Source organism: Bos indicus x Bos taurus, chromosome 15 (assembly GCF_003369695.1).
Source record: "Bos indicus x Bos taurus breed Angus x Brahman F1 hybrid chromosome 15, Bos_hybrid_MaternalHap_v2.0, whole genome shotgun sequence".
Classification (NCBI taxonomy): domain Eukaryota; kingdom Metazoa; phylum Chordata; class Mammalia; order Artiodactyla; family Bovidae; genus Bos; species Bos indicus x Bos taurus.
In genome coordinates, this window is record NC_040090.1 from 40,999,210 (window position 1) to 42,027,198 (window position 1,027,989).

The 1,027,989-nt window shown below is 40.0% G+C and overlaps 6 protein-coding genes, 1 long non-coding RNA gene, 3 other non-coding genes and 4 pseudogenes across 23 annotated transcripts; 11 read left to right on the top strand and 3 right to left on the bottom strand.

The window, feature by feature from the left end:
* Positions 1-2,104, top strand: part of LOC113905041 — a 4,885-nt pseudogene extending 2,781 nt beyond the window's left edge.
* A 57,366-nt stretch (positions 2,105-59,470) lies between these two features.
* Positions 59,471-104,942, top strand: IPO7 (importin 7). The gene is made up of 25 exons (XM_027563240.1): positions 59,471-59,739; positions 75,101-75,182; positions 77,215-77,368; positions 79,148-79,306; positions 82,605-82,761; positions 83,919-84,008; positions 86,231-86,325; positions 86,460-86,544; positions 88,443-88,577; positions 89,235-89,334; positions 90,112-90,188; positions 90,540-90,656; positions 92,550-92,639; positions 93,014-93,179; positions 93,340-93,500; positions 94,126-94,254; positions 95,235-95,301; positions 95,385-95,510; positions 95,966-96,063; positions 97,709-97,804; positions 98,256-98,476; positions 98,577-98,782; positions 99,821-100,027; positions 101,717-101,833; positions 102,644-104,942. The coding sequence occupies exons 1-25, from the start codon at positions 59,656-59,658 to the stop codon at positions 102,739-102,741; spliced, it is 3,117 nt and encodes a 1,038-aa protein (XP_027419041.1). The 5' UTR covers positions 59,471-59,655; the 3' UTR covers positions 102,742-104,942.
* On the top strand, positions 92,748-92,932 carry LOC113906119. The gene has a single exon (XR_003514805.1). It is a non-coding gene; the product is annotated as a small nucleolar RNA SNORA23 (small nucleolar RNA).
* Positions 104,943-114,837: 9,895 nt separating the features above from the next.
* Positions 114,838-180,984, top strand: ZNF143 (zinc finger protein 143). 6 transcript variants are annotated; one of them, XM_027563243.1, is made up of 16 exons: positions 114,838-114,945; positions 133,410-133,528; positions 133,848-133,940; positions 134,779-134,862; positions 135,387-135,470; positions 136,715-136,911; positions 137,701-137,775; positions 149,431-149,550; positions 150,757-150,832; positions 151,526-151,651; positions 153,034-153,213; positions 160,710-160,937; positions 164,292-164,440; positions 167,337-167,498; positions 178,974-179,120; positions 179,977-180,984. In XM_027563243.1, the coding sequence occupies exons 2-16, from the start codon at positions 133,417-133,419 to the stop codon at positions 180,058-180,060; spliced, it is 1,917 nt and encodes a 638-aa protein (XP_027419044.1). In that variant the 5' UTR covers positions 114,838-114,945; positions 133,410-133,416; the 3' UTR covers positions 180,061-180,984. The 6 variants fall into 6 exon arrangements, with proteins under 6 accessions (XP_027419044.1, XP_027419042.1, XP_027419043.1 ...); XM_027563241.1 differs by having other exon boundaries at positions 114,855-114,945; positions 133,414-133,528; XM_027563242.1 differs by having other exon boundaries at positions 114,855-114,945; positions 133,414-133,528; positions 135,390-135,470.
* Positions 145,712-146,281, top strand: LOC113905663 (annotated as a pseudogene).
* Positions 177,131-178,073, bottom strand: LOC113905662 (annotated as a pseudogene).
* A 6,475-nt stretch (positions 180,985-187,459) lies between the features above and the next one.
* LOC113906090 lies at positions 187,460-187,566 on the top strand. Its single transcript, XR_003514780.1, has one exon. It is a non-coding gene; the product is annotated as a U6 spliceosomal RNA (small nuclear RNA).
* Positions 187,567-201,907: 14,341 nt separating this feature from the next.
* WEE1 (WEE1 G2 checkpoint kinase) lies at positions 201,908-215,973 on the top strand. 2 transcript variants are annotated; one of them, XM_027563248.1, is made up of 11 exons: positions 201,908-202,529; positions 203,971-204,176; positions 204,628-204,691; positions 205,127-205,299; positions 205,914-206,035; positions 209,545-209,691; positions 211,856-211,951; positions 212,039-212,124; positions 213,480-213,650; positions 213,743-213,888; positions 214,629-215,973. In XM_027563248.1, the coding sequence occupies exons 1-11, from the start codon at positions 201,954-201,956 to the stop codon at positions 214,780-214,782; spliced, it is 1,941 nt and encodes a 646-aa protein (XP_027419049.1). In that variant the 5' UTR covers positions 201,908-201,953; the 3' UTR covers positions 214,783-215,973. The 2 variants fall into 2 exon arrangements, with proteins under 2 accessions (XP_027419049.1, XP_027419050.1); XM_027563249.1 differs by lacking the exon at positions 201,908-202,529 and adding an exon at positions 202,743-203,189 and having other exon boundaries at positions 214,629-215,733.
* Positions 215,974-230,674: 14,701 nt separating this feature from the next.
* Positions 230,675-380,815, top strand: SWAP70 (switching B cell complex subunit SWAP70). Of its 2 annotated transcripts, XM_027563251.1 has the most exons (13): positions 230,675-230,832; positions 283,713-283,792; positions 327,330-327,470; positions 345,359-345,532; positions 357,053-357,280; positions 358,817-358,963; positions 360,072-360,180; positions 362,706-362,887; positions 370,136-370,243; positions 371,868-372,034; positions 378,010-378,208; positions 379,170-379,266; positions 379,601-380,815. In XM_027563251.1, exons 2-13 carry the CDS (start codon positions 283,751-283,753, stop codon positions 379,705-379,707), a joined length of 1,701 nt encoding a protein of 566 aa, XP_027419052.1. In that variant the 5' UTR covers positions 230,675-230,832; positions 283,713-283,750; the 3' UTR covers positions 379,708-380,815. The 2 variants fall into 2 exon arrangements, with proteins under 2 accessions (XP_027419052.1, XP_027419051.1); XM_027563250.1 differs by lacking the exons at positions 230,675-230,832; positions 283,713-283,792 and adding an exon at positions 304,044-304,233.
* LOC113905667 lies at positions 250,398-251,213 on the bottom strand (annotated as a pseudogene).
* A 3,140-nt stretch (positions 380,816-383,955) lies between the features above and the next one.
* LOC113905669 lies at positions 383,956-441,778 on the top strand. Of its 2 annotated transcripts, none has more exons than XR_003514701.1 (2): positions 383,956-384,142; positions 441,663-441,778. It is a non-coding gene; the product is annotated as an uncharacterized LOC113905669 (long non-coding RNA). The 2 variants fall into 2 exon arrangements; XR_003514700.1 differs by lacking the exon at positions 383,956-384,142 and adding an exon at positions 391,391-391,798.
* On the bottom strand, positions 408,039-904,711 carry SBF2 (SET binding factor 2). 4 transcript variants are annotated; one of them, XM_027563252.1, is made up of 42 exons: positions 904,505-904,711; positions 811,407-811,492; positions 685,199-685,336; positions 668,599-668,721; positions 667,163-667,273; positions 665,309-665,414; positions 637,097-637,229; positions 635,753-635,861; positions 633,407-633,520; positions 630,459-630,536; positions 629,229-629,342; positions 628,570-628,698; positions 624,096-624,194; positions 613,109-613,313; positions 610,623-610,732; positions 608,407-608,556; positions 541,332-541,400; positions 488,896-489,066; positions 486,127-486,389; positions 484,655-484,827; positions 483,751-483,824; positions 482,102-482,297; positions 477,031-477,158; positions 475,312-475,487; positions 472,216-472,361; positions 469,695-469,893; positions 462,882-463,078; positions 460,477-460,617; positions 459,497-459,592; positions 451,641-451,715; positions 450,164-450,348; positions 445,006-445,182; positions 442,699-442,800; positions 441,808-441,993; positions 420,486-420,612; positions 418,209-418,336; positions 416,826-417,059; positions 415,571-415,675; positions 414,000-414,193; positions 413,274-413,361; positions 410,787-410,918; positions 408,039-409,800 (listed from the first exon to the last, which is right to left on the bottom strand). In XM_027563252.1, the coding sequence occupies exons 1-42, from the start codon at positions 904,557-904,559 to the stop codon at positions 409,702-409,704; spliced, it is 5,721 nt and encodes a 1,906-aa protein (XP_027419053.1). In that variant the 5' UTR covers positions 904,560-904,711; the 3' UTR covers positions 408,039-409,701. The 4 variants fall into 4 exon arrangements, with proteins under 4 accessions (XP_027419053.1, XP_027419055.1, XP_027419054.1 ...); XM_027563254.1 differs by lacking the exon at positions 459,497-459,592; XM_027563253.1 differs by lacking the exon at positions 451,641-451,715.
* On the top strand, positions 677,635-677,706 carry TRNAG-CCC. Its single transcript has one exon. It is a non-coding gene; the product is annotated as a tRNA-Gly (tRNA).
* Positions 904,712-917,632: 12,921 nt separating the features above from the next.
* ADM (adrenomedullin) lies at positions 917,633-919,956 on the top strand. 3 transcript variants are annotated; one of them, XM_027563256.1, is made up of 5 exons: positions 917,635-917,797; positions 917,879-917,981; positions 918,225-918,343; positions 918,494-918,643; positions 918,874-919,956. In XM_027563256.1, exons 3-5 carry the CDS (start codon positions 918,246-918,248, stop codon positions 919,190-919,192), a joined length of 567 nt encoding a protein of 188 aa, XP_027419057.1. In that variant the 5' UTR covers positions 917,635-917,797; positions 917,879-917,981; positions 918,225-918,245; the 3' UTR covers positions 919,193-919,956. The 3 variants fall into 3 exon arrangements, with proteins under 3 accessions (XP_027419059.1, XP_027419057.1, XP_027419058.1); XM_027563258.1 differs by having other exon boundaries at positions 917,633-917,797; positions 917,879-918,343; positions 918,877-919,956; XM_027563257.1 differs by lacking the exon at positions 917,879-917,981.
* The last annotated feature ends 108,033 nt before the right edge of the window (positions 919,957-1,027,989 follow it).

Genomic DNA, 1,027,989 nt, shown 5'->3' on the forward strand with positions numbered 1-1,027,989 from the left:
GTTGTGTTAGTTTCTACCGTACAGCAAAGTGAATCGGCTATACAAATACTTACGTCTCCTCTTTTCGGATTCCCCTCCCATTTAGGTCACCACAGAGCACTGGATAGAGTTCCCTGTACTATACAATAGGTTCTCCTTGTTGTTGTTGAGTTGCTCAGTCGTGTCCGACTCTTTGCAACCCCATGGACTGCAGCGCACCAGGCTTCCCTGTCCTTCACTATCTCCCAGAGCTTGCTCAAACTCATGTCCACTGAGTCAGTGATGCCATCCAACCATCCCATCCTCTCTCAACCCCTTCTCCTCTACCCTCAATCTTTCCCAGCATCAGGGTCTTTTCCTGTGAAGCAGCTCTTCACATCAGGTGGCCAAAGTATTGGAGTTTCAGCTTCAGCATCAGTCCTTCTAATGAATATTCAGGACTGATTTCCTTTAAGATTGACTGATTTGATCTCCTTGCAGTCCAAGGGACTCTCAAGAGTCTTCTCCAGCACCACAGCTCAAAAGCATCAGTTCTCATTAGTTATTTATTTTATACATAGTATCAGTAGTGTATATATATGTCAATCCCAATCTCCCCGTTCATCCCACCCCAAGGAACAATTATTTATTAAGCACTTTCTCCATGACCCAAGCATACAATGAGGAGAAAGGTTTGATTCCCCAGCCTGCTGCACTACGTCTGGCTTCCTTGAATAAGACCTCTTGCCCTGTTAAACTGGCTCAGTGCCTTTCTACCTGAGCATGCTGGCTCCAGGCAGAACTCCCATCCCAAGGGGCTCTCCAAGCCTTTTGGCTGCTGGCAAGATGGAATGAGAGGACTCTTCCACAGGAATAACAGACACAGACACCCATGCTCATGCCCAGCACGTCTGGATGGAAAGTTGCCCAGTTAGGACCTCTGAGAGACAGACATCTGTCAGCATTTCTTTGTGAGGGTGTCTCGGGGGATTTGTCTGAGTGCCAGCTTTTCTATGGAAAAGGCAGTCAGAGCCAGAAAAAGCCAGCCATTCAGTCACACTGAAAATACAATATTGAAGCATTCAGCTGGAATGTGGCGATTTACAGCTGTCATACCACACTCTCTAAGTGAAATCACATTTTGTGCCAGACTTCCAAAGACATAATCACATGAAAACTATTTTTATTGCCTTGATGCATGGTTACAAGTCGTTTACCACAAACGTAAGAAAATCTACTATGGGATTGCTGTTGAAAAACAAATACAGGGAGCAAAGTGGTGTTTTCTATTTCACTTCGGGAAACATTTAGTTATAAATAGAGCGATGCACTAAGCACAGAAGAGTGACTTAGGGTGGATTCCTTGCTGGTCAGTAACTTTATTGAGTCAGTGAAACTAAATTTCCTAGAATTCACCTTAATGATAGAAGATCTTCTTAGTAGGTCTTTTAGGTTCCAATTTAGCTTCATTTTCTTTTTGACTTCTGCTTATTTCCTTACCAGATCTTTCACCTTCTAAAAGTTATGTAAAATATTCCAGCCTTACACTACACTTAGCACTGGATTCTCATGGGAAGGGCAGGGGTGAAAGGCGGGTGTTGGAGAGAGCGCCTGCATTCTTAGTAACCAAAACGTTAAAAGTTGCCACATATGGGACTTCCCCGGCATTCCAGTGGCTAAGACTCTGCTTTCCAATACACTTTCACTTTCCAATGCAGGGGGTACGAGTTCCATCCCTGCTCGGGGAATTAAGGTCCCACATGCCTTGGGGTGAAGCCAAAGGAAAAAAAAGTTGGCACACATTTCCTCAAGCCCCTGAATCAGCTTGTTTTTTGGTTTGAGAGGAGGCTCTTTTCCAAGTCCTTGAGTGGCTGCCTCTTCATCATTTCAGTCAAAGGTCAGTCCCTGCTGACTATCCTATTTAATATTACCCTCCTCCCATGACTCTGTCTCATGATGTTTAATCTTATATTCCTCACACTACAGCATCTGAAATTTTACTTATTGGATTCCTGTCTGTCTCCCTAGGTTAGACCTAAGCATCATGAAAGCAAGTAACTTGTCTGCCTTGGTTACCGTGGTACGCCAGCACGTCTGCTGGTGCTTGGTACAGAGCAGCTTCATGTACATGCTTATTCATAACTGAATAGATGGAGGCTGATAGATGGCAGTGATCAAATATAAAAGCTTCAGAAGAGTGATTTGTTTAAGGATTTAAAAAAAGAATTTTAAATTTCCAGTCAATTACTGTCTTACCAAAAAGAAAAATGAATTGGGACAATTGTCCCAAAAACAATTGTCCATTGTCAACTTCTGATCATGCCCTTAGCACCGGTTTCTGTAGCTGGTATGAGTGTATCACACACACGGTGCTGGTTTTACCACTTGGATCTGAGATCAAAGGAAACCAGAAGACATTAGCAAATCCTAGATAGATTAACCATAACATGTGTTTTCCTTAATAGCTCTTGGGAGAGTCACCCTAAAACACATTGTTGCTCAATGGAATATGTAAATTAGTAATGAAAAAGTTCATTCAATTAAGGTGAAGCGATACATGTGTATAGAGAAGACACATTTTAAAGGGATCGAAGAAGTGCCTATTGAACTTAGCAACAATAAGATCATTCTTTTCTTTAGTTCTCTGTAGTGAAAAAACTGTAAGGATGGCAAAAAAATTGACATTTTATGGCTCTTATACTTGTGAATTGATACAAAGTAAAGGTATATATTTGCATCAGAAAAAAATTAACATTAACAATCAGAGCTATATCCTAAATGTCCAAAATATGACTTTGTTGGAGAAGGAAACGGCAACCCACTCCAGTATTCTTGCCTAGAGAATTCTGTGGACAGAGGAGCCTGGTGGGCTGCTGTCCATGGGGTCGCACAGAGTCGGACACGACTGAAGCGACTTAGCTAGCTAGCTAGCTATGACTTTGTTACTATTACCTCTGAAATCTTAACTAGTTTTTTGCAGGGGGCTGCTATAGAAATTAGGTAAGAAACCAGGCTCTCTTTGCTATGAAGCACAGGAAGCTCAGCTCGGTGCTGTGTGATGACCTAGAGGGGTGGGATGTGGGTAGGGTGGGAGATCCAAAAGGGAGAGGATATATGTATGCATATGGCTGATTCACTTCACTGTACAGCAGAAACTAACACAACATTATAAGGCAATTATTTTCCTTTTTTTTTTTTAAAGAATGGGAAACAAGAGAAAAAAAGAAACAGGGCCCTAAAATAATGGCAATTGATTTAATTCTTCTTACCTTCACTATGCTCATCTGTAAAATGGAGCTAATAATCCTTACCATATAGAATGGATAGTGTGTACTAAGTGCCTGACTTCAGTATATAGCCAATAAATATTATTTTGGGTTGTTGCTCTATTTAAAGTGCTTGAAATCCAGAAGCCCTTTGAACAGCATCTGATCTGTGGTCGCTAACCTGCTTCAGCCATTCTGAGTTCTATTATACATCCTCCCCGGGAGGTTACTCAGCAGGCACTGTGGGAAATAAGAGTTTGTTCTGACTGTAATCTGCCCCTATTTGTCAGAACAATAACAACAATAAAAAAATCAAGCCTCAGTTCCAGTTTCCTCTCTAGCACCAACTGTGCTTCAGTAATCTAACACTGGGCTTCCCTGGTGGCTCAGTGGTAAAGAATCTGTCTGCCAATGCAGGAGACGCAAGAGACATAGGTACCATCCCTGGATGGGGAAGATCCCCTGGAAGAGGAAATAGCAACCCACTCCAGTATTCTTGCCTGAGAAATCCCATGGACAGAGGAGCCTGGCAGGTTACAGTCCATGGGGTTGCAAAGAGTTGGATACAACTGAGCATGCACACTCACACACAAGGTAACACTAAAGAGGTATCTGAGGTCAAACTGAACATATGCCTAAAGAGATTGTGTACCCATTCAGGTGAGACTACCCCTCCACAGAGGCCACAGCAGTAGCAGGACAAAACTGAACCAGAGTAGTAATTTCAGGGCTGCCTCCCCAACAAGAGTAAACTACTACTAAAAGGAGCTCCAAAGGCCGCCTCCCTCTCCCTGACCCCTTCCTGAGAACAGGGAAGGGGACGAGGTGTCCCAGGGTGTGACTCAGCTTCCACCGGTCCTCCAGGGCACTGGAGTGGGAGGAGGATTTAAGAAGTCCATGGATCTCCTCTGCCATAAGTCCAGCATCTCCTCTGCCATTGTACCAGGGGAAGTGGAGAGCTTTGAACCAATCTTGAGATGGACATTTTAAACCAGACCAAACTGAGTTTTAGTTGTCATATTACAGAATCTGTCCAGGAAGACATTGAGGTACAGGTGAGGGGAAATTGCCACATCATCCTTGAAAGTGGTAAGCAAAAATAATAATACCTAACAATTACTGAGAACTTACTATGTGCTAGCCTATTCAAGACCTCTACATATACTGTCTAATCCTCATAATAACCTTGTGAAGTAGATCCATTACTGTCTCCACTGGACATGAGAGGAAACTGATGCTCAGAGGAGTTAATCTGACGAATACAGACTCCAGCAGTCCTGCTCCAGGATCCTGCCCCAGACCATCATACTCCACCTCTTCTTATGCCCTGATAGGGTAAGATTTCTTCATAAGCCTATACTCAGGTATGTGGGCTCCATCATTTATCAAGACCATATAAGCTGTCAGTGCAGAGTTCTCTCTTTTCTTTACTTAAAGAACAAAACCTCTCAAGACATCTTGACTAATGCAACCAGACCTTTTTGTTTTTGTTGTTTGTTTTGACTGCCCCACACAGCTTGCAGGATCTTAGTACCCTGACCAAGGACTGAACCTTGGGCTGCGGCAGTGGAAGTGCTGAATCCTAACCAGTGGACCGCCAGGGAACTCCCCAAGCAGATGTTTTAAAGGCAAGGCTACACATGGCCATTCTATAGCTTCTGAGAATGTACCTCCTCCACTCAAGCAACATGCAAATACTGAAGAAGAATTTCTCAAATTCAATCATAGTTTCTGATGGAACACATATCCTTGAAGCCAACTCTGACTTCATCAGACTTTAGAAGAATGAAACAATAATCTTCTCTTTTTCACCTGGTCTGAATTGAGTTTCTGTTATATGCACTTGAAAGAGTTAAGAATTTCTGATGGTAAAAGTTATGAAGCTCCAGAATGCATTCCAAGAAAGGTTTCATTTCGAAAGAAACTCTCTCCAGTAATTGTCTGCTGCTGCCAAGTCGCTTCAGTCATGTCCAACTCTGTGCGACCCCATAGACGGCAGCCCACCAGGCTCCACCGTCCCTGGGATTCTCCAGGCAAGAACACTGGAGTGGGTTGCCATTTCCTTCTCCAATGCAGGAAAGTGAAAAGTGAAAGGGAAGTCGCTCAGTCGTGTCCGACTCTTCGTGACCCCATGGACTGCAGCCCACCAGGCTCCTCCATCCATGGGATTTTCCAGGCAAGAGTGCTGGAGAATAATTGTCTAGAAAGGACAATTCTTTCTTTCAAAGGGCCTTAAGTCTAGATTTTTCCCTCTAGATTTCAAAAGCAAATAAATAAGAAGAAATAAATCAATTGTCTCATCATCTTCCTGGAGAGGCAGACAGATATTATTATCCCAATTTGATAGGTTCAAATGGGCACAAAAATACTGAATTATTTTTTGGTGTTATCTACCATGTCAAGAGACCTGCTAGGAATGGAAAATACTTTTTAGCCTTAGGACAACACTTCTCCTTTTAAAAAGAAAACATATGGAATCTAAATCTAAAAGAATCTGAAAAAGAGGGGATATGTGTATGCGTATAACCGATTCACTTTAGTGTACACCTGAAACTAACACAACACTGTAAATCAACTATCCTCCAATAATTTTTTTTTTAAAAAGGAAGAAAGAAATCTGCAACAATGAACACTTAACCAAGAAAAAAGGTTAACTTCTAAAGCCCATTTATTCCACCAAAGTAAACTCTAGCCACTCCCTTAGTCAAGTACCAGACATAGTTCAGGTAAATGAATGCGTGAGCAGAAAATACGGGAATTAGATCTTTAGCTTATCACCTTATTGCCCAGTTATTTCTGTATACGTTTTCTGCTTTGAATACTCTTTGATCATTTGCTCTTCAGGGAATCTGATTATTGCGTTGCCTTTTGAGATTTAGTTGTGAGGCATCTGGAGTTCATGGTGAGAACAAGATTTCCAACTGTGAGAAAGGTATTTTCCTAATAACAGCTGTTACCTCTGTGGGGGGTGGGATTGTACAGAACATTTTTCCTAAATTAAATATTTCTGAAATGTTTGAAAACTTTCAATGAGTATGGCTTGTTTCTGTAATCAGAAAAAAGTAAATACATATTTCTTTAAGTGTTCAATGCCAAAAATAAAAAGGCAGCCCCACAAAAAAGAAAGATATTTTACCTATGGAGTTCTCCAAGGGTATAGTATTTCTCTATCAGTTCAGTTCAGTCGCTCAGTCATATCCAACTCTTTGCGACGCCATGGACTGCAGCACGCCAGGCCTCCCTGTCCATCACCAACTCCCGGAGCTTACTCAAACTCATGTCCATTAAGTCAGTGGTGCCATCCAACCATCTCATCTTCTGTCATCCCCTTTTCCTCCCACCTTCAATCTTTCCCAGCATCAGGGTCTTTTCAAATTTCTCTATCAGCTAGTGCATTTTGTCCTTTTTATCTTCTAATGATAAAATCCTATGTTCTTTTTAAAATTTGTGATGTCTTAACAGAATTATAATAACCCCAGGTCTCTGCTTCCAGTCATCCTTTTCAAATCATTCCCCACACTGTTACCAGAGGGATCTTTCTAAAACAGATCTGAAGAAGTTACATTCCTGTTGCAAATTTATCTGAGGCTCCTCCTCCTCGGCAGGGCTCCAGGGGCTCCATGAACCAATCTCTACCTACCTGCTGCTTCTCAGCTTCATTGCCCTTTACTTGTCACCTTGCCCTTGAAGGCTCTCCAATCCCAGACTAAGTTTTAGGGACACCATCTCAAGGCCCAGACTGAACCATCTCTGTCTCTGTCTAAATGAGAATGCACAAAGATCTCTCTAAAAAGCTTGACTTGCTGGGGCTGCACTCAGAGGTGCTCCTGTGAGTAGGATTGAGGTCATAAAGATTGAGACACAAGCGCTGGCACTATAGTGGGTGGAGTGTCTTGCCACAACATGGAATAGAGAGCATTGTGCTTAGAGAAGTAAGTCAGTCAGAGAAAGACAAATACTCTATGTTGTCATTTATTTGTAGAATCTAAAAAAATAAGAAATGAATGTATATACTGAAACAGAATCACAGACATGGAGAACAAACTAGTGGTTACTAGTTTCACTCTTTCATGGAGAGTGAAAGGAAGAGGGGCAAGAGAAAGGAAGGGGTAAGTTAAGAGAGACAAACTACTATGTATAAAATAGATAAGCTACAAGGATACACTCTACAGAATAGGGAAATGTAGCCATTATTTTGTAATAATTTTGAATAGAGTATATTCTATAAAAATATTAAATCACTATGCTGTACAGCTGAAATAATAAAATATTGTAAATCAACTAGACTTCAATTTTTAAAAAGGTGGATGGAGAGCCATCACTTTGCTGATCCTCTGTGACCATCTTATCACTCCTGTTTTAACAACAGAAGAATCACCAGCACATCTCTATATCACTTGATATTGGTTTTCTCTGTGACTTTAGAGGTTTGGCATAACCCTCTGGTGGCTGCTGTGATGTCTGCTAAATGGATCACTTGGTATTTCTAGCCCAGACCCAAACTCACAGTGAGTGCCATGTAGACCAAAGGCTACTTAGCTCTACCGGGCTTCCTGAGTTCCTGTTGTTGCTGAAGCATCAGGAAGGAGACTTAAGAAGGAAGAGAGGCCACACCAGAGTAGTTCAAAGGCCAGTTTGTTCCTCGCCTGCTCTTATTATGCAATAATTGGAAGCACCCCAAGCTTTGACTTCTCTTGATCACGTGTGGGATATGAACTGGGGCTTGTAAGGACACCAAAAGCATGTGCTAGTGACTGCAACTGGAGCAATATGCAGATGGGTGGTCAAGATCTGGAAAGGAATTAGCCAAAGTATAATTAGTAATGTATCAGGTTAGTGGTATTACGGATTACTATTTCTTTTTAAAATTTTAAATAATTAAACTTTAAAAAGATAATTTTTGTTTATTTAACTTTTTGGTTCTCCTGGGTCTTCATTGCTGCGAGGGCTTTTCTCTAGTTGTGGTGAGCAGGGTCTACTCTCGTTGCAAAGCACGGGCTTCTCATTCTGGTGACTTCTCTTGTTATGGAGCACGGGCTCTAGGGTATGTGGTTTTCAGTAGTTGCAGGTCCTGGGATCTGGAGCACAGGCTCAATAATTGTGGCCCACATGCTTAGTTGTATGTGGGATCTTCCCGGACAAGAGATCAAACTTGTGTCTCCTGCATTGGCACGGGCTTCCCAAGTGGTGCCTCTTCACCACTGAGCCATCAGGGAAGCCCTAAATAATTTATTTTTTAAGTACTTGTTAGGAGAAGAGGGAGTAAGGGAAGAAAAGAATGCTGCAGCCTTGAGACCTGAATTTCTAGGGCTTAGTGTAATGGGATATATATATATATATATATATTTAATAATCCATCTCACAAGTCACCATAGAGCTCAGTCAAATCCACCCATAGAATTAGAAAGTCATTGAAGGTAACTTTGGGACACCTTAAAGACAGTCTAGTCCAATTCTTCCTTTTATAGAAGAGAAAACTGAGTTTCAGAGAGATCAAGCAGTTTTCTACACTAGCACAGCTAATCTGTGGTAAAGCTAAAAAGAGAACTCAGGCTTACCTTTCCACCAATGAAAGGAAAATTTTATTCTTCCTTATTACTGCCTTTCAAACACATTCTGTCAATTCTCTCTTCCCAGCCACTTAACCTACAATCTTTGGTCCTCCAGCCAGCTTCTCACATAGCTCTCAGGTGAGAAAAAAACATCAGTTTCTCTCTACCACAAGTCAGGGGACTCTGGTCAGACTGTCCGAAGAACTCTCACCACATTCTGCTCCAGGTCTCGGCTGCCTTGGGGCAGGACTTCCATTCAGCACACATCCACCAGGGTGTCAGTCTCTCCGCTTGATAGGTCCCTATTGTTTCCTTTCCCTTGACCAGAGAGAGAGAAAACCACAGTGCTTTTTAGTTCTCTTCAAAGTAATCCTCATTTTTTTTTCATATTTTAAATGTTAAAGCCATCTTCATTTTTTAAACCTCTTCCCTTGATCTTCTTTCCTTAAACCAAAAGTGGGAGTGACAGGTTACAGATGTCAGAACCAATGTGGGGGCCACCCCTTGAGCAAGCTGAGCATAAACAACCTGAGGAGTCTCCTTATAATATGAGGGTACTCGCCACCTGCTAGCCTAAGCTCTGAAATGAAGAAAAGAAGGAAATCTCATTTAACGTCTTGGGGAGGTGGGTTGAATTGGGAGATTGGGATTGACATCTATACTCTGCTGCTGCTGCTGCTAAGTCGCTTCAGTCGTGTCTGACTCTGTGCGACCCCACAGATGGCAGCCCACCAGGCTCCCCCGTTCCTGGGATTCTCCAGGCAAGAACACTGGAGTGGGTTGCCATTGCCTTCTCCAGTGCATGAAAGTGAAAAGTGAAAAGTGAAAGTGAAGTCGCTCAGTCGTGTCCGACTCTTCGAGACCCCATGGACTGCAGCCTACCAGGCTCCTCCGTCCATGGGATTTTCCAGGCAAGAGTACTGGAGTTGGGTGCCATTGCCTTCTCCAGACATATATACACTACTATATGTAAAATTAGATGACTAATGAGAATTTACTGTACGGCACAGGGAACTCTACTCAATGATCTGTGATGACCTAAATGGGAAAGAAATGTATAGCAGATTCATTTTGTTGAAGCAGGAACTAACACAAAATTGTAAAGTGATGATACTCTAATAAAAAATTTAAAAAAACACAAAACACACACAAAAACAATTGCCTCTATTTCTTTCCTGGTGTCTTTGCTTCAGCTGAATCTTTTTTCAATTTGATTTTTATTACATTAGGCGTTCAAATAAGAGAATGCATGTTTCTGATTTTTTTTAGTTGGTTGGATCCTATTGTGGGACCAACTTCTGTCTCCCTCCTTCCCCTCAGCTGCGACTCTCAATAGCATCTGCAGAACCCTGCACAGAGACGAGAGGAATTTACAGTACATCCATCCCTCACTCTAGGGTTTCCTATCAAGGCTGTCGATCATCTAAACTTAGGTCCCGGTCCTATCTGTTATCTGAACTTCAGTCTTATTCTCGAGACTCAGCCCTCCTGGCTGCCATGGACACTCCAGACCTAGTCCATGGATTTCAGCCTGGTCTAATGCCTTAGCTCCAATCCTGACTCCCTACCCAATCTCGATCCCCCTGCAACTGGCACATGCCTACCCCTTTAAATTTCTTAAGATTAGACTGGCCCTGAACTTTTTAGTCCAGGGGCTAAGGTCCTGCTACCTGCCAACCAGATCTATCTGTTTATCTGAAATCCTGAGTATTTCCTACCTCAGAATTTTCTGTCTCGCATTAAGACGTGTCATGTTCTGTTTGGTCCCGGGAAATAACTGCTTGCCCATGTTACTGCTTGTCATTGGCTTCTGTGTCCTCCCAGTGGTGGAGCTGGCCTGCCTAGGACTATTTCAGTTGACGCTGTGTTCCCTGGTGGTATCAGATCCCAGTCTCTTCTTCTCAGTTGGCTGTAGACTATCACAGGACTCCAGCCAGGCATAAACCATTTCCCGAGAGTAGAATGTTTTGTTATATGACTGCTCTGAAGAACAGCACAACCCTTGGGACTAAACCAGGAAAACACTCTTATGCGGTGAGTCATTTGAAGGCAGACCATGGGCTTCCCAAGTGGTGCTAATGATAAAGAACCTGCTTGCCAATGCAGGAGACATAAGAGACACGGGTTCGATCCCTGGGTTGGAAAGATCCCCGGGTGGAGGGCATGGCGACCCACTCCAGTACTCTTGCCTGGAGAATCCCATGGGCAGAGAAGCCTGGCAGGCTACAGTCTATAGGGTCACAAAGAGTCGGACAAGACTGAAGGGAGTTACCACGCACATATGGAGTCACCTACTGTCTCTACTCAGGCACAGACAACATGGATCACAGACTGTTGAGTCCTAGCTTAGTGAATGTATGTATAATGGACATTTATCTTGCCTGTCCAGCATCCCTTCTAGTCTGGTACCATAATTTTTCTTTTCCCATTCTCAATCCATAGAGTTCTAGTAGGGTTGACCCAAACCTCAGGCTTACCCCTGGCCAATCAGAGCAACCCAACACTCCTCAAACAGAGATTATTTCAGGGATGTGCATGTGACCCAAGCTGGGCCAAGGACAGTCTTACTTGGGAATGTTACAGGACCTATCAGAAAAGAGGTGCTTTCTTCTGGGGTTGTTAAATTGGTAGAATGTAACCTGGAGCTACTGGGAGCCATCTTTGACATCATACAGGGAGATACTGCCCAGTTATGAAATCAATTTACAGGAAAACAAAACAGAAGGCCAAAGGCAAACTTGTTACAACATTGATCCAATCCTAACGCCAGCAACCCACCAATGAACTCCTTGGTTTATAAACCAATAGATTTTCTTCTATTGTGTAAGTCAGTAGGAGTTGGTTTCCTATTTAGTTCAGTTCAGTCACCCAGTCATGTCTGACTCTTTGCAACCCCATGGACTACAGCATACCAGGCTTCCCTGTCCATCATCGCCAAATCCCAGAGCTTGCTCAAACTCATGTTCATCAAGTTGGTGATGCCATCCAATCATCTCATCCTCTGTCATCCCCTTCTCCTCCTTCCTTCAATATTTCCTAGCATCAGGGTCTTTTCCAATGAGTCAGCTCTTCACATCAGATGGCCAAAGTACTGGAGTTTCAGCTTTAGCATCAATCCTTCCAATGAATATTCAGGACTAATTTCCTTTAGGATTGACTGGTTTGATCTCCTTGTTGTCTAAGGGACTCTCAAGAGTCTTCTCCAACACCACAATTCAAAAACATCAATTCTTCAGCACTCAGCTTTCTTTATAGACCAACTCTCATATCCATACATGACTACTGGAAAAACCACAGCTTTGACTAGACGGATCTTCATTGGCAAAGTAATATCTCTGCTTTTTAATATGCTGTCCAGGTTGGTCATAGCTTTTCTTCCAAGGAGCAAGTGTCTTTTAATTTCATGGCTGCAGTTACCATCTGCAGTGGTTTCCCATTACTTGAAGCTAATACAGCTGGTAAGAAAGACTGATTGGTATTTCCTTCTGCTTTACCAGCTCAGTAAACCTCCAGGAAGGAAATATGCCAAAGAAAAGCCAGTTGAAAAAGTGTTCAAAAATGTATTCTTCATTTATTCAACTATTCAGTTTAAGAAAGTAGCATTATATAATGAAAACAAAACAAGCTTCAGAACCTGTCAGAGCCCTACTCAAATCTTACTTTTCTTTTTCTTCCAGTTTTATTGAGATATAATTAGCATACAGCACCGTATAAGTCTAAGGTGTACAGTACAATGATTTAAATTACATACATCATGAAGTGATTATCACAATAAGTTTCCTGAATGTCTATCATCTCATATGGATACAAAATTAAAGAAAGAATAAAAGTCTTTCTCTGTAATGAGAACTCTTAGGATTTACTCTTTTAACAATTTTCATATATAACATACAGCAGTGTTAGTTATATTTATTATGGTGTACTTTAAATCCCTATTACTTATTTATCTTGTAACTAGAAGTTTGTACCTTTCAACTGCTTTCATCCAGGTACTCCTTCCCCAACCCCTCCCCCTCAGGTAACCACAAATCTGATCTCTTTTTCTATGAGTTTGTTCATTTCTGAAGCATAATTAACCTACAACAGGATATTAGTTCCTGTTACACAACATAGTGACTTGGTATTTTTATACATTTCAGAATAATCACCAGGATAAGTTTGGTTATAATCTGTCACCATACAAAGATATTACATAATTATTGACTATATTCTCCACACTGTACATTTTGTACCCATGACTCATTTATTCTGTAGTTGGAAGTTTGTACCTCTTAATCTCCCTCACCTGTATACTAGGCAGGTTAATTAATACCTCTGAGCCTCTATTTCTTCTTTTATAAAATGAGAATAACAGTACCTTCATCCTAGGGTTATTATGAGGAATAGACATGTATATGGTGCCTAAAAAAGGCTTTCAATGCTTGGTAGTTATTTTAATTAGCATACACCTTGACATGCAAAGTGCTTCGGCCTAGTTATTTTAGAGGGATTAACAACAACAACAAAAAAAAACGGAAAAAACTTATACACTACCTCCAGAGATTCAAAATCTAACTAGAGGAAGAGATGTTAGAGAGAAAAAAAGCTGTCATGTGACTGGTAGAAACTTTGATAACTGAGAGGAAGGAGCTAATTTCCTCTGGGATGAATACAAAAGTCTTTGTGGAAGGAAGGGAATTTTGACCCTAGAATGAACAGTATTTTTGATAAGCAGAGATTGGGAGGAAGAGCATCCCAGAAAAACAAAGAGTTGGGGGAGTGGGAAAATGCATGGCTCTGTCTGTGGGATTACACAGCATATCAACATGGCTGGAGTCAGAATCCATACAGGAGAAAATGCTGAAGCTGCAGAAGTTAGCTGCTGTCAGACCTGGGGTGTGGGATATGCTAAGGTATGTGGCTTCTATTGTAGTCTCAGGGACTAGAACCAGGCAATGGGAACCTTTAAACGCTTTAGGTTAGTGTTTGTACACGAGGAAAGTTATGATTGGTCAGAAATCACTTAGATCCTTTTTTAAACTGCACAGTTCAACACAGGCTGTCCTTAGAACGCCTGCCTCAGTGAACCACTATTACTGAGAAGTGCATGTTATAACTTTCATCCCAGAGGCAGAGATGCTATTCCAAAGACTATCATGTATGATCAAAAGGGCACCAGGATCAGTAAAGCTTTAAAAAAATGAAGGGAATGTGGGAAGGATCTGTGTTTATCTCTTGCTTGGGCTCCTACAATCATTTCCTCCTAACTGCTTTCTCTGCCTGTGATACTTCTAACTATTTTCAAACTATTTTATATTTCATGGCCAGATTAATTTTTCTGTCCTTATCCTGTCATTCCAACTCCAAAACCTGTAATAACAAGCCACTATCTACAGAACAGACTGAAGTTCTTGATTTCCCTTGGAAGGCTCCTTTTGAATGAAACTTTTAGACCATACTTCCTGGTTTTTGTCATCAGGTACTTCTGGTCCACCAAGCAACTATTCCAGAATCCCTTGTTTTCCTGTCTCCATGCCTTTTTCATACTGCTCATTCTACCTGGAGTAGCGAATCACTCCACATTCCCTTTCTTATCTATCTTCATTTTTTTCCATCCTTAAAGGCTTAATTCAGGTGCCTTTCCTGAACCCCTCTATGTCCCACTCTACCTTTGATAATGTCTCTCCATTCTGAATTCCCATAGAACTTTACCTATATTTCTCTTTAGCCACGCATAATTTGCTTTTTAAAAGAGACTCTGAAGTTATTTATTTTTCAAAAAATCAAAAATTTAAATACAGTGTAATAAATAAAATAAAATCACACATACACCCACCACCCAGAAGCACCAATTTTTAACCTTCATATTTGTACTCATATTCTTTTTTCTTTTTTTAATTGAGGTATAGTTGATTTACAGTGTTTCAGGTATACAGCAAAGTGATTCAGTTGTATGTATATATATATATACACACATATGCTGCTGCTGCTGCTAAGTCACTTCAGTCGTGTCCGACTCTGTGTGACCCCACAGATGGCAGCCCACCAGGCTCCCCAGTCCCTGGGATTCTCCAGGCAAGAACACTGGAGTGGGTTGCCATTTCCTTCTCCAATGCATGAAAGTGAAAAGTGAAAGTGAAGTCGCGAAGTCGTGTCCGACTCTTAGCAACCCCATGGACTGCAGCCTACCAGGCTCCTCTGTCCATGGGATTTTCTAGGCAAGAGTACTGGAGTGGGGTGCCATTGCCTTCTCCAATATATACATATACATATATACAAATTTGGAAAACTCATCAGTGGCCACAGGACCAGAAAATATCAGTTTTCATTCCAATCCCAAAGAAAGGCAAAGCCAAAGAATGGTAAAACTACTGCACAATTGCATTCCTCTCACATGCTAGCAAAGTAATATTCAAAATTCTCCAAGCCAGGCTTCAACAGTACATGAACTGTGAACTTCCAGATGTTCAAGCTGGATTTAGAAAAGGCAAAGGAACCGGAGATCAACTTACCAACATCCGTTGGATCATCAAAAAAGCAAGAGACTTCCAGGAAAACATCCATTTCTGCTTTATTTATCAAAGCCTTTGTATGGATCACAGCAAACTGTAGAAAATTCTTCAAGAGCTGGGAATACCAGACCACCTTACCTGCCTCCTGAGAAATCTGTATGCAGGTCAAGAAGCAAAAGTTAGAACCAGACATGGAACAACAGACTGGTTCCAAATTGGGAAAGATCATGGCATCCGATCCCATCATTTCATGGCAAATAGATGGGGAAACAGTGGAAACAGTGAGAGACTTTATATTTGGGGGCTCCAAAATCACTGGGCATGGTGACTGCAGCCATGAAAATTAAAAGATGCTTCCTCCTTGGAAGAAAAGCTATGACCAACTTAGACAGCATATTAAAAAGCAGAGACATTACTTTTCCAACAAAGGTCTGTTTAGTCAAAGCTACGGTTTTTCCAGTAGTCGTGTATGGATGTGAGAGTTGGACGGTAAAGAAAGCTGAGCACCAAAGAATTGATGCTTTTGAACTGTGGTGTTGGAGAAGACTCTTGAGAGTCCCTTGGAAATCAGTCCTGAATACTCATTGAAAGGACTGATGCTGAAACTGAAACTCCAATACTTCGGCCATCTGATGTGAAGAACTGACTCATTGGAAAAGACCCTGATGCTGGGAAAGATTGAAGGCAGGAGGAGAAAGGGACGACAGAGGATGAGATGGTTGGATGGCATCACCGACTCGATAGACATGAGTTTGAGCAAGCTGGTGATGGACAAGGAAACCTGACGTGCTGCAGTCCATGGAGTCACAGAGTCGGACACGACTGAGCAACTGAACTGAACTGATAGATATATACATATATATGCATTTCAGTTGCTCAGTCGTGTCTGACTCTTAGTGACTCTACGGACTGTAGCCCACCAGGCTCCACTGTCGGAGGGATTTTTCAGGCAAGAATACTGGAGTGGGTTGCCACTTCCTCCTCTAGGGGATTTTCCCAATCCAGGTATTGAACCTGTGTCTCCTCCAGTGCAAGTGGATTCATTACTATTGAGCCACTGGGAAAGTCCAATATGTATGTTTATATATTCTTTTTCAGATACTTTTCCATTATAGGTTATTACAGCATATGCATTTATATCCCTAAAAGACTGAAACATTATAGATAAAATTATCTCCTTTAACCACAACACTTTCCCACTCAGTCCCATTTCTGCTCTCAATGTCCAGTGGTAACTGCTACCATGAGTTTGGGGTGTATCCATCCATTCCATTCCCTATAATTTTATCTGAGTATGTATATGTATCTATATCCATCACCAATGGACTTCGATGTTGTGTGTTCTTAAATTTATGTTAATGGTATCATGATGCATGTACCAATTTGCATGTTGCTTTTAACACCCAAAATGATTTTTGAGATCAGTTTAGGTTGATATATGAAATATACTGGGTTGGCCGAAAAGTTTGTTTGGGTTTTTCTGTAAGATATTACAAAAAACCTAAATGAAAATTTTGGCCAACCCAATACTACTTTTATTTTATCCATTCCTTTTTGATAAAAATATAAACTATTTCTATCTTTTTGCTATTATAAACAGTGCTCCAGAGGACATCCTCATACTTGTTTTTTTGTGTAGATAGGTGAAAGTTTCTTTGAGATACAAACCCAGAAATGTAATCACTAACTCACAGGGTATATACCTTTTAAAAAATGTTTCATTGTGGTTAAATACACATATAACATAAAATTTACCACCTTAACCATATTTAAGTGTGCAGTTCAGTAGTGTTAAGTATATTCACAATAGTGTGCAGTCAATCTCCAGAACTCTTTTTATCTTGCAAAACTGAAACTCTAAGAGTATGTACATTTTTAACACATTATTAAGTTCCTGACTTAGTTCATCTACTAAAGTGTGAGCTTTATATGATCAATATCTTATTAATTTCTACACCATGTCTACTATCATTGTTCAATAGGTAAATGCATAACAAATGTTTGTTGAGTAAATGAAAGAACCAAGTAATTAAGAGGAGTAATATAATTTTCACAGTTATAGTGAGACAAAATTTCCTCATTACACAGATGAGGTACTGGACTCAGTTCTGAGAACCTCAATTATTTGAAACTTATCCTATAAGCCAAAAAGGGACAATCATGACCTCTGAACAGACAAAATAGCTGACCAAAGAAAAAAAGAATCAATGCTCTAAAGTGTATGTGCTTTAGAGGATCCCTCCTGAACTTATATTTGAGGTCTACTTACTATTTTACAAATTTTATTATATAGCATTTTTGATGCCAAAATTAGATTATAAAAATATACAAAATAGGCATTTTAGAATAATCACCCTTTGTTGCAAATAGAGAGATGTACTAGTCAGATTCCCTCTCGAGAAAGGGCTTTTTGCCCAGCTGCAGGAAAGGTGATGGCCTTCATCTGTTAACTTCTTGATCATCCTTATCTTTCCAGCCTCTGTCACTCTCTTCTTAGACTGACTCAAACCAATGACCATGGAAGGTGGTGGTACAAAGTCCTGGCTCTTACCACAGATCACAGGACACCTCCAGTAAAGCAATCTTTGCTCCAAAGCTCCCTGTTGGCAGCAGAGAATTTGTACCACATCTAACTACTATATCTACCCAATCTGGCTTCCTCCTCTTTCTTTTCAGAGGAGTAACTTCCCAATGACTTTATCCACTTGTAACTTCAACCCAACATTTGCTTCCTAAAGAAACCTAACTCTATCCTAATACTATAATTCCAATTACCAGAGATAAATACTTCCTTCCAGTCTGTTTACCATGAATATATGTACCTTTTTTTTTTTAGGCCACACCAGAGGCCTGCTGGATTTTAGTTCCCCAACTAGGGATTGAACACAGTCCCTGGCAGTGAAAGTGCAAATCCTAACCACTGGACAGCTAGGGAATTCCCTGAAGACACATACTTTTGCCTTTTATTTTCACTCATTTAAAATTAGCATTTTACTATGAAATTAAATCATTCTCAAAACTGTTATTTAATAAAATCATATGATTGCACCATGATTTTTTAAATTATTGTCTTATGTTAGACATTTATATTATTACTAGTTTTTAAATAAATAATCCTGCAATGACTATTGGGAGAAGGCAATGGCACTCCACTCCAGTACTCTTGCCTGGAAAATCCCATGGACGGAGGAGCCTGGTAGGCTGCAGTCCATGGGGTTGCTAAGAGTCGGACATGACTGAGTGTCTTCGCTTTCACTTTTCACTTTTATGCACTGGAGAAGGAAATGGCAACCCACTCCAGTGTTCTTGCCTGGAGAATCCCAGAGATGGGGGAGCCTGGTGGGCTTCTGTCTATGGGGTCGAGCAGAGTCGGACACGACTGAAGCGACTTAGCAGCAGCAGCAGCAATGACTATTGTATATAAATCTCTGCTCATATCTGTATTTATCACCTTAAGATAAACAAATAGAAATTAAATTACTGAGACAAGTTTGTATGCTTTTATTTTTACCACATTATAAATGAATGAAGTTTAAAAATATCTCACTGGAAATATTCCTTGACATATTGAAAAATATTTCAATACTTCAATACCCTAGACAAGATAGAGTGAAAAACACTTATCTTCTGCCTCATTCCTCTTCATAACCCAAAGACAACCAGTTTCCACTTTCCATGTTGCTTCAGGTATATACCATCATATATTAAAAAGAAAAATGTGTTTCTGTTGCTATGTGTTAAACATGCTCTATTGCCTTCCTGTTGTGGTAGATGAGGATGTAGAACTGTGACAAATACACCACACACCCAACTCCACTTCTTCTTCCCTATCTTCCCAGAGTAGTTAAATCATAATTTTAACTTACATTAATAATCAATGCAGATTCTTTACTGTCTGAGCCACAGATGGCAATCAATGTTTATATTATGATCAACATCTATAATTTCCAGAGTTGAAAAGTGAACTCTGACTCCTGTATTGTAAAACTCTGCAGCTGCTGCTGCTAAGTCACTTCAGTCGTGTCCGACTCTGTGCGACCCCATAGACTGCAGCCCACCAGGCTCACCCGTCCCTGGGATTCTCCAGGCAAGAATACTGGAGTGGGTTGCCATTTCCTTCACCAATGCATGAAACTCTATCGAATAAGAAATGGGTACCAATGCAGTGACTTTTTAAAAAGAAATAATGTTTCTCTGGGACTTCCCTGGTTACCCAGGGATTAAGATTTTGCCTGTCCACTGCAGGAGGTTCAGGAACCAAGATTCTGCAAGCCTCCTGCTGCAGTCAAAAAATTTAGTAACTAACTAAATAACTAGATAAATAATTTTTTAAAAAGTAAAACATGTTCATGATGGAAATGTTTAAGAAAGAACCTGAGATCAAATGTAATCAAAGTCCTTGTGTAAAATACTCCTCTTGCTACCTCTCTGATCCCTTGTCTTCTTTCCAAGTACTGAATTGAATCAATGCTACCTGGGCTATCTGCAGAGTGTCATTGAGATGTCCTTGACCCTGAGGTCCCTTGGAGCATCCACTCTGCCAACTTGCAGATCTGTGCTGCCCTTCTCTCTCTGACCAGTTGGAAAAGCCTGTCCCTTTCTCATGCAAAGCTTTTTTTCACAGGGAAATCCCACAGCAGTGTGTGCCAAGTGTGCCTGACAATTCAGTTCTTTCAGGGAGCTACCCAGAAAGGTATGTGGGCTCCTGGTGAATTGGCTGCTTCGTTTTAGTACACAACCTTCTCCTTCCTTGGACTGACTGGAGGCAGGTTCAAATACAGCTTTATAAAATCCTCACAAACACCCTCCCCTAGCATTCAGGCCTGGTGGCTGATTCCACCCTCTATGGAAACTCCTTCCTCAGTTGTGGAAGTTTCCCTTAAGGAATCCATTACTTCCCACAATCTGTGTTTCATCAAATGATATTCATTTTAAAACCCAAATTTTATTTTCCATAGTACTTCTGGATCCAAGAAAATCAAGGGAAGGGGCTGTTTCAGACATCGTGTAACAACAGTCCAGAGCCCAGCATGACTTCCAGGTTCTGCACCAACCATGACACTGATATATAACGATGATCAGAGTGCTGGCAACTCCGCTAAGCCGCCAGTTACCCTCCGTATGTTACTTCCTCTGTGAAATTTTTCCTGTACCCCTCTACTCACTGAGTAGACAAGAGTCCCTGGGCTTCCCTGATAGCTCAGTCAGTAATGAATCTTCCTTCAGTGCAGGAGACCAGGGCCCGGTCCCGGATCAGGAGGATTCCCTGGAGAAGGAAACGGCCACCCACTCCAGTATCCTTGCCTGGAGAATTCCATGGACAGAAGAGCCTGGCAGGCTGCAGTCCATGGGGTCGCAAAGAGTTGGGCAGGACTGAGCGACTTTCACTTCACTTTCACTTGTCCGCACTTCCGAGCAGAGCTCTTACTATGCGTATACACCCCCTCTCAGCCCTGACAGGGCAGGAAACTGTGCCACAATGCAGGACGAAGAGTAAGCATAAATATTTATAGAAGGGATGAGGATTTGGGTAGTCCAGGCTACATTCTAGGGCTTAAACACCAGGAAAGGGACTTTCTATCAAGTCGAAAAACAGCAAGGAGGTGTTATGTTTTCTTGAGGCAGGGCAACTGGCTTGCACAAAGCAGCGTGCCTTAAAAATATGCCAGGTCATTGAGTGAGAGTCGGATGGGAATTCGGGAAAACCATTTAGGAAGTCACGCGCGGTGATCCTGCATTGAAATGTGAAGTGCAAGAAGGTTGCAGTGGCGGGGAAAGGAAGAACTACATCCGAAAGGTATTTCAAAAGAAATAATAACCAAGTTAGATTTGCTGAGTTCCCGCTATTTGTTAGGCTGGGCCAACAGCACCGAAATGGGTGTGGACTCAGCCCTATTTCGCCCAGGTGCAAAGTGAAGTTGACCAGATTGAATGATTCTCTAGGGGTGACCCATCCAAGTGACAATGTTGAGCTTCCAACTTAGGTCGTCGGGCTGCCAAAGCTTCAACTGGCCCAGCCCAGTCACCCAAGCTCTGCACAGCGGGCTGTGGACTGTTCTCAGTTCACTGAGAGGAGCCTCGCCGGGCCCTGGAGTTCAAGGCTGCTTTACAAGCTGCAGAGCCCTGTCGGAAGCTTAGAGCTCGGCGCTTACGAGGGGAAAAAGGCTCGTGGCCGCGGAGGCTGGAGCTGACCGGGGCCCGGCAGAGCGGAAGCGGCTGAGTCACCGCAGGGCCGGAACGCTGCCGGCAGTTTAAGATTAGTGAGCCGTGACGCTCGGCGGCCGCACCTGCGGAACTGCCGGGAACCCCAGCTGAGCCGAAGCGATGAGTCAGCGCAGGTGACGCCCGCGGACTTCGGTGTGGAGGGCGGCCGCGTGGCTCCACGGCCTCCGCGCCTCCGGCTCCCTAAGGCTGCGGATGGCGGATCCCAGGCCCTCCCCTCACCTCCGCTCCGCAGAGATTAGGAGCGGGTTTTCCGTGATCCCGCCTTAAGAATGGAATCTGAGACCGAAATTTGACATCTTCAGGATGCTCCAAACAACAGATGCTGTGTGCAGGTTTCAGTGGAAGCTCCTGACCTTGTGAAGAGTTCCTGACCTGTGTGTCTCATAGACTGAGTGGGTGTTGAAGATCAAAGGGACTTTCCCAGAACCAAAACTGATTTGCTCAGTTCCCAAGTTTAGTAAATAATAATGAAAACAAAACACTCACTTTTTCTTTTCTTTCTTTCTTTCTTTCTTTTTTTTTTTTTTTGATGCAAGAGAAGAACTTACAGAATTCCAAGAGATTTGGTTTCTGAGATGACATCCCAACACGGTGGGAGCATGCCAGAGGGAACTCCAGAGATCCCTGATAAACGTGATCTGAAAGTCTTTCTCCGGTTTCTCCCCACTTGTGCAATGCTGAAGCCAGAACCCATTTTAGTATAATGATGTTTTATTATTCCTTGTTTATTTTTTAGTTAAAAGATGACACCACAGAAATTGCCACGGGGGAGGGGAATGACACCTAATTACAGTCCGTCAACCAGAAACCACAATTACTTCTGCTTCTCTCTTTACATTACTGTTCATAAAGAAGAGATTTTTCACGTAGCTGCAACAGAGCCCTCATTTTCTGTTTTACCGTTTTCAGGTAATGTTATGTAAACATTGGCCCCTGTCGCACAGACCTTCGGGATCATTATTTTAAATTACTGCATTATGCTTACCACATAAACTATGCTCCTGTTGCTATGCGTGTAAGTTGTTTTGTTGACTGTAGGATGTTGACTGCTCTCATTTCTGATTGTCAGTCTTTGTCCTCCATCCGAAAACGTTCTCACTGGGCAAAATGAGGAAACTTATGAGGAAAAGTGGCTGCCAACCATTGCCTTATAGGAAAACTTATTTTCTTTTTAAGAGTTGGCATCATTTCCCCAAATAGTCTTTTGATATTTTATCCCACTTGAATCATCACAGCATTTTTTGAATGTTGTTCGGTATACATTTTAAAAGACAAGGACTTTCCAGGAGTCTGACAGAAGAGGGATTCAGAGTTGTGTTATGAGACATTTTCAGATTTTCATTAAGCAAGTTTGTGTTAAATTGCCACTGTTTGCTGTCTTCTGTATGACTCAGAACGTGTTATTTAACCTCAGTCTCAGTTTTCTCATCAAAAAGATCGGGATAATAATAGTACATAGTTCATTAATTGTTGTGAGAATTAAATTAGATCATATTTGCAACATGAGTGCTTAAAATGCCTGAAAATAATAGTAAGTATTTACTTTAAATAGTATCGTGTTTTTGCTATCAAAGAGAGAGCAATGGCTCTATACTAATGACCGGCAACATCTGCCATGGCTACCAAAGCTGAAATGGTAGAAGTATTTCCTTACAAACTTTCCCCACCCTTTGAAAGTCAACTCCATGTGTTAAGTCTTCTTAATCAGATCAGTAGTTTCATAGAGAAAAATGATAAAGCTGAAAATAGATACATAATGTCATCTGATCTTTTTTTAAGGTTTTTTTCTTAGTTTATTTTTTGGTTGTGCTGGGTCTTTGTTGCTGCATGCAGGCTTTCTATAGTTGTGGACAGCCGGGGCTACTTTTCATTGTGGTGCACAGGCTTCTCTTGCAGAGCACAGGCTCTAGGCACACGGGCTCAGTAGTTTCAACTCATGGGTTCCAGAGCACAGGTTCTTAGTACTTGTGGCACACAAGCTTTGTTGCTCCTCAGTATGTGAAATCTTCCCAGACCAGGGATCGAACCCGTGTTCCCTGCACTGGCAGGCAGGTTTTTATCCACTGTACCACCAGGGAAGTCCAGATCTTTCAAACAGTTTTACCTTTAGAAAGTTGGACCTATCTGGGGTAAAGACTGAAGGTGGGAGAGAAGATGATCAAGAAGCTGTTACGTTCCATTTTAGACTCCTCTGTACTACTTTGTCACCGTGCACACGTATTACTTACTTTTTCATTGTAATTTTGTGTAGCCTGAATGCTTGCTTTGAGTCAGACAGTTTGATGGTTCTTCAAACTGAAAACTAGTAGTAAATCCCAGGTGTGATTCTGGTGTAAAATACAGTAGAATTTTGCTTTTTCATTTTTCTGTCTTTAGGCATTGTTTTCAACTACTGCTATTCATTCATCCATTCAACATATACTCGTTAAGTGGCTATTATGTGTTGGACACTACTCTTGTTGATTAAGACATTCCTCAACAGGCAAATAAAGTTTGAAACACGTGTGCCAGCTACACAGAATGGATTTTTGTTAAAGGCTTCTGTAATTGTTGGTCCTTGCACTTGTTGCTACTGAATCTTGAGATGATCTGACAGAATGTAGCTTTCTTTGCAACAGAGCTGGACCTAAAACATTCTATTTCAGACTCCAGAGTCTTGCACATATGAAACAGAGGTAGGATTGACTTTGGGCCCTGTGGTGAGGGAAATTCTTCCACAACACTACTTTTCTGGAGTTCTGCCCAAAGATAATGTTATATCAAAGGGCCCTGTGGGTGCACTTTGCTGGAGAAATTATTTGCTTCATATCAATTCAATTCAAAATCAAGTATTGAGTGCCTAGTATTAAAGCACTGGGTAGGAATGGGTGTGCATGCTAATTCACTTCAGTTGTGTCCGACTCTTTGTGACCCTGTGGACTGTAGTCCACCAGGCTCCTCTGTCCTTGGGATTTTCCAGGCAGGAATAATGGAGTGGGTTGCCATGCCCTCCTCCAGGGGATCTTCCCAATGAGCCAACTATGGAAACAACCCAGACCTTGAAGCTCATTATCTTTTAAGGCCTTAAATCTTCTTGAAGGGCTTCCCTGGTGATCTAGTGGTTAAGAATCCACCTGCCAGTGCAGGGGACACAAGTTCAATCACTGGTCCAGGAATATCCCACATGCTGCAGGGCAACTAAGCCCATGTGCCACAGCTACTGAGCCCACAAGAGAACCACCACGATGAAAAGCCCATGCCCTGAAACTAAAGAGTAACCTCTTCTTGCCACAATTAGAGAAAGCCTGTGTGCAGCAACAAAGACAAATAAATAAGTAAACAGCCAAAAATAAATAAATTAAAAAAAATTTTTAATGTAATCTTCCTCATTAAAAAAACAAAATCTTCCTGAAAATTGTCTGATCTAGGTACTTCTCTTTTTTAAAAATCTTGAATGGATCTCTTTTGCTTTCAAAAAAATTAGTTTTTCATCTCAAAAAATGCTAAATGAGTACTGGGCACTGTGCTAGGGGTTGATGATACCATTTTTAAAAATGACCATTACTGCTTGCATTATTGTTGATGGCATCTCATCCACCAATACAATGCACTTAAATCAGTCTGAATTGTAGCCAGAACAGGTATAATTTTCTCTTGTATTGCTGCAAGCATCTGACCACTGCTTTATGACTTCTAGTGTAGCTGTTCCATGAGAAACTGCATATTAAAATATACATTATTTTGTTATATCACTTCCCTTTTATTTCTTCCTTGTATTAAAGCACTATATTGATTCTCTAAAAATTAGTGTATTTAGTATTTATAATCCTCATTTAAGAATAGCATAGAAGACATTACAAGATGTCTGATAAAATTGAGAACAACTGGACTAGTCAAATAAATCTAAATGACTCATTTTGGCATTTGTGGCCATCATTGTATTGTCTCAGGTTTATTTTTCTTTGCTATACCTAGGATCAGGCAAAGTTGCTTCACTTGATATTAGCACTTTTGAAGCAGTGCCTTCTGCTCCCACAGCTCTGAGGTCACTTTGTTCTGTGCCACTGGGCTCTGTCAACTTTGACACATCCAATTGATCAGTCTATTCATAGTCTGTCCAACTGCCCAAGAGAGATATTCAATAGGAATGACAATAATTAACCAGATCAATCAAATTTTCTCTTGCAAAGATTGAATTTGAGACCCAGACAGATAATTAGTTAACAGCAGGATGAGAAGATGAAAAACATACAGAAAAAAAGCTGTAACTAGATATTATAACACAGTGGAAGCCAGGAGTAGACAGAAGTTCTTGAATATGCAGAAACAAAATGAGAAGCAGTATTAGCAGGAGCACCAGATACAGAGAGAGTGTCCCTACCTGGTCTGTGGCAGACCCTTAGAAAGGGGCCCAGACAAAGTATGTGTTCCCTTGAGCTGTCTTGGATCTAGTATAACCTTCCAGTTCCCAGACAGAATTTAATCCCCCACAAGGTCTTAGTCCTATGTGACTGAGATTCCTGTCTTCTTTATTCTTCCACGTTGCCTTGGAGAAGTCTATCACTTAAGATAATGTGATTTTTGCAACCAAAGATCCTAACTACCAGCTACTACAAATCATGCTATCCCATTGCTATGCCCCTGCCATAGCCTCTGTTTACAACGTTCTGCTCCCATGGTCTCCGTGTTTCATGATTCAGTGTCATGTACAGAGTCCAGCTCAGACTCCACCTCCTCCATCCTGAATCTTAGCTGCAAGTAATGCTTTTCTCTCTCCTTGGAGCTCCCGTTTCTACTTCTCTTAAGAATATATCTCTCTCCGAACTCTGTTACAGAAAAACATCGCCTTAATCAGGCTTCCCTGGTGGCTCAGACAGTAAAGAATCTGCCTGCAATACAGGAGATCGGAGTTCAGTCCCTGGGTTGGGAAGATTCCCTGGAGAAGGGGCTACCCACTCCAGTATTCTTGCCTGGAGAATTCCATGGACACAGGATCCTGACCGGCTACAGTCCATGGGGTCACGAAGAGTCAGACATGACTGAGCAAATTACACTTTCACTTTCTAAGACTATTTCTCACTCCCAACTCTGTTACAGAAAAACATCACCTCTATCAAATTATGAGTACCTTGAAGTAAATACATTGACTATTTTATCACTGTTACCCTTCACAGCAGAGCTAAACATAAAATCATGCATAGAATAGATGCTTAATTCTTTGCTTCTCCTTCTACTGATACATTGCCTATCTTCTCCCTATTTATTTCTCAGTCTTAGTTTGTTCATGGTGTCAGTTATTTTTAAGAACATGGCTTTGAGGGTGGGAGGGAGGCTCAAGGGGGAAGGAAATTATAGCTAATTCACTCTGTTGTACAACAGAAACCAACACAACATTGTAAAGAAATTATACTCCAATTAAAAAAAAAAAAGAAAAGAACATGGCCATTGGGCCTGAACTGGTTTGTACATAGTTTTACTTGATATATAGGGCAGCATCATGTCCTATGCACTGGGCATCACAAGAATATACCCAGATTTTTAAATGAAATATTTCCAGTAGCCCTGAAATATTTTCAGTTGACAGTTCCTACTACTTCATTACTGATTTCTTCTAATGGCACTACCACTCTCCAAATCACTCAGATTTAAAAACCTTGAGTCACCCAAACAAACAAAACCGAACTACCATAAAACAAAGCCAAGCTGAATTTGACCCATGAGCCATAGTTCTCCAACACCAGATCTAGAACCCTGGAAACGTGGCAACTCTCTTTTTTGAGCTGGCAAGAGACACTTACAGGGGTTTTGCCTGCCATGGATACCTCTGGCATATCATATCTACCGAGTCATATGACCCAAGTGGCAGAATAGCTTGCTCTGTTGCTTGGACTTGCTACAAAGCATACAGTTGCTTGGACCTCAGTCGCAGGTCCCTCTCTTGCTCTTAGTCTCACTCAAAAATAGGAGCTTTCCTAGATACTCAAAAAATGGGTAAAGCACTATTTCCAAAGTGGCTTTTGCTGCTCTCATAATTGAAAGAGGTCCAGCAAGCATGGTTTCTTTTGCTTTCTTTCCTAGTACAAGGTGAAGCAACTTGTCCTTTAAGTTTTAAGGGATGCCACAAACCACTGGATCGCTAAACACTTCACCAACGTGGTAGTTTTAAATTTTCATGAGTTTGCATGGCCTACATATGTATTACTAGGGCTTTGGGGAGTATTTAATACTCCTGCTCACCAGATCCAATTAGTATGATGTTCTGACTACGGTGATGTTCTGTAGAATGTTAAGAGATCAAGGTCACTGCAGACTGTATATACAGTGACAAAGTAGGAGAATTATTATTATTGTTATTTTTTAAAGATGTATTTTTCTGGCTGGTGGGTGAGTCCTCTTCATTGCTGATGCAGGCCTTCTCTAATTGTGGAGGGGCTGCTCTCTAGTTGCAGAATGCAGGCTTCTTATTGCTGTGGCTTCTTTTGTTGTGGAGCACAGGTTCTAGGCTCATGGGCTGAATAGGTGTGGTTCACGGGCTTAGTTGCCCTGCAGCATGTGGGATCTTCCCGGACCAAGGGTTGAACTGGTGTCCCTTGGCATTGCCAGGTGGATTCTTAACCACTGGACCACCAGGGAAGCCCCAAAGTAGGAGAATTAAATAAAACAGCCTTGGTGCAAGACACTGCTGCTGCTGCTGCTGCTAAGTCGCTTCAGTCGTGTCCGACTCTGTGCGACCCCATAGACGGCAGCCCACCAAGCTCCCCCGTCCCTGGGGTTCTCCAGGCAAGAACACTGGAGCGAGTTGCCACTTCCTTCTCCAATGCATGAAAGTGAAAAGTGAAAGTGAAGTCCCTCAGTCGTGCCCGACTCTGTGCAACCCCATGGACTGCAGCCCACCAGGCTCCTCCATCCATGGGATTTTCCAGGCAAGAGTACTGGAGTGGGGTGCCATTGCCTTCTCCCGGGCAAAACACTAAATGGGTACTAATGTTGTTTCCACTAAAGACAAAATGGTTTGGGCCCTTACTTTCTATATAGCCATAACCATTTACTAATTGCTGGAAGCTGTGTTGATGTGTTGACAGTTCTTGTATTCAAGCTTCGAAAGAGCCATCCCCAGCAGGATATTAGGACCAGCTCCTAGTGTGCTCCTGCCAGAGAGCTGAATCTGAGTCTTGGGTGAATGTCTCCATGTCAGTAAATTCTCACCTATTTGGTTTAAAATAGTCCACTCCCTTGCTCTAACTCTCTCAAGATAAGCTCTTTTGGTTTCAGTTGTGACATATTAGCCAAGTCCTGTAGTTCTTTTGCTGTGTAATTTATTTTCTCTTGGAGCAGGAAGAATATTTTTCCTCCTGGGCTATCCTGAGACCTAACCCTGGCTATCAGTATTATGAGCCCAGAGCAATGAGGGGTGACAAGGATGGATCTTAAGAAGGACAAGTCATCTTATGAGGCATCTGCTCAGGTTAAATCTTCTCAGGATCCTCAAGGGAAGGAAGGTTTCTTTCCTTCAGCTAGAGGAAGGAAGGGCTTCTGCTAAGCTGGAGGACTTAAGAGAATCCAGGGGTTCAAAATTCTCATGCTTGTCCATCTAAGTATCTTTATCCTGGTTTTCTTTTTTTATTAATTTTTATTGTAGTACGGTTGCTTTACAATGTTTTGTTAGTTTCTGCTGTACAGCAAAGTGAATCAGCTATATGTATACATATATACCTTCTTTTTTAGATTTCCTTCACATTTAGGTCACCACAGAGCACTGAGTAGAGTTTCCTGTGCTATGAGGACAGTTCTCATTAGTTTTCTCTCTTATACATAGCAGTGTATATATGTCAGTCTCAATCTCCCCATTCATCACACCCCTCTTTCTCCCCTTGGTGTCCTTAAGTTTGTTCGCTACATCTATGTCTCTATCCTGCTTTGCAGATACATTCATCTATACCGTTTTTCTAGATTCCACATATAAATGATATTATACAATATTTTTCTCTTTCTGACTTACTTCACTCTGTATGACAGTTTCTGGGTTTATCCACATTTCTGCAATTGGCAGTATTTTGTTCCTTTTTATGGCTGAGTAATATTCCATTGTATATGTGTTTATATGTACCACATCTTCTTTATCCATCCTTCTGTTGACAGACATTTAGATTGCTTCTGTGTCCTGGCTATTGTAAATAGCACTTCAGTGAACATTGGAGTACCTGTGTCTTTTTGAATAACCACTTTCTCTGAGTATATGCCCAGAAGTGGGATTGCTGGATCATATGGTAATTCTATTTTTAGTTTTTTGAGAAATTTCCATACTGTTTTCCATAGTGGATGTACCAATTTACATTCCCGCCAACAGTGTAGGAGGGTTCCCTTTTCTCCACACCCTCTCCAGCACTTATTATTTGTCGACTTTTGGATGATGACCATTCTGACCCATGTGAGATGATACTATCCCAGATTCAGTCCCCACCTTCTTCCTATCAGGGACTGACTGACTTAAGACATCTGATGCAGCTTTGAAACAGTGCTACCCTTCTGATGAGAACCTAGGCCCAGTTTTCAGCACAGACTGCTCTATTATTTCACAGTGTTTAGAGTCTACTGAAATGGCAGAAAGTGAAGAGGAACTAAAAAGCCTCTTGATGAAAGTGAAAGTGGAGAGTGAAAAAGTTGGCTTAAAGCTCAACATTCCGAAAACGAAGATCATGGCATCCGGCCCCATCACTTCATGGGAAATAGATGGGGAAACAGTGTCAGACTTTATTTTTTGGGGCTCCAAAATCACTGCAGATTGTGACTGCAGCCATGAAATTAAAAGACGCTTACTCCTTGGAAGGAAAGTTATATCCAACCTAGATAGCATATTTAAGAGCAGAGACATTACTTTGCCAACAAAGGTCTGTCTAGTCAAGGCTATGGTTTTTCCAGTGGTCATGTATGGATGTGAGAGTTGGACTGTGAAGAAGGCTGAGTGCTGAAGAATTGATGCTTTTGAACTGTGGTGTTGGAGAAGACTCTTGAGAGTCCCTTGGACTGCAAGGAGATCCAACCAGTCCATTCTGAAGGAGATCAGCCCTGGGATTTCTTTGGAAGGAATGATGCTAAAGCTGAACCTCCAGTACTTTGGCCACCTCATGTGAAGAGTTGACTCATTGGAAAAGACTCTGATGCTGGGAGGGATTGGGGGCAGGAGGAGAAGGGGACGACAGAGGATGAGATGGCTGGATGGCATCACTGACTCAATGGATGTGAGTCTGAGTGAACTCTGGGAGTTGGTGATAGACAGGGAGGCTTGGCGTGCTCCGATTCATGGGGTCACAAAGAGTTGGACACGACTGAGTGACTGAACTGAACTGAAATGTATCACAGAGGTCCTCCTGCATTCAAAGCTTAGTTAAGTTGTCAAGTTGTCCTTTTCATTTTTTCTTCAAGTCTTACAATGCTAATAAAAAATGAAGTCCCTCCACAATTTTCATAATCATCATTGCCTCAAACTCTTCAAGCGTCACAGCCACTGTAGATATAGCAAACACCTCCCCTTCACCTGCACCTCATCCCAATCAACCACAGGTGAGAGTCTTAGTAAATGTGATCCCAGGGAGGTCAGAGGTATCACTAACCCAATTTTCAACAGCATGAAGTCCTCATTAGGTGATGCAATTATTTCCCAAAGTTCTGCTTTCTAAGACTATTTAATGCATCGCTGTTCTTAGGCTGGATTGCCCTGAGAGCAGAGCTTAAAACAAAGGCATACACAATTATTTCAGAGCACAATCCCAGAGGGCAAAAGTAAGGGACAACAAGGGTTAAAACAAGGAAAGAGAAAGAAGCCAATATAAACGGGGCTCTGCAGTTAGCTATTGTTCTGGACGGCTGGGTGCTAGATTCTATGAGGCTGTCTCAGGAGTTATAGGAAAGATATCTCAGGACTATGCACCTGAGGGAAGAACGCGAGAAACATTTTTTTTTTTGATCCATTACTGTTCTCATTGCTTAGGGTGTCCCCACAAGGCTTAAACTTCTCTGGGTACTTTTGGGTTATGATGTGGGAATACCGAGCAGGTGCCCACAGAATCCTAAGGAGTGTAATCAGAGACATCCTCGGACAGGAAGTGAGAGGTAAATTACATGCCTGAAATGAGACTTTGTTAAACTACACCTGCATGAAAGTGGTTGAAACCACACAGAATTGGTCACTACAGCTAAACCTAAGAGGATTTGAAGTGGTGCACAAGAAGTATAGGAAAGACTCAGGAACTTTACTTCCTGAAGTCATCTCTCACCTTGACTACTACAACTCATTTTGTCTGATTTATCTGCTCTTAGTTTCACTCCTTCCAAGTCAACTCAGTATTACAAGAATAATGTTTCTAAAACACAGGCAAGTCTCTGGTTCAAATAATAAAGCATGGTGATATGATGATGAAGATCACACATACACATACGCACAAATAATAACTATCATGTCCTAAATGTGTACTATATGCCAAGTACACATTTGGCGTATAGTACACACTATAGAAAGGTATCCATGCAGAATAGTACACTGTATAGAAACAGTGACAGATTTTATTTTCTTGAACTCCAAAATCACTGCTGATGGTGACTGCTGCCATGAAATTAAAAGACGCTTACTCCTTGGAAGGAAAGTTATGACCAACTTAGACAGCATATTAAAAAGCATAGATATTACTTTGCCAACAAAGGGCTGTCTAGTCAAAGCTATGGATTTTCCAGTAGTCATGTATGGATGTGAGTTGGACCATAAAGAAAGCTGAGTGCTGAAGAATTGATGCTTTTGAATTGTTGTGTTGAAGAAGACTCTTGAGAGTCCCTTGGACGGCAGGGAGATCCAACCAGTCAATCTTAAAGGAAATCAGTCCTGAATACTCATTGGAAGGATTGATGCTGAAGCTGAAGCTCCAATACTTTGGTCACTTGATTCGAAGAACTGATAAATTGGAAAAGACCCTGATGCTGGGAAAGACTGAAGGCAGGAGGAGAAGGGGATAACAAAGGATGAGATGGTTGGATGTCAGCACCAACTCAATGGACATGAGTTTGAGCAAACTCTGGGAGATAGTGAAGGACAGGGAAGCCTGGTGTGCTGCAGTCCATGGGGTCACAAAGAGTCAGACATGACTGAGCGGCTGAAGCCAAGTACTGTGCTCAGAGGTTTATCTGCATTTTCTCATTTCTTACAAGTCACTCATAAATATTATTTATTCTCAATGAGAAACTGAGTCTCATTGAGAGTAAATAACTTGCCCAATGTCATACACCTGCCTTGTGGTATGGTTCAGATTTAAATCCAAGGCTTTTAAATTCAAATCTGAGCTTTTCAACCACTCTAAAGTACCGCCCTAAAAATTACTTTCACCTGTAAAGCACAAATTCTAACATGATACTTTTACATTTTGGCACTAGCTGAGCTTTCTGAATTCATCTCTCATGATCGTCCTCCCCTTTCCACTCTCAAACGCCATGCACTCTCATTATTCTATGTCCCCGTACCTGCTATGCCTTCTTCCTAGAATGCTCTTCATTCTAACTGCATTTAAAGTGGTATCTCTCATCCTCCAAGTTCAGGGATCATGATATGTAGTAATCTGAAAATCCTCCTGGACTCCTTGAAAAGTAATAATTTTGACCTATATAGTCCTTCCTTCCATCTTTCTAGCCTTACTTTTTTCCTTCTTTTCCTCCCAGCTTTTGGATCTCAGATGTGGAGACTTCAGTTAATTATAATCTCAACTCTTTGTACATTTATCATCAACGGTCCTTGTTAGATTCCCTTCTTTTATTCCCCTTCGTCTGGGACTCTCATTAACATCTCTTTCCCTTCCATGGGCAACCATTTTAATATGTTTTATATGTATCCTTAAGTAATTATTATGCTTGTAAAACATAAAATACTATTTTTTGTGAGTGGGCATTTTTAAATGTCAGATAAAATAGACTTTAATGAAAAAAAAATTACTGAGCTAAAGACAATCATTCATAATGGTAAAAGTTTCAGTCCCCCAGTAAATAGCTTAGCCCCAAATATCTAATGCAAGCCAACTGATAGAATTACAAGAGAAAATTTAGAAGTCCACAATCATAGATGATTTTAATTTTTTTAATATTTGAAGAAACAAAGAGGAATTAGGAAAGAAAAAAGAAGGACAGAAGATGTTAAAGGCTAAGCAGTGTCCTCCCAAAATTCATGTGATGAAGCTTTAACTACCATAACATGACTATATCTGGAAATAGGGCCTTAAAAGAGGTGAAGTTAAAGTGAAGCCATTAGGACCTAATCCAACTTGACTGGTGTCCTTATAAGGAGAGATTAGACACACACAAAAAGAGACACCAGGGGCACAGTGTCCACGGAGGAAACACCACGTGAAGACATGAGAAGCTGGCCATCTCCAAGCCAAGGAGAGAAGCCGCAGGAGAAAGCAACCCTCCTGACGCCTTGCTGTTAGAATTTTAGGCTCCAGAACTGTGAGAAAATAAATTTCTGTTGCTTAGAAGGGAAAAAATGTGACAGTATGGGATACTGTTTCATTATTTTTATATTTTTTTAACTTTTAATTTTGAATATTTCTTTATTATTTTTAATTTTAGTTTTAAGACTTTATTTTAAAAAGTACAAAAATTCCGATATACCCTTTACCCTGAGTTCTCAAATGTTAACATTTTACCAGGTTAGCTTTATCATTCCCTTTGCCTATGTTTCTTTTTTGACCATAAAGTGCAGACATGATACCCCTTTATTTTTTAGTTTTTTATAGTTTAGTTTATCATTTATTTATTTTGGCCGTGTGGGGGTCTGTGTGCACAGGCTTTTTCTCTAGTTGCAGTGAGCAGGAGCTGCTTTCTAGTTTCAGTGCACGGGCTTCAGTAGTCGTGGCTCCCAGGCTCTAGATCACAGGTTCCATAGTTGTGGGGCACCGGCTTAGCTGCTCCACAGCATGTGTGATCTTCCCAGATCAGGGACTGAACCCACGTCTTCTGCATCGACAGATGGATTCTTTACCACTGAGCCATCAGGGAACCCCCCTATTTTGTATTTTTTAAGAGAAAGCGAGTTTGTTTAGAAACATACACATTTCATAGGCAGCATGCAATCTGTCTCATAAGGTAAGAACAGCTTACATGACACCCCTTTAATGCTAAACTCTTCTATGTGTATTTTCTAAAAATATATTGGGTTATTTTTGAGGGTTTATTTTCAGATTTTATCAAGTTGAATCTAGCAGAGCTTTTTCTTTAAGATATGGTCCTTATGGCTAAGGCGCAGATGTGTCTAGTGTCTAGTGTCTCAGCTGAAGTCCAGGGATGTTTAACGGGATCTCATTACCCTGTCACGGTTGGAACTCCAGTGACTCCCAGACAACTTGGTCTCTACCATCTCTGGTCCATTCTCTAGCTCCTGGTAGCTTCTCTTTGGCAAGCCTTGGATGCTGTCGCTCCATGTGCATACAGCAAAACCCTCAGCCATGTTCTCATGGGAGACCATCACTACCCAGACTTCTGCAGCTCACCTGTACACAGCTCCCACTTCTGGGAAATCTCACCCCAAAGATTCCAGCAATTTCTCCTGGCCTGAGCTCTAATCCCTGATTTCTTAGATCAGCAGGATCCCTGTGTTCTTCCAGAACCCTCTTCTTTACGCTGTAATTAAGAATTATCTTCAGACAGAATAGACCGGTGGTTGCCAAGGGGGTTGGGGGTTGGATTGGGAGTTTGGGATTAGCAGATGCAAACTGGTATGTATAGAATGGGTAAACAAGGTCCTACTGTATAGCACAGAGAACTATGTCCAACATCCTGTGATAAACCATAATGGAAAAGAATATGAAAAAGAATGTGTGTGTATATATATATATATGCCTGCAATGAAGGAGACTGCCTGCAGTGCAGGAGATGTGGATTCGATCTCTGGGTCTGGAAGATCCCCTAGCGAAGAAATGGCAACCCACGCCAGTATTCTTGCCTGGGAAATCCCACGGACAGAGGAACCTTGCAGGCTACAGTCCATAGGGTCACAAAGAGTCTGACATGGCTTAGCGACAAACCACAAGTATACGTGTAACTGAGTGACTTTGCTGTACAGCAGTAATTACCACAACATTGTAATTCAAGTATACGTCAATAAAAAATTTTTTTAATTAAAAAAAGAACTATCTTCAGACAGATAGGTGGACAACCATAAGGCTCACTTTGTAAGTTCCTTTTCTCTCAGGGATCAGTCTGACAGTGTCTTTTTCTTTTCCTTTACCTGAAGATGAATATCTTATGTATTTTGTCCAATTTTATAGTTTATAGTTGGTTACAGTGAGATGGCTCGTCCCCTAGTTACTCTGTTTTGGTCAGAAGTGGCATATGTATGGGTTTTTAATTTACATCAATGTCATTATGCTGTGAATTTCATTAGGTTGCTTCCTTTTTCATACAACCCTGTTTTCCAGATCTGTTCATATTGCTATAGATACATTGAGATTGTTGCTTTTAACTGCCTCATAGTGTTCCAAAATGTGAATTTATTACTTTTGTCTTTTCCACTGCTCTTCCAGACCTTCCACTGCTCTAATGATAGATACCTGTGTTCCCGTCTACTTTCCTCTAAAAGAAACCTATGAAGATTTTGCTCTGAATTGCAGACCTAGGACTGGGAGCACTGTCTTATAGTATGAAAGCACTATTTGCTTTTGCTAAGTACTAACATTATTTTCCAAAATAGTTAATAAGGTTATGCTTTCATAAGCAGTACACAGGAGCGCCATTCTTCCCATATACTTGTATTGATAAATACTTGGTATTATACTACTTTATATTTTCTTGTTGCTGTCCCAGTGCATTAAAAAGTGGCATTTCATTGTTTTATGTTTCACTAATTACTTGTGACCTTGAGCATTTCTTTATGTCCCATTTAGCAATTCAAGCTTCCCCTTCTATGAATTGCCTCTTAATACTACATTTCCATTTTTCTTTGTGGTCTTAATTATACTGACTGCAGAAATTCTACATACATACTTGATAATTATCCTCTGTGGGTTTTAGATGTGGTAAATTTCTATATAGACTCTGCCATTAACTTTGTCTCTTGTATCTTTAATTGGATAGAAATCCTTGTTTTTATGTAGATACATTTTTGTTTTGGAGTTTTAAAACCATTTCCCTCCTTCTAAGGTAAAAAAAATTCTTTTACACTTTTTCTATTAACTTTACAGTTGTACTTTTCAAAGTTATATCTGGCTACTTCCTTGGTGGTTTAGTGTCTAAGTCTCCCCAGTCCCAATGTAGGGGGCTACAGTTTGATCTCTGGTCAGGGAACTAGATCCCACAGTCTGCAACTAAGACCCAGCACAGCCAAAATCATAAATAAATATTTTTAAATTGCTACAAAATTACATTTGTAACCACATATATAGTAGAATGCATTAATCTTAAGTGAAGACCTAAGATGTATAGAACAGTCTTTTGGACTCTGTGAGGGAGGGAGGGGGGGGATGATTTGGGAGAATGGCATTAAAACATATATAATATCATATAAGAAACAAATCGCCAGTCCAGGTTCGATGCAGGATACAGGAAGCTTGGGCCTGGTGTATTGGGACGACCCAGAGGGATGGTATGGGGAGGGAGGTGGTAGGGGTTTCAGGATGGGAAACACATGTACACCCATGGCGGATGCATGTTGATGTATGGCAAAACCAATACAATATTGTAAAGTAAAAAAAAATAATAATAATAAAAAAATTTTTTTAAGTGAAGACCTAGATAATTTTGTAAAATATTTGTTTATTTTTTTGGCTGCATTGTGTCTTGGCAGTGGTATATGGACTCTCTAGTTGAGGCATGTGGGCTAGTAGCCCAGAGGCATATGGGATCTTAGTTCCCTGACCAGGGATGGAATCCATGTCCTCTGCATTGGAAAGTAGATTCCCAACAACGGGACCACCAGGGAAGTCCTAAGGCCTAGATAATTTTTGCATGTGTATGTAACTGTTGTAACCACTATTTAAACCAATACATAGAACATTTCCATCATCCCAGAAAGTTCCTTGTTTACTCTCTCTGTCAGTATCCTCTCTAGGGGTAACTACTATTCCGACTTCTACAACTACTGATTAATTTTCTATACTTTTGAATTTTAATGTAAGCAGAGTCATACAATTTATACAGCATCTATATGTGTGACTTCTGCCATTCAACATTGTCAGGGAGATTCATCCGTATCATGTATGTATCAGTAATTTGTCCTTCTTTCATTTCAGTGTAGCATTCCAGTGCATGAATTTATTTATCCATTATATTAATAGATATTTGAGTATTTTCGGTTTTGAACGATTGTAAAGAACATTGCCACAAATATTCATGTGCAAGTGTTTTGATAGACATAAACACTAATTTCTTTAGAGTGTATGTCCAGTGTCATCAGTTCAGTTCCGTCACTCAAATGTGTCCAATTCTTTGCATGGACTGCAGCATGCCAGGCTTCCCCGTCCTTCACTATTTCCCGGAGCTTGCCCAAACTCACGTCCATTGAGTTGGTGCTGACATCCAACCATCTCATCCTTTGTTGTCCCCTTCTACTCCTGCCGTCAGTCTTTCCCAGCATCAGGGTCTTTTCCAATTTATCAGTTCTTCGCATCAGGTGGCCAAAGTATTGGAGCTTCAGCTTCAGCATCAATCCTTCCAATGAGTATTCAGGGCTGATTTGCTTTAGGATGGACTGGTTTGATCTCCTTGGAATCCAAGGGACTCTCAAGAGTCTTCTCCAACATCACAGTTCAAAAGCATTAATTCTTTGGCACTCAGCTTTCTTTATGATCCAACTCACATTCATACTTGACTACTGGAAAAACCATAGATTTGACTGTATGGGCTTTTGTCAGTAAAGTAACATCTCTGCTTTTAAATATGCTGTCTAGGTTTGTCATAGCTTTTCTTCCAAGGTAATTCTACCTTCTGGTGGTTTAATTTGCATTTCTTTGATGACTTAATGATGTTGAACACCTTTTTATATGTTTATTTCTCATATTGTTTTTTCTTTTTTTGTCTTTAGTGAGACATCTATGTAAGTCTTTTGTAGGCTTTTTGAGTTTTGTTTTTTTTTTCCCAGTTTGCAGGAATCATCTATATATTCTGGATATAAATCCTTATGTATTTGACTTATGTATCTTATTAACTTGCCACTATTCATTATTTTTTAATAAACCTTTTATTTTAGAAGATTTAGAGCTGGAGAGGAGCTAACTCTTCTCTAAACTTTTGCTAGAATTTGACTGTGAAGCCGTCTGGCCCTGGGCTTTTGTTTTTGGAAGGTTTTTTTTTTTTAAATCACAGTTTTGATTTCAGTGTTGTGATTGGTCTGTTCATAGTTTTTGTTTCTTCCTGGTTCAGTCTTGGAAGGTTGTATTTTTCTAAGAATTTGTCCACTTCTTTCATGTTGTCCATTTTATTGGCTTATAGTTGCTTGTAGTAGTCTCATATGATCTTTTGTATTTCTGCATTGTCTGTTGTAACTTCTCCTTTTTCATTTCTAATTTTATTGATTTGAGTCATCTCCCTTTTTTTCTTAATGTATCTGGCTAATGGTTTATTAATTTTGTTTACCTTCTCAAGGAACCAGCTTTTGGTTTTATTGATCTTTGCTATTGTTTGTTTCATTTCTTTTTTATTTATTTCTGCCCTGATCTTTATGATTTCTTTCCTTCTAGTAACTTTGGGGTTCTTTTATTTGGTTCTTTTTCTAGTTGACTTAGGTGTAAGGTTAGGTTTTTTATTTGACCTCTTTCTTGTTTCTTGAGGTAGGCTTGTATAGCTATAAACTTCCCTCTTGCTGCTGCTGCTGCTGCTGCTGCTAAGTCATTTCAGTTGTGTCCGACTCTGTGTGACCCCATAGACGGCAGCCCACCAGGCTCCCCCGTCCCTGGGATTCTCTAGGCAAGAACACTGGAGTGGGTTGCCATTTCCTTCTCCAATGCAGGAAAGTGAAAAGTGAAAGTGAAGTCGCTCAGTCGTGTCTGATTCTTAGCAACCCCATGGACTGCAGCCCACGAGGCTCCTCCGTCCATGGGATTTTCCAGGCAGGAGTACTGGAGTGGGGTGCCATTGCCTTCTCCGAAACTTCCCTCTTAACACTGCTTTTACTGAATCCCATAGGTTTTGAGTTGTCGTCATAGAATGAGTCTGCGAGTGATCCTCCCTCTGCAATTTTTGGAAGAGTTTAAGCAGGACAGGTGTTAGCACTTCTCTAAACTTTTGGTAGAATTTGAACTTTTTATTTTAGAATAGCTTTAGGTTTGCAGAGTTACTGCAAAGATAGAACAGAGTTTACCCATATTGCACATCTAGTTTCCCTTATTATTAACATCTTACATTAGCATGTTTTGTCACAACTAATGAGCCACTATTGATACATTATTATTAACTGAAGTCCTTAGTTTATTCAGATGTTCTGTTTTTCCTAATGTCCTTTTTCTTTTTTAGAATCCTATCCAGGATGCTACATGGCATTTAACATTTATGTCTACTCAGACTCCTCTTGGTTACAATATTTATTATTTTTAAAAAAATCTTGTTTTTCTTTTTTGTCTGAGTCACGCGGTTTATGGGATCTTAGTTCCTTAACTTGGGATTGAACATAGGCCCACAGCAGGAAAAGCACAGAATCCTAACCACTGGACCACTAGGGAACTCCCCCTAAACTTTTTATTATTATGCAATTATGGATTCACAGGAAGTTGCAAAAATAGTACAGAGAAGTCCTATGTATTCTTTACCCCATTTCCCCACTTCATCTTGGACATTAGCACAATATTAAAACCAGGAAGTTGACATTGGTACAATGTGTGTGTATAGTTCTATGCCATATTGTCAACAGTGTTGATTCATGTAGCAGCCACTGCAATCAAGATTCAGAGCTATTCTGCGGGCTTCCCTGGCAGTCCAGTGATTAAGATTCTGGACTTCCACTGCAGGGGGCATGTGTTCAATTCCTGGTCAGGGAACTAAGACCCCACATGCAGTGCAGCCAGAAAAAGAAGAAAAAAAAAGACATGGAACTATTCCACAATCACATCTCCCTTAGTGTTTTCCCTTTTAAAGTCACATAACTTCTTTTCTTTCTTGTCCACCACCATCTCTAACCCTTTATAACCACAAATTTGTTCTCTACTGATATAATTTCATCATTCTGCCACTATTGATTTTTTAATTGACTTTAGTTTTTAGAGCAGTTGTAGAATAATAGAAAAAGTGAGCAGAAAGTACAGAGAATTCCCACTTAACCCTTCACCTCTCCCCACTGTTTCCCCTGTCCTTAACATCTTGCATTAGTGGGTACATTTGCTATAGCTGATCAGCTGATATTGATATATTATTATCATTTTTTACTACTTGATATTTTTTTAAACTTTTTTATTTTGTATTGGGGTACAGTGTGTGTGTTTGGGTTTCCCAGATGGCTCAGAGGGTAAAGAACCTGCCTGCAGTGCAGGAGACACAGGAGATACGGATTTGATTCCTGGGTCAGGAAGATCCCCTGAAGGAAGTGACTGAGCCTGAGCGTAATGTGTGTTAAGTCATTCAGTTGTGTCTGACTCTGCGACCCTTTGGACTGTAGCCCACCAGGTCCTTTGTACGTAGAATTTTTCAGGCAAGAATACTGGAGTGAGTTGCTATTTCCTTCTCCAGGGAATCTTCCTAACCTAGGGATCGAACACACATCTCCTATGTCACCTGCACTGTAGGCAGATTCTTTACCCAGAGAGCCATCAGGGAAGCTCCTCTGAAATGGGGTATAGACGATTAATAATGATGGACTTCCCTGGTAACTCAGTTGGTAAAAAATCGTCCTGCAATGCAGGAGATCCAGACGCAATTCCTGAGTCGGGAAGATCCCCTGGAGAAGGGATAGGCTCCTCACTTCAGTATTTCTGGGCTTCCCTGGTGACTCAGTCGGTAAAGAATCTGTCTGCGATGCAGGACACCTGGGTTTGATCCCTGGCTTGGGAAGATCCCCTGGAGGAGGGCATGGCAACCCACTCTAGTATTCTTGCCCAGAGAATACCCACGAACAGAGGAGCCTGGTGGGCTGCAGTCCATGGGGTTGCAAAGAGTCGGACACAACTGAGTGACAAAGCACACAGTGCTGTGTTAGTTTCAGGTGAACAGCGAAGGGACTCAGCCATACATATACATGTATCCACTGATACTGATATATTATAATATTTACTGACATCCACAGTTTACATTAAGGTTCACTCTTTGCGTTGTATCATCTATGGGTTTTGAGAAATGTATGGTGACATATGGGATTCCCTGGTGACTCAGACCGTAAAGCGTCTGCCTGTGATGTGGGAGATCGGGGTTCAATCCCTGGGTTGGGAAGACACCCTGGAGAAGGAAATGGCAACCCACTCCAGTACTCTTGCCTAGAAAATTCCATGGATGGAGGACCCTGGTGGGCTATAGTCCATGGGGTCGCAAAGAGTTGGACACGACTGAGTGACTTCACTCACTCATAGTAACATCTACACACTATTACTGTATCAAATAGAATAGTTTCACGGCAAAAAATCCCCTGTGCTCTACCTACTCCTCTCTCTCTCCCTGAGCCTCTGGCAACCACTAATCTATTCACTTTTTTTATAGCTTTGCCTTTTCCAGAATGTCATATCGTTAGAATCATATAGTATGCAGTCTTTTCATACTGGCTTCATTCATTTTCTGATATACACTTACGTTTCCACTATATTTTTGTGGTTTGATAGCTTGTTTCTTTTCAGTTCAGTTCCGTTGCTCAGTCATGTCTAACTCTTTGCGACCCCATGAATCGCAGCACTCCAGGCCTCCCTGTCCATCACCAACTCCCGGAGTTCACCCAAACCCCTGTCCATGGAGTCAGTGATGCCATCCAACCATCTCATCCTCTGTCGTCCCCTTCTCCTCCTGCCCTCAATCTTTCCCAGCATCAGGGTCTTTTCAAATGAGTCAGCTCTTCTGATCAGGTGGCCAAAGTATTGAAGTTTCAGCTTCAACATCAGTCCTTTCAATGAACACCCAGGACTGATCTCCTTTAGGATGGACTGGTTGGCTCTCCCTGCAGTCTAAGGGACTCTCAAGAGTCTTCTCCAACACCGCAGTTCCAAAGCATCAATTCTTTGGTGCTCAGCTTTCTTCACAGTCCAACTCTCACATCCATACATGACCACAGGAAAAACCATAGCCTTGACTAGACGGACCTTTGTTGGCAAAGTAATGTCTCTGCTTTTTAATATACTGTCTAGATTGGTCACAACTTTCCTTCCAAGGAGTAAGTACCTTTTAATTTCATGGCTGCAGTCACCATTTGCAGTGATTTTGGAGCCCCTGAAAATAAAGTTTGACACTGTTTCCACTGTTTCCCCATATATTTCCCATGAAGTGATGGGACCGGATGCCATCATCTTCATTTTCTGAATGTTAAGCTTTAAGCCAACTTTTTCACTCTCCTCTTTCACTTTCATCAAGAGTCTCTTTAGTTCTTCACTTTCTGTCATAAGGGTCGTGTCATCTGCATATCTGAGGTTATTGATATTTCTCCTGGCAGTCTTGATTCCAGCTTGTGCTTCCTCCAGCCCAGCGTTTCTCATGATGTACTCTGCATATAAGTTAAATAAGCAGGGTGACAATATACAGCCTTGACGTACTCCTTTTCCTATTTGGAACCAGTCTGTTGTTCCATGTCCAGTTCTAACTGTTGCTTCCTGACCTGCATATAGGTTTCTCAAGAGGCAGATCAGGTGGTCTGGTATTCCCATCTCTTTCAGAATTTTCCACAGTTTATTGTGATGCACACAGTCAAAGGCTTTGGCATAGTCAATAAAGCAGAAATAGATGTTTTTCTGGAACTCTCTTACTTTTCGATGATCCAGCGGATGTTGGCAATTTGATCTCTGGTTCCTCTGCCTTTTCTAAAACCAGCTTGCACATCTGGAAGTTCGTGGTTCACGTATTGTTGAAGCCTGGCTTGGAGAATTTTTTTTTTTTTTTGGCTTGGAGAATTTTGAGCATCACTTTACTAGCGTGTGAGATGAGTGCAATTGTGTGGTAGTTTGAGCATTCTTTGGCATTGCCTTTCTTTGAGATTGGAATGAAAACTGACCTTTTCCAGTCCTGTGGCCTCTGCTGAGTTTTCCAAATTTGCTGGCATATTGAGTGCAGCACTTTCACAGTGTCATCTTTCAGGATTTGAAATAGCTCAACTGGAATTCCATCACCTTCACTAGCTTTGTTCATAGTGATGCTTCCTAAGGCCCACTTGACTTCACATTCCAGGATGTCTGGCTCTAGGTCAGTGATCACACCATCGTGATTATCTGGGTCGTAAAAATCTCTTTTGTACAGTTCTTCTGTGTATGCTTGCCATCTCTTCTTAATATCTTCTGCTTCTGTTAGGTCCATACCATTTCTGTCCTTTATCGAGCCCATCTTTGCATGAAATGTTCCCTTGGTATCTCTAATTTTCTTGAAGAGATCTCTAGTCGTTCCCATTCTGTTGTTTTCCTCTATTTCTTTGCATTGATCGCTGAAGAAGGCTTTCTTATCTCTCCTTGCTATTCTTTGGAACTCTGCATTCAAATGGGTATATCTTTCTTTTTCTCCTTTGCTTTTCACTTCTCTTCTTTTCACAGCTATTTGTAAGGCCTCCTCAGACAGCCATTTTGCTTTCTTGCATTTCTTTTTCTTGGGGATGGTCTTGATTCCTGTTTCCTGTACAATGTCACGAACCTCCGTCCATAGTTCATCAGTCACTCTGTCTATCAGATCTGGTCCCTTAAATCTATTTTTCACTTCCACTGTATAGTCATAAGGGATTTGATTTAGGTCATACCTGAATGGTCTAGTGGTTTTCTCTACTTTCTTCAATTTCAGTCTTTCAATTTCAATTTCCGAATTTGGCAATAAGGAGTTCATGATCCAAGCCACAGTCAGCTTCCGGTCTTGTTTTTGCTGACTGTATAGAGCTTCTTCTCCATCTTTGGCTGCAAAGAATATAATCAATCTGATTTAGGTGTCGACCATCTGATGATGTCCATGTGTAGAGTCTTCTCTTGTGTTGTTGGAAAAGGGTGTTTGCTATGACCAGTGCGTTCTCTTGGCAGAATTGTATTAGCCTTTGCCCTGCTTCATTCTGTACTCCAAGGCCAAATTTGCCTGTTACTTCAGGTGTTTCTTGACTTCCTACTTTTGTATTCCAGTCTCCTATAATGAAAAGGACATCTTTTTGGGGTGTTATTTCTAGAAGGTCTTGTAGGTCTTCATAGGACTGTTCAGCTTCAGCTTCTTCAGTGTTACTGGTCAGGGCATAGACTTGGATTACCATGATATTGAATGGTTTGCCTTGGAAATGAACAGAGATCATTCTGTCGTTTTTGAGATTGCATCCAAGTACTGCATTTCAGACTCTTTTGTTGACTATGATGGCTACTCCACTTCTTCTAAGGGATTCCTGCCCACAGTAGTAGATATAATGGTCATCTGAGTTAAATTCACACGTTCCAGTCCATCTTAGTTTGCTGATTCCTAGAATGTCGACGTTCACTCTTGCCATCTCCTGTTTGACCACTTCCAATTTGCCTTGATTCATGGACCTAACATTCCAGGTTCCTATGCAATATTGCTCTTTACAGCATCGAACCCTGCTTCCATCACCAGTCCCATTCACAACTGGGTGTTGTTTTTGCTTTGGCTCCATCCCTTCATTCTTTCTGGAGTTATGTCTCCACTGATCTCCAGTAGCATATTGGGCACCTACTGACCTGGGGAGTTCATCTTTCAGTGTCCTGTCTTTTTGCCTTTTCATACTGTTCATGGGGTTCTCAAGGCAAGAATACTGAAGTTGTTTGCCATTCCCGTCTCCAGTGGACCACATTCTGTCAGGAATCTCCACCATGACCCGGTCGTCTTGAGTGGCCCCACATGGCATGGCTTAGTTTCACTGAGTTAGACAAGGCTGTGGTCCATGTGATCAGATTGGCTAGTTGTCTGTGATTGTAGTTTCAGTCTGTATGCCCTCTGATTCCCCTCTCTCAGTGCCTACTGTCTTACTTGGGTTTCTCTTACCTTGGATGTGGGGTCTCTCTTCACGGCTGCTCCAGAAAAGTGCAGCCGCTGCTCTTTTTGTTTCTTTTCATTTGCTGAGCAATATCCCATTGTATGGATTTACTCTGGTTTGTTTATCCATTCACCTATTGAAAAACATCTTGGTTGCTTCCAAGTTTTGGCAATTCTGAATAAAACTACAATAAACATTCATGTACAGATTTTCATTTGTACATAAGTTTTCACCTCATTTGTGTAAATACCAAAGAGTATGATTGCTGGGTCATATAGTAAGTGTATTTTAGTTTTGTTAAGAAACTGCCAAACTGTCTTTCAAAGTGGCTGTACTATTTTGCATTTCCACACAGTGAATATGAGTTTCTGTGGCTTCACATTCTTGTCAGAATTTGGTGTTGTCAGAGTTTTGGATCTTAGTCATGTACAACAATAGCTATACAGTAGCATCTTGTTTTAATTTGCAATTCCCTAATGACATACAGGGGCTTCCCTGGTGGCTCAGTCAGTAAAGGATCTGTCTGTGATGCAGGAGACCTGGGTTTGATCCCTGGGTTGGGAAGATGCCCTGGAGGAGGGCATGGCAACCCACTCCAGTATTCTTGTCTGGGGAATCCCCATGGACAGAGGAGCCTGGCGGGCTACAGTCTGTGGTGTCTCAAAGAGTTGGACACGACTGAGCGACTAAGCACAATGACATATGATGTTGAACATATTTTCATATACTTATCTGCCCTCTGTATATCTTCTTTAGTGAGGAGTCTGTTCAAAGTGTGTGTGTGTGTGCACACTAAGTCACTCAGTAGTGTCCAACTCTTTTTGACCCCATGGACTTGTAACCCACCAGGCTCCTCTGTCCATGGAATTTCCCAGGGAAGAATACTGGAGTGGGTTGTCATTTTCTATGCCAGGGGATCCTCCTGACCCAGGGATTGAATGGCCACTCTTGAGTCTCCTGCATTGGCAGGCAAATTCTTTACCACTAGGGCCACGTGGGAAGCCCCATCTGTTCAAATAACTCTTGGTTAAATTACCTTACATTGTTTACTCTGCGTGCAGTGCTCATACTAGTTGTTTGATATATGTGAACTTATAACAATCTAATGATAAAAGTGCTGTTGTTCCTGTTTAATAGCAAAAAATCCCCTTAGCTCCTCAGTCATGTCAAAACTAGGAAGTTGTAGGGTCAAGATTTAACCCAAGTTTGTCTGTTATGCTAATGTACCTTCTACTAGACTATAATGGTACTGAAGCTCTGTGGCTAACTAGAATAATTTTTGCCGGCTAAAAGCTATGTGTTTCTGGATCAGCTCTTAATGAGACTGCCTTCCTAGAAAATTAAGTCCACCAAATAACCAATCACAGACCTCCTTCCCAGGAAATGAGGTATTCTGACCTCAGGTCAGAGTTTTCTGGTTATTGGGACCAACACTACCTCACATGTATTCTGACTGCTTTCTCCCCTTCAATCCGCTTGTTGGGCTAGATCTGCATATAAAAGTGGAAAGTATGTAGCAAATTTCACCTGCATTATGAGTGAACAGGTAAAAGGAAACTTTTCCATTGTGAATTAAAATAATAATCTTCATATGCGATTTCTCTTTCGGTTCTAATGGTTATCCTGACTACTTTATGTTATAAAGAGAGTACCTCTACCGGTCCGCAGTAGCTAAAAATGACAGTCTTCTGTTTTCGATCTCATTGGAGTAACAGCGAACACCTCCTGCTGTAAATAACTAGAAACTGGACAAAATATACGAAACAGCTGCTTTCAGACTTCAAACAAAGAGAAGCATTGTGATCCTTGAAAGAAAGAAAATAAAAGAGGCAGGCCCTATAGTTTCCCCAGTTTTCTGTCTGGAGGCATAGTCTGAACCATAGGGCAGAAAAGGGATTATCATAAGGAGTATTGTGGTCTTACTGAGTCATAGAGACAGAATTTGAACTTTAGAGAGGTCAAGGTGATTGTGATAGCAGAGTAGGGTTTCTGAAAGGAGAGGACTTTGCGGAAAAAGAACTCAAGAAATCCACATGAAGTCCCCCTAAATCTTTGTTGAATATTACATAATTTGATGTCTTTGAAATATGGTGCTGGAGAAAACTCCTGAGAGTCCCTGGGACAGCAAGGAGATCAAACCAGTCAATCTTAAGGGAAATCAACCCTGAATACTTGTTGGAAGGACTGATGCTGAAGCTGAAGCTCCAGTATTTTGGTCATCTGATGTGAACAGTTGACTCACTGGAAAAGTCCCTGATGCTGGGAAAGACTGAGAGCAGAAGAGGACATCGGAGGGTAAGATAACTGGATGGCATCACCAATGCAATGGACATGAACTTGGGCAAACTTCAGGAGATGGTGAGGGACAGAGAAGCCTGGGATGCTGCTGCAGTCTATTCCTATCAGCCAGACTGCAAAGACATTGTTGATCACCTGGGACATTAATAGAACCCCAGAAGCCACACCTTAGTTTTACCATAAAATAGCCCTATAATCGGAGAAGGCAATAGCACCCCACTCCAGTACTTTTGCCTGGAAAATCCCATGGATGAAGGAGCCTGGAAGGCTGCAGTCCATGGGGTTGCTGAGGGTCAGACACGACTGGGCTACTTCACTTTCACTTTTCACCTTGATGCATTAGAGAAGGAGATGGCAACCCACTCCAGTGTTCTTGCCTGGCGAATCCCAGGGACTGGGGAGCCTGGTGGGCTGCCATCTATGGGATCGCACAGAGTCAGACACGACTGAAGTGACTTAGCAGCAGCCCTATAATAAATGATGACTTAGACTTACCCTTAGAAACCTTGTAAACAAGGCTTGCAGGTGTCAAACTGAACCCCAAATAACTTACTGCATACCAGGACAAAGCATTCATTAAAGAAAGACAAAAAAATTCACTTAGTCAGCAACATAAATTTTACTATATTATCCAATAAAAAAATTACTAGATGTGGGGCTTTCCTGGTGGCTCCTGCCAATGCAGGAGACACAGGTTCAATTCCTGATCTGGGAAGATCCCACATGCTGTGGAGCAACTAAGCCTATGCACCACAGCTACCGAGCCTGTGCTCTAGAGACACAACTGCCAAGCCTACATACCACAGCTACTAAAGCCCGTGCACCCTACAGCCTGTGCTCTACAAGGAAAGCCACTGTGATGAGAAGCCCCCACACCACAATTAGATGGTAGCCCCGGCTCGCCACAGCTAGAGAAAAATCCTGCACGGCAACGAAGACCCAGTACAGCCAAAAGTAAATAGATTAAAAAAAAAACATTTACCAAACCTGGAAAGAAGTAGCAAAATGTAGTACAAATTCCTAGTAACAGGAGTGAAAGAAGGAATGTCACTATATATACCGCAGATATTAAACGAATAACGTGAATATTATAAACTACTTATTCTAATAAATTAGACAACTGAGATGAGAGAGACAAATTTTGATAGACACAAATTGCCAAAACTGGCTTAAGAAAAGTAGAAAATCTTAATAGTCCTATATCTATTAAAACTTAAATTCATAATTCAAAATGCTTCCAAAAAGAAAACTCCAAGGCTCTGATGGTTTCACTGTTGAATTCTACCAAATATTTAAGGAAGAAATAATACCAGTCCTACATAAATTCTTTCATAAAACAAAAGAGGAAGGAATATATTTTATGAGGCTAGCATTATCCTGCGCAATGACAACCCACTCCAGTACTCTTGCCTGGAAAATCCCATGGACAGAGGGGCCTGGTAGGCTACAGTCCATGGGGTCGCGAAGAGTCTGACATGACTGAGAAACTTCACTTTCACTTTTCACTTTCATGCATTGGAGGAGGAAATGGCAACCCATTCTAATATTCTTGCCTGGAAAATCCCAAGGACAGAGGAGCCTGGTGGGCTGCCACCTATGTGGTCGCACAGAGTCGGACACGACTGAAGCAACTTAGCAGCAGCAGCATTATCCTGATACCAAAACCAGGTAAAACCATTTAGGAAAGGAGAACTACTGAACAACAGCCCTCATTAAGGTAGATGTACATATCTTCAAAAAATTTAGCTAATTGAGCACAGCAATATACAAAAATGGCAATACACTATGACCAAGTGTAGTTTATTCCTGGAAAGCAACATATGAAAATCAATTAGTATAATTCACCACATTAACAGAATAAAGAAAAAAATCCACATGGTAATATTAACAGTTCAAGAAAAATATTTGACAGAATTCAACACCATGTTCATGTTAAAAGCTTTAAGGAAATTAGGAACAAATGGGAACTTTTAAAATCTCACAAAATGGGCTTCCTTGGTGGTGTGGTAGATAAGAATCCACCTGCCATGCAGGGGACATGGGTTTGATTTCTGGTCTGAGAAGATTCCACTGCCTTGGAGCAACTAAGTCCATGCGCCCCAGCTACTGAACCCAAGCTCTAGAGCCCTAGGGTTGAAACTGCTGAAGCCTGTGTGCCTAGAGCCCATGCTCTGCAACCAGAGAAGCCACAACAATGAGAAGCCTGTGCACAGCAACGAAGAGCAGCCCCTGTTTGCGGCAACTAAAGAAAGCCTGCAAGCAGTGATGAAGAGCCAGCGTGACCAAAAAAAAAAAAAAAACCAACTCACAAAGAGAATCTGAAAAAGAATAAAAAAGTTGAGAGGATTTATACCACCTAGGGCTAAAGAGTAAGGGGGGGGCCCAGGAAATGTATCTGGAAATGCAAATAACCTAGAATAATCTAAACATTTTGAAAAAGAGCAAAAAAAAGTTGGAGGATGTATACTACCCGACTTTAAGACTTACTAATAACCTACAGTCCATGGGGTCGCAAAGAGTCTTACACGACTAAAGTGACTGAGCATGCACACAGTAACCTATAGTATCAAGACACTGTGATATTGACATTACCTGGAGGAAGGCATGGCAACCCACTCCAGGATTCTTGCCTGGAGAATCCCATGGACAGAGGAGCCTTGCTGGCTACAGCCCAGGGGGTTGAAGAGAGTCTGACATAACTGGAACGACTTAGCACACACACATGTGATATTGGCATAGGAACAGATAAACATATCAGTGGAACAAAATAGACAGTTCAGACATAAAGTGAAAGTGAAAGGTGCTCAGTTCAGTTCAGTCGCTCAGTCGTGTCTGACTCTTTGCTACCCCATGAACTGCAGCATGCCAGGCCTCCCTGTCCATCACCAACTCCCGGAGTTCACCCAAACCCATGTCCATCGAGTCAGTGATGCCATCCAGCCATCTCATCCTCTGTCGTCCCCTTCTCCTCCTGCCCCCAATCTCTCCCAGCATCAGAGTCTTTTCCAATGAGTCAACTCTTTGCATGAGGTGGCCAAAGTATTGGAGTTTCTGCTTTAGCATCAGTCCTTCCAAAGAATACCCAGGACTGATCTCCTTTAGGATGGACTGGTTGGCTCTCCCTGCAGTCCAAGGGACTCTCAAGAGTCTTCTCCAACACCACAGTTCAAAAGCATCAATTCTTCGGTGCTCAGCTTTCTTCACAGTCCAACTTTCACATCCATACATGACCACTGGAAAAACCATAGCCTTGACTAGACGGACCTTTGTTGGCAAAATAATGTCTCTGCTTTTTAATATGCTATCTGGATTGGTCATAACTTTCCTTCCAAGGAGTAAGTGTCTTTTAAATTCATGGCTGCAATCACTATCTGCAGTAATTTTGGAGCCCCCCAAAATAAAGTCTGACACTGTTTCCACTGTTTCCCCATCTATTTCCCATGAAGTGATGGGACTGGATGCCATGATCTTCGTTTTCTGAATGTTGAGCTTTAAGCCAACTTTTTCACTCTCCTCTTTCACTTTCATCAAGAGGCTTTTGAGTTCCTCTTCACTTTCTGCCATGAGGGTGGTGTCATCTGCATATCTGAAGTTATTGATATTTCTCCCGGCAATCTTGATTCCAGCTTGTGCTTCCTCCAGCCCAGCGTTTCCCATGATGTACTCTGCATATAAGTTAAATAAGCAGGGTGACAATATACAGCCTTGATGAACTCCTTTTCCTGTTTGGAACCAGTCTGTTGTTCCATGTTCAGTTCTAACTCTTGCTTCCTGATCTTCATATAGGTTTCTCAAGAAGCAGATCAGATGGTCTGGTATTCCCATCTCTTTCAGAATTTTTCACAGTTTATTGTGATGCACACAGTCAAAGGCTTTGGCATAGTCAATAAAGCAGAAATAGATGTTTTTCTGCAACTCTTGCTTTTTCCATGATCCAGCGGATGTTGGCAATTTGATTTCTGGTTCCTCTGCCTTTTCTAAAACCAGCTTGCACATCTGGAAGTTCACGGTTCATGTATTGCTGAAGCCTGGCTTGGAGAATTTTGAGCATTACTTCTCTAGCATGTAAGATGAGTGCAATTGTGCAGTAGTTTGAGCATTCTTTGGCATTGCCTTTCTTTGGGATTGGAATGAAAACTGACCTTTTCCAGTCCTGTGGCCACTGCTGAGTTTTCCAAATTTGCTGGCATATTGAGTGCAGCACTTTCACAGCATCATCTTCCAGGATTTGAAATAGCTCAACTGCAATTCTATCACCTCCACTAGCTTTGTTCATAGTGATGCTTCCTAAGGCCCACTTGACTTCACATTCCAGGATGTCTGACTCTAGGTGAGTGATCATGCCATCATGATTATCTGGGTCATGAAGATCTTTTTTGTACAGTTCTTCTGTGTATTCTTGCCACCTCTTCTCAATATCTTCTGCTTCTGTTAAAGGTGCTCAGTTGTGTCTAATTCTTTGCGACTCCATGGACTATACAGTCCATGGAATTCTCCAGGCCAGAATACTGGATTGGGTAGCCTTTTCCTTCTTTAGGGGATCTTCCCAATCCAGGGATCAAATCCAGGTCTCCTGCATTGCAGGCGGATTCTTTACCAGCTGAGCCACAAGCAAAGCCCAAGAATACTGGAGTGGGTAGCCTATCTCTTCTCCAGTGGATCTTCTCGACCCAAGAATGAAACTGGGGTCTCCTTCATTGCAGGCAGATTCTTTACCAACTGAGCTATCAGGGAAGCCCTCAGACATAAATATACACACATATATTTGGTCAACTGATTTTAAACAAAGTGGCCAAGTGAGTCAATGATCAAAGAGTAAGCTTTTTAACAAACTGTGCTATACTAACTGGGTATCCATATGCTTACCTCACACCGTACACACAAAAAATTAATTCAAACTGGATCATAAATGAAAACATGAATGCTAAAACTATAAAAATTCTAGGAGAAAGTATAAGAGAAAATATTTACATTCTTGAAGTAAGAAAGATTTCTTACACACAAAAGGCACAATTATAAAAGAAACAGATACATTGGACTCTATCAAAATAGAAAACTACTTTTTGAAAGACCTATTAAGAAAATGAAAAGATGCAAACTGAAAGATTCACAAAACAGCCCAGTGGGTAGGACCATGGCCCAGGTTCAATTCCTGGTGGAGGAACTAAGATCCCAAAAGCCACAAGGTATGACAAAAATAAATAAATAAATAAGTAAGACAGGCAAAACAGATACTTTTATAGATATACAGATACTACAAATAGATGTTATGGCACATGAAAAGATGCTCAACATTAGTTAAGTCATCAGAGAAAACCATCGTGTATTACACATCTACTACAGTAGATACACTTAAAAGACTGAGAATTCAAACTGTTGATGAAGATGTCCATAATTGCTGGTGGGAATGTAAAATTATACAACCAATTTCAGAAATGACTAGGCTCTTATAAAGTTACATATACACACTTTCCATGCAAACCAGTCTTTCCATTCTTAGCTATTTACAGAGAAATGAAAACATACATCCACACAAAGATTCGTACACAAATGTACATATTATCTTTATTATGATAGTGAAAAACTGGAAATGACCTAAAGAGCCATTAACAGATGAAAGGATGATTGTTGTATATCTAGTGAATGGAAAGCCGTTTAGCAATGAGGAAGGAAGACCTATATACTCAACATCATAGAAATCATCTCAGAAACACTACAGTGAGTGGGGAAAAAAGCCAGACATAAAAAGTGCTTACTGAATGCTTCCATTTTTATCAAACTGCTGCTAAGTCGCTTCAGTCATGTCCAACTCTGTGCGACCCCATAGACAGCAGCCCACCAGGCTCTGCCATGCCTAGGATTCTCCAGGCAAGAACACTGGAGTGGGTTGCCATTTCCTTCTCCATTTTATGAAACTAGGAATGGCAAATCTAATTGATAGTAATAGAAAGCACATTAGAGGGTTTATGTATCATGGGGCTGAGCATGTCAAGGTTGCCTAGGAAGGGCTAATGGACAGAATCTATATGTTGATTATGGTGGTGTTACATAGTGTATGATTTTGCAAAAATTTATTGATTTTGTGTAAATTATACCTTGATGAAGTTGAGCATCAGAAAATTGTTATATGGTTTAGGACATAAACTTCGATTTTGTGTAGGTTAGTGTGTTTCTGAAAGCTTGGCCTCTCTGTACAAATACCAGGGCTGAATCAAATCTTGGAGACAGGGTTTTGGATGAAATAGAAAAGGATAGCTTTATTCCATTGCCAGGCAAAGGGAGACACACCGGGCTTCTGTCTCAAAAAGCTATGTATCTCAACCCCAAAGAACTCAATTAGGGTTTTTATAACAGTAAATCAAAGGTGGGGTCTCTGACAAGATTAGGGTGTATGCAGGATCTTCAGGGGTAGGGTCTCCTAATCTTGATGAATTTATCTGGTCCCTTTCATCTTGCCTCAGACAATTTTTGACTGCTCCTTCCTTGATTAGCAATTGTTCTAATCTGCCCTTTGGAACTCAAGGTCATAATGGCTGAGGTCTTGCCTACAAGAAGTGGAGGGCAGAAAGGTCTCTAAGCCTGGAAGCCTCACAGGGCCCTGATTGGTTTCAAATGTACTTAAAAGAAATGCAATAATAAAATTGACAAGGGACCTCCCTAGTGGTCCAGCAGTTTAGAATCTGCCTTCCAATGCCAGAGACACGGGTTTTATCCCTGGTAGGAAATGGCAACCCACTCCAGTATTCTTGCCTGGAGAATCCCAGGGATGGGGGAGCCTGGTGGGCTGCCGTCTCTGGGGTCACACAGGGTCGGACACGACTGAAGTGACTTAACAGCAGCAGCAGCAGCAAGGGAACTAAGATCCCACATGCTGAAAGGTGACTACGTCCGCAAGCCGCAGCTACTGAGCCTGGTGCATTCTAGAGCCTGCACACCACAACGAAGACCCAGCATAGCCAAAAAGAAAAATTAAAAATAAAAATAAAATTGACAAGATTGTCTTTTACCTTTCTTTGTTTTTTTTTTTTTTTTTTTTTTTTTGTCTTTTACCTTTCTTTGCATACACTAAGCTTTATAAAGTCACATATGTACCAAACGGCTGAAACTGCAGACTTACTGCTGGGAAGGATGCTTTGCAGAAAGTCCCCCTTGCTTCACTTTCTTTCAGTTTCTTTCCTTGCCCTCTCCTCAGTCCTTTCCTTAATACCAATAACAATTTATGTTTGTAATGAGCTTTCTAATTACAAAGCACTTTCCAACCTCATTTCATTCTCAGAATAACTTTGAGAGTCTGGGATAGAATTATTTCTTCATTTTATAAATGATGAAACCAAAAATTTAGGGCCAACGAGATAAAAAACATTTTACCAAAGGCAGCACAGTTTGTATGTGCCTCACAACATAATCAATAGCTTTTCTCTTAGCTTCCATGCCTTTTTTTTTTTTTAACCCCTCTACACTTTAAATTGTTTAGAGTAAAAATCTTTCCAAGGTGTGAAAATAAATCCCGCTTAGTGACAAATATACATGATGTCTTTTAAAACAAATATTCATTTATTTGACTGCATTGGCACATTGGATCTTCGATCTTCTTTGCATAAGTAGGATCTAGTTCTCTGATCACAAATCAAACCCTGACCAGGGATCAACCCCTCTTAGCCACTGGACCACCAGGGAAGTCCCATAGGATGTCTTGACAAAATCCAATCACCTCAGACAGATCAGTCTGGGCCTCAATATGCCCTTAGGTGCTAGGTACTTATGATCAAGGGACTTGTCATTGGTGTTCACCCACAAGAGACCCCAAGATCAGATCAGATCAGTCGCTCAGTCGTGTCCGACTCTTTGCGACCCCATGAATCGCAGCACGCCAGGCCTCCCTGTCCATCACCAACTCCCGGAGTTCACTCAGACTCACATCCATCGAGTCGGTGATGCCATCCAGCCATCTCATCCTCTGTCGTCCCCTTCTCCTCCTGCCCCCAATCCCTCCCAGCATCAGAGTCTTTTCCAATGAGTCAACTCTTCACATGAGGTGGCCAAAGTACTGGAGGTTCAGCTTTAGCATCATTCCTTCCAAAGAAATCCCAGGGCTGATCTCCTTCAGAATGGACTGGTTGGATCTCCTTGCAGTCCAAGGGACTCTCAAGAGTCTTCTCCAACACCACAGTTCAAAAGCATCAATTCTTGGGCGTTCAGCCTTCCTCACAGTCCAACTCTCACATCCATACGTGACCACAGGAAAAACCATAGCCTTGACTAGACAGACCTTTGTTGGCAAAGTAATGTCTCTGCTTTTGAATACGCTATCTAGGTTGGTCATAACTTTCCTTCCAAGGAGTTAAGTGTCTTTTAATTTCATGGCTGCAGTCACAATCTGCAGTGATTTTGGAGCCCAGAAAAATAAAGTCTGACACTGTTTCCACTGTTTCCCCATCTATTTCCCATGAAGTGATGGGACTGGATGCCATGATCTTCGTTTTCTGAATGTTGAGCTTTAAGCCAACTTTTTCACTCTCCACTTTCACTTTCATCAAGAGGCTTTTGAGTTCCTCTTCACTTTCTGCCATAAGGGTGGTGTCATCTGCATATCTGAGGTTATTAATATATCTCCCAGCAATCTTGATTCCAGCTTGTGTTTCTTCCAGCCCAGCGTTTCTCATGATGTACTCTGCATATAAGTTAAATAAGCAGGGTGACAATATACAGCCTTGACGTACTCCTTTTCCTATTTGGAACCAGTCTGGTGTTCCATGTCCAGTTCTAACTGTTGCTTCCTGACCTGCATATAGGTTTCTCAAGAAGCAGGTCAGGTGGTCTGGTATTCCCATCTCTTTCAGAATTTTTCACAGTTTATTGTGATCCACATAGTCAAAGGCTTTGGCATAGTCAATAAAGCAGAAATAGATGTTTTTCTGGAACTCTCTTGCTTTTTTCATGATCCAGCAGATGTTGGCAATTTGATCTCTGGTTCCTCTGCCTTTTCTAAAACCAGCTTGCACATCTGGAAGTTCACGGTTCATGTATTGCTGAAGCCTGGCTTGGAGAATTTTGAGCATCACTTTACTAGCGTGTGAGATGAGTGCAATTGTGTGGTAGTTTGAGCATTCTTTGGCATTGCCTTTCTTTGGGATTGGAATGAAAACTGACCTTTTCCAGTCCTGTGGCCACTGCTGAGTTTTCCAAATTTGCTGGCATATTGAGTGCAGCACTTTCACAGCATCATCTTTCAGGATTTGGAATAGCTCAACTGGAATTCTATCACCTCCACTAGCTTTGTTTGTAGTGACGCTTTCTAAGGCCCACTTGACTTCACATTCCAGGATGTCTGGCTCTAGGTCAGTGATCACATCATCGTGATTATCTGGGTCGTGAAGAGACTCCAATGGAGGGCTGAAAACAGAAGATTAACTCTTTCCATTTCCTTATAGCTATTATGGTCAGTCCCTCAAGAGCCCCCCTCCTCCCATTTTCTCCTCTCTCTAACCTGCAGCCAGACAAGTTTTTTCTGTTTGAGCAACAGAACCCTTGTTTATAAGAGCAATTGACCAAACCACCCCTGGATTGTTCCTTTATCTCTTCCTGATTTTTGTTGAATCCCATCCTACTTCAAAACTATTGATAGCTCTGAACTCTAGAACCCCTGTGCTTTGTACTTCTCTAAATTCCTCAGACTAAACTTCCCTCCTGAGGGCAGGAGGAAAAGGGGGTGACTGAGGATGAGATGGTTTGATGGCATCACCGACTCAACGGACGGGAGTTTGAGCAAACTCAGGGAGATAGTGAGGTACACGGATGTCTGGCAAAGTAGTTGCAAAGAGTTAGACACGACTTAGTGACTGAACAACAACAACAACAACAGAATGTATAAATCAATGCTGGAATCTAAAATCGCTTTGCAGGGACTTCCCTGATGGTCCAGTGGTTAAGTATCTGCCTGCCAATGCAGGGGAACATGGGTTTGATCCCTGGTCTGGGAAGATTCCACATGCCTTGGGGCAACTAAGCTCTGTGCACCACAACTACTGAGCCTGAGCTCTAGAGTCTGCCAACAACTAGAGATAGTCCCCACTTGCCCAAATTAGAGAAAACCCTTGCACAGCGATTTAGATCCAGCTCGGGCAAAAATAAAATAATTAATTAATTAAAAAGTAAAATAGCTATGTAGTACTGCAAAGATGATTGGCTTTGAAATCATAAAGACTGAGGTTTCAATTCTGGCTCAGCCCTGACAACTACAAGTATTTATTGAACTCTTAGTAGACATTCAAGCTCTGTGATAGGTGAAGATGCAAAAGTGAATTAAAACATAATCATCATTTTCAAGGCCCTTATATTTGAAGGATGGAACAGGGAGATGAAATTCCTAAACAGATTGTATCTGTACAATAATACATCTAACTAAAGGTTATATTATGAAAATCTTATGATCTTTCACAATTTAAGCCTTGGAGTCTTTATCTGTAAATCAGGAATAATTACATTTCACTTCCAGGCATAATGGCTGGCACATAAGAGGTTAATATTGCAAAACCTGTTATTCCAGGGAAAGCATTTTATGTCCTTGCTTCTCCTTTCTGTAAAGAAAAAACAATAAGTGATCTTTTTACAAACTGCATTTGAAGGCTTTAACGTAAGATTCACTTAAAGTAAATACACTTACATAACTTTATTACAACAATAAGAGGTGTGAAAGGGAATTACTCAAAATCTCACCATGCTAGAAAATCACCTACTTTCCCTTGGTAGTCTTATTTCCCAGTTTTTGTCTGTTACAAAGCTGTATCTATTTTTAAATGTTTTAGTGTTGTTACAAGGTATACAATACTTGTAATTTTTGGTGGCTGTTAAAAATTTAATTGACTGGATTCCTGTTATTTGCTTAATCATTCCTCTATGGTTCCACATTTCTCTTGAGAGACAACGATTCATTGGAGAGAATGAAAACTTTGAAAACAGAAATATCCTAGGTTTGAAGTTCTAAGTGAACCTCTTACTAAGAGATCCTGGGTAAGTTATTTAACCTTTCTGAAACTGACTGTTTAAAGAGGATGGATTTTAATAAAAATTACGCTTTTATTCTGCATTTAGAAGTGATCTGTATAAAGTCTGTGCCAAAATTTGGATTGCATTTAGAGGTGATCCGTATAAAGTCTGTGCCAAAATTTGGATACTCGAAATAAATCATAATTTTAATATTTAATTATCAGTACATAATGCGATAAACACCTTTAACACATAAAGCTCATTTAACCCTTTGTGTTAGTTACTTCCTTAGGATCAAGTTTCACATGGGATTACTTGGGTCAAAGATTATAAACATTTTTACGGTATTTAGAAACATCTCAAATTGCTTTTCAAAAGACTTCCTTCAGTTACACAACTACTAGCAACACACATTACATCAGCCTACTTTATGGTTACCAAAGGTATATCATTGCGTGACATCTTTGTAACTGATAGTTTTAATTTTCTTTCTGAGAAGTTGGAACTTTTTTTTTTTCTTTTTTAATAGCAAGTACTGTCTGTAGGAACGACAGCTCAGGGCCACGTGGGTTGCGGATCGCACAAATGCACTACATCTCCCAAGGTGCTCCGCCGGCGCGCCGACAGGAAGTGGCCGGAGCATCTCCCGCCTCCACGCCGAGGAGAAGAGGTTCTATCCGGGGCCTTGGCGCTTCTCTTTCCTTTCGCGCCGGTTGCCGCTGCGGAGCGCGGCGGGTCCATGTGCGCAGTGAGCGGCACTATTCCTGGCCCAGTAGCACCCGAGCCCCGGGTTTGACCGCGTCCCCGCTGCGATGGACCCCAACACCATTATTGAGGCCCTGCGGGGCACCATGGACCCAGCCCTGCGTGAGGCCGCGGAGCGTCAGCTCAATGAAGTAAGGACGCCGGGGTGGCGGTGGCGGTGGCGGCGGCGGCGGCGGCGGCGGCAGCAGGCGGGCGGACTGTGGCAGGCCAAGCCCTCCCGGCCTGGCCAGAGGCGCGGACGGCGTCGCTGAGGGGCCCAACTGGAGGGGTGGGGCGGGGACCTGACGGCGAGTGCCACGCCGGGGCCCTTTGGCTGCTGCGGTAGTGGTGGCGCCGGCCACGGTTTGCGTCGGATCCTGAGTTGGGCCTCTGGCTGCGGTGGAGGCATGAGGGGCCGGCTGGGGCGAGGCGGGCGTGACGGGCTGGACACATGGCTGGCTCGGGTGGCGGCCGTCCTCTGGCTCATTCCCAGCTTGTTCTCGCGCCCAGGAGGGGGCGAAAGTCACCGGGAGGTTTTCAGACGTTTCCGGGAGGAGTCTTGCTGGCGCCGGATTTGGAGGGGCTCCTGGGAATGCAGTGCTGGTCCACTGGAGACTGCGCCTGCCAGCTTGTCCCTTTGCTGGGCTGATGGGTGACCTGCACAACTTTCTCCTCCCCGGCTGAGTTGCTAGGGACAGCTTTCAGAGGCGAGCCCCCACTTCTTAGGCAGGGTGAAGGTAGTGCGGGACACCCACAGGAGTCTGATTCACTGCTCTTCTACTCTATTATTGCCTCGCTGGGAAGGCAGGGCTATTTAGTGGAAAGTGTCGGGTGAAGCGCAACCTTCTAAGTAGAGCTACACCACTAATTTCTGAACTGACCTTGGGCAAGGCGCTTAACCTTTCGATCCTGACTTTTTCTCATTCATAAAATTAGGCCAGAGGGTTTGCTGAGAGGTCAAGGGAGACGATGTAAGACAGTGCCTTGAAACGTGCCAAGGTCCACATCAACTATCTGAGGGTTGGTTTATTTTTCTCCCCATATTTTTGAAGGAGACCACTCTTTGGAAAGCAGCCTTATTATGTGGGTATTTAATTGTACTCGTTTCCGTTTCATTCTTTGTTTCTAAGTTTCTGCAACTTCTGTTGGAGTATTTTAAAGACTTTCAAAAGGATCCCTGTCACTTCCTGTGTCTCCCTATGAATTTGCCCAGCTTTAGTGAGGTTTATGTCTTTTTATTCTTAAGGTAGAGAGAATTCCTCTTTAAAATAGAATTTCGGTTAGTTTATGTTCCTCTTAGCTGGTAGGTAAATACTTCTAAAACTTTATATTGACTAATAGGAATTGAACATCATCAGTGTACCACGCTGTTTAGAGATCCCTGGCCTCAGTGAACTTAAATTTTAAAAAGCTCATCCACAGAATTTAGACAAATTAAGTGTAAAGTTACTTCAAAATAAAAAGTTAGATCTATTTTATATGGAAGACCACTAGATCTTGCCAAAAATGATGCTCAAATTCTCAGGCTGAAAGTCACCTTGGGAGGAGGACAGATTCCTTTTGGATATAAAATAGTGAGTTGAAAGAAATTCACTCTTTAAACCATTACTAAACTATGGAGAGAGTTATGAATCACTTTTTGCTTTTGTGATAGACACATGTTAAGATGAACATTATTTTGTTTATGATGTGCTAGACACATTGCAAGTTCAGTCATAGTGATGTCTACCATGACTTTGCCCTAAATCACATGAGTTTCCTTTTGGATATAAAATAGTGAGTTGAAAGAAATTCACTCTTTAAACCATTACTTAACTATGGAGAGAGTTATGAATCACTTTTTGATTTTGTGATAGACAGAAGTTAAGATGAACATTATTTTGTTTATGATATGCTAGACACACTACAAGTTCATAGTGATGTCTACCATGACTTTGCCCTAAATCACATTATTTTGAGTAAATATACTTGTGTGTAATTATTAATTTAAGAAGTTATTATTTGAAAGAATTGGTTCCTTTGTAGGAAAATTGAGTAAGTAATACTTCCTGCAAATTTGAAATTTATTTATTCCTCAAGCAGCTCAGTTCAGTTGTATGTGCTAACATCTTGTAATAGAGACTTGGGGTAAGTATTTAACAGGCTAGTTTTTAGAAGATAAACAATCAAAGTAATATTCAAAACATTTATTATTTAACAGTTAAGCTGCTATTAGGGTTTTGAAATTTTCTGAAGTATGAACACTGCTTAGCTTTTCTTTCAAAAAAATTGATATCTGGCCTGTATTTCTGTAATTGTTAGCTACTTATATTTTGCACTTTTCTTTCAGTTATTACAAAATACCTAAGTTTTTTAGTAATTTTCCTAAGGTAACTTTTCTGTTAATTAGCATATTTTAATTTCCAGTCTTGCTTGTGTTTGAATTCTTTTTGCTTTGACTTTCTTGTGGCAGAACCTAGGTTTAGTCACACTATACAGCTCAGTCGTGTCCGACTCTTTGCGACCCTGTGGACTGTAGCTGGCCAGGCTCCTCTGTCCGTGGGATTCTCCGGGCAAGAATACTGGAGTGGGTTGCCATTTCCTTCTCCAGGGGATCTTCCCAACCCAGGGATCGAACCCTGGTCTCCCGCATGGCAGGCAGATGCTTTATCCTCTGAGCCACCAGGGAATTCCTGAACCTAGGTTTAGGAAGAAATAAATCCAACTCTTGAAGAAGCTTGACTGTAGTAAGAATGAGGAAGTAGCATCTTATTTCTGGCAAGCTTTTCTTGCTTTGGATAAAATAGGGTAAACCAGTCATTCCATCATGATGGCTTTTTCAACTGAAGCTACATATTGGTTCATTTAGTTAGAAGAAAAAGATCATTGCCATTGAATGAATCTCTTCAGCTAAGTGAAGTAATCACTAACTTAAAAATTTTTTAATATTATCAAATAGATAATTTAAAAACCAAACCAAAAGTGTCCCTATCTCAGAGATTGCACTTGACTGTTCCATTTGCTTGGAACCCCTTTTATTCATTTGCCTCCCAAACTTGTTATTTCACTTCCCTCTCATTACTGTTCCGCTGTGTCTGTATCCCTAAGGAGTGACTTGACTACCATGCTCCATGTCTCCCTTCACTTGTTTATATCATATGTATTGTACTTACTGTTTCCCCAGTATAATTTTTGAGTTTCATGAGATCAGGAATTCTTATGTCTTGTTACTGTTATTCTTTGGTTGTTAATGGTAGGCTTTACTGACTTCCTGTTACAGTAGATAACAGTATAGGCTTTAGGTTTCTCATATGACCTCCACTTCAGGAATTTTAAGGGTATTTATGTTTTTTATATTACATATAAAGTTCCAAAAGATTGTTAAAGACCACTGTATGGACACTGTTTTTGACAGATATTTTCAAGATAAATCTGATTTAGTATTCCTCACTTAACTCTGTACTATGTTATGAAAGTTTTTTTTGAACCACTGTTATAATTTGGAACCCATTGCCATGTCTCAGTTTGAAATATGTTCATGTAACAAGCTTTGCCTCAAAAACTGGAGAGAACCATTTTGATTTTTTTTTTTTTTAACTACTGGAAGATTTCTCCACTAGCGGGAGGGTATTAATTTAACCTTTTTTAAAGCATCATTTTCCTTACGTTATCGTGGTATGTCATTGTGTGGGTTGAGCAAAATGATAAATGTAAAAATTTTAGAACTACTAAGTTCTCTCGAGAGTATTTGAATTACTGTTTAAGTGCCAATTGATTAACCAATCCAACATGCAATACATTTCATTTCCTACCTAAGTTAGTAGTTGTTCATCTCAGTGGCAGATGATCAAAACTGATGGAGAGAGAACACATAACCTGTTATTTGGGCACTTAGCTCACTAGTGGATAGCATTATTATATTGCAGCATGAAAACTGGTACTCTTATAAGCACACTGCATGGCACATTGTAGGCTCTCAGTAAATATTTGTTGAATGCAAAGAAATAAAAGCTTGAATAATGGAAATGTTAAGAATACTCATCCTTGAGTTGTTAAAGTAGATTTGTGTTACAGGGATCTTTCAATTCTCATTGAAATTCTAAACTATATAGTCTAATATATCTAGAAGTGCAATTAAAAAATTTGTTTAGGTTATCTAAAATGTGTGCATTTGGTATTCATTCAACGTTGTTTCTAATATTCTAGAGACTATTTGTTTTTGAATGCAAAGACTGTTCTTTTCCATCTGTACACACACACACTTAGAAATACTTGTTTTTTCATTTTCATTTGCAAGATAAAATATGTCTGAAGGTTTTTGGCAGATAATTATAACAGAGGACAACATCTCTGCTCTCTTGCTTTAGCTGCCAGTGTTCCTCAGTGGAAACCTTTCTGCATGCAAATTTTTGCTCATGCTGCTCACTCCTCTTGTTAAGCTCTATCACCTACAACTAAAATTTTTCCTAGTCATGGTTTAGTCCCTAAGTTGTGTCCGACTCTTGCGACCCCACGGACTGTACGTAGCCTGTTAGGCTCCTCTGTCTATGGGATTCTCCAGGCAAGAATACTGGAGTGGGTTGCCATTTCAAATCTCTTAAACCCACAGTTCCTAAGCTTAATGTGCTATAAAATAGTTATGTGGGCAGAAATGTTGCTTTTTCACATGCTTTCTGTGAATAAAAAGTAAGAGGACATAGCCTTGGTAAGTTTCTTGATATTTTGTGTTTATCTTTAAAATTCATGAACTACCTAAGTTATATCTGGTATCTTCACAGATGGTTACTATTACAACTGTAAGTGATATATTTATTTATAATTGATTAGTTTTATTTTATTTTATTAAAGGCTTATGAAATGTTTAAGGAAAATCTTAGGTCTGGAAAAGTGCAGAATGACAGCAGTTTGGCATGTCTAAAAATTCAAATATTTTTGAGACTATGGTGTATATTTTTGGAAGATGGAATAGTTTGTAGTCTGAGCAGGTAACATTCCTTAATTAGGAATGTCATGAAGTAGGTACTGTTGTGAGTTTTGTAGAGGGAAAGTCCCTGGATTCTTGGACAGTTAGACAGGAAGTTATTCAGTGACATAGCATGTTAAAGATCTGAAAGAAAAATAACAGTGTATTAGTAATACTTATAAGAAAACAACTTTCTTTTTCAGAATTAGCGATGCATGCATATCTGTCAGTGGCACAGTAATGATGAGTTTGATTTGAAGTTTGGCTTTTCTTTTGTAAATTTTTTTTGTCACTGATAATTTGTAATTAAGTTTTTAGAAACACCTTATTTGGAAAGCATTACCACTGTTTAATGAAAGGCAGGAAGACACAGTGAAGACCCTCAACCTGGTCCTAATTTTACCACTACACTGACTTACCCTCACTATGCCTCATATTTCATATAGGTAAAATAGATACAGTATTTGCCTTTGTCAACTTCTTTAGTAAAGCAGAGAGGGAAGAAATTCCTTGGCTCTTGAAATTATCTGGCTGTATTCATTTTATGTAAACTCTGATATCAGAGTGCCCTTAAGCCCCTCTCTTCCTTGTAAATGATGTCAAGTACGGAGAAGGCAATGGCACCCCACTCCAGTACTCTTGCCTGGAAAATCCCATGGACGGAGGAGCCTGGTAGGCTGTAGTTCATGGGGTCGATAAGAGTCAGACACAACTGAGCGACTTCACTTTCACTTTTCACTTTCATGCATTGGAGAAGGAAATGGCAACCCACTCCAGTGTTCTTGCCTGGAGAAGCCCAGGGACGGGGGAGCCTAGTGGGCTGCTGTCTATGGGATCACACAGAGTCGGACACGACTGAAGTGATTTAGTAGTAGTAGTAGTAGTTGTAGTAGTAGTAGTTGTAGTAGTTGTAGTACAGTAACTGAAGGTTTGTTTGGTTACATTCCAAAATGGCAAGAAATAATAAAAAGTTACCTATTAAAGAGTAAGCTTTAAAAGAGACTGACATTGGGTGGTTACATTGGAAAATGTGGGTCTGGAAGGGAAATTGATATTGAAGAAAGCATGACTAAAAAGTTTTGTCTGATTTGAGGAGCTGTAAACCCCAAGGAGAAAATGTCCAGGAGGCAATTGGGAATGTGGAACTGAAGTTTAGGATAGAAGGCAGTAATAGAATAGTGATTTTTCTTCTGCAAGTGAATTGAGAGGAAGGGAGTATGATCCGGATGTGTGGGGTGGACTGGAGCGCAGCACACACTTAGGCCATGCTCATTTTTTGGGGACTCTGAGAAACATGGAAAAGGAGATGGGAGAATTGTGCAGAAAAGTAGGAGGAAGGCAAGAAAAGGAATTTCAAGTAAGAAGATTGGTTTCCTTTTTCCTTAAATAAATTAAAAAAATTTTCTACCATTGAGTATGAATTCCTTTTGCTTAAAAAGCTATTAGAAAAAACGGTTTTTGACATTTCTAAATGAGAGAAATTAACGGAAAATGAAGACTTTGCTGGGAAGGTCTTTTAACGTATTGATAACCTTGGAGAAAGATAACCTTGGAGAAAACAGTGTCTGATTACAGGATTAGTGAGTGAAATGCTCGTTCAGTTCAGTCGCTCAGCGTGTCCGACTCTGTGACCCCATGGACTGCAGTGTTGCAGGCTTCCCTGTCTATCACCAACTCCTGGAGCATGCTCAAACTCATGTCCATTGAGTCGGTGATGGTGATGCCATCCAACCCTCTCATCCTCTGTTGTCCCCTTCTCCTCCTGCCTTCAATCTTTCCCAGCACCAGAGTCTTTTCCAGTGAGTCAGTTTTTCACATCAGGTGGCCAAAGCATTGGAGCTTCAGCTTCACTAGGAATAAGTTTGTAGGTTAGAAGGGTAGTAGGGTCAGGGGAAGTGTGTTTATGTGATATATATGTCTTTCTTTTTTTTTCCTTTTGTAGTCAGACTTATTTTGGGGAGTAACGGAGCTCCCTGTGGAGTAGAAGATTTCAGACTTTTATAATGATAGTTTTCTATCTGTAATGTTTTATAGTCCTCTATCCTAGAATTACATCCTCATACTGCTTCGTGACCTTATCTTCCTACAGGATAGATCTGATCATGTGAAAACTTTCAAAAATAAGTTCACACTTAATAGATCTTGATATGATCACAACTTACCTATTCATTTTTGTCTTTCACTGTTCTCAGATTACTCCTGGTAATCTCTTTAAAATCATATCAGATCAGTCACTCAGTCGTGTCCGACTCTTTGCTACCCCATGAATCGCGGCACGCCAGGTCTCCCTGTCCATCACCAACTCCCGGAGTTCACTCAGACTCATGTCCATTGAGTCAGTGATGCCATCCAGCCATCTCATCCTCTGTCGTCCCCTTCTCCTCCTGCCCCCAATCCCTCCCAGCATCAGAGTCTTTTCCAATGAGTCAACTCTTCGCATGGGGTGGCCAAAGTACTGGAGTTTCAGCTTTAGCATCAGTCCTTCCAAAGAAATCCCAGGGCTGATCTCCTTCAGAATGGACTGGTTGGATCTCCTTGCAGTCCAAGGGACTCTCAAGAGTTTCTTCTCCAACACCACAGTTCAAAAGCATCAATTCTTCGGCGCTCAGCCTTCTTCACAGTCCAACTCTCACATCCATACATGACCACAGGAAAAACCATAGCCTTGACTAGACGAACCTTTGTTGGCAAAGTAATGTCTCTGCTTTGGAATATGCTATCTAGGTTGGTCATAACTTTCCTTCCAAGGAGTAAGCGTCTTTTAATTTCATGGCTGCAGTCACAATCTGCAGTGATTTTGGAGCCCAGAAAAATAAAGTCTGACGCTGTTTCCACTGTTTCCCCATCTATTTCCCGTGAAGTGATGGGGCCGGATGCATGATCTTGTTTTCTGAATGTTGAGCTTTAAGCCAACTTTTTTCACTCTCCACTTTCACTTTCATCAAGAGGCTTTTGAGTTCCTCTTCACTTTCTGCCATAAGGGTGGTGTCATCTGCATATCTGAGGTTATTGATATTTCTCCCGGCAATCTTGATTCCAGCTTGTGTTTCTTCCAGTTCAGCGTTTCTCATGATGTACTCTGCATATAAGTTAAATAAGCAGGGTGACAATATACAGCCTTGACGTACTCCTTTTCCTATTTGGAACCAGTCTGTTGTTCCATGTCCAGTTCTAGCTGTTGCTTCCTGACTTGCATACAGATTTCTCAAGAGGCAGGTCAGGTGGTCTGGTATTCCCATCTCTTTCAGAATTTTTCACAGTTGATTGTGATCCACACAGTCAAAGGCTTTGGCATAGTCAATAAAGCAGAAATAGATGTTTTTCTGGAACTCTCTTGCTTTTTCGATGATCCAGCAGATGTTGGCAATTTGATCTCTGGTTCCTCTGCCTTTTCTAAAACCAGCTTGCACATCAGGAAGTTCACGGTTGACATATTGCTGAAGCCTGGCTTGGAGAATTTTAAGCATTACTTTACTAGCATGTGAGATGAGTGCAATTGTGTGGTAGTTTGAGCATTCTTTGGCATTGCCTTTCTTTGGGATTGGAATGAAAACTGACCTTTTCCAGTCCTGTGGCCACTGCTGAGTTTTCCAAATTTGCTGGCATATTGAGTGCAGCACTTTCACAGCATAACATAACCCGTACTTTTCCTTTTAAAAATCTTTTCTTCTCATTTCCGTGGGTTTAACTGCTTTAGGGTCTAACTAAAAAACTTACTGTCAGTCTAATTAGAATTAATCCCCTACCCTACCTTGAAGTGGTGATCTTTTATCTCTGTAGTATATGGCATGTTGTAAAGTACTGGTAAGTGGAGTGGAGTTAAAGGAGATGGAGTTGAAGAATTTTGTTGAGGTGGGTTAAGGGTGAATGTTGGTTATCTGTATTGATGACAAATAATGAGAAGGTAAGAAGTTGTCTAGAAAGATAGTTCTGTATTATGGTGAGCAGCTTTTAAACCTGAGTGTTAGCAGTTTTAGCTTTATGATATATAATGACCCATTTGTTGCTTCACTTCTCCTGGTTCTCGGACTGCTAGATGCCAGGAGCTTGAGGCAGGCCCCTAATTAGTGTCAGCATCCAGAAGTTACATTTATACTTAGACTCATATAAAAGATTTATTGTAGCATCTTCTGAAGCCTAATCAGTGTTTGCCAGACTTTGTGATTAAAGTTGATGCTAGTGATATTTTTACTTAAATTTATTTTTTATATTATAAAATATAAAGATGTTTAACATTTATGAATAGTTAACATGTGATAGAAATTCTTCTAAATATGTGATAGTTTGCTATATTCAAGAATCCAGAAAGTTGTTAGAGATTACCCAACGCTTGAGTTTTTTCCTAACTTGTACAGTTAGTGTATATCTTGTTTGTTTTATAACTAACTGTACAGATCTATGCATTTTTCCCCATTTTTAAACTTAATTGAGGTATAATTTATATACTATAAAATTTACCTGTTTTAAGTGATGATCAGTGATTTTTAGTAGATTTGAGTTGTATGGCTTTTAGAACAATCTAGTTTTGGAAACGGAGAAGACAGTGGCACCCCACTCCAGTACTCTTGCCTGGAAAATCCCACAGACGGAAGAGCCTGGTAGGCTGCATTCCATGGGGTCGCTAAGAGTCGGACACGACTGAGCGACTTCACTTTCACTTTTCACTTTCACGCATTGGAGAAGGAAATGACAACCCACTCCAGTGTTCTTGCCTGGAGAATCCCGGGGACGGGGGAGCCTGGTGGGCTGCTGTCTATGGGGTTGCAGAGTCGGACACGACTGAAGCGACTTAGCAGCAGCAGCAGCAGTTTTGGAAACTTACCATTATCCCAATAAAATGCCTCAACTCCAGTTTATAGTTAATCTCCATCCCACCCTCCAGTGATGATGAATCTACTTTTTGTCTCAGTTTTTTTTCTTGAGAACCTGATGTTTGATATTTGGTACTAATTTAATTGAGTCCATTTGTTAACTTCTTTGGGAGAAGATGACAAGGCTTCCTGCACTAGGGATTTCAGATGGACGGCACCAGTAGATGGATGTCCAAGGTTGAGATTGCTTGTGCTATTCCTGCTGATAGAAACACCCCTTCTTTCTTAACCTTAGTCTAGCTCAGTTGTCTGAACATAACAGTTTTTTTTGGTCAGTTGCGCTTTTTGGATTTATGCTGGTGTGTTTCTGAAAGCATTCAAAGTGACAAGATAATAGAGTGATAAATTAGTACTTATTTTCAATGTTTAGTTTCGCTGGTTTTTTAAAATAATAAATTTATTGAATTCAGTCTCTTTAGTATCCAATTCAAGGGTTTTTTAGTATATGCACAGTTATGGATCCGTCACCACGAACTTTAGAGCATTTTTATCACCCCAATAAGAAATCCATACTATTACCAGTCACTCCCTACTTCTTCCTACACACCTCCAGTCCTCGGCTACTTTCTGCCCATAGATTTACCTATTCTGGACATTTGATACAAATGAAATCATACCATCTGTAGCCTTTGGTGACTGGCTTCTTTCACATAGTGTAATATTTTTAAGCTTCATACGTATTGTACTATGTGTCAGTACTTCATTCTTTGTTATTACTGAATAATGTTACACGAATGAATGGATATGCTTACATTTTGCTTACCCATTGAAGGACATCTTGGTTGTTTCCACTTAGTTATGAATAATGCTGTGAATGTTCAAGTATAAGTAATCTTGTTGATTTTTTTTCTCTTTTGAGGGATAATTTATATATAATACAAAGCTCAAAAATATGTACAACTCAGTGAGCTTTTATCTAAGTATCATCCTCCAGATTAAGATGGATAGACAAATAGAGAAAACATTTTCATTGGCCTCGAACTTTCCCTTAAGACTCTTCCTAATCAGTACCTTTCTTTAGGTTACTGTTACTCTGATTTCTGTTAATTGTAGCTTGGATTCACCTGTCCTTAAACTTCATGTTAATAGGATTACATAGTATATCCATACTATATCATAGTCTGGCTTCTTTCTCAACATGTTTTTGATATCTGTATTATTGATTTCATAGGTTGGGTATTTTTTTTTTTTAAGTTATTGTATAGTATTTCATGTATGAATTATATCACATGTTATATAGTCATGTTTATATAGTTTATATAGTCACATGTTAATAGGTATTATTGTGAACATAACCCCTTATTTCTCTTGAATATATAAGAGGGAAATTGCTAGGTTATGAGATAAGTGCATGTCAGATAATGCCAGTTTTCCAATATGGTTGTACCATTTTATATATCTACCAGCACTGAGTTCCTTTTTTTCCTTACCTTGATCAGTGCTTTGGTGTTGCATATATTGTTTTGGGGTAGCTTTGTCTCGTCCACGCGTGTGTGTGGCCATGCCATGTGGCTTGTGGGATCTCAGTTCCTCAACCAAGGGTTGAACCTGGGCCATGGCAGTGAAAGCCTGGAATCCTAACCACTAAGCCACTAGGTAGCTCCTTGTGCTAATTATTTTGTAATTTGCTCGCACATATTTGTTGATTTTTGTTTTGGAGTAGTTAACACTTCCTCAGATGTTGAGGTATTTTCCTTTTGTTCCCCTCAACATTATTTACACCAAGGCAGGGCCGAAGCCTATGAAGCTTTACTTTTATCTATCTGATACCAAAACTATTTCATGTCTTTCACCCTTTAAAGTGTTAGGCTTAGGTTTTCTCCACCAAGATGATAAAAATATTCACCTTGGTTTCCTTCAAGTACTCCTAAGGGGTTTTTTTGTGTTGTTTAAACCTTAAGAAGTTAGAAATTGATAAAGGTCCTTTGTTATTATAACATGTGGTACCTATTGTGTTACAGGAAGATGCACTGAGTCGCACGTGCTCACTTCTAACTCACATGTAGCTGTCTGTGTCCAACCAACAAAAACAGTAGCCGTTGTGTGGTGGTTTTTGTTGTTATAAAGTGACTCCTAAATGTAAACCAACAGCCTCATTTGGAGTTCCAGTCATAGAAAGCAGTCTTTTTCTACTCAGAATGATAAACTGCAGAATTGGGACCTCAGGAGAGCATTATATATAAGTGAAACTGCATGTTGTACTTTATGAGTGATTTAACGTACTGAAAAGTAATTTGGCAAAGTCAATTTATGCCCAGCTGACTTTAGAACATACTTTCTGAGAAAGATGAGGTATGATTTTTGTGTGTTTTTTTGTTGTTTTTATTTTTTGGCCACACTGCACAACTTGCAGGATTCTTAGTTCCCTGATCAGGGATTAATCTCTGGCCATGGCAGTGAAAGCCTGGAATCCTCACCATTAGACCACCAAGGAACTCCCTGTCATGTTTTGATGTTTGCTAAAATACTTTTCGTGTTATTTCCTTATAGCTATCCTGTGAAGTAGATTTTGTTATACTGACTTTGTAATTAAGAGTTAGATTTGCTGCAGACGTCTATATACTACTATATATAAAAGAGATAATAAGAACCTGCTGGTATAGCACAGGGAACTCCATTCAGTACTCTGTAATGGCCTATATGGGAAAAGAATCTTTTTAAAAAAGTGCCATAAATATTTGTTAAATATAATTAATCTTCACAATAAAAAAATTAATTTGCTGAATTAAACTTGCTCAGGAGTTTAAAATGTAGGACATGACATCACTTAGGTTTATAACCAGTACTGTCTTGAATTCTAGCGTTCATTCATAGAGTTCACAATTTTATGCAGGAGATAAGATATATTGCTGTAATATTAATGACTTAAGAAGTATCATAGTAGTGGTCTTTGTGGGCTTACCAGTCTAAAAATACAAATTTGCTTTTTTGCTCCATACAACCTCTATGTGATCACAACTGCCTCTAAGGCACCTTTTTTGTTAATTCATTCAGTTATTCTTTTAATAAATTTGTTGATTATCTTGAATGCCAAATATGAGTAATTGGATATAAAGATAGTAAAGTGTTTATTCCTAGTGTGTCTTGAGTCTAATAGGAGAGGCAGACATAAAGCCAGTCTACAAATATGTAATAATTATTATGAAGTGGGAAAAAAAAACCCTTGGAGCTTATGAGAGTAATTGGGAGCCCTACTTAGCCCTAGTGTGATCAGTAAGGAAATGCTTCTCTAAGGAAACGTTTAAACTTGAGACCTAAAGAATAAGGGTGTGGACCAGTTAACTCTGGTGGAGCATTGGAGAGAAGAGTGATGTAGGCAGAAAGTGACAGCGTGTACAAAGACTGAAATGGGGTAATGTTTATTGTTGCAAAAACCTAAGGTGGGGCAATGAGGGGGATGAGGAAATTTCTTTAAGTGAGGCTGAAGAAATAAGCAGAACAAGATAAGACAGGGCCTTTTAGGCCTTAGGAAATACACTAGAAAATTGTTAAAAGATGTGTTTCAAGGGGATTACTTTACAATTTTAAAGATTATTAAGTACTAAATAAAGCATGGTTGGGGAGGCAAATGGTTATATTAAGAGGGATGATAGTCAGTTGGACTAGGTTGGTGTTAGTGGGAATGGAGAAAGTGGATATATCAATTATACAACCATTTTGGCTATGCAATTGATAGAGTGTGATGTATTGAATTGGGATAAGAAGAGGAAAGTGGACTTCCCTGGTGGTCCAGTGGTTAAGAATCTGCCTGCCAATGCAGGAGACATGGGTTCAATCTCTGCTCTGAGAAGATTCCATGTGCTGAGGGTTGAAAAAGCCTGTGGGCAGCAACTACTGTGCCAGAGTGCCCTAAAGTTTGTGCTCTGCAACAAGAGAAGCCACTGCAGCGAGAAGCCTGTGCAGTGCAAGGAGGAGTAGTCTCTGCTCTAGAGAAAACACATGCACAGCAACAGAGACCCAGCACAGTGAAAAATCAATAAATTAAAAACATTTTTTTTTAATTTTAAAAGAAGAGGAACATATTAAAGATGACAGTCAATTTTCAGATATGAATAACAGATAGTGATGACAGGTTGGGAGGGGTGGTACAAGGAAGGAAGAGTCACGACTTTTAGGGGAAAAAATGATTTCATCATAGTAAGTCTGAAAATCCTGTGTGATAATGGAGGTAGGGATGTTAAATAGGTCTGTTAGTGTGTCCTTGACTGGAAACTACATTTGATTTATAGATGGTAGTTAAAGATAGGAGTTGCATGAAATCAGCTGGGGAGCAGAAAAGCTGGCCTATGACTGAGTTCTTGAACCATGTAGACAGAATGAGAAACAACCAAAGGAGCCTGAAAAGGTACCAGGAAAAGTGATGTATGAATGATTTAGATGGCAGGGTGTTTCATGAAAGATAACGGTTAACTGTTCAGATCTATTTAGAGTACTGAAAAGGGTAAATTCCTCCCCTCTATCTATTTAACTGCTCCTGTCCAGGTCTTAAATTTAAATACTACTTCTGGGTTAGGAGATTCTACTTTTGATTCTTCCGGAGTGTTTTCTGTTTCTTCCATTATATTGATACTTCATTACAGTTACCTGTTTGGCTGTCTTATTTTCCTTCATTGTTCATTTTCCATGAGGTCATGGAGACTTCCTGTCTTGTTCAACCTTGTGTTTTCAGGTCCTGGTATAGTGTTTTGCACCAAGAACAACTAAGTAAATAATTTTTGGAGTGACTAAATGAGCAGAGTATCCCTTTGGGTCTAATGTGGAAGACATTTTTTTATATCTGAAGGGAAATTCTTCTGTTTCTAAGAATGTGTTTGTAGAATGCATGAAAAAGTCTATAAGGAGGAAACTAAAAATTATGAGTGTCCATGTGAACATGCGCAGAAAAATACTAAAACTTGGGCTGGAAGGACAATATAGGAGGTATTTATATTGTGGAAGAGGGAATGAGAATACATATAAGAAGAGATTTCAGGTCTTTTTTAATAAAAGCAAATATGACAGATTTAGGAATTAACTAACTTTTTTGTGTTGTTAATGAAAGTAATCCAGGATCATGGCATAAAATTTGGCTAATAGAAAATCTCTATAATCCTACCGTCCCAGATATAACTCATTAGCATTTTTGGTGCATTTCATTATTTTCTGTATGTGTTGCATTGTATATTCATGTAAATACATTTATTAAGTCATGCAGTTTATATCCTACTATTATTGTATGTTCAAAGCTATTTTTAAATATAGCATGCATACAGAAAATGATCATGAGGATACAGTTGATTAATTTTCACAAACTGGACACACTTATAAAACAGCTGTATTATGATACAAAATGTTATTAGCACCTTGGAAATGACCCCCTCAGGTTATTAATTTTTGCTCATTTCATTTTTGTCTAGCCACTTAATGGAATATCCCTGGAGAAATTATTACTGAATTGGGGAAATAGGTATCACAGAGGAGACTGTTTGTGAGCTGCTGCCATCAATGTGGTTAGAGGTTCAACAGTATGTAGGCAAATGCAAACATATGAAGGTTTTAGGAGTTAGATTACTGCGTTTTGTGTGTGTTTCTTATATGTGAGTGGTAGGAAATACTGGAACCAGCTAGTGGAGGAGAGCCTTTTGTGCCAGCCAAGTAGTGAAATAAGAGTACTAAGAATATTTATTTGCAGAAATTTAAACTATATTTTTTTATTTGTAGGCACACAAGTCTCTGAATTTTGTTTCAACGCTGCTTCAGATTACTATGTCGGAACAACTGGATTTACCTGTGAGACAGGCAGGCAAGTTTCCTGAATTATTTTCTTGGATATATGTAAATAATGTTTGAAAGGTTCATAGTTGAATAGCAGAAGTGTCTTGGGAAGATCCTTCTGTGATTTTCTTCCCAGAAAATTGATTTGGCCCCCTTGTGTTTACTACGAACTGTCGCAAGTACGTTGGTATCTGGTGGCAGAGTTTAAAGGAATGTGATATTTCACCAAATTAAGAAAAAAGCTGGAAAATTGATGAGGTTTATTGCAAGATTCTCCATATTGTGTTTCCTTCCTTGATGGATGATTCTAAGATACAAACCTCCAGTTATTTGCTTTTACTGTTTTATTTTAACCATTTAAAAGATACTATTTCTTAGTCCCAGTTTTAACAAAATATTAATTCCTTCAGTATCAGAGTCTATGAAAATGTGGCATGCTACTTCTGATATTATCTGTTAATCAGCACAGTAATGGAATTCACATCTTTAATGCTTGTTGTTTATTTGCAGATGCATTTCTTATAGGACATATAAACTGCAAATAACTATTGTTTTGGAAAAACCACTTATATTCTGGAGTTATTTTTTGCTGTTCTTTTTCCTTACACCGATTTTGTTTTTTAAAAAAATTTTTCCACTTACTTTTTTAATGCAAGCACATCCCTTTTCTCTACATAGTGTTAATCCTAAAATTTATATTTTAATGACTAAATGGTTTACCTTAATGTTCCATATGCTCTGAAACCTTTCTCAGTTGTTGGAATTTAATATCAGGTCTGTATGGTTAACAGTTGTATTCCGAGTACCTAAAGAATTGCCTGACACAGTGAAGGTACTCGGTAAATGAATGAATGAATGGAAGTTAGGACTTTTAAAAAATTGGCATATAAATAACACAAATGAGACTTTTGTGTCTATAAAATACAGTAATTTCACTGAACCATGGTCAACAGTAAATCTTTAAAAAAATTTTCTAGTTAAATAGGAAAAGGTTGGTTTGACTATTTTAACTGTCATTTCTCTTTTACTTATGAAGTTGACATTTTCCCCTTTGGATATTTTTTTAGATAAGAATCTTTGCCTTTAAATCTCAAAAGTTTTACTAAGATGTTGAAAGCCTTTGGATTTAGGAAGGATCTTAAGCACCTTAGAAACTTGATTATGTGTTTTAGCAAAATTAAATTCTACTAGAAAGTTGTTTTTTTAGTATGTATAAAGCCAGAAGCAACTGAACTGTGGAATTGGTCCTAATTTTTATAGTATCATCATTACTTTAAAATTTACATCCTTGTAATAACTGAATTATATTGTATAGTGCATGGTATATGGTGGTTTCATTTGTTAGACTTTGAAAGGTACATTTACTGTCTTTGTAGTAGAGCTCAAGCATTCTGGATGGAGTAGAGTGAATCATAAGGTTCTTGCAGTACAGTTCCCACTTGTTTATGTATTTTGTTTGACTAAACACCTTTTAAAATACTGAATCAAAATTGTACAAGTAAGTATATACATCCACTTCTTTGGTGCATTAAGATAGAAAGAAATCCTCAGAGGCTGTTTCTCACAGTTCTAGATTCCAAGATTAAGTAGAAACTTTATTGGTACGTGTATTCAGTTTCGTTTTTTAGAAGTTTCATTTAAAAAACAGACTTGGTAAAACAGCTTTCCTACAGAAAACAGGGTGAAAAGTGTTGTGTGTAAATGCATTGTAAAAACGGTTTTGTTTTAGTTTGCAGACTTACTGCAGTTCAGTTCAGTTTAGTTCAGTTGCTCAGTCGTGTCCAACTCTTTGCAACCCCATGAACCGCAGCACGCCAGGCCTCCCTGTCCATCACCGACTCCCGCAGACTGTATATTTAATAATGACTTTGTGGGTGATTACTGTAGCCAACCTTAGATTTGTGTTTTGTCAACTTTTTAAATAATAGAATACAGTATTCTAGTTTTAAAAGGATAGCTTTACTAGCAGTGGTTGGTCTAAAAGAAAGAAACTTGAGGTGTAGATGCGGGGATGGTTACAGTGCTTTCACATTCTTTTGTCAAATTGATCTATATTTTAGGTGTTATCTATTTGAAAAATATGATAACGCAGTATTGGCCTGATCGGGAAACAGCACCAGGGGATATATCCCCTTATACTATTCCTGAAGAAGATCGACATTGTATTCGAGAAAATATTGTAGAAGCCATTATCCACTCTCCTGAGCTCATCAGGTATGTATGTATTTTAAACTTAACCATTATTTTATTGAAGGTAATAATTTTCAGGGTTTGCAGGAAAGGGAATCTTTCAGCACATAAAAATTGGTTGTTTTGGAGACTTCCCTGGTGATCCAGGGGTTAAGAATCCACTTTACAATGGCAGGGGATGCAGGTTCAGTCCCTGTTTGGGGAACTTTGATCCTACATGTTGTGGAGCAACTAAAGCCTATGTGCCACAACTCCAGAGTCAGTGTGCTGTGACTGAAAGATTCAGCAAGATGCAGCCAAGATCCCTAGTGCTGTAACCAAGACCCAGCGGAGATCCCCCCCAAAGTCTATCCTTTCTGAAGCACAAAACTTAAATGCTGTTACAGGAAAATTAGTTTTTTGTTTTACTTTCTCACTGCAGTTTAATTTTACATTTATTAAAATCCAGAACTTTAAACTTCATGTCAAACTTGTGAAACATACTATGTTTAGATGAAAGGGAGCGTAGAAAACTATAGAATTCTGTCATATACTTTATATTGTATTGATGTTCTGAACAAAACCTATCAGTTGATGGGGATGAAAAAAAATACAATTACCTGCATTTGTAACATTTGTTGGGTTTCTTTGAAATCAGTAGTGATAGTTCTTGCTTAGTGACTTGTTTTTTAAAATTTATTTTTGGCTGCACTGAGTCTTTGTAGCTTTGCTCAGGCTTTCTCTAGCAGCAGTCAGGGGCTACTCTTTGTCGCAGTGTGCTGGCTTCTTATTGTGGACCACAGGCTCTAGGTACTCAGGCTTCAGTAGTTGCAGCATGTGGGCTCAGTTGTTGGCAGCTTGCACGCTCTAGGGCGCATGGGCTTCAGTAGTTGGGGTGCACGGGCTTAGTTGCTCTGCGGCTTGTGGAATCTTCCTGGACCAGGGATCAAGCCTGTGTCCTCCACATTGGCAGGGGAATTCTTATCCACTGCACCACTTGGAAAGTGCAATCCAGTTGCTCAGTTGTGTCTGACTCTTTGCGACCCCATGGACTGCTGCATTCCAGGCTTCCCTATCCATCACCAACTCCCGGAGCTTGCTCAAACTCATGTCCATTGAGTCGGTGATGCCATGCAACCATCTCATCCTCTGTCGTCCCCTTCTCCTCCTGCCTTTAGTCTTTCCCAGCATCAGGGTCTTTTCCAGTGAGTCAGGTCTTTGCATCACGTGGCCAACATATTGGAGCTTCAGCTTCAGCATCAGTCCTTCCAGTGAATATTCAGGACTGATTTCCTTCAGGATTGACTGGTTGGATCTCCTTGCAGTCCAAGGGTCTCTCAAGAGTCCTCTCTAACACCACAATTCAAAAACATCAATTCTTCAGTGCTCAGTTTTCGTTATGGTCCAACTCTCACATTCATACATGACCACTGGAAAAACCATAGCTTTGACTAGATGGACCTTTGTCAGCAAAGTAATGTCTCTGCTTTTTAATATGCTGTCTAAGTTGGTCACAGCTTCTCTTCCAAGGAGGAAGCGTCTTTTAATTTCATGGCTGCAATCACCATCTGCAGTGATTTTGGAGCCCAAGAAATAAAGTCTGTCACTGTTTCCATTGTTTCCCCATCTATTTGCCATGAAGTGATGGGACCAGATGCTATGATCTTAGTTTTTTCAATGTTGATTTTAAAGCCATATATATATATTTGGCTGCTTTGCTTCTTCTTTTGGGCATGTGGGATCTTTCCATTGTGGCGAAGGCTTCTCTAATTATGGCATGGGCTTAGTATTTCTTCCTTCTTATTGTTTATTTTTGACTTTCAGGGTACAGCTTACTACATGCATTCATCATATCATCAAACATGATTATCCAAGTCGCTGGACTGCTATTGTGGACAAAATTGGCTTTTATCTTCAGTCTGACAACAGTGCATGTTGGCTAGGAATTCTTCTTTGCCTCTATCAGCTTGTGAAAAATTATGAGTAAGTATCTCTCAATTCCTATAGTTCTGAGAAGTAGAAAAAGCTTGGGAAATTTAAGCTAATCGGTTTGAACGACTTAAAGTTTCATTTGATCTGTATACCAAAGTTAGTGAATTACATGTTGATTTTAATTGTGTCTTCGTTTTGAAATAGCATTCTTGTTTTAATTCTGCAGTCTCTTCTGTTGATTCAGCTGTGAAACTCATTGTGCCCTTTCTTCTTAATCATCTATTTGCCTATTCAAAACCTAAGTTATCTATAACTCTTCTATATAGACTCCTCAATTGTGCTGATAATAGGCCTAAAGATAAGCTTTTTTTAAGATGTGAAAGGGGTCAGAGTACACTGAGCTTTAGAGCTCTTTTCCTGGCTTTCTGTAACTTTTTATCTTAATTTGAGTTCTTGCTAAGTTTCAAGAACCTACCTCTAATTCTTTAAGAAGAATGTGTTGGAAATTCATTTGATCATTTTTTAATCATTGTGTTTGAAGGATTCATAGTCATCTGCTTCAGTGTTGGTGTATTTGAGCAAATTATAGTCTGTGTAAGTACTTAGTATCAGTAAGAAAGATTTAGGGATCATTTTAGACCTGGGTTTAGGGATCAGGAAAAAAAACATCTAACCTTGGAAGTTGAGGTAGCACTAAAAGTAGTGAGGTGTAGCACTAAAAGTAGTAAGCCTAATGTTGTTGAGGTTTCTCTCTTAAGTGTGTGGTGAAAATAATGAAATTGGTAGGCACTTGAAAATTTTGATGTTAGAAAATTAAAGAAGAAGGAACACTACACCATGATGGTGGCTTTATTTCTAGTCCTAACAGCTACACATTGTGAGCCCTCTAACTCTGGGGCTTGAAGTTAGCCTCTGATATCCTTTCTGGGTCCCACTCAAAGTAGCTGATGAACTGCTGCTTTTGTTCTGAGCAGGAAAGAAATATACCATTTACAGCATTGGTACTGGTGTTTTCTTGTGTTCCCACCAGCTACCCATCTTCCTGCTAAGGGATGTTCCAGCTGTTGCTCCAACCTCTGTCGGAGTGCCAGTTGTTGTAGTTCTGGTAAGTGAGTGACTGAGAGAGAATAATAATAACAAGCTGTCATTGTCATTGAGAAGGTTCAAGTCTCTCCTGCCCTGTAATCTTTAGTAGGAGAGAGTATGATAGGGATTTTTTAAATGGAAAACATAGGAGACTGCTGCAGTGGTGGAATTTCAGTTTATTTTCAGCCAGTGTTTGTGGAGCACAAGGTGTTCACAAGGGGCCTGTGTGGACTAAAGCAGTTCTACGAAAATGCATGCAGAAATCGAAAGTTGTGATGGCCTTCAGGAGCATAGATCCTTAGGAAATGCTTGTCAGTTGAAGGAGCATAGAAGGAACATTTGAAGAGAAAGATATGTCACACCACATGGAGTGAGCAAATAAAGACGCCGAGGCAGAAATGAGACACTGTCTTTAGTGGGTAGTGAGGAGACCACTGACTGGTATGGCTAACTTCTGGTGAGAGATTGGGGTTCGTTTTAAATTAGTAAATTGGGACCTTGTTAAAAGACGGTTTTGAATGCCAAGATGGGGAATTTGCATGTGATCTTTTACATGCAAATTGACTTACTTCTTTTTTTAAAGAGGAAAGTGATTGGCTAGTTTTTGAGAATTCCCTGAGTATGGTTCACCAGATTGACACTGATAATAGGCTTTTATTTAAGAGGTGAGCTCCACATCCTATTCCTCCACCATCTTGATCGCTCCGTAGGCTTTTATTGGTATCACATTTTCATGCTTTCAGGAGCTTTCAGGTCTTATGGAATAGTATTTGTATCCTTCCATAAATTATTTTCATACTCAAACCCATTCCATTTTAAGACATTCTTCTCTCCTAACTCCCTCTCTGCACTGAGTGGTGGCCTGGAAGTTGGATGGTACAATATCTAAACTAATGAGTATGAAAATAATAATGTGGGCGATCACTGGATTAGATAATGGAGAGAGGGTTGCATAATATAGTTCTCCTCTTTGTTGTTACAAGATAATATTGTCAGTAATTAATACAGCTTGTCTAATCAAATTGGAGAGTGCAAATGGCTTCCTCTTGTAAATCGTTACTGTTTTTATTGACTCAAAGAAATGTTCAGGTAACCTTTAAATGTATACTAGGTGTAATTTCTCAGCATATCAAATAATATTTAAAACTGTCAGTTAATTGTTTAATCTCAAATCATTATTAGCATGAGCATTGCTCTTATTTTAATCTTGGCAGTTTACTTTGCTTCTCGTTTCACCCAGTGGAAAAAACACTCCTGCCTTTTAGGAATGTCTACCTTTACCTTTAAAAACGTACTAACACACTCAATTCTTAGATACATTTTCTCCCTTTAGAAAAGCTAGTGGTAGATAAAACTGGGGTCTGATAGGGGAAATCAGTTACTTAATTAAAAAAAAAAAAGCCAGTAGACCTTTTAATAGTACTGTTAAAATGCTAAGGATCTCTACGGGGGAATGTCTCAGTTAGTCAGCACTTGTTTACTCATATCTTTGAAGCAAAATGTAAGTCAGAATTCAGGATTTTTCAAAGTTTACAAAGGTTTAACAAGGTTCACATAATATATTTTCTATTGAAATCTATACCAGTATCCAGGAATCAAACATTATTTTTTATACATGCTATAAGTATATGAATATTTAGTCCAAATGGGATAAACAGAGATCATCAATATCCTGTTGAGGTCAGGCTTTGTTGCCAGAAAGGTTACAAATTTATAGTGGTAACATGTCACTACAGTGATTTATAGTGCTTTTAGAAATAGAATATTTTCTGCTTTACAGATGCCATTTCTTCCGTAATGCTTTTGGTGTATAAATCACATCAGCTCCTAATGTTTAAAAACCAAATCATTGTAGCTCCTCAGTTGTATCAGAATTCACAGTTAGTGATAACATAGTGAAATGGTTAAAGGGCAGATCCTGAATCTGCTAAGGTTCATACCTAGATTTATATATTGGGGAAGATATTTAACTACTCTGTGCCTCAGTTTCCTCAGCTATAGAAGTGAGAATATTAATGAGGCCTTGGAGGTTATTTACCTCATAATAAATACTCAGTAAATTTTAGATGTTCTCTTGTTATTTGAGGTTTTTCTCAAGTTGCTTTTTACCTATGGTTAAATTCCATAATAGGTTTTTCTTCTAGGACTATAAAATTGCTTAGAAAATATTTGCTTTTATCTGTATAAACAGGCAAGTAGTTTATATTTATAAATAAAATTGTAAATAAATTCTCACAGAATTAGTTTATATTCCTACCCAAAGGTATAAGAAACCAGAGGAACGGAGTCCATTGGTAGCAGCAATGCAGCATTTCCTGCCAGTTTTAAAGGACCGTTTTATCCAGCTTCTTTCTGATCAGTCTGATCAATCTGTTCTCATTCAGAAACAAATTTTCAAGATCTTCTATGCTCTTGTTCAGGTAATTTTTATAAAGTAGTTTTTAATATATAAAGTCCACTATCATTTGGCACCATTAATGATGGTAAAGAATATCTTTCAGCTTAAGAATTCACAAAACTGAAAATCAGTTCTTAGAGTTTACATCTGACATGTGCTTTGTCATGCCATATATGTGTAGATTGTCCCACTAATTACAAAACCTATTCCTAAGCTTGACACAAAATGATTAATACTGTGGATTTGACTTTATATATTCTAAATCTTCCTGGGATAAAAGACCCAACTAAGGAAATGGTGGTATCTATAGTCTCAGTGGACTGTAATTACTTATGAAACAGAGTTTTCGATTAGGATTAAAATTCTTGCTCTTCTTGTGCCACATGGCCAAGAGAGATTTGTCTCATCTGCCAGAGTCTTTGGTTCAATTCATACCATTACTTATTTTTTATAAATCTCATTTAAATAGACTTTATTTCCACTAAGGTTATTATAACGGACTGCCATTGTTTGGTTGGATTTTTCATGCTATTGCTAGATCTTTAAAGATAATCTAATATCTTTCTAATGACTCCTTATACAATTTTTAAAGAAATGAAAGTTCTTTTCATAAGTTATTCTAGGGCATAGGACCCAATTGATTTTTTGAGACTAGCATATCCTGAAATCAAAATATAGTACTGGCTCATTTGTGAAAATAGAGGTCCTGAAATGCTAAATAGGATATTGATTTTAAGTTCCTATTAAGTGATATGATTTACCCCAGAAACATGAGAATGTCAAGAGTGAAAAACCAGTTTTTGTGATTAAGTTTTATGTTATGCAAAAAGAGACCTGTAAACAATCTTTAAGGATGGTAGATAAAGTATTTGATAAAATAATCATTTCTGCTTTAAAAAAAATTAACAAGTATCCTGGAATAGAAATTTCCTTAACTCAATAAAAGATATCGTACCTTATGGTGAAAATTAGATGTATTCCCAGAAATTTGGGAATCAGGCAAGAATGCTCACTGTCTTTGCCACAGTTGACCATTGTACATAAACTAACCAAATCAGCCAGATGAGAAATTTGCCTATCTACTAAAAGAGGAAATGTGGATTGCATGAAGTACGTTTTAGGTTTTATAAAGAGTAAAAGGTAAAGATTTTAAAATATTGATTCTTGATTTTAATTTAGTATACATTACCACTGGAGCTGATAAACCAACAGAATCTGACAGAATGGATAGAAATTTTAAAGACTGTTGTGAACAGGGATGTACCTAATGTAAGTGTATTTCCTATATCACTGAACTTAAATATTTAGTTACCTTTTGAGAATTTTAATTGATATTTTCTAAAACATTCTTTGTGAATGTATGTATTTTGTGATGCAAGTTTTTCTAAATACATGTTTCATTTGTTTATATATGTGAGTATATTAAGGGAAAAATTATAAAGGTTGTTATGTGTATTATTTAAGGTGCTTATATATAGCTTATTTTTTCCATCCTAATTCTCTGTTCTTCAGTTTTTAACTGAGTTCATAAAATGTATCACCTGACATAGTTAGGAATTTTTTTTCTTATAGTGAGAACTTTTAAATATACTGTCCTAGCAACCTTCAGATAAACAATATTTTTTTGTTATTTATTATTTATCAAATCTATAGATACCGTGTCCCCAGAATTTATTTATCATATACCTGGAAATTTGTACCTTTACACCATCTTCCAAAACTTACTGTAGTAAACATTTTGCAGTTTATACATATATCAAATTATTCTGTTTATACCTTAAAACTAACACAATGTTAGATATCAATTATATCTCAAAAAGAAACAAAGAGCCTGTAGCTGGATTTTAATCTAGTGATTTGTCAGACTTGGATGAACTGAAGAAGAACTTGATTTACAAGTTGGTCAGACTTTGTTGTTAGTTATATTACTTGGTTTTAAAATAACAACCTTATAGAGATCTAACTCAAATACCATAAAATTCACTATTTTAGTGTACAATTCATTGGTTTTTCAGTCCCATAAACAGAATTGTCCATAAAAAAAAATCTTATTTTTTTCACATTTAATAACAATTTTTTAAATAACCACAATTTTTCTTTATAATCTAGTTTTCTAGAGAGGTAGCGAATTTTCAATTCCTGAATCCCTAGTGTGTTTTAAGTACTTTTGCATACCTTGCTTATCTAATGTTCAAAAAAAAAAAAATCCTGAATTTATTTAAACAGAGGCATAGAAGGGTTATGTAATTTACCAACATAATTTTTTTTAGTGGAATAAGTGAGACTAATCTGTTTTGTAATTTAGTTTGCATTTTAGTGCTCAAATTTTTATTTTAAAAATACACTGAAGAAGTAAATAGGACCTTCCTTCCACTCCATAGAAAAGTGATTTGATGAGTTATTTTCTGTACACATTTAATAGGTATAAAATATAACTTTGAGTTTTCATAACTATATTCTGCATCTTTTTTGGTATCATTTGTAATAATAAACATGCACATATAAGTAAACAGTTTGAGTTGTAGCAGTCATATTCACTCAAATAACCAGCACCTAGAATATTTGCTCATGGCTGGATCTAGTCATTCTACCATCACCATTCTAATTTCTAGCACCATATATTAATTTTGCCTGCATAGAATCTAATAAAAAGGTGATTTTTTTTTGTATCTACTTTTACTTAATATACTTATGATGCATTCATGTTGTGTTATGGTAGTTCCTTTTTATTGACAAGTGGTATCCCATTGTAAGGATGTTCTATATTTATTTACAAGTTAATGTGTATCTGGGTGGTTTCAAGATTTTAGTGTTACAAATAAGGCTGCTATGAATGTATATGTTTAATTTTATAAATAACTTCCAAAGTAGTTGTATCATTGCTGTCACTGGCAGTGTATGGAAGTTTTGGTTGTTTCACAGTCTCATTTCTTTGTCTTTAAAAATATGTCATGACTGTCTTAGGTCAGTAATACAATGAGCCAGTTCATTCTTTTAATGGTTGTGTAGTAGTCTGTTATGGATGTTCCGTAATTAAACATCTCCTTATTAATGAGTGTTTAGTTCTTGGCATTTTTCTCTGTTACAAATAGTTTTGTAAATGAATATTTTCATCTGTTTATATATTTAAACTAGTATTTCTGAAAGTAGATTTTTTAAATGGAGCTTTTTGTGCCCTTTTGATTTGTGCCCTTTAACTATACTGGTTTTAGTTAAGCTGCTTGCCCAGGCCTTTATTTGTATTATTTGGATCATGACTAAAATGTTTTTGAGTTTAAACTTTTATACGACTTTGAAAAAGCATGTCCTTTGTAACTAAGTAGTGAAGCAAAACGCCTCTTATAAACAAAGGTTAGTACTTTTCCAAGTATATCGTTTTATAATGAGGCCAATGTTGGAGGAGCATTCATGTTTTTGTGAATCTGTTCTGAACTCACTCTGTATTCCTTTTAGATTATGTTGTCTGTCATTAAATAAATGTCTCTTTAAAGGAAACACTTCAAGTTGAAGAAGATGATAGACCTGAGTTACCATGGTGGAAATGTAAGAAGTGGGCTTTACATATCTTAGCAAGGCTTTTTGAAAGGTAAACACTTCTCACTATGTGATAACTTAAGTTTTTTTTTTTTTTTTTTTCAATCTTCACGATTTGGTACTATTTTAATAAGTGTTGATATAAAACATTATAAAGACATGATGGGCATTTTAATGTTCTTTTAGGTATGGAAGTCCTGGCAATGTTTCCAAAGAGTATAATGAATTTGCTGAAGTATTTCTGAAAGCATTTGCTGTTGGTGTCCAACAAGTAAGTTTAACATAATTTTTCCATGTAAAAACATGGCGCTGTTAATTTATCTTGCTTATTTCTAGTTTCTTTGTCATCCAAAGATTGCATGTAGCAGTCTTTAACATCTTGAACACTGTAGTTAGCAAATGTTTTGGTCTCAGGACTTCCTTACAATCTGGATAATGGATTGTATTATATGTAATGATATTTACTGTTTTAAAAACTGAGATAAAATTTAACAGTATTAATTTATTTAAAAGTAATAGCAAATCTGCCACATATTAATAGAATACATGTTTTTTGTTGTTGTTGTTGAAAATAGCTCTTTTCCAAAATGAAAAATTTTTAGCAGGAGGAAATGGCATCGTTGCACATTTTTACTAATATCTTTAATGTCTGCCTTACTAAAAGGTAGCCATATACCACATCTGCCTCTCTATTCATTGTTTTAATTTTTTCTAATGGAAGTAAATAAAGATTATTTGGTCTCAAAGATAAGTTGGAAAAGAAAAGACTGATTTAATATACTTTACACATAATTGTGGAAATTTTTTATATCATGCCAACATTTGACAGTGGTATTTTCTTAAAGGTTAATTGCAATGTAGAGTTTGAAACTATAGCAATAAACATCTCATATTCTGTTATATTAACATTCATTGGTTTGGTATTGTACTTTGAATGGGTCTTTTATCCATGTATGATTTTGTAATCCTGCCTTGGTCATTGGAAAATATTGACTTAGTGGGTCAGTGGCAATTTTCTGAATGTTAATTGATTTCATTATGTAACTTTAAAAATTTTCATTCATTCATATCACCACTGATCTTATCAGAAGTATCTTTAAATATTTAAAAGCTGTCAAGTGGAACTAAGTGGTGGGTGTAAGATTTTGAGAATTCTAGTTTTGCTTGAAGTCTTGGATTTTAATACCAGTAACATATTCTCACTTCGGTGAGAGGCTCATTTTGTTCATTTTTGAGGAAAAAAAAAATCTGCCATATACACAAGTCTAAATAACCATAATTTTATCAATCAGTTTTTCGTTCAAGCTTATGGTATTTGTTGGAAAAAACTTTTTCATTTCTGACTCTTGTTTCTCTTGGAAATTAATCTTTCGCCTTTTACTGAAGGTTTGCCTAGGGAGGGATAGGCAAGTGTTGCTTCATTTTTTTTGAGGCCTTGTGAGATAAACAACGCCCCCCAAAAAAGCTGTTTCCGCTTTTCTTCCAAGCATTGTACTTTGGTATGTAGCAGAAGTGCTGCATGTATGCATTACTGGTTCGTGAAGGACATTCCTAAGGAAAGTTTGTTCTGTGACTATGTGGCTGTAAAGAATATGGTGGCTGCTAGTACACTTTATCCCGCTCTGTTGACTCATGTTGGGCCCCTGAAGTTTTACCACCACCACTTTTGTATCACTGATGCAAGTGTCAACATAGTAAAAATGGCAAATAATGACTGAGCATTATTACAAAAATAGTTTTGACCTGTCAGACCCTCTGAGGTCATATTTCAACAACTGCTATTCTCAAATATCAAAGATGAATAAGAACTCTTAGCAGACATTAATTGCTTAAATGGTTTGGGTAAGATTTTCCTAAAAGTTGATTTTAACAATATAGTGCTGTCTCAGTGGTGTATTCATAAATAGCATATGATTTTTTCTTCTTGTATTTAATCCTTTATGTACTCATAAAGAAACTCATCTTTTGATGTACAATGTTACCTCAATTTGTTTATTTTACTTTGGGAATAAATATAGTTCTCCAATACATAATTTAAAAAATTCCTTTTTAATAGAATCTGGTGGTTATTTTATGATGATGATCTGGGTAGTGTCAGATGTTTTTGCTAGCTTGTAAATGGTTAAACTCTATTTAAGCTTTGGGTTTTGATCAAATTTTTTTTCAAAGGTTTTATTGAAGGTGTTATATCAGTACAAGGAGAAGCAATATATGGCTCCCCGAGTTTTACAACAGACGTTAAATTATATTAATCAAGGAGTTTCCCATGCTCTCACCTGGAAGAATCTGAAGCCTCATATACAAGTAACAATTTTCTATCTGAACTATTTTTCTAGAAAATATAATGGAAATAACATTAATTATCAAAAAGGTTGAAAAAATCCATTTTTTAATGTGTGTTACTTGGTCTAGTTCTGATAGTTTTATATTAGAAAAATAAAGTAACACCCTGAAAAACTTTATAAAAGATATTTTGTGAATATTCAGTTTATTTGTTTAATCTGAAACTATTATCTAAAAATTTGCCTTCAAGTTCTGACTGTTAGATCATGATTAGTTTAACATGACTAGTTAACATGTAATTTGGAATAGACAAAGGACTATTTCACCAAATTACTTTTGAGGCTAATTGGCTTATGTATTGTTTCCAGTAGTGTATTTGCTTTGTTTTTAACTGTAGGGTTTGATGGACTAAAACTTCACTTTGTATTTTCTAAGAATACTTAATTGCTATCTGTGTATGTATAGGCTTATTTTATGACACGTGCCTTACCCTTGTTGCACAGAGGGTAAGATTATGTACGTTGGTGGTTGATCTGAGAATGCATTTTAATGCATTTATATTTTACTAAAGTTTGATATTAAGCTTTAAAACACATGCTGTAGAGTTATTTTTATTTTAGCACTTATTAGAAATTTGAAAACTGAATTAAGGTTACTTTCTTAACTTTTAAATTGCAGGGCATTATCCAAGATGTTATTTTTCCATTGATGTGCTATACAGATGCTGATGAGGAACTTTGGCAAGAAGACCCTTATGAATATATACGCATGAAGTTTGGTGAGGACATTTTACTTTTTTAGAGACAAAATATGTCAGTAGTTAAGGTTCTATATGATAAACCTTGAATATTAAGGCCTCACCTTTGGAACTGAAAAATCTTCCATTATTTTAATATAATTTATCCATTGTTAAGTCATTTGGGAAGCTTTTCATTAGTTTGGTCATTTGATAATGATAATCCTCATTTTTAGCAGATGTAAATACAATAGTGTTAGTAGGTTATGACTGTTGGATATACCTCTGGCACATGCCAGAACTGTTAGAAATTCAAGGGTACGCCTTAACACTAAGTATCTGAACTGTGCTTTTGGATCCCATGTCAGTCATCATGTGTATGGAAGTTGAGAAGACGCATACGGGAAGCTGGAGTCATACGGAGTCTCTGCATGGAACTAAAGAATTGTAATTTGGCTAATGTTGAGTATTAGTCTTTCTTCCTACCAAAATCTTACGTACTTTCAGTAGTTGGTATTTTTGTGACCCCATTGTGAAAATTCTCACAGTAGTGGGGCTTCATATGATAGAAAATAATCATTGGGAGAAGTTAATGGATTAAGATTTAATTCGTACAGGAAAGACAAGGCATTAGGCTTTTGCAAAATTCTATGGAGATCTGGATTTGTTTTCATGCTTGTCTTTGAAGATTTAGCAAAAATTTAAGGTCCTTTTTTGTTATCACTGAAAATCATTTGTAAACTATATGAAAATGTTTGGTGAAAAATTTGAAATTACTATTTTTCTATATTCTGTGTTAATTTTAAATTTATTCTCCAGATGTATTTGAGGATTTCATCTCTCCTACCACCGCTGCCCAGACACTCTTGTTTACAGCCTGTAGTAAGAGGAAAGAGGTGGGTTATTTAGTATGTGGATAACTTTTGCTTTAATATTTAAAATATGTTCAGATATACACTTAGGATGTTTTTTTGTTTATTTTATTGAAGTATAGTTCATTTACAGTGGTAATTTCTGCTATTCAGCATAGTGATTCAGTTATATATATAGTTTATCACAGGATATTGAATATATTTCATCCTGCTATACCGCAGGACCTTGTTGTTTATCCATTCTGTATATAATAGTTTGCATCTTCTAAACCCAAACTTTTAGTTCTTAATGGTTACTTAAGATCATCTTGTCATCAGTGCTTTAGAAGGATTTTTGGATATCCGGTAAAGCAGTACTTTTCTCTGTTAATCTAGGTACTACAAAAGACTATGGGATTTTGCTACCAGATTCTCACAGAACCAAATGCTGATCCTCGAAAAAAAGATGGAGCCCTGCATATGATTGGTTCTTTAGCTGAAATACTTCTGAAGGTATTTGTGTGTGTGTGTGTGCGCGCGCGTGCGCACACGCACGCACACGTGCATGCAATTAGTTTGTTTAATAGTGGCAATTGAGATAAAACTGAATTGAGGTATAGTTCATATACCAGGGAACGCCCTGTAGCTCAGATGATAAAAATCTGCCTGCAGTGCAGGAGACCCGGGTTTGATCCCTGGGTTGGGAAGATACCCTGGAAAAGGGAATGGCAACCAAATCCAATATTCTTGCCTGGAGAAGTCCATGCACAGACCATGGGGTTGCAAAGAGTCGGACACTACTGAGCAATTTTCGTATACCATATGGTTTGTCCATTTAAACTGTACAGTTCGGTTGTTTTTCTTATAAAGAATTGTGCCACCATCAACTCTAATTCCAAAGAGTTTTCATCATCCCCAAAAGAAACTTTTAGAGGTCACTGCCCATTTTCTCCCAAATCTCCTAGCCCTAGTTGTAATCTCCTTTATGTCTCTGATAATGGATTTTTCTATTCTGGACATTTCATATAAATGGAATACGTACCTGTGACTTGAATTGCTGATGAAATGTTGGGAGACTGCTGGACTGTTTTCCAAAGTGGCTGTACCATTTTTTATGTATTAATTAGCAGTGTGTGACAACGGTTCCAGTGTCTTTGTCTTTATCAACACTTGGCTATTGTCTGTCTTTTAAAGATATAGCCATCCCAGTTGGTATCAAATGGTAATTTCACTGTGGTTTTAATTTACATTTCCCTCACGACTAATGATACTGAGAATCTTTTTTTATGCTTATTGTCCAGTCTTCCTCGGAGAAATTTCTGTTCAAATCTTTTGTCTATTTTAAATGGAGGTATTTATCTTTTTACTGTGATTTGTTAGAGTTCTGATATATATATATACATATATATATATATATATATTTTTTTTTTTAATCTAATTTTTTTGGCCACACTGGGTGGCTTGTGGGATCTTAATTTCCCAGCTAGGGATCAAACCTGGACCCTTGGGTGTAAAAGTGTAGAGTCCTAACCTCTGAACCACCAGGGAATTCCCTGTATATTCTAAATGCTATGCTTTTAAAAAGCTTTCAAATACAGTTGACCTCTGAACAACACAGGTTTGAACTTTTTTCAGGTTCACTTAACATGTGGATTTTTTTAAGTAGTAAATACTACAGTTGGTTGAATCCACAAATGGAGTTGTTTGAATCCACAGATGCAGAATCACAGATATGCAGGGCTAATTGCAAATTAAGTGGCAGATTTTCAACTGCACAGAGGGTTGGTGTGCCAACCGCCTCATTATTCAAAGATTAGCTGTATGTGATTTGCAAGTATTTTCTACCATTCTGTGGATTATCTTTTATCTTTTCACATTCTTGATGGTGTCCTTTAAGGTACAGTTTCTTATGATTTTGAAAGTGTCTTCTATATTTCTTTGTTTTTGCTTGTGCTGAAGGTAATTCTTTTTGCATGAATTATTTTCTTTTCATATTGTATTAAATTGTAGTATTTTTTCTTCTCAGAAAATTGGTTTTGCTGGAAATTTGTAAACCTGAATATATCCCTTCCCATTATTACCTTGAGAGCAGAATATTTCTAAATCTATGCTGTATTGTTCATGTAGAACCTTTCCAGAGAGGTTCTTTCATCATAATAATTTTATAAGAGAAAAATGTTTTGTAAGATAAGGAATAAAATTAACCATTCTTCTATTACTTAAACACCACTGGTGTTAATGTTCAACATAATTGCTTTGTAAACAAACGATGTAAAAAGATTAAAAAATGTATAGTGATTTTGATGTTAATGTTTGAGAATTAAGATGTTTTGACATCATTAGTCATTTTAAGGATTTGTGTATCTGTTTGACATTTGAGATGATTATATTTGTTTATTTTTACAGAAAAAGATCTACAAAGATCAGATGGAATACATGTTGCAGAACCATGTATTCCCTCTCTTCAGCAGTGAACTAGGCTACATGAGAGCCAGGGTATGTTTTAAAGCTGTATTGTTTTGTGTATTTATGTCTTATAATGAATAACCGCTTATGTGGACTTCTATGTGTTATCCTAGACTTTTGTGTTTCTTTAAATGGCTGCTCATAATGTGTGCATAGTTTTCATCTGTGTCTGATAGCAGCATCTGTCTGTGTTTTGCATTCAGATCTTGCTATCCACACAAACATCATGCAGCCAAAGAGTAAGTTGGGATCATAGTACTGGTCTAGTGTTGTCTCTTTTGACTTTATCTACCACTGGCCAGCCTCCAAATTCCCACACAAGAACTTTGGCACTAGAAATATTGTCACATGGTAGAATTTAATGTAAGACACCTATAGTAACTCACTGCATTTTTTTTTTAAAGGCTTGCTGGGTCCTTCACTACTTTTGTGAAGTGAAGTTCAAAAGTGACCAGAACTTGCAAACAGCCCTAGAACTGACCCGAAGATGTCTGATAGATGATAGGGAAATGCCTGTTAAAGTGGAAGCTGCCATTGCACTTCAAGTGCTGATCAGCAATCAAGAGAAAGGTAAAAGATTTGTATATGTAAGACATAGTCCTAAAAACTTGACATATTGTCTTCCTTTTTATTTGAAGGTATTTCTTGTTTACTCTTTGGTATATATTGATTCAGGATTTGAGGAGTTTTAGCTGTTGGCACCAGAAGTTTTTTCCTCTTTCTCTTACAGCTAAAGAATATATCACACCATTCATCAGACCCGTCATGCAGGCTCTTCTTCACATTATAAGAGAAACAGAAAATGATGATCTTACCAATGTAATTCAGAAAATGATCTGCGAGTACAGTGAAGAAGTTACTCCTATTGCAGTAGAAATGACACAGCATTTGGTATGTTATTTGATCAGTAATGTATGCATTACTTAGATTACAGCAGGTGTTTTCACAGAGCTTACTGTATATCAGGCATCATTCTAAGTCCTTGATACATATTTTAACTCATTTAATTCTCATACAGTCCTATGTGAGGAATATTCCTATACCGAAAGAAAATGTGAGTTATGAAAAGGTTAATTAACTTGCCCAAGTTAGAAGGGGTGGGGCTCCTTCTAACTTGGAGTGGATTGTCATTTCCTTCTCCAGGGGATCTTGTCAACCAGGAATCAACCCCTCATCTCTTAGTTCTACATTGGCAGCCGGGTTCTTTACTAGTAGTGCCACATGGGAAGCCCCAAATGTCAGCCAGTAATACTAATGTTCATAATATTAAGCATTTTCTATGCCTTGCCTCATTTAATCCTCACAGTATCTCTATGAATATGTCAGGAAAAAGAGGTCAAGTAGTCTGTTTGAAGTGACCCAGTAAGTGGTAGAGCAGTACCATTGACTATATAATATTAATTGATTTGGAAATGCCAGTTGTGCTGTCTTAGAACATTTTAAAAACTATGTTTTAGACAAAAATATGTTTATACTGCTTTAAGGGCAAAGCTTAATTATATTCTCTTCAATGTAGGCAATGACTTTTAATCAAGTAATCCAGACTGGGCCAGATGAAGAAGGAAGTGATGATAAAGCAGTTACTGCTATGGGAATCCTGAATACCATCGACACGCTTCTTAGTGTAGTTGAAGATCATAAAGAAGTAAGAAAATAATCCAGTGCTATAAAGTTTTAGGGAATTTCAAGCCATTCTTCATCAGTTGTTCTGTGCTTTTGGGGGGCCTCTGACGTATAGTCTTTGGTCATCTTCTCACATACCTTGATTTTTGCTATCTTTTAACTAGTAGTACCCTTTTCATAGTACCTTATAAATATTTTAGAAGGAATAGGAGGGAGGTATTTGTATCTTTGCCTCAAAGCTCTGAGTTTGGGGTTACCTTTCTCAGATCTAAAAGTATAGTGAAAAAAGAAACAAAAAACAAAAAAAAAACAAACAAAAAAATAAAAGTATAGTGATTCCTAGGAAAACTTACTCTCGCTAGTTTTTCTTTTTAATAAAAAAATTTTTTAGTTAGGGTATAATCCGTATAACATATACCACCTTAACCATTTTTAGGTGTACACTGTATGTATTCCAAATGGATGTCCTGCTTCCTGCACTTTTTAACATTATGATGACTGTTAGGAATTTGGGATCCAATTGAGGATCATACTGATAATTAAAGGGGAATTTGTATATTCTATCTATCTTGTATGACTTGGGTGCACTGCTCACTGTTAGATAAATGGAGCTGACTTAAAAATTACTGGGAGTGGTAGGATTAATACCTTCTTTTAAATAATTTTTCAGTAAGCTATTGATTTGTATCTCTGTTAACTTCACTTACATTTGGCTGAATTATAAGATTTTAGTCTCTGCAGAATGATGTGGCTCCATTTTTCTAGGAAATTTTTTTTTCTTATAGTAAACTATACTTGTTATTTCCGGTTTGTCTGATTGTAATGGTATTAAGTTTCATTCCCAGATTGATTCACAATTTTGAAACATTCCATTTTGAAACAAAGGCTTAAAATAATTTGTTGACAATATTGACTTTACATGTAAATGCATTGAATTATTATAGTATTTAATAATTCACTCAGTGTGCTGCAATTCCATATGATTTTTTTCTTCTCTTTTAGATAACCCAGCAGCTTGAAGGAATCTGCTTGCAGGTCATTGGAACTGTTTTACAGCAGCATGTCTTAGGTAGGTACCTCTGATTGTTCTAAGAATATCCTACTATTTCATATGAGCAAGCATTGTCCTAATGACTTGGTACTCTCTTTTAGAATTCTATGAGGAGATCTTCTCTTTAGCACACAGTTTGACATGTCAACAAGTGTCTCCACAGATGTGGCAGTTACTACCTCTGGTATTTGAGGTTTTTCAGCAAGATGGTTTTGATTACTTTACAGGTAGGTGAAATCATCATAGAAATACTTAGGGTTCCCCCTGTTTGTATTCAGTTTTAGTATATCACTTGAACACAAAGTTTTGCATATTCTTAAATGCTTCCTTGTTTGGATAAGTTATCAGTAGTAATTAATGCTCCAAGATGACCCTAGCTTTGATTTCCATTATACATTTTGTTTTAGTTATCACTTGAGATTTTTTTCACTAAAACACATATTCTTAAGTTTCTGTTTCCTTTCAGTCTTCTTTGTATAATCTTTAACATAATCTTTATGTTTACTAAATATGAAGGAATATACTTTAATAATAGGCTCATTTTTACATTTAATTACAAATGAATAATTAAAAGTGAATGTTAGGGATAAAACATTCAGACTTGCTTCTTTTTCTTAGATTTTTCAGAAACACAGCATTTATGTTAGTAAAGATATTTAACTTACATTTTTTATTAATACAGATATGATGCCTCTGCTTCATAATTATGTAACAGTTGATACAGACACACTTCTATCTGATACCAAGTACCTTGAAATGATATACAGTATGTGCAAAAAGGTAGGTCACCCTAATACAAGAACATGTGAGGCTTATATTATAAAAAGTACAAAATTGTAAAGAGACATGATACTACATTATGGTAAATATCATATGAGTTTGACATAATAAGGGTTATTTAAAAGTTACCAACAAAATGGCTTTGATTCCTAGATCTCTCATTGATGACTTTGACAAGTATTTATGTCTACCTTCTGGTATTTAATTAGAGCTACGTTTCTTGATTTTAGTGCCTGGATCTTATCTTAGCTTGTTCCCTGCTAAGTTTTGAATCAAAAGAAGAAAAGGCCAGAAATGATCAACAATGTTTTATAAAGAACATTCTCAGACTCAAAGATACAGAAAAGAAACTAATGGTTACCAAAAGGGGAGGGAGGGTATAAATTAATGAGATTGGGATTAACAGATACGATCTACTGTATATAAAATTAATAAACAACAAGCTTCTGCTGATGTTCAAATAAATAATAAACCATAATGGAAAATAATATGAAAAAGAACATGTATATGTATTAATGACTTCGCTGGTGGCTCAGTTGGTAAAGAATCTGCCTGCAATGCAGGAAACCCAGGTTCAGTCCCTCGGTGGGGAAGATCTCCTGGAGAAGGAAATGGCAACCCACTCCAGTATTCTTGCCTGGAAAATCTCATGGACAGAGGAGCGTAACAGGCTACAGTTCATGGGGTCACGAAGAGTTGGACACAACTTAGCGACTAAACCATACTATGTGTAAGTGAATCAACTTTGCTCTACACCAGAAATGAATACAACATTGTAAATCAACTACTTCAATAAGGAAAAAAAAAGAAAGGAACTCCTTGGAGGCTGTGGGTTTGCAGTAGCTGTACAGTATTAGTAAATAGCAAGATTATAAAATCTGAAGGTTCATTTTTAAAAAGTCAAAAGTACTAGGCCATTTTTGGAAAATCATAAGATACATATACATGGTGAATGTTGCCTTTTTTTTTTTCCTCTTAAGAAGTAGGAGATAAAATGATTGATTGGGGTCCTTTGATATCAGAGTCAGTGTAATTGGTAACATGAGTTTCTTACATTATTTGTTGAGAACTCTCAGTCTGTTATTTAAAACCAGACATTAAAAAATGATTTTCCTCCATGAAGTTTTTAGATGTGTTTGTCATCCTCATTCTTTCTGAACACTTAGTTGCAGAATACTCTAGTTATGTTATTATTTATTGCTAATTGTTTATGTTGATGTTCTAGGAACAGAGATAGCTATGCCATCTATACTCCAATTTTAAAACACTTATCCTTAACCCTTTGATTCCTCTAGTGCTAATGAGCATGTGAATTACATGCTTTTATTTCTTCTCTGGGGACAACTTCTGCCATCAGCAGACTGTCTTTTCATCCTGCTCATCTCACAATCCATTGCCAGTGTTTTTTTTTTTTTTAGACACAGTGGTTGTCAACTTGTTACAGTCCAGAATGGCACAACAGGGGAGGGCCTTTGATTATTTGGACCAATGTTACAAACAACTCCAAATCCTTACAGTTCTTTAGACTGTAGTCTGTGCAATCACTCATATTTATTTATTAGACTCTCTTAAATACTTAAGCAGTTACAGACTGATTTAAAGGTTTTGAGACGCCTCCTTGCAGTTTATATTTTGTGTTGATCAGGTTCTTACAGGAGTTGCAGGAGAAGATGCAGAGTGTCATGCAGCAAAATTGCTAGAGGTCATCATTCTGCAGTGCAAAGGGCGTGGCATTGACCAGGTCAGTGAAGCCATTAATGATTCAGATTGCAGGATTCAGAGAAGGAATCTTTCCTTCCGCTTTTTGTTTTTGGGCATTTGTTATATATATATATTGTATGTTGTTTATTATGACACCAAGATAACATGTTAAAAATGTTTAAAATTTAACCAATATTTAATAGTGATCATATATTTAATATGTATGGAAATAAACAAAATGATTACCACAGTAAGGTTAGTCAGTAGGAATATTTTGAATCCATGATTGCTCTTGTGGTGGGGCTTTCATATCAGTGAAGACTGATTTTTCTCTAAAATTGGATTTCCCACTGAAATGCTTCAGCAATAAAAATTATTGGATCATTTAATGGAAAAGGGTTTAGTTGAGGAAACCAGAAAATTAATATGGTTAGGATAGTTAATGCCTGCTGTTACTGACAGTTTTGAAATGTTTTGTTCTTTCTCTATAGTGTATTCCCTTATTTGTGGAAGCAGCTTTAGAGAGGCTCACGAGAGAGGTGAAGACAAGTGAACTTCGAACAATGTGCCTGCAAGTTGCCATTGCAGCTTTGTATTACAATCCACACCTACTTCTCAATACCTTAGAAAATCTTCGCTTCCCTAATAATGTTGAACCAGTTACAAATCATTTTATTACACAATGGCTTAATGATGTTGATTGTTTCTTGGGGTAAGTGACATGTACTGGGTCTTTGTTTATATAACTTTGTGAGGAACTGTGCAAAATTTTTTTAAGGAAAAGAAGAAAATATTTATTTTATTTTTTTCAGGCTTCACGACAGAAAGATGTGTGTTCTGGGCCTGTGTGCTCTTATTGATATGGAACAAATACCACAAGTTTTAAATCAGGTTTCTGGACAGATTTTGCCAGCTTTTATTCTTTTATTTAATGGATTAAAAAGAGCTTATGCCTGCCATGCAGAACACGAGAATGACAGTGACGATGACGATGAAGCTGAAGATGATGATGAAACGGGTAAGGGATTTGCAGTGTAGGAAGCCAGTCTTATTACCTAGTTAGAAATATCACTGGACTTATTCCTTTAGCCCTTCTTCTAATGAAATGTGGGATCATAGCTAAATATTTACATGTTCATTCATTCATAGACTGTTACTAGATTCCCACTGGAGTGTAAGGTCCATGAGGGCAGAACTTTGAGCTGTATCTCCATTACATAAAGCAGTTCTAGGCAAAAATGGCACCCCACTCCAGTACTCTTGCCTGGAAACTCCCATGGATGGAGGAGCCTGGAAGGCTGCAGTCCATGGGGTCGTTAAGAGTCAGACACGACTGAGCGACTTCACTTTCACTTTTCACTTTCATGCACTGGAGAAGGAAATGGCAACCCACTCCAGTGTTTTTGCCTGGAGAATCCCAGAGACGGGGTAGTCTGGTGGGCTGCCGTCTGTGGGGGTCGAAGAGAGTCAGACATGACTGAAGCGATGCAGCAGCAGCAGGAAAAAATGATTTTTGGTGTGGGGTTTTTAGTGTTTGTGAGCATCTAATACATTTCACCTGTGAGATACTACAGACCACAAGAGTAAAAATAGATGTTGTTTAAGTTATTGTAATGGTTCCAAAATATGATAATTGCCATTTTTGTCTTTTATCATATATTATTTTAGCCAGCCTTTTAAAAAAAATCTCATAAAAGGTATTCCTGTGGAAATAACAAACTGTTGCTTTACTATTGGTATTTATTTGGTTTGGTAAATACCATAAGGTTCAGAGCATGCCAAGTGCTGGCTCTCATTCAGTCCATTTTCCAATTTTAGAATCTATATATAATATTAGAATACTGGAATCTAGATTATTAACAATTGTGGTAGTTTTCTTAGATTTCTGTGAGAATTTTTTTCTATTTATTGCTGAATGTGTATTTAAACACCAATTCCTGGAACTCTCCCTTGAATTATTCAGTTGTGATTTTCCAACAATGATCATTGTCAGTGAGTTAAAATGAGTAACAGAATATTTCAGTGTTAACAAGAGCACCTTTTTATGACTTGGCAGAGGAACTGGGCAGTGATGAAGATGATATTGATGAAGATGGACAAGAATATTTAGAGATTCTGGCTAAGCAGGCGGGTGAAGATGGAGATGAGGAAGATTGGGAAGAAGATGATGCTGAAGAAACTGCCCTGGAAGGCTATTCTACAATCATTGATGATGAAGATAACCCTGTTGATGAGTATCAGATATTTAAAGCTATATTTCAGAGTAAGTTTACTTGTTCTATGTAATTCAGATAGTTCCATATGACCCATTTTCCTGAATCAAACTGTTCTTCTTTATGTCTGCCCCCTAAAGAAGAGATTGGTGTATATCAAACCCAAACTAGAATACGATTTAGGATTGTTAGGCAAAGTAACCAAAGTTACTTCTCCTATTGCCTTAGACATTCAGAGTATTTTCCTCATCCTGTTATTTTACTTTTATTTAGACCATAATTTTGAAATAGGCACATCATAGGAAAATTGTATACTTCATTGTAGCCTCCCAGGTTTCCCCAGAAGTATCTACCCTTATGTTTCTTGTGTTTGTGTATTTTTCCGCCTGGCTAAACCTGTGCTTACCTATCTGAGAATTTGACCATTTTTTTTACATGTATAGTCTTGGGAATCTTTATTCTTTTCTCCTGCTTCACAATGCGTGGCTATAGACTGCTAGGTGCCACTTTTTGTTTTTGATAATCATTTACTTGGATTTCAACAAAATACAACATCAGTATTCTTTAACCTAGCTTAAGAAATTTAAATTGACACTATATTTGAACCTCCTTTCCTTCCAGTTAACTACTTTCCTAGTTTATCATCCCTATACATTATGAATTTTGATGTAGAATAAATTCTCTGATAAGCAAAGCATTAATCTTCCAAGCCCATGACAAAGCAGTTTTGATGCAAGCTTGCGGAAATGCAAGTAATTGTTTTGGTGCTATGTGGCAGGCTGTTAAAATTGATTGAAGTGCCAAGAACTGACTGGCTTTTGTCCTTGACTGTGTATTTTGTATACTTAAACACATGTTAATTCCTAAATGATGGTTTATAATAGAAGGCTCATGCACAGTAAAGGCAATAAAGTAGAATATCATGAGGAAATGAGTTTTCATTCTTGGGAATTACTCTGTAAAAATTTTTTATTTTGTGGAAAGCCTTTATAGAGAACATTTCTCTCACTCACTCACCATCCACACAAACCCCTTTCTGTAGCTAATTGAAACACAGACATATATAGTTAGACTTGTTACCATTATATATCAACTTATCTAGTGCGTGTTTTCATTAAACAGTGAGATTTTTAACACCTGGTCTTGTGATATGCTGGGAAATTTTGTTATTCCTTCTTACGGGTTGTATTTGACCATTATTTAGACTATAATATAAAAATATGTGAGTACTGCAGAGTACCTTTCTATGGAAAGACTACATATATTTAAGAAAGATTTTTGAATAAGAAATGCAGAAAAAAATAATTTACTTTGTACCATTCATCTCTTTTTTAAGGTTTCTGGGTTTTGTTTTTTAATGTAGGAGTTTGAGAATTATATCTAGAATGTGGGAATGTGTCCATTTTTAAGTTGTTTTAACTCTGAATCTTCTAAGGAGTTTGAGTTAACTTTATTTCTAGTTTCCCTACTTTGTTACTTGTTAGATAACAACTGATTTAGGCTCTATTTACTAACGGTGAGGATTTTGAGCATGATTAGATTTTTGAGGCATAATGCTAAACCATAGCTTTTTCCCCTGTATGTTTTTCTCACAAACAATTTAAAATACTGTAGGTAATTATTGGGAAAATATAAACGAGATCAGAATTTCAGTACTGGAGGTAGAGTAGAGGGAATAGAATAGTAGAGAACTACCAGGACTCTTACCGCTCTTTTTTACCTTGTTTTCTTTTTGATAGCTATACAAAATCGTAATCCTGTGTGGTATCAGGCTCTGACTCATGGTCTTAATGAAGAACAAAGAAAACAGTTACAAGATATAGCGACTCTAGCTGATCAAAGAAGAGCAGCCCATGGTATGTTACTTGACCCTCTTTAATGCAATTAATAACTTTGATACAGCTTTAAAATTTAAATTTGGTGATTTAAATTATGTAAAAGCTACAGTTGTTGGAAGTGATAAGAAATTCACTCCAATCTGTAGGAATGAGATGAATTTTGGTTTTGGCCACAATTTCTTAATTTTAAGTGTAGTTGAAGACTATAATAAGGTTGCTAAACCTCATGAGGCTGGTTTGATAGTGGAAAATTCTGAAAACTGCCGTTTCTTAAAAGTATATTAAAGACATACATCATTTCTTTTCATCAGTAAACGTTTCATGCTTAACGATATATAAATGCTTTTCAATACAGGATATTTTAGGTAATACACATTCTAACAGTTTTGTAGGTCTTAATAACTGTGAGTAAGACTAGTTTTATATTCAGCGAGGGTCCTCCTTATAAAAAAGGAAGTATTTATACCTCCTTTCTAAAGTATTTATATTTGAATTTGCTTGCAGTAAATTCATTAGCTGTTACTACCTTTGGATTTGGATCTGTTGATTCACTGTTTGACTCAAAATAGGGTATTTAAAGATTTTTCTTTTTAAACAATGGGAAGTAAAAATTGCCTAAGAAGTCTACAGCATACAGGAGAGTTCATCTTCTCTACATATTACACACTTCTCTTCTTTACATATGGAGGGAGAACAGAGACCAAAGTTTGGAACTTCCTGGCTAATATTGGTGGTTTAGCTGTTGTTAATGTCTGTTGGTTCCTTCTGTTCTCCAAAGTAGTAAGCTGATCGAATGCTCTACCAAACGTTTACTTTTTGTTTTTCTAGAATCCAAAATGATTGAGAAACATGGAGGATACAAATTCAGTGCTCCAGTCGTGCCAAGTTCTTTCAATTTTGGAGGCCCGGCACCAGGGATGAATTGAGTTACCACTTTCCTTCCTGCAGTGTGATTGTAGTGAAGAGCTTGTGTTCCTCCTAGTAGCGGTTCCAGAACTGGTTCATGTTATCTACTCTAAACTAATTGATCAATAGATGGACAAAGAAACCCCAGAAGGTGGGACTTGATCATGCAACTTGGCACTGAAAATGAAACTAGAGGGATTTTGGCCGGGGAGGGAGGTAACTTGGGGGGTAGGGAGTATTTTCTTTATTTTTTGAAGAAAGTAAGGATTTGACTGAAAGTTCAAGTGACACTGTGGAAATCTGCAACAGGAGGGGATGTCATGAAGGCAGCTTTTCTTTTTCTGAGGAAAAAAATAGGCATGGGCTACAGGACTATTTAAAATGTCTCATTTACAGTATAAGCTCAAAGGTAGATGTAATTTTTACACCTATGAGTATTTGTCCAATTTCTGTCTCTCCTTCACCATTGGGTATCTATTCTTTATATGTAAATAAGATAAGGTAATGGATAGCCTTATTCAATCTTCATCATTTTCATTCATCAAAGATTGTTCCTATGTAGATTATTGGACATTTATTGTAGCACTACATAACTGATTAAAAAAAAATCTGTAAATGAATTAGCACTTTCATATTGAAACAAGCCTGCTAGCCTATGTATAAAATAGCAAAATGTTTGCTGTTTATAAAAAGATGGGATGTAATGGGGTGGGGGGCAGGGGTAATTTCAAGTTATTAATTTAAAAATGAATTAGCAATTTTGTACCTGGTGACTTTGTGGTGCACTCACCTCTGATAGTGACTTGAATTCGGTATGTTAAAAGGGGTTAGTGATATTTCATTGCTGCTAAAAATGGCAACTCCCTCTGTGTCCTGTTTTTTTCTTAAAGCTCTCAGTGTACAAGTGGATATTTGGGTACAAGACCTTACTGTAACAAAGAGGAAAGGTGATATTTGAAGCATGTAAATTGGATATAAAGTTCTACTCTTAAAGAGTTGATCAAAGAGTATGACTAAACATCTATATATGCAATCTATTAAAAGAACTTAATTCGGCTCTTATGTCTTGATTTGATTGCAGTTTTTTTCTAATTATAATTTTTTTCCTCATTGATCTATTTTTATCCTATAACTAGAAAGAATAGGAAATGCACACTTTTAAAATTGACATTAACACCTGCCCACCTCCCTTTCCCATCTCCTCTGCCCCTCTTGTTGATGCTGGTATCTGATAGGCTGAAGGCACAGGGTTCCCTCCAAAAACCACTGTTGATACCACTGCAAAAACAAGCCAGCAACAAGACAACATGGAGAGGTTGGCTTGCTTCCCTCTCTTCTAACTGCATGTTCAAAAATAAGCTTTTATTGATCTTGAACATCTGTCAGATGAGTCATACGTTGGGTTATTTTTTTATATACATGTATACACACAATATTTCAAATTGAAAGCAACATCTCAATGGATTCAAAACTATTGAGTGCTGTTGTCTATAACAGACTAGAAAATTTGTAAATGTAAAAATGAAACAAATGCACATATTATTTAAAATGCATAATGAAAACCCATTGGTGTTGTGTTTTTCTTGTATGCCAGTAATTAAGCCACTACTGTTGGCATTGTTTGGTTTTCTATTTTAACACTGAAGGAGTGAAAGTATTTCCTATATTTATGAATTTACTATGAAAATCTTGGCAAAAAAAGAAAAAAATGTTTATCTGAAATGTGTGGGTGAAAATTGTTAATCAAGTGTGTTTCTACTTTTTCGCCCCAAGTTGAACACCATCTGTAAACCCTAGGTTGCTTCAGGGGATTTCATTATTACATAAAAGTCATAAAATTAAAATGGGGTAGTTGTATATATGCAACATTATGTACAGAGGGGAAGTGCTGAATAGTATTAAACATTTTTGTCTTCCTTTACCTTTTATCCCCTACCTAATATCTAGTCTACTTTTTTAAATTTCAAATTTCACTGCTCTTTGAATTGATAATTTCAATTTTCACATTGTTACTGGAAACCATATTAATAAAGGTTTTAGTTATTTCCATGCACAGTATGAAAATTCTCGGTTGCTGAGATTTTGTTTCAAGAAAATGTATTGGCATGTCTTTGAGATCAAGTTTTATTGTCTCCTCTGTCATACAATCCAAACTAATCTACATTTATGAATTTTTGACTGAAATGAAAGACCTTAAAATTAAACTATATTTAATATTAAATATTGTTCAAATGGTAGTTTCTAATGCATCAAATATACCTCGATTATTTTCAGTATTTCCTTAAATATAACATCAAATTAGAGTTTCTTATAGATTATGAATCTTGATAATGTATCAGTGTTTTTAAATAAGGTTATAGGACTTTTAGATAACTTTTTGAGAGTAGTATTTATAAACTTGTAATTAGTTGCATGTGGATTTTATTTATTTCTTTAACATACAGCATTTCCCACAGTTTCACTAATCTATAACTTATTTTTTAATTTATACAAGTTAATTCTGATTTTGTTTGGGTTTCAGTATGTCTTTTTTAATGGCTGACATTAGCATAAAATCTTCACTTTTTTGTAAACCTAAGCCATCCATTTTTATAAAAGCTATTCGTTTATCAGTATTAAATAAAAGATGTTAATCTATTTCTCTGCAGGTAACAGAATGGTGATTACTAATCTACATGCCTTACCAGGATAATGACTGCTATGTTCACCTCTTGAAGAGACCAGAGTGTAGAGCAGGGGTGGCCATACCACAGCGCTGTGGCTATGTTCAGTTCCAGATATAGTCCCTGAAGCAAGCATTTAGAAAAAGTTATTAGGGATTATATTAATATACACCATGTCTTTGGGAGGATTTAGCACAATGGCTTAAGCATAGTAGGCATTCCATAAGTGCTTGTGAAATAAATGACCTAAACTTACATTAAAACATTGGTTATAAAAATGTCAGTTCTGTTCTATGTAATTTTAAGTTTTGGTGAATGTTGATCCCTTCTGAAGTTGAGGTTTTACCGTTGATGAGGTTGGCCACCCTTGCAGTAATAGCATTTTACTTCGGTGCCTGTGGTTTTTACAAACGGAAACTAGATATAATAGAAATCCAGAATTTTGTTACTATGAGAGGAATATCTTTTAAGTAACTTTTTGAGAGGTAATTCCCCCTTTAGTTTTTTTTTAGAGCACGGGTGATAGGTAGAAATTTGTCAGTTATATTTGGTATCTGAATCCTATATTTAAGTGCTTCCTGCTGCTGCTGCTGCTAAGTCGCTTCAGTTGTGTCCGACTCTGTGCTTCCTACCAGAGTCTTTTTTAAAATTTCCTTTTAACATCCTTTTAATAAACTCAAAAAGGAATTTCCTCAATCTGAAAGAAAGGCTCAAACTAATGGACTTAATAATGAGAGTAAAAACCCTTCCCCCTAAGATCAAAAATGCCCCTGTTGCCCCTTCTGTTTAGCGTTGTACATAGGGTTTTGTTTATTGTTGTTCCATTGCTACTGTGTCCGACTCTGGCCCCATGATCTGCAGAACGCTAGGCTCCTCTCTGTCCTCCACTCTCTCCCCGAGTTTGCTCAAATTCATGTCTGTTGAGTCAGTGATGCTATCTAACTATTTCGTCCTCTCCTTTTGCCTTCAATCTTTCAATAAGGGTTTAGCCAGGGCAGTTAGGGAGGAAGAAATAAGACATCCAGTGGGAAAGGAAGAAGTAAAATGTATTCTCAGATGACTGATGTCACAGAAAACCCCGAAGAATCCACACACAAAGAGCTAATGACTTCAAGTTTGCAAGGCATAAGATTAATATACAAATACACAGTTGTATTTCTATACAGCAGCAGTGAAATTAAGAAAATTACATTTACAGTGTTGTTTAGTCACTAAATTATGTTCGGCTCTTGCCACCCCATGGACTGTAACCCGTCAGGCTCCTCAGTCGATAGGATTTCCCAGGCAAGCATACTGCAGTGCAGTGGGCTGTCATTTCCTTCTCCAGGGGATCTTCCCAACACAGGGATTGAAGTCTGCTGCTTGGTTGGCAGGTTCTTTACCACTGAGCCATCACCTAGTAAGAATAGGTAACCTTTTTTTTCTTTTTTTGCTGTAACTTCTGGCTTCTGGGATTTTAGTTCCCCAATCAGGGATTGAACACATGCCCTTGGCAGTTAAAGCACAGAGTCCTAACCACTGACCACCAGGGAATTCCCAAGGATAGATACCTTCTACTGACCAAAGGAATAGAATTGAGAGTCTAGAAATAAACATTTAAGTTTATTGTCAATTGATTTTCAACAGGGGCTTCCTAGGGGCTTCCCTCATAGCTCAGTTGGTAAAGAATCTGTCTGCAATGCAGGAGACCCCAGTTCTATTCTTGGGAATATCTGATGGAGAAGGGATAGGCTACCCACTCCACTATTCTTGGGCTTCCCTTGTGACTTAGCCAGTAAAGAATCCACCTCCAATTTGATCCTTGGGTTGGGAAGATCTGCTGGAGAGGAGAAAGGCTACCCACTCCAGTATTCTGGCCTGGAGAATTTTCATGGGGTCACAAAGAGTCGGATACGACTGAGCAACTTTCATATTCCTAGGTGGCACTAGTGGTAAAGTATCCACCTGCCAATGCAGGAGACATAGGAGACTCAGGTTCTATCTCTGGTTTGAGAAGATCCCCTGGAGGAGGGAGTGGCAACCCACTCCAGTATTCTTGCTGGGGAATACCATGGACAGAGGTGCCTGGTGCGCTATATAATCCATAGGATCACAAACAACTGGACATGACTGAAGTCACTTAGCACATACTTATGCACAATTTTCAACAAGGGTCCCAAAACCAATGTAGGAAAGAATCTTAAAAATGGCTCTGAGACAGCTGGGCATATTCTTAGGAAAAAATACAGGTGTAACTCGTGGTGACTGAACTAGTTAAGTTTCTTGGATATAACACCAAAGACCAAGAAACAAAAACATGATTTAGATTTCATCAAAACGTTGGTTCAAAGGTTACTTTTGAAAAGTGGAAAGACTCCACAGGATGGGAAAAAATATCTGCTAATCTTGAGTATATGCAGAACTTAACAAGAAAACCCCAATGTAAGAATGGTAAAGAATCCAATTAGACCTTTCTCCAAAGAAATAAATGGCCAGTTATCTTAGGAAATGCTTAACATATCTAGTCATTCAGTTCAGTTCACTCAGTTTTGTCCAACTTTTGCGACCCCATGCACAGCAGCACACCAGGTTTCCCTGTCCATCACCAACTCCTGGAGCCTGCTCAAGCTCATGTCCGTTGAGTTGGTTGATGCCTTCCATCTCATCCTCTATCGTCCCCTTCTCCTGCCTTCAATCTTTGCCAGGATCAGGGTCTTTTCCAATGAGTCAGTTCTTTGCATCAGGTGCCCAAAGTATTGGAGTTTCAGCTTCAGCACCAGTCCTTCCAATGAATATTCAGGACTTAGGATGGACTGGTTGGATCTCCATGCAATCCAAGGGACCCTCAAGAGTCTTTTCCAACACCACAGTTGAAAAGCATCAATTCTTCAGCCTCAGCTTTATAGTCCAACTCTCACATCCATACGTGACTACTGGAAAAACCATAGCTTTGACTAGACGAACCTTTGTCAGCAAAGTGATGTCTTTGCTTTTTAATATGCTAGTCATTAGGGAAATGCAGATCAGAATTCATGATGCAGTATTCCTTATCTACTATCCTGTTTAATCAAGAAGGTACACAATCACAAGTATTGGTGAGGAAGAAGAGAAATTGTACCCCTGTACAGTGTTGGTACAATATAAAATACTTATCTGTTGTATAAAAGTTTGACGGTTCCTTAAAAGATTGAAAAGTGTCACCTAAAAATTCCACTCATACACATATATATATGTATACGCACACACATATATATATATATAATTTGAGAGAATTGAAGCCTATCCACACAAGAACTTGGTGCACAGTTGTTCATACTAGCATTATTATAGCCAAGAGCAGGAAACAATCCAAATAGCCACTGGTGAGTGGATAAACAAAATGTGAAATATCCATGCAATCAGATTTTTGACAGTAAAAAGGAATGATGTGCAATTACACACTACAGAGTGGATGAGCCCTGAAAACAATTCAGACACAAGTCCATATATATGAAATGTCAGGAATGAGCAGATCCGTAGATTAGTAGTCACTGGGACAGGGGTGGGGAGGGATGAGGGAATGGAGTGAGTGTGATGGGCGTAGGTTTTCTGTTGGCATGATTAAAGTGTTTCCCATTGGGTACTGGTGATGGTTGAACAGCCTGGTGAATATACTAAAAACTACTGAAGTGCATGTATACTTTAAAATGGTGAGTTTTCTGATATACGAGTATCTCAATTTTCAGTTTTCAGTTTCAAGTTTGTTTAAAGTTCTCTAAAAAGTAATACTCAATGTTTATTCATTAAGTAAGAGCTGCTGCTGCTGCTACTAAGTCACTTCAGTCGTGTCCGACTCTGTGCAACCCCATAGACTGCAGCCCACCAGGCTCCCCCATCCCTGAGATTCTCTAGGCAAGAACACTGGAGTGGGTTGCCATTTCCTTCTCCAATGCGTGAAAGTGAAAAGTGAAAGTGAAGTCGCTCAGTTGTGTCCAACTCTTAGCGACCCCATGGACTGCAGCCTTCCAGGCTCCTCTGTCCATGGGACTTTCCAGGCAAGAGTACTGGAGTGGGTTGCCATTGCCTTCTTCGAAGTAAGAGCTAGCTATCCCCGTACATAGGGAAAACTGTCTTAGAGATTGTATTCTGCCAATATTTAGTTATTTGAGCTAACTGCTCTTTTTTTTTTTTTAATCACATCACCCCATCAAACAGCCCTAGCTGGCACTGAACTTTGGCAGGGTGGATAGCAGGAGGAAGAATTCTTAAAAAAAATTTTTTTCCTGTAAATGCTGCATCTTTGTTATATATTTCAATGTAATACAGCATTAGAAATTTAACACTGAGCCATCTTTTTTTCCGCCTCCTCCCAAAATTACAGCACCTAGTGCTTTTCTATAAAATGGTATCAATCTTACTGTTTATTTGGAGACAAACGCTTCACTTGAAAAAAAAAAAAAAAACCCTCACCTTGACTTGAGTATGTCTTTTCAGAAAAATAAAAATCATTTTAAAAACAATGGTTTCATTTATAGACTATTCTTTACTGCTGAAGTACTACCTACTGACTATGTATATTAGTGAAACTTGATTTTCCTTTTGTCTAGAATGTTATATTTTAGATTTAAGCAAATTAATTAGAAGCCAAAAATGACTGCTAGAATCTTACGGAGGAAACCAATTTCAAAGGAACACCTGGAATCTTCAAGGGCTTTAATTGATAAAATTTTGTAAATAAGAGTTTATTTTCTCTTAGCTTGCCATTAAAATCAAACACATTAACCACAACTAATAACCTTGGAGCTCAGTTATCAGGTGCTATTTTCAAAGATGTAACGAATGAATGCTTCTCTGGTGGCTCAACAGTAATGAATCCGCCAGCCAACACAGGAGGTGCAGGTTCCATCACTGGGTAGGGAAGATCCCCTGGAGAAGGTAATGGCCAACCACTCCAGGAATCTTGCCTGGGAAATCCCACTACAGAGGAGCCTGGCAGAAGAGAGTCCTGAGGTGGCAAGAGTTGGACACGATTTAGCGACTCATTCAACAACGAATGAATGAATGAATTGGGTTAACAAGTGGTCCATGAGTAGAGCTGGTAAAATGGCAAACTGCACATACTGGAGTTACTATCAATAACTTGAAATGATGGGAGTCCTGCAATTAGCCACTAACAAAACATTACCAGTATTATCAGCACTATGCTTAAGTCAGCATACATACTGAGAACTATATCTGAGATTGGAAAGGAACGTTTTAAGTAACATATACTTCTAAAAGTATATTCTAATAAAGCTCTGATTAATGTTTTCAGTGTAGAAGCCGAGTGAGATTAACTGAGTTTATACTGCAGAGCAAGGATTCTGGGTCCATGAGCCCTATGAAACTGTGATGCCTTTAGTATATTTTTCATAGCTTTCATCTGAATCTCAAAGGAGTTTTCAAAGTGCTTAGAAACCACCGGTGTTGAACATTAAAGTGAGACTTAGAGAGGTAACATCAAGCATTTGAAAAGTACCTCTGAAGGGCACTGTGCTACCTTTTTCTACATTCTCATATATCTTCCCAATCAACACTTGTGAAGTTTGTTTTTTATTTATTTGCTCTGGGTCTTAGTTGTAACATGTGGGATCTAGTTCCCTGATCAGAGATCGAACCCAGGCCTCCTGCATTGGGAGCACAGTCTTAACTACTGGACCACCAGGAAAGTCCCTGAAGTAAGTTTTTATTTTACAAATGGGGCAAGAGTTTCTAAGACAAGTGACACATCTAACAGCCACAGCTTCCAATGAAGAGCAAATGACTAGCTTGTTTTTAAAATCTTTAGCATTTTAAGAAAAAAGACAAAATTCTTCAGTGTTTGAAAATGAAAGTCGTTCAGTTGTGTTGGACTCTGCCACCCCATGGTCTATACAGTCCTTGGAATTTTCCAGGCCAGAATACCGGAGAATACCAGAAAACTGGTAGCCATTCCCTTCTCCAGGGGATCTTTCCAACCCAGGGATGAAACCCAGGTCTCCCGCATTGCAAGCAGATTCTCCACCAGCTGAGCCACCAGAGAAGCCCTCAGTGTAAGAATTGTAGATTTTTTTCAGTGTTTTAAAAATTGTACAAATTTAGAGGGAAAATGTATTAATAAACCTATTCCAGAAATAATTTGGTAACTCAAAGTCACCTTCTCCTAGACATAGTTACTTTTAAGAGTTGAATGCATTAATTTTTTTGCCGAACCACCAGACTTGTGGGATCTTTGTTTCCTCACCTAGCCCTCAGCAATGAAAGCACGGAGTCCTAACCACTGGACTGCCAGGGCATTCCTTCCACGTTTCTTCTACACATAGAATACTTTAGTAGTTATATCGGTGTGCAAACATGCCCAAATCAACCAATTCTTCAGAAAATTCTGAGTTAAATGTTTTTAAAAACTAATAGTTTTTGAAGGCGGCTAGAACCAGACCACCTGACTCTTGAGAAACCTATATGCAGGTCAGGAAGCAACAGTTAGAACTGGACATGGAACAACAGACTGGTTCCAAATAGGAAAAGGAGTACGTCAAGGCTGCATATTGTCACCCTGCTTATCTAACTTACATGCAGAGTACATCATGAGAAACGCTGGGCTGGAAGAAGCACAAGCTGGAATCAAGATTGCCGGGAGAAATATCAATAACCTCAGATATGCAGATGATATCACCCTTATGGCAGAAAGTGAAGAACTAAAAAGTCTCGATGAAAGTGAAAGAGGAGAGTGAAAAAGTTGGCTTAAAGCTCAACACTCAGAAAACTAAGATCATGGCATCCGGTCCCATCACTTTCTGGGACATAGATGGGGAAACAGTGAAACAGTGTCAGACTTTTATTTTTGGGGGCTCCAAGGTCACTGCAGATGGTGACTGCAGCCATGAAATTAAAAGACGCTTACTCCTTGGAAGGAAAGTTACGATCAACCTAGATAGCATATTCAAAAGCAGAGACATTACTTTGCCAACAAAGGTTCGTCTACTCAAGGCTATGGTTTTTCCTGTGGTCATGTATGGATGTGAGAGTTGGACTGTGAAGAAAGCTGAGCGCCGAAGGATTGATGCTTTTGAACTGTGGTGTTGGAGAAGACTCTTGAGAGTCCCTTGGACTGCAAGGAGATCCAACCAGTCCATTCTAAAGGAGATTAGTCCTGGGTGTTCATTGGAAGGACTGATGGTAAAGCTGAAACTCCAATACTTTGGCCACCTCATGCAAAGAGTTGACTCATTGGGAAAAGACCCTGATGCTGGGAGGGACTGGGGGCAGAAGGGGACGGCAGAGAATGAGATGGCTGGATGGCATCACTGAATCGATGGACATGAGTTTGGGTAAACTCCAGGAGTTGGTGATGGACAGGGAGGCCTGGCGTGCTGCGATTCATGGGGTCGCAGAGAGTCAGATATGACTAAGAACTGAGAATTAAGTTAGCCTGTTTAGAAAACTGGTGAAAAAGTTCAGCTTTGTGGAAAAGCCTGGACTAACAATGATTGGCAGTTAAATGTTTTCAAGCCATTAATTTGTTAAGATGTAATATGAGGAATAGGAGGTGATTCAGGGAAAATCTGGATTATGGATGGCCCTAAATATTACGACATTCGAACTCCGATCTGTAGTCAGTGGTAAACACTGTAACACAAAGTTCTATTATCTGTGACAATATCATTAGTGTATCTTTGTGAATTAAGGTAGAATTATAGCATCCTATTCACCATTATCATTAAATGTTTACAACCACTTAGTAGGTCCCAAGGATAGAAAGATGTCCTGTAACCAAGATCCACAATTACAGGGTGATTTTTAACTTCCTTTTTGAGATTCTGTATTACAATGTTTTAACAAACACACTAAAGGTTAGTGACTTAGTAATAAATGACTAAATTCCATAAAAATATTTTGATTCTTTTAATAATATTTCTGATGACAAAATATAGATATAGCATCTGGAAGGTACAGAAGTCTAAATTGGAACACTTGTTTGTCATCTGAACCCTCTGCTCTGTGAAAAAAGGAGTCTACCCATCGGGAACAAGACTGGAATGAGCCAATTCCTCCAGTTTCAAGCAACTTAATCCAATCATATGTGTCCCATTTTTTATTCTTATAAGAGAATAAAAGATAGTAACTACTTTAAACTTCTAAAGATCATGTACTCAAAGGACACTCAAAAGTCTCTTCCTTCCAATGGCGTTTGGGCACCAATTAGGCACCTATACCTTCGTTAGGGTCTGTCTGCCCCTCACTCCCTACCAAAAACAAGGTAACGCTAAAGTCTCAAACTAGACTCAAGTGTAAATAAAAACACTGTAATGATCCTGAGGACAGTCCATAATCACCTGAAAGACACTAAATCAAACATTATCCAGCTTTCTCCAATTTTTGTAGCATTACACAAATCTCCAATCTACACTTGGAACGCCAGATTTAAAAAATCTTGAGTCTACACACTTTATCTCATCTTTATTCAGCTTCGTTGCCAAAACACATGAATACATACTGAATACTCCTCAAATGAGACTTGTATTTCCAATAGCTTAAAAAAGTTTGGGTTAAGAGCTACGAGAAACATTACCTAAACTTGACAACTAACTTGCATCCAATCTTAATAGGTACAGGGAGACCCACTCAATCAATGCTTTCCCCACCCTTTTTGACTTTAATTCGCGGCACACACAAGAGGGAAAGTAAAAAAGAAGTTAGCGACACCATTAGAGACGACTTCAAAATTTGAACTTATGCAACACGAAAACGCAAAGCATCCGCAATGTCTCCCAGCAGAGTCCAAGACCACCGCCTCGTTGTCGAGTTTCGCCTGAGCTTCCGCTGAGGCAGGAGGTTCATCCTCCTACCAATGATGACACCCCGGCGACTGGAAAAGCAAAGACAGTCTTGGCAGCCAGTGACAAGGATACGGCAGCTCTCAAAAACCAGAACCTCCATCCAAGATCAAAGGCCTTAGCTGGCACCAAGAGCCCCCAGGGAACTGTGAGCCGTCGCATCCCGTCTCACCCCACCCTACCGACGGGGCAACACTCAGCAATTGCTAGGCAAAGCGCAACCGATCTCCAGAACGCGCTCCAGCAAGCCCACCGGGAGAGCCAAGGCCACCTCCAAGCCCCTGTGGGGAAAATGGCGCCTGTGAACTCTTCTCCCTCCCGGCTAGTCACAAGGACCAGCCTCCCTCCCTCGCTACAAAATGGCGCCTCCTGCTGGGGCCCCAGAATAGGCATAATTCACTTGTCTGAAAGGCGTTGTCGCGCTGGGATGAGCGGTTCTGTCAACCAGTCAGAAGCAGGAACTTTGGTTCCGCACTTTGGGTAAGCCACTCAGTCGCTGGCTGTAAGGCCAGGCGAGGCTGACGTCAGGTAAGGGGGCGTGGATAAGGCCGTCTTCTTTCGCGTCGCCTTAATTTGAGCCAATGGCAGGCAGGAAGCGTCTAGTGAGTGACGTAATGACAGCCCAATGGAGGCTGGGGGCGGGCCTCAGAGCTACTATGCGGGTTGCGGGGCCTGGGGGCCGGGCGGCTGTTTCCTGTCCTGGTGCATGGTGGTCGGACGAAGGAATTGTTGGAAAATTTTCTCGGAGGTTCGTATATAAATGTGTTTTTACCCAGTGTGCATTATTCTCCGCCCGGCCGCCGCCCTCAGCGCGGCGGCGCGGGCCCGCTTGGGCCCGGGCTCTGGCTCCGGCTGCTCAGCCTCCATCTCAGGCCTTGCCGATCCTACGGCCGGTCGCGGTAGTTGCGTCTGGGCAGAAGCGGAGTTTATTAATAACCCGCGGCCGCCACTCTGGGGCGGCGGAGCTTTTCTCTCTGAGGACGTAAACCACCCCCCCCTCCCCCCAGGCTCGTCGGGTAGCGCCCCGCCTGTTCCCCTCAGGGGACCGCCGAGGGGAGGGAGTGAAAGAGGGGAGGGTGGAGCCCTCGGGAGCCTGGCGGCGCTTCTCGGCTTGACCTCCGCGCGGAGCGAGTCCCCAGGCGCCGCCGCGGCGAAGCTCCCCTGGCTGAGACGCTGGGCCCTGGTCTGCACCAGGCCCCGGCTGGGGCGCCGGCGGCAGAACTGGCCGAGGGCCCGATTGGGTTCCCGCCTGCAGATCGCCCCCAGTATTTCCTCCCGCTCCGACCATGCACACATTTCTTGTTTCCCTAACTTGGGGAAAAAAAAAAAATTGGGGTCGTTGAGCCTAATATCGAATATTGGAAATTACTGATTTTATCATTCTGTTTTCTCGATTTTGGTGAAAAGTGAACGAATCCTTCGTTGCTTTGTAACATTTATTGTGGAACGTCCATCAATATTCTCTCCCCTTTTGCTCTTTGTAACATTGTTTACTCATTAAAGAAGTTAAGTAAAAAGTGATAAAATGATTGCCAAACTGATGATAAGTTTAAGATCAGTTTAAGCTTTTGGAAGTGTGTCTGTAGTCAGCTGGTATAATCTAGTGGACATGTGAAAAACTGTAATTTCGAGGTTGTCGCCTTTGTCCTGAATCTTACTAGAAGCTGTAAGCGTCCAGTAGTTTTGCTGTAGTTAACAAAAATCTGTGCAATATTTAATATTTTCCCTTGCTGATGGCATAGTTCCAGTTCGTTACTACGTGTTTAGTAAGAGACTTAGGTAATGAAATCATCCAAAAGTTTCGGTAAGGTAGTAACGAATTTTACCCAAGTGTATTTTGATTACTTTGGAAATTATTTAATGTACAAATACTTTGCCTATTTTTTCCATAGCCACCTTTTAGTTTTTAAAAGTAACAACTTTATTGATAGAATATACAGACCTTTACAATTCACCCCGTTAAAGAATGTAATTAGGTAGGTTTAATGTTTTCACGGAGTTGTGCAACCATTACTAAAATTTTAAAACAGGTTCATCACCCCCCAAGAAACTCGGTACCCACTAAGTTTCTCCCGATTTCCCCATAACACAGCTCCTTCACCAACCACTAATCTACAGGTTTGTCTGTTCCCAGTGTTTCATAAAAATGGAATCACACAGTATGTGGGCTCTAGTGACTGGCTTCTTTGACTTAGCATGTTTGCAAGATTCATTCATGTTAGAGCATGTATGAGTACTTCATTTCTTTTTATTGCCAAATATTTCATTGCATGCACATAATACCTTTTATTTATCCGTTCATCTGTTCATGTGGACTTTCAGGTTGCTTCTATCTTGGCTATTATGCATAATGCTGCTATAAACAATCACATATATTTATTATTTATCTATTCATTTGGCTCCTCTGGGTCTTAGTTGTGGCATGTGGAATCTTTTAGTTACATCATGAATGTGTGGAATTGATTTCTCTGACCAGGGATCTAACTAGGGCCCCCATCATTGTGGGTGTGGAGTCTTAGCCAGTGGACCACCAGGAAGTCCCCTCTACTGTTAGTTTAGTTGTTATTAAATATTTATAATGTAGGTACAGTTTATGATTACACATGAGAACTTTCTGAGTCCTGATGTTCTTATCATTACTTAATTTTGAAGTTCTTATATAGTTCTTGTTTTTATATATGTGTTATTTATTTGGCTGCCCTGGGCCTTCGTTTCAGCATGTGGGATCTAGTTTACCCATCAGGAATCAAACCCAGGGTCCCTGCGTTGGGAACTCAGAGTCAGCCTCTCTACCACTAGGGCAGCCCTTGTTTTTATTTTTAATTTGAGATTTTACCCAGTTCTTAGTCTTTTTGCACTTGGCTTTATTTCAGGACATAGTGATTGTTTAAAGAGTTGAGTTGTTTCATTGCTGATTTCTATGCTTAATTTGCATTTTAAGGATAGCTTTTGTAAGACAGTGTATTGTACTATCAAAATGATTTTGTTTTTAAGATGGATCTATACTGAAAATCTCCCTCCCTCTCAGAGAAATAAAAAGTCTAGTTTCCAATAAATTTAATCCTATTTTAAAACTGTGCCACCATGGGAACTCTGTACTCTGTGGAAATAACTTATCCATTAATGTGTAGACACAGGCCTTTTAACTCCAAACTACATTTTTTTGTACTTAAAATACCACTTTATGGAAATTCCCCGGTGGTCCAGTGATTAGGACTTGGTACGCCAGGGGGCCTGAGTTCAATTCTTGGTTCGGGGAACTAAGATTCCACATGTGGCAGCTCTGCCAAAATAAATAAGTAAATATATATTTTTTAAAGTCAATTATTTTAAATCACCCTTAGAAATTATTTTTTGTCTTCTTTTTGAGGGAAAAAACTTTCATAAGGATAAGGAAATTTTTTTCTCTTTTTAAATTGAAGTATAGTTGATTTACATTTTATTTGTTTAGGGCATATAACAGTGATTCAGCATTTTTATAGATTGAAATTTTTTATTTTTAGCTTTAAAAAATTTTTTTAATGGAGGAACCTTGAAAACATTATTTAAGTGAAAGAAGACAGTCACGAAAGACCATATGCTATGATTCCATTTATGTGAAGTGTCCAGAATAAGCAAATCTGTAGAAATAGAAAGTAGATTGGTGGTTACCTATGGGTTTGGGAAGGGGGAGATAGGCTTTTCTTTTGCTGGTGATAAAAATATTCTGAATTCAGGTTGTGATAATATTTGTACACTCTATACTTAAGGTCATTGACTTGTACACCTTAAATGGATAAATTTTATGGTGTGCGAATTGTATCTTAGTAAAGGTATTTTCAAAAAGTAAAATTATGAACAAGAGGAAAGTTTCTCTTGAATAACACATCTCTGAAACTTTTTCTTGTTTTTTCCTCCTCTGGCAATACCACTTGACGGAAATTCCCTAGCAGTCCAGTAGTTAGGACTCAGTTCTTTCACTGCCTGGGAGCCTGAGTTCAGTTCCTGGTCAGGGAACTAAGATCCTGCATGTAGTAGGTGAAAATAGTGAATAAGACAGACATTCAGCTTCTCGTTTAGCTTTAAACTACTGATAAGCAGCTTAGTCACTCAGTCATGTCCAACTCTTTGGGACCCTCATGGACTGTAACCCGCCAGGCTCCTCTGTCAATGGGGATTCTCCAAGCAAGAATACTGGGGTACTTTGCCATGCCCAGGGATCGAACCCAGGTCTCCCACGTTGCAAGTGGATTCTTTACTCTCTGAGCCACCAGGGAAGCTCATTAATAGCAAACATACATGTAATGCCACGTGCTGTTAAAAGCGATTTTTATTTGCAGTACCTCTGTGAAGTACCTGCCTTTTACAGATAGAGAACTGTGGCACAGTGTGCTTAAGTAACTTGCCCAAGGTCACATAGATAATATGTGGTCAATGAGAGTGTGAAGCAGTCTGGCTCAGGAGTCCTTATTCTTAAGTATAATCCTATATACCATGTCTTGTAAGTATTCCTTCCTGGGTATAACGCATACTTTCTAGTCTATCAATAGGTGAATTCTCCTTAGATACTATTGTATGTTTTAGTAACTGGTTGCTATAAATATGGGCTTCTCTGGTGGCTCAGTGGTAAAGTATCCGCCTGCAGTGCAGAAAACCCAGGTACGGTCTGTGGGTCAGGAAGATCCCCTGGAGGAGAGCATAGATGGCAGCCCACTCCAGTATTCTTGCCTGGAGAATCCCATAGAGAAGCCTGGCAGGCTGCAGTCCATAGGGTCACAAAGAGTCAAATGTGACTGAAGCTATTGAGCACGCGTGCACATGCTCTAAATACACTGCTTCTACTCTGGAGAAAAACAGGTCAAGTATACTGTGGTAAGTGTTATGGTAAGGGTATAGACACAGTGTCTTGGGAAATACAGGTGAAGCATTCAGACCCAGTTTGGGGAGTTGAGATAAAACTTTCCAGTGGAATCTGAAGAATTTAGCCAAGTAAAGAGAGAAGGCAGAGAAGGCAATGGCAACCCACTCCAGTACTCTTGCCTGGAAAATCCCATGGACGGAGGAGCCTGGTAGGCTGCAGTCCATGGTGTTGCTAAGAGTCGGAAACGACTGAGCGACTTCCCTTTCACTTTTCACTTTTATGCATTGGAGAAGGAAATGGCAGTCCACTCCAGTGTTCTTGCCTGGAGAATCCCAGGGACAGGGAAGCCTGGCGGGTTTCTGTGTATGGGGTTGCACGGAGTTGGACACGACTGAAGCGATTTAGCAGCAGCAAAGAGAGAAGAAAGAGTATCCTTGAGAGAATGAATGGCAGTGTTCAGAGCCCAGATGCAAGAGACATCTTGGGCCGGAGTGGCTCATGTAGAGAGTCAAATGGTTAGAAGGTGATTTTACCATTTATGTTGTGAAGTTAAGGACATCATTTAACCTGAGTTTCACTTTCTTCATTTGTAAAACTGTGATTAAATGATACTTAATTCATAGGATTACTAGAAGGATTAAATGAATTAGTAGTAATGCCTGGCACATAGTATTTTGGAAGGATAAGTTGTCATTATTAAATTTTTTAATTATTTACATCTTAATATTACTAAATGATACTGCTGCTGCTGCTAAGTCGCTTCAGTCATGTCCGACTTTGTGCGACCCCATAGACGGCAGCCCACCAGGCTCCCCTGTCTCTGGGATTCTCCAGGCAAGAACACTGGAGTGGGTTGCCATTTCCTTCTCCAATGCAGGGAAGTGAAAAGTGAAACGCTCAGTCGTGTCCGACTCTTAGGGACTCCATGGACTGCAGCCTACCAGGCTCCCCCGTCCATGGTATTTTCCAGGCAAGAGTACTGGAGTGGGGTGCCGTTGCCTTCTCTGATTAAATGATTCTAGTATCGTTAACTACTAGAATTTTAATCAGTGTTGCTGGAATGTAGAATGTGAGATTGTGCTAGAATAAGACTGGAGGATAGAGTGACCAACTTGTCTTGATGTGCTGAAAGTGTTAGTTGTTCAGTCATGCCAGTTTGTGGGTGGTTTTTCTGTGTTTAGAACCATGGAGAAAAATAGTTACCTTAGAAAGGAGCAAAATGAGAACAAAGTAGGATATGCCTGTGTATACACACATAAGCACATTTAAGAGATTGAGTTCACACCAGTACCTCCAATTCCAGCTCATTCCACAGAGCTCTTTCTTTTCTTCCCTTATTCCATATTTGCATTTCCCTTCTTCCTTAACGAGAGCTCTGGCTTCCACTAGCGTTTACACATTTATTCAATGCTCAGTCTTTTATTATGTCTAAAATAGTTTCCAAGTTGTTTTGCCTTTGAAAGTGTTAGTCACTCAGTTGTGTCTGATTCTTGTAACCCCATGGACTGTAGCCCGAAGGCTCCTCTGTCCCTGAAAGTCTCCAGGCAAGAATACTGGAGTGAGTAGCCATTCCCTTCTCCAGGGGATCTTCCCAACCCAAGGATGGAACCTGGGTCTCCTGCATTGCAGGCAGATTCTTTACTGTCTTGAGTTACCAGAGAAGCCCTTGCCCAAAACTATTCCAATTTGTTTTCCCTTTTAATTATTTATTCTTTTATATACATATATATATATATTTTTAATTGAAGTGTAGTTGACTTACAGTGTTTCAGGTGCACAGCAAGGTGATTCAGTTATACAAATATACATATATTATTTTTGAAATTATTTTCCACCATAGGGCATTACATGATATTGACTATGGGTCCCTATGCTATGCAGTAAACCTTTGTTGCGTATCTATTTTTTAATTAGAAATCTAGTATTCTATTCATAAGTCAAACAAATGGAATAAAAATGTCATAATTTTTTTAGTTAGGCAAAAATGCGTACATTTTAAAAAATATAAAGTATACATATATATATATATGTATACAAAAGCTTTTCTACTATACTTGATAAAGACTTGAGAAAGAACATCAAAAAAAGAGATGGAGAACATAAACTAAATGAAATGGAAACACTGAAGATGAAATATAAAAAGTGAAACAAACTAGATAAAAGTAAAAGTCCATCATGTAGTCCAGTTTTTAAATATGACTGCTCATTAGAAACATGGTGCTATGGAGGTAAAAGCAATACCTGAGCATTTGTATTTTTCAAGAAATTTCAAGATAATTCTGATATGTAGCTGGATTTTAAAAAGTGATTACAGATTTTTCTGTTAGATCCTAGTTTTGGTGATATGGTAAGTAGAAGTGCATATATGCACATGTTTTCATCCACCCAGCTAGTCTATGTCTTTTGGCTGGTGCATTTAATCTATTTATATTTAAGGTTATATTATGATCCTGTTAACTGTTTTCTTAATTATTTGGGGTTTATTTTCTGTAGGTCTTTTCCTTCATTTTTGTTTCCTGCCTAGAGAAGTTCCTTTAGCATTTTTTGGATAGCTGGTTTGGTACTGCTGAATTCTCTTAACTTTTGCTTGTCTGGGAACTTTTGATTTCTCTATCAAATGTGAAGGAGAGTCTTTCTGGGTAGAGTATTCTTGGTTGTAGGTTCTTCCCTTTCATCACTTTAAATATATCATGCCATTCCCTTCTGGCTAGTAGAGTTCTGTTGAGAAATCAGCTGATAGCCTGATGGGAATTCCCTTGTATGTTATTTGTTGTTTTTCCTTTGTTGTTTTTAATATTTTATCTCTGTCGTTAATTTTTGTCAGTTTGATTACTGTGTGTCTCTGTGTGTTCCTCCTTGGGTTTATCCTTCCTGGGATACTCTGTGCTTCTGGACTTGGTTGACTATTTCCTTTCCCATGTTCAGAAAGTTTTCAGCTGCTGCTGCTGCTGCTGCTGCTAAGTTGCTTCCGTTGTGTCTGACTCTGTGCGACCCCATAGACAGCAGCCCACCAGGCTTCCCTGTCCCTGGGATTCTCCAGGCAAGAACACTGAAGTGGGTTGCCATGTCCTTTTCCAATGAATGAAAGTGAAAAGTGAAAGTGAAGTTGCCCAGTCGTGTCCGACTCTTAGCGACCCCATGGACTGCAGCCTACCAGGCTCCTCCATCCATGGGATTTTCCAGGCAGGAGTACTGGAGTGGGTTTCCATTCCCTTCTCCAGGAGATCTTCCCAACCCAGGGATTGAACCCTGGTCTCCTGCATTGTAGGCAGACGCTTTACTGTCTGAGCCACCAGGGAAGTCGTCTTCTGGGATCCCTGTAATGCAAATGTTGGTGTGTTTAATGTTGTACCAGAAGTCTCTTAAGCTGTCTTCATTTCTTTTCATTCTTTTTTCTATATTCTGTTCTGTGGCAGTGATTTCCACGGTTCTGTCCTCCAGTTCACTTACCCATTCTTCTGCCTCAGTTATTCTGCTATTGATTCCTTCTAGTGTATTATTCGGGAGAAGGCAGTGGCACCCCACTCCAGTGCCCTTGCCTGGAAAATCCCAAGGATGGAGGAGCCTGGTAGGCTCCAGTCCATGGGGTCGCTAATAGTGGGACAGGACTGAGCGACTTCACTTTCACTTTTCACTTTCATGCATTGGAGAAGGAAATGGCAACCCACTCCAGTGTTCTTGCCTGGAGAATCCCAGGGACGAGGGAGCCTGCTGGGCTGCTGTCCATGGGGTCGCACAGAGTTGGACACGACTGAGGTGACTTAGCAGCAGCAGCAGCAGTGTATTATTCATCTCTGTTTATTCTTTAGTTGTTCTAGATCTTTGGTAAACATTTCTTGCATCTTCTCAATCTTTGCCTCCATTCTTTTCCCAATATCCTGGATCATCTTCACTATCATTAGTCTGAATTCTTTGTCTGGAAGGTGCCTGTCTCCACCTCATTTAGTTATTCTTCTGGGATTTTTTTCTTGTCCCTTCATCTGGGATATAACTTGCTGCTTTTGCATCGTGATTAACTTTCTGTAATAATAGGTTTTGTTATAGCTGCTGTGAGACTGTGCTTCTTCTTCTTCTGTCTGCCCTCTGATGGATGAGGCTAAGAGGTTTATGTCAGCTTCTTGATGAATGGGAAAAACTGGGTCTTGCTCTGGTGGACAGGGCCTTGCTCAGAAAAGCTTTAATCAAATTATCTGCTGATGGGTGGAGTTGCACTCTATCCCTGGTGGTAGTTTGGCTTGAGGCGATCCAGCCCTGGGGTTTGTGGGCTCTATGGTAGACTTAATGGTGAACTCCAAGAGGCTTTATGCCAAGGGGGACCTTCCAGTGCCCCCGTCCCTGTGGCGAGCCCCTGCCGATCCATGCTTCTACAGGAGACCCTCCAACACTAGCAGGTGGTTTTGGTTCAGTCTCCTGTGTGGCCACTGCTCCTCTCCTCTGGGTCTTGGTGCAGGCAAGATTTTGTTTGTGCCTTCCAAGCTTGGAGTCTCTGTTTCTCTCAGTCCTCTGGAAGGCCTATAATCAAATCCTGCTGGCCCTCAAGGCCAGATTCCATGGAGATTTCCAGTCCCTTTGTTGGATCCCCAGGCTGGGAAACCTGATGTGGGGTTCAGAACCTTCACAACAGTGCGAGAACTTCTTTGGTATTACTGGTCTCCAGTCTGTGGATCACCACCTGGTGGGTATGGGATTTGATTTTATCGTGATTGTGCCCCTCCTACCATATCACTGTGGCTTCTTTGTCTTTGGATGTGGAGTATCTTTTTGGTGGGTTCCAGCGTCCTCCTGTTGATGGTTGTTCAACAGCTGGTTGCAGTTTTGGTGCTCTCACAGGAGAGATGAGCACACACCTTCTACTCCACTGTCTTGAACTGGAAACTATCCCAATTTTAAAACAAATTCCCCCCAGAGAAATAAAACAGAAATGAAAGTTCCATGACCTGGGAAGTTTGTCAGTGTTGGGCAAACCAGGATGATTGTATTAGAGAAGTTAGTAGAACCCCAATCATGGTATTTGGACTTTATGGGTAAGTGGGAAAGTTTTGAAGGTTTTTATGACAGAGAAATGCTCTGATTGGATTTGAAAGCACTTGGACTGTGCTGTGGAGATCAGGTTGGAGGAGGGTAAAAGTGGATTTCAGGAGGCTGATGTAATAACCCAAGTGGTGATGGTGTCCTGAATTAAGACCACCTAATAATAGAAGTGAATGCATTTGACAGATATTTAGGAGGTAAAGTGATCATTTTTCGTGATTGGAGATTAAGGGGGATTGGACTACTGGGTAGTGATTGCATTTATCATTGAGGTAGAAAATACAAAAGTAGAATTTTATGGCAAACTGTTTTGAGATGGAGGTGGCTGTGGACCATGAATGTTATCAAGGCCAATAAGCAGCTAGATAAATAAATCAGGAGCCATTAAGGGGAAAGACTTGATAGTTTTAGAAAGCTTGTACATTCTAGAGATCTTTGAAACCATGGGAATGGATATGATATTCCAAAAGGAAAAGTGCATAAAATGAAAAAACAAATGAGGATGCAAACTTGCAGGTACTCAACATTTAGGAATACATCGGAGAAATGGAAAAAGATTGGCTAGGAAGTTGGAGGAAACCAAGAGCATGTAGATGTCGTAGATGCCAAGGCAAGGGAATATTCTAAGAAAGAGATAAAGGTCAGTGGTATCAAAGACAGAAAAGTATCCATCACACTGTTTTTTAATGTTTAAATATCAATATTATAATGTCTGGTCATTTAAAAAAACTTTTTGAAAATTTGGGGTATAATAATCTATGTTCAATTTGATGAGTTTTGGCAGTTGTATACATCCAGATGATCATTACTCAAAAGAAGATAATAGAACATATCCATCACCACAGAAAATTCCCTGTTCCCCTTTCCAATCAGTCCCCTAACCTTGCAATCACATTTTATTCTAACATTGTAGATTAATTTTGGTGTTCTTGGAAGTTATATTAATGGAATAATACAATATGTACTGCTCTGTGTCTATCTTACTTCTCTCAGCATAATAATTTTGAGATTCATCACTGTTACTGTTATACACTGTTATTTATGTGTATATAGTTTGTGATACCAAAGAATGCTCAAACTACCGCACAATTGCACTCATCTCACAATAGTAAAGCAATGCTCAAAATTCTCCAAGCCAGGCTTCAGCAATACGTGAACTGTGAATTTCCAGATGTTCAAGCTGGTTTTAGAAAAGGCAGAGGAACCGGAGATCAAATTGCCAACATCCCCTGGATCATCAAAAAAGCAAGAGAGTTCCAGAAAAACATCTATTTCTGCTTTATTGACTATGCCAAAGCCTTTGACTGTGTGCATCACAATAAACTGTGGAAAATTCTTCAAGAGATGGGAATACCAGATCACCTGACTTGCCTCTTGAGAAACCTATATGCAGGTCAGGAAGCAACAGTTAGAACTGGACATGGAACACCAGACTGGTTCCAAATAGGAAAAGGAGTATGTCAAGGCTGTATATTGTCACCCTGCTTATTTAATTTCTATGCAGAGTACATCATGAGAAACGCTGGGCTGGAAGAAACACAAACTGGAATCAAGACTGCCGAGAGAAATATTAACAACCTCAGATATGCAGATGACACCACCCTCATGGCAGAAAGTGAAGAGGAGCTAAAAAGCCTCTTGATGAAAGTAAAAGAGGAGAGTGAAAGAGTTGGCTTAAAGCTCAACATTCAGAAAACTTAAGATCATGGCATCTGGTCCCATCACTTCATGGGAAATAGATGGGGAAACAGTGGAAACAGTGTCAGACTTTATTTTTGGGGACTCCAAGGTCACTGCAGATGGTGATTGCAGCCATGAAATTAAAAGACACTTACTCCTTGGAAGGAAAGTTATGATCAACCTAGATAGCATATTCAAAAGCAGAGACATTACTTTGCCAACAAAGGTCAGTCTAGTCAAGGCTATGGTTTTTCCAGTGGTCATGTATGGATGTGAGAGTTGGACTGTGAAGAAAGCTGAGTGCAGAAGAATTGATGCTTTTGAACTGTGGTGTTGGAGAAGACTCTTGAGAGTCCCTTGGACTGCAAGGAGATCCAACAAGTCCATCCTAAAGGAGATCAGTCCTGTGTGTACATTGGAAGGACTGATGCTGAAGCTGAAACTCCAGTACTTTGGCCACCCCATGGGAAGAGTTGACTCATTGGAAAAGACTCTGATGCTGGGAGGGATTGGGGGCAGGAGGAGAAGGGGACGACAGAAGATGGGATGGCTGGATGGCATCACTGACTTGATGGACATGAGTCTGAGTGAACTCCGGGAGTTGGTGATGGACAGGGAGGCCTGGCGTGCTGCGATTCATGGGGTCGCAAAGAGTCGGACATGACTGAGGGACTGAACTGAACTGATAGTTTGTTTCTCTTTATTGCTAGGTAATAATCTATTGTATGAATTTATCACAACTTTTTTTTTTTCCCACAACTTTTTTTTTTAATCGTTTCTTTTATTTGAGTTCATTCCAGCTTGGAACTATTATGAATAAAGCTGCTATGGACATTCTTGTATAAGTCTCTTTGTGGATAGATGAATATTTTCATTTCTCATTCATGCCTAGAAATGGCCATTGAACTTCATGTTAAAATGGAGATCAGTGAGCAACCAGAGAGTTTCCATTCTTAGGGACAGAAATCAGATGGATGGCAGTGGGAAATCAGGAAGCATTGTTAGTAACAACTGTTAAGGAAATCTAGCTGTGATAGGAAAGAGATAACAAGTAGCTGAGTCAGAGGTGAGTTTTTTGTTTTGTTTTGTTTTTTTGTTGTGTTTTTAAGTTATTGATGGGAAGAAACGGGGAGAGAGGGAAATTGTTTACAGAAGAGGTCCATGAAATCCCTGTGGAGGAAAGACAAATGAAATGCAGAGTACAGGTTGAAGAATTGGCCTTACCTTATAGGAAAGTAGTATGGTAGGAGAGAAGGAAGAAACATGCAGAAATGCAGTGAAGTGAGGGTTATTGGCAGATAATTCCTTTGATGACTTATTTTCTGTGAAATTGAGAGCTGATTAATTGAAGTCCTGAAGGAGACAGAGTGGGGGGATAGCAGAAGAGGGGGTGAAGTTGAGACAAATGGAAAATATTTAAATAGTTGCTACGAGGAACCAAAGAAATGTAAGTTTTCGGGACAGGTTTGGGGATTCAGAAGAGGCTGGAAGAGCCCAAGAACTTTTATGTCGCTTCAGGACTATTCCATCAAATAAGTTTTTAGATCTGAAAAATGCCTTGTAAATATGAGACCTATGCAAAGTTATTTCTGACTAGAGGTGTGTTTACTATTTATGTTTAGTGTCTTAGTCCGTGTACTTTTTGTACAAAGGATCTATTTTGTTGCAGTTGTATGTCAGGAATGCTCTGTAATTTTCATAATTGTCTCACAATGTTTTGCTTCCCTTACTTATGACAAGATGAGCAATTTGGATAATAAAATATTAACATAAACTGTTTCGGAGAGGGTGGTGGCACCCCACTCCAGTACTCTTGCCTAGAAAATCCCATGGACGGAGGAGCCTGGTAGGCTGCAGTCCATGGGGTCGCAAAGGGTCAGACACGACTGAGCGACTTCACTTTCACTTTTCACTCTCATGCATTGGAAAGGGAGATGGCAACCCACTCCAATGTTCTTGCCTGGAGAATCCCAGGGATGGAGGAGCTTGATGGGCTGACGTCTATGGGGTCGCACAGAGTCAGACACGACTGAAGCGACTTAGCAGCAAACAGTGTTTATCTTGAGGGAAATAAAATACAATGCATGATCACAGTCAGAAGTGGAGTTTGAATATATCAGAACCTCTCTCCTGCTACTTACACTTCCTCAAACTCCCTAGACTCTGTGCAGGCAGGCCAGGGCATGCTTAGTAAACTGAACTATGCAGGAATGCCCTTATCAAGCTCTGCTGTTAGTACCGCATTGTTGAGGTTTGAGAGAGATTTTTTTTTAGGTTCTTTTTCATATCAGTGGTTCAGTTAAGAGCAGACCATCGCCAACATTGACGTTTCTGATGACTAGACCTAGATGTCCATTTCTAAATTCTTGTCTCTGTTCTCACAGCTTTTTCTCACACATATTTTAGTTTTACTTCTCCAGGCCTCATCTCAACTTCCGGCCAGTCTGTTGTAAATCTTTCATTTCTGAATGTTCTTGGAACTTCGTAAAGCCTTCAATTTCAACATTTTACCCACCCACTAGGATATCCTACTTCTTTAAAATTGGTAGTATAAGCTCTGTCCCTCCATTTTACCCTTTAGCATTCTGTACAGCCTATGAAAACTACCTCATTTATTAGCACGTTCTAACTACTCTGTGCTTAACTGAATTACATTGCATCCACGGAACATGCTTACTCCCTGGGTATATTAATATTTAAATAAAACTGAAGAGATTTAAAGACAGTTTTCCACAAAGGTTAATCAAAGCAGTGTAACTGAATCAGCAAACTACAAAGTTACAGAATAGCCTACTATTTTTATGTTGCTATACTAAGAGATTCCTCATTCCAGGGTAGATGTCATAAAATGCAGCACAAATGACCATGCTTAAATGAAGAAGCACTTTGTATATTAGTGAGTTCATAAGGAAAATTTGTAATTGAGACCAGGTAATAGAAAGGCGGGACTTCTCTGGTAAGTGTGTAGGTGGAACCAGCCTGAGGTTAGAACTGGAGTTTGACAATTTCTGAAGGTCTGGTTTTTGTTAGTTAGATCAGTCGCTCAGTCGTGTCTGACTCTTAGTGAACCCATGGACTGCAGCACACCAGGCCTCTCTGGTCCATTGCCAACTCCCAGAGTTTACTCAAATTCATGTCCATTGAGTTGGTGATGCCATCCAACCATCTTATCCTCTGTCATCCCCTTCTCCTCCTGCCTTCAAGCTTTCCCAGCATCAGGGTCTTTTCAAATGAGTCTGGTTTCTGTAGCTTCATGCAAAAAGTCTTTAGGATTTGTTAATCTAGATTTCTTTTTGTATCATTTCTTACTACGATAAAGATTACTTGTAGTTGAAGTCCTTACTCTTATACCTGAACCATTAGATTTATATTTTCATAATAATTCATGATAATAATTGTATCTCACAATTTACACCAAATTTGAGATATCTAAGGGCTTCAAATTTTAAAATATTGGTCTGATGTAGACTGAGACCACTGAGGAAACTCCGATTCTTTTTTTTTTAGGGGATGAAGTCAGCTAGTATTTAATTACTAATTTTCTTTAATGTGGGAAGCATGATTCTCTTTATTTTTTTATTTTTGGTTGTACTGGGTCTTCGTTGTTATGAGGGCTTTTCTCTAGTTGCAGTGAGTGGGGCTGCTCTCTAGTTGCATTGTGTGGCTTCTCATTGCGGTGGCTTCTCTTGTTGTGGAGCGTGGGCTCTAGGGTGCTTGGGCTTCAGCAGCTGTGGTACGTGGCTCAGTAGTTGTGGCTCCCGGGCTTTAGAGCACAGGCTCAGTAGTTGTGGTGCCCAGGCTTAGTTGCTCTACCACATGTGGGATCTTCCCAGACCAGAGATCAAACCCTTGTCCCATGCACTGGCAGACAGATTCTTAACAACTGCACCACCAGAGAAGTTCCTGAGAGTCTGTTTTTAATCCCTTTGGATATATGCCCAGAATTGGGATTGCTTGATCATATGGTAAAATTCTATTTGTAATTTTTTGAGGAATCTCCATACTGTTTTTATTTTGTTTTAATTTGTTTGGCCCTGCCACTCAGCTTGTGGAGTAACAGTCTTTTTTGTTTGTTGTTGTTGTTTTTATCTTATTTCATTATTATTATTATTTTTTTGTGGAGTGGCAATCTCAGTTGCCTGACCAGGGATTGAACCTGTGCCTTTGGCAGTGAAAGCAAAGTGTCCCAACCACTGGACTGCTAGGGAATTTCTTCTATACTGTTTTCAATAGCAGCTGCTAGTAGTAAAGAATCTGCCTGCCATTGCAGGAGATGCCAGAAACTTGGGTTTGATTCCTGGGTCGGGAAGATCCCCTGGAGTAGGAAATGGCAGTCTACCCCAGTATTCTTGCCTGGAGAATCCCATGGACAAAGGAGCCTGGCAGGCTACAGTCTATAGGGTCACAAAGAGTCAGACACAACTGAAGAGACTGAGCACGTGTGCACATACTATATATACACTGCTTCTACTCTGGAGAAAAACAGGTAATTAAAGTACACTGTGATAAGTGTTATGATAAGCACGTGACTGAGCATTCGTCCGTGCACCATTCTACATTCCCACCAAAGTGCTGCTGCTGCTGCTGCTGCTAAGTCACTCAGTCGTGTCCGACTCTGCGACCCCATGGACTGTAGCCCACCAGGCTCCTCCATCCATGGGATTTTCCAGGCAGAAGTACTGGAGTGGGGTGCTATTGCCTTCTCCATACCAACAGTGCATAATGGTTCTAATTTCGTCATGTCCTTGCCAACACTTACCTTGTGTTTTGGTAGTAGACATTCTCACAGTTGTGAGGTGATATCTAATCATGGTTTTGATTTGCCTTTCCTCGATGATTAGTGATATTGAGCATATTTTCATCTTTGTTGGCCATTTATCTTCTTTGAAGAAATTTCTATTAAGTCTTTTGTCCAATATTTATTTGGGTTATTGTTTTTTGATGTTGAGTTGTAGAAATTCTTTATTCTGGATATAACATTTGCTGTACTTCATAAATGTATTTTATTTTCTTTTCTTATGGTAATATTGATCATCATCTTCCAGAAAGGCAGGAACCTATTACTTTACATATGTCTTCCTTTGAGATTCCTGTTGTGCCCCATCACAGCCTCCCTGTGTCTGATTTCGGTCCATGTTTCATTATTAAAGCACAGTAAATTGCCTGCTTTTCACAAGGTGGCTCTTTCTGAAGATATCGTGTGTATCTCACATGCTTGTGTGTGCGTGCTCAGTTGTGCCCAACTCTTTGCAACCCTGCCAGGCTCCTCTGTCCACGGGATTTCCTGGGCAAGAATACTGAAGTGGGTTGCCATTTTATTCCCCAGGGAATCTTCCCAACCTAGGGATCAAGCCTGCGTCTCCTGCATTGGTAAGTGGATTCTTTACCACCGAGCCACCTGGGAAGCCCTTCTCACATGCTTATTTACACACTATCTGAAAATGTTGATGCACAATCATGACATGAATGTGAATATGGTGTGAGTAACTATAGAGTTTTTAACTCTAGCTTATTTCATTTATTCACTATCATATTTTCCCCCACTTGATCATTTTCTAACAAAGGGCAGTAGTTGTATCACGGAGTCTTTTTGAGAATAAGATGGGCTGTGACCTGACATCACTTATTATCTCTGGCAGTTGTAGTGCACATTTGATCTCTTCTGAATCCCTTACCACCAAGTGTATTTGCCAGCAATTTGTGTCCAGGAATCAGCTGACTCTTCATCTTTGAGTTAATGTAGATTTTTTTCAATTAGGATAGAAACTATAGGTGCTGAAGCCTTCCTAAAGAAATGTAACACTTGACCAGCTTTCAGACAAGAAAGAACTTTATCAGTTACCTGTTGATGTAGTAATTTGGAGATTTATAAATAATTGAAAAGGACAAATGCTTGAGTTATGGTCAAATGGACATTTTTTGATATTATGACCCGAATTAACTTGTAATCTGCCTTTTTCAAAATTCACTTTCTAGATGTATACTGTAAAAATCATGCAGTACTTACTACATTTTTATAGGTGCTTTCCCTTCCATTTCCTTGTCTTATTTCTGTTATATAGTGACTGTACTTGTTCTGAAAATGAGCCTGTCCCAGTCTTAAACTCAGGGAGCAGAGTACCATTATTACTTTGAGGCTTCTCTGTTAGTCCTTAGAAGTAGCAAGGAAATAATTGAAGTTTCCATTTGCTTTATAAACAGATATAGATTATAAATACTTCAGGAATCCCTGAGAAGTCAGCCCTTGACTGGCTTTTTGTGAGTCTAAACCATAGTCTTTGGCTTTTATCCAAAGAAGGTGCAGTTTATAGTGTTTATAAAATGAAAATCTTCTAGTCCTAAACATAAATATAATTGTAAAATATTACTAATGTTTGTATATTTCCCTTTTAAATATTGACAGCTGAAATTAGATCTTTAGACCTGAAAAGTTCCTCGTGAGATGCTCTGGTCCAGTTCCCTGGCTTAAGGCAGCTAAATTATCCCAACTTCTGTTAGAGACAACTCAAGGCCCACAGAAGTTATGAGACCTGGAGGTGGGAAAAGGGAGACGGGGTTACGGTGAAGATTGGTTAAAGGGCCATTCGTGCATCCATTTATTCAGCACCTATTGTGTGCTATGTGCCAGGGACTTTGTAGGCACTTTAGTCAGCAGAGAGCAGATAACAGTCCCTGTCCATTCTAGTAGAGGGAGAAATAGATAAGAAACAAAATAAGTAAATCATGTAGTGTCCATTTATTAGTACTGTGCGGAAGTATAAAGGAAGGGAGAAGGATAGAGTGTATCATCATTGAGGGTTGGTGATACAGTTTGCAGTGAGGTAAATAAGGAAGCTCTCGTTGAGGTGCCGTTGAACAAAGACTGGAAGAAGACGAGAGTAATAATGAAGATACCAGGAAGACTGTTTGAAGCAGAAGGAACATCACATGTAAAGGTCCTGAGGCAGCAGAGCATCCACTATGTTAGAGGGAAAGCAAGGGCACCAGCGTGGCTGAAATGGAGTGAGTGAGATGTAGAGCAGTAGAAAAGAGGGGCGAGACCATTGGCCTCAGAGGCGAGCATAAGGACTTTTGGCTTTACTTTGATGAGAAACCATCAGAGAGTTTTGAGAAGAGAGACAAGATCTAACTTTTCCCTTCAAAAAGGGCAGTCTGATTGCCGTGTTGATAGGAGACTGTGAAGGAGGTCACAGTAGAAGCAGGGAGACCAATTACTATGCTGTTGCAGTAACATCTCAGGGTAAGAGATGGTAGTGGCTTGGATCAGGGAGGTAATGGTGAAGCTTGTGAGAAGTGGCCAGATTCAGGATAGATTTCGGAAGATTGTCAACAGAATGGACTCAGTACATTCATGGATTCTAAGGGGGAATATTCAACATGTTAAACCCAAAGAATGTTGGGTTTTACAGGAATTTTAGACATGGTACAGAACTGATGGGCAAGACTTGTCAGTGTGTTCAGTAATTTTCTGATGAAGTATTAAAAGCATGCTCTGGACTTTCGGCTAATACTCTTACCCTGCATATTAAGTGAAATTTCAGCTTATTTCAAAACACTCTTTAACTTCCTTAGCAGTTTTTTATAGTTCATAAATATTCTCTGTAGATTTTATTTCGTAAATACATTGTTTTTTGTTCTTAATACCTGCATTTTTCTTCAAGGTAGAAAATGTTGTTAGCCCAGATAAATCGAGATTCTCAGGGAATGACAGAGTTTCCTGGAGGAGGAATGGAGGCTCAACATGTTACCCTGTGTCTGACAGAGGCAGTAACTGTGGCAGGTGAGCAGTTTTATTTGAAGGGATCATGTGGGTTTGGAAATATTTATCTTAAGGGAAAATGGAAACTCACAACTGTGATTACTTTGTTCCTCCTCCCTTAGCTAAAGGCAACACAAAGCTAAGCCTTTTTATGAGCATTTTTACCTTGGTGTGGATGGTGGGTACAGTAGGGTTAGAAATATTTTTTTGTAAATGCTTTAAGAAAGTCCACTTGAGTCTAAGTTAAGCAATCTGCCTTTTGATTAATTTTTACTTAAAAACTTAAACAGCATGCACATATGATAGTTATTTAAAGAAAATAACTTTCGTTTTGTGATAGATGGTGACAATTTAGAAAACATGGAAGGTGTAAGCCTACAAGCAGTCACACTTGCAGATGGTTCTACTGCTTATATACAGCACAATTCTAAAGGTATGTGCTTCATATACAGCCCCTTGGTTATTACCAGCAATTCATAACCTCAGAGTTGGAATACCTAGCAGTTATACTTTTTCCTAACCCCTCCTAAAGACACTTATATTGCATGTGGTAATTTTAAGTCATTTCAATTTAACTTAAATTTTGTTTTGATAATTTGAGGAAACCTTTTGAGATATTTGGAACATACTCTATCAGAAGCAGTGAGGAAAGGGAGAGGGTTAGTGTCATTGACCTATTATCAGTAAGACCTTTATCACTTTAAATTACTATTTAATGTTTTTACAAAATATGCATAAAAATAGACATTTGGTTTTGCTTTTATAACCTTGTTTCTAAATCAGTGTTTACTTTGTGCCAAGAAATAGCCTAGTTCTCAAATTTCTTGTTTTTATGGAAACCTGCTGAGCATATATGTATGCATAGTCGAGGGACTTGTAGCCCCCAAAGATAAGAATGACAACTAGCCTTGCATGCACTGATATATCTCTCTGTCTTCCCAGTTTCAGCTTTGCTGTGGTCAGGGTCCCTATTCCTAAGTGGCTCTGAAAGGTATATGGAGGTTTGACTCATGTCGCTTGCTATGATGAGCCACTCTTCCTCTTGAACTAATTGAAAGTTGGAGGGAAGGAAGGATGGCTGAGGGAGGCTTTTCTGCTTTCTGTAGGATCACTGGATGTGTTATTGAATTGCCTCAGAACATTGAGGGAAGAAGCAAGATGAACATGATCTTAAGTAGTGTATGTTTTTATAGTTGATATCATTTTGAAATTGTATGAAGTTGAAATTTTTTGCTTGTGCTAATTTATTGGCTTAAATCTTTTGTTTCTAGATGGAAAACTCATAGATGGTCAGGTCATTCAGTTGGAGGATGGTTCTGCTGCCTATGTTCAACATGTACCCATACCTAAAACTAGTAAGTATTTGATACTCTCCTTCCTGATTCTCATACTTCAGTATTTTCTGCCTCCAGCTGCCTCTTACTACTTTAACTTGGTCCTGATCTCTAGTCTTCCTTCTGAAAGGAGAGATGGGTAGATGTCAAAGAGAGGATCTAAAGACTATTTTAACTTGAGACTTTCTCTCAGACATAATAGAAAAGAAGTTACTAGACTGTACTCTGGAGATAAATGGGCAACAGTTTTAAGTGAATATTTCTATTAGTTGAGCTAAATCCTACATGTCTTCTTATTTTCTTCTTTTTTATCCCTTCTTTCAATTCTCCTTTTCCCCTGGTATATATTTCTCAGGTATTGTAAATATCTTTTTACCTTTAAACACTTATTCAGAGCAGCTTTGCTGAAATTATTTATATTCAAGTATCCTTAAAGCAAGCATAGGTTTGTATGATGTATTTAACGGTTTATTGACTCTGTTGCTGCTGAACTATCAGCATATACTTGGATAACGTGGGATCTAAATGTAAGCATTGTTTTTGAGCAGGGGACAGTTTGCGTTTAGAGGATGGGCAAGCAGTGCAGTTAGAAGATGGAACGACAGCATTTATTCACCATACCTCCAAAGGTAAATTAGCTCTGAACATTTGAATAAAACAAGGGAGAAGTGGGGTGTGGGAAAAATAAGACCTTTATTTAGTTGCTGAAATGGTGTTATGTAAGAGAAGAATTCTTCTCTCAAATATAAGATGGCAGATTTTGGCACAATCTAATATAACTCTCATAATGGTCCAGTAGCAGTTTGGATTAGCAAAAACACTGATTCCTAGAAAGACTTCAAATAGAGGCTGCTTTTAAAATATGAAATTAAAACACTTGAAAGCTAAATTGTGGATTTTTTTTCCTTTTAAATGTACTGTCTTTAGCAAGGTCCTTTGCCCCTTGGGTTGGTCCTTAAAACTAAATAAAAATTTTAAAATTATCTAAAGTAAATATGGCAAAATGTTCCTGAGTATTAACTTTCTGTAGGGGAGACCAGAGGATTGAGGTGAAATGCGTAGGAGCAATGAGCACAGCTCTGCAGCCAGACTATCTGGGTTCCAGTCTGGATCTGCTGTCTTTTAGCTGTGTGCCCTTGAGCAAATTATTTACCCTTCTTGTACTTCAGTTTCATCATCTGAAATGAAAATTATAATATATACCCCCATCATAGGGTAGTTGTAAGGACAAAATATACAAACATCTAAAGCACTTGGAACAATATTTGTCACCAAGTAAGTGCTCAATAAATATTAGTTATTGTCATTATTTTATAAAATATTTTATTATAGAATGATTGTAAATGTTTTAAAAACTGTTTAGTTGTGAAATCAACGAAAGAAACTTTTAAAAATTTAGAATATTTTAATTTGTAAGTAAATTTATTAAAGTTGAGGAAAAGTAAACTCTGACTTTTTTTTTCTTTAGCAGTGGAAGTTGATCACAGATAATTGGTTAGATTTATTATTTAACAATGCTGTGTGCATCTTGGAATGGTTATTTAGAGGGAAAAAAACATGGAGTCATACTGACAAGTTCAGATCCTAGTTTCTCTGCATAATGCTTTTAACTGTTAATTGTTATTTTTTTATTTCCTGGGTCTTAAGAAAGTATCTTTACTTCCTCAAGCCTCAGTTTGCCATTTGTACAATAGGGTGATAAGTATACCCACCTTAGAGAATAATTGTGAAGATTGAGTGAAATACACACATAAAGCACATGGACTCTGCTCATAGTAGCTGCTCAATAAAACTTCATTCCCTGCTTCCTTTAAACATGTAATTGTTTATCACACTACCTTTAATTTAATGCCATTCTCTTCCACTCCCTCAGATAGTTATGACCAGAGTGCATTACAGGCAGTTCAGTTGGAAGATGGCACCACAGCTTACATCCACCATGCAGTGCAAGTCCCACAGTCTGACACCATCTTGGCAATTCAAGCTGATGGGACAGTAGCAGGTCTGCACACTGGGGATGCCGCCATTGACCCCGACACCATCAGTGCTTTGGAACAGTACGCAGCAAAGGTATAGCATTTTACGATGTCAAGAACATCCCAGGTAGAGCTTCTTTTGTTGTTGTTCAGTCACTAAGTCATGTCCAACTCTGCAACCCCATGGACAGCAGCACATCAGGCTTCGCTGTCCTTCACCATCTGGAGTTTGCTCAAATTCACGTCCATTGAGTCGGTGATGCCATCCAACCATTTCATCCTCTGTTGCCCCCTTCTCCTCCTGCCCTCAATTTTTCCCAGCATCGGGATCTTTTCCAGTCAGTCGACTCTTCATATCAGTTGGTCAAAGTACTGGAGCTTCAGCTTCTTTATCTTTCTTTAAAAGAAAAAAAATAAGAAACTAGAAATCTCAAAGTCAAAATGAGACAGCATCAAAGAGAAGGTCAGCATTTATCCTAAAAGAAATGAAGGGTAGAAAGAAATATTTGAATAAAAATAAAGGAATGAAGTAAGAGCTTATAGAAGGGAAGTGGGTAGCAGGTAATTCATACACAAAAAAATCCAAGGATGAGTGCCATAAAAGAAACAATGAGGTATATAGATGGAATTGCTTATGAATTATGAAGTAGACATTAGAGATTGGAAAAGGTGAAGAAACATCTTAAGTTTTACATCAGAAGGGCTGTGATTTCTCCCTGCATTGAAATTATATCATTTATATAGTTTAAAAGTCCCCCCTAATTTTTATCATGAAAATTTTCAAACATACGCAAAAATAAATAAGAATCCCCATGTACTTATCTCCCAGCCTAAACAGTTATCAGTATGTAAAAATTTTTTTAACTTTATTTTATTCTTATAGGTGTCCATTGATGGAAGTGAAGGTGTAACAGGTTCAGGAATAATTGGAGAAAATGAGCAAGAGAAAAAAATGCAGGTGTGTAAGGCTACTTTTTTATATTTGAATCTCTTTCTCTCAGCATGTCTGGACCCTTCTAGGGATGAAAGCAAGAATTGGGAACTTACTACCTCCTTAGGGAAATTTTTACCAGTGAAGAAAAACAGTGTGCCTTCGGCAACAGCTTTCTCCAGCTACCTCAGGTCTCAGAATTCATGATCTGGTTGAAAGTGGCACTAAAGAAGTAGGAATATCACAGAAATCCAGATGAAGCCTGTGTTCTGGAGTCCAAGGCAGTTTTGGAGACCAGGTGGTCTTCTGTCTGCCCCACCCATGGCAGTCTGTGAATCCTTTTTCTGGGCTTTCACCCTTACTGTGATTAAACTTTGCTACTTTGGTTGTTATGTCTTTTTGTTTCTTTTGCTTATAATTGATTCCTTCAGTACTTCCCTTTTCAACTTCTAAAGAGAGGGTCCAGCCTAGCTAATTATCATTGTTCCTTCTGGTCAAAGCTGTTTCTACCTCTTCTACCATACACCTTCCTGGGCTGCAGATGGCCATGGGTCGGCTTGATTCAGATGCTCACCTTGGGTCCAGTCATTGGCTGTCCCTTACCAAGCTAATAGCCTAGAGCAGCAGTCAGTGCCTCCACAAGTACTGTAGTTAAGTACAGAGTAGTCACAGAAGCATTTTGGAAGCCCTACTGAACTGAACAAATCAAAATTCAAGATTATGTTTTGAATTTATGTGAAAACATAAATGTATTTGTTTGAGGGTAGGTGTGTGAGTGGGCGTTCTTGGAGTTTATATAATCATTGTAGTGTATTCTTGCTTTAATGCTGCTCCTTTTTGTGTTTAGCGATTAGTTCTAATGTTCTGTTGACTGTTTCCTCATAGCAGATTTTTTTTTTCATTCTTCTAAGAGTTTTTATCGTATTTAATTCCTAAAGTTATTGCTTTGGGACCACACTTGTTAAAAATTTACTTATTTATTTTTGGTTGCTCTGGGTCTTCATTGCTGCACGTGGGCTCTCACAAGTTGCAATGAGCGGGGCCTACTCTGTCGCGGTGCACAGGCTTCTCATTGTGGTGGCTCCTTCTGTTGCAGAACACAGGCTCAAGGTGATTGGGCTTCGGGAGTTGCAGCATGTGGGCTTCAGTAGTCACGTCCCAGGCTCAGTAGTTGTGAGGGCCACACTTTTTAACTTGAGCATGTTGTTGCTACTGACCACGGGAAATGTAGCTAGTCACAACTGGCATGTGCTGTGAGTCTAAAATAATGCCAGATTTCAAAGACTTCTAATGAAAAAAGAATGTAAAATATCTCTTAATAATGTCTCCTATTGACAACATGTTGAAATGATAGTATTTTGGATATATTAGATACAATAATTACTAAAATTAATTTCACCTATTTCCTTTCACTTTTAAATGTAGTTACTAGAACATTTTAAATTGTATATTTGGTTTGTAGTTGTGACTCATATGTCTGTTAAGAGCTGGACAAGAAGTTTCTGAATCTTCCATCCTCTAAAATAATTGTGTCCCATAGTTAAGGTTGAGGGCCAAGTACATGGTATTAAAAGGTCAAAATGTCCTATAGCCATTCTGCCAGAGTTGCTTAAGAGGTTGTAACTCTGTGCCTGGCTGAACTTTAAAGAGGTCTGTACCTAACACAATAAATTTTTTTTTATAGTCTTGTTTTAAAGCTTTAGTTTTTTTTTTTTAATTGTGATGTTTATAATGTAGAGCTTTTTCTTTCACCTATAACATAAGCATACTTGTTGTGCTGCTGAGCTGACCTCTTACTTGAAATCAGATTTCATAGGACAGCAAAGACCTACAGTATTAAAAGCATCTACCCTCAAGGGAAAGTGGTTTTGCCCCTAGGGGACGTTTGGTTGTTACAGGTGTCGGGCATCTGCTGGGTAGATGTCCTGCAAGGCATAGGAAAGCCCACCTCAATAAAGAATTGTTCTGTTCACAATGTCAGTAGAACTCAATGTGAAAACACTCATCTATTTAAAGATGTCCACGTGTTCAGTTGTAAGAACTGTAAGGATGATGGGATGTACGTGTTTTGAGGAGGCTGTAACTGTTGTGATTACCCTCATGATGCACCACCCTTAGTTAAGCAGAAAACAGTATGGTATTAAAGTAGCATGTGATTTGTAAAAAAAAAAAAAAAAAAAAAGTCTGAGTCAAGCTTCCATCCTGCTGTGTAGTAGCTGTGTGACTGTGAGCAAATGACTTAATTTTTTTGTATCTGAGATTTCTTATTAGCTAAATGAGAATAATAGCCTTTGTTTTACTCATCTCATAGGGTTGCTGCTGCTAAGTCACCTCAGTCGTGTCCGACTCTGTGTGACCCAATAGACGGCAGCCCACCAGGCTCCGCCGTCCTTGGGATTCTCCAGGCAAGAACACTGGAGTGGGTTGCCATTTCCTTCTCCAATGCATGAAAGTGAAAAATGAAAGTGAAGTTGCTCAGTCGTGTCCGACTCCTAGTGACCCCATGGACTGCAGCCTACCAGGCTCCTCTGTCCATGGGATTTTCCAGGCAAGAGTACTGGAGTGGGGTGCCATTGCCTTCTCCGAGTTTCATTTGATTAGTATTTTAGGTAATACATAAGAACATAATTTGTATATGTGTAAGCATTATACAACATTGTTGATGCCTTTACATGTTCTATAAGAACCCAAGGCCCTTGTTCATGGTTTCCATCAGTTTTGACTTCATTAAAAACCAGTTTTATTTATATTGGAGATCAAAGTCCTTTGGCTTGACAACTTTTTGTTTGTTTTAAGCCACACCATGGAATTTGTGGAATCTTAGTTCCCTACCAGGGTTTGAACCCAGGGCCCCTGCAGTGAGAGAGCCAAGTCCTAACCACTGGACTGCCAGGAAATTCCCTGACTTGGCGGTTTTAATCAATCAAAGCTCTAATAACTAGTTAACACAAAAGGCCCATCAATCTAGCTCTTGAAAAAAAGAGATACGTTGTCAGAAGAATGTATCTTATAAGAAACTAAGAATTGGAACTGCTGAACAGCTATACTTCACAGGAATCAGAGTTGCAAAGGAATCAGGACTGGTTTGATTATGTCTGATTATTTGCTGATGTCAGTCCTCCTTTTTCCTTCTTCTGCCCTCTTCCATGGCATCTCTGCTCCTTTCTTTTCTCTGCAGACAGGCTTCCTCTGCATCTTCATTGAGTGTGCATTTGGTTTCACCATAGCCATGCTTTCTCAGGTTTACTGCCCACAAGCAAGTCAAGATTTCCCTGGAGAATTTGTGGACTCAGCTTGACTTTTTAAGCCAGGCCATGTAAGTTATACCTCATTGGTCAGTCTTAGGTATGCCATCTTCCGTGATTATTAAGGTCTATGGCTAGGGTGGCAGACTCTCCCAGAACATGGGTTGGATAATTATCGCAAAACTCATTTAGTATAGACAGTTTGAATGTGGGTCACATTTCATATATATTTTCTGGGGAGTTCCCTGGTGGTCCAGTGGTTAAGACTCCGCACTTTCAGGGGAAGGGCACAGAAGTGATTCCTGGTTGGGAAACTAAGATCCCATATGCTGTGCAGGGCAGCCAAAAAAAAAAAAAGTATGTTCAGTACTTTTGTCTAGCTATGTGATCTTGAGCAAGTGAACCTTGCTTTTCTTAGGCTCTTTTTTTCATTCCTAAAGGAATGTATTAGATCACTGGTTATTAATCAAAGGCCAGCATGAGTTTGAGCTGTGGGACTTTTGCAAAATAACCCAAGACCAACTTCCAGAGATTCTACTGGTAGGTCTGGGATGGAACCCAGGATTTTAAAATATATATATTATTTTTAGTGGGTTTTTTTTTTTAAATCAGAGACATATAAAGAAAAAAAAACCCAAAAGACCATATCTTACTCTACAGATAGCTACTGTATACTTTTTTTTTAAGTAATCATGGTTTCATGTTTATATTTAGATATCTAAAAATAAAGAGACATAAAAATAAAAAGTGAAGGACCTGGATAAACAAGGTCCTGCTTTAGCATGGGGAACTATGTTCATTATCCTGTGATAAATCATAATCGAAAAAAATATATATATAGATATAGGGTTGGCCAGAAAGTTCGTTCAGGTTTTTAGATACAGTGTTTGGAAAAAACTGAACAAGCTTTTTGGCCAACCCAAAGGTATAACTGAATCCTTTTGCTGTACAGCAGAAATTAATGCAGCATTGTAAATCAACTGTCCTTCAATAAATTTTTTTAAAAACTGAAGGACCACTACCTTGTAGTATTCATTGTGTAAAACCAGTGAAGATTTTTTTTGTTTTTTTAAAGTCTTCCTGTCAATGCTGACATGTCCCACGGTTCCCTAAAGGTCCCTCTGTTGCCATACTTCTAGTATTCCTTTCTTGAAAGAGAACATACTTTAAAAAATATTTCCGGTTGCTTTCATTTTGTTCTCCCAAGGAATATATTTACATCCTAATATGCAAGTTTGTATACAGCAAAAAATAAAAACTGTATCTGCCGTGTGCATCAGGGCATTATTGTAAATTGGATTTTACTGAACGAGGCAGCAAAAGGTACCAGTTGTCCTCTGTCCTATGTCTATCACTCTACAACTACATAAACTCTGCTGGCCCCAGCCAGAATGTGTTTATCTGATTTACACTGTGTAAATGAATGCTGTGTGAGATTTCATCTGACAAAGGAGTTTGACTCCTTAAAAAAATGTTTAAGAAAGGAAAAATACCACTGGTTTCACATAATATGTTCCTTTTAAAAACTTATTTATTACTTTACAGTGTTATATTGGTTTCTTCCATACATCAACATGAATCAGCCATAACGTGTTCTTTACACAGATAAGCAAATAGGCCCTACATAACTTGCACAAGGTCACATAGTGAATTTATGATAGAGCTGAGGTTCTCTCTTAATTCTCAGAACATACATTAAGCATAAAATAGTAATGAAGTCATTTTCTGTAAATGGTTTTAGAAGCTAATTAGTATTCACTGATAATAGCTTCTAAATGGCCCTTGACTCATTTCCCTTGTGATAACACATCAGGTGGTTTTTCTTTTTACAAGGACCACTTAAATACCTAAGCCTAGTTTATTAATTTAGCTTTTGAATTTTGAATTCTGTCCATTTTTGTCCTTGAAATATCCGCAGAATCATTAGTCAGTTGTCCCGGGTTGGTTTTCGTCACTCCATGGTTCCGATTATACAAACTGCGTTGGTTTTCGTCACTCCATGGTTCCGATTATACAAACTGCGTTGGTCTCCTCGCCTCTTTTGTCTTTCACTGCATTGTGCACCATTGCCAGTTTTCTCCTTTGAAACGCAGAGCTGATCTTGGTCAATCCCATGCTTTAAACTTTTTAGTATCTTTTACTTTGATTATCTAGGTTTGCACTTCAGAATGACACCTAAAACTCTTCCCAAATGTGGGCCTAAACTTCCCTTTCTTTTTTATGGTATTAATTCTATTATATAGATATAATGTTCTTATATTAAGTTTCCATTTCTTCCAGACACACTTTCATACTTTTGGTGATACTATTCCTACTGCCTGGACTGCTCTGCCCACCCCTCTTTTTCAACCTCCAGATTTTTTCTGTAGACAGCTTTCCCTAACCTATAGTTCTCCCAACTTTTAAATTTTGTCCCTCTAGAACTTTACGTGGACTGCCGTGATAGCAATTATTATATTCTATTATTGTCCTTCATTTATAGGACAGTTTAACTAGCTAGACTGAGAGCCCTACCAAGGCAGGGGCCATATCATTTATTGTTGTTGAAGTAGGTACTTAACCAGTCATTTGTCAAACATTTATTATTTCAGAACTTCTGCCATGGTGGAGTCAGAGGTGGGTGGAAAGGGAAATTAGTATGGAAATAGGATAAAAGAGAGTGGTAGACATAAAGCAAGTTCCAAAAAGAATAAAATAGTTTGAGAACTGAAAAGATAAATGTTGATTGGGATTGAGAGATAAAGGGTTTTATAAGGAAACATTTCCAGTAAAAAAAGGAGAGGCTTCCCATTCCATTCAAACATTCTATACATGGAGATAAAAAAGGTTTTTTGACTGTGTGTCCCTTGGCTATTTGGAGATTTTTCCAGGTGTTGTTGTTGAGTCTCTGAGTTATGTCTAACTCTTTGCAACCCCATGGAATATAGCCAACCAGTCTTCTCTGTCTATGGAATTCTCCAGGCGAAAATACTGGAGTGAGTTGCCATTCTCCAGGAGATCTTCCTGACCCCGGGATTGAACCCGAGTTTCCTGCTTGGCAGGCAGATTCTTTACCACTGAGCCACCTAGGAAGTCCATTGTATGTTATATTGCATTGCTATTTCAGTGGTTTTCTTTTAAGAGGTTCCTTTTGCTAGTTGGTGTTGCTGTGGGTACTCATCCTACTGTATTTTGCAAGAATGCCTTTATGCTGGGTCTGTTTTGGATAATTAGAGCTACTAGTGGAAATAGTTCTGTTGCAAATAGTGCTTACTAATAATTCTCATAATATGTTAATGTTAGTGACTTCAGTTGGTTTAGAAATAAGAAATTCTGTTACCAGCCTCACTTCTGCCATGCTGACAGAGACTTGGAGTTCTCAGTAGTTCTTCCAAAACTGGAGCTTCTGCCCCTTATGTCACCACCCCTGAGCTGTGGACGTTAGGATAAGAGCAGAAACAAGTACATTTTTGGAAAACATTTTGAATCCTCCTAACAGGTTTTAAGTTCAGTCTTAACTTCATTGTTTTGGCTTAATTAAATTAAATGCCAAACCTCTGATAATCTGTTTCATGCCAGAATTAAAACTTGTCCTAGGAGAGAATAACAGAACAGATTCAGGTGTGGGCCTTTCCTGAATAAAGTGCTGCCACCACCTGGTCTGAAGGTGTGGGCTGTTGGGCTTAATCTTTCAGACCTGGGAGATGATAAACTTGGTACTTTTAGAAAGGAAGAGAAGGAAACAGCAAGAACTCTCTTCTCATGATTTGGAGTCCCATGTACAATTAATTTCTGCCTTTAGAATTTGTGTAAAGCTTAATTCCAGTTCTGCTAAAATAAAACTTACACACTAATATATATATAACATATATATATTTTAAAAATGCTAAATAGAAACAAACCAAGATATTAACAGTTATTTTTTGCATGCTGGAATTACAGCTCACTTGAACTTTTCTCTTTACTCTTTGCTGTGGTAACCAAATTCGCCCAATGTATGTGTTACTGTTATAATCAGAAAAAATAATAGTGAAATTTTAAAAATAATAGTTACTTTTTAAGGGATTCATAGAGACTCTTCTGGTTCTTGCAAATAAGAGAAATTTTCTTATTCAAATTACCATTTATTTCCTTTTAATTTTACTAATATATATTTCACGTACTATACAGTTCACCAGTTTAACATGTGCAACTCAGTGGTTTTAGTAGATTCACAGAGATGAACAGTGATCACCACAGTTTTAATTCTAGAACTTTTTTAACACCTCCCAAAAGATTTTTAGTTCCTTTGAATTATGCTCATATAGTTAGTGGTATAAACCCTTTACCTAGCACTGTGAGTAATGACCGGAGAAGGCACTGGCACCCCACTCCAGTACTCTTGCCTGGAAAATCCCATGGATGGAGGAGCCTGGTGGGCTGCAGTCCATGGGGTCGCAAAGAGTCGGACACGACTGAGAGACTTCACTTTCACTTTTCACTTTCATGCATTGGAGAAGGAGATGGCAACCCACCTCAGTGTTCTTGCCTGGGGAATCCCAGGGATGGCGGAGCCTGGTGGGCTGCCGTCTATGGGGTCGCAAAGAGTCGGACATGACTGAAGCGGGACATGACTGAAACGACTTAGCAGCAGCAGCAGCAGTGAGGTATGATGGCATATATGATATAGATTTTGACATTGAGGAACTGCTAGGCTAATAGGGAAGAAAAGGAAATACAAATTCTTTAAAATAAGACAGTAGCGACTCGCGGCGGCCACAGCGCAGATTCGACTTGACTCGCTCGCAGTTCGCTCCGCGCCCTCTGCAACCATGTCTGACAAACCTGATATGGCTGAGATTGAGAAGTTCGATAAGTCGAAATTGAAGAAAACGGAAACGCAAGAGAAAAATCCACTGCCTTCGAAAGAAACGATTGAACAGAAGCAAGCAGGCGAGTCGTAATGAAGCGTGCGCCGCCAGTATGCACTGTACATTCTACAAGCATTGCCTTCTTATTTTACTTCTTTTAGCTGTTTAACTTTGTAAGATGCAAAGAGGTTGGATCGAGTTTAAATGACTGTGCTACCCCTTTTCACATCAAAGAATGGAGAACTACTGACAACGTAGGCTGCGCCTGCCTCTCCCATCTGCCTGTGTGGCTGGCAGGGAAGGAAAAGAACTTGCATGTTGGTGAAGGAGGAAGCTGGGTGGGACGACAGTGAAATCTAGAGTAAAAAGCTGGTCCAAGGTGTTCTGCGGGCTGTAAAATGCAGTTTAATCAGAGTGCCATTTTTTTTTGTTGTTCAAATGATTTTAATTATTGGAATGCACAATTTTTTATTATGCAAATAAAAAGTTTTAAAACCTGAAAAAAACCAAACAAACAAAAAAGACAGTAGCATCAAGTGCCAAGTCCATGATACAAACTAAATATTACAGAGATGCTGAGGATTTGAAGAATCTGCTCTGTTTGGAATGATGAGAACAGGCATCATGAATTTAGAAGGATGGAATTTCCTAGGCAGAGAAGATGTGGAATTATATCTTTTATTTTTGTAAAGATACTTTCAATCTTCACCCATTTGGAAGTGTGTCCATATTTTATCTAGATGTTTTAACATAAGCCTGTCTTTACTTAGAAAACTGCCCTGCAACATTTATTAATATACCACAATACATGAACATAGATAATTACTAGCTTGTAATTCAGCAATGACACTGAGATCTACTGCTTGTTTTTCCTTTTTTTCCCCCTGATTTTTTATTTATTTATTTATTTTTTATTGAAGGATAATTACTTTACAGAACTTTGCTGTTTTCTGTCAAACCTCAACATGAATCAGCCATAGGTATCCATGTATCCCCTCCCTTTTGAGCCTCCCTCGCATCTCCCTCCCCATCCCACCCAGAGCTCTAGGTTGATACAGAGCCCCTGTTTGAGTTTCCTGAGCCATATAGCAGCAAATTCCCATTGGCTATCTATTTTACACATGGTAATGTAAGTTTCCATGTTACTCTTCCCATACATCTCACCCTCTCCTTCCCTCTCCCACTGCTTGTTTTTTAATTGATTTAACAGTTACAAGGAAAAGCCTAAGACAGACTCTGTATAGCCATCCATGTCCGTTTTGTAAAGACCGTACCACACCTTCTGTACTGTTATCCTCTAATGCGGGGCTCTCTCTGTCCCCCCAACCCTTGTAGCTCCTCCACACTCCCACCCCCCAACCCTCACCTCCCACCCGCCACCATTTAAGTGTGTATTGCTGTAGTGGATCATTGCTCAGAATGAAGAAGACCTGCCATTCCCACTTAGAATGATGAGGACCTGACCATTCCCAAAGTTTAGACAGCTCCATTCCAAAACAGCAGAATGATTTTTAAAAGTTGTTTTGTCCCTTACAGTATGGTAAATAAAATTTTTAAATTATCTACCCTAGAAAACTTTATTTGATGTAAATATATCCTGTGAATAAATGAAATATATTAAATCAGAGTGTTGTGCAGATTTTTAAAAATATCTAGGTGAAACCTGAAGATGGAGGGAACACTCATTATTTAGAAGCTTAAATATTTAGCAATATAAATAAAATTAATTTTTATCAGTTCTGATACCAGAATCAGATTCCATGAAGCATATTCATTTCCTTCGACACAGGGTTTATAAATATTAAAAAAAGAAAAAAGAATAGGAATAAAAAGCACCAGGCAATTGAAAATATGGAATTTTTATTTACCAAAAACTCCATGTTGATGTGCAAGTGATAGGGGGTGTGACAGAACCTCTTTTGGAACCGAGAGTTCTCTTTAATAGAAACAAAGAGATTCTAACAGCTCTTTGAAAAAAGGCCAGTAGAGTCATCTGTTTCACTTTGTTGTGTCTTTTATTTTCAGATTTCTCTGTCAGCTTTTAGCATCTGTTGTATCTCATCAGTCATGATGATATTTGCTCCATTATTTTGAAATCTTTACAATATAAAACAGCTTTTGGCAGAGTTATTTTTGAGCCAAGTACGACAATCTGCACAGATAGGATGTGGCAGCACCGTCACTACATGCCCACAAAGTAGAAAGTCATGTCTTCAGGTTTCATGGTAACTTAATTTCTAAAATAGGTCATCATCTTTAAAAAACCTCTGTGGCAATTTAGTTGCAAAGTTGTATCTGACTCTTAACAACCCCGTGGACTGTAGCCCACCAAGCTCCTCTGTCCATGGGATTTCCCAGGCAAGAATACTGGAGTGGGTTGCCATTTCCTTCTCCAAAGAAACCTCTAACATCAGTGCAATTATTTAAAGTCTTATGGTGTTCAGTTCCAGACAAAGTGAAAGGGAAGTCGCTCTGTCATGTCCGACTCTGCAACCCCATGGACACCAGGCTCCTCCGTCCATGGGATTTTCTAGGGAAGAGTACTGGAGTGGGTTGCCATTTCCTTCTCCAGGGAACTTCCTGACCCAGGAATCGAGCCCAGGTCTCCCACATTGTAGACAGACGCTTTACCGTCTTGAACCACCAGGGAAATTCCAGAGAAGTGATCTTCTAAAGTGATAGTGTGAAAGTGTTAGTTGCTTAGTCGTGTCCAACTCTTTGCAACCCCATGGACTGTAGCCTGCCAGTCTCCTCTGTCCATGGAATTCTCTAGGCAAGAATACTGGAGTGGGTAGCCATTCTCTTCTCCAGGGGATCTTCCTGACCCAGAGATCGAACCCGGGTCTCTCTCCTGCTTTGCAGGCAGATTCTTTACCATCTGAGCCATTTTTTCCCCCACAGACTAGCATCATATGGATTCTGATGTCTCCCACAGGTGACTCAGATGATCTAACCCCTGCTTTTTCATTGGTTTTGAAATTGAAAATGACTTTTACATTGTTTTTAGAACATATGTACTCTTATATATAAATATTTTTTTAAAAAGCATTATTTTACATATATACTATATTTTAACGGAGAAGGAAATGACACTCCGTTCCAGTATTCTTACCTCAGGAATCCCATAGACAGAGGAGCCTGGTGGGCTACAGTCCATGGAGTTGCAAAGAGTAGGACATGACTGAAGTGACTTAGCACATTATATTTCCAAAAATATTATTATTATATATATATATTATGTCATTTTTAAAATTTCAGAATTTTAAAATATTTTTAAAAATACACACACACACTTACTGGAATATGTCAAGGAACAGCTGCATACAGTGGACCAATGTATACTGCCTGGCTTAAGTTTTCAGTTTCCAATCTCTGAGTGCTGATTATGCCCCCTTGTGGATCTCCTGTTGACTTCTTCCAGAGCTGCTGACTTCAGCCACATAACAGAATTAACCTGACCGGCTCAGGATGATAGAATCTTCGTCTGAGTCTGGAACCTGAGTCTGGAAACCCACATTTTATCTTTTTTTTTTTTTTTCTGAAAATTTTAACTTCATCTACTTTATTTCTGTGTAAATACTTTAAATTGTACTTTTGGTCTCATCTAGATTGTCTTACAAGGACATGCAACAAGAGTAACTGCTAAATCTCAGCAGAGTGGAGAGAAGGCCTTTCGATGTGGCTATGACGGATGTGGAAAATTGTATACAACAGCTCACCATCTGAAGGTATGTACGAAGGAAGGCTGTGTCTAGATATGAGGATACCTAGGACGTTAAACGCCAACTTGATGTACTTGTAGCATTCAGACACCATTGTTCTCCCCCACCTATCAAGATACAAATGCTCACACTCATATACACACAAAAACCTATGCAGATTTTAGAAATAAACTCTTTGAGGACCAGGACTATGCTTTCTTCATCTTTGTCTCCCTCGTGTCCAGCATATGTCATAGCATATGATAGGTACTCTACATATTTGAATAAATTTTTCTCATGTGAAATTTATGTAATTATATGGGAGATGTGGATATAATCACTCCGTTAACAGTGATTTGCTGCAATCCAGCAAAAGTTGGTGTTGATTGTCCTGTCACATACATAGGCCAAGTATTTTGATCGAAGCTAAATACAATATACCATCACTCAAAAAAATAATAGCTAACTTTTATTGAATAACTTACAGTGCGTCAGGAAGTGTGCATTTAGCATATTTGGAATAGCAGCCCCAGAGCCCATCTCTGCTGCCTATCAGTATGTAACCTTGACATGTTACTTGACCTCTTAGTACCTCATCTTCCTTATCTGTAATATTAGACCATAAAGATTATAAACCTCCCTCAATGAGTAGCTGTGAGAATTAAGTAAGTTAATTCTGTGCCTGTAAAGTACTGAAGAGAATGGCCTGGCAAGTGGTAAAGGTTCAGTAAATATCGGGCATTGTCATGAGTATTCATTTGTCACAGCAGCCCTCTATGGTAGGTACTATTATGCCCCCATTTTACAGAGAGAACTTTGAGGCTGAGAGAAGGCAGATGCCACAGTCACACCACTAGTCAGTGGTGAAGCCTTGCTTCAGATCAAGGCCCCTGTAGCAGCAGCCTCCACACTCTTAACTTTATGTTGTGTAGTGTCTCCTTGTACTCGCTCTCAATAGGTATATGTTCCATACAGACACCTTTGAGCAGTTTAGAAAAGCTCACACCTCCAATATTCCTGTTCCTTACTTAAAATGAGTACGTCTTAACATATAGCATTCGGTCTATATTGAGAATTAGTAGTTTTTGAGAAAAGTTATCTTCTGTCTTTCAAAAATAATATACAAGCAACAAAATAATTCAGCAGTTGGGGGCAAGGAGGAAGTCTTTGTGGAGACCATCTACCTGCAGAATGCCTCGAGGAAACAGACTCATGCTTTTGCTTTAATGACAGGTCCATGAGCGGTCACACACAGGAGACCGGCCTTACCAGTGTGAGCATGCAGGCTGTGGGAAAGCATTTGCAACAGGTAAAACTTTGAGTTATGTTTATTGGTTCCACTCGGGAGCAGAGACAGGTTAGAGGAAGGAACTGACCGCCTGCCTTGGTCTGAATTAGTGGGCGTGCAGTGACTAGTTTTCTAGTCTCTCCCTTTCTTCCTTTTGTCCCACTTGGTCTGTTCTCTTTGTGTTCTCATTTTTCTCCTCAGACCTGTTTCTGCCTACTGTGTTCATATTTCACTCCACACACTACTTTCTTTTAGCAAGAAACACAAAAGCTGAGCATTAACACTGACTCAGAGTTTAACATTAGGACAGACTCTGGGGGGAACCATGATCTAGGGCTTAGCAGTGGGATGGGTCCTGCCCTGGGACACATGCAGCAGGGCCAGGACTGGTGCTCGGACTCCTGACTTCTGCCCTGTTCTTCACTCCATGCCTCCATTCTGCTTCAAGATTTTGGAGTATGAGTAATGCACATATAATAAGATGGGGACACTTTAAAAAAAGAAACACACAGTCTCTTCTAGTCAGAGATGAAACTGTTGAATTTTCAGCTGGACAGTCCTGATCTGTCATGCTGTAGTACCTGTTTAATAGTTATTCTATTGTGTTTGCCTATTATATCCTTGGTGTTTACTGTACTTTTCAATAGCTTAATCTCAGTGGGCATGCTTACAGGAATCTTGTATAATTAAATTTCTTTTAAATTTTTCTTGAAGGTTACGGATTAAAAAGTCATGTCAGAACTCATACAGGAGAAAAGCCATATCGGTGTTCAGAAGACAATTGTACCAAATCTTTCAAAACTTCAGGAGATCTACAAAAACATATCAGAACTCATACAGGTACTGGTGTGAAGAAATACTCTATCTAGGCCAGGAGTTCTTCATCTGCAGGGAGGGTCTTGGGGAAGTGGTTTCTGGAAGCGCTTCAGGGAGTCAGTATCAAGGGCTTCGCTTAAACTCATGAAACTCCATGTAGTCTGCCATTCGTGCAGGTCTGTTTCCAGGATGAGGGCCTGTAACATTGTTAGACTCTCAGTGGGTTCCGTGTTCCAAAAGATTAGCAGTGGCCCTAGACCGCCAACCCTCTGTTTTCAGGAATTATCTGAGCACCAGGCTTACGTACCTAGGATTATATGTCTGCTTAGTAGCCCAACTGAGACCAGAACCTAAGGCACCCAATTTCTTTAGCATGGCTTCTCCTGCTTTAAGCTGCTCCTATAAAAAGAAAAGAATCTGACGTCCTTACAGCCCCACAGAAAGAAAGGCTTGTTCCTTTCTTGTGATCATTTTTCCTACCCTTTAAATTCCTTCTCTCCTTTTCCTACGGGGTACTTTGTTCAAATCTTCCTTCCCCTCCCCTCCTCTCCTTATATTTGATTATTTGCTGATTGGTGTTATAAAGGTAATTATTTGCTTTGGATTAGAGTTGGAAGACTTTCAGAAACTGTTGATAAGAGATGCTGGTATAAGCTGTTGACTAAGTAATATATTGATAGCATAAGGTCATTTAGTTTGAGATTTTACTGCAGATGTTTTAAACATAATCTTATCACTTTGTCCCCAGATATTTCTAAGTATTCTGAGATAGTTTAGCAAATTTTCATGGAGGATTCTTCCCGTTATCAGTGTTTAACTTTTAGTTCAAATATGATTCCAGATCGGCTTTACAGTGTTCAGAAACAAAGCTGTAGGTCCCTGGTTCTATTTCATTCATGCTCTTATTGTTATATGAAAGGCAGGTGTTTCTAAGCTCCCGAGAATAATAATATATTCAGTGAGTATTTTTAATGCATATTATGTGTGAGACACTAGATTTTAAAAAGACCAAAAATTTTTTTCTTTTCTTAGGGGATTCCAAGGCTATTGTAACTTAATCCTTATGCTTGACTCTGTTTTTCTTTTGTATTTCTTTGTGATATGTAGTTCTTTGTCGCTTATCTCAGTTCATTTTTTAGTATGCCTTTCTGGATGACTCCTGTCTTGGAAAGTCATGTAATCAGTGATGAGTTTTGAATACTATTCAGGTTTTCCTATGTAAATTAACATTTGGAGTAGACAATGCTGTTTGCAGAAAAAAATAAAACAAGAAAAACAAAGGGAAGCTCAATACAAAAAGGCTATAGAGTCTGAGCATGAATGATCCTAAGCAGAATTGAAGTATAAGACATTTTAATATCTGTGTATTTTTGCACCATTTAATGTATTTCCCTTTGTGTTTTCAGGAGAAAGGCCCTTTAAATGTCACTTTGAAGGCTGTGGTCGGTCTTTTACAACATCAAACATTAGAAAAGTGCATATTAGGACACATACAGGAGAAAGACCTTATTACTGCACAGAACCAGGATGTGGGAGGGCATTTGCCAGTGCAACCAATTATAAAAACCACGTGAGAATACACACAGGTAACGGTCTCTAGTTCTTGGTCTTCTGTCTTTCAAGGCTCAGTTTTAACTCCTGCCTCTCCCATAAACCATTTGCAGGAATCTCTTCCCTCCTTCCTGCCACAGCAGTGGATTACATAAATTGAACAAACTTCGCTTTAGCATTTATACATTTATTTATGCAATAGTTACTGCATGTCTGCTGTGTGTTCCCCTGCTAGGCATCAGAAATGCAGAGATAGACAAAACATGTCAAGGGCAGTTGATTTAGGGAGGGGTCATAGACATAATTGTTGCAGAGTATCTATGTATATATTTTTTTACCAGCTTTATTGAGATATAATTCATACACTATACAATTCATCCATTAAACTATATGATTCATTGTTTTTTTAGTATATTCACAAGGTTATACAACCATCACCACAATCCAATTTTTATAGATATTTTCTGCTGTTTTTTTTTTTTTAACTTTTTTGATGGTGCCATTTACAGCACAAAAGCTTTTAATTTGATGCTCTGCTTTGTGGTTGTATTTTTTTATAGTTGACATATAATTGATTTACAATTCTGTATTAGTTTCAGGTGGTTGTATTTTTGATGGGAATGGAGAGGAGAATGAGAGGATACATTAGTTTTATAAGAAAATTTTAATGTATTATTTTTATTACTCATATTAAGAGTAAACTTGTGATAATTCAAAATTAAAAGACATTTAGAATGGAATGTTAGTTGTGTAAGGTAGTATTTCTCAGGCTACATTCTACAGACGCTGGATATCTCTGGAAATATTTTCAGGCATCTATAGCAATCCCTTTACTTTGAGAAAGGTACATTAATAAGTTTTGGATACTGTTTGGGAATGGTACATTAATAAATTTGGATACTGCTATGGACCTAAGAGAAGCAGAAGATATTAAGAAGAGGTGGCAAGAATACACAGAAGAACTGTACAAAAAAGATCTTCACGACCCAGATAATCACGATGGTGTGATCACTGACCTAGAGCCAGACATCCTGGAATTTGAAGTCAAGTGGGCCTTAGAAAGCATCACTACGAGCAAAGCTAGTGGAGGTGATGGAATTCCAGTTGAGCTGTTTCAAATCCGGAAAGATGATGCTGTCAAAGTGCTGCGCTCAATATGTCAGCAAATTTGGAAAACTCAGCAGTGGCCGCAGGACTGGAAAAGGTCAGTTTTCATTCCAATCCCAAAGAAAGGCAATGCCAAAGAATGCTCAAACTACTGCACAATTGGCACTCATCTCACATGCTAGTAAAGTAATGCTCAAAATTCTCCAAGCCAGGCTTCAGCAATACGTGAACTGTGAACTTCCTGAGGTTCAAGCTGGTTTAGAAAAGGCAGAAGAACCAGAGATCAAACTGCCAACATCTGCTGGATGATGGAAAAAGCAAGAGAGTTCCAGAAAAACATCTATTTCTGCTTTATTGACTATGCCAAAGCCTTTGACTGTGTGCATCACAATAAACTGTGGAAAATTCTGAAAGAGATGGGAATACCAGACTACCTGACCTGCCTTCTTGAGAAATCTGTATGCAGGTCAGGAAGCAACAGTTAGAACTGGACATGGAACACCAGACTGGTTCCAAATAGGAAAAGGAGTATGTCAAGGCTGTATATTGTCACCTTGTTGATTTAACTTCTATGCAGAATACATCATGAGAAACGCTGGACTGGAAGAAACACAAGCTGGAATCAAGATTGCCGGGAGAAATATCAATAACCTCAGATATGCAGATGACACCACCCTTATGGCAGAAAGTGAAGAGGAACTCAAAAGCCTCTTGCTGAAAGTGAAAGTGGAGAGTGAAAAAGTTGGCTTAAAACTCAACATTCAGAAAACGAAGATCATGGCATCCGGTCCCATCACTTCATGGGAAATAGATGGGGAAACAGTGGAAACAGTGTCAGACTTTATTTTTTGGGCTCCAAAATCACTGCAGATGGTGACTGCAGCCATGAAGTTAAAAGATGCTTACTCCTTGGAAGGAAAGTTATGACCAACCTAGATAGCATATTCAAAAGCAGAGACATTACTTTGCCAACAAAGGTCCGTCTAGTCAAGGCTATGGTTTTTCTTGTGGTCATGTATGGATGTGAGAGTTGGACTGTGAAGAAGGCTGAGTGCTGAAGAATTGATGCTTTTGAACTGTGGTGTTGGAGAAGACTCTTGAGAGTCCCTTGGACTGCAAGGAGATCCAACCAGTCCATTCTGAAGGAGATCAGCCCTGGGATTTCTTTGGAAGGAATGATGCTAAAGCTGAAACTCCAGTACTTTGGCCACCTCATGTGAAGAGTTGACTCATTGGAAAAGACTCTGACACTGGGAGGGATTGGGGGCAGGAGGAGAAGGGGACGACAGAGGATGAGATGGCTGGATGGCATCACTGACTCGATGGACGTGAGTCTGAGTGAACTCCGGGAGTTGGTGATGGACAGAGAGGCCTGGCGTGCTGCGATTCATGGAATGACAAAGAGTCGGACACGACTGAGCAACTGAACTGAACTAAACTTATGGATAGAGAGGAAGGAAGATTTAAAGAAAATTTACTTTTTTTAGAAAAAAATTACTCTGTCAATACTATAGAAAGAAGTTAAAGGGAGATGAGGCCATAAGCAAGGAGACTGATTAAGGGCCATTAGAATATTTTAAGTGAGTGAGATGGAGAAGGATAAAAATGAAAGACATTGAAGAGGTATCAGCAAAGGACCTGATGACCAACTTAGTCATGAGGAATGAGAAGAACTTGTCTTCTAGCTTGTGTAATAGGTTCAGTGATAATGCTAAGATGAGGATGACCAGGTTGGGAAGGGAAGATAATAGTGTGGGTTTGCAATATATAGTTCTCTGGGTTTCCCTCACCACCTGAACTCTCACCATCTGTATATTTGCTGTAATGGTTTGTAAAATTTTTACTCATAATTTGATTCAAATTGAAACCCCACCATAATGAATCCACTTGATACATGCATTTTTCTATAAAAGGAAAAGATTTTAAGTTGCATATGAATCTAAATGAGAGAACATAGAATACACTGTGGTAATATTTCTGATGCAGTCATATCTTATACTCACATTGTATATTATACATTACTTTTTTTATTATACATTATTGCCATCATCTTGCCCACATTATTTGTGTTTCCTAAGAAAGTAGAATATCCTGTGAAAACCTCAGAGGCCTGGAAAAGATGGCTGTGGATTAGAAAAAAAAATTGTCTTTTGCTAATATAATCTGAATTCCTGTCTGTCTTTAAGATTTGTTGTTCAGTTGCTAAGTTGTGTCTGACTCTTTGCAATCCCTTGGACTGCAGCACACCAGGCTCCCCTGTCCTCCACTATCTCCCAGAGTTTGCTCAAATTCATGTCCATTGAGTCAGTGATACTATTGAACCATTTCATCTTCTGCACCCCCCTTCTCCTTTTGCCTTCAGTCTTTCCCAGCATCAGAGTCTTTTCCGATGAGTTGGCTCTTTGCATCACATGGCCAAATATTTTTAAGATACTTCATTTTAAACTTATAGTACGTGTTTGTGGTGTAGAAAGAAAACAAAATTCCTATTTGATACTCTGCTATTATTGTGTATTATACACAAACTTATACATGCTACTGAGTTCAGAGTGTTAATAATTAGATAAATGGTGTTTTAAGTGCTTCATTTTATGCAGACATTCTTGGTGGGTTAAGAGCCTTTTTGTAATATTTGGGGAAAATGGTTGGGGTTTTTAGATGGATTGGGAAAACTATTTTTCCCATCTAAAGTAATGGAATATAGAAAGTTAGCCATTCAACATGTTTTATGGGCAAATTAGATTACAGTCAGAGGGATGCCTGCTTCCCAAGTGGCTCATTGGGAAAGAATCTGCCTGCAATGCAGGAGATGCTGGTTCAATCCCTGATTGGGAAGATCCCCTAGAGAAGGACATGGCAACCCATTCCAATATTCTTGCCTGGGAAATCCCATGGACAGTGGACCCTGGCAGGCTACAGTCCATGGGGTTGCAAGAGAGTCAGACACTACATAGCAACTAAACAACCACCACAAAGAGGAATGCCTACATTAAGTTTGGTCATTATGATCTTTGGAATATGCAGGTAGCGTAGTGCTTTCAAATGTGGCTGTACATCAGATTCACCTTTTTAAAATAGACTGATTCCACAGATCCTGTCTGCAAAGATTTTGACAGTTTTACTGAGGTGAGGCCCAGGTATCAGTATATATTAAAAATCCTCCAGGTCTTTTAAATGCATACATGGTTAAAAGTCACTAAAGTAAGGATATCCAGTGGCGGTTTAGTTGCTAAGTTGTATTCGACTCTTGCCACCCCATAGACTGTAGCCCGCAAGGCTCCTCTGTCCATAGGATTTTCCAGGCAAGAATGTTGGAGTAGGTTGCCATTCCCTTCTCCAGGGAATCTTTAAAACCCAGGGATCAAACCCGGGTCTTCAGCACTGCAGGCAGATTCTTTATCTATTGAGCTCTCAGGGAAACCCCCTCAAGGATATCCAGTAGGTAGTTGTAAATGTTGGCCTGACCCAGGAAGTAGGTCTGGGTTGGAAGAAAAGATTGGCTGATGATCATCAAGTAGATAATACAATTAAAGCCCACATTATGTATAAGTGGAGCATAAGACTCAGCTTGTAAAATGCGGTCCATTTTAGAAGAATGATGAGATGACCGACCCAGTTGAGAGTGCAGCTAGCCATTGCTGCTGCTGCCGCTGCTAAGTCACTTCAGTTGTGTCCGACTTTGTGCAACCCCATAGATGGCAGCCCACCAGGCTCCGCCGTCCTTGGGATTCTCCAGGCAAGAACACTGGAGTGGGTTGCCATCTCCTTCTCCAATGCATGAAAGTGAAAAGTGAAAGTGAAGTCGTTCAGTTGTTTCTGACTCTTCGTGACCCCGTGGACTGCAGACTACCACGCTCCTCCATCCATGGGATTTTCCAGGCAAGAGTACTAGAGTGGGGTGCCATTGCCTTCTCCACAGCTAGCCATTAGGGAGCTCTAAAGTGCAACTCAGATCCATTTATGTCTCCATGAGAAGATGCTCAACATTGCTATCACCCAGGAAATGGTAAACAAAACCACAATGAGATATCACCTCACACCTGTCAGAATGGCTATTATCAAAAAGATAGTAACAAGTGTTGATAAGGATGTGAAGGAAAAAAAATCCTCTTGCACTGTTGGTAGGAATGTAAATTGGTACAGCCACTACAGAAAACAGTTTGGAGTTTCCTCAAAAATGAAACAGAACTACCATACAATCCAGCAATTCCACTTCTGGGTATTTGAATGAAGAAAATAAGACACTAATTTAAAAAGATATATAGACCCCTGTGTTTATTACAGCATTATTTGCAATATCCAGGATATGGAAGCAACCTAAGTGTCCATTGATAGGTGAATGGATAAGTGTGATACATTTACATACAAACATACAGTGGAGTATTAACCATAAAACAGAATGAAGTCTTGCCATTTGTGACAACATGGTTGGACCTAGAGGGTATTATGCTAAGTGAAATGTCAGACAGAGGAAGACAAATACTGTATGATTTCACCCGTATGTGGAACTTTAACAAACCAAATGAATAAACAAACATAAAGACAGACTCATAGATAAAGAAAACAAAACTGGTAGTTGCCAGAGGGCAGGGGATTGGTGGATGAATAAAACAGGTAAGGGAGATTAAGAGGTATAAACTTCCAGTTATAAAATAAATGAGTTATACAATGTGCAGCATAGAGAATATAGTCAATAATATTGGAGTAACTTGGTATGTTGACAGACTTATCATGGTGATGATTTTGTAATACATAATATTATTGAGTCACTATGTTATACACCTGAAACTAATATAATAAGTCAGTTATATCTCAATTGTAAAAACTATAGTTTCAAGACAAAACTAGAAAAAAACAACGCCCCCCCCCCCCAGCCCCCGGCCCCATGTATTTATATCTTGACTGTGGTTTGGTGCCACATAGTGGCAGTCACTGCTCAAGCCTGAATATGAGTAGGGCTGGTTCTCTGAATTGGAGTTGCCTGACATTTTCCTGCCTGGTCTTGCCCTCATCATGTCTCCTCCACAACTATTCCCCAAGATAAAAACTTCAACATATAGTACTAGAATAAACAAGCCCACCAAGAAGAGTTAAATCTTTGTAATTTTTCCCTATTCCAGGTAGTCCAAGACTGAGACTATTAAATACTGTATATATGAGTTACTTTAGCTTCTCCTCCCCAACCCTGGCCCCCATACCTCTTCTAAGTGGTTAAAAGTGTTCATTTAAACTACAATTAGGCTAATTGGTTCCAGTTTGGTTTCCCTCACTGTGTTAGATTCCCTGCGCGGCACCCTCCCACAACATACAAACAGTGTCTAGATATTGTGATATTAAATAATTATTGGTAATTTTGTTCTTTATAAAAAGCATCCATCTTTTATACAGTCAGAAATACTCATGGATGAGATGGAATGTACATGGAGTTGTTTCAGAGGGGGCAAACGTGTGGCGAATAATTGATAGTTGAAGCTAAATGATTGATTTATTGCACTGTTTCTCTATACTTGTGTGTATGTTTGAAATTTTATATAATGAAAAGTTCTAAAAATATGTGCACTGCCTGTATTATTCTCAGACTGTTTCATGGAAAAAGAATTGCTTTGCATTGAATTGTTTTTAGTGAATATTTAATAGCTTTTGATTGGTTGCAAGAAGTCAAGTGAAGTTAATATGAAATATGTGTCCAGACTATATCTCATACACTTTTTAGAAAATGTTTGTTTTTTATCCTTATAAAACCCTTAGGGTAAGCTACATACATTATACTAATAATTGCATTTATTATTTTTATTATTATTTTGGGCTGTACCAAGTGGCTTGTGGGATTGACCCCAGGTTCTCTGCAGTGAAAGTGTGGAGTCCTAACTACTAGACTGCCAGGGAATTCCCTACATTTATTATTTCCATTATTAATATAGTATCACTAATGATATGTAGATTATCTAGTTATAAGTAACAAGAACAGTTTCATCAATGCTTTTTTTGTGTGTGGCTCTCTGTGTGGCATGTGAGATCGTAGTTCTCCAACCAAGGATCGAACCCATGCCCCCTGCAGTATAAGTGCCTAGTCATAACCACTGGATTGCCTGGAAAGTCCTCATCAAAGCTTGTAGCTGGGCAGTAAATATCTCCATCCTTATTTTTCACATTTCTTGAAATTAAACAAAAAGTGGTATTCAAGTGTGGGGTATGACTCAGGTTGCAGACCACCTTTTGAGCCAAGTTGAAACCATAGTCAGAGAGTCTTTTCTTATGCTGTGCCTTACAGCAGGATAGAAAGGGATTTAACAACTGTTTACTTTTGCTACTAGTGGTTTCCTTCATACCCTTCATTCCCTGTCCACCTCCTAGAAGGTATGGAATGATTATGCCTTCATAACTGAAAATTGATTTTTTTTTCCCGGTGCCATTCTTTTCTTAGGGGAAAAGCCATATGTTTGTACAGTCCCTGGGTGTGACAAAAGGTTTACAGAATATTCCAGTTTGTACAAACATCATGTTGTTCACACTCACTCCAAACCATACAACTGTAATCACTGTGGGAAGACATACAAGCAGATCTCCACACTGGCCATGCACAAACGAACAGCGCACAACGACACTGAGCCCATCGAGGAGGAGCAGGAAGCCTTCTTTGAGCCTCCCCCAGGTAAGGGTTTTTCCCAGTATTTTATTTTTATGTCCAGTATTTTATTGTTTGAAAATCAATAGTTACGAGCATAATGTATGATTGAAAGCATTATCTCTAACCATAAAGTTTCATTCAAATAGTCGCACAAAAATACCGTTTACAACTGCAATAATTGCTATCAAAGTAAGGTACTTAATGCTCTGAGATGTATAAGAGGGGAAATTAATCTAGTCTCAAAGGTCAGAGACAACTCCCCTGAAGAAGTGATTTTTGGAGAGATCATGGGTTCACTTGGTGTACGGGCAGGGATGTACAAGGGTTGGGGGGTAGGGTGGTAAACAGGGAGCAGAGGCAGGAGAATGTTCCAAATGGAGGGACTGGCACATGCAAAAAGCCCTGAGGTTGGAGAGAGCCAAGTAAATTGGAGAGACTGAATGAAGCCTGGCCAGCATGGCATTTCTGCCTGGGAGGGTGATATGACATGAGGCTGCACAGCAGGGTAGGGGTAGCTAGACTATTTGGGTGTATTAGAATGTTGGTCTTAATCAAGAGTGGTGAAGCATTCCTAAATAACTCTTAGTTGATTCATGTCTATTCAGTAGTGTTGTGGGAGACAAAAACATTCATTTCAGTAAGGATAAACTCTTGAGAAAAACAGAATTAGATTCCATGATTTCAGTTAAATAACACAGCATAGTTAAATAGATTAAAATGAAATAGGTTTTTCTGAAACAGAACAAAACATATATATTGTCCTGTTTCATTGAGTAGTTCCTAAATGAAGTAAGTTTGAAAATTAAAACATTCTTACCCAATCTTACAACTAATATTAAAGGATTGAAAAACATACAGGTAGGGAAAAAAATGGAGAATAAGGAAAAGAACAGATCATTCACTATCTACTCAAATAATTCCGTGTAATTCTAATTTATCTTTTCAGATATTAGTCGTGTGATAGTAAGAAAATACAGAGAAGGAAATGGCAATCGATTCCAGTATTCTTGCCTAGAGGATCCCGTGGACAGAGGAGCCTGGTGGGCTGCTGTCCATAGGGTCACACAGAGTCAGACACGACTGAAGTGACTTAGCATGCATGCATGCATGCATTGGAGAAGGAAATGGCGACCCACTCCCATATTCTTGCCTGGAGAATCCCAGGGACAGAGAAGCCTGGTGGGCTGCTGTCTATGGGGTTGCACAGAGTTGGACATGACTGAAGCGACTTAGCAGCAGCAGCAGCAGTAAAAAAATAACATTTCCTTCACTCTTTTTAGAATATTTCATCCATATCACAAGGTTTGCAGGATCTTAGTTCCCTGACCAGGGATTGAACCCAGGCTCCATCAGTGAAAGCACCAAGTGCTAGCCACTGGACTACCAGGAACTTCCCAACAATTCCTTTCCTCTCAAATGCTATGCTGTTTTCTAGCCATAGCACTGTAAGTGTGCTTGGTTAGATGTTAACAATTGCTGCTAAATCCTTGCAATTATAAAGTAGACTTTAATGATGTCAAACTTGGGTTTAAGACTGTTCCCTTTTTAATCTTCCTCAATCTCTTCCTTAAATGTTAACATTTCAGATTGTCAGAATTTCTTGTGTTCTAGAAGATAACCTATGATATACATGTTATTAAAAAAAGTTAAACTAAGATTGTTTTTCCGAGAATAAGAATGGGTTTGTGTTCCTTTTCTCCCATGTGATGCCCTACGTTTTGAACCCCGTTGGAGTAATGGTATAATAATAATAAATGGCCGTGCGTGCATGCTAAGTCATATCAGTTGTATCTAACTCTTTGTGACCCTATGGACTGTAGCCTGCAGGAATCCTCTGTCCATGGGATTCTTCAGGCAGAAATACTGGAGTGGGTTGCCATGCCCTTCTCTGGGGGATTCTCCTGACCCAGGGATTGAACCTGCATCTCTTATGTCTTCTGCACTGGCAGGCGGGTTCTTTACCACTAGCGCCACCTCAGAAGCTCATCTGCCTGTGTCTTGTGTGTGTGCTCAGTCGTGTCCAACTCTTTGTGACCCTTTGGACTGTAGACCACTAGGCTCCTCTGTCCGTGGGATTTTGCAGGCAAGAATACTGGAGTGAGTTCCCATTTCCTCCTCCAGGCAATCTTCCTGACCCAGGGATCAAATCCACATCTCCTGCACTGGCAGGTGGATTCTTTACCACTGAACCACCTTGGAAGCCATGGAACAGAACAAAAAGAAATGAAATGATGAGTGTCATAGGGATTACACCATGATGACCATAGCTGTATGAGTGCAGGCATCAACCATAACTTTGAGAAGTACTCTTAAATTAGCATATAAAATCCTTTGAATTAAAAAAAGAAAATTACCCTTTTTCTGGCCTCATGAGATGTGGAAAGCAGTAGAAGAGAGGGATAAGGCATCTTACTGGTTGCCAAGTATGGAAGTAATGGACAGTGGAAATTTCTGTTTACTTGCTGATTTTTTGTGAAATAAAAAAGTGGGTGGGAGTTCCTGTTCAGTCACTTATGAAATTATTAACCTTTCCCCAGATAATACTGTCTTTACACAGTGATATCATTGTGTACTGATGACTTGCAATAAGTCACTCTTGTTAAAGAGTAAGTAACTTAGTGTTAGTACATTGTGTTTACACACCATTCTGGTTTTGGGGTTAATATTTATGAAGATTGTCTTATCATTTTTAACAGCTTCTTAAGTGACTGCAAGAACTTAGCACATATTTGCCATGTTAGAAGGGTTACTTGCTAGTTAGTCTCCCTGTGCAGTTCCCCCACTCCTCACCGCAACACACATGCACAGTGTTATATAATTATGCCAACTAAGGGAGTAAGCAAGGTCTCTCAAAATTAGAACAGTTACTCTTTATGTGGAAAAGTTTAGTTCAGTCTGCTTGGATTTGGTTTGGCTTTGCAAAAGAGCAGGTGGAGAGATCGGCAGGAGGTGTTAGAAATCATTTTCATGGTTTAGAATTCAGTACAGTCTTTTGGACTCTGTGGGAGAGGGAGCTGGGGGATGATTTGGGAGAATGGCATTAAAACATGTATAATATCATATAAGAAACGAATTGCCAGTCCAGGTTCAATGCAGGATACAGGAAGCTTGGGGCTGGTGCACTGGGATGACCCAGAGGGATGGTATGGGGAGGGAGGTGGGAGGGGGGTTCAGGATGGGGAGCACGTGTACACCCATGGCGGATGCATGTTGATGTAGGGCAAAACCAATACAATATTGTAAAGTAAAAAAAAAAAAAAAAGAATTCAGTACATATGCCCTTTCATTTTTGTCAGTTTCTCCATAATATTTAAAATATTCTGTTTTCTAAAGAGCTTGGTAGGTTGATCAAATAAATGATTCATTTGTTTTAAACAGGTCAAGGTGAAGATGTCCTTAAAGGGTCCCAGATCACATATGTTACAGGTGTAGAAGGGGATGACGTTGTATCTACCCAAGTAGCCACAGTAACCCAGTCTGGGTTGAGTCAACAGGTTACACTCATATCCCAGGATGGGACTCAGCATGTAAGTACCCACCAAAAGCCAGACACATTAAATAAATATTTCTCTGAGCCTGGGCTCGAAAGGCAGGTTGGGTCCCAGTTGAAGAAAGCCTTGAATTGGAGCACAAAGTTTGGAGTTCAGCTTGTGAGCAGTGCTAGATCTCCTGAAGGAAGAAACTCTTTCTTGCTGAAAGAGACTACATGCAAGGAGGTCCATAAAGAGAGAAGGTTTGTCACTCTGTAGAATTCACGTGGTGGAATGGGTATCTTTCAAAGGTAAGGTGATGAAGGTCAGGAACACAGTGAAAAGTAATGGGTCTGTGTGAAACTTGGAAGAGATAGATTGGGTGGCTAATTAGGTCCAGGAGATAAGATTGAGAAATCAGCAGAAGTTTGGCAGAGGTGATGAGGACATCATTAAAAGATCTGGGCAAGTCAGTGATGGGGAAACCTGTAAAATTTCCAGGGTGTGACTTTCTCCCTACTTGGAATCATGCGAGTTCATTTAACTAGCTTCAAAATTAATAGGAAGCTGTCTTGATTTCCCCAGGAAAAGCAATATAAGAGTTGTTGTTTGACAGTCAAACTTGTCATTGTTTTCTAGATGCCACTGTCCTAAAATAATTCAGACTTGATTTCATTTTTAAGCCCTTGCTAAGGTTGTCTTAATACCCGCGGAAATAGATGCATGGGTTTCTTTATCCCCCAATACTGCTTCTTCCATGGAGAACTGTCTTTTTACCCATCTCTTTTAGAACTTTACCTCCCATGATTAATCTGCCCTTTGAATAAATAACTCTTAATGTGCTGCACTCAATATGCCAGCAAATTTGGGAAATTCAGCAGTGGCCACAGGACTGGAAAAGGTCAGTTTTCATTCCAATCCCTAAGAAAGGCAATGCCAAAGAATGCTCAAACTACTGCACAATTGCACTCATCTCACATGCTTGTAAAGTAATGCTCAAAATTCTCCAAGCCAGGCTTCAGTAATACGTGAACCGTGAACTTCCTGAGGTTCAAGCTGGTTTAGAAAAGGCAGAGGAACCAGAGATCAAATTGCCAACATACGCTCGATCATGGAAAAAGCAAGAGAGTTCCAGAAAAACATCTATTTCTGCTTTATTGACTATGCCAAAGCCTTTGACTGTGTGCATCACAATAAACTGTGGAAAATTCTTCAAGAGATGGGAATACCAGACCACCTGACCTGCCTTCTTGAGAAATCTGTATGCAGGTCAGGAAGCAACAGTTAGAACTGGACATGGAACACCAGACTGGTTCCAAATAGGAAAAGGAGTACGTCAAGGCTGTATATTGTCACCCTGTTGATTTAACTTATATGCAGAGTACATCATGAGAAACGCTGGACTGGAAGAAACACAAGCTGGAATCAAGATTGCCGGGAGAAATATCAATAACCTCAGATATGCAGATGATACCACCCTTATGGCAGAAAGTGAAGAGGAACTCAAAAGCCTCTTGCTGAAAGTGAAAGTGGAGAGTGAAAAAGTTGGCTTAAAGCTCAACATTCAGAAAACGAAGATCATGGCATCTGGTCCCATCACTTCATGGGAAATAGATGGGGAAACAGTGGAAACAGTGTCAGACTTTATTTTTTGGGCTCCAAAATCACTGCAGATGGTGACTGCAGCCATGAAATTAAAAGACGCTTACTCCTTGGAAGGAAAGTTATGACCAACCAACCTAGATAGCGTATTCAAAAGCAGAGACATTACTTTGCCAACAAAGGTCCGTTTAGTCAAGGCTATGGTTTTTCCTGTGGTCATGTATGGATGTGAGAGTTGGACTGTGAAGAAGGCTGAGTGCCGAAGAATTGATGCTTTTGAACTGTGGTGTTGGAGAAGACTCTTGAGAGTCCCTTGGACTGCAAGGAGATCAGCCCTGGGATTTCTTTGGAAGGAATGATGCTAAAGCAGAAACTCCAGTACTTTGGCCACCTCATGCTAAGAGTTGACTCATTGGAGAAGACTCTGATGCTGGGAGGGATTGGGGGCAGGAGGAGAAGGGGACGACAGAGGATGAGATGGCTGGATAGCATCACTGACTCGATGGACGTGAGTCTGAGTGAACTCCAGGAGTTGGTGATGGACAGGGAGGCCTGGCGGACACGACTGAGCGACTGAACTGAACTGAACTGAACTGAATGTGCCAGTGTTAGCTAGAAGCAGAATATATTCAGGATAGAAACATACAGAGCACTTGGACCATCCCATTTATCCCTCTCCTCCTCACTTCTGTCATCACTAATTCCACATAGTACTCTTTGTCCACTGAGTGGCATATAAGATTAAACAAATTTACTAACAGTTTTATTCTGGACAGATAGGGCGTCACTGGGGATTTGAGCAGGGAGCATAATGAAATTTGTTTTTTACCAAGGTGACAAGGTGCAAGATGATTAGGGAGGGGTTAAATATCTAGAAAGAAGTTGTATTATTGGCAAAAATTAGATGAAAGAAAAATAGAAATCTAAATTGTCAGTAGAGATGGAGAGGAGGAAAACGTATTTAAGAAACACTCAGTTTTTCTGATGATCTCTTTCTAAAAAGAGTTTATTCCATTATAAAATGGTTATTTGCTCCCAGAGTAGACTTAAACAAGACTTGTATGTATACATGCTCAGTTGTGTCTGATTCTTTGCAACCCCATGGACTGCAGCCTGCCAGGCTCCTCTGTCCATGGAATTTTCCAGGCAAGAATACTGGAGTGGGTTGCCATTTCCTTCTCCAGAGGTTCTTCCTGACCCAGGGATCAAACCTGCATCTCCTGCACTGGCAGGCGGATTCTTAACCACCGAGCCACCTGGGAAGCCATAGGAGGCTTAGGCTCAGTCCTTAATAAAATTGACCAGATAAAGCAAGAAACATTGCCTGATTGTAAAATGCATTGTGTTGCAGGTCAACATATCTCAAGCCGACATGCAGGCCATTGGCAACACCATTACAATGGTAACACAGGACGGAACGCCCATCACAGTACCTGCTCATGATGCAGTCATTTCTTCAGCAGGAGCACATTCTGTTGCTATGGTTACTGCCGAGGGTACAGAAGGGCAGCAGGTAATTGCTTTTTTCTTGTATACCAATTGGTACAAATATCAGTATCAAAATTGTTAGTCATAGATGTATGGTGTGGTATCGTGCATTCTAAATCACTTCAGTTGTGTGTGCCTCTTTGTGACGCTGTTGACTGTCACCCGCCAAGCTCCTCTGTCCATGGGATTCTCCAGGCAAGAATACTGCAGTGGGTTGCCATGCCCTCCTCCAGGGCTCAAACCCATGTCTCTTACGTGTTCCACATTGGCAGATGGTTCTTTACCACTCGCGCTCCCTGGGAAGTCCAGTGGTTAAGCACATAAACTTCAGATTGAATCTCAGTTTTAAAGCTTCTTAGCTACACAGCCCTCTGAGTCTCAGTTTTTTTTTCATATGTAAAATAGGATTGATTTTTGCATATACCCCATAACAGCCCCTGGGATCACAAGAGTTAGATACAACTGAGCGACTGAGCACACACACACACAAATAGTCATCTCCCCCCGCCCTTTATACGGTAGTAAGCACAGTAGTGTTTCTCATCTCCTTGTTTTTTTTAATCTTAATAGTACATCTAGAACATCTTTCTGTGTCTTTATATAGAGAGTTTTCCTGTTCTTTTTTTTTTTTTTGATAATCTGGTGGCGCCGCACGGTTTGCAGGATCTTAGTTCCCAGCCGGGCACTGAACCTGGGCGCTGGAAGTGAAAGTGAAGAGTCCTAACCCCTGGATTGCCAGGGAATTCTCTCTCATTCTTGTTCTAAGCTATATCATATTCCACTGTATGGACATGCCATAATTTATTTAAAGTCTTTTGCTGTTTCAGACAACACATAATCTTGTGCACATGGGATTTTTTATGTGTGTGAATATATCTGCTACTAGATAAATCCCTAGAGTGAAACTGCTGGCTGAAAAGACATACACATTTGTAACTGTGATAAGCATTGCCAAACTTCGTTTCTAGGGTTGTACACATCTACATTCTTATCTGTAGCCTTTGAGAGTGCCTCCTCCCCTTTTGATGGTCAGCACAGTGGTACCAAATCTTATGTATCTCTTTGTACTTTTATTTTTCATTCATCTTAAATGATTTTGGTTAATACATTTAAAAACTGTTCTTATAGGGTCTTCCCTGGTGTTCCAGTGGCTAGTACTCTGTGCTGCCAATGCAGAGGGCACCTGGCTGGGGAACTAGATCCCACATGCTGAAACTTAAAGATTCTGACTGCCATAACTGGAAAACAAAAAAAAAGATCCTGCATGCTGCAACTAAGACCCAGCACAGCCAAATAAATCAATAAATAAAATTGAAGACATTACAACAACACACGCACACAAAAATTGTTGCTGTGCTATGCTGAAGACAATGCTAAGTTTCACTTCAGCTACTGTACCCTGTTCAATGCAAGGGTCTGTCAAAATTCATAGCTATTATTCTTCCTAAATTCATTTGTAGATTGAGTACTATCACAATCAAAATTTCAGAAGGCATTTTTTAAGATACACATAACCCAATTCCAATATTTATATGAAAATACAAAGGACCTAAAAAGAACATGCAAAGTCCTGAAAAAAAGAACAAAGTTAAAAGTCTTCTGGACCTTGAAATACAGGAATCAGAATCAAAAAGCTTCTAAAAGTAAATGTTTTTGTAACCTTAGGATAAAAATTTCATAGACAGGATACAAAATGCACTAACAATAAAAATTTTTTCTTTTTGGATAAATTGGACTTTTTCAAAACTACTTCTGCTTACCAAAGACAGTGATAAACAGGGTGCCTGATGAACTGTGGACGGAGGTTCGTGACATTGTACAGGGGACAGGAATCAAGACCATTCCCAAGAAAAAGAAATGCAAAAAAGCAAAATGGTGGTCTGAGGAGGCCTTACAAATAACTGTGAAAAGAAGAGAAGTGAAAAGCAAAGGAGAAAAGGAAAGATATACCCATTTGAATGCAGAGTTCCAAAGAATAGCAAGGAGAGATAAGAAAGCCTTCCTCAGCGATCAATGCACAGAAATAGAGGAAAACAACAGAATGGGAAAGACTACTGAGCTCTTCAAGAAAATTAGAGATACCAAGGGAACATGAAATTTCATGCAAACATGGGCTCAGTAAAGGACAGAAATGGTATGGACCTAACAGAAGCAGAAGATAGTAAGAAGAGGTGGCAAGGATACACAGAACTGTATAAAAAAGATCTTCACGACCCAGATAATCACGATGGTGTGATCACTCACACTCACCTAGAGCCAGACATCCTGGAATGTGAAGTCAAGTGGGCCTTAGGAAGCATCACTACGAACAAAGCTAGTGGAGACGATAGAATTCCAGTTGAGCTGTTTCAAATCCTAAAAGATGATGCTATGAAAGTGCTGCACTCAATATGCCAGCAAATTTGGAAAACTCAGCAGTGGCCACAGGACTGGAAAAGGTCAGTTTTCATTCCAGTCCCAAAGGCAATGCCAAAAAATGCTCAAACTACCGCACAATTGGACTCATCTCACAAGCTAGTAAAGTAATGCTCAAAATTCTCCAAGCCAGGCTTCAGCAATACATGAACCATGAACTTCCAGATGTTCAAGCTGGTTTTAGAAAAGGCAGAGGAACCAGAGATCAAATTGTCAACATACGCTGGATCATCGAAAAAGCAAGAGAGTTTCCAAAAAACATCTATTTCTGCTTTGTTGACTATGCCAAAGCCTTTGACTGTGGATCACAATAAACTGTGGAAAATTCTGAAAGAGATGGGAATACCAGACCACTTGACGTGCATCTTGATAAACCTGTATGCAGGTCAGGAAGCAACAGTTAGAACTGGAAATGGAACAACAGACTGGTTCCAAATAGGAAAAGGAGTACATCAAGGCTATATTGTCACCCTGCTTATTTAACTTCTATGCAGAGTACATCATGAGAAATGCTGGACTGGAAGAAGCACAAACTGGAATCAAGATTGCCGGGAGAAATATCAATAACCTCAGATATGCAGATGACACCACCCTTATGGCAGAAAGTGAAGAGGAACTAAAAAGCCTCTTGATGAGTGAAAGAGGAGAGTGAAAAAGTTGGCTTAAAGCTCAACATTCAGAAAACGAAGATCATGGCATCTGGTCCCATCACTTCATGGGAAATAGATGGGGAAACAGTGGAAACAGTGTCAGACTTTATTTTTGGGGGCTCCAAAATTACTGCAGATAGTGATTGCAGCCATGAATTTAAAAGATGCTTACTCCTTGGAAGGAAAGTTATGACCAACCTAGATAGCATATTCAAAAGCAGAGATATTACTTTGCCAACAAAGGTCTGTCTAGTCAAGGCTATGGTTTTTCCAGTGGTCATGTATGGATGTGAGAGTTGGACTGTGAAGAAAGCTGAGCACTGAAGAATTGATGCTTTTGAACTATGGTGTTGGAGAAGACTCTTGAGAGTCCCTTGGACTGCAGGGAGAGCCAACCAGTCCATCCTAAAGGAGATCAGTCCTGGGTATTCTTTGGAAGGACTGATGCTAAAGCAGAAACTCCAATACTTTGGCCACCTCATGCGAAGAGTTGACTCATTGGAAAAGACGCTGATGCTGGGAGGGATTGGGGGCAGGAGGAGAAGGGGACGACAGAGGATGAGATGGCTGGATGGCATCACTGACTCGATGGACATGGGTTTGCGTGAACTCCGGGAGTTGTTGATGGACAGGGAGGCCTGGCGTGCTGCGAGTCATGGGGTCGCAAAGAGTCAGACAAGACTGAGCGACTGAACTGAACTGAACTGATGAACTATTTTAACCTTCTTCTAAAAAGAATATTGCTAAATTCCTTTCTGGAGAGTTTTAATAATTATGCCATGGATCTAAAAGTATTCTTATTTCACTGTACTCTTGATAGCACTGAGGATTTTGTTTTTCACATTTGCATTATTCACAAGCAAAAGATAAGTTATATTTTCACTTTAACTTGTCTATTAGTGAGGTTGAACATGTTTTTCATATTAGCCTGCAATTGTTTCTTCTTCATTGAGGTAAAATTTATATACAGTGAAATGCATAGATTTTTTTTTTCCCCCACATCATGTGGTTTGCAGGATCTTAGTTCCCCAACCAGGGATCACACCTGGGCTCCTGGCAGTAGAAGCACAGAATCCTAATCACTGGACCACTACCTGTACAGAAAGTTTACAGTTTAGTGAGTTGTTAAACATACACACCCATCCCATCCCAAACAAGATCTAGAACATTTCTGTCACACCAGAAAGTTCTCTTGGGACCCCATCCAGTCAGTGTCCATCTAGTTGTTCTGACTGTATTATCTTGTCTTTCCTTGAATTTTGCATAGTGATACCAGAGTATGAACTCTCTTGTTTTGTGTTTTTTTGTTTAACATAACATTTTGGAGATTTATCCATGTTATTGTTTATAACATGAGTTCCTTCATTTTTATTGCTAAGCAGTATTCTGTGGTTAGGAGTGTATCACAATTTATTGATAGATTCTCCCCTTGATGAACAAATATTTGAGATGCTTCCAGTTTTTTTTTTTTCTATTATGAATTAAGACGGTGGTAAAAATTCTAGTACAAGTATATTTGTAGACACATATTCTCATTCTCAGATTAATAACCTGTTAGTGGAATTGTTGAGTCATAGGGTAGAGGTATATTTAACTTTATATGAAAGTGTCAAGCAGTTCTTCAAAGTGGTTTGACCCCACTCACACTCCCACTCACAATAGTTCTGTTTGTTTCATATCATCAACATTTTGAGTTGTTGCTATTTAAAAGTTTAGCCATTCTTGTAGATGTGTAATGGTATATCATTGTGGTTTTAATTTGCATGTAGGTTTAATTTCTTGAAAGAGAAAATGTTAGTTGCTTAGTCGTGTTTGACTCTGTGACTCTAGACTGTAGCCTGCCCGGCTCCTCTGTCCATGGATTCTCCAGGCAAGGATACTGGAGTGGGTAGCCATTTCCTTCTCCAGGGGGGATCTTCCTGACCCAGGGATCGAACCTGGGTCTTCCACATTGTGGGCAGATTCTTTACCATCTGAGCCACCAGGGAAGCCCTGATAATTTCTTAATATCTGGTACTTTTCTCAATACCTGTTTTTCTTGATTTTTAATTTAAGTCTGTTTTGGTCAGAGAACCATATGGTAAGATATTATTATTTTGAAATTTGAGACTTGTTTTCCCTTTGTCTTTCATTGATTTACTATTGTATTTCATATGTATTTGAAAAGAATGTGTGTTCTGCACTTGTGTATAGCATGTTACACTTTAAGTTAAGGTGGTTGATAGTGTTGTTCAAATATTCTATAACCTTACTAATCTTTTATATATTTGTTCTATCAGTTACTAAGAAAAAGTAATTGATATCTTCAACTATGATTGTGGATTTGTCTCCCTTTTAGTTGTTTCTTTTTTTACTTCTTGGTTTTTGAAACGCTGTTATTAGGTGTGTACATATTTCATTTTAATTCCTCAAATGACTACATAATTATACCCTTCTCTGTTACCTTTTTGAGGTTGCCCCGGGGATTAAAATGTGCATCCTTAAAGTTATTGCGGTCTCCTTAGACTTAAGATTGTTACTAGTTTACATAAAACCTTGAAGCAGTATATTTTCATTTATGTCCCTACTCTTTGTGCTGCTGTGATTTATTTTATATTTACAGATATTAAAACCCCCGCAGTGCAGTATTATTTTTTAGCATAAGCAGTTAATCTTTTAAGTAAGTTACAAGATGATGGGAAACATAATATTTTATACTTATCTGCTGGTTTACAATTTCCAGTGCCTCTTATGCCTTTCTGTAGACTAAGTGTCTAAATGACATCCATTTGGCCTGAAGGATATATTTTGTTTTTTAAATTAGTTAACTCATTTTGGCTGTGTCAGGTCTTAGCTGTGGCACACAGGATCTCTCCGTGCAGTGCGTGGTTGCTGTGCAGGCTCCAGAGTGAGCAGGCTTCGGTAGTTGTACCTGTGGGCTCAGTAACTGCGGCACTTGGGCTTAGTTGCTCTGCAACATGTGGGGTCTTAGTTCCCCAGCCAGGGACCAGACCTGTGTCCCCTGCTTGCAAGGCAGATTCTTTATCATTGGGCCACCAGGAAAGTCCCTTGAAGGATATACTTTAGCATTGTTTGTAGTGCAGATCTACAGTGACAAATTCTCTGGTTTTGCTTATTTGAAAACATGTTATGTCGCCTTTCTGTTTGAAACATATTTTTGTCTTGAAGGATATTTTTGCTAGATATAGAATTGGCTGGGTTTCTTTTTTTTTTTTCTTTCAGCACTTTAAATTGTCTCTGTCCTTCATTGTTTCTGGTGAGAAATCAGCCATCTTCATATCATTGTTCCCCTGTATATGATACACCAGTTTTTCCTCTGGCTATTTTCTAGACTCTTTATATTTGCTTTTTAGCAATGTAATTATGGTGTGGTCTTCTTTGTATTTATCTCCTAGGTTTCTTATATGTAATTATAAGACAACATATATAATATTCAGATCAGATCAGTCGCTCAGTCGTGTCCGACTCTTTGTGACCCCATGAATCTCAGCACGCCAGGCCTCCCTGTCCATCACCAACTCCTGGAGTTCACGGAGACTCACGTCCATCGAGTCAGTGATGCCATCCAGCCATCTCATCCTCTGTCATCCCCTTCTCCTCCTGCCCTCAATCCCTCCCAGCATCAGAGTCTTTTCCAATGAGTCAACTCTTCTCATGAGGTGTCCAAAGTACTGGAGTTTCAGCTTTAGCATCAGTCCTTCCAAAGAAATCCCAGGGCTGATCTCCTTCAGAATGGACTGGTTGGATCTCCTTGTAGTCCAAGGGACTCTCAAGAGTCTTCTCCAATACCACAGTTCAAAAGCATCAATTCTTCGGTGCTCAGCCTTCCTCACAGTCCAACTCTCACATCCATACATGACCACAGGAAAAACCATAGCCTTGACTAGACGGACCTTTGTTGGCAAAGTAATGTCTCTGCTTTTGAATATGCTGTCTAGGTTGGTCATAACTTTCCTTCCAAGGAGTAAGCGTCTTTTAATTTCATGGCTGCAGTCACCATCTGCAGTGATTTTGGAGCCCAAAAAAATAAAGTCTGACACTGTTTCCACTGTTTCCCCATCTATTTCCCATGAAGTGATGGGACCGGATGCCATGATCTTCGTTTTCTGAATGTTGAGCTTTAAGCCAACTTTTTCACTCTCCACTTTCACTTTCATCAAGAGGCTTTTGAGTTCCTCTTCACTTTCTGCCATAAGGGTGGTGTCATCTGCATATCTGAGGTTATTGATATTTCTCCCGGCAATCTTGATTCCAGCTTGTGTTTCTTCCAGTCCAGCGTTTCTCATGATGTACTCTGCATATAAGTTAAATCAACAGGTTGACAATATACAGCCTTGACGTACTCCTTTTCCTATTTGGAACCAGTCTGGTGTTCCATGTCCAGTTCTAACTGTTGCTTCCTGACCTGCATATAGGTTTCTCAAGAGGCAGGTCAGGTGGTCTGGTATTTCCGTCTCTTTCAGAATTTTCCACAGTTTATTGTGATCCATGAAACATTATATGGTAATGTTTTTTGTAGGGAAGGGTGTTTGTGTTTTTATCAAATTTAGGAAAAGTTATGCCATTATTTCATCAAAAGTTTTTATTCTGCTTCATTGTTTCTCTTTTACTTCTGGGTCTCTAAAGTATATGTATATTAACTTGGTGTTTTCCCACAAGTTTCTGGGGGGTGCATTTTTTTTTTCTTAGTTCTTCAGATAGATAATTCTTATTGCTCTGTCTTTGAGTTCACTGATCTTTTCTTTTGACATCACCTATTTTACCCATCTTTTATTAGGCCCATTTAGATAATTTTAGATATTGTCATTTTTGACTGTAGAATTTACTTTTTTATAGTTTTCATTTATTTACTGAGATTTCCCCTTGTGTGAATTCCATAAGCCTTTTAACATATAATAATTGTCTTAAAGTCCTAGTTTGCTAATCACAACATATTGGTCATCTCAAGGTCTGTTTCTGTTGACTTCATATTCTCTTGACTCTGGATTACATTTTCCTCTTCTCATGTGTTGTAATTTCTTATTGTATTCTGGATATTGTAGATGATACAGTATGGGGATTTTTAATTTATCTTCCTCTGAAGAATATTAATTTTATCAAGTAGTTAAGTTACTTATGGAGGCTGGGTTTTGCACTTTATTAAGGTAGGTTTGTTTTGGTTTTGGCATTTGGTCTCAGAGTGAGTCTTTAGTCCTGGGACATAGTCTTTATTCCTAAAATGTAGTCAGTGGAAAGCTTGAGGTATTTTCCAAGCCCTTCTAAACTTGGTGGGGTTGAAATTCTAAATTCTGTCTGCCCTGTGGTGAGTATCACTGAATCCTCTTTTCAGCTTTTTAGCCTTCTAGCTGCTGCTTTATTCCAGATTTATTGACACCTCCCCAACACATTTGCAGTTCTGAGGTCTTAAAGAATTGAGAGGAACTTATATACAGGTTTGGGGGGTCCCCCTCCCTCTGGTTTTCTCCTTTCTAGGATATCCCTTTCAATATATAGCCATTCTGGCAGCCCTGGACTTCAATATCTTATACCATAAGTTGCCTTATGCTGCAGATTGGTGACTGCCCTCAAGTGGAAAAGCTGTTGAAACCAATGTGACCCAAGTGTGGTTCCCTTCTATTGAGAATCCCCTCCATTTCCTGCCTGCTTTTCACCATTCACCAGTGCCTTCAGATGGTTGCTTTTTCATATTTTTTTGACACTTTATGATTGTTACCTGAAGGAAAGTAAGTCTAATATAAGCTTCTCCCCTGTTGGACTAAAATCTGTTGCTGGACTATGGACCAATACTGGGATTGATCCAAGCTAAATATCTATTAGCACTAAAATCTAGCATTCTTACTGGATTAATGGCCAAGTAAAATAGTAATTTCAGTTTTTAACCTATTCTTTCTCTAAGTTTGGCTGAACAGAATACTGAAATATCATATGACATGTAGTTGATGCTATTTTCTATGTTATTATCTACACAGAAAAAGCTGCATTCGTAGTTTAAGAGCCACAAAAGCACTTTTAACCACTCTGACGAGGTGCTTCAGGAACAGGTTGGAAAGATTCCGTGGGATCTAAAAGAGGAAGTGACTGTGACAATGTGTTGCTGGGAATTAATTCCCTGGTAATCCAGTGGTTAGGATTCCATGCTTCCACTACAGGGGTCATGGGTTCAGTCCTTGGTTGGAAAACTAAGATCCCTCATGCCATGTAGTAATGTTCCTGGTACTTTGTTTTCCCAGTTAATGGAAATCTTTTTATTTCTTTTTTTTGGCCATGCTGTGCAGCTTGCTGGGATCTTAGTTCAATTCCCTGACCAGGGCTGGAACCCAGACTCACGGCAGTGAAAGGGCTGAGTCCTAACCACTGGATCACCAGGGAATTCCCTGTGGAAATCTAATTTTATTTTTAATTTTAAAATATTTTTATTTAAAATTATTTTATTTATTTATTTTCTTTTTGGTTGGCATAAATTTCCTTTAATAATTTCTACATTTCCAGTAGGATTTAATTTTGAGGTTTAACATATCAAGCCAGTATTATGTTTTGCAATTTTAGTAATTCTGGATTCCAGGTCATTTAAGATGAAAATGGAAATGCAAAATTTACTTAAGTAATTTAATTTTCTTCTTCTGTAACATCTAAGTCTTCATCCTCTTCATCATCATCTTCTGTTTGGTGATCCTTTCTTAGTCGACAGGTCAATACCTGTCCTGTTCCAGATACACACTTAGCAGACAATGATCTTTGAAGAGGTGACTTCGAATTTGCTCTTACAATATCTAAACAGGATGAATAATCTTGCGGATACAGAGAATGTCGGAAAACCTCTAAATCTTCTTCTTCATCAATCTTTTGTATATTTTGGTAGGCAGCAGTGTAGACCTCTAAAGCTTTGCCGTGAAATAACATTTCAATAGTGATGAATTCTGAAAATATAGTCTTTATATCCTTTATTTTCTGCTTTTCAAAATTGTCAATAGTTTCCTCCAGATGACGAGTTGTTCGGGTAGCATCCATTGTAGCTCTTTGTAATTCAGTTTCTGCCTGTGAAATAACATGTCGATCAGATGGGTTTCTCTGACGTGTTCTTTCTAACTGAGTTAACTGTTTAGCTTCTCGATTCCTTGCTGTTAATGTTGCTTTGAGATCATCTCGCTTCATTTTTACAATGGTTCCATAAGCTTTCAAAGGTTCAACTACTTTGGCTTCAAGTCTTTCAACCTATTGAGAATTATTATAAAATATAACTCGGCTTGTCGATAATCTTGAAGTTTGGCAAACTCGTCAGCAAAGTTTTTCAGGCCCTGCTTTAAGTGCGGAGTCTCGGTAGAAGCATATACGTTGATTTCGTTCACCAGGAGGTCCACTTTGTCTCGCAGTCGGGCAGTTTTCCACACGTAAGCAGCAAAGATCTGGCACAGCTCTCCGAAATGTTTCTCCACATTGGTGACAGCATCTTGCAGTTGTCTGGTCTGAGCGTCCCGGTTTTCCAAGCTGCGCCTCAACATGCTGCCTCACTCATGGCCGGAGACCCTGGGCTGAGACCCAACGACAGGGTCTTGGCGCCCGGACGTGCGCCGGGGCGCGACAGCCCGCCCCGTGCACCCAAATTATTTTATTTTTAATTTTTTGTTTAATTTTAAGCATTTAATGGAAATGTAATTTTTTAAAACCTTTTATTTTGTATTGGGGAATGGCTAATTAACAAACAATGTTGTGATAGTTTCAGGTGAACAGCGAAGGGACTCAGCCATACCTGTACATGCATCCATTCTCCCCCAGATTCCCTCCCATCCAGGCCGCCACATAACACTGAGCAGAATTCCCTGTGTTACATAGTAGGTCCTTTTTGGTTAATGGAAATCTAATTTGTAGTGCAACAGATAAACAGGAGAAAATAGTGTATCTACCACGGATCCAAACTCAGGAATAAATAGACATATGAGATATAAATGAATTCATGAGTGTAACTTCCCAGGCAGCTGCTTAGGGATATTAGAATCTAGGCACAGTCACATCTCTTCTGTTTAATGAAATCTGACATAGCGAATCCACTTTCTCAGTGTCCTCTATCCTGTTTTGCTATCGGCTTGCTTCATAACTTTAGATAAGTCCCTTCTTTCTGAGTGTCAACTTCCTCAAGAAAGAGGAGTCCATGGGAATTCCATGGCAGTACAGTAGTTAGGACTCTGCTCTCACTGTTGAGGTCCCGGGTTCACTCCCTCGTAGGGGAACTAAAATCCCTGGGAGGTGCAGTCAAAACAAAAAAGGAAAAAAAGAGGAGTTCAGAATAGACAATATGTAAGGTCTTTTCCAGCTTTCAGCTTCTACAAGTCTATGGTCAGAAGGGAGGATTTCCTTTTGAATTTGAAGACAGTCCCTTGCATTAAATGGATTTTAACCTATTTAAATCATAGTTTTAATTCTTCTGTGTATTTTTTAAGGTTGCAATTGTGGCTCAGGACTTGGCAGCATTCCACACTGCATCATCAGAAATGGGGCACCAACAGCATAGCCATCACTTAGTAACCACAGAAACCAGACCTTTGACCTTAGTGGCAACATCCAACGGCACCCAGATTGCGGTTCAGGTGAGTACGATGGCAGCTGTCCTCTGTCGGCAGCAGTGCTGTTCAGCCCTCAGCCTTGTCACTGTGCTCTGATGCATGGCATTCACAGAAGCAGGCCACAGAATAGTACGCAGTACTTAGCTCCTTTAAGGAAATTGCCATGTTTGAAATAAACTCAAAGAGACTAAAACTTTGTTTGCTACTATCTTTGCGTGTTATAAGGGAATTTATAACAAGAAGTATAAAGCTCCTGGTATATACATCCCTGTGTGTACCTGACCAGCCATCTTTACTGTCAGAATAAAAGTTTTAATTAGGCAGGATTCCATAAAGCATTTAAGAATTATTCCTTGGAAATGAACCACCTGTAAACATAGACTCCCAAGTTAGTCCTCAAAAATGTCTCTGCACAACAGCTGTATGTTATGATGGGGAATGTCAGAAGACTATGAAGAATACAGTCTCTGGGAAGTCACTGCATTCAGAGAATCTAGAATATGAGGTGTAGATTACCTTTCCTTGGGAAGTTTGTTTTGTTTTAACATATTTACTTGGAAAGGGTTAGAATGCACTCAGGAAAATGCCAACTGTTGGTTTTAAATTAGTTTATGGGCATGAAGCTAAAGGCTCATGAAGCTCTCTATCTCCAACAGAAAAGATAAGCATCTTTTTGTTCCTTGCATGTGTGAAGATTTATCAAAATCCTGTATAAAGAAACTGCAGCATTCTCCCCAGCAGGAATGTTTGTGTTTTGTGGATGAGCATTAGTACTTTAACAAGCCCAGGTGTTAGAATTATAGAGAGAAATTTTACTTCTGGGATATTATATTTCTTTGGCATTATCTTGACTGTGGCTTTGTGTATGTTCCTGTTTCAGCTTGGAGAACAGCCATCTCTGGAAGAAGCCATCAGAATAGCATCCAGGATCCAGCAAGGAGAAACGCCAGGGTTGGATGATTAATCCTCAGAACAATGGAGCAATAAAGCCAGAGAAGCCTTTCATCTTCAGGCAGCAGAGATCCATGAAGCCCGGGCCCAGGAAAATTAGAAATTTTCCATTCCCGAAACACTGTACACATTTTTATGCAAGAGTGGAGAACATTTTATTCTTGACACTTTTGTGTATATAACCCTTGGAATAGATTTCCTGAACTGATGTATTGTGTACAAGGAAGTATGAAATTAGGGCAATACAGTAATTTTTTATGTTACTCTTTTATCAGATTGCAAACTCCTAGAGTCTACGTGCAAGACCAGTGAAGTCTTACGGAGTCTTATGATGGATTTTTAACTTACTATGAAAAAAGTAAATAAAGGCTGTATTGAAAATGTCAAAGGTTCTATACGTCAAACAATCATAATTCCAAAAGCCATCATGGATAATAAAGGATGTAAAGCCTTCAGATATTTCCCTCAGCTAGTAGAGTGTCTGCAGTTTTTGTTCTACTGTATACTTGTCCATTTTTATTTGTATTAAATATCTCACGGTTTGAAGACTATTCATTACAGTTTTCCACCCCTGTTAAATTCCAGCTCTGCAAGCTGAAGTGCTAATTATATTAGCATTACATTGGATTATGTATAAAATTACAAAGTTTGGTTATTTAAAATTAAAAAGTTAAATCCAGTACTTCGGTTTTGTTAAAGATGATTTCCTGAGTGTTCAGTTTTTTTGTTACTGTTTCTTAAAAATAACGAACTATCAAAGCTTGACCACAGGCTGGAGCCCGGGATAATAGTGCTGTAATTGGAAATGGCTTTACTCTGAAAATTAGGTTAGTGGGTTGGTGTAAATTATTTATTTTTGCTTATGTACCTTTGTTTTAAAGCTTATTTACCCTAAAGTTTATTATTAATTTTGAATACAGCAATTTTTAAAATGTTACCTTTATATTTGTTTCATTAAATTGGTATGGGGTGGGGGGAAGAGTTGTAGAAAACACCACTAATGTAATTGGTTAAAATACAATATATATATATTGAGAGTATATTATGTATCAAGCACAGTAAGTACTTTTCCATACATATTTATCTGCTCATAACAGGAGTTTGTGAGATATATGAGATTTAATACCTCTGTACATGAGAAAGCTGAAGGTTCAAAGAAGTTGTGTCTGCCCAGAACTTGGTGAGGCAAGGCAAGGACTTGAGAAGCCAGACGACTGACTCCCATGTCCAGGGTGTTTTTTTTCACCACACCACAACTGCCTCCAGATTATGTATATGAGCTTTGGTGATTTCTTTTTTTAAAATTTCTGGTGGCATGCCGAATCTCAGTTCCCTAAACAGGGATTGAACCCATGCCCGCTGCAGTAGAAGGGCAGAGTCTTAACCACTGGACCTTCAGGGAAGTCCCAAGCTTTGGTGGGGATTTATGATTGCCCAGTGACCTGATAAGCATCTGAAAAACCATCTCTAATGTTAGAAATTCAGTGTAGGGGCCACCAAGTTCCAAAAAAGGTGGGGGGAGAGTGTGTGAGGGTTGTCCTGTAAGAATCACTTCTTTGCTGTTTTCACCATGCTTTGTTTGCCAGAGAGCTGAAACAGGGCTGTTTTTCATTTCAAGCTTTACAGTAAAAAGGAAAAAATGTTGTGCTGTTTTATTTAATATAAATGTTATCTTTGATCAGGTTCTTTGAAGTCTTTGCTAAGAAGGGTCATGACTTAGTCATTTGAAATGGGAAACCCGGCAGGGTTGGGCAGGGCGGATTGGCTGCTTCCCTTCAAAGCTCTTCAAAGATATATAACATTAGAAAAGTCTTAGTCACCCACAGTCTCAGTCTGCATTCTTGACAGAGACATTTAAATACACACAACTCCCAGCTGAGGCTCAGAAAGGGGTCAGCATGGGGCAGGGGCTGAGGTAGGGGTGGGATAGAGGAAGAACAGGATCTTGAACTGTGCTCCCGCCTTCCACTCTTCCTCTGGGGACTGGCTGCCAACCCAGAGCTGCTCTGCTGAACCCAGCTGGCTCTGCTGTGAACCAATACCCAAACCTCCCTAGGCTTTGCCTTTCACCTGCCTTTGTTTAGAATCGGTGTTCATCCCTCACCCCAGCTCCTCTGCCTGGTTTGGACAGAGCTGAGCTGGATGCTGCTGTTGGGCCTGATTGTCCCTCAGCTCAAAAGAAAACGCCTTCCTAATAGCACCAGAGAAGAGGGCAGGGGGTGTTGCTGGTTTGTCCCCTGACTTCCTGGGAAGGGAACTCAGGAGCATAGACAGTGTATTCCCCCAAGGGAAAACTCCAGCTGATGCACTGAGAGTTATGAGTAAAGCTGGTGTGGGGTTTCTTCTTAGCCCGCGAAAGTTGAAGAGTCCCCCCAAGACACTTGATGAAACTAGAGTACATCTTTTTTTTTCTTCCCCAGCTGCTCCACGAGTCTTGCAGAATCTTAGTTCTCCGACCGGGTATTGAACCCAGAGCCATGGCGTTGAAAGCACCAAGTACTACGCACTGGACCGCCAGGGAACTACCCCAGGGTACATCTTAGCAGATGTAGCTAGTTGGAGCATAACTCTGCAATATGATCCAGACGATGCTCAAGGCAAGCCTTTCAAGTCCAAGAAACCCTGCCCCCACCTCCCACTCTATCCCAGACACAATTTGAAGCCACTACAAAGAGAAAGTACGTTGGGTACAGTCTGCACTCCAATTTAGGAAATAGAAGGATTTGGCTTCCTTAATCCTGTACAGGTGGCAGCTACCCAGAGGGCCACACTTCTCCCTGTGCCCGCGCACTGCACCCCCAGGTCATTAGGGGCAAACTAACAGCCAGTCTCACATCCTGCCCTCCTGTATGGCAGCCCTGGGACTAGGGAACTTGGGAAACCATGCACTCAGGGCTGACATGGTCTGGATTCCATGTCTCATCCTGAGGAATTTACATCCCAGTGTTTCCTGGCTCAGACAAGTTGTAGACCGGTGGAGCAACAGTGGGTGGGGAGTGGGAGGGTGAAAGGAAAGGGGCGGAGCTGGAGTCTGTTGTCAGAAAGAAAGGAAAGGGAACAGGAGGGACAGGAGGCAAGGCTGCCTCAGCCCCTCCACTGTAAGCACTTCTACACTTAACTAGGTTTAAGTGTAAACTTCCTTCAGGGATGAGGGGGTCTTTCGAAGAATACTCCAGCCAAACACACTCTTTTCTTTGGCCTGAGGAACAGGGTGTGTGACTAGTACCGTTGAGGGCCCCGCGCTTGGGGCTGAATGCACTGTGGTTGCAGTCTTAAAATTCATAATCATTTTATCTCTGATTTTGTGTCAAGGGAAGTCTCATGGAACCAACAATGGAGCAGGCAGGCACAGCGGTGGAGGGAGCGGGGGTCCCTGGAGCCTGACCTTACACAGTCACATTCCCTACGGCCGCCATGGATGGGTTCTCACTATCCCTCCCCTGCCTGGCAGGGGTCTGGTGCCAGTGCAGGATGGTGGGTGTTGGGGGCATGGTGGTGGCCATTCCCACCTACTGAGCTCATCCCAGCTCTGAGTTCTAATGATGCTTGGCAGTAGCCTATGTGCTGTGGGCTGGGGTGGCAGGCCTGTGGGAAGGGGAAGCTGGCAGCTTTTAGACCAAAGAGACCACCCCCTCAGGCACCCATGAGGTCCTATGCCCTGGAGGGCTCTTTCTCCAGGTTCTGTGCCAGGAGGATCCTCACCTCCTCCTTCCACTTTTCCAGACCTTAGCTCTTGTTTTTCTCTTCTAGCCACCTCAAGGTAACCTCCTGGAATTACACAAAATTCAAGTTGTATAATTTCAGTGATTCCAAATACAAGCTAAATACTTCATTTAAAATTGGTATTGCATAAAATGAAGAGTAAAATTGATACTAAAAATTTAAGTCTTTAATTTTTCTTTACTTAGGATGACATTAAGTAGCAAATAAAAACACCATAACAAGTCATAAGAGAGTCTGTGAAAGAAGGAAAAAGTTTATGTATTATGCATCTGTGTATAAGAGGTGGAGGCTGAAATATACATAACAGAAAATTTACCAGTTTAAACATTTTTGAGTGTGCAGTTCATTAAGTACATTCACTCTGTTGTGTAAACATGACTACCATCTGCAAAACCTTTTTATCTTCCAAAACTGAAATTGTACCCATTAAAAACTCCCCCTCCCCACTCCCTCCAGCCCCTGGCAACCACCATTCTTTCTCTTTCTATGACTCTAGCTGAACTTGGTACTTCACAGAAATGCAATCACATGCTATTCGTCCTTCTGTGTCTGGCTTTATGTATACCTTCGATAGCCCTTTTCCTCCTGCTTTTTGACGAAGAGTCCCCATTATTTTCTTTTTCTTTTTACACTAAGCCCTGCAGATTATGTAGCCTGCCCTGCCTAGGAAAGCTCTTCAGTTCTCTTTTTGCTGTCACACAGGAGGTGTGACTCGTGTTTGGGGAATATATCATATGCTTCTGCTTTTTAGGTTATGGGCTCCCATAGGGTAACTGGGAATTTCTACTTCCACAGAATTCTAGGCATCCTGCAAAGCAGGTCACCTCTAGCTTCTAAACTCACCTGCCTTGAGAGACACAAAGAGTCCTCAATCCTTCATGCAGAAATTTCATATTGTGTATAGAACTCGGCTAAAATTGAAAGACAGAAGGCAAGTCTTGTGAGCATAAAGCATGCTCAAAAATCAGGATAATTGCATGAATAGTTAAGATGAAAATTAGCTGGCAAAAGTTTTTTCTTCTCACTTTTCTGCTTTTGAATGACAGAGAATAGCATTCTTGCTCTAATGTCAATCCTAAATTTCTCCTAGATTGCTTCCTTTCTGCAGTTTCCCTGGACACACAGGAGGCATCCAAAAACAAGACAGAGCACCTTCACTAATCTGTCCGGAAGGCCATCTGCATAAGGAAGGATGTGGAAACACAGTTCTAATCTGAGTTTCAGACTCAGTCCCAGAGCCCTCTAGATAAATTCTGCAATTTCTAAGAAAAAAGGTAAAATCTCTGCTGCCACAAGGGAGTTGTCTTATCTTTTTAAATAGGGAACTTTTGCTCCAAGCAAGTGATGGCACTTTTGTGCCGATGAGGACGCTGGGAGGGCAGTAGGTCCAGATGGGAGCAGCTGTTATACTCACCAGACCTTTTACCCAGACAGAACTCATCAGCTAAGCGGTTTCCCCACTGCCTTAGAGCTTCTCTAACTAGTAAAGTAATGCTCAAAATTCCAAGCCAGGCTTCAGCAATATGTGAACCACGAACTTCCAGATGTTCAAGCTGGTTTTAGAAAAGGCAGAGGAACCAGAGATCAAATTGCCAACATCCACTGGATCATGGAAAAAGCAAGGGAGTTCCAGAAAAACATCTATTTCTGCTTTATTGACTATGCCAAAGCCTTTGACTGTGTGGATCACAATAAACTGTGGAAAATTCTGAAAGAGATGGAAATACCAGACCACCTGACGTGCCTCTTGAGAAACCTGTACGCAGATCAGGAAGCAACAGTTAGAACTGGACATGGAACAACAGACTGGTTCCAAATAGGAAAAGGAGTATGTCAAGGCTGTATATTGTCACCCTGCTTATTTAACTTATATGCAGAGTACAACATGAGAAACGCCGGACTGGAAGAAGCACAAGCTGGAATCAAGATTGCCAGGAGAAATATCACTAACCTCAGATATGGAGATGACACCACCCTTATGGCAGAAAAGTGAAGAGGAACTAAAAAGCCTCTTGATGAAAGTGAAAGAGGAGAGTGAAAGAGTTGGCTTAAAGCTCAACATTCAGAAAATGAAGATCATGGCATCTGGTTCCATCACTTCATGGGAAATAGATGGGGAAACAGTGGAAACAGGTCAGACTTTATGTTTTGGGGCTCCAAAATCACTGCAGATGGTGACTGCAGTCATGAAATTAAAAGACGCTTACTCCTTGGAAGGAAAATTGTGACAAACCTAGATAGCATATTCAAAAGCAGAGACATTACTTTACCAACAAAGGTCCATCCAGTCTAGGCTATGGTTTTTCCAGTGGTCATGTATGGATGTGAGAGTTGGACTGTGAAGAAAGCTGAGCACCGAAGAATTGATGCTTTTGAACTGTGGTGTTGGAGAAGACTCTTGAGAGTCCCTTGGACTGCAAGGAGATCCAACCAATCCAATCTAAAGGAGATCAGTCCTGGGTCATTGGAAGGGCTGATGCTAAAGCTGAAACTCCAGTACTTTGGCCACCTCATGAGAAGAGTTGACTCATTGGAAAAGACTCTGATGCTGGGAGGGATTGGGGGCATGAGGAGAAGGGGACGACAGAGGATGAGATGGTTGGATGGCATCACTAACTCGATGGACATGAGTTTGAGTAAACTCTGGGAGTTGGTGATGGACAGGGAGGTCTGGTGTGCTGCAATTCATGGGGTTGCAAAGAGTCGGACACAACTGAGCGACTGAACTGAACATTCTGAAATTACAGAATATTCTTTGAATCAGAAAATCAGGAACAACAGAAAAGTGGACAATTTTTGGTGTGCAAAGGTGAAGTTGGTGAAACCTTGTGGGTGTATTAAAGTCAAAAAGAAAGCAATTAGCTAAGAGATGAAAAGCTCTGGTGAGCCTTGGGGTCAGCCACCAGCAGGAGGCACTAAGTAGGTTCAGGGAGCAGTTGACAGCTACACACGGCTTCACCACTTCCTTCTGGAAGGAATCAACTGGCTGTGGCTGGATGAGGTCAGTCTTTAATCTCAAAGGAATTCATTTCATGCTAGGAGAAAACAGGGTTAGTGATAGGAAGAGAAGAACCCTGACTGCCTCCTCAGGTCATGGCGTTTGACATTAGGACAGGGGTCCCCAACTTCTGGGCTATGGACCGCTATGTCCTTTCAGATCAGTGGTGGCATTAGATTAGAAATAAAGTGCACAGTAAATGTAATTCTCCTGAATCATCTAGAAACCACCCGTACCCCACCCAGGTCTGTGGAAAAATTGTCTTCTGTGAAACTGGTCCCTGGTGCCAAAAATGTTGGGGACCACTGAATTAGAAGGAAATGCCCACACCAGACTTAGGAGACTAGCTTTGTCTCTTGGCTCAGTCTCACAACCACTTCTGGCTTTGTAACCAGTGTTGACCAAGGAAATACTTCTGAGCACATCTGAGATTTAGTCCTGATGCCAGTTGCAATTCTTGTGACTAGAAGGTGCTGAGGACTAAATATTGTTTTCAAGCCTGCACTTACAGGGCAAATCTCTGCCAGGCCTACTGGGTCCCAAGTACTAGTCACTTACTCTACCAATGTTCAACACTCCTCAGCCCAGTCCTAATTAATGTACGGGCAGGTTGTTGGCAGTATTTATTAGTGGCATCCTGCATCCCTGCATGGGCTTCCCTGGTGGCTCAGCAGTAAAGAATCTGCTTGCAGTGCTTGCTTCGGCAGCACATATACTAAAATTGGAATGATACAGAGAAAATTAGCATGGCCCCTGTGCAAGGATGACAAGAAAATTTGTGAAGAATTCCATATTTTTTCAGGATGTGGAACACATGTACACCCATGGCTGATTCATGTCAATGTATGGCAAAAACCACTACAATATTGTAATTAGCCTCCAATTAAATAAGCAAATTTAAAAAAAAAAAGAGAGAGAGAATCTGCATGCAATACAGGAGGCCACTTGTAATGCAAGAGACCAGATCCGATCTCTAGGTTGTGAAGATCCCCTAAAGAAGGAAATGGCTGCCCACTCCAGTATTCTTGCCTGGAGAATCCCATGGACAGAGAAGCCTGGCAGGCTACAGTTCATGGGGTTGCAAAGCGTCAGACACGACAGAAACTAAACCACCACCACCACTATCACTCTGCAGTCTCGGGGTAAGGTCTACAGGGCCACTTTCCTCCATCTTCACAGAAAAAGCCACTTGCTCACTCAAAGGCAGACCCCAGTTCAGGGCCCCAGAGTCAACCATGACTGGATGCAATAGGGTGCTGAAGCTCTTACCCAACGTCCTTAGCAACCATTGGGATGAATGCCCTTTCCTGCCCTACCCTTGGATTTGAGTCTAACAAGTAGGCTCTGACTGGGGGCTTCCCTGATGGTCCAGTGGCTAAGACTTTGCAGGGGGCCTGGGTTCGATCCCTGATTAGGGAACTAGATCCCACATGCCATAACTAAGAGTTCAAATGCTGCAACTAAGAGTTCAAGTGCATACCACCACTAAAAATATCCCACACTCTGCATAGACAAATAAAATAAACATGGAGGCTCTAACCTTGTTGCCAGGGTTTGCAGATGCTACTACTCTGGAGATATTTTAAAAAGTGTTTTTAAAAAAAACAAAACCTATTGCCTTTAACTACCTTCTTTGGCTATCTTTCTTCCTTTTTCTTCCTTACTGGGTATCAGAAGACAAGGAGGAGCTTACTCATACTGTATATGCAGTGACTAAGATTTACTCTTTCAGAGGAAGAAGAGCCTGTTTCTAGCTCCACCTCTGAAACTAGGAAGTTAGAACTTAGCACTCAATCCCTAGGAAAATTTTTCAAGCTTTCCTAAATGACCCTTCAATCAGTGACAAACCAAGACTAAATTATAAACTAGTTTTAAGCATATAGCTGTGTGAATGTATGGTCTTCAACTGGATGTGAAAGTATGAATGATCCTCATAAATCTAAAGTTGAGCAAAAGAAGCTGGATGCAAGAGTATAGACCAAACTATTCTCTTTATTTGAAGTCAGGACACTGACTACCTCTGCTAGGGAGTGGGGCTGAGGATGAAAAGAGAGCCAAGAGGGGAGTCGAAGAGCCAGCTTCAGGGGCATGTGTATAGGGCCCTGTGCTTTGAAAGACCCCACAGTTGACTTCAAGCTCTGCAGTCACCATCTTAAAGTTCTTAATAAAACTGGAACATTGCATCTTCATTTCTCTTTGGGCCCTGTAAATTATATAACTGCTTCTGGGTATTGGTGATGTTTTCTTTATTTTTTTATAATTTTATGTGTTTATTTTATTTTAGCTATTTTTGGCTGCACTGTGTCTTCATCGCTGCGTGAGTTTTCTCTAGGTGCGGCAAGCAGGGGCTACTCTCTGTTGTGGTGCACGGGCTTCTCACTGCAGTGGCTTCTCTCGTTGCGGAGCGTAGGCTCTAGAGCCCAGCCTCAGTAGTTGTGGTGCACGAGCTTATTTGCTCCGTGTCATGTGGGATCTTCTTGGACCAAGGATTGAACCCTTGTTCCCTGCATTGCAAGGTGGATTCATGACCTTACACACTTTTATTGCTAAATAAGAAAAAATAAAATTTCATTAACAAAGCAGATGACATAGGAAATTAGAAGAGGAAAAAAGTCACAGCAAAGCAAAATTTAAAGAAAGCAAAAGGAAGAAATTAATAAAGATAAAAGCAAAATGAATTATTTCAATAGCAGAAAAGCAATTGATTGATAAATCTAAAATCTAGTTCTTTGAGGTTGCTGCTGCTGCTGCTAAGTCACTTTAGTCGTGTCCGACTCTGTACGACTCCATAGACGTCAGCCCACCAGGCTCCCCTGCCCTTGGGATTCTCCAGGCAAGAACACTGGAGTGGGCCGCCATTTCCTTCTCCAACGCAGGAAAGTGAAAAGTGAAAGTGAAAGTGAAGTCGTGTCTCTTAGCGACCCCATGGACTGCAGCCCACCAGGTTCCCACCAGGAACCCACCAGGCTCCTCCTCCTTGCATGGGATTCTCCAGGCAAGAGTACTGGAGTGGGGTGCCATTGCCTTCTCCGAGGTTGGAGGAAAGCAAACAATAAAACTGATAAACCACTAGCTAACATGATGAAAAAAGACTAAATAGGGAATTCCCTGGTGGTCCAGTGGTTAGGACTCTGTGCTTTCACTGTCAAGGGCTCAGGTTCAATTCCTGGTTGGGGAGCTAAGATTCCACAAGCCTTGTGGCGCAGCAGAAAAAAAACACAACAAAACATAAATATACAAATAAGGAATGAGAAAGGGCTTATAAGCATGGGTAAGAGGAAATAATGAGAAATACAAGTGAAAACTTGGCCCTATTACAATTTAAAATCTGAAAGAAATGGATAATACTCAAGGAAATATAAATTACCAACAGGGACTCAGAGACGGTAGAAAATCTAAATACACAAATAACCATGGACAGAAGCTGTCAAAAGCTATACCTCAAAGAAAAGTGCTGAACCCAGACTCATTAATGAGCAACTTCTTTCAAATTTTCACAGAATCAACCATTCTTATACTATTAAAGCTGTTGGAAAGCAGAGAAAGAAGCAAACATTCCACTATTTTGTGAAGCCAAAATCTTATAGAGATTGTACGACAGAAAAACTATGGCTCAGTTCCATTTATAAAAATAGATGCAAAATGCCTAAATGAACATAATTTTGCAGTATACTTTGAAAGCAGCTTGACTATAGTTTATTTCAGGAAGGATAGAGTGGCATAATAGAAGGAAATCCATTAATTTAATTCACCACATACATAATTAAAAACAGAAAAAAAGACTAATTAAGAGAAATGCTAAAAAGGGGGTATAATGGAATATTCACTCCTCAAATATTCTGATGAAAGAATATTTCTCTAATATGGTAGATATAAATCAAGTCCACATGTACATATATACACATCTTATCACCCAATATTATTCAGTTCAGTTCAGTCACTCAGTCATGTCTGATTCTTTGTGATCCCATAGACTGCAGCACACCAGGCCTCCCTGTCCATCACCAACTCCCAGAGTCCACCCAAACCCATGTCCATTGAGCCACTGAGGCCATCCACCCATCTCATCCTCTGTTGTCCCTTTCTCCTTCTGCCCTCAATCTTTCCCAGCATCAGGGTCTTTTCAAATGAGTCAGTTCTTCGCATCAGGTAGCCAAAGTATTCAAGTTTCAGCTTCAATATCAGTCCTTCCAATGAACACCCAGGACTGATCTGCTTTAGGATGGACTGGTTGGATCTCCTTGCAGTCCAAGGGACTCTCAAGAGTCTTCTCCAACACCACAGTTCAAAAGCATCAATTCTTCGGCACTCAGCCTTCTTCACAGTCCAACTCTCACATCCATACATGACCACAGGAAAAACCATAGCCTTGATTAGACGGACCTTTGTGGACAAAGTAATGTATCTGCTTTTTAATATGCTGTCTAGGTTGGTCATAACTTTCCTTTCAAGGAGTAAGTGTCTTTTAATTTCATGGCTGCAGTTACCATCTGCAGTGATTTTGGAGCCCCAAAAAATAAACTCAGCCACTGTTTCCACTGTTTCCCCATCTATTTGGCATGAAGTGATGGGACGAGATGCCATGATCTTAGTTTTCTGAATGTTGAGTTTTTTTTTTAAATTTTATTTTTTAACTTTACAATATTGTATTGGTTTTGCCATATATCAACATGAATCCACCATCCTGAACCCTCCTCCCTCCTCCCTCCCCATACCATCCCTCTGGGTTGTCCCAGTGCACCAGCCCCAAGCATCCAGTATCCGCATTGAACCTGGACTGGCGACTTGTTTCATATATGATATTATACATGTTTCAATGCCATTCTCCCAAATAATCCCACCCTCTCCCTCTCCCACAGAGTCCAAAAGGCTGTTCTATACATCAGTGTCTCTTTTGCTGTCTCGTATACAGGGTTATTGTTACCATCTTTCTAAATTCCATATATATGCGTTAGTATACTGTATTGGTGTTTTTCTTTCTGGCTTACTTCACTCTGTATAATAGGCTCCAGTTTCATCCACCTCATTAGAACTGATTCAAATGTATTCTGAATGTTGAGCTTTAAGCCAACTTTTTCACTCTCCTCTTTCACTTTCATCAAGAGGCTCTTTAGTTCTTCTTCACTTGCTGCCATAAGGGTGGTCTCATCCGCATATCTGAGGTTATTAATATTTCTCCCGGCAATCTTGATTCCAGCTTGTGCTTCCTCCAGCCCAGTGTTTCTCATGATGTACTCTGCATAGAAGTTAAATAAGCAGGGTGACAATATACAGCCTTGACGTACTCCTTTTCCTATTTGGAACCAGTCTGTTATTCCATGTCCAGTTCCAACTGTTGCTTCTTGATCTGCATACAGGTTTCTCAAGAGGCAGGTCAGGTGGTCTGGTATTCCCATCTCTTTCAGGGAAAGAGAAAGCCTTCCTCAGCGATCAATGCAAAGAAATAGAGGAAAACAATAGAATGGGAAAGACTACAGAGCTCTTCAAGAAAATCAGAAATACCAAGGGAATATTTCATGCAAAGATGGGCTCAATCAAGGACAGAAATGGTATGGACCAAACAGAAGCAGAAGATATTAAGAAGAGGTGGCAAGAATACACAGAACTGTACAAAAAAAATCTTCATGACCCAGATAATCACAATGGTGTGATCACTCACCTAGAGCCAGACATCCTGGAATGTGAAGTCAAGTGGGCCTTAGGAAGCATCACTATGAACAAAGCTAGTGGAGATGATGGAATTCCAGTTGAGCTATTTCAAATCCTGAAAGATGATGCTGTGAAAGTGTTGCACTCAATATGCCAGCAAATTTGGAAAACTCAGCAATGGCCACAGGACTGGAAAAGCATAGAACATAGTTTGTGTATTTATTTCATCCTTGCCATATTTCTGTGCTCTTGTTGTTTCTAACTACTGGTTGATAAACATACAGACAGACACACAGAGCCCTGGAAAGTCAGCACAGCTTAGTCATGGTGGGTGGGAGTGGGGACAGGCATCAAACACAAGACTTGGCTGCTTCAGAAATCTTTGACGGCAAACCTGCTTTGTCCGCAAAACGGGTGATACAGTCAGAAGTGACCGGAGCATGTGTGAGCTATCCTATGCTCCAAACTGAGTTTCTGGATCAGTTAAATTCTGAAGCTGGTTACTAGGGACAAAGTCTTTTATTCTGCACTTAGAAGTGAGCCTGCAATAAATCAAGAGTGATCCTGGAAGCCCCTTCCTTATCAGCACTCACCATGGACGACAGGCAGAACACAGAGCTGCTTGTCTGAGACCGGCCGGAAGACCAGTCCAAATGAAATAACCAGGCTGAGAGAACCGGAGCACACGCTCCTATCCCAAGAGCAAAGCCAGAGAAGGGAGAAAGGGACATGAGAAAATGGAAGGAGGGCTGGGGCGTCAGTGACCAGAAAGAGTGGAGAGCTACAGGATGTCAGAAAAAGCAGGGTATGGTTCTCCAGGACCTCTGCCATATTCCACTTGCCCCATCCTGTTTTAGAGCAATGTTACAGCTTCTCTCTTGTCTCTCTCGTTAGTTGGTACCCAGGCATTTTGGAAGTGAGATTTTTGATAAATTTGTATATTTCTCTGTATGGTTAATATATTTACTGTAGGCTAATTTTTTTTTTAGGCTAATTTTTTAAATAGAATCATTATATAGTTTTGCAACCTTTTTAAAAATTATATCTTAGATATCTTTTCATTTTGTATGTATAGCTCTATCTCATCATTTGGCAAACTGTGGTTACTTAATATTTAATAGACATTCAGGTGGCTTCCAATTTTTGGTATTATATGCCATACCTAGAACACAATTCTCCAGATCTCCATTTGGCTTATTCCCTCACTTAATTCAGACTCCTGCTCAAATGTCACTTCCTCGAAAGGCCTTCCTAGATCACCCTATTAAAATAGCACCTCCCCCCAACCCTCTGGGGCTTCCCTGGTGACTCAGAGGGTAAAGAATCTACCTGCAATGCTGGAGACCCGGGTTCGGAGCCTGGCGGGCTACAGTCCATGGGGTCGCAAAAGAGTTGGACACAACTTAGCGACTAAACAACAAACATTCTTTTACATATTTTTGCAGGCCTGTACCCATGGACAGAGGAGGCTGGTGGGCTGCCGTCTATGGGGTCGCACAGAGTCAGACACGACTGAAGCGACCTAGCAGCAGCAGCAGCAGCAGTAGCAGCAGAAAGGTTTAGTAGCATTGCTGAGTCAAAGATGATCAATATTTAAATTGCAGAAGAAACAGTCAAAATGATCTTTTAAAATGGTACCAATTTATACCCACCCCCATAGTGGACAGGAATGCGTTTCTCCAAACCCTTAGCAACACACCATAGTATTAATCTTCGCAATTTTTCCTCTTGAATTTAGAATTTAAAATACATGTGGGTTTTATGGTATAACAAAAAGGCAGAGGTGCCAAGTATGACTGTCTTTGACACCCATGGCCCCCACCGCGTCCTGCTACCCTAACCCTAGCAGCGCACTGTCCATGGTGGGGTCCTGTGACCCCGTCTTCAGCAAGTCTCCCAGGTAGTTCTCACCCTCACCTGACCCAATCCAGCTTGTGTGAAGGTTCTAGCGAAGGAGTGCAGCTATTCCAATACCCTTTCCGACGAGCTTGATCTTGCAGCTTGAGGAGGGACACACGTGAAGGGGTGATGCAGGAAGGGGACACTGGTCTAGCCAGCCAGATTAGCTGAGTCAACCCTGGTGATTAATGGGGTGATAGATGTCACAGCCAGATCGCCCTCACACGCGAAAGAGCGAGTCTTGAAGTCAGTAGTGACACAGTCTCAGTTATACCAGCTGTATGACTATGTGATATAGGCATTTAATCTAGTTGGGTTTCATTTTCTTTCATTTTTTTCATTTTCTTCATTTGTAAAAACATGAATTAAAATACCTCGGAGCATTCCTATAAAGATTAGATAAATATGGAAAGCATCTGGCTTAGTGCCTGCCATATACAGCCAGCACTATAGCCTTCCCAGCTCCCTCCAAAGCACCCCAGCTTTTTTGTGGCCCTTAGGATATTTCTCATACCCTGACTCGTATAAAGGTAAGGGGCAGTAGGCAGGATATGGATCATGCTTGAACAAGGCACACACCCAATAGAAGATGCCAGGTAGAGTTGATTTCTGCATTCAGGAACTAATTCACCCTCATGGGTATTTTTTTTCCATGTACATATTTATGCCCACCAATCAGCTGATCGTACCTAATACTACTGGGTACTCTCCACCCAGTTAGCTCCTGGATGAGCTCATCTCTCAATCCAGTCTGAGCTGGATTTTTACAGAACTTTAAAACTGACTCACCACTGAATCATTAAAACATAGCAATACCCAAACACACCCCTGTTGCCACACAAAAGACCAGCAAGGGGTGTCTGCCTCATCTCCTTTCCCTCTCCTACTGAGACAGGGCCCCTTGTTTCACTGGAGAGGTGTCATCACATCTTTTGTGTTGCAGTAATCTGAACAAAGCTGGTTCAGCCAATCACAGTGTGGCCGCAGAGACTGGCAGTCCTGTAGTCCTCCAGATCATTTCCTGTGTGTGTCACTAACCCAGGAGGAGAGGCAATCAATCAATTACCGACTGTGTATTTAGCACTGCTGTTCTGTTGCTCACTCGCTCATGACTCCTCCTGTTTATAAATAGATTCCTGTGACGTGACCTTTTCAGTTACTGAAACTCATTAAGAATTTAGAGAAAAGCAGCTCTTTGCAAGTATTAACAATACTGGAGAAAATGGGACTACTTAGTTCCATTCCTCTAAAAAGGAATTTTGAAATAGCAAATAGGAAGCATGATGTTTTGGCTGCCTCACAGAGCTATAATTTTAAATGTTGGTTGAGAACTCCTCTCTTATCTAGGAATGCTATGTCCAGTGGCCAGTACTGTCTCGGGAAAAGTCTTAAAGTTAGCATTATTGCCACAGGCCTTACTGAGTGCAGTGGACTATCAAGCCTTTGAAGGCCAGAGGGGCCATGTAAAGGCTTAGATGACTTCGAGTAGGCCTGAAGGCTTCTCTAACTAACACAACTGGTTATAGCAGAGGTTTTGTGTATGTACACACACAGTGGTTTTTTTCCCTTTTTGTTTTGGCCGTGCTGCAAGGCATGTGGGATTTTAGTTCCCTGGTCAAGGATTGTGCCTCCTGTAGTGGAAGCTTGGAGTCTTAACCACTGGACCACCAGGGAATTCCCCAGATACAACTTTTAAGTACCCTAGCACGGTCTTTCAGTGTTGAAATCCCCAAAGATAAACTGAATGAGAATTTTAGATCCTCAAACTTTTTGTACATAATCTATATAATTGATACAATTGTATGTAATGGAATCTGCTGTTGATCTTACATAAATGTTAGAAGGATAAATGGAAAGAGTATGTTGGTAATCCTTAAAGATTAATTAGGCATGAAAATAAAGTACATTCATTCCATTAAAATACAAGCTTTCAACTGGTCACTCTTTCCTAGCTATACTTTTCAAGTTCTTATCAATACTATCTCTGTTCTGATTTGATCATCCTCACTGGCTATACACAGACTTAACTGTTTATTCACATTGCGTGTTTAGTCGCTCAGTCATGTCTGACTCTTTCTGACTCCATGGACTGTAGCCTGGCAGGTTTCTCTGTCCATGGGCATTGGGTTGCGCCAGGGGACCTTCCCAACCCAGGGATCGAACCCAGGTCGCCCACATTGCACGTGGATTCGTTACCCTCTGAGCCACCAGGGAAGTCCTAAGTTTCACGTTAGGCAAACTTGTTTTGAGGACACCAGGAATCACAGGCTGCATTTACTGATTAAAGCCATTAACAAGTATGATTATTCTCAAATAACACTGCTGTAATTAAGGACTTTCCTGGCAGCCCAGTAGTTAAGACCTTGCCTTCCAAGGCAGGGGTCACAGATTCAGTCCCCAGCTGGGGAGCTAAGATCCCACATACCTCATGGCCAAAACGTCAAACATAAAAACAGAAGCAATATTGTAACAAAGCCAATAAAGAGAATAAAAAATGGTCCACATAAAAAAAAAAAATCTCTAAAAAAAAATTGCTATACTTAAAAGTACACACAAGATTTATTGAACACTATTTGTAAGGCACAATGCTAGTCTCCCATTTAATCTATTGAACAACTAAGGGGGAACTGGATTTGATTATTCTGTATCAGAGTGAGCTGATGAACACGCGGTGAAGTGGTCAAACAGTGTCATCCATCAGAGGGTATTACGGCAAGCGACAAAGTACAGAAATCTAAACTACACCTGAGAAGTAAAATGCAAGCAGTGGTAGGGTTACCACATTCCAGCCTGAGAACTGGATTCTGGAGCCAAATGGCAGTTGGTAACAGTTAAGAGCTGGGCTGAAGTGAGGTGAGCTTTGCTGAGAGAACCAGTGGAAGAGGATCGGTAAAGACACCAGGAAGATGAAGAAAAACAGTTGAATTTTTCAAGCATATTATTTGGTTTTTAAGTGAAAAACAGATTTGACCAACATGACTTAAAAAAAAATTAGATATCTATTAGAGTAGGCTTATCTTTAGAAAAAGTTATTTCTCCAGAATAAAAAGCATAAGCTAGAAAGGATTCAGCTGTGGGTAAAAGCAGGCTAGTCTTGAGAAACATTCCTAGAAGCCTTACATCACTGTGAAAAATTAGTTCCTAGTTCTCAAGGACCTTTCATTCAAAAGTTCATGGCTTATGTTTACGAGAATACGCACATATATTTATGTGCTGTATAAAAAGTATTTGAGAAGGTGATTTAGGACTCTCAATTATAAATTTTCAGGGCAGAAGACTTATTTTGCTGCTAGGACAGGTGAATGGGCCAACAGCGGATGAAAGCCTTTACTTGGTAAATCATCATTGTTAAAGGAGAGAAACAGGTTAAGTTTGTTCTCCCAGAGCATGATTTTTACTCAGTTATTACAACATTACCACAAAAGCTGCCTAGTAACATTAGTTAAAAACAACACAGGGTAGGGAAAGAGCAGGAAATTTGAATTAGATATGCCCCGGGGCAGGTGGGCGTAACCCCTTCTCTCAGTACAGTGAGTGCTGTATTCTGAAGAGCGTGAAATTTAAAAAATCGGAACAATCGTTTAGAATTTCAGTTAGGATATTGCTGCAGTTAAACCCATAACGCTGTGCCATGTTCTCAGCCGCAGGAGGCAGGGCCTGGATTTCTTACTCATTTGGGCACTTTTGTTGTTTAAAGAACACTACATTTTAATTATTCCGGAAACATTTATTAAGCACCTTCTTTGGAGCCAAGGCACACTGCTGTTTTCTGCAGCTCTAAAGATAAATAAAACTTGATCTCAGCCCTGGTTGGGAGAGAAGCCAGACAAGTAAACAAAGGGTGTTACATAGTCCACGCAGGGTGTGGTGAAAAGTCTGGAGCAGGGAACATCTATTTTACATGGAAGTGGAGAAAGTCAAAGGATTCTTGCCCTGAGTATCACTTTTAATGATACTTAAAAAAATTTGTTTTCGTCTTTCCCCCAGTCATTCTATACATCTGGTGGGAATTTACCTCTCCTATTCTGTGTGAGGACCTGGGTGTGAACCAAGAAATCTTCCCTTCCCATTGGGAATCCACACCCTTTTTGCCCCCGCTGATTTTAAGAATATCCCAGTTTAGGGAAGCAGAGAGGTGGCAAGGTTAAGAGTTGACAAACAAGGAGTATTAGAAGAGTTTTCACCTCCAGGAAGGGGGCTTCGGCAGAGGGTTGCGAGGTTAAGTGGGAGACTTCTGTATCATTTGAACTAATAATATTGAGAGATAAAATAAACCAATAAATATGTAAGTAAGGGTCCTATTATCACTCAGAAGATACTGAGCACCTAAGCCGTATCATTTACTTTGCTGACAAACGTCCACATAGTCAAAGCTATTGTTTTTCCAGTAGTCATGTATGGATGTGAGAGTTGGACCGTAAAGAAAGCTGAGCACCAAAGAATCGATGTTTTTGAACTATGTCATTGGAGGAGACTTTTGAGTCCCTTGGGCTGTAAGGAGATCCAACCATCCATCCTAAAGGAAATCAGTCATGAATATTCATTGGAAAGACTGATGCTGAAGCTGAAGCTCCAATTTGGCTACCTGACGGGAAGAACTGACTCATTGGAAAAGACCCTGATGCTGGGAAAAATTGAAGACAGGAGGAGATGGGGATGACAGAGGAGGAGACGGGGATGACAGAGGATGAGATGATCAGATGGCATCACCAACTCGACGGACGTTGAGTTTGAGCAAGCTCTGGGAGTTGGTGATGGACAGGGAAGCCTGGCATGCTGCAGTCCATGGGGTCGCAAAGAGTTGGACACGACTGAGTGACTGAACTGAACTGAAGCCATATCAGAATACTGCAATAAACAAAAGGAAAGGTCCTTATACTCAAGGACCTCATTTTCTAGAACGGAATAGTAGTTAACAATCAACACACTCTGAGATAGATAAAAGCCTGTCAAGGAAATGAAGCAGGATGTTGTGAAAGAGTGAAGGGGGTGGGAGGCAGCATGATTTTGCATACATAGAAACAGCAGATATAGAATTCTTTATATAGGAGAAGCTTGGGGCAAAAAATTAGGGGGCAGGGGTGTTTAGGAAGCACACTGCTTTCCATACAACTCATGTTACAGATCAACAAAGAGTAGAAGTTTTACAGAGTTATTTTTATTTATACTTCACATGAAATTTAGAAAATGTCAACTATCCATATCAAAGAATTTATATTTCTCACTAGGAGGGAAGAGGTGTTGGAGTGCTGAATCACTTCAGGCATGTCCAACTCTTTGCGACCCCATGGACTGTAGCCCACCAGGCTCCTTTGTCCGTGGAATTCTCCAGGCAAGAATACTGGAGTGGGTTGCCATTGGGGAGGGTGCTAAAAACCACTCCTTGGCTTTTCAGAGAATGGCACTCCTTGAAACATACAAAATAGTAGAGTTCCTGTCTTCTGAGCTTAAAATTAAGTTTGGATTAACACACACAAAAAAGAAATATCAGTTAGCAAATATTTGGAGAAAATGACTGTTTACTCTGCACTGCATCTTCAGTTATGTAATCTCAGGGAATTTCCCATGTGATAAATACTAAGATGTGTTTCCATTACTAAAAATCCAGCTTAAATTTTAACTTTTGAAAAGTGTTAGAACAGCATATATGGTCAAGTGTTAATATTCATGAAGTGCCACAAGCCCATGAAAACTGTCCAGTGATATGAATCAAAACAACAAAATTAGATCAACAAACATTAAGTACCCAGAGAGTCCCTTGGACTGAAAGGAGATCCAACCAGTCCATTCTGAAGATCAGCCCTGGGATTTCTTTGTAAGGAATGATGCTAAAGCTGAAACTCCAGTACTTTGGCCACCTCATGCGAAGAGCTGACTCATTGGAAAAGACTCTGATGCTGGGAGGGATTGGGGGCAGGAGGAGAAGGGGACGACAGAGGATGAGATGGCTGGATGGCATCACTGACTCGATGGACGTGAGTCTGAGCGAACACCGGGAGTTGGTGATGGACAGGGAGGCCTGGCGTGCTGCGATTCACGGGGTCGCAAAGAGTCGGACACGACTGAGCGACTGATCTGATCCGATCTGATCTGATCTGATGTCCAGAATTCTCAGAGTGTACTGTAATCCACTGCCAGTGAGAACATAATTTTTTTTTTCTGGAGAGCAGTTGGGCAGTTTATATACTTTGACACAGTAATTCCTACTTCTTTCAATGTATCCTAAAGAATAAAAAACAAAACGGAGAAAACAACACGAGAAGGAAGAAGATTCATTAGGGTGTTAGAACTGAAAAAATTGTCAGAACCTTCTGTTTTCGACAATAACAGAGGGATAAATCACAATTTGACAGGAGTACTAGGGAAATTTTTTCTCAAGTTGCTTTGAAGTTTGCAGCAAGCTAAGCCGATCTGTTTTGCCAACACTTGCCCACGTGCTGGCAAACAAATATAAACACCGTGGCCGCGTGGTGGGCACTTGGTTTTGTGCTTAGGGCCGAGTGTGGAGCTGCATTATTTACGGTGAACGAGTTGGGGGGTGGGGTGGGGGGGAACGGAGATGGCAAAGACCACGATCTGGGGGCGTTCTGCATACACCCCGGCCCATAACAGCCTTTCTGGAGGGAAACAGAGGCTCAGAGACAGCCCTTCAGCCAGGGACCTCGCCTGAGAACTCGAGTCTCCTCCTTCTGACTTTCAGTCAGTTCAGTCGCTCAGTCGTGTCCATCTCCTCCGACTTTGGTGTCAGCCTAACCCATTTGCACACACTTCGGTCCAGAGGCCGGAGTTACCATTCCCGGCTCAGACCACGACTCGGGAACCTAACTCCCCTCAGCCACGCCCATGCGCCCCAGGGGCCGGAACCAAAGGGATGCGGGACGTTAAGGTCAGTCTCCCTCGGGAGCAACCAAGGGCCACATCGGCCTCCTGCTCGCCCGACCCGCAGGGACTCGGAGGCGCTCTCCAGCCGCCAGTCCAGCTCCACCTCCGAGAAGTCGGAAGGGCCCCGAGGCTGTAGTGTGCGGGTTGGCGCTCGGCTCGGCTGAGTTCAGCCCTCAACCATCGCCCCTCCCAGAGGGCCGCCTAGGGTCTCCTGCCCGGCCCAGTCCGGGAGGCGCCAGACCCAGCTCCCAGGCATCCCGCTCGCTCATAGGCCCGAGGCGCCGCGCCCGCCCTGGCCAGGCCCGGCGCCGAGAGGGAGGGGCGGAGCCAGCGAGTTCGCGCCAAAATCGCGTAGCCGATCCCTCCCCAGCGGACTACGTCGCGCCCTCCATTTTTTTCAAACCCTAGGCTGGGTGGAGATTGGCGGACTGGGCACTCACGTGGTTAACGGTCGCGGGAAGCCGCGGAACCCGAACCTGCGGCTGGACCTGCGGAGACCCCAGACTCGGCGCCCGGGCCGCCCCGCCACTGCCGGACAGCCCGCGCTGCCGCCTGCCCCGCCGGCCGCCGCCCAGAGCGTTCCGGAGCCGGCGTTCGCCGCCGCCGCCGCCGCCGCCGCCGCCGCGCGGGCCCGCCGCCGCCGCGGCCCCCGGGCGCGCCTAGTCGCACGTGGCGGACCCGCCCCCTGGGCCGGCCGAGCCCTGGACTCCGCGGGCTCTGGTTCTCCGGTCCTCCGCCCCGGCCCCAGGGGCGCGATGAGCTTCCTGAGCCGGCAGCAGCCGCCGCCGCCCCGCCGCGCCGCGGCCTCCTGCACCTTGCGGCAGAAGCTGATCTTCTCGCCCTGCAGCGACTGTGAGGAGGAGGAGGAAGAAGAGGAGGAAGAAGGCAGCGGCCACAGCACCGGGGAGGACTCGGCCTTTCAGGAGCCCGACTCGCCTCTGCCTCCCGCGAGGAGCCCCACAGAGCCCGGGCCCGAGCGCCGTCGCTCTCCGGACACAATCCCCGGTAGCCCGGGGGAGCTAGAGGAGGACATGCTGCTGCGGGGCGCCTGCCCCGGCGCGGACGCGGCGGGCGGCGGGGCAGAGGGAGACTCGTGGGAGGAGGAGGGCTTCGGCTCCTCGTCTCCGGTCAAGTCGCCGGCCGCGCCCTACTTTCTGGGCAGCTCGTTCTCTCCAGTGCGCTGCGGAGGCCCGGGGGATGCGTCGCTGCGGGGCTGCGGGGCGCGCGGGGTCGGCGAGGGCGCCTGCTCGCCGCTGCCAGACTACCCGGGTACCCCGCCCCACAAGACCTTCCGCAAGCTGCGGCTCTTCGACACGCCGCACACCCCCAAGGTGAGAGGACGCGGCCGCCGGGGCGCCCAGAGCCCGCGCCGGCCCAGCCTTTTTAAAAGGCCGCGGCGCCGGGAGCGGAGCGCGGCGCTGCCCGGGTTCGGTTACATAACCGCCCGGCCTCACCCCAGCTCGCTCTCCGGCGCGGTAACAAAAAAGTTGGCAGTCTTTTTTTTGGGCCCTGCCCAGCAGTTGTCCGTTAAGATTATGTAACTGAACAATGGGCCTCGTCTGGAACTTCTTCATCTTTCAAAGGGGCTGATCGGCGCCGTCCAGGTGGCTGATGATTTAACGCCCGCCGAGTCGGGGCGGCCCCGAGCGTGGCAGGCGGGAGTGTGGCACCGATAACGCGGTTTGGAAGGATGCTCCAGTGGTGCTGGCCCGGCCACCTGACACTCCTCAGCGCCGCAGCCATCTGGTGCCTTTTAAACGCAGTGATCACTCCTGTAATTTGGGCGGCGCACTCAGGAGTTCGGTTAAAAAAAAAAATGCACTTATCGTTTCGTATCAGGTGGCCTTTTGGGGGAAAGTTTGAGATACGGAGGGAGACTGCGCTTCGACTTGGGAGAAAAGGCTGGCCTTCAAGTATTTACAGCCTTAAAAAGGCTCGTAAATAACTCGGGGTAGCGTTTAAACCTCTTTCCGGAAAGAATATTTTATTTGGTAAGCGTTTGTTTACACTCGGGTTTGCAGTTCCCAAGTTTGATCAGCCGAAGTGTCTGGATTAGGAACGTCCAGCTGTTAAAAACCAGCGTGGATTTTGTCGCCTGGACCCTCAGGCTTTCATACCATTGATAATGTCTCTTAAAGAAGTAGGTATTCAGCACCTGTGTGTTGAGTGGCAAGTGAGTATGCAGATTACCACTTGTAGAACTTTACAAGTAACAGCAGATTTTAAAGCAGACACTTACCGAAATTCAGACAGTATCGAACTTAAAAGATTAATGTGGAAAATGTACCTTTTAAAGTGAGTTTCAGTCCGCTTACTAGTCATAAACCTTAGGAGATGTGTGCTTTTTGTGCCTTACTGTTTATTGGCCGACTTGCCCAAGGCAAGTCTGGAAGTGAGGGGAGGAGCTCTATGGTGGTGGCTTTCAAAGCCCTACTTGGATGGGGGAGGGGAGCTTTTATGTGACTCCCAGAATGCTTTCTATTTTTAGATGGATTGAAAGGTTTCTTAACTTTTAGCTCCTAGAGTGAACTTAATTTTAGTTTTCATTCATATTCTTTTTAGGGCTAGAGACCTGTTGACTTTTTCAGGAAAGGTAGTTGGTATCCAGCTTCAGGCTCCTAAGTAAACCACTGTCTATTTTGCTTGAAAGATTAACAAGGGTTGGTGGTTGCTTTGACCTACACATTCAGCCAGGAGAAAGACTTGTTGAAAATTAGGTTGAGAAGGCTATCTATAGCACTTGGATCCTAAGCGTTTCTTTTCCTCTCCTAGAGTTTGCTCTCCAAAGCTCGAGGAATCGATTCCAGTTCTGTTAAACTCCGAGGTGGCTCTCTATTCATGGATACAGAAAAATCAGGAAAAAGGGAATTTGATGTTCGACAGACTCCTCAAGTGAATATTAATCCTTTTACTCCAGATTCTCTGTTACTGCATTCCTCAGGACAGTGTCGGAGAAGAAAGAGAGCATATTGGAATGAGTAAGTTATTTATTTTTCAACAGTTTGGTTCCTCAACCACCCAAGACTGGTTTGGCATAATTAAAATTTAATTTCAGCCAAATGATTTGGAAGTTTATGGGCTGAGAATTTTCTCCATTACTAGCAATTTTCAGTAATCAGCTATGGCATGGGAAAGGAAGAAAGAAAAGGTCTAGATAAATTATAGTAAATCTGCTTGTGTCAAAATGAGGCAAGCAGAGAAAGTTGATTTAGAAAGGCTTTAATTTTGATATGTGTGGTGGTGTTGGTATATCTAAACAGGAACAACATTTTCATCACTTGGTCTGTATCTTGTCATTACAAAAGTAAATGCTTTCTTTTCGGTTTTCATTCATTAAATTTTCATTTTGCTATATATCTGTCAGATAGTTTTGGATCTCTAGTTGATGGATCTGTCAAATACACTGATAGAAAAAATAATATTTTTCAGTTCCTGTGGTGAAGACATGGAAGCCAGTGATTATGAGTTTGAAGATGAAACAAGACCTGCTAAAGTCAGTAGCTTTTGATTTCCTTTTTATTGGTTTTTAAAAAAATTTTCTTTTTATTGATTTTTATATTTGTTTCTACTTAACAAGCTATCATATATACATGTTGAAATTGAAAGCCACTCAGTCATGTCTGACTCTTTTCGACCTCATGGACTATAGCTGGCCCGGCTCTTCCATCCGTGGAATTCTCCAGGAAAGAGTACTGCAGTGGGTTGCCATTTCCTTCTCTGGAGAATCTTCCTGCCCCAGGGATTGAACCCAGGTCTCCTGCATTGCAGGCAGATTCTCTACCAACTGAGCCACAAGGAAAGCCCATATATACATGTTAAATAAGCATTAAAACATAAGATAAAATTTTTAAATTTCATAGTGTTATCACCTTAGTGAAAAAATCACTTTCGTACCTTTATAAATATATGGATACACTTTTTATTACAGAGAATTACAATTACTGAAAGCAATATGAAGTCTCGATATACAACAGAATTTCATGAGCTAGAGAAGATTGGTTCTGGAGAATTTGGTTCTGTGTTTAAATGTGTGAAGAGGCTGGATGGATGCGTTTATGCCATAAAGCGATCAAAAAAGCCATTGGCTGGCTCTGTTGATGAGTATGTATTAAAGATTTTGTCTTTTGCTCTTTTGTTCATCAGTATGGTGTTAGAAATGTTAAGGTTTTAGGTGGTCAGTCACTGAATTTAATCTCTAATGTTTGAGAAGTTATAATGACTTAAATCAGATCCATTTCATTTTGTGCCATTTGTTTTTATTGGATTTGGTAGAGTAATATGAGGAGTCTGATCTTGGAGCCTAATTTAAATTTTGTATTTCTAGTAGCATCCATGAATTCACAGTAGAGTAGAATTTCATCTTTCCTGAATTGTAGGGCCAGCAAGATTCCTTCTTTCTAACATTCTTAAATGGCATGATGTGTGCTTAGTCGTGTCTTATTCTTTGCAACTCCATGGACCGTAGCCCACCAGGCTCCTCTGTGGAATTTGCCAGGCAAGAATACTGGAGTAGGTTGCCATTTCCTACTCCAGATTCTTTAATGGAAACCTTTGGGAAAATCTCATACAGAGTTTTAATCCTCTTTTAAGCAAGTTCTTCAGCATAATGAATGATAGATCCAGAAGTCAAGATTCTTTTATGAACTTTCAGATAAATTAACTCAGTTTATCTTAAATAAAAATGATTTATGATTCTCTTAATCTCAAACTTCTAGGCAGAATGCTTTGAGAGAAGTATATGCTCACGCAGTGCTTGGGCAACATTCTCATGTAGTTCGATACTTCTCTGCCTGGGCAGAAGATGATCATATGCTTATACAGAATGAATATTGTAACGGTGAGTAATGGTTCCCCTGTAAATGTGTAAGCTCAAGAAAATGAACACCAAGGAAATAATTTATTTTTTATCTAAAGTCTTGCTCTAATTCTATATATCTTTTACCTGTTATAAATTCAAAGATCAAAAGCCCTGACATGAAGTGCAAGTTATTCTTACCTGGAACATAAGATTGAAAACCTTGTTTTTTCTACCTAGATAGTAGAACCATGCATATTATTTGTATGTCTGTTACTCAAATTAAACTGATTTTCTTGAGAGGATAGCAGCCTTGCCATGTATTTTGGTATTCCTAGCACTTAGCATGGTGTGGGGGAGGGATATAATAGTTAATAAGCCAAGCTCCCTGTATCTAGCCTTCCCTTTGCCTTTCATTTTATGTGCTGCTGAAACTGATAATGGTTACTTGTAAAATGACAGTGACTCTCCATTGATATAAATTCAGCCATTTTTGAATCTTGCTCCCCCTACCATCTATCCACCCTTTGTTTACCACTAGAATCCACTGAAATGTTTCTGTAAAGAGAGAATTATTCTCATTAGTTCCCTAGCTGTGCTTGCCTCCTTTCTTCCTCCCTGCCTCCGCCCAAAAAGCATTTATAGAGGTTTAACTTTGGACCTTTATATGGTTTTGAATTTCAGCAGGTCCTTCAACAGTCATCCTGGGTCCTTCCTTTTTCACTAAATCTTTACCAAAGTCCTGGCCTCACTTCTGATTCTTACAGATCTGTTATTAAACACCTAAAATTTTGTATATGATGGATTTTTATTTCTGTACATCTTCAGTGAAATATTAGAGAACTTAGAATTTATTGAATACTTGAGTAGTGAAGATTATTTTTGTTGATTCTCATTTTTTCCCCTAAGACTAGCCATTTCATAGCTTGTGAATAAATAAGTGGTATAAGTAGTAGATCAAGTTTTCTGTTTTGGAAAATAATGAACAAAACAGATGTAGAAGATCCATTTCTCATACCTGACTTCTCACTGAGTTGTCATTTTATTCTACACCCTTGAAAAAATATAATTGTTCAGTATGCAGCATTGCTGCTGCTTTCACAAATCTCTTGAAATGTTTCTATTCATATCATCAAAATATTTATGTAGCTGTCACCTGTGGCTTTGTGGACTATTCTGTTGCTTAACCTCCATTTTTTAGTTACTGCACTTACTAATAGTATAACTTGATCATAATACCTCCTTTCCTCCATATTTGCTAGACACCATCTCCTTCTAGTTTCTTTCTACCTCTCACCTTGTTGATGTGACTTGCTGTCAGCCACAGTCCAGAAATCACAAATTTGTAGCAACCTACCAAATACGTGGTTGTGTTATTTAGTTGATTCTGAGATAACTGGCTTGGGCCTGGGATTTGAGTGAGGGGGATGAGCCGTTTTGCTACCCTCTCAGATTACAAAGACCCTGTCCTGTAATAAAGTTAGATTATAAAATAATCTTTTGAAATAATTTATTATTTTGGAGCAGTCTTAAGCACTTTAGGAATATGGATCTTTAAAAAAATAAATAAACTTGTGTAAAATAGAACAGCCTCTTTGTATGATGTTTTGCTTAGATGAAAGAAAATGAGGCTGTCTAGATATATTTGTGAGCTCTTCTGTTTGCGTTTTCCACCATTTTCTCCACATAAACCCTAAATGTCCTAATAGACCTAGCTAGATCCTTTTCTGTAGTTTCACAGGGATGGATTCTGTTATCATTCATTTGTAGTGTTGATTAACTGATATCCTTTATCTTAACTGACTTTTTATCGAAAACAGTTGTTTGCATTTTGAGCCTGTTTTCTTGATTTGGTGATAGATGGAATTTCTACTCTTGATAAGCAGGTGTAGAAAAATGTTAATTGATAGCGCAGGAGAACCTGAAATATCAGATGAATGGTTTGCTCTTCTCACCTTTCTTACCCTTTCAGCAGCAAGATAGAAGAAACTGGCCCAGCTGTAGTAGCTAGACCCATTAAAAAGCAGCCATATTATTTCTTGGTGAACTTGATCTAGGACTTCAAATTCACATATCCCAAAAAGCTTATTGACCTGCTCCCTTCTAGAGCTCTCTTTTTCCCACAGTTCAAGATTTGTACAAATTAAGTTTGGAGAACATACTTAATCCTAAACTATACAGGTGTGTGATTTACTTTTATTTTTACCGCACATTTGATGTTTTTGCTATTTAGACTTGTTCAAATTATAGGACCTCCTTTTCTGAGTAGTATATCATCGACCTAGATTTTTATTACCTTGCTTCTGGTTTTATTATTCCCAACTAAGCTTTAAGCAGAAGTGGTTTGTTTATTTTTTAAACATAACTCATTTCCTCTGAGACAGAGTATAAACAAAGTTTTTAATAAAACTTATGAAGTATAAACTTAAAGTTTTTTAAAGTATAAACAAATTAGCTGATAGGTTTGATTCTATAAAAGCAGGTTTGTTCTTATTCATAGTAAGAGTGGTATAAATTAAAACTATACTAAGATACTGGATTTTACTTATAAAATTTGTAGACTCTGTTGTTATGTGTGTGGGAAAATAGGTATTCTCGTACATTAAGCATGGAAGTGTGATTTGGTACAGCCTTCTCTAAAGGGGACTGTGTGTGTGTGTAATCGTCCAGATTTGTCTTCCAAATCCCCAGATTTACATAACCTTATGCTAGCAGATTTTAAGTATTAGCCTTTTGAAATCAGGAATTGAGTGTGTTTTATGTGAGCTTTCAGAGGCAATCAAGTCTTGGCATTGATACTGTGAAAACCAACCCAAAACTGTTTTGTAGGGTAAATGGAAATGGCGCTCTCAGCTATAGGAATTTATCCTATATGTAATAAAATAGTGTCTCATACACCCAATGAATGTGTATAGTACACTATATATACCATTTGACCCAGCAGTTTGTTTGTAGGAGATAACAAAATATGTGTGAATTCCTGAGACTATAATTTGTAGTATTGAAAAGTGAAAGTGAAGTCGCTCAGTCATGTCCGACTCTTTGCGACCTCATGTACTGTAGCCTACCAGGCTCCTCCCTCCCTGGGATTCTCCAGGCAAGAGTATTAAAGGCTTGGAAATCATTTTTAAATGTCCATCAATTAGGGGATTGGTTAGTGCATTACCATTCAATTATGCAATGGAATTTTGTATACCTAAGAAAGGAGTGGTCTTTGTATATTATAAAGAATGATCTTCAAGATAATGAAAATGTGTTATTGCTTGTATAAAAAGGAGTTGAAAAGAATTCATAACATTACTCTGGGAAAGAGAACTAGGTGGGTTGCTAGAGTATGTATTGATAAGACAGAGACTTTATATTATAGTTTGTACACATGTGAGTGTTTTAGCTAGTGAAAGAATAAATACAATTTTGATTTCACAAGCAGGTTGAAGAGAATAGGTCCTGTAAAATGTCATTTTCTTGGTTGCGTCTAGTCATACAGTAAAGATGAAAGAAAAATGGTATTTCAGAAAGAAGAAAATTCTGACGTTTCTTGTGTTTGTTAGGTGGCAGTTTAGCCGATGCCATAAGTGAAAACTACAGAAGTATGAGTTACTTTACAGAAGCAGAGTTGAAGGATCTCCTCTTACAAGTTGGCCGGGGCTTGAGGTATATTCATTCAATGTCTTTAGTTCACATGGATATAAAGCCTAGTAAGTATTACAGATCATCTGACCTATATATGTTCTTTAGGGTTTTATAGAATAAATGATTTCATTAAAACAATATGGCAACATAAAACATTTTACTATATTTTTTCATTGTTTTTTTTAACTTTTTATTTTATACTGGAGCATAGCTGATTAACAATTTGTAATAGTTTCAGGTGGACAGCAAAGGGACTCAGCCATACAAATACATGTATCCATTCTTGCCCCAACTCCCCTCCCATCTAGGCTGCCACGTAACACTGAGCAGAATTCCCTGTACTGTACGGTAGGACCTTGTTGGCTATCCATTTTAAATTCAGCAGTGTGTACATTTCATTTTAGCTTTAAAAGATTTTTGACCCACTTAGTAGTAGTGTTTCATTTCCCATCACCTCTTCCCTTGTTACACCAAAAGATCTGAAATAATACTCTCATTTTTACTAAAAGCTGAAAAAAAATGTTCTGCATCTTATGGGAACCACAGTCTTAGAGTGGGACTGATGGGGAGACTAAAAGAACTCATGTTTAAAGCCTGTCTCTTGTACTAGGCTATATAGATCTGTACTTTTAAATTAATGCTGGTGCGGCTAAGAGGGTTATTGTTATTACTGTTTTGTTCAGAAAAGAAAATGGTACATGCATTTTTATTTTGCGTTTAAAAAAGGATGCAAGTGAATCCTACACTAACATTTTAGTGCAGATCCCTCTCGTCAAAAGTCACGTCGTAATGTACATACTGTTTTAGAACTTTTTTAAAAAGACACTGTCTCTACCTTTCCATTTCAATAATTATCTACTTGCCAGGTCATATTAAAATTTTTCCTAGTTGACCAAAGTCCTTAGCAGTTGCTTCATCCAAACTAGCGTCCATTTCAGAACCATGCATTACATCAGGGTAAATCCATTTTCTTTTTTTAGGTTTTACTCTTCCCCTACTTATATAATAATAATACAGACCTTGTTTTGCCAGATTTCCTTTCTTCTGGGTTCGACTGGTTGCTTTGTTGCATCATTTAGCTAATTCCTTTTTCTATCCTTTAATTTAGAAGTTATAACTAAAAAGTTAAGGATTTTAGGGATTTAAGGGATTTAAGTTAAACATTTTAGGCTAGGTGTTTTTAGGCATTGTCAGGTGGATTCTTTACCGTTTGAGCCACCAGGGAAACCCAACTGAAAGGTTGATGGATTTAAGTAAACATTTTAGGCTGAGTGTTTTTAAATTGAATTACTGAGGTTCTTTTCTTTTTTTAATCTATGCTAAGTCGTGTCCTACTCTATGCAACCCCATGGACTGTGATTTAAATCATTTTTCGCAACTTAATTATATGAATTATATGAAGAATTTTTGTATGTCAACTTATTAAAACATTTATTTTCAAAAAGAAAAAATTAAGTTTGAACTGGTTGCAATTAATGTAGATCATTGAGGTTTCCCCATACTCATAGCTTGTATTTAATGTTATACAAACATAGGGGACCATTACATTACAGGTACAAAAGTTGAAAATATTAAGGCATGTGAAGTTTTAAATTTACAAATATCCCCATAAAATAAGTTGTCCTGTAAATAAAATTGAAAAGATGCTAGTGAATGAAACATTGATAAAACTACTAAAATAAAGTTTGCTGCTGAAACTTATATTTATATAACCTTACCTGCATTAGATGAAGAAGAAGTTTGTGTACAGTAGAAATAGTGAACCACAAAACCTCTTTGGGTTGTAGATGCTGTATGGTCAGCCAAACTCAATAACTGCATGACTTGTTTTCACACCAGCCTTGTAGCATTAGATTAAAATTTGTGCCTCAGTAGCATCACAGAGTCGGACACGACTGAAGTGACTTAGCAGCAGCAGCATCATGAATTAGTATGTTAATTGCCCTTTGTATTATTTCTAAGTAATTAGAACTGCTGAAGATCAATGTGTAGCTGACAAGAGTCTAATGCAGTGGTTTTCAAGTGTTAAAGGACCAGTGCTAGACCAGAAAGTACATTTCTGTATTTTCTGTATCTAGAAAATACAGTCCCCTTTCCTTCTTACTGGGTTTGGGTAGAACACATAGTCTATATATTTAAGCGCTTTCTGAATGATTCGTTGTATGACTTGTTTGTGAACTTTGATTCTATTAATTGTTAGTATGGCTTACCTAAATAACTGTTTGACAGGTAATATTTTCATATCTCGAACTTCAATCCCAAATGCTGCCTCTGAAGAAGGAGATGAAGATGACTGGGCATCCAACAAAGTTATGTTTAAAATAGGTAAGAAAGAAAAGTAACCAAATTATTTCCTTAAAATAGAGGCTGTTTTGTTTTAATTCTTGACTGTATTTTTTTCAATACTTCTAGGTGACCTTGGACATGTAACAAGGATCTCTAGTCCACAAGTTGAAGAGGGTGATAGCCGTTTTCTTGCAAATGAAGTTTTACAGGAGGTAGTTTTTCTTCTTTAAGCCATTTGCTTTGTAACACTTATTATCAGATGCTAGAAAACTATAAATGCAGATGTACTGAAATTTTAAGCTAATAACCAGTAGAAAGATAATACAGAATAGAAAGTGTAAACTGTTAGCTTGTTGGGGTATTTAATCTAGCAAAAGTCAATAAAGGCAAAGATTTATCATATTCAACAGTGGTGGGGTTGCAGTAAAAAAAAAGTTTCCACGCATTACTGGTGAAACTTTAAAATGACAATGTCTTTTCGGAGATCAAAGTGTTAACATCTGTCAACATTTTAAAGTCACATTCCCTTTTACCCAGAATTTCTATTTCTAGGAGTCTCTCTTAAAGAAATATTCATATACAAATAAATTGAGAATGTTAATATTTAGCAATAAAGGAATGATTAAATAAAGTATGGATACAGTTAATAATGTGAAAGTATGTGTTAGTCACTTAGTTGTGTCCAACTCTTTGCGACCCCATAGACCATAGCCCGCCAGGCTCCTCTGTCCGTAGAATTCTCCAGGCAAGAATACTGGAGTGGGTTGCCATTTCTTTCTCCAGGGGACAACTTCCTGACCCAGGGATTGAACCCAAGTCTCCTGGATTGCAGGCAGATTCTTTGCCATCTGGGAAGCCCCATAGTTAATAATACTATTTCAAAAACAGTGTTGTAAAATATTTCTTGATAAGCGTTTTTGAATGGAAATAGAATAACTAGAACAAATGAATTGTATGACACTATTCTCTTTATGTATATTTGTGTTGTATATGTATATGCATATTTCTAACTTGTTGATGTTTGTAGTTTCATATGAATGCCCCGAGAGCTAAAGTTTCTTCTGAGAGTTGAGTGAGGCTGGTGATAAAGGGGAGGCCTTTTAGAAATAACCTGAATACTTTTAGAAATGTATTTACCATCCCACCCCAAAGTGTATTGTTGTTTAGTCGCTAAGTCGTGTCCTACTCTTTGCAACCCAATGGACTGTAGCTCGCCAGACTCCTCTGTCCGTGGAATTTCCCAGGCAGGAGTACCGCAGTGGGTTACCATTCCTTCTCTGGGGGATCATCCCAGCCCTGGGGTTAAACCTGTGTCTCCTGCATTGTCAGGCGGATTCTGTCCCACTGAGTTACCAGGAAAGCCCCAGAGTGTATATAACTTTGTCATTAAAAAAAGTATAATCTCCCCAAATTTAGCTTGTTCTCTGAGTATGTCCTAAATTTAAATGTATCACTGGACATTTTAATTTCATCTTATTTCTCACCCAAATCATCATTGAGGTGTAATCTTACTTTATTTTGACAATCTTTATATTCCCTTAACTTTTTTTTCCCTTTAATTTTACAGAACTATACTCACCTTCCAAAAGCAGATATTTTTGCCCTTGCCCTCACAGTGGTATGTGCTGCTGGTGCTGAGCCTCTTCCCAGAAATGGAGACCAATGGCATGAAATTAGACAGGGTAGATTACCTCGGATTCCACAAGTGCTTTCGCAAGAATTTACAGAGTTGCTAAAAGTGAGCATTTTATATGTGAAGCACTTTATTGACACAGTTCAATATTTTATTAAATTGCATATCTTTGTGTTAATTTTACTTCTCTTTTTAAGGTTATGATTCATCCAGATCCAGAGAGAAGACCTTCAGCAATGGCACTGGTAAAGCATTCAGTATTACTATCTGCTTCAAGGAAGAGTGCAGAACAATTACGAATAGAATTGAACGCTGAAAAGTTCAAAAATTCACTTCTGCAGAAGTAAGTGATGGGGTTTTTGTTTTTTTAGTTTCTCATTTTTATTCTCAGATTTTAATTAGAAATGATTTATACTTTCCATCAGTGAAGAATAAAGTGGCTTGGCATGTTATATGGTTAAAGTTTGGGGACTTCTGTCTTGATATTTGACCTATAAATTGGCATTGTTTCTAAACTTTGAAATTATGGACTTAAAAGGTTTTTAAACCTGCATGTATTCAAAAGTGGTGATATCCTTATGCCCAAATTGTCCCAAAAGCTAAAATGAGCAGGTATCAGTTTTTTCTCTCCAAACTCTTGTCATAAATGACATTCTCCTCAAAATGTTCTGTTTACTTTTATGAAAGGATGAAATTAATGTCAATTGGGTTAGATGATTTTCACATTTGATCTGAATGACCTTTGACATTTTTGGAAAACTGGTTGGAGTGTTTATCTAATTCATTTGCTTTATTGCTACCATTTTTATACTAACCTAATAAAACTGACTTGAAATACTTAAAGGTTATTTTGCCATTAGTTTGATAGCCAGCATAGTTCATATAAAGAGGAAATAGAATTCTCCTTTTGTCTCTTATGTAAATAGATTTTCACTTTTTTTTCTCTTTAATTTTATCTTGGAGTAATGATGGCACACAAAAATCTCCCAACTGATAATGTAGTTTGTATTTGGCCTCTTAGGATCCCTTTCTGGGTTTAATACAGTAGGTGAAAAGTCTTGTTTCCTATTTTTATGTTGTTAGAGAACTCAAGAAAGCCCAGATGGCAAAAGCTGCAGCTGAGGAAAGAGCACTCTTCACTGATCGGATGGCTACCAGGTCCACCACCCAGAGTAATAGAACATCTCGACTTATTGGAAAGAAAATGAACCGCTCTGTCAGCCTTACCATATACTGAACTACTCATTACCCACCTCCCCCCAAAAAAACTGTGACAAGAGGAAGCTAGGTTGAAATCACTGCTACAATCCAGTTAGCAATTCCTTTTTCAATCGGTGTCAGTAATTTTACTGAAGTACCTTTTAGGACTTATTTGTGAATTACAGTTGAAAGCTGTATTTTTACCAGTGCTTTATCAGGCTTTTGTCTGGTCTTACCAGTCTGTCTTCTGTAGGATGTCGGTCACTGTTGGATGTTACACCAGCCTGTCCAGGGTTAACCACTGTGGTGGTGTGCTGCTTATGGTTTGCTGTTGCATTGTAATAAAAGGTATCTTTTCCTGTAGTGACCTGTACAAGGACCCAAGGGCTTTATTACATACCTGTTCTCCCTTTGAAGGGAATGCTAAGAGACTCAGTACTCCTCAGCTTTCAATGTACCTGTGTGTCAATCGTATATTTCTTTTTTTTTTTTTTTTTTCTAAATTGTGAATTATACTTGTATACCCAACTGGGAGCACTTTGTAGGCATTGCATGAACCATGGAGTGATAATTCTGTGGAAGTACTGCCTTGTGAATTTGCTGCTATTTTAGTTTTGTCTTTGCTGTAAAATTGTAGCATTAAACAATCATTGTTGTTAATAGGCTTTCTTTTTAAAACAATTATGTGAAATATATAGCTGCTCTTGATGAAAGTAGCTATTTGCCTTTTTTTTTCTTTGAACTTTGAAGCTAGTGCATTGGAGAAATGCACCTCCCTCCCCTCCTTTGGAATGCTATATTAATGTAGTATAATTATTACTGGTTTTGTACTTTTTTCCTGATAATACCCTTCTCTGACTCTTTAAAAAATGTTTTCTCCTTCCACCCAAGTTTTGTACCTGATTGTATTGTTAGTCTGTTTTTAAATGTTTTGCCCGGTTTCTCTTCAATATTTGTGTATATAAACTAATCTTGGTGATACTGTACATAGCTGTTTGAAATGGCAGAATGATTTCTGACTATCCCAAGCTTTTCACAAAATATATTTTATCTGTGATTAGCCATTTGACTAATAATACTGGCTAACAGATACTGCAAAAAAAAAAAAAAAAAATAGAATTTGTCTGTTGTTTTTCTATTAATTTTCTTTTAAAACATGTTTGCACTTGTCTGTTTGACTTGTGTTTTATTAACATTGATTGGCATATTAAAAGTCACTCTGAGCTTACCTTCATTGTGTGAATCTTTGTGGTGCCTGTTTTCTACTATTTTATCTCCATTATCACTACATTTTTTTTTAACACATTTTAAAATGTTGAATATAATGTATTTAAAGTACTAAAGACAGAGGACACATTTTTGATAGAGTATGAAACATGATTTAATGATGAGCTTTAGTTCACATTGGGCTTCCCTTGTAGCTCAGTTGGTAAAGACTCCACCTGCAATGCAGGAAACCCTGGTTCAATTCCTCGGTCAGAAAGATCCCTGGGGAGAAAGGGATAGGCTACCCATTCCAGTATTCTTGGGCTCCCCTCGTGTCAGCTGGTAAAGAATCTGCCTCCAGTGCAGGAGACGGGTTCTATCCTTCGGTTGGGAACATCCTTTGGAGAAGGGAACAGCTAGCTACCCACTCCAGTATTCTGGCCTGGAGAAGTCCATGGACTGTATAGTCCATGGGATCACAAAGAGTTGGACACAACTGAGTGACTTTCATTTTATTCCACATTAGTTAAACTTTGAGATTTAAGAAAAATTTACCCATCAACCTTGAATGTTTTTTGTCATTATAAATAACATCTTTATATCACATTGGATATTATGCATTTGATCTGCTAGAAATGTATAATGTGGTTTGAAATAGCTCTAAGTTAATATAATGGATAGGACTTATAACTTTAATTTGAACTGAGTGCCAGAAGAGAGTTTTGAAGTGGGGAGGGTTTTAACTCACTAAACTGGACTAGATTTTAGAATTGATAGTGTAAATTTAAGTTATTAACAGTGCTAATTCTACACATCTTTTTCTGACAAATTAGTAGTGAAGGCCGTTTAGCAGGTAAAAATGTCACAAGATCCTTGTGCTTTTTCATCATGGGTACATACATCATTTCTTCATTAGGGTCCATTTATTTCTGCTCTTAGCGTTTCTAAAAACCTTGATTATTTTAGCTTTTAAGCGCGATTTAGAGGTGTGAGAGGAGTTGATAGAGACATAAAAAGTAGATATATTAAAGTTGATAGGTGTGGGAAACAGGAAAAAGTTACATAGGCTAGAGCAGGTAATACGTTTTAGCCACTGAGGACAAAGCTATAAAGAAGTATAATAATTGGTGTTTATTAGCATCACTAAGTGATTAAGGTGCATTTTTCTAGTGCACTAGCTTCAAAGAAAAAACTAGATGTTTTTCATCAAGATTTGTAGTAAATTTTTCTCATTGTTTAAGAGTATTTGATTGAGTAGGAAAAAAGTCTGGTTTTCAAAGAGAGTTCTTAGGCTATCTGAAAGCTGATAAAAGAGTTGGGCTCATATTCAGTGTAAGATACTTAACATTAAGTGCCTTTTTTGTGATAACTGGTAGACCAAAGAAATGGTCTTTGTCCACTAGATACTCAAGATAAAATATAGAAGACTCATGTAAACACAAAATGACAATAAAATTTGTTTAGTGCTGTGTTGGAGGGATGGTTCAAAGGACAACTGCAAGATATGCAGTTGTTGGGAAAATGCTGGTGGCAGATTAGAGAATGGACCATGGCAATTATGTTTGGCTTGGTTTCAAAGCCATTGTACTAAATCAGGGTAAGATTAAGGAGGGCCTGAACTAAGAGGCCTATGGATGGAAACAAGGGGATGGGATTTCATTAGGAACACTATGTTGAACACTTTATAATAGAATGAGAATTTGTTAGCATAGCATCAGGATTGGGGAAAACTGCAAGTGCTAATATGGAAGCATTGAAGAAACTTCCCAGAAAAATCACTTAAATTGCAGAGGTCTGTTATTGTTTGAGACAGATATTTAACAATGATAAAGTTACTTTTTTGGGAAGCTAACTTTAGTGAGGAAGAAAATATTTAAAATATTTTAAAAATTTAAATATTAAAATAATTTTATGTTTAATTTAATTATATTTAAATTATACTTATATAATATATAATTAATTTAATTATAAATATTAAATATTAAAAAATTTTTAAATTAAATATTTAAAATATTGACTATGCAGTTGGGTAGGAGGAATCATATTGCAGTTGGCTACAAGTTGACACCGTTGCCTTACCTTTATCTTGCCAAGAATCGAAGGCAATCCCCTTAAATTAATGCCTTTTGAAGAGCCAGTTCTCAAACTTCGGTTTTTACTCTGTTCCAGAGGGAAAAAAATGGTACTTAATTGATAACAGCTGGGTTTGGATAATGCTTTGACAGTCTCCCAATTCTTAAGCAGCAGCATCCTGCCTGATAGTTTTTCTTCCTCTCATTCATATCCACAAAGCGTCTCACTGACTTTAGCCAACAGATCAGAGTTGTTGCATCCTTAAGATATTTATATTTGTGAAATTATTAAAGGTCAATTAAAGCAATTAGCAAAGAAGATGAATCAAAAGGAATTGTGGAAGTGTTTTAGATATTGGTTTTTTAAATTTATTATTTATTTGTTTTGGACACTGAAAATCATAATTGAAGCCCTGGAACTAGGAATTTGGAGGAAACTGCCTCAGTGTTTTGAAGGCGTTTGTATAACTGTAAAAAAAATCACCGAAACCGGTCAGCATTGCAGAGTGAGCAGATCTAGACATTTGTCCCGCAAACCTGGTTGTATTGTTAGGTGTTTCTCAGAGGCTCAGCAAAGTAGATTTTTATGAGATGCAGGTTTGATTTCTGGGTCAGGGAGATCTCCTGGAGGAGGAAATGGCAACCCACTCCAGTATTCTTGCCTGGGTAATCCCATGGACAGAGGAGCCTAGTGGGCTACAGTCCATGAGGTTGCAGAGTCAGACATGACTGAGCACGCACGCACATAAGACATCATTGAAACTGCCCCTCTTCCAGCATTTAGTTTTCAGAAACTTTGAGAGGCCTCTTTTTTTCTTTGTGGCAGATGACCCTAATTTTCAATGTAGTTCAGAAGTCTCCTAGAATAAGGAAAAATATCTGTGTATGCCCTAGGAAGAGTTACCAGCAAGAGAGCACATGTTCTGTCCAAACTTCATTAAACTAAGAGTCTAAGAAACCTCGGCCAGTCCATCCTATGAAGAAAAATGCCTCAAAGGAACATTTATATCATAGTTCATATTGTTTAGTTTTATACGGTTAATAAATATTTTGAAGAGCACATTTTTTGTTTTGAGTTTTGACATTCTTAAGGTAGGAAATGAGTTTCTAAGTCTGGAATTCCAGGTTAAGCCTACTGATTCATTACACCCATGGGAAATGTAGGCTTAGTGTACAATGACTCCATTTGGACTGATTATCCAGGAGAGAAGTTACCTTTCCACAGACTAGAGTATGGCGGCTCAGGTAGTTAAGTAACAGGAACTCAGTTTGGTAAGTAGGAGAGCCAGAATTCCAACTCAGACCTCATAGCAAAGAATTGTGCTTTTTTTCCAGATACATGAAAGTTGAGGGCAACACTAATTAAAGGGCAGAGTGAGGCAGCAAATGAGAGTAGAAAGGATCAGTATGAGAATTAGGAAAATTGGGAAGACTAGTGTCATGGTGGAGAAGGCAATGGCACCCCACTCCAGTACTCTTGCCTGGAAAATCCCATGGATGGAGGAGCCTGGTGGGCTGCAGTCCATGGGGTCGCTGAGAGTTGGACACGACTAAAGTGACTTAGCAGCAGCAGCAGCAGCAGCAGCTAGTTTCATGGAGACCAAGAGAGAACTTTGAAGGAGAAATTGGTTGACTGTGCCTATATGCAGAAAAGATTAAGAAACAACTTGAAGCTCTATGAATGCATCTGAAATTTATTCAATCTTTAGCAAGCAGTGTCAGTAGAGGGGGAGCAGAAGCGATTACAGTGAGGTATAAATGGGAGATGGACAAGTAGAAACAGCAAGCATAAATTCCTTTTAAGAAACATGGCTGAAAATGCATGGCAAGGGAGGAGGGGGCCGAATAGTTGGAGAGGAATCTTTGGATCTTGTTGTGCTATCATGTACTGATCACCTGGTATATGCTAAATGTTTTCCATACATAATGTCATTGATCCTCATAAGAATTCTACACAAAATCCTCACTTTACACATGATATTTAGAGAGGTAAAACAAATTTCCCAGATGACATAGCCTCAAAGCTTCAGTGTTCAAGCCTAAAGTGTTTGGCTGAACTACTAGCCTAATTCATAGCAATTCCTTTGAGCAGAGGAAAAATGTGGATGAGATAAGTTTGGAAGTGATGGGGGGGATGCAGGAAATGGGAAAGGAGAATTCCAGTTTGAAGTCTCAATAGTAGAGTCCCATGAACTGAAAATGCCTGTGGACAAATAAACATACGTGGGAGGAGTACTAACCCACTCCACTGCATTCTTTCTAAATGAGGGAAATATATAAAGAGTATACTATAAGGCTACCGTCAATGGGGTCTCCAGAGTCGGGAACAACTTAGTGACTAAACCACCACCACATATGGCCATTTAAAGCAAAGTTTCAAGGAATTTTTATGACTGAGGGAAATGTATGAGTTATAATGTTAAAGTGGAAAAAAAAAAGGAAGCAAAATTGTGTGTAAGGGATTTTTTTTTTAAGCACTAAAAGAATGAGGCCTAACAATGGCTGTCATTTGAGTGGTGAGATTATGCATATTTCCCACTTCTTAACCTTCTATATTTTAAACAATGAGCCTTTATTTTGTAATCAGAAAAAGTAAAGTGTAAAAATGTTTGATGTTTTTAACATCTGTAGTCAGTACAAATGGGGCTTAGTCAGCTGAATTGCAGACTTACCCATTGATCATATCTGTGGGCCCTAAAATTTCTGATAATAAACCCACTCCTTTGAGTGTATGCTAAAGATCCTAGGGTTCCGAATAAATCCCTTCGTTAAGGCTCCTGTTGTGTCAAGACTCCTGTCTGACAGCAGCAGACTCCACAGCAACCTCTCCTGGCCTGCCGTGTTTTTTCTGGTTATGTGTGGGTGTAGCATCAATTTTCTAGTGGTTATTTTGTGCTAAGCACCATGCACAACAGTTCCAGAAAGAATTCTGCTGAATGTGATTAGACACCACATAGTTTTATTAACAGCTCAAGAGATTTAGCCTGGTAAATCTTTAGACAATAATTGGACTGTGCAGTTTGTTTTCCTGTCTGCCATACTCTATTGCTGTGATGTCACAAATGCTTTTTTGTTTGTTTGTTTGTTTCTACTGCGATGTGCAGCATGCAGGATCTTAGTTTCCCGACCAAGGATCAAACTAGTGCTTCCTGCACTGGGAACACACAGTCTCAACCACTGGACTGCCAGAGAAGTTCCAAATATGCTATTTTTGAATGAAGACATTGGAGATAGAAACCAGGGGAGTGGGCTTCCCTGGTGGCTCAGTGGTAAAGAATCCGCCTGCCAATGTTTTCCTTTTCTGGTTTTCAGTTCCCTGACAAACTGCTAAGAAATATGGATTTCTGTTTATTCTGTGCCGAAGAGTTGAAAATGATGATAAGTGAACAAATGAAAGAAAAATAAATAATAGGTCCTAGGTCTTGGCTGTCAAGGAATATGAGCCACAACAACTGTGGGAGGAAAAGAAGAGAAGAGCTTCGATCACTGTTGCAACCTCAGCGTCTTCCGAGCTCCATCCTCTGGCAAGGACCTGGAGGGTCTGCTTCTGCTGTGACAATGGTCCTGCTGTCCGCTCCAGGAGCAGGCCAGCTGTAGGCACCTTTTCTCCTGTCCTCTGTATCATCCTCCTGCCTCCAGTGCTCCTGGTGCTGCCTCCTCTGTGCCCAGACCATGTGCTTGAGCTCAGGCATTGCCACCCACATGCCCCTTCCTAGCTCCTGGTCCCTGAATACTGAGCCATTCCAGCAGAGACAAGACTTGGAGCAGGTGGTGGAGGGCAGGCCTGTACTCTGGAAATAAGCATCTCCTCCCCTTTGGCAAGGGCGGCTGCTTCTCTTCCTTTCTTACTCATTGGTGTCCAGAGAGGGCCAGGAAGGACCTAGCAGCCTCCTCCTCTATGAAGTTGGATGCATTTCTGCAGCTGAGCCCGCGTGATACTGCTGTTATGATCTTGACTAGAGTGCTTGCCAAGCGGGCTGGCAGGGAGGGATCTATGGAAAGGCTAAAATGAAAGGCTGAAATGAAATCCTAACCAACGAGGCTAGAAGGTGAATAAGAGCTAAATCTAGAGAACTACAGGGGCCAGCGTAGAAAACCAAATTCAGCTGCAAGCCAGAGGCAGAAGGCTTGGATCCTGGCTTGGATCAGTCTGGCACACTCCCTTTGGCTGCTTCACTGATTGTCAGCTGTGTAGGTGTTAGTGTGTTACACTGGTTCTGCGAGCTCACACGCACACTGGTTCATGCAATTTGGAGGCCAAAGAATCCCTTCCATCCAGGAAGAGACCCAGGCCCAGATGGGGAGCCTGTGATGGGACGGCTTCTCCCCCTGTCCTCTGCACTGGAAAGGAAATTCTCTCAACCACCAAGGCTCCTTCTGAAAAACTGCAGCGGGTGCAGGTTTACATCTGTTTGCATTAAGAATGCGGAGAGGGCAATGACACCCCACTCCAGTACCCTTGCCTGGAAAATCCCATGGACAGAGGAGCCTGGTAGGCTGTGGTCCATGGGGTCGCTAAGAGTCGGACACAACTGAGAGACTTCACTTTCACTTTTCACTTTCATGCATTGGAGAAGGAAATGGCAACCCGCTCCAGTGTTCCTGCCTGGGGAATCCCAGAGACGGGGGAGCCTGGTGGGCTGCCGTCTATGGAGTCGCACAGAGTTGGACACAACTGAAGTGACTTAGCAGCAGCAGCATTAAGAATGGAGGCAACGTCGAGGCTCCCCCTTTGGGCATAATAAAAAAGAGAGCAACTCAGAGATAAGATGGTGCCAGGGAAGGAAATACGGAGGGTGGCTTGTGAAAAGACATGGGCAGCTTGGGAGAGATGAGAGGGGCTGAGAGGCCTTAGAAGTGCAGCAGAGGGAGGGCAGTTGACTGGCCTGAGAGGGATGACAGAGCAAGGAGAGAGGCTCAGCCGTGTCCCCACATGCTTTAACCCTTGAACTCCGCACGGGCAGTTTGACTGTGCTTTGGGTAAGGATTGAAAAATACTTACTTAGCAATGACATAGTAATGCTTCTTAGAGGTGGCTACCTGTATTTTAACTACAGCATTTGGTTTTTGTTTTTTTTACAGCACTGCGCAGCCTGTGTGATCTTAGTTTTCCCACTAGGGATCAAATCCATGCCCCCTGCAGCGGAAGCTTGGATTCTTAACCACCGGATCACCAGAGACGTCCCTAATTATAGTATTGTAATTGTAATGTTCTAATACATCTTCTGCTCTGGGAAGTGTCCTTATTACATGGGGCAGGTACCCAGTGAGTGGGTCTGTACTTTGGGACTCATTTCCTCAGCACAGCTGGTTGATCCTGTGAAAGACACTTTGACTCAAGAGGGCTCTCACATCTCTTCATAGCCCAGTCATTGGTGATATTTTTATGGGACCAAACTTGGATCTGCTTGCCTTCCATGCAGCAGTCCACGGACGCTGGGTCTTGGTGAAGGAAAGGACGCCGTTTATTGCAGGTGTCATGCAAGGAGAAAGGGACCACTCCTGCTCCAAAGTCCTCGGCTCCTGGAAGACTTTGGGGGAAGGGTTTTCAAAGACAGAATGCAGGAGGGGATCTCAGGGTGAGGGATCAGCCTGTGTGCATGCTTCTGATTGGTTGGTGGTGAGGTAACAGGGTAGTAGTATACTTAGGAGTGAACATCAACAGCTTTCTGGGTCCAGCTGGCCTGGGGGCTATGTGCTGGTTGTCAACAGGCAGTCAGCTTCCTCCATCTGGTATTTGTTTTTTTTTTTAATTAATTAATTAATTGATTTTTGGCTGCCTTGGGTCTTTGTTGCTGCGAGTGGGCTTTCTCTAGTTGTGGCAAGCAGGGGCTACTCTCTAGCTGCAGTGTGTGGGCTTCTCGTTGTGGTGGTTTCTCTTACTGAGAAGCATGAAATCTATGGTGTGCAGGCTTCAGTAGTCATGGTGCGCAGGCCTAGTTACCCCATGGCATGTGGGATCTTCCCGGACCAGAGAGTGAACCAGTGTTCCCTGCACTGGCAGGTGGATTCTTAACCACTGGACCACCGGGAAGTCCCTAGTGGGGGTTTTTAGTATCTGCAAATTAACTTAACAATGTGCATCAGACTTACCTTTACTTTTTCTACAGTGAAGGGAGGGGTTGGGGGGTGGGTCCCTGTGACTGATTTATTGTTTAACTTAACGACTACTCTCCTGCCTGACTGTGCGAAGATCTTTGTTTCTACATTCGTTACTTCCCCAAACATTAACTGCTGGGACCTGTTGTTTGTTCCACAGGGAGGGCCTAGGAGGTCACAGTGTACTTCTATAGCCTCTTTTCCCAAGAGGCCATCAGTGGAAACACAGAAGGGTCTGTCACTGGGAAGGCCGCTAACGGACTTGCTCAGTTTCAGTATGGAAGTCAGTCCACAGCCCAAGCCAGGACAGGATCTCCTCTCAGAACAGAGAGAGACTAAGCCAGTCCCTCTCTGCAAGGGGCCAGGTGGGATGTAAGAGGCCAGGGAGCTTTTGGCACTTAGCCTCCCTGAGGAGCCCAGTCTCCTTAGTGGGGAAAGTTACAGTCAGCATGCAGAGAGAACCAGACATTGAATCCTTGCTTCTAGTTATATCTGCAAGTGAAAGCGTTAGTCTCTCAGTCGCGCCTGACTCTTTGAGATCCCATGGATTGTAGCCCACCAAGCTCCTCTGTCCATGGAATTCTAAGCAAGAATACTGAAGTGGGATGCCATTTCCTTCTTCAGGGGATCTTCCCAACCCAGGGATCGAACCCTGGTCTCCTGCGTTGCAGGTAGATTCTTTACCAGCTGAGGTACCAGGGACTGAGGCTCAAACTCAGAGTTTCCCTCCCATTCCTCTAGTTTAGTTGCTGTTGAAACAATTATCCTTCCAACAAGCCCCACAATCCTGTTTTTCTTTCTCAAAGTAGTTTTTGGTTTCTTGTATCACACTCCAAGAGGTCTTTCTTACATGGGTGACCGACTGAGTAGACTAAACTCATCTTATCCAAAGCTTTCTTCATTCTCAGACCTCAGATCACTCTGCACCCCCTTTAGAAGCTCCATGACCACAGCTTGTATCTGCCCTTCTAGGAAACTCTCAATCCTAGAAAGACCTGGGAACTGCCTTTGAGAACCCACAATTCAGGAGAGAATAGGAGACCCAGATGCTCAGGGACTTTCCTGGAGTTTCCTCAGAGGATGTCTGCTTTTAGCTTTACATTTGACCCAGCCTCTTCCCATAGGAAGCTGAACATCTGCAATACAGCAAAACTCATTTTTAACTATGCAGACAAATGCACTGTATCTGAAATCGTTTGGTGTCATTTCATGGGCTCTAGTACTATAGTCCTTTATGTCTTCATGCAGAAAGAATTCAGCGAGAGGGAGAGTGACAGATAAGAAGTGATTTATTAGAATAAACCCCATGGACTGTAGCCTGCCAGGCTTCTCTGTCCGTGGAAGTCTCCAGGCAAGAATACTGGAGTGGGCTGCCATTCCCTTCTCCAGGGCATCTTCCTGACTCAGGGATTGAACCCAGATCTCCTGCATCGCAGGCAGATTCTTTACCATCTGAGTCACCAGGGAAGCCCAGAATAGAGTGCTTGTGAGTCTTAAGAGTGGGTGGGCACGAGAATGTCACACCCTGAGAACTTATTGGGCTACAATTTTATAATCAAAGGAAAAGTGGGGAGGGGGAGAAGACCTTCTTTGTTTTTCTTGAGTAGACGTCATGGTTCCATCATCAGCTCCTCCTCAGGTTGAGCAGGGGAGTTTTCTTGTCCCTACATGGTCAAGCTAGGTCCACAAATTATTGTTTTTTTTGTGTGTGCAGAGAGCATGTCCTAGGGATCATTAACTTAGTGAGCTCACTGGGCAGGATGTGGGGCTCATGCCACCATTGTTTTATTGTTTTGGGCATGTCTTCTGCTTCTGTTGCAAGGTTTTGTTGCTAGACAGCCTGCTTGGTTTTCTGGTTAAGCAAACCTACTTCTTGAGTGATCATTAACTTACAGGGATCCCCCATATTTTTTCCTATGGGCTTCCCAGGTGGTGCTAGTGCTAAAGAAACGGTCTGTCAATGCAGAAGACAAAAGAGACACAGGTTCGACCCCTGGGTTGGGAAGATCCCCTGGAGAAGGGCATGGCAACCCACTCTAGTATTCTTGCCTAGAGAATCCCATGGACAGAGGAGCCTGGCAGGCTAGAGTCCACAGGGTCGCAATGAGTTGGACACGACTGAAGCAAATTAGTGTGCACAACCCCCAAGTGGGATTAACTATTTAATCATCTCTTTTGTCCCTTTTTACTCTGTCCCTATCATATCTACTCACCTAGACCCTGCTCTGTACTGCATGACTCATAGGTCTTCCCCACCTCACCCTCTGAAAAAGCACACTTACACAACAAAATGTGCCAGGAATCTGACCATACAGACAAAGCAGCAGGTGAGATTCCTCGTTGGAAAGAATGACTCTCAATGGAACATAAATAGATCCCCTCAAAGCATATATATCTCACATGAGTGTGAGACTACATATGTAATATATGAAAAGGAATTTGGTCTCTCCCAAATTATTTCTGGTTACTTAGAAATAATAATCAACATCTCACTTGAGGAAGTGGGAGTGCTACAGTCATGTCATAGATCAAGGTCCACTTGCTCCTGCACACGCTTCCCGTCTGTACACTATATTCCCTTGCTGAGTGGGAGCATCTGCTGATCTTAATTTTGACTCTGCCATTTCACACAGAGTATGATGCTTTAGTGAAGAGAAAGAGGAGTTCAAATTACAGAACAGAAAGTTCAATTTTGGCCATGTTAAGTTTGAAGTCCCTGGGGGGCACGCTGGTGGCAATATCCAATGGGTGATCACCTATCTGTTCATGTCAAAATTTTAGATTTGGGCATCATTGGCATTTCCATGGTCATTGAAATCTTGGGCCTCAAGAGAGAGAGAATCTGAGAAGAATTTATAAAATGAGAGAAGTAAGCCCAAGGAACAATATTTATGGAATTGAGGGAGGAAAAGGCATTAGGGAGAGCATCCCAGGAGACAGAAGAAAATGAGGGGTGACAGGTGTATCAGTAGCCCCAGGAGAAGAGAATTTCAAGAATAAGGAATGTAGAGAAGGGGACTAATTAGATAAGGACTAGAGTGTCCCTCTGGTTTAGCAATACAAAAGTCTCGTGACACTGGAAAGAGCAGCTTCAGACATGAGGAAGAGAATCCAGACGTCATGGGCCTGAAACTGGAGACCCTGGCCCCTGTCCACAGGGGAATGGAATTTTCCCTGCCCCTGCTTAGCAGTCGGTGTTGACAAGAAGATAGAAGGATAAGGAGACAAAGGAGGTGGAGAGATAAGAGGAGAGTTACAAGTATGGCTGTGTTTGGAGAATGGGGCTTTATCATAGAGTGTAGCCCTTCTAAGTAACAACAAGACTTAGAGTATGACCAAGGGGATGAGTGGCTCAAGCAGTAGGAAGAACAAAGGTTACTGGAGACAAAGGAGTCAGAGACTTTAAGATTAAGATGGAGAATGTATTATCCACAGAGATACTAAGTTATTTATGATGATGACAGTATTACCCAGTGAATGCTGGGAGATGGGGAAGATGATGTTGCCAATGAGGGGAGACTCAAAGCAGAGTGACAGTCCAAAAGAGGTGGTGGGAGGTAGAAAGATGCTGACCACCCTCCTCCTTGTCCTGTCATAGGTGGACAACGGGATTGAGCCAGCATCTCTCAAGAGATCGGCAAGGGAGGCCTTGTCCCCAGCCAGATTTCAGTTAAGGTAGAAGGTGGAGGGAGCTCCTTTCTGTAGGTGAACAAAGATTGCAGGTGATACAGGCTCAGGAGACTGAGAGTAGTGGCAGGAAGGTCAGAGGGCAGCATTAACCAAGACTATGGGAAGAGGCAGGTAGCTAGATTGACATGTATTTTGGGTGTATTAACTCAAAAATTAGCCACAACCTGAAAGTAGAGAGTGTTATATGGTGGGAATGTTTAGGACTCCAAACCCAGGAGACAGCATCTCAGTAGCCCTAAGAGACTGCTCCAAGGAGGTGGGAAAGGGCATCAGACTATATGTTTGCAACAAAGGGGGCCGGCAGTCTGAACATCAAAGATTATTGTTAAATAAGATAAACCAGATATCAAGTTAAAACTTTTAGCATTCTTCTGTGCAAGATGCAAGAGTCTGGGATTATTGAAGTCATTCCTTTCATACGCATCTCAAGTATCTGGGGCCAGCGCTCTGCATTTTTACAGAGAAGAATAAAGAGATATTCTTCTCTTCTTGAATTCCCTTAGGTCACACCAGAGGGTTGTAATCACTGATGATTGTGACATCCTTAAGTTTCTCCTATGTGGAGTGGTGCAGCTTGTCGGCATGGCTCAGAAATTCGCATTTGGAGGGCTGGAATTGCAGATGGCTATGACACTTCTTGCCCACCATATGGCAGGGAACATTTCGTTTCATGGGAGTTAGCCCGGGATGACAAGAAGGGAGCGAGGTACAGTGAGACTGATTGACCAGGACCAAAGGAGACCATGATTGAAATGGTCTCCATGATGTACAGACCAAGACCCAAGGCAACTTGATGTACAGTTTAGGGCTTTGCACCAGGTTCCCAACAAAAATATGTGGGTGTTGTTTGGGAGTCTCTGCAAGACCTGGCCTTGGTGAAGGGATGGGTAACTAGACTGCATCAGAATAGAAACAGGCAGTTATCTCCCACACCCCAGCCCTTAGTGGATATTCCTTTGTCATGGATCCTGTGACAGGTCCCCATGCCCCATTCATGCCACTCTCTTTTCTAAAGGGAAGCCATGCTCTTTAGTCCGGATTGACTTCACTTCCAGCCCCAGCAGTGTGTTGTCAACCAGCTAGAGAAAGCCCATCTTCCAGCCCAGTGCCTGATTCAGGGAAAGGGCCTAAGGCAGCTCCCGCAACTCCCTAGCTGCAGAGGTTGCTGTGGGACTTCCCTGGTGGCTCAGCAGTAAAGAAACCGCCTGCAGTTCAGGAGACCCAGGTTGGATCCCTGTGTCAGGAAGATCCCCTGAAGGCATGGCAGCCCATTCTAGTATTCTTGCACTGAGCTGAGCTTCCTGTGTTATACAGCGGCTTCCCTCTAGCTATCTGTTTCACACATGGTTGTATATATATGTCAATGCTACTCCCTCAATTTGTTCCACCTCTTTCCACCCTGTTTCTGCAAGTCCATTCTTTATATCTACAGACACATGTTTATATTTTGTAGAACCTTTTGTGGGCTTCCCTTGTGGCTCAGATGGTAAAGAATCTACCTGCAATGCAGGAGACCTGGGTTGGATCCCTGAGTTGGGAAGATCCACACTTCAGTATTCTTGCCTGGAGAATCCCCATGGACAGAGGAGCCTGGTGGGCTACATCACCTGTGATCGCAAAGAGTCGGACACGACTGAGTGACTAAGCACACATACACGCAGACCCTTTTGCACTATTACATCTGTTTTCTTAATAATCCCCCTAAGCTAGTTTTCTGGGTTTTTTTTGGTTTGTTTTTAGTGTTCTGTTAATGAGAATGTTGCCTCCCATCTCTGATCTTTACCACATTGTACAGTACTGCCTGCTTTCCCTTCCCTCTCTCATTTATGTAGGGAACATTTATCCAGTGTCCATTATGTGGCAGGCACTGTGCATACACAGTGAACAAAACAATCATCTCTGCCTTCAGAGGTTTGTGTTCTAAAGAAATATAGATAATAAACAAAATACACAAGTGAAAGACACATACACAAACAAAATACACAGGTGAATTACACACACGCATGTATATGTGTATATGTATATATACACATATATACTTTATTTTTAGCCACCCAATGAGGCTTATGGGATTTTAGTCCCCCCGACCAGGGACTGAATTGGGGCTGTTGGCAGTGAGAGCACAGAATCCTAACTAGGGAATTCCCTACATACCTTTAGATAGTGATAAAGTAGAAAAATCCAAAGCAGGAAGGTTTGTTTTTTGTTTTTGTTTTTGTTTGCCTCACTGAGAAAGTTGTTTTTGCTTCTGAGTAAAGATCTGAAGGACGTGGGGCATGTACCATGTGAGACTATGGAGGGGAAAACCTTCCTGGCTGAGGAAATAGGTCCGTCATGTGGGCATGTGCCTGGTGTGCTTGAGGAACAGCAAGGAGGCCAGTCTAACCAAAAGGAGTCATGGGAAGGGAAAGGAGGAAGAGAAAAGGCCAGAGATGTGGGGGAGGGCTTTAGGGGACAGCGAGCACCTCAGCTTTTACAGGTGATGATAGATGGAGAGATTTGGGTAAGTTTTAAATACAGAATTGGCATGATCTGGCCCAGACTTAAAGGAAAGAGAAGGACTCAAGGATGACTCCAAGTCTGGGGCCTGAGCAAATCAAAGAACTGACTTGCTATTAACCGAGATAAAGACTGTTAGAAAAACAGTCGTGCGTGGTGTATGCGTGTATCTGGAGAAGGAGAGATGGAGAACAAGCGGTCAGATTTGGACATTTATGTTTGATATCCATTTGAAGAGGTCAGAGGACAGACAAATATTTGAGTCTGAAGTTCAGGGGAGAGGTTGGGGTTAGGGATCTGTTTTGAGAATCATTAACACAGTGATGGCATTTAAAACCACAGAAGTGAATAAACTAAGTCAAGATCTTTTTTTGCTTTTACTTTGAAGATCTTTTCCCTAAACTGTGGCAGTACTTTAATTCATATCTTTAGATACTTTATTTTGCAACAGACTGAGTGTACTGAAAATGAAGAAGTGGCATTTTACGTCTGGCTAACTCCAACTCTGGGAAAAGGATGAGGTGAAGCAATCTTTTTGCAGTCACTTTCCATTGAAGTTAAGGGTTTTGTTAATTGGGTGAAGATAAAATAACATATATTTGACTATATTACTTCAGTTTAATGAATTTATCATTGTCTTAAGATGTATATAAGATAAATCAATTTTTAAAATATTCAAAGTATTATTGTGAGCATTATTTTATTGCTTTGCTAACATCATGCATTACAATTTTACGGCATTTCTTCAACTTTAGTAGATGTATGGTGCTATGTCAAAGTTTTTTTTTTAATAAAAGTATAATTGATTTACAATATTATGTTAGTTTCAGGTGTACAATACAGTGATGAAATATTTTTCAAAGTTGTTTGAAGTTTAAAATGTTTGATTATCTGTAACAATGAAAATTTCCTCCTATACTTGTGTACTAATTTTATTTCTCCTCTTGAATTACATACTTCTTTGTAAATTGAGTTAGTGGAATCTTTGTTTTTTTTAGATATATAAACAAAATTTTATACGTTTGAGGGATTTTCTGTTTGTTGTTTTGTGTAAACATTTTTCTTTAAAAAATCCTGTGGAGTTTTTGAATGTTAGTCTTCCTTTGCAGTTGCTTGTTTCAAAGCTTTGGGAATGCTGACATTTACCCATAAATCTGTTTTATCCTATTTAATATAGTGTTTCTATGATGTTCTTTAAAATATTTAGAATTTTAATCCACATGGAGTTTATTTTGATGTATAATGTAGAACTTCCTTTTTTTCCCTCCAAATGTTCATTCATGTATGCGAGCATTCCTCACTAAGTAATCCCGTTTTACACCCGTGTTTGGGAATATTAATTTACTATGTGTCACATCAGGGTTTTAGACATACACACATGTTTGTTCAGTCTCATTCCTTTCAGTTGATCTCAGCTTCTATTTTTGGCTCTGGTTTCAGTCCCAGCCTAGCAGTAGAAACGAACATTTTGCCCCCTGCAGGCTGCCTTGGTCCCACCGGACCTGAGAAGCCTGGGGCCGGGCCTAGAATCTGCCTTCCAAGCCCGCAGCCCGGGTGTGTGTGTTGGGGGTGTGTTGGGGGTGTGTTGCGGGGGTGGGGGTGGGGTGGCGGGCGCTATGTGTACCTCTGTCTCTGCAGGAAGATTTGGGGCCCTTTTGACCGGCCTCCTTCTGTTCAGGTCTCCTGGAGTCTCAGGTTTCCCCAGTCCCACGTCTCTAGTGCCTCTAAGAGCTGGGCCTGTACCCGGCTATCAGGTAGTAACTATCCCCTTCGGGCTCTCCCTTTAGCATCTTTCTTTCCAGTTCCGTGATGAGGTCACGTGGTTCTCGCCCTCTGCGCGGAATTCCGCGGCACCAGGCGCTGCGCCCGGATATGTTCTAGGAGCTGACTTTCCAGTCAGCAGCTTCCTGCGTTTTTTACCCCACTTCCTTGGCCGCCCCCCATCCTTCTCAGCACATCACGGACTGTACCCACTCCGAACAAGGAGCTCACTGTTGAAATGTTGAAGCAGACACCGTTCAAACATGAAAAATAAAATATTTTATTTATTCAGCAGACGCATACATACAGAACGTGTGCAAGATGCTATTGTCAGATGAGTCCCGGACTGAGTCGGGCCGGGTATTCTCGAACCAGCCAAGTTTGGTTGCCAAAGTGGAAATCAGGTTTGGGGGCATCTCAGGGAATGAGAAGACAGCCGGGAGAGGGGTCGGCCTGGAGTCGTCAGCGATGAGGAACAGGCTGGCGCGTGCGCCCCTTTGCTTACGGTCTCCCTTCAGTCAGCGAGCCGCCGTGGAGGAGGGTGTTCGGGAACCGCACCGTCTCGGGCCTGGCGCCGCTCAGCCCGACGCCGAGGCCTGTCGGGAGCCGGCGCCCTACGGCGCCCCCACCGCCGCCACGCCCGGCGCGCCCCTCCGCGCGGGAACGCCGCGCGCTCCCTGGTCTCGGCCGGGCTTCCCGGCGCGCCCAGGCGGGGGAGCTCGCGGGCAGGACATTCCGCGGTTGGCCGCGGCCCAGCCGGCCGCCTACGCCCGGGCGCGTCAGGGCTCCTCCCCAGGGCGCTCACCCGGAGCGCCCTCGAGGGCTGCGCCACGCGCTCAGGACCGTGCTGGTTATTTTTGTAGACACTGGCTGACAGTCTACGTCCAGAAAACCCAGTGATAATTGGGGAGTAAAACTTAAAATACAGGTGAGCCAAGCAGCGGTTGCAGCATTTCCGTGAAAAAAAAAAAAAAAACAAAAAAAAAACCCCGAAAAGCACAGGCGCCTTCCAATGCCTGGGCCCCGGGACCCGCCAGGGCAGGACCCACTGTCTTAGAAGGGACATTGGGGGTTCAGCCTTGCAGCAGGGATAGGAGACCCCTGGGATGGAAGACCCCCTTTAACGTGTTCCTGGACCTGTAGGGGCGTTTACTGTCTCTGGAGAACATAGAACAACAACAAAGTCCCTGAATTCAGTATTTCTTTTAAATTAATCTGTACTTATTTATTTGTATTTATTAATCACAAACCTATCAACAGATGAAAAAGAATGTTCACGTCATACACTATGTATGTAGCAGATGCAGCAGGAGTTTTTAATCTAGGGGTACAGGGCCAAGTAAGCTTGTCTAGGATTTAAAGAGTCCGTGACAACCCTGAAATTGTTTCCAATTTGGGGGGTGATGTGCCTTTTTCTAGTAAGAAATTCGGTAGCTTTTATGATGACCAATGTACATAACCTTAATTTGGTTATGAACAGCTTAACATTCAGTGGGTTTCTAGATTCAGATCTCTCGGCACTAACATGGAGGTTCCCCTGAGGAGCGACCCGAGGCCCACGAATCTGGACCCCAGTGGAAGTGTTTGGTTCTCCAGTGAGGGTCATTACAGCCTGGACTTGACTTTCTCTCCTTACAGAAGCCCCTTCCACCACCCCCCAAAACGCCTCAGGGGCACAGTTGGTTTCGTTTTAAAGACAAATTAGGTTCACGTAGATCTACTTCTGCATTTCTCTGTGCTTAAATAGAAATAAGTCTCTGGTGGGTTTTTTTTTCCTGGATTAGTCATGCAAACGCTCTATGCCTCACTTACCACTGGGTTTCAACCTCTGGGGCAGCCCTCTGTGCAGGCGAGGCCCAGGACCCCTCCTCCATGCAGGGGAGTCTCTGGGGAAACTTGGGTGCTGACTTCACTGGGCTGGGATTTTCCTCAGCCAGTGTGCCCAGGGAGTTAAAACGTGCTCCTTTTAAGGAAGAAAGAATACAAGATTTTTTTTTTTTAATTGTAAAGGGAAAAAAGAAAGATTACAAAACCACCCACAATGCCACTAATAGGCCTAACACAGTAATTTATTTTGTTTTAAACATCAGCTCTCCTGTGTGCACACATTTGCATTGCTGTAATTATAGCAGCACAGTAATTACATATTGAGAACTGTTCTATTTCACAGTCTGCTACTTTTAACACACTATAGACATTTTACTGTCTTCATAATTAGTGTTTTTAATGGCTGTATACTTTTCCACCCCGCAAACATATGTCACATCTCCCTTTGTTGTACATTTTCATGGGTTTTAAGTTATTGAGGGTCTGTGTGTGGTGGGGTGGGGCGAGGGGCGGTGGTTATGCCATGAACTTGTGTTCAAGAGTTTGTGCTGAGGTCTTTTTTCTCCAGCCAATTTCTGGTGTCATGATGAACTCTTGAGCTCCAAAGAAGCCAGCCTTCCTTTCTTCCTTCCCTCTTTCCTTCCTCTCGCAAATATTTAGTGAATGTCTACTACCTGCCAGGCACTGGTCCAGGCACTGAGGATAGAGAAGTGAATAAAGTCTGTGCTACTGTGAAGCTTCTAGTTAGGGAGACATACAATAAACATATATATTAAATATTATGTATTATGTATTATATTGTCTGATAATCATAAGTGCAACAGAGGGAAATGAAGCCAGGTGAGGGAGATTAGGTGTACTGTTTTTATGTAGAGTAGTTGGGGAAGATTTTTTTCTGATGTAACATTTGAGCAGAGATACGAAGGAGGTGAAAGAGCAGCCGTTTTGCAAATCTGGAGAGGGGGCTTTCATGGCAGAAGAAACACCAGAGCAAAGACTTTGAGGCAGGGGCATGTGCTTGGCATGTGGGAAAAAGCCTGTGTGACGGAAGTGGAGTAAGTGGGAAATGAAGGGGACGCAAGCAGAGTGGTGGATTGTATCACATACTGTGATAGTGGAGCCATTGGAGGGTTTTGAGGAGAGGAATGAGATGCTCTGATTTAGCTTTTAAAAGAATCAATTTGATTGTCAAACTGTCAGAGTTTGGAGGTTGTTAATAATTCAGGCAAGAGATAATACGGTGCTTCGAACCAGGGTGCAGTGGTAAAGGTGGTACAGATAGCCTGGGCATGGATCCAGCAGCATTTGTTGATGGTTTGAATGTGAAGTTTGAAAGGAAGAGTCAGTGATGGCTTAAAGTTTTAGAAAGAATGGAACTGCCATATTTAAAAAATTTTATTGTTTGTTCTTCTGTTTGTGTTTTATAGAGGGAGTCAGAGAATTAGGAACTTAGTTTTGGACATGTTAAATCTGAGATGCCTCTTAGAAAGCTAAATGAATACATCAAGTAGGCAATGGAATTTAAGAAATTGCAGCTTAAGGGACAAGTCAGCTGATTTTGGAGATGTCAGTGAACTCCATATTTAAAGCGTGGGAAGCCATGAGAGAGCCAGCCCAGATCTCTCTCCTTAGTCATTTATCCAGTTGTCTACTTGACATCTCCACTTAAAAGTTTAAAAGACAACCCAAGGTCAGTGTGTCCACACACAAACATCTAATCTTACCCCCTGTACTGCTCTACACACAGCCTCCCCTGCCTCAGTTGATGAGGGTGGTCTTCTTCCATTGCTCAGACTAAATAAAGCCTGAGAGTCATCTTTTCTTTTTCTCTCACCTCCTGCCTCCAACCAGGAAATCCCTACGGCTCTGTCTTCAGAATATACCCAGAGTCAAATCCGTACGCTGCTCACGACCTGCACTGCTCCCATCCTGGTCAGAGGCACTCTTAGTTATTTCTTGCCTGGGTTACTGCAGTAGCTCCTACAATTTGCTCTGCTTCTAAATCCACCCCCACCTCCAGGAGTCTGTTCTCCATTCAGAAGCCAGAGGAATTCTTTTCAAATATGTCATAGCAAGTCCCTCTGCTCAAGACCCTCTGACAAAGTCTTGTGTGATCTGACCTAGAGGACTGCACCTCTGGCTCCTACTGTTCTCGTCATCATTCACTTTGCTCCAGCAACAGGGTCTTCTTGTCGTTCCTCAGTCATGTCAGACACACCCTGCCTCAGTTCTCTCTACTTAGAACATCCTTCTCTCAGCTATTCTCCTTGTCTTCTTTCCCCACTTTCTTAAGATTTTGCTCAGTTCACTTAGCTCACTTTCTCAGTGGGACAGCTCCTGGCAGCATCTTTCACCCTGCGCTCTTATGCTGGTTTCCTTGCTTTTTTTCCTTTATCTAACTTTTTATAGTATAACATATGATATAACATATTTATTCAAATGTTATATTTATTCATATTTATTCAAAAATGAGCCCTTGCAGAACACTGATATTTGTTTTGTCTTTTTTAATTTATTGATGTGTCCCAAGGAGCCAGAGCAATACCTGGAACATAGTGGATGCTCAATACATATTTAAAATTTTATTTATTTGTTTATTTGGCTGCACTGGGTCTTAGTTGTGGCTTGCAAACTTTTAGTTGTGGTATGTGGGCTCTAATTCCTTGATCAGGGATTGAATCTGGGCCCCCTGCATCGGGAGCATGAAGTTTTAGCCAGTGGACCACCAGGGAAGTCCCTCAATACATGTTTGTTGAATGAATCAATGGTTGAATTTAGAACATAATGAAATGAGTCAGATGGTTTCCAAGGCAGACTGTGATGGTAAAGCTGAAGTGGAGTGATGGAAGATGCCAAGAACAGGTATAGGGATAATGCTGAGACTCTTTCTGGGCTGGGTGCAGGGTACAGGTAAGAGATTGTGAGGACCTGAATCAAGACAGGGAATGGAAGCATATTTTTAAAGTGACAGACTTAAAAAACTGAAATTTACAGAAACCAGGTAGTTATTTGTTCATTCATTCATTCGCTCAGTCTTTCATAAAATGCTTTCTCCTGCAACATGGAAAATGTGGAGAAAAGCAATGCTGTGTCCTGCCAGAGCTTTCCTGAGTTAAAAGGTGAAGTGTCCAAATAAATGAAAGAGCTAGTGTATTCCTTGAGGAGGGCATTTGTCTCAGTCTCATGGGTTATCAACACTTACATGAGCTGCCAAACACCTCATAGGTGGGAAAAATGAAAGCAGAATGAACTGAACTGGCTGGTTCTCCTCTGGCAAATCTGCTTGCTTTTTTTGCTGCCGGGGACGTCTGGGCCTGCCTTAAGTCAAGGAGGCACAAATACAGGATCAGAACTCCAAAGTTTCCCAAACATCTGTTCAGGTAAGCTGTGTAGGCTGAGACCCTGCTTACTGCTCCCCACCCTGCCCCCTGGGAACTGTCTGCAGCAGGTCAACTCCTGGGGCAGGACATGTTGACCAGTGGAAGCAGTGCTGAGACCAATTTTGAGACTGAGCAGGATTTTCAAACGTCCAAGTCCCTGAAAGGACTGATATGGATGGGGACTAGGCTTTGGCCTGCAGGGGCTACACTCAGACAGATACCCCGGGGCCCTGGAGTCAGAGCCAGCTGGAAACATAAACCATGTCACAGTTTCATATTTTACAGTCCTGAGTGTGTCCATGTGTGCATAACTTGCCACGTTGATTTAGACCTTCAAGGCAAGCAAAGATTTGGATCCAGGACAGCATGACACAGGAGTCTGGCCCACTCATCTTTGATCTGGTCTGCATCCTCCTCCACTTGGGATCTGGCATCATAGAAATCATCCCATTTTGTAGCAGCTGTCTTTTTACAGAAAGGAGATTGAATTAGACTAAGAGGCTCAGTTCAGTTCAGTTCAGTTCATTTCAGTCGCTCAGTCATGTCTGACTCTTTGCAACCCCATGAATTGCAGCACGTCAGGCCTCCCTGTCCATCACCAACTCCTGGAGCCTACCCAAACTCATGTCCATTGAGTCGGTGATGCCATCTAACCATCTCATCCTCTGTTGTCCCCTTCTCCTCCTGCCCTCAGTCTTTCCCAGCATCAGGGTCTTTTCAAATGAGTAAGCTCTTCGCATCAGGTGACCAAAGTATTGGAGTTTCAGCTTCAACATCAGTCCTTCCAATGAACACCCAGGACTGATATCCTTTAGGATGGACTGGTTGGATCTCCTTGCAGTCCAAGGGACTTTCAAGAGTCTTTTCCAACACCACAGTTCAAAAGCATCAATTCTTCGACGCTTAGCTTTCTTTATAGTCCAACTCTCATATCCACACACGACTACTGGAAAAACCATAGCCTTGACCAGACGGACTTTTGTTGGCAAAGTAATGTCTCTGCTTTTTAATATGCTGTCTAACTGTTCACTTTTACATTTGACTTTACTTGAATTCTTAAAATGAGCAGGAATTATTTTTGTTATTTAAAGCTTTGGTTTTATCAAACCACCTGACTTGCCTCTTGAGAAATCTGTGTGCAGATCATGAAGCAACAGTTAGAACTGGACATGGAACACCAGACTGGTTCCAAATAGGAAAAGGAGTACATCAAGACTGTATATTGTCACCGTGCTTATTTAACTTATATGCAGAGTACATCATGAAAAATTCTGGGCTGGATGAAGCACAAGCTGGAATCAAGATTGCTGGGAGAAATATCAGTAACCTCAGATATGCGGATGAGACCACCCTTATGGAAGAAAGTGAAGAACTAAAGAGCCTCTTGATGAAAGTGAAAGATGAGAGTGAAAAAGTTGGCTTAAAGCTCAACATTCAGAAACTAAGATCATGGCATCCGGTCCCATCACTTCATGGCTAATAGGTGGGAAAACAATGGAAATAGTGTCAGACTTTATTTTTTTGGGCTCCAAAATCACTGTAGATGGTGATTGCAGCCATGAAATTAAAAGACTCTTGCTCTTTGGAAGAAAAGTTATGACCAATCTAAACAGCATATTAAAAAGCAGAGACATTACTTTGCCAACAAAGGTCCGTCTGGTCAAGGCTATGGTTTTTCCAGTAGTCACGTATGGATGTGAGAGTTGGACTGTGAAGAAAGCTGAGTGCCGAAGAATCGATGCTTTTGAACTGTAGTGTTGGAGAAGACTCTTGAGAGTCCCTTGGACTGCAAGGAGATCCAACCAGTCCATCCTAAAGGAAATCAGTCCTGGGTGTTCATTGGAAGGACTGATATTGAAGCTGAAACTCCAATACTTTGGCCACCTGATGTGAAGAGATGACTCATTTGAAAAGACCCTGATGTTGGAAAGATTGAAGGCGGGAAGAGAAGGAGACGATGGAGGATGAAATGGTTGGATGGCACTACCAACTCAATCGGCATGAGTTTGAGTAAACTCCAGGAGTTGGTGATGGACAGGGAGTCCTGACGTACTGCAATTCATGGGGTTGTAAAGAGTGGGACACGAATGAGTGACTGAACTGAACTGATAGTTGATTTACAATGTTGTGTTAATTTCTACCATACAGCAGAGTGACTCAGTTATACATATATATGTATATTCTTTTCCATTATGGTTTATCACAGCATATTGAACGTAGTTTTCTGTGCTGTACAGTAGAATCTTGTTGTTTATCCATTCTATATGTAACAGTTTACATCTACTAATTCCAAACTCCCAGTCCAACCCTCCCTCCCTCCCCGCCTACCCTCTCCTTTGGCAACCACAAGTCTGTCTTCTATATCTGTGAGCCTATTTCTGTTTTGTAGATAGGTTCATATTTTAGATTCCACATAGAAGTGGTATCATATGGTATTTGTCTTTCTCTTTCTGACCTAATTTCATGTAGAATGATAATATCTAGACACACACAGGTGAGGTTGAAGGGATTGAGGAACAGGCCAAGACCAGAACCCGGGTCTCCTAAGATGAGAGGAGTCTAGGCTCCAGGGTGAGGCGATTTGAAGAGCAAGTGGGCCTTCCCCCGGCTCAGCCCCTGCCTCCACCCGCAGCTGCCCTCCTGATGGAGGAGCTGAATCCCTATTCCAAGATCAGCCCAGCACTGGGTTCAGGGTGGCACTGGGTGGGTGCTGTCACAGGCATTGTCCTCCTGTTGCTCCTCATTGTGGTACTGCTGCGCCTGTTTGCCTGGCGCTGGTGGAGACAAAAAGACAGGGGCAACAAAAAAGAGAAGAAATGCCCAAAATGGCATTATTTCATTTTTTTTTCCAGTGGATGAGTAGTATCCCATTGTGTATATATACCAAGTCTTCTTTATCCATCAATGGACATTTAAGTTGTTTCCATGTCTTGGCTATTGTAAGTGCTACTATGAACATAAGGGTGCATGTATCTTTTTGAATTATAGTTTTCTCCAGATATGTGTCCAGAAGTGGGATTTCTGGATCATATGGCAACTCAATTTTTAGTTTTCTGAATAACTTCCATACTGTTCTCCATAGTGGCTGCACCAATTTACATTCCCACCAGTAGTGTGGGAGGGATCCCTTTTTTCTACATCCTCTCCAGCATTTATTATTTGGAGACATTAATGGTGGCTCCTGTGCCTGGTGAAGGTGGTATCTTGTAGTTTTCATTTGCATTTCTCTAATGATTAGCAGTGTTGAGCATTTTTTCATGTGCCTACTGTCCATTTATATATATATATTTTTTGAGAAATAGCTACTTAGGTCTTCTACCCATTTTTTGGTTGGGTTGTTTGCTTTTTGTTATTGAGTTGTATGAGCTGTTTGTATATTTTGGAGATTAAGTCTTTGTTGGTTGCATCATTTATAAATATTTTCTCCTAGTCCATAGATTGTCCTTTCATTTTTTTTTAATGGTTTCCTATCAAAAAAGCAAGAGAGTTCTAGAAAAACATCTATTTCTGCTTTATTGACTATGCCAACGCCTTTGACTGTGTGGATCACAATAAACTGTGGAAAATTCTGAAAGATATGGAAATACCAGACCACCTGACCTGCCTCTTGAGAAACCTATATGCAGGTCAGGAAGCAACAGTTAGAACTGGACATGGAACAACAGACTGGTTCCAAATAAGAAAAGGAGTACATCAAGACTGTATATTGTCACCCTGCTTATTTAAATTCTATGCAGATTACATCATGAGAAACGCTGGGCTGGAAGAAGCACAAGCTGGAATCAAGATTGCCAGGAGAAATATCAATAACCTCAGATATGCAGATGACACCACCCTTATGGCAGAAAGTGAAGAGGAACTCAAAAGCCTCTTGATGAAAGTGAGAGAGGAGAGTGAAAAAGTTGGCTTAAAGCTCAACATTCAGAAAACTAAGATCATGGCATCTGGTCCCATCACTTCATGCGTGGGAAATAGATGGGGAAACAATGGAAACAGTGTCAGACTTTATTTTTTGGGGCTCCAAAATCACTGCAGATGGTGATTGCAGCTATGAAATTAAAAGACGCTTACTCCTTGGAAGGAAAGTTATGACCAACCTAGATAGTATATTGAAAAGCAGAGATACTACTTTGCCAATAAAGGTCCGTCTAGTCAAGGCTATGGTTTTTACTGTGGTCATGTATGGATGTGAGAGTTGGACTGTGAAGAAAGCTGAGCGCTGAAGAATTGATGCTTTTGAACTGTGGTGTTGGAGAAGACTCTTGAGAGTCCCTTGGACTGCAAGAAGATCCAACCAGTCCATCCTAAAGGAGATCAGTCCTGAGTGTTCATTGGAAGGACTGATATTGAAGCTGAAACTCCAATACTTTGGCCACCTCATGCAGAGAGTTGATGTATTGGAAAAGACCCTGATGCTGGGAGGATTATGGGCAGGAGGAAAAGGGGATGACAGAGAATGAGATGGCTGGATGGCATCACCAACTCGATGGACATGAATTTGAGTGAACTCTGGGAGTTGGTGATGGACAGGGAGGCCTGGTGTGCTGTGATTCATGGGGTCATAGAGAGTCGGACACGACTGAGCGACTGAACTGAACTGAACTTGCTATGCAAAGGAGCTTCCTTCATACCTCAGTTGGTAAAGAATCCTCCTGCAATGCGGGAGACCCCGATTTGAATCCTGGGTCAGGAAGATCCCCTGGAGAAGGGATAGGCTACCCACTGCAGTATTCTTGGTCTTCCCTTGTGGCTCAACTGGTAAGGAATCTGCCTGCAATGTGGGAGACCTTGGTTTGATCCCTGGGTAGGGAAGATCCCCTGTAGAAGGGAAAGGCTACCCTCTCCAGTATTCTGGCCTGGAGAATTCCATGGGCTGTAGTTGGACATGACTGAGCAACTTTCACTTGCTATACAAAAGCTTGTGATTTTTGACTAGGTCTCATTTTTTAATTTTTTACTTTTATTTCTATTACGTTAGGAGACTGACCTAAAAAAACACTGGTATGATTTATGTCAGAATGTTTCACCCGTGTTCTCTTTTAAGAGTTTTATGGTATCACGTCTTATGTTTAAGTTGTTAAGCCATTTTGAGTTTATTTTGTGTATGGTGTAAGGGTGTGTTCTAAATTCACTGATTGACGTGCAGCTGTCCAGCTTTCCCAACATCACTTGCTGAAGAGACTATCTTTTTGCCATTGTATATTCTTACCTCCTTTGTCAATGATTGACTGTTGGTATGTGGGGGGAAATGAGTTTTGATATTGTAGACTTTCTCAATTATTTGAGCTCCTTCTGAATTAAATGCCAAAAATCACATAGTAATTTCCTATCAAAATTATTTTTAACAATCTGTCAGCTGACACCTCAGTTTTCAGTTTTGTTGAAAGCAAAAGAGTTGGAAAGCACCTAACTTTCAAAGGAACCATTACCCACTTAGCTTCACTCACTTAATTCCTGGGAAACATACCAAGAAAGGCTTTATCAATACTTAACAAATTAATAATAATATTACTTATATATTTTATTCTTCAGACAGAGGCATTTTATTTGACCCCAAATCCTCAGAAAAAATTGGGAACATAAAAAATTAATTATAATATACCTTGCAATACAGCTCCCCCTTGAACAACATGAGTTTGAACTGTGTGGGTCCAGTTAGAGGCAGAATTTTTAAATAAATATATTGGAAATTTTTTGATATTTGTGATAATTTGAGAAAACTCTCAGACAAAACACATAGCCTAAAAATAGTGAAACATTTTTAAAAAGCTTGGTATGTCATGAATGCATAAAATATATCTAGTTACTAGTCTGTTTTACCATTTATTACCATAACATTTACACGGATCTATTATAAAAAGTTAAAATTTATCAAAACTTAGGTACACAAACAGAGACCATCCATGGCGCCATTGGAAGGCCAGAGAGATGTAAATGAACATGAAGATGTGGTATTAAATCATAGCTGCATAAATTAGCTGTGGTACATACTGTACTGCTGTAATAATTTCATAGCCACATCCTGTTGCTATTGCAGTGAGCTCAAGTGTTGTCTGCTTAAAAGGCTTTATGAGGCTAATCATCGCCACATGAGCAGTTACTTAACTGCTTTTTCCAGTAAATAGCATATTACAGTAAGAAATGATCTGTCGTGGTTCTTACGTATTTTTCATTGAGTTTAAAGCAGTACCGTAAACCTTAAGTAACACTGTAGGACCCATACAAAGTGTTGCTAGTGATGTTGGAAGTGCTCCCAAGAAGCAGAGAAAAGTTACGACATTATAAGAAAAAGTTGAATTGCTCGATATGTACTGTAAATTGAAATCTGTAGCTGTGGTTGCCCACCATTTCAAGACAGAGTCCAGCGTAAGGACCATTGCAAAAAGAAAGAAGAGGCAAAGTAATGTCTCTGCTTTTTAATATGCTGTTTGGTTTGGTCATAGCTTTTCTTCCAAGGAGCAAGCATCTTTTCATTTCATGGCTGTAGTCACCATCTGCAGTGATTTTGGAGCCCCCCGAAAAAAGTCTCTCACTGTTTCCATTATTTCCCTAACTATTTGCCATGAAGTAAAGGGACCAGATGCCATGACCTTCGTTTTTTGAATGTTGAGTTTTAAGCCAGCTTTTTCACTCTCCTCTTTCACTTCCATCAAGAGGCTTTTTAGTTCTTTTTCGCTTTCTGCCCATAAGGGTGGTGTCATCTGCACATCTGAGGTTATTGATATTTCTCCTGGCAATCTTGATTCCAGCTTGTGCTTCTTCCAGCCCAGCGTTTCTCATGATGTACTCTGCATATAAGTTAAATAAGCAGGGTGACAACATACAGCCTTGACGTACTCCTTTCCTAATTTGGGACCAGTCCGTTGTTCCATGTCCGGTTCTAACTGTTGCTTCTTGACCTGCATACAGATTTCTCAGGAGGCAGGTAAGGTGGTCTGGTATTCCCATCTCTTTAAAAATTTTCCCCAGTTTGTTGTGATCTACACAATCAAAGCCTTGGGAGTATAATAAAGCAGAAATAGATGTTTTTCTGGTATTCTCTTGCTTTTTCAATGATCCAGCGGATGTTGGCAATTTGATCTATGGTTCCTCTGCCTTTTCTAAATCCAGCTTGAGCATCTGGAAGTTCACGGTTTACATACTGTTGAAGCCTAGCTTGGAGAATTTTGAGCATTACTTTACTAATGTGTGAGATGAGTGCAATTGTGTGGTAGTTTGAACATTCTTTGGCATTGCCTTTCTTTGGGACTGGAATGAAAACTGACCTTTTCCAGTCCTGTGGCCACTGCTGAGTTTTCCAAATTTGCTGGCATATTGAGTGCCACAGTTTCACAGCATCATCTTTTAGGATTTGAAATAGCTCAACTGGAATTCTATCACCTCCACTAGCTTTGTTCATAGTGATGCTTCTTAAGGCCCACTTGACTTCACATTCCAGGATGTCTGGCTCTAGGTGAGTGATCACACCATTATGATTATCTGGGTCATGAAGATCTTTTTTGTACAGTTCTGCTGTGTATTCTTGCCACCTCTTCTTAATATCTTCTGCTTCTGTTATGTCCATACCATTTCTGTCCTTTATTTAGCCCATCTTTGCATGAAATGTTCCCTTGATATCTCTAATTTTCTTGAGAAATCTCTAGTCTTTCCCATTCTGTTGTTTTCCTCTATGTCTTTGCACTGATCACTGAGGAAGGCTTTCTTATCCCTCATTGCTATTCTTTTGAATTCTGCATTCAGATGGGTATATTTTTCCTCTTCTCCTTTGCCTTTAACTTCTCTTCTTTTCTCAGCTATTTGTAAGGCCTCCTCAGACAACCATTTTGCCTTTTTGCATTTCTTTTTCTTGGGAATGGTCTTGATCACTGTCTCCTGTGCAGTGTTACAAACCTCCATCCCTAGTTCTTCAGGCACTCTGTCTATCAGATCTAATTCCTTGAATCTATTTGTCACTTCCACAGTATACTTGTAAGGGATTTGATTTATGTTATACCTGAATGGTCTAGTGGTTTTCCATACTTTGTTCAATTTAAGTCTGAATTTGGCAATCAGGAGTTCATGATCTGAGCCACAGTCAGCTCCTGGTCTTGTTTTTGCTGACTGTATAGAGCTTCTCTACCTTTGGCTGCAAAGAATATAATCAGTCTGATTTCAGTGTTGACCATCTGGTGATATCCATGTGTAGAGTCTTCTCTTGTGTTGTTGGAAGAGGGTGCTTTCTATGATTCGTGCGTTCTCTTGGCAAAACTCTGTTATGCTTTGCCCTGCTTCATTTTGTACTCCCAAGGCCACATTGCCTGTTACTCCAGGTGTTTCTTGACTTCCTACTTTTGCATTCTAGTCCCCTATGATGAAAAGAACATCTTTTTTGGGTGTTAGTTCTAGAAGATCTTGTAGGTCTTCATAGAACTGTTCGACTTCAAGCTTCTTCAGCGTTACTGGTTGGGGCACTTGGATTACTGTGATATTGAATAGCTTGTCTTGGAAACAAGCAGAGATGTTCTGTCATTTTTGAGATTTCACTGAAGTACTGCATTTCAGACTCTTTTGTTGACTATGAGGGCTATTCCATTTCTTCTAAGGGATTCTTGCCCACAGTAGTGGATATAATGGTCATCTGAATTAAATTTGCCCATTCCAGTCCATATTAATTCACTGATTCAGACAGAATGAAAATCCACAATCACAGAAAACTAATCAAACTGATCATATGAACCACAGCCTTGTCTAACCCAATGAAACTATGAGCCCTGCCATGTAGGGCTGCCAAAGATGGAGAGGTCATGGTGGAGCGTTCTGACAAAACGTGGTCCACTGGAGAAGGGAATGGCAAATCACTTCAGTATTCTTGCCTTGAGAACCCCATGAACAGTATGAAAAGGCAAAAAGATATGACACTGAAAGATGAACTGCCCCGGTTGGTAGGTGCCCAATATGCTACTATAGATCAGTGGAGAAATAACTCCAGAAAGAATGAAGAGATGGAGCCAAAGCAAAAACAATGCCCTGGTGTGTATGTGACTGGTGATGGAAGTAAAGCCTGATGCTGTAAAGAACAATATTACATAGGAACCTGGAATGTTAGGTCTATGAATCAAGGTAAATTAGAAGTGGTGAAGCAGGAGATGGCAAGAGTGAAGCCTACTCTGGGTGACCTCTTTAAAGAGATGACTTTTTTAGGTATCTAAGCTCTTTAAAGAGATGACTTTTTTAGGTGTCTGACTCTCTTAGGATGCGTGGGTGATGCACTTTTTTTTTTTTCTTCATAAAGAGAAGAACAGTTGTGAAAGCTGTAGTGGGGATAGACAATAGGCATGATAGTGTACATGGAAGGTGCATCCTTACATCAATTTGAGGCAACAATGCATATGGAAGCCAAGATCAGATCAGATCAGTCGCTCAGTCGTGTCCAACTCTTTGCAACCCCATGAATCGCAGCACGCCAGGCCTCCCTGTCCATCACCAACTCCCAGAGTTCACTCAGACTCACGTCCATCCAGTCAGTGATGCCATCCAGCCATCTCATCCTCTGTCGTCCCCTTCTCCTCCTGCCCCCAATCCCTCCCAGCATCAGAGTCTTTTCCAATGAGTCAACTCTTCACATGAGGTGGCCAAAGTACTGGAGTTTCAGCTTTAGCATCATTCCTTCCAAAGAAATCCCAGGGCTGATCTCCTTCAGAATGGACTGGTTGGATCTCCTCGCAGTCCAAGGGACTCTCAAGAGTCTTCTCCAACACCACAGTTCAAAAGACATCAATTCTTCGGCGCTCAGCCTTCTTCACAGTCCAACTCTCACATCCATACATGACCACAGGAAAAACCATAGCCTTGACTAGCCCAACCTTTTTTGGCAAAGTAATGTCTCTGCTTTTGAATATGCTATCTAGGGTGGTCATAACTTTCCTTCCAAGGAGTAAGTGTCTGTTAATTTCATGGCTGCAGTCACCATCTGTAGTGATTTTGGAGCCCAGAAAAATAAAGTCTGACACTGTTTCCACTGTTTCCCCATCTATTTCCCATGAAGTGGTGGGACCAGATGCCATGATCTTCGTTTTCTGAATGTTGAGCTTTAAGCCAGCTTTTTCACACTCCACTTTCACTTTCATCAAGAGGCTTTTGAGTTCCTCTTCACTTTCTGCCATAAGGGTGGTGTCATCATTCCAGCTTGTGTTTCTTCCAGTCCAGCATTTCTCATGATGTACTCTGCATAGAAGTTAAATAAACAGGGTGACAATATACAGCCTTGACGAACTCCTTTTCCTATTTGGAACCAGTCTGGTGTTCCATGTCCAGTTCTAACTGTTGCTTCCTGACCTGCATACAGATTTCTCAAGAGGCAGGTCAGGTGTTCTGGTATTCCCATCTCTTTCAGAATTTTCCACAGTTTATTATGATCCACACAGACAAAAGCTTTGGCATAGTCAATAAAGCAGAAATAGATGTTTTTCTGGAACTCTCTTGCTTTTTCGATGATCCAGCGGATGTTGGCAATTTAATCTGTGGTTCCTCTGCCTTTTCTAAAACCAGCTTGAACATCAGGAAGTTCACGGTTCACATATTGCTGAAGCCTGGCTTGGATAATTTTGAGCATTACTTTACTAGTGTGTGAGATGAGTGCAGTAGTGCAGTAGTTTGAGCATTCTTTGGCATTGCCTTTCTTTGGGATTGGAATGAAAACTGACCTTTTCTGGTCCTGTGGCCACTGCTGAGTTTTCCAAATTTGCTGGCATATTGAGTGCAGCACTTTCACAGCATCATCTTTCAGGATTTGGAATAGCTCAACTGGAATTCCATCATCTCCACTAGCTTTGTTCGTAGTGATGGAAGCCAAAGATCCCTTTAAACTGATGTCCTTAAACTGTCCATTCTTGCATAGCTGTTGAGAGCCTTGTTTAAAGACCATTATCTGAAATTCAGTTCGGATCCTCGGCTTCCCAACTAAAATTTTGAATGGCTTCTTATTGCCTGTGGTGGTAGCTCCTAATCTAATTATCATCAGAAGCATGGGTCCTACCCGCCAAAGATTATGATACAGAATTGCTAGAGTATAACTCCAGAACATTCATGTTTACAGTGTTCCTTAAGTAGTTCTAATGGCTTCAATGATGCTAAAGCCTTCTAATGGGAACATGAGTTCTGGGCTTACAGCATTTGCCTCCATCCCTCCTGCATAATTACTCTCAGTGACTCCAGCATCCAACACCCAGGCCTCGATTCTGTGTATTTGTTTGGCTGAGTCAGGTCTTAGTTGTGGCACACAGGGATCTTCGATCTTTGTTGCGGGACATGGGATCTTTATTTTTATTTTGTAAATTTATTTATTTTTAATTGAAGGATAATTGCTTTACAGAATTTTGTTGTTTTCTGTCAAACCTCAACATGAATTAGCCATAGGTATACGTATGTCCCCTCCCTCTTGAACCTCCCTCCCATCTCCTTCGCATCCCACCCCTCTAGGTTGATATAGAGCTCCTGTTTGAGTTCTCTGAGACATACAGCAAATTCCCATTGGCTGTCTATTTTACATATGGTAATATAAGTTTCCATGTTACTCTCTCCATACATCTCACCCTTTCCTCCCCCTTCCTGTGTCCTTAAGTCTGCTCTTTATGTCTGTTTCTCCATTGCTGCCCTACAAATGAATTCTTTGGTACCATCTTTCTAGATTCCATATACATGCTTTAGTATACGATACTTTTCTTTCTTTCTGACTTACTTCCCTCTGTATAATAGGCTCTAGGTTCATTCACCTCATTAGAACTGGCTCAAATGTGTCCCTTTGTATGGCTGAGTAATATTTCATTGTGTGTATGTACCACAACTTCTTTATCCATTCATCTGTTGATAGACATCTAGGTTGCTTCCATGTTCTAGCTATTGTGAACAGTGCTGCAATGAACATTGGGGTACATATGTCTTTTTCAATTTTCGTTTCCTCAGGGTATATGCCTAGGGGTGGGATTGCTGGGTCATATCATGGTTTTATTCCTAGTTTTTTAAGGAATCTTCATACCATCTTCCATAGTGGCTGTGTCAATTTACATTCCCACCAACAGTGCAAGAAGGTTCCCTTTTCTCCACACCCTCTCCAGCATTTATTGTTTGTAGACTTTTTTAAAAAAAGATAATATATTTTTATTTGCTCAGAATGCTTGTTTTTAAAGATCACTGAAATTAAAAATGTTTACTTTCCAATGAAGTTGTTCACATCCAGAACTTTATTAAGTTTACAACAATTAAGAATTTACAACAAATAGGGACCTATATAGTCTTAGCTGATATCTGAATAGTAAGGTATACACTCTATGGTGGCGCATATTCTTTTTATCAGAGCATAGTCTCCTGAACAGACACAGAAATGCAGAAGTAAGTAACAGTGTTATTTTCACTTTTATTATGCTTGAGTATAATAAGATTTTAGTTCCTAGAATTCAAAACTCAAAATTGTGCACCCAGATTTAGTTTTTTTTCCTTCTTGTTCAAGTCTGGAGAGCTCCTCTATAAAATTTTACATTTTATAACTTTTCCTTTGAAATATGAGAAAAATGTGGAATCTCCTAAGTTACATGCAACTTATATTTAAACATTATTTTAAAAAAAATCACAAATTAACCACCATATATATCCATAATAAGCATCCTTACTATTCACATAGTTCTTTAAACAATATTCAAGTATATTTGTGCTTGTATGTTTACATTACTTTAGAGCCTATTTTTAACTTTCCATAATACTGTATCTATAAAAATTACTCAAATATTTAATAAATAAAGCAAACCAGTCATTATGAAAATATAAATTGTGTTTACAGCCTTTTCATCTTTCATGTTTTTATGCATTTCCTGTCAACCATATAATTTCCTTTTCCTGAGGGAAGTTGCAGAGAAGGCAATGGCACCCTACTCCAGTACTCTTGCCTGGAAAATCCCATGGATGGAGGAGCCTGGTTGGCTTCAGTCCATGGGGTCACTAAGAGTCGGACACCACTGAGCGACTTCACTTTCACTTTTCACTTTCCTGCATTGGAGAAGGAAATGGCAACCCACTCCAGTGTTCTTGCCTGGAGAATCCCAGGGACAGGGGAGCCTGGTGGGCTGCCGTCTATGGGGTCGCACAGAGTCGGACACAACTGAAGCCACTTAGCAGCAGCAGCAGCAGGGAAGTTGATAAATTATTGTCTTTGTAATCTCAACACTGCTGCTTTCTCAACTGGCCATTCAGATTTTCTGAACACATGGTATTCTCTTTCTGTATCAGTTGTATCCGTGGAATCTGATAATGTTGCTATTCATCATTTCCAGTTATTTCAACTGCAGGACCACCTTGTTAGCTGCTTCCCAGGAATTTATTAGATTTTCAGCTCTTCTTTACTCATTTCAACAGACTATGGCTTGACTTCACCATTTTCTTTTACATCTAGATGAATGTTTAAAAGTGGCATTTGTAATATAGCAATCTTGTCACTAGGAAGTGCAAGCTTTAACTGCCAATCAAAATTCTGTAGCTGTGCAGAGGAAATATCAACTGTTTCTTCCAACAGAGTCTGCTTGATTTCATCTTTCCTACTTTTTAAGCATTTCATGATAGCTTCTTGATGAGATGAATTCAGCTGATTCAACTGCTGAGATATCTCTTCGTCAGATAAATTTTTACCAACTACAGCTCTGAAAAAGGTGGTAATGTCTTCTAGAACATGCATCCATTCTGCTGAATCCCAAATCCTGTGATAATCCTGGTAGAGAGGATAAGTTCGGCCACAAATGCCATCAATTATTTTGTGAAGAAGCTGCAGGCCCTGCTCTGTGGGAAGCTTCTGCAGCCGCCACAAGGGTGTCCCTTCTTCCGGGTCCATCCCTGTGAGAAGCTAGGGGCTCTGTTTGTAGACTTTTTGATGTTGTCCATTTGATGGGTGTTTTGATTCACATTTCTCTAATAACGAGCGATGCTGAGCATCTTTTCATGTGTTTGTTAGCCATCTGTGTTTTCTTTGGAAAAATGTCTGTCAACCCACTTTTTGATTGGGTTGTTTGTTTTTCTGTATTGAGTTGTATGAGCTGCTTGTATATTTTGCAAATTAATCCTTTGCCAGTTGTTTCATTTGCTATTATTTTCTCCCATTCTGAGGGTTGTCTTTTCACCTTGCTTATAGTTTCCTTTGCTGTGCAAAAGCTTTTAAGTTTAATCAGGTCTCATTTGTTTACTTTTGGTTTTATTTCCATTATTCTGGGAGGTGGGTCATAGAGGATATTGCTTTGATTTATGTCATCGAGTGTTCTGCCTATGTTTTCCTCTAAGAGTTTTATAGTTTCTGGTCTCACATAGGTCTTTAATCCATTTTGAGTTTATCTTTGTGTATGGTGTTAGGAAGTGTTCTAATTTCATTCTTTTATATGTAGCTGCCAAGTTTTCCCAGCACCACTTATTGAAGAGGCTGCTTTTGCCCCATTGTATATTCTTGCTTCCTTTGTAAAAAAATAAGGTACCCATAGGTGCATGGGTTTATTTCTGGGCTTTCTATCTTGTTCCATTCATCTGTATTTATGTTTTTGTGCCAGTACCATACTGTCTTGATGACGGTAACTTTGTAGTATAATCTGAAGTCAGGATTGTTGATTCTTCCAGCTCCATTCTTCTTTCTCAAGAGTGCTTTGGCTATTCAGGGTCTTTTGTGTTTCCATATTAATTGTGAAATGTTTTGTTCTATCTCTGTGAAAAATGCAGTTGGTAATTTGATAGGGATCACATTAAATCGGTATATTGCATTTGGTAGTATAGTTATTTTCACAGTATTGAGTCTTCCTACCCAGAAACATGGAATATCTCTCCATCTGTTTATGTCATCTTTGATTTCTTTCATCAGTGTCCTAAAATTTTCTGTATACAGTTCTTTTGTCTCCTTAGGTAGGTTTATTCCTAGATATTTTATTCTTTTTGTTGCAGTGGTGAATGGGGTTGATTCCTTAATTTCTCTTTCTGATTTTTCATTGTTAGTATATAGGAATGCAAGTGATTTCTGTGTACTGATTTTGTATCCTGTGACTTTGCTAAATTCACTTGTTAGCTCTAGTAATTTTTTGATAGTATCTTTAGGTTTTCTATGTATAGTATCATGTCATCTGCAAACAGTGAGAGCTTTACTTCTTTTCTGATCTGGATTCCTTTTATTTCTTTTTCTTCTCTGATTGCTGTAGCTAGGACTTCCAAAACTATGTTGAATAATAGTGGTAAGAGTGGACACCCTTGTCTTATTCCTGAACTTAGGGGAAATGCTTTCAGTTTTTCACCATTGGGAATAATGTTTGCTGTGGGCTTATCATATATGACCTTTACTATGTTGAGTTAGGTTCCTTCTGTGCCCATTTTTGGAAGAGTTTTAATCATAAGTGGGTGCTGAATTTTGTCCAAGGCTTTTTCTGCATCTTTTGAGAGTATCCTATGGTTTTTATCTTTCAAATCTTTAATATGGTATATCACATTGATTGACTTGTGTATACTGAAGAATCCTTGCATCCCTGGAATAAACCCAACTTGATCATGGTGTATGAACTTTTTAATGTGTTGTTGAATTCTGTTTGCTAGAATTTTATTGAGGATTTTTGCATCTATGTTCATCAGTGATACTGGACTGTAGTTTTCTTTTTTTGTGTTGTCTTTGGTTTTGGTATCAGGCCTCATAGAATGAGTTTGGAAGTGTTCCTTCCTCTGCAATTTTTTGAAAGAGTTTTAGAAGGATAGGCATTAGCTCTTCTTTAAATGTTTGATAGAATTCACCTGTGAAGCCATCTAGTCCTGGGCTTTTGTTTTTTGGGAGATTTTTGATCACAGATTTCAGTGCTTGTAATTGAATTGTTCATAATTTCTATTTCTTCCTGGTTCAGTCTTGGAAGATTGAACTTTTCTATTTAATCTGTCCATTTCTTCCAGGTTATCCATTTTATTGCCATATAGTTGTTCATAATAGTCTCTTATTATCCTTTGAATCTCTGCATTGTCTATTGTACCCTCTCCTATTTCATTTCTAATTTTGTTGATTTGATTCTTCTTTTTTTCTTGGTAAGTCTGGCTAAAGATCTGTCAATTTTGTTTATCTTCTCAAAGCACCATCTTTTAGTTTTATTAAGCTTTACTATTGTTACTTTCATTTATTTTTAATTTATTTCTGCTCTGATCTTTATGATTTCTTTCCTTCTGCTAATTTTGGGGATTTTTTGTTGTTGTTGTTGTTTTTCTTTTTTTCTAGTTGTTTTAGATGTAACATTAGGTTGTCTGTTCGATGGTTTTCTTGTTTCTTGAGGTAGGATTGTATTGCTATAAACTTTGCTCTTAGAACTGCTTTTGCTGCATCCCATAGGTTTTGAGTTGTCATGTTTTTGTTGTCATTTGTTTCTAGGAATATTTTGATTTCCCTTTTGATTTCTTTAGTAACCTGTTCGTTATTTAGAAACATATTGTTTAATCTCCATGTGTTTGTGTTTTTTACAGTTGTTTTTTTTTTTTTGTAATTGATGTCTAGTCTCATAGCATTGTGGTCAGAAAAGATGCTTGGTATGATTTCAGTTTTCTTGAATTTACTGAGGTTTGATTTGTGACCCAAGATGTGGAGACGTGGGACCTTTAGTTAGGGCATGCAGGATTTTTTTACTTGTGGCATGTGGGATATAGCTTCCCAACCATTTGAACTTGGGTGACCCGCTACATTGAGAGCCCAGAGTCTTAGCAACTGGAACATTAGGGAAGTCCCTCAATTCTGTGACTTTCTTGTCGTCAATGACATTTCTTCTATTCCTTACTACTCTTGTGGATTCACTTGAGATCTTACCACCAAAATCTTCACCACCTGCAAAATCTCCCCCTTCCAGTTCTCCAGCTCACTGTTCTGCTTACTCCATGCTGTTGTGGGCAGGATAGAGGTCCCCCAGAAATGTTCACATTCTAATCCCGGAACCTGTGAATATTCTACTTTACAGGGCAAAATGGACTTTGCAGGTGTAGAAAAGGTATGATGTTTAAGATAGGTAGGTTATCCTGGATTGTCTAGGTGGGCCCAGCCTAATCACGTGAGGCCCTAAAAGCAGAAAACTTTCTGTGGAGTCAGAGAGTTATAACCAAAAGTGTAAAGCAGAAGAGATGTGGCCAAAGGGGCAGTCAGAAATATTTGAGATTTAAGGAGGACTCCATGTTCTATTGCTGGTTGGAGGATGGAAGAGACAACATAACAAAAGGAATGCAGGAGTTTTAAGAAGTTATAGAGGTTCCTGCCTGACAGCTAGTAAGGAATGGGGACCTGAGTCCTTCAACCATATGAAACTGAGTTGTTTGTTGTTGTTGTTGTTGTTTTGTTTTTTTTGGCTGCAGTCTGTGGCATGCAGAACTTTCCTGACCCGGGATTGAGTCTGTGGCCCCTGCAGTGGAAGCGTGGAATCTTAACTGGACCACCAGAAGTCCCTGAGGTGTTTGTTTGTTTTTTAACATTGAAGTGTAAATGACTTACAATATTATATCGGCTTCAGGTGTAGAGCATAGTGATGTGATATTTTTATACAAGATGATCACTACGATAAATCCAATTACCGTGTCACTCTACATAGTTATTAAAATATTGATGATATTCACACTGAATATTACATCCCTATGACCTGTTTATCTTATAACTGAAAGTTTGTGCCTCTTTATCTTCCTCACCTATTTCATGCTACCCCTACCCCACCTGGCCACTGGCAACCACCAGTGTGTTCTCCTGTCGATGAGTCTGTTTCTGTTTTATGTTTACTCCTTTGTTTTGTTGTTTAGATTCTACATATAAGTGAACTCATATGGTATTTGTCTTTCTCTGTCTGCGATTTTACTTGGCATAATACCCTCTAGAACCATCCATGCTGTCACAGAGGGAAAGTTTCATTCTTTTTTATAGTTGAGTGTATATATATATATATATGTATTAATATATGTGATATATATAATATATATAACACATCTTATTTATCCACTTATCATTCAGTGAACACTTAAGTTGCTTACATTATGTTGATTATTGTTAATAAGGCTGCAGTGAACCTAAGGGCACACATATTGTTTCAAATTAGTGTTTTTGTTTTCTTTGAAAAAAATACCCAGAGATGGAATTGCTGTCTTGTATGGTAGTTCTGGGCTTTCCAGGTGGTGCTCGTGGGAAAGAACCGCCTGCCAGTGCAGGAGATGTAAGAGACGTGAGATTGATCCCTGGGTCAGGAAGAATCTGTGGGAGAGGGCATGGTAACCCACTCCAGTATTCTTGCCTGGAGAATCCCATGGACAGAAGAGCAAAGAGTTGGACATGATTGAAGTGACTTAGCACACATGCATAGTAGTTCAATTTTTAATTTTTTTTTTCTTTAATTAGTATACATGTGTTCCCCATCCTGAACCCTCCTCCCTCCTCCCTCCCCACACCATCCCTCTGGGTCGTCCCAGTGCACCAGCCCCAAGCATCCAGCATCGTGCATTGAACCTGGACTGGCATCTCGTTTCATACATGACATTTCACATGTTTCAATGCCATTCTCCCAAATCTTCCCACCCTCTCCCTCTCCCACAGAGTCCATAAGACTGTTCTATACATCAGTGTCTCTTTTGCTGTCTCGTATACAGGGTTATCATTACCATCTTTCTAAATTCCATATATATTCGTTAGTATACTGTATTGGTGTTTTTCCTTCTGGCTTACTTCACTCTGTATAATAGGCTCCAGTTTCATCCACCTCATTAGAACTGGTTCAAATGTATTCTTTTTAATGGCTGAGTAATACTCCATTGTATATATGTACCACAGCTTTCTTATCCATTCATCTGCTGATGGACATCTAGGTTGCTTCCATGTCCTGGCTATTATAAACAGTGCTGCGATGAACATTGGGGTACACGTGTCTCTTTCCCTTCTGGTTTCCTCAGTGTGTATGCCCAGCAGTGGGATTGCTGGATCATAAGGCAGTTCTATTTCTAGTTTTTTAAGGAATCTCCACACTGTTCTCCATAGTGGCTGTACTAGTTTGCATTCCCACCAACAGTGTAAGAGGGTTCCCTTTTCTCCACACCCTCTCCAGCATTTATTATTTGTAGACTTTTGGATTGCAGCCATTCTGACTGGTGTGAAATGGTACCTCATAGTGGTTTTGATTTGCATTTCTCTGATAATGAGTGATGTTGAGCATCTTTTCATGTGTTTGTTAGCCATCTGTATGTCTTCTTTGGAGAAATGTCTATTTAGATCTTTGGCCCATTTTTTGATTGGGTCATTTATTTTTCTGGAGTTGAGCTGTAGGAGTTGCTTGTATATTTTTGAGATTAGTTGTTTGTCAGTTGCTTCATTTGCTATTATTTTCTCCCATTCTGAAGGCTGTCTTTTCACCTTGCTAATAGTTTCCTTTGATGTGCAGAAGCTTTTAAGTTTAATTAGGTCCCATTTGTTTATTTTTACTTTTATTTCCAATATTCTGGGAGGTGGATCATAGAGGATCCTGCTGTGATGTATGTCAGAGAGTGTTTTGCCTATGTTCTCCTCTAGGAGTTTTATAGTTTCTGGTCTTACGTTGAGATCTTTAATCCATTTTGAGTTTATTTTTGTATATGGTGTTAGAAAGTGTTCTAGTTTCATTCTTTTACAAGTGGTTGACCAGATTTCCCAGCACCACTTGTTAAAGAGATTGTCTTTAATCCATTGTATATTCTTGCCTCCTTTGTCAAAGATAAGGTGTCCATATGTGGGTGGATTTATCTCTGGGCTTTCTATTTTGTTCCATTGATCTATATTTCTGTCTTTGTGCCAGTACCATACTGTCTTGATAACTGTGGCTTTGTAGTAGAGCCTGAAGTCAGGTAGGTTGATTCCTCCAGTTCCATTCTTCTTTCTCAAGATCGCTTTGGCTATTCGAGGTTTTTTGTATTTCCATACAAATTGTGAAATTATTTGTTCTAGCTCTGTGAAGAATACTGTTGGTAGCTTGATAGGGATTACATTGAATCTATAAATTGCTTTGGGTAGTATACTCATTTTCACTATATTGATTCTTCCAATCCATGAACATGGTATATTTCTCCATCTATTAGTGTCCTCTTTGATTTCTTTCACCAGTGTTTTATAGTTTTCTATATATAGGTCTTTAGTTTCTTTAGGTAGATATATTCCTAAGTATTTTATTCTTTTCGTTGCAATGGTGAATGGAATTGTTTCCTTAATTTCTCTTTCTGTTTTCTCATTATTAGTGTATAGGAATGCAAGGGATTTCTGTGTGTTGATTTTATATCCTGCAACTTTACTATAATCATTGATTAGTTCTAGTAATTTTCTGGTGGAGTCTTTAGGGTTTTCTATGTAGAGGATCATGTCATCTGCAAACAGTGAGAGTTTTACTTCTTCTTTTCCAATTTGGATTCCTTTTATTTCTTTTTCTGCTCTGATTGCTGTGGCCAAAACTTCCAAAACTATGTTGAATAGTAATGGTGAAAGTGGGCACCCTTGTCTTGTTCCTGACTTTAGAGGAAATGCTTTCAATTTTTCACCATTGAGGATAATGTTTGCTGTGGGTTTGTCATATATAGCTTTTATTATGTTGAGGTATGTTCCTTCTATTCCTGCTTTCTGGAGAGTTTTTATCATAAATGGGTGTTGAATTTTGTCAAAGGCTTTCTCTGCATCTATTGAGATAATCATATGGTTTTTGTTTTTCAATTTGTTAATGTGGTGTATTACATTGATTGATTTGCGGATATTGAAGAATCCTTGCATCCCTGGGATAAAGCCCACTTGGTCATGGTGTATGATCTTTTTAATGTGTTGTTGGATTCTGATTGCTAGAATTTTGTTTAGGATTTTTGCATCTATGTTCATCAGTGATATTGGCCTGTAGTTTTCTTTTTTTGTGGGATCTTTGTCAGGTTTTGGTATTAGGGTGATGGTGGCCTCATAGAATGAGTTTGGAAGTTTACCTTCCTCTGCAATTTTCTGGAAGAGTTTGAGCAGGATAGGTGTTAGCTCTTCTCTAAATTTTTGGTAGAATTCAGCTGTGAAGCCGTCTGGACCTGGGCTTTTGTTTGCTGGAAGATTTTTGGTTACAGTTTCAATTTCCGTGCTTGTGATGGGTCTGTTAAGGTTTTCTATTTCTTCCTGGTCGAGTTTTGGAAAGTTGTACTTTTCTAAGAATTTGTCCATTTCTTCCTCGTTGTCCATTTTATTGGCATATAATTGTTGATAATAGTCTCTTATGATCCTTTGTATTTCTGTGTTGTCTGTTGTGATCTCTCCATTTTCGTTTCTAATTTTATTGATTTGATTTTTCTCCCTTTGTTTCTTGATGAGTCTGGCTAATGGTTTGTCAATTTTATTTATCCTTTCAAAGAACCAGCTTTTGGCTTTGTTGATTTTTGCTATGGTCTCTTTTGTTTCTTTTGCATTTATTTCTGCTCTAATTTTTGAGATTTCTTTCCTCCTACTAACCCTGGGGTTCTTCATTTCTTCCTTTTCTAGTTGCTTTAGGTGTAGAGTTAGGTTATTTATTTGACTTTTTTCTTGTTTCTTGAGGTGTGCCTGTATTGCTATGAACTTTCCCCTTAGGACTGCTTTTACCGTGTCCCACAGGTTTTGGGTTGTTGTGTTTTCATTTTCATTCGTTTCTATGCAAATTTTGATTTCTTTTTTGATTTCTTCTGTGATTTGTTGGTTATTCAGCAGCGTGTTGTTCAGCCTCCATATGTTGGAATTTTTAATAGTTTTTCTCCTGTAATTGAGATCTAATCTTACTGCATTGTGGTCAGAAAAGATGCTTGGAATGATTTCTATTTTTTTGAATTTACCACGGCTAGCTTTATGGCCCAGGATGTGATCTATCCTGGAGAAGGTTCCATGTGCGCTTGAGAAAAAGGTGAAATTCATTGTTTTGGGATGAAATGTCCTATAGATATCAATTAGGTCTAACTGGTCTATTGTATCGTTTAAAGTTTGTGTTTCCTTGTTAATTTTCTGTTTAGTTGATCTATCCATAGGTGTGAGTGGGGTATTAAAGTCTCCCACTATTATTGTGTTATTGTTAATTTCTCCTTTCATACTTGTTAGCATTTGTCTTACATATTGCGGTGCTCCCGTGTTGGGTGCATATATATTTATAATTGTTATATCTTCTTCTTGGATTGATCCTTTGATCATTATGTAGTGACCTTCTTTGTCTCTTTTCACAGCCTTTGTTTTAAAGTCTATTTTATCTGATATGAGTATTACTACTCCTGCTTTCTTTTGGTCCCTATTTGCATGGAAAATCTTTTTCCAGCCCTTCACTTTCAGTCTGTATGTGTCCCCTGTTTTGAGGTGGGTCTCCTGTAGACAGCATATGTAGGGGTCTTGTTTTTGTATCCATTCAGCCAGTCTTTGTCTTTTGGTTGGGGCATTCAACCCATTTACGTTTAAGGTAATTACTGATAAGTATGATCCCGTTGCCATTTACTTTATTGTTTGGGGTTCGAATTTATACACCATTTTTGTGTTTCCTGTCTAGAGAATATCCTTTAGTATTTGTTGGAGAGCTGGTTTGGTGGTGCAGAATTCTCTCAGCTTTTGCTTGTCTGAGAAGCTTTTGATTTCTCCTTCATACTTGAATGAAATCCTTGCTGGGTACAATAATCTGGGCTGTAGGTTATTTTCTTTCATCATTTTAAGTATGTCTTGCCATTCCCTCGTGGCTTGAAGAGTTTCTATTGAAAGATCAGCTGTTATCCTTATGGGAATTCCCTTGTGTGTTATTTGTTGTTTTTCCCTTGCTGCTTTTAATATTTGTTCTTTGTGTTTGATCTTTGTTAATTTGATTAATATGTGTCTTGGGGTGTTTCGCCTTGGGTTTATCCTGTTTGGGATTCTCTGGGTTTCTTGGACTTGGGTGATTATTTCCTTCCCCAGTTTAGGGAAGTTTTCAACTATTATCTCCTCAAGTATTTTCTCATGGTCTTTCTTTTTGTCTTCTTCTTCTGGAACCCCTATGATTCGAATGTTGTAGCGTTTAATATTGTCCTGGAGGTCTCTGAGATTGTCCTCATTTCTTTTAATTCATTTTTCTTTTATTTTCTCTGATTCACTTATTTCTACCATTCTATCTTCTAATTCACTAATCCTATCTTCTGCCTCTGTTATTCTACTATTTGTTGCCTCCAGAGTGTTTTTAATTTCATTTATTGCATTATTCATTATATATTGACTCTTTTTTATTTCTTCTAGGTCCTTGTTAAACCTTTCTTGCATCTTCTCAATCCTTGTCTCCAAGCTATTTATCTGTGATTCCATTTTAATTTCAAGATTTTGGATCAATTTCACTATCATTATTCGGAATTCTTTATCAGGTAGATTCCCTATCTCTTCCTCTTTTGTTTGGTTTGGTGGGCATTTATCCTGTTCCTTTATCTGCTGGCTATTCCTCTGTCTCTTCATCTTGTTTAAATTGCTGAGTTTGGGGTGTCCTTTCTGTATTCTGGCAGTTTGTGGAGTTCTCTTTATTGTGGCTTTTCCTCGCTGTGTGTGGGTTTGTACAGGTGGCTTGTCAAGGTTTCCTGGTTAGGGAAGCTTGTGTTGGTGTTCTGATGGGTGGAGCTGTATTTCTTCTCTTTGTTCAGTCGCGCTGTGGGGAGGGAGGGAGGGATGCTGCAAACAAATAACACTGGCGTGTGCTCGCAGTGCCTCAGCCACGCTGGGTCTGCCCCCGCTCACGGCGCGTGTAGCCTCCCTGCCCACACTGCTCGGGCTCTAGGTTGTTCCGCTGGGAACAATCCGAGGCTGGCCCTGGGTTGCTTGTACCACCCAGGTCCAAGCCGCTCAGGTTCAGGCACTCGGGTAGTCCTCAGAGGCGCAGACTCAGTTGGGCCTGAGTTTTGTGCTCTTCCCAGGTCCGAGCAGCTCAAGTGATGAGGTGTTTGGCAAGGGCCAATGCTGCGACTTATCGCCTCCCCGCCACTCGGTTATCTGGGTGTAAAACCGGCGCACCTTCTCAGGCAGATGTTAACCGTCCAGACCCCCAAGAAGTTTTAGTTAGCTAAGAAGCCTGCTTACAGTTTTATAGGTAATGTCTCTCTGGGGCTGCGATTGCCCCCTTCCGGCTCTGGCTGCCTGTCACCGGAGGGGGAAGGTCTGCAGCCGGCTATCTCTGTTCAGTCCTTTGTTCCGTGCGTGGGCCTGGCGGTCTTAGGTTAGGGCTGGCTTTTCGCGTGGTAGATATCCCACAGTCTGGTTTGCTAGCCCAAATTATTTCGCTCAGATAGTGCTCAGGGTATTCAGGCCAGATTCTTACTCTAAGCGATGCAGCCTGCGCTGCACCTCCCTGCCCAGCCCCCGCTTGCTAATGGCGGATGCAGGCGTCTGCGCTGCTTCTCCGCTGGGGGAGTTACCGTAGGACTCGCAATCTTCGAGTTTTAATTGTTTATTTATTTTTTCTTCCTGTTATGTTGCCCTCTGTGCTTCCAAAGCTCGGCACAGATTCGGCAGTGAGAAGGTTTCCTGGTGTTTGGAAACTTCTCTCTTTTTAAGACTCCCTTCCCGGGACGGAACTCCATCCCTCCCTCTTTTGTCTCTTTTTTTGTCTTTTATATTTTTTCCTACCTCCTTTTGAAGAGTTGGATTGCTTTTCTGGGTGCCTGATGTCCTCTGCCGGCATTCAGAAGTTGTTTTGTGGAATTTACTCGACGTTTAAATGCTCTTTTGATGAATTTGTGGGGGAGAAAGTGTTCTCCCCGTCCTACTCCTCCGCCATCTTGGCTCCTCCTACCCATCTCACTCCTATTTTTAATTTTTTAAGGAAACGTCATATTGTTTTCCATAGGACTGCACCAGTTTATATTCCTACCAGCAGTCCGCCTTTTCTCAGCATCCTCACCAACGCTTGTTATCTTTTTGACAGTAGCCATTCTGAAAGGTGTGAAGTGATACTTCATAGCTTTTATTTGCATTTCCCTGATGATTAGAGCATCTTCACATGTGTCTGTCACCCATCTGTACGTCTTCTTTGGAGAAATGTTCAGGTCCTCTGCTTGTTTTTTTTTTTTCTTCTTCTGGCTGTGCTGATTTTTTGTTGCTGTGAGGGCTTTTCTCTAGTTGCAGAGATGGGGGCCACTTTCTAGTTGTGGCGCCTGGGCTTCTCAGTGCAGTGGCTTTTCTTGTGGAGCACGGGCTGTAGGGCACGTGGACTCAGTGGTTGCGACTTGCTGGCTCCAGAGCACAGGCTCAATAGTTGTGTTGCATGGGCTTAGTTGCGCCAAGGCATGTGGGATCTTCCCAGAACAGGGCTCAAACCTGTATCTCCTGCACTGGCAAGTGGATTCTTCACTACTGAGCCACCAGGGAAGCCCCTGTCCGTTTTTTAATTGGGTTGTTTGGTTTTATTTATATGGAATTGCAGGAGTTCTTTACTTTGAATATGAATCCACTATAGGATATATCATTTGCACGTATATTTTCCCATTCAAGAGACTGTCTTTTCATTTTTTATTTCTGGCTGTGCCATGTGGCTTACAGAATCTTAGTTTCCTGACCAGGAATTGAACCCAGGGCCATGGCAGTGAAAGCGCAGAATCCTAACCTTTGGACTACCAGGGAATTCCCTCTGTCTTTTAATTTTGTTGATTATTTCCTTCTCAGTGTACAAGCTTTTTAGTTTGAAGTAATCTCATTTATCTTTACTTTTGTTTCTCTTATTGGAGGCGAGATATCTGAAAAATTATTGCTACTATTTATGTCAAAGAATATATTGGTTGTATTTTCTTCTCTGAGTTTTAGAAAAGTTTCAGTTGTTATATTTAAATGTTTGATTCATTTTGAATTTATTTTTGTGCATGGTATAAGAGAGTAATCCAGTTTGATACTTTTGCATGTAGCTGTCCAGTTTTCCCAGCAACATTTATTGAAGAAACTGTCTCTCCCCTGTTGTATATTCTTGCCTCCTTTGTTGTATATTGTGCTGTGCTAAGTTGCTTCAATTGTGTCCAACTCCTTGTGACCCCACAGACTGTAGCCTGCCAGTCTCCTCTGTCCTTGGAATTTTCCAGGCAAAAATGCTGGAATGGGTTGCCGTTTCCTTCTACAGAGGATCTTTCCAACCTCTGGACCAAACCCGCATCTCTTAGGTTTCCTACATTGGTATTCAAATTCTTTACCACTGGCGCCACCTGGGATTGTTGTAGATTAACTGCCCGTGTAAGTGTGAGTTTATATTTGGGCTCTCTATTTTGTTCCGTTGATCTATATGTCTGTTTTTATGTCAGAATCACACTGTTTTGATGACTGTAGTTTTGTAGTATAGTTTGAAAGCAGGGAGCATGATACCACCAGCTTTGTTCCTCTTTCTCAAGATTGTTTTGGCTCTTTGGGGCCTTTTGTGTTTCCATACAGATTTTGTAATTATTTGTTCTAGTTCTGTGAAAAATGCCATTGGTATTTTGATAGGAATTACATTAAATCTATATATTGCCTTAGAGAGTATGGTCTAAGTATAGTCATTTTAATAATAATAATTTTTCCAATCCATGGACATAGTATATTTTTCCATTTGTTTATGTCATCCTTGATTTTTTTCATCAGTGTCTTACAGTCTTCCAAATATAGATCTTTTACTTCCTTGATTAGATTTATTCTTAGGTATTTTATTCTTTCTGATGCAATTGTAAATGGGATTGTTTTATTAATTTGTCTTTCTTAGATCTTGTTATTGTACAGAAATGTAACTTATTTCTGTATGTTAATTTTGTATCCTGCTATCTTACTGAATTAATTTATTAGTTCTAAAGTTTTTTGGTGGCATCTAGAATTTTCTATATATAGTATTATATCATCTGCAAACAGTGACAGTTTCCTTAATAATTTTCTTTGTGGATAATCTATTGATGTAAGTGGGATGTTAAAGTCTCCTATTATTACTGTGTTACTGTCAAAATTTCCCTTTATTCTTATTGATATTTGCTGTATATATTTGGTGCACCTATGTTGGGCACATATGTATTTACAATGGTTGTGTCTTCTTTTTGGATCTATCCCTTTATCATAAGGTAATGTGCTTCTTTGTCTCTTGTTACAGTCTTTGTTTTAAAATTTATTTTAAGTATTGCTATTGTAGATTTTTTGTTTTGTTTCTATTTGCATGGAATATCTTTACCCAATCATCTCACTTTCTTTCTGTGTGTGTTTTTAGATCTGAAGTGAGTCTTTTGTAGGCAATATGTATATGGTCTTGTGTTTTATCTATCTAGTCACACTATGTCTTTTGACTGGAGTATATAGTTCATTTACACTTAAAGTAATTATAGGTATGATGTGGTTGTTGTTCAGTCACTATCTTATGTCCAACTCTGTGGCCCCATGGACTGTAGCATGCCAGGCTCCTCTGTCCTCTACTATCTTCTAGAGTTTGCTCAAATTCATGTCCATTGAGTTGGTGGTGCTATCTAACCATCTCATCCTCTGCTGTCCCCTTTTTGCCTTCAATCTTTCCCAGCATCAGGGTCTTTTCCAATGAATTGGCTCTTCTCATCAGGTGGTCAAAGTATGGGAACCTCAGCTTTAGCAACTGTTCTTCCAATGAATATTCAGGGTTGATTTCCTAGGATTCACTGGTTTGATCTCCTTTCAGTCCAAGGGACTCTCAAGAATCTTCTCTAGCAGTGCAAATAGAAAGCATCATTTCTTTGGCACTCAGCCTTCTTTATGGTCCAACTCTCACATCTGTACATGACTACTAGAAAAACCATAGCTTTGATTAGATAGATCTTTGTTGGCAAAGTGATGTCTCTGCTTTTTAATACACTGCCTAGGTTTATCATAGCTTTCCTTCTGAGGAGCAAGCATCTTTAAATTTCATGGATGCAGTCACTGTCCAGTGATTTTGGAGCCCAAGAAAATAAAATCTGTCACTGCTTCTACATTTTCCCCTTCTGTTTGCCATGAAGTTATGGGACTGGATGCCATGATCTTAGTTTTTGAATGTTGAGTTTTAAGCCAACTTTTTCACTCTATTCTTTCACCTTCATCAAGAGGCTCTTTAGTTCTTCTTCACTTTCTGCCATTAGGGTGGTGTTGTCTGCATATAACCTCACCTGAGGTTATTGATATTTCTCCCAGCAATCTTGATTTTAGCTTGTGATTCATCCAGCCCAGCATTTCACATGATGTGCTCTGCATATAAATTAAATAAGGAGGGTGACAGTATTCAGTCTTGCTGTACTCCTTTCCCAATTTTGAACCAGTCCTTTGTTCCATGTGCAATTTTAACTGTTGCTTCTTGACCTGCATACAGATTTCTCAGGAGACAGGTAAGGTGGTCTGGTATTCCCACCTGTTTAAGAATTTTTCAAAGTCTGTTGTGATCCATATAGTTAAGGGTTATGTACTTACTGACATTTTGTTAATTGTTTTCTGATTGTTTTCATAGTTCTTTTTTGTTCCTTCTTTTGCTCTCCTCCCTTCTGATTTGATGACCATCTTTAGCGTTATGTTTGGATTCCATTCTCTTTTGTGTATGTGTATCTGTTATAAGTTTTTGTTTTACGGTTACCATGAGGTTCATACTAATATATAACCACCTTTAAATACACATGATTATTTTAAGTTGGTAATCTAAGTTTCAGCACATTCTAACAACCCTGCATTTTATACCCCCCTGTTTTGACATCATATTTTATGTATTTTTGTTTTGCATATCCTTTCCTCTAATTGCTTATTGTGGATATAGGTGATTTTACTACTTTTATCTTTTAACCTTCCTAGTAGCTTTGTAAGTTTTGATCTACTACCTTTACTGTATAATTACCTTTTTCAATGAGATTTTTCCTTTTGTAATTTTCATAATTCTGTATGTGATCTTTTCTGCTTAGAGAAGTCCTTTTTATATTTCTTGTAAAGCCAGTTAAGTGCTGCTGAACTCTTGTAGCTTTTGCTTGTCTGTAAAATTCTTTTATCTCTCCTGCAAATCTGAATGATAGCTTTGCTGGCTAGAGTATTCTTGTTGTAGTTTTTATCTTTCATCACTTTGAATATGTCAGGCAGCTCCCTTCTGGCCTGCAAAGTTTCTGTTGAAAAGTCAGCTGATAGTTTTATGATAGTTCTTATGTAACTAGCTGCTTTTTCTCTTGCTGCTTTAAAAATTCTTTCTTTATCTTTAATTTTTGCCATTTTAGTTATAATGTGACTTGGTGACCCTTTTTGGGTTCATCTTGTTTGGGACTTCCTGGACCTGTTTTCTTCCCTAGGTTAAGAAAATTTCCAGGTATTATTTCTTCAAATAAATTCTCTGCCCCCTTTCTCTCTCCTTCTGGGAATCCTGAAACCAAATGTTCATACACTTGATGTTGTCTCAGAGGTCTCTTAAACTAGCCTCATTAAAAAAAAATTTTTTTTTAATTTTTGGCGTGGGTAATTTCTACTCCTCTTCTAGTTTGTTGATCTATCTCACTGTGTCATCTAATCTACTATTGATTTTTTCTAGTGTATTTTTTATTCAGTTTTGTTTGTTCCTTTATATTTTCTGAGTCTTTGTTATACTTCTCATCATGTTCACTGAGCATCTTTATGATCATTATCTTGAATTCTTTATCTACCCAGATTGCTTATCTCCATTTCACGTAGTTCTTCTAGAATTTTATTTTATTCCTTAGTTTGAAACTTATTCCTCTGTTTCTCATTTTGCCTGATTCTCTGTTTATTTCTATGTATTGGGTAGGTTGGTAACATTTTCCATTCTTGGTGAACTGTCCTTATGTAGACGTCCTAGGGTGCCCAGCAGCACACTCCCCTCTGGTCACCAGAACTGAATGCTCTAGGGGTACCCCCTGTGTGGGCTGTATAATCTCAGTGTTAGGAGGGATGAGTCCTGTGTGACTGGCTGAATGGCCTGGGGTGGCCTGGGGCTGATGCCAGCCTTCTGACAGTGGGGGTAGGACCTGGTGGGGCAGGCTATGTGGTCTCGGGGGCGGGGGGGCAGCCCCTAGGACTGGTGCTGGCCAGCTGGTGGGTGGGTAATTTCACAGGGCTAATAAACTAGAGAGAGTACACCAAAAAAATCACTTGCCAGACTAGTGTCTGCATGATAGAACAATCTCCCAGAATTGGTGGTGGTCAGAATCTGTGTCCCCAGGGGGAGTTCCAGTTGCCTCCTGCCTCTCCAGGAGGCTCTCCGAGGTTAGCGAGTGGATCTGACTCAAGATCCTTTAAAATTATTGCCTCAGCCTGGGAGCTTGAAGCTTGTGAGAATTTGCACGTGCCCTTTGAGAACAGAGTTTCTGGTGCCCACAGTTCTCTGGTTCTTTGTACACAAGCCTTGCATCTTTCTGGTGCAGGACCTCTGGAGCCTGATATGTGGCTTGGACCTTTCACTCCCTGGGGAGAACCTCTGCAATTGTGATGATCCTTTCCTTTGTGGGTCACTTCCCTGGGGGTGTGGGTCTTGACTATACTGTGCCTCCACCCTTCCTACCTATCTCATCATAGGTCCTTCTTTATATCTTGGAAAGAAAGTGAAAGTGTTAGCTGCTCAGTCGTGTCCAACTCTTTCCATGGACTCCATGGACTACAGTCTGCCAGGCTCCTCTGTCCATGGGATTCTCCAGGCAAGAATACTGGGGTGGGTTGCCATTTCCTTCTCCAAGGGATCTTCCTGACCCAGGGATTGAACCCAGGTCTCCTGCATTGCAGGCAGATTCTTTACCATCTGAGCCACCAGGGAAGCCCACCACTTTGTATCTTTAGTGGTGAAGAATCTTTTCTTCTGATTGTCAGCATGTTCTCATAGATAGTTGCTCTGTAAATAGTTGTGTGCCTGCAGGAGGAGGTGACTTCAAAAGTTTTCCTATTTTGCCTTGCATACCTCCTACCTCAAGGAACTAAATTTAGTCAGCAACCTATATAATCTCAGCAGATTTTTTCCTTAGAATCTCCTGTGAGGAATGCAGTCCAACCAACATTGACTTCAGCCTTTTTGATACTTTGAGCAGAGGACCCAGCTGAGCTGTGTTGTCCTGGTACTTCTGACCCACAGAACTATGAGATAATCAGTGGGTGCTATTTCAAGCCACTTTATTGTTGTTTAGTTGCTAAGTAGTGTCTGACTTTTTGTGACCCCCTGGATTATAGCCTGCCAGGCTCCTCTGCATAGGAGCCTGGATTTCCCAGGCAGGAATACTGGAGTGGGTTGCCATTTCCTTCTCCAGGATCTTCCTGACCCAGAGATCCAACATGTGCCTCATTATTGGCAGGCGGGTTCTTTACCACAGAGCCTCCAAGGAAACCTTCCAAGCCACTTAGTTTGTGGTATTGTGTAATGGCAGCAATAGAAAATGAATATACCATACTCTGGTTGTTTACGTTATATTCTAAGCCATTGATCCCCATTACTTTATCATTATTGGTCAGTCCCTCATGCCTTGACTTCCTTTCTTTTCCAGTTTAGACTCTCTAGTCTGCCATTTAATTATTCCCTTATAAACACCCTCAGGTCTCTTTGTTCTTTCCCTTTTTAAAAAAAAATTTATTGGCTGCGCCAGGTCTTAGTTGGGGCATGCAGCATCTTAATTGTGGCGTGTGAATCTTTCACTGGCGGCATGCTAACTCTTAGTTGCAGCATGTGGGATCTAGTTCCCTGACCAAGGATCAAACCTGGATTGGGAGTACAGAGTCTTAGCCGCTGGACCACCAGAGAAGTCACTTGTTCTTTTATTTCAGTGCTGCGCAAACTTGACTGGGTGTAGCATCAGGGTCACCTGAAGGGCTTGTTAAAACACAAACTGCTGGGCCTACCTTCTGAGTTTCTGATTTAGGACATCTGGAATGAAGACTGAGACTTTACATTTCTTACCAGTTTTCAATAATTCTGATGCTCCTGGTCTGAAGACCACACAATCATAACCCCTGCCTTACTATGATCACTCTGATTGAACTCAACAGATTGAGGACAGGAGGAAAAGGGGACGACAGAGGATGAGATGGTTGGATGGCATCACTGACTTAATGGACATGACTTTGGGACTCTTGAGAGTCCCTTGGACAGCAAGGAGATCAAACTAGTCAATCCTAAAGGAAACCAGTCCTGAATATTCATTGGAAAGACTGATGCTGAAGCTGAAGCTCCAATACTTTGGCTACCTGGTGCAAATAGCCAACTCATTCGAAGGGATCCTGATGCTGGGAAAGATTGAGGGCAGGAGAAGGGGTCAACAGAGGATGAGATGGTTGGATGGCATCACTGATTTAATGGACATGAACTTGGGCAAGCTCCAGGAGATAGTGAAGGACAGGGAAGCCTGGCGTGCTGGAGTCCATGGGGTCGCAAAGAGTCGGACCAGCTTAGTGATTGAACAACAACATTGTCTTTTCTGTACCTGCAACCAACTAGCTGGATATTGCTTAAGAGAAATCACCAATTGGACTGACTGCTTTTGTTTAAATATGTGATTACAGACTCCAGCTGGTCCCTCAACAACTGCCTGGCTGTCCGTTTACATTTCTCTAGTAAGGTCTCTAACTTTTCTCTCTTCTCAAACTTCCAGTATCCTGCTCACCCCTTAGTTTCAGCTGATAGCCTCACCTCCCACACTTCATTCACGAAGGTGAAGCCAGGAGATGTGAACTCCCTCGTCTCCCCATCCACAAGGCTTTAGCTCTGCTGCAGTCTGCTCCTTCTTCTGTTCTGTTCTACAAAAGATAGATCTTGCCCATAATCAGTCAACCTCTTCTCCACGCTCTACATCTTGTTGCCCTCATCTCACCAAGAACTCTACTTCTTTAATCCCCTCCTTTCTCCTATGCTGCAGTCCATGGGGTTGCAAAGGGTCTGACATGACTGTGCGACTGAACTGAACTGAACTTTCTACTGTACTACTGATTGTGTTAATCTGATTATGCCTCATATCCCCATTTTTAACCCTCCCTAGATCATATTTAACTTCATGGCTGCAGTCACCATCTGCAGTGATTTTGGAGCCCAAAAAAATAAAGTCTGACACTGTTTCCACTGTTTCCCCATCTATTTCCCATGAAGTGGTGGGACCAGATGCCATGATCTTTGTTTTCTGAATGTTGAGCTTTAAGCCAACTTTTTCACTCTCCTCTTTCACTTTCATCAAGAGGCTTTTTAGTTCCTCTTCACTTTCTGCCATAAGTGGTGTCATCTGCATATCTGAGGTTATTGATATTTCTCCTGGCAATCTTGATTCCAGCTTGTACTTCTTCCAGCCCAGCGTTTCTCATAATGTACTCTGCATAGAAGTTAAATAAGCAGGGTGACAATATACAGCCTTGACGTACTCCTTTTCCTATTTGGAATCAGTCTGTTGTTCCATGTCCAGTTCTAACTGTTGCATCCTGACCTGCATACAGGTTTCTCAAGAGCCAGGTCAGGTGGTCTGGTATTTCCATCTCTTTCAGAATTTTCCACAGTTTATTGTGATCCACACAGTCAAAGGCGTTGGCATAGTCAATAAAGCAGAAATAGTTGTTTTTCTGGAGCTCTCTTGCTTTTTCAATGATCCAGCAGATACTGGCAATTTGATCTCTGGTTCCTCTGCCTTTTCTAAAACCAGCTTGCACATCTGGAAGTTCACGGTTCACGTATTGCTGAAGCCTGGCTTGGATAATTTTGAGCATTACTTTACTAGCGTGTGAGATAAGTGCAATTGTGTGGTAGTTTGAGCATTCTTTGGCATTGCCTTTCTTAGGGATTAGAATGAAAACTGACCTTTTCCAGTCCTATGGCCACTGCTGAGTTTTCCAAATTTGCTGGCATATTGAGTGTAGCACTTTCATAGCATCATCTTTCAGGATTTGAAATAGCTCTACTGGAATTCCATCACGCTTACTCCTTGGAAGAAAAGTTATGACCAACCTAGACAGCATATTGAAAAGCAGAGACATTACTTTGCCAACAAAGGTCTGTCTAGTCAAGGCTATGGTTTTTCCAAAGCATCCACAAGAGTTGAACTGTGAAGAAAGCTGAGCGCTGAAGAATTGATGCTTTTGAACTGTGGTTTTGGAGAAGACTCTTGAGAAGACTCTTGCATCTCCCTTGGACTGCAAGGAGATCCAACCAGTCCATTCTAAAGGAGATCAGCCCTGGGTATTCTTTGGAAGGACTGATGCTAAAGCTGAAACTCCAGTACTTTGGCTACCTCATGGGAAGAGTAGACTCATTGGAAAAGACTCTGATGCTGGGAGGGATTGGGGGCAGGAGGAAAAAGGGACGACAGAGGATGAGATGACTGGATGGCATCACCGACTTGATGGACGTGAGTTTGAGTGAACTCCAGGAGATGGTGATGGAGAGGGAGGCCTGGCGGGCTGCGATTCATGGGGTTGCAAAGAGTTGGACATGACTGAGTGACTGAACTGAACTGAACTGAACTAAACTGAGATCATATTTACTCTCTCAGTCATCCCATTTCTCCATTTCTATTCACAGCAAAAATTCTTGAGAAGATTGTCAACTTACTGTGTTTCTACCTCCTCAATCCCCATTCCTTCTTTTAAAAGGTGCATGGGTGGTATATTTATTGATTAAAATATTACATTGGATAGTTGATATCTGTTAAGTTTTGTTCTGCAGTTCCCACTGTCATGAGTTGGTGGGTAAACCCCTAAATATGGCATTTAGAGCAAGTGCTACACAGAAAACAGAAGACAGTGGTGGTTTTTGTGACTCATAAGGGCATTCATGAAATTTATATTGAGTACCGACAATGCACCAGAGAATGTATCAGTGAAAAGCAGAGGTTTCTGTCCATGTGCTGTTTACTCTTCTGGAGAATATAAGAAATAAGCAATGACAACAAAAAGATAAAAGTATATGTTGGTGATATGTGATATAAGGGAAAATAAAGCTGAGAGAGTTAGGGCGTGTATGCAGGGGGATTGTAACTTTAAATATCATGGTCAGAAAGGGACCCTCTGAGAAGGTCATTTGAGTAAAGACCTGAGGAAGGTAGAAGAGTTAGCTGGGGAAGAAAAGGATGGAAGGAGAGAGCAGGCGCAAAGGCCTCAGGGTGTGAGCATGCCTGGCTGTGGAGTAACTGCAAGAAACTACAGACTTATCAAGGAGTTGGCCTGGAGCTAGATGAGCAAAGGGAGTGACCAAGAGTCATCAAGGAGCCGGACTGTGACAGGCAGGGCTTGGCAGACTTTCCTGTAAAGAGCCAGATAGTAAATATGTGAAGCTTTGCAGGACACATGTGGTTTCTATCACATATTTATCCCTTAAAAATGTTAAGCAACCTTTAAAAAGTGTTGAGGTCTTTTTTTTCTGTAGTACAAGGGTTTGGCCCACTGGCCCTAGTTTGCCACTCTCTGAGACCTTGTAGACTGTTTTAAAGGTTTTGTTTTTACTCTGAGTGAGATGAGAGGCACTGGAGGATTCTGAGCAGAGGAGTGACAGGGCCTCGTTTAGATTTTGGATGGATCTCTCCTGCTGTTGTGTGGAGAACAGCCGAAGGGGCGGGGAGGGGTGCCTTGTGAAGGAGGAAGCAGGGATGCTAGACTTTAGGTTGTACATGGGGCAAAATAAACCACCCATCACTTACAGACTGAAGCAACAAACTTTTACTGTCACTCATGGTTCTGTGGGTCAGGAATTTGGCCAAAGCGCAGCAGGACTACCAATCTCTGCTGGGCCTGAAAGGTCCCATGTGGCTCCTTCACGCACATGTGTTCACAAACAGTCAGGGTCCTGGCTGCAACACACTTGGGGCCACAGGTCTGGGCAGCTTGGCTCCTGCTGTTGGCTGGATTCCTTGGTTCACCTCCAGATGGTCTGGTAGCCTCTCCCTCTTTTCCTGTGGCCTCTCTAACAGGGTGGCCAGACTTCTTACGTGGCGGTGCAGGGCTTCCAGAAGCGTAGGAGTAAAAGCTGGCAGGCCTTCTAAAGACTTTGGCTCAGCATCAGTTTTGCCACATTCTCTTTATTTAAAGCAGGTACCGGGCCAACTTTGATTTGAAGGGAGGAACCATTCAAGGACATGAATATAGGAGCTGAAGTTCCCTGAGGGCACCAAAGTGAAAGTCCAACACCACTGAATTGAAAGCTATTTCAGTAATTGAGGCAAGATGACATGGTGGTTTGGGCCTAGGTGTTAGCAATGGAGACGGGAGGAATTCATTGGTTTCTGGATGTGTTCTGAAAGTAGAGTTGAGAGGATTTGCTGGTGGCGTTGTAGGCAGGTGTGAGACAGACAGTTCAGGGTGACTCAGGTTTTCAAATTGAGCACCTGGAAGAATGTTATTTACTGAGAAGCAGAAGACTAGGGGAGGGGCAGGGTTAATAGAACTGTTAGTTATTCCAATTTGGAATTTTAAGCTTGAGATTTCTGTTGGACATACAAGTGAGATATCAAGGAACAGCTGAATATTCAGGTTTGGAGAGGTCTGTTGTGGATATATAATTTTCAAGTTGTTTCAGGGTATAGATGGTATTTTAAGACCATGAGACAGGATGTCACCAAGGCAGCTTGAAAGCAAGAAAGGGAAATTTCCAGGAGGCAGAAATCAAAATGCAGCCCAAAGCTAGTAACCTGAGCAGAATTCAGAGCTGGGACAGGATGGGTCTCAGGCACTAAGGATGGGATTTCATGTCATTATGGCAACAGGAGATTAGGCTTTGGACTCGCTAAGACTTGGACCTGGGATGAAGGTCCCATCATAACATATGAAAGAGTCCACTGAAAGTCTAGCAGAGTGAATCAGAATCAGTACTCCATGGAGAAATTTCAGAACAGTGTGGACAAGGAGGTGTTCCTAAAACCTTTCAGGGAGAAAGAACCATTTTCTACAAAGCCTTAAAGATAAGACATCAGAATTCTCACCTTTCTCATGGAAAGCTAGGAAGCAATGGAAAAATGCCTCCAAATACTGGGAAAAAAAAAATTTTTTTAATGTAGAATTCTAACCCTACCAAGCTATCAAGTGATGGTAGAAAAAATTCTTCAGACATGCAAAGTCTAAAAAAATGTTGCTTCCAATGCACTCTTGGGACATAACAGGAGAATTTGCTCCAGGAAAACAAGGGGATAAACCAAAAGGGAGGAAGAATGGGAACTAGGGGACCAGGTCTTTATCACGAAAGAGAGGGAAAGGAAGTCCCCAAAACAATGGTGAATGAAAAAGCCAAGATGATGATGATGCTGCAGGCTTAGAGGACAACCAGCTCACGCTGGAACCAGTCAGAAGGCTCCAGGGAAGATTTCAAGGAGATGGGATAGACAGCATGCCTAAAGGGAAGAAGTATGCTTGAAAGGAGATTCACACAGCTGATGGAATGTTTGAAGATACATTAGGATAAGGACATAGAAGACTAAAGGAAATAAAAATCTAGGATTTTTTAAAATGGGGAAACAAAACTAAAAGTTGCCAGTTGATTGTAATATGCATCGTGACTTCAGAGATGTTAAAATGTGAACAAATGTGCATGTTAGAATCAAAATCCAGTAGTTCATTAGGAAGGGCCTATGAGGGGTAAGAATTTGTTAGTTTTTATATGCTGAGATTCAGCTCCCCTAACACTCCTGACTAATAATTTGGTTGAGTCTAAATTTCTTTCAGGGACTTCACTGGTGGTCCAGTGGCTAAGACTTGGCGCTGTCGATGCAGAGGGCCTGGGTTTGATCCCTGGTCAGGGGACTAGATCGCACATGCTGCATCGAAGGGTTCACATGCTACAACTAAGCATCCTGCTAGCTTTGACTAAAGATACATAAATAAATTTCTTTCATTCCTAAGACTTTTTCTTCAATTCTGGAAAAAAATACTCAGTGCTTTTCAAATATTGCTCTTTCTGCTATTTCTTTCAATTCTCTTTCTCTGGAACTCTTATTATATGAATATTTCAACCCTTGAATCTGTTCTCCATGTTTTAACTACGGTTACTTTCCATTCACCTCATATTATACTGTAAGTGAGCTCCTGAATTGTCTTTTGCAATTCTGTAATTCACTCTCTGAATGTGTTCAATCTCGAGTTTCTCCTGTTACGGCCTTTTTAAGCTTTTTATCTTTGGCTGCACTGAGTGGCTTGCAGGATCAGATCTTAATCAGGGATTGAACCCGGGCTTTCCGCAGTGAAAGTACAGTGTCCTAAAGACTGGGAATTGCCCCATTGGTGACTTTTAGATTTCAATGAGGGTATTTTTCATTTCAAGGATTTCTGATTGGTTATTGTTCATATTGTTCATTTCAGTCTGTTTTTGCCTAATAATTTCCTCTTGAAATCAAAGGTGTGCATTCATCTCTGAACATTTTCAACATCCTATTTTAAAGTCTCTTTACACTCTTTCACAAATTTTCAGTGGAAATTTGAGAAAATTTCTGATCTGATGGTTAATTTCAAAGGCCATCTCCCTCTCACCAAGTAGGTTCTTTCATATGTTTTGGAATTATAGTTTGAGTAAGAGAATGTTTGTTTTTGTTTGATTTCTCTCTTTTTCTGACTTTCCTCTCATTCCCTTCTCAAGATTCCACCGTCTGGCCCTCTGGCCCTCAACCTAGATAGAGCCAGGAGAATTATGATCCTCCATCCCCAGAGGTTAGGAATGTCACATCTGGTCAAGGGCCAGGAGATGACTTGATGATCAAGCAAGGTGCCCTCACCTCCCCAGACACTAATAAAACCAGAGTCCCACTGTTTTATTCAGGTTCTTTTCACAAGCAGTGGAGCAGACATAAGCCTCTGGTATCAAGCCATGAGTTTCAGTCCCCTCATTAAAGGGAGCACTCGATCCCCATAGTCACTGAACGTCTACCCAACTGCCAATGTCCAGCTTCCAGACTTGGAGCCCATAAGCCTGAGACATGGGCCCCACTGACCTTACTGTGTTTCTGTTTCATTTCTGGCTCATGGACATATGTGAGGGTACAGCTATATCTTTTTTACTTTTAATTTATTTGGCTGCATTGGGTCTTAGTTACAGCATGCAAGATCTTAGGTTGTGGCACGTGGGCTTTAGTTGTGGTATGTGGGGTCTAGTTCCCTGACCAGGGATGGAATCTGAGCCCCCTGCCTTGGGAGTATGCAGTCTTAACCACTGGACCACCAGGAAAGTCCCCAGCTATATCTTTTTTAAAAAAAATCATTTTTATATTTTTAAATGTCATGGCTGGCTATATGTTTGAAGTAAGGGGGTTTTGGGAGATAAAAACTCACTTCCTTGTGTTGAATTTGGTCTCCTCACACCTGCTTTCTGTCCCCCATCCCGCTACTTTTCCCACTAAGTCAAAGCCACTGATGATGATGTCCAGGTTGCCAAATGCAGTGTATGTTTCTCTGTCCCGATCGTACCTGACTATTTGGCAGCTTTGATGTAACTACTTGCTCTGTTCTCAAAACATCCTTCTCTGCTTGGCTACCCAACATTCTCCTGTTCTCATTCTCATTGCCTTTTAGCATCTCAATAGATCAGCGGTTTTAAGATATTCCTTTGTCTTCTGCCATTTATCGTTGTTGATGATGGCCTGCTAAAGCCTATTCAACTTCTGTAGGTATTCTGTCTTTTTCCATAGATTGTTTTTAAATTTTGTCTCTTACTTTTGATGTTCTTCAATTTTACCATGATGTCTAGGGTTGAATTTATTTGTATTTTGCTTAATATTTGTCACCTGAACCTGATGGATAATGTGAATTTGGGTCCCACACTGGTGCAGAACAGGCAGGCTTGGGGTCCCAAATTATCCCTGGTGATTCCTTTTCTGCCTGTGACCCAGGCCAGTGGTGAATGTTCTTGCTCCTTCCCCAGGGTAGTAAGCAGAGTTTTTCTATCCTTCTGTGGGGAGTAGATAGGACTTTTATTCCAATTTCAGGTCTTGTCAGGGCTCAAGGCCTCATCTTCTGCTGCCATAGCAACATTAAAATCTCACCCCTAATGCCTAAGACCTGTCCTGTCTCAGCTTTGCGTTCTGCTTACTGTGATGGCTTTGGGTTCCTATTGATTTCTGGCCCCTGAGAATTTCCCTTTTTCGCTTTCAATGTCAGATACATCTTAAGAAAAAATTATCCAGCATTTTTCTTTGTGTGAGCAGTGAGTTCTGCTTCAGTTCCATCAGCTTGCCTTGGTTTCCAGACACTGTTTTGCAATACAAAGCCAAGTATTTAACTCTTTCTCCTCACTGGGCTCTTTTGGGTCTTATTTCCTGTGTCGGTAGAGCTCATCTTTAAGATCTAGTACAACTAAGCTGGTGAAAATTGAGTTTTGGTCAATTAAAGCCAATGTTTAATACAGTGGGGTTTGGGAATTTCTGACCTTCAGGATAGAGGTCAAGTTCCCCAAACATTTTTAAAAAATATTAATGATTTACAATATTAATTAGTTTCAGGTGTACAGCATAGTGATTCAGTATTTTTATAGATTGTTCCCCAAATATTCTGATCCTAAGTATGTTCCTAACTCTACTTCTTATTATCTTCTCTTACACACCCAATCTTTTGATACACCCAAGTACCTGCTATTTTCCAAGTACCCCTGAAGTTTCTCACATCCATGACTTTCATATTACTCCTCACCCAAAATACTTAAACACATTGTTTTTTTAAATTGGAGAATAATTGCTTTACAGTGTTGTGTTGGTTTCTGCTGTACAGCAGTGTGAATCAGCCATTAGTATATATATATATCCCCTCCCTCATGAACCTCCCTCCCACTACTCAGAATACTGCGCCATCACTTCAGGCCAAATCCAAGCTGCGTTTCAAAGTCCGGCTCAGCTGGTGCTCCTTAAGTTACCTGTGTTTCCTCTGAGTTTCTGTCACTGAGGGAAGCAGCTATGGTATGAAGGACTGAATCTGTGACTTGATATCGGGACCTAGTTTTTCTACTCTTTAGCGATCTGAGCCTCAATTCTTCTTTCTTTCTTTTTTTTTTTTTTAAATATTTGTTTACTTAGGCTGTGCCGGGTCATAGCTGTGGCATGCTGGACCTTTAATTATAGCATACAAACTCTTAGTTGTGGCATGTAGGATCTAGTTCCCTGACCAGGGATTGAACCTGGGCCCCTTGCCTTGGGAATGCAGAGTCTTAGCCACTGGCCCACTAGGGAAATTCTTCAATTTTTCTTATATAAAACGGAGGTACAAATATCTACCCCATGGAGTTAAAGTTTCTTTTGTGACTCTTTTGCTTTTGAGTGACAGAAAAACCCAACCCAAATTGGCTTCTGATGAAACAATATTTATTGGTTTGTACAGGTGAAAAGTTGAGGGGCAGAGATGGCTTCAGGCAGGGGTGAAGTCCAGGCTCAAATGATATAATCAAGAGTTGGTATCTCTCCTTCTTTCAGTTCTGCTTTTTGCTCTGTCACCTTCAGGCTTAGGTTCAAAGAGTGGCAGCAGTCCCAGAACACACAGTCTTTGTGCTCTAAATCTAGCAGACTCATTTGGAATCTCTTTCTCAGAAGTCCTAACTAGGAGTTTCCCTGGATGACTAGTGGGTGAGGACCCTGTGCTTTCACTGCTGAGGCCTGGGTTGGATCCCTGGTCAAGGGACTAAGATCCCACAAAGCTTGCAGTGTGACCAAAACCAAAGAAATCCTAATTGAATTTTCATTGCCCTCAGTGAGTGATGTGCCCGTCCCTGAGGTGGTCACTAATGGCTAGGAGAACTCCATGCTTGGATTGGCTGGGGCCCAGGAAACTTGTTCTACCTCAGACCCTGGGTGCAGGCCTGGGAGTAGGACACAGGATCAGAGCGGGTGGGTGGAGTTTCTTCCCTGAGAGGTTAGGGTACACTTAACCCAGAGGGGGAAACGATGCTGAATGAGAATTATGGCAGATGCCCACCACAAGTTGTGTCAAGGAGCAAGTGAGATAATATAAGGAAACTGACTTCAGAAAGCCCCATTCAAATATAAATGATGATTATTCTTTGGTTATCTCTCTCGTGGCATGTATCACTTTCTTCCTTCAATTACAGCCATCAAATTCATGCTTTATCTCCTTTACTGCACCCTGAGCAGCTAAAGAACAGGATCTGTGTCCTGGTCAGATCCTTGGTGGGTATTTCACTATTTCTGACTCAGCACAAAGAAAATAGAAAGTACTCAAAAATTGATTATGGGTTAACTGAATGAGCCTAAAATCCCCAACATTTCCCAGAATTGTGCTAGGCCAAACTCTTGAAGGACTGGGGAACTTTACGCTTTCAGTGCAGTCATAGGCCAGTCAGCTCTGACTTTTTTCACAGTGACTGGAGGGGTAGGTGTGTACATGCTCATTTGCTTCATTGGTGTCTGACTCTTTGCAGGAGAGGAGCCTGTAACCTTAAGGGATTCTCCAGGCAAGAGTATTGGACTGGATTGCCATGCTCTTCTCCAGGGGATCGTCCCAATCCAGGGATGGAACACATGTCTCTTGCATTGCAGGCAGATTCTTTACCCACTGAATCACCTGGGAAACCCCTGGGAGGGTAGGGTGAGAAATAATTTCAGGAAGATGTGTCCTTGTATTGATTTGTTGATCTGGCCAACCTAAAGCCATTCAAAGAAAAGTAAAGTCCTTCTGGTTTGTTTACTTATTTGATTTCTGGATTATTTTTCTCTTCCTGCCCTCACAATTGGGGAATGGGCTTCAGGAAAGTACAGACTGAATGAAAGAATTTTCCAAAGGCACTGATCAGCAGGACATGTTTGGGGCTCCCTCCTTCTTCTTGAGACCTGTGCGTCCAGGAATTTTTGAGTTTAATTAAAGGAACTGGATATCAGATCTACTTGAGCAGCTGGACAGCCAGCCCAGTGAATCTCTTCTGTGTCTCTGAGATTGTATTCATTGTAATCCTTGGATTTCCTATCTGAACATAGAGACTGGAGCTACTGGGGCCATACTGGAGTTTAGGAAATGAACTCTCAAGAGAGGGGATGAAGGATCCAAAACACATCTTCTAAAATTTCTTTTATGTTTCTTTATTTGGCTGCATTGGATCTTAGTTGTAGTGGGATCTTCATTGCGTCATGCACAATCTTTCGTTGCAGGGCACAGACTAGTTATAGCACATGGGCTGCAGAGTGCACAAGCTAAGTAGTTGTGGCTGGCGGACTTGGCTGCTCCATGGCATGTAGGATCTTAGTTCCCCGACCAAGGATTGAACCCACGTCCCCTGCATTGCAGGGCGGATTCTTTAACCAATGAGCCATCAGGGAAATCCCTCAAATCACATATTTTTGTGTGTGTTTTTTGGTAATTTTATTTATTTATTTGACTGTGCTGGGTCTTAGTTGCAGCACGCAGGAACTTTTAGTTGTGCTATGCGAACTCTTAGTTGTGACATGTGGGGTCTAGTTCCTTGATCAAGGATCGGAACCCAGGCCTTCTACATTGGGAACATGGAACCTTAAGCCACTGGACCACCAAGGAAGTCCCCCACATCACCTCTTAAAATAGTTTACAGGGGACCCCTACTCCAAAGTTTGCCTGGACCTTGTTTTTTGACTGATTTTGCAATAAAAATACCAATTCTTCAGTCACAATTGTTAAGCAGGAAAGGTGATATGGATTATTGTTGTTCAGTCACTCAGTTGTGTCCGACTCTTTGTGACCCCATGGACTGCAGCACACCAGGCTTTCCTGTCCTTCACCATCTCCCAGAGCTGGCTCAAACCCATGTCCATTGAGTGGGTGATGCCGTCCAACCATCTCATCCTCTGTTGTCCACTTCTCCTCGTGCTTTTAATCTTTCCCAGCATCACGGTCTTTTTTAATGAGTTGGCAGTTTGCGTCAGGTCGCCAAAGTATTGGAACTTCAGCTTCAGCATCAGTCCTTCCAATGAATATTCAGGATTGATTTCCTTTAGGACTGATTAGTTGGATCTCCTTGCAGTCCAAGGGACTCTTAAGAGTCTTCTCCAACACCACAGTTCAAAAGTATCAATTCTTTGGCGCTCAGCCTTCTTTATGGTCCAACTCTCACATCCATATGTGACTGCTGGAAAAACCATAGCTTTGACTAGACAGACCTTTGTTGGCAAAGTAATGTATCTGTTTTTTAATACCCTGTCTATATTTGTCATAGTTTTTCTTCCAAGAAGCAAGTGTCTTTTATTTTCATGGCTGCAGTCACCATCTGCAGTGATTTTGGAGCCCAGGAAAAATAAAGTCTGTCACTGTTTCCATTGTTTCCCCATCTATTTGTCATGAAGTGATGGGACTAGATGCCATGATCTTAGTTTTTGAATGTTGAGTTTTAAGACAGCTCTTTCACTCTGCTCTTTCACCTTCATCAAGAAGCTCTTTAGTTCCTCTTTGCTTTCTGCCATTAGGGTGGTGTCATCTGCATATCTAAGGTTATTGATATTTCTCCCGGCAATCTTGATTCCAGCTTGTTCTTTATCCAGGCTGCCATTTCTCATGATGTACTCTGCATATAAGTTAAATAAGCAGGGTGACAATATACAGCCTTGACATACTCTTTTCCCAGTTTGGAACCAGTCCACTGTTCCATGTCCAGTTCTAACTGTTGCTTCTTAACCTGTATACAGATTTCTCAGGAGGCAGTCAGGTGGTCTGGTATTCCCATCTCTTTGAGAATTTTCCACAGTTTGTTGTGATCTACATAGTCAAAGGCTTTAGCATGGTCAATGAAGCAGAAGTAGATGTTTTTCTGGAATTCTCTTGCTTTTTCTATGATCCAATAGATGTTGGCAATTTGATTTCTTGTTCCCCTGCCTTTTCTAAATCCAGCTTGAACATCTGGGAGTTCTCGATTCATGTACTGTTGAAGCCTACTTTGTAGAATTTTGAGTATTACTTTGTTAGCATGTGGAATGAGTGCAATTGGGTGGTAGTTTGAACATTCTTTGGAGAAGGCAATGGCACCCCACTCCAGTACTCCTGCCTGGAAAATCCCATGGACGGAGGAGCCTGGTAGGCCTCAGTTCATGGGATTGCTGAGGGTCGGACACGACTGAGCGACTTCACTTTCACTTTTCACTTTGATGCATTGGAGAAGGAAATGGCAACCCACTCCAGTGTTCTTGCCTGGAGAATCCCAGGGACGGGGGAGCCTGGTGGGCTGCCGTCTATGGGGTCACACAGAGTCAGACACGACTGAAGTGACTTAGCAGCAGCAGTTGAACATTCTTTGGCCTTGCCTTTCTTTGGGACTGGAATGAAAACTGACCTTTTCCAGTCCTGTGGCCACTGCTGAGTTTTCCAAATCTGCTGGCGTATTGAGTGCCACAGTTTCACAGCATCATCTTTTAGGATTTGAAATAGCTCAGCTGGGATTCCATCACCTCCACTAGCTTTGTTCATAGTGATGCTTCCTAAGGCCCACTTGACTTTGCACTCCAAGATGTCTGGCTCTAGATGAGTGATCACACCATTGTGGTTATCTGGGTCATGAAGATATTTTTTGTACAGTTCTTCTGTGTATTCTTGCCACCTCTTCTGGATATCTTTTGCTTCTGCTAGGTTCATACTGTTTCTGTCCTTTATTGTGCCCATTTTGCATGAAATATTCCCTTGGTATCTCTAGTTTTATTGAAGAGATCTCTAGTCTTTCCTATTCTATTGTTTTTCTCTGTTTCTTTTCATTATTCACTTAGGACGGCTTTCTTATCTCTCCTTGCTATTCTTTGAAACACTGCATGGCAGATGGGCATGTCTACTTTTCTCCTTTGCCTTTTGCTTCTCTTCTTTTCTCAGCTATTTGTAAGCCTCCTCAGACAATCGTTTTGCCTTTTTGCATTTCTTTTTCTTGGGGATGGTTTTTGTCACTGACTCCTGTACAGTGTTACGAACCTCCATCCATAGTTCTGCAGGCCCTCTGTCTATCAGATCTAATCCCTTGAATTTTTTGATGTGGCTTAACATATGGAGGCTGTGGGGACCTACTGATTTTCAAGCTGGCCTCTCTTCTATTGTAGCAATAATGCTAATCCAAGAACTTGGGCCCTATCAGGGCAGAAACAACAGGGACAGTTTTTTAGAGAAGGAAATTTACATGATTACATGTATATTGAATATGGACATAAGCACTTGACTAAATTGTAGAATCATTGTTGGAAATAGTGTTGTAGCTCCTCTATATCAAAGAAAGTTACTGGTTGGTAGGGGAGTGGGAATGAAAATTGTCCGTGGGCACTGTTAGTAAGTTAGGAGTCACCAAAGGAAAATCTAAGCTGGTGAGTCAGTAGCTCCCAGTCTGTTGCTTGGCAAGCTTGAGCTCACAGGCCAGGTGTTGCTTGAAAGGAACTCCTTCTTCACTGTGTTTACTTCCTGGACTCTCCAAGTCACTACAGATTCATTTCTGGAAGGATATCCCTTGACCTTACCACCCTTTCATGTCTCTGTCACTTCCTCAGTTGGCATTTTCTCTCTTTTCCTGACACTGGCTTCCTCTTTGGCCTCAGCAGAGCCTCAGCGGTGTTCTCATAACTATTTTGCATAATGCTGTCCTTGCTTGAACCTGCTGATTGGTCTCTCCTTCCCACAGGTAGCCACAGGTGTTCTGCCCAAGGGACCTGTATCAGCATGGCCAGAGAGAAATGGCCTAAACCTGGAAGCTACACAGAGGTGGGTTCTAATCCTGGTTCTGCCATTTATTTAACAGGATGAACTTGAGCAAGATATTTCATTTCTCTGAAGTCTTAATTTCCTCATCTGTGAAATGGGGATAATTTATCTTACTGGGTTTCTATGAGGATTTGATAAGTTAAAGACCTAGGATAGTGAGCAGGTTGACCCTTGGTTGACCCTTGGCAGCTCTTACTAAAAGGGAAGAGCAGACTGGCAGGGACACACTGCACAGCATCACCTGCATCTCACCAGTGATAGCATCTGACCAACAGAATCAGGCGTTTACACTGGGGAAACTTCCTGCATAGATGGAGCCTCTACTTCCTCATTTGTAACCTGCTCTAATATTGCACCGTCTGTCGGTCCGGAAATTGTTCTTAATATCTAGCCTAAGTTCCTCCTAACTGCCATGTGTCATATCACAGTTTTTAACAAATGACACACAAATAGACTCATGAAAATGAGCAGAGTTTTCTATGAGTCAGAGGCATTCACAGGCCTTGGATTTACTCTTAAAGAAACCAGTGAATGCTTGTTGTGTGACCCCTGTAGACCAGGGACTGTGCTGGCCTATGCTGGAAGCTCCAGAGAGGTGTGACAAGACTCTCTTGAGACTCATGTGCCGTTTGGGCCAGTGGTCAAAGTCTTTCACTCTCTCTTTTAATTTTTCGGTTGCAAGTGAATGACTGATCCTGATTTATAAAATCTGGGAACACAATAAAGGACTTTAGCAGGACTGATCATGTTGGTAACGAATCATAAATACCCAATTTGGCTCTGGCAAGGATTGAAATGAAAATTTTGTCTTCGTGTTTGATATTTAAGCAGATGACACTGACCAGCCACACACAACAGATTATTTTGTTCAACTGTGCATGTGCGTTTTGCAGCTCATCCTTGCTGGGCTATTATTACGAATTACATCTTTTCAGCTATGTGGCCCCAAATCTCAGTATATGAGCAGCTCCTGTGAGAAGGAAATGTTTGCACATTCCACATATATCCATCCTATGGACGTGTTCTAAACCTACCAGCTGAGGTTGCAAACTGATACTCTATGCACCACAGATAGCTTGTAGATGTATTCTATTTGGCCCCGCAGTGTTTTGTTTTTAAAACTGAATTGGTTGGAGATTTCCCTGGTGGCCCCATGATAAAGAATCCACCCTGCAATGCAGGGGATATGGGTTCCATTCCTGGTTGGGGAACTAAGATCCCACATGCTGCATGCCACAACTACGAAGCCTGAGAAGCACAACTAGATTCCAAATGATGCAATGAAGATCCTGCGTGCCACAAGTAAGACTCAACACAGACAAATAAATATTTAAAAAATTGAATTGGTTGCCCTAATCTAAAACTTCATATGATTCATATGATCCAGTTTTTTGGCTTTTCTTGAAAAAGGGAAGATTTGGCAACAATAAAGCTGCATTTCCTCACCATAGCATCACCTGGGTTTGAGTAGCAATGCTGCCTGTAGATGGGAGCACCATTCCCTACTGCTTCATTTCCACTCATTTTCCTTCATGTATGGACCCTGCCTGGGCCCTGAAGGCATTTGAACTGGGGACTCCTGGTCTGTGAAGTCCCCTTTGGTTGTTGATAAAAGAGCATAGCTACTAGTGATCTGTTCCTTTGGGCTCTCAAACTTCTTGCCCTACACCAGAAACCAGTGTTTATGATTCCTACAGATACCAGCAGAAATCAGTTGTTTGGGATTCCTTCCCTGAGTTTATAATAAACATCACAGGTACGTGTCATGTTACCAGTAGGTCCTCATATGAGGATCAAGGGCATGAAGCTGTCATTGCAATTTGCCTTGCCACATTATTTCTAGGTTCTTCAGAGTCCAGGAGATTTCTTTCTGTGCAGAGAAGCATTTTCTACAACTTCCAGTCTAATTGATGCTCAGTTTATCAAATTTATATGCCTAATCAACTGACAAAACTAATAAATTTTTAAAGTTTCTCAAAATACAATTTTACATTTAAATCCTATTGTAAAATGTTTGTTTTGGCTGGAAATAACAGAAAGCCCTGAAGTGGGGTGGGCTGTGGGCACGGTGCACCTGGGCTGCAGCTCCACTTCGTCATGATCCTCTTGGTTCTGCCCTTCTCCGTGTGCGGGCACCACCCGCAGGCTTGTAGCATTGTGGCTGCTGCAGTGACATTGTCATATCCAGACACAAGTCAGAGAAAGCAAGACTCTTACTTCCCTTTGTTTGTAACTGTGGAAAACTCCCAGAAGCTCTCTGTGGACTTTAACTCCCATCTCTTTGGCCAGAGTTGTGTCACATGCCTGTTCCTAAACCAGTCACTGCTGAGGAGAATGGGATGGCCAGTTGGCTTTTACTAATTATCCCAGAGTGGAAGGACTGTTGAGAAATCCATCCTAATGATCACCACATCACTTACTGAAATTCCCTTAAACAATCCAAATAGTAAACACAAATCCAGTAAGACTAATTCCTCAAACATTTGAAACGTCCCAACACACCAAATAGCAGACAGAAACATTAAAACAAAGTACTCACAAAGGCTATAACCACGTTTAAGTCTGAATTGTTAAAACTATGGATTTAATTTCTTTTTCATTACTTCTATACTTATTCATGGAAATAATATTTATTTAGATACCTTTTCGGTTACAGTGATTTTACTAGACCTCCAATTAAAATAATACTATTTCATACTGGCCAGGGTTGTAGGTTATTTATGTAGGTTGGGGTTATTTAAAATTTAAAAAGTTCATTTATTTGGCAGTGCCAGGTCTTAGTGTGGCACATGGGATCTTTGATCTTCATTGCAACGTGCAGGACCTTTAGTTGAGGCATGTGGGATCCAGTTCCCTGACCAGGGATCAAATCTGGGCCCCCTGCATTGGAAATGCAGTGTGGAATCTTAACCACTGGACTAGCAGGGAACTCTTGGGGTTACATATAATTGATTCTTGGCTGGAGCAGAGGATTTGGTGACATCTTCTAAACTTGAGCTAGTGTGCATGAGTCTGCCCTCCTCTCTTTTATTGTAACAGCTTTACTGAGATAAGATTTACGTACCATATCATTCACCTTTTGAAATATACAATTCGATAGCTTTTAGTATATTCACAGAGTTGTGCTACCATCACGCAATCAATTTTAGAGCATTTCCATCATGGCAATGGGAAATTCATTAGGACTCACTCCCCATTTCCCTCCTCTTCCAAGCCCCAGGCAACCAGCAGAGATGGCATTTTCTGTCTCTATGGATTTGCCTATTTTGGCCACTTCGTTCACATGGAACCATAGACTATGTGGAGGCTGGGACCCTTTTAATCATTAAACACTTTACGTGCTCCATCAGTGGCATTTGTCATGTCTGTTTCATGTGCTTCCCAGGTGGCACTAGTGGTAAAGAATCCGCCTGCCAATCCTCCTGTGAGATGTAAGGGATGTGGATTTGATTCCTGGGTTGTGAAGATCCCCTAGAGGAGGGCATGGCAACATAGACAGAGGAGCCTGGTGGGCTATAGTGCATAGGGTTACAAAGAGCCAGACACAACTGGAGTGACTTAGCACACATACAGCCCTTTCATAGGGGGATTTCCTGAAATTATGTAGCTTTGCTTAGTTAGTGCAGGTATGCCTCATTTTATTGTGCTTTACTTATTGCACTTCACAGATACTGTGCTATTTATAAACTGAAGGTTTGTGGTGACCTTACACTGAACAAGTCTATCAATTCACAATATTTTAGACTTTTTCACTATTATTATATTTTTATGGTGATATGTGAACACTGATTTTTTATATTATTTACTGTTTACCATTGCATGAAGATTATGACTCACAGAAGTCTCAGGTGACAGCAGTTTTTAGCAATAAAGTATTTTGTAATTAAAGTAGGTACAGTGGGTTTTTTTTGGCAATGCTGTTGCACAAATAGACTACAGTATAGTGTGAACATAACTTTTCTATACACTAGGAAAACCAAAAAATTCATGTGATTTGCTTTATTGCATAGTCACTCATAGACTCATAGACTCTCCTTTATTGCATATTTGCTTTATTGCAGTATATGATTTATTGTGATAGCTGGAAGTGAATTTAACCCTCAGTATCTCTGAGGTATGCTTGTATTATACAATTAGTTGTGCTGCCTTTGTTATATATTTACACAGTTGTTTGGAATGACTGGAAATATAAGCATTCTCTCCCTTCTTTTCTTCCTTCATGCCTTCCTTTCATGAATAAGCATTGAGCATCTTCCCTGTGTCAGGTATTATGGCAGTCACTTGAAATACAGCACAGAACATGTGGGTAAGCCATTCCCCTCATGGACTTAGAGTTGGGTAGATGTCCTGTCCTTTCTGCTGATGACTTGAAAAGGCCACGACATGTGGATGCTGCTGAGTACCACTCAAGAACTGTTTAGGGTCCTCAGAATAGCTTCCTGATCTCTCTCATACGTCCAATCTTCCCTTAGCTCTCCTACCGTCTAACCTTTGACATACAATCTTCAAGTGTATACTTACCAACATTTATGCAAACTTTTCCATACATGGTTAATTATCTTATTATCACAATAACAACTCATGAAATATGTATCAGATTTGCTTTGTTACCACATTTTATTTGATCACAACACTAAGCTGTTCATTTGTTTCATATTTATACCTACATTATTCCCCAAAAAGGATCAAAATTGAAGCAGAACACATGTCATTTCTAAATAACCAAGGTATAGATGTTAACAGCTAAGAAAATCTTTCTTACAGTTGAGCCCTAAATTTATTTTGGATCAAAAAAAGAATGCAAACAAATTTGCATCCATGAAGAGACTTCTGAGTGGTGACAGATGATTCAAACAAAGATTATAAAAGCGAAGAAATTATAATCATAGATTTGGTGAGGGGTTAAAAATTAAGGAAGTAGAACGTATATTAAATTATTATATTCATATATTAGAATAAGTAGGAGTTGGGTAAAAGTGGAAAGATTTAATGCAAATTGATGGGGACTCAGGAAGAAAAATACTTTTCAAGTTTGTCACCTGTAAACAACTTTACTTACTACCAAATTGATTTGCACACCCAATATCCAGATTTTGGATTCTACTATGCTCCTTTAAAAAAGCCTAGACTTTAAAAAATATACATATATATTTATTTAGTTGGTGCTCCAGGTCTTAGCTGTGGCATGTGAGATCGGGTTCCTTGACCAGGGTTTTTAACTTGGGCTGCTTGCATTGGGAACATGGAGTCTTAGCCTCTGAACCACCAGGGAAGTTCCCAAGACTTTTGAAAGTTTAGTTAATTCCATGTCTTGGAACAGGGAAAAACCAGGGAGGGCTCATAGTATCTGAGAAAATGATGCTTCCAAAAACACTTGAAATAGTACTGACTGGACATTGAAGCCAATATAACAGGGCTCTCAATGGCCATGTTGTCTCTTTGAGCATCAAAAAAGAATAATAATTATAGTTAATTAAAACATTTCTAAAGTCCATGATTCAAAGTGAAAGTTTTAAAGAAGCATATAAAAAGGTAATTATAATGCCAAAGGAGGTTAAATATAATACAATACATTTAAATTCTTATTAGTTTTCAAAGTAGGTGTTAATATTTTTGGCTGCTTTGTTTCTTCTGGTAGGTACATTTTCTGTAGTTCTGGGGCTTAGGGCAGGCCACCCCAAAATGTGTCTCATAGCATATAGGTTATTTTGAATAAAGTTCCTTAAGAAATGGCCAACCTAAGAGGTATACTTTGACCTCCCCTCATTCTCCCTGAAAGCAAGAAATAGATCTCTCATGTGAAAGGTGCCCTCCCTGCATCTGGAGGCAGAAGGAGACCCTATCCCTAGAGATAAGGAATTCAGGCCAAGATTCCTGAACAAACAAATCCTAAACAAACCTTGTTACTTCTTTAATTTACTACCCCAAGCCCAAACTCTGTTTAGATTCTTCACTAACTGAGCATCCAAAACCAAAAATTCTTTGTCGTCACTTCTTCACAAATTTATTGTTTTGTTTTTATCTAAAAAGTATAAAAGTTGCCTGCGTTGGCCAATTCTTAGGTCCCATTTCTATGGCATCTCCATGTGCATGAATTAAAATTTGTTTCATTTTGCCTGTTAATCTATTTTATGTCAATTTTATTATTAGTCCTACAGGAATTCAAGAGGGATAAGGTAGAAATGTCAGTTTCCAGGAGAAATATCAATAACCTCAGATATGCAGATGACACCACTGTTATGGCAGAAAGCAAAGAAGAACTGAGGAGCCTTTTGATGAAAGTGAAAGAGGAGAGTGAAAAAGCTGACTTAAAACTTCAACATTCAAAAAACTAAAATCATGGCATCTGCTTCCATCACTTCATGGCAAATAGATGGGGAAACAGTGACAGACTTTATTTTTTGGGGTTCCAAAATCACTGCAGATGGTGACTGCAGCCATGAAATTAAAAGATGCTTGCTCCTTGGAAGAAAAGTTATGACCAACTTAGACAGCATAGTAAAAAGCAGAGATGTTACTGTGCCAACAAAGGTCCATCTATACAAAGCTATGGTTTTTCTAGTAGTCATGTATGGGTGTGAGAGTTGGACTATAAAGAAGGCTGAGTGCCGAAGAATTGATACTTTTGAACTGTGGTGTTGGAAAAGACTCTTGAGTCCCTTGGATTGCAGGGACATCCAACCAGTCCATCCTAAAGGAGATCAGTCCTGAATATTCATTGGAAGGACTGATATTGAAGCTGAAACTCCAATACTTTGGCCACCTAATGGGAAGAATGGACTCATTAGAAAAGACCCTGATGCTGGGAAAGATTGAAGGCGTGAGGAGAAGGGGAAGACAGAGGATGAGATGGTTGGATGGCATCACCGACTCAATGGACATGAGTTTGAGTAAGCTCCGGGAGTTGGTGATGGACAGGGAGGCCTGGCGTGCTGCAGTCCATGGGGTCACAAAGAGTTGGACATGACTGAGTGACTGAACTGAACTGATGAGAAGAACTGACTCACTGGAAAAGACCCTGATGCTGGGAAAGATTGAAGGTGGGAAGAGAAGGGGATGACAGAGGATGAGATGGTTGGATGGCATCACTGACTCGATGGACACGAGTTTGAGCAGGCTCTGGGAGTTGATGGTGGATAGGGAAGCCTGCTGTGCTGCAGTCCATGGATGGGGTCACAAAGAGTCAGACACAACTGAGTAACTGAACTGAACTGAAGGTGGAAATTTCCACTTCCCCAACAGTATAAAGTATAAGTATTTATTTCTCTCAGTGTAATGAGGGAAGAATGTATATAGTGAACAAAAGTAAGCCAAAGAATTATGTAAAAGGCAGAAGCTGTACTAAGAACAGGAAAATACACTTAACCTGATGGTCACATAATAACCAGCTTAAAAGGGAGTCTGATAATATGTTAAAAGATGGTGTGTCAATCAAATATCATAAAGAAAGCTGACTCTACTGTCTCGGTCCTTTGTTTCCGGAAAGTAAAGTCTTCAGATGATTCTACCAAGGTATCAAAGGTTAGATGATGGAAGAGATGGGGAAAGATTGAAAATATGAGAAGGAGCAGGAAGCTATCCTGAGGACCCAGTGAACAATCCTAGAGTGGTGCTCAGCAGCACGCACGTGGCATGGCCTCCTGAAGTCATCAGCAGAAAGGACAGGACATCCACCCAACTCTAAGTCCATGAGGGGAAGGGCCCACCACCTGCATGTTCTGTGTAGATTCCCAGTGCCTGGCACAGTACCTGATACAGAGAAGATGCTCAATGCTTATTTGTGAAAGGAAGGAAGGAAGACATGGAGGAAGAAAGGAAGAGAATGAAGAATGTTAAGACTTTTTTTTACATTGCTGATTTTCCCTTCATCTTTATTGAGGTATAATTGATAAGTAAAAATAGTATATATTTAGGGACTTCCCTGGTGGTCCTGTGGCTAAGTAAGACTCATTGCTTCCAATGGAGGGGGCTGGGTTCTATCTCTGGTCAGGGAACTAGATCCCACATGCCACAGTGAAGAGTTCACATGCCAAAACTAAAGATCTTGAGAGTCACAACTAAAGATCTGGTGTGCCACAATGAAGACCCAGCACAGACAAATAAATATTAAAAAAGTAGTATATGTTTAAGGTGTATGACTTGATGTTTTGATGTATGTATACATTGTGAATCTTAATGGCTATAGTCAAACTAACTGACATATCCATCACTTCACATAATTACCAGTTACCATTTTTTGTGGTGGTAAGAACAATAAAGATCTACTCTCTTAGCAAATTTTAAGTATATACTGCAGTATTGTTAACTCTATTCCCATTGCTGTACATCAGATCTCCAGAACTTATTCATCTTGCAAAACTGAAACTTTGTGCTTTTGACCAACATTTCCCTCCTTCTCCCTCCCTGCAACCCCTGGCAACTATCATTCTACTCCTATCGTCTATAAATTTGACTGTATTAGATACACATACAAATGAGATCATGCAGTATTTGGCTTTCTGTGTCTCCCTTATTTCAGTTATCATGATGTCCTCCAGATTCTCCTGTATTGTTGCAAATGTCAAGATTTCCTTCTTTGTAAAGGTTGAATAATATTTCATTGTATGTGTGTGTGTGTGTGTGTGTGTGTGTGTGTATGTGCTGTATTCTTTACCCACTACCCATCAATGGACATTTAGGTTGTTTCCATATCTTGGCTGCTGTGAATAATTCTGCCATGAACATGAGATGTATATATCTCTTCAAGATGCTGATTTCAGTTTTGATGTGTGAACGTTTTCCCTGCACCAAGCAATCCTCCAACACTAGCTGATGTCAATTCCGACACTCTCTACCTGGAGACAGCTAACCTGGAGACAGGTTAAAGGCTCAGTCCCACGACTCTTCACTTCAGATGCCAATTCCAAGTACAAGTTGTTACCTGTGCTTCTGACCCACTGGCTCTAACTCAGAGGTTCCCACGACTCCTTGGGGATTTGACTGCTTTGCTAGAATGACTCACAGAAGTCAGGAAACCAGTTTACTTATTAGATTACCAGTTTATCGCAAACGGTATTAAAGGTTATGAATGAACAGTCAAATGAAGAGATACATACGGTGAGTTTTCTGAAAACAGGAGTTTCTGTTTCTGTGGAGTTTGGGAACTGGAATATGGATGCATTCTGGTTTACCAACCAAGAAACTCTCCAAATCCTGTGTCCTTTGAATTTTTATGGAAGTTCCATTACATAGGAACAATTGATTAAACTATTGGCCATTGGTGATTGAGCTCAATCTCTAACCCCATTCCTGTCCCCAGAGGTCAAAAGGGGTGGGACTCCAAGTTCCAACTCTCCAATTAAATGGTTGGTTCCTCTGGCAGGGAGCCCATATCCTTAGGTTCTTTATAAAAGTTACCTCATTAACATAACAAAAGACACTGTTATGGCTGTCAATGCTTAGGAATTTCTAAGGGTTTTAGGAGCTTGTGCTAGAATGCTGCTGCTGCTGCTAAGTCGCTTCAGTCGTGTCCGACTCTGTGCGACCCCTTGGACTGCAGCCCACCAGGTTCCCCCATCCCTGGGATTCTCCAGGCAAGAACACTGGAGTGGGTTGCCATTTCCCTCTCCAATGCATGAAAGTGAAAAGTGAAAGTGATGTTGCTCAGTCGTGTCCAACTCTTAGCGACCCCATGGATTGCAGCCTACCAGGCTCCTCCATCCATGGGATTTTCCAGGCAAGAGTACTGGAGTAGGGTGCCATTGCCTTCTCCGTCTCCAATGCACACATACATGCTAAGTCACTTCAGTTGTGTCTGACTCTCTGCGACCCCATGGACAGCAGCCCTCCAGGCTCCGCTGTCCGCGGGATTCTCCAGGCAAGAATACTGGAGTGGGTTGCCATTTCCTTCTCCATGTGCCAGAATGGGACAAGATTAAATGTATATTTGTTATAAATCATGATATCATATAGCCAAAGCACCATCCTTCTTCTCTTTTTTTTTTTTTGCTTTTCTATTTTTGCACATGCAGCTCTTTCTGGAAGGCCCTACCTCCTCTTCTCTAGCTATCTATGAACTTTCACTAATTCTCAAGACTCAGTCTCCACATCTGACAAGGGCTTCATCTCCAAAATACACAAACAGCTCATACAACTCAACAACAGAAAACCAAACAACCCATGGAAAAATGGACAGAAGACCTTAATAGACATTTCTCCAAAGAAGACATACAGATGGCCAGTAGACACATGAAAAGCTGCTCAACATCACTAATTATTAGAGAAAAGAAAATCAGAACTATAATGAGGTACCACTTCACACCAGTCAGAATGGCCATCATTAAAAAAAAAAAAAAGTAAATAACAAATGCTGGAGAGGGTGTGGAGAAGAAGGAACCCTCCTGCTCTGTTGGTGGGAATGTACGTTGGGGCAACCACCATGGAAGACATATGGAAGTTCCTCAGAAAACTAAAAATAGAGTTCCCTATGATCTGGTGATCCCACTCCTGGGAATATACCCAGACAAAACTATAATTTAAGGAGTGCACCCCTATGTTCATAGCAGCACTATTCACAGGAGCCAAAACATGGAGACAACCTACATGTCCACTGACAGATGACTGGATGAAGATGTGGTACATATACACAATAGAATACTACCCAGCCCTAAAAAAGAATGAAATAATGCCATTTACAGCAACATAGTATGATGTGAGTATCATACTAAGTGGGGTAAGTCAGAAAGACAAATACCATATGATATCACTTATATATGGAATCTAAATGTTTGGCACATATGAACCTATCTACAAAACAGAGACGTATAGAGAACAGCCCTGTGCTTCCCAAAGGGGAGAGGGGATACAGGTAAGAAGAGGGGTGTACAGGGAGTTCAGGGTTGGCAGATGCAAGCTACTACATTTAGAATGGATAAACAATAAGGTTCCACTGTCTAGCACAGGGAACTATGTTCAATATCCTGTGATAAACCATAATGGAAAACACTGTAAAAGAAGAATTGTATATAACTGAGTCACTTTGCTGTATAGCAGAGATTGGCACCGGAGAAGGCGATGGCACCCCACTCCAGTACTCTTGCCTGGAAAATCCCATGGACAGAGGAGCCTGGTAGGCTGCAGTCCATGGGGTCGCTGAGAGTCGGACACAACTGAGCAACGTCACTTTCACTTTTCACTTTCATGCATTGGAGAAGGAAATGGCAACCCACTCCAGTGTTCTTGCCTGGAGAATCCCGGGGATGGGGGAGCCTGGTGGGCTGCCGTCTATGGGGTCGCACAGCGTCGGACACGACTGAAGTGACTTAGCAGCAGCAGCAGCAGCAGAGATTGGCACAATACTGTAAATCAACTGTAGGTCAATTAAAAAAAAAAAAAAAGACCCAATCTCCATGTCTGTGAAGCTTCTCTCAACTCTACCCTCATCCCTATTCTTAATGGGTCAGGCTGACATGGAATTTTCATACATGGATCTATTCCATGGGGCAGTAGATCTGGTCTTGGTCTCAGTGAAAGATGATTAAATAAGGATTTTCTGTGGAACACGGGATTCACCCTAAGCTTCAGCTAGTGATGTCAGAGAAGGCTTTTAGTTCTTACAGTTAAAAGATCAGATTTTGCTGCTTCTGCACCTTGAGCAAGTCACCCAACCCTAAGGCCTCAGAGGATTTTGTTCTTGCTGGCATCAGAACTCCATTGTTCTCCTTCCTGTTTATCACCATTGTCGGTCCCATTTGGACAGGCTTTAGTGACTATGCCTCACTTTCACGGCTGTTAATTTTATTTGATCCTCACAATAACCCCCGAGAGCTGATTTTACCAGCTAAAGAGACTGTAATTTGTCCTGGTTCTGAGAATGTAAATCCTGGCATTGGTTTATGAAACTTCTCATGGAACCAGAAGCTTCCTCTCAGGAAGCTGTGGGGTGACAGCAGTCACAAAGATGCTATCAGCGGCCTTGTGGCTGAGGGCTGGACACCACTCCCATATCTGCCAACGTCAGGCACAGTTGCTCAGCATTTCTGCTTTTTGCTTCTAGGTTGTGCCCACTGATTACGGGGCATTTCAGGTGATGAAATAAAATTCATATTTTATGGCAAGGTAAGGAAAATTTAAACATAAAAGTTCTCTCCATCTGTTTGGGCCTTTTCCTTCTCCTTGCATCTGCATTACCCAGAGCTCCTTAGGAGAATGTTTTCCATCTTCATCTTATAAGGGGTCATAATGACTCACTTTGTATATGCAGATCTGATTGTGGCCACTGTCAGTATATCTTCTGATATAAAACCCTTTGTTTCAAAAACTTATATAGCTGTGCTTTGACCTCTAACAGGCAGAACAGTCCTCAGAGCTTTCTGAAAGACTGTTTCCCGCATTATAATCTTCAGGTAGGCTTGAATAAAATCTTACATCTCTTTCTTTCATTTTTGGGCTGTGCCATTCCCTGACCAGGGATCAAACCTGTGCCTCCTGCATGAGGCACTCATGAAAGCATGGAGTCTTTTTATTTTTATTTATTTATTTTTTGAGAGATGATACCATTTAAAAAATATTTTTAAATTGGAGAATAATTGCTTTACAATGGTGTGTTGGTTTCTGCTATACAACAAGGTGGATCAGCCATAAGTACACATGTGTCCCCTCCCTCTTGAACCTCCCTCCCATATCCTACCCCATGCCACCCCTCTAGGCTGTCACCGAGAATCTGATTGAGCTCCCTGTGTTATACAGCAAATTCCTGTTAGCTCTCTGTTTTGCATATGGAAATGTATATGTTTCAGTGCTACTCTCTCAATTCGTCCTACCCTTCCTTCCCCTGCTGTGTCCACAAATCTGTTCTCTATGTCTGCGTCTTTATTCCTGCCCTGCAAATAGGTATATCAGTACCATTTTTCTAGATTCCATATGTATGCATTAACATATGATATTTGTTTTTCTCTTTCTGACTTCACTCTGTTTAACAGGCTCTAGGTTCATCTACCTCATTAGAACTGAGTCAAATTTGTTCCTTTTTATGGCTGAGTACTATTCCACTGTATATATGTACCACAACTTCTTTACACATTCATCTATCAATGAATATATATGTTGGGAAGAACTGAGTCTTAACCACTGGAATGCCAGGGAAGTCACTTCCATTTCTTTCTTAGATTGACTGTCGATTGATTTTTTTCAACACAGGTCTCGGCCAAGATAAGCGCTTGACAGAGCTCACAGGCAGGGCTGTTTCTCTTGGCTTATTATTTTTCCAATGTTGCCTCTCTAATTTCTCCTCTCAGCTCAGCACTGTCTCCCTGTTCTGCACACTCAGGCCACACTGGTCTTCACTTGGGTTTCATTACTGAACTATGCTCCATCTACACTCTTCATTCTGTCTGGAAATTTCTTCTCCCGTTTTTTGCCTAGCTCACTGCAACTTATCCTTCAGGACTCAAACTGATTGTCACTCTTCACTTGACACTCCCTGTTTCCAGCAGAGCAGTGTGTTCTCTACACTCTCATACCATCCTGTGTTTCTCCTTTGTCGCAGTTAGCAGAAAAAGACAGGATGTCCTGGGACACAGTCCAAAGAGAGGGAATGCCATCTATTTGTAACACTTAGAAAGGTAAGTGTTAACCATAACTGTGGTATTCCTGAATGAAAGAACACAGTCCACCCAGCCAAAGCTAATTTTGAAAGTTTTCACGTCCTTTATCTGTACCTTTCAAATGGGGCTATGTAGTCTTTCCTGAGATCTCTTAGAATCACCCCTTCTCCCACCCACTGCCTTTACATAAAACTGCTTTTTTTTTCTTCTCAACCATTACCCCTTCTCCCAAATTCTGCATTGTGGTCTCTTTTCCCTCTTCCTTTCTTCCTAATTTGCCATTATAAGAAAGAGCTCAGGAGCTGGTCTGGGAAAGTGGGACTCTCCTTGAAAGGCAGTAGAAAATGGAAACCCACTCCAGTATTCTTGCCTGAGAAAATTCCATGGACAGAGGAGCCTGGCGGGGTACAGTTCACAGGGTCGTAAAAAGTCAGACATGACTGAGTGACTGAGCACACATACGTCAAACAAGTCACTAAGTCCAGCCCATATCCAAGCAGAGAGGAATTAGACTTTTTTTCTGCACCTCTTTTCTTTTTAGTGTTTATTTGGCTACATGGGGTGTTGGTTGGGCACATGGGATCTTCACTGTGGCATGTGGGATGTTTAGTTGCAGTATGCGAACTCTTAGTTGTGGCATGTGGGATCTAGTTCCCTGGCCAGGGACTGAACCTGAGTTCCCTGCATTGGCAGTATGGAGTCTTAACCACTGGACCACCCAGGAAGTCCCAGACTTCACCTCTTGATATGAGGAGCAGTATGTCTCTATAGGGAGGGACAGAGTTACCAGCAGCCGTCTTGGAGACCATCCACGACAACCCTCACCTCATCCCAGTTACCACAATTCATGTGCCTTTGATGGAATTGGCTTGAAGTCTAGGATCTCATAAAAATCCTGGTAATTGCAACTCCTCTTCATTTGAAGAATTGTGAATGAAACAGACAAGTTACCTGTCCCATTACTTCCTATGTTGGGCATCCCCAAGACCACCCCCAGTGAATTTCAGTAATTCATTAAGAGGACTTACGGGACTCAGCATATAGTCATACTCAGGGCTAAGGTTTATTACAACAAAAGAATTCAGAGCAAAATCAACAAAAGGGAAAGGCAGATGGGGCAATGCCCAGAGAAAATTAGGGGCAACTTCCAGAGGCCTCTCCCAATGGAGTCACACAAGATGTGCTTAATTTCCCTAGAAATGCATTGTGAAGAGACATGTGAAATGTCACCAACAAAGGAAATTCATTAGAGACCCAATGCCCAGGGTTTTTTATTGAGAGTTAATCAAGTAGGTAGACTCTGCCTGACCTGTACCTGAATCATAGACACCCAGATAGAAGACGAGTATTCAACATGAACCATATTGTTTGTCCAAACAGTTTAGTAGGCATAGAGAGCCACTCTAATCAAGTAATGGTGGGAACCTTCTAGAAATCTAGGTTCCCAGTTGCCTGCCAAAGGCCAACCTTTTTTCTCCCAAAGGTCAATTTTATATGCAGACTTTCTAAGGTTAAGCAGTCAGGTCTGCTATGTTAGCTCTTTTTTGTACACTGGCCAGTATGCAATGGTAATATAGGGACAGAATAACTATAACAACTGCTGCTGCTAAGTCTCTTCAGTTGTGTCCGACTCTGTGTGACTATAACACCTACTTCCATTCAAAAAAGTGGAGGGGAGAGGGATGAAAGGCAGGTAGCAGTCACTGGTTCATAGCAGTTCTGAAGTCCATCCAAGCATATGTTTTAATTCCTTGACTAAGGCCTGGTCCTGCTTAGAAGTGTTTCTCTGAAATTCTTGGCTTTTCCCTCTGGATTCTTGGCTCTGTAGTCAGTCATTATTCCTTTTGCATAAGAAATAGCCTATGTTTGCAAATGGGTTGCTCTCTCTGTCATCTTCCTGTTCGTATAGTGTTGCTGTCCCTCCCCCAGGCCACTTTTCATTCTGAACTATCTATGTTTTTTCTGTCCAAGTTGATGGTGCTTCTACCAATATCATTTTCTTAACAACATTGTGGGTTTTCTATTAAATGCATTGAAGTCTCTTAAATATAATCCCCTCTGTTCCTTGATCTTCCCATTCCAGTACTCTTGCCTGGAAAATCCCATGGACGGAGGAGCCTGGAAAGCTTCGGTCCATAGGGTTGCTAAGAGTCGGACACGACTGAGCGACTTCACTTTCACTTTTCAGTTTTATGCATTGGAGAAGGAAATGGCAACCCACTCCAGTGTTCTTGCCTGGAGAATCCCAGGGACGGGGGAGCCTGGTGGGCTGCCGTCTATGGGGTCTCACAGAGTTGGACATGACTGAAGTGACTTAGCAGCAGCTTCCTTGATCTTAGAGTCAAGATGCTCTGAGATAATGCTCTTTAAAGTCTTAAAGCTTTTTTTTTTGGTCTAACTGGGAGTATCTGTGAAGCATACCTTTCAACCTTGCGTTGGATCCTTGAGCTGAAAAAAATCCTGAGATGATTTTTACCTCTCCTTTTCTTCAAGTGTGCTGGATTTAATCTTTGCTCTTAGGCTATGTCCTGCTTTGAAGGTCTTCTACCAGGAGAAACTGGGAATTAGAAACAGTTTTATCTTTGAACCCAGCATATCTTGCTTTGTTACAGTCCCTCTGAATGCAGCTTCCAAATTGAATAATTCCATCTTTAGTTCAGCTCCCTTCATGTACTTTATCTTAGACAAATAGAAGAATCCAGTTGGCAATTTCAGCATTATGACTGAAAATCTCCTTAGCCAGATCCATAAGATCATTAAATATCCTTACTGTTTTTCACTAGATACTCTATGTTTTACATTGTGTCAGGTAACAGCGTTGCCAAACTTTTTGCTAGCTATAATCTTTTGTCCAACACTATTTGCTAGTGGTGCCATGGTAAAGTACTACAAACTGGTGGCTTAAATAACAGAAATTTATTACCACGTGGTTCTGGAAACACAAGATCAAGCTAACAGCGGGGTTGGTCCTTTCAAAAAGTTATGAGGGGGAGTTTCTTGGTGGTCCAGTGGTTAAGACTCCATGCTTATCAGAGGATCCTCTGTGAAGACCAGAGGAAACTAACCAGGGATCACAAAAGAAAGCTGGTAAAGAAGTCTATGGAAGGCTGTAGCCTCTGCAACCAGAAATGGGCCTGAAACTGATAGTCATCACAGCTAACAGGAAGACAACTTGGATTGAACTCAGAAAGAGTGAGGGCAAACTAGAATTCATAAGGACAAACCGGAACCGGTGAAGTCAGAATAGAACCCACAGCTATCTCTCACATTGCTGATGCAGGCGGCCTTCCCCGAGAAGTTAATGCCTTTACCACAGAACTACATGTATGCCTTGCCCCAGAGGCTTGTTGTTGTTCAGTTGCTCAGTCGTGTCCTACTCTTTGCGACCTCATGGACTGTAGAATGCCAGACTTCCCTGTCCTTCACTATCTCCCAGAGTCTGCTCAAACTCATCTCCATTGAGTTGACGATGCTGTCCAACCATCTCATCCTCTGTTGCCCCTTTCTCCTCATGCCCTCAGTCTTTCCCAGCATCAGGGTCTTTTCCAATGAATTGGCTCTTTACATTGGGTGACCGCAGAGGCTAGGAGAAGCTGAAATTGGAGATGTGGTGGGAGGTGGAGGAGCTGGGGACCAGTTGCTGCTCTGCACCAACAGTGTGCCAGCAGGTCAGTAAAAAGTTTACAATCAGCAGCTGGTACTTGGCATCAGCCATGGAGCACAATCACTGCTGCTTCACTTGCTCCTTTCAAATCCTACACAGATTTCTCTTGTGACCAGTCCTATCCTGGAACCAGAATGGGAAGGGAAGTTTGGGGAACTGAATTTGAGTTCAGTTAAATTGACAGAGCAGAAAACCACCACAAGAGCCAAATATCAACAGTTGTCAGGTACCAGGGTACTGTGTCTCATATATACTGATGTCTCATTTAAGCCTTATAGCAGCTTTGCAAGATAAAGATTAGCCTTCCCATTTTACATGAAGAAATGAAGCTTCATATTTGCTCACAGGTGAGCAAATGGTGGAGTTTGGATTCTACCCTACATCTGTGTGGTCACCAACTTCCAACATGGACCCCAGTGATTCTTGGCTTTTGATTGTTGTTTAGTTACTAAGCCATGTCCAACTCTTTTGCCACCCCCATGGACTGTAGCCCACCACAGTCCTCTGTCCGTGGGATTTCTCAGGCAAGAATACTGGAGTGGGTTGCCATTTCCTTCTCTAGAGGATCTTCCAGACTCGGGGATTGTACCCACATCTCCTGCAATGGCAGATGGATTCTTTACCACTGAGCCACCTGGGAAGCCCTGCCTTCTGATATTCAGGCTCTTTTGGAGTTCCCCTCCCACCTTAAATAGGTCTGACCTGAGTAATCAGTAGAATATTACAGTGATGATACGTGACTTTTGAGGCAGGATCATAAAAGACATTGAAACATGTATAATATCATGTATGAAACGAGTTGCCAGTCCAGGTTTGATGCACGATACTGGATGCTTGGGGCTGGTGCACTGGGACAACCCAGGGGGATGGTATGGGGAGGGAGGAGGGAGGAGGGTTCAGGATGGGGAACGCGTGTATACCTGTGGCAGATTCATGTTGATATACAGCAAAACCAATACAATATTGTAAAGTTAAAAAAAAAAAAAGACATTACAGCTTCCACCTTTTTCTTGGATCACCTGCTCTGGGAAAAGCCAGCTGACATGTTGTGAGGACATCCAAGTAGCTGTAGGCAAACCCATATAGGGAGGAACTGAGGCCTTTTGTGAACATGTCCATGTGGGTGAAACAAGATGCAAGTAATTTCTACAGCACCGGCCTCCCCTTCAGATGACTACAGTCCCATATTCTGACTGAAACCTCTCAAAAATCCTCAAGTCAGAACTATAGGACTAAATGGCTTCTAAATTCTAGAAATTGATGAAAATATGAGATGATTATTGCTTTAAGCTGCCTAATTTTGGGTTAACTGGTGATGCAGCAGTAGATAATATAATTTGCTAGGTTCCAAAGCACAGTTCCTATGACATTATTTTGCTTTAAAATTTGTTCAGATTATGAGACTGCGGATTGTGGAAGAAGTCGAAATTTGAAAGTTCAGAATGTGCTGGTCATGTGACACCTCGCACCCCAGCAAAAGCTTTGAAACATCTTTCTGGTGCTTCCAGATACAGAGAGAAAGAGGAGTGTCATCTAGTGGTTAATCTGAACCTTGAGAATTAGGAGGGTTTCTTTTTTGTCACTACCCAGGAAAAGCTGAGTTGTGTGAAGAAATTAGAGGTTAAATCATGTGTTTTTGTTGACTGGAAGACTTGACCTAGAGTAGGGAAGATCACTGATGGAGACTGGATTCTAGCAGAGAAAGCAAAGTCCTGACAAATGGAGAAGCAGGGGCTCAAGTGCCCTCCAGTGAGAGACTGACAGTAACCTCTGCTTCTGCCCCTTCCCTTCAACTGGGTTATCCCTTCCTCTGCCCCACCAAGTTCCCTCTGGCCTCAAGCTCACTGAAGTAGCTCTTTCCTTTTCTGCTCTCTCCAAATCCCCCTTGCTTATGATACCCTTTTCCTTTTACCAAAGTGCATGTACATGCATTTAGGAACATAAAAGAGGAAAACAAAACCATCTGAGAACCATTTCCCTTTGAAAATTCTTAGTAATTGTTTTTCTCTCCTTTTTGTCCAGATTTGGTCTTGGATTGGAGATGTAAGGCACTGTGCCTGGTGACTTAATCAGACTGGAGTCAACCAGCAGAAGTTACTGCCTTAGGATGTTAGCACTAGCAGAGCCCTTCCAGAAAATTTGGAGCAACCATGCTCATTTAACATGTGGAAAATTTGAAACCCAAAGAGCTCAAGTGATCACTGTTAACAGATATGAAATGAACATCTACAATGAGGAGGACATTCTTCTGGGCATGGATAGGTTCTTTTAAATGGTCCACCCATTCTGATTAGTAAGATGGGTGGAGTGATTTGCTGGGATCCTTCCAGATCTCATATTACACAAGCACAGAAATATCAGTAAACAGCATGTCAAACCCTCTGTAAGTTGTGAACTGACCCTAAACAGCTGAGAGTTAGAATGTTGCCTGACTCTCTGACTTCTAAACCCACCTTAAACCTCGTCTCTGAGACCCCCGAGTCCACTACACAGTAGACATCAAGAAACGGTTTGCAAAATCAACGCACCAATTTCCCTCGAGGCCCTTCCCTGCTTCCCGCCCCCCCCCCACCCCCACCCCCGGCTCCATATCCTGTCCCACTAGGAACTGTGCCAGAATTTGAGCCCCTGCCCGGGAATTTTTGGAATCTTGTCTGGCCTCCTCAGACTGTGACCCCCTTATAGGGTCAGGACCAGGGCTCCCTTTTTCGCTGCTGGACGCGTACTGAAGCCGAGGAGGCTGCTCTCCTCTACCCTCATGTTTTTCTTCGGGATAGGGGCTTTTGTTTGGAAGGCGTGCAAGTACCGAAAAGTGGCCCGAGCTGGTTTTGGAAGCACTAGGGGAGTGCGTGGTGTCGCCTGTCTTCCTGGCCGGGCGTCCCTACCCGCAGGGATAGGCAGACCACGCGACTCCGTGCTCCCTCGGCGGAGCGCAGTTCCCCCGCGGGCGCCGAGTGGGCGGGGCCTGGTGAGGGCCGGGCCTGGTGAGGTCATGTGACCGCTCAGCAGGCGGGGGAGGCAGAGGCAGAGGGGCTTCGGACGCACAGAGTGGCTGGCGGGGCAGTCGCGGCAGCCGGAGGAGCAGCGCCGCAGGCATGGGGAGCTTGAAGGATGAGCTGCTCAAGGGGATCTGGCATGCGTTCACCGCGCTCGACCTGGACCACAGCGGCAAGGTCTCCAAATCCCAACTCAAGGTGGGCACACCTTCTCCCGGACCCCTATTCGCCCCTCCCCGGCGCGCGCTCTACTATCCCCGGGTGGAAGCGGGCAGGCGGACGGTGACCACAGGGAGTGGCAGGCCAGAATGTGGCCGAGCAGCCTGCTTGGGGTGGAGGGGGCAGAGACCGGCATTTACATTTTTTGGACTCCCTCTTGTATTGCGTTAGTTTCCCCAGGGCTCACCTTGAGCAAGGGACCCCTGGGGTGGGGACCCTGAGCGGCGAGCTCGGCTCCCTGTTGGCGCAGGAGGCGGGGAAAGTTTCAGACTCCGAGAGGGCGGTGGGAAGCTCCCTAGGAAACTAACCCAAAGTTTCCTCCTTACTCTGGGAGAGGAAGGGTCTTGCCCAAGGTGCCTGGGCAGAGCCCTGCAAGGCGCACGCTCCGCACCGGGGCAGTGCTCAAAACGGCCGGCTGCACCGCAGGCAACCGGGCAGTTCCGAGAAGAGAGGGAGAAGTGCCCCAGGGCCCGGCCCTCGGCGGCCTCCGCTTTTGGGGCGCTGTGGCAATGGGGGACGCTTTCCGATTAGTGACGACGACCTGGCGTCCTCAAGTCTGGATCGAGTCCAGGGTGTGCCCTGTCCCGCAGGAACGTAGTTTCCGGGTGAGGAGCTCTATCGGCACCCTGCAAAGGTCTTTATTGTGACTGCCAAAGACCCCATCATTAAGTGAGAGTAAGGTATGAATAAAGGAATGTTTGTAAATTGAGTAACCCCAAGCAGGGCAAGTGGCAGTTGGCCGGGAGAAATTGGCAGCTTGAAAGTTTAAAATATGGAAACAGACAAGAAGAACCATTCATAGGCATTTTGAAATATACACATTTTGGATATGAATGTCTTGTTTTCTTAGCCTACTCTGGGAGTGAATTTCTGAAGATTGAGTTTGCTTTGTATATTTTGTGCCGTCATCAAGAGGTTCTTATGACTAGTGGCTTTTATGCCAGTAGGACTCAGCATTCTGCCTGTTTTCCTTTCACCCTACTCTTTTTTCTTATACACAAAATCATAGTCTGGAACAATTCATGGAGATCATCCACTTAATCTTTATTTGAATAAATTTTTAAAATTAACAGTAAAATTAACTTTTTTGGTGGATGGTTCTGAGTTTTAACATACATAGATTTGTATGACTACTACCAAAATTGGGTTTCTGTCAGTTACATCATTCCCAAAATTTCCTTCATCCTGCTCCCTCTTCCTTAACTGCTGGCAATCAATGATCTGTTAATTACTGTAGTTTTGTCTTTTCCACAATGTCGTAAAAATAGAGTCATAGAGTATGTAACCTTTTGACATTGGCTTCTTTTATTTAGCATATATGCCTTTGAGATTCACTGATGTTGTATCAATAATTCTTTTTGTTTTTAAGCAGTATTCCACTGTATGGATATACCATGGTTAATCCATTCACTCTTGAAGCATATTTGTGTTATTTCCAGTTTTTGGTAATTATTTTACTCTTCACTGTTTTTGCTTTTAATTTACCTATACCACCATGTTTAAAGTGAGTTTCTTTAGATGGCATGTAGTTGGTTTTTTAATCCATTTTGATAATCTGTAATTAAATATGTGTGTACAGACCAATTACATTTAATTCTTGATGTGGTTCGATTTAGGGCTAGTATTTTACTATTTGGTTTCTGTTTGTTTCCACTATTGTTTTCATTTTTTTTGTCTTCCAGTTGATGACATTAATGAAATGTTTCCTATTTTGTTCTATACCTTTAAGCATGGTCTTTGTGGCTACTTATGGAAAAGGTGTCTGGAGGATTCTTGACTGCAGGCTTGGTGTGTGTGCATGCTAAGTCACTTCCATCATGTTGACTCTTGACCTCATGGACTGTAGCCCACTAGGCTACAGCCCCTCTCTCCTGGATTCTCCAGGCAAGAATACTGGAGTAGGTTGCCATGCCCTCCTCCAGGGAATCTTCCCAACCCAGGGATGGAACCACCTTTCTTACATCTACTGCATTGGCAGGTGAGGTTCTTAACCCCTGGTGCCACCTGGGAAGCCTAGGCAGGAAGTAAATCCCAGTTCATAACTTGTACCCACAAGATGTTGATAATGCAAATGTGCATTTGTATTTTGTCTCTTTCTCAGCTTAACTGAGAGATTTGGGGATTGATTCAGTTCTGTTCATCTTGCCAATGTGTCTGGAATTGGAAATATTAGAAAATTGCTATTTAGTTCTCTCCTTTTTGGAATTTTGACTCTGTAGTTTGGTAGACTACAGTCCATGGGGTCACAAAAGAATCAGTAATCCGTTGGCTAGGAAGAATTTGTGCCTTAATTTGCTCATTCATTTGTTCTTAAATGACATTTGTGTGTACTCTGTGTAAGGTATCATGGTAATTTCATTAAAAAATTAGTATTTTTAGGCTCTTTAAGAGTTAATATCTTGGAGGAAATATAGAATTGATTAAATAGAAAAAAAATTACACACCCAAAATGAGGTTAAAGTTTATCACTTTGGAAAACTATATGGGCATTCTGAAATAAGTTTGACACTTATCTTTTTGAACTACTTTCAGTTTTTGACGTGCGTGGTGACACTTGATGTGTTATTAGATACTGTGCCTAATTCTAAGGGTAATATGGATAGCACAGGTGGAGGAGAAAGAAACATCAGTTTTTGCTTTTAAAGAGTTTAAATTTTGGTAGGCAAACTAAAAACTTAGGCAGCCATTAGGGAAATCTCTCTCTCTCTCTGTCTTTCCAGGTATATATGTAGATTATATTACTCAGAGAGTTACCCTATCCTTAAAAAATGTAAGATCTGGTGACAGAGATAAGAAGTACAGAAATACTATTAGAGGAAGATGCTGAATGTGATAGAAGATAAGAGGCCATGAGATTTCAGAGGAAGAGACCAGTAGTTTTTACTGGTGAAATTACTTCATGAAAAAAAGCATTGAAGTGACCTCTGAAGAAAGCTAGGGTGTGATTATGTGGAATGGGGGAGAATTAAGCCCATTCTATTAATTCATTTAGCAAGTAGCCAGGTGACTCAGTGGTAAAGAATCCACTTGCCAATGCAGGGACAGGGGAAGGAAATGGCAATCTACTCCAGTATTCTTGCCTGGGAAATCCCATGGACAGGGGAGTCTGGTGGGCTACAGTCCCAAAGTTGCAAAAGAATCAGGCATGACTTTGCAGCCAAACAACGAGAACAACAGCATTCATTCATTCATTCTTTCAATGGATATTTATTGACTGGTTTTAGCTCTAAGGGATCCATGTAAACTACTGCAGGCCACAGAAATTCATCAGGCACTTATATATAGAGACTTCTGTGTGACTTATTTTGATTGGAGCGTAGGATATGAGTGTGTTTGTGTGTAGGAAGAAGAAAGAGTTGTTGAGGTCCTCGACGGATGGAGGTTTAGCTGGAGATGATGTTCTTGGAGAAGTGCGGGGCTGTTGGTACAGATCTAGTAGTTGAAGCGTGGAAAGAGGAGAGAAATTCAGCAATGGCCTTGGAGAATGGCTAGAGTAGAGGGAAGAAAAGAAGCCTGGGGACCAGAAGTGAGATGCAAGAACCACTCTGGGACAGCATTGGTGCTGAGGGAGAAGGGATTTTCCAAAGAAGACCTGATTTGTTATCTTTGAGAACTTATTATTAATTATGTATATATATTTGGAGATTATAAAATAATGACTGATTTTTCCCAGCTGTAGATCATAAACTACATATTTCTTCTTTTCTGAAGGGAAGTTGTGAAATTTTCTTTCTTTTCTCTTTTTTTAAAAAATAATTTTATTAACTTATTTTTGACTGTTCTGGGTCTTCGTTCCTATGCGGGCTTTCCTCTAGTTGCGGTGAGTGGGGGCTTCTCCTCATTACGGTGTGCAGGCTTCTCACTGCAGTGGTGTTTCCCTGGTTGCGGAGCACAGGCTCCAGCGCGTGTGGACTTCAGTAGTAGTGGCTCCTGGGCTTTAGGGTCCAGGCTCAGTAGTTGTGGCCCTGCGACGTAGTTGCTGTGCGGCATGTGGGATCTTCCTGAATCAGGGATCGAACCCGAGTCTCCTGCATTGGCAGGTGGATTCTTTACCACTGAGCCACCAGGGAAGCCTGAAGTTGTGAAAAGTTTGGAATATTGGCATTGTCTTGGGAATAAAGTTATCTTTTACTTTTAAGGAGATTACTTTGTAGTATAGTTCTCATTTAGATAAATGTTTGGGTCTCTGCTATAATTAATATTTATTTTCCTTGAGGGACCCAGTTTAGTACAAAAAGCTTATTTTTTAAATTTATTTTTTAGTGAAGGATAATTGCTTTATAGAATTTTGCTGTTTTCTGTCAAACCTCGACATGAGTCAGCCACAGGTACACATATATCCCCTCCCTTTTGAACCTCCCTCGCATCCCCTCCCTATCCCACCCCTCTAGATTGATACAGAGCCCTTATTTGAGTTTCCTGAGCCATACAGCAAATTCCCATTGGCTATCTATTTTACATATGGTGATGTAAGTTCCCATGTTACTCTTTCCATGCATCTCACCCTCTCCTCCCCTCTCCCCATGTCCACAAGTCTATTCTCAATGTCTGTTTCTCCATTGCTGACCTGCAAGTAAATTCTTCAGTACCATTCTTCTGGATTCCATATATATGCATTAGAACACGATATTTATCTTTCTTTCTGACTTACTTCATTCTGCATGATAGGTTCTAGGTTCATCACCCTCATCAGAAATGACTCAAATGTGTTCTTTTTATGGCTGAGTAATATTCCAATGTGTATATGTACCATTCTTTATCCATTCATCTGTCAATGGACATCTAGGTTGCTTCCATGTTCTAGCTATTGTAAATAGTGCTGCAGTGAACAATGGGATACATGTGTCTTTTTCCATTTTGGTTTCCTCAGGGTATATGACTAGGAGTGGGATTGCTGGGTCATATGGTGGTTTTATTCCTAGTTTTTAAAGAAATCTCCATACCATCTTCCATAGTGGCTGTATCAATTTACATTCCCACCAACAGTGCAAGAACATTCCCTTTTCTCCACACCCTCTCCAGCATTTTTTGTTTGTAGACTTTTTGATGATGGCCATTCTGACTGATGTGAGGTGATATCTCATTGTAGTTTTGATTTGCATTTCTCTGATGATGAACGATGCTGAGCATCTTTTCATGTGTTTGCTAGCCATCTGTATGTCTTCTTTGGAGAAATGTCTGTTTAAGTCTTTTTCCCTCTTTTTGATTGGGTTTGTTTTTCTGGCATTGAGTTGGATGAGCTGCTTGTATATTTTGGAAATTAATCCTTTGTCAGTTGTTTCATTTATTATTATTTTCTCAAAAGCTAATTTTTTTTAAAAAAATTTAAGTTTAAAAAAATTTACTTTATTGAAGTATAGTTGACTTAGAATATTTTAATTTCTGCTGTACACCAAAGTAATTCAGTTATACATATACATATATATACACACACCTTCTTTTTCATATTCTTTTCTATTATGGTTTATCACAGGATATTGAATATAGTTCTCTGGCCAGTAGGACCTTACTGTTTTTCTGTCCTATATATAATAGTCTGTGTCTGCTAATCACAAACTCCCAATCTATCCCTCTCCACCTTGACAGCCTCAAGTCAAAAGGCTTATTTTTGACACCTAAATTTTATTATTAAATAATAGTCTGTTTTTGAGTAAAACAAAAATTACTATCTGTAGAAATTTTGAAACTTAAACTCCAAAAAAAATTAACTTAAGAAAGATATTTGTTGAGGCAAACATAGTTTCATTAAAGTTATCAATAAGATAAAAATATAGAAAGAATTTAAAAACTACTTGTGACTTTCGTAAGCTACTATAGAAGCAGATGTTGAGTAGTCCTCTAGTCACAGTGATGTTTCTTGTTAAACCCCACCCCCAATCCCCCACCCCACCCCCTCCATGCCTTCTCTCCCTCCCACAAATAGGGAACCAACTCTGCCTCATTCCTCCCCTCTAGCTTCTTGGTGGCAATCTGTGCACCCTCTCCAGGTGACTCTTTGGCTCCAGTTGTGGCATTTCTGGCTCCCCACCTGTATAGGTGAACTTGTAGCTGTGTAGGTGAAGTTGTAGCTTCACCTCCATAGTCAGCCTGTGTACCCCTGTAGAAGTCATCAGCTATGTTAGCTTAATTTGTAATTGCAGCGTTGCAAGGCAACTCATTTTTTAAATTGTCATTGGTTTGCTCTCTTTTTCAGGCTGGAATACAGAGGGATACTAAACTAAGTTACTGTTTTAAGTTAAGCTTGTTCTGATTGTGTAGAGGTCTACTTTTCACCTGTGAAAGTAGATAGTAGACTAATGGTGGGAAAGAAATCTCAGAAACACATTCTTTACTTGCTTTTATACTTGTATTCATGAACAGTCCTTCCTTAGAACAAACTGTAGTTTATTGTATGCAATTTTAGTATAGTCTATGATAACTGAAGAAAGGTTAAAAACTGAGAGAGATTTTGATGGAAATTTTTCTGTATAGGAAGATCCATACATATAGGTGGCTGAGTAAACATTATTGAGCTTAATGTTTTAGAAATTTTTTTCACCAGTTTTTCCCTTGGTTTTGATGTTTGTGCCCTTCTTTTGTCTGTTGTTGTTTTTTAAGGAGGGACATTTGTGTGTAGATCCTGTATTTTAGGAAACTTTATTAATGTGCCATCTGAAGCAGACATTGATACTTTTAGGTTATGTAAATTTCTAAAATTCCTAAGGGAAAAAGATATTGCGCATATTATTTGAAGGAGAAGCAGCAATTCTTCTCCACTGGTGTTTAATTTTATGTATGTATTTATGGCTGTGCTGGGTTTGTGATGCTGTGCATGGGTTTTCTCTAGTTGCAGCGAGCAGGGGCTACCCTCTTCTTGCGGTGCACAGGCTTCTCATTGCAGTGGCTTTTCTTCTTGCAGAACATGGGTTCTGGGGGTACCCAGGCTTTCGTAGTTGCAGCTGTTGGGCTATAGAGTGCAGACTCAGTATTTGTGGCGAACAGGCTTAGTTGCTGTGCAGTGTGTGGGATCTTCCCAGATCAGGGATGGAACCAGTATCCCCTGCATTGCAGGGCCGACTCTTAACCACTGGACCGCCAGGGAAGCACTGCACTGATATTTTAAAAATATCTTCAGATGATTTAGAATTTCGATGGTCTTGCAGAAAGATACTAAATCTCCAGTGTTAGTTAGTGGGGATTCTTGGAATTCTAATACATGCAATTCTAAGAAGATGAAAAGATGAAGCCTATCATTTAAAAAATATAAACCAAAAAAAACCTTTTTGAATACCTCCTATATATACATGATATAAAATTCATAATTTTCAAAAGAGCATTTAGGAGAGTGAAAAGTAAGTATCATCTATACCCTGGCCCACACTAGTTATCTACCCTCAAGGTAACCATTTTTACTAATTTTTTAAATATTCCTTCTAGAAATCTAAATGTACCTTAAAATTGAACTCTGCTACACTGGTGGTGGGAATGTAAATTGGTGCAGCCACTTTGCGGAACAGTATAGAGGTTCCTTAAAAAACTAAAAATAGAATTGCCATATCCAACAATCTCACACCTGGGCATATATCTGGAGAAAGCTATAATTAAAAGAGATACATGCATCTCTTCACTGCAGCACTATTTACAGTGAATGGATAAAGAAGATATATATATATATATATATCACAATGGAATATTACCTGGCCATAAAGAAGAATGAAATAATATCTATAGGAAATAAATTTCCACATTGGAAACAAATTTATGGTTGCCAAAGGGGAAGGGGGGAGGAAAGGATAAATTAGGAGTTTGGAATGAACATCTATATACTACTATATTGAAGACAGATGACTAACAAGGACCTTCTGTGCAGCACAGGGAACTATACTCAGTATTTTGTAGTAATCTAAAAGGGAAAAAAATCTGAAAAAGAATATATTAGACCCCCCTCCACATGTATATGTACCTGGATTACTGGGCTGTACACCTGAAACTAGCAGAATGTTATAAATCAACTTCAATAAAAAAGTTCCTGAAAATTATTCCTTTTATTGTTATTAGTAAATGTTTTCTTAATTATAGTAAAATCTAGTGATATTTTTGCAACCTCTATTATGATTTTACTTTATAATTATGGTTGCAGTGTGAATTACATGTCAGTGCTGGAAATATCTTGAAATAAGCTTACTGTCTCTGCACTTTTATCCTTTTGTTTTTAGAAACACAGGATTTTGTTTTGTTTTAAATTGTGCCCTTCTGAGGTAAAAGAGCTCACAACTAGTGAGAATCTAAACGAAAACAATTTGAGGAGCAACATGAATACTTTGAATCTTTATTCATTTCTCAATGATAGATTTTCAACTAAGTGTTTTTAAATTTTGGCCATGCACTTGTTTGAATATCTTGTGAATAATGTCATGTGTTTTGTTCCCATGTAGGCATTTAGCCTCAAAAATTTTTAATCTTGCTAGTTTCAGAAGTAATTGAGCCAGGCCAGCAATCTGTTGAAAATATAAAGGAAGCAAGCTGCAGTAAAGAGCTGTCTTTGTGTGAAACACAATGTAAAAGATTTGGTTAATTCTTGTGAATTTGGCCTGTGTAAGTATTCCCTTTCTAATCTTTAGTGTTATGTTTCTGTTAACCCCTGTGGTTAAAGCTGTTTCTAAAAATCTAATTAAAAAAAAATCCCCATTTAGAGGACCAGAGCATGACTCACAAGTGAGTCTGTGAAAGTCTTTGTAAATATTTTTTTGTATCTCACCAAAATGAAACAATAAAGGCAGCTTTCCAAATAAAGAGCTTATAAGGGACATGTAAAAATCTTAAAATGGTAATAATGGATTCTAGATTATTTCCTTTTTCCATTTGCTAGAAACTTTTCAGTAAGACACATTGGAAGTTTTTATTTTATTGAAATACACGTAAGCTTTTGCTTTATTGAGGATAGTATGCAATCTGTGAGGTGTTTTTTTATGTGTGACCTTCCATCTTAATAGCCAGTGCTTTTCTAATCTTATGACTCAATGACTCTTAACCTTCCTGGTCCCCATTTTGTATTTCCTCTGGGGTCTTACTGCAGTCCCAGAGGTACATAGTAACTGGAAGCTAGAGACGGAAGAGGCTTTGAATGACCTTTTCTCACTTAACACAGTTTGCCCTCCCATTTTCCCCAACAGGAGGGTTACTGTAATCCCCTCAGTGACTGTTAGCACACTGAAATCCAGATACTCCCAGCTTTTCTCCTCAGTTCCTCTTGCGTGTGTCCCAGTTCCCTTCTTGAGCCTTTGGCTCAGTTTCCTTTATGTTCCCCAAGGCTTCATTTCACGAATCTGTTTTTCTGCTCTGCTGTCTGCTTTATTTACTTCTTCTCATTCTACCTTTAGATTCCTTCTTTTTTTTTAACCCCAATGTGTGTCTCCTTGAAACTGCTGTTTGCTGTTGTTTAGTTGCTAAGTTGTATCTGACTCTTTGCAACCCCATGGACTGCTGTTTTCAGAGATTAGGGTTTTAATTGTGGAAAAGTATTTGAGAGTAAGTCTGCATGTAGTCAAATTTTATGTAAGGAGATCTTACAGTTAGGAAGAGATTTCTGCACTATTGGAAAGACTAATTTTTTCATCTCAAGGTTCTTCTCTGTCTTCTCTACCTTTTGCTTCTTTAGGAATTATTAGCTTTACAACTACCAGGAGAGTGTTGTTATGTGGGCCTGGTGCACCAACCAGAAGTGCAGCAGTTAGAATGAAAGCTGTTTGGTCTGGTGGACAATGTTGAAGGTATTTTATTTCACTGGGTAGGCAGCTCTGGGAGGATGGAGCACTGTCTGCTTTACCAGGCTGCACATCTCCATCAGTTCTTTTAGTTCATAGGATATTTGATGTCTCAGCCAGATGCTGTTACCTTGGAGTGAGAGCAGGAGCTGGTGGGCAGCTGACTTAACTCTCGTGACTCCCTTCAGGGATGATTTGAGAAGACACTATTAGATAATGGGACATCGGCTTCCCAGGTGGCACGGTGGTAAAGAATCTGCCTGCCAGTGCAGAAGACACAGGAGATTTGGGTTCCATCTTTGGGTCAGGAATATCCCCTGGAGTAGGAAATGGCAATCCACTCCAGTATTCTTGCTGGGAAAATTGCATGGACAGAGGACCCTGGTGAGCTACAGCCCATGGCTTTGCAAAGAGTCAGACATGACTGAGCACACATGAGTGCGTGCGTGCGTGGACCACCAGGGTGTTAGCAGATCAAACTAGGTTGGAATTCTGAAGTTCTACATTGGGATTATTTGGGGAATTTGCTTTACTCATTGTATTTTAAGTGTGTGCGTGCTCAGTCCTGCCCGACTCTTTGCGACCCTTTGTACTGTAGCCTGCCAGGCTCCTCTGTTCATGCAATTTTCCTGGCAAGAATACTGGAGTGGGTTGCCATTTCCTACTCCAAGGGATCTTCCTGACCCAGAGATCGACCCCGAATCTCCTGCGTCTCCTGCGTTGGCAGATGGATTCTTTACCGTTGTGCCACCTGGGATCCGTTAAATGGGAATAAGAAGACATTTAAACAACATACTTGCTTGAATAGATGAAGCTCACAGCCTGTATGTGTGACAACAGAACATTTACTAGCTAACTGTTTCTTACCACACACTGAGGTTGAAGAAAACTAATCTACAAAGCAGCATATAAATTTGAAGGTTCTAATCTATACCTTTTGCTCAGACTCTGGGGAAGTGAAAATTGTACAACATTGCCCCTTACATTGAGAAGCATGTGGTTTAGTAAAGAAGACAATACATGAAATGACTACAGCAAGTTAATATATAAGCCAGTTCTACAAGTGGAAAATAACTCTGGAATATGATGTCCAGTACATTAGCCATTAACCGAATTTGGCTATTGAGCATTGAAAAAGCAGCTAGTCCAAATTGAGAAGTGCTGTAAATATAAAATATACACTTGATTTCAGAGACTTAGTACAGGAATGTAAAACATCTCTTTAAAAGATTTAAAAACATTGATTACATGTTGTAGTTGTAATATTTTGGATATATTAGTAAATTTAATGTTAGCTTTTTTTTTTTACCTTTTGCATCTTTGTACATTTTTAAAATGTAGCTATTAAAACTTTTAAATTCCATTTGTAGTTTGCATTCTGTTTCTGTCAGATGATCTGCTGTAGAAGTTTAAAGGAAATAGAGAAAAAAATGCACACGGTTGTAGACAAAAAACGTTTCATGGAAGAGATAGACTGTCAGCTGCTTCTGGAGGGAGTGGGGCTGATCTTGTCCGGTATAGTCAAAGAAAGATGGCAGTTATGGCGGTGGCCCTGTGCATGAGAGCAAGAGCTGAAACTTGCAGTATTGTGAGCGATAAGGAAATACTTTGACTAGAGTGTTTGTTTTGAGACATGGTGGAAAATCAGGATTTAAAGGGAGATGGGATTACATTTTAGATGATTTTGTTCTTGTACAGAATAAATGAGTAATGTGTATTTGTTGACTATGTTATAATGAGTAGTTTGGAACTGATCCTGTAAAGAGGGGAAGTTATTAAACTTTGGAGGGTAGATAACATGACAGAGAGAGTTCTGAGATTCTTCTAATGATGTGGGTGTGATGATACGAGGTGAGAGGCTGGAGTTGGGGGACCAAGGGAGGGACTGCTGTAAAGACTGATGTGTGCTAGACTGGGGTGGCGGCCCTGGGAATCAAAACCAACAAGCTTCCTACTCTCATGGAGCTTGAAGTCTTGTGAGTGAAATGTATCAGCAAACTGACAGGGCAAAGATAATGAGATAAAGAAAGTACCCAGTGCTGGGAAACACAGAGGAAGGGAACTGCTTAGCTGTGGTGAGGATTGGAGGCATTGGGTCAGAGAATGCTTCTACAGCAATAGTCAGTTGTCATTGACCCTAAGGAATGTGTGCGGCTTCTCAGTAAGCACATTTGCGGTGAAAGATTTGGAAAGTAAATCCCTTGGAGACAGAGGAAAAAGTGTCAGGAGAAAGAGAGCACTGGTTAGGGAGTCAGGAGACTTGTCTCTCCTTTTGCTTGTGTGTGACCCTGGGAGGTTTCTTCTTCCTGAGCTTCATCTTGCTCATTTGTGAAATGTGGAATAGCAGACAAGATCTTCAAGTCTTAGCCTTCTAATTGAACGTCGTCAGCTTGATGTGTTTACCATGTCGTATCCTCATGAGTGGCCTCTGTTAGGGCCTCAGAAGGGAGAATGGGACCTGCTGCTGAGAGCAGGAAGCCTTTGCTTCCCCAGCCTCACCTTCTCTGGTTAGTCTTTCACCAGCAGAGGGGCATGATCAGTCGGTGAGGAGAGGGATTGACCCTGGGGGAGGGGATTGAATTGGATCCAGAAATAGGACAAACTATATAAAAAAGTACAAGAGGAGAGTCCATAGTTTTGTTGTTAAGGGAATGGTGGTACCACAGTCAGAATCAGAGTGGGAAACCTGTTTTAGGGAGAAAGATAATGAACTCTCCTTTGGATTTTTTGGATTGAGACAAATTTAGCCTGGAAATCTTTAATATTAGTGATATAAACCAGAGCTCAGTTGAGAGGTCAAGACTAGAAAGGGATCTGGGAGTCATTAAGGTGACTTGTTGTTGTCAGAATTAAAGCACTCTTTAAGAACTAGGGGCTCAAAATTGGGCTTTGAAAAATGTCCAGAATGGGAGAATAAAGGGTGAGGGAAGTGAACCCATAAAGATAGAGCAAGGTAGAGCTAGTATGTCGTGGGACCAAGAAAGTCTTAAGTGGAGAGGATGATCCAGACTGCCAGAAACTTGGGAGAGTGAATTGTTTAGAAGATGTCTGTCCCAGGTTGGGTTCTCCAGGAAGCAGATGTTGAGACAGAGCTGAAAGTGCAGAAGGGTTACTGGGGAGAAACATGTATGGGGGAGAAAAAGAGAGAGGAAGCAGGATTGGGAAAAGGAGCTGTCAGTCTAGGACATGGACTTGACAAAACCAGGAGCTCTGGAGCCGAGATGGCCTCTTGGAGGACACCCACACTGGGGAGAAATGACGTCACTACCTTGCTCAGTCATTGGCTGAGGTGGACCCTGGAGGTACTAATAGCTGGAGGCTCTGCTAACCTCAGCTCCTCCTTGTAGCCGGGCCTCAGTTCCTTTCTTGAGTGCTGCAGCTGTGTGTCTGCCACAGAGTCTTTTTGAGAAAGCAGTTTCATGACTCTGATAGGGATAGAAAGAAGCCGTATTATAGTGACTAGAGGGGCAGTCACTATAATACGGGGCCTGAGTGGTCAGAGGATGGGGCAGCAGAGGTGAGCCCTCAGATCTGTGATCTTTGTCATCACTGAGTGGTCAGAGGATGGGGCAGCAGAGGTGAGCCCTCAGATCTGTGATCTTTGTCATCACTGAGTGGTCAGAGGATGGGGCAGCAGAGGTAAGCCCTCAGATCTGTGATCTTTGTCATCACCTTTGGTGTGTACTGTGGCCTCAGATCTCTTGGAGAAGAGTATACTAAAGTAAACTGCCTGGTTTCTCTGTCTTCTACTGTACAGTTCTCTCTCATACACTTGTTAATTTCTCTCGAGTCCTTTCCTCAAAAATCCAAACTGGACTGCTGTACTAGGTCTCAGGTCAGATGAGTAATGCCTGCTAATTCTGGGAGTGTTAGTGACTAATAGAGGTATTGTATAGAGTTTTTTTTTTAAACTTCAAAAATTATTTGAATTAGAGATTCCAATTAAACAAAAATTCTTTCTGGAAAGAATATGCTGGTAGTTTAGTGAAATACATTAAAAAAAAAACCCACATCTAGATTAAGGTGACGGAGAAGCAAACTAAATGAAACTAAACCAAAAAAAAGAAAGAAAGAAAATTCTTAAATGGGACTCATTTAGCAAACATTTGTAGGCATCAGACACTGTCTTCTCGGCATTTCATTAGGTTTTAGTACTACAGGATAGATACACTAGTCTATAGTCTATCCTCTCTCTAAGGAGCTTACAGAGTTGTGGGAGAAATAGATAGAGGCTTACTTCCTGTACATGAATTATCTTCTTAAAGACATTTGTTTATGCTCTGATCCCGTGGGAGGCTGGAATCTAAGGCGGCTGCTCAGGTAGGGAGACTTTATTGCCCACATTGTGGCTTCAAGAGGCATGGCAAAGCACAGTTCTTTATGGATGACTAAAGTGAGTTAATTTCATCAACTTTATAGTCCTACAGTGATCTCTTCATATAATTTTATTGGTGCTTTCTAGCTGGGATTTTTAAAAATTCCTTTAACATTAATAATTTTACATAAATATATTTAAATTTTACATAAATATAAAAGCTTCGCCTTTTCTTATTTTAAAGATAGTACATAGAATATTCAAACAATACCTTAAAGTATAGAGACAAAGATAAAAGCACCTGGACTTCTGCCACTAAAGGCAGATGCAGTTAATTTTGCAGTGATTATCCTTTTAGCATTTCTTTGTCCCTCCCTATCCTTCCTCCATCTCCCTTACTGCTTACAAACATATACATGCGTGCACACATGTGCATATACATATATATTCTTTTATGTAAATAGGATCCTATTTCATATGCTTTTGTAACCTGTTTTCTTAATCATGGGTCATGTTTCTTAGGGTCATGTTTCCATGTCAATGCACATAGACACAGACACCATCATTCTTTATAATGACTATGAGCTATTTTACTGTGTTGATGAGTCATGCTTTATTTAACTGCTTTATTGCTCACAGATATTTGAAATGTTTTGGTGGTTTCAGCCAGGGATGCTGTGAAACTTCCTACAATGCATAGGACACTTCTCCCTGCTCCCCAACAAAGAGTTATCTGGTCTAAAATGTCAGTAGTGGTGGAGAAAACTTGCTCTATACCTTCTCTCGTATTGGATGTTGGCAATTTTTACTCTCCTATGTCTGGTCAAATGCAAGGAGTTGCTTTTCAGGTGAAAAAGGAGTTGCTTTTTTAATGTGCATTGTGTTGATTACTAGTGAAGTAAAGTAGCTTTTCCTGTATTTATTAGTCATTAGCTGCTTTTGTGAATTTCCTATTCCTGTCTGTTGTCCCTTTTTAAAATTAGGTGTTCATTTCTTACTTAATAATTTCTAGGAGTTATTTGAGTATTGGAGCTATTAGCCTTTTTTGTTTATGGTATCTCTTTTTAAAAGGAAATTTAAGAACTTTTATGTAGTCAGATCTCCCAGTATTTTCTTTCTGATTTCTGAAGAGGGCCAAGTTAGTGAACTATCCAAAATAACTTTTTAAAGATGGTCTATTTAAAATGTAATCCCGTGGCGTATGCTCTACTTTGTTGTTGTTGTTTAGTTGCCGAATCGAGTCTGACTCTTTTGCAGCCCTGGGGACTGTAGCCTACTGGACTTCTCTGTCTATAGGATTTCCCAGGCAAAAATACTGGAGTGGATTGCCATTTCCTTCTCCAGGGGATCTTCCTGACCCAGGGATTGAACCTGTGTCTCCTGCACTGGCAGGGGGATTCTTCACCACTGAGCCACCTGGGAAGCCCATGCTGTAGTTTAATGGCGTGTATTCTGTGGACAGCATTGCAACGGGTAATTTTGAGTTAGCTATCCTGCCTTAATGTGTCTGTGAGTGTTATATTCCTATTGAGTCCTCCCTTAACCCTCTGCTAGTCACTGAAGGATGTGGAAGAACAGTTTAAGGCAGGGTTTCCTCCCTCTCTGAGCCACAGTTAGGTATTTGAGCTATTGCTAGTGTATGAAGCAGAATTCACATAAGTGCTAAATAGGAGTTCAGTGGACAGAGGGGGCAGTGAAGGGTTCCTCGAGTTTATGAAGAGTGACCAAGTCTTGAATGATGCGACTAGGTAACAGATAACATTTCCAGCACAGGGTTTGATTGTGGGACAGGCAGTTAGGAAGGAGAGTTGGGTTCTTGCTTCCGATTTGTTGCTCATCAGTTCAGTTCAGTTCAGTCACTCAGTCATGTCTGACTCTTTGCGACCCCATGGACTGCAGCACACCAGGCCTCCTGTCCATCACCAACTCCCAGAGTTTACTCAAACTCATGCCCATTGAGTCAGTGATGCTATCCAACCATCTCATTCTCTGTCATCCCCTTCTCCTGCCTTCAATCTTTCCCAGCATCAGGGTCTTTTCTAAGGAGTCAGCTGTTCACATCAGGTGGCCAAAGTGTTGGAGTTTCAGCTTCAGCATCAGTCCTTCCAATGAATGTTCAGGACTGACTTCCTTTAGGATGTACTGGTTGGATCTTTTTGCAGTTCAAGGGACTCTCAAGAGTCTTTTCCAACACCACAGTTCAAAAGCATCAATTCTTCGGCGCTCAGCTTTCTTTATAGTTCACCTCTCACATCCATACATGACTACTAGAAAAACCATAGCTTTGACTAGATGGACCTTTGTTGCCAAAGTAATGTCTCTGCTTGTTAATATGCCGTCTAGGTTGGTCGTAACTTTTCTTCCAAGGAGCCAGCATCTTTTAATTTCATGGCTGCAGTCACCATCTGCAGTGACTTTGGAGCCCCGAAAAATAAAGTCTGTCACTGTTTCCACTGTTTCCCCATCTATTTGCCATGAAGTGATGGGACCAGGTGCCATGATCTTAGTTTTCTGAATGCTGAGTATTAAGCCAACTTATTAACTCTCCTCTTTCACTTTTGTCAAGAGGCTCTTTAGTTCTTCTTCACTTTCTGCCATAAGGGTGGTATCATCTGCATATCTGATATTTCTCCTGGCAGTTTTGATTCCAGCTTGTGCTTCATCCAGCCCAGCGTTTCTCATGATGTACTCTGCATAGAAGTTAAATAAGCAGGGTGACAATATACAGCCTTGATGTATTTGTTTCCCTCTTTGGAACCAGTCTGTTGTTCTGTGTCCAGTTCTAACTGTTGCTTCCTGACCTGCAACAGTGTGTGTGGCTTAGACAAATCTCAGGCTTCAGTCTTTTTATCAATGAAATAAAGAGATAGGATATTTCCTAAGATTGTTGTCACTGTTAAACTTACTGTGGTTTTACTGTCAAAGGAGAATTTTTAGAAGGAATTTGTTCAGCATTTATTGAAAGCCTTCTGCATTCTGAGTAGCATGCTAGGTATTGTGGGAATGCAAGGATGTAAGACATGGACCTTTCAGAAATTTAGTCTTATGGGAGAGAGTAAATCATGTGCGGGAGTGTAAAATAAGAAACACAGAGTGCTTGGGAAATGCAGAATGGGGAAGACCGTCTTGATTTTGGGTGGTGGAGGCTTTAGAAAGGAATGGCATTTATGTTAGGTAGAAATGGAGGTGTAGGGGTGGTTGAGCAGAGGCCTGGAGGGGGACAGGGAAGTGATACGGGGTTTGCTTGAAGTGCTGTACTCAGTCACTTCAGTTGTGTCCGACTCTTGTGACCCTGTGGACTATAACCTGCCAGGCTCCTCTGTCCATGGAATTTTCCCAGCAAGAATACTGGAGTGGGTTTCCATGCCCTCCTCCAAGGGATCTTCCTGATGCAGCAGGTGAACCTGAGTGTCTCCTGAGTCTCCTGCACTGCAGGCGGGTTCTTTACTGCTGAGCCGCTGGGGAAGCCCCTAAGGTGTTCTGCGTAAACTTGTTTGCCTAGTTTTGTACAGTTGGTGCAGAAGGGTGGGAAAAGATAAGGCTGAAAGGTAAAGTGGGACTGGCTTGCCAGGGGGCATACACCACCTTGGTTTTTCCCTCCGTAGGCTTTTTATGGCTTTCAGACAAGGTGGGAGCGTGAGGTGAGCAGCCCTTGAAGATGAATGTGGTAGAAGTGGCTAAGATGGTGATTGATTGCATTCAGGGACTTGAGTCAGAGATGACGTTGAGATTTCTGAGGCTGAGTATAATACAGATAGTTTAAGAGAAAGCTAGCAGGCCTTAAGCAGTGACAAGCAGGACGAAAAGATATTGTCAGGAAAGGGAAAATGAGTCCTTGTGGTAAGGGGCGGGATTTCTATTAAGACAATGCTCTTAAGGCAGGGCATAGCATGGGTAGGAAATTGGTCATTCTGTTAGGAAGCGTTTTCTGGTAATTCACCATCAGCTTGAAATTTTATTAATCAGACAGGAATTTTCACGCTTTAAAAAAAGATTACCCATTATGAATTTTAGTTCTGTAATTGTGTCCCTTGAGATAAGCTCGCTGGGATCTCCACCCCTCTTTTTTTCAGTGTTGAATTTTGCCCATTACGCACATCCTGTAAAGGGAAGCAGCATGTGACTGGGGTTCGGCCGGGAGGGAGGTTCTTTTCAGAGAACCTTTGTAATCTCTGCATCTTTGGGAGGGAGGAGGGTAAACATTAGGCATTAGGCACTCATGTGTGTTAAAACACTGTGTAGTCGTTCATCATCCTTGAGTTCTTTCCATGATAGTTGGAGTAAAATACTTAAAAAGGGTAAACGGCAAACCACTGAACAGGAACCAACCACACGAGCAGTTAGTCATTTCTTGTCGGCAGAGGCCCTGCAGAGGCCCTGGCAGACAGCTATGAAGGAACTGGAATGATGAGGGTCTGGCATGGATATGGATCTTTTATTGTAGTAACAATAGTTTATTCTTCAGATCAAGGAATGAGAGCAAAGTTGCTTAGCAATTATGTGGGCGTTGAAAGAATGGCCTTTGGAGGAGCAGGCATTTGAAGTAGGATAAATTCAACTTTCTCAAGAAACTTACACTGATTAGCGTGATTCAGGGGCAGTCCTTTTACAAATCAAGAATGTGTAGTCCTGTTTCCTCCTGATGGCTTTGGTCCTCATCTGTTTTCCAGTTTTCTCATCTGGAGAGGAGGATGGTAACTCTTGGAACAGTTTTCCCCAAAGGCAGGTGCTGGGAGATGAGGGCTCCCAGAAAGAGAGTGGTCCCAGACTTCTAGGCAGATGTGGTTCTTTACCGTTGGATCTCACTTCGCTCCACTAAATAGCTGTGGCCGTCTTGCTGGGTGCTGGAGACCTGACCTGGTGGGCACTGGTCCATCACTTCACCTTAGCAATAATAGACATGCATGGCCACAGCACGCAGGTCACTTTTGTATGGTCAGGGCTCTCTGTTTGTCCAGGGGGAAAGGGAAAGTGGTAGGGCGTGGAAAGGGCACCAGAGTATAAGGTTTGGGTTCTAGTCCTAGTTTCACTGCACCAAAAACTATGTGATTTGGGAGACATCTCCTCATCTCTGAATTAGCGTCATCTGTACAGAAGCAGTATTATCTACTCTCCAGGGGTGAGACTAAAAGCAACTAATGGATAATGTGAGTCTACTCTAAAAAAGCATCAACTGCTGTGTAAGTTTGTGGAGATTTTACTTCTTGTTACTAGTTTATATGCTGGCCTTCAGGAATCCTCTTTTTTTTTTAAAATACCTTTTACTTAAAAACTTTGAGATACTGTTGTTACTTTGTTTAAAGAGGACTTCCCTGTTCTAGACCTTACTAACAATGAAAAAAGCTGAATTTCTGATCTAAACTATAGTTCTTTCTGTTGAATTCATGAAATGAGTTTTGGTTGATAGTTAAGGATTGGACTTTTGAAAACATTAGTTTTAGAAACAAGTCACCAAGTCTTCATTTTGCAGTGAGGGTACTGAGACTAAGCAAGTAAGCAGCAAAATATTCTAATATTTTAAAAGGGTAAATGGTAAACCACTGACCAGGAACAGACCACATGAATACAGTGGGTACTCAAGTCTCCTCCTCCAGGGTCCTTTAATATAATCTGATGCCTCTCGCACAGTTTGCTTAACTAAAATAGATTGTTAAGAAAGTTATCCTTGAATTCAGTTATCCCTGTATTTTTTAAAAGTGCTGTTTAATTATCCATGGCTGGAGTCTAGGGTTTAAATCTAAATTTTCAGTGAGATCACTGGATTGAACTAAAGCATCTACACAAAGATGTTGATTTTAGAAAACTGAAAACATAATGTTCCTTATTACTGGAGAGTGTTGGACCAGGGTTTACAAAACCTGACTTAGTCTCAGTTCTCCCAAGTCACCTTAGTCAAGAAAAACAAATTTAATCTCTTGGAGCCAGTACGCACCATGTGTAAGATGGGAAGGATCTAAGGCCTCTACCAGTACTTTGGTTGGAGGGTCTGTGAAACCCAAAGGCAGAAAAAGGGATGGGTGTGGGAGAGATGGTGTCTCCTTTTTTTTGTACCCTGAGAAGTTTGCATTAATCAGTTACTTTTCTCATATTTTATCCCTCTATCTGGAAGACCTTGCAGTTGCCCTTTTCCTACCCAAAGTGACAGTGAAAGTGGTAGCCACGATCAGTTGTGTCCGATTCTTTGTGACCCCATGAACTGTAGCCTGCCAGGTTCCTCTGTCCATGGAATTCTCCAGGCAAGAATACTGGAGTGGGTTGGCATTTCCTTCTCAAGGGGATCTTCCTCACCCAGGGATCGAACTCCGGTCTTCTGCATTCCAGGCAGATTCTTTACTGTCTTGAGCTACCAGGGAAGCCCTTTCCTACCCAAAAGCTCTCCTTATTTTGGGGCCTAGGTTACATTTCATTTAATATATGATGTCATTGTAGCACACACTATTCTTTCTGAACTCATTTGTTGCCCTTATACTTCATCCATTAGTCATGGTACGTTGCTGTGGGATATGTCTCTCTTTTGTACCTAATTTTTAGGGGGTAAGTTAATGTAGAAGATAAAGTGTAGAGTTCAAAGATAAGTTGATTTAGCTGTGTGGGACTTCCCTGGTGGTCCAGTGGCTGACTCCATGCTCCCAATGCCGGGAGCCCAGGTTCCATCCCTGGTCAGGGAACTAGATCCTGCATGCCAAAGCTAAAGATCCTGCCTGGTGCAATAAAGATTGACGATCTTGAGTGCTACAACTAAGACTCAGTGTGGCCTAATAATTTTTTTTTAATTAAAAAAAAAATATTAAAATATTTAATGTGAGCTTAAGCTGGCCATTAAGAAAAATGTGTGTATGTATATATGCTTAATTTTTAAAATAGCTATTACATTTTTTGAATAGGTAAAATTTTTTCCAGAACTTAATAACGAGGGAGATACAGTGAAAAATCTTTTGGTCTTGGTCTGCAATCAAACTAGTTTTCCCCCCACTGTTACTTGTTTCTTATATATCCTTGTAGAGTTCATAAATTTTTTTCTTCCTTTTTCTTTTACACAGAAGCACACTGTATGTAGTCTTAGATACATTGTTTTGTTTTGTTTTTTTTTTTCACTTAAGTTACCTGGGAGATCTTTTCATATCACTACACAGTAAGTTCCTCATTGTTCTTAATGTTTTATGGATATACCATAGGTTAACCTGTGATTGGGAGTTTTTACTTGGGTAAAGTCCCAAATAATTTTAAAATCTGAAAGACTATTGGGCCTTATAAGAGGACTGTATTCTTTATTTTTCTATATTTCTACAGTGTGTTGCAGTTTTTAAGCACTTTATATTCTTGAAGTAGATCCTCACAAAAACTCTATAGGTGTTACAAGGTAAATAAAGAAAGGAAATGTCTATTTAGGATTTTTTGACTGTGGTGCAAGATTCAATAAAAGCTCCACCGTGCCCTTTTCATGTGCTGTACTACTGGCAAATAGAGAGTTTACTTGAGAAACACAGCCTGCTTTGTAGGGCTGATAAAAGTCTTCATTACTTCATTTATAACCATTTGTGTACTTCCTTCACTTTACTTACTTCCTTAAAACCAGCAGAGCATGTAGAAAAGGATCTCCACATAAATGAAGCTTTGAGAAACAAAACAAATGTAGACAGAAGATATGCAAATGTTATTTTTATAGATTAATTTTTTAAATTGTAAAAAATCCTAACTGAAATATATGTATGCAGAAAAAAGTGACTTGCTTAATGGAATTGGAAGTATTCATTGAGGTGAATGTGGCTCCTTAAAGCAATTGAATGGGTAGGGCTGAGAAAAACAGGGAAGATTTTAACCTGGGATTTAACATCTAATAAGATTCTCTTTAGAGGAAGTACCGCTTTAGCTGTAGAATTTGACCTGTTTAGAATGCACAAATGAAATGGAAGGAATTTAAGTTTTATTTTTAAATTTTCATTTAATATGAAACACAATTAGTACTCAAATAGCCCAAACTGCTAACTCAACTACCTGAATGTTAAAGTGTGCATTTAGATTATGGCAAGACCAGAACGCAAGTTCTCTGCAAAATATTTTCAGCCATTTTGGTGACTCTTGAGATATTTTTGCTATTGATTTTTTTATATATTTTTAAACCAGGCAATTGATTTCTTTCTCTTTTATACTTTTATACTCATTTTATACCCTCATTTTATACTCTTTTATACTCATTTTATACCCTTTTATACTCATCCTGAAAACTTAACCTAGCATCATGGAGTTATAGAGATGGTTGGACGACTAGAGATTACTAATCAATATTTGATATATTCGTACATTAACCTGGCCCTTTCTGTTGAACAAAAGAGAGAAGTGAAGCGGAGCGAGGTTGTGGCCAGCCTGGCTTGGCCACCTTATCCAGAGCCCCCAGCCGCAGCTCTTCAGTACCTTGCGGTTTCTTTCACAGCTTTGATTGACAGACACTGTTCCTGCCTGGAGAATCCCAGGGATGGGGGAGCCAGGTGGCTGCCGTCTGGGGTCACACAGAGTCGGACACGACTGAAGTGACTTAGCAGCAGCAGCAGCTCTGCTTGGGGAGATGTTCAATTCTGAACACATTCTCTTGCTCTTTCCCCCCTTTTTCTTTCTAATGTGGGCCAATTTATAAAAGCCTACAAGGAGTATGTGCAGAAGGGAATGGCAGTCCACTCCAATATCCTTGCCTGGAGAATTCCATGGACAGAGAAGTCTGGCAGGCTGTAGTTCGTGGGGTCGCAGAGCCAGACACAAGTCTAACTAACACACACACAAGGAGTACTACAGATCTTTCATGGGGCCTGGCTCATTGTAGGCAAGTAGAAGAGACTTGTTTGAAGTGAACCAAAACTGGAGAGGGAATGAGACCCTGTCGATAACAAGTGGGGAACCTGGCAGCTGGCAGTTTATTTTTCATCTTTCTCTCCCCAGGGTAGGGGCAGCCGTTTGTGTTCCAAACGTGAAGGTGCCACGTGCTGCTTAGTGGATGCCTCTAAACTGCTCTTTCTCCCTTATAGGTCCTCTCCCATAACCTGTGCACGGTGCTGAAGGTTCCACATGACCCCGTTGCCCTTGAAGAGCACTTCAGGGATGATGACGAGGGACCTGTCTCCAATCAGGGCTACATGCCTTATTTAAACAAGTTCATTTTGGAAAAGGTATGATTCTAACCTCTTCCTGCTTATAGCGGGTGTTCAAGTTACACATTACAAGTGGGCCCCACACATCTTTGTTGGTGAGTTCCCTAAGGAGTTTAGTTGTGAAGCATCTCGAGATAAATCAGAATGAAAGAAGAGACTGACAGTGCTTCCTCTTTCTCTCTCTTCTCCAGTGTCTTCTAAACCTTGGTTTGATACTTTTACAACTGGCTCTTTTTTTGAAATTAAGAACTGTATTTTGTGTTAATCTGCACCTGTCTTCTCTTTGGGAGCTTTTCTTTTTCCTTTGTAGATTCTGGTTCCACATGTACCAGAATTGTTAAAGCATGGATTTGATATATGATTTTTTGTTTTGAATTCTGGTTCCACATGTACCAGAATTATTAAAGCATGGATATGATGTGGTAAAATATCTATACTTTATAGATACTATACAGCAAAGTTTTCATCCTGGACTTTTCTGGGTACCACGTGGATGTTTCCTCTATTATGTTTTAACTAAGGATGCTATAAACTATTAGGTGTTTGGAAGCCAAATATAACCTACTGGTATTTTCTGCCTCATTTGAGGTCTCCTTTGGTTTGGATAATTAAAAATGACACATTAAATTGTTAGATATAATGTTCATTTTTTTTTGAAGAAAATCATCTAAATTAATGGCACATTTAATTAAAAACATTTGTGATTTAAAAGTTATGAAAGATAGGAATTCCCTGGCAGTCCAGTGGTTAGGACTCTATGGTTTCACTTGCTGTGGCCTGTGTTCAATCCCTAGTTGGGGAACTAATATACTGCAAGATGCAGCCAAAAAAACTAATTAAGTAAAGTCTTAAAAAATTACATAAATTGGCTTATTGTTAAATAGGCACTTAGTAAAAATATATGAGATAAAAAGTGAACTCCCTTTTTAGTCTGAGTCTTTAGGAGTAACCACTTTTAATTATTTGCTGACCCTTTTATATGCATGCAAACACACACCTATACAGTACATAGTGTTTTATTTCTGTCCCAATAGGATCGTGCTACATAAAGTTCAGTTTGTTTTTTTAACTAAGCAATATATTACTGTCATCTTTCCATATTATGTACATTTAGTTTAGATATGAAAAGTAATCATATATGCACATTAAGGGTTGGGAGCTCCTACTTTTGCTTATTTATAATATATAGCATGAATTTTGGGGGTATATGTTAAAAATGTCTTTCAAAAAGTGACGGTGATAATACCTTTAAATTAAAAATAAAATACATTATAAAGCCTACTTTCCAATCACCTAAATACCATAACTACTGACATATTTTTTCCTATGATTTAAAAAATTTTTATAGCTATTTATATGTATAAATTCTTTTTATAATTTAGTATCTTTTTATAATACCAAAGTACAATAACTAAAATGTATAATAATAATTTAAGTTATTGGTTTGGAAAATGCCAAAATGTTGGTCAGCATTTTTTTTTAAATCACATTTTATTTTTTTAGAAATTTTGCAGCAAAGACTGTCAAAACTATAGTCTGTTCATTTAGGTAGTGTTCTTTGTACCTATATCTATTATATAAGCCTCAACAATACAATTTATGCTCTTTATTTGTATGTGTGCGTATGTTTATATAAATATAAAACATTGCCTTGGTCATGCTTTTCTTAGAAAAGAAACTGCAGAGGGAAAAACCACACCAAAATGAAATGTAAGACTTAAACTTGCAAAAACCGCCTATTGTATGATCCAGTTTATATGAAATGTCCAAAATAGGCAAACACATGAAGATACAAAATAGATTAGTGGTTGCCAGAGGTGGAGGGAAGCGGGAATGCTGAGTGACTGCTGATGGGTTTGAAGTTTCTTCTTGGGGTGATAAAAATGTTCTCGAGTTAGATAGTGATGATGATTGTAAAACCTGTGAATATACTGACTACTACTAAAATGTACACTTCAAGAGTGAATTTTTTGGTATGTGAATTATATCATGATAAAATTTTAAACAAATTATATATAAACTGTATAATTGTTTCTATATATTTCAGTATTGTTAGTTATTGACACAATGCTGTGCAGTAGATCCCAGATCTTTTTCACCTTATGGCTGGAAGTTTGTACACTTTGATCAGCATCTCCCCGTTCCCACTCCCTCTCTCCAGCCCCTGACCACTGCCATCCTATTCTCTTATTTCCTTAAGTTCATTGTTTTAAATATTCTACATAAAACTGAGAACATATAGTATTTGTCTTTCTCTTAAATTGTCTTAGCCATGGTTAGTTAAAACAACTTCAGAATCCTGAGTTTACCATTTGATATTTCTGCGTTAATTTAAATAAAAGTCAAGAGGTTTTGAATACAACTGCAGTGGTGAGAACGTTTATATTCCATTAACAGCCCCTAAGACAAGAGAGCCTGTTGATGAGGGTGAAAGAGGAGAATGAAAAAGCTAGATTAAAACTCAACATTCAAAAAACTAAGATCAGGGCATCCGGTCCCATCACTTCCTGGCAAATAGATGAGGAAAAAGTGGAAGCAGTGACAGATTCTAGATTCTTGGGCTCTAAAATCACTGTTGATGGTGACTGTAGCCCTGAAATTAAAAGAAGCTTGCTCCTTGAAAGAACAGCTGTGACAAATCTAGATAGCATATTAAAAAGCAAAGACATCACTTTTCATACAAAGGTCCGTCTAGTCAAAGCTATGGTTTTTCCAGTAGTCATGTATGGATGTGAGAGTTGGACCATAAAGAAGGCCAAGCGCCAAAGAATTGATGCTTTGGAATTGCGGTGTTGAAGGAGACTCTTGAGAATCCCTTGGACATCACGGAGGTCAAACCAGTCCTTAGTGAAATCAACCCTGAATATTCACTGGAAAGGCTGATGTTCCAATACTTTGGCTGCCTGGTGTGAAGAGCCAACTCATGGGAAGGGACCCTGATGTTGGGGAAGATTGAAGGCGAAAGGAGAAGAGGGTGGCAGAGGATGAGATGGTTAGATAGTATCACCGACTCAGTGGACATGAATTTGCGCAAACTCCAGGAGATGGTGAAGGACAGGGAAACCTGGCGTGCTGCAGTCCCTGGGGTTGCAGAGAGTTGGACATGACTCAGCACCTGAACAGCAACAACAACAGGATAAGTGGTTAGCAAATGAAGCCTGCCCAGATCCCACATAAGGGGTCAGATTAGGCGTATTCCCCTCCTTTTCGATCAGTACCTATTTTAATCACGTGTAGGCTCCAGTACTCTTGCCTGGAGAATCCCACGGACGGAGGAGCCTGGTGGGCTGCAGTCCATGGGGTCTCGAAGAGTCCGACACGACTGAGCAACTTCACTTTCACTTTTCACTTTCATGCATTGGAGAAGGAAATGGCAACCCACTCCATTGTTCTTACCTGGAGAATCCCAAGGACGGCGGAGCCTGGTGGGGTCACAGTCGGACACGACTGAAGCGACTTAGCAGCAGCAGCAGCAGGCTGTATGAACTAGAAGCAAGACAGTCTGCAGTGGACCGTCAAACCCAAAGGACCCCCTTTCTCTGTGCCTCTAGGACAAACAATGCCTAGATCCCTAATTTTTTCACCTAAAGTATATATGTTAGCACTCTGGCATTGTGGACTTTAAAGAAATAGACAAAAACTTGTTGTCTTCCCTCTTTTTATAAACATGTGTTTAAAACATACTACAACCTCATTGTATTTTTACTTTTTAAAAAATTTCAGTTTATTTAAACCAAAATCAAAACCAGAAACAGAGAGGTACCATTTCACGCCAGTCAGAATGGCTGCGATCCAAAAGTCTACAAGCAGTAAATGCTGGAGAGGGTGTGGAGAAAAGGGAATCCTCTTACACTGTTGGTGGGAATGCAAACTAGTATAGCCACTATGGAGAACAATGTGGAGATTCCTTAAACAACTGGGAATGGAACTGCCTTATGATCCAGCAGTCCCACTGCTGGGCATACACACTGAGGAAAGCAGAATTGAAAGAGACACGTGTACTCCAATGTTCATCGCAGCACTGTTTATAATAGCCAGGACATGGAAGCAACCTAGATGTCCATCAGCAGATGAATGGATAAGAAAGCTGTGGTACATATACACAATGGAGTATTACTCAGCCATTAAAAAGAATACATTTGAATCAGTTCTAGTGAGGTGGATGAAACTGGAGCCTATTATACAGAGTGAAGTAAGCTAAAAAGAAGAACACCAATACAGTATACTAACACATATATATGGAATTTAGAAAGATGGTAACAGTAACCCTGTGTACGAGACAGCAAAAGAGACACTGATGTATAGAACAGCCTTTTGGACTCTGTGGGAGAGGGAGAGGGTGGGATGATTTGGGAAAATGGCATTGAAACATGTAAAATATCATATATGAAAGGAGTCGCCAGTCCAGGTTCGATGCACAATACTGGACGCTTGGGGCTGGTGCACTGGGACGACCCAGAGGGATGGTATGGGGAGGGAAGAGGGAGGAGGGTTCAGGATGGGGAACACATGTATACCTGTGGCGGATTCATTTTGATATATGGCAAAACCAATACAATATTGTAAAGTTAAAAAATAAAATAAAATAAAAAATTAAAAAAAAAACCCAGAAACAGTTCACACAGTAAATATGTCTTATATTCGGCAAATGTTTGATGACCTGCTGTGTGCATGTGTTTGAGCTTAAAAATTAAAAAAAAAAAAGCAGAATTATGTCTGTTATTAAAATATATGGAACATACCGGGAAAGTCTCAGAAACCTGGAAATTGCGGTTTTTAAGTGCTAGAATTTGTGTGGGCTGGAAGACTGGGTAGAGAGACATGGTTGAATATCTTGAGGTGCTGTACCCTGATACCACATTTTGTTCTCCTTGATGTAACTTTCTTTAAACATCCTGAGCTTTAAAGTTTTAAAATGTTCTTTGTTTTAGTATTCAGGTATTTAAAAGTTTTGTAACTGGGGGAGAAACTATATGACAGACCTCAGTTCAGTTCAGTTCAGTCGCTCAGTTGTGTCCGACTCTTCGCGACCCCGTGAATCGCAGCACGCCAGGCCTCCCTGTCCATCACCAACTCCTGGTGTTCACCCAGACTCACGTCCATCGAGTCAGTGATGCTATCCAGCCATCTCATCCTCTGTCGTCCCCTTCTCCTCCTGCCCCCAATCCCTCCCAGCATCAGAGTCTTTTCCAGTGAGTCAACTCTTCGCATGAGGTGGCCAAAGCACTGGAGTTTCAGCTCTAGCATCACCCCCTCCAAAGAAATCCCAGGGCTGATCTCCTTTAGAATGGACTGGTTGGATCTCCTTGAAGTCCAAGGGACTCTCAAGAGTCTTCTCCAACACCACAGTTCAAAAGCATCAATTCTTCGGCACTCAGCCTTCTTCACAGTCCAACTCACATCCATACATGACCACAGGAAAAACCATAGCCTTGACTAGCCCAACCTTTTTTGGCAAAGTAATGTCTCTGCTTTTGAATATGCTATCTAGGTTGGTCATAACTTTCCTTCCAAGGAGTAAGCATCTTTTAATTTCATGGCTGCAGTCACCATCTGCAGTGATGTTGGAGCCCAGAAAAATAAAGTCTGACACTCTTTCCACTGTTTCCCCATCTATTTCCCATGAAGTGATGGGACTGGATGCCATGATCTTCGTTTTCTGAATGTTGAGCTTTAAGCCAACTTTTTCATTCTCCACTTTCACCTTCATCAAGAGGCTTTTGAGTTCCTCTTCACTTTCTGCCATAAGGATGGTGTCATCTGCATATCTGAGGTTATTGATATTTCTCCCGGCAATCTTGATTCCAGCTTGTGTTTCTTCCAGTCCAGCGTTTCTCATGATGTACTCTGCATATCAGTTAAATAAGCAGGGTGATAATATACAGCCTTGATGTACTCCTTTTCCTATTTGGAACCAGTCTGGTGTTCCATGTCCAGTTCTAACTGTTGCTTCCTGACTTGCATACAGATTTCTCAAGAGGCAGGTCAGGTGGTCTGGTATTCCCATCTCTTTCAGAATTTTCCACAGTTTATTGTGATGCACACAGTCAAAGGCTTTGGCATAGTCAATAAAGCAGAAATAGATGTTTTTCTGGAACTCTCTTTTTTTGATGATCCAGCAGATGTTGGCAATTTGATCTCTGGTTCCTCTGCCTTTTCTAAAACCAGCTTGAACATCAGAAAGTTCACGGTTCACGTATTGCTGAAGCCTGGCTTGGAGAATTTTAAGCATTACTTTACTAGCATGTGAGATGAGTGCAATTGTGCAGTAGTTTGAGCATTCTTTGGCATTGCCTTTCTTTGGGATAACATATTAAAAAGCAGAGACATTCTTTTATTACTGACAAAGGTCTGTATCGTCAAAGTTGTGGTTTTTCCCGTAGTCATGTATGGATGTGAGAGTTGGACCATAAAGAAAGCTGTGTGGAACAATTGATGCTTTTGAACTGTTGGAGAAGACTCTTGGGAGTCCCTTGGACAGCATGGAGATCAAACCAGTTTATCATAAAGGAAATCAGTCCTGAATACTCATTGGAAGGACAGATGCTGAAGCTGAAACTTCAGTACTTTGGCCACCTGATGCAAAGAGCTGACTCATTGGAAGGGACCCTGATTCTGGGAAAGACTGAAGGGAGGAGAATGGGACGACGGAGGATGAGATGATTGGATGGCATCACCAACTCAATGGGCATGAGTTTGAGCAGGCTTTGGGAGTTGGTGATAGATAAGGAGGCTTGGTGTGTTATAGTCCATGGGGTTGCAAAGAGTCAGACACAACTGAGAGACTGAACTGAACTGAACTGAGCGACTATAGCACTATTTAAGAAGTCCAAAATTAGCCACTACATTTGGGGAAAATCTTATTCACAGAGCAAGTGAGGATGTGATGAAACAGTGAGCCCTTGTTTATTATTGCTTAGCCACCTGGAGTGGAATTTTGCCAGGCTTTCAGTCCAAATAAAGCAGCCGAGGTTTCCATGGTGTGGGTTTAAATTGAGCGGATTGGTGCCTTGTTTTGAAACTTGGTTGAAAAAAAACGCCAGTAGTGACTGAAGAGTGTTAACAGAAAACTTAAAGATTGTCATCAGTTATGTAATGAATATATGAAATGATGATTAAACATTTGCAATATGTGCTTTTATACATACACACACACACACACACGGTCTGATTTGATCTTCATGCTAATCCTATGATGCATAACTGGAATTCTTATCCCCATTTAACTCAGGAGGAAATAGAGAACATAGCTAATAAGGGGTAGATAGGTTTTGAACTTAAGCTATTTCACTTCTAGACCAGAGTACTTTTACCTGTACTATTGAGGGATTAATTACTACTTTGCAGAATTAATACTTTTCTAGTTACTGGGTGTATAGTAGGGGCTAGGGGAAAGTGGTTTAAAAACTGTTCTCATCATCTCAAACTCTTTCATCCAGCGTCAGAACCCTTAGGTTCTTTCTCAACTGTTTTAATGTAATTTTTCTTCTTCTTCAGTATCTGGTGTTCCTTAGTGTTCAGTTTGGTCATTTCTCCCCTGCCCACCCCCCACCCCAATTATTTGAGAGGTTTTTCTGCCTTCGCCTAAGAGAGTTACTCAGAAGGGGTTGAGACCAAGAGATAAATTATAATGAAACTTGCTTTGCAAAAAATAATTTTTCCTTTTGGTTTCTGTATTTGCTTCTTCAGAGGGAATAATTCATGTTGTTTTTCACATTGATAGAATTTATTTTCAGCTTTCCTGAGACTTCAGATGATGATTTTGTGTGTCCATGTATTGAATATTTTGCTTCTGCTGATTGTTAACTTTTTTCTTGTTTGTTGAATTCCTTTTTTTTTTTTTTATAAGTAAAGAATAGGATTCTGTAAACATCCAGGAAGAATTTTTGAATGTTTGTGAGCTCCTCCCCACCTTTTTGGGACAAAAAAACACTGTGCCTGGATTTTCTGACAATGAATAATTGAAGAAAGTGGTATATTGTTACTTTTAAAATTTTGAGCCCCAGTAGACTACACTGGAAACTAGTTCTGAGACTTCGCTGGTAGTACAGTGGATAAGAATCTGCCTGCCAGTGCAGGGGACATGGGTTCAATTTGTGGTCTGGGAAGATCCCACATACTGAGGGGCAGCTAAGCCTGTGTACCGCAACTGGTGAAGCCCACTCACCACTGGGCCTGTGCTCTGCAGTGAGAAGCCCATGCTCCACCATGAAGAGTAGCTCCCACTGGCTGCAACTGGAGAAAGCCTGTGTGCAGCAACAAAATCCAGCACAACGTAATTAATTAAAAAAAAAAACAAACTAGTTCTGCCTCAGCGTGTTATGAGGCAATCTAAACCTTTCATGAGCTTTAATAGCCTAGTTGGCTTCTTCGTCCAAATCATTGTCAGTTCTTTTCCCTGATTCTACACGTTAAAGGTTGGTCTGGGCTATTTGACTAAAAACCAGTAATCCTTTGTCAATAAGCCAAGTCCTAATTGGGGAATTTATTGCTTTCTAATGTAGTCCTTTTTTTGTTGTTGTTTTTGTTTTAATTTTGTTTTGGGAACACACACACATGCAAAAGAAAAATACACAAAGAGAGCCATTTTTGTTCAGTATAATGTTTCTTCTCTCTAGCAGTCTGCATTCTGTTTTCTTAGGCTGGACGTTATACTTTCTTCCCAAATGCTTACTGTCCCTTAGTTATAGTTCTACCATAAAATGAGTTTTCAAATTTCTCTTACCTTCAGCACTCAAAATGTTGTCCAATGTATACCTAACAAGTATCATGTAATAGGAAAGGGTGCGTGCGTGTGTGCTGAGCTGCTTCAGTTGTGTCCGACTCTTTGCAACCCTATGGACCGATTCCGCCAGGCTCCCCTGTCAGTGGGGTTCTCCAGGCAAACATACTGGAGTGGATTGCCATGCCCTCCTCCAGGGGATCTTCCTGACCCAGGGACAGAACCTGCCTCTCTTACGTCTCCTGCGTTGGCAGGTGGGTTCTTTGCCATTAGTGTCACTGGGAAGCCTGATAGGAAGGGTGCTGCTCTTAAATTCCCCAAACCAGGCTTTTATATGATTCTTTCTTCTTATCCTTTAGCCTGTGTTGTTTTTTCTTTCACTGTTGCTTGAAAGTTACATAGTATTAATTTAGAACAATGGCCAAGTTGGACTCTTTCATCATGTTTGCAAAGTAATACAGGACTAAAAACTTCTGAGTGATTGAAGAGGTTCCATGCTGAGAAGTATGAATGACTTTATGTCATTGAACACCATGGCCAACAATATAAAACTGATGTAGTCTACAGAAATCTTATGTTTTTTAAAGTGTCAGTTCTTTTCTACAGTAATCAAGAGGGAGAGTCACCTTGCTTATTTATGCCTGCAGTGTGGGGCATGTGGGATCTTAGTTCCTCAACCAGGGATCAGACCTGTGCCACCTGCAGAAGCACAGAGTCCTGACCACTGGAGTGCCAGGGTATTCCCAGAAGTACTCCTTTTTAAGATAGCAACTTTAGTGAGATATAATTCACATACCATACAGGTATATTTAAAGTGTACAATTTGGTGGTAGAAACTGTATCCGTTAGCACTTACTGTCCTCCCCCTCAGCTGTAGGCATCCGCTAGTCTGCTTCTCACCTGTATGGATTTACTCTTACCTCTGTGGATTTACCTCTGTCTGGACTCATGCGTGTGACTGGGATCATATGACCTTTGCGACTGTCTTCTTTCATTTAGCGTCAGGGTTTCACAGCTCATCCATGTGGTAGCACATAACTACTTCATTTCATGTCCGAAACATATTCCACTATGGATATACCATATTTTGTTGGCACATTCATTGGATGACGGATGTTTTGTTTTCTTCCCACTTTCGGTTATGAATTTACTGCTGTGAGCATGCATGTTCAATTTTTGTGCGGAGGTGTGTTTTCAGTTCTTGGTCGTATACCTAGGAATGAAATTTGGGTTATGTGGCAGCTCTGTGTTTAACCTTTTGAGGAACTGTCAAGTTGTTTTCCAGTGCAGCTATGCATTTCACTTTCTGCCAGCAGCGGCTGAGGGGTCCAGTGTCTTCATATCCTCATCAGCATTTTGTTTTTATTATAGCCATTCCAGTGGATATGAAGTACATAGCTTACTGTGTTTTGATTTGCATCTCACTGATAATTAATATAAAATTCTGTTTTTAAAATTTGTTTTTTATTGTAATGGTAATAAAAGGGTATTATTGAAATTAAGAAAAAAACTTATTAAGAAAATATGTATCATCCATAGTTTAACATACAGAGGCAGTCACTGTTAGCATTCTGATATGTTTGTTTTGAGTTTTTATTTTTATTTTATTTTTGTGGCCACACTGTCTGGCTTGTGGGATCACAGTTCTCCAACCAGAGATTGCACACGCATGCTCAGCAGTTAAAGTGTGGACTGCCAAGGAATTCCCAAGTCTTTATTTATTTATTTATTTTTCCAAGTCTTTATTTTTTAAAGTGTTTTTATATATTGTTTTTCAAGGGATCGTATTGAACACTTAGCATTAATATTGCCTGTCCCATGTCATTGAATTTTTTAAAAAAACCTTGAGTATAAAGATGCTACTATTTATTTAGAGTCTATTGTGTTTCAGATACTAAATGTTTTAAACAGGTGTTCTAATAAAGTCTTTATGTCAACTCTGTAGGTTAAGTACCATCATTACCACCGTTTTAAAGATGAGGAGATGGGCCTTGGGTTAAATGCTTGCTCAAGGTCACCCAAGTACTAAGTGGTATTCAGTGATTGTGTAATAGTTTTGTACTTTACAACCATGCCTTTTTTTGGTGGACTTTTTATTTTTTTCCCCACTCTTTTAAATAATAGTGACTATCCTAGGTGAATCTTTATCTGATTTTGGATCTCTTGTTAGGATAATCAACAAGTATTGATTGAACAAGTATTGATTGAACAACAAGTAATTAAATAGAATTATTGATCAAAGAGTATGAATGCTTTCTGAGAAAAATTTCTGCTGTTTCTAAAGCACTAAATTGACCAATTTCCCTGTCTTTTGAGAACTGTTTCTGTTCCACAAGAACTTTAGTCTTGAGCTGGGTTTGTATGAAGTTTCTAGTTTAGAGAACATGTGAGTTTAGTTTTGTAAATACTTTTAATACTTTGAATCAGAATTGAGGTGGTATCTTATTCTTCATATGTATGAATCTTGATGTAAAGTAAAAATTTTATGTAAAAATAAGAACCACTCTACATATTTCTTTCTTGGAAATTATCTTCGGTTTGGACACCTTGAAACCACTAGCAGCAATTATTATTAAATGTGAGACTATTGATTTAATATATGTGATACAAACTAGAATTTTGGAGCCAGTTTGTTCTTGTAGATGAGATAGAGTATGGAATCATAGATTTTTAGACCTTTTATAGTTTGAATGGGCCTAGAGACCATTTCAATTTATGGATTTATTTCAATTGAGGTAACATTGGATATTGAGTGCATACCCTTCAGTGGCTTGTGTTGTTTTTCGGTAAGTCCGGCATCTTTATCATGACACACAGGGCCATGTTCAGTTTGGCTTCTGCAGCCTCTCTAGCCTTCTCTCCCCTCCTTCTTGCTCACTTCAGGGCAGCCACCTTGGCCTTCCTCAGATTGCTAAGCCCCTTCTTGCCACAGAGCCTTCAGAGGCTGCTTCCTCTGCTGTGAGGTTTCCTCCACCATCATGTGGAGGTCTCGGCTTGATTGTCACTTCCTCAGGGAGGTTTCTCCAGGTAGCACCCCACCCATTCTAGACCTAACCAGCTTTCCTGTAATATACACTTGTGACATTCTGTGCTTTTCTTTTTTGCCACTCTTTTCACCATATAGGTGGTTGTGTTATTGCTGTATAGTTTGATATCTTATTACTCCCCTGGAGTGTAAGTTCTAGGATGGCAAGAACTGTTTCACCCATGTTGATGGGTTGTGTTTTTTTCTTTTTGTTATGTGCAGGAGCTTTTAAGTTTGATGTTATTTTGTCTAATCTTGCTTTTGTTGCCTGTGCTTTTTTAGCATCATGTCTAAGAAATCACTGCTCATTCCAGTATCATGAAGTTTTTCCTCTATATTTTCTTCTAGGAGTTTTATACTTTCTGGTCTTACATTTAGATCTTTACTCCATTTTGAACTTAATTTATGAATATGGTATAAGGGTCCATCTTCATTGTGTTGCATGTGGACATTGAGATTTTCCAACACCTTTTGTTGAAGAGACTGGCCTTTAAGTATAAATGAGGGTTTATTTCTGGGCTTTCTATTCTGTTTTATTAGTCTGTGTGTCTGTCATTATGCCAGTACCATACTGTTTCTTTTTTCTTTCTTCTTCTTGTTTTTTTGGTCATGCTGAATGACTTGCAGGACCTTAGTTCCCCAACCAGGAATCAAACCCATGCCCCCTGCAGTGGAAGCATGGAGTCCTAGTCACTGGACTGCCAAGGAATTCCCTAGTACGTACTGTTTTGATTACTGTATCTTTGTAGTAGGTTTTGAAATCAAGAAGTATAAGGCTTCCACCTTTGTTTTTCTCAAGATTGTTTGAACTATCATGGACCTTTGAGATTCCTTGTGAATTTTAGGGTAATGTTTTTTGTTTCTGCAGGAAAAAAAAAAGCCATTGAAATTTTGACAGAGATTGCATTGAATCTGTGGTAAATGCTTTGGATAGTGTGGGCATTTTAATCGTGTTAAGTCTTTCAGGCCACAAGCATAGGATGTCTTTCCACTTATTTATGTCATCTTTAATTTCTTTGAGTACTGTTTTCTAATTTTCTGTATACAAGTCTTTTTATCTCTTTGGTTCAGTTTACTCCCGAGTATTTTTGATGCTATTACAAATCAGATTGTTTTTTTAATTTTCTTTTCAGATTGTCATTGCTTCTTTCTTTTCAATTTGGATGCCTTTTATTTGCATTTCTTGCCTAATCTCTGTGCCTGGGATTTTCAGAACTATGTTGAACAGAAGTGGTGAGAGTGGGCATCCTTATCTTGTTCTTGATCTTAGAGGAAAAGCATGCAGTTTTTCACCTTGAAGTATGATGTTAGTTGTGGACTTTTCCTGTATGATCTGATTTTGTGCCTTTTTTTTTAAAGGTGTAAATGCCATCATTTAATACACTTTTACCTTTGAGTGTTCTTAAACTAAAGAATAGTATTGACAGATTAGAATATAGAGAAGTAATAAGCCAAACAAGCAACTTATTTAAAATTAAGTAAGACAGTGAGCACTTGCACTTGCATCAAAAAGCCACTATTTATTTCCTGGGAAAGCTAATTTATGGAGAATTTGCTTGGTTTCTGATCCTATTGCAGTCTGACTTTATACACAGACTTCTTGGCTGTCTTGAAAGTAACTAACTAGTGACCAGTCAGTTGCAAAACCAGCAACTGTCTTTTCTTAAATAACTCTTTCTTAAGTTCTCTGTAGCGTTTGGCACTGCAGTAGCCCCTCCTTGTCTGTAGTTTCTCTTTCCGTGGTTTCGGTTGCCTGTTGTCAACTGTGGTCTGAAAATATTAAATAGAAAACTCCAGAAATAAAGAATTCATAAATCATTGTGTGTTCTTCTGAGTAGTGCGATGAAATCGCACCTTTTTGCTCCATCCTTCCCAGGGCGTGAATCGTCCCTTGTCCTGTATGTGCCACCTGTTAGTTAATATCCATCTGGGTTATCAAATTGACTGTCATGGTATTACAGTGAACACATGAGAATGTGTTCAAGTAACCCCCCCCCCCTGTTTTTTTTTTTTTTTTTGGCCATGTCACATAACTTGCAGGATTTTAGTTCCATGACCAGGAATTGAACCACAGCCACAGCAGTGAAAGCTCCAAGTCCTAACCAGTGAACAACCAGAGAATTACCAAGTAACTCTTATTTACTTAAAAATGGACCCCAAGCACAAGAGTGGTGATGCTGGCAAGTCAGATAGGCCAAAGAGAAGCTTTAAAGTGCTTCCTTTAAGAGAAAAGGTGAAACTTCTCTACTTAATAAGGAAAGAAAACCTGCTGACATTGCTAATATGTTTGGTAAGAATGAATCTTTTATCCGTGAAATTGTGAAGAAGGAAAAAGAAATACTGCTAGTTTTCCTGTTGCATCTCAAAACTGCAAAAGTCATGGCCAAGTACACGATAAGTGCTTAAAGATGGAAAAGGCATTAACATTTGTACAGGGAGATATTTTGAGAAAGAGAGAGACCACATTCATATAACATTTATTACAATATGTTGTTTATGATTTTTCTTTTTATTATTATTGTTGTTAATCTTCTATTATGCCTAATTTGTAAATTAAACTGTATCATAGACTTGTATGTATAGGAAAAAAACACATGCGGTTTCAGATGTCCACTGGAGGTCTTGGAACTTACCCCTCATGGATAACAGGGGAGACTGCTGGGTTGGTCAGACCGTCTTCTTGTTTGCTCACTCAGTTTTTGTCTTTGTGGTTCTCCTGTCACTTTGATTGTTCTTCCAGTCATCATAATTCCTTATCCTTCTCTCTCTTTGTAAATGTGCAGATCCTCTGAGGTTCTGTTTTGATTCCCTCTCTTTTCTCACTTTGAGTTTCCTCTCAGTGATCTCATTGAGCGTTGTGGCTTCAGTCCTCGTCGGCATGCAGTTGATTCACAAATCTGCCTTTCCTCTTAGGTTACAGTTCCTCCTTTGATTGTCTTCAGACGACACAAATATCTCACCAGAACTGCAGGTTGAAGATGCACATGCTTGAACACTTTCTCTCTGCCCTGTTTGTGTCCCCTTCATCCTGTGGCTGTTCCGCAGACGTGGTTGGTGTGCGCTCCTGCTGAGCCCTTGCTCATGCAGTCTCCTTTCCTGTCCTTTGCAATACTGTTCCTTGTACTGTTTCACCGTGCTTTGAGGTCTGCCCCAAATACCGTCTTTTCTGCCAAGTACTGATCTGGCCTGTAGGTGACCTGGCTGTTCTTTGCTCTAAAACGGGGTGTTTCCTAAGGCTATTTATTTATTGAAATTATAAAGCTCTTTGTGATTTCTGTCTGTGTTTGCTTTTCTAGCCATAAATCTGGCCACTCCCTCTCAGGAAGTCTTAATTCACCACATGATCCACATAGAATCACTTCTTGTTCCTCGGAGCAGAGCTTTTTGCTTCCATGCATATGTCATTTCCCCCGGTGGCGTGTCTTCCACTTAGTGCTTTTTAGGGCTGTGGGTGTTTAGAGTTGATAAACTGGCCTTTGAGACTAGTCCTGTAGAGAACTCTTCCATCATACAAATAGAGTCCTTCGTCTGCTGAGTTCTACAAGCCGTTGGGCATAGAAAAAAGGGATAGAATGTAAGCTTTGAACTCCAGTCTTGATATTTACTAGTCATGTAAACTTGGTACCCAATTTTCCTGAACATGTTTCCTGATCTGTAAAATGAGGATATTTAACCTTTATGGGGCCAACACAAAGTTTAAATGAGAAACTGCATATAAAATGCCAAGTATATGCTAAGTCCTCAATAAATGGTGTTAAAGAAAAAAAAAAATGAAAAGGAAAGAAAAAAGAGAAGCAGAAACTGTTACTTTCCCTTCGTGGGGTCATTTGTGTATACTGGGGGCATGGGAAACTGTGTCAGACCAAGACTGGGTGCCGAAGGCAGAGCACAAAGGATATCTTCTTACTCTTGGGAAACTGGTTTGCCAACCACAAAGAGAAACTTCTTCCTGCAGCTAACTAGCAACTTCTTCCTTATGTTATACACACTTTGTTCATCTCTCTCTCTAAACAGAATTGCTTTGCTCGTGTTGTCCTGTTACCCACTCTGCCTCCTCCCATTCTCCATACTGTCCCTGGCCTTAAAATGCAGGCTGTGTATGTTGCTCCCTCCCACTCCTCCAAGTCAGATAAATCCTAATTCTTTACCCTGAACTATATATTCGGCTCTTCGTGATCTGGTCTTCACTCTCTCTAGCCTAGTCTTTCACCATGCCGCATACAGTGGGCATTTGTTTGTGTTTTTTTTTTCCTGACTGTCCAGTATCTGAATTCCTTTCTTGTGTATGGAAGGAGGACAGGACCTGTCTCATACCTCACATATTGAGAAGTTTAGATACTCATCTTCCCTCTTTCCTGGCAGCTCGGGCATAGAAATGTGACCCAGTGTGACTCTGAAGCTGCAGTGAGTGACATGGAGGCTCGAGGACTGGATCAGTGGCAACAGCGATGGCCTCACGTCATACTGACCGTGGTGTCTCCCCCTGCTGGTACCACGAGCAGTTTCAACTGCAGTTCTGACTGCCTAGCCTGGATTGTTACTGGCTTAGTTTCAAGAGTCTAGATTTTTTAGCCTTTGTGTTAGATCTTTGAGGTTACCCATTGCTTTTCCAGTACATTTTCTTATCTGTTTAAAGGAACTCAAGATAGTTTCTGTGGTTTGCACTTATGAGCAGCCTGACTTATACCACCCGCAGTACCAAGTAGCCCATTCACATTCATCTTCTGCAGTTCTTCCACACTGACCATGGTTGTTTCCACCTCTGGGCTTTTTCACGTTCTGTTCTACTGGTAACAGTCTTTACCCTGTTTTCAAACTGTTTGACTCTTGATGGTTCTTTGGGCCTCAGCTCTATCACTTTTCTGGAAACCTTTCCCCAGTTCTTAAGATTGGGTTGTTAGCCCCTCAGTGTTCCCACAGAAGCCTCTGTTTACATCTGTGTAATACTTACCACATTATATTGTAACTGTCTTGGCATTCCTTGGAGACAAGGGCTAGCAGTATTGAGTTGGCCAAAAAGTTCGTTAGGGTTTTTCTTCAAGCTCTTATGGGAAAACTCGAACAAACTTTTTGTCCAACCCAGTATATTCAGTATCTCTGTGATGGCCCTGGCAGATAATGACTACTGTCTACATTTTATCGGTTGAATGAGTAAAAACTATTGAATCATACACTGTGTTATGTTAAGATTTGTCTGTTTGCATGTCTGTTTTTCATAATAAACTGTGACTGTTCTAAGAGCAGGGACCAAGTTATTCTTCATCTTTATATCATTCATTTTTAAAAAACTGTTTGTTTGTTTCTTTATTTGGCCGTGCTGGATCTTTAGTTGTGACATGTGGGATGTAATTCCCTGACCAGGGATCAAACCCAGGCCCCCTGCATTGGGAGCACGGAGTCTTCGCCACTTGACCACTAGAATAGTTCCTTTATATCCTTATGTAGCTTAGTAGTTGGCTTATTTGTGCATGTGTGCCGAGACATCTCAGTCATGTCCGATTCTTTTCGATCCCATGGACTGTAGCCCACCAGGTTCCTCTGTCCATGGAATTCTCCAGGCAAGAGTACTGGAGTGGGTTACCATTCCCTTTTCCAGGGGAGCTTCCTGACCTGGAAATCGAACCCAGGTCTCCTTCATTGCAGGCAGATTCCTTACCATCTGAGCTACCAGGGAAGCGAACCAGTAGACCCTGAGGGAATGTTGAACGCATGATTGAATGACCGAGTGGCAGAGCTGTCTTTTTAGAATTTCAGTTAAATAGTTTTTCCCAAGAGAAAGTATCTTCTTTGACCATATAGGTAAAAATGATATCCGCATGTGGCTCATATTGAATAACTGACATTCTCAACTCCTATACCAAGATTGGTAGTCTGTTTAGAAGATAATATCTATACATGAAAAAATTACTTGACAAGCTAGTATTTCATGTGGCACGTGAGTCATATGAGCAGGTGTTACTTCAGCGTCAGGCTCAATAGAACATTCTTAATTGAACCTTTGAAAGTGTGGTATCTAAGCAGCTCCTTAGGAAATGGCTGTTGGTTAGCTGGATTGATTAAAATGGACGCCTGTAGTAGGCTTTGTCTTTCTGTTTTACTTGGTGTACATGCTACTTATTTTGGACTGATTCACTGGAATTTTTCCTCCTTTCTTTTTAGGTCCAAGACAACTTTGACAAGATTGAGTTCAATAGGATGTGTTGGACCCTCTGTGTCAAAAAAAATCTCACAAAGAATCCCCTGTTCATTACGGAAGAAGATGCATTTAAAATATGGGTTATTTTCAACTTTTTATCTGAGGACAAGTACCCACTAATTATTGTGCCAGAAGAGGTAAGGTGTGGCTCTGGGACGTTTTATGTGACTATCTTAGCATCTAATAGATCTAACTTGGAAGTATCTGTGTTAGTTCAGTGTAGATATGGAAGGAGGTCCTGTGCTAGTTTTTTGGATCAGAGGCAAAAAAGCGTGGATCCAAAAAAGTCCCAGACTTAGTAATTTGAGGTCATGCAGTAACTCTGGATATTTACAGGTAGGGTGGGGCTTTTCCTCTTTAAGCTGTTCTAATTATAGACAAATCCATTCTCACATTAAAGGAGTCTTTTTTCAGTATAAGTCACAACATAATTTTCTGCCTACGTAGATGTTGGCAAACCATAAGAACTAGCTGAAGGATACTATATGGGAAACACACAGGATCCAGAATGGTATTCCCAAGGCTCATTTATGTGAGGAAATACTACTCCTGTGTCAAAGTCAAGGATGGAGACTATTTTTAAACCATACTTTACAAAAGAAATTAAAAAGGACATTTGCTTGTTTTGTTGTGGATTCTTTTCCCTGAGCTTCCAAAGGTGGGGAGAGGAGCAGGGAATGCAAGAGTAAGGCTCTGTGCTGTCTTATTGCCCTAAAAATGATACATATAATATATGCTTATTACAGTTGTAAATTTAGAAAAGACTAATAATATCAGATTAATCAACTGTAGTCTTCCCCTTAAAAAAAGTCATCTGTAATCCTCTAACATTGGACAGTGTTATTTAACCTCTTGAATTTTAATTTCCTCATCTATAAATCGGAGAAGGCAATGACAACCCATTCCAGTACTCTTGGCTGGAAAATCCCATGGACAGAGGAACCTGGTAGGCTGCAGTCAATGGGGTCGCAGAGAATCAAACACAACTGAGTGACTTCATTGTCACTTTCATGCAATGGAGAAGGAAATGGCAACCCACTCCAGTGTTCTTGCCTGGAGAATCCCAGGGATGGTGGAGTCTGGTGGGCTGCCATCTATGGGGTCGCACAGAGTTGGACAAGACTGAAGCGACTTAGCAGCAGCAGCAGCAGCAGCATCTATAAAATAGAGCTCTTAAAAATGTTTATTCTAAGAGTTGTGAGGCTTCATATTTAAAGAACTTAGTTCAGTAAGTGAAACAAGTCAGAGAAAGATGGATACATATGATTTCATGCATATGTGAAATATAAACAAAATAATTAACCAAACCAAACAAAAACATGTAGATGCAGGGAACAGAGTAGTGGTTATCAGAGGGGTAGTGGGGGTAGGGCTGGTAAAATGAATAAAGAGGGTCAACTGTATTGTGATGGATGGAAACTAAATTTTTGGTGGCGAGAACACTGTAGTGCATTTAGACGTAGAAATACAATGTTGTATATAAGAAACTTATGTAATGTTATAAACCAGTGTTACCTCAATTAAAAAATCTAAAATTAAAAAAATAATAATTGTGACTAGGGGAAAAAATAAAGGAGTTAGCTCAGTGCCTAGCATGTGATACGTATTCAGTAAATATGTTAGGTCCTGTGACTAATATTATTGCATACATTTTTGCACACTAGTCTGCTTCTTTCTTTCCACAGTGTCAGCAGTGGAATTCTAAGTCCTAAAAAATGCATACTTTTAGGGTATTAGATAAACGAAGCAGAACTGCCCCTTCAGAAAGGCTATACCAATTTGTATACCCACCACTAGTGATCAAGCATGCCCATTATTATCCAGTCTGTCAGCATGGAGTTTGGTCTGCGATTTATTTCTGTGATTCATGTTCATGTTAGGAAAATCTGTTTAAAAGTCTATACCGCAATATTTTTTCAAATCAGCAAGTATTTATTGACTGGCAACAATAAATGAGGCAATAAGAGGAATCTGAAGTGAAAAAGATGACTTCCTGCCTTCAAGAAATGTGCAGTCTGCTCAAGGAAAAGAAAGTCAAGTGTAATTCAAAGCAAAATAGACAACCTGTTATAAGAGAGAACAAATACCATGTAACTACAGAGAAGGGAAAGATTTATTCCAGTTTGGGAGAAGTCAGGGATCAGGGAAGTCTTTTTAAGAGAGGCAATAGAATGTAGTGGTTAAAAGCAGCATCTTAAACTTTTTCAGTGAAGGCCAGACAGAAAATATTTGAGACTTTGTGGGCTTTCTGGCTGTATTGTCTGTGTTGTAGCTACTCAGCTCTGCTGTTAATAGCATGAAAGCAGCCACAAGACAGTATGTTGCTTCAATAAAACTTTTATTTATAGATGTTGAAATTTGAATTTCATATAATTTTCATGGACCATGAAGTATTATTATACTTTCGATTCCCACCCCTCCCCCGCCCCAACCACTTAAAAATGTGAAAACTGTTCTTAGAGCAAGGGTGTATAAAAACAGGTTGAGAGTCAGATTTGGCTGGTAGGGTAGATTTGACTCATGGGCTGTAATTTGGTGTTCCCTGGTTAAGAGCAGAGATCTGGAGTCAGATGTCTTGGATTTGAATTCTAGCTTTATCACTGCTTACTAGCTGTGTGACCTTGGGCAATTTATTTAATTTTTGCTACAGTTTCCACCACTGTAAACTAAGACTAATGCTACTATCTACCTCCTGCTATTTTTGTGATGATGAAATGAGAAGAACGCCTGGCTCTTAGGAAGTGCTCATTAAGTGTTAGCTGTTATATTTAGGGGGAAATAGCACTTATGCTGGATCTTAAAAGATGGGAGAGTTTTGACTAATGGAAAAAGCCAAGGAGAATACTCCTGGATGGAAGGGACAGAGGGCGAGGTCATGTAAGGCAGGAAAGCAAAGGAAGAGCATGTCTGAAATGAGTGAGGTATCTCACTTGGCGAATTGCCAGTCTTCAAAGCAGCTGGACTTACTGATTTAAGCCAGAAAGGTAATTTTAAAAATGTTGGGTAGCTTATAGAATGGCTATTATGGCTGAAAACCAGATGTGGAGGCTGTGTAGTGAGGAACCACAGGGAAACTGTGTTGTACTGTGGAATATCTCTGGCCCTGCATGCTGCTGCCCAGGAACTCAGATCTTCTTGCAGCTGTTCTTGCTACCACAGAGAGCTTTCTATGCCTACTTCCTAATCACAGGGCATGATGCATCTGATTGTTATGATCTAGGTCAGGTGCCATGAACTAGTTGCAGAGAAGGCTTGAAAAGGGTCCATTTGTGTTTAGCTTCCACATTGGGAATTCCTCAGACATAAGGGGGTTAGCATTGATTTCATCAATGTGCTTGCTAGCTTCTCCCACTCTGGACTGGTCTGTTTACCTGGTCATTCTTTTGGTCATGGTCAAGATTAGACTCTGGGGTCAGTCACTTCAGTGCGCAGCCTACTGGTTTTTTCCAAAGAGTGAGAGTTGAGATATGGAATTTCAGTATGCCCTAGACAACCTCCATTTGTGACCCTAGAGAACAGAAGTACCTGAAACATGTCATTTTGAAGACTACTCATTTAGGGTTTTACTTTGAACTTTCCTCACTAATAAGGTTAATAATGAAATGATACTCCCAACAATAACTATTGCTACTAAGCCCCTGTAGAGATAAAAGTAGATCAGTGATAAGAGCTTTTGTGCACTATTTTTAGTTCATAGAATGAATGAATGACTGATTCATGCCCAGAGCTTAATTATGTGAGGGTTTGGTGGCTGTCACTCTGATCTTTTGTGTGTCTTCACTGGTTTTCATGGTCAGAAAGAGGCAGACCTGCTATATGTAAGCCAAGTTTTACTGGCTTCTGTCAGGGAGCTGGTAGAGAGAGTTATTTTAAAAAATTAATAGCATCCTTTCCCTATAAAACCAGACCACCTTACTTGCCTCCTAAGAAATCTGTATGCAGGTCAAGAAGCAGCTTAGAACTGGACATGGAACAAAAAGATTGGTTCAAAATTGGGAAAGGAGTACGTTAAGGCTGTATGTTGTCACGCTGCTCATTTAACTTATATGTACAGTACGTCATGCAAAATGATGGGCTGAATGAATCACAAGTTAGAATCAAGATTGCAGGGAGAAATATCAATAACCTCAGATATGCAGACACCACCTCCCTTATGGCAGAAAGCAAAGAGGAACTAAAGAGCCTGTTGATGAAAGTGAAAGAGGAGAGTGAAAGAGCTGGCTTAAAGCTCAACACTCAGAAAACTAAGATCATGGCATCCAGTCCTATCACTTCATGGCAAATCGATAAGGAAACAATGGAAACAGTGACAGACTTTATTTTCTTAGGCTCCAAAATACTGCAGGTGGTGACTGCAGCCATGAAATTAAAAGATGCTTGCTCCTTGTAAGAAAAGCTATGACCAACCTAGACAGCATATTAAACAGCAGAGACATTACTTTGCCAACAAAGGTCCATCTAGTCAAAGCTATGGTTTTTCCAATAGTCACGTAAGGATGTGAGAGTTGGACCATAAAGCTGAGTGCCAAAGAACTGATGCTTCTGAACTGTGGTGTTAGAGAAGACTCTTGAGAGTCCCTTGGACAACAGGGAAATAAAACCAGTCAATCCTAAAGGAAATCAGTCCTGAATATTCATTGGAAAGACTGATGCTGAAGCTGAAGCTCCAATACTTTGGCCAGCTGATGTGAAGAACTGACTCATTGGATTAAGACCCTGGTGCTGGGAAAGATTGAAGGCTGGAGAAGGGGACAACAGAGGATAAAATGGTTGGATGGTATCACCAATTCAATGGACATGAGTTTGATCAAGCTCAGGGAGTTGGTGATGGACAGGAAAGCCTGGCGTGCTGTACTCCATGGGGTCACAAAGAGTCGGATACGACTGAGTGACTGAACTGAACTTTCCCTATAAATAGCATCTTTCCCCTGGTAGCTCAGACAGTAAAGAATCTGCCTGCAATGCAGGAGACCTGGGTTTGATCCCTGGGTTGGGAAGATCCCCTGGAGAAATGAATGGCAACCCACTCCAGTATTCTTGCCTGGAGAATTCCATGGATAAAGAAACCTGGTGGGCTATGGTCTATGGGCTCACAGAGAGTTGGACATGACTAAATGACTAACACTTTCACTTTCCCTATAAAATATCTGTTAATTACAGAAATGTTAGATTCTTATTCTACTTATTTCTACAAATAAGTATAAAGAACTTTCTTTCTATAGTTCTGTAGTTCTGCCACTGAAAGAAAACCAAGGTTAGCATTTGGAGATACTTTTTATATTTTTTCTATTCATGACTTAAAAAAAAATACAGTGTAATTGTACAATATATAAAATTTTCCCTGCTCTTTTTTTTCAGTTAACATTATGCTGTAAACATGTCATTGAAAATTAATGTAATTTAATAACTAAAAAAGGGAGGGATTAGGTGCTGGGCAATAAAAATGAATGACACATGTCCTTTTTAACTGGAGCATGATGGATGTGCAGGGACAGAGACAACTTTCAGGTCTGGGCAACTGGGAGGAAATACAGTGTAGTTGTTTAAAGCCTTATCTTTCAGATCAGACTGCCTGATTTAAATCCCTGCTTGACCACCTTTTGGCTCTGTGACTGTGAACAGATTACTTAGTCTCCCTGTTTGGGTTTCCCCATCTGGAAAATGGGGATCATTGCTTCCTTCACTGGACACTTGTGAGGACTAAAATAGTTGATGTATGTGAAGCATTGATGATGAGCTATTTGGGGTGTGATGTATGGTGACGGTTTGGTACAGTTGGCATTGTGAGGGGATCATCCTTGTGGAACTGCCTTGTTTCAACTGGAAGAGTACGTTCAGAGCCGTGAGAGGCCAGGGCTGGAGACAGAGACAGGGAAGCCGTGGGAGTCGGTTAGGTCAGGAAGAAAGAGACGGTGGTGGGAGAAGCGAGGGCCGAGGACAGAACCACGGGTATGTTTCTGTAGCCGGGGGAGGAAGTAGATTTGGTAAAGGAAGTTTAATAGTCTGTCAGGTAGGAGAACTGGGAGAGTGTTGAGTCATGGGTGCCAAAGGAAAAAAAAGTTCTAAGAAGCAGAAAAGTAGTTCCTAGCATTAGGTGCTATAGAAAAATTAGAGGGTGATGAATGAGAAGTTGTCCTTGGATTTAACAATTAGGTTGTCATTGATAAGCAAGGAGAAAGCAAAGTTCACTATAGTGGTGGGAACAGTTTTTCAGTGTTTAATAATAATAATGTAATTGTGCACATATGTTAAAGGGGAAATTAAAACATGTTATGGAATTTTTGTCCATGAAAATTATCTTAATACAGAAACATATGGAAGGGAATAGAATGTTGATAGATGTAGATATGCCAGTGGTATTTTTAAACCTAGCTGCTGCTTGGAAAAATTATGATAATAAAATCTCCATTATTGTCGTTTAAGACATTTTGTAGTTTCATTCTGGATTTTCTTTGGAACTGGAGATGTAGTGGGTCTCTTACCCATGATCTTTTGGTTCTTTCCATCACCAAAATATACATGGTGGACTTGAAAGTGACCTTAGAATTAGAAATTACTTTGTAGGGAGATTTACCGTATTCCTTGAAGCAGCTCTGACTTGATGTGGGAGGACTTGTCATTGGCTTTAAGTCGTCACTGAGTCACAGGCTGTGGAGGGAGCCGTCAGCACCAGCTTCCTGACTGCCCTGCCTAAGACACTCAAAAGATTTCTGCTTTGGGTGGCCTGAAAAACTGGGACTCACAGAAGACTTGAGGTGGGCCATGAGTTTTATTTTTCTGCACCCAGAGCCCAGCCAAGACTCCACAGCTTGCTTGTTTTCCTCTTTGCAGGCTGACAAGAGTGTCTTGCTCCTCTCCTAAACAAGTTAGTCTCATTTGAGAAGGGAACCCCAGGCAGCATACCTTCTCCTGTCAGTTTGGACTTACTCTGTTGTTTTGATGTCCTTAGCTCCCTCACCGTTCTTCTGATTAGAAGTAGAATTAGAGTGAGTTCTACAGATTACTCCTCTGTGGCCAGGAGTACTTGTGTGGGGAAGGAAAGGATCATTAAAACAGATTTGTGTGAAATAGCTTTGTCTGAATGCTGAACCAGCCTCCTAAGGTTTAAAATATGGTCTTGTGTTTATTTAGCTCTTAGCACATCTCCTGGCCTTTGCTCAAGCAATGCAAATTCAAGGTTGCGCATTTTGTGAAAAACAGTGGAGTTATTGCTTAAGGTTCCATTCTCTGTTAGATTTTGCTTCCTTCCTAAGTATTTATTAAAATACTTTTATGGTACTAAGTATTTAAAAAAACTGTATTTGGAACTAGTTTTAGGCTTACAGATTTTAATTAAGTGTGAAAACATACACATTTAAAGTAAAATTGAAGTATAATGTCTTAATTTGTCACGTATGAATTTGATTTGTAATATTACCAGTTGATTTTATGCTTTATAAATTTAAAGTAATCTTTATGTTTCCAATAAGTCATTTATCATAATGATCATTTGCATTTTAAGTCCAAAATGTTTTTAAGTGAGATTTTATTCTCCGCCTTTGATTAATACTGTATTAGACATAAGTAACAGTAGTAGTTATATGAATAACATAAATGGTATAGATAAATTTGCTTTTGATTCAGATTCCCATCACCCAGAAAGTAGTATCAAGAACATTGAATAAACAAGTGACTTACTTCACTAAAGTCCAGAACTAGCGTGTCCCCATTTGAGATGGTTCCGAAATTTTTGTCAAATGGTTTTCCTGGAAATGTGGGTGTGTGAAGTATAGTTTTTATGTTAGTATTCATTTCCCACTGAGCCGAGAAGAAAACAGGATGTGTCTGTTGCTTATTTGGAAGAATTGCCTTCATGCAGTTAAATCTCAAACCTGAAAGAGTTTTAAGAGATCCTCAGTGAAGTAAAATCTGAATTAAGTCAGTAAAGACCCTCGTTAATGATTACAAGGAAAGAACTTTTAACAAAGAAGTTTCAGAGCCAGAGGCCTCAAAAATCACATGCAGCTTGAAAGTTTATTCTTTGTTATTTTTGGTGCAACTTGCCTTGGAAGGAGGAAGTAAGCTGCTTCCTGAAACTGAATGAGCTCTTAGAATTGGTGCAGGCCACTCAGACTAACACAGCAACACGTGATTTATTATTTAGTATGATCGAATAGTTGAGAATGGGAATGTTTGTCTCTCCTTGGCCCAATATAACAAACTAAGAGGTTCTTAAGTTACTTGGTTGTGAGAAGTATGTGATTGTGTTCAAAGTCAACAGGAAATGAATCTAGATTAGTTACCTGGCGCAGTCACTGGGAATGCAGAGCACAAACTGGGCCCTGATGACAAACTCTGAAGGGCTGGGGAGGGCATGTTCAGAAAGGTTCACGAGGAACCTGGAGAGCTGCCTGTAGAAGAGCTCAGTTTGCTGCAGACAGGAAACACTGTAAAAGACATTCCAATAAACTAGAGGAATTGAAGCTCCAATATACAAGAGGAACTGAGGGGCACAGGGTCATTCCCTGCTGTTTCCTGACTTGCACTAATGGTCAGTCAGATGCACTGTCTTGTCACACCCACTTTTTGTCATCCTGTCCATACATGTGGCCACACCCACAGCCTCACTACTGAAACTTCTAGGAGTGCCTATACAGCTTTTATCCCAAGTTGTGATCAGGCAGCATGGGCCCTCTTTCTGCTGCCTTAGGGAGATTGAATTTCTGTGCATGAGAACGCCTCTGAGTTACTTTACTTTGGTCAATTGTTTATATAATTAAGTTTTTCTTTCTTGTGCCTTATTGCTTTACATTTTTTTTCCCCTTCTCTTTTCTATCCTGTTCTCTCTGTCCCTCTTCCCTTTTTTCTTCTTGATTTCCTTTTTTCTCTTTTTCCACTTCCTGTCCCTGTTACTTCTTTTTAAAGGCCAAGAACTTACCTGGTGGTCAGGTGGTTAAGAACTCTCTTGCCAGTGCAGGGGATATGGGTTCAATCCCTAGCCTGGGAAGGTCCCACATACTGAGGGGACCTAAGCCCACGTGTCACAACCTGCATGGCACAACTACTGAAGGCCATGTGCCCTAGAGCCTGTGCTCTGTAGCGAGAAGCCACCACAGTGAGAAGCCCTCACACTGCAGCTGGAGAGTAGCTCCTGCTTGCTGCAAGTAGAGAAAGCCCATGTGTGGCAACAAAGACTCAGCACAGGCAAAAATAATTTTTTTAAAAAACCAAGAAAATAATATCTGTTAAACTTAACAGCAGATGCACAAGCTTAACAGGTACATCTCCAACAAGAGAAAGGAAAGACCTGAGTGTGTTTTTCTCCAGCGAGTAAACATTTGTTGAACACCCCACTGTATGCTAGATTTAGGGTATTAGATAATCTGCATACTGGAGGAGCTTATAATATCTCATCAAATTACATCAGTAGAGCTCTTCATATTTTTTGACCTTGTGATGTTTTGTGAGTGTGTATTTCTTTGCAAACATGTTTTTCCTATTGTTCACATTCTTTTCCTATTAAAGTATGTTATTTCACAAACAACATTATAACCAAATTGGAATTGCAAAGAAGAGAAAGAAATTAATTCATAATCCTATCTGTAACAAAATTGACTGTAATATTTTTCTCTAGTATTTGTCAGAATATTGACATAATCTTTATGCAGTGGAAATCATAGGTAAATTTAATTTTGCATTCTTCCTCATTCTGTGTTATTTCATGAATGCTTTCTTAAATGTCATTTGAAAGGGTGCAGTACAGAAGGAAGTAGCATTGATTGAGTACCTGTTATGCCAGACATTGTGCACAATGTTCTATTTTTGTCCCATTTTATCCCCATGGGAGTCCTATATGATAAGTTTTATTATACCCATTTCTTTGATGAGAAAATTGAGGTTTAGCTTGGTTTATTTCCGTTTCATTAACTGAGCTCTACTACATCTGTGTACGATGCTGAGTTCTGGAGATTCAAAGATGAGTGGGACATTGTCCCTCCTATAAGGAGTTCAAAAAATCAGCAAGGGGCAGCATTTGAATATAGAGATACTTTCTGTACAGTATACCGAGTTCAGAAGAGGAACACCTGACCTGGGTCAGAGCACTTTAACCAGAGCAGTGCTTCTCAGACTTTAATATGCATAGGGAAGTACCTGGGGTTCTTGTTAAAATGCAGATCCTGATTTGCAGGTCTTTGGTGGGATATAACTGAGTAGAGAAATGGGGAAAGGTAATCTCAACAGGACAGCATGGGGCAAGGCATAGAAGCATGAAAAAGTGTGTTACATGGGTAAACTACTTATAATTTTCCACAGGTGTTGGCTGACTACAGTTTACTGGCTGAATTCAGTGCACAGCCTGGTTTTATGTAGCCCCTGTGCTAAGATAGTTTTTACATTTTTAAAGGGTTGTTAAAAAGGAAAACCCAAAACAAAGAAAAACATATAGCAGAGATGTATAAAGTCTTAAATATTAACTAGCAGCTAGCTCTAGCCCTTTATAGAGCTTGTGTGGGATCAGTGTTGATGGTGGTGTTGGTGGGGTGTAAAATCTGCAGTGAGGCATCGTGGAGAAAATGTTAGAGACAGTACTCGGGGGGTGAGTGACCACAGGGGACACAGAGGAGCTTGCCTTTATCTTTGAGGTGATAGGGAGCCAGGCAGAGTTTAAAGAGGGGAAATGAAAACAGTAGGATTTTGTCACTGATCTTGATGTAAAGGAGTGGGGCATGGTTTGTCGTCCTGGCATGGGTGAATGGTGTTGTTCACAACTGAAATCCATAATTGGAGGAGAAGCCATTTGAAAGGTAGAGATGATTCATTCATATTTGGATATGTTGAGTTTGAGAGAGCACTGTGGGATACCCAGGCTTTCCAGAAGATAAGAGACATCAATTGTAATTCAGTATTACTGCCTCACAGTGGGTTTTTTTTGAACTGTTACTATTTCATTTACATTTTTAAAGTACTTTTCATGTCATGTGCACATCCATTCATTGTGCGCTCATTCATCAGAAAAAAATGGCTATTGGACAGCAGGAGTCTTGTGATCCCTTTCATGCCAACGTTGTGTGTGTGTAGAGCTTTTTGGAGGGATGAGTGCAGTATTTTCTACTATTTTTGTATACAAAGCTATGTGTTTCAGAATTCAATAAACTTTTCTGGCCCAGTCTAGGAGTTCACCATTGTTTGCAACACTGTTAGAATTCTAATGAGAAGCGGCAGCATTAATTTCAAATAATTGGCTTATGTGGAAAATTTATAAATTGGTGACTAACTTGTACATACTTTGAGATGATTATTTAGTGCTTGCATATTGGTTCAGCAAAATGAGTATTCTCATATGTTGAAATCCAACAGAGTAAACGGATCACATCAGTTAGTTAGTGTATGATCATGTCTGTGTGCAGTTTGCTTTTGTTCTTTATACAAATACACTGTTAAGGGTTCCAGATTTTGATTACTTTATTCTAAGTTAGCATAGACTCAGGGGCATTTTATCCATACCCTTCTCCTTGAGGGTGTCAAGATTCTTTAAAGATACACTTGGAACTATAAAAGAATATTTCCTAAATTGACCTTTTAATTTAGTTATTTAGTGTAATAACATAGATACATACTTAAGTTTAAAAGTTTTTTTTTTTTGTTATGCAATAATACTTATTAAATTCTTTTTCTAGATTGAATACCTGCTTAAGAAACTTACAGAAGCTATGGGAGTAAGTTGGCAACAAGAACAATTTGAAAATTATAAAATCAACTTTGATGACAGTAAAGATGGCCTTTCTGCGTGGGAACTGATTGAGCTTGTTGGAAATGGACAGTTCAGCAAAGGCATGGATCGGCAGACTGTGTCCATGGCAATTAACGAGGTTTTCAATGAGCTAATATTAGATGTGCTGAAACAGGTAAGCATCCTGTAACAGTGTTTCTCCTCACCTTTAGAATTTGACATGTTTGAAATAAAAGATTTTTATCACAAAGATGAGCCTAAGTCACTTATATTTTCACACTAATTTAGAACAGGAATAACATTTCTTATTTTCTCAGTCTTGTGTTGGGCTTACATTATAAATAATTACAGTTAAACACTGGGAAGTTACTATTTTGAAAGAACTGTTTATATGATCACATTTCTGAACGTAGTACTTTCGTGTTATGCCTTCATCTATACTTATTCATCTGAAAGATCCCATGGCACGCTCTTCAGTGAAGAAAACAGGTTGTGGAACAGCAGGTGTCTTGTAATCCCTTTCATGCAATGTGATATGTGTGTGTAGAGCTGTCTGGAGGGATGGTGCCAAAATGTTAGGAGTGATCACTGCTGGGTTGTGGGATTTCTATGAATTTTATTTTATTCTTTTTCTTTTCTTATTATTCAACTTACTACTATAATGTTTATATGTGTTAACCTCTCTATAGGATATGTGTAATTTTTATGAAATCAGAAAAATGCCCTTCCTTTTGGGGAAAAGTGCCTTTATGTAATAAAGTTGTGTTTATCATATTAGGTTACAAAGTTTGTATTCTCAGTGCCTGCATAGCATCTGATAATATTTATGGTATACATATGCTGACATACATAGTCTGTTTAATAAACATAATGCAAATAGAATTTATATATTTTGAGTGGATCTTTCAGATGTCTTACATTATTATATTGAATAATAACTCTTACTGGTTGGTCCTTGTTTTGCCCTCTTAGGTAATGATGTTGTTTTTGCTCTTTTCTTCAGATGTAGCCTATCAATAAACTTTAATTGAGGCTTAATTTGTGTAGGTTTTTGGTGCTGTAAGAAGTTAGGAAACATGGTCTCTGAAGAGGATTTCCAGGCCCATTAGGGTGGCAGAATATAGAACTGCAGATGAACAGCCGTATGAGATGGCCTTGGTTTAAATGTCAGGAGCGAGCAAACTGAGCGAGTCATGTGATTAGAACTTAATATAATGATCACGTGATACAGCCAAAATATTATTATATATTTGATGCTGTCAGCACCTATAGATTTACTGTGTGAAATGTTAGCTATTCTTGAACAATCCTGAAGTGTTTTGGCCTGTAGTAATGTGTAGTCTTGCTGAAATAAAATTTTGGATCACACATCTTTGAGGCTGACATATGGGAAGAAAATACAAGCCTAGTAAGTGTGAGCCTAAAAGCTATACTTAGAAGCTAGGATCCTAACAACTGGTCATTTTCTGCTCCTGATTTCATCCTCCAGAATCCTGAGAGAGCAGGTAGAGAGGTGCGCTGGTGCCAGAGGGTGATTGTCTGAGAAGGCATGCTTGGCCAGGTTTACTGACACCGTTTAGCATTTTCAATAATGGAGGTCTAGATTTACTGAGAATCACAGTTAGGGTGTGTGTGTGTGTGTTAAAAGGAAGAGATACCAGCTCTTATAAGGAAAAGCACCAGCATTTATATCAGATTTAATCTTATCTAGGGTTACATGATAAAAAAAGGCCATAGACGGAAAAACTGGACTGAACGCTGGTTTGTATTAAAACCCAACATAATTTCTTATTATGTGAGCGAGGATCTGAAAGATAAGAAAGGAGACATTCTCTTGGATGAGAACTGCTGTGTGGAGGTAAGAGTCAATGGTTACCTCTTTCCAGTGCTGCCGCCTGCTGTTCAAGTAGTTTATCTTCCTTCTTCTAGACTCTAGAGCCTTAAAAATAATCTTAAAATTCACATTTCTAAAATAATATAGGCATACAGTAACTATAGTTTCTGAACCAAAAAATTACAGATACCTGACAACATTTTTTTCTAATGTGAATTTATTTTCTGTCTTGTATTCGAGAATAAAGTATAGGGATTAAATCTCATTTATTTGTATATTTAAGGAATCATTTCTTGAGTAAAATGGAGTCATAAATAAGAAAGCCAAAAAAAAATCAGTAAGACAGCGTTTGAAATCACGAGTGTATCTGAGCACCTGGGCCTTTTTTGAGTGTAATAAATAAACCAAAAGAACATGTCTTTGAATAACTGGTATGACTTTCAGAACACTTTATCACTGCTAATTCTGTAAATAGGTGAAGTCCTCAAGAACATAATGTTTTGAATTTTTAATTTATATCTGAATTATTACCACATCTGTATTTGTTGAAGAACATTTAAAATACCTAAGATCTCATTCATAAATGATAATGTGTCTTGATGGATGAAATGGTATGTATTAATAGTAAGGGTGTGCCGTGCCCAGTAAGGGGTTTTCTTAGAGTCAGCTAAACATGGAGACTCACAGGATTATGATGGACGGTGCCAGTCTGCTTATAAGGATATAGGACAAGAACCACAGCTTGCTGGCAACAACACCCCTGGTGCCAGGAAGGGAGAGACACACATGCAGGGTGTGGGAGTCACCCTGGGTGTCTATACCTGTTGGAACAGTTCCATGGGCATATTTTCCAGGATTCCTGAGAGAGACGTGTTCAGGTAGAAGGTACAGTGTACAAGGGTTGCTGTGCTCAGGAAAGGCCATCGCGTGGCCCATCAAGTGGTGTTGGTTCTCCCAGTCTAGATGTCGTATATGAATCTGGGGTGGTTTTTACCTTAAGTATTGTTGCCTAGAGGGCAGCATAAATAAACCAGTAATATTCATTTATAGGTACTTCTTGTATAAGTAATTAAGTTTGAATTTAAATACTTGAAAGTAAAATTTGAAAGACTAATTTTGCTTTCTGTCCTAGTCCTTGCCTGACAAAGATGGAAAGAAATGCCTTTTTCTCATAAAATGTTTCGATAAGACCTTTGAAATCAGTGCTTCAGATAAGAAGAAGAAACAAGAGTGGATTCAGGGTAAGATAATTTTTATTACTTGTCATGGTATAACTTAAGAGCACTTTCTGTTTTTCATTAACAGTCCCTTGGACGGCAAGGAGATCAAACCAGTCAATCCTAAAGGAAATTAACCTTGAGTATTCATTGGAAGGACTGGTGCTGAAGCTGAAGCTCCAGTACTTTCATGACTGATGCAAACAGCCAACTCATTGGAAAAGACCTTGATGCTGGGAAAGATTGAGGGCAGGAGGAGAAGGGGGCAACAGAGGATGAGATGGTTGGATGGCATCACTGACTCAATGGACATGAGTTTGAGCAAACTCTGGGTGATGGTGAAGGACAGGGATACCTGGCATACTGCAGTCCATGGGATCTCAAAGACTTGGACACGACTGAGTGACTGAACAACAACAGAGATGCTCGGCATTGTTCTCCATTGCCTATAGTTATTTCTGTGTGAAGCCCAGTAGCTAAAAGAAAAACAAGCTGAGAGGAGTTCCCAAAATTTTCATCAGGTTCATTTGCCTGGTGAACTTGTGGGAAAAGTACAAACTGGACCTTCTCCGTTTTATTTATTTACTCTTACTATTTCGAGAATATGAAATTTCCCCCTTTAAGGACCATGAAGAATTTTAAAGTGGCCATTTTGAGTATTTAGAAATATGTAAAACAAAAGAGGGGTTGTGCAATAGGTTTTGAATACTTCAAGTAATTTTCAAGATTTGTTACTTTCACAGGAAATCACTAGTTTCAGATATCTTGAGAATGAAAACTCATGATTTAATAACTTTTAAACTAAAATATCACTCCAGCATTAGTAAAGGTTAAAGTGAGATTTTCTCTTTAATCATGAAAGGGGATTCTCAGTGTTATATTCTTGAATCTAGGTAAAATTGTTTATTGAGAATTGTGGTCATTTTGATGTAGCTTGAGAGTTTGAGGCAAGTGTACATGGGTCTGGATCCTCTCTCCTGGGTCACTAGGAATTCTGGAGCAGCTTTCTTCTCTGGAATGGGGCTAATGATAGTACCTACCGCTCAGAGTTGTGAGGGTTAATAATGAGATAGTGAAGATACAGTTGCACATTTTTAAAATGACACGTCGTTGCAGGATTGTTTGTGATAGATTTATAAACACATGTCCACTGATCGGGGCGTGGTTGAGTAGATGATGGCAGCCGCACACTGGAGGACTGATCAGTACTGTGCAGTGTGTGCTGATACGAAAGCTCTCCAGGGGAAGTAAGAGGACAGACTCAAGCTCTGAGGACAGTGTTACGCCGCCACCATGTCCGTGGAAGGTGGAAGGTGTATATATATGTTTATTTGTATTTGCTTTTAAAGTATCTCAAGAAAGATGCACAGAAACAGTTGGTGTTAGTTGGTAGTGGAGTGAAGAGCTCAGTGCTTGGGAATAGGAGTAGGACGGAGATTTCATCTCTGTCCTTTCAGGCTTTTGAATTTGAACAGTGTGAAAGTACTGGCTGTTTATTTATTTTTGATTTTATTTTTAATTGGAGGATAATTGCTTTATAATGTTGCATTGGTTTCTTCTGTACAACGATGTGAATCAGCTGTAAGTACACATTTATCCCCTCCTTCTGGAGCCTCCCTTCCACCACCCCCACCCTGTACTACCTATTTAGATAATGGAAACAATCAGGAAAGAAGTCAGATTTCATACAAAACTTAGATAATGTGTGTAAAGAGTGTATGTATATATATATATATACACATATATTTATATATAGCAAATATTCAATATATGGTATTGGCTGTTACCACCTTGGGAAGGGAGTATATAGGGAGATGGTTTCATAAGGCATAGATGAGGGGCAGACTACCTACAGTTCAGTCGCTCAGTCGTATCTGACTCTTTGCAACTCCATGGACTGCAGCACGCCAGGCCTCCATGTCCATCACCAACTCCCAGAGCTTGCTCAAACTCATGTCCATTAAGTTGGTGACGCCATCCAACCATCTCATCTTCTGTCATCCCCTTCTCCTCCTGCCTTCAATCTTTTCCAGCATCAGGGTCTTTTCCAGTGAGTCAGTTCTTCGCATCAGGTGGTCAAAGTGTATTGGAGCTTCCGTTTCAGTGTCAGTCCTTCCAATGAATATTCAGGACTGATTTCCTTTAGGACGGACTACTTACAGCAGGTAGCAAATCAGATACCAGGAATTTTGAATCTCAGCCCTTGTGATGTCTTATTCTTATTTGGCCTTTTGGGAAGTTAAGTAAGGAAGTTGCAAGTGTTGGGAGTTCCTCAAGTGCATGTTATGTTCCCAAATCAAGTCTATTTAAGCACAGATAGGCAGTTATGGGACTTTGGAGCTGGAAGGGACTCAAGAGATCATCTCTCTCTGGTTAGAGGTGAGAAACCCATGTGTAAGTGGTTCTGTGACTGGCTCACGGTCACAACACTGCTCAGTGGCAGGATCAGCATTACCCTGGGTTTCCGATTTTCTTCCCACTATGCCATTCAGGTTAGGCTCACGGAGAATAAAAGGTATTTCCCATCTTTTCTCTCATGCCTTTCACAGCCATCCATTCTACCATCCATCTCCTGAAGCTGGGCAGCCCCCCACCACACAAAGAAGCCCGCCAGCGTCGGAAAGAGCTGCGGAAGAAGCTGCTGGCCGAGCAGGAGGAGCTGGAGCGACAGATGAAGGAGCTGCAGATAGCAAACGAAAACAAACAGCAGGAGCTGGAGGCCGTGAGGAAGGTGAGAGTGGGCGCTGGGCTGGGGGCGGGCTCCCGTTTCTCTGTAGGAACCTCTGTGATCTTGCTTATGAGCTTCAGTTCTACCGGGACTAGGTTAACAGTGACTGTAGGGAGATGATTTGGTGAACTGAGCTTCCAGGAAGTGTATCTAGACCATTGAGTGAGACACTGTTTTCCCAGCCCTTGAAGAGTATGAGGGTCTCAGGACAACAGGGATATTTCATTGACCAGAAAAGAACATTTGTAAGAACAGTAAGCACAGTTGAATTCGTTCAGTGAAAGATGAGAAGTTTCTCCTGAGGATGTCAGGGTCACTTTTGGTGAATGGATAGGATCCATTGCCTTTTTAGGTTTTCCCTTTAGCTCCCATCTTCACTCATGAGGATCTTGGAAGACGCTTAGTATTAGAATTGTGGATTTTACTTATTGTTTGGAGTCAAAGATACAGTCTGGACACCACCACCAGCCCCTCTTCCGCCCCCAACTCCCTCTTCAGATGCCAGTCCTGAGTCCAGGTTATTACCTGTGCTTCTGAGCAACTGGCCGTAAGTCAGAGGTTCCCACAGCCCCTTCTCTTGTGCTGTGCTGTGCTTAGTCACTCAGTCACGTCTGACTCTTTGTGACCCTGTGCTCTGTAGCCTGCCAGTCTCCACTGTCTGTGGGGATTCTCCAGGTAAGAATACCTGAGTGGGTTTCCATGCTTGCTTCCAGGGGATCTTCCCAACCCAGGGATCAAACCCAGGTCTCCTTCTTTGCAGGTGGATTCTTTACCAGCTGAGCTACCAGGGAAGTGCCCCCGCCCCCGCCAACTTAGGTTTGATTAATTTGCTAGAACAGCTTACGTAACTTGGAGAAATGTTTTCCATACTAGTCACTGGTTTCTTACAAAAGACTGTAACTCAGGAATAGACACATGCATAGGGCAGCATGTGGGGAAAGGGCACGGAGCTTCCATGCCCTCTCCAGGCGTATCACTCTCCCCAAGTCTTCCTATGTTTACTAACCTGGAATCTTTTTGAACCCTGTGCTTTTGGGTTGTTATGGAAGATTCATTACACAGGCATGATTGATTACATCATTGGACATTGGTGATTGACTCAACCCCCAGCCCCTCTCCTTTCCTCAGAGGTCAGACTGAAAGTTCCAACCCTCTAATCACATGGTAGGTTTCATTGGCAACCGGCCCCTATCCATTGTTTTCTTAAAGTCACTTTATTATCACTCTCAACACTTAGGAAATTCCAAGACTTTGGGGAGATCCGTGCCAGAAACTGGAACGAAGACCAAGTATTATGTATTTCTTACTGTAAATCGCAATATCATGGTATAGGTTTATGAGTTTTTACAGGTGCCTAGATTCTTGAAACCATCACAGACAGAATTTAGAACAATGCCAGTGCCCCACAGAATTCCCTCATGCTGCCTCTTGTATTCAGACTCTCCCCTTACCCCTGGCCCCTGGAAACCACTGATCTGTTTTCTGTTCCTGTATTCTTTCCAAATTATCATATAAACAGAATCATAGAGTATGTACGTTTTCAGTATGTGGGTTCTTTCATTTAGCATCCTGCATTTGAGATTCATCCATCTGGGACCCTTTTAAACTCGTCGACTTTTAACTCAACCTCCAGGAGCATGTAGCTCCCTGTTCTGTGCTACGTGAATGCGTACCCAGAGTTGGTCAGACCTCAGCTGACCTCGACCACCTTGCCACATCCTAGTTCTACCGAATCATTAAAGCAGCTGATTTGAGGTTTGATGGGTAAATATTGGAAAGCAGTTATTATGGATCCTTTAATAATTATTAAATTTCTTTTCTTGTCAAAAAAAAATTCTCCAGTTTTTCACTGAAGCATTTTTATAAAAATACTACTTAGATGAATATTTGAATCACCTGGAATGAGATTACATTTTGTGAGACTTGATACAAGGCCTCATTTAATTCAGAAGGAGGAATAAGAAACTATGGTAGGCTGTTTTTTTGTGTGTTTTCTTTTTGGCTGCACTGTGCAGCTTGTAGGATTTTAGTTCCTTGACCAAGGATTGAACCTGGGCCCTTGGCACTGAGAGTGTGGGGTCCTAACCACTGGACTGCCAGGAAATTCCCTGGTATTTTTCTTTAACAAATTAACAGATTTCTTTTTTTCCTCCCAGATTTCTTTAAAGTGTTACTCAAGTAATTTTATTAAAAGACTTAATTTTTTTTAGAGATGTTTTAGGTTCACAGTAAAACTAAGAGGAAGGTGCACAGGTTTCGTACATACCTCCAGTGTCAATATATACATGTCCTCACCCAGAATCAACGTCCCCAACCAGAGTGGCACATTTATTTCAGTTGATGAGTCTACACTGACACCCCTAGTCACCTAAAGTCCATAGTTTATCTTAGGGTCCACTCTTGGTGTATGTTCTGTGGGTTCAGACAAATGTATAACAACATGTATCTACATTATAAATACCATTCAGAGTATTTTTTTCACTTATATTGCCTTAAAAATCCTTTGTGTTCCACCTACTTATCCCCCCAACCCCAGCACATATATAATCATTTGTATGAGTAATAAAATCATATGGTTCAAAAATTTTAAAAGATAAAAAGGGATTCAGTGAAAAAATTTCCTTCTACTGTCTCTTCCCTCTGCTTGGTTCCTATGCCTTGCCTAAGACAACTATTATTTTCATTTCTTATGTATCTTTCTAGATTCATATAATGTATATTCTAGAGAATATGAATATACATTCTTATTTAACCATTTTTAAACACAAAAAGTACATATTTATGATTCTGTGTCTAGTTTATATATATATATATTTTTTTCTGTATCAGTGTAGTATAAAGAGCTTTCTCATTCTTTCTGATAGCTATAAAATATTCTATTATTTGACTATATTATTATTTAACTAGTTCCTCCTGTTGATGAACTTGTGGGTGGTTTTAGTCTTTTGTTTTAATAAGCAGTGCTGCAGGGAATTATTTTGTACTATGTCATTTTATAAATGTCCATACATGTCTAAAGGGCTTCCCTGGTGGCTCAGACAGTAAAAAACCCGCTTGCTATGCAGGAGACCTGGCTTCAGTCTTTGGGTCAGAAAGATCTGGAGAAAGGACTAGCTACCCACTCCAGTATTGCCTGGAGAATTCCGTGGACGGAGGAGCCTGGCGAGCTATAGTCCATGGGGTTGCAAAGAGTCAGACACGACTGAGTGACTAACACTTACTTATACATGTCTGATGTATCTGTAGAATGAATTCTTAGAGGTGGGATTGCTGGATCAGAGTGTATATACATCTATAATTATGACATACAGGCGGATGGAACAGCCACCATGTCAAATACTGCTGTTCACTGTGTCAGACAAACAAGTGTTCTAGAATTTCCCAGTTAACTACTCCAGCCCAGAAATATCACACTTCGCTCTATTTATTTACGGTATTCTGGTCAGAACTAGTCACATGTTTCTGAAGTTGGTTGTCAGTCTTACCGGTGTTCCCTTGTGTAAGATGAGTCATTTTTCTCTTGTCACTTTCGGCATTTTCTGTCTTTGGTTTTCCACAGTTTTACTATGGTAAATATGTGTGCATGATATGATGTATGTGTTACACTCTTAGTGTTTATCTTACTGTCTTGGATGGGTGTATTAATGTTTTCCATCAAACTGGGAAAGTTTTCAGTCATTATTTCTCCCAATATTTTTCTACTCCTTCTCTTTTTTCCTCTCCTTCAGATATTCCCATTTTGTGAATGTTGGTGTGTTCAGTGGTGTCTCACATTTAATGAGTGTCTCACATTTCTCTGAGGCTATTTTCTGTTCTGTTCTTCAGATTGGATGATTTCTATCAGTCTGTCTTTGATAGATTCTTCTTGTATTGGTGAGACCCTCTAGTGAATTTTTTAGTTCAGTTATTGTAGTTTTCAAGTGCAGAATTTCTGTTTGCTTCTTTTTATAATTTCTGTCTCTTTATTGACGTTGTCTATTTGAGGGGATATCATCATATCATCTATAATTTCCGTAAATAAGGTTTCCTTAGTTCTTTGAACATATAATAACTTCTTTGAAGTCTTTGCTAAATCCAGAGCCTGGGCTCCTTCAAAGGTAGTTGCTATTACTTGCTTTTTTCCAGTGTATCAGTCACACTCTTTCTCGACATATCTCATAATTTTTGTTGAAAACTGGGTGTTTTAGATGATATTTGTAAGCCCTCTCGATGTGGCTTCCGCCCTTCTCCCAAGGACTTCCTGTTGTTTGCTCATTTATTTGCATGGTGACTTGGCCGGACTATTAGAGTGAAGTCCATCTTCCTCATGATATGCAGCCTCTGACTGTCCGTCCTCTGTCAAGGCACAGCCTTGGGTATGGGTACAGTGTCCTGGAGTAACCAGGGTGTCAACAGAGCTTTTTTTTTTTTTTTCTGTATTATTTAAAAAAAAATAATTTGTAAAGGTTACGCTGCATTTATCGTTGTTACAGAATACTGGCTCTCTTCCCCACGCTGTATGACGCATCCTGGAGCCTGTCTTACCCAGCGGTCTGTGTCTCGCACTCCTCCCTCCTGTACCCGGCCCCTCCCCTTCTCTCCTCACTGGTAACCACTGGTTTATTCTCTGTATCTGTGAGTCTGCTGCTTTTTTGTTATATTCACTAGTTCGTTGTATGTTTCCGATTCCACCCATAAGTGATATCATACAGTATATCTTTCTCTGTCTGACCCACTTCACTTGGCATAACACCCTCCAAGTCCGTACACGTTGCTGCAGATGGCAACGTTTTGCTATTTTTTATGGCTTAGTAGTAGTCCGTTGTATATTTGTAACACCGCAGCTTCTTTATTCATTCATCTGTTGATAAGACACTTAGATTGCTCCCATATCTTGACAATAATAAATAATGATGCTATGAACATTGGGATGCATATATCTTCAAATTAGCGTTTTTGTCTTGAAACTTCCTACCTCGTCACCCAGGGGCGGAATTGCTGGGTCATGTGGTAGTTTAGTTTTTAGTCTTTTTGAGACCACTCCATAATGTTTTCAACAGTGGCTGCACCAATTTACATTCCCACCAACAGTGTGCAGGGTTTAGCTTTTTTTTTCCCCTAAATCTTTTATTTATTTACTTGTTATTTCCGGCTGCACTGGGTCTTTGTTGCCGTGTAAGGGCTTTTCTCTAGTTGTGACGTGTGGGCTTCTCATCGTGGCGGCCTCTCTTGTTGCGGAACACGGGCTCTAGCACAAGGGCTCGGTGGTCATGACACGCGGGCTTGGTTGCCCTGCGGCATGTGGGATCTTCCCAGGCCAGGGATTGAACCTATATCCTCTGCATTGGCAGGTGAATTCCTAACCACTGGGCCACCAGGGAAGGCCTGTTTGGTTTTTTTTAATGTTAAGTTGTATGAGCTGTTTATATATGTTGGATATTAGTCCCCTTATTGGTCATATTATTTGCAAATATTTTCTCCCATTCAGTAGGTTGTCTTTTCATTTTCTTGATGGTTTCCTTTGCTGTGCATAAGCTTTAAAGTCTAATTAGGTCCCATTTGTTTTTGCTTGTATTGCTTTTCCTTTAGAAGACAGATTGAAAAAATACTGCTGTAATTTATGTCAAAGAGTGTTCTGCCTGTGTTTTCCTGCAGGAGTTTGGTAGTATCTGGTCTCACATTTAGGTCTTTAATCCGTTTTGAGTTTACTTTTATATGTGGCAGCAGGGTTCCGTCTCCACCTCTGATCTCTCTGTTAAGTTGGCTGCCTCAGTTGGCGTCACATTCTCAGGTGTTCATCTCACAGGTTTATCTGTTGTTTTCAACAATGCCCTGGGGCCTAACTTGCCCCATAGTCTGATATTTAAATTCTGGCCCACGTTTGATCTTTGAGGCCTGACTTTGAAACTTGTTCCTAATACATGGGAGCTCTTTGCTGTCTTCCCCTGTTTCCCCTGTGAGACTTTTAGCTGGCCTGTGATTTAGTTTGTTGATCTTGTTGACTGAAAAAAACACACAACCTACAAGTTGAGAGTTATGTTTTATCTGGTGCCTTTTACTGAGGACTCTTGCCTGGGAGAAAGCTTCTCAGCTATGAGGAGCTATTTCAAAGAGATAGGCGGAGAGCCAGGATTTATAGGAGTTTTTGTTGGAAAACAAACAAAACCGTGTGGTTAGTGCTTATCACAAGAAAACAGATATTTCAAGTTAATGATTTTAGTGCTTTTCTATATATAGGAAGATACAGATTTTAGCTCATTAAAATGATTTTGTAGGTATGCATTTTAACTCTCGAGGGCCAGCGTCCTGTTTCTCTCCACCCTGAATTTCCCTCATGGGTCATTGTTGGGATGGCTGCAGTGGCTGATGGCTTGATAGCAGACTTCATCCTTTGTTTATTGGAATAGCAGACAACTTTTTTTTTGTCTGCATCCTCCTGTGGGATACCATATCCTTAGACTGGAAACTGAGAGGGAGCCTTGTGGGCTTGGTTCCATGGCCACGGGTAGAGCCTCCTTCTACTGCCAACGCAAGGGTAGGGTGGAGAGGAGGCCGTGATGCGGTTCAGATGCCATAGACTTTCACAGTTCTTGCTGAGATTCAGTTGATTTTCTTGGATAAATGTTCTCTGTTTGCTGTATGCTCTCAGGATAATTCCCAGAGACTTTAAATGATTGCTTTCGGTTTTTCCCTTCTTTCACTAGAGAACCACCCTTTGGGAAGTTGGGCTTCCCTGGTGATTCAGACAGTAAAGAGTCTGCCTGCAATGCAGGAGACCCAGGTTCCATCCTGGATTGGGAAGATCCTCTGGAGAAGGGAATGTCTACCCACTCCAGTATGCTTGCTTGGAGAGTTCCATGAACAGAGGAGCCTACAGTTCATGGGGCTGCAAAGAGCCGGACATGACTGAGCGGCTAACATAACAACAGCAAAGTTTTTAAGGAACAGTGTTAAGATGACAGAACTGCAGTGAGCGCAAGAAATAGATTGGAACTTCACAGATGCATTTGCAAATGAATTTAATGACGACACTAAAATTTTCTTTGCAAAATGTTACAGCTTACTAGGAGTCATTCGTTTATCCAATTTGTTTTGTATGTTGACTGGGAAAATTGTTGGACTGGAATTGCAGTGGATCTACAGGGTTTATTCTGTCTTTATTGAACATTGAGAATGACTGGCTTCCCCTATAATGTTTAAATGTGACCCTTTCTCTCCAAATGCACTTCCACTGTAACGGTCCCTGCTTTTCTATGAATGGTTTTCGGGTAGAAACTGGAAGAAGCAGCATCTCGGGCAGCAGAAGAAGAAAAGAAGCGCCTTCAGACTCAAGTGGAGCTCCAGGCCAGGTTCAGCACGGAGCTGGAGCGGGAGAAGCTTGTAAGTACCGCACTCCCTGGGGTGCTGCTGCTTTAACTTGAAAAGCCCACCCCGATCCCGTCCTGGTCAGCAGAAGGACAGAGGCCAACCTGTGTGGATGGAGGGGCAGGAGCCCGCCTGGCTTGGTGAAGGGGGAAGACCTGGGAGGCTAGAGTGAGATCATCTTGCCAGCTGTCTCTGCTGCTGACTCACGGTGGGCTGGCTGTTGGGGAGGTTTTGTGTTTGTTATTAACTCATTATTAGTTTATTGAGCACTCTGTGTGTGCCAGGTATCATGCCAAGGATGTAAAGGTAAATCTTGCTCTCAAGACCTCCAATACAAATTTATGGAATGGGTTGATAAGTGCTGTGGGGAGGGGGACTCCACGTCCTGGTTTGCCTGGGACAGTCCCCACCATCCTGGTATAATTATTGCTAGCATCCCTTTCATCCTTCAGAGTTTTGGCTTGGAAAAAAGTAAGCACAGGTTCCATGATATTTCCCCTCTGTCGTGAGCAAGAGTGGGGGTTCTGAAGTCATGAGAATACGTGAATGCTGGTCTACAGGTTCCATGATATTTCCCCTCTATCGTGAGCAGGAGTGGGGGTTCTGAAGTCATGAGAATATGTGAATGCTGGTCTGTGACTCTTGGCAGCTCTGACTCATCTTAGGGGTTCTCATCCCCACGGTCCAGTTGCTTCAGGCAGTGAGCTGGTTAACTGGAACACAGGTCTCCTCACATTGGGTTACAGTGTGTGGGAGACGGCTGGGCCCATGGCCCTGCTAAATACGTGCTGTGACATTTCCTTCAGCAACTTTCTGTTGCTTAGACTTGAAGTGGATGTGTGTGTGTTGTGAAAGGAAGGCACCCGAGATCTGAGGGGGTGCTGCACCACAGCCAGATCTGGGTTCGTGTCCTCTGCTCTTGCTTATGAGTATTAGTTTCTCTTCTTCAAATTAGGGGGATGTCACATGATCTCTCATGACCCCTGTGAGGATGAAGTAAGCTAATGCAAGTGAAAATACAAACTGCAGAGACATGTGCTAATATGTTTGATATTACATTTATGATGTCCTTGTCTTAACTTTTAAGGCAGAGATTCAAGGCTCTTTAATCCAGAATGGAGAAACCATAAATGTGTTAGAATGCTAATTAGATGCTTGAGGGTCCCCCAGGTTTGGAGGTGCCCTAGGGAGGGAGAAAGTAGAGGGTGCTAGGCAGCCAGGTAAGTGCAGGAGACCATCTTTCCTTTCCCCCTTATTTTAACCTTTTGGGTGTTCTGAGTGGGAAAGGTTCATTCCTTTTAGATGGATGTGGCTTTAAGACAGAAATGAATTTAAAGAGAAATTATACGGGGAAGTATTTTTTTCTTGAGTTTGAAATGCAGGGTGGAAGGGATGAGAAATACACCAGGGCAGGAGAACAGCCTTTGGGTGTAGTCTGTGTGCCTGGACTCTTAAACTGTGGTCTTGCGGATGGGTGTGGTACTCTTGCTTCCTCCATCATCAAGGAGTGAAGGACAGGGCCCTGCCCAACCTGAAGTGCTGTGGCTGTGGCTGTGGCCTCGCTCAGGGTGGTGTTGGAGCAAGAGGCTTTCCCGAGGGCGAAGTCGGCCTGGTTTAAACATGATTTTTATACCCTCAGATCAGGCAGCAGATGGAAGAACAGGTTGCCCAGAAATCCTCTGAACTGGAGCAGTATTTGCAGCGGGTCCGGGAGCTGGAAGACATGTACCTAAAGCTGCAGGAGGCTCTCGAGGATGAGAGACAGGCTCGGCAAGATGAAGAGACTGTGCGGAAGCTACAGGCCAGGTGCGGATCAACTCATCCTCTGCTCTTTGTGTGCCCTGCCTGGGCTCATACACTTTCTAGGAAGCACTGACTCTGCTGGAGAGGGAAGAGTCTCTGCCAGATGGGAGGGACCCTGGAGGCTTATCTGGCTGGGCTCTTTATTCCCCATCTCCCCCGGGAAACCCTTGCTTCTGTGGCTAATGACAGGCCGTGTATCTATTTCAGAGTAGTCAGATGGATGTGTTTGGTGCGGTTCCCTTAGTCAGATTCTAGAATGTCCGTGGAGCCAGCATCAGCCCTGATGAGAATCTGGTTTCTTCCACATGTTCCAGACCTGAGAAGGCCCTCGTGTGGAGGCAGGGGCCTGTTAGGCCAGAGCTGCAGCCACTTTGGGGGACAGTGAGGAACTGAGCAGTTTCCATTTGGTCTTTCAGGATTGGTGACATTCCTTACATAATTCTTAGTTTCAGAAATTCTTGAAACAGATTTTTTTTTCCCCCTTAGACCTTTTAAAGTCAGGTTTACTATGTATGATGGTCGTGATCTTGGATGAGAACTCTCACTTTTGACTCAGTAGGAGGGACGAAATTGAATGAAGACCCCAAAGAGCAAATGTCAGCTGCCATCTCCCAGTTTCTAACTTGCTTCCCCATTAGCTGTCCTTGAGATGTCGCGTCAGGGGTTGCAGCACTAACCACCGTTGCCCCGTAGCCGCAGCTGATTAGTGCAGGCACACCTCACGCCATTGTAGGAGCGGGTGTGGGATGAGCTGGGATAGATTTTCCATGGCTGCATCCACACGTGGAGCTGCAAGAGGTGTTTGTTTAATCTTCAGGTAGGAAGAGAGAAAGAAAGGCTTGTTACGCACGTTGCCAAAAATGACTTCAAAAACAAATTAGGTGTTGAAATGTTTGATTCTGTTAAGGAAAAATTATCTTCTAATAGAAGATCGAATGCTTTACACATCGCTTGGAACATACGGGTCCCACAAGTGCGTGTTCATCGTGGTGTTAGCCAGGGTCTAGGGACCTTCACCCGCTTGCCGTTGGGCAGTGGCAGTGGCACTGTACAGTTGTGATCTTAGCACACCGTCCGCTGCATGGGAAGGTTTGGTCCCGTGCGACTTCCGAAGAGAGACGTTCTAGGGACGTTAGGTATTTTTGACCCGCGTCATTTGTGATGTGTTGAGTTTATAGGTTGCCCTTGTGTAGAGAATTCACAGATGAGATGCAATATGTATTTACTTCTCTGAAGCTGTGAGGGAGATTAATTATGACATGGCAGAGATCAGATCATAAAGGGAACCAGGTAACTCTAGAAATTTATTAAAGTATTAGTTACTTCATGTTTATAGAATGATGTTTTGAATAAGACAGTTTTGGATAATGGCAGTAATTTTTAATCAATAGTAAATATCAGAATCATTTACATAAAGCTTTGAAAAATGCACGTGTAAGGACTGTTCCAGATTTACGGTATCAAAATATCTGTGGATAGGAGCCCAGGCATGAGTATTTTATTTAAAAAGTTCTGGCTAGGGAATTCCCTGGGCTTCCATGATGGCGCAGTGGTAAAGAATCCGCCTGCCAAAGCAAGAGATTCAGATTTGATCCCTGGTCCAGGAAGATGCACCTGGAGAAAGAAATGGCAATGCACTCCCCAATTCTTGCCTGGAAAACCCCATGGACAAAGGAGCCCCGGGGGCTCTAGTGCCTGGGGTCACAAAGAGTCAGACACGACTTAGTGACTGAACAACAAGGGAATTTCCTGGTGATCCAGTGGTTAGGACTCTGCGCTTCCACTGCAGGGGGCACAAGTTTGATCCTTGGTCAGGGAAGTAAGATCTTGCATGTCTCATGGCATGGCCAAAAAAAGAAAAAGCTCTGACTAATTATTTTGTACACTCTAATCTCAGTAAATGGAAAAATGGTTTCAACTTGGTAAATGGAAATATAACTACTACATACAGCTCTGTACCAATAAGCTAAAATTACTACACAAAAACTAACTACTTTTTCTTGGTGTTTAAAGGCCATTTTAGGCATTTTACTATTCTGTTTTTAACTTCGATTTTGGAACTTGAAAGGGACAGACCTACGCCCTCTAGTGGTCTTTTTTTTTTTTTTTTTTTTTTTAGTGGTCATTTTTTAAAGTGTGGTGAGTCCATATCTTTTCCAAAGTCACTAGAGGCTGGGCCTGATTCAGAGGGACATTTTGTCAGACTGACCAAGAGGGCTTTCTCCTTGCTCCCACTCTTCAGGGTACCCTTTGTGGGTAAAAGGTCAAAGGAAATCATCATGGAGTTGGGATAGAAACGTTTAAGTCTAGCACTAATGAACTGAAAAGCTGAAAAAACTTCAATTTTAATGGAAAAACAAAAAACCCTAAACAAGAAGACCCAGGTGGCTCAAGTCAAAGTTCCTGTATTTAAACGACTCGCGATTAAAAAGTACCTCTGGGGAAACTTAAGACACTGACAGAGGAGGGCCCGTCCACTGGAAGAACAGCGAGGTGCCAAATGTTCCGAGAGTGCCTTGCTGTTGCTCAGAGCTGGGACAGAGGTCAACTGAAAAGCCCTCTGTATACACCCTGCAGCTAAGCTTATGTTTCATGACTGAGCACACACGCACCTCAGTGAGCTGTAACGTAATCTTCGCTGGGGGTGTGTATCCAGGGCTTTGTAGTTGACCTCTGTCCTAGCTCTGAGCAACAGCAAGGCACTCTCGGAACATTTGGCATCTCGCTGTTCTTCCAGTGGACGGGCCCTCCTCTGTCAGTGTCTTAAGTTTCCCCAGAGGTACTTTTAATCGCGAATCGTTTAAATACAAGGACTTTGACTTGAACCATCTGGGTCTTCTCGTTTTGGGTTTTTCCATTAAAATTGAAGTGGTGTTGCTGTTTTTTAATGTGTAATCCTTAAGGTTATCTAGCCTCTTCTGAGTGGAACTCAGAAGGAAACTGTTCATTTACCATTTGGACAGCTCAATTATTGGAAACTTCTTGAGACTGAGCCATAGGCTGCCCCATTATAACTTCCACCCACTGAATTTTTATGTTTGTAAGGCCTGGGAGCACACTTTGGTCAGGTCTGTATCCCCAGCAACAGGTGCATTGTCTGGCACATGGTAAGTACCCACGGAATCTTTTTTGAATGGGTGGATCCAAGTTCTACTCTTGGGGCCATATGGAACAGCAGTCCACACAGTAATAGATGGCCCCGGACTGAGGATCTGGGTTTGATTCCCAGCCATTGTACTGTCTAGTCGTGTAATTTTTAGACAAGTTACTTCACGACTTTCAGCCTTCAGTTCCTTATCTGTAATAAGCTCATAGGGTTGTTGTGAAGGCTGAAGAGGGTGGTGCTTGCAGAGTTTAATGTCTGGATTTGATAGTCATCGGAATTTGTTGGTTTCTGTTCCTTTATATCTCATTTGCAGATGGAGAAGAAATGTAATGTATAGAATATCAAAATAAGCATTCAAAAAAGATGTTGACAGGCTGGAATGCTGGTTTTAGAGCAAGAAGATAATTTAAAGTATCAACAGAGCAAGTACAGGATCCAGGAGACTTGGCTTAAAAGCAATTCATTTGAAAAGGTTCAGGGTTTTACTTCTCTGATGTAATTGATTGCCAAAAACCTCATATACTCATATACTCTCAGGCAGTCTTCATGAGCATTCAGAGCAAATGAGCTAATAGTCCCATCATAACAATATGAGCTGACATTTATTCAATACTAACAATGCGGTAGGCATGGTTCTAAGAACCACCTACATTATCACATCTAGTGGATCAGCAAACCTTTGATGGTGGGAGTAGTTCCTAGTGGGGCTACCCAGGTGGCGCTGGTGGTATAGAATCTGCCTGCTATTGTAAGAGATGCAAGAGATTTGGGTTCATTTCCTGGGTTGGGAAGATCCCCTGGAGTAGGAAATGGCAACCTACTCCAGTATTCTTCCCTGGAAAAACCCATGTCCAGGGGAGCCTGGCGGGCTGCAGTCTATGGGGTTGCAAAGAGTCAGACATGACTGAACATACACAAACACACACACGCACGTAGTTCCTATTCCTTTTTCATAAATGAAGAAATTGAGGTACAGAGAGGTTCGTCTTTAGTCAGGAGTCCTATTTGCAAACCAAAAAAACCCAACTTGGGTTAGCTAAAGCAATCAAAGTGTTTTTTTGGAAGGTTCTTGAGAAATTCACCAATTCCTCAGAAAGGCAGGTGGCCAGGCCCTGAACACAGGCAGGAACCAAGGGAGGCTGAGCAGACCAAACAAGGCCATGGGACAAGCCCAGGGAGGATGTCACTGATGCAGATGTTGGCACCATGGGTTTGTCAGTCAGTTGTCCCCATTGCTTCTGCCATCACTCAACACTGCATGTTGCTACCACCAGCAAGATAAACTCTCCACTGTCTCTGCTCTCGTGAGTCAGTGGTTTCACGAAGTTCTAGGAGTGACAGCTGCTTAGCCAAGCCCAGCTTCCACTGCACCCCAGCTTGCCGGGGCAGAAGGGCAGGGGCTGTGACTTCTGTGTTGGGAGACGGACCCCGTTTTTCATCAAGACATTCCTGGACACGTGAAGGGGATTCAGTGCTGGGCAGCCTCACCTTCTGCAATATCCCTTGCCCTCCAGACTTTGACCACCAGGATGAAGAAACAGATCTTCCAGTCTCGTTCACTGGTGTATCTCCCATGTCTAGGAAAGCACATGGATGGTGTATAGCATACACACTCTGGTTAGCCCCTGGTGGCAGGGTAGTGTTCACTGCGATGTCACATCCAAGAGACGACTCAGAGGGAGCACACTGGCCCTTTGTGGAACCCGAGGGAGGAGATAGGAGATAGTTGAGAAAGAACTTTTAAGGATCAAGGCTGCCCAGAAATAAACTGACCCAGGTTGTGAAGCAGTGGCCCATCACACACGGTCGGAGGCCACCCTGTAGGATGTCGCTGAGGGAATTCTTACAGTGGTGCAGGATTGGGGTGTCAGATAGTGGCTGTAGAGGCTGTCACTTTATTTCTGCTGCTGTTGGCTTTAGACGTGCAAATGCTCTTAGGCAGCAGTAACTGGCCTGCTGTGGGGTTTGTTACATAATTCTGACGATTGAGCCAGTAGACGTGCGTCCTGTCCTGGGCTGGCATCTAACCACATTGTCTACACTTGGGGTACAAGTTAGTTTATTTATTAAATACCTGCTTAACCTGGGATATCCTCCGATAGGTAGCCTGTTATTAAAAGATAACATTTTGAAGTCACGTGGGCCTGGGTTGAAATCCATTGCTTACCTGTGCGTCATACTTTGAAACCCTTTGACTTCATCTGCAGGGACAATAACACGGTGTTATTGTGATGACAATAACACGGTGTTATTGTGATGACAATAACACCGTGTTATTGTGATAACAATAATACGGAATTCTGGGGGAATCACAGGAACAAAGGTAGAGCCTGACCTGTAGTGCTCGGTCAGTAGCTGGCGTCTGCTTCCTCTGGCTTTTGTCAGCTCCTCCTCCTCTGCCTTTGTTGGTGTGCCAGCTTTTCCCTTGGTGATAGGTTTCTGCTAGATAAAAAAGTGTTTTAATGTTGTAGCAACCAGCAGATTTCAACACTCAGCCTGCCACCTGCCTGTCAGGTGGATGACCTGGTCCAGGTCACCTACCCTTGGTGCCTCACTTTCTTCATCTCTGAACTGAATAATAATAGTACGTAAGCCTATTGTGAAGATCAGTTGAAAAAATGCACTTCTTTCTTGGCCCATTAAGCCTTCAGTACATGTTATTTTTAATTTTTTTTTTTTTCATAAAAGGGTGAAACAGAGCTTGGAGCAGACCCGTGGGTCACCTTACCCACAAATCTGGGCCTCTCTGGCTCCTGGGTTCCTTTTTGTGAGAAGAGAGGTGGTTGGATGACCTCCCGGCTCCTCTGAGGCTCCGCTGTGCTTTGTCATCTTCTGGGTCGGGTGCGGTCACCCTGAGCTCTCTGTATTGCAGGCTGCTGGAGGAAGAGTCGTCCAAGAGGGCGGAGCTGGAGAAGTGGCATCTGGAGCAGCAGCAGGCCATTCAGACCACGGAAGCGGAGAAGCAGGAGCTGGAGAACCAGCGTGTCATCAAAGAGCAGGCCCTCCAGGAAGCCTTGGAGCAGCTGCAGCAGCTCGAGCTCGAGCGGAAACAGGCACTTGAGCAGTACGAGGTCATTACGCCCATCCCTGCAAATATGTGCATTTAAATTCTTAAACATTTAAAAACAAGAGAATATTTATTTGCTCTGCCATAAAAAGCTGTGTGAGGATGTTGCTTAGCTGTAAGTGAGGGTTTTTCACAGGCGATGAGGTATAACAGTTGGAATTCAATCGGGAGACTGAAACCACACAGTACTTTGAACAAGGAAGGTTTAATATAATCAGCTATTAACTACAACAGAGGATTACCTACTGAGCAGCCAAAAAACTCTTAAGAATACAGGAAGAGCAGACACAGGAAGCAGCCACTGCCCCCACCCCCACCCCGGCTGGGACAGAGCACGCAGGCAAGGAACACACACTCTGCTCTATAAGCCCAGTGCTAGGATCCAGTCCTCCTTGGGGAGGGCATGGCCTTGGCCCCTGGACGGCAGGAAAGCCCAACGAAGCACTGTGACGGGGAAGCTACCCTCTGGGGCACTGGTGGCAGCTGCCCACAGGGGAGGTGCCGCTGAAACCCACTAGATGGACACTGTGGGTGTCCCACGTGCCACAGGAGCTGCTGAGATGAGCACAGTGGAACCTGGAGGCAAAGCCCCCGCCTCTTCCAGTGTCCTGCCAGCTCCTCCACTGACGAAGCTTACGTGGGGCCTGCTGGCGAGGGTCACAGGCAGGACAGCGAAGGGTGGATTTGGAGTCGAGAGGCAGTAAGGCGTCACTGGCACAGGAGTATCTTATACATCATCTGTAATTAGTGTGAATTAGGTCCTCGGGGGACCTCGGGCAGGTTATTTAACTGCTCTGAATCCTAGTCTCCACCTGTGTACCATGAGGGTAATAATAGCCCATGTTTCTGTGGCTGGAATGACTTAATGAGATAATCCACAGGCATGGAGCAAGTGCCCAATCAGTGTTATTTGGCTCTTAAACTACCTGTGTGTTTGCAGAGTCTCAAGTCTGCTCTTGTTCCAGGGAGTTAAAAAGAAGCTAGAGATGGCAGCTAAGATGACCAAGAGCTGGAAGGACAAAGTGGCCCATCATGAAGGATTAATTCGATTGATAGAACCAGGTAACACACTCTCTGAAGTAATCAGATATTTAGTCAGTTTTTCTCTTTTATTTGTGTACTTGAATTGTGCTAAAAAAAGACTTTCTTAGCCCAAATATACAGGAACCCAGCTCTTTGCAATAAACTTTTCTTGAATTTCTTTTGCTTTCTGATAGATGAGAAGGCCTGTTTAATTCCCTTTGTGTACATCTTCTGATGGTTTTGCCTCCTATGACCTTTATGGATATTCCTCAGAAAAGAAAATAAAGTAGAAAAATGTCTTGTCTATAGAAAAATGATAATGTTAATTGAAGAATATAAGACCTTGTATGTTTGATGCGTGTTTGTCTCTTAGGTTCAAAAAATGCTCACTTGATCACTAACTGGGGCCCGGCAGCTTTCACCCAGGCAGAACTTGAGGAACGACAGAAGAGCTGGAAAGAAAAGAAGACCACAGAGTGAGCTGTCATTACGTCAGCTGTGTGGGTTGCAAGCATAGCTGCAGAACTTTATGCTAAAGACAGAAGGCCCTGGCTTTTCTGCTTCTAATCCAGTGCCTCCTGTGGGGTCAGTATACTAAAGAAGCCTTCTTATTTATCTGCCAATAAGGAAGGGCTTACCTGAAAAGAAAAAAAAAAAAAAAAAGTCAACATTGTCAGGCTCTTTATTTACTCTTTCTTTGAAAACCTCAGCTTCTGAAAATTCCCTTCAGCTCCCTCAGATTCTTTTCGGAGGCGGCGGTGCACAGACAGCCCAGTGGCGTGTGCCCAGGAGCCGGGAGGCGCTCAGGTCACTGGGTATCGGAACCTCTGTGGGCTGGGGCTGTTGTTTTTCCAGCAGCGTATTTCCTCCTCCGCGTGCTTGTTTCTAAACTAAGTCGGCCACCCTGCTTACCGTGGTCCGCGGTGGACGCGGACGCCTCTGACCACGGCTGCTCAGCTGGAAAAGGCCCTTCTCCTGGACGTGGGCCTCGCTCGGACTGAGGGCTTGCCATTCTTGCCTTCGGTTGTGCAGGTTTAATGCCGCGTGAGCGATTGGCATCTAGCTCCAGAGACACCGTCTCAAGGGAGCAGAAGTCTTTAATAATGCTTTGGCTGAGATAGATACTTCAGAATCAAAGATAACACAGAGAGGAGCTAAGTGAATCCCATTCAGAATGATGTTTTGATACTAACTGAATTCTTCCTAATATTTAAAATGGTTTCAACCATCCACGTGCTGGCAGACCCCTCGGTTTTACGTTTGTAGTTACTGTACAGAACATCTCTGGTGTGTGTGAATGCTTGTCCTAATCAGACCTTTGCCTTAATAAACAGCAATATGATCATTCCTAGAAATTACACATGAAAAAAGTTTTTAAAATGTATTTTTGTGATGTGCTATGTTGAGAGGGAACAAAATATTTATAATTTTCAAACATTCTTACCTAAATATTGTACAATGTAATATGCTGAACCTTCTTAATTTTTTGGCTAATTTTCTAAGATATGTTAAAACTGTTTTGTATGGTTCTTGTTTGTTTTAGTCAAATGGAGTCGATAAGAAAATAAAAAAATATGGGAAGACCATACATTTTAAGCTGTCTGATTTAACGGAACAGGAGGGTAAGGTTGTGTGTATGTGTGCATGTTTCCATATAATGAGGTGAACTTGGATTTAGGGACACTTCCTGAAATACTGGATTTGCAGTTTGTAGCCCCCAAACCGACACTGTCACGAAGTTAGCTATGGCCTCGAGTTTGCCGCTTGAGTCACTGATGTGGGAAACCATGGTGGATGCGTCAGCTTACAAGCGGGAACTCACACGGATAATTTCTCCCTCGTCCTCGCTATTCCTCCAAATCCTCTTGCCTCTGCTTTCCCGAATTTTCTTTTCTGCCTCTCCTGTTTTTCTTTCAGTTTTTACCAGAGTAAACAGTGTGGGTTTTTTTGTTTTTGTTTTACACGGTTGCCAAGATTAAAAAATGCCTTTTGTGGATTAAGCAGGCCCACTCAGTGCAGCCTGATCATGTCTTGGAAAGCTGAAATGTGGAGGGGCAGTGTCTGGAGACATTTTTGGTGGTCACTACTGGGAGTGTTCCTGGCATCTAGAGGGTAGAAGCCAGAGATGTTGCTATATACCCTGCAATTCATGGGACGGTCCTTGTAACAAAGAATTACCTGGCCTGATAAACATTCTCTGCAGAAAGGCACGTTCTGGTCCAGAACAGAATAGGCTCTTGGCGTCAGGGTTTCCCTAGGAGGGGTGTCAGGAGTTGACCTCGTTGGTGTAAGTAGAATGCATGTTCGAGGACAGCGGCCGGGTGCTCGGTGAGCGGGCAGAGGGCGGGAGCCGAGGCCGCCCCGTGTGGGGCGTTGTGCTTCAGAGGCTCTGTAAAGGCCCTTTCCGCTTACGTGCCCGGGGAGTTGCTTTGTATATGCTTTAAAGTCTTCCTAGGATCCAGGCTGCTGAGGCGGGAAATGTAAAGCTGCCATGACCTTGAGTGTGGGGAGGGGCTGTCGGAACCATTTCAGCAGCTGGGGAGGAATGAGTGTGCAGATTTATGGCCCGGCTGGTAATGTCCCTCGCAGAGCACCGGTGCCTGTTCCACTTGGCACAGCCTCCATCGTGCCTCCACAGCCGTGCCAGCAAGTCACAGCTGTCCTGGCAGAGCAGAGATGGGTTGACGTCAGGCCACGGGGAGTGGGAAAGAGGTGCGGCCCAGCTTTTACCAGATCAGAGTAGGGCCTCAGCATTGACTGCAAGAATCAGTATTAGGAGTACTTTAAGGTCCATCTATTTCTTTCCTCTTGCTCTTCCCTCTACTTCCTTCTGTATTTTTATATTCACTTTGAGACCCATAAAAGTCACCCCTCAACTTAGGAAGCAAAATGGTGATATCTCCTCATGCTAGAGACAACACCGGCCCGCAGGCCAGTGGTCCCCCCAAGGGCAATGAGGCAGGTGTCCACAAGGAGACCCTGCAGGGGGTTCACTGCAGCTTCGTTCAGGATGACCCAAAGCAGCAGCAACCGCAGTGCCCATCAGCTGAAACAGATCTGTGGATGTGGTGTGTTCAGACAGGAATCCTACTGAGAGATGAATTTCACAGCAACGTGGATGAATTTCACAGACATTTTGTTGAACGAAGAAGCCAAACACAGAAAATACTGTTTGACCCCATTTATATTAATTTCTAGAACCGGCAGAGCTAATTTGCGGTTTTTGAAGTCAGAATTGTGGTTACCTGGGGGTGGAAAGGAAAGTTATTGACTGGAAAACAAGTGAACTTCTGGGATGCTGGAAATGGGTAGTGGTTACATAAGTAAAATATATCAGCGTTATACTCAAGATTTGTAGTTTGCTCTTTTGTACCTAGTGCCTCTAGAATGCTGGGCTGGCTAGTCCCTGGGGTCAGCTGGTCCAAAGCCCTCCCTTTGCAGAGAAGGACCTGGAAGGGGACCAACCACATCTACCCAGGAACAGCTGACCGTCTTCTAGGATGTGGTTCATGACGCCACCTGCCTCCTCTGGGTTCTTTAAATACATTTGATGTCACACGGTTTTATCGTGGTGTGTTTCTGTCTCCCACCACACAGCTGGTTCCGTGTCCCTGCATCACCCCTCTGGAGGAGTGGGCCCTGACCCCTTCTTGTCCTGTGCCCAGCTTCCACTGACCTTTCTGAGGTTGCTGAGTCTTTGCTCTTGGGGAGTGGGTAGGTCTGTGGCGGACACAATTCCATCCAGGGCTAGCCTCAGATTCCTCTTCCATGTCTACTACGTAGATGCAGCATACTGATTCTCGGGGTCGTTCACCCACAGGAATGAAGGCCTTTCTCCCTGTTTGTGTCCACCTCCTCAACAGCTGTCCTCAGGGCCCGGATGAGGGCCGGAGGACGTGATGAGTGGGAGACGGAAGCTTTGTCTAGCAGCCCCCACTCCAGTCAGCCCTGAGCCCCGCATCCTGCCCTTCTTCCCCATCTAAATCTCTCATTTCCTGTCCCAGGTCCCCCAGCCTCTTGCCCGCAGTCAACACTCTGCAGTCCATGATGGGTCTCTTGATTACAGGGTGTCTTAGGTGTTCCTCTTTGAGTTCATCCTGTGTGGGCTTCTCTGCACTTCCTGGACTTGGGTGACTCCTTTCCCAGGTTCGGGAAGTTTTCCGCTATTATCTCTTCAAGTATTTTCTCAGGCCCTTTCTCCTCCTGGGGCCACTCTGAGTACTGGTGCCCCCTGATGTCCCAGAGGTCGCTTAACTCTGCCTGTCTCCCCCTCACTTAGTTGTTCTTCTGGGGCTTTGTCTTGTTCCTTCTTTTCTAGGAGGCCCAGGCTAGTGCTGACTCACTGAAGGACAGAGTCAGGGTCCCAAAGGCTCTGGGGCTGCTGCCCACCCACTGGCAGGTGAAGCCAGGGCTTGGCGTTACTGGCAGGCAGAGCTGGTCCCTGGAGTCTGGCTGGAGGGCCAGGGATACTGGAGTTCATTTTAGATCATTTGCGGGGGGTGGAAGCAGTTCCTGACTCACTTGGGTAAGGGGCCTGGCGTGTCCTGAAGGTTGCGGTGGTCTGCTAGTAGACAGGGCCAGCCAGGGCCCAGTTGGGGCATTGCAGCTTTCTGCTTCTGGTGTCTGCCCCGATGGTGGGCAGGGCCGAGTCTGGAGGCAGCTGTGGGCTCTTTGGTCTTTAAGCAGCCCATTTGCTGGGCCATGTCTCCGCCCAGTTAGGTGCTTGGCTTGAGGCACCTGCAGGTTGTTAGGCTAATGAGCTGGAGGGAGATTTTCAAAATGCGGTCCCCTAGCCTCAGCCTCAGCCAGCGCCAGCGTCCACACAGTTCCTAAGAAGGGCTGCTGCCAGTGTCTGTCCTCAAGGTGCGCGGCAGCTGTGCCCCCGCCTTTCCAGGAGACTCTCCAAGACCAGCAGGTAGGTCTGGCCCAGGTGTCTATCACATTACTGCTTTTGCCCAGGTTCGCATGCGACTTTGTGAGCCCTCTGAGAGTGGAGTCTGTCTCCCTGGTCCCAAGAGGCTCCTGCAGTTAAGCCCCGCTGGTTCTTCAAAAGCCAAATATTTGGGGGGCTCCTGTTCCCAGTGCTGGACCCCTGGGGCTGTGGGGCCTGATTTGGGGCTCAGAACTCTTGCTCCTGTGGGAGAATCTTTGCAATGTAATTATTCTCCAGTTTGTGGGTCGCCCCCACCCCGGGTTGATGGGGTTTGATTATATCGTGAGTTTGTTGCTCCTACTTGTTTTGGTTGAATTAAGTTCTGTGGACCCTACTCGGGCCTAGCCTGGCTGAGGCTCTCGACTTTGGCAGGGTAGGGTTCTTTTTCTGTCGGGATTCAAGCAGCCAGCAATGAAACCAAAGTTGAAATTGACACAGCATAAGCTTTACTCAGTGGCCAAAAAAATGAAGAAGCAGGAATTAAGTTCACAAATCAACTTCTCACTCACCTGGCAAGAGGGATTAAATTATAGAGTAACAACAGAGGGAGGAGGAGTGGGACTGACTCTGGGGAGGCCTGTGCTTTAGTCTGTGGGGAAGGGGCAGGGGGCCGTGGGGGTGCCATCCCCTGACCGTCCCTTTTTGGTCCTTGGTGTCTGGTTTTGGCCACTGGTAGGTGTGTTATTTAATATGCTAATGTAGTAAATTCAACATATAATGAGACTCAGGGTCTGCTGGAGGTCAGACTCGGCACCATCTTTGGTGCTAGCTGGTTCCATCTAGGTTTTTCTTTTTTTTTTTTAAACGTTAAAAATTTGCTTTTCTTATTCAGTAATACAGAGTTTCACCAGAAGGCTGATTAAAAAAACAATCTTTGAAATGTCACCTGCCAGGGTCCAGCCCCAGCAGGATCCAGGGGTACCCTCAGGATGATGGCTTAGGTAATAAGGATAGCCAAGCGGAGAGCAGGGCTTGATCTTCCTTGATAAACACAGAAAGCCAATGAAGCTCCTGTGTTCCAACGAGTCATTCTGAAAGAAGAACAGAGAGAGAGAAGGAGGGAAAAGGAAAAAAGAACGACACGGGGAGACCAAGCTTCGGTGAGCGAGGCCCATAACTTTATTTTCAGAAGGAACTTTTATACCTTGACTTGTACATAGAGGGAAATGAAAGATGCAAAGTCATACAGAGTCAGCCCAAACATTACATCTGTTTATCAAAACCAGGATTTTTTCTGCACACCTTTCCCATAAACAATGTTGTGTACATTATCTTCTGGCCTTGGAGGCCTGTGGACATTTTATGACCCTTTTTTGATAAACGCTGCTCAACCAGAAAACTTATTTTCCCTTAAAGTGTTTCTTCTTTATTTTTCCCAGCCTCAGAAAGTACTAAACAGAGTTACATTCTCACGGAGCAAAGGTGCAGTGAGTTACGACAAAGAAAGAACCAATTAGCTCAAAGGTCTGATGTGGTTAATTCCAAGGCTGCTGCTTGTTTTTCTTACATTCCAGCTATGTTAACCAATGCACTTCCAGGTGCACAGTGGATAAGGGATATGGGAACTTGGCAGCAAGCATTGGCCCAATAATGAAGCCCTTTACCAATACTATCTATTCTAATAATTTTTCATCCCTTAAAGGACTCTGTGCTCATTAGGACTTTTAGAATGTTTAGGTTTCCCGTGCCTTTCAAGGTTGGGGAGTTGTGAATAATCATGTGTGTTAATTGCGAGAGTATGGATAAACCTGTCAGGCAAGCTAGAATGCTAACAGAGGGGTTTGAATTGAAATACTCCTATCATGCCCATTAACTAAAGCCCTAAGTTGATTTTTTCCAGAGAAAGGTGGTCGGGGATAGCCCCCTGTTAATGACAGAAGAGTTGGTGAAAGGCATAATATAATAAACAGTAGACAGATTTCGGTTTTGGGGTAGATGCTCGAGCAGATTCAGGGGGTCCCTGGAGGCCTGATCCGCCTTTGCCTGTCAGGTCTCTTCCGCATGACCTTTGGCATGGGTTGGGATCTCCTGTGGTGGCTCCCGGCAGTCACCGAAATAAAATCTTGATATACAACCCAAGTTGGTATATCACTAAAATATATTCTTAACAGAATAAAAGCCTATCGTCAGAACACTGGTTGAAAACATAGAAGCTCTATGGAGGCAGTAAATTGGGAGCTAGTCATGTTTGAAATTTGCCGTCAGTGTTTCATTGTTGAAACCCAGAAGTTAGAGTAAATTGAACTGATGGTATAAGCTAGTACCGTGGTTTTCTACCAGATTCTGGAAGAGTAGGATTATCGGAGGAGAGCTTTTAGCTTGTAAACTTAAATATCCATTTTTGTGGGGTTTTCTTTTTGGGTGTGTGTCGTTTCATTTCTTATCTCTGGACCCTTTCACTTAGATTCATGTCCCCTCCTGCTAACGGTGGGGGAGGTGGCAGTTGTGAGCAAGGACACTCCTGCTAAAGGGTGGTGATTCACGCATGGGTTTTGAGCAAAGACTTGGAGCAGCTCCAGCAACTCTCCTTTGTGTCTTTGGCTGTAGAAGGTCTTTCCTGGCAGGTTCTGGTCTTTTCCATTGACGGTTGTCCTGTGGATCGTTGTGATTTCGGTGTACCCGGGAGAGGTGAGCTCAGGGCTTTTCTTTTCCACCGTCTTGGCCAGTCTCGCCCACAGTGGGTCTCTGAGAGCAGTCTTCTTGGAGCCCCAGTTTCTGTTTCCTCCTCTGTTCTCAAGGTCGCTACCCTTCCTGTGTCAACCAGGCCCACCCTGGACTGAAGCCCACAGTCTATCTTCAGGGCTGCCAGGACTGCTGCCAGCCCCATGCTCACCTGTTCGCCCACCTGCTCTGGAGCCCAGGCCCACCCCCTCCTCCTAGCAGCTGCACAGTGCTGCCAACCTTGGCTGTCTGCTCCCCCATGGAGGGCATATGCATCTGAAATATTTCTTCTCAGGGAGCATGCCCGGAACCCAGAAAAGGTGTAGAAGATTTCATCCCCGAGCCCCAAGGCCCTGTTCTCACAGCACTATTAGCTGTAAGATAAAGGGTCTGCATGAATGGCTTCTTTCTACAGTGGCTGCCCTCACAGCCTGAGGTTCTAACTGGTCAATGCTTGGCTTTCACAAGTGCCAAGCGGGACCTGCTGTATAGCACAGGGAACTCTGTTCAAAGTTATGGGGCAGCCTGGATGGAAGGGGAGTTTGGGGGAGAATGGATACATTTATATGTATGACTGAATCCCTTTGCTGTCCACCTGAAATTATTACAACATTGTTAATTGACTGTACTCCAACATAAAACACAGACACACAAATCTATGCCCTATATAATCATCATTTAATTACCCCTGTGAATATTTGTAGGGACTGGAATCTAATGGGAATTGTTTAATGTGTTCTGTAATAATAAGCTGATGTACATGCTCATGAACATGCAGTAGATAATTAATTCATGATTATACATGTTACATATGAAAAAGCATGTGTACTTATATACGTGGAAGGTCACATAATCCACAATGTACATAGGAATATTAGTTTTTAAGATACTGTTTTTTAATACTAAAAGTACTTAAAGATACTGTTATTGTCTCATAAACAAGTTGTTTAGGGATTCATTTAAGTAGAATTTCAGTTTTGGGTGCTGATGGTAGAGCTGGAGCTTCTTACTTGCATCACAGGGAGATATGTTATTTTCTTTCCCTGATTTAGAAGAATAAAATAACAGATATACTACAAAGACTCTTCATTTTAGGAGGTTATTTTTAATAATGCTAGTTACTGGTATAAGAACTATAGTTCTCAGACAGTAGGTCTGTCTTAGACAGTAGATGCCCTTTGTCCAATGATACCACATGGGTGATCAGTGATTTGTCTTTCTATTCATGTTACTTTTTTTTCCCCCAAGACTTTCCTACATGAGTTTTAAAGCACAAATAAGTATTTATCTTTACGTAATGGCAAATGGTTCAAATAAGAATCATTGACTAATACAGGGCTTTAAATATGAAACACAAGTGTTTTTAAAGAAACAAAGGTTGTAATACAAAGAAACTAAAGGGACCTGGAGTCTACAAGCAGATTCCAAAAATGAAATCAGTAGAAAATCTGTGGTGAAACCAGAACACCGCACCCGTGCCTTGGAGAAGGGCTACTAGACAGCATTCAGTCAGCTGAAGATGGACTGACTGGTAGTGGTGTGTCCACACAGAAATCTCAAGTCGTTTCCGCTTGCGTAGAATCATCCAGATCTTCCCCAGACTGAAGGGACCACTCTGCGGCTTGCTTCTTTCCCATATTCCCAACAAGGCTACATAGAGTTCAACGCTTGATGAGCTGCATACAACAGCGGTTCCTTAGGAGCCAACATGCCGGGTGGGTGAGATTTCCCTATGAGAAGCAAACCTGGACGCTTACAGCAAAGTATCTAAATGGGCAGGTCCTTTGCTCTTCCTTCTGCTTATGTACAATATCTCCTTTCAAGACTGCTATCCCCATCATACTTGTTCCTTCACAAGTCGAAACCTTGAGGTGATATGAAGGAGATCAACATCAAGAAAAGAAAATTCAATTCAGAAATGAAGAAAACTGGAAGGTATGCAATACACCCCCAGAGCATCTTGATGACCCCTGCTGCAGTGCAGTCCAGTGTACTGCTTTGGTCCGTAGATAAGTCATGGCAGCTTGAATGAGCTCATGTTCCCCATCTCAGGTACTACCCAGGTAGGAAATACTGGGCAAGAGGAGTTTGCTAGAAGAATTAGAAATTGGAAAATTAACCAATTTTTATCCCTGTGATAATTCAACACTAGTAAGGAGGCAAGTACTGAAGATTAGAAGCTAAGATTACAAGAGAACCGAGGTATTTTTAATTGTCTAGTGTAGCTGAAGTGGCATTTTGTCCATATAGGATGAGATCCCTGTTGGACTATTAGAGCCTGTTTTATGTACAGTAATGGGTGAAGAACTGTTAAAGCGGCAATAATGAATGGGAGGATAAAGTGGAAGGTGATGAATAGGGTGAGTGGCTTTTGTCAACTGAGAATCCTCCCAAGATTCATTTGGCTTGGTTAATGCCAATGTAAGGAATTGCTGAAAAGGAGATTGGTAATGACTGTTGCCCCTCAAAAGGATTTGTAACCTCATGGTAAGATACAACCTATATATGCTGTGGCTATTACCTTAAATAGTAGGATAATTCTGACATTTCATATTTCTAGGAATGTGTAAGATCCATAATACAGGCCCCTTCTTAGATGGATAAATAAGCAAAGAAAGACTAGGAAAGGTTCATTTGCATATAAATATCAAATGATTCATCCATAGTTTGGTAGATATTAAATACAATGTATTGCCAGGAATAACCCTATTAAGATTTGTAAAATTAAATACTGGAGGCTCAAGAGGGAGGAGAATACATGTATACTTATGGCTGATTCATGTTGTACACCAGATACTAACACAACATTGTAAAGCAATGAAAATAAATTTAAATTGAAAATATTTGAAATTGAAAATAAATTTACAAAATGGAAGGAAAATTGCATCATGATGAGATTTGATGAGGATGGTAGATCAATAAGTACAATGTTAACGATTTTGATGAATGGGCAGGATTTTTCAATATTTAAAAAAAAAAAAAAAAGTACTGAGTTGGAAAGGACCTGAATTTCAGAATGATACAGACTTGGGTCCTAATCACAGTTCCCTGCGGAGTCACCTCGGGTGAGCTGGGCTGGGGGTCTGTGTTCTCACAGGGAGTGTGTCCTGAGGGTGTCACACCTGGATGCACACAACGCCCCCCCTCTCATTGGTGAGGCGATGGAGTCACCTCAGGTGAGCTGGGCCGGGGGTCTGTGTTCTCACAGGGGGTGTGTCCTGAGGGTGTCACACCTGGGTGCACACAACGCCCCTCCTCTCACTGGTGAGGCGACGCACAGCCCTCTCGGGTTTCTCAGCTTCACAGACATGCTCTGACTGGCATTTTGTCTCTGCATCTAGTTACAAAGTCTTGTGGTGAGGGGCTTTCCATCTTGGCCAGAGCTGGTCTCCCTAGTGGGGATTTTGTTGACAGAGTGGCAAGCTCTGGGAAAATCCTGCAGGTGACTGAGGTGGGTCAGTCCTGCATGGCTCCCCCTCCACAGGCCAGTGTCACTTCTGAGTGAACGAGTGAGGGCCTCCAGTGAAGGTGCCTCCCACGTCCCACCACACCAACCACTCGGATGGCCCCAGCAGCTGTGAGGTGGATCTCAAGGGCCTGGGGTAGAGACCAAGGACCCCCAGGCTCTGCTCTTCCTTCAGGGCTTATGTGGCTTCCTTGATGGTCATTACAGCTTTTTTCTGTGGTGGCCACAGCTGTTCTCCATGTCCTTCTGGGGACTCACCCAGGGCTGCAGCCCCATCACCACTGGATGTTCTTCCTGGTTCCCCTTCAACAGCAGTGGGGTACGGCTCCCTCCGGCATTTCAGCCCTGAACACTCCCAAAGTCCAGTCCAGTGCTGGGGAAGGGCGGGTGTCCTCCTCATAAAAGCTGGCTTGTAAATAGCCTTTTTCTGAAAGAAATCCTTGTTCTCAAATGCCTCACCAATATAGTCCCCCTGGGCTCCATCTGGCAACCCACTCCAGTACTCTTGCCTGGAAAATCCCATGGACGGAGAAGCCTGGTAGGCTACAGTCCATGGGGGTTGCAAAGAGTCAGACACGCCTGAGCGACTTCACTTGGGCTCCATCAGAGCTGATTGACCACAATTCTCCTCTCATTGGTGGCTTTCACCTAACCCTATCCTGAGGTTGGGCTTCCTTGGTGGCTTGAAGTGAAGTGAAGTCGTTCAGTCGTGTCCGACTCTTGGCGACCCCATAGACTGTAGCCTACCAGGCTCCTCCGTCCGTGGGATTTTCCAGGCAAGAGTACTAGAGTGGGTTGCCATTTCCTTCTCCAGAGGATCTTTCCAACCCAGGGATCAAACCCGGGTCTCCTGCTTAGCGGGAAAGAATCCACCTGCCACTGCAGGAGACTCGGGTTCAATCCCTGGGTCAGGAAGATCCCCTGGAGAAGGAAATGGCAACCCACTCCAGCATTCTTGCCTGGAGAATCCCACAGACAGAGGAGCCTGGTGGGCTACAGTCCATGAGGTTGCAAAGAATCGGCTACGACTGAGCGACTAAACAACAATCCTGAGGTTAGGGACTCGTTTCCCTTTCTTTCTTCTTAAAGTTAACACCAGCATACATGGAATCTGGACCATCCACTCCCGTGCTGCCAATCCCAGTCTTCTCTTCCAACGAACCCTGGGAAACTTCATGTGAACGGAGACGCTAGAAAACCCCCAACTTCAGAATTCCCTGCCTGCGCTCTAACCTGCCCCGGAAAATCCCACACCCAGAGCCCGCGGGCCGGGAAAATGCCCTAGTGCCGGCCGCGAGGATCCGCATGGCCGCCAGGGGGCAGGCGTGCGCCGCGGACCGTCCCGGCCGGACCAGGCGCGCTGCTCCCCGGCTCCCGCGGGCGGGGCGAGGGCCCGGGTTGGAGGAAGCCCCCAGTCCCGCGGCCCAAGGGAGCAAGCCCCGCCGCAAGCTCATTTTATCTTCAACACTCCGGGAACTCAGCGCTGCTCTCCTAGTTTACCGATGAAGGAGGTGAGGCTCAGAGTTAAGCAGTTGCCCAAGGGGACACAAAACCCAGGTGCCCAGGCTCCAGGGCCACTCCGTCATTCCTGGCACGTGCGTGTGCGGGCAAGTGCTGGCCAGCCGGGGGGCCTCGTGAGGGAAGGGTGAGAGCACCCCCGCTTCTGGCTCAGCCCCTGGGGATTTCCTCCTGGGGGGGTGGCCCTAAGGAGGGCCCTGTTGGCGCCTGGAGGCACGTTAGTCATGCATGCTCCCCCATTCCCCCCGCCTCCCTCCCTGGGGCAAACAGCCCTGGGCCCTGTTGCTGTAGGCATCTCAGAAAGGGGCAGCCCTCTGCCCTCTGTGGACACGCTTGGCTGGAGTCTGCCGGCCGTCTGGCTTGGGTGAGAGTGGGTGAGGAGGGAGGAGGAGCAGCCAACAAGCAAGGGCCTGTTTCCTGCCTGGCCTGACCCCAGCTGTCCCCAGGGAGGCCCCAGCAAGCCGAGTAAGGTCATCCAGGGCGAAATTCCAGCCTGAGCCCTGAGCAGTCACTTCACTTTTCTGATAAGGCTCAAGAAAGGACCCGGAGTGTCCTCCGCACACCCCCTCGCTGTCAGCACCTCTGTTGTTGGGGAGCCTCCGCTGCAGACAGCCTGCCTGGAGAAGAGACAAAGATAGACCCGGGACAGATAAGCAGAGACAGCCAGGCAGAGAGAGGGCAAGGGACGCAGATGAGGAGATGCGGTGGGGGCAGGGCAGTGGCCCAGGCGGTGGGTCTGGAGCCCCAGAGGTCAGAAGAGGTTCCCAGTTTCTCTTGCTGAGCTCTGCCTGGGCTCGGGTGTTGGAGAAAGATGCCATCATGGTGGAAACAGAAGAGCTTTTGTGTGGTAGGAAGACGATTAAGCTGGCAGTCCTGCCTCTCTGGGCCTGGTGGATGAGGGTGCTGGCAGAGTCCATGTGGGGCGTGGCCACCGAGCCTCCTGGAGGCCAGGCCAGAGGGGTTGAGATGGGGGGCCCTGTACCTCAGTGGAGGGGCAGGTGGGGCACCCCTGGGACAGATGGGGCTGTACCCAGACAGCTAAGTGTCTCCTGCTCAGGGCCTCTTCTTCTCCCTATAGAATATTTGCACCTAACACGGGTGATTTGACTTGACAAGTGAGCAAGGGCATAAAGTCACAGTTGGCCTGCGGGCACCCCAGTCACCATATGCAGCTGAGTCAGTCACAACCATTTCCCCCATCCCCTGGGGGCCAGAGCCTCTGCCCCACCTGCACACGTAGACACATCCACGCAGGTACGCGCAGGTACACACAGACGTGATGCGACTGAGTCATAGATGCCTCCTCAGAGAGCACGTGCCTGCATGCACGCGCACACAGGTGCCTGCAGACACCACGTGCCTCTGATTCTGAGTCACCAGGCCATTGAACCCTGAGGGAGGGTGCCCAGAGTGTGTGCTGCCTTCCCTGTTTAGACCCATATATACGCATATATATGGTGCCCATATATACGCATGCACGTGTACGTGCCCACCCTCTATCCTGCTACAATCTGCTGGGGGGGTGGTCAATAAATATCTGTGGAATGGATAAACGAATGAATGAATGAATGAACAAACAAGTGAAAACGTGAGCAACACCCACACTGCTTGGAAACTTGGTACCATCGGTTGGGGCTGCGCTGCAGGGTGGGTCCCAAGTGTGTCTGCTGGGAGTTGTCCTGCTCCAAATATAGCCTCCGTGGGAGGGCTGGGAGCCAGGGCTGCCTCCCAGACTGTGACTTCACTGGGCCTGAGGCCCAGCCTCTGAGGAGTTGGAGAAAATTAACAGAGAAGAGGCCCAAGCTTTCCACAGCCAGGGCTGAAGTGTGAGACTAGAGCTGGTGGGTGACTGCGTACTCAAAGTGTCAGTGGCTTGAGCTGGAGGGTTGAGGACTGTGTGGTGGGCCCAGAAAGGACAACTTCTGAGGCAGGCCCCTGGGAACCACCTATCTGGGATGTCTTGGGCCAGATGTGCAGAAGGCACAGCCCCACTTGAGGATGGGGAAGCACCGTGCTTAGGTCCATTGGTGGGTGTCAAGCCAAGGCCTCTTAGATGGCCCCCCATCTGGACAGGCCTGCTTGCAGGGCGGTTCCCATCTGCAGCTTGACTCTTCCTTCCCTAGAGGCTGTGCCTCTGCCCTATTTCATCATCTAGGATATTGCAATATTACCCTAACTGATCTTTCTGCCTTGACTACCCCCTCAAGTCCATCTTGTTCATAGCTGCCAGCTTTCTTTGTCTGAAATATAGATGTGATTCTGTAACTCCTCTGCTCAGAAGCCTTCCATAGCTTCCTGCTGTTTAGCAATAAAGGTGGCTTGCCTTAGTCTGGTGCTCAAGACCCTTTCATAACCTGCTCCTGCTTTGCCATGTGTGTTTCGAAAGGCTGACGTAGGACGAGGGCATTGGTTACGTGCTAAAGGGCGGGTTCATGGATGCTAGGCTGATGGATGCTTATAGGAATGGAGGGGCCCAGGGACTGTTTGATTTGTAGACAAATGATTAGAGCTTGGGATGCTCATGGGGCTAGCAGTAGGCGTGGAGACGTGGATGGGTGGGGGGTTGGAAGTCAAGGCGGTATTGGTTGTAAAGGACAACCCCAACCCCGCCACGTGTCATCAGGAAGGGGGTGAGGGTGAGTGCGAGGCCCCTTGGACACACTTCGCTGGGGGCCGGGCCTCGGGAAGGTGGCTCCTCCCTGTCCCAGGCAGCTCTCAGGTCTGGCCGCGCCTGCCCTGCGGCCCCTCCCTCTGCCTTCTCCTGCCTGGCCTGGTTTTCTGCCTCATGGCCCAGCAGTTGTCCTCAGCCGTCCTTGAGCCTTCCTTCCTTCCACAAGATGTTTGCTCTTTTTTTTATGTGACCTATTTTTAAAGTCTTTATTGAATATGGTACAATATTGCTTCTGTTTCGTGTTTTGGTTTTTGGGCCTTGAGGCATGTGGGCTCTTACCAGGGATCGAACCTGCACCCCCTGCATTGGAAGGCTAAGTCTTAACCACTGGGCTGTGAGGGAAGTCCCCACAGGTGTTTTTATCAAGTGACTGGTTATGTGCCTGTTTGTACTCAGCAAAGCTTCTATGTGCTGAAAAATAGACTGGGAACAAAAAGTTACTGCCCTCTGGAAGTGTGCTTTCTGAAGGGAGAGACAGACGTGAAGCAGTTACGTGCCAGGTGGTTAATGCTGTGGGACGACCGTGAGGGCTAGGGGGTTGGGGTGCCTGCCCAGGGGGCTCAGGAAGTCTCCCATCAGGGAGTATTTGAGCAGAGATGTGAATAGAGTGAGGGTGAGCCCTGAAGATCGCTGGGGCAAGAGTGTTTCTAGGAAGAGGGAATGGCGAGCGTGGTGGCCCGGAGGCAGGACTTCTCTGCACGTTTGAGCAGCATCAGTGAGTCCAGTGTGGCCGATGCAGAGTGGACAGGGGTACGGAGGTAGGAGATGGGGTCAGAGGGACAGAGCAACAGGGTTTTGGAAGCCGTGATTAGGACTTGAGCTTTTACTCCAAGAGGAGAAGGCTGGAGGGTGTTCGACAGAGAAGCAACGCTCTTCTGTGGTTTCAAAGGCCGCTCTGGCTTCCGTGTTGGGAACAGACTAACAGGGTCCAAGGTGGAAGCAGGGAGCCCAGTTAGGAGGCTCCTGCAGAAACCCAGGGGGAGCTCACCCAGCGCGGCAGTGGCAAAGGTGGTGACGGGTTGTCCAGTTGAGGATGTATTTTGATGGCAGAGTAATCAAGATTTGCTGATGGATGGGCTGTAGGTGAGAGAGAGAAGAAAATTCTTTCAAGGACGAACCTAGACTTTTTGGCCAGGGTGACTGAAGATGGAGTTGCTTCTTCTGAAGTAGGAAGTTGTCTTTTGCGGCCGCCGTCACCCTTCCCTAGACCACAGCAGCCTCCAGAGTGGCTCTCCACATCCTCTCTTACCAGCCTCCAGCCTGTTTTCCCTGTTACAGCTACTCCGTGTATGGGTTCTGCCTTTTTTTTTTTTTTTTGATGGTTTGCTGCTGCTAAGTCGCTTCAGTCGTGTCCAACGCTGTGCGACCCCATAGACGGCAGCCCACCAGGCTCCCCCGTCCCTGGGATTCTCCAGGCAAGAACACTGGAGTGGGTTGCCATTTCCTCCTCCAACGCATGAAAGTGAAAAGTGAAAGTGAAGTCGCTCAGTCGTGTCTGACTCTTAGCGAACCCCATGGGACTGCAGCCTACCAGGCTCCTCCGTCCATGGGATTTTCCAGGCAAGAGTACTGGAGTGGGGTGCCATTGCCTTCTCAGGTGTGTTTTATTGGTTTCCTTTCCGAATCCTTCTACAAAAGAGCAAAACGAAAGCTCCTAGCAAGAGGGTGAGGTGTGTGTGTGTGTGTCACTCAATCATGTCTGACTCTTTGCAACCCCATGGACTGTAGCCGGCCAGGTTCCTCTGTTCATGAAATTCTCCAGGCAAGAAAACTGGAGTGGGTTGCCATTCCCTTCTCCAGGGGATCTTCCCAATCCAGGGATTGAACCCAGGTCTCCTGCATTGCAGACGAATTCTTTACCGCTCTGCCTCTGGGGAAGAGGGTGAGGACCCTTCCCCATCACCATGTTCCCCACCTGTGTCCCTGCTGGGTTCGCAGAGGCAGGGGACCGGCTGCTCGGGAGGAGAGTCAGAGAAGCCCCCCCCACCCCCACCACGCAGAGAGGGTAGAGGCCTCTCCTGGGGAGGGTGGGGCTGGCTTGGGGTCACAGCAGGGGCTGGAGTCCAGGCGGCCCTGTCCCTGGGCAGGAAGGCAGACCCGAGTGTAGGCTGGAGGCCTGTTAGACCCAGAGCTCCGCCAGGAGAAGAGGCTGTGAAATTTGCAGTATCAGGTTTCGGAAAACACAGGGTCAGGGTCAGCGGAGCAGCTGGTAGTGGGGAAGGCCAGGCCCAGCTAATTTCCTGTCAGAGTGGCCCAGAGGCCCCAGCCTCTCTCCGAGCTGGCCGCAGGGGAGGAGATGCCGGGAATGGCTCACATTCCTCTGGCGGGGGCCCACGCCGAACCTCGGGGGGCCCGCGGGGAGTGAGGAGGTGGACGTGCTGAGGCCAGAGGCGGGGGCCCTCTGCAGGGACCAGGCCTCTGCCGTCCGAGCCTTAGACTGGGATGGGGCCAGAGGCGGGAGAGCAGCGGCGGGAGACCATCGCAGCTGCTAGAGCTCCAGGGTAAAGGAGCCCAACCTCATATTTCAGACGAGGAAACAGAGGCTCAGACAGGACCAGATCTCAGCAGGATCGCAGGAGCATCCTGATTCTAAGCCCTGGAGCTGTTTTTTCTGGCCAGGCCCACCAGTTTCCTGGAAGGCCCTGCATTGCTAAGTTGTGTGACGGAGAAGGGTGGGCAGGCAAGCAGGCTCGGTCTGTGCTCCTCCTGGAGGGAGGTGGGAACCCTTGCTTCCACATGGGGGGCTTGCTTCCCGTATAGTCTTGCTGGGGGTTGGGTGGCCCGTGTGGAGCAGGCCGGGGGGCCTGCGTCAGCTGAGGGCCCACCTCTCCTTCCCGTGGAGGACCCCAGCCCATCCCCACCACGGATGGGACTCTACGCCCTGGCCCAGCCCCAGGAGGATGAGGCCATGTTCCTGGCCTTGAGTGGCCTGACCAGGCCCAGTGGGAGGCAGAGGTCACAGGTCCTGGCCCAGCTGAAGTATGATGTCCAGGTAGGATTGGCCCCGGACACAGTCACACGAGCCCGGGTGCAAACCTGGCCCGTCGGATGCCACTGTGTGACCTCAGGCAGGTCAGGTAACCTTTCTAAACTGCAAAACAGAGAGGGACCACTGCCGTTCTCTCTTTCCATCAGCTCGTATGGAGGGTCTGTGCCTTGGACAGAGGGTCTCCTGCCGGATGCTGTGAGACACACCCCCTCCCAAGGCTCGGAAGTGTTGCCTGTGCCCTCTATCCACATCGCCCACCACCCCCAGGGAGTATCTGGGGAGGCTAGGCCAAGGCCTCCGCTGTCCGCCTAGCCATCCTTTCCCCGCTCTCAGCACTTGACTGTGAGACTGGGACCTTGTAAGGTGTCCCAGGCATCCACTTGACCAGACTGTCCCTCCATCCCCTCTGTCCACCAGTCAGGCCCCAAGTTCTACAAATGCCACCTCAGGCCTGTCTCCGAGGCTTCTGTATCTACGCAGCCGCGCTGCCTTCTCAAGTCTGAACAGCCACGGTGGCCTCCAGCCGCCCTCCCTCCTCACTCTCCCCCATGCACTCTTCACCAGAGAGATCTTTCTAAATACGCATCCCAGCCTGGCCTAACTGCCTTCCCTGCCCTCCTCCGCGCACCTCCGCGCATCCCTGGACTCAGCATAAATGTCACTTATTCAGGGAAGTCTTCTCGGATCCCCAGGGCTGGACTGGGCTCCCCTCCCATCTGTCTCTGGGCTTCTAGCTGTCCCCATCCCATCACAACTCTGATCACACTAGACATCAAATCTTTCAGGTCTGGGGAATGGATTATTTTACTTGGAGTCTAGAGTAATCAGAACAGCAAACATCCATGAATGCTTTTGGAATGCCTGAAAGGTGGGCACACAGTGCTTTGGGGTGATGGGTCTACTCGTAGTCGGTTCCATCCTACGTCTGGAGATATGGGGGAGTGTGCCCCTTATCAGGACTGACTCTGGTACCTCACATACTGAGGCCCTGGGCAGAGACATGACTTCTGTCTGGTGAGGCTCAAGCAATGTGGTCATGCAAGGAACCCTCAGCCTCACCTGCTAAACTCAGCTGCCACCAGGAAATTCAGATGTTGACAGAGGCAATGGGTGGGCCCATGTCAGACAGCATCTGCATGTAAAAGTGGGTGTGTGCTCGTGCAAGTGTACAGGTATGAACATGCAGCCGCCGCCTGTTGTCTGTGTGTGCGTGGCTGCGTTTGTGTGTAAGTGCTCCCCTTACAGCGACTCCTTTCCCAGCCTAGCCTGTGCTGGGTGCTGGTGCCTTGCACACACCTATCATGACTTGTATCATGGTACTTTATCTGTAGGATGCTATATTAATTTTCTGTTGCTGTTGTAACAAATCACTACAAACTTAGTGGCTTAAAACAGCAGACTTATTATCTTACACTTCTGGAGGTCAGAGTCCAGAGTGGGTCTCACTGGGCTAAAATGAAGGCGTCAGCAGGGCTGTATCCCTTTTGGAGGTACTCCCGGCTTTTGGGGGCTGCCCACGTTCCGTGGCTCATGGCCCCTTCTGTCTTCGAAGCCAGCGATGGCTGAGTGAGTCTTTCTTAGATCACGTCACTCTGACGTTCGCTTCTGCCTCCCTCTTCTGCATGTAAGGACTCTTGTGATGATATGGGGCCCATCTGGGCTGGTCTCTGGAGGTCAGTTGATGGGTAGCCTTAATTCCATCTGCAACTGTAATTCTCCTTTGCCACGCTGCATAGCTTGTTGGCAAGTCCTGGGGATGAGGGCGGGGATGACATTGTTCTGTGTCAGATATGCTCTGCCCCTTCTGTCACTTGTGACCTCTTTGGGCCTGTGCTGGGTCTGATTGATCTGCATGCCCCTCTGGAGCAGGACACTGGCCAGCTGGCCCTAGGTGCTTATTACATATTTGTTGAATAAATCTGATTCAGCCAACAGCTTATGGAGAATCCGTTTTGTGTTGGGTATTTTGACATCACAGTTTTTCCTCCCATTTGATAGGTGAGGAAGATAAAGCTCAGAGAAGTTAGGACCCACCCAAGGCCAAAGAGCTAGTTAGTGGCAGAGCAGAAGCTCAGTGTACCCTGACCTCGGGTCAGCAAGGCTGACACCTTAGTTCCTTCGAGTCTGGGATGCTGAGAGAGACCAGTCCTGGACCTTTGGTGGTGGCCATGAAAATGCATCTCTTGAGTTTCAGGCTGGCCTCTGCCACTGTGCTCACACCCACCGCTGTTTGCTCCCAGGCCTGCGGGCTGCCCTTGACAGGCAGTCCTGGCATGAGGATTCCCCACTGGACTTGTTGCTGTCTTAGGCCTAAACTGCCACCTTAGACTCTTCTACTCTCCCTCTGTGCTCCTGTCTCTCCCTGGTAGGGTTCAGACCTCCATCAGTTTGGTGTCTCTCCCAGCTCCCCTGACTCCCTACCTACTTCTCACTGGAAATGTCTCACACAGAGGAGATGGGGAGGAGGATGCCATCCTGGTTGGTGGGGACCCCACATGGTCCCTGGAGCTGGTAGTAGCTCAAATGCTAGAAATTTCACTGGTGAGAACCCAGGGAAGTTTCCTAGAGATGAACTCTGTGGCAGGTGTGATAATTCAGGAATTTGAAAAATATGGGGGGAAGAGTGCCTTCAAAAGATGGGCCGCTTGCTTCTCACTTGTCCTGATGGCCCGCAAAGGGAGGAAGAGGGACTGTGAGCCCCCAACAAGCAGCTCGTGGGTGAGGGGGACAGCACGCAGCCTAGGTGGGGGGGCTACAAAGAGGCCCTTGCCTCTAGCAGTGGGGGACAGCTGTGGTGGAGTGGCAGGTAAGGACAAAGAGAGTTGCAGAGCTCCGGATGAGACTGAGCACTCGGCCAAGGTAGTTGTATGGGGGTCAGGCTGTACTGGGTAAATGTGGCACCCTGAGGTCACTGAAGCTGCAGCCTCCCTGACCCTCTGGGCTGGCAGGTGTGGCCCACACTTCCTTGGGAAAACTCCCACCTCCCCTGCACTGAAAGATGCCACTGAGGCCTCGCTTCCACAGGGCAGCCGGTCCCCTCCCAGGAGCAGCACCTGCTTCCTCTCCTGTCTGCTAAGGACAATGATGAGGGTGGAATTCCAGAAGAATCTGGCTGGGGACATGCTGGGCCTGATAAGGGGGAAGGAAACTACCCTAGGAAAGAATAAGAACCAGGGTGGGTACTGGCAGAAGGCAGGGGGATTTCCTGGGATTGGATTTGCGAGTGTTTGAGGCAGCTGGAATGGAAGACTGGATCAGCCAGAATCCATTGACGTGAGGGCACGTTCTTCAGACATAGAATTTCATACCCTAGCTAGGATGCCAGGGGGTGGAGCAGACGCTCCTAGAAGCCTTTTGGAAAAAGTCACAGCCAGCACTCAACAGAGTGGAAATACCCAAGTTTCCCTGGCAGACAGTAGAGAAGAAATTCATGACAGCTGAAGAAAGTGGCCACTTGGAGTGATGTATTATGTAAGGCCAGTATGGACAGGCAAGGACAGAGGGCCAGGCAAGTGGACAAGTGTATCGAGCATGGTATCCCCAGGGGCCAAATGGATGGGCAGCCAATAGGTTCTGCTTAACGTTATCAGCCGGGGAAGCAGACAGGAATGGAGGAGCAGGAGCGGGGCAGCAGAAAGTCAGGGTCCCTACTCAGTTCCCAGACCCGAGCCTGTTTTCAGACATGGAAGCCGTCTCCTGAAGAGGCGGCCAGGGCTCTAGGAAGAAGGACCCTGCAAAACAGCCATCAGTATGTATCATCATGATTCCTTCAGTTTTCCCCAAAGGTTTATAGCCATTTATTTGAGTGACTGTTCACTAGAGAAAGGGGGCCACCAGGCAGGTTTTGAGTCATATTAACACTTGGAGGCTCCAGGCATCTCGCAGGCTATTTGTCAGAGTGGGGCCCATGGAGGTCAGGGAACAAGTGGAATCCTGGCTACAACTGGGCTTGCACTGGGTCCACGACCCATGCAGTGTTTAATTAGAATTCACGTGCTCTGGACCCCACTCTGGGTACCTGGCCTAGTGGGCAGGAGCTGTCACAGCAGAGAAAGCTAAGTGGAAACTTCTGAAATTGCCTTCTCCTTGTTCCCTCATCCTGCTCAAGGTAATAGATAAAAAAACAACACCTCATCCCAGGGGTGATGGCAGAAACAAATGCCACCGTTAACAACTTAAAGGACGAATGGGTGGCGGTCCTACCATCTCTCCATTTAATTCACCAGTCTGACCTTTGCAGAAGTTGACCAGATCCTGGAAGAAGACTGCAGGCTTCACCAAGTGATAGCTCTGTTTGCAGCTGCTGTGCCTGTGGAACCATTCCTAGAGCAGATTCATAAGGCTTTAGGTATGCACTTTGCGGTCATTTGGCAAATGCCTTCTTTTCCATTCCAATTTGAAAAGAGGATCAGAAACAGTTCACGTTCACATGAGATGAACAACAATATTCATTTACAGTTTCACCTCGGGGCTACATTAACTGTCTTGCCCTTTGTCATAATATAATCCCCAGAGATGAGAGCCATGTGAGTATCACAGTGATCCATTACATCAGTGACACCGTGGTGGTGAGACAGGATGAGCAAGAGGCGCCTCTGTGCTGGAGGCCGTGGCGAGGTCACACGCTGTGTAGAGCAAGGCATAGAAACCTGCGAAGACTCAGGGGCCTGACACTCCAGTGGTTTGTAAGGGGCTCAGCAGCCAGGGGTATGCAAGGATATCCCCTCCCAAGTAAAAGAAACAGGTGTATCTTGTATCTTTTACAGTGAAGACAGCACAGGGCCTGGCTACCCTTGGTGGAAGGTTGCTCTTGGTTAGAGACAGCACCTTACTCTGGGAGAGATGGAAGGCTGCCGGCCGCTGGTGGGTCCCCTAACAGGACCAGGCACTCAGAAGGTCCAGGCTGCAGTGCAGTCCTGCGTTGGGTCATACCATTTGGCAGACTCTCTGGTGCTGGAAGCGTCAGTAGTGGGAAAGGGAAAAGATGTGGTATGGGGCTTATGGAGAGTCCCGGGGATGCTGCAGCAGGCTGCACTATCAGGGACAGAGGATTACACACCTTTGAAAAATAAATTTTAGAAGCTTTATTATGTTTTGGCCGCACTGGGTCTCTGTTGCTGCAGGTGAGCTTTCTCTGCTTGTGCTGAGTGGCGGCTGCTCTTTGCGATGGTGCCCCGGCTTCTCACTGCGGTGGTTTCTCTTGTAGAGCACGGTCTCAATAGTCATGATGCACGTGCCTGGTTGCTCTGTGGCATGTGAGATCTTCCTAGACCAGGGATCAAACCAGTGTCACTTGCATTGCAAACAGGATTCTTAACCCCTGGGCCACCAGGGAAGTCCCCGATTATAAACCTTTTGAGAAACAGTTTCTGGCCTGTTACTAGGCTCTGGTAGAGACAGAACGTCAGATCACAGGAGGCATCTCAAACCGCCCAGTCTGAGTTGGGGTGTGTTGGATGTGTCAGTTCATTGAGTCGGATGGGCCTGGCAGTAGACCAGCGTAAGAGGAAAACGCTCCCTCTGCAGCCGAGCCTGAGTGGGGCCGGAGCGCACCAGGAGACCGCATGAGGACGCAGCCGGGCCCGGCCCCTGACTTGCACCTACGGCCACATGGAGGTCCTGCATAACCAGCTGGAAGAGGAGGGACAAGCCTGAGCTTGGTTTATGGATGGGTTGGTTTGGTACATGCCTACGAGCTGCGGGTGGGCAGTAGCTGTATGACAGAGACCTAAAGGGAAACGGAAAATATTCCTGCTGGGTAGGGCTGTGAGCGGAGTACCTGGTCATGTACTTTGTAGACAAAGAGTGGCCCAAGGTAGTGAGCAGATACATACCCTCCTGGGCAATGGCCAACTGCCTGTTTGGTCAGGGGCCTGGAAGGAGAAGAACGGGAAGATTAGGGACGAGGAGATGTAGGGTAGAGACAAGTGGATGGACACATGGGGGAAACACGAAGATTTTATTTTTAAATTTATTTTGGCTATGTAGGCTCTTTGTTGTGGCGCGCAGGTATCTCTCGTTGCCCTGCACAGGCTTAGTTGCCCCTCGGCATGTGGGATCTTAGTTCCCTGACCAGGTATCGAACCTACACCCCCTGCACTGGAAGGCAGATTCCTAATCACTGGACCACCAGGGAAGTCATCATGCAAGATTTCAGTGCCACATGTTAATGCCCATTAGAAAGCACCTGGCACATTGGAGGCAGTGAACAATAAGTAAACAAAATGACCTGGATGGTTGACACTAGCTGGTCCTTGTCATTGCTATGTGGGACCAGCAGGATGAGCCCGAGTGGGGTGACCACAGTGGCAAAGGCAGAGCCAGGCAAGGGCTGACTTGGCCCACCGGCACAGACTTCCACATCCCAAGGCTGCTCCAGGTACTGCTCCCTCTCCGTGCCCAGCCTGCCAGCAGCAGAGACCTATGCTGAGCCCGCATGTGGCCCTCCTCCTGCCTGGGGCAGGTCAGCTACTTCAGGCACTTTCCATCCTGGAAGGGCCAGTGGTTCATCTTCACAGGGATGGAAATCTCCTTTGAGTTTACCCTTCCTGACCAGAGAGCCTCAGTCAGCACCACTGCCCGGGAACTTACAGAAGGCCTGATCCAAAGGCATAGATTCCACACAGCTGAGCATTTGACCAGGGACACAGGAAGGGTCCTGCTGAACCACGGCTCATGGCTGTCACCAAGGCGACGACTCGTGTGTCCAGGAACCAGCAGGGGTCCTTGACCCTGATCAGCAGAAGACAGGGCTGCTTCTACACGATGGGGGCAGGAAGGAGGGGACTTTCTAGCCACTCAAGTAATCCCCACTGTAACCCAAGGAGACCTGTGCAGCAGTCCTGACCTGAGACAGGTTTGATTACCCTGATCCTCCCTCAGTGTTGGGAAGATCTGGAGAGAGAAACGGCAACCCACTCCAGTATTCTTGCCTGGGAAATCCCATGGACAGAGGAGCCTATGGGGCTACAGTTCATAGGGTCACAGAGTCGGAAACGACTTAGCAACTAAACAACAACAACCTCCTTCAATGAAGGCTTGGATCACATCTCCAGGAGAGTCCTCAGCATACCCTGAGGTGGCTGAGGGTGAGGGGAACTCAGAATGGAGAGTGGGAAGAGGGAGGGTATGAGATGAACTGCATCAAGGGCGCTGTATTAGTCCTTGGACTCGCCTCTGAGTTTGGCTAGAAGAGAGGCCCAGGGGAAACTGGGAGGAACTTCTCTGGAAGCTGGCTGTGAGAGGTGCTCTGTGACCACGGTGAGAAGACCCCCTGGGTCTCTGAGTGCACAGCCTGTGTGTGACTGTGGGCCCCAGCTGCTGCTGCATTTTGGAATCCACTGCTGTTTGTTTCCCTGGCTGCAGCATGCTGATGGCTGAACGGGGTGGGTGTCCCAGGCTGTCCTGGGGAGGTGTGGGGTTGCTCTGATGATTCGTGATGTCCTGAGGACTTCTCATCTGCCTTGCCGAACTTCCTTAGAGTTACTCCACAGTCTGAGTCTCCCACCCAGCTTTTCCTCCTCCCTCCCTTCCCTGGGTCTTTGACAAGGTCATGCCTGCACGCTGGTCTCCTGACTCTCCCAACCTCCCCTACTTTGCTGCGCATTTGGCGCCTGCTTCTCAGAGGACTGGGACGAACACGTCTGTTAGCACCACTCAAAGCAGGATCCTTGGACCAGCAGCCTCAGTGTCACCTGCGAGCATATTAGGAATATGGAATGTCAAGTCCCCTCTCAATCCTACTGAGTCAGGATCTTCATTTTAGCAAGATGATTCATACACACGCTACAATTTGTGAAGCGCTGATTTAGATGCTTTGGTCTCTTTCAGCAAATCCTTTCCATCACAGTTTGGAGCCTCAGTTGCTGCAAAGGTGAATCCTTGGAATCACAAGTTCACAGATCAGGGTCCTTCATTTTATAGGTCAAAGCCTTAAAGTTAAGATGTAGTTCAAGGTCTTATCACGAATTAGATGCAGCACGGAGGTCCCTCACCTCCCACTTTGGCTCTGCTTTGAGCAGGTTGCTTGCTCTAAATCTGCCTTGCCTAGCATAGTAGCCCAGGAATGTGGCTAGTTGTGGTATAATTTTTAAAAGTTTTTTTTTTGGATCTTTGTCCTGGGTTTGTGACATGGAGTTGCTAAAACCTTTAGAACTTCCTGAGTGAAAGGCGTGCCTTTGTTATTCATAATGAGTCCCTCTGCCCACACCTGTGTTTATGTGAATGCAGTGACTCAGGCTGGGCCCCTAGATAGCTTCAGGGTGGTTACCAGAAAGAACTACATGCGAACGGGGTGTGGGAAATTACACCTCCAGGGGGACTGGAGAGTGGGTTATGAAAAAATCCTGACGGGATGTAGAGAGCTTCCCAGCTGGCGACCACAAAGAGGGGCTGGGAGGGCACAGGCCACCCTCTCTCCGATCCTTGCCCCACGCATCCCTTCCTTGTGGCTGTTGCTTCCTTAGGACACACTGATAAGCACAGACCACGCACTTCCTGAGCTGTGCATGTTATTCTGCACAATCACTGAACCCGAGGAGGGGGTTGTGCATTGGTCGAAAGTCTGGTGGCCCCTGGGACTTGCAAGTGGCATCTGAAGGGGGGACACTCATGTGGGACCAAGCCCTCAACTATGGGGTCTGGGCTGACTCTGAGGAGGAAGCGTCTGAACTGGATGAACTGCGGGACACCCAGCTGTATGGGGGAACTGGAGAAGGGAGTGAGGAACGACAGGAATTTTGTATGAGAAATGGTGTTGGAAAAAAGATAACATACTGGTCCAAACTGAGATAGACCGTAGGTGCAAAATACTCACTGGGTTTTGAGGAGTCAGTATGAACTAGTTCATGAGAAATTTTTTGTACTGATTATTTCAACATGTCAATTTTGATAGATTACAGTAAATAAATTATTGAAAAGATAAAATGTTATAAAACTTTATCAATTTCTTTTTACTTTTTAAAAAAGATTCACAGTGGCTTGATTATATTTCTATTTGGCAGTACTGCTCCAAGTCTTATCTCTTCATCCATACTGTTGCAGGAAAGGGGGTCCCTTCCAGGGCCCAAAACTGGGCTCTTGTCTAGCACTCGGAAATGAATTGTCTGAGGAGACACATGTGCTGACAAAGCAAGAGATTTTATTGGGAAAGGGCACCCGGGCGGAGAGCAGGAGGGTAAGGGAACCCAGGAGAACTGCTGTCACGTGGCTTGCAGTCTTGGGTTTTATGGTGATGGGATTAGTTTCCGGGTTGTCCTTAGCCAGTCATTCTGACTCAGAGCCTTTCCTGGTGGTGCTCACCTTGTTCAGCCAAGATGGATGCCAGAGAGGAGGATTCTGGGAGGTGGTCAGACAGGTGCTATCTCCCTTGACCTTTCCCGAACTCTTCTGGTTGGTGGAGGCTTATTTGGTTCCCTGTTCCTTACCAGGACTGCCTGTCATAGAACAACTCACGCAAATGGTTACTATGGTGCCTGGCCAGGGTGGGCGGTTTCAATCAGTGTGCTTCCCCTGACAATACTGTTTTATTCTTGGCTTAATTCATAGCTCTGATTGCTGAAATGCTGAGGGCATTTCCTGGTTATCAGCCTGAGATCTTGAGATTATTCAGAAGTTCTTTGAGATAATGGAGTTACTTAACAAGTCTTAAAACAACTCCGAATGAAATATCTATAAAAGTCAATTTTCATTGAGAAACAAATTAGCCGTACTATTAACAGTTAACACTCCAGCTCTGGAGTGAGGTCATCGGGTAGAGGGGCTAGGGAGGTAAGATGAAGAACCTGGGCTGAAGGTTTTGGGCGGGGGGGCCTGTGCTCCCCTGGGGCTGCAAGAACCCAGGCATAGAAAGGCCTTGTCAGGGGAGCCGCAGGGCCAGGGCTCCAGGCCCTAGTCTTTCTTCCTTGGAACCCAGTACCCTTCTCCCCACACAGCTAAGGTTGAGGAACGAAGGGCGGCCTGACACTCTTGGGCTCGACTCCCAGCTGTTTCCCTTGTTAGTCATGTCAGGGTCACAGCATGCAGAATGGCAGGTCCCAGGAGTCCTGGAGACTCAGGAAATTGGAAGGCTCAGGAGGGCGACGATGGGGCCCTTCCTTCTCCCTGGATCTCCAGACTTGGGGGTTCAGCCCTGAGAACCTGCATTCTGTTGGCTCCCCATCCAGATGTAATCGGGGTCCCCAAGGTAAACTCCAAGAGCTTAATGAGAGGAAGTATGGTCCAGACTGTGCTGTTTAATAACTTCCTGAAGCAGAAAAATCTGCTTCTGAACTAGCGTTTGATTTCTCCTGCCTAAAATTCTTGCCAGTTGCCATATGCCACAGGTGGCGAAACTGCAACCTGGAAGAGGTAAAGGATTTAACCAACTTCACACAGCTCATCAGAGGCACAGGGCGGGCCTCTTCCCTAAACTCTGCAGCAGTGTGTTCAGAACCAGGGCAGTGACGACATTAATAAACCAAGACAAGAGATGGGTTATGCTGTGCTTTACCCTTGAACTTTTAGTCCCGTGTATGAATCATGAGTGTGGCCTCCTAAGTGTCCCGCAACGCACAATGAGCTCTATTTCAGTAAGTGAGGGATGCTTTTTCTTAAGAAATGTTTAATTCAAGGTGGTTAGTGAATACAAGGCATGTAGTGCCTTCATGAAAGTTAAAAGAATCCAGTTACAAAAGAAGCACTGTGTAAAGTCTCAAATAGCTGAAGGTACAGTGGGCTCCATATTTTACAGAGTACAAAAAATTATTTCATATACAAAGAAAAATACAAATAATGTGCAAAAACATTTTCACAGGTGGCAATTTATAAAATGAAAATGATAGAAAAATCCTTCATTCTTATTTTCCCCGAATTTCTTATATATTAACACAGTTCTGTTTCCTAGTGTGTAGATAATTTTAAATTTGAAAATCTGATTTATTTTTCATCTACAAAGTGGCTTTTTAAAAAGGGAACCATTTTAAAATTACTGAAATCTTATGAATGAATCAGTTAATTTTATATTAAATTATAAGCAGACTACCTGAAAAACAAGGGTATAGAAATCATATATACATATTTTTGAAACATTAGTTTGGTATTTAACATATTAACATTTCAAAACAAATGTGATGATCTAGCTACCTACGACTCCAGCTGACCAGTGGCTGTTGCAGAAAAGCTGTCTCTGTTCACTGTGAGCAAACAGCATTCCTGTATCTCAAGCTGGACAAACACAGGTTATCAAAAGTACAGAAAATCTAACCGACTAAACAAGTCCTTAAGTTCACGTGCAGAGGTGCTGTTTGGGTATCCAGTCACGCCACGGTGCGACCGTGGCTATACAGCCCTTGTCACAGGGGTGGTGTGCTCATAAACAGCTGGCTTCTGCCTCTCCAACATCTTCACTTTATTAGAGTTCAGTGCAAGTGGCTGTTTTGTGAATTAGTGCATTCAGCTTTCTGCATGTTATTTTGTGTAAGAAGCTGTCAGGGAGCAGAAGAATACATGGGACCATGAAGTCCTGGATCCTCAGGGCACCTTTGGCCTAGGAAAACTCAGTGTTTTGGAAGCGGTGTTTTCCTGCATTGGCCTGGTGATTACTGCACCATTCCCTGGCCAATCTTTCCCATCAGGCTATTCTGTGTGCCCCTTGGCCTGCCTGAGCACTGGTGGTCTTGCTGTGAACCCCAGCACTGAGCAGGGATCCTGGAAGCACCTTCGGCAGCACCAGAGAACCAAGTATCTCTAAGGTTGGGCAATAAGAGCAGGAGCCTCCAATGGGAAACCTAGGCAGAATGGAAGATAGTCTTGGAGGATTTTGAGTTTTGCTTGTCAGGAAGTTCTCCAAGGAAGTTATGACCTTGGAGAACAGAAAGGATCCTGCTTTCATGAAGAAGGACCCAGGTGGGTGGTAGCCGCTTGGCTAGGGGATGGGTGACAGATGGCTCAGGAAGCATTCTTCTGATCCCTAACCACAAGGGATTGTCCTAACCACTAGGTTAGAACAACCTAGTGCACGATGCAGGGAGGGCCTGGGGCTCTTGACCAGACTTGTGTGACACATCTACTCCGGCTAAGAAGATGTAGCAACTGCCGAGAGAGGGGAATGGCTAAGTCTGGGCAGGAGAACCTCAGGCCCTAGGATGACTCATCAGAACTGAGCAGGAAGCTGTCAGCTCTTCAAGGATTCATGCACTTTTTTCCTATCTGGCAGCACAAGCCCTTCCTCCCTCTTCTGTGTGGGTTGACCATGGGTATCAGGCATCAGAGATACAGCTCTGGATCCTGTCCATCCACTGCTGGGCACTCTGTCCATCCTGGGCACAGAAGTTATACACACGTTTGCTGGTCTTGAGCTGCAAAAACAAAGGAAGAGAAGCAGAGATGAGGGCAGGGCTAGTCTACAGGTTTGGTCATGTGAGCTAATCAATCCCTGAGACCTTCCCTTTTCATGCTACCCTGGAACCTCCGTTATTTCTCTGCCCTCCACTGTACTGCCATTGTGTATGGAAGTGATTTTACTTTCCTGGTCCCCAGAGTCACAGGGGATCTTAACAGAAGGGTCTGCAGAGAAGACAGATATTCCAGAAAAGCCTGACTTTGTACCTTATTGACTAAGGAAGAGGGTGTGGAATAGCTGGAGCTTCTTGCCTCACCCATGTACTGCAGCCATGCAGCAAAGGAGCCAAGAAGACTGAGCTTCATCCACATCATGCTGGGGTTGGCTTTCACATTCCCTTCCCATCTCTTTCTCTAAGTCTTCAGCTGGGGCCTCACTGGGAGTTCAGAGTCAGGGAAATGGCCTCACAGCCCTGAGCAGGGCACTAGAATAAGACCTGTGTTTGGTATGAAGTCTTGCTTGGCTCTGGGGACTACATAAGTCCCCTATCATGTGGCCCATAAAATGTCCCAAGGCCTGCTGAAGATGTCAGGGAAGACAGGCATCATGTGTGACTAATGATGTTTTTTTTGGATGATCAAGCTTGAAGACAACAAGATATAAAAGGGAAGTAACATCTGTTCTTGACAGAAGGTGGTGAGTGAATAACAATATTTAACAAGGAGTTCCTCTGCTTCCAAGTGTAGTTGGATACCTTTTGAAGAAGTCTTTTGTGCAAAGCAACACGCAGCCTTTATGAGCCACAGGGACAGCGGGGAGAGGTCAGGTTTGGGGATTAAGAGTGCTGGCTTCAGGTTCTGCAGCAGTTCCCACAGCCAGGGTGGGGCTGTGGCCCATCGGTAGTCACCATCAGCTGCTCTGAGGCCCTGTCATTCTTGGAGTGGATGGACTGACTGTAAGGGATTACGTGCAGAGAGCCAGGAAAAGACAAGGTCAACTTACATCAAAGAAAGACTTGTCACTCGTGTGCTTCGGGGCGCCCATGCTGGGGCCGGCAGGGATGACCATTTCTACTTCAGCCAGGTCGATGTGGCCCTTACAGCTGGTGTCCTCACCCGAGTCATAGTATCGCAGCTGGAACCAAAGGACACGTGGGGTATGAGACTCAGGAAGGGGGACAGCAGGGCTTTGCAAAAGGTATCTGAATACTTTCCCATATCTTGTTCAACTATGTCTGGGAGAACAGACAAGAAATTAAAAACACTGCTTCTAGGAAGAAGAATTAGGTAGCTGGGAGAGAGGGTAAAAAGACACATTTTTTGAAATTTGAATAAATGTATTATAAAAGAATAAAAACATCAACAACTGTAAAAATATATGGAACATATGAATAGGGGGTTAATGTTTAGAATATATACAAAATTCCTAGAGATTGAGAAGAAAAAGATAAACAACCTAATAGAAAACTGATCGAAGGATTTCAACTGGCAACTCACAGAAAAAATTTGAGCGACATATAAACATCTGAAAAGGTGAAGAGCCTCAACAGTCAAAGGTAAATGAAATCAATGAGATTTCACTTTTCACATAGATTAAGAAATATTTCAAATGGCTGACAATATTCAGGTTGAATGGAAGGCATGAGGTATTCGTAAGCACCGTTTGTGGGGTTATAATTAGTCAGAAACCTATTAGAGGACAATCTGGCAATATGAACTAAAACTTAAAATGCTTATCCCTATTGCTACACCTTTCCCTTTTTATCTTACAGAAAGACTCCCACAAGCATGCAAAGGCACACAAATAAAGAGGCTTCCTTCAGCACTCCCTCTACCAGCTAAGGACTGAACAGATGTATCTGCCTGTCAGTAGGGTGTTGGTTAATTAAATGATGTACATCAATAGTATGGGATGCTATACAACATTTAAGAAATAAGATCTGTGTGAACTGGGAGGAAAATATGTTCAAGCTATACTGTATTTGAAAAGCTGATTTCCAAATAGCATGTAGATATGAAGTGATTTTTGAAAAACAATGAAGAGCTCAACATTTGACTGATGGTTACTATGTGTAAGGACTGGATTTCACTTGAACTCTATCAGTCTGGATTTCAGAAAGTTACATGGCAGGAATGTGTCTGGTGCCTCCATCACTGTGATTCTGGCCTCAGACTTCTCTCTGCCTCTCTCTGCAGGCATGGTAGGAGCAGGACAAATAGAAAACCGTACACCTTTTGTATTAAATCTAAAAGACTGTCAAGAATGCAAGTATAATTTGACGTTACTGTAAATTATAGAAACATCATGACATTCTCCTATGTTTTATTTAGTGGTTTAATGGGACTTTTCTACACAATGTAGGCTCTAATTTCAGAGACAGTGCTGTTTAAAGTCCGGTTGCCTAAAACGGGCTTCCACTGCATATCTGTAAAAAAAAAAAATTCTCTGTATCTGTAATCCAGCAGGATCCTGTGTAACCTTTATGAAACTCCTTGAGCAGAGTGAAAGGTGGTTGATCCCCACATAAAGTGTTCATCTGGCAGGAGTCATCTAGATGCAGCTCCAACCAGAGCACCGTACTGGGGTACAGCCCGTATCTTTCTCAGGAGACTCCATGTTACACATAAATGCACTGAGAATCTGCTCAAGGCTGACCGGTCAGTTCTAAGGCAGAGTGACGTCTCCGGTCAGACCATGGGAGGACATGTGACTCTCCAGTGAATGATACAAAGAGGCTGGAAGTTTGCCTAGTGTCCCCCTACCCTCCAAGATCACCGGAGCAAAGATTCTGACTCTAGGGACTGTGGGGAGAGCAGGGGGGCTAGAGCCATAGCAGAGAACCTAACAGTGGGGAAAAGACTTCCAGCATGGTCTGGGAGGTCCAGGCTAGTGTCCGCCCACTGTGGATTTCAGGTTTGCATGGGCACATCCCTTTCTGCCTATTTTAAAGCTCCCGCCCTCCTCTGTTGCTGTCCCCTTTGAGGGATAATGATGCCTTCTTTAGTACAGGGATGGGCACAGAGAAGGTGTTCAAGAAATGTTTGTTGAATAAATTAACGCCCTCGACTCTGAATGGATGCTTTGTGCTGTCGAGACGAAGTGATCTGTACTCTGGAGAGTGTGCACAGGCGTGGGCTCTGTATGTGCGTGTGGTATGCAACACGCTGAAACCCTGAGGTCCTCTCCTGGCCTGGTTGTGGACAGCAGGCAGCAGGAGATGCATGAGCATTAAAAAGCAGAGTTTTGTTGCTCTTAATGCTCTGGGCGCCAGGTCACTGCCTCCGTCGCACACACCCGCACTTTCTCAGAGGGCTGCTGCGTGCTCTCTCACTGGGTCCATGGAGGAGCCCCCAGGTAGCTGGTGGGAGGCCTCAGGGAAGCATTCTGTACATGGGGGCTGTGTGTGTCTGCTGAGAGTCACACAACAGCCAGGGACGGAGGCTCGCCTGGGCAGAAGTGATTGCTATAGGTTGTGATGGGGTTTATTACCTGATGCTTTGTTACATCCAAAACAAACCAACGGGGCTTCCAGCCTTTCAGCAAAGCCCCTCTTTTGTACAGCGTTCCCTCAAAGGACCTAGAAGTAATGATGACGTGGCGGTTAATATGATTTTACTACGTACTGTAAAGGCGATATCTGTTGTTTTTGTTGGTCAAGTTTCTGTTTCCCCTAGATGATCCAAAAAAGATCAGTCGGAGCTCCCCCCAGAATTTCTCTACTAGGCTCTCAGGGAAAGACTGCCTCATTCTGCTGGGATTACCAAACTTGTGAGGTTTGGAGCTCTCAGCAGCCATCCTTTGTACCACGCTGGGGTTCACGCAGCCTGTACAGGAAGCAGAGCTGGTGAATGACAGAAGCCTGAAGGTAGCCTTCTCACTTCATGTGAGTAAATTCCTTTCTGCCTGGGCGAGCATGTGCTGGATCTCAGAAGTCTGCCACTGGAGAAGCGCTCACTAACACACATTCCCTCAAAAGACCAGGCAGATAGGAGATAGTAGGACCTGCCACAAAAAACTACAACCTCCTGGCCTTATTTTAGTTGTAATTTTGACTTTTCCTCTTCCAAGAACCATCTAACACATTTAAAACAGAAACAAAGAATTAAAGAGGATCCATTTTAAGTTGATAGAACGTGGCATGGCCTAGGCCTGGCTGATTCGAGGGGGGCTGGGAGAGCCTCTGTCGCACCCCCGGGCAGGGCTCCCAACGTCCACCTGTTCTCGTCGTTCTTGGGCGTGTACTGGCTATACAGCGTGGCTGCTCTGCGGTCCACCCCGTTGGATGGGGAGACACCAGTGTTCTGCTCCTCTGCCAGGTTGCTGTCTGGAAGGTGCAGCTGAGGCCTCTTCTGATAAAAAGGGAGGTTGGTGGACACAGTTCCTGGGGAGCCTGAAGGGTATCTCTGGGGCTGAAAAAGACAGAACAGGAGATAGGAAGGCTTTACAAAGACTTTAAGCGACTGACCCGGTAATTTTACTTCTAAAAATTTACCTCAATAAAGAAACTGGACCATATATATGTCTATATAAAACATGTATAAAAAGATGCTTACCTTGGAGTCTTTTTTTATAATAGCAAAAAACTAGAAACTACCTAAATGTCTATCATTATGGGGCTAGTTAAAAAAAATATGTCTGAACAATGGGATTCTAGACATCTGTTACAAAGGGTGCTGATTTATATACGACAAATGGAAAAGACACGCATGCCATATATTAAGGAAAAAAGAAAGCAGGTTTTAAAACTATGTCTATAGTAAATCCCTTTTATATATGTGTTTAAAAGTCTGAAGGCATAGCGGTTTATTTCTACGTTATAAATTTTGGGTGACTTCTATTTTATAACTTCCTGTGTTATAAAGGAATACATATATCGTATTCATAATCAGAAAAAAAATTAACAAACTATTTTATTCTTCTGAGGAAAAAAGCAGTACATCCTCATCCACCCACGGCCTGTCTGATAACAGCCCCTGAGTTGCCACCTGAAGGCCAGAGATGGCGCCCCAAGAACCCCTTCTTACAGGGTCAGAGGACATCTTCTCCTGTACTCCATTCTCCTTGACCGCTCTGTGACATCTGACCCTGCTTACCTCTCCTTTCCTGAAGTGCTCTCATCTGTCCTAACCTCCCTCTGTTGCACTTGGAGCCGACCTGCTGTGGGTTTGGCCGGTGGCCGCCCTGTGTGTCAGCCGTGTTATCTGGGCCTGAGCCTGCACGCATGAGCCAGACGCCGCTGCCTCGCTGCGGGTTAATAGGACGCTAAGGTGTGGATGCTCAGGGGCTCAGCACAGCCCATTCCACATTTTACAGCTTAAGGGGTGGTGAGAAGCCGAAAATGGAGTATTTGGTATTAAAATATTTTTAGAGTAAATGTTTCTTAATTTAGAAACAAAAAGGGGGTGTGAACAACAGAGAGTGGCATATTTTATTGTTTTAAAATATTTGATTTTCCCTATTTCTCTGGCGCCAGCAAGATCTTGGCATTTCCTTCTTCCCTCCTCTCCTGTGGTAGAAGATCAGCTGAAACCACAGAGGTGCTGAGATAGAAAAGACCCAGTAATTTCCCCTGGATTTGGGGCACTGAACATAAGTATTATATCACTGTGGTAGAGTCAGACACTCAGGAAGTACTCGGTCGTTTGGAACTTTCTGCCCTGGACCCTCAAGGCACGACCCCTCTCTTTGGCCATACACCTCCTGGGTTACCGGTGGCAGAGGCCCCACCTGATCCAGTGCCCTCAAGAAGCTCAGCAGCAGCTCTTCAAAGGGCTTTGCCAACTCACATGGTCTGCTCTGGGCTCTTCTTTAAGGTCCACGTTTACCCGCTCCCACAGCTGCTGCCACTTCTCAGGGGTTTGGTTCAATTTATGCTCCAGTCTTTCAATTTCCTACAGAGAAATCAAAAGGGTTGTTTTTTTTTTTTTTTTTGACAGTTAAGTATTGGGTTGGTTAAGAAGTTCGTTTGGGCTTTTCCATAACAGCGGACAAACTCAGACGAACTTCTTTCACAGAAATCATGGTGCTCCCCAGAGCCACAGCTCCTCGGAGCCAGAGGAGGAGCACGACCAGAGCAGTGAAAGGCTGCAGCGAGCCCGGGCCAGAGGCCTCCCAAGCCAGGAACAGTGGTGGCGGGAGTGCTAGCTGGTGTGATACACTGTGGCAAAGATGATTTATTAGGATCTGTAACCGGGCCTCTTTGTACAGATGGCTTAAATAGAGAGATGAAATCTGTATCCCAAACACCTTCACCCTTGGCCAGCCCATAGGAAATCTCATGGCCACAGCAAAAGGTCAAGCACTAGGCCTATGTCCAGTCCCTAATAGCTGAGGTAGATGAGAAGTCTGTCCTGGACAGAGGAACCCCTTGACTCTGATGATTCAAACCAGATGTAGGGAGAATGAACCAAGAAATGCCCAAGGCCTGGCGTTTCCCTCGGCCAGGGAGACTGAGAGCAGAGCAGCGGCCTCTGTGACGGCGCGCTCACACACCCTTCTCCTGGTGGGAAGACTGAATGGAGAGGACTCTTCAGGAACTGTCTGGCCTGTGTCAGGGCTCAAACCCTTTCCTCAGGGCCACTGCTCTCATCATGGGGTTACTGCCAGAATGGCTTCACTCCAGAATATTCCTTGTAGAAGACGGCTGGCAGTACTCCCATCAGACCATCAGCTCCCCACACTTCTGACTGGAGGAGTAAGGCACCCACAGAAGTCATAACCCAGGCCTGACTCCGGCTCTTGGCCAGATGAAACAGCCGGGAAGCTGCAAACTGCTCTACTTGCTTGAATGCTTCCTCGTAATGATGAAAAACTCACTTCTACTAAGACTGTTTTCCAGTCCCTGCGCCTGGATCTCCAGGGATGCTGGGGAGCAGGTCTGGCTTCCGCATGTTCTATGGTGCTGGCAAGAATGCTAGCCCAGTGTGAGGAGAGCCATGGCCAGGAGCTGGTGAACCAGGCTTCACTCAGCCAGGTTCCCGAGGCCTCTTGTGCCTTCAGGAGCCCAGAGCCTTGGGAGTCTGGCTTCACGTGGTGACTTACACTGAAAAGGCTGGTGAGAGCGTCGGGCTGAGCGCAGCTGACATCATCGTAGCACGGCCACACGGTTCTCCTCTGGCTCTGGGGCCTGGCTCCTCCGGCCAGCTCAGAGTCTTCGGAGGGCAGCTGCTTGGGGGTCAGCATCATCCAGTCATACGAGGGCCCCGTGGAAAGCGTCTCCTCTATGTAGTAATCCCACTTCTTGAGGCTGGAAACGTTTACATTGGGCTTCAGGGCCTGTTTAAAGAAAATTCTGAAATGTAGTTTCATCCTGACCTCAAAGTAGCCCAAGCTTACTGGCAGGCCAGCCCCTAACACTGCAGGGTCCAGGGAAGAGGATGAACAGAGGTTCTGATGACATATGTCTATATATTTAAACATTACACATCAATATAACTATTAGATAAAGTATGTTCTATCTTCCTACTCTGACAAATATAACTTCCAAACGACCTAGAAGGCCAGGTTTCAGTTGAGAATTCTCAGACCCCTCCGCACTGGGGGAGGCTGGTCCCAGTTCCCAGTTGTTGGCCTAAACCCCTGCTCCTCCAGGCTCAGCTCTGTCCTACACTCTGAAGGTCTCTTACGAACATGCACATATACCCCAGCCCTGCAGCTGAACTCTGTCTGCTCCCTGACAAATGCTACTCCTTAGCTGCCCTTTGGCTTAGGAGTACACTTACTGGCTTAGGGAAGTGGTCTGGTAAGTAATTTGAATTTGGGCAAGGAATTGTGAAGTACCAGAGTGTGGTCTAGATGAAGGAGGAGCATCTAAGCGTGTACCCTTGGTTTCTCACACACCTCATGAGAAGGGTGCATCTGGAGAAAGGCCGGGGTGGGGTCCTATTGTTCTGGGGCTCACAGCCCAGCCTTTTTGCCCATGAGTGGTGGTGGAGAGCTCCACTCCACTGCAGAGCCTATTTCATGCAGACGGGCATGGCAGAGCGTGGCCGTCCCTGAGAAGTCAACCTTCGTGGGCTGGGCTCCAACCTTCCTGCTTCTCATAGGGTTTCTTCCATGGCTCTGGTATGAATGGATTTAGGGAAGTCTTATCTGAAGTATTTTAGGTTTTTCAGCTTAGACAGCATGCTGAGGTTTCAAGTTTTGTTTTCCCTTCCCAGGGCAAGTTGATTTGCTCTGAGTTTCTTGAAGTTATCCTTTCTATGTCTAGGGGGCCAGCTCCTAATTTTTCTGGTCAAGAATTTGGTAACAGACTTCATTGCATCATAATCTAAACCCAAAGTGTATCAACTTTTAAATAGCTTCTGGTATGAAACCTAGTCAAATGTTTATAAAAAGCTTAAACAGCTTATATACGCTCAAAGTAAGGAAAACTTCAACACAAAAATATCCCAAAAATGCAACATAAATGCTTTCTTTCTTTACCTCTATTTCCACTGGTGAATATAAATAATTAAAGAAAATGGGACTCCTCTTGTGCATTCTATCAATACACTCCCAAATACAAATTCCTTTTTTAGCATGCTTGTCTCCTTTATCATCAAATAAAGTTCCTGGAAAAAAAAAAATCAGCAAAACAAAAGTCAAATAAATCAACAGTCTGCTTAAAAATGTGATGCATGTAGCAGATGAAAAATGGAGCATTTCGTATGGCTCTCGAAACATCATTGCATGTGCAAAAACCTTAGAAAATAAAAAGATAGGAAAGGACTGTAGCAAAGCTAAAGATAGGAATGGACTTCACAGCTATATGGAAACAAATCCAAATGGAAGGAAAACATGTGCTGAAGTTTTCCCAAGTATTTAGCAATACATCATGACTCCCCCCCGGGCCACATCCCACATCTATATCTAGATTCACAGAGGTCCATGCCAGCAGACATTCTACACATTTTTCCAAAAAGCTGGAAGGAAACTGATTTGATGAGACTCAGTTAAAAACATAATTTTATGTTTCTTTATAAAGTTGCTGGCTGTTTATTATGAAGCCATTTAAAGTGTTTTCTTTGGTAGTTCACATACACCACACATCGTGGTCAGGAGACTGTAGATGTCAGATGGGTGTGGTCTGTATCCTTGGGTGAGTTCAAAGCTGAGTTGGGGAGGGTGGCATTTCAGGCACTATATTTACACCTTTTAGTCTGTCACTCACATGAGCCCACTTTGTTTTAATAGAGAGGAAGGTGTGTTAGCATGAGGCGGGAGGTATTTCTTGAAAAGGCCAGGAAGAGTGCCTCTCGTGGCAGTGCTGTCTTTTCTTGCTTTAAATGAAAAGACTCAGTCAAAAGTTAATAAGCATTTTATTGACCATAAAATAATGTCTCATGCCCAAGACTGCACAAAATCTTATGAGGGGCCCCCAAGACGTGGAGTTTTAGGAGTTGGACATTACTTAGAGACTAAACTAGCACCAACACTAATTAATGTTTCTTCTCTACCTGTTAAGTGTAGAGTGCAGAACAGTAGTTCTCAACCCTGGCCACTCATTTAAAAAAGACAACAACAAAAAAAACAGGGGCTTCAAAAAGTCCCAGTACTCAGGTCTCACCTCAGACCAGTTACAGAGTATGAGAATGGGCCCCAGATAAAAGTCATTTTAAAAAGTTCTCTAAGTGACTCTAATGTCCACTGTAACCAGCTCTACTTAATGTCTTCCCAACACAAGGGTGACTAAAAAATTAAGGTTTCTGATTGTGATGTATGGAATGACAATTTTATGAGTCAACAAAGGTCTGGAAGTTCAAATAGGAAAGGAAATGGTATCACCAGTAATGTCTCCCTTACCAAAAGTATGAAATATTGTACTAGACAAGTTTAATAGCATGCATTGAAAAACAGTATTTCTTGCTTTCATATGTTAAACTCAGAACATTAGTGAATATTTTCAGCCATTAAGAAAATCCTCTTTATGAATATTCAGTATGTATAATATACTGAAAATACACAGTAAACATAACATACTGCTTTTCTTTATTTCTTTTTACCCCTCCCTATAACAATAGCAGAGTAAGAACGTAAAATCCCCTTGGGCAATGTTTACACAGGGGCTGACCAGCTTTCAAGAATCTATTCTTTAGAACTGTTACTGCCATTAAAAATTATAATAACGGTGCTATCTAAAATTTATTGAGTTCTTACTATGTGGTAGCAACTGTGCTAAGAAATTTACAAATATTAATGTGGTCATCCTGGTCCAAAAAGCGGTGTGTGCTATTATTCTCCTCATTTTAAAGATGTGGAAACTGAGGAAACTCAGAGAGGAACCTAACCTGTCCTAAGTATCGATGCTTGGCTGGTAACTGGCAGTGTTGAAATTTAACTGTATTCTGTTTGCTCCAGAGCCCGTGGCCATAACTGCTATGCAAACTGCTTCCAGGGGAGCAGTAACCTACCAGAGTGTACCAGGGATGGGATGACTAGGAGTCAGGGGTTTCTCCATAAACAGCGCTACTGCTTGGAGATAAGAAGACAGTAATAAGCAGATTTACGTTTTCAAAGGTGCTACAGGATGACCACTAGCAGTCCCTAAGATCTGGCACAGCACAAAATCTCACTCGTTCATGTCCATTATACTTTCATAGTTCAGAATAAAACACTAAAATGGCCTTGCCACACTTGGGGGTGATTATTTAATTAGAGGTTTTAATTAAAAATACATAAAACTAACAAAAAAAGATTGAACAAGGGCATGCAAACACGTACCGTGCTCTAATCTTTCATAGTCTGAATCCAGGAGAAATGTTTTAAAGCGATTAGACACATAGTGGAAAGCCAAGAACTTTAAGTAATAGAGATTGAATTCAAACTCAGTTGGATACTGGTTGTGAACCTGAAACACACAAGGCAAAGAAAAGAATAAGAATTAAATGGAACAAAAAGTGGATGCCATGCCACTGAACACTGACTGAAATGCATGGGAGACCATTTGGTGACTCAGTCAACTGAATCCCTAACAGGAGTGGAGGTGGGAAGTGAACCAGGCCTTTGCCAGATACCATGCTAGGGGGTTTTACAAGCATAATCTCATATAATCTCCATAACAACACTACAAGATACGCATTATTTTTTGCTGGATTTATTGAGCAAAAATCGACATATAACATTGTGTAAGTTTAAAGTGTACAACATAGTAATTTAATACTCAAATCTATTATAAAATGATTACCATGTTAGTGGTAGTTAACACCTCCATAACCTCATATGATTACCTTTTTTTTTTTTTTGGTGGTGAGAACATCTAAGATCTACTTTCTTAGCAACTTTCAAGGATATAATACAGTAATACTAACTATAGTTGCCATGGTGTACAGTGGACCCCCAGAACTTACTCCTAAGTCTGGGAGACAAACATCTCCCATCTGCCACCTCCCCACAACCCCCAGCCTCTGGTAACCACCATTCTACTCTGTTTTTGTGAGTAAGGCTTTTTAAGGTTTTACCTATAAGTGAGATCATACAGTATTTATCTTTCTCTGACTTATTTCACTTAGCATAATTCTCTCAGGGTTTATCCACACTGTTGCAATGGCAGGATTTACTTTTTTCTCACGACTGAGTGATATTCTAATGTTTATGTATATAATGTTTATATTTATAACATATGTTATATATATGTTATCCTTTCACCTGTAGATGGATACTTAGGTCATTTCTTGACCATTGTGAATAACGCTACAGTGAAGTATCTCTGAGGTAACGATTTCATTCCCTCCAATGTATCCAGAAACGGGACTGCTGGGTCACACGGTAGCTCTATTTTAATATTCTGAGGAGCCTCCGTGTTGTTTTCCGTAGTGACTGAATCAATTTACATCCCTACCAGCAGCGCACAAGAGCTCCCTTTTCTCTGCATCCTCTCCTGCACTGTTACCGTTTGTCTTTTTGATACTAGCCATTCGAACAAGTGTGAAGTGACGTCTTGTGATTTCAATTTGCACTTTCCTGATGATTACTGGGGCTTCCCTGGTGGCTCAGAGGTTAAAGCGTCTGTCTGCAATGCGGGAGACCTGGGTTTGATCCCTGGGTGAGTAAACACTTTTTCATATACCTTTGGCCATTTGTATGTCTTTGGAAAAATGTCCGTTCAGATCCTTTGAAGAGAGGTATTCTCACCCATCCCCAACCCTGTACGGATGAGGAAGCTGAAGATGAGCAGGATTAAGTAATTTGCCCAAGGTCACTTACAGTAATGAGAGAGCCCAGATTTGAATCCTGGCTTGTTAGGCTCCTCAGTCACTGTCTCATTTACTTCATACTGTGCTAGATACTTGACAAATACAAATTATTGTATGCCGTGGTCCTTGCTTTCCAGGCATCTGTGGTGTAACAGTGTGTAATACAACAAGAAAAATTATACTTACAGAAGTTTGGCAGTGAAAGGAATGAGAAGAGAAGGTGGTGGTTTGTGGGGGGACAGCAAGAGTCGTTTTCCTGATAAAAGAAAGGTGTGCCTGTCTGAGGGCAAGGCAGAAGGAGCCAACAGAGAATAAACTGTGGAGAAAGAGCTGATAACTAAGAGAGTAAGGCCCTGGGAAAGCAAGAATGAACGAGGCCAAGGGTCCAGAAGCAGGCAAAAGCCTTAAAAATGAGGCGGAATAGAAGAGTAGACAAGAAGAAAAGTATGTTCAAGTGCCAAGGGTGGGAGGGAAGAGCTTATGCCTTTTAACCTTAATTTTCCATCAGTAACTTAGTGAGGTCACTGGAGAGAGGAATAAGGATGAGGGAATGGCATGGGAGGGTGGCAGCAAGGCAGAGCCTGGAACGGTCACTGAGCTGTGGTGTGCTTTAGGCAGGCTCTCTGGAGCCGTCTTATGTTGGCAGAAGATAGGCTGATGGCCTTGGGACACTCTGGTCCACCCAGCAATCTCACCTCTGGACTGCTCACTCTCTCATGACCAATGAGAGAATTTTGCTTGGTTGAGATAAGTTCCAATCATAATTGTATTTGCTTAAAAGCTGTTTCAAATGAACACTGCAGGCAGGCTGTCTAAAAGCCAGCTTTCCTCTCCATGTTTAATTTGGCAATGTAGACTCACACTTGGTCAGCCAAGAGAGCGGCATATGTGCAATATGTTGATTGCTCAATAGATCAATGGGAGTTTAAAGTCATGATCTGGATACCATCAATTTATCAACCTTTATCACTTGATTAGAAACCTAGATTTCTGTGATGATTAAAGATTTTTTTTTCCCTATTTTTTTTTGGCTTTTACACTGAACTAAAATTTTAGTTCATACATAATGCAAAATAAAATGGAGGCTAAGAAGAATGTATTAAAACAGTCTGACTCTTCTGCATCAGGCTTGCAAACTGTGGGTGGACCTGCTTTCTTGACCTGAGCTACCGTCCTTCCTGTTGCGTCTGGCCTCCCCAGGACAGGGGAACTTTCTGTAGGACAACTGGGGTGTGGCTCTGAATAGTGAGGTAGTGCACCATATTCCAGGTTTTAGAACTTAAACTCTTTAGCCTGAGTTCCTGAATCCATACCACCACCTCAAGGGGCCAGAGTGCACATGATGGAGAGGGGGTGACTGGGACTGTGGCTGTTGGGATAGAAGAAGAAGACTGGTCCAGGATGGAGCTTGGTTCTCTACCATCTGAGAGTCTCAGAGAGAAATCTGCAATTTGTTTGGGTGTGAGCTCCAAGAACAACTTTGCCCCAATAGCCCTTGGAATAAAACTCCGTAATCACAGGCCAGACCCTTGGCTCACTGTATCCAGGGGAAGAGTTCAGGGCAATTTCCACTGACCTAGTCCATGACAATTCTAAAAACTTAAAAAAAAAAAAAAAAAATATTAAACAAAGCCCCAGAATAACAAAACATTTCTCTCAGTGATTCTTCTCCATAAAAACCACTTGCTGCATATATAACTGTTATCTTTTCTTGATTATTCTGATATTTAATATGCCTAGGAATATGATCTTAATGACCCACTTCTGAGGTAAAGTAGAATGGAAATGATAATGAATATGACCTTAAGTTGAACTTACAGGCACTCAGGGAGATCAGCCGCTAGGACTAGAAGGAAAACTCCTCTACAAGTGGAAAAATGCTCTCACAGACCACTGTGCTGAGTGACTGACCTCACCACAAACCCTGCACTCTACAATTAACGACAGTAAGACTAGACACTTCTTCAAGGCTGCTGGCGCTCGCCCTGCTTGAACTGGAACTGCTGCTTAGAAAACACCCAGGTGTGAGCGCTTGGGGGCACCATGGTGTCTGTGTCCGTGTGGCCATGAAGGCACCTGCAGTTGCTAACTGCTTGGAGTGAAAAACAGTCTGTCCCCATACTGGGGTTAATTATCAGGTCTGTTGGAAGTGGAAGAGAAGATGCTGAACAACTTGGTTCTTTTACTTGGTAGCAACAGTTTTAAGCAACAAGCATGTAAAAATTTCTTCGATGGAAAAAAAATAAATAAAAGTGACCTGAATGCCGGTTGATTAATGCCTAGCTACGTTTGGAATCTGATATTAAGAAACTCAAGGAATTTTCTGAAATGTCTTTTGACTATAATGAAAAATTAAGACCTGATTGTGAATACAAGACAAAAATCTCGTGCTTAGACTTCTAGTAAATACTCTCTCCATTTAGTCCTACATCCCAGAAACTGAGTTTGTCCAGTTAATCGGCTCCCCTCCCCTTGTCAACAGGACACCCGGACTCTCCTCCCGTACCCCACCACAGTGCTCTCCACAAGGCACAGGACACACACAGGCTTTCTCCTCCTCCTGTTAAGTATCACTGTGATAGAGGAAATGGGATCAAGGGCAGAGACGTCCTCTAAGGACATACTACAGGGAACGAGTGAGAGTTTAGAGGTTTGTTGGCCACTTTTTTTTAAATTTTAATGAGGTATAATTGACATACGATAAGCTGCATATACTTAAAAGTGTAGAATATGCTACATTGTAACATCTCCATACACCTGTGAAGCCATTGCCACCATCAATACAGTGAACCTACCAACCATAACTCCCCAAAGTTTCCTGCACCCTCCTCTGCAAGCAATGATTGATTTGCTTTTTGTCACTATGGGTTAATTTGTACCTACTTATTAAACTTTATTATAGGGCTTCCCTGGTGGCTCTGTGGTAAAGAATCCGCCTGTCAATGAAGGAGATGTGGGTTCACTCCCTACGCTGGGAACATTCCCTGGAGAAGGAAATGGCAACCCACTCCAGTATTCTTGCCTGGATAATCCCATGGACTGAGGAGCCTGGCGGGCTACAGTCCATGCGGTCGCAGAAGAGTAGGACACAACTTAGCAAATGAACAATAAGAACTTTATATAAACGGAATCAGAAATGTGTACCCTTTTTGTGTGTGTGCCTTCCTTCACTAAGCATAATTATTTAAGACGCATCTATGTTGTTGGGTTTTCAGTAGTAAATTCCTTTCTATAGCTAGATAGTATTCCACTACATGGATATCCCACAGTTTGTTTATTCATTCACCTGTGGATGGACAGGTGGATGGTTGCTTCTAGATTTGAGGTTATTACATATAATGTTGCTGTGAACAGTTATGTATGAGTCTTTTTGTGGGCATAAAGCCTTCGTTTCTCTTGTGTAACTGCCTAGGGATGGAAAGATGAGTCATATACTAGATAGGTATGTTGAACTTTTAAAGAAATGGTCAAACTGTTTTCTCAATGGTATAATTTTATATTCCCGCCAGCAGTGTTAAAAAATTCCAGTTCCTCTACATCCTTGTCAACACTCCAGGCAGTCAGTTTTTAAATTTTAGTCATTAAAATAGGAATATAGTAGTTAAATAGCTACGTAGTAATGATTTTAATTTGCATTTCCTAATGACAAATGATAAAAGTATCTTTTCATTTGCTAATTTTCCATCTGTATATTTTTGAAGTCAGTATAAATGTTATGCTATTTTAAAAAATAGGTTGGTTGTTTCTTAAATACTGAGTTTTGAGAATCCTTTATATATACTAGATATAAGTCCTCTAGCAGATACATGATTTGCAAATGTTTTCTCCCACTCTGTGATTTGTCTTTTCATTTTTTTAACAGTGATTTTGAAAAACAAAAGTTTTTAACTTTGACAAAGTCTAATTTATCTAAGGGAGGCCTGGTGTGCTGCGATTCATGGGGTTGCAAAGAGTCAGACACAACTGAGTGACTGAACTGAATTGGCTGAATTTATCTAATTTATTTTTTCCTTTTATGGATGATGCTTTTGGTGTTGAATCTAAGATATCCTTGTCTCATAACCCAAGATCACAAGGATTTCTTCCCATGTTTTCTTCTAGAAGTAGAGTATTATGACCCCTTTGGAATTAACTTTTATTTGGATGCAAGGTATGGGTCAAAAGAAATGACCCATTTTCCATTTTGCATCTGGATCCAATTGTCCAATTGTCCAAAATCCAATTGTCTGATACCATTTGTTGAAAAGACTCTTTTCTACCTATTGTTTAGACATTGTTTTATTGAAAAATTTTTGTTGAAGTGTAGCTGATTTACCATGTTGCATTAGTTTCTGGCGCGTGGCAAAGTGATTATTTATCTATATAGACACACACACATATATGTATGTGTGTACATATATATGTATGGGCTTTCCTGGTGGCTCAGCTGGTAAAGAATCTGCCTGCAATGAGGGAAGCCAGGGTTCAATCCCTGGGTTGGGAAGATCCCCTGGAGAAGGGAAAGGCTACCCACTCCAGTATTCTGGCCTAGAAAATTCCAAAGACTGTATAGTTCATGGGGTCACAAAGAGTTGGACACGACTGAGCACCTTTCACATACACATACATCATATATATATTTATACACACACACACATATATTCTTTCATATTCTTTTCCATTATGGTTTATTACAAGACATTGAATATAGTTCCCTGTGCTATACAGTGGGGCCTTGTGGCTTAACTATTTTATATATAGTAGTTTGCTAATCCCAGACTCCTAACTTATCCCTACCCCACCCCCTTTCCCCTCTGGAAATCATAATTTTTTTTTCTGTGTCTGTGAATCGGTTTCTGTTTTGTGAGTATGTTATTGTTATCATATTTTCGATTCCACAAATAAGTGATATATTTACCTATTAGTTTTGCATCTTTGTAAAAAATCAGTTGTCCATATATCATATATATATATGGAACTATTTCTGGACTGTCTATTCTGTTACGTTGATCTATTTGTCTGTCTTTATACCAATTATCCTGTTTTGATTACTACAGCATTATAATAAAATCAGATAATGTTAGTCCCCCAATTTTGTTCTTTTTCAAAGTTGTTTTGGCTATTCTAGATCCTTTGCCTTTCCATATGGATTTAATTGAATTAAGTTTGCCAGTTTCTACAAAGTAGCATCCTAGGAGTTTTATTATGATTACATTGAATCTTTAATTTGGGGAAACTGATATTTTAACATCAAGTTTTCTGGTCCATGAACAACAGGTATTTCTTGATTTATTTAGTAAATATTTTCTTTTTGTTTTCTCTTAGTAATATTTTATAGTTTGTGTCTAGGTCTTTAATGTATTTTGCTAGATTTCTTTCATTTTTTTGATACTGTGGTAAATAGCAGTATTTTTAAATTTCAATTTTCCTATGGTTTATTGCTAACATTGATTTTTGTATATTGAGCATGTATTCTGCAGCTTTGCTAAACTCATTTATTTTAGTATCATTTTTCTTTTTTTGGAGGTAGAGTCCATAGATAATCACGTTGTTTGCGAATAAAGCTAGTTTTACTTCTTCCTTTCTAACGTGGGTGTCTTTATTATTATTTTCTCGCCTTACTGCATGGCTATTAAGTTTAGTACAATGTTGAATAGAAGTGGTGAAGCAGGCATTCACATCTTGTTCCTCATCTTAGGAGGAAAGCATTCAATCTTTCACTATTAAGTATGATATTAGCTGTGGGTTTTTTTGTTTTTTATACTGTTTATAGTTTAAGAGAATTTCTGAGAATTTTCATAAGGAAGGGATTTTATATTTTGTCAGCTTTTTCTCTGCATCTATGGAAATGATTGTATGGGTTTTTTTTTTTTTTTTTTTTAGTCCCTTAATATGTTTTTTAGCTGCACTGGGTCTTCGTTGCTGTGCACAGGCTTTCTCTGGTTACGGTGAGTGGGGGCTACTCTTGTTGAAGTATGCAGGCTTCTCATCGTGGTGGCTTCTCTTGTAGAGCATGGGGTCTAGGCTTGCAGGCTTTAGTAGCTGTGGCACTCAGACTCTGCAACATGGGCTCAGGAGTTGTGGTGCACTGGCTTAGTTGCCCTTTGGCATGTGGGATCTCCCCAGACCAGAGATCGAACTTGTGTGCCCTGCACTAGCAGGCAGATTCTCAATCACTGGACCACTAGGGAAGTCCTAGTTCCTTAATATGGTGAGTTACACTAATTGATTTCAAGTGTGAAACTGACTGCATTCCTAGAATAAACCCCATTTGACCATGGTATCAGAGAAGGCAATGGCACTCCACTCCAGTACTCTTGCCTGGAAAATCCATGGATGGAGGAGCCTGGTGGGCTGCAGTCCATGGGGTCACGAAGAGTCGGACACGACTGAGCGACTTTCCTTTCACTTTTCACTTTCCTGCACTGGAGAAGGAAATGGCAACCCACTCCAGTGTTCTTGCCTGGAGAATCTCAGGGACAGGGAAGCCTGGTGGGCTGCAGTCTATGGGGTCGCACAGAGTCGGACACGACTGAAGCGACTTAGCAGTAGCAGCAGCAGACCATGGTATGTCACTTTTAAAATATATTGTTGAATTTGATTTGCTGAAATTCTGTTTAGAAAATTTGAATCTATGACCATCAGAGATACTGATCTATAGTTTCCATTTTTCTTTGTCAGACCAAGGTAATGCTGGCCTCATACACTGAGTGGCTTTTTGCTTAAATTTTCTGGAAGAGTTTTTGTAGAATTGCTATTATTTCTTCCCTGGCTTCTCTGTTAGCTCAGTTGGTAAGGAATCTGCCTGCAATGCAGGAGACCCTGGTTCAATTCCCAGTTGGAAAGATCCACTGGAGAAAGAATAGGTTACCCATTCCAGAATTCTTGGCTTCCCTTGTGGCTCAGCTGGTAAAGGATCTGCCTGCAATCCAGGAGGACCTGGGTTCGACCCCTGGGTTGGGAAGATCCCTGGAGAAGGGAAAGGCTACCTACTCCAGTATTCTGGACTGGAGAGTTCCATGGACTATATAGTCCATGGGGTCACAAAGAGTAGGGCATGATGGAACGAATTTTACTTCCTTAAATACTTGGTAGAATTTGCCAGTTAAGTCACTGAGGCCTGAAGCCATCTTTCTACGTGGAAAGCTTTTGACTACAATTTCAATTTCTTTACTAGACACAGGCCTATTCAGGTTATATATCTGTTCTCGAGTGAGTGGGATAGTTTGTGTCTTTCAAAGAATCTGTCCATTTGAACTAAATTTTTAATTTTCTGATGCAAAATTGTTCACAATATTCCCTTATGCTGCCTTTACTATCTATAGAATCTGTAGGGATGTCATCTTCTTCATTGCTAATACTGGTAATTTGTGTTTTTTTTTCCTTTCAGTCTGGCTAGAGGTTTATTAATTTTACTGATCTTTTCAAAGAAAAGCTTTTGGTTTCATTAGTTTTCTTTATTGTTGGCTATGACTTGCCTAAAGGCAAGTCTGCTTCAAATAAATTTAGCTGTACTGTATTATGCAGAACTGGGAATGATAGGCATCTCAGGCTATAAATTAATTCTATGTGAGCATTTCCCCAAATATGCTGATGAACAGAGTTTTAGGCCTCTTTCAATCATCATTTGGATTCTGTTGTTCAAAACAATTTTGTATTTATCTTGATAAAGAGAAAAAATATATACAGATTTAAAATATTAGGACTAAGCTGTTTGAGGTATTTTTGGTTTTATTTTTCATTAAGTACTAAAACCTGCCAATTTCACTTATTTATAAGAAGAGAATATGAAATGGAATCTGGAGAAATATGAATTTATAGGGTTTTACTTTTTGCCCATATGCCATTAAGTACTTTGTAAAATTTAAAGACTCATAAAAATAAGCTATGACTCAAATCCCAGGAAAAGTCAACATTTTGGGAATAAAATGTAATATGTTAAAATTGGATTTTATTTCAGGAATTACAAATATTAAGCTACAAGAGAACCTGTATTTAATGGTATCAACATTTTAAAAATTATGAGTATACTAGACACACCCTAGAAAAAACAGGTAGCTAATACTAGTTTTTGTTATTTCACAGATTAAGATTTAACAAACATTAACTGTATACCTTCTGTGCCAATCATTTCACATAAGATTTTTAATCCTTCTGAGATATATATATATATATATATATATAAACATATATAAAGAAACTGAAGTACAAAGAGGTTAAATAATTTGTTAAAGATCAAAAATTAGTAAATGAGACTAATATGCAAACTCAAACGTACTTTATGGGCTCAAACATTAAAAGCTTTTAACGTGCAATTGCTTTGTTATAAAACAACTTAGAGTATGCCAGTTTTGCCAGTTTTGAGTTGACTGGGAAGCAGGCAGACACTAAAACTCTTGAATATACCATGAATCCATTAAATGCAGTTATTTTGCCAATACTCATGGATACATTTTAGAGTAACTGACCTATGTGAGGGGGCAGCTTAGCTGCTCAAATATGTACTCAAGGGAAAGCTCACATCTCTGAAAGGCAAATAGCTTTTCTCTTTGGAATAGGACCTAGCATAGTGCTGGCATAGTGCTGGCATGTGATAACTGTGAGGAGAATCCTATCATAAAGTCAGACAGAGTGAGTCAATTTACAAACTGAATAAACTTCAAAGGCAAAGTTATAACTGTTACTTGTTTTTCTCCAAGTAGGAAATAATGAGAAAGTCCTAAGATGCACTCGAAGATTTAATCTAATGCTGGAATAAAGGAGATGCTTTCCGACATGTCATGTTTTCAAATTCATACTTTATGTATTTTTCCCCCTTACTTTTAGAAAGAAATTTTAGGTAATTAAAACAAATTTTTTGGATGTGTTTTCCTTCTAAGTTTGGTTCAACTATTTTAAGAAAAGGAAGCATCCTGTAATGATATCATCAGAGCTAAGCCAATTTCTTTTAGAAGCAACAAAAAAATCTGCCAGATGTTGCTATTATGAAACAGTGATCCAGCATTTATAATTCATCTGACACCTGGATATACTGGCGTAAACAATGGCTTTTTATATGATGAGGCAGTTCTAATTTAAGATCAGTGCTTCATCTGTTTTCTTTGTAACTCTATTAGCACTAATGGGCAAGTCTAAGCATACGTCCTTTTGGCATCCAGTGTGTTACAAACGGTTAATAAGCAGTGGACACATTCCACCTGGGAAAGTTTCGCTTGCTGCTGCATAATTTTGCACTTATTTTTTAAAATGTTCTTGGGCCTGGCTCTGTTTTGTGCTCCTGAGAGACTGAGGATAGCACTAATTCGAACTGTCTGGCAAAGGAGAGTCATGTAGAGCGTTAGTGTTCACTTGAAAGGTATTCCAAGAAGGCATTTTCTAATGCCTAAAACCAGTATGTAAGAGATGAGGAAACACTACCATATAATTAAGTCAGCAAGAATCAAAAGCACTATCTGTTAACTACAGTCCCCTGTTTTTGAATGAATATATAATCCCTTTCAGCACAAAATAATCTACTTCACCAAAACTATCACAGCCAAACATTCTTTAAATACTGCAATTAATGTCATATACTCACTTTGCCATGACTTGCCTGCACTCAGGTAATTATGTTAGGGTACTAAGTTGAGGGTTCAGACAAATTTTTAAAAATTTATATTTTAATTGTTTTTTTTTTTAAACATGGTACAACCAGATTTGAAATCATACTAAAGGGTCTTTGGATCCTGTGAAGCACTCACCTGCAAGTAATTGAGCTTTCATTAAGTCAACTTTTGTTTTCAATTTCAGAACTGACTGGTTTATACAGAATATTTGCATTTTAACTCTTGTGTAAAATAAGAAAGTTCCAAAAATTAAACATATGCCCCATGTTACTTTATCTAACTTAACAATACACAGTTTGAGCATCTGCTGTAATGAATTCTAAAGGTAACAGATGTAATTCATACTTCATTTTCGTTTATGTTGAGTTGGTTTGGTTACCCCACGAAAGAGGTACTTGTAGAACACAGGTTACTTTCCAACATGCTTCCGTTCAACTCATCCCACCCCAACAATAAAATACAAGCATTACATTTCAAGTAATTATTATTATACTTGGGACACAATGATATTCCCATCTGTGAGGACAGTGTGTCTTATATGAGAATACTCTATGACTCTGCTTGTGAGTGGATTCTTTTGCTGACGCGAATATTTAGGTATGCAGAGCTCTGCAAGGTGAATGTGGGTGTTTAACACCTTTAATAGTGTGTTTAACTGAAGCCAAGTTCAGACACACAGACACATCCCCTAGCAACTCTCCCTCAAGTAAAGAAAAGGGATTTTTAAAAGGTACAAAGTCGAAAAGGAGGTGGGGAGAAAGGGAGCAGGAGACGGGAGAAGATCAAGAAAATTCTGAAAGATGGAAAATTTAAGAATAGCAGAAAATGACAGAAGATAAGAAGCTATACTAGAATGCCTGTAGGATGAAAATGATTTGAAAAGTGAGAGTTTGCTCTGTAAACCCAAAAAGTCTCAGAAGCCCAAGTGCTATAAAGGGGTAAGTGTTACCCCCTTTATGGGGTTGCTCAGTCGTGTTGGACTCTTTGCTACCCCATGGATTGTAGCTCACGAGGCTCCTTTTTCCACGGAATTCTCCAGGCAAGAATACTGGAGAGAGTTGTCATTCCCTTCTCCAGGAGATCTTCCTGATCCAGGGACTGAACCCGGGTCTCCTGCATTGCAGGCAGATTCTTACTGTCTGAGCCACCAGGAAAGCCCATAAAGGGGTGAAATCGGGGCAAAAAATAAGAACAGTTGTAAGTCTAGAGAGGCAGTGCCAAGACTTCCAGGGTCCTTTCCTACCCCATGAAGTCATGTGACTACCTTCTTGCAGGCAAGAGACTAGAGGTTTGTTGTCTTGAAAAACCAAACTTGGTAAGTTCTGGACTTGGGGACACCTGTGCACAAGTATATTAATGATGAGACTGACAATGTATGGAAAAAGTAAAAACCTGCATACTTCACTGGGATTTCCCTGGGCCTATTTCCTGCCGAACTTCCAGAAAGCAGGCAGCCAGGTTTATAAGATTGCTCTGGGTATCACATTGGCAAGTTTTTCTTTAGAGAAACTAGAGAGCAGTTGTTGTCTTTTTTTAGAACTCCAGTTTACTGACAGGTTGGAGTTACTATTTAAAATATTTTTTTTTCAGGTTCATTGAAGTACACTTTAAATATAGTTAAAATTTTCCTATTTTAAGCATACAGGTTGACTCGTTTTGGTCACACGTTTGTGTAATTGTGGTGGTGTAACCGCCACCACGATGAGGATGCAGAATAGTTCCCTCACCCTCCGAAGCTTGCTCATGCCCTTTGGGAGCTGACTCCCTGCCCTGACCGCCGGTTCCAGGCGACCACCGATCTATTTTTCAACCACTATTTTGCCTTTTGTAGGATATCCTCTAAGCATAAGAGTGTGTAGTCCGTAGTCTTTTTAACCTATTTTTCTCCCTGGTTTTAATGAGAAATAGTTGGTACACATCACTGTAAAGGTTTAAGGCACAGAGCGTGGTTGTCTGACTTACATACATCATGAAATGATCACCACAATGTATTTAGCTCACATCTACCATCTCATACAGAGAAAATAAGAAGAAAACCAAATTCTCCTTGTGATGAGATTTCTCTTTTTTCATGGACCATGCTTTTGACACGTCCATGTTGTATTATTTCATTCCCTTTGCTTGCTGATTAATATTCCACTGTAAGCATATACCAGACTCAGTTCATCTGTTCACCAGCTGATGGATAATGGTTTTTCATGATACCCTTTTATAGTCATACCTATTCTCTTCTCCCCACTATCTCCACACCCTCACAATCAATAATTAATCTCTATAATTTTGTCATTTTTGAAAATGTTATGCTAATGGAATCATAGTGTGTGACCATTTGAGACTGCTTACTCAACATCATGCTCTTGAGATCCATTCATATTGTTGCCTGTTATCAGCAGCTCACCCCTTTTTATTGCTGAGCAGTATTCTGTGGTGTGGATGTACCACAGTCTGTTTAGCCACTTACCTATTTTAAGACATTTCGTCCCCTCTCCCCTGCAATTTCTGGCTATTATAAATAAAACTTCTATAACGATACTTTCATATTTGAGCTGAGTTTCCTATAAAAAGCATGTGTTAGGTCATGTTATGTTTAGACTGTCTCCATTTAATGCAATTATTGATGTGTTAAGGCTGAAGTCTGTCACTTTACGTTTTGTCTTCAGTTCTATATTTTTTTTTCCTTTGTTTATTTTCCTGCCTTATATGGATTACTTGAACATTTTTTAGAATTCCATTTTGACTTATCTATAGTGTTTTTGAGAGTATATCCTTATATAGCTTTTGTAGTGGTTGTTCTAGATATTACACTACATATATTGTTATGGTCAACCGGTGTTGGTATTTTACCAGCTTCAGTGAAGTGTAGAAACCTTACTTGCCTTCACATCCCTTTGTGCTCCTCCATTTCCAGTTGTCTTAACTATTTCCTCTACCTATATTGGGAACATCAAATAGTGTTATAATTTTTGCTTCAAGAATAACTTAGGGAACTCAAGAGAAAAGTATACTGTGTTTCAGTTCAGTTCAGTCACTCAGTCGTGTCCGACTCTTTGCGACCCCATGAATTGCAGCACGCCAGGCCTCCCTGTCCATCACCAACCCCCAGAGTTCACTCAGACTCACATCCATTGAGTCAGTGATGCCATCCAGCCATCTCATTCTTTGTCGTCCCCTTCTCCTCCTGCCCCCAATCCCTCCCAGCATCAGAGTCTTTTCCAGTGAGTCAACTCTTCGCATGAGGTGGCCAAAGCACTGGAGTTTCAGCTTCAGCATCATCCCCTCCAAAGAAATCCCAGGGCTGATCTTCAAAATGGACTGGTTGGATCTCCTTGCAGTCCAAGGGATTCTCAAGAGTCTTCTCCAACACCACAGTTCAAAAGCATCAATTCTTTACCCACATTTTACTTTCTGTTGTTCTTTTTTTCCTTCCTGATATCCCAAGATTCCTTCTTTTATCATTTATTTTCTACTTGAAAAATTTCCTTTAGCAATTTAGGTCAATGATCCATTTCAGGCAAATTTCTGTGAATGATGTAAGAATTCGGGGTTCATAGTTTTCTATACAGATATCCAGTTATTCCATTACCATTTGTTGAAATGTTTCCTTTCCCCATGTCTAAGTTTACAATTATGCTTTGGTGGTGGGGGTAGGGGAGAGCTGTCTTTAGAGTCTTAATCCCTTATTGTGGAAGCAGAAGTTAAATTTACTTATTTTATTTTTAAATATTTATTTGGCTGCATTGGGTCTTAGTTGTGGCCTGTGGGATCTAGTTCCCCAACCAGGGATAGAACCCAGGCCCCCTGCATTGTGAATGCAGAGTTTTAGCCACTGGGCCACCAGGGAAGTCCCTAAACTTACTTATTTTAAACTTTATTTCATGCTGTGAAATCTGAGGATGTAACTTCAACATGTTGGAAAAAAGGAACCATTACAAACTTTCATTTTAGCTGAAAAAAATTAATTTTAGGATAAAAATGTGAAAACAAAAATATGGATATTTTCAAATGCCTATGGATAATATCTTAAAGAAGCTTATAAACAAACGGCCTATTCTCAGTGTAATTCTTATGTAAGAAAAGCTTGATGGGGGAATGCCCTGGTGGCTCAGTGGTTAGTACTCTGCACTGTCAGTGCTGAGGGCCTGGGTTCACCCCTGGTCAGGGGACTAAGATTCCTGCAAGCTGTGTAGTGTGGCCAAAAAAAAAAAAAAAACAACCCCCCAAAACTTGACATGGGTTCAGTTTAATTCTTATTTAAAAAAGTCTGCATGAGTGACTTTACCTGCCACTCCTCTCATTGAAGTATATTTTTAAAAAATATCCTTTTCCATTACGTTTTATCCTGGGAGACTGAATATAGTTTTCTGTGCTATATACGATAGGACTTTGTCATTTATTCATTCTAAATGTCATAGTTTGCACTGACCAATTCCGAACTCTCAATCTACCCTTCTTCCTCCCCACACCTTTCTTGCAACCGCAAGTTTTATTTCTATGACTGAGTCTATTTCTGTCTTGTAGATAAGCTCATTTGTGCCGTATTTCAGATTTCACACATAAGTGACACCACATGGTACCTGTCTTTCTCTTGCTGACATGCTTAGTATAATAATCTCTAGTTGCATCCATGTTGCTGTAAATGGCATTATTTCATTCTTTTTTATGGCTAAGTAGTATTTCATTGTATGTTATGTACCACATCTTTCAGATCAGATCAGTCGCTCAGTCGTGTCCGACTCTTTGCGACCCCATGAATCGCAGCACGCCAGGCCTCCCTGTCCATCACCAACTCCTATCCATTCACATTTAGGTTGTTTCCATGTCCTGGCTATTGTGGATTGTGCTGCTATGAATTTAGGGGTGCATGTATCTTCTTGAATTATAGTTTTGCCCAGGTATATGCCCAGGAGTGGGATTACTGATCATATGCTAATTCTGGTTTTAGGTTTCTGATGAACTTCCACATTGTTTCCACAGTGGCTGCACCAACTTGCACTTCCACCAACAGTGCAGGAAAGTCCCCTTTTCTCCACACCCTCGCCACCATTTGTCATTTGGGGACTTTAATGGTGGCTGGTGTGACGGGTGAAGGTGGTTATCTCATTTCAGTTTTGATTTGCATTTCTCTAATGATTAGCAATGTTGAGCATCTTTTCATGTGCCTACTGGCCATCTGTATATCTTCTTTGAAGAAATATGTCTATTAAGGTCTTCTGCCCATTTTTCCATTGGGCTGTTTATTTTTGTTGTTGAGTCATATGAGCTGTTTGTATATTGTGGAGATTAAACCCTGTTGTTCACATCATTTGCAAATATTTTCTCCCATTCAGTAGGTTGCCCTCCCCCCTGCCTTTTTTTTTTTTATGGTTTCCTTTGCTGTGCAAAAGCTTGTAAGTTTGATTAGGTCGCATTTGTTTATTTTTATTTCTATTGACTTGAGAGACTGACCTAAGAAAACAACAGTACAGTTTATGTCAGAGAATGTTTTATCAATGCTCTCTTCTAGGATTTTTATGGTGTTATGGTTAAATCTTTAAGCCATTTTGAGTTTATTTTTGTGTATGGTATAAGGGTGTGTTCTAACTCCACTGATTTACATGCAGCGTGCTTCCTTTGTCAAAGATTAACTGACGGTAGGTAGGTGTGTGGATTTATTCCTGGGCTCTCTATTCTATTCCATTGATCTATATGTCTGTTTTTGTACCAATATCACAATTTTGATTAATGTAGCTTTGTAGTATTATCTGAAATCTGGGACAGTTAGGCTTCCTACTTTGTCTTTTTCCCCTCAGAATTACTTTGGCAATTCTAGATCTTTTATGATTCCACACAAATTTTAGGATTACTTATTCTAGTTCTGTGAAAAATGTCATGGGTAATTTGATAGGGATTGTATTACTTTTGTAGATTGCTTTGAGTAGTACTGCCATTTAAACAATATTAATTCTTCCAATTCAAGAGCACAGGATATCTTTCTATTTCTGTGAAGCCTCTTTAAATTTCCTTTATTAATATTTTACAGTTCTCAGTGTATAAGTCTTTCATCTCCTTTGTCTGGTTAATTCCTAGTAATTTTTTTTTTAAGGGGGTGCAGTTTAAAAAATTATTTTTTACACTACCTTTCTGATATTTATTGTTAGTGTAAAGAAATACAACCAATTTCTGAATGTTAGTCTTGTATCCTGCTACTTTGCTGAATTTATTAGATCTAGTAGTTTTTGTATGGTGTCTGTAGTGTTTTCTATACATAGTACCACATCATCTGCATATAGTGACAATTTTACCTCTTCCTTTCAATTTGGATACCTTTTATTTTTCTTGTATGATTGCTGTGGCTAGGACTTCCAATACTATGTTGAATAAGAGTGTGAGTGGGCATCCTTGTTCCAGATTTTAGCTTTTCACTGTTGAGTATTATATTGGCTATGGGTTTGTCATAAATAGCTTTTATTATGTTGCGATATGTCCACTGTAACTCACTTCAGTAAAAGTTTTTATCATGAATGGATGTTGAATTTTGCCAAATGGTTTCTCTGCATCTACTGAGATGATCATGTGGTTTTTGATTGTCTTTGTAATGTGATGCGTCACACTGATTTGCATATGTTGAACCATTTTTGTAAGCTTGGGATGAATCTCAAATGAAGAAGGTGTATCATCTTTTTTTCTCTGTGTTGTTGGATCTAGTTTGCTAACATTTGTTGAGAATTTCTACATCTATATTCACCAAAGATATTGGCCTGTAATTTTCTTTTTTAGTGGTATCAGGGTAACTAATGGTGGCTTCATATAATGTCTTTGGGACTGTTCCCTCCTCTTCAAACTTTTGTAAGAGTTTCAGAAGAAATCAGTATAAGTTTTTTGTATATTTGGTAGAATTCACCTGTGAAGCCATCTTGTCCTAGACTTTTGTATGTAGGGAGTTTTTTTTTTTTTAATTACAGGTTCTTTCACTTCTAGTGACCATTCTGTTCAAATTATCTATTTCTTCTTGATTCAATTTTGGTGAGTTTTATGCTTCTAGAGGGCTTCCCTGGTGGGTCTATGGTAAAGAATACAGGAGACACAGGTTTGATCCCTAGGTCAAAAAGATCTCCTGGAGAAGGAAGTGGCAACCCACTTCAGTATTCTTGCCTGGGAAACCCCATGGACAGGGGAGCCTGGTGGGCTACAGTCCATGGGGTTGCAAAATGAGTCAGACAAGACTTAGTGACAAAAAACAACAACAATGTTTCTAGAAGTTGTTCATTTTCTTCTTAGCTTGTCAAATTTGTTGGCATATAATCATTCATAGTATTTGCTTACGGTCTTTGTATTTCTGTGGTATCAGCTGAGATTTCTCCTTCTTCATTTCTTATTTTGTTTTTTTTGAGGGGTTTTCTCTCTTTTTGGTGAGCCAGGCCAGAAGTTTGTCGATTTTGTTTACCCTTTCAAAGAACCAGCACTTGGTTTTATTGATTTTTTTTTCTATTGTGCTTTTTTAATCCCTACATGTTCTTTAAGTGTGAACACCACATTATGAAGACTGTGACTTTAATTGTTAAAGATACACATTTTTATATGCCAAAGACATTAAAAGACAGTCAGTTGCTTCATCTAGTATTCAAGTGAATAAACAGTGATATTATTTCAATGCAGGGGTAAAACTGATTGAGAGTACTTACTGAGACAACACAGACATCCAGTAAGGAGCCTTAAAAACCTTTCAAGTGATTTTTGACAGTATTATATTCAAGTTGGTTGTGAGTAATTCTTTATGACACAGAGCCAATGAAAGTTTCTGTCTGCTTTAAAGATTTTTGTAAAAGAGGATAACAGTATCATATCTGAGCATTCAGAAGATTTTACTAGCAATTGTACTTAGGATATCTGAGATGGTCCTGATGAAGGGTAACGAGGGCCTGAATAAGGCTGAACCAGGTGGTCATTCCAATTTTCATGTATTCATTCGTTGTACTTATGTACTGAGGGTGTACTACACTCCAGAGACTGAAATTATAATTAGATATTAGGGATATGAAGACTAATATGATACAGACCCTGCTCCCAAGAATTCTCAGTAGAAGGCCATATGCATTTATTAATAGATGGATGCTAGTGTATAGATGCTATCAAGGAAGTCTGTAGATGGTTTGTTAGAATACAAAAGAAGAGGCCTCGAAAAGGTTCAAGGATTACCTAGAAAGAATCATGAAATGTAGTGCTGAGAACAGTGCCTGGCATAATAGTAAGTGGTCAAGAAGTATTAGCAATGACTGCAAGGGGGTGGGAGGCAGACAGGGAGGCAGGAAACAGCCTGGTGCACTCGGTTAGCATAGTAAGTGTGAGTTAAGTGTTTCATGAAGAACGTGTATGCCTTCACCTGTCCAGAAGTGAGAAGAGATGCCTGCACATCTCTTGGTCTCAGTTAGGTTTTCTGTTTCACAGACAATGGGCTTCATACTTCTCCTTCATCTATTTGCTGAAAGGAATCCAAATCAAAAGGCTAATATTCCAACAGGAAGCAAATAGATCATTTGCTACAAAGAGTTTAAAAGCATAAGCTCAACCTTGCGGCCAGCTTCTCCAGATGCTGCTCAAATCAATTAAAATTATTCAGTAGGTCTTTAAAAAGCTGTGGAGCAATCAAAAACACAACCTCCAGTGTGTGTGTATGCTGGGAATGGCATCCAGGTGGAGGTGGTGTACAAGTCACTGCTAATGTGTATGGAGTTTGTTTATCGGGTGATAAAACAATCTGAAATTGCTTGTGGTAGTTGTACAAGTCTATGAACATACTAAAAACTACTGAATTATACACTTTAAATAAATTTTTAAAAATATAAAGTGAATTGATAAAGCTGGTGAAGTGATTAATAGAATACAAATCAAAACACAACCATACATAAGATGACCTAGTTCCAAAACTGGTTCCTAAAAATATTTTTACTTTTCCTTTCAATACATACTTGAGGCCAAGGTATTTCAATTTCAAAGAGGTTCACCATTTTGACAAATATGTGTGACATGTCAGAACCCATTCACTGTTGATGAAACACAGATGAAAGCACGAACCTTGTTCTTCCCAGGCCAATTTAGCCACTGGCGCCAACACCTTCAACCTGCAAACTCAGTGCCATCCAGTTCTCAAGCCCAATCCTGAGACGAAGGTAGGAGGGAGCCGAACATGCACATCTCCCTGTTCCACTGGATTTGACTGCATTACATACCTTTGTTTCTGTCTGGGTCTTTGATTAGTGATGATTATGTCACCCAGTGGAACTCAGCCATTGTTTTCAACCCCAGAGGCTTGCCTGGTCAGGCCCGAATTCTTTCTCAAGGGTTAGGCTCTACCTCTCCTAAATTCTCAGGCACGAGGTAGGGTTTTCCCCAGCTGGGAAGATCACGTGTAGGATTTCAAGCCCCACCATCATCTAGAGATTTTTGCTATTCTACACTAGACCAGATCTTCTTAGAGAATAAGCCCAAGTTTGTTCCTCTTCTTGGTAGGTGATAATTTAGAGTGCTGATCCCTTCACTTGGGGCTTCCCTGGTGGCTCAGTGGTAAAGAACCCACCTGCCATGCAGGAGATGTGGGTTTGATCCCCAGGTTGGGAAATCCCTGGAGAAGAAATTGGCAACCCACTCCAGTATTCTTGCCTGGGAAATCCCATGGACGGAGGAGCCTGGAAGGCTATCGTCCATGGGGTTGCAAAAGAGTAGGACATGACTTAGTGACTAAACAAGAATAACCCCTTCACTTGGGATCAAGCTCAACAACCAGCTCAGCTGTCTTAATTTCAGAAACCAACTAGTTTGAACTTCCCTGGCAGTTCAGTGATTAAGAATTCGCCTGCCAATGAATGGGACGTGGGTTTGATCCCTGGTCTGGGAAGATTCCACATGCTTCAGGGTAATGAAGCCTGTGTGCTGCAGCTACTGAGGCCCTAGCACTCTACAACACAGGCTTGCAACACGAGAAGCCACTGCAATGAGAAGGCTGCTCGCCGTAACTAGAGAATAACCCCTGCTTGTTGCAACCAGAGACAGCCTGTGCAGCAATGAAAACCCAGCACAGCCGTAAATAAATAAACAAAAACTAAAAAAGAAGAAACCAACCAGTTCTTTTTCTCTTCCATTTCCAGAAATCTACCGCTGAGATTTCATCAGGTCTATGGCTGAGTCCATGAGTTGTGACATAAAGATGCCTGGCACAGCAATGCAATACTCAATAAATGCTACTTCTGGTCTTTCTTTCGTATCTAGTTGATTTAAACTTGCTCTACTTACCTGGTGTACACAATCTAAGAACTGTAGGAAGACCGGAGTGAAACCACTGCCCTGACAGCTGAGGGTCAAGCTGCTCCGCTGACTGAATTTATGACCAAAAGAGAGCCACTCTTTTTCGACCAGCATCCGGAAGCCTTCAAGCGTCCTATAAAAGGGATCACTGAGTAACTGAACCAGGGAGGTCACCTAGGGCACAAGCAGGTTGGATACTTCATTACTTTCAGTCCTGAAAAGTTCCTGTTGCTAAGACAAAGCACTTCATTTTGATGACCGCTTACTCTACAAGCAAAGTATCTGGATGGCAAATTTGTTCACTAACCTGTCCAGGACAACTAACTGTATTAATTCTGCAAGCTTTCCATTAAAAAGTAAGACTCAAATTCATTTTGGTTACATTTTTCTACAGAGAATTAAGAATTTAATCCTTGTCTGGCCAGTTTGCTGACTGGCTTTTTCCTAGGTTAATCAACAAGGTCAGAGGCTCAATTCAAACCTACACCTTCTGGGAGATGTAGACTAACGTTTTCCTGTGGATCATACTCATACTCATACTTTGGCGTGAGTAAAGAAGGGGCTAACAGAACCAGAGAAAGAACTGAAAAAATGCAAGAAAGATGGTCTGTGAACTACACGGCTGGTCACGCTTGCATGGTACATCTGTGGTGATGCTCTGTGGAGCCTGATGACTTGAGTCAGCGCGCTCAGGCTATGGAGGGCCTAGGAACTCCTGGCACAGAGCTTTTTGATGAATACCAGGTGGTGTTTAACAGAGTACCTTCTCTGCCCATAAACACATTAGTCATTATACAAAAGATTCACCTGCAGAATTTTAAAATAATTCAATTGAAATACAAATATACAACCATCAGAAAATATGGTTTAATAATTTACTTGTGCAGTGATGTCCCAGCCTTCTTCCAAACACACCAAAACTGAGGAACCATTCTCAAGTACTTCTGAAACAACCACAGCCAGCTGCAGTATCCTATGAAGCTAAGAAAAAGGAACAGAGGCCACATTTAGACCAAGTGCTTTCTGAGCACCAAGGACAGACACACCTGCCATCAACCTTAGATAATCAAACAAGTTAGGGATAAAATACTTGATTAGATAATCAAACAAGTTAGGGATAAAATACTTGAAAGAACCATATAAATTTTAAACAATTAAAACTCTTCATCAAAATTAAGATTAAACAATGACACAATTTAAAACAATGTGTTCAAGTGATACATAATGAAATAAATTGAGCTCCTAAGATTCCCCTCAAAGCCGAAGAGCTATTATAATTCTATGGAGTGGCAAAGACAGGTTTTAAGTGGCCCTTGCAATACAGTTATTGGATTTAAAATTTCTTATTATATGATGTAGTATGTTTTATCTCAGAGGGCTGCACAACTTTGTAAATATACTAAAAAGTATTTTTCACTTTTTTCATTTTAACTGAACTGTACACTTGAAAAATTTTAAAAACCTCACACTAGAGAAAATATCCATACCAAAAATCTTAGGAGAAAGAAAAATATTACAGAATATATATAAAATGCATCTCCCTAGAGAAATTATAAAAGATTTTGCTTCTATCAAATGTGAATCGTACACTTAAGTATTTGTACTGTGTATTAAATGAGAAGAAAACTTGCATTTGTGCTCAGCTTTTTGAGGCAAGCCAACTGACTCAAAGTCCCTAATGAACAATTAGGTTGTGAGCAGAGCATATAGATCTCAAAACTAAATGTGTAACATTCTGATTTAAAAAAAATTTTTTTAAGCCTCATGACATAATTTGGAGAATGAATCCAACTTGGAATTTAAACACCCCCACCAACATATTTTAAAGAGCTAGGCTATTTTGGAAACAGGAACAAGGCACGTATCCCCTCCAGGAACAGGAAGCTCCTCACCCAAAAGTTCCTATAACACAACTATTAGCAGGCCTGAATTCTCCTGGGCTTAGTTAGCATTTGCTCTAAGTTAACTTTTAAATTGCCAATATCCCAAGTGGGACAATGTTTTCCATTGTTTTTAGTCACTAATTTCTGATATGGATCCACCATGAAGTAAGGAGCAGAATGCAGAATAGCAGAAACAGATGGATAGGTTCAGTGGTGGGAACATTTTGGGGCTGGGGCTCATAGCTTAGGAACAGAAGGGAGTACTGATTGCTCAGCTTCCATGGCTACTTCAAAGTATCCTGAATTGCCTTAACAGTAATTAACACAGTCTCATACAGATTTATAGCTAAGTATATATGTGGCTGTTTTCCTGGAGTTTAAGTACCTTGAGAATAGTCACTGCCCTGGGTACTTACATCATTTTCTGGCTTTTTTTTTTTCCCCTTTTTAGTCCCATGTACTTTTGGAAACAATCCATTTTCCTCAAGCGAGGAAGGGGGGAAAAAAGAGGTCGGAGACTTGGAGGTTGATGTAGACAAGGGAGAGAGGGGATGTGCACTCCTGTGGGGGGAGAAGGAGTAATGGACAAGCACGAGGGCCCAAAGACAAGGCTGTACTGCAGAGAGGCTCTTGGCCAAATGTCTGCATCAGTGTCTGAAACATGCATGTCATAAATACCGTTCTTTCTGTGGTTTGGAAGACATGTGGGTTATGTGCTGGCATACCTATTTCCTTAATTTCTCGATAGGAGTTCAATTGAAAACATCACAAGACTGACTTAGCTGAGGGAAGGATAAGTGGTTTTTCCTAAACCTTAAGAAGGCTTCAGGGCATCCAGTGTGCCTTTGATGGGCTGTTTGGGGGATGAATCCAAAATCCAGAGAGATGGAACAGGTAGAGACAAAAAGAAAGTGAGAAAGGAAAAGGCCCTTGGAGCCACATAGAAGTCACGTTCTGTCCTGGATTATCACCATTGACAATGACAGACCAGAAGCCTTATAAATACATGTTGATTATATTTGTTACGTATCAAAAAGTTTCCACCTAAAAATAATCTTTCTTAGCATCCTATGGAGACCAAATTTCAGTAACAGAGAAAAACCCAGGATGAAGAATTCCAGCCCTGCACCTCCTGCATCACGTGGTGCCCTGGCACTGAAAGGCCTTTACAGATGACACACGAGAAGGGGAGAGAGTGTCAGGGAGTGGGGAATACAATATCCTTTTCCTCAAATATCAATTTTGTATATCCCCTTGGGACTCTCTTTCCTTGAGTTAGAAAACAAGCTGCTCCAAATATTACCTGTGGGAACCACTCAGAGTCTCCCAGGGCTCTTAGGAAGGTCACTTCTGAGTCAGTAGGGATGGCACTTGGAACACAAGCCCTCATCAGCTTTTTGAAACTGGCTTTCACTTGTCGGATGTCATGATACTCAACAGGAACAAACTCACAATTTAAAGCAAATTCTAACTTGAAGTTCTGTGGATGAAGATGCAGAGAATTAAGCAGATGAAGTGTAACAGGTAAAAGAACAATGTTCTCAACAGGGAAATACTTAATAATATATAGTCAGTTGAGGCCAAGGAGCTGCAGGGGCTGCAATGGGTCAAGAAGGTCAATCTTATGTGGCTAATGCGTCAGTATTGCTGGAAAGAGATATTCAGTAAGATGTAGTGGTTTGACTTGACTTCTCACTCTGAAACTTGAAGAGGCTACTTGTAGACTGGAATTTATTTGCTGGAGCTTATAGCACCAAATAGAAGTCACTTAAAAAACCATGAGGACTTCCCTGGTGGCTCAGACGGTAAAGTGTCTGCCTACAATGTGGGAGACCCGGGTTTGATCCCTGGGTCAGGAAGATCCTCTGGAGAAGGAAATGGCAACCCACTCCAGTACTCTTGCCTGGAAAATCCCATGGACAGGGAGGGGTGACAAGCTACAGTCCACGGGGTCGCAAAGAGTCGAACACAACTGAGTGACTTTCACTTTCTTATAAGGCCATGAACCTGGAAGTCTAAAGAGGAACCAATGATGCATGACTAATCCCAAACTGTAAACTAAATCTCCCTAAGATGTGCATTACAATTAAAAGGTAATATGCTATTGAGGCTCCAAAGCTCTACAACTTAAAGTTTATAGACATACACATTTGTTTCTTATTATGCAAGTACAACACAGCCACTGTGAAAACGAAAAAACAGAGATAAACATGGAGAAGGAAATAGAACTCACTGTCTCACTGTCCTAAGACTACTAATATTGTAGTTATTCTTTTAAAGCCAATAATAAAAAAAATGATATACAGTAAAACGAGAGGCTTTGTTGATTTCTAACTTTTGGACAATTTTTCCCACTCAATATGACATATATTTCAATCTATATTTATTTGAGTACTTTTACTCAAACAAAAATTCATATGGAATTTTTGTACTTTTAATCCACATGGAGTTTTTCCAGGTGAGTTTTCAATATTAACTAAAGAACGCTAAATTGATGGCTCACTGTAATAGTTTATTCTGATAATCTAGTTGCCTACTTCTGAAGATTTAAAAGTTCTCCAGCTTCTTATGGCAAAGAATGAATGAATTTTCTCATGTTCTTTTCACTTTCTTCATATCCTGCCCAAATTACTCGAAACTGGATCATCTGTTTTCTGAAGACTGACTATACAATAACGTGAATGTGATTAGCACCACTAAAGTGTGTATGTATGTTAAGACAGTAAGTTTTATGTTATTTGTACTTTATCACAACTAAGCAAAATTGCTGCCAAAGATTACATATAGGGTCCATTTCATGTTTTATACTGGTTAGAGTGTTTTTAAAAGGCCTATAAAAGTTTCCAAATAAAAAGCAAAAATTCCCAAGTTTTTTTTTTTTCCTTTAAAGAGCATTTCCAACATATATTAAGAAAAAAAGTTTCTTTGTCTTAGTAATTCCATGTTTAGGGAGCTACCCTAAAGAAATAATCTAAAATGTAGGAAAAATCCTCTAGTGGATTGTATTGTATCTCAATAAAAAAAAAAATAAAAAAGCTGTATGCTACTGTGATTTTACATATAGATGATAAAGAAAAACAGAAAGGAACTCTTGTTCTCATACTGCTAGATTCTTTATCTCAAGTCATAACATGTTTCGATGTTGTATAATATAATAGACTTCATAATTATTTCAATCATTGGATAATTTTCCAAATTGTTGGATATTTTGGATTTATCATCTATGTGTAAAAATTTCAGTCACATTGTCAAGTTTTTTTAACCTTTTTGCTTTACTTTAAAAGTTATATACAATTCAAAACATTTATTATAATCCAGATATATTTACCAAGATATTTGAACATTTATATTCCTGAGTAAGTTCCCTGTGCTGTATGGCAGGTCTTTTTTTGTTATCTATTTTTTAAACTTTTTATTGAAGTATACTAAATTGATTTACAATGGTGTGTTATATAAAGTACAAAAAAACAACTTCTAATACATAAAAAATAGTTTATTTTTCAGGACAACTAGATTCTTTTCTATTTCCCATCTACACTTGAGGCAGGTATACTTACCTTAAGAGGCTTCCCTGGTGGCTCAGACCAGGGAAGATTAAATAATTAAATAATCTGCCTGCGATGCAGGAGACCCAGGTTTGATCCTTGGAGAAGGAAGGGAATGGCAACCCACTCCAGTATTCTTACTTGAAGAATTCCAAAGAGAGAGGAGCCTGGCGGGCTATAGTCCATGGGGTCACAAAGAGTTGGACATGACTGACAGAATAACACTTTCATACTTACCTTATAAAGCAGGAGTTATCAACCATAGTGTTGAGACACACTGTTAGATTATAAGGAATTTGTCACCAAGATATTAAAAGTATATGAATTAAAAATGGTAAATAAAGCCAATTCCAGATTATTTAGAGTAAGTCACTCTCACTTATTGGTTTCCTGTGTTTGCTTTTGCTGGGAGAAGAAGGTGTGGAGCTGTAACCAGGCAGCACTGTGCTGCCTAGACTGAGGCACACATCAAACGCATGCACCCAGTCTACAGACGGAGTTCAATAAAAACACGTGAATGGAACACACGAAAATGCTCATAACTAATGTGCCATAAATTATGTTTGGGATTATGGAATTATGCTTTTTAAATATAATATTGTATTGATGAAAGAGAGAAGGGAGGGAAGAAAGGAAGGGTCTATTTGGCCAGTCTTTCTTACTTGTATATGCCTGATCACACAGCTTATCTGAAGACTGATGTGCAAAGGGAATGGTAGAGATGTGCATTCAGGAGACAAACTTTGGGGAGTGACTCAGATCATAAATAAATAAGCGGTGTGCTTAAGTGTGAGAAGTCTGTGCTCTGGGAAAGACACTGGTGCCAAAGAGGCTGTGCAGGCCTCCCTGGGCTACTGTTGAAAAGTGTCCCAGTTATTTTCTGGACATAAGATTACCTGCTGTATCAGAAGACACATGTGCATATTTAAAAACTGAGCGTTACCCAGCAGTTTCATTCTACCCTAAAGCCTGGAGACTAAGTGACTACGGCAGTCCAGGCAGCGGGAGAAGTGCCAGCCAGATTGCCACAGAGGAGCTGACTCAGGCTCTGGCGTCCTTTGGACCAAGCCTGAGGGATCCTACTCGCAGCCTCCATTCTTCAGTTCAACTGAAGGTCTGCCTAGATTGTCCAGTGCTCACTGCAGCCCTGGACTAAACTTGAGAGGATTTCTTAATTAACAAGCACTTTTTTATTTCCCACACACCTGTCAGTAATGATGAAATTTATTTTGTAATGTGTGAATTGCAAAACATTAAATCCAGAAGAATTAATGTTGCTTTTGGAGATGGAGACTGTCTTTACAATTTAGAGGACTTGAGCACAGTGAAGCTCTTTAGCATAATAACTGAAAAGTAAGAATAAAGTTGATTAGCAGCTAATTAATATTTTACATTTTCTGACATGTCTTAGAGGACATGTGTCTCTGTATATAGCCTTGAGGAATCTTAAAAAATGTAACCTAAGAAGTACAACCTTGGCCTTCCCTTGCTTCCATATGCAGTGCCATACTCCTCTTTCCACTCTTCTTCCTTCCTATGCTTTATCAATAGGTTTACGAAGAATAGAAACATCTGTTTTGCCATGGGCACAGATTCTGGAAGCTGAACTGACAGAGTGGAAAACCACAGCCTGAATAGACTTCTTTCTTCTTTTTTTAAATGTATACTCCCTAATAGTCTTGATGTTTACGCTGATTTTCAAAATGATTATGTACTACAAGTTCTTTACCCATTAACAATAAAGAATATAATAATAATTAATAAATAAAGAATAATTAACAATAAAGAATATTACTCAGCCACTAAAAGGAACAAAATTGGGTCATTTGTAGTGATGTGGATGAACCCAGCCTCTGTCATACAGTGCGAAGTAAGTCAGAAAGAGTAAAATATTGTATATTAATGCATATATATCCATCTAGAAAATGTTTCTGAAGAACCTGTTTGCAGGACAGGAATAGAGACACAGACATAGAGAATGGGCTTGTGGACACAGAGGGGAAGGAGAAGGAGGATGAATTGAGAGAGGAGGATCGACATATATATACTACCACGTGAAAAACAGCTAGCTAGCGGGAAGCTGTGTGTAATGGGGACATCAGCGTGGTGCTCTATGGTGACCTAGAGGGGCGGAGGGAGGCTCAAGAGGGAAAGAATATGTATATGCTTATATCTGATTCATGGTGTTGTACAGCAGAAACTAACTCAACATTGTAAAGCAATTATCCTCCAATTAAAAATATCCTATGATAAACCATAATGGAAAAGAATATTAAAAAAAGAATATATATATGTATGTGCTGAGCTTAGTGGCTCAGTCATGTTTGACTCTTTATGACCCTGTGGACTGTAGCCTGCCAGGCTCCACTGTCCATAGGGCTTCTCCAGGCAAGAATACTGCAGTGGGTTGCCATGCCCTCCAGGGGATCCTCCCAACCTAGGGATTGAACCTGGGTCTCCTGCATTGCAGGTGGATTCTATATCATCTGAGTCACCAGGGAAGCCCCAAGCAATTATCCTCCAATTTAAAAAAGTATCTTATGATAAACCATAATGGAAAAGAATATTAAAAAAAGAATGTATACATTATGTGTAACCAGATTACTTTGCTGTAAAATAGGAGTTAACAACATTGTAATCAACTATACTTCAATAAAAGAAAAAAAAAATGATTATAAACACTTTTTTCACGGGTAAAATATGCATGTGTGTATATGCATATGTATCTCCTACTTAAGTACAGGCAGACATACATATGTAAACATATTCATGAGCTAATTTTTTTGAGATTATTAACTCTAGGTTAAGAATCCAAGCTGGAAAAAAAAAATTCTAGGAAAATTGGTTTATGAAATGAGTTTTAGAAGCTGCCTTCCTGTATCCATGAAGTTTCTAAGTGAGAAAAAGAAATCTTACCCTTAGCTGTGACTTCTCACCAAATATGTAAAGGGTTGCTTGACGTTTCAAGAGCTGGTTTTGCAGGTAAGTGCTGTTACTGAAGGAGGTCGAGTGATCCTTGCCTGCCAGCCGGGCGCCAACATCAATGAAGGATGTTGGAGAGCTGATCAGGCGAGTGCTAGAGCGAAGACTTGCCCAAACACCTTCACAAAAGTCAAAACAGTTGAGTGAGATAATCTGATGTGAGAATGCCATTGGATAGGGAAAAAGATGCATGCTCTGCGGGTACGGTTTTAGAGGTAATAGCAAATTAATTCATCTAAGTAATCACATTTCATATTGGTCATCTGCATCATATAAGCATTATTCAACACAGCATTTCAAAAATCATTTGGCTCAGAGGAATCTAAGAAATCACCCAAGTCAATTCTATTTTTGCATACTGATGTAAATTCAGTATTTACATACTGAGATCATAAATAGAGTACACTGACTCTAGGAAAAAAAAATGTGGGCAGGAGGCAATAATGATGCCTAGGGAAGAGAATATGGAAGTAAATTCCTCATGGCTTCAAGAAAGAAGTAAGAAACATTCTTCTGCTTTAGTCAGTTCAGTAAGAATTCCACATTAAGAAATAAATCAGAGCTTTACTAAACCCACTAAAATTTGAGGCTGGATTTAGAATTAATATTTGCACATCATGCCAAAATGATGTAATTTTAAGTCAGTAAAGATTATATTTTTATCTTTTTTTTCCCCAGTATCCAGGAAAAACAGTGAAAAGTTATAAATTTAGTAATGTGCATTTCACTCTTAGGAGGCTTTATTTAAGAGGGACAGTTTTAAATAAAGGGGCAGATGTCTTCAAGGGAAAGATGAAGCTAAGCTATAGGAAGAATCTCGTAAGTTGACCTTAATTAATTAGAAAAATCAAGCATTTTATATGCAAGTTAGACTATCAAATATTAAATATTTAAACACAAAGGGATATAATATAGCTCGAATTTTACAGAGGTCCTTAGAAATGCCCATAGACTGTGGTGTCAGGCTGGTGATGGAGTCACAGGGGTACACAGCACTGCTACTGCTTCCCTAAAGAGCTTTCTTTAGATTTGGAAAGGCTCTTTGAGAAGCTTTAATCTTTGACAAATATTAAATCAAGCCATGTTTCTAGGTGACCAGAAGTCACCATGATAATGTCACATCTGTTTCTCTCTTTATAAGCATCTATAGGGTCAGAAAGACCAGTTCTCAAGAAAAGGTTTCATAATTTCTGCTTAATATGGATGAACCTATTACAACCTATAAGGTTTCTTAGATACTATGGCAAGTGTTAATTTTTTTGTAAATGAAGTCACAGAGGAAATTCAGAATGTGAATGAGAATAAAGAATACAATTTGACAAACGAATGTGAAAAAAGTCACTTGTAACACATATGCCTTCATATGAAGATGGTTAAAAACAGTGAAACATCATGACAAATAATACAGTACCTTGATTATGGACTCTTCCCTTAGCTGAAGATTTGGGATTGGACTGAGTAAAACATTTATCTCTGTACCCATGCACTGGTAGGTAAGATTAAAGAAGGAAGGAGGAATGAAATGTACATAGCAGCAAACATCAGAGCAAATTGCATAAGAGAAGAACAGGTTAATTTTAAAAATTAAATTAACAATAGGGAAAATGTAAATATAATAAAAGCAGAAGATTTGATTAACAAATAAAAAGCTTATTTGATTAACAAATAAACAGTCACACAAAAAGATGAACTGAGTGTCTGTTAAATGAAATTTCAGCACTTGTTTATAAATATTATAAGCACAATGAAATGGACAGCACAGCAAAGAGTGCCACTAAAAAATTATACCAAATGGAATAAGCTTTGAGAGGTTGTCCCTTGGTGAGAAACAAATTTTTATAATAAAATTAAGGAATTTGGGGAGGGGGTGAATGTTAGGAATACATTGGTCCTGGTACTTAATGAGGCTGACTGATTTGCAAATAAGATTTGCTATATAACACGTTTATTCTTTGAGCAAGGGCATCATATGAGGAATGAAGCTCTACCAACCATTTGGAATAACAAAGGGCATGTTTTCGCAGTAGAGCAGTAAGCATTGCCACACTATCTTCTTTTTTCTCTTTTCACTTGGAAATTCCATTTATTTTCCATAAGCCGATAGTTATGCACAGCAAAAACTTATGATCCTGTGACAATACCCAATGCCACAAAAAATATAGCTTGTGATGGCTGACGTAATGGCTTCTCCTAAAATCCCTACTTGCACCAAAATGACAGGTAGTATCAAAGATAATACTTTTGTAATTTGAGTAATTTTTTTTTCTGACAGAAAGTGCTTTGTGACTGTGGCAAACTTAACCTGGTAATAACAAACACGGTGAGAAGTCAGTCACAGTTACATTCTTTCCTGAGCAAAAGAACTGCTCAAGTCACTTAAGGAAAAGGATTCTGTTCTTATTAAGGATTGAAAACATCAATGGCAGGATAATTAAGCTATCTATTTCAAAACTGCATAAAATATGACATAATTTGATAAAAGTCATCAGACATGATCTTTCATTTCTGCCTCACTCCTTTGGAAACAGGAAACAAAGGGCACTGATGCTTTCAGTAGCCAGAAGAAGTCAGAAAGCTCAGGCTGCAGAGGTGCTGGCTGATGGTACACAGAAAATGCTACTACAAGACAGAACAAAGAGCTGAAAAAGGCACAGGGCTCCCAGAAAGGAGCCTGCCAGTCTCCTTTCTGTCAAGGCTCTGAGCTTTCGTACTGAAATACAGATCAGTAAATGCTTGCTTACAGTGACGCCTGAGTGCTTGGGTCCCTGATTTTGAGATATTGTTCTCTAAATATATCATTTTCTTACGCTAGTCCCTCAGCCTAGAATGACCTCTCCCATTTCTTTGCCTGACAAACTCCTTATTCCTTAAGATCCAGGAACAATGTAAACTCTGAAAACCATTCCTGACTGTCCCTAGAGTCGTAGAGAGTTCTATTTGAACTCTGATCCCATAGCACACTGTGATTATTTGCACATCTTATTTTACTGATTGTGTGTTACAAAGGGCAGAGACCTAATCACATTTAGTCTTTGCTGTTGCTGGCTGTGCCATGCGTCTTGCGGGATCTTAGTTCCCCAATCAGGGATTGAACCTGGGCTCTCAGCAGTGGAAGCACAGAGTCCCAGCCACTGGACTGTCAGGGAATTCCCCACAAATAGTCTTATCTCCATGCCGAGAGCCCGAAATGTAGGTACTGCAAACATTTGCTGATTACTTTCTTTTTGAAAATTGATACATGTGAGCTGTTGTGGTTTTCTACTATATCCTGAACTCAGTTATTTGCCCTGAAAGAATAAAAGGGGTATTAAATTGTAAAATAATGAAGTATTTTCTCAAACAGAGCCTCATTAATGAAAAACTGCCATGTATTTATCGCTGAGCAGACAGTCAGCAATGAGAAAACAGCCTGCACTGCCATGGGGCCAGCGCGGGGCTTAGACAACTGCAGTCCACGTGGCGGTCGTGTCACCCCAAGGTGTGACGCTGCTTCACTGCTGGTGAGGCCCACTTATCGTCCTAAGGGATTTTCAGGTGTCAAATACGTGTCCTGAGCATGTTAACACCAACCTGGAGGTGTGTGTTTCCAAACTGCAGAGTCCTCCTTAGTGGTTTTTGAAATGATTTTAGAAGGTCAAACTGTATTTTTAAAGAAGTGAAACAGATTAGAACAGAAAAAAGGTATGTGCGCTGCTTGTGGTATATAGATGAATATTGTTTTGTGAAACTTTCATTATAGTCTATATACATCTTGCATACATATACAAAGGTATATGTATACATACGGTAAGAAATACATTTTATATCCGTAAGTCGTGATCAAAAAAATTTCAAAGTTATTGGTCTAGGCTGAAGGCACATTTCCTTTATCTGCTTGCCTTTTGCCAGTGAGGAGCAACCAGACTTAAGGCAATTTACATTCAAATATAGACTTCCCTCCCATTTCAGTGGAGTATGAAGCAACGATAATGACAATAACTTCAATAATAATAATGGAACTGACATTCACTGAGCTCCTATTAATAATGAGCCAGTTACTAAGTTAAGCGCTTTACATATATTTCATTCTTTCCTTATAACCACTTGAAAGCGAAAATATTAATTATTATCTCCATTTTACAGATGAGGACACTGAAAATGAAGAGGTTTCCTAAGTTGCTTACTATCATACATTAAGTCTTAGGACCGCAGTTTGAGTCTGAATGTAACTGAACTGAACTCTTAGTGTCTTGTTACCTAAGCAACCATGTGGCCCTGGATCTGTCCAGAAGAGTCTGGATAAAGAGATTGCTTCAGGGAAGAAGTCATCTAGTTCATCCCACCCATGGGAATGAAGTGTTGTTCAGAGTGTGAGTTTCTTGAGCAATGGTATTATTCTCTCTACTCTGTTCAGAACAAAGCAAGGAAAGAAGGAAAAGAGATGCTAGGGTTGGATGTAGGGACAGTGTACTATATTTATCAAAGTAACCTTATGCCTAGCAAAATGCATGATGTATAAGTTACATTCAGGGAATGCTGCACTGAAATGGACTGAACTAATCTTAGTCCCAGTTCTGCTCTTATTTGCTAAGTGATCTTGGCTAGGTCATGTCATCTCTCAAAGTCTCTTGAAACATCTGTCCTGAAGGTTATTTTAAGGATAAAATAACCTTGCTGAGGAACTTAAAGGGCTGTGGAAATGTAAAGGAGGAAAAACTTAAAAATTTTCCTCCATGTGGCTACTTCTCAAATACACCCAGCTATTTGATTTTTATATTTAAGAGGCGGATTTTCTCATGGCATTTTTCTACACAAGATAATTTATCCAAGTTGCAAATATCTGCATTTTGCTCACAGGGCACAAAACCTACTGTCATTTTAAATGAAAAGCAATGTTATCTATTCACATCTTCATCGTTTCTTAACTGGTTTCTGCAGTTAAGAAGCAAAAAGGTTGCTTCTCCCGTCTTAGGAACTCTTCAACATGCATGCTCAATGCTAAGTGACCACCCTGACTGCAAAAGGGTGAAGGAGAAGGTGGAGGTCAGTCTAAACCCTCATTCATCAGGGTAGGTCAGAGGCACAGTGGAGAGAGCGTAAGAAGGAAAGCAGGAACTAAGATTCTATGACAATGAAAAGGAATGGAAAAACAGAGAAAATAGAATAGAAAAAAGGAGAAGGTTGGTAGGGAGATTCCAAGATAGGAGGTTCTTTCCACACAGGGTAAATGAGGAACTGCTGGTGAAGTGGTACCTAGCTCTCTGGAAAAATGAAGACTCTATACTTGAGGATGGGAACAAGGAAATGAACTAACGGCAAGGCATGCAAGTGTCTACATGTAGTCATGCCCTGGCCAATCTGAGTGTGAGTCCACCTGCCATGTTCATGTTAACAGGGAATCTTCTGAGATTTCCCAAGCTTGCCCCAGTCCATTCTTGCTGCTCTGTATGAGGAGGGATGATGCTATCAGAAGAGGCAAAGGAAAGCAGCTCGAGGGACACAGAAGTTTAAGGTGTCAGGAAGTGGCCACATTTCATCTTCCAGTTAATCACTGGGACCTTGCGAGATGTGGAGGCTTTGGGAAAGAATTAAGAGATGGACCTGCTTAGGAGCAAAAAATCTTGTCATAAGGAAACACACCAAGTTTACAGTAATTTTTAGGAGAAAATATTTGGGAAGGGGATCATGAATAATAATTATGGCCTCATTATGCATAGAGTCCCAAACAAATTAAATAGAGTTTAACCCTAAGATGTAAATACAGCTTTCCAGGTACATTTGAGAATAGAAAAGAAAGGACACAAGATTAGAATGTAACCACTAGTGGGGATTCCCTTGCATAAAAAAAGCCATGAGTCTGAGGCCAATATAAAAAAAGAAAAGATACTGTAGTTGAAACATATTGGTGAACATCCTTGAGCCTCAGGTACCAACACAGAAACTGAGACAGTTTCATACCTAAATTTATAATATAGGTCACCTGGCCAAGTGGAGGAACAGATAATGTGTTTGTTGTTGATGAAGTTTCAGATCAGATCAGATCAGAGCAGTTGCTCAGTCGTGTCCGACTCTTTGCGACCCCATGAATCCCAGCACGCCAGGCCTCCCTGTCCATCACCAACTCCCAGAGTTCACTCAGACTCACGTCCATCGAATCAGTGATGCCATCCAGCCATCTCATCCCGTCGTCCCCTTCTCCTCTTGCCCCCAATCCCTCCCAGCATCAGAGTCTTTTCCAGGGAGTCAACTCTCCGCATGAGGTGGCCAAAGTACTGGAGTTTCAGCTTTAGCATCATTCCTTCCAAAGAAATCCCAGGGCTGATCTCCTTCAGAATGGACTGGTTGGATCTCCTTGCAGTCCAAGGGACTCTCAAGAGTCTTCTCCAACACCACAGTTCAAAAGCATCAATTCTTCGGCGCTCAGCCTTCTTCACAGTCCAACTCTCACATCCATACATGACCACAGGAAAAACCATAGCCTTGACTAGACGAACCTTTGTTGGCAAAGTAATGTCTCTGCTTTTGAATATGCTATCTAGGTTGGTCATAACTTTCCTTCCAAGGAGTAAGCGTCTTTTAATTTCATGGCTGCAGTCACCATCTGTAGTGATTTTGGAGCCCAGAAAAATGAAGACAAAAATCAAGAGTAGGATGGGGATGGGAGGGTTTCAACTAGATAAACCAAGAAGTTGCATTCTACTAAAAGTTAAGGGAAAAGGTGCTGACATGCCTGCTAATATAAGGTTTCAGATGGCAAATGAAGAAATAACAAGAACTGCAACTTCTAACCAAATCCTGACACCAGTTCCTGGCAACAGAAATACCAGAAACCTTAGGAGAAATACACTGTACTATCTTTTAGTTAAAACTCACCAAGAAAGAAATGAGGAGAAGACTGAAGATTGTATCTTAGACTTTAAAACAACAAGTATTTAAAAGTTCAGGAAAAAGCTACATATAACTGTTATGGGTCAAACTGTGTGCCTCCCACCCCATCAAAATTCTTCTGTTGTCATCCTAACCCCTCAGTTCAGTCGCTCAGTCGTGTCTGACTATTTGTGACCCCATGAATCTCAGCATGCCAGGCCTCCCTGTCCATCACCAACTCCCGGAGTTCACCCAAACTCATGTGCATCGAGTTGGTGATGCCATCCAGCTATCTCATCCTCTGTTGTCCCCTTCTCCTCCTGCCCACAATCCCTCCCAGCTTCAGCGTCTTTTCCAATGAGTCAACTCTTCGCATGAGGTGGCCAAAGTATTGGAGTTTCAGCCTCAGCATCAGTCCTTCCAATGAACACCCAGGACTGATATCCTTTAGGATGGACTGGTTAGATCTCCTTGCAGTCCAAGGGAGACTCTCAAGAGTCTTCTCCAACACCACAGTTCAAAAGCATTGATTCTTCGGTGCTCAGCTTTCTTCACAGTCCAACTCTCACATCCATACATGACCACTGGAAAAACCATAGCCTTGACTAGATGGACCTTTGTTGGCAAAGTAATATCTCTGCTTTTCAATATGCTATCTAGGTTGGTCATAACTTTCCTTCCAAGGAGTAAGTGTCCTTTAATTTCATGGCTGCACTCACCATCTGCAGTGATTTTGGAGCCCCCAAAATAGTCTGACACTGTTTTCACTGTTTCCCCATCTATTTCCCATGAAGTGATGGGACTGGATGCCATGATCTTAGTTTTCTGAATGTTGAGCTTTAAGCCAACTTTTTCACTCTCCTCTTTCACTTTCATCAAGAGGCTTTTTAGTACCTCTTCACTTTCTGCCATAAGGGTAGTGTCATCTGCATATCTGAGGTTATTGATACTTCTCCCAGCAATCTTGATTCCAGCTTGTGCTTCTTCCAGCCCCGTGTTTCTCATGATGTACTCTGCATAGAAGTTAAATATGCAGGGTGACAATATACAGCCTTGACGTACTCCTTTTCCTATTTGGAACCAGTCTGTTGTACCATGTCCAATTCTAACTGTTGCTTCCTGACCTGCCTACAGGTTTCTCAAGAGGCAGGTCAGGTGGTCTGGTATTCCCATCTCTTTCAGAATTTTCCACAGTTTATTGTGATCCACACAGTCAAAGGCTTTGGCTTGTCAATAAAGCAGAAATAGATATTTTTCTGGAACTCTCTTGCTTTTTCCATGATCCAGCGGATGTTGGCAATTTGATCTCTGGTTCCTCTGCCTTTTCTAAAACCAGCTTGAACACCTGGAAGTTCACGGTTCACGTATTGCTGAAGCCGTCCTAACCCCTAGCACCTCAGAAAATGTGACCCCATTTATAAATAGGGTCACTGCAGACGTAATTAGTTAAGATGAGGTCACACTTCAGTGGGGTGGGCCCCTAATTCAGTGTGATTGGTGTCTTTATAAAAGGGGAAATTTGGAGACAGGTGCACAGGGATGTCACGTAAAGATGAAGGCAGAGATCTGGCTGATGCTTCTACAAGCCAAGGGATGCCAAAAATTGCCAGCAAACCATCAGAAGCTAGGGGAAAGGCACAGAACAGACTACTCCTCATGGCCCTCGGAAGAAGCCAAACCTGATAACATCTTAACTCTGAACGCCTGGCTTCCGTACAATGGCTTTTGAAGCCACACAGTGGCATTTTGTCACAGTAGCCCAAGAAACTAATACAATGATGTTAAGGCCTGATTAGGAAGAATACCGAAGAAGGGTGAAAGCTCTTAGGAAACTCTGCAATCACAGAAAGTTTTGATGAAGAAGGAAAAAAAAGTATCTATCTAAAGAATCAGTATGATTGCCAGGAGATGTGCACAGTAATCTTGGTTTTCAAAAGGGAAACAAGTGAATTTTGTAAAATAGTCTTTATGTCGATCCTGAACTATTGTCTCTTATTCCTCAACCTAGCACTTCCGAGAACAAGAGTAAAAATAACAGGCATTGGAGGCACAGCCTTCGAGTCTGGGCTCACAATGCCCTAGCTGTTTATGCTTCTGTGCTCAGCTTTTCTACCCTGCATACTTGAAGCATCGTGGACTGCTGCCAGGGCCGAGTCACCATTTCAACATGCTCCACGTTCCCCTCCCCATCCAGTGCTCCCAAACTCATCAGTATGTAAGATTTCAGCAATTATTATACCTCTTGTTCCATGAGGCTAAACTCATCTGTCACCACGCTAGTAATACATTTGATCATTCATTTAGAAAGAGTGATTAAAAACAAATTTAATCATTAGTTGATTTAAAGTATCACTATCTAGAAAAAAATTTTCTGCTTTTAAAGTTGTATCAGGGCTCAGTTATAAAATCAGTCTTACTAACCTCCTCGAGCAAAGCTATTGGATGGGTTTACATCCAAATGTCCTGGCACTACCTGCTTAAGCACAGTGGACATTCTTGAAGTCCTCCTTTCAGTCCCTAAAGTCAGCCAAAAAGAAGAACAAAAACCATGTCGTTGGGGTTAACATTACTCAAATGACAAAAAGTTATCTTCATGTGTAGCATGTCTAATTGCTGCCAAACATTGTACTTTTTAAGTACCCAAAGCTTAATAGAGATAACAAGGCACTGTTACTATTTCCTCAGAGATACACACATCTGCAAGATTATAGAGAGTTAGGTTTGGCAAGTGCAATCAGAGAACTGAATGATAAATGAAGCAAGGCATGCATGGTGTTACTTTACAAGAAAAGCCACTTTCTGCTTATGTTGAGCTAATTCAAATAGCTGATTAAGCCAAGGAGACCAGCTTCTCAAGTCACATGCTCCTGTGTCTAACACATTAGGGTTACCTCTACATGAACCCTTTGGGGTTCCATCACATGATAACTGAAACAGAATATTAGTACAAGTCTTAATGGCTTCATCCAAATCTAGTGAAAACAAACTGTACTGCAAGTCATAAAAGGCCACAGAAACTTCAGGAATTTCAAACTTATACATGATGATTTTAATAAACATTCAATAAACATGTTCAACTTACACAGTCAACTCTAATACTGATATTTTAAACTGTGTAAAACAGATTTCAGGAAAAAAAAAACAAAACTCACATGACTTTGTCTTTCCTACCACCTCTCTTACTACTCTTTTTAAAAGGAAATAACCGAATCTCTAAATTTGGTTACTATTTACTAGAAATTTATAGTGGTACCCTGATAAAAGCTAAAGTTACAGACCATAAGGTAAAACATTAAGGGGTCGTGTTGACGGAACAATGCAAATAACTAAAGAGGCTAATCCTAGGAATGAATATGACCTTTCATAGCTGTCAAAAAGAAATGCATTATATCAAATCTTACCTGGAGACAGAGCAAGTGCTGGCCTGACAGTAAGAGGGTTATTGCCACTGAGTTTCTGATGGACAGAAACTGCACTCAGTAATGCTTGCAAGTACTTTTCTTGTTCTATGCTACTGGAAGATTCTAAAGAGGAGGTAGGAGCTATAAAAGGAAAAGATATTAAGTAAAACCATCTCTATATTAATAAAACAGGTTCACTCTATATACATATGCTTATTCCTTCTATATATGGTCTTCAAGTTACCACACTCAAATATAGAAACCAGCCCCACTTAAAACTCCAAACTTAAATAGCTAATCCTCCGATGATAATGGTTTCACCACATATACTTCCAGGCTGCCTCCTCATCCTCCTGAAAGAGCCCAGGCCTGGAAAGCCAGCACACAGCTGTCCTCCCAAGTGGAGGTATAGTTTTTCACTATCCAACCAACTCAAAGATTTACAAAAGACAACATTTCCATGATGACCCATGCCTCTGTTCGGGAGCAGAGGATGGAGTGGGTTCCCTCAGCATCCCAGAATGAGCAGAAGTGAGACTTCCCAATACCAGTAACTGTATTCCAATTCTGTCACACTGGCCTAACAGGGGACGTGAACTTGTAGAGGGTTGTTCTGGGAAGAGTGGAGGAAGATGAGGACATAGGAGCAGCTACTGCTCAATCCCCTGGTCCTTCTAAAACAGGATCAAAAAGTATGCACAGATGGAAACAACAGTGAGAGCAATTCTGGCTGGAGGGAGTCTGAGCCTGGCTTGCATGGAATAAAACAGAATCACTGAAAATGGCCCAGGTACTCTAAAGTGGTATTGGGAGGGGACTGACTAGAAGAACAACAGATAATAACAAGTTTTCTTACAACATGACTAGGAAATAAATAATTAGCATTACTATCTTATATTTTATCAACTTTAAAGTGCCATCATTTTATAAACTCTAAAATGCCATTAATTATAAGATGCACTACTATTTTATTTAATGAGAATTTAAAAACTGCCATTTAAGCCAAGACACAATTCTTTCTGATCACATGAACTGTAGGTCACATTCCCATTTCAAAGATATTAAAATGTGAGTAAATGTGTGAGTTCAAAAAGTGTGAAAAACAATAAATTTATATTATACTGAAAAATCAGAAATGAGTGGAATAAGACAATTTCAAGTTTTCCAACTAAAAGCTCAGTGATATGCTCATAATAATGCTCCTGAGATGATTCACTCACTTTATGTAATCTACATATGTTATGTTCTATCATCCCCTTATGTAGCTTGAGAAGATTCCTTAGGACAGAAAAAGTTAAAAGCCGACTGCCTTCAATATATATATGTTGAGATTCCATGCCAAGCGGAATAACAACAACAATATAGCCCACCAGGCTCCTCTGTCCTTGGGATTCTCTAGGCAAGAAATATTGGAGTGGGTTGCCATTCCCTTCTCCAGGGGATCTTCATGACTCAGGGATCAAACCTTGGTCTCTTGCATTGCAGGCTGATTTTTCACTGTCTGAGTCATGAGGGAAGCCAATAATATAGCATTGTGTGTATAATGTCCTCAAGTCAACTGAATGATCAAAGACATGCTGGCCAACTTTGAACTTTCAGGAAGGAATGGATGAGAATAAAGAAGACATATCAAAAAGCACATGGTTCTACCTACTGAACCACTGAACTTGAGTTTGCTCATTTCCAAAGAGGGAAGTCATTCCTAAGTTGAATCTGGTGTCTTAGTGGTCCTTGGTTAAATTTTTTGAGCATCTGTTTTAAGCTAGAGGTTATGAGAAAGGTTAGCAAAATGTAGCTTCTGACTAACTTCAGACCTCAAACCCAGTGCTCAGAAGTGTCCTCAGAAAAAGGGGGCCGCGCTTAGTGTGCGTTTTTTCTTACACTGACCAGCCTCTAGCTTCCTAAAAACCTTTCCGTTTGAGTGCTCCAAAACCAGGATTTTGGTCTTTAGGTTGCTGACTTGTATGTGTGTGTGTGCGTGACATGTAGGAATGAGACAGGATATCCTATATCACATAGGACAGAATACCTATTTACTTCTGAAGCTAGTAAATATATCTGAATACTTCCCCCCCAAAAGAAAACAATTATTATATCTGTTTCCATTTGTGGATACTCTGGTTTGCTGAAATGAAAACAGCTAGAACCAAAGACTTTACTATGTTAATTTCTATTAAAATTCAAATATAGACAGACATATTAAGCAAGATGTCAAATTCAAGGCGGAGCCCCACAGCGTCAACTCTAGTTCTTAACTGAACAGACTATACACAGCGCACTGGAAAAGTTCACATGTGAGAGGCTTGATGAAAAGGGCACAACTAGCATTCCTGGACTTTACTTCCTGAATTTTTGGAATACCCAGAAGTGGAAGGATCAGAATAGTGCTGTGGAGAGTTGCTTACCTGCCTGAGGGGAGTTCTGAGACTTAAAAAGGCCAACCACTCCCTTTCCATGGAATCCTCCAGATCGGAGGAGCAGGGTACTGCTTCTTGAGTTTCTCCAACATACAACAGGCAGGCGATTGTGTCGATAGCAGCGGGCTACTCTTGGTAAACTACTGTCCTGTACAGCTTGAGGTACAACTAAAAGGCCAGGATAGCTTCAGGGGTATGGAAAGGAGAAACAGGATGATTTGGGTGGGTGAGGCAGGGTCGGGGGAGGAGAAGAAAAAAGAAACGGGGAGAGAAAGAATACAAGCATGTGAATTTCATAAGTTCACAGCAAATTTCTAAGACTCAGAAACACTGGTGGAGAGATAAGACATATATTTCAAACATGAAACAATTCAGTTCTTTGGGGGTTGAGAAGAAAAGGCCTAGATAGTGAAAACAACTAGCTCATCTACTAATCTTTTCTTTTTTTTTTTAAATAAGCCTTCTTCAGTGATAATGCAAGCTTTTGCTGAGTAACGTTAAGTGTAAAAATTAAAAACGGCATACGTAACTATTAAAAAGGCCTCCAATAAACAAGATTTCCCTTGCCTTATATACAACTTGAATAAAGATTGCAAGATTAATGTATTAATGTCAACTTTATGAGAATGACAAATCAAACTGTCAACTCCTTGGATTACTGAAATGACAACAGAGGATAAAGTACACTAACATTCAGAATTCCAGAGATGGTGAAAGGATTAAAAATCAAAACCAAATGATTTTTGGTATGAAAACAATATGTTCAAATGTCAAGTAAGTGTAAATATTTTATTAACACTACATGTTGATAATTAAAAAAAAAAGATTAGCTCATAAATTTACAGGATATGATGCTGGGAAAATTAAAAACAGACAAGATAGATAAAAACTTATTTATCTTGTTTTTATAGATAAGTACAAGAAGACAGGCAGCTTTCAAAGCAGTTCTTTAGTTTATTTAGAAATATTAAAGAGATTCCATGTTAATAACCTCCTAACCTCTAATCCCATGTCTTTTGTGTGTGTGTGTGATTTTTTTTAGAATTGTGGTAAACTGTACCTAACATGAAACTTAACATGTTAACTATCTTCAGTCCACAAATCAGTGACATTGTCACAATACTGTGCAATTGATCACTTCCCGAACTTTTAATCCCTTATCTTGTTATAAGTCAGTGCTGAGAGCAGGGAGAGAAAACCCAGTATGTGGTCATATAACCTTCAATGGCTTTAGTAAATGCCAATTTTATTTCTCTTATTTACCCAGAGATTCCCTGGAAGCATTCTGAAAGCCTAGCACTTTCGTGCTTCAGGTTTACAGGCTGTCTTTTTCTAATACCACAAACTGATAGAGAGTCATAGTTGTAGACATAATCATTCATAAAGACTTGAAAAGCAGTTCCATTATTAGGGTCCTATGCTTCTTTTCTTTTTTAAATCGCAGTACAGTTGTTTTACAATGTTGTGTTAGTTTCAGATGTACAGCAAGGGCTTTCTCTTTCTAACTCCAGTTTAGTATTTGTTTATTGCTCCTTTTGGTTCTAGATACTATAGTGATTTTGTGTATTAGATAAGAGAGTAATGCTTAATAGCTTTGGGTACTGTTTCAGTAATTGGGAAAGAACCAACACACTCCTCTACCCCATTCCCCCGTCCCTTCCTTCCATGGCATTAGCACCACAGACCATGCTCTGCTACACACAGGATCTAAGACTTTCCTGGTCCCAGGCATGGGCCTGAGTGACGGCTGGATAGCTACTGGTGCCAGGGTAAAAAGCATACAGCCTGAAGGCCAGCAGAGGCTATTCTCAGGACCAGTGTCATTTAGCATGAAAGATATATCCATTTATCCTGCCACCCCCTCTATTCTACCACCACTACTTAGAGCTACCAGCCATGGGTACCAGAGGAAGCCTTGAGGTAGACTGAGCTTTAGGAGCTGCTGTGGAAACTTTTAGGGCTTCCCTCATAGCTCAGTTGGTAAAAGAATCCACCTTCAATGCAGGAGACCCTGGTTTGATTCCTGGGTCAGGAAGATCTGCTGGAGAAGGGATAGGCTACCCACTCCAGTATTCTTGGGTTTCTCTTGTGGCTTAGCTGGTAAAGAATCTGCCCACAATGCGGGAGACCTGGGTTTGATCCCTGGGTTGGGAAGATCCTCTGGAGAAGGAATACTCCAGTATTCTGGCCTGGAGAATTCGATGGACTGTAGTTGATGGGGTCACAAAGAGTCGGACACAACTGAGCGACATTCACGCACTCTGGAAAGTGGAAACTTCCGATCAAAGAATAACACATATACAAATAGCTTGAAACATACATGAATTAACACAAAAAGAAATCCATTTCATTAGCACCTAGGTCAAGAAATGGACCATTCATTACCAGCATCCAAAAAATCCCCTTGTGTCACCTCCCAATCAGTGTTTCTCCCTTTTCTTCCTCCAAAGATTATCATTAAACATCCTTGACTGCTAACAACATGGATGAGTTTTGCCTGTTTTTTGAATTTTACAAAAAAGGAACAAATAGAATTTATTTTTTTGTGTCTGGCTTCTTTTTCTCAACAGTATGTTTATGAGACCCATCCATGCTATTGCATGCAACTATAGTCTGTTCATTTTCATTGATGTAGAGCTGGGGTCCCCAACCTCTGGGCCATAGATCAGTGCCTGCTCTCAGATCAGAGGTGGCATAAGATTAGACATGAAGCACATAATAAATGCAATGTGCTTGGACCATCCTAAACCCCCACACCCACCTCCCCCTGCAGATCCATGAAACTGGTCCCTGTTGCCAAAAGGTAGGGGACTGTTGCTGTCTATTATCCCACTATGTGACTATATTACTTATCTAATCCTTTTATTGTTGATTTTGAGTAGTGTCTAGCTTTTGACTATATAAGAAACATGTTGCCATGAACATTCTTGTAGTTGTTTTTTGGGAGTACGTACGCTTTCCCAGATGGAGTAGGCTTTCCAAGAAATACATAACAAATTGTGCACATGTTCAGTACAGGTCTAGAAGTTTAGTAGATGCTGCCAGGGAGCTTTCTAAAGTTATTTAACCAATTTACAGTTACACCAGCAACAAAGAGTTCTACTTGCTCAACATTTTTTACTAGCACTGTGTATTGTTGGTCTTTTAAATTTTAGCCATTTTTGCAGGTATAAAGTTGTCTCATTGGGACTTTAATTTGTATTTATCTGAAGACTAATAAAACGAGCACTGTTGGAAGATGGAGGGAACTAAAAGTGCCTACCAAATTGAGAAGGCATCTTGAGATTAAAGCATAGGCAGGCAGCTCCACAAGTAAATACTATATATTTATATATATATATAAATATAATAATAAAATGGACCATTTCATTAGAGGGTAACTTACTCACAGGGTGGGATCTATCAGTGGATAATGATCAGGAAACATTTGCTACTATACTCTGAGCCCAGGACAATTTTATAGTCAACCTAGGGTATGGAGGTAGGTGCTTAGAAACAGGATGTGCATTCCCAAGTTAAGAATAATAGGTCACTAGTCTCAAGGGCCCTGGGAATACTTCAGGGAAGGTTTTCATCATTGTTTGGGAACTAACAGAGCATACAGACTACCTGGTCCTAATAAGCATTAAACAATATCTATTAACTACAAAGCTCTTGATGACAGAGAAGTGATTCACTGCATAGTAGTGTTGGGCAGGGTCAGCGAAAAGACAGGAGAAACTGTTAAGGCCCAAGATGGCATCAGTTATGCCAAGAGTCACATAAGCATCTTTTTAGATATTTATTGCCCACTAGGATATCCTCACAAAAGAGGACATCCTCTGCCTTTGGTTATTGCCTTTTTATCCCCCTAATAATGTTTTCTGATATATAAAACTTCTTAACTTAGCAATCTTTTACTTTATGGATAGCTTTTTTCCTGTCTTAAGAAATATCTTCTAGAAGCTTTATTTAAAATTTTAACCTTTTTCATGTAGATCATGTAGCTCTACAGATCAGTGGGAATTGATTTTTGCCTATGTAGTGTAAGGTAGAGGTCAACATTAATTTTTTCCTTGTATGGATATCCAGCACCATATATTGAAAAATATCTTTTATCTACTATTTTTAAATGCTATCTTTATCTTAAGCCAAGTGTTCTCATATGTTGAGATTTTTCTATATTCCCTATTTTGCTCTAGTGATCTGTTTATTCCTGTGAACATTCGATACTGCCTTAATTACTGTTACTTTATATAAAGTCTTGATATCCTATAATATTATTCTGTAAGACGATCCTGCTACTTCTGGCCTTTTGCATTTTAATGTAACTCTTAGAATCATCTTTTCAATTTCTGTGAACATTTTGCTGGGATTTTGATTGCGATTGTATTGACTCTATAGGTCAATGTCTGGAGAAATCACAGTTTTAGAGTACTGAATATTCTAGTCCAAGAACATTAAATATCTATTTATTTGTCATCCTTAATACTGTTTTGACTGTACCATGTAGAGATTTTATACATCTTGTATTAGATTTAGTCCCAAGTGTTTAATAATGTTTTTTAGTGCTACTTTAAATAGTACTAATAGTATCAAAATAACATCATTTAAAATTTCATCTTTTAATTGTTTTTGGTGTGTATATACATGACTAATTTTTTATAATAACCTTGCAAATTTGCTTATTAATATAACAAGTTTATCAGTTGAGTCCCTCAGATTTTCTGTTTAATCAGATCATCTGTGAAAAGCAGTTTTATTTCTTTCCTTTCAATCTTTCTTTTATTATTAATTTTTCTAATTTTTGTGTACTTCCTAAGACCTCTAACACAACACTGACTAGAAGTGGTGATAGTGGGCACTTTTGTCCGGATCTCAGAGTACAAGGTGTCAATACTTTACCTTAAGTAATTTTTGCTGCAGGATATATTTTTTAGAAACTTAGGAAATTAAGAAGCTCTCCCTGTATTTCCAATCTGCTTAAAGTTTTTTGTAAAAACTCATATATTATACTTTATAAATGCTTTTCTGTATACAATGAACTTACAATAGTCTGTAATTCTTTTAATGTGGTGAACTGTGCTGATTAATTTTCAATTGTTAAGCAAGTTTAGCATTCTTGTAATAAACTACACTTGGTCATAATGAATTCTGAATGAAATGAACCTTTTGTCATTATGAGCCATCTTTTTTTTATTGCTAGTAAAATTTTACTTTAAAATATATTTTACAATTTATATATTGACGATAGCTTTATTTTAAAAAGGTGGTTTTGCATGCTGTATTCTTTCTGTTCACTTTCAACCTTTTGGTAATTTTGTATATTAGATATAGCCCTTAAAAGCAGCATAAAGCTTAAAAAATTCGGATTATCTTTTTCTTTTAACTGGAACATTTATCAATATTATAAGTAATATAATTACTGATATATCTGAATTTATTCTATCTTACTATTTGCTTTCTATTTGTCCCATCTGCTGCATGATTCCTTTTCTCTCTTTCTTGCCTTCTTTTGGATTATTTACTATTATATTTCCTTCTAATAGCTTATGGGTTTATGCTATTTAATATCACCATAATCTCCTTATAATAATCATTAGAATAAATGGTATATTCAGACTTTATTTTGTTTCTGACAGAGTGAAATGATAAATAACATCTGTTTTCTCACTGTCAGATAAGATTTTGATAACAAGCTTCTCAAATAGCAGGACGTCACACCTTATGCCTTTGCTTACACTTAACTACAAAGAAAATTTGGTTAGAAGGACAGAGTATTAGGAAAATTACTGCATACTCAACAAAGTCACAGCCTGTCAGTACTTAATGTGAAATTTTTATTTATCCCAAATGTCAATCTACATTCCCAATATGTTTCTCAAGTTTCACATTTGTATTTGTACACTTAAACTGTCATTTAAAATGAGATAGCTACAGTTCTTCAAGAACAGCAGGGCTTAAACTAATAGTAACATTAAGACAACTTTCTAAAATATGTACAAGACTTACAAGTTACAAAGTACTTTCACAGTGTTATTGTATTTAATCAAACCAGAAATTTATACATGCAAAGAAAAGAACTTACCTGAAAATGATCAAACTGGTGGAGGGTAAAAATGTAGTTTTAAAAGACATAAAGCAGGAAATAGGGCTTAACAGATATATATAAAATAGCAGTAGACACAGTAGAAAAAAGAACATGTGTTCATATTATTCTTTAAGTAATATCTCTTGAAAAAATTCTATTTAGACAGCATAAGGAAACCTGACCTACACTTGGATTAGCAAATTACGGCCTGGGCCCAAACTGGCCTTGCCCATTTCTTTATGTACTGGCTATGGCTGCTTCAGTGGCAGAGTTCAATAGCTGCAATAAGAGAACATATGCTGAGTAAAGTTGAAAATATGTACTATCTGGTCCTTTAAGGAAAAAGTTTGCAGTCCCTTGACCTACAGTATATTTTCATCTCTCCTCTGCCTGGGCAAATTCTATTCCTACTTCACGCTATCTCAGGCATGCTAGAAGAGGGGCAAACAGGAAGAGAAAGACAAATATGGGAAATTCATAAAATGGACAGAAACTATTACCATCCACTTTCTGATCTAACATAGGCACTGTTCAGTGATACAGCTATACTTGTGAGAATGTCAGTGAGACGCTTGCACATGCTGCACAAAAAATGTCCCTTAAACACACATACCCCTGGACAGCCTGCTCCTGTTTTCCAGCATCTCTCTCTTGGCTATGGATGCAAATAGCCCATTCAAGACTCAAATGGAAGAAAGGAAGGTCTCTTTTGGAGAGACTAACAGACTTACCTCCGGCAGAGTGAGTACATCCTGTTGGAGGCAGTGATTCGAAAGTACTCTGGTTTAGAGCGAGAGGAGCTGCCACTTATGGTTCCCAAACCCAAACGCTGATAGTCTCTGAAACAAGCTTTTTCTACTAGCTGTTCCATTGTAGATTTCTCTGAGGCCTTTAGAGTGGTACTCGTGGGGAGTTCACTATCATCTGAAACTTGATGGCAGAAACAGGTTTTGAAGAAATGAGATAGCTCAAAGTACAGGATTAAAAACTTCCTTCTAAAGAGGATCTTTAACCAAGAGAGGTTTATATTAAGGCTAGAGGTGCTATGTATGCCAAAAATTGAATCATGGAACTTCTATGAGGCATCATTATGCTCAAACATAAACTGTAATAGTCAGGAAATAAAATATTAGGAGCTCAACTAACTCAAAATGTCAGGGAAAGTAACTTAAAATTTCTAAAAACAATATAATTTTGAATATATTACCCATATTTTTCTTTGTTAGTCAGGCTTGATTTTTACTGTCCACCTGGAGTGATTTCTATTTAGGACTCTGTAAACACTCATACTTTGTGAGAGACTAACCTATTAGTAAAACTCACCTCTAACATAATCATTACACAAACTCATCAGGTTTCAGTTAACTTTAAAGAGCATACACTTTCATTAGAAATTCTTAATTAAGCAGAAGTTCACTACTGGGAAAGGATCTTTCTTAGATATGAAGAAGTTATATTTGGTGGAAGTTTTATTTTGTCAGAGGATGTGGTGTACATGGGAAACTCCCTCAATTTTGCAATCACAGGTTACAGAAGCCTTTAAAATTTTAGATGTTGGAAGAGTTTACCCAATAACCAAGTATTTTAGGGAGGATTAAAAACAACAACATTCCTAATTGGTACTGCATGTTCTAACTAAAAAAAAAAAAAAAAAAAAAAAAAAAAATTCCATGTTAAAAACTGTCCTAATTTACTTTCCTACTTATTTTTACAATGAGAGAATTAAAATTAACCTTTCAAAGTTTTTGGAAATGTACTCAAAGTTCTAACGTCAAAGGGAAAGATATAGCTCTCTTCAATTAAAAGAAAAAAAAAAACCTAGCTTATTTCTATAAATATAAGCCTTTGTGCTTTAGTTTGTGAACTTCACAATGCAAATGCATCATTAAGTATCAGTTTTATTTGTTTTGGCCTCTTATCTTTAGAAGAGCAAAGAGTATTACATAATTTGGTCTTTTGGAGGAATAATTAGCATAGAACAAGTTTTTGTTCTGTGAAATCATAAAAGCTTTAAATTAGAAGAGTCAATAGTGATGGGTAGCAGTAATTTTTGTATGACTTTCCATGTGACTGTGAGAAGCCCGGGTTCCAATAAATGATCTTTTCACTGCCCCCAGAGGCAAGCCTGTAGCTACACATACTGAAATGGAGACCTTTAGCCAAAGATCTCTCTAAAGATGATAGTTCTTTCTTTAAAATGTTCTTCTGTTGTTATTAGTGGCAGTAAAAGTAGTAGTTGTATAATCACTGGTGATCCAGTCTAAGAGTCTGAGAAGAAAAAGGATGCAATGGCATCCTCTCTCTTAGATCAGATTCTCTCTAGTGTTAATTCCATAAGCATACTTGACATTGGGTTAAGGAATAGAAAAATTTTGCTACTAGTTTCCTGACTGAGTTATCTCAGCTTCCCAGGTTCTGCTCTTTTAGATATTTAGCAGGCATTTTTTTCTTATCACCTAAGAATGCCTTCATCTTAGATTCCCCATATAGATTAGGAGTACCCACAATGTTCTCACCAAAACCCCAAATATTCAACTTTGAATAATTTATGCCCTTATTTTCTTATTATTCCATAACAATAAAGTACAGGGGACTACTTTATACCTAAATTTCCTGTGCAGTGGGATTTCTTTCTTTCTCTTTTTAATGAGACCCACATGCTGCTGCTGCTAAGTCGCTTCAGTCGTGTCCAACTCTGTGTGACCCCATAGACGGCAGCCCACCAGGCCCCGCCGTCCCTGGGATTCTCCAGGCAGGAACACCCACCTAACAGTGGCCAACTGGCTCTATGGATTTAGTGGAGGAGTGTGTGTGCTATGTCGCTTCGGTCGTGTCTGACTCCCTGCGACCCCATGGACTGTAGTCTGCCAGGCCCCTCTGTCCATGGGGATTCTCCAGGCAAGAATAGGAGAGGGTTGCCAGGCCCTCCTCCAGGGGATTTTCCCAACTCAGGGGATGACCCCGCATCTCTTACATCTCCTGCATTGGCAGGCAGGTTCTTTACCATTAGCGCTACCTGGGAAGCCCAAAGGAGGAATACAACTTAACAGAATCTTATCTGAACAATGGAATTCTAGGAAAACCAAAAAAATTTTTTTTCCAGTTCTGAGAAGGTGGTAAGTACCTCCCATCTTATGAGGTAGGTTTTTAAGAGTCAGGTTTAAGTGCAACTATGTCTTTCTCTCTTGTTCTTACTCATATAAGAAGAAAGAACAAAGTTCATTCACGAAGGAAAAATGAGTTCTCACATACCAGATACGTCATCGTCTTCATTCCATCCAGGACGGCTCACTCTCTCTTCCACAATCGTCCCTGTCCTCCTCTTCAGTAAATACTGCCGCCCAATCGTCATTTTGCCTGCCCTTTTAGCACCTTTCACAATGGTTTTCGAGAAAGTGCTGCGAGTTATAAAACCAAAGAGAATGTTAATTTACTATGAAAATGCCACTTACATTTTTTGATACCCATGTTGCTCAACTTGTTTTTTCTCTACCGCCACACCCATTAGTATTATCCAGACCTTCATTAAGGCTCTCTTTCTTCAGGTCACTTTTTATATGGCAGAAGGCTAATTTACTATATAACGTTATCATCAGGACACTGTGTTAGGCAAAAAGTGCAAGAACCTAGAGTGGGACACAGACTATTTCTCATCCCCAATCTAAACTCCTCAGTTTGGCTTTTTGTCAAGCATGCCCCCAACTCACTCTGTTTATCCATGCCACTGCCTCCACCAGAGACCATGCTTGCAGAAGTCCTCCTGCATGGAAAGCCAGCCTACCTCCTTCTCTACTGATTCAGAATCTCTACTAACTCATAGGTTTTCTTTAAGATCACCACAAATGTAGCTGGTAGCACCTCCACTTATTTCTTAAATGCTTTAAATGTGTAAGTGTAGTGTCCTGCCTTCTGACACTAGAAACCTTCTGAGATATGGAAAAGAATAATTAACATAATTCCCTTTTCTGAGAGGAGAAAAGACAAGAAATCAGAAATCTGAGTACCCTTTTGAGAATCAGCTTTAATTACAGAGAAACTAGGATTTAAGATATTTGGATCTAAAAGTACCTTATTTAAATAGTTTAGTTTTTATTGCTGATAGAAATTCTGGGTGTAGATATTTATAATCCAAAGAATTAAACAAAGGTCCCATTTCCTGAATAATCATATTGAGGTGAAGGTTTCAAGTAAGAATGTTTTTGATTTATTTGTCCACATACAACAACAGAACTTTTCCTGTGTTTTCTTGTTGTTCAATGAAAAGTGATAAGGATTCTTTTATAGACAAATAGTTTTATCAGACCTCATCTTTAGTGATCTGAAATGTAAATTTGAGGGTTATGGACCTCAAATTAAAATGCTGTTTTATGTAATTTTTAGAATTCACGCAATATAGATATTTCCTAAATTAAGCCTTTTGTGAATCACTTCAGATGTAACTTAAACTCAAGGGGATTTTTGAATGTTTTCCCAGCTAGAGCTGTATCTTTTGTTTTATATATGCAAGATAATACTAAGAGATTTTAAGGTTTAAAATTGATATGTCTCTGTTGTAGCTTGATAGAATAAGCTTGATTTTACAGATATATAACCACCCTCACCCCAACAGTTTCTAAACATAAAACACCATACAAAGCTTTGTTTCTTCCATAGAGAGTTAAAACAATGAATATCATAGGCTCCTCTGTGACCACACAGTGCTAAGATGCAACGCCTGGCTCACCATTTCAATGTTTAAAATGCTGTTCATGCTTCTTCAGCATCTCACACCTGCATATGCGTGGTCTCCTTTGCTTACCAGGTAACAACGGTACAAGTGGCTAGCCATGCAGTTTAGAAACGACATACTGCCTGCAGCCTCAAATGGCCTATCATCTCCACCCGGCCCCACTTTCAGGCAAAAGGAAGGCCTTTTCTCCAAAGTCCGCAGAGTAACCCTAATATGTAATTTGTACTAGCAGATGCCCAAACTCCAGGTGATTAATGGTGAATGGACTGCAATATTAACCCTTATATTTTACCATTAATTGAAGAACATTTTAAAGCAATTATTATTTTGTAACCATTCAAATGTAAATGTTTCAACATAAATTCATAAACATTTTCATTAAAAAATAAGGGTTCCTACTAAAGAAATGTGACAAAAGGAAATGCAATGACTGATCCTGGATTGGATCCTCTACCAGACAGAAAAAAAAGGAGCTGCAAAGGCTCATAAGCAAAATTTAAATATGAAATCTGGTCAGGTGAAAGTTTTATATCAATTAAATTTCCTGGTTGGATTACTGTACTGTGGTTACATAAAATAATGTCTTTGTTCTTAGAAATATATATTGACATATTAAAGAAAAAAGGAGCATTATGTATGTAACTCAAATGTTTAAGAAAATATATATGAGAGATAAAATGATAAAGAGAATGGAATAAAGCATAAGCAACTGGTGAATCTAGGTAAAGGGTATACAGGACTCCTTTGCACTGTGTTGTAACCTTTGTATAAATTTGACATTAAATAAAAAGCCCATCAGCAGACGAATGGATAAGAAAGCTGTGGTACATATACACAATGGAATATTACTTAGCCATTAAAAAGAATACATTTGAATCAGTTCTAATGAGGTGGATGAAACTGGAGCCTATTATACAGAGTGAAGTAAGCCAGAAGGAAAAGCACCAATACAGTATACTAATGCATATATATGGAATTTAGAAAAATAGTAGTGATAACCCTATATGCAAGACAGCAAAAGAGACACAGATGTGTAGAACAGTCTTTTGGACTCTGTGGGAGAAGGCGAGGGTGGGATGATTTGAGAGAATAGCGTTGAAACACATATATTATCATATGTGAAACAGATCGCCAGTCCAGGTTCAATGCATGAGACAGGGTGCTCAGGGCTGGTGCACTGGGGTGACCCAGAGGAATGGGATGGGGAGGAAGGTGGGAGGGGGATTCAGGATGGGGAACATGTGTACACCCATGGCTGACTCATGTTATAACCTCCAATTAAAAAAAAAAAAGAATGGGGAAAAAAAAAATGTTCTCACCTCTCAATCAGAACAAAACTGTTTACTTGACCTGGGTATTGATGGAAACTAAAGGGATTGCTCAAAGGTAGAAACTGAGCAACAGAGGAAAAAGGGAAAATAGAACTTCACATTCTAAAACTGCATCATTAGCAATGAACATGATTGTTCCATATGTCATTGCTGCTCTCCATAACTCCTGAGCTTCGTTCAGTGGGTGTGACAGAATGGCAAACACATACTGACTTAGGAGATGGGTCACATTCCCTGACAGTGACTTTCAACTTTGGGACAGCTGAAATGAAGAAACTGTCTCCTCACCGAAAGGAAGTGTTCTTCTCCTTCTGCTTGGGTGAAATGATCTGTGGGGCAGTTTGTCCAGCAGCAAAGGCAAAGGTGGTAAAAGCAGACTGAGGGTAACGGAGCTTCATCAGCTGCTTCCTGAAGACCTCTACGACTTCTGGGCTCACTTCTTCATCAAATGCCACTTTAACCAACTGGAGACAGAAGAAATTAAACATATCAGAAACATTAAGGATTTCTAGGTAGCTTCCCCGCCAATTACAGAAATAACAAAAAAATAACAATACTAAATGACAAGAGGTTAGAGGTTGAAGGGACTTTGGATATCATGCAATACAATTTAAAATTTTTAAAAATAAAAAAGGGCTCAATAAATTGTGGGCTCAGAAAGGTTTACTTGTGATAGATGGTTGGTTGGTAAGGAAAATAATGTATGCTGAAGTTGGGTTTCTTTAAGACTATCTTTTCTCAATTTCTTTTCCTTTTTGGCTGCACTGTGTGGCTTGTGGGATGTTAGTTCCTTGACCAGAGTTGAACCCGGGCCCTCAGCAATGAAAGTGTGGAGTCCTAACCACTGGACTGCCAGGGAATTCAGGACTGTCTTTTTTAGATGCGATAGGGAAGTTAACTTATAGTGGCTGGAGTAGGAATTGTGTCCTTGTTTAACAACCACTGGTGGTCCTAGATAGGGGATTTTGCCTAAGGAAGTGTCTTCCTATCCAGAGATACTTATAAATCTAGGGAGAAAAAATTCAGTTTGACTAGAATCCTAATTGGTAGACCCATGTGTTTGATAGAGCCTTTAGACAGTGTCTCTTGGCATCTGTTTCTGGAGGAAATGCCTGTGGCTCTTCTACGGAAGAGGCAGAGCTCTGAGACCACAGCATTCTAGTTTAGAGTCCTTTGGCAGTTGGAATAATGAAGAAATCCCTAAGAGATCAGTACTCTCATGTGGCCAGAGCAGGTCTGGACCTACAGATTAGAAGGCTTACATTTCACACAACCAGAATATGGAAGTATTAGGGAGAGCTTCTTGACTAGAAGGAACAGGGCAAGAACTGGAATCCCTGGAAATCTGAGAAGTCAGAACAAGGCACAAGAGTGGGAAGAGCAAAATGTGCTCTTGAGAATTATTATTTTTTTTTTTTTAAAAAAGCAAAACTAAGAAAAGATCACTCTTCTGAGTGTCTGGTTAGCATCAGTAATTCCCACAAGTTCTGAAATGTTCAGCGCTCCCTGGAAAAACCTTGGCTTCACCAAGGTTTACTTATAATCAACAGTACTTTAGCCCTTGCTGTAATTCTCAGAGATCTGCCTCTTCCATAGAAGAGCCACATGCATTTCCTCCAGAAACAGATGCCAAGAGATGCTATCTAAAGGCTCTATCAAGCACAAATTGAAGTATTACATGGCAGAGAATAAGAGTCAACAGTGTGAGTCTGAATTTGTGAGATCACTCAATATCAACAGATTATCCATTGTTACTCTGAGCTGACTGAAGGGCTCAGGGAACAGAGGATTAAATAAATCCAATGCTGTTCATGAGCTGACTCAGTTGAAGATTACCCTCACAGAACCTCCTCCTCCTCCTCCTCCTCTAACTCCTGACCATATATGATCAAAAGAAAGTGGCTACCATTTGTAGATGACGTCATTTGTAGACATGACAAATGTCTACAAATGACAACATCTGCAGAGAAATGTTGACAGCACAGTGGCGGCTCCCTTTCTTGATACCTGAAAAGACGCCGATGTGACCTGCAGTCCTTCTTGCATGTTCTGTTGTAGCTGGTTCTGCATTGTGATCTTCTTCTCCTTGGTGATGGAGGCAATGGGGAAACTTCGTACAACTGTCTGCTCACCAACTAAAGGAAAACAGGGCACAGACTAAGCAACAGCACTTTACAGCTCATCTCTAGTCTCTGCTGCTCATTTTACCAGCCTCTGCTGGAGAAATGTGTCTGGAGAGGACAATGTCCAGGAAAGAAGCAAGATAAACTGCCATGATTCTAGAATTGCATTCATTAATTGTGTTGCATGGCAATTCATTCCTGACACACATTTCTTTCCTGGAGTGCAGGCATGGTCCCAAACTTCCAACCTTCATTCTAGTTCCCCAACCTATTGTGTGTCACACATCATCATCTGGTTTAAGGCATCTTACAGGAAGGGTAGGTATTAAACAGAAGAAAAGAAGTATCTTCAAATATTGAAAAGACATTTATTATATTTAATATAAGAATAAAGCAAAAGAGAAAAGACTGTTAAGGTAGTTAAAATTTGTCTTTAAAATTTTGTCTTTTGAAATCATTTGAAAGATGATGCTGTGAAAGTGCTACACTCAATATGCCAGCAAATTTGGAAAACTCAGCAGTGGCCACAGGACTGGAAAAGGTCAGTTTTCATTCCAATCCTTAAGAAAGGCAATGCCAAAGAATGCTCAAACTACCGCACAATTGCACTCATCTCACACGCTAGTAAAGTAATGCTCAAAATCTTCCAAGCCAGGCTTTAGCAATAAGTGAACTGTGAACTTCCAGATGTTCAAGCTGGTTTTAGAAAAGGCAGAGGAACCAGAGATCAAATTGCCAACATCCGCTGGATCATGGAAAAAGCAAGAGAGTTCCAGAAAAACATCTATTTCTGCTTTATTGACAAGCCAAAGCCTTTGACTGTGTGGATCACCACACACTGGAAAATCCTTCAAGAGATGGGAATACCAGACCACCTGACCTGCTTCTTGAGAAACCTGTATGCAGGTCAGGAAGCAACAGTTAGAACTGGACATGGAACAACAGACTGGTTCCAAATAGGAAAAGGAGTACGTCAAGGCTGTATATTGTCACCCTGCTTATTTAACTTCTATGCAGAGTACATCATGAGAAACGCTGGGCTGGAAGAAGCACAAGCTGGAATCAAGATTACCAGGAGAAATATCAATAACCTCAGATATGCAGATGATACCACCCTTATGGCAGAAAGTGAAGAGGAACTAAAGAGCCTCTTGATGAAAGTGAAAGAGGAGAGTGAAAAAGTTGGCTTAAAGCTCAACCTTCAGAAAACTAAGATCATGGCATCTGGTCCCATCACTTCATGGCAAATAGATGGGGAAACAGTGGAAACAGCAGCTGACTTTATTTTTCTGGGCTTCAAAATCACTGCAGATGGTGACTGCAGCCATGAAATTAAAAGGTGCTTACTCCTTGGAAGGAAGGCTATGACCAACCTAGATAGCATATTGAAAAGCAGAGGTATTACTTTGTCAACAAAGGTCTGTCTAGTCAAGCCTATGATTTTTCCAGTAGTCATGTATGGATGTGAGAGTTGGACTATAAAGAAAGCTGAGTGCCGAAGAATTGATGCTTTTGAACTGTGGTTGTTGGAGAAGACTCTTGAGAGTCCCTTGGACTGCAAGGAGATCCAACCAGTCCATCCTAAAGGAGATCAGTCCTGGGTGTTCATTGGAAGAATTGATGTTGAAGTTGAAACTCTAATACCTTGGCCACCTGATATGAAGAGCTGACTCATTGGAAAAGACCCTGATGCTGGGAAAGACTGAGGGCTGGAGGAGAAGTGGATGACAGAGGATGAGATGGTTGGATAGTATCACCGACTCAATGGACATGAGTTTGGTGGACTCTGGGAGTTGGTGATGGACAGGGAGGCCTGGCATGCTGCAGTTCATGAGGTTGCAAAGAGTTGGACACGACTGAGAGACTGAACTGAACTATACATAATCCATGGAATTCTCCAGGCCAGAATACTGGAGTGAGTAGCCATTCCCTTCTCCAGGGGATCTTCCCAACCCAGGCATCAAACCTAGGTCTCCCGCATTGTAGGCAGATTTTTTTACCCACTGAACCACCAGAAAAGCCCCAAGATTCTTGAGAGTTTAAATACTAAAGGAAGAAATGAAAAATATAAATATTTATCAGCTACCTGAGGATATGAAGATAAGCATCTAGAAAAGAAGCAGCACACATGAGGTCTCCCCTGGAAAGCTAGCAGTTCCTCATGGGAGAGGACAGCCACATGTAGAATACAACAGCATGCAATTAGCTCCCAGGTTTGAGGGAACATGGCTTTAAAGACTTCAGAGCGAGAAGTCTGCATGCTAGATGGCTAGAGAATTAATTCCCGGAAGAAGTGACAGGGCAGGTGAACTTTGAGAAGAATGGAGGTTTGCATCTGCAGAAGGGAAAAGGGTGGGCATTTTAGGTAGCAGTACAAGTAACAGAACAGGACAGTGATGAGCAAGGACCCTCAGCTCTTAAGCCAGAGAGGGTAAGACGTGAACTAGGTATATCTGACTTAAGAGCCCCTTTATTAACTAATATACTTATGATTATCAGAATTCCTCATTCCTTGAACTTCTAAATTCCTAACCTGGAAAATTCTGATTATTCTCTTATGTTAAACTCATACCCAGAGATTAAATAAAATCAAGACGTACATTAGGATTTTAGTTCTAAAATGTATTAAACAACTTATGTTTATATCACTCATGTAAAATGATCAGATTCCTATGTGTCATTAAAGGAGAAATTTTAAATTTTACCTTAAAAGAGAAATAAAAGAGGCAAATAAAAAGATTTTCTCTGATGAAAATAATTTTCCTAAACTGTGAAATTAACCCCAAAATTATCAGGAAACAAGAAGAGACCAATACAAACTTTCACACTAAATATGGCTTTGATTTCTTTAAAAGACGTAATTTAGAGCAGTTTAAATGACCAACTATCTCATATATTTATAAGCCCAAAGTGTTATGTGTATGTCCGTTGAGCTCACAAAGGTTTCAGTACAAAAAATGTAAGTACCAGATATCTAGTTTTAAAAATATACTGGCTTACAAATACAAATGTAATTTATTTACAGTAATATGACAGAAGGTTGAGAAATTCTGCTGTTTTTTACTTTTCTTCAAAATGAACACAGCTATTCCTGTTGATTCGTTGTTTATTGAATTTTATAGGCTTTTTGCTTTTCATGTGGTAAACAATCTTTATGACCAAGATAATAAACCACATGATTCTAGGTAAGCACGGGATTATACAACTGTGAGAGTTTGAAGATAATACAGTTCATATATCTGAATCCCACTGTCTGACAAAGTGCACAGCATATAGTACATACTCATCAAATGACAACTGAATAATTTCAGATGAGGAAGGAATTCTAGTGACCATGTATCCCCATGTTTCTCAATCCTCAGTTCAGTCGCTCAGTTGTGTCTGACTCTTTGCAACCCCATGAATCACAGCAAGCCAGGCCTCCCTGTCCATCACCAACTCCCGGAGTTCACTCAGACTCATGTCCGTTGAGTCAGTGATGCCATCCAGCCATCTCATCCTCTGTCGTCCCCTTTTCCTCCTGCCCCCAATCCCTCCCAGCATCAGAGTCTTTTCCAATGAGTCAACTCTTTGCATGAGGTGGCCAAAGTACTGGAGTTTCAGCTTGAGCATCATTCCTTCCAAAGAACACCCAGGGCTGATCTCCTTTAGAATGGACTGGTTGGATCTCCTTGCAGTCCAAGGGACTCTCAAGAGTCTTCTCCAACACCACAGTTCAAAAGTATCAATTCTTTGGCGCACATCCATACATGACCACAGGAAAAACCATAGCCTTGACTAGATGGACCTTTGTGGACAAAGTAATGTCTCTGCTTTTGAATATGCTATCTAGGTTGCTCATAACTTTCCTTCTAAGGAGTAAGTGTCTTTTAGTTTCATGGCTGCAGTCACCATCTGCAGTGATTTTGGAGCCCCCAAAAATAAAGTCTGACACTGTTTCCCCATCTATTTGCCATGAAGTGATGGGACTGGATGCCATGATCTTCATTTTCTGAATGTTGAGCTTTAAGCCATCTCAATCCTCAGTATGTATCAAAACTATATAGATATCTGGGTCTCCCCCTTTCTAGCAGCCTATTACAAATTCCAATTTAGTTGTTTGAGAGTTAGACCCAGAATTTTTTTTTTAAAGCTTCCCAGATAATTCAAATACGCAGTCAAGGCTGAGAACCACTGGATTATCACCAAACGAATCCGATCCCCTCATTTTATAAAAGGGGAAATTGAAACTTGGATCAGGGGACTTACTTAAGATATCCAGATTGGTCAACAGTGACTGAAACCTGGGCTTTTTGATCTAGAGTCCAATAATTTCACCCAAAACCTTATATGCTTGTCAACTAGAATAGTTTACACAGAGACTACAGTGATTTAAAAAAGATAATTCAGATTTGATAGTGTCTGCGATTCTTTCTAACGCAGAAGACTGTGGACAGTTGTGGAAAACAGAAGTTGATAGAGTTTAGTGAGCAGAAGAGCGTTCCGCTAAGAGAGGAAAGGATTAGTTGAAACGGAATCAGAGAAGTGGCTGGGGTTAGTTAAGTTAGTGCCGTACAGCCCTGTAATACTTAGCACACCTCCGTCTCACAAAGGGGATCCTGAATCTGGAAAACCTCAGCCTTAACAGTTTACTGCAGCATTCAGAAGGTGGGGAGATCAGCAGGGGATGCCACTAGCATCTGGTACTCTGAATACCCTGAAATCACAAAATGCTACTTCATGAAATTATTATAGTTTCTATGGATGAACCATAGTTTGCTGTTTAGAAGATATCCTTGGTTCTTTAAATAAGAATCCAAATTATCATTAGGTTTGACAGACAGTATTCTAAAAAAAAATACGTGTGTGGCAAAAGGCTTACTTTGATTTTGAACTGACCTGCAAATCACTGCACACAGATGGAAGCAAAGCCTCACACAGATATCCCTGTTCTGATGACATAATATGAGCCTTACCTAGTTGATCATGGGGAGTCCCTCTGAACAGAATTCTGTATGTGGTAAGGAACAAGGCTCCTTCTGCTGGCAGAAGCTGAGGGCCTCCAAGAAGGCCTCCAGTGGCTTCTTCTCTTCCATCAGGATCCAGTAGGACTCGAAGGCCTTCACAAACAATTTCTTCTCCTGGCAGTAAAGCAGGTCTAAGAATCTTGGGCTAACAACAGACAAAGTTATTTTAGACACAATTCTAGAGAGATTCCCAACCCTTACAGTAAGGTTCCCTTGTCAGTTACAGATCTAAAAATGTGAATCAGACTTCTCATGTAGCCAAAATGAGTAAACAGATTTGAGAAGAGTCAGAAATGATGTTTCTGCATCCAAATGTAAAAAGACTCTCTGCAGCATTACTTATTCACAGTAAAATTGCTGGAAATTACTAAACCAGTTGAGATACCTATTCAACGGAACATTTTGCAACCGTCAAAAAGAATGGCATGGATCTAGATACATAAACACAGAAAGATGCCAGAATACATTGTTAAGTAGAAAGAGTTACCAACCAGTATGTACATTATGATTTCCTTTTAGTATATGAACCAAACTGTTAAAGCTGGTACTGTCATAGATAAGGGTAGAGGTCAGGGTGAGGAGAATCATGGGAGACTTTCATTTTGTACAATGTGTGCTCCTTTAATGCTTCAGTTTTATACAAAAGCGTCGTTAGTTTGCAAACTGAAAAAACATATTTTAAAAAATGGACACGACTTATTAGCCTTTAATAAATATTAAGACAAAAAAAACCGGCCAAGTTATGACCATTTACCTATCTTGGGAAATAAGGAAGCACATGATACACTCCCTTCAAGAGTTTAGTGCTAGAAAAAAAAAGTCCATCTCTCCTGAAGCTCTAATACACTTATTTTCTTTTACTGAGCAATAAAAACTATACAAATCCGGACAATTCTCTTTGTTGGCTTGAGGAAGCTCAGAGCTAAAATGTAAAGCCAAAGTATAATGATCACTGTGTCTCAGATTTCTGATAGACTCATCTTTCCTTTCCATCTGGCTTTTGATTTCTCCTTTGAATTTATTTTTAATAGTTCTGTTACATAGGTAAGAGGGTCCTAAACCCTAGTTCCACAGACTGGTGCCAGACTAACTGCAAAATAATCACCTGGGATACTTATTAAAGTACAGATTCCCAGGCCAAGTCCCAGGGTACTCCAATTCAGGAGGCTGGGCTGAGATTCAGGCCTCTCAATTTTTAATAGACTTCCCAGATGTTTGTGATGTATGCTTGTAATGCATACAGATTGAGGAACCTGGTGATTTTATAGTAATTGCCTTAAGTCATTTTTTGGGGGAAGGGGGCAGAACATAAAACCTTGGCTTGGGCTTAGAAGTTAGAATGTTCACAATTTATGCCCTGCCTATAAAAGTAGACTCAACAAGAGATTATTATTGCTCCTTTGTTGATCTCCTATTCTGCTTCACCATCCTTTTTATGAGGATCTACATGTAAACTCCTCTCAAAGTTTAATGTATCATTAAAACTAGAGCTGGTCTGTAGAATGTTAGAAGGTACTTTCTGTGGCACAACAATCTACTGTTGCTGTTTTTAGGAGGTTTTACTTACTCCCTCAAAGCATGCAGTCCGGAATAATTACCTTCTGTATAGGTGGAAGTCTTCTACTCTCTCGATGCACTGCTTCTAGGGTTTCAATGTGCATAGCTACAATTCCTGGGATGAGTCAGAGAATTCAAAATAAAAGAGTACCAAACAAGCAGAATTAAAACAAATTCTGGATATTTTGGAATTGAAAACTAATCAGAGTTTGGTGGTTCTTCAAAAAGCTAAACACAGAATTATCATATGACCCAGCAATTCCACTCCTAGGTATATACCCCCAAAGACTGAAAATAAAACTCAGACACTTGTGTATGAATATTCATAGCAGTACTATTTACAAGAGCCAGAAAGTCACAACAATTCAAGTGTCCATCAACAGATGAATGGATAAAGAAAATATGGTATATCCATATAATAGAGTATTATTCAGTCATAAAAGGAATGAAGTCACAATACCTGCTACAACGTGGAAAAACCTTGAAAACACTATGCTAAAGGAAGTAAGTCAGACACAAAAAGACAAGTATTATATGATTTTATTTATATGCATTATCTATAATAGGCAAATTCATAGAGATAAAAGGAATTAAGAGGCAACCAAGGGCCAGAGCGGAGAACGGAGAGCTACTGCTTAACGGGTACAGACTGTCTGTACGGGGTGATGGAAAAGCTTTGGTAATAGACAATTGGTAGTAGTTGTACAGCATTGTGAATATAATTTATGCCACTGAATTTTACATTTAAGAAAGTTTAAAATGGCAAATTTTATGAAGTATATTTTATACAATTTAAAGCTATTTAAAAAACAAATCGAAACAAAAATAAACAGCATGACTAAGCTACTTGGAAGCCAAGTGCTATGCTGGAAAATGACCCATAAGAATAATCCTTATTCAGTTATTTCTAATATTCCAGTTCTCTGATGTCTGCAAAGTGATTACCTGGTATCATGCAGTGCAGGCTCTTGATATGATCCTGAGTAACTCCACTCTCCGTACAAACTTTGTCAATAAATCGGGTAATGAAACGCACAACAGAATTGGCAATGTCATTATTCTCTGAATCTTCAAACCCACTTTCTGTATCATAGCTCTCAGCTACACTTCCTGCAATACTAAGAAAGTCAAGGGAAGAAATCATGCTCAGTACTCAAATTTAACAAATGACTAGTATATCACAGTGACTTTCCACAGCAGTTTAAACTTGCTCAAAGGGATGTGTACTCAAGCAGAAACCCCACTGAACTCCACGGCTCCTCTATAAGTGACAGTGGCGAAACACGATGTTTCGCCTACACTTGGAAGCTACCGTCAGGCATTGTCCTTTGGACCCAACTTAGGTGCCTTAGTCACTCACTATGTAAATCAGATTGTAGAAAATGTCATGAAAGAAACAAAGGCATGTATGCCTGTGGCGGATTCATTTCGATATATGGCAGAACCAATACAATATTGTAAAGTTTAAAAATAAAATAAAATCAAAGTACCTTAAAAAAAAAAAGAAAATGATGGATGTGCTATTTAAGACAGGAAGTCAGCAAGGTCTCTCTGGGTAGGTGACATCAGAGCAGAACACTAAATGAAGGGATTCTTGTGACTATTTCGGAGAGTATCCCAGATTGTGGGTATAACAAGTACAGAGGCCCTGAGGCAGTATCATGCTTTGAATGTTAAACAGGGAGACCAGTTTGGTTGATAGAAGAGTGTAAGAAATAAAGTCTGAGCAGCAGCCAGGGGCCAGATCCTGTTAGGCCTTATGGTCTATGGGTTTTATTTTCAGTGGTACAGGAAGTATTTAGGGTTGAGATAGTGTTAGTCGCTCAGTCGTGTCCGACTCTGTGACCCCATGAACTGAAGCCTGCCAAACTCCTCTGTCCGTGGGATTTCCCACGCTAGGATACTGGAGTGGGAAGCCATTCCCTTCTCCAGGGGATCTTTGTGACCCAGGGATCAAACCTGGGTCTCCTGCACTGTAGGCAGTTTCTTTACCATCTGAGCCACTAGGGAAAGTGTTAGAACAAGGAATGGTTGGGGACACGATTACAGGCAAATGCAAGGGGTAAGATGAGGAAAAGGCGGGCCAAGAAACAAATAATCACTTTAATCAGAGTCCATTAGTACTTTCCCACAGTGCTTTCTGCAAGTTGCTGTGGCAGAAAGTAACTGAAAGGGCTAGATCAGTAATGCGCGAGACATTTAAAAAGTCAGAGGTCATAAAAGAGAAGAGGGTATGGGAGGTATTTAAGAATAGTTGGATGTAGTCAACGTCTTTAATAGAGAAAAGCTGAGCAAGTCTGAAGGTGAGGACAATGGTTAATTTTTGAAATGTGTATAGCACCATTTACCCCAAATACTTCGTATGTTTTGCTAAACCAAGAAGGACAGGGTGTCTGTGTGTGCCCACATTTCGGTACCTGTTTGTGACGATGCTGTTGCTCCCACTCTCCCAATCTCCTGGGGCTGACGCTCTTAGGAGCTTGTTTTTACTTGAATCCAGTGGAACCAGCAGATTGACCATGAGGTTTGCAAAGTGAATGGCCTGACTAAAGACAGTGCTTTCCTCACGCTGCACCAGCTCCTGCTGAGTCGATTTGCTCAGAGTGGGCCAAAGGCGTAGCTGCTCAGCTGCCAGGTCCATCGCTGTCTTCTCCTGATATTGGTCATCAGGAAGTTTATCCTAAAAACCAAACCAAACCAAAACAAAATCAAAATCTGTCACTTCACACAAGCTTCAAAAAACATGGAAGATGTTTTAATAGTTCATCTATTAAATACCTATGTCAGTAAAAGTGGAAATACATTTAAAAAATATAACAAGAACACGAAACTTAGTCTTTCTTTTTTCTGAGCTCCAACAGGCCTTGAATGGAGCCATGTAACAAATCCAAGGAGACAGCAGCAAAGCACTGAGATACACACTTCTCACTGCTAACATTTCACTGCATTTATTGATACTTATCTCTGGCTCTATCACCTTCAAGTCGCCAGTTACAACAAATTATTGACCTGAAATACCTGTAAATGCTCTGGTCAAACATGCCAGTAGCATTTTCTAATACTCCGCTATGTTTCTTTTCTTCTGCTCTCTGGTTGAAAAAGACAGAATGACCCAAGTCACAAAAAAGTAGAGCTAGATTTCCTTGTAAATGTGGGAGTCAAACATTATCATTAAATGGGTATACAGGTGTCCCTGGGATTTTTAAGAGGGGTTTCCCATAGGCTGAAGAGTTAAACAATAGCAGTAACCCACACCTGCATAGTACTTTACAGCTTATGAAGAGCTGGTATATCTATAGTCTTACTCATATCTAACCTGGGGCTCCAAGACACACTTTTACAGAATAGAGGACATAGAAGCAATGACATGTATTTGCCTTATGAATGTTTTGGAGATACACCAATGTTGTGCCAAGTTACCAGTCACGTCAGACACTTTGCAACCCCGTGAACTGTAGCCCAGCAGGCTCCCCTGTCCATGGGATTTCCCAGGCAAGAATACTGGAGTGGGTTGCCATTTCCTTCTCCAGGGGATCTTCCTGACCCAGGGATTGAACCTGTGTCTCTCACATCCCCTGCACTGGCAGGCAGGTTCTTTATCGCTAGCACCGCCTGGGTCCCCTCATACCCATGTCAGCACTGTATTTTCTTTAAAAATTATCAAAAGCACCTTACGAGGCCAATCATCTCTACAACATGACCTCAAGCTAATACTCTTTGGATGTGGCCCAAGTTACTCCTTTACCCAAGTGCATCTGGTGTTTTTGAGTTTTAATTTAAGAAAATAATTAAAACTAATTGTATAGTAATAATTTGGAATATCTGATAGATGTCAGATAGTACCATTTGTTATTAAAAGCTTCTGTTCTTATCATATTCATGAGTAGACCAATAATATAGTTAAAATTATTTGAGGCATAGAAATGTATGAATATCAGGCAGTTTCAGTTAGCTATCTAGGTTCATTTATCTCACACAGTATAAGGAAAATTTAAAATGCAGGAAAGGATCAGCAGTGATGTATTAGCCCAGCATGTGGAAAAATTACTCAATAAAAAAGGTAAAAAAGCCCCAACAAATTACTCCAAAAAATTACTCTTAAAGTGAATCAACACTGGTAATCAGCCCTTCATGCTGCTCTAAGTTCAGTTAATAAGGACAGTAATTTCTAACTTTTATGATTTAGTATGTGCCAGGAACTCTTCAATGCCCTACACTTGTATTAGACATTAAAAGCTTACAATAATCATGTCTGCTCATTTTACTAATGAAGAAATAAGACACAGAAAACTAAAGTGAACTGCCTAAGATCAGACAGCTAGTGTATGACATTTCAAAATTTCAATTAACTTTAATTTGGGCTTCCTAGGCAGCACTAGTGGCAAAGAACCCGTCTGCCACTACAGGAAACATAAGAGATGCAGGTTTGACCCCTGGGTTGGGAAGATCCCCTGGAGGAGGGCATGGCAACCCACTCCAGTATTCTTGCCTGGAGAATCCCCTGGACAGAGGAGGCTGGTGGGCTATAGTCCACAGAGTTGCAAAGAGTCGGACGCGACTGAAGTGACATAGCACGCAACTTTAATTGGACATTTCTTCAAGAAGTTAATTGCACAGAGACATCTGCCTAGGTATTTTAGGTTGACTTGTTTCAACTTCCTATAAATGTTTCCAGGGAATTCTTATTAAAATATAATAAAACAATTCAAGTGCTACAGAACTGTAGTAAGAAGTTATTATGGGAAAAAAAAAACATCAGGAATCAATAGAAGAAAGATGCTCACCAGGGGGCTTCCTAAAGTAAACCCCAAATACACTGCTGCTGCTGCTAAGTCGCTTCAGTCGTGTCCGACCCTGTGCGACCCCACAGATGGCAGCCCACCAGGCTCCCCCGTCCCTGGGATTCTCCAGGCAAGAACACTGGAGTGGGTTGCCATTTCCTTCTCCAATGCATGAAAGTGAAAAGTAAAAGTGAAGTCGCTCAGTCGTGTCCGACTCTTAGCGACCTCATGGACTGCATCCTACCAGGCTTCTCTGTCCATAGGATTTTCCAGCCAAGAGTACTGGAGTGGGTTGCCATTGCCTTCTCCAAAAATACACTGGTAGGAAGTGGCTAGATAATACCTGACTGAACTTCCCTCGAAGCCAGGACCCTAGCCCCACACAAATACATTTCTTTATCTTACCTTTTGCTTCAGATGCAGGGCATGATTGTCCTCCTTGGCCGAGAGATACAGGGAGCGAACCTGTTCCTGCACCGCATTATAAAAGGTTGTCTCCCAAAACTGCTGATTCGTCCAAATGGGGTGGTCCTGTACACAGGTGTAAGCAAACTGGCTGACTCCAGGGGCCAGTTTCTGTGAGAACACATAGTATATATCACCATGGAGCTGACGGGGTCAGGACAGTTCAGAAGGTTACAGAGGCCACAGATAATCGTGAATGTGATCAAAGGATTTATCTAAACACATCTTATGGCAATACAAGCTTAGCAATCAGCAACGTACACATTTTTAACTGGCAACTATGGGCTTGCTATCAAATCCTTTAAAGGTCTCTGTCATTTTATCTCTTAAAAGGGACATTTTAAAATCAAAAGTATTATACGAATTAGAGAATATATGAAACGTACCTAAACACTGTACTGTGCATATAGCAGGAAATGTAGAGTTGGGTAGTTATTACAATTAGGACATATAATAAAATCCATCACAACCTAAATCTAAAATTCCAGATAGTTCAGAATTTTTTCTACTTGGTATTAGAGTACATTTTGGTGGGGTTAGGAGGGCACTAACTGAAATGCGAGTGAGCCTACAGCTTGGCCTTACACACAGAATGAGGGCGTATCATGAATTTCCCACCTGCTCATTCTAAGCCTTTCCCTCCTTACGAAGGCTGCTGCCTGGCTCACACACTCGCCAGCAGGGCTGCCACGGTATTTTCTGGTAACCAAGTCTGGGTGTGGGAAGGTCCTCTAAAACCAAACCTTCCTTCCCAGGACTCCCTGCTGGGCTTCTAAGTAAGAGTAAACCTTACTCTATGATTAACAACAGCGGGAAAGAAAACTAACTCTGCAGTCACTTGAAGCACTTCATAAATATACATCTCATTTAATACTGAAAATCTTGTAAGATGCATGTTGTTATTGCCAAATTAAAGAAGAGGACACAGAAGTTCAAACAGGTTTAACTGAGTGATTGCCCAAGGCCATATAGCAATTACGTAAGTGGTAGAACTAGGTTTCAAGCCCAAAGTTTGTTTCCAAATCCCCTGCCCTTTTTATTGTAACAAATTATCTTGAAAAGAAACTGAAAGCAAAAAAAAAAAAAAAAGAAAAGAAACTGAAAGCAAATCATATATAAATTGAATAACGGTTAGTACAATTCTTGGTTATTTTAATCTTTTATTTTAGGTTTCATTTCCCAGAGTAATATTCTGCCTTTTTTTTTTAATTAATTTATTTTTTAAATTTTATTTTATTTTTAAACTTTACATAATTGTATTAGTTGAAACCTCTGATATGACCTGACTCACCTTTCCACAGCTGTTGCTTTCATTTCTCAAAGTTAAAAATGTCTCAAAAAAATTTAAATCTATTATTTCTCAGCAAATACTTGATAATGGTCTCATTAGACAACTTTTCAGTCCATTTTATTCTTTAGAATTGAATTAATTTTTTCTCTATCAGTAAAACTAAAGTTTCTGATAATGTAAGTTTTCTTTTGAAGCAATTAATAAGTGAATTCTTTTCTGCTGAAATATTGAACACTGAAGATCACTGTTAAAGTTACATACATAACAGTTATGTAGCAGAGTTCTTTCTTTTCTTAGGGACACATAACAAATGTATAAGGTACCTGGTCAAAAATTATATGCTCAATACATACAAACTTCCTTCTTGGTCTAGAGCAGAGTAAATCTTCAACTGGAATAAATCATGCATACCATGAAATGTACTGCTGCTGCTGCTGCTAAGTCACTTCAGTCGTGTCCGACTCTGTGCGACCCCATAGACGGCCGCCCACCAGGATCCCCCGTCCCTGGGATTCTCCAGGCAAGAACACTGGAGTGGGTTGCCATTTCCTTCTCCAATGCATGAAAGTGAAAAGTGAAAGTGAAGTTGCCCAGTTGTGTCTGACTCAGCGACCCCATGGACTGCAGCCCACCAGGCTCCTCCGTCCATGGGATTTTCCAGGCAAGAGTACTGGAGTGGGGTGCCATCGCCTTCTCCGATGAAATGTACTGTAGTACTTAAATAATTGGAAGTGGGGTGGCTGTGATTTTTGCCTATTAGAGTCTGTGTACTTCTGAATCTCATGTGTAAGTCCCTTTCAAGGTAGGCCTATGTACTGTTGTTGGGGTGATCATCTATTAACTCTTACAGGCAGCCATAAGCTAGAACTGACCATGAAGCAAAGGTCAGGAAATCCTTAAGGGGAAGTTGCATGAGGATTGCTCATTCAAAACACAGCTACTCTCTACCTGTACAAAAAAGATCTTCATGACCCAGATAATCAGGATGGTGTGATCACTCACCTAGAGCCAGACATGCTGGAATGTGAAGTCAAGTGGGTCTTAGAAAGCATCACTACGAACAAAGCTAGTGGAGGTGATGGAATTCCAGTTGAGCTATTTCAAATCCTGAAAGATGATGCTGTGAAAGTGCTACACTCAATATGCCAGCAAATTTGGAAAACTCAGCAGTGGCCACAGGACTGGAAAAGGTCAGTTTTCATCCCAATCCGAAAGAAAGGCAATGCCAAAGAATGCTCAAACTACCTCACAATTGCACTCATCTCACACGCTAGTAAAGTAATGCTCAAAATTCTCCAAGCCAGGTTTCAGCAATACATGAACTGTGAACTTCCAGATGTTCAAGCTTGTTTTAGAAAAGGCAGAGGAACCAGAGATCAAATTGTTAACATCCACTGGATCACTGAAAAAGCAAGAGAGTTCCAGAAAAACATCTATTTCTGCTTTATTGACTATGCCAAAGCCTTTGACTGTGTGGATCACAATAAACTATGGAAAATTCTGAAAGAGATGGGAATACCAGACCACTTGACCTGCCTCTTGAGAAACCTATATGCAGGTCAGGAAGCAACAGTTAGAACTGGACATGGAACACCAGACTGGTTCCAAATAGGAAAAGGAGTACGTCAAGGCTGTATATTGTCACCCTGCTTATTTAACGTCTATGCAGAGTACATCATGAGAAACACGGGGCTGGAAGAAGCACAAGCTGGAATCAATATTGTTGGGAGAAATATCAATAACCTCAGATATGCAGATGACACCACCCTTATGGCAGAAAGTGAAGAGGAACTAAAAAGCCTCTTGATGAAAGTGAGAGAGGAGAGTGAAAAAGTTGGCTTAAAGCTCAACATTCAAAAAATGAAGATCATGGCATCTGGTCCCATCACTTCATGGGAAATAGATGGGGAAACAGTGGAAACAGTGTCAGACTTTATATTTGGGGGCTCCAAAATCACTGCAGATGGTGACTGCAGCCATGAAATAAAAAGACGCTTACTCCTTGGAAGGAAAGTTATGACCAAGCTAGATAGCGTATTAAAAAGCAGAGACATTACTTTGTCCACAAAGGTCCATCTAGCCAAGGCTATGGTTTTTCCAGTGGTCATGTATGGGCGTGAGAGTTGGACTGTGAAGAAAGCTGAGCACAGAAGAATTGATGCTTTGGAACTGCGGTGTTGGAGAAGACTCTTGAGAGTCCCTTGGACTGCAAGGAGATCCAACCGGTCCATCCTAAAGGAGATCAGTCCTGGGTGTTCATTGGAAGGACTAATGCTGAAGCTAAAACTCCAATACTTTGGCCACCTCATGCAAAGAGTTGACTCACTGGAAAAGACCTTGATGCAGGGAGGAATTGGGGGCAGGAGAAGTGGACGACAGAGGATGAGATGGCTGGATGGCATCACTGACTTGATGCACATGAGTTTGGGTAAACTCCGGGAGTTGGTGATGGACAGGGAGGCCTGGCATGCTGCGATTCATGGGGTTGCAAAGAGTCAGACACAACTGAGCGACTGAACTGAACTGAACTCTCTACCTATGGGAAATCAGGGATAAAATGTGTGTGGTTCTGTGAATATGCAAACAGAAGTGTCAGACTCTGAGTCACATACTCCTTCTACACTCTGCTTAAGGATACTTGGGATGTAGGTTGCACTTCAATTTTTTTTTTTTGCCCCAACCACTCTAAGGATTAACAGTGACCTCAGTGGCAATACACATACCTATTATGAAAGAGATTTTAAAGGCATAAAATTTAAACAAGGTACAAGCGTGACTTTCCCATGAGTATAGTCAGGCAGCACCATTTCTTATGAACACAATATAACAACAGATTCTAACATTTTGGAGTTTTGAAATTATATTAACATAGATGAGCTCAGAAAAACCGAGCTCTTAATAAATCCTTATCAGTTTCTTACATAAAGTTCTTTACGATCATCAATACAGTAAAAAATTTATTATAATAAATCTCTTACTACAACTTGACAGAGCTCTATAGGAATTGGAGAGTATAATGAAGCCCTGCCTTCTTGTAGCATTTTTCTCACTGTTGATGCATATTCACTTTACTTGGCACATTATCAGTTATTATCTTCCTATTTATTCAAAAACTAAAAGTGACTACATAAAAACTTCTCATAAGTGTTTTCAATAAAAGTGGACTGCATATGTTCCAAGGAAGAAAAATGGTGTGAAACAGTAGCCCAAAGTGTCAGAACCCACTGCTAGTTTACTGGATGAGAATGACAGGAAGGTGAAGGGATTATAGGATACGTGCTTTTTGGTAGCAAGTCAGTCACAAATGGTGCTGGCATCTGATAAATGTATAAGAAATTATTAATTCCCAAGTACTTAAAACGTAATTTTTCTAAACATGAAATTTGCTTCTTTTCTTTGTGGTTTCCTGCTATGTCTTCTCAAGCGAAAGAAAGGAGCACTGAGACCTTTGATGTTTGAATGGGCAAGATCATTGCACTGATGGGCAGGTATGTTCTGAGGACCAGCAGAGGGCAGTAGCACCTTATTCTGTCTAAATTCCATGCTGCTGCTGCTGCTGCTGCTAAGTCGCTTCAGTCGTGTCCTACTCTGTGGACCCCATAGATGGAAGCCCACCAGGCTCCCCGTCCCTGGGATTCTCCAGGCAAGAACACTGGAGTGAGTTGCCATTTCCTTCTCCAATGCAAGAAAGTGAAGAGTGAACGTGAAGTTGCTCAGTCGTGTCCAACTCTTAGCAACCCCATGGACTGCAGTCTACCAGGCTCCTCTCCATGGGATTTTCCAGGCAAAAGTACTGGAGTGGGTTGCCATTGCCTTCTCCGTGAGGGATTTTTAAATAGGAATTGAAAAAAATGGAGCTCTACAGCCTGACTGGGCTAGAAAGTTGGGTGGAAGAAGAATACTGCACGTCCTCACTGTACATTTGAGAGATCTCATAAAGCAAGTGGATTTTCCCAAGGTCACATAGCAAGATATGTGGAAGAGAAGGGAATAGAGACAAGGTTTTCCATTATTTTATGTCATTTCTGTACAATACAAAAATTAAGATACTCCACCAAACAAAACTATAATTATCTAGAGAAAGATACAATAATACTGCTCAGGGATTCAGATTCACTATATCCTGTGATAGCAGTTTTAGTAAACAAGAAAATAAGCACCTGTGGAGAAAACTATCTCATGATTCTAATCACTTCTTTGTTTGAAAAAAAGGCTTTCCTAAGACAATTTCTCAAATTGGCCCAGATGCCAGCTTCATGACCTTTTATTTTACATACAGATGAGACTCAATCCATACTGAAGGTCTGAGGGTAATGGTGGTGGTAAGGAATACTGTTGTCAAATACTGATATCTTTCTTCCTCTTCAAATCTGGCAACAATATTTACTTTACATTTCATAATTCTTATGATTTTATCCTAAAGAAACAGTTGATATTTTGCTATGTAATTTCATGAGATGTTTAAAAATGTGTTGACTTCCTTATCTAGGAAAAAAAAACAGCTCTGAAGGTACCAGATTAAGCAATGCCATTCATGTTTTCACAGAGCATTCAAAGGAAACCCAGCATGGGACAGGATATGGAGAATAAACTTCATGGGGCTTACCAACCAGCAGGCTAGATTCAAATCCAAATAGATGGATACAAATCCTCTCAGACGAATTGGTCAAGGGAAGGTTAAGATATCAGTATGAGAGGCCAGTCTAAGGCCTGTCTGGCTAGATATGTTTGCTCTCCAGGCCCAAGCTCAGAGGGAAACCAGATTCCAGGAGAAAAAGTGCCTAGGAAGATTGAGTCCATAAATATTAATAGTCTTTAATAATTAGAATACAAAGAGTCACTGTTTAAATTGTTGGGTATTTCTTATCCAGTTCTGGACACTGGAATACAAGAGTACCTCACTGCGCAATTCAGGGCTGGTGCCAGTCAGTTCTTTTATGATTCTACACTGGCTTAATGAAGCCCACATATTAAGTCACTTCTGAATGTATTCTGATGAACTTTGGAAATGCCTAGTCTTGACAGACTTTAAAAGGAAGACAGAAATGGGAAAAATGTGTATCTAAAACCTGTATTTATCAACTCTTAGCCACATCTTAACACATTTGCTTTTGTGCATTATTTTTTTAACAAGAGACATACAACATTATAGATTTGATTGAAACCCTTCACCCCATTTCTCTATCTGAAAGGCAACAATGATCCTGAATTATTTTTCATTCCCATTTATGTTTTTATACCTGTTTGTATCCATAAAGAATATACAGGATTACATTGCAGGTTTCATCTTATTCCTTACTAATCTTTTTCAAAATATACAGTTTATATTTCATTGATTTATATAATATTAAACTATATAATTAATTGGGACAAAATATCTGGCTCTTTATATACATACAACTCAGAAGGGACAGACAGCGGCCTACAAGAGATAAGTATTTGGAATATCGTGTTCATTTGTCAGTGGGGTTTACAGAAAGGTGAGTAATCAAATAATTAAAAGGATGTAATGTGAGAATCTACTATACTTTTTCCTTGATACTGAGCAGTGCAAGTAACTTTAAATGCATAACCATCTAAACCTCTCCTGGACTCCTTAGGAGATCCAAACACACAATTTCTACACAAGAAATATATTCATTCACAGCACTGCCCAGTATTCATTTGATGTGCCATTGTCAGTAGCTGGAATGACAGGGTTGAAGTCCTTAAACCATGTATCTTTTTAATGATTCTCTGTATTAAGATGCTTAGCAAATACTGACATACTGAGAGAGAAGATGAATCAATTTCTTTCCTTTGTTGTCCAAAATTTAGTAGAAATCAAATATGGTGTTGTCAAGTCCTTTGTCTGGGTTTAGTATTCCTAAAAACACAAAAAAGGATGCAAATCCCTGCTTCTTTTTGGTAGGTTTTGAAACTTAATATAGGCAGTATCATATTGTGTCTTATTTTGCCACTTGGCTTTTTACATATTATGTTGCTAGACTTATTAAGGTAATAAATAATAATTATTATAACTAACTTGTTCTGGTGGTTTCTCACTATATATATTTATGAAATGACTTAGTCCTTAGAGTAATTTTATAATCTACTGTGTGTGTGTTCTATCTTTCCCACCCAGGGATCGAACCTGCATCTCCTGTGTCTCCTGCATTGCAGGCGGATTCTTCACTGCTTCACCGGGGAAGCCCCACAATCCCCTGAGATAAATACTATTATTACCCCTGTTTTAAAAGGGAAGAAACTGAGGCACAGAGAAGTTAAGTAATTTGTCCAAGAGAATATTGCCAGGAAATACTGGGACCAGAGCTGGGATTCAAACTCAGGTAGTTTAGCTAGAGAATTTAATTTCTTATTCATTGCACAACTTACTGTATGGAATTCCACTGTATGAATATATAGCATTTCCTTGTTCCTGTTAATGGATATTTGTATTGTTTCTACCTTTTAGCTATTAGAAACAGTGGTTCATATCAACTTTTAGCTTTGATGAATAATTTCAGTACTATTTATTTATTTATTTAATTTTATTTTATTTTTAAACTTTACATAATTGTATTAAATTTAATAGTGCCTGGAACTGAGAGAATTCTCAGATATATTCCCATTGTTATTTGTACCAATAAACATTTTTGGGTTACTGCACACTGGTTATTTTTCTAATGAGGAATTACTTCACAAAGACTTTCTACAAACCTACTGTTTGAAAACTCAATAATTCTTTAATATAAAATATCTAGTCAGTGTTTAAAATAACTTTTAAATGTTAAAAAAGTTTTCCTTTGATTTTTCCTTGTTTTTTATTTTTACTTTTTTTTTTTTTAGAATCAGTTTGTCTGACTCAGGAAGGACTCAAACAAGGTCTACATACATACATTCTACATACATTCATTTTTCATTCATTCATATATATATGAGGTAGGTTTTAACCTTTAGATCTCTCTACCACCTGTCTGTCCACCTCTCCCCCCACCCATCTGCAATCTATTTTTTGAAGAAACTGGATCATTTGTCCAACAGAGTTTCCATCTGTCTAGTGGTTGTTGACTGCATCCCAATGATCTCATGTGAAATATTCTTTTGTCCTCTACATTTCCTACAAATTGGTAGCTGGATCTAGAAGCATGATCCGAGTAAGGCTTCACTGTTTGGCAGCAATATTTCACAGATACCAGTATAAGAGGCCCATCTGGTTGTTTCTCTTTTTGCAGTCTTAAAGGCCACTGACAGTCAACGCCTGGATTCATTAATCATTAGGAGCAATAAAATACTGATATTCTCATTCTACCATTACTTTCTCACTTATTGTTGTTATTGTTCAGTTGCTAAGTTGTGTCTGACTCTTTGTGACCCCGTGAACTGCTGCATCCCAGGCTCCTCAGTCCTTCATTATCTCCTGGAGTTTGCTCAAATTCATGTCTATAGAGTAGGTAAAGCTATCTAACCCTCTCATCTTCTTGTTGCCCCCTTCTCCTTTTTGCCTCCAATTTTCCCCAGCTTCAGGGTCTTTTCCAAGGAGTCAGCCTTTCACCTTAGGTGGCCAAGGGATAGGAGCTTCAGCTTCAGCATCAGTCCTTCCAATGAATATTGGAGTTGATTTCCTTTAGGATTGAGTGGTTTGATTTCCTTGCTGTCCAAGGGACTCTCAAAAGTCTACTCCAGTACAACAGTTCAAAAGCATCAGTTCTTTAGCACTCAGTGTTCTTTCTGGTCCAAGTGCCACATCTGAACATGACTACTGGAAAAACCATAGCTTTGACTGCATGGTCTTTTGTCAATGTCTCTGCTTTTTAATACGTATGTAGGTTTATTATAGCTTTCCTTCCAAGCAGCAAGTCTTCTAATTTCAAGGCTCCAGTCATCATCTGCAGTGATTTTGGAGCCTAAGAAAACAAAAAAAATTTCCCACTGCTTCAACTTTTTCCCCTTCTGTTTGACATGAAGTGATGGGACCAGACGCCATGATCTTAATTTTTTCATGGTGAGTTTCAAGCCAGCTTTTTCACTCTCTTGTTTCACCCTCATCTAGAGGCTGTTTAGTTCCTCTTTGCTTTCTGCCGTTAGAGTGGTATCATCTGCATATCTGAAGTTGCTGATATTTTTCCTGGCAATCTTGATTCCAGCTTGTGATTCATCCAGCCTGGCATTCTGCATGATGTACTCTGCATATAAGTTAAATAAGCAGGGTGACAATATACAGCCTTCTCATACTCCCTTCCCAATTTTGAACCAGTCAGTTGTTCCATGTCTGGTTCTAACTGTTGCCTTTTGACCTGCATACAGGTTTCTCAGAAGACAGGTAAGATGGGTTGGTATTCCTCTCTCTTTGAGAATTTGCCACAGATCGTTGTTATCCACACAAAGGCTTTAGCTTAGTCAATGAACAGAAGTAGTTGTTTTTCTGGAATTCTCTTGCTTTTTTCTATGATCCAATGGATGTTGGCAATTTATCTCTGGTTTCTCTGCCTTTTCTAAACCCAGCTTGTACATCTGGAAGTTCTCGGTTCATGTACTGCTGAAGCCTAGCTTGAAGGACTTTGAGCATAGTTTTACTAGCGTGTGAAATGAGCACAACTGTACGGTAGTTTGAACATTTGTTGGCACTTCCCTCTAGCTTCTCTTTAGATCATATAAATCTTCCTCACTTATTAGCTAGGATATTTATATAAAGAAAAACTTCCCCTCATCAACTGTTTGGAGACTCAAACATATAGTCTATATTAGAAAGTAGGATAAATATATGATTTTATCTCTTCATTTTTCAGTTTTAAAAACAATGACTTGTTTCTTTAGAAGCTATTATAGATGAACAGTTTAATTTTTCTTTTCCTATTGAAATTTTTTGAAACTGCAGATTTTAAAACATATTTATAACTATGCTTAGACCTGTGGATCTTGTGGACTGATGCATCTAATAATGTGGTTTGTAACAGCACTGTAACCCAGGAGGATAAAGGGCCTAACTGGGAGAATATAATCAGCAAAAAGACTAGCAGATCTGTATCCAGGTATCTCCTCTGGGGTCTATGTGCCAAAGGAGCGAGAGAAGAAAGGTGTGAGTGAGTACTGGCACAGGAAATGGAGGAATTTGGTGAGTCACAGTTCTCACGAGGTGTACTTGCAAATGGCCCAAAACGCAACAAAAATGTTTATTTTAGCATTATCCTTAATAGCTATACCCGCCCCCCCTTCCAAAGTTCACAATTTTAATGTTTAACTATAGAGAAGAAAGGTCAGGCAAATGATGCTACCTTATTAACACAAAAAATATTATGCTACAATTGAAGTGGTTAATACGATGATGTGCTTATGAGTGAAGTGCTTATATTTAAAAAAAACAAGCCAATTATGCTATGATTACATCTGCAAGTACATAAAAACTAGGAGGAAAAGGCAAAATGAAAATGAAGTAAAGATAATAGAATTTTGAATAATTTCTTTTCTTTCTTCAAAAAGAATTTTTAAGAGATTTTTAAATTAAATGGCAGATTGAATATTCTTTTGTTCCCTGAACTCCATTGAAATAGCAAAGAAAAAAAAACTGTTAAAAATATACAAGAACAAAGAGAATGAGAGAGGAGACAATACCAGATAAACGATGTTAATAAGATTTTAGAAGTCATAAAATGGATTTAATAACAAATAACAAATTTGGAGAAGGACATGGCAACCTACTCCAGTGTTCTTGCCTGGAGAATCCCAGGGACGGCAGAGCCTGGTGGGCTGCCGTCTATGGGGTTGCACAGAGTCAGACACGATTGAAGCGACTTAGCAGTAGCAGCAGCAACAAATCTGAAGATCAGATAAAGTTGAAACCCCTTACTACATAGAGAAGGAAAGCCCTTTTCACACTTTAAAAGAACAAATTTTTATAGTACATGAATTATATCTCAATTTACAAATGAAACAACCCCAGTGTATATCAAATGATGAATAAAATGTGGTATATGTGTACAATGTAATACATAGCAATTAAAAAAATATGAGGTACTGATAATGTTATACCATGGATGAAACTTGAAAATGTTATGCTAAGTGAAAGAAGCCAGTTATGAAAGATTACATATTTCATGGCTTCATTCATATGAAAATCCAGAACAGGCACATCCACAGAGATGGAAAGTAGGTTTGCTGTGGCCTAGGGCCCAGGGGATAGGGGGAAATGGGCAGTGGCAGCTAATGGGTACGGTGTTTCTTTTCATAGTAATATAAATGTTTTACAATGGATTGTGGTGAAAGAGAATTTACTAAGCCACCGAAATGTATACTCTGAATGAGTGAACTGTTGTGGCATGTGAATTATATCTCAATAAAACATTTTTAAAAGGCTGCTAAGAGAAACCGGGCAAGGACACATGGAAACTCCATCTCACCAGCGTTTGGTAAACGTCAAAACACTCTAAAAGCTGACCGTACAAAATGGGCGAAAGAAGACGTGGCACACTGACACGCGTCCAAAGGACGCTGGAGTGGCTCTGTTAATACACGCTGATTTCAAAGCAGAGAACACCACCGCAGAGAAAGAAGGTCATTTCACGATGGTAAAGGGCCAATTAATCAAGAAGACATAAAACCTCAAAGTGTTTATGTACAAGTAAGATAGCTTCAAAATATAAGAATGAAATCTGATAGAAATGCAAGGAGAAATAAATACACAATTATAGTTGGAGATTTCAATATCTCTAAGTAATTAACAAGTGTAAGCAGAAAATCAGCAAGGATATAATAGACTTGAATAACATTAACAACTAACTTGACTGACAGCATGACAGCAAAATAACCACACGTGTCAAGTGAATACAGAACATTTATCAAGAAAATCTCTCTGGCAATAAGTTATAACATACTTAAGGGATTCAGATTATACAAACTATATTCTCTGACCAAAATGGAATTAAATTAGAAACCAATAATAGAAAAGTATCTAGAAAACTAAATGACTCACCGATCAAAGAGGAAATAAAAGGGGAAATTAGAAAATACTTTGCACGAAATGAAAACACAACATATCAGAATTTGTGATATGCCACTAAAGCAATAATAGTTTGGGAGGGATTTTATAGCAATAAATGTCTGTATTGGAAAAGAATGGTCTCAAATCAATGACCTTAGCTTACACTTAGATTATACGAGAAGCAAATTAAGATCGAAACAAATAGAAGAAGGGAATTAATAAAGATTAAAGCAGTAATCAATGAAACATAAAACAGAAAACCAATAAAGAAAACCAATCAAACCAAAAGCTGATTCTCTGGTAAGATTAATAACATTGACAAATCTCTAGTCAGACTGATTAGGAAAAAAAAAGATAAAATTACTACTATCAAGAATGAGTAGCACTGCCTGGATGGGAGGGGAGTTTGGGGTAGAATGGATACATGTATCTGTATGGCTGAACCCCTTCACTGTTCACCTGAAACTATCACATTGTTTGTCAATCAACTATATCGCAATATAAAACAAAAAGTTAAAGAATAAGTAGCATCATTAGAAATTCTACAGAAATTAAAAGGATAATAAAGAAACACTATGAAGAACTTTATGTTATTGACAACTTAGACAAAATGAACAGATTCCTTGAAAAATACAAAGTACCAAACCTCAATCAAGAGGAAACAGGTAGGAGACTTCCCTGCTGGTCCAGTGGATAAGGCTCTGTGCTCCCAGGGCAGAGAACCTGGGTTGGATCCCTGGTCAGGGAACTAGATCCCACATGTTGCAACTAAGACCTGGTCAAACTAAGTAAATAAGCATATACTTTTTTTAAAAAAGAGGAAGCAGATAACCTGAATAGGCCCATATCCATCACAGAAATCGAAACTTCAGTAAAAGAATTTTCCAATGAAGAAAACATTCAACACACAGCTCTATCAGGAATTCTACCAAACATTTAAGAAAGAACTAATAACTCTTTTACCACAAACTCTTCCAAATAACCAAAGAGGAGGGAAAAATTTCCAACTCATTCTATGAGGCCAGTGTTATACCGATACACAGATGTAAAAATTCTAAACAAAATTCTAACAAACCAAATCTAGCATGTATTAAAAGAATAATACATAACCCTTGAACAACACAAGTTTGAACTGCACTTACAAGTGGAATTTTTTTTTTACTCAATATGTACTACAGCACTACATGATCTATATGGACTGAATCCAAGGATGCGGAACCTTGAACATAGAGGGTCAATCAAGCAGAGAAAGGGTAATCTTGCAACAAATGTTGTTACAGCAATTGGATCTTTGCTCATATCTAGTACCATATAGAAATATTAACTCAAAAGGAATCACAGACTTATACGTAAAACCTAATATTATTAGATTTCTAAGAATATTTGCAAATCATATATTTGCTAAGGACTTATATCAAGAATATGTAAAAAATCCTCAAAACTCAAGAATAAGAAAACAAACAATCCAGTTCTAAAAGATGGGCAAAATACCTGAACAGATACTTTACCAAAGATGATATACAGAAAGCAAATAAGCACATGAAAAGACCCTCAACATTATTAGTCGTTAGGAAAATGTAAATAAAAATCATGATGAGATATCATGAGATATATATTAGAACGACTAAAGTTAAAAGCAATGACATTAGTATGGGAGGAACTGGAATTCTCAGTCACTACTGAGAGGTCTATAGAATGGTAGCACTCTGGGAAAAAGTTTGATCATTTCTTAAAAAGTTAAACATATACCTATCATATGATCCAGCCACTCTATTCTTAGGTATTTATCCAAGATAAAATGAAATGTAGGTCTATACAAAGATTTGTATACAACTATTTATAGTAGCTTTATTTGTAATAGCTCATATTTAGAAACAACTCAAATGTTCAGCAACAGGTTAAATGTAGGGTGTTGTTTTGTTTTTTGTTTTTATGGAACACTACTCAGCAATAAAAAAGAATACATTGCAACAACACAGATGAATCGCACAATAATTTGAGATTCATCTATGCTGAAGGCAGACAAAAATATCATATACTGTATAACTACATTTATATATAACTACAGAACACGCTAACTTCATGAAAAGTCTGTAGTGATAGAAAGTTGATCAGCAGTTTCCTGGGGGTGGGGATGAATGTCAGATGAGAAGAGATCACAATGAAACATGAGGAAACCTTTGGGGCAGTGAATATGTTCACTGTATTGACTGTGGTGATGGTTCCATGGCAGGTATATATATCTGTTAAAACTTATCAAATCAAATTGTATAGTTTAACTATGTATAGTTTATTATGTGTCAGTTATACCTTAATAAAATCAATTAAAAACCCTAGTACATGTATAAATAAGTTTTAAATATTTCATTGTATGTAAATTTTACCTCAAAAGAAGAAAATACAAACTATAATTACAATTCTCACTACAAAATGCTATGCATCTTAAAGTACTGTAATTATATGTTGCCTATTTGCTTTGAAATACATAAAAAATAAGGTAGATTGATGGACGGACAGACATCAGAAAGGACAGAAAAATGTTAGTATTAGACTCTAGGTGGTAGTTTTATGGGTGTCTACTGTAAATTAAAAATGTTTTCTCTATGTTTGAAAAATTTCATAAAAAATATTGAGAAAAAATAGAGTATTAGTCTAGGCATTAGTATCCAACCAGTAGGTTGGTTCTAGAAAGAAAAACAGGAAAAACTGCAATGATTAAATAAGAAAACCAAAGGACATGGATTTTCAAATTGAAAGCACCATCTCATATCTGGCAAACTGAATGAAAAAAGAACCACATTAAGGTATATAATTATGAACACTTAATCCTTAAAGGAGAATTCTATAAAGGAGCATAAGGAAAAAATTGGGCCACACACAAAGGATTAGAAATCATTATAGCATCAGACTTGGTATGGTGGTGAAATGAAGACATCTAAATTTTCATATTCCAAGTCAACTGATATAATGTCTAATATTGTAAAATTAAGGAATAGAAATAAAAGCATGTTATAAATTCTAAGCCAAATACCAAAAAGAAACATCTGAACAAATAAACATGGTAGATCTTGAAGGTAAGGCAAGGGACCTTTGTTTTGTTAGAAACCATGTAACCTTTGTATTTCTGACTTATATACATGTATTACTTCGAAAGGCTTTACATTAGAAAACACTTTAAAATGTGATTGGCTTCCCAGGTGATGCTAAGTGGTAAAGAACCCAACTGTCAGTGTAGGAGACATAAGAGACACGGGTTTGACCCCTGGGTTGGAAGTAGTGCAAAGATTTTCAACTTTGTGGTTGGAAATGAAATACTTAAGATTTTTTTTTTGCCACATCACTTGGTTTGTGGGATCTTAGTTCCCTGACCAGGGATTAAACCTGGGGCCCTTGGCAGTGAAAGTGCAGAGTCCTAACCACTGAACTGCTAGGGAATTCCTCAAAATGCTTAAGGTTTTAATCCTTGGTTAATTAGAAAAAAAATAATCATGTTATTGTAAAGTTTTGCTGGGTATTAAAACTGTTGGTGTGGCCTCAATCTATTATGCAATTTGTGTCATTAGAATATATTTCTATAAAGATACACATTAGCTGAAATCTAATTTATAAGGGACCATTCCCTTGACTTACACTGCTCAGAGTAGATGATCTATTACTGTTTTTTCTCTTTCTTCACTAGTATGTTCAAAATATCTCCTGGAGCACAAGCAAGGTCTCCAAGGCCATGTCCTAAGCAAACTGATCTAGAGTGAAAGAGGTGACATTCATAACAGTGCAATGGTATAACAAGAGGATGGAAGAGGCACTGACAATCACTGGTTCCAATGCCCAAGCCCCATTGGCTTGGCAGATTTCAGAGATGGAGTGAAAAATACACTGTACTTTTACCCCAAACAGCACATTCTAAAGTAATTCATTCTTCCGCTAGTAGAACTGAATATTGTTTCTAACAAAAATAATAGCTTTGGTGATACTAATGATTCTTGGATTCCACTTTATCAGAGATGAAAGGAAAACTCTTTCTAGGGCTTGGGGAGTCTTCTCAGTGACTTAAAGCAATCACTAAATAGCAAGTTTTATAGTGTGCTACATAGGTCTAAAGAGATTTGTATTAGTGTAGTATAAAAATATTATGACATTGGATTTGATACTGATTTCTTAGATATGACATTAAAGGCACATGTATCAAAAGAAAAAAGACAAGTTGGACTTTATGAAATTAAAAACTTTGTGCATCAAAAGACACTATCCACAGAGCAAAAAGGCACCCCACACAATGAGAGAAAATGTCTGTAAATTATACATCTGATACAGGACTAACATCCAGAACATATACAGAACTTCTGAAACCCAAAAACAACAGAACAACTCAAATAAAAATGAGCAAAGCACTAGAATAGATGTTTCTCCAAAGAAGATACATAAATGGCCAATATGTGCATGTAAAGATGTGTGCTAATTATTAAGGAAATGCAAATCAAAAGAGTCAGTCCAACTCTTTGCAACCTCATGGACTGCCAGGCTCCTCTGTCCATGGAATTCTCCAGGCAAGAATACTGGAGTGGATAGCCATTCCATCCTCTAGGGGATCTTCCCGACCCCGGGATCAAACCCGAGTTTCCTGCATTGCAGGCAGATTCTTTACCATCTGAACCACCAGGGAAGCTGAGAACAGATGTTTCTCCAAAGAAGATATATAAACGGCCAATTGCACATGTAAAGATGTGTGCTAATTATTAGGGAAATGCAAATCAAAACCGCCATGAGCTACCACCTAACACCCACTAGGATGGCTACTCTCAAAAAAAATCAGAAAGTAACAAGTGCTGGTGAGGATGTAGAGAAAGGGGAAGCCTTATACACTGTTGGTGGGAATGTAAAATGTTATAACTGCTGTGGAGAACAGTATGGTTAATTCTTCAAAAAATTAAAAATAAAATTATCATATTATCCAGCAATTCTAGTTCAAAAAGCTAAAAGCAGTCTTAAAAACATATCTGTGTAGGTATATTCATAGCAGCAGTATTCACAATAGTAAAAAATGTTAAAGTAACCTAAGTGTCCTTTGACTGATGAACAGATAAGCAAAACCTGGTATATACACACAGTGGAGTATTATTCAGCCTTAAAAAGGAAATTCTACAATATACTATAACATGGATGAAGCTTGAGGACATCATGATAAGTGAAAATAAGCCAGTCACAGAGACAAGTACTGTATGATCCCACTTATATGAGGGATGCTGGGAGGGATTTGGGGCAGGAGGAGAAGGGGACGACAGAGGATGAGATGGCTGGATGGCATCACCGACTCAATGGACATGAGTTTGAGTGAACTCTGGGAGTTGGTGATGGACAGGGAGGCCTGGCGTGCTGTGATTCATGGGGTCGCAAAGAGTCGGACACGACTGAGCGACTGAACTGAACTAGTCAAAATCATAAAGACTGAAAATGTAATGGTAGTTACAAGAAGATGGGGGAGAAGTCAATGGGAAATTATTATTTAATAGGTATAGAGTTTCAGTTTTACAAGATAAAAAGAGTTATGGGGATAGCTGAGCAGACAGTTACACAGCAATGTGAATGTGTTTTATACCAATGAACTGTACATCTGAATGCAGTAAAGACGGCAAATTTCACGGTATGTGTGTTTTACCACAATAAAAAAAGAAAAAAATTAGCTCACAATCATGAAAGGTAGTTGTCATTCACCACAGCTTTAGTAATCCAGAAGGTATACTATGTAACCAAAACTAAAATTATGGTATACCATCTGTGCTAATTTCATTTCAATTTGTCCCCAAGGAGGTAGGAAGATTCAGTATATTAAACACTTAGCATAGTACGTGGCACTTAATATGTATTAGAAAATAGAAGCAGCAGCTAGGGCTCAAGGATTTAGCGAAGCAGTTGCACAGTTGCACAAGGTGATAGCGCTACTGCCAAGAGCCTGTGTGGCAAGTCATGGCATCTCTGGAAATACAAGCGCCTGCCTGGGCAGAGGACAGTAAGCAGTTTTAGGGGCCTGCGAGGCAGCGGGACAGGCCACATGGCTAGAAAGCCGGCAGCGGTCATCTGGCTCTAGATGTCCTGCATGTAACAGTTCACTATTACATCAGGACAAAAAAGACAAAGATCTATTTCCTGGAAAAGCATGTTCCTTTCCTTATGTGATTAAACTTTACAGTTGAAATGCTCTGATTCAATTTGGGTAATGTTATCGTTATCTTAAGAGACGGTTCCAATGACAAAGAATCTAGAGGGAAAACAATTAGCAATTAGCATTAGCAAGGCTTGATTTCAAGTGATTTTTAACTTGAATTTTATCACTTTAAAAAAATCTTAAGAAAAATGAACTTCTTCCTTATACTGTTTTCTACTTTTTAAAAGATGAAAGCGGGAATCACAGTACTATCAGATTACAATTTTGAGGCACATCTTTTCCTTCCTTAGTTTCCATCTATTCAACTTTTCCAGACACATACTGACACACACAATTAAATTATTTTGTTAGAAATATGAAAAGCAAAGTAAGTCTTGAAAGCATCCTTACAAACAACAAAACCAATATCTGGGGGCCTAAATTTCAGAATTTTATTGAAATTTTGACTCAAAAACTTAAGACTCTTGTCAATGACCAAATAAAGATTCAAATTGTAGGTTGCATCCATGGTCTAGTCAATTGTGGGTGAAGTAACTGCAACGGTTTTCTAAGGGTTTTATTTTGAAACTGTGGTCTTCAGAGAATGAGTGATGGACAGCCACTATGATTCACTAAGTTGGTGCCCACGCAAATTGGAGGCCACAGAGCAGAAAATGCTAGGGCTGAGCCTTGAAGTGTTTCTGACTGATACAATATTCTCAGATGAGTCACCTAAGCTCCCAGTTTAAGTTCATTACAAAGATAACACCTTCTTGATTGGATGTGTTTCTGCCTATTTTTGAAAAGAAAAACATTATTATTAGATGACTCTATATAGTGGGGAAAAACATTTCTTGAAGAGAAAAATATGTCATTATTTTTTTAGGAGAACAGATCTTCTTCAACTTTAGTCCTATTGACTTTTATTTATGAAAGATTTATTAAAACTGGGCCTCTAAAATGATGAATAAACTGTTGGATCTACTTAGCCATTTCCCAGGAAGAAGAATTATCTACTGACTCATATAGGTCAGGTCAAAGTTATCAAAATGTTTGTACTAGTTAGTCCATAACTATACCCAGAATTCTAAAATACAAGTGAATAGCAGTAATTATCTGCCTAAAAATAGCTAAGACCAGTCCAGGACTTAGAATAAACAGCTGTAAAGTCATACTAAACTGTTCAAGGACTGGAGACAGTTTTCAAGCTTCAAGGTCATTTCCCAGTTTTGATACTTTTAGGAACACCACAAATCCACCTCTGTACCAATTCCCAGCTTCTATGTCCGTTATTAATGCCTAGAATTTTACTATTCATGTATCATTCTTACAGTTGAAGGGCTAGTTCCTTCTAAAAGGCAAATATTCCTGCAGGTTTGGGGATACTTTTACCCAGCTGCCTACCAGTGAATATGAATAAGGCTTTGAGATTAAGTTTCCTTAGCAGGGTAGAAAAAGCAGTCATGAGGGAACTTGAAATTTGAAGCAAGAGAAAATAGGAGGGCCAATGAAGTTGGAAAAAGGCATGGAACAAGACTGGGGAAACCAATTATCTCTCTAATTTGCCTGGTAAATTCTCTCTGGGAGGTCCATCTGGGTTCCTGGAATATGCAGAGAAAGGTTTCTAATTCATGGGGAGGTAGGAGGAGTTCAAGTTCAACATATAAGTGGCAGTAGATTTTTATGCCTATCATCAAACACTTGCAGAAGTGGGCACATCTGCTGGTGCGAGAGCACAAATGTGAAAGTACACAGGCACATACAAACACACAATATGTGTTAAATTGCTTATTTTTTTTTTTTGAAGTATAGACTCCTTAAGTTGAAAGAAACCTCAGAGATAGTTTAATTTTTTCATTGACATATGGGGATGCTAACAGATACAGAAGTAAAGAGACGTGATCAAGGCCACATAGCTATTTAGAGCAGCACTAAAACCAGAGAAGGAAGTTTCGTAAGATACTAAATAATTTGGCCACATCCTCTCTTTCTGGACTTCCTGAATACCATTCACTTTTGTAGATGTCATCCTACAAGTGAAGGAGCTGAATGCTCTGTGTGCTGAACATATTCTTTGCTTTCTCACTGCTATGACATTGGTTAAGTTATTTGAATCTTCCACCTGGAATCTGTTCTTCCAATCTCTAATGATTAAAATTCTCTTCATTCTACAAAGGCCTATAAAGCCTCTTTCAAAAAGACTTTCCTGGTTACTATCTCTCAATTTTCCATCTGTTAGGACTAATTGTGCCCACCTAAAATTTATATGTTAAAGCCCTAATTCCCCAGTGTGACTGTATTTGAAGGAAGTAAACAAGGTTAGGGCTTCCCTTGTGGCTCAGCTGGTAAAGAATCCACCGGCAATGCGGGAGACCTGGGTACAATCCCTGGGTTGGGAAGATCCCCTGGAGAAGGGAAAGGCTACCCACTCCTGCCGGGAGAAGTATCAATAACCTCAGATTGAGGGTGGAGATGACACCACCCTCATGGCAGAAAGCAAAGAGGAACTAAAGAGCCTCTTGATGAAAGTGAAAGAGGAGTATGAAAACCTGGCTTAAAACTCAACATTCAAAAAACAAAGATCATGGCATCTGGTCCCATCACTTCATGGGAAATAGATGGGGAAACAGTGGAAACAGTGGTTGACTTTATTTTCCTGGGCTCCAAAATCACTGCAGATGGTGACTGCAGCCATGAAATTAAAAGACACTTACTCCTTGGAAGGAAAGTTATGACCAACCTAGATAGCATATTCAAAAGCAGAGACATTACTTTGTCAACAAAGGTCCGTCTAGTCAAGGCTATGGTTTTTCTAGTAGTCATGTATGGATGTGAGAGTTGGACTATAAGGAAAGCTGAGTGCCGGAGAATTGATGCTTTTGAACTGTGGTGTTGGAGAAGACTCTTGAGAGTCCCTTGGACTGCAAGGAGATCCAACCAGTCCATCCTAAAGGAGATTAGTCCTGAATATTCACTGGAAGGACTGATGCTGAAGCTGAAGTTCCAATACTCTGGCCACCTGATGCAAAGGACTGACTCATCAGAAAAGACCCGGATTATGGGAAAGATTGAAGGCAGGAGGAGAAGGGGACGACAGAGGATGACATGGTTGGATGGCATCACTGACTCAACGGACATGAGTTTTAGCAAGCTCCAGGAGTTGGTGATGGACAGGGAACCCAGAATCTATAATCCTGGAATTATGGGGTCACAAAGAGTCAGACACAACTGAGCGACTGAACTGAATCAAAGTTAAATGAGTTATAAGTTATGGTGGGGCCCTAATGTGATAGAATTAGTGCCCTTATAAGAAGAGATACCAGAGAGTTCTTGTTCTTTCCCTCCCCTTGACTCCCCATGAAGTAAGGCCCTGAGGACAGAGCAAGAGGTGGCTTCAAGACAGAAAGAGAGTCCTTAACCAGAAACCAAATTAGCTAGAACCCTGATCTTGGATTGCCAGCTTCCAAAATTGTGAGAAAATAAAATTCTGTTGTTTAAACCACCCATTCTATGGTATTTTATTATGGCAGTCTGAGCAGACTAAGACACTATCTTACATAGAATCTGTTTATACTTCTCTTACAGTTGTTTCATTCTATTTTTTATATCTAGGACTACTTTTGTTCAAGAATGTGTTAAAATGCCACGTTAAAACTCCTCTCAAAAAAAAAAAAAACCTCCTGTCAGAATTATATTAGAACAAATACTGACAGATTTTAGTTGCCAATGTGGTAAAATGTAATAGCAATAAAGAGTCCTAGTATTTGTATTATGATCATTTTTTTTTAAAGAGACTTTTAGTAACACCACAAAAGCCACCTCTGCACCCCTAATTCCCAGCCTCTATGTCTGCTTATTAATACCAAGAATTTTTCTATTCACACAGACGGTTTTTTTTAAAACAGTAATGCCTTACTGTTTATAAGACATTGTATTATGTGAAATGAGTTCCTATATTGTTCCTATCTTCACATAATCATTAAGAGATGATAACAGATATTAATTAAAAGGTCAACTTTTTTTTAGGTTTTGAAAACTAAGTATTAAACTATTAATTAAACAAATAAACTTTTTTTTTTTTGTACATACAGTCTCTCTCTTAAAGCCTTTGATGGCAGACACCATCTCTAGCACACAATTGGAATCAACTCAAATACCTAGTTAAAGTATCTTAAATATGGGTATTGGGGATATACAGAATGTTTGCTGAATTCTAAAAAAGTTAATTACATGTTTTCAAGAGGTTTGCTTCTAACATTACCATTTTCATTCTAAGTTTATTAGCTGAAATGTCACCCAAGAGTATAACAAAACTAATTTCTCATTCTAGCTGGTTCTCCGACTTCTTCCTGGTAATCCCCTGCCATAAGTACTGAAGCACTCCCATGACTGAGGGTTCCCCCTGCTTTCATTTCCCCAGTACTTAATCTCCCTCTGAAAGTGGTCTCTGTCTTTATGCCTCTCTCATCACTGAAAAATCTATCAGTGACAAACAGGGACAACTGCAGAGCTGCAGAAATTAAAAACAGACCTCATGAGTTGGGTACAAAATGTTTCCCTTTGGACTTAAAGGGAATTTGCTGAGTCACTGAGTTAAGTATTTATAGCACCACATAATTACTTTTCTGCTGTAATAACTTCTGTAACTCAGCAGCTCCTGCACAAGTCTCTATCAAATCTATGATTACTCAAAAATGCTAACAATGCTGACTAATAAGAAGGAAACAGTGCTACCTAAGCAAAATTAAACTAGAAAAATAATCTATGTATAAAGTGCTCTTTAGGGACAAGTTGCTAATAAAATCTTTGCTTTCATTATCCACAAAGAGAGTCATAAGTTTTGTATACATTCTTTTCTGAAGCCAAAAGTTTTCTAATTCCTATCCTTAGGCCTTTTCTTTATTGCACTCAAGAATTCACAACCAGAAGAAGCTAAAGCTACAGATTGTAAAGCCAGCCTCCTATTAGCTGCATCTGGCTGCGGATGTTTTACTTTCCTTTTTTTGGCTGTCAAGGACTTTGAAAAAATTAAGCCAACACTTAAAAATGAAAGGATTCTACAGAAAAGCTAAACTTCTAACTTCTCTTGAAAAATTGAAAGTCACAGTAAAGATACTCCTGCATTCCTGCGTGGTGACAACTCTGAAGCTGACTGAGGAGGGGCTGCCCTCAGCAGAGAGTTCTCTTCTTTTGGCGGGCTTAACTCATTTGCCTCATTTTTGTTTGTTTGGCCTCCAGAGGCATTTGGTTTGTCACCTTTGCTAAAAGCAAACCATGTTATAGATAAATTTCTATCCACTTAATGGATCTCTCCCTAAGTGCTCTCATTGACACTTGTCTATTATATTGGCCTCTTAAGTGACTTTTGTTCCTCAACCTCTCAGTTCTTCTCAACATCTCCTACACCGCTGTTAGGTTTCTGAAGCACAAGCAGGTAACTCCCCTGTTCAAAAGCATGCTATTGCGTGTTCTTAGTGACTAAAGAATAACATTAATCTAAACTTCTTAACATGAAATCTGAGGCGATTCTCTGATTAGATTCCAAATTACCTTTCCCATCATATTTTCTAAGTAGATTGACACTATCCAAAAAGGAAATGTCAAGTGGCCTGCTAGGAAGTTCTGCTGTTTTCAACACTTTTATCAATGGCTTAAGTAACAAGACCCTGGAGAAGGAAATGGCAATCCACTCCAGTATTCTTGCCTGGAAAATTCCATGGACAGAGGAGCCTGGCAGGCTACAGTCCATGGGGTCGCAAGGAGTCAGCCACGACTAAGCGACTGAGCACATAAATAACATGAGTATGATTTTCAGATTTAAGGAGAAGGAGGAATAGGAAATACTGATAATTTATTTACATCTCTCCTGTGAGATGTATGCCTTTATCTTTTTACTGCCTTTGACAAGTGCTCACCCGCAGAAAACAAAACCATCTGGGGTCGATGGTATTCTAAGATACACAAATGTCAATCATAAACATAAAGATATAGAGCTCCTTTGCCTTTTTCAGCACAGTGAGCATTCCTATGGACATAGAATCTCATTTTTTTCAAGACCAAGAAGAAAAGCAGGATGGCAAATAAAATATACAAATAAATTGAGGCAGTGGTTACACAAAATAAGATTTGCATTTGGATAGAAGGCTCTCTGCACAGTTTTGGTACCTAAGAATATATTATACTATAACCACAAACATTTTTCAGAGTACCAAAGATAATGTTTAGCACTCTGCAGGGGGCTTGGTTGGTAATTCTAAAATGTACTGTCACACAAGGTTTTAAAACACTGGGATGAAGCCCTATGAAACAGCCTCGAGTCATGCATATAATTCTTTGCAATTATATGCATCTCCCTGGAGGAGGAAATGGCTACCCACTCTAGTATTCCTGCCTGGGAAATCCCATGGACAGAGGAGCCTGGCAGGCTACAGTCCGTGGGGCCGCAAAGAGTCAGACATGACTGAGCAGAGTCATGTTAGGAAGAACACGTAACTGCCAACTGTGACACAGCATCCCACTAGAGAAAGAATTATGCTGTAAAAATTTTAATTTTGTTCATTCCAAAAAAGGTGATACAGTCCAGATAACGTTTTCTTTTTTTACTCAGCCTTCTAGATTCAAATTCCACTCCTGGTGGACCAATTTCTCACGATAACACTTTGGCATGGGGCATGCCCAGATGTCAGCTGCAATGCACTTCCCAGAAGTCATGTCAGCTTCAGTTAACTGTCTTGAACGGAAAAGATCACAGATTTCAGTTTTGGCCAAGTACAGTCTGCAGCTCCAACCCTCAACCCGCAATTAAACAAATGAATTTGTTTTGTAAGAAAAACAATAAAGCAAAATGTGTTTTTTACCCAGAGCTTTTCTTATAACACTGCAGGTCTTTATAACATAATAGTTAAGTCATCAAACATGCAATCGGGAAATGAATTACTTAGTAAATAGACAAAAATTCTGGCTCAATACAAACGTTTCCTTAACTTGAGAGGTACTAAAAATGCAAACGGAGGCCAGAGAACATTTCAGAAAAAGCATTCTAAGGCTTGCTTGAGGGAAGAAAAACCCCTCTTCATTACTTGTTAGCTTCTGAGAATTATGAATTAGTACCTTCATTGTTATTCTATGGAAACTTTCCTACAAGATTCATAGGTAGCAGGATGAAGCCAGTACAATTTTGATTGTAACCACAAGGAAGAAAAAAATTATTAATGGTGACACTTTATCCTGAATCACAGAAGGTACACAATTGCACAATTTTAGCAGACATTTGTATTATGTGAAGTAATTTAGCATGGGACCATTGAAAAGCACTTCCAAATATGGTATTTTATTTTTATGAAACTTCTAATACAGTTCTTGCAAATACCTTCTCTTGTACTAATCAGTATTTCTTTTAAGCCATATTCCACTGCAAAATTAATAAAAACTATAATTCATATTGGTCCCCTCACCCAAACACCTATGATAGCTCCTTACTGATCATATCTGGATGTCAAAACTTGATACTAAAAAGCTACATAATGATGATGATCGTGATAATAATAGCTAACACTCACATAGCACCTACTATGTACAAGTAATTTTGTTATCTATTTTCTGTGTAAAAATAACAGCCCCAAAGATAGTGGCTTAAAAACAACTATTTCATTATCTCTCAGTACTTTATAGATTGACTCATGTTTAGAAGAATGGGTTCTGGACTCAAAATTGTTGTTGTTCAGTTGCTCAGTTGTGTCCAACTCTTTGTGACCCCATGGTCTGCAGCGTGCCAGGCCTCCCTGTCCTTTACCATCTCCTGGAGTTCGCTCAAGCTCATGTCCAGTGAGTCGGTGATGCCATTCAACCATCTCATCCTCTGTTATCTCCTTCTCCTCCTGCCTTCAATGTTTCCCAGCATCAGCGTCTTTTCAAATGAGTCAGCTCTTTGCATCAGGTGGCCAAAATATTGGAGCTTCAGCATCAGTCCTTCCACTGAATATTCAGGGTTGATTGACTGGTTTGATTTCCTTGCAGCCCAAGGGACTCTCGAGTCTTCTCCAACACCACATTTCAAAGGCATCAATTCTTCGGTGCTCAGCCTTTTTTACTGTCCAGCTCTCACATCTGTACATGACAACTGGAAAACACATAGCTTTGACTATACGGACCTTTGTAGGCAAAGTAATGTCTCTGCTTTTTAATACACTGTGTAGGTTTGTCACTGCTTTTCTTCCAAGGAGCAAGCATCTTTTAATTTCATGGCTGCAGTCACCATCTGCAGTGATTTTGGAGCCCAAGAAAATAAAAGTCTGTCACTGTTTCCATTGTTTCCCTGTCTATTTGCCATGAAGTGATGGGACCAGATGTCATGATTTTAGTTTCTGAATGTTGAGTTTTAAGCCAGCTTTTTCACTCTCCTCTTTCACCTGCATCAAAAGGCTCTTTAATTCCTCTTTGCTATCTACATAAGAGTGGTGTCATCTGCATATCTGAGGTTATGGATATTTCTCCCCGCTAACTCAGACTATCTGAGTTTAAATAATTTTGAGTAAATTACTTATTTTTTCTGTGCTTTATTTTCCTCATCTGATAAATCAACAAGTAAGTAGGGTTTTAAATCTCATAGTCTTTCAAGGTTAGGATGTTGAGAATTGAAATAAATGGCATGGTATATGGAAGATGCTTAAAGCAGTATTTGGTACCCAGGAAGTATTCAAACAATATTAGATATTACTACTGCATAAGCTCTTTTTTTCCCCCAGCTCAATAATAATATATCACAAGCTCCCCAAAGACAGAGGGCAGATCTTCTATGTTGAGGCTCCTCACTTAGCCTATCAAAGGATTCTGAACACAAAGAAAGAGCTGAATAAATACTTTGTGATTTGATTCAGTAGGTGCAATGAATTAAAATAGGTGTTCTTCATTTTTCATTAACTTTTTTCTTAGAATTTTAAACATACAGATCTGAAAAAAGGCTTTGAAGCTATTTTTTGGACACTAAAATCTCAGATTTTTTCCCCTTGGCATGGAGGAATAATGTCTTTACAACCACTGCCTACTTGTAAAGTATGTTATTAAGTTATATTAGACATCACCAGTATTTTCACTGAGTTAATGACAGATTCTCAGGGTTTTAGGACCTTTAAAGACCTCTCAGTTCAACTGTGGAACTGTTAAGACACCTGTGTCCAGGTTTCAGCTCCAGAGACTTTGGTTTCAACTTTGATAGGAGTTTTGTTTATTGTCTTTAAAAGCACTCCCGGTGATTCTAATGTGCAGCAGGGTTGACAGTCGTAGATCCAGGAAAAGGATTAGAGCTCATTTAGAGAAATAAATGCTTGGGAATCAGGGGACTTGGGCTCTTATACTAAATGCTGATTAATCAATTCAACAACATTTTGGTGAAATGTTCTGGACCATTTAAAGATAGGGATGGGTTTCAAAGCCTTTTAAAAGATGTACTTTTAGCTTTCCTTCAAAGGAAATCTTAAATGTAATTCAATGCACACAAAAGAAACAAAAGGGAAGTGGGCAGGGGTTAGGTATTTCTGCTATATTGCCTTAGCCTTCTCGCTGCTCTTCTAAGTAGAAAGCCAACGCTCCAATCCTATTAGCATTTTCATCTTATAGCTTTTGTGGCACACTTGTTCCTTATCCCAAGATTGTAGATCTCACTTTTCCTGGAGTAGAACTGAAATGAGGACAAGTGTTTGTTGCAGAGCTTTGGGTTTGTGAAATACACATGCTCTTAAGAATCCTGGCCTAGAGAGTCCCAAGGCCTATGCCGCCTGTGTTCAGTTCCTGACTTTCCTCTCAGGCTCTCCCATGTGTCCTTTTGAGGTAAATTAATTAACCACTGTGCTCCAATTATTTTTGGTAATAGTAAAAGAAAACCTAACAAAATAAGTAATGTATTCAATCATGTAAACATATTCCAAACATTTCATGGAAATACCCTGAGGTGGTCAATATATAAACCAGGGCTTTTGAGACCTAGATATTGAAATATTGTAATTACTTCCTGTTGCTATACAAGCTTCAGCAATACGTGAACCGTGAACTTCCAGATGTTCAAGCTGGTTTTAGAAAAGGCAGAGGAACCAGAGATCAAATTGCCAACATCCGCTGGATCATCGAAAAAGCAAGAGAGTTCCAGAAAAACATCTATTTCTGCTTTATTGACAAGCCAAAGCCTTTGACTGTGTGGATCACCACACACTGGAAAATTCTTCAAGAGATAGAAATACCAGACCACCTGACCTGCCTCTTGAGAAACCTATATGCAGGTCAGGAAGCAACAGTTAGAATTGGACATGGAACAACAGACTGGTTCCAAATAGGAAAAGGAGTACGTCAAGGCTGTATATTGTCACCCTGCTTATTTAACGTCTATGCAGAGTACATCATGAGAAACGCTGGGCTGGAAGAAGCACAAGCTAGAATCAAGACTGCCGGGAGAAATACCAATAACCTCAGATATGCAGATGACACCACCCTTATGGCAGAAAGTGAAGAGGAACTAAAAAGTCTCTCGATGAAAGTGAAAGTGGAGAGTGAAAGAGTTGGCTTAAACCTCCATATTCAGAAAACTAAGATCATGGCATCTGATCCCATCGCTTCATGGGAAATAGACAGGGAAACAGTGGATACAGTATCAGACTTTATTTTTCTGGGCTCCAAAATCACTGCAGATGGTGACTGCAGCCATGAAATTAAAAGATGCTTACTCCTTGGAAGGAAAGTTATGACCAACCTAGATAGCATATTCAAAAGCAGAGACATTACTTTGCCAACAAAAGTCCGTCTAGTCAAGGCTATGGTTTTTCCAGTAGTCACATATGGATGTGAGAGTTGGACTGTGAAGAAAGCTGAGCACCGAAGAATTGATGCTTTTGAACTGTGGTTGTTGGAGAAGACTCTTGAGAGTCCCTTGGACTGCAAGATCCAACCAGTCCAGTCTGAAGGAGATCAGCCCTGGGATTTCTTTGGAAGGAATGATGCTAAAGCTGAAACTCCAGTACTTTGGCTATCTCATGTGAAGAGTTGACTCATTGGAAAAGACTCTGATGCTGGGAGGGATTGGGGGCAGGAGAAGGGGATGACAGAGGATGAGATGGCTGGATGGCATCACTGACTTGATGGACAGGAGTCTGACTGAACTCCGGGAGTTGGTGATGAACAGAGAGGCCTGGAGTGCTGCAATTCATGGGGTCGCAAAGAGTCGGACACGACTGAGCGACTGAACTGAACTGAACTATATATGATGTCAACACTCCAAAGTAGTTCATGCACTTTTAATTGCATTATTTTAAAAAGTGAAATATTCTTTAAATGATATAAAATCTATATAATGTTTTCTTCCAGTCCTCATGCTGCCCATGAATATCCTGTCTAGTTCAGCCCTATATTAATTCACAATTATGTCTTTACACTCACTTCCCATTCCCAGCTCCTCCCCACCAAGTTCATTGAGCCTGGATAGCACACTTCTCAATTTGGGGGATATAAACTTTTTTTTAATGTAATAATTTATTTATTTTGGCTGTGCTGGGTCTTTATTGCTGCACAGGCTTTCTCTAGTTGCGCCAAGCGGGGGCTACTCTCTAGCTGTTTCTCATTGCAGTGGCTTCTCTTGCTGCGGAGCACAGGCTCTAGGGTACCTAGGTTTCAACAGTTGTGGCACATGGGCTCAGCAGGCTTCAGTAGTTGTGGCACATGGGCTTAGCTGGCCTGAGGCATGTGGGATATTGCTGGATCAGGGATTGTTCGATCCATGTCTCTCGCATTGGCAGGCAGAATCTTTACCACTGAACCACCATGGAAGCCTATATACATTTTATACTGTATTCTATACATGGTAATAACAGAGTAAGAAGAGATATAATTTTGGGAGAAGTCCATCTTCTCTAGGGGATGAAAACTTTCAAACAAATTTTTAGGTTTTGATTACGTTAAAACTTCTACTTTTAAATCTGTATGTCAGGAATTATTTGCCTGCCTTTGAATCCTGCAACAGGAGCTAGGGTATCAGGTATACTAAGGCTCAGGCAGAACCAGACTTAGATTCTGCTGCCCTGTTGCATCTTCCAGTATGACCTTCAGCAGATGGGACACCTCCTCCCTTCAAATGTACTTGGAGGGGCCAACAGAATATATCAAATTCCATGCTACAGAGTAGAATAAGTTGAGTGTAGCTTCAGTTCAGTTCAGTCGTGTTCAACTCTTTGCGACCTCATGAATCGCAGCACGCCAGGCCTCCCTGTCCATCACCAACTCCTGGAGTTCACTCAGACTCATGTCCATCGAGTTGGTGATGCCATCCAGCCATCTCATCCTCTGTTGTCCCCTTCTCTTGCCCCCAATCCCTCCCAGCATTAGGGTCTTTTCCAATGAGTCAACTCTTCGCATGAGGTGGCCAAAGTACTGGAATTTCAGCTTTAGCATCATTCCTTCCAAAGAAATCCCAGGGCTGATCTCCTTTAGAATGGACTGGTTGGCTCTCCTTGAAGTCCAAAGGACTCTCAAGAGTCTTCTCCAACACCACAGTTCAAAAGCATCAATTCTTCGGTGCTCAGCTCTTCACAGTCCAACTCTCACATCCATACATGACCACTGGAAAAACCATAGCCTTGATGAGAAGGACCTTTGTTGGCAAAGTAATGTCTCTGCTTTTGAATATGCTATCTAGGTTGGTCATAACTTTCTTTCCAAGGAGTAAGCGTCTTTTAATTTCATGGCTGCAGTCACCATCTGCAGTAATTTTGGAGCCCCCAGAAAATAAAGTCTGACACTGTTTCCGCATCTATTTCCCATGAAGTGATGGGACCAGATGCCATGATCTTAGTTTTTTGAATGTTGAGCTTTAAGCCAACTCTTTCACTCTCCTCTTTCACCTTCATCAAGAGGCTTTTTAGTTCCTCTTTACTTTTTGCCATAAGGGTGGTGTCATCTGCATTTCTGAGGTTATTGATATTTCTCCTGGCAATCCTGATTCCAGCTTGTGCTTCTTCCAGCCCAGCGTTTCGCATGTATTCTGCATATAAGTTAAATAAGCAGGGTGACAATATGCAGCCTTGACGTACTCCTTTTCCTATTTGGAACCAGTCTGTTGTCCCATGTCCAATTCTAACTCTTGCTTCCTGACCTGCACACAGGTTTCTCAAGAGGCAGGTCAGGTGGTCTGGTATTTCCATCTCTTGAAGAATTTTCCACAGTTTATTGTGATCCACACAGTCAAAGGCTTTGGCATAGTCAATAAAGCAGAAATAGATGTTTTTCTGGAACTCTCTTGCTTTTTCGATGATCCAGCGGATGTTGGCAATTTGATCTCTGGTTCCTCTGCCTTTTCTAAAACCAGCTTGAACATCTGGAAGTTCACAGTTCACGTATTGCTGAAGCCTGGCTTGGAGAATTTTGAGCATTACTTTACTAGCGTGTGAGATGAGTGCAATTGTGAGGTAGTTGGAGCATTCTTTGGCATTGCCTTTCTTTGGGATTGGAATGAAAACTGACCTTTTCCAGTCCTGTGGCCACTGCTGAGTTTTCCAAATTTGCTGGCATATTGAGTGCAGCACTTTCACAGCATCATCTTTCAGGACTTGAAATAGCTCCACTGGAATTCCATAACCTCCACTAACTTTGTTCATAGTGATGCTTCCTAAGGTCCACTTGACTTCATATTTCAGGATGTCTGGCTCTAGGTAATGATCACACCATCGTGATTAACTGGGTCGTGAAGCTCTTTTTCGTACAGTTTCCCTGTGTAATCTTGCCACCTCTTCTTAATATCTTCTGCTTCTGTTAGGTCCATACCATTTCTGTCCTTTATCGAGCCTATCTTTGCATGAAATGTTCCCTTGGTATCTCTAATTTTCTTGAAGAGTTCTCTAGTCTTTCCCATTCTGTTGTTTTCCTCTAATTCTTTGCATCGATCGCTGAGGAAGGCTTTCTTATCTCTCCTTGCTATTCTTTGGAATTCTGCAGTCAGATGCTTATATTTTTCCTTTTCTCCTTTGGTTTTCACTTCTCTTCTTTTCATAGCTATTTGTAAGGCCTCCCCAGACAGCCATTTCGCTTTTTTGCATTTCTTTTCCATGGGGATGGTCTTGATCCCTGTCTCCTGTACAATGTCACAAACCTCTGTCATAGTTCATCAGGCACTCTGTCTATCAGCTCTAGTCCCTTAAATCTATTTCTCACTTCCACTGTATAATCATAAGGGATTTGATTTAGGTCATATCTGAATGGTCTAGCAGTTTTCCCTACTTTCTTCAATTTAAGTCTGAATTTTGCAATAAGGAGTTCATGATCTGAACCACAGTCAGCTCCTGATCTTGTTTTTGCTGACTGTATAGAGCTTCTCCATCTTTGGCTGCAAAGAATACAATCAATCTGACTTCGCTGTTGACCATCTGGTGATGTCCATGTGTAGAGTCTTCTCTTGTGTTGTTGGAAGAGGGTGTTTGCTATGACCAGTGTGTTCTCTTGACAGGACTCGATTAGCTTTTGCCCTACTTCATTCCGTACACCAAGGCCAAATTTGCATGTTATTCCAGGTGCTTCTTGACTTCCTACTTTTGCATTCCAGTCCCCTATAATGAAAAGGACATCTTTTTTGGGTGTTAGTTCTAAAAGGTCTTGTAGGTCTTCATAGAACCTTTGAGCTTGTTCAGCGTTACTGGTTGGGGCATAGGCTTGGATTACTGTGGTATTGAATGGTTTGCCTTGGAAACGAACAGAGATCATTCTGTTGTTTTTGAGATTGCATCCAAGTACTGCATTTTGGACTCTTTTGTTGACCATGATGGCTACTCCATTTCTTCTCAGGGAGTCCTGCCCACAGTAGTAGATATAATGGTCATCTGAGTTAAATTCACCCATTCCAGTCCATTTCAGTTCGCTGATTCCTAGAATGTCGACGTTCACTCTTGCCATCTCCTGTTTGACCACTTCCAATTTGCCTTGATTCATGGACCTAACATTCCAGGTTCCTATGCAATATTGCTCTTTACAGCATCGGACTTTGCTTCTATCACCAGTCACATCCACAACTGGGTATTGTTTTTGGCTCCATCACTTCATTCTTTCTGGAGTTATTAGATTAGCTTCAGTTTAGCTTCAGCTCACAATTACATTTCTACTTTCACAGGTTTTGTTTTTAAATAATGATTAGTTGATTTTTAAAGGCACTGAAAGACTGGTCAAATTAGCAACTTCCTTTCTTCCTTTAACTTCTATTCAAAAGCAGGAATTTTGCAAGTTCTCTTGATCTCCTATATATGACTCTCTTGTTCTGCTTCATTCTTTGGTTTTTCTTCCTTTCTCATTCCATAGAAACTTCCCTCAGGTTTCTGACTTGTATTATTTTCTCTTTCCTCCCAATAGCATTTAGTAATCATCTCTCTTTAGAAGCCTCTCAAATTTATACCTTCAGTCAAACCTTTCTTTCAGGTTAAAATTTGCATTTCTCATTGTTATCTACCAGATCCACATAGAGGTTCTCTAGTAAAGGCTACAATCTAGCATCTTGCAGTTACTTTATTTTGGATTTTATTATTAATAATTAGGAAATTTTTTTTTAATTTGCAGCAAATGGACAGATCTAAAGATTATCATACTAAGTGGAAGTGAGTCAGAAAGACAAAAACCATATAATATCACTTATATATGGAATTTAAAATAGACACAAATGAGCATATCTACAAGACAGACTCACACAGAGAACAGACTTCAGGTTGGTAAGGGGAAGGTGGGGTGGCGGAGGGGAAGAGTGAGTGAGTGGGATTAGCAGACGCAAGCTCAGACGGATGAACAAGGCCCTACTATATAGAGCTTATTGTTCAGTTGCTAAGTCGTGTCTGACTCTTTGCCACCCATGGACTGTAGCCTGCCATGCTCCTCTGTCCGTGGGATTTCCCAGGCAAGAATACTGAGTGCTGCTGCTGCTAAACTGCTTCAGTTGTGTCCAATTCTTAGTGACCCCATGGACTGCAGCCTACCAGGCTCCTCCATCCATGGGATTTCCCAGGTAAGAGTACTGGAGTGGGTTGCCATTTCCTTCTCCAGTGGATCTTCCTGACATAAGCACTTGAACCTTTGTCTCCTGCATTAGCAAAGTATATCCTTTACCACTGAGCCACCAGGGAAGCCTGAATGTATAGTACAGGGAACTATATACAATATGCTATGATAACCTGTAATGGAAAAGAGTATGAAAAAGAATATATATATATGTGTGTATGTATATAAAACTGAGTCACTTTGCTGTATAGCAGAATTAACACAACGCTGTAAATCAACTATATGTCAATAAAATTAAAACAACCAAACCAACCTCCCCAATGCCCCCCAACCTTGATTTCTGTCTTACTTTGAAAAGTGCAAGACCCAGCAACACTGTGCCCATATTTCTACCTGACAACAAGACTGGAACTAAACAGAAGATGTTGTCTTAACATGGAAGAAGCATTCTGCAGTTCTGCACATTTCCGTTTCAATCATTTACATTACCAGTCTGATTTCTTTAAACATTTGAGTTTGCAATCTTGCCAGAAAGGACAGGAAGAATAGATAGCAGGCCTGACTAAAACTTTTAGATTCCTTCCACTCCAATGTGTCAATGTTTAGTGACAGTCTACCCCTAAATCCATATATTTGCCATGATATCATTGGAGAGTTGGTCAGATATTTTGTATGTTTTCAGTTCAAGTAATCAGCACGTGACCTTTCAGTAGGGAGTGTACAGCCTGATAAGTAGAGTGGTGTGTATACTGTATGTGTGTACTGGGGGGAGAGTTGTTTTTATAGGGCCCCTGGAGGGTTATCACCAAGTTCTCTTAATCCAAGAGCAATACACAGACCACGTCTTCTATTCTTCTACAATTCCCCTCTTCCTCATATCATTTGTCTATTAATGCTTTCAAAACTCAGCACAACTTTGGCACAGAGCTTTCTATGCTAAGAAAATGCAATAAATATATCTGTAGTATTCTGAAAATAAAACCAACCAACCAACAAACCAACACTCAGCAAAAAGCCAGTAAGAATTATTGGACAGTTAGTTTGAGTGCTGATTCTTATGTTAGACAATCAATGTATCTACCTATAGGACTTCTGACTGGCTTTCACAGCATTTGTTACTCTCATTTGGCAGAACTGAGCTAAGCTTGACACAAAGAAAAGGAGGAGGAAAAAGGCATAATAAAAAATCAGCAGTAGTCATTAACACTTACTGAAGGCCTATCACATGCTGGGCAGTAAAACACTTTATATAGCCTACTGCAGCCAGGAAATTAAAAGACGCTTACTCCTTGGAAGTAAAGTTATGACCAACCTAGATTGCATATTGAAAAGCAGAGACATTACTTTGCCAACAAATGTCCGTCTAGTCAAGGCTATGGTTTTTCCTGTGGTCATGTATGGATGTGAGAGTTGGACTGTGAAGAAAGCTGAGCGCCGAAGAATTGATGCTTTGAACTGTGGTGTTGGAGAAGACTCTTGAGAGTCCCTTGGATTGCAAGGAGATCCAACCAGTCCATTCTAAAGGAGATCAGCCCTGGGTGTTCTTTGGAAGGAATGATGCTAAAGCTGAAACTCCAGTACTTTGGCCACCTCACGCGAAGAGTTGACTCATTGGAAAACACTCTGATGCGGGGAGGGATTGGGTGCAGGAGGAAAAGGGGACAACAGAGGATGAGATGGCTGGATGGCATCACCAACTTGATGGACGTGAGTTTGAGTGAACTCCAGGAGATGGTGATGGACAGGGAGGCCTGGCGTGCTGCGATTCATGGGGTCCCAGAGAATTGGACACGACTGAGCAACTGAACTGAACTGACAGCATTTAATGCTCATGATAACCCTATAAGGTAGATATTATTATCATCCTTATTATGGTTAACAACCATAGAGAGAAGTAAAATAACCTGCCTAAGCTCACACAGGTCTTAAGTCCCAGTCAATCTGACTCCCGAGAAGGCAATGGCAACCTACTCCAGTACTGTTGCCTGGGAAATCCCATGGGCAGAGAAGCCTGGTGGGCTGCAGTCCATGAGGTCACTAAGAGTCGGACATGATTGAGCGACTTCACTTTCACTTTTCACTTTCATGCATTGGAGAAGGAAATGGCAACCCACTCTGGTGTTGGGTTGAATCCCAGGGACGGGGGAGCCCGATGGGCTGCCATCTATGGGGTCACACAGAGTCGGCCATGACTGAAGCGACTTAGCAGCAGCAGCAGCAATCTGACTCCAGGGTCCACTCACTAGATAGTGGTAAGCTTTGTGAAGGTGAAAGGAAGTTGTATTTTGGAAGATGTGTCCTATGTGATGGTTAAAGGGACAGATTCTGGAGTTAGATAAAACTAGAGTATTAAGTCTAGTTACTACTCATTTTAGAAAACAACTCTGGGATTTGTTGATCCCCTGTACTGTATTTTTGTTTTTCCTTTTCATTAATTTCCTTTTTTATTAAGGACTGATTGTGTACCAGGCACAATTTAGGAGATGGGGACAGACCAGTGAAGCAGTGAAAATTTCTGCTTTCCTGGAGCCTAGTAGAAAGACTGAGAAAATAAATAATAAAAATACGTGATGTGCACATACCCACTAAAGAACAGACAAGAGGAAGCAAGAGTGCTAGAGAGGGATAGGTAAAATTTTAAATAGGGTTATCAGGATAGGCCTCACTGAGAAGATGACATTTAAGTAAAAACAGGGAACTGAGGGACAAAACCACAGAGTTAATTTAAGACAGTGCCTCTGAGTATGATAAGCAGCAGTTGGGGAAGGGGGTTATTAGCAGAGGGATGACACACTTGCTGTGCATTTTAAAATGGTAATGTTGGCAGCTGTGTTGACAACAGAATGTAGGGGGCAAAGGTGAAAGCAGGGAAACCAAAAAGAGGTAATATCCAGGCAAGAGACTGCCATGGCTTCTCAGAGAATCTGTACGTCTATAGATTTCAGTCTCCCCACCCAATGCCAAAGGTTCTAGGTTCAGGGTATAACTAGATGCTTTCAGGTTAGTTGCAGCTTTACCCAGCAACAGTATATCACCTTAGATTCCTGCTTCCTTTTCATTTTCACCCTTGAAGATTCTCCTTACTTTCCTGTGCTGAGTTATGCATTAAATAAGATATTTTATATTATCCTACATGTTAAGTGTTTTAATGCTGGTGGTGGGAGTGTTGGCCTGGGATGTTTCAGAACATTCAGTATGCTACATTGTCAAAGTGGAAGTCCCTAGATTTGAATACCACCTTTTCCCACTTACTAGTTGTACGGCCTTGACAAGTTATTTATCTAGACTCAGTTTCCTCAAATGTAAAATGGAGAAAATAACATCTAGACTGTGGGGAGGTTGTAAAGATTATGATCTTCTAATGTACATAAAGTACATAAAGTGCTTAGCCACAGTGCTTGGCACATAGGAAATGCTTAATACACTTTATTGCTGCTATCATCATCATCATCATCATCATCACGCCTGCAGCACTGTATACATAGTAGGTATTCAATAAACAACTGCTAAAGTGATCTACTGAAAATGAATTAAAATTGCAGTGTGCTCAGTGGAAAAGACATGCAGCTGGATTGTCTCTAAGTATATAATACAAGGGCCAAATACAGAAAAATGTTAGAACTCTTGCCACCCATTCCCTTTAGAAAAGTAAATAGGGGCTGCACTCCTCTAGCTGTAATTCCTTAAATGTCTTCAGATAAACACCCGTGCTGTATTTATTGCCACCTTCCATTTCCCCAGGAGCAGAAGTGAAGGTGGAAGTAACTAGCCCAAGGTCCAATTCTACAATCTCACGCCTTCAAAAACAGTCAGTGAAACAAAAAGAGGGAAACAAAATAGAATTTCTCCTCTGTAGCTTGCCAGGACTGAGATGCTAGCTCTTTGTTTCTTCCAGGCAGGGTTTCCTTGCAACTGACATAGTGGCAGTGGGTGATCTGCTCACCGGGTTCCTTAGAGGAGGCATAGGGCTTCCTCTTTCTATAAGACTATCATACTCATTAGCTGTTTAAACAAGATACTATCAGATAAAGGTTTAATTGATCTCTATTTTAAAGTGAGCATAATAAAAAATTTCCCATAAAACGTATCAAGTATAAATCAATGTGTTTTTAATTATAAATCTCAGTCTCGGCTGGTCAATGCAAGTAGTTTTACAAAAGCAGGTGAATATTTGATCTCACGAAGAATGTTTAGCTTTCCACAAGGAAAATTTTATTATATAACCTGAACTAATCATGAAGGGAATCTGGAATATAACAATGGATGGGTCAGGGTGAATGCAATTCCTCTCCTGAAATCAGCTCTACAGTCTTTGTAATATTTGTGTGGCTGCACATCATCCATTATCTCATCATTCCCTACAAAAGATAGCCCAGGACATGTTAATAATATAACACATTATCATATGATCCAGTAATCCCACTCCTGGGTATATATCCAGAAAGGAAGAAAACTCTAATTCGCTCTAACGTTTATAACAGCACTATTTGTAACAGCCAATACATGGAAGCAACTAAGTGTCCATCAAGAGATGAACAGATAAAGACGTGGTACGTATATACAATGGGGTATGAGTTATAAAAAAGAAGGAAACACTGCCATTTGCAGCAACGTGGATGGACCTAGAGATTATCACATTAAATGAAGTAAGTCAAGAAGAGAAAGATAAATATTATATATTATTGTCATGTGAAATTTAAAAAACAATACAAATAAACTTACTTAGAAAATATAAACAGGCCCACAGACAAAACAAATTTACGGTTACCAAAGGGGAATGGGAGAGGGATAAATTAAAGAGTATGAGATTCACAGATACACATTACTATAAATAAAATGGATAAACAACAAGGATTTACTGTAAAGCTATATAGCACAGGGAACTATATTCAACATCTTATAATAACCTATAATGGAAAAGAATCTGAAAAAGAATATATATTTTATATATGTATAAAAACCAAATCACTTTGCTGTGTACCTGAAACACACTATTGCAAATCAATTATACTTCAATAAAAATACAACATATCACATTTGTGTGTGTGTGTTCAGTTACTCAGTTGTATCTGACTCCAAGATCCTTTGGATCCACCCTGCCAGGCTCCTCTGCCCATGGGATTTTTCAGGCAGGAATACTGGAGTGGGTTGCCATTTCCTCCTTGAGGGGATCTTCTTGACCCAGGGATTGAATTCTTGTCTCCTGCATTGTAGATGGATTCTTCACTGCTGAGTCACTGGGGAAGCCCTTACATATTACATGATACATATAATACATAGTAGTAATAAATTATTGAAATAATAAAAATCTTTTCTGAGATTTAACAAGTTAAATGGCTTTGAATATAGATTACTTTTTTGACTCTGAAAATATCTTTGTGGGTAAATTAAAAATAATTTGGGGGGCTTTGCTCTGCAGCATGTGGAATCTTAGTCCCCTGACCAGGGATCGAACTTGTGACCACTATAATGGAAGTGTGGAGTCCTAACCAATGGACTGCCAGGGAGGTCCCTTTGTGGGTAAATTTTAAAAATTTCAGAGTGAATTCTGTAAATAAATAAAAACTATCAAGTATTAGAAAACCCATGAAAGAAAAAAATTATTTCATAAGCTTTCACCTTGTTTTCTAAAATCTAGATACCTGAGTTTCAGACAAGCTCAAAGTTTAGATGACAAGAAGTCTGACCATGTGTTGTTAAGAAAGAATTTTTTAAAATAGCATAATAATATTCAAAAAATGGGAATAATAATAGTTACTATGATCCTATACATATAGAAAACATTTAGTTTAGTTCCTGGTAGGTCAGAAGTACTCAATAAAAGTAATTATGATTTTTATTATTCTTTTACTTATTCTCTTTCAATAACCAATGAGTAAAAACAAGTAATTATACACTACCATTATATAGAATCTTTTAAGAATATTTAAATAAATAGTGTCTAATCCATTCTACATACATATTTTAAATCTGCATTTGTAACTCTCCTTTTAAAGTTAGGCTATTCCCTCAAAGCACTTAAGCAAAATTTCTGGCATTTAGCTGAGGATTTTATGTAACCAAGATTCTGATCTTTTCTTAGTACACTGAATACCCTTTACAATAATTGTACTCATATCATGTTCTCCTAACCTCTTACTACAACAGATACTCATTCAAGGGATCAAATTCCAGAACAATACATATACATATGCATAAACAAAGAGAGTAAAGTCAGACCATCTTTCTGTTCCAAAGCATCTGGTTGGACCTCCACTTTGAATGGTAGTTTGTATTTCAAACTCGACTCTGTTATACAATAATAATGGAAGAAACAGCAGGTCCCTCCTCCAAGGTGGATACTTCTTAGTGAATGATTAGAGTGAACAGTTTTGACTGAATATTGGTAATAAATCTTGAGGTTGAAGGCTAATTACTGGTAACAAATTATCCTTTGTGAGTAACTTTCTCTACAACATTAATGAAAGTGTCTTGATTTGTGTAGCTTTCACATATATTAATGTCGAAGGATGCTCTAAGGCTGAATGAAGCAGAAGAAATAACAGAAAGAGGTTCTGAAAAGAAGGAAATTAGGAGAGAAGGACAATTATGCCCTGGAAAGCATGGAAAACTGATTAGAAAGCCTAAGGGAGAAGGTCCCCATGTGAGGGAGGGGACAAAACTCACACATAGCAAAACCTGAACCCAGAGGGAAAGGGAGGAAGAGAAAACAGATTCCCACAAATCATGGTGTCATTATGTAAGGGAGATTATAGAGGATTTTAAAAAATAAATAATAGGTTAGTCTCCTTAATCCTTGGTACACTCCTACTCAGTCTAACAGTTCACTTTGTTTCTTTCTAGTCTACTTTGTGCTAGTCAATTTCATGCCTATCTATCCTACTAGATAATCAGTGGATAGCAGAAAGCAAGTCTTATGCATTTTTGCAACTCACACAATTTGTAGGACAGAGGTTTACATAAAATAGACAGAGATTTTGTTGAAATAAAATTTTCTACCAAAGTGGTTAAAGTAACTTTATATTTACAAGTAACTATGCTCCTTCAAATCTTGTTTTTGCTATTAGTTTGTTTAAACCTTTAAAAGAATTATGAGCATAGAAGTAAAAAAAATCTATTATTTATACATTATTCAAATTACTTAACATGGCACACAAAGCCCTTCACAGAATAGCCACCAACTACCTTGCCTTTGTGCCTCCACCTCTATAGCCATAATTCCCAATAAGCAATTCATGGTATCTTCTCTGCCTGTAATATTTGTCTTCCCAGCCCACCCACTTCTCACGTCATCACCACGTGTGAGACAAATGCCTATTTGTCTTTCAAGGCACAAATGTCAATAATTCATTTGTAGTGTTCCTTGCTGCACCAGGAATTAATGTAGTACTTATACCTGTTTTAGAACAGTTACACTGTAATTTATTTTACTAATCTGTCTTTTCTGTAAGTGTGTGCTCTTTAAGGGTAGAAACCATGACTATTCACCATGTTTTACTAACATTTGGGACACGGTAGTAAGTATTCAATGTCTGTTAAACTCAATTGTATTAGTAGGCTGTCTTATTTCCTGAAGAATGAACAAAAGGGCCCCCAACCTCTGAACATAATATAAAAAAGTTGAACAGTCAAGAAAAAGGCTCCATAAGTATTTATTAATTCTTCACTAGAAAACACAATAATAATTAATATCCACTCTCAAACTTTTAAGTAATTATTCTATAATTGCCTTGCATCATTAAACTGTGAATATTAAACTAGTATTAATAAAAAAAACGGGGCTTCCCTGGTGGCTCAGTGGTAAAAAATCTGCCTGCCAATGCAGGAGACCAAGGTTTGATCCCTGGGTCAGGAAGATCCTCTGGAGAAGGAATGGCAACCCACAATAGTATTCTTGCCTGGAAAATCCCACAGACAGAGGAGCTTGGCAGACTACAGTCCATGGGGTTGAAAAAGAGTCAGACACGACTTAAAGTGACTAAACAATAACAACAATAAAAAACAGTAATTCCAAACTGGCTATAAAATTATAGAGGCTTTTCAGGAGGACCAGGAGAAAGGAGCAGCTGTGTAAAACTGGAAAGAAGGAGTAAGAAAAGCAAGAAGAGATTGTGTTGAGACGCAGGAGGAGGAAGGAATGCTATACTGTCCTAAAGAAAAGAAGAAGGTAGAGGAAGTAAAAGCAAGATACTATTTTTCTGGCCATTCTAAAATTCTGCTGTACTGGAAGCATCCGCTATAATAAACATATTCATATCTTTTCCAGGCCAAATTTGGATTCAGCCCAGTATTGATGCCTGTCTTCACTCTGAATTGTTTTTCTGCTGACTTATTTTTAAGATTAGTATGTGATTTTACAGCAGAAAAAAAAGGTGGAAAAAGACCCTTTATCATCTCTCTCCTTTTTTGGGCCAAAAATGTAATCCTTTGAGATCTGTTATAGGAAATGCAATGTATCCAGATTATGAAGTCTAAGAAAACAAAATTCTTTTCGTATTTTGTAGATTTTTAAGAAACTCTCTTGTCATGTACCAAAGGCAGAAAAATGAAGACTGATGAAATATCTATTTTTTATGACGAAAAGATTTTTCTTCCAGCAGCAATCTTCCATCCGTTAGAAGCTGCTGTATCTACTGTGGGAAAAGTAGAGTCCATATTAATTACTAAGAAGCAAAGTCAGTTAGTTATTCAAATAAATTCTAAAGTAAAAGAAATACAAAAGTGCATCTGGTGTGATCCTGTGTACTTAGCATGCTTTATATTAGAAATATGTGGAAGTTAGAGATTTATAAATAATGTCATGGGACAGTTATTTCTTAAATTAACCATAACAAACAAACAATCAGCATTTCCTAACTTTTGCATCCTCCAAGCCAAAGCTTAATGAAATATCTTTGCTGGATATATGGATGAAAATGGCTGATGGAATGAGGAGGTAGGAGTGATGCCAGTTCAACACCTCTAAGTAAAGAGTCAAAAAAGCTCCAAGAGTATGCTGCATAACCGGACTCACGTGGGGAATCCTATCACAGTTAAAGACACGAGGCTTTGGAGTCAAGTAGAACTGCGTTTGAGTTTCAGCTCTGCCACATACTGGCTCAGTGGTACAGATTCTCTCTAAGACATAGCTTTTTTTGTCTTAAAATGGAAATAATAATACTCACTGACTTGGATTAGGTATAGTAAACCAAATGTAGCATCTTGTGCATAGCAAAAATTCAATAAATGTTATTATTCCTATCACGTTCCTTTGGACTTCTGTTCTTTACTGTTCTCTGTTAGGTGCACAGGCTTACATAAGAGATATCAAGCTTTGATATGAAACATACTGATTATAGATTTTAGTTCACTTATTTTGGGGGGCAGGCGTTGGGGGGCAGAATTATTGCTAGAGTCTGGGGGCAGGAAGATCATTGCTCAGGAGATGAAACAGAAAATTCTGACATTTTTCATGCTTTAATGTTAACTTTCTGCTTCTCTGACTGATTAGGTAACCTGCTGCTGCTAAGTCACTTCAGTCGTGTCTGACTCTGTGCGACCCCATAGACGGCAGCCCACCAGGCCCCGCCATCCCTGGGATTCTTCAGGCAAGAACACTGGACTGGGTTGCCATTTCCTCCTCCAATGCATGAAAGTGAAAAGTGAAAGTGAAGTCGCTCAGTCATGTCCGATTCTTCGCGACCCCATGGACTGCAGCCTACCAGGCTCCTCCGTCCATGGGATTTTCCAGGCAAGAGTACTGGAGTGGGGTGCCATTGCCTTCTCCAGATTAGGTAACCTAGGCTTATACAAATGACATTTTTCAGATTTTCCTATCACATCATGCTGAATATACTTGCTTTGGGCTTTTATATTTTGAAATAGAAATGATATCTAGGTCTCAAATTTTATTTAGTGAGATAAGCTAGTAGATGTTCATTTAGAATGTATCAGAAAAAGTTAAAATTTAGCAATGGAAATATAAAAAAACCCCATAAAATGTAGACAGAAATGTGAAATATATTTCTTCAAATTGAGAAATTATGCTTTACATCTCATATGTTTTCCTAATGTATTTACTGAAAGATAATTAATTATATATTTCATTAGAATTAGGTATAATTTGAAATAAGGTGAAAATTACAGAAGGTGACATAAGCACTCAGGGTATGAGAATTTTTTCATTAATAATTAACAGCCCTAAAGAAATCTTCAAAAAACCATAGGTGAATTTCAAGTACATTATGCTTAGTGAAATAAGTCAGACACAAAAGAATATATATATGATTCCATTTATATAAAATATGCAGAAAAGGCAAATTTACAGAGACAGAAAGTATGTTAGTGGTTGCCAGAGAATGGAGAGTGGCTAAATGGGCATGAGATTTCTTTTGGGGGTGATGGAAATGTTCTAAAATAACATGGTGGTGATACTTACACAATGCTGTGAGTATACTAAAAGTCACTGAAATGAAATTTAAAAGGAGTGGATATTCATGGTATTTAAATTATACCTCAATAAATCTAGTAATAAAATAAATCTTCCATGTGACTAGATTTCAGAAAAGACATTTTTATGTACTATATGAAATGAGAATTTTGAAGAAAAAATCTACCACTGAGAATGAGAGCCTGAGTAATGCTTTTAGGCTGAATGAGACCTAGCTCAATCAATAAAACATTCTCAGAGTGGCATCCACAGTGGGAAATCTTTGGAATTTGGGAAGGCAACACTTTATGATGCTTGAATTTAACGTAAATAGGGTGCTGCTTTTTTCTCCTCGGGTAAACATAAACCATGACTGGTGCCAAAGGAGAAAGTGTCATCTCTCCTGTGAGTCATTCTGAGTATCATTAATGAACAGATGTGCCTCACAGAGGTAACGAGAGGGACTGGTCATACTTTGATAGGACTCTCTCCAGATTACGTGGGTTATTAAGAACTGCAACAGCATAACTCTGAGGTGGGGCTTCCCTGGTCACTCAGATGGTAAAGAATCCACCTGCAATGCAGGAGACCCAGGTTACATCCTTGAGTCAGGAAGAGCCCTCTGGAGAAGGGAATGGCATCCCACTCCAATATTCTTGCTTAGAGAATTCCATGGACAGAGAAGCCCAGCAGGCTACAGTCCAGGGGGTCTCAAAGAGAGTGACTAACACTTTCACTTTCAAGTCTAAGCTACATAGGTCACTGAGGAGAAGGTATTAAATGGTGGTTCATAGACTTTATTGTTGCTCACTGCTACCATGTTACATGGTTCTTCAGTTAACATGATCTTTCCCTGGTGGCTCAGACGGTAAAGCGTCTGTCTAGAATGCAGGAGACCCGAGTTTGATCCCTGGGTTGGGAAAATCCCCTGGAGAAGGAAATGGCAATCCACTCCAGTACTATTGCCTGGAAAATCCCATGGACAGAGGAGCCTGGTAGGCTACAGTCCATGAGGTCGCAGAGTCGGACACGACTGAGTGACTTCACGTCATAAGTAAACAAAGAGTAGCCCAATGTTATTTAATAACTGAAAGAGTTCCTCTGTCAGTAGTTAATTAAAAGATATAACATTAGACAGTATGTTTCTTGAGGGTAAGGACCATGTTATTCACCTGTAACTCAGCAACAAACATAAGCACAGTGTTTGGCATGCATAAAAAACATCTTCTGAACTGAGAATGAAAGCACCATATAAACAATAAATGTAAAAATTATTATTTTTCACCATAAAAGTAACCCTGATCATTTAAACCTAGCTGTTAAGGTACTACCTTCAAGAAAGGCTTCATGAGTTAAAGACACATTAAATACAAGTTTCTTAAAGTAGAAAAAGGTGTGAAAGAACTGTAGAGGAAAAAAAACCTCTATATTTATGGTGGCCGTGGTGTAACAAATTCCCAAAGATCTCATATAGATAATGTCAAAAATGGTACATCTTTTAGTCTAAGCAAAGCTCTAAAAGAGAGACACGTGTTTAATCTGGGCCAATAAAACACTCTACTTTTATGAGAAGGGTAAGTATATGCATAATTATTTTTTAAATTAAAAAGAAACTATACATCCTGAAAACTAGAAACCACTGATAAAGGAAACTGAAAATGATTCAAAGAAATGGGAAAATATTCCATGCTCTTGGATCAAAAGAATTAATATTGTTAAAATGGCCATAATACCTGAAGCAATCCACAGATTTAATGAACCTTTATCAAAATACATTATGACATTTTTCACAGAACTAGAACAAAGATTTCTAAAATTTATATGGCATCATAAAAGACCCAGAATTACCAAGTAATCCTGAGGAAGAACAACAAAGCTGGAGGAATAACCCATCCACACTTCAGACCATACTACAAAGCTATAATAATCAAAACAGTGTGGTACTGGCACAAAAATAGACATATAGATCAATGCAACAGAACAGAGAGCCCAGAAATAAGCCTGTACATCTGCAGTCCATTAATCTATGATAAAAGGGGCAAGAATATACAATGGATAAAAGACAATCTCTTCAATAAATGGTGCTGGGAAATTTGGGACAGCTATGTGTAAATCAATGAAATTAGAACACTCCCTTACACCATATAGAAAAATAAATAAATTCATAATGGGTTAAAGACATAAATATAAGACACGACACCCTAAAATTCCTAGAAGAGAATATAGGCAAAATATTATCTGACATAAATTGTAGCAATATTTTCTTATATCAGTCTCACAACGCAAAAGAAATAAAAGCAAAAATAAACAAATGGAACCTAATCAAACTTGAAAGCTTTTGCACAGCAAACTAAACCATCAACAAAATGAAAAGACAGTCTATGAAATGGGAGAAAATATTTGCAAATGATGTGACTGACAAGGGATTAATATTGAAAATATATAAACAGTTTATATTACTCATTATTGAAAAAACAAATTCAATTTAAAAAAATGGGCAGAAGCCCTACATAGACATTTTTCCAAAGAAGACATAAGACGGTGAAGAGACACTCGAAAAGATGTTTGACACTGCTAATTACTAGAGAAATGGAAATCAAAGCCACAGTGAAGTACCATCTCATATTGGGTAGAATAACTATCATCGAAGTCTATGAATAATAAATGCTGGAGAGGGTGTGGAGAAAAGGGAAGAAATCCTTGTACTCTATTGGTGGGAATGTAAATTTGTGCAGCTACTATGGAAGACAGTAAGGAAGTTTCTTAAAAAACTAAAATTAGAGCTACCATATGATCCTGTAATCCCACTCCTGGGTATATACCTGAAGAAAATGAAAACTGTAATTCAAAGGATGAATGCACCCCAATGTTCACAGCAGTACTATTTACAAAAGCCAAGACATGGGAACAACTCCTATGCCCATCAACATACAATTGGCTTAAGAAGAAATGGTGTGTATATATACACCCAGTGGAATAGTATGCAGCCATAAAAGAAAGAAATACTACCATCTGTAGTAAAACAGATGGATGTAGTGAATATTATACTTCATGAAATAAGTCAGATGGAGAAAGACAAATACTATATGGTATCACATATATGTGGAATCTAATAATAATACAAATGAATCTATATATAAAACAGAAACAGAACCACAGATATAGAAAACAAACTAATGGTTACCAAAGGGGAGGAAGGAAGGATACAAATTACTATACATAAAGTAGGTAAGCAACAAACATTTACAGTATAGCACAGGGGATTATATTAAATATCTTGTAATCCCATGGACAGAAGAGCTTGGTGGGCTACAGTCCCTGGGGTTGCCAAAGAGTTGGATACAACTTAGTGACTAAACAGAAACAACAATAACTCAATGGGTATAACCTGAAAAAAAATCACTCTGCTATACATCTGAAACTAACAGTAATTCACTAATATTGTGAATCAACTATACTTCAATTTTTAAAAAATAGCTGATATATTAAAAAAAAAAAACCAACAACATAGGCACCTGATCCATCATCTCTCCCACCACCTTACTCAGAGCAGGCTTTGAGTTCCACTATTAAAAAGACATATATATGGATACATATATGCAGTCATTAAAAATAATTAGGTATATATGCTATAAATTAATTAGGTATACAGAAGGATCTCCAAGATATACTACTAAGTGAAAAAAGCAAGGTGATCACTTTAGTTAAAAAATAATTTTATCTGTATATTCTAGCAAAAATACACAACTTTTTTTTTTCCCCTAGGAGGAAACCAATTGTCAGAAGAAATGGAGTAGAGGTGGGAAAGTGAGCGTTTATTTTGCATTTTCTATCTCTCTGTACCATCTGAATTTTCTAACCATGCATATATACTACTTTAAGAAAATGTCTACCTGATTGATGAAAACTGTGGACCAGCTTGTTTATTATTTATTACATTATAAAGACTAATGTAAGTTCCTAGTGGCCCCATCAATATTTTGTTCATCTTGTTACCCAAGATATTGTCTGGTATAGTAACCTTTTTTGTTGAGATGCTCAATAAACTCCTGGTGCATTGAAAAAAAAAAGACTAATAAATGTTATTAAAAAATATTTTCAAAGCAAGTTTAAGCAAGACAAGTAGCTGAGTCCATTTTCTGAAGCAATGCTGAGCAAGACTCAGGAATTTACACCCTTTGAACAGTATGAGGATGGCTCATGTGCAATCAGAGGCCAGGATAATGCAATTGACATCTACAGAATTTTCCTGAATTAACAAATCCACTATGCATCAGCAATAATTTCCTGTAAGACAGAAACTCAGAAAGTATCTAAGAATCAATATGATCTACTCCTTAACCCTGTCTGCTGGGTATCAGTGCAGAGCCTCTCTCCTCCGGATCCACCTGCCTTTCCTCGCTTTTTGGTAATGCAGCTGGACCTGTCACAGTTTTTCTTTGCCAGCTGGGACACTACAGTATGAACTGGTCTCTTTTCCTGGTTCTGGTGTGCTCTTCCTTCTCGTTCCTGCTAGTTGTGTGTGGGACACCCAGACGCGCTCCCCACTTCGCAAGTTTCAGTGGTGCCCCAGAGACGGCGGCTTCCTAGCAAGCCTTGTGAGAACTCCAGCGGGCATTTCCTGCTTGCCAGTCCAAGTCTGCAGCCCCTCAGTGAACTTCGCTTCAGTGCCGGTCATAGCAATGCCTCTCCAACAAGGTCTGAATCTCAGTCTTGCTGGAGAGTGGCCCTCTCCAAATTTGCTCCTTTTGTGGGTATTCTGCCTGAACCTTCGACAAGCTGCTCCCTTTATCTGCTATTTCTGTATTCTTTAAAATCTTCTGTACTTCTTAGTAGTTAATCCCCTATTAACTTAACAATTCCTTACATTAAATTTTTCCTGCTCATATTACTGTTATGGTTTCTGGCTCCTGACTGGACCTTGAGTAATTCATGCCCAAATTAAACCAAAACAAACCAAGTAAAATCAAGCCAAGCCAACAGTAAAGAATTAAATCTATAAACTCATCATAAAATGTAAGTCTGTATTATTAAGTTTGATAACACAGAGAAAAGCATGGCACGCATCCCTGCTTATTAAATAACTGCATGCATTAAACACATGCATGGAACAAACAAAAAACACAGTGTAATGCTTTTGCACTGTGTAAACTAAGCTAAGCTGGAACTATATTTCCCAGAACTCTCTTTGCCGCATGAGTCCAGGTTAAGGTTAATGACAGAGAAATGTGTCTAAGATTTGGAAGGCAAAAATGAAGCAGTGGCCGCTACACTCTGAAGGTCAGTACAGCCACGTGCTGCTGTATTTCATACACTTTTATAACTAATCTGCTGGATCATCTTAATGTGTGGGAAGAACCAGGCTCACATTTCTTCCAGTTCCTATTGGATCTCTTCCATTAGCTACTCCTACTCAGAGCTAGGCACATGTGTAGCTCAATGGCCAACAACGTGGCTTCTTTTTCAGGCCACCTCCTTCCCTGAAGTTGGAGGACATGAGAGACATACACAGATTCTACTTTGCCCTTGTTCTTCCCTCTGTCATGCCCAGCTTTTCTTCTTGACTGCTGCCCTGATGACCTACAGTGACATCAGGCCAACAGGTAGACCCTAATTTGAAGCTTTCCATAAACTTCTTCTCCAGCTTCTATAACAATATAAAAGCTGGTCCCTACAATAGGGTCCTTACTTCCTATCACTCATGGTGCTTTCGCTTGATGACCAAACCCTCACTAATACACTGTAAAACAGGTTAATAATCCAGCTTAAACAAAGTCTTCAGTAGTTTGGATTTCTTGAGCAATTGAGTTTCTACTGTCGGTTCTTATTTTCCCTACATTTCTTCTTGTTTTTTAAATGTAGATATATTATATAGAAATAAATATCTTAGATGTTAAAGTAGGAAAATTTTAAAATGCTATTTTCTTTAACAAATGCCCATGTGAGGGCCCATATGAAGGCTAGTTAGAAGAAAGTTTTCTGGTTACTCTGGGATATGGAGACAAATTTCCTTGATGGTTTAAGACACAGGAGGGCCTGACCTATTTTTGTAACATTGTTCTTCATGTTAGGAGAGGAATAAGATGAAGAACCACTAAGCAGTTAAGAAAAACTGGAGTGGGCCTGGAGATTGGTTAAGGGAAAACCGAAAGATAATGCCCAAGCTCCAGCTGGTTGTCTTTAGTTTCTAAAGCCAAATTCATTTGATTAAAATTTTTGAGATTTGTCCTTATTTCCTGAGGATGCTCAGTATGACCTGCCAGATCTCAGAAGTGTGAGTCTCATAAATTTCATTTTCTGTTTTTGAAGAGGATGGGAAGGTAAGGAGGAAGAAAAAGGAATACGCAGTGACTTAGCAGCAGAGAAAGGGCTCCTGATTATGGAGAATGTTTGGGTTAAGACTTTTAACTCAGAGACTGTGGACAAACTGTTTGAAGTAAAGTTTTTTAAAAATTGGTCTTATCAAGAAATATTTATTGAACACATGCTAAGTGCAGGAAGAGGACTAGACCTCATCAGTCAGAAATGGTGGATGAAACAAAAAGGATAGGCAGAACAAAAAGCATCTAAGGGCATGGATCATTTTTATGAATCAGCTAAAGCACTTAGATATATCTGATGCCTAGTTAGTTCTCCACTAAATTAGATCTGGGAATATCTGATAATCTCTCTTGACTTAGAGTCCATGAAACAGGGAGTAGCTAAGCTAGAAGTCCTTCCATAACGCCTATCTGAAGTCCTGAGCTTCCTGAGGCTAACTGCACATAGCTGGGCCTGAGGCAGCCTGGCTGCCACAGGTTTCTTGTTTCCTATTGTGTATTTCAGACAGACGTAATCAACGTGCTCTTCAGAGCGTGGCTCCGTAACTCCCTACAAGTCTTTACAGGAAAAGAGAGAATAAGAATTTGCTGGATTGTTTGCCATAAGAATCAATCTCTTTGAAAGGCATGGACAGGAGAACTACAGTATGTGATAGAATTAAGAAAAGCACTGAGCACTCCAGAAAATTTTAAGAAGGTTCACAGAAGTTGCCAGTGATGTTAATCTCTAATTTCTGCCTGACATTTATTCATCTAGTGTGTTCATTCATTCATTCATTCAGTAGAAACTTATTAACATTGGGATATAGCAATGAATAAGACAGATAATATATAATATTAATATTAAATTTATTAAATATAATAAATTTATTATAATTAATGATTAATATTAATTAATATATAATATAAGTATATAAGTATAATTATAATATATATAATAATATCCCACCAAATTTGTTTTCTTTGGTGGCAGAGAGCAGTCAAATATAAACTAAACAATACATAATTTCAGGTTATTAAGTTGCTCTAAAGAACAATGAAATGGGGATAGAGTGGTGGGGTTATATCTTAGGAGATAATTTAACATGTATTTCATTTTTTGCACATAGTATGCAACAAATGTTATAATAGATATAGCCACAGATGTGTCTTAGATATTGTCAGGAGATGGGACTGATGTAGTTCCATGATAAATCAAGCTGAATACATTTATATAAATCAAAATGACTTACATATAGATCACTAAAACTTACCCTATAGAAAGCACTAGTCAGAGGGAGTAATGCTGCAGCAATGTTATATTCTTCTAAACTGGAACAATCCTTAAAGAAAACAAAGAGAAATGAGCATTATTAGGACATTTATCAGAAATCACAAATATATGGAAACAAAAATCTATGATACATTATTTACTGTTCTAAGGGGTTTTTACTTTTATTCTAAATTGTCATTAAGACTTACCTAGATAATTGTGAAAAAAGAGCTGGAAAAAAATACTGTCCTGAAGCACAGTCTTTTGTTGTAAAAATACATTTGAGAAAGATATTTTCATACACTATTGGTGAGTAGCTACTTTTACTTTCCCGTTTATGTTCATAGCTGTGCAATTTGTCCAAAAAATTTTGGAGGGGGTTTAAATATATTTAATTACTGCATTTCACTGAACCAAAGATACACCTTTTCCCTCCACATTTTAACTTCTCTAAGACTGGGATGTATGTTATAATTGAAATAGTATATTTTTTCTCAGTGTTACCTATGAAGAGTTTGCATGTAAAATTTTGTTATGGATCAGGCAAGAAATATCAGTGATGCCAAAACCCTTTGGGTGAAATGTTGGGGAATAGGAAAGTCAGGAAATCTCAGTGGGAATGTAAAATGGTGCAGCTGCTAGGAAAATGGAGAGAGAGGAATGAAGAGAAGCCGCTAAAGACAGAAACCTGGGGAAGATAGATGCTTATATAGAAGGAATAAAGGAAAATCAAGATGGGAAAGAAATTAGAAGAAAGCAATACTAAAGATGTCAGGATTCCCAGGTGGTACTAGTGGTAAAGAATCTACCTGCTAATGCAGGAGACGCAAGAGACACAGGTTCGATCCCTGGGTCAGGAAGATCCCCTGGAGTAGGAAATGGCACCCCTCTCCAGTATTCTTGCCTGGAAAATTCCATGGGCATAGGAGTCAGGCGGGCTAGAGTGATGGGGCCACAAACGGTCAGATGCGACTGAGCACAATACTATAGACGTCAGGAGAAGAAATGACCAATGGTGTTGAAAGCTTCATGAAATTCAGTAAAATGAAGATTGAGAAAAAGCCAAGAAACTTGTGAATCAAAGAGGTTACTGGTGACATGATGAGGGTGTAAGTGAGTAGAGTAAAACAAAGGCCCCCAGTGTAAATGCTCATAGCTGTAAAGGGGAGGAAGCTGTGGAAGAGTCATGACATCCAAATGGGTGGCTGAATAAATCTTGGTAGTACTGAGCCAGATGAATACTAACATTCTATGTAATCCTTTGATTCTGTAAGAATTAGAAGGGACCCGTGCACACCAAGGAGGAAAATCCAAGGGAGAGAGAGTTGAAAAAGAAAGGTCACTGGTAGAACAAGGTTTCTGAGATATGGCTGCTACGCAACGTGGCTCCCATTTCTAAGGGGGAAACATCTCATTTACATAAAAAGCAAACAAACAGAATTTATATTAACCATCAGGATCCATGAATACATCAGCAAAGGTAACATATTAGGAGAGAGAAGCTTGGTTTTACAAGGAAGACTCAGGCTTATCTAAGAAGTTTCTATGAGGGCAGTGGGCAGTGTCCTTACTGTTGTGCAAACACTAGTTGTTTTTTTTTTTTAATTGGAAGATAATTACTTTACTATATGGTGAGGTTTCTGTCATGCATCAACATGAGCCACAGGCAAGAACTTGTTCCCTTCCTCTTAAACCTCCCTCCCAATCCCACCCCTCTAGGTTGTCACAGCTTTGGGTTTCAGGCATCATACAGCAGATTCCCACTGGCTCTCTATTTCACATGTGGTAATGTGTATGTTTCAATACTACTCTCTCAGGTCATCCTACTATCTCCCTCACCTACAGTGAATGAAAGTCTATTCTTTATGTCTGTGTCTCCTTTGCTGCCCTGCAAATAAGAAGGCAGTCATTACTTTGGAACCACATTTATGTTTTTATTTTAAAATAAAGGCAGGCTGGGAAAACTGGATATCCAAATGAAAAATGAAACTAGACTTCTATCTTATATCATACACAAAAATCAACTCAAACTGGATTAAAGACATGAATATAAGACCTGAAGCAATAAAACTCCTAGGAGAAAACACAGGTGGTAAGTTCCTGGACATTATTCTTGGCAATCATGTTTTAGATGTGACACTTAAAAGTACAAAGGCAACAAAAGCAAATATAAACAAATGGGACTACATCAAACTAGAAAGTTTCTGCACATCACAGAAAACCATCAACAAAATGAAAAGGCAACCTATGCAACAGGAGAAAATATTTGCAAATCATAAATCCAATAAAGGGTTCCTAGCCAAAATATTCAGGGACCTCATACAACTCAAGAGCAAAAAAGACCAAATAACTCAATTAAAAAACGGGCAAAGTAACTGAACATTTTTTTCAAAGACATACATATGGCCAACAGGTACATTAAAAGGTACTCCACATTGTTAATAATCAGAGAAATGCAAATCAAAACCACAGTGAGCTGTAACTTCATTATTAGAATGGCTATTATGCAGAGTACATCATGAGAAATGCTGGGCTGGAGGAAGCACAAGCTGGAACCAAGATTGCCAGGAGAAATATCAATAACCTCAGATATGCAGATGACACCACCCTTATGGCAGAAAGTGAAGAGGAACTAAAAAGCCTCTTGATGAAAGTGAAAGTGGAGAGTGAAAAAGTTGGCTTGAAGCTCAACATTCAGAAAACGAAGATCATGGCATCTGGTCCCATCACTTCCTGGCAAATAGATGGGGAAACAGTGGAAACAGCGGCTGACTTTATTTTTCTGGGCTCTAAAATCACTGCAGATGGTGACTGCAGCCATGAAATTAAAAGATGCTTACTCCTTGGAAGGAAAATTACGACCAACCTGGACAGCATATTCAAAAGCAGAGACATTACTTTGTCAACAAAGGTCTGCTAGTCAAGGCTATGGTTTTTCCAGTGGTCATGTATGGATGTGAGAGTTGGACTATAAAGAAAGCTGAGTGCCAAATAATTGATGTTTTTGAAATGTGGTGCTGGAGAAGACTCTTGAGAGTCCCTTGGACTGCAAGGAGATCCAACCAGTCCATCCTAAAGGAGATCAGTCCTGGTGTTCTTTGGTAGGACTGATTTTGAAGCTGAAACTCCAATACTTTGGCCACCTGATGCGAAGAGCTGACTCATTTGAAAAGACCCTGATGCTGGGAAAGATTGAGGGCAGGAGGAGAAGCAGATGACAGAGGATGAGATGGTTGGATGGCATCACTGACTCAATGGACATGGGCTTGTGTGGACTTTGGGAGTTGATGACGGACAGGAAGGCCTGACGTGCTGTGGTTCATGGGGTCGCAAAGAGTCAGACACCACTGAACGACTGAACTGAATTACCAAAAAGACAAGAAAAAATTGCTGAGGAGGATGCAGAGAAAAGGGAATCCTTGCACACTGTTGGAAGGAAAGTAAACTAGTACAGTCACTATGGAAAACAACTGGAGGTTCCTTAAGTAACTAAAAATAGAACTATCATATGATCCAAGAATCCCACTTCTGGGTATATACACAATGCAAAGAAAATCATTATCTTACAGAGAAATCTGTACTCCCATGTTCATTGCAGAATTATTCAGAACACCCAAGGTGTGGAAGCAACCTAAGTATCCATCAAAGAATGAATGGATAAAGAAAATGTAGTTTATATATGCAATATTATTCAGCCTTATAAAGGAAAAAAGTCCTGCCACTTGGAACAACATGGATGAATGTAGAGGGTATTATGGTTAAGTGAAATAAACCAGGCAAAGAAAGACAAATACTGCATGGTATCACTTATAGGTATAGTCTTAAAAAAAAAGTTGAACTAAGAAAGAGTAGAATGGTGGTTGCCAGGGGCTGGGGTATGGGAGAAATGGGAAGATGCTGGTAAAAGAGTACATATAAGATGAACAAGGTTTGAGAATCTAATGTATAACATAGTGACTACAGTTGATAATACTGTTATTATATAATGAAAATCTGCTAAGAAAGTAGAATTTAAGTATTCTCACCCTCCCCAGAAAGGTAAATCTGCAAGGTGATGGATGTGTTAATTAATTCGATTGTGGGAATCCTTTCACAATGTATGGTATTTTAACGCATATATATGGAATTTAGAAAGATGGTAACAATAACCTTGTGTACGAGACAGCAAAAGAGACACTGATGTATAGATCAGTCTTATGGACTCTGTGGGAGAGGAAGAGGGTGGGATGATTTGGGAGAATGGCATTGAAACATGTATAGTATCATGTATGAAACGAGTCACCAGTCCAGGTTCGATGCACAATAGTGGATGCTTGGGGCTGGTGCACTGGGAGGACCCAGAGGGAGGGTATGGGGAGGGAGGAGGGAGGAGGGTTCAGGATGGGGAACACAGGTATACCTGTGGCGGATTCATTTCGATATTTGGCAAAACTAATACAATATTGTAAAGTTTAAAAATAAAATTTAAAAAAAAATCTTCATGGTGTACACTTTAAATACATTACAAATTTATTTGCTGATTATACTTCAGTAAAACTGGAAAAAGTACAGAGGCCATGTAGGAAAACACCACATCCTGTTCCTGTTCTGTCATCTCCATGGATTTTATAATCCCAGAATATGGCAAAAAGTGTGAATCATCTTTTTTCTTCCTAACTTATTCCTCATTCTCTTGCTTAGGACACTGTTATGTGCAAGAATGTCATCCCCTGTGTCCTAGCACATCTGAGTTTCTTTAACAGAAATGCCTTGCATGTTTCTGAAGACTGTCATGAGGCCCAAGGCAATAAAGTTCAACAGACTTGAGCTGTAATCTTCTCCTAAGGAAATGATTGGGATGCCAAGATGCCTTTTGACTTTGATTTCACAGCAGGGCTTCATTTGTAATGATGCTGTCCAAACTTTAAATGACAACAGCTGTGATATGAAGTCCCACACACTCATTTATACAAATTTCCCACATATTAAAAAAAATTAAACAATGGGGAATTTCAATCCATGACCAATTAGCAGGGAACAGGCAATCATAAAACATTTAGAAGCTATTTATTATCTTACAAAATGTTTACACATTGTAGTGCATGTCTCAAACCTGAGCGCCAGTCAAATGCTGATTGCAAAATATAAATATAAAATTCTTTGTAAATCACGTTAGAGACATTCTAAGTTAATTAGATTGAAAAATGGAAAAATTCTGAAACAAGAAGTACAATCACTGACATAGCAATAGCATTTCGGCATAGTGCAGTTATCTGTTGGGGAATCAGTTCGTAAATACACATCCTGAAGTCCCCTGTGTTTTGGCCACATAATAGCAAAGTAGTTATAGGCATACCAGGCAATTTATAAGCCTCCAAGGACTTGAATACCTATACATGTTTTATTTTGAACTTTGCTACGTGGTTTACCTTTAATTTTCCTCCTACAATTGAAGAGTGAACCTTGCAATCTTAATTTCTCATTACCCTAAATTATTTCATATTTGGATTTGCATACCTTTGGAACTGTTATAACCAGCATTCCTGTTTTCATAAAACTTTGGAATCTCTCAAAAATGATATATGTAAACATTAAAAGAAAAAAATAAGGCCAAAAGGCATGATGTCTTACAAAGCTTTTTTTGAGTTTGGATTAGACATAGCTCAGAAAAAAAATTTTTTTTGAGTTGTCCAAAACACTGAGAACATTTGTATCTTCTACACAGAGACAAAAATTAAAACTACCAAAGCCAAAAATACCTCTGTATATCATATTACTCTCTTGCTCAAAAATGTCAGCTATGTTCTGACCAATACAGGATAATGAGCAAAGTCTTCTGCTAACCTTGTAAGACCTCTGTGGTGTGGACCAATCTCCACAGTTAACCGACCATATGGCCCTCCAGTTATAAGCCACAGCTCTAGTCAGTCTGCTTTTTTTTGGTCATCTTCTATTCCACATCACCAACTCAACAGACATGAATTTGAGCAAACTCTGGGAGATTGTGGAGAGCAGAGGAGTCCATAGGGTAATAATGAGTTGGACATGTCTTAACAACTGAACAACAACAAACGATTCCACATTATAACTACTCCTATCACATCTAATACCTCTAGCATGCCACCCATGCCTTGCCTCACCATTCACACTCCTCCCCTTTGGCACCCCTACATGAATGCCCTCCGGCTCGTCCACCCTTTCCAGGTACAGCATGTGCTTGCATGCTAAGTTGCTTCAGTTGTGTCTGACTCTTTGGACCCTATGGACTGTAGCCCACCAGGCTGTCCGTGGGGTTCTCCAGGCAAGAATACTCAAGTGGGTTGCCATGCCCTCCTCCAGGGGATCTTCCCAACCCAGGAATTGAACCTGGGTCTCCTGCGTCTCCTGCATTGGCACACAGGTTCTTTACCACTAGCACCACCTAGGAAGCCCTCCAAGTACACTGCTAAGTACAAAATAAGCAGTGAGACTCTTGTTGTTTCAGCCTCAGGTTATATTTTAATGCTCAATCAGCTAATAAAACCACTGAGAATGTACCACAATTTTGAACACTATGGTTATTTAATATGTACCACCAGTCCCACTGAGACAGAAGATGAATGCTAGACTTGACAAATAACATCCAGTCTTAAGTTTTTGAGTGAATGGTGCAAGTCTGCTTCAGCGTTGTATGTCTGGAAACTAGGACAGTGCACCTGACATATGGTAATAATAGCTAACATTTATTAAGTGCTTACTAAGTATTAATAGCAAACATTTTCAGTTTGGATACACAGAAATTATTTCATTTAATTTTTACAACATCTCTAGGAGGTAGACACTAGAATTGGGTCCATTTTGTTTAGGAAGGAACTAGTTTCTAGAGGTTAAATAATTGCCTGAGATTAAATGGGTACAAACAACAGAGGAAGAATTCAAACCCAGCAGTCTCACTCCAATGTTTATGCTTTAAAGCTCTAAGTCCTGTTGCCTCTCAAATGCAATAGAGTATCAGATCAGATCAGATCAGTCACTCAGTCATGTCTGACTCTTTGTGACCCCATGAATCACAGCACGTCAGGCCTCCCTGTCCATCACCAACTCCTGGAGTTCACTCAGACTCACGTCCATCGAGTCAATGATGCCATCCAGCCATCTCATTCTTTGTCGTCCCCTTCTCCTCCTGCCCCCAATCCCTCCCAGCATCTGAGTCTTTCCAATGAGTCAACTCTTCGCATGAGGTAGCCAAAGTACTGGAGTTTCAGCTTTAGCATCATTCCTTCCAAAGAAATCCCAGGGCTGATCTCCTTCAGAATGGACTGGTTGGATCTCCTTGCAGTCCAAGGGACTCTCAAGAGTCTTCTCCAACACCACACTTCAAAAGCATCAATTCTTCGGTGCTCAGCCTTCTTCACAGTCCAACTCTCACATCCGTACATGACCACAGGAAAAACCATAGCCTTGACTAGACGAACCTTTATTGGCAAAGTAATCTCTCTGCTTTTGAATATGCTATCCAGGTTGGTCATAACTTTGCTTCCAAGGAGTAAGCGTCTTTTAATTTCATGGCTGCAGCCACCATCTGCAGTAATTTTGGAGCCCCCCAAAATAAAGTCTGACACTGTTTCCACTGTTTCCCCATCTATTTCCCATGAAGTGGTGGGACCGGATGCCATGATCTTCGTTTTCTGAATGTTGAGCTTTAAGCCCACTTTTTCACTCTCCACTTTCACTTTCATCAAGAGGCTTTTTAGTTCCTCTTCACTTTCTGCCATAAGGGTGGTGTCATCTGCATATCTGAGGTTATTGATATTTCTCCCAGCAATCTTGATTCTGGCTTGTGTTTCTTCCAGTCCAGGGTTTCTCATGATGTACTCTGCATATAAGTTAAATAAACAGGGTGACAATATACAGCCTTGACGTACTCCTTTTCCTATTTGGAACCAGTCTGTTGTTCCATGTCCAGTTCTAACTGTTGCTTCCTGACCTGCATACAGATTTCTCAAGAAGCAGGTCAGGTGGTCTGGTATTCTCATTTTTCAGAATTTTCCACAGTTTATTGTGATCCACATAGTCAAAGGCTTTGGCATAGTCAATAAAGCAGAAATAGATGTTTTTCTGGAATTCTCTTGCTTTTTCGATGATCCAGTGGATGTTGGCGATTGGATCTCTGGTTCCTCTGCCTTTTCTCAATCCAGCTTGAACATCAGGAAGTTCAATAAAGTATAGAACTGAATATAAAAATGGCATCTGAGAAACACATAATTCAGGCAAAAGAAGAAAATTTCCACTAATTATAAATAATCTACTCAAAAGAGGTTGAAACTATATTACAACTGTGAAAACCAATTGAAAATTTAAAATGTGATTGCTAAAATTAAAATGCAAAGGAAGTGCTGGAAGTTAATTTTTACCCCCATAGTATTCATTTATTTCATCTCTGTCTTGATAATTTCTTTAAAAATTAAGAAATACAGAGAATCAAGTCAAAGCTTCTAAAATATGCATAATAGGAGTGCTGGAAATAGAGGAGAAAGCAGGAAAAAGTAAAAGAAATAATAAAAGAATTTAGTCTTCATATGCTAAGAGTTCAGGAAGCATCAAACAGGAAAAATGAAAAAAGGTATTTGGTAGAATGAAAAAAATGTGGTATACTGATACAAAAGAATACTACATAAAAGTGAAAATAAATTATAGTTATATCCAACATCATGGATTAATCTCCCAGACAAAATTTTGATCCAAAGAATCAAGGCAAAAGGAATAATCACCACCATTTCATCATCATCATCAAATTAGTCACTACTGAAAAACACATCCAATTTAACGCTGCTGTAGTTTTTTTTTTTTTTAACTTTTTATTTTGTATTCAGGTATAACCAAACGACAGGGAAGCCTGGTGTGCTACAGTCCGTGGGGTCGAAGAGTCCAGACACAATTTAGCAATTGAAAAACAATAGCTAATTAAGAAACAATGGTGTGATAGTTTCAGGTGAATAGCAAAGGGACTGAGCCTTTCAAATACCTGTATCCATCTTCTGAAATACACTTTCATATTAACACTGGCCTCTACCTCTATTCACCCCATCAAACACAGAAATGTAAACATGTAAACAATATAGGATTTCATAAAGTCTACCAAGTCAAAGAACTGCTTCTATCACATCACACTGACAAAGCAAAATCAAACAAAGTTAGATCAAGTGAAAAAAAGATCACTGGTTAGGATGATTTTATGCTAAGTGTTTTAAAAGAATATGATTTGCTGTCAGAGGATTAAGAGAGTCCATTAAGAACAATTATGAAGGCTTTAAATATTTTTTCAAAAAGGATCATCTTTGGAACAGTGCTGTAAAAGCCAAACATAAAGTAAATCATGATGCAATTTTGTTGGAAAATAATTTTAAATACTTTTACCTCCCCCAAGGAAAGTGAGATTCATACTTTGGTTCTAAAAGTATCAGCACATGGTAAAAATAATCTAAGTATTTGTTAAAATAAAATTTTAGATATCTTCTTTTAAATATAATGTATCAAATGCTTTCCCCACTATTTGGTATGAAATTTTGGTTCCTATTTTAAATGGATTTACTGGTGGTAACAGTGAAAATTAGTTCCACTCTTAATGATTTAAAGGGTGCAGGAGTGATGGTCTCTGTCATAGCTCTATTTAATTCTCCAGTCCTGTGTCTGTAGAAACCAGACAGATACAAAAGTATAAAAGTAGACTACAACAAATTCAACCATGAGGAAGCTCCCACGGCAGTTATATAATAAAGTCACATTGCTACCGCAGATTACGGTTGCAGGAATGTTGCATGTAGTCAATGATTTGGTGAATAAATTCTATCTCTATCACAGAGGAGGATCTGAAACAGTCTGTATTTACATGAAATGGACAATGGTAATTACGTATTTACAATTTTGCCTCAGGGATATGTTAATTAAATCCCCCTCCCATTCAAATTTACTTGGAAGAAACGTGGACATTAAATGTCACCTAGAACATTATACCCGACGGAGGAGGCAATGGCACCCCACTCCAGTACTCTTGCCTGGAAAATCCCATGGATGGAGGAGCCTGGTGGGCCGCAGTCCATGGGGTCGCTAAGAGTCGGACAAGACTCAGCAACTTCACTTTCACTTTTCACTTTCCTGCTTTGGAGAAGGCAGTGGCAACCCACTCCAGTGTTCTTGCCTAGAGAATCCCGGGGACGGGGGAGCCTTGTGGGCTGCCGTCTATGGGGCTGCACAGAGTCGGACACGACTGAAGCGACTTAGCAGCAGTAGCAGCAGCAGAACATTATACTGATCTGCTACATTGATGACACCTTGCTAATCAGGCTGGATGAGCTAGCAGTGACCACCATGTTGGAAATCTTGGTGAGACATGCACTGCAGAAGATGGGAGATAAACATTATAAAGGTCCTGGCCTGCTGGGACATCTCATTCAAAGAAAAAGGACAATTTGTTGCATCTTGTATCTCTCATCATAAGGAAATGAGTAAGGAAGCACAAATTCTCATAGGCCTCTTACGGCTATGATGAAAGCATATTTCACATCTGGGACTCCTTTACAGGCTTATACCAGGTGACACAGAAAGCTGCCAGCTCTGAATAGAACTCTGAACTAGGACCCAGAACAAGAAAGGGCTCTGTAGCAGATCCAAGAATTAAGAAGCCCTGCTTACTACCACAATCAGTGACCCACTTAGAGAATTTGCACTTTCCATTGCTATAACTTCGAGCTGTACAAGGTTACAGATTCTATTCCCCAAAGGAGGAACACATTTTACTAGGGGACAAAACAAGAATCTCATTAATCTGTAAACTACAGCTGTTGCCAAGGAACTGGCAGACAAGAGGAGCCATCATCTTGACAAGAAAAACCCCAAAAACCAACCTGAATGCCAGGGAGGTAGGGCTAATGTCATACAGTGAGTGCAAGGAGGAATGCCTGGCACCCAGGTTAAGTTCTTGGGTACCTCTTGGTACTTCCTTGCTAAATTCTGATGGAAAATGAACCAGTGCAACAATGCTGGGCTGAGAAACACAGGTGACCAGAGGCTAAGACCCCTCCAGGATGACGGTTTGAGTCATAAGAAGAGAGGTTAGCATCATTTGCATTCCTACCATCAGCTACATCTGCAGGGGCTAACGTTTTCCCCACTTACCCTCTTCTCAGTTTCCCCCAGCAAGAAAGGCACACTAGAATTCTGGAGGAGCTGCTTCTGAATACCGTTGTAGAAGGGGAGGTGAGCAGCACAAGGAATGAACATGACAATGCCTTATCCAAATAACCCTTCAAGGAAGGACTTGTTGCTGCCATGACTTGGCAATGCTGTCAACAGCCCCTCCTGAAGCAGTAAATATTCAATGACTGATCAAGGTGTGGGTCCATACCCAGCTATTCTCACATAATGTGGACAACTCTAGCCCCAGAGCTCTGTGTGGGTTAGACTGAGACTAACCTTGAGCCCACAATGTTGCCTGACTTCTCCTTTTGCCCAATTCTATTTTTTTCCCTTCCCTCCTACAGGTGTTAATCTAAAGATCACTCCCTGACAAATATCCTTTGAACTAAACTCTGCCTCAGAATCTGTTTCCAACCTGAAACAATTTCCTAATAAAGTGGTAGTATACACATTGTTTTCTGGGGAACCCAGGCTAAGAGAGATATGTAGCCTGAAAAGATCCACTGGCTGGCTATAGGATAATGCTGCTGAAGTGCCAATACTTTGGCCACCTGATGCGAAGAGCTGACTCATTAGAAAATACCCTGATGCTGGGAAAGATTGAAGGCAGGAGGAGGAGACAACAGAGGACCAGATGGTTGGACGGCATCACTGACTAAACGGACATGAGTTTGAGCAGGCTCTGGGAGATGGTGAAGGGAAGGGAGGCCTGGCGTGCTGCAGTCCATGTTGTCACAAAGAGTTGGACACGACTGAGCGACTGAGCGAGTGAACGACGACAACCAGCTAAGAGAGATCTGTAGTTTGAAAAAAATCACTACTGGCTATAGGATGATGAATGCGTTTAGGCCAGAACAAAAGTGGATGGGGGAAGAATGTTTAGACGAGTATTACAGTCTAGGAGGGATGATGGTAGCTTTGACAGGGATATCATAGGTGGAGGGAGAGGGAAGAGGATTGTGTCAAAAGGTTCCTATGGGGTGAAAATCAATATGACTTGGTGTTGGAGATGAAGAAGATGGCATCAAGGAAGGCTCTTAGGTTTTAGTTTGCATAACTGGATCAGTTGTGGTGCCATTTGCCAAGATTGGGAATGGTGAAAGGGAATCAGGTTTGAGAGTTGAGGGGTAAAGGAAATTCATTATCATGAGCTTAGTTTCTAAAGCTGACCGTCTTTGACACCATGAAAATGAGATATCAGGCACCCAGCTGGATATAAAGGTGTAGAGCTCAGAGCAAAGGTCTGGAGTAGAAAATAAACTTCCAAGAGTCATCAACATATAGGTAGTAGTTTAAGTTGTACACGTGAAAAAGATCATCCTTGAAGTAAGTATAGAATGAGACAAAAAAACAAAATAAAAGAATATGAAGCTTTAAAAATTAAAGGCCAAGTGGAGAAGGATGAGCTTTAAAAGATGGAAAAAGAATGGCCAGAAAGGTACAAGGATATGTAGAAAATGTTTCATCATGGAGCCAAGGAAAGAGCGCTTCAAAAAGAAATTCTAGTTGATAAACTGCTTCCTCTATCTTCAAAGCAAGGAAAAGCTAGTGGATGTAGCCATGAAGAGATAACATTAATAATTTATATACTTTACAGTTTCAAGGTAGCTACTATAACATATTTTTTGTTTGTTTTCCTATACTCCCACCCCTCTGAAGACCATACTTTAAATTCCTGTGACAAAAAGAGGAAATGAATTATAAATCTGTCTGATTTAGAACTAAGAAATAAGTAAAACCTATAGAAAAGCCTTTTAGATTAGAAAAGCCTTCATGTATTGATTATATAAGTGAGGTTATAAAGGAAAACAAACAGCTCTTTTTAGCTTTTATTTTCTTGGCCGTGTCGTGCAGCTTGTGGGATCTCAGTTGCCTGACCAGAGGTCAAACACCTTGCATTGCAAGTACGGAGTCTTAACCACTGGACCGCCATGGAAGTCACTGTTTTTAGCATTTTAACCCATAGGTTATCATTATGTTGCCTTTATAACATTAGCAAAAGATAAAATAATCAATACTTATATAGCCAATTACTGCAAATAGTAATAATTGGAGACAATTTTCCTCATGATTTATATTATAAAAATAATGATAACATATGGTCAGAAAAAACTTAAATAGCTCTTAGTTTCAGTAAGAATATTTTGGAATATCTTTGTAAAGAGTTAAAAATGGATACTGGGAAAAACTTTTAAGATTCATTAGCAGCACTATTTATTAAAATCTTCTTGAAAGTCAAAATCAGATTCCATACAATGAATGAAATGTGTAAAAAGTCAGACTCAACCACATCTAACCAGCCTTAAAAATAAATAGGCAAGGAATTATCAACCCTATAGTTACATGGCTATTTTTCCCGAGGCACTGATAAGGAAACACTCAGTGAAATGTAAAGTGTTACATAAGGTCAGGATAGTAGCATGAAAGCATTTCTGGGAATCCTAAGAAAACAATGTTTGCAAATTCTGAATTTATTCCTTAATGACAACAGAAAACTCGGCACTGGCCAGAAGATCAACCCTCTCTAGACTGGCTTTGGCCTTTTGAACTTCCTACCCCCACTTGCACTGGCAAAGGTCACCACTTTCACCTCTTACACCAACCAAATGGATGATGTTTAGACATTTAATTTAACCTCTATACCATTTGTTAAGATTAAACACATATTTTATCTTTTTTAAAAAACTACTTTCCTTTAAAAAACCCCCCACACTTCCATTATAAAAGATCTAGGAAATGCAGGTTAAGCAGGGAAAAAAAACCCCCAAAATATCTTGTGATAAATCCCATGACCGTTATACAACCAATGTAAAATTTTGGTGTCTATATTTTCCAAATCACAAATTGTATATTTATTCATATAAATGAACTTTACTTCTATATAGTCATTTCAAACAATCATTTAGTGAACAATATCATTTAGTGAACATCTGTCATCTCATACAGTTGTCAAATTAAAGAAACAAACATATTTTTGTGACAAGAATTCAGGATTTACTCTCTTAACAACTTTCAAATACAACAAACAGCTGTGTCAATTATACTCATCATATTGTACATTACATTCCTAGTACTTATAACTGGGATTTTGTATTTTTTGACTGCCTTCATTCAATTTCCCCTCCTCTGATCTTCCACCGCTGGTAAACACAAATCTGTTTGTTCTTGAAATATAATTGGCCTATAACACTGTTAGTTCCTGTTACACAACAGCAATTTGATATTTCTATACATTTCCAACTGAACACCAGGATAAGTTACACTATAAAACCAAAGATTTTATTACATAGCTATTGACTATATTTCCAACACTGTACATTTCATACTGTGACTTTTTTGTACCTGGAAGTTTGTACCTCTTAATCTCCCTCATCTGTTTCTCACCCTGTTGTTCAGTCGCTAAGTCCTGTTGAACTCTTTTGCAGTCTGCCAGGCTCCTCTGTCCATGGGATTTCCCAGGCAAGAATACTGGAGTAGATTGCCATTTCCTTCTCCAGGGGATCTTTCCAACCCTGGGATCAAAACTGCAGCTCCTTCCACATCTCCGGCATAATAGGCAAATTCTTTACTGCTGAGCCACTAGGGAAGCCCACTTCTTGCCGTACCCTTCCCCCATAAATACACTGTAACTACCCTGCATTTTTCTCACCCCCCACTCCCTGCATTTGGGAATCTCCTGTAGCTCAGAGGGTAAAGAATCTGCCTGAATTGCAGGAGATCCGGGTTCGATCCCTGGTTCAGGAAGATCCCCTGGAGAAGGGAATGGCAGGCAACCCACTCCAGTATTCTTGCAGGGAGAATTCCATGGACAGACCATGGGGTTGCAAAGAGTCAGACACAGTTCAGCAACTTTCATTGCCCCTGCATTTACTGTTTTTGATAACATGTTTTATAATTTTTTGTTCTGTGTATCCCTTAAATACCTATCGTGGATAGATGATTTTACTATTTTTGCTTTTAAACTTCCTACTATCTTTAAACATGGCTTTGCTTTACTACTTTTACTGTATATTTGCCTTTACCAATTAGATTTTTTTTTTTTTTTTTTGGTAATTTTCATGTTACTAATTGTGACCTTTTCTTTTTTGCTTAGAAGTCGTCCCTTTAACACTTCTTGTAAAGCTAGTTTGGTGGTTTTGAACTCTTTTTGAGCTTTTGTTTGTACAACTTTTGATTTCTCCATCAAACCTGGAAAGCCTTGCTGGGTAGAATATTCTTGGTTGCAGATTTTCCCCTTTCATCACTTTATATCATGCTATTCCTTTTTGGCCTCAGAAGCTGGATCCTGGGGCAGCTGCCTGAGGGATCCGAGGTGTCTAAGAGCTGGTGTTGGCCTGCTGATGGGTAGGGCCAAGGCCCAGGGGCTCCAGGGGCTGGTGCCTGCTCATTGGTAGGTGGAGGTGGGTCCCAGGGTCTGTAACTGCAGGGCCCTGGGGGATCCCAGGGCTAGTGATGGTAAACTGGTATGTGGGGCCAGGTCCAGGGCTCCCTGGTAGACAGGGTCACATTCCAGGGTGGCTGTGGGCTGGGTCCTGGTGCTAGTAAGCTACAGAGAAGAAGATTCCAAAATGGCACTTGCCAGCACTAGTCTCCACGTGGTAGAACAAGCTCTCAAAATGGTTGCGGTGTCTATGTCTTCAAGGTGAGCTCAACTTGCTTCCTGCCTCTCTGGGAGGCTCTCCAAGATCAGCAGGTGGGTCCACCCCAGGCTCCTTTCAAATTACTGCTTCGGCCTTGGGTACTGGAGGATGTGAGATTTCATGTGCGCCCTTGAAGTCTATTTCCCACAGCCCTCTAGCTCTCCAGAAAGTAAGCCCTGCTGGCTTTAATTAAAGCCAAACATTCTGGGGGCTCATCTTCCCAGTGTAGGAGTCCAGGGGTGGAGGGCTTGGACCACTCACTCCTTGGGGAGAACTCTGGTAATTGTAATTATCCTCCCATTTGTGGGCTGCCCACCTGGTGGTATGGGTCATGACTGTATTGAGTCTCTCCCTACTACCTGACTTGCTGTGGATCCGTCTTTATGACTTCAGTTATAGAAAATCTTTTCTGTTAGCCTTCCAATCTTTCTCATCAATAGTTACTCTGTAAATAGCTGTAATTTTGGTGTGCCCACGGGAAGAGATAAATTCAGAGTCTTCCTACTCTACCACTGTGGCCTGCATTCTTTCTAGTCACTTTATTCTTAATTTCCTACTTTGGCCTCCATGACCCCATTTTTCTCCTCTTATGCCTTTTCTTATGGATCTTTCATCTCAATGTTTTAGTTTTTATTATTCTGCCCACTCCTTAAATGTCAGTATTTCTAATTCATTTATTTATTTTTTCATCCTTAGATCTCCTCTCTTTTACTGCCAATTTTCCTTAGGCTGGCTCAACCATTTCTGTGAGATACAGTGCCACTGTATTTCTAGCACAGACAACTCTCCTCAGCTCCAGCAGACTTGGGCTCTTTCAATCTGTTGTAAAGACCTCAAATTTATCTTAAACTGAATTATCTCCACCTCTAATACCCACCTTCAAGCCTGATACTCTTCCGTATTAGCTTGGTAAAAAGGACAAGCATCTATTCCATCAACTAGCCAGGAACCTTTGTATCACATCATACCCTCAAATTCACTCAGATATCAAGATGATGCTTCCAATGTGATCCTGCTTCCATCTATCCATTCAACAAATATCTTTAGTAGAACTAGGTACATTGTGCTGCGGGCTCTGCATTAAACAGTTATACAATCATTGTCCTCTTGAACTTGAATCAGTTAATGTTAGTTCTGTCTTCATCACATTTTTATCATTTGTTTCCTCTTCTTCGTATTTACTATCCTTGTTTGGGCTTTCACCACAGATATAATTTCTTTACTCCAACCAACTTCTGAGCCTTTGGAGAGTTCTGTAGTATAAATCAGACTGCTTCTCTGCTTTCCTCTGTCTTCCTAATTTTACCTTTCTCATGCCCATTAAATCATTTAACTCTTGCTTTCTGTCTTTTAAAATTTTTGGGCTAACATTTCTTTACCTGTTTTCTCTGTCCTTGTTGATCTGTGTTTATCTTTAAAAATTTTCTATACTATCACTTCTAGTTGAGTTTCAGAAGGGAAATGGAAGTAAACATGTGGAGGTAAGTGATCAGGAGCCCCAAATTAGGTCATTCTAGAGTTTACAATTTCTGGAAGTTTCTTTATGCTACCATTGCTAGAATATTTTAATATATTTTCCTTTACATTTCCTAGCTATGTGATTTTTCAGCAAGAGAATTCAAAACAGCCTCTTCTTCATTAAAAAAAAATTATTATTATCTTACACAGTCATCTAGTCACTGAAGAAATAGGAAATAAAATTTAGGAACTAGGCCAGTGTATTAGGAGATAGCAACCATGTATAAATCATTAGGCAACACTGTGCAAATATTAGTGACACATACCTTGGGCCTTAAATCTCAAGTAGAAATTAAGTCTAGTTTTTTATTTTGGAATGCTAAAGTCTACCTGTCAAATAACTGGCATGATGGACTATTAGAAAATTCTCTTTCAGGTCTTAATTAAACATTTCAAAGAACTATGTATCTTTCTTCTACAAAACTTTTGGAATAGACACACACCCACACACAGAGCCATAGTATTTTTGAAAGGATGTGAGAGTTAGCCTTGAAATTGAACAATCAATCAAATAATTCCTACTGCTTTCTTGGGGAAAACAAATCACACCAATGGCCAGAATTCTCTGGAAAAAAAAAATCAGAATTTTTTGTTTCTGAGTGTATCTTTTCTAAATAACACACAAACATACAATATAGGATTCACTAGCTGAGAAAATGCAGTAAGGGCTGTAGAAACTGTAAAGGTGCTGGACATGAGAAAAGAAGTAGCAAGGTTACTGGAAAAAAGAGAGGAATCCTTGTTGGAGAAGACTCATCAGGAATATATATTAAAGACAAGACAGGCAGAATTGGGATGTAGAAAGAATATATTCTAAGTTGGGAAACTAAGCTTTGGACAGGAGTAGAGGGAGAAAGGTACAAGGGGGAAAGGCAAAGGCAGGAAAAGCTCCTGATACAGAGAAAAGCTATCAGTTTTGTGTCTTTTATGAGACCCACTACAGACATCTGGGCACTAATATAAGCGCATATGTTCCTTCATAGGTACCTAGTCTGTCTTTCAGAGCATGCACATAAGGGAATTTTGTGATCAGGCGACAGATTAGACTCTTTTCCATTAGATAAGGTTTTCATATCTTTATATGTGAAAAAAAGACATCATCTAAGATTTCCTTATGATTTTGCCTTTTGCTCCGTGAGATTTTAGTGTTGTGTAGGAAAGCTGTCCCTCAAGCACTGCTGTCAAAAGGTTGGCTGGAGAAGGAGGCTGATTTTCTGAAATACTACTGACTGGCTGGTAAAGAGTGAGTTTGGCTGTGGTGCCCAGTTCCTCTATTTCCGAATGACTAGGTGTCAGATCAGTGGTACCCCAGTTAGGGAAGCAAGAAGTGGAGACAGGCCTTATTTTTTAAAGTTTTGGTGTTTTGTCAGGTCTCCACATTGCTCCTTTCCTTAATCTTCCCACTCATTGTGCACACTGCCATGCTTCTTTCCTTCTCTTCTTCAACTTGCCTCTCCTCTCTTCTTAGTCTATTTGGCTACAATAGCATTTCAGAAAATGAGTTTCCTGGACCAGCAGTAGTAGTATGACCTGGGACCCTGTTAAACACACAAATACACAGGCTCTACTTCCAGCCCACTTGAATTAGCAATCTAGGTGTGGGGATCAGCATTCTGTGTATTAACAACCTCTTCAGTTATTCTAATACATGTTAAACTTTGAGAACACTGGCTTACAATGTACCAGTACTGTCTCTTCTGATTCAACTTTGTACCATTCTAGAAAAATAGGGCTATATCTGACTTTAGATTTAGGTGAAAGTGTGAAGTATTTTGTGTTATTCGATTTACTCTACATTTGCTTAAAGTACCTGCCACCAAATTTTTTAGACTAAAATCTACATGTTGAGAAGAATTAAGTTTGTGTTATTTGGTTTGTACTTACATGTTTTCATTTTTTCAACCAATACATATGAACCCTATGTGACACTGTTTAGAAGGTAGTGGAACCAGCAGACAGGCCTAACAAGAGCTAATGAAAATCAGTGTGTTCAACATGCCACAGGAGAAGCAAGAAAAGCTGTTAGGGAAGCACTGAGGAGGGAGTGATTCCACCACAGCAATCAGAGAAGGCTTTATGAATAAGAGGCATCTGAGCTGAACTGAAAGACGAATAAGCTCTTTGGATTAATTTCTCTTCTTTCACATCTCTAATTTTTTTCCTTTTATATGCCAGTTAATGGCTATTTTGCATATGGTTTTAGATGTATTGTTTTAAATATATATAAAAGATAAACATGATTTTATATATATATATATATATTCTGCATTGGAAATGAGGCCTAGTGATTTTAATTTTAAGAAAAGCATTATGTTTTGCCTCAAGAGAAGTTTTCCAATATTGAGCTACTTTATTTAAGTGAATTTTAAAATTTCCTTTAAATAAATCTAAAGAAATGTCTTTATGGTCACAGACCAAAAACTTGCTATTGTTTAAAGACTATGTGTAAAATCACAGAACTGAACAACATTAAGACCATATGTTTATTCTCAGTATGTCACTATTTGGTCCTGTGATCTTGAGGAAATTACTTCACCTCTCTGGACCTTCATTTCTTCATCTAAAAAAACTGGTACTCAATAATCTCTAAGGACCTTTTTTTTTTGTTTCTTCTTTTTCAAAACCCTTTGAATCCCATTTATAATTTCAATAGGTTCAATTATTAAAATATTAACCAACAAGGAGAATGTCTCTTTTTCTGGCTATCTAGGCAAATATCCTCCACAAATACTTTGGCTACAAGGGTAGATTCTAGAAATTAGTTGCATGAAGTTTACAGAACACAATGTTAGGCTCAAAACGTGTTCATAACAGACTGCATTAGGAAAGAGTGTCCTTAAAATTACATTACTTCATCTCTAACGAGAAATGTCTCAAGAGCCCATGGCAGTGGTCAAAACCTTGGCTGAATGACTTTCTGATACATTATTGACAGAAAAGTCATTCCTCAAACTGTAAAACCTGCTTACCCTAATTAAACAACAACATAGATAAGGCCAGAACTGAATATCACAGACAGCCTAAGAGATTTAAATCAAGTGTAAGATTATTTTGCTATGGTGAGACTCTGAAAACATAGAATATATCAGTCCAAATAAATTTGTAGTGCACAGAAAAATAATGGCAACTGTTTACTACGGTTGTGAAATTTTTGAACCTGTCAAAAACCTTAAAGAATGAAAAGTTATATAAAAAGGAGCATGTCTTCTTGACTCTAAAAAAGTTTGCAGGCCATTTTCTAGCCTGGTTCCTTTTGACGCATGGCTGTCATGCTGTGAACTGCAGGAAGAGGGATTGAGCAGTGACCTTTGGAATGAACCACCTTACGGGCCAAGTGTCTGTACCTAATTGATTTTCCTTACCCCTTTAAAAGTGTATCTCTTACTCCTGGCCTCAATGCCTGCTTAAAGTTCAGCCAATTATTGCAGCGAGATTCAAGCTAAGTGAATTTCACTGAAGCATGCAGTGTGAGGCAGACACAGAATTCATCATCTTGATTGTGGTGATGGTTTCAAAGGTCCATACACATGTTAAAAAGTTATCAAGTTGTACTCCTGAAATAGTCCAGTTTACCGCATGTTAAAAGTTCAGTTCAAAATGTTACAAAAAAACTCATTAGTGCTTATGGTGTGTGTGTGCGGGCACACGTGCACGTGTGCTAAGTCACCTCAGTCATGTCCGACTCTTTGCAACCTTATGGACTGTAGCCCACCAAGCTCCTCTGTCCCTGGGATTCTCCAGGCAAGGTAAGAGTAGTATATAAGTGCTGAGTTGGTCCAGTTGTGCCTGACTCTTTTGCGACTCCATGGACTGTAGCCCAGCAGGCTCTCTGTCCATGGGATTTTCCCCACAAGAATACTTGAGTGGGTTGCCATGCCCTCCTCTGGGAGATCTTATCAACCCAGCAATTGAATCCATGACTCCTGCATTGCAGGTAGATTCTTTACTGCTGAGCCACCAGGGAAACCCATATATAATTACATGGGGAAGAGTATAAAAGAGATGGCCATTTTTACCTGAGAAAGACACGAAAGGTAAAAGTTGAACTGAGGCTTGAATGATATGTTCACCAGATATGGGGGAAATTGAAGGGCAATGGGCATTATAGTACAAAGCAGCTGAACAAGGCACAAAGGCAAAACACAGTTTGGTCACTGTACTATAAAGAAGGTGGTTGAGTGAAATTTAAACTAGTAAGATGACATGTTGTGGTAAATATAAGCCTAGAAAGGAAGGCATGGCTTTGATGCCATTCTAATACATTTTGACTATACTGTGTGGGTGACTAAAGTTGAAAATTTTATACACATTTGAATTTGCTTAATTCCAAAATACACATCTAAATTTGCTTCCTCTTAAAACTTCACTTAAATTACAATGAAGATATTATTTTCTCAATGCACTCTCTATTAAAATTCCAATGGCACTTTTCACAGATCAAAACAAAAAGTCTTAAAATTTCTATGGAACCACAAAAGACCCTTAATAGCCAAAGCAATCTCAAGAAAGAAGAACAAAGCTGGAAGTATCATGCTCTCTGGTTTTCAGGACACCAGAATCAGTTGGAGGTAGGTGTACCATACTGAAAATGAGAGAAACTGAGCTTCCAGAACTCTGGCAGCCAGGTTTTTACATTTCAGGGAGCTGATCAGATTATTTTCTGAAAAGTATGACCAGCTCCCTGCAAAAAAAGGGGGAAAAAAAGAAAATTAAAGCTACTGATATTGAGGGTAGCCCTATAAGCAGACAATAAAATATTACCAGACATCTGAACAAAGTTTCTAATATAAAAGACAAAGACCAGAATAAAGAAATAGCCAAAAACTATGGAGAAAGAGAAACCATGCAGCTCTCTCTGCCCTGCTCCTCTCCCATAATATGGGCCAGTTCTTTCTCTATTTTTGTCTGTCAATACCCTCAGATAGATAAGTGAAAAAGTTATTACATTCATGAGACAAAACCAGAATACCAAAAAAGTGAATATTCCGAGAATAAAACTATATTTGGGTGTAAAAACATAATACCTGAAATGTAAAATTCAACAGAGGGTTGGAAGATAATCTTGAGGTAATCTGCCAAAGGGTAAAGCAAAAGGCAGAGATAGAAAATAGTAGAGAAAATAAAATTAGAGCATTGCTCCAGAAAAGACATCTAAATAGTATAAAACCCAGAAGAATAAATTGAGAAAATGAAGGAAAGGACATCAAAGAAAATAACTGAAGAAAATTGCCCAGAATTTAAGAACAGGAACGTCCAGACTGAAGGGACCTATCAAGTATCTAGCACAACACACTTAAATAGCCCAAAGACATCAGGGGGCATCAGGGCACTTCACTGTGAACTTTTAGAAGACTGGGGTCAAAGAGGTAAAATCCTACAACTTCCACAGAGGAAAAAACACAAGTTTCATGGGAAGGATAAAGTAATGGTAGCATGGTCCAATGCATGATATTTACCTGCTTAATCCATTTTATAGCAAGGAGAGAAATATTTCAATGCAAAGAAATAGAGGAAAACAATAGATTAGCAAAGACTAGAGATGTCTTCAAGAAAATTAGAGATACCAAGGGAACATTTCATGCAAAGATGGGCTTGATAAAGGACAGAAATGGTATGGACCTAACAGAAGAAGAATATTAAGAAGAAGTGGCAAGAATGCACAGAAGAACTATACAAAAAAGATCTTCACGATCCAGATAATCATGATGATGTGATCACTCACCTAGAGCCAAACATCCTGGAATGTGAAGTCAAGTGGGCCTTAGGAAGTATCACTATGAACAAAGCTAGTGGAGGTGATGGAACTCCAGTTGAGCTATTTCAAATCCTGAAAGATGATGCTGTGAAAGTGCTGCACTCAATATGCCAGCAAATTTGGAAAACTCGGCAGTGGCCACAGGACTGGAAAAGGTCAGTTTTCATTCCAATCCCAAAGAAAGGCAATGTCAAAGATGCTTAAACTACCACACAATTGCACTCATCTCATATGCTAGTAAAGTAATGCTCAAAATTTTCCAAGCCAGGCTTCAGCAATACGTAAACCGTGAACTTTCTGATGTTCAAGCTGGATTGAGAAAAGGCAGAGGAACCAGAGATCAAATTGCCAACATCCGCTGGATCATCAAAAAAGCAAGAGTGTTCCAGAAAAACATCTGTTTCTGCTTTATTGACTATGCCAAAGCTTTTGACTGTGTGGAACACAATAAACTGTGGAAAATTCTGAAAGAGATGGGAATACCAGACCACCTGACCTGCCTCTTGAGAAACCTATATGTAGGTCAGGAAGCAATAGTTAGAACTGGACATGGAACAACAGACTGGTTCCAAATAGGAAAAGGAGTATGTCAAGGTTGTATATTGTCACCCTGCTTAAATTTAAATTCTATGCAGAGTACATCATGAGAAACGCTGGGCTGGAGGAAGCACAAGCTGGAATCAAGACTGCTGGGAGAAATATCAATAACCTCAGATATGCAGATGATACCACCTTTATAGCAGAAAGTGAAGAAGAACTAAAGAGCCTCTTGATGAAAGTGAAAGAGGAGACGGAAAAAGTTGACTTAAAGCTCAACGTTCAGAAAACTAAGATCATGGCATCCGGTCCCATCACTCCATGGCAATTAGATGGGGAAACAGTGGAAACAATGGCTGACTTTATTTTTCGGGGCTCCAAAATCACTGCAGGATGGTGACTGCAGCCATGAAATTAAAAGACGCTTACTCCTTGGAAGGAAAGTTATGACCAACCTAGATAGTATATTAAAAAGCAGAGACATTACTTTGCCAACAAAGGTCTGTCTAGTCAAGGCTATGGTTTTTCCAGTGGTCATGTATGGATGTGAGAGTTGGACTATAAAGGAAGCTGAGTGCCAAAGACTATGCTTTTGAACTGTGGTGTTGGAGAAGCCTCTTGACAGTCCCTTGGACTGCAAGGAGATCCAACCAGTCCATCCTAAGGGAAATCAATCCTGGGTGTTCATTGGTAGGACTGATGTTGAAGCTGAAACTCCAATACTTAGGCCACCTCATGCGAAGAGCTGACTCATTTGAAAAGACCCTGATGTTGGGAAGAGCTGAGGGCAGGAGGAGAAGGGGATGACAGAGGATGAGATGGTTAGATGGCATCACTGACTCAATGGACATGAGTTTGGGTAAACTCCGGGAGTTGGTGATGGACAGGGAGGCCTGGCATGCTGTGGTTCATAGTGACGCAAAGAGTCAGACATGGTTGAGTGACTGAACTGAAATGAACTGAATCCATTTTATCAACACATTAAGGGTGAAAAAAACATATTACTACAATAGGTGCTTTAAAGCCATAAAAATATTTATCAACATATTATATATATGTGTAAATATATATATATATATATAAAATAGCTAAGTAAAACAGAAATAGAAGAAAGCTAGTTAAATATAATAAGGAATATCTATTAAAGCCAAATAATAAATATTACCCTAAGTGACAAAACACTAACCATTTCAATCAGGAATAAGACATGGATGACTTTCATGAAATTTTTATTAAACACTGTCTTGGAGGTTCTGGGAAATAGAATAAGACATGAAAATGAAATAAATAAATGGAGCAAACACTGGCAAAGAGGAAATAAAACTACCATTTTGGGGGACTGATACTATTATATGTTTAAAAAACACAAACACTGTAATAGAAAGCTGAAAATAATCAGAGAACTTGGTAAAATGGATAGAAATAAAATATACAAAATCAATAGCTTTACTTTTTAGAAAAAGTAAATGCAAATGGGAAAAGCACTCCATTCACAATAGCAATATAAACTATCAAATACTAGGGAATAAAACACTTAACAAAGAAAAGAACTTATAAGCAGTAAACTTTAAAAGTTAATTAAACAGCATAAAACAAAAATTAAAAAATGAAGCATCTATTGGTTGGGAAGATTTGATGGCAAAAAGTTAGTCACCCCGTTGTGTCAAGACTCTGTGATTCCATAGACTGTAGCCCGCCAGGCTTCTCCATGGAATTCTCCAGGTAAGAATACTAGAGTGGGTTGCCATTTCCTTCTCCAGGGGATCTTCCTGATCCAGGGATTGAACCCGGGTTTCCAGCACTGCAGGCAGCTTCTTTACTGACTGAGCCACCAGGGAAGCTCACTGGAAGACTTAATATCATAAAATATTAACTTTCCCAAAATTGACATAAAAATTAAATGCAATTTCAGTTAGCTTGCATTCTCAATTCTAATGGAATTTTTTGGAATTGAATATTATTACCTTAATGTTTATATGAAAGAATCAGGGGTTAGGAATGGCTAAAAAAATACAAAAAAGAATATCACTGTAGGATAATTTGCTTTATCGGGTATCAGTATATAATAAAGTTCCTTAAATCAATATAATATGGTTTGAAGAAGTGAAGTGAAGTGAAGTTGCTCAGTCATGTCTGACTCTTTGTGACCCCATGGACTGTAGCCTACTGTGCTCCTCTGTCCATGGGATTTTCCAGGCAAGAGTACTGGACTGGGTTGCCATTTGGATATATATAAATATCCATGGATTGGAATAACATATCTAGAAATAAGTTACAGTATATTATGAGAATTCAATATATGACAAATGTGATAATTCAATTCAGCAGTAAAGCTATGAATTATTTAATAAGTTGTGCTGACATTAACTGGCTATCCTTTTGGAAGAAAATAAAATTGGATACTTATGATATACTAGGTAATTATAAAAACAGATTCCAGATGGACTAAGAATCCTGCAAGAACATTTAGGCAACATTTATACATTGGGAATGAAAAAAAGACTCAATTATATAGACAGAAAATACAAAGCCTATATATATAAAAAAATAGAACAGCCAAAACCTGAGCAAAAAATTTAGTTTCTCTATAGCAGAAGATAAAATACAAAGCCAACAGATAAATAAATGTATTTGGGAAAAAGTCTGCAAAGGCAATATGTATATTAAACAAGGTGCTCTTGCAAAATGGCTAGCAAAAGTCAAATAACCAAAAAGGAAAATAAGCAAGAGGTATATGCATAAGCTGGAGAAGGCAATGGCACCCCACTCTAGTACTCTTGCCTGGAAAATCCCACGGATGGAGGAGCCTGGTGGGCTGCAGTCCATGGGGTCGCTAAGAGTCGGACAGGACTGAGTGACTTCACTTTCACTTTTTTACTTTCATGCATTGGAAAAGGAAATGGTAACCCACTCCAGTGTTCTTGCCTGGAGAATCCCAGGGAAGGGGGAGCCTGGTGGGCTGCCATCTATGGGGTCGCATAGAGCTGGACACGACTGAAGCGACTTAGCAGCAGCAGCAGCAGCATATGCATAAGCAAATCACAGAAAAACAATTCCAGAAAGGTCAAGCATCTAAATTGATGTTAAAATTTAGTACAAGTTGAATAACTTCAAATTGAAAGAACAATGAGATTGTTGATTGCTTGGTTGGCTGATTCGTTTATTCCTAATTCACACACTGAAATTTCTGAAAATTTTAATGAGTCAGGCACCACTCTAGCAGATCAGAAGTAAACTAAACAAAATCCTTTTTACATAATTTTTGCCATACCGTTTTGCCCATATGTCAAAGGGCAAACACTGAAAAGAGCAATTGAACCTATCATAGACAATGATGTAGGAAAGAATATATCATCAATTAATGTTGGCAGAAACATGAAACATATAACAGCCTTTTTGAAAAGCAATCTGGTATATCTATTCAAACTATATATGTGTGTGCATGCGTGCTCAGGTGCTCAGTCATGTCCACCCTTTGCAGCTCTGTGGACTATAGCCTACCAGGCTCCTCCGTCCATGGAATTTCCCATCAGGATTTCCCAGGTGGCTGTCAATGCAGGAGATGTAGGTTCAATCTCTGGGTCAGAAAGATCCCCTGGAGAAGGAAATGGCAAGCCACTCCAGTATTTTTGCCTGGGAAATCCTGGGGACAGAGGAGCCTGGAGGGGTACAGTCCATAGGATTTCAAAGAGTAGGATATGACTTAACAACTGAAGAACATACACATATGAGCACACACACACACACATACAGGCAGATTCTGTACCACTGAGCCACCTGGGAAGCTCATATATACACCGTGCACACACACACACACACACACACACACACACTCTGAAGCAACTCCATTCCTAGGAATCTAACCCACAGAAATATAAAACAGTAAACAAAGACATATGCTAGTTACTGAAGCTTTGTTTAAGATGGGAAAAAAACTGGACAGAGTGTCATTTCCCATCAATAGGGAAATACTTGAAGGAAAAAAAAAAAAAAAAAAAAAACCTGGGTTGCAGCCACACCATGAAATACTATGCAGTAATTAAAAAGAATGTTTAGAACCATGGTTGGTTCCTAAACTGTGAGATGAGTCATCCTGAGGTACTACATTAAAATCACAGGAGTGACATGCTATAATTTTAATGGTCAGAGAAAACACAACATCTTTCAACATCTCTTGACACTACATGAACTAGCTTGAGGTAATTCATATTTTTAACGTTAGATTATGCTACATTACTATCAACAACATACCTTCGGGAGGCTAGGTATTCAGCCGTTGCTGTGATTTAAACGCAAGAACTAAGCTAACGGCAAGATGGAATAGGATACGTACGTAGCACAAATACTGGTTTGAGCAGCTGTGCAGTACTTAACAAGAGCACACATTCCATTAGTAAACGACTGTAGTTATTTAAAAATGAAATAAAAGTATTAATTTTTTCAATGCATGTGTATTTTTGCCAAATGGCTATTCAGTTTCAAGAACATCAACACATATTAAGCTGGCCTTAACCACTCAAGAAGTGGCACAAGGGGCACCAAGAAAAAACTGCTGGGATATAAGGACTCTGTGAACTCAGGACGTTTGGAAACTTCTTAATCCTGTACTTTAAGAGGTTACAAATAACAGAATAAAATTAAAACAAAAGGGAATAATAAAAGTAGAGCAGAAATTAAATGCAAAACAAAGATATAAAGGCAAAGGGAGTACAGAGTAATAAAACTGGCAAAACCAAGTTTTAAAAAGAAAACTTCTTAAAAAAGAAGAGTGAAGTCAACAATAGACAAACTCCTAGGAAAAATTACCAAACTCAAGAAAAATGAAAAATTTCAATAGTCTATAGGTAGTTAACCAACTACCTTTAGGAACCAACCATGGTTGGTTAAGATATTCCTACTGGGCTTCCCTGGTGGCTCAGTTGGTAAAGATTCACCTTCAGTGTGGGAGACCTGGGTTCAATCCCTGGGTTGGGAAGATCCCCCGGAGAAGAGAATGGCAACCCACTCTAAAATATTCTTGCCTGGAGAATTCCAAGGACAGAGGAGCCTGGTCGGCTGCAGTCTATGGGGTCGCAAAGAGTAGGACACGACTGAGCGACTAAGCACACAGTACAAAGAAAACACTGTGTTCTGATGGTCTTACTAATGAGCTCAAACAGACCTTCAGGGAACTTGCTATTTCAATCTAATATGCACTATATCAGAGAGAGATACAGAGGAACACTCCCTACTTCATTTTCTGAAACCAAATATAAACTCATTCTGATACCAATCAAGGACAATATGAAAAGGTACAGGCTAATTTCACTCATGAAAACAACCATGGGGAAAACTCCTAACATATCAAGTCCAACAATTCATAAAAATAACTGAGAGTTGCTGAAAAAGCATTTCATAAACTTCAATACCTATTAATGACAATAAATCTTAGTAACAGAGAAATAAAAGAATACTTTCTAATCTGATATAGGAGGACATCTATTTCACAAATTTCCTCATGGTTTTTTCTAAAATAAATTACTGTCTTTTAATTTGCGTTGTTGATCAGTGGCTATGTCCAACTCTGTGTGACCCCATGGACTGCAGCATGCCAGGCTTCCCTGTCCTTTACCATTTCCCAGTGCTTGCTCAAACTCAAGTCCATTGAGTTGGTGATGCCAACGAACCATGTCGTCCTCTCATCCCCTTATCTTCCTGCCTTTTATTTTTCCCAGCATCAGGGTTCTTTTCCAATGAGTTGGCTCTTCGCATCAGGTGGCCAAGGTATTGGAGCTTCAGCTTCAGCATTAGTCCTTCCAGTGAATATTCAGGACTGATTTCCTTTAGGATTGACTGGTTTGATCTCCCAGCAGTCCAAGGGACTCTCAAGAGTTTTCTCCAACACCACAGTTCAAAAACATCAATTCTTCAGCACTCAGCCTTCTTTGTGGTTCAACTTTCACATCCATACATGACTACTGGAAAAAATCATGGCTTTGACTAGATGGACAGATGTCTCTGCTTTTTAATACATTGTCTAGGTTTGTCGTAGCTTTTCTTCCAAGGAGCAAGTGTCTTTTAATTTCATGACTGCCGTCAGCATCTGCAGTGGATTTGTTGCCCAAGAAGATAAAGTCTGTCACTGTTTCCCCATCTATTTGCCATGAAGTGATGGGACCGGATGCCATGATCTTTGTTTTCTGAATGGTGAGTTTTAAGCCAGTTTTTTTTTTTGGTCCATGTTGCCTTACTTTTGTCTACCCCTGCACCCCTATGACACTGACATGAATTTTCATGTTTTGGTGCTTTAGTGCTGCCCAAGGCTATCTTTTGCTTCTTTTTTAGCCAGGCTACCTTCCAGTCTTCCTCAAAGTAGGATTCCTGTATAGCTCTCAGTCTGAGTTACATGCTTCCTTTTAAGTGCTCATGAATTTTTTTAAAATTTATTTTTCTATTGAAGGATAATTGCTTTACAGAATTTTGTTTTCTGTCAAACCTCAACATGAATCAGCCATAGGTATCCATATATCCCCTCCCTTTTGAACCTTCCTCCCATCTCCCCATCCCACCCCTCTAGGTTGATACAGAGCCCGTTTGATTTTCCTGAGCCATACAGCAAATTCCCATTGGCTATCTATTTTACATATGGTGATGTAAGTTTCCATGTTACTCTTTCCATGCATCTCACCCTCTCCTCCCCTCTCCCCATGTCCACCAGTCTACTCTCTATGTCTGCTTCTCAATTGCTGCCCTGGTGGCTCAGACGGTTAAGCGTCTGTCTGCAATGCGGGAGACCCGGGTTCGATCCCTGGGTAGGGAAGATCCCCTGGAGAAGGAACTGGCAATCCACTCCAGTACTATTGCCTGGAAAATCCCATGGACAGAGGAACCTGGTAGGCTACAGTCCATGGGGTCGCAGAGTCGGACACGACTGAACGACTTCACTTTCAAGTAAATTCTTCAGTACCATTTTTCTAGATTCCATATATATGCATTAGAATACGATCTTTCTCTTTCTGAATCACTTCACTCTGTATAATCTAGAATCATTCCCCTCATCAGAACTGACTCAAATGTGTTCCTTTATATGGCTGAGTAATAGTCTATTGTGTATATGTACCACAACTTCTTTATCCATTCATCTGTAATGGACATCTAGGTTGCTTCCATGTTCTAGCTATTGTAAATAGTGCTGCAGTGAACAATGGGATACATGTGTCTTTTTGAATTTTGGTTTCCTCAGGATATATGCCTAGGAGTGGGATTGCTGGGTCATATGGTGGTTTTATTCCTACTTTTTTTTAAGGAATCTCCATACTATCTGCCATAGTGGCTGTATCAATTTACATTCCCACCAACAGTGCAAGAGCATTCCCTTTTCTCCACACCCTGTCCAGCATTTATTGTTTGTAGACTTTTAGATGATGGCCATTCTGACAAGTCTGAGGTGATATGTCATTGTAGTTTTGATTTGCATTTCTCTAATAATGAGCAATGTTGAGCATCTTTTCATGTGTTTGTTAGCCATCTGTATGTCTTCTTTGGAGAAATGTCTGTTTAGGTCTTTTTCCCACTTCTTGATTGGGTTGTTTTTTTTCTGGCATTGAGTTGGATGAGCTACTTGTGCATTTTGGAAATTAGTCTGTTGTCAATCGTTTCATTTGCTATTATTTTCTCCCATTCTGAGGGTTGTCTTTTCACCTTGCTTATAGTTTCCTTTGGAGAAGGAAATGGCAACCCACTCCAGTGTTCTTGCCTGGAGAATCCCAGGGTCGGGGGAGCCTGGTGGGCTGCCGTCTGTGGGGTCACACAGAGTTGGACACGACTGAAGTGACTTAGCAGCATAGTTTCCTTGGCTGTGCAAAAGCTTTTAATTTAATCAGGTCCCACTTGTTTACTTTTGTTTTTATTTCCATTACTCCAGGAGGTGGGTCATAGAGGATCTTGCTTTGATTTATGTCATCGAGTCTTCTGCCTATGTTTTCCTCTAAGAGTTTTACAGTTTCTGGTCTTACATTTAGGTCTTTAATCCATTTTGAGTTTATCTTTGTGTATGGTATTAGGAAGTGTTCTAATTTCATTCTTTTACATATACGGTTGTCCAGTTTTCCCAGCACCATTTATTGAAGAGGCTGTCTTTGCCCCATTGTATATCCTTGCCTCCTTCATCAAAAATAAGGTACCCATAGGAGAAGGCAATGGCACCCCACTCCAGTACTGTTGCCTGTAAATTCCCATGGATGGAAGAGCCTGGTAGACTGCAGTCCATGGGGTCGCTAAGAGTCGGACACGACTGAGCGACTTTACTTTCACTTCCCACTTTCATGCATTGGAGGAAATGGCAACCCACTCCAGTGTTCTCGCCTGGAGAATCCCTTGGACGGAGAAGCCTGGTAGGCTGCAGTCCATGGGGTCACACAGAGTCAGACATGACTTAGCAATTAGCATAGATGCATGGATTTATTTCTGGGCTTTCTTGTTCCATTGGTCTATATTTCTGTTTTTGTGCCAGTACCATACTATCTTGATGACTGTAGCTTTGTAGTATAATCTGAAGTCAGGAAGGTTGATTCCTCAAGCTCCCTTTTTTTTTTTCCCCACTCTCTTCTTCCCCCCTTGTCAATAGGCTCTTTAGTTTCTTTTCGCTTTCTGTCATGAGGCTGGTGTCATCTGCATATCTGAGGTTATTGATATTTCTCCAGGCAATCCTGACTCCAGCTTTTGCTTCACCAAGCCCAGCTTTTTGCATGATGTATCTTGCATATGTGTTAAATAAGCAGGGTGACAATATACAGCCTTGACTTACTCCTTTCCCGATTCTGAACCAGTCCACTGTTCCATGATTGGTTCTAGTGGTTGCTTCTTGACATGCATACAGGTTTCTCAGGAGACATTTAAGGGGTCTGGTGTCCCATCTGTTTAAGAAGTTTCCTCAGTTGTGATCCATATAGTCAAAGGCTTGAGCCTAGTTAATGAAGCAGAAGTAGATGTTTTTCTGAAATTCTCTTGCTTTTTCTATGGTCCAGTTAATGTTGGCAATTTGATCTCTGGTTCCTCTGCTGTCTCTAAATCCAGCTTGTATATCTGCAAGTCCTCGGTTCATGTACTGTTGAAGCCTAGCTTGGAAGATTTTGAGCATGATCTTGCCAGTGTGTGAAATGAGTGCAACTGTGTGGTAGTTTGAACAGTCTTTGGCATTGCCTTTTTTTGGGACTGGAATGAAAACTGACCTTTTCCAGTCCTGTGGTCACTGCTGAGATTTCCAAATTTGCTGGCATATTGAATGCAACACTTTTATAGCATCATCTTTTAGGATTTGAAACAGCTCAGCTGGAATTCCATCACTTCCACTAGCTTTGTTTGTAGTGATGCTTCCTAAGGTCCACTTGATTTTACACTCCAGCATGTCTGGCTCTAGGTGAGTGACCACATCATTATGGTTATCCGGGTCATGAAGACCTTTTTTGTATAGTTTTTCTGTGTATTCTTGCCACCTCTTCTTGGTATCTTTTGCTTCTTTTAGGTCTATACTGTTTCTGTCCTTTATTGTGCCCATCTTTGCGTGAAATATTCCCTTGGTATCACTAATTTTCTTGAAGAGATCTCTAGTCTTTCCCTGTTTCTTTGCATTGTTCACTTAGGCTTTATCTCTCCTTGCTATTCTTTGGAACTCTGCATTCAAATGGGTATATCTTTTTCACTTTTTCCCCCCTTCAGTTATTTGGAAGACCTCCTGAGACAACCATTAGGCCTTTTTGAATTTCTTTTTCTCAGGGATGGTTTTGATCACCACCTCCTGTACAATGTTATGAACCTGCATCCATAATTCTTCAGGCACTCTATCAGATCTAATCCCTTGAATCTATTTATCACTTCCACTGTAAAATGGTATCTGATTTGCTTTACGTTATACCTGAATGGTCTAGTGGTTTTCCCTACTTTCTCCGATTTAAGTCTGAATTTTGGAAAAGGAGTTTATGATCTGAGCCACAGACAGCTCTTGGTCTTGTTTCTGCTGACTGCATAGAGCTTCTCCATCTTTGGCTGCAAAGAATAGAATCAATCTGATTTTGGTATTGACCATTTGGTGTTGTCCATGTGTGGAGTCATCTGTTGTTTTGTTGAAAGAGGGTGTTTGCTATGCCCAGTGCGTTCTCTTGGCAAACCTCTGTTAGCTTTTGCTTTATTTTGTACTCCAAGGCCAAACTTGCCTGTTACTCCAGGTGTTTTTTGACTTCCTACTTTTGCATTCCAGTCCCCTATAATGAAAATGACATCTTTTTTTGGTGTTAAGTTCTAGATGATCTTGTAGGTCTTGACAGAACCATTTAACTTCAGCTTCTTTAGCATTAGTGGTTGGGGCATAGACTTGCATTATTGTCATGCTGAATGGCTTGCCTTGGAAACGAACCAAGATCATCTGTCATTTTTGAGACTGCACCCAAGTACTGCATTTAAAACTCTTGTTGACTATGAGGGCTACTCCATTTCTTCTAAGCATTCTTGCCCACCGTAATAGGTATAATGGTCATCTGAATTAAATTTGCCCATTTCGGTCCATTTTAGTTCACTGACTCCTAAAATGTCAATGTTCACTCTTGCCATCTCCTGTTTGACCACTTCCAATTTGCTTTGATTCATGGATCTAACATTCCAGGTTCCTATTATTAATAGCATCAGACTTCACTTTCACCACCAGACACATCCATAACTGGGTGTTGTTTTCTCTTTGCTTAGCCTTTTCATTCCTTCTGGAGCAATTTCTCCGCTCTTCTCCAGCAGCATATTGGGCACCTACTGACCTGTGGAATTCATCTTTCAGTGTCCTATCTTTTTGCGTTTTCATACTGTTCATGGGGTTCTCAAAGCAAGAATACTGGTTTGCCATTCCCTTCTCCAGTGGACCACGTTTTGTCAGAACTCTCCACTATGAGTTGTCTGTCCGTCTTGGGTGGCCCTACACAGCATGACTCACAGCTTCATTGAGTAGACAAGGCTGTGATCCATGCCATCAGTTTGGCTAGTTTTCTGTGATTGTGGTTTTAATTCTGTCTGCTCTCTGATGGATGAGGATCATAGGCTTGTGGAAGCTTCCTCATGGAAGGGACTGTCTGTGGGGAAAACTGGGTTTTGCTCTGGTGGGCAAGGCCATGCTCAGGAAATCTTTAATCCAATTTTCTGCTGTTGGGTGGGGCTGTGTTTGATCTCAGGAACTACCCCTACTATGGTAGAGGTAATGGCAACCTCTTTCAAAAGGACTTATGTTGGCATGCGATGCCTCCCAGGACTGCTTCAGTCAGTGTCCCTGACCCTGTGATAGGCCACTGTCAACCCACACCTCCACCAGAGACTCTAGAACACTCACAGGTAAGTATGGCTAAGTCTCTTGCGGGGTCACTGCTCCTTTCTCTTGAGCCCTGTGTATACAAGGTTTTGTTTTTGCCCTTCAAGAGTCTCTGTTTCCCCAGTCATGTGGAAATTTTGTAATCAAATCTCACTGGTCATCAAAGTCAATCTCCCTGGGGGTTCTCAGTCTTTTTGCTCAATATCCAGGTTGGGAAATCTGCTGTGGGCCCCAGAACTTTTGCAACAGTGCAAGAACTTTTTTGGTATAATTGTTCTCCAGTTTGTGAGTCGCCTGCTCGGTGGCTCTAAAGTGGGGCTTAATGGCTACCTCCTCCAAGAGGATTTATGCCACACACCACGCCTCCCAGGACTGCTGCTGCTGGAGTCCCTGTCCCTGCAGCAGGCCACTCTGACCCATGCCTCCTCAGGAGACACTAAAACACTCAAAGGCAGGTCTGGCTCGGTCTCCTTAAGGTCCTGGTGTGCACAAGGTTTTGTTTGTGCCCTCTAAGTGTTTTTGACGGGTATGAGGTTTGATTTTAAATGCAGTCACTTCCTACCGACTGTCTTCTTGCAGCTTCTCCTCTGCCCTTGGACGTGGGGTATCTTTTTTGGTGGGATCCAACATTCTGCAGCCAATGGTTGTTCAGCAGCTAGTTGCGATTTTGTTCTCACAGTAGAAGATGAGCACACGTCCTTCTACTCCACCATCTTGGAGTGATTTAATTTTTATTTATTTATTTTTTGGCCACTCCATGTGCCATGTAGGATCTTAGTTCCCTGACCAGGGATTGAAAGGTGACACCTTGCATTGGGAATGTGGACTCTCAACCACTGGACCTTCAGGGAAGTCCTTAATCTGATATAGACATTTATCAAATACCTTTTAGCAAATAAAAAGTGCAACAATGAAACTTTAAAAGAAAAGTGCTATCACTTTTATTTAGCATCATACTATAAATTCTTCCCAGATAATAATAAAAGAAAAAGAAATAAAATGTATTCAACTCCAAAAATAAGACAAAAAACATTACTATTACTAGATTATATGCTTGCCAACACAAAGTACCAAAAAGAATATGTAGACAAATTATAAGAATTAAGCAAGTTTGCATTATTAGTGAATAAATTTATTGTATTTCTAAATATCGAAAAAAGAAATTAGAATATGTAATTTTAAAATATACCACTTATAAAAACAATAGTAAGAACAGTCTTGAGTATTCATTGGAAGGACTAAGACTGAAGCTGAAACTCTGATACTTTGGCCACCCGATGTGAAGGACTGACTCATTTGAAGAGACCCTGGTGCTGGGAAAGATTGAAGACAGGAGAAAGGGATGCCAGAGGATGAGATGGTTGGATGGCATCACCGACTCGATGGACATGAGTTTGAGCAAGCTTCAGGAGTTGGTGATGGATAGGGAAGCCCGGCACGCTGCAGTCCATGGGGTTGCAAACAGTCAGACACAACTGAGCGACTGCACTGAACTGAAAACAGACAAACTAACAAAAGGCAAACAAGAATAGATCTAACAGAAGATGTATAAAGTTTTCATGGAAAAAAATCACAAAATGCTACTGAAAGACATTAAAGGCTCATACACATTAGGGAATATACCATGTTTACAAATAGGAAGACTTGGAAAAACATCAATTCTTCCTTAGTCTATGAATTCAATGTAATTTTAATCAAAGTCTCAGTGGAGTTTCTCATGGAATCCAACAAAGTGATTCTAAAATTATATAGAAAAACAAAGGGTGAAGAACAGGCAAGATATTTCTTAGGAAAACACAGCATGGGGTTGCCTCACAGATTTTAAATTTATTATTAACTTTAACTAAGACTTTGAGATGCTTTTTTGAAAACAGGCTAAGAGACCAACAGAGCAGAAATCCTGAATAGGCTCACATATTTATAGAAATATGGTATGTGAAGAGGAGGCCATAGTAAACCACTAGAGAAAAGGTATTTATAGAAATAAATCATTCTGTGGGCTACTGATTATACATTTAGAAAAAGATAAAATAGATTTCTACCTCACACAATTCACAAAAAATTGATTTTAGACAAAGGACTTAAATATGAAAGGCAAAATTATTAAACTTTTAAAGTGGATATGAGAAGATCTTTATGACTTCACTGAATGATTGCTTACATAAGACACAAAAAATACAGACCATAAAAGAAATGATTAGTGAAGCTAACTACTTTAAAATTACAAACCTATATTCATCAAAGGTACCAGAAAGACAAGGAAAAGACAACCACAATCTAGGAAGAGGTACCTGCAACATGAAAGGATTAGCATTCAGAACATATTAAGACCTCCTACAAATCAATGAGAAAAAGCTAAACAATTCAAAAGAGAAAAGGGCTGAAGAAGCACATAGGCATTTCCTTACACAGAAAACATGCAAAGGTGATGAATATGAAAAATTATTCCACTTTATCAGTTACTGGGAAAATGCAAATTCTAACTACAATGACATACCATTATATAATGACCAGACTGGCAGAATTTAAAATATAGAGTTTTTTTAAATACCAAAGTTGGTAAGGATGTGAATAGAAATGCTCATACATTGTTGCCAGTATGTACATTTATAAAGATATTTTAGAAAATAATTTGTCATAATCTAGTAAAATTGATGTTGTATATACTCTTGACTCAGCAATTCCATTCTTATGTGTTAATTAAAGAGAAATTCTTACACAAGCCCATCAGTGTACAAGAATGGTCATTACAACACTTTTCAGTTACAACACTTCTTTCATTTCTGTTGCAATGGGAACAGTACAAATATCCTCCAACAGTGGAATGGATTTATCTAGCAGTGAATAAACCATAACTACGTGCATCAACAGGGATGATCATTATGAGCAGCTGCTCAAAAAATAATTGTATCAATGAAAAAACAGGATGATTCCAATTATAAGGTCAAAACAGTCAAAACTAAATGGAATTATAGTTCAAGAGTACACATACAGGGTAAAACCATGAGGAAAAGCAAAGGAATGAATAATATCAAATTCAGGACAGTAGCTCTAAGTGAGAGGAAGAGTGAGAGCAGTTGAGTGGAACTCCCAAGGATTTTAATGTGAATGTTCTATTTCTTAAACAAGATGTTAGGTATATATGAGTGCGTCTTATTTTTATTCTTTTAAAAATATGTATGTGGAACTTCCCTGGTGGACCAGTGGTAAAGAATATGCCTTGAAGTGCAGGGGACACAGGTTTGATCCCTGGTCCAGGAAGGTGCCACATGCCATGGGGCAACTAAGCCCGTGCGTCACAATTACTGAGTCCATACGCCTACAGTCCGTGCTATGCAACAAGAGAAGCCACCTCAGTGAGAGCCCACACACCTCAACTAGAGAGTAGTTTCCATTTGCTGCAACGAGAGAAGAGCCCATGCTACAGTGAAGACCCAGTGCAGCCAAAAACAACAAATAAATAAATAAAATTTAATAAATACATGTCATAATTTATTTCGCAAAAAGAATTTCATGAGTCACAATGACTACTTGAAAACAAGGTCAAGTTGAGCTGCACAATGGGTAATGATTCTGAAGGCTTACACACTACCTAAGTGTTTCACTAGTACACACTAGCACTACATGTACAGCTCATATTTCTGCCTCAGCAAAAAATATAAATTACTATGGGTTATAAATTGTTCTCAAATAGTCAAAATATAGAATGCCAAACCTACGATTGTCAGCAGTCTGTTAAATTTCCATCAAGTGTCCCTTAGATATGTACACACATAATAAAATCTCATATAACTAGATAACAGATATATCCCATTTGTAAAAGGAGTTTATTATCCAGAATTTTTAATAATTATTGTTGGTCTTTCTACACATTTAGACAGATGTAACTGAGATAAGTAAAATAAAACAAACGTTCAGAAAATGAAGATTGCTACTTAAGGATTTTTCTGACCTGTACTGGGATTTTTTTTTTCAGGAAAAAACCAACCTAAGGATGGAAATCTGGACTTGGTTCTTTGATCTGATTAGATTCAATGCCTTAATAACTGGTGGGGGGTACAAAAGGGCAGAAGATTCTTAGGGTAGTGAAAATACTCTGCATAACATTAATACCATTATGATGGGTACATCTCATTATACATTCATCCAAACCCAATGAATGTAAAGCGCTAAGAATCATGCAAACTGCGGACTTTACATGATTATGATATGTCAATGTAGGTTCATTAATTGTAACAAATGTATCATTCTTCCGAGAAATGCTGATAATGGGGGAGGCTAAGTGAAGAGGAACTAAAAAGCCTCTTGATGAAAGTGGAAGTGGAGAGTGAAAAAGTTGGCTTAAAGCTCAACATTCAGAAAACGAAGATCATGGCATCTGGTCCCATCACTTCATGGGAAATAGATGGGGAAACAGTGGAAATAGATGGGGAAACGGTGGAAACAGTGTCAGACTTTATTTTTCTGGGCTCCAAAATCACTGCAGATGGTGAGTGCAGCCATGAAATGAAAAGACGCTTACTCCTTGGAAGGAAAGTTATGACCAACCTAGATAGCATATTCAAAAGCAGAGACATTACTTTGCCAACAAAGGGCCGTCTAGTCAAGGCTATGGTTTTTCCAGTGGTCATGTATGGATGTGAGAGTTGGACTGTGAAGAAGGCTGAGCGCCGAAGAATTGATGCTTTTGAACTGTGGTGTTGGAGAAGACTCTTGAGAGTCCCTTGGACTGCAAGGAGATCCAACCAGTCCATTCTGAAGGAGATCAGCCCTGGGATTTCTTTGGAAGGAATGATGCTAAAGCTGAAACTCCAGTACTTTGGCCACCTCATGCGAAGAGTTGACTTACTGGAAAAGACCCTGATGCTGGGAGGGATTGGGGGCAAGAGGAGAAGGGGACGACAGAGGATGAGATGGCTGGATGGCATCACTGACTCGATGGACGTGAGTCTCAGTGAACTCCGGGAGTTGGTGATGGACAGGGAGGCCTGGCGTGCTGTGATTCATGGGGTCGCAAAGAGTCAGACACGACTGAGTGACTGATCTGATCTGATCTGATGCATGTGTAGGTACAAGAGATAGGTATCTCTATACCTTTCTCTCAATTTTGCTGTGAACCTGAATACATGGAAAATCTCTATACCTTTCTCTCAATTTAGCTGTGAACCTGAAACTGTTCTTAAAAAATAAAATCTTACTAAAAATAATAATTATTAATTAACAAAAAGCATCAATAAATCTTTTGCCAGTGGTTAATGAGAAACTCGGAGAAGGCAATGGCACCCCACTCCAGTGCCTGGAGTGCCTGGAAAATCCCATGGATGGAGGAGCCTGGTAGGCTGCAGTCCATGGGGTTGCTAAGAGTCAGACACAACTGAGCGACTTCCCTTTCACGCATTGGAGAAGGAAATGGCAACCCACTCCAGTGTTCTTGCCTGGAGAATCCCAGGGATGGGGAAGCCTGGTGGGCTGCTGTCTCTGGGGTCGCACAGAGTCGGACACGACTGAAGTGACTTAGCACAGCATAGCATAGCAATGAGAAGCTGGTAGTCCCTGGCACTCAGAAGCAAAAGAGTTACTTAAATTTACCCCTAGAGACAACTGTTATCAACTGCCTATATAACCAAGTAATTGTTGTCATAAACATTTTAATTCAGATAAGGGGAAAGATAAGACTAGTCCACTGTATCAAAGTTCACTAGAGAATCTGAGTAAGTCAGATAGAGGAGAAATATCATATGACATCCCTTATATGCGGAATCTAAAAAGAAATGATACAGATGGGGTGGGGGAAGAAGAGGAGGGATAGTTAGGGAGTCTGAGATAGACATGTACACATCACTTTGCAACCAACAAGGACCTAATGTATAGCACAGGGATCTCTGCTAATGTTATGTGGCAGCCTGGATAGGAGGGAAGTTTGGGGGAGAATGGATACATGTATATGTATGGCTGAGTCTCTTCACTGCTCACCTGAAATTATCACAGCATTGTTAACCTGCTATATCCCAACACAAAATCAAAAGTTGTTTTTTAAAAAAATAGGTAACTAGAGAATTTGAAGGAGGATCACAATTTCAAGATGCTAAATGTCTATCACAAGGTTCCTGCTGGATTTCCTCTTTCAGCATCTTTGAATTCTGAGCTAGTGTTTGTGCAGCTCTGTGGTGACAAGAACTAACTTTTTATACAAATGAACAGCATGATCAAAGTTGAAGGCTTAAAGGCAGTGAGAGATACAGAAGATTCCAATGTGTAGTTGCTCTCTCCTTCTTCAAAAACAGGAAAATGTATGGATGGATTAAATAATCTACAAACAGAAACTGATTACAGGTGTATGTAAACCCCATATTTCAATTCATGGACTGAAAGTGAAAGTCACTCAGTTGTGTCTGACTCTTTGCCACCCCATAGACTATACAGTGGAGAAGGAAATGGCAACCCACTCCAGTGTTCTTGCCTGGAGAATCCCAGGGTCGGGGGAGCCTGGTGGGCCGCCGTCTATGGGGTTGCACAGAGCTGGACACGACTGAAGCGACTTAGCAGCGGCAGCAGACTATACAGTCCATGGAATTCTCTAGGCCAGAATACTGGAGTGGGTAGCCTTTCCCTTCTCCAGGGATCGAACCCAGGTCTCCCACATTGCAGGCAGATTCTTTACCAGCTGAGCCACAAGGGAAGCCTAAGAATACTGGAGTGGGTAGCCTATCCCTTCTCCAGCAGATCTTCCTGATCCAGGAATTGAACCAGGGTCTCCTGCATTGCAGGCGGATTCTTTACCAACTGAGCCATCCAGGGAAGGCAAGTGTAAATGTGAACACTGTACTTATTACATAGATTGCCTTTAACATACATGTTGCTGTGTATATCTTTAGCACATTAAAAAAAAAGCCCGCTGATTAATACTTCATGGTGTACATGCACCAAATTTCATCTAGCTACTATCACTGTCTCCCATATATATAAGCTTCAGTCGTGTCCAACTCTTTGCGATCCTATGAACTGTAGCCCACCAGGCTCCTCTGTCCATGGGATTCTCCAGGCAAGAATACCAGAGTGGGTTGCCATATTCTTCTCCAGGGGATCTTCCTAACCCAGGGATTGAACTTGGGTCTGCCACATTGCAGGCAGACTCTTCACTGTCTAAGGCTAATAGTGAATAAAGGAGTAACCAGGTACAAGTCCTTTTATGGGCTTGTACAAGACCTCTCTCTTGTCCAGAACTGCTGGGTCATACAGTATGTATACTTTTCTGTTGACTAATTACCATCTGATTACTTTCCAAAATGACTGTATCTGTCTTTGCTCTTACCAGTAATGTATAAAGATTCCCATATTGCCACTTCCTACCAACACTTTGCATTGTTCTACTTTGTAATTTTTCCCAGTCTGAGTAATAGTATGAACAGTTACTGTTTTAATTTGCATATCCTTATAGCTTCCTGAGTTCTTTCTTTTATAAAAAGTCTGTTCATATCTTTTTTATTTTTATTTTTTCATTTTTTTTCCCACTGGGGTTGTTGTTTATTCTTGGTGATTTTGAGAAATTTTTTTTTTGGTGTGTGTATACACACTCCTACAACCCCTCATATATTCACAAACATACACATACATTTCCACGTATTTATTTCAATATATATGTTGAAAACCATGAGTTGACATTGTTAGCTCTAATTTATTCAAAATCATAGGATTCATGCTTTCTCTTTTTTCCATACTTATAATTTATTCTTTTATCAGTGAAAAACCTGGCTACAATTATTCTCAGTACATTTGCTTATTTGCCCAGTCTTTTCACTGTAAACAGTACTCTTATTCCACTGGGCCACCAATACCAATTCATCTTGACCCTGTTTTGCAAGTATGGGACCAGCCTCTGCCCTGCCTCAGCTTGCCCAATGGTGCCTGGATACTGGAGAAAGGAAAAAAGGGAGGGAGGGATAGAGGGAGGGAGGAAAGGCAGAGAAAAGGAAAATTAAAATTTTTTTTTACTTGTTAGGTTTTGCTGGTAAAAAGAAAAACTACTGATTTTTGTAAATTGGTATTATATTCAGTAACCTAACTGAATCATCTGATTAAAGTTAAAATAATTGTCAACGTGGCACTTTTTCTAGGCAGAGGATCATATCATCTGAAACCAATGACAGCTTTTTCTTTCTCTTCTAATCCTTAGAACTCACCTTTACCTTCTAACATTTTTAATTGGGAAATAATTTACATGTAACATGATATTCGTTTTAGGTATACAACATAATGATTTTACACACTGTTAACAGTGGTGATAAAAGTAAGCATTTTTATCTTGTTACAATCTTCAAGGGAACACATACAATTTCTTCATTAACTATAAGGCTTGCTTTGCTATGTAGGTTTTATCAAGTATGGAAGCTTTTCTCTAATAAATTTGCTAAGAACTTTTACACAAATACACTTTGAACTTTATTAAATGCTTTTCTGTACTGATTAAGATGATGACAATTTTTTTCCTTTTATCTATTAATGTGATGAATTATATTCAAAGGATCCAGAGATCTATTCCACTATATCATGATTTTTTTTATGCACTACTAAAATCAATTAGCCAATATTTTATTTAGGAATTTTGCACTTACATTGATATGAAAAATGAGACTAGTTTTTCTTTCCTTCTGTTGTATTATTTGGTTTTGGAATCAGATTTACATTAGCCTCATAAGATGATATTAAAAACATAATGCTGATTAAAAAAGAAACATTTGTGCTTTATCACTCAGTAGTGTCTAATTCTTTGCGACCCCACTGACTGTAGCCAGCAAGGCTCCTCTGTTCATGGGGATTCTCCAGGCAAGAATACTAGAGTGGGTTGCCATGCCCTCCTCCAGGAGATCTTCCCAACCCAGGGATCAAACCCAGGTCTTTCACACTATGGGTGGATTCGTCACCATCTGAGACACAGGGAAACCCAACAAACCATTTACATACCAACACACCATTGACATTCTTTTATTTTTATTACCATTATGCACTCAATTTCCCTCAGTCATTTTAATGTGTTTAATATATTGCTTTCAATGCAGATGTTCTTTAAAAATACATATTATTTAGTGCATATCTATTTTATGTACATATGAACCACACGATTTACATAAAAAGATATACACTAAATTAATATGTATTAATATGACTGAGGGAAATTGAGTGCATAATGGTAATAAAAATAAATGAATTGAACAAGAACGGGACCTTGCATGAACCAAAAATGATAATGTGTTATGAACTGGAGAGGGCCACTATTGCTCCTACTAGTCAAGGATGAAAAAAAGGATCCTGAGATAATATAATTTAGAAGTAAGAGGAACCCTGGGTATCTAGTCCAACACATTGACAATGCAGAAATCCTTTTTCAGCTGTCCTGGAAATGACTGGAGTGATAGACTGCATATCTGTAAAGCGTCCTTTTTGGTGTTAAAAAGTTTTAAATGTTGGCTCTAATCTCGCATTTCCCAGACTTACCAAATCAGAATCTCTGATGATGGGGTCCAGAAATGCATTTAAAAATGTTAAGAAAAGTTAAAAAAAAAAAAAAAAAGTGACTACAGCAGATATCAGAACACTCATTTTTTTCAAATCTTAATTAAATGTTAAATTTACCTGCAGAATTTAAGGAGAGTATTGGCTGGCCAAAAAGTTCATTTGGGTTTGTCTGTAACATCCTAATAAAAACCCAAATGAACTTTCTGGCGAACTCAAGATTTGCTGGCTATACATGAACTTTAAATTTTGCTTTCAAGCACAGTTGTGAATTATCAATTATCCATCTAGGTTTTCTCACCTAGATATTCTTGTGCACAGAGACACAAAGTGTGCAGAGGCCAGTTCTGGTTGGGGACTGGATTACAGCCAAGAAAGGATGAAAGCTACTGACTGGTGTAAGGATGGAAGATGTCAAGAACTGAAACTCTAACCAGATACGGTAAGCAGCTACTTATACTACACTCACTTATTCATTTACTCATTCATCCAAATTGGACTGAGCAGGTTGTATTTCATGCCAGACATACTGGGAAATATAGGTAAGCAAACAGCAATTTCATTATATGTGACAAGCATTATTGTAGGGTCCCAGTGGATAGGATGGGGGCAGTAGAAGATAAAGTAGAAGTACATAGAAGCAGTTCCCAACTCACAACTGATGGGCCTAAGAAGGCTTCCAGGAGGAAGTAACATCTAAACTGAGAGTAAAGGATGGCTAGGAGTTAGCTAGGTGAAAGGGACAACTGAGGGAGTAGGGAGTCGAAAGAAACAGTGTTCCAAACTAAGGAAGTAAGATGTGCAAAGGCCAGAGGATTCACAGAAGTGAAAAATGAGACCACAGATGTAGGAAGGAGCCAAGATACGATTAGAATTTACTCCGAGGGCAAAGGTTAAGAATTTTAAATTGGGAAGTGACAAGATCCAACTTGAACTGTACAACTATCACTTTTGTAAAGCAAGGAAATAGACAAGTAAGGGGGTGGGTCAGGAGGGAGGTGAGGAGACCTGTTAAGAGGTTGGTGCAATGAAAGAGGTAAGGAATGTTGGTAACTTTAATGAGGATATTGGAATTAAGGGATAGATTATAGTGGATCTAATTTGAGACATTAGGAGAGAGATATAGGAAAGCAGAATCTACAGGACTCAGTTGCTGATCATACATGAGGATAAGGCTAAGAGAAAGAGACTAATTTCATGTTTTTGACCTATTTGGTATCATTTATTAAATTAGAAAATAGGAAGAAGAGGCTGTGGAAGGTGGCTAAAAACAGGGATAAAAGGTGACTATTTCAGTTTGGAATACAGCATCTAAATAGCTTTGGGACATTTAAGTAAAGATGGAGAATAATCAGCAAGATACTCAGTTCTGGAGGTAGATTTGGAAGGATTAGGTAAAAGACAGTAATGGGGATGAATAAGATTGCCTAGGTAGAATCTTAGACTATCTAAAGATACAAATAAACATCATCATCTGTATGACGGGGGGAAAGAAGGCCTACCAAAAAAAGACTGAAAAAGAGATTTAAAAGAAGTAGAATATCAGGAGAAATGGTATCATCAAAGACCAGGGAAGTGGGTTTTGCACAGAAGTGGCCAGAGGTTATCATCAAATCTACCATGTGCCAAAAAAGATAAGAACAGAAGAATTTCTACTAGATTATCAATGAGTTCTCATTGGTGAGTAGTGGTATCCAAAGATTTAGCCTAAACCTTAGAGCTGTTAGAATACTTAACTTCTTAATTTTTTCCTATATCTGAAACTCAAAGTGTTGACAACCAAGTTGTTTCCTTAATAAGCATCTTAAAAGATTAAAGACTTATTTCAGTAATTACTATTTACATGAAATTATGTGCCAGGTACTGTGCTGGATGTTGGGTATACATTGATGAACAATAAAGACAAAGTCTGTTTTCATCCAGTTAAGGATGGAATTTTTCAATAGCAATTTAGAAAAAATAAAGATCCGTGTTTCCAGAATGTAAGTTCCTGATCGAATTTTAAATTCAGTTATACAGCACCTACTACCACAGTTTTTGGAGAGCACAGTGTATCAGTGAGTTACAGGCACAGAATAAAAAAAAAGATTTAGAACTCATTTTTCAACTTAAGGAGCTGTGGTTTGAAAAAATTAATTTCTTTGAGCCTACTTCAAGAGGGCAGTAGTGATTGTGGACAACTGTTTCAAAGCCTGAAGAAAGCTGAGGTTGTCTGAGGCAGTCAGGGATAAAAGTACCCAAGGAGGAAAAGAACAGAATAATTATCGATGTTGACTAAATGGTTCTCTTACAAGAGAGTGGAGAATGAAAGAAGAGTTGAGGAACAAAGGTGGGGGTAGGAACTGACTGTTTATTGACCCCTTCTGCTTAGGTCATCTTCCATAAGAGGTAAACCGAAGATTGACAAAAAAAAAAAAAAGAATGTATACATGATGGAACTTGTTGACTGCAAGCTTTGTTACAGCATGACCTGGTTGAGCTGTTCTGTTAAGAACCTCCTATCTCAGTGTTTTCAGTAAAATCTTTTTCTCTTTGGCTGGTCAGATTTCTCAGAGAACTGTCTTCCAATGTCTGCTTGAGGGAAGCCTCCCAGAGTTCTAGGAACTGAAGGGGGAAAGTTGTTGACTGGTATTCTTAACATTTGACACTCATTTTACTCTCTAGTTTGTAGCAAAACAGAATTTCCCTCAGCCAGACATAGTGTCTCCCTTGCCTGTTCATGCTTTGTCTCTCAAAAATAAATACACAAACAAGCAAACCTCTGATAGTCTGCTAGGATAAAGGAGAGGCAACTGGCTGTTAACACAGAATTGGAAAAGATCTGAGACAGGACTCTTATTGCATGGTAAGACTTTCAACTAATCCTCTTTTTAATGTTTAGCTCCATCTTAAGCTCTTGCTTTCAGAGATAACCTGATATCTCTAATTCTTGAGCCCTTTGCAGTTCTGGCAACTGGGATGCTTCAAGGCATTTACAACTGTTAGTTAGGTAAAGGCTTTCTTGGGGCTGTTAAGTCACTCATCCATCAGCTTTCTAGTTTCCAAAATATTGTTGCTGTTGTCTCCTATCCTATCTCCTATCCTGTCTCCTATCTCCTGATTTGCCTGTGGGTTTATGCGTTAAAGGGCTTCCCTTGTGGCTCAGCTGTTAAGAATCCGTCTGCAATGCAGGAGACCTGGGTTCGATCCCTGGGTTGGGAAAATGATCTGGAGAAGGGAAAGGCTGCTGCTGCTGCTGCTGCTGCTAAGTTGCTTCAGTCGTGTCCAACTCTGTGCGACCCCATAGACAGCAGCCCACCAGGCTCCCTTGTCCCTAGGATTCTCCAGGTAAGAACACTGGAGTGGGCTGCCATTTCCTTCTCCAGTGCATGAAAGTGAAAAATAAAAGTGAAGTCACTCAGTCGTGTCCAACTCAGCGACCCCATGGACTGCAGCCTACCAGGCTCCTCTGTCCATGGAATTTTCCAGGCAAGAGTACTGGAGTGGGTCGCCATTGCCTTCTCCAAGGGAAAGGCTACCACTCTAGTATTCTGGCCTGGAGAATTCCATGGACTGTATAGTCCACGGAGTCACAAAGAGTCGGACATGACTGAGCGACTTTCACTTACGCATTTTAAAAATCCTCTATACTGTTGTTTTAGTGGTTTTGGTGGGTAGCAGCTGAGGTTAAATGTATATATTCAATTTACACTATAACCAGAAGTTACTCTATCTACTTATCTACCACCACCTTTCTTTACTACACTTGGCAATATGGAACAGCTTTCAATTTTCAAAAACACAGGTCCTTTCCCTATTTCTTTTTGCTACTAGCAACTTCCTCTATCTGGAATACTTCACCTCCCCACCAATCCTTGTCTGACCCTCTGTGACCATCTCTTTCCCACTCTAAATCCAATAACCCAGAACAGCATTCATTGTACTTTTTAACACACCCCTATCAGGGCAAAGATGATGCTGTGAAAGTGCTGCACTCATTATGCCAGCACATTTGGAAAACTCAGCAGTGGCCACAGGACTGGAAAAGGTCAGTTTTCATTCCAATCCCAAAGAAAGGCAATGCCAAAGAAGGCTCAAACTACCGCACAATTGCACTCATCTCACATGCTAGTAAAGTAATGCTCAAAATTTTCCAAGCCAGGCTTCAGCAATATGTGAACCGTGAACTTCCTGATGTTCAAGCTGGATTGAGAAAAGGCAGAGGAACCAGAGATCAAATTGCCAACATCCGCTGGATCATGGAAAAAGCAAGAGAGTTCCAGAAAAACATCTATTTCTGCTTTATTGACTATGCCAAAGCCTTTGGCTATGTGGATCACAATAAACTGTGGAAAATTTTGAAAGAGATGGGAATACCAGACTACCTGATCTGCCTCTTGAGAAATTTGTATGCAGGTCAGGAAGCACAGTTAGAACTGGATATGGGAACAACAGACTGGTTCCAAATAGGAAAAGGAGTACGTCAAGGCTGTATATTGTCACCCTGCTTATTTAACTTATATGCAGAGTACATCATGAGAAACGCTGGACTGGAAGAAACACAAGCTGGAATCAAGACTGCCGGGAGAAATATCAATAACCTCAGATAAGCAGATGACACCACCCTTAGGGCAGAAAGTGAAGAGGAACTAAAAGCCTCTTGATGAAAGTGAAAGTGGAGAGTGAAAAAGTTGGCTTAAAGCTCAACATTCAGAAAATGAAGATCATGGCATCTGGTCCCATCACTTCATGGGAAATAGATGGGGAAACAGTGGAAACAGTGGCAGACTTTATTTTGGGGGGCTCCAAAATCACTGCAGATGGTGACTGCAGCCATGAAATTAAAAGACGCTTACTCCTTGGAAGGAAAGTTATGACCAACCTAGATAGCATATTCAAAAGCAGAGACATTACTTTGCCAACAAACGTTCGTCTAGTCAAGGCTATGGTTTTTCCAGTGGTCATGTATGGATGTGAGAGTTGGACTGTGAAGAAGGCTGAGTGCCGAAGAATTGATGCTTTTGAACTGTGGTGTTGGAGAAGACTCTTGAGAGTCCTTTAGACTGCAAGGAGATCCAACCAGTCCATTCTGAAGGAGATCAACCCTGGGATTTCTTTGGAAGGAATGATGCTAAAGCTGAAACCTCAGGCAACGAGTTGACTCATTGGAAAGACTCTGATGCTGGGAGGGATTGGGGGCAGGAGGAGAAGGGGATGACAGAGGATGAGATGGCTGGATGGCATCACTGACTCGATGGACGTGAGTCTCAGTGAACTTCGGGAGTTGGTGATGGACAGGGAGGCCTGGCGTGCTGCGATTCATGGGGTCACAAAGAGTCGGACACGACTGAGGGACTGATCTGATCTGATCTGATCAGGGCAAATGGAGAAGGAAATGGCAACCCACTCCAGTACTCTTGCCTGGAAAATCCCATGGACGGAGGAGCCTGGTAGGCTATGGTCTATGGGGTCACAAAGAGTCGGACACGACTGAGTGACTTCACTCACTCATCAGGGCAAATCTCTATATCATAAATACTAGTTTACCTATGAGTTTTTGCTTCTAGCCTCTGAACTCCTTAACAACTAAAATTATAGTTTAATCACATCAGTGTGTCCAGTACTTATTGCAGAGGCTAGCCCTTGACCCGCAGGAGAGCTGCTCCCTGCACCCAGGCTCTTGGTCACCTCTCCCCAGAGGGCCTGTTACGGGAACTGGCTCAGCTGCCTGGTTGCTGGGGGAAGGTAGAAATCAGTAAACGTTTGGAGGAAGACAAAGGAGTAAAATACATAGTCTGCTTAAGGAAAAGATGCATTCTATTGATTAATATACTCTTTTTCTTAAAATTGAAGTACAGTTAAAATATTGTGTTAGTTTCAAGTGTACAGCAAAGTAACTAGGTTTAATATGTATATAATTTTTTCCATGATAGGTTATTATAAGATATCAAATCTGTAAATGCTTGTTGTTTGCATATTTTATATATATATATATCTGCAATCCCAAACTCCTTATTTATCCCTCCCCTCTTCCCTTCTGGTAAGTTTGTTTTCGATGTCTATGAGTCTGTTTCTGTTTTGTAAGTAAGTGTATTTGTATTATTTTTTAGATTCCACATATAAGTAATATTAAATGTATTTGTCTCTGTCTGACTTACTTCACTTAGTATGATAATCTCTATGTCCGTCATGTTGTTGTAAATGGCAGTATTTCATTCTTAATTTATGAAATATACAAACAGCTCACACAGTTCAACATCAAAAAAGCAAACAACCCAATCAAAAAATGAGCAGAAGAACTGAACAGATGTTTCTCCAAAGAAGTCAGACAGATGGCCAACACTCACATAAAAAGATGCTCAACATCGCTAATTTTTAGAGAAATGTAAATTGAAACTACAATGAAGTACAGCATGACCCTCATCAAAAAGTCAACAAGCAGCAAATGCTAGAGAGTGTGGAGAAAAGGGAACTCTCCTACACTGTTGGTGGGAATGTAAATTGGTGTAGCCACTACGGAGATTCCTTGAAAAACTAAACTAGAACTACCAGCAATCCCACTCCTGGGAATATATGCAGAAGAGATGAAAACTCCAATTCAAAAAGACACGTGCACCCCAATGTTCACAGTAGCGCTATTTATAATAGCCAACACATGGAAGCAACCTAAGAGTCCATTAACAAATAAATGGATACAGATACACACACACACACACACAAATGGAATACTAATCAGCCATACAAAGAATGAAATACTGATTAATATCTTCTCATTAGACTGTTCTGCACTGCCATAACAAAACATCATAGACTGGGTGGTTCATAAACAACAGAAATGTATTTTTCACAATTTGGGAGGTTGGAAATCCAAGGTCAGAGTGGTAGTGAGGGTCTAGTTAGGGCCCTCCTCAAAGCTGCAGACTTTGTATTATATCTTTACATGGTGGAGCGGATTAGGGAGCTCTGCTGGCTCTCTTTTACAAGGGCACTGATCTCCTTGGTAATGTCTTTGCCTTCCTGACCTAATCCCCTCCCAAAAGCCCCATCTCCTAATATCATCACCATTTTTTAAAAATAGTTGCTCAGAGGTGTCTGAGTCTTTGTGACCCTATGAACTGTAACCCACCAGGCCCCTCTGTCCGTGGAATTCTCCAGGCAAAAATACTGGAGTGGGTAGCCAGCTCCCTTCTTCAAGGGAGCCTCCTGATCTAGGGATCAAATCTGGGTCTCCTACATTGCAGGCAGATTCTTTCCTAACTAAGCCACCAGGGAAGCCCTTAGGCAATAGGTTGCCAACATATAAAACTGGGAGGACACATTCAGAACACAGCAATTAACAAAATTCTCAAACTGGTACCGCTTACATAGGAACGGGTCATGAACAGTGCTTGAGGACCTTTGAAAACTTCTAGGCTGGGCTTCCCTGGTGGCCCAAGTACTGAATCCATGTGCCTAGAGCCAGTGTTCCAGAACGAAAGAAGCCAGTGCAATGAGGCTATACAACAAAGAGTAGACTCCACTTGCTACAACTAGAGAAAGCCAGCACACAGCAACAAAGACCCACTGCAGCCATAAACTAATAAATAAGCTTCTAGATTGTGGAAGGCTTGGGGTTCCAGAAGATAATCCATTTTCCTCATACTTTTAAACCTCTATGTGGTTTCCTAAGTTATTCAGAGCCCTTAGCATAACAAGCTCAATGTAAGAATTTATACAGACACCACCAGACACCACCCTAATGGCAGAAAGTGACAAGGAAATAAAGAGCCTCTTGATGACAGTGAAAGGAGAGAGTGAAAAAGCTGGCTTAAAACTCAACATTCAAAAACTAAGATCATGGCATCCAGTCCCATCACTTTATGGCAAACAGATGGGGAAGAAAATGAAACAGTGACAGACTTTATCTTCTTGGGCTTCAAAATCACTGCAGATGGTGACTGCAGTCATGAAATGAAAAGACGCTTGCTCCTTGGAAGAAAAGCTGTGACAGACCTAAAAAGTGTATTAAAAAGTAGAGCTATCACTTTGCTGACAAAAGGTCCATCTAGTCAAAGCTATGGTTTTTCCAGTAGTCATGTATGGATGAGAGTTGGACCATAGAGAAAGCTGAGCGCTGAAGAATTGATGCTTTTGAACTGTGGTGTTGGAAAAGACTCTTGAGCGTCCTCTGGACTGCAAGGAAATCAAACCAGTCAATCCTAAAGGAAGTCAACCCTGAATATTCATTGGAAGGACTGATGCTGAAGCTGAAGCTCCAATACTTTGGCCACTTGATGTGAAGCGCCAACTCATTGGAAAAGACCTGATGCTGGGAAATATTGAGGGCATGAGAAGGGAGAGACAGAGGATGAGATGGTTGGATGCCATCACTGACTCTATGGACATGAGTTTGAGTAAACTCTGGGGGATAGTGAAGGACAGGGAAGCCTGGCACGTGGCAGTCCATGGGGTTGCAAAGAATCAGACAAGACTGAGTGAACAACAACACTGGATTTTTATAAAAAAACATTTTGTTGATAACTAGATTTTTCACCCTTCACAAAACCTGAGGCTTGATTAGGACACTTGGTTCCTTTTGGAGATACTGACCAGTTCTGGCTGATGTCATACTAAGTCCACTGCTGAACAGCTTATTTATTTATTTTTAATAACAAGACTTTCTCAGTGAAAAGAAAGTCAGTGATTCACATACTGGCAGAACTTTCTTATCTTGTCACAGACTAGTACTTTGAATACTACTGTGTTAGTATTTGTATCATCCTTGTATTTTTTTTTAATTCTCTTCCATATTTTCCATGTTCTTGTCTCTCTCTGCTCCACTAGGGGTAATTGCTTCAGATCTGTATTCCAGTTCACTGTAATTCTCTCACTGTATTTAGTCTGATGTTTAATGTATCCAATGTGTTTTTTCTAATTATGCATCTATTTCTTTGTTTACTTATTTTATCCCAAATAATTTCAAACATATATCAAAGTTGAAAGAATTTTACACTGAACTTAGGTGGTATGCTAACCACTTAAGACTGTATCATTAACATTTTACTATGCTTGCTTTATCATTTAGTTGTCCATCTATCTATCTATCAATTATCCCTTCTTCTTGTTAGTATATTTCAAAGTAAATCATAGATAGACATCAGTTATACTCCCTCCTAAGTACTTTAGCTCCCCTGGAAAAGGAAATGGCAACCTACTCCAGTATTCTTGCCTGGAGACTTCCATGGACAGAGGAGACTGGTGGGATACGGTGCAAACAGTTGGCACGCAAAGAGTTGGCACGACTGGCAAACTAACACTCACACTCAAGTACTTTAGCATGCATATCATTAGAGTTCAATATTTTATAGTTGTTCTTCCACTGTACAATTTATATACAATAAAGCACAAGCTGGAATCAATATTGCCAGGAGAAATATCAATAACTTCAGATATGCAGATGATACCACCCTTATGGCAGAAAGTGAAGAGAACTAAAAAGCCTCTTAATGAAAGTGAAAGAGGAGAGTGAAAAAGTTGGCTTAAAGCTCAACATTCAGAAAACTAAGATCATGGCATCCAGTCCCATCACTTCATGGCAAACAGATGGGGAAATAGTGGCTGACTTTTTTTTTTCTGGGCTCCAAAATCACTGCAGATGGTGAGTTCAGCCATGAAATTAAAAGACATTTACTCCTTGGAAGGAAAGGTATGACCAACCTAGACAGCATATTAAAAAGCAGAGACATTACTTTGTCAACAAAGGTCTGTCTAGTCAAGGTTATGGTTTTTCCAGTGGTCATGTATGGATGTGAGAGTTGGACTATAAAGAAAGCTGAGCGCTGAAGAATTGATGCTTTTGAACTGTGGTGTTGGAGAAGACTCTTGAGAGTCCCTTGGACTGCAAGGAGATTCAACCAGTCCATCCTAAAGGAGATCAGTTCTGGGTGTTCACTGGAAGGACTGATATTGAAATGGAAACTCCAATACTTCAGCCACCTGATGCGAAGAGCTGACTCATCTGAAAAGACCCTGATGCTGGGAGAGATTGAGGGCAGGAGGAGAAGGGGACGACAGAGGATGAGATGGTTGGATGGCATCACCAACTCAATGGACATGGGTTTGGGTGGGCTCCGGGAGTTGGTGATGGACAGGAAGTCCTGGCAAGCTGTGGTTGATGGTGTCGCCGAGTCAGACATGACTGAGCAACTGTATGGAACTGAAAATACAAAAACCTTATGTGTACACTCATTGAGTTTCTACAAATATGCCATAATGTTTTTGAGATTTATCCATGAGGTTACATGTAACCTTATGGATATATTAACTTTTTTTTAAAATACTGATTAGTATTACTTTGTATGGTATATGGTAATTAAAAAAAAATAACACCTATTCTCTGATTGATGGGCACCTGCACTGATTTCGGCTTTAGACTGTTATGAATAAAGCGCCTATGAATATTTTTGTTACGTCTTTTTGTAGTGATATGCTTTCATTTTTTTAAGGTAAGATCCAGGTGTGAAACTCCTGGATCATAGGGTAGGTATATGCTTACTTTGATAAGAATCTCCTAGACTTTTTTCTAAAGTGACTGTACCAGTTTACACTCTCAACAATAAAACATGAGAATTCTGAGTATCTTAAAACCCTGCCAACACTGGGGGGAGGTCCTAAAATGGGGAAGAATAAGACGGGGAGACCACTTTCTCCCCACAAATTCATTGAAAGATCATTTGAACACTGAGAAAATACCACAAAACAACTTCTGAAAGCTGGCGGAGGACACAAGGCACCCAGAAAGGCAGCCCATTGTCCTCGAAAGGAGATGTTTTATCATCAGTGCTGTATGGATGGAGAAGTCTTGAGGCTACTGTAAAAATAAGACTGAAAGCCAGAGGCAGGAGGCTTAAGTCCAAAACTTGAGAAACTAGAAAACTCCTGACTCCAGGGAACATTAATCAGCAAGAGCTCATCCAAAAGCCTCCATACCTACACTGAAAGCAAGCTCCATCCAGGAGCCAACAAGTTTCAGAGCAAGACATACCAAGCTAATTCTTCAACAATGCAGGAACATAGCCCTGAGCACAAAAAAACAGGAGGCCAAAAGTCACACCAAACCCACAGACACCTCAAAACTCACTACTGGACACTTCTTTGCAATCCAAAGAGAAGAGATCCAGCTCCACCTACCAGAATACGGACGCAAGCTTCCCTAACCAGGAAACCTTGAGAAGCCACTCGTCCAACTCCACCCACAGGGAGGAACCTCCACAATAAGAGGAACTGCAAACTTCCAGGCTACAGAAAGACCACCCCAAACACAGCAACCTAAATAAGATGAAAAGGCAGAGAAATATTCAGCAGGTAAAGGAACATGATAAATGCCCACCAAACCAAACCAAAGAGGAGATAAAGAGTCTACCTGAAAAAGAATTCAGAATAATGATAGTAAAAATGATCCAAAATCTTGAAAACAAAATGGAGTTACAGATAAATAGTCTGGAGACAAGGATTGAGAAGAGGCAAGAAATATTTAACAAGGACCTAGAAGAAATAAAAAAGTCAATCAGTGCAATAACTGAGATCAAAAGCACTCTGGAGGGAACCAACAGTAGAATAACTGAGGTAGAAGATAGGATAAGTGAGGTGGAAGATAGAATGGTGGAAATAAATGAAGCAGAGAGGAAAAAAGAAAAAAGAATTAAAAGAAATGAGGACAACTTCAGAGACCTCTGGGACAATGTTAAACGCCCCAACATTTGAATCATAGGAGTCCCAGAAGAAGAAGACAAAGAGAAAGGCCATGAGAAAATACTTGAGGAGATAATAGTTAAAAACTTCCCTAAAATGGGGAAGGAAATAGCCACCTAGGTCCAAGAAACCCAGAGAGTCCCAAACAGGATAAACCCAATGCAAAACACCCCAAGACACATATTAATCAAATTAATGAAGATCAAACACAAAGAATAAATATTAAAAGCAGCAAGGGAAGAACAACAAATAACACACAAGGGAATTCCCATAAGGATAACAGATGATCTTTCAATAGAAACTCTTCAAGCCAGAAGGGAATGGCAGGACATAGTTAAAGTGATGAAAGAGAAAAACCTACAACCCAATTATTGTACTCAACAAGGATCTCATTCAAATATGAAGGAGAAATCAAAAGCTTTACAGACAAGAAAAGCTCAGAGAATTCAGCACCACCAAACCAGCTCTTCAACAAATGCTAAAGGATCTTCTCTAGACAGGAAACATAGAAAAAGTTTATAAACTCAAACCCAAAACAACAAAGTAAATGGCAACGGGATCATACTTATCAATAATTACCTTAAATGTAAATGGGTTGAATGCCCCAACCAAAAGACAAAGACTGGCTGAATGGATACAAAAATAAGATCCCTATATATGCTGTCTACAAGAGACCCACGTCAAACCTAGGGACACCTACAGACTGAAAGTGAAGGGCTGGAAAAAGATATATCATGCAAATGGAGACCAAAAGAAAGCAAGAGTAGCAATACTCATATCAGGTAAAATAGACTTTGAAATAAAGGCAGTGAAAAGAGACAAAGAAGGACACTACATAATGATCAAAGGATCATTCCAAGAAGAAGATATAACAATTTTAAATATATATGCACACAACATAGGAGCACCACAATATGCAAAACAAATGCTAACAAGTATGAAAGGGGAAATTAACTAACACAATAATACTTGGAGACTTTAATACCCCACATACACCTATGGATAGATCAAATAAACAGAAAATCAGCAAGGAAACACAAACTTTAAGTGATACAATGAACCATTTAGACCTAATTGACATTTATAGGACATTTCACCCTAAAACAATGAATTTCACCTTTTTCTCAAGTGCACACGGAACCTTCTCTAGGATATATCACATCCTGGGCCATAAATCTAGCCTTCGTTATTTCAAAAAAACTGAAATCATCTCAAGCATCTTTTCTGATCACAATGCAGTAAGATTAGATGTCAACTACAGGAAAAAAACTATTAAAAATACAAACATATGGAGGCTAAACAACACACTTCTGAATAACCAAAAATCACAGAAGAAATCAAAATATGCATAGAAACGAATGAAAATGAATACACAACAACCCAAAACCTATGGGATTCAGTAAAAGCAGTGCTAAGGGGAAGGTTCAAAGCAATACAAGCCTACCTCAAGAAACAGAAGAGAAATCAAATAAAAAACCTAACTCTACACCTAAAGCAACTAGAAAAAGAAAAAATAAAGCACTCCAGGGTTAGTAGAAGGAAAGAAATCATAAAAATCAGGGCAGAAATAAACGTAAAAGAAACAAAGAGGACCATAGCCAAAATCAACAAAGCTAAAAGCTGGTTCTTTGAGAAGATAAATATAATAGACAAACCATTAGCCAGACTCATCAAGAAATACAGGGAGAAGAATCAAATCAACAAAATTAGAAATGAAAATGAAGAAATCACAACAGACAACACAGAAATACAAAGGATCATAAGAGACGACTATCAGCAACTATACGCCAATAAAATGGAAAACTTGGAAGAAATGGACAAATTCTTATAAAAGTACAACTTTCCAAAACTGAACCAGGAAGAAATAGAAAATCTTAACAGACCCATCACAAGCACAGAATCGAAACTGTAATCAGAAATTTTCCAACAAACAAAAGCCCACAACCAGATGGCTTCACAGCTGAATTCTACCAAAAATTTAGAGAAGAGCTAACACCTATCCAGACTACATCATTAGAAATGCTGGGCTGGAAGAAGAACAAGCTGGAATCAAGATTGCTGGGAGAAATATCAATAACCTCAGATATGCAGATGACACCATCCTTATGGCAGAAAGTGAAGAGGAACTAAAAGGCCTCTTGATGAAAGTGAAAGTGGACAGTGAAAAAGTTGGCTTGAAGCTCAACATTCAGAAAACTAAGATCACGGCATCTGGTCCCATCACTTCATGGGAAACAGATGGGGAAACAGTGGAAACAGTGTCAGACTTTATTTTTCTGGGCTCCAAAATCACTGTGGATGGTGATTGCAGCCATGAAATTAAAAGACGCTTACTCCTTGGAAGCAAAGTTAAGACCAACCTAGATAGTATATTAAAAAGCAGAGACATTACTTTGCCAACAAAGGTCCATCTAGTCAAGGCTATGGTTTTTCCAGCAGTCATGTATGGATGTGAGAGTTGGACTGTGGAGAAAGCTGAGCACCGAAGAATTGATGGTTTTGAACTGTGGTGTTGGAGAAGACTCTTGAGAGTCCCTTGGACTGCAAGGAGATCTAATCAGTCCACTCTAAAGGAGACCAGTCCTGGGTGTTCTTCGGAAGGAATGATGCTAAAGTTGAAACTCCAGTACTTTAGCCACCTCATGAGGAGTGTTGACTCATTGGAAAAGACTCTGATGCTGGGAGGGATTGAGGGCAGGAGGAGAAGGGGACGACAGAGGATGAGATGGCTGGATGCCGTCACTGACTTGATGGACGTGGGTTTGGGTGAACTGCAGGAGTTGATGATGGACAGGGAGGTCTGGCATGCTGTGGTTCATGGGGTCGCAAAGAGTCGGACATGACTGAGTGACTGAACTGAACTGAACACCTATCCTACTCAAACTCTTCCAAAAAACTGCAGAGGAAGGTAAACTTCCAAACTCATTCTATAAGGCCACCATCACCCTAATACCAAAACCAGACAAAGATGCCACAAAAAAAGAAAACTACAGACCCATATCACTGATGAACACAGATGCAAAAATCCTTAACAAAATTCTAGAAAAAAGAATCCAACAACATATTAAAAAGATCATACATCATGACCAAGTGGGCTTTATCCCAGGGATGCAAGGATTCTTCAGTATTTACAAATCAATCAATGTGATACACCTCATTAACAAATTGAAAAATAAAAGCCATATGATTATCTCAAAAGATGCAGAGAAAGCCTTTGACAATATTCAACATCCATTTATGATAAAAACCCTCCAGAAAGCAGGCATAGAAGGAACATACCTCAACATAATAAAAACCATATATGATAAACCCACAGCAAACATTATCCTCAATGGTGAAAAATTGAAAGCATTTCCCCTAAAGTCAGGAATAAGACAAGGATGCCCACTCTCACTACTAGTATTCAACATAGTTTTGGAAGTTTGAGCCACAGCAATCAGAGAAAAAAAGGAACAAAAGGACTCCAGATTGGAAAAGAGGAAGTAAAACTCTCACTATTTGCAGATGACATGATCCTAGACATAGAAAACCCTAAAGACTCCACCATAAAATTATTAGAGCTTATCAATGAATATAGTAAAGTTGCAGGATATAAAATTAACACACAGAAATCCCTTGCATTCCTATACATTAACAATGAGAAAACACAAAGAGAAAGTAAGGAAACAATTCCATTCACCATTGCAATGAAAAGAATAAAATACTTAGGAATATATCTACCTAAAGAAACAAAAGACCTATATATAGAAAACTACAAAAACACTGATGAAAGAAATCAAAGATGACACAAATAGATGGAGAAATATACCATGTTTATGGATTGGAAGAATCAATATAGTGAAAATAAGTATACTACCCAAAGCAATTTATAGATTCAATGCAATCCCTATCAAGCTACCAATGGTATTTTTCAGAGAACTAGAACAAATAATTTCACAATTTCTATGGAAATACAAAAAACCTCAAATAGCCAAAGCAATCTTGAGAAAGAAGAATGGAACTGGAGTAATCAACCTGCCGAACTTCAGGCTATACTACAAAGCTAAAGTCATCAAGACAGTATGGTACTGGCATAAAGACAGAAAGATAGATCAATGGAACAAAATAGAAGGCCCAGAAATAAATCCATGCACCTACGGACACCTTTTCTTTGACAAAGGAGGCAAGAATATACAATGAAGAAAAGACAATCTCTTTAACAAGTGGTGCTGGGAAAACTGGTCAACCACTTGTAAAAGAATGAAACTAGAACACTTTCTACATTCATACACAAAAATGAACTCAAAATGATTTAAAGATCTAAATGTAAGACCAGAAACTATAAAACTCCTAGAGGAGAACATAGGCAAAACACTCTCTGACTTAAATCACAGAAGGATTCTCTATGGCCCACCTCCCAGAGTAATGGAAATAAAAGCAAAAATAAACAAATGGGACTAATTAAACTTAAATGTTTTTGCACAACGAAGGAAACTATAAGCAACGTGAAAAGACAGCTTTCAGAATGGGAAAAAATAATAGCAAATGAAGCAACTGACAAAGAATTAATCTCAAAAATATACAAGCAACTCCTGCAGCTCAATTCCAGAAAAATAAGCGACCCAATCAAAAAATGGGCCAAAGAACTAAACAGACATTTCTCCAAAGAAGACATACAGATGGCTGACAAACCATGAAAAGATGCTCAATATCACTCATTATCAGAGAAATGCAAATCAAAACCACAATGAGGTACCATCTCATGCCAGTCAGAATGGCTGCTATCAAAAAGTCTAGAAACAATAAATGCTGGAGACGGTGTGGAGAAAAAGGAACCCTCTTACACTGTTGGTAGGAATGCAGACTAGTACAGCCACTATGGAGAACAGTGTGGAGATTCCTTAAAAAACTGGAAATAGAACTGCCATACGACCCAGCTATCCCACTGCTAGGCATACACACCAAGGAAACCAGAATTGAAAGAGACATGTGTACTCCAATATTCATTGCAGCACTGTTTACAATAGTCAGGACATGGAAGTAACCTAGATGTCCATCAGCAGACGAATGGATAAGAAAGCTGTGGTACATATACACGATGGAATATTACTCAGCTATTAAAAAGAATGCATTTAAATCAGTTCTAATGAGGTGGATGAAACTGGAGCCTATTACACAGAACGAAGTAAGTCAGAAAGAAAAACACCAATACAGTATATTAACACATAGATATGGAATTTAGAAAGATGGTAATGATGACCCTATATGCAAGACAGCGAAACAGACACAGATGTAAAGAAAAGACTTTTGGACTCTGTGGGAGAAGGTGAGGGTGGGATGATTTGGGAGAATAGCATTGAAACATGTATATTATCATATGTGAAACAGATTGCCAGTCCAGGTTCCATGCATGAGACAGGGTGCTCAGGGCTGGTGCACTGGGATGACCCTGAGGGATGGGATAGGGAGGGAGAGGGGAGGGGGGTTCAGGATGGGGAACACATGTACACCCGTGGAGGATTCATGTCAATGTATGACAAAACCACCACAGTATTGTAAAGTAATTAGCCTACAATTAAAAAAAAAAACCCTGCCAACATTTCGTATTGCCAATCTTTCTAATTTTAGCCATACTGGTGGTTATATAGTATTATCTCATAATGGTTTCAATTTGTATTTCTTAGATGACTGACACTGACTAGTTCATATTTTTATTGACCATTTCCATATCTTACTTTGTGAAGTGTCTGTTTAAGCTGTCCATTTTCAAAAAATGGCTTGGCTTCTTCTTCTTAAGTTGTAGTTCTTGATATAACCATGACATCAGTTCTTTGTCACATATATATTTTGGAATAATTTTTCCTAGTCTTCAATATTCATTTTCTTAATTCTGTCTTTTGATAAGCTTATGTTTTAATTTCTATGAAGTATAATTATGTTTTTTTTCTTTTTTTGGTTATCACTTTTTGTGACCTAAGAAACTTTTGCCAGTTATAGAAATTATAAGTGGCAAAAGATTCAATTAATAATTTTTTAAAAAAGGAAACTGTTGCTCATTCCCAAGTCATGAAACTATTCCATGCTTTCCCCTAAAACCTTTGTGGTTTTCTATTTTATGTTTATGTCTATGCTCTACCTCAATTAATCCTTGTGTCTGATATGAGGTAGAAATTGAGGTTCACTTTCTTCCATATGGATAGTCAGTTTTCCAGCACTATTTGTGGAAAAAATTTTCCTCCCCTGATTGGATTATTTTGGTGCCTTTAACAAATTTCCCATAAATTCAAGTCTAATTTCTGGGTGCCCTTTTCCACTGATCTATTTGACATGTCAGTATTACACTATCTTGATTACTGTGGGTTGATATTAAGTCTTGAAACCAGGTAGGGTGAAGTCCTCCAACTTGTTCTTATTCAAGATTAATTTGGCCACTCTAAGTCTTCAGCATTTCCACATACATTTTGGAATCATCCAGTCAATTTCTAAGAAAAAGTTTGCTGCAATTCTTATTGGAATTGCATTCAGGCTACAGGTTGATTTGTAGAGAACTGACATATTAATGATACTGGGTTTTCCATATCCTTTGATGTTTTACTTTACTGATTACATAATCTAAACTTATCTAGCCCTTTTGTTAGTTTCTTATTATCTGCTTACTTTGTATTCAATCCTTTTATTTAAATATTTTAATTATTATATATTCAAATTAGATAATTCTAAAATATAATGCCTATGAGGTTTTCAATCTGTTTTTGTATGTTTCTGTTAACACTTTCACACTGGCTCATTTCTTTGGTATTTGGTCATTTTAAAATTGTGACTTCACATCTCACTAAAGTTTATCCGTGGGAACCTTGACTGCCTAAATTGGGGCTGATAAATATTTAATAAATTATACAAAAGATTTATATTGTTTCTTCTGGAAGCAACGGTGAGGGGTATACCACTAAAGAGGGATTATTTCATTTTTCTTCCCATGTCCTACCCTGGGGTAAATAAAGCTCTCAGGTTCAACCAGCTCTCTTACAGAAGTCAAGACTTAACTGATTGAGCTCATGTATCTGGTTTCCCCAACTGCTAAGTGCTCAGAATTTGGTTTTCCCTACTTATCTTTTTCTTGAGAATAGAGGAGAGGTCTTTTAGAGATTTCCTTTTCTTCTTAGGAAAAACGATATATAAAAATAATGAGTTTTTGCTGTTGCAATTTTCTAAGATCTATTTCTACATTAGTGAGAGGGTCCCTCATACCCTGCAGTTTATTATAAGGCTGGAAATGGAGTACTCCACTGGGTTTTTAAGTTATAATTTACCATTAAAAGATCTTAGCTAAGATCTTACACATAAAAATTATGTATCTGCTAAAATGAAAATAGTTAAATCCATGATATTTTTGAAGAGACATATAATAATCTCAGTTATAAAAAAAAACTAAAATAAGATCAGTTATTTGAGATGAGAAAATACATAGGAATAATCTATAATCTCCATAAACCAGTCCTTTAAAAAATCATCTTGGCACTGAAAGAACATGATAAACAAAATAACCCCTTGGCAGTACTCATGTTCCATTTAATTTTCCCTTGAGGACAGAAACTACAGGATAACTTCATGACAAACAAAAATAACTAAAGTTTTTGAATCACTACCTAAAACTTAGTTCATTTAATGTTTCTATTTTAAAACACCAACACAGATGTTTGGCCTCTCTGCCTTGAAACTCTATGCTTTTGTAAAAAAATGTTCAGAATGTTATGTTAAATCCCCACAAGTATTGTAACAAGAATATAAATATTAATAAATCCCAAGTTGGTAAATAAGTAATTCATTAAAATAAAAGTATCACATATGAACTCATTTATAACCAAAAGAGCCTCTCTATAATAGAACAAAGACAAGATCTAATTTTATGAAATACTGAATTACAAAACATTAAGAGCTCATTAGTGCAGGTGCATTTGGAAGCAGCAGCAACAACAAACCCAAGCTTCCCCCGACAGAATATGATTATTCCAATGAAAAGGAGTATTTTTCTAGCCCAAGGGTACCTGGCTATTCTGTAATCAATTACTAATTGGTTTATGCTAAAATTAAGTTTAGATAAAGCCTTCTAATTTAGTTCTTCAGTTAATTCAGTTCAGTCGCTCAGTCATGTCCAACTCTTTGCAACCCCATGAACCCAGTTAATTACAGCACATAAAATACAAATGGAAAAAAGCCTCCCAAAATAGTTTTTTCAGTTTTATCACCAGGTATAGGGAACCAGGATATTATCTAAGTTTAGGACTTCTTGTAACCTTGATCTCTTAATCAAATTCTTTTGTTCTCTGCAATGACAGTACCAAAGGAACTGAAACAAAGGAACAGAAGTAGCAAAAGACTTGTGATTTTTATGGCAAATGAATTATGTCTTACTCTTCTCATAAAGTTTCAATAATTCCTTCCTACAAAAATGAGAATACTCTTCTGTTATAAAAAACCCTTGTTATATGTTTTAGATAATTTAATTATGCTTATGTGTATGCGTGTGTTTCAAGCAGAGAAAAGTTTAAATGGAAGTCAAAACTCTTCTAATCTATATATGTCAGAGATAACCATTACTAAGGATTTAGTGTAAATATCCTTCTAGATTTTCATTATAATATACACACCTACATACATATAATTTTAGGTCAAAATAGAATTATATCTACCTTATGTACCCCTGGTGGCTCAGATGGTAAAGAATCTGCCTGCAGTGAGAGAGACCTGGGTTCAATCCCTGGGTTGGGAAGATCTCCTGGAGGAGGGCATGGCAACCCACTCCAGTATTCTTGCCTAAGGAATCCCCATGGACAGAGGAGCCTGGTGGGCTACAGTCCATGTAGTCACAAAGAATCAGACATGACTGAGTGACTAAGCACTACCTTATGTATCTTTCTGTGTGCCCACCTGGCAATATGTAACAGAAGTTTTTTCCTATAGGTATATATTATAGTGCTACCTCTTTTATTTTAGTAGCAGAACAGTATTCCAAAGAAGTGTTCTACCATACTTACATTAATTTATATCCAAATGGTAAACATTTAGGATGCTTTCAATTTTTGATATTATAAACTATTATAGCTAGTCTCTTATGCTCTAAAATAAGAATTTTTTTCCAGTAGAGGTGAATTATCTCCTATTTTGTTAATTTGCTTTAATAAACCACAAAGTGCTTGTTACCAGATTACATTTTTCATTCTAGCTTTTAAATTAGAATTTCTGAGAAAGATATTATCTGAAATGCATTTGAAAAGATAAATACACCCTGCAAAAAAATATAACAGTAGTACCCTAAGACATTAATGTGTATAAATTATAAGGAAGACCTTAGCAGACATTTCTCTAAAGAAGACATAGAGATGGCCAAGAGGTACATGAAAAGATGCTCAACATCACTAATTATTAGAGAAATGCAGATCAAAAACTACTACCTCACAGAATGGCCATCATCAAAAAGTCCACAAATAATAAACGCTGGAGAGGATATAAAGAAAAGAGAACCCTCGTGCACTATTGGTAGGAATGTAAATTGATACAGCCACTATAGAGAACAGTACAGGGGTTCCTTAAAAAACTAAAAATTGAACTACCATATAATCCACCTGCAATGCAGGAGACCCCAGTTTGATTCCTGGGTCAGCAAGTTACCCGGGAGAAGGGACAGGCTACCCACTCTAGTATTCATGGGCTTCCCTGGTGGCTCAGACGGTGAAGAATCTGACCCGGGAGACCTAGGTTCGATCCCTGGGTTGAAGACTCCCTGGAGGAGGGTGTGGCAACTCACTCTTGCCTGGAGAAACCCTGTGGAAAGAGGAGCCAGGCGGGCTACAGTCCATGGGGTCACAAAGAGTCAGACACAAATGAGCGACTAAGCACAGCACACAGCACCATATAATCCAGCAATCCAAACATTTGCTGCAGCACTATTTACAATAGGGAGGATATGGAAGCAACCTAAATATCCATCAACAGATGAATAGATAAACAAGATGTGGTGCATATAAACAATGGAATATCACTCAGCTATAAAAGGAACAAAATTGGGTCATTTGTACAGGCAGGATGGACCCAGAGTCAGAGTGAAGTTAAGTCAGAATGAGAAACAAATATTGTATATTAACACATATATGTGGAATCTAGAAAAATGGTACAGATGAAACTATCTGCAGAGATGAAGATGTGGAGAATGGAAGTGTGGGCATGGAGTTGGGGGTTGGGCCATGGATGAATTGGGAGAGGGGGACTGATGTATGTGCACCGCCATGTGTAAAACAGATAGCTAGTGGGAATTTGTTGTTCCTGTTGTATAATGTAGGGAGCTGAGCTGGGATGATTTAGAGGGGTGGGATGGAGGAGGTGGGAAGGGGGGTCAAGAGGGAGGGGATATATATATATATATATATATATATATATATATATATGAAAACAGATAGCTGATTCACTTTGTAGTACAACACTGTAAAGCAACTGTAACCCAAGGAAAAAAAAATGATACAATTAATACCCATATACATAGGTTAAGAAATAGATTATGAACCGAATAATTCATTCATCATTTGGATTACCCACCATTCATTGCCCTCTATTTTAACCGTACAACTGAAAACTGGCTGAAAAGGGATGACAAAAATATAGACATTAAGTAATATACACTGAATGTTTCAAAGATGACTTCACTTCAGAAAGCTTACTTACAGAACTAGCAAAATAACCTAGTATTTTTCAAGGAAAAAAAAGAATAAAAACACTCCTAATATTTATGCTGAGCAATACATAAGTGTTTCTAACAGAAATGCTACAAATATCAGCTCTTCATATTATCAGATGTGGAAGGCTTAAGAACCTGATATACTAGTAATTATTGAACTGCCTGGGGAAAAAAAGTATTATTCTCAAATAAGAAGAGAAATCTGAAAGAACTAAAAGTTACCTGTAGAGTACAGTTCATCATCCTTATTATGTAGTCAAACTGCTGATGATCTAATATTGCCCGGTTCTGCTGAACATGTAAACCCAGCTCATCAGTGAGACACTGTCTTGCTGCCTTTCCTTTAAGGGCTCTCAATGCAGCAGGAAGGGTCTGAGGACATAAGAGGCAGACATGAACAAGAGGTTTCACTGGAAAAAAAATAACTTTAAATCATGCTAACTCATGCATATCCTGTAAACCATTTAACAGAGCTATTAGAATTAGAAAAGAGTTGATTTGCTGTTAAGGACAACATGGATTTATAGTGATTTTTTAAATTTGTAAGGCAGCATGAAAATAAACAGGACTAGTTTAAGTGATACATTTAAAAAACATTAAACTTCATTAGAAAAAAAAAAACTTATCAAAACTGTGGCCACCAAAATAACTGCTGCTTCAGATTCTGAGTCAAAACCATGGATACTTGACATGTTCTTTGAATAACTGGCCACATCTCCACGGCAAGAATAGAAGGAAAAATTAAAATGACAAGAAGCATGAGTGATTTTATTCTTTTATAGTGATTAGCAACTTAATCACTACTCAGTTTTAATTTATGACTGGGAAATTCTGCAATCCCTTCTATTTCAAAAGTATAATTAAAAAGGAAAAAACTCAGAGCAACAAATAGAAATCTTTAGGTTTACATACTAAAACTCTTCCACTTCCTCACCCACAAGAATGCCTCTTCCAGTTCACCTTTAGAGCCTGAGTTACTTTACATAACCTAGTATTAACAATAGGCTTATTTAACTTTGGAAACGTAAAATGAGAACAAAGGAGCAAATAAGAAGGAAGGAAAAAGACTGAGAGTAGGAGGTCCTAATATTGTTCCAAAGGCACAAGAAACAGTGTGAAAGCTGAAAGCAAGAGAAGCAGAAGAAAGTCCCTTTAACACTTCAATCATAAGAAAAAATGGATTCCAAAAAACTCAAAACACAGACTTGAGGGTCATTAAGTGGATAAAAACTTTGTTTCACAAGCTTTACTAGCCCCATGTAATAAATGCTCAGAACTATGACAAGTCACTAAGAAAAGGTGACATTAATGTTTAATATGTTTTATTAAAGAAGGCAAGAAAATGTGCTATTAAAGCACACATTAAAGGCATATTTAAATGAAGATCACAATTTTTATAATTCATTACTTGTTTTAAGTAGATTTTTTGTAATAAATAAAATTATATTGTAAATGTTTTTAAGCCTCTTGATGAAAGTGAAAGGAGGGTGAAAAAGTTGGCTTAACGGTCAACATTCAGAAAACTAAGATCATGGCATCACTTCATGGCAATTAGATGGGGAAACAGTGTAAACAGTGGCTGACTTTATATTTTTGGGCTCCAAAAAATCACTGCAGATGGTGACTGCAGCCATGAAATTAAAAGACGCTTACTCCTTGGAAGGAAAGTTATGACCAACCTAGACAGCATATTCAAAAGCAGAGACATTACTTTGCCAACAAAGGTCCGTCTCGTCAAGGCTATGGTGTTTCAGTAGTCATGTATGGATGTGAGAGTTGGACTATAAAGAAAGCTGAGCACTGAAGAATTGATGCTTTTGAACTGTGGTGTTGGAGAAGACTCTTGAGAGTCCCTTGGACTGCAAGGAGATCCAACCAGTCCATCCTGAAGGAAATCAGTCCTGAGTGTTCATTGAAAGGACTGATGTTGAAGCTGAAACTCCAATACTTTGGCTACCTGATGCAAAGAACTGACTCACTGGAAAAGACCCTGATGCTGGGAAAGACAAGGCAGGAGGAGAAGGAGACAACAGAGGATGAGATGGTTGAATGGCATCACCGACTCAATGGAGATGAGTCTGAGTAAACTCCAGGAGTTGGTGATGGATACGGTGGCCTGCAGCGCTGCTGTCCATGGTGTCGTGAAGAGTTGGACACAACTGAGCGACTGAACTGAACTGACTGAAGTTTCTAAATAATATGCCAAAATAGAATTTAATGAACAATGTTTAAAAGTTTCAGGGGGGGAAATGACTATCAATATTTCGGGCTTGGCCAAGATTTTAAATATTAGACACTATTCATTTAAAATGATAAAAACAATGAAAGAATACTTTATAAAGAAAAGGGATGGAAATAGAGGAGAGGTCAGTTGGCAAGCTAAACACAGAAATCTGAAAGGGACATGATGAATATTGGGAATGATGGCGTTTTATTACCTTTTCAGTCTCCAATGTTTTATTTTCAAATATGAATGAAATGCAGTTTCTAACGACTTCCAATCTCTGTGCACTGTTGAAAACTGTTGTCACTTTATCCATTATTGAAACTATTAAAGGAATATAACACAAATTAAATTCCTTTGGCAATAATAAAAGCAAGGGGAATATTACTATTTACAGTTTATATGACTCTGTTTACATGACAAACACTTAAGCCTTTATTTCCCCCTTGTTACATGACACTGAAGGTACTTCATCACTTTGATTACATTTCTACGTTGTGAAGTGACAGGCTAATCAATAGCTTATTGAGGATAATTTCACAGGATAGATGCTAATACTGTACTTAACTCTTACACAAATTAATTCATGTTGCACAGTAAAATTTTATTAAGCAAAGATAAGCATCTCTTTTTTTAACCGTTAGTTGTAAACAGACAAGAAATGTGTCAGGTACAAGATCATGACCAACACAGGTAACGCTCATATATAGAGGACTGACTACTAACAGGAAAAGAAGCTGATATTTCTAACATATTACCAAAGAAAAACCACATACCACTAAAAATTAGGTTCTAAAAATCTGAGAATAGGTGACCTGAAGAAGCACTGCACACAAACAAAAGTGATTATGGCCGAACAACTGCTTTATAAATCTGGGAGAGTCACTTTTCGGTTCTGTGAACTTAGTACCTATCAACTTCACAAGATTGGATAATTCTAGTGTACTACATAAGCTAAAATTACTTAAAACAAATGTAACTTATTAAAAGAATACTAGAAGATAGAAATTAAATCAGTATTCATTAAATAAATATCATTTGTACAAATCAGGTAGTAGCTATAATTCTTAAGCCTTATATTTTATGATTGCTCTTACCTAACAAGAAAAACCATAATACCATACTCTTGGCCTTCCTTTCATTTCATCAATATGAACTTTTACATTCTTAAAACAAGTTTTTAAACTTAAAAATTTTGAAATAATCATGAGCTTACACAGAGTTACAAATTAGTACAGAGAAGATCCATGTACTTCACACCCAACTTCCCCAAATGGTGGTATCTTACCTAACTATAGTGCTTTATCAGAATCAGGAAATCAATCTTACTTGGTTTTTACTAGTTCTCTTGAAATCATTTAAAATTATGTAACAGTAATGACCATGATGGTAAAACAGATTATTTCATATGACTTTCTCTGTCTGAAATGTGCATTCTTTATTTTGTACTCTGGAGCTTCCCACATGTGGAGGTCTGTGGCATAGATAGAAACTGAAATTGATCTGTATTTAGAGTAGAAAATGTCTTAGTCTCCAAGTAAGACCACATACTTTAGAGAGCAACAATAAATTTTTAGTTCTAAAATTTCTTTCATAGCATTTTAAATTTTCTTTAGGGATGAACCATTAAAAATCCCACCTTTTAAAATAATGAATCTGTTTACCATCTGGAAATTATTACTTTCCTTTGGAGACTATGACTTAGTTCATTCCCAGTACAAAGTTCTTCACTTAGAGTTTGATATATCAGGGATTGGCCAAATCCTCAGCTGCAGCATTCTAATACTAGCTTTCTAACAGTTGACAACAACTCTGGTTTATGGGTATTCGACTTTTCAGGTCTTCCTTTTAAGGTTTTGGCTTTCAAATGCTATTTTTAGCAGTTCATCATCATTCTGGCACCTCTGAAGAATAGCTGGAAAGTAATTACCTTCTCAAAATGTGAATGGTTCTTAAAGTGACATAGCAATTGTACACTCATATTAAGTGGGTATCATGTAAGATGAAACACTCATACTTTTAAAACTTTAATGCAATGAAAATCCTGATTCTGATCAATTTAAACAAATTAGAAATTGGACAGAGGTCCCTGCATTCATCTTTCACTCATTCATTCATCATTCTTTCATCTGTTTGTTTATTCATTCATTTTGGTTTTATAGGCAGTCCATGCAGGGACAAATACTGAGTCATATGTATTTCTCTCACTGACTACAATGAGAGATCCCATATGTATATAAAAAATTTGATGTTGACTGAAAATGAAGAAAGTAAAGAGATTATACAAAAATAATACTGAGACAAGGCTACAATTCAAGCAGATAAAATTTTAAACCAACTTCATGTGTGTACTTAAAGAAAGCATTCAACTAAGTTATGAACATTAAACTTACAAGATGAAACCCTTCAAAAAGTAACTACCCTAACACATTGGCTTCTCTATTTTCTTCTCCATGTGAAAGTATGATCAACACTTAAGTATAAGCTGGTATTATGTAGGGAAATTACAGCAAATTAGTATTATTAAGTAAATAATAAGTAATATTCACATTACTATATAATATCCCTGACCAGGGATCAAAGCTGGGCCCCCTGCATTGGGAGCATGGAGTCTTAGCCACTGGATCACCAGGGAAGTCCCTGTGTCTTATATATTGATTAAAAGTTTACCTTAAAACAAACAAATAGATAAATACATACCAACAGGTGGACCTGCAGGCACAACACATTTCTTTTCCACTCTTGAAGCAGGAGGTGCATTCTGATTCTTAGCAAGATTTTCCTGTATTAATTCCTGTACCCGAGTTTCATTAATTTTGGGGAAAGGAAGAATATGAACTCGCAAGTGGGATCCTTCTGTTGGGCGTGGAACTTTCTGAAATGCCATATGAGGGTTTGGATTCTCCTGCAATATTAAACATAGGTAAGATTATTCAAAAGTTAAAATAACAATGGCAGATTGTTGGCCAGAGGGACAGAAACTGAAATCAGACAGGTGAGAGATTGTACATATATTCAGATATATACCATAAAATACAGAGTCCTGGAATACATGAGCTACCAGCAGCATCTGATACAGCTGATCAATCACTCTTTTCCTCTTCAACACACACTTTCTTCACTTGGTTTGTAAATTTCTTGCTACATCTTTGTCTATTTTTTATCTCCTTATCTCCTTTATCTCCTTAACTATGTGACTACCTCAGGGCTCAGACCACAGGCCTCTTTTCCATTTACATTTACTTCCTTGGTGATAACTTATAGTCTCGTATTTTTAACTACAAGAACACCAATGATTCACAAATTTTGGTCTCCAAATAAGTGTCCTCCTGAACTCCATATCCATATATTCAACAATCCGCAAATACTGTTTCCACTTGGATTTAAAATAACATCTCGAATATATGTTCAAAACGAGCACTTAGTATTCACCTCCTCCAAAACTGCAATCTACAGTCTTCCTCACTTCAGTACATGGCATATTTATTTCTTCTGATCACTTCAGTGAAAAACTTAAGAGTAATCATTAATGCCTTTCTCTAGTACCCCATTATCCATTCCTGGGCAAACCTTTAACTTGTGTCTTTAAACTATGTCTATAACCTGACCACTTTTCAATACATCTTGGTTTAAGTCAGCATCTCTTTCATATTGCTAAGAACAGTGTCCTAATCTGTCTCCCTGCTCCACCCTTGCTCCCACTTTCACTCTATTTTTAATACTGCAGACAGAGTGATCTAGTTAAAGCATGTCAAATTATTATCTACTTGTTCATAATAAGTGGGACACGATGTTGAACACATATCAGGACTATATTAGTTAAATTAATTGTGTCAGCTAATATTTTCATAGACCCTAGGAGTTGGCATGGAGTTTTATCCAGCCACTACTTATGTAGAATTATATTTCAAATACTACAGGCAGAGTGGAATCCATACTTTTTACAAAGTTCCATCTGAAAGGCTGCTGTACAATCATTCTTAGGCCAACTCTTGCATTTACCATTCAGTGAAACCAGAAAGTTTCTTTTTCCTTCTGAACCTGCATTATTTATGTTGTACATTAAGCTCAATATTGCCCTACATATTCTCTGGACAGTTAAAATGGCCAACCAGCATCATCTACCAGAGCTGCTCCCCACAATTCTTTCTGATTATTTGGCCCAGACCCAGATAAAGGAAAGGCAGGAGCAGAGTAGAAGATAAAGGGAGCATGTCAGTAACAGAGTGGAAATAACACTCCTTTAAGTGTCCGAAAACCTGGGTTCTAGTTTTTGCTCTACTCATTATGTGATACTGGATAAACAACTTTGCTAAGTCTATAAAGGCATGCCTTGTTTTCTTGCACTTCACTTTACTGAGCTTCATCAGTTCAGTTCAGTCGCTTAGTCATGTCTGACTCTTTGCGACCCCATGGACTGCAGCACGCCAGGCTTCCCTGTCCATCATCAACTCCCGAAGTTTACTCAAATTCATGTCCATTGAGCCATCCAACCATCTCATCCTCTTCGTCCCCTTCTCCTCCCGCCTTCAATCTTTCCCAGCATCAGGGTCTTTTCAAAAGAGTCAGTTCTTTGCATCAGGTGGCCAAAGTATTGGAGTTTCAGCTTCAGCATCTGAGCTTCATAGTTACTATCTTTTTCACAAATTGAAGGTTTGTGACAACCCTATATCGAACAAGTCTATTAGCACCATTTTTTTCCAACAGCATTTGTTCACTTTGTGTTTCTGTCATGTTTTGGTAATTCTCATAATATTTCAAATTTGTTCATTATTATATTTGTTAAGGTGATCTGTGGTCAGGGACCTTTGATGTTATTATTGCAAAAAGATTATGACTTACTGAAGGCTCACATGATGGTTAGCATTTATTTTTTTAACAAAAATAGTATTTTTAAATTAAGGCACATACATTGTTTCTTTTAGACACAAATACTATTGCACACAACAGACTACAGTATAGTGTAAACACAACTTTTATATACACTGGGAAACAAAAAAATTCACAAGACTCACTTTATTGTGATACTTGCTTTTCTTCAACTCACAATATTTCCAAGTGCCTATACTTACACTTCTTTTAAAAGATTCCTGAGCTGGTGAAATCAGATCAAAAACTTGTTCCTGCCAAAGTAGCCCTCGTATACACTTTGTATTCCCCCTAATATACAAAGATACATTAGCAAAGACAGAGAAAAATAAGTAAATTCCTAAGCCAAGTCTTCACAATCACCACTATCTAAACTATATGCTGAAAAAACTGTTCTAAAATTACACCAGATTAACACCAATATCACTGGTCTGGAGTTTCTGAAACTGCCCTTTCCAAAAGCAGTATGTTTGTTCTCTGTTCTTTAAACACAATACCTAAGATACTTTATCTTCTCAAAAATTATAAATATACATTTTCTAAAACTCATTGGACAGATAATTCTTTCAGGCTGGGGAGGTAATTCATGTGAATTTTGAGTTTTGAGTCATTTAAAGTATATTTGTCACTATTTCTGTTTCTATATACACTATTTTCTTTATAATGAAGTTAAAACTAAATATATTTCCTATGATGTAAATAATATTTATTACAGTGAATTTTAAAACATGGAAAAATAAAAGTAGAAAAGAAATCTTCTTAGTGATGATAGTATCTTTTCTAACATATTTTATCTCTCTCTCTCTCACTACATATTCTTCTTATTCCAAAAGTAACTTAAAGTGGTTTACAAAAATAAAGATACACATATTGATTGCTTCTAGTCAAAAATTCGGTAATGTTACAGGTTCATTCTAAACTGCATAAGCAAGACTGAAGATCTAAAAATAGTCAAGGGAATTCTGAAGAACAGTAAATGGAGAAGTCAAACTCTCCAGATTATAAAACTTATATAAAACTTTAATAATTAATACAGTATGGTAACTAGTATCACTGAGGGTTAAAGGGCTAATGAAATCAAGAAGCCCAGAAACAGGACTATAAGTGAAAATGTGATAGAGATGGGAGGCACTGTAATTCAGAAGGAAAAGTTAAAACAGTTCAATGAAAGAGAGTAATACAACCAAGTATTTTTAGCTCATGGTCTCTGATGTCAGACTGCCTGGATCAAATCCTAGCTTAGCCACTCACTAGTAGTGTGACCTAGTGTAGTATCAATTCTCTTACTACCTGTGTTTTAGTTCCCTCATCTGTAAGGAAGATAATAATACAATACCTACTTCATAAGGTTCTTGTGAGAGTGGAACAAATTATTATAGGAAAGCTTTATAACATACACACACATATTTCCCCTGAACAAATCTAAAGCTCTTTTCCAAAAGTCTAGAGTATATTCATCTGAAAAATGTTCAGTCATTGCATATTCTATGGCATGACACCAAGCTTCTAAAACTAAAACCCCACTTCTTTTTCCATCGTATCATCCATCTATTCCCATATATTCCCATCATATCGCCAGCTACTTATATTTTTAACAACAATAGTATTCAATAAGGGTTTAAATAAAAATCACTTATTAGAGAAAATATATAGCTATTCGTCACTAACAGTGTTTTTCTTCTCATAACCAAATCCATACACAATTTAGAACAATAAGCATCTAAAACAAAAATAACTTTAAAACAAAGTTCATATTCTTCAGTTGTACAGATAGTCTTCATAAAATTCAAATTATGGGTTAAAGTTACTGAATAATAATATATTTAACTGTTTTTAGAAAATTCAAGAAAGGCTCATGCCCCAAGATCTAGTATTGAACACTATTTGGTTTTCCGGCTGCCGTATCTGTACACTGCTGCCCTCTAACGGGCAGTATGGTAATTATAAAGGACTACATTCACCACCTCGCACCCAACTTGGTTGTATAATGACTTCTGAGAAGACAGCAGAAATGAGAGACATTTTAAGGCTGGTTGAACTCCGCATGTTCTTGGAAACATGTGATCTTATTTATAACTCCAAATGAATTTAGAACAATCCCTTGAAGACTACTGAGCTCATTAAAAACCGCAGACCAATTTCATTGTTTAATCACCATGTTGAAATAAGAAAATGCATTATTTTCCAATAGAACAAAAGAAGCAGCCAAATGGTCAACTCCGATTTTCGAGAAGTGCAAATATTAAGTAATAACTAAGGATTTAGACAACCACATACTTAAGGTGAACATAATTCTGTCCAAAGCAACGCGTTGGCAAAATGTACTATTGTTTAGAGGAAATTTTAAAGTTGGATAATGATTTTCAAGAAATGAGCTCTGTAATCCTGCTTTTAGAGAATACTCTATCAATGGGAAGCACAATGATTTTCTCAGACTTGAGAAACTGACACATAAACCATCTGGTCTGGAAACATGGATTTTTCTTTTGGCAAACTAAATGAGAATATGCCTAGGGCTTACAGAAAACAAGGCTGAGAAAGCATTTCAAATAAAAGCAAAACAACAAAAAAAAGGCCCAAACTGTACTGGAAATTCAAAGGAGGCACATTGGGGAAAAAAACTTCTTCCACACTGGTCTCAATAATGAATGATAAATCAATGTGTCTCTATCAGAGGCTACCAAGTTTCCCATATTAGTTTAGGTATTTAATAATTATTTAATGTGCACCAATCATATCTACAGCTGTTATACAAATTCTTAAAAATCCATTCAAATACAGCCAAAACAAAACTATCATTGGACTGAATTGCTAAACACTGACAAAATGGACTTTTTGGACTTGCCTCACTGTGAACACATTTGCTAGAATGAAACATCCTCAATTTTCCATCTCACAGAATTAATTAACAGAATTAATATCTCATCCTGAATACAAAGAAATCTGGTGTATGACTTTAATATTTGAAGTGCTGGCTGCCCTAATTCAAGGTTTATTGACCTTGACACTATTGACATTTTGAGCTAGAAAATTCTTGTTTGGCAGTGAGGGGTGGGGAAAAGTGGGTGTCTTGTATATTGTAAAATGTTCAGAAGCATCGTTGGCCTCTAACTAACTATATGCCAGTAGTATACTCTCTGGTTTTGACTACCGAAAAATGTCTCCAGACACTGCCAAATTTCTAGGGGAACAGTTTGCCCTTGTTAGAACAACTGCTCTATTCATGACTCTAGAATGGAGGCTGCGTGTTCTAAGACATGTATCCTTTTTACAAATACCAAAAGAGCACAAGTGACTAGCTCAGAGACTTAATACTCTCACACAGCTGCTGGCATGCAAATTAAAGCCATAAAAGATAAAACTACAAACCTATTAAAATGGCTAAAATTAAAACAACTGAGTACACCAAGTGTTGGTGAAGATGCAAAGCAAACAGAACTCTCATATATTACTGGTGGGAATGCAAAATTGTATAGACTCTTAAGAAAACAGCCTGGAAGTTTTTTATAGAGTTATCATCTTGTTACCACTGTTCTAGCAGTCTATTCCTAATTACTCACTCAAGAGAAATAAATATGTTCACATAAAACCTGTCAGATTGATTATATTCTTTGCAGCCAAAGATGGAGAAACTCTATACTGTCAGCAAAAACAAGACCTGAGACTAACTGTGTCTCAGATCATGAGACATCCTTACTGAAAAATTCAGACTTAAAGAAAGTAGGGAAAACACTAGACCATTCAGGTATGACCCAAATCAAATCCCTTATGATCTTACAGTGGAGGTGACAAATCGATTCAAGGGATTATATCTTGTAGACAGACTGCCTGAAGAACTATGGACAGAAGTCCGTAACACTGTATAGGAGGCAGTGACCAAAACCACCCCAAAGAAAAAGAAATCCAAGAACACAAAATGGTTGTCTGAGAAAACTTTACAAATAGCTAAGAAAAGAAGAGATGTGAAAAGTAAAGGAGAAAGGGAAAGATATAAGCAACCGAATGCAGAGTTTCAAAGAATAACAATGAGAGGTAAGAGAGCCTTCTTAAATGAACAATGCAAAGAAATAGAGGAAAATGATAGAATGGGAAAGACTAGAGATCTCCTCAAGAAAACTGGAGATACCAAGGGAACATTTCATGCAAAAGATGGGCACAATAAAGGACAGAAATGGCAAGCACCTAACAGAAGTAGAAAAGATTAAGGAGAGGTGGCAAGAATATACAGAAGAACTGTACAAAAAAGGTCTTAAACTGCCCAGGAGAAACACAATGATGTGGTCACTCTCATCTAGAGTGGGGTGTGAAGTCAAGTCGGCCTTATGAAGCATTACTAAGAACAAAGTTGGTGAAGGTGATGGAATTCCTGCTGAGCTATTTCAAATCCTAAAAGATGCTGCTGTAAAAGTGCTGCACTCAATATGCCAGCAAATTTGGAAAACTCAACAGTGGCCACAGGACAGGAAAAGGTCAATTTTCAATCCAATCCCAAAGTAAGGCAATGCCAAAGAATGTTCAAACTACCACAGGATTGTATTCATTTCACATGCTAGCAAGGTCATGCTCAAAATCTTTCAAGCTAGGCTTCAACAGTATGTGAACTGAGAACTTCCAGATGTACAAGCTGGATTTAGAAAAGGCAGAGGAACCAGAGATCAAATTACCAACATCAGCTGGATCATAGAAAAAGCAAGAGAATTCCAGAAAAATATCTACTTCTGCTTCATTGACTATGCTAAAGCCTTTGAGTCTGTAGATCACAACAAACTGTGGAAAATTCTTAAAGAGGTGGGAATACCAGACCACCTTACCTGCTTCCTGAGAAAGCAGGTATGCAGGTCATACCTGTATGCAGATCAAAAAGCAACAGTTAGAACAGGATATGGAACAATGGAGTGGTTCAAAAATGAGAGAGAAGTACGTCAAGACTGTGTATTATCACCCTGCTTATTTAACTTATATATAGAGTACATCATGCAAAAAGCCAGGCGTGATGACTCACAAGCTGGAATCAAAATTGCCAGGAGAAATATCAACAATTTCAGATATGCAGAGGATACCACCCTAATGGCAGAAAGCAAAGAGGAACTAAAGAGCATATTGATGAGGCTGAAAGAGAAGAGTGAAAAAGCTGGCTTAAAACTCAACATTCAAAAACTAAGATCATGGCATCCGGTCCCATCACTTCATGGCAACTAGATGGGGAAAAGTAGAAACAGTGGCAGATTTTATTTGCTTGGGCTCCAGAATCACTGCAGATGGTGACTCCAGCCATGAAATTAAAATACGCCTGCTCCTTGGATGAAAAGCTATGACAAGCTAGACAGCATATTAAAAAGCAAAGACATCACTTTGCTAACAATAGTCTGAGAGTCAAGGGCAAGATTTTTCCAGTAGTCACGTATAGATGTGAAAGTTGTACCATAAAGAAGGATAAACAAAGAACTGATGCTTTTCAATTATGGTTCTGGAGAAGACTCTTGAGAGTTCCTTGGACAGCAAGGAGATCAAACCAGTCAATCCTAAAGGAAATCAACTCTGAATATTCATTGGAAGGACTGATGCTGAAGCTCCAATAATTTGGAGTCCAATACTTTGGCCACCTGATGCGAAGAGCTGACTGACTGATAAAGACCCTGATGCTGGGAAAGATTGAGGGTAGGAGGAGAAGGGGGTGACAGAAGATGAGATGGTTGGATGGCCATCACCGACTCAACAGACATGAGTCTGAGCAAACTCTGGGAGATACTGAAGGACAGGAAAGCCTGGCATGCTACAGTCCATGGGGTTGCAAATAGCTGGACATGGCTTAGTGATTGAACAACAAAAATCTTTGAACATGTTTAGTGTGGTTTTACTCACAACTGCCAAAATTTTCCTTCATTTGCTTAACAGATAAATAAAACTCTGATTAGCCATAAAATGGAGTAGTGCTCAACAATAAAAGGGACTGATTCATGCAGTGACAGGAATGAGTGTGAAATGCCTTATGCAAAGAGAAACCAAACTCAAAAATCTACATAATGATACTATGAAAAAGGCAAAAACTAACTACAAAGACAGAAAACAGATCAGCTGTCAAGAGTCTGAAGTGAGAGAAGGATGTGACTGTATCGGAGTAGTAACAAAATCTGGGGGAAGATAGAAATGTTGGATGCCCTTAGTGTTGTGGTGATTGCATAACTAGATTCATTTGTCACAATCTACTTAATTGTACATTAAAAATGGTAAATTTTACTATAGGTAAATTATATCATAGTAGATCTGACTTAAAAATGAACAAACAAATAGGATGGAAGAAGGAATTTGATTTTTATGCTTTGGGTTGAGGGCCTCATTTTATCATAACAATCTAAGTGTTTATGTTTTAACTTTGATGATTGCAATATTTTACTTCTTTCCTATAAAAACAACAATAAGAAATCCCTTTATTCACAGTTGCCAAAGAGTACAAATATCATCAGTTTAGATCAAATGTGCCTAGTAGTAAAATTAACTTTCTGCAGAAATGTAAAGGAAACAGACCTAATCGATTTAGAATGGCTATTCCTGCATTTGGGCTTTCTTTTCTCATTAGAATTTTCAAACCTATCTGTTTCAATGCTGGGCAATGAAATACCTATTAAACACAAATAGAAATCTCATATTTTAAGAAAGTCCAAGTCCTCTCATTTTTCCTTTAATTTTTAAGAAAACAGACAAATGACACAATCTAGCAAATGATTATGTACTACCACAGGTGCAAAACAAATAGAAAAACTGCACTGTGTAAAACAGCAAAACACATGTCCAAATGATTGCTTGATGCCTCGGAATGGATGCTGATAAAGTGCTTGTTCTGGATTATTTTAATACTCTCATTTTGCATTCAGCTAGTTGATTATTATAAATGTATACTAAGACTCATAGAGAAAGAGCAGTGCAGGAGTTAAATATGCTGTCATCAAAGATGACAAATATGCAGACATCAAAGATTCTGAAAACCAAAATAGGCAGTCACAGTATCATCAACTGGGCATGGAAAGAAAAACTCTACCAATATATGGCCAATGAAAATGTTCATGGTATAACTTTGCCAACACTTACACATTTGTCTCTAATGGATTTATTTGTTTTCCTTCTTCATTCCACCTCCCCTTTCCCCTCCCAAACTCACCAGAAACTTTTATTTAAGAAGCTCCAGAAAGTTAAAAGAGCAGCTACACCCAGCAATTCATCCTTCTCACATCTACTCACATTCCTGCTCTCTGAATAGCACAATAAAGGAGTGGTGATAAGAAAGTGAACAATTAAGGTTCGTATCTGAGGTACTTCAAAGGGAAGTAAAACAGAGAGGCTAGATACACACACCAGACTTCAGTGCAATCAAGTATTTACAAACAACGGAGTGGAATAACCAGGTTTCAATTCTAACCCAATACTAAGGAAACAGTCAAATTATATGGTTGGCTTTTGCTTACCAAAAGGGAATTTTAGAAGTGTGATGATTAAAAAAAAAAATGACTAGTTAAAAATAGAACCATCTGGATTATTTTCCTTGCATTTAGACCATCCTTCCTCCCTCCCCTCAGCTTCCTGTACAACCCAAGAAAGTAACTTTAGCATCCTGACTGCTTTTTAACTTTAAGTATTTATTTTAGGAATGTTAGGACCATCAAGAACTTTAGAATCACAGAACTAAAAGGAATCTCATAAAGTCTGCTGACAGTCCACTGGGATATTCTCAAATACTCATTCATCATATACGTGTATCCTCTTCTCAAGGATATTAGTGGAATCTTGTACCTAGAAAATGCCTGGAACTAGTACGTGCCTAATATACATACTGAATGAGTAGATTTGATTAAATTAAATGGAACAGAATTAGACTGTGGAGGGGGAAAAGCTCAATAAGTTCTCAAGAAATGAGAGAACATCTGAAGAGCGATATCCATATCTTACCTAATAATACAATCCCTCATGATGATCGCCTTACTAGTGTCCGATAAGATGCAAGCTCTTTGTGTTTTACATCCACTCTCAAGAATGTGTAATTGCTAGATACTTATTTCACTTCAGTTTTCAGTTTTGTGTTGGTTTAGTTTAAGTTGGACTTCCCTGGTGGCTCAGACGGTAAAGCATCTGTCTACAATGTGAGAGATCTGGGTTCGATCCCTGGGTTGGGAAGATTCCCTGGAGAAGGAAGTGGTAACCCACTCCAGTACTCTTGCCTTGAAAATCCCATGGATGGAGGAACTTGGTGCAGGCTACTATCCATGGGGTTGCAAAGAGTCAGGCACGACTGAGCGACTTCACTTTCACTTTAGTGTAATTAGGTATCATTAAGTTATAGATTAAATTTACATTATCATTATATATTTAAGTGACTTTGTTTTTGCATTATAATGGCTTGGCACATGCCCTTGCATACAACGCATACTCAGTCCTGTGATAGAGACAAACCTGTGTCGGAAAATATCATGTAAGAAACGAGTTGCCAGTCCAGGTTCGATCCACGATACTGGATGCTTGGGGCTAGTGCACTGGGACGACCCAGAGGGATGGTATGGGGAGGGAGGAGGGAGGAGGGTTCAGGATGGGGAACACATGTATACCTGGGGTGGATTCATTTTGATATTTGTCAAAACTAATACAATTATGTAAAGTTTAAAAATAAAATAAAATTTAAAAAATAAAAAAATAAAAAATAAAAGGAAGATCAGTGGGAAAAAAAAAAAAAGATCATCACTAGGAATATGAAGCTTTTGAATTTTTCAAAGAAAATACTTTATTAATACTTTTAAAATTAATGACTATCTAAATAAATATACTTACGTACATTTTTAAATAGTTGCTCAGCAAGTTCTCTGACATGCTTTATCATCTTCATTGGGTTATTTTCTTCAACTTTAATTCGCTCTACTTCAAAAGCTACCACCTTGGAAAAAGAATCAAATGATAAAGTATCAACTGTAAAATATGCTGAATTAGCAAACCATGTGATAATTTCACACAATTTGCAAACTAAAAAGCATACAATATGTATATTATTATTAAAACAAAGTATTTTATATTTTTACTGGGTTTCACTTCTATTCTAGAGTTAATCAAGTCCTTGAATGTTCTGGTGGTCTCTCTCTCTGATGATTCAGGTCTTGTTTTTTCTTGGGAAAGTCATTATTTTTGGAACTCAATGAGATTCTCTCATTCTGCAGGCCTCACTCAAAGAATTCTCTCACTCAGAGAATTTCAGACAGTCAGAAAGTCTCCAAACATTTCCCTAACTCACAAAATATGAAGTAAATGTTCAAGTTGGGTCACTCTACTCCTAGTTCTGCTAACAGCGTGATTTGAAACAAGTCACTGAGACTCCTGAAATGCAGTTTTTTCATCTCTAAAATAAGATTAAGAACAAGATGACCTTAAGGCTCCTTCTAGTTCTCAAATTATAGAACATCTGATCCATTTCCTTACCAACTGATTTACTGGAAGAACCATGTTAGTGTGTACACTTGTAGTGGAGCAAAGAGTATTGACAGGAAAAAATGAGGTAGGAGGAAGAAGTAAATAGATGGATTTTTTTAAAGGGTATAATATAGGGATTTTCATTCTAGCAACTAATAGATTCACGGGAGCAGACAGACATATAAAACTATGACTCCAGCTATTGTAGGCCAGCATTCAGAAGGATATCCAAAGAAAGTCAAATGCTTCTTTCCTTCTAACAGGTCTATTTGATGGCTGTCTGTGGATAAGACAACAGACAGTGCTCAAAACTGCTCAAAGCTCCATAAGCCTTGTGTGTGGCAGGCTGCCCTCAGCCAAATGAAAACAAGGCAAGAGCAAATGCAATTTTCCTAAAAGCACATTCCCCTGCAAGCCAATTAAGTGGCCGAAGAGAATAGAAGAAGAAATTACTTACGTCTGAGGTCTCATTTCTTTTAGGCCCTTGACAGAAGTATATATAGGAGTAACTGGCTTTCAAGTAATAACATTAATAAGACATTAAAAATCATCACTGTAGACTGAACAAAGAAGTAGATGAACACTAAGGGGAGACTAACAGGAATTAGTCTACTAGGAATCTTGGACAGGTCCTTGCAGTATTATTGTTTTCAATGTGAAGAATATATATATACGTGTCTGTTGTGTATATGGACTTCCCTGGTAGCTCAGACGGTAAAGCGTCTGCCTGCAATGCGGGAGACCTGGGTTCGATCCCTGGGTCAGGAAGATCCCCTGGAGAAGGAAACGGCAACCCACTCCAGTATTCATGCCTGGAAAATCCCATGGACCGAGGAGCCTGGTGGGCTACAATCCATGGGTCGCAAAGAGTCAGACATGACTGAGCGACTTGTGTGTGTGTGTTGTGTATATAAATGTACATAATAAAAGATAAGTTGTCATATAAAGTTAGAGACATAAAATACAGCTTAATGCTGACTGGTGGCTTTCAGAGTCATCTACTTGGGGAAAGTCTGTAGGAGGTGGTGAGATATGAGCAGAGTATGAAAAATGGACAGAAAAGGAGAAAGAGAGCACTTTCTCTCTTTATAAGGGCAAGGGAAGCACTTATAAAAATAGAGTCTGTGGCAAGCTGGCAAGCAAGTTTTCTGGAAGTAATCGATCTGACTTATTAGTTGTAATGAAGCTGAGAGAAAGGATCACTAAAAGAATTTGTATAGAAAGAAAAAGGGTACATAAACCCAAGTTACTATTTCAAATGCTTGAGACTAATAAAATGTAGGTGCTAGAAAGGACCTTGGGGAGCACCTAATTCATCCACATAAATCATTATATATCAGTTACTTAGTTCAAGATCTAAAGGGTGATATATGTTAGTATTAGGTAATCAATGATCAATCATATTAGAGAATCAGAGATCAACAAGTGATCAGAAAAAACTGTCCACCTCAGGGCACTCTCTCCGAGATCTTCACATGTTTTGTATTATTATTAAGTAAAGCATTTGGTATAGATCTCCATACTCAGAACTAAAACATGTACCTTTTCTTTTATTCTGACTTTACTTAACTATCTTTACAGAGAATAAAAGACCTTCTCTAAACAAAGGTTATGAAATAAAACCTGTATGAAATAAAACCACCAGTAGCAACAAAAGTCCATATAGTCAAAGCTACGGTTTTTCCAGAAGTCACATATAGATGCGAGAGTTGGAACATAGAGAAGGCTAAAGTGAAAGTGAAGTCACTCAGTCGTGTCCGACTCTTTGAGACCCCGACTATAGCCTACCAGGCTCCTTAGTCCGTGGAATTTTCCAGGCAAGAATACTGGAGTGGGCTGTCATTTCCTTCTCCAGAGGATCTTCCCAACCCAGGGATTGAACCCAGGTCTCCCGCATTGCAGGCAGACGCTTTACCGTCTGAGTAAAGAAGGCTAAGCACCGGAGAACTGATGCTTTTTAACTATGGTGTTGGAGAACTCGTGAGAGTTCCTTGGACTGCAAGGAGATCAAACCAGTCAATTCCAAATGAAATCAACCCTGAATATGCATTGGAAGGACTGTTGCTGAGGCTGAAGCTCCAATACTTTGGCCACATCACTTGAAGAGCCAACTCACTGGAAAAGACCCTGATGCTGGGAGAGATTGAAGGCAAAAGAAGAACGGGGCAGCAGAGGATGAGATGGTTAGATAGCATCACCAACTCAATGGATATGAACTTGAGCAAACTCTGGGAGATAGTGGAGGAAAAAGGTGCCTGGTGTGCTGTAGTCCATGGGGTTTCAAAGAGTCGGACACAGTGACTGAACGACAACAACAACCAGCAGTGTAATAGGGTCACTGTTACTATTCTCCATTACTCTAGGTACTAGGAGTGGTCTTCTTTTACAGACTTCTGAGAACTTCTACATTTCTTGGTTCTAACATAATGCTCTTCCAGAAGTTTAAATGGGAGTAAGAGTCATTGTTCTATCTATCAGAATGGGCTTCTATGAACATAGTTAATGATAAATGGAAAGATGCATCACAATAAGAAAAATCAAAAGTAACACAAAATAGCATCCTTATTTTGAGTTGCATCTGCTCAAACTTTTCCTTTATATGGCCAATTCCTGGAACAAAAGACTAATTCCTTGAACATAGAGACTAAATCTGCCTTTCATATATTTAATATCTCCTAAAGGAAATACGAGCTCTGGGTTGGGAAGATCCCTTGGAGAAGGGAAAGTGAAAGTGAAGTCGCTCAGGACTCTTTGTGACCCTGTGGACTGTAGCCCACCAGGCTCCTCAGTCCATGGGATTCTCCAGGCAAGAATACTGGAGTGGGTTGCCATTTCCTTCTCCAGGGGATCTTCCCAACCCAGGGATTGAACCTAGGTCTCCCACATTGCAGGCAGATGCTTTAACCTCTGAGCCACCAGGGAAGCCCAAGTGAATGTGAAGTCGCTCAATCATGTCCGACTCCTTGCGACCCCATGGACTATAGCCTACCAGGCTCCTCCCTCCATGGGATTCTTGAAGGGAAGGGCTCCAGTATTCTGGTCTGGAGAATTCCATGGACTGTATAATTGATGGGGTCACAAAGAGTTGGACACCACTTAGCGACTTTCACTTTCAAAGAAGCTACACAAATGCCAGAAAAAAATCAGCATTAGTTAAGAATGGCTTAGCTAAATGCAAAGAAGGTGCTAATTCTTACTTGAAATTTGCTATATTTTCCAAGGATTAGTACTTAAGAAAACACCCTGATTTGTGGTTCTTTTATAGAGAAACTGAAATTGTGGCCTCCTTACTTTATTTTCCAAGCTTTGATTAAAATAAAGATAACCAAAAAATAAATAAATAAATAAAAAAGAATGGCTTAGTTAAACTATGGCTCTAGGACACAGATTTAATGTAATAACAGTTTGAAATAACATATTTATACATTAAACTTAATTATACATTAAACTTTCGCTCTATAAAACTGGTAAGTTCTACTTATACAATCACTGTCAATTTTTCAAAAAGATTTTAATCAACTATTTAAAATTCAATTATTCAAGGAAATTTCCTGGTGGTCCAATAGTTAGGCCTCTGAGCTTCCAACACAGGGGGTACAGGTTTGATCCCTGGTTGGGGAACTAAGATCCCACAAGCCAAAAAAGTATTCAGTTGTTCAAAATTTCTATGCATTTTACTTCTGAGACATCCTATAATTATATTTTTTCTAATCCACATTATAAACACCAAGATCTGATACGTACAATACATATTTTTTTATCTTAATTAAATGTTTAAAACACTGCTTCTCTACTTTTAGCTACTAATTTTGTCTGTAAATAATGAATTCATTTGATAATAAGTATACCTCATCAAAGAGATCACAGGATCTATAGGGAGGACCTCTTTCTGAAACAAAACCTGCAAATGCCATTCCATTGAGAACTTTAGTGAGGAAATCATTCTCAACTAGACCACGCTGTCCCAAGAAAGCTGTCTGTAAAGAAAAACAAGGTGAAATGAATAACTTATCACTTAGCAATGGATGAATGAATGGTCAAAACAGAAACATACTTGAAAGATCAAAGCCTGAATAAACGTCTTCATGCATAAGTATGCTGTCATAAAATAAATTTCTCTCTAGAAGGGCTTTGATACCTGAAATACTACATGTATTGAATAAAAATGAACCTGTCTGTAAAGCAGGAGTGGAAATCAGAAATAACCTCAATTTAAAAAAAAATCAATTTAAAGTTAACATATTCTAAAGGAAAATATATCAGTTCCACAGTATTATTAAAAATTATCAGACACCTGACACCAACACAACACTGTAAATCAACTACATTCCAAGAAAAATAATTAAAAAAGAAAAAAATTATCAACTAGCCACACAAAGCAGAGATATTAAATAAACAAATGTGATAGATTAAACTCAAAATACATGGCTAGAAAAAGACTGCCAAGTTCTTTTAATTAAATTAGAGTTTACATTTTGGACAGATACAGTATGGTATTAGATCTTACCTTGTGAAAATGTATTACTGGTTCTGCGTGAATTCTTATAAGCTGTAAGCATGATCTATATCCTTGGAAAAGTTGTGCAAATAATCTAAGAAAAACTGCACGCACTTCCTTATCCTGAAAATATAAGAAGAAACATGTTAGATAACTGAATTTCTTAAAAAAGAAAAGAAAAATCACAAATTAGAAAGTTGTAAAGAACCTAAGAGATTATTTAATAAATCTGTGCTTCCTATGCAGAAGTCTCATTTGTAGCAGAACTAAGTAGTGGGCATCTAGTCTGTGCCACGGTTGGACAGTGTAGGCCGTTAAATAGTTCCTTTAAAAACTGAACCTAGTAAAACTTTCCTCCAGTACATCCAATTTTCCTCTCAGAAAAAAACATAAATCAGAGAGGCTCTGCTTTCACCATGTTAGAGAAGGGCATATTTCCCAAGACATTTGATTTTTATCTCCATCAAAAGAATTACTGTTACAATACAAAAGAAAAAACTCAAGACTATTTTAAAAGCTTATGATATTATTCCAAAGTTTATACTAGTTCTAAAAATCTATTCTTACATTAATATAAAATATAACTTAAAAGTCTGTTTTGATAATTCAGATTTTAAAAAAATCATAGTTTTAGAACTCTAAGGAAACTCTCAGATTTAGTCAATCCCTTATTTAATAGATGAAGAAATAGTTGAAAATGCTTCATAACTCATCAAAGGTATGCAGTTCTATAACTTTCCATACTGGCCGCAAAGTTCATCACTAAGAAATGCACTGATCAAAATAAAAAAGGGGTCTCTGCTGTATAGTCACTCTTTTATGACTTTCAATTGGAGCTACATTTATCCACTCACTCAAACTTGATTTTCTCCTGTGACCAACGACCTCTGTTTCCATTTTTTATAAGCTTCTCTTATTTATCCTTGCCTGACCCTTTCGATTTGATGCTTGGCACAACTTTTCAGGCTCTAATCTAAGTTCTGATTTTTTTTCCCCATACTTAGTCATGCCTCCTCAGAGAAACAGTCTTAGCCTACTCCTCTCCCAATCAATGTACTGCCTGTGGCTTCCCCTTCAGGAGGTCACAAGGTCAATCAGTGGCAATTCTCCTAATTTCTAATTTGGCACACATTTACTAGGCTGTCCATCTAACTCTCACTATACTCAGCTTCTTTGAAAAATATACAAAGAAAAGAAACTCTTTTTAAAAACATCAATCTTAAATATTAAACTTCTTACCAGCATTTTTGAGTGGGATAAAGCTGTTCGTGGAGGGGGAAAAGCATGATCTGCTACTTCCAAATCTGGGTGTAGAATCTAAAGCAAAGAAGCTCTGTTACGTAAAATACCAATAAAACCTATTATTTGATCTACTGGTGGCATTAAGATGAAACAGTCTCAGTATGTGAATTACAATATATTCATTCCCTCCATGAAATACATTAGCTGAGGCAGCTCTGCATGTACTATGCGAAAAGATATTCAAGAAAAAAATATTCAATTAAAATACCCGTTACAGGGAAACACACATAGTTTGGTTTCATTTATTTGAATATAGCCGATCTCTTCTCCAGGGGATCTTCCCAACCCAGGGATTGAACCCAGGTCTCCCACATTGCAGGTGGATTCTTTACCAGCTGAGCCACCAAGGGAAGCCTAAGAATACTGGAGTGGGTAGCCTATCCCTCCTCCAGGGGATCTTCCTGACCTGAGAATCAAACTGGGGTCTCCTGCATTGCAGGCAGATTCTTCACCAGCTGAGCTGACAGGGAAGCTGAATACCGAGCTACCAGTATTACCAGCCAAATACCAAGCTACTACTATATATAGTAGTATATATCATATACATATATTTCATTTATATGATAAACATATAAATGAAAATGTAAAGTTCTGAAATACACACTAAAATATAAAATAGTAGTCACCTCTGAGAGAGAATGGTCTAGGGCAGAGCTATTTATCTATACAGTTGAAAATCTAAAGCATTTATTTTTATGTTTTTTAAATATAATTAAAAATTAATTAATTAAAATACTGAGAAGAAACAGAATAAGTTTGTGAACCTCCCAGTCCAGAGGGGTGACAGTATAACACAATGTGACAAGTATTATAAATACATAAAATAATAATATGTGAATATAAAGTATAATTAATTCAACCTAGAGAAAGTCAAAAAAAGAAGGCAACATTTGTGTTAGGCTTTAAAGGAAGGCAGGCTGAGGGGGCACGTGGGAAAGACACATCCATGCAGGGCTTACACAGGGAAAATAATTCTGCATCAGTAAGCAGCAAATTTTTGTCTTTGCAGAATCACTTTCAAATACTGAAGATTTGGTATTATAGACCAAAAAGCTCAAAACAATACTTATGAAAGACACCAAAATATCAATAATATTTATAATCTAGTCATCAAATCATTATCACAGTATAATAACATCTTCATGTCTATAAAAATGTCCCTGATTATTACACTGTGTAACCATCAGATTATAATGACCAAATGAAGCTGACATACTTGTATGTCAAATCTCCCACACAGTCCATCAAATATGATATCTTTTTAGTCTTATACACTTATGTACACTGTAGTATATGATCCAACAAAGTGTTTGAAAACTGCATAAATAGACATACTCAGTTCCATCAACTCTGAATTGTACTCATTGTCAAGTTTGGTGGCACAAGTGTTGAAGGTTAAGGTTTAACAGGGTGCAGCAAAACCTCTACCAAAAGCCACTGACAAGAACTAAAATCTTAACCTTTGTTAATTTTGGTACTTAATCCCTGAGTAAGTAAAACTATCATTAAGTAAATGAACATTAATATTTTTAAACTTATTTAATATTTCTAGAAACATAAAACTTTTTCAGTCACTCAAATACTACAGTCTTAGCTTTTGCTATATCCATATACCGCCTGTGCAATTGTTTAGCTAATATTTTTCTTTGAAATGTCTTTAAATCAACTCATCTCTTTAAATCTAGTAAATTTTCTTAGATGATATCATCTGTGAAATCACAGGTTTTGTATGCTATTTTTAATAAAATAAACATTATAACAAATACATAATTATTAAAATTTAAAAGTTGCCACATACCACCCCAAATCATCTCCATTCTTCACTCTGGGAAAGAGGTATTTGTCATCCTTTGTATAAAACATTCATCCTACTAATAAAGACTAGGAAACAGAGGATGGAATGTGATTTGCTCAAAAATACCCAGTGGCAGGATGCTGACTAGAATTTAGGTCTCCTAAGTTCTAACCTAGTATGCTTTTTACTCTATCACACCTGGTATTCCAGATTACAAATTATAGTGGGAACAAGTCAGTCTTCTCTAAGAGTTCCCATCCTACATACCACTATAACAACACAAGGACCAACACAAATTTGGAAATTTCTGAAAATAAAACCCCTCTTGGTAATCCTAGACTTCTGAGTTCCTATCTAAGTTCCTATTTAAGGGGGAAAAAGATTTTAAACAGCTCAGACTGGAATACCATTCAAGAAGAATATGAAAGCCTTAATTTAAGTAATAGCTTGAAAGGGAATGAAGAATTTCTAAGTTTCAAATTTCTGATGATGGGTAAGTGGGCAACTAAAATGTCGGTAAAATACAATACTGTGCCTTGTGCTTTTAAAAATAAACAAAGGTTGACAAAAAATAAATTTGCTTCAATGAGAAAAACTCAGATCACAAGATTTCTTACAGCTTCAATGCACAGAATACTAGACATTTATCAATAAGTTACATCTTTTCGTAGTAAGCTGGAAACACTGGCCAGTCCTTATCGCACTGCTTTGCAAGAAGCACATCTACCAAAGAGAAGTGAGATGTCATTAAGAAAGGTGAAGGAAAGGGGACAGGTGCTAGCTTATAATGAGGGAAGTTAGGAGAATCAAGGATTTTGAGGCATAGTCTGGTCTTATTTTCAGAGGTGTGTTTCTAATACCTAGAACAAATATTCACTTAGGATTCAAAGTATACTCTTTAGATAATATTTTGTAAATTATCCTATTCCAACACTATATGAGAATACATCTATATATTTTAAGAACATATAACTCTCGTTTTTAAGTAATTACACTGTCAATGAATGATGTCCAATTACCTTAGTTTAGATTTAAATCAAGAGAAAAATACTTCAAGAAATTAAGTAAATTAAGAAAGAATATATCATACCAAAGAAAGAGCTGCTTGAGTCTGTTGTAGAAGTGGTTCCGGAAGGGAAGAGAGGTGAATACATTCAGGAATTTTAATAGTGCCTCCATCCAAGTCAGCTATGATTACATCTAACTGAAGAAGATAAAAAGAATATATAATTAATAAAATGTCTTTTTAGATTGATTTTCAGCTACTGTATATTTCCCAGTTTCCTCTGAAATTAGATGTGGCATATGACCAAGTTTCTGCTAATGGAGCGAGAAAAGTGATGTGCACATTTTCAGGCATTCAAAACAGAGGTCCAGTCAGGCCCTCCTATGCTTTCTTTCCTCTTACCATCGCTGAAACTGAACTAACAACACAATCTTGACAATGCCTAAGTGGATTCTAGCGGAGAAACAAGAAGCAAACAAGCATGGTCCTTTCTTGAATGAGTTCATGGAACAAACTGGTCTGACATAATGGAACACTTCTACAAACTGCTGCATGAGTGTTAAATAATATTCCATTTTGTTTAAGCCATTGCATTTTGTATGCTTTATTATAGCAGTTCAGCCATATCCTAAATAACATAGTAATCATAAGAGTTAACAAGCAAAGCAACTAGTATACATCAAAACAGTACTGTTTAGGTAGCTAAATCACTAATTTTTAGCATTTTACAAAATCTATTTTAAAATAACATGAAAAATGTAATAGAGAAACCAGTCAAAATGATTGAAGGTATTATGTTGCTAACAGGATTAAAATTAATTCTAATTTATTCAATGAAAAGTTAAGAAATTCACTTCTGTCAATATTTGGTTTGTCTAACTTCCACAGACTGTTTTTATTTACTGGGAAAAAAACTGTCTACAAACCTGATGAGTGTGTTTTTAATTAGTACTAATGAGGTTTCACTTAATGTTTATGCATTTATAGGTATTTTTGTATGTTGATATCAAAGTTAAAAAGGAACCAGATATCCATATATAAAGTCAGAAAAAAGAATGAGGGTCCTGTTTATAACTGCAATGTGCGACAGTCTTCTGTCAGTTTAAATGACAATTATGATTTGATTACAATTGTAATTATACAAAAGTACCTACAGAGCTTACCTCTTCACTGGCATTTATAACTAAAATAAAATTAGAATAACAAACTCTTTAGGATTTGTGAATCACAGATGTCATATAACCCAACCTTTCCATGAAGAATTTTTCTTAAACTCCCTGAAAACTGTAATGCAATCTGTCTTTGCACTCTACTTAGAGTACTCTTCACATAAGGAGACACATTCATTATACCGGGCAGCTCTATTTACTTGAAAACTCTTAGACTGAGCAGAAAATTGTTTCTATATCCCACTATACCCACTGATTCTATTTCAGCGTCTACCCCTTCTTTCTAAGACAGCTACTTAAATATTTACCTTTAGCTATCAAATAACATTAGGTTATTACCTGTGAAAATTTTCTCAGGCCCTCAAAGAATATGGTTTCTAAACTCTTGACATCCTAAATGTCCTTCTATGAAGTTCAATTTTGTTACAGTCCTTCTTAAAGCACACTACAGAGAAGTAAACTTATTTTTAATAAGTTTACTTATTAAACTGGTTGAATAAGAGCTGGTTGAATACAGAGTATTACTTTCTCTCCTTTAGTATTTCCATTTAGTATTAAGAACAGAATAATCTGGGGGCAGAAGTTGGGGGGAGCTCACAATAAACTTGTATTCCTCCAAAACCCTTCATTCCTTTGCAAATGCTTTTTGCTTTTTGCAAGTGAAAAAGTGAAAGTAGCTCAGTTGTGTCTGACTCTGTGTACCCATGGACCATACGGTCCATGGAATTCTCCGGGCCAGAATACTGGAGTGGGTAGCATTATCACAGACCTCATTTCAAAAGATGAATAAATTAAAGCACTCATAATAAAAGCATAAATAGACTGCTAAAAATGGATAATTTTATCTTCCTTTCTCATATGCGAAATGAAGAATATAGAAAGATAAGACTTAATATGCCAAAAGAGGGAAATTTTAAAAGATTAGTGAATTCATTTTATAAATCTCCTTTACTTGCTGTAAGGAAATATTAATGTATTTAGGTTTTTTAATGATGCTGTGCTTCCAGCCAATCTTTTCTATTGGGAATGGAACAGATTTGAAAATAGTAATTAGTTGAAGTGCTATAGGACTGAGGTCACGGCAACTCACTCCAGGATTCTTGCCTGGAGAATCCCACAAACAGAGGAACCCAGCAAGCTACAGTTCATGGGGTCGCACAGAGTTGGACACGACTGAAGCGACTTAGCAGGCAGGCAGGACTCAAAGAAATGTAAGAAACCTCTGACCTCAATAACTAGCCATTTAAAGATGAATACTTACAAGTTCATGAACATCAGTTTTAAAGACAGAATGTACTCCAATAATGAAAGGCGTCGGGGAACTCAGAACTTCCAGGAGCTGAGCCGGGAGAATAGGAATATAAGGGTAACTAGAAATAATAGAAATACATATGAGAAATATTTGTTCTTCCATAATACAACATACCTTTCTTTCATTTTTATACTTTGTGAATTTCAGATTATCTGTGTTTAGAAATTATCAATAATATTCTCAGAGTTGTTAATATTAAATTCTTGGGAGAAAAAAGATTTCAAAAATTCTTCATGTGAAATGTATGATCTGATATAAGAAGATATGAAGTAAGCAGGGCAGCTTTCTTATCCCTTACCCCTCTAGGCAAGCAATCTCTTTAAGTTTTTCAAACTTGCTTGAAAGAATTTTTCCTTAACATAGAGATCTGACATCAGTTGGTAACACTGACTTCCTGATGGAATACCCTCACCACCCACATACTGGTGATAATACATTTCTCTATATAAAACAATCATTTGAGTTCCATTTTCTCTATTTGATTTTTATATTTGGTAAGGATGGCAAGGTACAAAATTAAAGTTTAGAATGCTCTCTTATCTGGAGGTTTAAAAAAAGCACACAGGTTAAAAAATATTTTTAATAAAATCTGTAGACTATATTTTTTCTAGGTCACTGTGACTAACAAATTGATAAAAAAAAATCAGAATAAAATATTGTACTTACAGCACTCTCAGTCATCACTGTTTTCCTTTATACTTTGTATTACAAAAAAAAAATAACATCCCTCTCTGCCCCCAAAAGAGAGGGGAAAAAAGAAAGATAAAGCCTCACGTATTTAATCAGCTTTGACAATCACCAATGCATGGTCACATATATATTTCTACCCATTTTTGTTCTTTTTCCTACCACATTATTTGGAGCAAATCCCAGATACCATATCAGGTATACATAAATACTTCAGTATATATCTAAAAAAGGTAAGGGCTCTTTTAAAAGTAAAACTATAATACCACTATAACTGTGTGAATTAACAATTTCTTAATATTAAATAATCAGTACTATCTTAAGACTTTTATCTCCAACTATATTCAAAGGGAATTAAATGTTGCTGACAATACTATTCAAATTGATTACTTTTTCACGAAAGGAATCAACACTCAATAATAGGCAACTTGGAAAAGTTCCAAATTCCAGGCTAGATTTCTATCAGAATCATGACCCTTATAACAGCATAACTTTGTAAAATATGCTCTTGTTGTTCAAAACTGTTGTGAAATGATGTTTTGATTGATCACTGATAAGTAATGCATAATCTGGGAATAAATAAAAACACCAAATAAAAACCCTCACCTATATTTAAGAGGAAACATTAATGACTCCAGGGCTCTACAAGCATCACTAAGTCTCTGGAAACTTGCAGAGTGGAAGAGAACCTTATTTTCTGTAAGGACCGCACAAAAGAGGCTGAGGACATTCTGAATTCCTGAAAACACAAAGAGCAAATGCTTACCAAATGCATTAAATTTTATTATGTGCTGCCAAGAAACATAGCCTTAGAATTACATGGAATGAAAAAGCCAATACTTAAAAAAATCTCTGAAGAAAAATATTTAGTTAAACTATGAATTCCAAAGAGCCTATGGGTATTTGTTTTCCCAAACTTTCAGTTTTGTTTGTCTTATTCTTCAAATCAGCGTACACTCATTGACTATATTAGTTAATTGGAAATATACTATTACCTTCTTTTCAACTTCATCTCCAAGGTCTGTACATAAATTTCTATCTTAGATGCTTGGCCTTGTTCTAACAACTTTTTTCCCTTTTAAAGTTAATTTGTCTGATTTTAACATAACCAAACCAGTTTTGTTGTTGAAATTTTCCTAGTATATCTTTTTTCCAACTTTTTACATCACCCTTTCTCTAATTCATGGAAATAGCATATAGTTGATAATTTAAAAAAAAATCTCCTCTACAAGCAAGGAAAAAGCAACATAGGAGAATAATATGAATTTATAATTTACATAAGAGGAAATCAAAATGGCTGATTAATATGAAAAGAAGCTGCAACACTTTTAATAATCAGAAAAATTCAAACTCAAAAATTGAGGAGGTATGATTTTAAACCTACTACAATAGCCAAAATTAGAGTTTGACAATTCCAAGTTTTTATGAAGATGGTAGGGAAAGGGATTATCATATACACTGCTGTGATGAATATAAATAAAGTTAAGATGCACATGCACATACCCTGGTATCTAGTAAATGCAGTAATTCTAATAATTCCATTTTGAGTTATTTATTATAGAAACTTTCATGTGTTTCTATATGTGTACCCAAGAAGATAAGGTACAAAAAGGAACATTGCAGAAGTATTTAAACAATGAAAAAAGGGGATACATCCCAAATATAAGAATGAATAATAAATTATAGTAAAATTTTAGTTTAATTTACTAAAAGTTAATACATGAACTGTGAACTTCCAGTTGTTCAAGCTGGTTTTAGAAAAGGCAGAGGAACCAGAGACCAAATTGCCAACATCCGCTGGATCATGGAAAAAGCAAGAGAGTTCCAGAAAAACATCTATTTCTGCTTTATTGACTATGCCAAAGCCTTTGACTGTGTGGATCACAATAAACTATGGAAAATTCTGAAAGAGATGGGAATACCAGACCACCTGACCTGCCTCTTGAGAAATCTGTATGCAGGTCAGGAAGCAACAGTTAGAACTGGACATGGAACAACAGACTGGTTCCAAATAGGAAAAGGAGTATATTGTCACCCTGCTTATTTAACTTATATGCAGAGTACATCATGAGAAATGCTGGGCTGGAAGAAGCACAAGCTGGAATCAAGATTGCTGGGAGAAATATGAATAACCTCAGATATGCAGATGACACCACCCTTATGGCAGAAAGTGAAGAGGAACTAAAAAGCCTCTTGATGAAGGTGAAAGAGGAGAGTAAAAAAGTTGGCTTAAAACTCAACATTCAGAAAACTGAGATCATGGCATCTGGTCCCATCACTTCATGGGAAATAGATGGGGAAACAGTGGAAACAGTGGCAGACTTTATTTTTGGGGGCTCCAAAATCACTGCAGATGGTGACTGCAGCCATGAAATTAAAAGACGCTTACTCCTTGGAAGCAAAGTTATGACCAACCTAGATAGCATATTCAAAAGCAGAGACATTACTTTGCCAACAAAGGTCCATCTAGTCAAGGCTATGGTTTTTCCAGTGGTCATATATGGATGTGAGAGTTGGACTGTGAAGAAAGCTGAGCGCCAAAGAATTGATTCTTTTGAAGTGTGGTGTTGGAGAAGACTCTTGAGAGTCCCTTGGACTGCAAGGAGATCCAACCAGTCCATTCTGAAGGAGATCAGCCCTGGGATTTCTTTGGAAGGAATGATGCTGAAACTCCAGTACTTTGGCTGCCTCATGTGACGAGTTGACTCACTGGAAAAGACTCTGATGCTGGGAGAGTTTGGGGGCAGGAGGAGAAGGGGACGACAGAGGATGAGATGGCTGGATGGCATCACTGACTCGATGGACGTGAATCTGAGTGAACTCTGGGAGCTGGTGATGGACAAGGAGGCCTGGTGTGCTGCGATTCATGGGGTCGCAAAGAGTCGGACACGACTGAGCGACTGATCTGAACTGAAACTTCTGACTGAAGATGGCAAATGTTGACTAAAACAAAAAACTAAAACTAAAATTTTATTATTCAAAATTTATAAAATGAAATATTAAAGAAATTTAAATATTTTCAAGCGATATGGCTTTTGTAGAGGGTAGGTCTATAACAGTTATACCTGTGACTTTAAGATTAAAACATCACTAAGACTTTGGGGATACCTTTACAACCTGAAAATAAGAGAGCTAGTGCTAATATATCAACATAAACAACTCTCCCAAATATAATGTTGAGTGAGGAAAGTATGGTACAAAGTGATTCTATAGAATGATAGCATTTATATATTGCTTAAAACCATACAAAATGCTACTATATACCGTTCAGGTATATATCAATACAAACATAGACTGTCTAAAGATATATCCGGGAATAAAAAGAACCAAATAAAGGATGGTATTATCTCTGGGATGAGGTGGCATATGCAAGAAGTTTGAACTATATTTATGATGCCACACTTATTAAACTGAATAACATGTGTGTGTTCAGTTGTTCAGTCGTTTTGGACTCTTTGTGACCCTGTGGACTGTAGCCCTCCAGGCTCCTCTGTCCATGGAATTTCCCAAACAAGAATACTGGAGAAGGTTGCCATTTCCTTCTGCAGGGGATCTTTGCAACCCAGGGATTGAACAGGTGTCTCTTGTGTCTCCTGCACTGGTATGCAGATTCTTTACCACTGAGCCACCTAATAGATAACATTAAATATTTTTCTTTGGAAATAATTAAAGCTTAAAAAAAAGCTGCAAGAACAGTACACAGAGCACCCAAATATCCCTCACAATGATTCACCTAATGTTGAATTTTGCTCCATTTGCTTTAACATTTGTACTTTATGTGTAAGCATGCCCTGCCTCTTTCTAAAACCACACACACATTTTCTGACCCGTGTGTCAGAAAATTCTGACCCATGAATGTCATGACATTCATGATGTGTACAGTAAATATGTCAGCATGTTCTTCCTAAGAATAAAGATGAAATCTTCCTTAACCACAGTATAGTTATCCTCCTCAGCAAATTTAACATGTTGCAATATTTTAAGTCTAATCCAAAATCACTGCAGATGGGTAACTGCAGCCATGAAATTAAAAGATGCTTGCTACTTGGAAGAAAAGCTATGACCAACTTAGACAGCATATTAAAAAGCAGAGACAGTACTTTGCCAACAAAGGTCTGTCTAGTCAAAGCTATGGTTTTCCAGTAGTCATGCACGGATGTGAGAGTTGGACTATAAAGAAAGCTGAGCACAGAAGAATTGATGCTTTTGAACTGTGGTGTTGGAGGAGACTCTTGAGAGTCCCTTGGACTGCAAGGAGATCTTACCAGTCCATGCTAAAGGAAATCAGTCCATGCTGTAGTCTATGGGGTCACAGAGTCGGACACGACTGAGTGACTAACTGAATATTTTAAATCTAATCTTACATATGTATTCTCATTTTGTTTCATTCTGACACAAAATTATTCTTTGGAACTTTTCCCCTACCATCAGGATTCATTCTAAGCTTAATGATTTCATTTAGGTGTCCTGTTTCTTTGCTGTGCTGTGCTTTGTCGCTTAGGATGGAGCATTTCCACAGCATTAAATTATTTTCATTGAGATGAAATTCACATACCATAAAATTAACCATTTCAAAGAGAACAATTTATTAATGTGCTTACTGAATCATCCCAAGGACTATATCCTACTCAATCACGTTCTATGATCCTTTACCATATTGTAGAATTTGGTTATCAAAATCTTTTTTTATTTATTATTTTTTTAAAATTTTATTTTAATTTTTTTAATACCAAAAACATTTTTATTTTATTTTTTTCTAATTTTATTTTATTTTTAAACTTTACATAATTGTATTAGTTTTGCCAAATATCGAAATGAATCCGCCACAGGTATACATGTGTTCCCCATCCTGAACCCTCCTCCCTCCTCCCTCCCCATACCATCCCTCTGGGTCGTCCCAGTGCACTAGCCCCAAGCATCCAGTATCGTGCATCGAACCTGGACTGGCAACTCGTTTCTTACATGATATTTTACATGTTTCAATGCCATTCTCCCAAATCTTCCCACCCTCTCCCTCTCCCACAGAGTCCATAAGACTGTTCTATACATCAGTGTCTCTTTTGCTGTCTCGTACACCGGGTTATTGTTACCACCTTTCTAAATTCCATATATATGCGTTAGTATACTGTATTTATGTTTTTCCTTCTGGCTTACTTCACTCTGTATAATAGGCTCCAGTTTCATCCACCTCATTAGAACTGATTCAAATGTATTCTTTTTAATGGCTGAGTAATACTCCATTGTGTATATGTACCACTGCTTTCTTATCCATTCATCTGCTGATGGGCATCTAGGTTGCTTCCATGTCCTGGCTATTATAAACAGTGCTGCAATGAACACTGGGGTACACGTGTCTCTTTCCCTTCTGGTTTCCTCAGTGTGTATGCCCAGCAGTGGGATTGCTGGATCATAAGGCAGTTCTATTTCCAGTTTTTTAAGGAATCTCCACACTGTTCTCCATAGTGGCTGTACTAGTTTGCATTCCCACCAAGAATCAATATAGTGAAAATGAGTATACTACCCAAAGCAATTTATAGATTCAACGCAATCCCTATCAAGCTACCAACAGTATTCTTCACAGAGCTAGAACAAATAATTTCACAATTTGTATGGAAATACAAAAAACCTCGAATAGCCAAAGCGATCTTGAGAAAGAAGAATGGAACTGGAGGAATCAACCTACCTGACTTCAGGCTCTACTACAAAGCCACAGTTATCAAGACAGTATGGTACTGGCACAAAGACAGAAATATAGATCAATGGAATAAAATAGAAAGCCCAGAGATAAATCCACGCACATATGGACACCTTATCTTTGACAAAGGAGGCAAGAATATACAATGGATTAAAGACAATCTCTTTAACAAGTGGTGTTGGGAAATCTGGTCAACCACTTGTAAAAGAATGAAACTAGACCACTTTCTAACACCATACACAAAAATAAACTCAAAATGGATTAAAAGATCTAAACATAAGACCAGAAACTATAAAACTCCTAGAGGAGAACATAGGCATATTGTAGAATTTGGATTGCCAATATTTTGTTGAAGATTTTTGCATCTAAATTCAAAACGCTAAACCTGTAGCTTCCTTTTCTCATAGTGTCCAAGTCTGACTTTGGTATTAGGGTAATGCTGGCCTTGTAAAATGAGTTTGGAAGAGCTCCCACTTCCTCGGTTTTTCAGAAGAATCTCTAATATACAGCTATTAATTCTTCAAATTTTTCATTGGATTCATCCAGTGAAGCTGTGTGGTCCTGGACTTTTCTTTTAGGGATGTTTTTGATTACTGATTCAATCTCCTTGTTAATAACTGTCCTGTTCAGACTTCCTATTTCTTTGTTATTCTGTTTTGGTAGGAAGTTATTTATTCTTCCAGGTTATCTAATTATTGGTGTCATCACAGTAGTTGCTTATTCCCCCATTACCTGCTTATTTATATATCCATCATCAGTATAGACTCATGGATTTCTATTTTTTTATTCCAACATTCTATAAGTTATTACTGATCTTAACTATGTTTGTGCCCATTAAGTCCTAAACTTAGAACGGTCACCCCTTTAACCTAGTTCCTGTGTCCCTATGATATGAACCCTTTCTTTTTTAAGTTCTTTCTTACTTTCTAGCTTGACAAAATAACCCAGGCTCATATTTTACCTACTCTGTCCCTGCTCTGAAGTTAGTCACCTCTCCAAGGAGGCTTGGTTCCTTCCATTAGAAATGGCTTTTAAAAATCAAGAATTGAGAGTATTAGGGTAAATGTTAGATTATTTCTGCCAAGGTATCTTTGTTTTGGGGTTACTTTTACAGATAAGAGTAGATACATGCACATATATGAACACATATACATGCATATAGACAGACACACACATACATATAGATCCATATACATGTATTTGAGAAATCCAAGTCCATATCATTACTTTCAGTTCCAATCTATTCTCACAGAGTCTCCCAACTAACTCCAATACATATTTCTATGTTCCTTTTTCCAGTGAAAACCCTGGATCCTAATGACATAAACACATTTTTTCATTTGCTAAATCTTATATTGGGGGCTTTCCTGATGGCTCAAATGGTAAAGAATCTGCCTACAATGCAGGAGAAAAGAATGGCTATCCACTTCAGTATTCTTGCCTGGAGAATTCCACGGACAGAAAAGCCTGGTGGGCTACAATCCATGGGGTCGCAGAGAGTTGGACACGCAGATGACACCAACCTTACTGCAAAAAGCAAAGAGGAATTAAAAAGCCTTTTGATGAAGGCAAAAGAGGAGAGTGAAAAAGCTGGCTTAAAACTAAATATTAAAAAAACAAAGATCATGGTATCTGGTCCTATCACTTCATGGCAAATAGATGGGGAAACAGTGAAAACAGTGACAGACTTTATGTTCTTGGGCTCCAAAGTCAATGTGGACGGTGACCACAGCCATGAAATTAACAGACACTTAGTACTTGGAAGAAAAGCTATGACCAACCTAGACAGTGTATTAAAAAGCAGAGACATTTCTTTGCCTACAAAGGTCCGTCTAGTCAAGGCTATGGTTTTTCCAGTAGTTACGTATGGATGTGAGACTGAGTGCCAAAGAATTGATGTTTTTGAACTGTGGTGTTGGAGAATTCTTGAGAGTCCCTTGGACTGAAAGGAGATCCAACCAGTCCATTCTAAAGGAAATCAGTCCTGAATCTTCACTGGAAGGACTGATGTTGAAGCTGAAGCTCCAATACTTTGGCCATCTGATGCGAAGAGCTGACTCATTTGAAAAGACCCTGATGCTTTAAAAGACTGAAGGCAGGAGGAGAAGGGGACAACAGAGGATAAGATGTTTGGATGGCATCACTGACTCAATGGATATGAGTTTGAGCAAGCTCCAAGAGATGGTGAAGGACAGGGAAGCCTGGCAGTCTGCAGTTCATGGGGCTGCAAATAATCAGACATGACTGAGCGACTGAACAACAGCAGCAGCCTCGCTCTGTAATCTAGGTTTCCTGGTTCAACGGATAGAGCCCGGCTTGGGGGAGCCAAGCCTTGGATTCCTGTTTTGGTTGTCCCTAACTTTCTAGGTGACTTTATTATTCATTTATTCAACAAACATTTACTGTGTGCCTACCATATATCTGACACTGTCTGAGCCCTGGGGCATGCATTAGCCCATAAAATGGTCACAGTTCCTGTCTTACTAGAGCTAATGGCTGAGTGAGAAGACAGACTACAGGAAATTAACAAGCAACCTGTCCTCCAAACCTTCATTTCCCAAACCTTCAGTTCAATTCAGTTCAGTTCAGTTGCTCAGTTGTGTCTGACTCTGTGACCCCATGAATCGCAGCACACCAGGCCTCCCTGTCCATCACCAACTCCCAGAGTTCACTCAGATTCACGTCCATGGAGTCAGTGATGCCATCCAGCCATCTCATCCTCTGTAGTCCCCTTCTCCTCCTGCCCCCAATCCCTCCCAGCATCAGAGATGCTGACAGAGTCTGCATCTGACAGACAGAGTCTTTTCCAATGAGTCAACTCTTCGCATGAGGTGGCCAAAGTACTGGAGTTTCAGTTTTAGCATCATTCCTTCCAAAGAAATCCCAGGGTTGATGTCCTTCAGAATGGACTGGTTGGATCTCCTTGCAGTTCAAGGGACTCTCAAGAGTCTTCTCCAACACCACAGTTCAAAAGCATCAGTTCTTTGGCACTCAGCTTTCTTCACAGTCCAACTCTCACATCCATACATGACCACTGGAAAAACCATAGCCTTGACTAGACAGACCTTTGTTGGCAAAGTAATGTCTCTGCTTTGCTGCTAAGTTGCTTCAGTCGTGTCCAACTCTGTGCAACCCCATAGACGGCAGCCCACCAGGCTCCCCCACCTGGTGGAGTGGGTTGCCATTTCCTTCTCCAATGCATGAAAGTGAAAAGTGAAAGTGAAGTCACTCAGTCGTGTCTGACTCTTCACGCCCCCATGGACTGCAGCCTACCAGGCTCCTCCGCCCACGGGATTTTCCAGGCAAGAGTACTGGAGTGGGGTGCCATTGCCTTCTCCCAATGTCTCTGCTTTACAACCCCATATATATGTGGAATCCAGGAAAATGGTACAAATGAACCTATTTGCAAAGCAGAAACAGACACACAGATGCACAGAACAAAGGTATGGACACCATTGGGGAAAAGGGGGTTTGGGATGAACTGGGAGATTGGGACTGACATATACATACTACTAAGATAACTGAGGAGAATCCACTGTGTAGCACAGGGAACTCTACTCAGTGCTCTGTGCTGACCTAAATGGGATACAAATCCAAAAAAGAGAGAATGTATGAATACATATAGGTGATTCACTTTGCTGTACAGTAGAAACTAATACAATATTGTAAAGCAAGTACATTTTGATAAAAGTTTAAAAAAAGACAGTGGAGTTTATTTGCTTCTGTATGTCTTCAGTTTTAATATATTTTGCCTCTTTTGATCATGATTGGTCTAATACTATTTTCTGAGGATGTGAGATCGAAGTAAGTTTGGAGAAGTCAGAACTTGAGAATTTGCTGTACCATTTTAGCAACTTCTTGTGAGTCCAGGTATTTAAAAATTAAAATTTATATTTAAAAAAGTCTGTAGTGTAGTAATTTCCAATGGCTATTGTAGCAAATTTCCACAAACTTAATGGCTTAAAACTCAGAAGCCCTACTCCTGGGTTTCCCAGCTTCTAGCAATTGCCTGCATTCTTGAGCTCATGGCCCCCTTCCATCATCGAAGCTGGTAAGGTTGGTTGAGTCTTTCCCTCTTGTGTGAATCAGAGTGCACCACTCTCACACTGTATCTCCCTCTTCCATCTTTTAAGGACCTTTATGGTTACACTGGGCCCACCTAAAGGAATTGACACTCGAGTTGCAGTTTTTAAGGATAAGCAGCAGTTAGAGTTAGGGAAGGGAGATCAGTAAGACTTTCAAAGTTGACAGACGACCACATGCAAAGAAACAAAGGACTGAGGGAGGGAAAGGCATTCAGAAGACCTACGAGGAGATTTGCCGAGGCCAGGTTCATGAAGAGTCTGTATACCACTAGCAAGGAATCCAAACTTTTCCCCTGAAGACTCTGGAGAAGAACTTTCCCTCTCTACTCCCCTCTGAACCCACTGTAATACCCACAAAGAAATAAACCCATTTTGATAATCCATCAGAAAATACAAGTCATGGCAAGCATCATGTAGTATTAGATAAAAAGTGAAGAAGGAAGGCATACAGCTCTCCTTAGAAAGCTTACATTAGTAGAATCAATTTGTGACAGCAAGGAGTGAAATATTACACTATATTTACTACTAAAGGATAACATCTCATGTATTAGAAATGAGTTAGGGGTAACAGTCTAATACTTAAAGGGTAAGTTTCTCATTATCCAGAAAATTATTTCAGTTCAGTTGCTCAGTTGTGTCCGACTCTTTGTGACCCCATGGACTGCAGAATGCCAGGCTTCCCCGTCCATCACCAACTCCTGGAGCTTGCTCAAACTCATGTCCATCAAGTCGGTAATGCCATCCAACCACCTCATCCATAATATAAAATAAAATTTACCTGTGACTAACTACTGGACAGCTTAAATTTTGCATTTTTAAACATCACATGCTTTAAGTTTTAGATAATTAACAATCTCAAACATTTTAAGAAATTAAATTACATTGATGTTTTTATTCCTAACTAGCAACACTTGTTGCTGGCTTCATTATCCTTGAACTGCTAGTCATAATCAGTTTTCTAAATAACCTTGAATGTTTCCTAGTCTTCAGTAGCCAATGTCTATCCAAAGCTACACAATAACAGGAGAGAAAAACAGTATGAAAAGCAAACATTCCAGTGATAATTTCTACTGATTTGACTACAATGATACATACACATCCTGTTGACTGTCCAAATAGTAAAACATTCTGAAAAATTACTTCCTGATCTTAACTTTTCTTTGGGGGTTAAAGATCTAAAATTCATAATATCAAACATTAATGAAGGTATTTGTTTCTTGCTTTGAAAAAACAACACCACAAACTTCTCTCCAGAAACCTCCCCTTCTCTGAATAATAAAGATATGTTATACAAATAGAACACTATGTCTCAGCTTTCAAATGGGCAATTTGAGGAATTGAAGGTCCTGGTTTTCTTGGCAGGTTATATTTCCAAAAGCCTTAAAGAATTTACTATAATTCTGTCAATCCACAATGGAGAAAATGTTATAATGGTCATGGCTTAACAAAAGTCATGAAAAAGGATATTTCCCATTCATTTGATCACTATTTGTTGAAAGCCTACAAGAAAAAGAAATGCAACAAGGCAAAATGGTTGTCTGAGGAGGCCTTACAAAAAGCTGAGAAAAAGAAGAGAAGAGAAAAGCAAAGGAGAAAAGGAAAAACTTGAATGTAGAGTTTGAAAGAATAGCAAGGACAGATAAAAAAGCCTTCTTAAGTGAACAATGAAAAGAAATAGAGGATAACAAAGAATGGGAAATACTACAGATCAAAGAATATTCAAACTACCACACAACTTCACTCAATTCACGTGAGTAATCCTGGTAATGCTCAAAATCCTTCAAGATAGGCTTCACCAGTATGTGAACCAAGAACTTCCAGATGTACAAGCTGGATTTAGTAAAGGGAGAGGAATCGGAGATCAAATGGCCAACATCTGTGGAATCACAGAAAAAGCATTCCAGAAAAACATCCAGGAATTCCAGGAAAACATTTACTTTTGCTTTATTGACTACAGTGTTGTGACCATATGGATCACAACAAACTGTGGAAAATTCTTAAAAAGGTAGGAATTCCAGACCACCATACCTGCCTCCTGAGAAACCTGTATGCAGGTCAAGAAGCAACAGGTAGAACTGGACGTGGAACAATGGACTTGTTCCAAATCGGGAAAGGAGTACATCAAGGCTGTATATTGTCATTCTGCTTATTTAACTTATATGCAGGGTACATCATGCAAAATGCTGGGCTGGATGAAGCACAAGCTGGAATCATAATTCCCAGGAGAAATATCAACAACCTCAAAAACGCAGATAACACTACCCAAATGGCAAAAAGCAAAGAGGAATTAAAGAACTTCTTGATGAAAGTGAAAGAGAGTGAAAAAGCTGGCTTAAAATTCAACATTCAAAGAATTAAGATCATTGCATCTGGTCCCATCACTTCATGGCATATAGATGGGGAAGCAATGGAATCAGTGACAGACTTCATGTTCTTGGGCTCCAAAATCACTACAGATGGTAACTGCAACCATGAAATTAAAACACGCTTGCTCCGTGGAATAAAAACTATGACAAACCTAGACAGCATATTAAAAAGCAGAGATATCACTTTGCCAACAAAGGTCCATCTAGTCAAAGCTATGGTTTTTCCAGTAGTCATGTATGGATGTGAGAGTTGGACCATAAAGAAGGCTGAGCACTGAAGAACTGATGCTTTGGAACTGTGGTGCTGGAGAAGACTCTTTAGAGTCCCTTGGACTGGAAGGAGATCAAACCGTTAATCCTAAAGGAAAGCAACTCTGAATATTCACTGCAAGAGCTGATGTTGAAGCTGAAGCTCCAATACTTTGGTCACCTGATGTGAAGAAGGGACTCACTGGAAGACTCTGATGCTGGGAAAGATTGAAGGCAGGAGGAGAAGTTGACAGCAGAGGATGAGATGGCTGGATGGCATTACCACTTCAACGGACAAGAGTTTGAACAAGCTCCAGGAGTTGGTGATGAACAGGGAAGCCTGGCATGTTCATGGGGACACAGAGTTGGACATGACTGAGCAACTGAACAATAACCACCACCACTATGCTCCAGATACTAGGAATACAATAACGAAGAAAAATAAAATCCCTACCCTCTCAGATTATCTAATACTTTATACAGTTAAGTTCTGTAACTACCGTTGAGAGGCAATGTTTCATATTTGTTACAAATTCAGTATATTATTTCCAAATATGTTATAAATGGAAATCTTCTAAGTAAAAAAATGTAAAGAAATGTAACTCAATTGGGCAACTATACATGGGTGTACTTTAGTGGTTATGAACATTTTTATTCCCTTGAATGTGACATGAATTAAATACACTTTGCATGCATGCCAAGTCTCTTCATTTGTTCCTGACTCTTTGTGACCCTGTGGACTGTAGCCTACCAGGCTCCTCTGTCCATGGGATTTCCCAGGCAGGAATACTGGAAAGGGTACCATTTCCTTCTCCAGGGGATCTTCCCGACTGAGGGGTTGAACTCAGTCTCCTGCACCTGCAGGCAGAGTCTTTACTGCTGAGCCACCAGGGAAGCCCATTTAGTGGTAGCATTTAACCATTTAGTGTTAGTATTTAAACCCAATAAAATGAAAATGGAAAATCCTTTGAATCAGGATTCTTCTGAACTGTCCTCAAATGATATCATGTAGCAAGCAGATATTAAATACTTTATTTATGTATGATTCTAGCAAGCAGAGTACATTAATCAACAACCAATTGGTCACGACTGTTAGTATTTGGTATTTTGAAGAGTTTCCTTTATAAACCTAGCATAAATATTAAATGTTTAATTTTTAAAAGAAAGCAATCAGTTTCCTGATAACATTGTGACCACTTCTGAATGCTCAAGCTTCATCAAATATCTTATTATTTCATGAATGCCTATCATGGCTCTATATCATTGCTTATGTCTTTCTCTCTGCCTGGAATGTCCTTCCACTTTTCTAGCTAGTAAAAGTTAACTCTTAGTATCTCTATTATTGCATTAATTACAGTGTACCATAATTTTTAAAACATATAAAAGTATTATCTGGGAGAAGAGGATGAGACTGTTTTATCTTTACATCCCTAGTGACTAGCATAGGACTTTACATATGGTAATGGTTCTCTAAGTATTTGACAAAAAAATTATACTCCTGTAGATAGGCATTACAGAAATTTTGTTTGGACTCTGGAATAAAGTAGACATGGTAAGAAGTATCTTCAGAAAAGTGCTGCAGACAGACTAGTGAGAAGATTTAATTTGTTTCAAAACCTCAAGACAAAAAGCTGACAATCCAACTATCTCAAAATGATTAATAATACATACAGTTACAGTAAAACACTAAATTTCCTATTTCTTCCTTTTCTACCTAGAGCACAATATTCCATTACAGTAATGATCTAAACTTTTGTGCCCACAAATTCTCCAACTACATGTTAAATTACATATAATAAAAATGAAAATGGCTACTTCATCTTTTCAATTGTAATTGAGAAAAAGACTAAATCAAGTACTAATGTTACATGAATGATCTACGAAAACTAAACGAAAACAGTACTGTGATCCAAGACTCTAGATTTTGATCATTTAAGGAAAAAGGACAAAAATCATTCTACAACTGATGCATTAATCATGTGGTTCATAAATTTACCAGTCAACATATTCTTAAAGGTGTTACCTTTAAAGAGAAGAATCTTCCACAACTTTAGCCTTCATTCTTTCCTCTAATAATATTTCTTCTTTCTTTTCAGGAACATAAATTAGTTTTGATATGCTTATAAAAGTTAATATCATTTTAAGAATAATTATATAGCATTACAACCAGAAGCTTTTCCAGAGGAAGACAAAAGAGAGAATGCCAGAAGTTTTCCATTAAAACATTTAAGAACAGAAATAACTTTCTGAATAGCAGGTATGGTTACAATCAACATTTTAAGGATGTTTATATAAAAAGGAAAAATAATGTTTGTAAGATAAACTGCAAGGAGATCCAACCAGTCCATTCTGAAGGAGATCAGCCCTGGGTGTTCTTTGGAGGGAATGATGCTAAAGCTGAAGCTCCAGTACTTTGGCCACCTCATGCAAAGAGTTGACTCATTGGAAAAGACTCTGATGCTGGGAGGGATTGGGGGCAGGAGGAAAAGGGAACAACAGAGGATGAGATGGATGGATGGCATCACCAACTCGATGGACATGAGTCTGAGTGAACTCCAGGAGTTGGTGATGGACAGGGAGGCCTGGCATGCTGCAATTCATGGGGTCGCAAAGAGTTGGACACGACTGAGCCACTGAACTGAACTGAACTGACTGAAGATAAACTGAAGAAAAAACACTAGCAATTTTAATAATTTTTTAAAAAAATCTCTACTTAGTATTAGAGATAATACACAGAAATATTGACTCAATAATAGTCCATGAAAAACTGGCTACATATGGGTAAGCAAAAAGAAGTATGCATATAAAAAAGTTTACACTAGGATGAGATCATGATGAAATAGAAATTTTGATCAGACCAATAATGAGTAAGGAGATTCAAACTATAACCAAAACCTTCCAACAGAGAAAAGTCCTGGACCAGATGGTTTCACTGGTGAATTCCACCAAACATTTAAAGAAGAATGAATATCAATTCTTCTCAAACTCCTTCAAAAAACTGAAAAGGAAGGAACAATCCCTAAGGCCAGAATTACCAGAATAACAAAGCCAGGTAAGGACTCAATAGGAAAGAAAACTGTAGGCCAATCTTACTGATTAACATAATATATGAAAATTCTCAACAGAATAGCAGGAAAATGAATTTAATACCATATTAAAAGGACTATACACAATGATCAAGTGGAATATAATTGCAGGATGCAAGGATATTTCAACATATACAAATTAACCAATGTGATATACATTAATAGAATTAAATATTAAAAAATCCTATGATTATCTCAATACATGCAGAAAAACATCTGATTCAAAATTCTTTCATGATAAAAACTCTCAAAAAATTAAGTATGGAAAAAAACATACCCCAACATAAAAAATGCTGATATGAGAAGTCCACAGCTAACATCTTATTTAACAGTGAAAGCATTGAAAGCTTTCCTGCTAAGATCAGGAGTAAGACAAGGGTGCCCATTCCTTTTCAACACAGTACTGGAAATCCTACCCAGGGCAATTAGGAAAGAAAATGAAACAGAAAGCATCAAATCAGAATGGAAGAAGTAATAGTTTGTTTGCAGATTATATGATCTTAAATATATACAGAAAATCCTAAAGACTCCAACAGAGAACTGTTAGAACTAATAAATAAATTCAGCAAAGTTGTAGGATACAAAATCAACATAGAAAAATCAGATGCATTTCTACACACTAACAACAAACAATTTGAAAAAGAAATAAAATAATCTCATTTATAGTAGCAACAAAATGAATAAAATACTTAGGAATAAATTTAACCAAGGAGGCAAAGATCTGTATGTTGAAAATGATGAGAGTTTGATGAAAGAAACTGAGGAAGATATAAATGAATGGAAATATATCCCATATTCATAATTCAGAAGAATTAACACTTAAAATATCCATACTACATCAAACCACCTATAAATTCAATTTAATCAAAATTATTGAAAAGATCCTGATACTAGAAAAGATTGAAGGCAGGAGAAGAAGGGGACGATGGAGAATGAGATGGTTGGACGGCATCACCAACTCAATGGACATGAGTTTGGATACGCACCAGGAGTTAGTGATGAACAGGGAGGCCTGGCATGCTGTGGTCCATGGGGTCACAAAAAGTCAGACACTACTGAGTGACTGAACTGATAATTATATTTGAATAGGCATAGAAAAAAATCAATCCTAAAATTCTTATGAACCATAAAAGTTCCTAAATAGCCAAAGGAATTCTGAGAAAGGACACAGTTGGAGGTTTCACAATTCCTGATTTTAAACTATATTCTAAGGCTGCTGCTGCTGCTGCTAAGTCGCTTCAGTCATGTCCGACTCTGTGCGACCCCATAGACGGAAGCCCACCAGACTCCCCCGCCCCTGGGATTCTCCAGGCAAGAACACTGGAGGGGGTTGCCATTTCCTTCTCCAATGCATGAGAGTGAAAAGTGAAAAGGAAGTCGCTCAGTTGTGTCTGACTCTTAGCGACCCCATGGACTACAGCCTACCAGGCTCCTCCATCCATGGGATTTTCCAGGCAAGAGTACTGGAGTGGGGTGCCATTGCCTTCTCTGTATTCTAAGGCTACAATAATATTTTTTTTAAAGTATAGTATCAGCATAAAAACAGACACATAGATCAATGAAATAGAATTCAGAGTGTAAAAAGAAACTCACACATATACAGTGAACTAACACGTGACAAAAACCCAAAAATATTCAGTGGGGAAAGGAATAGTCTCTTTAACTAAAACTGAATATTCATGTGCAAAATAATAAAATTGACCCCTATCTCACACCACTCACAAAAAATAATATGAAACAGATTAATATATAAATAAAAGAAACAAACTATAAAACTACTAAAGGAAACAGAGGAAAAGCTCCCTGATGCTGGTCTTGGCAATGATTTTTTAGATGTGACACCCAAAACTCAAGCAGCAAATACAAAAATAAACAACTGGGATTATACCCAACTAAAAAGTTTCTGAACAGCAGGAGAAACAATCAGCAAAATGAAGAGGCAATCTATAAACTGGAGAAATTACATGCAAATCATCTATTTGCTAAGATATTAATATCTAAAATATAACAGGAACTCATATAACTCTGCAACATTCCCTGGTAGCTCAGAGGTTAAAGCGTCTGCCTGCAATGCGGGAGACCTGGGTTCGATCCCTGGGTTGGCAAGATCCCTTGGAGAAAGAAATGGCAATCCACTCCAGTATTCTTGCCTGGAGAATCCCATGGATGGATGAGCTTGGTGGGCTACAGTCCATGGGGTCGCAAAGAGTCGGACACGACTGAGAGACTTCACTTCCACTTTCATATAACTCAATAGCAAAAAGGAAAAAAGAAAGACTACAAAATGGGTAAAGGACTTAAAAAAAACAGACATTTTTCCAAAGAAGACATATAAATGCTGACATGCACATGAAAAGATGCTCAACTTCATTAATCATCAAGGAAATGCCAATCATCTCACAACAGTTAGAATGACTACTATCAAAAGACAAAAGAGATCTCTCTTATACACTGTTGGCGGGAATGTAAATTGGTCCAACTACTATGGAAAACCATATGAAGGCTCTCAAAAAAAAAATAGAACTACCATTTGATACAGTGATTCCACTTCTGGGTACATATTCAAAGGAAATAAACTCACTATCTCTAAGAGCTACTCATGTGTTCACTGCAGTATTATTTACAATAGCCATGACATGGAAACAACCTAAGTGTCCATCAACAGATGAATGGAAAAGAATACACATATAATACATTGGAGAAAGGAAGGAAACACTGTCTTTCATGACATCATGGATAGATCCCGAAGGCACTATGCTAAATGAAATGTCAGCGAAAGACTAATACTTTATATTCTCATTTTTATAGATTCTGAAAAAGCTGAAATCAGAAACAGACAGAATGGTGGCTGCCAGGGGCTAGGTGGTGTGGGAGGGCTTTCACAGGTGCCTCAGTGGTAAAGAGTCCGCCTGCTAAAGCAAGCAGATGCAGGAGATGTGGGTTTAATCCCTGGTTTGGGAAGATACCCTGGAGTAAGAAATGGCAACTCACTTCAGTATTCTTGCAAGGAAAATCCCATGGACAGAGGAGCCTAGCAGAATACGGTCCATAAAGGTAGCAAAGAGTCAGACACAACTGAGTAACTGAGCACACGTGTACGCAAAGCGTTGGGGAAGTGGGAAGATACTAGTCAAAAAATACAAATTCCAAGTATAAGATGAATAAATTCTGAGCATGTAATGTATAGCATGGTACTATAATTAGCAATATTGTATTACAGATTTAAAAACTGTGTAAAGAGTAGATATTAAATGTTATCAGCACACAAATGATAGTTATGTGAGGGGATGAAGGTGGTAACTAATCTTATTACAGTAATCATTTTGCAATACATATAAGCATCACAGCATCACACTGTAAACCTCAAACTTATGCAAGTTATAGCTCAAGAATATCTCAATAAACACAGATGTTACATGACGAATGCTGTTAACAATGGAAACAGAGTGACAGTAACTTAAGGCCCAAACTAGCTTTAGCCTGTGACTTTAAGAAGGTCTAATAAATAGTATACTATAAAATTGGGAACAATTATTCTATAATGAGTGTGTTTATAGTTAGAAACCAAATTATAGGTGAAAATATATCTCAAAAGATGTCAAGAGAATTTCACAAAATTATCTGGGTCAAGGAGGGATACCTGAGCTATGGATTAAAAAAATCAGAGGGACTATAAAAACCAGTTCCTGTGAATACAATCTTAATTAACATGAAAAATTACAATTTTCTACACAAAACACAAATCTTAGGTAAATAAAAAGCAATTCACATAGACTACAAAAAGATACAAATAAATAAAACAGATGTTAAGTTGGAGATGAAGCTGGTTAACAGAAAATTTTAAGGAATGAAGTGGGTAATGGCGTAAGTCCACATAACAACTTCAGGCAAACATAGCTCTGAAACTGTGAAAAACAAACTCATTATCATAACAACCCTTGGAAAGAAGAACCAAGGAAATGCTATCATTACATTTAGGACTTTCACAGGAAAACTAGTCAAGGCTACAAAAGTATCTTAGAATTTTATCTGCTTCCTGTCTGTGCTTTGTAAAATCTACCACCACTACCGCATCCCCAACATAGGTAGTGAACTGTGATAATGGTCTAATGTTGGCCTTCAACGACAGTCTAACCAAAATGACCGGTGATAAAAACATGATTTCAGACAGAACTATCAGTACCACATACTTTGGCAACTACAACTGCATACAGTGCTGTTTGAGAGGCATCCTTCTTTCTCCTTTCCTTTCTTATCTTTTCCTTATGAAGAATAAGCTGAAAGAAAAATGCTGAAAAAGTAAATTTTTAATATGTAAGCAAAAGATAATTAACCTCAAAATACTAGAAAGCTGATAGTCAAATGGCTGATCATCATCTGTTCTGTGCACTTCATCCATATACAGAACTCTCCTAGGAGATATGACTGCCGTCTTCTTCATGGCTGGTGCAGTCATTTATTCAGTAAATACTGATGCCTTCTGTGTCCAAGGCACTATGCCAGATATAGAGGATGCACAGGATAATAAGACAAGGCAGTTCTTGAAGCTCCCCAGTCAAGAAAGTGAACATGCCCTATTAATAAATAAGGGAAAAACATGTCTTCCTGAAGACATCTGGGAATTAACATATCAGTCCTGTACTGTCTTTTTGTTACTGGAGGATAAAATCTTTTACTTTGTTCAAGCACTGAACTTTTATAAACAAAAAAAAAAAAGGTGCACATATGAAGAGTTAAATAGTTGCACAAGTTTTCTAAATATTTCTAACATAAAGCACAAATACAGAAAAGGATACAAATTAAATGTATAGTTCAATGAACTATCTTACAAACACTACCAAGGTCAAGGGAGGACTTTGCCAGCAGCCCTAGAAGCCCCTTGCATATGCCTCTAATCATGATAACCTCTCCATTGCCATAAGTTTTCCTGGTTTTTCCTACAGACATTTTTTTTCACCAAAAGGTGCATCCCTAGACACTACAGTATAATCTCACTCTGTTAAAAATGGAATCTGTTTCAAATCTCTTACTTATTTTTTGTCCATGTCATGTGGCATGCTGGATCTTGGTTCCATGACCAGGGATAGAACCTGCATTCTCTGCAGTGGAAGCATGCAGTCTTAACCACTGGACCGCCAGGGAAGACCCTCAAAACACTTTAAATCTTGAGGTTCCTCCTCCATATAATTTATTTGTTAAGAATTTGTGACATTGACCAACAGTTTCTGAGAGCCTGGATTTTGACAACTGCAGTCTCTGGAAGCAATGTGTTCCCTACCTTCTGTTTTCCAGGATCAGAATCAGACTTAATCTCTTGGGAAAATACAGGTAGTGTTTGGCAAGGTTAGTTCAGTTCAGTTCAGTTCCGTCGCACAGTTGTGTCTGACTCTTTGCGACCCCATGGACTGCAGCACGCCAGGCTTACCTGTCCATCACCAACTCCAGGAGCTTGTTCAAACTCATGCCCATCGAGTCAGTGATGCCATCCAACCATTTCATCCTGTCATCCCCTTCTCCTCCCGCCTTCAATCTTTCCCAGAATCAGGGTCTTTTCCAATGAGTCAGCTCTTCGCATTAGGTGGCCAAAGAACCGGAGTTTCAGCTTCAGCATCAGTCCTTCCAATGAATATTCAGGACTGATTTCCTTTAGGATGGACTGGTTGGATCTCCTTGCAGTCCAAGGGACTTTCAAGAGTCTTCTCCAATATCACAGTTCAAAAGTATCAATTCTTCAGCGCTCAGCTTTCTTTATAGTCCAACTCTCACATCCATACATAGCTACTGGAAAAACTATAGCTTTGACTAGACGGACCTTTGTTGCCAAAGTAATGTCTCTGCTTTTTAATATGCCATCTGGGTTGGTCATAGCATTTTTTCAAAGGAGCAAGTGTATTTTAATTTCATGGCTGCAGTCACCATCTACAGTGATTTTGGAGCGCAAAAAAACAAAGTCTGTCACTCTTTCCACTGTTTCCCCATCTAATTGCCATGAAGTGATGGGACCGGATACCATGATCTTTTTTTTCTGAATGTTGAGCTTTAAGCAAACTTTTTCACCCTCCTCTTTCACTTTCACCAAGAGGCTCTTTAGTTCTTCACTTTCTGCCATAAAGGGGGTGTCATCTGCATATCTGAGGTTATTGATATTTTTCCTGGGCAATCTTGATTCCAGCTTGTGCTTCATCCAGCCCAGCATTTCTCATGATGTACTCTGCATAGAAGTTAAATAAGCACAAGCACGGTGACAATATACAGCCTTGACGTACTCCTTTCCCTATCTGGAACCAGTCTGTTGTTCCATGTCCAGTTCTAACTGTTGCTTCCTGACCTACATATAGGTTTCTCAAGAGGCAGGTCAGGTGGTCTGGTATTCTCATCTCTTGAAGAATTCTCCACAGTTTATTGTGATCCACACTGTCAAAGGCTTTGGCATAGTCCATAAAGCAGAAGTAGATGTTTTTCTGGAATTCTCTTGCCTTTTAGATGATCCAGCAGATGTTGGCAATTTGATCTCTGGTTCCTCTGCCTTTTCTCAATCCAGCTTGAATATCTGGAAGTTCATGGTAAACATACTGTTGAATCCTGGCTTGGAGAATTTTGAGCATTACTTTATTAGCGTGTGAGATGAGTGCAGTAGTTTGAACATTCTTTGGCATTGCCTTTCTTAGGGATTGGAATGAAAACTGACCTTTTCCAGTCCTGTGGCCACTGCTGAGTTTTCCAAATTTGCTGGCATATTGAGTGCAGCACTTTCACAGCATCATCTTTCAGGATTTGAAATAGCTCAACTGGAATTCCATCACCTCCACTAGCTTTGTTCGTAGTGATACTTCCTAAGGCCCACCGGACTTCACATTCCAGGATGTCTGGCTCTAGGTGAGTGATCACACCATCGTGATTATCTGGGTCGTGAAGATCTTTTTGTACAGTTCTTCTGTGTATTCTTGCCACCTCTTCTTAATCTCTTCTGCTTCTGTTAGGTCCATACCATTTCTGTCCTTTATTGACCCCATCTTTGCATGAAATGCTCCCTTGGTATCTCTAATTTTCTTGAAGAGATCTCTAGTCTTTCCCATTCTATTGTTTTCCTCTATTTCTTTGCATTGATTGCTGAGGAAGGCTTTCTTATTTCTCCTTGCTATTCTTTGGAACTCTGCATTCAAATGGGTATATCTTTCCTTTTCTCCTTTGTTTTTGCTCCTCTTCTTTTACAGCTATTTGTAAGGCATCCTCAAACAGCCATTTCACTTTCTTGCATTTCTTTTCCATGGAGATGGTCTTGATCCCTGTCTCCTGTACAATGACACAAACCTCTGTCCATAGTTCATCAGGCACTCTGTCTATCAGATGTAGTCTCTTAAATCTATTACTTCCACTGTATAATTGTGAGGGATTTGATTTAGGTCATACCTGAATGGTCTAGTGGTTTTCCCTACTTTCTTCAATTTATGTCTGAATTTGGCAATAAGGAGTTCATGATCTCAGCCATGGTCAACTCTTGGTCTTGTTTTTTCTGACTGTAGAGCTTCTCCATGTTTGGCTGCAAAGAATATAATCAATCTGATTTCGGTGTTGACCATCTGGTGATGTCCATGTGTAGAGTCTTCTCTTGCATTGTTGGAAGAGGGTGTTTGCTATGACCAGTGCATTCTCTTGGCAAAACTCTATTACCCTTTGCCCTGCTTCATTCTGTACTCCAAAGCCAAATTTGCCTGTTACTCCACATGCTTCTTGACTTCCTACTTTTGCATTCCAGTCCCCTATAATGAAAAGGACATTTTTGGGGGGTGTTAGTTCTAAAAGGTCTTGTAGGTCTTCATAGAAACATTTAACTTCACCTTTACTGGTCGGGGCATAGACTTAGATTACTATGATATTGAATGGTTTGCCTTTGAAATGAACATTATTCTGTCATTTTTGAGATTGCATCCAAGTACTGCATTCCGGACTCTTCTGTTGACTATGAGGGCTACTCCATTTCTTCTAAGGGATTCCTGCCCACAGTAGTAGATATAATGGTCATCTGAGTTAAATTCATCCTTTCCAGTCCATTTTAGTTTGCTGATTCCTAAAATGTCAATGTTCACTCTTGCCTTCTCCTGTTTGACCACTTCCAATTTGCCTTGATTCATGGACCTGACATTCCAGGTTCCTATGCAATATTGCTCTTTATAGCATTGGACCTTGCTTCCATCACCAGTCACATCCACAGCTGGGCGCTGTTTTTGCCTTGGCTCCGTCTATTCATTCTTCCTGCAGTTGTTTCTCCACTGATCTCCAGTAGCATATTGGGCACCTCCCAACCTGGGGAGTTCATCTTTCAGTGTCCTATCTTTTTGCCTTTTCATACTGTTCATGGGGTTCTCAAGGCAAGAATACTGAAGTTGCTTGCCATTCCCTTCTCCAGTGGACCACATGTTGTCAGAACTCTCCACCATGACCCATCTGTATTGGGTGGCCCTACATGGCATGGCTCATAGTTTCACTGGGTTAGACGAGACTGTGGAACCCTTGCAGATATCCCATTCTTTCTCTCTGCAACTCCCTGCTCTCTGGGTTCTGTCCTAAGAACTCTAGCTGCCTTGCTCTCCAGAGGTCTCCACTCTATTTCCTTGTCTAGGGAGTCCTCTAAGCCCCACCTCTGTTCCCCCTCCCTGCACCATGGCCTGTAAACTCTCTCAAGGCAGAAAGTGGTGCCAATAGTGAAAGTGAAAGTCACTCAGTTATGTCCAGCTCTTTGTGACTCCATGGACTATACAGTCCATGGAATTCACCAGGCCAGAATACTGGAATGGGTAGTCCTTCCCTCCTCTGGGGGATCTTCCCAACCCAGGGATCGAACCCAGGTCTCCCACATTACAGGCAGATTCTTTGCCAGCTGAGCCACAAGAGAAGCCCAAGAGTACTGGAGTAGGTAGTCTATCCCTTCTCCAGCGGCTCTTCCTGACCCAGGAATCGAACTGGGGTCTCCTGCATTGCAGATGGATTCTTTACCGAATGACCTGCTGTTTCCTGCTTTTCAGGGATCTTTGTCCTTCAGTTGCCCACTATTTCATATTATTTTTTTCCAGCTTTTTAAGGTGTATCAAGCTGCAGGGTAAATCCTGGCCCAAAATATGAATCAGTTTTTATTAAAGTTTTATTATCTTGTTGTTCATAGTCGTTTTTTAGTTGATCCTATTCACTTTTCCAGTGAATGATATAACAGTTATATCACTGGGAAATAGTGATACTTTTATCTTCCAATTTTTGTATTGTTAGTTTCTTTCTCTTGGGTAATTACTTCTGCTAATATGTCCAGTAAACAATATCAGCAATTCTGGAACTCATTTTTAATTTAAGAATGAGTGTTACGTTGAATTATGTCCTATTTTTAAAATTAAGGAGTTAATTTTATTACTTTTATAATTTATTAATGTAATTAATTAATGTTAATAGATTTCTGTTGGTATTTTGATTTTTTTGATCCATTGTAAAATATTTAGCCTTTCTCTTTTTATTTTTTTCTCTTTAGGATTTTCTTTTTTCATTTGTTGAACTTTCACGATGATGTGCTAAAATTAATGGCTTTTAAAAAACATTAATTCAGTGTGCTAGACATATTGACGGAGAAGGCAATGGCACCCCACTCCAGTACTCTTGCCTGGAAAATCCCATGGACAGAGGAGCCTGGTAGGCTGCAGTCCATCGGGTCTGAGCGACTTCACTTTCACTTTTCACTTTCATGCATTGGAGAAGGAAATGGCAACCCACTCCAGTGTTCTTGCCTGGAGAATCCCAGGGATGGCGGAGCCTGGTGGGCTGCCATCTATGGGGTTGCACAGAGTCGGACTGAAGTGATTTAGCAGCAGCAGCAGCAGTGGTCCATGTGATTAGATTGGTTAGTTTTCTGTGATTGTGGTTTTCTGGTTGTCTGCTCTCTGATGGAGAAGGTTAAGAGGCTTATGGAAGCTTCCTGATGGGATAAACTGACTGAGGGGAAAATGGGTCTTGTTCTGATGGGCGGGGCTGTGCTCAGTACATCTTTAATCCAATTATCTGTTGATGGGTGGAGCTGTGTTCCCACCCTGCTGTTTACCTGGGGCCAAACTGGAGGTAATGAAGATAATGGTGACCTCCCTCCAAAGATCCCATATATGTACTGCTACACTCAGTGCCCCCAACCCTGCAGCAGGCCACCACCAACCCACGCCTCCACTCATGGACACCCACATGCAAGTCCGGGACAGTCTCTTGTGGGGTCACTGCTCCTTTCTCCTAGGTCCTGGTGCACAAGGTTCTGCTGTGCCCTGCAATAGTCTATTTCCCAGTCCAGTTAAGTTCTGGCAGCTCTATGGTAGGGTTAATGGCGACCTCCTTCAAGAGTGCTTATGTGATACCCATGTCTGCTGCACCCAGAGCCCCTGTCCTTGAGGCACACCACTGCCGACCCATGTACAGCCATACAAGCCGTCCTAAATGAAAAAGATCATGTGAATAGTGCTTCAGTTCAGTTCAGTTCAGTCACTCAGTCGTGTCTGACTCTGCAACCCCATGAATCACAGCATGCCAGGCCTCCCTGTCCATCACCCACTCCCGGAGTTCACTCAGACTCACATCCATCGAGTCAGTGATGCCATCCAGCCATCTCATCTTCTGTCGTCCCCTTCTCCTCCTGCCCCTAATCCCTCCCAGCATCAGAGTCTTTTCCAGTGAGTCAACTCTTTGCATGAGGTGGCCAAAGTATTGGAGTTTCAGCTTTAGCGTCATTCCTTCCAAAGAAATCCCAGGGCTGATCTCCTTCAGAGTGGACTGGTTGGATCTCCTTGCAGTCCAAGGGACTTTCAAGAGTCTTCTCCAATATCACAGTTCAAAAGCATCAATTCTTCAGCGCTCAGCTTTCTTCATGGTCCAACTCTCGCATCCATACACGACCACTGGAAAAACCATAGCCTTGACTAGATGGACCTTTGTTGGCAAAGTAATGTCTCTGCTTTTCAATATGCTATCTAGGTTGGTCATAACTTTTCTAGCTAAAATCAATTAAGTTAGTGATTAGTTAGGGACCATGCACAGGCTCTGTAGGTAGTTCATGAACCCCTAAAATTACATCCAAAACTTTGTGGAGGAAGGTTTTAATCAATAAGATATTCTTTACAGAAATAAGTGCCACCAAGGAGTCAGTGCCTATTTCACACATTAAACAAAATAGCTTTAATTAAATTAATTTGAACTTGGTTGAGATGATTCAACGAGCAGAAACTTTCAGGGAGGAAGAAAAGGAATACATGATTTTTAACAGTTTAAACTCCTATGGGGAGGCAGATATAATAGGGAACTACTACTTTGGGACTGATGCCATCATTCATCTTTATTAGGCTACTAGAAACTCTATGTGTGGTGATTTGATCACTGAGTCATGCTCAACTCTGGAGACCTCATGGACTGTAGCCAGCAAGGCTTCTCTGTCCATGGGATTTTACAGTCAAGAATACTGGGGTGGGTTGCCATTTGCCTCTCCAGAGGATCTTCCTGACCCAGGAATTGAACCAAAGTGTCCAACATTGCAGGCTGATTCCTTACCAACTGAGCTACAAGGGAAGCCCATTAAACTCTTCTGAGGCTCTCTAAATTTCACTGATGGAAGTCACAAAGAAGAATAAGGATGGGGCCATTAGAGGAAAAGGAGTGATGTGTTTCAGAGTTGAGCAGGGAGTAAAATTCAACGTGAGATGGGAGGAAATAAAAAGGTAGAATTTTTGTGTAAGGAATTAAAAATTCCATGGAGAAGTAGAGATAGGCCTTCAGGAAAGGGACGGTTTCAACTCAACTATAAAAAGACACAGATGGGGAAAAAGTGAAAAACATAATCTAAGGGAGTGAGAAACTCTTATGTAGGTACACATATAAGACAAGTAAGAGATAACTGGACATGGAACAACAGACTGGTTCCAAATAGGAAAAGGAGTACATCAAGGCTGTATATTGTCACCCTGCTTATTTAACTTCTATGCAGAGTACATCATGAGAAATGCCAGCCTGGATGAAGAACAAGCTGGAATCAAGATTGCCGGGAGAAATATCAATAACCTTAGATATGCAGATGACACCACCCTAATGGCAGAAAGCAAAGAGGAACTAAAGAGCTTCTTGATGAAGGTAAAAGAGGAGAGTGAAAAAGTTTGCTTAAAGCTCAACATTCAGAAAACTAAGATCTTGGCATCTGGTCCCATCACTTCATGGGAAATAGATGGGGAACAGTGGAAACAGTGGCTGACTTTATTTTTCGGGGCTCCAAAATCACTGCAGATGATGATTGCAGCCATATAATTAAAAGACACTTACTCCTTGGAAGGAAAGTTATGACCAACCTAGATAGCATGTTAAAAAGCAGAGACATTAGTTTGTCAACAAAGGTCCGTCTAGTCAAGGCTATGGTTTTTCCTGTGGTCATGTATGGATATGAGAGTTGGACTATAAAGAAAGCTGAGGGCCGAAGAACTGATGCTTTTGAACTGTGGTGCTGGAGAAGACTCTTGAGAGTCCCTTGGACTGCAAGGAGATCCAACCAGTCCATCCTAAAGGAGATCAGTCCTGGGTGTTCATTGGAAGGACTGATGTTGAAGCTGAAACTCCAATACTCTGGCCACCTGATGTGAAGAACTGACTCACTGGAAAAGACCCTGATGCTGGGAAAGATTTTGGCAGGAGGGGACAGAGTATGAGATGTTTGGATGGCATCATTGACTCGATGGACATGGGTTTGGGTGGATTCTGGGAGTTAGTGATGGACAGGGAGGCCTGGCATGCTTCGGTTCATGGGGTCGCAAAGAGTCAGACACGACTGAGTGACTGAACTGACTGAAGAGATAAAGTAAGTGACAATCTCTGGCAGCACTGATCTGAAATATACTCTAAGTTACATTACTCCTTTAATGAAGTATGAGCTGTCCAATGTACAGAGGGCACTTTCTCGTGTCCTCCCTCTAATTCTTCACCCGAGCCATTGCTAGAAAATTAGAGATGAAGTCCTGTTACAGGTGGCGAAATGAAAAGGAAGGGATTCTTTTAGTTTTACCTTCTAAGGAAAAACAAAACATACTACCTATTCGTGTTTTACAGCACAGAGAAAATATGTTTTCCTTCTAAAAGCCTAAGTGACTACAGAGCAAAAGGAGCCGAGGTTAAAAACAATGAGTACTAGTTGGGATTAGAACCCATATAATTATGTATTTTATATATGTTATTTAATGGTTTACTTTTTTATTGTCCTGGTTCATGTCGGGTGATGGCTTAAAACTTAATCTTGTTTTCAGAAGCTTTTAGAAAAACACTGAAAAATGGAGAACAAGACATACCTAACTGCTGGAACAGGAGAGCCACACTAGTTCCTGTGACAGGAAGACTGTCATGCAAGGGAGTCTGGATCAGCTGTCTGTCTCCTGCACCCAAGGAAAACAGCTTCTGCAGATTGGGCGGAAAAGATATACACACAACAAATGATTTCTTTTCACACATTTTCTCAAGATAAAAAAAATCTCTTTGAAGTTCAAATTGAGAGCAGATGATGGTCTTATAAGACCCAACTAACAGATGCGAAGGGCAACAAGGCAGCTCAAAACACTAAAGCTACTTTGTGCCCAAATGAATATGATACAAGAAAATTCAGTAGTTGGAAGGTGAAAATTTAGTAATAATGAAACACACAAATCAGTGACAGTAACATGTAACTTAAAAATAATAAAATATTAAAGCTAACATTTATATGCAAGTTACATGTGAATAAAACTGGAAAAATAAAATGTAATATGAAACACATAATTTAAAAACTTCTAATAGTCACAATAATAATCCTTTTTAAATTTAAAAATACATAAAATCGTGTCAACAAAAATTTCATCATAATAAAGTCTCATAAAGTAACTCATCTGCTTTACAGTGTAGGTTCAGTTGTGACTAAACTCACATTTCATATTCTGCCCTTGGAGTACAAACAGGAGAGTGAGGGAGGGGAGTACAGAAGGAAAATAAGCTTAAGAGTAACCAAAAGGCATTAGGAAAGATAGTAGATAGTTAAAAAGGCAAAGGGCAAGGGAAAAAGTTGTCAATTTTACCATAAGTAACATCTCTATCAGACTTTTTTTTAATCGATCAGAGTTTAAAAAATGTAATTTTTAGAGGGCTGTTCTTTCCCTTGATATTGATATTTCATAAGAATAAGCATAGTAAGTGGTCAACTAATCAATTTTAGGACTTAAGTAGTTTTTTTAAGTTACCTAGGAACATTTAGTCTTAGAAGCTGAGGTTCTCATTTTTCTACTTCAGAGAAGAAGATAAAAATTTCAAGACACAGAGAAGATGAAAGACATGTCACTTTGGGAAAGCTTTATTTCAGTGTAAGAGTTTAATGTCCTCATGTGCTCAATCTACGTATGATGAAATTCTTTAAGGTATAGATTATACTTTCCAAAGAAGATCTGTGATTTTGGACAATGGTCAATATCATCATTATTATTATTAAAGGCAGACAACTGAGATGAGAAAAATAAGCCCTCTTCTCCTGAAGCTTAAGTGCAAGCTATTCTACTAAACATTACACACAACACACAAAATGGTTTTCAGGACCACATGTAAGTGATTTTATCCAAGGAGATGAAGAAATGAATTAACCTATCCAGCGGTAGTTACAATGCTACAAAAAATTATACTGACAGTTTTCTTAATGTTATCTCTGAATTTGTGTCACTGAAAAAAATTTTAATGAGGTGTAATCATATAGAGGAATAAGCATGGTATAAAGAACACATCTGAAATTCAATTTTAAAAAGTGCATTCCCAAGAAAATGTAAGCTAGATTTCAAGTTACACAGAATATAACTTCTAACTATGCAATGTGAAAGGTGAACCCTGCGTTAAAATTAACCCCATGACCTAAGAAAAGAATGGAATCTTGTGTTTCTAGAAGGAAGACCACAGGGACAATGCTTAACTAAACTAAGACCTTTTTTTTTTTCCCAGGGATTGAACTCTCGCCCCCTGCATTGGAAGGGCGGAGTCTTAACCACTGGACTGCCAGGGAAGTCCCCTAAGACCCACTTTAAAAAGAAAATATTTAAAGAATTTGTTTTTTTCCTTTTCTTCATAAATTAAATTAACTGGAGGAGAGGAGAAGAGAAGCAGGCCCTCTTCATCTTCTTTTTTATTCTGTTTACCTGAGACCCTCCAGCCGCTGGGACAAGACACGCACACAAGTTTGCAATGAGACTTTCCAAGGAGACATTCAGACTGTCCACATATACAGTGTAGATCAAACCCAGGCAAGCCTGAAAACAAAAGATGCATGTAGTTATTTAATGGAAAAAGCAAGCACTAAAAATAAATTGTGACATCTGCTCCCAGGAAAGTTTCTCTTTGAATGTAGTATATTCTACAGTGACCATGGAATAAATTTTAAGCAGCAAATGTTATTAAGTTTATTAAATTTTCCTCCAGAACCAGAAGCTCTAAATGAGCTTCTAAGATGAGTTTATAAAAAACAGAAGTACATAATTTGTAAAACAGGTGTTTGTGTTCAGATAACCACTCTAGCAAATTTGTAAGGCTTAAAACTCTTTTTGTCTCAACTTATTTTGCAAAACTCCAATTTTCAAGAAAAAAATTTAGAAATTTTACCTTATTTTGTGATTATCAATAATTCAGAACATTTATTTTACAGAAAAATTTAACTTATGTGAATTATTATAAAGAACAGCAAAATAGAGAATATATGATTAACACTTTAAGCTCAGAAGAAGGTAGGTGGTAAAATGGAGGACAAAATGGAATCATATGAATCTTCCAGTTTATTAAAATTTATAATTAAAAAACTAATATCTGTTAGGACTTACCAATTGTCATTGAAATCTTGACACTAGGAATATATATAATCTCAACTATACAGAAAAGTTTTCCAGAAATTATGCATTAATTTCTCAAGTCCTTGAGAGATTTTAAGGTGTAATTTATACTTTCTAAAGAAAATCTGTGATTTCTAGACAATGGTCAACATAACTAATATTAAAGATAACAATTGAAGTAAGAAAAATAAGCCCTCTTCCCTTTCAAATGTATTTATAACTACAGTAATTTTTTTTCTATATTTGAAAATTCTAACTATCTAAAAAGTAAAATATCTGGAAGTAAACAATATTTTAAAGCTATGTTGGTAGCAGTATGATCACAACTATTTGAAATCACAAATACTCATCCTATTTCCTTTCACCTGGACTCCTAAAAAGATCAGTAAAAACACACTAAGTTGTTATATTACTAATGCATTTTAAGCTTGATACAAGTAATCAAATGATTTCTTTAGGATTCATAAATTTTGGAGTCAGTAAAGATGAGACCTATTTTAAAACAAATTAAACATCCTTAAATATAAGGATATTTTAAACATCCTTAGAAGTTTAAATAGTTATACTAACTTATTCAGGTATTTATTTCATCCAACATGAAATTCATTTCTTCTGTTCACAGTAATTTTATTTTATTGATGAATTCCCAATCAATTTAAAGATATTTTAGGTACAAAAAAACTTGTTACCATGGTTCACTCAGAATAGATTTATACAATGATACAAATCAATAACAACTATGAGTTCTTTACCCTAAAAATTTCTGGATAATCTAATCTGGATACCAACACCAGGCTTTTGGGAGCAAACACTTCCGCAGGCTGAATCAAACCAGACACTTCCACTTCACCTTCAGTCTCTTCCTTCTTTGTTCCCTAAAAAGAGAGACACTGTAATCAACAGACAGACAATTTCTTAGGTTTATAACTGACAAAATGTAGCCATATCACACACTTCCATGTAATTTATGAAATCCAAAATTAATTCCAAAATATAATTTACAAAACTCAAACTAAAAACAAAGAACATACTTTGAGAGGAATCTAAGAAGCAAGTAGGCAAAGAAATTATGAAGCAGGGCATACTCATTACATTTCTGAGAATCCTTAAGCTCCAGATATATGGCACAATTTTATTTGAACATTTGGTTTCTATGTGAGGTACCAGTAATAAAAGGTAAATAAAACACAATTCATCACTGACTAGACAAATACAAATGACACTTAATGGAAATTCAGTTTCTAAGACAAGAAAAAGAAATCTGTTTTAGAAGTAAGGCACTATTTTTTAGTTTTGTTTTTTGGACTTCTCCCAGTCTTTCAAGCAAAAGAGATAATCATTTAGGATTATCTTGCAGAATGCTCTTAGAAATAAAGCCCAAACAGCTCTAAATTCTTTTTTCTCAGGAGCAACAATGTTGATTTTTTTAAAAACAGAGGACATTTTTATATACATAACTAAGTTTCAGAATGTACCTAGTTGTCACTGAGCTGTAAAGTTAAAAATAGTTGAAGTGTAAAGCTTATGTCACGCCTATTTTATTAGCACAATAAAAATATCTAGAATTTTTTTTAAACCCTAAATATTGAGTGATTAAATACTGGTTAATGTAATAAACTTGGAAAGTATTATTCTGGGGCTTCCCTAATGTTCCAGTGGTTAAGAATCCACCTTGCAATGCAGGGGACACGGGTTCCATCCCTGGTTCAGGAAGATCTCATAATGCTGCGGAGCAACTAAGGCCATGCCCACTGACTACTGAGTCTGCACTCTGGAGCCCATGAGCTGCAACTACTGAGCCCTGCATGCTCTAGAGCCCATGCTCCACAAGAGAAGTGACTCAATAAGAAGGGTTGATGCCTGTGCACCGCAACTAGAGAGTAGCTCCCACTCTCTGCAACTGGAGAAAGCCTGTGCACAGCAACAAAGACCCAGGGCAACCAAAATTAAACTAAATATATCGAAAGAAAAATAGTCTTCTCACTCATAAGCAACTTATTCAAATTCATAAGCGCTCCATAACACTATATGATGCACTATAAAACTTTGAAAAGAAAAAACCAAGATAGAAAAATATTCAAATTTATTTCCAAATGATAATGCTAGGGCATTTTCCCTGACTAGAATCCTTTTCTCTTTCCTTTCCACTAATCAAAGGTCCAGGAGCTTAGACTTTATCTTGCTTCTCAAAGGCTTTCTTTCACTGATTTTTTTCTCCAACTGTTAATTCTTAGCATTTATCAACATTGCACATACCTGTTCATACTTATTTCTCCTGCTACGCCTCTCCCCTAAATGCCACAAAATGCTGATTCAACTGCCTGCTTGACCTCTCCACTTAGATGACAAATAGGTATCTCAAATAAGACAAAAATATAGCTCCAATCTTTTTTCCCAAACTCCACTCCTCCTTCAGTAATCTCTTATCTCAGTTAAAGGAAATTCTATCCTCCCATTTAGCAAATCAAAAATGCTGATTCCTCTCTCTTTCATAACCTTGGTAGCAATCCCGATTTCTCACCACCTCCACTGCTACCACAGGGCTGTGAGCCACGATCGTCTCTTTTCTGGGTTATTTTATTAGCTCCCTTTTGTCTCCTCCATTCCTCTTTAGCCCTACTTTGCTTCCTTGCTGCTCCTCAAATGTGCTGGACATGTTCCCAGGTAAAGGTCTCAAACACTTTATTATTCCTTTACCTGGAATAGAAACAATAAATAATTCCCTCATCTCCCTCATCCTCCCATTCAAGCAAACTTCTGCTCTATTAAGGCTTTGCTGGTATCCTACTTGAAACTGCAATATCCTAACCCCACTTATGTCCCCTTTGCTTATTTTATTTTTCTCCATGGCACTTGTTACCATCCAACATTCCACTTATATTGTTTTCTGGTTTTTGCCTCAACTAGAATGTGCTTTATGAAGACCAGGATTTCTGTTTTGTTCACTGTTGATTTCCCAGTTTCTAAAACAAGAGGTGGGCACACAGTTGATATTTATATAATATTTATTCACTGCATTCATGCAGGAATGAATTTTCTTACATAAAATTTAAAATTTTCTTATTTTACCAAGGAAAGTTTTTCACCTCTACTCAAGGAGGCCAAGAACTGTATTAATATTTTCTATCTTCTTTGGAGCCCATATAGCTTCTATACAGTGACATATGACCAAGTATTAGATGTCTATGGAATGTACATATCCAAAGGGAAATATCTGTTTACTTTTTATTATGTATGATAAGATCCATATGCTCTTGAAAGATTTTCATTTGTTACAAAGCAAAAGCTAAAATTAGGTTGGGTGGTTCTGGAATTCTTAGAAATAATAAAAATGTGATGAAAATGAATTTACCAAAGATTTCCACACTTAATGAATCATCTTTTTTATGGATTACTAACAAAATTTGTCCTTGCATGACAAAAAAATGACTGAAATTCCTGAAAGAGATAAAGTTATCCACATTTTTATGAGATTGTGATACATGCCCCAGAGTACCATTAGAAATCAGCTTGAGTAAGCACATAACCGTTTCATATAAATGACCATTAACCTATGTTAAACTAAACATAAAATAGAATGCATTGGTCATTTCCTTTAATTAAATATTCACTAAGTGGAATAATTATTAACAAGAAAGAAAAAAGGTCTGACATAATATGAATCAATACTAAATAAAAACAAGTCCATTTTCTTTACATCACTATTATAGATTTTGACCTTTACTTTGTAAATGTGCTATGAATCATAAGATGCTGCTATTCTTCATTCCAATAGCTCTTCTATAAGAATACAATGTCCCAAGTTTAGAGAAAATTCGTATTCCTTTTTTCAAAGCAAAGCACTGCTGTGATTTTTTTAAAATTGTTGTTTATAACAAGTCTGATTCCAGTAAACAGTAGTGTTGTGATTTTGGTTAACTTTTTCTATAAGTAATTTATCATGTAAAAGAATAGTGCCGTTTTTTATAGCTGTTAGAATATATTTTGTGTAATAATTATGTAGTGATACTAACTCTGTTATGTGTTTTACAATGACAAATTTTCACATATTGAAAAGATGTGAGAAACGTAATAAGCAGGAAATTAAAAACACAGGAATACAAATGTAATAGACATTATAATAATGGTTAGAAATTTAACATTTTATAGTATAAAGCATTTTCACATACTGAATCTCATTTGAACAAAACTTACAAGACTTCTTCCAAGCTAAGATTATTCCTTGGTTTTAGTAGGTCCCAAAGTACTCTTGCCTGGAAAATCCCATGGACGGAGGAGCCTGGTAGGCTGCAGTCCATGGGGTTGCTGAGGGTCGGACACGACTTTCACTTTCATGCACTGGAGAAGGATATGGCAACCCACTCCAGTGTTCTTGCCTGGAGAATCCCAGGGACAGGGGAGCCTGGTGGACCACCGTCTATGAGTCGGACACGACTGAAGTGACTTAGCAGCAGCAGCAATAAAGATACATGGAGAAGGAAATGGCAACCCACTCCAGTATTCTTGCCTGGAAAATTCCATGGACAGAGGACCATGGCGGGCTACAGTCGATGGGGTCACAAAGAGTCTGTCACGACTGAGCACATCAGCAATAGATACAAATTTACCTTAAATTCTGTTTACTGAACTGCCTCACATTGACATATAAAGTGATTTTATCTTATATTTAGTGTAAGCATGTGCCACAACTTGCCCACTGACTGGTATTTTTTCCTACCTATTATTACTGTGGACCACATCTACTAGCGGCATTCCCAGCTTCCATGTAGTTCCCATTCTATGTAGCTCTCAAACTCTTCATGCCTCAATAGTATGGGATAAATTAGTACCCATCATAGCAATCTGCCTTAAAAGAACTACTGCCTTTCAAACATATCCTCAGGGAAAAATGCTAAAAATTATTAGAATACTGATTTTATGGAATGACTGCATATAGCAGATAGGCACAATCTGTAAGAAGCTTATCCTATCACCCAGGTAGAATACTTCATTCTCATCTCTGCTCTACTCCTGATGCTTGACTCCTGTCTCTTCTATTCTGAAAAGACTAACTGCATCCAATATCATCTGTGCTAAGCTCATTTTCAGCAACACTGTTTCATACTGTGTGTGTGTGTTAGTCACTCAGTCCGCTCAGTCGTGTCCAACTCTTTATGACCCCATGGACTGAAGCTTGCCAAGCTCCTTTGTCCATGAAATTCTCCAGGCAAGAATACTAGAATGGGTTGTCTTTCCTTTCTCCAGGAGATCTTCCCAACCCAGGGACTGAACCCAGGTCTCCGGCATTGCAGGCAGATTCTTTACTGTCTGAGTCACCAGGGAGTTCCTACTAATTCACCCTACAAAATTTCTTTAAACACTCAATTTTAAAAGGAGGATGAAGGACACAGCGGGATAAATTGTGAGAGTAACACTGAAACATACACATTAATATATGAAGTGGGAAGTTGCTATATAACACAGGGAGCTCAACCCAGTGCTCTGTAACAACCTAGAGGAGTAGGATGGAGTAGGGGGGTAGGGGATGGGAGGGAGTTCAAAAGAGAGGGACATATATATACTTACGGTTCATTCACATTGTTGTATGGCAGAAAAGCAAACATATTTTTAAAGCAGTTATTTGCCAATTAAACATTTTTTAATTGTGAAAGGAATTATGCAAGTAAAAATTTTCCAGTTTCACATTTCCTTTTTGAAAAGCAATTTATTACAGTACACCATTATATAGATTTGCCACAGCTAAGCAATTTGAGGACTTCAAGATCTTCCAAAATTGGAAATAAGGGAGTAGGAGTAGTTGCAAAATTCTGTAAGGTCTACAATTCCACCCTGAAAACTTCATTTCTTGCCTAACAGTCCCTTAATTATCTTGACACGTCTATATGACAAAACCTAATTTATTCTTGCATTGGTCTGAAAAATAATGACTACATGAGACAAACACATCTTAGGATTTCAAAGCTTCAGACAACTGGGCCACTAGTCTTCAGTTCAGAATGCAGTTTACCTCTAGCAAACAAAATACCGATATTTTCCCCTTCAACAGCTCCTGGACCCGCCACTATTCCAAAAGTAGGGCAAATTCATTTGCAGGTCTCTATATATTCATCCAGAAAGCTCCCTATTTTTAAGAAGCACACAATCCATAAGTTTTTTAAACATATATACTTATAAGGCAGCATTTTCCAAAGTGTTTTCGGCTGGAAGCTAACAGATATTGCTTAGGTAAAAAGGTATCCTAATCAAAAATTTTGGAAACAATAAATTAAAGCCAAGTTAAAAAGGTTTCCTCACTGAAGGAATTTTCAGACTGATAGGCAAATCTCGCTTGTGCAATGTCAAGCAAAGATGATATGAATTATTTCTCCAACTTACTGGATGCTTTATTAAAAGCATCTAGGGGACCTAGTGCCCTATGAAACATATGCTGAGAAAGGCTGTCACAAGCTGTTCTAGAATAGAAAATGTATGAAAGTGAAATACGTATATATTCCTATGTTCTATATACTAAAAAGACTAAGTTAATACCATGCTTATTTCATAAATATATTATTATATTTTATACCTGTTTCATTCATTCTCACATTTCATAAACTAAAGTGAGATTTGAAAATATTAGAACGTAGATAATGCTGCTGGAAGCTAGGGCACTTTAGTTCAGTTAAGTTCAGTTCAGTCGCTCAGTCGTGTCCGACTCTTTGCAACCCCATGAATCGCTGCACGCCAGGCCTCGCTGTCCATCACCAACACCTGGAGTTCACCCAAATTCATGTGCATCGACTCGGTGATGCCATCCAGCCATCTCATCCTCTGTCGTCCCCTTCTCCTCCTGCCCCCAATCCCTCCCAGCATCAGGGTCTTTTGCAATAAGTCAACTCTTTGCATGAGGTGGCCAAAGTACTGGAGTTTCAGCTTTAGCATCAGTCCTTCCAATGAATACCCAGGATTGATCTCCTTCAGGATGGACTGGTTGAATCTCCCTGCAGTCCAAGGGACTCTCAAGAGTCTTCTCCAACACCACAGTTCAAAAGCATCAATTCTTCGGCACTCAGCCTTCTTCACGGTCCAACTCTCACATCCATACATGACCACAGGAACAACCATAGCCTTGACTGGACGGACCTTTGTTGGCAAAGTAATGTCTCTGCTTTTGAATATGCTATCTAGGTTAGTCATAACTTTCATTCTAAGGAGTAAGCGTCTTTTAATTTCATAGCTGCAATCACCATCTGCAGTGATTTTGGAGCCAAAAAAAATAAAGTCTGACACTGTTTCCACTGTTTCCCCGTCTATTTCCCATGAAGTGATGGGACCGGATGCCATGATCTTCGTTTTCTGAATGTTGAGCTTTAAGCCAACTTTTTCACTCTCCACTTTCACTTTCATCAAGAGGCTTTTAAGTTCCTCTTCACTTTCTGCCATAAGGGAGGTGTCATCTGCATATATGAGGTTATTGTTATTTCTCCTGGCAATCTTGATTCCAGCTTGTGTTTCTTCCAGCCCAGCGTTTCTCATGATGTACTCTGCACAGAAGTTAAATAAACAGGGTGACAATATACAGCCTTGATGTACTCCTTTTCCTATTTGGAACCAGTCTGTTGTTCCATGTCCAGTTCTAACTGTTGCTTCCTGACCTGCATATAGGTTTCTCAAGAGGCAGGTCAGGTGGTCTGGTATTCCCATCTCTTTCAGAATTTTCCACAGTTTATTGTGATCCACACAGTCAAAGGCTTTGGCATAATCTATAAAGCAGAAATAGATGTTTTTCTGGAACTCTCTTGCTTTTTCCATGATCCAGAGGATGTTGGCAATTTGATCTCTGGTTCCTCTGCCTTTTCTAAAACCAGCATGAACATCTGGAAGTTACAGTTCACGGAAGCCTGGCTTGGAGAATTTTGAGCATTACTTTACTAGCATGTGAGATGAGTGCAACTGTGTGGTAGTTTGAGCATTCTTTGGCATTGCCTTTCTTTGGGATTGGAATGAAAACTGACCTTTTCCAGTCCTGTGGCCACTGCTGAGTTTTCCAAATTTGCTGGCATATTGAGTGCAGCACTTTCACAGCATCATCTTCCAGGATTTTAAAAAGCTCAACTGGAATTCTATCACCTCCACTAGCTTTGTTCATAGTGATGCTTTCTAAGGCCCACTTGACTTCATATTCCAGGATGTCTGGCTCTAGGTGAGTGATCACACCATGGTGATTATCTGGGTTGTGAAGCTCTTTTTTGTACAGTTCCCCTGTGTAATCTTGCCACCTCTTCTTAATATCTTCTGCTTTTGTTAGGTCCATACCATTTCTGTCCTTATCGAGCCCATCGTTGCATGAAACGTTTCCTTGGTATCTCTGATTTTGTTGAAGAGATCTCTAGTCTTACCCATTCTGTTGTTTTCCTCTATTTCTTTGCATTGATCGCTGATGAAGGCTTTCTTATTTCTCTTTGCTATTCTTTGGAACTCTGTATTCAGATGCTTATATCCTTCCTTTTCTCCTTTGCTTTTTGCCTCTCTTCTTTTCACAGCTATTTGTAAGGCCTCCTCAGACAGCCATTTTGCTTGTTTGCATTTCTTTTCCAAGGGGATGGTCTTGCTCCCTGTCTCCTGTACAATGTCACAAACCTCCGTCCATAGTTCATCAGGCACTCTGTCTATCAGATCTAGTCCCTTAAATCTATTTCTCACTTCCACTGTATAATCATAAGGGATTTGATTTAGGTCATACCTGAATGGTCTAGTGGTTTTCCCTACTTTCTTCAATTTAAGGCTCTTTACAGCTGCCCTAAGAAAATATTCAGTTTGCCTGTGGCCCATTCTCACCATGAGTTAGGAACTTCTTCTCTAGACCAGTGGTTCTGTAACTTTAGTGCACAACAGGATCACTGCTGCTGCTGCTGCTGCTGCTAAGTCGCTTCAGTCGTGTCTGACTCTGTGCGACCCCACAGACGGCAGCCCACCAGGCTCCCCTGTCCCTGGGATTCTCCAGGCAAGAACACTGGAGTGGGTTGCCATTTCCTTCTCCAATCCATAAAAGTGAAAAGTGAAAGTGAAGTCGCTCAGTTGTGTCCGACTCTCAGCAACCCCATGGACTGCAGCCTACCAGGCTCCATGGGATTTGAGGGCTTGCTAAAACCGATTTTTGAGTCCCACCCCTAAAATTTCTGATTCAGTAGGTCTGAGGTAGAATCCAAGGATTTTCATTTCTAACAAGTTACCTAGTGATACTGATATTGCTTGTGCAGGGATCAGTTATGTCCAACTCTTCGCAACCCTATGGATTGTAGACTTCTCTGTCCATGGGATTCTCTAGTCACGAGTACTGGAATGGGTTGCCAGTTCCTCCTCCAGGGGATCTTTACTACCCAGGGATTGAACCTGCATCTCTTAGGTGTCCTGCATTGGCAAATGGGTTCTTTACCTCTAGCGCAAACTGGAAAGCCCAGAGATCATGCAGTTTTAAATTAATCAATATGAGAATATAAAAGAAAATAATAACTGTAACATATATTCTATATGCCAGACACTGTTCTAAGCATCATAAGAGTGTAAATAATTCATTTATACAATCAAGAACTTATTAAATACTATTTTCCAGTAAGGAAACCAGAACTCCCTGGAGAAATGACATTCTAATTTTGAATCACAAAAAAGTACAAAATTAGCCTATTCATCTTAGTAAAAAAGTAAATAATCTGTCAAAGACTAACAGAATCAAAATAAATAAAAATCACAATTGACTGATTTAAACATACAAAAATCCATAAGTTTATAATTTTTAATTGGTCACTGCTTCCCTGGTGGCTCAGAGGTTAAAGTGTCTGCCTCCCATGCAGGAGACCCAGGTTCAATCCCTGGGTTGGGAAGATCCCCTGGAGAAGGAAATGGTAACCCACTCCAGTATTCTTGTCTGGAGAATCCCATGGATGGAGAAGCCTGGTAGGCTATAGTCCATGGGGTCGCAAAGAGTCGGACACGACTGAGCGACTTCACTTCTTCTTCTCACTTCTCAAAGATGGCTAAAGGGGTTCCCTGATAGCTCAGGTGGTAAAGAATCGGCCTGCAATGCAGGAGACCTTGGTTTGATTCCTGGGTTGGGAAGATCCACTGGAGAAGAGATATGCTACCCACTCCAGTATTCTTGGGCTTCCCTTCTGGCTCAGCTGGTAAAGAATCCGCCTGCCTTGCAGGAGACCTGGGTTTGATCCCTGGGTTGGGAGGATCCCCTGGAGAAGGGAAAGGCTACCTGCTCCAGTATTACCAATCTAACTGTAGTCAATGAAAGTTCTATTTAATAACTGAAATTCAGTTAATAAATCCAGAAAGAATAATAGAAGGAAGAATTTACCTTCTGCAATTCTTGCTTAAATAATGTATTTAGGCAAAGATCATCAGTAGACCCAAACTAAGTGAAGGCTGGCACCACCCCAAAGCCACAAATCAATCTTAACAATACTAAAAGTAGAACAACCAGAAGTTAAGTTTATCTTGATGAGATGCAATAGGAAGTACAGTACAATCTTTGAAGTGGTCTTGATTTAAAAATTGAATGTGAATCCAATCAAGCCTCTAGATCTAAATATTACTTTAAGTAAACTATGGAGAATAGAGATATAATGGAGAACAGAGGTAAAAATAATATGGAGAATTAATCAGCCCAATCCAGAATACAGAACTTTGTATAGAACAAATGACCCAATTTCTCTACTGCCCCCAAAAGACGGCCTGTTACAGAAAAAAACTGAAGAAATATCAACCAAATATAATGTGCAGAATTTGCCTGAATAAGTCAAGACAAATTTTTAAATTTAGAAATATGTAAGTTAGATATTAGATAATATTAAGGGATTATTCGTTGTAATTAATTTTTAAGTATTATAATGGCAGATTGGTAATGTAAAAAAAAATCTTTATCAGTTAGAGATATATACTAAAATATTTGGGGCTTCCCTGGTGGTTCAGGCGGTAAAGAATCCACCTGCTAATGCAGGAGACCCAGGTTTGATCGCTGGGTTGGGAAGATCCCCTGGAGAAGAGAAGGGCTACCTATTCCAGTATTCTTGCCTGGAAAACCCATGGACAAAGGAGCATGGCAAGTTACAGTCCGTGGGGTCACAAAGAGTCAGACATAACTGAGGGACTAAGCATGCGTGCAGCATGCACACACTAAAATATTTGCAATAATTTATGGTGTCTGGGGTTTGCTTTAAAATGTCTCCATTTTAAAAAAAAAGGATTTAAACTTTAAAAGACCAACAAAATTCTGATAATTTTTAAAGCTGGGTCAAGTGTAATGGGATTTATATACTACTCACTTAAATTTTGTTTTAAAAAAAATTCCCATCTAAAAAACAAAGAAAATAAAACCTTCATTATCCATCTCCTATGTGTCAACGTTATTCTAAAGTACATTTATTCATTTTGCTCCTTTGATCACACTTGGTTGCTGACATACCAAAATGTCTTTAGTTTGAACTGTATTATTATTGGTTCATAAACACACTTACAGACTCATTAAAAGATTCTAAAATGATACACATCCTAAGTTGCTTCAGTCTTGTCCAACTCTATGCGACCCCACGGACTGCAGCCCACCAGACTCCTCTGTCCATGGGACTCTCCAGGCAAGAATACTGGAATGGGTTGCCATTTCCATCTTCAAGGGATCTTCCCGACCCAGGGATGGAACCCATGTCTCTTAAATCTCTTGCATTGGCAGGCGGGTTCTTTACTAGTGCCACCTGGGAAGTTCAAAAAATTTAGACAAGTCCATCTTTTTATAGGGTAAGTCATATAATAAAGCACCTCACATCTATCATATTTTACTGATTACTTAAAAAATGTTATAATCACATTGCCTAACTGAATAATTCTGGGAATATGTTATCAAAAATTTAATGCCAAGCTTTTGCTTGTGTTTTTTGACAGTGTTACTGTAACTTAGAAAGATAAGAGCCAACATTTTTAAAGTTGCACAATTATATTTTGGATGGTTTGTGTCCCTAAGTTCCTCTTCTTTAGACTTCCAAATAATGTGTCATAGTATATTTGGTATGAAATAATTCACACCAAATGAGAATTAAAAGATCTATTTTTGAATTGATGATATGATCCAAAAATAAAAGAAAAACACATTTTTTAAAAAGGACATAGTTCACTGTTCACATTGAAAATGGGAACAACATTAATGATGACCCAAGAAAGGAACATCATCTGGACTTTAATATTATCTTTTTCAAATATTACCTCATTGTTTTTACCATTTTTTTGGACCAATTCCAAAAGATATTATCTCTCGATTCTTCACAAAGAAAAGCTGTTATATAATTCTGGCTAGCGTCTACTACCTAGGTGAACTTATACAGGAGCTAGAAATCTTATAACTTAAACTCGAAGCAGACTCTAACTTTCTGTAAGGTAACTGTGAATACTAAATAAATTACAATGCTTTGGTCCAGTTAAAGTGGCAAATAGGAAAATATTTGAGCTAAAAAGAAAAATAATTTTCAAGTGTTAATTCTAAATATATGAGAACATTGGAGAAGGCAATGGCACCCCACTCCAGTACTCTTGCCTGGAAAATCCCATGGGCCGAGGAGCCTGGTAGGCTGCAGTCCATAGGGTTGCTAAGAGTCAGACATGACTGAGCGACTTCACTTTCACTTTTCACTTTCATGCATTGGAGAAGGAAATGGCAACCCACTCCAGTGTTCTTGCCTGGAGAATCCCAGGGACGGGGGAGCCTGGTGGGCTGCCATCTATGGGGTCACACAGAGTCGGACACGACTGAAGTGACTTAACAGCATGAGAACATTGATCTTGGTTTTTAATATTATTTATTAGTCAAATGAGCCAGGGATCCTTGAAGTATTGGCTGATTTAAAGACTGGAGCAGGGAAGGAAAAAGGTGATCCTGGAACACCTTGTTATGACAGAAATTTTTAAAATGCTTTAAAAAAAAAAACTATTGTGGGGTTTTGACAAGACAACACAGGAACCATTCTGATGGGGTAATCACTGGTCAAATCTTAGACAATCTGTGCATCACAACAGGGAAAACCATTAATTATATACTACTGAAGAAAAAAGAAACTAGAATACATGAGATCATATCTCACATAGATAGACAAGACAGAAAAGGTAAAATGTCAACTGCTGACTGGTAAAGGTACAGATAGAGGGTGTGCACAGTTGGAAAACAGTCATTTTGCAACCATCATACTAAGCACTGGCATAGGCAAGAATCATCACTAAATGCTAAATCTGGTGGGAGTGTAGAGGGACAATTAATTAGTTACAGAATATTTAGTCTTAAAGTATCTTACCACACACAGCTTATTAGTTCCAAGAAAGAAAAAAAAAACAAGCAAGTATACAATGGAGATATCTGACAATCACCAGACCAGGTACACAAAAAGAACATCAGTAGGGCAGGCTGGTAGCAGACAGACATTGTGTACTTCCACATATGTGCCCATAGAAGGACATACACTTGGTATTCCAAATGCTGGTAGTATTCCAGCTACTGGTGGATAACCTGAATCTAAAGCGAGAGATATCAGAAAAACAAAAAATGTTAAGAGTTCTATTTAAAAGAGGCGTTCGGACCTGCATTATTTGAAAATGTCAAAGGCTGAGCAACTATTTCAGATGAAAACAGACATAAGAGAAATGATAAATGCAACACATGATTTTTTTAAACTACATCCTATACTGGAGGACCAAAAAAAGGCAGTGGGAAGGGCATAAAGAACATTAGGTCAAATGACAAAACTGAATATGGATGGTAGAGGAGATAAAGGTGTATTACCGATGTCGTTTTCTAATACTGATAACCATACTATGCTTATGTTAGAAAAAAAAAAAACTAACTCATGAAATACACACTGAATACTTTAGGGCAAAGAGAAATGAAACACACTAATTTGTCTCAAATAGTTCAGAACAATGTGTGTCTATCTGTCTATCTAAGGAGAAAGATGGAGTGGAGTAGGGGAAGGAGAGTGGGGTCTATTAAAGATAATTAATATTTACGATAATAAACATCTTAATCCATTTAACTGTTGATGGTCTCTTAGCTTGTTGCTGTATCTTGGCTATTGTGAATAATGCTGCAATGAACATGGGAAGCAGATATCTCTTCTATACCCTATTTTCATTTCCTTTGGATATATACTCAGAAGTAGTATTGCTGGATTTATAAGGCAGTTCTATTTTTAATTTTTTGAGGAATTTCCATTTTCATTATCCATAGTATTTCCCACCAATTCACATTTCCACCCACCGTTCACAAGGGTTCCCTCTTATCTACAGTCTTGTATACACTTGTTGTCTCTCATCTGTTTGATAACTGCCATTCTAACAGTTGGCAGTGTTAGGTGATATTTCATTATGTATGAGGTGATATTTCATTATGTTATTGATTTCCATTTCCCTGATTATTACTTACTTCTGCTAAGCAACAACAAAAAAATCCAAGTCACTGGCAAGACCTTTGTTAAGGAGTTTATCCCCAAGTGTTTACTTTTTTTAAGAGCTTACTGTTTCATTTATTTCCACTCTGATCTTTGTTATTTCCTTCATTCTATTAATTTTTGGCTTAGTTTTGGCATCTTCTAGCTCCTTACAGTATAAACTTAATTTGCTTATTTGAGGTTTTGCTCTTTTCTTAATTTAGGTGTTAATTACTATAATCACTGTAAATTTCCCCCCTTTTGGTTCAGTCAATAAATTTTGGTATGTTGTATCTTCATTTTCATTTGTCTCAAGGTTTTTTAAATTCTTCTTTACTGTATTCTTTGACCCACTCAGTAGTGTATTATTTAACCTCCACATAGCTGTAAATTTTCCAGTCCTCTTCTTGTAATTGACTTCTAATTCTATACTTCTGTGGTTGGAAAAGAAGCTTAATATAATTTTAATCTTAAATGAATTGACTTCATTTGTGGTCTACCATATTATCTATCCTAGGGAATGTTCCATGTATGCTTGAGAAGTATGTGTATTCAGCTGCTATCATAGGGAAGGTTCTCCATATGTTGTATAGAGGCACCTTCAGGAATATGGAAATAAAAGAAATTATTGCATTCTCAGAACTAACTTATATTCAAAAGATCAACAGGGAAATGAAAGGTCCCTTCAAAGAGACAGTGAGGCTCTCAAATAGAGAACATTCTTTCTCATCAGAATGAACTGATCAAAATGGGAACTGAATTAACTAACTGTGTTGGCAACACCCACTTGAATGCTATCTAGGACAGAAATGATTAGAATCATAGACATTTAAGTTTTCTGTCTGCACTGACAGCATGTTATTGTTGTTTAGTTGCTCAGTCGTGTCTGACTCTTTGTGACCCTATGGGCTGCAATATGCCAGGGTTCCGTTTCCTTCACTATCTCCTGGAGTTTGCTAGACCTTATGTCCATTGAGTCAATGATGCCATCCAACAATCTCATCCTCTGTTGACCCCTTTTCTGCCTGCCTTCAATCTTTCCCAGCATCGGGGTCTTTTCCAATGAGTCAGCTCTTCGCATCAGGTGGCCAAAGTACTGGAGCTTCAGCTTCAGCATCAATATTCTAATGAATATTCAGGGTTGATTTCCTTCAGGATTGACTGGTTTGATCTTCTTGCTGTCCAAGGGACTCTCAAGAGTCTTTTCCAACACTGCAGTTCAAAAGCACTCAGCCTTCTTTATGGTCCAATTCTCACATCTGTACATGACTACTGGAAAAACTATAGCCTTGACTATACAGATAATTATTAATTTAAAAAATAGTTGGCCCTGAACAATGCAGGATTCAGAGATGCCGATTTCTCTGTGCAGTTGAAAATCCACACGTTACCTTCACAGTTGGTGTTCTGTATCCACATATTCAACCAACCATGGATCAAGTGTTTACTGAAAAAAAACCCATGTATAAGTGGACCTGTGCAGTTTAAGCCCATGTTGTTTAAGGGTCAATTACACAAATAATTGGCTGTGTTAATCTGGCAGGTATTACATCCCTGACATGAAAAATTCCTTTGTTTGATTCCACAATCAAAATGAATCTGATTTTGACATGGCTTCCCACAAAGATCTGACAATACGGAGAAAGTGTGCTGATAATATAGATAACATATATTTTGTTCTATATAAACTTTTAACTTATCACTATAAATTAAAAACCAGCATACTAGTTTTAATACATTGCTCTAATGAACTTAGATAATGTGAGTCAGTACCATGAAAGTTGGTTTGTTTACTCTTGTAAAGGGAAATTTTTGCATCAAGAACATTCAGACCATGGCATTTAATTAAAATAGCAAAAATAACAAATGCTCCTTTGTGAGGCCACTTCAGAAAGCACAGCAAATAATGCAAACTGACTCCCTCAACATCCTGCAAACTGTTTTATAGTTTCCTTCTCATACTATAGAGACTTAATTTGTGCACAACAAATTAACAAATAACAACAAAAAAGTTTTTCTGATTCCTTTGTGGGCGGCTGGAGGGGGGAATCTGTAAGCAATCTGACTTACACAAGGAAACAACCCATATGGCACTTAAAGCAGGAGTCACCAAAACGTGGCAGTGGCTGCATGTGGCAGAAAGGGTTTTTTTTTTTAAGTGCAATTATTATGAAGGTTATAGTGGTGGTTCAGACAGTAATGAATCTGCTCATGATGCTGGAGACCTGGGTTCAATCCCTGAGTCAGGAAGACCCCCTGGAGAAGGAAATGGCAACTTACTCCAGTATTCTTGCCTGGAAAATGCTCCCCAAAGGAGCAATACTTTCTCATAATATCTTTTCTGAATAAATTAGAGGCAGTATTTAGTTATCTGAAACAGAGAGAACCCCAACTAATACTCTGAAAGACCAGTACTTTTAATTACTTTTAATTTCTATAGTTCTAGCCTAATAATTTCAGTACCATCATTGTGATAATACCACCACCAATAATAATGAGTTAACAGTTACTTCCGTGCTTAAAAAATAATATCAAGCATTGTGATAAGTGATTTATAAATATTCTGATTAAATGCTCTATATTCTGTGAAAGCTACCTCAGGAGAAGGACTAAAAGGGACAAACCACAGCTTCACCATGAGCAGATACAAATCTTCTTACCAACCAATTTGCAGATGTGCTATTCTTAGAAATATGTAGACTATAAATAATATTTTAAAGAAGAACAATTAATCTTGGACAATTACTTTGCCTTTTTGCTCTCTTCAATAATACAGTACCTCAGCCTTTTTAAAGTAAATCACATAACTCAAACTTGCAGTTCTAACAAAAACAAATATAGCATAATAAACAGATTCCTAAAAAGGTGCCCTTTGGCTATAATTTGGCTAGAAAAGTTATTGCACCTGAAGATTGATCTCTGCTTCATAAAAGGTTAGACACGAGCAGTAATGTCGATCTGAGTCAATATCTGTCAGGACCACCACAAAAAACGTTGGTTGCTTCCTCTCTCTGGACAGCTGCCATCCGCCAGGCTGACAAAACTAAAATCAGATAGAAAAATATAAAACTGTTACGTCTGAAAAGTATAAAGGTAAATTTATTATTTATATATCTTTTAAGAATGTTCAATGTTTTCTCATTTACAAAAATTTTTCAGATATGTCACTTCAGCCATTATTTTTAAAATCAATCACAAATTGATAATATTAGCATACTTCCACTAATGTGCATATGCGTTTTAAGAAGACAGCCTAGATTTTTCCAGAGATGCCACACATTCTGAGACCTAAGTTGGCATCCATAGGAACAGAGCACTGAGATGAAAGTTTTGTGTCATTAGAACAAATCATGAGGTAAGCTGAAGATAAAAGTACTCACTTCCTACCATGGATGGAAAATAGAATTATTTTAAAATATCATCATTAATCTAAGACTTCAATTCAGAAAAATAGGCTTTGTTCATCGAGACAGACCACATTCTGGGCTATAAAATACATCTTAATTTATTTAAAAGGATAGAGTTCATATAAAGCATGCTCTCAGACCACAGTAAAATTAAACTAAAAGTCAGTTACAGAAAAATGGCTGGAAAATCCCAAAATACTTGGAGATTAAATAATAAGACACTTCTAAGAATCTCAAAAGAAATTTTCAAATATATTTAACTAAATGAAAATATAACAACATTTGTGGGATTCAGCAAAAGCACTGCTTGGAGGGAATTTTATAGCAGTGAATTCATATATTAGAAAAGATGAAAATCTAAAATAAATAATCTAACTTTTAGGAAACTAGGACAAGAAGAGCAAATTAAATTCAAAGCAAGCAGAAGAAAAGAAATAATAAAATTAGATCAGAAGTCAATGAAATCTATAAAAGGAAATCAATAGAGAAAGGCAACAAAATCTAAAGCTAGTTCTTCAAAAAGAACATTAAAGTCAACAAGCCTCTAGCCAGACAAACTAAAAATAAAAGATACACATTATTAACATCAAAAATGAAAGATGACACATTACTACAGACATTAAAAAGATAATAAAGGAATACTATGCATAAGTCTACGTCCACAAATTTGATAATCTACATAAAATCAGTTTCTTGAAAGACATAATCTGATAAAATTCACCAAGAAATAGACAATGTGAATAGACCTAGATCTATTAAAGAATTTGAATCAACAATTAATAATCTTCCAAAATACAAAGCATCAGGTCCCAAAAGGTTCATTGGTAAATCTTAACAAATATTGAAGACGAAACTAAAACATCCTCTATAATCTCTTCCGTAAGACTGAAGCACAAGAAATACTTCCTGACTCATTCCATAAAGCCAGCATTACCCTAATACTAAAATCAGAAAAAAACAATTTACAATAAAACTACATATCACTGAGCTTCCCTTGTAGCTCAGTTGGTAAGAATCTGCATGCAATGCAGGAAACCAGGGTTCAATCCCTGGGTTGGGAAGATCCCCTGGAGAAGGAAATGACAACCCACTCCACTATTCTTGCCTAGAGAATCCCATGGATAGAGGAGCCTGGCAGGCTATAGTCAATGGGGTAGCAAGAGTCAGACACGACTTAGTGACTAAACCACCACCACACATCTCTCATGAACACAGTTGCAAAAAGCTTCAACAAAATATCTGCAAATTGAAAATACCAACATATGAAAAGAATTACACACCAAGACAAAATAAGATTTATTTTGGGTATGCAGAGCTGGTTCAACATTTGAAAACCAATTTATCACATGAAGAAGCTAAACAAGAAAAAGTGCATGATCGTATCAGTAAATGCAAAAAAGGAATTTGAGAAAATCAAATACCAATTCACGATAGAAACTCTCAGCAAAGTAAGGATAGAGGGGAAGTTCCTTAACTTGTTAGAAAAAAAAAAAAAATCTACAGCTAACAATATACGTAATGTTAAGAAACTAGATGCTTTCTAGCTAAGATTAGGAACAAAGATGTCACTTCTTACCACTACTTTTCTAAATTATACTGAAAGTCCTAGCTAATACAATGAGTCAAAAAAAAAGGAAATAAAAGGTTTACAAATTAAGAAGGAATAAGTATAACTGTCTTTTTACTCCCAAATGACATGACTGTCTCTGTAGAAAACCTGAAAGTAATAAGCAATTACAGCAATGTTCCAGGATACAAGGTCAATAAACAAAAGTCAAGTCTCCTATATATACCAACAATGATCAAGTGTCATTTGATATTAAAAACACAATACTATCTTCATATATTAGCACCCTCAAAATGAAATACTTAGGTATAAACCTAATAAGCTATGTATAATATATATTATATATATAAATTACAAGACATTGACAAAGGAAATCAAAGAAATAGAGTGATTCCAATGTTCATCAATAGGAAGACATGATACTGTCAAGTTTCAATTCTTCCCAGCTTGATTTATAGATTCAATGCAATCCCCCCAAAATCCAGCAAGTTATTTATGGATATTGACAAACTAATGTTAAAGTTGATGTGGAGAGGCAAAAGACCCAGAAGAGCCAACTTAAATGCAAGAGCAAAGCTGGAAGAGTGACACCATCTGACTTCAACACTTACTATATAGCTACAGTCATCAGGACAGTGTGGTGCTGGTGAATGAAGATACAAATAGATCAATTAAGAACAGTGAGCCCAGGAACAGACCACGTGAATACAATCAACTGAAGTTTGACAAAAGAGCAAAAGCAACACAGTGGAGAAAAGACAGTGTTTTCACAAATGGTGCTGGACCAACAAAATATTCATATACAAGAAAGTAAATCTAGACACAGACTTTGCACCCTTCACAAAAATAAACTCAGAGTGGACCATACATCTAAATGTAAAATACAAAACTATAAAATATCTAAGGATAACATAGGAGAAAACAAAGACAATATTTGTTTGGGCAATGACTTTTTTGATACAACCCCAAAATTATAAACCAGGAAAGAAAGAGTCAATAAGTCAGACTTCATTAAAATTCAAAACTTCTGCTCTGTGAAAGACACTGTCAAGAAAATAAGAAGATAAACTAAGGACTGGGAGAAAATATTTGCAAAACACATATCTGATAATGTATTATCATCCAAAATATACAAAAGAGATTTTAAAACTAAATAATAAGAAAGTGAACAACTCAATTTAAAAGACAGCAAAAGATCTGAATAAGATTATTGTTGCTCAGTTGCTAAGCCATGTCCAACTCTTTGCGAACCCATGGATTGCAGCATGCCAGGCTCCTCTATCTTCCACTATCTCCTGGAGTTTGCTCAAATTCATGTCTACTGAGTCAATGATGCCATCTAATCAATCTAATCCTCTGCTGCCCTCTTCTCCTATAGCCATCAGTCTTTCCTAGCATTGGGGCCTTTTCCAAAGAGTCAGCTCTTTGTAGCATGTGCCCAAAATATTGGAGCTTCAGCAATAGTCCTTCCAATGAATATTCATGGTTGATTTCCTTTAAGATTCACTGGTTTGATCTCCTTGAAGTACAAGGGACTCTCAAGTCTTCAACACCACCACAGTTCAAAAGCATCAATTCTTCAATACTCAGCTTTCTTTATGATCCAACTGTCACATCTGCATGTGACAGGTGGAAAAACCATAGCTTTGACTATGTAGATCTTTGTCAGCACAGTCATGTATCTGCTTTTTAATATTCTGCCTAGGTTTCTCATAGATTTCCTTCCAAAGAGAAAGCATCTTTCAATTTCATGGCTGCAGTCATGGTCTGCAGTGATTCTGGAGTCCAAGAAAATAAAATCTGTCACTGCTTCCAATTTTTCCCCCTTCTATTTGCCATCAACTGATGGGACCAAGTGCCATGACCTTAGTTTTTAGAATGCTGAGTTTCAAGCCAACTTTTTCACTCTCCTCTTTCACCTTCATCAAGCAACTCTTCTTGGTTTCCCTGGTAGCTCAGCAGGTAAAGATTCTACCTGCAATGCAGGAGACCTGGTTTGATCTCTGGGTTAGGAAGATCCCCTGGAGGAGGGCATGGCAACCCACTACGTATTCTTGCCTGGAGAATCCCCATGGGAAGAGGAGCCTGCCAGGCTACAGTTCATGGGGTCGCAAGGAGTCGGGCATGATTGAGCGACTAAGTACAGTGCAAGATAGTAAGAAACTCTTCAGTTCTTCTTCAGTTTCCTTCTGAATAAATCTCTCTCCAAAAAAGATACACAGAAGGCAAATAAGCATATGAAAAGATGTTTAATATCATACTTCATAGTTCAGTTCAGTTGCTCAGTCATGTCCGACTCTTTGTGACCCCATGAACTGCAGCACGCCAGGCTTCCCTGTCCATCACAAACACCCGGAGTTCACCCAAACCCATGTCCATTGAGTCAGTGATGCCATCCAACCATCTCAACCTCTGTCATCCCCTTCCCCTCCTGCCCTCAATCTTTCCCAGCATCAGGGTCTTATCAAATGAGTCAGCTCTTCACATCAGGTGGCCAAAGTATTGGAATCTCAGCTTCAACATCAGCCCTTCCAATGAACATCCAGGACTGATCTCTTTTAGCATGGACTGGTTGAATCTCCTTGCAGTCCAAGGGACTCTCAAGAGTCTTCTCCAACACCACAGTTCCAAAGCATCAATTCTTCGGCGCTCAGCCTTCTTCACAGTCCAACTCTCACATCCATACATGACCACTGGAAAAACCATAGCCTTGACTAGACGGACCTTTGTTGGCAAAGTAATGTCTCTGCTTTTGAATATGCTATCTAGGTTGGTCATAACTTTCCTTCCAAGGAGTAAGCATCTTTTAATTTCATGGCTGCAATCACCATCTACAGTGATTTTGGAGCCCCGAAAAATAAAGTCAGCCACTGTTTCCCCATCTATTTGCCATGAACTGATGGGACCATAAGGGACTGCAAATTAAAAGAATGAGACACTGCCATATACTTATTAAAATGGCCAAAATACAAAATAATGACAATGCCAGATGCTGACAAAAATACAGGACAACAGGAACTCTCACTTATTGCTAGTGAGAATGTAAAATGGTACTACTACATTGTAAGAGAGTGTGGCAGTTTCTTACAAAACTAAACATACTCTTACCTAAAAGCCAAATACTTACCCAAAGGAGTTGAAAACATATATTCACACAAAACCTGCACGTGGATGTTTATAGCAGCTTTATTCAAAACTGTCAAAATGTGGAAATAGCCAAGATATCCTTCAGTAAGTGAAGGCACATCCAAGTGAAGGGATATTTTATTGCACTAAAAAGAAATGAGCTATCAGGCTTCCCCGGTGGCTCAGTGGTAGAGAATCTGCCTGCCAATGCAGGAGACATGGGTTCAATCCCTGGTCCATCAGGATCCCACATGCTGTGGAGCAACTAAACCCGTGTGCCACAACTACTGAGCCTGTGCACTAGAGCCCAGGTGCTGCAACCACTGAAGCCTGCACACGATAGGGCCCATGCGCCACAAGAGAAGCCCCATGCTGCAACTGGAGAGCAGTCCCCATCTCGCCACAACGAGGAAAAAAGCTTGGGCAGCAACCAAAACCCAGCACAGCCAAAAGTAAATAAAATAAAGAAATGAGCTATCAAGCCATGAGAAAACATGGAGGAACATAAATACACATTACTAAGTGAAAAACAGTAGTCTGAAATGGCTGCATATGGTAAAATTCCAAATTTATAATATTCTGGAAAATATACAGCCATAGAGAGCAAAAAGATTAATAGTTACCTATGGCAGGGAAGACATAACAGGCAGAATTTCAAGGATTTTTAGAGCAGGGAAGCTATTCTGTGTAAGACTATAACTGTATATAAATATTATTATGTATTCATCAAAATCTTTAGATGTACACCAAGAGTGAAATCTAAGGTAAATTACAGCTTTCGGTTCCTGATGACATGATCAATGTGAGTTTATTCATCAACTGTGATAAATATATCACTGTGGTGGGGGATACTGATACTGTGGAAAGCTGCATGTTTGGAACTGAGAACACATGTGAATTCTCTGTAGTTTTTGCTCAATCATGCTATGAATCTAAAAGTACTCTAAAAAGTAAAGCTACTTCTAAAAAGATGAAAAAGAGAATATCTTGTTAACAGTATTGGAGAAATGGAACAGAAATAGAAACAAGCTCAACAGTACAGAAGCTCTCTGTACCAGGTTACCTTCTTTATCCTGCTTAGTAACTGTGCAGTTTCAGCATTTCATTCACCCTTTAAGAACCTTAGTTTCCTCATCCATAAAAGGCAGAATATTAGTACCCATCTACTAGTACTACAGATTTATACTTTACGTATACAGATTTATACAGTTATACTTTAGAACTGGACATGGAACAACAGACTGGTTCCAAATAGGAAAAGGAGTACGTCAAGGCTGTATATTGTCACCCTGCTTATTTAACTTATATACAGAGTACATCATGAGAAACGCTGGGGTGGAAGAAGCACAAGCTGGAATCAAGATTGCTGGGAGAAATATCAATAACCTCAGATATGCAGATGACACCACCCTATGGCAGAAAGTGAAAAGGAACTACAAAGCCTCTTCATGAAAGTGAAAGAGGAGAGTAAAAAAGTTAGCTCAAAGCTCAACGTTCAGAAAACTAAGATAATGGCCAGCTAGTCTCATCACTTCATGGGAAACAGATGCAGAAACAGTAGAAAACAGTATCAGACTTTATTTTTTGGGGCTCCAAAATCACTGCAGATGGTGATTGCAGCCATGAAATTAAAAGACGCTTACTCCTTGGAAGGAAAGTTATGACCAACCTAGATAGCATATTCAAAAGCAGAGACATTACTTTGACAACAAAGGTCCGTCTAGTCAAGGCTATGGTTTTTCCAGTGGTCACGTATGGATGTGAGAGTTGGACTGTGAAGAAAGCTGAGCGCCGAAGAATTGATGCTTTGAACTGTGGTGGTGGAGAAGACTCTGGAGAGTCCTTTGCACTGCAAGGAGATCCAACCAGGCCATTCTGAAGGAGATCAGTCCTGGGTGTTCTTTGCAAGGAATGATGCTAAAGCTGAAACTCCAGTACTTTGGCCACCTCATGCGAAGAGTTGACTCATTGGAAAAGACTCTGATGCTGGGAGAGATTGGGGGCAGGAGGAGAAGGGGACAACAGAAGATGAGATGGCTGGATGGCATCACCGACTTGATGGACATGAGTTTGAGTGAACTCCGGGAGTTGGTGATGGCCAGGGAGGCCTGGCATGCTGTGATTCATGGCGTCGCAAAGAGTCGGACACGACTGAGTGACTGAACTGAACTGAACTGAACTAGTACTCTAAAGATATGACACTGAAAGATGAACTCCCCAGGTAGGTAGGTGCCCAATAAACTACTGGAGAAGAGTGGAGAAATAGCTCCAGAAAGAATGAAGAGGCTGAGCCAAAGGGAAAACAATGCCCAGTTGTAGATGTGACTGGTGATGGAAGTAAAGTCTGATGCTGTAAAGAACAATATTGCACAGGCACCTGGAATTAACAGTCCATGGTAAATTGGAAGTGGTCAAACAGGAGATGGCAAGAGTGAACTTCAATACTTTAGGAATCTGTGAACTAAAATGGACCAGAATGGGCGAATTTAGTTCAGATGACCATTATATCTACTACTGTGGGCAAGAATCCCTTAGAAGAAATGGAGTAGTCCTCATAGTCAACAAAAGAGGCCAGAATGTTTGTACTTGGGGGCAATCTCAAAAATGACAGAATGATCTCTGTTTGTTTCCAAGGCAAACCATTTAATATCACTGTAATCCAAGTCTATACCCAAACCACTATTGCCAAAAAAGCTGAAGTTGAATGGTTCTATGAAGACGTTCAAGACATTCTAGAACTAACACCAAAAAAAAAAAAAAGTCCATTTCATCATAGGGGACTGGAATGCAAAAGTAGGAAGTCAAAATACCTGGACTACAGGCAAGTTTGGCCTTGGAGTACAAAATGAAGCAGGGCAAAGGCTAACAGAGTTTTGCCAAGAGAATGCACTGGTCATAGCAAACACCCTTTTCCAACAACTCAAGAGAAGACTCTACATATGAACATCACCAGATGGTCAAATGCAAAATCAGATTGATTATATTCTTTGCAGTCAAAGATGGAGAAGCTCTACATAGCCAGCAAAAACAAGACCAGGAGCTGACTGTGGCTCAGATGGTGAACTCCTTATTGTAAAATTCAGACTTAAATTGAAGAAAGCAGGGAAAACCACTAGACCATTGAGGTATAACCTAAATCAAATCCAATTATACAGTGCAAGTGACAAGTAGATTCAAGACATTACATCTGACAGATAAGACTGCCTAAAGAACTATGGACAGAGGTTTGTAACACTGTACAGGAGGCGGTGATCAAAACCATCCCCACAAGGAAGAAATGCAAAAAGGCAAAATGGTTGTCTGAGGAAGCCTTACAAATAGCTGAGAAAAGAAGAGAAGCAAAAGGCAAAGAAGAAAAGGAAAGATATACCCATTTAAATGCAGAGTTCCAAAGAAGAGCAAGGAGAGATAAGAAAGCCTTCCTCAGTGATCAGTGCAAAGAAATAGAGGAAAACAATAGAATGGCAAAGACTAGAGATCTCTTCAAGAAAATTAGAGACACCAAGGGAATATTTCATTGCAAAGATGGGCACAATAAAGGACAGAAACGGTATGGACCTAACAGAAGCAGAAGATATTAAGAAGAGGTGGCAAGAATACACAGAACAAAATTACAAAAAAGATCTTCGTTACCCAGATAACAATGATAATGTGATCACGCACCCAGAGCCAGATATTCTGGAATTTGAATTCAAGTGGCCCTTAGGAAGTATCACTACAAACAAAGTTAGTGAGGTAATGGAATTTCAGCTGAGCTATTTCAAATTCTGAAAGATGATGCTGTGAAAGTGCTGCACTCAACATGCCAGAAAATTTGGAAAACTCAGCAGTGGCCACAGGACTGAAAAAGGTCAGTTTTCATCCCAATCCCAAAGAAAGGCAATGACAAAGAATGTTCAGACTACCATAATTGTACTCATCTCACACACTAGTAAAGTAAAGCTCAAAACTCTCCAAGCCAGGCTTCAACAGTACATGAACCAAGAACGTCCAGATGTTCAGGCTGGATTTAGAAAAGGCAGAGGAACCAGAGATCAAATTATCAACATCTATTCAATCATAGAAAAAGCAAGAGAATTCCAGAAAAACATCTACATGTCAAAGCCTTTGATTATGTGGGTTACAACAAACTGTGAAAAATTCTCAAAGGGATGGGAATACCAGACCACCTTACCTGCCTCCTGAGAAATCTGTATGCAGGTCAAGAAGCAACAGTTAGAACTGGACATAGAACAATGGACTGGTTCCATATTGGGAAAGGAGTACATCAAGGCTGTATATTGTCACCCTGCTTATTTAACTTATATGCAGAGTATATCATGAGAAATGTCAGGCTAGATGAAGCACAAGCTGGAATCAAGATTGCCAGGAGAAATATCAATAACCTCAGATATGCAGATGGCATTACCTTAATGGCCAAAGATGAAGAGGAAGAGCCTCTTGATGAAGGGGAAAGAGGGAAGTGAAAAAGCTGGCTTAAAACTCAACATTCAAAAAACTAAGATCATGGCAACTGGTCCCATCACTTCATGGCAAATAGAAGAGGAAACAATAAAACCAGTGACGGACTTTATTTTCTTGGGCTCCAAAATCACTGCAGATGGTGATTGCAGCCATGAAAATGAAAAACGACTGCTCCTTGGAAGAAAAGCTATGACAAACCTAGACAGCATATCAAAAAGCATAGACATTACTTTGCCAACAAAGGTCCATCTAGTGAAGGCTATGGTTTTTCCAGTGGTCATGTATGGATGTGAGAGTTGGACTGTGAAGAAGGCTGAGCGCCGAAGAATTGATGCTTTTGAACTGTGGTGTTGGAGAAGACTCTTGAGAGTCCCTTGGACTGCAAGGAGATCCAACCAGCCCATCCTAAAGGAGATCAGTCCTGAATATTCATTGGAAGGACTGATGCTGAAACTAAAGCTCCAATACTTTGGCCATATGATGCGAAGAACTGACTTATTAGAAAAGACCCTGATTCTGGGAAGGATTGAAGGCAGTAGGAGAAGGGGACGACAGAGGATGAGGTGGCTGGATGGCAGCACCGACTCAATGGCCATGAGTTTGAGCAAGCCCCGGGAGTTGATGATGGACAGGGAAGCCATGGTCCATTGGGTCAGAAAGAGTCAGACTGAGTGACTGAACTGAACTGAACAAATACTCTTGGGAAGCTCACAAAAGGTAACAAGAGAAAAGTACTCAGAATAGACTCTGCCATATAATTCTGAGAAGTAAATTTTACTTATTATGATTATTAACCCCCTTGATCTGCAGAGTTTCTAGTATCATATCTATAACACTTTCTTTCCCCTTCTTTGTCAGTTTTTCCCTGCTTCTTCTTTCATTGCCTCATTGACTCCCTGATTCATTCTAAAGAAACATCGAAAAAGTAATATTTGGATGAATTCCTACATTTAGAGAGACACATTAATCACTGTCAAAGCTTCTCTACCAAATGAAAAATTCTACCAGACACATTTCTTTCAGCACACATCATAGGGAATACACAAACAGCAGAAAAACTTTAAAAATACATGAATTAGTAAGTAAAATATCTTTCTCTACCACATTTTTGTTTTGAAATAGTAATTTAGTGAACAAATATTTATTTACCTCGTTAGTATCACTTACTCTGTGAAGCTTCTTCTGAAGCTCCCCAGTTTCTCTAAACCCCCTCCAAACCAAAGAATCAAGCAGTTCCACCATGTGCTCCAAACCATTTTATAAATTCTTATTATAATAAGTAATTATAATAATCACAGTAACCTTTTATTCCTCTCTATATACACACATGTATATATATCACTAGAAGTTATATATTTTACTAATCCAGTACAGAAAAGTTAACTTGTCATTTTGTGTATATTTCTCCCTCAACAATTATTTATCCAAGTTACATGACTTCACATCTCAGATTTTTCTGTGGCCACTATAAGCCTATTTTATTCTAGAATAGCAGCCCTCAAAGTATCGTATACAGAATTACAGGAGTCCCAGTGGTTAAAACAGTTATCATAATACTACTAAGAACTGGTTGTTTCTTTCACTTTGTTGGCATTTACTTTAATGGTATTCAAGCTGGTTTTAGAAAAGGCAGGGGAACCAGAGATCAAATTGCCAACATCTGCTGGATCATGGAAAAAGCAAGAGTTCCAGAAAAGCATCTATTTCTGCTTTATTGACTATGCCAAGGCCTTTGACTGTGTGGATCACAATAAACTGTGGAAAATTCTGAAAGAGATGGGAATACCAGACCACCTGATCTGCCTCTTGAGAAACCTATATGCAGGTCAGGAAGCAACAGTTAGAACTGGACATGGAACAACAGACTGGCTCCAAATAGGAAAAGGAGTACGTCAAGGCTGTATATTATCACCCTGCTTATTTAACTTATATGCAGAGTGCATCATGAGAAACACTGGGCTGGAAGAAGCACAAGCTGGAATCAAGATTGCCAGGAGAAATATCAATAACCTCAGATATGCAGATGACACCACCCTTATGGCAGAAAGTAAAGAGGAACTACAAAGCCTCTTGATGAAAGTGAAAGAGGAGAGTGAAAAAGTGGGCTTAAAGCTCAACATTCAGAAAACAAAGATCATGGCATCCGGTCCCATCACTTCATGGGAAATAGATGGGGAAACAGTGTCAGACTTTATTTTTCTGGGCTCCAAAATCACTGCAGATGGTGACTGCAGCCATGAAATTAAAAGATGCTTACTCCTTGGAAGGAAAGTTATGACCAACCTAGACAGCATATTCAAAAGCAGACACATTACTTTGCCAACAAAGGTCCATCTAGTCAAGGCTATTGCTTTTCCTGTGGTCATGTATGGACGTGAGAGTTGGACTGTGAAGAAGGCTGAGCACCGAAGAATTGATGCTTTGGAACTGTGGTGTTGGAGAAGACTCTTGAGAGTCCCTTGGACTGCAAGGAGATCCAACCAGTCCATTCTGAAGGAGATCAGCCCTGGAATTTCTTTGGAGGGAATGATGCTGAAGCTGAAACTCCAGTGCTTTGGCCACCTCATGCGAAGAGTTGACTCATTGGAAAAGACTCTGATACTAGGAGGGATTGGGGGCAGGAGGAAAAGGGGACGAAAGAGGATGAGATGGCTGGATGGCATCACTGACTCGATGGACATGAGTCTGAGTGAACTCCGGGAGTTGGTGATGGACAGGGAGGCCTGGCATGCTGCGATTCATGGGGTCACGAAGAGTCGGACACGACTGAGCGACTGAACTGAACTGAACTTTAATGATGGAAAAGGAATTGTGGGCAAAGTTGCTGGTATCTTAACAGTAATCAATGCAGCAGCACTAAACTATACTTATAGACATTGTATTCTTCAAAGCTACACCCTCGCAGTTTTATAAAAAGTTTCATTAATAGTTTCTTTGCTGATACAATAAACATTTTAATTTCATTATAACATCATCCCTGAATTAAAATATTCTGTTTCAAAGAATAAGTACACATAAAGCGCTTTTACAGCATATAGGAGTACAATAGCTGTGTAAGAAAAACTACTTGTGTAGTTGTTTAAATTGTAAGCTGAACCATTCTACCCACCCCCACGCCAAGAAAACCATTCTTTTACTTGAAAGAATAACTGACAAATAGGCTTATAAAGACTTATGTATTTGGTAGTCATTTTCTCAAAATGAATGAAGTGGCCTGTCACTTCAAGATAAAGATCTGAGGCTATTTGTTATCAATGATAAAATGAACTTTCAAGCACAATCATGAACCTGACAGCTTTGTATTCCTAATTAATAGGACAGTATTATTAGCTAACATTTTAAACACTGTATATGTTAATATTAGGAAGATCTGTATAACTCTCAATCCCTATTTGCCAAATTACTAAAGCATGATGCTATAAAATCTTGCATGGATAAAAGATCTTTCAAAGTGCAAAGCCAACAATAGATTTTATCACAGAGAATAAAAAATGTTCATTGATGTGATTACATAACTCACATTACAATTAGCCTTTAGGAAATTTCCATTTATTGAGTACTGATGTAGTATTCAGACAAGAGTTTCCACAATATCTGAAAAGGCTACAAAAATATACCTCCTTTTTTCAATTACATATTTGTTAGACCTGATTTTCTTCATACACTTCTCGGTTAACCAAAACTACATACGGTATAAGCATGAATGTAGACGGAGGAATGAGAATCCAGTTGTCTTTTATTAAGTCAATATCAATAATATTTCCAAAAACATAATACCACTCTTTTTCTTACGTTTTTATTATGGAAAACAGTTACTTTTTCAAAAAATATGCTATTTAATATGCAATGGTTCATTGACCTTTTAAAAATAGTTAAAATTTTCTAGTTGTCATTTCTAACATAAAAATTAATAGCTAAAACTACATTAACAAAACTTTTTGCAGATTCTCAATAATTTCTGAGAGTATATATAAAGTGTGAGACCCAAAAGTATGAGACTTGCTATTCTAGTAAGAATGGGTGTTAATCTGTAACTCGCCTTGGCTTAAGCTAGCAGAAAGGTATAATCTTTGGTAGAACTCGGGAGTTTTAAACAGGTTTTAACAAAACCTAGAAGTGTTTTTCAAAATCCTCATGTCTGAGCTGAGATTATGAAATAATATAAGAGAGAGCTTGTATCATCAGGTCCCCTCATTCCAACAAACAAGTCTTCTGATACAAAGACAATCAGTTCTGTGAATTAATAACAAATAAACACATTCTCTTAGATGTCTGTCATTCATCACCATAGCTGCTCATTAGGCTTGGCAAATGGTACTGAAAGTTATACGTCATAGAATGACAACTATATATTTTCACATAATTAAAATGAAACTATAAGTTTTCAGTAAGGAATCAACTAAATCTTTTTTGTGTTAGTTCCAATTCTACCAACTTCATTGATTTCTCAAATCAAAGGTACCTATCATAGAGGAAGAGTTCACAAATAACAAAGTAACTTTTGTAAGCCAATAGATACATTACTTAAATAAGCAATCATATATTTTGCTGCTAAAACTAGAAAAAGCAAGTTGTGCTTACTTTTATATCAAGTGCTTTACACATACAGAGAATATGACAAAATATTACAGAATAATTAAAGATTCCCATAACATTATTGTGACTAATTTGAATGATCTCTTAAAGGTGTAAAGTTGTAGAAGGTTCTTGAGATAATAATCACTCAGTATTTTCCAAGACCTTCATGTACATCTATAAATTTAAAGTTCACTAAACCACATTTCATTGTTCAACCTTTAATTAAAAAATTTAAAAAAAAAAAAAGAAAGAAAATTCCTCTCATAGAAGATAAGAAACACATAACATCCAGAAGAATATGAGAGTTTAGGTAGTAAGACCTCCTTACTCATTTCCCAAAGTTTACATTATAACAGGAATTCTGTTAAATTATGACTTCAAAAGTATTAACAGTGGGAATACTGGGAAATTACAAGGATCATTCTTTTCAGATTCAGTAAGTACTTATTCAAAATTAAGCTTAATGTGACCACAACTAGGACAGTAATAGTAATTCATGATAGGCCTGGTCAGATATTTTTTACTAAATGTTTCACAAAGAAGGTGTCAAGATAGCTGGTTATACATGACACCTTTTATTTCACACATCCAAGTACAGCTATATAAAGGAATTATTTTATTCTATGCTATAATTATAATTATACTATAATTAATATTATTAGAATCATACTCCAAGAAATTTTGATATTGTATTCCCAAATGAAATATATTAATTTATAAATATTCAATAAATAAACAATAGTTCATATAAGCAAATATACAGCAACTTTTTTCCAATGGATGAAAAGAAACAGTCCTAATCTCCAGATAAACGTCTACCTTTCACATTAAATGTGTTATAAGATTAAGTAATAACAGAACTTGGTATATCAGGAGATGATCCTACCACTAATGAGAAGTATTCCTCATAGGATCTGGATTTGAAATACAATAATGCTAGCTGGTTTAATCGTTTCAAACTTTAACTAAAAGTGTGCTGAGGAAGTAATAAACATGAAAGGGGAATTCGCTGGCAGTCCAGTGGTTAGGACTCTGTGCTCTCACTGCCAAGGGCTTGGGTTCGATCTCTAGTCAGGGAACTAAGATCCCACAAACTGCTCAGTGTGGCGAACATACACACAGCAGAGGAAGGGACCCTGTAATTCTTGAACCTGAGCTCAAGTTGTATTTCTGACAGGAATGTGAGAGAATGTTTAGACAGCTGGAAAAAGAATAGTCACTAAAAGACAGTAACAGAATGATAAGCATTAAACAAACAAGATAAAAATCAGGATTCTGCTCTCCCCAGTGTCTTTATTGGCAAGCAGGAGGAAAAATGCTATCACAGGTGCAAACCTAAACTGTTTACAACTGAGTGTCATGACTGACTGGCCTGCAGTTTGCTCTTTTTTCGAGTGACTGCGGAAACATCTATTTGGAATGACACTATCAATGTACATACCACATAAGCTGACAAATACTGTTTTCATAAATACATGAGTGTATATACAGCAACTTATGTTTTTCACTATTCCTTTCCACCTGACTCTCATCATTTCCCACAGACCAGACTCATTAAAATTTTACAACTTATTAGTGACAGTCAAGATGGGGATAGTTTTTCAGGATGCTACATGTCTTTGTTCAGTTTCAGTTTTCTTTAAGACATATCCTGGAATCACATGATACTTCAAAAGCGCAAGGTTAGAACTGACAGACATTTTTAAGCTCCACACTTAATGCATTATAAATATCAACTTTGCTTACTTGGGGATTCCCAGGGGGCTCAGCGGTAAAGAATCCGCCTGCCAAAGCAAGAGACACAGGTTCGATCCCTCGGTGGGGAAGATCCCCTGGAGGAGGAAATGGCAACCCACTCACTCAACACTTTATATATAACTGAATCCCACAAGGTTCATTCTACAAATGATGAAACCAAGGCTAAGAAACATTAAGGTGATATAGGTAGTATGTGACAAAGGCAGCACTAGAATTTAAGCTTCTGTATCTCTAGGAACTGTGTCATCTCACTGCTGAATTATCTTTATAAATCACCTTATGGATATTATTTTATGTTAATATAAATTTAAAGTTGAAAAGTTAGAAAAGAAATAATGAAAATGAACAGTTATTTAATTTAAAACTTTGCTTTGCAACCATTTATATCTGGATGTATCTTTTTACATAAAAGGGGACATATACATACAGTTTTGAGCCCTTTTTTCTCCACCTTCTATAACAAGTGCATTTTCCCATGTAGTTACATATTTTTAAGAAAGTTATTTTTAATGACTGACTATTACACCAGCATATAGGTAAGTACCACAATGTAACCAATTCCCTATTGTGGGTTGTTTAAGTTGTTCACAATTTTTTAAATAATTAATTCTGGGATAAGCATTTGCATGCATGTTAAGTCGCTTCAGTCGTGTCCAACTCTTTGCAACCCTATGGGCTGTAGACTGAATTAAGTATGGTATTATATAAATCTTCCCTGGCATGTCTCATTGTGTTTTTTGAGAAGAACTGGTTTTGTAGATAGAGCACAACCAAAATGAGCACAAAAAAATGTTTAATTGACCTTGAATTCCTTTTTAAAAGTTAAGCAACCCCAAAATTATTTTGTTTTGCTGATAGAGTTCTTTTCTAAAGAGGACAAAAAAGAAGTGATAACAAAGAACTGTTATTATGAACTATATTCTGACCAAAGAAGAAATGACTTGTGAAATAAAGTAACAGAAGTCTTAAGAAACTGAATTCCATTGCCAAGTCAGGCCATGGCAATGTCAGGTGTGTGTTCTATATTTTAAACAGGTATTTTTCAAAAGTTCAGAGAAAACACAGTGGTTATAAGACTTTGGGAGAGAAGCAATTTAAGAGTTGGGAAATTTCAAATATTTTGTTATCCATACAATAATGAGTATCACAAACACGTGCCTAGTTTTAGTAGACAGCTTTTGATGAAACGTATTGATATAGTATAAAAGAGTATCCAAAATAACTTAAATGGGTTTATGTGTAAGATAATATGATTGTCAGCCTTCAGAATCCAAGCAAACTGATTAAATATTGTTTGAGTAAATAAGAGTTTAGTTATGTAGCCTCATATAAGAACATATAAAAATCAACAGCTCTCTTTGAGACCAGCAACAAGTAATTTTTAAAAATATCTTATTTATAACCTTAATATGGTCTCAAAGTCACAGGATGAGCTAACCTAATCTCTTAATTTTTTAGTATTCTAGCACATCAGTCTCATGAAGATCCCTACATGTAAAGCTTTAAATATAAAAATTTCAAGAAGTAAACTCCAAAAAAGAAAAATGAACATTAGAGTATGTTCTAACGTCCAACTTCTGAAAGAAATACAGCAGTACATGATTTACAAACTTAAAATAGTTCTAAGATGAAGAGTGCAAAAAAAAGTTATTAAATGACTTCCAGTTAAGCATTACAGATGAAACAAATGCATTTACCTCCAAAACCTCCTCAAATGCTCTGAAATTGCAGTTAAAACACACATGCACACACACACACACACACACACACACACACACACACACACACAAACAGCAAAGTAATGTGAAGGAAGATAACAGGTTTAAAGTGGGAAGTGACTTTCGGAAGCCAGAAAACTGGTTTACACTACCAATTCTTAGAAAAGATAATGAAAGAGAGGCCCCAGGTGTGTATGCATGCCACAAATATGAAGGGAAGACCAAAATGAACAAAGGAAGAGGAACTCAGTGACCATAAGACAATACAAAGAGAAGCAGAAGACTTTCAATACATGAGAATGAAAAGATCAAAATCATTAAGAAGAGTCTGTATATCAGAACATCTACAGAACAAGAGAAATAATAAAAATTAAAACTGAAGCAACTGTAAGACTGTTCCAGTAGGCCCCCAAAAGGGACATACAAATGGAAAATGGGAAAGAAATAAGTAAGAAACTTAGATCGTGGGAGTTCTAATTCTTAGGTAACAGGAAATTCAAAAGGAATACACATAAAGAAAATATATAAAAGAAATAATAACACAGCCCTCCCACGCCCACTCCCCAGAAAGACTCAGGACCTTAGGACAGAATTAAACTTCAATATGTCTAGCACACTGAGTTAATGTTTTTTAAAAGCCATTAATTTTAGCACATCATCGTGAAAGTTCAACAAATGAAAAAAAAAAAAAAAAAGATCCTAAAGAGAAAAAAATACATAAAAAGAGAAGGCTAAATATTTTACAATGGATCAAAAAAAATCAAAATACCAACAGAAATCTATTAACATTAATTAATTACATTAATAAACTATAAAAGTAATAAAATTAACTCCTTAATTTTAAAAATAGGACATAATTCAACATAACACTCATTCTTAAATTAAAAATGAGTTCCATTATTGCTGATATTGTTTACTGGACATATTAGCAGACGCAATTATCCAAGAGAAAGAAACTAACAATACAAAAATTGGAAGATAAAAGTATCGCTATTTCCCAATGATATAACTGTTATATCATTCACTGGAAAAGTGAAAAGGATCAACTAGAAAACTACTATGAACAACAAGGTAATAAAACTTTAATAAAAACTGATTCATATTTTGGGCCAAGATTTACCCTGCAGTTTGAAACACCTTAAAAAGCTGGAAAAAAATAATATGAAATAGTGGGCAACTGAAGGACAAAGATCCCTGAAAAGCAGGAAACAGCAGGTCATTCGGTAAAGAATCCATCTGCAATGCAGGAGACCCCAGTTCGATTCCTGGGTCAGGAAGAGCCGCTGGAGAAGGGATAGACTACCTACTCCAGTACTCTTGGGCTTCTCTTGTGGCTCAGCTGGCAAAGAATCTGCCTGTAATGTGGGAGACCTGGGTTCGATCCCTGGGTTGGGAAGATCCCCCAGAGGAGGGAAGGACTACCCATTCCAGTATTCTGGCCTGGTGAATTCCATGGACTGTATAGTCCATGGAGTCACAAAGAGCTGGACATAACTGAGTGACTTTCACTTTCACTATTGGCACCACTTTCTGCCTTGAGAGAGTTTACAGGCCATGGTGCAGGGAGGGGGAACAGAGGTGGGGCTTAGAGGACTCCCTAGACAAGGAAATAGAGTGGAGACCTCTGGAGAGCAAGGCAGCTAGAGTTCTTAGGACAGAACCCAGAGAGGAGGGAGTTGCAGAAAGAAAGAATGGGATATCTGCAAGGGTTCCTCTGAGAATTCAGGAGGGCTCTGGTCAGTGCATGTATATGAGGAAACCACCCAGGCTGGTAAAAGAGTCATCTAAAAAGATTAGAAAAAAGAGCACTCATCATTTAAGCATAGCTGGGCAAAGTGTCTGTTCCTTCCATCCAGAATGGAAAAATTCATAATTCATGGGACACTGGACAGAATCCATAGAAAGGTCTTGTCTCAGTAGTAGGAATAATTAGACCTAGATTGAATCTGCTCTAAAATTACATAACAAATCATACAAGCAAGACCCAAAAAGGTCAAATTGTTTAAAGTAACTTAACTGCATCTTAGAAGCTCAGGAAGATTTATAGGAATACAAAATGTCCATCATCCAACAAAATAAAATTCAGGATGTCAGGCACCTTATTAAAGATCAACAGACATACAAAGAGAGAGGGAAACAGAACCCATAATGAGGAGGAGAATCAATCAAAACTGACTTAGAACTGACAGAGATATCAGAATGAGCAAAAAAATACACACAGCTACTATTACTGATTCCTACACGTTGAAAAAGTTAAATAGAGACGTGGAAAATATAAAAGACTCAAATCAACTTCTAAAGAGAAAAACTACAATGTATGAGATTTTAAAAATGGATAGGATACACAACATATTAAATGTCACAGAAAAAAAGATTCAGTTCAGTTCAGTTGCTCAGTCGTGTCCGACTCTTTGCGACCCCATGAATTGCAGCATGCCAGGCCTCCCTGTTTTGAATTCACACCAATAAAATTATCTAAATAAAATACAGAAAAAAGAAAGAACCCTCTGAAATGAAATGAAATGAGCATCAGTGAGCTCTAAGACTTCAAGCATCCTAACATAAGAGTAGTAAGAATCAAGGAAGTGAGGAGAAGAAAGAGAAAAAAATGTTTGAATAAATAATGGCCAAACAACAGCAGATGAAAACTGGATCTACACAAAACAGTACAGAGCACCAAAAGTGTAACCATGTGCATAAATAAATAAGATTTTCCTTATTTAAATTTCTTTTAAAGATGATTGACTATATAAACAAAAATAACATTGTGGCATGGGATTTATACTCTCTCTCTCTCTCTCTATATATATATATATAGAGTATAAATCCCATGCCACAATGTTATTTTTGTTTATATATATATATTTATTTATATATATATATCAGTAAATGTAAAGTATATGTCAACAATTGTACAAAAGTCAGGAGAGGCAAATGGCAGAGTACAGGAATACTATACAGTTCATAATACTGTAGGAAAGGTTGTATAGTATCACTTAAATATAGAGTGTTAAGTTAAATAGACTGTAAGTTAAAGATGTATAAGACTGAAAAATGACAAATAGTTAAAAATAACAAGACAACAAAAGAAATAAAATAGAATAATCAAGAAAAATAATCTAAAACAAAGCAGAAAAGGTCAATGAGATGAACAAAAAACAAGCAGTAAAATAAACTTAAACCTAACTATATTAATAATCACATTAAATGGCTGAGATAATGGAATTTGGATAAAAAGCAAGACCCAAACGTGTGCTGCCTACAAGAAACTTAAAAATACAACGAGGCAAAGAAGTTAAAAAGGATGGAAAACAGATATCATATGCTAACATTAATCAAAAGAAAGCTGGATTAAGATTCATATTACTGTAGATTTCAGACCAAAGAATGCTAACAGGAATTAAAAAGAAATTTTATAATGATTTATGAGCCAGCTCCTCAAGGAAGCATAAATTTCTAAGTATTTATGCCCCTTATAAAGAGCTTCAAAATACATGAAATAAATCGGACAGAGCTATGAGTAAAAAGACACAAATTTCCTCTATTTTAGTCAAAGACTTCAGAATCTCTTAATAACTGATAAAACAAGTTTACAAAAAAAAATACTAAGAATGTAAAAGATCTGAACAATACTATCAACCAAATTTAAAAGACGCTTACTCCTTGGAAGGAAAGTTATGACCAATCTAAAGAGCATATTCAAAAGCAGAGACATTACTTTGCCAACAAAGGTTTGTCTAGTAAAGGCTATGGTTGTTCCTGCGGTCATGTATGGATGTGAGAGTTGGACTGTGAAGAAGGCTGAGCGCCGAAGAATTGATGCTTTTGAACTGTGATGTTGGAGAAGACTCTTGAGAGTCCCTTGCACTGCAAGGAGATCCAACCAGTCCATTCTGAAGGAGATCAGCCCTGGGATTTCTTTGGAAGGAATGATGCTAAAGCTGAAACTCCAGTACTTTGGCCACCTCATGCGAAGAATTGACTCATTGGAAAAGACTCTGATATTGGGAGGGATTGGGGGCAGGAGGAGAAGGGGACGACAGAGGATGAGATGGCTGGATGGCATCGCTGACTCGATGGACGTGAGTCTCAGTGAACTTCGGGAGTTGGTGATGGACAGGGAGGCCTGGTGTGCTGCGATTCATGGGGTCGCAAAGAGTCGGACACGACTGAGCGACTGATCTGATCTGATCTGATCAACCAAACTAGACCTAACTAATTTTTATAAAACACTCCACACAAATAGCAGCAGAACACACATTCTTTTCAAGCATACTTCAAAAAAGGCAAGACAGAGTATATTCTGGGTCATAAAATATATTGCAATGAATTTAAAATGACTTGAATCATAAAAAGCATATTTTCACACCACAAGGGAATTAAATCAGAAATTAAAAACAGATCTCTAGAAAATCCACAGTCTTGGAAGCTAAATAATAAATTTCTAAATAACTCATGGGTCAAAGAGGAAATCAAAAGGGAAATTACAAAGTATTTTGAGCTAAATGAAGTGAAAAGATTACCTATCAGAATCTGTGGGATGCCACTAAAGCAGCAATTAAGGGGGCAGTTATAGCACTTAAAATAGAAAAGAAGAAAGGTTTTGGTCAATGAACTCAGCTTCTACCTTAACTAGATAAAGAAGAGAAAACTCAAAGTAAACAGAATAAAAGAAAATAATAGGGATCAAAACAGAAATCAATGAAATAGAGAACATATGCAATAGAAAAAGAAATAATGAAAGCAGTAGCTGGTTCTTTTAAAATATCAAAAAAGTTGACAAACTTCTAGCCAGACTGAAAATGAGAAAAGAGAAGACACAAACTGCCAAAATCAGAAATGAGACAGATGGTATCACTATAGAGCGCTGACAGTAGAAGATTAATAAAGGAATATTATGGATAAGCTTATGCAAATAAACTCGACAATCAGAAAAAATAAACAAAATTATCTAAAAAACACAAACTACCCAAGCTCACTCATGAAGAAACCGATAACCTAAAGAACCCTATATTTACTAAAGAAATTAAAACTGTACTTAAACATCTACCCATAATGAAAACTACAGTTTTACTGGTGGAGTCTACTGAACATTTAAGGAATCCATAACAATGTTCTACACAAACTCTAAAAATGTGAAAAGGACAGGATAATCCCCAACTCATCCCATGAAGCCAATATTACCCTGATACCAAAATCTGACGAAAACATTATAAGAAAACTAGCAGTAGCCCTCAGGAACACAGTCACAGAAATTCTTTTAAAAATACTTTTTAGCAAACTGAATCTAAGAATACAGTAAATGGCATCATGACCAAGAAGGATTTGTCCCAAGAATAAAGGGTTGGTTCACATTTGAAAAACAATATAATTCATTATTTTAACATGGTTACACAAGGAACTGTAACAAACTAAAAAAGAAAAAGGAATATGATCATTTTGACAGAAGCAAAAAGTATTTGAAATTCAGTATCACTTCTAATAAAAAATTCTGAGCACATTAGGAGTAACAGCAAAATTTCCTTAACAGATAAAGGACATCTACGCAAAACCTACAGTGAACGTCACACACTGAATATTTAAAACCTGAATGCTTTCCTGCTAAGACCAGAAATAAGACCGGCATGTCCACTATGACCACATCTACTCTACTTTGTGCTACAGGTTCGAGCTGGAGCAATTAGGGGAAGGGAGGGAGGGAGGGAGGAATGGAAGGTATATATTTTGGAAAAACAGAAATAAAACTCCTTACTCACAGATGGCATTCAACTGACAATGTAGAAAATCTACAAACAATGTCTAGAACTAATAATACATGATGCCGAGTAAGATTATAGAATCAATACACAAAAATCAGTTGTATTCTACACATTAAGAGTGAACAATCATAAATGAAAATATCATGTACAATAGCATCAAAAATATGAAATAGGGATAAAATGTCAAAAAATATGAAAGACCTGTAGACTGAACTGCAAAACATTCCTAAAAAGCTAAAGAAGATCTAAATAAATAGGAAGATATACTTTGTTCAAGGGATAATACTTTGTTCAATATTATTAAACTATCAACTTTCCAAATTAACCTAAAATTGAATAAATCTATAGATTCAATGTAAAGTAAAAGTAAGTAAAAAGTCACTCAGTCGTGTCCGACTCTTTGCGACCCCATGGACTATAGCCTATCAGGCTCCCCCGTCCCTGGGATTCTCCAGGCAAGAACACTGGAGTGGGTTGTCATTTCCTTCTCCAATGCATGAAAGTGAAAAGTGAAAGTGAAGTCGCTCAGTCGTGTCTGACTCTTAGTGACCCCATGGACTGCAGCCTACCAGGCTCCTCCATCCATGGGATTTTCCAGGCAAGAGTACTGGAGTGGGGTGCCATTGCCTTCTCCAAGATTCAATGTAATTCCAATCCAAATGCTAGAAGGGTTTTGTTTTTGTCTTTGGTAAAAATTATAAAACTGAATTTAAAATTCCAACTGAAATGTAAAGGATACAGAATAGCTCAACCAACTTTGAAAAAGACAAAAGTAAAAGAACTAACACTACTTGATTTCAAGAACTGTGATAAAGCCAGAGTAATAAACAGCAGTGTGGTATTAGAGTAAACAGGCAAACAGAGCAAAGGAACAAAACAGAGAATCCAGAAATAAACCTCAAATACAAAGACAGCTCATCTCCTCCCACCAATGGGAAACTTTGACACTTGTTCAAGAAAAGATTAACTGCTGTTGTTATGTGTTCTAAATGTAAAGGATGATGAAATGAAGCAACACGTTAATGGAGAAAGTTCCTAAGCAGAAAAAAATAATCTTTGCACATTGGGTTCCCTAATCTCTTGGTGCTTGCAAGTCACCCCAGCACAATATCCACACAGGTAATTTTGACTTTGTGTATATTTATACATATAGGATTAAGTGCTTCCTTAAGTGGCTTAATGGAGAAATCATAGGTGTTTCCTTCCACATATTGTTGTACCACTTACATACACATGTGCGTATATAAATATTAAGTCTTACTTCAAATAGTACAATGAAAGCCATCTTCCTTTATTTAAATTCACTGTCACCATTTCACCACATACAAATATTTAGTTTTACACATAGGCATTTCATATATTTTATTTAGCCATTCAGGTAGAACTCATTAAGATTATAGTTACTAAAGTTAAAATTTTATAAACAACTCTAAGAAAAAACGAATCATATCATCAAGACTTTATATATTTTATAGGAAAATTAAGATTCCATTCAGTACAGAGAGCTGACATTTCAAAATCTTTCAGGCTCAACTACTCACTTCCTGAAGCTCACTGCACTTTAAAAGTCAAAAATACATATTTCAAAGACAGTTATCAGTTAGTTCAGTCACTCAGTCGGGTCCAACTCTTTTAATTGAAAACTGAAACTTAACCAATAGTCATAATAATTCCTTGGATTTTTTTAGAATGAATTCAAAATTTAGTGCTTATGAATAGGAGAAATAAGGTGAGTTCCATTACAATTCCTCTTTCTTTTCAGTTTATGAACATTGTTTATATAAACATTGGAATTTTACTAATTTCCTGGATGACAAATGGAAGGAATGTTTTCATCCGGGGCTTTCCCACTTATAGTCCCATTACCATGATCTCTAAAAACAAAGAACCCAGTGAAAACTTGATGTCAACTGACTCCTTCAAAAAGCCCATGTATAATGTGGCTCATACTACATGAAAATGAAACTTCAGAAATTATATCATGTGTGAAACATTCATTTGCATTCTTGTCCTTTAAAGTGCTCTATAAGAGCCCAAGAAAGAAGGTAAACTTGAGAACTAATGGTCTTTCACTTAAAGAAACTAAAAGCCAAGGGAGGGTCTACCATCCCCTAATACAACGTCATCCAAAAAGCAAAACATGAATGTGATACGCTAGAGATATTATTTTTAAGGGAAACATTTACAAAACAAAACAAAACAAACATGGAAAAAAAGACTTATTAGCAGATCTGAAGAGGGAAAAATTGCCCCAAATGAAACCTTTTATAAAATAAATTATGTACTATATATTAAGCTCAGTATAGTAAAAAGACTGGTGACTGGCTTCAAAATAATGTACACGCAAAATGTCTCAAAAAAAAAAATTAGGCAGTCGAATTCTGCGGTATATAAAAGGAAAAGGAAATACAAACAAGTGGGATTTATTCAAGCAACTTAAGGTTAACTCAGCGTTCAAAAACAAGTCAATTTAACCCATCATATCAATCTAAAAAAGAAAAACCACATCATAATATCATTTAACAACACATTGACACCATCAGGATAAAAATTATCATCAACCCAGGAATAGAAGGGAACTTTTCAACCATAAAAAGGACACGTGCAATTGATCTACAGCGAACATCACAGTAAATGATGCAAGGTGACATATTTTCCACCTAAGAACAGGAAAAATGCAAGGATATCTACATTCACCATTCTGGCAAAAAAAAAGACATACAGACTAGAATGAAGGAATAAAACTGCCTCAATATGTAGATGACAAGAATGTCTGTAGAAAAACCTAGGGATTAAAAAAGAAAATCTTCCTAGAACTAATACAAACAAAACTGCAGCAAGATACAAAGTCAAAACACAAAAATCACGTTTCTATACATGAGCAATAAACAACATGAAGCTCAAAAAAAAGCAGCAACATTTATAAAAGCTTCCTTCCACCCTGGCCCCACTGGCTCATGGAACTTTATTCAGAATGGAATAATAAGATCCTGTTGGTTCTTGCTGCAGTTGAAAGGTTAGGCCCAGCTAGGCATATTCCCTTAGAACCCAGTGCTGAAGACCAATGATTGCATTCCTACTTCTTTCAAAACTCCTGGGACCAGAGTTGGGGCCTACATCCTTTCAGAACCCAAAGGAACACTGCCTGACAACAGGGAAAAGTCTCACACCCATCACAGTCCCTCTGCCACACATACACAGATGTATAGACACACTGCTATTGAAAACTTTTAGATATAAATGTAACAAATCATGCCACTTAAGAAAGACAGCAAGGATGTTATTAAAAACTGGCAGACAGTATCAGAAGACTCACCATATTAAAGATATAAATTTCCACCAAAATGATCTATATTAAAATAAAAATGCAAGCAGGGCATTTTTTGTACTTACAGATAAAGTTCATTTTTAAACATTAAATGGTACAACAAAAGAACAACAATAACTAAAAAAATGCTGTAAAAAGAAATTAAGTTGGAAAAACCACAGTACTGAATTTTATGACAATTATAAAGCAACAGTAATCAAGAGATTGTTTGGAATTCTGTGGCAGTCCAGTGGTTGGGACTCCATGCTTCCACTGCTAGGATCCTGAGTTTGATCCCTGGTCAAGGGTTCCACAAGTCACCAGTGTGGCCAAAACACGGGCAGGGCGGGGAGGGGCAGGACTAACGTAGGTCAGTGGAATAGAAGTCCATAAACAGACCCGTAAGTATGACCATTTGATCTCTGACAAAGAGCGCTTGTAATTCAAACTGGAAAAAAAAATAGTCTTTTTCCAACAAGTGGTGTTGGGACAACAGGTTGTTTAAATGCAAACAAAAATAAAACCTAATCTCAATCTAAACTTGTCTTATATAGAGACTGACTCCAAATGGACCATCAGATCAGATCAGATAAGTCGCTCAGTCGTGTCCGACTCCTTGCGACCCCATGAATCGCAGCACGCCAGGCCTCCCTGTCCATCACCAACTCCCGGAGTTCACTGAGACTCACGTCCATCGAGCCAGTGATGCCATCCAGCAATCTTATCCTCTGTCGTCCCCTTCTCCTCTTGCCCCCAATCCCTCCCAGCATCAGAGTCTTTTCCAATGAGTCAACCCTTCGCATGAGGTGGCCAAAGTACTGGAGTTTCAGCTTTAGCATCATTCCTTCCAAAGAAAACTAAACAAAAAACAAAGTCATAAAACTTTTAGAAGAAAACACAAGAGAAAATCTTTGTGACCTGGGGTTTAAATGAAGAATTCTTAGAAATAACACAAAAGCAGGATGTGTTAAGAAAAATTAGTAACTCAAACTTGACAAAAGTTAAAAATTTGGCCTGTAAAAAAGACACTTAAGAAAATTAAAAGCCAAGTCTCCAGAATATATAAAGAACTCTCAAAACTCAACAGTAAAAATAACAGTCAATCCCATCAGAAAATAGGCAAATACTTGAATAAATATTTATTCAAAGAAGATCATGCAAATAGCCAAAAACACACGAAAAGATGCTTAACAACATGAGTCATTAGGGGAATGCAATGAGATAGTACTTCAGTCCGATTAGGATGAGTATAGTCAAAGAGGCTGGTTAAAGTATTGGCAAGAATGTACAGAACTGCTGGTAGAAATTTCAAACAGTACAAACTCTTTTGAAAAACAGTCCAGCAGTTCAGCAAAAGGTCAAACATACAGCTAACACATGAATCAGTAGTTCTACATCTAGGTATATACCCAAGAGAAATGAAAACTAATGGGTCTACACAAAAACTTGTGCATGAGCGTTCACAGTACATTATTCATAACAGCCAAAAACTGAAAGTAACTCAAATGCCTTTCAATAGGTGAGTGGATAAACAAAAATACGGTACACCCACATAATGGAATATGGAATAATATAATGAAAAGGAACAAACTACTGATATGTGCAACAACTTAGTCTCAAATACATTACGTTAATTGAAAGAAACCAGGACCTAAAGTTTACACACTGTATGATTTCATTTATACAGCACTGTCAAAAAGATAACAGTAATGGTAAACATATCACTGGTTGCCAGGGGTTACAGTGGTAGGAGGTGTGACAATAAAGGGATAGTATGAGGGAATCTATTTCAGCGATTGAACCATCTTGTATTCCAATGGCAGTGGTGGTAATACATGTGTTAAAATATATATATAGGCTGTATCCTAAACAAATAAAAAGGTCAATTTTACTGCATAATAATTTAAACAAAAATATTTAAGAATAATGGAAAAAATTCTATTGATCCCAACAGCTGCCTATGAGAATTAAAGAAAACAAACATGGTCAAATTGAGTGTTTAAGGCCAAATATACAGGATTTACTTCCTACATGTCTGATTACATGGGGGTACACAAAGGAGGGGTTAAGAATGTGTGCCAATATTTAAGTTATGGTTTCCCCAGAAGCAAACCCTGAAGTGAGGATTTTAGTGCAAGCAGTTTCTTCAGGAAATAATTCCAGGAAACTGTAGTCAGGAAGAAGGGAAAAGAAGGCAGCCATGGTGATCATTAATGAGTAGTCTACATCTGCGGGCAACTGGAGTTCAACTGTCTCACTGAGAGTCAGTGTGGGTCTGGCATTAGAGTTTATCCCATTCAAGGGGCGAGGGAACTAGAGATTTTCCCCTCAGTTTCTGTCGGTCATCAGTTGGAGGCTACTCCTCTGGAGCATGAATTCCCTAGAACTTTTGGCCTGTCACTGTGCAGGTACAGAGTAAGCTTCAGGAGACCAAGAAAGCCCTTAAGCTAACAATCAGATGTACTGGCAATCAGATGTCAGGACAACTTGCATGGAAATGGAAGGTGCTGATCACAGGCAGGGCACTGAGGAAAGAAGGACAGGGCCACAACAGCATTTGCTCCAGATGGGTATACATGTATCAGCTCAGTTCAGTTGCTCAGTTCTGTCCAACTCTTTGTGAGTTGGACTGCAGCACACCCCATGGACTGCAGCACACAAGGCTTCACTGTCCATCACCAAGTCCCGGAGCTTGCTCAAACTCATGTCCATCAAGTCGGTGATGCCATCCAACCATCTCATCCTGTCATCCCCTTCTTTTCCTGCCTTCAATCTTTCCCAGCATCAGGGTCTTTTCCAAAGAGTCAGTTCTTTGCATCAGGTGGCCAAAGTACTGGAGCTTCAGCTTCAGCATCAGTCCTTCTAATGAATATTCAGAATGGATTTCCTTTAGGATGGACTGGTTTCATCTCCTTGCAGTCCAAGGGACACTCAAGAGTTCTCCAACACCACAGTTCAAAGGGTCAATTCTTTTATTGATAGCATAGTTAATAAAGCATAAGTAGATTTTTTTCTGGAATTTTCTTGCTTTTTCTATGATCCAATGGAAGTTGACAATTTGATCTCTGGTTCCTCTGCCCTTTCCAAATCCAGCTTGAACCATCTAGAAGTTCTCAGTTCATATACTGTTGAAGCCTAGCTTGGAGAATTTTGAGCATTACTTTGCTAGTGTGTGAAATGAGTACAATTGTGCAGTACTCTGAACATTCTTTGGCATTGCCTTTCTTTGGGACTGGAATGAAAATTGACCTTTTCCAGTCCTGTGGCCACTGCTGAGTTTTCCAAATTTGCTGGCATATGAGTGCAGCACTTTAACAGCAACATCTTTTAGGATTTGAAATTAATAGAATTACTTCTGAAATAAAACCCAAGAAACTGTCTCTGGAGTGTCAGAATAGAGAGGATATTTTCCTTTTAAACCTTTTAAAAAAATTTCACCATGAACATAAATATTAACTTTTCAAGGCTACTGTGCTTATCCAGTAGAGAAATAATGGCAGCGAGGACTGTGCTCATTGTGTTGGGAATGGAGGGAAAGTAATAGATTTTTCTGAAGATGTAATTAGTGGAATGGATGTGGCATGTGAGGAAGAGAGGAGTACCCAGAATGTGATTTATGCTTTTGGGATCTGAGCAACTGAAAGTATTGTAAATCTGGATCAATAATAGTGCCATTTTTTAATAGGGTTGTTTTGAGTATGGAAGTGCTTACAACAGTGCCTAGCCAGGTAGGAAATACTCAGTAAAGGTTACTTTAAGGTGTGGCAAATTTTCGTTCTTTTTATGGCTGAGTAATATTCCATTGTGTGTAAGTGTGTGTATATGTATACACACCACATACATATACATATACATATATACAGATACAGATACACATACCACATCTTTATCCATTCATCTGTTGATGGACACTTATGTTGCATCCATATCCTGCCTATTACAAATAATACTGCTAGGAACACTGGGAGTACAAGTATCTTTTCAAATTAGTGTTTTCATTTCCTTTGGATACATACCCATGAGTGGAATTGCTGGATCATATAATAGTTCTATTTTTAGTTTTCTGAAGAACTTCCATATTGTTCTTCATAATTTCTGCAACAATTTACATTTCTACCAACAGCTATCTCCTCAAGAATTAGAACCCCTTATTGGACATATTAAACCAGAAGCTAGATGGCAATTTATCAGATATACCGAAAACAAGTTTGTAAAGAAGGCTGAACTTGATAATCTCAAGGCTTCTGACATCAGACAGAAAAGAAGTGAGTCTTGATTCTGGCCTTAAGTGCAGTTATGTTATTCTGGCCTTAGTGAAGTTTCCTAATTTCTCTGAACCTCAGTTTTTCTTGAACATAAAATATCTCATATTTTGTGGGTAAGATTAAATGATATAATGCATGTAAGTTGTTTAGCACAATACCTGAGACAGTGGATGATTAATAAACACTATGGTAGAACCTTTAGCCTGTCACACAGCTGGTACTCAGATACACTGGCAGTCCATATCACCTTCATTACTGCTACTATTATATAAGGGTTCTAGTCAGTAACTGATGAATGGAACAGAGGAAACATCTCATCTGAGACATACAGTGTGGGATGGTAGAGGGACCAAACAGGTGACATTACTGAAGGGTAGAATCCACGTGTCCATATTTTTATAAGCAATGATGTCCAGTGTCTGGGTGTCCAGTGATGGACACCCAGAAATGGATGGTAATTAATTAATTCAATTAATTTATTGAGCAACTACTCTGTGCCAAGCACTAAAACAGGATAAGAAAAATAAAGTCCTTGCCCTGTGGGAGTTTATGTTTTAGTGTTTCTGGTGATTTTAATGATGCATAGTTGTTACCTGAATGTAATATAGTGCAAGAAAATATCTGAACCTGAAATATGTGTGTGTGTGTGTGTGTGTGTGTGTGTAAGTGTTAGTCCTTCAGTCGTGTCCAACTCTTTCAGACCCTATGGACTGTAGCCCACCAGGCTCCCCTGTCCATAGAATTCTCCAGGCAAGAATACTGGAGTGGGTTGCCATTTCCTTCTCCAGGGGATTGTCCCAACCCGGGTCAAACCCAGGTCTCCTGCACTGCAAGCAGATTCTTTACTGTCTGAATCACCAGGGAAACCTATATATATATATGTGTGTGTGTGTGTGTGTGTAATGTATATAGTAGCTGTATTTTCTGTGGGCCCAGGCAAGAGTACTAGAAATGGCTAAGTCCCTCAGACTAGTATTATATGTTTGCAGAGGAATGACACTCCAAATCACAGTGATACATGATATAGATACCACAAAATATTAAGTACAGAAACTTCACAAAACCCCTGTAATCAATTCCAAGTACTAATTCAATCCATGGCTAAGATATCAATGTCAAAAACAACCCAAGTTTTACTGTAAATGGTAGCTGACTGCAACACTGCACAAAAACTATCATTTTTCAAAACACAGGATACAGTATAACTTGTGATTTGGAAATAAATCAAAATATACATCTAAGTAAACTAATGAAATGATTCAACCAGTTCAAAATTTGTTAGTTTTAGCTCTCATGGGCTTTACAAAAATATGTTTGGTATGAAATGCTAACACTGTTTTTGATAAGAACTGTCTAAACAAGATGGGTATTATTTACCAAAACAGAAAAACAATGTATTAGTTTGATATGGACAGTTGGTTAGTTTTAAATTCTATCATCTGTCAGTCACCCAGAATACTTACTACTTGTTTACTTAATGCAGCCTTTCTGAGAAAGGCACTTGCAGAATATTCACTGGCTGCTAAATATTATTGTTAGAAACAGCAACCAGAGATGGTTATCTGTTTAAGCTGTTTATCTTTGTCCCTTGAAAAAAAATTACAGCAAGCAGAACAAAATGTTCTACTGCAAAAAAAGCTCAGTCTAAATGTATCTGGATAATAACAAAATGAGTGTCTCCTTGGAACTTCAGAGGTAATAATCTCTGAAAAGCAGCCTGGAGAAGAAAATCTTCCTTTTGATCACTACTTTATCAAAGAATAAAATATATATAGAGAAAAATTTTCCCTTGAAAAATAACAACTAAATCATTCATTCACAGAAGAGAGAAAGCCTGAGTGCCACACCACCACAGTGTACCTAGACCCAAGCATCAGGACCAAAAATAATGAAGACTGAATAACAAGGTCAGACCTACAAAGCAAACAACAAAGGTAAAGAGAAAATGGCTAAGAGGTCTCCAATCAGATTAGCTCACGGGAAAATGCTTAAATAAAAATGCTTAAATAAACATAAAATAAAATAATAGCACATCTTCTGTTTACATAGCACCTTGGCATTTTCAAAGCACTAGGGCTTGAGATCAAACAATCAGCAGCTCAGTGACGGGTTTGCTTATTTCAAGTTTAAACTGCTCCTTTTGGGGGGGCTCTCAATCCTTGAATATCTATATTTGAACATTTATCCAACTACCTTGTATTACAACTGATTACAAAACAAGCTGTATGTCTCACTATATTATTACTAACCATAAAGCTGTGTTTTATTCAATTATTTCCCTAGAACTTATTACCACTATCTCTCTCAAAGATAGGTGCTATTTAAAACTTTGTTGAATTTGACTCTTTATCTTCCACAATGATCATAACTGTCCCATGAAATAGTGAAAGCAGACAGTGTACCTGTTTTACAAAGGAGGAAACTGAAATACAGAAAGGCTAAATAATGTGCCCAGATTCACCCAAGTAGGCTCCACTTCAACTTCTAGGATAACAGTGTCCCTTTGTACGACAGTGTTTAGAAGACTTAGATACAGAAATTGATGGGGAAATAATTCACAGAATTTAGAATGAAAACTAAGCACTCCCAATTTAGCATTATTCTATAAAGAAACGATTTATCTATTATCTACTGCAGAGCGTCAGTAAAAGAATAACACGATTTGTAATTCTGAATTTTCTTTTTGCTTTTCCTGGTCCACTGAGAATCAAGGGAAGTTAAACCCTATATACTTATTTTTGAAAGTTACTACCCTAGGAATATGACTTAAATCAGGATGGCATAATATTGAACCTTCACTGACTAACTGTACACCAAAAACATAGTTGGGACATGTACAACACATGAAAAATAAATTTAACAAAAAAGACACACCCAATTTCAAAAACAAGATAAATTCCAATGGCCTGTAATGAAACAAAAATGGTTAAAAAAAGAAAAAAGTAAATTTGGTTAAAATCTCCTGATTTTAATAATGAAACTGAATTTTGGAGTTAGCATCAAGGGGAATTTTTTTTAGATTGTTTCTTAATCTGTGATTTTCCTATATATTTCTGTCCTTCTCATCATCCTACAAACCTGACCCATTCTTGTGAAAACTAAGGCTAAATACATGGACCGGTTGGGTCACATTATATCTGGTGGTGGTTAAGGCAGCAGTTCCAGTAATCCAGCTGTTAAGGGCATGAGAGAAGTACAGAAATTCTACTGCCACGCTCCACACAGCATTCATTTGACAAGCAGGGGAAATGCAGTCAGGTGATGGCTTTACTCTTGTGTTTTACCTTCCTCTTCCATTCAGTTCAAGTAAACTCCAGAAATAAGTCAAATTCACAGTAAGCACTGACTGAAAACAAGGCCCTATACTACATACTATAAGGGGTACGAAAGCTATCTTCCCTTCAAGAGTTTACTATTTAGATAAGAAAACAGTTGACAAGTAAATGATGGGCCAAGATGGAGTAATGAAGAGCTAGATTTAAGCTCCTGTCAAAACAAATTTTTTAAAGGAGTAAAGAACTGAACAAAATATATAAATAACAAGTTTTCAAGACAATGAACATCATGTAATATAGGACAATAATCATGAAAAATGAGGTGACCCTTAGGACTTCCTCTGCTTCCCACACTGAGTTTACAGAACAGAGAGGGATGAAGTCCAACAGATTCCCTGGGAGGAGAAGACAGAACAGATATCCAGAAAGACCAAGAGAGCTAGAATCTGCAAAAGACGAAAATGCTAAGAGAGAAAATGCCAGAGATTTGTAGAAGGTTCCCCTCAAGTATTCAAGAGCATATAGATCAGAAGCAAAAACAATAATAATAAAGATCAGAGGGGTAAAAAAAAAAAATAGAAAACAGGAAAACACTTAGGTAAAAACTAATGAAATCAAAGCTAGTTCTCTGAAATGCTGAATGTAATTTATAAACCTCTAGCCAGATAGTTCAGCTGGTAAAGAATCTGCCTGCAGTGCAGGAGGCCCCAGTTTGATTCCTGGGTCAGGAAGATCCGCTAGAGAAGGGATAGGCTACCCTCTCCAGTATTCTTGGGCTTCTCTTGTGGCTCAGCTGGTAAAGAATTCACCTGCAATGTGGGAAACCAGAGTTCAATCCCTGGGTTGGGAAGATACCCTGGAGAAGGGAAAGGCTACCCACTCCAGTTTCTGGCCTAGAGAATTCCATGGACTGTGTAGTCCATGGGGTCGCAAAAAGTCGGACATGACTGAGCGACTTTCACTTTCAGCCAGATGGACAAAGAAAAAGAAGAAGACACAAATTATCAGTATCATGAATTTAAAGTATACAGATCTCAAAAACATTAATACTATAATAAGGAACTATTTAAAATAACTTCATACCCATAACTCAACAGCTCAGATGAAGTGAATAAATTTTTTTAAAGACACTCAAGAAGAAACAGATATTCTGAATAGTCCTGTATATCAGAATATCTAGTTTAAAACCTTACTACAAAAAAAATTCTTAGGCCTTATAGTTTAATAAGCAAATTCAATTAATCAAGATAAAATATTAAAACTCTACATAAAGCTTTCTTGAAAACAGAAAAGTAATATTTCCAAATCTATTTTTTGAGTTGAGTATAATCCTGAGACCAAAACCAGACAAAGATATAATAAGAAAACTACAGATCAATGTCTTTCATGAATATAGGTAAAAAATCCCCAGCAAAGTATTAGCAGACTGTTCCCAGTAATATGTAAAAAGAATAATACACCCCATTAAGTAGCGTTTATGCTCAGAATTAAAGGCTAATTCAATACTTGAAAATCATTCAGTGTAATTCCTCAAATCAAGAGACTGAACCAACTCCTGGGCATTTATCTGGAGCAAACTCAAATTCAAATAGATACATGTACCCTAATGTTCATAGCAGCCTGAAGATAATATGCTAAGTGAAACAAGCCAGATGCAAAAGGACAAACATTGTATGATTCCACTTCTATGAAATACCTAGAAGAGTCAAATTCACAAAGCCAGAAAGAATGTGATTACCAGGGGCAGGGAGAGGAGGGAGGAATGGGAAGTTATTGTTCAACAGATACAGAATTTCTGTTAAGAGATGATGAAAAAGTTCTAAAGACAGACAGTAGTGATGGTTGCACATGTGAATATATTTAATGCCACTTAACTGTACATTCGGAGAAGGCAATGGCACCCCACTCCAGTACTCTTGCCTGGCAAATCCCATGGATGGAGGAGCCTGGTAGGCTGCAGTCCATGGAGTCGCGAAGAGTTGGACACGACTGAGCAACTTCACTTCCACTTTTCACTTTCATGCATTGGAGAAGGAAATGGCAACCCACTCCAGTGTTCTTGCCTGGAGAATCCCAGGGACGGGGGAGGCTGGTGGGCTGCCGTCTATGGGGTCGCACAGTCGGACACAACTGAAGCAACTTAGCAGCAACTGTACATTAAAAATGGTTAAAATGCTAAGTTGTATTTTATGTATATTTTACCATGATTAGATAAATAAACTTAGTGAAAAAAGAACTGACAGGTCTCAAATAAACACTGACCCAAGCAGAAAGGACAGTGTCCACCTCGTAGATATAAAGAACCTGGTATAATTAAAGAATCTGAAGATAATTTCCCACTACCTAAATCCCAAGAATTAGGTACGCTAAATCAAACACACACCCTTTTCCTCTGCTTCTGAAAATTTCCAGCTCTGGTAGTGAGGGGGGAAAGAAGCTTCTACTAAGAAGAAGTAAATTAAAAGTTGAATTCAATTTATTTGTATTGTAAAACTAATTTATAAAAAATTCAAATTTAAAAATTTCAAAGTTACCAAATACAGTAAAACTCTACTATAAAGGAAAAATAAGTCAAATATAATCTGAAGAAAATATTAAAAAATATTAATTTGGAGGGACTTCCCTAGTGGCCCAGTGGTTAAGAATCTGCTGCGCAATGCATGGGACGTATGTTCAATCTCTGGTTAGGGAATTAGGATCCCACACGTCATGGGGCAACTGAGCCCAAGCACCACAACTAGAGAGACTGTGTGCCCCAACGAAAGATCTCACATGCCGCAACTAAGACCCAACAAAGCCAAAAAAATAAATAAATACTTTTTAAAAAATAATGCAAAACACAAAAGGAGAGTAAAAGCAAAGTCAGTAAATTAAAGGAACAGAAAGGAAAATACTAAATCCCAAGAGAAGAGAAAAGGTCTAGAGAAACCAAAATTATAAGTAATACCCTACTTTCTTTTTTTTCTTAGAGTTAATATATATAAGTGGTTTTATTTCTTCCTAGAAAGTAGATAATTTTATGGCTACATTTAGTTTTAAAACAACTTATTCTAAAAAGTACAGATCTGTGAGTATAGGATCTAAACTGACATTTTTGCAATCTATGTACAGTTGTGATTAGCTGAAGCAAGAAGTTATATGTGAAAATTTTGGCCTGCTCTAAAATAGGACTTAACTTTCTCATACAAACATGAGAAAGAAGCGTTTAACTCACTGCCAGTGCTACTACGTTATCATACAACTCATATTATTTATCATAGCTCTGTTTTCTAGACACAAGTCTAACATTCTAGAACCAGAAAACTAATTCTGTTATTTAAATCAACCTGCTATCTTTACAGAAGCCAAAAGTTCTCTGATAGGAATGAAAGAGGATATGAATCAGAAGCAAAGAATAACCATTAAAGGTTAGAACAAGGGGATAGCACAAAAACACATGCATTGAAATTCAAAAATTATAAACTAAATGACTCTAGCCAACACCAAAGAGTATGTATAGGGGTGGGGTGTGTGTGTGTGAGAGAGAGAGAGAGAGAGATACGGAGATAGTGGTAGAAAACACACCATGAATATAGTGTGGGCAATTCTTAATAATCCACTCAGTGGGATTATACCCTAAAATAAGCATAAGATGAGAAACAAAGAGCTCTTTTTCACATAGCTGACCTCAATTCAGGAAAGTCCTTTAGGGGAAAAAAAAAAATCTTTGTACTGTGCATTATTCAAATATCTAAGCCATAAGTTATAATTTTCAATTAACATGAACCCAAAATATATTAACAACTTCATCCAATGCTTTAGCTGGAAAAAAAATAATCAACTTCTTCTAACAATGAAAGAACCAGCTGCTTCAGACACATGATTTAGTTTGTTGGGCTTTTCTTAGGAAGAAATTTTAATTAAACTGAAGGAGTATCACAATGGGAAGAACATTCCAAAGATTTACATCAGTACAGTACAGATTTACTAAATTTCGTAAGACTACCTTCAGTTCGGTTCAGTTCAGTTGCTCAGTCATGTCCGACTCTTTGCAACCCCGTGAAGTGCAGCATGCCAGGCCTCCCTGTCCATCACCAACTCCCGGAGTTCACTCAAACTCACGTCCATCGAGTCGGTGATGCCATCCAGCCATCTCATCCTCTGCCGTCCCCTTTTCCTCCTGCCCCCAATCCCTCCCAGTATCAGAGTCTTTTCCAATGAGTCAACTCTTTGCATGAGGTGGCCAAATTACTGGAGTTTCAGCTTTAGCAAGATTACCTTAGCAATACAAGATTTTTGCTTTTTGTATAACTTTAGAATCTGTTTATCACATACTTCTACATATAATAAACATAAGCTAAATACGATTCTGTTGTTATTTTTAAAGCCAATACATAATGAACATGAAACTTCTATTCTTATTAAACTATAACTGTTTAATTATTTCAAAAAATAATATCTTTATTTTTTTCTAAACAGAAAAAAACTATTCCAAATCTTGTGAGTACTACTAAATGCTAATCTGTAGTATTTTATAACAGAGCTATAGACAGTCTGAGAGAAGAAAAAAACATACTTGCTAGGATGAGAAGCACACATCTGAACAAACGAATGTTATCCTAACTCCAATTTACCACCCCTTAAGCTACGTAAGACGGTGCAAAAGGCTTTACCATTTCTCTCGAGAGTTCTTCTTGGACCCATGTGTTACTCTGATGTGCACTGTTTCATTCCCAAGTATTCTGGGATTTTCCAATTACCTATTACTGATTTCTAGGATAATTCCATTGTGGTCTGAGAATAGACACTGTATGCTTTTCAGTCGTTTAAATTTGTTAAGGTGTTGTTTTATGGTCCCGTATTTTGCCACTGGAACTGACCACTTCTGATACAGGGGGTGTTGAAGTCTCCAACTGAAATAGTGGTTTCATCAATTTCTCCTTATAGTTACATTATTAAAGATTTTCCCTCATATTTCAATACTCTTTCCTTAGGTACATATATATTAAGAATCCTTTTCACCCCCAAATTGCAATTTAAAACAACAAACACTTATTATCTCATTTTATTTGAGTCAGAATTTAGTTTAGTTGCTGGGTGGCTCTGATTCAGTCTCTCTTGAGGTTGCAGTGAATCTGCCAAGTCTGGGTTGCAGATCTGCTTCCACGCTCACTCCCATGGCTGTAGGCAGGCCTCAGTCCCTTCCATATAGGCTTCTCATCAGGCTGACGGAAGGTCCTCAAGATGCAGCAGCTGGCTTCCCCCAAAGCCAGTTATTCAAGAGAGAGAGAAGGTGAGAGATCACATCCAAAACTGGAAACTTCAGTCCTTTCAAAACCTAATCTCACAAGTAACATTATAATAGAGTTGTAGATTACTGTTTAGACATTTAATACACACATCCTTTGTCAGATAAATGTTTTTAAGTATTCTGGCCTAACGTGTCACCTGCCTTTTCATTTTCTGTATAGCAGATGATGAAGAAAACCCTTCAACCTTGAAGAAGTCTGGTCTATCAGTTTGCTCTTTTATGATTCCTGTTTGCTTCCTTTGTACTGAGTATCTGCCTATCTCAAGGTGGCAAAGATACTCTCCTAAACATCTTATTAAAAGCTTTATAATTCTAACTTTTAATTGAGATCTTTAATCTATCTAGAACTGATTGTTGCTTCTAGCATTCTAACATCACTCAGTTCAATTCAGCTCATTCACTTAGTCTCGTGTCCAACTCTTTGTGACCCCATGGACTGAAGCACACCAAGCTTCCCTGTCCATCGCCAACTCCCAGAACTTGCTCAAACTCACATCCATTGAGTCGGTGATGCCATCCAACCATCTCATCCTCTGTCATTCCGGTCTCCTCCTGCCTTCAATGTTTCCCAGCATCAGGGTCTTTTCAAATGAGTCAGTTCCTTGTATCAGGTGGCCAAAGTATTGGAGGTTCAGCTGCACTATCAGTCCTTCCAATGAATATTCAGGACTGATTTCCTTAAGGATTGACTAGTTTGATCTCCCTACAGTCCAAGGGACTCTCAAGAGTCTTCTCCAACACCACAGTTCAAAAGCATCAATCCTTTGCCGCTCAGCTTTCTTTATGGTCCAACTCTCACATCCATACATGACTACTGGAAAAAGCATAGCTTTGACTAGATGGACCTTTGTCAGCAAAGTGATGTCTATGCTTTTTAATATGCTGTCTAGGTTGGTCATAGCTTTTCTTCCAAGGAGCAAGTGTCTTTTAATTTCATGGTTGCAGACACCAACTGCAGTGATTTTGGAGCCCCCCAAAATTAGGTCTGTCACTGTTTCCATTGTTTCCCCATCTATTTGCCATGAAGTGATGGGAGCAGATGCCATGATCTTAGTTTTCTGAATGCTGAGTTTTAAGCCAGCTTTTTCACTCTCCTCTTTCACTTTCATCAAGAGGCTCTTTAGTTCCTCTTCACGTTCTGCCATAAGGGTGGTGTCTTCTGCGTATCTGAGGTTATTGATATTTCTCCCAGCAATCTTTGTTCCAGCTTTTGCTTCATCCAGCCTGGCATTTCACATGATGTACTCTGCATATAAGTTAAATAAGCAGAGTGACAATATACTGCCTTGATGTACTCCTTTCCCAACTAGGAACCAGTCTGTTGTTCCATGTTTGGTTTTAACTGTTGCTTCTTGATCTGCATACAGATTTCTCAAGAGGCAGGTCAGGTGGTCTGGTAATTCCCATCTCTTGAAGAATTTTTCACAGTTTGCTGTGATCTACACAGTCAAAGGCTTTACAAAGTATTATTTTTGCTATCTGAATTGCTTTGTTATCTTGAGCAAAAATCAACTGAACTTTCAAGTTTGGGTCTTTTCCTAGATTCTCTATTCTGTTTAATTGACTTACAGTATTTATATATTTTATGCTAATACAATGCTGACTTGGGTTCTAAAACTTTATAAATCTTGAAATTGCATAATATAATCTTTCAGCTTTTTTCTCCTTCAAACATTTTTGACTGTTCTAGGTCCTTTGAATTTCTATATAAATTTTAGAAACATCCCCTTAACTTTTACTAAAAACTTCCACAGGGAATATTATGTTTGAGGCTATACTAAACAAATTAAAACAACAAGAATGTTGACAATTCTATAAAATATAATCCAATCTACTGCTTTATCTTCTTAAATTTATCTCAACAATGTTTCAGGGTTTCCAATTAGGAGTCTTATATGTGTTTTCTTAAATTAATCCCAAGTATTTCATGTGTTTAGAAACTGTTGAAATTGGAATTTACTTAATACCTTTTCCACTTAAGGTCACTAAACTACTAGAAAGAAAATTTATATTTATCATTCTGGCTTTGTATCCTGAGGCCTTGCTAAATCTATTTAGCTAGTTCTAGCAATGGTTTTGTAGACTGTTGTTGTTGTTTAGTTGCTAAGTCATGTCTGACTCTTTTGCGACCTCATGGACTACAGCCCACCATGCTCCTCTGTCCACGGGATTTCCCAGGCAAGAATACTGGATTGGCTGGGTTGCCATTTCTTCCTCCAGAGGAACTTCCCAACCCAGGGATCAAACTCACATCTCTGCATTGGCAGTAAAATTCTTTACTACTGAGCCTTCTAGGAAGCCACCAGTTGGCCTTTTCTTTATATCATCTTATTGAACAACGAGCAATGTTGAATATAAATGGTGAGAGTGAACATCTTTGTTAAGTCCACAATTTTAGTGGGAAATTGTCTCAATATTATTCCAATAAGTTTTCTGAAGATGATCTTTATCAAATTAGGGAAGTTTACTTATAGTCCTTATATGGGGGGGGGGGGGTGTGGGAGGGAATAGGGGAGGACAGAATGTTTCATTATGAATAGGTACTCAATTCTTTTAATGTTTTTCCTGCTTCTATTGAAACAATCATATATATGGTAAGCTTTGTCTTCTATTGTGCTTGTATGATGAATTACACTGATTGGTTTTCAAATATTAAATAAACCTTCCATTCATGGGTAAATCTCCACTTGATTATGATGAATCATGATATGTAATACTTTCTAAATACTGCTAGAGATTTGACATGCAAATATTTAGGAAAGGATCTGCATACTTTCATGAGGGATAACATCCACAATTTTCTTTAAATATCTTTAGTTTAGATGTGAAGCCTTATGCTGACTTCAAAGGAATAAGTTCAGAATTATTCTCTCTTCTGTCTCTTCTATTTTCTGAGTTTGTATAAAATTAGTATTATTTCTTCCTATGTTTATGAAATAATTCATCACTGAAGCCATCTGGACCTGAAGATTTCCTGACGGAAAGGGTTTTGACAATGAATTCAACTTCTATACTAGATATGAAGCTAATCAGATTTCTCCTTCACTTTATGTTCTAGTTAGCTATGCTTTTTCAAGAAATTTGTCCATAACATCTAATTTGTCAAATTTATGGGCATAAAGTTGTCTACAATATTCCTTTATTTTCTTTTGAATATCAGCAGAATATACAGAAATATAAGCTCTTTCACTGCTAATATCAATAATGTTTGTTTATGCAAGTGTGTGTTTATTATAAGTGTGTGTTTATTATTATTATGCAGGTGTGTATTTATGCAAGTGTGTGTTTATTAGACTTGACAACAACAACTTCAATTTTTTAAATTTTTTCCAAAAAAAATTTGGATGGCTATTTCTTTGTTTTCTATTTTATTGATTTCTACTTCTATTTTTATCATTTACTTTCTTCTATATACCTTGGATTTAACGTGATCATCATTTTATATCTTAAGATAGAAATGCAAATCAATAATTTTAAATCTTTCATCTTAGTACATATTCATTTAAAGGTAAAGTTTCCTCTAAGCACTGCTTTAGCTGCATCCTAACTGTTTAAAAAAATCAGTTTTAATGATATATATTTTCCATAAATAAAATGTACTCCTTTGAAATATACATGATGCATTTTGAAAACTACCTAGATCTATGAAATGATCACAATTAAAATCCAGAACATTCCCATCACTTCAAAAAATTCCCTCCTGCCTTGATGAAGTCAATTCCCTCAACCCAACCCAGATTCCTGACAACAACTGGTCTGCATAGTGTCCCTATAGTTTTTGCTTTATAAAGAATTTTATAAAGGACTAACTACAGATCCCTTTAAAAGTAGCTTTATTAAGGGATTAATCTCAAAAATACATAGAACTCTAACAACTCAATATAAAAAAACTATTAACCCCAATTTTAAAATGACAGACAGCTACCTCTCTAAAGAAAAACATAAGTGCTAACAAGTACATGAAAAGGTGCTCAGTATCACTAATCATCAGAGCAATGTGAATCAAAACCACATGAAATAGCTCCTTACATCTGTTAGGCTGTATATTTTAAGAAAGTGTTGCCAAGGACATGAAGAAACTGAAATCCTTGTATACTGTTATTGTGAATACAAAATGGTACAGCTTCTACGGAAAACAGAAGAGAGGTTGACGAAAAAAATAAAGTATTACCATATGACTCATCAATCCCACCTTTGGCTATTTAACAAAAGAACTAAAATTAGGATATTCAAGAGATATCAAATGCCCCCACAAAAAAATAAAAATAAATAATAACCTTAGGTATAATTTACAAACATATAATGCACACTCATTTCAGGCATATAGTCAGAGGAATATTGGTAACTGAGAGTCTTGTAACCATCACTCTAAACAGTTTCCTTTTACCCCTTTGCAATGGACCATCTCTCTTATCTCAAGCTCCAAGTAACCACTGAAAAGATCTCTCTCTATATGACTGTGCCTTTTAAAGAATTCCATATAGACAGAATCATATAGTCTTTGGCATTTGCCTGACGTCTTTCACTTCACATAGGGTTTTCAAGATTCATCAGTATCCTAACATGTATCAGTATTTCATGTTATTGCTGAGTAGAACTCTGTTGAATAAATGCACCATATTTTTTTTACCCATTAACCTGTTGATAAAAGTACATGTTTAAGAAACTAGCTGTTATCCAAAATGATTGTACCATTTCACATTATCATCAGGATGTTCCAGTTATTCCACATCCCCCGTAACATTTGATATTATGGGTATTTTCCATTTTAGACATTTTATTGGGTGTATAGGTTTTAGTATGTAATCCCTAATGACCAAGGACACTAAACACACTGGCCATTTGTATATCTTATTTTTTAAAGTGTTGGTATAAATCATTTGCCCATTTTCTAGTCAGGTTGATACTTCTGAATTTTAAGAATTCTTTACATTCTGGACAAAGGTTCTTTATCATGTATGTATTTCAAAAATAAGTTTCTGCTAAACTGTACCTTATATTTTCATGTTATTTATAGTCTTTTGAAGAACAGAAGTATTTGATTGTAATGAAGTTAATTTATCAATGTTCTTTCCTATGGTTTCTGCTTTTTGTACACTAAGACATTTTTGCCTAAAGCAAGGTCTGAAAGAATTTATCTTAAGCCTTGCTCTACAAATTTTATGTCTTTAGCTCTAACATTTAAATATGTAATCCCTTTCAACTCAATTTTGGCACCTGGAATGAAGTACTGTTTGTGATTCTTTTCTGTCCTATGGCTTTCTAGCTGTACAAGCACAGTTTGTGAGAAAGATTATCTTCTCCCTCATAGCATTGCCTAGATATGGAATAGCTCTATAAAAACTCAATGAACCATATCTCTGAAGATCTATTGCTTTTCTTTTTTTCTAGTCCATGATAAATATATATATGGATATTTGTGCCAGTATCACATTTCTTTATTACTGTATCTTTTTATTAAGACCAGAAACCAAGTAAATTAGGTTCTCTCACTTTTTCTTATTTTTTCCAAATGGATTTGGTTGATCTAGGCTCTACTGCATTTTTGAATGAATTTTATAATTAGCTTTTAGCTTGTAAGTTTCTTTTAAAAAAATAAAAACTCTCAGAATTTATATATTTAAATGAGACTGGTTTTAATCTTGAGATCCATTCAGGAAGAAAGTTCATTTTAAAAAATATCAAGTCTTCCATGAAAACAACCTAAGTGTCCATCAACAGCTGAATGGACAAAGAAGATTAAGTATATACATATATAATGGAATATCACTCAGCCAAAAAAAGGTAAGATATTGTCATTTGCTGCAACATGGACAGACCTAGAGATTATCATACTGAGTGAAGTAAGTCAGAGAAAGACAAATATTATATGGTATCACTTATATGTGAAATCTGAAAAAGAATATAAATGCATTCATTTAAAAAACAGAAACACGCACAGACATAGAAAACAAACTTATGATTACCAAAGGGGGATGGATGTGGGGGATAAATTACAAGTATGGGATTAAGAGATACTACTATGAATATACGTAAAATAGATAAACAACAAGGATTTACTGTATAGTTAGGGAACTATATTCAATATCTTATAATAACCTATAATGGATATAAAACAATCACTTTGCTGTATATCTGAAACTAACAACCCTGTAAAATTTTCAAGTGCATGAACATAATATATAACCTTCATTTATTTAAGACCTTCAAAATTCCTCTCAGTAATATTTTATAATTTCCCTAACAAATCTCTTAATAATGCTTTCTACTTTATGAGATATGGTTATCTTCTTTTACTTCATAAGGCATGATTTCCTTCAGTTCTTTGAACATATTTATATGTTCAAAGTAGCTGCTTGGAAATTTTTATCAGCTAAGTGTCATCTAAGCACCTTCAAAGGCAGTTTCTATTACCTGCTTTTTTATATGTATATGGGCTATATTTTCCTATTTCTTTGCATGTCTCAGAACTTTTGGTGTAAAATCACACATTTTAGATAATGTATCTATTAACTCTGGATACTGATCTTCTACCTATCCAGAGAGTATTGTTGTGGTTTGCTGGTTTATTTCTTCAGTGACTTGGCTAAACTATTTTAGTGACATCTATCTTCCCCACAGTGCACAGCCTCTGATGCTGCTCCTCAGAGGATACAGCCTGGGGCATGCAGAAAGATATTCAGTGGTAACAGTTTGGGGGAACTCTCCTTGTCTCTTTCCTTGATTTACCTGTTGTCAGCTTCTGTGGGTATCACACCTGGCTGTTGACCTCCTCTAGCTGCCTCTTTACTGCTTAACTGTTTTCAAAAGTATGCTGGGCATAAACTGTTCCACAGTCTTATCCAATTAAATCCTGTCCTCTTTACAGAGGATGGTCTTTAAAGCCAGAGTATTTGAAGTTCATTCCAACCCCAAGTGGACTATTCTTAGCTATCTCTTTCCCTAGTTTTATCCGGTAAACTTCCAGCTGCTCTACAATTTATCTTGCTGTGCACATGGAGCTATCAGCCTTCTCTGAATAGCCTATACCAAAATCACCATTGTTTGTGAGCACACCTTGGGCTTGAACTTTCCCAAACTCTGTTCCAAATAAAGTCAGTTCCCGCAGGGAGAACTTCAGAACTCTTGGTTTTTATGGCCTGCCTCTTCTCCAAGAAAAAGCTGGTACCACTTCTCTGGAACTGGAAACTGCGGCCATCTATCTCTCAGAGTGATACCTCTGCTTTATGAATAGGGTACTTCACAGCTGGGTGCAGTCGCTTATAGTCTTCTCATCTTGCTCCTCCCAGTGTGGAACCTCCATCCTAGTAGTGTGCTGGGCTGATGGTGATTGAGGCCACAGTATTCTCAGCCTGCTGCCCAGAGGAAGGGGGCTGGATGGAAGAGGAATCCCAGACCTCTTTATTTATTCTTGCCTAGAAGAGAACTTCTGTAACATAGAGCTGGGGGAAAACAAGAAACGCTGTAAGCCTGCCCCTTCAGGGGAAAACCACAGTCCTAGACTGGAAGCTGAGAGGGTGGGATGGCAGAAGGAGCCCTGCATACCAGTTTGAACCTGCTCAGAGTAAGGTTTCCTTTGTTGACCTGCTGGGGAAGAAAAATGGCTCAAATGACAGACTCTCACTGTTAGAAGATTTAGTAGATTTTCTTGAATAAAGGTTTCTTCATTTGCTATATGCCCTTATAACCATTTGCAGAGATTTTAAATGGTTGGGCGTTATCTGTTTGCTTTTTTTGTTTTAAACTTCATCAGTTATAATGGTTTTACAAGGAAGAGAGTCTGCTGAAGCATCTCATGCCATCATTTCAGAAGTCATGTCTGATTATATATTTTTTCTTCTACTGAGTGTTACACAATCATCGTATTCCTGGAATAGAGCCCACAAGGTTATATATAATACATGATATTGTCTATGTTACTAGATTCAAACTGTTAATATTTTGTTAACATAGCTTTATCTATCTTCACTAGAGACATTAGCCTGTTGTTTTCTGTAATGTCTTAGTCTGTTTTTAAGATCAGCTGCTCTCATAGGAAGCTGGTAAGTATTTTCTTCTTCTTTACTGACTGAAAGACTCTTTGATTAGAAATAAGTAAATGCTGTAGATGTTCAAAAGAAAACATTGTGTCCCAGAATTGATTTGGGAGTATAATTTGAGTTTGGCCTAGGAAAAATAGTCTTAGGTGAGACAAGTGATGAAATGGCATAATTAAAGGCACAAATATATTTCAAAACAACATTAGGAAATAAGTAGCCCACTTTACTAGAATTCAGCAACTTTTGGCATTGTGTTACTTTCTTGCTTGCTTGCTTGCTAAGTCACTTCAGTCATGTTTCTTTGTCACCCTATGGACTGTAGCCTGCCAGGCTACTCTGTTCATGGGATTCTCCAGGCAAGAAAACTGAAGTGGGCTGCCATGCCCTCCTCCAGGGGATCTTACATCTCTTAAGTCTCCTGCATTGGCAGGCAAGTTCTTTACAGAAGCACCACCTGGGAAGCCCATCCTGTTACTGAGCCATTGAAACATAATGATGGTGGGATGTCGTTGCTAAGTCATGTCCGACTCTTGTGATTCCATGGACAGCAGCCTGCCAGGCTCCTCTGTCCATGGGATTCTCCAGGCAAGAATACTGGAGTAGGTTGCCATTTCCTTCTCCAGGGGATCATCCCAACCCAGGAATCAAACCTGGGTCTCCTGCACTGCAGGCAGATTCTTTACCAACTGAACTACAATGGAAGCCCAAACATAATAATAGAAACATTTTATACAAGGAATTTATATCTCCAACTTTCACTTCCTTTGTGAAGAATCATCACACATAAATTTTTATACAGAAATGCAAAGGAGTTAAGAACAGCCAAAACAACCCTGTAAAAATGGGGGCAAAGTCCAGATTTCAGGAATCATTCATAAAGTATTCAAAATAGTAGTACTGTCATCAAGACACAAATAAATCATGAAACAGTATAGAGAGTGCAGACACAGATGCACATATAAACAACTGATTTTCAACAAAAGAGCAAAGGCAAATTCATAGGAGCAAGGATAGTCTTTCAACAAGCCATCTGGAATAAGTGAATTTTCATAGCAAAAAAGTGAATCCACACCTTGCAGGGTATGCAAAGATCAACTGAAAATGAGCCATGGACCTGATAAAATATCTAAAAATTAAAATTCTTAGATGAATACATAAGAGAAAAATATTAGTAACTACTTTGGACTAGGCAATGATTTCTTAGATACAACACAATTATCATCCATCCATACATGTACAGATGATGATATATCCATATATCATTAAAAAAATACATGAAATGGACTTGTAAAATTTAAAGCTCATTTTGCTGTACAGCAGAAACTGAAAACTGTAAATCAACTATACTCCAACAAAAAAAATTCATTTAAAAAATGTAAAGCTTCTACTCTTTAAAAAAAATCTAGTGTTATGAAAATGAAGATAACAGCCACAGCTTTGATTAAAAAAAGTTGCAAAGCATGTATCTGATAAATAACTCGTATTCACAATATAAAAGAAAACTCTAAAAGAGGAAAACACCCTAAAATAGACACTTTACCAAAGAAAATACCCAGGTGGCAAGTAACAACCTGAAAACATGTTCAACATCATTAACACTAAGGAAATTCATATTCAAATCATAAGCTAGTATGACATATCTATTAAGATGACTAAAATTTAAAAGATCAACCATACTAGGTGTTGATGAGGATGTGATAAGAGTTCACATACACTGATGGTAAAAATTGAAAAGGTATAACCACTTTGGAAAAAAGGTTTACACATTTCTTTTGATCTAGTTTTAAGCAATCTATTTGGATACAAGTCCTTCACCAGATAAATGATTTGTAAACATTTTTCTCTCAATTTGTGTCATGTCTTTTCATCCCTGGATTGAATTCCACTACTGGATTTTTACCCAAAAGAAAAGAAAGCATATGTCCAAATAATACATAAATGTTCGTAGCGGCTTATTTGTAATAGCCCAAAACTGGAAACAACCCAAACAGGTAAATGGATAAACAAACTATAATATTGTTGAAAAGAAAAATAAAAAGGAATTGACCACTGATACATAATAAAAGATAAACAAATCTAAAAATGTTTAGGCTGACTGAAAAACATTTACTCCAGACATAGGAGAGAACACAGGTATATAATTTCAATCTATATAAAACTCTGGGAACTGCAATTTAATCCATAGTGACATAAAGCAGATAAATGAATGTCTGGTAGAGGGAGGTGGATAAAGAGTGGGAAGGAGGGATTATAAAGGGGCAGTAGGAAACTACTATGGGTGATGAATACATTCATTATCCTCACTGTGGTGGTTTTATGGTATAATATATGTCAAAAACTTTTCAAATATGTGTAGTTTGTAATATGTATAGTTTATTACATGTAAATTATACTTTAATAAACCCACTGAAACAAACAGTTAAGGAAAGCACAGAAAGACCACCATCTCTGATATATAACACACATGGCTGATTAAAAACCTCATAAATATAGGACCTCATTAAAATTACAGACTTCTGCTCTTTGAAAGATACTTATAAAGGAATGAAAAGACATGACAGATTGAGAGAAAAATATTTATAAATCATGTACCTGGTGAAGAAGTTGTATGCAGATAGATTGTTTAAAACAAATAAATCTCTAAGCTCAATAATAAGAAAACAAAAACTCCAATTTTAAAAATGGGCAAGAGATAGGTTATTTATTTGACTTTTTTCTTGTTTCTTGAGGTATGCCTGTATTGCTATGAACATTCCCCTTAGCACTGCTTTTATAGTGTCCCACAGGTTTTGGGTTGTTGTGTTTTCATTTTCATTCATTTCTATGCATATTTTGATTTCTTTTTTGATTTCTTCTGTGATTTGTTGGTTATTCAGCAGCGTGTTGTTCAGCCTCCATATGTTGGAATTTTTAATAGTTTTTCTCCTGTAATTGAGATCTAATCTTACTGCATTTGTGGTCAGAAAAGATGCTTGGAATGATTTCAATTTTTTTGAGTTTACCAAGGCTAGATTTATGGCCCAGGATGTGATCTATCCTGGAGAAGGTTCTACGTGTGCTAGAAACTAGAAAAGGAAGAAATGAAGAACCCCAGGGTTAGTAGAAGGAAAGAAATCTTAAAAATTAGGGCAGAAATAAATGCAAAAGAAACAAAAGAAACCATAGCAAAATTCAACAAAGCCAAAAGCTGGTTCTTTGAAAGGATAAATAAAATTGACCAACCATTAGCCAGACTCATCAAGAAACAAAGGGAGAAAAATCAAATCAATAAAATTAGAAATGAAAATGGAGAGATCACAACAGACAACACAGAAATACAAATGATCATAAGAGACTGCTGCTAAGTCACTTCATTCGTGTCCGACTCTGTGCAACCCCTTAGACAGCAGCCCACCAGGCTCCCCTGTCCCTGGGATTCTCCAGGCAAGAACACTGGAGTGGGTTGCCATTTCCTTCTCCAATGCATGAAAGTGAAAAGTGAAAGTGAAGTCGCTCAGTTGTGTCCGACTCTTTGCAACCCCATGCACTGCAGCCCACCAGGCTCTTCCATCCATGGGATTTTCCAGGCAAGAGTACTGGAGTGGGGTGCCATCGCCTTCTCCATCATAAGAGACTACTATCAGCAATTATATGCCAATAAAATGGACAACTTGGAAGAAATGGACAAATTCTTAGAAAAGTATAACTTTCCAAAACTGAACCAGGAATAAATAGAAAATCTTAACAGACCCATCATAAGCACGGAAATTGAAACTGTAATCAGAAATCTTCCAGCAAACAAAAGCCCAAGTCCAGACAGCTTCACAGCTGAATTCTACCAAAAATTTAGAGAAGAGCTAACACCCATCCTACTCAAACTCTTCCAGAAAATTGCAGAGGAAGGTAAACTTCCAAACTCATCTATGAGGCCACCATCACCATAATACCAAAACCTGACAAAGATGCCACAAAAAAAGAAAACTACAGGCCAATATCACTGATGAACATAGATGCAAAAATCCTTAACAAAACTCTAGCAATCAGAATCCAACAACACATTAAAAAGATCATACATCATGACCAAGTGGGCTTTATCCCAGGGATGCAAGGATTCTTCAATATATCCACAAATCAATCAATGTAATACACCACATTAACAAATTGAAAAATAAAAGCCATATGATTATCTCAATAGATGCAGAGAAAGCCTTTGACAAAATTCAACATCCATTTATGATAAAAGCCCTCCAGAAAGCAGGAATAGAAGGAACATACCTAACATAATAATAGGTATATATGACAAACCCACAGCAAACATTATCCTCAATGGTGAAAAATTGAAAGCATTTCCTCTAAAGTCAGGAACAAGACAAGGGTGTCCACTTTCACCACTACTATTCAACACAGTTTTGGAAGTTTTGGCCACAGCAATCAGAGCAGAAAAAGAAATAAAAGGAATCCAAATTAGAAAAGAAGAAGTAAAACTCTCACTGTTTGCAGATGACATGATCCTCTACATAGAAAACCCTAAAGACTCCACCAGAAAATTACTAGAACTAATCAATGAATATAGTAAAGTGGCAAGATATAAAATTAACACACAGAAATCCCTTGCATTCCTATACACTAATAATGAGAAAACACAAATAGAAATTAAGGAAACAATTCCATTCACCATTGCAATGAAAAGAGTAAAATACTTAGGAATATATCTACCTAAAGAAACCAAAGACCTATATATAGAAAACTATAAAACACTGGTGAAAGAAATCAAAGAGGACACTAATAGATGGAGAAATATACCGTGTTCATGGATTGGAAGAATCAATATAGTGAAAATGAGTATACTACCCAAAGCAATCTATAGATTCAATGCAATCCCTAGAAAGCTACCAATGGTATTTTTCACAGAGCTAGAACAAATAATTTCACAATTTGTATGGAAATACAAAAAACCTCAAATAGCCAGCCAAAGCAATCTTGAGAAAGAAGAATGGAACTGGAGGAATCAATTTGTCTGACTTCAGGCTCTACTACAAAGCCACAGTCATCAAGACAGTATGGTACTGGCACAAAGACAGAAATATAGAGCAATGGAACAAAGTAGAAAGCCCAGAGATAAATCCATGCACCTATGGACACCTTATCTTTGACAAAGGAGGCAAGAATATACAATGGAGAAAAGACAATCTCTTTAACAAGTGGTGCTGGGAAAACTGGTCAACCACTTGTAAAAGAATGAAACTAGAACACTTTCTAACACCATATACAAAAATAAACTCAAAATGGATTAAAGATCTAAACTTAAGATCAGAAACTATAAAACTCCCGTTGCTGCTGCTGCTAAGTCGCTTCAGTCATGTCTGACTCTTTGCGACCCCATAGATGGCAGCCCACTAGGCTCCTCTGTCCCTGGGATTCTCCAGGCAAGAATACTGGAGTGGGTTACCATTTCCTTCTCCACGGTGTGAAAGTGAAAAGTGAAAGTGAAATCGCTCAGTCATGCCCAACTCTTAGCGACCCCATGGACTGCAGCCTACCAGGCTCCTCCGTCCATGGGATTTTCCAGGCAAGAGTACTGGAGTGGGTTGTCATTGCCTTCTCCAATAAAACTCCTAGAGGAGAACATAGGTAAAACACTCTCTGACATAAATCAAAGCAGGCTCCTCTATGACCCACCTCCCAGAATATTGGAAATAAAAGCAAAAATAAACAAATGGGACCTAATTAAAATTAAAAGCTTCTGCACAGCAAAGGAAACTATTAGCAAGGTGAAAAGACAGCCTTCAGAATATGAGAAAATAATAGCAAATGAAGCAACTGACAAAGAATTAATCTCAAAAATATACAAGCAACTCCTGCAGCTCAATTCCAGAAAAATAAATGACCCAATCAAAAAATAGGCCAAAGAACTAAACAGACATTTCTCCAAAGAAGACATACAGATGGCTAACAAACACATGAAAAGATGCTCAACATCACTCATTATCAGAGAAATGCAAATCAAAACCACAATGAGGTACCATTTCACACCAGTCAGAATGGCTGCAATCTAAAAGTCTACAAGCAATAAATGCTAGAGAGGGTGTGGAGAAAACGGAAGCCTCTTACACTGTGGGAATGCAGACTAGTACAGCCACTATGGAAAACAGTGTGGAGATTCCTTAAAAAACTGGAAATAGAACTGCCATATAACCCAGCAATCCCACTGCTGGGCATACACACTGAGGAAACCAGAAGGGAAAGAGACACGTGTACCCCAATGTTCATCACAGCACTGTTTATAATAGCCAGGACATGGAAGCAACCTAGATGCCCATCAGCAGACGAATGGATAAGAAAGCTGTGGTACATCTACACAATGGAGTATTACTCAGCCATTAAAAAGAATACATTTGAATCAGTTCTAATGAGGTGGACGAAACTGGAGCCTATTATACAGAGTGAAGTAAGCCAGAAAGAAAAACACCAATACAGTACACTAATGCATATATGTGAAATTTAGAAAGATGGTAACGATAACCCTGTATGTGAGACAGCAAAAGAGACACAGATGTATAGAACAGTCTTTTGGACTCTGTGGGAGAGAGTGAGGGTGGGATGATTTTGGAAGAGTGGCACTGAAACATGTATAATATCATATATGAAACGAATCACCAGTCCAGGTTCAATGCATGATACAGGATGCTCGGGGCTGGTGCACTGGGATGACCCAGAGGGATGGTATGGGGAGAGAGGTGGGAGGGGGGTTCAGGATGGGAAACATGTGTACACCCATGGTGGATTCATGTTGATGTATGGCAAAACCAATACAATATTGTAAAGTAATTAGCCTCTAATTAAAATAAATTTATATTTTTTTAAAAACTGGGCAAGAGATTTGAACACATATTTCACCAAGTAAGATATAAAGATGGAAAAGGAACAAGTGAAAAATTGCTCAATAGTATGAGTCATCAGGGAAGTAAAAATTAAAACCATAATGATATGTCACTACACACAGTACAATGGTTAAAGTTTAAAAGACTGACCCTACCAAGAACTAGTCAAGATGAGGCAGCACTTGAATTCTCATATACTACTTGAGGGAATATAAATGGCACAGTATTTTCAAAAAAACACTTTTGCAGTTTTATTAAAAAGCGAAATGTGTACATGCTGCTGCTAAGTTGCTTAAGTCGTGTCCGACTCTGTGTGACCCCATAAATGGCAGCCCACGAGGCTCCTCCATCCCTGGGATTCTCCAGGCAACACTGGAGTGGGTTGCCATTTCCTTCTCCAATGCATGAAAGTGAAAAGTGAAAGTGAAGTCGCTCAGTCATGTTCGACTCTCAGCGACCCCATGGACTGCAGCCTACCAGGGTCCTCCGGCCATGGGATTTTCCAGGCAAGAATACTGGAGTGGGTTGCCATTGCCTTCTCCAAATGTGTACATATATAAAGTCAAATATACCGAAGCACTCAAAATCTAGAAATTTATCCAAGAAGAATAAAATCATCTGTCTACACAAAGATGACACAAATGTTCATAGCAACTTTATAGTAGAAAAATTTGGAAATAACCAAATGTTCATAAACAAGTGAATAAATTCAACAAACTGTAGTCAATATATACATATGTGTACACATATATAGACTACATATGTGTATATACTTAGCAATAAAATGAATTATTAACACATGCAAAGGGCATCTAAAAATAAGTATGCTGAAAGAATCTAGATAAAAAAGAATACACACTGAATGATTCCATTTACATAAAATTCTAAAAAATGAAAACTAATTTTGTATCCACTTCATTGGGATACTGTGACAAATTATCACAAATTTGGTGGCTTAAAACAAAATAAATTTAGTCTGTCACAGTACTGAAGGAGAAATCCAAAATCAACATGTTGGTAGGGTTAGTTCCTTCTGTACACTTCAAGGAAGAATCTGTTCTGTTCCTCTTGACCAGCTTCTGATGACTGCCAGTAATACTTGATAGTCCTTGGCTTGTAGATGAATCACTACAATATCTAACTCCATTACATCACCTTCTCCTCTCTATGTCCTTTCTTTCTCTTATAAGGACAATTATCATTGGATCTAGGGCCAAATCTAAGCTAGGTTGAGCTCATTTCCAGATCCTTAACTTAATTACATCTTCCAAATAAGGTCACATTCATAGGTTCCATGTGGACATAACTTTTGGGAGCCCACCATTCAAGCCATCAATGTACAGTGACAGAAAGCAAATCAGTGGTTGTCTGGGGGTGGGAGGCAATGAGAAAAAAGTATCACAAAGAGGCATGAGAAAAACTTCTGAGGTAATAGATATGTCCATTATCTTGCTTGTGATGATAGCTTCATGGATATAAGCATATGTTAAAATCTATTAAAGTGTGCCTGATGAGATAGTTAGATAGCATCATCGACTCAATGGACGTGAACTTGAGCAAACTCCAAGAGATAGTGGAGAACAGAGGAGCCTGGCGTGCTACAGTCCATGGGCTTGTGAAGAGTTGGACACAACTTGGCAAATAAAAACAGCAACAATTTGCAATAAGAACACCTTCATTACTGACATTTGACTTTCAAAAATACAGCCATTATATGGTACTGAACAAAGTAAGTGACCACAAATTCGAAGTAAGATAAAGGGAAAGAGGTTAGGAATGGATACATAATTGAAGAATACCAGAACAAATTGAGCTATAAATTATGAATGACAGAGGTTAAAGAAGGAGTTCTACTACCTGGAAGGGAAGAAAGGTTAATCAGACAGCTTAAAATCAGTACTCTGAACACTGCCTGCCAGGCAGACCCTTGAGAAATACTTGTAAAGGTTAAATATATACATACATACATATATGAAAAAGAGGAGGGCTTCCCTGGTGGCTCAGTGGTAAAGAATCTGCCTGCAATACAGGAGACTGAGGTTCAATCCCTGGGTCGGGAAGATCCCCTGCAGGAGGGCATGGCAACCCACTCCAGCACCCTTGCCTGGAGAATCTCATGGACAGAGGAGCCTGGCAGGCTACAGTCCATAGGGTTGCACACAGTCGGTCGGACACGACTGAAGCAACTAAACAGCAGCAGCAGGAAAAGTCAACATACCGGTGAATTAGTAATACATGAAAAGAGTCAAATGTATCAATGAAGCATTCGTTCAGAGCTCCCGTGGTAACCATAAGGTGGTATTCATACAAGGAACAAAAAGTGGGAAGCACAAAACAACAAGAAGGGTGCAAAAGAAAATGAGAACAGATAACTTTTTAAGGTAGCTATTCTTAAAAAGTACAGGAAACCACAGTTTCTAACAGTAACACTAATATAAATATGACCCCCAAAATTAATATTTCCATTTTCATTCTCATTTGCCAAGAACAAAATTTCATATGGCAATGACTTAAGTGGGAAGAAGGGTTAAAATAGGGAGTAAAAGAGTAAAGAAAGAATTCTCAATGACTGGCCCCTTTCTAGACTCTTATAATACCTACAGTTTGGTGATGCACTGGAAAATCTGCTGAAACATAAGAATTCTTGCCATATTGTTCAGAAACCACTAAATTAGACACATATGCAAAATGCATTCTCTATCTCATGGAAAATTCAAAGCTAAAAAACATATAAAAACAATAGCTACAGATTTATGTACAAATAAACTTTATTATGTTATGTGAAAAATATATCACATTAAAGGGTGTAAATGTAATCCTTGAAAAAAAGAACCCAAACATCCTCTTTAATGAGCAACACCCATTTGTTCTAGTATATCACGCTTAATTCACATGACTAGCAGTTTGGTTTGGCAATCTCAATGCATAAGAAAAATAATTCATAAAAGTTTGACAATATTATTTTTAGTTCACATACTTCTTGGATTGAACCCATAAATGCTTCTACTTTATGCTACTCTAGGGACTCCATTCAGACACAAATACATTTTTTAGCCATTGTGAGGCTGAGGAAGGAACTGAGTATATATACTATTATATTCTAAGCATATATAGCCCATTTTGGCAGAATTTAAAATACAACAATTTTTAAAAAGGACTCTAAATGGAGCCGATGAAGTATGATGGTATAGTTAAGACTAAGACTATACACCATTACGTGCAAGAAGTACATTTCTGTTAGGTAAGGCTCACCAATGATCATGCTCTGTCAATTTAAATTTTAATTGCTCCCTTTCATAAAACTCATAATGTTTGAGAATGGTGACACAAATATCTTCTCAAATATAATCTGTGTTATAACGACCTTGATTATATTATGAAGCACAAAACATATTCATTTTTAATGAGGGAGAAAAAGATCTAAAATTAGAACACAAACATCTGAATCAATTGTTTCCCCAACTACTTCCAAACAAAATATTTCAAATTCCGTACAAGATTCTGCAAACCCATGAGTACAAACTCTAATCTTGACACTGAATTTGGATCATCTCCATGGAGGAAATCCATGAACCAGATGTGAATTTATTCTTCCAGATGTATTTTATATGTTTGAAAAATAAAACATTTCTTCACTGGCTTTCTTTGAGGCCACTTAAAATTACACTAAAATTAGAGCCAACAGAAGGGAAATCCTACAGATCTTTTGAATCTTCTACTACTCTTAAAGTAGTCATTAATTGAATTATTCCTAAAGTAACCAAACTACACATACAGTTGCTACATTATCAATGAACATTAAAGTAACTGGTAACTCAGAATCAATTTAACATTTATAATCCACCATTTTTCTCAATGTTCAGAAGCCATACTAATTATAACAAACTGTTTTAAAACAACTTTCTTTTGATATTATCAAACAACGCATATTATTGGAAAATAAAAAAATACACCTATAATGTTATTAAAATGCCATGACTTCACCAGCTGAGAAAAAATTCTACACAGAAATAAACTAATCACAGCAAAATTTAATAAAATTAGTCATACACCTGAATCTAATTGCATGGTTTCAAAGTTTTAAATCACTTTATAATACTAATGACACAAATCAAAAATCAAGAAATTTAATATCACAAAAACCAACCACCATTATATTAAGATCTCAACTAACTAAAAACACACAAAAATGGTTTCTCTGGCACATACATTTTCTTTCTCCTCCAGAGATCCTTTAAATACTTAACAGTTCCTATTTAAACTTTAAAAGAAGATTTAAAAAAAAGAAAGAATTTAATCAGGAAAGTGGGTGATCTTGTTGAACTGTTTAATTTTATCCAGGAAAAGGCCCATGCTAATTAGTTATAACAGCTGTAAGTGGGTATGACTTAAATAACTATTTCATATGAAAACTGCTTAGTGCACTAAGAAATAGCAGATAATCAAGCATCAGTGCACATCACAAAAATCTAAACACACACACAAACACATGAAACTGACAATTTTGGTCCTTCTCATGTTTTCAGTGGTTTAATAAAAAGTTAGAATTATGATATCCTACATAAAATGAATATTTTAAATTTAGCAACCCATCTTAATTTTACTAATAATATAATTTTACATGATTTCATAGAAATAGTCTATGAATATTCCAAAAATTTAAATTCTAAATTAAAGGAAGAAACTTTTCCAGGTAGGAGATATTATATAATTTCTTTTTAACCTAAAGGATGGGGTTGATTTTCTACATACATCAAAAGTAAGTGTGAAGTGCTAAACAAGAACACATGTTATGAGCATCAGTAATATTGTGAAGTAACTCAAATCAGAGAAAATTTCTAATTCTCTAAAGTACCAGGAACAGAGTATTTTACACCCACACATATTTATTTAATACACAATTTTGATGTAGTGCCAATAACTCTTAGATTCACCAAGAATTCCTCTCTGGAAGTAAGTAATTGTGGTTGGATTTTAAATATAAATAAATTAAAAACAAAAATTTAACTTAAGTGCACTTAAGAAAACAGATGTTTTCTTTTCACTATTTAAAAATCCTACCAAGCACAAAAACTCCTTTTGGTTTAAGAAGAAACCAGTTGTTTCATTTAAATTTCACACTTGAATCTGAACAACATAAAAGTTACTCTGAATTGCAGAAAGATGATCTCTGATTTCAAGGAATAAGATATGAATGACAGTAGTCATGAACTACAATGTCACATTCCATACATGGTAAGATTGAACCCTTGACTTCTTAAATATATCTGACTTTTCTTTTAAACTCATGAAAGGAAAACAAAAAAAAACCCGATAGTAAATTTAACACTTATAATCAGATAAAGATAATTGCAATCTTTGGTAAGTCAATTAGCAAACATATCTTCAGAGAAAGTAAAATTCGTAGGATGCTAGAAGCAGAACACACAGGCAAAAAGAATAAACAGAAGAGGTTAGGATGAGGGAAAGCAAAATCATTTAAATCTGACATAGGTCTTTAAATAGTAAAGTACAAGAAAGAAAAAGAATATAAGAGAATATTCCTATTAAGGTAAACACTTACTAAGTATATTGAAAACAAGATGAAGTATAAATAGGAGAAATGCATTAAAACTGTATATTTATGGGGCTTCCCTGATGGTCCAATGGTTAAGAATCTGCCTTGCAATGCAGGGGACATGGGTTTGATCCCTGGTCTGGGAAGATTTCACCATGTGCCACAACCACTGAGCCCGCCTCCTACAGCCCCGGAACCACAAGAGAAGTCACTGCAGTGAGAAGGCTGTGCCCTGCAGCTAGAGAGCAGCCCCCGCTCTGCACAACTAGAGAAAGCCCATGCACAGCAACAAGGAACCAGTACAGCCAAAAATAAAAAAAGACAAATATTTAAAAAAAACTAAATACTTAAGATGAAGAGGATTTTTTTAACCTTTTCTTCCGCCAAATTATCTTTTTAAAGCATCCAAGAACTATCATATCTGACACAAATAATTCTCTAATAATAATATACATGCTTATAATAATAACCTATATTGGTGGTATCTCCCCCCCAGCTTTACTTAGGTATAATTAACAAACAGAATTATAAGATATTTAAAAAGCATACAACACAATGATTTCATACACATATACATCATGAAAGGATTCCTCCACACACTGAGTTAAGAAAGACATCCAAAATGGCATGCTTTTAAAATCTCACATATTTTATTAAAACTGATTAAAAGAATATTTGCACAGAATACATCATAGTAAATCAAAATATAGACCAACTTGTTTCATCTAATATTTCTCTATAAGAATTATGATAGGTGAAAAAAGAATGACTATTAAATATTTCTAAATATATTTAAGACTTTAATTAAAATATTGCTATATTTTTCAGTCAAATATTTACTGACAGCATACCACATGCCAAGTATCCCACTAAATGCTAAAGATGCAGCTGGCAAGTAAATAAGGCAAGATCATTGCTCTCATAACGATTATTTTCCAGTGGGGCAGAAAGACACAAATTAGAGGCAGGATAAGTGTTAATTCGTAAATCACTCCATTCGTCACTTTCTGGAACATTTCGTGTAAGACAGACATAACTTACTAATAGAAATTTTGGTAAAATTCATAAGTAAAATAACTGAGACTAATGCTTCTTATACACATTTTTAAAAATGTATTTATTTCTTTAATGGTTAGAGTTCTGTTAGATTTTCTATTTCCTTCAGTCAACTTTGGTCATTTATATTTTTCTAGAAAACTAGAAATTCTAAATTAACCAGAAATTCTATTTAATTCAAATTTTTGAATTCATATTTTTGGACTAAACCTGTTTAAAGTTGCTATTATAATTTTTAAAAATCTCAACATAAACCCTTTACATTTCTAACACTATTAGTGTGTTCTGCTTCTACCATTTCTTGACCAGTTTTATCAGGGGAATTTGCAAAAGTTAAAATACTGGCTCCATCATTTATAAGTTGTGTGGACTTAAGGTTTTAACTTCTCTGAGTTTTCCTGAATTTTTAAGTAGGAATAAGAATATACTTTTCCTGAAGATTATTGAAGGAATTAAATGATATAATACATGTAAAGAACTTGGGGAATAATAAGTGCTCAACAAATGGTACATATTAAGTATGGACTTATTTTTATGCCCCTTGTTGGGAACACAGTATGTTCTTCAATCTAAAATCTCATGATATTCCTTAATCTTCAAAAACTTAACAGCCTTTATCCTCCCTTCAGATATTGTCTTTGATTCATTCTCTCTCTCCTCTAGCTCTAAAATTTCTAGAAGTTGGACCCTCTAATTCTGTGGGTCATGTTAACATTTTATAAATATTTTTTTCTTTATGTATCTGTGCTATTTTCTGGGTGGTATCCATAAATCCCTCTTCCAATTAACTAATTCCCTCTTCAAATAATTATACTATCCTACAGTAAGAAATACCTTGTAGCACATAGAAAGAATGCAAAAGTTTGCTGAGTAAAAATCACTGATATTTTAATTTCATTTACTGTATTTTTTCATTGCTAAGCATTTGGTCTCTGTCAAATCTCCCTGTTCCTCTTTCCTATTACACAAGTTGTCCATACTGGAAATGATCAATCACTAATAATTTTAAATGAACTTGGTTTAAAAAACATTTTTTTAGTTGTAATATAGCTGATTTACAATATTAGTTTCAGTTGTATAGCACAGTGATTCTACATTTTTATAGATTATACTCCATTATAAGTTATTACAAGATAATGGCTATAACTCCCTATGCTACACAGTATATTCTTGTTGCTTCTCTATTTGATACATAGTAGCTTGTGTCTCTCAATCCCATATGCTCTATTTGCCCCTCCCCTCTTTCCACTCCACTTTGGTAACCACTAATTTGTCTTCTGTATCTGTGAGTCTCAGACTTGTTTTACTGTTTCTTCAAGGTTTTTCTATTATCTCTCGCTCTTGTTGTATTTGTTCTCTTGCCTATTGTGTCTACTCATTCTCTGCATGAGGTTTGTTTCCTATAGTCTACAATGTCTATAACCTTCAGCAGAGGTTGCTTTGTTTTATTGGATCTTTGAATGCCCTAAGCTATGAAAGCATACTTAAAGGATAGAAACACGCTCATTTGCTTTTGCCAGGCCCCAAGGAACTTACTTCACTGTTCCCTGACCAGGGACATGAGAAAGAAGTTCATCTATATAGAGTTTGTGTGAACCATTGTGTTTATTTCACATTATTATTTTAATTATGACATGGATAACTTCACCATCATTACAGGAATTCCTGGCTGCAGTGAGCAAATATATCTAATATTCTTTTAGATGTTTTTCTCTTAAATAAAAAAACATTCAATTAATTCCTGAAATGTACATTCCTATCCCAAGTACTGGCGATTCTAATCTACTCTATAAATCATCTTTTTAATAAAGAGCTACAATATATGATGTGTATTTTCAGAAGTAATAATAATGATAATAAATATATTTGGGCAGTATGTTACGAGTTTATGTAGTCCTTTAAGTAAACTTAAAATACAGTGTCTTTCCTTTGTTTCTCACATCCTGGGAAGATGACAGAGTCAGAACTATAACCCTTGTTTTATACATAAAGATCTGAGGCCCAAAGCTGTTGCCTTATGTGCACATACAGAAATACACTACATACTCATTTATTATTCATTAGTAGTATGTATACCAACATTTTTCTGTTTCTTCTTCTGTTTTTTTTTTTCTTTCCTGCTAATTCTGGATATTAAATCCTATGATAGTCCCCACTTTATTTTATTGCTTCAATGATTAGTAAAAAAATACTAAGACTACAAATCTACAAGGCACATAATACTGCTACAACCGTTATGAAAACATCATGTAATCTCTATTCTAAAACATATCTATCACACTCAATGTTTCTATTGTCAGGATGGATCTCCCAAATAACATCAAAAGAAACCTACTGGTGATCATGCAGAAAAGTAAGTTATGAAATCACTACAAACACAATTGTGCAAATAAAATATCTGTTCATCTGAGTATTACCTTTAGTTGAAGTATCTGTATTTATAGCACCAAATGTGACTAAATTTTAATTCAAATTTAATCTCTGGGTGTCTGTTAAATTTTCTAAAAAAGATTACACTATGATGTTGCTCTGAAACAGAAAGTAAGAGTACAAAAATAAAATTGACTGTCACATACCAGGTAAGATGATTATACACAGTGGGAAAACGTGAACCCTTTATGAATTGCTGATTTCCAACGCCAGGACAGAATTTATGCATCAGGGAAAACTCAGATACATTCTTGTCCAAGCATTCCAATGAAGCACCACTGATAGATTAATTTTCTGAAATATGTCTTTGGTCATGTTATTCTCCTGTTCAAGAATCTGTAATGGTTTCTTATTTCTTAATTCAAATACACATTTTATACAACTTTCAAGGCCATCCACTATCTGGCTTCATAAATTTATGCAATTTTAATTTCCATTCTTCTCCACTTCTACCCCCTTGAATCTCTGCTTCAGTCAGGTCACTCTCGTAAAAGAAGTCCCCATCTGACCTACAACCCTGTCTGGATCTGTTCACTTCCCCCGCCCCATCCTCTTCTTGCTAACAAGTAAAATCCTACCCTACCCTTCAAAGCAATTCAAGTCTTAATCTACTTCATTTTCAGCTCCTGCTGTAGCTAGAGACACTATTATATAAATTATCAACAATACTAAGCTATTTATTTCTTAAATATTGCTTTTTCTTAACTTAGATCTTAAGAGACTTGGAATACCATCCAGCCTTTCTCTTATACACTAGAAGACAGAAATCCTGTTAGGGGGAAAAAAAAAAAAAGGAGGACTTATGAGATAGAAAACTAAATCTCTGTGAAATTAAATGAAATGTCCAGATTAGAAACCTATATATAAATAGTTCAACCTAGACAAAAGGCCATCTAAGTGATCTTCACCTCCAATTCAGTATTGACACATGAGGTACAGCGCAAAACAAAAGGTATGTAGCAAACCCTGATCGACTTTGCTTTTTAACTTATATAAAAAATAAAATCACAAAAGGGGCATTATATACTTCTGTGACTTGCGTGTTAACCCACTGACATTCCTCTTTCCCAATTAGACTAAAAGTTTGTGAACTCTGAATTAAAGTTCCAATACAAATTACGGGCGGCTTACTGAGAGGAGAGGAGAGAGAGAATTAGTTATGGACTTGCTTAGAGTCACAAAGTTGTATTTAACCTTGGTAAAGCAGCCTTAAGAGTTTCTCTTGGGTGCTATTTACACATTTTTTTTCTGACTACAATCATGCAATATGATTCCATTTGGGATTTTGAGTAAAGTTGGAATGCTGTATTCCCTAAGGAACGAATACTGTTTAGCTTTAAAAAAAAAAAAAAAAAAAAGAATGTGATACTTCTGGTCAAAAGTTCTCTTTCTGGCATTTGTGATAAATGAAAAGAATTTTGGCTGTTCCTCTGTCGTTATGTATATCACAAGCAACGTGCGATTTCTCATGTCACTACAACCTGGTTATTCACTGAAACAACTGATCTTATTACAAAACAAGTTAAAGAAACAAACAAAGCCTCCTTCAGTTCCTGCCTTGATTCATTATTAGAATTCACCTTTCCTTTCACCTCAGCCACAATACCAGATATTAAATGCCAAATGTTGGTCTCACTGAAAGACAGGACATTAGACAATTTAAACATCAGCGAAATTGAATTCAGCTATCCTTAGTCACTGACTGATGACTCTATTCCTATTTGCACATTTTTAAAGTACTACTATGTCCTTCCCGGAAGTTCTTTTTGCATTCCAGATTACAACAGAGACTGAAGCACAACAAAGGAAAAATGCAAAAAGGCAAGTGTCAGGACAAGAGTTGGAAGCAGATACACATATGTAGGTAAGCCTGGGCCAAATTCCTATTCAATGAAATATTAATCTTTAATAGAAATTTAAATAAAATTTTGAATACTTTATTTAGCCTATAAAGCAACTTAATTCTGCCTTAGTACCAAATTCAAAATGTGATCAGAAAGTGTACACTATAACATATATAAGAAGAAAGTATTTACAAAGCATTTCAAAGATTCTGTAATAAATAATATTTGATTGTAACATACATCCTATTTGTCTAATGTCATGTGAAAATAGGATATAGGAAATGTTACCATCAATTTTTCATCTCCCATTTTATAACAGTAACTAAATATATTTCCTCTCTCCCCCCTACCAAAAATCAGAGGGGATATGATTAAAGTACTCAAAAATTTATTTCTAAAATTTACCTAGAGGAGCTTCAAAAACCGAACAATTTTATACAAATACCAGAAATTACATTTAAACAGCTGTACACATTCTGTATCTAAAATGAACAGAGTTGATTTCACAAATGACAGTTGTCTTTACTTCTACTGCTGATTACCCGCTGGGAGCACACACACACACAAAACCTAACTCTGTCAAAGTCACATCTGCAGGAAAAAGGTTACTAAAAAAAGAACAGTCTGCTATTTCAAGTTTATATACTGCCAGTAGATATTTTGCAGTGCTAAGGACAAAAACTGATTTCAAAGAAATAGCTTTATATTTGCATATATTTAAGGCAGAAATTAAACATATTTAAAAGTATCTGAATGCAGAGTTCCAAAGAATAGCAAGAAGAGATAAGAAAGCCTTCCTCAGCGATCAGTGCAAAGAAATAGAGGAAAACAATAGAATGGGAAAGACTAGAGATCTCTTCAAGAAAATTAGAGACACCAAGGGAACATTTCATGCAAAGATGGGCTCGATAAAGGACAGAAATGGTATGGACCTAACAGAAGCAGAAGATATTAAGAAGAGGTGGCAAGAATACACAGAAGAACTGTACAAAAAAGATCTTCACGACCAAGATAATCACGATGGTGTGATCACTGACCTAGAGCCAGACATCCTGGGATGTGAAATCCAGTGTGCCTTAGAAAGCATCACTACGAACAAAGCTAGTGGAGGTGATGGAATTCCAGTTGAGCTATTCCAAATCCTGTAAGATGATTCTGTGAAAATGCTGCACTCAATATGCCAGCACATTTGGAAAACTCAGCAGTGGCCACAGGACTGGAAAAGGTCAGTTTTCATTCCAATTCCAAAGAAAGGCAATGCCAAAGAATGCTCAAACTACCACACAATTGCACTCATCTCACACGCTAGTAAAGTAATGCTCAAAATTCTCCAAGCCAGGCTTCAGCAATACGTGAACCATGAACTTCCTGATGTTCAAGCTGGTTTTAGAAAAAGCAGAGGAACCAGAGATGAAATTGCCAACATCCACTGGATCATGGAAAAAGCAAGAGAGTTCCAGAAAAACACCTATTTCGGCTTTACTGACTATGCCAAAGCCTTTGACTGTGTGGATCACAATAAACTGTGGAAAATTCTGAAAGAGATGGGAATACCAGACCACCTGATCTGCCTCCTGAGAAATCTGTATGCAGGTCAGGAAGCAACAGTTAGAACTGGACATGGAACAACAGACTGGTTCCAAATAGGAAAAGGAGTACATCAAGGCTGTATATTGTCACCCTGCTTATTTAACTTATATGCAGAGTACATCATGAGAAACGCTGGGCTGGAAGAAGCACAAGCTGGAATCAAGATTGCCAGGAGAAAAATCAATGACCTCAGATATGCAGATGACACCACCCTATGGCAGAGAGTGAAGAGGAACTAAAAAGCCTCTTGATTAAAGTGGAGAGTGAAAAAGTTGGCTTAAAGCTCAACATTCAGAAAATGAAGATCATGGCATCCGGTCCCATCACTTCATGGGAAATAGATGGGGAAACAGTGGAAACAGTGTCAGACTTTATTTTTTGGGGCTCCAAAATCACTGCAGATGGTGACTGCAGCCATGAAATTAAAAGATGCTTACTCCTTGGAAGGAAAGTTATGACCAACCTAGATAGCATATTCAAAAGCAGAGACATTACTTTGCCAACAAAGGTCCGTCCAGTCAAGGCTATGGTTGTTCCTGTGGTCATGTATGGATGTGAGAGTTGGACCGTGAAGAAGGCTGAGTGCTGAAGAATTGATGCTTTTGAACTGTGGTGTTGGAGAAGACTCTTGAGAGTCCCTTGCACTGCAAGGAGATCCAACCAGTCCATTCTGAAGGAGATCAGCCCTGGGATTTCTTAGGAGGGAATGATGCTGAAGCTGAAACTCCAGTACTTTGGCCACCTCATGTGAAGAGTTGACTCATTGGAAAAGACTCTGATGCTGGGAGGGATTGGGGGCAGGAGGAGAAGGGGACGACAGAGGATGAGATGGCTGGATGGCATCACTGATTCGATGGACGTGAGTCTGAGTGAACTCCGGGAGTTGGTGATGGACAGGGAGGCCTGGCGTGCTGCGATTCATGGGGTCACAAAGAGTCGGACACGACTGAGCGACTGAACTGAACTGAAGGCAGAAATTCCATACTCAGAAAATTTAAATGATAACTGTACTATTAATAAATTTCACTGAAGAAGTCTGTCACCTTTATCTGAGACTCTGATTTGCACCATACTTCCTAAAACCTTGTAATGACAAAAATTGTCTTGGTCCTCCCCTTACCATTTGCATCAAATATATTCACCATTTATAATTCTCATGTGTAAATACTAGTATCAACAACAAACTAGAGACAAATTTTATTTTGAAAATCTAGAAAGTGACAATATGGATATATGTAATAAAAACTGTTGAAAGTATAAAAGAACAATACAATTCTAGTTGAATAGCATTTACTCTTTCAAATAAGCCAAAGTTTAGGTTAAATAAATGTTAATTATATATAGGCTACTTAATTATATATATATATATATATATGTAAAAGTAGATTTAAAAATTCTTATAATGTAGGCATTGATGAAAATCATCCACCAGACAGCTTGATTCTTTTGTTTTCACAAATTTCTTCAATTTACTATTAAAAGGGTTCTCTGATTTCAACTCTTATGGCTGAATTAATAAATGATTATTTAGTAAGTTAGAATTTAACAGTAGGTGAACCAAACAATACTTAATTTCCAGGAAAGAAATTATTTACAAGATCATATGACATCATCTTCTTTGCAGCTTGTCTTATAATTTCTTTTTCTAAAAAAGTTTTTATGCGTTTTTTTTGTTTGTTTGTCTGTTTATTTCAGTGGTTTCCAAACCTGCTGTAGAATCACCTGGGAGGCTTTAAAAATTTTTCAACGCCAGGACCCCAACCCAAATCATAAAAATCATTATTATCTTGGCAAGCAGGCCAATTTATAAACTATTTCGATTTTTTTAACTGTAGTACAAGTATATAACAATTTGCCATCTTAACTATTTTTCTTTAAATTTTGTGTAGCAAAATCTGTGTCAGTCATGCTGTCTCCAATATACTTTTAAAATCAGTTATTTTAATTGGAGGCTAATTATTTTACAATATTGTGGTGGTTTTTGCCATACATCGACATGAATTAGTCACAGGTGTACATGTGTCCCTCCATCCCAAACCCCACCCCTCTACCTCCCTCCCCATCCCATCCCTCTGGGTTGTCCCAGTGCACTGGCTTTGAGAGTCCTGTTTCACCCATCAAACTTGGACTGGTCATCTATTTCACAAATGGTAATATACATGTTTCAATGTTATTCTTTCAAATCATCCCGCCCTTGCCTTCTCCCACAGAGTCCAAAGGTCTGTTTTTTATATCTGTGTCTCTTTTGCTGTCTTTGCACATAGAGTCGTTGTTACGATCTTTCTAGATTCCATATATATGTGTTAATAAACTGTACTGGTGTTTCTTTCTGACTTACTTCACTCTGTATAATAGGCTACAGTTTCATCCACCTCATTAGAACTGACTCAAATGTGTTCAATAGCTGAGTAATATTCCATAGTGTATATGTACCACAACTATCTTATCCATTCATCGGCCAATGAACATCTAGGTTGCTTCCATGTACTAGCTGTTGTAAACTGTGCTGCAAAGAACATTGGGGTATGCATGTCTCTTTCAATTCTGATTTCCTCAGTGTGTATGCACAGCAGTGGGATTGCTGGGTCATATGGCAGTTCTGTTCATTTTTAAAGGAATCTCCACACTGTTCTCCTTAGTGGCTGTACTAGTCTGTATTCCCACCTACAGTGTAAGAGGGTTCCCTTCTCTCCATACCCTCTCCAGCATTTATTGTTTGTAGACTTTTTGATAGCAGCCATTCTGAACAGCATGAGATGGTACCTCATTGTGGTTTTGATTTGCATTTCTCTGATGATGAGTAATGTTGAGCATGTTTTCATGTGTTCATGAGTCATCTGTATGTCTTCTTAGGAGAAATGTCTGTTTAGTTCTTTGGCCCATTTTTTGATTGGGTCACTTATTTTTCTAGTATTGAGCTACATGAGCTGCTTGTATGTTTTTGAGATTAATTCAATTTAACTATTTTTATACTTATATTTATACAGTGGAAGTGGCAAATAGGTTCAAGGGGTTAGATCTGATAGACAGAGTGCCTGAAGAACTATGGACGGAGGTTTGTGACATCGTACAGGAGGCAGGAATCAAGACCATCCCCAAGAAAAACAAAGGCAAAAAGGCAAAATGGTTATCTGAGGAGGCCTTACAAATACCTATGAAAAAAAAAAGAGAAATGAAGTGAAGTGAAGTCGCTGAGTCGTGTCCGACTCTTTGCAACCCCATAGACTGTAGCCCACCAGGCTCCTCCATCCATGGAATTTTCTAGGCAAGAGTACTGGAGTGGGTTGCCATTTCCTTCTCCAGGGGATCTTCCCGACCTGGGCAATGAACCCAGGTCTCCCGCATGGCAGGCAGACGCTTTACCGTCTGAGCCACCAGGGAATCCCGAAAAGAAGAGAAGTGAAAGCCAAATGAGAAAAGGAAAGATATACCCATTTGAATGCAGAGTTCCAAAAAATAGCAAGGAGAGATAAGAAAGCCTTCCTCAGCAATCAAAGCAAAGAAATAGAGGAAAACAATAGAATGGGAAAGTCTACAGATCTCTTCAAGAAAATTAGAGGTATCAAGGGAACATTTCATCCAAAGATATACACAATAAAAGGACAGAAATTGTACGGACCTAACAGAAGCAGAAGATATTAAGGAGAGGTGGCAAGAATACAGAGAAGAACTATACAAAAAAGATTTTCATGACCCATATAATCACGACGGTGTGATCACCAACCTAGAGCCAGACATCCCAGAATGTGAAGTCAAGTGGGCCTTAGAAAGCATCACTACGAATAAAGCTAGGGCAGGTGATGAAATTCCAGTTGAGCTATTTCAAATCCTAAAAGATGATGCTGTGAAAGTGCTGCACTCAATATGCCAGCAAATTTGGAACTCATCAGTGGCCACAGGACTGGAAAAGGTCAGTTTTCATTCCAATCCCAAAGAAAGGCAATGCCAAAGAATGCTCAAACTACCACACAATTGCACTCATCTTACATGTTAGCAAAGTAATGCTTTGCTAACAATTCTCCAAGCCAGGCTTCAACAGCATGTGAACTGTGAACTTCTAGATGTTAAAGCTGGATTTAGAAAAGGCAGAGGAACCAGAGATCAATTTACCAAGATCCCTTGGATCATCAAAAAAGCAAGAGAGTTCCAGAAAAATATTTACTTCTGCTTTATTGACTATGCCAAAGTCTTTGACTATGTGGACCACAACAAACTGTGGAAAATTCTTCAAGGGATGGGAATACCAGACCACCTGACTTGCCTCTTGAGAAATCTGTATGCAGGTCAAGAAGCAACAGTTAGAACTGGACATGGAACAACAGACTGGTTCCAAATAGGAAAAGGAGTACATCAAGGCTGTATATTGTCACCCTGCTTATTTTTATATGCAGATTACATCATGAGAAATGCTGGGCTGGATGAAGCACAAGCTGGAATCAAGATTGCCTGGAGAAATATCAATAACCTCAGATATGCAGATGACACGACACTTATGGCAGAAAGTGAAGAACTAAAAAGCCTCTTGATGAAGGTGAAAGAGGAGAGTGAAAAAGTTGGTTTAAAACTCATGTTCATTCATGTGACAAGATTTCCTTTTTTTTAAATTTCCTTCTTTTTTAAGGCCAGTGTTTCACTTATGTATATACCACATTTTCTTTCTCCATTCATTAATCAATGGACACTTGGGTAGCTTACCCTTTTTAGCTATTGTGGATAATGCTGCTCTAAACATGGGTGTAGAAATATCTCCTTGAGACTCTGCTTTCAATTATTTTGGGTATTTATCCAGAAGTGGAACTGCTAGATCATATGGTAATGTTATTGTTTAATTTTTTGAGAAACCGCCATATTGTTTTCCACTGTATCTGGACCATTTTACACTTCCACCGACAGTGCTCAAGAGTTCCAAATTCTCCACACGCTTGCTAACACTTGCTATCTCCTGGTTTTGGGAAAGTAATCATCCTAATGGGGGTGATGTGTCTTGCTGTGGGTTTGATCTGTATTTCCCTGTTAGTGATGGTTGGCAACATTCAAAGAATTATCTCTTTTCAAAGATATGGAATTGACTGACATTCAGAAGAAAAAATAATCAAGCACCAAAAGGCAATGGTTGAAATATACTTAGAGAATAGTCAGAACCTTCAGCTAAGACTGGTCTGCTTCTTCCATCCTACTCAGCCTTCTTCCTTCCTTGCACCTTTCCAGTCTCTCCATTTTCTATAGTTTTTTCTCCATCATTTTAATTCTCTGCTTAAGAAAGGATTAAATATGAACCTAGAAATGTTTATTATTTTTCCCTGGGTCATTTACATATAAAGTCTTAACATCCTTTTAGGAAAGACTTTTTATTTTCACTTGGTAAGAAGCTTTAAGCCACAACTCTGAAGCAGAGGTGCTCAAGGACTGATGCCCTCACAAGCCAGTTTGAAAGATGACTGACTCACAGTTGGTCACTTATTTCACTTAGGGCTGACCATTTTAGAAACAAGACAACCAACACTGACATAAGAATATTCTTTGGTACCCACCAAGCATTTACTTAGAGACCTGTAGAATAAACTATATCTCTTATGTATTTTAGAGTTTAGAGCTAGAACTAAAGCAGGTCCTGAAAATTTGAATTATGAGAATTTTCCAACATCATCACTGGTTCATTACCCTCAATTATGCAGAATACAGCCAAGACCCTAAAAATAGGCCAAACAAGCAAAAACGAAGAGCAAGTTACATTAAAAAAAAAAAAAAAAGAACAACTTTGTTAAAATGCATCTAATTTCCTCATAGGAGAACCCTTTGAGGCTTACTGAGTTACTGGAAAGTATCAGTTTACAAACAATTTTAGCAAATATAATGAAATGATTTTCTAATCATTTACGTTTTATAGACATAAATACATTGAAGATGGAGACATGTAACTACGAACAAGCACAATCATCTAGGTTGGCCCTTTTACATACACACTGCATATTACAAACATCACTTATTACACCATGCTATTAGAACTGGTATTCATATTGAATAGTTTTACTCATTAAAGACTGAATTACATTAGTATGCAATTATAGAAACTGCACGGCTTGCAACCTGTGCAGCGGTAGTGCACGCACAGACACACACACACCTTATCTACACCTCTCTCCTGCTTCCTGCCAGCAGCTACTCAATTTTGACTCTCTCATGAGTCACCACATAAGCAGCTCTTTACTGTGGGTTTACCCTTCCCTGCCTAGTTTCACCATTCCAACCACCTGACTCAACTGAAGGGAACCTTCCCTCCATTCTCCCTACTGAAAGGAAAGAATGCTTCAGGACTAGAGAATCTACAAAACTGAATCTAAGAACATTCAACTTTGAAAGAGAAAGGCAGAAAGGAAGATGACCGAGGAAAAGAAATGGGAGTAAGAAGTGAGACACAAGGCCTAGCTCATAAAAACAATGGGCCGAGTAGAAATATTTATTCTTCCTCTCTTAATAGCTTATTTATGACAGATACATGGGGGGATAACATACTATTAATATCTGTTCTGCTTTCCACCTCTTTAAAATCAGTAGAAAAAAACTGAAAGTTATCCCTATTATCTGGGTAGTTTTATAAAACCCTACAATCCAATGCTTTGTGTAGGTTTTTTAATATATTATTTGTCCTTCTTTGCTATCTTCGTTAGGTTTTCTGTATTACTTACTGCTCAAAGTGACGCTGCTTTCATATAATTCACTGTGATGCTTTCAGTTCTGTACTTTCAATATTTTAGAATTGTTACAACAATTTAAGAATTATCTGTTGCTTGTTAATGAGCTACACTAGAAAGGGCAGTAGGCCAATAAAACTATACGGGCATGCTGCCCCTTTTTATGACAAATCTTTAACAATTCTTTTCTTAACTATTTAAACAAATTTTTACCTTAGAAAAATTTTAGACTTACAAAAAAAAAGTTGCTTATTTAACTTGTATGCAGAGTACATCATGAGAAACACTGGGCTGGAAGAACCACAGCTGGAGTCAGGACTGCTGGGAGACATATCAATAACCTCAGATATGCAGATGACACCACCATTATGGCAGAAAGTGAAGAAGAACTAAAGAGCCTCTTGATGAAAGTGAAAGAGGAGCGTGAAAAAGTCGGCTTAAACATTTTCAACATTCAGAAAACTAAGATCATGGCATCCGGTCCCATCACTTCATGGCAAATGGATGGGGAAACAATGGCAGACTTAATTTTCTGGGCTCCAAAATCACTGCAGATGGTGACTGCAGCCATGAAATTAAAAGACGCTTCTTCCTTGGAAGAAAAGTTATGACCAACATAGATAGCATATTCAAAAGCAGAGACATTACTTTGCCAGCAAAGATCCGTCTAGTCAAGGCTATGGTTTTTCCAATAGTCATGTACAGATGCGAGAGTTGAACTATAAAGAAAGCTGGGCGCTGAAGAATTGATGCTTTTGAACTGTGGTGTTGGAGAAGACTCTTGAGAGTCCCTGGACTGCAAGGAGATCCAACCAGTCCATCCTAAAGGAGATCAGTCCTGGGTGTTCCTTGGAACACTGAAAGGACTGATGTTGAAGCTGAAACTCCAATCCTTTGGCCACCTGATGCGAAGAGCTGACTCATTAGAAAAGACCCTGACGCAGGGAAAGATTGAGGGCAGGAGGAGAAGGGGACGACAGAGGATGAGACGGTTGGATGGGCATCACTAACTCAATGGACATGGGTTTTGGTAGGTTCTGGGAGTTGGTGATGGACAGGGAGGCCTGGCGTGCTGCAGTTCATGGGGTCACAAAGAGTCAGACACGACTGAGTGACTGAACTGAACTGAACTGATATTCTTTACTGGTTTCCTCTAAACATGTTATATAGCCATGGTACATTTGTCCCAATTAAGAAACTGCCATCAGTAAAATATTAAGCTACAGATTCTATCCAGATTCTTATTTGTCCACCTATGTGCTTTTTTCTATTTCAGGATGTTGGCTTAAAGCTCAACATTCAGAAAACAAAGATCATGGCATCTGGTCCCATCACTTCATGGGAAATAGATGGGGAAACGGTGGAAACGGTGTCAGACTTTATTTTTCTGGGCTCCAAAATCACTGCAGATGGTGACTGCAGCCATGAAATTAAAAGACGCTTACTCCTTGGAAGGAAAGTTATGACCAACCTAGATAGCATATTCAAAAGCAGACACATTACTTTGCCAACAAAGGTTCATCTAGTCAAGGCTATGGTTGTTCCTGTGGTCATGTATGGATGTGAGAGTTGGACCATGAAGAAGGCTGAGTGCCGAAGAATTGATGCTTTTGAACTGTGGTGTTGGAGAAGACTCTTGAGAGTCCCTTGCACTGCAAGGAGATCCAGCCAGTCCATTCTAAAGGAGATCAGCCCTGGGATTTCTTAGGAGGGAATGATGCTGAAGCTGAAACTCCAGTACTTTGGCCACCTCATGTGAAGAGTTGACTCACTGGAAAAGACTCTGATGCTGGGAGGGATTGGGGGCAAGAGGAGAAGGGGATGACAGAGGATGAGATGGCTGGATGGCATCACTGACTTGATGGACATGAGTCTGGGTGAACTCCGGGAGTTTGTGATGGACAGGGAGGCCTGGTGTGCTGCGATTCACGGGGTAGCAAAGAGTCGGACACGACTGAGAGACTGAACTGAACTGATGTGCTTTTTTCTATTTCAGGATACCAAAATGCATTTGGTGTCATGACTCCTCAGTTTCCTATGATCCATGAATGTTACTCTTTGCTTTTCTTTTTTTCCCCTAACTTGATAGTTTTTAAAAGTATTGGTTCGAAATGTGGTAGAATGTCCTCCAACTTGGGTTTGTCTGATGTGTTCTCACATCTCTACTGCTGTTATGGGTCTCAGGAAAAATGTCACAGAAATAGAGGCCTTTCTCACTACATCATTATCAACAGGTAAACTCTACTAACATGACTTATTACTGGTGATGTAAATAAACATTGATGACTTGGATAGTATTTTTTTTTTCAATTCATCTGTTATCAATCTTTTCAGGTTTTCTACAGCTTAATTTCATTCTGACAATTTGTTTTGTTTAACAAATAATCTGCCTCATTGAGATTTTTCAAAGTGTACATGTTTACACTGCATAAAATATTTTACTCTCTATTGTTAATATCCTCTAAACCTGCAGATATATTACCTATCTCAATCCTGAAGCAGTATATTAATGTTTTCTTTCTTCTTTTCTTATAAATATATATTTTAGATTGGCCTATTTCGCACACCTTTTTTTTTTTTTTTTGAGTTTTAATATCAATCAATTATATTTTTGGCTTTCTAATTTACTATCATGATGGTGTGGTCACTCACCTAAAGCCAGACATCCTGGAGTACGAAGTCAAGAGCGTCTTAGGAAGCATTACTAAAATAAAGCAAGTGAAAGTGACCAAATTCCAGCTAAGCTATTTAAAATCTTAAAAGATGACACTGTTAAAGTGTTACACTCAATATGTCAGCAAATTTGGAAAACTCAGCAGTGGCCACAGGACTGGAAAAGGTCAGTTTTCATTCCAATCCAAAGAAGGGCAATGCCAAAGAATGTTCAATCTACTATACAGTTGGGCTCATCTAACATGCTACCAAGGTTATGCTCAAAATTCTTCAAGCTAGGCTTCAACAGTACATGAACTAAGACCTCCCAGGTGTACAAGCTGGGCTTTGAAGAGGCAGAAGAACCAGAGATCAAATTGCCAACATTTGCTGGATCATGGACAAAGCACGGGAGTTTCAGAAAAACATCTACTTCTGCTTCATTGACTACACTAAAGCTTTTGTGTGAATCACAACAAACTGTGGGAAACTGTCAAGAAGCTACAGTTAGAACCAGACATAGAACAAGGGACTGGTTCAAAATTGGGAAAGGAATATATCAAAGCTGTATATTTTCACCCTGCTTATTTAACTTATATGCAGAATACATCATGTAAAATGCTGGGCTGTATGAATCACAAGTTGGAATCAAGATTGCCAGAAGAAATATCAACAACCAAAGGCATGCAGATAATACCACTCCTATGGCAGAAAGTGAAGAGGAACTAAAGAGCCTCTTGATGAAAGTGAAGGAGGAGAGTGAGTAAACTGGCTTGAAACTCAACATTCTAAAAACTAAGATCATGGCATCCAGTCCCATCACTCCACAGCAAATAGAAGGAGAAAAAGTGGAAGCAATGACAGATCTTTTCTTGGGCTCCAAAATCACTAAAGACAGTGACTGCAGCCATGAAATTAAAAGACACCTACTCCTTAGAAGGAAAGCTATGACAAATCTAGACAGCATTTAAAAAGCAGAGACATCACTTTGCCAACAAAGGTCTGTCTAGTCAAAGCTATGGTTTTTCCAGTAGTCATGTATGGATGTAAGAGTTGGATCATAAAGAACGCTGAGTGCCAAAGAACTGACGCTTTCAAATTGCAGTACTGGAGAAGACTGAAGAGTCCCTTGGACTGCAAGGAGGTCAAACCAGTCAATCCTAAAGGAAATCAACCCTGAATATTAATTGGAAGGACTGTTACTGAAGCTCTGGCACTTTGGTCACCTGATGAGAAGAACAGACTCATTGGAAAAGACTCTGACACTGGGCAAGACTGAAGGCAAAAGGAAAAGGGGGTGGCAGAGGATGAAATGGTTAAGACAGCGTCATTGACTCAATAGACATGCTGCTGCTGTTGCTGCTAAGTCACTTCAGTCACTTCCGACTCTGTGCAACCCCACAGACGGCAGCCCACAAGGCTCCCCTGTCCCTGGGATTCTCCAGACAAGAACACTGGACTGGGTTGCCATTTCCTTCTCCAATGCATGAAAGTGAAAAGTGAAAGTGAAGTCACTCAGTCGTGTCCGACTCTCAGCGACCCCATGGACCGCAGCCTACCAGGCTCCTCTGTCCATGGGATTGTCCAGGCAAGAGTACTGGAGTGGGGTGCCAGTGCCTTCTCCCAATGGACATGAATCTGAGCAAATTGAGGGAGATAGTGGAGGACACAAGAGCCTGGTATGCAACAGTCCCTGAGGTCACAAAGAGTCATACACGATTTAGCAACTGAACAACAACAATAACAGTTTACTATCATCTTTTAACTCCATTATTTATCAGAGAAGTAGTATTTAGATCTTGACAGATGGCCAGGGTATTGACAGATCAGAAAGTGATGGGACTTACATGTGGATGTAAAATATGACATGAATGAACTTATTCACGAAACAGAGACATATTAAACATAGAGAAGACTTGTGTTTACCAAGGGTGGTTGGGGGGAGTGGCAGAGGAACCAACTGGGAGTCTATAGGGTTACTAGGTGAAAACTATTATATATACAATCGATAAACAATAAAGTCCTACTCGGTAGCACAGGGCACTATATTCAATACCCTGTAATAACCATAACAGAAAAGAATATGAAAAATATATGTATATATAACTTAATTACTTTGCTGAACAGCAGAAACTAACATTGTAAATCCACTATACTTCAATAGAAAATAAATTTTTAAAAAAGTGATTGGAAGACAAACTAACAAAGCAGACAACCAAAGCCATAGAGGATTAGGAAAAAAATGGAATATGTAATCTGACCTAGCTATCATACATAAAACACGTAGGATGAGAAAGTAAGAATAGATATAAGCAATACAATAAAATATATTCCAAAAATAGTCCTCTTCAAAAAATTAAACATAAAATGCCCATATGATTTGCCCAAAATGATCCAGCAATGTCATCTTTTGGATATATTTCCAAAAGAATCAAAAGCAAGAACTTAAGAGATATTTGCACACACATGCTCACTGCAGCATTATTCACAATAGTCAAAAAGTGAAAATAATCCAGGTGTTCACTGACGGGTGAATAGCTCAACAAAATGTAGTATATACATAAAATGGGGTATTATTTACCCTTAAAAGAGAAACTAAATTCTGATACTTGCTATACTGTGGATAAATCTTGGTGACTATGCTAAATAAAATAAATAAAACATAAAACAACAAGCATTATATGATTCCACAGATATAAAGGACCTAAAACAGGCAAATTCATAGAGACAAAGGAGAACAGAGGTTACCAGAGACTGAGAGGAAAGGAGAATTGAAAGTTGTTATTAATGAGTACAGAGTTCAAGTAGGGGATGAATAAAACAGTTCTGGAAATGAACAGTGGTGACTGCTTCACCACAGGGTGTTTATACATAATACCACTCAACAGTATATTTAAACATGGTTAAGAGCTGACTCATTGGGAAAGACCCTGATGCTGGGAGGGACTAGGGACAGGAGGAGAAGGGGACGACAGAGGGTGAGATGGCTGGATGGCATCACCGACTTGATGGACGTGAGTCTGGGTGAACTCCGGGAGTTGGTGATGGACAGGGAGGCCTGGCGTGCTGTGATTCACGGGGTCGCAAAGAGCCGGACACGACTGAGCGACTGAACTGAACTGAACTGAAGATACTACATTTTATATTATGTATTTTTTCCTATTTTTTTAATGGTGATAGATTTTAAAATATGAAATTTAACATCTTAACCAATTTAAAAGTATCATTCAGTGGTATGAAATATTTTTATTTTCCAGTTTGTTGAGACAAGATTGACATATAACATTATATAAGTTTAAGGTGTACAGCATAACAATTTGACTTACATCTATCATGAAATGATTACAAGAAAAAGTTTAGTGAACATCTTTCATCTCATATAGATACAAAATAAAAAGGAAGTTTTCTTTGTGATAAGAATTCATAGGATTCACTCACTTAGCAACATGTATATATACGCATATATGTATATATAAACATACAGCAGTGCTTGTTATTCACATTGTGCATTATATCCTATCACTTACTAGAAGTCTTTATCTTTTGACCATTTTCATTCAATTCCTCCTCCTCCACCTTTGGTAACCACAAATCTGATCTCTTTTATGTTTTTTGAAGTATAAGTGACCTACAACACTATGTTATTAATACTTTCTAGTGTGCAGCATAGTTGTTCAAAATGATCCCCATAATCAGTTACCATCTGCCACTATACAAAGATAGTATACACTTACAATAATCTCCATGCTGCACATTTCATTCATATGACTCATTTATTTTGTAACTGGAACTACGTACCTCTTAACCTCCCTCACCTATTTTATTTATCCCTTTACCACCCTCCCTGTTGGCAACCACCTGCTGGTCCTCTGTATCCATGGTACTATTTATGTTTTATGTCTGCTCATTTGTTTCGTTTTTTATATTCTACATATAAGTGAAATCATACAGTATTTGTCTTTGTATGATTTATTTCACTTAGCAACACTCTCGAGGTCCATCCATGTTGTCACAAATGGCAATATTTCATTTTTCTTACAGATGAGTGATATATACTAATCACATCTTCTTTAACCATTCATCTATCAATGAATGCTTCCATATCTTGACTACGGTAAATAATACTGCAATGAACACAGGGGTGCAGGGTTGGTTTTTTTTCCCCCCTCCCACCTGCCTCCCCATACCATCCCTCTGGGTCATCCCCATATATTGTTTTAAATTAGTGTTTGTTTTCTTTGGAAAAATACCCAGAAATGAGACTGCTGGATCAAACAGTAGTAGTCCTATTTTTTTTTTTTTTTTTAAAAGGAACCTTCATACTGTTTTCCATAGTGGCTGAACCAATTTATATCTCCAGCAACAGTGCACAAAAGTTCCATTTTTCTCCACATCCTTAGCAGTAATTTGTTATTTATTATCTTTTTGACAACAGCCATTCTGAGGAGATAACTCATAGTGCCTTTGATTTACATTACCTGATCATTACTGATGTCGAGCATCTTTTCATGTCGCTGTTCACCATCTGAATTTTGGGGAAAATGTTTATTTGGACTCTCTGCCCATTTTTTAGCAAGATTGTTTTTTTGATATTGAGCTGTATGAGTTCTTTACATATTTTGGACATTAATCCCTTTTCAGATATATCATTTGCAAACATCTTCTCCCACTCACTAGGCAGCATTTTCATTTTGTTGATAGTTTCCTTCACTGTGCAAATGCTTTTCAGCTTCACATAGTTCCATCTGTTTATTTTGCTTTGCTTACCTTGCCTTAGAAGACAGACCCGAAACATAAACAAAATCAAAGAGCATAATGCATATATTTTCTTCTAGCATTTTTAAAGTTTCAGGTCTTACCTTCAAGTCCTTAATCCATTTTGAGTTTATTTTTGTATATGGAATGGTTTGTAATCTAGTTTGATTCTTTTGCATGCAGCTGTCTGGTTATCCCAGCATCATTTATTAAAGAGTAGTAGTTTCCTCATTGTATATTCCTGACTCCTCCATCACAGGGTTCATTTCTAGGTGCTCTATTCTGTTCCACTGATTTATGTGTCTGGTTTTTGCCAGTAGTATACTGTTCTGGTTACTGTAGCTTTGTAGTATAGCTTGAAATCACGATACCTCCCAGTACCATTCTTCTTTGCCAAGATTCTTTTGCCTACTCAGGGCCTTTTGTATTTCCAAACAATCTTTAGATTATTTGTTCTAGTTCTTGGAAGATCCCACTGGTATTCTGATAGAGATTCTGGTATTCTGATGTGAGAGTTGGACCACAAAGAAGGCTGAGTACTGAAGAATTGATGCTTTTGAACTGTGGTACTGGAGAAAACTCTCGAGAGTTCCTTGGACAGCAAAGAGATGAAACCAGTCAATCTTAAAGGAAATCAACCCTGAACATTCATTGGAAGGACTCATACTATTGCTGAAGCTCCAATACTTTTGGCCATCTGATGCAAAGAGCTGACTCACTGGAAAAGACTCTGATGCTGGGAAAGACTGAAAGACTGAGAAGGGGACAACAGGATGAGATGGGTGGAGGGCATCACCAACTCACTGGGCATGAGTTTGAGCGAACTCTAGGAGATGGTGATGGACAGGGAGGCCTGGCATGCTTCAGTTCATGGGGTAGCAAAGGGTCAAACATGACTGAAGTGACTGAACAATAACAACAAACCCTAACAAGCTTGCATTTTACTCCATCGCACACATTTAAAGTTTTTAACATCATATTATTATATATACTTTTTCCAGTAGTCATGTATGGATGTGAGAATTGGACTATAAAGAAAGCTGAGCACCGAAGAATTGATGCTTTGGAACTGTGGTGTTGGAGAAGACTCTTGAGAGTCCCTTGGACTGCAAGGAGATCCAACCAGTCCATCCTAAAGGAGATCAGTCCTGGGTGTTCATTGGAAGGACTGATGCTGAAGCTGAAACTCCCAATACTTTGGCCACCTGATGTGAAGAAATACTTATTTGAAAAGACCTTGATTCTGGGAAAGATTGAAGGTGGGCAGAGAAGGGGACAACAGAGGATGAGATGGCTGGATGGCATCACCAACTCAATGGACATGAGTTTAAGTAAACTCTGGGAGTTGGTGATGGACAGGGAGGCCTGGTGTGCTGCAGTCCATGGGGTCACAAAGAGATAAACTTTTTATTTTTGTATCCCTTAGCTACTTCTTGTAGATATAGATGATTTCCTTACTTTTGTCTTTTAACCTTCCTACTAGCTTTATAAGTGGTTGATCTACTACCCTTACTGTATATTTGCCTTTACCAATGAGATTTTTTTCCTTTCATTATTTTCCCATTTCTAGTTGTTGTCTTTTCTTTTTCACTTACAAAAGTCATTCTCGGAAACACATCCTGGAAAACTGGTTTTGTGGTGTTGAACTCTATTAGCCTTTGCTTGTCTGTAAAACTTGCTCTTAAAGATCAGGAAATGTAACCAACCTATGTAATATGAACAAGAAAGCACAGAGAATTCAGCAAAATGAGGAAAGCTTTACAGGAAGCCTAACAGGATATTGGTTGTAGGTTTTCCCCGTTCTTTACTTTAAATATAAATATATGATGCCACTCCCTTCTGGCTTGCAAAGCTTTTGCTGAAAAGTCAGCTGACAGTCTTACAGAAGCTTCCCTTATATGCACCGAGTTGTTTCTGCCTTGCTGCTTTTATCTTCCATTTTTGCCATTTTAATTTCAATGTTTCGTGGTGTGGCCCTCTCTGGGTTGATTTTGTTTGAGATTTTCTGTGCTTCCTGGACCTTGATGTGTGTTTCCTTTCCCAGTTTAGGCAAGTTTTCAGTTACTATGCCTTCAGATAAATTATCTGCCCTTACTCTTTCTTCTCCTTTTGGAACCCATATGTTAATAATGCTTCAGGTTGTCCAAGAGGTCTCTTACACTCATTTTTTAAAATTCTTTTTTCTTTTCTCAGTTCAGCTTGGTGATTTCCAGTACTCTGTCTTCCTGTTCACTAATCCATTCCTCTGTATCATCCAATCTACCATTGATTCCTTCCAGTGTATTTTTAATTTCAGTTATTGTATTCTTCAGATTTGTCTTTATATTTTTTAACTTTTTGTTAAACTTCTCACTGGGTTCATCCATTCTGCTGAGTTTGTTGAGCATCTTTATGATCATTACCTAGAACTCTTTATTGAGTAGACTGCATAGCTCTACTCGGTCTAGTTAAAACCCACTCAAGGGTTTTAACTTGTTCCTTCATTAGTCACACCCTATTTTGCCTAATTCTCTGTGCTTATTTGTACATATGAGGTGGGTTGGTTATATTTCCTGATCTTCAAAAAGCAGTCTTATGCAGGAAACATCCTTTGGGGCTCAGCAGCACACTCCCCTCGGGTCACAGGAGGTATGACCTGGGGTGCCCCAAAGGCTGAGTGGGCCCTTCTGTTGTGGTGGGGTCAACTACTGTGGGTGTGCCAGTAGGTGGGGCTGGTTCCTGAGCAGTTGGCTGCAGACCCTGCCTCACATGGAGGCTGCCAGCTGCTGGTGAGTAGGGCTAGGTCCTGACATAGCTGGCTGTAGGGCCTGGGGCTGGTGCCAATCGGCTGGTGGGGAGGGCCAGATCCCGGGGCAGCAGGCTGCAGGTAGCAGAAGTTTAGAGGATAGTCATGACTTGTGGTTGAGTGGGGTCACTGCCTGGGGGGTCCTGGGGTTGATATCACCCCACTGGTGGGTAGGGTCAGGTCCTGGACCACCTGGTGGGTGTGTCTGTACCCATATATATTAATAGCTGGCTGTTTGGCCTAGGGAGGGCAGGGTCCCAGGAATGGTGCCAACTGGCTGGTGGGCAGGTAAGCTCCTGGTATTAATAGGCTAGGGGGAAGATTCCAAAATGGTGTTGCTAGCACCAGAGTTCTCATGGTAGTCCGAGTTCCCCAAAATAACTGCCACTGGCATCCACAGCCCCCAAAGGGAGTCCCAGTTGCCTCCTATCTCTCTGGAAGACTCTCTAGATCAGCAAGTAGGTCTGACCCAGGCACATTTATGTGCTGGGTCTTGAAGCATGTGATATTTTGTATCTCTGCTTTGAGAGTGAAGTGAAGTCCCTTTCCTACAAGCCCCACTGGTCTTCAAAATACAATGTGCTAGGGGGTCATCTTCCCAGTGCAGTATCCCTGGACTAGGGACCCCAACATGGGGATTGAACCCCTTACTCTTTGGAAAGAACCTCTGCAATTTTGTTTATCCTCCCGTTTATAGGTCTCCTACCTGGGAGTGCAGGTCTTGATTATATTGCGTCTCTGCCCCTCCTAACGTGGTTCCTTCTTTTATACCTTTGCACAGATTTCCATTAAAATAAGTGCTAACTAAATTAATGAAATAACAAATATTTCATGAAGTCCAAAAGGTTTACACAGATACATCATTAACAATAAGACATCTTTCCTTCAAAAATATTGATTCTGCCTTCCTGAAAACTAAAAGCAAAGGTTATCTTTTTGCAAGAGCCACCTGATGGCTCAGTGGTAAAGAAATCACCTGTGGCTCAGAGATAAAGAATCTGCCTGCCAATACAGGATATGCAGGTTCAATCCCTGCATAAGGAAGATCCCCTGGAGAAGGAAATGTCAACCCACTCCAGTATTCTTGCCTGGGAAATCCCATGGACAAAGGAGCCTGGTGAGCTATAGTCCATAGGGTAGCAAAAGAGTCAGACACAACTTAGCAACTAAACATCATCTTTTTGCAAGGATCACCAGAGAATATCAATCTATCTTGCTGCTGCTACTGCTAAGTCGCTTCAGTCGTGTCTGACTCTGTGCAACCCCATAGACGGCAGCCCACAAGGCTCCCCCATCCCTAGGATTCTCCAGGCAAGAACACTGGAGTGGGTTGCCATTTCCTTCTCCAGTGAATGAAAGTGAAAAGTGAAAGTGAAGTCGCTCAGTTGTGTCCGACTCTTCACAACCCCATGGACTGCAGCCTACCAGGTTCCTCCATCCATGGGATTTTCCAGGTAAGAGTACTGGAGTGGGGTGCCATTGCCTTCTCCAATCTATCTTAGCCCCCCCCCCTTTTTGCAACATGTTCTAATACCAAGAACATATGCCAGTTAAAGAATCTATAGTGGGATATCACAGACTGAAGACTTTGATGACTGAAATTAGATGAAAGGACAGTACTAAACTTCAAAGTCCTAAAAAGAAGAAAAAGAAAAAAAAAACCCTATTTTTTGAGCTGAAAGTGAGAAATAATATATTTTGTCAGTTTTATTAATTTATAAACTCAATTTCTGGGGGACAATGCTCAACAAAATAAAAGGTAGTGAATTTACAGAGTTGTGAGCCTTTCATCACTTTAAAACAAGTAGGGGAAATAGCTGTGTTTTCTTTTGAACTATACTTTCTAATCATTTTTATATGAATAAATGTTTATTTTTCTACTTGTTTTCTTATCTAGTGTAATTCAGTCTCAAAACAGGAATTTCTCTCCACCTGGACCAACAAAAGATAATATCCAAACAATTAACTTTGGTTCAAATAATTATGTCTACCAAAGAATACTATTTCTTGCTCCTTTGTGATTATTTCCTAGGTGCTAAGAAGCTTTAAGAAAATTGTTGTTACTTGTATCCAGTTTTTTTTTCTCCTCTCCCCAAAATAATCAATAGTATCTATTAAACATATAGCCATGCACTTAGGAACCCAATAAATCAAATTATGATCCTTCTGTAATTTTTTTAAAATTTAGTCTATTTTTATTCTCCTTGATACTTACTTTACCCTCACTTACCTAAAAACCTTCAACAATCATGGGTCTGATCTATAAAATATATTGCACATCCAACCACTTCTCTGCACATCCATTTCCACTGCTTGGTTCAAACCACTGTACTCTTTTTAATAGAGCTGCTTTAATAACTAAATAACTGACTACTAAATGAGTAGTCGTTTTCACTCTAGTTTAGTAACAGACTAGTATGTGAGCTTTCTAAACTCTATATTGGCATTTCAATATTTTTTTAATTAAGTTTAAAAACTGCTTTATGAAAATGTTCAAATATTTAAAAAATAATTAACATGCTTATTTCTACTACTTAGACTTTAAAATTATGATTTGGTCACAATTGCTTTTTTTTACTGAGATATAGCTGACACCTGACATTAGTCTCAATTGTACAACACAGTGATTCAGGATTTGTATATATTGTGAAATGATCAGGTTCTCCTTTATTTTTATTGAAAGCACTTAATTGAAAATCATCTAACTTCCAAAAGGATTTGTAGCCAGGTTTGAGGATGATTTATTAGTTTCTCATTTTTTGAGAAGTATACAAAATGACTTTCAAAAACTTATCTTATGAATATTAATTACAAGTGTTATCCTTTCACTTAGAAACAGGTTCTTTAATCAAATATACTAAAATGTGATGGGACATTTCAAAAATATTCTTAAATTTCAATATACCTCTTATAAAACAATATCTTAACTTTTTATTTTGAAATTAGAGAATATAGGCAACTTAAGAGAGTATATAGAGGCTTCGATACTTTTCCCCCAATGGTTACTACTTATACAAATGTAGTACAATATCAAAACCAGAACACTGACATTGGTGTCATTTTATCACTCATATAATATTGTGCAGTCACCATCCAAAATGAGAAATAAAATTATTTCAGCACCATAATGATGCTACTCCTGCTACAGCCTTATAGTTACACCCAACTCCCTTCCCCACCTCAATTCCCTGGCAACCACCAACTTGTTCCTAATTTGACCTCTGTAATTTTGTTATTTTGAGAATGGTATATAAATGGAATGGCATACAATGTATCTGTGAGACAGATTTTTTTCACTCAGCATAATGCCCTTAAGATCCATCCATGCCATCAAGTGTATCTACAGTTTATTTCTTTTTATTGCTATGTCATGGTACATATGTACCTGAGTTTCTTTAATCATTCATTTACTATAGGACATTTTGTTAGATATGTGGCTTGACTTCCACTTTGATTCCATCATGGTCAGAGGACACACTCTGTATGATTTCAATTCTTTTAAAATTTTTTCAGATTATAAAATGTTTAACCTAAACAGAATATAAGTGTTCTATAAATGCTGACTATATCCTGTTGGCTGATAATATACCCTTGCTGATTTTCTACTTGTTCTATCAACTGATGAGAGGTGGGTGCTGAATTCTATTAATTATAATTGGAAATTTGTTTTCTCCTTCAGTTATATCAGTTTTGCTTCACATTTTTGAAACTGTGCTGTTTGATGCATATGCATTTAAAATTGCTATTATTTACTGATGGACTGATGGCATTTATCATTTTGCAAGTTTGTCTCTATTCTGGCAAGGACTTTTGTTCTCTCTGAAGTTTGTTTTATCTGGTATTAACATAGCCCACCCTAGTCTTGATTAATGTGCGCATCACGTATTTTTCCATTCTTTTTCCTTCAACTATCTTTTTGAAACTACCTACGTTATATTTGAAGTGATTTCTTATAGATAGCATATAATGGTCATCCCTTTTTATAAACTTTTAATTGATATATCAATTTACATTTAATATTATTTATATAACAGGGCTTACATCTGTCATTTTATTTTTGTTTCCTGTTGGTCCTCTATTCTACATTTCTTTATTTTATTTTTCCTGCCTTTGTGTACATTAGTCAAATATCTTTTAGAATTCCATTTTCATTTATTGATAGTGTTTGCGTATATTTTTTATATAGATTTTGCAGCAGTTGCTCTAAGGATTACATATGTACCTAACATCGCAGTCAACTAGTATCAGTATTTATCTAATTTGAGAGAAGTGTAAAAACTCTGCCTTCCTTTATGCTGGGTTATTGTTGTTCAGTCGCTCAGCTGTGTCCGACTCATTGCAACTCCATGGACTGCAGCATCCCAGGCTTCCTTGTCCTTCACCATCTCCTGGAACTTGCTCAAACTCATGTCCGTTGACTCAGTGATGCCATCCAACCATCTCATCCTCTGTCGTCCTCTTCCTTTATACTGGGAGGGTGGCATAATTAAGAAAACTCAAGAAGAAAAGTCACTCTATGGCTCCTAATGCTGCTGATGAGAAATCTGCTGTTATTAAAAAAAAGCAATCCCCTATTGCTTAGGTGTCATTTCTCTCTTGCTGCTTTCAAGACTGTCTTTAGTTTTCAGAAATTTGACCGTAGATGTACCTTGGCACAGATTTCTTTGGCTTTATCCTTTTTGGAATCCACTTAGCTTCCTGAATCTGTAAGTTTGCATAAACTTTTGCCAAATTTGGGATTTCTTCCCTGCTATTATTTATTGAATAGTTTTACAGTCCTACCCTCTTTTTCCAGCATTCTGATGACATGCATGCTGGATCATTTATATATTCCCACAGGTACCTGAAGCTCTATTCATGTGTTTGTCTTGTTTGTTTTGGACTATTCTCTCAGATGCTGAGGCTACATAATTTCTTTTGCTCGATCATCATGTTCATGGATTCTTTTCTCTGTCCTTTCTAGGCCTCTGTTGAGTCAGTCTATTGAGGCTTCTTTCCCTTTTTTTTAATTTTCAGTTTTTTTAAAATTCTAATTTCCTTTTTCATTTAAGTATGTTTGAAACTGTTCATTAGGCATTTTTATGACAGCTGCTTTGATTGTCAGATAATTTTAACACCTATGTCATTTTGGTGTTGGCATCTGTTAACTGTCCTTTCCCATTCAAGTTAAGATTTTCTTGGTATTATGATTAATTTTCCATTGAAGCCTAGAAATACAAAATACTATGTATAAAATTCCAGATCGTTATCAAATCTTCTATTTTAGCCTATCTCCTCTGATAGTGCTCTATCAGGGGAAGGAGATACTGCCAAATTATTACATGATGCAGATGGAAGGCCAGTTTCCCTACTTAGTTTCTGTGAATGCTATAACAGAAAGGGATCTTTTAATTTCATGGCTGCAGTCACCATCTGCAGTGATTTTGGAGCCCCAAAAATAGTCTGACACTGTTTCCACTGTTTCCCCATCTATTTCCCATGAAGTGATGGGACCGGATGCCATGATCTTCATTTTCTGAATGTTGAGCTTTAAGCCAACTTTTTCACTCTCCTCTTTCACTTTCATCAAGAGGCTTTTTAGTTCCTCTTCACTTTCTGCCATAACGGTGGTGTCATCTGCATATTTGAGGTTATTGGTATTTCTCCCGGCAATCTTTATTCCAGCTTGTGCTTCTTCCAGTCCAGTGTTTCTCATGATGTACTCTGCATATAAGTTAAATAAGCAGGGTGACAATATACAGCCTTGACGTACTCCTTTTCCCATTTGGAACCAGTCTGTTGTTTCATGTCCAGTTCTAACTGTTGCTTCCTGACCTGCATATAGGTTTCTCAAGAGGCAGGTCAGGTGGTCTGGTATTTCATGGAACATTTAAACTCCATAAAGTACTTAAGCCTAGGGCTTCCCTGGTGGCTCAGACAGTAAAGAATCTGTTTGCATTGCAGCAGCTCTGGGTTCAATCCCTGGATCAGGAAGATGCCCTGGAGAAGAAATGGCTTACCACTTCAGTATTCTTGCCTGGAGAATCCCATGGACTGAAGAGCCTGGCAGGCTATATAGTCCAGGGGGTCCCAAAGAGTTGGACACAACAGCTACTAACACAACACCAAAGGCTAGAGGTACGCAAATCTGACTTTTTTCAGATTTGCTGTAACCTTCAGGTAAGAACAAAAGTAAAAATTATCCATCCTCTTTAAGCTCTTAAGTCTTGTCAACTCTGTACCTTTCCTTAAGAAACATCATTCCTCCAAGATTTCATCTTAGATTTAATTCATTGCTAATTCTGAGAAAGAAGCACATACTAAAGTCATCATTAGCAGGTAAGTAACCTGTATGATAGGCATGAACTGTACCATTTCTGAATATTTTAAACATTTTTTTTTTTTAGTAATAAACTTGGATAAGGATATTCTGTGACCTGAAATATTGCACAAAAGCTTCTGATTTCTTATCATGTATCCTCCATTTAGATGTAAATTAATTTCCTTATCTGCTAGAGATTTGGGAATGTAGTTTGGCTTTATATTTTTCAATATTCAAGGAGACTGTGCTATCAGGTGTCCTATAATGTGAAAGCAGTACAAAGTATGACTCTCATTACTATTTTGAAAATTAGGATTATTGGAGAAAGCTTCAACATCAAACAAAGCCATAATTTCTAAGAAAAACAACCTTATTTTTCAAGAAAAGTTTATACTGTATCAAAATACTTTTCCTTTTATCTATTCAAATTCCAAAGGTCACATTATGCTGTTTAGAAAACAGCTTCTGGTATGAAGTCACCACTTACCACAAAAATGACTTCTATATGAGGATGTCATAAATGTCAAACTATAATGCCATAAAGCCATTATTGACTTCTTAGTGCTTCCACTACCAAGAACAATAAACTTTAAACTTGATTTTAAGCAACCAATACAACTATTCGACTAGCCAGAAGTTTGAGGACATTTTTGTAATCAGAATTTATACTGACTATTTTAAAACTATTTACAAGTTGAGATATCTCCAAACAGAATTAATAATAATCCTCTAAAGAAAGGTACCACTTGGCAACTCAATGATAGGTAATTGACACAAACACTTGGAGGGGATCATTCTGTAAAACTTAGATTGAACTCAGAAGGGTGGGTACTATAAGAAGACATCAAGTATGTATCCAGACATGAAATGTTTTGTCTGCTGCAAAGCCAACAGTCTCATGAGAGTATTTGCATCATGAATTTTTACTAATTTCACTCAATCCTTGGTTACCCTATAAAATATTGATGTATTGGGTCCCCATTCATAGGCCCCCATTAATTAGGCACTTTAGGTAGTTACACAAATTTCTGTCTCTAAAGAGAGATCAAAGAAAGGAAAGGCAGGAAGAAATCTGTTAGCCCCCCCCAGTGACAGAATCCCATGTGAAACAATATGCAATGAAAGAAAGTTATACTGGTTATTACCCCTATTCTGAAGTAATCTATAAAAGCACTAAAACAATTAACAGTCAGATTTATAAAATGATACAGCAAATACACTGTTTTTCAAATTACAATTTTTTTTGTGTAGTCATAACCACCTTTATTGTTCCATTAAAAAATACTTTCAGATGGCAAATATTTAAGATATTAAAATAGCACTGCTTTTTAAGGAAACCCTGACAAAGGATTTTGAAACCCAATTCTGACAGAAGATGGTAATAAAAAAATATAAGATACAGTAAAACAAAGGCTTAGACAAAACATATTTTTTTAGTTTCTAAAATGTTTTTTTTTTAAGGTCATATTCACTAAGATAACAGCAGAGTCACAAGTGTGCTATTATGATTTGAAAGTCAAAAATATTTTTTAAATAGGAATAATCAAAAGTAAAAGCTCACAAAGAAAATGAACATAAACTCATAGAACTAATAAGTAATTTTAGCAAGGTTTCAGGATAACTACAAATCACTGATGAAGGCAATTATAGAAGATCTAAATAAATGAAAGGAAATCTGGGTTCATAGTTTTGTAGATCAATATTGTTAAATAAGTCAATTCTCCTCGTAATGATCTACAGGTTCAATGTAATCTCCATTAAATTCCCATAAGATTTTTTCATAGATATCAATAAATGAGTTTTCAAAAGTCCTTCAAAATGTGTATCTCCGCCCAATAATGTTTTCTGATCTTGATTTAACCTTCAAATTTGTTTTTGCCATATTTGTGTCCTGTATGTTCAATATGACTACTTAATGTATGAACAAACTCTGGTAATTTTTATGTGTTCTATTGAGAAATATAAATAACACTGGCTACAGTCCATGGGGTCACTAAAGAGTTAGACATGACTGAGCTACTGAGAAGGCAATGGCAACCCACTCCAGTACTCTTGCCTGGAAAATCCCACAGACGGAGGAGCCTGGTAGGCTGCAATCCATGGGGTCGCTAAGAGTCGGATACGCCTGAGCATCTTCACTTTCACTTTTCACTTTCATGCATTGGAGAAGGAAATGGCAACCCACTCCAGTGTTCTTGTCTGGAGAATCCCAGGGACGGGGGAGCCTGGTGGGCTGCCATCTATGGGGTCGCACAGAGTCGGACACGACTGAAGCGAATTAGCAGTAGCAGCAGAGCTACTGACACATAGCTAGCTTTATCATTAGACCCTTGTTGTGACTGTATACTATTTCATGAAAACAAAAACAAAAATATAAGCCTTCACACTGTACAAGAACTATGCTCCTGTCAGAAAGAATATGTACGACAAACTTTTATTTACAAAAAATTTAAACCCATTAATGAAGTATTAATTTCATTAATACTTTGGAATGAAGTATTAATAGCCCCTACCATCTTTGCAGCCTTCTCTGTTATGACCTAATATCCCTCCAAATCCAAAATACATAAAATGGCACCCCACTCCAGTACTCTTGCCTGGAAAATCCCATGGGCAGAGGAGCCTGGTAGGCTGTAGTCCATGGGGTCGCAAAGAGTCGGACATGACTGAGCAACTTGACTTTCACTTTTCACTTTCATGCATTGGAGAAGGAAATGGCAACCCACTCCAGTGTTCTTGCCTGGAGAATCCCAGGGACGGGGAAGCATGGTTGGCTGCTGTCTATGTGGTCGCACAGAGCGACTGAAGCGACTTAGCAGCAGCAAGCTTCAGACAACTTTAACATCCCATCTCAGGACTTTTGCTAAAGCAGTACAAATGTCTTTTCTCTTTAGCATATTCAAATTCCACTTATCTTCCAATTACTCTTAGTGCATAAGTCATCTCAAGATACAGTAGCTCAAATTAAGCACTATTTTATTATGCTCATTGAGTATGTGGATGAGGAATTTGATAGTGCAGAAGACTATTCTCATTCAACTGAACAAAAGTCAACAGAGAAGTTTCAGATCAATAGATTTAAGATTAGCTATTTCTGGAGAACAGGGGATATTTAAATGTAAATTTAGCAATTTAACATTTTAAATGTATAAGTTGACTGACAGGGTTTAAAAATTTTTTTAATTAATTTAACTATATTGATATGTTGTGTTTAAATAAACATATTTTATTGACAAACTATCTAGACTACAAAAGTTATTTTTTAAGCAGTTCAACTGGAAATGCTTCACCTTGAAAATAAATGATGATCTTCTATGATTCTACTTTAAAACAAATGTCCCATATTTTGCACCTGGATGAAACAGCTCAGACTTAACAGACACTTCAAAGAAAAATAATCATAAATATGGCAGGTAGGAGATGGAGGCATTGATGGTGTGGTGTGGTGTGGTGGATTCCCCCCAACTAAGTCCATATAAAAAGGTCAAGTGCTAAGAAAAAACAAGAGCAGGCATGAAATGGGAGGATAAATAACCAAATAAGGATAGAGGCAGAATTGGAGCAATTACCTAATGTATTAAATTCACAATCACGCATGACTAAAACCTTTTGGAATTGGGCTGAAATCATTATAGAAACACTAGTCAGCACTTCTCATTAAGACTCTTGACAACTAAAGGGCTCCTCCCAACTTTCTAGGCTAAAGGTTGGAATGCATCTCCCTTAGAAGACAGCACATTAATGTGTAATCATCAAACCTAATATTCTGATGTACATGATCTCTAACCTTCAAGGATTCAATATTTGAAAACATCTATATTCAGCTATGCATATACATACCATACTTACTTAATACCTATAAAAATGTCCATTGTATAGTTCAAGTTCTAAAAAGCTTCTATATTAGAAAATCCCTTAGCATGCCTTTGCTCACCTAGACCTCTCTCCTCTGCTTCCTTCTTCTACAGATTGGGCAGATAGACCATATACCCCTGACATGAATTCCATATACCCCTGACAACTTTCACTAGTATTCCTTTCCTCCTAAGAAACAGCACATCTAAAAGGGGTGTGAAAACAATAAAGTGCTACCCAAACATTATTACTGCACAGAGCTCATTTTCTAGCTACAAGAACAATTCCCATTCAAACAATCCTTTATGGATCACAAAGTATGTCACAGGAAATTAACCGGTTTGTCAAACAAGTTATTTAAAGCAGAAAATCATAAAAACAAACACCTCTGATATTTTTAACTTAAAACACGTTAAGTACATCATTTTATAATAATGAGAAAACTTTAGGTTGTTTAGAAGAAATATTATTTGCAAGATATTCTTTCTATTGCTTCATCATAAGTTACACTAAACTTTGCACATATAATAAAATAAGGATTGGGCAGCTCTGGCTACTAAAGAAGTAATTTCTAGCTTTGGAGGTAATTTCAACTCCTTTTCTTCATATTCGGATCCATCTATTTATGTCACTATGTGTAAGATATCTGCTGCTGCCAAGTTGCTTCAATCGTGTCCAACTTTGTGTGACCCGATAAACAGCAGCCCACCAGGCTCCCCCATTCCTGGGATTCTCCAAGCAAGAACACCGGAGTGGGTTGCCATTTCCTTCTCCAGTGCATGAAAGTGAAAAGTGAAAGTGAAGTTGCTCAGTTGTGTTCGACTCTCAGCAACCCCATGGACTGCAGCCCACCAGGCTCCTCTGTCCATGGGATTTTCCAAGCAAGAGTACTGGAGTGGGTTGCCACTGCCTTCTCCATAAGATATCTACATCACCCATAATTTCATTTTCTAACTAATCATCAATGGTAATCAATTACTACATATCACCTTCACTAAACTATAGGAATATATGAATTTATAGACATCAATTAATAAGCTATTTTCAGTTTCTGTTTGCAATTCATTATTTTCTGTGATATTATTAAACTCCTTGGTTTTATCTAAGATTCAGTGAAAACTGAGTTGGAAATTTTGTTCCATTTGTAAATAGTCTTTAATGTTGATGACTTATAAAAGGTGCAAAAAACTTAGAATCGAGAGTTCAACATACTTCAAAACATAACTTTGAATTTTTCGCCATTCCTGAATCTTTTGATTCATGTGTCTGAATTTAAAATACTGTCAATATCCTCACTATTGAGATCTGAAGGAACACTGAGTGCCTACATAAATGGGGCAGCCAAAATCAAAGCATACCATAAGACAGATATTAAGAATGAACTAAGATCACAGTAGACACCAGCAGAGGAAAGCAAAGAAAGTTCCACAGGTGCAACAGAATTGGCATGCGTATTAGATGAAAAGCAAGAAGGGAAGAGAAAGGGAATTCCAGGAGAAAGGATCAGTTTGATCAAAGATATATAGGAAATGAATGCCTAATGCAATTTTGGAAAAGAAAACCAGTTTAACATGGTTGGAATATAAAACGTGCAGACAGAGATAGCAAAGGATGATAAAACTGGACAAGGATTTCTTAGGAGGATAACTTGTAGCCAGGTAATGAACCTTGTCTCCCATGACAAAGAGAATGAATTTCATTCTGCAGATAGACAGTGGGATTAACAGCAGATTTTTGGAGAAAGTCAACACTGACCAAATCAGATTGATATTCAGGAATAATAACTCAGGCCATAGTGAAATGTAGGCAGTGATAAAGTAACAAAGACTGGATGGGAAATTATAATTACCAAGAATAAAAATTACAACAGCTACAAACAAAAGTAGCAGAGACTGAGAGACCATATTCCAGGTCATGTAAAAGGCATTCACTAGTGGCTTCCCTGGTGGTCCAGTGGCTAAGACTCTGAGTTCCCAATGCAGGGGCCCAGGTTCAATCCCTGGTGAGGGAACTAGATACCACATACTGCAACTAAGAGTTCATCCGCCACAACTAAAGATTTCACATGCCTCAACGAAGATGCAAGATCCCCTGTGCTGCACCTATGACCCAGCACAGACAAATAAATAATTAAAATAAATATTTTAAAAGCTATTCAGTAAATTGAAAATGATCTGAATCACACAAAACTATATTCACTGACTACAGTGGAATTTAAAACATTAAAAAAAAAGAAAGATTATCTACAAAAATCTTAAAATATTAAGAAACACAATTCTAAATAACCCATGGGTCAAAGAATAATTTTAAAGGGAAAGTAAAAATTGGTTTTGGGCTTTCCTGATAGCTCAGTTGGTAAAGAATCCGCCTGCAATGCAGGAGACCCCAGTTCGATTACAGGGTCAGGAAGATCCCCTGGAGAAGGGATAGGCTACACACTCTAGTATTCTTGGGCTTCCCTTATGGCTCAGCTGGTAAAGAATCCGCCTGCACTGAGGAAGATCTGGGTTTGATCCCTGGGTTGGGTAGATTCCCTGGAGAAAGGAAAGGCTACCCACTCCAGTATTCTGGCCTAGAGAATTCCATGGGTCCATGGGGTCACAAAGAGTTGTACACGACTGAGCAACTTTCACTTTCACTTAAAAAATAGTTTGAACTGAATTAACATGAAAATATAATTTACTCAAGTTTATGAAAGGCAATTAAAGCAATACTTGCGGACTATTAATTTATAGCACTAAACATCTTTTATGAGAAAAGAATAAAGGTCTCAAATCAACGACTTCAGCTTCCACCATGTGCTTAGACACTCAATCGTATCCGACTCTGTGACCCCATGGACTCCAGTCTGCCAGGCTCCTCTGTCCATGGGGATTCTCCAGCCAAGAATACTGGAGTGGGTTGCCATGCCCTCCTCCAGGGCATCTTCCCTGGATCCCTGGAAGCCAGGTCTCCTGCACTGCAGGAGGATTCTTTACCTTCTTACCCACCAGAAGCAGGCAAAAAAGAAGAGCAATTAAACCCAAAGTAAGCAGAAGAAGGAAAATAACAGAGAATGGCAATCAATGAAATTGATAACAGAAAAGCAATAAAGAAAATCAATGAAAGCAAAAGCTGGTTCACTGAAAATATTAATAAAACTAATAAAACTAGTACTGATAAGAAAAAAGAAGTTCTATAGTTTCAGACTTTAAATTTAGATCTATGTAGGCTTTCCTGGTGGCTCAGCCTGACAGTGCAGGAGACACAGGTTCAATCCCTGGCCTAGGAAGATCCCACATGCCGTGGAGCAGCTAAGTTTGTGCACCACAACTACTGAGCCTGTGCTCCAGAGCCCAGGAACCACAACTACTGAGCCCTCGTGCTGCAACTAATGAAGCCGCGAACCCTAGAGCCTTGTGCAGAACAAGAGAAGCCACCACAGAGAGAAGCCTGCGCACCGCTGCTCACCACAACTAGAGAAGAAGTCCTTGCGGCAATGAAGACCCCGCACAGCCAAAAATAAAATAAATAAAATTATAAAAAATATATAGATCTATGATCTACTTGGAATTCTTGAAATATGAATGGAAGTTCATCTACTAAATAATATGGCTATCAAATGTTCTAGCACAATCTGTTGAAAAGGTTATTCTTTCTCCAGAATTACCTTTGTATGTCTGTAAAAAAGATCAGAGTGTGTGTGTGTGTGTGGGTATGGGGTAAGGGCTCTATGTCTGGATTACTCCTTCTACTGATAGAATTAGTACTATCCCATTACCCATCCTGACTCTAGTATTAAACTATTTGAACACCATAACTTAACAATATGCCTTCAAGTCAATTAGTATAAGCCCTCCAACTTTGTTCCTCTTTGTCAAGGCTGTTTTTATATTCTAGGTATTTTGCATTTCCATCTGAATTTGAATTCTACTAGTTCACTGTTAGCAATATTCAAAACTTAGTTTAGTTTTTGTATATTGATCTTATATCTTGCAACTTCCCTGAACTCATTTATATTAGTTCTAGTAGTATTTGGAGATTCTTTAGGATATTTGACACTCTGGTTCTCTTTAATCTACTCGTTTCTGTATTTTTTACCCTTTAACCCTCACCATGGAAAAGTTGGAATATTTTCTTTTCATCTATCTTTCAGTTTACTAACTCTCTTCAGCAATGCCTAACATGCTGCTAAGTTAATCTTCTCAGTTACTAATTTCAGTTACTGTATTTTATCAGTTCCTGAATTGCATTTGGTTCTTTTATTAGTTTCCAATACTCTGCCAAAATACTAAATCTTTTATGTTTCCTAGACATATTAAGGCACAGCCTAGTCTGACAGTGCCATTATCTAAATCCTTTGTGAATCTTTTTCTATTATTTGTCTTAGCTTTCTGCCACATTATCTTATCTATAAATTGATTACTTTTCAATTGTAAACTGAACTTGTTTTTTTTTTAAAAGATGGAGATAAATTGAGACTCCCGATGATGTTATCTTCCTCCAAAGTGAATCTATGTTTTCTTTTGGCAGGTAGCTAGTTGAAGTGAAGTCGCTCAGTCGTGACCGACTCTTTGGGACCCAATGGACCATAACCTACCAGGCTCCCCTGTCCATGGGATTTTCCAGGCAAGAGTACTGGAGTGGGTTGCCATTTCCTTCTCCAGGGGATCTTCTTCCCGACCCAGCGATTGAAACTGGGTCTCTCACATTGCAGGCAGACGCTTTACAGTCTGAGCCACCAGGGAAGCTAGTCTAAGGACATCATAAATAATAGATAACCTTAATCCAATCAGGAGTTAAATTTAAGAATTCGTTTCACTCCCTGTGAGGGCTGATCTATTTCTAATTCACCTATATATCTACAATGAAGCCTATTATAACACTTAGAAGTACTTCCAGAAATGATTTAGGATAAAAGATGGAAGTTTTCCAGCTTCTAACTCCATCAAAATTACAAAATTCTGACTACCTATTTTATCATTGAAAGCTTTCCTAAGAATTGAATACTCTTTCTCTATACAGTCAGCTTTGGTGTTAAATTCTAAATAATCTTTATTTTTTTTATTTTTAAACTTTACATAATTGTATTAGTTTTGCCAAATATCAAAATGAATCCACCACAGGTATACATGTGTTCCCCATCCTGAACTTGTAATGAACAAGTAGATCATTTTCAGTGAGCTACAATGTCAGTCATGTAGAAATCAAGTGTTAGGGATCTGTCAGTAATTGCTTCACTATCACTAAGAAGAGAGTAATCTTATACACTGGTCACACTTAATCCACAATTTATTTTCCCTCAAAATACAATATTCAAATGGTAGAAAATGTGAAAGTATATCTAGAGACACTAAATTTTGTAACACCACTGCTATATTCTACTGTCATACATGTTAAAAGAAGTTAAAATAAATAAACAAGAGAAACTGAAAGCATTAGAAGCATTCTTGGTTCAAGAAAGGCTGAGACATCATAATAGAAGATATACTGTCTCCTTATATTTGAATTTTTTAGAGGGAGATATATAATGAAACTTTAAGATAATGCTCCCCTAAATTTATATATATCTTTATAGTCTAGAAACTCTTTATGTTCTTTTGTTAAAATTTCATGTCTATTTCAGAGGGAATGGTCATATGTATATACATTTTAAAGGTTATATATATATATATATATGATTAAATAACCAAAATAACTTTCTGAACATTTTCAACTTGCTCTAAAATAGAGTAACTTTTTAATGTATTCATAATTTTATTTTATTTTTCCACACCTATTGGTATTCTCACATTACAGGAACAGTTACAAGCGAAGAAAACTGCCAAGCACTTTAAATTGTATCTTTAAAAAGATTTAACTTGTCAAGCTATCAGATCACGTGTTTAACTGAAAACAACTGAATATCTCAGTTAGCTAAATAAAACCCATTTTTGTAGAGCGTTCACTCTTCCAATCATCAAAGCAAAAGTAATAATAATCATGGTAAATAAAAATGAATGCAAAGTAGGCTTTTCTAGTGTTAAAAATTTATTCTCACAAAAACACTTTTTTCTCATATTCATCCAAATATTTACATTATATATAACATGTTTAAATTTTACCACATACAAATGCAGGCTCATTATGGTTGCTGATGGGAGGGGTGAGGGAAGAGGAATAGTTAGGGAGTTTGGGATGGACATGTACACTCTGCTATATGGATAACCTATAAGGATCCATGGAATAGCACATGAACTCTGCTCAATGTTATGTGGCAGTCTGGATGGGAGGGCACTTTGGGGGAGAGTGGATACACGTATATATATGACTGAGTCCCTTCACTATTCACCTGAAATTATTACAACATTGTTAATCAGCTATACCCCAATTCAAAACAAAAAGTTAAAAAAAAATGCAGGTTCATGTAGTGTAACTGCAAACCACCAACCATCCACAATCATACCCCTATACTTCTCTTTTATGGGTAAAAAATACTTAAAAAAAAAAAAAAAAAAAGCAAACGCAAATTATTTGATCTGACCAGGTGCTACTCACAAGTAAAACTGATTTAAATGATTCAACTCTCCATCCTCAAAATTATGCCTCTTTCTATAATATTTATTTCAGAAAATGAGTCCAAAACAAAAACCTTGCCTCTTTCCACACCTTAACCTCTTTTTTCATTTGAATCCTTCGACAAAATCTGACCAGAGAATAGGAAGAGAGAGAGGAGGAAAGAAAGGAGAAAGGGGGAGAAGGAGGAAAGAGAGAAGGAAGAGAAACTGAGGAATTATGGCAGTTATGAGGAAGTGTACCAAAATGTTAAAGACAGTTATCTCTGGCTGAAGATATTACAAGTAATCACATTCTTTTTTATACACCTTTCTGTATTTCTGAGATCTTCAAAAAGAGAAAAATGTGTTTCCCTTTTCAGCAGAAGGGGAAAAATGTTTTGAAAATGTCTTTAATGATATTAAAGTGATATCCAATGATATTGGATAAAAGTCTAAGTCTTTTACTAGTCGGTTCCTATGCCTTTTGCCACTCCCCACACCCCTTGACACGACTGAGCAACTTCACTTTCACTTTTCACTTTCATGCACTGGAGAAGGAAATGGCAACCCACTCCAGTATTCTTGCCTGGAGAATCCCAGGGATGGCGGAGCCTGGTGGGCTGCCGTCTATGGGGTCTCAAAGAGTCAGACACGACTGAAGCGACTTAGCAGCAGCAGCAGCAGCAGCACACCCCTTGCATCCTAATATCTGTACCTCTGCACAAGCTGGACACAATCCCCACTCACCTTTACCTGGCTGATTCTCACCCACATGGGTTGCCTCCCCTCTGGCAAGCCTTCTTGGACTGCAGCTCTGCTCACTTCAAACCCGCTGCTCCAAATACCCCTTTTACATGCACCTTTAGAACCTAGTGCACACAGTAGGTTCAGTATTTACAGTGTTTGCAGATTTGCCTCCCTCTTTCCTTGAAATAAGGAACACACTTATTTGTTATCGAATTCCAGCATCTAACACAGTACCTGATACATGGCAAGGGGTCAAAAAAAAGTTTGTTGTGCAAATAATTTCAAAGTCAAATTATTTCTATTCTATTATGTTGTCTCTCTAGAGCTATATAAAGGTTGAAAAGGTGAATTCCTAAAATAGCAGATTCTCAATCTGGGAGTGAAACAGAATGCTACCATTCTTGTTCCTTCAATCAGTTATTCACCAAATATTTATTTAGTACCTCATATATGCCTAGCATTAGGGATAGAAGGATGAGCAAAAACAAAGGGTTTCTTCTCTCATGATTCTCAAGATGGGATGACAAGAGAGTAAATATTGACTAAATACTTAGGGTTATTTAAAAAAAAAACACAGTAGTGAACTGGCCTTGCAGTTAAAAAACACAATTCTGATAGATTATATATGGAAAGACATCACCATGTTTGGAAAGATCAAAGATTCTGAATTAGGAATGAGGTAAGGTTACTGGAAGATGGCAATTGCTAATCTTCTTTTCTGGCTGCCACATACATACATTTCCACAGTTATGCATTCTTTCCACAACAAGCTAAATAACTTTACTCCAAATAAAAGAGCATAAAACCTCATAGTGCTTGCCAATACCTAGCTCAAAACACCGAATCACCTAACTCGAGACTTTTCTATGTTACAGGAAAAAAAAAACACACCCACCTCATTAAGTCACTATTATTTGGGTTTATTTGTATGCAGTTGAATCTAAGCCCAACAAATGCTGTTGACAACTAATGGAACTAAATGAAACCTCTGCCCTTTGGGGCAATAGAAGAATATAATTCAAAATGACATGCATAGCCAAGAGTGAAGTAAGACACACCTTAACAGTGAACACCCAAAGCAGAGTTGTTTGAAGAACTCAGGGTTTAAAGCTATCTCTTCCTTGTAACTAGACAGCACATTAACTGAAATGACATAGTGTTCTCTTCCAGTTATGAAAGGATACTAGAGTTTAGCTGAGAACAATATTATTTTAGGTATAGCCTTAAATATACTATTTTCAAAATAAATAAAACAGCCACAAATTTTGGTAGTTATGGGTACCAAACTGCTAGGCCTCCTCCAAATTCTAACTGGCATGCAGTTAAATACATAGGCTCACTGATTATGTACAAAGACTAAACAGAAACAGGTATGCATAGCTTATTTAAATATTGATGGGTATAGGGAGATGAGAGAAGGAAATCTAAGACTATATGATTTCTACAGATCCAAAAATAACTAGAGACAGTCCTCTTTATGTGTGGGGCTTCCTTCAGTCTGATAGCTTTCCTCAGACTGCCCCTGTCATCTGTAATTTCTGAAATACAGTTTTTTTCAGATGAGTCTTTAGGCTAGTTTCAGCTTTTCTGAGAAAGCAAATTGCTTCCTATAGGTTCCAAGAGAACACTCCGTAGTGTATGAAGGTCAAGGTAAGCAAAACCTACCTGTATAGGAAAGTCCGAAGGACCAGATTAATATGTGGAAGAACAAAGCTAATGTCATGGAGTGAGGGGAGCAGAAAAATGAAATCTAACATCAGAACTTTGACTTTAATTGAGATAAGACACACTGTCCAGATGAAAATAACAAAAGTAGGAAATAAACATTTTCAATATGGCATTTTAAACAAAAAAGAACTGTAAGTACAGTAATAAAACACTTTAGAAGACCCTTTCCTCTCCCACTTCCCTAAAATATGTAATAAGATTAACATGATTTAGTAATTACAACTGCACAACACATTTTCCACGCCTTGATTCTTACTCATTTGAGACGGTATTGAAAGCAGGAAAGGAAAGGGAATGAAGTCTCCTGGGACTGCTCCAAATAAAAGAAATCCTTTTTATATCAATAAGTTTTATACCAAAATTACAAAATTATTTTGGAAAACATACCTTAATAATGTTAACAACAGTACCAACAACTAACATATAATGATTACTATGTACCAGCACTATTCTGAGAATTTTATGTGTAGTAATTCATTTGATCTTTATAATGATCCTGTAAGTCAAATACTATTTTTAAGCTCATTAGATTGGTGAAAAGAGGCACAGGGTCTTTAAGTAAGACTTAGATCTCTGAGTTACTAAGTGGAGAAACCAGAATTAAATTCAAGCAGTCAAGATTTTAGAGTACTTGCTCTTAATCACTTTACCAAATTGTCTTTTTAGGTTATTACACCTTAAATTCATTTGCAGAGTAAAACTGGACAGATTATTTCTAGTTTCTCCCTATCTTGTCAAGGTACTGCTACTGCCCTGGTCACCGAACTTTGAATCTGCAAGGTAACTTTTCATCCTTCAGTGCATTCTTATTCAATTAGTCATCCAACCAAACCCTGTTGATTAAATATATACTCTGTTTCCACACCTATTATCATCCTGGTGATTCTGTAGCCAAAAACTGAATCAGCTTTTCAAGAAGCAAATACCTCATGCTCACCTTATTAATAAAACATCTTTTTCACATGAACTGCAGGCCTCTTTTATCAGTTTTATGGGACACAATTGAAATAAAATATTTTATGTTTCCCTATAAAAGTCCTCCTTATTAATTTCAGCCCATCATTTTAGCCTACATATTACTACTCCTTTCCAGATATATAGCAAACACTGGGTAAGCAAAATTTTAAATGAAAAATGTACCAATCACACTCCCTATTCAAAAGAAACACAGAGCCTTTGAGGTGTTAGCACCAGAAATAAAATCTACAGGAGACAAAGGTAGCTGGATCAAGCTGGACCCCTAAATTATACTTAGGGGTAGGGTGCTCTCACTTCAATTACTAGTCATGACTTACATGACCCTCAAGGAAACAGAGGGTCATGTAAGTTATAACCCTCCTTTAATCCATTTTGATTCCAATGAGTATTAGTGACTATTTAGAGACTTTGAAAAGGACTTTACCAAACAGAGAGAGAATCAAAATAGAGACCAAGAAAGCTTAAAAGCAGTCCACAGCATTGGATAAATCACAATGCTCTCCAAACTTTTTCACTTCCTACAACACAGAAGACGCTATTTACACAGCACACACGCCAAATCAGACTGCTCATATCAGTGGTCTCAATACCTCAACAAACTGACAGCCCAGTTAAGTGGCACAAACCATTGCTAGACAAGTTCCACACTCACCTACTGCACTTTATTTGCTCTCAGCTGTCATAAATTCTAGGACTTCCCTGGTGACTCAGACGGTAGAATCTGCCTGCAATGCAGGAGACAGGTTCAATCCCTGGGTCAGGAAGATCCCCCAGAGAAGGAAATGGCTACCCACTCCAGTATTCCTCCCTGGAGAATTCTTTGGACAGAGAAGCCTGGCGGGCTACAGTCCATGGGGTTGCAAAGAGTAGGACAGGACGGGGTGACTAAAACTTTCACTTTTTATTCACTTTCATAAATTCTAATTTATTGCAAGCCAGAGATTCATCTGAAGCCCTAGGACATCTCTGAAGGTCCTTCACATGGGTTCTTCATTTTCTAGCTCCCTTTTGGCCAGGATGTGGGGAGTGCTATCATCTGCTCTTCCTCTTAGAGACAGAAAGAAATAGCTAATTCTGACCTATACCCTGGACCCTATTTTATTTCTGTTTTAAATCTGAGAAAAGCCTCATCAAGCTGCCTGGTAACTGACCACTGAAAGACTATTCAATTACCTCCACATCATGAACTCCTTATTGCCAAATTCAGACTTAAATTGAAGAAAGTAGGGAAAACCACTACACCATTCAGGTATGACCTAAATCAAATCCCTTATGATTATACAGTGCAAGTGACAAAGAGAGTCAAGGGATTAGATCTGATAGAGTGCCTGAAGAATTATGGATGGAGGTTCGTGACATTGTACAGGAGGCGGTGATCAAGACCATCCCCAACAAAAAGAAATGCAAAAAGACAAAATGGTTGTCTGAGGGGGGTTACAAATAGCTGAGAAAAGAAGAGAAGCAAAAGGCAAAGGAGAATAGGAAAGATATACCCATTTAAATGCAGAGTTCCAAAGAATAGCAAGGAGAGATCAGAAGGCCTTCCTCAATGATCAATGCAAAGAAATAGAGGAAAACAATAGAATGGGAAAGACTAGAGAGCTCTTCAAGAAAATCAGAGATACTAAGGGAACATTTCATGCAAAGATGGACTCAATAAAGGACAGAAATGGTATGGACCTAACAGAAGCAGAAGATAGTAAGAAGAGGTGGCAAGAATATACAGAAGAACTATACAAAAAAGATCTTCATGACCCAGATAACCACGATGGTGTGATCACTGACCTACAGCCAGACATCCTGGAATGCAAAGTCAAGTGGACCTTAGGAAGCATCATTACAAACAAAACTAGTGGAGGTGATGAACTTCCAGTTGAACTATTTCAAATCCTAAAAGATGATGCTCGGAAAGTGCTACACTCAATATGCCAGCAAATTTGGAAAACTTAGCAGTGGCCAGAGGACTGGAAAAGGTCAATTTTCATTCCAATCCCAAAGAAAGGCAATGCCAAAGAATGTTCAAACTACTGCACAATTGCACTCATCTCACACGCTAGCAAAGTAATGCTCAAAATTCTCCAAGCCAGGCTTCAACAGTACATGACTGTGAACTTCCAGATGTTCAAGCTGGACTGAGAAAAGGCAGAGGAACCAGAGATCAAATTGCCAATATCCGCTGGGTCATCAAAAAAGCAAGAGAGTTCCAGAAAAACATCTACTTCTGCTTTATTGCTATGCCAAAGCCTTTGACTGTGTGGATCACAACAAATTGTGGAAAACTCTTAAAGAGATGGGAATACCAGACCACCTGACCTGCCTCCTGAGAAATCTGTATGCAGGACAAAAAGCAACAGTTAGAACTGGACATGGAACAACAGACAGGTTCCAAATAGGAAAAGGAGTATGTCAAGGCTATATATTGTCACCCTGTTTATTTAATTTATATGCAGAGTACATCATGAGAAACGCTGTGCTAGATGAAGCACAAGCTGGAATCAAGATTGTCAGGAGAGATATCAATAACCTCAGATAGGCAGATGACACCACCCTTATGGCAGAAAAGTGAAGAACCAAAGAGCCTCTTGATGAAAGTGAAAGAGGAGAGTCAAAAAGTTGGCTTAAAGCTCACCATTCAGAAAACTAAGATCATGGGATCGGGTCCCATCACTTCATGGGAAATAGATGGGGAAACAATGGAAACAGTGACAGGCTTTATTTTGGGGGCCTCCAAAATCACTGCAGATGATGACTGCAGCCATGAAATTAAAAGACGCTTGTTCCTTGGAAGAAAAGTTACGATCAACCTAGACAGCATATTAAAAAGCAGAGACATTACTTTGCCAACAAAGGGCCGTCTAGTCAAGGCTATGGTTTTTCCAGTAGTCACGTATGGATGTGAGAGTTGGACTATAAAGAAAGCTGAGCGCTGAAGAATTGATGCTTTTGAACTGTGGTGTTGGAGAAGACTCTTGAGAGTCCCTTGGGCTGCAAGGAGATCCAACCAGTCCATCCTAAAGAAGATCAGTCCTAAATATTCACTGGAAGAAGCGATGTTGAAGCTGAAACTCCAATCCTTTGGCCACCTGATGCGAAGAGCTGACTGATTTGAAAAGACACTGGTGTTAGGAAAGATTGAAGGCAGGAGGAGAAGGGAACGACAGAGGACGAGATGGTTGGATGGCATCATCAACTCAATGGATGTGGGTTTGAGTAGACTCTGGGAGTTGGTGATGGACAGGGAGGCCTAGTGTGCTGCAGTCCGTGGGGTCACAAAGAGTCAGACATGACTGAGTGACTGAACTGAACTGAAGGTGATAGGAGATTATAAAATGTATCAATATTGGTATTTGAAACTTGCCGCAGATATTAACATGGTGTGATATAGAGTAGATTAACTTCTCACTAGCGGTGTTCTTGTAATGTTTTCATACCCTTGCAGTACTGCAGCTAACATCTCTAAAAATGAGTTCTGGGCAATTAACAAGAGCTCATGACTCCACTGGCTCAGCTGGTGAAGAATCCGCTTGCAATGTGGGAGACCTGGGTTCGATCCCTGGGTTGGGAAGATTCCCTGGAGAAGAGAAAGGTTATCCACTCCAGTATTTTCATGGCCCTGGAGTATAGTCCATGGGGTCGCACTGAGTCGGACACGACTGAGTGACTTTCACTTTCATGACTCCACTAGCAATAGCTGGCACTGGTCTATAGTATCTAATAAAATCTGTTGCAAATCTAGTGAAAAATAATGTCCAAAGATTTGCCTGAGCTGAAATTTCTTTTTGAAAATCAGGTTACTGAATTAAGATCCTAAGTGTACATGTATAAAGTAGAACACCCAGCATTAAATGGACCAGATCCCCATCTTAATCACTTTCAACTAGATTATGTAAATGTCTGAAATCACTCTTAAAGTAGTTAAATAGGTAGATACTAAGAGTCAACATTCTGCCCTGCATATATTCTAGAAAGTCCAATTTATTACATTAAGAGTCTTATATTTGTAATTTAATAGCACACCTAAACATTTTTAAAAACTCAACTTTTGAAAAATATATATAAGCATGTATTTTTTTTATATAAAGTTAGAAACAGGCTTTTGATAAGGAAAAAAAGAAAAAAAAAAACAAAGTACTTCCAAGTACAGTAACAATGAGTAGAATATTTACCTGACTAGGTTAGGTTAATGTTCACACAAATCTGTAAAGTAGAAAAAGACCCTTAAAGATGATTTGTAAATATACACACACAAGCAAGTTTATCATCACTTTAAAAATGCTACTAGACTGAATATGAGGGCATGGCCACATCTGTCATATTTATTGCTGAATTCCCAGCACCCAACACATTGTCCAGCACCTAACAGGCACTAAGAAAATACTTAAGGATGAATCACTGGAAGCTACATGACCATTTGGCAAGAATACTATATACAAAGTAATTTAATCATCACAAGGGAGGTTGGAATTTGACCAGGAAACCTTTAAGGTCCTTTCCAAACCCTAAGATTATAAGACATTTTTATCATTATCCCAGTCATGATTTTAAATGATGGTCACATTCTATTATAGCAAAAGCCTTTAGAGAGATGCTTACCAATAACTAGAGGATGATTCATAACCCACCAGTCAGTCAGACTATAAAAATCTTTGTCAAGCAGGAAAAAAGAAAGAAAAAAGGGTAAGGGAGAATCACTAAACATTACTGATCCTAAAGGACAAATTAAACATATATATTGCTACATTTAAAACAGACAAGCAACAAGGATCTACTGCAAATTCAAACAAAAAAAGTACACAGAATCATGTTTTCCTTAGAAGCCTCAAATTGGAAAGTCCTATATCAATTAAGCAATTGCTCAGTTACAGAACTGATTTAGAAATACATTAGATTTTTTTTACTTGTACTTGACTCGCTTTAATGACAAATTGCACATGTGTGATACATCTCTGAACTCTTTGCCCTTGTATGAAATACAAATATTTTAAAAATACTGTATCATATACAAATGGATTACACACTAAATGTATAGCCTCTTTGATTACAGGAAGTTATAACCACAGTAATGTAGAACTCACCTATCTGGATAATTTTTGGCTACTGTAAGACAAGAAACTAACATTCATCACTGCTTCATAATATAAGAAATATTTTCCTTAATAATCTGATACAGTTGAAGTATGTATTTATAATTTGCTTTGTAATATCAAAAATATGCCAAATTCTAAAAGCTATTTAACCTAGCTTATTTGCTTTGCTTAGACTATCTGGCAAGCAGCAACAGGTAACTGGTTGCCTTGGTTATTTATAAACAAATGGACCACATTGTTTCTGTCAATGCTTTAGTACTTATCACTTCTCATGTACTACACAATTTACTTACTCACTATAGTTAGTGCTGGCCCATTCTCTACTATAAATTAAAGTTTTAAGAAGATAAGGACTTTATTTGGTTCACTGCTATATCATCAACACCCACCGCCATGACTGACACAAAGTAAGTGCTCTATAAATATGTTAAATGAATGAACCAGCATTAAATTGTAGCCAAAGTTTCAAATTGGCTATAAATTTTAAAGCAAAATTCTGGACAAATGAGCAAACTATAAAAAAAGAAGCTGTATAAGTACTAACAAGCTAGCACTTTAATAATCTTTATTTTTAAAATCACCAGATAAGATCCAGTAATTCCACTCCCAGGTATATACCCAAAGAAAACCAAAGCATTAATTCAAAAAGATATATGCACTTCTACGTTCACAAAAGCATCATTTTAAATTGCCAAGACACAGAAACAACCAAAGTGTCCATCAAAAGATGAAGGGATAAAGAAGATGTGGAAATACATACATTGCATAGTATGTATCATGGGATACTAATCAGCCATTAAAAAGAATGAAATTTTGCCTTTGCAACAACATGGATGGACTTGGAGGGCGTTATACTTAATGAAATAAGTCAGAGAAAGACAAATATTGTAAGGTATCACTTACATGTGAAGTCTAAAAAATAAAACAACCCGGCAAATATTATAAAATATACAACAACAACAAAAAACAGACCAGTGGTTACCAGTGGGGAGAGAAGGAGGGGCAATATTAGGGTATGAAATTAAGAGGTACAAAGGTACCTAGATTAAGAAGTACATAATGTATAAAATAAATTAGCTACAAGGATATATTGTTCAGCACAGAGAATAGGGCCAATATTTTATAATAACTATAAATGGAGTATAATCTTTAAAAACTGCAAATCATTATGCTGTATACCTGAAATTTATAGTCAATTATAACAGTTTAAAAAAGTAAAAATCACCAGAGATCAAAGACCCCGCCCTTAAAGTGTCTGGGAAGCAATTCTTCACTTTCAGTAAGAGCAGCACCACACCATTCTACTTAAGGTTATCACTGTCACCCAGCACTGATAAATCTATCTGCAGGGCAGCAGTGAAGATGCAGACATAGAGAAGAGACATATGGACACAGGGGCAGGGGGCATGGGGAGAGAGGAAGGAAAAGCTGGGCCAAGTGGAGAGAGTAACATGGAAACATATACACTACCATGTGTAAAATAGATAGCCAATGGGAGTTTGCTATATGACTCAGGGAACTCAAACCAGGCCTCTGTAACAACCTAGAGGCGGGTGGGAAGGGGCGGGAGGTGGGAGGGAGGTTCAAGAGAGAGGGGACATATATGTACCTATAACCAATTCATGATGATGTATGGCAGAAACCAACACAATATTGTAAAGCAATTATCCTTTGATTAAAAATAAAATTTTTTTAAAAAGTCACTGTCGCCAAGAGGCAACAGACTGTTCTGTGAGATTAAATTACAGTGTTACCTAGGTAGAACAATATTAAGATAAGTAAATATTTATGTGGAATTGGAATACATCTAGAAATTTTAAAGAGGTCACATTCAGTTTAAAAGAATTTCTAGTTGATGGAATAAGTAGAAAAAGAATTTATAAGCAGGGAGCTCTCCTGTGGCTCTTTTAGACTCAGAAAACATCTCTTCCACTTCTCTGACCTATCAGAGTAACACTTAACCCAAACGGAAAGTTCCACCCCATCTTGTGTATTAGCACTCAGAAGTCTCAAAGTAACACTTAACCAGAATGGAAGATTCCACCCCACCTTGCGTATTAGCACTCAGAAGACTCAAGAAAAGCAGTCTCAAGAAAACCCAGTCAACAATGGAAACCACAATCAACCCACAAATTGATAGCACATCTCATTTAAGTTTTATAGGAATTTATTCCTATTTCCAAAGTAAGTACACAGTACTGAATTGGAGAAATATACTGATGATCTTACTACCCTTACTGAGATCTTTCAGTCAGTTATAAACCCAACAGTAGAATCTAACGTTTTCAGTAGAACATTAAAGCTGTCATATTTGAAGGTTATTCTGAGTTCACCTATACTATGTGTGTTTCCGGTAAATATGGTCCATCTTTGGAAGAAATAAAAGCTGCCAACTCCTTAATTACCAAAGATTTGTATCATTAGACCCTTCTGATTTTAATGTTTTAACATTAACACTTTTTTATTCACTTCTTCCCAATGCCAGCTAAACCTTCCTAATTAGAATAAGACTTATTTGTTAATTTTTTTTGAGAAAAAAGAGAAAAAAAATTTTTTTTTTAATCAGCTTACCACATCTAACCCAAGAATATTTTATATTAGTTTTAGAAAAGCTTTAGCGGAGAATCAAAAGGCCAAGGGCTTCATTATCATCTCAGCCTACATATAGCCTAAGTAGCTATATGACCTAGATTTCAATATCTAATTTTTAGCATGAATAGAGATGAATTTCAGCACTTAAAATAAATCTAACTTACCTAAACCTGTCACTTTTCTCTTTAGCTTTCCAAATCTTGAATTTATACAAATTTTTCCAAATTGTCTAAATTTCAGAAATTTATACAATTTCCACATATATTTCAGATGCTGGATACTTCTTAGTCTAACTTAAAGTATCATAAACTAGCCAGAAGTAGCTATTTAGAAATAACTAAGGATTGATTATCTTTATGATTAACTTATAAAATATTGACCCTATTTTTAGCTTTTATTATATTTAAGGATATGTCAGAAATCATTCTACCATCCTTTATGCACACATTTCAGCAAAATGCAATAGTAAACTACTGCTGACATAGTACAAAATAGAAACACTATCAAGTAAGATATGTATGTAACATATAATTTAAAGGCATTTCTTGAAAGTAGGGAAAGCCTATTTCCTTCTTGAAAGTAAGGAAAGATAAAATTTGCAATAACAGACCCAGCCGTACATACATCATTGACAGATTTATAGTGGATCAATAAATTTTTAGTTCTCAAAGATTAAAAACTCTTCTTCAATAAATATACACATTTGTGTTTGTCAACTTAGTAACTCTCTCCACCTAAAATTTTGTATATTGGGGATATTACTGACTTTTTGTAGACACATAAGTACCACTAGAGGCCACCAGAAGCATTTTTAAATGCTTTTTAAAACTGACATGTTTGTTTTTCCAAGGGTTTTCAAGTACTCTAGAAAAACTTATAAGGAAAATGACTATATTCATAGTAGGGAAAATTCCACATGAATACTCAAAGTACAATACAAACTCAAGAAAAAAGATGTGACTGTAACAGGATGTCTGGACCACGGAAGAACTTGATTAGAAAAAGAACTGATGTGTGAGGGGATGGATAATATGAAAATATAATTCCTTATTATACCATTGAAAATAGATTATATAACTTAGAAAGTTGGTGTTCTCTCTCTAAATAGCTGTTGCTTTTTATAATCAAATTATATATAGGTATATATACTGATACAGACAGATAAATAAAATCCCGGAGTTCAGTATTCTTTCTTCGATATTACAAAATCTTGTACATATAATAATGTTTTTATATCTCAAGTTGGCTATCATCTATAGCAATTAAATTTTGATAAAGAAGTTCTATTTGCAAAAGCAACCCCACAGATTTGAATATATCCAAAATTCTGGCTTGACAAGAAAACCTGGCTCAGCAGAATAGATAACATTTGAGAAACCTTTGCTCTGAGATCCTAGGTAAATTGTTTCTAGAATCTCCCTCTTTTCTCCCAGTCTCCTCCTCCTCACTAAAGGGAAACAGCAAAAAATAGAAGGCCCAAGTGGCATCCAGAGATTCTGTAGATCCAACTGAAATCTATGAAACAAAACAGGACTTATTATATGACTACCCACCTTTGCTGCATAATAAAGCAGAGAAACTTTATTAAAGTCTCTCCTAAAAAAAAAAATAAAGTCTCTCCTTAGCTAAAGGTTTGCAAAGATGCTGTCCTAAGTTTTCTTTTAAAAATCTTCACAGTTTTAGCTTTTACATTCAGCCAATGATCTGTTTCAAATTAATTTTTCTATATGGTGTGAGGCAGGGTCAAAGCTATTTTTTTCCAAATGGACATTCAATTGTTTCACTACCATTTGTCAGAAATCCCATCTTTCCACAACTAAGTTACCTTAGCCACTCTACTGAATATCTGTTTAGCATAACATGGGGATTTGCTTCTAGACTGTAGCATGGATCTACATGTCTATCTTTAAGCCAATACCACACTGTCTTGAATATTGAGTTCTACAGTATGTCCTGAAATCAGGTAATGCAAGTCCTCCAATTTTGATCTTTCTTCTCTAAATTGTTTTGGCTATTTGCCATACAATGTGTCAGAGATTAATTCATGTCACTGAATAAAGCTCTATCTCATATTTTTTTTTAAAGTTTTTAATAGTAGTACACAAATAAAGGCAATGGCAAAGAATGCTCAAACTACCGCACAATTGCACTCATCTCACACGCTAGTAAAGTAATGCTCAAAATTCTCCAAGCCAGGTTTCAGCAATACGAGAACTGTGAACTTCCAGACGTTCAAGCTGGTTTTAGAAAAGGCAGAGGAACCAGAGATTAAATTGCCAACATCTGCTGGATCATCGAAAAAGCAAGAGAGTTCCAGAAAAACATCTATTTCTGCTTTATTGACTAACTATGCCAAAGCCTTTGACTGTGTGGATCACAATAAACTGTGGAAAATTCTGAAAGAGATGGGAATACAAGACCACCTGACCTGCCTCCTGAGAAACCTACATGCAGATCAGGAAGCAACAGTTAGAACTGGACATGGAACAACAGACTGGTTCAAATAGGAAAAGGAGTATGTCAAGGCTGTATATTGTCACCCTGCTTATTTAACTTCTATGCAGAGTACATCATGAGAAACACTGGGCTGGAAGAAGCCCAAGCTGGAATCAAGATTGCCAGGAGAAATATCAATAACCTCAGATATGCAGATGACACCACCCTTATGGCAGAAAGTAAAGAGAAACTAAAAAGCCTCTTGAAGAAAGTGAAAGAGTAGAGTGAAAAAGTTGGCTTAAAGCTCAACATTCAGAAAACGAAGATCATGGCATCCGGTCCCATCACTTCATGGGAAATAGATGGGGAAACAGTGGGAACAGTGTCAGACTTTATTTTGGGGGGCTCCAAAATTACTGCAGATGGTGACTGCAGCCATGAAATTAAAAGACGCTTGCTCCTTGGAAGGAAAGTTATGACCAACCTAGATAGCATATTCAAAAGCAGAGACATACTTTGCCAACAAAGGTCCGTCTAGTCAAGGCTATGGTTTTTCCAGCGGTCATGTATGGATGTGAGAGTTGGACTGTGAAGAAGGCTGAGTGCCGAAGAATTGTTGCTTTTGAACTGTGGTGCTGGAGAAGACTCTTGAGAGTCCCTTGGACTGCAAGGAGATCCAGCCAGTCCATTCTAAAGGAGATCAGCCCTGGGATTTCTTTGGAAGGAATGATGCTAAAGCTGAAACTCCAGTACTTTGGCCACCTCATGTGAAGAGCTGACTCATTGGAAAAGACTCTGATGCTGGGAAGGATTGGGGGCAGGAGGAGAAGGGGACGACAGAGGATGAGATGGCTGGATGGCATTACCGACTCGATGGACATGAGTTTGAGTGAACTCCAGGAGTTGGTGATGGACAGGGAGACCTGGCGTGCTGTGATTCATGGGGTCGCAGAGTCGGACACGACTGAGTGACTGAACTGAACTGAAAGTATACATAACATTTATCATCTTAACCATTTTTAAATGTGCAGTTCATTAGTGTTAAGTACACTCATACTGTCCTGCAATCAATCTTCAGAACACTTTTCATCTTGCAAAACTGAAAATCTATACCCATTAAACATTTCCCCATTCTTGCCTCCCCACCCATGGTAATCACCATTCTACCTTTTTCATGAAGTTGGCTACTCTAGGTACTTTACTTTGTGACTGGCCTATTTCACCTTGGCTAATGTCCTCAAGATGCATTCAAGTTGTAGCACATGTCAAAATTTCCTTTATTTTTAAGGCTGAATAGTATTTCATTGTATGTATATAACACATTTTGTTTATCCATTTATCTGTCAGTGGATATCTGGGTTGCTTTTGGCTATGGTGAACAATGCCACTATGAACATGTGTGTACAAAAATCTATTTGAGTCCCTGCTTTCAGTTCTTTGGGGTATATAACCAGAAGTGAAACTGCTAGACCACATAGTAAGCCTGTTCTGAATTTTTTGAGGAACTGCCATATCATTTTCCACAGCAGCTATACCATTCTACATATCCACCAACAGTACACAGGGCTGTAATTCTCCACAGCTTTGCCAACTCTTGTTATTTTCTATTATACTTTTTTATATTAGTCATCGCTTAATAGGTGTGAAGTAGTATCTATCTCATTTTCATTTTGATTTGAATTTCCCTAATGATTAGTGACCTTAGCATCTATTCAGGTGCTTGTTAGCCATTTGCACATCTTCTATCTCATACTTTTAACAGTTGCATTTTATTCCGATGAATGATTGTAGCACTAATTCAGTCAGTCACCTACTGACAGACATTTAGGTAGTTTCCATTTTTTGCCATGCATAACTTTATACATGTATATGCATATGTATAAGCAACCAAAAAATCAATTTGTTCAGGATAGATTCAGTTTATGCAAGTTTTCCAACTCACTACTTTCACTCTCAAAGTATTCTTGTTTGAATAATACATATGACTTATCAAGTGTCAGTTCCACCATAGCACAAACTGCTACAAGTGAAATTAGGCAAGAACTATCTCGACGGACATGAGTCTGAGTGAACTCCGGGAGTTGGTGATGGACAGGGAGGCTTGGCGTGCTGCGACTCATGGGGTCGCAAAGAGTCAGATACGACTGAGCGATTGAACTGAACTGATCTTTTATTAAACCTTCCAGGCAATTTGTTACCAGAACTCACACAACATTAGAAGCCCAGGATTAGAAAGAGATACCAAACATGGCTTAGCTCTATCTGAGACATACAGGCAACACACTTAGATTATAGGAATTGCACAAAACAACAATCAAAGGCGTGACCAGAATTCAAGTTTAACAGACTGATGCCATCACTTCCAAGAGAAACAAGATATCAAAAAAATGAAAACTGAATCTTACAGTCTGTAGTAAGGAAGCCACAAAAACAAAATAAAACAAAAATAAGGAAAGGCTATGGTTTTTCCTGTGGTCATGTATGGATGTGAGAGTTGGACTGTGAAGAAGGCTGAGTGCCGAAGAATTGATGCTTTTGAACCGTGGTGTTGGAGAAGACTCTTGAGAGTCCCTTGGACTGCAAGGAGATCCAACCAGTCCATTCTGAAGGAGATCAGCCCTGGGTGTTCTTTGGAAGGAATGATGCTAAAGCTGAAACTGCAGTACTTTGGCCACCTCATGCAAAGAGCTGACTCATTGGAAAAGACTCTGATGCTGGGAGGGATTGGGGACAGGAGGAGAAGGGGACGACAGAGGATGAGATGGCTGGATGGCATCACTGATTCGATGGACGTGAGTCTGAGTGAACTCTGGGAGTTGGTGATGGACAGGGAGGCCTGGCGTGCTGCGATTCATGGGGTCACAGAGTCGGACATGACTGAGCGACTGAACTGAAGAGAAAATTAGCACGATGGAGATGGCTGTATTTTTCCTGATGCCAAATATGTGTGTTTTCCCCAACACCAACTGGGTGGCAAACAATTCAGTTATGACACTAACTTCCCAGAGTGAGTACAGATCCCACAGTCAAGGGGTCAGGCCTCAGCCAACAAGACTGTCCTCAACTTCAGATGCCAGCTGCAAAAGGATGTCCAAATTATCCACATTTCTGCCTGTAGACTACAAATTCAGGGGTTCATATGACTGTCCCCCTAGGTTCAATAACTCATTAGAATAGCTCACTGAACTCAGGAAAACACTTTATCTACATTTACCAATTTACTGTAAAGGTATGGAGGGAGGGCGAAATACAAAACCTCCATGCCTTCTCCAAGCTCACTACCTTCCCAGCACATCCATGTGTTTACTGACTCAGAAGATCTGTATATACTTTCGTTTAGGGGTTTCTATGGAAGTTTCATTAGGTAGGCATGGCTGAATGTTTCATTAGGTAGCTCATTGGCCATTGATGACTGAACTCAATCTCCAGCCCCTCTTCCTCCCCAGCGGGCCTGAAATTTCCAATGCTCTAACCACATGGTTGGAGAAGGCAATGGCACCCCACTCTAGTACTCTTGCCTGGAAAATCCCATGGACGGAGAACCCTGGTGGGTTGCGGTCCATGGGGTCGCTAAGAGTCGGACATGACTGAGTGACTTCATTTTCACTTTTCACTTTCATGCAATAGAGAAGGAAATGGCAACCCACTCCAGTGTTCTTGCCTGGAGAATCCCAAGGACAGTGGAGCCTGGTGGGCTGCCGTCTATGAGGTCGCACAGAGTCGGACACGACTGAAGCGACTTAGCAGCAGCAGCACCCACATGGTTGGTTACTCTGGCACACCAGCCCTCTTCCTGAAGCTATCTGGGGTTCCTGAAACCCATAAGCCATCTTATTAGCACACAAAAGAGTAAATTCCAAAGATTTCAGGCACCTTATGTCAGGAACTGAGCCAAAGTATTTTTTATTCTACCACAAAGACTGAATTAGTGATATCAAAAAATAAAGTCATCAAAGAGAATTAGAATAAGGGAAAGATCTTTGAATCTCAACAAGAACACTGTGGCAGAGGAAAGGCAGCTGTTCACTAAATCTGTTTCCCTTTTCGCCTAGGCACACATCTAGGTTTTATTTGCCAAACTCCCCTTACAGTTAACTGTGATTAAAAGACTGATTTCCGATGAATGGAAGAGAAGTGATGTATACAGCCTTCGGGGCTTCCCCAGTGGCTCAGTGGTAAAAAATCCTCCTGAATGTGAGAGATGCATGTTTGATCCCTGGGTCAGGAAGATCCCCTGAAGGAGGGCACAGTAACTCACTCCAGTCTTCTTGCCTGTAGAATCCCATGGACAGAGGAGCCCGGCAGGCTACAGTCCACAGGGTCACAGAAAGTTGAACACAACTGAAGCGACTGAGCACACACACATACAGCCTCCCAGACCTTCCCCATAAAATCCACCTTTACTATCCTCCATGTTTTCTCTTATTACTCTGCCAAGTGAATGGTAATGCTCAAGATGAAACTTTGAAGATACCAAACCACACTCTTGTCTACCCTAGTGCCAATCAAGTCTGTGATCATGCAAGTAAGAAGAAAAAAAGATCATCTCATTTTAGCCCCTAAGGCTTCAAGGTTTACCTATTATAACATCAAGCATTACCTTAATGAATTCAGAAAATACTAACAAACTACAACTTTGCAATTTTAGAATGGAGAGGGCATAACTATACTTTAGAATACACCCCTGAGATGTGGGTGAGATGGGTATAAGAGATGAGAGTGGATAGCAAGAAATCAGAACATTAACAGTCTTATAGGAAAAGTAATATGATCACAAAGGTAAATTAACTTTGTTTAAGGTTTTTAAGTTTAGATGCCATATTCCTTCCATAGTACCACACTAGGTTCTTACAGAAATGGAGACGGCAAATGAAGAAGAATCATTTGAAACATTTCATAATAAAGAAAAAATATGATAATAGCTAAAGAGATAGGGTCAGGAAAAGGCTTTTTTAAGTTAATACTTGGGATCAATGAAAAATGAAGACCAGAATGAGGAACTAAAGTTAAAAAGTACATAACAAGCCATAGTGGTGATATGACAGACAATTACATAAGAGATGAACAGCAGTATTCTGTGTGGTAATGGAGCCAGGCTGTTTGCAAACAACATAAATCTGTAATAGGTTAGGCTTGTGTACTGTAGTTCTACAGCTTCCCCAGAAAGTTCTCTATGGCATCAAAGCTTTAGGTATAACAGAGCCCCAGCATGGCAATAAAACCTTTCCTGAGGTGGTTCTGAGAGCAGACCAAGGAGAGTGGGTAGATTAAAGATTCTCTAGCACAACAGAGACTACTAATCCTCAGTGTTAGTCACTAAGTCATGTCCAACTCTTTGCAACCCCATGGACTATAGACCACCAGGCTCCTCTGTCCATGGGATTTCCCGGACAAGCATACTGCACCAGCTTGCCATTTCCTTTTCCACTGGATCTTCCTGGACCCAAGGATCAAATTTATGCCTCCTGCATTGCAGGCAGATTCTTTACCGAATAAGCTACCATAGGTATCTTCTATAATTAGATATTTTAATTTTTAGCTGTCTTTTTGTATTTGTCAAATCTCTGGGAAAGTATTCTGCTTTCTTTACTCTAAATAATCACTTATATATCTAAATTTTTTATACTCATGTAGGACCTACATTTTCACCTATTCAATTTAATCCTCTTATATGAAGGACCTGTAATTCCAACCTTTTAAAATATTTGTGAAACCTGATTCTGTCATCCAATATGTTCATTACCTTTCTCATTCTCCTTTCACACATATTCCTCTACAAAGAGGGGAAAAATTCTCTTTCATCCTTTCTACACTCAGTCCCCTGACCAAACAGTACTTATATCTAGGTCAGATGGACAGCCACAAGCCCATTTGCAGTATTCAGTGCATTCTAAACAGCTTAAAGAATTAAAATATTACATGACGCTTATACTTACTTCTCTGCCTTCAAATAGCATCCCATACTAAGACTACTTCTCCTAAGTTACAACTACAGAATGTTGAATACAAAGTATTTTTCATCTCTTCTCCCCAATCTATACTTAAAACTACAGAAAACTGGATTCATGCTGGTAGTCAAATCACTAGTTTATAACTTAAACAAATGGACTAATATCTTAAGAATCTCAAGTTTAGAAATTCTAATGAAACATTTAATCCTCTTTTACCCAAGCCACAACATTTTGTAATCACAGTACTTTAGTCTTCTAAAAAACAAATTAGAAAGATTTACAAATGCCTCAGTTTAGGCATTCCCTAGTGAAGACTGTGACACATTTTTTGAATGTGAATATAAAAAAAATTCACTTCTGAGACAGGGCATCTTTAAAAAGAGCTGGTGCCTAAAACAATACTATTTGTTGATGCCCAAAATGAAGCCAATATAAACATTGCTTCCCATAATCAGAAATAGATTGTTAGCCATAGAATGCCTCTGCAAAACAATTCTTAAATTTTCTTTGAAATAGTCACTAAAATTGACTGAAACTTTATTTATATGACTGTCTGTGGTTTCCATGTATGCCTAAAAGGTACGAGTAAAAGATAAAAATATCCTAGAATTGGAAAAGCAGTCATTATGTTTGGTTTAGCTTATTTTCATATTTTTATTTTTAAAAAACCATCCAAATTAAAGTTCAGCACATCTCAATAGAAGAAAAGAAAGAGAAGGCAAGTTTTTTACACAAAAGCTTTAGAAAGACTAAATTCAACATCCTCTGAATTAAATTTGGGATCTGACTTATTAGTGAATGAATGTCTAAAATCCTTTCCCACAGTCATAAAGTTTAGTCTTCAGGCTGAACACAATTGCCTTTCAATTAGAATTTGAATACATGAAATACCTGCTGTGTGGGCAGGAAAGATGACAACAGAAAATAATTTCGATATAATACTATGTTCTGAACCCAGGCTTATCCTCTAATAAAATAAATAAATGAAACTGGCTTCTAATAACACAGCATTGTTTTAGCACAGCATTCTTTTAAGATTTCTGAACCTCAGGTCTACCAAATTATAGAATCCTGTTTTCAGATCCTGCATTTAAATGTTAACCATAGCTTAAAGTATCACTCTCAGAATATTCTCAGATTTTGACTGAGACTGAGAGTTAAAAGACCTGGGTTTGAATCCTAGTTCTGCTGCATCTCAGCTGTTAGACCTTAGCAAAACTGTTTAAACTTCCTAATCCTCAATATACCTACCTTTAGATATATTAATACTATCTCTAATCATCTAATTTGTCAATTCATCATATTCTATCAATTGTATACAACTGTTAGATATTAACATTAACATTACATGCTAAAAAGTTGCTCCATTACCACCACCTTGGAGGAGCTAAGATTTTTTTTTTTTTTTTTTTAAGTAAATCATCAGAAAAGGGTCACTACAACCCTGGAATCAACAAACCACTTAAGAGACTGAACCAGACCATCTTTAATTACACTAAAATTTTATTAGGTCTATTTCTGGTCTTAAAGCTGCAGGACTTGCTCTAGATTACACAGTTTATCACAGTTTTCAAGTTATTGCTGTTAATATGCAGAATAGCTTCACATTTCTAACATATAAGGTATAGTGTGTGTGTGTGCTCAGTCACTAAGTTGTGTCCAACTTTTTGTGACACCCATGGACAGCTGTAAATAGTAAGACAACAAAAATGTAACAGTTAACGATTTTGTATGTTTTTAAATGGATTTGATACATAATATAAACAAATTTATTCTGTACCTGACAAAGCACAACAGACATTAGGAAATAGGAATTGCTATCAATTATGAAAAAATTTAAAGGAAAGAGAAAGTTCCCAATGTAATCCAGCAAGATAAATAATCTTTAAATATTAATCTAGCCCCAAACATTCTGAAATGCTTCACAAAAAATCACCCAACATATTCATCTAGGAAAATCTTAGGTGAGGAAAAGTTATGCTACTTCTGAACACCTCAGTTTCACCAATCCAGTAAAACTCTACTTGTTACTGGAGAGACCCTGACAGCACCCAAACACAGGACTGTCTTTCCACAAAGAAAAAATATCCATTTAGTTAGTAGTAAAGTCAACACCGGAGAAGGCAATGGCACCCCACTCCAGTACTCTTGCCTGGAAAATCCCATGGACGGAGGAGCCTGGAAGGCTGCAGTCCATGGGGTCGCTGAGGGTTGGACACGACTGAGCGACTTCACTTTCACTTTTCACTTTCATGCACTGGAGAAGGAAATGGCAACCCACTCCGGTATTCTTGCCTGGAGAATCCCAGGGATGGGGGAGCCTGATGGGCTGCCATCTACGGGGTCACACAGAGTCGGACATGACTGAAGTGACTTAGCAGCAGCAAAGTCAACACATTAGGTCTGATAGACAGAGTGCCTGAAGAACTATGGATGGAAGTTCGTGACATTATAGAGGAGGTTGGGATCAAGATCATCCCCAAGAAAAAGAAACGCAAAAACGCAAAATGGTTGGCACAAATAGCTGTGAAAAGAAGAGACGCCAAAGGCAAAGGAGAAAAGGAAAGGTATACCCATTTAAATGCAGGAGTTCCGAAGAATAGCAAGGAGAGATAAGAAAGCCTTCCTCGGTAATCAGTGCAAAGAAATAGAGGAAAACAAAAGAATGGGAAAGACTAGAGATCTCTTCAAGAAAATTAGAGATACCAAGGGAACATTTCATGCAAAGATGGGCACAATAAAAGACAGAAATGGTATGGACCAAGCTTGCTACTTGGAAGAAAAGTTATGACCAAACTAGACAGCATATTAAAAAGCAGAGACATTACTTTGCCAACAAAGATCCGTCTAGTCAAAGCTATGGTTTTACCAGTGGTCATGTATGGATGTGAGAGCTGGACTATAAAGAAAGCTGAGTGCTGAAGAACTGATGCTTCTGAACTGTGGTGTTGGAGAAGACTCTTGAGTGTCCCTTGGACTGCAAGGAGATCCAACCAGTCCATCCTAAAGGAAATCAGTCCTGAATATTCATTAGAAGGACTGATGCTAAAGCTGAAACTCCAATACTTTGACCACTTGATGCAAAGAACTGACACATTTGAAAAGACCCTGATGCTGGGAAAGATTGAAGGCAGGAGAAGAAGGGGATAACAGAGGATGAGATGTTTGGATGGCATCACTGACTCAATGGACTTGAGTTTGGGTAGACTCCGGGAGTTGGTGATGGACAGGGAGACCTGGCCTGCTGCAGCCCATGGGGTAGCAAAGAGTCAGACACGACTGAGTGATTGAACTCAACTGAACTGAAAATCAACACATGTCTCTCCATTACTACTAGTGAGACATGAGAGGCATCACAGTATCTATGCCTTAACTTTTGAAATACAGAAAGTATTCCTTCTCAGTCATAGCTAAATAAACTACAGTCAAATCATGATCTCTCTCTAACCCAATAACGTCTGTTGTCCTTAAAATTTATGAAGGTGGTTCACTGTTCATACTGTCAAACTGATGTAATTGATATCCATCCGCACATTTATGTGAGGGGAGGTAGGAACACACAAAAGTTCTAAAAGACCTCGAGTACCAAAATGCTCCCCTTTCAATCATTACTAAAAAGGACAGTGAAACAGTTCTAAAGCTTTAATAGTACAAATGCCAGTTATCCACACTGTAAGACCAATTACTAGTATTTGCCAAGATATGGAAGAGAAGAAAAAGGAATATAAGGAGGGTCCTTAAAAACCTACTTTTCTCCTCATGTGGTAACGTTTACCTTACCCAGAATACTTCATCTCTGACACTCCTAGTCACCCAATGTGTGGGATTTTTTCCTCAAAACAAGCAATTATGCACAACATCTGCTGGGTGTCCTACAATTTAACTGACTGATTAAGGTTAAGGGCTCAGTCCCATGAGACCAACACACCTCCTCCACCTGAGATGCCAACTGCAAACAGGTCCCCAGGTTACCTACAACTTCTGTATGACTGACTTGGCTACAAATCGGAGGTTCCCATGACTTCAACCTCTTTGGATTCAATTAATTTGCTCAAGTGGCTCACTTAAAAAACATTTTACTTACAATCAGTTTATTAAAGGATATGATAAGGAATACAGATGAACAGCAGATGAAGAGATATACAGAGGAAGCCTGGGAAGGTCCCAAGCACAGGAGCTTCTCTCTCTGTGCAGCTGGGGTGCATCACCCTCCCAGTAGGTGGATGTTTGAACAACCTGGAAGTTCTCCGAATCCCATACTTTGGGGATTTTTATGGTGGCTTCTTCATGTAGGCATGATCAATCATTAACTAAACTGTTAGCCCTTCTCCCTTTTCAAGAGAATAGCAGATAAATGCTGAAAGTTCCAAGCTTCTAATCATGGCTTGGTCCTTCTCCTCATCCAGGAACCATCCAGGAGTCCCCCAAGAGTCACCTCATCAGAACAAAACACTCCTACCACCCAGGAAGTTACAAAGGTTTCAGGAGCCCTGTGGCAGGAACCAGGATCAAAGATCAAATATTAGAACAAAAGATGTCTCTAGTATATTTTGACTTAGGAATTACAAGGGTTTCAGAAGCTCTGTGCCAGGAACTAGCGGCAGAGACCACTTTGTTGTTCAGTTGCTCAGTCATGTCCAATTCTTTGCAACCTCATGGACAGCAGTACACCAGGCTTCCTTGTCCTTCACTATCTCTTGGAGTTTGCTCAAACTCACATCCATTGAGTCAGTGATGCCATCCAACCATCTCATCCGCTGTCGTCCCCTTTTCCTCATGCACTCAATCTTTCCCAGCATCAGGGTCTTTTCCAATGTATTGCCTCACAGATTCTCATACTCTTCCCCCCTTTTTAATGCCTAAACTCAAGTTTTACCCTCTCTGTGGATCTACAGAACTCACAGCCTTCTTTACACAATTGGGTTTAACAATCAAAATTAAGCATTTAACAATGTATTTTTTATCCTCAGGGAGGCAGAAATGGACAGTCATTTGCTAAGATAAGAAAAATCATAGTTTTCAACATCAGTTTTATTACTAATAAATATTTATGATATAGGCTAACAAAAGACTGAACAGTTCTTCCTCTGAGGTAGGAGCTGCAGTATGTCAAACACAGAGCACCAATGACAACAATAATAACAAGCTACCTTATTTACTGAGAACTTTATGGAAGACACGGTTCTAAGCATTTTAATTGTATTTTTCTTATTTTATTTTTACATAACCCTAGGAGATTAGTATTATCAGTGTCCTCATTTTATAGATGAAGACTCTTGTCGCTCAAGAAATTAAGTAACTTGCCAGATATCACACCATTCAGCTGGGATTTTCAACCCAAGCACTCTTCTCATTGTCATATTATACCAAATGTTCACTCAAAACAATTGCTTTGATGAATACTGCTCGTGTGTGTGTGTAAATATACATACAATATAGATGAACACACACACATATATACAAACACATATACACACACTCTCTAAACTTTATAGTCATATTGCAAAAATACTTTAGTGATCATCTTTGCAGTCTCTGATTTTATCACCACAGATCCACCACCAGAGAGAATGTGTTAGTCATATAAATTATGCTCAACCATAAATTGCTTTAAAATGGTTGACAAAAATAAGGCAGTTAATTGCACTATTACAAAACAAAATACAAATCCTGTAACTAGAAAGAAAGAATTCAGATTTTTATTTCAAGACCAAATTCAAACCATGATTGATCACTATTAAACCAACCTTTGGTTTTGTTTATCTACGTTTTTATTTAGTTTTCACTAAAACAACGACCTTGAAATTTTCAGGAAAAAAAAAATACAATAAATATTTGATTAGTGACACACACTATCACTGAAGATACTAGACTAAGAGTTTGATTATAAGAATCAGAGGAATTTTTCAGCTTCCAGGTACATAAAGATTATCTATTTCATCTTTAATATTAAAGAGAAATTTAAATGGGAAGAACAGGTATTCCAGAACCAATGTAAGTCAAAGGTTTCTGTGTTGGGAAGATTATTTTTAATAATGTGTTACAATTAAATCACCAAATAATTTAAAAGTAACTGCAACATAAATATAACCATAAATAAAACAAGAAAAGTATCATTTTAAAAGTACAGTAATACAACATCAGCTTACCAATTCAATTCCCTGTGGAAAAGGTGTATCATCCCAGTCCTTCTGTGGAAATCTCTGGATTATTTTCCCCAGACCTGCTCCTGACCCTATTAATAAAATCAAAGTGCATTAAGTTACAGGTACTTAAAAATCTGAATACTCACTTTATTAATACTTATTTCTAAATGAATACTTGTTGAATAAATTTATATACTGATTAAACATGTTCATGTTTTAAAGGGTATAAAACTATCTTCTAAACACAATACTGAAATGATAGGTAATTCCCATCCTACAGACTCTCAGAAGAATGACACAGAAATACTAGGAAAAACAGGCATGTGAAATCAAGTCTCCACATCATGGGAGTAACTACCCTTTATTTCCAATAAGGAAAGCCATCTTCTGCTCAGTATCTCAAGTTGAACTTTAAAACCTTTACCATGAAGACAAAGTAATCTTAAATGACAAATGAAATGGCACTATTAGCACTAAGCTTCAGTTATGGGCTATAAGCACTCTGCAAGGTTAAAGAAAGATTTTTCAGAGTGGCCTGGAAATTAGACAATCACCTAAACAGGGTTTCTCCACATCAGCACCACTGACATTCTGGGCCAGATAATACCTTGTTGGGTTTGAAGGCAGTGGGAGGGGAGCTATCCTGTGCATTATAGTACACTATAGTATGTTTAGTAACATCCTTAGCTTTAACCCACTAACAGTTAATAACACCGCATCTATACCACTAAGTTGTTACAACCAAAAATGTCTCCAAATCACTGCCAAATATGCTCGGGGTTGGGGACGGGGGAAAAATGCCCCTGGTTGAAAACCACTCATCTATATCATTCAGTTCAGTTCAGTTGCTCAGTCGTGTCCGACTCTTTGCAACCTTAGGACACTAGAACGCTAGGCTTCCCTGTCCATCACCAACTCCTGGAGCTTGCTCAAACTCATGTCCATCGAGTCAGTGATGCCATCCAACCATCTCATCCTCTGTCGTCCCCTTCTCCCACCTTCAATCTTTCCCAGCATCAGGGTCTTTACAAATGAGTCAGTTCTTTGCATCAGGTGGCCAAAGGATTGGAGTTTCAGCTTCAGCATTGGTCCTTCTAATGAATATTCAGGACTGATTTCCTTTAGAATGGACTGGTTGGATCTCCTTGTAGTCCAAGGGACACTCAAGAGTCTTCTCCAACACCATAGTTCAAAAGCATCAATTCTTCGACGCTCAGCTTTCTTCATCATCCAACTCTCACATCCATACATGACCACTGGAAAAACCATAGCCTTGACTAAACAGAACTTTGTTGGCAAAGTAATGTCTCTGTTTTTTAATATGCTGTCTAGGTTAATCATAACTTTTCTTCCAAGGAGTAAGCATCTTTTAATTTCATGGCTGCAATCACCATCTGCAGTGATTTTGAAGCCCAGAAAAATAAAGTCTGTCACTGTTTCCACTGTTTCCCCATCTATTTGCCATGAAGTGATGGGACCAGATGCCATGATCTTAGTTTTCTGAATGTTGAGCTTTAAGCCATCTTTTTCACTCTCCTCTTTCACTTTCATCAAGAGGCTCTTTAGTTCTTCATTTTCTGCCATAAGGATGGTATCTTCTGTGTATCTGAGGTTATTAATATAACTTCAGGTTAATGCTGAGGTTATTCTCCCAGCAATCTTGATTCCAACTTGTTCTTCATCCAGCCCAGCATTTTGCATACTATACTCTGCATGTACGTTAAATAAACAGGGTGAAAATATACAACCTCGACGTATTCCTTTCCCTATTTGGAACCAGTCTGTTTTTCCATGTCCAGTTCTAACTGTTGCTTCCTGACCTACATACAGATTTCTCAGGAGGCAGGTCAGGTGCTCTGGTATTCCCATCTCTTGAAGAATTTTCCACAGTTTGTTGTGATCTGCACAGTCAAAGGCTTTGGTGTAGTCAATAAAGCAGAAGTAGATGTTTTTCTGGAACTCTCTTGCTTTTTCAATGATCCAACGGATGTTGGCAATTTGATCTCTGGTTTCTCCACCTTTTCTCAATCCAGCTTGAACATCTGGAAGTTCACAGTTCACGTACTGTTGAAGCCTGGCTTGGAGAATTTTGAGCAGTACTTTGCTAGCATGTGAGATGGGTGCAATTGTGTGGTAGTTTGCACATTCTTCGGCACTGTCTTTCTTTGAGATTGGAATGAAAACTGGCCTTTTCTAGTCCTATGGCCACTGCTGAGTTCTCAAATTTGCTGCCATAATGAGTGTAGCACTTTCACAGCATCATCTTTTGGGATTTGAAATAGCTCAACTGGAATTCCATCACCTCCACTAGCTTTGTTTGTAGTGATGCTTCCTAAGGTCCACTTGACTTTGCATTCCAGGATGTCTGGCTCTAGGTGAGTGATCACACCATCGTGGTTATCTGGCTCATGATGATCTTTTTTGTATAGTTCTTCTGTGTATTCTCACCATCTCTTCTTAATATCTTCTGCTTCTGTTAGGTCCATACCATTTCTGTCTTTTATTGTGCCCATCTTTGCATGAAATGTTCCTTTGGTATTACTAATTTTCTTGAAGAGATCTCTAGTCTTTCCCTTCTGTTTTTTTCCCTCTATTTCTTTGCACTGATCACTGAGGAAGGCTTTCTAATCTCTCCTTGCTATTCTTTGGAACTCTGTATTCAAATGGGTATACCTTTCCTTTTCTCCTTTGCCTCTGGCTTCTCTTATTTTCCTAGTTATTTGTAAGGCCTCCTCAGACAGCCATTTTGCCTTTTTGCATTTCTTTTTCTTGGGGATGGTTTTGATCCCTGCTTCCTGTACAATGTCATGATCCTCTGTCCATAGTTCTTCAGGCACTCTGTCATATCTAATCCCTTGATAGACAGAGTCTATATCATTTCTCTATCATTACTATTACAAAATTACCCTGTGACACTAAAGACCAGATCAACTCAAAATTGATCTTTGGGGATATAATCTGTGAGCAATTTGGGCTAGAGAGTACATGCTAGATCTAAATTGCTTTTTGCTGTACTTTTTAAAGAGCTTCCTGCACTTACATATTCTACATGTTGTTCCCACTCACTCTGAAGTAAGAGCAACTGCATTCTGATTATCTGTGCATCTAACTTAAGGAAACCTTAACACCTGATTCAATTTTTTAAAAAGAAATCATCCACTATCATCTCTCATCTTCATCCCTGTGAACTGAACTTCCCTTTGGCTCTCACTTAGACTTCAATCACTTTATGACCAAATTCTTACCTTTAAAAGATAACTGGAAAGTTAAATTCATCTTATTGACCAACTGAGAATTGTTCTAAAATTGAGGTCACGTTTGAAAAAGGCAAAATAAAAACATTCTCAAAAATGAACAACTGCTGCAGTATAGTAACTCTTCATATACCAACCATTATAGGGAAATAAAGGATTTCAGTAAGAGTAAACTAAAAGTGATTTATTATAGACACCCAGCTTCCAAAATCCACCTCAAGTATCACCAGTTCTTACATTCATAGCAAACTTAATTCAACAAATTACTAGATACTGGAGATATACAATGAAAAAGACATGGCCCCTATCTCAAGGAATTAAGAGAACAGAAAACAGTAAAAATGAACTGATAATTTCAGTACATCACAGTAAGTACAACGACAGAAGTAGCAGAGAAATCATGGAAATTTTTACAGAAATGACAGACAGCTTCTGTTCTTTCAGAACCATCTTTATATGCCCAAGTACCTAGCATAATGAATGCCTGGCACTTAGTTCATATTGAGCTAAATGTTTATTTCAATAGATTTGTTAATACTGATGGAAACTGTTTTAAACTTATATCTCCTCTCACTTTTTAAAAAGTGATATGAATATTATATATCTCATCATATTTAATCAGGTGTTCCTATATTGCTTTCAATTCTGAAAGTCATAACTCATGTACTTCAGGCTCAGGAAATATTTTATCACATTAATTTTCACTAATCATAAAAATAATAAATGTCAGCTGCAGAAAAAACTTTAATATATAAAAATATAAAGGAGAAATCATCTATTATCCCACACCCGAAGACAATTACTGCTAATGTTTGGATTTTACCCTAGGCTTTTCTCATATGTGTATTTTTTCCATCATAATCAAGATAATACTAAACTTAAGTTTATATATTGATTTATTATTAATGTTTTCTAACATGCCTTTGACAAATATATATATTTCCTATTTTCTCTATTATAAATAATGCTATGAAAGCACCTTTCTATACAAATCTTTATCCTCATCTCACTTTTGCCCAGAAAAAATCTTAGGTATACAACTAATGGATCAAAGAATATGAAAATTTTAAAAACTCACACAAAGTCAAAGGGCCCATCAGTAAGATATAATTTTTTACACCCTGTATATAAGAATGAGACTGTTACTTTCACTTGTTTAGTTAATGCCAATTTGAAAAGTAAAAAGCTCCTTGTAAGCAGGAACGTAACTTTCTAAAGGTCTCTAGGAGCCATATACTTAATTTATTGATTTCATAATGATATGCAGTCTTTCAATAAGAAGAAAGCTTAGTGTGAAATGCTGATGTAACATTTGTAAGCACACAGAGAAATATGATTCATGAGTGATATAACTTCCTTATATGATGCTATTTGTAAATGGAAATTAGGTTATAAAAAGGCAAAAATAAAAATGGTAACATGGTATTTCACAAAATGTGGAAGGAGCTACAGTAACTTGGTTTTGAATATCAAATATGCAAATTGGTACAGCTAACTTTTGAGAAACTTAGGAGAATACCCTATGGAAGTAAACGAACATTGTCTGATGCTTCTTTTTGGATTTTAAGACTTTAAACTGAATGTTTACATTTATTTTCCAAGTTTATAAAATTTACCTAAAACCATTCTTACAGGAAGCGCTGGTTGTATTTAAGAATGCTGACAAGATGAAATTTTATGTTAAGGAGCAAGCCATATTGCGGAAAGACTGTTTTAGACTCAAATGTCCACCTGTGGGCTGATTCTTGTGTCCAGAGGTGAAGTCAATCAGAATGGCTGTGGAAACAGCTCCGATTTGCACTATGTATTAAATGGGCATGGGTAACTGGGTAGGGAGAGAGACACTTCTCAAAAGAAAGGGGATCACTTCTTAGAAAAGACAGGTGCTAGGCTGACAAATTGTGATTGTTCAGTGCATTGCATACAGCTAAATTGAAAAAAAAAAAAAGAGGGGGCAGTTATTAGTCAAGGCCTTCCTGATTTTCTTTCCAGCCCCTACTCTACCACTGCATCATAAAATCAGGAAATACAATGACCAAATGTGGAGCTCATACATAAAAAGAGGGACTCTTAGCAGGATACCAACACATTTGGAAATAGCTTTCTTTAAAAAAAGAGCAAATGCTAGACAAACCGCCCCACACAAATTTAGGAAGGGTGAGGAAATACTGGCGTGATCAGGCACACTTTTCCCTCCTTTATGTGTGGTAACCCATCCACCTTCCCCTGGGTCCTGATAGGGTAATCCACTTACCCGGCCCACCACAAGGATTATCAAGTGACCTAGGATGATCCAACCATTCACCCTGCCAAAGTGACTGTTCAAGCCTTACCAAATGACTGCAGGAAAGTCAAACAGTATTTTTAGGGAGTGCTAAGTAGCATGCTGTATGTGTGGAACAGCTAATAGTATGAGGAAGATGTTCATTTGCAGAAGAAATGAAGTCAGTAGGGGTTAATTAACTGAAGAAATGCAATACTTTGCTCTATATGAAACAAGATGCTTGATATTTGTTGATCGTATCAACTGACAGAAATCAATCATTTTAGTATCATGTATATGTTTAAAGTATACACATATAAAATATATACTACTTGGCTTAACAGAGGCTCTGAATTTTGAGAAATGCTACTCTAATGCATACTTTTTAAAATCTTCTCTATGTTTGTCTACACAACTAGATCGGTGGTTATCTATATTAGAGTTGCTTTCTGAAGTCCATCTGCCCATATCACATTCTATCAAAAATGGCACCAGTTCAATGAAGGGCAGCAGTCATGTTCAGAAGCACACAATCCTCTCTCTCTTACCAACCAGAGAGAAATTATGAAATCATTAATCTGACTAGTACATTTACTTCTACTTATATATTTCACCTCACTAGAATGGAAACAGTGATTTTGACCTGCTATGTTTACTGATGTATCCCAGGCATTTAGAACAATAACTAGTATATATTAGATATTTAATAAAATACTTGTTGAGTCAATGAATGGGACTATTAGGTGGGCAAGGGCAAGCAACTGGCAAGCAACTTATGACCAGAGTGACCTATAAAAGGTACCTTAGACAAACCTGGCTCCTCTGCTGGGAAATTCCGAATAGAAGAAATGAGAGACTAAAGCAGCTAAAAAGATGTATCAAGACTTGTGAGTCAGGCAACCCAGGGGGTCATGTGTAAAGCCAGTTACAGAAGAGCAGAAACCCAGGCCAAGACTTGCCAGTACAGTTGCCAGTACAGGACAGGTTGGCAGTACAGACACAGGAGGCAGCAGAAATGATGCGAGAGAAAGGCTGGGTAGCTGTCTAAGTTCTACCTCCAGTAAACCAGTAGCACTGGAGCATCTGCCATCAAACTTCAGAAGTAACAATATTCCTCCCTCTGAGACTAGACTAGATCTATGATTCCTTGTCACAAAACAGGCCAAACAATAATACACTGTAAAAGGCATCTGTGATAGATCAAGCCCTTTCAAACTGGTAAAGGGTCTGGAAAATTTTACATAAAAGAAGATTTAGTCAGAAAAGTGTTTTTAAAAGTGCTTAAAAAGAAGCACATATGAGAACTTTCTCCAAATGTGTAAAGAGCTATTATATGGAAGAAGATAGAGTGGAACAAACTAGAGCCAAAAGCTATAATTCAGAGGAGATATGATTGAATCAATATAAATGAAGAACCTTGTGAGAATGAGAACTATCAAAAATGACAGCGTGAACTGCCACAGAAACTACAAGGACTTTCTTGGTGGCTCAGTGGTAAAGAACCCGCCTGTCAATGCAGAAGATGCAGGCTCAATCAGGAAGATCCCCTAGAGAAGGTAATCCCTACCCACTTCAGTAACATTCCCTGGGAAATCCCATGGAGAGAGGAGCCTGGTGGGCTACAGTCCATGGAGTCACAAAATAGTCAGACATGACTGAGCAACTAAGTAACAACAACAAACGGTGTATCCCCCTCAAAAAATCTTAAAAGCAGACATTCTTTCATGGTTTAAAAAGCAATGTATTAAGTCTGTTCTCTATACCTGTGAGTTTGTTTCTATTTCACTCATGAGGCAGGATGGGAATAGGGGGTTGAAAGGTAAGAACTATGATGTATAAAATGGACAGACCACAGGATGCGCTATACAGCACAGGAAAATAGTCACTGCTTTGTAGTGATTTTAAATGGAGAGTAACCTATAAAAAATGCTGAATCAGGGACAGTGCTCTGTATCTGAAATTAAAATGATGCAAATCAACTATACTTCAATTTCTAAAATGCAATTCGAGTTTTCTAAAAGTGCATGCTGCATATACATAGTAACCTCTTTTCACAATGACTTTGTTTTTCATATGATTTTTATACTCAGCAAACTTTATACTCAGTCTACATTTAATACTGCAGACATTCATGAATAATTATGGAAATTAAAGTATGGACTTTCTCACTAACACGTTTCAAATATATAAATCAAATAACGGACTAAATTTATTAATATGTGCATGCAAAAGCAGAAGTCTCTCACTCTATTAATACAGAAGGGTATTTGTCCTTCTCTGTCTGGCATATTTCAGCTAGAGTAATGTTGCAGGGAAACAGGGAGATGTTAGTAAGAGTACAAACTTTCGACTATAAGATGAATAAGTTCTGAGGATCTAATGTAAAACATGGTGACAACACTATAATTGACAACACTGTATTGCAAAATTGAAATTTGCTAACAGTAGAACTTGTACTCACCTAAAAAAAAAGACAAATATGTGAGATGATGGATGAATTAATTAACTAGGTGGGGGAATCCTTTCACAATGCATATGTATATCAAATCACCATGATGTATTCTTTAAATATCTTAAATTTTGCTTGTTAATTTTACCTCAATAAATAGTTGGGGAAAATTAGTGAAAAGCCAAAAAGAAAATTAAATGAATGGTACTAACAGAAACCTTTAAATAGTAATTTTATACAAATGAAACAGTAGCCTTTATCATTGACCTTTGAAATAATTTTACAAGTAAATGAGTGGATAATGCAGAACAATACATCAGCTAAAATGTCTTCTTACTTTCATCACAGATTGCCCACCCCTCGGTTCCTAACTGATCCTCATCTCTCCCAAGGAGGACAAGAACAGTTTGCACATAGATTTGTCTTTAGACACAAAGAAGACAAATTCTGATAAAGGAAGATGGCAGACACAGTGTATCTAACCTCTGATTAGTACAGTGGAAAAACCTGGGCTTGGAGGCTAGTCAGACTTAAGTTCAAATTCAGGCTCCACTATTTCACTTACTCTCTAGAAATCTGTTTCCTCAACCTCAAAATATGGTTAATATAATCCCCATCATAAAAAGCTGCCATTAAGAATGAGATCACACACGTAGCAGCAAAGAATCTGCCACAAAAGACAGGCTTGAGACAAGAAAAGTTAGATCAAGTTAAGACTCACTCTTTTACTTAAAGAATATACTTTAAAGGAGTTCCCACTGTTCATATTATCTCAGGGCTTCCCAGATGGCCCAAGGCGTAAAGAATACGCCTGCCAATGCAGGAGACACAGGCAGGAGACAAGGGTTCAATTCCTGGGTTGGCAAGTTGCCCTCAGGAGGAAATGGCAACCCACTCCAGTATTCTTGACTTGAAAATCCTATGAACAGAGAGCCTGGCAGGCTACAGTCCATGGCGTCATAAGAGCCGGACACAACTTAGCGACTGAGCCACAAACACATCCAAAGAGTATTGAGAAATCAGTGGCAACCTAAAGGCAGCCTTTAGCTGACATTTGTTTTACTCTGTCCCAATCAACACTTACATTAATTACATAGTTGAAAACATAAGACATCCTCTTCAAATCTGTAAAAAGAAAAAAATCTGAAGAAGATGGAGGTAGCAGAAACCTAGCTCACCAGTTTTGCTGAATTCCCATATAAAAGCATCAAAACAGCACAATTGAACTGGCATAAAAACCAATGTAACAGGGACTTCCCCGGTGGTCCAGTGCTTAAGAATCTGCTTTCCAATGCAGGGCACACAGGTTTGATCCCTGGTCGGGGATCTGAAATCAAACATGCTACAGTGCAGCTAAGCCCACACACCTCAACTACGGAGCCTATGAGCTCTAAAGCCCGTGCTCCACAACAAAAGAAGGACACACCCCACTACTAGAAAAGCCCCTGTAAGCAGCAATGATCACACCAAAATGAAGACCCTGGGCAGCAAAAAAATAAATAAATAAAAGACCTATGTAACAGGATAGAGAATCCAGAAATAAACCCTCATGTATATGGTCAAATGATCTTTAAGAAAAGTGCCAAGGTTACACAACGGGGAAGGACAGTTTCTTCAACAAAATGTGCTGGGAAAACTATTTATCTGCATGTGAAAGAATACGAATGGATCCATGCCTTACACCACATACAAAAATTAACTCAAAATGCATTAAAGGCCTAAACCATACCTGAACTACAAAATTCCTAGAAGAAAACAAAAGGGAAAAGGTTGATGTTATTGGATTTGGTAATATTTCTTACATATAACATAAAAATACAGGCAACAAAAAGTAAAAACAGCAAAATGGGACTACATCAAACAAAGATTCATGCACAGCAAAGGAAATTAAAACACAGTAAAATGCAACCTACAAAACGGGAGAAAGTATTTGCAAGCCAGATATCTGATAAGGAGTTAATATCTACAATATATAAAGAGCTCCAACAACTCAACAACAATGTCCAATTTAAATATAGGCAAAGAACTTACATAGACATTTCTGCAAAGAAGACATATAAACAGCCAACAAGCATATGATAAGATGATCAATATCACTAAGCATTAGGGAAACTCAATTAAAACCACACAGATTAGGATGGCAACTATCATAACCCAGAAAACAACACACGTTAGAGAGGACACAGAGAAACCGGGACTATTGCGGACTGTTGTCTACAATGTAAAATGGTACAGCCCCTATAGAAAACAGTATGGAGGTTCCTCAAAAAACTAAAAAAGGAACTATCATATAATCCAAAAATCCCATTTCTGGGTATATATTAAAAAAACCTGAAAACAGAATCTCAAAGAGACATTTGCACATTCGTGTCCACTGAAGCATTATTCACAACAGCCAAAAGGTGAAAGCAACTAAAACATCTATTAACAGAGATGTCTCTGGTGGTCAGCGGCTAAGACTCTGTGATTCCAACGCATGGGGTACAGGTTCTATCCCTAGTCAGGAACAAGATCCCACATGCCACAACAAAAGATCTCACATGCCACAACTGAGACCTGGCACAGCCAAATAAATATTTTTTAAAAATCTACTAAAAGATGAATGGATAAAGAAAATGGGGTACATACATACATGGAATAATATTTAGCCATAAAAAAGGAAATCCTGTCAAATGCTACAATACAAACAAACATAGAAGCAACCTAGATGTCCACTGACAAATGAATGGACAAAGAAGTTGCAGTACATATACACAATGGAATATTATTCAGTCATAAAAAGGAACACATTTGAGTCAGTTCTAATGACATGGGTGAACCTAGAGCCTATTATACGGAGTGAAATAAGTCAGAAAGAGAAAGATAAATATCATATTCTAATGCATATATATGGAATCTAGAAAAATGGTACTGAAGAATGTATTTGCAGGGCAGCAATGGGGAAACATAGAGAATAGACATGGACATGGGGGGAGGGGAGGAGAGGGTGAGATATATGGAGAAAGTAACATGGAAACTTACATTACCATATATAAAATAGATAGCCAAAAGAAATTCGCTGTATGTCTCAGGAAATTCAAACAGGGTCTCTGTATCAACCTAGAGGGGTAGGATGAGGAGGGAGATGGAAAGGAGGTTCAAAAGGAATGGGGTATATGGATACCTATGGTTGATTCATGTTGAGGTTTAACAGAACACAACAAAATTCTGTAAAACAATTATCCTTCAGTTAAAAAATAAATTAATTCAGTTCAGTTCAGTTGCTCAGTCGTGTCTGACTCTTTGTGACCCCATGGACTGCAGCAGATCAGGCTTCCCTGTCTATCACCAACTCCCGGAGTTTACTGAAACTCATGTCCATTGAGTCGGTGATGCCATCCAACCATCTCATCCTCTGTCATCCCCTTCTCCTCCTGCCCTCAATCTTTCCCAGCATCCGAGTCTTTTCAAACCAGTCAGCTCTTCGCATCAGGTGGCCAAAGTATTGGACTTTCAGCTTCAGCATCAATCCTTCCAATGAACACCCAGGACTGATCTCCTTTAGGATGGACTGGTTGGATCTCCTTGCAGTCCAAGGGACTCTCAAGAGTCTTCTCCAACACCATGGTTCAAAAGCATCAATTCTTCGGTGCTCAGCTTTTTTTATACTCCAACTCTCATATCCATACATGACTACTGGAAAAACCATAGCCTTGACTAGATGGCCCTTTGTTGGCAAAGTAATGTCTCTGCTTTTTAATATGCTGTCTAGGTTGGTCATAACTCTCCTGCCAAGGAGTAAGCGTCTTTTAATTTCATGGCTGCAATCACCATCTGCAGTGATTTTGGAGCCCCAAAAAATAAAGCCTGTTTCCACTGTTTCCCCATCTACTTGCCACGAAATGATGGGACCAGATGCCATGTCTGAATGTTGAGCTTTAAGCCAACTTTTTGACTCCTCTTTCACTTTCATCAAGAGGCTCTTTAGTTCTTCTTCATTTTCTGCCATAAGGGTGGTGTCATCTGCATACCTGAGGTTATTGATATTTCTCCTGACAATCTTGATTCTAACTTGTGCTTCATCCAGCCTAGCATTTCTCATGATGTAATCTGCATATAAGTTAAATAAGCAGGGTGACAATATACAGCCTTGATGTACTCCTTTTCCTATTTGGAACCAGTTTATTGTTCCATGTCCAGTTCTAACTGTTGCTTCCTGACCTGCATACAGATTTCTCAGGAGGCAGATCAGGTGGTCTGGTATTCCCATCTATTGAAGAATTTTCCACAGTTTATTGTGATCCACACAAAGTCTTTGGCATAGTCGATAAAGCAGAAATAGATGCTTTTCTGGAACTCTCTTTTTTGATGATCCAATGGATGTTGGCAATTTGATCTCTGGTTCCTTTGCCTTTTCTAAATCCAGCTTGAACATCTGGAAGTTCAAGGTTCATGTATTGTTGAAGCCTGGCTTGGAGAATTTTGAGCATTACTTTACTAGCGTGTGAGATGAGTGCAATTGTGCAGTAGTTTGAGCTTTCTTTGACATTGCCTTTCTGTGGGATTGGAATGAAAACTGACCTTTTCCAGTCCTGTGGCCACTGCTGAGTTTTCCAAATTTGCTGGCATATTGAGTGCAGCACTTTCACAGCATTATCTTTTAGGATTTGAAATAGCTCAACTGGAATTCCAACACCTCCACTAGCTTTGTTCGTAGTGATGCTTCCTAAGGTCCACTTGACTTCACATTCCACGATGTCTGGCTCTAAGTGAATCATCACACCATCGCGACTACCTGGGTCGTGAAGATCTTTTTTGTATAGTTCTTCTGTGTATTCTTGCCATCTCTTCTTAATATCTTCTGCTTCTGTTATGCTCATACCATTTCTGTCCTTTATTGAGCCCACCTTTGCATGAAGTGTTCCCTAGGTATCTCTAATTTTCTTGAAGAGACTTCTAGTCTTTTCTATTCTATTGTCTTCCTCTATTTCTTTGCGCTGATCACTGAGGAAGGCTTTCCTATCTCTCCTTGCTATTCTTTGGAACTCTGCATTCAAATGGGTATATCTTTCCTTTCTCCTTTGCTTTTCACTTCTCTTCTTTTCACAGCTATTTGTAAGGCCTCCTCAGACACCCATTTTGCTTTTTTGCATTTCTTTTTCTTGGGGATGGTCTTGATCCCTGTCTCCTGTACAATTAATAAATTAATTAAACACCCCCCAAAAAAAATCTTAAGAAAGCTCATATCAAGCAGAACATCTTAGCCAACTATATTACCAAATATCGATCACTATTACTTTGACTTAGGTGTTTTTCGTCAACACATTTTACCAGTTTATTCGACATGAGTACTCGTGAGTATATAGCACAGAAAACATATAGAAAGATGCTCATCAAAGCATTAACATAGGATTTTCATTCAATTGTACTGCCTGATCCATATATTCTAAATTTTCTAATATGTACACACATTTCTTTGTAATGAATGAAAAGTTTTAAAGCATATTAACCACTTTTGTACCTTCAATGGTGGAAAAAATTATATAGGTGCTATTAAATTTATAGATATAAAAAATCTATTAGATGAATGGATAAAATGGGGTATATACAAACATGGAATATTATTTAGCCTTAAAAAAGGAAATCTTGTCAAATGCTACAACAAGAATAAACTTTAAGGACACTATGCTAAGTGAAACAAGCCAAATAATGCATGATTCCTCTTCTATGATGAGGACCCCAAAACAGCTAACAAGTATTCACTAGAAAGTAGAATGGCCAATTTGAGAGTGGCAGCACATTTCTGTAGCATGGACTAAGATTACTAGAGCAGTTTAAGACCCCAGACTGGAAAAACTGCAAGGAGTAGAATCAAAACTGAGCAGAAAAGGACTTTCTACCACCTGACTGTGTATTGTCACCCTGCTTATTTAACTTATATGCAGAGTGCATCATGCGAAATGTTGGGGTGGATGAATCACAAGCTGCAAACAAGACTGTCAGGAGAAATATCAACAACCTTGGACACGCAGATGATATCATTCTAACAGCAGAAAGGGAAGAGGACCTAAAGAGCCTCTTGATGAAAGTTAAAGAGGAGAGTGAAAATGTTGGCTTAAAACTCAACATTCAAAAAACAAAGATCATGGCATGCAGTCCCATCATTTCATGGCAAACAGGAGGAGGAAAAGACAAAGCAGTTACAGATTTTATTTTCTTGGGCTCCAAAATCACTGTGAATGGTGACTGCAGCCATAAAATTAAAAGATGCTTGGAAGGAAAGCTATGATAAGCCTAGACAGCATATCAAATAGCTATTAATTAGCAAAGACATCATGTTGCCAAGAAAGGTCCATATAGTCAAAGCTATGGTTTTTGCAGTAGTCATGTACAGATGTGAGAGTTGGATCATAAAGAAGCCTGAGTGCCAAAGAACTGATGCTTTCGAACTGCAGTGCTGGAGAAGACTCTTGAGCGTCCCTTGGACAACAAGGAGATCAAACTAGTCAATCCTTCCGGAAATCAACCCTGACTATACATTGGAAGGACTACTGCTGAAGCACTAATATTTTGGCCACCTGATGAGAAGAGCCGATTCAATGGAAAAGACCCTAATGCTGGGAAAGGTTAAAAGTAAAAGGAGAAGAGGGTGGCAAAGGATGAGATGGTTAAATAGCACGGACATGGATTTGCGCAAACTCCAGGAGATAGTGAAGGGCAGGGAAGCCTGGCGTGCTGTAGTCCATGGAGCACAAACAGCCAGACACGACTGAGCAACTGAACAACAGCAGCAATTTATCTGCTGGTCACAGTGCTCCTTCCTGGAACTACATAGGATAAATTCAGTCCCATTTCTACAAGACAGTTCTTCAAATATTTGAATATAACTAACAAAAATCTTGCCCCCTGTCTCTCCTCTGTACCTCCCCTGATCTTTTCTTTTTCAAATTAGTTTCAATTTCCTCCTCAGATTCCAATGTGATTTTTAAAATTTTTTTACAGTGTTAGGAATATGGAGTAGGGATCTAGATTACCTGCATGTGCTCAGCTGCTCAGTCATGTCCCACTCTTTGTGATCCCATGGGTAGGCTGCTCTACCCATGGAATTTTCCAGGCAAGAACATTGAAGTGGGTTGCCATTTCCTAGTTCACTTCCACCATTTACTTGCTATGTGACTCTATGAAAATAGTATTATCTCTTTGTGCTTCATTTTTCCCCCCATACATAAAAGGTACTATTACCTACATTTTAAGAGCTCTTGTCAGGAAAAATATGAGTTAATATACATGTGAAGAGTTTCAACAAGCATCTGGTGCATGGTAAATACTATATATGTGTTGATGATGATGATAACAATGATGACCATGATTATAACAAAGTAAGTGTGTGCCAGTTCGCCTGAGTAGTACTCCAGAATGGGACACAGTACTTGAGATTACTGAGTTGGTCTAAGTGATACACTGTAGACAACTATTGCTCTAAATTACATTAGGTCCTTTGGTGACCACAAGACTTTGGAAGAAACATGTAAACCCCGTTTTAAACATGTTTTGATGCTACCCTGTACCTGCAAAAAACTGTTTCAGACTCAAGTTATACCTGTTAAATTTTTTTAGTTAGCCTAGCACAAGCATGTTTTAGATCTTATGTCTGTTACTCACTGTACATACATTATTCAATTTTTTAAGTGGGGGCATACATTTCATAGAATGTGACCATTTTAACAGCTTGATAGCTGTTGACAGAATCTTAAAAACTATTTCGGTAAAATAAAAACTAAAATGGAAAAAGTGGAAATTACTTAATTGTAACATGCTAAAAAATTGTTCAAGGAGTTTCTCCAGAAAATATTTTCCAAAAACATTTCATCAAATTGGCATAAGTCTGATTAATATTTTTTATTTTCCCAACTCCCCTTCAAAGATCACTGCCTTGTCATAGTGAAGGGGCTTGCATAACTCAATGAAGCTATAAGCCATTCCATGCGGGGCCACTCAAGACGGACTGGTCATAGCAGAGAGTTCTGACAAAACATGATCCACTGGAGGAGGGAAAGGCAAATCATCCCAGTATACTGGCTGTGAGAACCTCACGAACAGTATAAAAGGCCAAAAAGATATGACACCAAAAGATGAGTCCCCCAGGTGTGAAGGTGTCCAATATGCTACAGGCAAGAGTGGAGGAGAATTACCAATAGCCCCAGGATGAAATGGCTGGGCCAAAGCAGATACAACTGTCAGTGGTGATGAAAGTAAAATCGGATGCTGCAAAGAACAGCACTGTATAGGAACCTGGAATGTTACGTCCATGAATCAAGGAAAATTGGATGTGGTCAAGCAGGAGATGGTAAGAATAAACATCAACATCTTAGGAATCAGTGAACTAAAATGGATAGGAATGGGCAACTTCTATTCAGATGACCGTTATATCTACTACTGTAGATATAATGTGGGCAAGAATCCCAAAGAAGAAACAGAGTAGACCTCATATTCAGTGAAAGAGTCCAAAATACAGTACTTGGGTACAGCCTCAAAAATGACAGAATGATCTCTGTTTCCAAGGAAAGTCATTTAACATCACAGTAATCGGAGTCTATGCCCCTACCGCCAATGCCAAAGAAACTGAAGTTGATCAGTTCTATGAAGATCGAGAAGACCTCCTAGAACTAACACCTAAAAAAGATGGTCTATTCATCATTGGGGATTGGAATGCAAAAGTAGGAAGTCAAGAGATACCTGGAGTAACAGGCAAGTTTGGCATTGGAGAACAAAATGAAACAGGGCAAAGACTAACTGAATTCTGCCAAAAGAACTCGCTAGTTATAGCAAATACACTTTTTCAACAACACAAGAGACGACTTTACACATGGGCATCACCATCACCAAATGGTCAATACCAAATCAAACTGATTACATTCTTTGTAGCCGAAGAAGAAGAAGCAGTACAGAGTCAGCAAAAACAAGACCTCAAGTTCACTGTGGCTCAGATCATCAGCTTCTCATAGCAAAATTCAGACTTAACTAAAGAAAACCAGGAAAAACAGTAGGCCAGCCAGGTATGACTTAAATCAAATCCCGTATGAATTCACAGTAGAGGTAACAAGTAGATTCAAGGGACTAGATTTAGTTAATAGTCAAGTGAAGTGAAAGTCGCTCAGTTGTGTCCAACTCTTTGCAACACCATGGACTGTAGCCCACCAGGCTCTTCTGTCCATGTTATTTTCCAGGCAAGAATACTGAAGTGGGTTGCCATTCCCTTCTCCAGGGGATCTTCCCAACCCAAGGATCGAACCCAGGTCTCCTGCATTGCAGGCAAATTCTTTACCGTCTGTGAGGTCTGTAATATTGTACAGAAGGCAGTGAACAAAACCATCCCAAAGATAAAAAAAAAAAGCAAGAAGGCAAAGTGGTTATCTGAGGAGGCTTTACGAAGAGCAAAAGAATGAAAAGAAGCAAAAAGCAAGGGAGAGAGGGAAAGATATACTCAATTAAACTCAGAGTTCCAAAGAATAACTAGAAGATACAAGGCAGCCTTCTTCAACGAACAGTGCTTAATAATAGAAGAAGACAACAAAAGGGGAAAGACTAGAGATCTCCTCAGGAAAACTGCAAACATCAAGGGAGCATTCCACCCAAAGATAGGCACAATAAAGGATAAAAATGGTAGATATATAGTAGATGCTGAAGAGATTAAGAAGAGATGAAAAGAAGACATGGAAGAACTGTATAAAAGGATCTTAATGAACCAGATTACTACAATGCTGTGGTTAGTCACCCAGAGCCAGACATTCTGTAGTGCAAAGTTAAGTGGGCCTTACGAAGCATAGCTGTTAATAAAGCTAGTGGATGTGATGAAATTCCAGCAGAACTGTTCAAATCTCTAAAGGATGATGCCATCAAGATTTTGCATTCATTATGCCAGCAAATCTGGAAGACCCAGCCAGTGCCACAGGACTGGAAAATGTCAATCCTCATCCCAATTACCAAGAAGGGCAATACCAAAGAATGTGCTAACCATCAGACAATCGCACTCATTTCCTATGCTGGTAAGGTCATGCTTAAAATCTTGCATATGTTAGGCTTCAGCATTATGCAAACCAAGAACTTTCAGATGTCCAAGCTGGGTTTAGAAAAGGAATAGGAACTAGAAATGAAATTGCCAACACTTGCTGGATTACAGAAAAAGCAAGGGAATTTCAGAAAAACACCTCTGTTTCATCGACTATGATAAAGCCTTGACTGTATGGATCATTAAACTGTGGAACGCTCAGAGAGATGGGAATACCAGACCAATTTACCTGTCTCCTGAGAAACCTGTATATGGGTCCAAGAAGGAATAGTTAGAACCCTGTATGAAACAACTGACTGGTTCAAGATCGAGAAAGGAGTACAACAGGGCTGTCTGCTGTCACCCTGTTTGTTTAATCTATACATTGAGCACTTCATGAAAAATGCTGGGCTGGATGAGTTACAAGCTGGAATCAAGATATGCAGGCAAATATCAATAACCTCAGATGTGTGGATGATACCACTCTAATGGCAGAAAGCGAAGAGAACTAAAGAGCCTCTTGATGAGGGTGAAGGAGGAGAGTGAAAGAACCAGCTTAAGACAAAATATTAAAACAACTAAGATCATAGCATCCATCCGCATTACTGCACAGCAAATAGAAGGGGGAAAGGTGGAAGTAGTGACGAATTCCCTCTTTTGGGCTCCAAAATCACTGCAGATGGTGACTGCAGCCATGAAATCAGAAAACAACTGCTTCTTGGCAGGGAAGTGAGGACAAACTTAGTGTGTTGAAAAGCAGAGACATTAACCCTGTCGACAAAGGTCTGTATAGTCAAGGCTATCACAAAGCCTTGAAGACAGTCAAGGCTATCTTCCCAGTGGTCACGACGGTTGTGAGAGCTGGACCGTAAAGAAGGCAGAATTGATGCCTTCAAACTGTGGTGCTGGAGAAGACTCCTAAAAGTCACCCAGACAGCAAGGAGATCAAACAGTCAATCTTAAGGGAGATCAACGCTGAATATTCACTAGAAGGACTGAAGCTGAAGCTTCAGTACTTTGGTCATCTGATGTGCACAGACGATTGATTGGAAAAGTTCCTGATGCGAGAAAGACTGAGGGCAGAAGGAGAAGAGAGCGTCAGAGGATGAGATGGCTGGACAGCATCACCAATGCAATGAACATGAACTTGGGCAAACTACAGGAGATGGTGAGGGACAGGGAGGCATGCTGCAGTCTATGGGGTCGAAAAGAATTGGACACGATGGGGTGACTAAACAACAACAATTCTCCCAGTTGGAGTTAAAATTCCCCACAGGGAAAAAGTTTTGGTCAAAACATGCTATATACATATCACTGGCATTGGCACCAGTCCTTCTATTCTATTCTATCCCAAACAATCTCCAGCTTCAGCACTGTGCCTAGCACCTGTTCTTTTCTTCACTGAGAATATTACCCTTAGGGGAAACAAGTGAAGCAAAAGCACGACACTAGAAAAATCAGACTTATGATCTTTCAGAAACATATAGCTGACTTATACATCTTAACAGGGTAAAAAAGCTGATCAGCAGAAATTTAATTTACTTGTTCATAAGTAAAATTAAGATGAGGGTCTTATAGATCCCAAGCTCCCCATGCTTAATTGAAAAATCTGCTTTTTACCAAATTATCATTTTAAAAAATGTTTTCTTATTCATCAAAGCCTTGTGCTATAATGCCAAAATAATCAGAAGATCAAAACTCTGCAACACAAGATCTAATTGTGCCAGTAAAGACCAACTTTCAAAGGATAAGGAAAAGAAAAACTGTTCATTCACTGCAAAGAAAGCATGCAGGAAATCATTCCACAATAGGCTTTCATATTTGATCCATTTAGTATTTAATCAAAGAAGTCTGTTTTTTTTCCAACTGAAACAAGCCTTTTTGTGGTTATTCAAAAATTTAGGTAGGAATGCAATATGATTTTCCGAATTTCCAGTATAATCTCCTATTATTCAAAAGGCTTATTAAGAACACACAAACTATTTTTTTCCAGAGTTAAATTTAGCAAAAAGCCAAAGGGCTTTCACAGAAGGGAAAAAGAATGCATTTCAAAATTTAACAGAATACACACAATACAATGCATACCATTAAAAATAATAAGTCAACAATAACTATATAACCTTGTGTTTTTCTTTTTCATTTTTAATTGGGGAGAAATTGCTTTATACTGTTGTGCTGGTTTCTGCTGTACAACAATGCAAATTAGCCATAATTATACATATAATCCCTCTCCCCATCCCACTCCTCTAGGCCATCACAGAGCACCAGGCTGGGTTCCCTGTGTTATACAGCAACTTCTCACCAGCTATCTATTTTACACATGATAGTGTATATTATGTCAATGATACTTGCCCCATTCATCCCACTCTTTCCTTCCCGAACTGTGTCCACAAGTCCTTGCTCTACATCTGGATCTCCATTCCTTCCTTTCAAATAGATTAATCAATACCATTTTTTAGATTCCACATATATGTGTTAATATATGATATTTGTTTTTCTTCTTCTGATTTACTTCACTCTGGGTAACAGGCTTTAGATTCATCCACCTCACCAGAACTGATTCAAATTTGTTCTCCTTTATGGCTGAGTAATATTCCATTGTATATATGTACTGCTGCTGCTACTGCTAAGTCGCTTCAGTCATGTCCGACTCTGTGCGACCCCAGAGACGGCAGCCCACCAGGCTCCCCCGTCCCTGGGATTCTCCAGGCAAGAACACTGGAGTCCGTTGCCATTTCCTTCTCCAATGCATGAAAGTGAAAAGTTAAAGTGAAATCGCTCAGTTGTATCCGACTCTTAGTGACCCCATGGACTGCAGCCTACCAGAGTCCTCCATCAATGGGATTTTCCAGGCAAGAGTACTGGAGTGGGGTGCCATGTACTACATCTTCTTTATCCATTCATCTGTAGACAGACATCTAGGTTGCTTCCATGTTGTTGTGCTCATGCTCAGCTGCTAAGACAGGACCAAGTCTTTGCAACTCCATGGGCTGTAGCCCACCAGACTCCTCTGTCCATGGGATTTCCCAGGCAAGAGTACTGGAGTGGGTTGCCATTTCCTTCTCCAGGGTTATCTTCCCAACACAGGGACTGAACCCACGACCCCTGCATTGGCAGGTGGATTCTTTACCACTGAGTCACAAGGAAAGCCCATGTCTTAGCTATTGTAAATCGTGCTGCATTGAACATTGGGGTACATGAGTCTTTCAGAATTGTGGCTTTCTCAGGGTATATGCCCAGAAGTATACTTGAAACAAAGGTTTTTCATACACTGACATCAGGCACTAGTTGACAGTAAATCTAGAGAGAAAATAAACAAATTAAGTGAGTCCTACAATTGCCCCAGCTTACTGCCTAGTGAGAGCTTCCAGCCTGCAGAACAGGAATAGGGAATCTGAAGTGAAGTTCAGCAGCTTCCCTAAGTTGAAGCAATAGAGTGAAGGGTCCAGGAAAGCTAAACAGGTTAGAGTTCACAGGGCAGAATACCAAAGAGAAGAGAGATTCATAGTAAAAGAGAAGTCCAGAGATCTGCAGAGGGTCTACCTGAGTCTTCAGCTATCTAACTACTTGAATGTGAGAAAAACCACCTGAGGCCAGAGAATAAACCACATTAAAGGAACAGAGAGAATGAGTCTCAGAGCTCACATAAGGCCTGGAATAGTATGTGTTCCCAATAGCCAAAGTGTGCGGGGGAGGGGAGGGGCACAGGGGGGACAGAAACAAACAAAAATCCTGCCATAATTCCCAGAGCTTCAAGCAGAGAATCCAGAAGAGTACTGCCTTAACAGTGTGGAAAAATCAGCCCCAGACTAAATGCTGCTGTGGGCCCACCTAACAAAACTGAAAAACAAGGGTCAAAATGATCAAGCTATTTCCAAGTGATTTAATTACATCCCAGAACAAAATTCAAGAATATTTATAGATATGTAAAAATATTCTTCACTCAACAGAGTAAAATGCACGATGTCTAATATCTAAGTCAAAAACCACCAGGCATGAAAAGAAGCAAAAAAGTATGGGTCATAATGATTAGAAAATCAACCAACTGAAACAGAGTCTAAATCGACAAAGGCGATGAAATCAGTAGATAAGGACATTCAAAGTTATTATAAGTTTGTTGCATATTTTCAGGTATGTGAACATGAAAATACACTGGATACAATGAATGAATTAGACACTACAGGAAAAAAAAGATGAAAGTCTCCAAAACGAAAGGGAGACAAACGGAAAGAAAATGAACAGAGCATCACTGAGCCGTGTAACTTCTATTGACCTAATATGCATGTAACAGGAGCTGGGGAGGAGAGAGACAAAAATATATCTAAAGTAACAAATGGCCAAATTTGATGAAATTTTATTTTTCCAAATTTGACAGAAACTGTAAACTTAATGATCAAGAAGTTCAACAAACCCCAAACACACACACAAATGTGGCAAACTATACCAAGGCACATCATAATCAAATTACTGTAAAATGATATAAAGAGAAAAATCTTAAAAAGAGCCAGAAAAAAAAGAGACATGCTATTAAAAGTAACAAAAGTAAGAGGAACGACAGCAGACTTCTCATTATAAACAATGCAAGTCAGAAGACAATGGAGTCACATCTTTAAAATACTTGGGGTGGGGGGGTGGATGTCAACTCAACATTTTAGGCCTTGCAGGCTCTGAGATTCCCCTCCCACATCAAGAGGCAGCAGACAGTCCAGCTTGGGAAATACCTTCTGCCACTTTAGACAGCACTAGTCTGGACCTGTGGGAGAACCAGATAAACCAAGATCAAAATAACATTGCAAAGACCTGAAAATTAGACTGCCACTGGAACAACAGCTCACAGAATTAGATAATGGTCTATGCACTAAACACAAGCAGAACAACTAACTGAGCAACCAAAATATCCACAATGTAATTTAAAAAATATCCACTGTACCATGAACCAGGAAAATCAAACCTGAATAAGAAAAGACAATCAACTGATGCCAACATAGACAAAGATATGACTCAGTTGATATGACAAGGATTTTAGAGTATCTGTCACAAAAATGCATCAATAATTAATTCCAAATTCCTGTGAAACATAGGAAAAACAGAAAATATCAACAGAGAAAGAGAAGTTATAAAATGAATGAAAATTATAATAAAAAAATAAAATAACCAAAATAAAAATCTCAGCGGAAAGATTCAGTGGTAGAATAGAGATGGCATAGAACAGAATTACTAAACTTTGAGACAGTTAATAGAATTTATCCAATTCTGAAAAAGAGAAAATAAAATATAAACAGAGCCCTGGAGATCCATGTTATCCTAACAAAACTGCTAATGTTCATGTAACTGGAATACTAGGGAAAGAGGAGGGAGTGTACCTAAAAGAGTATTCAGAGATAATAATGGCTGAAAGATTCTCAAATTTGGCAAAGCAGAGAAATTTAAGAAGCTGAGTGAATCTCAAATGGGATAAAGTCAAAGAAATTGATACCAAGACACATTATTATTGATGTTCTGGAAAAAAAATTTTTTTAAATCTTGAAAGAAGCAACAGAGAAACAATATATTGCCACAGGATAACACCAATTCAAACGACAGCTAACTTCTCATCAGAAACCACAGAGACCAAAAGGAAGGGCACAACATTTTTCAAACGCTGAAAGAAAGAAATATCAACTATGAATTCTATTTCCAGCAAAACTATCCTTCAGGAACAAAGGGGAAATCCAGACATTCTCAGATGCAGAAAAACTAAAAGAAACTATCACTAGAAAACCTGTTCTTAGAGATTAATTAAAGGAAATTGTTCAAACAGAAAAGAAATAATAAAAGAACTAGAGCATCAAGAAAGAAGAACAAGGGACAGAGCAAATATATGAGTACATACAATAAACTATAATTATCTTCAAGAGTTTTATAAACTGTATCTGATGATTAAACAAAGAAGTATAGCAATTCAATTCAATGTTTAAATACCTTCTACAATATCCCCAAACAGTTGTTCATCCTCTGTCTTAACATCTCAAAGTAAAAAATGAAATCACTACTTTCAAATTATTAGAAAGTTCTTTTACATGTTGAAATATTTGTTCAGAATCCAAGTCTCCCCAGGACTAAGGTTTTCTTTTTATTCAGGTCAGACACCTTCAGATCAGATCCAACAAATATTTACTGTGCAGTTATTGTACATGAGGCAGTTAATCCTAACAACAAGCTATGCAATAAAAATATTAATCTCCATTTTACACATAAAGAAATAAATTTACACACCAGGTAATGTTTCCGAAGTCACACTGTATAAATAAGCAGCAGCCCACAATTGTGAATCCAATTCACAATTGGATTCTAAATCCAGTACTCAAATGTTGCTCAACCTAATGGCTGGTGTCCTGATGTCACCTGATGGCTCTAAACCTCTTTCTGGGGCAACAGTCTACACCCTTTATTCTTAGTCCAACAACGTTTGGATCATTGAAAACTTCTCTAACCTTGATTTTACTGCTTACTTGACTTGCAACCTTTAGTTGTTGTACCGTAACAGGGCAGGTGGTTAGGAACAGCCAGAATTAATCCTTCTTTCAACACAAAATTTAATACAGGTATGACTCTATAGGTAAGTCTAGTTCTAGGGCCTTGACTCTCTCTTATACTTTCCATTCAACTGAAAGAAACTAGACCTCCCTGGGGAAAGCCCAGAGATTTAATAACTAATATTTGCTATACTCACCCTAACAACCTAAAAATAAGCTCACCCCTCTCCTACAGGTAACCATTTAAATACTTAAAAGCAATTACTGTGTCTTCTCAAAGGTAAATATAATTTCCCTTTCTATTTTGGTCAGTGTTCCAAAGGTCTTTCTATTTCTCAAAAGACTACTACATTAAAGACATCAACAGAAATTATGAATACACAGAAATAACTCTAAATGTAAATATCTTCACACAGTATCTTCTAACTAACCTAAGACAAAACTCACATACATAAACCACTGAGTCTTGTTTTAATAAATACTACATTGGTAATCAGGAGATCTCAGGCTTGTCTTAGCTCTATCTCTAATGGTAACCATAAGCAAATCCTCTAACTTATCTAAAGCTCAGTCTCTCATCTATAACGTGATCTTAGGTCCCTTATGACTCTAAAATTGTATGCGTGATAGACACCAGAAAATGTGAAATACATACATCTACCACTAGAGGGAACAAAATGATGGCTGCCAACCAAAAGAGCAGACAAAAATCTCCAGACAGATTACCTGAGAAGATGTCCTGAAGAAGAGAATGGAAAACCACTCCAGTATTCCTGCCTAGAGAATTCTGGAGTCTGGTGGGCTTACAGTCCATGCGGTTGCAAAGAGTCGGACATGACTGAGATACTAACACTTTCACTTTTTAAGCAAATCCTCTAATTTCTCTGAATCTCACTCTCTTACCTATAAAGTGACCTTAGGTCCCCTCCAGCTCTAAAATTCTACCCATAAGAAAAAGATACCAGAAAATGTAAAATACATGTATCTGCCACAAGAGGGAACAAAACTATGGCTGCCAACCTAAAGAGTAGACAAAAATCTCCAGAGAGATTACCTTGCTAGGAAAACTATATTCATTTAAACTAAGCCTCAATAATTCATCTGCTGACAAAGAACTTGGGCTACTGCCTAAACACTGTTACTATGTATGATGCAGAATAACAGATCTCTTTCTAGACAGGTTAAGGTTATCTTAAACCATTCTAAAGGAGATCAGCCCTGGGTGTTCTTTGGAAGGAATGATGCTAAAGCTTAAACTCTAGTACTTTGGTCACCTTATACGAAGAGCTGACTCATTGGAAAAGACTCTGATGCTGGGAGGGATTGGGGGCAGGAGGAGAAGGGGACGACAGAGGATGAGATGGCTGGATGGCATCACCGACTCGATGGACATGAGTTTGAGTGAACTCCGGGAATTGGTGATGGACAGGGAGGCCTGGCGTGCTGCGATTCATGGGGTCGCAAAGAGTCGGACATGACTGAGCAACTGAAGTGAACTGAAACCAAAGTGAATATCAAAACAAAAACAGGCTTATTGTGTAACACTAAGGAATCAGCTCCCTTACCAAAAAAGAAGAGTAGAAATAGTTGGACAGGAAGAACAAAGATGGAGGGAAAGAAGAAGGGAGGAAGAAGAAAAGGGGTTTTCTGGAATTTCTGCTGTATAATAGTATACCTATACCTTTCAAAGTACTATAGAAACATACTACCATGATACTGCGGAACATTTAGCCCCTGTTGATAATACAGCAGAAAAAACAATCCCACACAAAAATTACAGATAACTTTCTTTGAAACAGTTTAAAAACACTTAATATTTTGGTAGTATCCATAATACATCAATCTTTTTATAATTAAAAAAATTACACTTTTAAAATACAATTCTTCTTGGGACTTCCCTGGTGGTCCAGTGGCTAAGACTCTGCACTCCCAATGATGGGGGCAGGGTTCAGTCCCTGGTCAGAAAACATCCCACATGCCACAACTAAGACCTGTTGCAGCCAAATAAATCAATTTTTTAAAAGAATTTTTTTTTAAGAATATTTTTTAAAAGAACAAAAAAATACAATTCTTCTCTACTATGACTTGCTGTATCAATTTCACTATGTTGTTTAAGTTTCCCCCCAACTGAAGATAGGATTACTACAAGACAGGTATTTAGTTTTAGCATAAGAATTTTAGAATAGAACATTGTTAAACTAGGAAGAAAAGTTATTGATTGAACAACAGAAAAGGTCATCATGTTCATCTTCCTTAAACAAGAGATTCCTGTTTGTTGCACAACTCAACCAGGCACGATCACACCTAAATTTCTCATTAAAACTCATTCAACATGTCCCTATCAATGGACTGTCTAAGTCTTAATAAAGGACAGAAAGCAAGAAATCTCTGAGTTTGAAAGAATCTCTAGCAACCTGTGCCTTGCAAATCAACCAGGTCTTTAAAAGAATATATATACTAAATTTGTTCTTCCCAAATACAGTTTAAACATGTCCTCTACCTACAGTACTCTCCCCTTCTCTTTCGCGTCTCTAACTTCTATCTCCAACTCAAAGAGCACAACTGCCAACACAGATAATCCAAGCCTTATGTTTTCTGCTTAATCCTGCTCAAAAATCAAACTTCCTGTTCCACAAAGAAGAAGTGAACGAGTCATGAGGCTGGTTGTTTTCCCTGAGGTTTCACTCACTTTAAAACATTTTCTTTTTCTACCAGATAAAACAGAACTTTTCTCAAGCTCCCAATGCCATCAACATCCCTTACTGAACATTTCCACAGACACAGTAAATTAAACACAACCAAAATGGGCTTTTCCCATTGTTTCTACAAAACCTGTATCTTCTCCTCCTCCTCCATTCCGTGTCGCAGAGGGAGGCCTTATCCATCCAGGTATTCACTGTCTCTGATAGGGGTAGGCTCAGCAGCATATGACACAAAACCCTAAATATCACCAGCTTAAACAAGGGAGAAGTTTATTTCACTTCATATAAAGGAAGCCTAGAGGTGAGAGCCCAGGACTAAAGACGAATCTTTGCTCTAGGAAACCAGCTTCTTCAGCTTCACTGCTCCATTATCTACATGATTTGGCCCTGATTTTCATGGTTAAGATCTGCTAGAGCTCCAAATGACACATCCACATTTCAAGTAGAAATTGAGAAGGACACAGGTTACTTAGTGAGAATTCCTGAAAGAACAAATTCACTTACATATCACTGGTCAAAGTCTAGTCACATAGCCATGCCCAACTGAAAGGTAATGTTAGTTAAGTGACAACTGTTCCACTAAAAAACCTGAGCTTTGTTTCTAAAGGAGGAGGTAGGGAAAACAGATATTAGGAAGGCAACTAGCAGTTTCTACCAGACTGTCCATTAGTCTGACAAGTGTCAACACACTGTTTATGAGGGACACAGGGAACTCTTCAGGAATGAAGCCAGGATGGTCAGGGAGAGAGAGCCATACAGAAACAGCTTTGCATGTGCAACACACATGCACTTCAGTACCTGCACTGTGCCCAGTCCCGGACACACCTCTTCTATCTGGCGCTGGAATGCTATTTGCTTGTCATCCCGTGCATTGACAGTTCCTGTCCTGGTATCCAGTATTTAGGCACTTTTCTCTAACAGATATAACAGCAAGACAGAAACCCTTTTCAAAAGTAGAATATTTGCTTGCCAAAGAGGATACAGATTGCCACTGTGATTTTCCTGCTGGGGCCTGTAAGAAGCTCCATACAGCAATCTAAGGGCAGCTTAACAGATTACTCAATAAAGAGGATGGGACAGTACACTTAAATGAAGGGTAATCCTGACCCCAAACCCCAAGAGATCCACCAGTTACTGTATTTCCTTTTGGTAGCAGAGGATGTAAGATGCAGTAGTTATCTTCTACTTCAGAAGGAATATCTCAACTTACGTCTAAACACTGCCACCTCAGAAATTTCACTAAGGCATCGTATCCTCAAAACTCGTATGGGATTCATGTACTACCATCATCTGGGTCTTTACAAAGGCTCTAGAGTGCTTGCTAGCTCTCTAACCCAAAGTCCTGTCATTCAGCATTATATCCTCATTGCAGGGGACAAGAGAGAGGTACTTCGAGATGGTGAGATGAACAAAATCCCTATAGACTATAAATTACAGCACAGAGCTAAAAAACTGGCCTAATCATGGAGGCAATATGGTGACAATATGGCAGCACTACACTGCTGGCCATTTCTGATGATCTTTGCATATATGTGTGTGTATGTACTTGTATATATACTTTTTTTTTGGTATGGCATTTTGATCAATCAGTAGTTAATCACTAGTTAAACACAGTGTCTTTTTCTAGTGAAGAGACCACTTGTGGAACACCAGGTAGAACTAGAGTGGTGGAAGAACATAAGGTAAATAATATATCATCATTTTCCAAAATCTATTATCTTCCATACAGACAAGAGAGTTCCATGCAGCCAGAATGTTTCCACCCCTGAACCTTTCATGTCTTTAATGGGGCATTAATCTCTATAATTCTGGATGTGAGATGGCTTTTGGTTCATTATTTTGGTAGGAAGAGAGCTCCAGGGGGCTACACCTGGCTCTTCCTGACATAATGACTCTTAATCCATGGACATGGAAGCCAATTTGGGAATTCTCCCACTGTCAAACATGTTTATTCCAAATATGCACTAAGAAACAAGATATAACCACAGGATAATTCACAGACTTACCAGCCCTACTGTGAAATAATTTCAAGCCAAAGATCTGTTCACATCTGATTTCCATAAGCTCTCATTCTGCCTGGTGAAACACAGTGGTATCTTGAGTCACTGGGGATTAGCATTAGCTCAGGTTCCAACTGTGGGTAAAAGAATTTACCTGCAATGCAGGAGAGGCAGGACACATGGGTTCGAACCCTGGGTTGGGAAGATCCCCTGGAGGAGGGCAAGGCAACCCACTACAATATGCCTGGAGAGTTCCATGGACAGAGGAACCTGGTGGGCTACAGTTCATGTGGTCACAAAGAGTCAGACAAAACTGAGCAACTAACACTCACTTTTTTCTGATTCCAATATTCCCTGAAAGGTTTGAGTCTTTTCCCTTCCCTGATACACAGTTACACTTATATATGACCAAAGGTCCTTTTCTTTAGAGAAGGCTGCAAAAAAAATTAGCTGCTTCAAAAGAAGATACCCATAAATTTAAAAAAGAAAGGAAGGAAGGAAGGTACCTTGCCTTCTCTTTATCCAGGGAGTTTTAGATTGTGAAGTAACAAAGGTATGGGGATTAGGTGATTTCAGTAGGGTGACCTAAAATCAAACCTACATTTATTAGACCTAAGATGCTTTGTTTGGCTTGTTTGTTTGCTTTAATTCGAGTCTCCAGATCAAGTACGACCTTGGTGAACTGCTGCTCCATGTCAATCTGCTATGATAACCATTGTCCACCTTGTCTCTGATGGTTAATTTGTTACTTGTCTCTGCCATTCCAGGACCCCAGTCACTTAAGGGGGCCCATTTTATAGCAGTATCTCTCATACTCACACCACACCAGAGAAAACTGCCACTACAGCAGCTTTTAAGGACGCCAGCATTCCCCTCACCACTGTTATTTTCTTAAAGGTAGCAGAAAGCATCCATCTTGGGAGAACATAATCAGAGAGTTAAGAAAGCCTGCTGCACATAATTCACCTCCCCAACATTCCTGATTTCTCAATTCTGGCATCTCAACTTCATTAAATGTAGATCACTACTGATCTGAAGTGTCAGTCAACAAAACAAGCAGACAAAATTAGAATCAGTTTTTGCTGCTTGAGTAATCACCAAATCTGAAATCTCTTGTGGGTGACCCTACATTAATAAATTCAGCCCAAAATAAAATTAGATCCCCTCTTTCCTAATCTAGAAACCTCAAAGTCCAGTCTTGCATCTATTTCTTTTGCATCTATTGCATCTATTTCTCTTGCATCTATTTCTTGCATCAATTCTTTTGATGCATAAAAACATGTCTCTGATTTTGAAACTGGCCCTTTGGACTTGCTAGGATCTGACTCTAGCTATAGGTCTGGAGGCCACGAGGTGGTAGGGTTGGGAATGAATACAGCCATGACTCTACTCATGAGGCCATTATAGCAACTTTATGCAAGGCAGGACCACTCTCATCGAAGAAAGAGGGGTGGGTTCTGCTGGCAAGGGAGGTTCAGTAAAAACTATACTTCAAAATATGTGGGGAATTCTAGGGTAGTCCAGTGGTTAGGACTCTAAACTTTTATTGCCAAGGGCGCAGGTTCAATCACTGTTAGGGGAACTGAAATCCTATAAGCCATGTGGCATGGCCAAAATAAATAAATAAATAAATAAATAACAAATTAAAAAAAGAATATCTGGAGTCATCCAAACAGTGTTACCATTCCAATTCTTGAATTTCACTCTTTCCCAATCAATGTCCCAACTTACACTGAAGAGATATGACTAAGCTGTGGATTCAACCTACACTGTAGTTCAACTTACTGGATTAGGCTCTGCTCCAATTTTGGTTCAGACAGCCCTGGAGTTGTAAGATACAAAAGACTGTTTTAAACCAATCACAAAACTGCTTAGTTCTCTAGCCATAACTTCAGATGTGACCTTGCCATGTTCTTTAAATCAATTTACCAAACTCAGCACTACCAACATTCTGGGCCGGTAACTCATTGTTTTCATGGTAAGGAGGAAGCAAGCCTCTATAGCAGCATACTTGGTCTCTGCCCATTGAGTGCCAGAAGTACCCTCCTCCTCTAGTTGTGGCAACCAAAACTGGCTCCATACATTGCCAAATAGCCCCTGGAGGGCAAAATGGCCCCAGCTTGAGAACACTGCTTTAAACTCTGCAGTGGAGTTAAGAACAGCCAATCCTCCCATTTGTTCAGTCTCTCAGTCATGTCCGACTCTCTGTGACCCCAAGGACTGCAGCACACCAGGCTTCCCTGTCCTTCATCATCTCCCGCAGCTTGCTCAAACTCATGTCCATTGAGTCGGTGATGCCATCAAACCATTTCATCCTCTGTCATCCCATTCTCCTCCTGCCTTCAATCTTTCAGCATCAGGGTCTTTTCTCATAAGTAGGCTCTTCGCATCTGGTAGTCAAAGTATTGGCGCTTCAGCCTTAGCATCAGTCTTTCCAATGAATATTCAGGGTTGATTTCCTTGAGGATTGACTGGTTTGATCTCCTTGCAGTCCCGGGGACTCTCAAGAGTCTTCTCCAACACCACAATTCAAAAGCATCAGTTCTTCAGTGCTCAGCCTTCTTTATGGTCCAACTCTCACATCCATACATGACTACAGGAAAAAGCACAGCTTTGACTAGACGGACCTTTGTCGGCAAAGTAATGTCTCTGCTTTTTAATACATTGTCTAGGTTTGTTATAGATTTTCTTCCAAGAAGCAAGCGACTTTTAATTTCACAGCTGGAGTCCCCATCAGCAGTGATTTTGGAGCCCCCAAAAAATAAAGTCTGCCACTGGTTCCACTGTTTCCCTATCTATTTGTCATGAAGTGATGTGACTGGATGTCATGATCTTCATTTTTTGAATGTTGTGTTTTAAGCCAGCTTTTTCACTCTCCTCTTTCACCTTCATCAAGAGGCTCTTTAGTTTTTCTTCACTTTCAGCCATAAAGGTAGTGTCATGTGCGTATGAGGTTATTGATATTTCTCCCAGCAATCTTGATTCCAGCTTGTGCTTCATCCAGCCTGGCACTTCGCATGATGTATTCTGCATATAAGTTAAATAATCAGCGTGACAATATATAGCCTTGATGTACTCCTTTCCCAATTTTGAACCAGTTCATTATTCCATATCTGATTCTAACTGTTGCTTCTTGACCTGCGTACAGGTTTCACAAAAGGCAGGTCAGGTGGTCTGGTATTCCCATATCTTTAAGAATTTTCCACAGTTTGTTGTGATCCACACAGTCAAAGGCCTTTTCCAGTCCTGCAGCCACTGCTGAGTTTTCCAAATTTGTTGGCAATATTGAGTACAGCACTTTAACAGCATCATTTTTTAGGATCTGAAGTAGCTCAGATGAAATTCCATCACCTCCACTTGCTCTGCTCATAATGATGCTTCCTAAGGTCCACTTGACTTTACACTCCAAGATGTCTGGCTCTGGGTGAGTGATCACACCATTGTGGTTATCTGGTCATTAATATCTTTTTTGTATTCTTGCCATTTCTTCTTAATATCTTCTGCTTCTGTTACGTCCATACCATTTCTGTCTTTTATTGTACCATCTTTGCATGAAATGTTCCCTTGGTACCTCTAATTTTCTTGAAGATTTCCTTATTGCAAATTCAGACTTAAATTGAAGAAAGTAGGGAAAACCACTAGACTACTCAGATATGACCTAAATCAGATCCCCTACAATTATACAGTGGAAGTGACAAATAGATTTAAGGGATTAGATCTGACAGAGTGCCTGAAGAACTATGGACAGAGGTTTACAACACTGTATAGGAGGCGGTGTTCAAAACCATCCCCAAGAAAAAGAAATACAAAAAGGCAAAATTGGTTGTCTGAGGAGGCCTTACAAATAGCTGAGAAAAGAAGAGATACAAAAGGCAAAGGACAAAAGGAAAAATATATCCATCTGAATGCAGAGTTCCAAAGAATAACAAGGAGAGATATGAAAGCCTTCCTAAGTGAACAATGCAAAGAAACTGAGGGAAAAAAATCTTCCCTTAGTCTTTGTATTACATTATTTTGTCTCCCCAAATGCATCACCATTCAACCCACTACAGCTTTGCCTTCAACAGGTCCTTCATTTCAGGTGACCACAAACAAGTAACTTTCACCATTAGTTGCCATGGGCTGATATCCAATGACCCTTCCATATTTCTCAAGGATCTGTTTCCTCGAACATTTTTGGTACCAACTGCTTATACTGGTTCAGGATCAGAATCCACTCTAAGCAGTTTAAACAAAAACAGGTTTAATGTAAGAATCAGATGTTCACAAAATCACTAGAATAATGGATAGGCAGGCTACAGAGTGACTATGACTCCAGAAACTAACCCACATAACACTCTGCCTTAGCCACAATCAGGAAAGCTGTCACCATGAGTACAGGAAGCTAGGAGCAAGCAAACAAGGAAGCTGCTGCAGAAGCTGCAAAAATAGAAAGATACCCACTAAATTAGGAAACTGCCCCCACAAACAGCTAACTCAGAGCCATTCTACCTCTCTCACAATCTTTGCCAGCAAAATTCAAAGCCATCCCCTACTTCTCTCCCACGTGGTTCAGTTCCAAATCAGAGTGTATAGGAAGGATGGGATCTAAATCATGACCAAAAACAAAGCAGCCTGTTGGGGAAGAATGTACTGGTCAGAAGGATTATTAAGTACTCTCATTCTGAAAGTTATATTTCTATCTAACTATATTCAGTGTCTTATAATAACCCATAATGGAAAAGAGCATGAAAAAGAATAGACATATGTATAACTGAATCATGTTGCTATATGCCTGAGGCTAACACAATATTGTAAATTAATTATATTTCAATAAAGATGGTTATTTAAAAAAAAAATTAAATAAATAAAAAGGGGCTGAGAGATTATATTATCCTACTGCAAATGTCTATATTATCTTAAAACATTTTTTTATACTGAATCAAAATCTTCTCCAAGGATTCTCACTAACTGATGTCACCAGATTCCAAGAATATATCCATTCCTTCTTTAACATGATAGCCTTTTAGCTGTTTAGAGACCATAAGCATGATTCTCCCATCGTTCTCTCATAATTCTTATAATGTAACTGAGTAATTTTCCTATTATACATTACTCTAACCGCTATTACACAGCGTTCAAATAAAGCTAAACAATTTTAAGTTTCCCTTCATAGTAAGTAGTCAACAGACACTGTACATCTGATCATTCAACAAACATAAGTATAATAATAGTATTTAAAGTAATAACATCTCCTCTAGACTAGCAATATTAACATAATAAATATGAGGAAGTAGAAGGATAAACTCTCAAGTTTATTAAATTTTCCATCTTTCATATTTGAGAATCAACAGATGCTATACAAAGTTGCTCAATATATTCATTCCTCCAGGCATTCACCAACAAAAGTAACACAAACTGAAAAGAGGTATTACTTCAAAGGAAACAGGAATGAGTGAGGGTGGGTGAGGTAAGAGAGACATCTTACTTTATAGTCTTCTGTTTATTTAACTGCTTCATTTGAAAAACAAAACAAAAACCAACTAAAAAGAAAACATTTACTAGTGCATACAATATGGTGGAAAAAACTAGTAAAATCTGTGGACTATATACTCAAGGAAATAAAAAGCAAATAAAATGACCACTGACAACTTTCAATAGTTTCTTCTATTAATTACTCCAAAAGTATCATCACTATGTAATCACAAAACACTCACTGCTACAAGTCAGAGACAGCGATGCCTCTACAAAAGGCCAAATTATGCCATTGCTTCCTGATAATATTTATGAGCAAAATACTCTCCGAGTCCTAGAGAGATATTACTCTATTTTGTAAAAATAACTTTCCATCATTACAGAACTCTCCTTGTTCTTTAACACAACAAATGTGCAACCAAGACCCACTGCTTCTACTCCTAAGTTCTCACTTTAATTCATTTCCTCCTCACTACCACCATTCCCTTGCTGCTGCTGCTGCTGCTAAGTCGCTTCAGTCGTGTCTGACTCTGTGCGACCCCATAGATGGCAGCCCACCAGGCTCCGTCGTCCTTGGGATTCTCCAGGCAAGAACACTAGAGTGGGTTGCCATTTCCTTCTCCAATGCATGAAAGTGAAAAGTGAAAATGAAGTTGCTCAGTCGTGTCCGACTCTTAGCAACCCCATGGACTGCAGCCTACCAGGCTCCTCCATCCATGGGAATTTTCCAGGCAAGAGTACTGGAGTGGGGTGCCATTGCCTTCTCCGCCACCACTCCCTTAGGCCTTCAAATTTTCTTGCTTTAATTGGTATCCATCTCTCCCTTTTTTCCCCATTCTGTACACTGATACAAAGCAATCATTCTAGCATGCAAACTTGACTGCAGGCAGATTCTTTACCAACTGAGCTACCAGGGAAACCTGATTATATCACACTCACATTTAAAGTTTCAATGGCTTCCCACTATCTATAAAGTCCAAAGTCCTTGGCATGCCGTTCAAGGCCTCTAATGACCTGGTCTAGCCCAATCTTTCTGGCCTCATATTTTCACACATCCCCTTATACACCCTGTAACTCTGGCCACACCAAAACTACTTGTAATTCTTCTAAAGGATCATTCATTCTTAGGCCCCCACAAGTTTCTATTCTTTTCTCTTCTTTCTTAGAAGTCTTATTCTCTTTCTTTCTCATAGATAACAATACAGCAATCACATCCTCCAGAAAGTCTTCTTGCATCTCCTCTCTCCCCTGTCAGGTGGATATAGCTTTCATTCTCTGTGCTCTGCATGGGATTCTATTCATCCCTGCATCATGTCTCCTTTTCACTGATATTACTATCTTCTCTTTACCTGATTGTCTTTCCCACTAGATGTTCTCTCTTGAGATCAGGAACTGTGACTTCTCTCTTTCAATTAGGCAATTTATAAAGATAATATTCAAAATAATTTCTTACCTAATTAGAATATGATGCTTTTAAAAGTTGGTATCTACAATAGGAAATACAATCATAAAGGGAATTTCCCCACACAAAAAGAACAAGGGCAAATTCTGCTTCTGGTATCACTGAGTAAGTGCCAACCAGATCAACACACTCTCAGATAACAACTATAAATTGTGAATAAAATATAAAAATAACTACCAAAAGACACTGAAGATTGACCAAAAGAAGGCACATTAAATGATACTTGGAACACAAGAGTACAAGTGAACTTCTCATTTTAACTTTTTTCCTAAGGCAGGTCCAGTCAGTACCACAGGGGTTCCTAAAACTCCAATATAAACCTCACAGTCTTCCTACCTTGAAGAACCAGAGGACAGAGTTCAGGGACATTAAACATGAGCACTGAAAAGTAAGAGGAATCTCATATGAAGACAGTCAGAAAGGGAGAGATACAAAATCTAATACAAATCCAATCCAACCTCTGGATGGATACAAATCCAATCCAACCTTACAAATCCAATCCAACCTTGCAAATCCAACATTTGCAAGGAGCAAACCATAAGAGGCCCAGCTAAGGATAAAAGAACTGAATTAAGACTACCATCTAAGAGAGTTTGAGTCCAGTCATGCTAACTGTCCATTAAACAAAAGCATCAACAATCTTTAAAGGAATATAACAGAATTCAGTCTCCACAACTTTAAGTGTACAATGTCCAGCATACAATCCAAAGTTCTTTGAAAAACAAAACAATCAAGAAAAGACCCATTTTCAAGAGAAAAGATAACCAACTAAGTACAAGACTGCTCAGATGTTACAATTAGGTGACAAAATTGTCAAATAAGTATTACAACTAACTTCAAAGATAGAGAAAATTTTGATCATAACAAATGAAAAGAAACATTAAGAGGCCAAAAGAAAATTTAAAAATAACCAACAAAGGAGAAGGAAATGGCAGCCCACTCCGGTATCCTTGCTTGGGAAGCCTCATCAACGGAGGAGCCAGGTGGGCTACAGTTGGTGGAGTCACAAAGAGTCAGACACAACTGAGCATGCATGCATACACAGGGACTATGACCACCAGAAAAACAAAACAGAAACACTGCTTCAAAGGTTAAGATACACTAGGGCAGGGAATGCCCCTTATTGACCACCAGGTGGCACTGTAGACCAAACACAGCTTGGTTGTTAGGCTATAATCTGCAGTGTGAATGCTGGGTATCAAACCTGGTAGGGCGGCGGCGGCGGCGGCTGCTGCTGCTGTTGCTGCTGCTGCTGCTGCTGCTAAATCACTTCAGTCGTGTCCGACTCTGTGTGACCCCATAGACGGCAGCCCACCAGGCTCCCCCGTCCCTGGGATTCTCCAGGCAAGAACACTGGAGTGGGTTGCCATTTCCTTCTCCAATGCATGAAAGTGAGAAGTCAAAGTGAAGTCACTCAGTTGTGTCCAACTCTTTGCGACCCCATGGACTGCAGCCTACCAGGCTCCTCCGCCCATGGGATTTTCCAGGCAAGAGTACTGGCGTGGGGTGCCATTGCCTTCTCCGGTAGGGCTAGATACATACAATGGAAAATTATTCAATCTTGTAAGGGAAGAAAAGGGACTTTCTTGGTGGTCCACTGGCTATGACTCCAAGCTCCCAATGCAGGGGACCCAGGTTCGTTCCCTGGTCAGGGAACTAGATCCCTTATGCTGCAACTAAGACCTGATGCAAATAAATAAGTATTTTTAAAAATAATAATAAAAAAGGGGAGAAAATTCTGACACATGTGACAGTATCAGTGAACCATAAAGACATTATTCTAAGTGAAATAAGCCAGACAGAAAAGGACAAATATTACAGGATTCCACTTAAATGTACTTAGAATAGTCACATTTATAGAGATTAGAAAGAATAGTGACTTCCAGGGGAATAAGAAGTTACTGTGGAGTGGTACAGAATTCTGTTTGAGATGTCAGGTTTTTCTGAAGATGGATAGTGGTGATGGTTACACAGCAAAGTGAATGTACTTAACACCACGAAACTGTGGCTAGGTTCACAAAAATGACTGAGATGGTAAATTTTATGTTATAAATATCTTACCACAATTAAAAAAATTCAGGAAAAAAAAAACCAACAGGTATCCTACAACTGAAAAATATACTATCTAAAATTTAAAAATTTACTGGACAGGACTTCCCTGGTGGCACAGTGGATGAGAGCCTGCCTGCCAACACAGGGGGCACAGGTTTGATTCCTGCTCTGGGAGGATTCCACATGCTGCAGAGCAACTGAGCCCATGAGCCACAACTACTGAGCCCAAGCGCCTAGAGCCCATGCTCTGCAACGAGAGAAGCCATCGTGAGAAGCCTGAGCAACACAACCAAATCTAGAGAAAGCTTGCCATACAACAATTAAGACCCAGCGAAGCCAAAAATAAAATTAAATTAAAAAAAAAATTCACTGGACAAACAGCAAAATGAAAATAACAGAAAAAAACACTGCATTTGAAAATCGACCAACAAAATCATGGAATTTGAAAAATGGAGAGGAAAAAAGATTTAGGGAAAAGAGAAAGTCTCAGAGCTTAGTATACAAAATGCTAAAAGAATTTCTTTAGGCTGAAGGAAAATGATACTAGGGAAACTCAGATCTCCAGAAAGTATAAATACTGGAAATGTCTTGAAATGCATCCATTAATTCAACAATATTTAACATGTACCCAGGATAGATAATGTCCTTTAGGCAATAAACATTTCATTAACCTTGTATATAAATCATTTTTATTATTAGTTTACGCTATATTTTCAGGGATGCTTCAGCAGTAGTCCTGTATATGCCAGTTATGAAGTGTCTCTTTTTTGGCGGGGGGCGGGGGGGGCCACACCACATGCAGGATCTTAGTTCTCCAACTGGGGATTGAACCCTGACCACAGCAGTGAAAGCGCTAAGTCCTAACCACTGGACCACCAGGGAATTCCCATGAAGTCTCTTTACCTCCTGCTTTAGACTCAACGTTTGTGTCCCCCCAAATTCATACCTTGAAATCCTAGTTCCCTATGTGATGGTATTACAAGGTGAGCCTTTGAGATGTGATTAGGGCCTGGAGGTGAAAGCCTCATGAACAGGATTAGTGCCATTATAAAAGAGACCCCCCAGAGTGCCCCTCCCTTCTGCTATGCAGGAAGATGGCTGTCTATGATCCAGGAAGCAGGCCCTCACCAGACAATCTGCCAGCACTAGGATCTTGGACTTCCCAGCCTCCACAAGGATGAGAAATAAATTACTGTTGTTTATAACCCCCCCGACAGAGGATGATGGTTGGATGCAATCAATGACTCAATGGACATGAGTTTGGGTAAACTCTGGGAGTTGGTGACGGAGAGGGAGGCCTGGCGTGCTATAGTCCATGGGGTCGCAAAGAGTTGGACTCGACTGAGCAACTGAACTGAACTGATAAGCCCTCCCGTCTTCAGTATTTTTGTTAAAGCATCCCAAACAGACTAAGACACCTTTCCCAAACTGTATATTTGAAAGTTTTATTCATTTTATAAACTAGGAATGTAAATGAAAAGTAACACAATAGGCATACACTGAATACTTTTATTAACTCACTGACTATAAAATCTACCAAGTTACGGACATCAGTTATGTCTCCTCCCTGCCCCATGTTCAACTTGTAGGTCGTTATTTCTATTCCATTCCATCTACTTATCTCAACCTTTATTGCATAACTCATGCCATCATCATTTCTTACATAGATTAATTACTATTTTCCCCCTTGCCCTCTATGCTCACAACAGCCACAAATCATGGATCATGTTCACTCTTCTTCACTGATCCCCAGTGCATTTAGAATGAAGACTTAAACTCCTTGGGATTCCCAGATGGTGCTAGTGGTAAAGAACCCACCTGCCAATGCAAGAGACATAAGAGACGTGGCAAACCACTCAAGTATTCTGGCCTGGGAAATCTCATGGACAGAGGAGTCTGGCAGGCTACAGTCCACGGGGTCACAAAAGAATTGGACATGACTTAGTGACTAAATGGGCTTTTCTGATAGCTCAGTTGGTAAAGAATTTGCCTGCAATGCAGGAGATCCCAGTTGGATGCCTGGGTCGAGAAGATCCTCTGGAGAAAAGATAGGCTACCCACTCCAGTGTTCTTGGGCTTCCCTTTAGGCTCAGCTGGTAAAGAATCCAGTTGCAGTGCAGGAGACCTGGGTTCAATCCCTGGTTGGGAAGATCCCCTGGAGAAAGGCTACCCACTTCGAGTATTGTGGCCTGGAGAATTCCATGGACTATATATAGTCCAAGGGGTCCCATGAAATGAAGTGAAGTCGCTCAGTCGTGTCCAACTCTTTGTGACCCTGTGGACTGTAGCCCACCAGGCTCCTCCATCAATGGGATTCTCCAGGCAAGAATACTGAATGACCCCTTATAGTCGCGGCTGAATGACTTTCACTTTCGCTTTAGCGACTAAGCAAGAACAGAGAGGACCCCAGGAAGCTCTCTCACCCTTGTTCCACCATGTGAGAGTACAATGAGAAGATAGCCTGCAACACAGAAGGCCTTCACACCAGAACCCAACAATGCTGGCATCTTGATCTTGGACTTCCTGCCTCCAGAACTGAGAAATAAATTTCTGTTGTTTATATGCCAACCAGCCTATGGTACTTTGTTATAGCAGCCAGAACTAAGATATGCAGCTATTCATATGGCTAGCTCCTTCTAATCTTTTACACGTTAGTTTGCATGTCACCTCTTTGAAGTGCTTATCCTGACCACCTTGTCAAAAATAGGTCTCTGCATTATTCTCTACGGCTGCACTATTTTTTTCCCTTCATTAACACTTGTCACAAATCATATGGTGTTTTTGTTTTGCTTTACTTTGCTTTTTATTACCAGGGACCCCCATACACAACTATAGCTCCATGAAAACACGGAACACATCTGCATGGTTTGCCAGGCTGCCTGACAGTTAATACAGCAGGAATACTGAGGGTGCTTTTTTTTAATTAACTGAAAACCAAAAACAGGCTCAAGTATTCACACATCTCAAATATTGTTTCATTTTAAGTAGTTTATTTGATATCTCAGTTTACCATATTGGGGGCAGGGAAGTATGAGGAAACAGACTTGACAAATGTTCATGTAAAATGTTTATTAAAAATGGAGAAAGTATAAAATACATCCTTTATTGCCCCCAGAGAATCTGTGTTACTTGAACCAGGATGAAAAAAATATAATTTTTTTTAATCGCTGGTAATATTCCAAACTAATCCATATCAGAAACATATCTTTAAAACTTACCATTGAGAATATAACTGAAAATATGTAGCAATTTAACAAAAATAAAAATTTTTCCTCTATTAAAAAAATATATATAAGTGGACTATTAAATTATGCCCCCAAAACAAGAAAGATATTTTAGGTAGATGTAGCATTTTGAAAACCCAATTTCCTATCAAAAAAGCAAGAATGTTCTTAAGAAAATAGTAAACATCTAAATCCTAGACAAGAAGTACTCTCTGTCCCTAAAAACTAGTCATAGCGGTTGTATTTGTGCTACTATAAATAGAAATCTATCTCTTAGTTATTGTTGTGTATATATTTCCTTTATTATCTCCACAGGAGAAACAGATGACAACGACTACATCAGTTTTTTTAAAAAAGGCAAAAGCTGCTTTTTGCTTTCATGTCTTTAATTCTATTAAAAGTCATCTTCAATTCACCCTGCCATCAGATCAGATCAGTCGCTCAGTCGTGTCTGACTCTTTGCGACCCCATGAATCGCAGCACGCCAGGCCTCCCTGTCCATCACCAACTCCCGGAGTTCACTCAGACACACGTCCATCGAGTCAGTGATGCCATCCAGCCATCTCATCCTCTGTCGTCCCCTTCTCCTCCTGCCCCCAATCCCTCCCAGCATCAGAGTCTTTTCCAATCAGTCAACTCTTCGCATGAGGTGGCCAAAGTACTGGAGTTTCAGCTTTAGCATCATTCCTTCCAAAGAAATCCCAGGGCTGATCTCCTTGCAGTCCAAGGGACTCTCAAGAGTCTTCTCCAACACCACAGTTCAAAAGCATCAATTCTTTGGTGCTCAGCCTTCTTCACAGTCCAACTCTCACATCCATACATGACCACAGGAAAAACCATAGCCTTGACTAGACGGACCTTTGTTGGCAAAGTAATGTCTCTGCTTTTGAATATGCTATCTAGGTTGGTCATAACTTTCCTTCCAAGGAGTAAGCGTCTTTTAATTTCATGGCTGCAGTCACCATCTGTAGTGATTTTGGAGCCCAGAAAAATAAAGTCTGACACTGTTTCCACTGTTTCCCCGTCTATTTCCCATGAAGTGATGGGACCAGATGCCATGATCTTAGTTTTCTGAATGTTGAGCTTTAAGCCAACTTTTTCACTCTCCACTTTCACTTTCATCAAGCCATAGAAGTTCTTAAAATAACAATCGGTGCAGTTAACTTCTAATTATCCCAAGGGAAGCTATTCCTACTACTTCCCAGGAACATTTCATCATTCTAGACTCAAACACTTGCAGCATTTGTAGTAAATTAACATATGACAGCATTCATTATTCATAAGATTGGCTAAAGTTAAACTGACAAGGCCCAGAGCTGATGAAAGGATTTAAAGTGGGAAAAGAGCATTCATATACCTTGCTACCAGAAGTATAAATTGGCAAAATTATAAATGATATATGTTTCAGAAGTTTTTAAAATGTTTCAGGCCTTTTAAACCAGGATTTTCATTTTGAAAACTTCATCCAAAAGAAATAAGCAGTCAGGAGACATATATAAGCCTGTCTGCTGCAACACTGTTGGTAATATTGAAAAAATGTAAATTACCTACATACGATTTGGTTATCTGGCACTGGAAAACTGGTTAAATGAATTATAGTATATTCATATATGTCAGGATCCAGTCATAATAGGCATAATTCATGTTGAAAAGACAGAGCATTCAACTATTAAGATGTCTTTATTTATTATCATAGATGTCCAAACATCTGTGGGCTCCCCAGGTGGTGCTAGTGGTGAAGAACCCGCCTGCCAAGGCAGGAGACATAAGAGACGTGGATTTGATCCCTGGGTTGGGAAGCCCTCCTGGAGAAGGAAATGACAACCCACTCCAGTATTCTTGCCTAGAGAATCCCAAGGACAGAGAAGCCTGGCGGGCTACAGTCCACAGGGTCGCAGAGAGGCAGACACAACTGAGCGACTAAGCACAGCACAGCACACATGTCTAAAATACAGAAACAGTTTAATCTTCTCTGTTGAGTATAATGTTAGCTGTGGATTTGTCAAATACGGTCTTTATTACGTTGAGGTATTTTCCTTCTACATTCAATCTGTTTGGAGCAGTGGTCCCCAACACTCTTGGCACCAGAGACAGATTTCGTGGAAGATAACAGCCCCGGGGTGGGGAGCATGGTCTCGGGATGATCCAAGCGCATTACTTTTATTGTGCACTTTGTTTCTCTTACTATTACCTCAGACGCACCTAAGATCATCAGGCACTAGATCCCAGAGGCTGGGCACCCGTGGTTTAGGCCATCTATTCTGAAAGGATATTACATGCTGTCAAATGCTTTTTCTATATATTTTGAGATGATCAAATGACTTTTATCTTTTTTTATATTTTACTAATGCAATGTATCACATTGATTTATTTGCATATGTTGAACCTAAACCAGTATTCTCAATCAAAGAATCTAACTTACCACATACTAAAACTCTTTTTAATTGGAGGATAGTTGATTTACAATGTTGTGTTTCAGGTGTACAGCAAAGTGAATCAGCTACACATACTCATACAGCCACTCTTTTCTTAGATTCTTTTCCCATATATTAATAGGCCATCACAGAGAACTGGGTAGGATTCCCTGTGCTATAGCAATAGGTCCGCACTAGTTATCTATTTTATATACAGTAGTATGTATATGTCAATCCCAATTTCCTAATTTACCCCTCCCCCACCTACCGCCTGGTAACTATAAGCCTGTTTTTTATATCTGTAACTCTATTTCTATTTTGTAGATATTTTCTGTTAACCATGCCTTCTCTTCAAAAGTTTCATGTTGATACACAAATTGAGTTCTCTAATTTTCCCTTTTAAAGGAAAAGTATCATTATCAATTCTCTCCATTTTTATCATATTTTAACAAGACTTCTTTCACACATGTGATAAGCATTATGTCCTAATCTTCATTAGAACTGTATAGGAAGAGTTATTTTGTCTTTATCTTAAAGCATAAGAAATATGTAGCAAAAAAAAAAACCTTTCTACTGACAGATCATCGGTCAGGTGCTCTTATTCTAAGTAATCCATATTTTATCATCTTACCTATACCACTAATTTTTAAGAGTTTCTAAACTAAAAAGTATGCATTTACTTTTCCTTAGCCTCTTAAGGAGTAAAAGTAAAAGTAAACACTTCTAAGGAGGTGTTAAGAGGCTACGGGAAAAAATAAATTTTTCCCTGACCAAAAAAAAAATTTTTTACCTCAAAAACTCTGTATTATTTTGAACAACCTATGCTAATTCTTTTTTAAAAAATGATTATTAGCATGGCAGCCAAGGAGATGAGCTGCTCAGATCTCCTTTCAAGAAAGAACATAAAATACACCTGCATGGAGGGTAAATAGCAATTAGAATCTTCAGGTTCTGCCACAACTCTCTAGCCAAAACCACAATTTTCCCAGGCATAACCCAACCAATGACTGTGCATGGTTGGGTTACTAGGACCTGGCCACTTCCACCTAACACAGGATTCCTCTAAGAGGCAATCTTTGCTCTAGAGCTCCCCACTGAGTTGGCTGAGACTTTGTACCGAGTTAATCACTGTACAGAATATTAATTAAGCTAGGACACTGGCTTAGAAATTGGCTCAGAAAAAAAACACATCCTTGGTGTCAGAGTAAAACATTTGCAGGGGTAAAAACAACTACCTTAACCAACTTTCCAAATAAAATGGCAAAAGTCTTCAGTATATTTGTTCTTAATATTTTATACCATTTTTTTCCTCCCTAAAGATTCATTCATTATTTTGACACAAAAAGTAAACCCTTTAACCTGGAAAGAATTTCAATTGTTTTCATAATGTTGTAGAGCAGTATCTTCTAAATCTCATCCTATAAGTACCTGTAGAAGAGTCCAAGGGAGTATACAAATTAGAGAAATAAATGTTTGTTTGAGGTGCTAAAATTACAGTTTTATGTTTGGATCTTTGATGAGTAATAATGCTACATCGGTATTAAATAATTGTGTCTGCTGGGTCCTTTGGGAAGAAAATGCTAAGACAAACATAGGAGTACAAGAAATGTTTTAGAGAACAATGCCTGTGAAAGGTTAAAGGAAGCAGGACTGGGCCAGGAAAATCTCACCATGATGTAGCAAGGACAAAATCTCAATCATGTCATCAACTAACATTTTTTTAAAGCCAACTGAGAAACTTGACCTATACTAACACCATACCTATAGTTATATGAACTTCTTTCCTTTTGTGAAAATGGAGAAAATACTTTGACATCAACTATCTTTCTATCATTTCTCTAATTCTTCACAATTCCTCAGTGACCATCATTAGCCACTTTCTAGGACCATCACTGATGATGCCCTGGAATTTTATTAATCCCCCACAGAAAACTTACTGTGCTAAGCCGATTCAGTCGTGTCCGACTCTGTGGGACTCTACGGACTGTAGCCTGCCAGGCTCCCTCCATCCATGGGTCAAGGCAAGAACACTGGTTGCCATTCCCTCTCTAGGGGATCTTCCCAACCCAGGGATCAAACCAGTGTCTCTTACATCTCCTGCACTGGCAGGAGAGTTCTTTACCACTAGCCCCACCTGGAAAGCTCTGAATCACTACTGTACCTAGCAATTTAACACAAATATCATCATCCAATATGAGTGTCAATTTGCTTTCAAAAAATTATCACCAAAAATGGCATAAAAGAAGAAATTTAAAATAATCTGATTATAGACTAAATTACAGTAAGCAAGACAGAAAAAAAGAATTACAGGACACAGATCCAGGAGAAGAAAACCTAGAGGTAAAAATCAACATTTTGGGCCACTTTTTCCCTAGCACAACTCTCCAAATCCAGCTGAAGATTTAGAAAATAAGCAGAGCTTCTGACAGGCAGGGAGGGATAGAGGACAAATACTGGAGTCCAGGGTCCACCAAGAAAAGAAGTAGAGTTAAATATTCTGTATCTGGTGTCCAGACCCTGAAGGGCTACTCCCTAGGAAGCCTGAAATAACTGACTATCTTTGGGATTACAGCCCAGCCTCAAATCATCTCAGTACTTAAAACTGGATTAAGGTGAGATAGTATCACTAGTTCCCTTAGCCACCTGCTAGAAGCAAAAATAAATCTTCATCCTAAATCTTCAGTTATTTCTATAACTTTTCTAATATCTAACACTCAATCAAATATGACTAGGCATAGAAGGGAAATGTTTTTTTTCTAAGCTACAATAAAACCCCAACAGGAATCCAGAAAATAGCGTTATCAGAAACAGACTATAAAATACCCAAGTCTCATGCCCCATGCATAACTTCTATAAGAATATTCCTAGCAGCTTTATTTGTAATAACCAAATACTGAAAACTTCCCAGGTTTTTCCCAGGTGACGCTAGTGGTAAAGAAGCTGCCTACCAATGCAGGAGACATAAATGAGGCGGGTTCAATCCCTGATTGAGGAGGAAATGGCAACCATTTTCAGCCTTGCCTGGAGAATTCCCATGGACAAAGGAGCCTGGCAGGCTATAATCCACTGGGTCGCAAAGAGTGGGACACAACTGAGCACAACACACAAACTGGAAACAGCCTAAATGTCTTTGGATGGACCAATGAATCAACAAACCTCAACGCTGTCGATCTGTCAAACAGCCACAAAATGGGATCTTGTTGTTGTTTAGTCGCTAAGTTGTATCTGACTCTTTTACAATCCCATTACTCAACAATGAAAAGAAACTATTTGATCAACACAATCAGGATATCAAGATAATCATACTGAATGAAAGAAGCCCCCAAATACATACAGGTTATACATTTATATCAGAGAAGGCAATGGCACCCCACTCCAGTACTCTTGCCTGGAAAATCCCATGGACAGAGGAGCCTGATAGGCTGCAGTCCATGGGGTCGCTAGGAGTCGGACACGACTGAACGACTTCACTTTCACTTTTCACTTTCATACATTGGAGAAGGAAATGGCAATCCACTCCAGTGTTCTTGCCTGGAGAATCCCAGGGACAGGGGAGCCTGGTGGGCTGCCGTCTATGGGGTCGCACAGAGTTGGACACGACTAAAGTAACTTAGCATACATTTATATAAATTGCCAAAAATACAAATAATCTACAGTGCCAGAAAGCAGATCAGTGGTTACTTAGGGATGGGAGTGGTAAGGGGAGTAATGGATATGTTTATTATTATGCTGGTCATGGTGATGGTTTTACCAGTATAAACATATCAAAACTTATAACATTGTAAATATGTGCAGTTTATTTTACAATAAATCAATTATATCTCAATAAACCTAAAAACCTTAATATGTTCAAATAAATAATAATAAATCAAAGAGAACTTTTTTTTAACAAAAGAACCAGGTAAATAATCTAAAATTGAAGCATACTATTAACCAAAATTAAGAATTCAATGTGTAGGTTTAAAAGGAGCTCAAAATGTAGGTCAGAAGAAAACATGCAGAATACAAAGAGATAAAAGGATGGACTATATAAAAAATTAAAAGTTGAGGAGCAAAACACAGGAGAGATACAATGGGAAAATCAACATACATGTATTTGGAATTCCAAAAGGAGAAAGAAAATGAGACAGAAGAACATTCAAAGTGATAATGGCTTAAAATTTTTGAAAACTGATTTCAAAACATCATGATTGAGCCTAAAGAAGCCCAGTGAAATGCAAACATATAAATAGAAAGAAAATCATGGTGAATTCAAAGACAAAGGTGGGGGGTGGGGGGGGCGGGTAGAGGGGGTTGGGGGGTGATGCTTAAAGCAATGTGTGAAAATGCTAGCTTCACTTCCTGGTGGAAGTCTGAAGAGCCAGTATGATTCACCATGAAGGAGCACTCCATCAGCGCCCACCCATATTCCTTGGATCTTTTGGGGCCAACTTTGACCTGCAGGGTCAGCATCTCGGTGCCTGAGCGCTTTCTCTATACCTGGAAAGACAACCTGCCTGCCTTCTCAACAGGTCAGAGTGCCTAGGATATTACACACCAGGGGAAGGAAATGCAGCCCACTCTAGTATTCTTGCCTGGAGAATCCCATGTAAGGAGGAGCCTGGTAGGTTACAGTCCATGGGGTTGCAAAGAGTCGGGACACAACTGAGGGACTTCACTTTCACGGAAAAAAAAAAAAAAAATAGACTTTAGGCTAACTTCAACAGAGACAATAGAAGCCAGAACACAATAGAAACAAATCCTTAAACTGTTGAATGATAACTGCCAACTTAGAATTCTATTTCTTGAAAAAATATTTTTCAAGCATGAATGTGAAATAAACACATTTCCAAATGTAAAAGAGAATTCTCACAATTACACACAGAAAACTCAGCATAATTATTTTGAGACTCATTCATACGGTTGTATATCAGTAGCTTGTTCCTTTTTATTGCTAAGGAGTATTCAACTGTATAGATATATCTCAATTTACTTGTATATTCATCTATTAATGGACATTTGGGTTGTTTCCAATTTGGGGCTATTACAAACATAGTATGCTTCAAGAAGAAGAAATACTTTGCCAGGCAGAAGCCTTAGAGATGCAGGAAGGGAAAAAAATGTAACCTTAAATATGTGAGCCAGGACAAATCTCAATAACCTCAGATATGCAGATGACACCACCCTTATGGCAGAAAGTGAAGAAGAACTAAAGAGCCTCTTGATGAAGGTAGAAGAGAAGAGTGAAAAAGTTGGCTTAAAGCTCAACAGTCAGAAAACGAAGATCATGGCATCCGGTCCCATCACGTCATGGCAAATAGATGGGGAAACAGTGGAAACAGTGTCAGACTTTATTTTTCTGGGCTCCAAAATCACTGCAGATGGTGACTGCAGCCATGAAATTAAAAGATGCTTACTCCTTGGAAGGAAAGTTATGACCAACCTAGAAGCATATTCAAAAGCAGAGACATTACTTTGCCAACAAAGCTTCGTCTAGTTAAGGCTATGGTTTTTCCTGTGGTCATGTATGGATGTGAGAGTTGGACTGTGAAGAAGGCTGAGCGCTGAAGAATTGATGCTTTTGAACTGTGGTGTTGGAGAAGACTCTTGAGAGTCCCTTGGACTGCAAGGAGATCCAACCAGTCCATTCTGAAGGAGATCCGCCCTGGCATTTCTTTGGAAGGAATGATGCTAAAGCTGAAACTCCAGTACTTTGGCCACCTCATGCAAAGAGCTGACTCATTGAAAAAGACTCTGATGCTGGGAGGGATTGGGGGCAGGAGGAGAAGGGGACGACAGAGGATGAGATGGCTGGATGGCATCACTGACTCGATGGACGTGAGTCTGAGTGAACTCCGGGAGTTGGTGATGGACAGGGAGGCCTGGCGTGCTGCGATTCATGGGGTCGCAAAGAGTCAGACACGACTGAGCAACTGATCTGATCTGATCTGATGGGGCACTGACAATGGTCCAGTTTTGAAGTGAGTGGTAGTTAAAACTGTGTGTTCATTTTGGGGAGTATTTACTGAGCTGTGTAGTTTGTGTACTTTTGTATATGCATGCTACAATTTCATTAAAAGTTTTTTAAAAGACGGTGTAGTTTATATAAACTGATATGGAAAACTTCAGAGCATACTCCTGGGAAAATTAAGTTCTGAGAAAAAGAAGAAACTACTGAATAACAGTTTTATCTCTTTTTATAAAAATATATTGCCTATATACATTTTGCAGAAAAGAATTCTGAGAGGGTATCAACAAAATATCAGCAGGAGTTATATCTGAGTGGCATAAATGGGGGGGGCTCATTTTCTCCCCATATTGGTCTGTTTTTTAAATTTATACAACAAATATGGAAATCCTACATGATAGATATACATGAAAGCTAATTATAAAAGAAAAAGTCTTTTTATCCTCCTTAATCTAAAGATAATTCATCTTAAAAGAGGAGATAAAAGCCAAATGGGAATAGAAAAGCTCTGCTTTCTCTGACAATCTACTAATACAACACCTCAGTTCCAAATAGCAGGACTATCCTTTCTTTGTTGTTACTGCTACCAAAACAATCTTAAAAGCTTTTTATGGACTTAAGCATTTGTCACAGCTTCATTACAAGCTTTGGCCTTCTCCACACTATTTGTATACTCTAGTGTCTTTTATATTCATCTTTGCTTATATCTGTCTTTGCCCTTTTATTTTTTACATCCTTTCAATAACTGCATTGATCAGTACTCCCATCTTATTTTACCTACTGTTCTTCTCAAAAGTAATATCCCAAGATTTTTTTAGAATGTCTTGTCTTCAAAGAGCAGAACACTGGAAAATTAAAATTTCACCAACTCCACACAATTCAAACATGTGTTAATACTTATCACTGAAAGTACATAACTCTTTTATAGCTAACTGTAAAATATTACAAACCCTTTCAATGCAGTTACCCAATAGTCAACACTTTTTTTTCTTTTTGGCCATGCTGCTCGCATGTGGACTCTCAGTTCCCCAAACAAGCATCAAACCCATGCCCCCCGCACTGGAAGCTTGGAAGTGCAGAGTCTTAACCAACTGGACTGCCAGCGGAGTCCCCCAGTATTCAACACTTTATGTGCTTCATTTTGGGGTTTTCCTAACACCACTTTGATCAAACCTTTAAACAGTAAATGAAATGCAGAAATATTTACAACAACAATTTATAAATACTCAATTTTACTTATATAAAATTTATGCAATGAGAAAAAATAACATCATTTGATCACTCTAACACAACTTACTTTGAGGTACGTCCTCCTTTCATTTCTCTCCATTTGGGTTTGTTTTAGACCCATAATTACTTTGCATGTATGACCTCAGATTTTCACTTTTTTCCCCAACTATACCATAAGAATTTTCCATGTTTCTATACCCTCCAACATTTTTAACTATAATCATTCCATTTGTGCTGAAGATTACTGGCTCCAGTGTTTAGCTACTATAAATAATGCTGCAAAAAACATCTTTAAAGTAAAAGTGAAAGTCAGTAATGTCTGACTCTTTGCGACCCCATGGACTATACAGTCCATGGAATTCTCCAGGCCAGAATACTGGAGTGTGTAGCCTATCCCTTCTCCAGAGGATCTTCCCAACCCAAGTATCAAGCCCAGGTCTCCCACACTGCAGGCAGATTCTTTACCAGCTGAGCCACAAGGGAAGCAGAATAAATAATGCTGCAATAAACATCTTTATATAGTCATTTTTCCATATTTTTTATTTTATTCTTAGGTTAGATGCATTATGGAAAAAGCAGTTCTTGAATTAAAGAAGAGAGCGTTTCAGGAATTCCCTGGCAGTCCAGTGGTTGGGACTCCACACTTTCACTGCTGAAGGCAATGGTTCAATCCTGGCCAAGGAACTAAGAACCCAGAGGCCAAGAGGCAAGACCAAAATAAATAATAAAGCAGAGAGAATTTTCAATAGACAAGAGGACAAGCAAGGCCCTGGATCTGAGCTCTTTGGGGAATACAGAGTGATTCCATTTGGCTGATACATTATATACGTATAAAGGAAAACAATAAGAAATAAAAATTGGAAAGAGGGGTTGAGCAAGATAAAGGAGGAATTTTATTAAGTGGACAATGGAGGGTAACTCAAGTTTTTAAATAACACAGGTTAATGTAACTGATACATATTTCTCAAAGTAAGTAAAAACCTTAAGTGGCTCTGAACATGTAAGTGGGGCTTCTAAAATTTTTATCTAAAGACCTACCTTAAATCATAAAACTATAAACCATCTCCTATATCAGAACTTTTGTTAAGCTTCAATCTTTTTCAGGTTCCCCTTCTAAAAAGTGAGTTGATTCAAGGGAATGAGAAGACAAGCCACAGACTGGGAAAAAAATATTTGCAAAGAAGACTTAAGTAGACATTTTTCCAAAGAAGACATACAGATGGCCAACAGGCACACGAATAGATACCCAACATTGTGAATTATTAGAAAAATGCAAATCAAAACCACAGTGTGGTATGCCTCATACCAGAATGGCCATCATTAAAAAGTCTACAAATAACAAATGCTGGAGAGAGGGTGGAGAAAAGGAACCTCCTACAACACGTCGGTGGGAAGCTATGTTGTTGGTATAGCCACTATGGGAAATACTATGGAGATTCCTCAGAAAACTAAAAATAGAATTATCATATGATCTAGCAATCCCATTTATCGGCACATATCCAGACAAAACTATAATTCAAAAAGACGTCTATGTTCACAGCAGCACTATTCAAAAGAGCCAAGATATGGAAGCAATCTAAATGTCCATCAACAAAAGAACAGATAAAGAAGATGTGGTACATATATACAAAGGAATACTACTCAGCCATTAAAAAAAAATAATGCCATTTGCAGAAACACGAATGCAACCAGAGATTATCATAATAAGTAAAGTAAGTCAGAAAAAGACAAATAACAAATGATATTACTTATTTGTGGAATCTCAAGTATGACACAAAGGAACTAACCTACAAAACAGAAACAGACTTGTGGTTGCCACGGGGGAGGGAGCTGGGGAAGGAATGGAGTGGGAGGTTGGGGTTAGCAGATGTACGCCATTATATATAGAATGGATAAACAACAAGGTCCTACCGTATGGGCAGGGAACTATATATCCTGTGATAAACCATAATAGAAAGGAATAGTTTCAAAAGTGTATGTATAAATGAAACAGTTTGCTGTACAGCAGAAATTAACACATTATAAATCAGTATTTGCAAAAAACATAAAGGGCTGTTATCCAAAATATTTTTTAAAAACTCTTAAAACTCAACAGTAAGAAAATAAATAATCGAATACATTAAAAATGGGTAAATGATTTAAACAGGCATCTTTCCAAGGAAGATATACAGAGGCATATTAGCATATGAAAAGACATTCAATACCATATTTTATTTGGGAACTGCAAACAGAAATAATGAAATACTATCACACACATATTAGAACGGCCAAAATTCAAAACACTAACAACATTAAATGCCGTCAAGAATGTGGAAAAACAAGAAATCTCATTCACTTCTGGTAAGACTGAAAAATGGTACAGCCTCTTTGGAAGACAGTGTGGCAGTTTCTTACAAAACTAAACATACTGTTACCATACAATGCAGCAACTGTGCTCCATGTTATTTACTGAAAGAAGCTGGAAACATACATCCACATCAAAACCTGCGCATGGATGTAGTTTTTCTCCATAATTGTTAAAACTTGGAAGCAACCAGTATGTCTTTCAGTGGGTGAATGGATTAATAAACTCTGGCACATCCAAACAATTAAATAATATTCAGCACTAAAAAGGCATGAGCTATCAAGCCAGAAAGAGACATGGAGGTATCTTACACGCATATGACTAAGTGAAAGACACCAATCTGAACAAGCTACATATGATATGCTTTTAACCAAAGACATTCTGGAAAAGGCAAAACTATGGAGACATCCGTTGCATCACAGAAAAAGCAAGAGAATTCCAGAAAAACATCTTCTGTTTCACTGACTCTGCTAAATCCTTTGTATGAATCACAACAAACAGAGGAAAATTCTTAGAGATGGGAATACCAGAGCACCTAACCTGCCTCCTAAGAAACCTGTATTCAGGTCAAGAAGCAACAGTTAGAACCAGACATGGAACAACAGACTGGTTCAAAATCAGGAAAGGAGTATGTCAAGGCTGTATACTGTCACCCTGCTTATTTAACTTATAAGAAGAATACATCAGGTGAAATGCCAGGCTGAATGAAGCACAAGCTGGAATCAAGATTGCTGGGAGAAATATCAATAACCTCAGATATGCAGATGATGCCACCCTTATGGCAGAAAGCAAAGAAGAACTAAAGAGCCTCTTGATGAAGGTGAAAGAGGAGACTGAAAAACCTGGCTTAAAATTTAACATTCAAAAAAACTAAGATCAGGACATCACTTCCTCATAAACAGATGGGGGAAAAATGGAGAGAGTGACAGACTTTAGTTTCTTGGGCTCCAAAAATCACTGTAGATGGTGACTGCAGCCATGAAACCAAAGACACTTGCTCCTTGCAAGAAAAGCTATGACAAACATAGACAGCGTTTAAAAAGCAGAGACATCACTTTGCCGACAAAGGTCCATATGACCAAAGCTACGATTTTTCCAGGAGTCATGTATGGATGTAAGAATTGGACTGCAAAGAAAGCTGAGTGCCAAAGAACTGATGCTTTCAAACTGTGGTACTGAAGAAGACTCTTGAGAGTCCCTTGGACAGCAAGGAGATCAAACCAATCAATCCTAAAGGAAATAAACCCTGAATATTCACTAGAAGGACTGATGCTGAAGCTGAAGCTCCAATACTTTGGCCACCTGATGTGAAGAGCTTACTCACTGGAAAAGACCCTGATGCTGGGAAAGACTGAGGGCAAGAGGAGAAGGGGATGACAGGAGATGAGATGGTTGAAGGCACCATCGATTCAATGGACATGAGTTTGAGCAAACTCCAGAAGACAATGAAGGACAGGGAAGCCTGGCGTGCTACAGCCCACGGGGTCACAAAGAGTCAGGCACAACGGAGAGACTGAACAACAACAAATGGAGACAGTAAAAAGATTAGTAGTTGCCTAGAGTCAGGAGAGAGGTCATGATGAATAGGTGGAACACAAAGGATTTTTAGGACAGTGAAACTATTCTGTATGATACTGTAATGACAGACACAAATCACTATGTATTTGTCAAAACAGATAGAATGTACGATACCAAGAGAGAACCCTAATGTAAACTACAGATTTAGGGTGATAATAATGTGTCAATGTAGGTTCATCAACTAACAAATGTCCCGCTCTGATGCAGGTTGTTGATAGTCAGGAAGGCTATACATACCGGGGTAGAGGGTATACACCAACTCTGTACTTTCCCCTCAATTTGCTGTGAATCTAAAACTGCTCTAAAAATTGATCTTTTGTTGTTGTTTTTGGTTTTTTCTTCTGGTTTTATTGAGATACAATTGTAAAGTTTTTTTTGATTGGAGTCCAGTTGCTTTACAATGTTGTATTAGTTACTACTGTACAGCAAAGTGATCAGCTGTTAAGTATACATATTCTCCTTTTTTGGATTTCCTTCCCATTTAGGTCACTATGAGCACAGAGTAGAGTTCCTTGTGCTATACAGTAGGTTCTGTCTCATTAGTTAACTATTTTATACAAGGGCTTCCCAGGTGGCTCTGTGGATGTGACTGGTGATAGAAGCAAGGTCCGATGCTGTAAAGACCAATATTGCATAGGAACCTGGAATGTCAGGTCCATGAATCAAGGCAAATTGGAAGTGGTCAAACAAGAGATGGCAAGAGTGAATGTCGACATTCTAGGAATCAGCGAACTGAAATGGACTGGAATGGGTGAATTTAACTCATGACCATTATATCTACTACTGCAGGCAGGAACCCCTCAGAAGAAATGGAGTAGCCATCATGGTCAACAGAAGAGTCCGAAATGCAGTACTTGGATGCAATCTCAAAAATGACAGAATGATCTCTGTTCCTTTCCAAGACAAACCATTCAATATCACAGTAATCCAAGTCTATGCCCCAACCAGTAACGCTGAAGAAGCTGAAGTTCAAAGGTTCTATGAAGACCTACAAGACCTTTTAGAACTAACACACAAAAAAGATGTCCTTTTCATTATAGGGGACTGGAATGCAAAAGTAGGAAGTCAAGAAACACCTGGAGTAACAAGCAAATTTGGCCTTGGAACACGGGATGAAGCAGGGCAAAGACTAATAGAGTTTTGTCAAGAAAATGCACTGGTCATAGCAAACACCCTCTTCCAACAACACAAGAGAAGACTCTACACATGGACATGACCAGATGGTCAACACCGAAATCAGATTGATTATATTCTTTGCAGCCGAAGATGGAGAAGCTCTATACAGTCAGCCAAAAAAAAAACAAGACCAGGAGCTGACTATAGCTCAGATCATGAACTTCTTACTGCCAAATTCAGACTGAAATTGAATAAAGCAAGGAAAACCACTAGACCATTCAGGTGTGACCTAAATCAAATCCCTTATGATTATACAGTGGAAGTGAGAAACAGATTTAAGGGCACTCTATCTGATAGAGTGCCTGATGAACTATGGAATGAGGTTCGTGACATTGTCCAGGAGACAGGGATCAAGACCATCCCCATGGAAAAGAAATGCAAAAAAGCAAAATGGCTGTCTGGGGAGGCCTTACAAATAACTGTGAAAAGAGGAGAAGAGAAAAGCAAAGGAGAAAAGGAAAGATATAAACATCTGAATGCAGAGTTCCAAAGAATAGCAAGAAGAGATAAGAAAGCCTTCCTCAGCGATCAATGCAAAGAAATAGAGGAAAACAACAGAATGGGAAAGACTAGAGATCTCTTCAAGAAAATTAGAGATACCAAGGGAACATTTCATGCAAAGATGGGCTTGATAAAGGACAGAAATGGTATGGACCTAACAGAAGCAGAAGATATTAAGAAGAGGTGGAAAGAATACACAGAAGAACTGTACAAAAAAGATCTTCACAACCCAAATAATCACAATGGTGTGATCACTGACTTAGAGCCAGACATCCTGGAATGTGAAGTCAAGTGGGCCTTAGAAAGCATCACTACGAACAAAGCTAGTGGAGGTGATGGAATTCCAGTTGAGCTATTCCAAATCCTGAAAGATGATGCTGTGAAAGTCCTGCACTCAATATGCCAGCAAATTTGGAAAACTCAGCAGTGGCCACAGGACTGGAAAAGGTCAGTTTTCATTCCAATCCCAAAGAAAGGCAATGCCAAAAAATGCTCTAACTACCGCACAATTGTACTCATCTCACACTCTAGTAAAGTAATGCTCAAAATTCTCCAAGCCAGGCTTCAGCAATACGTGAACCGTGAACTTCCTGATGTTCAAGCTGGTTTTAGAAAAGGCAGAGGAATCAGAGATCAAATTGCCAACATCCGCTGGATCGTGGAAAAAGCAAGAGAGTTCCAGAAAAACATCTATTTCTGCTTTATTGACAAGCCAAAGCCTTTGACTGTGTGGATCACAATAAACTGTGGAAAATTCTGAAAGAGATGGGAATACCAGACCACCTGACCTGCCTCTTGAGAAATCTGTATGCAGGTCAGGAAGCAATAGTTAGAACTGGACATGGAACAACAGACTAGTTCCAAACAGGAAAAGGAGTATGTCAAGGTTGTATATTGTCACCCTGCTTATTTAACTTCTATGCAGAATACATCATGAGAAACACTGGACTGGAAGAAACACAAGCTGGAATCAAGATTGCCGGAAGAAATATCAATAACCTCAGATATGCAGATGACACCACCCTTATGGCAGAAAGTAAAGAGGAACTAAAAGGCCTCTTGATGAAAGTGAAAGTGGAGAGTGAAAAAGTTGGCTTAAAGCTCAACATTCAGAAAACGAAGATCATGGCATCCGGTCCCATCACTTCATGGCAAATAGATGGGGAAACAGTGGAAACAGTGTCAGACTTTATTTTTCTGGGCTCCAAAATCACTGCAGATGGTGACTGCAGCCATGAAATTAAAAGACGCTTGCTCCTTGGAAGGAAAGTTATGACCAACCTACATAGCACATTCAAAAGCAGAGACATTACTTTGCCAACAAAGGTCCGTCTAGTCAAGGCTATGGTTTTTCCTGTGGTCATGTATGGATGTGAGAATTGGACTGTGAAGAAGGCTGAGCGCCGAAGAATTGATGCTTTTGAACTGTGGTGTTGGAGAAGACTCTTCAGAGTCCCTTGGACTGCAAGGAGATCCAACCAGTCCATTCTGAAGGAGATCAGCCCTGGGATTTCTTTGGAAGGAATGATGCTGAAACTGAAACTCCAGTACTTTGGCCACCTCATGCAAAGAGCTGACTCATTGGAAAAGACTCTGATGCTGGCAGGGATTGGGGGCTGGAGAGAAGGGGACAACAGAGGATGAGATGGCTGGATGGCATCACTGACTCGATGGACATGAGTCTGAGTGAACTCCAGGAGTTGGTGATGGACAGGGAGGCTTGGCATGCTGCGATTCATGGGGTTGCAAAGAGTTGGACACGACTGAGCAACTGAACTGAACTGAACTCCCAGGTGGCTCAATGGTAAAGAATCTGCCTGCCAGTACAAGAGGTGCAAGAAATGTGAGTTCAATTCCTGGATTGGGAAGATCCACTGGAGTAGGGAATGACAACCCACTCCAGCATTCTTGCCTGGAAAATTCCATGAACAGAGGAGCCTGGCAGATTACAGTCCATAGAGTCGCAAAAAGTCAGACATGATGGGTACACATACAAAGTGTATATATGTCAATCCCAATCTCCAATCCATTCCGCTACCCCTTCCCCCCTTGGTAACCATACATTTGTTCTCTATGTCTGTGCTTCTATTTCTGCTTTGCAAATAAGTTTATCGATACCATTTTTTTAGATTCCACATTCATGCACTAATACATATTTATTTTTCTCTGACTTACTTTACTCTGTAGGATGATATCTAGGTCCTTTCATGTCTCTGCAAGTGGCACAATTTCATTCCATTTTATGGCTGAGTAATATTCCACTGTATATATGTACCACATCTTCTCCATCCATTCCTTTCTTAATGGCCACTAATGAGGTATCACCTCCCACTGGTCAGAATGGCCATCATTAAAAAAATCTATGAACAATAAATGCTGGAGAGGGAGTGAAGAAAAGGGAACCCTTTACACTGTTGGTGGAAATGTAAATCGATACAGCCACAATGGAGAACAGTATGGATGCTCTTTAGAAAGCTAAAAGCAGTGCCATCATATATTCTAGCAATGCCACTCCTGGGAATATACCCAGAGAAAACCATAATTCAAAAAGATACATGCACCCAATGTCCACTTCAGCTGACCACCTAAATGTCCATCAACAGTATCAAGTCTTCTATAAAAAAATAAGTTAACATCTCAAAAAAATTTTTAAAAAGTCAACATCTCAAAAAAATTTTTTTAAAAGTTAACATCTCAAAAGCACCTAAGAGTCTCATATGCAGTAGAACAGCAGTTCATTAATGCTTCATTAAATCCTAGCTTGATCATAGAATTACAAACATCAAAATAAGCATGTTAGATGCCTGTCCAAGTTAAACATCAAGGTCTTGATTGGGATTTACATTGCAAGGGTGTATTTGTCTGTTAAAACTTAACTTGTACACTTAGGCTCTTGTGATTTTATTCTATATAAATTAACATCCAGAAAATTCTGAAATTTTAAAGTGATTCTGAAGAAACTTGACTGGGTATTACAGCCCATAAGCAAATAAAATTTCTGCAGTTGAAGTTGATTTTTTTTTTTCTGTTTTAAAGTTTTAAAGGAGAGGTGCTACCAAAGATACAATAATTAGCAATGCAACCACAGAGAGAAAGGAAAAAAACTGGAGAGGATAAAGTACAAGTTTCAAAGTTGAAAAGCAGTTGGATAAATTTAGCTGTATTAGCTCACCTCAGAACACTAAATCCTAAACCATGGGGAAAATGACTAGAAGCTACCAGATTTACACTTCAGAATGCTCAACAAGCTCTGACAGTCCCAAGCAAGACTGGCAGTACCAAACAATTGTAGAAGTGAAGGATCGGTGGGACTGTAGGAAAGCCTAGGTAAAAAGCAGTTAAATCCCCAGATACCCTCCCTTCTCTACACACCTAAGTGACTATCCTTGCTCTACCATAGCAGAAGAGTAGAAGCTTAATTAGGATCAGGAAAAAATAAAAGAGAGGGTAACTCATCTGTGGGAATACTTAGCGATTGAGAGTAATGATTTCAAACTACACAGAGAAGAAATGATTTAAAAGTTTACATAGGGAGTGCTGCAACCCCAAATAATCTTCCTCTTCCTGGCTCCCAAATTTCTGGCAAAGAAACCTATCCCTCCCAGGCAAGAGCTATGGGAGGACCCTTCTCTGGGAAATCTGACAAACCCAAAAGACCAAAGGAGGATGGAAGGATGTAAATCTGTAAGTTACCAATTTGGAAGAGTCTACTGTATAGCCATAATAATGAAGACAAAAACAGCCACTTGAAGACATGAAATTTCAGAAACCAGGAATAAATGAAAAATCCAAAACTCTGAAGGAGGGGAAACAGCACCACATACAGGATTAGGAATGAGAGTAGCTCTGGATTCTCAACAATCTCAAAATCTAAAAGCCAATGGATAGGGACTTCCCTGGTGGTCTAGTAGTTCAGACTTTTACTTCCAATCGCAGAGGTTGAAGGTTCCATCCCTGGTTGGGAAGCTAAGATTCCACATGCTTTGCAGCCAAAAAACCAATTAACATAAAACAGAAGCAATATTGTAACAAATTCAACAAAGACTTTAAAAATGATAGACATTTAAAAAATCTTTAAAAAATAAAAAGACAATCGATCAATAACTTCGAATTTCTGAGGGGAAATATTTCTAGCCAATTCAAAGTATCAATAAAGAATAAAAACATTTCAGACATGCAAGGCCTCAGGAATGTTACTTCCTTTTTAATCTTTTCGCAAGATGCTACTGGAAGATAGCGCTAACAAAATTAAGAAGGAAAAAAAAAGAAGAGGTGAGATTTGGGAATAAAGAGATCCTACACAAAGAAGGGAGAAAAGGAGAATCTTCAGAATGATGGGGAAGAAAAGTTTCAGTATATCAGTGGTGCATCATATAGAACAATTAATATAAAAAGCACCCAAGAAGACAGAGCTGACAGAGATTTAAATGACTGACCGAGTTAGTTGTATTTGAACTAAGGATAAGCAATGGAAAACTAAGTAAACAACGAAAAAGATAATTATTAAGTTCATTTACATCATCAAAATGAAAGCACTGAACACTGACTTGGACAAAATTACAACATAACATTTGGGAAGATGTCAGGTGAGTGGGAAGTGCTTCTGTGCAGGCAAGTGAAATAGGTTAGGGGAAAGTCAATCCCCATTTTCACAAAAGTCCAAGAAATACAGCCTAATATTTTTAATCAAAAACAGCAATATAAGGTTTATTTAGAGATATGGAGTCATATCAGATAGGGTTAGGCAGGGCTGCAAGTGAAAGGAAATCTTAATAGTAGTTTAAACAAAACAAATTTCTCTTTCACACAAATGAAAGAATCTAAGGTTGGTATGGAGGATCCATAATTATCTTTTCACTCTACAATCTTCAATATATCGTTTTTAATTCTTGCTCATGATGGCTGCTCAAGTTCTAACCATAACATCTACTGTCTAATCAGCAGGAAAGAAAAGTAATAATGAAGGGTGTGCTCCTTCCTCTTAAAAACATCTCCCAAAAGCTGAAAATGACTTACTGTTTAGTATTTAATCATATTACTGCAACTAGCCACAAGAAAGATTATTAACATTTTTGCCCTGTTGTGGGGAAAAAAATCACTTCATTAAGATCAAGGATACTTTCAGAGTATCAGATGTTATTAATTCTGCAAAATGCACAAAGGATGAGAAATTCCCTAGAGTTAAGACATTGTAGTTAGTATACTAATAAATTATACATATATATATTTTACCAGATTTTTACATCCAGAAATGACTTTTTTTCTCTCTTAGTTATGGTCTAAGGACAATATTTTTATGTTGAGTAAGAGAAAAGAAGTACATGCAAAGTAATTAATAATAGCTAACATTTATTCAGTGTTTTCTATATGTACAAAGCCCTTTACAAACATCTCCTTCAATCCCTACAGTCTGGTAGATACTCTCATTATGTCCATTTTACAGATAAGAATGGAGGATATAGGTAACTTGTCCAAAGTTTTGCATCTGACAGTACAGGACCTGGGATTCAGTCTCAAGCATTCAATCAAAACTCCACAATCTACAGCCTTTTTTAACACCTGCGTTGTCCTGCTTTATTTCAGTGAAAATTCTCAGTTTCCTTATTTGAACTGAAATAAGATTGCTTGCAGGAAAAGAGAGCTACTCGAGCAAGTTCAATTGAAAGTGAGGATATTACGAAGGCACAACAAAGATCTCACGGAAGTCCAAGGGCTTGACTCCCAGAAGCCAGGCCAAGCCCAGAACGCAGGAATATGGCCTGGGTTCGCTTACCTCTGCACGCCTTCTCTGTTCTGCCCGTTTTTTCTGTTGGTCAGTTCCTTTGCTCCCGAGCAGTTTCCTACTCCTTTGTGATTTTCACTAGCTATCCTACTGCTGCTGTGTGGCTCTTTCGGCCCCTCTGCGGTATGGTTTTCCATGTGGGGCTCTAAATTATATGGACCCATCTTCCCTTTCAGCGGCAAACCACATAAGTGAATGGGTTGTCCTTTGAGTTCCTATCCTGTCATTTCTGAAGACAGTAAAGTTACATGATCCAGAACACGGCCACTGACCCTTAACATGGCCATAACACTTCACCTGAAGTCGGACACGGATCAGTGGGATGGTTAAGATTTACTGATAACTAACTGACCTAGTTTAGGTGAAACTATCAAAGAAAAAGACGGTCATGTGAAATTTTTGCTAGATAAATATTTTCCAAGATGCCTTTCACAAAGCAGTTCTAGTCAATGCCCTGTGAAGAGTGTTAACTTTGACTAAGTATATATGGGAAACTCTGCCTGTATTTAGTTCCTGGACATTCAGTGTGGAATGGTATATTTAAATTTTCTGGGAAAAAAAAGCTGGGAATCCCTGCAATATGAAATTTTGATGAGCCCTTTAATATAACATTTCCCATATTTACTTTGTCATAGAACTCTTAGTGTGTAATGATACCTCATTGAGCAGTATTTTGGGAAGCATTGCATTAGAGCAAGGTAGTTTTCTTTTCTTGGAGAAGGCAATGGCGACCCACTCCAGTACTCTTGCCTGGAAAATCCCATGGACGGAGGAGCCTGGTAGGCTGCAGTCTGTGGGGTCACTGAGTCGGACACAACTGAGCGACTTCACTTTCACGCACTGGAGAAGGAAATGGCAACCCACTCCAGTGTTCCTGCCTGAAGAATCCCAGGGACGGGGGAGCCTGGTGGGCTGCCATCTATGGGGTCGCACAGAGTCGGACACGACTGAAGCAACTTAGCAGCAAAGGCAGCAGCAGTTTTCTTTCCTTAGTGGGGTAGGAGTAGTTATTTATAAAATAGCTTTACCATCTGAGCTACCAGGGAATCCATTTATAAAATACTATTGTTAATTCTACTTAGCAGTCATTGACAGTAAGAGATGGTTGTTAAAAACACAGGCTGTGGCATTACAGAGATAGGATTTGAATTTTAGCTCTGCAATGTATTAGATGTGATTTTGGATAAGAGTTTAACTGTTCTGGGCCTCAGTTTACTAATCAGTGATATATCCCAGCAGATGCATAGCCCAATGCCTGACACAGTGAATACTTAATAGGTGATATGTAAAACTAACTGTGTTTCTACTAGAAAATGTTTAGGCACACAGTTAGGGCAATTATTCTTCTGTAAGAAGTTATCTTATATGGGAAGAGTTTTATCTAGCATAACATAATTTCAAAGAAGAACCTCAATTCACAGAAAAGATATCAGTAGGAGAAAGGCTATTAAATTTATGGAGTAAAATGTATGGGGGGCGTGGTGTGAGATGAGGTTACTGTCTGAGACTGCTGGATAGGAGTCTGTGTGTAGGGAGTGACAATATGGTTAAGAGTATATGCTCTTGAGAGGGCAGACCAGATTTTAAAATCTGAATTCACTTAATGATGCTTTGATTTTTAAACCAAAAGTGTACAGACAAATATAAAGCTCTGGGTGTAAGCAACAGCCACAGTTCATTTCTGGAAAAAGCAGTCTCAAGGCTTGCATCACATGTTATGATTTCTATCATGAGTTCCTTCCACTTTGCCACAATTAACTAGACCAGGGATGTGTATGTAGGCCAGTGGCTTTTACATTAGCATGACCTGAGAACTGTTCAGTAGTTCTGTCTCACAAAATGATGAATTAACTCAGTCTGATTTTCTTCTTCAGGGGATCTGAATATGAGATGGCAAAGAAGGCAGTAAGCAGAAGCTGCAGTACAGCAGAAACCATGATGTAGAGAAAGCAGTCGTGGAAAAGAAGAAAACGAATCTACAGTCAGAGTGGAGGCAGAATCAAGAAACTGAATGATGATGATGATCAATTAAGACTTCCTGTTGGGATACCAATTTTATTTCATTCATCCAGTTCTCAACGAGGCCTGATGGTGGAGACTTTTTCTTGTCCTTCCACACTACACCACTTATTCTTAACTAAATTTCTAATATGAAGTAATTTAATTGAATCTACATATAGTTCTGGCCATCAGAAAGAGTCCATCTTGCTTAATATTAATACTACCACCCACTTCCTTTAAGTAAAGTACAATAGTTCACTTAGTTGGTATCAATGAAGCCAACTGATGAGCTGGGTGGGAAGAACAGGGCCTCTGTGCCATTACTAACCAGGGACTCTAACAGCAGGTGGGCCCCTTTCTGTTTGGACATAGTTGCTTCAGTACTGGGGGACAGAGACTTGGGTTTAGGACTCTGCCATCCATTAGCTATGTATGATCTTAGATAATTCTCTTCATTTGGGGGTCAGAGTTTTCTTTCTATAAATTTGAAATTAGTCAAGCCGGGGTTTCGTGGCCGAGACAAGAGATTTTCAGCACAACTGGTCACTGTTCACAGCTTTTAGAAATGGTTAGAGATGGCAATAAAGCTGAAAAATGAGAGGAAGTAAGTGTAGTCAATCTAAGTAAACATTAAAATATTGACACAGCTTAACCAGGAAAGTCTAATAGTTTTCAGTGTTTCTCTACTCTTTTGTTTAGGAAAAAAGGGAATGTCTGGGGGATGATATGTCTTCACAGATGGGACACTAACTTTAATACCATATGTTTCTGGTTTTTCTTTATTTATATTTCAAATATTTACAGCCATTTCCTCTAAAGAACTTGACAAAACAGGTAGATCTGTTTTTCAATCAGTACTTCCCTAGGCTTTGAGTCAACCTGGCTGCTAGTTGTTCCCCAGTATCTGTTTTTCCCTCTTATTCAGTAATGGAACCTTTGGTTTTTAGCTGAGTACATGGCTATCTGGAAGACAATTATGTCCCATTTTTCTCTCACTCAACATAAAAATCGTGTCCTTAGACCGTAACTAAGAAAGAAAAAAAAAAAAAAAACACCTTATTTCTAGATGTAAAATGCAGAAAACCTTGTTTTTAGATCTTACTTCTACATGTAAAAAGTTTGGTAATTTTTTTTTAATTTACTAGTACACTAACCACAATATCTTAACTCTAGAGAATCTCTCACCCTTTCTACATTTTGCAGAATTAATAATATTCTGAAAATATCTTTGATCTTAATGAAATTACTTTTTTCCCACAAAGGTTAATCAGAGAAAACAACAACATTAATCAGAGAAACCGAACAATGAAATACTACTATATACACATATCAGAATGGCCAAATATTTAAAAGACTGAAGACACCAAATATTGATAAGATTGTAGAATAACTGCAACTCTTATACACTGTTGGTAGGGATGTAAAATGGTACAAGCACTTTGGGAAAATATGTTGCAGTTTCTTATAAAATTAAGAATATACCCACAATGACCCAGAAATTTAACTAAGTACTGACTGAAGTGAAAAAATATTGTCACAAAAAGACTCATAGGAATATACATGCAGTTTTATTCATTATAGCAAAAAATTGGAAATAGCCTAGGTATCCACCAATAGAATGGATTGACTGTCTTATATTCACACAATAGACTACTACACAGCCAAAAAAAAAAAAAAGAAACTTCTGACAGACCTAACAGTATGGGTCAAAAACATTATGCTAAGTGAAAGATGCCTTATATAAAGGCGTATGTGCTATATAATTCCATTCACAAGAAGTTCTAAAATGGGGAAAATTAATCTAGGGTGAAAAAAAATCAGAACGGTGACAGTGATTACTTCTAGGAGGATTGGGGGCAAGAACTGACTGGGAACAAGCATAAAGGAACATTCTCGGATAACAGTGCTATACTACATCACGATAGGGGACTGGGTTATACATATGTGTTAAATTTCCAAGAATGTAAACTTAAGATTTGTGTATCTCATTATATATAAATTTTACATTGAAAGAAAAAAGGTCCAAAAAATATCACACTCTAGTTCATGATATGCATGCCAAACTAATTAGGAAAAAGTACACTGAAATCAACAATTTATTTTGAAATGCATCCCCCAAAAAGATGGATAAATGGGTGATAAAGAAGTGAACAACAACAACAAAAAGAACAAAAAAGAAAAAACAACAAAAAAAGAAGTGAACAGAAGCATTAATATGGGATAAACTAAGTACAATAAAATGTTAATTGTACAGTGTAGGTAGTAGACATATGGTGCTCACTATAAACTTCATTCAGCTTTGAAAAAAGACTTTTCTTCTGATCGCACTACATGGCTTGAGGGACGTTGTTCCCTGATCAGGGATCAAACCCAGGTCCCAGCAATGAGCACACCAAATCCTAACCACTGGATCACAGGGGATTCTCTAAAGTTCTTCATAAGGGGTGGGGGGGGGGGGGGAGGGGGGAATTTACCCAATCACTCAAAATTTAACTCAAAATCAATTACTTATGAGCCTTTTCCCATTACCCTTAGCACTGGAACACTAGTCTTACTGTCAGTAGCATTAATTTGGCAATTTTATGTTAGTTATCTTTTCACATACTGTCTTACATTTACAAAATAAAGTGTAAGCCTTTTGGGGGGGACTGATTCTTGAGAGTGGGAATAAAAAAGACTGCAGTGATCAGTTGACTATTTTTTCTTTGTAAGTTTAAATTCTTTAATGAGCCATAATTCCCAAAAAACAACCTATCAGTCAACTTAAACACCAGTATATATGCACACACAACACACATACACACATCTGAAAACTAACAACCATTATAACCTTTAACCAAGTGCTTGTGCTTTGTTTTTGAGTCCTTGCCTATTAATGAAATATACTATGCTTACTGAATTCAACTATTCAAGCCATGTGCGCAAAAAGAATCGGTCAGCTTTTTCTCAAAACACTCTGAAGTGCCACGGCACCAGAGGTCTCAGATCTTTGAGGATAAAGGTGTCTTCAGGAAGTTAAATGTGGGCTATAATTCTATGATCACAGAAAATGAAAAAACATTCACATAAAAACTGATGCCATTCTTTAAAATTGATTGACATCTTCCCATGTTCAATACATTTAATTAACCTTAAAAAGTTTTATTATCTTCATGTTTAAAAATTATACACAATATTTACATTTAGGATCTTAAAATTTCCTTCACTTTACAAATACCTTTTCTCTATATCTGTTAAAGGATAATAATAAAACATTTAAGAATCTCCTGTTATCCTCCTTTAAGGAATATAAATATCAGGATAAGAAATCAATATTTAGATATGAGCAAAAGGAAAGAAGCATATAAATCATACATACATACTTTAATTTTAATAATTCTACATTTTTGTCCCCAAAAGAAAAAATATGAAGCAGAAAGTATCAGATATAGCAAATACTTAAACAAGTTTTTCTTGATTCATCTGAATTGTCATGACATAACGCTGGAAGAAACTACAATTTACTTTCAGTTTAGAGGGGATTCTCTCACTGCCATGTATGAATAACCAAGAGAATGATTACTGTAGCCTTAAAACATTACTGATAACTATGACTGATTCAACGGAGAAGGCAATGGCACCGCACTCCAGTACTCTTGCCTGGAAAATCCCATGGATGGAGGAGCTTGGTGGGCTGCAGTCCATGGGGTCACTAAGAGTCGGACACGACTGAAGCGACTTAGCAGCAGCAGCAAAAGTACAGAGCAGGAAACGACACTATTTGGAAAACCTTTCAGCAAGGACAGAGCACTGAGGCTGTAGAAGACTAGGGAACACCACTCATTATGGTGAAGAGGAAACATCCCTGTCATGCAGGACAGTGTGACTGCATGATTCAGGTAATGCAGATTTCCTCTGCCACTGACTTAGATACCTTGAGGCACCCTGGGTATGAATTTGAAGCGAGTGGCAAACTATTGAAAAATTAAACACGGAGTGATATAAACATTTTACTGAAAAAAACTACTTTGCTGTATGAAACTAGCTGGAGAAGAATTTAACTGAAAGGAGGGCCTGAACAATGGCATTAACTGTGGGAACATATAAGAAAAGTGAGAAAAATTTTTAAAGAAAAATAAAACACTTTGAGGTGAAAGAAAGTAAAGGAAAAGTGTGGCAAGTTTCTAACATGGGTGAATCACCAAGAGGAAAAGGTCTGGAAGAGGAGCACATTTACTTGAAAATGTTGAATTTCCAGTTCCTAGGTGATCCTAGGAATTTCCAGTTCCTAGGAAATCCTAGGTGGATTTCCACCCCCCGCCCCTCCCAACTGCAGGCAGTTCCACCTCCTAATCCTTACCCACATACCCACGCTGGTATCCTCTTGATGCCTTAGAGCTGTCCAAAACCACCTGATCGTTACATCTCATACTGGTATAGATGTGAGCCTTTTAAAAGAAGAATTTTCTATTTCTCTGCTAATGAGGTTGATCAAGCTTAGCAAATTAAATAAATCCCTTGAGAACAAAGCCAATATCCCCAAACCCGCTCTCTAATCATTCAATAGACACTTGACTGAATGGCTAAAAGGAAGCCATTTGGCACTTCTTATAAAAGGCTTACTAATTTTCTTTAAAAGAGGAGAGTCAAGTTCAGTTTTTCCCTAAGTGCTCTAGCTTGTAATTTCAAAAATCTCCAGTTATTTATTATCCTAAATGAATTCTTGTTGTCCCTCTCATTTCTTTCCTCCTTAAAAAAAAAAAAAAAAGTTTTATTAATCTAATCTTGTGTGGATTTTAGTTTACTAAGGCTAGTATTATTTGGTAAAATATCTGTCTCAAAAGAAAAACAAGTAACATTCTTTTCAAATTCCATACAACCGCGTGGGACAATTATATGAAGCATTTGTAAAATTCACTCCAGTCCCAACTACTATTTTCCATTGCAAATTAATTTTCATACTATTATTTTCCAAGTTTGTTTTGACACTTGATTTCTCTTTCTCTAAATGTAACTAGATCAGCTTAAGCTGAGGAAAGAAAGACATATTTTTACCTACAAGTAGATGTCATTAACTATAAACAGATTACTTTAAAACTTGTCCCCAAACTAGTTATTTTCTTTAAATAAGAATCTTTAATTCCAAGGTTTCAAATCTTATGTTTAAATTAAGATTAAAGTATATAACAAATACTTGATGGAAAAAATAACCTGAGATGTCAAATCTCCTAAAGAGTTAGTTGTTTTCTTCAAATGATGGCACTCACTGATCTTGTAAATTAATGAAGTACGCACAAAGAGCTACAACCACTCAAGGCTAAAGAAGTCATCTACAGAATGATCTCATCCATGGAAATGGGCCTTTCCAAGGAAGATACAAATTTCTTTGTATTCTTTCTCCTAACTCAATCTATTAGGGAAATCATTGAAAAAGAAAACCCTAAAATCTGTCTACTCAGTAAACGTTCAGCAAATAAGTGTTCCATTCCCATTAGATAAAGTAGTCCACCAAAGCAGTAAGAGTATGTCTGCTGAAAGGGCTTTCTCCTAGTTTCAAAGACTTCTCTACTCAGACTTCCCTGGTGGTCCAATGGTTAGAAATCCACCTGCAAATGCAGGGAACACGGGTTTGATCCCTGGTCCAGGAAGATTTCGAGTGCTGCAGAGCACCTAAACTGGTGCACCACAACTACTGAAGTCCAGGCGCCTAGAGCCTGTGCTCTACAGAAAGAGAAGCCACTGCAGTGAGGAGCCCGCGCATTGCAATGAAGAGTCATCCCCACTCGACGCAAGTAGAGAAAGCCCTCAAGCAGCAACTAAAACACAGTGCAGCTAATGTAAATAATATTTTTTAAAAATTTTAAACCAAAGACAAGTAATATGTTGTAATGTTTCAGAGACATAATTTAAATTAGGTATAAGATCTGATCTCCCTGATTTTGTCCCTTACCATTTACACCTTCATAAAACTATGCAGTTTCCTCTGTTATTGCTTAAGCAATAAATTTTATTAAGTAATTTTTTTTTCTAATTAAACTTCTCCTGAAGGAAGGAATTCTTTGGCGGTCCAGTGGTTAGAACTCCAAGCTTTCACTGTCCTGCTGGAACCCAGGTTCCACCCCTGGTCAGGGAACTAAGATCTCACAAGCCAATAAACAAATTAATATACATTTTTTTAAATTAAAAAAAAGATTCCCCTGAAGGAAATGGGAGTATATACTGATATAATCTTTCTGGAATACAATTCAGCAATATACCTCAAAACTACTTTCAAAATTGTTCTTTTGGCTTTCAGGAATGGCTGGACCCAGAAATCTTAAATGATGTTTCCAAAGCTCTGTCTCCTCATTTTTCAGCTATCTTTGCCTCTCTCCAATATTCAGACAGACTCTCTATACATGGTGGGGAAAACACTGACAGCCCCAACTCAGTCACATTATCCTACCTTAGTTACCCTAGTAGAAAAAAAGATTTTCTAGTTCCCTCCAAAAGAAAAGACCTGTAAATGACTCTAAATGGCCCAGCTTAAGGTATAGGGTGGGAGCAATGAGGACACTTTCCCTGGAACCACAGGGAATAGAACATGCTTCCCAAAGGAAGAGACGCTAGGCAGAAAATTAATGTATGTCTACATAAATGTACATGCCCTTGATCCAGCAATCCTACTTCAAGGAATTAAAATTGACACAGTTATTCAGGAAAGGAGTACGTCAAGGCTGTACATAGTCACCCTGTTTATTTAACTTCATATGCAGAGTACATGATGGGAAGCGCTGGGCTGGATGAATCACAAGCTGGAATCAAGATTGACGGGAGAAATAGCAATAACCTCAGATATGCAGATGACATTAACCTAATGGCAGAAAGTGAAGAGGAACTAAAGAGCTTCTTGATGAAGGTGAAATAAGACAGTGAAAAAGCTGGCTTAAAACACAACATTCAAAAAACTAAGATCATGGCATCCGGTCCCATCACTTCATGGCAAATAGAAGGGGAAACAATGGAAACAGTGACATATTTTATCTTCTTGGGCTCCAAAATCACTGCAGATGGTGACTGCAGACATGAAATTAAAAGACACTTGCTCCTTGGAAGAAAAGCTATGACAAACCTAGAGAGAATATTAAAAAACAGAGACATCACTTTGCCAATAGAGGTCTGTCAAATCAAAGCTATGGCTTTTCCAGGAATTATATATGGATGAGAGTTGGTCCATAAAGAAGGCTTACTAAAGAATTAATGCTTGCTTTCGAACTGTGGAGCTGGAGAAGACTTCTGAGAGTCCCTTGGACAGCAAGGATATCAAACCAGTTAATCCTAAAGGAAATCAACCCTGAATATTTACTGGAAAGAATGATGCTGAAGTTGAAATTCCCAATACTTTGGCCGCCTGATGCAAAGAGCTGACTCACTGGAAAAGACCCTGATGCTGGGAAAGATTAAGGGCATGAGGAGAAGAAAATGACAGAAGATAAGATGGTTGGATGGCATCGATATTTACTCAACTCAATTTATGGGAGACAGTGAGGGACAGGGAAACCAGACATGCTGCAGTCCATGGGGTCACTAAGAGTCAGACACGACTGAGCAACTTCACTTTCACACATTGGAGAAGGAAATGGCAACCCACTCCAGTATTCTTGCCTGGAGAATCCCAGGGATGGGGGAGCCTGGTGGGCTGCCGTTTATGGGGTCGCAGAGAGTTGGACACGACTGAAGCGACTTAGCAGCAGCAGCATTTTATAGATACAGAAATTCAGACAGAAAAATTAAGTAATTTATCTAAAGTCAGAACTTCTTAGAGCCAAAAGTGAAAGTGTTACTCGCTCAGTCATGTCTCTTTGAGACCTCATGGGCTGTAACCCACCAGGCTCCTCTGTCCATTGGATTCTCCAGGCAAGAACAATGGAGTGAGTAGCCATTCCCTTCTCCAGGAGATCTTCCCCACCCAGGCGAACCCCGGTCCCCTGCATTGCCAGCAGATTCTTTACCGTCTGAGCCACCAGGGAAGCCCCTCTTAGAGCCAAAACCAGGAATCAAACCCAGATCATGTGACTCCATCCCATGCTTTTAACTACTTAACTTCACTGCCTCTCGCTTTAACTACTTATCCCAAGCAATTAAAGATGAATGCAAAGATGTAGCAGAATTCATCACAGTTATTATTACATGTACATTAAATTATGTTATTTAATAACAATGTTATTTAGTTAATAAAAATTAACCCTACCATATATACATATACATATATGTATACACACACATATATTTTTTAGAATATGGAAAGTTGCCACTAATATACAGTTAAGTTTTAAAAAACACATACTGAATAAATTAAACAGGCACTATGAACTTGTTTTATAAGAATTAAAATAAGACTATACATATGGATGCACACAAAAATCTCTGGAAATATATCTTAAATTAAAATGTCAGCAATATACCACTTTACACCCACTAGGATAGCTATCATTGAAAAGATAGGTAACAGATAACAATGAAAGACTAGCAACTCCAAAGTCGAGAACAATCTTGATCCCTTAGGAGAATGGCAAGTAGTTCACTACAGCTAAGGCTTCTTTATTTGCCATTTATCAGCTACTCACATTATTTCCCTAAGTCTTTCAACAAATTCTTCAATAGCTTCAAACCTCATGACCCACAAGTACAAATAACTCTTGGCAAACATGGTGACCTCACCACAGTATATTATCCATTACAAATAAACAATCCCTTGACGTCTCTGTGTCATATGTACACAGAAGAAAAGACCACTTATACTATTTTGCTTGTTTTTTCTTATTTATATGTTTGGTAACTAATTATTCTGTTTAATCAATAGTAGAAGAAAACAGTTCCATTTTAATAGAAAAGAAAAAGAAAGTGATAGGGACAGTTTTCAGAAACCATTACTTCAGTTTAATTGTATAAATTAAATCAGTCCAGAATCCAGATGTTTTTGAACTTAAGGTATTGTTTTTAAAAAACTGCTTCAACTAACACTCATGCTTACTGAATAATAAAAATGGTATCATTATTTGTTCAGATTAAAAATCAAACAGGAAAGACTACAAAGCATCAATTAAAAATAAATATGAACACATAGTACTACAAAATTTATTTTTCTTTTAAAAGTAACAGAAAATATGATGCTTGTTTAGCTGTGCTTTGATTTGTACATGAATGTTATGACTATATTTCTAGGTAACAAAGTTTTGTCGGTGCTGGGACTGTGGGTAAAAACAGGTACAAACACAAAGATGTCCTATTCCCACACTTTTGTTTCCGGATATCCCCTTTCCCTGTGCTGAATTCTAATACAGCAGACCAGTTAGTGCTATAGGCCGATGGGTAAGAAATGGATTATCTCCTGAAGCACAGTCCTGAGACAGATCCTTGGGACAGAAAACTAGAACCAGGAAAGTGGACCCTGGATAAACCTGACAGGAATGGATTATCTAGCCCCCACCCAGGGCCCAGACTTAAGGAGACACATTAAAAGGAAAGATAACCTCTAGCACAAGAAGGTACCAGAAACTAGATAGGACAGAATTCCTTTAGGAGACCACAGACTAAAAAGGAGTACACACTTTGCAAACCAAATGACTGACTGACTCTCTGGCTTTGTTCCTCTTCTGTTTTATTTTCAACCTTTAGAAAAGTCTTTTTTCCAATAATCCAGCCTTGTTTCAGCTGTGTCTGAGCAAATAAAGGGGAAATGACTGGGTGAAGAGGGAGTTATTTGAGCCAGAATGTGAAGAAACAAGTGGTGCTGCACGAGAACAGTAGAGAAATGGAAGACCTGGGGCTCTGAGGCCAAGCCAATTCTTCCCATGTAGCGGCTTTCCTTCCACTGCCAACCTTGGAAGACTATACCATTTTCATTTTATTAAGAGAACTAGGAATTTTCTATACGAATACGGAGAAACAAATTCACTGTCACAAGGTCTGAAGAGATGGGTACTAGAGTCAAGAATAAGCAACTTTCTGTACTGTTTGAAATTTTTATAACAAGTATGTTACTACAACAAGTAAAATATAACACACACTAGCAACAGACAGGTCAGTCAAACCAGGAAAAAACTGATACACCAAAACCATGACAGTATGAGTCAAAACTGGGTAGAAAAATAGATGAATAGAGTTCCGGATGCCCTGGACAGAAGACTAAGTCAAGAGCCAAGCAGAAATAATAGTCAGAAAGTAGGTCTAAACTAAGTAAAGTCAAGATGTGAATAAAACAGTATGCACAGACTACAGAGAAAGGAAACCAGACCAGTTTGAAGTCAAAGGCAATTAACCTGCTTTCTATAAAAGCAAGCACTGTGTCACCCTATTTGTGCTTATAGTTGTGAAAGCACAACACTGCTTTAAAAGAATTGAGTGGCACTACCCTAGGTTCCAAGACCAGAAAAAAATATTTTACTCCTCAGGAGCCTAATTCTCTGTTGGAACAACTTGGTAGGTATGACACTCATCTCCCTCTGATATACTATTTACACGATGTAAAACTAAAATATTTTAAGTTATTTGTTGGATGTTTAAAATATTGTTTTAATTTCATGTTCTTAATTTCCAAGGAAAAATATCTACCTTACACTCTAAAATTCCTTTCATTTATGTAACTTTTCATTAACTTTCACTCTTTGGCTTAACAGTCTTTCATAAAAAACAGGTTTTCAATCCTGCTCAGTTCCAAGGCTGCTATAGAATCTTAAACAAAATACCAATACCTAGAAGGGATAAATTAAAAATTGCTTCTTGGGGAACATATTTTAACACCTGGGTAACGCTTAAACAATTCACTATTCCAAAGCAATATTTTAACATAAAATTCTATAGGCTCTTTAATTATATATATATATGTGAAGATCCACTAAGTGGCTTCTTAAAGAAGCACACTCTTCCTCGTAAGAGTATAGAAAACAGTATGGTATTTCACTGTTGTCTCTGAACTTCTGTGGTATTCATAATACTTACTATAGATTACATCATGAAACTTGAAAATCCTCTTTAACTTTTGGTCACAGTTCTAAGCAAATAAAGCATTAAATTTAAGAAGCTCGAAAAGAAGCAATTTTCTTCTGAGATTATAGCTAATGACCTTTCACAGTGATCACTTTGCACAGTTTGACACTTAACTTTCCACAAAAGACATTGCTGATAAGGAGCAGACAGTTCTCAGCATAATTAGGAGTCCAGACTCACCTGTCAAACCAAAAAAGAGCAACCACAAACTGCAACAGAAAAATATTTTCCCAAGCAAGTTTATCTTCCTGACTGCCAAAGTTCAATATTTCTACAGAAATATTTTTAAACCTTCTTGTGCAACAAGGTTTTAAATTTTGTTTTCCAAAGTATCAAGAATTTCAGCTCCAGAGATTAGGTGCAGAAGGACAAGGAAACAAAGCAATGAAAAGTGACAAACCTCAAAAACAGCCCAGGAAACACAAAAATAACTGTCTTAGTTACTGTAATATAATCGTCATTTATTGCCTATCCAGCGCTCCTTTTCTGGTTATGAAACTGTTACTTAGCAGTTCTCCTCTTCTGGTCCCAATATTTCAGCCAAATCAAAGTTCCTCATGGTTGTTCACTCCAGTGCTTTTGCCACTACCACTATCCCCTCACCTAAAAACCCCTTCCCTATTCCTCTCCCTCACTCTTCTTCACTCCCTGCCAGTCGCTACAATGTATTTATAAATAAGAGTTTTTAAAGTGAGAAAATCGAATTCTATTTAATCCCATTTAATTCCATTTATGATCCGTGTGAAAGTGGGCTAATTACTCAACTTTGATGGACCCCCACAGCATAACCCACTGTGTTGCCATGAAGAGTTACTGAGATAATGTATGTGGAAACTAATTTTTTTTAACATATAAAATGAAGATAAATCTCTGCATATGAAGCAAATTCCTAAAGAAAGAAATGTAAGCTGTGTGGCACATCCAGAGAAAGCATCTGTAGACATTACTGACACAATATGGAGAGAAGAAATGGCACTAGTAAAAGTGGGGCTTCCCTGGTGGCTCAGCGGTAAAGAAACCACCTGCCAATGCAGGAGATGTGGGTTCTACTCCTGGGTCGGGAAGATCCCCTGGAGAAGCAAACAGCAACCCACTCCAGTATTCTTACCTGGGAAATCCCATGGACAAGAGGAGCCTGGAGGGGTACAGTTTATGGAGTCTCAAAAGAGTCAGAGACAACTTAGGGACTGAACAACAAACAGCTAGCATTACAAAAACTGCATGAACCACTGTGTCTGTAGTTGGCAGAATTGTATCCTACAAAATTCATATCCACAGAATGTGGCCTTATTTGGAAATAGGGTCTCTGCAGTATTAATTAGTTAAGGATCTCAAGATGAAATCATTCTGGATTTAAGGTGGGCACTAAATTCAATGATTACTTCTGTATAAAAGAAAAGAGATTGGGACACAGAGATACAGAAAAGAAGGCCATGTGAACATGAGGCAGAGATGAGAGTTCAGTCAGCCAGTCAGTTCAGTCGCTCAGTTGTGTCCAACTCTTTGCAACTCCATGGACTGCAGCACACCAGGCCTCCCTGTCTATCACCAACTCCCGGAGTTTACTCAAATTCATGTCCATTGAGTCAGAGATGCCATCCAACCATCTCATCCTCTGGTGTCCCCTGTTGAATACCAGGTTCTTGTGTCCTCCATTATCTCCCTGAATTTGCTCAGATTCATGTCCATTGAGTCAGTGATGCTGCCTAACCATTTCATCCTCTGACACCCCTTTCTCCTTCTGCCTTCAGTCTTTCTCAGTATCAGAGTCTTTTCCAACAAGTCCATTCTTTGCATCACATGGCCAAAGTACCAGAGCTTCAGCTTCAGCAACAGTCCTTCCAATGAATATTCAGGGTTGATTTCCTTTAGGATGGACTGTTTGGATCTCCTTGCAGTTCAAGGGACTCTCAAGAGTCTTCTCAACACCACAGTTCAGAAGCATCAATTCTTCAGCACTCAGCTTTCTTTATAGACCAACTCTCACATCCACACATGACTACTGGAAAAACCATAGCTTTGACTAGACAGACCTTTGTTGGCAAACTAATGTCTCTGCTTTTTAATATGCTGTCTAGGTTGGTCATAACTTTTCTTCCAAGGAGTAAGCATCTTCATGGCCACAGTCACCATCTGCAGTGCTTTTGGAGCCCCCAAAAATAAAGTCTGTCACTATTATGATGAGAGTTACGCTGCCACAAATAAAATAAGCCTAGGACCACCAGAAGCCAGAATAAGGAAGGATTATTTTTTTTATATATATAACCAAAATTTCTTTTATGCATAAAACATAAGAAAAATTTTAAGGCAGTTATAAACTTGAAAAATATTTCAAAAACATGACTAAGTATTACTAAACTTAATATATGAATAATTCTATAAAAATTTTTTTTAAATTTTACTCAGTTAAAAAGGGTAAGTCCAAAAATGAAGAAATAAATTTATAAAGAATGTTCAGTTCAGTTCAGTTGCATAGTTATGTCAGACTCTTTGAGATCCCATGGACTGCAGAACTCCAGGCCTCCCTGTCCATCACCAACTCCCAGAGTTTACTCAAACTCATGTCCATTGAGTCGGTGATGCCATCCAACTATCTCATCCTCTGTCATCCCCTTCTCCTCCTGCCTTCAATCTTTCCCAGAATCAGGGTCTTTTCAAATGAGTCAGTTCTTTGCATCAGGTGGCCAAGTATTGGAGTTTCAGCTTCAACATCAGTCCTTCCAATGAATATTCATGACTTATTTCCTTTAGGATGGACTGGTTGGATCTCCTTGCAGTCCAAGGGACTCTCAAGAGTTTTCTCCAACACTACAGTTCAAAAGCATCAGTTCTTTGGCACTCAGCTTTCTTTATAGTCCAACACTCACATCCATAAATGACTACTGGAAAAACCATAGCCTTGACTAGATGGACCTTTGTTGGCAAAGTAACATCTTTGCTTTTTAATATGCTGTCTAGGTTGGTCGTAGCTTTTCTTCCAAGGAGCAAATGTCTTTTAATTTCATGGCTGCAGTCACCATCTGCAGTGATTTTGGAGCCCCCCAAAAATAAAGTCCACCACTGTTTCCACTGTTTCCCCATCTATTTGCCATGAAGTAATGGGACTGGATGCCATGATCTTAGTTTTCTGAATGTTAACTTTTATTTTGTTTTAAGACACCAACTTTGTGATAATTTGTTATGGCAGCCCTAAGAAATTAACAGTGCTGGAGAGCTAGCCTGTAGCGATTACACAATAAATCGTACTGTCCTTAAGACATTTTAGAGAGTAAGGATTATTTCTCTGGTGTGTGCTCAGTTGTTTAGTCGTGTCTGACTCTTTGTGACCCACGGAAAGGGGTCATAAAGGCTCCTCAGTCCATGGAATTTTCCAGGCAAAAATACTGAAGTGGGTTGCCATTTCCTACTCCAGGGGATCTTTCCAACCCAGGAATCAAACCCTAATCTCCTGCGTCTCCTACATTAGCAGGCAGATTCTTTATCACTGAGCCACCTGGGAAACCCATTTCTCTGGTGCTGCCATATAATGTTCCCTTAAAATACAAGCTTTTTTATTTTCTTAATCTTTTTGTTCTATACTCGAGAATAATCGGTAACTATAGAACTATACAATTTGAAAAATCTAGTCTATTTAAATCCATTTATACTTAAGTAGCAGTCATATGAAATATTTCCACAGGTAAAATATTTCTTCATTTCTTTTGTTCAGTAAACAATGGAAAACTTACAAGTTTAACTAAAATTTTTTATGAAAAATTCAATAATGATGATACTGATATATATAAGGAAAACTAAAATTATGAAATCATAAAAGATATTTTCCTTCACAATGTGGCTTACAAAAATGAGAACTTCAAATGAACAGCATTTACTTTATAAACAACTGCATAACCCAAATTATTAATCAAATTCAGCAGTAATTTAAAAAGCACCATAAATCTTGTGATATTTAACGATCTCATTTTTCACAACAGCAAACTTTCTAAAGTAATAAATACTAGTCAATGGCTTCACTGTTGTAATACGATTTAGTCAATGGCTTCACTGTTGAAATAGTTTTTAATGAATATCATCATCATATTGGGCACAACAACCTACAACATATGTTAACCTAAGCTGGGAAATGCAGAGTACAATATGAGAAATGCTGGACTGGAAGAAACACAAGCTGGAATCAAGATTGCTGGGAGAAATATCAATAACCTCAGATATGCACATGACACCACCCTTATGGCAGAAAGTGAAGAGGAACTCAAAAGCCTCTTGAAAGTGAAAGTGGAGAGTGAAAAAGTTGGCTTAAAGCTCAACATTCAGAAAACGAAGATCATGGCATCCACCCCATCACTTCCATGGGAAATAGATGGGGAAACAGTGGAAACAGTGTCAGGCTTTATTTTTCTGGGCTCCAAAATCACTGCAGATGGTGACTGCAGCCATGAAATGAAAAGATGCTTACTCCTTGGAAGGAAAGTTATGACCAACCTACATAGCACATTCAAAAGCAGAGACATTACTTTGCCAACAAAGGTTCGTCTAGTCAAGGCTATGGTTTTTCCTGTGGTCATGTATGGATGTGAGAGTTGGACTGTGAAGAAGGCTGAGCACCAAAGAATTGATGCTTTTGAACTGTGGTGTTGGAGAAGACTCTTGAGAGTCCCTTGGACTGCAAGGAGATCCAACCAGTCCATTCTGAAGGAGATCAGCCCTGGGTGTTCTTTGGAAGGAATGATGCTAAAGCTGAAAGTCCAGTACTTTGGCCACCTCATGCAAAGAGTTGACTCATTGGAAAAGACTGATGCTGGGAGGGATTGGGGGCAAGAGGAGAAGGGGATGCCAGAGGATGAGATGGCTGGATGGCATCACTGACTCGATGGACGTGGGTCTCAGTGAACTCCAGGAGTTGGTGATGGACAGGGAGGCCTGGCGTGCTGCGATTCATGGGGTCACAAAGAGTCAGATACGACTGAGCAACTGATCTGATCTGAAGCTGGGAGATAAAATTGCTTCTCAAAAATTTATTTTGAGAGGTTAGACTTCTTCTTTTTCTTTTTTTTAAACTTTACAAAATTGTATTAGTTTTGCCAAATATCAACATGAATCTGCCACAGGTATACATGTGTTCCCCATTCTGAACCCTCCTCCCTCCTCCCTCCCCATACCATCCCTCTGGGTCATCCCAGTGCACTAGCCCCAAGCATAGACTTCTTAGGAACTCATTTTTTAGATACTTGCATCCAAATTTAAAGCTTACCCTGAAACCACTCTCTTAGCACACTTCACCACTGTCTTTTTCCAACAGTACCCTGTCCATTAGTGCTCATTTTACCTGTAGATTTCTGGTTCTATAATACGCCTATGTGACTTCTCATCATCCAGAAAATCCCCACAGCTCATCAGTGAAATGTTTTGATGGACCTCACTATAGAAAGTCTCCAAGACTAATGATATGGCAATATTATTTTCCAAAGTGCATACTCTTTTTAGGGGGGGATATTCAGAGCCCACTGATATATTTGTATCCTGTATACATGTGTTCCAGACTTCAAGTCCTGAGGAACTTCCTTCCCATACCTATCTCCACTCTCTCCAGGATCAAGTGCTCTCATTCTATTGATTCCCATTCTTCTTTCTGCCTTTGTGTATGCTCAGATCTGTCCTATACACTTTCAAACTCTCAGTGGACCACACTACTTCTTGCAATTCAATTTAAACATGTCTTATTAAGCACTAATCAGCCACACAACTCCGGGATACAAAAAAAAAAAAAATAGTCTTTTTATCCTGAAGACAAAGCATTCCATGTTTTCGAACCAGATATTCTTACCTCTCAAAATTCAGATGACTCAAACAAATGGTCTTAATCTGCTGCATTCACTTCCAATTCTTTCTCCTGTTTAAAGTTTTACTATTTGTTTTATAATACAACATTCTGGCTGAAACAATTTTGGAGTAAAGACTATCCTTGATATAAATTCTCAAAGGATAGCATGGTGTATTAGAATACAGGCATCAGGAAACTTGCAGTCCAGGATAAAAGCTGTGTGACCATTCACAGGTAACAACATGTAGTAGAGAAGGGTTGTGGGAACATGGGCACATTGGTTCCTCATCCATAAAATACGTTGAGTCAAACGACGTATAGTTAACTTTCAACTCTAAAATTTTATGAAACACAAAGATCTTCACTAACTCCACATCTCACAGACCTCTATCTGCCACCCTTGACGCTGAGAAATAGTCCCCCCACTTTCTATGACTCTGGATACCAATCTCCTCCACCTCTGTGTACCTGGATTAAGATTAGCTTCATGCAACAGAAAACTCTAATTTCTAGCAGTTTAAACACAAAGTAAACAAACAAACAAACACATACAAAGTTATAGTCTTAAAAAAAAAAATTCCAGAGGCAGCTATAATAACCCCACTATAAGTCATTAGGGACCGAGGTTCTTTCCAGCTTTTTGCTCTAATTTCCCCAGGATGTGGGCCCTTATCTACATGGTTTAAGATGACTCCAGTTTTTATACCAGTATGCCAGTCTCAGGATCCACTTGCCTGAGAGAATCCCAGAGATGGAGGAGCCTGGTGGGCTTCCGTCTATGGGGTCGCACACAGTCGGACACGACTGAAGCAACTTAGCAACAGCAGCAGCAGCCAGTCTCAGGAAAGAAAAAAGTAAGAGAAAAATACCCTCATCCTTTTAAGAATACTTCTGGGGATACTGCATGTATTATTTCCAATTACATCCAACTGGCCAGAACTCATTCATGTGTTTCTATCTGTTAGTAACTTGAAACAGTCTCTCCTGCATGGCTACAAAACTAGCCAAAAATCAGGGGTTTTATCACCATTGAGAAGAACTACTACTATTGGGGAAATTAAATCTCTCTCTCAACTCCCCAACTCCTTCTTCTGTGGTTCCTATTATTCTCCATCTTAGTAACAGTGTTCCCCAAAGATCAGTTCTTGGTCCTCTATTCTTCTGTCTCTACAGAGACTTTCCTTGGGTACTCACAGTGACGCAGATCTATCTACTAATGACTCTCAAGTCTTTGTGGTCAGCCTCTGTCTGTCCATCTTCTGAAGACTCCATCTAGATAACTGTCAAGTAAAACCCATAATCTTCCAAGCCAAAAACACAAATAAGTAATTTAATAGAAAAACATTTACAAATTTCTTAAGTCCTGGTATCAAAAAACATCCCAGACCTCCAAGTTTGGAATTTTAGTCACTTCTGCCTCTTTCCATAAGCCACGGTTTGTAGGTTATACAGACTGTCTAAAAAGAAATGAAATAAATTGGACTATATAAAGTTTATACAGCATATGACCTGGGATGTGCATTTAGCAAACTGGCTTTGGCCCCTTCAACTCTCTAATGTTCTAAAGTCACCATCCTAATTATCAAGTCTATGAGTCTGTCATACAATGTGAACACCCCTCCCAAAAAAAAAAAAAAAGAAAATGCATGTATGTTGAAACCTAAATCTCCCAATGTGCTAGCATTTGGGCCAAAGTGATGGTACTTGGAGGTGACTAGGGCATGAGGGCAAAGTTCTCATTACAGGGATTAATGCCCATATCAAAAAGACCCCAAAGAGCTCCCTTGCCCCTTTCAATGTAAGGACATCATGAGAAGACAGCCATCAATGAGCCAGGAAGCGAACCCTCAAGAGACCCTTCCTTAGAGTTTTATGTATTTTCCATATGTTCAGTTCAGTCACTCAGTCATGTCCAACTCTTTAGGACCCCATGAACCACAGCACGCCAGGCCTTGTTGTCCATCACCAACTCCCGGAGCTTACTCAAACTCACATCCTTTGAATCAGTGATGCCATCCAACCATCTCATCCTCTGAAATTCCCTTCTCTTCCCACCTTCAATCTTTCCCAGCATCAGAGTCTTTTCAAATGAGTCAGTTCTTCACATCAGGTGACCAAAGTATTAGAGTTACAGCTTTAGCATCAGTCCTTCCAATGAATATTCAGGACTGATTTCCTTTAGGATGAACTAGCTGGATTTCCTTGCAGTCCAAGGGACTCTCAAGAGTCTTCAACACCACAGTTCAAAGCATCAATTCTTCAGCATTCAGCTTTCTTTACAGTCCAACTCTCACATCCATACATGACTATTGGAAAAATCATAGCCTTGACTAGATGGATCTTTGTTGGCAAAGTAATGTCTCTGCTTTTTAACATGCTGTCTAGGTTGGTCATAACTTTCCGGCCAAGGAGTAAGCATCTTTTAGTTTCATGGCTGCAGTCACCATGTGCACTGATTTTGGAGCCCAAAAATATAAAATCTGCCACTGTTACCACTGTTTCTCCATCTACTTGCTATGATGTGATAGGACCAGATGCCATGATCTTAGTTTTCTGAATGTTGAGTTTTAAGCCAACTTTTTCACTCTCCTCTTTCACTTTCATCAAGAGGCTTTTTAGTTCCTCTTCACTTTCTGCCATAAGGGTGGTGTCATCTGCATATCTGAGGTTACTGATATTTCTCCTGGCAATCTTAATTCCAGCTTATGCTTCATCCAGCCCAGCATTTCACATGATGTACTCTGCATATAAATTAAATAAGCAGGGTGACAATATACAGCCTTGACATACTCCTTTTCCTATTTGGAAACAGTCTGGTGTTCCATGCCCAGTTCTAACTGTTGCTTCCTGACCTGCATACAGATTTCTCAAGAGGCAGGTCAGGTGGTCTGGTATTCCCATCTCTTGAAGAATTTTTCAGTTTGTTGTGGTCCACACAGTCAAAGGCTTTGGCATAGCCAATAAATCAAAAGTAGATGTTTTTCTGGAACTCTCTTGCTTTTTCGATGATCCAACGGATGTTGGCAATTTGATCTCTGGTTCCTCTGCCTTTTCTAAAATCAGCTTGAACATCTGGAATGTCATGGTTCACGTACTGTTGAAGCCTGGTTTGGAGAATTTTCAGCATTACTTTACTAGCATGTGAGAGGAGTGCAATTGTGGGGGTAGTTTGAGCATTCTTTGGGATTGGAAGAAAACCGACCTTTTCCAGCCCTGTGGCCACCACTGAGTTTTCCAAATTTGCTACCATAATGAGTGCAGCACTTTCACAGCATTATTTTTCAGGATTTGAAATAGCTCAACTGGGATTCTACCACCTCCACTGCTTTGTTCGTGGTGACGCTTCCTAAGGCCCACTTGACTTTGCATTCCAGGATGTCTGGCTCTGGGTGAGTGATCATACTATCATGATTATCTGAGTCATGAAGATCTTTTTGTACAGTTCTTCTGTGTATTCTTGCCACCTCTTCTTAATATCTTCTGCTTCTGTTAGGTCCATGCCATATCTGTCCTTTACTGTGCCCAGCTCTGCATGAAATCTTCCTTTGGTATCGCTAATTTTCTTGAAGAGATCTCTAGTCTTTCCCATTCTACTGTTTTCCTCTATTTCTTTGCACTGATCACTAAGGAGGGCTTTCTTATCTCTCCTTGCTGTTCTTTGGAACTCTGTATTCAGATGGGTGTATCTTTCCTTTTCTCCTTTGCTTTTCATTTCTCTTCTTTTCTCAGCTATTTCTAAGTCCTTCTCAGACAGCCATTTTGCTTTTTTGCATTTCTTTTTTCTTGGGGATGGTCTTGATCCCTGTCTCCTGTACAATGTCACGAACTTCATTCCATAGTTCTTCAGGCACTCTATCAGATCTAATTCCTTAAATCTATTTCTCACTTCCACTGTATAATCATAAGGAATTTGATTTAGGTCAAACCTGAATGGTCTAGTGGTTTTCCCTAGTTTCTTCAATTTAAGTCTGAATTTGGCAATAAGGAGTTCATGATCTGAGCCACAGTCCATTTGTACAGCAATGGTATACTCACTCAATACATCTTTATTAAACATCTACTATGTGTCAAGCACTCTTCTTTGCATATAATTCAAATAGCATATAACAACTATTTTTTCCAGTTTGTAAAAGTAATTTTTCAAAAAACAAGGTTTTCTTTCAATTCAAATTTAAAACAGAAAAATGAAAAAAAATCAACTAAAAATATTATTAATTACATTTTATGAACAAACACAGTTTAGTATATTGAACAGATAATTCCAGGAACATTCTGGAATTAAACACAGCATATTTCAGAATTATAATATCATAATGCTAGCTTTCAGAGCGATGTAGGTAATAAAATCATACTAACTCAAGAAAGCTTTATAACAAAGGTTTGTAGACTCAATTAGGTTTATTCTTCATTCACAATTCAAACAATTATATAGATTTGGTGAATTTTGTCCCAGTAGGTTTTTATAGAGAGTTTCAGTAAAAATGACTACTGAAAGGATACAAAACTATTTAAATACCTAAAAAAGCTATGGTACTGGAGAAGACTCAAGCGTCCCTTGGACTGCAAGGAGATCAAACCTAAAGGAAACCAACCCTGAATATTCACTGGAAGGACTGATGCTGTAGTTGAAGCTCTTAGTACTTTGGCCACCTGATGTGAAAAGCCTACTCTTTAGAAAAACCCTGATGCTGGGAAAGACTGAAGGCAGGAGGTGAAGGGGATGACACAGAATGATATGGTTGGATGGCATCACCAACTCAATGGATAAGAGTTTGAGCAAATTCCAGAAAATAGTGAAGGACAGGGAAGACTGATATGCTGCAGTCCATGGGGTCCCAAAGGGTCAGCCACAACTGAGCAACTGAACAACAACAAAAAGTCATTCCAATTAAAACATTTGCTCTTCAAAAGCTATCACTAAGAAAATGAAAGGGCAAGCCACAGACTGGAAAAATATATTTGGAAAACATCTGATAAAGACTTGTATCTAGAATTTTATTTTATTTTATTTTATTTTTTTAACACCGACCGCGGTCGAGCCCTTCTTCACGGCCTCCTGCGCGTACTCCACTTGGAAAAGGTGGCCGTCGGGCGAGAAAACGGTGATGGCGCGGTCGTAGCTCATGCCTCTAGAATTTTAAAACTCAATAAAAAGAAGCCAAACAAATGAAAACTATTACATAAAGAATGGATAAATAAGAAGGTCCTACTGTATAGCACAGGGAACTATATTCAACATCCTGTGATAAACCAAAATGGAAAAGAATATAAAAATGAAAAAATATATATATGTATAACTGAATCACTTTGCTGTACAGCAGAAATTAACACACACTGTAAATCAACTATACGTCAACTAAAAAAAAAGAAGCCAAACAATCCAATTAAAAAAAGAGCAAAAACTTGCTCAGACTCTTTACAAAAATATTCCAGTGCAATAGGTGCAAGAAAAGGTGCTCAACATCATCAGCCACTAGGAAAATTCAAAATGAAACCACAATAAGATACCACTACATGTCCACTAAAATGGTTAAATTTTTAAAAGTAATATAAATAAAATTTAAAAAAATAACTGGAAATCTCATACACTGCTGGCAAGTACGTAAAATGGCACAGCCAGTTTGGAAAAAGAGTTTGGTGGTTTCACATAAAGTTAAACAGACACTGATCAAACATGTGGTGCCCTGGGACAAAAGAACAAGACGAGCGAGAAGGATCTTGGAATGCAGGAACAAAAACCACCGGACTCTTATCGCCCTTCCCGCCATGTTGTAACCATCGTAGAATCTCTGAGTCCTCCTGAGTAGTATGGCCTGTTCCCACTCCCATCCCGTATAAGGAAAAGGTATTTGGCTTACTCTTCTCCTGCCCTGTATGTTGTTCTTCTATGTTTAGTAGCTAAGTCATGCCCGTTTCTTTGAGACCCCATGGACTGTAGCCCACCAGGCTTCATCCGTCTATGCAATTTCCCAGGCAAGAATACTGGTGTGGGACTTCCCTGATGGCAGTGACGCAGTGGATAAGAATCTGCCTGCCAATGCAGGGAACAAGAGCTCAATCCCTGGTCTGGGACGATTCCACAAGCCACAGAGCAACTAAGCCCATGGGCCACACCTACTGAGCCTGCGTGCCACAACTACCGAAACCCTCACCTAGAGCCTGTGGTCAGCAGCAAGAGGCTACGACAGTGAGAAGCCTGTGCGCCACAATGAAGGGTAAACCCACCCCTACCCTGCAACTAGGGAAAGCCCTCGCAAAGCAATGAAGACCCAAAAAGGCCAAAAATAAATAAATAAACAATATGTTGATTAAAAAAAAAAAAGAATACTGGCATGGGTTGCCATTTCCTTCTCCAGGGGATATTCCTAACCCAAGGATTAAACCCATGTCTCCTGCATTGGCAGGTAGATTCTTTACCACTGAGCCACCAGGGAAGCCCTGGTAGAGGGATGTATATATGTAGTTCATCCAATCAGCAAATGACTCGAAAGACCCCTGCCTTACTTCTTGTCCTCCAGCTATACAGACCAAAAAGCCCTGTTTGGGGTCTGCTCTCCCTGACTAGCAGGAAGTGGGCCTACTGTACAGGCAGCGATCCCTCCCCTGCTCTAATAAACTTTAACCGTCCTTTCACTCTGCCTCCTCTCTGAAAATTTCCAACCCGCACACATACCATGACATATGACCCAGCAATTTTCCTCCTAAGTATCCACCCAAGAGAAATGAAATCAAATGAACAAAGATCTTTTTGCAAATATTCAGTGTAACTTTGTTCATAATAGCCCAAAACCAGAAACTCAAATGTCCACCAATGGCTGTATGGATAACAAATCATGTTATATTTAGCGATAAAAAGGAATTGACAGTACATACAAGATGGGTAAGTCTCAAACATATTTTTCTAAGTGAAAAAAGCCAGACATAAAAAACTGTATAATTTAATTTATAAGACATTCTAAGAAAGATAAAAAAGTAAGGACAGAAGAAGATCAGTGATTGCCAGAGGCTAGGGAAAGAATTAACTGTACAAAGGGACACAGAGGAGCTTTCTGGAGGGAAGTGTTCTATCTATATCTTGCCTGGCTACACTTACACATACATCTGTCTAAACTCACTGAACTGTTCAGTTAAAAGGTGGATTTTACTGCATGTAAATTTTACATCAATAAGTATGACTAAAGAAAAATTGGGGCTTCCCTGGTGGCTCAAACGGTTGCCTGCAATGCAGAAGATGCATGAGATGCGAGTTCGATCCCTGGATTGGAAAGATCCCCTGGAGAAGGGAATGGCAACCCACTCCAGTATTCTTGCCTGGAAAATTCCATGGACAGAGGAGCCTGGCAGGCTACAGTCCATGGGGTCGCAAAATTATCCCAAGTTAAAAGAAAGATACACTTTGCTATCGAGATTCTGTGATTTTAAAAAGCTTCTGGATTTTGTTCCTTAAAAAAAATAATCTTCCCTTTCTCTGCTGTGGGATACGGAGCAGTCATTATAGCCTGGCGGGAGCGGTAGTATCAGAGCCCAAGTGAACCAAGAAGGTACTCCATGTGGGAAGGAAAGGCCAAAGGAGATGAGTTCAGTCAGAGTCCAAGCACTGCAAGGAGGGTGCCAAAACAGAGGGGCAACCTGGAATAGGGCACTGGGGAGTATGGAATGAGGATGTCTTCCTTCAAATGGAAGAAGCCCAGTGTCGTGTGTCAGACCTAAGTAGGGTAAGAAGTATATCCACAGACACTGGGTAAGATAACATGGGGAGCTAGAGCCAGAGCTGGTTGAATAGGGTGTCCCTGTACTGAGACATCCTGGTAAGGGCTATTACGTCCTGACAGGGGCAGGATGTTGGGAGAGACAGAATGAAGAATCTGAGCCCGACAGAGAGAGGAAGGCATCCAGGAGGGAGAGAGTGGTAGCAAAGATGAAAGCCTGGTGTAATACATGGAGATTGAACAAAGAAGTAAATATAATAAGGATAATGGGAGCCAGATTTCTATCAGAGAAGAATATTACAAATATGAAAAAGGGAAAAACTTGAGTGGACCCAGAAGTGTTGGACTGAAATCGGTGATATTGGTAGGAACTCAGAATTTTTTAATATATATAAATAAATATAGACATAAACGTGTGTGCATGCATGCATGCTCCATTGCTCAGTCATGTCCAACTCTTTGCAACCCATGGACCGTAGCCCACCAGGCTCCTCTCTCCGTGGGATTTCTCCAGGCAAAAATAAACTGGAGTGGGTTGCCATTTTCCTCCTCCATGGGATCTTCCCAACTCAGGGATTGAACCTTTGCTTCCTGTGTCTCCTTGTATTGGCAGGCAGATTCTTTACCACTGAGCCACCTGTGTGTACCCATACATGTATTCCCCAGCTCCATCCATTAAGAAAGCCTAAAAGCAGTAGCAACACAGCAGCAGTAAACACACAAGTACTGAGATCTTAGCTTCTTAATGTCATCCAGCATTAAAACAATCCAGGTCTCCCTAGAGAAATGGCTGATTCCAGCACTGAGGCAGGGACAGTACAAGATAAGACCAAAACATCTTCTTATGCCAAAAAGTAAAAAAAAAAAAAAAAACACTCAAAGTAAAACGCTCACAGTGGGGACATGTCATAAAGACACAGAAGCCAGACTGAATGGGCTCTAGTTGGCCGAATGAGGAAAATTTGAAGAACTAAATAAATAGTAACAATATAACCCAGCCAAAAAAAAAAAGAAAACCATGAATCCATACAGATATAAATGCATAAAGGAATACATTACCTGTTTGATGAGGACCAAGACACATAGTTTCAAAGCAATCCTCACGAAAAACATTAGCTATTTTTTCTTTTTCTTAATTTTTTAACTGGAGGAAAAACACGATTAAATATTAACTTTGGGGAATTCTCTGGTGGTCCAGTGGATAGAATTCCATACAACCACTACAGGGGACACAGGGTGAGGAACTAAGATTCCACAAGCTGCACAAGGGACTCCCCACAAGGTGGGAAGAGGTAAAGAATCCACCAGTCAATGCAGGAGACCCAAGAGACACGGGTTCAATCCCTGGGCTGGGATGATCCTCTGGAGCAGGAAATGGCAACCCACTCCAGTAATCTTGACTGAGAAATCCCATGGACAGAGGAGCCTGGCAGGCTATTGTACATGGAATAGTAAAGTGTTGGACACAACTGAACATGCATGCACACAATCTTCATTAGGGTCAGGATTATGAAAATCAAGAGAAGATGAGGGAATCATTTCAGATTGAAGAAGTCATGAAGCATATGGCCAAGAATGTACTGAAAGTAAATGAGAACTTAATGAAATTCATCACCATCAAGTATGCAAGCAATAAACTCCTGAAGATCAGTGTGATTCCTCAGCTGAGCTCCAAAGCTATCCAAGAGCTTGCCTCACCTCTGATGAGATGACCCTATGGCAAATAAATGCAATATATGATTCTGAATCAGATTCTTTTGCCAGTAAAGACACGGCATAATCAACAAAACTTGAACCAGTACTGAAACAGGAGGGGAGGGGGCAGAGCTTAAACTTTAAAAGAATGACACAGCCTGAGGATGCGACAATTAGATTAGAACCAAATAGGTCCAAGATGGCCAACAAGCTGACTTCCACTACACCTTGAGCTTCAGTATAAGGCTCACTGTAACACATCAGCAAGCTAAGTGACACACCCTCCGGCGCCATGACAGGTTCGAAGCCAGCCACCAAAGACCAAAAAGTGAGCAATGGCCCGATTCCTGGAAACGTCTACCCCTTACCCAAAACAATAATCCTCCTACTCATTAGCGTATGAAATTATCCAGCCCATAAAAACTAACCAAGCCATAATTCAAGGCTGTTCTCTTTGGAGATGGTCCACACTCTGCTTGTGGAGTATGTTGTTCACTCGCTAAGTCGGGTTCGATTCTTTGTAACCCAATGGACTGCAGCATGCTAGGCTGTCCTCCACTATCTCCCAGAGTTTGTTCAAGTTCATGTCCATTGAGTCCGTGATGCCATCTAACCATCTCATCCTCTGCCATCACACTCTCCTTTTGCCTTCAATCTTTCCCAGCATCAGGGTCTCATCCAATGAACTGCCTCTTCTATCAAGTGACTAAAGTATTGGAGCTTCAGCATCAGTCCTTACAATGAATATTCAGGGTTGGTTGTGGAGTGTGTTTCTCTCTAAATAAATCCACTTATCTATCAATTTGTCTCTCACTGAACTCTTTCTGTGATGACACATCAAGAACCTGAGTGTCCTAAGTTCTGAAACCAGGTGTGTGTGATCACAGTTAACAGATGGTGGGTTTTCAGCTGGGTTCCAGTCTCGCAGGTGGGCTCAAGTCCCAATCTGAGATACACTGTTTCAGTCTGAGAACTACATGAAGTACTATGTCAGTGTAAATTTCCTGATGTTTGATGACTGCACTGTGATCATGCAGGGGAATATCCTTGTTCGTAGAAAATACACAACCTGGGGTGATAAGGGAAGGCATCAGGTCAGCACTTCCTAAAGGTTCAGGGAGAAAAAGGTTCTTTGTACCATACTTGCAAGTTTTCTGCAAGTTTTTCATTGTTTCCATTTTTTCTAAGTGAGAAAAAACTCAAAGTCGCTAAAAATGAAACAATGTTAAATACAAACTCTGCTTCTCCATATTGTCAATCTTGGTAAGAAAGAGATAGCAGACTATGCAAAATTACTAGGAAATAAATAACACTTTGTGTAGTCAGAAAATATTTAAAATATAGCCCAACCCTTCTCTTGCTAATCTCAATCAGGTCAAGAATAATTAAAGACTAAAAACTTTAAAAAGTCTCCACTAAAGGAAATTATTAGGAGAGGAACAGTGAAAGGGGCACTCCACCAAGAGTGGGAAGAACAATGGTATTCTGAAGCTACAAATGACTGTAACCATCAGCAAAACACAATCTCAGCATCTCCTCTGAAAAAGGAAGGGCTGTCTAGCTGAGACCTTAAATTTCTTGTAAATTACCCTGAAGTTACCCTGAAATAGATGTGCTTCCCCAATTCATTACATTATGCTTAGCTACGCAGTAATACAAAAGGAATACAAAAATAAACGTGCATAAACGTTGAATTCTCTTAAATTGTGGAAATCCCTCCATTAAAATACATCTGCCAGATTGTTACCTAAGAGGATAATTCTGCGACGAATGAAAAGGCTAATTAAAACACTCATTAAAGTGAAACAAGATCACCTGCAGCGATGTGCTGACGGTCCTTACTTAAAAGATCGTATTCAGACTCCTTTTGAAATGACCGTCAGATTTGTCCTGAAAGAACAAGGAGCATTTCCTAGAAATGTTCATAAGTTCAAGGATCATTTGCCCTCTCTCGGTACCATGCGTCCACGGGCGCGGTGACTAGACGGGCCCCCACCAGCTCAGGGGTGAGGTAGCACTGGACTCTCAGCACTTCCTTTAGGAGAGGACAGCCCCCTGCGTCATTCGTTACTCACTCAGGATGCTAGGCAGAAGTTTATCCCCGAGGAACTTAGCACAGTTGGCTCCCGCCCTCCCAACCCTGAAGCCCTGACCCAAGCCCGCCGGCACCGGGGCGATGCCCGTGGTACCCGGCCAGTTTCAGAGCGAGCGCCACGGTACCCAGACTCGCATCAGCTGGGCCGCCCGGGGCCCGTAAGACGAGGCCGCCTCCTCCTCCTCCTCCTCCCCCCTCGCCCCTCGTGCTGGCCCCTCACGCCCACCGCGAGGCTCAGCCGGGCCATCAAGGCCCGACGCCGAGTGCCAGGTCCACCGGGGCCGAGACCGGCCCTCCCCGCCTCCCGGCCGCGATGCCCAGCCCAGAGGAGCCCACTGGACGGCAGCCGGGGGGCGGGGGCAGAGAGGCCCGGGGGCGGCGCCCGCCCCACACCCTTACCTGGCTTCTCGTGGTCGTAGCCGACTACGATGAAGTAGTCGGCCAACCTGGCCATGGCCTCCGCCGCCGCGCCCGAGAAGCAGGTGCCCGTCGCCGCCCTCGCCGCCGCCGCCCACCGGGCCCGGGAGGGCTCAGCATTTTCCCTGCAGCAGCAGTAGCGGCAGCGGCGGCCCTTCAGCCATGTTTGACAACCGAGGCGCGCTCTGCGCCTGCGCCGCTCTTAGCGCCCGCTGCTTCCCCGCCCCCACCCGCGCTGGCTCATTGACCCAAGCCTCGGCGGAGAGCCCACCCCCACCCTCCCCGGGCCGCTCGGACAGCCGATCTTGGGAGTAGGCAGCCTAGTGTATTCCTACCGCGCGTTGTCAAAGCAGCCTCTCGGGGTGCTTCACTTTGAGGCCTAGCTGCCCCTCCGCGGCCCACCTCCCGCTCCCGTGTTTCTCCTAAACAGGGTGTCCTTCCTTCCGTCCTCTCCACTCTTTCTTTCTGGGTCTGGGAAGAAGAGACAGGGATAGATGAGGGGGTCTCCTGGAAAGTTTGCTGCTTCCCCTCCCCACCCCCACCTTCAACGGCCCCTCCACCCGGTCACCCGCCTTCCCAAGACAAGATTCTCCCGCCCTCGACTGGAAGCCTGGAATTTGCACCGCCAGGGCTTTTGCTGCACGTTTCCTGTTTATGTTGTGCAGATGGGAATTTTAGGAACTTGCCACCGAGCAGGCGCAGGAGGGAGAGGCTTTTGCGCAATCCTCAGAGGCGCCTCATGCTTTAGTGCTGGGTGGGCTGGGGGCGGTTGGCCTGGGCTTCCCCCAGAGCGCCTGGGGAAGCTGAATTCCTCCAAAGAATGCGGCATCCCCGGGATCCTCCTGAACTGGCCCGGAACAACCGAGTCCGAGGGAGAAGGCTTGTCTCTCCCTAAAGAGTTCTTCCCGCCTAGGTTTTCGCCCCCTGCAGCGGTCCCAGGGGTCCTGCCGCAGGAGCAGGTGGTGAATTCCAACTTCCCTGTGCAAACAATGCAATTAAAATGAATTCGTATGTATCATCATCCAATCTAGGAATTATCTAGGTCACTTTCTTGTTACTGCACCTCTTATTGTTTGGAATTTGGCAAGTGAGAAACCCAGGTGAGCATGCTTTGCCCTCTGTTAGTATCTCATTAAGTTTTGGTAGCAGGATATGTTACAAGGGAAGTTTGGGAAATCTTCATAGTTTGCAAATGATCATCATTCTAGGTGCTTATCACTACTCATTAATTGAGGGTTTAACCTTTACCATTTACTCTTAGCAAAGGGTCTTTTAAGTGCTTAACTAGTATGTTTGATGAGTGAATATACAAATTCCCCCAGCTACCAGCAGGAAGCTGCAATGGCTCGAACTCTGAATTGAGAGTTCAGAGATTTGGTGTCTCAGCTACTGAAAGTTTACTCTCATTGATTATTTCCTCTTTCTGTGTGTGTGGTATTTTTTTCACCTACAGATTGAGAGGGTTGGGCTGCACTAGAACTGAAACTCCAGGGAAGGAATACTTGAACTCAGGGAGTTCATTTGCAAACTGCTTATGGTCAAACTGAATCAACCTAGTTGTAGATGTGGAGGGAAGATAGCAGATAGGTCTTGAAAATAATTAAACTAAAAAAGCTTTAGTCACACCTCAAGAATCTTCTCTATAACTTCCCTGAGAGCTCATCTAACTTGATCACTTTCAGTAAAGCTTAATTTAACTTCCTTGGGAGGCTGCTTATTCCACTGTTTAACAACACTATTGGAAAGTTCTTCCGTGTTATGTCCGAGTTGTCCTGTAACTTCCCCCAATTTTGCTCTATGGAAATACCCAGAAAAAAATCTATCTTTGTATGATAGCCTTTCTCATTTTTAAGCAGCTATCATATTCCTTCCCCATTTTACTTTTTTTTTATGGTGAAATTCACATATCATAAAAGGAACCATTCTAAAGTGTGCAATTCGGTGATATTTAGTACATTCATAATGCTGTGCAACTACCCCCTCTATCTAGTTCTAAAATACTTCCACCACCCAAAAGAAAACCCTGCACCCATAAAGCAGTCACTCCCATTTTCCCCTCCCCCAGTCTCTGATAACTATCAGCTTGCTGTCCCTGTGGATTTATCTGGTATGGATATTTGATATAAACACAATCATACAATATATGACCTTTCATATCTGGGTTCTTTCATTTAGTATAATGCTTTCCAGGTTCGTTCATGCTGTAGCATGTATCAGTACTTAATTCTTTTTCATGGTTGAATAACATTCCATTGTATGTATATACTATACAAAGTCAATTTTATCTAATTTTTCTTTTGTCTCCTGTGCTTTGGTGTCATATCTAAGAATCATTGCCAAATCCAAGATCACTCCTTCGAAGTGAAAATTTACTCCTATGTTTTCTTCTAAGACTTTCATAGTTTACTCTTGTTTTAGGCCATTGATTCATTTTTAGTTGATTTTTACATATGATAAGAGGTAGGGGTCCCACTGTACTTTTTAAATGTTTTTTTTTTAATTTCATTCACAAGTGTTTGTTCAAATTAGTGTTATTGCGTAAGTCCCCTATATACAAACCTTGAAGTTGCAAACTTTCAAAGATAAGAATGTCCATGCCAATCCCTGTATGCCCTGCTGTTGTACTGTACTATTCAAGGTACTGTAAGATTAAAAATGTTTTGTTTTGTTTTGTTTTTCTGCACATATTTGTGTAAAAAGTATTATAAGCCTATTATAGTACAGTACTATATAGCTGATTGTGTTAGTTGAGTACCTAGGCTAACTTTGTTGGTCTTAAAGCGCAAATTGGACTTATGAACGCACTCTCAGGATGGAACTCATTGGTATGGGAGGGGGGACTTACTGTATTATTTTTTAATCAAAACTTGGCTATTTTCAAGCCTCAAATCAAATGTTTGCTTTTAGACATATTTCATCTGTTGAATCATATGTAGGCTGCCAGCCCATTTGCAAATGGATGTTTAATAGCATAGGGATTTTGAGATACTCCAGGTATATGTATATAAAGACACCATGTATTTGTATACACATGTGAACATATTTAGCATACACTGGAACTGTATTTGGCTTCTCAGCCAACAGCTGCCAGTCTGCTGAAACTGATAAGCCCTGACAAGGCAGCCTGATTACTGAGGTTGGCTGAAGGCCAGACCATCCCCTGAGATAACCACCATCACCTCTCACCAAAGAGGGAGTAAAGCAAACCCAGATTTGTTTTACTGAAGTGGGGCAGGAGCGGGAGGGAGGAAGACTATGCTTTATAAGACAAAAGGAGCTGATTACTAGTAAGCAAGAACAATCAGCCTGCTCTTCCTACGTTCAGCTGTTGTGGAGTAAGTGGTTGATCTATACAGTGATTTCAACTGCTTCCTGTGGTTAGCCACTAAAGTTCAGAGAGGCAATATGACAGTTTGATTTGACTAAGCAGGGCTGGGGCCTGTTCAAATGGTCTCTACCAACCAATAACAAAGGAGACTAAGCAGTTGTGGTAGATTCCCTGCTCCGTTGCCACATCTCCATCCACTCAATTGCCCAAATAAGAAACAATGATTGCTATGCTTGCCACCTGCCTCTCTCATAACCCTATATTCATCACTCAGTCCTACTGATCCTGCCCCCCAAATATGTATGCTTCTCTCCCCACTCACTGCCACCCCACTCATCTGAGCCACTATCACCTTCCACCTTGACTATTGCAATAGCTTCCTAACTGGTTTCCCTGCTTCATTGGCAGTCCCAGACTTTCCTAGTAGGTAAAACATCAGGACGGTAAGTAGATTATGAACACTTGTCATCAAATTAAATCTGTATAGGAAACATACTATTTCTATCTTGAGTGTGTATGTTTAGGGTGCAGGAAGGAGACTTCAGAGATGGCTAACAGAAATTATCATGCAGTTGCTTTCATGTGTGTAATTATATGAATAATTGAATCTTGACACATAAAGTACCTCTGACATTTAGCAGTATAAATAGGTGCTGTGAAATTGCAGGCTGCTTTAACTTAGATTGCATGTCTATTTGGTGAGTGGGACTGGCTGTGGAATGTGCAGAGACCAAAGCAAAATGAAAATGTAGGAGTCTCTCTGTTCAAAAATTATTAAGAATTTCAAAGCAGAAACCAGCAGAACATTAAATCAAGTGTGGGGCCGTATGTGACTGAACAGGATGCACATCCATGAAGACAGCTCTGTTGGTGAAATTTAGGATGGAGTGTGTGTGTGTGTGTTGAGATTATGTGGGGACTAGGCCCTCGCCAGTCTCTCCAGGGCACCACCACTGCACTGCTCCCCCTCTTGTTCCTCTCTAATCCAGTCATCACACTCGATAGCCACAGTGACCTTTTAAATAAATGTATATATAAACTGAAAACTTTCAGTTTTCACTTTCATGCATTGGAGAAGGAAATGGCAACCCACTTCAGTGTACTTGGCTGGAGAATCCCAGGGACTGGGGAGCCTGGCGGGAGGCCGTCTATGGGGTCACACAGAGTCAGACATGACTGAAGTGACTTAGCAGCAGCAGCAGCAGATCATATCTCTCCCATCTTCAGACCTGTCAATAGCTTCCCAAATCACTCTGAATAAAATGCAAAATCTTCATTATATTCCAAAGGGCCCTATTTACTCTAACTTTGATAACCTCCTTAATCTCATGTCATGCCTCTCTTCTCCCTCACTCAGTGAATTTCAATCTCCTTTTGTCTCCCCTAACGTCCCAAGTTCTTTCTCACCTCTAAGCATTTGTGCATACTGTTTCCTCCATTTGGAACATTCATTTCAGATCAGTCGCTCAGTCGTGTCTGACTCTTTGTGACCCCATGAATCGCAGCACGCCAGGCCTTCCTGTCCATCACCAACTCCCGGAGTTCACTCAGACTCACGTCCATCGAGTCAGTAATGCCATACAGCCATCTCATCCTCTGTCATCCCCTTCTCCTCTTGCCCCCAATCCCTCCCAGCATCAGAGTCTTTTCCAGTGAGTCAACTCTTTGCATGAGGTGGACAAAGTACTGGAGTTTCAGCTTTAGCATCATTCCTTCCAAAGAAATCCCAGGGCTGATCTCCTTTAGAATGGACTGGTTGGATCTCCTTGCAGTCCAAGGGACTCTCAAGAGTCTTCTCCAACACCACAGTTCAAAAGCATCAATTCTTCGGTGCTCAGCCTTCTTCATAGTCCAACTCTCACATCCATACATGACCACAGGAAAAACCATAGCCTTGACTAGACGAACCTTTGTTGGCAAAGTAATGTCTTTGCTTTTGAATATGCTATCTAGGTTGGTCATAACTTTCCTTCCAAGGAGCAAGCGTCTTTTAATTTCATGGCTGCAATCACCATGTGCACTGATTTTGGAGCCCAGAAAAATAAAGTCTGACACTGTTTCCACTGTTTCCCCATCTATTTCCCATGAAGTGATGGGACCGGATGCCATGATCTTCGTTTTCTGAATGTTGAGCTTTAAGCCAACTTTTTCACTCTCCACTTTCACCTTCATCAAGAGGCTTTTTAGTTCCTCTTCACTTTCTGCCATAAGGGTGGTGTCATCTGCATATCTGAGGTTATTGATATTTCTCCCAGCAATCTTGATTCCAGCTTGTGTTTCTTCCAGTCCAGCGTTTCTCATGATGTACTCTTCATATAAGTTAAATAAGCAGGGTGACAATATACAGCCTTGACAATATATAGCCTTTTCCTATTTGGAACCAGTCTGTTGTTCCATGTCCAGTTCTAACTGTTGCTTCCTGACCTGCATACAAATTTCTCAAGAGGCAGGTCAGGTGGTCTGGTATTCCCATCTCTTTCAGAATTTTCCACAGTTTATTGTGATCCACATAGTCAAAGGCTTTGGCATAGTCAATAAAGCAGAAATAGATGTTTTTCTGGAACTCTCTTGCTTTTTCCATGATCCAGCGGATGTTGGCAATTTGATCTCTGGTTCCTCTGCCTTTTCTAAAACCAGCCTGAACATCAGGAAGTTCACGGTTCACATATTGCTGAAGCCTGGCTTGGAGAATTTTGAGCATTACTTTACTAGCATGTGAGATGAGTACAATTGTGCGGTAGTTTGAGCATTCTTTGGCATTGCCTTTCTTTGGGATTGGAATAAAAACTGACCTTTTCCAGTCCTGTGGCCACTGCTGAGTTTTCCAAATTTGCTGGCATATTGAGTGCAGCACTTTCACAGCATCATCTTTCAGGATTTGGAATAGCTCAACTGGAATTCCATCACCTCCACTAGCTTTGTTCGTAGTGATGCTTTCTAAGGCCCACTTGACTTCACATTCCAGGATGTCTGGCTCTAGGTGAGTGATCACACCATCGTGATTATCTGGGTTGTGAAGATCTTTTTTGTACAGTTCTTCTGCGTATTCTTGCCATCGCTTCTTAATATCTTCTGTTTCTGTTAGGTCCATACCATTTCTGTCCTTTATCGAGCCCATCTTTGCATGAAATGTTCCTTTGGTATCTCTGATTTTCTTGAAGAGATCTCTAGTCTTTCCCTTCTGTTGTTTTCCTCTATTTCTTTGCATTGATTGCTGAGGAAGGCTTTCTTATCTCTTCTTGCTATTCTTTGGAACTCTGCATTCAGATGTTTATATCTTTCCTTTTCTCCTTTGCTTTTTGCTTCTCTTCTTTTCACAGCTATTTGTAAGGCCTCCTCAGACAGCCATTTTGCTTTTTTGCATTTCTTTTCCATGGGGATGGTCTTGATCCCTGTCTCCTGTACAATGTCACCAACCTCATTCCATAGCTCATCAGGCATTCTATCTATCAGATCTAGGCCCTTAAATCTGTTTCTCACTTCCACTGTATAATCATAAGGGATTTGATTTAGGTCATACCTGAATGGTCTAGTGGTTTTCCCTACTTTCTTCAATTTAAGTCTGAATTTGGCAATAAGGAGTTCATGGTCTGAGCCACAGTCAGCTCCTGGTCTTGTTTTTGCTGACTGTATAGAGCTTCTCCATCTTTGGCTGCAAAGAATATAATCAATCTGATTTCGGTGTTGACCATCTGGTTATGTCCATATGTAGAGTCTTCTCTTGTGTTGTTGGAAGAGGGTGTTTGTTAGGTCTCCCTAATCTTGCTTTTCCTTCAGAACACTTCAGTTTCAGTTCAGTCGCTCAGTTGTGTCTGACTCTTTGCGACCTCATGGACTGCAGCACGCCAGGCCTCCCTATCCATCATGGACTCCCAGAGTTTACTCAAACTCATGTCCATTGAGTCAGTGATGCCATCCAACCATCCCCTTCTCCTATCTTCAATCTTTCCCAGCATCAGGGTCTTTTCAAATGAGTCAGTTCTTTGCATCAGGTGGCCAAAGGATTGAAATTTCAGCTTCAGCATCAGTCCTTCCAATGAATATTCAGGACTGATTTCCTTTAGGATGGACTGGTTGGCTCTCCTTGCAGTCCAAGGGACTCTCAAAAGTCTTCTCCAATACCACAGTTTAAAAGCATCAATTCTTCTGCGCTCAGCTTTCTTTATAGTCCAACTCTCACAGCTATACATGACTACTGGAAAAACCATAGCTTTGACTAGACAGCCCTTTGTTGGCAAAGTAATGTCTCTGCTTTTTAACATGCTGTCTAGGTTGGTCATAACTTTCCTTCCAAGGAGCAAGCATTTTTTTCATTTCATGGCTGCAGTCATCATCTGCAGTGATTTTGGAGCCCCCCCCCCAAAATAAAGTCTGTCACTGTTTCCATTGTTTCCCCATTTATTTGCCATGAAGTGATGGGGCCAAATGCCATGATCTTAGTTTTCTGAATGTTGAGTTTTAAGCCATCCTTTTCACTCTTCTCTTTCATGTTCATCAAGAGGATCTTTAGTTCTTCGCTTTTTGCCGTAAGGGTGGTGTCATCTACATATCTGATATTATTGATATTTCTCCCAACAATCTTGATTCCAACACTTACCAAGTTTGTAATCATGTACTTATTATTCCTATGAGGATTTGTTTATATTTGCCTACCCTACATGCTATAAGCTCACTGTGAGCAAGAATGATACTTGCATTAATGATTATTGTATGCCTAGCATTTAGCACAGAGAAAGGCATGTAATACATACTCAGTAAATGTTGAAGGAACAAATGACTTTCAAATCATGTAGGCCCATACATTAGAATTGCCTCATTCTGCCAGTTTTAATCTGATAGTACAGTATCCCCAGCTGGAGGCAGGTGGCATGATGGTGGTTCCCTCTCATTAACACCATTCTCATTGGCTAAGTTCAGTTCAGTCGCTCAGTCATGTCCAACTCTTTGCAACCCCATGAATCACAGCACACCAGGCCTTCCTGTCCATCACCAACTCCCGGAGTTCACTCAGACTCATGTCCATCCAGGCAGTGATGCCATCCAGCCATCTCATCCTCTGTCGTCCCCTTCTCCTTCTGCCCCCAATCCCTCCCAGCATCAGAGTCTTTTCCAATGAGTCAACTCTTCGCACGAGGTGGCCAAAGTACTGGAGTTTCAGCTTTAGCATCATTTGGGAAAGACTAGAGATCTGTTCAAGAAAATTAGAGATACCAAGGGAACATTTCATGCAAAGATGGGCTTGATAAAGGACAGAAATGGTATGGACCTAACAGAAACAGAAGATATTAAGAAGAGGTGGCAAGAATACGCAGAAGAACTGTACAAAAATGATCTTCACGACCAAGATAATCACGATGGTGTGATCACTCACCTAGAGCCAGACATCCTAGAATGTGAAGTCAAGTGGGCCTTAGAAAGCATCACTACGAACAAAGCTAGTGGAGGTGATGGAATTCCAGTTGAGCTATTCCAAATCCTGAAAGATGATGCTGTGAAAGTGCTGCACTCAATATGCCAGCAAATTTGGAAAACTCAGCAGTGGCCACAGGACTGGAAAAGGTCAATTTTCATTCATTGGCTAAGGATGACCCCAAATGATCTAATCATCTCTATTATACTGCATTTATTAATGTCATTCATTGTGCTACCAGTAGTAAATTTTTCTTAAAGTCATTTCACCTCATTCTGTTCTAGATGTTAGTATAAGAAGTTTTTATACGTTAACCATCTTCTCTGTGTTCTCCTTTATCTGTCCTACGGCAACTTATATTCTTTAAGCTTCAGGGAGGTTTGTCTTCTGGCTTTATCAGATACAAAGACTGATTATTTCTGTCCATATGTTTTGTGCAAGAGCACAAAAATGAGGCAGCAAAAGCATTTATTTTCTTTTTGCTGATGTCCTGGAAAATTCTATGCCCTACAAATAGAGAGGTTAACTGCCCTCATCTACCACTCCAAGACAGAAATTAATGCAGTAGAAACAGTACTTTTACAGCATTCTTTACTTGGTCCACCTCCTGAAATCATATGTTTATTTTATACTTAAATTGGTTTGTGTACATGTGCATTTTTCTGGAAAGGATCTATATCTTATTAGCTCCTTAGAGAAGTCAGAGATTTCAAAAAAAAAACAAAACAAGTACCCTGAGCTTTGTATCCTGCTTTACTTTTTCTCCTGACTAAATTTGAGAAGCTGATTGGCTCCTTTCTCTAAACCACTTGGTGTTTTGACTCCCAGATGCTTCTTGAAAGTTGTTTTCAAATGGAATTGGTAAACAAGCCTCAGCAGAGGCATTCTGAACCATATGAATAATAAATACATTATAAACATTCCTGTTTGAAAAAAGAGGCATCAGAGATAAATATGCAATGCACTTAGCTACTCTAGTTATTCTTATTAATATTATTAATACTATTTATTGTTTCTCATTTCTTTTCTTCATGACCTGAGTGTGGTCACACTGGCTTTAGGGACTGCATCCACAGTGTTAACTGAGAAGCCACCACCAAAATTTTTTTAAAACTCCAAACATTACTAAGAATAAGGCTTGGATTTAGGGCCTAAAAATAATTCAGTTGGAATGTGAAGTTGAGACACCATTATACAACAAGGCTTCTGGCATGTTTGTATATCTGTATATATGATGTCAGCATACATATAATTATTACAATGCTTTGGGGGTTTATTTACAACATGACCTTTTAAAAAATTCTTGGACACAAAAAAGAAGTGGATCTTCATTAACCAGATTGTTCTTCTGTTTCTCTCACTTGTTTTGCCAGTGAGATTTTAAAGATGTTTCTTCCTGCACTTCCTTCCTTCCTTCCTTGCACTCTGTGTGAATCTACAATCACTGCAACTTGAATGGATGAAAGTCCACAAACCGCCAAAAGCAGAACTCCTAGGTTGTTTCTTTCCAAATTCGATATTTAACCGTAAATGCATTCTAGTGATCGTCCCGGCCTTCAACAGTAAGTAAACGAACCCCAGGTTCCCAGGGGGAAAAAAATAGATGCCAACATTTGGCAAAGTTTATAGCTATGTTTCAACTTATACTCCACGGCACTTTGGGAAAACCCTATGGCCCTCGTCGCCGACCCACATAAACACACTTTCGAAGATACGGGTGTTCTAGCAAAATCCCGAGCCGCCAAGCCAGGACTCTACTTAAAGAAAGATTTGACGGAGTTCTCAAGCTTCAGACTTGTAAGTGCCAGAGCTACAAGGCGCACCTGGGCTGATAAGGAGCGTGGCCAGGCTCTCAGGTGGGAATTCCTGGCACCGCCCCTACGCCCGCTGGCTTAGGCACTGGAGCTCCGTGGAATCTCCACTTCTGGGTCGGGTTTGCTTGTTGAAGCCCCTAGTAGCTCAAAACTAAGTCTGCACCAAGAGCAGGCTTCGCGGTCCTTCAGCGGGAGTGAGAGCTCAGCGCCCTCCACCCTCTTTCCTTCCCCCATCCCCTCCACCCTCCCTTTCTCCTGGAATCAGGGCTCTCCTAAAGGACACAGCGGGGAGGCCACGAGGTGCAGCTGAAGAGTCCTCTGCAGACCAAACCCCCCAGGGCTGGAGGGAACTGGAAGGAACGAGTCCAGACCACGGGACCTTCCCTGGCTGTGGGCCGGCGCCCAGCTGTCCTTGACCTCCCCAGCAGTCGGAGGCGCGCGCCGGGGAAATGAAAGTAAAAACCTGTCTTGGCACGGACCCAGCTGGAAGCTGGCGACGAGTAGGTCGCATCCGAAGACAAAAGTGACAGACAGCGGGTCCTACACAGGGTCGCTGCGAAAAGTCAGACTCGCAGCGGACAAACTGAAAGAAAGCGATGAGAAACGGGAGACGAGCGAGAAAAACAGAATAGTTGGGACTGGGGCGGCTCCTGGAAACAGAGCAGGCGTTCAGTAATAACCTGCAGTCTGCGGTGCGGGCCGACCGGCCGCCAAACCTCATCTACTGCGGCGACTGCCCAGAGGCCAGACATGCGGCCCGAACCTTCCGACCCTCAGCGTGTCCAGCCCAAGTCCGAGCCCAAGCCAGGAATCTGTCCCCTACCCGGAGCTGGAACTCAGGTCCACTCAGGTGACTCCCTTGGGGAAGAGCGCTCAGAATAAATAGCCTCGAGGCGACCATTCCTTCCCCAAGTGTAATGTCCACCGGTCATTCCTGGGAGTGAAAAGGCGGCTGAGGCAGCAGTGCTCGGCCCAGGCCAGGCAAGGTCCGTGCGCGCCCCAGCGCCAGCCGTCTGTGCACTGGGTCTCAGAACTAGAGTGGCAGGGCAGGTAGGGAGCTTAGGGATCCTCTGAGGGCAAGCTAGATGGGGAAGCTAGAAGGTGGGGCGTAACTTGCCCAAGTTCATACAGAGAATCGCTGTCGGGTGAGGACTGGAAGCTGGTCCACAGAGTTCTAGTGGTCCCTCACCTTCCACCTGTCAGTCTAGACCCTCAGCTTCAGGACCCGTATCCAGGGTAGTGGGTGACAGAACTAACTACAGAAGCTGTCCTGCAAGAAGTGGGGGAGTCCCGCGGGGCTAAGTTCCCTCCCCAGTTTGACCTCCAGAATTTAAGTAAGAAAGTGAAGTCAAGAAGCAGTAATGGAAGAGCATAAACGGGTGACAAACATGTTTGGGGGTGATTCATCATGAACAGGCATAAATCCTTGGGCGGGGGCTAGGACTCTCCTCTCCCCCTTGAGGAGATGATGGCCCCAGCCTAGAAAAATATCCATGCCGCGCCCCACTCCAGTCTGCCATGCATGCTTCCTGGCCGAGCTGTTTACCACCTTTGGTGTGACTTTGAGCAAATGCTTACCCCTCTGAACTTTAGTTTTCTTATTTCACCAAGTAGAAAATTGATGTTACCTTCCTTGTCTAACTCAAGGGTAGGTGTGAGGATCAAAGGAGATCGGGATGCGGCCATGATTTGTAAAGTGTAAAGCGATTAACATACGTGAAGCATTAGTGTGCTCCTTGGCAGTAAATCCTCACGTTTACAAGGGGTGAATGAAGGCTCCAAGGGCAGTCAGGCAAACTCTCAGGTTGTAACCTTATAAGGCATAATTTGATTACAAGGGGGGAAAAAACGAAACTGTATTCTTCGTCCTAATTTTGGTTATTCCTATATTTCCAAACAGGCATGCAAATTCTGAAACTTCAGGTGACTCCCCACTCTAACTCCCAATTCTCAAATTAGCCTTTCGGAGCCTTGCCCCTATTGCGAAATCTTACCAGTCCATCCCCAGAACCCAGAGTCTTGGCCGCTCGGGGTGGCGGCGGGGAGGGGGCGCTGGCGAGCCCCCTCCTCTCAGTAGTGCTCTGTGCCCTGCCCGTGAGGCTCCGCGGGAGTCTGGGGTCGCGGCCAGGTCAGGCACCAAGCCGGCACGGGGTGCGGTCCACTCGAGGCCACAGCTCCCGAGGTCTGGGGTTCGGGTCATCCACGTGGTACCCCGCGCTGGCTCTTGCAGTTCTGTGCCAGACCTTACACTCTGGGCTGCATGGGTCCTAGGTAAGGAAGGACCCCAAGAGGTTGTACCGGCTCTGCTTCGTCCCGGCTTAAGGTCTGAACGCTGTACCCAGAGAATCAGTACCGGGGCAGTTCCTGCATCAGTCTCCTGGAGCTCATCTCTAAAACTTTCTAGGCATGAGGGATACCCCTCTCGCCAACCTGCAAACCCCACACTCACGGACAAGCAATGCGCGCGCCCGATTATAGAGCGCGCGCCCAAGGGAAGGGAGGGAGGGAGTGCAGGCCGCCTAGGCCCCGCCCCCTGCGCTCTTATAAAGCAGAGAAACGCGAGCCGGCCACTCAGTGGTTTCTTGGTGACAGTAGGCGAAACAGCTCGAACCTTCTCACTTTTGGCTTCTCACTGCAGCTTCGACGTCGGGGTTTTGCCACTGCCAGAACGCCGTCTCAGACTTAATACTCCAAAGAATTTTGGCAGATCACCCCCTCAGCAGGTATGCACCGCGGGCGGGGCGGGTTGAAGTTGTGGGGGCTTGCATAGAAGCGCTGAATGAGGGGTACAATCTACTTTGCAGGGTCCTCTGCTGGGTGCGTCCCACATCCCGAGCCCAGCTCGTGGACACAACTGGAACTCCAGAGACCCAGTCCCCTCTGCTCCGTCAGCCAAATTCTGAGAAGTTGAGTAGGGAACCTCTGGGAGCCTGGCGCTGGGCAGCGGCCTCCCCTGCAAGGCTTGTCACCCGCTTGGCGGGTGCAAATGCCGCTGGCGCCTCTCTGCGCCCCTGGGAGATAAGCGTCTGAGTCAGGCGGAGCGCAGGCTCACCCTGGCCGCGCCGGGGGCCCCCCGCTCGCCTCCTTGCCCCGCCCGGCGGTGCGGCAGGCCCACACACTCAAGCTCTGCTCTTTTTTCTCCTTCCCCAGGGTCTGCGCATCGCCGCCGGGATGAAGCTGGTTCCCGTCGCCCTCCTGTACCTGGGGTCGCTCGCCTTCCTAGGCGTGGACACGGCACGGCTCGACGTGGCGGCAGAGTTCCGAAAGAAGTGAGTGGCTGGCAGCGCCTTCCCCAGTCCTGGTACCTGCAACGCAAGGGAAACTGACCAATGGTCGCCGAGGGGTTAGAAATGAAGAGGAATGGGGATGGGCCAAGACCTCGCCAGGACGATTGCGAATGGAGTCTCTTTGTTTTTTAGATGGAATAAGTGGGCTCTAAGTCGTGGAAAAAGAGAACTTCGCGAGTCCAGTAGCTACCCCACCGGGCTCGCCGACGTGAAGGCCGGGCCTGTCCAGACTCTTATTCGGCCCCAGGATGTAAAGGGCGCCTCTCGAAGCCCTCAGGCCAGGTAACTATGCCAGGCGCTGTTGCGGATCCCTTCTCCTTTGCCCTAGCCCTGGGGATCATCAGGGCTGTATTGCAGTTGAGATGGAGATGGCAGTTTCCAGCTCCCTCCGGTCTTAGAATGGCTACTTTCCCGATGACTGGGACCAAAGACCTGCTTGGTGGTGGTGGTGGTGATGGTGGATGTGGTGGTGGTGGTGGGGGTCTCACATAGCCTTCCTTTCCCGTCTCCAGCAGTCCTGACGCAGCCCGCATCCGAGTCAAGCGCTACCGCCAGAGTTTGAACAACTTCCAGGGCCTGCGGAGCTTCGGTTGTCGCTTCGGGACATGCACGGTGCAGAAGTTGGCGCATCAGATCTACCATTTCACGGACAAGGACAAGGACGGATCCGCCCCCAGGAGCAAGATCAGCCCCCAGGGCTACGGCCGTCGGCGCCGACGTTCACTGCCTGAGGCCGGCTTGGGTCGGACTCTATTACAGCCTCCAGAGCCAAAGCTGCGAGGGGCCCCGGACTCCCGGGTGCATCAAGTACTTGCCACCCTCAGGATTTAGGCGCCTGGGCAGCAGCGAACAGTCGCGCACGCATCTCGCCGGCACCTCTTCGGGCGGGAGGGCTTCCGCGAGCCGAGCCCCTCACTCAGCCTATGGGCCCGGGCTGAGAACAGCCCTGAGAGACCGAGAGTCCAGGAGGCACCGTCCGGCAGCCAGCGAGCACTGGCTTTGCAGGAACCCGTCCTCCTCGGAGGGGAGGCAGTGTTCTCTTCACTCTAATTGGGGCCAGGTGCAGTTTCTCCTCTCCGTGAGCCTGGCAGACGCTCACGGAGAGGAGAAACTGCGAAATAAATGCTGAGACCCTCAGGGGCAAGGGTCTGAGCCACTGCCGTGCCCGCCCACAAACTGATTCCTGATGGGGGTGTCACCCCACCGGGGTGCAAGCCTCACTATTACTTGAACTTTCCGAAACCTAGAGAGGAAAAGTGCAATGAGTGTTGTATATACAGAGATAATTATCAATATTTAAATTTGTTGTTGTCAAGATTTTTTTTGTAACTTCAAATATAGAGATATTTTTGTACGTTATATATTGTATTAAGGGCATTTTAAAGCAATTGTATTGTTCCCCTCCCCTCTATTTTAATAAGTGAATGTCTCAGCGAGATGCAACGTTGTTTGCTGCGTGGAATGTGAGAGTGTGTGCGTGAAAGAGATGAGTTGCCTCTTGTGGAAGAAGAAAACACCGTGTCTGTATAATCTATTTACATAAAGTGGGTGATTTAAGAAGTAGCAAATCAATAAACTGTCTCAATGCTGATTCATTCTTGGGTCACGAGTCTTGGGAGGGAGAGTGTCCCGGGTCTCGGTCTGCCCGGGAGCCTTGGGGTCTGGCCGCCTGGCGTAGGAAGGTTAGGACTGCTGCGCTGGCTGGTGCTGGCGGCTCTTCGCGCTGGCTAAGCTGCCGGAGTAACCCTCTACGGTGGGACGCGCAGAGCGCGTCTTGCTTGCCGGTTGGGGCTTCACGGAGATGTTCCAGGTCCCATCCTCGTGGGGCAGGGGGGCCGGGTAGAGTAGAGTGAGCCCTTAGTGGGGAGGTGAACTTGGACTCTCGATTGCGCAAGAGTCCCAGATTTTATGGAGTCGGTCACGGAACCCCGCGTGAAAGCGCCCCTCGGAGAGTTGGGGTGGTCTCCGAGGCTTTCCAGCTGAGGAGTTTCCCCCTGTCACAGCGGTGCTAAAGTGGTGCTTTTTTGACTCCAGCAAAAAGTGCGAGCTCCTCCGGGAAGTGCTCAGCCGGGCCAGTTAACCCCAGTTCTCTCCCGGCCCGGTGCCCCAGCGAGTCGGCGGGCTCATAAGCGATGCTTCGGCGCCCCCAGCCGGCCGCCTCCGACGTGCCAGAGAGCCATCAGGAGGTACGTGCGGTTTAATAAGTCCTCCTACGTGGGAGTCAGCACACAGCCTTAATGAAAGAGGAAAGAAAAAAACAGTTCGCAGATGCCAACCAGGACCGCCCCCCCCCAGACCTGTACCGTGGCTCCCTGTTCTGGGACCGTGACTCAGCGCCCACACGCTGCGCCGCGTGCAGCTGCTGACCGGAGGCGGGCCGGACGGACGTGCCGCCGGAACCGTGCGCCTGCGACGGCCTGAGACCTTCATTGTTCCGCCTCTCCTTGCCGCTCTCCTCTTCCTTCCTCCTTCCCAAGACTTTTTCCATTTTTTTTCTACACTTCTCTCCCTTCTTCCTTCCTCCCCTTTGCTTAAATTTATACCTAATCATCTTAGACGGTTGACCCCAGTTCTGGTGATACAAGCCCGACACTAAGCTCCAGTGAGTGACTAGAAGGGCAGGGGACATTGGAACAGTTCGATCAGAAGAGGAGGATAGAAGGCACCCTACTCTTGATGTCCCTGTCCCACTGGTCTCAGTCAACATCCTGGAGACCCAGGATGGAGTCCTACTCCCTGCCTTTCCAGTTTAAAGCATGACTGAAACGGGGCTTCTGGGTGATCTCAGAAACCTTCCTGGTGAAGAAAATCTGACGGTGAGTTTGAATAATAAAAGTGTTTCCAGGGCAGCCTACCTTGGTTTTGTTTTTGCATCCATTGCATACCACAAGGTCCCTTCTGAGGGCCCAGAATGGTTCCTTTCAGAAAAAGCCTGAGTGAGGCTAAAAGAGGGCCAAGGTCTGGGGTCCAGAGACTGCCTGCTTCTGAAGCAGTTTCCGATTCAGAGAAAGTAGATCCTGGTGTGTGGAATGTCTTTGAAGACCATCTGAGGCCTCTGTTTTGAGCACCTGGCTGTTGAACCTGTAGTCTTCATATAGTTCATTGTCCTATTTGATCTTAATTTTATGAGGTTTGTTAGGATTCTAGGGGTTACAAATGCAGCAAGAGCCCATCCTGTCCTCAAGATCCTTCTAGTAAAATTCACTTACAGGGAGCTCTGTGCCAGGCACTGCACAAGGTGCAGGGGATGTATTGGAAGAGTAACTACAAAATCCAGTTTTGGAATTCCCATGCCAGTGAGTGGTTTTGAGTGGTCTGAAGGGGCTACAAAAACCAGAGAGTCACAAACACTTCAGGCTTGCAGACAGCAACTCGGGGTTAAATACTCACCCTTCTCCTTGAGCCAACGTTTGTCCCATAGCCACAGAGCCCTTCAGCCAAACCTCACCCTGGCAGAGTTTCAGCCAGCAGGCAAAGCTGCCAAAGGCAGGTTGGGCACTAGCTTAGGGCTGTTCTGAACAGGGAGCAGGCATTTGCCTTCTGCCCAGGGAGTCTTATGACTCCAAGGCAAGTGAAAGAGATGGTTCAGCTCTGAGATGAAGAGGCAGCTGCTCAGATGGAGTCCTTCCCAACTAAAAAAAAAAAAAAAAAAAAAAAATCAATGATTGGAGATGTGTCTGAAGAGACAAGAGACCTTCCTTAAACCAGTCCAGTACAAGTTCTGAATTGACTGAAGGTCATCATCAAACCGTGGAGACCTTCTCTGTGAACCATCCAACCTTCCTTCTGAATTTTTTTTTTCTTTTCCTAAGGTGTCAAAGCCTGTCAGGATAAAGCCTCTTGATTTCAAGAACACATCGTTTATCAACAGTGATGAGTCATTTGTGAGCTGATCCGACCTGTCGGCAGCTGAAGAGTAGCCACAGCTTTTATCTTTAGCTACTGTTGCTGGCTGTGGGAATGGTACCATCCATTTGTAATCAAACACAATGTACCAAGCAGTTTCTTCAAAAGCTGACACCTTGGCTGAACAGCTAAGGGTGGAAGGGAATGATGGGGAGGAATGGAAACCGATTTCTTTTTTTAGCACCTGCTTTGTATCTGACATTCTCCTTGCCACTTTAATCTCTTATCTCATTTAATTCTTACAGCAGCCTTGTGGAGTGGGTGTTATTATCTCTGTTCTGTCTGCGGATAAAGAGGCTGAACCTCAGAGATGTAAAGTAACTAAGCCAAGGTCACACAGTGAGTAATCAGGACTGGAGTTTGGATTTGCACTCAAGTGCTACAGGCTATTTTGATGCTATGAAGACATAGAGAGTAAAAAGGTGGGATAATTTTAACATTTGTATTCTCAAGCCAGATGTCCCCAAATGTCCTCTAATATGAGGATGGCTTGGGTAGGTGATTTCCACCTGTGGTTCTGAGAGATTTACATGAGGCTGGTAGGACTGGAAACCAGAACGGCTTCAGTGGTATGCTCAGTGAGTGCAAAATAAATAAATGAAGTGAGTTTTTAAATTCTTGGACCTGGTTTGAAGCAGGGATTATAAATCAGAAATAGTCTCTTTTTCCCCCCCTGAGCTAAGCTACTGACCTCTTTGGTTTTTGTTGCCAAATATAGTTAGAACATACACTGAAGACCTCAAGAGCTGGCTTCTGAGAGGAAGGCCTTCTGAGCTATTCCTGGCCAAACCCAGCCCCACACTGCAGGTCTTGAGTCGCCTGGAAGGACACCTGTGTCTACAAAGCTGCAAATAGAGTTTCCACCCTTAGGTGGAAGCTTTGTCTTTGGCAACAGCTGCCCAGGCCAGCTTTTCAGCTGACAAGAGTTCTGAGTGCTGCCCCTCCTTTCCCCAGCTGGAAAGCCAAGGGCCTTGTTAGCTTGGGTCCCACAGAGCTTTTTGACAAAGCCTGATTGGAGGCTTGGTCTTCATTTGCATGGGAAGAAGGGTGAGGCTAGATAGCTATTTGGTGGTCCCACTGGTCTCGTTCCAGAGTTATTTTGGAACATTCTGGAAAAATAATAAAATGACTGTGACCACACAGGCAGATGAATTTACTAGGTTATTGTACATCTATCAAAAACCAAGAAAGTAGTTCTGAGTATTAAGATGAGTTTTTGAGAAAGAAATGCATGTTACTTATTATACAGTATTTATTCAGTGTAAAAAAAAGAAATGATTCACCTTTCATACCATTCCCAGAGAGATAACCACGACTAATATTTTAGTGTTTACCTTTTAAGACATTTTTAGACATATACACATATCAGATCAGATCAGTTGCTCAGTCGTGTCCGACTCTTTGCAACCCCATGAATCGCAGCACGCCAGGCCTCCCTGTCCATCACCAACTCCCTGAGTTCACTCAGACTCACGTCCATCGAGTCACTGATGCCATCCAGCCATCTCATCCTCTGTCGTCCCCTTCTCCTCCTGTCCCCAATCCCTCCCAGCATCAGGGTCTTTTCCAGTGAGTCAACTCTTCGCATGAGGTGGCCAAAGTACTGGAGTTTCAGCTTTAGCATCATTCCTTCCAAAGAAATGCCAGGGCGGATCTCCTTCAGAATGGACTGGTTGGATCTCCTTGCAGTCCAAGGGACTCTCAAGAGTCTTCTCCAACACAGTTCAAAAGCATCAATTCTTCAGCGCTCAGCCTTCTTCACAGTCCAACTCTCACATCCGTACATGACCACAGGAAAAACTGAACTTGAGCGCAGAGAGCTGAATTAAACATACTCCTCAGTTTAAGGCAAGTTGTTGTTATCCGTCTTTGCAAGGCTTCTCTCTTGTTGTAATTATTTATTTTTCTCCTTTATTTCCTGTCCTCCTTCCTATTTCCTCCACAGGAACTGTCTTTCATATGTTTGATACTTTACTTATTCTATGTTTATAATCCTGTAGAATTGTTTTGTGGTTTTGTGACTATGTGTTTGCATGTGTATGTGTTCTGTGTGAAGCACTCTATCATTCCAAACTTGTTTTTTCCAATTAATCAGTATCAGTTGTTCTTTTCGGGAACAAAGACCTGCTGATTTCAGGACTTAATAATGCTTAGGTTCTTGATGTCTCATTGCAGAAAGAATTCGGTGAGAGACAAAGTGATAGGTTAAGAAGTGGATTATTTAGAGAGAAGTGCACTCCACAGACAGAGTGTGGGCCATCTCAGAAGGAGAGAGCAGCCATGACTATGTGTTTTTAACATACAAGTATATTGTGTTAAAATTTTTCCATGGGGTCGCTAAAGAGTCAGACATGACTGAGCGACTTCACTTTCACTTTTCACTTTCATGCACTGGAGAAGGAAATGGCCACCCACTCCAGTGTTCTTGCCTGGAGAATCCCAGGGACGGGGGAGCCTCGTGGGCTGCTGTCTTGGGATCGAACAGAGTCGGACACGACTGAAGCGACTTAGCAGCAGCAGCATATTGTGTTAAAATTTTTCCTACTTTTTCTTACTAACCACTTAAATAATTACCCAAGTAGATTATTCCTTCTTACAGCTGCATATTATGGAGGAACAATGCATCTACCACATTTTAATTTTCTTGTCTCTTAATGAGAGACACTTGGGTTGCCTGTAGCACCCGTTTGCCACGAATAATGTATACAAGAACATCCTGTTTCGTGTCCTCTAATGGATCTGAATAAGAATTTCTTCAGATTATATATCCAGAAATGGCATCAAAAGACTTCTGCAGACAATGCTAAATTTTGTGAGATTACTCTTCAGAACGCCTGTAACCAGTTTGTATTCCCACCAGCAGTGCATGTTCCTACCTCCCTGTGTCCCTGTCAACCTCTGTATGGATTCACGTTTGCCATCCAAAAGGGTATACATTAATAAGGTACTATTGATTTAACTTCCATTACTGATTACTACTGAATTTTAGCACTTCATTTATTTTATTGTTTTAAAGGCAAATTCTTATAAGTAAAATTATTGAGACCATTTTCTCACTCCACATGCAAATGTAAACTAAAAATGTTTTAAAGATTTACATGTAACCTCTGAAACCTTAAAACTTCCAGAAGAAAACATAGCCAATGTGTTCTTTGATGTTGGTCTTAGCAAAAATTTTGCCTGTCTCCTCAGGCAAGGACAACAAAAGCAAAAATAAACAAATGAGGCCAGATCAAGCTAAAAAGCTTTTGGATAGCAAAGGAAGCTATCAACAAAACAAAAAGGCAACCTACTGAATGAGAGAAGATGTTTGCAAATGATGCATCTGATAAGGGGTTAATACCCAAAATATGTAAAGAACTTGAACAACTCAATATCAAAAAAACAGTCTGATTAAAAAATGGGCAGAGGATCTGAATAAGTATTTTTCCAAAAAAAAAACATACAAAAGGTCAATACGAGCATTGAAAAGATACCCAACAACACTCATCATGAGGGAAACAAAAATCAAAACCACAATGAAATACCACCTCACATGAGTCAGAATGGCTATCATCAAAAAGACAAGAAATATCAGGTGTTGTAGAGGATGCAGAGTAAAAGGAATCCTTGTCACTGTTGACGTGAATCTAAATTGGTATAACCTCTATGGAAAACAGCATGAAGATTCCTCAAAAAAAATCCAGCAATTCCACTCCTGGGTATTTATTAAAAATAATAATAATAATAATGCTAATTTGAATAGATGTGTGCAAGAGGAGCCTGGTGGGCTACAGTCCATGGGATAGCAAAGAGTTGGACCCGACTGAACTATTAAGCACACAGCACACATGTACATGTATGATACACAATAGAATATTGTTTAGTCATAAATAAGCATGAAATCTTGTTGCAACAGACATGAATGGACCTAAAGGGCATTATGCTAAGTGAAACGTCAGACAGAAAGACAAATACTGTATGTTTTCACTTACAGATAGAATTAAAAAAAAAAAATTAAAAACAGGACAAAGCAGAAATAGACAGGTACAGAGAAGAAACTAGTAGTTGCTAAAGGGGAGGAGGATGGGGAATGGATAAAATAGGTGAAAGGGGCTAAAGCATAAACCACCAGTTATAAAATAAATAAACCACACGAATGTAATATACAGCCTGGGAAATATAGCCAATAATATCGTGATAACTTTGCATGGTGCACGCTCAGTTATGTCTGGATCCTTTTACTAGGGAATGGTATAAAGAGTGCAGTCTGGTCACTGTGTGTGTGCTCACTTGTGTCTGTCTCTTTGCGACCCCATGGACTGCAGCCCACCTGGCTCCTCTCTCCATGGGATTTTTCCCGGCAAGAATACAAGAATACTGGAGCGGGTTGCCATTCTCTTCTCTAGGGGATCTTACAGACCCAGGGATGGAAACCCTGTCTCCTGGTGTCCTGCATTGTCAGGCAAATTTTTTACCACTGAGCCACCTGAGAAGCCCCAACTTTGCTGGGTGCATAAACTATAAAAATCACTACATTGTATACCTGAAACTAATATAGTAAGTCTTACTAATACCACTGAGCCATCTGAGAAGCCCCAACTTTGCTGGGTGCATAATCTATAAAAATCACTACATTGTATACCTGAAACTAATATAGTAAGTCTTACTAATATAGTAAGTCAACTATATTTCAATAAAAAAATAAGTAAATTTATTGAGCCCATGAGTATGTACTTTTTTGTTAAATACTGTACATGTATTTCCAGATCAACCTCTGGGATGATCAGTTTTTACTTCTACTAACAGTAAATGTCAGTCTCCTATATTCTTAGAAACACTGAGCATTATCCCTTTTTCTTAATACTGTGTTATCTGATAGGTAAAAATGATGTGTCTTATTAGAAAGTTTTATTCTTTTCCTATGTTTTTAGACTACATTTATATATTGCTAATTCTGAACATTTTTAGTTGATTCATTCTTTTTAAAAGAAAAAAATTCAGTTATTTGGCTGCACTGGGTGTTAACTGTGGCATGCAGGATCTCTAGTTGTGGCGGGTAAACTCTTAATTGCAGCACGTGGGATCTTACCAGGGATTGAACCTGGGCCTCCTGCATTGGAGCCTGGAGTCTCAGCCACTGGGCCACCAGGGAAGTCCCTACACTTTCATTCTAATAACTCTATAATCTTTATCAGCTGACTCTTAGTCATCATGATTTATTCCCTATTTCTGTAATTTTGGGTTCTGCGCTCACCTTGTTAAAGCTTCCGGGTTGAGGTGAATTGCTCCAGAGAGGTTTGTGTTTGTTTTTTCTTACTGCTCCAGAGTTGTTATATCAGATTTTTTTTTTTTAATTGGAGTATAATTGCTTTACAATGTTGTGTTAGTGTCTGCTGTACAGCAGCGTGAATCAGCTGTATGTACATATATATCCTCTCCCTCTTATACCAGCCATTTTAAATATTTATTTCCTGATTTGGTGTTTCTAAACCATGCACATGGCTTTTGTGTTGGAGAAGTGGGGCATAGCCTTTGGAGGATCCTGGATTTACTTGAGTGACTCAGTTCCTTTTCTTCTGTCCCTGAGAAAGTTTCTTTATTACCAGGGAGAGGAAAATCCTCCCCGAAGCCCAGGCAACTATTGATACTTTCCAGTTCAAGCTCTCCATTCTGATGTTCAGTTACCTTGGTTTGGTCTCTTGTGAATTTTCTGTATGTTCATGGGAGTTCAGTTATCTATTTAAAAGGATGTTAAGTATACTTTACTTAACATGTCTAGATGTTTTATAGTAGTTGAATTTTTAGCTTATCTAGTTTGCCATTATCATCAAAAATAGGAGTCAGTATCAACTCTTCTCATTATTACTTTAATTTACAATATTTCATTGATCAATGGTAATGAAATATTTTTCATATCTTTATGATAATTTATATGTCCTCATATATATTGTTTTGTTGCTGTTGATCCTTTTATTCTATTGGAGTGTTTTTTTTATTGATTTGAAATTCTACTTTAGGAATATTAAAGTTTTGTCACATACACATATTCCTTTTTTTGTGAAATGTGACTTATTTTTTTGCCCTATAAAACTTTAGATATTTATATAATCAAAGATACTAGTTTTCCCTTAATTTTTGCCTTTGTTGGCTTGATTAGGAATCCTTCTCTCTGGGACGGGGGACGGGGGACAAAAAAAAAAAAAAGGAATCCTTCTCTGTCTTAATATTTCAGAACATTCATCTATTTTTCTATTATTCATCTGATTTCATTTTGTACTTTAAACATTTTAAGGTGACTAGAATTTATTTTGGTATATGATGTAAGGTAGAGATTTAACTTTATTTTTTTCCCCAAATGATTAGCAATTATCTAATACATATATTAATACTAAGTAATATACATTTTCTGCAGGACTTGAGAGGTTTCCTTCATCATAGACTACAGAGGTTTTCAAACTGTGTCCTATAGAGCCACAAGGTTTCCTGGGGTTACTTCTGCAGATTCCTGGGGAGACAAGGAGGAAGAAAAAGAACTAGACTCTCTAGCTCAAGTGGCGGTAGTGGTAAAGAGCCTGCCAGTCAATCAGGATACGTAAGAGACGAGGGTTTGATCCCTGGGTTGGGAAGATGCCCTGGAGGAGAGCATGGCAACCCACTTCACTCCCATATTCTTACCTAGAGAATCCAATGGACAGAGGAGCCTGACAGGCTACAGTCCATAGGGTCACACAGAGTCAGACATGACTGAAGTGACTTAGCACACGCACTCTAGCCTCAAGTGGAGCAGGTCTACTCTTTTTTATTTTATATGTTGGGGTCCCCTGTCAGAGTTTATTTGAAGAAAGAATTCATCTGCCTGAAAATCATTAATACAGTATAAATCTTTTGCAATTAAAAAAATTTTAATTACTTTTTGTTGGTGTATATTTGATTTATAATGTGTTAGTTTCTGCTGTACAGCAAAGTAAATCAATTCTATGTATACATATATCCACTCTTTTTTAGATTCTGTTCTCATACAGGTCATTACAGTGTATTGAGTCTGAGCTATACAATAGGTTCTTATTGGTTATCCATTTTATATATATATTAGTGTGTATACGGAGAAAGCAATGGCAACCCACTCCGGTACTCTTGCCTGGTAAATCCCATGGACAGAGGAGCCTGGTAGGCTGCAGTCCATGGAGTCGAAAAGAGTTGTACACAACTGCACAACTTCGCTTTCACTTTTCACTTTCATGCATTGGAGAAGGAAATGGCAACCCATTCCAGTGTTCTTGCCTGGAGAATCCCAGGGATGGAGGATCTTGGTGGGCTGCTGTCTATGGGGTCGCACAGAGTTGGACATGACTAAAGTGACTTAGCAGCAGCAGCAGCAGCAGTGTGTATATGTCAATCCCAATCTCCCAATTTATCTCTCTCTCTTACAATAAATCTAAAACTATAAATGTTTGAATTTGTTTCTGGCCCTTTTATTCTCTTCCATAGTCTCTCTTTTCCTGTACTAGATTAACAATTTAAAAAATTGTTACAAGACTTCAAATTTAATAACAACAAAAAAAGAGATAATAACTAAAGAACTCTCATATACCTATTATTAAAATCCAACAATTATCAAGATTTTGTCACACTTCTAAAGAGCCTCTTGAAAGTGAAAGAGGAGAGTGAAAAAGTTGGCTTAAAGCTCAACATTCAGAAAACTAAGATCATGGCATCCGGTCCCATCACTTCATGGCAAATAGATGGGGAAACAGTGGAAACAGTGTCAGACTTTATTTTTCGGGGCTCCAAAATCACTGCAGATGGTGCTTGCAGCCATGAAATGAAAAGATGCTTACTCCTTGGAAGGAAAGTTGCAGCCAACCTAGACAGCATATTAAAAAGCAGAGACATACTTTGCCAACAAAGGTCCGTCTAGTCAAGGCTGTGGTTTTTCCAGTGGTCATGTATGGATGTGAGAGTTGGACTATAAAGAAGGCTGAGCACTGAAGAATTGATGCTTTTCAACTATGGTGTTGGAGAAGACTCTTGAGAGTCCCTTGGACTGCAAGGAGATCCAACCAGTCCATCCTAAAGGAGATCAGTCCTGGGTGTTCATTGGAAGGACTGATGTTGAAGCTGAAACTCCAATACTCTGGCCACCTGATGCAAAGAGCTGACTCATTGGAAAAGAGCCTGATGTTGGGGAAGATTGAGGGCAGGAGAAGGGGATGACAGAGAATGAGATGGTTGGATGGCATCACCGACTCGATGGACATGGGTTTGGGTAAACTCCAGGAGTTGGTGATGGACAGGGAGGCCTGGTGTGCTTCGGTTCATGGGGTCACAAAGAGTCGGACACGACTGAATGACTGAACTGTCACACTTATTTAATCTATCCCCTTTACTCTTCTGTTTGTTTTGTTTCAGTATATGGTTTGCCCCTCCCTCCTTTCCTTCCTTCCTGTTCTCTTGTCCCCAGACATCATATCATTTCATTTCACCCACACACAGTTCCCCACACAAGGGGCTTCCCTTGTGGCTCAGCTGATAAAGAATCCGCCTGCAACGTGGGAGTCCTGAGTTTGATCCCTGGGTTGGGAAGATCCCCTGGAGAAGGGAAAGGCTTACCACTCCAGTATTTTGACCTAGAGAATTCCATGGACTGTGTAGTCCATGGGGTTGCAAAGAGCCGTATATGACTTTCACTTTCACACACAATTCAGTTTGCATCTGTTAAGAAAAAAGAAATGAAAAAAGAATGTTTTCTTACATAACCAAATGCTATTGTTACACTTAACAATAATTTTGTGGTATCTTCTCATACCCAGTCCATAATCAAATTTGCCTTACTGTCTCAGACATGTCTTTCAACAGTGGTTAGTTCAAAACAGACTCCAAACAAGATTGTTGTATCTCTACATTTCCTTTTAATCTAGACCAATCTGCCCCCGTCCCTTTTATTTTCATGCCATTGACTTGTTGAAGAAAACAAAGTTTTAATAGTTGTCATTTAGAACTTTTATTATCAAGATAAATCTTGGTTCTCCTCTTGATTCTGCCCGTGAAGACTCAGCCAGAACATCCTGGCCTGCTCACTTGCCAGGGTGGGTCAGGGTGGGGGACTGGAGTGACCAACGTCGAAGTATTTCTTACACAGCAGAGTATCTTGAAAGGTTAATCTTTGTGCTTTTCTTGCTACACTTTTTCCACTTGGCCTTTCCCCTAGTAAATCAGAGGAATTGCCTCGAGAAGAATTAGTATTGGTAAAACCGGAATGTGAAGAGAAAGAGTCAGAATAAAACAGTCAAAGTTCAGCTTTCTGACATTTAAAATAGGCTCTTGAAGCCCACATCAAAAACAATACTTTTCAAAGCCAAAGCCTTTTATTTGCAGAGCACCAGGTTTTGTTGAGAGAAGAAAAGGCCCTTGAGAATCCAAAGGAAAGGCCCGGAAGCATGAGGAATTGACTTTGCCGTAGAAACACATTGGAAAGAGACTAGAGGGAGAACCTGACTAAGCCGCTTCACCCCAGCGTCCTCTGGGCTGCTGCTGCTGCTAAGTCACTTCAGTCATGTCCAACTCTGTGCGACCCCATAGACGGCAGCCCATCAGGTTCCCCCGTCCCTGGGATTCTCTGGGCTAGGGGAGAGCAAAGACTTAGGAGGTTCGATGGAGGCCTGAGGGAAGAGTCCCACCTAGAGGAGGGCAGCACCTTGGAGAGACTGCAGTCGGCCTCAGAAAACTTTGGAGGGCCTGGAGTCCATCTGCCATCTGATTAAGTCCGATGTTTCTGAGCCGCAGAGCCATGTTAGCTGTTCTTCTTACCACTGCCGAGGGTCTTTCATCACCAACAGCCAGAAGCCCCAGCAGAAGTGACACTTGTCTGTGTCCATTGTTGAGTCCCACCCAGAGAGCTCCGAGTGGCAGAGGACACAAACAAGCCGCCCCCAACTACTTAGTTCAAAGGTTGGGGGTACTTTATACCGAGGAGCGATAAACTGAAGGAGGACCACTCATCTCTGTGTTTGGGCAGGACATTCACAAGTCACATATGGGACGGGATCTCTCAGCCTAGTTGTACTCTTGTATCCTAGCCTAGTTTTTGTCTCAATTTGATGGGTTTGTTATGCTAGTTAGAGCAGTCATCCTTAACCTTTTCTGCCTATTAAAACCACTTGGGGGAGCTTTTAAAAAAGTACTCACACTGGGCCACATCCCAAACCAATTGAACTAGATTCTCTTGTGGGTGGCGCATAATGTCATTGTGTGTTTGTGAGTAAAATTTTATCTTTGTGAGGCCACTTAACGTTGTTTAGCCCAGACGTTATCACTCTGAAGCTATTTCAAAAATGCACCCCAGCCGTCATAACAGACTGAGACCAAGAGTTAGTGTATGTTTGCATGTACTGCTAAAGAGAAAGCTACAGGCCCCAGACGGCATCACCTGAGCTAAAGCTCTTGCTGCCAAACTAGACATAGTACTCAACCTAATCGCAGTTTTTAAAAAATCTATTGACTTTTAACTGAAGGATAATTGCTTTACAATATTGTGTTGATTTCTGCCACACATCAATGTGAATCAGCCATAGGTATACATATGCCCCTCCCTCTTGAGCCTCCCTCCTACCTCCCACCCCATCCCACTCCTCTAGGTTGTCACAGAGCCCTGGTTTGAGTTCCCTGAGTCATAGAGCAAATTCCCACTGGCTATCTATTGTACATGTGGTAATGTATATGTTTAGGCTTCCCAGGGGGCACTAGGTAAAGAACCCACCCGTCATTGCAGGAGACATAAGAGATGTGGGTTCGATCCCTGGGTTGGGAAGGTCCTCTGGAGGAGAGCATGGCAACTCACTCCAGTATTCTTGCCTGGAAAATCCCATGGACAGAGGAGTCTGGTGGGTTACAGTCCATAAGGTCGCAAAGAGTCAGACAGGACTAAAGCAACTTAGGATGCATGCAGTGTATATGTTTCTGCTGTAGGAAGGGGGGGGCCCCTCCAGGGCCTTAAGAGTGGGCTCTTGTCTAACACTCAGAAAAGAATTATCCGAGGAGACAAGTGCTGACAAAGCAAGAGAGTTTACTGGAAAAGGGCACTGGGCAGACAGCAGCAGGGTAAGGGAACCCAGGAGAACTGCTCTTTCATGTGGCTTGCAGTCTTGGGTTTTATGGTGACAGGGTTAGTTTCCAGGTTGTCCTTGGCCAATCATTCTTACTCAGAGTCCTTCTTGGTGGCGCACACATTGCTCAGCCAAGATGGCTGCCAGAGAAAAGGATTCTGGGAGGTGGAAAGACACGTGGTATCTCCTTTTGACCTTTCCCGAACTCTTCTGGTTGGTGGTGGCTGATCAGTTCTGTGTTACTTACCAGGACCTCCTGTCATAAAACAACTCATGCACACGGATACTACGGTGCCTGGCCAGGGTGGGCTATTTCAATCAGTTTGCTTCCCCTAACATTTCCAAGCTACTCTCTCCTTTTGTAGCACCCTCTCTTCCCCTGCCCCACCCACTGTGTCCACAAGTCTGTTCTCTATGTCTGCATCTCCATTCAGTTCAGTTCAGGTGCTCAGTTGTGTCCGACTCTTTGTGACCCCATGGACTGCAGCACACCAGGCCTCCCTGTCCACCACCAACTCCCAGAGCTTGCTCAAACTCGTGTCCATTGAGTCAGTGATGCCATCCAACCATCTCATCCTCTGTCGTCCCCTTCTCCTCCTGACCTCACTCTTTCCCAGCATCAGGGGCTTTTCAAATGAGTCAGCTCTTCGCATCAGGTGGCCAGTATTGAAGCTTCAGCTTCAACATCAGTCCTTCCAATGAATATTCAGGACTGATCTCATTTAGGATGGACTGGTTGGATCTCCTTGCAGTCCAAGGGACTCTCAAGAGTCTCCTCCAACACCACAATTCAAAAGCATCAGTTCTTTGGCACTCAGTTTTCTTTATAGTCCAACTCTCACATCCATACATGACCACTGGAAAAACCATAGCTTTGACTATACGGACCTTTGTTGCCAAAGTAACGTCTCTGCTTTTTAATATGCTGTCTAGGTTGGTCATAACTTTCCTTCCAAGGAGTAAGCATCTTTTAATTTCATGGCTGCAATCACCATCTGCAGTGATTTTGGAGCCCCCCAAAATAAGTTCTGTCACTGTTTCCATTGTTTCCCCACCTATTTGCCATGAAGTGTTGGGACCAGATGCCATGATCTTAGTTTTCTGAATGTTGAGCTTTAAGCCAACTTTTTCACTTTCCTCTTTCACTTTCATCAAGAAGCTCTTTAGTTCTTCTTCACTTTCTGCCATAAGGGTGGTGTCATCTGCATATCTGAGGTTATTAATATTTCTCCCAGCAATCTTGATTCCAGCTTGTGCTTTCATCCAGCCCAGCGTTTCTCATGATGCACTCGGCCTTTAAGTTAACAAGAATGATGACAATATACAACCTTGACGTACTCCTTTTCCTATTTGGAACCAGTTTATTGTTCCATGTCCAGTTCTAACTGTCCAGTTCTATGCTTCCTGACCTGGATACAGATTTCTCAGGAGGCAGGTCAGGTGGTCTGGTATTCCCATCTCTTTCAGAATTTTCCACAATTTGTTGTGATCCACACAGTCAAAGGCTTTGGCATAGTTGATAAAGCAGAAATAGATGTTTTTCTGGAACTCTCCTGCTTTTTCGATGATCCAGAGGATATTGGCAATTTGATCTCTGGTTCCTCTGCCTTTTCTAAAATCAGCTTGAACATCTGGAAGTTCATGGTTCACGTACTGTTGAAGCCTGGCTTGGAGAATTTTGAGCATTACTTTGCTAGCATGTGAGATGAGTGCAATCGTGCGGTAGTTTGAGCATTCTTTAATGGCAACCCACTCCAGTACTCTTGCCTGGAAAATCCCATGGACAGAGGAGCCTGGTAGGCTACAGTCCATGGAGTCACAAAGAGTCGGACATGACTGAGCGACTTCAATTTCACTTTCACTTTCACTTTCTTAGGGATTGGAATGAAAACTGACCTTTCCAGCCCTGTGGCCACTGCTGAGTTTTCCAAATTTGCTGAAATATTGAGTGCAGCACTTTCACAGTATCATCTTTTAGGATTTGAAATAGCTCAACTGGAATTCCATCACCTCCACTAGCTTTGTGTGTAGTGATGCTTCCTAAAGCCCACTTGACTTCACATTCCAGGATGTCTGGGTCTACGTGAGTGATCACACCATTGTGGTTATGTGGGTCATGAAGATCTTTTTTGTATAGTTGTTCTGTGTATTCTTGCCACCTCTTCTTAATATCTTCTGCTTCTGTTAGGTCCATACCATTTTTGTCCTTTATCTCCATTGCTGCCCTGCAAATAGATTCATCAGTACCATCTTTCTAGAGTCCATATATATGCGTTAATATGTGATATTTATTTTTCTCTTTCTGACTAATTGCAGTTTTGACCTTCCCAGAAACGTAAGCTTAATCAATCAGGCTGGGATTTTCTGGTCAGCCCCTGTGATGTGATCTGCCACTACACCATTTCCATCCCCTCCCCCCAGAAGGGATGTGCATGATAAAATCCTTGTCGTTCTCTCCCCTTCCCCTAAGCTGTCCTGACCTATAAATAATCCTTTCTTTTCTTTTCCCTCACTCCATCCTTCCTATAAAAACCTTCCATTTTGTACAGCTCCTGAAACCCCCTTCTAGTTGCTAGATGGGATGCTGCCCCATTCATGAATTGGTGAATAGAACCAATTAGTTCTTCAAACTTAATCAGCTGAATTTTGTTATTTATTTATTTACGGTCGTGCTGTGCAGCATGAAGGATCTTAGCTCCCCGACCAGGGATTGAACCTGCACCCCCTGAAGTGGAAATGCAGAGTCTTAACCACTGGACTTCCAGGGAAACCCCTGAATTTTTTAAAAAATTATTTATTGATTTTTGGCTGTGCTGGGTCTCCATTGTTGTGTGGGTTTTTCTCTAGTTGTGGGGAGCGGGGGCTACTCTTAGTTGTGGTGCACAGGCTTCTCATTGCTGTGGCTTCTCTTGTTGCAGAGCTCAGGCTCTAGGGTGCAAGGGCTTTAGGGCACATGGGCTCTAGGGCACAGGCTCAATAATTATGGCACAAGGGCTTAATTGCTCTGCGGCTTGTGGGATCTTCTGGAATCAAGGATCGAACCCACATCTCTTGCATTGGCAGGCGGATTCTTTACCACTGAGCTACCATGGAAGCCACTGGATTTTGTTTTTTAATAGTAGTTTTAGATTTAGGTTTGTACCCATTAACACAGCCAGAAATAGAAGGGTTAACTGCCGCCAGCAGGGGCAGGTGTTCGGAGAGAAGACCAGCTGCAGGTGATGGGAGGAAAGCCAGCCCAGGGTGCGTAACAGACAACAGGTGGCTGTGCTGTAAGGCGTTGGCGGCAAAAAGGAACAGCAGGAAGCACCAGGGCATCAAGAATGGCAGAGAACACAGCTGTGGGCATCCTAGGAGCAAACTGTAAGCAGGCCCCAGCAAAGTCCAGGTGTAGGAGGCAAAGAGAGGACTCTACCTGTGACAGCCTGTTATAGGCTGGACTGTCTGTTCTTCCCAAATTTATGGTTGGAGTCCTAATTCTCAGAACCTCAGCATATGACTGCATTTGGAGATAAAGACTTTAACGAGGCAATTAAGGTAAAAAGAGGTCTTCTGTGTCATTTCTAATCCAATATGGCTCATGTCCTTATAAGAAGAGGAGATTAGGACAGAGATAGCATGCAGACTGAGGGATGACCATGTGGGGACACACAGAAAAAGTGGCCATCTGCAAGCCAAGAGAAAGGACTGGCTTTCCAGTCCAGAAAGCAAACCCACCAGCATTGTGATCTTAGACCTCTAGCCTCCAAAACTGTAAGAAAAAAATTCTACTCTTTAAGCCACTCAATATATGGTATTTCGTTATGGCACCCAAGTAAACTAACACACTGCTGTCAGAGGGATTTGGAGAGAACAGGGCAGGGCTATAGTCCTAGAGGTAGGGCATCCTGGCTGGGTCTCAGTACCAAGCACATATCAAGGGTCAGGGAACCAGGACTGGGTCACTGACACAGGGGAAGCAGGATCTCATTCATTCATTCAGTCAACAATAATTAATTAAGCTCCTACTGTATGCTGGTCCCTGTTCCAGGCACTGGATACACTGTGACTGCAGTGGTCTGGTTGAAAGGTGACATCGGCTTGGATTAACAGAGTGGCGGTAGACTAGGTGATTTGACACAAACTGCCAACCTGGAGCTGACATTTCCTGAATCTCCCTGCCCAGGCATATACCTACTTATCTACCTGCAGAAGGATTTGAGTTTCCTCATTTTCAGAGAGGAGGAACTGTAGAGCAGTGACCAGGCAGGTGGTTTATAACTTTTCCAGAGATATGATTTTTCTCTTTGGGAGAAAGTGAAGTTTCAGTTTACACACAGTTTTCACTGGCACCTCAGATAACAAGGGCTTCCCAAGTGGCTCAGTGGTAAAGAAACTGCCTGCCAGTGCGGGAGACGTAAGAGATGTGGGTTCAATCCTTGGGTCAGGAAGATCCCCTAGAGAAGGAAATGACAACCCACTCCAGTATTCTTGACTGGAGAATCCCATGGACAGTGGAGCCTGGTGGGCTACAGTCCATAGGGTCACAAAGAGCCGGACGTGACTCGGCGCCTGAGCACACGTGTCAATTAACAAACTTGGATGTTCCCCTGAATGTCTCCATCTCGTGATCCTTAACACATAACATTCCCATTTTATCTTAACTTCATTAGTTTTTCTAAAATGTCACAGTTTCTTTCCCAAACCAAGTTTCATTGGAAAATTCGAACATTTCCAGGCAATAACTCCATCATCTGTGCCACTGTGGACAACCATCAGATAAACTTCCCTAATTTACACCACATCTGCTCTCCCAGTCCTGCTTGACTTTGAGCATTAAAAAAAAAAAACAAAACCATCCAAATTATTTTTTTCCCAAAATAAGCATCCCTCCCACATTTCCCTCACCAATTTTCTATTAAGTGAAAGACAAATCGTCAACATCGAATCAGCCAACTTTTATGAAAAGCTGGGAAGTCTTTCAAAAGATTTCAGAGTAAACTGCCTTGTTGAACATGATGAGTAGATAATGGGCCATAGTTTCATCTGTATGGTCCCTGTAGATCTCTTTGATAATTCTGGTAACCGAGGACTGTTTAGACACTGGCATCCTTCTCTATCACTGTGAAGGACTCTTTCCTCATTCCATCATTTGAAAAGTTAAAGCGATGTGAGCCTACAATCTCCCAACTTGATTTGCACTCTGGCCTTGTTTCATTTGGCAGGCAGCATAGGGGAAGAGAAAAGGCCATAGGCTTTGAAGTCAGGCAGCCTTGAATTTGCCCATGGATTCTTCCTTCTTCTAGCCCTGTAATTGTGGGCAATTCTCTTAACCTGACTCTCAGTTTCATTAGCTATAAAATGGGGATAATAATATTTACCTAATAGGCTTGTGTGAGGATTAATGATACAACATGGATGAAAGCATCAGCCCCTGCTGGCAGTGTAGTAAATGCTCATTAAATGGCAACTGTTTTAAAATAGTAACAACTGAAGATACCCTGACTAAAAAAGAAATAAATAAAGCACCTACTCTTCCCCATGCCAGACCCAAAGCTGAAACAGTAAATGTGTCATGTCACCTTAGATTTATAATCTTTGAGATCCAACCAGTCCATTCTGAAGGAGATCAGCCCTGGGATTTCTTTGGAAGGAATGATGCTAAAGCTGAAAGTCCAGTACTTTGGCCACTTCATGTGAAGAGTTGACTCATTGGAAAAGACTCTGATGCTGGGAGGGATTGGGGGCAAGAGGAGAAGGGGACGACAGAGGATGAGATGGCTGGATGGCATCACTGACTGGATGGACGTGAGTCTGAGTGAACTCCAGGAGTTGGTGATGGACAGGGAGGCCTGGCGTGCTGCGATTCATGGGGTCGCAAAGAGTCGGACACGACTGAGCGACTGAACTGAACTGAAAATTGGGAGATGGAATCAATGATCTCTGATTCCTCCCCTCTAGCTCCATCCTGCTAAGATCTTATGTTCAGGGAGAAATGAACACTGAAAAGCAGAAAAAAATTAGATCATCTTTTCTGACTAGTGCCTTTGAAAGCTCAAGCTGTGTTTCACTAGTACTTCCAGTTCCAAAGCTTATAGGATGATGTTTTTTCAAGAGATCAGGAGAAGGAAGCCTGGGGGTAGGGGTGGGGGTGGAAGTGAGGAGAGTACCTGTTAACTTCATGGCTGCAAAACAGTTTTTCAGGGTTAACAGAAAAAGAACAAAGGGACATTTGAACTTTTCATGATTTTTTTAAAATGCAAAATACAAGGTATGCACATAATCTTGTTTTGACTGATCCTTTAAAAAATCTGGCATATTAATGATCCCACTTAAAAGCACTGAAGATGGGGGCCAGAAGGAAACTTTTCTTTCTGAACAATGACTGAGAAGGGAATTCTAATGAATATTTTGGCACACCGATCTCATTTTCTGGCTGCTTCAAGACCCAAGAGCTAGTAGGTCATAATTAAAGCCAATAATGGCAACTCCAGACAGTTATACAAATATTTTCCTGGTGCTGTCAATTCTCCGTGTTAAATGATTTAACATCATATTTGGGGAGTGTAGAACATACAGAGAGGGAATTGAATGTTGATATAAATTCTGGAACATTCACTGCAAATTGCCTCAGAAGATATTGTTTATTACATTCGGAGGAATCATAAAATGTTTTCTTTAGTAGATAATTTTAAAGGACCCTTTCTGTGTGCAAGAACTGTGAAGTTTGTCTTTAAGCTCTCAGAGCAAAATCACATTTTCTGCAGGAAAGAAACATATCCTGTGTTGGGGACTGAAGCCTCATGTTATGTAAATAAATGGACTTCTACCTCCAGTGCACCTTTCTGAAATGTTCTCTTTGATCCCCAAGAATTGCTAATGCTGTGGATGTAGTTATACAACTTACAAAAGACCAAAGCTGCTCACTTTTCTGTCAATTCCTGTTCCAAAAAGAAAACCCACAAATACATCTGTTTGTAAAATCTGTTTAGGATCTTGAAAACAAGGTCTTCAATTTTGTCTTTTTTTTCCATAACAAATTTTGTATTTTTAAAAATGATAATTATGCGAAATCCTCCAGCCCCATCCCCACCCCTGTCCATTCCTACTTTAAACAGGAAGAGCGTTTCCTCCTGGATGAAAATAAAGTGTGTGTGTGCGTGCTCAGTCCTGTCAGTCTCTTTGAGACCCCATGGAATATAGCCTGCCAGGCCCCTCTGTCCATGGAATTTTCCAGGCAAGAATACTGAAGTGGGTTGTCATTTCCTCCTCCAGGAGATCTTCCTGACCCAGGGATTGAACCCATGTCTCCTGCGTCAACAGGCGGATTCTTTACCACTGAGCCATCTGGGGAGCCCGGAAATTAAGCAGCTCAATCTAAAACGGGTCTGAGAGAATTCTGAAGCACCACTTTGGGATAAAATACACTGCCTAGTCAATTCATAAAGGCAAAACTGGATTTATTCTGCAAAACAGTTCAGCCAGAACTTGGGTTCCAAACTCTAGTGCTGTACTGGGGCAATGGAAACTTTCCAGCCGCAGCTTGAAGCTGGGCGCCAAGCACAACACTGAGGCAAAGAAGACATTTGAGACCAAACCAGACAGTGATCTTGGCACAACCTGTCCCTGAGCTCAGGACGTCAGCGGCTGTGGGGTGGTGATGTAGCCTTCAGAGGTCTCTAGATCTCTAGGTGCACCAGAGACCAGATTTGAAAATCTCACTTGTTTCCCCTATTTTTTTCTATCCACACAGATCACCTTGTGGGTTACATCATAACAGATGGTGAAAATGCTATGCAGCATACCCACAATTCTTAGGCACACTTCCACTTAATCATACTTGGGTTTCTATGAGGGCCCCCCCACTGTGAATGAGCAACTCCTTGACATTGGGCAAGAGAACACGAGACTCACAGCCAGAGCCTCTGGCTCTGTGATCTGGCCATTCTGTGCCAGTCACTTTCCTGCCTGGTTTGCAGAACCAGGTAGGTCTCTGGTTTGGCATGACATTTTGGGGGTTCTCTTGTCATAATGCACAGACACCACTCAAGAAGACTCTATATTCTCCATATTACAAGAGGGCAGTGTGCCAGTTTTAGGGCCAGCTGGCTGACTCAGAGATGAGGAGATAATTCCATGACAGTTTGTTTTCATTCTCACTCAAAGGGTAAAAAAAATAAATAAATAAAACTTTGCTGCCACCTGCTGTTTTCCTAGGAATAAATTCTTAAAATGATTCTAGAATAGTTATGCATTGATTTATTTTAGTAAAGTGCCTTGAAGAATTTGGGGGATTTCAGAATAGTGTGTTTGTTTAGTTGGGTAGAGTCGGACACGACCAAGTGACTTCCTACTTTCACTTTCCACTTTCATGCATTGGAGAGGGAAATGGCAGCCCACTCCAGTGTTCTTGCCTGGAGAATCCCAGGGACGGGGGAGCCTGGTGGGCTGCCGTCTATGGGGTTGCACAGAGTCAGACACGACTGAAGTGACTTAGCAGCAGCAGCAGCAGCTGGCCTGTCATTTCCTAGGACAGATTGCTGGGCCACACAGATGGCTTCCTTCTTTCAGGCCAATGAGTCCTGTCTGTCCCATCCCTTGGTACAAACTTGCTGGGGCTCAGAAAGGAAGGGCTCTCTGACCCCTGGCAATCTTCCAAGGATGTCCACGCAGGGATCTAGCCTATGAGGTTTAGGTTTGGATGCCCTTTCCCCATGGGCCAGTGATGTCATGAAAGGCATAACTGAAGTCAAATCCCCCAGGTACACACTGGTCTCTCCTGGGGGTGTTGGAGGCCCAGGGAAATGGTCCTCAGAAGTACCCTTCCCAGCAGAGGTGATTGTAAACCTTGGGATGAGGTTCCTTTGTGATGGCTCCAGATGTTTTATCTTTGTCATCCTTGAGGAAACTGAGGCAGGTTAAGGAAGAGGGGTCCCCAGAAAAATGAAAGTGAAAGTGAGGTCGCTCAGTCGTGTCTGACTCTTTGAGACCCCGTGGACTACAGCCTGTCCATGGGATTCTCCAGGCAAGAGTACTGGAGTGGGTTGCCATTTCCTTCTCCAGGGGATCTTCCCAACCCAGGGATCAAACCCAGGTCTCCCGCATTGCGGGCAGACGCTTTAACCTCTGAGCCACCAGGGAAGTCACCAGAAAAATGAAGGTAAACCCAATTTGAATCACTCCCAGGTGAGAATCCTTGAGCCTAAGTTACATGATGAGTGGGAGGAGGGAACATAGTATCTCCTTGCTGCTGCTGCTGCTGCTGCTAAGTCGCTTCAGTCGTGTCTGACTCTGTGTGACCCCATAGACGGCAGCCCACCAGGCTCCCCCATCCCTGGGATTCTTCAGGCAAGAATACTGGAGCGGGTTGCCATTTCCTTCTTCAATGCATGAAAGTGAAAAGTGAAAGTGAAGTCGCTCAGTCGTGTCCGACTCCTAGTGACCCCATGGACTGCAGCCTACCAGGCTCCTCCATCCATGGGATTTTCCAGGCAAGAGTACTGGAGTAGGGTGCCATTGCCTTCTCCAGTATCTCCTTGAGGCACAGGTAAAGAGCAGGAGAAGAGTTAACAGTCAGAAGCTTAGCTAGGCCTCAGAAGGGCCCTTAGTCACCTTACTGGAGCCATGTAGAGGACAGAGACCTCCTAACCTTGACTATATTAGTCACTTTTTGCTGCTCCAAATCACAAAGTGGGATTTTTTTTTCTTTCCTATTTCCCAGAAGATTCATTTAGATGTGAATGAGTTCCTTTCCATTGTTTTGAGAATTCTTTCAACCAAGATATTTTTATTGGCAGAGATTAATGAATCAATTAAGTGTGCTTTCATATATAGTTTTAAGTGTCCATTCTTCCTTTTTAAAAAAGATGTAAGATCTGGGACCTTGACGATGGCACAGAATGCAGTTTCAAGGGAAAGACCCTTGCTTTTTCTTCTTTCAAAAAGAAAAGGCATCTGAGTGGAACTGATAAGTTTTAAAGGTGTGTGATGGCCCATTATTCAATGTCTGGCATGATAGCTGGCATGTAGTAGTATGTTCACTGAATGAACGTTCAAACTCATCACCCGTTGTTTCTTCAGTAGGTTTGTGAGAACTGTTGGGGAGGGTTTGGAGTAGAAAGGAACAGAAGGAATAGTCTCAGATTAAACAAGGGGCAAAGTCTGTGTGTAGAGTGAATCATAGGAACTAGTGCTATTATAGGACCAAAAGGATAGGGGATTAAGAGGTACAAATGACTATGTGTAAAACAAATAAGCTAAAGGACATATTGTACAGCACAGGTAATACAGTCAATATTTTATCATAACTATGGAGTATGCTATTGCTGCTGCTAAGTCACTTCAGTCGTGGCCAACTCTGTGTGACCCCATAGATGGCAGCCCACCAGGCTCCTCTGTTCTTGGGATTCTCCGGGCAAGAATACTGGAGTGGGTTGCCATTACCTTGTCCAATGCATGCATGCATGCTAAGTCGCTTCAGTCGTGTCTAACTCTGTGCGATCCTATGGACAGCAGCCCACTAGGCTCCTCTGTCTATGGGATTCTCTAGGCAAGAATACTGGAGTGGGTTGCCATTTCCTTCTCCGCACTATAGAGTATAACTTTTAAAAGTTGTGAATCACTCCATTGTACACCTGAAACTTAAATAGTATTGTACATCAACAATACCTCAATAAAAAAACTTACAAAGCAGACAAAAAACCCAACTAATGCTGTATAAGTGACAAAATATATTTGTACTACTTATAAATTGAATATAATTCTTGGAAAAAATCAAACAACAAGAAGATTATAATGTATAAAATTCTTCCTTGCATGTCTCATTCCCCAAACACTACCATTGTGAATGTCATGCATAAGCCTGACATGTTTATGCTTCATGTATTGTCTTGTTTATATCCTCATTCTTTCTCAAAGATTTGTAAAGTCTCTGGAAAGGGGCTAGTTTGGCTCAGCCATGTAAAGAAGAGTTCAGGGAAGTGGCGTGTATCCTACTAAAGAAATATCAGCATCTCCCTGAAAGGGCTTATATGGTGATGGCAATGCGAGGTAAAAGTGGGAGGCTAAGTAGGAAGGAGAACTCAGGTGGACTGGACTAGGTCATGGAGATTCCCACTGGAGTTTCTCCCTTCCTGGAGATTCTCCATTTTTTAGGTTTTCTTTTTTTCTCCCCCCAGCATTATTGAGGTATAATTGACAAATAAAACTGTATATTTAGAGTGTTCAGTGTGATGATTTGATACATGTATATATTGTAAAATGATTACCACAATTAAGTTAATTAACACATCCATCACCTTGCATAGTTACTGTGTGTGTATCTGTGCGTGTGTGTGTGTGTGTGTGGTGAGAATGCTTAAGATCTAGTCTGTTAGCAAATTCCAAGTATACATTATAGGATTATTACTATTAAAAATGTTTTTTTGGCCGTATGGCATGTAGGATATTAGTTCCCTGATCAGGAATTGAACCCATGCCCCCTGCACTGAAAGTGTGGAGTCTCAGCCACTGGACCACCAGGGTAGTCCCACAACACAGAGTTATTAACTATAGTCATCATACTGTGCATTAAGTCCCCAAAACTTATCCATCTTAAACCTGAAGATTTGTACCCTTTGGTCAATATCTCCCATTTTCCCCTAGTCTCTGGCCACCACAATTCTACACTCTGTTTCTATGAGTTCAAATTTTTTTAAAGCATCCACATGTAAGTGAGGTCATTCAGTGGTACACTGTATTTATCTTCTGGAGACTCTCTTGATAGTGTTCATTACTTGAAGGTTCAGATGTTTTTGTGGTGGGGTAAAAGGAGGCAACTTCTGGGGAGAGTAATGAGGTTGGTGTTTACCTGCATGATGTATTTGAGTAGCATGGAAGCCCACCATCCCATGCATCTGTTGATCCCTTTCTCCCTGTAGAAACTCTGTCCCGGTGCAAATGTCAGAGCCAGAGTCCTCAATCTGGTTCTGCACTCTAGGGTGGTGAAGAGAGTATTCTGTGTGTTTAGTCACTCAGTCATGTCTGACTCTTTGTGACCCCATGGACTGTAGCCCACCAGGCTCCTCTGTTTATGGGCTTATCCAGGCAAGAATACTGGAGTGGGTTGTTATTTCCTTCTCCAGAAGAGAGTATAGTAACTGCTAAGAGAACTGCAGAGGACTATAAGGTAAGCAGATGGCCAGTAAACTCTGCCCCTTGTAAGGGTATCAGAACTCTTTCCTGACAGACGGTATTTTGCAAGGGTACTATGGGGCTCTCCAGTGACTGGATGAATAAGATCACTGTTTTTGCAAACCTGTCCTCTGAAGAACACACAATCCCACCCAATGGTGCCAGGACATGGTTGTTTGAATGTTTTAGATACTGGCTCCTGCCCCTCCTGTTGTGCTTGGTAACTAAGATGATGTCAAGAAAATACAGCAGGCTTATATGAGCTTAAAAAGAGCATTTCAAAATATGGCATTAGCATTAGCCTTTTGTCCCTTCAGTCTATTTCTCCTCGAACAAATGTAATCTTAGTCACTAAAAATTCTGTTTAAAATAGCTCTTCTGATGAGTCACCTAGAGTTAAGCTGCAGATATGGTATTGTTTTAGCTATGTCAAGCTTGAAATGTTAGCCAAGTCCTAGTAACGACTCACTCCGGGAAACTGGTGACATGTTCTCACATGTGTTTTGGGGGAAGATCCTAAAATGTCCAGAGAGAAAGACATGCTGCGGGTGAGTCGGTCAGTATTATGCATCTCAGAACAGGCTATAAGAGTGTCAAAATGTAAGGAATGGTCTCTGCAGGCTCAGGAGCTCCTCATGGTCCAAGACCTGTGAAAGTGCTGCCTGCCATACACCAGCCCCACCCCGGCCAGTGGACAGAAACGGGGAGGTCTCTAAGAGGCCATGCAGAGGGGTCAGAGGACCTTGCAGATGCTCTGAAGAATAAATTAAAGCTTTAAGCAGAACATCATGCCATGACTTTAAAGGTCATTATCTAGTTCACACTTACATCAGACTCTAAATATTGTCAGAAAGTGGATAAGTTTGCCAGAATCATGAACAGTAAAATTGCTCAAAATAGACCACAGAAATCATCAAGGCCGGTGTGGCCGTGGCAGGCCGTGATGTTCAGATCTGATGCTGCCTCGTGAGAGACCTCAACAGGAATGAGAAACAGCAGCTGCTTAAAGGAACATTTATGCTCACTGACCCTCAGAAAATTGCAAAAGCTTTTCAGGCCATGTGAGTGCATGTGACCCTGTCTCTCCCTTTCCAAATGGAAGTGGTGCAAGAAGGAGAGTTGTGTACCTTCAGTGAAGTCCTTTGTCCAGCTGTACTATGGCTTCTAAACTTTCTGTCCTTCCCCCTTCCCATGGTATAGCTTGGTGCCCAGTGAACACTGAGCAGTAGCTAGCAGCTTTACCCTCCTGCTTGCCCCACCCTCTGTTGGCCAGAGCCAGGTCCCCTCCTGCCAGGCAGCTGCTGGGTGAAAGTCCAGAACAGCTCTCCTGAATAAACAAGTCAGAGAATGGCAGTTCCCAGCAGTGGATGGGGCTGTGCTCCAGAAGTCTATTTGCAAATCTGTCCTTTGGAACTTGGAAGACATCCCCAGGAGGACGTAATGCATTGTGGCAAGGTTCCCAGACTAGCCCACTGCATGGATTTCACCTGAATTGGAATTGGGAAGTGGTACTCTAGAACTCACCAGCAGGGGTAATAGATCTGTGGTCTCTTCTCTTCAGTTCACAGACATTTGCTGAGCATGGTACCAGCTCATGTGGGACTCAAAGCTGCCCCAGGTTTGCAGGGTAGATTGATTTAGTGACTTTTGGGTACCAAGACAATGGATGAGATTCCCCCAACTTCATGATCACCCTGCTGTCCTTTTCCACTACTTTAGCTGAGGGTGAAAGGTGACTATGCTGGTATTCCTTTAGTTTGATTCTCAAGGTACCCTGGTGTTGGGCCAGACAGCCTGGGTAATAATTCCGACTTCACCCCTTGCACAGTTGCATAACCTCTCTGAGCTTGTTTCTCATCAGCAAAATTGCAGTCATGTATTCCTTAAATCACTGTAGATGGGGATTGCAGTCATGAAATTAAAAGACGCTTACTCCTTGGAAGGAAAGTTATGACCAATCTAGATAGCATATTCAAAAGCAGAGACATTACTTTGCCAACAAAGGTTTGTCTAGTCAAGGCTATGGTTTTTCCTGTGGTCATGTATGAATGTGAGAGTTGGACCGTGAAGAAAGCTGAGTGCCGAAGAATTGATGCTTTTGAACTGTGGTGTTGGAGAAGACTCTTGAGAGTCCCTTGGACTGCAAGGAGATCCAACCAGTCCATTCTATAGGAGATCTGCCCTGGGTGTTCTTTGGAAGGACTGATGCTAAAGCTGAAATTCCAATACTTTGGCACCTGATTCGAAGAGTTGACTCACTGGAAAAGACTCTGATGCTGGGAGGGATTGGGGGCAGGAGGAGAAGGGGACGACAGAGGATGAGATGGCTGGATGGCATCACTGACTGGATGGACGTGAGTCTGAGTGAACTCCGGGAGTTAGTAATGGACAGGGAGGCCTGGCGTGCTGGGATTCATGGGGTCGCAAAGAGTCTGACAGGACTGAGCGACTAAACTGAACTGAACTGATTCCTTAAAGAGCCTTGGGTTGTCTCCCCAACATCTGTTCTCCTTCTCTTGGCAACTAGCACAACTTTTGTTAGGGTATTCACATCTCTCCCCTAACAGAACTCTTTGTTCCTAAAGGCTCAGGCCTAGAGCAATTCTATTTCCAAGTCATTGTAACAGACCCAGGGCTGGCCTAATTCAGGCCAATAAGCTTACTGAAGTTTATTGGTTACTCTCAGAAAGAAAAAAAAATGTCATCTCTCACATTAGATAAGAATGGGGATATATGTGGTCCCACTCTGAGATTGCAGTAGGGGTCCACTCTAGCTGGTAGCTCTCACTGTGGGTGGCAAGGTGGAGAAATGGAAACAGCACCCCTTGATGAAGCTGCTGGACTCCCAAGTGGACCCGTTCTGAAGCCAATTCTACTTCTATTGTCTCAAGTGTGTGAACCAATAACCCCCTTTTTACCATTTTGAGTTGAGATTTCTGTTCCTGTTCTTGTAATGGAAGACATTTTTAATTGATACATTATAGCACAAGATTTATCATGGGTAGTACATGGGATAAAGCATTCATAATATTTATTCCAGAGCCTAATTTATAGAAATGACTTCCACTCTTTTAGCCCAAAGGCATTAGTGGGAGAGACCAGCATTTCTTAAGCCTTTATTGGGGCTAGGGAAGAAGAGGGTCTGACTCAGCAGATCCCAACTAAACCTTAACCTGTTTCAAGGTTTAGGTATCTTGCCTGGGCTGGGAGGGGCCCCTGCTGGACTAGTTCTAGTTTCAGGATAAACCTTTCTGGACGGGGTCTTGTAAACCTGGGGTTCCCCTGGACCCTGGGCAGGTAGGATTGAAGAGGGTTGGAGGACAAAGAGGGAAGAAAGGAAAGAACCATGATTTGCTGGAGCAATAACAAAAGGACTTATCTTTGGGATCACAGTTAATCTCTTCCTTTCTTCTTTTTTTCTTCATTTCCCTCTCCACTTCCTTCCACTGTTATTTACTCTCAGTTCTCACCAGGCCTGGGTGATAGAGGACATCAGAGTTGGGAAAGATTGCTGATAAGGGCAAGGACATCCTTCCTGGAGGGAGACAGGAGAACTTCTATCTCACTCTAGTGACTTATTTAAGTGTAGCGGGGATCTCAGTTTGCAGACTAAAAAGTGGATTTAGACTCCTCCTATATGAGGTTGGCAAGGCTTGGTTGGTTGTCTTGGAATCTTTGCATGAAGGATAAGGATGTAGGAAAGACAGTTCAGTTCAAAGACAAACAGTTGTGTTGTGACTGTGGTAGGAGGGCTGTAAGTAAGATTTCCGGTCATTTCATCACCCCTAGATTTAGGCCTGCATCTCTAGAGAGAGGAGACTGCAATAAAAGAATAAATTGACACAAAGCTGGCAGGACTGAAAGCTCTGTAAGCGACCTTGTTCACGTGACATCACTGCTTTGCAATCTCGTTGCATATGAAGGGTAGAGCTTATTTGTCCCAATTTAGCACACTGCTTTTGAAATATGCTAGAGGATAGAGAAGGAGTGTAAGAAAACATTTCTTCATAAAAATGGGTTAAGGGTGCCATGTTCCAACAGTGAAGCAGATGCCTAGAAGTGAAAATAGAACCACAGCGTGGTCTGATGAGAACAGGACTGAACTGCCAGCATATTATCTGGACATGAGATTTATGACCATGGTCAAGAATTGCCCTCGCCTTTGTTTTTATCAGCCACATTCCATTAATGCCTCTTGATGAAGCTGTGGTCAATAAAAAAACCTACTTGTTTTTAACAAGAACTGCTGCCAAACCAGGAATCCCCATGAATTTGTACTGCCGATTTTAAAAAAACAAAATACACAACTGAATAATGATCCTTGCTGAATTTCATGCTGTTCAGATTGTTTTTCATCTTGCCTCTTTCATCTCCTAGCTATGACTCTAAACTTTGTGCTTATCTTCTTCCTTTAAGTCATATATAAAAATGCTGACTAAAGCAAGGTATAAGAAGGATGAGTCTGATGGAAAACTTCCTGCTAACGGAAACCAGTTATTTATCAATCCTCTGTGGATATGGCTCTTTAGTCAGCTGCAAAATCATGTCATTATACTTTTATACCACTCACCTTCCCGACCTATCAGTGAATTGTGGGATGCTTTGTCTAAGGCCTCACTGAAATCAAGTTACACCGCCTCTGGCATTCTGACCCCTGGCAGTCTGGCACTTGCCCAATATGTTGCACGTGGTAGGTGCTCATAAATGTTTGTTGATTCCTTGAATCATCAGCTTAATGACCATATATTTTTTAAAAAAGGAAATGAGGCATGATTAATTGATGAGATACCTGGTTTCCTGGTGCTCTTTATATTCATTTTTATTGTTTCAAGTAAAAATATAAGTGTCATACATTACAGAAAAAACAAATATAGACTATGACTGACAATAACCATTGTGCCATTTATTATCATTATCCATATCCATTATTATAATTTTTTACTTTAAAAAACATAATCACATGAAGCGTCATTTTTCATTTAACCTATTCTAGCTATTTTTCTTTTTCTGAGTAGTACTTAGTTGTGTGGATCTCATTCTTCTTGAAGTCTGTTTAAATTCTTCAGGTTCTGACATCACAATTGTTTGTCTTTAAATTGTGGAGTTAATTCATTCCCAGCAGTGGATGGGACTGTGCTCCAGAAGTCTATTTGCAAATCTGTCCTTTGGAATTTGGAAGACATCCGCAGGAGGATGTAATGCATTGTGGCAAGGTTCCCAGACTAGCCCACTGCATGGATTTCACCTGAATTGGAATTGGGAAGCGGTACTCTAGAACTCACCAGCAGGGGTAATCTGTGGTCTCTTCTCTTCAGTTCACAGACATTTGCTGAGTATGGTACCAGCTCATGTGGGACTCAAGGCTGCCCCAGGTTTGCAGGGTTAGGTTGATTCAATGACTTGTGGGTACCAAGACAATGGATGAGATTTCCCCAACTTCATGATCACCCTGCTGTCCTTTTCCACTACTTTAGCTGAGGGTGAAAGGTGACTATGCTGGTATTCCTTTAGTTTGATTCTCAAGGTACCCTGGTGTTGGGCCAGACAGCCTGGGTAATAATTCCGACTTCACCCCTTGCACAGTTGCATAACCTCTCTGAGCTTGTTTCTCATCAGCAAAATTGCAGTCATGTATTCCTTAAATCACTGTAGATGGGGATTGCAGTCATGAAATTAAAAGACGCTTACTCCTTGGAAGGAAAGTTATGACCAATCTAGATAGCATATTCAAAAGCAGAGACATTACTTTGCCAACAAAGGTTCGTCTAGTCAAGGCTATGGTTTTTCCAGGGGTCATGTATGAATGTGAGAGTTGGACTGTGAAGAAAGCTGAGTGCCGAAGAATTGATGCTTTTGAACTGTGGTGTTGGAGAAGACTCTTGAGAGTCCCTTGGACTGCAAGATCCAACCAGTGCATTCTAAAGGAGATCAACCCTGGGATTTCTTTGGAAGGACTGATGCTAAAGCTGAAACTCCAGTACTTTGGTCACCTCATGTGAAGAGTTGACTCATTGGAAAAGATTCTGATGCTGGGAGGGATTGGGGGCAGGAGGAGAAGGGGACGACAGAGGATGAGATGGCTGAATGGTATCACTGACTTGATGGATGTGAGTCTGAGTGAACTCTGGGAGTTGGTGATGGACAGGGAGGCCTGGCGTGCTGCGATTCATGGGGTCGCAAAGAGTCGGACAGGACTGAGCGACTGAACTGAACTGAACTGACTCCTTAAAGAGCCTTGGGTTGTCTCCCCGACATCTGTTCTCCTTCTCTTTGTATATTCCCCTCTTCTTGAGTGCAGACATGGCCTGTGACTTCTTTCTAATAAAGAGAATACACTAAAGGTGATGGAATGTATATGATTATTGATTTGATTGCATATATAATCTTAATATTATTTTCCTGAAGGGCTTTTTTAGCTTTGAGGAAGCAAATAGCTATATTGGGAGCCCCATGTGCCAAGGACCTGTGAGCAGGCTGTAAGAGCTGAGGGTGGCCACAGGCTGACAGACACCATGAAAGTGAAATCCTGAATTCTAAAACTCCAAGGAACTAAATTCTGCCCTCTGAGTTCTGAGCGAGCTTGGAGCAGAATTTTCCCTAGGCTAGCCTTAGAGGCAGAGAAGGCAATGGCAGCCCACTCCAGTACTATTGCCTGGCAAATCCCATGGACGTAGGAGCCTGGTAGGCTGCAGTCCATGGGGTCGCTAGGAGTCGGACACGACTGAGCAACTTCACTTTCACTTTTCACTTTCATGCATTGGAGAAGGAAATGGCAACCCACTCCAGTATTCTTGCCTAGAATCCCAGGGATGGGGGAGCCTGGTAGGCTGCCGTCTCTGGGGTCGCACAGAGTTGGACACGACTGAAGTGACTTAGCAGCAGCAGCAGCAGCCTTAGAGGAGAACATAGCCCTGGCTGATACCTGATTGCCTTCTGAGACCCTAAGCAGAGGGTCCAGTTAAGTCATGGCTGGACTCCTGAACTGTAGAAACTAGTGGTAGTGACATTAAGCAGCAGTAGGTGACTAATACACCACGGGTTGGCCTATTTTGCCTTGCCTAAGAACTGCAGGATGAAGAACAGAGAGAGGGAAGAGACTGGAAGGGAAACTCAGCAACTTTACGAAGAGAAGGAAGTGACAAGAGAATGGGCTTTTGCTGTGAAGCTCTGCCATGTTGATTCACTCATTCACTCATTTATCCATTCATTTGTTAATGGATGTTAAATTGGAAGTACAGATACATCAAGATATATGTATCAGTCAGGTTTCAGGGAAGGATGTGGTTATAGACTGAATTGTGTCCCCCTAAAATTCATAACTGAAGCTTTAAATTCCAGTACTTCAGAATGTGATTGTATTTGGAGAGAGGGTCTCTAAAGAGATAATTAATTTAAATACTGAGGCTATTAAGCTTCCCAGGTGGAGCTAGTAGTAAAGAACCTGCTTGCCAACACAGGAGACATAAGAGATACGGGTTCAACCCCTGGGTTGGGAAGATCCACTGGAGGAGGACATGGTAACCCATTTCAGTATTCTTGCCTGGAGAATCCCATGGACAGAGGAGCCTGGTGAGCTACAATCCATAGGTCATACAGAGTCAGATGCAACTGATGTGACTTAGCAGCATAAGTAGCAACAGCAGCAATGAGGCCATCAAGGTGGGCCCCCATAAAATCTAACTGGTATTCTAAGAAGAGGAGATTAGGGTACACAGAGAGACATCAGAGGCACATGTGCCTTGAGGGGCAACTGTATCCAAAGACAGAAAGAGAGCAGCCATCTGTGAGCCAAGGAGAGAGGCCTCAGAAAAATCAACCTGGCCAACACTTTGATCTTGGACTTTTAGCCTTCAGAACTAGGACACAATAAATTCTTGCTGCTTCATCCACCTGGTCTGTGGTATTTTGTTATGGCAGCCCAAGTAGACTAATCCAGAATTAGAAACCATTCTAGGTATTTTATGCACAGAAAGATTTAATAGGAATTTCAAAATCATTGGAAAAGCTGGAGTATCTGGGGTTGGGCTGCCACCAGAACTAATATGTTCGAGAATGTGCTTCTGTGGCCGTGATCCTGGGGATCGTGAAGTTGCTGCCTCTTCTGTCCACTCTTCCCTGGCCACCACAGCTTCCTCTCAACACCCAGGAAGGTGGCAGGCTGCCCCTGAAAAGCTGAGGTCAGCTACTCATCTGGCTTTCTATACTTAGGTGTCCATGACCTTGAGTGCCAGGGATAAATGGCAGTGGGGTGATGTCCTCCATCCCATTTACGCCTTCCAAATCTCATATGAAGTTTCTTTTGTTAAAAAAAAATATTTTATTAAGACACATACCCTAGTAGAATTTAAAAACCAAAGGAGAGACTGTAGCATTTGCCCCCTGTTATGGCCTGCCCTCTGTGAAGTGTGCTTCTCTTTGAATAAATCCACTCCTTACCTAAAAAAACAAAACAAAACAAAAACCAAAGGAGGGCTTCCATGGTGTCTCAGTGGTAAAGAATCTACCTGCCAATGCAGGAAACATGGACTCCATCCCTGATCCGGGAGGATCCCACATCCTGCAGAGCAACTAAGCCCATGCCCCACAACTGTTGAGCCTGTGCTATAGAGCCCATGCTTCTCAATAAGAGAAGCCACCACAATGAGAAGCCTGTGTACCACAAATAGAGAACAGCACCCCCTCCCACAACTAGAAAAAAGTCTGCGCAGCAACGAAGACTCAGGACAGCCAAAAATACATAAATAAAGTTGGATAAGAAAAACAAAGGAGTATAGCTCCAATAAGAATTATTTGAGTGAAACTGTGTTACACATATAAAGGCACACAATGTTACCTTCTCTGTAAATACTGAGGCAGGTACTGTTTTTCCATATTACCATATCTTATTGTTGCCCTTGAACATTTTTATTCATTTTTTTTATTATTTTACTTTATTTCTATTTATTTATTTTTTGGCTGTGCAGCATGGGGGATCTTAGTCCCCTGACCAGTGATTGAACTCTTGCTCCCTGCAGTGGAAACACAGAGTCCTAATCACTGGACCACCAGGGATTGAATCCGGGTCTCCCACATTGTAGGCGGATGCTTTACCATCTGAGCCACCAGGGAAGCCCAATGCAAATTTAGGTTCTGCCTGATGAGTCCCTGATTATGACACCCAGTGAGCATTTAGTAATCTTTAATCTCAATAATTCTGTTAGTTCTAATTCTTACCTTAGTTTCTTGAGCTGATTGACTTTCAGTGAGTACATCACCATATTCACTCAGCTGGTAAAGAACCGCCTGCAATGCAGGACACCCTTGTTCTATCCCTGGGTCGGGAAGATCCCCTGGAGAAGGGATAGGCTACCCACTCCAGTATTCTTGGGCTTCCCTCGTGGCTCAGATGGTGAAGAATCCACCTGCATTGTGGGAGACCTGGGTTTGATCCCTGTGTTGGGAAGATCCCCTGGAGGAGGGCATGGTAACGCACTCTAGGAGTCTTGCCTGGAGAATCCTCATGGACAGAGGAGCCTGGTGGGCTACAGTCCATGGGGTCGCAGAGAGTCAGACACGACTGAGCGACTAAGTACAGCACGTTCACTCCACAGTGACTCCCAGTGATCTCCACTGTCCTATTGCAATTACTAAATGGTAGTAACTGACTTCTGACCAACAGATTACAGCCAAAGTAAACTGGGATGTCACACCTCAGCTTTATTTATTATTACGTTATTACGTTATTTTTAAAAATTCATTTTATTGAAGTTAGTTAATTTACAATGTTGTATTAATTTCTGCTATACAGCAAAGTGGTTCAGATATATATGTACATATATATATTCTTTTTAATATTCCTTTCCATTATGGTTTATTACAGGATATTTAGTATAGGTCCCTGTGCTATATAGTAGGACTTTGTTGTTACACCTCAGTTTTAAATACAGAAGACTGTGACTTCCCTGTGACACTCTCTCGAGTTCCCACCCTTTCTCTTTCCCCTTGTTTCTGTTCTCTTCCTCTGCACTCTCTCTCTTTTATCCTGGAAAGCAGGCACAAATGTTAAGAGCTATTCTACAGACATGCTCGTGTGATGCTTCTTAACTATGTTTAGTATTCTGGCTGCAAGGGGGCCATGGTTTTTAACTTCTCAGCCTCTGTAGCACTGCTGCTGCTGCTGCTAAGTCACTTCAGTCGTGTCCGACTCTGTGCGACCCCAAAGACGGCAGCGCACCAGGCTCCCCCCATCCCTGGGATTCTCCAGGCAAGAACACTTCAGTGGGTTGCCATTTCCTTCTCCAATGCAGGAAAGTGAAAAGTGAAAGTGAAGTCGCTCAGTCGTGTCTGACTCCTAGCGACCCCATGGACTGCAGCCTACCAGGCTCCTCCATCCATGGGATTTTCCAGGCAGGAGTAGTGGAGTGGGGTGCCACTGCCTTCTCTGCTGTAGCACAGGAAGGCACAAAGAAGGGCGTGGGAAGGGATGCTGAAGCTTATAGACATATCGAGGGCCATGCACTAGACACCAGAGCAAAACAAGTACCAAGACGTTCAAAGAAGATATCTGAACCTGATTACAGAATTCACTGAACTGCTCACTTATATCAAAGATATAAAATGCATGGAAAAGAGAGGATTTGATTTCTTTGGGGAAGTTGTGCAGTTTTGTCTTCACCTATCACTAGCAATAGCTCTGAGTGCTTCTCCCAGCACTTCAGGTGAGAAAGAAGCTATTCAGCAGGACCACTTTGGGAGTCTGATATGGATCCCCCTGTGATTTGGGCCTTGGAGGATTCCTACTGGACTTCTGTCTGACTTTTGCCTTGGAAAATATAAAAGATGGAGATGGTTTGGTGAGCTGCTCAGACCTTGGGAGTGAAGGAGAGGTAGTTGATCTGGGCAGCTTGCTCTTCTAGAGTTTATTGTGGCAGAGAACGTGTATTTCCGGAGCTTTGGAATGTCCAGGAGACGTGAACGGGAAGAGCTGGGGGAAGCATTTGAGTTGAATCATTGTTGGAGTTAGCTAAACTGAGAAGGGTGGAGTATGGTATCCCAGGTAGAGGGAACAGTATGTGCAAAGGCTTAGAGGCATGAAAGGGCCTAGAATGTCCAGGTGGAAAGTTGAATGTTCAGTGTGGCTCCGCTATAATTTGAGGGTGCAAGGAGTACAAAAAATTAGCTTGGAAAAATGCCCTAAGTACATGCTGTGCTTCCAAGCTTAGCCTTTGTCCTTTAGGAACTAGGTAATTACTGTAGAGGTGTTTTTTTTTTTTTTTTCTTTTCTTTTAAATTGACAATGTATTTTTTTAGGACATTTCAGATACACAGAAAAACAGAGCAGATAGTACAAAGAGTTCCCACAGAGCCCCATAGTTTCTTCTTCTGTTACTAACATCTTACAATGTCATAGTACATTTGTCACAATTAATGAACCTTCTATTGACACATAATTAACTAAAGTTCATAGTTTATTCAGGTTTCCTTACTGTTTACTTAAAGTCCTTCTTCTGTTCCAGCATCCTATCCAGGACCCCACATTACAGTTAATCCTCATTCCTCCTTAGGCTCCTCTTGTCTGTGACAATTTCTCAAACTTTCTTTTTTTCAATAATCTTGACAATTTGTGGAGTATTGGTCAGGAATGTTTTTGCCGATACTGCTGCTAAGTCGCTTCAGTCGTGTCCAACTCTGTGCGACCCCATAGATGGCAGCCCACCAGGCTCCCCCGTCCCTGGGATTCTCCAGGCAAGAACACTGGAGTGGGTTGCCATTTCCTTCTCCAGTGCGTGAAAGTGAAAAGTGAAAGCGAAGTCACTCGGTCGTGTCTGACTCTTCGTGACCCCATGGACTGCAGCCCACCAGGCTCCTCTGTCCATGGGATTTTCCAGGCAAGAACGCTGGAGTGGGGTGCCATTGCCTTCTCCGAGGAATATTTTAGGATACTTTTAAATTGGTATTTGTCTGATGTTTTTGTCATGATTTGGAGAAGGAATCATTTGTCATGATTACACTAGAACTCTGGGTACCATGGATTTTTCAGTATAATGTGACCTATGCCAGTGTGAATGGTGAATGAGATGGGGATATTAAGTTGGCACTCTTTCATTAGCAAGGCCTGCAATGACTCTCCATCACAGTCATTATTATTTATTAATTAGTTTATTCACTTGGGCTGTATTGTGTCTTAGTTGCAGCGCTCGGGCTTCTTGTTGCATCGTGAGGCTCTTTCACTGTGGTGCACAGACTCCCCAGCCACGGTGCCCAGGCTCAGCGGTTGTGGCACTCAGGCACAGTTGCTCCACAGCATGTGGGATCACAGTTCTCTGGGGATCGAATCCATGTCCCCTGCATTGCAAGGCAGATTCTTAACCAATGGACCACCAGGGAAGTCCCACAATTTTTATTATTATTGTTTTAATTTTTAAATTGATATGTAGTTGGTTTACAGTGTTGTGTTAGTTTCAGGGGTACAGCAGAGTGAGTCAGCTATACATTCTTTTCTGATTATTTTTCCATTATAATTTATTACAAGACACTGGATATTGTTCCCTGTGCTATATAGTAGGTCCTTGTTGTTTATCTGTTTTGTATATAGAAATATGTATGTATGAATTCCAAACTCCTAATTTATTTTCTCTCCTCTTTCACCTTTGGTAACCATAAGTTTGTTTTCAATGTTTGGGAGTCTATTTCCATTTTTTAACCAAGTTCATTTGTATCATTTAAAAAATGATTCCACATACAAGTGACATTATATGATATTTGTCTTTCTCTGACTTTCTTTACTTAGTCTGATAATCTCTAGGTCCGTCCATGTTGCTACAAATGGCATTATTTCATTCTTTTCTATGGCTGAGTGATAAACCATTGCAATTATTGGATTAAAAAATCTAGAGAAAGATTAAAAGATCTAGAGAAGGCAATGGCACCCTACTCCAGTACTCTTGCCTGGAAAATCCCATGGGCAGAGGAGCCTGGTAGGCTGCAGTCCATGGGGTCGCTAAGAGTCGGATACGACTGAGCGACTTCACTTTCACTTTTCACTTTCATGCATTGGAGAAGGAGATGGCAACCTGCTCCAGTGTTCTTGCCTAGAGAATCCCAGGGACGGGGAAGCCTGATGGGCTGCCGTCTATGGGGTCGCACAGAGTCGGACACGACTGAATCGACTTAGCAGAGAAAGACAAAATTGTGTATGATTTCATTTATATGTGGAATCTGAAAAAACAAAAACAAATGACCAAACATAGCAAAACAGAAACAGAGTCTTAGATTCAGAGAACAAACAGGTGGTTGCCAGAGGGGAGGGAAGTGGAGGAAGGAAAGAAATAGATGAGGAAATTAAGAGCTACAAACTTCCAGTTATAAAACAAATGAGTCATGGGGGTAAAATGTGTGGTATGGAGAATGCTGCTGCTACTGCTAAGTCGCTTCAGTCGTGTCCGACTCTGTGCGACCCCATAGACGGCACCCCACCAGGCCCCGCTGTCCCTGGGATTCTCCAGGTAAGAACACTAGAGCAGGTTGCCATTTCCTCCTCCAGTGCATGAAAGTGAAAAGTGAAAGTGAAGTCGCTCAGTCATGTCCGACTCTTAGCGACCCCATGGACTGCAGCCTACCAGGCTCCTCCGTCCGTGGGATTTTCCAGGCAAGAGTACTGGAGTGGGGTGCCATTGCCTTCTCCCGGTATGGAGAATACAGTCGATAATAAGATGATTTCCTTGTGTGGTGACAGTAACTAGACTTGCCGTGTTATTTGGTAATGTACAGACGTATCCAGTCACTACATTGTGCACCCGGAACTAACGTAGTGTAATAGGTCAATTACACTTCAAAAGCAAACAAAAACTCATAGAAAATGATATTAGATTTGTGGTTACCTGAGGCAGGGGATAGGGGCAGGGGGGAGTTGGATGAAGGTGGTCAAAAATTTTAAACTTCCAGTTACGAGATAAGCAAGGGATGTATCATACAACATGATAAATATGATTAACACTGCTATATTTTATATCTGAACGTTAAGAGAGTAAATCCTGAAAGTTCTTGCCACACACAAAAAAACTAGTTTTCCTTTGTTTTTCTTTTTATATGAAATAATACTGAATTTGAATGATACTGAAATGATCAAATGAATGATACTGAACCTATTGTGGTATTCATTTTATGATCTATGTACTTCAAATAGTTATGCTGTGCACCTTAAACTTACATAGTACTGTGTGTCAATTATATCTTAGTGAAACTGGAAGAAAATGTCATACTCTTTAATATGACTTACACAACCTACAGGATCTGGACCCCGCCTGCCTTCCTGACCTCATCTCCTGGCACTCTCTTCTTTGCTCTTAATGCTTCAACACCACTGGCATTTGTTTGCATTTCTTGAAGACAGTGAAGGACAGGGAAGCCTGGCGTGCTGCAGTCCTCGGGGTTGCAAAGAGTCAGACGCAACTGAGCGACTGAGCAACAGTTTGAAGGGGCAAGGTTTGCTGCCCTCAGGACATTTGAGTGATTTTTGCTCTATCATCCAGGTAGAAGACGAGTTGGGCCTGAATTAGAGGAAAAGGGACCTGGTCAGAGAGTGTGTAAGTGTTAGAACTGAAAGGCTTTAACTGACTGAATATACAAAATAAAGAAAAGAGAGGATTCGGGCACAGTTCTAGACTTTGTAGTTTGAACGACTTGATCACTAGACTTGCCCATTCACTGAGATGGAATGCAGGAGCCTGGTGGGTGGGGGGAGCATCATGAGATCACAATGACATACCAAGTTTGATGTGCTTGTGGACCATCAAGATGTTCCTGTCCAGCAGGCGTTGGAAATCATGAGTCTTGGGTTCAGGAGGGAGGTTGCGTGGAATAAGAGCAACTGCCAAACGAGAGATTGTGGCGGGGGCGCTGATTATTAATTCAACTGGGATAAACCCAAGGGACATATTTGCAGTAATTCAAACCCTTGGCAGAAAGTAGTTTAATGTGAACTTCAGGTCAGCAGAGAAATTAAATTTATTTTGGAGACTATCAAGCCAAAGGAGGCCAGGACTTTGGGGAGGATTTTGTGGTCATTCCACTCACCACGCTTAGGCTAATGACTGCTTCTCTTCTACTGGAATGAAACTTTGGGGTTTGAAAAAGCTGCTATTTTAACTAATTAATATAGCCTCAGAAGAAGTAGCAAAGAGTCCTGGGGTTTGGACAGAGTTTTATGTAAGTGGAAAGTAGAGTGATGGACAGGTCAGGTTGTGATGAAATTGCTCCCAGGTATGTCATTCTACCACTATAGTTACTGCCTTCATACCACCATGTGCGTGCGTGTATGCTCAGTCACTTCAGCCTTGCTCGACTCTGCGACCCCATGGACAGTAGCTCACCAGTTTCCTCTGTCCATGGGATTTTCCCAGCAAGAAAACTGGAGTGGGTTGCCATGCCCTCATCCAGAGCATCTTCCTAACCCAGAGGTCAAACCTGTGTCTCCTGCATTGCAGGCAGATTCTTTACTGCTGAGCAATGGGGGAAGCCCCTCAAACCACTATATTCACAGTAAAAAAAAAATTTACAAAAGTGGTATACCCATGCTTTGCAGTTACTGTAGGCTGGCTTACTCAGTAAACACTGAGACTAATTTCTCCCCTGTCTTTTACTATAGAGTTTAGAAAGCAAATTACATGAATTCCAAGACCTCCTTAAAACCAGAGGTGGTCATGAAATACAGTCTGGGTTCATGAAGAGTTCCCAGAAGTTCTTGTGGTGGGCATCCATTTCTGAATAGAAAGGCAAAGGTTTGTGAGGAGAAGTTTTTGCCCTTATGCGTTCTCTTGCATGAAACTTAGATAGAATGCCTGGAGACAGCAGCCATTCTGGTACCAAGAAAGTAAGAAATGTAAGCTGAGAATAGTGGAGCCAGATTCTATCATGACTTCCTTTAGCAACTGTACTGATCCTGACCTGCTTCTGGATTTCATGTTATGTGAAAAAAAAAAAGCCTTTACTTCTTTACTAGTAAACTGGCTTCCAAACTTAGCTGCCCATGAGAATCACCTGTGAAGGTTTAGGGTGCCAAATGTTTAAGGAACCTCTGATACCACGAGTTGAATGGAAATGTCTGGGGATGGGAACTTAAGATTCTATAATTTCTAATTACAGGGAATTCCAAGGTACAGCCAAGTTTGAGAACCAGTGTTTTTTTTTTAAACCACCGTTTTTGTTTTTGTTTTGTTGTCATTCCCCGGTGGATGCTATTGTTACGATACACATGTTGAAACTGTATTTAAACAATAGGAGCATATAAACTCCCCCATCTCCAATCAGCTCCAGCTCTACTACTGTCCCTAGGGGATACACAATCCTCATGGTGCTGTGCCATTTAAAAAACTTCCTATCTGCATATACCAATGTATATTCATTTTTTATTATAAAAACTCCTCTAAAGGCTGTTCAAGTACAACCTGAGAAGTGACATTTCCAGGTAACCTGGATGACCATAACTAATTATTTCACTGTGCAGCGTCGTGTTAGTCACTCAGTCATGTCCGACTCTTTGTGACCGCATGGACTGTAGCCCAGCGTCGTGTTAGTCGCTCCAACTCTTTGTGACCGCATGGACTGTAGCTGGCCAGGCTCCCCTGTCCATGGGATTTCCCCGGGCAAGAACACTGGAGTGGGTTGCCATTTCCTTCTCCATTCAGCTGTAAGACATAGACCATGCTGACAGTGGTATTGGTGAGCTTTGATGTACAGCAATCCTCATGTTTTATGTACTAAAATCCTCCTCTGTGATTACTTGCCTCAAGTTTCAGTTGTGAGGGTCGGTTCTTCTGAAGAACCATCATCTTTTTTGATTTATGTTTCAAAGTTGCAAATCACTTTGAGAATCAGGAGAGATTGAAATCAGCACATATAACATTTTCAGCAACGCTGCTATAATTGATAGCATATTTTTTAAAAAATGGGGAATTTCTTGGCAGTTCAGTGGTTAAGACTTTGAGTTTCCACTGCAGTGGGGCATGGATTTGACCCCTGGTTGGTGAACTAAGATCCTGCATGCCTCGAGTTGCATGCAGGATCTAAAGCTAAATAAATAAATATTTATATAAAAATCAGTTCAGTTCAGTCACTCAGTCATGTCCAACTCTTTGTGACCCCATGAACGGCAGCACGCCAGGCCTCCCTGTCCAACACCAACTCCTGGAGTTTACCCAAACTCATGCCCATAGAGTCGGTGATGCCATCTAACCATCTCATCCTCTGTCATCCCCTTTTCCTCCTGCCTTCAATCTTCCCCAACATCAGGGTCTTTTCAGCTCTTTGCATCAGGTGGCCAAAATATTGGAGTTTTAGCTCCAACATCAGTCCTTCCATGAACACCCAGGACTGATATCCTTTAGGATAGACTGGTTGGATCTCCTTGCAGTCCAAGGGACTCTCAAGAGACTTCTCTGACACCACAGTTCAAAAGCATCAATTCTTCTGTGCTCAGCTTTCTTTATAGTCCAACTCTCACATGCAAACATGACCACTGGAAAAACCATAGCTTTGACCTTTGTTGACAAAGTAATGTCTCTGCTTTTTAATATGCTGTCTAGTTGGTCATAACTTTCCTTCCAAGGAGCAAGCGTCTTTTAATTTCATGGCTGCAGTCACCAACTGCAGTGATTTTGGAGCCCCCCAAAATAAAGTCTGACACTGTTTCCACTGTTTACCCATCTATTTGCCATGAAGTGATGGGACCAGATGCCATGATCTTCGTTTTCTGAATGCTGAGTTTTAAGCCCACTTTTTCACTCTCCTCTTTCACTTTCATCAAGAAGCTCTTTAGTTCCTCTTCACTTTCTGCCATAAGGGTGGTGTCATCTGCATATCTGAGGTTATTGATATTTCTCCCGGCAATCTTGATTCCAGCTTGTGCTTCATCCAGCCCAGCATTTCGCATGATGTACTCTGCATATAAATTAAATAAGCATGGTGACAATATACAGCCTTGACGTACTCCTTTTCCTATTTGGAACCAGTCTGTTGTTCCATGTCCAGTTCTAACTGTTGCTTCCTGACCTGCATACAGATTTCTCAAGAGGCAGGTCAGGTGGTCTGGTATTCCCATCTCTTTCAAAATTTTCCACAGTTTATTGTGATCCACACAGTCAAAGGCTTCGGTATGGTCAATAAAGCAGAAATAGATGTTTTTCTGGAACTCTCCTGCTTTTTTGATGATCCCAGTGAATGTTGGCAATTTGATCTGTGGTTCCTCTGTCTTTTCTAAAACCGGCTTGAACATCTGGGAATTCATGGTTCACATATTGCTGAAGCCTGGCTTGGAGAATTTTGAGCATTATTTTACTAGTGTGTGAGATGAGTGCAGTTGTGCGGTAGTTTGAGCATTCTTTGGCATTGCCTTTCTTTGGGATTGGAATGAAAACTGACCTTTTCCAGTCCTGTGGCCACTGCTGAGTTTTCCACATTTGCTGGCGTATTGAGTGCAGCACTTTCACTATTCCTCTGTTGAAAAGACCTCTCGCTCCAGAGTGAGGACTCTTGTGCCAAAAAGTATTAATGTTGTGACTTTACAAAGTGTCTTGTAAAATAAATGCTAATTTCTTTTTCATGGAGGGGAAGCATTGCATTACAAGTTCTGGAATGAGAAAGCATGGGTTCAAATGCCAACTCTTGGCAAGGAACAACAAGTGTCAGTGAGAATGTGGAGAAAAGTGAATCCTTGGGCACTCTTGGTGGGAATGTAAATTGGTACAGCCATTGTGAAAAACAGTATGTCAACTCCTCAAAAAATTAAAAATAGAGTTACCATATGAGCCAGCAATCCCATTTCTGGGTACTAATCCAAAGGAATGAAGACACTAACTTGAAGAGACATCTTCACTTCCATGTTCACTGCTCATTATTTACAGTAGTCAAGATATGGAAGCAAACTAAGTGTCCATCAATAGATGAATTAGCAAAGAAAATGTAGCCCAACACCTATCATTTAACAGTGGACATTGAATTTCCAAATACATGGGATTTTGTTTAAAGTGTTTTTAATAGTAATTTCTCATTTTGATACTAATTCTCATTTAAAAGCTTTCTTCTCTGCAATCATCCTCCATATTTTTTCAGTCTTCTCACTTTATTGAGGTTTTGATGGCTAAGTCAGAGATCTCTCTTGGTAAATTTCACACTGCACTTCAAAATTTGTGGCTTATCTTCAAATGTCTTTTGATATTGCTCTCTAACATAATTCCACAGTAATAAAAGAACAGATTCTGTATGTTTTCAGTACCTTTAGGCCATGAAATTTCTGCACCTGGTTTTATGTCTCTGGATATATTCCATTGTCTTCTAGTTTATAGTCTATGGGAACTTGAATAGAATTTGTATCCTACTGTTGTGTGAAAATTGTATAAATCTTAATTTATGTTGAATTGGTTCACTGTGCTTTTCAGGTCTACTATATCCTTATACTTCTGTGCATATTCATTCTATTAATTTTTGAGAGTTTGATATTGAAACTCCAACTAAAAATCTTAATTTATCTACTTAAAAAATAACTGTAATATATAGTGACAATGCAGGAGACATAGGAAACACAGTTTCGATCCCCGGGTTGGGAAGATCCCCTGGAGGAGGCCATGGCAACCCATTCCAGTATTCTTGCCTGGAGAATCCCATGAACGGAAGAACCTGGTGGGCTAGAGTCCATGGGTTTGCAAAGGGTTGGATAGGACTGGAGCAACTTAGCACATACATAGTAGAACAATACCCTTGTTCTGTATTTTCCAAGTCTCCTGTAAATATGTTATTATACTTTCATAATTTAAAAGATAAAAGTTAATAAAAGAGAATGTAGGATATATGTACAATGGAGTATTATCCGCCAATAAGAAAGAATGAAATCTTGCCATTTGTAACAACATGGGCGGACCTTGAGGGTGTTATGCTTAGTGAAATAAGTCAGAGAAAAACAAATACCACATACGATCTCACCTATATATAGAATCCAAAAAAACCCCAAAACCTTCATGAGTGATGGACAGATTGGTGGTTGCCAGGGACAGGATAGGGGTGAGCAAGATGGGTGAATAGGGTTAACACGTACAAACTCCCAGCTACAAAATACATGTCATGGAGGTATAATGTATAGCATGGTGACTGTGGCTAATAATGCAATAATGTAAATATGAAAGAAATAAAATTTTTATAGCTGTGTATGGTAAAGGAGTTTTTTGGCTATGCTACATGACTTATGGGATCTTAGTTCTCTGACTGAAAGTGAAAGTTGCTCAGTTGTGTCAGACTCTTTGCATACATATACATGGATATACAGTCCATGGAATTCTCCAGGCCAGAATACTGGAGTGGGTAGCCTTTCCCTTCTTCAGTGGATCTTGGAGGGATCAAACCCAAGTCACCCTCATTGCAGGAGGATTCTTTACCAGCTGAGCCACAAGGGAAGCCCAAGTTCTCCAACAAGGGACTGTTTTTTGTAACCACTGGACTGCTAGGGAATTCCCTGAAGGACATTAACTAGATTTATTGAGATCATTTTGCAATATATACAAATTTCAAATAATCATGTCATACACCTGAAACAAATATATGTCAGTAATATCTCTGTAATAACGAAAGTCATTCTACCCTATGTGACTTGGGGCATATTATTAAATCTCTATGCCTCAGTTTTCTCATCTGTAAAATAGTGATATTATTATTTCTCTTCTTACCAGATTGCAGCAGGTTTTATAGTGGCCCCCAAAGGTTTTCTCAAGTTGTAACCCCCAGAACCTCCAAAGTGAAAGTGAAAGTTGCTCAGCTGTGTCTGACTCTTTGTGACCCGATGGACTATACAGTCCATAGAATTCTCTAGGCCAGAATACTGGAGTGGGTTGCCTTTCCCTTCTCCAGGGGATCTTCCCTACATAGGGATCAAACCCAGGTCTCCATATTGCAGGTAGATTCTTTACCAGCTGAGCCACAGGTGAAGCCCAGAACCTGCAAAGGTGACCTTATTCAGAAAAACAATCTTTTCACTTGTAATTGTGGATTCTGAGATGAAATCATGTTGGATTTAGGGTGTGTTTGTTTGTTTGTGCTCAGTTGTGTCCAATTCTTCATGACTCCATGGACTGTAGCCCTCCAGGTTCCTTCGGTCCATAGAATTTTCCAGGCAAGAATACTGGAGTGGGTTGCAATTTCCTACTCCAGGATAATAGTAGTATTATTGTGAGGATTAAAGGAGATAATAAACAATTAGAAATATGCTTAGTAAATGACCAATGCTGCTGCTAAGTCGCTTCAGTCATGTCCGACTCTGTGCAACCCCATAGACGGCAGCCCACCAGGCTCCCCCGTCCCTGGGATTCTCCAGGCAAGAACACTGGAGTGGGCTGCCATTTCCTTCTCCAATGCATGAAAGTGAAAAGTGAAAGTGAAGTCGCTCAGTCATGTCCAACTCTCAGAGATCCGATAGACCACAGCCCACCAGTATCCTCCATCCATGGGATTTTCCAGGCAAGAGTACTGGAGTGGGGTGCCATTGCCTTCTCCGAAATGACCAATAAATATTAACTATTTGGTTAGCTGTGAATCATTTGCACACTTAATCCTGAATACTTATGCTCAAAGGCAAATTCCATTTTTGTGGAATTTTTTCCCCCAGACCTTCAGTTGACACAGAATTCCTCCCTCCAACAATTTCTATTGAGTTTGTTGTTGGGATTTCACCATTAATATTTCATTTTCCTCTTATGGTTTCACGTCACACATTCTTCCTAACCTCTAGTTATCACCTTATGCTGAGTGGTTCCCATATTTGAAGCTCAGTATTAATTTGTTTTGTACATGCTCCAGACTCCTATGGCTTTTCAGACATTACCACTTGGATGTTCCATAACATTCCATCTCCTAAACTGTATTCCCTATCGCAGAGAATGGCACCATAATTCGCCCACAGCCTCCTAATTCTGAATGTAATCCTCGACTCCTCCCTTTTACACCCATCAAGCAGTCTACCAATTGTATCTTCAATCTACTCACTTCTCTCCATCATTTTTGCCATTGTCTTCTCTCAACTACTGCATTAGCTTCTCATTCTCCTATCTTCACACTGTAGCTTTAATAATATTTCTAAAATGTAAAACTGTCATGCTATCCCTCTGCTTAAAACTCTTCAATGACTCCCTATCATCCTCAGAATAAAATACAAACTCTCTAACAAAACTTGTAAGTTCTGTCAAGATCTGGCTGGTGATTGGTCTTCCAGCCCCTCTCTGTCTTTTTTTTTTTTTGACTTTGCCTGGATCTTAGTTCTTGCTAGGATTGAACCTGCACCCTTGGCAGTGAGAGTGCTGAGTCCTAACCACTGGAGAACCAGGGACTTTCCCCAGACTCATCTCTTGCCCTCCTTTTCTTTATATCCCAAAGTCCAGACTTATTGATGAGTCCACTTTGCTGTCTTAATCTCAGGGCCATGGTGCTTGCTGCCCCCTTTACCAGTTTTTCCTCCTTGTCCCAGCCTTTGCCCTGCCTCATTTTACCTAACTCCTTCTGATCCTTCTCAGTCGAGAATGGCGTCCTCTCAGAAAACTTCTCTTGCCTCCCATACTTGGGTTAAGGGCACCTCCTCCTTGTTCTACAGAACCCATTTCTATCATCCCACTGATTCATACTACATTGTAATTATCTGTTTGCTTACCTATAGCACTCACAAGAGTGACACACAGTTAAACCTTAATAAAGACAAGGTTTGTGTAATCAGTATCTGTTGTGTTATCAGTACCTCTATCAGGCACTTGTTCACAGTCTTCTGGGAACAATATTTCTTTTCTGATAACTAATTCGTGTCTTACAGACTCTGGAGAATTTGGTAGGTCTTTACAGGACTTAGATTGAAGGTGAGTGCATGGTCCAAATGGGAGCAATCATGGTATAAAAATTGTGATGGAAAAAACCACATTGTGATGGGATAATGATAAAGCCTAATAGATGTTGGATTCAAATCTAGGCTCTTCAGCTTAACAGCAAATGAACATCTTTGTGGTTTTATCTTTTCCATCTGTAAATGTGTATAATAATACCAACTTTATGCATCTTGAAGAATGACAATGAATTATTGTAAATCTAATCGGATGTTGGTTAAAGATGGAGTTTCATCGTTGGAACAATTTAGCACACCTGGTATGCAGCTGGTGCTCTGAATGCTTTTTTCTTTGTACTTGTTAATAAAGCCCATCAGAAGCACCTTGCTTTTAGTTGTTAGGGCCAACAATATCCCTTCACTATCCTACCTAAGGGATGTGTAAACTCTTCAGCCCTATGTCATACTTTCGTTCCAAGGAACCTTGATTGCCTTTGGTTCTGAATCATCCCAGTTCATCAGGTGGATGACATCATGCAGACGCTATCATGCTTCCTGGCAAGCAGGAAGTAGCAATGACCATAGATACACTGGAAACACAGATTTATGGACAGGGTGGGAAGTAAACCCCACAAAAATGTATGGACTTGGCACCTTGTAAAATTTCTATAGGTCTAGTGATCTGGGGCACAGGGAGTTATCTTTTCCAAAGTAAAGAAAAAGTTGCTGCATCTGGTCCCTCCCACCACTAAGAAAGAGGTACAATATCTCTTGGGTCTCTTTAGGTTTTGGAAGCAACATGTAATTCATTTCAACATGCAAGTCTCACTAATTTACTGAGAAACTAAAAAAGTTGCCAGTTTTGAGGGGGACCCCAACCAAGAGAAGACTCTGCTTCAGATCCAGGCTGCCATGCAAATAACTCTACCACCTGGGCTGTGTAATACAGTGGTTCTTAAAGTGCCTGTGGCAGGTAGGGACACTTCAGCAGTCTCCAACTGGTGAATCATAGCCCAGACTGTTAAGATTCTGGAGCAAAGCTTACCATTTTCTGAAGACAACTATTCTCTGGAGAAACAGTTTCTAGGTTGTAAATGGGCCTTAGTGAAAAAGCAAGAGAGTTCCAGAAAAACATCTATTTCTGCTTTATTGACTATGCCAAAGCCTTTGACTGTGTGGATCACAATAAACTGTGGAAAATTTTGAAAGAGATGGGAATACCAGACCACCTGACCTGCCTCTTGAGAAATCTGTACGCAGGTCAGGAAGCAGCAGTTAGAACTGGACATGGAACAACAGACTGGTTCCAAATAGGAAAAGGAGTACGTCAAAGCTGTACATTGTCACCCTGCTTGTTTAACTTATATGAAGAGTACATCATGAGAAACGCTGGACTGGAAGAAGCACAAGCTTGAATCAAGATTGCCGGGAGAAATATCAATAACCTCAGATATGCAGATGACACCACCCTTATGGCAGAAAGTGAAGAGGAACTAAAAAGCCTCTTGATGAAAGTGAAAGAGGAGAGTGAAAAAGTGGGCTTAAAGCTCAACATTCAGAAAATGAAGATCATGGCATCTGGTCCCATCACTTCATGGGAAATAGATGGAGAAACAGTGGAAACAGTGTCAGACTTTATTTTTTGGGGCTCCAAAATCACTGCAGATGGTGACTGCAGCCATGAAATTAAAAGACACTTACTCCTTGGAAGAAAAGTTATGACCAACCTAGATAGCATATTAAAAGCAGACATTACTTTGTCAACAAAGGTCTGGCTAGTCAAGGCTATGGTTTTTCCTGTGGTCATGTATGGATGTGAGAGTTGGACTGTGAAGAAGGCTGAGTGCCGAAGAATTGATGCTTTTGAACTGTGGTGTTGGAGAAGACTCTTGAGAGTCCTTTGGAATGCAAGGAGATCCAACCAGTCCATTCTGAAGGAGATCAGCCCTGGGATTTCTTTGGAAGGAATGAGGCTAAAGCTGAAACTCCAGTACTTTGGCCACCTCATGCGAAGAGTTCACTCATTGGAAAAGACTCTGATGCTGGGAGGGATTGGGGGCAGGAGGAGAAGGGGACGACAGAGGATGAGATGGCTGGATGGTATCACTGACTTGATGGACGTGAGTCTGAGTGAACTGCAGGAGTTGGTGATGGACAGGGAGGCCTGGCGTGCTGCGATTCGTGGGGTCACAAAGAATCGGACACGACTGAACGACTGAACTGAACTGAAACACTGAATACTTGATGATATCATCCAGATTTCCATGCAACCTCAGTTGGTCACCATGAACTGAATGTTGTCTGACCTTCCAGGCCATAAAATTGAACATTTATGGCAGCATTCCACTATTAAATGTAAGTGTATGTATAAGATCAGGCTCAAGTGAGTTCTGAAGGCACAAGTAAGCTATATAAGAAAATGGCACAAGTGCCCAAGGCCCATGCTCCTCTCACATTGCCATTTCCTCGCCAACTTGAATCTGTGGCTTCTTGAGGTGTTTCCTATGACAAATGAAAAATTCCAAGCCCGGTTTAAAGATGGGTCTATATAATATGCTGGTGCTATTCAGAAGTGGATAGTTGTCACGCTGCAGGTCTCCCATGATGGATGGCTTTAAAATGTAGGAGTGAAGGAAAATCCTCCCAGTGGACAAAAGTAAGGATTAATGTTGACTTCAGTGCCGATGGTTTGGTTGGATCATGATTGAAAAATTGGTGACAAGGTCTGAGAATGAGGTCTATGGACAGAACTCTCTGAATATGAACATAGTGTTAAGATATTCTGTCCATGTGAAAACTTCCTACACAGAAATCTCATCATAAGAGGATCTTAATAAGCAGGTGAATGAGATGACATGTCTGTGGACATCGGTTAGCATCTTTCCTTAACTACTCCTCTTAGTCCAGGAGAGAAACCAAACAAAGATGTCCATGGAGGTTATTCAGGGACTGAGCAACATGGATTTCCAGTCACCACTGCTGAGACCAACACTGAATATTCATTCTGGCATCATTCCCTGGGAGCACCAGCCTTCCCTTTCCACAGATGTTCTACCAAAACCACTAAGACTTGTAGGTTGTGTTATTCACATGGTATTTCACAAAGATAACCACGATAGTGTGATCACTCACCTAGACTCAGACATCCTGGAATGCAAAGTCAGGTGGACCTTAGGAAGCAAGCATCAACTACGAACAAAGCTAGTGGACGTGATGGAGTCCCAGTTGAGCTATTTCAAATCCTAAAAGATAATGCTGTGAAAATGCTGCACTCAATATGTCAGCAAGTTTGGAAAACTCAGCAGTGGCCACAGGACTGGAAAAGGTCAGTTTTCATTCCAATCCCAAAGAAAGGCAATGCCAAAGAATGATCAAACTATCGCACAATTGCACTCATCTCACATGCTAGCAAAGTAATGCTCAAAATTCTCCAAGCCAGGTTTTAACAGTACATGAACCATGAACTTCCAGATGTTCAAGCTAGATTTAGAAAAGGCAGAGGAACCAGAGATCAAATTGCCAACATCCGCTGGATCATCAAAAAACCAAGATAGTTCCACAAAAACATCTACTTCTGCTTCATTGACTGTGCTAAAGCCTTTGACTATGTGGATCACAACAAACTGGAAAATTCTTAGAGAGGTGGGAATACCAGACCACCTTACCTGCTGCCTGAGAAATCTGTATGCAGGTCAAGAAGGAACAGTTAGAACGGGACATGGAACAACAGACTGGTTCCAAATTGGAAAAGGAGTACATCATGAATTCAATGAATTCATTCATTCATTGGCTGTGTTATTGTCACCCTGCTTATTTAATTTATATGCAGAATATATCATGCGAAATGCTGGGTTGGTTGAAGCACAAGCTGGAATCAAGATTGCCAGGAGAAAAATCAATGACCTCAGATATGCAGATGACACCACCCTTATGGCAGAAAGCGAAGAAAAACAAAAGAGTTTCTTGATGAAAGTGAAAGAAGAAAGTGAAAAAGTTGGCTTAAAGCTCAACATTCAGAAAACGAAGATCATGGCATCTGGTCCCATCACTTCATGGCAAATAGATGGGGAAACAGTGAAAACAGTGACAGACTTTATTTTTGGGGGCTCCAAATCACTGCAGATGGTGACTGCAGCCATGAAATTAAAAGATGCTTGCTCCTTGGAAGAAAAGCTATGACCAACTAGATAGCATATTAAAAAGCAGAGACATTACTTAGTCAACAAAGGTCTGTCTAGTCAAAGCTATGGTTTTTCCAGTAGTCATGTATGGATGTGAGAGTTGGACTGTAAAGAAAGCTGAGCACCGAAGAATTGATGCTTTTGAACTGTGGTGTTGGAGAAGACTCTTGAGCATCTGTTGAGCTGCAAGGAGATCCAACCAGTTCATCCTAAAGGAAATTAGTCCTGAATATTCATTGGAAGGACTGATGGTTAAGCTGAAGTTCCAGTACTTTGGCCACCTGATGAGAAGAACTGACTCATTTGAAAAGACTCTGATGCTGGGAAAGATTGAAGGCAGGAGGAGAAGGGGATGACGGAGGATGAGATGGTTGGATGGCATCACAATGGACATAAGTTTGAGCAAGCCCTGGGAGTTGGCGATGGACAGGAAGGTCTGGCGTGCTATAGTCCAAAGGGTCTCAAAGAGTCGGACATGACCAAGTGACTTAACTGAACTGATTTCACAAAGCTTTGCTTCTGAGCAGAGAACTCACTGCAAATGAAGTGTGCCAATGGGCTCATGCTAATGGAATTCTCTGGTCTTGGAACATTGCCCATCACCTTGAAGCAGCTGCCCTGATAAAGTGGTGGCATGACCTTTTAAAGGCTTAATTACAGTGCTATCTGGGTGAAAACAGTTTGCAGAGCTGGGGCAATGTTCTTCAGGGTGTATGTATGCTCTAGGTTAATGTTCAGCTTATGTTGCTATATCTGCTCTAGCCAGTTTTTATGGCTCCAGGAATCAAGCTGTGGAGGTGGGACAGGGTTCTCTTACTATCATATTTAGTAGTCCACTAGTAAAAAAAATTTTTAAATCTTTATTATGTATTGGGGTATAGCCGATTAACTATGCTATGATAGTTTCAGGTGAACAGCGAAGGGACTCAGCCATACATACACAAGTATCCATCCTCCACTAGTGAAATTTTTGCTATTTCCATCATTTTAGGCTCTGCTGGTCTAGAAATCTTATTTCTCAAGGGAGGACTGTTTCCATCAGGTAACACCTCAATGGTACCATTAAACTGGAAGTGAAGACTGTCATGTGACCACTTTGGGCTCCTCATGCCAATGAATCAACAGGAATAGAGGGGTTACTAAACTGGTTGGGGAATATTTGATCCTCACTATTAAGGGGAAATGGGATTTTCTTAGAGACTAGACTTGAAGAGGCTTGTGTGACCCTGGTGGCTTGGGGCTTAACAGAATTCTTGGGGCTTCCCTGGTGGCTCAGATGATAAAGAATCTGCCTGCAATGCAGGAGACCCAAGTTTGATTCCTGGGTCGGGAGGATCCCCTGGAGAAAGGAATGGCCACCCACTCCAGTTTTCTTGCCTGGAGAATCCCATGGACAGAGGAGCCTGGTGGGCTGCAGTCCATGGTGTTGCAAGGAGTCAGACATGACTGAGCAACCAAGCACACAGCAAACTGGCTGGGGAATATTTGATCCTGACTATTAAGGGGCAATTGGATTTTCCTAGAGACTAGACTTGAAGAGGAGAAGGCAATGGCAACCCACTCTAGTACTCTTGCCTGGAAAATCCCCTGGACAGAGGAGCCTGGTAGGCTGCAGTCCATGGGGTTGCTAGGAGTCAGACATGACTGAGTGACTTCACTTTCAATTTTCACTTTCCACTTTCAAGCATTGGAGAAGGAAATGGCCACCCACTCCAGTATTCTTGCCTGGAGAATCCCAGGGACGGGGGAGCCTGGTGGGCTGTTATCTATGGGATCGCACAGAGTCAGACATGACTGAGGCAACTTAGCAGCAGCAGATTTGAAGAGGCATGTGTGACGCATGTATCAAGGCCAAGTATGCTGGTTTACACCTGTATTTTATTAGGGTTCATTAACTGCAAAGAATAGAGTCCCAAATCCAAGCAGCTCGAGAAAAACAAGGAATTTACTTAGAGAATCATCTCCTGGAACTCAAAGACAAGACCTCAGTTAACCCTCAAGAATAAAGTAGGATCAGGCTCTCAAATGCTGGGTCCCCATATCTCCTTTCAGCTTTTCTCTGCACATGGATTTCATTCCATGTTTTTATTGCAGATTGGTCCTCTCTGCTCCTCAGTTCATGTGGCTCAAGATATGGCATCTAGTTCCGGAGAAGGCAATGGCACCCCACTCCAGTACTCTTGCCTGGAGAATCCCATGGACGGAGGAGCCTGGTGGGCTGCAGTCCATGGGGTCACTAAGAATTGGACACGACTAAGCGACTTCACTTTCACTTTTCACTTTCATGCATTGGAGAGGGAAATGGCAACCCACTCCAGTGTTCTTGCCTGGAGAATCCCAGGGACCGGGGAGCCTGGTGGGCTGCCATCTATGGGGTAGCACAGAGTCGGACACGACTGAAGTGACTTAGCAGCAGCAGCTGCAATAGCTTCAGCTCCCTGGAGGGAGACTGATACTTCTTTCTTGTTCTGGTTGCAAACTTCCTGGGGAAGAATTCTGATTAGTCCAGCTTAGTTCAGTATTTGAGGGAGGGGTCATATTGTACTAGTGCAAAGGCTTCCATGAAACCTCAGGGGGAGAGGTGGTTGGCCAGAAGGTTAGGAATGGATGCGGAGGTGATTGTGGGAAAGTGTGTTCCCAGAAGAAAAAGAAGGATGCTGGACTGACAAGTTATGAGGGTCTATTACTAAGTAGTCCATTCCCCACCCCCCCAATGATAATTTTAAAAACTAAATGAATAAATAAACAATAACTAATATATTTGGAGCTTACTATGTGCTAGATTCTGGAGGTGGGTATGATAACCCACTCCAGTATTCTTGCCTGGAGAATCCCCGTGGACAGAGAAGCCTGGAGGGCTACAGTCCATGGAGTCGCAGAGAGTTGGACGCAACTGAGTGACTAAGCACAGCACAGCATGTGCTAGATACTGTGTGTGTGTATCATAGTCTATAAGGTAAGTTTAATTTGTATTCCCATTTTACAGATGAGGATAAAGAGACTTAAAGAGAATTAAGTAATCCAAGTAGGTAGATGAACTGGAACTTGAATGCCAAACTTAGTTATTTCCAAGGGCTGTTCTTATACCATGACACCTTTATCTAGTTCTTTAGGTTCTAGGCACTCAGTCTTACCACAGACCTCAGGGTGCTGGCTGGCCATCTGCGACCCTACATAAGTCCTGTGAGCTACTTTTTATGGGATTTTGTCTGTGGGCTCCATGCATCTGACTCTGTAGGATCAACTGACCCTGAACCTTAGTTTTCTTATATGTAAAAATGGGGTTGCTATAGGATTATGGAAAGTCTTTGAGGGCAGATATTTTTATCTACCATGTTTACTGCTAATCCCCTGGACCCAAAACAGTGCTGGATACGATAACAATTTATTAAATGAATAAATGAGATGATGTGAAACTCAAAAAGGTCCTCTTTGAGGAATACAATATTCTTGCCTTTTGGCTAACTATTAGGATTTTGTGTGTGGGGTTAGGCGAGTGACAGAGAGGGAGGTGGAGAGGACTTTAAAGAAGCTGTGTATATGGGGAGGGAGAGACAGGGAGAGAGGAGAGAAAAAGAACCCTGCTACAGGAAAATTACAGAGACTGAGGAGGAGAGGAGGGAGAAGACAAATGGAGCTGCTGGGTTAAGATTTACTAGCGGTCTGCCAGATACATGGGTACAGCGGGGTGAGGGGAGGGTGGGATGAATTGGGAGAGTAGCATCGACATCTGTACACTGCCATGTGTTAAACATCGCTAGTGGAAGCTGTTATGTAACACAGGGAGCTCAGCTCCGTGCTCTGTGATGACATGGAGAGGTGGGGTTGGGGGTGGGGAGGCTCAAGAGGGAGGGGATATAGGTATACATATAGCTGATACACTTTGTGTACAGCAGAAACTAACAACATTGTAAAGCAATTATACTCCAATAATTAAATAAATAAGATGACATACCAAAAAAAAAGAAAAAGATTTACTAGTGGTCCACAATGTAAATATCCCCACGGAACCTCTGGTGAACTCTTGTATCTCTCACCCTTGCTGTAGAGGTGGATTCGTCAAGTACTGGCCTTGAGGTGGGTCCGTGGTGATGTTCGGAGCTGAGCACACACAGTTACGATTGAATGAGATGAGGTAATTGAACTCCCTGGCCCAGCACCTGGTTCATGAAAGTCAATCAGTATAAGTCTATTTCCCTATTGACCTCAGCTGACCTGCCACATCTCCCTGAACACAGCACAGGGCTTGGCATGTAGAGACTGCTCAGAATGTCTGCCTCCCTGCCAAGCGGGTTTTCCAAGGGCTCTGCTTGAGAGCATGACAAAGCTCTGAGATATGAAGACTTTTGTGCCACTTCACTCTATGCAGAGTTCACACATGCCCACTCCCAAAAGAAAACACTCTTTAGCCTGGTTGGGAGACTCCTGGGTAAGCAATGATGTAATTTGTTTTCACAAAAACTATCAGAGGCTTTTGAGTTAAGCGTTTGCTCAGCTGGCCTTTGCCAAAACCCATGGTTGCTTTGTGTCATTGCCTGTTGACAATGGTCATGGTTACGCATTGTACCTCAAAGGCCAGACCATTCCAGGGTAAAATGCTTATAAGGGAGCTGAGCTCAGAGCTCAGAGCCTAGAGGTCTGGAGAGATCCCATTAGGTGCTCAGCCAGATGTGGCCCCAGGGACTCTACTCCAGGTACAACAGAGTTAGTAGACAAAAGGGAATGACAACCCGTGCAGGCCCCTGCTGTCCGCTTGGGCACAAATGTTCTCAGAGTTGCCATAGATATTTTAATCAGGATGTCCCTTTCATTTGAATCAGCGGGATGCAGATTCTATATTTAGTTGTTTGCCCCTGCTAACAGGCTGTGATCCCCTAAGAGGGCAGGAACTCTTGTCTTATTCATTGTCATGTGCCTGTGGCTTAGCACAAACCCAGGTAAAAAGGACCCGTTTGGTGAAAGTTTATGGGATGGAAGAATGAACAAAGTGTCCTCCTTTCAGCCTCTGTTTTCAGGCTCTTCCTTACTCCCTTTCATTGGCTTGGGTCCCTGCTCCCTGCAGGTGTCTCCTAAGAGCTCATGTCCCTCTGTTTCCTTCTCATCCTGGAAACGGAAGTTCATTTTGAAGGCTGCTCTATTGTTTGTTCTGCTCGTCATCCCAAGCTGAATGAGACCCATTTGTTGCCTGTTTGGCCGCTCTTCACACAACGTGTTTTTGTGATACGTAACATTTCCTTTCAGACCAAGAGTGGCCTGGTGTAGTGGCAAGCTCCAGTGCACCTAGGGCTGTTAGTGTCCGAAATTTCAGCTCTCCTATTTTCTAAGGCTGTAATTCAGGCACATTATTGAATTTCACGAATCCTCAGGGTCCTCTGTCCCTAACATCGGTGGAACAAGGTGAAATCGACTGAGATTGGACCCAAAGATTTTTGGATTTTTGGATAAACTTGAGATTGAAGAAGGACCCGTGATTTAAGATTCACAAACAGTTTTGTCTCCTAAAGTTTCCTGAAGAGGAAATACCTAGGAAATGCCTCTTAGGCACCTTAAGCAAACGTAGAGCAAAGATCTGACTCTAGAATGGGGAGGGTCTGATATTCCGTAGCTCCAACAACCTAAAATGGTTAGTAAAATTGTGTCAGACATTTCTATTGTATTAGAGTTAATCTCTCCAAAATGTTTCTTTTGGAGCAGTGTTTTTTTCCTCAGTACGTGTTAGACTGCCATCTGCTTGTTTATTATTGCTTTCAGGAAATGGATGAGCCATTACCAACTAGTCAATCATAGAAACTCAGTTGCTCAGACACTGACGATGCCTGGAAGGCTGCATCAGCCTGGTCATAAACTCTTTTCAGAGGAGAGAATGTGAAAAAGGGCTTAACTGGGTTTTATGGGGCTCAAGATTGTCTGGCCTGTGGTCAGAATGCTTTTTCTAATATCATTTAGAAGTTGGAGTTTTCCCTGAAATGGACACTTCAATTTTCTGACTTCCTGGAATAAGATCCTAAAGCAGGAAATAAAGACAAAGGTGATGGGCCTTAGACTGGAGTATAGGGAAATAACCACCTCTTTTATCTGGATCACAAGGATTTGGGGAATGAAGAGTATTCCTGCTGTGGGACAGGCTGGCCCTTGCCCCGTGGCAGCAGTAGAGATGAGCACAGAAGTCCAGCACAGGGCCTGAGAAATTAGAGTGAAAGTACTGGGTTTTACATTCCTCTCTGCTGAATTCTCTCTTCTCTCTCAGGCTGTGTCATCACAGTGAGAAAATAGGGGAAGGGTCCTGGTGGCTTAGATGGTAAAGCGTCTGTCTACAATGCGGGAGGCCTGGGTTCCATCCCTGGGTCGGGAAGATCTTCTGGAGAAGGAAATGGCAATCCACTCCAGTACTATTGCCTGGAAAATCCCATGGACAGAGGAGCCTGGTAGGCTACAGTCCATGGGGTCACAAAGAGTCGGACAGGACTGAGCAACTTCACTTTCCTTTCCTCTTTTGTATAGCTCATGCTGGGGCAGTGCAGTGAGTGGGCTCAGGAAAGTTGTACCTTGAGGGAGGCAGGTGTTCAGATCCAGCATCCTCCATGTGAGGCCAGGCAGCTGGCCGTGGTGGAAAGTACAGGAGAAATGGGTAGGCCATGTAGGCATTCTTAGGGGAAGCTGGTAAAAGCCTGGATTTCTTTCTTTGTGTTTTTAAATTTTTTATTGGTGTATAGTTGATTTTGGGCTTCCCAGGTGGCTCAGGGGTAAAGAATCTGCCTGCCAGTGCAAGAGACGCAGGTTTGATTTCTGGGTTGAGAAGATCCCCTGAAGAAGGAAATGGAAACTCACTCCAGTATTCTTGTCTGGAAAATCCCATGAACAGAGGAGCCTGGCGGGCTGCAGTCCATGGGGGCTGCAGATGACTTGGAAACGACTTAGTGACTAAACAACAAGGGTTGATTTACAACGTTGTGTGAGTTTCAGGTGCACAGCAAGGTGAACTAGTCACACGCATGCAGGTCTCCACTCTTGTTTTTAGATTCTTTCCCCATACAGGCCATTGCAGAGTGCTGAGTTCCCTGAAAGCTTGGGTTTCTAGAGGACAAGTGGGATGGGGCTTAAGCTGTAATGATTGGGGCAGTAAGTAGAAGTATGATTTACAAACTGAAAGTGGAACATTTTTGAATGACATCAGGATACTAAAATCTGCCTCATCCAGTGGTAAAGGATTTGCCCTTACAGTCAGGTTTTACTATCTGTAGCTATTATCATTACTAGTGTAAGTTGGGAGAAGGCAATGGCACCCCACTCCAGTACTCTTGCCTGGAAAATCCCATGGACAGAGGAGCCTGGTAGGCTGCAGTCCATGGGGTCGCTAGGAGTCGGACACGACTGAGCGACTTCACTTTGACTTTTCACTTTCATGCATTGGAGGAGGAAATGGCAACCCACTCCAGTGTTCTTGCCTGGAGAATCCCAGGGACGGGGGAGCCTGGTGGGCTGCCGTCTATGGGGTCGCACAGAGTCGGACACGACTGAAGCGACTTAGCAGCAGCAGCAGTGTAAGTTGAATTGATCAACTTCTTTTTTAGTTTCTTTTTTTTAAGTTTTTTTTTTTTTAAGTCTTTATTTAATTTGTTACAGTATTGCTTCTGTTTTATGTTTCTGGTGTTTTGGCCCCAGGGCGTGTGGAATCTTAGTTCCCTGACAAAGGATTGAATCTGCACCGCCTGCATTGGAGGCAAAATCTTAACCCCTGGACTGCCAGGGAAGCCCCTTGCTGATCAGCTTCTGAGATGCCTTCCTGCTTAGCAGTTGCTAGAATCTACAGGGTGCTGGAAGCACCCGTGAAGTTAGCCTGGCTTGAGTGTTTGTTGGTTCTCCTTACTGCATCCTTGTCCCTCACTGTCCTGATTCTGTTCAGCTGGCATGGAGTATGGGGCAATGCTGGAATATTTCAGAACATGTAGCCAGGGCAATGTTGTAATTCATTAGGAGTCATTCTTTAGGGGAGAGAAGCTTGTACTTTAGATAGTTGTCCACATTCTTGGAAATTATGGTTCTGAGGTTCTCTCTGGTTGCAGGAGGGCCAATTCCCATTCATCTTGTGACATGCTGAGATGTTGTTTAAGCATTTCTTAAAAACAGAGGAGACATTTCAGGACGAGCACAAACAAAGCCTCAATTTTAAGACGGCAACAAAAGAAGTTAAGTCTTACTTAAAATTTACATGTGAGCACATCAGGTCCTGCTACGGGACAAGGCCAAAGAGTCACGTGGCAAGTTGTGCTGTCCAAAGACCGCCACAGTACCACTCTCCTCCCACATGCTGTCCCCACGATGATAGCCTGACATTCCTTCTTTTGAGAGATGGGATCTATCTTCCACCTTCTTGAAACTTGACAGGCTTTGGGGAGAAGTAATGCTATGTGGCTGAGCCCAGGTCATAAAAAGTAATATAACTTCTGCCTGATTTGTGTGGGATGCTCACTCCTGGAACCTGTATTAGATACCTATTACTATGTAACAAAGCACCCCTAAACTTAAAACAACATACATTTATTATCTCAGTTTCTTTAAGTAAGGGATTTGACCATGGCTTGGCTTGTTCCTGTGCTGCAAGATCTCTCCCAAGGCTACAGTCAAGTTTCCGACCAGTGCTGGGGTGTCACCTGAAGTTGAAAATGGGGAAGGATCCACTTCCAAGGTCATTTATATGGTCATTGGTAGGATTCAATTCTTTGAGGATTATTGTATTGAAGTCTTTAATTCCTCACTGGCTATGGGCCAGGGTAACCCTCAATTCCTTGCCATCTAGGCCTCTTCAACATGTCAGCTTGCTTTATCAAAGCCAGAAAGACAGAGAATCTTATAGTAAGACAGAAGTCATGATCTTTTGTAACCTAATCATGGATGGAATATTCCATCAATGTACCATATTTTGTTGGTTAGGAGCAAGTTACTCAAGGGGACAAGATTACACAAGGCTGTGAATACCAGGAGTTAGGGCTCATGGCGGGCTACCTTAAATCCTTCCACCGCAAAACCTAACCACCATGCTATGAGAAATTCCAGCTTGAGAGGCCACATGTAGATGTTCTAGTGTTATAGATATGAGTGAAAGAGCCTTCAGACAATTCCAATACCTAGTCATTGAGTAATCCCTGAGCTTTTCAGACTTTCCAACTGAGGTTCCAGGCATTATGGAACAAATATAAATTGTCCTTGCTATGCCCTTTCTGAACTCCTGACCCATATAATCCTTGAGAATAATAAACTAGTTGTTGTTTTACACCACTAGGTAGTAACTAGAACAAACCACATATCTGAAGATTTATTACTTACCTGGTCACCTGGTTTGATCATATGAAATACCATTGCACATTTTTTTGCAACTAGATTGGTATCACATTTCTACCCAAAGTTTGCAACCTGAGAATATTCTAACAGTCCCTGCAGGATTAAAAAACCTTGAAAGATCCTATGAAAGTGTAATAGGCAATACTTACTTTTTGGCTCATCTAACAAAAATAGCACCCTACTTTCGGTGTCTTTCCTGTATCAGCAGTTTGTAAATTGTCTTCACAAGGGGCACAAGACAAATCCAGTTTTCCCTGGCTCAGTTCTGGGATTCAGCTGAGCTTTCATGGCCATGGGCACACTCCTGAATCAGGCAGGATGTTCTAAATTTTCTTATCAGTCCATTTTGAACAGGACAACCATAGTGCTTGGTCAGGCATTAACTATGCATCAGAATAGCTCTGCATACTTTTTATTTACATGTGTATATTGAGATGGAAAAAAATTTGGGTTACTTTAACATCTGGCACTTGAATTCCTCTATGGGTGGGAAGTGACTTTGTTTGAAAAAAGAATTTGATAAATAAGCAGTGGGGGTACAAGAATATGACCCAACCCATCCCCCCTGCTCCAGCCTCTCTGAGTGAGATAAGGAAAGGAATTTGTTTCTGAATTTTGAGAGATGGTTGGGAGAGGAAAGAGCAGAGGACAGAGAAGGGAGAAGGAAGACAGAGGAACCAGAGGAGTATGTGTGAGTGGGTTCAGTGAAGGAAGTTATGGTGTTGGGGCTACTAGAGAAAACCATCATCAGGGGCTGGCTGGAGGGGCTGAGGACAGCAGGAATGTGTGATGGGGATTTCTAGATTCTCTGTTGTACTGTGAATGATGGGACTCCCTACCTGTGACCTCTCCTTAACATTTTAAGCAAATATTAATCTTTTTTTTTGACTATGTCACACAGCTTTCAGGATCTTCGTTCCCCACCCAGGGATTGAAGCTGGGCCCTGACAGGAAAAGCACTGAGCCCTAAGCACTGGGCCACCCGAGAATTCCCAAGCAAATATTAATCTTATATATGGGGTATATTAATTTTTTTCCATGAAAGGGCTAAATTTCAAGCCTCGATTGATATGGTGCTAAACAAAGGCTTTACTCAAAGAACATTACCCTGAGAAAGCAGGACATGAGACTGTACGTGTCCTGAGCATTCACAGAAATCCTAGAGAAAGCTTTGGACTTCCAAAGGCCCTGGGTGTGTATTTTGAGCACAGGTCTCCTAACCTTCCTGACGCAGGGAAGTCCCAGCTGATATGAGGGACTGTCTGAGCCTCTGTGTGTCAGGCCCTGTCTGCTTCCTGGCCGCTACGTCCTTTCTCAGTTTTCTACCCTTATTTTTCCCTTGAGCTATGTATGTGAAACCCTGGCTTGCACTTACAGGCCTAGCCCTGCTCCAGATCTCTGGGACATCCTGGAGATTCAAGAGGCATTTAACTAGAGCCAATCTGATGGTCTAGGGCTACACATGACGTCAGTTTAGCTGCTTGTGCTTTCCTGATTTTGCATCCCTATTTTGCTACCTCTCTTCCCTCCCCCCGCCCTCCCTCCGAGGGCCCTCAGGACTTATAGCCAACTATAAGGTGCTATGCAACCTATTTCTAAATTTCTTCTCTGGTCTTCCACTTACTCCTTTCCTCTTAGGAGTAAGGAACCTTGATCTTTGGGTCTAGATCTGATACAAAATTGCTCTTGACTTTTGCAAAGTCACTTTTAACCTCTGGCCCCTGGATTTCTCACCTGTCAAGACATTGTGGTTAGGAAGATGATTCATAACTCAACAGGCCTGGACATGAGTTGTAGAGGCTCCTCAGCACAGGGACTAGACGGGATGGGTTCCAGGAGTCTACTAGTCCTAAATGTGTGGTGAAGTCAAGCTAGGTGTGGGTCAGGGCTTGTGACTACAGGGCTTTATCAAGGGTTTGGGTGCAGCCATGGAGTGTAAAGTAGAGATACATGGAACAATCTTGGTTTTCAAGATTCAGGCCGTTGAATACAAACTCAACCAGTGGCTGGGAGTTGGGGAGCAGGGTCTAGCCCCTCTGTAAAGGAAATCTGGTTAGGTTAGATAGGGACTCAGAACCACAACCAGAGCTAAAGCTGGGAGGACTAGAGTTCAGGACAAGACTCAGTTTTTAGGGGGGCAATGGAAAGACAGTCAGGGAAACTGAGGCTGAAAGTCAGTGGTATGAACTGAATTGATATAGCTGTCTGGTTGTGACTAGGAGACTTTGGGGGTTAGTTCTAGCTTACTGGCTTTTGGGGGATAAAAATAACAAGATTACTTTTATATCAGCAACTGTATCAACTAACACAATTAAACTTCCTTGGGTCCAGCCTTTTCTACTCGAGGCTGCTTTGGAATGGGACTAAACCTGTTTATGGGGGAAGATGCATTGCTGGTACCAGAACTGTCCTGGTAAAAGACTCTAAGGTTCCTTGAGCAGTGTCAGACATTCAGGAGGGGTCAAGTGAGGACAAGTCACAGTGCCCTCCATGGTCGCAGAGAGTATAGGCCAGGGCACACCTGGATTAGGTGGCCCCTTTCTAACATGTTTGTTAGATCAGGCATTGAGCAGAGCACCACACTTACTTGTGAGTTCACTCTTGTGTGGATGAGAGACCATAGTATCTGACACATAGTAAGCCTTCTATAAATGTTGGTTAAATCAATGAAAAATGAAAGTTGAATGAAATAAACAGGAAAGATTGACAGCTGGAAGAAAGGATAGAACAGCAGTGACCTTAGAAAATTGTCGTATTTCCTTCATGTGATCCTTACCATCAACAACTGAGTCTTAACCTTTTCCCTATAACAAGAAAAATAACTCTCAAAACATATTTTCAAATTATGGATTGCCAGAGTCAGGGAGATGTTCCTACCCTTGACCCAATAATCCCACTCTTGGGATTCTATCATAGGAAATAATTCAACAAAAACAAAAAGTTAAGTGCACAAAAGTATTTATGATAACATCATCTGAAGCTGCAGAAAAATGTGAACAGACCATGTGTCCAATGAAAAGGGCCAGGCTGAATAAATTTTGGTACTTCCACTCAGTAAAATATACTGAAGGTATGAAAAAGATCAGTATAAAGATTATGTGCAAACATGAAAATCACCTACTAAATTATTTCATTAAAAAAAGGAGTATGCAAAATGCTACATACTTTATCCGTGCAAATGTGTTGAGTGTTCTTTCTTGTCTCAGCCAATTTATTCTAAGTTCCTATTGCTATGGTTAAATTCCAAAGGAATGTAGAAGTTACTTCAGAATATCTAATGTTCCCTACTCTTGCTCTGATTTAAAAATGATGCATAGGGAATGTATCAGGCAATCCAAGCAATCCAGTGGTTAAGACTGTGCCTTCTAGTGCAGGGGGCATGGGTTCTATCCCTGGTCAGGGAACTAAGGTCCCACATGTCATGTGGTATGGTGAAAAAAATAAATAAAAATAAATAATGATGCATATTGTATAAACTTTATTAATTGTGGGACTGCAGCAAATTTTCCAGAAGTCAGAATAATGCATATCCTATTATAGACAGTGATATTATGGTTTGTTATAGTCTTCTCAGTGTTTTATATTATAAATACGTGTATGTGTGTGTGTGTGTTAGCTGCTCAGTCGTGGCTAACTCTTTTTGACTCCATGACTCCTGCCAGCCTCCTCTGTCCATGGGATTTTCCAAGAAAGAATACTGGAGTGGGTAGCCATTCCCTTCTCAGGAGGATCTTCCCAACTCAGAGATCAAACCCAGATCTCCTGCATAGCAGGCAGATTCTTTACCATTTGTGCCACCAGGGAAGCCCAAATAAATACATGCTGCTGCTGCTGCTGCTGCTCAGTCCCTTCAGTCGTGTCCGACTCTGTGCTACCCCATAGATGGTAGCCCACCAGGCTCCCCCGTCCCTGGGATTCTCCAGGCAAGAACACTGGAATGAGTTGCCATTTCCTTCTCCAATGCATGAAAGTGAAAAGTGAAAGTGAAGTCGCTCAGTCGCGTCCAACTCTTCTCGACCCATGGACTGCAGCCTACCAGGCTCCTCCGTCCATGGGATTTTCCAGGCAAGAGTACTGGAGTGGGGTGCCATCGAATACATAGTAGAATCTAAAAAAAATTAGAATACATATTGGAAATGTGAGAAGATGGCAGGAGCAGGATAGCATAGAATTTGAATCTTCTGAAAGTACCACATAAAAAACAGAGCAGCTAGTTAAAAAAATTAAAGATCTAGGGTTGATATTTATAACAAAAGTAGGTAACAAAATACAAGCACCAACAATCATAATGTGTTTGGCATCTATGTAGGACAAAGTGGAGGAAGGTAACAGGGAATTGATGGACCTGAGAAATTATGAGACAACATTAGACATGATGGAAGCATGGAGGGTCAATCTGAGAGCAGGAACTAAACCTGGAAGGGGTTTGCCCACTCCAGTGAGGGATGGAAACAGAGGGCTTGAGGTAAGGCCTGAAGGAACTGGGACACTAACTGCTTTGAACATGAACTTTCTCTTTTTTTTTGAGTCAGGTTGACTTTTTAAAAAATAATTTTTATTTATTTATATTTTGGCTGCGTGTGGGCCCTCTAGCTGTGGTGAGTGCGGGCTGCTCTCCGCGGTGGCGTGTGGGCCTCTCATTGCTGTGGCCTCTCGTGTTGGAGCACAGGCTCCAGGACTCAGGGCCTTACTAGCTGCTGCTCATGGGCTCTGGAGCGTGGGCTCGGTAGTTGTGCTGCATGAACTCAGCTGCTCCATGACATGTAGGATCCTTCCAGACCAGGAATCAAACTCCCGCCTCCTATGTCGGCAGGTGGACTCTTATCTACTGCACCACCAGGGAAGTCCCTGAACATGAACTTTTGAAACTGAGTAGTCCTGATGTCATTTAAAAGCAGGGGCCTATATTAAGGGAAACTTCTAGGAGTACAGAAAAAATTGATGAGATAGAGTTAAAAAACAAAGCAAACAACTAAAGTAAGAGACGGTTGAGAAAAAGTGGGAAAAAACAAAAGAACCAGGAAAGAAAGAAAGCAAACTATTTAAAAAAAAATAAACTTTTAATTTTAGAAGGCAGAGTGCCACTTTTTGACATTACATGGACACAGCAGAAGAGGGTGCTCTGTGAAGTTAGAAAAACCATTTGAACAAAATTCAAGGAAACTATACTCCCATCAGTACAATCACCAGAACCGTATCAAAATCAAATTTTCTATGATGAAAGGATTATGCAGCATTTTAATATATTCAAGAGATAATGAAAGCTTGCCAGAGAGGCATGCTCAAAAAGGATATGAAAATATAACATTCTATTTCAAAACAAGAGATTAAAGACAAACATAAATCAGAATTTGAAAAATTTAGAAATCGTATGACAGAACTGGGCTTCCCTTGTGGCTCAGCTGGTAAAGAATCTGCCTGCAATGTGGGAGACCTGGGTTCGATCCCTGGATGGGGACGATCCCCTAGAGAAGGGAAAGTCTACCCACTCCAGTAGACTTCTTCTGGCCTGGAGAATTCCATGAACTGTATAGTCCATAGGGTTGCAAAGAGCTGGACACAACTGAGCAACTTTCACTTTCACACTTTCATGACAGAACTAAAAAATTAGAAATAACAGACAAAATCATTTTAGAAATGAAGATGCAATTAGAAGAAGCAATAGAAACTATTCAAAGTATAATACAAAAGAGAGGGGGAAAAGGCTGAAAAAGATGATCAGAGCCTCTGTAGCCTATAGGACAGTAACAGGTGGTATAATATATGTATTATAATTGGAGTCCTAAATTGGGGATGGGGTGGGTCAAAGGAATAATGGCAGGAAAAGTTTTCATATTTAATAAAAACAATAAATCCACAGACCCAAGAAGTACAACAAACCCCAGGCAGGAAAACTAAAAAGCAAATCACACCAAAGCATAATATAGTCAAACTGCTGAAAGCTAATGACAAAAACAAAAAGCAGACTTAAACTTAGAGAACTTCAGAGACACATACAGGGAAACAAAGATAAGAATGACTATAAAAACAAGCCATTGTCTTCCAGCAACATTTTTGAAGTACTAAAAGAAAACTCTGTCAACTTAGAATTCTCTATCCAGAAAAAATATCCATTAAAAATGAAGGTAAAAATAAATACTTTCTCATATAAATAAAAGCTGAGAGAATCTGTGACTATCACTTAACTGCAAAAATGTTAAAGGAAGTTCTTAATGCCAGAGAAATATGACACCATCTGGAAACTTGCAGCTACATGAATGAAAGCAAAGTGGAAGAAATGGTAAACATGTGAGTATTTATAAAAGAATTTCCTCTCATTTAAAAATTTTATTACAAGATAAGTCGCAGTTTAAAAATAATAAAATGGGACTTCCTTGTCGGTCCAGTGGTTAAGGCTCTGTACTTCCACTGAGGGGGGCTCAGGTTCAATCCCTGGTTGGGGAACAAACATCCCAAATGCCATGCAATGTGGCCAAAAAATAAACAAAAATGAAAATAATGACAGTGTTTCATGGTGCTTATAACGTATGTAGAAGTAAAATGTATGACCACAATAGCACAAAGAATGCGATGGGGAGATAGAAGCAGATTGTTTTAAAGGTCCAGCACCCGACTCCAGTACTTTTGCCTAGAAAATCCCATAGATAGAGGAGCCTGGTGGGCTGCCGTCCATGGGGTTGCTAGAGTCGGACACAACTGAGCGACTTCACTTTCACTTTTCACTTTCATGCATTGGAGAAGGAAATGGCAACCAGCTCCAGTGTTCTTGCCTGGAGAATCCCAGGGACGGGGGAGCCTGGTGGGCTGCCGTCTATGGGGTTGCACAGAGTCGGACACAACTGAAGCAACCTAGCAGCAGCAGCAGTAGCAAACCACATTAAGTGGTATATGATTTAAAGCTAGACTATATAGGATAAATATGTATATATAAAAAAGGAGGCAATCACTAAAAACAAAACAAAAGTCAAAAGAAGGTACCTCCAAGGAAGTGATGTTTAAAATTATAGTAGTTTAAAAATATATTTTATATCTGGCAGAACAAAGGATTTCCAATACCCTTCTTATAAACATTTCCCCAGCTCTTGTAAAACTAAATGTTATTTATTACAGGTAATATATTTACTTGTCTTAAAAATCAAATCATAGCAAAAGGTGTACAGATGCAATAAATGTATTTATCCATGTTTAAATATGCATCCATATTTTATACATAAACTAGTGAATATATAAGTATAATTTTTTTCTATTTAAAAAAATATGTGTGTGAATGATAGCAAGCTAGCACAGTCTTATGTACTTTGGTTTTTCACTTAACATTTTACCTTGGAGTTCATTACATTTCAGTCTGCTGAAAGCGTCTTCATCCTTTCTTAAGCTGCAGTGTGCCACTGAAGAGATAGCACAGCTGTTCATCGAGCAATTTCTGATTGATACATATTTTTTCCATTTTCTTAGATAATAACAATAAATAAAAAATAACATTGTGCATATGCTTTTTTACATAGATACAAGGATATCCAACAGATAAATTTCTAGAAGAGGAATTTTTGGATTAAAAGGTGTGCGTACTTATAATTTTTAACTATTGCCAAATTGCTCTCCACAGAGGCTGTATCAAGATACAATACAATGACCAATGTATGAGTGTGTCCATTTGCTCACATCCTTATCAATGATATGTTTTCAAATTTTTTGATAGTTACCGTTCTGCTGCTGCTTATGTGCTGTGCTCAGTCATATCCAACTCTTTGCGACCCCATGGACACTAGGTTCATATATATAGCACACTGGGTTTCTCTATCCATGGAATTTTCCAGGCAAGGATATTGGAGTGAGTTGCTATTTCCTACTCCAGGGGATCTTCCCGACCCAGGGATCTAACCCATGTCTCCTGCATTGGCAGGCAAATTCTTTACTACTGTGCTATGTGGGAAGTCCACGTAAGGTAGAGCATTGATAAGTAATGACAATTTTGCCTTAGAGCCACTTGTTTCTCTTTTATGTCTTCCTTTATTGTACTGACCTTAACTTCAAGAACAGTATTAAAAAATAATGATGAGACTGAGCATCCTTTTCCGGGTACTGATTTCAATGAAATAGTCTATAGTATTTCAATTTTAAGTACAATATTGCTACTCTTGATTATGTTAAGAGATTATCTTACTCTTCCTAAAATTTTTAACAATTAAAAAAAAGAACCAACAGAAATGGATGTAGAATTTTAGCAAATGTTTTTTAGAATGTAGATTTGAGTGATTTATTTTTCTTATTGATGAATTGTATAATTTTAATTCCTTTCTTAATGTCAAACCATCCTTCCATTGCTGGAATAACCCTTGCTTGAGTATCACAGATTCTTTTTAATGTGCTTTGATCCAATTTAGTAAAATATTTCTCAAAATTTTTCTGTCCATATTCGAAAGTGAGACTGCCTGTTGTTTCTTCTCGTGTTTATACTGTTTTTGACAGGTTTTGTTGTCAGGGTTATGATGACCTCATAAAATGAACCGGGCAGCTTTTCTTTGCTCTTCTGCCTTGCTGCTCTCCTGGCTTGGGGAGAACAAGGCTGGCCTGCGTTCAGAGCTCTTTCAGGACCCCTGGTGACCTCCAGCATGTTCCCCGCCCTCTTCTGGACTCTTGATGCTGTTGTCTCTGGCATCTCTCTGCTTTTCCTAAGGCCGGACTTCCCAGTGCGCTCCCTTAGCATCTATGCTCCGATGTGGGCTGGCCTCCGGGTGAACCCAGGGGAGGGGATTTCCTTGGCAGATGGAGCCTCTCTGTGTGCCCCTCCCACTTCCTCCAGGAGCCGGACCCCCCTCCATCCCCCCCACAACCAGCTGCAGTCACTAGCTCTCTCCTGGGTTTCTGTTTGCAGCTCTCTGCTGCCCTCACCTGCCCTCTGGCCACCATGTCTGTCCTTACCATGATTCCCTTCAGCCAAAAGAATTGAAGACAGGGCTTACTCCCACAGGTTCAGTGTTCATGGATGTCTTGAAGCCCCCTTGGAGTTCTCCAGAGCAACCGATTAGAAGTGAATGCTGCAGGGAACAGAACAGGTGTTCTGGCTCTCTCTCTGAAGAAAGAGAATGCAAGAATAGTCCCAGAGCCTGGTCTCTGCCCTTATGGGAGAAACACAAATCACATTTCTGTTACAGGTCACCTCTCAGAAGGCTTGATGTGTTCTGGCAGGGCAGTCAGAGTGGGGAAAGGTCACATTTCGTCTGGACCTTTGTCCATCATGAATTGGTGTCCCCAGAGACATCTGTGGCCTAAGAGGTGTCTATGACTTACACCTCTACACCCTCCACCCCCTAGGCTGTTTTCCCTCCTTTTCCTGCCACCTGAGACAGTTTGTATGTTCATCCTTTCTGTTCCACTGTCAGCTGTGAATGACGCCAGATGGTGAAGTCTGAGCTATTCTGTGAACCATCTGGCTCAGGCTGACGCTTTCCTTGCCAATCTCTCCTGATGCCATTTAAGGCCAAGGCTGTGGGGAGGCACTTTTGTAAGTATATTGTTGGTCACAATTTAATCTCATCTAGTGGTGAAGAGTCAGGCAGATTTGGTTTGAACCTTGGGTATGTCACTTACAAACCTTATACAAATAACTGGCCCTCTCTGTGCCAACATTCCTTGTCTTTAAACCAGGAAAATAATAGATGGACTTGTTAGGTTGTTGTGAGATACGAATGCATGTAATGCATTTGACCTGATGCCTGACCTAGTACACATTCTATAGAAGATAGTTCAGTTCTTTATTATTCTGATGATCATTTCTCCTGTGAAATCAAGGTAACTCCTTAGCGGACATTCAGGGCTCTACACAATCGGCTTTCAAGCTGCCTTTCCAGCCTTAGCTCTACCGCTCCATTGTACATACTCTATTAATCAGCCAAAATTTTACCTCCTTGTTTTTGTTCATGCTGTTCCCTTACACTGATCTCTTCCCATTTCTTCATCATTTGCTGATAAATTTCCCAATTGTTAAGGCCCAATTTAAATACTATGATCCACGAGGAGTTCTTGGACGCCCCACTCAGAGGCTGTCTGCCTCCTCCTGGAATGTTACCATTGTAACTGTTCTCAATCAAGAATTGAGTGATGAGATTTGGCCACTGAGAGTGAAATTTAATGTCAAATTTCATGTGACAAATGTCCTGAATTTCCATGGATATGCCCCTCTTGGAGAGTTGATCTCTGACTGCCTCAGGCCTTAGGGACACCCTTGGCTCCAGAATTTCATCACCAAAAGGGCTGGGAGGGGAAGCTAGGGTTGCATGGTGAATACCACTGTGATGTCTGTTTATTAAGGATGCTTAGGGGTAGGGGTAAGAGATTGGAGTCGGGTAGCTTTGGTCCTACTGATGAGCTATGGATACTTCCTAATCCATGAGTGAATGGACTAGTTAGACTTTGACAATAACTAACCCAGCTCTAATGTAAGCTGTTCTTAGAAAAGAAAATGTGAAGAAAGGTGCAAGGTGGTTCTCTGGTGACAAGTCAGGGTATTAACGTATGTTGTGTCACAGCCACCTCCAGGTCTCTTTGTGAGAGTCCTACTGGGGAAATGGGACCTTTGCCTGGGTTGCGCTGGGCTGGCTGGTGTGGGCATGAACTTGACATTCCTAGAAGTTGAATTAGTCAAAACTTGGGCCTTGGTAGGCAAGGACCTTACTTCTTCAGGGACCTCTCAGGTCTGGTGACAGCTTGGCCTAGACCTGTCTACCAAGAATCACAGGCAGGAGGTCAGGCTATGGGCAGAGGTGTACTTATCTCTGGCAAGTGGGTTGCGGGCTGTCCCCAGGGATTCCAAGGGTCTGGCTGTGCTTTGGAGCATGAAGTTGGCAAGGGTGGTGGTGGTGGGGGTTATGTGTGTGACTTGGCGTCTAGGCATCCTCCCCCTGGATCAGAGGATGCCTGAGAGGCAGGAGCGGAGACCTGTAGTATGAAGGTAAAGTCAGGGAATGACCCAGAGGACTTGAGAGGTTCTTGTTCCTCTGAACTTCTGTGTGAGGCAGCAAAGGATAAACTGGGCCCAGAGAACAACCAGCAGAGAGCCTTTTAGAGCAAAGTCATGGAAAAGCCTCATTTTGCTATATTCCAGCCTAGGCCCCAGGATCCAGCCCTAGCCCCTTCCTTGCCTTTCATTGAAAAGTTTGTTCCTCTCTTAGACTTTGAGGAATCATTAATGCTGTTTTCCAGATACTTCCAATTCTCCTCTATTCCAGACACACAGTAAGATTGCAATTCCCAGGCGCCCTTGTGACTGGAGCCAAAGTGACAATTTGAAGCCGATGGGTTGGGACCGGAAGGGGTATGTGTATGCATCACTTCTGGACCAGAACATCTCATTATTAATACCAGATCATCTGGAACTTTCTTTCTGACAGTGGTTTGGGCAATGCTCAAGATGATGGCTGATCTATCAGCCTGGGTTCTGAAGGAAGAGCTGTGGAGCAAAGCCCCCAGTCCTGGACAGGTAGCATAAGAGGGGAAACAAACTGGATTACTGTGAACCACTTATTTCTATCAGTTCTGCTTCACGGGGGATCCAGGCCCCCTGCCTATTCCCCCATTTTACTCGTCCACAGTGTTGGAAGACCTGTTTATTTTTTCCTCCAAGACTGTGCTTTCTGATTTACTCTTGTCTTTCTCTATCCTCCTCTTTCTTTTCTTAGTTCTTATCTTTTGCACACATATCCCTGGGTCCTGGTGCTACCTTGTCATCGATTAGCTCATCCTTGGGACCCTCGAAGTCCCCTCTTGGACCATGAAGAAAGCTGGGCATACCGCAGGCAAGATTGCAGAGGCTGGAGTGGGCAAGGGCAGAGGGCACGTTGTAGCTTTCAAGATGTCCCTGGTGATCCTCGCCTCCTGGTATCACACCCTCATGTATTTCCCTCCCACCTGCTACCAGTGTAAGTCTGTGAGATCAACAGAGTATGGCAGAAGGACTGGGATGTTACCTCCAAGATTATAAAAGATTGCAGCTTCTGTCACTCTCTCTCTTGATAATTCACTCTGGGGGAAACTGTCATGAGATGCTATGGAGAGGTCCCTGTGACAAGAAACTGAAGCCTCCTGCCATTAACCCTGTGAGTAAACTTGAAAGTGGATGCTCCAGTCAAGCCTCAGATGACTGGAGCCCTGGCTGACACCTTGAGTGCCACCTCACAACAGACCCCTTGCTAGAACCACCTTGCCAAGCCACTCCAGGATTCCTGATCCATAATACACTGTGGTTGTCTTAAGCTACAAATTTTGGGATAACTCATTATGTGGCAATAAATAACTAATACAGGGAAGATGCTGGGAAGATTGTTTGGGGACCTCAAAGCTGAGTACAATAAAGATGATAGGTCTCAGCTTAGCCTAGGCTGTGTCCCTTGCTCAGGGACAGATTTGGCCACAGGATGCCTTTACACATCATTCCTGGGGGACCTTCCAAGACAGCATGCAACCCAGGGGAGGAGGAGACAGGATATGTGAACACAGCCTGGTGTCTTATCCCTTAGAAATGTCTCTTGACTCAGTTCTAAGAGACCCACTCAAATCTGTTTTGTGATAAACACTGAAACCATTTTACAAAGAATGTAAAACATTGGTGCATTAGCCGCATTCCTTTCGGACAACTTTGCTTAGTGTGATGCGCAGAGAGACAGCTAGTGTGACTCTGTGAGGATTCCAGCACACGCATAGAGCCATGTAGAGTAGTGGATACCCCAGAGATAGGTGATGACAACCATAGGAATGAGCATCTAAGTTGTTGACAGGGAGCAATAAGTTGGTGAAATCAGAACTATTGCTTTTAAAGCATCTTCACGTGGCTTATAGCCTTTTGGGGCTTGGGAAAATCTGGGGTCCAATAACAACAACAACAACAAATACTGTCCTTCCACTTATTTAACACTTGCTTTGTTTGACTTCAGAGTGAATAGTTCATGAAAGTGAAGTGAAGTGTTTTTCACTCAGGCATGTCTGACTCTTTGCGACCCCCTGTACTGTAGCCTGCCAGGCTGCTCTGTCCATGGGATTTCCCAGGCAAGAATACTGGAGTGGGTAGCCATTCCCTTCTCCAGGGGATCTTCCCAACCCAGGGATCAAATACGTGGGTCTCCTGCATTGTAGGTAGATTCTCTACATTCTGAGCCACCAGGGAAGCCCAAATAGTTCATGCAAGTCATCATAGTTTTCAAGCTTTGAAATATTCTATTAAGTGAATATTACTCCCATTTTACAGATGAAGAAACTGACATTGCATAAGTTGCTTCCTCCAGAAGTCAAAGCAAGGGCCACACAGGCAGTGACCTTCCACTCCTAAAGGCACAGTCCTCTGGTTCCTACACCTGACAAGGAGGACTTCGTTCCAGTTGTGTTCTAAGCACTTGTAAATCTGGCCCCTTTGCAAGACCAGGTCCCCTGAAAGAAAGTCCATACTACCATCTGAGTAAGGCTCTTGGCTCCAGGGATCCAGGGACTGTGTAGAGTGGGGCAGGGGTGTTTCCAGAGTTGGGGAAAGGATATCTGAACTCCTCCAGGGCTCAGGGGCAAGGTGGGGTCCCTGAGATGAGTCTTTACGTCTTTATCACCCACAGCCTCCACTAAGCCCAACACAGAGCCTCATGTACCTGTACCAGGGAGGGCAACCTGCAAAAGAGGGTTTGCTAGAAAACTGATGTCCACTCTGTACATCCAAGAGGAGGGTCTTTTTAATGCTTAGCTTTTGAGAGGGAAATCTATCTAAAATGGCATATATCTTTTTATTTTTTTAAAAATTAATTAATTATTTTAATTGGAGTCTAATTACTTTACAATATTGTAGTGGTTTTTGCCATATATGAACATGAATCAGCCATGGGTGTACATGTGTTCCCCATCCTGAACCCCCCTCCCACCTCCCTCCCCATCCCATCCCTCACGGTTGTCCCAGTGCACCAGCCCTGAGCACCCTGTCTCATGCATTGAACCTGGACTGGCGATCTGTTTCACATATGATAATATACGTTTCAATGCTATTCTCTCAAATCATCCCACCCTCGCCTTCTCCCACAGATTCTGTTCTTTACATCTGTGTCTCTTTTGCTGTCTCACATATAGGGTCATTGTTATCATCTTTCTAAATTCCATATATATGCATTAATATACTGTGTTGGTGTTTTTATTTCTGTATAATAGGCTCCAGTTTTATCCACCTCATTAGAACTGATTCAAATGCATTCTTTTTAATAGCTGAGTAATATTCCATTGTATATATGTACCACAACTTTCTTATCCATTCGTCTGCTGATGGGCATCTAGGTTGCTTCCATGTCCTGGCTATTATAAACAGTGCTGCGATGAACATTGGGGTACATGTGTCTCTTTCAATTCTGGTTTCCTCAGTGTGTATGCCCAGCAGTGGGATTGCTGGGTTGTATAGCAGTTCTATTTCCAGTTTTTTAAGGAATCTCCACACTGTTCTCCATAGTGGCTGTACTAGTTTGCATTCCCACCAACAGTGTAAGAGAGTTCCCTTTTCCCCGCACCCTCTCCAGCATTTATTGTTTGTAGACTTTTTGATAGCAGCCTAAAATGACATATATCTTATGCGTCCTTTTAAGCTATCTGTAAGAATCATATTTTACAACATGGTGAAGGGGAAGAGACTTGGGCTTTGGAGTCATAAGGATATGGTTTCTTTTACTCAATCGACTAATAAAGCACAAAAAAATAAAAAATTAAAATTAAAAAAAAGGAGATTTGGGAAATTATTATCACTTAGGAAATGGGATCTGATAGAAGAAAACGACTGTCCTCTTGAGATTTTACGTAGGTCTGTGTGGAATATGGATCAACAAGCTGAAGAAGTGGGTGAGCAGGTGAGACACTGTTGGGTCATGGCAAGGATGACCAGATGAGATCGTCACAGAAAGTCTCAGTTCAGTTCAGTTCAGTCGCTCAGCATGTCCGACTCTTCGCGACCCCATGAATCGCAGCACGCCAGGCCTCCCTGTCCATCACCAACTCCCAGAGTTCACTCACACTCACGTCCATTTAGTCGGTGGTGCCATCCAGCCATCTCATCCTCTGTCGTCCCCTTCTCCTCCTGCCCCCAATCCCTCCCAGCATCAGAGTCTTTTCCAATGAGTCAACTCTTCGCATGAGGTGGCCAAAGTACTGGAGTTTCAGCTTTAGCCTCATTCCTTCCAAAGAAATCCCAGGGCTGATCTCCTTCAGAATGGACTGGTTGGATCTCCTTGCAGTCCAAGGGACGCTCAAGAGTCTTCTCCAACACCACAGTTCAAAAGCATCAATTCTTCGGCACTCAGCCTTCTTCACAGTCCAACTCTCTCATCCATACATGACCACAGGAAAAACCATAGCCTTGACAAGACGGACCTTTGTTGGCAAAGTAATGTCTCTGCTTTTGAATATGCTCTCTAGGTTGGTCATAACTTTCCTTCCAAGGAGTAAGCGTCTTTTAATTTCATGGCTGCAGTCACCATCTGCAGTGATTTTGGAGCCCAGAAAAATAAAGTCTGACACTCTTTCCACTGTTTCCCCATCTATTTCCCATGAAGTGGTGGGACCAAATGCCATGATCTTCGTTTTCTGAATCAACATTCAGCTTTAAGCCAACTTTTTCAGTCTCCACTTTCACTTTCATCAAGAGGCTTTTGAATTCCTCTTCACTTTCTGCCATGGCCCTAGTAGCGCTTAGGTGTGTGTGCTCAGTTGTGTCCGACTCTTTGTGACCCCGTGGACCACCAGCCTCCTCTGTTCATGGGATTTCCTGGGCAAGAATACTCGCGTGGCTTGCCAGTTCCTCCTCCAGGGGATCTTTCTGACCCAGAGATGGGAACAGTGTCTCCTGTTCCCTCTGGGCTTTCCTTGTGGCTCAGCCGGTAAAGAATCTGTCTGCAGTGCTGGAGACCTGGGTTCGGTCCTTGGGTTGGGAAGATCCCCTGGAGAAGGGAAAGTCTACCCACTCCAGTATTCTTGCCTGGAGAATTCCATGGATTGTATAGGCCATGGGGGTTGCAAAGAGTTGGACACAACTGAGCAATTGTCACTTTCATTCAAAACAATTTTGTTAGATTGTATTGTGACATCTATCATATCAGCCTGCATTAAAAAACTTATCAAAATTGGTGAATTTTTGTGCAGCCATTTTAATATTGAAGATGCAAGAAAAAAGTCACATTTTCAATATATTATGTTTTATTTCAGGAAAGGTGAAAATGCAACTGAAACACCAAAAAAGATTTGTGCAGTGTATGAAGAAGATGCTTTGACTGATAGAACATATTAAAAATGCTTTGTGGAGTTTTGTGCTGGAGATTTCTTGCTGGATGATTCTCCATGGTTGGGCACACAAGTTGAAGTTGATGGTGATCAAATTGAGACATTAATTGAGAACAATCAATGTTATACCACATGGGAGATAGCCAACATTCTCAAAATATCCAAATCAAGCATTAAAAATCATTTGCACCAGCTTGGTTACATGAATCACTTTGATGTTCGGGTTCCACATAAGTGAAGCGGAAAGAAACCTTCTTGACCATATTTCCACATAAGAGTCTCTACTTATAAGTAGCAAAAACATTCTGTTTTTAAAATAAACTGTGACAGGCAATGAAAAGTGGATACTGTACAATAATGTGGAATGGAAGACATTGTAAGGCAAGCTAAATGAACCACCACCAACCACAGCAAAAGACAGTCTTCATCCAAATAAGGTGATATGATACATATGGTGGGATTGGAAGGGAGTCCTCTATCGTGAGCTCCTTCTGGAAAACCAAACAGTTAATTCCAACAAGTGCTGCTCCCAATAAAACCAACTGAAAGCTGCCCTCGACAAAAAGCATCCAGCATTAGTCAACAGAAAATGCATAATCTTCCACTAGTATAATGCAAGACCACATGTTTCTTTGATGACCAGGCAAAAACTGTTACAGGTTTGCAGGGAAGTTCTGATTCATCCACTGTATTCATCAGACATTGTACCTTCAGATTTCCATTTCTTTCAGTCTTTACAAAATTCTCTTAATGGAAAAAAATTCAATTCCCTGGAAGAGTGTAAAAAATACCTGGAACAGTTCTTTGCTCAAAAAAATAAAAAGTTTTGGGAAGATGGGATTATGAAGTTGCCTGAAAATGGCAGAAGCTAATGAAAGAAAACAGTGAATACATTGTTCACTAAAGTTCTTGGTGAAAATGAAAAAAATGTGTCTTTTATTTTTGCTTAAAAACCAAAGGAAAATTTTCACCAACCCAATATATATACTGTATGTCTATGTATTATTATATGTAATAATAGTTATACAAGAATTATACAAAATTATATCTTATACAATATGTAATTATGTAATATCATACATTACACATGTCACACACATGTAACACACATATATGTATATGTACATATATAATAGACATGTATGTACATATATTACACATATATGTGATGCATATATTACATAAAATTATGTGATATTACATAATATGTAATCCAACCAGTCCATTCTGAAGGAGATCAGCCCTGGGATTTCTTTGGAAGGAATGAGGCTAAAGCTGAAACTCCAGTACTTTGGCCACCCCATGCGAAGAGTTGACTCATTGGAAAAGACTCTGATGCTGGGAGGGATTGGGGGCAGGAGGAGAAGGGGACGACAGAGGATGAGATGGCTGGATGGCATCACTGACTCGATGGACGTGAGTCTGAGTGAACTCCAGGAGTTGGTGATGGACAGGGAGGCCTGGTGTGCTGCGATTCATGGGGTTGCAGAGTTGGACATGACTGAGCGACTGAACTGAACTGAACTGAATATGCAATAATATAATTTTGTATAACTATTACACAATTGCAATTGTTATTGTATAATAGTGTGAGAGACAGAGAGGCCTGGCGTGCTGCAGTCTATGTGGTCACAGAGTCGGACGTGACTGGGCGACTAAACAGCAGCAATAGTGTAACATATATTACATTATATAATGTCAGTTATGTTCTATATATTTATGTGTGTAAATATATATATATATGATCAGTAAACATTAGTACAGGTTTGATCACACAGGATGGGTTCGGGTCTTTCAAATGATTCTTTGCCACCTTTACAAAGTCCTGGGTCACAGAGGCCTCTCAGGTTCGTGTAGAAAGGAGCCTGCAAGGGTGGCCCCAAAGCACTGTAGTTATCATTCCAGGGCTGCACTCCAGATGAGCTGATCTTGTTTCTGTGTGTCTGGGCTACATGTTAGACTTGACCTGCAGCAGAGCACATAAAGCCACCATGGCAGAAACACACATGTCCTGATGACTGGGCAGGAGAATCCAGACCCTCTTCAGATCCTGCAGGCTTCCTGGGAGGTGGGGTCCTGACTTGACTCTCAGGGAGGAGCCCTGTTCCTGAACAGTAAGTGATGGGTCTGGAAATGGGTTTTGGAGTTGGGAGAGGAGCTGAGGCTCCTGCTTTTTGCATGCTGAGAAGCAGAAGTCTTTTAGAGATATAGGACTTGACTGCGAGTTGTGAAACTGGGGTGCCATCTGCTTTCCAGGCCCTTTGGATGGTTAAGAGACTCCTTTGCCTAGCCAGCTTTCCCCTCCAGCACCAGGGAGGACTCATACCTTTGACCACGCTACACGTAGCACAGGATCTAAGAGGGGCTCCACATCCCCTCATTCCCCTCTTGGCTCAGTCCACAGCTGTCTCTCACCCTAATTATAATCCCTACAAGGGCAAATACCGTGTCTGAATTCATCTTGGATGCTTCTGTAGCTCTTTACCTCCCTCTCTCCTTGTGCTTTGCAGATAATATATAATAGAGGATACCAGTGACCATTTGTTAAAGACCCTTGTCCCCAGATGCTCCTTAGCAAGTTCTCTTTTCCTCTGCCCTAGAGACCAACTGCTGTGGCTTGATGACTTTACACTGTCAGCCAGAGTTCTTAAACTGCAATTTATCATAGTCTGTGGTCTCCAGATTCTTGCTTAATTCCTCTCTCTCTGGAAATATGCCAGATAAATCACAGTCAGTCATATCCGTGCTTCACCTCTCCCCAGAAGAGCCAGTGGGAGGGCAGAGTTAGAAGGGAAAGCATCCTCATATTATAGACAGAAAAACAAAACCCCTGGGGAGAGAAGGGACTTGCCCAAGGTCATGGTTTTGAGTCTGGGCCAGAAGTCAGCTCTCCTGCCTCCCAACGCCTCTGTGGCTCAGCAAGCTGGCCTGGTGGCCTCTCTCTGTGTGCAGATTGAAGCTTTGAAAGGGCTTTTCTCTGGCCCTCACCTTTCAGGCATCATGTCTGGAGAGGCAGGTTGATGGCTCGGTCAGGCCAAGCGTGTCAGCTCTAGGGGAGGATGAACGCTTGGAGCTCAAGGAAAAAGACTGGCCCAGGGAGTGGAGATCGTAGCCAGGGGCCCTTTTGACATTCTCTCCATGCAATGCGGTCTTCTGTCAAGTAGTGGTTTGACAATGAACCCACTGAACAAATAGCGTCCTGCTGGAGTTCACCCTGAAAGTGAACTTTGTAAAGTGTTCACGGCCATCAGAACTTCTTGCCTACCCCATTTAACTGTCTTCTGGCAGGAGGATGGTTTTGTTTTTGTGGCCTCAGGGTAATGTTTTTCTCATCAGCAGAGGCTGATTCCCGTCTGAGCTTTGACCAAGGCCTCCGGCTACGTGCCACGCTGAGTTCTTTGGGGGAGGAAGCTGGTAACAGTGCTTTGTGAAGCTGTTTTCTAGGCACTGCTTGCTTGATCCCCACTGAAGCCCTGGATGACAGGAGGGAAGTCCTTATTCAGTTCAGTTCAGTTGCTCAGTCGTGTCCGACTCTTTGTGACCCTATGGACTGCAGCATGCCAGGCTTCCCTGTCCATCACCAACTCCTGAAGCTTGCTCAAACTCATGTCCATTGAGTTGGCGATGCCATCCAACCATCTCATCCTCTGTTGTCCCCTTCTCTTCCCGCCTTCAATCTTTCCCAGCATCAGGGTCTTTTCCAATGAATCAGTTCTTTGCATCAGCTGGCCAAAGTATTGGCGCTTCAGCTTTAGCATCAGTCCTTCCAGTGAATGTTCAGGACTGATTTCCTTTAGGGAAAACAGTCCTTATTAGTCCCTACTTTATAGAAGACATAATGCAGGAGCCATGAGAGAGTGAATTCGATCTCTGGGTTGGGAAGATCCCCTGGAGAAGGGGATGGTAACCCTCTCCAGTATTCTTTCCTGGAGAATCCCATGGACAGAGAAGGCTGGTGGGCTTCGGGTTGGTCCTGGGGGTCCATCGGGTTGCAAAGAGTCAGACACGATTGAAATGACTTAGCACACACACACCACACAGCCTAGAGAGGATGAGTGATTAGCCCAAGGCCACAGAGCTAGTGAGTAACTGAAACTGTGGAAGTTCTCATATTCAAATTCTGCTATTTACCCTGAAGAGCATTTGAATCTAGGGTTTCCTACTTACTAGTTGTGGGATCTTGAGCATTATTTAACCACTCTGCCTCAGTTTCCTCACTTTTAACATTAAGAATATAGCATGACCTTCACTGGAATGTTGGGAGACTTAAGGTTATGTGAAGTTCATAACCCCGCACTTGGCAGTTGGTAAGTGCTGAGTAATGTTAGAGATTATTGTTATTATCAACTCTGGCTCTGCTCTCTAACAGGGCAAGTTTCTTCTGAGCTCAGATGGGGATCCCTCCAGACAAAGTCAAAGTGCTGCAGAAGAGCTAATCCTGTCTGACTGCTCATTTAATTTTATTATTATTTTAAAAATCTGACAATTGAAGATAATCATATATAATTACTCTTGTGATACATAGTAATTAGGCCCACAAGGCCAGTGGTTCACATAAATAGTTGAAATTATTTTTGCCTTGATGTAGGCAAATAAAAAGTTGATTTTTCTCTTATTTGGTTATTTTTGTTGTCTGTAATAGAGATCTATGTCATCACATTTCTCCATTACATGCACCATTTAATCCTGATCAAATGCACTGACAATGACTCACGTTAAGAGACAAAAATAGGAAAAGAAAACAGAATTACTCATAATATTCGGGAAGTGGGGGGTGGGGAATGATAGGAAGTGTAAGGGTGTTAATTTCCTTACCTTTCATAGCAGCCAATAAATTGATACTGTTTAAAACTGAAGACTGTTAAAAAAAATACACATAGTGATTCCAGTCTCTTAATATTTTTCATAATATGTTTTCTTAACCTTAAAGGTATCTTTGAGAATAATATCTCTAGTGGAGAATAAATGAAGTAAATAATTCCATTAGCTTTACTTCAGTATTTTATACCTTTTACTAAATAGTATGTGGAGGGTGATCCTTTCTAACTATTTATTTATATTCATCCATCCCGCCATCTATTCAACCACTCTTTGTTAGTTACCTGCCTATCTATCCATCTCTCTGTACATCCACAGAAAGAAATATCTGCAATGATGTTCAGTCGTGTGAGCCATGATTATTTTGAGGTGAAGGGATTTTGAAGATTTTTGAATAACGTCTTTGTGTTTTTAATTATTATTTAAATTTGTTGTAATTAATATGTATCTGCCATTTGCAGTAATTTGGACATGTGTGCTGTGCTTAGTCACTCAATTGTATCTGACTCTTTGCAACCCCATAGACTGTAGCCTGCCAGGCTCCTTGGGCTGTGGGGATTCTCCAGGCAAGAATACTAGAGAGGGCTGCCATGCCCTCCTCCAGGGACTCTTCCCAACCCAGGGTTCTGTCTGCCGCATCGCAGGCACATTCTTCACTGTCTGAACCACCAGGGAAGACCAAGAAGACAGGAGTGGGTAGCCTATCCCTTCTCCAGAGATTCTTCCTGACCCAGGGATTGAACCAGGGTCTCCTGCATTGCAGGCAGATTCTTTACCAGCTGAGCTACGATTATAATACTAAGTAAAGTAAGTCAGAGAAAGACAAGTATCATATGATATACTTATATGTGAAATCTAAAAAAATAATACAAATGAACTTATTTACAAAGCTGAAATAGATTCATAGACATAGAAAACAAACTTGTGGTATGTATAAGATAGATAATCAGCAAAGACCTACTGTGTAGCACAAAGAACTCTACTCAATATTCTGGGATAACCTACATGAGAAAAGAATCCAAAAAAGAATGAATGTATGTGTATGTATAACTGAATCACTTCACTGTACACTTGAAACTAACACCACATTGTAAATCAACTATATTTCAATAAAATTTAAAAAAGAAAACAAACTGTGGATGCCAAAAGGAAAAGGAGGGGAGGGATAATTTCCAAATTTGAGATTAACAGATATATATATATCTACTAATCTCAAATTTGGAAATTATCCCTCCCCTCCTTTTCCTTTTAGATATCTCTCTCTCTCTCTCTCTCTATATATATATATATATATAAAAGAGATAACCAATAAGGACCTACTATATGGCACAGGGAGCTGTATTCAATATCTTATAATAACCTAAAATGGAAAAGAATCTGAAAAATAATATATGATATATATATATAATAAATCACTTTGCTGTATACCTAAAACATTGTAAATCAACTATACTTCAATAAAATATACTAAAATTTTTTTCAAATTTAAATTTATCATTTTTATAAAAATAGAGGTTATCTTAAAAAAAAAAAGCAGACAATGCTTCTGTAGTTCCCCAACATTTGGATTTTCTTGCTCTTATCACCCTCCCCTACTCCACAGGCTCCAGAACCAAGGCTTTCAGGCTCATCCAATACCCATGGTGGTTCTATCCCAGGCCCCTGTTCCCAGAGCTGATGTCAGGAGTCCTCAGTGATGGAGAACTTGGGTGGCAGAAAGTCTTTGCAAAGAGGCTGTGAATAGCCTGACAGGGAAGCATATAACTGAGGGAAGGTGGCCAAGGATGGGGAGAAAAGAAAAGAGCTCTGAGTCCCTGGCATTGCCTCATTTTACATATAAGGAGATCAAGCTTAGAAGGGAAGCGTGGCTTGTTCAGGGTCAACCAGCCTGTCACACACGTTCAGTGCACCACGTCAAAGGCAGGCAATGTCTTTCTCCAAGCCCTATTGAATAAGTAGAAGTAGTAGGGCCTCAGCCCCTTATTCTTGATTTGGAAAATGGAGAAGGAAACGTAACGTCAGAGTGTGAGAGAGGAATTGGAGCCACAACCTCTTCTTCTTCAGCATCTAGTTCTATTTTGTTTTAATAGGATGTAATGTCTTTGGTGGCTCAGTGGTAAAAAAAAAAAAAAAAACCCGCCTGCCAATGCAAGAGTTTTGACATGGATTTGACCCCTGGGTCAGGAATGAGGTTGATGTTCCCCTGAAGGAAATGAAAACCAGTATTCTTGTCTGGGAAATCCCGTGGACAGAGGAGCCTGGCAAGCTATAATCCATGGGGTCTCAAAAGAGACGGGCATGACTTAGAGACTAAACAACAGCAGCAAACAATGTCTGGCAGAATTAGCATCTGTAGGGAGTGCAAGACCCCCTGGAGACATCTACAGCAGCCACTGCACTGACTGTTTAGATTCAGAGACTTCTGGGCAAATATTATGTCTGGATCTGAGTAGAGATTTAGAAGACTCTGCCAACCAGTGATTGTCTTCTCTACTCCGATTGGGGAACGTGACCTGTGTTTCCCTGCAATAGTTTTTTCTTTTTTTTTTTTTAAATAGTTTTTTCTTGTTTCTTTGGGGTTGGGTGGTGGCAAGGATGAGGAGGGGGCTCTTTCACAACACTCGAGGAGGGCAACTCCTGTCCAACTATTGTCAGCACCTGCCTGGTGGACAGCTCCACGGCAACCACCTGCTCTCCCCATTTCAATGGGGCATGGAACCATTGGTGTTCTGTGAATGATGGCTTGTCTTTCTCTCGTTACTTCTTTCTTTCTTAAGACATCATTTTGTCATAAGGGGAGATCTGATTCAAGAGGTTTTATTCTTTAAGATACACAAAACAGTATGTAAAAAGAAATATTAAATTAGCCTGAATAAAGGATTACTTTGGCTAATTATAAGAGCCCGAGTGATTGAGTTAGAAACAGCTAAGGGATCTCTGTGTGTAATAGCTCAGGAATCTCCTATGGCAGGACTTTCAGATCCAAGTCAACATCAAGGATACATCATCTCACAAAAATTGTTTGGGCTACTTCCCAGTGCTAATGCAATATGGGAGAGGTTAGTTGGACACTGAAACCTTAGCATTTCAAAGATATTTTAATGTTTTGAGGTTGCTGTTCAGAATACTTAAAATCTGGGATGTTCCAGAAAATCCAGAATTATAATTATTATGCCCCTAACCAGCAATCTAGAATGACTCAAGTAGAAGAGAGAAGTCTAACTGGAAATGGATGTCCCAGAATTGTGAACACACTGGAAACCAAAGTACTCAGGATGTACAGAGATTTTTGTGCCGGGAGTGAGCAGAAAACTTTGAAAAAATATGATTCCATCTATTTCTTCACTTAATAGAAGTGGAACATGCCACTAAAGGCTGTAAAAAGGTGTGTAGCCAGGTCAGGTGCTGGCGGGAGAGGCTGGTTGGCTTCCATTAGGCTCCTTATAAAGCAGCCTTTATTGGTGAAGTCATGTTATCACAGAGTCTGGTTCCCAGCCTGGAAGGCTTGAAAATGCAATTTTGCCAATATCGAGAGTGGCTCCATTTCACTCAGACCAGGGTTTAACTGGTATTTTTAACTGGTTTATTTACGTATTCACAATACTCTTTATGATTTATCCATTCATTTTATTTAAGAAACAATTTGTTAAAATTATTTGATTAGATTTTGCTCTTTCTACTCCTGATCCCAGGAAGTCTATGATTATAGCTTTTTACCTGTTTCTAGTTTCACTGAGAGTGTGAGGATTTTGAGTTTAATTCTTAGAATTTTGGGAGTGCCTTGCTGATGATCACAAGTACTGATTCCAGGAGGTGGGGGTGGGGAGGAGGAAAAACACATTAGTAATCAGAAAAGGAGGAACATTTAGAAACAGAGTATTTGATGTGCCCTGAATTTTTAATGAAACTTGATCATGGACTCTTGAGTTCATCTGGAAGAGAAAAGACACAATCCTAGCCAAGAACATTTTGAAAAAGAACAATGGTGAAGAATTTTCCCTATTAAATATCAAAGTATGTGATAAAGCTACAGTGATTAAAACATTGTGGTTTTGGTATGAGTGCATGCAAGTCACTTCAGTTATGTCTGACTCTGCAACCCTGTGGACTGTAGGCTGCCAGACTCCTCTGTCCATGGGATTCTCCAGACAAGAATACTGGAGTAGGTTGCCATGCCCTCCTTCAGGGGATCTTCCCGATACAGAGATTGAACCTGAGTCTCTTATGTCTCCTGCACTGGCAGTGGGTTCTTTACCACTAGCGCCATCTGGAAAGCCTGGTTTTGGCATAGGAATAGACAAATAATTCAGTGGGACAGCACAGAAAGTCCAGGAATAGATTCACCTATATATGTGAGTTTAGCATATGAATGAATATTTCAAATGAGAAGATAAAGGGAGGAGAATAGGGTGAATTGTATAGTAAATGGTTTTATTAGTTATTCATTTAGAAAATAAATTAGATCCCTATCTCATACATACACAAAAATAAAATTCAGTTGTAGAACTAATACTAAAGAACAAAACTAAAACATTTTAGAACAAAACATATGATATTATTATTATTTTTTGTAAATCTTGAGAGGGGGAAGATCATTCTAAGTATGACAAAAATTTAGAACCCTGGAAAAGGCTGCAGATTTGACTATGTAATATTGAAAACTTACGTGCCGACTAAGATACCATAAACATTACAAATGTAAAACCAGGTCTGGAACTCTGCCCCCACTCTCCAGCTCCTGTCTCTCTCTGTCTGACTCTCCTCTTTTCAGTCCCTGGCGGCTTTTCCGAATCCCTGCTCTCTTATCTGTGCCTCTCCTCCTTCTCTCTCAGTCTCTGATCTTTCCTCTTCGAGCTTTCCGTCATTTTGTCTCTGGGTTTGTCTCACAGTTTCTTTCCTTGAGAAAAGCCTAAAGAGTGAACTCACACATGGATTGAGAAGTCAGGAAGGAAAAAGATGGTAGAGTGGGAGGAAAATTTGCAGTATATATATAAGAAAATATTGAGATTCATAAGATATATATAGTAAACACAAGTCTGTACAAAAGGCAAGTGCTATTAGAAGATTGGATAAAGGACATACACAGGCCATTGGAAGATACTAAGATGTACGTGGCTTAGTGATGCTCTGTAGCCCTGGTTCCCTTAGAGCAGGACACCCATCCCCGAGGTTCTGGGCATCTCAGTTCCCTGTGACTCTCAGCTGAGTCCTCCTACAGGAACTGTCACTTAGAATGAAAGTGAATGCTGTCATTCCTAGCAAAGCAGTCACTGAGAAGTTTGAATTACACTAAAAATGGGGTCACTGCCGTTTATAAATAAAAGTAGTCTTTACAGCTGCCACCATAATTGTGTCAATTTCCTAAATCTAACTTTATTCTTTTTTAATTTAAACACTTAATTCCCTTGCCACATAAAAAAGGGAAAGACATAATTTGCATTTATGTTAATCACATGTTATTATCTAAATCAAGACTTTTTTGGATATTTGCTTGCTTTTATATCAGGAACTGTGAGGTTCCAGGGAAATTTGCTCTGCCCTTCCGATTCTCCTGGGAGGAACTCTGACTGACCTCTGTCCTGGCTAATGACAGGAGCCAAGGGCCAGGACAGGGGGCAGTGGCTGAAAGCCTCTTTGGGATCTGACTGTCCTCAGAACACAGAAACACTGAGTGGACCGGAGCAGAACTTCAGTGACAGGCATGAGTCAAAGGGAAATGTTGCTGATAACAACAGCTGGGGTTGTCATTGTGCTTCCCCTGGCAGCTCTGCAGATCCATGTGTTCATGATCCCCCATCTCTCCCCAGTACACAACGTGATGGGATGTTTACTGCTCACCTGAGCAGCTGAGGCCCAGAGGGGCCAGAGGGGCCAAAGATATAAACAAGGAGGACAAAGCAGGACTTGAACCCAAATGTCAGACCACACGCATTCCTGACTGAGTGTGACTCCTTTAAAAATCCCCTCCCACTTCTTTATGCTCCTACAGGTCCTTGTTCATTCAAAATTATGTCAGATTTGAAGTATCTCTGTAACCCTTGGACTATTCTTGTAACACCCGTGTGGGGTGGGTACAGTCTACCACCAGAAACATCTCATACTCTCAGGGCCTCATGTACAACTGGAGAGTCCAGGAGATTCAGCAAAATGATTTCATTTTCGCATCAAGTCATTCATCACTCCTTACAGAAGTAGCCTTAGATGGGCAAATGGGAATTCTCTTGGCTCTCCTCACCTTGCTATGATCCTGTTCCTTTTCTCTATTCCTTGGCCACCCCCAGGAGCCTAACTCCATTCCAGAGCTGTGGTGTTATATCCTAAGATCTTCAGGTCTTCATGTCTTTCAAAATCAGCAGAGAGAAGCATCCATAAAACAAGTCATCCTCTTTCTAATATTAATTGTCTTCTGTAGCCTGGGGTTTTTGTGCCAACAGAGTGTCGGACACTCTACTGTGACTATCTAGAGACAAGCCTTCCTCATAAGGGACAGGTGAGGTTAGGGTTAGGGAAGGAAGGAAAAAAGTGGATGAGGGGGAAAGAAAACCTCACACAGCTACCACATCCCTGGGTCTGTCTCCTCTGGTAGATGGTGGGCTCCTTGAGGGCAGGGATGTGCCATAATCCTCGATACCCCCACATCAAGCATGGGATCTGCTTCAGAGTGAAAGCTCAGTGAACACTGGATGAGTGGAAACACTCAGGTAGAGAAAAGTAGACCTCAAGAGCATTCTGGAACCCAAACCTCCTTCACATGTGGCTGGTGTGACTTCTTTTGATTGATTCATTCAGCAACATTAAAAATTATCTTCACCAACCTGGGCCTGAGAGAACACAGTCCCTTCCCTCATGTCAAAGAGCTTCTGAGTGATTCTGGTAGAAACAAATTAGCCACACAGTCACGTGCTGTCTTGTCACTAGAGGATGGGGGTCCACAGGACGCAGTGGGAGCTCAGAAGAAGGACCTCCAGCCAGACAGGGGATTGGGGAAGGCTTGAAGTTCTTTTTAGAAGCTCATATGTTCCTGCTAGAGATGGGGAGAGGTTGTGGAGAGCCAGCAGAGAGGGAGCTGGCCGGCAGTGGGGTCAACAAAAAACTTGGCTATTTTCACCAGCCTCCGGCCAGGAAGGGGGAGTGAGAAGCCTCAAATGGAGCTTTGACACTGTTTTTCTTTCTTCTGGAGAGCTGCCACGTGCTGCCACAGAGAGCATTTCACGGGTAGATGCATATTATTCCAGTGTGTTTATCTAGGAAACCGGAGCCCAGCTCCAGCATCTGGTTTTCAGCACAATCCTGAACAAAGTCCAATTTTCCAGTTGGGTTAATGAAAATAAAACCTGGGAAGCTGTGGGCTGGCTGCATATCAGGGGTGAGTCCTGGGCTCGCACAGGGTCACTGGCTGCAGGGCCGGAAGGGCTCTGGCAGGTCATGGATTCCGTGGGCCTGGCCGTGAGGCTGGCACTGAAGACAGCTTTGCACAGAGGGGGAGAGCTGCCAGCCTGGCTCGGAGGAGCGTGCCTCACGGAGGAATGGATGTCTTTGGATTCCATCTGGCTCGACCTGACAAAAGTTGACGGAGTACCTTCTGTGGCCAAAGCACCGGGCGGAGTTGTAGGGCGGGTGAGATGCAGATGTGAACCAGCACTGGCCCTGGCCTCCCAAAGGGCAACACAGAGCCACCGACCTGCCAGACAAGCTGACCGATGAGTGAGACCCTTGACAGCCCCTGTCAGCACTCGCAAGCTGTCTGGGAAGCTGGGATGTGAGAGGGACCCATTTTTAAAAGTCACATTGAAAAAGATATAGCGGGGCTTCAGCGCTTCCTAGGTGGCGCTACTGGTAAAGAACGCGCCTGCCAATGCAGGAGACCTAAGAGATGTGACTTTGATCCTTTGGTTCAGGAAGATCCCCTGGAGGAGGGCATGGCAACCCACTCCAGTATTCTTGCCTGGAGAATCCCATAGACAGAGGAGCCTGGCAGGCTACAGTGCATGGGGTTGCAAAGAGTCGGACACAACTGAAGTGACTTAGCACTCACGCACACGGGGTTCAAGGAGACCTGAAACCCAGAACTCTAAGTCCATACAGTTCTCCTTGTTCTCATGGCTGCCCATCCTGCATGACCTGCCTCATTTTCCCATCTCATTGCAGATCGGGTATTTCTGTTCTCCAGACTGCATGGCAAGAAAACATGATTTCCCCAACTGTTCCTGAGTTCACATGAGCCTCCTTCTCTCACTCTTTCTTTCCCAGTTCCAGATTTCTTGGGAAAAGGTGTTCATTGGGCCTGGTAGGTGACAAACTCACTCTTGGTAAAATCAGCTATGGCCAGGCATCAGGGTCACATGTGTAAATCAGGGGAAGGGGAGCTGATCCTGACCTGGGCCTCTTCTTCATGAAAAGTGCTTATAGGAAGATGCGCATCAGAGGAGCTTGTCCTCCTCCCAGTCTACTGATGTGAGTGAGATGGGACAGGGATGCTCATCCATGAGTGTCGGAAGCAGGGCTAAACCCAGACTCCTGACCTCCAATCCGGTGCTCTTTCCACTACACCCCATTCGTTTGGTCCTGATGCAAAGCCAACAATTGTGAAATAGACTCTGCCCATGCCGTTCCCCCGTGGGAGCAGCTCCAGAATTAGTAGTGTTGATTAGAGAGAATTTTGTTGGCGGACCTTGGAGTGAGCTGGAAGCAAAACACCAGTGGTGGGGCTGGTTGAAAACCCTTGGGGAAGCTACCAGAAGGTGTGTGTCATAGGTCGCAGACAGGGTGATCTCTCACAGGGCTGTGAGGCTCTTGGGGGAAGGATGGCCTCTTACTCTTGTCTCCTTTACCTGGAGGTTGCTTCTTAGGACAGAATGTAGAGAAGGCCAGGGCAGGGCAGGGAGGAGGTGCTTCTTTCTCCTTGGTCCTGGCTCAAACTAGCGAGCCATAAAATGGCCTTTGGTGGAGACAGCTTTCCCTGAGACTAGAGAGCAGAGTCCCCAAGCCAAGCCAGAGAGCTAACTCCTGAATGACTCCTAGGGAAAGGCAACTGGTATATCCTGGTCATCCTTCAAAGCTCCTGATGATGACAGTTTTCTTTCATTGTACCATCTTGGCGTGGGAAGTGATGTGATGTTTTCCAGGATGCTGTCAGTGGTGGACACACCCTGCTGCTCCTGCTCCTGACTCTCCAGAGCCTCATGACTGAGATCATTGATGTTGTGGCTTCCAAGGCTGAGCCCAGCCCAAGGCTGGAGCCAATCCTGATGGTGGCATCAGTCCATTCCTGGGGGCTTAGACCCATCTTCCTACTGGTAGACCTGGCAAGGGGAGCACCAGGCCCAGCCTCTGGTTGGGCTCCTTCTGCCTTTCTGTGTTGGGATATCCATAGACTAGGCTCCTACCTTGGTCCCTTCTTCCTATTTTACTTGGTCATACTTCCCTGAACCCAAACTACCCGGGGCTCCACATCCACTTACAACCTTCGAGCTGCTGTCCATTTCTCCAGCCACTGATGAGCACCCTGATCTAGCTTCGCCTGTTCTTTATCACCTCTCATCTCTGTCATCTCTGCCTACTGGACAGGCTGCCTTAAATACTAATGCTGATCAGAAATGCCTTTTTCAGCTGAGCTGGAACCTCTGGCTCAGGGTTAATGAGGAAGCGCTTTCCATCCTCTCTTGTTCCTCTCCCTGGCTCTGCCTACTTCTCTGTGCCCGTTCAAGTGATATTTAGCATGAGCTGTGCTTCATGTCCCACTAGACCCTGTACTGGAGTCTTCCCTCCTTTCCATTTGTCTTTTTTTTCATTAATTGTGAGGTTTGTTGGGAGGCAGTGGTCAGCAGCCCTTTCCCCAGCGAACAGATCTCCTAGTATACCAATGAGGGTTGCTGACATTTTAGAATCAAGCAAATCATGTAAATATGCCTGGAATATTACAGATCATCTTATATCAGGATGACCATCAAACAACAGGATTAATCCGAATCTAAGCAGCTCTGCTCAAGGTGAAGAAGGAGAAAAGTAGACCGTATTCCTCACTCGTTTGACTTTAATTCTTCCTCCCATGATGCAGGCAGGTATCACCTAAGCACACTCTTGGCTGACCCTTCACAGCACTTTCCTCAATCCGGCTGCTGAAATGACATTGTTTACATCTCTGAATTTGGGTCCATACAGTTCCTTGCATCTGCAGGGGCTGTTCTGTCTAATCACTTCCTCTCCCTGGGACATGGTTCATATAGTGTTTGCCCAAGGCTGAAATGTCCTCATCCTCCTACCTACCCACCCACCCATGCGTCCAGTCACAGTTAATGCTTCTGCCAGGTTCTGCACTGTGCGATGAGAACAGTGTAAAGCATGGTTTCCTCCCCCAAGGACCCCTGTGCTCCACCTCGACCACCCCAGCACCTCTAAGCGGGAGTCACTGATGTGTCCACCTCTGGGCCTGGGCTCATTTTTGTGGGGATGACAGACAAAAGTGGGGGAGACTGATGATAAACATGTAAACAATAATTAACGCTAGTTGGCTATAGGGAATGACTCGCATGGCAAAAGAGAACAGCAAGGAATCAGAGGGGAGACCTATTTAGAAAGGATGTTGGGAGTAGGCTTTCTGAGAAAGTTACTTTTAAGCTGAGATCTGAAGGATATGGTTGGACAGAAATGCACAGGCAGCAGAAAATAAAATACTCTAAGGCCCAAAGGTGGGAAAGAAAATGGTTTCAGGAATGGAAAGCAGCATGACTGAAATACAGTAAAAGAGGAAAGGACATGAAATGAGACCAGGGAGGTAGGCAGGAGACATATTAATGGACAGCCTTTGGGTTACAGTGAGGAAGTTGGAAAGGGAAGAAGCTTAATCAAGGACTGATGTTATCTGATTTATATTTTTAAAAGATTACTCCAGGACCTCTCATATGGTCCAGTGGTTAAGACTTTGCCTTCCAATGCTTTGGTCATCCTTCAAAGCTCCTGACATTTTTCTTTCATTGCACCATCTTCATGGGTTCAGTCCCTGGTTGGCGAGCTGAGATCCCCAACATGCCTTGGGGCCAAAGAAACCAAAGCATGAAACATAAGCAATATTGTAACAAATTCAATAAAGACTTTAAAAATCAGTTCAGTTCAGTTGCTCAGTCATGTCCGACTCTTCTCGACCCCATGAATCGCAGCACACCAGGCCTCCCGGTCCATCACCAACTCCCGGAGTTCACTCAGACTCACATACATCAAGTCAGTGATGCCATCCAGCCATCTCATCCTCTGTCGTCCCCTTCTCCTCCTGCCCCCAATCCCTCCCAGCATCCGAGTCTTTTCCAATGAGTCAGCTCTTCACATGAGGTGGCCAAAGTACTGGAGTTTCACCTTTAGCATCATTCCTTCCAAAGAAATCCCAGGGCTGATCTCCTTCAGAATGGACTGGTTGGATCTCCTTGCAGTCCAAGGGACACTCAAGAGTCTTCTTCAACACCACAGTTCAAAAGCATCAATTCTTCAGTGCTCAGCTTTCTTCACAGTCCAACTCTCACATCCATACATGACCACAGGAAAAACCATAGCCTTGACTAGATGGACCTTTGTTGGCAAAGTAATGTCTCTGCTTTTCAATATGCTATGTAGGTTGGTCATAACTTTCTTTCCAAGGAGTAAGCATCTTTTAATTTGATGGCTGCAGTCACCATCTGCAGTGATTTTGGAGCCCCCAAAAATAAAATCTGACACTGTTTCCACTGTTTCCCCATCTATTTCCCATGAAGTGATGGGACCGGATGCCATGATCTTCATTTAAGCCAACTTTTTCACTCTCCTCTTTCACTTTCATCAAGAGGCTTTTTAGTTCCTCTTCACTTTCTGCCATAAGGGTGGTGTCATCTGCATATCTGAGGTTATTGATATTTCTCCCGGCAATCTTGATTCCCGCTTGTGTTTCTTCCAGTCCAGCGTTTTTCATGATGTACTCTGCATATAAGCTAAATAAGCAGGGTGACAGTATATAGCCTTGATGTACTCCTTTTCCTATTTGGAACAAGTCTGTTGTTCCATGTCCAGTTCTAACTGTTGCTTCCTGACCTGTATACAGATTTCTCAAGAGGCAGATCAGGTGGTCTGGTATTCCCATGTCTTTCAGAATTTTCCAGTTTATTGTGATCCACACAGTCAAAGGCTTTGGCATAGTCAATAAAGCAGAAATAGATGTTTTTCTGGAACTCTCTTGCTTTTTCCATGATCCAGCGGATATTGGCAATTTGATCTCTGATTCCTCTGCCTTTTCTAAAACCAGCTTGAACATCAGGAAGTTCACGGTTCACGTATTGCTGAAGCCTGGCTTGGAGAATTTTGAGCATTACTTTACTAGCATGTGAGATGAATGCAATTAAATGGTCCACATCAAAAAATCTTTACAAAAAGAAAAAAAAAAAGATTACTCTAGTTGCTATGTGGATGATAGTTTGGAGAGAGGTCCCGTGGAAGTGGGGAGACCAGATGGGAACTACTGCAGCAGATCTTTCAGCTGAGAGATCTGATGACATGGCCCTGGAGACACATTTTGGATACAGAATAGGAAGATCAGAGGTGGTAGGCAAGGGAGACTCCATGCATGAGGCCCATGTTTTCTGGCTTGAGAAACTACGTGAATAGAGGTGTCTTTAACAGAGATATGGAGACTGCAGGCAGAGAAGCTTCATTTGGCCGAGAAAATCCAGAGTTCAGACTCGGGCATGTCCGTTAGACAGCCAAGTGGGTCAAGTAGGCATTTGGAGAAATGAGACTGGAGCTCAGCGAAGAGGTTGGGCTGAAGTTGGTTAATCAGCCTTATCAGCACATGAGAGCAATGAGACAGAAGGACACTTTGTATCTGCTCCCCTGGCAGCTTTGCCCCAGACCTAAGGTCTTTCACGCTGCCTTAAAGAAAGAGGTTGGGGTAGGGGTCCCAGGACATGCTTCTCATAAGAGTGGGGCTTTGGGTTCCTGCAGGGTCAGGACTGTGCAGAATAGTGATTCAATTGGGGTTAAGAACTTTCTCCTCCTCACTGGGACCAGCCTTTCCTAGGACTGTTTTAAATTCCATTGATTTTTTTTTTTTTTTTGCTTTGCTCTGGAAACAACTCCTTTTTATGTAAGCCCTCTCAGAAAGTGACGAATCATGGAAAAATTTCTCTTGGATTTGGATTCATCAAAGATGGCACATCTTGCTCTGTGGTGCGGAGGCCACCCCCAAGGATGCGCTAGAGGCCAAAGAGCTGGAAAGTAGATGTAGGTCGCCAGGCTGGGCCATCACAACTCTTCACTCCTGAGAAACCATACACAGCTTCACAAGACACGGAGGGAGTGCAGGGGGATGGCGGGGGTGGGGCACTGCCGTGTCTGACAGCCAAGGCAGGAAGGGAAGAATTGGACGGGGAGGGGAACATGTTTCTCTGGGGCAGGAGAACACAGTGTACTCCTCTCACTTCCAGGAGGAAATCTCCTGCCCAGGGTTCCAGTCTCTCCCATGACTGAACTCTCTAGTAAAGAAGACAGTGATCTCACCCCAGGGAACCTCCAGTGGAGGTGCCTGCTGCCATAATTCTTGACTCTAAAGGACACATTTGGGGAAAGCAGAGTCCTGTCCCTCCTCCCATAGGGAGAGCTTCCTGAGCTTTTAAGACTTCTCCAGGGATGAAATGCCTGCTTCTGCTCTTCATTTCTTTATTTCTGCACACTTCCCCTCAACCCTGATTTCCTTTCTTATATCTTTATTTCCCAACTCTCTGCCTCATGATGGAATGAAGTGGTGTGTAGGGGCTGATGTCCTTGGCCATAGCTGTAGAATGTTGACGGTGGCAACAGAAAGTGAGGAAAAAGCAGAGAAGCTCCATGTACCCAGATCCCAGAAGGTACCTCTTCAAGCCTCAAGGTTGTGATACTCAGTAATAAAGGAGGAGGTACAGGGTGGAGATGAACTTCCGGTGGGCAAAGAGAAGGGAATCAGCTGTCACCATGGCACATTTGCTGGATATGATAGACTTAAAAGTGGCATGTTGATTGATCAGTTGTCAAGATTATAAAGAAGAGAGACTAGTGGAAGCAATGTGAAGAGCACAGACATCAACTTGGAGAGAGGGTAGTCGACCTGTGGCCCCTGGAGGTCCTTCTCCCTCCCTTCCTCCTCCCACCCCCAGGTGCTTCTCCCTAAGGTTAAAGCCATCTCCCTCTGGGGCTGAGACAAAGTAACTGGGAGCCAAGGCAATGGCTGTTGAAAAATGCAGAGAACTTGGGACTTCCCTGGTGGTCCAGTGGCTAAGACTCTGTGCTCCCAATGCAGAGGGTCCGGGGTTCAATCCCCGGACAAGGAACTAGACCCCACATGATGCAATTAAGATAGAAGATCCTGTGTGCCGCAACTAAGACCCAACGCAGCCAAGTGAATACATATTTTAAAAAAGAAAAGAAAATGCAGAGATCGCTCTGGGGCACACAATGACCCAGGAGTGGTGGACACAGAAGGTCTGGATGGTAAAAACCACCCCTTCCCCTTTCTTTTTTCTCTGCTTTTTGTGAGTTTTATGGAGTTAGTATAGGAACCCTGGGTAAACACTTCAATGGCATCTCATCTTTCTGAGAGTAAAATCCAAAGTTCTTATCGCAAGCCTAAGGCCCTTCATAACTCGGTCCCCACTGCTTCTCCCTGTGTTCTCCTTGTTCACTCTTTCCAGCCGATTGGCCTCCTTGCTGTCTTTTGGTGACGCCAGCATATCACATCTCAGGGTCTTAGCATTTGCTGTCTCCTCGGCTTGGAGCTCTTTTCTCAGAGACCTGCGTGCCTCACTCCCTCAGTCAGGTTGTCTGTTTCAAAGCATTCAAATGCTTCAAGGTATTCAAGTGCTACCTTAACAGAAGAGCTTTCTCCAGGCATTCTACCTGAGTCAGACACCTCCCCAATTCACCTCTCCACTATCCATCCCTTTTCATGCTTAGTTTTTCTTCACAGCTCTTCATCACCCTGTATCAATTACATGTCCATCTGTTTGTTTCAGGTCTGTCTTTTCCTGCTTGAATGTAACTATTCAATACTGCATTCCCAAAGCCTAAAACACTGTCTGGCACATGAAAGAATTCAATAAATATTTGTTGGGTGAGTGGATGACTGATTAAATCCGACGGAAGTAGAGGTTTGGGTGACTCACTAGCATTGACATGTAATCTGCACAGTGAATGTTTGTCACAGTTATCAACATTTTCTTCACATTAATCCACTTTCTAATAATCTTGTCTCATTAGTGCAAAATGATTCCTCAGTGTTGGGCCAAGTGCCAGGTTTTTCCTGGAAAGATTAGCAAGAAAGACCAGCAGGGTGCTCGAGCTGAGCCCCTGGTATCTGAGAAGAGGGCCATGGCACTCCTGGGACTTCGACAATGATCTCACATTATCTGAATTTTCCCGAAGGAAGCCTGGGCTATGTCCCTCTCCGTGGATGAAGTGGAGGGAAGGGGGGATATTAGTTAGGGTCCTCCAGAGAGACTACTGACAGGACACATACACACACAGACACATCTATCCATCCATCCACCCATCTATCTATCTATCAAGAGGTATCAGAAAGCCGTGTGGAACAGAGGCAAGAGATGGGTACGATTGGAGAGGAGGAGTCAGCTAAGAGGAAAGAAATGGAGATGAGAGACAAGTAGATCTGAAGAAAGAGGAATTAAGGGCGTGTCAGCTGAAGGCCCCTGCCTCAGTAAAGCAGATGCAGAGGCTCTCCTGAAAATACTGACATTGGCAAAGGCAGTTCGTGGGGTTTGAAGGGAGAAGATAAGGGCAGCTTGTTGGTCAGAGAAGTGAGGAAACCCTGGGCTGAATGAGGGGCTACAAGAAGGCTCCCCAGTAGATGGAAGGTGTGACTCAGACCCTCCTGCAGCCCTCACTGGCAAAGGGTTTGGGGACCAGACAAGAGGGGACTGGGAGAGGACTGGGAGTCAAGAAGGCCAGAGGGTGCTGGTTGACCTGCACTGGAGACCCTGGGAGAGGCCCAAAGCCTGGAAGTCATCCGGGGGCTCCAGGGCAGGCTGGCAGAAACGGAAATGTGAGGTTGGATTGGGGGCTGTGCTCTCCAAGGGGGGTCCACAGCCCGAGGAAGGGGCAGGGGTTCATCATGGTTACCATGTCCTCATACCCCTGTAGCTGCTCTTGCCCTGTCTGGAACAGCCCTGCCCTTGACGTGTCCCACAGCCCCACGCATGCCTCTTTCACTGACGGCTCAGGTGGGGACAGTTATCTCCTTCTCTGTGCTCCCAGCTCCTGGGCTTGCCTCCTCGCAGCGCTTGTCAAGCTGGATTGAAGGTGACCCTGTCCATCTACTTCTCCCATTCCCCACAAACCCCAGCCATGGGACTGTGATTTCTTGAGGGAACAGGCTTACGTCTTGCTCATTTGTGGGCCCCTCTGTGGGTCTTCAAACAACTATGTCCTGAAATGGGGCTCTCCTGAGGATGGGTTTATGCCCAGGATTCCAAGTGAGAGTAAGCAGAGGGCTGTGGTGGGAGGCTGGGTGTCTCCTCTCCCTTGCTCTTTGCTTTCCCTCCCTTCCTTCCTTTTCTTTTTAAAGATTTTTTTTTGATGTGGACCATTTAAAAAATCTTTATTGAATTTTTACAATATTTCTTCCGTTGTTTATGTTCTGGTTTTTTGACCCCGAGGCATGTGGGATCTTAGCTCCCCCACCAGGGATCGAACTCACACCCTCCACTGTATTGGAAGGTGAGGGCTTAACCACTCAACCACCAGGAAGTCTCTTTCCTTTCTTTTTTCAAATTGAAGTATAGTTGATGTACAGTATGTATTCGTTCCAGCTATGGACGGTAGTGATTCAGTATTTTTATCGCTTATGTGCCATTAAAAGTTATACGAGGTAATGGCTATAATTCCTCCACTCTATTGTACAGCCTATCCTTGTTGCTTATCTATTTTATACACATTCCCTCTCCTTTCTTTCCTCCTTCCTAACCCGGCTCTTCTGTTCTCTGTTCTGGGGAAAAGAGACAGAGCAATCCAGACCAATTGATAGCCTCAGAGAGTACAAAGTCTGAACAGCCCCCAGCGCTCAACACCGGAGCGCTTTCAAAGCTCAGACCCGCTTGCGACGAGAAGGAGACATCCTGGCGGCGGAGGAAGCACCGCGCCGCGCGGGAAAGCGGCAGCCCCAGGGAGGGTCGGTAGGGGGCGCCTAGAGTAGACAGTCGGCCTCCTTGCCTTCCCTTGTGGGTGATCACAGACGGTTTGCAGCAGTATCACAGATGGGATGCTTATGGTCATAGCTGAGGGCTTGCGCGGCCATTCCCCGGCTGCGTGATCCAGTGCCACCCACAATCTAAGTTTTCACAGTTATAAAATGGGTTTATAATAGGACCATAAAACGTGAAAATGTTCTTAAAGCCTTTTCACATTTGTTACTGATAGAGGCTAGCTGTCTCTACTACTACTAAGTCATGTCAGTCGTGTCCGACTCTGTGCGACCCCATAGACGGCAGCCCCCAAGGCTCCCCCGTCCCTGGGATTCTCCAGGCGAGAACACTGGAGTGGGTTGCCATTTCCTTCTCCAATGCAGGGAAGTGAAAAGTGAAACGCTCAGTCGTGTCCGACTCTTAGCGACCCCATGGACTGCAGCCCACCAGGCTCCTCCGTCCATGGGATTTTCCAGGCAAGAGTACTGGAGTGGGTCGCCAGTGTCTCTAGGACTTAAATTTCCCGATTTCCCGCCTAATACCTTTTGCATCCATCAAACATGTTTGGCAGGGCTAAGGATGAAAAATCCTCCTTGGGTGGGCCTCCTCTCTGAGGATGATAAGTTCTCAACAACTACTGTAAACGCTGTTGGCCCCACTCCTGCCCGGGCTTTTTATTACCTAGTGGGGGTGCCCTAGCGAGGGGATTTTTTCACCAAAAAGGGTGAAAAGTTGCTCTGCCAACCCTGATTGAGCCCTTTGTTTATTCACCAAGTGTTCATTGAGCACTATGATATGTAAGGCTGTTCCAGGCACTGGGGATACAGTGGTGAGTCAGATAGCATGACAATTCTGGACTGTTTTTTCACTTTTAAAGTCTCGACCAATCTGTCCTAGACAGCACTAGTGGTAGAGAACCTGCCTGCCAATGCAAATAGAGGTAAGAGAAGGCAGGTTCCATCCTGGGTCGGGAAGATCCCCTGGAAGTGGGCAGGGCACCCCACTCCAGTATTCTTGCCTGGAGCATCCCTTGGACAGAGGAGCCTGGCGGGCTACAGTCCATGGGGTCACACAGAGTCAGACACGACTGAAGTGACTTAGCCTGCACATCCTAGCTTAGTTTCAGGTTTCCCTAAATCAGGGGCCAGAAGATTCTGCCTCTCCACCCTCAGTCTCAGCCCCTGCCCTCTGTTAATGACAGCCTTGGAGGAGCTCTGTGTGGGGTCGAAACGTCAGGCTCAGAAATGCCAGGGCTTTTGGAGGCCAGGGGCTGACACCTCCCCACGCCCATCTCTCCCACAGCTTCCTCAGGGAGTTTTACCCTCATAAAGAGTGATGAGCTCTGGGCTTTGTCAGGCATAAGTCATCCTCCGAGTCTGACTGAACTCACGCAGCACAAAGTGTGGCTGAGTCTGGGCTGGTTCCCTCTCCCGCTCCTCTACTGTGCTCTCAGAGAACTCAGTCTCTAATTCCTCAGCCCTAACTCTGGGTGTTAGCTTGAGCCTTCCTGAAATTTCCCAGTTGCTGGTTCTCTCTGTGTCTGAGTTTCTAAGCCCCAGGCTCCTGTTTTGCTCAGCGTTCCGGAATCCAGGTCTAGAGCACCTGAGAAGTGAAACTGCTGCTGATGGTCTTTAGGGATTCCCATAGCGCCTGCTGAGATGGAGGCAGCCCAGGCCCCAGGACTGCATAAAGAGGCCTGGAGCCTGGCCCTCCCGCTCTTACTTGTTTGCTGTGAAATGTAGGGCAAGTCATTTTCCTTCTCTGGGCTCAGATTACTCGTTTGTTCATCTACCCATTCATCCACCAGTACAGTAAACATTTCGACAAATCTCCATCACCTGGCACTGTTGGATAAAGTCTCAGCCCCTGAGCATGGCATTTAAGGCCCCTGATAGTCTGAACCATCTGGGAGGGAGCTGGATGAGAGATTTTGTTTCCTGAACTGTTTTTATTCTGCCCTGACTACCCAGTCCTTCACACACCACCCCCGGAGCCACGGCTGGTCTCCTGTGCCAGGTGGTCTGGCAGAGACATACTCAGGGTACCTGAGTGCAAAGAAGCTCTGTCCTTCCTAGAATTTCCTGGGAATTTTGGCCACCTGCTACTAAAAGACCCAAGGGTTTTGAAAGGTCTTTCAGTCCCTGAATTCAGGTCTAAACCTGGGGGTAGAGCACAGAGAAGCAGGTTATAATGAGAACCAGGTGACCTGGAGAGGCTCAGTGGAGTAGGTCTCTGGATGCACAGTCCAGGGAAGAAAAGGGAAGGTTGGAGGAGAAAGAGTTCTGTAGGAGTCGAAACCAGGAGAGACCTGGGAGTGGTCATGGGCAGATTGGTGTGACTCAGAAATGGGGACTTGAGTTTGCTGCTGCCTTGGTGTCCAGACTGTCGGGGAGAGACAGTCTGGGCAAACTGGGTGTGTGTCCTGTTCCGTCCCTTGACCCACAGTGCTTAGCTCAGCTTATGACATGTGGCTCAGGAGACGTGCGGCTTATGATGTGTGGCTTAGAGTAAATTCCAGGGCTTGAACAAGAGCTTTGGGGAAGAGACTTGATCTTTTCCCACTGGACTTGTATCCAAGAAGATGAAGGCTTGGAGTTGCTGGGAGCCATTTTCCCTTAGCTGTGACATCTGAGATTAAAGTCAACAAGGTGGAGAGCAGAGCAGGGGCAGAGCTCAAATATCATCATTTGAGCCTCTTATGCTGCTTTGCCTGAAGCTGCCCATCCCTGGGACTTTTTAGTTTCATGCCCCTCGCCTATTATTATTATTATTTTTGCTTGAACCAATTAGATTTTTGTGTGTATGCATGTGTTTTAATCACTTCTAACTGAAAAGTCCTACCCAATATAGAGACGCGATAAAATCCATCTTTATTAATAAAGGCCAATGTGACGGGAAGGTTCTTCAAGAGATCGTTAGAATTCAGCCCCACAGTGACTTAGTGGTGATCACCTGCTGATGACTGCTGCCCTGTGCAGGGCCAGTAGGGCCTCACTGACCCAGAGACCGGCAGCCTGGGGGGCTCAGGAGAGCTGCTTTGTGGGTGCAAGTGAGGCAGGCCCAGAGCCTGTCCACCTGCTCACAAGTGCACCTGCCCTGCACCGCTTGTATTATTGTCTGGCTACTGTCTGCAGCCCAAGATAAGTCTGCTCACATAGTCCCAGGGAAAAGGGATTAATTAGACACCAAGTCTGGGACTTAATCTCCTCCTGGAGAGGGTGTGTGCTTCTGAAGGTCCCACGTGAAAGCAAAGACTGAGAGAGAGATTCTGTGTCCCTCTGATGTCCTTCATCATAGCAGTCATGAAGTTGTCACTCCCTCACTATGACTTAGCCTAACATCTCTTCCCCAAGTGGATTTCTGGGTCTTGACCTGGAAAAGTGGAGCCTAGACAGGGAGCCAGGCTACCCTGGTGGCTCAGATGGTAAAGAATCCACTTGCAATGCAGGGGACCTGGGTTTGATCCGTGAGTCAGGATGATCCCCTGGAAAAGGGAATGGCCACACATTCCAGTATTCTTGCCTGGAGAATTCCATGGACAGAGGAGCCTGGCAGGCTATAGTCCACGGGTGGCAAAGAGTTGAATACTACTGAGCGAATAACACACACACACACACACACACACACACACACACACACACACAGGGAGCCAGGACCTCTAGCCTGCAGAGGTCTTCAAATGCAGCAGATGGAAGTGAATACTAGAACAGATTATGTAGAATTTGTAGTTTTCTGGACTTAATTCAAAGCAGAAGTGAAGTTCCTGCCACAGTAAATGGTTCCATACAGAGGAGAACTTTGTTATCCTCAATAATTTATTTGCTGCCTGTATAAATGAACCACAACTTTTATATGTTCCAACTTTTATAAAACTTTCACTTGTGTAACTACATGTTGATACTTTGAAACTGGTACTTTGTCTATTAGCTGATGGACTTTGTGTTCCTTCTTGGTGGCCAATTGCTCCCTGCTGCTGCTAGCGGATGAGGGACCAGGTCTCTACCTTGGGGTGGGCCACAGGAAGTATGTATGGTGGTGTTGGCCTCATTGCCTTCCATGTGCCAAGGGGACCCCTAGTCCCCTGGATGCTCTGGGCCTGGAACTTGCCTGTTGATATAAGATTGCTGAACAGGGTAGTTGCTTCCATCTCCCTTCTTCCCTCCTGTGGTCCTCGCATCTTGTGGGGTGGGGAAGGAGCTTGGTGGCTTATGTTCTCGGTGATGGCAAAGGTGGTCTTCTGCCTGGGGATGGTGCAGATTTTGCTAATCTGTAGTAGTGGAGAAGATGAGGGTAGCAAGGGATGGTGGAATCTTGGAATAGAAGCCACAGCCTGGACTTCTCCAGGCCCCATGGAACAACAGGGAGATGTCCATGAAGCCTTGCACCTGCCAGGACCCAAGGTGAGTAATAACTGTGATGTTTTTGCAAATATAAAACTGATGTGTTTAATTAATTATACCTCTTAAGGTCATTGTTTTCCCTCAAAGAGCCAGTTATAAAGATGATCACTAGAGGGCAGGAGAGACTTCTTTAGCAAGACAGCAGGCTTCCAGCCCAGGCCAGCACTTTCCCATACCTGGGGCTGAACTGCCTGATGCTTCCCCATTCATATAGAAAATGAGAATATGTGCATGGCACAGTGGGGTAAACTGAAGGGAACTTGGGGATACCTGTTTGAGCTTAGTGAAGAATGCACAGCATTTTTTCACATTTTGTAATTATAGTAAGATACAAAGTAAAGGAGAATTCAGTTCAGTTCAGTTCAGTCACTCAGTTGTGTCCAACTCTTTGAGACCCCATGGACTGTAGCATGCCAGGCCTCCCCGTCCATCACCAACTCCCAGAGTCCACTCAAACTCATGTCCATTGAGTCGGTGATGCCATCCAACCATCTCATCCTCTGTCGTCCCCTTCTCCTCCCACCCTCAATCTTTCTCAGCATCAGGGTCTTTTCCAGTGAGTCAGTTCTTCTCTTCAGGTGGCCAAAGTATTATAGTTTCAGCTTCAACATCAGTCCTTCCAATGAATATTCAGGACTAATCTCCTTTAGGATGGGCTGGTTGGATCTCCTTGCAGTCCAAGGGACTCTCAAGAGTCTTCTCCAACACCACAGTTCAAAAGCATCAATTCTTTGGTGCTCAGCTTTCTTCACAGTCCAACTCTCACATCCATATATGACCACAGGAAAAACCATAGCCTTGACTAGACGGACCTTTGTTGGCAAAGTAATGTCTCTGCTTTTCAATATGCTATCTAGGTTGGTCATAACTTTCCTTCCAAGGAGTAAATGTCTTTTAATTTCATGGCTGCAATCACCATCTGCAGTGATTTTGGAGCCCCCCAAAATAAAGTCTGCCACTGTTTCCACTGTTTCCCCATCTATTTCCCATGAAGTGATGGGATCAGATGCCGTGATCTTCGTTTTCTGAATGTTGAGTACTTTAAGCCAACTTTTTCACTCTCCTCTTTCACTTTCATCAAGAGGCTCTTTAGTTCTTCTTCACTTTCTGCCATAAGGGTGGTGTCATCTGCATATCTGAGGTTATTGATATTTTTCCCGGCAATCTTGATTCTAGCTTGTGCTTCTTCCAGCCCAGGTTTCCTCATGATGTACTCTGCATATAAGTTAAATAAGCAGGTAACAATATATAGCCTTGACACAGTCCTTTTCCTATTTGGATCCAAAGGAGAATAATAATATTGAATTTGTATAAAATTCTAAATAAAATTATGTCAAATATTTTACTGTTAAATATGAGTTGGCATCCACTAACATATCTTTATATATCTAATTTTAAGCTTAAATGGAGACATGAAATTTCTGATCAAGATTTTTAGTTATTTCTTCAAATGATGACTATCAAGAATAATCATCATTGATGAGAAAATTCATTCATACAAACTGGTGATAAAGAAATTAAAAACAACTTTATTATGGCTCAAAAATTTACAGCAGTTGAAATTAGGTTTAAAGACTATAAGCTTTTGCTCTTCTTCTATTGATTAATGGAGTGCTGAAATTTCTTGTGATAAGGCATTGGATTTAGCATCCACTGAATCTCTTGGATTTGAGTATACTGAAATAATGATGATTCATTAATTTGCATAATGCACATGCATTCTTAGAGCAATCACCCTGCAACCAGCCTGGATGTAACTAAAAAAAACTCAGCTGCTGAAAAAGATAAGCAGCAGCCCATATACAGAGAGTAACCATTGTCCTGATTTGTCCTGAAGGGTTCTGACTTACATCTTCCAACTTGACATGACTATTCATAGCGCCTCCTTTCACTCAAAAAAAAAAAAAAAAAAAATTGCATCAGTTTTTCAGTTTGGTGTTGATACACATAAAATGGATGAATCTCAAAAACATCCTGAGTGAAAAAAGCCAGACACCAGAAAAGTACATGCTGTATGATTGATTTCATTTATTTGAAATTCTAGAACAGGCACAACAAATTTGTAATGATGGAAAGCAGATGAATAGTTGTCTGGGGCAATGGGGTGGGGCAGGGGAGTGGGTGATGACTGCAAAGGGGTACACAGGAACTTTTTTGGCAATGGCAAGGTTTTCTATCTTGGTTGTGGCAGTGATCACCCTGGTAGATCACCCACATATACATTTGTCAAAACACATAGTTTTGTATAATATATTTAAAATGGATGTATTTTATTGTGTATAAATGATACCTCATTAAAGTTGATTTAAAAAAATAAGATGGGGACTTCCCTGGTGGTCCAGTGGTAAGGCCTGGAGCTCGCAGTGCAAGGGGCCTGGGTTCAATCCTTGGTCAGGGAACTAGATCCCACATGCCACAACTAACAGATGTCACGTGCTGCAACTAAGATCCAGCATGGCCAAATAAATAAATAAAAACAAAGTAAAATAAAATAAAATAAAGAAAGTGTACTAGTTTGGTCAAGAGACTATACGGTTTCTGTCCAGGGCTGCCATCTGATGCTGTGCCCACCAGGAACTCCCTCACCTACCCCATCCCCACCCCTTGGTGGGCACTCTGTGGTCTCTGGGCATGTGGGACACAGTTCTTCTGATCCACAGCGGGCAGCAGCACACACTACAGCTGGTGGCCAGGAGACATATGCTGGTGGTGGGGGCCCCCTGTGCTGACTGGGGGAAGATCATTGTCCTTGCTGCCGAAGGGGGCCTTCTTCGGGGAGGGGCGGCCCTCAAGGAGCTGTAGGCCAGGCTCTCCCCACGCGTGACCAGCTCACGTGGTTTAGCTGCCAATGCACCCCAGGGCTGTGGGCATCACACCATTTTGCTGCACCTCCTCAGTCCACTGGAGGCATGCCTAGTAGAAAGCTCCGGCCTAGGGAGGGTGCCTATGCCAGTCCCTAAGCCTTAACCATGAGGCTGGAGTCAGAAACAGGGAGGACCTTATGTAAAGAAAATGAACCAACTCCCGTGTCTTGGCCCCAGGAAGTAGGGGAAGATGAGAGCGGGAAGGAGGAGAGACATAAGAGCTGTCAAATACATGGGTCTTAAATCCCCTTTCTGAACTTTGGTCTAGAATGGGTGTCAGGCATACTTTTCTCTAAACAGCTAGATAGTAAGTGTTTTAGGCTTCCAGGTAGTCCTAGCTCTGTTGCAACCACTGAACTCTGCATTGTAATTTGAAAGCAGCCATGGACAATACAGAAGTGAATGACTGAGGTTGCATCAATACAACTTAATTTATGGATGCTGAAGTTTGAACTCACGTAATTTTCATGTGTCACAAAATATGATTTTTCTTTTGATTTTTTCCCCCAATCATTTAAAAATGGAAAAAACATTCTTAGCTCACAGGCCTTACTTACAGAACAGCCAGTGGGCTGGATTTGGCTGGCTGGGCAC

Bases quoted from the DNA above. Each gene is read 5' to 3' on its own strand.
- IPO7 (XM_027563240.1), top strand. From the start codon at position 59,656: ATGGACCCCAACACCATTATTGAGGCCCTGCGGGGCACCATGGACCCA. The intron at 92,640-93,013 runs GTATGTTTTAAA...TTTTTTTTAAAG, and splicing joins TAGGCTACATGAGAGCCAGG to GCTTGCTGGGTCCTTCACTA. The intron at 98,477-98,576 runs GTAAGTGACATG...TATTTTTTTCAG, and splicing joins GATGTTGATTGTTTCTTGGG to GCTTCACGACAGAAAGATGT.
- ZNF143 (XM_027563241.1), top strand. From the start codon at position 114,904: ATGGTGGTCGGACGAAGGAATTGTTGGAAAATTTTCTCGGAG. The intron at 153,214-160,709 runs GTAACGGTCTCT...TTCTTTTCTTAG, and splicing joins CCACGTGAGAATACACACAG to GGGAAAAGCCATATGTTTGT. The intron at 164,441-167,336 runs GTAAGTACCCAC...ATTGTGTTGCAG, and splicing joins CCCAGGATGGGACTCAGCAT to GTCAACATATCTCAAGCCGA.
- WEE1 (XM_027563248.1), top strand. From the start codon at position 201,954: ATGAGCTTCCTGAGCCGGCAGCAGCCGCCGCCGCCCCGCCGCGCCGCG. The intron at 204,177-204,627 runs GTAAGTTATTTA...AATATTTTTCAG, and splicing joins AAGAGAGCATATTGGAATGA to TTCCTGTGGTGAAGACATGG. The intron at 211,952-212,038 runs GTAAGAAAGAAA...CAATACTTCTAG, and splicing joins CAAAGTTATGTTTAAAATAG to GTGACCTTGGACATGTAACA.
- SWAP70 (XM_027563250.1), top strand. From the start codon at position 304,135: ATGGGGAGCTTGAAGGATGAGCTGCTCAAGGGGATCTGGCATGCGTTC. The intron at 304,234-327,329 runs GTGGGCACACCT...TCTCCCTTATAG, and splicing joins TCTCCAAATCCCAACTCAAG to GTCCTCTCCCATAACCTGTG. The intron at 327,471-345,358 runs GTATGATTCTAA...CTTTCTTTTTAG, and splicing joins ACAAGTTCATTTTGGAAAAG to GTCCAAGACAACTTTGACAA.
- SBF2 (XM_027563252.1), bottom strand. From the start codon at position 904,559: ATGGCCAGGTTGGCCGACTACTTCATCGTAGTCGGCTACGACCACGAG. The intron at 637,230-665,308 runs GTATGTCTTGTT...TTGTGTTTTCAG, and splicing joins TCTCCTGTTCCAGCAGTTAG to GAATTCAGAATGTCCTCAGC. The intron at 451,716-459,496 runs GTTAGTAAGACT...CTTACCTACCAG, and splicing joins CAATAGCTTTGCTCGAGGAG to TGCATGGGTACAGAGATAAA.
- ADM (XM_027563256.1), top strand. From the start codon at position 918,246: ATGAAGCTGGTTCCCGTCGCCCTCCTGTACCTGGGGTCGCTCGCCTTC. The intron at 918,344-918,493 runs GTGAGTGGCTGG...TTTGTTTTTTAG, and splicing joins GCGGCAGAGTTCCGAAAGAA to ATGGAATAAGTGGGCTCTAA. The intron at 918,644-918,873 runs GTAACTATGCCA...TCCCGTCTCCAG, and splicing joins TCTCGAAGCCCTCAGGCCAG to CAGTCCTGACGCAGCCCGCA.